This window comes from Rhinolophus ferrumequinum, chromosome 4 (assembly GCF_004115265.2).
Source record: "Rhinolophus ferrumequinum isolate MPI-CBG mRhiFer1 chromosome 4, mRhiFer1_v1.p, whole genome shotgun sequence".
Classification (NCBI taxonomy): Eukaryota; Metazoa; Chordata; class Mammalia; order Chiroptera; family Rhinolophidae; genus Rhinolophus; species Rhinolophus ferrumequinum.
Genome location: NC_046287.1, coordinates 93,738,040 through 94,599,610, shown reverse-complemented (window position 1 = coordinate 94,599,610; position 861,571 = coordinate 93,738,040). Strand labels below are relative to the sequence as shown.

The window sequence follows — 861,571 nt, the reverse complement described above, 5'->3', positions numbered from 1 at the left end:
GGAAGTCACAGGGATTGACATGCAAATAAGCACTCCAGGCAACCCACACTGAATTCTGCACCCGGGAGGAATGTTTGGGGTGCTCATTTGCATGTTGGTTACCAGAAAGTACTTTCAGTTCACAGCCATTGTAAAGCACTCCTTGTCTGAGCCTGGGAACAAACTGAAGTGTCTGCACAAAGGTGACCAGGCAATGAGTTCTCTTCTGTAACTCATAGGAAGACAATATGCCTACTAGTGGGAACATAAATATTCTTTTAAATGTTTTTCATGCAAACTGAGCTGAGCCTACTGACTAATGTGAATATGTCTTGTCAAAAAATGATCTCTAACCACATTGACCCTTTTTCTGCCTTAATCTCTGGATTCTGATGTTTCGCAGCTTCCAACTGAGCTCCTCTTCTCAGAAAGAGTAATATCTCACTCTTCTATTAATGCATCTGCTTCCCATTTATAAAGAGTGCACTTTGAGAACAGAAATGTTTCTTTCTTTAATCCACTGCAATATTTATCGCTTCAGGGGAATTCCAGTCTTGTCCTTTGGCAAGCTCACAGCTCTCGATTTAAACAAGCAAAGCAAATGCATTTTCTCTCCTTCATATGAAAAAGGCTGTAGTTCACAGGACTTTGTCTCTGACAAATATAGCCATTTTAGTTATTTTAAAGCAAACAAATAAACAAAAATAAATACATAAATAAAGGTAATCTTAAAGTCAGGAATCCAATCTAGAAATTTCTTTCCCAAAGCATCTTTGTAAATCCGCACAAATCAGCTTCCATCATTATTGTTCTTCAAGTGCCTACTAAGGGTCAGCTGTACTAGTTGTGCAGAATGTTCACTTCTGCCCTCTAGATGCCAACATTTACCAGGAAAAAAAAAAGTATACACACACACACACACACACACACACACACACACACACATACACATACACACAGGGTGGGTCTATATAATAGCGTACATTAAATATTTCCTAAAACTTATAAATGGATGCAGTATTCTCCTTAAAGATAGGAGGACTATAGGTTGTATGATGAACGGAGAGGCAATCCAGGATGGTGTGCTTATAAATAGAACGGAAGGGGCAGTGATAACATCTCTTTTCTTTGGATTAAAGGAATGTTCTATAATGATGGCCAGATTTTGGCAATGGATACAAATGAACTAGGAGAGACGCCCCCCCCTAGCCCCCCATTTCTGTCTCTTTGGTATGTATCAGCCTAGTTCTTCAGAAATGTGTTCTTAAAAGGGGGATAATTATTTTAAATATGCTGATGTAATGGACTCCATTCACAAAGCTCATTTCAATGTGGATCTAGGACCCACTATACTCAGAGGATCCTCTGGAGTTAAATTTCAGCCACTTTTACCAGCGACACTCAAAAGGGAACAGCGGTCTGGTTTTGCAACCTCATTCCCAATCAGGGCCTACGCAGAGAAAATACATAAAAGTAGCTCAGTAGATCACACAATGACTGTTTATGCACAATAAGCTGCCAATAGCCAACTTCCTTAAGGAATGCCTAGCTGTGTTTCTATTGCTTTTAATCCCAGCTAACTCCTGTCAGTATATTAGTTTTGCTCCACACAGGAGAAATGCAAACATTTCTTTTCAGCATGCAAACAACAGTAAATCACATCTTCCCCCACTTTTATAACCCAATGCAAATATTTAACATGTATCTCATGTTTCTTATTATAAGAGCACCTTCTATCACGTGAGAGAAATAGATTTTAGTTTTACTCACTTGATAGAAGAATAAACAGAGATACGAAGAGAAAAATATCTTTGACTACATATAAGGTTGGTGACACAGCTGAAATCTGAATTCAGAATTTATAAAGTGTGTTCTTCTCATAAATGCAGGTGTAGCACATGGAACTCTTGGCCAATGAAGTCATAGAATGAGGACACTTAGTGGAAATGTGTATTTTGTAAATGTCTTATCATTATCTTGCCCCAGAATCGTTTGTTTCTATATTCCTCACCAAATGGTCTGAATAGAATAATTAATGGCATAATTTGCTTAAGATCTCTGACATAGTTGAGAATCTGGTGAATGGATTAAAAGTTCTGTTCTCTTTGTATCATTACTGTAATTTGGTTATATGCAGTTTTTATTGAGCATTATTAATCATTCTTAAATGCTAAGACAAAAGATGGAGACTTACAAATAAAGTTATCTCAATGTTTACCAGGACACAAAAACCACTAAAATATTCAATTTTAAAAAATTTTGACAGTAATTAGAATAAGTATATATTTGATCAATAAAGCAAAACTTACATAAAGCTAATATTTATAATTACTTTAGTAACTATCAACCAATGGAGCTATTGGAAATCAAATTTCTTAGAGGCTAATTGTTTATCCAGGAAGAAAACCTATTTTAAGATACTGACCATTTAATTGTGGTATGAAATCAACTCCCTGCTTAAGGCAAAGTCTTGTTCAAAGCCACTGTGATTTTAAACTCGAGAGAGAAATAAACCCCAATTGAAAACTGTATTCCTCCACACAATCTTGTTTTGTAGAGAATACATTTTCAGGTTTATAGGTGGGTTGGAAAACCACGTGATTATGGGAGACTTGGGATAAATACCAGAAGCAAAAAGAAACACAAGATGGGGTTGGCTATTATATATACTGAATATGTGGCGGGCTTGGCCTTTTTTTTTTCTTTTTCTAGAAATCCATAGCATTTTTCAGTTTCTCAAAGGAGTTTCTGAATCACAATAGATGAAAACTATTGATCTAGTCTGTACTTTAGATTAATGATGTATGTTCTTTAGACAACTAAATTATAGTGTAAGTGTGTATGTGGGAGGGGGCATTGGTTGGTTCAGAAAAAATAATTATAAGATTTTCTTTTGAACCAGAAGAACATCTATAAGTTAATAGGTTTTAACATACAGCTTTGCAGCCTTTGAAACAATGTAGTAATATGTTTCTTTCTTTTTTCCTTCCTTCCTTTCCTTCCTTCCTTCCTTCCTTCCTTCCTTCCTTCCTTCCTTCCTTCCTTCCTTCCTTCCTTCCTTCCTTCCTTCCTTCCTTCTTTCTTTTCTTTCTACAAGGTATCATGGGATTTCTGCTTCCAGGATAGTCACAATCCCTTCCCATCTGAGTGTCGTGAAATTCCCCTCCTGTGCAACCACAAAGCCATTCTCAGAGAAAGGCTTAGGTTTCTTCTTTGTATATAAAAAAGCCTGTGCTGTGGGGTTTTTTTATTCCCATCCCACCACCCCTTCCCATTTGACAATCATTTACCTGGTCTCTATGTCTAGGAGTCTGTTTCTATTCTGTTTATTAATTTGTTTTGGTGTTTGTTTTTCAGATTTTATTTATAAGTGAAATTATATAATATTTGTTCTGACTTATTTCACTTAGCATAATATTCTCTAGGTCCATCCATGTTGTTGCAAATGGCAAGATATCATTCTTTTTAGTGCTGAGCAATATTCATTCTATATAAATAACACATCTTCTTTATCCATTCATATATTGATGGAGATCTAAGTTGCTTCCATATCTTGGCTATCACTAGTAACGCTGCAGTGAACATAGGCATGCATATGTAAAGACATTTAATTAGTGTCTTTGTATTCTTTGAATAATTACCCAGAAGTGAAATTACTGGGTCAATTTTTTGAGGACTTTCTATACTGTTTTCCATGATGGCTGGACTAATTTACAATCCTACCAATAGTGTACAAGGGTTCCCTTTTCTCCACATCCTTGGCAACACTTGTTATTTGTTGATAGTCATTCTGACATGTGTGAAGTGATATCTCATTTTGGTTTTAATTTGCATTTCCTTGATGATTAATGATGTTGAGTATCTTTTCTTATGATGTTGGCCACTTGTACGTCCTCTCTGACGTCTTCTCCAGACATCTCTGGAGAAATGTCTATTCAGATCCTCTGCCCATTTTTAAATTGGATTGTTGGGGCTTTTTTGGTGTTGTATGAGTTCCTTATATATGTTACATATTAACCCCTCATTGGATGTATCATTGGCAAATGTCTTCTCCCATTCAGTAGGATGTGTTTTTGATTTGTTGATAGCTTCCTTCACCGTGCAAAAAATTTTTAATTTCATATAGTGCCATTTGTTTATTTATTCTTTTATTACCCTGGCCCAAGTAGACCTATACAAAAAAAATAAAATTTTGCTAAGAGCTATATCAAAGGGTTTACTGATTATGTTTTGCTTCTAGGAGTTTTATGGTTTCAGGTCTTACATTTAAGTCTTTAATATATTGTTGAAGCCAGTTTTCTAATATTTTGTTGAGAATTTTTACATATATGTTCATTAAGGATATTGGCCTATAATTTTTGTGTGTGTAATGTCTGTCTGGTTTTCGTATCAGGCTAATTCTGGCTACATCGAATGAGTTTAGTAGTGTTCCTTCCTCTTCAGTTTTTTGAAATAGTTTAACATGGATAGGTAACTATTCTTTAAATACTTGGCAGAATTCACCTGTGAAGTCATGTGGTTCTGCATTTTTATTTGTTGGGAGTTTCTTGATTACTGTTACAATTGCATTGCTAGTAATCAGTCTGTTTAGATTTTGTATTTCTTTCTGGTTCTTGGGATTTTATATAGCTCTAGAAACTTATCCATTTCTTCTAGATTGCCAAATTTGTTGGCATATAATTGTTTGTAGTACTTTTTAATGATTCTTTGTATTTCTGATGTGTTGGTTGTAACTTTTCTTTCATTTATGATTTTATTCATTTGGGCTTTCTCTTTTTTTCTTGAAGTTTGACTAAAAGTTTCTCAATTTCTTTGAATTCTTTATCTTTTCAAAGAAGCAGCTCTTACTTTTTTTGGACTTTTCTATAATTTTCCTTTTAAAAGTTCTACTTCGTTACACTGTGATATTATCTGTTTCCTTCCTTCTATTTACTTTGGGTTTTGTTTTTTTTTCTAGTTCCTTTAGGTGTACAGTTAGATTGTTTACTTGGGACTTTTTGTTTGTTTGTGGAGGTAGGCCAGTATAGCTATGACCTGCCCTCTTAGAACTGCTTTTGTTGCATCCTATAAATTTTGAAAAGTTGTGTTTTTATTTTCAATTGTTTCATGACAGTTTTTGATTTCTTGTTTAATTTCCTCTTTGATTCTTTGTTGTTTAGTAGCATGGTGTTTAGTCTGCATATATTTGTGTTGTTTCCAGTTTTTTATTGTTGTTGATTTCTAGTTCCATGCTATTGTGGTCAGAAAAGATACTTGATATGATTTCAATCTTCTTGAATTCACTGAAGCTTGTTTTGTGGCCTAATATGTGAATTATCCTGGAAAATGTTCCATGTGCCCTTGGGGGAAAAAAATGCATTCTGCAGTTTGGGGATGAAATGTTCCCTAAATATCTATTAAGTCGATCTGGTCTAATGAGACATTTAAGGCCATTATTTCCTTATTAATTTTCTGTCTGGGTGATCTATTGATGTGAGTGGGGTGTTAAAATTCCCTACTATTATTTCATTACTGTAGATTTCTCCCTTTATGTCCATTAATAATTGTTTTATATATATTTAGGTGCTCCTATGATGGGTGTGTACATACTTATGATTGTTATCTTCTTCTAGGAGCAACACCTTAAAATTATATGATGTCCTTCTTTGCCTTTTTTTAGATTTTGTGTTTTAAATTCTTTTTTTTTTTTTTCTGATACGAGTATTGCTACCCCAGCTTCCTTTTCATTTCTATTTGTATGGAATATCCTTTTTCATCCCTTCACTTTCCATCTGTATGTGTCTTTTAATTTGAAGTGTGTCTCTTCTAAGCAGGGTGTAAGTGGATCATGTATTTTAATTCATTTTGCCACCCTGTGTATTTTATTGTTGCATTTAATCCATTTACATTTAAAGTAAATATTTGTAAGCATACACTTATTGCCATTTTGTTAATTTTTTGTATGTGTTTTTATAATTCTCCTCTGATCCTTTCTTCTTCTCTTGGTCTCTTCCTTTGTGGTTTGCTGATTTTCTTTGATGTTTTGTTTGAGTTCCTTTCTCTTTATTCTTTGTATATCTTTTGTATGTTTTTGATTGATGGTTACCATGAGGTTTATGTATATTATTCTACATCAATAGCACTCTATGTTAAGCTGATAGGCATTTAAGTTTGAATATATTCTATAAGGACTACATTTTTATTCCCAACTTCATGCTTTATGTTATTGATGTCATGTTTTAGATATTTTTGTGTTGTGTATCTCCTAACTACTTATTATAGCTTGAGTTGAGTTTGATACTTGTTTCTTTTGACCTTCATAGTAGCTTTTGAAATGTCTGATTCACTGCATTTATTAAATATTTGGCTTTACCTGTGAGATTTTTTTTCCTTTCTCATATTTTCTTATTTCTGATTATGGCCTTTCCTTTTCTGTTTAAAGAAGACCCTTTAACACTTCTTGTAGAGCACTTTTAATGGTGATGAACTCCTTCAGTTATTGCTTATCTGGAAAACTCTTCATCTCTTCTTCAATTCTGAATGGTAACTTTGCCAAGTAGATCAACCTAGGTTGTGGTTTTCTTTCTTTCAGCACTTTAAAGATGTCATGACATTCCCTTCTGGCCTGTAAAGCTGTTGCTGAGAAATCAGCTGGTAACTTTGTGGGGTTTCCCTTCTTATGCAACTCATCGTTTTCTCTTGCTTCCTTCAAGATTGTCTCTTTATGTTTAACTTTTGCCATTTTAAATGTAATACATCTTAGTGTGGGTCTCTTTAGGTTCACCTTGTTTGAAAATCTTTGTGCTTCCTAGATCTGGATGTCTGTTTCCTTTCTCTGGTTAGGAAAGTTTTCAGCCATTATTTATTTAAATAAAGTTTCTTTTCTTTTCTCTCTTACTTCTCCTTCTGGGATCCCTATAATATGAATGTTTGAACACTTGATGTTGTCCCAGAAGTCTCTTAAACGATCCTCATTTTTAAATTCTTTTTTCTTTTTGTTGTTCTGATTGATTGATTCCCACTATCACATCTTTGATGTTACTGATCCTTTTTTTATGTTTCAGGTAATTTGCTATTGATTCCTTCTAATGCATTTTTCATTTTAGTTATTGTGGTCTTCAAGTTTGCTTGGTTCTTCATTATACTTTCTAACTCTTTGTTAAAGTTCTCCTTAAGTTCCTTTATTCCACTGTCAAGTTTGGTGAGCATCCTTATGACCATTTCTTTTAATTCTTTATCAGTCATAGTAGTTATCTTTGTTTCCTTAGGGTCTTTTTCTTATTCCTTCATTTAAGAGATATTCTTCTGTGTTTTCCTTTTGTTTGCTTTTCCATGTTTGTTACTGTGAATTAAACAAAATTATTATCTCTCCCAGTTTTGAAACTATGGCCTTATGTAGAAGCTTCTGTGTAGGCTATTTGTGTCAGATGGTGTTGACAGGGCAGTAGGAGTCAAGCGTGTGACTAAGGCATCCAGGGCACTGGCCTACCTAGCTGGAGCAGCTCCCAGCAGGGAGCCCAGGTGTGTCTGGTGAAACCCTGTTGTTCCTGCTTGCTCCCTTGGTTCAGAGACAAAAGGCTCGGAGTAGTGTAGTTGGAAACGCATGTGCTGCAGTGATCTTGCGGGTAGGCCAAAGCACCCTAATAGAGCTCCCACACAACCTATCAAAGCGGAGGTGGACATAAACAATGGTGCTCACTGGATCCTCCAGTCCTGAGAGTTTCTGCAACTTCTAGAGAGCTCCTGTGGCTTCCTGACCTTCTCTGTTCAATCTCTTTCTATTGTTTGTTGATCAGAAGTTATTTATTCAGCCTTCAGTTGTCTCACAGGAGTAACTGCTATCTATATATGTGTATATTTGAGTTTGCTCATGGAAGGGGGTGGGTTCAGCATCCTCTTATGGTGCTGCCATCTTGGACCTTTTTCTTTTTTAATTCAAAATTTAAACACATTTTAGTTCAACTTTGACTAAAATAACATAATCCGGTTTTTTCTCTTCTTTTATTATGGTTTCCTGTCATTGCTAATATGTCTAGGACTAAAAAGAAACAAATTACAAGTCAACAGAATACATAAGATGATTGTGAATTCTACAGAAAGGATGAGAGTTCAATGGCATGAAGAGACTGGTTTGGGGGAGTAACAAAGTGAACTAAAACAAAGGGAAATGTCTTAATCACAGCACATTTTAAAATGTAAATCTACTCAAGGTAGATTAAATAAAAAGAGACCTCACAAGTTCTAGGGAATAAAATGAAGTACAGCCCAGTTACACAGGGCTGGGAGTCAGAATGTAAGATGGGCACCAAGAGTGCTCTCCATCTGTCAAAGCCACATGGTTTTTCTCAGTTCTGCTTCTCTGCTCTGGCCTCTAGTTTTCTAACTTTTGCTTCAAAACAGTTATTTCTTTTTTCCTGAATCATTGACAAGTAGAAGGCTCTGGTTCCCCATGGTACAGATTCCCACTGTAGCTCTAAAAGACTAGTTATTTCAGGACTCAAGAGTGCCTCCATTCTGATTGGCCCAGCTTGGGTAAAGCCTCCACCCCTTTCCAGTCAGCTCTTGGTCAAGGGGCAGAATCATATGTAATAACGTTGCCTTTTCTGTATTACGTGTGAGGCAAGATTTATAAAATGGGGTTATAGGAAGGCATGAAAGGGTCAGCATCTGTATATACTGTGAACTAGAATAAACCCTGCAGATTTATATAGAAAGAGTCACTTGTTTATCAGGATTAATTGTTATTATGGAAGTCTAAATTTGAGACCAGGCAGTGAAGAGTAAAAATGATGAGACTGATGTTACAAAGTAATGTAATAAATTTCTAGAAGAAATCAAAAGTAGAAGTCTCTGGAGAACGGCTATAGTGCCATTGATGGGAAAACACGCATAGCGTTTGTTTGGAGCAGGACATTAATCACAGCTTTGTCTTTTACATATGGTAGAAATGTAAAATAATGCCAATAGTTACACCCTAAAAACTGTCATTTCAATATGTTATGTTAAAGAAATTAGTATTTATAAAATATCATAAATAAAATAATAGCATTTGTACCTATAAATGATTAATCATGGGTCAGGAAAAAAGCCTTCATAATGAATATTCACAGATCACAAACCAATCTTTTGTCAAATATAAAAACAGAACTCAAATCTGACGCTCTAATCTCTTCTGGATGACTACATTTAATGTACTCATAAAACAAGTCAATTCCTCTCACATATTTGATACAGATTTCCTTAAATGTAAAAAAAAATAGAATTCTTTATAAAGTACAAAATTAGCAAAATTTGAGGGTTTAAAACACTTTTATTTAGTATATCAAGTATATACTTACCAAACCAAGAGGACCATTACTTTGTTTTACTCAGCATTCATTCAGAACTAAAATTTTAAAAATAATTCTCCATCTCAATAATTTAAATGGTTTCCGATGTACTTTAAGCAACAATAAGAATTAGCTTGGGGTTGGTGTATTAATGGAAGATCTAACTGAAGGGAGCTTTTCCTAGAACTCTCTTTCCAGAACTATGGCTTTGAAATGTCTTTGAAACTTTATATACTTACCTACAATATATATAAATAAATAAGTTTATATACATACCGGGGGTTTCCAAAAAATGTGTACACATTGAAAAAGATGTTATCTATGCTCAAGCAGTAGTTTGCTGCAATCATAAGTGTCTAAACACTGATGGTAACCACTTTGAGCATCTCTTGTAATTTCAGAAGTCAAATGTGACTTGTATTCATCTTTTCTTATTAGTATATATTGAGTATTACAATTAATATCGTTTTTTTCTTCCTTAAAATGTGTATATGTTTTTTGGCATCCTCTGTATATAAACATTGCATATTATATATATATATATATAAAATATATATGTGTGTATATATATAATATTATATATATGTGTGTGTATATATATATATACACACACATATATATGCGTGTGTGTGTATAATATGTGCATATATGTGAAACAAAATATAAAAAACATTACTTATTCTTTCATATGCAATATTTTCTGCTATTTTCTTCACTTTTTCTATTCTATTTGTTCTTTTTAAAAAATGCTTATCCCAATCCACTAAACTAATTTCACAAGCTAGTAATGAGTTGCAATCTATAGTTTGAAAAACACTGCTCTAAACCAATTAAACCTTGTACTTACTTCAGGTTTCTCAATTAATTTGATCCACTGGAGACAGATTGTGTCATTTATGAAGTTATAGCCAAGACTAATATATGACTTATATTGGTCTACCAACCAATAAGTGTTCTTCCTAGTCACTCACGCAGACTTTCTCTATAAATTAGTATGGTTGGTGTCACTGTACGTCTTATAGGCATTTCTTTTATCTACAGAAAGTATCTATTTTCAAATGGAGAAAAGAATCCCCACTAAGAAAACAAACTAAATCACATGGTAAATCTAACAGAAAGTGATTAATGGGACTGATTGTCAACGTAGTCCAGCTTCCTTTGCTCAAGAAATGTAAACTGAACCTCAAATTCATCTTCATTAATTGTTACCACTTAGTGTTTTGTTCTAGAGATAGTTTTGCTAGTTAAGAATTGATAAGCAGAGTTTCTCCTAATAGTGGCAGAAGGGAAAATGAGCATGTATATTTGCCCCGCATAAAGAAAGATTTCCAACAATGACACCATAGCATAATGTCATAAAGATATAAGAACAATGGACTGTACGAAATCTGGATAACAGAAAACATTTTCAAAAACACAACCCTTTTTGGGAAAACAAGTTTTAGTCTTACACACCAGTAGTGCTCACTATTCCACAACATCTCTCTCTTTCTGGCTCACATATCCCTACACCTTCCCTATTATGTAATGCCCTGGATTTGACCTTCAGGGCACTCATCCTGTCCGTAATCAATTAGTTTATCTTTTTGTTTGTTTGTTTTATGTCTGCTATCCCACTTAGACTGGCTAATGTACTGACTCCACATGCTTAGCTCAGTATATTCCACATAAATGCCGTACTTGTTGAATGAAATGTGTGAATGGATGGACAAAAGTGAATGAATATATTAGAATGAGATTATCAAGTTTTTTTCCTGCTTTCAAATAAAGGTAGACACAAGGCATGACTGGCACACTCTCCAAATATTTACTGAAAAGTGTGCTCCCTTTCCTCCTATTCACCCAAGCCAAGAACTTTTCAGTTATGTTCCACTTTCCCCCATTGAATCCCACTCAGCTACTGTTTCTGCGGTTCCTGCCATGAGCCAGCAACCAATCCATCTGTTCCTCTCCTTTTCTTGTGCCACCTCAATATTTCTCCCTTAGATTATGGCAGTAGCCTCTTAAATCTTCCCTGCATCCTGCCTCCAATAGTGTCCCCTCTATCTATTCCACACATGGCTGCCCAAGTAATCTTCCTAAAACATATGTTATTCCCCTGCTCAAAATCCTCAAAGCCAGACTCTAAGTCTGTCATACAAGTCACACCTTGTTTCCCAGGTTCATTTCCCTGACATCAATTCGATATCCAATTTATACAGCAAAACCCTTTGACTATGCTGAATACCCCCATGCTGTTTCATCACTCCATAACTTTGAACACTCTATTCCTCCTTCTTGAAATATCCTTCCCACTTGTTCCACCTGAGAGAATTCTGTTCATTCTTAAGAATTCAAAGCAATTGATACCCTTTCTATGAAATCTTTCCTGGTCTAATGATACTTCTTGCCAATTATCCTCCAAGCCATTGTTCCATTTTTGTGCTTCTGTTTCACTCTGGATTTCATCTCTGTAACAGCATCTATTCAATTTTACTGTTATTGTTTGTTTACACGCCTATTGTTGCCCCTTTCTAGAAGGCTGAAAAGCCTTTCAAGATGAATATTAGTGAGCAAGAATGAAGAAGTTGGCATAAATCCATTTTTCTAATGTACCTATCACAGATGTTTTTCAGATTCCATATTTTCTGGAAATAATACAATTTAGCTAGTTTATGCAAAAAGGGAATTATTGTAAGACATAAGGCAGCTCACAACATTTTTAGGAGAGGCATGTTGTGTAACTTAGATGTTACCGAACAAAAAACTCTCAATTAGTAGTAGAACACTCAGTTCCTGTAAGGAACTGTTATAGCTCAAACATCACCCCAGGTCACTGCTATGACCAGTAGTTCCTTTGTCAAAGCTTCCCAGAAGAACCAAACATTGCACGATCACACTTGTCAAAATATTCTGTCTCCCTTCATATTTATACCAACCACTCTTACTCACTTGTTCCTTCCAATTCTCACCTTGGTGATACTCTGCACAACTAGGCAGTGCCATCACATCATGCAGAGCCTGTAAAACATATTCTGAGGCACTCCACAAAGATTGTATGTACTTGAGGAAACATAGCTCATGTGTGAAATCCTAGCTGCAAAGGAGTCTGAGAAATGTCATTTTAATCTTCCTCAATAGTTCAGAAAGCCATGCTAAAGAGGGCTGGAGTGGTGATGAATCAACCACATTACTGTTCCTTTCACATAAATATCTAATAAGTGAGGAGAAGGAGGGAATGAACAGACAGAAAAATGAAATATAAAGGTTATAATAACCATCTTTCCTCCAAATTCTGCTAAATACAATAATTCAAATTTAGCTTTTAATTAACAAAATGTACCATTATTCCTTCAAAAACATCATTTATTTTTCTTCTTTTCTGGCAATTGTTTCCTTTGCTCTGTCTTTAGAACTTTATCTGCTTCTAAATTTTCAAATTCTTATACTATCTACATGTTTCTTCCAGTTTAACTTGTGATTTGAAATATATTACATTGCTTTCTAGTTGTGTAGGAATATGAACCTTGTGATTATAACACACATTGACTCTGACAAAAGCAACAAAAATACTTTCAAATATGAAACCATAATTCTAAGTTGTTTCTATCAGAACAGACAAAATGAAAATAATTTTGATTTCTCTTTCTGTACTTGGTATTATTATAACACATTAATGAAAATAATTAAGCTATATATTTTAGGCATACTGGGTATAGAACTGTTGTAAAAATGCATAAGCATAAATAAATTCATTTTTTACCTGTGTCTTAGTTTGCGTGTCCCAAAGATCAAGCCCCAAATTAGCAATCTTCTAGTGCATTTCTAACTCATGGCTTTTAGGTTCCATATTGAGTTTCCAAAGATAAAATTCGGCTTAGCGATAATACGTACTCGTTCCCAACTCAGCCACTGACTTATTGAGTGATACAGGTGAACTATGTAAGATATGGGAAGTGTGAAACGTTAGGAGAGTAAAACTTTGGTAGATTAGAGCCAAGTGAGGATTTTATTACAACAATAATGATATGAATTTATTTTTATATAATGCCTCATGATGTTTTAAAAGTGTTTCTCTTAATAAGTGATGTTTGTAACATTTCTGGAAAACAATCAGGTATTATTCATTTCAAAGACGAGGAAACTGAATTTAAATCAATAAAACAAACAAACTATATCACCTATAAGATGCCAGGTACTGTGTTAGGTGCGATAGTTACCAATCTAATGGTAGACATAGCATAATTAGTGTTTAATAAGTACCATGATGAGAAAGCATAAAACAGAATGGAAGCACTAGGGTAAAAAAGATGCAAAAAGCAGCCTGGATTTCCAGTGAAAGTAAAAATAACATCTAAACCAGTGGTTCTCAACCAGTGGCAATTTTGCCCCCAGCTCTCACCTCTGGGACACGTCCCAATGTCTGCAGACATCTTTGATTGTCATAATTAGGTCAAGGGGATGGGGAAGACACGCTACTGGCCTCTAGTGCATAGAAGCCAGGGATGCTGCTAGATTTTTTTCAAGTCTCACCCATAGGACAGCCCCCTGTAGAAAAAGAATCATTTAGTCCAAAATGTCAACAGTGCTACAGTTGAAACACCTTGATCTAAGCTGGCTAGGTGGAGGGATAAGGGAAGAATATGGCAAGGGTCATGGTGGAATGACAGAAGACAGTGTTCCAGCGAATAAGAACCACTTATGTGAAGGACCTCCATACTGACTGATTAACCAATTTTCATTTTTATTGTCATAAAATACATGTAACATGCCCACTTTTAAGTGGGCAATTCAGTGGCATTAAGTACTTTCACATTGTTGTGCAACCATCACTACCATCCATCTCTGGAATATTTTCATCTTCTTAAACTATAACTGTGTATCCATTAAATGACAACTACTCGTTTACCCCTCCCTTAAGCTCCTGGCAACCACCATTCCACTTTCTGTCTCTATGAATTTGGCTACTCCAGGAATCTCATATGAGTGGAATCATAGTATTTATTCTTTTGTATCTAGTTTATTTCACTGAGCACGATGTCCTCAAGATTCATCCACAGTGTAGCATGTGTCAGATTTCCTAACTTTCAAAGGTTTAAGAATATCTAATTGTATGTATATACTACATGTTGTTTATCCATTTGTTCATCAATGGCCGCTTAGGCTGCTGTCACTTTTGGGCTAGTGTGAATCATATTGCTATGAACATGGTGTACAAGAATCTGTTTGAGTTGCTACGTTCAATTCTTTTAGGTATATGTACCCAGATGTCATTCACAGATAATATTTTGTACCAGTTAATTTCCTGGCATTGTTCTAGTGTTTTGTACCTGGTAAGAACAATACCCAAGATCCCTTCTGTCATGAAACTTACATTCTGGTGAAGGAAAACAAACAGAGGAGCAACATCATTTCAGATAGGTGTATAAAGAAAATAAAGGAGGTGACATGGAGTGGAATATGACTGGAACTTATAGTGCTAGGAAGGGAATGGTAAGCAAAAAAGGTAGTAGGAGACTTATAATTTAGGTAACCCATGTGAGGACATTGTATTTCATTTTATGGACAATGAAATGTTCAGAGAAGTTAATAGCCTAAGGTCACACAGTTAATAAATTCTACAGGCCAGGCTAGAACCCAGTATCACAGCCTATCCTTACTACACAGATTTTCTTTGGAGCTGTAAAGTTGGATAAGGGCACATGTTTATCAAACACAGCAACCCGTGTTGTACCTGTCCAATATCTGATCTTTTTCATCTGCTTTCATGATTCTCTTGAGAATCAACTTTATGAATTGAAAGAGGACAATTTTAATGTTCTACTTTACCCACATTCGTTCTCTACCCAGCTTGGCTGCTGGTATTCTTCTTCGTTTATTTAAAGAGATTTTCTACAAGTACAAGATAAAATAACATTGACTATAAAAAGAAATGTCATCCTTCCCTGTAACTTAGATCTAAAATTAAAAAAAAAAAATCTATTCCATTCAAAAAAATAAAAATCACATTTGACCTGAGTAAGTAATATTTGATAAAACAGAGAAGCATTCTGTGTAACAATAAGAACAGTGTTTCTTCTAACCCTTGCTTTCATTCAAGGTCATGTGCAGCTTACATAAATATTACATGAAACCTGTTTTGCAAGGAATCACTGTCTATGATGATTTATAGAGACAGAAGTTCATTGACAGAGTCTACCTTTTCAAATACTACAAGCTCTTATTTTCTAGCAAGAGGAAGAAAGAGACCTTTCCTCACTGGGTAGTAGAGATATTCTTTCATGTAGGATTAAGACCTTAATGCAGTTAATGTGTACAGTTAAGATTTATCAAAGGTTCTTTATGAAAGAATGTGTCAGGTGACAAGATTGCTGCAATCCAGTTCAAAATCCAAAGCTTATTGGTTGAAAGAACAAGAATAAGTTATGATACAAAGTTTATATCAGGAAAAAATATAAGATATGTTCTTTTATATTCTCATTTAATCTTTTGCTGCAAAGTGAACTATTGTAGAATTAAATAGTGAGTCAACATTCTTTGTCTTAAAGGTTGTTTTATAAAAAAAAAAAAAAAAAAAAAAGGGCCAATTTTGGCATTTTCCAGCAAGCCACAGGCTGTCGCATCTCAGGAGTGGATCAACAGGACAATTCTGCAGCCCTGGGGGAACATGCATCCACTTGTTCTTTACGGCAGCCTTTTCTGAGGAAGCTCAAAAGACATGTGATGCCGCAGACTTCAGAGAGGAAAAGACAAGCCCATTTAACCAAGACCAAGTGGAGACATCGTGCACTTCCTATAAGAGTGACCAGCTGCATTTTCAAGAGGCCGCTTACAAGGATTATTTCCCATCCTGGCACTGAGGTCCGGCACAGGTGACCGGAGGAGAACTTGGAGAAGCTCCAGCAAGTTTGTACATATAGGAGATTGCTGGGACTCCCAGCCTGCAGCAATGAAGGAGAACTTTTAAGTCTTTTGGATATCACAAATACTGTTAACATAATTGCATTGGGCAGCACAAGTGACTCTCTGGGCCGTGCTGGTGCTGGGTCTTTACATACCAGCCCTGAGCCCACCACTGTATGGTCTTCAGACTGGGCAGAAGTGATCCCAGGAGTGGGTTTCTGTCTCCTACAGCTTCTCTGCAGATAGCTGGTAACACCTGGAGGTATCCAGAGACAGACCCAGAATGTGAAAAAAGCAAGAGAGAGACTGGTGGTGGCCTTAAGGGCAGATGGCTAGCCAGGGAGGCAGAGAGCCAGGAGCCAGACGGTGGTTGTGTAAACTGGATGAAAGACAGCAGAAGGTGGTGGTGAAGAAGCTGAGTGGTGTGGACTCGGGAAGCGGTTCACCATGAGACCACCCTCAGTTTTACCTGCCTCCTTTAATGCCAATCCTATTTCTTGCTCTGTGATACTTTGTTATATCAAAACTGTGCTTTATTAAACTCTTTGAGAGACAAAAAAAAAAAGAAGAAGAAGAAGAAGAAGCCAATTTTGCTGAGTATATTTCCTTCATCAACAAATAGTTGCTAAACAACTATTATGTGTAAAGCCCTTTAATAGGTGTTTTTAAAATTCTTATATGTCATTGTGAAGTGAAACATTTTCCTACATATATTAGCTGATTGGTCTGGAATAATAAAAAATACCCTGTGTGGAATGATTTAACATGCTTTAGAAAAGTTTTCCCTTATTACTTAAAAGCCCATAAATACTCCCAGAAGACCTCTTATTTTTATCATTTAGAATTGACTTCAGATGTAGTACTTCATAAACACATTACTTAATGTAAAACTACAAGATGTAAAAGGGATCTTCCATTGTCTTGCTTTTCACAGAATCTCCTTTTACCTCTCATGTTAAACTCCTCAGCCCCCCCGTTTTCCTTGTGCAATATTCAACATCATTTTATGAAGTGTCAGGCGCTGTTCTTGACATTAAGGATCCAAAGATGAACCAGAAAGATAAGATTGCTATTTTGTGAAAATGACAATCGGGTTGCAGAGACGAGCAAATAACAAGAAGTTTACAAGCACTATGATAGAGAAAGTAGAGGTTACCATTGGGGCACATAGTAGGAACATCAAAACCAAAGGAGAAATGGAAAGGAAATCCCAGAGGAAGACACATTTATCTCACCTTGTCAGAACATCCTCAAAGTCTTATCATTACCAGGGCAGGAACCCAGATTTTGAACCCAGTTTTTGAATCCAGTTCTATGTGGCTCCTCTACTACTAGATACTCCATCATCCCCAACTGGTTCAATTCTGAGTTGGTCTTGCTTCCTTAAATCCATTACTCAATGACCCTGAAGGGCTCCTAGGCATTGTGCCTCCCAGCTGTAGTGTTTCCTCTTAATTTTTTGTTGCATTGTCCTTAGCAGTGAGCTTCAATTTCTAGTAAGACTGGAGCACACTCCTGAACCTCAACTGATTTGTCCAGGACCCTGACTCTCTGCCTAGCTCTTGTCAAATTACCCCACCCTCATTCCCACCCTTCCTGGGATCAAAGGGTCCAGTTCCTGGTAACTTCCGTTATGAGATCTGTTCATGCTCCAACGCAGACAGAAGTCATAAGAATTGACTCTAGTCTCACCTCTCCAACTGGACCCCAGAAAATAATTGTTGTTTGATGAGGAAGTAGTCACATCCCCACGAACACTATGGCAAAGCAGGCACTGCTACATATTCCCTCACTTGGGTGGGGATATATATCAGTAAGTGTTCTTTGGTTGCAAACAACACAAATCATTTTGAGCTTCTTTAACAGAAGAGAAAAAACACGTTGGAAAGAAGCTGAATAGCTCATGAAACTAAAGGAAAATCTAAGAAAACCAAAGTTCAGAAAAGCCAGAAACCAGAGCTGTTCTGGGCACTGAGGCAGGAGAAATGAAGGCTCATTGCTTCAGGAGGACACCACAGGGATGACTCTACTTGGAACACATTCCCCAAGACTTCTCCTGGGGAGAAGGTATCAGGTTGGCCAAGCTTAGGCCATTTGCCCACCCATTGGCCAGAGGAAGACAGTGACCACTGTTGACTGTATCCAATGGAAGAGAAGAGATTCTCCAAAACACAAGTGGGATGCTGTTACCACAAGAAGAGAGAATAGACACGGTGCTGGAAAATGAAATGTCTTGTAGGAGACAGTCTGATGATGGGTGTGTCCTCAGAGTCCCAGTCTTGTGGGTTCCTACTCTGTACCCTTCTCTGAACTTGCCTGTGCAAAGTTTGAGCATGCCTTCTAACCGTGTCCATGGGTTCCAAAGTTCTCAACATGGGAGCACCAGGAGTCTTGGAAGATAAATCTCTCAAATAAAAATTAAGTATAAATCATAAATGAGAAAATACCTTTCTTCAGAATGGCACAATTTTAGGACTAGCCATATAAATAACAATGATACCCCACTAATAAATCATACATATACATATATATATGCTCTTATCATTTAGGGAAACTCCTTGAGAGAAAAGGGATGCCCTATGCCTATCCCAATATTCAATAGTTAATCAAAATAATGAGTAAGAATCCCTCTTCTTATTGAGCTAACAAGGTTTGAACTGTTTTCCTACTTGCATTTTTGAGATTCTTCAAAATAATTTTTCATGAGTGCAACACTTAAAATTGCATCTTTTCTGTTGGGCTCTCCCCAATAACCATCACGTGAGCATAGATATCTTGTGGTGTCAGCTCATTCTGTCTCCCTCTCTCTGTGCACATAAAGGCAGACAATACTCACAGCCTGGTTTTTATTTTATTCTTATCGTCCTTGAATGCTTAAATGTTGGTCCTGGCAACAATCTTTAGTGTGAATTTTTTCAAGGCTTAAATATGGAAGGCCTGATACTTATCATTATGACGAAGCTCAACACGAGATCGCAAAGAAGATAATGATAATGGTCGTAACAATAGTAATAGCCAATGTATATTGAGCCTTTCTGGTGCATAGTCTCTGCCCTGGGCTCTCTAAATGCATTATGATTTCATAGTAGTGGGAATGATCTAGGAGAGAGGGATAAATGCAGAAGAGGGAAGGGATGATTACTGGAGCCAAGTCCCTGAGTAGATGGAAAGGGATGGGAGGATGGGCTCCAGAGCTCAAATGGAGGATTTGGCCTTAAATAAGAACAAGGCAAGTCAATTCATTATAACAGTGCAAAGAGACCAGTAGATTTGCTTTTGGAAAGATGATGGAGTTCTCTTATTATGGCTTCTCATTTCTCAGAGGAATAAGAAGAAAATTATGGGAGAGAGAAGAGTGGGTAGTTGTGGAAGGTATAGGAAAATTGCAGGCAACAGAAATGTTACTATTAACTTTAGCAGAAATAGAAGATTCTATCACTGTCATCTGGAGAAGAGGGGGAAATTGTAAATTCCATATGAAGCAGAAGATGTAAGAGACCCCTGAGGTTGTGCAGAACTCTTAGCGAGACTAAGAGTTTGCTTAAAGCAGACTGTGAGTTTGCACAAAGCAAGCAGGGGCAGGGCAAAGAGAAACAATCTTTTATGAATAATAGTCCTACTTCTATGACGACCACAGTAGATAGACTTAGAGAGCGAGGGGATTCCATAATGTTTTTCTTCAATCCTGCCAAATTAAATAGCCAAGGAAGCAACACTATACTCTTCTTAAAATAGGATGTGTCTATGTTATTCACTGCAGTGGTAAGCAAAAAAACCTGAAGTGGAGGAGATGATTAATAAACAATTTATGAATGAATTGATGCCAGATAGATGAATGGATAAATAAGGAATTTATGACATTTTATGTATAGTCCATGTTCATGATTTTTTCTCACAGAATTCTGTCACACATGTATAGTAGTGTCATACTTGGCTTTTGACCAAGCTGCTACTCAGAAACCAAAGGAAACCTCAGAAGGATGTTTTTACTGGAACAAAACATGAAATAAACATTATATATTATCTGTAGATACTTAAAACCACCTCATGGTCCCCAATGTTCCATAATAAGTGTTCTTTATCACTTACTGGCTTAATATGAGGGATATTTTAATACTAAGTTCTTCCATGAGTGAGAAGTCTTTTAGCGTGGGCACTCCAGGATATCTTCTAGTCTTTTCTCCAAGAAGTTCCTCCAATTGCAGTGTGAATTCAGGTCACATGGCTAGTCTTGTTGTCCTCTGCTTACCTGATTCAACCTCTTCAACAAGGAGGTATTCTGTTTTGGACAATGAGGGCGCCTACTATACAGCTGAGACTGGTCAAAGATTTTTCTCCTAAATTATCAAAAATCTTATGTATACAACCCGAGGCCACAGTTGTTGCTACAAGATTACAGATTAGAAAGTCCTTTTTCAATGTCCTAACACCCCCCCACACACACACACACTCTTTCCAGATAATCGTTTAACACCCAGAAACTCATCCCCAGAAGAAAAGCTTATAGCTTATTTGATATCCTCACCACTTAGCATGGTGTCTGTTGAAGGAATGAACACATGATTGACTAATGAATAAATATGGAATTATTCAAACAGTGACCCACTGGAATTCAGTCATTGGAATTCAGTCTCTGCTCCATGCTGCATGAGGCAATAACACTGAATCTTTCTCTCAAGGTCTGCCCTACCGTTAAAATAAAGAGTTAAGTATTCTTTCCCCACGAAATTAGCGAGGCACCACAATTGTCTCCACTTCTTATTGACTCCCTTTGAGCAGAAAAAAATCAGATCACGTAGGGAATCTCAGTGTCTAGCTTTGACTGACTGTGTCCAACTAAGAGGGCAAAATGCATTCACAGCTTCTCCCAAACTCTATAATGTCTAGAAGGCTGTTTTCAATTTCCTTGAAGCCATTCCTTATTAACAACTTTATGGCCTCTCCTGCACACAATTCCTCTTTCCAACATTTTCTTCTGTAGCCTGCATTAAGTTTGAAATGCTTTTAACTGAGTGCCTGAGGAAGTGGATGAGTACAAACCCTGGAAATTGTGTGTAGCACCACTTCCTCGTGATAGTTACAAATTTTCTTCGCTGCTGATGAATATCAAAATCAAAATAAGCATTAACCAGCCCTTAAGTTGTAAAATAATTAAAATGATTCACTTTCCTATTCAGTTTCAACATGGGCCAAATTCAATATTCTTCCGATAGAAGCAAAGTACAAGAGGACCAGATTATAAATCAGTGAAGACAGGCTGTTCTAATACTTAATTTGCTACGATTTGGGGGGAAGCACATAACTTCTCTCTCAGCTTTTTCATATTGAAAGTAAGGCATTTTCTTTTTTAACTGATAAAGAATTGTGGCAATTGTTGAGATGAAGGCCATAAGCACTTGTGGATTTTAATGACACTGAGTATCGGTTTACTTAACTGGTAATAGCTCCTTGACATCTCCTGCGCATGATTCCTCTTTCAAACATTTTCTTTGGTAGAGCCTACATTAAAAATGAAAAGCTTTTAACTAAGTGCATGGAGAGGAGAGGCAGCGTTTTTAATCATTGACAGAAAGGAATTAATAACAAACATTTTAAAAACATCCATAATTAAAACAATTCATGCTCTAGGAAAAAGGATAACATCCCATTACTCTCCCAGGGAGAGGGAGAGGCAATGAGCCAGTTCTGAGCCAACTTCCATGAGCCAGGCCTTCTCCTCGGCTTTCACACTGATCTTTGCATTTGAACTCTCACAACAGCACTTTGATGCCGTTTTCTTAGCCCCACATTATATAGAGTAGAGGCTAAATCTTCAAGACACATAGCATGGAACTTAATAAAATACAATTAAATACTTTTAATATTATTTTTTTTTCAACTCTAATATGGGTAAGACGTTTGGATCTTCTATAATCAGAAATCTGGCTTCTCTTTCTGAATTCTAGCGAGCATTATGGCCCAAACGCAGATAAAGGGTAAATCCACCTCAAGGAAGCAGAGGCTATGTTATAGGAACCTCACTGTCTGAAAGGAAGAAGACAGGAAGTCCAAGTGGAATGTGGAAAGGGGAAGAAAGAGATGGAGAGAGAGGAAAACAGTCATGTATGTGTCAGGAGTTCTCTTTCAAAATTCCCCTCACATTTCCGCATCCCCAGCCTGAGTCAACGACCCAGTGAACACAGTGAGATCTGGAAGGGGAAGCCAAAAGCACAGAGATTATTTTTCCCATGCTACATTTGTAGCTTTAGAAAAGAGACTACATTTCCAGATGTCCTCACCATTCGCCTTCTGGAGGCAGCCCAAGAAATGGGCATTGTCCTGCAGCATAGTGAAGGAGAAATTCTGAGTTAACACTTCTGAGCTGCACTAGGCTTCCAGGTTGTGTGGAAAAGACACAGAAGTCCCTGCATGCCTCTAGGTTGTTGAGCAATGTGGCTGAGAATAGGACCATGAAACTTCCTAGAGGAAGTTGCTGCACATAGAACAAAGTGATATCATCCCCAGAGAGGCCTATGAGGCCGTGAAACTCAGATGCGGCCCATCAGCAAAGAGCGGCCACTCAGCCTGGGAAAAGACACCAGGAGGTGGTCTTTTGATGCCCCAGGAGATAAGAGTGGCCAGGGAAACAAACAAGCGACACCATCATGACACACGTGAGCAGGGACCCAGAGGATAAAATAAAAAGACCTATACACAGAGCCACCATAAAGACATTCACACAGAGGGACAGAATCTAAACTTTTTCTACATGTGGCAGCCTTTTCAACCATTTATAGAAAGAAATTAATAACAAATGTTTAACAAAACATCCATAATTAAAATAACTCATGCTCCACACACAGAGCTTCCATTCTATACACAATATCGTGTTAAAGACACTGAGATAGAATCCACGGTAAGTTAAAGACATTCTCTGCAACATAGACTCATGATGATGATTAAATATATTTTAGGAAGTAAAGTGTTTAGCAACCAAATCACATTTTCTTTGCACGCTTCAGTGGTAGTGAATGCATATGCAGGCCAACTACAATATGATTACAAACACAGCCATCGCTGAGGGTATGACTCTCCATGAAACTAAGAGGCCACCTGTAATTTTCCTTCTATCAGCAGAGATAATTGGCCTCAGACAACTAAGTCAGAGCCAAAAATGAACACCTCCTCACTGCTTTCCCGCAGCATGGTTTTAGGTTATAAAACATTCATTCTCAATTCTGTGCTCTTAACACTCTTAGAAATGAAGCTTTACCATAGATAATATTTCTCCAAGATCACATTCCAGACAGCCAACCTTTCATATGTGTGCCATCAAATTTGAACACTGTGGAAACATTTTGTTTTCCCTAGTCAAAGTGCTTAATAAAAAATAAAATGAGTTAAAGGGATTGTGATGCAACAGATTGGGCTACACAGGTAAAACTTGCTGTGAATAAAGAAATAATAATTATCCAATCACTTCTAAAGGAAGATTGTGTATTTCCTAAAACAGGTGAGAATTTTGCTATGAATATATATGGGACAGGAAATTGTTCTACTCAAATTGTGACATAGAGCCAAAAGGAAAACCATTTCAAAGAAAGAAAAGTGTACATATTTTTATAAATCCCAAAAGACATTGCTCATTCATTCATTAAGAAAACATTTATTGAGTCCTTACTATATGTTCCAGATACTTCCGTAGGCACTAGCAATGCAGCAGAGCAGTATAGATATAGAAATCACATTCCCTCAAGAAATTTATGTTCTGGTTGAGAAAACAATAAACAACCATACAAAATATAGGTCAGAGAGTGGTGAGTACTATGAAGAAAACTCAAAACAAAGCAAGGTAAGAGGAAATAGGAGGTGGGGCAGGAATTTTATATAGAGTGGTCAGGGAAGTCCTCTCTAATAAGTTAATATTTGAGATCTAAATTAAGTGAGGAAGAGATTCATGCAAAGATGTAAAAGAAAAAGAAGATTTCCACGCAGGGGAAATAGTAAGTACAAAGGCCCTGAGGTAGACATGACTTTGGTATGTTTGAAGAATAACTAATGGGTCAATTTGGCTTGAAAGGACTAAACGAAGGGGTACTAAAAGATGAAGTCAGAAATCACCAAGGGTCAGTTCATATTTGATCTTTTAGGCCAACTAAGATATTGAATTATATTCTAAGTGTGACAGGAAGCCATCAAAAAACTTTTGAACAAGGAAATGACCAGGTAGTATCTCTATTTTGTTGTTGTTATTTTTGTTTGTTTTTTAAATAGTTTGGAAAATAGAGTGTAGTGGGACAAGGTGGAAACAGGGAGACCAGGTAGGTGGTTATTGCAGTAGTTCAGGAAAAATAATGGTCACTCAGCCCAAGGTAGTGGCAACAGAAGTGATGAGAAGTGGTCAGATCTGTAATACATTTTTGAGAAGGAGCCAATAGGACTTGTGAATAAGTTGAATGTTGGATGTGAGAGAGAAAAAAATCCAAATTGACTCTTTTGTTTTGGCCCCAGCAAAAGATAAATGGTAGTGATATTTACCAAAATGGAGAATACTCAGGAAAGGTCAAGATAGAGGAGAAATGTGTGTTTCTGATTTGTTTAGCTTGAGATATCTATTAGACTTCCAAGTAGAGATGTCGAGTTGACTACTGGATAAAAGGGTGTAGAGTTCTAGATAGTCTGGCACTAGAGATATAAATTTGAGTTATCAACAAATGTGGCTGAATGAGATCACCTAAAGAGTGAGGGCAAATAGGACAGGACAGAGGTTGAAGGACCAAGAACTGGGTCATTCCAAATTGACTGATCTGGAAATGAGAAGGGAGCAATAAGTAGACAGGATGTAGGAGGAAACAAAGAGATGATGTTGTCCCACAAGATAAGTGAAGAGAATCTTTCAGAAAAGAGGGCATAAGTCATAGTTTTTGAATGATGCTAAGAAGTTGAGTAAGCTAACAATTGAGATGTAACCATTGGATTTGGCAACATGAAAGTTATTTGTGACTCTGATAAAAAGTTTCAGTGGATTGATGAGAATAAAAGCAGGATTAAATTGTGATTAATACTAGAGGTGTGAGAGCATAAGGATTAGAAAGAGAAATAAAACTGTCTTTATTCAGATGATATAATTGTCCACATAGAAAAACCATAGAATATATAGTCAAAGTATTTTAATCAGTGAGAGAGTTCATCATTACTAATAGATATAGCATCAATATACAAAAATCAATAGAGTTACTATATACAAAAAGAACAGAAAGTAAATATTTTAAAATGCTATTTGCAATAGGGATAAAAATATGTAAGGCATTTGTGAATAAAATTTTAAAACTTTATAGAAAGAAATTAAACATGAAAAAACAAATAAAACATAAACCATCTTCATGTATAGAGGGTCAGTTTTGTAAAAATGTTCACTTTCCCATATTAGTTGGATATTTCGATGCAATTCCAATCAAATTATCAGCAGGTTTACTTGTGGAATATGACAAGTCGATTTTAGACTTATATGGACATGCAAAAATCAAGAAGTGCCAAGACAGTTTTGGAAAAGAACAACAGATGGCAAATCTTATAAAACTGTAATAATTTTAAAAAGATGTGATAATGGTGCTGGAATAGACAAATAGATCAATAAAATAGAAAAAAATAGTTTGTAAATCGATGCACATATATAGATACTTGATATATGGTATTACTGATCAGTAAAAAACAAATAAACTACTTTTCACGTGATGCTGAGTCAATTAGTTATTCAAATCGAAAGAAAATGAATTGAATTGTTACCTAACTATACACAAAAATCAATTCTGGATACACTGAAATCCAAATGTGAAAGACAAAATTTAAATCCTTTAGAATAAATTGTGAGAATATACTTATGATCTCAAGATGGAGTAAAATTTCTGAAACTAGGCACATGAAAAGAAAGGAGAGAGAGAACCATAAAGATTGAAATATGTTACTACATTAAAATTTTAAATTTCTGTGATTCAAAAGATGTCATAAACAAAGTGAAAAGACATGCCACAGCCTGAAAGAATACATTTGCAATGAATATAACTGACAAAACATTAATATCCAGAACATATAAAGAATTCCAATGTCAATAAGAAAAATAGCATAGTAAAAAAATGGACAAAAGCTTTAAAAAAATATTTCACAGAAGAGACCAACCAAAGGGTCAATAAACATATAACAGGATGCTCTATCTCACTAGTAATCAGGGAAGTGGACATTAAAACCTAGGATACTTTTGGAACATCATATTAGCAAAAACTCTGACATTATCAAGAGATGACAAGAATACAGAGAAGCAAGTACATTTCATTCACTACTAGTAGGAGTGCAAATTGAAACAACCACTTTGGAGAGCAATTTGAAAATATTTGTCAAGTCAAAGATGCATATACACTATGACTCAGCATTTAACTCCTATAAACTCTCAAAGGATTGTGCATTGAAGACAGATAAAAGAATGTTCACTGCAACATTATAATAGCAAAAAGTTGGAGCAACACAGATGTGCCTTAACAGGATAATAAATAAATAAATTATAGTATATTTATGTAAGGTATTAATATAGCAGGAAATGTGAATTATGAGTTACATAATTCAACATAGATAAATCTTAGATATTGTGCAAACTATGAGCAAGTTGCAGAAGGCTATGTACAAAATTTAATAACATAAAAGAATAATATGTTATTATTCTTTTATTATTCTCTGGATATGGGAGATCCAAGAGGGTGGAGTAGATAAATGCTGTGCTTGCTTCATTCCATGAACACATCAAAATTACAACTAAATTATAGAACAATCAACCTAGAAAACCATCTGAAGTCTAGCAGAACAGAAGTTTTATAACTAACAATATAAAGAAGAAGCCACATTAAGACTGGTAGAAAGGGTGGAGATGCGAAACAGGCTGGTCCCACACCCGTGTGTGGTGGTTAAAATCAGGAGAGATATCTCAGCCACAGAGGAGCCCCATGAAAGAGTGAGGAACCTCAGCCCCCACACCAGGCTCCTGAGCCTAGAGTACTAGTACCAAGAAAAGGAGCCCCCATAACATGTGGCTGTGAAAAACAGTGGGAATTCCAACCCTCCAGGTGGGATGGAAGGCCGTGGGAAACCCAAACATCCTCTTAAAAGGCCCATGCAGGCACTCACCCAGGTCTCCAGCGAAGGGACAGTGACTCTGCTGATGTCAGAGACATATGAGGACAGACTGAGTTGTATAGCTTCAGGGCAAGGACTCGAGAGACAGTCCCCATTTTTTTCTGTGTGGGGCTCTCCTCCTGGTGTAGTCAGCAGGCTGGCGCCATCTTTCCCTTTTTGAACCCACCCCCACAGGCTAAATCTGAATCTGATTGGCTGGTGAGCTCCGATGCTCCACTCTGCTGACTCACCCAACCTGAATACCACAGGAGGCTTTATCAACAGCTGAACCTTATGGAAGCCAACAGGTGGCAGCAGGCCTCAGAGTGCCCTGGCTTTTTGTGGAGCTACCGCAGACCTGACACTGGTGGCAGTCATCTTGGTTCAAAGCGTGGCCTCTCCCACGCACCTCCAGGTACAGCACAGGCAGTGGCCAACTGTGGATTGTGTTGTAGCTTTTACCAGATATTCCCTGGCCATCACAGACAGAGACTGACCTGGGCTTGGTCTGGAGTCCCTGCCAAGAGACCTCATAACCAACATACTTAAAGGTTGACTTCAGACTGCAGCAGAGTACCACCCAATTAGCCCCACAGCAATATACACAAAGGGCGGTTTCAACAGGCACCAGAGCCCACTGGGAGGAATCCCCTCTGTGGGGCAAAACCCCCACACAGCATCCCATAAGCTGTGGACATGGCCAAACCCCACAGCCAGTCAGCCTGTGGGGCAATCCCACCCAACAATAATCAAGGTTCAACTATAACAGGAGGGTACACACAACACACACAAGGGACACTCTGAAGCACCCAGCTCAGGTGACCAGGGAGACTGCCACTGGGTCCCACAGATCACCTACTATATAAGGCCACCAGGCAAGACTGAGAGACATAGGAGATCTACCTAACACAAAGAAGCAAACAAAGGCTATAACAAGAGACAAAGAAGGACCCAGTAACACCACTTCTCCACTTCTGGGTATTAATCAAAAAAAAAACCCCAAATGCTACTTCGAAGGGACATGTGCATCCACATGTTCATTGCATCCTTGTTTACAATGGCTAAGATGTGGAGGCAACCTATGTGCCTGTCTATGGGACAATGGATAAAGAGGAGGTGGTACATATATACAATGGAATATTGCTCAGCCATAGAAGGGAATGTGCTCTTGCCATCTGTGGTGGCATGGATGGACCTGGAGGGTACTGTGCTCAGTGGAGTATGTCAGACAGTGAAACACAGATGCAATATGATTTCACTTATATGTGGAATCTAAAGAACAAAATAAACAAACAAACCAGTAACAGACTCATAGATACAGAGAATTTTGATGGTTGCCAGATGGTAGGGGGGTTTGTTATGGGTTAAAAAAGGGGAAAGGATTAAGAAGTATAAATTGGTTGTCACAAAGTAGTCATGGGGATATAGGGTATAGCATAAGGATTATAGTCCATAATATTGTAATAACTATCTATGGTATCAGCTAGGTACTAGGTTTGTTGGGGTGATAGGTGGGAGGGGGGTTGGGGGCATGGTGAATAAACTGAGGGGATTATGATGTACAAAGTGGTAATTACAAAACAGTCATGAGGATGTAAAGCATAGGGAATATGGCCAATACTGTGGTAATAACTATGTACAGTGTCGGGTGAGTACTAGACTAGTCAGGGGGATCACTTCTTAAATTATACAAATGTCTAACCACTATGCTATACACCTGAAATTAATGTCAAATAATATTGAATGTCAACTATAACTGAAAAATTTAAAAGGGGGGAGGTAAAGGGGAATAAGCAGTTCAAGTTTCCTGATATAAAACAAGTAAGTTCTGGTGACGTAATGTACAGCATGGGGAATATAGTCAGTAATATTGTGATAGCGTGGTGCAGTGTCAGATGGTTGCTGGACTTATGAGGTCTGACAATTAAGTTCACGAACTTATCCTTATCCTAGAATAAGTGCTACATACCTCATTGCTGAATATCATCACAGTTACCTCTGAAGTACTCCCCTTGGGAAGCTATGCACCAACGCCAGTGCCTAGACCATCCTTCAAAGCAATTTTGGAACTCTTTTTCTAGAATGGGCATCAGAGCTGTCATCATATTACCCTTGATGTCCTGAATGTCATCAAAATGTCTTCCTTTAAGTATTTCCTTTATCTTTGGGTAAAGAAGGAAGTCATTGGAGGCCAGATCAGGTGAGTAGGGAGGGTGTTCCAATACATTTATTTGTTTACTGGCTAAAAACTCCCTCATAGACAGTGCCATGTGAGCTGGTGCATTGTCGTGATGCAAGAGCCATGAATTGTTGGCGAAATGTTCAGGTCATTTTCATCTAACTTTTTCTCGCAGACTTTTCAGCACTTCTGGATAGTAAATTTAGTTAACTGTTTGTCCAATTGGTACAAATTTATAACGGATAATCCCTCTGAGATCAAAAAAGGGTTAGCAACATCATTGCAACAAGTTCATGAACTTAATTGTCCGACCTTGTAGCATGGTGATCACTTCTTTAGGTGTATAGATGTTGTATAACTATTGTGAACATGTAAAATTAACATAATATTCTATGCTAACTATATTTTTAATCAAAATCTTAAAAAATAGAAACATAAAAATAATATATGAATATATGAAAGACAGAGAGATATGAAAATGTGAAAAACACCAAAGTCCGGTTAGTTTCTGTGTTCCTTTGGTGCTCCAAGTAGCAGACACCAAGATGGGATTAGATGGCAAGAAAGTTTTAGGGAAAGTGGCTGTGAGGGCTAGAGGGAAAGAAGCAGGAGTAAGCAGAAAAACCTTCACATGACCGTCAAGGGTGACGCCTGTGAAAGGAGATAGGGAAAGAAGAAAGACTCATGAGAAGAAACTCAGACTGGAGCAGCCTTCGAAGAAAGTTTTGGCCAAACCAATAAGGAGTCCTTAAGCCAAAGCCACCTATTAGAGAACTTCTGCATCACACAGAAATGGGCCTGAACCTAATATATCCCCACCATACTTAGTCATTGCTGGGAGCAGCCAGGGGCAAGAAAATACAGTGGGAGATTGGGAGGAGGGTATCTGGAACCATCTTCAACCAAGCTTCCCTGAGCAGGGGATCTGCATGGCCCGGTTTTCATGAGTGCCACATTAGCTGTCTCTGGGCTAGAGGATAAGGGAGGAAGATGTGATCCAGGGGAGATAGAAAAGAGCTCTTTGTGTCTGTAATATTTCATTTCCGAAGCTGGGTAGCGGGGACATAGACACTCACTATATTATTCTCTTTATTTGGGAGGGGTAAAGGAAGAAAAACAGGAAGTTAGGAAGTTGATACATTGGACTGAGACGAGGCTTTTTGCTGTAATGTGGAGCACAGCATCACAATTAAGGGCTAAGAGGTCTTACAGCCTTCTTGACGCTTATCCAATTTATGGTGAAATTTGACTCATGAAAAAGGAAATGAAAAGCGAGCTGATCAGCTGAGTGAGGAAGAGGAAAGTGGTTTTGGAGGTCTGAGGAGAGTAGCGTTGCCAAGGAGTCCCAAGGGCTCACTTGAGGTTTGTGGTCAGAGATTCAAAGTGATACCAGCCAGCACAGTTGTGTGCTTTCTACCAGCAGTAAGCAGCTGCTCAGAGGCAGGTGTGTAGTTGGCCCAGAGGATGGAACATTGGATTTAACCAAAGTGGGGTTTTGCGAGGCAAGTGCAATGAAGAGAGATAAGATGGAGGGATTTGAGGGAGTGGGGAAAGACAGGAATGTTATAGTGAGCGGCTATGGTGAGCGAGGAAATATTGTCATTCACCTCTTTTTTCCTTTTCCCTGTATCTTCTGTAAGCTGGAAGTTGGAGCTAAAAGCTTGATTCGTTTCAATTAAGCATTTTTGGCAAGAATACTATGTAGGCAAGGATGTGAATTTCATACTGCATCACATCAGGAGGCACACATGTCTTGTTGTCCCACTATTTTGGATGCTGAGGTCGATCTCCATGAGAACAATAAATAACCAGGGTAATACCTTGCAAATAGCCCATTTTGAATATGCAAATCCCTTCGCTGTGTCCAAAAAAAAAAAAAAAAAAAAAAAAAAAGAGAAAGAAAAGAAATCCAGAAATCAGAAGTACGAGGCAAACACAAAAGGTAGAAAACCTGTTGTTTCAGCAGGTTACAAAATTTTTGACTTTGAAGGAGTCACAAGGCGGAGGGAGTTTTACAGTTATTGTTAGAAGTCCAGGACTTCAGTATGGGGGAAATTGTGGAGAATAGGAGGAAGTGATACTTTATTTTATCCCCTTTCATTCTTATCTTATGCCTGAAATTGAATGACTGCCAGACCGAAGACAAGGCCCCCGGACAAGGCTAAGTATAATTTTGTAATACTACTCCATGCTGTCAAACCAACTAGTTCTTGGACTGGAATCTTAAAAATAACATCAAATGTCTGTAAAGCCTCCTGCTGCTTTTTGTAAAAAGGCTGGGAGGGCAAAGGCCAGAGAAAGAAACAATTAAAATGCATTTTATATAGCATGTCAGGGAGCCTACTGAGAAGGAGCCAATGACTCCTTAAATAGAGAAAGTGATGTCAGCATTCACATGGCTAGCGTAGATAGCAAAAATGAACTGTGACATGTATTTCCTGTCTCTAGATTTTTGTTGCTGGGCAAACAACAATTAATTTCATCAACATGGGCTAGAGATTTTCTACTTGCTAACAGTGGTCACCTGTTTATTTTGAATACCAACCTTTAGGAAGCAGAAGTAGGTTTTCTAACCTTAAGTGCTACCTGATCCTGCTGGCATCAGTGCTGCCAGTGATGCAGGCTGAAGCCGGAGATATGTCTTTGTGTATGCCTAAACCAAGGGCATATTGTGGGATTGTCACGATTACTTCTAGATAGTTCAGGCTGTGCTGTTTCTGTCGATATTCACTTAGTTAGTATTGGACACTCCTAATACAGGCTACAACTAGGCTAAGAGGAATCGAGTCTGAACCCAGCTGCATTCCTGAAACACTAGGGAGTTTATGAAAATTATAAAATCCAAGATCTCATCTGAATGTAATTACCGTGTTTCCCCAAAAATAAGACCTAGCCAGACAATCAGCTCTGATGCATCTTTTGGAGCAAAAATTAATATAAGACCCAGTATGATATGATATGATATGATATGATATGATATGATATGATATGATATGATATGATATGATATGATATTACATTATATTATATTATAAGACCTGGTCTTATATTATGGTAAAATAAGACCAGGTCTTATATAATTTTTGCTCCAAAAGATGCATTAGAGCTGATTGTCTGGTTAGGTCTTATTTTCAGGGAAACACAGTATAATGAAAAATCTATGGAGGTAGGTAACCCAGGGCAGAGTCCTTTCCATTAGTGTGTTCTACTACTAGAGAAGCTCCCCACAAAATGGGATAAGTTTAACTCCCCTTTGCTATTCTCACCTATAGGAACCCTGGCGAATTATCAGGTCAGTCCCTGTGCCCTCTGATCAGATGAAATGCTCAGAGTTCCCATGGAGGCTTTAGTACCCAGGACCCCTCTTCAAATGGAAATTATTGCTGGGGTATCTTGAACTGCTCATAAGAATTCTATTAAACACAACTGGGCGGTCTCTGGTACACTAAAAGATTGCATCATTTAAAAAAAAATCAAATTTTATATTTAACCTTTTTTTGTTACTTTGATTTAGGTGGATTGAAAATATATAGCTGTGATATCACCTTTAGGTAGGTAAATTCAGTTTGTGCACAATTATCTTTAAAAGTTATATAGTTCATTTTACTGTCCATTCGCTCCATATTTTTACTGGTGATTTCCTTTCATCCACTTTGTTACTTTTGTTGTCTGGGTCCTTTCAAATTTTTTAAATTCCCTCCCTTCTCCCTGCCAACTTTAATTAGGAAATTCTGTGCTTTTCAAATTAGCTTATGACATAAAAAATGTAATAACCATTACCTCCATCAAGATATTTTATTTTCCAACATTCCCCCAACTCGGCAAATGAAACTTGAGATTTCACTTCCCAACTGGACCCCCTTTCCTTAGTCGTGCCCTCAACTTCCAGGATTTTGCTAAGAGAGTTTAGAATTTCAGCTCTAGGCTTTCAGTTAGTTTTTCTTTATATGTCTCTTCTGTTCTGAGGTTTACTTAGTACTTGGTCTATCATTTTCCTGTAATATTAACATCATCCAGTGAGTTAGATAGCTTGTGGTGGCAGGGTGGAGGAGATAGAGAGAAAAGATAGGATAGATGACAAAACAGGAAGGAAGGAGGGAAGGAAGGGAGAAAGGGAGTCAGGGAGGAAGGGAGGAAGGGAGTGAGGGAGGAGGCAGGGAGGGAGGGAGGGAGGGAGGAAAGAAGGAGGAAGGAATGAAGGAAGTTATTTGACCTTTTTTTCTGGTTAAGAGAAGAAATATTTACCTCCTTTGCTATATCACTAATATCTTCCAGTTTTTCTTAATCTCACAATCCATTGAATAGAATCTACTCTGTTTTTCTTTCTGGCACTTTTTTTTTCAATAATTTTCTTCAAAGCATGTACATGAAAGGAATACCTTCCTTTCGTCCTACAATATATTATCAGTGAATATAAAGCAGTCCATTTCTCTCAAAACACTGCCTTTCAGAACTCACTGTAGCAAATGAAAATATGATGTGATTCTTCCTTTCTCTGAATCTAGAAATGTAAAAGATTTTCTGATGATTCTTAGAATTCAGAAATTTTATCAGGATATGTTTAGGTGTGTGACTTTTTTTTTTTTTTAACTAAGCCTGGGTCTTGTAAATCTTTTTAAGATATGATTCCATCTTTTTTTCACTTTTTTATAAGCTTAGGGAAATTTTCTTCTAAGAACTTATTTAATTTTACTCCCCCACCTCCACCACATGAATAAATTTTCCACCATTTGGAAGTCCTGTTATTCACAATTTTGGCTCCCTGAACCTAACTTCCAAGTCTACATATTTCTCTCCTAATCTATCTCTGTGTTTTTTCTCCACATAGTAAGTAAGGTATGGCTTTCATTTATCTTCCAGATAGATCAGCAATGAATAGTCTCTATTTCAGTTCATCTAGTAAGTTTTTAATTTTGGAAATTATGAAAGTTTCCTATTTCCAGAAAGGCATTTTCTATGATCTATTGCATTGCTTTGAAGCTTCTCATAATTTTTTTGATAAAGATTTTCTTTTCAGTTTTATGTTAGCTCATGTCACCTGGTTGCTGAGCTTGGATTTCCTCCATCAGGTCACTGTAGCCTCTTAAGAAGGGTGCATGCATAATTTTTTTGCCACTCCACCTCTAAGACTCTAAATGCAACCACTTCTCACCATCCCCACTGCTAATATCCTAGTCCAGTTTATCCTCATGTCTCACCTGGATTTCAGCCATAGTCTCTGATCTGACCTCCAGCGCCCACATTTGCCTGCCCCCCCCCACACAGCAGCCACAGTGATCCTTTTACATTTGAAAGCGGGTCATGTTATTTCTCTGCATCTTTTTCTGCAAGGGCTCCCCATTTCACTTCGAGTAAAAACCAAAGATCTTACAATGCCCTACAAAGACTTACAAGACCTGGCCTGGGTCTTTTTCCCTCCTCTCCTGTAACTCTGCCTCAGTCCTCTGTGGCAACCAGAATGATTCATCCTTTGCTTATCTGAAGGTGCTAGAATGCTCCCATGTTAGGTCTTTGCACTGGCTGTTCCCTCTTCCCGGAAAGGTCTTTCAGCTTAGCTAACTCCATCACTAGATTCAATTCTTTCTTCAAATGGCATTTTCTCCATAATACCTGCCCTGACTACTCTATTTAAAACTAGAATTCATTAGATCCCAGTCCGACACTTTTATTCTTTTTATACTGTTTTATGTGTTCTATTTTCATCTTACATAAATTCCATGTTTATTATGTTTATTATTTATTTGTTGTCTGTCTCTCCTACTAGCATGTAAGCTCCATGAAGCAGGCCATTGTTTTAATCACTGACATGCCCAACTGCCTACAACAGTACTGAGAACACATGGAATATTTAGCAAACACTTACTGAATGACTATTGAATAAATGAGTTTTTAAATTATTCATTGTCCAAAATTTGTGTTTTTTTGGCAGGGGGCACTTGTTTTTGCTGCTTCTCCCTTGTGCCACTTGCTCCAATATCTGACCATCTTGAGATATCCCTTCATATTTATGAATGAAGGCAGCTGGGATAGCATCCTGTGCAAGTACAAAGGTCTGTTTTCCCTAATGGGAGGGTTGCCTGCAAGCAAGTCCCCCATGGAGGTGCTTCGAGACACACAGCAGACATTCATACTTGGACCACACCACACCCACCCCAGCCGGCATCAGGATAAAACGACGAGCTATCTCCTATGTGCTTACACCAATCCCACACCTCAACAGAGCAGTTAATTTCCTTAAAGGGCTGTCATCTGAGTTTAGTCTGAGGATAAACACATGAGGCCAGGAACTCTGTATATTGATGATGGAGGAAATCAGGAAGGAAAGTGGAGGAGGCAAGACTAGCACATCTGTTCTGAAGATGTCCCTTCATTTTGTCATTTCAGTGGTCCCTTCTTGCACCTTTGTTTTATCTAGATGCTGTCTCCAAGGCTCCGAGTGAGGAACCATTCTTCCCTGTGATAATTCTCCACTTCTGTGCATACATGAGATGAAGTGCTCTCCAGTCGAGTTTATTCCTCAGTATAATCCCATCTCTTTTCAATCTTCCAGAAATTCTTCACCAAATTGCCTGGTTTATTGCTGCCGCAGCCTACATTACCTTCTTTATTCCCTGTAATGACTCTATTCCTTTTACACATTTTGGGTAGCATCTCCTTTGAAGTTAGTGAGATGTATGAATCAAGGAATGGTTAGTCCTTTATCCTGGACCAGAGAACAGAAGAATTTCTGAGGGAACAGTAGCACTTGTTAGGAAAAAAGAGGAAACATTTGCCAGAAATAGAGAAAATTTTTAAGTTTTACTTCCGTTTCTTTTTCTTTTTTTTTTAAATTCCAGTATAATTCCATGTAACATATTGAATTTTAATTTAATGCTTTTAAACATCTGTGAATAAACTTCCTGTGTGCACACTGGAGAATGTAGTTACTGTAATGCTTACAGCCATTTTTGCACAACAGATTACAGTTATTGTCCACACCATTTTCAAAATAATAAGTGGAAAGATGTGAGAGGCGATTAGACATTAGAATGATTCTACCATTCGTCACAAAACCCCATTGTCGCATATCTGATGTACGTGTCATACAATTTCACATATCTGGTTTATCCCAGAATTCTTTTAAAAGATTATATAAATCCTCGACTTTAATATGGTCTTTGTATTTGTAATACCCAAAAGACAATTACAAAATTGATTTTTATAACACACTCTGCCATTGAAAAATACGATGTATTTTATCCTTGGTGATAACGACAAAATGATAAACTGACAGTATTTAAATGTATGTCAAGCCTCCTTTGTGATCATCAAATTGAGAAATATTCCTAAACACATTCCCTGGCAATAACTGGCAGTGACTTTAGTATTCTCAAATCTTTGATTCAAATATATCAGAAATCTAAAGAAATGAACTTCAGATAAATTTTTTGAAGATGAAAAATATCTTATAGATTTAATTCGTTCCAGTGGTTCAACTGCTCCTTGTTTCCCCAAGTTAATTGTAAAATAGAATAAACATGAACTGGATTACATTACAACAAAAGTGATACAGGTGCCTATGATGTTATACATGAATAGTTACTGCAGGCATAGTATTTCTAGAAAAAGCAGTTGTTACAATAAAGATAGGGGCCATGGAAAGAGAAAGTAAAGCTCTCCAAGTGATAATTTACAATGTTTCTTCAAGGCATTGATCTAAATTATACTTACCTTAAAACAGCTCATTAACGAAGTATGTGGCTGACTACTTGGCTTAATGTCAAAGTTGCCTCAAGCTCTCTCTTTCAATGGAGTGCCATGTTGCTTGGAATCCACAAAATCTGACCCATTTTTTGAGCCTTTCAGGAGGATCCTAGTAAATATGAAAAACATCCCATGGGAGAAAAGACTGAGCTTAGAGATCCTAAAGAACTTTGGGAGAGATCCTAAAGTTCATGTATGTCTGATTTTTGCCTCAATTATTAGCTGTATACTCTCTAGTAATAAATTCTCTCTTCCATTTAAGTCTCTTACTCATTAAAAAGAAAATCAAACTTTCTTAAGAAAAAAGAGAATGTATTTTAAATTCAGTGAAGTTATCACAGAAAAACCAAGAAAAAGCCCCCAAGCCAAAGGCTGGGTAGAATCCAAGGTAACTCTGGGGAGCAGTCACTTTCTAGTCTCCATTTCTCTCACCACTTCTGTGCTTTTTAGAATGCTTCTGCCATTTTCCTTTTTAGTATTCTGTTTCCTCTACTTACCCTTCTTAAACATGACTGTAAATAGCAGCCTCATTAGTCCTATTGATCCTTAACTTTGGAACTTACTGCTGAATTTTTTGGTTCCTAAGAGAGAGGGAATATCAGATTGTCATAGCACACCTTTTCTGGTCAGGCCATCCAATGGAGTGTTGGGTCACTGGAAAGCAATGAGTGGACCAATTCTGAGCCAGGTGTTCACGTTGGACCAATACTTGTAGCCAGGGGAACGTGGTCCCACAGGCAGTGGGTCCGTCCTAAGGGACCAGGCAGCAGGAACTAAAATCTTCAGCATACTTTCTTCATCTCATCTTCTCTGCAAAATATGGACAAGAAATCTGTTTCACACATTTTTCTTGGGATTGAGGTTCTTTATAGACTTTTTACTTGAATAAATAAACTTAGAATGGTTTATTGCCCTTCAGTGCCTTTTGGCAAACGCCACTGACTTAAATCATTTAATCTAGTTGACATCACTGACGTGATTGGTCTTCATATTCAATCTGTATTGCAATACCAGCATATGTAAGAGTTGGTACAGAGAGCCTTATTGAGACCTATTTGTAGTTCACAACATGCTCTCACATGGACACCATTATTTCATGTGTTAGTCTGTGGTGGCTGCGTACATGGCATAGGCCTCTCTTCCAAGGTCTAGTGTTTCTATTTCTGCTGTATCTTCATTATCCTGAGACCAGAGCTCTGCTCACCCAGGCCTCAGATAGGCTGGTGCTGCTTCTTTAAGATAGAAGGCTGCCAACCACGTGCTTCATGATTCGATTTTGATTTTTTTAAATGATAAAAAAGTAACTCCATAGGTGACCCCCGCGTTTACTGGAGGAAAACACTCCACAGGATGGGCACACTCTAGGAAGTCAGGGGGCTGGAGAAGCAGCGGCCCAATCCTCAAGTAAAAGAGAAAATTGGAGAGATTAATAGAGTTCAGAAACATTCTTGTTGTTTCCTGATTATCCAAAGCTCAAGAGGTTACCTCTTACCCTTCATTATTTCAAATTTCTCAATATCTTCCACTATGGGGAAAAATCTTGACTAATTATTACCATATTTATGTCATCTCCGAGGTGAAAGAAAGTAGACTGTTGTCTTCCTGCAGCTCTCTTAAAGAGACAGCTGCCCTGTCTGTGCAGGATAACTTCTTTAAAATCCATACAAGTGATTGGACCAGTGAATTGTATCCAGGATTCACTTTTAAGTACAAATGTTAGGCAAACAATGTAAGAGCAATCTAACAGCAACAATGGAATGTGTTTCTTATCAGCTTCTCAGTGTTCAAACTTATTAAATATTGAAGTTCTTGGAGCAAAATCCAAGCCCTCCAGACCTGAAACATTTATTTGGAATGGCACTCAGAATGTAAAGAGGGAGGACAGGGAAGGGAAACAGGTCAATACTACCACCATGTTCTTTCTCCCAGAATGTGTGTTCTGGAAGAGAAATACCAAGGCAGGCAATGGCCCTTCAGACTGGCTGCCTCTGTGCAAAGGCAGCAAGTGCTGACTTACCGCCCACTGTGAGGCCCGTCTCTGTGGAGTCAGGACAAAAGAGAGTCAAAAAATCGCTGCCTCTGCCCTTAGATAATTGTGCAACTTGTGCCTGGCGTTTAGCCTCCTGATCTACTTATCTCAAAATGGGATCATACAGCAATAGCTGACCTGCTTACTTTAGTAGGTTTTTTTAAGGTATACAATAGGATCTTATAAGTGACAGTACATTTGACCCTCGATCAACATGGGTCCATTTATACATGGGTTTTTTGCAATAAGTACTGTGAATGTATTTTCTCTTCCTTCTGATTTTAATAACATGTCCTTTTCTCTAGCTTACTCTATTGTATGAATACAATATATAATGAATACGATGACATAAAAAAAATATGTGTTAATCAACTGTTTATGTTAGCAGTAAGGTCTCCAGTCAACAGTAGTTAAGTTTTCATTGTCAACTATCACTAGTTAAGGTTTTGGAGAGTCAGAAGTTATACGTGGATGTTTGACTGTGCCAGGCGTTGACACCCCTAAGCCTCGCGTTATTCAATGATTTAAGTCAGTGGCATTTGCCAAAATGCACTGAAGGGCAATAAAACATTTTAAGTTTATTCTAAGTATTTGGAAAGCTAAGCATGGCTATGCAAAATCAGAAATGAAGTAAAGGTAGGATACTTTTGCTCAGAACCTGAAGAGTAACATTGTTTATGCTCTTAGCCACTGAAGAGAGGCCTTCATCTAAGGAATTTTTCTTTCTTGAATATAAGCAATTTGAGAATATAAAGAATGTTATTCCTGTGATGTATTCTCTCACCACCATCCCACCCGGCCCCTTAGACTTCGGCTGACACTTTCCTTGACACACATGAGGATTTTACTGACAATTCCCTCAAGGTCCTTTCAGCTTCTGACTGCAGCCCTGTTCCAAAGCCAATACCACGTTTTAGGGTTTTGTTACCACAGCACCCCACTTCTAGGTGCCCAAACCTGTTCCAATTATCCCTCGTGACCTTAATAAACCACTCTGAAACTTGGTGGCTTAAAACAACAGCAAACATTAGTTCTGCTCACAAATTTTCAGCTGGGACAGAGCTCAGAAGAGAGCTCATTTTTACTCTACAGCATCATTTGGGGCTGCTTGACTGGAACCGGAAGGGCCCGCTTTCAAGATAGCAGGTTGGTGCTGGCCGTCGGCTCAGGGCTCATCTGGGGCTGCGGGCCTGTCCATGTATGCCTCCCGGTAGTAGGCTGAGGCTTCCTCCTGGCTAGGGGCCGAGAGTGAGCTTGAGAGAGAGAGAGAGAGAGAGAGAGAGAGAGAGAGAGAGAAGAAGAAGCTGCTAGTTGTTTCAGGCGTGGGCCTGGAAACTGTCATAGTATCCTTTCCCCCAGATTCTGTCTTGCCATATTGCATTGGTGGAACCACCCAGAACAATGATGTATAATAATGATGATTGTGAAGATTCTTAGTTTATTCCTGACTTTAATGAGAATGCTTCTAACGTTTGCAATTAAGCATAATAATGGAATTCACATCAACATATGTGTGTTTTATGATGTTAAAGAAGTATCCATCTAATTATTTTATGAAGATATTTTATCAAGAATAAATTTTGAATTTTTATCAAATGCCTTTTTAGCATCAGTGAAGATGATCATATGATTTTTGTCTTTTGATAGATTGATCTCTTGCATAAAATATTTCCAGCAGCTGTATCTTCCTTTCATTCCTGGAATAACCTGACTTGGTAATGGTGATATTTTTAAATATTGTACTATATTTATTTATATTTTATTTTATTTTATGTGTCTGTCTTTCCCATACCAAACTAAAAGCTCCTTGAGATCAGAAGACATTTATTATTTGTTATTGTTTTCCCCAAGTCGAGTGACTGGTAGCCAAGAAGTACTTAGAAATACTTGTCGAACGAATTAAATAAATTACAGGAGTTCAATACCTATTTATTGAAGTCTTCTCAATCCCATTTCCTGAGAAAACATTGCAACTGTGATTAGCATACTCTTGATCTATCACTCCCTTCTTTCTGTTGTTTGAGTTGCTTTCTCAGGGTCAATGTATCTGCAACTACAATGCTGCGAATGGAGAGATAATGGTTTCCTATGGGATCTACTTACTGAGAGAAAAATCATAATATTTGCAATCCATTCCCTACACACACACACACACACACACACACACACACACCTGAACTGGCAGAGGATTGTAAGAGCAACCCTTTTCAGATAGCTAATGGGACCACTTATGGTGAGTCAATAGCTTCTTACTACTACTGTTGAAAAAATATCCTTTAACGTTTTCATTCCTGCTGGCTACCTTTCCTGATGCTAAAGGTTCTGAATCCCTGACCCTGTTCTTCGTGCCTCAGTAGCCAAACAGCAAGGAATCAAATTCAAATTTTTAATACACCTGCCAGATTTTAGTATGTTTCCATATCTGACGTATGCTGATAGGCTGAAAAAGTGGTCTTAATCACAAACAATCACCATAACCCTTTGGGAAAGCCACTACCCTTGTTTACATTTTGAAAATCAATACCTCTTTCAATATAAATAGACAAACAAAAGCCCGATAACCAAATCAAGCCCTGATTCCAGATCTGTATTCATAGACTGATACCTAAGTGTTCAATACCACTGTGAACTTCCATTGCAAACAGATTGTTTTTAAATGGTTGATAAAATTCCAAACACAGAAACTAAAAACTGCAAATCAAGAAATTGCTAATGCAAGTTTATAAAAAAACAAAAAACAAAAAAACAAACTCTTTCTATAAATCCTAATAGAATTCTTCAGAGATCATTTAAATTATAAAATTTAGAGCAACAGGCCTAACTTTTAAGCAGAATAAACACTATTCTGCTGACTTCATCATCTGGAGAAGTTAGAGTCTCTACAAACATTTGTCTTTCATGTAACAGACACTCAATAATTAAGCAATCCTTGAATAAGAATGAAACAGGAAGATCCTTTAAGAGTACTAAATGAGATAATATAGGTGAAATGTTAATTCACCTATATTAATTAATTCAAGAGCCTAATACAGAACCCAACATGTTATAGGCACCTAATTCCAATAAACATTTGAATTGAATCTATTTCAGTTGTCACTGTTTGGAAACAAACATTTCAAATAAAATCTGTGCAACAAGAAACATTTTCCCCACAATTCAGAGAATACAGAGAAGCAAGTACATACATTAAACACACAGTAATAGTTTTACGTAAGTAGACAGACAGCAGCAATAGATTTAGAGTCAGAAAAACTAAGTTCAAGTCCCAGTACAACCACTTAACCAGCTGTCTTATGTTGCATAGTTCACTTAACTTCTCTGAATATCCATTTTCTTATGTATGAAAACGGGAGTAATAGCGTCTCATCACATATCATGTAGTGTTATTTTAAGTACAACATCAAGTGAGATAACTCATTGGAAAGAACAAATGTAAATCTAAGATATCACAGTCATTGTCGTTATTGTACCAGTAGTTTTATCCTCCAAACACTCTGAAGAGTAGATTTGGAATATGAGAAATAAATTCATCTGCTATATGATAAGAAATTTCAACAGAGATTTGAAAATCCATACATTACTTATAATGTAGTTTCCCAAAGGTATACTGTATTGTAAGAATAATAAATCACTACAAAGCAGATAAAATTTTGCACTTAACACAGTGAATGTTTCAGGGTCCACACAGTTTTGATCAAAGAAATTCGCTTAGGGCTCAAACTAAACAGCTTCAAAGTAGCAAGTAGACAGAAATATAACAATGACCTTAACACCATCCATGGACTCACTAGAGAAGTTCCTCAATTCTGGGACGGTTTTGCAAAATTTTGAAAATAACAGATAAATTGGCTAAGATGTAAAATATAAATCAGTTTCAGATAGGCTGACACAAATAATTTTGAAAAGAAAATTATACGTGTCACTTAATTCATCATAAAATAACTTTCAGGAAAACATGCAGAGGCTTTAAATGTAAAAGGCTAAATCACATCAAGATACCTTTGCAATAATTGGACATTTTATTTTTCACAATAAAATACTAAACTACGGAGCATGGTTTCCTAGTAACACCAGTAATGCCAGGTAAATAAAATAGAATTCAGCTCACAGCCATCAGCAAGTATTCAAGTTCCAATGAGAGGGTCGAAATCACTTGGATGCTGACTTTTTTCATTTCCATTACCACAAAAATAAAAACAAAAGAAATTGACTTTCTAAATGTAGAATTATTTTTTCAAACTTTGGAGGAGACACTGAAGTGGGGCCCCGGTGTTCCCTCGACAATCTTGGACTTTCTTGGCCAGTGTGTAATTACACTCAACAAAGTTGTCCTTACCTGGTGAGTGAAGGAAGAAGTTTCCTACGTGGCATAAATTTTGACGGTTCGAGACCAACCTCATCTCTACTCACTGATATCTGAAATTCCACACTAAGAAGGTGTCTTTGGATTTTTTTGTTTGTTTTTGTTTTTGTCTGGGGTTATTTGTTTTGTTTTGTTCTTGTTTTTTATGTTTGTCTTTATGGTCCCAAATTTTATCATTACAAATATTCCAATATGCACACTTGTGTCCCAACTATAAGCCCTTCGGCTTATATTAAATGCTGGACATGTGGCTTATATTAAATGCCAAATTAAATGCTGGACATGTGTTAAAACTGTACTAATAAAAAGAAGCAGAAACTGACAAATAATAGATAGTATATATATAAATATCTCAGTTTAGTAGCTACTGCTACTAAAATGCAATGGGCCTGTACTGCTCCATAATACCAAAAGAAATTAATGCTAAAGTCATAAAAAATTAAATCTATGGACATAATCTCACCAGCTCTACTTAGAAAAAACTGTGCTAGCCATAGCCAGTCATCTGTCACCAATCACTAGCAGACAATGCAACAAGTAAAGAAATAATAGTGGAAAAATTCAGAAATACGATCTCTTAAAAATTTTTATATTTATTGCTTTTCACATTTAGAGACCTGGCAGAAACATCCTATTTTCTACTAGAAAGATTGTTGTTCCTGGGAAGTAATGATGTGACATATGTTGTGCAAAACACATCATGTTATAGAGGAGGTGTATCATTTGTTCATGTTTGAGAACAAGCAATGTCTTAGGCACAGCAAGCCCTATTACTTATCTCCCCAGAATCCATTGGTCCCTAAACTTTTTCCTGCCAGGAAGATCCCTGTTTTGTATTCATTCTCTTGTCTATGCTACTTCCTGCGGCCAAGTGCTTAGGAAGGATATTCTAATTCTTACCTGAGGAGTAAATGCTAATTAGTCTGTGCCAATCATAGTAACCCCCTGCCAGTGAAAGGGGCATGTGGTATAATTCTGATCAATGAAACATAGGATAGAGGAGCCTTCTATGGAGCCTTCTTCAGTGATTTAAAGAACAAAAAAAAAAAAGACACAGAGAAAAGATGACCTGTTATATTAGACAGTGTTTTGTCTGGATGTGATGCCTGGAACTACTGCAGCTATCTTGTGTGCAAGGACGCTGTCCTAAAGAGGAGCCAGTATACTAAGAAGAGAAGACTGTAAAAATGGGAGGAATTCAGATCCTTCACGTCACTGAGCTGCCAGATTAACCAACTGGAGCTGCTTTACCACTGAATTTACTATGTAAGATAATACATATTTTTCTCTGTTCAAGGCAAATGAGTTGAGATTTTCTATTATTTGTAGCCAAAGGCATAGAACATATATTTATCACAGCAAAGCATTTGAGAAGTCTCCTGTAATCTCCCTGTGGATTTGATGAAGAAATGTGGATTTTAGGATAATTTAATTTGGTAGGTTAATAGATGATTAAGCAATTGAAGAAACTCTTCAGTAGTGTCTGAATTGATTCTGCCTTGAGCTTCTCCTGAATATTTGTCGGCAACAACAAATAGACTGTTGCATATTTTTGTCAGCAGTGAATAAATATAAAGAAGACATAAAATATGTAGATGACTGAGCAGAGAGAGGTAACTAATATGCTAGATGACAGAATCAAAATTCAAAATGTTTTTCCTAAAGAATGATAGGAATGCCCCATACTTCTAGCCTAACTCAACATTCTCTCCAACTCTTACCCAACTCAGCTGTCTTATCTATCAGTGAAGCTTTTCCTTATCTCCTCCACCTGGGTAGGGTGTACCATACATATCCAATCCCAGCCCGGTCTCTTGCTTCTATCACTGTTGTAGGTCTTGTCATATCTTAATAGATATTTGTTTACTTACCTCTATAGGTGGGTTCCTGGAAAACAGAAACCATGCCTTATTCACCTTTGTATCCTTAGCCTTCTGTGGGGACAGAGCCCCAAAAAGCAGTTTCCAGGCTCTCGGCCTCACATAGAAAGGTGCTGGCTCAGGTAGTAAATGGCCATCGACTGTGATCAAATGGCCATCAGCTGTGGCTAGTTGGCCGTCAGCTGTAACCAGTGAGCCATTAGCCATGAGTATAACTGCCGTGGCGAGGCTAGCAAAAAAAGGGGGAGCTAGCAAGAAGATGGTGGCTGAGTCTGCAAGCAGCGCAGTGAGGGTTGGGAATTGTGTGGCTCCTGGTTCCTGTGTCTCCAACCCAGCCGCCAGCGAGAGTATAGTGGTGTGACTCCCCTACCTATGGCTCCGTGGGTGTTCCTTTTTGGCCTAGCCATATCTTGCGTTCTTGTGTGGGGAGCGGGACCAGAGACCCTGCAGGCCGTCCTGCATGACACCTCCTATTTGCTGCTATTGGTGGTATAAATGAGTGCAGGAATAAATAAGTGAATGAATGAACAATTAAATGGATTGATTTACAGAAACACCTTCATTTATTTGAAGCTGAAGGACAAGGATAAAAGAAACAAAATTGGAAAGTTAACGGAAACTGTTGACAACCAAGAAAAATTTGAGTTCAGACCCAATATAACCAACTAATAGGAAGCATTTCAGGAGGCTGTTTGCTCTCCTGATTGAGCCTCCTTCTCCTTCACTTATAACTTGTTCACATATGTGTATACACATGCACAAACGCACAACATCACATTACAGATGGTGGCAATGTTTTAATTCTTGAGCATTTTCCTTGCACGAGCACTGACTAGCTTGAACTGTGCTATAAACAACAATCGCTGTGCATGTGTAGTTACTGTAGAAATCACTGGTAGCCTGGACAGGGTTACTGCACATCAGCCTCTCAAAAAAGTCTTGTGCCTTGATGCAGAATACCTGGAATTAAAATCTAATCCTTATATAATTGTCTTTCCTTCAACAGACTGTTTAAAATATTTTTCAATGCCATTGCATGTTCTTTCACTGCTCATGCACGTAAACATGCTAAAACTTGAGCTGTACGATTTATGCTAATTCTTAGCCTTACACAACTAAATATCTTTTATATGTTTTCCAGAAAACTTAATAATTCAAACTTAATAATTTATATGAGTTCTGACAATTAAGTTCACGAACTCATCCTAGAAAAAGTGCTTCATATCTCATTGCTGAATATCATTACAGTCACCTTCAAATTACTCCCCTTGGGAAGCTATGCACCAACACCAGTGCTTAGTCCACTCTTCAAAGCAATTTTGGAACTCTTTTTCTGGAATGCCATCAGAGCTTTCATCATATTACCCCTCATGTTCTGAATGTCATAAAAATGTCTTCCTTTCAATATTTCTTTAATCTTCAGGTAAAGAAAGAAGTCACTGGGGGCCAAATCAGGTGAATAGGGAGGGTGTTACAATACAGTTATTTGTCTACTGGCTAAAAACTCCCTCACAGATAGTGGTATGTGAGCTGGTGCATTGTTGTGATGCAAGAGCCATGTATAGTTGGCGAAAAGTTCAGGTCGTTTTCGTCTTTTTCACACAGCCTTTTCAGCACTTCCAAATAGTAAACTTAGTTGGTACAAATTCATAATGAATAATCCCTCTGATATCAAAAGACATTATCAACATTGTTGCAACATGTTCACGAACTTATTTGTCCGTCCTTGCATTTGTCAAGCCATATACTAGTTAATTTGAGGGGAAAATAGAGATGCTGGATCTCAGAGTATGGAAAGGAAGCCAAAGGAATGATCCACCAACATTTTGTTCTAATTCAGACCCATTCACTAGAAGTCAAAACCATGCTCACAAAACCATTGACTAGAAAATAAAAATCATTATCAAAACAAGGCTCCAGGTTAACTCCTGCACTTGGAATGAGATCTTGGTAAACATTCTTAAACCTCCTCGTTTAGATTGTATCATAAAATCAAACTGACAACTGGTATGAAAACTGTACCCCTGAAAATTCATGTATGAGCCCTAGAGGAGACATATTTAAATTGTTAATTAGAATTTAGAAAATGTGACTACAAAGCACTTGTGTAGTTTTTTCATGGAAGCTTAAATGAGCCAGTCGAGAGCTCACCAAATTCTACTCTCCCAGACTTCAGTAACCACTGCCTCCCTTGGCTGGAAGTGAAAATTATGTATAAGAAAATAGTTTTCTGAGATAGCCAGGATAATAGTTTCTCTAGATCATGTTTTCTTATGATTCATAGATTTGTGCTTTATTAAGGTATGTTTCATACAGATAAACGAAGAATGAACATTACACTAAAGTACATGTAAATATGTCATGAAATACAGAGCAAAGTTTCAGATATTAAATTTTAAAACTCCAATAATAACTCAGTGAGGTCACACTATATGTACTGTTACATATCTTATATTTTTATACTACATATTTATTTTTTAGAAGTCACATGTGTCAGAGTTCTGAATTTGAAAAAAATCTTAAAATATCCTCCTAAGGGAAGTATAATTGAATGGTTCACAGAACTGGTTCTCAACCTATTTTCAACCACAGAATATTCAATGTGAAGTAGTCACATCACATGCCTGTGGCATTAGGCCTGGACCTGATGCGAAATGTAGTAAGACCTCTGGATAAGTGTATTTTGCATATGGCAGGTGGGTCAAAGGGATAGAGGACAGAACTTGGAGGCTTTAAAATCTTGGCTCCAATTTCTTTTGACATGTCTCATGTCAAGAAGTGGGGTCCTCAAATAGTGTAATGGTTACCAGAGGGTTAGGGGGGCAGGGAGGTGGTAGACGAGGGTAAAAGGGAGAAAATATATGATGATGGAAGGAGAACTCTGGGTGGTGAACATACAATATGATAAACAGATGATGTATTTCAGAATTGTACATTTGAAACCTATGGAACTTTACTAACAATTGCCACCCCAATAAACTTTAATTAAAAAAACAAAGAAGTGGAGTCTTCGTCCCTGCCCCATGAATCTGGGCAGGCTAGGGACTCCTTCAATCAATAGAATAGAGGGAGAGTGACACTGAATAACTTCGGAGGCTACTTCAGAAAAGGCCAGACTATTTTCACCTGGTTTTCCTTTGAATTCTTGCTCTCCCAGTGTGTCTTTTCAGGAAACTTTCTGGGATCACTGGTGCCATGTTGAAAGAAGCCCATGCCCATGGAGAGGCAGGCACAGGGCCTCTCAGTGACAGCCCGCAGGTGACACCTGCTTTTGAGTCACCCCAACTTGGATGCATGTATGTGAAAGAAGCCAGCAGATCAGTGGTTCTCAAATTTTAGCATGCATCAGAGTCACCTGAGGGCTTGTTAAAACAGCACTGAGCCCCACTGCTAAAATGTGTGATTTCACAGATCCGTGGTGGGACCAGATAATTTCCTTTTCTAATTTCCCAGTGTTCTGGAGACCCACACTTTCAAAATCACTGCTGTAAATGATTCGAGCCATCAGCCACTGGTGATACCCCAACATCGCAGAGCAGAGACTAACCATTCCTGCTGTGCCCTGTCTGGGTGCCTGGCCCACAGAATCTATGGACAGAATCACTCCACCTTTTCCCATTCAAGAAGAGCATTAGAATGGAAATGAGGAAAAGGGAATTATAAGAAATTTTTAACTCCCTCCAATTGATTACGAACGCACATAATTCACCAACTTTCATGCTTTAATGATTAGCTTTAGTTATTAATGTGATGCAACACAGGTCACAGGTGATGGTAAAACTGCACTGCTTACTCACCATCTCTGGCGCCTCTTTGTTCAAGAGCACAGGCTTTGGAATCAGGAGAGCTGGCTGTGAACCTCACCACTGCGGCTCACACATTAACACAAGTTTGTGTGACTGGGATTAAATCCCAGTTCTACCACCTGCTAGCTGTGTGTGATCTGAAGCAAGATACTTAACCTGTGAAAGCCTCTATTTCTCCGTTCCTAGAATGGCCTGAGAAGATTGTTGTGGTTATTAAACTAGTTAATGCTCTTAAAACACTGCCTGGCCCTGAGAAGTCACTCTGTAAATATCTTATGAAATGTTATGTCCCCTTCGAGAGGTTTTTCACCACTTGAGAATTAGAATTTCATTTACAAAACCAGAATAACAATATCAATCACATCAAGTGATTTTTAGGAGTAAATAATAGATAAGCAGTAAGTGTTCAATAAATGTCAGCTATTATAATTATTATTTTTGTTATTTATCATGATGATGATGATGATGATGATGATGATGAAGAAACAGGATACTACCAGGGACAGAAAGCACAAGTAAGCAAGTTTTACTCCAATAAAATAGAATTTGCACATAGGGGTCGGGTGAGAGCAGTACACGGTGTCTTAGCTTGGCACTGATCAAACGCTAAGGGAGTATGTGCTATCAAAAGGGCGACAATAGAATCAAAGAGATTCCTGAAAGTCTGTTCACATATGCTCTGAAGCTGGAGTAAGAACTACACTAAATCATCATAGATTTTGGCCACCATCCTCTTCGTGTCAGATCCTAACTGTTGTGAATCTCGCAGCATGTCTTGTGTCATTTCCCAGCCTCCGGCATCTACTCCTCCATCTTCCCTTGGTGCCCACATGTAGGTTCTAGGGCCCATCCCCAGATGGGTAACCAAGACTTTGGAATACTAATCAGTAATGAATATGTTAGTTAATAACTCTGAGATGATAACTTTCAGTCGTAAAGAAGGATTTTTAAAAAACAAAGAACCTTTAGAAACCCACAGAATAAAATTATAGATAAGTCATGATAGATGAGGAAATTGCCATTTTGAAGCAAGATCTTCTCAGTTCAGTTAAATCACAGCATACTGGAGATACTCTCTCCCAAGTCTGGCCTATTGATCACAAATTTTACAAGGCATAGACATAGCTTTCTTTAACAATCATTGCTTATGCATGATGTGTTTCATTCTTATAACTAGAAAATACTGAAAGAAGATTTAGGTAAATATTTTCCTTTTCTCTGGATGGGGAAGAATTTTCTAAGCATGAAGAAATAAAGGAATCACAAAGTAAAAGTATACAGATTTGACTATATAAAAACCTTGACGGGGCGGCCCGGTGGCTCAGGCGGTTAGAGCTCCATGCTCCTAACTCCGAAGGCTGCCAGTTCGATTTCCACATGGGCCAGTGGGCTCTCAACCACAAGGCTGCCAGTTCAATTCCTCGAGTCCCACAAGGGATGGTGGGCAGCACTCCTGCAATTAAGTTTGAACACGGCACCTTGAGCTGAGCTGCTGCTGAGCTCCCGGATGGCTCAGTTGGTTGGAGAACGTCCTCTCAACCACAAGGTTGCCGGTTCGACTCCCACAAGGGATGCTGGGCTGCGCCCCCTGCAACATCAACTGGACCTGGAGCTTAGCTGAGCTGCGCCCTCCACAACTAAGACTAAAAGGACAACAACTTGAAGCTAAACGGCACCTTCCACAACTAAGATTGAAAGGACAGCAACTTGACTTGGAAAAAAGTCCTGGAAGTACACCCTGTTCCCCAATAAAAGTCCTGTTCCCCTTCCCCAATAAAATCTTTGGGAAGAAAAAAAAAAAAACCCTGACTATTTTGAAAGCTTCCATATATTAGGAAACATCATAAGCTAAATTAAAACGGAAATAATATCATCCACAAAGCATTTATATTCATAATATTGAAATAATTCATACAACTCAAGAAACAATACTCTAGTATCCCAATAGAAATAAGGTCTACAAATATACACAATATTTATATACACAAATATAAATTTCCTTAGTTAAAAAGGAATTACAAATTTATACTATATGCCCTTTTTCCTCTTAGCTAATTAGCAAAGATTTTGAAATATGTCAACATTTTTTGTTGGTGAAGGTTCATTATGACCAGGATTCTTATTACCTTCTCATGAAAATGGTCCAAATTTTCTGGAAAGCAATTTGGCCAAATAAATGAGAAGTCATAAAAATGTTTTCAATCCTTGAAAACTGAGCCCACTTCTAAGGAAACTTGGAAAATTTCCCAAGGAAATAATCAGAGTTTCAGTCAAAAGTTGAAGTACATAGGTGTTTACTAAGGTTTTATGTATAATAGCAAAATGTAGAGAAAAACATATACTCAACATTAAGGATTAAATAGACTTTTGTATATTTTTACAAATAACATGTAGTCATACAGAAATTTCAAGCACTTAATGATTTGGAAAAATCAAAAAAAAAAAACACACGAAAATATCAAGATACAAAACAGGATTAATTAGGGATACCTTTTGAAATATTTTGGTAGTGACTGTCTGGAAGGATATTCTGAAAGAGCATCTGGACTCAGCAGGAAAGAAGGCTGTATCACTAATATCTGCCATGGGCACAAAGGCTGGGTGGGGGTGGAGCAGCACACATGTAAATTACCTGCCATCCCTAGTAGGATATGCACTATAGGCCCAATCACTGATAGCATATATGTGTGCCATGTGCGTGTGTGTGTGTGTGTGTGTGTGTGTGTGTGTGTGTGTGAAATCACAACATGGTAACACTGGTTATCTTCAGATTTTGATAATAGGGTGATTTGGGGTTTTTAAAAATAGTTCAGTATTTTCGAAATTCTCTACGTTGAGCACATATTCGTTTTGTATTGATTTTTTGTTTTTAGATCTTCAAATTGTTCAAGTGATTTTTAAACTAGAATATTACATTTGCTCTGGAGAAGCTGGCAGGGATTGGGAGCTAAAAACACAGGCACATACATTTTAAAGAGATTTTGTAGGGGTTTTCCCTTCCTATTGCAGGAGGTAAATGTATTATTAGAGTTAGGAATATCTTTCCTAGGACAGGTTAGCTCTAAATCTCTTCACATTTCATTATGAATAAGAATGTGACCTTTTGTCTCCTATGGAAATCCAAGTACTTGAAAGATTTCTGTGTATGGGGGAGGAACAAACTTTCCTCTAGCCTCAAGGTACCTCCGGCTGGTCTAATAATCAAATAGACATGAGACAGATCAGCAAGGAAAATAGCCAAATTGAATACATACATATTTATGGGAACCCCGTATACGTGAGATCAGAGACCCTCATGCACAAGAGATTCAGAGATAGAAAGGAAACATGAGTATATAAGACATTCTCGGGGCGGCCAGCTAGCTCTGTCGGTTAGAGCATGTGCTCTTAAAAACAAGGTTGCTGGTTCGATTCCCACATGGGATGGTGCTGGGCTGCACCCCCTGCAACTAGATTGAAAACTGTGACTGGACTTGGAGCTGAGCTGCGCCCTCCACAACTAGATTGAAGGACAATGACTTGACTTAGAGCTGATGGACCCTGGGGGGGGGGGGGAAGGACCTTCTGAGCTAGGGATGAGGTTAGGTACCTTGGGGGCTTCCAAGTGTCATTGCAGGATGATAAGAAGATCAGACCTTTAGTAAATAGAATTTTGCCCTGCTCTATCCTATAGGTGGGCCAAAAGAAATTATCTTTGATAATCTCTTATGGGCAAGGCCTCTAACTCAAATTCTTCTAGGTAGTTATGGGGGTGGGGATGAGGCAGAAGTTTTGCTTGAGCCTGCAGCTTAAAGTTGCCTTTAGCTCAAAACCATCTGCATGCCACTATGCACACTTTGGAGTGACTGGTTCTGGATCCCCACTTGTGAATAAACTAAAAAAAGAATCAGCTTTTGTCATAATAAATAGCCAAAGGGCCTGGAACTAATAAGACCATATTTGAAAATGCCAGTCTTACTCGTAGAAGCTTCGGAGAGTCAGAGACAAAGACTCAGATATAGCTCTCCCTTTAATTAGCTCTGTGACATGGGACAAGTCATTTTCTCTGTTCCCTTTCAGAATTTCCACATTTGTAATGTGCAAACATACTGTTAGTGTCCTCCAGGGCATGCTATATTGAGATGAAATTGAGTAAAAGATGCAAGATGTCTAAGCTGACGGGAGGCCATCCTTCCTACTGGGTCTGTCTTCCTACTGGGTCTGTCTTCCTACGGGGTCTGTCTCCCTCTAAGGTGTCAACTGCTAATTAAGACGTTAACTACCAGTTAAGGACTCAGTGATATTTGAGTTCCATAAAAGTAAATTAAGCGCGATTGTCCCAAATTTCAGAAGTGGACAGTGTCAACAAAGCCAGTGCTGACCTCAGGGAACCTGGAGAGGATGTCCAGTTATTGTCTCCTGCAGTCTCACCCAGTTCTTTCAAAGCTAAAGTCACTAAAGACAATCATACATTGCCTTTTATTAATTCACATTCTATCAGAACTCAATGAGTTTGTCACCTTACTCACAGCTGATGCTGCATTCCTCTGTTCCTTCAATATGCATTTTGTGTTCCTAGGGATGCCTAGATACCTGTTAGGGTAAAATTAACCACTAGTACCAAAAGTGGGAATAGTCTTTGAGAACTAGTTATTGGATAGAGTCTATCCAAAAGAAGACATTATAATTAATGTCTTCATGGGGAAAATGTAAATATGCCAAGGATACCCCCAATATAAATCAGGACCTCCATTATTTCACTGCATAACTCCTTTCATTTTTCCTTCCTTTGCTGTATCCTTCCTATATTACTGGCAGGTTTATCAAATGCTTTACCTGGGAAGTCACTGTGCTACACCCCCCTATTCATGGACGGACAAAAGAGCAACATGACAAGAGTTATCTGTCGCGGGCTGTGTTATAGCACTTTCAGAAGTATTTACATTTCCAAATTGTAGACTTTTTTTTTTAGTTACCTAAGCTCAAATAACCCAAAGCGTGAAAAGCATTACTTTGCATTTGTTTAAATTTTTGATGAAATGTATAAGCATTACATGTAAAATTTTTGCATTATATATAAAAATGTAATCTGGTTAAAATGTCATTCTTTTTTCTCCTTATTAGGCAGGAAGTTTTTAGGGGGAGAAATTTTTAAATTTTAATATGAATACCCACCAAAAATATATACATGAAAGCACAGCATAAGGCGTGTTATGTAAAAATAAAAATATTGCTGAGAGTTGAATCTCAGTTCAAAAGACAACTATTTATTGGTGACTAAAGTTTAATAATCTCATCATGGAGCATTGAAAAGAAGCTTATACAAAGTAAAGAACCTTATAAAATGCATAAACATTGTCTGCGTATGTGTCTGAAAAAAATAAAATATTTCCACTAAAATTGATTTATTAGATTTTTATAATACTTTGTTTGACAGTAGTGATATTTTCCCAGTTGTGTAATTTTCAACCAGTGGGCACCATTCTTCATTCTCGAAATAGTAAAACCTGAATTTACCCTTATTTTTTTCACTTAGCTCCTCAATATTACAATAATTTTTGGGGGGGGGCGGGGGGCAGAGCCCAACCTTCAATCAGCTTAAGACCAAGTCACAAGTGATTCAGAGATGTTTGACTTACACTGGTCACACTGTATTCATCGCTGTGATATGTTTCCATACTTGCAATGAGGTGGGTGACCCTGTGTAAGGCCAACCAAGCAAGGAGTTAAACCCAAGCCCAGGTGACCCTGAAACTGCTGCCAAGGAGGCTCCAGTTAAGCTCAATGGGACAATGGGGAGATAAGTGTAATTGGCAGCAGGCCTCTGAGTGCCCAGAAGGCACAGGAGTGCAAACTCCCATCGGGGACATAAATGAGACAAACAGCAGAAAGACAGGAAGGTCCAGATGCAGACAGGTATGAGGCTGAAAGAGGGCTTCTGGGCATGGATTCTTTATGGAATGGTTTGACTGGTGGAAACTTTCATCCCACCTTGGCCTAGCATCATCTTAGGTAAAGTGGGACAGTGTGCAATACCCTGGATACTTCATAAAGCTATGGAGATAGGCTTCTTTACCCTGCATGGTAATATGGCCTTTCCGGGGCCCCAATCTACCACAACGGAAGCCTTTATAACAGGGACACCAGGAAGGCAGATTACGGGACTTCCTCTCGCTCCTCCCCTTCTCCTCTGCTTTCTGTTCCATTTCTTTCTCTGATCAAGCCCAAATTGTCTGGGTGAATACAAAGGTAGATTTAAGCATTATTATGTAAGTACCAGACTAAACTTTTGTTTTTCAAATTTAGAAAATATAGTCAATGATTTAGGAAATAAGCTGAATGTGAGTCTTTTAGGACAGTATAGGGACAAGTCACACATTATTCCTTTATTTATCAAATCTGTCTAAAACCAATGAAAGAAAAATGGAAGAACAATAGAAGGTGCATCATATATTAAAAGGTAGATAGATAGATAGATAGATAGATAGATAGATAGATAGATAGAGAACCAAAACACATGTATGCATATTTTGAGAAAGGAAAAAACTATTAAAATTGTAATACTCAATATGTACCAATAACAAAAGATGAATATAAGTCACATTTGACTTCTGAAATTACAAGAGGGGCCCAAAGTGGTGACCATCAGCGTCCAGACACTTCTGATTATGGCGAACCACTGCTTGAGCAACATTGACCAAAGTGTCCACTTATATACGTTTTTTGGCACCCCTGAATCCAAACAAGCATTTATTGAGCATCCATTATGTATTAGGTCCTAGCCAAATCTGAAAGGACTTTGATTTAGTAGAAGAGGTAGACATGTTAAAAAGATGTATTTTCAAAGTGTGTGATGAGTGCAACATTAGCGGTAATAACAAGATACAAGAAAACACACCAAGAAAGGAGTGATCAGACCTAACGAAGAGGTTTGTGAAGGCTCCTCGGAGGGATCTTTGAGCTGAGTCTTTAAGTTGAACAGAGTGTACTTTGAAGATGAGGATGAAGGAAACGCTAGGTAGAGAGAAAGGCATGTTCATAGATGCAGATGAATGGAGCCAAATGATGTACTCAGGGACTGCAAGTAGATCAGCATGGAGGATAGAGTGCAGTGCGGGCAGAAGAGGTGGTGGAAGGTTTTGTCTGCTAATCTACGACTTTGAACTTCTTTCTATAAATAAAGGGTAGCTGTCGAGGTAGTAAACAAAGAGCCAATCTGCAGATTAAAATGAGTGTCTGAAGGCAAAAAGAGGGATAGATTGAATGAGGCATAGACTAAGAAGCTAGTTAAGCAGGCAATGGTTAAAATTCCCATGGAACATACTGGTGGCCTGAAATGACTTTAGACTATAGAAAAGCTGACCTCAAAAGAAAAAGCATTAGATCTTTAAGTTCCAAAATGTGTTATACACAAGCTGAGTGCTATATGGGGTTCAGAGTAAAAGAGCAATGGACTAGAGAGGCTGGGAAGCAGCCTTCATAAGGAGAGAAGAGAAGAGAGGAGGTGACGGTGCAATACATATGGAAAAGCATTTATTGCATTGCATCCAATCAGAAATTATGCCTTTTTCCTGGAACCAAAACCTATCACCATGGCTTGAACTGGAAATCAATGTAGCAGTAAATTCTGACGTTGAAGGAAAAGAAATAGAAAGGAGACAGAAAAACTCACTTTATGCAAGTTAGTTTTGGGGACAGAGTCCCAGAGAGCAGTTTCCAGGCTCTCGGCTGGCCTCACGTGGAAAGGTGCTGGCTCGGGTAGTAGCTGGCCGTCAGCTGTGGCTAGTTGGCCGTCAGCTGTAACCAGTTAGCCAATTAGCCACTGGTATAACAGCTGGGGCTGCGTTGGTTAGTGAGTCGGTCGGTTGGCAGGCAAAGCAGCAGACCACAGGTTGCAGATCATGTGGCTGGAGCCTATAGTGGAGGCTGGAGCCTCCAGTGAGCCTATGGTGGTATGACTCCCCTATCTATGGCTCCGTGAGTTTTCCTTTTCGGCCTTACCATGTCCTGCGTTCTTATGGGGGGAGCGGGAGCAGAGACCTCGCAGGCCGCCTTGCACGACAAATGGCGCAGTGAGCAGGGTCTCCCGCACGACATTAGTCTTCTATCACAGGGTCTCAGGTCCTGCTGTTGGGGTACCAGGACTAAATCTCTGTTCCCAGATCTCCTTAGCTGCAAAGGCTTACATTTGACCAGTCTCAGAGGCCAGGAAGATTCAAACTACCTGTTCAGCTTCCCTATAATTTCTCCAGGGACCAGAGTAAAGATCAGATCCTTTCAGAAACAGTCTCACAGTGTGCCATGCCCCTGCCCTCAGGTATCCCCGGTTATTGTGTTCTGATCTCCCCACCTTGGCTCCAGCCTTATATGCCCAAATAGAAGGATGTCCTGTGTTAACTCTCTCCATCTGGACCTGAGAGAACAAACTAGGTCCCACCTGCTTGCTAGTCTTTTCTAGATCTGTAGTTTAGGAAGCTCATTGTGGATACTGAATGGACAATGAATTCAAGAGAAACAAAAGCAGTAAACAGACAATCGTTGTCTGTACTCGATGGTAGCTACAGTGATGAAGAGAAAAACAGAGATTTGAGAGCTATTTATCAGACTTTGAGGGTGTCATGCAGGGTTTCTGGTCTCGCTCCCCACACAAGAATGCAGGATATGGTGAGGCCAAAAAGGAACACCAATGGAGCCATGGATGGAGGGTTCATACCACTATATTCTCACTGGTGGTTGGGCTGGAGACACAGGAAGCAGGAGCCACACGATCTGCAATCTGCTGTCTGCTTCTCTGCCAACCAACCAACCCCCAGTATAGCCACGGCAGTTATATTAGTGACTACTGGCTAACTGGTTACAGCTGATGGCCAAACAGTCACAGCTGACAGCCATCTACTACCCGAGCCAGCAACTTTCCACATGAGGCCGAGAGCCTGGAAACTGCTCTCTGGGACTCTGTCCCCACAGAGGGGTTGATTGAAAATGATGAGGGAAAGGGAAAAGTCAGGGAAAACTTCCAGGGTTTTGATCTAAGCAATTAGGTAAGTGGTGGTTCCATTTATTGAGCTAGAGGACATAAGACAAAGGAAGTTCAATTGTAGACCTTGTGAAGTTGAGACATCCATGAAGCCTCTAAGTGGAGATGTCCAGTAGTTTGGACATTCCTATTTTCAGGTCAGGAGAAAAATTTGGACCAGATAAAATGATCCTGGTATCATACACATATAGATAACAATACTAGGATCTCCCTGGGAGGATTAGTTGAGCACAAATAACCAGAACCAGAGTAAGATTGTCCCCACAATAGTGTGGGGACAGAGCCTGGAGTGCAGTTTCCAGGCTCTCAGCCTCACATAGAAAGGTGCTGGCTCAGGTAGTAAATGGCCATCAACTGTGATTGGATGGCCATCAGCTGTGGCTAGTTGGCCGTCAGCTGTAACCAGTGCGCCATTGGCCACTAATATAACTGCTGTGGCTAGGCTAGCAGCAAATGGAGGGGCTAGCAAGAAGATGGTGGCTGAGCTAGCAAGAGCGGATTGCATTTAGCACGGAGGATTGCAGCTAGCAAGTGGGGTTGGTTGGTTGGCAGAGAAGCGGGCGGCAGGTTGCAGATCCTGTGGCTCCTGCTTCCTGTGTCTCCAACCCAGCTACCATCGAGAACATAGTCGTATGACTCACCTATCTATGGCTCTGTGGGTGGCCTCACCGTATCCTGCGTTCTTCTGTGGGGAGTAGGACCAGAGACCCCACATACCATCCGGCATGACACCTATGTGTTTTAAAAAACTAGAGAAGAAAAGGAGCCTTTGGAGAAGACTAGGAAATTCTCTTGGTGAGAGCAGACAAATCAGGAGAGTAAAATTCATAGAAATGTACAAGAAATAGTGTTGTTCATGCTATAAAATACTGCTGAAAAGAGAATAATCACCGAAAGGTGTTCATTAGTTTTAAGGACCTGGAGGCTGCTGTGGACCTTGAAGAGAGCAATTTGAATGAAGCAGTAAGAGCGGAAAACAAATGGCAGTGCCTTGTGGAGAAAGAGTGAAAAGGAGAGACCAAGTACAGAAATTTATTCACAAAGTTTGCCTGTGAAGGAGAGAAGAGAGAAAGAGTAGGTGGAGAGGGGCATGTAATGAAGATAAGGTATAATGAGAAAATGAGACTGTCATGCAGGGTGTCAGGCAGGGTCTCTGGTCCCGCTCCTCACATAAGAACGCAGGACATGGTGAGGCCAAAAAGGAACACCCACAGAGCCATAGATGGGGGAGTCATACCACTATATTCTCGCTGGCGGCATCCGCCTCTCGCAATCCACGCTTGCTAGCTCAGCCCCCATCTTCTTGCTAGCCCCCATTTGCTGCTAGCGTAGCCACAGCAGTTATATTAGTGACCAATGGCTCACTGGTTACAGCTGATAGCCATCCAATCACAGTTGATGGCCATTTACTACCTGAGTGAGCACCTTTCCACGTGAGGCCAAGAGCCTGGAAACTGCTCTCTGGGGCTCTGTCCCCACAGAGACATAACACTAATCAGAGAACAATTCTAAGGCAGCCATGCAAACATGTGAACAAACATGGAACAGACCAGTAACAGTGGGGTACACAGGAATCCGAGGAAGGGAGCAATTTTTGTGGGCTTGGGTGACTGCAAAACAGGTACCAATATATCACGGAAGTCAGGAGCATTGAGTTCAAATTCTTGCTCTGGCAGTGACTAAAGTTTTCTTATCTGTAACATGGGAATAAACCCTTACTTTTTAGAGTTAATCTTACACAGGTGTACTTGTCATCTTGGAAAAAGTTATCTGCCATTTGTTGTTTGTTTTTTCTTCTTTCTCAGGTTAAAACAAAGTAGCAAGAAAACTTTAATAGTAGTATATACACAAAATATAAAAGCCTCACATAAAAAAGAATTTTCATACTTAAAATGCACTAAGTTCATGTTCTATAACATCAATGCCTTCTATTTGACACCACTTTAAATTTCTTCTGTTGTTTCAGTTTAGTCTCTCAACTCTAGGAGGGAAGTAGGACAAGCATTCTTCTCCCTTGTTAAAGATACAGAAACTGGGGCGGGTGGAGGTTAGGGAACAGCCCATCTTAGGTTGTTGGCGGAGCAGGCTGGACTAGAACTGGTCTCTGGAGTTCAGTACTTTGTTTAGGAGCCCATAAAATGCAGATAATTGCTAATTGCAGTCTCAGTAGCACATCTAGAATAATGTTAAGTGGGAAATTATTTTGTACTTATACTTGAATTTTCAGAAATGAATGCATTAGTTTAAGTTTCATTCAGCATAATTTAATATCATTCCTAAAACTATTCACTAGTATTGAATCCTCCTTGCCTCTGAAACTGACCAAATGTTTTCCTTTAAAGTGAAGGATACCTGGGAACAGAGAAGTCTGGTCCTGGTACCCCAGCAGCAGAACCTGAGGCCAGTGAGTTGGCAAAGAGAACAAGAAACGCATCCAAGTGAGACACACCAAACGGGGAGAGGAAGCTTGGTTAAAACATCCAGAAGAAAGACTTTTTAGCACAACTGAATTGCAAAAGAAGACAGATTATCAACCCAAACCAAAATGCTACATGTATTACTAGTACTACTAACAACTTCAACAGTAATAGCAGTACAGGGAAGAATTCAATTTCACCATATACCTAAACAAACAAACAAACAAACAAATAAATAAAACAAAAGACATTTGGGAGTGGAATTTATGATTTTCAAACTAAAAGGCAAGATCAAATGGAAGAAATTTCTGGGAATAAAATTATAAAGGGCCAGAAATTTTGAGAGAAAACATGAAACTTGGTAGACAGATCCAGGACACATAACATGAGAATGAGAGAAAATCCAGGATAAACATTACGGATTGAAGAGAGAGTAACTATGTACATAGAAGAAAAATAATACACCTGAATCGACGAAAGATAATAGATTTGAAGGGCTCACTAAGTTCCAAGCAGGACACACATATAGTCTATCCAATTTCAATTTCTGAACTTAAGAAAAATATGAAAAACCCTTATAAGAAATTTTTTCTGAAAGAAAGAACAAGTTCAAAACAAAACATCAGGAAAACCTGGCTTCTTATATATATATATATATATATATATATATATATATATATATATATATATATATATATATGACAGAGGAACCCAGCAAAATGATAGAATACTATTAACTGATATAGAGAGTAAAGGACAGCAGCCAAAGAATTCTAAAGCCCATGAAGATAAGTGTACTAGCCAGGTTAAAGGAAAGATATTTGCCAAAAGCAGGAATTCAGATATCTTCCATTGAAAAGAGTAGTGGATATATAACTACAAACACACAGCAAAGTAATAAGAAGATGAAAGGCAGCAGCAGTGATAATTTAACCTTGCAACAAGCATATTTAAATTTAAATGGCTAATAACTGGGAGTGTTTAACATATATCCTATATAAGGATTCTTGGAATAAAACAGTTATGCTACAAATGAAAACCTAATAGTTTGGAAAGTAAAAAAAATCTCTCAACAAAAGTGAGGAAGTGGGGTGACAGAAGTGTTTGATAATCACCATTACTATTCAACACTGTTTTAACATTCTAGAAAATAAAGTAAGGCAAGGAAACGAAATGATCAGTATAAACTGGAAAAGAAGAAATTAAAACTTAGTTTATATTTGCTGTTGACATTATGGTATACCTAAAGAATCCAAGAGACCCTAGGAAAACTACTAGAATTTGCTAAGACATTTAGTAAGATATCTGAATGCATAATAAATTACCAAAGGCAATTGCTTTCTTCCTACATTAGCAATCACTAGAAATAGTCCATTCACAATGATGTTGTAAACAAATAAATAAAACATTTAGAAGTAAATGTAACAAGAACATAGGGCCGGCATAAAGAAAACTGTAAAATGTTATTGAATGACATAGACTTCTAAGTGATTTTATATCCTTGGAGAGCAACACTAAATATCATTAAAATGTCAAATTTCTTCAAATTAATATATACAGAAAATTTCATTCGAATTATAATTCCAATTATGAAAGAATGAAGAGTTTGGAAAACATAATATTAAAATTAAAATGGGGGATTGGAGGGCAGTCGGTGACCACAGGATGGCCACGGGTTTGAAAATTAACCTGGGGAACGTAATTTAGTGGTTACCAGAGGGTAAGGGGGTTGGGGGGTGGGAGATGAGGGTAAGGGGGATCAAATATATGGTGATGGAAGGGGAACTGACTCTGGGTGGTGAACACACAGTGTAATTTATGGATGATGTGATACAGAATTGTACACCTGAAATCTATGTAATTTTACTAACAATTGTCACCCCAATAAATTTAAAAAATAAAATTAAAAAAAAATTAAAATGGATGAATTCATGTCCAAGAATAATAAAAAATGCATTTTAAGGGTAATGAAGAGGAGGGTTTGCCTAACTGGATATTAAAATGTATCATAAAGCCACGATAATTAAACACTACAGTGTTGACATAGAAATGGACAAATAGATCAATGGAATTCAAGAAAAGCCCTTGAAATATATATAGGAGAATTTAACTTATTATAAAGATAGCATTCCAATTCTCTGGAATAAGTATAGTTTAAATAATTAATAATGTTGGGACATTGATTATTCATCTGCAAGGAATAAACTAAGATCCTTATCTCACAATCCTAAAACTAAATTCTAAATGGATAAAAGACTTAAATGTAGAAAATAATATAACAACTATTTTATAAAAGGAAATTTGGTTTACATGTACAAATCAGGGGTTGGGAAGACTTTTTAAACCAAGTAGAAAGCCTAAAGCTCTAAAATAAAGATAAATACATTTAACTAAGTGTATTGGTTGTATTTTGTATGTCAAATTGACTGGGCTAAGGGATTCCCAGATAGTTGATAAAACATTGCTTCTGTGTATTTCTGTGAAGATGTTTCCGGAAAAGATTAGCATTTGAATCAGTAGACTAAGTAAAGATCACTCTCACCAATGTGGGCAGGGGTCATCCAACACTTGAGGGCCTGAATAGAACAAAAAGTCACAGGAAGGGCAAATTCTCTTTCTTTTTTCTTTAGCTGGGACATCCATCTTCTACTGCCCTTGGACACTGGCTGCTGGCCTTCAGGCTGGGACTGAATTATACCACTGGCTCCCCTGCAGACAGCAGATCACAGGACTTCTCAGCCTCCATAACAGTGCGCGCCAATTCCTATAACAAATCTTCTTTTATATGTGTCTATTTATAGCCCATTGATTCTGTTTCACTGGAGAACACTGACTAATATACTAAGTAAAAATTTTAAACCTTTGCAAAGCAAAAAATATATAAAACACGTCAATAAATGGATGAATCATTTAAAAAAAAATTTGTACATATGGTATATGACATTCATATCTTCATTAAACATAGAGCTCATAGAAATTCATGAAAACATAATGGGAAGGGATGTGACTAGACAATTCATAGATAGGCAAATTCAAAGCACTAGAATGCATAGGAGGTTTAACCTCCAAATAAGTCAAGGAAATACAAATAAAGTAACAATTAATTATAGTTTAAAATGTTGATGATATCTAATTGGTATATCTATTAGAATTTAAAATACACATCTTAGACCCGGCAACAACACTCCTAGAAAACAAAGCTTTTCAATATATATAAGAATATGATGTTTATGCAACATTGTTTCGGTGGCGAAAGATGGAAACAAGAAAGCCCCATGCATTCAGGAATAGTTGAATAATTTGAAGTACTTTCACAACATGCAATAATACGCAGTCATTAAAAGAACGAATTGGGTATTACCAGTTCTTTTGGAGGGATTTCCATATTGTCTAGTTAAATGAGAAATGTGTGATATAATTGGATATCATTTTCTTAAAATGAAAATGACTCTCTTAAAACCCTGGTTACTATATACTTTGTGTGTGTGTGCAGGGGTGGAGAGAGGTGGATATGTTTTTCTTTAGTTCCTCTAGGCCTTTGCACACGAGAGTCCCTGGTGGAATACTTTCCCCTACGAATCCTTCTTTTTATCATGTCCTAATCCTGTTTCCCATGCTCACCTTCAGGTCACTTTCCTCCTCAGGGAAGGCTTCCCTCATCCCTTCTTATTTGCTTCTTTACATCTTCTCCCTCTATCACAACTTTATGATATGTTATAATAATATCGCAATGGCTTTTCTTTCCCACTAAATTATGCTCTGTGCAAACAGGGAGTGCCTTGTTCACCCCCAGCTTCTTGCATAGCTCCTAACATATACGAGGGGCACAAAGCTCAATTAATATTGGTTGAATAAATGAATGATTCCCTTGGAAGGTTCTCATGGACATACTCAACATCATTTACTTCATGTGTGTCTTTCTCCACTCCTGGAGAGTGGAGTCTAGGGTCTTTAAACAGTTCCAGCAGGAACCATTTAATGAGTTAATACGTGACAAGATGACAGGAAGTATCATCGTTATGGTACAAGAAAGATCTAACCACTTCCTAGAGTAGACCTAAATAATATTCAAGATGCTAGGCCACGTATGGCGATAAGGGAATAGGAGCCAGTGAACAGAATGCTTGGGACATGTTTTATTTACTTACGTCTGACTGGAGACAAATTGACAGTACTTTTCCTCTGTAGATCACTTGAGTGGTGAATGTACTTGTAACTAGGGCTTTTGCTGAAGCTATGGGTTTACATACCCGACGTAGCGATGACCACACAGTCCCACTCCCATCTGCAGTTGCTTTGATAAAGCATAGACACCTAATTTTATTCCCTTTATTAATTTGAAATTGGGAAACTGAGAGACTGGAGCCAGAAGAACATACAAAATCAGGGCCAAACCATTGCTATAGCAAAACAAAGTCTGCTATGAGAAGCGTATCTCCAGCGAAGAGAGGAGCCCATGCATGTCGGAGAGTCAAGGACAATGATTTACCTAGTACCACGAGAGATGAAGAGAGCAGCCTCATTTATCTACTCGTATCCATCCATTCAAATATTTGTTGAACCTACTAGCGTCCTAACAATGCCATAGGTGCTGTGGCTTCAACAGCAAATGGGACAATAAAACTGCCTGCCTTCACAGGGCTTGAAGTCCTATCAAAAGAACTGATAGGAACTGATTATTATGACGCGTCACCATTGTTATCATAGGGAAACTTCAGGATGCTATGGTAACATAAAACTGGGTGATCCAGCCTGGTCTATTCTTGATATAGACTTTCCAGTTCCAATCCCTTTGTGGCCCAGTTGTATTTTATTTCCTGTCCTTTGATACCTATGAGATTCCTCTTCATCCCCTCAAGAATAAGTTTTTTTTTTCCACTTGAACCAGCATATTAGGTATCTGATGCATTTTGTCTGCCCAGCATCTTTTTAGATGTTGTCATTTACAAGAGCTGTCCCTTCTCTTCCTGGTGGGGGTGAGGAGTTGCACACCAACTACCCGGGGTGACTCAGAATCTTTTTGTGGGAACTGATATAATTGAAACAATCTCTGTCCTTCTGAGATCTCTAGCCCAAAGGACCTTTTGAGGTTGGAGCTGTTGGGACCATCCTTGCCACCACTTGGAAAGGATTTGCCTAAGCATTAAGCACAGAGGATGGCAGAGCCAAAGACTCTGAAAAAGATGGAAGATTCCTGATAATGTCTTTTTTAAGCATCTCTAATGCTTTCTAGTTACATGAGACAATAAATTCATTTTTTCTCCTAAGTTAAATGAGTTACTTTTAGCCATAACTAAAAGTATCCTCATACAGCTATTCCAAAAATAAATTTCTGTTCCATGCACAGATAATTTCTGACCAAGATAGTTTAGTGGGGTGGTGGGATGAGGAAGACAAAATTGACTTGCCTTATCTTTCCCTACTCTTTCCCAGGTTGTGATAACTCATTTGTATAATACTTTATGCAAAGCTCCTCCCAGTTTCCTATGTTCCTCCTGCCATTTATGTGACTTGGATATCATTATCCCCATTTTGCAGTGGTGCTCTAAGGTTGATTAAATACAAAGTGATTGATTTAGTACTTGGAATGTCATTCTGAAATTGATTCACATCTTCGATTCCTGCTCCCCTTGAATCTAGTTCCCCCAATTCCAGCACGACCATAATCAGCCTCCAGGTCCAACTCTAGTCCCTTGGAGTGCCAACTGAAAAATGCCCACTGGAAAATTATGAATCTATTTAATTATCTTTTTTTTTTTTAGGAATTAAAATCAACATAAATTTTATTACCAGCAAGAGTTCAATTTTCATATGTAAATTTTTGACAAATTAATAGTACAATTAGAGTTTTTGAGAAACTTAAACCATGCCAAGTTATTTTTTTAATGCGGTAGATAAATGTATTTTTTTTAAACTTAGCAAAAAAAATCTAGAAATACTTACAGCAATAATCGTACATAGGTATAATCACACAAAAATTGCATATAGATGATGGACAGATCATTTTTATCCAGATTCTTTTTCTCTTAAATATACAGGAGCAAAAAATAAAACACAGAAAACTGCAACTTTTTTTTTTTAATGAAAAATTTCCTATACTATGAGATTGGTCCTTAAAGCTGTGTATTTGGGAGACAGAAATAATCTTTTGTTCTATTACTCTAAAACATTCCAAAAACATTAAATTTAAACTGGAACATTTAAAATACTACCGGTATTTATTTTAAAATTTCACTGATGATTGAATTTATGTTAAAATAAATCACTGCACTTTATTTTCTTGACAATCAAATAAAACCAAACTTTCTCTTTCAAACTCCATTACACTGTTTTTAGTCCCTTAGAATTCCATTTGGAAAATATCTTATTTTTGTGTCAGTTCTTCAAGATTGACACCAACAATTATGCACTTGCAAACCCTCTGCTAAGTCACCTGCTGGAATGAGCCAGAGGCCATCACCACTCAACACACTTTTACTTTGATGTGCTATTAGTTAAAGCTTTATTTTAAAATAAAAAATATTGTCATTTGTTACACATTATGTAGACTGAAGTCATTTAATAAATCTTTGTGTTTGTGTATGTGAACCACAATTTCTTCATTAAAATATTACCCCATGTAGTATATTAAGCAAAAGGAAAACATATCTAAAAATTATTTTCCAAGCCCATTCTGAAACCCTTCTTTTGTTATTATAATATATGTAAATCTATTTAAGAATTTTTCTGAATTTATTTCCATCCCGCCTACATAAAAATTAAGCATGAAATAATAATAATCAGACACAGCAGACTCAATTCTGTACACAGTCTGTCTATGCAATATGATTTTGAAGATTCCCTGTCTCTCAAATTTGAAATCACTTAATATTGTCTTAGAGCAGAGACCTTTGTACCTCCTTAAGTGTCATTTTCAACTGCTAATAACCTGCCTCAGATTAACAAATCAGATTTCTTATTACAGTGAGACATTAAAGGAATAGAACAGAGAATCAATGAGTTTTAGTAGAAGAGTAGAGGAGAGACAAGAAGACAACCCCAGGTGACTGCATGGAGCTTTGCGCAGCCAGGGAGGATCAGGGACGCCCTGGGCCACCAGACTCCTGGGAGTAGGGAAGGGACTAAATAAAGGGTAGGGAGTTAGAAAGGATCTAAAGAGGAGAAACCCACAAAAAAATTCACCGACTTTACCTTTCAGACAGCACTAATTCTATTTAATAGCATTTCAAAATGTAATATCAGTATCAGGGCATTGAAAACACACCCCTGGAACTAAGGGGGAAGAATTATTCCCTTAATTAAGCTCACGGAGATAGTCGGCTGACTTGGGCAATGAAATTTAATTTATTCCTCTTGCCATTCTTTCATATGCACACTCTGCTACACCTTACTGAACAAGCTGAAAATTCAATAAATAAATGCATTCATTAATGATTTCCTATAACCCCAAAAGAAAGGAAAGCTGCCGGAGCCACTCCACAGGTCTCCCACTTTGCCAAAAACGATTACAGTGGTGCAGAACTGATGGTGTGAACCCACCTGTGGGGGGCCGAGGAAGCTGGGGATGCTGCTGCTCTTGCAGCTGCTGCTGTTAGAGCGATACTGGAGTAGGTGCCTCTCTGGCCCTAGAATTTTCACACCTACAGTGACTGAGAAAAGAGAAATTTAAATACGTTCATGTTAACGGTTTTTCCTTCTTCCCCTTCATTATGCACTAAGAGATGTTCTAGTAAAATTCAAGACATCAGCTTCGAATATGTTCATGCTCATAAATTAAATTGCTCACAGAAGGTGATCAATTTTTAATGTTTACACTCAAGATGTTCTTTTTAATTAACACTTAGCTACATTTGTACTCTCCATTCACTCAGAAAATGTCTGAACTTGCAAAGAACTGCAATGAGTTGTAAGACGTCAAACTGCAATAATTTTCAAAGTTGTGCCCTTCAACTAAAGAAAAAGGGATTAGCTTCAGAGGGTTGACAACACAAAGACACCTAACTTACTCTCAGGAAGTGGTAGGAAGCTACTCTCTGCGGGCAAATATTTTTGGAAAGTTACCTACATCCCTCATACGGAAATAGAAATTACCCATCCTTAAATGCCTCTGATGTATTATGAGACATTTATATAGAAATTAAAAGTGATTTCCAAATTTAATGAGCAAAAACCCATTAAATAATAATCCACTTCTTTTTAAGTAATGTTGATCGACCACTTGTTAGCTATGTAGGAATGTAAAAAACAGATCGTTTACTAGCTGTGTAACCTTAAGAAATTCACCTACTCCTCATCTGTAAAAAGGAGAAACATGATGGTTCTTATGATGACTAAATAACAGAGATGAAGTGCTTGTCAGTGACTTGCATACATTAAATACTAAATATTAATAAATATTGGCTTCTTCCCTACTTATTTATATTGTGCTTCTTAGGACTTTCTCTCTAAAAACGAGAACAAGAGTATGTCAGAAAACATATACATATCTCACTGTGGAGAATGTTGCTTCTGGTAAGTCTGGGGTCCTGCTCTATGATAAGGATGACTCAGGAAAGCAGACCCAGGACTGTGAAGTATTTTACAAAGGAAAAAGTATTATTCATCATTTAAAGAAAAACTAGTCTCAGCAGAAAACAGGTATTCATGGACCATGATGAGCAAAATGGCTTTTATAGTGGTGTTGCCAATTCTATGGAAAATAAGAGCTGAAGAGTATAAAGAGAATATAAAGAATCATTTTTTTTAATAAATATGATGCATTCTTCTCATCATTATATTCTCTGTCCAAACTGCATTTTTTAGGGATCTGTAAGAGTATCTCTAGCAGAGAGATTTCCAAGTTTTCCTAGTTTGATGGGAGAAGAAATTTCAGGCTTAGAGAAGACAGTAGCTAAGGAAAAGTATTGGCACCAGAAAAAAGTGGGTGGAGCAAAGACAAATCTTGCAAATTGAAGAAGTGTGATTTGGACAAAATGGATAGAAATTTTAATTTCTGCATATGCTTGAACTAGCTGTTGGGCTGGTAAAATATTAAATTATAAATGCATAATTTTTACTATTGGTGTGCAAACCTGCCTGGGAAGTTCTCAAGATAGATCTTTGGGATAAATCTCCTTAAGTGTGAGTTTCTCCATCTATAAATAACTTCTGCCTATGTGTAAGATGCCTATGGAAAATTTTGGTATATGACTTACACAAATTATTATTTAAGTCCATAAAAGTTAACGGTGCACTACATAGGACGAGAGTATATATCCTTGCAATACTTAAAACTAAATCTATGAAAAAGCTTCCTGATTCATCGTTTCTGGGATAATTGGCTACATGTTGAACTAGAAAAAATGATTTGTCTTTAGCTTACCAAAGTTTAAGCTTCTTATATTTTACCCTATTTCCCAAATACTTTCTAAGTTTTGCAATATGAAAAAAATTTCTAACGGCAGTAACTATATGGGGTTTTATTTTTTAAAGTAGATGATTCATGCGTGATAAGAACACAAAAAAATAGACTTAAATGACTTTTTTGTTAGCTTTACAATTAGTTTTAAATCTGGAGATTCGTGGAGGAAACAATGATACTTGACATACAAGGAAATTGGACCAGCAAAAATTCCAGGGGCTTGGGACTTGAATTAAGAGGTCCCACCCAGTCTGAACTAAAACCCACTTTTCCTTGAATTTTTTATTTTTTTATTATTTTGTTAAGCTATTTCAGATTTACTTTATATCAGATTTGAGTCAATATAAGTCAAACTGGATAGCCACACAATATAACCTGTAGAAGAGCAAATAATAACACTGATCGATGCTTCATAACCTTAATGCACTTTAGAGTCACCTGAGTAGCTTTCAAAAACATGCAATACCCATATCTTACACAGGTCATGTCCCAGTATTAGTAATTTTAACTCTACCCAGTTGATTTTAATGTTTAGACAGGATTAAAAACAACTGCTCTGTATAAAGCCTTTTATTAGAGAGGAAAAAGCCCTTCAAAGGGCTATCAACATCTATTACATTTGCCTGAAAATGGAACATAGTCAATAAATGTTAAAGCCTTAACTATTTCAATCCATCAGGGATTGGCAACTTTTTCTGTTACAGGTCAGATAGTAAATATCTCAGGTTCTGCAGGCTGTAAGATCTCTGTCACAACTACTCAACTCTGCTAGTCTCTGTTGCCACTACTCAACCCTGTCATTGTAGTGCAAAGCAACCATAGACAATATGAAACATATGGGGCTGGCTCTGTTCCAATAAAACTTTATTTACAAAAACAGATGGCAGGTTAAATGTGGCCCGGCAGCTGACTGTAGTTTGCCAACCCCTGCAGTGCATCAACTCCCAATTCTATTTTATAGTGAAAAATATTATTTACTGTAACAATATTGCCATGGAATAAATAATAAATAAATAAATAATAAATAAATAACTAAGTAGCTAATATACATGATTATTAAAGAAATTGCATAAATGAGAATGACCAAAATAATAACCTCTGCACTTTTGGTTAAGTTATCATCTCTAATGATGTTGGTTATTAGTGAATTTCACTGAACTTTACCTAGCCTAGCTAATATAAATTTATAAGCTATGCCTACTGGGTACAAAGTGATTAAATACAAATTTCCTAGTGCTACTACTACTAAAGGAAAGGAGCTGTTTAATTGTTTTCATAGAAAGTACCATGGTCAATGGTAAAAAATATTTGGTATATAAAGGGCCACTTTCCTTCCAGGAAAGACATTGCCAATAAGTTATAACAAAGCCTGCATGTGGTCTTGAAATATTCCTTAATATTGCAGGAGGCAGTCACCAGAAACCAAAATTAGTCTACTAGATGAAATCTATGTGACATTCTTAGCACAATAGGAGATGTTCTTCCAGCTCAGACAACAAGCAGGAAATTATTCTTCTGTCCAAAGGTACGAATGCCCTTCCCATCACCACACTGAAGAGTGTACTGATTTTGCAAAGGAAACAGAACCGTGCTCATGTTAGAGATGCAGAGAACTGAAACCAGCCACATCTTCCCCAAAGCAAGTAGTCAGAATTTCACAAAACATATTGAAAGAGAGCAGAGATGCCCACCGAAATCAATTCATGAAAATTTCTATAATTAAAGGTTGTAATTTGAGTGACTGCAAAAGGGGATAGTAAAAACTTTCTATTAATAGAAAATTTATATATTTACGATTTATATAAAATAAAGGCTGAAGCAGATATTTTGGAGTGGCTGGTAGGAGACTAGAGAAATATGGGGCACTCAAAAGGAGATACAGATTGCTCCAGAATGATTTCCTTGCCACATTCTCATGACTGGTAGTGGTACTGGTTGTCACCTGGGCAACCTGATTCTCCTCTACTTAGCCTCTCATCCTCCAGTGTCCTAGACCAGTTTCTTTACATGATGATCTCAGGGAACATTCTAAGACAGCAAAGACCAAAGCTAAGGCCATTGAGGCCTAAGGTCCAGAACTTGCACAACATCACCTCACCCACATTCTGCAGGTCAAAGCAAGATTCAAGGGATAGAAAAAAAGCCTTGGCGGGAGGCTCTACAAAATATTGGGGCATGCTTTCCAATTGATTACTCATTGTTGAGTTGTGTTATTTAACACATTCTTCTGCTTTTTCATAAAATTTTTAATTAAGGCCTTTTAAATATTATGTATGGGTAGCTGGACCAGATGGCCTCTCTAACACATTTTAAGATTCTAGAAACTAGAGTGGCCAAAATGGATAAAAGTTTGTTATAATAAAATTCTGTCCCAATGAAGCTTATTTCTGTCTAAAAATGGATTTATCATACATATTCACTCTCCTCCATGTTTAATATTATAGAATCCTAATATTAAAAAGAAGAAAGGACCAATGTCTGGTCAAGAGAGCAGAATACGCAAACACTATGCTTATCTCCTCTCATGACCACCTCCAAATTACAACTTAACTATAGAACAATCATCATTGAGAACTGCCTGAAGTCTAGTTAAACAGAAGAACTATAACTAAGGACATACAGAAGAAGCCACCTCTATACAGGTAGGAGGGGCAGAGACATGAAATGGGCTGGTCCCACACTTGTATGTGACCATTAAAAATGGGGAGGGTTATCTCAGATGTGGAGGCACCAACAAATCCTGTGCAAGTGACAGCCATCTGTGGATTGCTTTGTGGCTCATTCCAGGTGGCCCCTGGCAGGGCATAGGCTGTGGCTGAACTTGGCCTGCAGTGGGGCCTTTCCTGGGGCAGGCACACCCAGTGGAAAGCTTCAGATCCAGACCAAGCTGGAACATCACCTGGCCACCTCCAAAAATGACACACCCAAAGGGCAGACTGGGCAGGCACCAGAGCCCTGCTAAAGTGAATCCTGCTCTATAGGTTCAGCCCCTGCACAACAGCTCCTCTACTGCAGCTATGGCCACTCCTCACAACCAATAAGACTGAAGGTCAATCCCTCCTATTAATCTGCAAAGAGCAACCAGGCCTCAACTACAACAGGAGGGCACATACAACCTACACAAGGGACACATGTGGAGCACCTGGCTCTGGTGACTAGGGAGACTGCACCACTAGGTCCACCAAGACACCTATAAGGCCAATCTACTAAGATTGGGAGGCATAACAGCCCTACTTAATACAGAGAAACAAACACAGGGAGGCAGCAAAAGTGAGGAGACAAAGAAACATATCCCATATAAAAGAACAGAACAAAGCTCCAGAAAAAGAACTGAACAAAATGGAGGCAAGCAATCTACCAGAAGCAAAGTACAAAACACTAGTTATAACGATGCTCAATGATCTCAGGGAGAACTTCATCAAAGAGATAGGAAACATAAAAATGGAGATAGAAAACATAAAAAAGAATCAGTCAGAAATAAAGAATACAATAACTAAATGAAGGATGCATTAGAGTGAATCAACAGTAGATTACATGAAGAGGATAGAATCAGCAATTGAGAAGATAAGGTAGCAAAAAACACCCAATCAGAAAAGCAAAAAAATGAGGATACTTTAGGAGACCTTGGGACAACCTCAAGCACACCAACATTTGCATCATAGAGGTGCCAGAAGGTGAAGAGCTAGAAGAAGGAAGTGAAAATCTACTTGAGGAAATAATGATGGAAAACTTCCCTAACTTGGTGCAGGAAATAGACATACAAGACCAGGGAGCACAGTGTCCCAAAAATGATAAATCCAAAGAAACCCACACCAAGACACATCATAATTAAAATGCAAATGTTAAAGACAAAGAGAGAATCCTAAAAGCAGCGAAAGAAAGGCAGTTAGTTGCCTACAAAGGAGCTCCCATGAGACCATCAAATGATTTCTCAACAGAAACTTTGCAGACTAGAAGAGATTGGCAAGAAATATTCAAAGTGATGAAAAGCAAGGACCTACAACCAGATTATTCTACCCAGCAAAACTATCATTTGAATCAAGGGACACATAAAGATCTTCCCAGACAAGAGAAAGCAAAAAGAATTCATCCTCACCAAACCATTATTACAAGAAATCTTAGAGGGACTTTTTAAGACCAAAAAAACCCAAAACAAAATAAAAAATATGAGTAATAAAATGACCACAACTACATATCTATCAACAATTACTTTAAATGTAAAGGGATTAACTGCTCCAATCAAAAGATAGGGTGGCTTAAGGGATAAGAAAACAGGACTCTTACATATCCTGCCTTCAAGAGATTCACTTCAGATCAAGTCACACAGAGACTGAAAGTAAATGGATGGAAAAAGATATTTCATGAAAGTGGAAACAAGCAAACACAAAACTAAGGTAGCAATACTTATACCACACAAAATAGACTTTATAATAAGAGACAAAGAAGGACCCAATAACCCCATTTCTGGATTATTTGTCTAAAGAAACCCGAAACACAGAGGCAGCCTGGGTGTCCTCTGATGAGGATGTAATGAGGATAAGGAGGGAATGCATACATATGCATATGCATATAAAATGGAATATTGCTTGACCATGGAAGGGAATGGGATCTTGCCATCTGCAGCAGCATGGATGGACCTGGGGAGTACTGTGCTTAGTGGAGTGTCAGACAGAGAAAGACAGATGAAATGTGAATTCACTTATATGTGGAATCTAAAGAACAAAATGAAGAAACATACAAAACAGAAACAAACTCATAGATAACAGAACATTTTGATGGTTGCCAGATGGGAGAGGGGTTGGAAGGGTGGGCAAAAACTGGTAAGGGATTAAGAAGTACAAATTGGTTGTTGCAAATTAGTCAGGGAATGGAGGGTATAGCATAAGGAATATAGTAAATGTAATAACTGTGTATGGTATCAGATGGGCATTAGATTTGTTGGGGCTTGGAGGGCACGGTACCAAAGGTGAAAGGATTAAGAAATAGGAATTGGTAGTTACAAAATAGTCATGGGCATGTAAAGTAAAGCATAGGGAATATAATCAATAATATGGTAATAGCTATGTATAGTGCCAGATGGGTGCTAGACTAGTCAAAGCAGTCACTTCTTAAATTATAGAAATGTCTAACCACTATGCTGTACACCTGAAATTAATATAAAATAATATTGAATGTCAAGTGCAATTGAAACATTTAAAAAAGCGGGGGAAGTTAAAGGGAAATAACAGGTTCAAATTTCCAGGTACAAAACAAATAAGTCATGGGGATATAATGTACAGCATAGGGAATATAGTCAATAATATTGTGATAGCATAGTATGGTGTCAGATGGTTGCTGGACTTATCATAGTAATCACTTCTTTCAGTATATATATGTTGAATAACTACTGTGTATACCTGAAATTAATATAATATTGTGTTAGCTATATTTTAATAAAAATATTTTTAAATGTATAATTAGGGTTTATTATAACTAGCATATATTAGTTTAAAGTCACAGTCTCCACTGCTTTGAATTGGTTTCATCCTGTTTATATTTGTGCTTAATTGTTCTGTTTTATATGCATTTAATTTTATAGGCTACATCATATGCTTTCTGGATCCAGCCAGCATGCAAATTCTAAACAAATAATAAAAATAGATTTTAGAAAAGAAAGGACTTTAAATATCATTTAATTTTATTGTAAGCAGAGGGCTGCTGATTCAGGGAAGAAAAAAAAAACAACAACAAAAAACCCACACTTTCATTTCATTAAAATAGTAGTTTGAGGCCTACAGGGAAAATTATATTTTTCTATAACTATGCCACCTTCTTTGTTGAGTAGCTCCAGGCAGTAGTTTTTCATTACTAAAGGTTTACTATCTGACTATGATTTAAAAAAGCAAAGTTAGGAAAGTAATATGACCAATTCTCTGTTTTCCTAAATGAGAAACAGAGACAATGAAGCTAAACGTCTTGCTCAAGGTCACAGAACTAGCTAATGGCAAAACCGATGTCATAAGACAAAACTTCCCACTCCCCAAATGGTGTTTTTCCCATTGCTCCACTAGGACAGTTACATGGGTTCAGGAAAAGTATACAAATCTTTATCTGTAGGCCTTGCTGCTCTGGCAAGATCAGGGATCAGTAAACTTTTAGAGCACCAGATAATTGTATTAGCCTTGTCAGGCCAAACAGCCACTTGTCACAGGCACTCAACCCTGCCATTGTAACATAAAAACTGATATAGACAATACATTAAAAAATGGACATGCCTGTGTTCCAATAAAATTTTATTTATAAAAATAGATAGCAGGTCAGGTTTGGCCCAGGGGTTTTGCCCTGGGTTTGCCAAGGTTTGCCAAGTCCTGTGCTTGATCTAAAGTTTAAACTATTAAGGGCTCCATTTTTTACCCACTCCTGCCATGTCTTCATTTGGAGTACTGTTCATAACCCCTTTACTTTGGGCTTGAACGTGTATTATGGGTTGAATTGTGTCCCTCCCCTCAACAAATATTTATGTACCTCAGAGGTGACTTTATTTGTTGATAGGATCTTTACAGAGGTAATCAAGTTAAAATGAAGTAATTAGGGTAAGCCCTACTCCATTCTGATTGGTATCCTTATAAAAAGGGGAAATTTGAAAATCGACAGGTATAGGGAGAACAAACACTATATGAGTATAAAGGTGGCCATTTATGAGCAAAGGAGAGAGGCCTGAGACAGATCCTTACCTCACACACTTTAGAAGCCATCAATCCTGCCAGTATTTTGATTTTGGAAGTCTAGTCCCCACAACTGTGAGACAATGTTTCCATTGTTTTAAATCACCTAGCCTGTGGTACTTTGTTACAGCAGCCCTAGGAAACTAATACACCCTGTGACTCACTTCTCCCAATGACGCATGGCTGGAAGTAGCAGAGTGCCAGTCCCCAGCCTAGGCCTTAAGAAACTTCACACTTTTCCATTTGCCCTCTTACATCTCTTCCATTGATATAAGAAGACTATGCAGTAAAGCTATCCTGCTAATCTAAGGAGAATGAAAGATACTTGAAGCAGAGCCACTTCAGCCAAACACAACCTCCAGCTGACCTGAAGGCAACAAGCAACAATAAGTTATTTTTGTTAAGTCACTGAGTTATAGGATGGGTTGTTTTACAGCAATAGCTAATTGATTCAAAGGTTAAATTTATCATTAGGTAAATTCCGCAGATATTAACATTCCAATACAGGACTGTGATTTGTTTTCTGCATGTGCTTTGCCTATTCCATTAAAAATTTAAGTCAGCTACTAAAAATATTTTTCACTATCCCCACCCCTGTTCCTTTTTTCTCCCAGTGAAAATAGTAATGAATGAGCACTTGAGTGGATTAAGAACCTACTTGCCTGTTTATTTTTGATATAGTCCAGCAACATTGCTATGTAAACTCATTCCTTATTAGCAGTCACAAAACTTTGCACTGTTTTCAGCAACTTTATCAGCCAGGTCATTTCTTTTTTCCCCAGATTTATTGAGGTAGAATTGACAAAATGTATTTTTAAGATGTACATGATTTGATAAAGACTTTTTCTTAAGAGCTGAATCTATAAACATATATTTTCTTGTTAACTAAATAATGTGATCCATGTAAAACACAGAACTAAAAAAAAACAACAACAAAATAAACTTTTTGAACAGACATTCAGTAGATCCTTAATTTCATTGGTATTCTCAGTCTTCAGAAATTTGCCCAACCTTTTTGGTCTCAGTTTTTGAGGAGAGGAATGAAGTTAGTCTAATTTGTGTATTAGTTTTCTAGGGCTGCCATAACATAGTGCCACAAACTGGGTGGCTTACAACAACAAAAATTTATTGCCTCACAGTAGAGAGGGTTAGAAGTACTAAATCAGCAAAACCATGCTCCCTCTGAAACTTGTAGAGGAGAATTCTTCCTTGCCTGTTCTAGCTTTTCCTGTTTCCTGACATTCCTTGGTGTTCTTTGGCTTGAAGCTACAGTCCTTTAATCTCTGCCTATGTCTTCACATGACTGTCTTCTCCCTGTGTGTCTCTCTCCTCTTCTTATAGGGACACCAGTTATATTGGATTAAGGACCCACTGCAGTCTGACCTCATCTTGACTTCACTAATTAAAGCTGCAATCACCCTATCTTCAAATAAAGTCATATTCTGAAATATTGGGGGTCTGGACTTCAATATGTTTTTAAGAGGTACAATTCAATTCATAACAGTTGTTTTTCAGTTTGGATTTGTAACCATTTCTTCAGATTTACTTTTACTGAGAAGTGTAAATCAGGAAAACAGACTAAATCAGAGCTACTCTGGTTGAAAGAAAAGTAGGCAGCCTAAAAACTTGTCCATTTAGCCATCAATTCCTCTTTCGAAACTCACAGCTCGAATAGGGCCTCAGAAACCTTAAATCATAATCTTTAATCCACTGGTCTATGTAAACTCTGGCTTTGAATGATTTTTATTAGAAATATAAAATATTCTAAAAGATTATATTTTGTCTCAATTGCTATGTTGAGTAAAGCTTTTTTATTGGAAATTCAAATTGTGTGCTCCTCAAAATTGTCACTACATAAGGGATTAAAATTGCTCTAAGAAACTACATTATCTTAGGTTGCTAATTTTATTTCATATAATTTCTACAGATACCTCTTAAGTTTACCTTAACTGTGCAGTAAAGGGTTAATTTAGCAGACTTGGAATATTCAAACTTTGCATCTTCCAAACAAAGACTGGCTCTGGACCAGCTTCTAAGAGGTCTCCTCTAATCCCTTGAAATATCCTGCCTGAAAAAACTATCTTTGTCTCCTGGGGGCCTTGGCCATGCCAGATAGTTGAAGCTAACCTTGTGGTTTTTGGTGGGGAGCCTTGGCCTTGCTGTAAGAGTTTGATCTCTGAAGGGGCTGAAGCCTGAGTAACTAAGGTCCGTCAAATGGGCACATTATGCCTATGTGTGTAACCTCCAATAAAAACCCTGGACACTGAGGCTTGAGTGAGCTTTCCTGGTTGGTAATACTCTGTATGTGTTGTTACTCATCATTGCTGGGAGAATTTAGCGCTGCTCATATGACACTTCTGGAAAAGGAAAACAAGAAGTTTATGCCTGGTTTTTCCTGGACTCCTTTTGTCTTTGCTGATTTTACTTTGTATCTTTTGGCTGTAATAAACAGTAACTATGAGTATACCAGCTTTTCTGAGTTGTATGAACCCTTCTAGAAAATCATTGAACCTCAGGGTGAACTTGGGGACCCCCTAACCACATAACCTTTTGTGCAAGTATACATGAATGAAAAATGTAAAATTGTGATTAATAACTTCTCCATCGAGTTCATGTGTAATCATTGTACCCTGCTCTGATGTACACTATATTGGTTTAGGTGTGATATGTGTGTGAAAGGTTCAAAGGCCCATGTGTGAAACTGGTGAAAGTCTGAGTCAGTCCCCTTCATTTTGATAAAAAATTTCAACATTACCATTGGCTCATCCAGTCTTTACAGTGTATGGATCTAGCCTTAATCAGTCCCACAGAAAATTTGCCCTCTGGGCTCTAGCAAGACAGGGATTCGCAATTCCAGCTGAACCATTTCTGAGCTATCAAACCCTGAGCAAATTTCATAACTCTCTGAACCTTACTTTCCTGCTTATAAAGTGAAAAAAAAAAATAACTCTCACACAGAATTATTGTGAAATTTAACAAAAATAATGTATGTGTGATAGGATAAAAATTAATAACAGAGGATTATTTTTGGACACTAACCACCTTGCTAAAAATATCTTGTCTTTCTATTTCATTTTCTTCCACTTTCCTGCCTTCCAAGGATGACTCTGCCTTTGCCAGGTCCATTATTTAGAATCTGATGGTGTAGAATCAGAAAAGAGGAAAGAATAGATGGAGCAGAGGTACACATACTAAAGCCGGGAAACGAGTTTTTCAGGAAGACTTTGAAATAGGTCTCACAGCCCTTGCAGTATGGGAGAAAGTAGATGAAGAAAAAGAAGTGATGTCTCCACTTCATAATATTTGAGAATCACAAGCATAGACATTTTTAAATTTAGTTTGGTGCCCAATTTATATCAGAACCCTAGTTGAGAAAAGTGATACAGAAGACTATTTGAAGAATAGTCTTTCTCTTTCTCTGTCGATTAGGCCATATCGAACCACAGACAACTTCATATGCTTGTATTTGTCTTGCTCCCCAGAAATTCTCACTCTGAGTTCCACTTGAACTCTATGTCCTTAACTTATACTGAAGGGATAATGGACCCAAATTGTTCTGTGTGATAATCACACTCAAGACATTTCACTCAGAACCCAATGACAGAAAAAATTATTTCTCTGAAGATCTAATAGGATTCTCCCTTCTGTACACTGATAAGCACATAATTTTGGCTACCATTAAGATTAGAGTTAAATTTGTAGTCCAAGTTTTGTGATAATTAAACCCTAAGTTCTATATTTGCATTTGAACTGCCTTCTTAAAATCTTGTTGTGATGACAAAATAAGGCCATCGAGAGTGGAGGAGGATAAGACTATGAGAACAGGAAGATTTTTGAAGTTGTTGCAATAGAACAATGAGGTTAACAGGCTTACTTTAAGTGAGTTGGAGAGGATATCCAAGGAGTGTAGCCTTAAGACAAGCAAAAACAAATCAATTCAAATTTAGGGGTGACAGTAAGACAACAAGAATAGAGGAGTTTGACAGAACTTCAAGAGTCAAGAGGAGAAGAAAGAAGCTTCTTATGAAACTTGACACAGCTTAAAAGTTCTGAATGATGAAAAAAACTATAGTGTTTTGGTTTAGGATCTATGCAAAGAATTCAATTTATGTTCAGGTGGCTGCAAAGTGTACAGTTTTCATTTTTAAATACCAAGAGATTGAACCTTAGAGCTATACCAGGAAAGACTAAATATGCTTACCAATTTGAAAGATTTAAGCAGCTGGGGGTGAAAAAGTTTACAATTCAACAATCTAGATGGTTGTGTTAAGTACTGTGCCATGTAGAATACCCATAATTTATCTCTGTGATTATATCAACCGTAGTCTATGATTTAAAATATTTCAACCATTATTGACTCCAAACGTATTACAAGCCTTCTTTTTGAGTGTACTTTTAGTGGTTTCATGAGCAAATTCCAGAATGTCCACATCAGTTCTCCTTAACTAATCTTAAATAAAGATGGACATGTTTATTTAACTTTAGTCAAGTAAACTATGAACAAGACACATGGACTCACACCCAAGAAGAAACTTACAAATCATTTTATAGCTTTAAAACAAATTCACAGAAGCCACAATCATGGCTTAGCTAATGGCAGAGACCTGAGACCTTGGATTCCAATACAAGCTCCCTAGACTTTGAGAAGATCATGTTACTTTGCCCAAAACACTACCAATGCAAGCTATAAATGATAGTGAATTTGAAGCTAATTTGGTGCAAAAACAAAGACTCATACCACACAACAGTTCACACTGGCTTTTCTTTTTGTAAATTATTTCAACTTTAACTTTTTTAGTTTTTAAATTCCAGTATAATTTGCATATTCCATAAAATTCTAAAGTGACCTTATTGAGCAAGTGTGTGTTGACAGTATAGACAAATTTCATCTTATGATTTGATAGTACCTGTCTTTCTTTATGAATCTCCTCTGTGTTTTTTATGACTCAACATTTCCTTTTAAATCTCTTTGGACTAAAATTTTTATATTTTCACTAAGTTTAGATTAGCTCTTTTAAATTCAAAAATGTAATCTGCAACTATAAATCTTTTCCTCAGCATGGTGAGCATACTTTGTTGTTCTTTGGCAACTTAATATTTCCCTTTCAGTTTGTTTCATCCCACAATATTTGCAGAAAGTTTTTTTTGTCCTTTTTTTCATTGTCTAAGTATCTCTCCTACCTGTGAAGCATCTTCATTCCAAGTTCAAGGAAAGACGCAAAACAGAATCAAAGTTGTATTAAAGTATAGCAGGTATATTTTTTGGATCATTATGAATCATTGTTTTGTTTAGAAATATTTGTACACTGTTTTATTTTTTTAGTAACAATATCTATTATCATTTTAAGGACATATTTTTCTAATTTTTTCTATTGTAATGTTACCTATTATTTCTTCTTATTTTTAAAAAATGGTACCTTAGCTGTATTCTGTGTAAGTGACACAAATAAATTCATAAAGAATAATAATATTTTTTGCAACGAAGTGATGCAAAATGGGTAGCTAATTCCCTCAGTCAAACTCTAATAAAACTATTGGGAGACCTTTTGCAAAAATTAAATTCACGAAGTGAATGATGAACTCAAATCTGGAGACATTCAATAGATACCGTCAGAACAGTAAGTAGGAATTCGTCAAAATGGCCCATATCTCTTCCATTTATTGGGTCCTCTCTATGAGATCTAGTATAATATATGAAACTATTTCATTCCATTTTGATTTACAATTCCCCTCTCTCCAAATTTGTCATCATTTAGAATTCAAAAACTAAAATTTGGATGGATTATTGCTTTATCACTAAAAAGTTTCCAAATCTGTTACCACCTATAAAATCCCTTCATAAGCATGTTCTCTGAGAAAAGATCAAATTCATAATTAGAGTCAATTTCAAGGATATGACTATCTCAAGAGTTCTTCCCGGAGCATTTCAGGGACACTTGCCTCAAGGACACGTGTTCTGAAGTCCAGCCAGTATGGCACAGCCCAAACAGTTCTAGAGTTATTTTAGCGCTCTGTGATGTTTCATCACTATTCATTGTCCTCTTTTTCTGTAGTATCATTTTCAGGATTATACTTGATACATAAAAAACGGGGAAAAAAGTGCCAAGGAAAAATAAATATTACTTGAGTAGAATTTAAAATGTTGCTAAAGGATTGATAATTACTTATTTTTCTAATCAGAAAATATCTCTCTGTTTATGTGTGTATGTGTGTGTGTTTGTGTTTGTATCCACACAGATGAATCTGCATACACATATATGAATTAAAAACCTATATGTAATTAAATTACATTTTCATGTTGCTGTATGCTTCTGATTATTATTAATCTATATATGCATATGCTTTTAAAAGAATGAACTATACATAATTTATACTGCCAATTAAATTATATTTAAAACTTTATATATTAATAGTTTGCAAAGTGTGTACTTTTAATAATTACTTAATGCTTATTTTTTCTTGTGTCAAAATCAGATATTCTTTTTCTTTTTTACTTTTCTTTTTTTTTGGTGGGGGTAGTCTGGCTGCACACCATTTATAAACATAATCCATTGTGATCAAAACTTTCCCTCACAGCACACCATGATCATTAAACTGCAGGAAAGAATGCTTCATGACTATTTTGAAATATCTTTTGCCCTAAACTTTTCCTCTCCTCCCATTTTGGGTTTCTGGTGTCTGCCCATACACAAAAGGTAGCATACCATTACTCTTGGAAATTAAGATTGTAAAATCACTTTCCCCTCTTGACAATTTCTCACATAGATTCTGAGTATTCATAACATCACATATAAAACTGGCAGAAAAAGAATTCAAGCACTAAGACTCTGAAATAGCTGACAATAAGAAAACCCCCGACTGTGCCTGCATCCTTCCATGATCACATTAAAATCACAACTAAAGTATAGAACAATCAACTTGGAGAGCCATCTGAAGTCTGGTTGAACAGAAGTTTTAGAACTAAGGATATAAAGAAAAAGCTATGTCAAGACTGGTAGGAGGGGCGGAGACGTGAACCAGGATGGCTCTAAACCTCTGTGTGACAGCTGAAAACTGGGAAGGATATCTGGGCCACAGAGGTCACCCCAGAGAAGCAAGAGACTCCAGTCCCACTCTGGCCTCACCAGCCCAGAGTACTGGTGCTGGGAAGAGGAGCCCCCACAACATCTGGTTGTAAAAAACAGTGGGGATTCCAACCATCTGGATGGGACCAAAGGCTGCAGGAAACTCAGACATCCTCTTAAATGGCTCATGAACAGACTTTCACTAGTAGGCACTCACCTTGGGCTCTGACAGAGGGACAGTACCTCAGGGAGAGTTGGGGACATGCTGGGGGCAGACTGAAGTGTGTGGCTTCAGAGAGAGGGCTGGAGGACGGTTGCCATTTTCCCAGTGTGAAGTCTTTCGCCCATATAGTCAGTAGGCAGGTGCTATCTTTTCTGTGTTGAGCCTACCCTTAGGGGCCAAAATGTAAATATGACTGACCTGGTGAGATTTGCTGCTCCACCCTGCTGACTCCCTGACTCCCCATCACAACCAACTTGTCCAACACCAGAGGGACTTTCTCTGAGAGCAGCCAGCACTGCCTGCATTGCACTTCTTCTGGAAAAACTATCAGAGTCCTTAGAACCCAGGCAGGTGGCAGCTGGCCTCCACGTGCTCTGAAACTTTTGCTGAGTAGCTCCTGGCTCAGCACTGACACCAAACTAGAGTCTACATTAACCTGTTGACCACAACTCTTCCCACTCTCATTACTCCCTGAGGCCCTGCCTCACCCATCTCATGTACCACACGAGGCTTTATCAGGGACAAAACATCAAGGCAGCTGGCAGGTTGCAGCAGGTCTCAGGTGTCCTGGATTTTTGCAGCTACCCTGGGCCTGGTATTGATGACAGCCATCCTCAGTTTGCAGCAAGAGCACTCCCACGTGCCTCCAGGGTTTGCACAGGCAACAAACAACTGTGGATCACTGTGCAGTTTCTACCACGTAGTCCCTGGAGAATCACAGGCAGTGGCTGACCTGGGCCTGCACTGGAGCCCTTCGCAAGAGGTCCCAGAACAAACTTACTTGGAGGTTGGCTTCAGACCAGAGTAGAGAACTACCCAATTAGGCCACAAGTGGCACACACAAAGGATGGTCTCCATAGGCACCAGAGCCCACTGGAGCAAATACCACTCAGTGGGGTAAGCCTTCTGCAGAGCAGCCCATAAGCTGTGAATGAACAAACCCCTCAGTCAATTATCCTGTGGGTAAATCCTACTCACTGACATGCCAATAATAATCAAGGCTCAACTATAACAGAAGAGCCACACAATCCACAGAAGGGACACTCCTGGAGCACATAGTGCAGGTGACCAGGGAGACTGTGCCAAGGCCCCACAGGGCACCTACTACATAAGGCAACCAGGCAAGATTGGGAGACATAGCAGATCTACCTAATACATAAAAAAAACACCCAGAAAGGCAGCCAAAATGAAGAAATACATCCCAAATGAAAGAACAGAAGAAAACTCCAGAAAAAGAACAAAACAAAAAGGAGGCAAACAACCTACCAGATACAGAGTTCAAAACAATGGTTATAAGGATGCTCAGAAACTTAATGAGAACTTCAACGAAGAGATAGTAAACATATAAAAGGACTTAGAAACCATACTAAAGAAGTCAGAAGTAAAGAATACAATAACTAAAATGAAGAATGCACTAGAAGAAATTACCAGAAGACTAGAGAAGCAGAGGACCGATCACCGACTTGGAAGACAAAGTCACAGAACACACCCAATCAGTGAAAGAAAAAAGGAATCCAAACAAATAAGGATAGTTTAAGAGACCTCTGGGACAACATCAAGTGTAACAACATTTGCATTATAGGGGTACCAGAAGGAGAAGAGTGAAAGCAAGGGATTGAGAACATATTTGAAGAAATAATGAATGAAAACTTCCCTAACCTGGTAAAGAAAGTAGGCATACAAGTCCAGGAAGCACAGAGAGTCTCAAACAAGATGAACACAAACAGGCCCACACCAAGACACATTACAATTAGAATGGAAAGGTTAAAGATAAAGAGAGAATCCTAAAAGCAGCAAGAGAAATGCAACTAGTAACTTATAAGGGAGCTCCCATAAAATTGTCAGCTGATTTCTCACCAGAAACTTTACAGGCCACAAGGGATTGGCACAAAATACACAAAGTGATTAAAAACAAGGAACTACAACCAAGATTACTCTACCCAGCAATGCTATCATTTAGAATTGAAGAACAGATAGAGAGATTACCAGAGAATAAAAAACTAAAGGAATTCATCACCACCAAACCAGTACTGCAAGGAATATTAGAGGGCCTTCTTTAAGATGGAAAAAAAAGATAAAAATTATGAATAACAAAATGGCAATAGCTACATATCTATCAACAATTACTTTCAATGTAAATGGACTAATGCTCCACTCAAAAGACAGAGGAGGGCAGAACGGATAAGAAAACAAAGGCTTTACATACAGAGCCTACAAGAGACTCACTTTAGATTGAAAGACACACACAGATGGAAAGTAAAGGGATAGAAAATGATATTTCACGAAAATGGAAGCAAAAAGAAAACTGGAGGAGCAATACTTATACCACACAAAATAAACTTGAAAACAAAGGCTATAACAAGAGACAAAAAAGGACCCAGTAATCCCACTTCAGGGTACTTATCTAAAGAAATCCAAACACTGCTTCAAGGGGAAGTGTGCATCCATATGTTCATTGCAGCATCGTTTACAATGGCCAAGATGTGGAGGCAGCCTGGGTGTCCATTGATGGAAAAATGGATAAAGAGGAGGTGGTACATATATACAATGGAATATTGCTTGGCCAGGCAATGGAATGGGTTCTAGCTATCTGCAGGGACCATGGATGGGCCTGGAGGGCATTGTACTGAGTGAAGTATGTCAGACAGAGAAAATCAGATGCAGTGTGAATTTGCTTATATATGGAATCGAAAGAACAAAATAAATAAACAAAACAGAAACAAATTCATAGATACAGAGAACATATTAATAGTTGCCAGATGGGAGGTGGGTTGGTGGTGAGTGAAAAAGGGGAAGGGATTGAGAAGTACAAATTGGTTGTTATACAATAGTCATAGGAATGTAAAGTATAGCAGAAGGATTATAGTTAATAATACTGTAATAACTATGTATAGTGTCAGATGGGTACTAGATTTATTGGGGTGATAGATGAGAGGGGGTTGGGTCAGGGTGAAAACGTGAACGGATTAAGAAATACAAACTAGTAGTTACAAAATAGTCATAGGGATATAAATAAAGCACAGGGAATATAGTCAATATGGTAATAACGATGCACAGTGCCAGGTGCATACTAGTCAGAGTACAATTTCTTAAATTGTATAAATGTCTAACCACTGTACTATACACCTGAAATTAATATAAAAGAATATTGAATGTTAATTGTGATTGAAAAATTTAAAAGGGAGTCAGGTAAAGGTGAAGGGGAATAAGAGGTCCAAATTTCCAGATATAAAACAAATAAATCATGAGGATTTAATGTACAACATAGGGAATATGATCAATAATATTGTTATAGCATGGTACAGCGTCAGATAGGTGCTGGACTCATCATGGTGATCACTTCTTTAGGTATATAAATGTTGAATAACTATGGTGTACACCTGAAACTAATATAATATTGTATGTTAGTTGTATTTTAATAAAAATCTGAAAAATAAAATAAAACTAGCAGAAAAATAATTTTTTAAGTAATAATCCTGTCTCAATTATATGAACCACACTGTAAGTTTCTGTCAGTCTTTTAATACTTATTTTATTATATTTCAGTAAATATAGCCAAATACGTTTTTTTCTCTTTGATATTTTCAAGAGGTCTGGGTACTCTTTTGATGTGATGCTCTTCCAGTTCAAGCTTAATTATCTTTAAAATGAGACTTTCTATATCACAGAATTTTAAAAAATTTCTTTGGTTATCTGTAATATTTGTAGGCTAAACTTCCTGTGTTTTATCCACAAGACCTGCTGTTCCGGTTAGCTCTTCTTAGTTGGTTTATTACTTCTCTTCACAGCCTTCAGTAACACGTTTAGTTCATCTGTAGTGTTAACTGGTTTAGAACTTGTCTTTCATTGTTATAGCTAATTGCTTTTCTGCAATCTTTGTTTCTCCCTTTTATTTCTTTTCAAGAATAATGAGTATTAGCTCATTTATCCGTACAGGTCAGTGTTCACTGGTTATTTCAGGCATCGCAGGTTTCTTCTCCAGGTGGACTCTCTTATTCTCTTTGATATTTCAATACCTGTTCACTGGGTGTGGGGTTTGAATATGCCTCATTGTTTTTCAGACTTAAATTGTTGGATTCTGTTATTTTCCCTTTTTAGCTGACACTTTTTTTGTTTGCTGTATATGGAAATAAGGGATAATCTGATGCTATGATGTTACTTCCTCCTCTGTATCATCCTTCCAGAATGTCATAGGTTTGTACCACCAAATACAGTAATTTGTTTTTATAGTCACTCTTGATTTTTTTTCTCGTTAACCTCTTATGATGAACACTGCGCAGTGTATTAAAATAGATGGACATGTCATTTTAAAAATATTTTTCAGTCCTCCAAGTGGCCTGGTACTTAAGGTTTGGACACTAAATGATAATGAGCTATAATATACAATAATTCATGTTGAGAGATCTCTCCAAGTAGGATTTCTGAGTAAATTAGAGGCAATCTTTTCTAACCTAGCAATTTTTCTTAGCTGGAGCACAGTATCACTGTAACCCCTTGCCTTGATGCTGGGAGCTGCAGTTACTGAAGTTAAGTGACATTTCTGAACGACTTAGAGTTCACCTTTTATCTTACCAATCATGCATCTTCAACCCTCAGCTCCCTGGCCATGGAAGCAGAAGGGTTATAATATCTTTTGTTTTGTCACTGTCTGGCTTTGAGCCAGTTGGAGTTACTATAAAATATAGACCCTACTCCAGAGGTTAGAACAAATCAAAACACACCCATAGTTTGATTTATTTTATATTTTATTTTGTCTGCCTCTTTCTCCTTTAAGCAGAGAAAGTGGATCATCCTGCCCTTCCCAATCTCCTCCCCAAAGCTATATAAGCTCTTTTGACCCACATCTCCATTTCAAGAGGTCTTTTCTTTACATTTGCATAACTTAAAGGTGTCTGTCTTCATAATAAAGAAACAGTTTGCCTGGAAGCTGTATTAGCATTTTCATCTTCCACCTAATAAAAACTTCTTGCAGTTTTTAAGTAATGAAATTTGAGAAACTGGGGATATTACACTCTGTCATTCTCTAACGCCAGCTTTGTTCAAAGTTCATGGGTTCTGGGAAACCTGACACACATTCTTATAGTCTGTGAGACCTGGTGCTATGTATTTACTGCATCCAAGTAGTTTTCGCCCCAATCAACAAATATTTGTAGAGTGCTTACTATGTACCTGTCTCTGTCTGGGATACATCAGGAAACAACAAAGACAAAACCTGCTCCCCTCATCCAGCTGGTGGAAAGAACACCTATCCTAAGCAAAATGAGGAAGCTAAACATATGTGTTAGATAGCTGTAAGCACAAGGAATTAAAATCAAGGAGGAAAGGGTGATGGGGAGGTCGGGGTGGCCATAACTAAGACATCCTGAAAAGCCCTAAATTAAGAAAGAATTGCAGACAAATTATAGACCTTAAGATTAAGTAAACATGCTTGGAGTGTTCAAAGAATGGCAAGGTGGCCAAAGAAACTGCAGCACTTAGATCTCCCTGACTAATATTTTCCTCAAATTAAGAAAAATATGGTATAAGATGAAAGTATAAGGCGGCTCGTTTTCTTAAGTTTTCTTGATACTTATTGCACTTTTTTTTTTTTTTAAGGAGGGGGGCAGCTCACTGTGGCCCATGGGGATCAAACCGGCAACCTTGGTGTTATTAACCAACTGAGCTAACCGGCCACCCCTGTGTGCCCTACTTTGACAGCCTAAATCACTGGGGAAGAAGATACCGGACAGGAGTTCCTGTCACTCTCATTCCTCACCCCTGAAGTTGCCTTAGCACCACAGAGACCTGCACATCCCGCGTCGGGAACTTTCCAGCATGAATTTTCCATAATATCAAACAGTGAAGGACCGAGGGGACTTAGAGTCACAGTACAACAAGGAAGGAGGGTGCAAAGTCCACCATGTAAATGAGCCACTTGGATGAGTTTCACTACTATAGACCAATCAGGTATCAGAACATTAAATATTTTAATGTGTTGATATTCTAGCTTATTTTAATTTATCAAAGTGAGTTGCACTTTACAATTAAAATGCTCTTGAATACAAAGTACAGGTATTTTACTTTAAAGAGAAACAATAAAAACCAATACTGGAAAGCAACCTAAAAGACAATTATTCGTAGTGTTTTAATTCTTGATCGGAAAACAAAAACCAGGAAAGTAATTGAAAAATATTGTCCTCCACAAAGATATCTTTGAGGGAAGGGCATTTGGGTGTTTAGAAATATGTATTTTGAACATGCATTCATTTATGTTGAACTCCGGAGGAATTTCTTTATTGAAGAAGAATAGCAAACATATCAGATAGGTTCTTGTCTGTTAATTCACTATTTTCCATCTAATAAATCCCCTACCAAAATTCTATTCAAAATAAGAGAGCTACAGGTTCCAAGTTTTCAATAATTGCTAACTCAGTACTAAAGGGAACTCCTTGAGTAAATTGAGTAGGTGGTAGATGGCCTTTATGTGATTTTATACCCCAGATAACGAAGGAGTTTGATGTAAGAAAACTTCTTTCCACAACCCCAAAATCTCTTTCCATCAACATTATGTTGATGCCTAAAATTCATTAATCAGAATCCTTCTGAATGTATTGTAAAAATTCATTATTACAATATCATTTAACTTGGAGTATCAAAATGTCAGTGTCTTTGAGACTACAAGGAAAACCTTGTGCTTCCATAGAAAAATATGCATTGTCTGTAGCGAGTTCTTCCACATGTTTGATTCTGACTCTATGGGAGATTTTTTTCCCACTGCTGTAAGTAGAAGGTAAATGACAGCTCTGCAAAATAATTCTTGTATGTAGACATTCTAGTGAACTTTGACATGTGGAAAAAACAATTTTGTTTCCATTTGTAAATTTATTTCCATAATCCTGATCTAGAAGTCTGTCTGTTCTTTTGGATTTCTTTTTGAATTTTTTATAAGATCGTTGATCATTGAGTTAGGTTAGATATTTAACACGTGTTTATTTTATATCTGTAAGGGAGTGATGACTTCTCCTATTTTTAAAATTGTTTTAAAGTACTTACCTATTAGATCAATGTAAATGTAATTCTTTATATGCAATATAAATACCCATATTTATAAAAATTTAAAGCTTTGACCCTGAATAATATTTTTGTGATTTTATTTTATCTTGTGAAAACTTTCATTGAGAAATTTGTTTCCAAAGAATATATTCACAACTGAGCAGATTCCCACTCTGTTTTATAAAATCTTCTTTTACTTCATAATTTAGAAAAAGTAACAAAGAATAGAAACAACTTGTGAAAAAATCATTCAGCAAATAATTATTGAGCACTTGCTCTGGTCTAGTGGTTGTTCATTGTTATAGGTTGAATTATGCCTTCCTCCCAGCGAATCATATGTTGAAGTTACAAAACTCAGTACCTCATAATGTAACCATATGGAGAGTTAAGGTCTTTAAAGAAGTGATTCAGTTAAATTAGACTGATAGGGAGGGACCCTAGTCCACAATGACTGGTGTCATAAGATGAAGAAGAAACATCAGGGTTCATATGCACAGAGAAACGACCACGTGAAGAGGCAGAAAGGTAAGGGGTATCTGCAAGCCAAGCAAAGAGACCTGGAACAGATCCTTTTTTCAGTGCCCTCAGAGAAAACCAATCCTGATGACACCTTGATTTTGGATATGCAACCTCCAGATCTGTAAGAAATAAATTTCTATTATTTATGCATCTAGTCTGTGTGGTACTTTGAAATGGCAGCCCTAGCAAACGAACACATTCATATGTCAGACCAAAGGCTCCAGTGGGATTCCCATTTTTGAAGAGCCCTTTTAAAGGCCGTCCAAGAATAAAGTCACCTCTCCAGCATCTACCACCCCAGTCCAAGCACATGTTCTAAGTTCTCAAAGAATTTCTCCAGTGTAACATCAATGTGAACTGGGTGAGTGTCCCAACGCCCCAGGCTGTCATGCTTAATTCCTCCTTCAGTAAATCTGCCTTCCAATTCCACTTAACCGTTGGTCCCTTCAACCTCAGCCCTGCTACGAGCAATTCCAGATGATGGGGAAGTCCATGGTGTGGTGAAGAAAGAGAGTTGAAGTGATGTGGGATACACCTGGAGGTGAAGACCTATCACTGATCAGTCGCAGAGCAATTGAAGTTCCCAGAATAAAGTAGGACTAGAGGTGAACAGGAAGATCTAGAACCAGAGGCCAGAGAGTTCCAAGGAATGTGGGAGAGGAACTTGAAGCTTGATGCAGGAAATGGAAGACGGACTTTTGCATGCAAGTTGAATAGTCTGGAATCAACAATGGACGCAGGATAAACAAGATGCCAGACCTATTCTCCTGCCCTAAAGGTTTTACAGTCATGACGAAGACATACTAGCAAACAGATAATTATAATACACTCTGATCTGTACATGGTCAGTGCACGGTAAGGGAGAGCACAAAAGGTATCCTGGGATCAGTGAGGAGCTTAAAGAAATAAAGGGTTAAGGGGGAACTGAGCAGTGTTTATTCAGCACAACCCAGAAACACCAAACCTGGCCAAGATGAACTTTCTAGTCACTGGAAAAGTATCTCTGTAAGTGGAGTAGAGATGATTGATCAGGCCTTGCCACAGACAAATGAAATCTTTCCCCTACTCACTAACCAACACTCCAATTATTAGTGTATCTTCCTGAGTGCCCTAATTCCAGCAACTAGAATAGAATATCTCGCACTGTAAATTATTTAGGCCTTTTGGCCATGAATCATCTTTCCTGAGATTCCTTTTTAGCTCTGGGAAATTGACAGGGCTGAGGGCCAGCTGGGGTCCTTGCTAAATTCACCAAAAGCCATGTCACCTATGAGGCTTCTTGACAGTCTTTTTTGCCTTCTTCTGGAGGCACCCTAACCTACGCAATAGCCTGTTTGCTACTTTTAATAATGGGCATGGTGAGTATGAATTGGATGTCAGTAATCAGCTCAGTGGAAACATAAAACCCATTTTATTTTTGTGATGACACATACTTTTCTTCAACAAGCCCTGTTATTGCTCAGCAGCAGAAAAACTAAATTTGGTTCAACCCGGAAACAGTCCAGACCAGTAAATTTTCCATCTGCTTCTGATATAAAATTGAGTATCTCTCAGGTAGATATTCAATCAAATGCGCGTATTATTATTAACTGTCACTGTCTCGGTCAGAGCCTGCCGTCTGCCTACAATCCTCACTTCTGTGATAGACTGAATATCTGCGTGTCCTCGAAACGCATATGTTGTAATCGTAACCCCCAATGTAATGATGGAAAAAGGTGGGGCCATTGGGAGGTGATTAGGTCACGAGGAAGGAGATCTTCAATGAAATTAGTGCCCTTATACAAGGGACCCCGGAGAGCTCCCTAGCCCCCTTCTTCCATGTGAGAACACAGTGAGAGGACGGTCAACTTTGAGCCAGGAAGCAGGTTCTCTCCAGACACAAATCCACCAGTGCCTTGATGTTGGACTTCCAGCCTCCAGAACTGTGAAAAAGCCATTCCTGTAGTTGAAGCCACCCAGTCTGTGGTATTTGTTTATGGCAGCCTGAATGGACTAAGACGGCCCCTGTCTATCTAGGTCCCAATTGTAAGTGTTGCTTTGCCATCTGATTAATTGGGAGGGCCTCACATGGCCTGATCCCAAATTCTCCTCCTTACTCTGCTCTGCGGATAAGGTCCAATCGACCCTCCTTACCAAGGGGACCAAGCCCGTGCTGCCTATCCCAGCTCCATGTCTGACCACAGAATGATACAAACGAGTCAGTCACATCCTCCCACAAGAACCAGGGGTCCTCCTCTCCCTGTTGATACCACAAGAGCTGCCTCCCAGCACCCGTGGTTGTTTACTCTGTTTCCGAGTGCAACCCCACGTTGCATGCTGTGCTGTGTGCCCCTCGCCTGGGTAGTGAGTATGTGTAACTAATCAATGCTGTCATCTTATCTATCCCGTGCCTGGTGACTGTTTGGCCATCCCTGTAACTCTAGAGCCCCAATCCCTCTCTCACCATCAGGGTAAACAAGAGGTGATTAAAACACCCAGCGGCAGCAGCAGCAGGGGAGGAATGGAGATGTCAGTTACGTGGTGAGCTGGATCCCGGGCATGGGCAGGTTTCTTCAGCAACATCTGGCTGCAAGAGTCCTTAGTCGGTCACTAACGCTGGTGTTTTATCATGGCCAATTTTTTGGAGTGATTCTTTAAATGGTCTATAGCAGCTTAGCCAGTTGTTGGGGCAGCTTTCTGGGTAGGCAATCCTGTAAGGTGAACCCGCAGTGAGTGGTCTACCCCACAGGCGTGGTACACGAGGCCCTGTCCCCACTGGAAAGCAGCCTTCTGTTGCAGAGTGGCTGGGAAGCCAGCCAAGACAGCAGCCACCTTGCCTAGTTGATTCCAAGCTTACAGGAAACGTGCAAATTTCCCCAAGCTGACCTTGGCCACAGGGGAAGCTGAAGGTGCTCTTTCTGCTGCTTCACAATACCATCTCCGCATGCCCCCAAGGCCACAGAGAGTTCTGCAGAATCTTTTGCTCAGCAAGCTCTAGAAATGGTGGCTTGGAATAGGTTCCCCAGGTGGAGAGATGTGGCCTAAACAAATCTGCTCATTCAAATGCCCTTTTTCTCTTTTTTCCTACCTCCCCCAGCTTTCCTTCCCTTAAAGCCATGCTTCACAACTAGTGGTTCTATATGCTCACTTTCTTCCACTCCACATATTCATTTTTTGTGGCAATCTAATTCTTGTCCCTGAAACTCCTCTCCATGACATCATAATTTGTCTTCAAGTTGTCAAACTCAGTGGCGGTTTATGCTCTGGTCTTATTTGATCTCACTGTGTCAACTGACACTGCTGTCCACTCTCCTTCAAACTCACTTCAGTATTAGTGATGCCACTCTTGCCACACTCTCCACGTCCTTCTCTGATCGTTTTCCAGTCTTGCCTCAATGATGCTACCACCACTGCTCAGGGCCTGATTCTTTGTTCTGTGCTTTTCTGACCACATATGTTCTCGTGGGTGACCATGTTTAAGTCTCTGCTTTCCTTCAACAACCACTTATGACCCAGTGCCTCCAACCCCTGATACTCAGCTCAGACATCACTGCTGGGGTCTGGACCCACAGAGTCTGTTCTGTATTTGACATTTCTATCAGGAAGCTGCCTAATCACATCATGATCAATACAAATTAAAATCCCTTATTCCTTCTGTTTTCCCCTAGCTGAAGGGTCATCATTGACTCACAATGCCCAAGGGTTCCAGTCATTCTAAACTCTGCCCCTTTTGTCCCCATCTCTCTAAGAGTCTGATTTTACTTCCTAAATATATGGTGGGCTCTCTTCTCCTCTCCTGTTTTCACTGCCATGATCATAGGACCTCATTGCTTTTTGTCTGGATTATTGTTCTCTCTGCTTTTAGAATCCTGTCTCCTACCCAATCTCCAGACGGATTTTGCTAAAACTGTAAATCTGCTCACGTCAGGTCACTTTCTTGCTTAAAATCCTCAGGCTTCCATCATTTTCAGGACAAAGGCCAAATTCCTCAGCCTACCCCACAAGGCCCATCATGATCTGATGGCAGAGAGGTTAATACTCCGGCGTTCTACTCCACATACTAGACCTTTCTGTGCCTCAGTTTCCTCCATCTGAAAATAGAGACGTGAATAGCACTTCTGTGGTAAGACTGATCGGCACTGAATGAAACGAGGCACGTAAAGCACTTACAGCAGTGCCTAGCATGTAATAAAACGTCATTTTTGATGGTAGCTACCATTATTACCACCTTTCACTTCCCTTCCCTTTGGCCATACTGGCCTACTTGACATTCCAGAAAAACGTCTATGATTTCATCCACGCGGGCTTTTCCTTTTTACCACGTCGCTTCCTCTACTTGTTACCCTTTCCCCTGTTCTTTATTTATTTCACACGTACTTAGTTTTAAAAAGGCTTTTCACGTCATTTCCTTCAGGAAGTCTTCCCTGACCTTTCCACTCAGTTTGACTTAAATTCCCCTATGCTTTCATAGCCCCTTACAGATACATTTACCCCAGCACTCAATACCTTGCATTAGACTTCATTATATGCTTGTCTCCTATAAAGACAGACTACGAGTGAGGAAGGCTGGACACTGTTGGACTATGGGTTCAATAAATGATTGTTGGGTGAATTAAAAAATTAGTTATTTCTTTTCATTAGGTGCTCAGAGACTCCAGGCATTCTTTGCTTCAGAAAAGCACCTTGCTCCAAAATTATTCTTATCTCATTTATTCCTCTATTAAAAATCCCAATTTCTGAGCAGCACTATTCGCTTAATTTCAGGAATGAAACTGAGCGAATTAACTGATAATTAATTACAGTTCAACATACTTCTGAAGAATATTTGTATTTTCAAAGCACTTATTAAGACAATGGAATGGATTTTTAATGGTGGGATTTAAAGAAATACAGCAGGAGGAGTGGGTATAGAGTGATAAAGTGGGGAAGATAAAGTTCTTAGCACTGTTCAAATAACATGAAGCAGGTACCCAGTGTCCATAAGTACGTAAGGCTGAGCGCTTCTGTATGAGGCATTCAACTAAGAAAGCATCAAGATACTTTTCATAATTAAGTTAGTTGCTGAGATACCTGAGTAATATCAGTAATAAAAAAAGCAATATGATCATATAAAGAAATAAGATCCTGATACATGCTACAACACACTAAGTGAAAGAGGCCAGATACTAAAAGCAATATATTATATAATTCTGTTTATATGAAATGTCCAGAATAGACAAATCCATAAAGACAAAAAGATTAGTGGTTGCTGGGGGCTGGAGGCCTGGGCAATAGATTCTAATGAGTCCAGGTTTCTTCTTGAGCTGATAAAAATGTTCTAGAATTAGACACTGGTCCTGGGTGCACAACTGAAACTCAGAGATTGTACTAAAAGTCACTGGATTTTATACTTTAGACAGGTCAATTTTATGGTATGTGAATTATATTGCAATAAAAATGTATAAGAAAAAAGGTGATACACCAAAAAAATATTAGCGGTAGGAAAGAATAGCCTGCATTATTTATTATTACTATTAGAGTGTCCACAAATAAAATCACATTTTCTAAATATGAAGGATTATGTAGCCAGCCATTTTAATACCTTATATAAAACATTTTTACATTTCTTTTCTTCCAGTTTCCAGAAGTCTCCTGCTGTACTACAACTACTCATTCATAGGCTCTAAAAACTACAATTGTCAGTTAGTTGGTGTTTTTGTTTAACTTCAATTTTCTTTAAGTTATTTTTATTATAATGCTTAATTTAGTTCATTCAGTAAAAATAAAAACCTACAATTTTTTAAGTTAAATTCAAGTGTTCCTATGGAATATTAGTTCTAGTTTTAAGATGGACATTTTAACTATACACTCTGATGCCACTGATATGCTGTAATTAACAATATTTTATATTTATTTTAATTTTTCATAGTGACATAACTTGTTATTATTGTTCACTATAAATGTCAATTGTACCAAAGCATAAATTGAAACATTCCTTAGATAACAGAAAAAACATACTGATGTTTGAATTGTAATCTCTTTCTCAAAACCTCTTGGATAATGCAAAGTTGAGAAGTCAATAAATAAATGAACGAATATTTATTGAATGTCCACGGTGTGAAACTATGTCTCTCAACTTTTTTGTGTTTGAGAGGATACTTTGAAAACCAGCTATCTTCAGCAAGAAACTTGAAGAGATTAAATGTACCACATGTTAGCAGTAATTATACCACAATCTCAGAATATAATGTCTCATACTGTCTATAAAAGTACACAGTCATTATTACCTCATATGGCTTATCATCAAAATGACAAGAGATAACAAGTGTTGAGGATGTGGAGAAAAGGGGATCTTTGTGCATTGTTGGTGGGAATGTAAATCGGTGCAGTCACTGTGGAAAACAGTACAGAGATGCCTCAAAAAATTAAAAATAGAGCTACCATACAATCCAGCAATTCCACTTCTGAGTATGTATCCAAAAGAAATGAAAAGATATCTGCATTCCCATGCTTATTGCAGCATGAGTTACAATAGCCAAGATATGGAAACAACCTAAGTGTCCATCACCAGATGAGTAGATAAAGAATATGTGGTATACATATTCAACAGAATATCATTCAGCCATAAAAAGGAAGGAAATCTTTCTGTTTGTGACATCACTGATGGAACTTGAGGGCCCTACGCTAAGTGAAATAAGTCAGACAGAAAGACAAATACTGGATGATCTCACTTATATGTGGAATCTATGAAAACCAAACTCAGATATGGAGAGCAGATTGGTAATTATCAGAGGTGAAGCACGGGGGTTGGGCAAAATGGTAAAGATGGTCAAAAGGTACAAATTTCCAGTTATAAGATAAATAGGTCCTGGTGATATAATACACAGCTTGGTTACTATAGCTAACAATACTGTATTGTATACAGTATTTGAAAGCTGTTAAGAGAGTAGATCTTAAAAGTTCTCATCACACAAAAAAATCTATATGAGGTGATGAATATTCACTGAATGCATGGTAATCATTTTGCAATATGCACATATATGAAATCATTATGTTGTACAACTAAAACTAATACAATGTTGTATATCAACTATATCGCAATAAAACTGAAAGTATACAGTCATCCCAGTGTTCAGAATGACCTTTTATGTCCATATGTCTATCAATATTCTGTTCATGACAATCTAGGCTTTTCCTAGCATGCACCTCAAAACTCTCCCAGCCTCTACCCACTACCCAGTTCCAAAGCCACTTCCACATTTTTTAGGTATTTGTTACAGGAGCACCACACCTCTCAGTACCAAAACCTGCATTAGTTGAGGTTCTTTAGAGATACAGAAGTAACATGAAAAAAATAATATATATGTATATATAAATGTGTGATGACATATGATTATATATATAATATACGGTGCCAAAAAATGTATACACATTTTAAGAAAGGAAAAAACTGTATTAAAATTGTAATACAGTGAATGACGCTAGCATTCATTTGATTGCCATCTTTTGAGAGAATGTCATACAACACATTGCTACTGTAATTCAATTCAACTTCAAAAAGTAATACATAGATAACATCTCTTAAAATGTATACATTTTTTGTCACCCTTGATGTGTGTGTGTGTGTGTGTGTGTGTATATATATATATATATATGATTTATTATCAGAAATTGGCACAGATGATTATGGAAGTTGAGAAGTCTCACCCCGTAGAGGTGATGGTGTGAATTTCAGTTTAAAAGCCCACAGACTCAAGATCCAAGAATGGCCAACATTTCAGTTGGAGTCTGAAAGCAGAAAAAGATTTTCCATACAAAAGGCTTGTCTGAGTTCACGGTGCAGACTTTCCTAAAATCTCTCAAAGATTCACAAAACCCAAACAAGCCGCATCTGGCTTTGGCATGTCTCCTACCTCTTGCTGAGCAGTCATAAGCCCCGCACTAGCCACAGCCAGTCTCAGTTCATGGCTGGGCCTCTTGAGGCACCTCGAAGCCCAGCACAAGTGGCAGCCATCTGTGACTGTTTTGTCGTACATTCAAGGTGGCCCAGGACAGGGCACTGGCTGTGACTGAACTTTGCTTGCAGTGGGGCCCCTCCCAAGAGGCCCTGGAAACCAGCATGCCCAGAGGCAAGCTTAAGACCAAGCTGGAGCATCATCTGGCTGCCTCTGAGGATGACACACCCGAAGGGCAAACTGGGCAGGCACCAGAGCCCTGCTAGAGCAATCCTGCTCTGTAGGGTCAGCCCCTGCACAACAGCTCCTCCACTGTAGTCACGGCCAGTCCTCACAACCAATCAGCCTGAGGGTGCAAACAGAACCAAGGCTTAACAACAATAGGGGAGCACACACAATCCATACAGGAGTCACATCTGGAGTGTGCAGCTCAGGTGACCAGGAAGACTGTGTGACTTGGACCCACAGCACAAATACTACATAAGGCCACTCTAAGACTGGGAGACATAGCAGCCCTACGTAATGCATAGAAACATACACACGGAAGCAGCCAAAATGAGAAGACAAAGAAACATGTCCTAAATGAAAGAACAGAACAAAGCTCCAGGAAAAGAACTAAACAAAATGGAGATAAGCAATCTACCAGATGCAGAGTTCCAAACACTGGTTAAAAGGATTCTCAGTGATCTCAGAGAGAACTTCAACAAAAAGTCAGAAACATAAAAATGGAGATAGAAAACATGAAAAAGAACCAGACAGAAACAAAAAAACATAATAACTAAATGAAGAATACGTTAGAGGGAATCAACAGTAGATTACATGAAGCAGAGGATTGAATCAGCAATTCAGAATATAAGGTAGTAGAAAATACCCAATTGGAACAGAAAATAAATCCAAACAAATAAGCATAATTTAAGGGGCCTCTGGAATAACAGCAAACCCACCAACATTCACTTCATAGGGGTACCAGAAGAAGAGATAGAGCAAGGAATTGGAAACACATTTGAAGAAAAAAATGATGAAAAGTTTCCCTAACCTGGCAAGGAAAATAGACATATAAGCCCAGAAAGCGCAGAGCTTCTCAAACAAGATGAACCCCAAGAGGCCCACACCAAGACACATCATAATTAAAATGCCAAAGGTTAAAGACAAAGAGAGAATCTCAAGAGCAGCAAGAGAAAAGCAGTTAGTTACCCACAAGGGAGATCTTTCTTATAAGACTGCCAGCTTATTTCTCAACAGAAACTTTGCAGGCCAGAAGGGATTGGCAAAAAATATTCAAAGTGAATATTTTGAATTTTTTTGAAAAGCAAGAACCTACAACCGAGATTCCTGTACTCAGCAAAGCTATCATTTAGAATCAAAGGACAGATAAAGAGCTTCCCAGACAGGAGAAAGCAAAGGAGTTCTTCACCACCAAATGAGTATTATACGGAATATTAGAGGGACTTCCTTAAGACAAAAAAAAAGAAAAAAGAAAAGAAAAACTCAGAAATATGAATAATAAAATGGTAATAACTACATACCTGTCAACAATTACCTTAAATGTAAATAGATTAAATGCTCCAATCAAAAGATAGGGGTGCTGAATGGATAAGAAAACAAGACCCTTACATATGCTGCCTACAAGAGACTCACTTCAGATCAAAACACACACACAGACTGAAAGTAAAGGGATAGAAAAAGGTAGTTTATGAAAATGAAAATAAACACACAAAAAAGCTGAGGTAGCAATACCTATACCAGACAAAATAGACTTTCAAAGAAGTCTATAACAAGAGACAAAGAAGGAACTAGTTTTTATCCGAAGAAAAGCAAAACGCGCCTTCGAGGCGATGTGCTCATCTATATGTTCATTGCAGCATTATTTACAATAACCAAGATATGAAGGTAACCTGTGTCCCTGAATGAATGAATGGATAACAAACAGGTGTTACATACATACGATGGAACACTACTCAGCAGTAAAAAATAAATACATAAATAAAGTCTTGCCATCGGCAACAACATGGCTGGCTGTGTTGTACTAAGTGTACTAAGTCAGACAGTGAAAGACAAATGTCATATGATTTCACTTACAATTGGAATCTAAAGAACAAAATGAAAACACGAACAAAACAGAAACAAATTCATAAATACACAGAACATTTTGATGGTTGCCAGATGGGAGGGGGTTTCAGAGTGGGTGAAAAAGGGGAAAGGATTAAAAAGTACAAATTGGTTGTTACACGGTAGTCATGGGGACGTAAAGTATAGCTTGAGGAATACAGTAAATAATATTGTAATAGCATTGTATGATGTCAGATGGGTACTAGATCTATTGGGGTGATAGATGGGAAAGGGTTTGGGGGTAGGGTGAAAAAGGTGAAGGGCTCAACAAATACAAATTGGTAGTTATAAAATAGTCATGGAGATGTAAGGTATAGGGAATATAATCAATAATATGGCAATAACTATATATAGTGTCAGGTGGGAACTAGACTAATCAGGAGGATCATTTCGTATATTATGTAAATGTCTAATCACTGTGCAGTACACCTGAAATTAATATAAAATAATATTGAATGTCAACCATAATTTAAAAATTTAAAAATGGGGGAGAAGATAAAGGGGAATAAGAGGTTCAAAGTTCCAGGTATAAATCAAGCAAGTTATCGGAATGTAATGTACAGCATAGGAAATATAGTCAATTAATTTGTGATAGCATGGGACGGTGTCAGATGGTTGCTGGACTTATCATGGCGATCATTTCTTTAGCATAGGGAATATACTTAATAATATGGTAATAACTATATATAGTGCCAGGTGGGTACTGTTGAATAGCTATGATGTAACCTGAAAGTAATATAATAATGTATGTTAGCTATATTTTAATAAAAATCTTAAAGAAACGTGTTAATAGTCCTCTTCATTGAGAAACGGTGCTTCATTTGATGTCTTTATCTGTAGATTTATTAAATAGGCCCATGCACTTCAGCAGAATGGACCAAAATCATTTCCCCTAACAATCTAGCATCATGCCTTATGTATATATCTTTTTAATGAGGAATTGACAGGAGATGGTTGATATAATAATGGATTTATTGCTGGTCCCAGGAAGGCAGAAATCCAGATGTAGATCCTCAGATTAATTGCTGCCTACTTAGCATGCTGTTTTTCCTCTCAAGAGCTTCACAGGCATTTTGCAATTGTCTTTATCCATCATCAGCCCGCTCCCTCCCTGGGTCCACCCTATGAGGCTGCAGAAACAGTTCTGCGTCGAAAGAACCATAGCAAAATGGGGTCAAAATATCACTTCATTATGACTGAACAAATACATCAAGCAGAAGGTTTATTAAAAGTTTAGATTAGAGACTAAGGTTTATTTGAAGTTGCCTATGTTGAGCTTTCTACTCCTACTCAGCTTACATCTCCACCTCCATACACACAGACACAACTTTCCAAGTGGCTGAATTGTGGAAGAAAGATATTGGCTATGTAGCTGGGATAAATCTTAGTTTAATTTATTAACTTGGTCTCATTTATCAGCCCGAGACAAATACAGAGGGCCAAAAAAATGTATACATATTTTAAGAAAGGAAAACGGTATTAAAATTGTAATACTCAATACATACCGATGACAAAAATGAATACAAGTCAGGTTTGAGTTCTGCAATTACAAGAGGTGCTCAAAGTGGTTACCATCAGCGCCCAGACACTTCTGATTATGGAGAACTACTGTTTGAGCAACGTTGACCAAAGTGTCCACTCGTATACATGTTTTTGGCACCCCTGGTATAGAAGGAATCAGAAATGGAAAAAGAAATAAATCTGACTGTGCTCCCCCAAAGAGGCAGGTCCTAGCCAGCTACATCCTAGAGAGAGAGTGTGGGGACAGAGCCCCAAAAAGCAGTTTCCAGGCTCTCGGCCTCACATAGAAAGGTGCTGGCTCAGGTAGTAAATGGCCATCGACTGTGATCAAATGGCCATCAGCTGTGGCTAGTTGGCCGTCAGCTGTAACCAGTGAGTCATTGGGCACTAATATAACTGTCGTGTCTACGCTAGCAGAAATGGGGGCTAGCAAGAAGATGGTGGCTGAGCCTGCAAGCGGCACAGTGAGGGTTGAGAATTATGTGGCTCCTGCTTCCTGTGTCTCCAACCCAGCCACCAGCGAGAATATAGAGATATGACTCCCCTACTTATGGCTCCGTGGGTGTTCCTTTTTGGCCTAGCCATATCCTGCGTTTTTGTGTGGGGAGCGGGACCAGAGACCCCGCCTGACGCCCCGCACGACAGAGAGATACAAGAGATAGAATGTACAAGGGGATGAATAAGGCTGAGCTTCCTAACTGTAAGTACAGGGCCTCCTAATGCTGTAGTAATCCTGCTCAGTAGAAAGCTGGGTTCTAAAGAATGCCTTTGTCTCTGATGCTTCATTTCCTGTCTTCCTTCCGGGAGATGGAGAAACAAGAACGTTGGCAGAACAGGAGTTGGAAGATGACTGGAAGGACTCTCATGCCCTACATCTTAAGCCTTTTTGTGCTTTTTGATCACAGATGACCATAAATAGTGTTGTAGCATGTTTTACATTGAAATTTGGCTTGGAAATATAAGATGTATTCCAGAAAGACAGGTAAATCCATATGAAAAATTATGAGAGATGGGCATAGTGAAGAAGAGAAAGGTTGACTGGATATCTGGGGATAGAATTGGCAACATTTGGTTAAGAAGCGGATGTGGAAACTGGGGAGAGGAAGGAGTCAAGTTGATTACCGGTTTTCAAAGTGGGTCTGTTCACTAAAATGCAGAATACAGGATGAGGAACCTGTTTGGGGCAAGAAAATTTCTTTTTGGTATCATGTTAAATCTAGATGAGGTGGGATATTCCGATGAAGACATTCAGGAGCCTGTCGGTAGATGGGTCAGGTACTCAGTACGAAGTCTAGACCATTTATTTCCTTGTCTGACAATAAACTACTTATTCTTCAAGGCCCAATTCAAATGCTTGCTTTTACCAACCCACAAGGGCAGAATTCCACGTCATTGTCGTTCCCAGCACACTTTATACCACTTCTGACAAAGCATTTATCATATTTTGTTGTTCCTAATTCTTTTCTTTATACAGGAAGGCCTACATCATGACTGATTATCTTTACATCCCCAGTACTTTGCACAACCTAAATAATGTTTATTGAATTAAAATTAATAAATATGTCATTAAATAGTTAATAGACGGTTCTGGGGAAATTGCTAATATGTATAATACTTAAGGCAGTTGGTAGGTTAGTAACTAATTAATACAATCTTTGGTCTTTGGGGGACAGAGCCAGGAGTGCAGTTTCCAGGCTCTCGGCCTCACGTGGAAAGGTGCTGGCTCAGGTAGTAAATGGCCATCAACTGTAATTGGATGGCCATCGGCTGTGGCTAGTAGTGTAACCAGTGAGCCATTGGCCACTAATTTAACTGCTGTGGCTACGCTAGCAGCAAATGGAGGGCTAGCAAGAAGATGGTGGCTGAGCCAGCAAGCTTGAATTGCAGTTAGCAGAGTGGATTGCAGCTAGCAAGTGGGGTTAGTTGGTTGGCAGAGAAGCGGGCGGCAGGTTGCAGATCCTGTGGCTCCTGCTTCCTGTGTCTCCAACCCAGCCACCAGCGAGAATATAGTGGTATGACTACCCCATCTATGGCTCTGTGGGTGATCTCACCATATCCTGCGTTCTTATGTGGGGAGCGGGAGCTGAGCCCCGGCCTGCCACCCTGCATGACAGTCTTTTTATGTTCCTTGAACAAGTCAAACTGACATCTGTTTTAGATCTTGGCACTAACTGTTCCCTCTGCCTGGAAAGTTGTTACTGACAGTTCTATTGTTATTCCTTATTTACGACAGTTCTGTTGTTATTCCTTATTTTCATATGACCTCTTCAGAGAGAGACTCCAATCATAGGAGTGCCATCTCACCCAGAACCCTCTGTCTTACCGCCCTGTTTTGTTTTCTTCATCACACATATCACTGCCTGATATATTTATTTGCTTATTGTCTGTCTGCTCCCATAGAATTTTAGGTCCATGAGCATGAAGAACTCCTCTGTCTTATGTATTGGTAGGTCCCAAATGCCTAGAACTAGTAGGCCCTTGATGAATATTTATTGACTGAATAAATGAAGCAGGTCTGTGCTAAGGGACAGAGAAGATGTTGCAATGAACATTGGCAAAAATCTTTCAATTTGCTCTAATTTGGATTTGCATATTGAGAAATGCAGATTAATGTGGTGAGTTACCACATCTTCACGTTTTTTTCTCTCCATCTGCAGTTTTCTCATTTTAGCGTATCCTGAGGCAAAGACTCAAAAATCCCACTGTCCTTTATTTTCAGAGCTGACTTGCTGTGATTACAACTTCAGGGATGATAGACTGGATTCTTTCTAGAATCTCTTTGTTGGCGACTTTATCTTATTGGGTGCTGCTCATGTATATGGGCAAGAAATAGGTATGCCATTATTGCAGGTTCAAGGATCACCTCTTCAATGACAGGAAAACCGATAGAACATCTGAAAGAACCATATGCAGTACGATTGTTGCTGCCTCCAGAAAGATGTGACCAAGACTCTGTGACACCCTGAATGCACAGTTTGTAAATTGCCTAGTTAAGTCTGGACTCAAACTGTGTTACCCACTTTTAAACTGCGTTAAATTTCTTAATCCTTCAGAGTTGCTAGAGTGAGCCCATTTACTGTGACAAAAGGATTACCTTTCAGTTGGTCTTTTACTTTAAGTAAGCAATATTTCTTCTTTAACGATTCTAATAAAAGAGGACTATAGTTTATTACCTATGGACGAGAAAAAGGGGACTCTGAGGCATATTGAATTTTAAGAGGAGCCACTGTGAGTACATGTGCGTTGCAGCACATAGCAGGTGTTGGGAAGCTGTGTAAAGAAATCATGATGATGGAGCTTAGAAACACCAATCTTGAATCATGAAGACATATTCAGAAGTAGAGTTGTACACTTAATAAAACTAAATTTAAAAATTTGAAAATATTTTCTCCTAATTTAAATGAGTTTAAATATTTACCTTTCTTTAACAACAATAATAACAATTTTTGAAATTAGTACTTGTCAATGGGTTTGGCAATCGTGGCAGTAGCTATTAAAAACTGATGTTTAAAAATGCCAAAAGGAAAATTCTTTCAAACTGCATTCATTTACATATTTGTAAAGGGCCTTCTTCAAAATTTTTTCATATTCTTTTTTACAATAGAGTGTTAATATTTTTTTCCTTCTTTGTATGATGTTCCATTCCCATCTTCTTCTGGAAGTTCAGGTCTATGCCAGCAGTAGTTCTCTGAGTTTGTCTCCATCATTCACATTACATTCCTCAAAGATCTCTTGAGATTTTTGGCATCTATGCTCCACTTAATTTTGCTTTAGAATCTTTAACTAGTGGTTCAGTCCCAAAAGACCCATCAAACTTCACATGACTTTCCTGACACACAGACATTGGATTTCTCATTGATTTTACTGGTCCCTTGGGAGGTGTGCTTCCTGAAGGCAGCACTTTATTTTCTCTGAAAAAGGCACAGTTATGTGATATGGGAAAGGCATTTCTGAATTTTAAGACTAACCTTCAAATTGACATTGGGTCAGTCCTGTCTGTAGAAAAGATGCTATTTACAAAGTGAAATTATTTTATCCCTTACAATAACATCAGATATAATTTTGCTGTTATTTGCATTCAGTCTCCTGCCCTAATCAAAGAATTAATTCTTGTAAGAAGGCATCTTAGAAATGAACTTATTCTGTATTCCATGGACAAAGATTAGGATTTCTTTGGAGTTCCTATAATTATTTCTTTGGAGGCCCTTTAGTTGTATCTCCTTAAGAACTGCCAGGGAAGACAGTAGGCACGTACAAAATATTTTTGTTCATTTTTTGGACACCTTCAGTCACTTACGCTCTCCATTTTCTCATCTCCATACTTCTCTGTGCCTGACTTGTGAATCAAACTTCCTTCCCTGTGAAGGAAGTTTTCCACTGTGACTTCTGGAAACCTCATCACAGGTTCTCACCCCACTTCGTTGCTTTCATTAAAATTCAACTTTCTTATGGAGACATTGTTTCCCTTGAAATCCACTCAAGTATGTGGAGGATAGTCTTTTTTCCTAAGGCTAGGTGATCACAGGATTTAGAAGTGGGTTTGTATGTTTTTAGCTCCACATTACCTAATGCAAATCAAAACTCCTTCTTTAAGCATCTTTTCAGTCAGCTATATCACCTTCTAACAAACACCACCAAATTAATTGCCAGAACTTTCTCTCCACCCAAGTTTCATCATTGCCTTGCTTGGCTTCACTTCCATGCCCATTTGGTTGACCCAGCTAACATCTAACCTCTAAGATCTTACATTCCTCAGCTTCGACAACCTGTACTTCTTCTTGTATTCAACCTCCCATATAACCTGGCCTATATCCTAGACATCTTTAACAGCCAGCCCCAAGTGTTCCAAATCAAAAATCAAAAAGCTTCAATATCCTTATTCTCTGATTCTTATTTTGATTGTTCAAAATGTCTTATTCCTTATTTCTATTTTCTTTTCCCTGACTTCAGAATGATCGAGATCTCTTATTTTCCAAATTTATCAGTTGTTCCTACCTTAACTTTCTCATTTGACTAAATCACATGGTATATGATGTAATGCAACACATGATACAACTGCATTCAAACTAATATTTTTAACTTTCTTTATCAACTGACATGAATGCCCAGAAAAGTCCTAATCCTGCATTAGTTCCATTGTTGACTTCTTCATTTCTATACCCAGGCTGCTGAATGCTGCTGGAGAAAACCCAGCAACCAAGAGGCTGGTGCTACTACATATGTGCAAGCTCTGATCTCAGCAGTATCCTCAGAAATGATGATAATCCTTCTATGTGATGCTATTTTGCTTCCTCTCACATTCCCTATTCGCACATTTAACACTGTTCAAGATTCCTACTCCAGCATATGATTCTTTATTCTCAGCAGACCACCTGAACTTTCACCTTCGGGTAAAAGTCAAAGACTTCAGAAAAACATGCACCCAAACATTGAAACACAACTTCTTTCAGTTACTTGCTACCCATCTCTACAACACATGTATCTTATCTGGTTCTCTCTTACTTCTTACCTATTAGAGTGGAACTGTATCCCACCTCCTGACTAAGGCTAGTCTTTTTCCTGTGCTTTGGATACCATTTCTGCCTGCCACATTTTTTGGTTGCTTCTCTTTTTTTGATACTTCAACCTTACTCTTTTCTCTGGATCCTTCCCTTTAACATATCAGGTCTGACTATTAAGTTCACGAACTCATCCTAGAAAAAGTGCTACATGCCTCTTTGCTGAATATCACTACGGTCACCTTCGAAGTACTCCCCTTGGGAAACTGTGCACCGTCACCAGTGCCTAGTCCACTCTTCAAAGCAATTTTGGAACTCTTTTCTTGGAATGGCCATCAGAGCTGTTGTCGTATTGCTCTTGATGTCCTGAATGTCAACAAAATGTCTTCCTTTTATTTTTCCTTTATCTTCGGGCAAAGAAAGAAGTCACTGGGGGCCAGATCAAGTGAGTAGGGAGGCTGTTCCAATACTGTTATTTGTTTGCTAGCTAAAAACTCCCTCACAGACAGTGCCATGTGAACTGGTGCATTGTCGTGATGCAAGAGCCATGAATTGTTGGAGAAAAGTTCAGGTCGTCTAACTTTTTCAAGCAGCCTTTTCAGCACTTCCAAGTAGTAAACCTGGTTAACTGTTTGTCCAGTTGGTACAAATTCATAATGAATAATCCCTCTGATACCAAAAAAGTTTAGCAACATCGTTGCAACAAGTTCACAAGCTTAATTGTCAGACCTCGTATATAAATAGGCTCAACTCTCTCCCATCTTAATACAAATTACTTAACCACAGGTCCACCTCTAAGTTTTACCCACTACCTTTCTTCCTTTCATAGTCAAACTAGCTTTAAGATGCTTGTTCTTTCCATTGATCATCACCCATTCGCTCCTGAATCCATTTCTGGTTTTCACACTTTTCATTCTTTAAAAGAGATGCTAGTTCCTTTGCTAAGTTCAGTGGTGACTGGTGACATTCCAATGTCTTTTTTTGTGTGACTTTTCTGCAGCATTACAATGTTGATCACTTTCTCTTAAAACCGTTTTTTTTCTTGACTTTGGCAACACTATCCCCATTACAATCTCTTTCCTCGGAGTCATCCTGCTCGCTCTCAAACCTGTTCATAGTCTCCTAACTGATCTGCCCACATCCAGGCATGCATCGCCCAATCTACTCCTCACTGCTATCAGAAGGATATTTTCTAAAATGCATATCTGAGCACGCTAATTCCTGCAAAAACTAATTCAGTAGTTCTCTGTTGAAATTAGGACAAAATTCTCTTTCTTCAATAAGCTATACAGACTATTCATAGCCTGAGTTTTTCATCCTTCTCCACCTTCACATCTCAGTTATCTCTCGTGATGCTCTGTTCTCAAGCTGCTCTAGCTACTTGTAGTTAATCAACTATGTCATATCCTCTCAAGACAATGCCTTCGCCCAAGACTTTTCATCACATGGACAATATCTCCTCATTCTTCAAGACACAGTTCAGTCATTTTTCTTTAAGAAGATTTCCTACCTGTGTCCACTTTGGTCTGACTAGGTCTCCTTATTTATGCTCCTGTAAGTGTATGCGTGTTTCCATCATACTATATTATACTGTTAATCACGCACAGTTTTGTAGTTATTTATATTCTGTTTCCCCCATTAGACTATAAACTTGATGCTAAGGGCTGGGTTACTCAACTTTGAAGCTCCAACCCCCAGCATAGTGTCCTGTATACTTTAGGTGCTCAATAAATGTTAAAGAATCAATTGGGAGCCATAACCCATGACCACTTCTTAGAAACCAGTATTTCTATATGAGGAGTTTAGATAACATCATGTTAGAAAAGAAAAAAGCCATAAATTATTCAAAATGTTACAGTCTTTCTCAATATTACCCCGTAGGGGACCACGCCTCAATTCTATACAAATCTTGGGTCACTCCCAGAAAAAGAATACAAAAATATACAACATGAAAAGGCTATTCCTATTCTGAGTTCTTCACTCCTGAACGTACATGAGATTAAGGAAGACTAGGATGTTGTCTTTATTTTATCAAGCTTAGTAAATGTAAATGTGTGTATATATATATATACATACTTCCATAACAAATAGATACAAAGTCGTTTTTTTTTTTTATAAATGTGTTTGTAAACTGGGAGGTACATGATTATGTGTTCTCAATTTCCTAGTTTTCCCTAAATCCAGAAGAATACTTCCTCCCCCCGAACAATAAGAAGTTTAATGCGAGAGGAATCCGCTTTGTGACAGTGTTTCTGGTGACTCCTGTCACTTTTAATAGAATGCTTAATTAAGCCAGTCATATTAGTTAAGATATGGCTGTGGCTGATATGTCAAATATCTAAATTAACAGTAAATTCTCAACCTGGAAGTTTGTTTCTTCTTCACTTTCATAGTCCAAACTAGCATTGTGGTTCTGTGGCATAAATTTCCCAGAGGACCAGCTCCTTATTTTTCCTCTGTGGCTGTGGTGTTGCCATCATCTGCGTGGTTTACCATTACTTGCCACGATAAGCACCAAACAATGGGAAAGAGAGAAGGGGCTTGCCTTTTAGGCGTGTCTTAGAAGTTCAACACCTCATTTCTGTTCACATTGAATTGTCTAATAGTCTCTTAGCATAATAATCACAAGGAGACTAAGAAGTGCAATTTTTGCTCCGAATAGCCAGGAACCCATCTAAACATTGGGGTTCTATTACTATCAAGAACGGGGAGAACAGATGTTGTCACTTAGCTACCTGTCACACCACCTCTTGAGCCACTCATTCATAGCCACCCGTCTTTCTAAACATAGGATACATGTGTGCCTTTCACGGTGACATAATACTTCTATAAAGTCCAGAGGCAGTTCTTTTATAGAGTAAAGGAAAAGTGATCAGCCTCCATATCCAACTGTATATAATAATCATACAGTACAAGTAAGACACCTGTGCTTTCTCCCTTTGGGAAAGGAAAGACTGGAAAACACACAGACACCTCTGGTTTTTATTAGTTATAAAATCCTGGAAATGATCAAATCCTCCAACTTCCTGATCTAGCAATGTAGTAGAGTTCTCTGTTGAGCCTCTAGATATGTTCTCTGGAGGAACTGACTTATCTGTTGTCCTCCATGATGCCTGATTTCACTTTCAGAGGAAAATGATTATAATGGACTTTCGGGGCCCATTACCCATCACGGCCTTATCTGAATAGGCACAGGGAATATAGATCCTTGAACAGGGAAAGGGGGTGGGGGGTGGGGAGAGTGTGCCCAGCTTTTGTGGCTGCTGTCTGCAGAAAGTGCACGTTTGGGGTCCAGGTTTTGCTAACTATCGATATAACTTTTGAAGGCAGGTTTGTCATTTCTTTGGGAATGTAATTCTCTCAAAATTGTACTACACTCCCATCGTATTTGCTTTTCGTCAGTTTTTCTAAGCAAGTAGATCCAACGAAAGAGCTTATTTAGGTAAGATTTTTAAGCTTAAGGACTCCTTATTTACTGGGCTTTGGACTCTGTCCCTCTCTTACCCTACCTCTCAAATTAATAGCAGCAGCTTGAGGTGGGGTGAAACAATTGTCTTGGGTGTACAGGAAACGCTCTCCATCTAGTTGTTGACCTCTGAGATGGACCTCACTGTGTGGCGCCACATTTTGGGGTTTCAATTTTACCTCTTTCTAAGGCTGCCTCTTAAGAACCACATTTAATAATGGCTTTAGGGTACAGAAGTGTTGCCAGAGTGGCTGTGAGGCTCCTCCCAGGCTTTCAGTCAACTTAAATGACAAACAACGGACAGAGAGCCTTCTTGGTGTAATTGTAATCCTTTCCTGCTCCACTTCAGTTTGGCTAGCTGTCGCCAAAGTTCCTCTCTCTTTTAGAGGCTTTGCTGAAAGTGGCACGAAGCAGCCAACCAAAGATCTGAAATGTTTCTATCCACTTCCTTTGGAGTTATAGGCTCAGACAGCATGTGATCTGTCCTCTACGACATCACAGGCAATAATTTTGCCACGTATTTCCCCATGACCTAGTAAGAATCATCAGTTGTATCACTACCATCTGTTGGGGGACTCCAAGTGAATGCCATACATTTCCGATTCTGTTCTGTTCATGCCCTCTTCCAAGTTTTTGTATTAGTTGTAATATAGGTTTGGCAGCTGTGATAGATGTTCAAAATAAGAGTAATTTAAACAAACAAACAAAAGAAGACAATTTCCCTGTTATGTGACAGAACAAGCTGGTAACACAGAGCAGCCTTACATGGTTGCTAGTACTCAGGCTCTTTCTACTTTGTTTTCATGCCATCACTAAAGTGTGACTTCTGTGGTCCAAAAGGAGTCACCACCACATATGCATGCTAGCCAGAGGATAAGAGAAAAGAATCCACTTCACTGACGTTCACATACCAGTCACCACACTTGGCCCCATGGTTATTGAGAAGTTAGCTGCAAGGGTGGCTGGGGAGCACACAATGCATTCTGGATAGGCAGAAAAGGGTGGGGTTAGAAAGTAGCCCAGTCAGTCACACTCATGTGCTCACATGTTGAGAATTACACATGATAGCTCTTAAATTTTCATTTTTAACTTATAATTATGTAATTTGGAATAGTAAATAAAATAGTAAAGAAAAAAATAAACAAATGAATAAAATTACAGAATGCTTTCTGTTCCATCCGTGTGACCCTAATCTTTGAGGGAGTTTCATCCTGACAGAGATGAGCAGAGGTTAGCAGGATAAGAAGCTCTGGATTTGACTTCATTTCCAAACTATTTCAAAACACTTTCCTAAACAGGATAAAAACAAAAAACAAAAACCTTGTATGTTACGTAGTTCTTCCCTCTGTCTCTGGGCAATCCAGCATTTAAGATACCATGGATAATTTTCATTTAAACACTTCCATGAAAAGCTATTTCACCAATTCCCTGTATTGAATTTAATGTCTCTCAGTTTTCTAGCCAAAACCAATCCCTCAAGCTGTACATTGCCCTTACATAAGATTCACAAAATGATAAGCACATTATATTTGAGATTGAGCTAATACTAGAGCACAAACTCTTTGAGACCTGAGATTGTGTATTTTTGTTTTGGTCGGTACTTTGCGATTCTTCTCTTAACTCAATGACCTTTGACACTTAAAGAGTTACCTCGGTGCATACTTTGTCATCTTTTATTTTTGTCGGTGCATGTACATGAGAAAGGATAATGGGACTCTATCAGTAGAAGGGAGCTCGGATTATCACATTCACAGCCGGCCTTGGCTCTGCACCCAACTGTTATAGAATCAAAGATGAGATTTTCTGACTATTTTTCACCTCCTAGGACTGGAGAAAAGGGACTACAGGGAAAAAACAGAAGAGACTTTCTTTAACTTAGTACAAGGTCTATAATCAGAATGTAATAGTTTCAGAACACAGAACAGCAGAATCTTACTGAAGAAACCACGATAGGCAGCTTCATAAGAATTTTCCTCTGAACCCATGCCCTTACAATATACTTACATATATGGCTATTCTGAGAGCCTGCTATTCAATTTTCAAATAATTCATATTTTAATGTATTTACATAGGTAATTTACATAAAGTTATTTTTAGAAATCATGATCAGTTCCAACCTGTCACATGGTTTTTTATGGTTTAATTCCTGTGAAAAGCAATTAAGTCTGTCCGGGCTGTAGCTATGATGATCTCCAATTTTGTATATCTCTAACTTGTTCACGCATTTAGAATGACTTTCTATGCCTTTTCATCTGTGGTATCTTCTAATGTTAGATGGTTTGGGTTCAAAAGCCTACCAATAAACACAGTGCTTGAAATACATATTAAATAAGTATGAAAAAGTGAGGTTATAAGTTGATACAAGAAACATTTACACACCACATTTTCAAACATTCCACATAGGTTGCTTTCTTTCGTTTTATTTTCATATCTCATCATTTAATACTCTGCGGAGTTGTCTCTGGAACATTTCTTCTCCCAATCGTAAAACCTAGATCCAACACGTCAAGCTATACCAGATACCTAAAAAAAATGAAACGATAAATAGCCCCAGAAAAGTTGCAGGAGCTTCAACATACTTGAAGATGCATCTATAGGAACTGATTTTTAAAAATCACCACCCTTTAATGTGACACTGGTCTGCGATAACTTGTTTTATTTACATAAAATTTGAGTCCTAATCAAAGGTATCATCTTTGGTTATGATTTGTTTAATTAGAGGGAAAAGGTTTGAGATTTTATGTGAGGAAAGGACAAAGTATAGCTGGAGTTCCTCTTCTTTGCCAGTTGTTATTTCTTCATTGTTCTGATTTGCAGACCATAAAATGAACAAAAGGATTTATTTAATTGTTGTTAGATATTAAACATTCATTCATTCATTCATTCATTCATTCATTCATTCATTCATGTCATACATTTTACTGGTGCTTACGAGGCACTGTGGAGACACGGAAAAGAAAAGCAGCTCACGGGCCAGCAGGAGATGAACAGCTACCAATGAAGCTCCAGGATCTGCAGTAAAGGGGCTGGTGAGGGAGCTAATGGATTCTTGTTATATTCTAATCATTGTGGTAGACGTGACTCCCATTTACTCATTTAATCTTTAGGATGAATCCCGGAAAAAGATTATTATTGTTAATTCCAAAAGACACTAAAATTCAGAGAGATTGAATGACTTTTCGAAGTCACAAAACCATCATGAGATGGAACCAGAAATCCAAATCATGCCCGTCTCACATCACAACTGCACTCGCTCCACTGTACCCAGGAGCCTCCCTGATCTATACAAGGGGCCACAGGAGCCAAGATTTTATCCCTAAGGAGTCATAACATTTCACAAAAATGGGGACAGGTGGAATCAAGGCTTGTGGGTGAGCATGAGGCTTAAAGGTAAACATGATGGGGAAAGACACAGGGCTTGCGAGAATTGTCACGTTTAGGGAGCTGCAAAAACTTCAGCACAGAAAAGCCACTGTGGATTCTTGAGGCAGGCTACGGACATTAAAATCCCAGTGCTGCAGCTTCTTAGATGTGTAACTTTGGCTTCTTTAACCTCTCTTTTCTTACCTATAAAATATGGATCATAATAGGACCTACCTAATAAAATCGTTGAGGATTAAATGACATAATATATGTAAAATACTTCACACCATGGCTGGAACCCAAGGAGAGTTCTGTGAATGTTACATATTATTATCCTGAAATAGTTGGAATATAATGTATGCAGGGAATAGTGACAGGAGACAAGTTTGGATTGACAAGTCAAGGCCAGATTATGACGTGCCTCCTAACTCTATATACTTGGGAACATCATTGAAGGATTTAAAATGTGTTTAAGTGTGTATGTAATTTTTTAAAAATAAAATTAGTGCTAGTTCATTCAAAAACATCTTTGTGATGTGAGTGTGAAGAACAAAATAATAATAATAAAAAGGAAGCTCTGAATCAAAGAGACCAACTCTCTGAATATTGCAATAATCCAGGGACAGTACCATAAGGAGCTGAACATGAACTGAGTCAGAGGTGATGAAGGACAGGCCTGGAACTTATTTATGAAGTAGTGTCAGTAGGGCCTGGTTAGAAGAGAGCAGAGGTAGGCTAGAGAGGTTGATGGTACCAATCGTAGAGAGAGAGAACATAGGAGAAGAGGCAGGCTTTGAAAAAGGTGTTTACTTATATAGTAAAGTCATGTCTTGTTAAAACAGTAAATGAATCTATTCAGTTGTAAAGTAGAGGTACTATTCAGTTTGAGTGACCCAGAGATATATGCTTGAAGTTTAAAGTTAAAAATAAAGAAGTTTCTTGTTATCAAGTAATTTAGTCAGAGAAAAAAAATCACTTAAATTAACATTTTATTGGATAAAATTAGTAACTGGTTTAATATCGTTCACATTCAATTTTTATGTATATAACACACACACACACACACACACAATACTTTTAGGTAAGGAATAAATTTACAAAAAGAGAACACACACAGAGGTTAGATTAGATTTATGATTTTATTAGTCAAGAATGCAAAGTTGGGTGGCTCCATGAAGCAGGGACAGATGCTGCACATCCCAGCATAGAGTCCCTGGGCTCTCAAAGTCCCCAAGTGGGCACATAAAAGCAGATGACACTGTAAGAACACAATAGGGTGTCACTAGATCTATAACGTTCTACTCTTGCTGTGCTAATGACCAGTGTTTGCTTTGGGCTTACTTATCTAAGAAGAACTTACACCAACACTTTATATACAGTACCTCTAATTATGGGAATACAGGAAAGTGGAGCTATCTCCTGGTTTGTGACCCTCCACTTCAGAGCAACAAAGAAATTCTTCTGGGGGGGGTCCCATTTCATTACAATTCTAGGTCATTATAAGCATTGAATAAGTGCTAAATATCTGTAACCGAGTGGGGTACAATACGATTAGGGAATTTGATTGCCAGTATTTATTTTTGAAAGAGATCCTTTAATTCTGACACATTAAATCAAATGCTAGTGAACATGAACAGAGTTAACTTTTTGACAAATAAGTTTCAGTTTTTATATCCAGAGTGTTTATAGGCTTCTCCATGTCCTGTGTACTAGAAATTTTTTGAACTGTTAATTATCCTCTAGAAAAAAAAGTCCAATAATAAAGATAGAAAGAATAAGCAGCATATGAAATTGTGATCTCAGAATAATTAATCAAGATGTTAATGTATGAAATTTAATACTTCTTGTAAGGTATAAATGTTTATCCAATTCATAATTTCAAAGAAAGGTTATATGTCTAAGAGAAACTGTTCATTCTTCAACCACAAAAGCTACACAGAGCAATTTCAGCACCAGGGATAGTAAACTTCCTGGATCATAGTGAATGTCATAGTATGGATGGGTTAATGCTACGTGTCGAACTCCGTATTAATTGCTAGGTTTTATGAGTGAGAATAACATGATAGCTAAGAGCACAGACACAAGGGAGACATTCAATAAATGTTTTGTTGTTGTTGCTCTCGCTATTATTCTTGTTATATGTGAAAGTTGATGTGATAAAAAGATAGTTATATTTCTCCTTAGTCACTGACATCCACAACATGTGCAAAGTTAATGTCCATAATTAATATTCCTTATTTTATACATATTAAGTTAAAATATAGCACAATGGACCACCATGTTTCAATATTAGCAAAATAGACGAAAAACATAAAACTTATGAATTGAAGTGCATTGCAAAAGTAAAAAAGCAAAAAGCACAAAATTTAAAAGAAAAATTATCTTTTGAAAACATAACCACAGGATTCCTTTGTATTACAGTTTTTCATAGGGATTTTCACTGGTGTATTTTTCCTGCATGCTTTGAAAAACAAAACAATTAATGAACTGTTGACCAACTGTAATACCTTGTTTAATATTGTGTGTACTTTTGATTGAAGGTGAAATAAAGGACATCAAAAGCTGTAGGAAATGAAAATATATTCAGTAATTTACAGAAATTTACCAAAAAGTGTGACTGACTAACCCCAAAATGAAATGCATGCGTTAGAATTTCCTTACATTTCAATTTTTAAAGAACAGTTCTTCTAAAAAAGGTGGGCAATTTGAAATAGACCATTAATATGTAAGTAGATATATTTGAATTGATACATATTTTTCATTAGAAACTAGATGATCTGGGTTCTGCACAATTTTGTATATGACCATTTATTTGTTTATATATCAACAACAAATATACAGATTTTTGAGGCCACCGATACCCAACATATTTTTATTGGGTGGATTCATCTCTATGCTGGCATATCATGATTATTATGCTAATTTATAGTTAATAGGCATCTAAGTGTGGTGCTGGACCTGGAAAACTCGTACTCAAAAACCTGACTCCTAGGAATGCACAGTGGAATGACCAAAATTCAGTAAACATACAGGTATGTAAACCAATTCATTAACTGAACAGCCTATAACAGTTGCCACGAACTGAGGGGTGAAAAGTTTTTGAAGAAGAGGTACATAATACTTGCAGAAAAAACAACTTGATGCTGAGGCCAGACCCCTTACTGGCGTGCCATTCTTCCATCCTGGAGAGAACCAATCCTCAGCAAGCCTGGCCTGAGGTTCACTGGTGATCCCTGCAAATGTCTAGCTGGCGACATTGGTTAGTCACTATTGAATGTAGAGATAGAAAGTAGCAGGTACCTGATGTTACTATTTGTTCCCATCCACAAGGTTGAGGGTTTTGCCTAGTATTCACATGGACAGTGCTACAGTATAATTTATCTATCAAATAACTTTAGTCATTAAGTTAGTAAACCCAGGACATGGAAAACAAGAGTGGAGTCAGCAATTTCAATCCCAGCTGAAATCATAACTGAGTATCTAATAATGAGTGCATAAATCATTGATTTATAATTTTTTTCCCTTTCAAAATATTTTGTAGTATCATGGAAACATGATGTAAATCCCAAGGGAAATTTGTCTAGAGATTTGACAAAGCTTTACTTTGCTGTCCGGTTGTAAAACGGGTTATGGGAAAGATTCTTCTAAAACTTGACTAAGATATTTATCGCCAGAATCTTTGTGAGAGAAACTGGCTGTTTGGGTACACCTATATTCCTGTACCTCAACCATGTTCTCCTGAGCATCTGTCCCTGAGGGATTGATGCTTTCCTCCGAAGGAACCATACAAATGCACTGAAACTGAGGTATATAAGTTGCCTTGAATTCTTTTGAGGCTCTCCAATTTGGTCTCATGTTTCTCTTTGTGTTCCTCATGTGTCCAAATTCTTGGCTGTTTGCCCAAGGTTGCTTTCTTGCTCTGTTCTTGAGGATCTGTGTTTGTTTCACCTCCTTTTCAAGGGTGTCCCCACTAGCGCCTGTCTCAGCAGTTTGGATTCCTGACCATTTGATTCCTGGCTACTTAGCTCTGGGTGTTGAACCTTTCTATCCTCCTTTTAACAATTTCTCATAACTTGTCACACTGTTTATCAAAAACAGTTTCCTGCTCTGAGTGTATAGTCGTGACTCATTGCTGCCTGCATTTCCAGAAATGAGAGAGTAGCATTCATCCCAGATGGCTGCCAGAATTCACGCTATTGTTTTCTCTGTGCCACTCTGTACTTTTCAAAGCACCACCACAATTGATCTCATTTGTGCTTATAACAATCTCATTATACAATGAGTTGCTCATTCTCATTTATTGGTAAGAAAACTGAGACTCAAAGAGGTCAAATAATTTATTAGTACTAAACAGTGAAGATTCAATCATTTGAAAGCTAGTTTTGAGGAATTTAACTTCCTCAAAATTCATGTTTTAAGGAATTTAATAGTCCTTTAGAGGAATGATTCCATTCTGATTTATAAAGTCTCTGTTCTTCTTTCTTTAATTGTTGAAACAAGCAAATGTATTTGCATCAAATTGTTGAATTTACTGAACAATTAAAATCTCTCTTTTCATGTCTTTCCTCTTTTTTTCATTCACCCAAACATTTGCTGAGTACTTACCATGTAGCAGTCAACAATCACAGCATATTGCTGAAGATTTTATTTATAAGAAAGACATAATCCCTGCCTTCACGTAGCTGCCAATCTAGTGAGGAAAAAACACTTGACAAATGACTTCACCACTGTATTTTTTTTCCATCAAAATAATTACAATATAAAACTACCACCTTCTGAAATCGTATTATTTACTTAACTTTTACAAATTGTGTGTCCTTATTAGAAGGTAAGCGCCATGAGAAGTCGCTTTCCTCGCGTTATTTCCTGTGCCTTGGGACAATACATGGCTTTCAGAATACACTCAACAGATACGTGTAGTGAGAAAGAAGATGTTCATTTTCTTTTAGGCTTTTTAATGCCAATTAGTCTTATTATGTTTCCAGCAAGTGAAGACTACTTATTAGATACATGAATTCAACGTATTTCTTTTAAAGTTTTGGTTCTTTTAAGTTGAACTTTTTTTTCAAGTTTTCTACTCTTATCAAACAGGCCATTTGTGTTATATTATTTAATAGACATATAATGTTTTAAATGTAGAATTTCTTTCATTTATTTAACAAAAATATGTACTGTTAGAAGTATATATTGTTCCTTTAAAGTTGTCCTATTTCATGGTTTCATTATTTGAGACTAGTCTGCTTTCTGACAAATCTGTAATATTACAGAGTTGCTACTTATTTATGTATTAATAATAGTATTGGAGGAATAAGTGCATATTAATTTATTAATCTATATGAAATTTCATTTTCAGTTAATGCTTAATAATAATAGATGGATACAAAGCCCAAAGGATTGATGTTTCAATTACATTGACCATTTTATGTTTATAGTTACTGTATTCCACGTTCCACTGTATCTCTGGCTCTTACTGTTCTGTGTTATATGTGATTATATTTATTTTGGCATTTTCCTTAGTTATCATCAAATAGATTACATTTTATAATTCTGGAACACTGAGACCAAGTCTCTCTAGTTCAAAATAATTAACAGTACTATTTACAGGAAAAGTGAATGTATGTTTTACAGTGATTTAAGACATTTATTTTTAGTGTAGGCATGAGTACAGGTATTGAGACAATGAGACATTATGAATTTTATATTCTGGGTTAGGACAATTCCAAAGAACTAATACATAGGAAAAAGTAGAGGTACAAAATTATCCATTGTTAACTCAGATTTTGATAACTGAAAGCTATACGAATAACCTTATCAATAGCTAGGAAGTTTAACCGATGGCATATGAGTGATGCCATTAGTGTATTGGGGTCCTGACAGTCAATGTCAACATGAAACACACACACCTAAGAAACAATTTAGAAAAGTAAATACCATGAAGTCCTATTGTCCCTTTAAAAAAAGAAAATCAGGGAAAAATTCCTGTCTTAGCATAAACTTAAAATACTGAACTTTATTTACAAATAAAGCAATAACAAAAAGTCTAATGAAAATGTAAAGTAGAGAAACAGTCAGATATTGAAACAACAGGACAAAAGTCTCATTTAAACCCTTACATAATTTTGGTAGACAGTTTACTTCTATGGGCAGTAAGTTATGAAGGACAATTTTATTATTATTACTTGCTTATTCTTTTGGCTATTTTATTTTCATAAAGCCTCAGAAAAGAGTTCCTAATACACCTTCTCTCCCTATGACTTGGGATAAACAAAGAAAAGATATATTGCTAACTTGGTATTATATACTTAACCGAGATAAAACATTTAAGTTTGAGATAGGAAAGGAAATTGTTAAAATTCTTGTAAGGTAAACAAATATAGAATATATATGTATATATACATATGTATATATAGGGCTACTTATTTAAGAAAAAAACTGAAGGAAACAATGCTATCCTTTGTGCTCTTTGAAGAAGGGAAAGTCAGGTCAATGAATGAAGAGAAAACAAGTGGATAGTAGTATGCTTAATTATATAATTTGAAAAGTCACAAAATTCTAAGTCTTTTTGTGTTAAAGTATAATCACATTTTCTGTCATCTAGTGAGTATTTATCACAGGCATTGTTGTAAATGCTTTATATTTTTTTTATCTCTTTTAATTAGGTTATTATATTTTACAGGTGTGGAGACAGGTTCAATGCCAATTTGTCTGGACTTGAACCTAATCTATCTGATTTCAAAACCATTCTTTCAGCCACTATATCATACTTCAAAAGATTATTTGGGATTAGGATGGGAATGGTAAAACAAAAACAATGCAACGTTTGGGAGGAATATTTTATTTTATAACGTAACCATGTGAGATTTCTGTTGTGCTTATGAAAGAAAACACTGTAGCATGAATTATGATGCCAAATCATGTGGTCACCACCTTAATATGCTTCACTGAATGCAAATAGCCCTGAAACTGCCATGTTATGTGTTCTCGCCACTGCAAAAGAAATCACGCTGAGCTTGTTTTAATGTAAACAAGGGAACCTAGTGATGAAGCTGTGGCCAATATGTGAGATTCCACCTACTTCTCACAAACTTAGATGATCCAAACAGAAATGAAGTTTTATGTACACAGTTATGCATATTTGACAGATACCCAAACACTAAGTATGGTTAAGCATCTTGATCCCTTAAGATATCCTTTAACGTTAGGATTATTTGCGCTATCTGTGCTGTTTACGATTTGTTTTCACATTAACAACAAAGAGGCTATGTGTAATGCGTACCTCGACATGCATTAGATTAAACTCTCAGGTAGCAGGTACAGCCCAGATACTCTCTTCTACTTTCCCTTTACCTCTCTTTTCTGATCCTGACACTTCTGCCTGTTATAAGAGATATACCATAGCCCCAGGAAAACAAAGAATAAACTGCAGATTGTCTCCATGTACAACTTGCTAATTGATCAGTGAGGTAGTTATTTCAAGCCATTCTCCCACTGGTGAATCATGGCTGTGGGCACCATTAGAGAAAGGCTGGATTCCAAGGCTTTATGTACCAGCATTGGGCTCAGATTGATTCTGTACACACTTTCTTAGTTGGACTAAAGTTTGGTAAAGATGTTTTCTCCTACTTTGAGGCGATAACTATTCCAAAGAACTCTTGCCATTTCCTCATAGCATTCTTTTCCTTCTTTGACCCAGACTATGTATTTTTTATTATAATTGTATAGACATATAATGATAATGCTTTCAACAGGGGCGAGGGGGATGGTTAGTTAGACACATAACAAAATCTTGGCCAGAAACGTATAGTAAGGAGTGATATGGGACTCCTTAATGGGACTATGAAATTAAATGTTGGTTAATCTTAATGAATATAATTGAAAATAATTTATTTATTCCAAGTAATTTTTATCTACAATTAAAATGATTCCCAGGAAACAAAAAGGCTCACAGAATTTTCTGAACCTTTATAGGCATAGTGATACAAAATCAGATTGACTCTAGTGATTACCTCTTGGTTGGCAGTTTTCACCAAAACATGCAAAATCATGTTGAGTTTTTTATTTTTAAATGACTTTTCCCAGTATCATTATCTTTAATTTGGTATCTTTGGTAGAAAGGAAATAATGGCCTCTGTCTAGGTCCCAATGTAGGGCATGTGGATTAGTGAAATAACCTGAGGCCTTGGCCAGCCATAACTACGATTAAATTCTCATTTTGTCACGTCCTAAAGTATAGGACTTCATGTTATATATGAAGAACATATAAAGTATAGCTCTTCATATTTGTTTCCTCACTTGAAAAATGGGAACAATAATATCTTAGTGAAGGACTGTAGCAAGGGTTAGAAATAATACATGCACAAGAAATGGCATGTAAAAGATGAACAGTATATGATAGCTATATTGGTTAACAATAATCAACCATAAACTCCATTCTTTAACATATTTATCTTTCTCTACCACATGTATGTATACCAAACAGAATGGCAACTACAGTGCAATGGATGTCGTGCAAAACAAAATTACTGGTCAATGTTTGTTAGTATGAAAACAATTATATATATTCTTTTATTTTTAATTTCAGTGAAGGGAGTGTAAGTGACTATATATGTGTAGGCATATTGTCTTGTGAATTTCTTACTCTTGGGAAATGAAGCAAAGAAGACGACAACTACCAATTTATGTAAGTGAAAATTTGTCAGCCTATGCTACCTGAAAAAAAAAAGCAAGAATCTTTTTTTTCAAATGCTGGCAATGGGTACAAGGTTTCTGATCACTTTCATCTCGATGGGATGCTGCATGTATTCATGAAGGTGGCATTTACTCTGACAGGGATTTCAGGAGAGGACATGAGGAAGATAGTGCTGTGGATAGAAGGAAGAGCAGGAGTAAAGTACCAAAGCAGGAAACCACAATGTGGGAATGGGGAACGGAGTAATTCAAACTGGCTAAAGCACTGTTGCCCAACCAGGGGACCTCAGAATTACTGAAAGTGATCCATGAATATTTATATACATCAAGCATTTTTTTGTGGGCAGAAGAAATACCAAACACATTTATGTTGCATGCATGTATATTAGTTTCCTAGGGCTGCTGTAACAAAGTACTATGAAGTAGGTGGCTTTAAACAACAGAAATTTATTCTCTCACAGTTCTGGAGTCTAGGAGGCCAAAAGCAAGGTATTAGCAGGGGCCATGCTTTTTCTGAAGGCTCTAGAGAATCCTTCCTTGCCTTCTCCTAGCTTCTGGTGGTTGCCAGCAATCCCCAGCTTTCCTCGGCTCACAGCTGCGTAACTTCAGTCTCTGCCTCTGTCTTCATGTGGCCTTCTTCCCACGTGTCTGTCTTCCTATCATCTTCCTTCTGTGTGCATGTTTGTCTGTGTACCCCTTTTCCTCTTACTGTAAGAACACCAGTCATATTCATTTAAGGGCCTACCTAATTCCAGTATAATCTCTACTTGATTATACCGACAAAGGCCTTGTTTCCAAACAGGTCACATTCCCAGGTACTCTGGGTAGCACTTGAACATATCTTTTTAGGGGACACAATTTAACCGACAATAGTGTGTGTGTGTGTGTGTGTGTGTGTGTGTGTGTGTGAGAGAGAGAGAGAGAGAGAGAGAGAGAGAGAGAGAGAAATATATGTAAAGGTAATTTTTTAAAAAGTAAAAAATTATTTAAATAACACTATTAAATTGAAAATAACTTTTTATTACTCTATTTTTCTCAATTGATGAATATTAAAAGAATAAATCTCTCAGGTAGGAGTCTGGGAGTACACATTTTTTAAACAATGAGGAAAAGAGTTGTACACATCAAAAAGGTAGGGAGCCATTGGTGTAGAGTTCCTGCCAGGAATAGAATGACTAGATGTTAAGCTAAAGTACTAAAGTAAAGTATGGAGGGCTTTTGGTACATAACAACTCTAGGTTTAATTTGTTAGGCAAAGGGAATTACTTGTGATTCTTTGAGCATATAACATGTATGCATGTAGAAGCTATTGTGATTAATGAAGCAGAAATTCTGAACCAAAGTCTATCTATCAAGGTGAAGCTTTAGGAAAATTACCCAGGTACAGGGTAGACTGGGAAAGAGTGAATGTGGAGAGGAGACCAGGTATGAAGTTAGCAGGATCTCACTGGATGATGAGAGTGAGAATGAAAAGAATGAAACCCATGCTAGACATATTACCAAGCAAGAAGGGGCAGAAGTGTGATCAATCTGATGAGTATGTATGTGCGTGTGGTACATTTGTATGTACACTGATGTGGATGTTTGTGGGTACATCTGTGCATTAGGGTGTTCATATGGTGCCTAGTTCTTTTGAAATTCAACAGTACTTATTATTTCTGTACCATTCATATGATATTTTTAATATATTGACTTGTTGATTCACTTTCCACATACGAATACAATATGTCCCTAAATGGAAAATTTTAAATCATTGATTTTTGACTAGTCTACATTCTTACACGCAATAGGCACTCAAATATTTCTTGCTTGGTAAACATCAATGTTTTAGCTATTCCAAAACTGGGTCAAATTTGTTAACACATATTGAATTTCTATGTTGTGTCTGTGTTTTATGTTCAGGAGAAAAAGTAAGTAGTGCAGAGAAAAAAGATAGAACTAATAGTAGTTGGAGGAAACTGAAGTTAAAGTTTGGTGAAGAAATTGTAAATAGGCACCAAGCTAGTCTAAACCATTTCAAGTCGTCACGACAGGACAAATGATTTCCATTGATCCTGAAAGAATCTGAAAATTAGATCACTGAACGACTCTCGGTGGTCTTTGAGGAATCATAGAGAAGAAGAAGTGACAGGCGATTAAGCTGCCAAAGGGAGGAGGAGATAAATTCTCAAAACCCCACAGCAATTAGCTTAATATCACCACTAGGTGAGATTACAGAAAGTTTCATTCATTAGAAAGGAAGCAGTAAATTGTGTTATCAGATTAAAAAACATTTTCTTGTTTGTGATAGAGTTATTGGAAAATTTGGTAATTCACATCTCACATCTCTCTATGTATGTTTGCACTTTCATTTGCTTAGATACAGTGACAGTGTTTCCAGACTTCAACTAAATAGTTGTGAAGTTCCTTTATGATAATCTGTTGGACAAGTTAGAGAAATATGGGCTAGTTGCTAGCATAGAATTGTAGCTATTTAATAGTTGAAAGATTATACCAAGCATGTACTTGTAAACTATTTAAATCAATGGTTTTCACTACTAATTACACTAAGAAATAAATTTTATATCATTACCTGGTAAGTATATATGCACATATGTATGTATATATATATATGTGTGTATGTATAATTTCAATAATGGGTGTACATTGATATTTTCCATTCTATGTTTTTCTATTCTATTTCATTAAAAAAACCTGTTTGTTGCAACTTAGTAAGTCTATTTCATGACTCATTAATGGGTTGGGACTCACAGTTTGAAAATGAGAATTGATTTTAATCAGAATGTTTTTAGTGACTACAGAGTTGTTTTTATCCTGTTCCATCAAATATTTGGATGAAGATGTAGCAGAATTGTTCTCAAATTTGCAGATAATAAGATAAGAAGAATGGCACAATTTTTTTTGCATAATATAATCAGGATGAAGAAATTATTAGCAGCTTAAAATTAAATAGAAAATTTGAATAAAAATAAATTAAATAGATATGTCCACTTCTGCACTTTATATCTCAAAATCTACTTATAAGCTACATACTGGAGGCGTGCTGCTAAGCAGTAGCATGTCTAGAAACAAAACAAAACAATAACAATAAAACAAAATCCTTGATGTTTCAGTTGATAATACTTTTAACATGAGATGGAAATAGAACCAAAATTATCTGAGAACCTACTACATGCTAGACATTGAATCATTATGTCATACTGCTGAAAAACCTTGAACCAAACCAAACCACCCTGAACTAATTTGATTTGCAGTTACTTTAACAGGAGTTATTTTTCCAAAGGTTGAGGTTCAGGTAGTAGTTTCCCACTGTTTTACTGGCCTGAACCTACCTAGAATTTGGAGTATTCTGTTCAGATTACATGTAGAAGAAAGCAAGAAACCTGCTTTTTAAAGTACAGGTAAAGGGAACTGGGAACTTAGCCTGGAAAAGTGCTGTTTTCATTCATTCATTTTGAACATGTTTATTAAATGTCAATTACTAGCCAGGTATGGTAGGTGCTGAAAACACAAAAGTAACCTCACTGTTGTCTTTTCCCACAGCCAAGGAAGGGAAACATTGTTTACTGATACTTGATACTATATTAAGTACCTTAAATGTATTAGCTCCTTTCATCCTGCAATCCCATGAATCTCTACATTGGGGTGGGTAAATTAACGCTTTGAAAAGAAGTCATTTGTCCAAGATCACACAGGGAAGTGGGTGGTGGAACTGAAATCCAAACCCAGGTTCCAGTGACTCTGGAGCATGTGTTCTCAACCACTATACAATATTGTCTCTTGAAACTCAGATTCACGGACTTTTATCTTTGAAGGATTGTCCTTTGCAAGTATGGGTATGCATTTACTAAAGCAAAAACGTATACAAAATTAATATGCACCACATAAATTCTATTAAATCTGGAGATTTAAAAATGAACAGTTTAAGTAGCTTCTACTATTCTATAGCTATTTTTTATTTCATTATATTGTTAATGCAAACACTAAATTAATTGTACATTTGCAGGTAAATAGGCTTTGTAGACTAAAAGGTAACAGACCTGCTGTCTCTTCTAAACTTTATGTTTTGGGAATAGTATTAAAACATATAACTGTTCAATTAAAGACTTGTATGTGGTTATAATTGGTCTTACATGTGTTTATAGGTCATGCATATTAAGGGTACAAGGGCACATTTAATGTACGTATGCTGGCTGCTGAGTTGAAATTATTTCAATTCTCATTCCTGTTAGTGAGTGAGGAGAGCTCAGTAACTTGACTGCACAGGTAGTTAAGTAGTAAGTGTGATTCAAAACTCATGCTTTTTCCACAGCACCACATCGCCTGCCAGGAGCAGGCAGTGTAGTGGAGAACACGTTTTAATTGGTGAGCTCTTTTAACTATCTCTGATGTTCAATTCAGTATATAACAGAAGTGGGTTTTTCCTACTTTGAAATAGTGATATCCTTTCTACACACTCTTCATCTCCACTAAAGGCAAATGAATAAAGAAGGAAAACAAAACCACACACACACACACTCTGCTTAAGACACAACAGAAAAAATTAAAGCAAAAATGTAAAATGATTTTAAGCTATTCATTCAAAAAGAAAATAGAAAGTTCAAGTTGTCAGTCTCTCAAAGCACTCATGCAAGAAGTCTAAAAATAGAAACTTATGTCATACTACATATAACCAAGGTGGAGTGAAAAAAAGTTAGTGTGATGACCTTACAATATGGATTTATATATGTAAGATAGATATATCATTTTAAATTTGCAAATGAAAATAGCGCTAGTAAAAGCAGATGATACACGTTTGGGACAGACAAGTGCTAAAGGTGGATATATGTTACAAGATTTTTCAATTATAGCATATCTAAATCACACCATTAAAAGTTTTTGGTTTTGTAAATTTTCCATACATTTTCAATCATTCTAGCATTTTATAATTTAATTGCGATTTAATTTTAATGGGCATACCAATTTACCACTTTTTTTCAGAAATTTTTGCTTATTTTGATAATGCAATCTCTCCAGTGGAAATTTAAACAAACACATACACAAACAAAAACTAATCCTAAGCACTGGTTTTAAGGAACTCTGTTATATATGAACCACAGTACTTTAAAATTTTACCATGTTCCAGTATCCTGGGAGTTAACTTGACTAGCCAGTTCAATTAACTATGTACAGTAACAAACCAAATTATGGCAGATTTGTAGGTTGACTCTTCTCATTTGAGAAGACAATTAAAATGATTTCAATATATCTCAAGCTAGCTAATATTTCTGGTGCCTTTTAATATATCTTTATTAAAAAGGGCATGCCTCATGAAATATTAAAGAAAATCACATCCTTCATTTCGAGGAAGAAAAAGGCAGTCACGCCTATTTAGTTTGAATTCAATACTAATGCAAGATTACTGTGTATATTTTAATTTTTTAAACTAAAAGTTTTTTTTTATATACATTTGTGCATACACAGATCAAGGCTGGCAGTGAGACGTACCTATATTTTTAGATAATGTCAAAATCCTCTGAACTGTACATGCTCAAGAAAAAGGGAGGCGTCATCATTAATCGGCATCACACCGGAGGAGGATCCTTAGGGACTTTTAATAGTGTGCGGGATTGGTAGCCTCCACCAAACTACCCCACAGTGTCACACAGTGCAGCCTTTCTAGGCTGCGAGGTGAGTTCAAGAGCCGTTTGTTGTTCGGAGCTCCATCCAGAGCGGATCACTGTTTGACAAGTTCTATTTTAAGTCGTGCCTGCGTGTGCAGGTGTCAGCCTCTTTCATGGCTGTAGAAAAACACCCAGGACACTCCATCTGTATCTTCCCCCGACAATGCAGGACCGTTCGTTCCCCAGGGAGCGTTTGTTTCTGCTTTGCCGGCCACTTTTTCTTTGGGAAATTCCAGGGGGGACAGGCGGGCAGGACGGCGAAGAAGGGCGAAGAGGGGCAGAAAGGGGTGGTCTGCCACTCCCCTACCTTCCACGGCACGTGGCACTGGCAGTCGCAGCTGCTGGGTGCAACACTGAAGACTAAGATGATGAACCTCCTCCTAACAAGAGGATATTGAGGGAAGGAGGAGGTGGCAGCGAAAGCAAGACACACACTCACTGTGTCCTTCCCCGCAGGGAGAATCCAACCTCAGGGGAAAAACTACAAGGAAGCCACCACCCGCCCCGCCTCTGCCAGCTCGCCCGTGTCTGGCAGCGGTCCCCATGCACCTGCTCACCTGTCTATCCGTTCAGGGTGGTTGGGGGGAGGGACGAGGGGTGTCGGGGTGGGTGGATGGAAAGAGAAGGAGGGCAGGGCAAAAGAGGGGGCGCACCAAGGGCTCCGCCCCCCGGAGGCACGGCGCAGGCGCAGTGGCCGCTACCGCAGGCAGGGGGCGGCAACATGGCGGAGTGAGCGGCGGCGTCGGGGCTTCACAACAACAGTGGCGCCCGTAGCAGCGGCGGCGACGGCGTCAGTAGCGTCGGCCACAGCCGGAGCTTCAGCACCGGCCAGCGCCGTGAGCAGCTGCTCGCGCCCCAGAGCTTTTCGGATCGGCGGCAGCATCTCCGCGGGGGGCGGGCCGGGCCGGACGGACCGGGAGGGGGAGAGCGAGGAGGCAGCGGCACAGCTGCTGGGCGGACACTGCCGCTCGCCGGGCAGCGGTTAGCGGCGCCGCCACCGCCGGGAATAAGCCAGCGAATAACCCACCGCCTCCGCCGGGGAGGGCGCGGAGCGGGCCGGGCTCAGGCGCAGGCGGGGAGCGGGCCCGGCGCCGCGGCGCTGGTGGATGCTGGGGCTCCGAGGCGACGGCCGGGGGGCGGGGGCCGCGGCAGGTATAACGGTACCGGCGGAGGCAGCGCCTCTGCTCTGCCCTTCTGCTCAGGAGGGGGGGAAATGGCGAGCGAGAAGCCGGGCCCGGGCCCGGGGCTCGAGCCTCAGCCCGTGGGGCTCATCGCCGTCGGGGCCGGAGGCGGAGGCGGCGGGGGCAGCGGCGGTGGCGGCAGCGGGGCCAGCGGGATGGGGGAGTCGAGAGGGGCGTCCGGCTCCGGCTCCGTGGTGCTGCCCGCGGGGATGATTAACCCTTCGGTGCCGATCCGCAACATCCGGATGAAATTCGCAGTGTTGATCGGACTCATACAGGTCGGAGAGGTCAGCAACAGGGACATCGTGGAGACCGTGCTCAACCTGGTAAGGGAAAGGGCGTGCGGTGCGCCTGCCTCCCAGCCCCCATAGCCGCCCTCACCCCCAGGGTCACCGCGCAGCGCGTCCCCGGAGCACAGATCGTCCAGCCTGTTTTGCCAGCGGTTGACCTGCCTGCGCGCTGCCCGAGCCACGCCACCTCCCTGCTCTCCTCTGGTCCCCTCCTGCTACCTGAGCTCAGTGCCCAACTTAATATCGCTTGTTATCACTCCTCACGACCATGAGTAGTATGTCACTCCTTGCCGTGCTGGTTTTGGGTCGACTTGAGAGTTTAGTTGGAGGGAGACGAGGCCTCCTTTCCTCTGGGGCTTCTTTCTCCCACACTTAATTGCCCGTGCTGTCGCTCTCGGAGGATGAAAGCCTTGCCCCCTGGAGCCTAAATTCCCCGGTGCTACTGAAATGTGAGAAGCGCATTAACTCCAACTTGAGCAGCTGGGGTGTGATGTTTTCGAATGAGGAGGAAAATGATGCAGTTTTGCATTTGCCTTTAAATGTATTCGGAGGCTGTGATGTGATGGAGAGTGTGTGGCTGTGTCCTCCCTCCCCCGCCCCCCCACCGCCCCATCTCTTTTTAGGCAGCCTTTCTTTCTTTGTAAAATTTCCCTGAATATGCTGACCTCTTAGTCATTTTTTTGTGCCCACAGGGGGTTAAAATGTGAGGGCACCAAATCATACAGGTTGGTTTCTATGGTTGCCTTCAGAGAGCGTGCCATATGGATAAAGACTAAAGGAAAGGTGTTAGATGCAGCCCGAGGTTTTGGTTTCTTTCATGATAAGAAAGAGTTACTGCAGAACTGTGTATGACTTAATGTTTTGCTCTATCTACAGAGAGGCTAAGAAGCGTTCAAGATGTCAGGGGAAGAAATAAAGAGAGGAGAATCATAAATTACACATCATTAAGAGTAGTTCATTTTTAATGTTTTGTAAATGCAGTTTTTGCTGCAGCAAAGCTTTTTCAACAGTTTCCTTTGCGATAGTCTTTGACATACAGTAAGGTTGGGTTTTGGAAAGCACGGCTTAAATCAGGAGCAATCAGTTGACTATTGTATTTGGTGTGGAGTCACAGGGATATAAAAAAATGCTTGCCAGGAGATTTTATAACACCCATGTAGTCTGATTTTTCAGCCAAGCTGTTATTTTTATTTGATCTATTGGAAAACTGAAAGGAAGCTGCAGCTACAGCGGTAGTGCCCTGAGACATGAAATAGATAATGCACGGTTTCTGAACCTCTGAAATTCACAGAAAAGTTAAAGCTGTTTTTTCTTTTTGCTAGTGTTCAAGCCAAAGCTAGGAGAGTATCTGTCCTTGCTTTGTTATATTTATTACTGTTTAAATGCAAAACACATCTTTCTTCTTTTCTGTGCCCTTCAAATAAATCACCACAAAAGTCAGTGTAAGTTTGGGGTAATGTTACCACGTTGATAAAACCAAATTGTTTTCAAAACACTAATAGAAATATTGTTGGGATTTTAATTTAACCAGCTGCAAGTAGGAGGTTAATACTTGCCCCCCGCTTTTCTCTTTTTAAAGGAAGACGATGAGATCTCAAAATATGTTAGTATGTTAGCATGTACTGTATTTCTGTAAATTTAAAACACATTTAAAGTATTTTTTTCCAGTTTTCACCTAACCAATATCAATTTTACTTTAGAAGATGTGGTATTAGGTTATTTGAATAGGTATTTGTATGCTTACTTAACACATTTTAATGCGATATGAGGCAATAGAGCTCTCACAAGCTGGAAACTGATTTGAATGGGTAGCTGGTTTGGAGTCTGCAGCAGTAGCGATGTCTGCTGGATCAGTCCTTAACAGATGGGCTTCTATAGATACACAGGAGGATAAGAAAGGAAGTGAAATATTTCTTTTGAGATAAAAAAGCAATTTCACTCTCTTCAGTACAGTGAAAATCTGGCAAGAAATCTCAGTATGCAAACATTGTAGAGATTAACTTTACTCTTAAGCTTAGTTAATCAGAAATAAGGTAACACTGAAATGGTATATCCACAGACCTACTTAACACCTTGTAACTGCATTGATTTTGGAATCAAAAAGTTAGGTTTAAAATTTCTTTGTGCATATTTAAAGAATGGAGTAAATCTTTTAAATGGAAACTTTTGGAGAAAAGAATAATTGCCAAAAGGAGCTCTTTACTAAGTTAATTACATTGATTGTGGACTAAGAATTGGCCATTCGAAGTGTCATTTATTTCTTGAATTGTAGGTTGAGGGCTTTATCTTTCCAATATACTCGTGATGAAAATGTCTTGTGAAAACTTAAGCTGTCTCTGAAACTATTTAGAAATCTTAGGAATTTAAAAACTAATTATCAAAACTTAATTCTGTTTACTTAATAAGTAAATCAGTAAAATCCATTTAAGGCACTCAGTTTTCAACCTCTAACAACTCTAAAATGAGTTTTCAATTTTCAATCTTAATTTAAAACGTTAAATACAAAAGTTGATGAAATAGTGAAATATGTATCACAGTGCTATTTATAACAGAAAAGAGAAGAACTAATGAAACTTCAAAACAAAACAGTTACTATCTTAAATAATACCCTGTCTCAGCCACCTTTCTCTATTTTTTTTCAGTACATTCTTTCTATCAAATATGAGAATACTAATACTTGCTTTTAGCTGCTATTTCTCACATGGCTTGCCCAAAGAATTAAAAGTTTTGCAGAGTAAAGTTTAAGCATGCAGTAAAATTATAGGACTTCTTTAATACAGCCATGGCTGTAATTTTTCCGATTTGTTTGCCAAAGGTAGGGATCTGTTTCTGTTACTCAGGTGGATTGTGGGAGTGTGTTGAAGAATCACCAATGTAACAAGAAATAAAGTGAATAATTTACATTGTAGATGGATGTATTTTGTATAATGATATTATCATTGACTTAAAACATTCAAATATGGGGTGGATAACATCAGGAAGGTGAATAACTTAGTTTGTAAATAATGTTAAAATGAGAGTATATTGTGAAGGATTTGCAGTGTAGCTTTACCAATGAAAGAAACTGATCAAAGGGAGGAATTATTTAATGTGGCAATATAAGAGCATTTGATTATAGAAAAGGAATTTTATTGGCTGTTTCAGTTATAAAACAGGTGTACTACTTAATCCATTGCTTCCTTAACATGTTTGAGGTAAATGCTTGAGGTAAATGCTATGTAAATATCATATGTTCTTTGTTTATAACATGAAAGTTTCTTTTTATCAAACTTTTAATATAAACATTTTAGGAAAGATAAAATAGAGAATTAATACTTATTTAATGAAAGAATTCACAATAGGGTTTTTTTTTTAAGTAGCTGTCTTAGGTAATATAATTCTATAGCATTTAATTTGTAGATTTTTTTTCCCCCCACGAATTACTGTGTGATATACATCAGAGTATCTTTAGTTGTAGAAAATGATACTTCCTCTTTTCTTATTTTTCACATTTAAGTGGCACATTGTATACTGTATTGAAAGCATAACAAAATGAGGGGATTTTGTGGGTTAAGTTCCTCTCTCCTGCATATTGATCATAGTATTTTTGTTAAAAAGGAAATTTTAAGGTTATTCATCTGTACTTGAATGTGAGAGGAACTTTTTTCCTTAGAGTTTTTTTCATTTGCAGCTTGATAATCAGAGTAAGTTTCAATTTAAGGATATTTAGAATTTTACAAACAAAAGGTGTTCTTCATTTGAACTACATTTATTTTAAAATAAGCAATTGTATCTTGGAATCATGGAAGTCCTTAATATTAATAAAACCATATGTATTTATATTAAAAGAAAATGTCTTGCATTTTAATTTATGTTGACATATAAGTCTTTTCATGTTAACTTAATTATATTTTATTCTTGCTATTGGGTGTTGAAATTAAATTAAAATGCATATGTAAATACTGGAAATTGCAGTACCTTGAGTTCTGAGGTTTTCCACAAGAATATTAATTTAGTCATATAATGACACTAAAGCATCAATATTCTATAGTCAGCCTATGATCTAGTTATATTAATTTTAAATAAGTATTTTGTATATTCCTAGTCAGCTTTTGGCAATACTATACTGTTAATTAAATGTATCTCAAGGATCTCTCTCTTTGCTATGTTTTCCTCCAAACACAGTGTAAGGAAATTCATCGATTCTAGCAGACCCAACCTCCATATTGATTCACCAATGTAGCAGTATTATAAAATTCAATCATCCATATTTTGACTATGTATTTAATATTATTTCGCATAAATTTCATAGGTTATTTTATTCCTTACCTCTACTTCTCATACTTTATGCATTGTCAGCATTATCTCCTTATACAAAGATACACTTGTCACCATCTAGTATTATGGTTTATACATGGGTCCCCTCCTATGCTGTTAACTCCATGAGGGCAGGAGCTTGTTTCATGTATATTTATTTTTTGTCTGTCAGGCTCTTGCCTAAGTTAAGTACATTTGCAGTATGCAGGATACCATTATTAGAAATAAGACCAGTTTCTGAAATTCTGTTCATCAGTAGGGGACAGACCAAGATCCTGAAAGAAATTAGACTCATGTAAAGTTAATGTATTGCCTGTTCCTGTAACTAGAAATGAGTGTTGAATATGTATGATGTTATTTATGTAGGTGTTATTACATATGTAAATGTTATGTTAAAGTGGCATTTTGCAATACACAAGATTCTGATTAAAATTTTTTCTTTTCAGTAAGTAAACCTATGTGTATGTCAGATATATGAACACATAACGAAGATCGTGTTATTTACAAAGAATATATATAATGCATTAATAGAAATTAAAAAAATATTGTTAACATTTGTCATGTTACCAGGAATAGTGGAAATCTCTTGTTTTTGTCTGTTTAGCAAAAATTTCCCTTTTTGGTAATGGTACTTCAGTTGTCTTTGATGAACCACTCATCAGTTGGTTTAGGTGGTTTTAGGTGGGTGGGGCTTATAACTCAGGCACATCCTGAATTACTGTGATTGGTTCAGGGATGGACATTTGACCCAAGGGAAACTGCAAGGTCAATCTCAGGACTTGTGCTGGAACTCCTTCTGTTGGGATGCTGAACTGGTGACGCATCCTATAGCTGTGTGTGACTATGTTAGAATTTGACCAAATATGAATCCAAGAGCGAGAAATGTATTTGTGAGTCTGCTTGAGTACCTGGAGTTCTCTGTGCCTATTGTGATTATCTTCTAACCATTAAATTCTCTCTTTTAAAGCTTATTATTATTGTTATTAGTTTCAAGTCAGTTTAAATGGGGTTTTTGTCACTTGTAAATGGAAAGTATCCTTCCTAGCATAGATGTTAGTAACTGGAAATGGGACATTGTAAGGAACAGACCTTAAATGTTAAAATGGAGTGGAAGGCAGTGAGGGGTTTGCTTTTCCTAGCAACTCCTTTTAAGAAATTACAGACCAGCTGTCTTTAATTTTCACCTGTGTTATCTTTGCCCATGGAATTACTGAGGCTGGAACTTTAGTGATACTAGAGTGTTTTGGTCACTTCTTGGGGCCTTTGATAGTGTCTGATAAGGGAGGAATCAGCTTTGGTCCAGGCTGGCATGCTTGAAATCATAGAGGGAAGAAAATATTGTCTTTCCAAGTAAGAGAAGCTCTTTCTGCTCATAGTTACCATCCAAGAGAGCAGAGAATCAGAATACATACCAAGAAGCTTAAACGTTGAAAAGCAACCCCCCTCTTTTTTTCACCCCACTAAAGTTGGTAGGAGGAAAGATAGGAGTTTAAATTAGAACCAGGTAGAATTTTGTTTTATAAGCTTCTTCCAAGCACCTCATGCATTATGTTCCTAGACTCTTGATCAAAGTAACAACGACCCCCTTACTAAAGAGATTTAGAAGAGGATGCAACCAAGGTACAAGTGCCTCCTTCCGCAGCTTGTAGTTCGCATTGCTTCAGGGAAAGTCATTCCACTGAGGGTTAAGGGGATGAGTACTGTGAAGACCCATTGCTAGGAGACTGAATATTGCTATGAAACTGAAAAGGTGGAAATCTAGATTAGCATACTTTGTCTTGACAAGATCTCTGGCTTTGGTTGCTAATTCACCCAGGTGACTGATGTTCACTGACCAAAAGCTTACTAAGCTTTTAAGGAAACTACTTTCAGGGTAACCTTAAGCCTGGCAAACAAAGGCTTGCATTTTACTTCACAGGCAGTTCTCAGTAAGAGGATGTGGGCTGCTAAAGCAGTACAGATGCTAGAAGGAAAATCTAAGGCCATGGAGGGTAGTAGACAAGTGAGGTCTTCTGAGATAGTACTAATGAGTAGATCAAAATTGGCTGACCAACGGCCTCCATGGCCAGGACAAGGATTTCTTGCTACTCTGACCAGTAGTGTATGGTCTGTGCTTTGAATTAGTGTCCAATCTTCTAAGTGGGAGTTACTATTACTATGTTCTTTCACCTTTATATATTAATTATAAAGAGGATAGTTAAATTTATTATGTAGCTATATTGTGAGATTATGACGGTACTTCCGAAGAGAATTCACATTTGGACCTGACCAAGAATATTGTTCACGGCACAAAGATTTCAGATTTCTAGCTGGATGCAATAACTTGACATTGTCTCCCTTTCTTTCCCATGGTGAGATGCTGAGTGTGTTTTCTGTTGTGGCTAAGATAGTAATATTGTTTATACATGGGTATTTAAAAGAGTATATATATGGAAAGAGGTGAGTTTACAAGGCAGATGGGCAGCCAAGGGCTAGAGTGGTACAGACTTCTGTTGGTTTTAGCTGCATAAAATCCATGCTTTCTGCTAACAGTTTTAGATTCATTGATACTTCTTTGGGAGTTATTCCTTCTTATTTGTTTATGTGGTTTGGGGTTTCCCTGGACTACTTTCTGCTTTCCTAGGCCTGAAACAGAAACTGGATCAATAATAGATATTGGTTAAGAACCTACGTACACATCTGAGACAGCTTGATAATTCTTCCATTCTGCTGCAGAGAGAAAACGAGGCTCATCACTGGAGTTGCTAAGATGTTCGAATATAAGTTTGATTTGACTGGCAATATGCCACCATGAAGGCAGAGTATGCTTGAGAATGGAGCTATCACAGAAACACCTAGAACCAGGAGATAGATTACCGATGGCTTCCTTGTAGCCTTTCAAGTCAGGTTTTCAGTGCATTGTGCTAATGCGTTTTCTGTTTTGCTTACGCCTGTATTAGTTGGGTCACTATCCATTTCAACCTTAACAATTCCTGACTAATACTCTAAATTAAAAAATAAATAAATAAAATCTTGGGTACTAAGTATTATAGGACAAATTGTAAGAACAATATTAATTTGGCAAAGGACTTGATATATTCAAGAAAGAAGAAATATTTATTGCTAATATAAAAATTAATCTTCACTAAACAGTGAGATACTATGAATAAGAGAAAATTACCATTAAAGAGAAAATTACATCATTCCTAGGCATGCTAAAATAATCTTAAATGATGTTAAATGCTACAGCTGTTCTGAATGACATTTTAACAAATATGTATTGGGAAATTTAAAGAGTTTTTTTTGATTAATCTTAGTTCTTTAGGCTAAGGAAAAATGATCTGTGGACCAGTATGAGAGTTAAATGATATAAAAGAAATGGCAATAACTTAAATGTTCAACAGTAGGAAAGGTTAAATAAAATTATTTACATCCATGTTGTGGAATATCATACAGTCATTAAAACTTTATGTGCCCCAGTTTCCTTGTGTGGTAAAAGCGGGTATTTACCTTAAGGTTGTTGTATAGATTAATGAATTAATATCTGTAAAGTGCTTGGTACAAAGCTAAGATACGTTACTATTGTTATTTTTATTCTTATCCTGAGCCTGAGGTTAATCTGATCATAAGAAAAAAATTGTCTAACTGAACCTGAGCCGTTCTGGTTTAGCTTGGGTTCTTGAGTCTGGTGAACCTGTCAGAGAAGGGAGCTCAGGTACCCACAGATCATGATCTGATGGATTACGGGGTTTGGGCTCCTGAATCTTGGATAGTCTTTAATAGTGCCTGGAGTGGTTTTTCCTACTTTTCTATTTGAGGGAGGTAGATGGAAAACGGGAAGAATAGGCATGAAGTTACACAAGTTCCTTGGGCTGGAATCCCTTCCATCTCTTCTTTCCCTCACGTGGCTGAATTTCACATGTAGATGTAGTTGGACATGAGTGGTGATCCTAGGTAAATAATGCCTTCCTCTGGGAGTGTTAACGTAAATATTGAGAAGACTGCTTGAGTAACAAGCCTGAGGGGCAAGTTAGAGAATTAAAAACTAATATTAAGAAAATATTAGCCCATATTTTAATAGCTCTTACAATTTACTGTACACTTGTGAAATTGCACTGCATTAACAATCCTGAGAGTAACCCCTTTTCAGATACCGTTTGTACTCTACAGATGTGGAAACTATGGCTGCAGAACGTGTGAAGTAGTTAGACAAGGTTATCTAGGTAGTAAGCAGCAGAGCTGGGACTCAGGCCTTCAGATTCAAAAGCTGTATGTATTTTTTCTATTCTTAATCGAAATGTAGCTACTTAGAAATTATCCCCAAAGCCAGGATTATCTGAAGAGATGATTTTAGGAGGGGAGGGGCCGGACAGCGCCCCTGAGTTGGTTCCGTCGCGGGGAATGCTGTCCATGGAGGACTCAGGAAGGAAATGGACAATTTGATGAATTTGTACACAGAAGCGATTTAGCAAGAACGATATTGTAAACCATTAATTTTTGAGTGTTTGGGAATAATTGGTTGTATGGTATTATAAATGGTAACTAGCTTTGAATTGTATACCTTTTCATGAGGCAAAAGGTAGGTACTTTAGACATTATTGTGAGCCAGAATAATAGTAGGCATTAATATATTATTTTATATAGAAAAAGTAGATTTGTTATAAGTGTTATTTATATGAACCACCACATATACCATTTTTGCTTGGATAAGACAAATAAATTATACATGGAATTGGTAATATTAGAATCTTGGTAATATAATTTGGTAATATAATTGGTAATATAGTTTTGGTAATATAATTTCTAAATAATTGTGATTACTCTCTCAGTTTACTGAAGTAGAGCAAACATTGATTAAAAGCAAATTTTATGGAAGTGTAAATGTCTAGATTGCTTTCTCTTTAGCAAATACTTTCATTTTCTGGAGAAATGAACTGCAGCCAATGTGAAAAATGGTGTATATGTACTTCTACTGTTATTTAAAAAACTTTTCCGATGTAGGTAGGGAATTGGCTTTTATCAATGGGGTTTGGTTTCATACCTTATGTTTTTAATATTCTCTCCCAACCCCTTTGAAGTAAATGTGGGTTTACTTTAATGAGTGAGCTATGGCTGAAGTTAAGAGGCTTGTGCAGGGTTGCAAAAGCAGTGTAGTTGCGGAAATGAGAATCAAAGCTAGATGTTCCAAATTTGTTGCTCTTTAAATATACCTTGATGATGATGATGGTGATGATGGTGATGACGACCATGGTAGCGGCTTGTCCTTACTGAATCCTTACTTGCCAAGCACTATGGTAAACATCTGACGTGCATTTTCTTATTTTATCATCTTGACCTGGAATATTAAATCGTCAATGAAATAAAAATAGTCATTGTCTTTCTAAGTTAAACTAAGTCTGGTATCTTAATAGAGAAGTGTTTTCAGCTCTAATTATATAAGCAATATTTTATTATGAAATGTCATGGAATTATTTTACGTGGTTTGTACTCATTCTCTGTGACTTGATTACCCTTTCAAAGTTCTTGAATTTAAATTAAGTATTTAAATTATTTTAACATTTTATGAGATGTGAGTCATCAATAGAAGAATGTTACTTTTATTATGCTGTACTGGCTATTACATGCTAAATAATGATTGCATTTCTCAAGTCCCGATGTTCTTCCACTTTTTAATCTAAAGAATCCCTGCTTGTTTTTGAAGATTTAGCTCTTGTCACTGCTTACTTAAATGCCACCCTCTCTGATATACTCCTAAAAGCTCTGTCTCCATCCTGTGTTCTCCCATAACATTTTGTACATACTCAAATTTAGCACTTGCACATTCTATTTTAATTGTTTGTTTCCTTGTCAGACTACCCTAGAGACTAAATCCTTTGAGATCAGAACATTATCTTATTTGCCTTGTTATTATGAGTACTTAACATAGAATTGGAATTTTGTGCTGTTTAGTGAACTCATTTTGAATGGGGATTATTGTTTATTTATTTATTTTCATTTTTGATATAGTTTGCTTGGCTTGGTTACTTCTGACTTGGGTACAAATCTTGTCTTTTCTAGCTATTCTTGTTCTTTTCATTTCAGTGTTTGCCTCGTTTTAACATTTGTTTCTATCTTTTTGAGGGAGGAGGATGTAGATATTTCGGTGTATATATATATGCAAGGTGTATGTTTAAAAGAAAGTTTTTCTGGATACTTGGAATGAGTAAGGAGTTAGCATCCTTAGATCTGGTGAGTGGCCGCACTCTATCACTTGCATAAGTGAGGAAAGAGAAGCTGGGAGGCTAACGATCCTCCAGTGGTTTGATGGAATTAACGCCTAGTTCCCCGGATTCTGGGTCCAGTGCTGTCGCGCTTCATCTTGGTGCCTGTAGTTCCACTTTGTGTTAGCTCATTTGATGTCATAGTTTCTAACATAAAACATTATATATGAAACATATAATAGCTCTAATATAAAAACATGCCCACCTTTTTCTTTTAATTTTTGAAATTCAGGCAGGCTCAGAATACTAAAAGTCATAGTTAAATGAAGTACTGAGTAACCCTAACTTAGTGTTCTATTGCCAGTCAAGATTCTCACTGGGCATGTACAAAAGCATTTTGTCTTAGTACTTGGAGGTTCTGAGACTAGGATACTAGAGTAGACATAAGGTATGGTGTTACCAAGCATTTTGTGAAGCCCTTTGTTCATGTTATCTCTGAATTGCTCTGTTCCTCTACTAATCTCTGAAAAGTCACATAAGCACCATGTAGATTAATACAGTATTCTTATGAAGCTATGACATTTTAAAATGTTGTTCTTTACTATATCCAACCAAGAATGGATATAAGTGTTGTCACTGAGAAGTGAATGTCTCCAAATGAATCATCACATAGATAGTAACATTTAAAGACTATTTTCAATATGCTATATCAATTTAGCTACTACATTAGCATGTCAGTTTTTTTTTAAATAATGTTATATGTCTAGCACATATATCGTTGAAAATAAATACTTTCAGCAAATAGGCATGAGTATTTTAATAAACTATGTTTTTAATGTTGGTGGTAAATGTGGCTGTAGAATCAGTAAGAGTGTTTTATTTTTTTTTTTTCAAATGTCATTACTGCTAGCTTTATTTCCAAGCTAGCCCAGCTTGTTCAAAGTCCTTAGGTCTTTTTTATTATAGTAAATTATACATAACATAAAATTTACCAGTTTAACCATTTTTACATGGCTGTAATTAAGTGTATTACCACTGTTGTGTAACCATCACCACCGTCCATCTCCAGAAGTTTTTCATGTTCCGAAATGGAACTCTGTGCCTGATAAACATAACTCCCCAGACCCCTCCCCAGCTCCTGGTGACAACTGTTGTCCTTCCTGTCTCTGTGAGCTTGTCTACTCTCAGTCCCTCATATCAGTGGGATCATGCAGTGGGATTGTCCTTTTCTGTCTGGCTTATTTCACTGAGCTTTTGTCTTCAAATAGTAAGACAGTCTCCATTGGCAACACAGATGAGAAACTCTGAGACTATATTTATATGTTACACTTATAAACTTGTGATCCACATGAACTAGTCTCTGTGTTGATGGAACCAAAAGAACAGTCTCCAAAAAGCAAAAGTAATTTTTGTATGACTCAGGTTCTTCACTCCTATGTCTTGGATATTATGAGGAATAGAGATTTGCAGACCATTGTAATATTTCTTTAAATATTTACATTTTTTTTCTCATTTGCGTTGTTCACATAGTATAGCTGCTCTTGATTTTCTTATCCTAAAACTTCATGAAAAAACTCAGTACCTAGCTTTAGCCCTGTAAATTCCTAGTACTTCTCCTTCTTCTCTCTCTGTTATGTGACCCCAAATAATCCCTATGTAGACTGGCAAGACAGTGTCAGAGGGTGGGGAAAGGGAAGAAAATTCTCTTGAGTAGGCACAGGGAAAGATCAGGAATGCTCATACATGCATAATTTTTGTCTTGTCACTTAAAAAATTAATTATTTATGGAAGACAGCAACTAATTTGACACACTGATTTCAATTTCTTATGGAATATTCAGTGGTGATTTTACTTCAACTCCTCCTTCCTTAAAAAAAACACACACACACACAAAACATGCACACACCAAAAAAACCTAATTTACTTTTACTTAAGAGGTTGTTAATATGCTTGCATTAAATGAACTGTGTTTTAAAATTAAAAAACCCTTTTATCTAAAATTTGTCTTTCATCTTCCCTACCTCGTAATAAGCTTGCCTGAATCTGTTTGAACTCATTTTATGTAATACACAGCTTTTGAAGATGACACTGTAGTTTTAACACTTTATTTTTGTACTTTTAAGAAATAACATAATTTATCACCTTTTATGTCATGGTAATATAGTCCTAGATTATCTTAAATAACTTATTAAAGATTTATCAGTTGTGGCTATATTTATGACCCATGTAAGTCTGTTCAAAGCTTTGTCTCATTAAAGGTTTGTCTTTTTACATATTTACTGCTTGTTCTAGACAACCACTTCTTTTTATGTGTAGCTGTACTATACAATGTAGAAACCAGTGCGTTTTGTGGCTGTTGAGCACTTGTAATTATGGCTAGTAGGAACTGAGATGTGCTTTAAGTATGAGATACATACTGAGTTTCAAGACTTAGTTTGAAAAAAAAATGCAAAATATCTCATTAATAAGTTTTATATTGGTTACATGTTGAAATGATGTCTTGCTTGCATTGCTTCTTGAGTTATTTTATTATAAATAGGATATATGTATTAATATGCACCTCACCTGTTTACTTTTACTTCTTTTAATATGGCTATAAGTAAATTTTAAGTTGTATGTGTGGCTCATATTATATTTCTTTTATTTTTGGTCTACAACTAACTTAGTTATTAGGTCTGGTATTGAAAACTTTGGGAACCAAATCATAATTTGCATGATTTTCTAAATTATCATATAGTCATTTACCCTTTATCTTTGGAGAAAAAGAAACATTAGTTCTTACATTGAAATAAGAGGATGTTCATCAGTAAGGGGATGACAGATTCAAGTTTTTAAATTGTGGATGGGGGAACGGACAATGGGAAGAGATTCCTGATGCCTGGTGATGGGCCTGATACATAGTAAGCACTCAATGAATATTAATTAAAAAAAATTGTAGGTTGAGATTTGAAAAGGTAGTGATGATAGGGTATATGACACCTGTCCTTGTTGAGTGGAGTTGTAGTTGAAGCATGTATGTGTGTGTGTGTGTGTGTGTGTGTGTGTGTGTGTGTGTGTGTGTATGTAAATTTGAGCCCTGAGGAGAGGGGAGGTAGGCATGGTTTTCAGTGCCTGTCCTCTTATTACATGTGATGATAGGAGTTAGGTCTCTGTGGGCATTTGTGGTTCATGAATAAGAGTAAAGGTAGAGGTTACTAACCATTGTCACCCCAATAAATTTTAAAAACAGAAAAGGTGGAGGAAGAGATGAAAGGAAGGGAACATAGGGTGTTGGAAATTGTTTCTAATTTTGTCAGTCTCATAAAATCTAATAATTGTAACATTTTATCAAAGTAGAGTTAATAGTTTTCTAAAATCTAGAAGAAAATTCAAGCTGGTCTTGATACAGTATCAAGATCACCATGAATAAGCTTGTTTCCTTAAGAGGTCTCCTATTAGTACCATTTTCTAAAACTTCATCCTCTGAAAGGATTCCTGTCCCCTCCCACCTCCTAAAGAACACTGGCTTTACCTTTCTGCCAATAAAATTATAGTTTTTCATTTACCAGCATTACAACATTGAGAGAATTGTTAGAAGCTAGGTCAAATAATATTATATCTATTAAATAATGCAGCGACTATTTACAAAGTAGTATATTTGCATGTATGGTTTTTAAGAATTGAGATTTAATGATTCATCTTTACCAAAGTGTGACATTTCACATTGTAAGTTTCTTTGGAGTATCTTTTCTGATGAATAAAATATGCTAAGGAATGGTTTTTTCCTTAGATGTTAATCTGTTCACAGGCTTGTTTCATTGCTATTATTTTTGAAGTCCTCCCCCTGATTGTAGGTAGTGTTTTTACCACTTACTAGACTAAGTTAAGATTCAAATGGAAATGTAACCCATTTCCTCAGTCTCATTAGTACCACATAGGGACTAACTGAACTAATTGGTCACAGTTCTACAAGATTGCCTTAATGGTCATAAAATTGTTTTGAACCATTCACATTTTCCCATCCAGGCCTTAGGATCAAAATCATTCATTCTTAGGAACACTGCCTTACTGATTTTAAGGGTACGTGGAGTAGCTGTGAAGAAGCATTTTTCTTTCCGAAAATACTCATTTAGATACTTTTATAGGAAATACGTCGAACAAATAGATTTTTTTCAGATTGGTTGATTTTTTTCCCCCCATTAATTATATTGGGCTTTATTATTCTAGAAATAATGTTTAACCTGATTAGTGATCTGCACTCTGAAAGGTAAACTAATGTATTTTAGTACTGCATGATGCACTGTCATTCAGAATGGAAGCTGGATTCAACTGAAAAATTGAAAAATCATGCTGCCAAACTCTGAAATAAATTGAAGATGACCTGCTTAAGAAATATGGAATACAGACATTTACAATAGAGATTACAGTTTCAGTGAGAGTGGTTGGGGTTTTGAATCGATATGACATATGCATTCTGTATCTTAGAGCCTTAATTTATTTTTATATGTAAAAGGAATTAAGATATATAAAATGGGGAGATAATTTATGATATTATAATTTAACAATTAGATGTAGCACATTTGTGGTGTATGTTACTAGTTTTTAAAGAGTGACTCTATTACTGTAGTTTATCCTTGAAGAAAAATCAGAGATCTTATAAAAGTTTTGCTTTATATTATGATAGTCAGATATTAATGTTGAATATATACTATTGTTGAATTATATCATTCTATAGTTGACTTATTTTCTAATTGATTTAATTATTCAAAATAGATTACTATATTTAATTTGCAAGTTTAGTTCTTTGTTCATGGCTACTTCTCCTTATGGATCCCCTGCCCCTTTTAGATATCCATCTTTTGGGTCTGAATATGTGTACTCATTTTCATCCTAGCTACATATCTGACCACATAATCCATTATATTGAACAAATATTTATTGAATACACATGATATGTAGTGCTAAGCACTGAGGATACAGTGATCAAGATAAGTCCTTGCCCTGGAGTTTATAGTGCTGCGGGGGAGGACAAATACAGCAATGAATTGTATAAATTCTGTGATAGAAATAAATTAGAGTATAGTGGGCCACACTGAAGGGAGAAATGTACCAACGGAGTCCGGGAAGGCTTCATTGAGGTTTGAAAGATAGCTAGATCTGCCTAGGGCTGTGTTGCGGAGTGGTAACCACAAGCCACAGGCGGCTAGTGAGCACTTAAATGTTCTGAAAGCATAAAATGTACATGTAATTTGGAAGACTCGGTATAAAAATATAAAAGATCTCATTAATTAAAATATTTATTACATGTTGAAAGGGTATTTTATATCTATTGGGTTAAATAAAATATAAATTAATTTCTCCTGTTTCCTTTTATATTTTTCCTTTAATGTGGCTAAAGAAAATTTAAAATTACATATGTGGCATGCATTATATTTTTATTGGGCAGTGTGGGTTTAGAGGTGACAACTCCAAAGTAGATGAACCATAGAAAGAAACTAATAGATATTTTAACATGCTCTCTTTTTTATATCCGTGCATATATGTGTGTATATATGCATATAAATATGCAGTATATTATACATATAGACACATTTATACAATCTTTATTATTTGAACCACTCATATTTTGGGGTTACCTGTTATGTGTCAGTAAACCTCATCATAACTAATGCATTGACTTAATACCAACGATTTAAAAACCACATATCATTGGGGAAAAATTTGTTCTCCCTGCTGTGGTAAAAAATGCCTAAATAATTCATGAAAATCAATATGGCAGCAAATTAAATGCATTTATTGTCAGCAAATACTTTGGAAGGCAAATGGTAAACATTGCCACAAGAGTTGAAGAAACAATTACAGTAAAATGTGGGAGTTTGTTTTGTAGGAGTTGGATAAAAGTAGTTATTTCTAATGTGTTTTGCTTATATTATTTGCTAGATTGTTTCTTAATGAAATAAACAACTGCTTTTTGTGAGTTACTTTTAAAAAAATGGATGTAAAAATACGCTTTCTGGAAATCCACGTATGCCCTATTTACCAAACCCAGAAATTGAGAAGTAACTTTACCTTTACCTGGAAAACAGGATATATACTTGGTGAAGATTTACTTGATTCATCAGAATAAGAGTTCCCTATTATATTTAGATTGCTAATTTTAGTATTAATCAGGAGGAGTACCATATTTTAAACATGACTGAATTGAATACTAGAATATGGAGAAGTTACTCATTTAATCTGCACTACTCGGTTTTTAAGTGGTTATACTGTAGGGCTATGTTTCAGGTCTCTGAATTTCTAGTCCAGCAGTTATCCCTTCTGTTATATTAACCTGAGTTTCTTGGGTTTGGCTACAGGCTGCTGTAACAAATACCACAGACTGGGTGGTTTGAACAACAGAAATTTATTTTCTCACAGTTCTGGTGACGAGAGGTCCAAGATCAAGGCGTCCACAGAATTGGTTTCTTCTGAACCTCTCTCCTGGGCTTGCAAATGCCCATTTTCTCCCTGTGTCTTCATATGGTCTTTCTTCTGTGTGTCTGTGTCCTAATTTTCTCTTCTTACAATGACAACAGTCATATTGGATTAGGGCTCATCCAGATGACCTCATTTTACCTTAACCACCTCTTTAAAGGTCGTGTTTCCAAATACAGTTACTTTCTGAGGTTCTGAGGGTTACGATTTAAGCGTATGAATTTTGGAGGTACATAATTCAACCCATAGCAGCTGGTCTGAAGTGAAAATAAGGATAAAATAAGTGATGGTGATAGAAATATAAGGTCTTTTATTTGTAATGTTTTATATAAATTCCCTTTAAAAATTACACTATTTTTCATTATACAAACCCCTTACTTTCTTATTTTGAATTATTTTAGTCTTTGTCTTCTACTTTGTCTTTCTTTTCTCCTTCGTGTTTTTATTCTCATATGCCTTTGTGCATCCAAAGGCATTACTTATTACTGGTGTCACTTCAAGCTCAAATAGTTTGGACTCTTCAGCTAATTACAAGTATTATTTTTATATCCACCGCAATGTTTGTAGAAAATTGAGGTCTTCACTCTCCGCCTCTAATAGCAATATGAACCTCTGTTGAGCTTATATTAAGTACCAGGAGGGTGCTAAGTGCTTCACATGCATTAAATCTCAGGAGGGCCCTTTGAGGTTAGGTGGTGAGGAGGAGACTGAGGGTTAAATATATAAATAAGGTTTTCAATATTTTATAGGTAATAAGCATTGTTAGGTTGCAGACAGAGTCAGTACTTGCTATGTTCACTGCCTCTTTTTTTAGAATTCTTAAGAATTTAATTTGCTGCTGTCTCAAATCTTAACTATAGTCTCACTGAAATTAAGATATGGAAATAGCATCATATGTTCACAGCCTTTGTGGTACCTATGACAAAGCACCCAGTGCACTTAACTTTGGATGTTTAAATATGTTGAAGTTTTGATTCTTAAGCCCTCAAAAATCTGTTTACATACCCAGGCAGTCATTCAGCATCTCTTCTCTACTTGGCACATGAGTACCAAGTTCAGTAGCATGCTACATATTGCATGTCATGGGCTGCCCCGGCTCTCTTTCTGGTGGGAACCTACGATTTCTCCATTCTTCAGTCATAATCAACTACTCTTTTTAGTTTCAGGAATTGAACGTATTTTCATGGCTCCGTGGTGGTGTGCATATTCTTTATTTCTATTTAGGAAATATTGATCGCCTATTGAGACGCTATCCGAGGTATGTTTGTTTTTGTCTCTGCATATTGAGAGTCCTAATGGGGCCCAACAGATAATGAGTGCTTAAGGACAAAAAGGAGGTTTTCACAGGCTGATGTGCGCTGCCTTAAAGAGCATCTGTAAATACCTATTTGCACCAGCCACCAGTACCTTAAAAGGAGGGGGAGGCAAGAGGAGAGATGCGGGGCCGTGAAGGAGGAGCAGGGGAAGACGGTTTTCTAGGTTTCCAGGGGATCAGTAGGCAGACACTTCCTGCACCTGGATCAAGGTAATACTGGGACTGCAGGTGGCAGGAACAGTGGACCAGGGCTAAGGACTGTGGCGAGTAGCTTCTGGAGGCTCCACAGTAGAGGACTCGTCACAGCATGTTCTGGGGGTGACTTGCCCAGGAAGCTGGCACTGCACATGTGGAGAGTTGTCTAATTTTTGAGAGTTGGTGGTTTGTGTTGTGGTCTGTGAAGAGTTTAGCATATACTTCAGCAACATTCTGGGATGATCTTAAACTCTGAAAGATTTCTAAATACCTGATGGAGAGGAGAAGGTGGTTAATTGAAATATACGTTTATTTCTAGGTGGGGGTTGGGAGCTGAAGTGCCCAAACCTACGGGTAGTGTGCTGAAACCTGGGACAGAATGGGATTGGAAAGAGGATTCTTTCCCAAGGACTTCAAATTCTAATAAGAGACCAGTGTGTACATTAAAAAAAATACTAAGTCAAGTGATCAGGCCTTTATGCTTAGACTAATCTGCATTCAAATCCTGGCTCTGCCTTTTCTTTCTCTTGCGATTTGAGTGAAAATATGTGTTAGAATACAATATTACAGAGGAGAAAGTGCTGAACTATTTGCAGGGAAAGACTTTTAGTTGGGGAGTCTCTTGAGGTTGGCTTTGAAGGGTGAATAGGAGTTTGTTGAGTAGACAGGATGGAACAAGGGCATTCCACATCTGGAAATTCCAATCAATGCAGTGTGTTTAAAGTAGTTCCTTCTTTCCAGGAGTGTTTTTTCTCTCCCAGCAAATTGGGACCCATCCGTAGGGATTTAGCTTAAGCTTCTATCTCTACTCTGGATCTTTCTGTAACTCAGAGAGAGTTTTGAGGCAGGTAAGTATTTTGCATTTCATTACCACCTTGTAGCAGGTGAATCTCTCAACAACCTCAGGAGTCACGTTCTTGAAAGGTAATGTTTGTGGTTGGCAAAACTGCAATTGGCAAAATCAAGGTCTCTAGACGAGTAGGGAGAGGAGCAATGAAAACAGTGCATTAAACATGTATATATTTATATATAAGCACATCGAGATAAGTTCTGGGAGGAAGAGTTGTTTCTAAAGCAAACCAGAATCACCTGTTGCTTGTTTGCACCCAATACTCGTATAATAAAGTCATGGCAATAGTTGGAAGTTTTTGTTAGGTATGCTGCCAGGCTGGTGACTCTTACTGATTTCATAAGAGCTCTTGGTGGGGAGAGAATAAGTGTACACACCAATTATGAGTTACAACTTCATTTCAGAAATACTAAAATGTGAAAAATCGTCTTACACTAAAGGAAGTACAATATTCTCAATGACATAACTCCATGTACACGGAGAAAAGTGAAGCTGGGCTCATTAGAAGCTAAGGACGTTGGGCAGTGTGGGGCAGGACGTCTGGGCCAGAGCGGGCATGAGCCAAGCGGTAGGTTCACTCCATGTACATTGTCTCATCAGGCGGACGAGTGTGCTCTCACTCTTCCGGTATTTCTTGTGTTTCTCTCCTGAAACAGCGGGGTTGGCAGAGAGGACAAGCCTGTTCAGCAGTGAAGTGTATATAGTTAGTGGGTCTTTCTGCAGCTCCAGCTTGTTCCTGCTCCTTTGAGTTCTTTGTGACTATGAACTGATGTACCTGAGTCTATATTTAGACTTACGAATTAATGTGTAAATGCTATTTGAGTCAAATCTGTTTTGTATCCTGATTTTCTGTAAAGAGCTTGGCCTTGTTGCATGGACTAATCGAATTCAAATTCTGGCTCTGCCTTTTCTTTGCTTCGTGACCTTGATCCAAATATTACATCTCTGTGAGCCTCTGTTTCTCTCACTTTGTATCTCTTATCAATCTCTGTCTGTCTCTGTCTATCTTTATCTATCTATCTCTGTCTCCATATATGTATGAATATATATATATATTCATATGTATACATGTATAAAAATAAAGGATGCTATTTTTCCTTTAATTCCTCTCAAATGGGACCTATGTATATGAATTATACATATATGACAGAGCATTATATTATTAACAGGCTCTGCTGCTATACTGAATGTTCATTCAGTACATTGCTATTCAAAATGTGGCCCAAAGATCAGGGTTGCATATTAGTGAAATGTTTGTTGGTTTGAGATGAGATAAGGAGCTTGTGCCAGAATGTAAATCAACTTTGTCAATTAGCACACTTTTTATTTCAAATAAAGTCTTGTGCCCCTCCTTCCCCTCTGTCCTCCCAACAAGACTTTCTTGATGAAGGAAACAGTGTGTTGATTCATGTTGTAATTCCCTCTCCTCATTGGCTGGTACTCTGAGTAGCATGAATAGAGAGTACTTTGGGGGTACATTTTGTTAACTAAGCTTAACAAAAACTTAGTTTTGTTATTTTTCTTTTCATTTGTGGTGCTAGAATGATTTGCTTTTGTTAGTGAAAATACTGATTTTGGACTTGGATTCTAATCTTGTCCTTGCTGCTAATTAATTGGGCAAGTAATAAAGTCATCTAGATCTTATTTTGCCTGACTGAAAATAAAGATTGGGTTAGAGGATGTCTGTGGTCCTTTCAGGCTTTGACATGCGAATAATCTACCGTGTTTTCCCAAAAATAAGACCTAGCTGGACAATCAGCTCTAATGCGTCTTTTGGAACAAAAAGTAATATAAGACCCGGTATTATGTTATGTTATGTTATGTTATATTATATATATTATATTATATTATATTATATTATATTATATTATATTATATTATATAAGACCCGGTCTTATAGTAAAATAAGACCGGGTCTTATATTAATTTTTGCTCCAAAAGATGCATTAGAGCTGATTGTCCAGCTAGGTCTTATTTTTGGGGAAATGGTATGATATTTAAATAGACTTTCTTTTCCTCCTTCTTCCCCAGGCCACCTCCTCCCCTCACTCCACTCCCTACCCTCCCTCCTCCCTTCCCTCTCCCTCTCTCCTCTCTCTCTCTCCCCTCCCCTCTCTCTCCCCTCTCTCTCTCTCTCTCTCTTTCTTTTTTAGAACCGGAACATAGGCTGACATTAAAGTAGATGATAAGATACAGTGGGATAGAAACATGCTTTATGAAGCTTTTTTGGGGAGGGTGGGGGAGATAAAATTTTTTTAAAGCTTATGTCAACTAAATGCCAAGAAGTTGGTCCTAAAGTTATAACTGTTTTTTTGTTCATAAGTGATAATCTCCTTGGGGAGATAAACATTTAAATGTAATATACATATGCCAATACATAAACATAATAGGTGATATGTTAGTAATGTGGACCAAAATGTTGAAACGGAGGCTGTGAGAAACTAATTCTCTAGAACATCAGTAAGCACACTTTTTCTATAAAGATGCAGGTATTTTAGGTTTTGTGGGCCATATGGTATCTGTTACTCAACTGCAGTTGTCACTACAAGGCAGCCATAACCAGTATTTAAATAACACTAATTCTCTGGCACACCAAGTAGGTGACCTGGAATTCAGTTCATTTCTGACACTACGCAGTTTAAGGGCTCAGTCCCTCAAGACTGCCTCCACTGAAATGTCAGCTGCAGGTGGGGCTACTGCATTCTGCCCGTCTTGACTGCAACCCCACCCTCATGTTTGATAGCTTGCTAAAATGGCTCACAGAACTCAGGAAAGCACAATACTTAAAATTACTTATAAAGGCCACAACTCAAGAACAGCCAGATGGAACAGATGTATAGGACACGGTATGGGAGGTGGTGGGCTGGGCACACAGAGCTTCCACACACTTTCTGGGCACCCTCCCAGGATGTAGATGTGTTCACCAATTCGGAAGCTCCCTGAACCTCACGGTTCAGAGTTGTGCTGTAGCTTTCTTTCTGTAGTCATGGTTGATAGAATCATCGGCCATATAATTGGATTCAGTCTCCAGCCCGTTAGTCACATGCTTGGTCTTTACTGGCCAGTCCCTCTCTTAAAACTATCTAATGGCTGACCATGAGTCAGTCACCTTATTAGCATAACCTTAGGTATGATCAAAAGGGGCTGATTGTGAATAACCACTTGTGAAATTCTAAGGATTTTTGCCATCCTCTGCTAGGAACTGGGCCAAAAACTGAATATATATTTTAAATTATACTGTAGACATACAAGCAATATGTAAATGAACAGGCATGGCTGTGTTCCCATAAACTTATTCAAAATAAGGAGGCAAGCTAGAATTACCTGTAAGCAGTAGTTGTAGACCCTTGACTCTAGAGAAATGGGAAAAGAGTCTCCAAGAAGATGACATTTGAACTGTATTTTCTATTTCTTTACAATTTTTTGTTTTATACTATTTTACATAATTTAAAAAGTGATATGTTACAATGTTAATGATGTAATTTTAGGGAAAATTTCTGTATTTCAGTAGTATGACCCATAGAATGATTTTTTTTTTTAAGTTGTTTGGTGAGTGACCAATCACAGGTGCCCTGCTTACTAGTGTGTTTTAATATCAACTGTGAAAGACTTTGGTTCTCAGACAATAACTCCTCTTAGCTCCTATGATTAGCAAGACTTGAATATTACCTACCAGATAACAACTGGTAGCTGTTAGTCTGCTGAGTGACCATGATTTTTGGTCATATTTCTTGATTATTGATGTTTTATCTAATTTGTTGCCACTAGAATGTTGTTTCCTTCTTTCACTTTTATTTTGAGTCCTAGTTCCTAGTAAAAAGAATTTGAGCCTTGGGTTTGAGTTTTATCCCTTTGACTAAGGGAGCCTGTGATTAAGCAGGTTCCACATTGTAAGAGCTATCTAATGAAAGAATAGAAATATGGCACTCATTGCTGTGTAATGGGGTTCAAGGCATACACATTTAAAAACTTTTGGTTTCGGCCTTTCATTTTTCCTTTGTGCCGGAGGAGTATGAATTGTCTGCCATTTTTGACTAGAGATTTCACAATGGAATGAATAATCATGCTGATAACAGTGTATCCATTTATCTTGTTAATTTTATGTCTTAATATATATGAAGTTGCAAACATGCATAAACATGAACATTTGTACAGCCTCTAAACAAAGAGTGGACCTCTAAAATTGGGAGTCACCAGAACTATTTTAACAGGGATGGGGAGCGTTTGGGTTCAGTCTTATCCAAACTTGTGGCTGCAAGCTTAGGGTAAGGAATGAGGAGTGTTGGCCTGGAGTGCATGCAGAAATGATGGTGAAAATGGAAAAATAATCTAGTATTTTAGGGAAAAAATAAAAGCAAAATTCAGAAGGACCAAAGTGGAGCTCAGTTGTTTTTGCCAGTAACCACAGATACCGTATTTTGCCGTGTATAATGCGCACCCACATTTTTGGCCCAAACTTTCAGGGAAATAATATCTTTTGATTTAATTTTTTTTTAAATTTATTGGGGTGACAATTGTTAGTAAAATTACGTAGATTTCAGGTGTACAATTCTGTATTACATCATCTATAAATCCCATTGTGTGTTCACCACCCAGAGTCAGTTCTTCTTCCATCACCATATATTTGTCTTTTGTTTTAATTTTTAATTTTTATTTGTTACATTTAGGTACTTTTTTTGTATTATAAAGGAATTTTGGCATTTATTTTTTAACATTATGGTACAAGAAATTTTATGTAACAAATAATTACAAAATACACGAACAGATACAAGGTACAAGAAATCTTATGTATTGACACATCATAGAAGGTCAAAAACTCTTCATCGTTGCAAGTTCATTGTAAGGTCAGCAAAACCGATTATCGTTTTCCAGGGTACTATTTTGCATACAGATATCGTTATTGATTTCTAGAGTTACACTTTTGACTCATAAGCATAAATGAAAAGATTAAAAACATTTATATAGATATGGTATTAGTACTTACCCATGTATAATGCACCTTCTTATTTTTCACTCACAAATTTGTGCAAAAAAAGTGTGCACTGTATATGGCAAAATATGTTAAGTTAATAGTATCATCTTTAAGTATAAAGGGCAAGTACTTAAATATGTTTATATGTATGGGCCACAGCAATATTCTATCAACAACACACTAATAACTTTTCACTTTCTCTTTCAATTGAAAGATTTTTTTAATTGAATTATCTATTAAATGTTGGTAGTGAGTTAGGTTCAGATAGAGATAATAATAGAATAATACTAACTTTTATCCAATGGTTCGTGCAGGAAGCTAAGCATAATAATCCACAGTAACCTTGTGACATAAAGTCCTGTTATCTATCCACAGTTTACATATGAGGAAACAAGATTAAGTAACTTAGGTCAGGAAGGTAGCGTTGGTTGCTTGATACCCAAGCCTTTTAACAATTTTCTACCTAATAGACACAAATATCCTAAGTTTTATAAGAGAAATACAAAGAATTTGAACTTTCTGAGGAGGGGTAGATAACATCTTGATTGGGGAGCAGAGTGTCAGGGACAGCTTCATAAAGGAGAGGTATGCACTATAAAATACAAGGTGAAGCGTGAGCATGGAGGGCATTCAATATTTGGTCACAAATGAAGAGTTACCTGTCATAATCTGAACCATTTACTCCTTGTGGCCTATTGCAAACTATTCCATGCTGCTGTTTTCTCTAGGAAAAACCTCCAGCCTTTTGAGGCTTGGTAGTTGTACTTTGCTTCTAGAGGACTTCTCACTTGTTCCCCTCGTCTGCATGGCAGTGCTTATGTATTTAAGTGTAAGTATATATGGATGTAGATTGTACCTACGTATCTTAAACATGATAGATGCTTAACATAATCAGTACTTTAAAGAAATGTGTGTCATCTCGAAAATTGGAGTCATTTTTCTTTCCAGACAAGGTTCACGAAGCTCAGGACTTTGTTCACAGTTCCTGTGTCTGTCATACATTGTGTCTTCAGTCACTGTGGGAGGACAGAGGGAAGTGTAGAAGGATACACTTTTAATTTAAAGTTGTTCTTTAACCAATCTTATAACGATTGTTGGGCTTCTTCTAGCAATGCTCATCAAAAACTGAGTCACACTGAGTTTGGGAAATACCGGAAAGACTCTGAATTGGTCATATTTGTTAATGTAAGTATTAGTGCTGGCTCACAGGGTCTCTGATAATATTTACTCGTAGGAAGAATTGAAAAAGCTTTACAGTGAACACATGTACCCACGACCTAGATTCTATAGTTTACAGTTCACTACATTTGCTTTAATTACATACCTATGCATCTTGGCTTTCTTTGGGTATTGCTGTTTTTTGGGGATACATTTCAAACTAGGTTGTAGCCATGCATATCTGTTACGTCAGATTCAATATTTGCTATGGTTTCCCCACAACTCCCTTCATTTAAGGTTATATACAATGACAACATCAATCTTAGTATAATATTCAGGGAGTTTTGACAAATGTATATATTTATCTGATTAACCTAAAGCCCTATCAAGATACAGAACATTACGGTCACTTCAGAAGTTCCCTCTTACCTTTCCGGTTAATCCCAGCCCCAAATCCCCACAGGCACTCTCTCTTGAGTTTTTCCATTTTATATTAATATTTCCAGCAATGTTTGAGAGATCTCACCAGCATTTTATGTGGTCAGTTCTTAAAGCCATTCTGATGGCTGTATAAGTGTCTCATTGTGGTATTAATTTGAACTTGTGTGCTGGCTATGTTTTTCTCTTTTGTTGCATTAATATGATAATAGTCATGTTTTTAAAAACAGCTTTATTAGGGTATTATCTACATACCATAAAGGTCACCTGTTTTTAACATACAAGTCAATGAGTTTTAGTGTTTTTATATAGTCATTCAACTATAATCATAATGTACTTTTGGAACATTTCCAACTCCACCCTTTCCCCAAAAGGAAGCTCATATCCACTTGTAGTCACTTTTCCAGCTTCAGGTAATCACTAATTTAATCTCTATATTTGTCTCTTCTGGATATTTCATATAAATGGAGTCACACAATGTATGGTCTTTCACGTCCGACTTCTGTCATTTAGCATTATGTTCTCATGGATTAGGCTCATCCATGTTTGTTTTTGTTGTCAAATAGTATTCCATGTGTGGATACACCACATTTTGATTATCCACTTACCAGTTAAGGGACATTTGAATTGTTTCCACTTTTTGGCTTCTATTAATAATGCTTTTATGAACATTTGCATGTGAGGATGTATGGACATATATATTCATAGATACAGAAGAGGGGAATTCTCGATCATGTGGTGCATCTGTTAAGAAGCTGCCAAATTGTTTTCCAGAGTGATTGTACCAATGTTCCATTCCCATTGGCGATCTTAAATTGATTTCTGAGTCTTAAAACAGCTTTGCATTCTTAGGATAACCCTATGATGCAGTTTTCATCATATATATTGCTGGATTTGGTTTACTTAACACTTTTTAAAGATTTTTGTGTCTATGTATTCATGAGAGATTTTGGTCTGTAATTTCATTTTCTTGTAATGACCTTGTCAGGTTTTACTATTAGGGTTATCTTAAAATGGCTTTGAAAGTGTTCTTCCCTCCTCTGTTTTATGAATGAGTTTTACAGAATTTACCACTAAAAGCATCTGGCCCTTTTCTGTGTTGAGGGATTTTTGATAATGGATTAACTTTTTTAATAAATACAGGCTATTTGGATTTTCATTCATCTTTGTCTATTTGGAAAGTTGTGTTTTTCAAAGGATTTGTTGGTTTACCTAAGTAGTTGAATTTGTCGGCATAACATTGTTCATAAATATTTCTGTAGCATACTTTTAAAGTCTGTAAGAGTTGTGCTGATAATCCATTCCAGATATTAATAATTTGTACTTTTCTTTCTCTCATTTAGTTGAGCTAGTAGTTTATCAATTTTATGAATCATTTTGAATAATCAAATTTGACTTTGTTAATTCTGTTGTTTGTCTTTATTTCATTGATTTGTGCTCCTTACTTCCTTCCTTCTACTTGCTTTGTTCTTCTTCCTTTACCTTCATAAAGTGAAACCTTAGGTCAATGAGAGCCATTTCTTTTCTAATACTAGATAGTTCTCTCAAAGTAATACTGTAGCTCATCATTTAGATCTAACTAACCAGGGTATATAACAACTGCTTTTAGAGATTTATTGCCTCATTGTTTGAGTATAATCCTTGGTTACAACATGATGAATACTGTGGACCAGGCTGTAGTTCTTACTATGTTAATGGTGCCCAGTGCATATACTGAACTGAACTGAAGTGAATAATATTATGTCTGACTTTAGCTCAGTCTGTTACAAAGATGTTCATATGGAAGAAGTATTGTCATTTTTCTCTACATTCTACATTAGTTGAATTTTAGAATATTAGATTTTTTTTCGGTGTTGGAGCCCAATTTTGGTAATGGTTCTTTTGAAAAGATATGTAGAAAGCGGTAAAAGGTCACATAGTTAAAGTTATGAAAAATACATTGAATGAAGTTTGATGGCTTCTTTGAAGTAATTCAGACAGGTGCCAATATTAAATTTCAATGATGTGAAAGGGGTTTCCACCAATCTTTAATTATCAACTTTAATGAAGCTTTCAGAACAGAAATATATAACTTTCAACAGGAAAAATTTATTTATGATGAAAGGAAAAACATTTTGCAGGTTAAGAGTGAAACAGATAGGAATATTCTCAGAAGTGAGCATGTTGACAATCCATCCTGGAAAACCTTTTAGGAAGAAAATAGTAAAATATTAGCTGTATAATTATTTATCTCGTCGAGGGAAGACAAGTGGCATGGTTAAGACCTCTCAGCTAGTTCCAGTTATGATTATGTGATTGCCTTGTTTTATTTAATGTACTTACTAGTTTCACATGTGTTGAATAGAATTATTTGCTCACTCATTTTATTTTCTTAGTATATATCCTTATTTTAAGCTCCCAGAGCAGATATGTGTGTTTGTGCATGTGTACGAATGTTTCACTTGCTTTTTCCTCTTTTGTTATAGTGCGTGGTATAAGGGGGGTTCCTTTTCAAAGATAAGATTTACTTTTAAAAGTGAGATTTGACCTTATTTGGAATTTGGGATAAAACTTACTTCATTTTACCTGAAATTTTTAAAAACTTTCACTTGATTTGTATTCTCCTTAGAGCGTCATGGTAACAGAGAGACTCCCATGCCTTTGAGACTTCAGTTCTTAAAATAGAGGCCTCTGCCAGAGGATATTCGTAATTAGCAATTGATTGGAGTCAGAGACCAATAAAGACCCAATATTTTTTAATTAAACAATTTTCTATTTTAATAATATTTTCCTTTAGTTAAAAATTCCGGGTATTAGGAAGTAATAATAGTCACTCATAATGCTCATAATGCTGCCACTGCGAGTCAGTAAATGCTGTCATTGGTGGCAGGGGTTGAATTCTGACCCTCCCCTCCTCTCCACTGGGGTAGATTTGTCAGAGTCTTAACCTTTAGTAACAGAATGTGACCTTGTTTGGAGAGAGGGTCCTTATAGAGATAATCCAGTTAAAAAGCAGTCATTAGGGTGGGCCCTAATCCTATATGACTGATGCTCCTATGAAAAGGGGAGATTGGAACACCAAGACATGCATAGAGGTTAGACGATGTGAAGAGACACAGGGAGAAAATGGTCATCTATGTGCCGAGGAGAGAGAGGCCTTCAGCAGATCCTTTCTTCACAGCCCTCGGAATGAGACGTTCATTTCAGATTTCTAGCCTCTGAAACTGTGAACTGTGAGATGATAGAAATATCTGTTGTGTAAACCATCTTGTTTGTTGTGGTATTTTGTTAACACAGCCCTAGGAAACTAATACATATGGTATGTTGCCTTATAGCAATTTTATAATTATTTCATGTCTTGCTTTTTAAACTTTTCTTGTATTTGGTTCATGCCTATGTTGGGTATATCCAACGAAATTGTAAATTTTTTGAAGTCTGGTTTGTATTTATCTTTCCCTTCCCTGTAGTATAGCACATAAGATATAAAAGATGTTTATATGATGCAAATGGTGATGCTTTTGGTGGAAAAAAAAATGTTATGTAGAAGCAAGACTATATACAATACAGAATTAGGAAGAAAGTATTCAATTTTAGACTTTTTAGCTGAATGGTTATTTTATGTTCTTGGAGTCTAATATTCACATATACATGAACTTGTGTATTTTGATTATGTCATTAGAATTTTTATTTGGAAATCAATATAACCATATCACAGGGATATTAGGATAACAAGAAAACAAGGTGATTCATTGTCCCACCACTGAAACACTACGGCTGCTAATATTTTTGTTGTTTTTCCTTTAGATGTTTACCTAATGCAGAAAACTTATTTATTTGTGTAATTATAATAATGTATGTATTTATCCATATAAATCTAAATTTTTTTTAGTTCATGTATTACAGAAATTGTTGACTATGACCAACATGCTGTAGAGAACACTTCTGTGCATAAATATGTTTCTATCATTAGGATTATTTTTTGGAGCTTGATTTCAAAAAGTGGGACTTCTAGGTTAAAATAATGGAATCTTTTTTAAGACTCTTGATACATATTAAAATTTTCTTTGCAAAATGATTTGTACAATTTTCAAAGAAATTATTTCTTACATATTCCAATTTGGAACCAAATTTGCTGTACTTATTGATATATATTTTGGTATGTGTAATTAGTTTTAATAGTTATTTTTCAGCTGCCGCTTACTATATTTGTATCCTTAATGTTTTCATCTCTTAAATTGGGAGAATATTCTCTCCCTTTGCTGTTTTGTTATATGTGAGAAAAAGAGGTTCTTTATAATTATGCCTGTAAGTCTTGACTCACTGATGAGTTGGCATAGGAAGGGACCTTGTACAGTAGAGAATTCAGCTGAAAGGTATAAGGTGGTAATTTTGACTCTAGAAGTTCAAATCACATATCTAGGATTCTGGTGCATTTGAGTTGGTTTTAGATTGGCTCTGCTACCCCAGGTGTTTGACATGGTGCGTAGAATGGGCAAATGATGATGTTTATGTTTTTGAGTAGTTATTCACTTAATGGTTACACAGAAGAATTACTCTATGTTGAGTTAGTCAGTCACTGGAGATGAATGCAAAATCTGGTGATAAGGACTATTGGGAGAATATTAGGTGGTTGGGACCTCAGCTTTAGGTTTTCTCTGCCCTTGACTTTCTGGCAGGGGAACTAGAATTAGCTCAGGGAACAAACACAGAATCCATTTTCCAAAACTAGGTAAACCCAGTGAGCATTAGGGGTCAAAAGTTTACACCCCAACCCACGAATATCTGATTTATAGCACAAAGCAGAAAGACTGATTCTCAATCCTACCTGCTACTGGGACTTGGGTCCTTATTGCTCTGCTAGGCCTGATCAGAGTTAGCTTCGAGCCTGAGCCTTTACCTGTATCTGGGAATTTGGAAAAGCAGATGCGTTAAGTGACTTGCACAGATCACGTTATTAATTTGAGCTGCTGTTAGAATATGGATCTGGGTCCTATGTTCACTTCTAATCTAGTGCTTCCAGCTATTTACAGTTGTATAATGGTCTTGAATGTTAAAATGAATACAACCTCAGAGTTACTTCACAAAGTGTGATTATTGCTATAAAATCTAAAAAAAAAACTTGCTACTTGAAGAAACATTCTTGAATAACTAGATGAATCTTGACATTATATAAATGTAAAATTAATATGCAATAAAAAATTGGTGTGGTTTTATTTATTTTACTTTTATTTTCATCCCATGGTAATTAACTTGCCACATTATATTGAACTTGTAGCAACACTGGGGTTCAAGCATGTTTGTTGAATGAATACTGATACCAGAAATGATAGTCAGAGGAAGTGGGCCTTTCAAAAAGTTGCATACCTGTGTAATCTTGACTATGATGAGATTTATACTGTAGGGAAAATTCACTAGGTTTTAGAAATGAGCTAGTAGACTTATTTTGCAATTGCTCTTTTGAGTTGTCATCGTGATAATTAGTCAAACATAAAAGTGGGAACCAACTATTATTATCCTTATTTTATAAATGAGGAAACATATGCATAGGTTATGGAATAATGGAATAGGTTATAAGAATGGAATGATAGGGGCATATTTGAAGCTCATAGTTTTGAACATGATTTGTGTGTTTAACAGATTTGGTTTTAGGAAAGGTTACTCTTATTTGTGTGTGTGGGCATACAGTCGTGTGTTTTCTGATTATATTATATATGCTTATTGCAGATTTTTTTGCAACTATACGTAAAGAAGAAATTAAAAATTACCGGTAATCTCCTCACTCCATAGCAATGACTGTAAATACTTTGGTATTTGTTAATGCCATTATTTATGTTCTGTATTCAAAGTGGTTGGGAGCAAGGCCACCACACCACAAGTCAGGAAACCTGCATATTGGCCTGTCCATTGCTGTAGTAGTAGACCTCGGTTGTAGAGGTTTCATGATTTTCAACTTTTTTTTTTTTTTTTAAATCATGAAGGATCTCTTTCCTTACCCTCCCTTCTCTCCCATTTTCTACTAAATTATTTTTATTAAATAATAAAATTTGATTTCCAGTGAGGTAAATGGTTTAACAACACTGAATTTATCTATACTTAATGAACAAAGGGAGATGATGGTTAGGACAGCATATACAGTTTCAATTCTGGGTAATATGGTATTTTAGACTTTTCGGAGTATGAGAGTAGGTTGAGCGTTACCCATTTGACTCTGTAAAGGCATAGCATTTCCATGAAGGGAGCGATTGGAATAGATAGTCTATAATAAAATACTTTTCAGGTTTAAAATGCTGACATTCTTCCCTAATATTATTTCCCAAATGGTAATTATTTTGCTTTCCAAACCAGCAAGCTAATATATCAAAAACTCTTGTATATGAATATAGCTATTTTAATATAGTTGTGCTATATAACGTACATTATTTATGAGTTATAGACACGATATCCTTTAAACTTAATTTTTTTGCCTAATGATCCATTTTATGAAAAACTAAGTAGTTATTCTTTATACTTTTACCAACCTTCTACAACAAAATATCAAAGCTGTTATCAAAAAATCTTTTTACCTTCTAAGGATCTTACTTTTGAGGCTGAGTACTATGAAGTTGTTATTCCAAGTTGCATTCATTATTGTAATTGCTGGCAGCATACGAGGAGGATTCATCTATCTCTACTGTCAGAGCTTGTGTGCTGTACCGACAGTGGTCAGCACTGAGGACAGGTTCCCTAGTATCCCCACAGTTGTATAGTTTCCTGCTTAGTGTCGGTTCCAACTGACCTTATTATAATGAAACCGATGAGATGCGTCATGGTACCTTTCTCAGAGTGCCATTTGGCTTATTTTTACTCCTCTTTATATAGACACACTCTAGCTTCATGCTGAGATATTTTTTACGTGTAGACTTGAAGTCATGGATCTAAAACAGCACATCTTTTACCTTAATATAGAATTAGTGAAATATTGTAAATGCCTATTCTGACAGAAAACAAGTAAAACTTGAGTAAAATTTAGTCCTGCATTTATTCTTCAATAATTTCTTTATTAGAGTAACATTTAAAAATGTTTTTTGATCAACGAGAGGTATTTAATCCATTGTTCGTGCTCCCTCACTGACTTAGGGATGACAAAGCTATATGTGAAGTGGGATAGAAATTGTTTGCTATTTTAGTAATTTTAATTAATACTTTAATAATAAAATAAGTAATACTTTAATACTTTAACACTCGTATTACTTTAGTTTTTGTTAAGCTCAAGTTTAAAAAAGTGAATACAGATTTGTGAATTAAAATACACTCAGTAGTTAAAATGAGTCTTATTCATTTTGACGGAAATGCTCTTTTACTGTTCAAGTAGATCTCTTGAGGTTAATGCTAAGCCATGTTCTCACCTCTCCCATTTCTGCATGTTATTCTTCCGTGGGCATTGCCCAGATGCAAACCCCTGCGAACACATTTCCTCTCCATAAACTTGTGCAGTGATTCAGCATGTGCTCACCGTGTGTTGAGTACTTATTTGCCAGGCACTGTGATGGGTCGAAGCAATTAAATACCTGGTTTTTACTCAGTTCACATTAATCTAGTAGGCAGATAATGAAACAATAATAATCACACATTGATAATTGCTTTCATAAAGATAGGCACAAGATGTATGTGCTTAGGAAATAGCACTAAATTAGGAATGTGGGCTATAAAAGACTTTCCTGTAAGAAATAACTCCTGAGCTGAATCCTGTCAGCCAGATCATTGGAATTAAAAAGGGCATTTCAAGCATGTGTGAAAGCTTAGAGATGTGAGAAAACATGGCCTTTTCTTTCTTTGTCCTGTTTCTTCATCATTATCTCCTTTTTCATCAAAAAAAAAAGTTTCTTTTATTCCTACCTTTTCCCTTCAGTATTCTCTTTTACCTCCTTTCTTGAAATCTAAGTGCTTTTTCATGCTCTCAAGTTCAGGGTACCTCAAGATGAGCATAGCACTTGGCATTCTCTAGATATTTTGCTTCCACCCAGATCACTTTTTAAAAGCATCTTCTTTCAGTAATTTCTCCCACTTTGAAATCTATGCCATATCTGCTTTATCATACTTGTTCCTATCCTTATTGCCATTATTTATTAACCTGTAGGGTATCCCTGAAGGACTGTTATCACCTGGCTCACTATTTTCCTTTGTAGCCTATCCTTCTCCTAAGCATCGTGGATAATTTCATCTCACAGGTAAATGTCCCCTGCATAACAGGCCTCTCAGTTCATCCCTGCTCCAACAATTTGTGTTTTCATGCTACTTTAGCAACCAGCATATATGGGCAGACATTGAGCTTTGGAATCACCAGAACTGTTGGTTTAAACTTTTTGAATGTTATAATTACCTATTCTGATATCAGCATATGTTGCTGTGCTGCGTTCCCAGCAACCTGACGTGTGCTCATTGAGACATCCAGTTTCTTAAATCTCTTTTCTGCCAAATTCAGATCCAGTTGAATACTATTTCAGTTATGTACACGTGAGAGTCTTTGGCTTGTTTGACCTTGGCAGTCTTATTTTTTGATAATCTTATGAAAACATATACATGTATGTTTTCTATACTAGCTGTATGTCTTCCTGGCAGTCCTGCGGGTAAAAATCACATAATCATTTTGATTGGGTAATTAGAAACTCATGTTCTTCAATCTTCTCTGGCTTCTGAGAGTATATTGATATATTTTTTAATATTTTTAATTTTAGTGTATCTGCTCTCAGAATTTTTCCAATGCATGTGAAGACTTGTGATCATGTGTGCTGTGAGAAGATAAATTCAGATATTATGTATTTGGGAAACATTATATAATAATCTTCTATTCCTCATTCAGTCTTCATTGTCAATAATAAAATGCCTATAAACCCACCGTTCAACTTGTGATCTAGAATAATACCAATTTTATTGAAGCTGTCTCTGTTATTTTCCAGTCCCATTTTCCTCATCTTCCTTAGAGTAACTGATTTTATGAATATTATATTTATCATTCTCTTCCTTTTCACATTTAAAAAAATACAGGTGTACTTCAACTGTTTGTTACTATTTATTTATGATTTTAAAAAACGATTTATGAACTGGAAGCTTATATATGAATTTTTCAGTGTTTTTTTAATTTTTATTCAACATCATGGGGTTGAATTCATTTGACTATCTTTCTTAAACCTCACAGCAACACTGTGAGATCAGTACTATTAATATACTCTCTCTACAGATGTGGAAGCTCAGCACAGATGCATGTTTAAGTAACTTGTCAGTAGGTGTCAGTGTCTAGATTTTAACAGGCAGTCTATCTCAAAGTCCAGACTCTTAATCATTATACAGTGTTCACATTCTTCAGTAACCAGGGAAGTGCAAATTAAACTACGATGCCTGCCATCCATGGGTATGTCTATATCTATCCTCTCTCTCTCTCTCTCTCTCTCTCTCTCTCTCTCTCTCTCTATCGCTCTCTCTCTATCGCTCTCTCTCTCTGTGTATTTAAAATACCACCAGTTTATCTGCAGAGGACTGAGAATCAGATGGACAGCACATTTCTTATCGGCACCATCAGATTCCAGTGACTAGGGGAAAATAACCTTAAATCTAGAAATGTCCTATCCAGACAAATTAACATTTTAGAATAAGATACAAATAAATACACTGTCAGGCATCCACGGACTCAGAACCTGTTCTCTGTTGATCATTGCTGAAAGTACTACTAATGGTATGTGTACTCTAGCAGGAAGAGCAGTGAACCAAGATAAAATACTGGGATACAGGAGGTAGTAAAACATGTTGGAAACATGTTGTGAAATGTAAATGTAATTTTAAAAATTGCATAGGAGTTGGGAGAGAAAGAAGTGTAGAGGAGAACAAAATAGTAAGCGATGGTTCTGGTCCTGTTTGGGAGAGGGATCGTTAGATACACTCGCTAACGTTAGATTTGCCTAGGAAATAAGTAACTACCAACAATAATGCCGTCTATAGTCTACTAAGTATTAGGTACGTTGTGAACGTGTTACATGGATTATAAGATGTGTCTGTCTATATAACTACTATCTATCTACCTTCCTACCTTCCTACCTATCTTTAGTATTAGCACACACTTGTGAAGGTGTTTAAGCAAGCTCTTCCTGATTTTATTTCCCTCCATTTCAGAAAACCAGTGCTTTATTTGTGCGTTCCAATCCCCTATCAGACTCTTACTCCTAGGAGCATCTCTCTCTTCCCATTGTTGGATATGAGGCTGTGAAATACATTTCTTGGTCTGAAGAAATGAGCGTCAGCTGTCTGTGGTGCAGCATTGTCTGTTGTGGTTAGTATATCACAGCCCTCTGAGCTGAGCGCCTGCTGCAGCTCAGAGTCAGTGTCTATTCCTGTAAGACTCATTTGTAGCCTGCAGGGCCGCTAGCACCAAGGCGTTTGCCAGCTATGATCAGGGCCTTCCCATTAGGCAGTTTGCCACATGGCCATCTGCAGTGTCTGCATGTCGTGTTGGCCAACAGTTCTCACTGGCACTTTGTGCCTCACAGGCTACAAGAGGAACTGGTCTAGATTCAGCCCGTCCCTGCTTTGCTGCAGTGCCCCATGTCTGCTGACTTCCTGGGCTTAGATGACCACCTTAGGTGAGACATGAGGATATCTGCTTGCTGGTTCCAGTCACTTCGGAATCTTGAGAGTTCTGATGGACAACATGACCTACCCTGAGGCACCCCTCAAATTCCTGTAGTGATTTCTATAGGTTTGTGGTCCGTATAGGGACACTTACTAGAGGGCCAGGCCATTGGCCACTGCTCTTGAGTCAGTAAAACCCCAAACGTAGGGGCTTTTCCCACTGTTTAATGCTTCTATTGAGCTAGGGAACCAGCACGCAATGTCGCACACCAAGCTGAGCTATTACCTTCTTTAGTTTGATCAGAGTGATGGCCTTGCAAACAGTGTTGTCTGTTCACCTTGGGACTGCCGTCCACAAACTGAGCAGCTCTGTTGGTCAGCGAGGGCCTGTTTGTAGGGCGCTGTCCAGGTGGCAGTATAGTCCCGCAGCTCCTCACCCCGTTCCAGAGTGAGTGCTCGGTGAAGAGGCTCCCCGGTCCCCAGGTCTCCTCCTGTGTTCCCCAGGCAGCGGGATCCTGTGTCAACCACATCCCTTTTCTTACGTGACTTCTGGGCACTGCCATCCCCCAGTAGAGGGTTTCTCTGACACCATCCTAGACATGATGGCTATTTCAGGTTTCGGGATAATTTTCTGTCCTTCAGTCACAGGGGCAGCTTCAATTAGTGGTGTCCAGTAGCAAGGTAGGAAGTGCCCCTCAGATGTGAACTCTTCAGTCCCAAGTTCCAGTAGGCTTTGCTGGGAGGCACTCCCTCCGCCTCTCGCCAGAAGCCCCCAGAAGCCCCAGTCTGTGCTACACACAGGGCTGTCTGTCTGTCGCACAGAGAATTTGTCCCTCCAGCCCCCCGGCTTCTATTCCATGTGTGTGGGCGCAGTCTTACTGGCTCCTGTTTGGCAAGTCCAATTACTCTTATTTGGAGGGCGATTTACATGCCTTCTCTTGTACAATACTACGTAGGGGAAATGTTTCCCAGTCAGATACAGTGTCCATCCCCATAAGACAACCAGATAAGAGAGACTCAAGTCCTTCACATAAAGCCTGATCCAATGTACCAGTTCTACAAACCTTTACCTTAGTTCCATCAACTCTTCTATTCCTATAGTCCTACGTGACTGGAGCTTCTACTAGGGCTTCATCCACGGGTTTGGATTTTATAATACTGGGTAGGGGACAGTTTTCCCCAGTCAGAAATAATATCCATTCTGATAAATATTCAGGTGAAGTTGATACAACTTCTTTACATAATACCTTAAACATCCCAACTTTTATATCATATGCTATCCATTATATTTTTATGATCTCTCACTCTAATTGTAGCTCAAGTCAGAGCTTCACGAATGGGTTTTGGTGTCACAGTTCATGGGACTCCTATATAAAGGAATCCCCGAAACTTCTCTTTTCCACCCCCTTATTTTATCCACCCTGGTGCAAAAGGCTTTGGGTCCCCACTGAGGAATTGAGCCAAGGGACCCTGTCCTTATGTCAATATTTAGTTTGACTAATCTGCCTAACAACTGTCCCAAGGCATTTCAGGTCAGGTTTCTCATTTTAAAACTTTTCCAAACTAAGGTAAACAGGGTGGATTTGTTTGGGGCCTTTTAATGTTGTGGGAGCAGCATGGGGTCAATAAAATATATTGACCATAGTCCCTATGCTGTACTTTACATCCCTGTGACTATTTTGTAACTATTGATTCATACTTCTTACTCCCTTCACCTTTTCCACTCAGTCCCCCAGGTCCCCTCTCATCTGGCAACCGTCAGTTTCTTCTCTGTATCTGTGAGTCTGTTTCTGTTTTGGTTTGTTCATTTATTTTGTTCCTTAGATTCCACATATAATTGAAATCATATGGTATTTGTCTTTCTCTATCTGACTGATTTCACTTAGCCTAATAACCTCTAGGTCCATTTATGTTGTCGCAAGTGGAAAGAGCTCATTTTTTTTTGCCAAGTAATATTCCATTGTATATATGTACCACCTCTTTATCCATTTGTCTATCAGTGGACACTTAACTTGCTTCTATAATATATCTTCACTATTGTAAGTAATGCTGAAATGAACATAGGGTGCATAGACCTTTCAAAGTAGTGTTTTGGATTTCTTCGGATAAATACCCGAAGTGGGATTTCTGGGTCGTATAGTAGTTCTTTTTTCAATTTTTATGAGGCCCCTCCATACTGTTTTCCATAGTGGCTGCACTAGTTTATAGTCCCACCAACAGTGCACCAAGGTTCTCTTTTCTTCGCATCCCAGCCAACTTATTGTTTGTTGATTTATTGTTGATGGCCATTATGCCAGGTGTTACGGGATATCTCACTGTAGTGTTAATTTTTGTTTCCCTGATGATTAGTGATTTTGAGCATCTTTTCATGTACTGTTGGCAATCTGGATGTCCTCTTTAGAGAAATTCCTATTCAGGTCTTCTGTCCATGTTTTAATTGGATTTTTTTGGGGGGTGTTGTTATGAGTCCTTTGTAAACTTTGGATATTAATCCCTTACTGGATGTATCTTTGGTGAAAATACCTTCTCCCTTTAGTAGGTTGTCTTTTCGTTTTAATGGTTTCCTTTGCTGTGCAAAAACTTTTTAGTTTGATGTAGTTCCTTCACCTGAAGAGATATATTAGAAAAATATTACTAACAGTCATCAATATCAGAGAGTTTACTGCCTGTGTTTTCTTCTAGGAGTTTTGGTAATTTTGGGCCTTACATTTTAGTCTTTACTCTATTTTGAGTTTATTCTTGTATATCATGTAAGGTGGTGGTCTGGTTTCATTTTTTTGCGTGTATCTGTTCAGTTTTTTTCAACACCACTTACTTTTCCCCATTGTGTATTGTTGCCTCCATCGTTATAGATTAATTGACCATATAGTCCTGAGTTTATTTCTGGTCTATCTATTCTGTTCCATTGATCTATGTGTCTCTTTCTATGTCAGTAACATGCCGTTTTGATTACTGTAGGCTTGTAGTATAGTTTGACATCAGGTAGTGTGATACGTCCAGCTTTGTTGTTCTTTCTCAAAATTGCTGTGGAGTTTTGGGGTCTTTTGTGGTTCCTTATAAATTTTAGGATTATTTTTTTAGTGCCGTGAAGAATACCGTTGGTATTTTGTTATTGATTGAATTGAATATATAGATTTCTTTGGGCCATTTTAACAATGTTAATTCTTCCTGTCCATGAGAATGGTATATGCTTCCAGTTATTCATATCTTCTTCAGTTTCTTTCTTCAGAGTCTTATAATTTTCTGTGTACATGTCTTTTATTTCCTTGGTTAAATTTATTCATATATATACATATATATACATATATATGTGTGTGTATATATATATGTATATATATGTATTTTTTGATGCATCTGTAAATGGGATTATTTACTTAATTTCTCTTTTTGATAGTTGGATATTTGTGTATAAAAATGCAACTAATTTTTGAATATTACTTTTGTATCCTGCTTCTGTACTGAATTCATTTATCACTTCTAATAGTTTTTTTGGTGGAATTTTTGGGGTGTCTATACAGTATCATGTCATCTGCAAGTAATGACAGTTTTACTTCTTCCTTTCCAATTTGGATGCCTTTTTTCTTTTTCTTGGACTAGGACTTTGCTTTGACTAGGATTTCCAATACTCTGTTGAATAAAACTGGTAAAAGTAGACATCCTTGTCTTGTTTCTGATCTTTGGAAAAAGCTTTTCACCCTTGAGTATGATGCTAGCTGTGGGTTTGTCATATATGGTTTGTCATATGGTTTGTCATATATGTTGAGGTATGTTTCCTCTGTTCCCACTTTGCTGAAAGTTTATCATAAATGTATGCTGGATTTTGTCAAATGCTTTTTCTGCATCTGTTGATAATGATCATATGATTTTAATCCTTTATTTTGTTTATGTGGTATATTACATTAATTAATTTGTATATATTGAATCAACCTTGCATCCCAGGAATAGATCCTACTTGATCATGGTGTATGCCTTTGGTTTGCTAATGTTTTGTTGAGGATTTTTACATCTATGTTCGTAAGGGATATCAGCTTATAATTTTCTTTATTAGTACTGTCTTTATCTGGTTTTTGAATCAGGGTAATGCTGGCTTCATAAAAGGAGCTTGTAAACCTTCCCTCCTCTTGAATTTTTTGGAATATTTCAGAACAGGTGTTAATTTTTCTTTGAATATTTGATCAAACTCACCTGTGAAGCCATCTGGTCCAGGACTCTTGTTTGTTGTGAGTTTCTTGATTACTGATTCAATTTTGTTGTAGTAATCAGTGCTTTCAGATTTTTTGTTTGTTTTTGACTTAATTTTGGGAGATTGTGTGTTTCTAGGAATATATCCATTTCTTCCAGATTGTCCAATTTGTTGGCATATAATTGTTCATAGTATTTTTTTTTATAATCCTTTGTATTTATCTGGTGTCAGTTGTCAATTTTCTTTCTGATTTTATTTATTTTGGTCCTCTCTCTTTTTTCTTGATGAGTTTGGTTAAGTTTTATCAATTTTATTTATCTTGTCAAAGAACCAGCTCTTGGTTTCATTGCTCTTTTGTATTGTGTTTTGTTTGTTTGTTTGTTTGTTTTTGTTAGACCCTGTTTTATTTATTTACACTGGGATCCTTATTATTTCCTCTTCTATTCACTTTGAGCTTTGTTTTTCTTTTTCTAGTTCCTTTAAGTATAAGTTAGATTGAAACTTTTTTGTTTCTTGAGGTAGGACTGCAGTAGAAGCTTTTGCTGTGACCATAGATTTTAAGTCATTGTGTTTTAATTTTCATTTGTTTCAAGGTATCTTTTGATTTCTTCCTTTGAAATCATTGTTAACCCATGCATTGTTCAGTAGCATGCTATTTACCCTCCATGTGTTTGTGTGATTTTTAGTTTTTTTCTTGTAAATGATTTCTATAATAGTTTCATATAATTGTAGTTGGAGAAGATGGTTGACATGATTTTAGTCTTCTTAAATTTATTGAGACTTGTTCTGTGGCCTAACATGTGGTCTGTCCTGGGAAATGTTCCATGTGTACTTGAAAAGAATGTATATTCTGCTTCTTGGGGGTGAAATGCTCCATAAGTATTTAATTACATCTGGTATAATTTTTTGCTCAAGGCCACTGTTTCCTTCTTGATTTTCTGTCTGGAAGATATAACCATTGTGTCAATTTTCTGCTAAAGTCCCCTACTATGACTGTATTGCTGTTGATCTCTCCCTTTATGACCGTCGTCAATATTTGCTTTATATATTCAGGTACTTCTGTGTTGGGTGTATAAATGTTTGCAAGGGTTATAAGCCTCTTGTTGGATTAGTCCCTTTATTGTTATGAAAGCTCTTTTATTCCAGAGTGTTATAAAGTCTGTTTAGTCTGATACACGTATTGCTACCCCCCACTTTTTTTGTTTGTTTGTTTACATTAGCATGAAATATCTTTTTTCATCCCTTTACTTTCAGTCTCTGAGTGTCCTTCTATCTGAAGTGGGTCTCTTGTAGACAGCATATATATGGGTCTTGTTTTGTTATCCACTCACCTACCCTATGTCTTTTGATTGTCACATTTAACCATTTATATTTTCAGTGATTATTGATGGATACATAGTTACTGCTTTTTTATTCACATTTATGCTCTCCCCTCACCCCCCCACTCCTTCTTCGTTAAGAAGTCTCTTTAACATTTCATGTAGTGCTGGTTTGGTGGTGATGAATTCCTTTAGCTTTTTCTTTTTTTTTTTTGTCTGGGAAACTTTTTATCTCTCCTTACATTTTAAATGACAGCCTTGTGGGTAAAGTAGTCTTGGTTGTAGATTCTTACTTTTCATCACATTGAATATTTCTTTCCAATCCCTTCTGGCCTGCACAGTTTCTCTTGAGAAAGCAGCTGACAGTCTTATGGGAGCTTTCTTGTAGGTAACTAATTGCTTTTCTCTCACTGCTTTTAGGATTCTCTCTTTGTCTTTAACCTTTGGCATTTTAATTATGTGTCTTGGTGTGGCCTCTTTGAGTTCATCTTGTTTGGGACTCTCTGCACTTCCTGGCCTTGTTTGTCTATTTCCTTTGCCAGGTTAGCGGAGTTTTCTATCATTATTTCTTCAAATAGGTTTTCAATTGCTTGCTCTCTCTCTCTCTTCTCTTGGTATCTCTATGATGTGAATGTTGTTATGGTTGATGTTGTCCCAAAGGTCCCTTAAGCTATCCTCCGTTTTAAAAATTGTTTTTCCTTTTTTCTAATCTGATTGGGTCTTTTCTGCTACTTTGTCTTCCAATTCACTATTTTGATCCTTTGCTTCCATCTAATCTGCTGTTGATTCCTTTTAGTGTATTTCTCACGTCAGTTAAGTATTCTTCATTTCTGACTGTTCCTTTCATATGGTTTCTGTATCCTCCTTTATGCTTAGTATCTTTTTGTTGAAGTTCTTTCTAAGTTCCTTGAGCATTCTTATAACTAGTGTTTTGAACTTGTATCTTTTAGAATACTTGACTCCGTTTTGTGTCATTCTTTTTCTGGAGTTTTCTCCTGTTCTTTCATTTGGGACATGTTTCTTTGTCTCCCCATTTTGGCTGCCTCTCTGTGTTTGTTTCTAAGTATTAGGTAGATCTGCTATGTCTCCCAGTCTTGGCAAGGTGACCTTATGTCGTAAATGTCATGTGGTGCCCAGTGGCCCAGTTTCCTTGGTAACCTGAACTGGGTGCTCTAGGTGTGTCCCTTGTGTGGGTTGTGTGTGCCCTATTTTAGTTGAGCTTTGATTGCTGTTAGCACATCAGTGAGTGAAATTGACCCTCCAGCTGACTGGCTGTGAGGACTGGCCAGGACCACAGAGTTTGAGCTGCTGTGTGGGGGCTGAGACCACCCACAGAGCGGTATTTGCTTTAGTGAGCTAGGGTGCCTGCCAAGACCATCCTTTGGGTATGCTTCTTGTGGAGCCAATCAGGTGGCACTCTGTTGTGATCTGAGGCTGGCCACTGGGTATGTTGATTCTGGGGCCCTTTGGGACGGTCTCTCGTCCAGTCCAAGTTCATCTGCTTTCTTTGTCTGGCCCAGGTCTACCTGGTAGAAGCTACAAAGTGTTTGAAGGTTGATAGCTTCCTGTGCTGTGCCTGGAGGCATGTGGGAGAGGCCACACTGGGAGCCAAGGCCAGCTGCCATCAGTACCAGGCCTGGGATCACTCACCTAAAGGCCCTGTGTGCTGTACACCCTCAGGCCTGCTGTCACCTGCCAGCTATCCATAAGGGTCATCTGCTAAGAGAGGCTTGGGTGGTACATGAGTTGGGTGAGGCAGGGTGTCAGCGAGTCACCAGGCTGGGGAGAGTGGTGTTTACCCGCTTAATGCAGATTCACTTTTGGTGCCATTTCTAAGCCTGGAGACATTCAATAAGAGGCACACGGCACTCCGAGGCTAGCTGCCACCTGCCTGGGGCCTGTGGACCTTTGAGAGGTGTTAGGATAAGCAGCAGTGTGGACCAAGGCTCTCCCCACCCCGCAAAAGAGCCTCTGGTGGTGTGTTGGCAAAGGCTGACTGCCCTCTGCTGAGAGGGCCTGCCTACCTGCTGTTGAAAGAGCCTCTCATGGTGCATGAGTTGGGTGAAGCAGGATCTCTAGGTGATGTGAGTGGTATTCAGATTAATGCAGATTCAGATTTGGCTGCGTGTGTGAGAGAGAGAGAGTGTGTGTGTGTGTGTGTGTGTGTGTTGCGGGGGGAGTTGGGGAGGGATCAACACAAGAAAGATGGTACCCACCCACTGGCCCTGGGGGAGGAGGGCGCAACATGTGGACAATGGCAGGTGTTCCTCAGGCCTCCACTGAAGCCACACAACTTATTTTCTTCCTGTGTCTTCTTGTGCTGCCCGAGCCTCCACCCCTTCGCTGGTGAGTGCCTGTGAATGAAGGAGTCTGTGCAGGCCAAGTAAGAGGGTGTTTGGGTTTCCTGCAGCCTTTGTCTCACCCCGAGACCCAAATCCCCACTGCTTTTCACAGCCAGCTGTTGTGGGGGCTCCTCTTCCTAGCACTGGTCCTCAGGCGGTCCTCTGCCGCTGAGGTAGCCCTCATCCTCACCCGACACACCTGGGGCCATCGGGTTTCACATTCTTCCCCACCTTCCACTCCCATCGTGGCTTCTTCTTTATATCCTTAGTTATAAGACTTTTATTCAGCTAGTCTTTTGATGATTCTCCAGGTTGATTGCCCCATAATTTAGTTGTTTTTTGATGTGATCGTAGGAGGAGGTGAGTACACTGGTTACCTACTCCGCCGTGCTGTGTGGAACCCCGTCCCATTTCTTCATAACCATCATTTGGTTCAGGGTGGCACCGAGGCTTGAGACACTAGCACCCTCAGACTGTTACAATCCAATTAAGAATTGATTTGAACTTGTGCTTGGTCTCTGCCAGGGCTTGTCTATTTTTCTTTCCATTGATATAAAATTCCCATTACATATAATTTACTGTCATAACCTTTTTAAAGGGTACAATTCAGTTGCCTTTAGCATATTTATATTGTACAATCGTCACTACTATCTTAATTCCAGACTATTTGCATCACCCCCAAATGAGTATCTGTACCTCCCAGCCCTCATCCCTCCACTGTGGGCCGTCACTAATCTACTACTTGTCCACCTGGATTGGCCTGTTCTACACAGAATCATGCAGACCGTGGTCATTTGTGATTGGCTTCTCATGTTTGGACTGTTCACCCCCCACCCCCTTACTCCGGGCAAGTGGCTCTTCAGTGCAGCAAGCAGGAAGCATGTTCGTAAGGGCCTTTCCCTCGTAAGTCTCTGAACGATAGTTTTTGTCTCACTATTTCCTTGGGTTTGTTAAAATTCATGTTCAGGTTCTCAGCCTTTCAACTGTCGCTTTTGCAGTGGCCATTTGCCTTGAGGGGAAAGATAGCTTCAATACTGGGCTTACTTCTCTGACCTTTCTTCCTCTCGGGATGTGGCTTTGCATTTCCTCCTTGTCTTGATAGCTCTTGATGTCATCAAATATTGTTTTCATATTTTGTATATCTTTCATAATTCTGGGTGGCAGCACAATGGAATTGGGCTCTGTAAATTTTGTTAAAGGACTAAATTCATTTATTCAGCCAGTGGTTTTTGAATGGCAAATATGTGCCAGATGCTAGAGGTAAAACTGTACAAAATAGACTAAAGTCTCTGCTCTCATGAAAATGACCTTCTAGGTACAGAGGTATAAAATAAACATAGAACCTAAAATACATATTATGTCAGAATGGAAAGTTTGTATGGAGAATATAAGGTGGGAAAGAAGGATAGAATGAGTTCTGAGTGGTAACTGTTTTAAGTAAAGTAGTTTAGGGATAGTCTCTTTGATAAGGTGACATCTGAAGGGAGAGAGCCATGTAGGTATTGAGGGAAGACCTTGGCAGGTGGAGGGAACAGGAACGAGTGGAAAGTGTCACAGGCACAGTGTGTCTGGAGCAGAAATGAGGATGGTAAGTTAGACCTGACAGGTAGAAGCTGGGGCAGGTCATGCTGATTGCTGTATGAGTTTGGATTTTATGGGAACTGATTTGGGAAGCCACTGGAGTGTTTCCAGCAGGGGAGAGAACATGATCTGCTTAGTACATCAGTTTGTTAAAACCCGGTAGAGAATAAACCCTAGGTGGTGAGGGTAGATCCAAAGAAACCATTGAGGAGGTTCTTTCAGTAACTCAGACAAGAGATACTATTTCAGATCTCAGAGGCAGCAGTACAAGTAGTAAGACTTGATCAGATTCTAGATATAATTTGAAGGCACAGCTAATTGGATTTGCTGGCCATTGGATGGGGGCGCTTGAGAAAGCGAGGAGTCAAGGATTGATCCGATCCTGAAACTTTTGGCCACTAACTAGAAAGATGGAGAGTTTGCCATCGACTGAAACTGGGCAGTTTGCTAGAGGATCTAATATGGACATGGGATGGGAAGCAGATTACGAGTTTAACTTTTAGATGTCTATTATCCACATAAGAAGAGACAAGAAATCGGATATACAAGGCTGCAATTGGTAAGATCTGAAGATACACATTTGTGAGTCAGTATCTAGTTGATATTAAAAACCATGCTATTGATTGAAGTCATCTAGGAGTGAGTATGGGCAGAGAAGAGACACAAGTACTGGGACCAGGGGCAATTCACATTTTGTTAAATGTTGGAGATGAAGAGGATTCCATAAAGAAGAGTAGAAAAATGAGCTAGTAGCTGAGTGGGGTGAGGCAGAGTCAATGATTATTTTTCTTTTAAAGCTGGGATGGACTTTAGTGTGTTTGTGTGCTGATGGGAATGATTCAGTTGAGGGAATGACTCAGCCTCTGAAGATGCAGGGACACAGACTTTGGGAACAATTCTTGGAGCTGTTTTCTTGAGGAGGGGAAAGAAAGGGTATGGAATATAGAAAACATAAGTGGAAAAGTTGGCTTTATACGGGAACCTGGATAGTTCATCCATATGAAGAGGTGGAAAGGTGGATATTATGGGTACACCTGCAGGGTTAATGTGATAGAAGATGACAGTTATTTTCTAATTGCTTTTATTTTATTAGTGCAAAGGAAGCCACCATCACTAGAGTAAGGATGTGGCAGGAGGTCTTGGAAGTTTAAACGGAGAAGAGAAGCTGTAAATAGTAAATAGTCATACTGGAAAGTGCCTGCAAATGGTAGACTAAGGAAATGTAGGATCGTAGAGGAACCGGAGATGACTTTACTTTCTTATATGTAAATTGAGTTAGAGATCCATCTCTAAACTTTTTATTATTTTATTGTATTGTTGGGAAGGAAAAACTTTTCCTCTATCCTCTTAGCTTCAGTGACTTGGGGCTTGTGAAATTAACTGACAAGAGATTAATACGAGGAAAGGAATACATATTTGTTAATACTTTTACATGCATGGAAGTTCACAGAACAGAAGTGAAACTCAAGGAACTTACATACCCTTCTTAACAAGGGAGAGAGTGATTTGGCTCCAAGAGACTCCACATGGGTAGTGACTAAGAAATATTTAGGAGAACTAATGCAAGATAAGGGTTATTTTAATTAAGTTTGTTTATGCAGACTCACTTTGGTGCTGGCTCTCCATCTCCATTGTAAGTGTTGTTCTTCTCATCCTAGTACAGGAGAGATAGGATATTTATGTCACTTTCCGAGAAAGCTAAATTTATGCCCTGCTTTTAGACAGGTAAGGGGTGGGCAGAGAACTCTTCCTATACAAGTTGATTCTTAATTACCTTCAGTTTAAAATAATCCTAATGCCAAAGTGGTATATTTTGGGGTGGGATAGCCTCATCCTATTCAGTATGAATAAATAACTGATTACCACACCCTGAATGCTATATAGATTATTGCTATTGTTTGCTGTGACATAATTTTCAAGAAGTAGAAACAACTCTTTGCTATAGATATGATAGTAAACTGAATTAAATATAAATATGTATATATATTGTTAATTGATATAAATGACATAAAAATGGAAACTTTATTTCTAGTAAAAGTTGTTTTGATATTGGTTTTTGTAAATGGTTTAAGCTACAGATCAAGGAAAACTGAAATAATCGCCCATAATTGTTGATATAAATGAAATAAAAATCAAAAACTTTCTTTCTAGTAAAAATCGTTTTGTTACTGATTTCTGCACATAACTTAAGCTACAGATCAAGGAAAGCTGAAGTAATTGCCCATAGCTGTTGATACAAATTAACTAAAAATGGAAACTTTATTTCTAGTAAAAGTTGTTTTGGTGCTGGTTTCTGCACATAGTTTACGCTACAGATCAAGGAAAACTGAATTGTCCATAGTTGGGAATTCTGTATAAACTACGTACTGATCTTAATACACCCAAGGATTTTAAAGAAATATTTATGGAAGCTGAGGTTAGGTATGTGTCTTCATTTCAGGGATTATTTATTTTAGACTAGATGATGTTTCATTAGGCTTAATCATTTACAGTTATAATACTACATTCATAAAGGAAACTACTATTTTTATGCCAATATATGAAATGTATGTTTGTGTTTATTCTAAAAATCCAGAACAACACTTTCTTTGTCATTTTTTTACTAGCTCCCTTAAACTTTTGGGTATTTAAAAAAAATACTGTTCTGATATTTAATAATATCAAACACTTGTTATTTAGATCTCTTGATCAGCACATAGTGCTAATGAAATTAAAGTCATGGGTATTAGTCCCATGTGAAGCAGTGAGTTTTCCTTCTTATTTTTTTTTCTGACTGCCCGTCTCATACTGGAAAAATAAGGGAACTTAACATTTATTGAGCATCTAGTCTAAGCTGGTCACTGTTGGGGACTTTACATGAAAAAGCTTTAATCATCAACTTCCCTGTGAGACAGCTGGTGTTATACTGAGAAGTTACTTGCCAAGTCATGAATTTAGTAAGTGGCAGTGTTGGGATTTGGTCCCATGTTAGCCTGACTGCAAAGATTTGTGTTGTGATCAATTGTGTGTCAGTAAAAACTACTCTTTACATAGCATTTAAAAATAAAACAGTGGTTATTTAGCCTGTTGCTAGTGAATTGTTCCTTTTCTTCTTGGTAAGTGTCACCCTTAATCAGTTATCTTCCTGGACTCTGTCACATTCCTTTAATTAGCTTTTATTTTAATTTCTGATTGGAAACTTGATAAATTTCTGTGATACATAAAGAGGAGAACTTGTATAAGGTAGGGACACTTAGGATATTATGGAGTAGAACTAAAGGTGGAAAAGTTGAATGGCATTAGGTTTGCTCCTGATTCTGTACCTAAGGGATAGGTTATTTTTGTGGAAGAATTGGCATGAATTATTTTATCAAATAGGTTACAGGGCTATAAAATTGAAAACTCTAAAAATGTAAAAATATTACTTAAAACTTGCTTTTGAATATACTGATATCATCAAAACTATATTAAATACTTATTTAATAGATATAAAATAGTTTCAAATATTTCAGTGCATGCTCTATAGGTGCTGCTTATAGATTGTTCATACGATAAATTTGGGTCCTCTTTTCAAGGACATTATAAGTCCAGTGTTTATATACAACCCCTGATACTGAGAGCAACATATTTTTTCTGATTATAAAAGTAAAAGATTCTCTTAGAAAATTTATAGAATTGGAAAATATGTAAAGATAAAAAGAGAAGATTTATAAGCCCACAACTCAAAAGAGATACACTTTGAGAAACATTTGATTCAGTTCTTTTTCTCTCTATATTAATACAAATTAAACACGTCTTATGAGAAGTCTACTTATTTACTGTATCTTACTTTTAATTTTGAGAGTCTTTCCTATTTTTTGTCTGAAGGTTTTATATGTTATTCTTTTTTTCTCCTAGGAATCACATTTATGGATTTATTGACTAAATTTACAATTTTTTTTTTCTGTTTTCCAACCATGAAATTCTGCTTTAACATTTATAATTACTTTTGTGATAATTTACTCGGGCTTATATTTTAAAAAGTTTCCCAACTTTTGAGTTAAATGCTTGATTTACTTCTATTACTTTTTGCTTCTTAATGAAAGCCTTTTCAAGTAGGAATGCCTTCTCCTGAGGCTTTGAACAGTCCTCTAGGAAGTCGCATTGCTGTCCTGGTGGTTGTCACTAAAACACTTCATCCTAAGCAGCTCCTGCCAGTTGGAGGGTCAGCCTTTGTTCTGGTCACACATACTTCATTTCTCTCAGATGGAAGCCTGAAATCAGCGAATCTTCTCTTTTGCCGTTACCTCATCTGGAAATAAAAGTTATTTTTACCGCCTTTGGATCTTGAGATTCTAAATTCACGTTCTGTGATATCACAGTTATTGGATACATCACAGTTGTCTGCTCGGTAACGATGATAGTACGTTGCTTCCTAGAACCAGAAGATCTCAGAGATCATAATCACAATGTGGAAACGGGGGCTCCGGAGAAATACACTGATGGACCTCGCATATTAAATGAATGCACAGCTGTCCATAGTTTAAGCAGGGGTCTGGCTCTTTCCGTATTACCCCTTGGGCCGGGTCAGTAATTCTGTGAGAAGCTATCGTAGGATTTCAGACAATAAATTCAGATAATACATAAACATTAATTTAGTAAAAAGGTTGTTGAGAAAATGAGTATTATGATGTAAGTGCTGGTTTAGGAAGATGAATTTGGTTGTGATATTCAGTGGTGACTTGAAGTGAGAAGTTATTGTGAGGAGGCAAAAAAGAGGGATTTTGAAACTGCTCAGAGTGGTAGCTAGGGAAAATGAAAAGGTTTGCGTCTGAGATTGGTGAGGAAGGAAGAAATATTAGGGCTTTACAATTAGAAACGAGAAAAAAGCAGAAGAATCAGGTAAAGTGAAGGCGTCGTTCTTATGGGGTGAAGAGAGTAATTATGAAAAAGATTTTAGTTTAGGGACATAGTTTTATTTTATTTTTTTAAATTCACAATGTGTCACAGATGGATTTTGGGGAAGGAAGAAAGTTTCTTCTACCATGGTAGGTTATTTTGACTGGTCTAATAATTAAATTGACATGATATAGATTAACAGGAAAAATAACCATATTTAATGACATGCATATGTACAGGAACTCCACATACACTAGAGAGTTAGAGACCCCATATATATTGGAGGTTCAGAGACAGAAAGGTAAAATGAGGTGTGTGGGACACACTGAGCCAAAGAATGAGGTATCGTGCCTGCGCCTGGGACTCTGGAGGGGAGAAGGGCAATTCGCAGGACAATGAGAAGAGCAGATGTTCAGTAATTAGTTTTCCCTTCCCTATAGATAGGTCATAAAAATGTTACCTCTGGTAATAGTTCTTATTATGGGCAAGGCCCCAATTTAAATTCTTTATGGGAGAGGTGAAAGTTTCTCTTGAGCTCACTTCAGGTCAAAACAATCCCCATGCCAAAATAGCACATTTTGGGGAGGCCTCTTCCGAACCCCTTCAGGATGATTGTTCTTTTCCAAGAAGATGAAGTTTTGAGGGGTATATATCATATATATGTATATATGACACACACACACACACACACACACACACACACATGCATTCTTACTGCTAAAAGTCAGCTCCTAGGTTTAGTTAGAACTTTTTTTGTTCTTGCATTTTTAAACTTTTCACCCATAATATAGATTGTGTTATTTTGATGGGAAGCAAATTGTAAAGACAGGCATGGGGGTGGTAAGACTTGTTAAAACCTTGAATAGTTCAGCACGATTGTGTTATTAAAGGTATTTTGGGTAGTATATGACTACTGATAACCCATGACTCGGATTAATACACTTTTATAATTGTTTATTTTTATAAAATGAACCCAGTTGTGAATGTAATTAGTGAATTTTTAAAATATGTGGGTGCTAGAATTCTAAGATAATTTAATCATGTAAGACATGAATAACAAAGTGATAAAACATAAAATAAAAATGATTACTTCCTACTTCTTTTTATTTAGATGTTTTTATTTTCCTTTCATAAACTAAAGCCTTGTTGCATTCATCCCATACATGAACAAAATTTACTTCAAAAATGTAGATTTTTATTTTGTAATATGATTCCAGCTCTTTATGAAATTTATTGGGTTCTGTATTTGATCCCAGGTATCCTTAAAAAATAAATACCAAAAACCAACTCACAGTGTATATAACTACTTTTCACTCTTTTTTCAATATTCATTTTTTCTTTTATGTGAACTAAAGCATATTACTTTATATAACTAATGTCATGTTAACTGATATAATACTGTTACTTAATTCAAGTCATGTGGCCTGAAAAAAACAAAATCATGAGAAAAAAGCCTCAACAACATTATGAAGATTAAGAATAATTATAGTTGCAAAAATATTTTAGAATTTAAGTTATTTATTTTAAGACTTCCATATATACGAGTAAGACCCATATTATAAAAATTCTGTGTGATCTATTAGAGAACTTACATAATAACTTTATTTGAGTAATAGTATGTATAACAGTGATTCATGTGTGCAGATTTAATTTTCTTGTCACAGAGCACAGGTATATTTGTGACTGAATTTTGAGATTTAGATAAAAGGATGGGATGTAGATATTAGATTTAAATATACAATCTTTGGTCATCTTTTATTCATACATTTAAAAGTATTCATACATTTAAAATTTGTTACACAGTTACATTTAAATTGAAGGAAATAAGTAAAGTTATATTTTTATATCAAAGCAGTCAACTCTTAAAAACCTCAGATATTAAAGTATTATTTACAATTAGAATTTCAAAGGTTAGAAATCAAATGCATATTTAACTCATATAACTTTTTTGAGTTAGACTTTGATGTGATTGATTCCATACAATTTCTTTGTGTATAGACGCTGCCCTATGTGTATATGAGGTCAGATAATTAAGTTCGTGAACTTGTTGCAACGATGTTGCTAACCTTTTTTGATATCAGAAGGATTATTCATTATGAATTTGTACCAACTGGACAAACAGTTAACCAAGTTTACTATTTGGAAGTGCTGAAAGTGCTGCGTGAAAGTTAGACGACCTGAACTTTTCACCAACCATTCCTGGCTCTTGCATCACAACAATGCACCAGCTCACACGGCACTGTCTGTGAGGGAGTTTTTAGCCAGTAAACAAGTAACTATTGGAACACCCTCCCTATTCACCTGATCTGGCCCCCAATGACTTCTTTCTTTAGCCGAAGATCAAGGAAATATTGAAAGGAAGATACTTAGATGGCATTTAGGACATCAAGCATAATACGACGATAGCTCTGGTGGCCATTCCAGAAAGAGTTCCACAGTTGCTTTGAAGGGTGGACTAGGCGCTGGTGTCACCGCATAGCTTCCCAAGGGGAGTACTTCGAAGGTGACCATAATGATATTCAGCAGTGAGGTATGTAGCACTTTTTCTAGGATGAGTTCACGACCTTAATTGTCAGACCTCTCTCTCTCTCTCTCTCTCTCTCTGGGTGTGTGTATACATATGCACACACTAAAATATATAACGAAGATTATTAGTGAAGGGATTTAAGGTTTTATGATGAAAAGTGGAGTTCATTTGTGTTAGAATATGAGTATTAATCTAATGGGAGATATGCTTAATACAGTTATGTGCTGCGTAACGTTGTTTTGACCAACAATATATGAGTGGTCCAATAAGATAATAATGGAGCTGAAAAGTTCTCATCACCTAGTGACATCACAGCCCACCTATGACTTAAAGGTTTGGCCTAGGGTGAGGAGGTCGCAAAAATCAACAAGGCTGTGGTTGAGATGGCAAATGACTTTGCCCTGGGTGTGGATGAAGGTGACATAGAAGAGCTCTCAGACGGGGTTCCTGAAGAAGTGACTGATGTGTTGTTGTTGGAACCGAACTGGAACATACAGCTGAAACTGCAGAAGAGAAAGAACACCCAAGAAAATTAACAGTGAAGGGTTTAGCAGAAGCTTTTGCAGACTCACAATCCTTAAAAAGTTTGAAAACATGGACCCCCAACACCAAAAGGTTTTCAGTAATAGAGAGGAATGTTCGAGGTGCATTATCTGCTTATAAGCAAATCTCTGATGGAAAAAACAAAAACAAAAAACCAAGCAAATTAGCATGGACATCTTTGTGAAAAGAGTGACAAGTCCTTAAGAAGAGCCTCAGGCAGGTCCTTGAGGAGGCCGTCCAGAAGAAAGCATTGTTCCCATAGGGGATGACAGCTCCCTGGTGGTACTGCCCCTGAAAACTTTCCAGTGGGACCAGAGGCGGAGGTGGGAGACCGTTGATGATCTTGACCTTGTGTAGGCCTCAGCTGATGTGTGGGTTTGTGTCTTAGTTTTTAACAAAAAAATTTAAAAAGTGAAAAAAATTTTTATAAATAGAAAGCGTATAGAATAGGATATAAAGAAAAAAAATTTGTGCAGCTGTATAATGTGTTTTTATTTTAAGCTTAAGTGTCATGACAAAAGAGTAGAAAAGTTAACAAATTTAAAGTTTATAAAGTTACAATAAGCTAAGGTTGCTTTATTGAAGAAAGAAATTTTAAAATAAATTTAGTGTAGCCTAAGGGTACAGTGTTTATTGTCTGCAGTATATACATACAGTCCTTTCCCCTAGGCCTTCACATTCACTCCCCACTCACTCACTGACTCACCACAGCAACTTCCAGTCCTGCAAGCTCCACTCATGGTAAGTGCCCTATGCAGGGGTACCGTTTTTTTTTTTTTTTAAATCTATTATACTGTATTTTTACTGTACCTTTTCCATGATGAGATATTTTTAGGTACACCAGTACTTACCATTGTGTTACAGTTGCCTACATTATCCAGTAGAGTAACAGCTGTGCAGGTTTGTCGTCTGGGAGCAATAGGCTGTACCATACAGCCTGGGTGTGCAGGAGGCTGTAGCATCCAGTTTGTGTAAGTACATGCAGTGATGTTTGCACAATGATGAAATTGCCTGACAGTGCATTTCTCAGAACATGCCCCAGTTGTTAAGTAGTGCATGACTGTAATTGATTCATTAGCTACTTGGATTTCTTGGTCCTCTTGCATGACCCAGTCACTGGGGATATATAATGGCATTAGGATATATAATGGAGAGTAAGACTAGGACTCTGTCCGTTAGGGGCTTATGTTTTTTTGTGGAAAACAGGTGATAAACACAAAATCAAGTCTAGATTGTAATTAGTGTTATGAATAAAATAATATATTCTGATATAGACTAATGGAGACATGCGTTAGGTAGAGCAGTCAGTGAATGCCTCTTTGAAGAGATGGCAGTTGAGACTGAGACCTGAAATATCAGAAAGAGCTGGTCATTGTTAACCTTAAAAATTAAACACCAAAGTGAGAGGCAACAAGTGTTTATTTGAGATAAAAAAATAATTGCAATTGGGGCCATAGATTCAACCAGATTCCCAAATTATGTCCAGATTATGGAGTGAAGGCAAGAGGTTTTTATGAGAAAAGGAAGGGAAATAATTACATGCACAGAAGAAAGGATTTTCTGTTGGTGCTAAGAAGCTAGGTTATTCTTAACTATACCTGGCTGGCTACTGATTCTAAAGAACGTCCATAATCATCAGTTCTTATGGTCAGGATGTCTGCTTTCCTGTTAGCTTTATAAAGAGTTGTTTATAAGACAATGTTGACCTAGCGCTAAGGCTTTTTGCCCAGTTCAAACATTCCAAGGTTTTAAGGAGTAAGACATGTAATAGAGTTCCTCTGGAATGACTGCTCTAGCTCTGTTTAAAATGGCTCCGCTTTTGTCAACTTTTCACATCATTCAAAGAACCAGTGAAAGAACACTGCATACAGAGGCAATAGTGAGCAAAAGGCCTGGGATCAGAATCTGACTGATTGGAGTCTCTAATTAGCAAAGGGGAACAGTGGGGAGCAACCCGAGATGAAATTGGTGAGGTAGACATGAAGATTTATTCTGGTTTTACAGACTGTGGGAAAGAGCTTATATTCTGTTATAGGAGTGGTGGGAAGCCACTGACGGGCTTTAAGCTCGAGGAGTGACATTTGTGTTTTAAAAAAGTCATCCAGCTGTGGTGGAAAGGGCAGAGGCAAAGGAAGTAGAGATCTGCTGTAGGGCTTTGCTGTTCACAAGCTACACTGTTCTTTTTTTTTAAATTACTAAATAAAGTGATGGAACTAGACTTAAGAGAGTCTTGTTTCTAGTTGTTTCCAGTAGGGTTGTTTCCATTTGTAGAACATTATGGTAAAAATGCATGGATCTATGTTTTCATTTCCCTTGGGTAAATATCTAAGAGAAGAATTACTGGGATGTATGGGTAAATGTATGTTTAACATAATAAGAATATTGCCAAATTGTTTTCCAAAGTGACTGTGTCATTTTGTATTCACACTAGAAATGTGTGAAAGTTCCAAATGTTTCATATCTTTTTCAACACTTGGTATTGTCAGTGTTTTTTATGTGAATCTAGTGGGTATGTAACGTAGCTTACTTGTGGTTTTAATTTGTGTTTCTTAATGACAAATGATATTAAGCATCTTTTCATGTGCTTATAGCACATTCTTACATCTTTTTTTGAAATATGTTTAGATCTTTTGCCCATTTTTCTAAAAATTGGATTATTTGTCGTTTTATTATCAAGATGTGAGAGCTTTTTATATATTCTGGAGACAAGTCCTTTATTAGATACATGATTTCCAAATATTTCTTCTCAAGCTGTGGTTTGTCTTTTCATTTTTGTAATAGTATATTAATTTTGCAGAAGTGTCCAGTTATCATTTTTTAATGTAGTTTTGTTTTTTGGGGCCTGTTTAAAAAATATTTGCCTAATCCAAAGTCAAAAATTTTTTTTCAAGGATGTTTTATAAATTTAACTCTCACATTTGTGAATGGTATAAAGTAAGAGTCAAAGTTCATTTATTGACATATGGATGTCTAGTTGTTTCTCACTATTTGTATATACTGTTCTTTCCCCATTATTTGATACCTTTGTCTATAATTGATCTATTGATTTTTTAAAATTTGTTTGGGTCTTTTTCTGGACTTTCTGTTATGTTCTATTAATGTATATGTTCAGTCTTATAGCAAGCAGTACTATGTTGTCTTGATTCAAGTGGCTTTAATAGTCATAAAATGTGGTAGTTTGGGGCATCTCAAGTTTGTTCTATTTCAGATTTGTTTTGGCTAATATACGCCCTTTTAATTTCCATATGCATTCTAGAATCAGCTTGTGAATTTCTAATAAAAAGACAGCCACAGTTTTGATTAGGAATGTGTAAAAATTTGGGTGGAATTGACATCTTCCAGTCCTTGCAGATGATAACAGTTTTACATGTTTAGGTTTTAGTTTTATTTTCTCTCTTTTTTGAAAATAATCTCAATTTTATAAAGCTTACATATCTTACAAATGTATTCAGCATAATGCTGAATATAAGTGGTTGGAGAAGACATCCTTGCCTCATTCCTGAGGAGAATACCGTCATTTACCATTAAGTATAATGTTGTGGTAGGTTTTTCATAGCTGCCTTTCATCATGGTGTGGAAGTTTCTTTATATTCCTGGTTTTCCTAATAAATTGTTTTGAATCTTTTCAAATGACATTTCTGTGTCTTTTGAAATGATTTTATGGCTTTTGTTTTTAGTCTGTTGACAGGGTGAATTACATTGTTTGATATGCTGATTAGTAATATAAACCTGCATTCCTGGGATGAATGTACTTGGTCATGATGTATAATTCCTTGTTTTCTTAATGTGTTGCTGGATTTCATTTGCTTTATATTTTGTTAATTTTTCTGTGGATGTGTGTGTGTGTGTCTGTGTTCATGAGGTTGTTTGGTTTTAGTTTTTTATTTTCCCCCCTCTGATAGGCTTTTCTAGATTTATTATCATGGTATTGTTGGACCACAATGAGTTTGGAAGTGTTCTTTTTAAAATTTTGGGAAAAGATTGTGTAGAATTGATAGTAATTATTTTTTTTTAAGTAATCAGCAGAATTCATCTGTGAAATCATATGGATCTTGTGTTTTGTTGGTGAGAAGTTTTGTTAACTACGAATTTAATTGTTATAATTAACATAGGACTAGTTAAGTTTTCTATTTCTTAAGCATACTTTGGTAGTTTATATCATTGAAATGATTTGTGTTTTTCATTTAAGTTCTCAAATTTATAGGTAGAGTTATTTAGCAGGATCACTTCTTATCCTTTTACTGTATGTAGGCTCTATAGTGATGACTCCTTTGTGCTAATTTGTATCCCTGCCACACACACACTTTGATTCATCTGGCTAGATAAATTGAAGAACCGGCATTTGGTTTCATCATTTTCCTCTATTGTTTTGCTCTTTTTATATCTTTGATTCGTCTCATTTTAATTGTCTTTTCCTGTTTTACTTTGGGTATAATTTGCTCTTTTTGTTCTAGTCTAAATGTGGAAACTGAGATGATTGATTTGAAATCTTTCTTCTTTAGAAATATAAGTATTTAATGCTATAAATTTTTCTGAAGCACTATTTTATCTCCATCCCATAAATTTTGATACATTGTGTTTTCATTTTCATTTAGTTAAATTAAAAAGAGAATTCCTGGTTACTCCTTCTTTGACCGAGAGGTTATTTAGAATAAGTTTCCAGATACTTTGGTTTTTTTTTCCCTGATGTATAATTTTACTGATTGTTATGCTAATTCTACTGTGACCAGAATTTTGAATTTCATTAAGATGTCTTTTATTGACATCCCAGGATATTCTTATCTTGGTGAATACTTGATGTGCACTTGAAAAGTATATGTTTTACTGTTGTTGGATGGAGTGTTTTATATGCCTGTATAACAATTCAAGTTGGTTGATAATGTTCGTTAAGTCTTCTATATCCTTAATGATTTATTTAAGAAATTGTTTGTTGGTCTACTAAATCGACTAGTTACATAGAGAGAAGTATTGAAATTGCCAACTAAATTGTCGATTTGTCTGTTTCTCTTTTCATTTGTGTTAGACTTTGCTTCCTACTTTTTGAAGTAGGTGCATTCTACAATTATTAGATGCATTCATACTTAGGATTGCTATGTCATTTTGATGAATCAAGCCGTTTCTCCTTATAGAAAATCCCTGGTTATTTCTTTTATAAAGTCTACTTTGTCTTTTATTAGTATAGCTACACCATTTTCAATTGTGTTTTATAGTGTGTCTTTTTCCATCCTTTTGCTTTTAACCTGTTTCTTTATTCTTTAATTCTGGGGGTTGGCAATGTTAACCACAGTAGAGGTTCACCCTGTAAAAAAGAACAAAAAGCATTTATTTGAGGAAAAAGAGTTGCAACCTGGGAGATACAGATTCAGGTAGCAACCTAGATTGTGCTCCAGAGAGAACAGAGAAAGGCACGGTTTATAAAGACAAAACCACTTGTGCAGTTCTTCCATGCAAATGGAGGATTGCTGGCTAGGTTAACAGGGGTGGTTTAGTTCCAATTTGTAAAGGAGGGGGCAGAAACTTCAAGGAGGAGGTCAAGTCCGTGTGTGTTCATGCAGCAGTTTCTCTAGGATGTTCATGACTCAGCCTTGAGCTGAGTTAGCAACAGATTGGCAACTGAACAGTAACTCAGAACTGATGCAGAGGATGTGCATAGGCCCCACTTCCTTAAGAGTCTCTCTATAAGTGCCTGTCTTAGAAAATGCTTATTTTATTTTCTCCATTATCCCCAAACTCTTGCTTATGTGCTAGCTGCCTGGCTTTATAAATAAAGTTTACTTATAAACTTTATAATTAAGGAGTGCTGGAACACAGCCACACCTTATCATTTATTTACATATCGTATGTGGCTGGTTACAAGTTACAAATGCAGAACTGTGTAGTTAGAATAGAAACCATATGGCTTGGAAGTCTAAAAGTTTTACTGTCTGGCCCTTTAAGAAAAAGTTTTCTGACCTCTACAAGTTTTTTTTGGGAAGGGGTGGGGTGTATAGAATACTGTTGGAGCTTGCTATATATATTTTATACATTGTTGCAATCTCTGCCTTTTAAGTGATGATTTTAGATTATTTACATCAGTGTAATTCATATGGCCACATTTCAGTTGGCTACCTTTGCTATTTATTTTCTATTATCATATCTTTCTTTTTGTTTCACTTCCTTTTTCATGTCCTGTTTTAATTGAATATTTGTTATGATGTTTTATATCTATTGATTTATTAACTATACATATTGGTTTCTTCAATTTTTTTTTTTTAGGTTCACAGCAAAATGGAAGGGAAGCTGCAGAGATTACCCATATACCCCCTGCCTCCACACATGTATAGCATCTCCCCCGTTATCAACACCCCCCACCAGAGTGGTACATTTGTCATAGTCAACGAACCTAAAGGATTACATCATAATCACCCTAAGTCCATAGTTTACCTTATGGTTCACTCTTGGTGTTATCCATCCTGTGGATTGGACAAACATATGATGACATGTATTCACCATTATAGTATCATACAGAATATTTTCATTGCTCTAAAAATCCTCGTGCTCCACCTATTCATCATCCCTTTCTTCATGAACCCCTGGCAACCACTGCTCTTTTTATTGTCTCCATAATTTGCCTTTTCCAGAATGTCATAGAGTTGGAATTATACAGTATATAGTGTTTTCAGACTGGCTTCTTTCACTTAGTAATGTGTAATTAAGATTCCGCCATGTCTTGTCATGGCTTGATAGTGCTTATTTTTTTAGTGCTAAATGATATTCTATTGTTTGTATGTACCATTAACCCACTGAAGGACATCTTGGTTGCTTTCCAGTTTTGGTAGTAGTTATGAATAAAGTTGCTATAAACATCTGTTTGTATATTTTTGTGTGGACACAAGTTTTCAGCTCCTTTGAGTAAATACCATGGAGCATAATGCTAGATTTTATGGTAAGAATATATTTAGTTTTGTAAGAAACCACCAAACTGTCTTTCACAGTAGCTATACCATTTTGTATTCTGAACTGCAATGAATGAGAGTTCCTGTTGCTCCACTTTTGCGTTTGGTGTTGTCAGTGTTTTCGGTCACTCTAAAAGGTGTGTAGTGATATCTCATTGTTTTAATTGGCATTTCCCTGATGACATGTAATACGGAGAGAGCATTTTCTCATAATCTTATTTGCAATTTGTGTATCTTCTTCAATAAGGTGTCTGTTAAGGTCTTTAGTATTTCTTTTTTTACATTTAGTGCTTTTTTTTCCTTAGAGTTTACAATATGCATTATTAACTTACTGCCTTCTGCCTTCAAATGATATTCCACTTCAACTATGGGATAAGAACCTTTTAAAAGTACACTTATATTTCTTTCTCCTTTCCTGTCTTTTGTGCACTTGCTATCGTTGTTTTTCCTTCTAAATGTGTCATAAATCCCTTATATACTGTGCTTATTTTTTGCTTCAAATAGGTATCTTTTAAAGTGTTTTTCAAAATGAAAAAAGTCTTTTGTATTTAACAACAGACTTAACAATTCTGGCACTAGTCAATTTCTTGTGGCATTTGAAATTTCCATCTGGTATCATTTTCCTTCTGCTGGAAGAAGTTACTTTAACATTCCTTGTAGTAAAGCCTTCAGGCCATGAGTTGTCTCAGCTTTCATTTGTCTGTAGAAGTCTTTATTTTGTTTTTATTTATGAAATGGATTTCTTAGGGTTTTCAGTGTTAGGCTAGCAGTTAGAATTTAATATCATATGGTTTGGTAATTTAATTAACACTTCTAATTTTTACTTCATCTTACATGTCAGTTGGATACATGTAAGCAGCCAAGTGTACTGTATGTGTTCGTTATAGTCATATTATGCAATTGTAAAGGTAGTTTTACTGCTTTTAATCAACTGTATGTTGTTTAAAATATATTTTAAATAAGTCACTTATTGTATGATAGTCACTCCCTTTGTTTTCTCCTCCCTTCCCTAGAGTTTTTTGGATTGTATTTGTAACAGCATTTGTTATACTCTTGAGTATAGTTATTTTTATACCACAGAAAGATTGCCAATAGATATTACTTTGTAGAGAGGACTGGTGTGAAAGAGATAGGAAACAAACAAGTACTTTTTTTTTTTTACTTAGTTTGTCAGCTGGGTTTAGGATCATTAACTGTTACTATGTTCACAACCAAATTATATTTTCCTGTTATTTACTAAACACTTATCTAAAAGTCCTTAATTTTTAGGCTAATGTTTAACAGCAGATCTTGAAGGTTAGATGACTGGTGGAGGTACATATTTATGTCCTGGGGGTGGTCTCTCTGGTATAGATACACTTCTTAATTCTTTATGACATTGACAAGTTAAAACAAATTTTGCGGCTGACATTAGCTTTGGGACCTTAGGCAAGTTATTTATGCCAACTTCAATTTTCTTGTTTGAGATACTCATCTCACAAAGTTGTGAGAATTAAGGAGGCTATCCATGTACATAAATTACTCAGCACATAATAAATGTTCACAAAATGACAGTTTTTATTATGTTTCCACATTTTCATTTTTGTGAAATTTCATATAAATATTGCTTTATTTTGAAGATATATTCTTTAGAAATTCATAGTTCAAGAGCTTTGTTATTTAGGTTATATCTGTTTATACAAGTATTTTGATTGACTTACAGTAAAAAGACATCTGTTCACTAAGAAAAAAAGAGGAAAAACAGAATAGAGGGAGAAGATAATCAAGATAAATGTAGTTACCGAATTTTGAACATTACATTAATCTGTTTTTTAGAGGGGACATCTTTTCTTGTTTCTTTGCATCTCTCTCATGATTTTTGTGTTGTAAACTGGACGTTTTGAATATTGTAATTTGGAAACTCTGGAAATCAGATTCTTCTCACTTCTTTCTTGTGTTTGTTCTTGCTGTTGTCGGTTGTTTGGTTAGTGACTTTTCTAAACTGTATTCCGAAGGTCTGTATTCTCTGTCATGTGTGCCGCTGAAGTCTGTGTTCTGTTTAGTTTGGTGGTGAGCGGGCGAGTATTTTGACAGTTTTACCTTAAGTGCCTGGAGCCAAAGAAAGGCAAATAGAAGAAAATACTCCCTCCATCTTTGCAGACTTGCTATGTGTTGGGATATTCCTTCAGTTCTTAGTCAGGCTGTTTACAACTCTGCCTTAGCTTTTACTTCCTATAGGTGAAAGCTTAGGGTCTTTTAAGACATTTTTGGAATATGCAATTTGCTGTGAGCATGAATGTGGCTTTCTCAATTCTTCTGTGTACATGAGAGCTTTTAAAAGACCTTTTACCCACATGTATTTCCTTTCCCCACTTCTTCCTTCCCAGGCTTCCAGGTTTATCTATTGCTTGTCCCAACTATTATCTCTTATCCCAGACTGATGCAGCTAATACCTGGGCTGTTGAATGCTGTCCACAAAAGCTTCCCCGCCCTGGGGATGTTCTGAGTTGGTTGAAACAAAAGGAACTCTTTGTATGTGTCCTACGGGAGCGTCAGATAGCTGAGACCCACCACAACAAGTTTTGAGAACAAGTTCCCTGCGGCTCCCTGTGGGAATAGCTGCCCTCACTACAGTGTAGACTGTTGTTGTCATGACTGTTTTTAGTCTGGGGTGTGGGCCATTCCAGGTGGAACAATGCTTTTTATCACAAAACAGTGGCTGCTTCTTCACCAAGTCTTCCGATGGTGGTCGTTATGTTTTTGACTTGATTCCAGAATTCTTTAGAAGTTCAGTCTGATAGTTTTTGCCAGCTCATTAGTTTTTTAAGGAAGACAGAACCCTGGGGTTGCCCTCTCTGCCATTTTTTGGTGATGTCACTCCTACAATTCTTTTTCAAAGAAAGATGTTGTAAAGTAGTTTCACTTTAAAATAATTAGAAATTGGTAGTGGAGATATATTTAAGACTGATTTTAACAATTGTATGTAGTATATTTATCATCTTAGTCAATAATACAAATCTCCTGAATTTTACCTGTGAAACCTTACGTATTTTCCATGTATTGATAGAAAAAAATGTAATGCCATTGAGGGGTATAAAGAGGAATGAGAAAACATCTTTTTTGGCTTTGTGATCATTTTGGAACATTAAATAAGTTATATGGCAATAGGAGCAATTCATTGCTGAAGGAGGAGTCGAGGTCAGTGGAAAGTCTGGCTTCCAGCTTGGTGACTGACTATGCGTTAGTGAAGCCTTCCGCGGGTCTGTTCTCCTCCCTTCTGTTCTCCCATCCTACCATCTACCCATTCCATGTTAAATACTGAATAATTTACTGGGCTTGATAGGGTGCTAGTGTGTAGAAATAGTCGGTAGTTAGATAGAAATGGTCCTTACCCCTACAAAGCTTATTGTAATATGGGACATAGAGAGAAAGCTGTAAACACCTATGACGTCATGCAATGATAGCTGTGGTGTGCATGGATCATAATGTGAGTTCAGAGAAAGGTCATCTTTGTGGTTACTGGGGAAGCTTTCTGGATTAAGTGATCTCTAAACTGATAATTGGAGGTTTAATGGAAGTTAACAAATTTAAGAGGTGGGAGAGAACCCTGTGCCACGCATTGTTAGTAACGCATCTGAAGAGTTTTAGATGAAGTGAGAGATGGCATTGCAGAAATGTTCTTTATGACAGTAGGTAGGGAATGAGAAATCGAGGAAGCTGGATCTAGGGTGTCAAATTGGGACGTTAGAAGCAATGTTGTCTAGTGTGGAGTTTGTTCAGCAGAGTAAGTTGCAAAGAAATCCAACTGGTTAATAATTGTTCAATTTGATCTAATCAATGAACACCGAATTACCCCATATGATCCTAATAATATAAGGTTCAAAACAGAGATATTCCAAGACTCTATATTTAAAAAAATAAACAAGATATTTAAACTGCTAATAATTATAAAACTTAATACTTTCAGAAGATATTTCCACGTCAACATTTTATATCCAAATTTTTGTACAGTAATTAAAAAAATTAAGTATAGTTGGCATACAATATTATATTAGTTTTAGGTGTACAACATGGTGATTCAATTTATATATCTTATAACGTGATCAATAAGATATGTCTAGTAACTATCTGTCACTGTGCAAAGTTATTAGATATTATTGACTATTTTTTTATGATGCTGTACATTACATCCCTGTGGCTGATTTATTTTATAACTGGAAATTTGTACCTGTTCTCAACTTCATCTTTTTCATCCATTACCCCCCTTCCCTCTGGAAACCCATCGATTTGTTCTCCATATCTGTGGATCTGTTTTTTGTTTTGTTTGCTCGTTTGTTTTGTTTCTGTGTAGATTTCACATATAAGTAAAATCATATGGTATTTGTCTTTCTCTGTCAGACTTATTTCACTTAGCATAATACCCTCTAGGTCTATCCATGTTGTTGCAAATGGAAAGATTTCATCCTTTTTTATTACTGACTAATATTTTATTGTGTGTATGTGTGTGTGTATGTACCATATCTTTTTTATTCATTCACCTATGGATGGACACCTAGGTTGCTTCCATATCTTGGCTGTTGTAAATAATGCTGCAGTGAACATAGTGGTGTACGTACAAGTATCTTTTGAATTAGTGTTTTTGTGTTAGTAGCGTTTTATAACCACATTTTATCATGGTTCTTGGTTATACCAGGTTATGCTAAAGCACTTAGAACTCGTTTAGATTAGTCTGAAAAAATTCTTCAGTGTTCCTCTACTTTAGTGAATACTAATTTTTAACAGGTTTATTCAGAGGCTGATAGGCTTTAACCTTGGAATCTGCTTCTAATAGTTCAATTAGTAAGTGCCCACATCACTGCTTTTCCAACCTATTTATTTCTCTATATGATTCACTTCTAGAGAGCATCTTCTGAGTTACTAATCACTGGTCTACAAGGTTCATAGTTGTCACACAAATCTATTGCACTTGTAATAATGAATAAGCAAGCAGTTCTTTGGTAAAGCTATGGCATAGTGAAAATGTTGTTGGTTTTCATAGATCTACAAGTAATAGCTAAGAGAGTACCTAATCCATAATAGTTTAGCATTTGATGGAAATTTAAGGCTTAAGCTGGCCATTTCATGTACTTTCGATGTATGTGATCAGGTGACTACATCCTTTAACTCAAAGCTGGGTTTATAAGATAACTGATACTAGCTAACCTTAACTAAATTGTAAGTATATGGCCTAACTTTGTTCCTAAGTGCTTATGACCCAGTTACTTTATTTCATCCTTATAAAAACCAGATTACATAAGAACTTTTATTCCCATGTTGTTGATGAAGTAACTGAGGCTTAGAGAAGTAGCGTCGTTAAGGTCACACCACAAGTGAGTTGTGCAGCTTGAAAACTTGAATCCAGGAAGTCTAAATTCAGAGTCAACCGCCCTTGTAGTGGTTATTGTTAACAAACCAGAAGTAGTAGGAGGAGTTGAAGTCGTTTCATACATAGAAGTGAAAACCAGCCGTTAACCACAGACGTTAACCATAGTAAAACAGGTCAGAAGACATCATGAAGGCTAGTTTCTTATAAAGTTGAATTTTGCAGTTGTTACAGAGAAAAATGTGTATAGAGTTTATTATGAAATTTGAGAATATTTTGTTTTTAAATTCTTAAATTTTAGAAGACTTTAAAAATATTCTTAAATGAGATTTTATTGCTTGTATGGATTGTGTGAAGACAGACTTACTGGGTTTTGATTCTGGATCCTCTACCTATTAGTTCTGTGATCTTTTGCAACTTAGTTAAACTTTCTTTGCCTATGATTCCTTATCTGTAAAATGAAGGTAATAATACTGTCTTTCTCATAAATTGTAGTCAGAGTTAAATCATAAAATATGTGTAAAGCACTTAGAATAGTCTAAATGTACGGCTAGGTGGTAGTATTGTTATTATATTATTTATCCCATTTTTATCATACCATGTGGTCATTCATCTATAGTAATGAACCCCTTTCATTGATGGAAAATTAATTCTACTTTTTGAATTTAATTTCTAGTCCCTGTCTGCCCTAATCTTACTTTTCCTTTGTTTCCTCTTTGCCAACTCCTCACAATTTATGTTTTCTTTTATGCTTTATGTACTTGTAAGCCAACTTCAATCTTTTTTTAGATAGAGTATGCATACTATATACATATGTACATCTTTATTCTTGGAATTTAGTAGTATTAACGCACGGGCTGGTTTTATTTATTTATTTTTTTTCGGTCCATGGATATGTCCCTAGTTCCTAGAACAGTAAGTCCTAGTTTTTAATAAAATTTTTGTTGAACGAATGAATGAATAACTTCAAAATTATCAGGTATTTTGTATATGGCTATTATTGTCTTCCTAAATTTTCCATTCTCTAGACCAAGAAGACATCCAGTTTGTTAATGTTAAGAATAACTGTATATAATAAATAATTCATGTAGTATTGATCAGTAGAGAATAGTGTGTCATTATATTATATCTATTATTCTGTGTGTATTTGTCACTCTACTTAAAGTTGCATTTGAAAGGGAGAGTAATACTTTTGACTTATTTGGCATAATGCCACAAGTCAAACATACTGCTGTTAACTCACCTTTATCATTTCACAGTTCTTTAAAAAGTATTACAAAATATTAGGTATTTCTCTGTTAAACTTCTTTTTAAACATTGATTCTATTATTTCAACATTTTCATATTATTACTTAACGTTTATCCTTAGTGAACTCTGCATCTTCTAGTGTTTATCACTTTTAAGAGTCAAACTCCTTTTTATAGGAATTTGTCCTGAATCCCACTCAGTAGTCATATGCTGTTTTACTCTGTTCTTCTAGATGTGAAATCACCTTTGTCCATTAAAAAAAAAAAAATTGCATTTCTCTTTGCTAATTTGCAGTCTTATAGCATGATTTCAGTTTTTTGTAGCTTATACATTTTTATCAAAATTAGTTTTAGACTAGAAGACATGAAATTTTTTAGACTAACTATACTTTTTTGCTAGTTGAATATTTGGTATTATTTTGTTGTTACAAATAACCTCCCACCTTATCATTACTTATTGTTCCTTTTTGTTTATTTTCAGCTGGTTGGTGGAGAATTTGACTTGGAGATGAATTTTATTATCCAGGATGCTGAGAGTATAACATGCATGACTGAGCTTTTGGAGCACTGTGATGTAACATGTCAAGCAGAAATATGGAGCATGTTTACAGCCATTCTACGAAAAAGTGTTCGGAATTTACAGACTAGCACAGAAGTTGGGCTAATTGAACAAGTATTGCTGAAAATGAGTGCTGTAGATGACATGATAGCAGGTATGAGGTTATCTGACAGGAAAGTATAATTTCAATGTTTATAAAGATTCATGTACTTCTCTTTATATTCTGTTAGTAATATGGATTTGTTGAAGCTACCTTGATTTAAAATAGACGAATAGAAATGGATGGAAAATTTGCCTTTTATATTAAGAGAAAACCTGACAAATAGCAGATAATTTCTTCTGTATTATACAAACGTAATCACTAATTTTGCTTTCCCAGGTTTTAGAAAAAAATCTCAATAATGTGAAACAGGTGCTATGAAATCTTTTAGAAAAATAAGCAATACCTTTCTATGTAATATTTAATTAAACCTGCACACAATTAAAATATCACAATACATATTATATTTCTGTGTAATGAGCAGTTAACAAATTCTCAGAGCTCCATCCATGCTCTTTAATCTGGCCTATATGGAACTATGACAAGAGGAACTAAAAGTCTTAGGATAATTCAGCATGTTGTATTTTTTTGAAGTGTCCATTTTACTTTGAAAGTTTTTTGGAGAAACTTTTGTATGAAAATAAACACATATATTATGTAATAGAATATAAAATTTGCATGAAATTTACGATAAAATTTTTAAATTTTGTGCTTGTTATGTGTTATTTCAAAGAATAACTTTCAAATCTATGGTTCTTCCCACCAGACCTTTACCTTCTTCAAGTTCATTTTCTTCTGTGGTTAGATGTAGTTCAGTAGAAATGTTTTGAAAGATGGTTCTAGAACAACAGTCATTCCCAGAAAAGAAGTTTAGAGTTCAAAATGTAGATTCTCTTCAGCCATGAATCTTAAGCATAAGTTTCTTCTGACATGAGAGGGTTTTAATAATTCTAAAAGTGCTAATGTGACTCCTTTCAGTATCATATCTAATCCTTAAATATAGTTTAGACACTAGAGAACCCACTATGATATTTTGCCTTATGCTTTAATATTAGTAGAGCAAAACATTAATCAGTAAAGAATGGAATGAGGAACAGGTTAAAGATGAATGCTTTTTAAATTTAAACAATATTAAAATTTTTTTTTTATTCTTATATATTAAAAATAATTTCTAATTGCTTTCATAGTGGCATCTATCTCTATTTAGAAAGATTTAGCATTGTCTATATTGGTTGCTAATGGTTCACTTGAAGAAAAATATGATTCAAACTTAAAACATCTTTTTAATGTAGATGTACCATTTCTGTAAATTCTAGCATTGTTTAACAGGAATTTGTATAAGCATGTATGTACACATGTTTTATAGATGGTCATATGATCTTTGAATCCTTTATCTGAGTTTAAGCCCTTATTTTTTATTTTTTATTTTTGGTAAGTAATAAATTGATTACCACTTTTTAGAGTGCATTTTACAAAATGAGCCACAAGTAACGTGCTTTGTAGATAAACTGGTACATAATTCATGAGCATTGAGATGTGAGGTGATAGTAAAAGTGATAGTACCACAGAAGTTCATGTTTTTACATTTTGTATTATATAAAGCTTCTTAATTCTCTTACCTTTTGTTCTCAGTAATACTGACAACAAAACTTTTACATTTTGTTATTTTAAGCATTGAAAGTACCTCTGCCTTAGTAGAGATGCCATACCGTGTTTCCCCGAAAATAAGACCTAATCGGAAAATAAGCCCTAGCCTGATTTTTCAGGATGACATCCCATGAACATAACCCCTAATAAGTCTTTTGGAGCAAAAATTAATATAAGACCTGGTCTTATTTTTGGGGAAACATGGTACTAACTAATCACCAAAACACTAAGTTTTTCCTCTGAATTTTTGTAGTATGTTAAGTTCAAAGAGGTACTTTTCATTTAATGATGTGAAAGTAACACTAGAAGGTGGTTAAACTTAATATTCATAGCAAATTGGTAAGAGAATTTCATAGTTTTAGTATATTTTTCCTTTAAAAAAATCTTGTTCAGAAAAGATGACCTGTTATAAAATTTAACTGAGCTGTTTGGTTATGTTACATGCACAATAAATAAGAAATTTTAATAATTATATCATTAAACACAAATTTAATAGATCACTTTTTTTGTGATATACATAGGAGATAAGATAAAGGTTTGTAAATAGATCTTAGTTTTTTTTAAAAAGTATTTGTAGGTGAACCTTTAAGATATCTTCTATGAAGATTGCCATTGAAGCTAATTGCTTAAAAATACTTCATATTAACTTAGGGTTTTAAGATGTTTGATTTTTATCTAGAATTCTCTCTTAGAAACAGATCTTCTGACTAATATGTAGAAACTGAATGTTTTTGTTACTTGAATGGTTGAACATTTTGTTTCATTAAAAGATCTGTCTCAAAAATGACATATCCATAGTCACAATTTTATCATAGAGATTGTTTATTCTTGTGACATTAAGTGAAATCAGTCAGCTATTTATTGATGAAAATAATCATATTACATTTCAATTTTGAAACGTAATATTTTTAAAGTCTCAAATTCCAGCTATTAACCTATGATATTGGATAATATATATTATATATCAATAACTAATTATTTCAAGTTATCCTAACTTGATTATTTATTAATTGATGATAAATTGTTTAGAATGTATATGTGTATTGATTGTAATAACTTGTGTAGTATCTTTAATTCTTAGGAAGTGCTTAGAAAAAAGAAAATGAGGTGAAAGTATTTAGATGTTTAATTTCTTGCAAAGAAAAATTGATAGAAGTATGGCTCACAATGTTTAGAGATGAGAAAGTAATTAAGGACATGAGATTAAATGTATATATTTTTTATTATTTGGGGAGCTGGTGTGTCTGTTATATGCACATAAATACATTAGGGTAATGGATATCACTAGTGATACATTTAAATGATATTTCCATTTAGGGTGTGAATGAGGGCTCTTGAGCCATACTGCCTCTTTTCAAATTCTAACTTTACCCCTTACTGGAGTGTGTTCTTACTCAATGTAACTAAGTGATCTAAGCCTCACTTTCCTAATTTTTAGCAGGGTTATGGTAATAGTACTTATCTCATAAGCTTGTTGTGAGTATTTGTGACGTTAATACATGTAAACCACTTGGAATCGTGCCAGGCAAGGAGTAAATGCTCAGAATTATTAATGTGCCAAAGAGTATTTCAGAAACATGTTCTAAAAGAAAATATGGTCACTAATTTAAAATGTTCAGTCCTTGTATCTTTGCATATTTTTGCCTACCTTTCCTTGAATGCAGCCAGGTGTGTGTATGTGTATGTTTATTCTGGTAACTCATAAAAGTGCGTATATTTGCTAAGAAAAGTTAATGGAGATGGAAATCTGTTGGGGAAAAAAGTCCTAAAACTTAAATTTAATTTTTTGGTTTTCTTTTAGCTTAACTAATTAGAATGATTATTCATGAGGATGTTTAGCTATATTAGATATACATATATATGTAAAATGACAGTTGATAACTTCTGTTCTTTAAAAAAGTGTATTACCTTGACAGATGGCAGCTCATGACTAGAGTTCAGAATAACTTTATTTTCCTTTGAAGATCTTCTAGTTGATATGTTGGGGGTTCTTGCCAGCTACAGCATCACTGTGAAGGAGTTGAAGCTTTTGTTCAGCATGCTTCGAGGAGAAAGTGGAATCTGGGTAAGCTGTGGTCAGAGGGAGAAGTATTCAGTATCAGTGCATTAATACTTAATGTTCAACAATTTGTCTCTAGAGAGCTGTAAACTTGAATTTGTAATGGAAATTGTTCCTCTTAAAGAGTTAAGCAAATGATTTGAGATTAATTTTCTCTAGTTAGAAAGCAGTTCAGTGGCTAACGTGATATATTAGGTATTTTTGCTAAATCTGTACAATGACATTTCTTTTTCTTGTTTCCTCAGCCAAGACATGCAGTAAAATTATTATCGGTTCTTAATCAGATGCCACAAAGACATGGTCCTGATACTTTTTTCAATTTCCCTGGTTGTAGTGCTGCGGTAAGTTTAAAATACATATGTTTATTTTTATTTATATATTTTTAAGTCAGCTCTATGAAGGTATAATTTACATACAATAAAATTCACCATTTAAAAAGTCTGGTTTGATGAGTTTGTAATAGTCTGGTAACCACCACCACAATCATGATTTAGAACAATTCCATCACTCCCCCAAATTCGCTTGTTTCTGTTTGAAGCCAATCTCCTCTCCCCAGCTCCTTTCTCTTGCAACCTCTGATTTATTTTGTGGTTTAATTTTGCTTTTTCCAGAATTTCATATAAGTAAAATCACACAGTATGTAGCCTTTTTGTCAGGCTTCTTTCACTTACCATAATGCTTTTGATATTATCCATGTTGTAGCTTACCAGTAGCTTATTCTGTTCCTTTATGTTTTGAGTAGTATTACATTTTATGGATATGCCACACTTTATCCATTGACTAGTTGAGTGACAGCTGGGTTTTTAGTTTTTGGATATTGTAAATAAAACTGCAGGGAACATTTGAACATAGATCTTCTGTGGGCATCTGTTCTTACCTCTTGAGTAATAAGTACATACGAAAGAGATTGCTGGGATTTATGGTAAGTGTGTGTTTTTTTTCATGAGAAGGCAGATTGCTTTCCATAGTGGAAAATTTTGCATTTCCATCCGCAGTGTATGAGAATCATGATTGATCTGCATCCTGGTCATTGTCCATCTTTTTAATTTGAGTCATCGAAATGATTATGTAGTGGTACCGCATGGTGGTTTTAATTTTGTATCACCTCATGTCTGACGAAGTGGAGCATTTTTTTCATGTGTTTATTGGCCATTCTTTCATCTTCTTTTGTGATGTTTGTGTTCAAATCTTCTGTTCATTTTTAAAAATTTGGTTGTTTTATTTTATTATCCTAAGAGATTATTGTATATTTGGGGTATAAGTTAATTTTTCAGATATGTATTTGTCAAATGGTTTCTTCCAATCTGTGGCATTCCTTTTTATTTTCTTAACAGTATTTTTTGAAGTATAAAAGGTTTTAATTTTATGAAGTTCAATTAAAATCTTTCTCTTATGGCAATGCTTTTGTAATCTAAGAAATCAGTATAAACAAGTCACAACATTTTTTCACTTTTTCTACTAAAAGCTATGTTGCTTCAGCTCTTATATTTAGGTTAGTGATCCTTTTGTGTGAATTTTTAAAAATTATTTTTAGTTTTCAGTTACACTTGACATTCAGTATTATTTTATATTAGTTTCAAATGCACAGCATAGTGGTTAGACATTTATATAATTAATGAAGTGATCCCCTGATAAGTCTAGTACCCACCTGGCACTACACATAGTTATTACAGTATTATTGACTATATTCCCTGTGCTGTACTTTACATCCCCTGGACTATGTTGTAACTGAATTTTTAATGTTGTGTGAGGAAAGGTTGGAGGTTAAGCTTTGATTATTTGTTTTGTATATGGATATTGAATTACTTCATAACCATTTGTTGAAGAGACAATTTTTTTTCACATTTGATTACCTTGAAGCCTTTCTTGAAGACTACCTGGCCATGTTTGTGTGGATCTATTTCTGAACTTTCTATTTTCACTTTTGTCCTATGCATCTATTCTTATGCCAATGTCTCAATAGTAGCTGTATAATAGTTCTTTGTAGTATAAGTACTCCAAATTTGTTCTTCATTTTAAAAATAATTTTGGCTATTCTAGATTGTTTGTATTTCCATGTACTTGTGAATAACTTGTCAAATTTATGAAAAGCCCGCTGTGATTTTGATTGTATTAAACTATAGAACAATTTAGAGATAATAGATATTTTAACAATGTTGAATCTTCCAGTTCATAAACACAGTGTATATCTTTATTTGATTTTCTTTGATTTTTTTCAATGTTTTGTAGTTTTCAGCATACAAAGCTTTCAGCACACAGGTCTTAAAAATCTTTTGTTACATTTACTCACAAATATTCTATATGGCTTGTGGCTGGTATATAGAAATGCAGTAGGTGTTTTTGTATATTAACCTTATATTCTGAGACTGCTAAACTCACTTACTAGTCCAAGCAGTTTTTTAGTAAATGCTTTAGGATTATTTACAAAGATAATAATTTTATCTGTGAATAAAGCATACTTTATACTTACTATGCCTTTTTATTGTATTAGGACCTCTAGTGTAATGCTGAGTAACAGTAACATTTTTTACTTATTCGCAGTCTTAGGGAAAGCATTAAATGTTTCACCCTAAGTATGCTGTTGATTATAGGTTTTAAGAAATCTCCTTTATCAGGAAGAGGAAATTGCTTTCTATTCCTATTTACTGGGGGTATATTTAATCATTAGTCTGTTGATATCAGTGTTGAATTTTGTCAAAAATGTATTCTATGGAGAGGAGGAAATGGAGAGGGAACAAGAACTTTTATGGCTATTATTTCATTTGAGTCATACAAGCTATGTAAGGTAATGGGACTATCTTTGTTACATCAGTTCAGAAACTGAGCCTCAATGATGTAACATTGTTTAGGATTGTAAAGCAGAACCACGACCTGAACCAAAATTTGCCTGACCTTAAGTCCACTGTTTTATTTAATAACAGATTGGCTAATTTCCAGACATATTACTTCTGCTATTGAACTGCTGAAAAATTCAGATAGGAGTTAATTTTAAAATCCATGCTATTACAGTGTTTCTGTTAATCTGCTTCTGGATGAACATGAATCAGTGGTATCTTAGTAACAAGAGGGTACATACTGTTTGGATCACTGCTGGGAGAAGTGGTTTCAGATCACTAAAATTATGACACTGATTACCTCAAATAACCATGTGTACTAGGCCTTCTGAATTGTATTTTGTATTGTGGAGATGCCTGTCTATGAGCTGTGCTGCCTCCATATAAGCAATTTGGTAACGTTTATTCATTCATAGAGTAATTTACACTCTACATTGATTTCTATAAAGGTAAATGAAATGTAAGATAGAATTTTATATGCCCTGTGACTGTTGTGGATATATTATTTAGATTTGCCATTCATGACTGTGATCTATTTCATTAATCTGCTTAATTTAGGAAATAGTGTACTTTTCTATTCACTGAAACAGTTTGCTGAAAGCACCCCATCTGAACCTCAGAATAATTTTTTTTTTTTTTGCCTATCACCAGAGATAAGAACATAGATTTTGGAGTCAGCTAGACCAGGAAACAGTGAGGGATATAGGTGTGAGGTTCTGTGGACTCACTGGGCACAACGAGGGACACCCCCTGTGGGTCCCAAAATATTGTAGAAGGAAATATGGAGGGCATGCACAGGCAGCGTAAGTCCAAAATCGCAAAGGTGGTTCAAAGGACATGCCATTAGCACCCTGGGAATCAAAGGAAATATAAGGAATCTGCGAAATGGGTGATAAGATCAGGTGCAAATGGTTTGGAAGTAAATAGGCCTGGGTTCCATATCAGGCAGTGCTATCCGAAGTTAGCTTTTGTGCATTGATTAAGGGAGGATGTATGCATTAGTTAAAAAGGGTCGCAAAAGGCTAGGGATGCAATATACACTGTAGAGAAGCTTTTTTTATTTTCAGTTTTGATTCATTTTCTTTTTATTATAAAAATAATATGACTATTTTGAGAAAATACAGCAAAATTTTGAAGGACAAATCATTAATAAGCCATAATCTCATGTAGCAATAAATTCTGTTAATATTTAAACAAACTTTAACAGCTTATTTTGAGGTAATTATATATACACAGGATATTGCAAAGTTATAGTACAGAGATGTGCCATATACCTTTCACCTTGTTTCTTCCCCCGATGGTTACATCTTAAATATCAAAACCAAAAATTTACATGGGTGTAATGTGTACATATAGTTTTGTATCATTTTAACACAAGTGTAGAATGTCTAACCACCGCTGCAATACAGAACTATACCATCATTACAAAATTCTCATTCTACCCCTTTATAATCACACTGACTCCTTCTTCGCTGTGATCCCCCGATGCTTGGCAACCAGTGTTATGTTCTCCATTCCTGTAATTTTGTCATTTTGAGAGTGTTGTATAAGTTGAATCATACAGTATGTGGCCTTTTGAAAGTGCCTTTCTTCCCCCACTCAGCATAATACCCTTGAGATCCATCCGAGTTGCTGTATGCATTAATAGTTTATTGATTTTTATTGCTGAGTAGTAAGCCATTGTATGGATGCACCACTTTGTTTAACAATTTACCTCTTTAATGGCATTTTTGTCATTTCTGGTTTTTAGCTATTACAAATAAAGCTAATAAGAGCATTTATGTGCAGGTTTTTGTGTGGATATGTTTTCATTTTTCTGGCATAAATGCCCAGCAGTGCAATTGTTGGGTAGTATGGTAAATGTATGATTAATTTTAAGTAATGGCCAAAATATTTCCCAGAGTGGCTATATGATTTGACACCAGCAATGTATGGGAGATCCAGTGTCTCTGCATCCTTGGCAGCATCTGGTGTTGTCACTATTTTTTTCATTTTAGCCATTCTGATAGGCACGTAAGAATGGATATCTTACTGTGGTCTTAATTTGCGTGTCCCTAGTGGCTAGTGATGTTAAACATTGTTTCATGTGCTTTTTTTCATCCTTATATTCAGGAAAGTTCCCTTTATGCCTTTTTCCATTTTCTAATTGAGTATTTTTATTTTTTTACTGAGTTCTTTATGTATTCTAGGTACAGATCCTTTGTCAGATACGTAGTTTGCATATATTTTCTAGTTTGTTGCTTGTCTTTTCATCCTCTTTACAGGGTCACATATAGAACAAAGGTTTTGAACGTTGATGAAGTCCAATTTATCAAAAGATTTTTAAAAAATTTTTTTTTATGGATTGTACTTTTCGTGGCATGTCTAAGTCCTAGGTCCCAAAAAATTTCAACTGTTTTCTTCTAAAAGTTTTCTAGTTTTACATTTTACATTTAAATCTATAATCCATTTTAAGTTCTGTAGTAGGTATAATATTTGGATTAAGGTTCATTTTTTTTCCTGATGGATATTCAAATGGTCCAGCAACATTTGTTTAAAAAAAACTTATATGTCCTTCATTGAATAGATTGTACACCTTTGTAATGAAAAATTTGTTGGCTATACTGTGTGACACTACCTGTGTTCCCTATCCTGTTCCATTAATCTATGTATCCATCTCTCTGCCTATAATGTAAAGTTTTGATTACTATAGCTTGAAATCAAATAGAGAAATTCCTCCCACTTTTTGTCCCCCAGAATTATTTTAGCTATTCTATTTCATTTCCCTTTCCATCTAAATTTCAGAATAATTCTGTCTATATCTACAAAAAAATATTGCTAGATTTTTGATAGGAATTGCTTGAATCCAGTATCAATTTGGGAAGAATTTACATTATCTTTACTACGTTGGGTCCTCCAATTTATGAACATGATATATCTGTCTGCTTATTTACATCTTTAATTTCTTTCATCAGTGTTTTGTAATGCACAACATATAATTCTTTTTTTTAATGGGTACTTTCCTCCACAGTAGTTTTATTTTTTTATTTTATTTTAGTTTTTCTTAATTTCAAGTGTACAAAACAATAATAGTCTTATACATGTTAGGTTTATACCTATGTATTTCTTTTTCTCCCAGTGATTTTATTATTTATTTATTTATTTATTTATTAGTTTCAGGTGTACAAAGCAACATAATAGACATTTATACCCCTCACAAAGTGATAACCGCCCCCCCCATGTAGTACCCCTCTGACATCGTATATAGGTGTTACCATACCATTGACTATATTCCTTTTGCTGTATATTCCACATCCCGTGACTATATATATATATATATATATATATATATATATATATATATATGGTCAATTATAGTCACTTAATTCTGGTTGACATTCAATATTAGTCTCCTTTAGCTTCAGGTGTATAGCACAGTGATCAGGCATCGTATAGAAGCTTTGGTTGGTACATAAGACCAAGAAGTTGATGAATACCTTCTAGAAATGAGAGATTTCAGGTCCCTAAAACATTTATTCTGGCTATTATGCATTAAATTTAAGAGAATGTCTCTAACTAAAGGTGCCTGTCTTGTTGAAGAGATAGGCTATGATAACGATCTTTATTTATCCATGGGATTATTGGAAGTCCACAATGAGACTGAGGAAAATGCATTTATTCTACAGGCTGTCAGGCTTTTGGTACCAATTATACCAAGACCAAAGACTATTATTATTTCATTATCATTCAAGCTTAGATTTTTCTGTTGTAACATTTTTCTTTCTTTTTTGTTGTGTTTTGGTTCACTAGTGTTTGCCACTGTATATGTTTAGGATTCTCTCAGTCCTACCATGGGGAAATAACAAATGATCTTTTGGACCACGTATATTTTTCTTGATGGAAGAGTAGGTCTGGAAAACTCGACGGGCAGCTTGTCTCAAATTCTTACCTGTACCTCTTAGTTTAGTTCAGTGTTTAACTTCAAATGTAGGGCCCAGTAGACTGAGTGATGAGACCAATGATGTAAAAAGTGGTAGGCTATTGGTTGGGGATAAGAGATTGCATGGGTATGTGGAGTAATGGGGGAAAAGGAAGCTATAGACTGTACTCCTAAATGCTTTTCATTGCTCCAGTGAGAGTGCTGTAGTGAGCCTCTGTTGCTGATGTGAAAGTGCAGTTGAGTATGCTGGTCTTGGCAAAGGGTTGAAAATACTGAATCTAACACCAGGCCAGTTGTGTTTCACAGGCATTAAGAACAAATTAACATACATGTTAAGTAGTTTATACAATTCTATAGCTTCACTTTACTATTCCAGTGTCCTCAATAAATATTTCTCCTGTTTACCTTGGTACTCTGAAGCTACAATAGTAAGTGAATGCTGGTGTAGTGAAACTTACAAAGGTACTGTGTTTCCCCCAAAATAAGACCTAGCTAGACAATCAGCTCTAATGCATCTTTTGGAGCAAAAATTAACGTAAGACCGGTCTTATTTTATTAGTATAAGACCGGGTCTTATATAATGTAATATAATATAATATAATATGTTATTGAGAATAATATAATATAATATAATATAATATAATATAATATAATATAATATAATATAATACCGGGTCTTATATAATATATAATATAATATAATACATAATATAATATAATATAACAATGTTATATAAGACCTGGTCTTATATTAATCTTTGCTCCAAAAGATGCATTAGGGCTGATTGTCCAGCTAGGTCTTACTTTCGGGGAAACATGGTATTAACCAGTAGAAAACTTGGCAAGAATTGCATTTTACTAGCAAACAAATAAAAATAAATGAAATTTAAATCTTTCCCTTTGTAAAAAGTTAAGGAAGGCTTATTGACTATTAAACTGCTTGAACTAATTAATTTAACATTAAAATCTGAAAGAACACTGTATGGGAAATTTTAATTCAATTTTAGGGTTTGAATCTTTATTTGAAATTGTATATGTGTATCTGTGTATATTTCTGTTTTGTTTTTATTTTTAAAACAAAAAGCACTTATAAACTTTGCCACTTTGAGATTTTTCCATTGACCACATATTGAATATTTTCTATGTCTTATGTCACATGCTGGGAGTCTAAATTATTTTCCTTACTCTTGAGGAACTCTTATGAGTAGACAGATGCAAAAAGAGCTTTTTATAATAAACTAGTGTAGATTTAGGTGCTAAGTACTATGGGAGCACAATGAAAAGAGAAACTAAGCTGGAGTGATGATGTCCAGGAAAGCTTTACAAAGAGGGACATATTAGCCTGGTATTGAGGGATGATTGGGATTTTGATGGAAGAAGTCTTATGGACAGAAGCAACATCATATACAAAAAAGGGGAGTTGTAACAGAACAGGTGGGACAGCTGACATATTTAGGTATATTTTGCAATGTGGAATAGATAGTAGAAGTGCATAAGATCAAAAGGGTTTGCTGGAGCCATAGGGTGTGTGAAGAGTCTTGTATAACCTGAAGAAATTTAAGCTTTATTTTAAATGCAGAGAATTTTTAATATGGAACTATTTATATTTGAGAAAGGTTACTATCCTTTCAGCAATATGAAGGATCTGTTTGGGGGAGCCGGAACAGTTATCAAATCATAATGGATAATTACCTTTTATGTCATGGAAATTTGGGTACCTCATAGGAAGATTAATAAATCCACTGAGATGTTTGTTGACATCAAGTCAAGCATTCAGCCAGTTTCTCATTTTTTCCTTACAATGGCTAGATTTTTTTTTTTTAATTGCTAGTATCACTTGAGTACTCTATTATTCCTTTCTTACCTTATGAGTGGATCTGAATCCTTTCTGGTCATCAATTTCTGTTAAGTTTCTGTATAATAAAGCTCATTCTTTCTCCTCCTTCATTGCAGTATTCTGAGCATTATCTCTTAATATTTATATTTGTTTATTGTTGCTCCCATTAATATTCTCTCACCTAATTGTTCTTGGATTTAAAGATTCAACCTCCTTTAATAAAATGAAGTATTACTGAAAACCTAACATAAATCATAGAAAGCTGAAATTTCTGATACGTGTAAGGGACATGTTGGTGAAACTGGAGGAGGACTTCCTGGAGTATAGTCTGAAACCTGTGTAACATAGACATGAAACATTGTTCATTGAGTAATTAAAAATGCAATATAGTCAATAAGTAATATTTGTAGACTATTAATAAGATAATAACTCCTATTTTTATATTTGTCCATAATTTTCTGATATTTATGCCTTCACTATTTACTCTGTAAAATCCATATTTGACTATAGTTACTGTCACGTTTTCTTTAACTGATACTTTTGTATCTTTTTTCATTGCCTTGTAGGCAATTGCATTGCCTCCTATTGCAAAGTGGCCTTATCAGAATGGCTTCACCCTCAACACTTGGTTTCGTATGGATCCATTAAATAACATTAATGTTGATAAGGATAAACCTTATCTTTATTGGTAAGTAATATATTTAATTTTAGCACTTTGACTTAAGTATTTCAATTTTGTAAATATATAGATACCAAGGCAACATATTAAATGAAATATAACATTAATACATATGTTAAAATATGTATGTTAATTTTATAAATATACAGTTAAGTGAGTTTATTTTACTTATTTTTTGCTGTTGTCTAAGTAGTTTTCCAATTACAGTTTGTTTTATGTTTTCCAATTTCAGTTTAAGCGTGAAGGGTTGCAGACCTTCTTTGTCTAGTGTATCAGTATAGATCAATTCTTAGTGAAGATGCTGGTTACTGATCTTGGAGAGAAAAACACTAATCTTCTGTTCGATTTCATTCACTCTGCCTTTTTACTTTGTTTTGTGAGCATAATTAAGATATGCTTTAAAATATTAATAATAATAACCATGTAAGAAATTATAATCGGATAAGATTGTTTGATAGGTAACTATCAGAGTGTGTTTCTCAACCCAACAATGGGTTGACCTGTAAGGAGCTTGGTAATTTCAGTTTACCCATAATGTACAATAGGAACGTAAACTTCATTGATTGCCTTACTATATACTAGGTATCGCAAGTACTTACATGTATTAACTCATTTAATACTTGTAATACTCTGAAATAAGACTACCTGAATTTAACTCCTGTCTTCACTATTTACTGTTTATCCTGTGCTTTACAGTGTCTTTGACTGTAAAATGAAGATAATAGTAATACCTATCACATAGGGTTTAATGAAACAATGATATTGAATGTGCTTTTTGTACAATGACTGACTGAAATAAGTGCAAAAATGTGATCTATTTATAGCTTGTAAGCTTATTATAAATGTATGGATAGTAGTGAGAGGGAGTTTTAAACAAACATGAACTTCCAAACAAATGGGGTTGAACTTCAGAATGGTCACTGTAGGAGAGCATATATTTATTTAAATAATACTGTTATTTTTCAAAGCATTTATAATGTTTTTAATACTGTGATTGAATTCATAGCTAGGAGGAGTTTTTCTCTAGAAGAAAATAACTATATTTCATAGTTACATATTTTTTTTTAACTAAAAATAAAAGTGTACTCCTTTGCTGGATTATCTGTATTATTTTTCAAAGTTGTCTCTGACATTATTTATAATTTGTAAGCTATTTTCAAAAATATACTAGAATTAGAGAATGAGTTGTTTTTGAAAACATTAACTGTGTAAATGATTTTTGTATTTGCTAATTTCAGATAATCCTTAAAGGTAGATATAAAATGGGCCATTAGTTTGTTTTAATGTATTTGTAGTATTTTAAATTGAAATTTTAAAAGGTTCTAAAGTCTTCTGTTTTCCCAATTTAAATTCCATTTCGTTCTATAAATCTTTTATGCTTTAGTCTTTATTTGGTACATGTAATAGCCCCCTATAGGGAATGAGTTTTATTTTTATAATAATGTTTTATGTTATTTATATAATAATCTTTAGATATATAGTTCTTGGTATCAGAGGATATTATACTATTTTCAGTTTTCTTTATAGTTTTCGTACTAGCAAAGGAGTTGGCTATTCTGCCCATTTTGTTGGCAACTGTCTTATAGTCACATCACTGAAGTCCAAAGGAAAAGGTTTTCAGCACTGTGTGAAATACGATTTTCAACCACGCAAGGTAGGTATAAGTAAATATTCCTGTTGAGAATGACACAATTCACCATTTGCACTGTCTTAAAACTCACCTATTATGACTGCTGGAGTAGTCTCTTTTATTCATTTTCTGATGACACCTAAAGCTTTTCTCTGATTCTTACCTGCATCCTTTTTCTACTTTTATGTCTAACTTTTGACATAAAAAAGATCAGGCTCTCTCTCTCTCTCTATCTCTCTTTCTTTCTCTCTCTCTCGCTGTGATATATTCTGTGGCATTCTTTCAGTAAATACTTATAGTAAGTAGATCCCCCTGATCCACAGTTTCTCCTTTTGAGGTTTCAGTTACCCATAGTTAACGGTGGTCCCAAAATACTAAATGAAAAATTCCAGAAATAAACAATTCCATAAGTTTTAAATTGTGCACTATTCTGAGTAGTGTGATCAAATCTTGAGTTTTCCTGCTCCATCCCACCCGAGAAGAGAATCATCTGTTTGTCCAGGATATCTGTGCTGTGTAGGCTACCTCTTTAGTCACTTAGTAGCCATCTTGGTTGTTGGTTATCTGATTGATTATGAGAGAGAGAGAGAGAGAGAAAGAGAGAGAGAAAGACATAGACCACATCCCCCCAAATTTATTAGAGTGCATTGTTATAATTGTTCTATTAGTAGTAATTATTGTTCACCTCTACTGTGTCTAATTTATAAGTTAAACTTTATCATAGATATATATGTATACATGAAAACATGGATTGGAAACACATAGTATATGTACTTTGGTACTATCTGAGGTTTCAGGTATTTACTGGGGTCTTGGAACATATCCCTCTCTGTAAGGGGGACTAGTGTATTGTGTATTTACTGAGTACCAGACTCAGTAGTGGGCACTGAGATGCGATACTGAGCAAAACAGGTATCTGTGCTTTTGTGGAGTTTTTAAATTTTTTAGTAATTTTTATTCAGTTTCATGACAGCTTTCCACTCTTATTCTTATCTCCAGAGCTTTTATTCTTATTTCTCATCTACCTATGATATATTGCTATGTGGATATCTTTTGGGTCAGTCAACCTCAGAATATGTAACATTGAATTTACCACTTCCAGTTCCATATATATACATTCTTGTTCTTAAACCCCCTGTTTTGGTTAAGAGGCCTACCATCTTCATAATAGTGGAGACTGAAGTCAACTTTTTTCTTCTTTTTCTATTAAAACCCATAGTTTTATTTATTTATTTTTTTGGAGTTTATTATATCTCTCTGTTTTTTTATATTAGTTTCAGGTATACAAAACAGCATAATGATTAGATATTTACATCCCTCACAGACTGATAACCCTTCTTCCTCCAATCTTTTACCTCTCTGACATCGTATATAGTTACAATTCCATTGACTCTATTTCCTATGCTGTTCTCCATATCCCATTTGTTCTTCATCCCCTTTTTGATCTTTATATCAGTTCAATTTTCATATCATATATTTTGTAGCTCTGTAATATATCTTTTTAAAAAAAATTATTTACTTGCCACTTAAATTTTTCATGTTGCTGTCCCCTTACCTTGGATCCTTTGTCTCTTCCTCTTATAAGCTGTTTTACACACTAATATCTGATTTACATTCCTGCTCATATTATTTTACCGCTCAAGCCAACAAGCCAATCGTTTGCATCTCACTAACTACAGAATAAAATATTTAGCTTAGTTTTTCATGATTTGGATTTTATTTTCAGCTTTTTACTTATACCCTATATTTTGGCAAAACTGAGCTAATATACATGTTTCACTCTTTTATCTTTTCCTTTCCAAATGTTCAGTCTCTGGCATGAAATACATTTACTTGCCACTCCTCGATCACAGCTCTAGGTCTTAAAATCAACCCTATTGTTATGTTCCATTTCATATAACACCATTTTCCTGGAATCTTTTCCTAACTTTCCTTGCTCTCCACATATAATGTCTTTTATAGCACATTATTTAAGTATTTCTTGTGGCAATTATTTCTTTTAAATCCTTATTCATTTATGTGTTCACTTTTATTAACTATTGAGACTAAGATATGTGCTGGATTTAATTGTGTATTCTTTCAATACCACAGAGTATTGAACTTAGACTATCAATAACATATAGTTGATAAATAAAATATGACTTTAACAATCAAAAAAAGCTCTTTTGTTTCCTGAAGGAATAAATTACATTGATCTGTACAGCTAATTTATACTGGGCAATTTATTTCCCAGTAGTATGAAATAAATGAGGTATTATTATTGATAAAGTGGGACAGAAGGTGTGGACCTAGTGGTCAGTGCATCTTTGTAGGTAAAACCTTTTCTGTGTGGCAGTGAGAAGCAAGGTAGTCATGGCAGTAAAGGCCAACTAATTTAGGTCGTTGCTGTGATCCACATTTAAAATCTAAAGCTTACTAACTCTTTTTACTGTTGTTTCAGCACAATAATGCATAATATTGTGCTGTTCTTTCAGCACAATAATGCAAAGCTAAGTTAATTTTTGAAATTGTAGAAAATTCTATAGAGCATTATGCATGAGCGTTTAGAGAGATTTTATACTTTTTGAGAAACTATGTTACACAGGTTTAATGGAAAACAGAATTAGAACACCAGTAGGTGACAAATTCTTATATCTTCATTTGGATCCTTACCAAATTTGGATAAATTTGGTATATATTATATATAATTTATTTATTTTATATATATGTATATATATGTAATACTTATATATAATATAAATTTGCTATACAATATATATAAATTATGCAGTGTCTTCAATTTTCTTCACATCTATGAAACCACTAAAGTATTTTAACGATTATTCAAAGATTCTTTCAAGGCAAACTCTTATATGAACTTTGGTACTTTAATTATAGTTCTAAGGAATTATGTTTGAAGAACATTTGCAGAAATGTTACTTTAATTACAGTTCTTTTCCCCCTTTCCTTCCTTTTCTTCCTCCTCCATATTTCTCTCATGCCTCCATTGCCTACTCGTTCTCTTTTGCTCATTCTTTTTATCTTCCTCTTCTTTCCCTTTTCTCATCTTCCCCCTTTTCTTATTCTTTCCCCTTCTTCCTCTAACCTTATTTTGTTTGGATAGTAGAACCAGTTTTAAGACTGGAGGTTCAGACTTCAGAGTAGTTTGGTTGTATATGTGTGTGTATAGCGTGCATTATGGATTTATGAATAATAAGCTCTTTTTATAAGACAAAAATGAAACCTTCAGTGTTGGTAATACAGAGAGACTTTTCTTTCTTTTTTTTTAATTTTATTGGGGAATATTGGGGAACAGTGTGTTTTACCAAGGCCCATCAGCTCCAAATCGTTATCCTTCAATCTAGTTGTGGAGGGCGCAACTCAACTCAAAGTCCAGAAGCCGTTTTCAATCTTTAGTTGCAGGGGGCACAGCCGACTATCCCATGCAGGAATTGCACCAGCAAACTTGTTGAGAGCTTGCGCTCTAACCAACTGAGCCATCTGGCCGCCCCACAGAGACTTTTCTTTAAGGAGATTCAGCTAATCCCAGTAGTGCTGAATCTTATTTCCTGAGATTGAAGGTTTCAATAATTTCTGTTTCGTCAATAAAGATGGCTTTTAGGAGAGGAATGTTGCTCTATTGTTAATGTTTTGGCCATGAAATATACCTTTGCTTAATATCCACTGGAATATGACCATTCAGAGAACAGGTTGAAACATATTTTTAAAAGTCTGCTCTAAAGATAAAGAATAACAAGAGAAAATGCAGAGAAATGTGCAAATATATAATTAGATTTATAAGATATAATTCACTCATCATCAGCCGGGGTTTCATAGAAAAATGTTCCTGCCTATTTACTGGACTCCGTCTTTGTGTCAGAGTAACCAAACATTTGAAAGTTCCGAATCTAAAAATAAATAAGGGACAGAAGTATAGGAATGCCCATTCCCACGTGTTTAACGCCTGGTCTGCCTTCCACGTTCAATGATCTTTCTTGCATATATCACAGTGAAATTGTCCAGGGCATGTACTACTTCTTGTGCACAGTTATATTTATGCACAAGAACAACCATACGTATGATTTCTCCACGTAGGATAGAGGGAAAGCTTTCCTTTCTTGTTCTTTGTTTCATTTTTTTTTTGTTGTTTGTTTGTGATCCCATGTATTTTTTGCCACATACTGAAGAAAATATTATTTTAGACGGGATTTTCAAAAGTCAAACGTGACTTCCATTCATCTTTTGTTATTGGTATATTTTGAGTATTACAATTTTAATACAGTTTTTTCCTTTCTCAAAATGTGTATACATTTTTTTGGCACCCTGTGTGTTTGTGTGTGTGTGTGTGAGTGTGTGTGTGTGTGTGTGTATTAAATGAACTTATAAAAACGTTTGCTTTATGGTTAAGGAATAGTAATAATTATTCTATTAAATAATATCAATTTAACAATCGTTAATGTGTTATTGGAAAATAGCTTAAAAAGCAATGATTCTGAATAAATTTATACATTAGAATGGGTGTTATTTTTTTCTTGATACAAATTCCAGTTATTTTCTGGGAATCCCATTGCCTCTCCACTAGAAATTGGATGACACCCAAGTGGAGTTTGCCAAATGTGTCAAATTATTTTGAATTTCATGGAATGTGTTAGAAATACAAATTTTTGGAATTATAATTTTTATGTTAGGAATATGTGTTTTAAACAAATGCTCTAGGTGATTTTTCTCATCAGACAAGTTTAGAAAATAGTGGTTTAAAGAGTTTATGTAAGAAAAATTAGAGTGAAGAACCAAATAAAATTGTCATTAACCAAAAGCAATTTAACCAATTTGTGTGTTCTCTCTCTCTCTCTCTCTCTCTCTCTTTCTCTCTCCTGTCTTTATACTATTTCCCTATGAGAAATACATTTCCATTTGTAAAAGTTCTGTGTATTCTAAGAGGTCTTGGTAGGAGCAGAGCTGGGAGTGATTTGGGTTTTACAGTCTTCAGTAAAGATTCTGATAAGCCTTGAAAATTCCAAGTGTTTGAATTTACTGTTTAATTATTTGAGATAAATTCATTCTTATTTATTTATTTATTTATTTATTTATTTATTTTCATTTCTTTAGTTTTCCCAAAGATGCCCTAGCTTAGCCCTATCCCTTCTAAAAAGGGGTTTAAATGGACTTTCAAAAAGAAATCTTTATATTACAATTATTACTTTCCTAGCTGTACCACCTACCAGATGTCTTACCTTTTAAATATAGATGTAAACCATTAACATATTACCTATTATGTAGTAAGTGCTTAATAACATGTTAGCTACTATTGATACTTTAAATAAATATGTTATATTTTTCTTACCGATTCTTAGTACAGGTCTTGTTTTGTTGTAGTTCCTATTGGTATCCTTTTTTTATAGATCTATTTTTGGCTCTCAAACTAAATGCAGACCTTAGTATACATACATAGATAGTATGTATACATTGTTTCCAAGTTTACTCCCTTTTCTTTTAGTCAAAAAATATCAAGTCAAAAGCTGGGCTTTTGTGATTGAAAAAGTCACTTGTCTATTTTTTGTAGAGTATAGGTTGTTGTACCAAGAAAAGAGAATAGGAAAATTAGTTTTTTTTGTAAATTCTATGACCTTCACTGAGATCACTTCATTCATTCCACTGTAATTCACTTATTCGTTTATTTAATTTTATCATATATTTATATATTTATATCATATTCATTTATTTAATTTTATCATATATTAGTGTTATGACTAAAAACAAACTTTTTATTAGTTTGTAACTGCAAACCTGTTTAGCTGGTTAATTAGCTGGAAAAATCGGAAACCATCTTAGCCTCCCTTTTTCAGTATTAACACTTCCAACTAGCTCTGTTAATTAATTAGGCCCCATTTGCCCCTCTTTCAGTTACCAACGACTCCTTCTTAGCTGGAGTTCTTTTGGTCTTCTTACCTTTGCAGTCGTTTTCAAGTTTGTCTTTATCCGTATTTGCCTAATCCATTTCCTCACTCTTGTTAGTTATTTTCTTAAACTATGGAAATGATCATTTCACTTCCTGATCAGAATTCTTTAGTGATGCGACATTATGCAAAAAACAAAGGCTGATTACGGAAGTTGTCCAACAGGTTTCTTTACAATCTGGTCTTTGTCTGTTTTTCCTGCTAAACCTAAATACTGGGAAAAGTTTTGTCAAGACTCTGTGCTGTGTGTGCCATATTCAGTAAGATACCTCTTTCCCCTTGTTTACTCAACAGTTCATATTCATCCTTCAAGCTTAGTCTTATATTTCCTTTTACCCTTTTAGTTGAATTCTTCTGTTAGCCTTCCTTCTCTATTTATCTTTTCTTTTTCCTCTAACCTCAATTTGTCATTACTTCTTTTGCTTCCCATCTGTATTTTGGGCATTCTCCATTGTTTTTTAATAGTTTTCATGTTTGTTTCTCTAGTGAAACCTCCTTGAGGCTGTTTGAATATGTACTGGTAACTGTTCTTCGTAGTTTTCATACATTGTCTATTTTTTATTTATATATATATATACACACACACACACACACACACACACACAAGTATATGTATATAATATATATGTATATGTATACACATACATATGTGTATACATATACATATATACACATATATTACATATATATACACATATATACATATATGTGTGTGTGTGTGTGTGTGTGTATATATATATATATATAATATTTGCAGTCATTCCACAAAATAGGCATTATTATTCCCCCTTTATTACAGATGGAAATAAGTTCAGAGAGACTAAATAATTTGCTAGAAGTCATAGTGCTAGTAACTTGGGAATTCAGTTTATGTCCAAATGAATTTAAAGTGCATCCTGTGATACAGAATTGTACACCTGAAATCTATGTAATTTTACTAACAATTGTCACCCCAATAAATTAAAAAAAAAATAATAAAAATAAAGTGCATCCTGCCCAGTACACTAAATTATCTGGTCATAGTAGTAAGAACTCAATACATATTTGTTGAATGAGTGCTTTTCTAAATGAGGTATGTCAATAAGTATAATAATACATCTAATATTATTTATCTTAAAAATCTTTGGCAGCAGAAAATCCTTTTTTCTTTAAAAACATTTGTGTTGATTCTATTTAGAAATTAAAATTTTTTTTAAATTTTACTAAAAAATGTAAAGAGTGTATCTTCTGTGTTACTTAGAGGACATTCTGGTTGAAAAAAATTAAACTCATTCAAAGTAAAATAGGTAAATTTTGATTCTTATATATGTAAACTTCTATAATATTTTAAAAAAATTATTTGATGCTCAATTTTTATGGCATCTTCTAGATAATTTTGTAATATTTAGAAACATGAGATTTTAAATGACTAATTTTAAAGATTTTCTTCTTCTGATTTTAATCAGGACTAACACATATGTTGCTTTCTGATTCAGGGAAAGACTCAGTTTGCAAAAAAAAAAAATTAGTGTTAAATGTTACTTGGAAAGAAACAACTTAAAAAAAAAGACATTTGTTTTAGGAGTTAAATTGCTTGACCTGACAGTTTTATTTTTATAATTGAGAAACAATGTTGTGTTTACTGCTTTCTATGAGTTTTTCAGTTTTATAAGTCAAAATACATGAAATTGAATTTTCTTCAAGTATTTCAGACACCTTGAAATAACTAATATTTTAGTGGTTGAGAAGTTCTATTAATGATGTATACTTTGCAAACATATATGAAATAATTGAATAGTGCTTGTAAGTAATCTGGAGAACAAAGTTTATATTTTATGTTTTTTGGAGAAACTAGTCTAATTTCCCTGGCCCTTAACTGCTGAAGGTATACTTGTTCAAGTATGTATAAATCATTTGTATTTTTTTGTGCTTTAGGAAAACTATTTATGTATTATTTGCAACAGGTAGGTATTAACTTCAAAGAGACTAAGATTTGGATCCACAAATTATTAGAGAACTTATTCATTCCCATATCAAATAAACACTAAAAATGCTTTTTGTTGACTTTAGTAAAACAGAACTCAATATAAACTTATTTCTTTATTATTAATCACACATTATTAAGTTAAAATATGTAATTAATTTTGGATTTAATAAGTCTAAATTGTGGAAGTGAAACCACCTAAATCTATTATAAATGTTAAAATGATGTTTCTTTGATAGGTCGTTCCTGACCATGCAATCCAAAGTAGAATCTAGGTTATTCTTTCTCATGTACACCATTCTTTTTTCTTCGCAGTAATCATCCTGGTTTGTAATTCCATATTTGTTTACTTGTCTAATGTATGTCTGTTTCACTACACCATAAATTTCAAGAGGGCTGGGCTGATGGTCAGTTTTTTAAGATCTGGATATTTGTAGTGCCTGGCACAATGTAAATGTTATTAAATGCACGAGCACAAATATAATGTTATAAAACGAATGAACACATTTCTACAATTTTTGGAGCTTGATTTAATGGGAGGAGTACTAGGATTCAAAGAGTTCTAGCTCTGTCTCTATCACAGATTTACTCTTTATGAGTGACCTCTTTCAATTGCAAAATGAGAAATGGGAGAGGAAACTTGAAATGGTAGTGGATGGCTGTTAATATTCCTTTAAGCATTTTTATAGTGTATTATGAATGTTATGATTGCTTATTATACAATGAAAACTAAACATTAAATGTTCATAGCTCTAATTTTGTTTCATTTCAGTGGTACATGATCAGCATTGTCCACATTTACAATCGATGGAGGAACAGTGAAATTCGGTGTTACGTTAATGGACAGCTCGTATCTTATGGGGATATGGCGTGGCATGTTAACACAAATGATGTAAGTGTTTTTAAAAATCTGCGTTTTAATATATTTCAGCATGTGATATATCATTGTTTATAATATGAATTGAATAATAAAATAGTTTGGTAGAAACAATAGTTTTTGGAAATTTTTTTTCTATTAAGTGAATTTTTAAGTCTTAAATTTAATATAATTCCATTCCTAAAAGACATGATAGTGGTACAAAAAAGGAAAATTGTTTGGCTAACTTTTTAAGTATTAGGTCAAAAACATCGATGCAGTCAGTATTCTGTTCTCTCCAGAATTTCCAGCATTAAAAAATGTGTTATTTCCCTTATTTGGATGTGAAAGGAAGACTTTAAACAGAATGAGTAAGTGTGACATGTAGTCACCATTATTTATTAGATAAATGGTGATAAATGCTATGGAGAAAAATTAAGGTATAGAAAGTATAGGTGTAGAGAAGGGAGAAGCCAGATACACTATCTGTGCAGAGATGATCTTAGTGAGGAGTTGAGGGAACAAGCCATGAGGTTGTTTGGGGAAAGAGCCCATTCAGTGGGAACAGTGAGTGCAAAGGCTTTGAGGAAAAACTGGAAAGTTCCTTGACTAATAAAGCAGCCAGTGTATCTGGAGCAGAGGGAGGAAGAACAATGTTAAGAGATGACGTTAGGCAGATAGTAGGTGGACAACTCATGCAGGGCCTCATTTGCAAACACAGTGCCAGGGCCTTTTTCCATCTTACCCAGAGTAACAGTATTTGGAAGGGATTGAGCAGGCGAGTGATGTGATGTTGACACATATTTTAGACATGTCAATCAGGCTGCAGTATTGGGAATATTCTGAAGGGGAACAATGACAGAAGCAGGGAGATCAGTTAAATGACTTATTGCGATAATAAAGAGATATTTCGACCAGCATGTTAGCAAGTGGAGGAGGTAACGCCGGTGGATTCTTGATAGAGGATATCTAGATTTAAAACCTCAAGAGCTCTTATTTCTCTATTTTAGGCCTTCTCTTGTTCCCATCCTGATTTTTTGCTTTAGAGCTAAAGCAAAAGATGTATTCTAATGCTAAAAGTATAATTCCAGGATACCTGGTTTTATAAAAACTACCTTTTTAAGCAAAATTTACATATACTTGAAATTTACAAAATTTACATAGACTTGAATCCTCTGAGGTGCAGGGATTGGCTCTTGTTTTGTCTTGTATTCTCCTCAGGAGCACTGTTTGCATAGTCTGGAGTTTGTTCCCTAGGTCAGGGGTTGGAAGATGATACCCTATGGGCCAAATCTAACCCGAAACCTGTTTTTGTATGACCTAGGAACTAAGAATCTTGGTTTTTACATTTTTAAAGGTTTTCTTTAAAAGACCCAAACAACAACAACAACAACAACAACAACAAAATGATAGAAGATTATGTGACAGAATCCAAATGTGACTTGCAAAATTTAAAATATTTATTATATGTTCCTTTATAGTAAAAGTTTACATTTTCTGCCCTAGAAACTCATAGCTGGGCCATACTCAGTAAATATTTATGAGCATGATTTTGACAGAATAGAATACACAGATAAAATTCTTCTTCATATCTGCCCTCCAATTGGGACAGTATTTTTTATTATAGAGTGGAAGAAACCCTGTTGATCTTGTTGACTGTCATTAACTCTACAGTTGTATTTTTTAAAAAAGGAAGAACGTACTTTGATTTTTGAATTATTTGCTATAGTGCTCCAAGAAATGGAGAGGCCTGACAATAACACATGTACACACATATACACACATACATTATGCAGTCAGTTCTTAAGTTCCTGTATTTTTAATTAAGGGTTGAGTGGCTCTTTGGTGCTGAACTCTGCAGATGGAGAGCACTGTACTATCTCTTTTAGGCAGTGGACTTTGGTGATCTTTGTTTATTTGATTCTGTATTGCGCCTACTCGTGTAAGAGAGGGAAGTGATTTTCTTTGTGTCCTTGACTTAGTGTGGTGAAATAGAGGGAGAAACAGTGGAGAAATTAGGTCGAATATTAAAAATTGGGCCCTATGTGTTTTTTATTAAAATTTAGAATAGTTTTCTGATTAAAATGAATCTCTTTATATATGCACAATTATAAATCATTAGTTCTAAAATTAGTTTTACTATTTTAAATAAATAATTATAAGCGCTTTTGCCTTAACTATAAAATTTGGAAAGTAGTCAAGTGATTATTGAGTAAATGGTTATTGTTTGTTTTGCTTGCCCATAATATAAAACATTCAACTGATTTATCTTTCCTAAAAATCTTTAGCTGGCTTTTATTATTTAAATAGTCCATAAAGTCTTAATTGATGCATTTTTCTGTTATTATTGTTATGCTTTAAGGTAATCATGACAATGAAAGCAGCAATCTTTAAATATTTTGTCATTACAAAATAATATTTGCTTTTTTTTTATGACTTTAAAAATAGAGCTATGACAAGTGCTTTCTTGGATCTTCTGAAACTGCTGATGCAAACAGGGTTTTCTGTGGTCAACTTGGTGCCGTGTATGTATTCAGTGAAGCACTCAACCCTGCACAGATATTTGCAATTCATCAGTTAGGACCTGGATATAAGGTAGTGAGAACTTATCTTACAAGATAATTTATCTTATTATAAATTCTATGGAAAGTTTTATGTAAATTCTATGTGAACTGTGATATAATATGATGTATAGTGAGAGTCTTCAATGTGGTTAAAACTCATCTGTATGGTTTGGAACTCAGCTGTTTTTATAATGTTTACTTTGTTTCACAGGTACTTGTTCTCTTTTTAACTATTTTCCTTTCCTGAACTATTAAAATTCTTTAGTATGTTTTCTACTGTTGAAGCCATGGCTTTTGTTGACATAATTTTGAAATTATAAATTTTATAAAGCCACATTGCTTAATGTAGTATTCGAAATCTCAGATTTTAAAATTATATACTGAAACAGATCAAATAACTGTTTCAAATTAGAGATAACTTGGAAAGAATAAAGATTTAGAAGGAAAATGGTATAAAATATTACATGTGCCTGACATTATTCAGTTTTAGCTTCTACTTTTGCTTGTCCTTTGCAATAGGTGAAGAAGTGGGTACAGTAATGAGTATCCTAATTTTGCAAAATCAGTTATCTATGATGATTTGTCACATTCTTCCTGCTTTTTAACTTTTAAAACAAAGACTTATTTGGGCAAGATATTGCATTAACATATATGAATTAGTTTTCATGTGCAGTACACCTGGCTAGGGAAATTATGTTTGTGAATGTAATTACACAATTACGTTTGTGAACTTTCCAACTTGTAAGCACACGGTAGAAAGTTCGTAAACTTAATTGTCTGACCTTTCATATAAGACTTTTTATTAAAAGCACATTGGGAGTAGCGACATCCCCAACTGTTTGGAGCTGAGAAAAAATTATACAGCGTACTTCAAAGTGTTTGTAATTTTGAAGAAGTAGATGTTGTGTGTGGAAGAGCTGTTTTGTTTTTTTTTTATAAACCTAATATTTAAATAATTAGTGTGAAGATTGTATTACAGAAAAGAATTACTAAACATTAAAGTATTTTTTTTTGCCTTTGTATTTTTTCATTATTTCTGTTTTTATTTTATGGTCCATGCTGGACATATAAATGACAGTTTGAATTTGCCCTTATGAACAGACATTCTTGTTTTCAGTGATTTTAATAATCATAATAGTGTTGAGTGACAATAATGCTGTCATTTTTATGTCAAGGTAGCAATATTTTCTACCCTTATTCTGTATCATTCTATTTGTTTTAGTATCCTTAGAAATGAATTTGTACTTAGTTACTTTTTTCTTTCATTGGCCCTTTTGCTAGGTGTGAGTCCTAGTTGTACCATGTGTTGGCTTTGCATCTGAATGTTTGTGTAATTCAGAATTTGGGGTGCTCTGCAGCCTGCCTCCCTTGCGTGCTTCTTTGCCTTGTTCCATAAAATTTGAAGTGGCTTTCTTCAACAACAGAGTGATATTGAGTAGAGTGACAATCGAATCAGTGAAACATAAATAAAGGTAGAAAAATGAAATAAATACAGATATGAAAACCATAAATCCAACTATAATTGCTATAGTGAAATTTCAGAATTGATGTGAGTTTCCTGGCAGCAAAAAGGAAAAGGGGTAAATATAAACAGTTATGTAATTTTCCCATTCAGAAAGGTACAAAAAATGTCCTGAACCCCTTTGCAATCTTAATAATTTGTCATATGGCTCTTTCTTATCACATTCTTTTATACCAAGTGAAAATGAGTATTAACCCTGTGCCACTATGTTCTATACACAAGTGCTCATGGGATACACAGAATGTATGCCTACCATCCTAACGTAGATAATAGAGTACCTATATCAAAGTCAGAACTTTTGAAAGAAAATGCCTTGAAATTTTGGATATCACATGAAAAACTATTAAATTTTGAAAGTTCCCAGCCTTTCAACTTGTTAGTGGAAGTTGACTGTAAATCCATGGATGCATATGTATTTTCTCAATTTGTAAATAGTAAAAGTATAATTACTATCAGGGAAGATATCTGCAAAACTTTTTGACCTTGGAAAGATTTTCTAGAAATTCAGAGAATGAAGAGAAAGAGGAAATGATGCAAATGAAAAGATTGTGTTGGCACAGGGAAAAAAAGCGTAGGTGACTCACTGTACTCCAATTTTCTTGGTGAAGTAGGAGGCACAGTCACTTCCTGAGTGAAGAGGTAGAGGTTGCTGTGGAATTTTTAAGGTGTGTAGGATATAAAATTAGTTGACATTTGGTTTAAATCATATATGAAGCTTAAATTGTTAATTGTTGTGTAATAAAAAAAAATTTATTTGTTGCCTCAAGTTATATGGAGGGTTCTATACTTGTAATGGTCAGACAGTGTTCTCTGAGCTGAATGTACACAGTATGCCAACATCTGGGAAGTAAAGGAAATAAAATAAATTAAATCTACACCTCCACCCGAGTCATCCAACTGTATGTACTGTGGAGCCTGTCTCAAGTGATTTGGACCTGTTGGTCATCAGAGTGCTAGGTTATTTTCTTTCTGGGGAATGCCTGGTTTTGAGCAGGGTAGCTTATCAGTGAATATTTTTTACCTGGTCATTTTCAGTTAACAGTAAATAAAGAAGGGTATCATTAATCAATTAAAAAGATTATTAGGTTTGGAAGTAATTTGTGAAATCCAGAATTTCTCACTGTAACTTTGTATAATATAGAATTTACTGTGAGTTAATTTTATTGTAGAACTCCATTTGATTGTGGTTATCCAATGTCCACAAGTTTATGGATTCTTATGTATAAGGTGGCCTTTTGACATACCGTGTTTCCCTGAAAATAAGACCTAGCCGGACAATCAGCTCTAATGTGTCTTTTGGAGCAAAAATTAATATAAGACCTGGTCTTATCTTTCTATAAGACCAGCCATGTTTATTTTATTATATGACCGGATAGAATATAATATAGCATAATATAATACCGGGTCTTATTTTACTATAATAAAGACTGGGTATAATATAATATAATATAATATAATATAATATAATGCAATAATACTGGGTCTTATATTAATTTTTGCTCCAAAAGATGCATTAGAGCTGATTGTCTGGTTAGGTCTTATTTTCGGGTAAACATGGTAGTTGGCAAAAGAGATTTTCACAAAGTTTTAATACTTTATAATTGTTATTGGAAATTTCCTAATTGTTATATATCCTCACGTGGCAAGTAATTAGTCTCCACTGGTAGATATTTTAATCTTTAGCTTGGTGTTCTTTCTATTCAAGAAAATGATATTATAATGATTTTTACAGTCTATCATATTATGTCAAAGGCCTAACTGATAAGAGAACATGTATAAAATAACCCCCAACATTAAAAATTACTTTGGAGGGTTTCCAGTTCTTATTGGAAGGGCAAACTCCTAACAAAGTAATCTTCCTACTTAAGACTCTGGACATAATACAGAAAATATCTATCTGAGCGCTCTGGAGACTGAATAAAAAAGCAGGTAGGTTTTAGAGGCGTATCAAAATGTGGAACATGTTGCCAGCATGGGTTGAGTTCCCCATTTTTCACTCTGAGAAAAAACTCTCTGGCCATAAATATCGGTAAAAATCACTAGGGCCACCAACACCACATGGAAATAAATGGGCTACCCCAGAAAAGAGACAGACAGTAAAGGATCTAAATTTTACATTTAAAAAATTTAAACATAAATCTCTGGCTGATCCCTGAAACCATCTATGATCATGACAAACTGATAATAGATTATAAATAAGCCTTCAAGACCTGAACACCACATTTGAGACACCACACATAAGAGTCATGGCGGTCTATAATTGTATCTACACAAGAAAATGACCCCCTCTAAACAAAAACATCAGTACTTTCAGTACAATACAGTCTCCACAAAATAATATTCACAATATTAAGCATATAATCCAAAAGTACTCATACTATGAAAAGCCAGGAAAATGTGACTTATTCTCAATGAAAGAGAAAATGGGCATATACCAACTCCAGAATAACTCCAAATCATGGAATTATTACACGAGGACCTTTAGGGAGCTATTGTAACTAGCGAGGTTAAAAAAAGAAAAAGAAAATGATTGTAATGAATCAAAAGATGGGAATTGGCCACAATATTTTAAAAAATCAAATGGAAATTTTAGAACTGAAACATATATCTGAAGTAAGAAACATCTGTTTTATGGGCATATTAGCAGAATGGATATGATAGAGAAATTAATGAACTTAAATATAGATTGATAGAAACATGAGAAGAAAGATAGAAAACATTAGAGGAAAAAGAACAAAACCACAGTGATGTATGGGGCAATTTTGAAATCTAATATGCAAAGAATAATAGAAAGGGTCAGAAAAAAATATTGGAAGAAATAATGGTAGAAACTTCCCAAATTTCATAAAAACTCACATTTATACATTGATGGAACTCAGGAAACTCAGCAAAATAAAATCAAAGACAACCACAGTATGCATATTATAGTAAAAGTGCATAAAACCAAAGGAAAGAAAAAAATCTTGAAAGCAAAACTGAATATAAATAAAAGAAAGAATGATTTGAATAACAGCACACTTTCATCAGATATCAGGGAAGCCGTCGAGCAAAACTTGTCAACCCAGAATTCTTCATCTAGTGAAAATACTGTTTGTTTTATAAAGAAAATTAAGACTAATTGTTGGCACCAGATGTACTCTACAGACTGAAGAAAGAAACTTAGATTGTTGGGAATACGAAGAGTGGTATGAATGATAAATATATGAGTAAATTAAAATATCTCTTCTGGATCACTCTGGCTGCTTTGTTAAATAGGGGACTGAGGTAGAAACAGGAGACCAGCCAGGACGCTATTGAAACTATTCAAGTTAAGCCTGGTGGTAGTTTCAACAAGGCTGATACCAGTGGAAAATAATGGGACTTGGTTGGACTTTTGATAAAGCATACCAAAAATAAAACTCTTTAAGAGGTCAGCTTTTAGATATATTTTGGATAACTTTCCCGTAGGATTTTCTGTCATTGTGAATGTGGGGTAAATGAATAAGAGAGGATTCAAAAGTGACTCAATTTATTTTAAACTGAAGTACTGAATTGTCATTGACTGAGATGGGTAAGGCTTGGAAGGACAAAGTTTTGGCCAAGAGTTTAGCTTTAGACATATTAAGTTTGAGATGTCTATTAGACAGCCAAATAGAGAAGTGAAGTAAGTCTGGGGTTTAGGCCAGAAGTCTACGTTGGGGATAGAAATTTAGCATTGACAGGTTATAGAGAGGAGTTTAAGCCACAAGACCGGATTTAGGCACCAATGAAGGGAGTTCAGATGTAAAAGATGACAGTAATTAGTCCTTGGGAAAGCCGGTTTGGAGGTTGTGGAGATGAGGAGGACCAGCAAAAAGGAAGATTCAAAGAAGAACAAGAGAGTAGGGGGCAAAAGCAGGAGATCATGGTGCTCTAGAAGTGTCTAAAGAAGAAATAACTGTCAAATGCTGCTGACAGCTTGAGTAAACTGAGGACTGAGAAATGGCGGTTGGGTTTCTCAGCATGAAGATCATGGGTGATCTTTATTATCACACTTTACAATTAGTTGAAATGGGGGGAAAATCTTCCATTTAACAAAGACAGCAGTATCCTTTCAGAATAAATAGAAATGGTAAATTATGATTGAAAATATAGTTTAGTTTTGCTTGTTTCATTTGAGTACATTTCATATACCAAGACATTGTCTCTTCCTTTGTGATATTCCTTCACTCTGTTGCCATCTTTTTTTCCTTTTCAGAAACTGTTTATATATAGTTGATTTTTTTCTGGTTTCCGGATTATATGCCGTTAGTGTATTTTATATGTATTTATGTTTAGTATATTTCCAAATAAAATTTTATAGAACCAAAATCCTCTGAGTAGTATGTACTTATGTGCAGATGAAATATGGTTATGTAAACTTTCTCTGCAAAATAGTAAAGCTTTATTTTTAAATGATCGTATTTAAATGGTTTTTCATTTTAGCCAGTATCTTTTGGAAGATATGTACATATTCAAACTCTGCTATCATTTTTAAAGTTAGTTACAGTTCTTTTGGAATTACTTGAAGGGTCAGTATTTAAGTGACACAAGGAAGCAGTTATCATTAGAGCTACACTGTATTTTTTATAAAAGATGGTTTTATGACACCTGTTAATTCAACAAGCATGGCTTCAAATAATTTTCTTTATCCAAAATTCAATCCATTTCTTGAGGATGACAATTTGTTTTCAAAAACATAACTTAAAATGCTATAGAATCCCATCAGTACTGCAGCTGGCTCCAGTCACCATCATGGCCCCAGGAATCATTAGCACCCAGGCCGAGACCCAACTGGGCACCAGTGGCAGTGGCGCAGGGAGCAGCGGCCCGGGCTGCCTGACATCAGCAATGCCTAACAGGGACAAGAACGTGGTCACAGGGAAGATAATGGCTCAGTGTAAGAAGCACAAATGGTTTCATCGACAGGAATGACACCAAGGAAGATGTATTTGTCCACCAGACACCATAAAAAAGAATGGGCCAAAGAAGTAGCCTCACAGTGTAGGAGATGGAAAGACTGTGGAGTCTGATATTGCTTAAGGAGAAAAGGATACAGAGGCAGCAAATGTTACAGGCCCTGGTGGAGTTCTAGTGTGAGGCAGTAAATACACAGCAGACCGTAACCATTATAGACACTATCCACGTTCCAGGTGTCCTCCATGCACTTATCAGCAGAATTACCATAATAGTGACAATGGGGAAAAGAATGAAGATCAGACTGCCCCAAAGGCAAGGCCAACAGTGCCGGGCCTATGTCAGGCCACCACGGACACCTTACTGCTTGTGGAGACTGTATCTGCTAGTGTCTCCCACAGTATTCCAAGCCTTTTGTGCGGGGAGAAGTGCTGGAAGGTGCTGACAACCAAGGTGCAGGAGAGCAAGGTCGACCAGTGAGACAGAACAAGGTCGACCAGTATCAGGGTTACAGCTGTACAACCATTCCACACAGGCCCTCCTCGCCAAAGTTAGTTGTCAGAGGACGGCAATGAAGAAGACAAAGAAAATCCAGGAGCTGAGAGCCCAGGTCAGCAGCCGCCTTAACACTGGTACCTCTGCAACTTCAATTACTGATGCCGCCGTCCACAAAACCCCACACCACAAGATGGCAAAGAGACAGAGCAGTCAATCCACCAGCCGAGAATTGTGCTGCACTGAAGCTGAGGCTGAGCAGGGTGGGCTACAGTAAATGACGACTTACCATCTCCACCATTATCTGGTTTTGTCATCTAAGAAGAGGAAATGAAGTTCCAGCAATGAGAAATGAACAGAAGATTGGAGCTAAAGACCTTAAGGGGTTACTTTTTGCCCCGACCAGATAACTAGAACTATCTTCACTATTTATGTAGCCTACGGATGTCTCTTTGATAATGACAAACATGATTTTTCTTAAAGCCTAGTTTTTCTCAGTACACCTTTGAAGGATTTTAAATTGTTTCATACCTAGTCAAGTTGAGATTTTTTAAGAACCTCATTTTTAATTTCCAGTAAAAGTTTATAAGTTACTATTTTCAAGAAAGTCAACAAACTACAAGCATCTGTTAATAAAGGTCTTTAAAACATGCTGTAGATTCTGAAAATAGGTTTTTAAAAATCAAAATATCAAGAATGCTTTAAATAGTAGAATATATGTCTAAGTATTTCTAAGGTGAACCTTTCACTGAATACAGCACTAATTTAATATTTGTTCAGTAGTATTTGCTTTAAAATATCAGACATATTGTCTTATAGCTATACTATATTTAGAATACTAGAATTTCAGTGAATGGTAGGAAAACGGTTCTATTTTTCCAGAGTTCTAATTTTTACCCCAATGCAATGCCTTAAGCAACAGTTATTTTATCACCCATATTCAGATAACTTTTGCCCATTGTTCTTTAAATCGGTAAATCCTATTGGGGGTTTATTCAGTTAATGTACATTAGTATATGCTAAAAAATGTTTCCTCCACCACCGCAGACTACTGATGCCACCTAATGACCATTGAGGAGAAATGGTATAATCTAATGCATTGCCTCATTATTGAAAGATCTCCAATTACTATTTTTAAAATATCATTATAAACTGATGGATTTAAATGTATTTGAGATGTTTCAGACTTTATCAGTTACTGTTCATCCTTTATAAAATTCAAATTGTCCCACGTTTGGGCCATGGGTGTCTCTTCTAGTTGGTCCCTTTTGCATGACTTCGTAATCTTTGATTGCTTCCTTGCCATTTCCCAAACAGCGTTTCAGGTTCATCCTAAACATTTCATTGTTTCAGTCTTGGAATCAGCCATTAGTCCAAGACTCCCTAGTCTCTATTAGTGGGAAATCGAGGACTTGCTGTGTTTTAACTTCATCTCCTCTAACTTATATCTGTGTTTTCTTTCTTCCATGTTGAGAATGCTAGTTGTCAAGTGCACAGAGAATGATAGAATTATAAAAGCCTATGATGACACATACAAGTCTCAGGACAACGATATGAATACTAACCTACTGATATAATTACTGAAAAGTTAATTTGTTTTACATATGCTCTCTCCATTCCCCTTGCCATTTGTATAGTTGAGGTATGTTATGGGCTGAATTGTGTTCCCCCCAAATTCATGTTGACATCCTAATTCCCAGTAGCTCAGAATATGATTGTATTTGGAGATAGGGTCTTTAACGAGGTAATTGATCTTAAGTGAGGTCATTAGTGTGGGTCCAATAGGAATGGTGTCCTTATAAAAAGAAGTAATTAGGACACAGACCTGCACAGAGGAAAGATCATGTGAAGATAAAGGGCGGATAAGTCCGTCATCTGCAAGCCTAGGAGAGAGACTTCAGAAGACATCAATCCTGCTGTCACCTTGATCTTGTAATTCTAGCCTCCTATTCTGAGAAAATAAATTTCAGTTGTTGGAACTAATCAGACTCTGGTGCTTTGTATGGCAGTCCTAGCAAACGAATACAAGGTAATATCTACATAGTGAGTGCACATAGTTACTACAGACTATTCTCTATTCTTTTCACTCTTATTTAGTTATAGTTCTGTAAGTACCTGTATATTTAAGATTCATCACATTTCTTACATTGCTGTGGTTGGCTATCTAAAGCTCATTCTATAGTATACTGTGTTTCCCCAAAAATAAGACCTAGCCGGACCATCAGTTCTAATGCATCTTTTGGAGCAAAATTAATATGAAACCCGGCATTATGTTATGTTATGTTATATTATAAGACCTGGTCTTATATAAGATGTAGTATTATGTTATGTTATGTTATGTTATATTATACCTGGTATTATATGATATTATGTTATATGATATTATATTATATTATACCGGGTCTTATATTAATTTTTGCTCCAAAAGACGCAATTAGAGCTGATAGTCCGGCTAGGTCTTATTTTCGGGGAAACACGGGATTCCTCAGGAATGGCTCAGGGGCCTTTGCACTCGAAAGTCATTTGCCTAGCTATAAAGCCCTTGAATAACCTTCCTTTGAACATCTTAAATATGTTACTGATTTTCTTCTGGCTTGAAGTATTTTTGTTGAAAGTCTGATGACAGCCTAACATTCTATTATGAGGCGCTTGCTGTTTTTTGCCTACGCATTTACGGAATTTTTTTTTTTTTTCTTTTTTCTCTAAATCCAACAATTTTGCTAGATATGTCATGGTTATCTTGAGTTGATTTCCGCATAAGTGGCGTGCACTTTCAGTGCTTAATTTTTGCATGTTTTTGTATTTCAAACAATTGTTCTTACACTATTTAGTATTTGTTTTATTTCCTTGCTTTGGTTTTCTTAAGAGAGTTGACTGTACATGTTTGGTTTACTTTTCTTATCTTTAATATTTATTACTTTCTTTTGAATCTTTATCTTCTTTATTTCTCTCTCATTTTAAAATTTACAAATAAAGTGAAACTTACAGAAAAGTTACAAGCACAGTAGTGAGCAATTTTTACCATAACTATTTGAGAATAAATGATGACAGGATGTTCCATCATCCATGAATGTTATATTCCTACAAGTAAGAATATTTTCTTACATAATTATTAACACCAGTGTGTTACTACCATCTAATTCTCAGATCCCATTAAAACCTAGCTAATTGTCTGTAATGTTCTTTATAAGAAAAAGATCCAGTTCACTGCATTTACATTATAATATTTCTTTGGTCTGTTCAATGGAGCCGTTTCTCAGTCTTTCCTTCATTTTCCCTCTGGATGCCCTCTTCACCTGAAGCAGGCTTTGATGTCCGTTGCTGGCCACCTCCCAGGCCCTCATGGAGGCCCTCTTAATCCTTTCTCTGTTCCATTTCACCACACTGGCCAGGCTCGCAAGCTGATCCCCTCCCTTCTGCCCTCCACCCATCTTTCTTGAGCTCTTGTCTTCTTCATCTGCTGCCGGACAACCCTCTTGTTCAGATGCCATGCCCTCTCCCTGGAACTCTGTGACACCCCATGCTGGGTAGTCCCCCTAGGCATGTACGTGCTTCTCACTCAGTTCAGGGCTCTTCCACCCTATTGGCCACTGCACCGCCTTCCCTCTACCCCTTCGGGGGGGCACCAGCCTTGCTTAGTCATACCTGGTATTCTGTGAATTTTCAGGAAGAGAGTAGGAAGAGGAAAAGAGCTTCATGTCTTTTTGTTTGTTTGTTTAACAGCTTTATTGAGATACAATTCACACATACTGAATTCATCCATTTAAAGTATAAAACCCAATGGTTTTTGGTATATTCACAAATATGTGCAACTATCAATGCAGTGAATTTTAGAACATTTCATCACCTCAGAAAAGAAACACTGTACCCTTTAGCTCTCACCTTTGTGTTATCCCTCCCCCTACAGCAGTCCTACCTTGTTTCCCCGAAAATAAGACCTAGTCGGACAATCAGCTCTAATGCATCTTTTGGAGCAAAAATTTATATAAGACCCGATCTTATATTAAAATAAATAATCACAAATCTACTTTCTGTCTCTATAGATTTACCTATTTTGGATATTTCATATAAATTCTGAAATTTGGAAATGTGAGATTTTCAGATTTGTTCTTTTTCAATTTTTTATTTTTTGATCTATGCTGGGTCCTTTTAATTTCCACATGAAATTTAGGATCAGCTTGTCAATTTTTGCCAAACAAACAAACACAACATCAACAAATAACCCACCTTGGATTTTGATCGATATTGTGTTGAATCTATAGAGCAATTTGGGGAATATTGCCATCTTAATATTATGTCTTCTAATCCATGAACATGGGAAGACTTTACAGTTTCTTCATAATGTAAAGGTCTTCATAATTTCTTTCAATGGTATTTTGTGCTTTTTGCCATAAGCAAAATGGCAGAATTCTTGGACTTCTTTTGTTAAATTTATTCTCTAGTGTTTTATTATTTTGATACTTTTGTGAATGTATTTTTACATTTCATGTTCAGATTTTACTTGCTGCTGTGTTTCCCTGAAAATAAGACCTAACTGGACAAACAGCTCTAATGTGTCTTTTGGAGCAAAAATTAATATAAGACCCGGTCTTATACTATAATATACTATATAAGACCCGGTCTTATAATAAAATAAAACCAGGTATTAAATTATATTATATATTATATTATATTATATTATATTATATTATATTATACCCGGTGTTATATATTTACCGGGTCTTATATTAATTTTTGCTCCAGAAGACAAATTAGAGGTGATTTTCCTGCTAGGTCTTATTTTCGGGGAAACATGGTAGTAAAAATACAATTGATTTTTCTGTATTGATTCTGTATCCTGCAGTCTTGTTGAATATATTAACAGTAATAGTTTTTTTTTTGTGTGTGTGTGTGGATTCATTAAGATTTTCTATACGTAAGATTATGTCATCTGCAAATGGAGATAATTTTACTTTTTCTTTTCAATGTGAATTCTTTTTGTTTCTTTTTCTTGCCTAGTTATCCTCACTAGAGCATACAGTATAATATTGAACAAAAGTGAATAGTCGTTTTTCTTAGCACTTTCAGATTTTTTTGTTGTTGTTCGCTTTCAGCATTTTTACTATGATTTATCTTCATGTTTGCTAATTTCCTTTGCTTGTTCAAATCTGTTGGGTCCCTCTAGAGAATTTTACGGTGCAATTATACTTTTCTAACTCCAGAATTTCCATTTGGATTATTTTTATAGAACCTCTCTCTTAATTGATTTGTGCATTTAATATGACGTCATCATACCTGCATTTATTTCTCTAATTATGGTTTATTTTACTTCTTTAAACATATTTTTAATGATCACCTTGAAGTCTTTTTTGTTGAATCTCTCATCTGGTTGCTCTCACTAGCAGTTCTGTTGCCTGTTTCCCCCCCACTCCAAATATGGTCATATTTTCTTTAAAAAAATTATAAAACTTTATTGAACTATAATTTGCATATCATACAATTCACTTATTTTAAGTGTCAAGTAAATTATTTTAAGTAAACTTACAGAGTTATGCAAACATCACCACACTCCAATTTTAGAACATTTCTATCATCCCAGAAGCATCCCACATGCGTATCGGCAGTCACTCCTCATTCCCATCCCTGTCTAACTCATACCATTTTGTATAACAGTTTTCCTTCTGAAAATCCTTCTTAAAGGAACAACCCAATGGAGATTGATATTTACAAATATGCTTGTTATACTTTAATATATAATTTTGAAAACCTAGAAGTAATCTAAATATCACAAATGGGGTAAAGATAAGAACATTATTATATTTATATAATCGTTATAGTTATTTAAATTGCATTATAATTTTTTTAAATCTAAAAGTATTAGACTTAATTAATTACAAGACGAGGTTGTTTTGTTTCAACAAGCCAAAGTAGGGGATTCAGGATTTTGTATCATGAAACTGAAAAACTAAAGACCAATTTTGTTCTGTATAAGAAGAGGTTTTATTGGACATTTTAAACATCATATTTGCCCAAAGAGACTTTATAACTTCCAATACAATATATTGAACTTTGTCGATTCCATTGTAAGGAGAATGAACAAAATGAAAGTAAACGTTTTTTCCCAGGCAATGAAATATACATAAGTTTCAGCAGTGTTAAGGCAGATGTGGAAAAGCTAATTGCAGTGTTTTACAACACATTTTATAGTGTTTTATTTCAATCATTATTTTTAGAAAGCAGGTATACTGAGTTCTTTCTTAAGCATCATAATTGTAATGATACTCTATCCAAAACAAAAACAAAAAAGGATAAGAAGAATCAATAAACTACTTCAGACTTTGTTTTTAAAGGATAGTAACCATGAGTCAAAGTGATATCTTTAGTGTTTTGCTGGACTTAAATTCATTGATGAATATAAAAATAAATTATATCAGTAATTATTAGTATAAGACATGCAGCTCAAAAAAGTTTTATTGTTTACAAGTTCAGTGTTGAGCAAAGAATACTGGTGCTTTCATATTTATACTTAAGGTTGCTGTGTTTTTTAAAACAACCAACTCTTTCATAGATACAAAATAATAAAGGAAAAAGGTGCAGGACTCTATGAAAAGAACTAAAGAAAAATATTTAAATAGAGAAAAACCAGAAAGTGGTAAGTGTGGGCAATAGTAGAAAACAGTAGTTTTATGATTGAATTGAGGCCAGAAGGAAGACCCAAATCAAGGAAGATGAAATAAGTAGTATATTTTTTAATCTTAAGAATTAGGAATTAATTTACTCTAACTTTTGAATTCCTGAATAAGGAAGAATCATTTAAAAGTAGTTTAAAATGAGTAGAGGAAAAACAATAAAAAGATTCTATGAGGGTGAATTTCATCGTACAACTTTATAATTCAGAGAACATTTATTATTGCATTCTATACACAGGACACTTTTATAGGCATTATGGAATATGCAAAACTGTAAATTACCTTTGAGTACCTTATAACCAAGGAGGGAGGGAGACATAGGAAAACCTGAAAAATAATCTTGATTGAGCTTTAATCATGATACAATTTTTGAACACTATATTCTTACGGGATCATGGAGAAAGATTCTGATTGTAGGAACTGGGAAATGATTCATAGAGAAAATAGCTTTAAAACCAGTTCAGCCAGGCACATGACACTAAAATTAGTCTGAAGTTCATAAAGATTAAATTATTTTTGTTTCTTTTGGTAGGGAACAGTCTGCCTCCCTCAAATACCTCTCATGAATTCATCCATCCAAAAATGCTATGATTTTTCTTTTTGGATCCATTTGGTACTATTTCACTGGTTTCTTTTTCCTATGAGGATGATAATTAGAATTTGCAAAAATCTTTAAAACCTGCTATCCTATTACAAAATTTTTTGCTTAATTAGTTAATTTAAAAACATTCAACCTGACTTCTGATTTTGTCTATGATGGAGTAGCTGGTGCTGGATGTACCCTGTCACTGTAAGTAACTATAAAAATGGGCGAAATAAACAAACACATTTGTTCAGACGTTTGTCATTACACATATAGCACAGGCCTGGCATCCTTGAGAGTAGGAAAACATTTAAGATGAGCTCAAAGATTTCGTAGGGTATCTGATGGACACTTATGTTATTAGGGAGACCACCTCAGGGATTATGTAGATGCCTGATCACTGCACTGTACAGGTGAAGCTGAAACTGAATAATAATGAATGTCAAATATAATTTTGTGTGTGTGTGTGTGTGTGTGTGTGTGTGTGTGTGTGTATGTGTGTGTATGGTCACAGGATGTGGAGTACAGCATAAGGAATAGAGTTAGTGGAACTATAGCAGCTGTGTATGATGTCAGAGGGGTAGTAGATTGGGGGAGTGGGATTATCACTTTGTGAGAGGTATAAATGTCTAACTGTTACATTGTTTTGTACACCTGAAACTTAAAAAATAAAAAAAAAGCTAATATTCATCTCATTACTCTGGCTGTGATCAATATTTTTGTTGAGGCACAAAGGAGGTGGGGGCCGGGCATATCACAGTGGTCCTGCTGAGCCAAGGAGGTTGAGATCAGAATTCAGAACTGCTGAAACAGCTGGAATTTGTGGGACATGGTCCTGAAAAGGAGCAACTCTTGGGGTAGGGACAGTAGTCTTTGTGAGGGTTCCCTGTGGGTCATCTGCCAAGGGCAGAGCTGCATATGTGCAGTGTCAGACTCCATGAGCCCTAGCAGAAAGCAGGTGTTACCAGTAGCAGAAGAGACGTTACACAGTTGTCTGAGACTTTCGAGTGTTGGCCCAGTGAGAGAAGGTTTACACCCGCATCACAGGTGTTCAGTAATTATTGTACAAATGAATGACAGCAGTGGTATAGAAATTTCAGGGTTTGTCTCTACCCGATTATAATTATTCACATATTTTAATCAAATCATTTCTATAAAGTGTATATTTTATCATTAGATAATATTGATTGCAATTTAATTTTAAGAAGTTCTGACCTACCAAAATATTCCCCTGTAAAATTAACTACATGCAGGTTTAAAATGTTTACTTGTATCAGAAAAATAAATTACATGAAATTGCTTGACACTGGCAAATAATTGCTTAATTTGGTATAAGTAGTTCTTAGTATCATTATGTTAAATATTTCTCTTGGAATTGGTTTGTACCAGTGACGTGTTTCTCTTGTTTCAATATGTGAAATATTGCAATGAGTATAGTACTGGTACTTGGCACTTCTGTTAATTTGATATATGCCATTACAGTAAGTTTTTAAGGTAAGATTGGGTGAATGATTTTTCTCTCTGTTGAAGTACTGACTTCATGCATTGAAATTTTCTATGCTAATCCATTTGCCATTTGTTGGTAAGCTTGTGACTATAATCTTTTCTTCTACATTCTTACTTATTAAGGGTGCTAATAATGATTGCAGGGCATGTGACTGAATAAAATTCAACAATATACCAAATATTTATTATATTCAAGGAACTGTTCTAAGCTTTGGGAAGTAAAAGTGATTCAGCTTATGCTCTCTTTATGAGGATAATTATATCCCTAAATGTTTATAATTTAAAGTTAATATGTATACCAAAAAGGAAATATAATGCAAATACTGTTACATTTTGTGAGAGGATGTTTAATTCCAGCTACAGAGAATTTAGGAACTTTTCGCAGAGAAGGGAAATTTCTTAGGGTGCTTGAAAAATAAGTAAATTTTAGAGGGTGTACAGGACTTGATAGAATGTGAGACAGAGATCGTGACAGCAAGGATAGAAGCCGGCGAGTACAGATGTGTGTATGGATTGACCCACTGTCAGGCCTGGCCATATGGTAAGAGTACAGAGTCGGAAAAGTGGTTTATGGTGGAATGCGAGGATGATTATGACAGGTTAAAACTAAGTTATTGAAGGTTTTGAATATCAAAATAATAGTTTGGATTTTGCATTTATGTGGAATTATCAAAAAATTTGCAGAAGGAGAATTGGTTGATTTTATGTATTTAGATTTCTAGAAAAGTTTGGAAATGTAGATGTTAGGTCTGAATGGCTTTTTTAATGAGCTGAGATGGATTATTTAATCATTTTGAAGGAAAAATGTACAGTGTTCAGGTGGCAACATTCTTTTAATTATATATCAGGCAATATGATTCATTGGATATTGCAGTGTCATTACCATTTTAATATCAGTAACACTTGTCACATAGTGATTCTGGGGAGAGCAATAGGTATTGTCATGTATATGTTATTACACAAATTCAGTGGGAAAATGGCTATGTTTTTGACACTGGTGTCGTTTTCAGACATTAGGATTAGAAAATAACATGCTTTTGCTCTTGTAGCAATTAGATAAACCGCTTTTTTGGTGATTAGCATTCTAGTTAACAATGCTTTAACTTTCTTCACAGATATCTGCATTCCACTATCATAAGTGCAATATGCCATTACCATAAAATTTAGGGTAAATGTTTTATGAGTAACATTTATGAAAAAATTTTAACATGGGAAAATGTGTAATATTAACTAGAAAAGGAAGCTGTAATAATAGCAGCTACCATTTTGAGTAGCTTTTAAAGAACCAGGTATTGTTCAAAGTGCTTTATTTATATTATGTGTTAGTTGTATAACAGATGAGAAATAAATAACTTGTAGATTGGTACACATCTAGGTCATAGATTTGGGGTTAATACTCAAGTCTAACTTGTTTTACAGTTAAGGCTTTTAACTATTGTACTGTACAGAACTGACAATGCCATAGTTTTTTTTTTAATGCATTTTTCTAGTTTTACTGAGATATAATTACACATAACATTGTATTAGTTAAAGGAATACAAGATCTAGTGATTCAGTAAATGTATCTATTATGAAATGATTACCACAATAAGGTTAGTTAACTCATCCATCACCTCACAGTTATAATTTAGTGTGTTTGAGAACTGTTAAAATCTACTGTTTTAGCAATTTTCAAATATTAATACAGTATTGTTAACTGTCATCAATATGCTGTACATTGTATCCCCAGAACTTGTTTTCACTGTAAGTTTCTGATCTTTGACCACCATCACCCATTTTGCATACCCTCCACCCCTACCCCTGGCAAACCCCAATCTGTGGTCTGTTTCTGTGCGTTTGGGTTTTAGTTTGTTTGTTTGTTTTGAGTCCACACTTAGTGAGATCATAAGACATTTGTCTTTCTCTGCATGACATATTTCACTTAGCATAATGCCTTCGATGTCCATCCATATTGTTGCAAATGGCAAGCTTTCATTCTTTTTTATGGCTGAGTAATATACCATTTTGTGTGTGTGTGTGTGTGTGTGTGTGTGTACGTTTGTACACCACATTGTCTTTATCTTATTTGTTCATGGACACTTAGGTTGTTTCTATATTTTGGCTATTGAAAATAGTGCTACAGTGAACAGAGGGGTGCATGTACGAGTGTCTTTTCTCATTTGTGTTTTCATTTTCTTCTGGTAAGTACTCAGAAGTGGAATTGCTGGATCATATGGTAGTTCTGTTTTTAATTTTTTGAGGAACCGTCATACTAGTTCCCATTGTGGCTATACCAATTTACATTCCCACCAAACAGTGCACAAGGCTTCCCTTTTCTTCACATTCTCCCCAACACGTGTTATTTCTTGTCTTTTTCTAATAGCCATTCTAATAAGTCTGAGTTGATATTTCATTGTGGTTTTAATTTGCGTTTCCCTGATGACTAGTGATATTAAGCACCTTTTCATGTACCTGCTGGCTATTTGTATGTCTTCTTTGAAAACATGTCTATTAAGATCCCCTGCCCATTTTGCAGATAGATTGTTTGGTTTTTTTGGCAACTGAATTGTATGAGTTTTTTAAAATATATTTTGGCTATTAATCCCTTATCAAATACACTATTTGCAAATATTTTCTCCTACTCAGTAGGTTACCATTTCATTTTGTTGATTTCTTTTGCTGCGTGCAAAAGCTTTTTAGTTTGATGTAGCCTTGTTTATTTTTGCTTTTGTTGTTGCCTTTGCTTTTGATTTCGAATCCCCAGTCCCCCCAAAAAAATCCTTAATTTATGATAGATGCATTGCTCTAAATTAAATCCTTAATCCTGTATCTAGAGCATGCATTGCTCTTCCTCCAGTTTTTAGTCCCATCATTTACACATTGCTTCTCCTAGTATAGTGCCATCAACATACTCTTAAGAAGGCAACTCACATATTCTTGATTAAACTCCAACTTGCCCGTGGCTCCAACTCCTTTTTTCTCTTCCTTATTTGGTCTGTTTTTCCAGTGTCTCAATGTCCTGTATTCTCTTCCCCAAATCCCTCAGTTGTATACTTTTATTTCTACAAATTAATTCATATGTTTTACTTCATCAAAATAATTCTGCTTTTCATCAATGCTTCGCAACATAAGTCACAAATCTAACATTTTTGTGAAATTTTGCTTTTAAAATCATTGGGTTAGAAGCACAAATACTGTACATTTTGAGCATTGATGATCTTACTGAAATCTGTCAAAATACATTTGTGATCGATTTTACTGAAATAAATACATATTTATTGTACAGTACCAAAGCAACCAGTGAAGAAGGCAATTAGTTGAGTTTTGTATCGCCAGTGTTACTACCTAGTATATTTAAGTCATAATTTTATTTAAATACATATTTTTAAAAAGTCTTTTGTTTTCAATTTTTCATTGTAATTATCATCTATTCCTTAGTACATTAGCGAATGAAATAAAATTTTCATTTTAAATGAGGACATATTTTGAACTGACTTCTAGCTTGGGATGTGTGAATCTGTGAGTTAAGAAAATATGAAAGTTTGAAATTTGAAGGTGAGAGATAAATGTTCTAGATTGCATTTGAGAGAAGAGCGAAAGGTCTGATCCAAGGTAGTTCAATTGTTAGTTAATTTGTAATATTGAAGTATGTAAACATACTTACATTTCAAAGATAGGAAGTACCATCCAAAGCCACATATATACACATTTTTAATTAATCCATGCTGCTCTTGTCTTGGCACATGCCTTATGACTAATGGTTTGCATCAGGTTCAAGTTAGAGAGGCTCTCTAGATACTCATCCAGAAGTAGAAAACTGGCTAAATTCAGCCTGACATGTTTGGTCTGCACAGTGTTTTTAAATGTTTGATTGAATTAGAAATTAGATGACTTTACATAAAAATCCAGATTTGATGTTTCTCTTGAAAATTATGAAAGAACTGCCAACAGGAATTGACTTGAACTGAGCAGCAGGGTTCACTTTTAGACAAGACATGCACGCTCTAGTTTGAAGACGTTCCCACCTGGCACACTTCACTTGTAGGTATATCTATTTTCCTCCAGTAAGAACTGGAGTTTGGAATATTTGGTTTAATATTATTATAACATTAGAGTAAGCAAATGGAGCCACATCAGGTAAATTATTTCTTTAACCTTAACTAAGTGTCATGAGATAATTAGTGGCAGAACCTAGATTACCGGTATAATCCAGGTCACTTCACTGTCAATCCATTAACACTGACTATAAACTAGAAGGCTTGGCATTTTGTCCTGGCTCCATCCCTCCTGGCTCTTACTGTCTAACATTTGATTTGCATAGTTGCAAGTTGAAAATAATAATATTAATATTGTATGATTTTTGAAAAGGTTACATATAATTTGTTATTGTCAGGTTCTTATCTGCAGAGAAATTTTAAACATTTCTAACAATAGCTTTCTTATTACGACTGGTACAACTTTACTTTTATTTAAAGTGGTGACGTGTTTTAATAAACTTATTTGGGTTTAACATGGCTATTGTGATACTTTTGTGGAGTCCCATTGGTATTCAGTATGTTGATTACTTTCTTTAGTAAAAACATATTTTTGCATATAAACATTTTTCATAGTCTCAATAATAGTCATTTTTATATATAATTAATTCATGTGCCAGACTGTGTGTGTGTGCGCACACTTTTGAAAGTATTAACAAGAAAAACTTACTTTCTCGACTATTAAAGTAAAATTTGATTTACATTTAATATCATCTGCCCTTATGTATTTCTAATAAAATCATTTTGTAAATAATCGAAAACAATAAAAATGCAAATACAAAGATCTAAGTATTTATTAGCATAATAAAATTTAACTCTCATAGAACTGAAATGACAGTAACAAATAATATAATAAAACAATTAATGTCTGACACATAGAAGGGTCACAAGTTTTTATTACCGTGTTTCCCCGAAAATAAGACCGGGTCTTATATTAATTTTTGCTCCCAAAGACATATTAGGGCTTATGTTCAGGAGATGTCATCCTGAAAAATCTGCTAGCGCTTGTTTTCCGGTTAGGTCTTATTTTCGGGGAAACACGGTATGTTAAATTTTTCTCTGCTTTAAAACTTATTGTGTCACATTTAAATTGAGTCTTTAATTATGTTTTATTTTTTCAGAGCACCTTCAAGTTTAAATCTGAGAGTGACATTCATTTGGCAGAACATCATAAACAGGTTCTGTATGATGGAAAACTTGCAAGTAGTATTGCATTTACATACAACGCCAAGGCCACTGATGCTCAGCTGTGCCTGGAATCCTCACCAAAGGAAAACGCATCGATTTTCGTGCATTCCCCACATGCTCTGATGCTTCAGGTGGGTGAATAGTAGCTTAGTGTTCATGTTCTCATCAGCATTAACAGTATCTTTAATTTACCTATTAAACATTGCTCCTTTATAAATCCACAGTTGCTGGGTTTGTTTGTTTGTTTGTTTTCTTGGTTGTTAGTTCTTTGATGTTTACTGCGTTCTACCTTTTTTTGGGCCGTGTACTTTACCATTGACTTGTCTCCTTAGTAGGATTTCTGTCATTTCTGTTTTCTTGTATATTCTATAGCCTTTGAAATAAAATCAACTAATTAGCTGAATTAGTTGTTGATGTAGAAACATACTTTGGTTGAAGAACCTATTAGTATAACTCCGTAACATAAAATTACCTGGGTATCTTTAAATCCATTAGAGGTATTTCTTATTTTAAAATATCTTTCTGATCTGTAGCTTCATATTGTCAGTATAAAAATCTTTCAACTTAAGGTTTCAAATTTGAAATTTTTATTTTATAGGTGTATCAAAAATTGTATAATTGAGGGTTTTTAAAATGTCTAATGTTATTTAATTGTTCTACAAAGTTATTTGTAGCAAGGAAACAGTGATAACATTACACTTAGATATGTAACAAACATTTTTGTTTTTGAACATAGGATGTGAAAGCTATAGTGACACATTCAATTCATAGTGCAATTCATTCAATTGGAGGGATTCAAGTGCTTTTCCCACTTTTTGCCCAACTGGACAATCGGCAGCTCAACGACAGTCAAGTGGAAACAAGTGTCTGGTAAGTTTTCTTTGTGTATTTTCATGTATTTTTTACATGCTTAGTTTATGCCTTATATACTTGGTGCTGTGTAAATGTATTATAGTATTTGTTTTTTATTCTTCAAGTGCTAATAAAAGTTTCTTTGGGATCAGGGCAGATTGTATTTACACAATATAAACAAACCTGACACTGAGATTCTTATAACCATAAAGGAGTAACTTCTTTAATAATACATAAAAAATCCCTTACCAAATGTAGTATAGTGATTTAATATGAATTTGAGGAGAAATCTTAGCCCTGACCTTATCCTTTGCAAATGCTCATGGTTTAAATTGTCCATGAAATCCTGTCAGGTTAAACAGCATTACTAGGATAGCGTTTATTCTGAAGAATAATATTTAATATCAGTTACATCATTTATATCTTAAATATCGATATTTTTTGTAATGTTATTATAATAGACTAGCACAATATTAATTGACATTAGCTTTTCTTTATATACGGTTCATGATTGAGAACCCAGAGCTAAATAGTAGCATATCTGTGTTTATATAAAAATTCACTATCTTCTAATTAGATTGATTTCATGTGCAATTTTTGTAGGTTCCCTCCTTTTTATTAAAAAGATCTCATGCATCAAACTGATTTAATTTTATATCTTAGAATCATAAATGTAAGAAGTTAAATGTGAATTTAACAGCTATTTTGACTGTCTATTGCTATGTTTGGAGAATTTAAAAGAAAAGTTATATAGATAAACATTAATTTCTACATCAAAAATAATTCAGGAATTTTTCTTTATTATGATCACATATCTATGAGCTCCTTCATGGTCATCCAATTTTGAATTGATGAAAAAACTAGTGAATAAAGCTAAGATGGGAAAAAATTAAAGTCCATTGAAATGTAACATGATTTTCTCATATTATCTAAATTAGTTATTAACAAAATTCTATTTTAGTATTGCTATTAATATTCCCCTATATTGGGACTGTCTTTATATGAAATATAAATGTGACCGATACATTTACAAATTTCAGTTCCCATCCATGGGTCATGCTTTATTTCATGTAAATATAGTATAAAGTTTGAAGTTTTAAAGTGAAAAGTTTTGAAGTGAAACGGAATCCTGAGATCATGACCTGCTGTGATACTACTTTGCTATGAGATACCAAATAATGTCATTGATAGATCAGCCTATTGGAAAAATGAAACTTTAAATTCCATTTCTGAATTTAAATTAAAATTGTTTTGTCTTTATCATCTACATGACCCAGTACATATTATGATGAGTAATTAAAAACCTAGTAAGTGCTATGAAAAGAAGTTGGATATGAAGTATCCAGTAGAAAACCCCATGTGTAATTTAAAGATTCCTTATGAAGTAACATTAAGTCCATAATTATTTTAACCTGAAATGGAATTTTTTGCTTTGTGAAAAAAATTAGAAAGATTATGTAGTTTGAAATGTTATAACTAAAATTATCCACAATAATTTATATCATCATGAATAGTTATTATGAAATCTTAGTGCTAAAATTATATTTAACAGGTTATCTGGTCCATTCATCCAAGGCACATGGTTATTTTTCATTGCCTGTTTTCAAAATTCATTTTAGTGTTTATATCATATTTTGGTATTTAACTTGTATTTATTTTATTGTGATAAAAGACAGTGTTCAGGGGTCAGCATTCTGATTTTCATTTTAATTTGTTTTTAGTTCTGTTATATCATTCATCTTAATTTTCCTGTATTAAATAACTTCAACTTTTTCAGTGATATATAAGTTCTTAGCATATAGCCAATAGAAAACATATAATAAAAAAGGTATCACTCTCTTCTTTCATGATACTACACACCCAATTCTAAGCCACCTTGTGATTCAGTTACATGCTATTTTGAATTATTTACGACTTTTTCATTAATTGTGTCAAAGCCCTTTATGTCTGAGGTTCACTTGTTAGTGGACAATTGTATCAGTAATACACTCTTTTGTTTAAAGATTTGTAGGGAATATTGGAGACAAGTGTGTACATCAGTGATGGTCTTTTGGTTTTTAAAATGTTAAAGACAAGTTGTTAAATGGTATTGCTCCCTCTGTTTGAAGAACACAGATTCTTAGTTAGCTACAGGGCAAGGATTGATAGAATTTCTTGTTTTCTGGGTGTATCATAAATTCACATAGATGAATGAGACCTTGAAATAGGATATGTCATCTTATTTTTAGTCTGTAGTAAGTTGTTCTAGAGGAGTGAGAATCTATTTGAAGTTTCTAAATTTTCCAAATTTGATTTATTGTTTTTTGAAGATCTGTTTGCATAATAAATATATGCCAAAATTGCAGTTTATCTAATTCTTAATTAATTTTTGGAGAAATTGATCTAAGCTCTAAAATAAATTACTTCTCTGCCTTCTGTGTTTCAGCCGAAGCATGTTAATTTCCATGTACTTCGCTGCCCTCAGTAGTCTCTTTCTATGAAACTTTTTGCTGTTTCTGTAATACTTAACTTCTGTTGGTACTATCATACATTGCTATAAACCTTGATGAGTTTTACTGTATATAGGGGGCTTAATATTAAAATAATTTGTTGAAGGAATAATCTTATTTTCTGGAGGCTTTAAAAATAGACTTTATTTGTGCAAGAGAATTTTTGTGCCTTTGTTTATCATGAAGGCTATGTATTGCAGTTGTTTATATGTGGGCAGATGGGTTCCAATCCCAAGTTTACTATTTATTATTAGTGCAACTCTGAGTGTGTTAACTTTTTTGTGCTTCAGTTTCCACCGTTATAAAGTAGGAATAATAATAGTTTACAGGATTATTTAGATTAAATGCAATAAAATAGATTGACATAGTAAGCACTCAGTACCTGTTGTTTTTGTTATTATGATGACAATGTGCTAGGTGATCTACAATGTTATCACTGATACTATAGTTTTATACTAAAATATTACAGTTATCAATCTTAGGAATTGATTGTTATAATAGGGACCATATTACTTTATATTTGAATTTCTTTTAACCAATGATGTTACTTATAACTGAGGATTACTTAAGTAAGTAGGACTTAGATTTTCAGTTGTAGAAATATTTGTCCATTTTCTACATAGAGAGGCTTAAAATTGAGGAATGTGTTAAACTCAAGTTTTGAACCAAGTCAAACAAACAAAACCAAATCAAACAAGCTTAGATGGGTTTAAGATGATTTTTCTTTAGCTGGTTTTTGGATTTTGTATAGCTGCCCCCTTACTATAAATCTCGAAATAACAATTACTTCCCCTCTTGGTTTATAACATGTATTCTATCATGGCACAAAAAATTAACCAACAGAGGATCAGATAAATATTATTAAACTGAGATAAGTAGCTTGTGGCAACACATACAGTACTCTTGATATGGTCTATTGAGTAAATAAATTAGGCCAATATGTAGTTATCGTTGTGATTTTATTTTGTACATGATTCTCAAGCAGGGAATCACCTTGAGTAATTCTAACAAGTGATCAAAGCTATTTGGATATTTTTTTCATTTCTCGGGGGCTAGTACTATTTATAATGGACTGGTCAATTCCACTTAATCCAGTGAATATTGAGAGGAATAACTACACAAATTGCCTTTGACTAGATATTTAATAAATATTTATTTAATGACTAAAAGAATGAGCAAATATTATTAAATTATTTCAAGAAGTATAACTTCCATCTTGAAGTAATCATGTGTTTTGTATTTTGTGTCTAGGAATGACTCAGTAAATTAGAAATTTCATTTTCCTTTGATTTGGACGATCATATACCTTGACTGTAAATGACATGTCCTCCTCTAATTTGGCCTACTAAAGAAATGTTCTTTTTAAGAACATAAGTTATTAAATACTATGGGTGATAACAAAACAAAATATATCTTCCTTATTGTGTGACTTTGGAAGAAATTTGCTTTAAAAAAATACATGTTTCCTGGCACAATGTATAAATAGGCTTTTGTATGTCAAACAATTAAAAATACATGAAGAATAGTTCTCATTAGAGAGTGTGATGTGATAAGCAGGCCTTCTTTGGGTTTCATATTTAACTGGAACTTGTGTTCTATCACGTACTATCTGGGGATGTCCAAGGGTGTGTAGTAGTAGCACGTGGTGTTTACTGAGTACTTACTATGTGCCAGTCACTGTTGATAATTGTATTATCTCATCTAATCATGTTCTGCTGATGAGGGTCAGAAAAATGAAGTAACTCGTTCAAGATCACAGAGACTTAAGTAACGGATTAGAACCAAGGTTCTAATCCTGAAAGCCTGACTCCAGAGCCCTCACTGGAAACCACTGTGGACAGCTCTGAGAATTAATTTTGCCAGCTGTGGAATGATTTTAATCATGCCAATTTTATTTGATTGTATATGCATTAAAATAAGATTGTATATGTAAAGTGTCATAGTGTCTGGTACATAGTAGGGATTTTAATGAGTTTTTTTTTTCTTTCCTCAGTAATTATTGCTAATCTATTGATGTGATGCAATTTTGTATTACTAAAATTTATTTTAATGCTATTATAACGTTGATAAATATGAATTTCAAGTGATAATTACAATGAATCCTTGTAAGCACATAAATATTTTTCTCAGAAAGTGTTCTTTTTTTTAAATTATGATGCAGGTCGTTTGCTAGACTGTCTGATAAAATATAAGGTATAAAAAATTAGAGAACCCCATAAAACATTTATGTCAATGATTCTATTAAGAATCCTCTTGTGCTATGAATATTTATGATTCATTAATTTGTTTAGTGAACTTAAACCAAGATTTTTTTCTTAAAAACAATCTAGCTAACCAGTTATTACAGTAATTACCTTGAATTTTTTAGGCCCCTTAATAATAAAGCGGCTTTCTTAATAATTAAAAGTTTCATTGTAAAGTTCTGATTAGCAATGCTGTCATATGTAAACCAACAAAATTACCTGGAAATTTTAGCCTTTCAGTGTCTAATTACTTAGACCAGATTTCTTCCTGTACTTCAAAGTGACATAAAATCCTTTGTCTGACCTTGTTTCCTAATTTTTTGTTCAAGGAAAAGTGCCTATTGTACATATAATGTTACAATTTTGTTAATATTTTTAACTCAACTGACGTAAAAGAAATGAAACGTGATTATTTTCAATTGGCAAAAGAAGTGAAATCAATACTTGTTTATAATGATTGTCTCTCTTGGGTAAATTGTTGTTCATATATATAGAATAGAATTATTATTTCATTTTCCAAAAGTATCTCAATATATTTGAATATGTACTTGTAGAATCATTACTTTTATTTTCTTCATATTTTTCAAAAATACACATCTGTTACTTCTCTATATCTATATTTGCCAGTCTGCCTTTTTTGTAAAGATTATTAAATTAGTAATGAAAATATTCTTTGAAGTGAAACAGACACAAAAAGTGCTTTAGCAATACATATACTACTACTATATTAGAGGAGAAAAACCAAATTATAATATGTATAGTGAAATTTAATGAGAGTAAAATGGAACTTATATTGAATTCACTGTGCAAATTAATTTGTAAGGTGTATAAAATAAAAGACATTAACTATTCTGCCTGAAACAGGGAAATTTTAATGTGATGTTCTACTGATTTTTTCTTCGTTGGCAGGTAAATCCTTTTTACTCAAAGGAGCCTACCTGCACAAAGATATCTAGTAATAAAGTTTATAATACATCTAGCAATTTTAAGTGTTTTTCATAATAGGCAATTGCTTTTGCTTTTCTACAGTAATTCTTCCATAAAACGTTTCCTTTAAATTTAGTGAAATCCAATTTTAATGCTACATTACTTTGTGCTGTTTCAGGTTACTACACATAATTTTGCCCCTTAAACACTTCTGGTTTATCTTTGACCAAAAAAAGGAAGAAAAGGGACACATCTTTAACAAACTTGCCTTAATTTTCTTCTAGTTTGCATCTCCACATCTGCTTGTCCTTCAATATTTCCACCATATCTTGAAACCGAGGGTATTGTTATTTTATTCATGGAATAGCATTTATTTTAACTTTTCTATACCTTTACGTTCCTTTTGAAAATAATTATGGTAAATTGTTTCATTTATACTGATTTTATGGTAGTCATAGTATAAAAATAAAATTAACATTATTTACTTTTACAAGGAATAGTGTCATATGCCTGAATATTTACAATTCATCCTCAAAAGCTCAGGATATTTCTGATGGAATGTGAGTGTGATACTAAGAGTTCTGAAATGTTTAGGCTCTTTTCCCTTTCTCTCTTCTGGATGTGACGACCAGTATGCGCAGCAAGTGAAACCTTTAAGAAAAGAATTCATAGAGCGTCATCAGGAGATTCTAGTTAATTTAGTGTTACAATTTTATTGGCTTTTAATTTGTTTCTAGGAGCATGGTTTTATTAGCTAGGCTGACAACTTCCAAAGCTTTTTCACTCGCTGCCTTCTAGTTAGGCTTATATACCCAAATCATGTGTAACTTATCCTCCTCTGCACAGTTTCTGTTGTTTTAAACATTCTTTTTATTTTTCAATTTAAAAATTATTTTTATTTTCGTTAAAAAACTTTATTTTTTAGAGCAGTTTCATGTTTACAATAAAAATTTACAGAGATTTTCCATATTCTCCCTCTTCCCACACATACATACACTCCCCGTTATCACTCACCAGAGTTGTACTTTTTTTTGGTTTGTTTTACAAAGGATACATCTAAATTGATACATCATAGTCACCCAAAGTCCATAGTTTATCCTAGAGTTCACTCTTGTTGTACATTCTGTGGGTTTGAACAAAAGTCTAATTATATGTACTGATCATTACAATAGCAAATATTTTCACTACCCTAAAAATCCGCTGTGCTTTCCTCTGCACCCCAGACCCCCGAATTACTGATGTTTGTGTTGTTCCCATATCTTTGCCTTTTCCAGAATGTCATATAGTTGAAATCATACAGTGTGTGACCTTTTCAGATTGGCTTCTTTCACTTAGTAATATGCAATTAAGATTCTTTCATGTCTTTTCATGTCTTCATAGCTCATTTCTATTTAGCACTGAGTAACATTCCATTGTTGGATGTACCGCAGTTTATTTATCCACTAACCTACTGAAGGACATCTTGGTTGCTTCCAGGTTTGGGTAGTTAGGAATAAAGCTGCTGTAAACATTTGTATGCAGGTTTTGTGTGGATGTACACGTAAGTTTTCAGCTCCTTTGGGTACATACGAGGGAGCATGATTGCTAGATCATATGGTGAAAGATGTTTAGTTTTGCAAGAAACCTTCACACTGTCTTCCAAAGTGTCTGTACTATTTTGCATTCTCACCAAAGATTAATGAGAATTCCTGTTTCTCAACATCCTCACTAGCATTTGGTTTTGTCAGTGTTCTGGAATTTGTTCATTCTAGTGGGTGTGTCGTTGTTTATCATTTTAATTTTCATTTTAATGATGACATAAAACGTAAGATACTTTTTCATATCCTTACTTGTCATCTGTATATCTTTTTTGTTAATGTCTGTGGTACATGTGGTGCATTTTTTAGTTGGGGTATTTGTTTTCTTATTGTTGAGTTTTAAGAATTCTTTGTATATTTTATATAACAGTTCTTTATCAGATGTATCTTTTGCAAATATTTTCTCCCAGTCTGTAGCTTACCCTTTAAGCCTCTTGGTATTGTCTTTCTCAGATCATTACTTTTTAATTTTAATGAAGTCTAGCTTACCAATTATTTTATATATCATGTTTTTGGTGTTGTATCTAAAAAGTCTTCGCTATAGTCAAAGTCATGTAGGTTTTCTCTTGTTATCTTCTAGTTTTTAGTTTTGCATTTACATGTAGGTCTGTGATTCATTTTGAGTAAGTTTTTGTAAAGAGTCTATGTACTGTTTCTAGATTCACTTTTTTATATGGTTGTCCATTTGTTCCAGCACCATTTGTTGAAGAGACTATCTTTGCTCCATTAACTGTCTTTGTTCATTTGTCAAAGATCAGTTGACTATATTTATAAGTGTTTATTTCTAGGCTTTCTATTCTGTTCCATTGATCTGTCTATTCTTTCACCAATACCACACTATCTTGGTTACTATAACTTTATAATAGTTTTTGAAGTTGATAGCATCAGTCATCCAGCTTAGTTCTCCTTCAATATTGTGTTGGCTATTCTGAGGTTTTTGCATCTCCGTTAAACTTTAGAATCAGTTTGTCAATGCTGATAAAATAACTTACTGGGATTTGATTGGTATTGCAACAAATCTATAGATCATGTTGGGAAGAACTGACATCTTGACAATATTTAACCCTACTATCCATGAACATGGAATATCTCTTCATTTATTTAGTTCATCTTTGATTTCATTATTGAGGGTTTTGTAGTTCTCCTCATAGGTCTTGCGTATATTTTGTTAGATTTTTAACTAAGTATTTCATTTTTGGTGTGCTTAATGTAATTAGTATTGTGTTTTAACTTCAAATTCCACTTGTCCATTGTTGGTATATAAGAAAGCAATTGAGTGTTTTATATTAACCTTGTACCTGTAAACTTGCTATAAAATATTTAGTTCCAGGAGCTTTTCATTGATTCTTTCAGATTTTCTACATAGACAATTGTGTCATCTGTAAACAAAGAATCTTATGTCTTCTTATCCAATCTGTAGATAGATGTTTTGTTTCTTTTTCTTGTCGTACTGATTTAGCGAGGACTTCTTTTTAGTACAGTGTCATAAAGGAGTGGTGAGAGGGGACATCCTTGCCTTGTATCAGATTGTAGTGGTAAAGCTTGGAGTTTTTCATCAAGGATGATGTTAGCTGTAGAGAAAGTTTCTCTCTGTTCTTAGTTTACTGAGAGTTTTTTCCATGAATGTTTGCTGGATTGGGTCAAATGCTTTTTCTGCACCTGCTGATATGAGCATGTTAATGTGATGGATTTTTTTAGCCTGTTGATGTGATGGATTGAATCAATTGACTTTTGAATCTTGAGACAGCCTTGCATACCTTGGATATATCCCACTTGGTTTAATTCTGTTTATACTTTCTTTGATTCAATTTGCTAATATTTTGTTGAGGATCTTAGCATGTATGTTCATGGAAGATATTAGTCTATAGTTTTTTTCTTACAATGTTTTTGTCTGGTTTTGGTTTTAGAGTGACATTGGCCTTGTAAAATGAGTTAGGAAATAGTCCTCTGCTTCTATGCTCTTAAAGAGATTGTAGAGACTTGCCATAATTTCTTCTTTAAGTATTTGGTAGAATTCACCAGTGAGCCAGTCTAGCCCTGGTGCTTTCTGTTTAGAAACATTATTGATTATTGATTCAATTTCTGTAAAAGATACAGGTCTACTCAGAAAAATCTGTTTCTTTTTATGTGAGTTTTGGCAGATTGTGTTTTTAATGGAATTGGTCCTTTCATCTATGTTGCCAAATCTATGGCCATAGAATTGTTCATACTATACCTATATTATTCTTTAACTTCCATGGGATCTGTAGTTATATCCATTCTTTCATTTTTTGGTATTAGTATGTTGTGTGTGCTTTCTATTTTTCTTAGCCTGGCTAGAGGCTTATCAATTTTACTGTTCTTTTTAAAGAACCAGCTTTTGGCCCCCTTAGTTTTTTCTATTGATTTTTCTCTTTTAAATTTCTTTGTACTCTAATTTTTATGATTTCTTTTCTTGTTGTTTACTTTGGATTGATTTTACTTTTGTTTTTCTAGTTTTCTAAGGTGGAAACGTAGATTATTGATTTTAAACCTTTCATCTTTTCTATATATATGCAGTTTGGAGGTCTGAGCACACAATTCTAATCTATGGGGGGATAGTTATCCCCCATACCACCAAGCAGTTCTCTGTGACACCAGCTTGTTGTCCTATAATTTAACTCAATTCTGATACTATCAACCAGAGATGAGATGGCATCAGATCTCACAAGTTAAGGGCTCAATCACACAAGAATGACCTCCTCTCCGCAGCACGGGCGTGCGCACACACACAACACACACACACACACACACACCCTTCAGACACCAGTTGTAAGTCCTGTTTATCAGCTGTGCTTCTGACTAACTGACTATAGATGCGGGGTTCCAACAACTCTCTCAGACTTCACAGGACAGAAGCAAGTTCAGGTTGTTACCTGTAATTCTGATTAAATGGCTATAAATCAGGTGTTTGATTAATTTGCTAGATTGGCTCACAGAGCTCAGAGAAACATTTTTCTTACTGGATTACTAATTTATCATAAAGTATATGATAAAGGATACAGATGCATACGCAGATGGAAGAGATGTATAGGGCGAGGTGTGGGGAAAGGCAGTAGAGCTGCTATACCCTCTCCAGACCTGCCACTCTGCCATCACCTCCACGTGCTCACCACCCGTAATCTCTCTGAACCCTGTCCTTTTGGGTTTTTCTGGAGGCTTGATTGATTACATTATTGCCTATCGGTGATGCAACTCAGATCCAGAGCCTTTCCCTTCACTGGAGGTTTGGAGTGGTGGTGTGGGACTGAAAGTTCCAACCCACTGATCACATGGTTTGCTCCAATCAGCAACTAGCTCCCATTCTTAGGTGAGTTCCAAAAGTTACCTCCTTAACATAACAAAAAGCACCTTTATTCCTCTCCTAACTTAGAAATTTTCAAGGACTTTAGGAACTCTGTGCCAGAAATGGGGATGAAAAACAAATATATATTTTTTATAAATCACAATATATCACAACATGAGATGTTATAAATTTCCCTGTATGCACTGCAATAATTTCATTCCACAAATTCGGGAAGTTGTGTTTTCATTTTCTCATTCAAAATATTTTTAGTATCTCTTGTGATTTTTTTTTTTTTTACCCATGTGTTATTTAAAAGTATAATGTTTAACTTCCACATATTGTAGCATTTTCTAGATCTTTGTGTTACTCATTTCTAGTTAATTTCATTCTGATCTAAGGATAGGTATTGTATGAGTTCTATTTTTTAAACTTGTAAGATGTGGTTTATTACCCTAGATTTGGTCTACCTTAGTGAATGTTATATTTGAGCTTGAGAAGAATGTGTATTTTGCTGCTGTTGGATAAGGTAGTGTATAGATGCCAGTTATCTCCAGTAATTTGTTAGTGTTGAGTTCAACTATGTCCTGATTTTCTTCCTTCTGTATTTGTCCATTTCTGAGAGAGGGGTGTTGAAGTCTGTAGCTATCATAGTGGATGCATCTCCTTCTCCTTGCAGTTATAGCAGATTTTGCATCATGTAGTTTGATGCTCTGCTGTTAAGCATGCGCACCTTAAGAACTGTGACGTCTTTTTGGAAAATCGACCCCGTTGTAACTGTGTCATGCCCGTCTTACTCTTTGATGGCTTTCCTTGATTTGAAGACTGCTGAAAATAACATAGATACTCCTGCTTTCTTTTGATTCATGTTACCGTGGTATATTTTTCTCCATCCATTTACTTTCAATCCATATATGTCTTTATAGTTAAAGTGGGTTTGTTATAGACAACATATAGGTGGGTTATGGTTTTTAGTTCACTCTGAAAATTTCTGCCTTTTAATTGGTATATTTAGACATTGACATTCAAATTGATTACTGATATTGTTGGATTAATATTTACCATATTTGTTACTGTTTTCTATTTGTTGCCTTGCTTTTTGTTCCTAATTTTGTGTTCTGCTCTTCATTTGTTGTTGTGATGTTAATTGAGCATTTTATGTAATTAAATTTTCTCTCCTTTTTTTTTTTAGCATATCACTTATACTTAATTTTTAAACTTTTTCTAGTGATTGTCATAGAGTTTGCAACTAATTCAAGTCTACTACTAAATATCACCATGCCATTTTATGAGTAGTTTGAATACATTATAATAACAAAACAATCTTAATTCTTTTATCTTGCCCCTGGTATCCTTGCTGCGTTCATTTCACTTATATATCAGCATACATAAGCATGTCAATTCTGTGTGTGTCTGTATGTATATATACACGTGACCATATATAATGAAATACAATGTTATTATTTTGAACAAGCTATTACCTGTTAGAACACTTTAGATTAAAAAATAAGTTTTTATTTTACCTTCACTTTCTTCTGATTCAGTTCTCTGTCTTTATGTAGATCCAAGTTTCTGACCTGTAATATTTTCCTTCTCTCTAAAGAATTTCTATGAACATTTTTGGCAAGACAATTCTACTGGCAACAAATTTCCTCAATTTTTGTTTTCTCAGAGTCATTATTTCTCCTTCACTTTTGAAGGATAATTTTTCAGGGTACAGATTTTGAGGATGGTGTTTCTTTTTTTTTTTTTTCTCAAGGCTTTAATATATTTCACTCCATTCTCTTCTTGCCTGCATGGTTGCTGAGGAGAAGTTGGATATCCTTTTTATCTTATTTCTGCTATAAGTAAGATGTTTTTCCTTCTGGCTTCTTTCAGGAATTTTTCTTTATCTTTGACTTTCTGCAATTTGAAAGTGGTATCCCTAAGTGTAGATTTTGTTGTTGTTTTGACATTTATCCTGCTTGGTGTTTTCTGAGCTTTGTTATGTGTGGTTCAGTTTTTGACACTAATTGTTGAAGAAATTTGCAGTTATTATCGTTCAAAAATGTCTCCCGTTACTTTCTATCTTTCTTCTCCTTCTGGTATTCCCATTATTCACATGTTACACATTTTATAGTTGCCCCTCACTCAGTTCTTGGTATTCTGTTCGTTTTTTTTCAGTTTTTGTTCTCTGAGGTTTTGAGTTTCTGAGTATTCTATTAATATATTTTCCAGCTTCGAGATTCTTTTCTCAGTTGTGTTCAGTCTACTAATAAGCCCATCAAAGATCTTCTTCATTTCTGTTGCAGTGTATGTTATTGCTAGCATTTCTTTTTGTTTCTTTCTTAGGATTTCCATCTGGCTGATTACATTTCCCATTTGTTCTTTCATGCTGTCTATTTTGTCCACTAGAGCCATTAGCATATTAATCATAGTTGTTTTAAATTCCCAGTCTGGTAATTCCAACATCCCAGTCATATCTGGATCTTATTTTTTATTTGTCTTTTTCGTGGATAGTGAGATGGGATGTCCCGGTAAAAAGGAGCTGCTGTTAATAGGCCTTTACAAGTGTGGTGGCGAGGTGTGGGTGAGGCAGCAGTCTGCAGTCCTGTGACTAGGTCGTGGTCTTTCCATGATTCTGTGCCTGCGGAATGTGAACTGCAGAAGTGTTTTTCAGCTTTTCCAACCCTGTTAGGTAGGAGAAGATGACTAGACCTGGCTATCGTTGGATATTTTCTTTCCCCAGGTCTGTTAGGCTCCAATAATACCTTAGCTGGTTAGGTTTATTGAACTAATTTCTCCTGAGGGCAGGCCTTTTTAAGAACAAAGTGCTCTGGTGTATTTCACGATGGTTCCTTTTCTTTCCCCTGCTGGAAGCCCGAGAAGATTTTCCTCTCACATTGACTATGGAAACCTGGTTTAGCTCCTGGAGATAAATCTCACAATAAGTGTGGATGCCTCTCTGACTACGGAAGTTGTAGCATTCATCTTCCAGCAATTTATCAATTACAGTTCAGGTTTTCCTACCTGGGCATTGGTTCCCTTGGTGGTTTCCACATGTGCGTCCTTGCTCTGGTTTCCATCATTCTCTGTGTATCTCTCCGATCTGTGGGCAGCGAATCGTCCTGTTCCTCTCTCTCTTTTTGGATCCTAGAATGTTGAACTTTAAGTCTGTTCAGCTTTTTATTTGAGAGGATGGAGTGGTGGCTTCCAGGCTCCTTACCTTCAGAACTAAAAACCTCTCTATTACTTGTTTTTAATCGTTCTTCCTCTTACAGCTGGTTTGCCCTGGATATTGGCAGAGTTGTAGATGTGTACAGCACAGTGAGGATACTGAAGTTCTAGCATTTTGACAGCAGAACTAAGAAGAGGGACTCTAGAACCAGAAATTATCAGGGAAATCACTGAAAGGGAAGAGTGTGTGAACGTTACTCTATAAAATTATGTATCAACTTGGCCCTAAGCTGTACATGTGTGGATATGTTCCAGACTAGAGGTTCTAGCCATTGAATAAGACAAGATAAAAAGTAAAAGTCATGCATATTGGAAAGGAAAGAATAGAACTATGCTTTTTCACAGATGACATAATTGTCTACAGAAAAATTCTTAATGAATTTGCACACAAAATTCTAGCACTAGTAAGCAAGTGCTAGATACAGGGTTCTCTCATAAAAATAATTTATATTTCTCTGTATTGACAATGTGTAGTAGGAAACCAAATTTAAAATATCTTTAACAGAGGTTCAAAGTTTTAAATATTTTAAATGTGTCCAAAACGTGTAGGATTTATGTGCTAAAATCTACAAATTGCTGATGAAATAAATCAAAGTCCAAAATAAAAATTGAGGTGTGTTGTATTCATATATAGGAAGATTCAACGTAGTAAAGGTGTCATTAAATTGATGTATAGATTTAACACAATACCAATTAAAATCCTGGCTGGATTTGTTTGTTGATATAGGCAAGGTGATTCTAAAATTTATATGGAAAGTCAAAGTAATTAGGGTAGCTAAAATGATTTTGATAAAGAATAAAGTGAGAGAATCATACTTATTTGGCTCCAAAATTCACTATGAAGCTATAATAATGCAGACAGCGTAGTATTAGCAAAGTGACAGACATACGCATTAGTGGAACAGCATAGAGTTCAGAAACAGTCCCGCACAAATATGGACAATTGATTTTTGGCAGAGGAGCAAAAGCAGTCTAAGGGAGGAAGGACAGTCATATGCCAAACAATGAGCCTCGACATAAACCTCACACCTTATAAAAAATTAACTCTAAATGTAAAATATAAACCTGTAGAAGTTTTAGTGAAAACATAAGAGAAATAGCTTTGGAATCTAGGCTAGGCAAAGTTGTTTTAGACATGACACCAAAAGCGTGATGCATTAAAAGAAAATAATTGGTAAATTTGATTTTGACTTCATCAAAGTTAAAACCTTTTATTCTGCCAAAGATGCAATGAAAAGACATGCCACAGACTGGAGGAAGATGATGGAAAAATCACTTATTTTATGAAGGATTTATATCAAGAATATATATTTTTAAATCTTTCAAACCTCAGTAAGAAAACATAAAATCCAATAATCCAATTTTTAAAAATTGGCAGAAGACTTGAACAGACACTTCACCAGAGAAATATGAAGATGCCAGAATAGCACATGAAAAGATCTCCCACGTCACTAACGAACAGGGAAATGCATATTAAAACCACTATGAGATAACAACTGTACACCTAGGACAAAGTAAAATATACTCATGGTGTCAAGTGCTGGCACAAGTATGAAGAGCAACTGGGACCCAGTGGTACAGCCACTCGGGCAGTTCGGTAGTTTCTTATAAAGTGAAACATACACCTGTCATATTAATCTTTCTATTTCTGGGGGGTTGTTCATGTAAAAACCCTTATATGAACATTTATATAGTCCTATTCATAACTACTGTCAAACATATATATATCAAGTATACACCAACTGTTTTAATCTAACCAAGCAATGGAATACTATTCAGCAATTGTAAGGAATACACTTTTGATACATGCAATTACTTGGATGAATCTCAAAGGTAGTATGTTGAGGCCAAGGAGATATTCAGAAGATTACATTCTATATGATTCCATTTACATGATATTCATGAAAAGGCAAAACTAGAGTGATGGATAAGAGAGAAGTAGTTACCCAAGGTTATGAGTGCTGGGAGAATGTGACTGCAAAAGTGTAGAGAGATAGGATAAATAAATGTTTTGGTGTTATGGAACTGGTCTGTTTCTTGCTTGTGGTGGGGTTCTATAAATTTATGTATCTAATGTTCTCAGAATTGTATACACACACACAAAGAAAAGAAACAAAGAAGTCAGTTTACCTGCATAGATCATTTAAAAAATAAAATTAGTTATAACAAGATTAGAAAATTCCTGGGCATACAAGTATATAAAACCTAAATATCAAATAATTATTTTAGCTTTGTGTGTAGTCAGCTGTTTTAACAATTATTTTCTTTCTTTGGTAATTTCATCACTTGTAGGGTACATTTTTACTCCTGCTTCTGTTAAATAGGCTGGGGCTTGGTTGAAAGTGGAGCCAGCACCATTTGGTCTTCCTACTGTGGCACGTTTTAATCTCAAAGGGCATTAGAGTACTCATATGTTGTTAAGATCACACGTGTGTATTCTAACCTGTTTCTGTTTTTTCTTTGAAATTTTGAATTTCTTAGGTGTTAGGAAGTTACATTAAATTTGTAAAGTATTCATGTACTCTGGATTATGTGTTGTTCCTAAAATGGTGCTGCCACTTGTAACATGTCCAGGAAGTTTTCATCAAGGGACTAGGGCATTTAGAGCGTTGTGAGTGGTTCTTTGTTGGTAGGGGTTAAATTGCAAACTGTTGCGCTTTGAGACTTACTTCTTTTACATTGGAGCCTTTTTAGTGAATATCTATCGACTATTTATAGAGAATTATGAATGGAGCTGATCAAAACACTGTTTTGTTTTTAGACAAAGCACTAGTATAAATAGTGGTAGATACCATATACTACTATAACTGTGTCATAAGAGGTTTAGAATTAATTCATTTACATCTACGAATTTTTAAATTCTGTTCCTTTGTAAGACAAATTGTGACACTTTTCAATGACACTTTTATAAACACTGATTTTTTTGGTTATAATATATTTTGTCAGAAATAAAATAGGCTGATGGAATATAAAATCAAAATTTGTTACTAAAGGAAGGTAAGAATGTGTAATAGCTTGACTACCTTCTAATAGAGCCTTTAAAGAATGCTCTTAAATAGCCATGACAGAGGTAGCAATTCAGTTCAGAAGGCTGCCTGTTTCCTTGTGGGGCTGAAAGAAAATGTAGAAATTACTGAGTAGAGATTTCATGGCTAAGGGCAGGCATAGTGATTTCATGTACTACCCAGTGTATTCCATCTGTCCTTACATTTTACTGTGTGCATTTCACTGTTTTCCTTATTTGATTCTGCAGATAAATATATTCTACTCATTTTGGCATATATCTCCACTTGAGTCTGAACTGATGAATGTGACAGTTTGTGTATTAGGATTCTTTATGTATGTAGGCAGGTAGGCAGTGGTCTTTGAGATAGCATCTTCAGGAATACATTGTCTAAAAGTGACTATTAAATGTACGTGGAGTTAGAAACTTTTGGTTTAGACCTTTCTAATTTTGAATTATGGAGGAATTTAACTTGACTAACTTATTGTGAGATTTTTTTGTGTTGATGGAAATTAATTGCATTGAGTATGAAATTATCTTGGGGATGGACTTGAGTTGATTTCTTTTACAGTTTATTCCTGCTATGATTACTCTTGTCTTGGAAGAGTTTTGTAGTGTACAAAATAGCAGAAAAACTATGGTATTAAATATTTTATATAATTTTCATTATCTTTTGCAAGATTTCAATGTATGTCAATACTAAATTAGGCTAAGAGATGAAACTTTATGAAAAAGTCAAATGATTTTACCCACTGACTGGTACCTTAAATCTTATTGGAACTTAATCTGCTTCTGAATTTATTCTGACAATTACTTTTCCTCTGTAGTGTTTCTTAAGAGATTAAAAACATCCTTTCATAAAGAGAAGAGGTGTTAAATCTCAGGGGGAATCTTTAATTTTAACATTATTAATTCCACTCTTCTTAATATATTTAAACACCATCTAGCTGAGGTACTTTGCTTGTTTCAGTACAAAGTAAATGGAAAAGCCAGTTTCTGTATTCTAAGAACTACCTTTGATTGACACTTGGGTTATATATTCAACATTAATCATTTCAGTTATAAATTAGGTCTATCTTTATGATATATTTCATCTTTAATTAATAAGACACGTCAAATAATAAAACTTTTGGGTTCAAATTACATGAGTTATCTACATTAGTTATTTTGAAAAATAAATAATGGATAAAGTAATTTTAAAACCAAGTAAAAAACCTGTATTTATATAAATTTTAATGGAACCTAAATACAGTGTGCTTTTTCATTAAAAACAGAATTTAGTTATGTTCATACATAGTTATTAAATATTCTTGGGTATTTGTGGGCCAAGACTGTTTTGGTTTCTTTAATAATATGGACTAGAAAGCTCTGGAGATATTAATAAATATACTAAGCCATTAAAGGTATTATTATACTGTTTCCTTCCTTTTTCCTAAGGTCTAGCCATTTATAAGTATGACACTTGAAATACATATTATTTCCTAACTTAATTGAAGCTTATAAAGAATTGGAAGATGGTAATTATTTTTAAGAAATAACTCTATAGATTATTAGTGTCATTTTCCTTAAAGGAGACAGAAATAAAAACCCTTAACCATTTCTGAAGTAGAATTTCTACTTACAGAACATATGTTACAATGTCTGTTGAAAAGTTTAGCAGTTTTACTTTAAAAATCAGAACACTTTTTGTCTACCAAGTAAAATATCGTGAACATCGTTTCTAGGTATTGCTATACTTTTCAAGAGAATGTTCCATGTTTTATATACTAGTTTTGGCTGACACAGATACCTGCTTTTGATTTATCCTTTATATTTAGATCCCCCACAGAAGAACTGATGTGTCTAGACAGGAAGTGGTATGTAGGAGATATAGGAATGGGCTGAAGTATCCTTTATATTTGCCTTTGTATCTAGGGGAGTTGGAAATAGGCAAGAATGGAGAGAAATTTTGTATGGCAGTACACAGAATTTTGCAAGTTTATTGTGAGCCCTGCAGCAATCCGATGCATTTTAGTTACTGGTAAGTTTGTTAAATTATGTTTGAAAATGTACCTCTTCGAAGATGGTCATCTATTTACTATTACGTCCACCATGTCAAATATACCTATTTTAAAGATTTTTTGAAAAGATGTGGTATTGCTATTGCATTGGGTTTTAGGTGTAAATTAAAAATACCTTTGTTAGTGAATGCATTTGACTTTTCACTTGTCATAGTTAAAATTGAAGTGAAATTAACATGTGGATAGCATAGTCATGTATTAAGATTTTGGAATGATGAAATTAATATTTCTGATTTTGTAATGGAGCTCTACTGTGTTTAGAAGTCTGAGTTAATTCATTAGATGTTTGTGAGCAAGAGCTGTCTACCTTTGACTTCTGACATAAAAGAAAATAAAAATCCATGGCATCCTTATAATTTTATATGGTTCTACAGAGTAGAGTGATTTTATTGTAAGCAATGCTTTTTGCATTTTTTTCATGGACCACAGGGACCATAGTGATGCATTTCCAGTCTTTCTTTTTGGCAGTGGTGATGTGTAGGAATCCTAGTCATCTTTCTCTCTAAATCACTAACTCAGGTGTAGGTAAGAATTTCATGAGATGATTAGGAAATTGTGTAATCTCTATGCAGTAATTGTCATCATTCTTTTTAAACATTTAGGCAGAAGTATCATGTATAATAGTATCTGAGCAATTATTTGTGAAGTGTCTGACTATTAAAACAATCTAGTCCATTTTAATAGTTGTTTTGCTTTACGGAAACATTTAAAAAATCCCAAGGAATTCGTTGATAGTTGTATTTTTCTTGTAAATGTCTACCTTTGACTTTAGGAAAAAGTGAAAGAATATAATTGATTTGTATTACTAGTTTACTTTTTTTTGTGGTTTAAAGATACAGGGCTAGATAATGTAATTGAATTTTAATTTCCTGTAATGAAGTACTTTATTTCCAGATATACTATATTTTTTTCTAGCGGAAATGTAATCCATTAAACTACTGCTTTTTATAATAATGATAATGATAATTTTGCCATTAATTATTTTTATGAGACTATTTCTTATTTGAACAAGAATAGGCAATTATCAGAGAACTGTGTTGTCATTTCTATTGAAATCAGAAGAGCTGGAATGACTTCAGAGGATAGAATAACTTTAGATTCCTTTTGGGCCTTGATAATTTTCAAATTTTCCTCATTACCAAATTTTCTTAATTTCTTGTAGGAATGAGTACTTGTGCTTTTGAAATAAATTTAGTAGTGTGTGATTTTACCCATTCTTGCGAATATAAAAAGGCAGTTTAGGATACTTTGTAAAGCACTGTAAATAGATAATATTTTAATTGCTGATAAAGTCTGTTTTATAGTCACTTATTGCTATAAACTACGGTAAGCATATAATTAGGAATGCTATCTTCTATCAGTGCTGCTCGTTGCAAATTGTTCTATGTAACTGTGTGAAGTAATACATTATTAAAACTTAATTCAATGCAATCATTTATTTTTCTTTTGTTTCTTCCTCATTCAACAGACACCTTAAGTGCTTTATGTTTGTCCTGTACATATCTTCGTGTGCTTTTAGGTGTTGTGTATACTGTCACTTTTCATTTTAATATTACATAAATCATTTTCTCTGCTCTCATGAACTTTTCCTGAGGTCATATGTGGACATAAGTAACATTGCCTATTTCCCTAGATGTTTTTTGGAAAATATAAGTTGTTTATGAAAAATAGGTCTAAATGAAATGTTTATTTAAAATATAGGCATGTTTTTCCAAAGCAATCTTGTGTACATATATAAAATTCTCTAAGATAGCATGTACTTCCAAAGAATATTATAATAAAGTCTTTGTTATGGACAAGTGACATATTTGTGGGTGTGTTTCTTTTGTTAGATTTACTAGAAGCAGAGAATATATATGTGTGTAGGTAAATTTTGATATTTTGCTTTGGAATGTAAAAAAAAACTACACAGTTATGTGTCAATTTATGCTATTTAATTTTAAAGTGATAAAACTACTTTTCTCTTGCTTGTGAGAAAATATATTGCTGCATAATACAAGGTATGATTATCATTGTTAGCAAAATAGAGATTAGATTTGCATATGGTTGTTATCTTTTGGCATAATAAATACTGAATTTGAACACTATGTTTATAATCAACATTTGATGATTTCATAATAAAATTATCTGTACTTTACATGCAGTGCTACTCTTTTGGCATTCCTGGTTGAACTACTTAAAAGTTCAGTAGCCATGCAAGAACAGATGCTGGGTGGAAAAGGCTTTTTAGTCATTGGCTACTTACTTGAAAAGGTAAGTGATTTGTAATGATGGTTTTATTGTGTAGCTTTCACAGATAGACAGCTGGCAATCACTAATTATATTTTTTCTATAGTTTCCTTTTCTATTGACTGTGCAGAGGCCATCTTTTGGGCTAATTCACATTTTTATATTATGCGCTTAGACATAGTGGTGTAGACATTGAACTAAACTGGGTGTTAGAATACTGTATAATTAAGAAATTTTGAACGAAAATAGAAACTAAAGGAAAATTCTTTTGTTTACTTCTATTCAAAGTTTCCAGGTTTTCTCTCTTAAATATTTTTTTTCTAGTTTCTTTGCTATTTTTATTCAAACTAAGTTTCTAAGAGATTTTATCAACTTTGCTTTATTTGATTTACTTTGTTATTTTAGCTTTATTTTTCAATTATAAGGTAACAAATCTTTATTTTTTAACAACAGAAATAGTATGTTGTGCTTTGTTACTGCTTTTAATGTATTTGAATATTTAAAGTATCTTTTCTCTAATCAGTACATAGTATAAACAATACAAATTAGATGGGTTTAATTTTTCCTGTCTTGTGTCATTTATGTCCTGGTTTTATGACCTTTGCTTTAGTCATACCTATGCTATTATATAATGATTGCTGAATTTCTGATAATGGTCTTACAGGAGTTTGCTGGTATTGTGTGATTTCCTTTAAAAATTAAAATGGAATTTCATGAATGAAAGTATGTTTGTTTTCCTAAAGAAATATTTATTACCCCATTAGCTCTCTCAGACCTCTTGTTATTAGTTAACTCTAACATTTAGCTGCTCTGAAAATGGAACTTTTGAGAAATAATCAAGATGAAACCTTCACTAAAAAGAACAAACTTATTTTTCTCTTGGGAAATAAAATCGAGAAGACTTTTGGAGATAGTTTTTTCACCTCAGATTATTCTACATTTGAAATCTTTGTAATCTGTCATTTCTTTGACACAGGACTCTCCTTACTGGAAGGAGTGGTGACCGAGGAGTGGTAGATCGATCACTGACAGAATTTCTTTATTGAGATAATTATTTATGTAACATTATTAAGATTTTCATTAAGACTGTTACAGTTGTTTTTTAATCATGGAAAACTATTTTCCTATATTCAGAGTATTAATATTAAGAAGTGCTTAGAAGATTTATGTTAAATTTCATTTTATATGAATGCTATGTAATGAAATGTCTTTGTAACACGACGGTTACAAAGTTCCTGACAAGATCCCTGTCAGGAACTGCTCCTTAAATACAGTTTTCGTATTTACTCAGGGTTTATCAGCATAATTCTAAAGTGAGCCTTTTTTGTTTTTACAATTAACACTTAGCTTAAAGTTCGAAATATTGTGAAAAGACTTTAAATTAAATATATAGACGTAGTTCTTCCTCTTTCTCAGAATTAATAATCTTAAAAATATATTGTCAATTTAGTGAATATAAATGTTATGTCATTGTGGTTTTAATTTGCATTTTAAAAGATTTTGAATAAGATTGGACATATTTATATATATATTTATTGGACATCCATTTTTTCTGTGTATGAGGTATTCATGGCTTTTGTCAATTTTTCCTACTCCCTCTAAGACCCCCTATTCCAAGGCAACCTATAATCTACTTTTTGTCTCTCTGATTTTGCCTATTCTAGGTATTTCATATAATGTGGAATCATATATTTGTTCTTTTGTATCTGTGTTTTTTCACTTAGGATATTGCTTATAAGATTCATCTATTTTGTAGTATATATCAGAATTTCACTCCTTTTTATGACTGGATGATATCGCATTGTGTGTGTGTGTGTGTGTGTGTGTGTGTGTGTGTGTGTGTGTATGGATATTTGTGTTGTTTCTATCTTTTGGCTACTATGAATAATGATGCTATGAATGTTCAAATATAAGTTTGTGTGTACTCATATGTTTTTATTTCTCTTAGGTAGATACCTATGAATTGATTTGCTGGGTCCTATGGTAACATTAAGTTTAACCATTTGAGAAACTACCAGACTATTTTCCGAATTTCCACCACTTTAAATTCCCATTAGCACTGTATGAGGTTTTCAATTTTTTCACATCCTTGTCAATACTTGTAATTGTTCATGTTTTTTACTTTAGCCTTCCTCGGGGTTTTGAAATATATCATTTTTTATTTGCATTTCTGTGATGTCTCAGGATATTGAGAACCTTTTCATGTGTTCATTGCCTATTTGTGTGTGTGTGTGGAATGTCTATTCAGTACTTTATTTTTAAAAAATGGGTATTTGTCTTTTAAAATATTTTTTAGATTATTTATTTATTTATTGTGGTATTTATCTTTTTATTAGTGAGTTGTGGGAGGTTTTTATTCTATATACTAATCTTTTATTAGGTATATGATTTACAAAGATAGTCTTCCATTTACGTGTATATCACATTGTGGTTTCAATTTGCATTTCCCTGATGACAAAGTAAGTTGAGCATTTTCATATGTTTGTCTTTTTCGTTATCCTCTTTTGTTAAACACCTGTTCAATGTGTTTACCCTTAGCCGCTTTCATTTGGATTGTCTGTCATTTTCTTATTGATTTGTGGAAATTCTGTATATGTCCCGGGTTTGAGTCCTTTGTTGAGTATGTATGGGAAATGTCTTGTCCTCTGTGGCTGCCTTTTCATTCTCTTAGTGATGTTTTTGATGAAAAACAGTCCTTAATTTTAATATGTGTCAAATTTTCACTTTCTTTTATGATTAGCCTATTTTAGATCCATATGTATTTCAAAGCCATGGGACTCAAAAATTGTGGGTTTTTTATTTTTTCACATTTATATTTCCAATCCATTTGGAGTTAAATTTTCTGTATGGCATGAGGTATAAGGGTTACAGTTTTCTCTCTCTCTCAATCCCCCCCTATATATATATATATATATATATATATATATATATATATATATATATATACACACACACACACACACACCTCTATATCTAACTGGTCCAGTGCTGTTTATTGGAAAGACAATTTTCGACTGCATTGCAATCTAATCTTTGCAATAAATCAGCTGACCATATAGAAATGGGATTAATTCCGGGGTCTTATCTGTTGTATTTATTTTTCTATTTTTCAGGGAGTATAACACTGTCTTAATTTGTATAGCTTTTTAGTACATCTTCATAACTCATAGTATGTCATCTAGTTTATTCTTCAGAATTGCCTTGGTTATTATTGGGTCTTTGCATTAGCATATACATCAGCTTGTCAGTGTTCACCAATACATGCTAGGATTTTCATTGTATTATATTGTTATTTTTATGTTGAATCTTCTAGTTCATATACTTAGTATATTTTTCTATTTATTTAGGTCGCTTTGGAAGTTTTCTGAGTGGAAAACTTTCTGATTTTTTCTTATATTTGATGCTTTAAATTTTTGTTTTTTGTCATTGGTATATAGAAATATACTTGGTGTTTATATTGACCTTTTATATACTGATCTTGCTATTCAAAATCTAGTACTTTGTAGATTTCTCCAAAAAATTTTCTTTGTAGAGAATCATGTGTCTTAGAATGACAGTATTTTTCTTTCTAATTAGTCTTTTTTATTTTTTTTCTCTTGCCTTATTGTACTATCTAAGACTTTCAGTATGGTGTTGAATCGAAGTTCTAATAGTGGGTTTCCCTATCTTATTCACTTGTAGTCAGACTAGTGCTCTAAAATATGCCAGAGCTTAACTACTTCAACCTTCTTGGAGTAAAAAAGTCCCAAGTCTCACTTCTACGTGTCTTAATATTCTCCTTGCTTTCTCTGTTGCAGCCGCACTGACCATACAAAAGGCTCTTTGCCTTCCTTGTAAAAACTAAAATGTGTCCATCTCAGGGCTTTTTGCATTGTTTTCTCATTGCTTTTTCCCATAGATAAACCACATGGCTTGCTTGATTCTACACTTCATTTAGGATATTGCTTATGACAGACACCTTATCAAAGACATCTTCCCTGATCACTCTAAATAGAATAGTAGAATAGTACCGCTTCTATAACCATCACTCTCTACTCTGCTAATTTTTTACAGCACCATTCTGACATTTTTTTTTTCACTTGTTTATTTTCTGCCTCCTTTCACTAGAACATAACTTCATGAAAGCAGGGACAATATATTTTTTTCACACCTTATTGCTGTATCTTGAACACATAAAAGCGTGCCTGCCTCAATAAATACTTATTGAATTACATAAATGAAAAACACTTGTATGCTTGTTTGATTGCTTAAAAAGAATAGCCTTTTCAACTATCAGATGAATGTTTACACTATTTTATTTTTAAGCATCAGCTGTCATGTGTCGTGTAAATAAAGGTTCAATTTTTATTTTGTCATCAGTGAATAACAAGTTAATGGTTAACTGTCTTAGCTTTATCTCTTTGTCTTAGAAGTTGTTAGTTATAAAGGAAGGTAGTCTAATAAGAGAACTTCTTATTAATCACATTTATACTGTTCCATGAAAAACTTTTAAGGTATTTTTGTTTTGTTGTATTTTGCCAAAGTGTGAGTTTTTAGAAAATTTAGAGTCTATATTATATAATCAATATTTTTGGTTGTGGTTAATAAAAATTTTTATTCAAAGTGACTTAAACAAAGAAGTATGTTTGCTAATGTAACTTAGTCTGGTGATTGGTGGCCTGTCAGTACTGTTGAGAAGAGTTTAATGCAAGGCTCGCTAGAAAGCTGTGAGTATTGTTAGGGGGAATCAGCATGGTTTGAAGAGATGAGGGATGAGCGTTTAGCATAACTCAGAGTAAGTTATTGCAGCTATAGGAGAAATGTACCTGATTGGAGTATGGCCTTCAAAAGGGGAATATAATGTATTGAGCTGAAGGGGTGAAGCCAGGGAAATAAATACCGCAATTCAGTTTTTCCCATCCTTTAATTTCCTGCTGGTGTCTCAAGCTAGTCAAACCCAACTGGAAGCCAATAGGCGAGGGAACCTACCAAGGAGAAATAGAACCTACCAAGGGGAAGATTGGAGAGATCAGTATAGCCAGCAAAACATGCATGCAGTAAATGGAGCTTCAGGGTTTGGTTATCTGAGTCTCGGTTACGTCATGAAAGACCCAGGTTTTTTCTGTATCTCTGCTCTGCCATCTGTAATGATTTATGCTAGAGCTGCTATCCAGGTGATAATAAGATTGCCAGGTGCACTTGGTGCTCTAGGCCTTCCCACCTTGGTGGAGGGAGAGAGAGTGCCTTTCTCCCAATTCCTGAACAAGAGCCTCCCCTCCAGTTTGATTAATCAGCCTAGGTCTTGGCCTACTTTGAACTAATCGTTGCCATGAAAATTTTGATGCTGGGTCTCTGAACCAATCATTTCCTGCCCCTGTTAACAACATACAAGTGATTCATATAGGATATTCATATAGTATATTTGGAGCTCAATCTTGGTGTCCCAGGAGGAGTGAAATGGATATTGAATATCAACTACTTTATGATGTACCTCTACTAATTAAAATCATTTCCATAATTTAATTAACATATAATGCATGTTCTGTATATATAGAATTGTTTCCGCAGTACAAATGAACATTTCTGGCAATCCATTCTGTCGTGGGCTGCTCTAAATGTGGGAAAGATGTCTTAACTGAGTAGTAATTTCTCTGTTACATCTGTTGCTCCTATTTGATTTAGTTATAATTTCTTTCTAGTTTCTCACATTCTACTTCCAAATATATTTAGTCGCATCTCATATAGTACTTCTTACAAAATATGTATTCAGTTACCACACACAAGTAATGTCATATAGTGTACATTACAGAGCTTGCATTTTACAGATTTATAACTAAAGTATCCAAGTATGAATTTCTTTTAAAAATAGCTTTACTTGAGAAAATGAAAGCAAATATAAAATTAAAAAAAATATTTTAAAGAAATCAATCAAACTGAACACATTAAAACAGAGTTGGATGTCTTTCATCCTTTCCTCTTCTAATCAGTTTTGCTTTATCTGTTCTAGTCTTACTGTATTTTTTAATTTGCCATGCATTTAGTTAAACATTTACTGAAGAATTATGGCAGGCACCAGACAGATAAAGATGAATAAGATAGTATCCATTTTTATATCAGGCAACAAAGATGTGTGAATAAGTAACAGCAACACAAGGCAGAAGGAATATGTACTACTTACAGGTAAATAGAACATGACGTTAAAGAGAACATTAATTTTTTGTTGAGTAGGAGTTTAAGTGGGCTAATTACAAAGCACAATTTTAGAAAAATATTTCCTAAAGATCAATTTTAGAAGTAAAAATTACTACCCAATGACATTAATTGCTATGAAACAAAACGGACACATTTTTTTTTAGTAATGTGGAAGGCATCCTGTGATGCTTCTAACATAACTTATAACGTGGAACAAGTTGAAAACTTGTTTTCAAATTATGAATTACTTCCTCAAATCAATAGTTTCATAATGGTCAATCTGATTTTATATTCCTTTACTGTTCTTTATAAAAACATGATAATTTTTATCGGATAAGATCTGATCTCTGAGAATGCTTATCTAGGAACAGGATCTCAAGGTTCTATTTCAGAGTTGAAAACATAAAAGTAGAATTTATCAGATAATGTTCTTGAAACCATTATTACTGAATAAAAATAGAATGTATAAGATAAGCCATCTGAAATTGTAACTAATGAAGGAGCTGGCTGGAGCTTGAAACAACCATTGATCTCTTATCTACTTTTCCTATCCATGAATAAAATAGTTTAGAATTTAAAAGTATTGTATTCTTTTCATTAAAGTTCCTTTAAAATGAGTGCCCAATCTTTGTTTTGTTTTGTTTTTTTTACTCAAATATTTATCTGTTTTTGTTCGCCTTCCTCACATTAATTATTTAGCTATTTCTTGGAATCATTTCCTACATCTTCTTATAAAATTTTCATGTAAAGTTATGTTCTAAAGCTTGGTTTGAATTTTGTAGGACTATTGCTTATCTGCTCACCATTGGTGTTTGGTCAAACACACAAGCCTACTAATACAAAATCATTGCTAGCCTTGTCATACTTCAAACTAATTAAATGCCACCTTCTCAGTAATACCTTCTTTTAACTACCCTTTTACAAATTTCTAATCCACCCCATGTTTTTTTGATACACTTATTAAATCCTAACATGTTACATATTTTACCATTTTGTTTATTGTATATCCCCACTTTCTTGTTCCTTAGAATGTAAGTTTTATGAGGGCAGGTTTTTTTTCTTCCAGTTTTGTTAACTGTTCTTTCTGCTGTGCCAAGGAAAATATCTGGAAAATAGTAAATATGCAACATGTATATTTTCCAAATAACTACATGAAAAGTATTGCTCTCTACCATTAAGGTAAAGGAAATGGCTGCAAGGGTTTCACGATGGAGAAAACAGATGAAACAAACGTGTTTTATACATGTAATTGGCCCAAAGAAATATTTTGTTTGGCTCAATGGAAAGATTGTAGTTTTGAACTTTATTTCCTTTAGGTATCTTGAACCTGAAGAGGAGTCATCACCACTCTTTATTGTCTCCTATCCTAGTTCATACATTCTTGCTACTTGTGTATTGTAATCATTGGGGTTTGTGACCCCTTACGTAGAGGTATGAAAATGTGTGGCATGCTTAGGTCAGATTTATCAAGTTATCCTTGGTGCGAGCATGATGATTGTAGGTAATATTGGACCCAAATAATCCTATATTGATACTTGGACTTCAATCAGTGGATAATGGAGATAAAGGTATAATGTGACCTGTGCTTTAGGGTTGCATGGTTGGTGATTATTTACCCTAGAGAGGATGGTGATACTGCAGAAATGATCACTAGAGGAAGAAGAAATTTGTGTAGGGTATATATTTTTTGACATTCAAGTTTCATAAACAGCTTTTTCTCTCTAATGTTTTCATCTGAAGTTATATTCTAGGGTAGTATTGTTCAATTAAAGTATAATGCAAGCTTCATATTCTATTTAAAATTTTCCAGTAGAAAGCAAAATATTAAATTAATTTTAGTAATTATTTTATTTAACCTAGTATATCTAAAATATCATTTCAAAATATACTCAATTAGTAATAATAATAGATATTTTACGTTAGTTTTTCATTCTGAACCTTCAAAACCCAGATTGTACATACTTACAGCACAATTCACTGAGCACAATCATATTTCAAGAGCTCAGTAGCCATATATGACTAGTGGCTATTGCAGTGGGCAGTGCAGCTTTAAGGTTTGGTTTTAATTTTGGAAGATCTGTCATTTGTGGAAATAAGTTATGTATTGGTGATGGCAATTGAAAATTCTTGATGGGAGTACTCAGCATAGAAATAATGTTACTATATAAAGCTGTGAAAGCATAAAACATCATTCAGCGAGAGGATATGCATGGAGAAAAGGGACCAAATAAATAATCTTGAGCAGTTCCATCTTTTAAATAAAAGTCATTGAGGAATAACGCTGAGGGTCCTGAAAGCCAAAGAAGGACAATATTTTCAGGAAAATGAGATCTGCTTTTTTTAAATACTATGGATAGGTTAGAAAGGTTTATTGCTAAGCAAGATGTCTTGCATTTGTCGACGTGCAACTCATTTGTAACTTTTTGAAGAAAAGATTCAGTAGAATAGTAGGGTCGATTTATTTTTCCTTTGGTTTGGAGCTAGTGAATGCACTTTTCTTTCCCAATGTCTTTTTTTGGCGTCTGTATGTTTGTGTGTGTGTGTGTATGTGTGCGTGTATGTGTGCGTGTATTACCATGATATGAATTTTACTTCATTTTAATTTTGTTTGTCTAAGATCTCTTGTTCATCAACTGCTATAACAATGGAATAAAATCATTTTCATGCATAACTTCTTTTATTTCTTTAGCTGGAGTTAAGAGTGGCATTATTTAACCTGAGGTATTTATCTTCAGTTGTGCTGGAAAGGGCTTCAGATAACTAACTGTCAGAAAATTAGCTTAAAATTTTAGCTTTCTAAATATAATTAAATTTTCAATAGCCAAGGAAATATAAGTTTTCAATTTTATATTTAAAGTATTAAGGGAGACTTATGAAAAATTTATGTGTACTTATTTTAAATCAGTAATCTTACACTTTGGTATTCTGCATAGTTTTAGCTTAAATTTCTGTTTTCTTTCTTTAGTCATCAAGAGTTCATATAACTAGAGCTGTCCTGGAGCAATTTTTAACCTTTGCAAAATATCTTGATGGTTTATCTCACGGAGCACCTTTGCTGAAGCAGCTTTGTGATCACATTTTATTCAACCCAGCTATCTGGATACATACACCTGCAAAGGTAAAACTGTATTCTCGCTTATTTTATTTTCGTGTAATGTTATAAATAATAGTTATGGGATCTAGACTATCTGATATAAAGCATTTGGCGTTTTCAGCTTAGTTTTTAGTTAATATGAAGCAGTTGTATTAGGCAGTATCAGATATCAAAACATTAAGTATGTAAATGTTAAAATAAATGAAACTATTGTTAAATTAACCTTCATGTAATAACTACATTCTGAAGTCATTAGAAGTGTTTTATACTTTTCCAAGAAAGAGAATTTGGTACCCTGATTATTAAAAGACTAAGAAAAGAGAAAATAACAGGTGACTATATCATGATAATCGTGATCATTATAATTGAAAAATTGCTTGGGTTGTGAATATACAATTTATATCATGATATGTAAATACTGTTTGTTTTAAAATAAACATACACATAAATTTTTTTCTAGAGATCAACATAAAAGTTTTAGTGTTTTGTATACCTTAACTTAGTCCTGTTATATTCTAGTGGAAGTCAATAATGAGGGACATTTTTAATAAATTTGAGCTGCCTTTTACAATTTTCAAATCTCCCACGTAACTTTGTTTAAATACTGTTTAAGTTCTGACTGTTTTTTTACAGTTTATGCTGTTAGAGTGCTAACTAAAACCTGAAGTTTGTTCCCTCTCTCAACAAAGGTGTTTGGCTTGTCATTTCTCTATTTATATTGTTTAGATTCTAATACTATGACAATGGGTTAAATTTTGAAATTACACAAACTTTTAGGATATATGACAATGCATTTTTTCCAAATATGATGTAACTGACTGATGTTAATTCTGTTTCTTTAAGTGCTGAAATATAGTTTGATTAAGAGCTTTAGTCTAGTTGACTTTTTAAATAATTGATCATTCTATCAGATACTTTAAATGGAATTACTGAATCATTAAAAATTATTTCATTTTTAATAGCTATTACATTACTCTATTAAGAGAAATATTATTAGAATGTGTTGATTTCAGATTTTTTTCTTTTTAAAATACAAATAATATTTAATAAGTAATTATTTTTAACCTCATAATAATAAATGGTCTTTTCTTGGCCTTTGCTAATTTGCATTTAAATAAGAATAGAATGTGTATTTATAATTTACACACTTGAGACATTTTAAATTCATTTTAATGCTCTGTTAATTTTCTGTCTTAGGTTCAGCTTTCCCTATATACTTATTTGTCTGCTGAATTTATTGGAACTGCTACCATTTACACCACCATACGCAGGGTAGGAACAGTATTACAGCTAATGCACACATTAAAATATTACTACTGGGTCATTAATCCTGCTGACAGCAGTGGCATTACACCTAAAGGATTAGGTAAGTACAAGTCTACCAGGACATTACACTGTACTATAATTGTTCTGTATCTGCTGTTATAGTGAGCAGATATGCACGGTTATGAAAATACCATTTACGTAGTAAACTGGTATATTGAGAATTCTTTGTGGTAAAGAAGAAATTTATAGCTTTGCAGTATTAAATTATTTTTGGAATAAAGGCAGGTAAAAAGAAGTAATAGTCTACCTTTTAGCTTATATGCTTGTTGTGATTCATGAAGATATATTCATAATATTAAAAACGGATGAATCATATTGGTCATGGTTAGTGAGTTGTAATACAGCTGTTTCAACATTTTGAGATTGTTGCTTTTCTTTATATTTTTCCCCAAACTTCACCCTTTCTTCCAAGTGTAGTAGAAACTAATTCTGCTTTGCATTGTGTTGTTTCAAGTTTATTTCCAGTTTAACTAGTTATATAAAAATACATACTCATAGAAATAAAATAATATAGAAGAGAAAAATTATTCATAACCCAAACCTCAGGAATACTGATACAAGTGTGGTATGTGTTCTTCCACTATTTCTCATTGCATAAATATGTGAAATAGTTAAACTTTTACAGAATTGAGATTTTCTTGATTTTTTTTTCTTGGCTCTACATAGTAATTTAACAGCATGTACCATTAAAGTTTTGATTGTATGAATAATCAAATCTCTCAATAATGCAGTGATTGAATCCATTGTGTATAATCATTTGCCTATATCTTTGATTTGTTTAGAATTACTGAGAGTCTCATCATAAATGTTGTCAATTTTTTTTTTAGAAATATTGTACCAGTTTACAATTTCACCAATAGTATGTTAGAGTGCTTTTCTAAGCATATTCACAATAGTATTGCAAATTATCATTTTATAAAAATTTTTTTGATAGGGAAAATAGCATTTCACTACTTTAATATTTATTAGCTTACTTTTATGTCTTTCATTGATGGGACTTTAAAAATTGCGTATTTGTACTTAGATCTATTATTTTGCATTTATAGCTGTTGCTATTGTTTTTAAATGAATAATGCCTAAAATTTACTGAATGCTCACCATGGGTTGGAATCTAACCATTCTACATGCTAACCATTCTACATGTTAATTTTGTTTAATCATTTATATGTAATATAATTATATATAAATAGATATGTACACATACACATAGGAATTTACTTATACATACATATTTTGTTAATATCACTCCCACTTTGCAGATTAGGAAATGAAAGTTGGTACAACGTGACAGAACTAAAATTTGAATCATGTTTATCTGACTCCGAGCTCTTGTTTTTAAATACTACCTCTGATAGGGTTGATAGGGTTTATTTTAGGCAAATCATATATTCATATGTATTTATTTCTTCAAAAAAAATGATTTACAATTTACAGAAAAGGTGTAAGAATTGTACAGGAAATTCTCATATACCTCCACCATATTTCCCAGTATTTTACATTTAACCACATAGATTTTATCACTTTCTACTCTTATGTAAATACAAACACACGCATAAACATATGCATGTTTTTGTCAATTATTTGAGAATAAATTGTAGATGTGATATCCTATTGTCCTAAATATTCTACTGTTTATTTCCTAAGAGATAAAGGTACTCTCTTAGGTAACCAAGGGCAACCATAAAATCAGGTAATTAACCTTAATATAATACTATCATTTAATCTAAATATCTTGCTGAAATTTTACCAGTTATTCAATAATATTCTTTCTAGGAAACAAATAATGTTTCCCCTAAATCCCAGTTCAGGATCTTTTATTGCTTTTAGTTGCCTTGTCATTTTAATATTCTTCAATGCAGAATAATTTTTTGTAGTATTTCCTTGTTGTCCATATCCTTGACATTTTTGAACAGTTAAATTACCTTTTAGAATGTCCCTTATTTGGGGTCTGTTCGATATTTGCTGATGAAGATTTAGGTTTTTCATTTTTGGAAAGTATCACACGGAGGTCATACCAGTTCTGTCTCACTGTATCTTGTCAAAAGGCACATGATGTTGAGTTGTCTTAGTAGTAATGATGTTAACATTGATTATTTGATTAAGGTGGCGTCTACCAGGGTTCTTCATTGTAAAATCACTACTATCTCTTTTCTAATAGTAAGTATTTGGTGGAGAAATACATTGGGATATGCAAATATACTGTTTTTCAACAATCTTCACTTAACTGGTTTTAGTTCATTGATGACTCCTGTCAGAATAGAGCTTTACTGCCAAATGACCATATTTTTTAAGGCATTTATTATTTTGAATTCTACTGTAGGAAAAACTTGAATTTCTCCTCCATTTATTTATTTGTTCATTTTTTATATCAGTATAAATTTCATGGGTTCCTGTTTTATTTAGTATGTAGTTGATGGGTTTTCTCTGGGAAGGGCCAGACACAAATATTTTAGGCTTTAGGGAGCCTTAAGATTTCTGTTGAAAGCAGTCGTTGTGTTTCAAAAACAAACAAACAAAAAACAAACAAAAAAACCACAGACAGTTTGTTACTGAATGTGTGTGGGGTGGTTCATGAAACTTAAAATTGGCTTGATGGATGTAGCCCAAAGACTATCTCCTGAATTGGATCGGTATGTATTTTTATGTTCAAGTTGTCTCAGATTTAGCCAGTAGGAGCCCGTTTGCATGCATTTTTGGGTTTTTATGAAAAATGTCCATAATTTTTTAGTATTTCTTTGCCTTCTTGCACAAGATGTTCTTGATTCATCTTACACTTTCCTCATCCCTGTCCTGGAATCAGCCATTTCTTCAAGAAGCCCTGGATTGTTGTGGTGAATATGGTTTTTAGAAATCAGGACCTAGATGTTCAGTGTGCTTGTTATGGTGATTACTCTTTGGATGTCATTGCTTCTAGGCGTTCTTATTGGAAAGGATCTAGGAAATACAAATATATATATATATATATATATATATATGTTATATATATGTGTGTACACACACACACACACACACACACACACACATGCATACATCTAAACTAATGTATTTGTATTAAAAACCAGGAGTTTATACCAGTACCTTCAACTCTAGTCCAAAACCACATGGTTCAATTTAGCCTCAAAGTTACTATATTTACAGCTTTTTTCCTTCAATAGTGAGAAATCTTACTCCCATTATCTTTAATATATTTACGTATTTGCTTATTCCATTCATGGAATCAGTGTTCGGACACGTGCACCATCGCCGTCTCAGCTTTGACGTACCAGGCAACTCTGGCCAGATCCTCAACCCTAGCTCTTGATGATCCTTGCCACCTCTTAACCCCAGTTGTTTCTTTGCCACAGCACCCCACTGGCCCTTATTGTCTCCTCACCCTGACCCAGAAGGGTTTGCCTCCTTGTCTGTTCCAGCCTCTGGTGTCTCCTTGGCTTCTGTTGTCTCCTGGGCTCTTAGGTCCCTGGGCTCTTAGGCCCTGCTGGCTCCTGCCTAAAGAGAAGGGAGGGAAGAAAACAAATAAATATATTTTAAAGAAAAGTGACAAGAAAGTGGAAGGACATTCCTTTTTCTTTATAGTTTAATTTATTCTTTTTGATCTATGCTTTTATTTATTCTTTTCTAATCCATCTGAAATTAATTTTATTATATAGTGGAATGTAAAGTTCTGATTTGACACTTATCGTTTTCTAAATAACTTTTTCAAATACCATTTTGAACTAAAATGCTTTCTTTTAAGGACACTCTAAAGATAATTTGTACTGCTCTTGCTTTTCATAGAACTCTTCACGTGTAGGTATTCAGTTTGAAAAGTAGGATATTTTTTGTTTTGATTGATTTAGCACTTTTGTCTCTTAAATTATTATTGTACATGGTTCACTGTAAAACATTTATTGACATTACAAATATCATAGTAATGCATGAACTTGGTAGCAAGTGAAATAATACAAAGATTTATGAATAAAAGTTAATACTCTCCCAAGGAGCCGGTATCACCAGTCTTATATATCCTTCTGCTACTTTTTTTCTGCTCATATACAGACTTACACATGCATATACATAGGTGCTTTAAATGATAGGTGTTTCAAAGATTTATTTTGAATACATCGTAAACAACATAGTGTTATATATGTAAACATAAAATGAACCTCATAGAAGTATTGCCATGCTTAAAAAATAGAACATTATAACGAGGGTATATCTTCCTTCCATTTCCAGCCATAGAGATAACCCGTTTTCAATTTTATGTTCCTTATGCCTTTTCTTTATTTGAGCTCTCATTATTTTTAACTATCCTTTATTCCTTTTTACTACTTATGTATATATTCCTAAATGATTCTGTATTATTCATAAATTGTATCATTTGTGATTTGTTTTCTCATTCAGTTTTATATTTGTAAAGTACATTTATTTATATTTTATTTTGTAAAATACGAATTCATATCACATGCACAAAATTCACACATCTCTATATTTCTCTGCAACTTGCTCTTTACAATGTGTAATATGTGACAATAGTAATTTTATCTAATATTACTGAGTGCTTACAATTAAAATAATTTTATTTTAATTCCTTTACTATTCTAATTTTTTCCTCTTCTGATTTCTTTACTTATATTGATCTATTTAATCTTCACAAATTATTGCATGATATAAGCCCATTATCATTCTCAACCTAACAACAACAACAAAAATGATGCACAAAGATAATATAAAATTTGTCCAATTTCATTAAGTGGTAGCAAAATTATAAATGAAATAAGATAGTTATGACTAGGATAATGGCTGTTTTTACTGGGATGGAGGGGGGTGTGTTCAGGAGGGCAGTGTGTCTCAGAGCTGAGGGCTGAGGGGAGTGCGGGCTCCATTATGCTGGTGCCACAGGCAATGATTAAATATTCCGGGATTTTATGAGCTGATAGTTAAACCATTGGTAGCTTGAACTTGAAGTCAGTCATGGTGGGAGTATTTACACAGCAGACATCAGAAATCTGCTATAAATCAGGACCTCATCCCTGAACTCTGTGCAGTCTCTTCATCTGTAAGCCATTGCTTAATGAGTTTCCCTGCCAGGATTCAGTTTTAGTTTCTTCACCTAAAAAGTGGTTATACAGGTGTTCATTTTACAATAATTCGTGAAATTCCACATTTATATATTCTGTATGTGTGCTACATTTCACCATGAAAAATGTTTTAAGTAAAAGTAAACCAAAGTGTTGGTAAGGAGGAAAAGGGTACTTTGTACTATTGGCAGGAGTAGCTCAAAAAATGTAGAGGGCAGTCGGGGAAATGGAAAAGAGATTTCATTCTCAGGAGTAGATGAAATGGGCTGTTTGAGGGATCATTTGCTTTGAGATATAATAATCTACATGGAAATATTTGGTGAGTGAAAAGAGATGTTAGAATTTACACATAAAGCGATTGTAGTTTAAAAACTTATAAAGAAGCTGTACAAATCCTGGTTGTATTAAGAAAGGCTGATAGGTATATTTTAATTGTTCTTGTTCATTTTCATTTATTGACTCATAAAAATTTATTGCGTGTCCAATGTAATATGTATTTGGTATATACAAATAACATGGAAGACAAAATCTGCAAAATAGTTACAATGCAGTGTCACTTTTTCTATGCTTTGTTATATAATGAGTGGGATAAAAATGGAGATGGTCTTTAAATGAAGACAAATTGGAGGGTTGAAAGAAATATTGGGAAAACTTAGACTTGAAGTTCCGGAAAAGGAACCCTATTCATGTAATAAGAGTAGGAAAAAGTATCCATGTAACCTTGATGATTATACATTTATCAATGGATACTAATGTATTATAATTTTTAAAAAGTAATTCCCCCAAATTTGACGTGTGGTGAATAATTTGTAATTGCCAAAAATCTGAAAATTAACATTTAGATTCTGATATAATTGAAATTATATAGCATTAATAGTAATAAATATTTAATTATAATAAATATAACTACTAAACAAATTCCATAGTATCCTAACATTGCATTAAGCTTATTTAATATCATGGGTTCTTTTTTTTTTTTTTTTTTTTTTTTTTTCTGTTTTATTCTAGATGGTCCCCGGCCATCACAAAAAGAAATTATATCACTACGGGCGTTTATGCTACTTTTTCTGAAACAGCTCATACTAAAGGTAATTTTATGTAATTGCAGAATGGCAGTATATTAGGTAAAAAGGAATATTTGGCATAGTTTAAAATCATTATTGTAAAAGTAGCACAAACTATGCTAATTGTAAATGTAAAATTAGCACAAACTATGCTAATTGTAAAATTAGCACAAGCTATGTTTAATGCATAAATTGCTTTAAGTAAATCTTAGTATTAGTTTTTGTTGAACTTCACTTTTTTTTTAATAGTTTTTGAGACCCTCCATACTAAGAGATATGGCAGAAATGGACAAGGAACATATATGAATAACAAACACGCATTGCGTTTTGATTCCAGAAATTTGCCTGTGTTCCTGTTTGAGAAAGTTTACATTATGTATTTTATCCCAGTAGGATTTTTAAAAGAGTAAGATTAAAAACATGGAAAGTAAAGGTAAAATACACAATTAATATTGTAAAATTTGGCAGTGCTTTGCATTATTTGAAGAAAATAATGCATGGTTAGAAAATAGTAATAATACAGTTACATGTTCAAAATACACTAAGTTTTTATAATGATGGTCAATCAAATGTAAGCAACTTTGAAGAATAGATATAAATTTCTAAATATTTTCTATTAACTTGCAATAATATACTATATGAATTATGAAGTATCTAGATATTTAAATTAAAACATTACTATTTTGAAGTTGTTTTTATTGTCTTTTAAAATGAGATTATTTTGATCTCTGTTTTAAATGAAAGTTTTAATTTTAGTTTTCAATTAAGTAATGATTCTTTTTTTTAAAGGATCGAGGGGTCAAGGAAGATGAACTTCAGAGTATATTAAATTACCTACTTACAATGCATGAGGTAGGACACAGTTTGGGTATTCCATTTTAATTATTTCATTCAAAGCATTAGAATAAAATTTTAACTAAAGAAATATTGGTGATTCTTATTATGCAGGATGAAAATATTCATGATGTGTTACAGTTACTAGTGGCTTTAATGTCAGAACACCCAGCCTCAATGATACCAGCATTTGATCAAAGAAACGGAATAAGGTATGATTATATCAATAATTTTAATAGACTTTAATTGAGTATAGTTGTGCTTCCAAGAATAACCTTTGTTACTTGAATTTTGGAATAAATGTAGCAAAATCTTACACATAAAAATGGAATAAATGGTGAAAGCTGATGTTAATCCTCTAATACTCAATACAGAAGAAGTGTATAGAAAATGGGTCTCAAGAAAAGTAAAACATTGCTATAGTAAAGACATTTTAAGAGAGGGAAGAGCAAATTTTTTTTGCAGTAGAGAGAGCGTGGTATATTTCAACAAAAGAGAGCGCATGAAAATTATGAGTTTAGACTCCAGAGCTAGATAGTGGCCGGCCAGGTTTGGAAAGTATAGATTGATAAAAAGTTTAGATTTCACCCTGTAGGTGATGAAAATTATATAATTTTTAATGAGGAATTGAGTTTGTCAGATTTCCATTTTGTTAGATGTACAGTCAGCTGTGTGGAAAATGAGTTGGAGAGGGACAAAGCTGATGTTGCGAGATCAATAGAGAGATTATTTTATTCGTCAGTTTGAGGGATGATGAACTAGAGCAGTGTCAGTGCAATGGCAATAATACTGATAAAAGACAGTTTTAGGACAAGAGGACCAAACCTGAAGAATTTGAAGACTTAGTTTAATTATGAAGATTGTATTAATTATGTAAACAGGTGAAGCATAGTTTCTTGATAGTATTCTTTGGAACTTAAACCTATAACCTAGCCCTTTAGGGATTCTCCCTTTTTATTTTTCTGTAGTCTGAGTTGTTGGAATGAAGAAGAAATCTCAGTTATTCCATGTGCAACTCAATGAACTTCCACAGGTTGGAAATAATATATCAACGTCAATAATATCAACAGCTCAGGCATATGAATTAGGATTCATCTATTTTAGTATATTACAAGTAAACATTTATGAACTGATCTGTCAGTAAATTTCCCATTCATACGGTGTTGCAATCCTATGTCTATCTCGTTTTGTAAGAAACACTTGGGTAGTTGTGAAGAAAATCCTGTGTAGTGTAGCTGTTTGACTACTCTAGATGTTTTCATATTTCAGATGTTAATCATAATTTCTGTTTATCCAGGGTAGATCTTATACCTTTTTTTCCTCTAACGCAAAGCTATTCCTAGAAAATAGGAATTCGGTTGGGTTTCTGATTCTGTATCTGAGTATAGCTTTTAATTTGGATTTCCAGATTGTTTTTGCGGTTGAATATTTTTTCTTATGATTTCCTGAATATTTCTTATTTGAGATGTATAACTTTTCTATTCTCATATTTGTCTTTTTTCATGACTGATCTTGATTTTTACCAGTGCTGAAAATAGATTTCAGTGTAAATATATATTCATTTAAGAACTTGACGTTTTTGAAAGAAATCATCTTCCAAGGGAAATAATCACTCTAGAGTTTATTTTTACTCATAGTCTGTTCTTCAGTAAATGCAAAAACAAAATAAAACAAGAAATATGTTACTTTCTTTTTTAATAGTATAAGTTAATGTGAAACATAAAATAGGTGTCACTAACTTTAAGTTTTTGTTCCCCTTTGTTAATGTTACTGACATGATATGAAAATTACAGTGCATCTTCTATTACCAGCTTTTTGTTTAGGCTAGATTATTTCAACTTCAAATTATAGAGTGACATTTGTCCAACAGTGGGGCAAAGTTGTAATGGTCAATATGGTCAATGTAACGAGAATGTGTCTTAAGACCAACAAATGAAGCAGGCAACTCCATACAGTGTAATAATTTATTATAGGGTAATTTATGTACGGAAAGATTGGGTCTGAGTGGAAGAGACAGCCCAGCAATTCTGCGCAGATTATTCTATGCTAAAAACTCCTGTTACTGTACTCTTTTAAATATTGTATATCTTAGGGGTGGCCAGTTAGCTCAGTTGTTGAGAGCATGGTGCTGATAACACCAAGGTTGCCGGTTTGATCCCTGCATGGGCCACTGTGAGCTGCCCCGTCCTTAAAAAAAAATAATAAAAATAAATCTTAAAAAAAAAGTATACTCAGGTACTAATGATTGACAAGGCAAAGAGACAACGAATGCTGTCGTGCCAGGGGCCAGACCTCCAGGTGGTCCATATTGTCAGCAGTTTGATATTCATCTGGGATGTCATCCTAGCCTTTCCGTATAAAACGATTTATGGTTATCTTTTTAAGGAACACAGATAATCATTAACTAGAAGGCTTTGCGATGCTTACAAGGACAGTGAGGTTGGTAAAAGGTCACAGCATGAAAGGACACAAAAAATGGATATGGTTTTTGTTCACGTCTGCATCTATATAACATTTTATTTTTTAAAAAAGATATTTAATATAATAAAGCACATCCTATTTTTTATAGTGTCACCACTGCCACCCTCAAAGAGCCTTCTTAAATTCTAGAATGAGTTGCGAAAGAATATAGTTGTTATTTCCCCCTTTACCTTTTAGAAAAAATATTTTTATTTTTTGAAAAAAAATATGGGATGAAATTTCTAAAGACCTTGCAAATATTGTAATGGAAATGACCCTGGTCTTATATATTATTGAAGTGGCTGTATCGGTTCGGTTCCGTTGCATGGTACTAGAGACATTTTGCTCCAAGTAATGGAAAACTCCTCAAACTGATTTAAGTAAACAGAATAATGTGTTTGTCATAGTAATCTCATTAGGATTACTATAGGAACCAGGAATTGGATAGCGATAAGGAAATAAGTTAGCTTCCTCTGGTGTTTCTTATGTGACTGCTTTATTCTTCTGTATATAGACTCGGATCTGTTAACATAGCAAGGATGACCTATAGTATCTGTTTTAAATCATTTCCTAATTCAAGAGAACAACAAAGACTAGATATTATTTCTCAGACCTCATTCTGAATTCTAAGAAGAGGGAAATAATTGGGCAGGTCTGTGGTCCAAAGGTCATCAAGTACAAATATCGGGCAATTCCAAATCCAAGAGGAAACATGGCTTCACTAAGCATGTATCTTAAAATAGAAAATTGTTATTGAGTGTGCTGGGAGTTAGTGCTTATGAACGACCAACCACATTGCCCTTTTTAGCATATTATTTGAAGGGCAAGTTAAGAAAAATTCATAAAATATGTTAATTTTTCATTTATCCAAAGAATTTAAATTCCTGAGAGGTATTTTATGCCTTATGTGTATACAATTTTTAACGTATACAGTACCTATATTTTTAACATTTGTAGGAGTTTAAAAAATCACTTAATTTATTTCTATATTTTTAGGGTAATCTACAAACTATTGGCTTCTAAAAGTGAAAGTATTTGGGTTCAAGCTCTGAAGGTTCTGGGATACTTTCTGAAGCATTTAGGTCACAAGTAAGTTGATTTTTTTTTGTTAATGAATTGTAGGAATGTCTTCTGAAATTGTATTTTTACTAGTTTTGTATCTAATGTAACATGAAATTTGACTGCAAAAATCTTACAGTGGAAAATAATAGCTTCCTGTGGTAGAAGTTGTAAAAATATTTTATAAAAGTTGTTTATTAGTAGTAGATTATAGAACAAAATCACAGTTTCAGTTTTTTCCTATTTGCTTGCTGAAAATAAAATACTGTTCATTTTACGGGTATAATAAAATATTTCATCAAATAAAGTAAAGCACATATGGATATGATTTCAATGAAAACTTTCTTGACACAAGGAATACCGTGTATACTGAAGTCTCCTTTAGAGCTGTTCTTTTGCTTACACTGAGTCTGTGTTTTATTATTTGTATTCTCTTCTAACATTGGGTCTTATTGATTAGGTTTGTAATTTTAAAATGCTAAAGTATCTCTTTTTACCCCAAAGTTCAGAAGTCAGATACTTTAAAAAATCACCTGCTGATAAAATGAGTGGTTTTCCTATTGTGTTGTGCAGCGCGTGATTATTCTTTTTAAACTCTATTGTATATACCAATGAGCCCAAGAAAATAGTCCTGTCACTGAAGTATTAATAACTACTGGGTGGGGTTCCTCTCAGAACCTCAATTCTTTTTTGGTTTTTAAATTTGCCTAGTGTTTATTGACAACATGGATGAAAACTACACAAAGTCCACATAAAACATCTCTAATATGCTAAATATTCTAGCAGAATAGATACTATTTCCATTTTGGTGCCAAATGAATAGTGACGTAAGAGAGAATAGGTATATTATAGATATAGGGAATAATTCAACATAGTCAGGATTGTAGAAAAAAGTTATGCATGTATGAGGAACTGTAGGTGTACTAGTTGAGAGAATACTGAGAGTGAGAAACATCTACTTCTATTAAGAGGTAAGGATTACTCATTTATCTTTGGTCAATTAAAATAAATTGATCAGGAGATATTAATAAAGGATTCTAGCCTATTGCAACCTCTTAAAATTGTCAAACACACACATTTAAAAATATTGAAAGGTGGCAGAGATAAACAAAACTAACTGGAAGATAAGGATACTCACTGGAAAACTTGCTATCAATTACATAATTGTGATTAAAACTTTAACCATAAATTAAAAAAAAAGAAATAAATGAATTGCTTCTGAAGAAGGACAACTACTTAAACAGAATTTCAAGAAGTTAGAAGAAATGGTAAGATAACATGGAAGTGTTAAATCACAAGCTAACAAAATTTGGTAAATAAATCGAAGGATAAAAAGTTTCAAACAAATAAATAAAAATAGAATCTGAAGAAGCTCAAAGGAAGATTAACTGTGTGGATAGCATAGTAAGATACCTAGACAATAAAATTGGAAACAATAATATGTGTAGATGAAAATGTAAGCCTTTAGAAGGATTACAGAAAAATATTGAGTCTGGCCTTAGACTTCTCTACAACAACCTTCAATATAGAAAATGAAGAGCACCAACTATAAGATGCTGAAATGAAGAAAATGGGAGACAAAGTATCCTTTAAGTGAAAAGGGTGCTGCCAAACAACTTTTAACCATACAAAGAATTTTTTTTCTGAATAATTATTGAGAATATTGCTGGAGAATGAAGTTCAGCCAAGTAGGATGACTGGATAGAGTTTAAGGAATACTGGAGAACTCTGAATTAATTTAACAGTAAAACTATTACTAAGACAAATGTTTGAATTACAGTGCCATTCTGGAACTTGCTTTTTATATACCCTAATGTAGAAATGCTACAATTATAATGAATGGGGAAAGGACTGAAGAAGGTGGAAAGTGGAGTAAGTCCAGAGTCAAATGATATCCATGTAAGCTGACAAATGAAATGTTGGAATTATAGGCCAATTGACTAAAATTTGATGGTAGGAGAGAGGAAAAACTAAGCGTAAATATGCTTATATTAGAGAAATACACTTTCTAAATGTATAGACTTTTTATTCCTTTGTAGTTACAAAGATAAGCAATTTAACAAAATTGTGATGCTTTCAAAATATTAAAGAATGTACAAATAAAACAGAACTATACATGTGATAGAACTCTATAAAAATTTTATAAAAGTCAGGAAGTATAACATAAATTATGACATACCTAACACCAAACATATCTGCTATGTTAATAAATGTTAAGAGTTTTTGTAAGTCTACTGTAAAGAAAAAAAAATCACAATTCTATATTCAAGAAACATCCGAAGTGAATTAGAAAGGCTGGAATTACAAGGATGGGTAAAGGGTATACCACATAAATACAAATGAAAAAAAGCAGGACACATTGATATTGGACACATTAAAACTGAAAACAAAAACCAGTAAACAATATAAAGAAGGATACTTTCTAATATCAGAGTGTGAAACCATGAAACAGAAAGTATAGGAGAAATAGGCAATCACTAATAGTATAAAGCATTGAAACAAACTTTAATTCACTGATCTCAGTTCATAAAAAATCAAAGGGGAAAGTAATTTAAATAATAAGATAAATCTGACTAATATAATTTGACCTCTTTACCTTGTTAATAAAGAATATAATTTCAAGTGCCCAAGGAACATTTATAAAGATTTGATATGGTGTAATAGACATCAAAGAAAAATTCCAAAATGTAGAAACAAAACAGAGAAGATTCTCTAGTTAATATGCAATAAAATTAGAAAATAGGAACAAAGTCAGAAACCAAAGATTCTTCTACCTAGAAATTTAAAATTTATTGAACCATTTTTGTGTCAAAGAGAAAGTGCACACTGAAAGTGTAGAATTTTTAGAAAGCTTAAAAAAATCCTATAGTATATAGCTTAAAACGTGCTTAAAGAAATATCCATAGCCATAGAGCAGTAGAAAAGAAATACAGAAAAAAGTAATTAAAATGTAAAAGTTGGGAAAAGTATACCCAAATAAATGGAAGTAATTAATAAACAGAAAAGGAGGAATTAAATTCAGAGGACAGAAAATAATTTAAAACCTGATACTTAAAAATCATTATAGAAATGTATAAATCATCATTAAGCAATTCAAGAAAGAGCAAAAATGTGAACATACAAAATAAATAAATGACAATTTCCATAATTAATATAGAAACAGGAAATTAAAGAAGTCTTACATGGTAACTGCACAGCTTTCCCTAGAAATTGGTAAGACAATCCTGTAGGAAAATAGGCAAAGGATATGAATGGTCAGCATATAGAGGAAAATACATATGGCACATACACATTTGAAAAGAGCTAAATCCTACTTGTGATAAGGGAAATATAATCTTAAACTAAAGATACCATTTTTCACATATTAGATTGACAGAGTCTCAAAATTCAACATCCATCTTTATTAGCAAGGATGTGGAGGAAGCACATACTCTCACACATTGCTAACTGGAGCATGATTTAGTATAATACCGTGTGTAAGGACAGTTTATTGATTTTGATCAATCTCTATGAAAAATACAAATACATACACTTTTTAACCCAGTGATTCATCACTTGTGTGCATGTGAAATAATGGCTATTCAGAGTTATTCATTTTGTTGTTTAGAATCATAAAGGTTAGGAGAAATCTTAAGTTTCTCTTAATACAGGAATTGTTAAATTAATTATGGTTCATTCATTAAATAGAATGCTATGCAGTTATTAAAAAACTGAGAAATTATATAATAATACCACAACTATATTGTTAAATGATTAAAAAACAAATAGATGGGTATGTATTGAGTGCTATTTATGTATAAAAAAGAGAACATAAGAATATAATACTTCCTGTATTTACAGTAACAAAATCTAGTAGAATACATAAGAAACAACAAATTAAGAACAGTGGCTCCTAATGGGAAGTTGGTGGAAACAAAAGTAGATATGGATCATTTAAATTTTTCAACCATGTGAAAGTTACCAGTTGAAGCAATTTTTTAATAATAACATTGTTTAAAATACATATACTAAAAACAACAAGAAACTTAAAATCTTGGAAGAATTTTTACTAATTATATTATTAATGGAGTTGGATTGAATAAAATCAATGACTGATGAGTTAAAATGAAGAGTTCTTGATTAGAGCAATCGTGGAGTAAAAGGACTTAGGTAACACTGAAACTGTTTTCTTAACTACTTAGCTACACAAAAAATTAAGTCTAAATGCTTCCTGTCAATACGATTGATTGTAACATTAAATATAATAGTAAAAAATAACACTTTAAGCATGAACAGCTTGATAGTTAATAGAGATAATGGTTAATAAAATACATGTTGTTCACTGGCTGTCAAGTTGGACTGTTTAGGTTTGGATCCTGGCTTAGGTAATATTTTCTCAGTGGTCTTGGAAACATCCTTGAGTCTCAATTTTTACTCTACCGTATAAATAAATAAAACCATACTGCTTCCCTCATTGAGTTTTTAGGATAAATGATAAGTAGATCTAAAGTGGTTAATCACAGTATATTGACGTGATAATTTGAATAGTTAGCAAAAAGGTAATAAGTACAATTTAATATACAATTTTGATGAAATGAGAACATTTCTTCAGTATGATATTTATCTTTAAAAGCGGACATCAAATATAAATATGAAATACTAGCAGCATTCAGATCAGCATTGAGAGAAATATTTCTACGAAAATCTAATTATTACTTGTTCAAGATTTGAAACAGAAATAAAATGCAATTATTAGAGAAAAGGAAATGGGTATCATTATTATAGAAGGTTTGATTATATACCTAAAAACCTAAGAGAATCATCTTTGAAAAATATTACTTAGTAATAGTATGTTAAAAAATATTACTTAAACTCAGCATCTTATTTGTGTTAGTCTGGCAGTGAATCTGACTGGGGTCCAAAGGTAAAACTAAACTGACGTGTGGGTGGGTTTGTTTCCTTTTAACACCTAGTTTATAATTTTTGTCAAGTAGCTGGAATACAATGTGCAAGATAATCCCTACACTTTAATTGTTAGCTGAACTAGAGATAGGTTTGACATCTATCATTAAAATTGAGAAATTTGTTCCCAAAATATATGCAGCTGCTCCTTCTGCCTGAAGATGGAACTTAAATCTCCTCTCCTGGAGCATGGGATGGACTTACTGGCTCCTTTCCAAAGAAACCTGGCAGCAGTTTTCACTAATGATTAAGGCTAACATCAGCACTCACATGTCATGTTGATACCTTGTACTCCCTGATTTGATGTGATGAGAAGGGAAGTTCACCTCTGTGGTATTTTCATAAAAAAATAGCCCTAGTCTCATCCAGAGAAAGCATCATACGTTCCCACATTGAGGTATATTTTATAAAACATTTGATGAATACTCCTCAAACCTGTCAAAGTGCATGAAAACCAAACAAGGGGAATCTGCTACAGATCAAAGGAGTCTAAGCAGATAGGAGTAGATGAAAGGTGATATCCTGGATTGGATCCTAAACAGAAAAAGCACATGATAAAAAAACTGGTGAAATATGAATTGTCTATAGTTCAGGTAGTAATATTATACCTATGTTGATTTCTTAGTTTTGACATATGTATCATGATTAGATAAGATGTGAACATATGGGGAAGCTGGATGGATTCTATCTAGGAAATTTCTGTAATACTTTTTCAACTTTTCTATAAATCTTTTTTAAAAATAAATCCTAACAGTTTCTAAAATAAAGTTATATAAAATTGAAAAATCTAACTTGAATATATGCTTGAATAGAAAATCAAATTATTATTTCAGGTAGATGGCCTGATTGCAGTTATCCTCAAAACAGAATTCTAACAAGTGGTTCAAATAGATGATCAAAATACCTAAATGCTAAAGGGGACTTCTGGTCAAAATAGAGCAGTAGGTAAACTCTTTGCTCACCTCCTCCCACAATCATATCAAAATTACAACTAAATTATAGAACAACAGTCACTTAGACCCACTTGAGGACTAGGTGAATAGAATTCCTATAACTAAGGACATAAAGAAAAAAATGCCTTGAGACTGGTAGGAGGGGAGGAGGGGACGAATGGTCTGGTCCCACACTCACATGTGGAAGTTAAAAATCAGGAGGGATATCATCTTGCGGAGGTCTCCCTTTAGGAGTCGACCCCAACATAGGGCTCCCCAACCCAGGACACCAAATATTGGGAAGAAGAGTACCCATAACATCTCACTGAAAACCCATGGGGATTGCATCCAGATGAGATGGAGAGTTGCTAGAGATGAGATCAGAATGCTCCTCTTGAGGGGCCCACGCACCATCTAGGTCAATCACAGATTTTCTCACTCTAAGGTCTAGCTCCAAAAGTGCCAGAGACACACGGAGAAGAACTAAATTAACTAACTTCAGAGAGAAGGCTGGAGGAACAGGGTCGGGGCAGCTGTCTCTGGGGACAGAAGCACTGGCAGGTGCCATTATTACTTTGTTGAACTCTCCTCCCACCCAGCTGGCAGGTTCAGACAGGCACCAAATCTGAGCTCTCCATTAACCTGGTTAACACAGTTCGACTTGCCCTGATAAGTCTCAGAGACCTCACCTCACCCAACTTGTGGGCCCTGCCCAAACCTTTTACAACAACATGTCCACACAAGCTGCCTGCCTCCGCTCATGCTGCGTAATTTGCCAAGATCGCTCACAGGTTCAGAAATCACAAAGAAGCAGCAGCTGCCCTTTGCCTGCCCTATACCTCTTTTTTCAAAATTAAAATTTATTGGGGTGACAATGGTTGGTAAAACTACATAGGTTTCAAGTGTACATTTCTATATCATCTATATCACATTGTATGTTCGCCACCCAGTTCTTCCATCACCCCATTTGACCCCATTTACCTTCTTCTACCACCCACCCCCTTACCCTCTGGTAGCCACTAAACTATTGTCTGTGTCTATGAGTTTTTGTTTCTTTATTGTTTATCTTTTTCCTTTGTTGCTTTCCGTTTTATATCCCACATATCAGTGAAGTCATGGTTCTCGACTTTTTCTGTCTGACTTATTTCGTTTAGCATAATAATGTCAAGATACATCCATATTGTCACAAATGGCACTATTTCATCATTTCTTATGGCAGAGTTGTATTCCATTGTGTATATATACCAGATCTTTTTATCCCATCATCTAGGACATGTTGGTTGTGTCCATGTCTTGGCCACCGTAAATAAAGCTGCATGAACATTGGAGCACATATATCTTTACGGATAAATGTTTTCAATTTTTTTTTTTGTTGTTGTTGTATATACCCAGGAGAGGGATTGCTGGGTCATATGGTAATTCTATTCTTAATTTTTTGAGGAGCCTCCACACTGCCTTCCTGTACTTCTTACTAAGTGGCCCCAAGCCTGCCATAGTTAGAAACTGGTCTCAAATTGCATGGTGGCCTCAAGCCTGGCATATGCGGCAGCAAGTCTTGGCTTGGAATGTAGTTTCAAATAAGCTGTGACAAGCCCAGCAGAAGTGGTGGCTAGCCTCAGCTCACATTGTGGTATTCACCAAAGGGCCCTAGCCCCACACGGGTGACAGCCAGCCTTGGTTAACACCATAGCCTCTCAGAAGCACCTCCAAGCCCAGCACAAGTGGCAACTAACCACAGATTACTTTGGAGCTCCCACCAAGTGGCAGCAATCTGGGCACAAGTGGTGGCTGACCTTGGCCTGTACTGGAGCCTCACCCAGAGGCTTTACAACAAATACACTCAGTGGCTGGCATCAGACCACAGCAGAGGACCACCAAACAGCTCCACAGTAACACATCTGAAGGATGTATGTGGCTGGCATGAGAACCCTGCTAAAGTGACTCTTGCTCTGTAAGGTCAGCCCCTGCACAACAGCTCGTCCGCTGTAGTCATGGCTAGTCCTCACAGCCAGTCAGCCTGAGTGTCTTTCTCTTCCACTGACATGTCAACAGTAATCCAGGCTCAACTACAATAGGAGGGCACCCAAAACCCACACAAGTGACACCCCTGGAGCACCCATCTTAAGTAGTGAGGGAGACTGTGCCAATGGGCCCTACAGGATACCTACAATATAAGGCCACCCTGCCAAGACTGGGAGATGTAAGAGGTCTACCTAACATAGAAACAAACACAGGGAGGCAGCCAAAATCAGGAGACGGAGAAACACATCCCAAATGCAAGAACAGGACAAAACGCAAGAAAAAGATCTAAACAAAATAGAGGTAAGCAATCTACCAAATGCAGAGTTCAAAACACTGGTTGTAAAGATAGTTGGAATCAGTGACAACTTAAAAAAAGAAATAGAAACCATGAAAAATAACCAGTTAGAAATGAAGAATACTATAACTGTAACGAAGAATACATTAGAAGAAAACAACAGCAGATTAAATGAAGCAGAGGATCAAATCAACAATCTGGTAGACAGGGTAGTGGAAAACACTGAATTAGAAAAGTGAAAAGCAAAAGAATTTCAAAAATGAGGATAGTTTAAGAGATGTCTGGGACATCAAGCATATTAGTATTCACATCATGGGATACTATAAGGAAGAGAGAGAACAAGGGATCAGAAACGTGTTTGAAGAAATAATGACTGAAAGCTTCCCTAACCTGGAAAAGGAAATAGACATATGTGGTCAGACAATTAAGTTCACAAACTTGTTTCAACGATGTTGCTAAATTTTTGTGATATCAGAGGGATTATTATTTATGAATTTGTACCAACTGGGAAAGCAGTAAACCAAGTTTACTGTTTGGAAGTGCTGAAAAGGCTGCATGAAAAGGTTAGATGAAAATGACCTGAGCTTTTCGCCAACAATCCATGGCTCTTGCATCATTGCAATGCACCAGCTCACAAAGCACTATCTGTGAGGGAGTTTTTAGCCAGTAAACAAATAACTGTATTGGAACACCCTCCTTACTCACCTAATCTGGCCCCCAGTGACTTCTTTCTTTACCCGAAGGTTAAGGAAATATTGAAAGGAAGACATTCTAATAACATTCAGGACATCAAGGGTAATACAACGACAGCTCTGATGATCATTCCAGAAAGAGTTCCAAAATTGCTTTGAAGGGTGGACTAGGTGCTGGCATTAGTGCATAGCTTCCCAAGGGGAGAACTTTGAAGGTGACCAAAATGATATTCAGCAATTAGGTGTGTAGCACTTTTTCTAAGATGAGTTCGTGAACTTAATTTTCCTCGTACAAGTGCAGGAAGCTCAGAGTCCCAAATAATATGAACCCAAAGACACATCATAGTAAAAATACAAAGGTTAAAGGCAGAGAATCTTAAAAGTAACAAGAGGAAAGTAGTTAGTTACGTACAAAGGAGTTCTCATAAGACTGTCAGCTGGTTCCACAACAGAAATTTTGCAAGCCAGAAGGGATTGGCAGGAAATATTCAAAGTGATGAAAATCAGGACCTACAACCAAGATTATTCTACCAAGCAAAGCTATCATTTAGAATTGAAGATGAGATAGTTTCCCAGAAAAGAAAAAGCTAAAGAAGTTCTTTACTACTAAACCAGTATTACAAGAAAGATTAAAGGGACTTCATTAAGTAGGAAAGGTCCAAAATATGAGTAAGAATATATAGAAGGAAAAGCAATTCTCACTGACAAAGGAAGTACTTAATAAAAGCAGTGAAGTAGCCAACTATAAAGTAGAAAGGTTAAAAGACAAAAGTAGGGATACCATGTATAATTACAAAATTTAATGGTTATACACAAGCAAACACATAGAAAAGATATTAAAAAAATGACAAAAACAAATATGGAGGGGTGAGTAAAAATTGTAGTGATTTTAGAATGTGTTTGAATTTAAGCGAACATCAACTTGAAACAGAGTACTAAAAACATAGCTTGGTATACATGAAGCACATGGTGACCACAAACCAAAAACTAATGAAAGATACACAAGAAACAAAGAAAAATAAATACAAACATAAAACTATGGAAAGTCATCAACATACAAGAGAAGAGAGCAAAAGAATAAGGCACAGAGAACTACAAAAACATGAGAAAACACTTAATAAAATGACAATAACTACATACCTATCAATAATTACTTTAAATGTGAATGGACTAAATGCTCCAATCAAAAGACATAGGGTAGGTGAATGGGTTAAAAAAACTTGTGCATGTGCTGACTACAGGAGACTCACTTAAAATAAAAAACTGAACACAAACTGAAAGTAAAGAGATGGAAAGAGATACTTCATCCAAATGTAAATGAAAATAAAGCTGGACTAGCAATCCTTATATCAGACAAAATAGACTAAAAACAAGGGCTTTTAGAAGAGGCTAAGATCATTTTGTAGTGATAAAGGGATAATTCCTACAAGAGCATGTAACTCTTGTGAACATTTATGCACCCAGCATAGGAGCTCCTAAATATATACAGCAAATATTAACTGACATAAAGGGAGAGAGCGGCAGTAATACAGTCACATTACAGGAATTTATTACCCCATTGTCATCAGTGGATAGATCATCCAGTAAGAAAATCAAAAAGGAAACAGAGGCCTTAAAGTACACATTGGAATCGTTGGACTTAATTGGTATCTTTTAGGATATTTAACCCTAAAGCAGCACAGTCTACTTTCTTCTGAAGTATACATGGAACGTTTTTCCAGGATAGACCACATGTTGGGTGGCAAAATCTCAATACATTTAAAAAGATTCAAATCATATCAGTGATCTTCTGTGATCACAATGGTGTGAAACTAGAAATAAATTACAAGAAGAAAACTGCAAAACATACAAAGTTAAGGAGGTTAATTAATAAGTTAACTAAACAATGAATGGTTAACAGTGATATCAAGGAAGAAATTAAAGATACAATGAGAAAAATGAAAATGAAAACACAATGAACCAAAATCTATGAGGGAAGTCAAATGGTTCTAACGGAAATTTATAGCAATACTGTCCTACCTCAAGAAACAAGAAACAAGAAAAATTTCAAATAAATAATCTAACCTCACGACTAATGAAACTAGAAAATAAAGAACAATGTGCAAAGTGAGTAGAAGGAAAGAAATAGTAAAGGTCAAAGCATAAAACAGAGTAAAAAAAAAAAACCACAAAAAACAGTAGAAAAGGTCAGTGAAGGTAAGACCTGGTTCTTAAAAAGATAAAATTGATAATCTCTTATCCAGACTCATCAGGAAATAGTCCAAATAAATAAAATCAGAAATGAAAGAGAAGTGACAACTGATACCAGAGAAATACAAAGGGTCATAAGGAAATGCTACGAAGAATTATATGCCAGTAAATTGGATGACTTGGAAGAAATGGATTAATTCCTAGAAACATGCAATTTTCCAATGCTGAATCAGGAAGAAACAAAATCTGAACAGATTGGTAAGTACTAACAAAATTGAATTAGTAATCAAAAAATTCCCAACAAACAGAAGGAAATTTTACCATTCAAAGAATTAATACCTGTCCTTCTAAAACTATTCAAAAAATTGAAGAGGAAGGAATGCTCCCTAACTCATTTCACAAGGTCAGCACTACCCTGATTCCAAAACTAGACAAAAACAGTGCCAAAAAAAAAAAAAGAAAGACAAAAAAAAAGTAAAGAAATTATAGGGCAATATCCTGTGTGAATGTACATGTAAAAATTGTCATCAAAATAATAGCAATCCAAATTCAGCAATACGTTAAAAAGATTATACACCACGGTCAAGTGGGTTTTATTCCCAGGATGCACGGTTGGTTTAGTATCCACAAATCAATGTGATATATCACATAAACAAAATGAAGTATAAAAATCGTATGATCATGACAATAGATACAGAAAAAAACAACAAAATCCAACGTCTTTTTGTGATAAAAACTCTCAGAATTGTGGGGATGGAGTGAAAATACCTCAACATAATAAAGGCCATATATGACAAACCCACAGCTGAAAATCATAGGTAATGATTAAAATTTAAAACTTAATAGACATATTAAACAGTTTAATAAAATTTAAGAAAGCATTGGTGAACTGGAAGATAGAAATGATGAAATTACCTGGAATGTAGCACCAAGAGAAAAAGATGACAAATAGGAAAGGAAGTTGAGAGATATGGAGAAAGAATGAATGTTTTCATAGAATAAAATAAAATAAATTTAATCAAGGAGGTGAATGATCTGTACACTGAAAACTATCAAACATTGATGAAAAATTATTGAAGAGGTCACAAATAAGTGGAAAGGTGTTCTGTTCTCATAGATAGCTGAACTGATATTGTTAAAATGTCCGTAACACTTAAAGTGATCCACAGATTTAATGCAATCTCCATCAAAATTGCAATGTAATTTTGCAAAGAAATAGAACAAACAATCCCAACATTTTGTTTGCAATTACAAAAGATCCTGAATAACCAAAGCATTCTGAGAAAGAACAGAGCTAAAACCTTCACACTTCCTGATTTCAAACTATATTAAAAAGCTATAGTAATCAGTGTGGTATTGGCATAAAAACAGACAGACACAGATCATGGGAACAGAACAGAGTCCAGAAACAACCCATGTGTATATGGTCAATTATTTTATGACACAGGGACCAAGAATATACGATGAGGAAAGGATAGTCCCTTCAATAAATGGTGTTGGAAAAACTGGATGTCCACATGCAAAATTAAATCTGGACTTCTGTATTACACCATACACTAAAATCAATTTAAAATGGATTACAGAGTTGAATGAACATAAAACAAACTAAAACACTCCTGGAGGAACACATAGGGAGTAAGCGCCTAAACCTTGGTCTTGGCAATAATTTTTTTGGATTTGACTCCCAAAACAAAGGCAACAAAAGGAAAAAATAAGTGAGACTACACCAAACAAAAATTTTCTGCACAGCAAAGGAAACCATCAACAAATGGAAAAGGCAACCTATATATATAGCATGGGATAAAATATTTGTAAATCATACATCCAATAATGGGTTAACATCCAAAATATATAAAGAATGCACATAACTCAGCACCGACACAGTCCAGTTCAAAAATAGGTAGAGGATCTGAATAGATATTTTTTCAAAGAAATGCTAATACTAATACTAAATACTTTAGGTACACATAAAGATGTTTTAACATCACTGATTATCAGAGAAATGCAAAGAAACTTTGTATTTCCCTGCACTGCTTCCATGTCTATGTTGTGTATCATTTAATAAAGCCAATGAAATAGTTATGAAAATGAATTAAAATAAAAATTGGTATAGGATAAAGAATATGGAATATTAAATGATTACTAGATTGAGATGGTCTTTCCAACGTTAGCTCCAAGTGAAGAAATGGCAAGGTTAAAGCTTCATAGATTTTATTCAAGAAAATGAAAAACCACCTCTATGTCAAAAACAAAACAAAACAAAAACCAAAAAAAAATCCTTGAAATTCAAAACATGGAAAATATTTGTCAATTTTTTATAAAGGGATAATGTCCTTAACATTATTAGGTTTCTTGCAATCAGTAGGAAAAAGGTGGCCATACAGAGAAAAAATGATCAGAGATGGCATCAGACAGTACTTGGAAGTAATGTAAATGGTCAAAAGACTTGTGAACATTTATTAGCATTTCTTGTAAATTAAAATACGATCTATTTTTGTAAATCATATTGACTACTTTTATAATTATTATATTACATAAGTTTGTTGAAGCTGCTGGTAAAATGGAAGTTTAAAATATATGTATTTTTGGAGATCATAAACTGTAAAGTCTCACAAAATAAAATTAAATATAAAAGCTTTTAACCACATCATTTCAGTTACAAGAATTTGTCCTAAGGAAATAATCGTGGATATGCCCAAAGATTTACCTAAAGGCACAAAGTTTTTGGTGCAAAAAAATTAGAAATAACAAAAATGGCCAACAGTAGTGAATGGACAAATTATTTTACATTCTTATTATCAATTATATATATAATGAAAATGAAAATTCAGGACACAATATATTGTTGATTTATTGGAGATAACGTTACAGATTACCGTATACATAATTGTTTTCATTGTATTTATATCACCTATATTTATTTGTCAGATTTATATGCATAGCAATTACTCTGGAAGAACATAAACTGGTATTTAAAGTGATTATCTGAGTTATAGAATTAGAGGTTCTTGTTTTTCATGTTTTAACATATTTGCTGAATTTGTTACAAACAGTATTTCTTTGGCCACCAAAAAAAGTCTTATTCGTTGTGTGAAGGAAATTAGAGTATGTTTTCAATAGAATGTTTAGTAACCTAATAGTATAATTTGTAGGGGCATAAAGGTTACTATTTGAAAAACAGACCATACTCTTAATCCAAGAGGACATAAATCCTGTAAAATTACAAAGGTAAAGCAGATAGGCACTCACATATCTGGCCCAGTGGAGCCACCCTGTCCTGATGCATAGAGCTGGGTCTTTGCTTAGCGGGTCCATGGGCAGTCAAACATGTGATGGACAGGACCCATGTAGCCACTCTGCCTGATAGAGATGAAGGTGTTTTCAATTACTCTTGACTCCTTTGCAGCAAACTTTATGGGGCAAACATTGTTTTAAAGCAAACTGTGGGAGGAAGCTGACCCATCTTTTCTCTGGTGCATGCATAGCATCCTTGAAGCCCCTCTAAAAGGCCAGAATTAAGCTGTTCTATAAACATTTATACACTGTAGGAGATAAGCAGCAGGGAGGGAATTTCTTTAGTAGCTGAAATTGTAGTGGCACAGCTAAGAGATTACTCTAAATTCCAGATAGCCAGATTTTGGCAATTTTTACCAGCCCTGTGTATTTGAGAGATATACATCAAAGGATATGCTTTGGCATTTGTTCTTTCCCTATTAAGAGCAAGTGAAAGTTTCAGGCCTCCTTTGTTTGGAGTGTGGCTTGACTTGGAAGTCCCTAAAGCCTTGCCCTACAGAACCCCTTAATATCCATTAGTCCTGATTTTTTTTTGTTTTCCTTTTTAATGACCAGTTGACCTTTTTCAATCTTATTTAAGTGTTTTACAAACACAACCACAAGACAAACGCCCAAACTTCTCTTGGGTTTAGGTAATTTTGCTTTTTCCCTCCTTGGACTAAGGAGGATTGGGTGAGGGAAACATCTGTCTTGTGTCTTTTGTTGTGTAATGTGGAGCTTGGAGGCTGATGTTTAGAAGAGAGGATTTCTAGGTGAGTGGTACCTGGAAAAATGGTTCATATTTTTGATTTTGGCCTTTAAATTAAGGTAACAACAAGCTATTTTGACAGATAAATGGTGAAATTGTAGTCACTTAATCAAAACAAGTAATTTCTTTCTTATTCACATAAAATCCAAATGGATGTTTTTCAGGAGGCCGTTTTACCCAAGCTCTGATCTAGAGACCCAGGCTTCAACTTTCATCTTGTGTCTCTGTGTCTCTATCATATGGCCCTGGTGTTTCTGCCTTGAGGAAAGAGCACTGAAGATATGCCTGAGTGCTTTTTCTATGGACAAGGCCTAAAATTCGTTCACAATTTTCCTGCTCACATTCCATTGGCTATAACTTAGCCAAATGGACACACCTAGCTGTAATATAGGCTGAAATTATATCCTAGTATAACTGTGGACTCTAGAAGAAAGGAACAAGAGTTTGGCAGTTACATAGTTTACGCCATAGTTGCCATGTTTGAACAAAGAATCATAAGAAAAGCAAGGTAAGAAATGAAATACCTTGGATTGGACCCAAGAAGATCCAGATTTTGATTTTTAAGAGTGACACAAGTGAGAGGCATGTAATAATTCCCTAAGCTAGAGCTAAGTGTTCTAGGAGGTCCTTAATAGGACCTTCTATCTTAATTATAGATTAGGTTGGGGGGGGCAGTTAAATGAGCTAACAGCAACAACATAGAAAGTTGTTTATTTATTTATTTATTTATTTATTTATTTATTTATTTATTTATTTATTTATTTTGGTTTTAAATCCAATGGCAGACTACAAATACAAGCAATAATGATTGCCCTGTACTTCTGTCAAATTATTTTGCTGTGTAATCCCGGCATCAAGCTAGAATCCTCACTTTGAATCACAATTTTAAATTATTGATATTCAAGTGTTTTATGGATTATGTTATAGACTTTAAATTTGGAAAGAAAGCATTTAAAAATTCTGTGGGGAAACCGATAATCTTTTTCTTTTTAAATTTTTATTGGAGAATATTGGGGAACAGTGTGTTTTCCCAGGACCCATCAGCTTCAAGTCAAGTCATTGGTTTCAATCTAGTTGTGGAGGGCGGAGCTCGCTGGCCCATGTGGGAATCGAACCTGTGGCGTTGGTGTTACGAGTACCGCACGCTAACCAACTGAGCCAAATGGCCACCCTTTGGAAACTAGTAATGTTAACCTAATAAACTAAATAGTTATTAGAAATTTGAAAATAATAGCTGTCAACATTTATATAATGTTTTATAATTTGTATATTTCACACTTTAGTTTGCACAGATATTTTATTTGGTAAGTGTTTAAATGGTATTTTTGGAACTTAGGAAGATAGCTATGCTATGTATATACTGTCATTTCTTTTGTAGATGAAAGTTAGTAAAAATAATTACATGATTCTGTATCTGCTTATAGATTGTACTTTCTTATCTCAAAGTCATGAGAATAGAAAATCCAGTGTATTTCATAGTATTTTGTGCTATTTTTTCTCCCTCTTTTTCTCCAGGAGAAAAGTTGAAATTATGCATACTCATAGTCTTTTCACTCTTCTTGGAGAAAGGCTGATGTTGCATACAAACACTGTGACTGTCACCACGTACAACACACTTTATGAGGTAAAAAATTAAAAGTGGGTGATGACAATTTTAAATGTTTGTAGTGTAAACCCTCTATGGAATTGGGATCAGTAGTTGGTCAGTAATCTAAATTGCTAAAATCTAAAAAGCCAGTAAAATTAAAAACAAATAAATTTAAAATTGTATTTGCACACATATCTACATACTCTTATTTGACTTTTTTAAATTTGTTTTTGTTTTTGTTTAATGTTGGTCCAGAGGCTTTTCTTTGAGTATAGGTTGGCTGATTGGCTTTACACAGTTTTAATTTTTTGCATATACCACACCTATTATGTATTATATATCAGTTCTCTCTCTTGCTCTCGCTCTCTCTCTCTCTCTCTCTAGTATGTAGCAGTTACCAACATTAACCTAGAATTGATTCTGGGATAAATTTTAGGTAAGAATTATTGGTAAAAATGATATCTAGAAGAAACTTTAGATCTCATTTCAATTCAGAAATCCCTTTTTTATAATTTCTAACAGATGGCCCTACAGCTGGGATTCAGGATTTTCTGTAATGCATGTGCTACCTCTCAAAGTAGCTGTTTTTATTTTTAAATATTAGGAATGTTCCCTTATGTTAACCTCACTTCTACTTTCCTGAAACTGATCCTCGGTAGCACTAAGTTCTTTTCTCTAGTACAAAGATTAGCAAATTACCAACACCCATCTGTGTATGGCCACGAGCTAAGGAGTGTTTATATTTTGAAATGGTTGAAAATAATCCAAAGAAAAATAATGTATGATATGTAAAAATTATATGAAATTCAAATTCGGGTCCATAAATAGTTTTGTTGGAACACAATCACACTTGTTTCTTTACAAATTGCCTGTGGTTGCTTTTGTGTTACAGTGACAGACTTGCGTAGTTGCAACAGAGAGTGTTTGTCACGCTCTCATCACTTTGCACTGCTGCTCTACAGATCACAGTGATGCAATAACGTAACGCATATAATGCTGAACCTAACATTTATTTTTTAATACCAGCGTATATTTGCCATGTCAAAACAAGAAGAGAAAAGTGGACTTCAGATCTTACCCTTTTAAAATACAGTGGGCTGTGGATATTTTGGTATAGATTTAGATGGTAAAACATTGTGTCTATGACACAAGTAATGCTAACACAATATACACGGGCATTACTAGATTAAACACTCATAATAATATTCCTAACTCAGAAAAACAATGGTCAGAAAATAGAAAACAATATCTCATCGTTGCAGATGTTTTACAAAAATAAAATGAAAGACATTGAGGAGGGAAGATGCTGAGATTCTGAATGGAATTGTACTACAATTTTAAATTAATATGGGACAAATTCAAACTCCTCCAACACATTTTTTTTTTTTTTTTTTTTTAAGACACAGGCCAGATATTGCTCAAGTCTAGTTTTTGAATGGCCCAGAAGTAGGGGATGGTTTTTACATTTTTAAATTGTGGGATCGGGGGAAAAGAATATTTTGTGGCATGTGAAATTTTATGAAATTCAAATTATAGTGTCCATAAATGAAGTCTTACTGGATCACAGCCATGTTTTTTTCATTTAAGTATAGTCTATGGGTGACTTCCTACTGTAATGACAGAGTTGAATAGTTGTGAGAGAGGTCATATGACCCACAAATCCTAAAATATTTACTGTCTGACCTTTCTGTAAAAACTTTGCTGCAAAGTTAAAATTCTCTCTCTACTGCAACACAGAGAAATATGTTTCCCTTCTGTTGTTTTTGTAAAGTTACATTTTAATCTGGTATCAGAATTAATATACATTCATTATAGAAATTGGAAAACACAGAAAATCACCATAATAAAATTTATCCGAGTATCTTCATTAATACTTAGGTTAAAGGTATATATGAAATCTTAACTCATATACATGTATACACAAATGCTCACGCACACACACACACACACACACACACACACCCTTATGAAATACCGTTCAGCCATAGTTTTATGTCTTGATTTTTTCACTTAGCAATATACTGCAAATACTTTTATTACAAAATGTTCACCTTAGTTGGGGAGGGCAAACTAGGTTTTGTGGTTATCTTAGTCCATTTGTGCTGCTATAACAGAATACCATAAACTGGGTGGCTGATAAACAACAGAAATCTGTATCTCACCGTTTTGGAGATTATAAAGTCCAAGATCAAGGCACTGGCAAATTTGGTGTCTTGTTCTCACTTATTTAGCGATTCATAAACTGCCTTTTCTCTGTTCTCACATGGCAGAGGACAGGGGACCTTTTCCTGGGTCTCTTATATAGGCACTACTCCCCTTCACAGGAGGCCACTGCAACCCTCATCACCTCCCAAAGGCCCTACCTCCTAATGCAACCATACTGGGGTTAGGTTCTAACATGAGAATTTGGGGGTGGGGTACAGACGTTCAGTCTATAGCAGCAGGAGATATGGTGATTTAACAGCTCTGCAGTTGTGGCTCGGAAGTAGTAGCGATATGAACTCAGTGGGGTGGCTGTCCAATAACACTGTATTTACAAAAACATTAACTTTAGCTGTTTTATTTAATCTTTTTTCCCATTTTCTCATCAGTAAATTTAGTAATGACTACCCTTTAGATAAATGAAGAAAACTCTTGGCTACTCTGTTGTTTTTTTATTTGTTTCTAAGCTTAATATTCCAACTTTGTGTCAGTCGTTCCTCACATTATCTGATTTGTAAACTCTACTCTCCAGAGCGCTGTCATTTATAATTACAGTTTTCTTTTGTTATTGCTACAGTATTTGGCCTACAGAACTGAATTAGCACTAACAGACAAATGTATGCAATGCAGAGCATCTTGATTCTGATATTATATTTTCCTAACCATAATAATATCTTTTTTGGGTGCTTCCTGTGACAGTGACTTCGGCTAGCACTCTACATACATTCTCTTAGGATCCTTACAACAACCCCATGAAACTTGTTTTTTTACTGCTTTTTTAAACAGACAAACTGAAACCCATAATTAAATAATTTGCTCTATGTCCTATCACTAATAAATGGCCATACAATAGGCAGTTTCTATAGTATATGTGCGTAAGGCAAAAAATGTCAGACTCTACCTTCAGCTGACAGCATTGAAGCCTTCCTCTGAGTCAAAACCTTCCTACAATATCAAGGTTCTGAATGCTAGTGTCTAATATTGATTAATGCACATTTCTGTCTTGGCTTTCTTACCTACTACTTGCTTTGGTTGATGCCTACAAATGTTTTATATGTATAGACTATATATATAGACTACACGAATTTCTGACCTTCTGCTTGTTTGGGCCTCTATAGTGTCAGTAGAGTAGAAAGTCTTTGTAGTCCATGAAACCTTATATTATGAAATATAATACGTTGAATTTGAAAAATCACTGTGTACTCCTAACCATAAAATAAGAAAATGTCCTGTGTCTGTGTACACACACACATACTTCTGTTAGCCTTCCTGAGAAGTGGCTCAACAGCAAGTGCAGCAGCATTTTTACCTATACCAGCTATACCCATACGTACTCTTTTAGTATCCAGCCTTTGGTCTCTAATGATATTCTACACTGAAAGAAGCCAGATTGTTGCTGATTCCATGATGGAGGTAGAAAAAGCCAGGATAAGTTTAAGTCTGATAGTGGATAGTGTCTGATACAGAGGTTCTGAAATGGTAAAGTAACTGCCTCACAGGGCCTCTGTCTGACCAGTTTAGCAATAATACATGCTTTAAAGTAGAATAATAGCCATGGTTAATTGGAACAAAGGACTTTTAGGTAATTGATATTCTGAAAAGGAAAGTTAATGTAGGTGTACAAAAAGCCCCAAAAGAGACAGTTATGATATGATTGGTTAGTACTGTTGATCTCACTAAAAGTAGAAAGGTCTTCACATAAGCTAATAATACAACTAACAAATCGAATTGTATTATCAGATTGACAGGATGGTGGGTGACTAATTCTGGACCACCAAAGTTTAAAGGTTGTATCATTTTGGAGGTTGGCATCTATTACCAAAAAATAAAACATGATAGGTTTATACCTGAATTCTCATTAATATAATAAGTGAAATTAAAAAAAAAAGAAAACTCGGCCTCAAAACCTGCAGCTGGGTTTGATTCACCTTGTGAAACCCAAACAGGGCCTATACCCCTAGCAAGAATCAGTTTGTTGATAATCTAGAGTTTGAAAGCTTGTTTTATCTCTCTCTCTTTGTTTTTAATTTGGGGAAACTACCTTCAATCACTGTATCAGAATAAATATAACTGAAACTGTAGGGAGGTATAAAAAAAAGCACAGAAAAGATAAAGAACTGTAAAAAACCTATGGTGTTGATAATGATATCTTAGAATACGTGGTTTTCACAAAATGTTTGGAAGTCCAGTTAGGATAAAGACTATGTCACTATAATCTTTAAAATTCTAAGTCTGATACAATGCCTGTAATGGAATAAACAACAAATATTAAAGGACAATATGAGTTAGACTTTTTACAAGATATCATAAAACATTGCATAAGTTATGTAGATGCACAAATCTACCTTTATTATTCTAATTTTTTAAAATTATTAATAAAATATCCATCCCTCTCATCCCATTACTGAGGTGAATTGATTCGTATACTAAAAGTAAGTTGGCTTTAATAGCCTCCTCTTTGCAATTACTCAAATCTATTTTGTATATAAATACCAGAGGTGCCAAAAAAATGTATACATATTTTAAGCAGTAGTTCGCCGTAATCAGAAGTGCCTGAACGCTGATGGTAACCACTTTGAGCACCTCTCGTAATTGCAGAAATCAGACGTGACTTGTATTCATCTTTTGTTATCGGTATACATTGAGTATTACAATTAATACAGTTTTTTCCTTTTTTAAATGTGTGTACATTTTTTTTGCACCCTCTGTATTTTTTGAGAATTGTAGTATTTGTGAAAGTTGTATCTTAAATTTCATACACTTTATATTTACTTTTCACTCCATCTCAATTATACATAATCATATTTTCTTAATGTTTTGTAGCTCTAATACACTTAAGAATTATTTGTTAGGTTTTAGAATATGTGTTCTAAAGACAAAACTAGATTTTTCTGTTTATACTTGATCTCAACAATACTAATGATTCATATTATTAAATATTGTGATATTAATATCACTTTATATGTTTGGGTTAGCTAGTTCTCTTTACTTACTATTTCTATAATTCAGTTAAACACTTATTGCAGAGGCAGCTAGGTATGGGATCTTGTCATCTGAAGAGCTCAGTTTATTATAGAAATAATGAACTGATTTTTTTTTAATGTTTATTTTTTAGTACTTTATCTTTTTCTACAGAGGTATAACATTTTCTGGGCACAATTTTTTTTACAAGATGATAATCAAATTTAAAACTTTTTAGTACCTCATAATAAAACCTCTTTCCCAAAAGTATACAGTCTCAGAGGGGGCAATATATTAAATATTAAGTATCCTTTTTACAGATAAAGAAACTAAGAGTCAAAAAAGTAACATAGCTTATCCAAACTGCAAAGGTACAAAGGTTCTCTGACTGCCACATACCTTCAGTGGCAGTTTGATGTGACGGTCGGGTTAATAGTTTCCCATTTTAAGAAATGAACTAGTACTACTCCTGTCACAAAAGCTGAGGCTACTAGTCCAAAATGATTTCTGCATGATGAGGCTGGGAAGTGCGTATGTCAGAGAAGCTCCAATAGCTCTTGCTTAAATCTTCCGTCTCTGTGACCCATGAATTGCGAGGTAATTCCACTTATAAAATAAAATTTAAATGTACAATGCTGGGCTCAGATCTATGTCTATACATAGTAAAAACATTGGGTTACCTCAGTTCTTATAATTCATTTCCCAGCCCTCTCCGATATGATATCTGCTATTCACATGTAGTAGCTATTAAACACCTAAAATGTGGCTGGTGTGAATTGAGATGTGCTGTGAGTGTTTAACACACAGTGGATTTTATGTCCACATGGGCTCTGACCCTCCACACTGTTTTGTTTGGTGGGAGCAGGGGTGAACTGCCTCTGCACAGCTCTAACCAACTCCCGTCAAACCCATGGTCCATCCTGAGCCCTAATCTTTCATTAAAACGTCTGTATCTACATTCATCTCTCTTTTTAATGTCTTATTATTTCCTTCCCCCCTTTTAAAATTCACATAGATTCTTAATGACAGTCTACCATGTTTTATTGTATATCAGGGACATGGATTTATGCCTGTTTCCAGAATGTCAATTAAGTACTTGATTCTAAATGTATAGTTCCACTTAGGAACTGTGTTTCCCATCCCAAACGTGTAGCAGAGTGTTCTTCATAAGTAAATGCTGAATTGAGTTTTATCAATATATTTTTATCATTAAAAACTCTTAGACTATGTTATAGTTTTCAAAGCACTCTCACATGTGCAGCCTTAGTTGATCTTCCCAGCAGCTTTATTAGACAGGCAATGCTATTATTATCCTCCTTGTTAAATTATCAAATAGGGACTGAAAAAGGACCACATAAAACTGGAGATTCTTTGAGATGTATTTTGTTTTCTGTTCAATAAGATTTTCTTTTGGGGGTGAGAATGTTTTGAGTATTCTCTATAATGGAAGAGTATGGCCTAGTCTTTTTCAAGCTTGTCTGCAGTTATTTTGAATCTCTTTGTAACCAGAATTCTCCAGATCTTGTCCACTGGGCTGCAGGTTCACACCAGGGCTTTTGGGGCAGATCTGTATGAGAACTCCTAAGCTAGGGTTTCTAGGCAGGAATTCCCGCCCGTTCTCAGGAATTTTTTTCGCTTTCCCATTCCTGAATCCTGAGAAAAGTTGGTTGGGAAATCGGGAAAATCGGCTCCTTGAACCAGTAATACCCACAATGGGAAATAAACATACTACTCACAATGTATCTCTTAGACATTTTTCCTATTTATCGCTAAGGTTTCTTCCCGCCCGTTCTTGGGAATTTTTTTTTCGCTTTTCCGTTCACAAATCCTGAGAAAAGTTGGTGGGGAAATTGGGAAAATCGGCTCCTTGAACCAGGTAGTTGGCAGTATTGGCCGTCACTTCATGGAAACGATTCATTGTGGAGACCGGGACAGCGAAAGAAATTCCTGAGAACGGGCGGGAATTCCCACCTGGAAACCCTATCCTAAGTATATACCATGTACTGAATGTTCTGTGGTATAGGGTTTTCAAAGAGAGTTTTATCCCATGTGTCAGCTCCGTTTGATTAGTAGTGCAGATCTGGAGTGCTCTGTTGAGAAAATTGTGACACACTGTTTAGTTTTAATAGTAAGGTGTTTAGTTTCAACAGAAGTATGGGAGTGAAGGGCAGGGGTACATATGCCCTCTGTTTATCAATTTAGTAATACCTTTTTGATATATATTCCTGATATAACTAAGTAAATTTGCTATCTTTCTCATCTCTTTTTTTAAGTCTGAGCAGAAGGTAAGAAAAATGCTACTTCAGGATGTCATGCATGATCTTTTTCTAATCAGAACAAACCATTCGTGTCTCTTGATTAATTTACTTTCTTCATGCCCAATGTTTACAATACAGCTATGTAGAACTAGGTTTTCACCTAACTTTTTTAGTTTCCGTACAGTTTTTGTACCTTAATATAGGTTGAATTATTTTAAAAGGTTCATTCAGAACTTAGGATATTAAGCAAAACAGGAAATTAAGTCACTAATATAAGTTATCTTTATTTAGTATAGTCTAATTAGATTTTTTTTATATATGCAAGAATAGAGGTAAACACAGGCTAAAGCCTAAAATACAGTAAACGGTCATGTATCCATTATTTATATAGAATTTAGTTATACATTTTTAACTAACAAATATTTATTGAGTATTGGCAGTGTGTGAGGCATTGTGCTAATTTCTAGGAATATAAGAGTGAAAAAGATGTAAAAGAATCCTGCACTTATAGAGATTGTGTTTTAGTGGAAAAATTAGTAAATGTTTTAGAATTGTCTTTATTTGGTCAACTTTTGTTATTTTTTGTTCTTTGACACAAGTTTTTAAAAAACTCATTAGTAAGAGGTGATGAGCCACATTTTTTGTAAGATTTTTCCCTTACCACATTTTGTTTTGAATTGGGACCCAGACTTCAGAACTTATTTTTTTATTTACTTATTTTCTAAGTTTTTAAAATTAATGAAGGCAGAAAGGGTCAAATGTTTACAATTTACAACATAGGTATATTAAGAATGTACACTGAAAAGGTATTTGAAACAGAATAAATTTTTGGACTTCCTGATTAATCTTTCCTTTTATAGATGTTGGTCCTGGTTTTGTCTTTATGTATAATAAACAAAATTTGAAGATTCCAGAGTTTAGACGTATGTGAAATTCACTAGATGACCCTTTAGAAGAGATATTTCTTTTGAACAGAATTGACATCTTTTGCAAATTGATTGTGTATAAATATATAATTTCAATTGTGTTTTGAATTATTTTCTAAGTGAAATTCAAATTCTTTGTTTTTCAGATATTGACAGAGCAAGTATGTACTCAAGTTGTGCACAAACCACATCCAGAGCCAGATTCTACAGTGAAAATTCAGAATCCAAGTGAGCAAATAGCAATTCTTTATTGTAATGCAGTAGAAACACGGGAGACTAAATCAAAACTTTTTCCAATCACCTAAATCATTATGGTGTTTACCTAGTTCATGACACTTACACTCACTTACAATAGTGCTAAGCTGTACTTGAAAGTCAGTAAATACTTTTTGAGTGGAAGATATGATGTGGTTATAAATCTATACTAGAACTTCTTTTCGTTCTTCACAGTGATTCTTAAGGTGGTGGCAACTTTGTTGAAAAACTCTACACCAAGTGCAGAACTGATGGAAGTTCGTCGTTTATTTTTATCTGACATGATAAAACTTTTCAGTAACAGCCGTGAAAATAGAAGGTAAAAAATTTGAATACAATAACAAAACTTTATTACATATTAATCTTATTTTTTTTCCTTTTTCATCTCTTTCAATGAAAAATATTTCAAATCTTTCCCATATTGCTAAATACTTTTAATTGTTAGAAAAGACATTATATGTTTCTTTGAAGTAATCTGCGTATTATGCTTCTATTTATTTTTATGTTGTTATTTAATTTTATAGATATTATATTTTAGTAGAATATATTATAGATATCAACAAACTATTATTTAAAATGCATTATTCCTTTTAGTGCTATCACCAACAGTACTTTTATTGTAATTGTGTTGGAATTGCTCATATTCAGCCATGCTTTTCCTGAGTTTGTCTGGTAAGTGATTGTTATCTAGGACATCGGGTACAGTCTGAGCCATGGTTGCTGGCTGAGTCTTTAATTTAACAAATATTGATTGATCGTCTGATGTGTATAAAGCACCTTGCTGCACAGGTTTTCTTAGTACAACTTAGTGGGAAAGACACCCATAAAGCAATGGTTACCTTATTAAGTGTGCTGTGAATGCTACATGTGATGAAGGAGTAGAGAAATAATAAGTAAATTTGACCGGGAGACTTAGGAAAGCAATTTTAAATGATAATTTGGATTTTTCCAGGCAGAACAATGGGGGAACCTCATTCCAGGTATGGAGTATAGAATGTGCACAATGATTGTACACAATCATTGCGCACTGTGTTTTTCATAGGTCAGGTCATGTTTTCACTCTTCTCTAAATTTAAAAATAGTTAATTATAATATAATTTAGGTATTTTTAATGAGTTTATTTTTTTCCCACTAGGTGTTTATTGCAGTGTTCAGTGTGGCAGGATTGGATGTTTTCTCTTGGCTATATCAATCCAAAAAATTCTGAAGAACAGAAGATTACTGAGATGGTCTATAATATCTTCCGGATTCTTTTGTATCACGCAATAAAATATGAATGGGGAGGCTGGAGAGTCTGGGTGGATACACTCTCCATAGCCCATTCCAAGGTAACGGGAATTAGCATTTGATAGCCTCAGGGTTTCAGCTGTGGAGTGAATGGTTGCAAACATTCTTCTGGTGCCATCTTGTGGGCATCTTCCATTATCGCCAACTCCTTTATCCCAGTTTTCTGTTCTTGGTTTTTCCCCCTCTGTTCATACACTTGTTAGATCTTGAAGTGTTTTGCAGATCATTTAATTAAAACTCCAAGTTTATAAATACGGAATTTTAGACTGCAAAAGTGACCCCACAGGTTTTATAGCAGATTTGAGAACTTGAGTCTGAGCCAATTGTTCTTTTCAAAACTAAAACATACCTGCTGTTTCCTATAAGAATATTTCATGATATAAACTTTGATGTATGCTTTTTAAGACTTATAAAATATAGTCAGAAATCATTTTTATTTTCAATAAATACATTTAAAGTATTTAAGTTTAATGGTATTTTTAGTGCATTATCTTTTCTTTATCTTTAATCCTAAAAATCTATGCTTTAAATACTATCTAATCTTTGGTAAAAGGAGGACATAGTTTGCTAATCCCTGCTATTGGGACTTGATTTCATCTTCTGTAAAATGAAGGGGGTTTTTATATCAAGATAATCTCTAAAGGAAGTCCCTTTCAACCTAAAATTTTGTCATCCTATCATTTAAGTATAAATTAATTACCATATGTGCCTATAAGAAAATATTTTAAACTTGTGTGGGGTTTTTTTGTAATTTTAGAAGAGCTTTTATTTCTGTTAAAAAAATTTGTAATATATTGGCACCTTACTTTTATTATTGCATTAACAAATTTGAAAATAGTATTTTATAGGAAAAGACATTGCATTTTAATGTAACATATATGAGAGGTATGATTAAACAATACAGTGAGTGTTTAAATTAGAAAAAAATTATTATTGTAAAAGAACATTGCCATTAATCTCCCTTAAAATACTCCCCCTCACTTTGACCATGGTTATCCTATACTTCTAGCCACTTCCTGAAGCAGTTCTGGAAGTCCTCTTAAGTGAGTGTCTTTAGTTGCACTGTTATGGCTGCCTCAATGCCCTGAATCATTTTCACTTTGGGGAAGAGCAAGAAGTTGCATGGTGCCAGATCCAGTGAATAAGGTGGATGGGAACACACTGTAATGTTTTCATTTGACAGAAATTGCCGAACTGGAAATAGTGTGTGACATGGAGCGTTGTCATGATGGAGGATGATTTACAGCACACTTTAAAACACATCGTCTCTCAACTGTAGCTCACACCCAACTGACTGCACCAAACACAGTGAAACTTGTCACACACTGTTACTAAGGTTCGATGCCCCGCTTCCCGTATTGAAGATCCCTGCCTTTCCATTAGATGGCACTCAGCAGCAGCATTCACCATATTTTGTGATCACAATGAAAAGACGCTGTGTTACACATCGCTTCTGGTATGGCAATTTTTGTCAAATAAAAACATTACGGTGTGTCCTCATCCACCTTTTGTACTGGCTTTGGCACCGTGAGACTTCTGGCTTTTCCCCAAAGTCAATATGAGCATGAGAGGTAAACGTTTTGAATCGATTCAGGACATCAAGGCAGCCATGACAGTGTAACTTAAGACATTTGCGAAAGAGGACTTCCAGAACTGCTTCAGAAAGTGGCAAGAATGATGGGATAAGTGTGTGTGAAGTGAGGGGGAGTATTTTGAGGGAGATTAATAGCAATGTGTCTTACTGTAATTTTTTTTATTTAAACATTCAAAACATGAATGTTTTAATCACACTTTATTTACATATATCCTGATTATTCCTGAACAAGCCTATATAAAGTAACAAATTAAAGTAGCCTATATAAAGATAAAATTATGATGTTTTAACAGTTTATAAATATATGTATATTTATAGATACATGTGATTTTTTTTTTAACTTCAGTTGTTGAAATAGGTACACATATGAGTAATAGATGGTGAAAAGTCATCCAGTCATAGTACTCTGTATACTGTATATTATTAGCCAATTCTCTGTTCTAGCTCAAATACCTCAAATATATAGGAGCTCAGCTGGCATAGTAAGTAAGGGTAACATTGAAATGTTAACCTAAAAGAAAAGACCACTTGTTTAAAACTTTAATATTGTTAGTTTACCTCTGTGTCTTTGAACACATAAGTCAGATATAACTATTTTTGATGATTATTTGCAATTACTTGATAAAACAAAGCACTTGTCTTAGGATTAATATGTGTTGTGTATGAAATCTTAAAATTCTTAGCACCATTTTGTTATTATTACCATAATTTTATTTTTTTCTTTCTTCTTCATATATATAAAATGCCTAATGCTTTTTCACTTATTCCTAAGGTCACTTATGAAGCCCATAAGGAATACCTGGCCAAAATGTATGAAGAATATCAAAGACAAGAGGAGGAAAACATTAAAAAGGGAAAGAAAGGGAATGTGAGCACCATCTCTGGTCTTTCGTCACAGACAACAGGAGCAAAAGGTGGAATGGAAATCCGAGAGATAGAAGACCTTTCACAAAGCCAGAGCCCAGAAAGTGAGACAGATTACCCGGTCAGCACAGACACTAGAGACTTGCTCATGTCAACAAAAGTGTCAGATGATATTCTTGGAAATTCAGACAGACCAGGAGGTGGTGTACATGTGGAAGTGCATGACCTTCTAGTTGATATAAAAGCAGAGAAAGTGGAAGCAACAGAAGTAAAGCTGGATGATATGGATTTATCACCAGAGACTCTAGTAGGTGGAGAGAATGGTGCCCTGGTGGAGGTTGAATCGTTGTTGGATAATGTATACAGTGCTGCTGTTGAGAAACTCCAGAACAATGTACATGGAAGTGTTGGTATCATTAAAAAAAATGAAGAAAAGGATAATGGTCCATTGATAACATTAGCAGATGAGAAAGACGAACTTCCCAATAGTAGTACATCATTTCTGTTTGATAAAATGCCCAAACAGGAGGAGAAACTCCTTCCTGAACTTTCTAGCAATCACATTATTCCAAATATTCAGGACACACAAGTACATCTGGGCGTGAGTGATGACCTTGGGTTGCTTGCTCACATGACTGGTAGTGTAGACCTAACTTGTACATCAAGTATAATAGAAGAAAAAGAGTTCAAAATCCACACAACTTCAGATGGAATGAGCAGTATTCCTGAAAGAGACTTAGCGTCATCATCTAAAGGGTTAGAGTATGCTGAAATGACTGCTACAACTCTGGAAACTGAGTCTTCTGGTAGCAAAACTGTACCAAACATTGATGCAGGAAGTATAATTTCGGATACTGAGAGATCTGACGATGGCAAAGAATTAGGAAAGGAAATCCGAAAAATCCAGACCACTACTACAACACAAGTAAGTTATCATACATGAGTTCTAAAAATACATTGAATAGAAACTGAGTTGTTAGCGCCAAAGCAGAGTAATTTCTTACCAGTTAGGCTATGTTTATGTTTAATTGTGATATACTAGTAATTTATGTAATTGAGTAGTATGGTAGTACATATAAAAGAAATTTAAAATATCTGAATTGTATTTCCAACTCGGCCATATTCTGTCTGTGTAACTTCGCTCAACCTCTCTGGGCCTGGATTTTCTTACACAGTCCAACAGGTTGTACTAGATAGATTAATGTATGGCCGTTAGGGGCTCTGCCAGTTCTAACATTTTATGACTGTGAGTACATTTACACGTTTTGTATTCGAGATCTTCATTCTGAATACTTGATTAATTTTAACCTTTTAAGCTTCAGGCCCAACCCTGTTCTGTGGATTATAGAAAGGAGGACTTGGAGCCCAGATTGAACTGATAAATGAAATGAAGGGGAAGGGAAAAGGGAACTGTTATTTATCAAGTGCCTACTATGTTCCAGGCACTGTGCTATATGTTTTCAGATTTAATCCTCACAACAACCCTGTGAGGTAGGTAATATGGTTGAGAGAATTTGGAATTATTAGCAGTGAGTATTTGCCTTACAACCACATGGATAGGAATTTGTTATGAGAAAATTAAAGACTCTTAGGCCTGGTGGTAGGAAAGTGTTAGTGCTGCACTTTGGCCACACCTGAGTAAAGATAAAAATGGGTGATGTTTTCAGAGATGGATTTTAATTGTTGAGCTTGAGTTTTAAGACTACTTCCTTTTTTCTAGGCTAACTAACAACTACCTTATAGTTAAGAGTTGAAGAAAACTTTTACCCTTAATTATTTTTTTTGTTATTGTTCTCTGGGTTTTCCACTTACCTTTTAATGTCATAGAAAATTAACATGTTCTGTTATAAAGAGTAAATCATACCTAACTGGTGTCTTTGTACTCTAATAAGAATCCTTAATAATATATACTGTGTGAAAAACGTATCTTTATTTTTTCTCTGTTAACTGCCAATTTCCATTTTTGTTGCAGTTGTACTACAGTGATAAATTGCCAGGGGATGGCAATATTGAATTAGATACAGATTTAAATAAAGGAAAGTATGCTGCATTGTTTATTGAGCATAATAATCACTAGGCTTGTCTGGTTTTCGTTCAGAGTTCATAAGCATTTTTCTGGTTTTCTAACTTCTCAAATGCATACGTTTTTCTAAATTGAAAGATTGTGAGTGAAATTGACTTTGAAGTTAACTTGAATCAGTTCAAGAAACATTTCTTTTAATCTTGTGTTTTTAATTATGATTATTGGATGACAGGCCAGTATATTTCTCTGTGCGTATGTGCTCACTTTCATAAGGCAGAAATGTGGTCTAATGTAAAAACTCCATAAACGGGTAAAGAGGACTTGGTTTTTAATGTGTATTTTGGTGTTAAACTTAGGTATTTGATTTCCTTGCTTAGCTTCTGAAACTGCAAAATAAAAGTAATGATTATAGGCTTTTCAGCTCTAAAAGATTCCTGTGCAGGGAATCTGCAGGTGAATAGTGTATGTAAAATATACTAACCTACTAAAGTCTTATGCAAAAGCTTTACTGACTCACTTTACCACACTTATGTTTTTGTTTTGGAAAGTATTTCATTTGTACTTGACAAATGTTCACCTTTTCTCTCTCTAGGCTGTTCAGGGCCGGTCTGTCACACAGCAAGACAGAGATCTCCGTGTTGATTTAGGATTTCGAGGAATGCCCATGACTGAGGAGCAGCGGCGTCAGTTCAGCCCAGGTCCACGCACCACAATGTTTCGTATTCCAGAGTTCAAATGGTCTCCAATGCACCAGCGACTTCTCACCGATTTGCTGTTTGCATTAGAAACAGATGTACATGTTTGGAGGAGGTAGAAAATTTCTTTTCTATAAATAAGTCTCTGTCACTTAAGAAAATGAGTATTTTAAATTACTGGCATGAACTAATTCATAAGTGAATTATATCATTGAATAAATCTTAAAATTAAATTCATTAAAAATAATCAAACTGAAATTTTTTATAGAAACGTAAATATTTTCATAAAGGTTATAAGGCCTAGGGCTCATTATCAAAAGGTATCCAAGAACTTAAGCTTAAGACAATTTTGAAATCTGGCATTGCCTGTTCTATATGAAATAGAGTTTTAACAACAACAAAAATTCAGTTTTGGTTCAAAGAAATTTCCACATTTTTTTCTTTTCCTATTGAAATTAATACCGCATACTAACTTTAGTTTTGCTAATAAGATTATAATGTATATGTACTGTTAAAATTTAAAATCACCTTATGATGTCTGTTTTTAGAGCCTGAACCATTTAGGTGGTTGGTAGTTATCAGTTCAAATATAATCACTTAAAAAAAAGTGAAATCTACATAATTTAAATCATTACTTTGCCTCACTTTCAATTTCATTTTTAATAGCAAATACATGACAAATTAATCAATTATGAGAGTATGTTATTTATATGTGCCAACATATAAATTAGGTAGTTGATGGCTCTAAGTAACAGAGTTCCCCACCATCAACGACAGTCAGTGGCATGTTATTCTCAGGACAGAAATAGCCACTCTGCTTCTCACAGTTTTCCTTGCAAGATTCAAGGGGGCTGCTTCAGCTTTCAGCACCAAATCCATGTAGGACACTTTCCCAAGCTAGAGGGCAGGGGCTCATCTTCCTGCTCCATTTCCTTCTTCCCTTTGTTTTTCTCCTTATATTCTCCTCTCTCTCTTCTTTTTTTTCTCCTCCTCCTCCTCCTCCTCCTCCTCCTCTTTCTCTTCCTCCTCCTAAAAGAAGCCTCTCAAGAAATCCTCCCCCTCCCCCCATGTCTCATGTGCCAGCAGGATCATATGCTCTCCTCTAAGTCAATCACCAGCCAAAGGATTGGGATTAGAATGGCTGACCCATACAAAGCAACACTAGTTATCTGGGGTGAAGCCAACCTGTCCTATACCTGACCTAGTTCAATAACAGAACAAAATCTAGATGATGTTAGCAGGAAGGAAAGAATAACTATTGTGGAAGCAGCCAATGTCTGCCATGGAAAGTTGGTACTTCTGATTTTATTTGATCAATTTGTCCTTAAGTCTACTCATGTATAAAAACAAAGGTCTTTTTATTGCTAGTGTTGTTATATGCCAAATTACCTACGTATGGTAAATAAGGAAACTGGAAAACATGAAATACATCACTGTTAAAACGAATATCAATGTGTGGAAATATATAGTGTAATTTACTAATTACAATATTAGTAGACCCCAAGTGAGTGATACTCCATTTTCCTTCCATTAACATATTGTATGTCTTTTTTTTTTCTTTCAAGGGCTCTTATAAAATTCCCCAAACACATTTTTTATCTAATTTAAAATTTTAAAAAGATTGCACTTTGTATTTAGGACAAGGGAAAACGTCTTGAGATCTAAGATATAATAGGTGATATTTTACAATTCTAAAGAGGTGACAATCATTGACTTAAATTTGATCGTGGAGTAATTTCTGTTTTTCCCCATTAGAAAATATTAGTAGTTCATATTCTTGACTAATACCAAACTAAAGTAGTATAGTTCTCTGAATATCTGCATAGCATGTTTTGTATGGGAAAGCTCCACTGCTGATCTTTGAGGGCTTTTCTCTTTTTTATTCAATAAGTCCTTGAATTTTTACTAATTTGTACCCTCTATCATGTCACTTCTGTGACTAGCAGTACACATTTTCTCATTATGGCTGGTCAGAGGTAGGGGCTGCAGGCTGTTGATGTAACAAACTTAAACTGCTTAAAAGGCAGTAAAACGTTCACTTAACTATCCAGTTGTTCTGCCTTTCACCACAGAACAAAAAGCTTTGGCAAAAATAAATTTTTTTAGCCAAATGTCATTGATCTAGTCACATGTCTTTGAATCTGGCTATTACATTGTGTTTTTATATCGGAAACAAAATAATGAGGTAATACACTTAGACACAAAATAACCCTGTGTAGCTAAATTTTGGTAACATTACATCTCAGTTGTAAATTTTTTTTCTAATAACTTTATTTTAAATTTGCCTAGCTTTTCACTATTTTTCACTTTAAAAATGTTATTATAAATACACTGTCTAAACTTCTCATTCTTAAGCCAAGAAACTGTTCATGTGTTTTGTTTTTCTGCTATTTTTCAGCCATTCCACAAAGTCTGTAATGGATTTTGTCAATAGCAATGAAAATATCATTTTTGTACATAACACAATTCACCTCATTTCCCAAATGGTAGACAACATCATCATTGCTTGTGGAGGAATTTTACCTTTGCTCTCTGCGGCTACATCACCAACTGTAAGTACTTTGCCTCCATCTAGTGGTTATATTGTATAATTACAAGACTAGCGCATGCCAGTCGTTTTCTGTATTGTAAAACAGATGGATTTTAACAAGACAAGTTCATCTAAGGAAACTTTTAGCCACATGAAATTATATTTATAAATATATAGTTACATTTATATTTCTGCTTCTTTTATTTGTCAGTGTTGGGTTCAGACGTGTATTTATGAAAATATTTCTCTGATAATTCTGATGAATACTTCTTAGGAAGAGCCGTAACTGTCAATGATTTAACTTTATTTTCTATATATTGTTTATCCCTTCAAATATAATAAATTATTAAAATTCTTGTTCTGTAAATCCTGAAGTTCTAAATACAAGTATATATTTATTGTATACGAATTAGAGTCATGAATCTAAATTTAGAAAAAGTCATTATTAGATATGCAAAGTCTCATAAATTACTTGAAATGTTATTCTTAAACTTAATATTATTTTAAACTATATATAGGAGTTTTACCTTCCAGTTCTCTGAGATTGCTCTAAAAGCCAGCAATTTTCTTCCAAAAGGGAACCAAAGTAATTGTTCTTAGAGTGTTTCTTATTTAAAACTTGGGCATCTCAGATAGAAAGAGTGTAAAAAGCATACCATTTATATGCTATTTTAAAAAATTTTATAATCCTTAAAAGCCTCAGAAAACTTGATGTTAGTCACATGGCCTCTAATAGCATTTTTATCCGATTTTATTTACTGGTTCAATATTTATTTTTAAAAATACAGCTTTGGCTCTCTTTCTATATAAAACATTGAAGTGTTTATAAAACACAGTAATCCATTGTAAGGATAACATTTGTGTGGTGCTGTTGCACTATCATAGTTTGAAAGGCATTTAATGTTAATTATATATGTCATTTAAAATACGATAGGTCAGTGCTAACTTTATATTTTAGTTGTCACTTTAAAAAATATCTCTGATCTGTATATATCAGAAAACTCGACTGTATAGCTACTTGCTGAGATGAGAAAGAATAGAGAACTGTGCTTCCCATATACCTGTGTTCTTGCTACTGTATTGGAAACTCATCTTTAAGCCCCTAAAATATGCTTTCTCTAGAGGGAAACCTGCTGTTTTTTTAAGATGTATTTTACTTGGTGAGATAGTGTTTCCAAATTGATCTCTGGCTTTATTTCATCATTTACAAGCTTTTTCCACATGATTCTTTTTCTTTCACTATTCTTTTGTCAATGCCACCACCCCCAAATCATCTTTGAAACTTAAGTATTAGCAGCAAAAGATTGTATTCTCAATAGTCCTTTTCCTCACAGGCACATATAGTTCAGTTTCATCTATAACTTTCTCAAAGTCTACAAAGGCAAGCAGGCTAGTTCAGGAGCAAGGGCAGCAGGACAGGTCGTTATGGGGGCTTTCATGAAGTTATTTTATGGAATTAGGAATAAATATTAGTATCATAGTATAATATTGTAGTGTGCAACTTTAGTACTTATTACCGTTGAAAATTCAGTTTAGAGCTTAAGATAAATTCATTCTGTCCTATTATACATTGAACTTGAATTTGACTTACTGATGCAAGGAAATGGAGCCAGGAAGAAAAATGGTTGATGGTGTCCGCATAGTGCAGTTATCCTGTGAGATTGGTGTAACTTCCCTTCTCTTCAATCTCTGATTTCCTCTGGTGATTTGTACCAGATGCCAATAAATTGAGAATTGTGTATGATTTTAAAAAATGGGGCAGGGAGAATTTTTGCCCCTTCTGTACATTAAAAACTGAGTAAATCAAAAGTTTTCCTCCTGGTATTTTTTTCTTCATATAAATTTTGTTTTAGTTCTTATAAATAAATTATTACTTGTTGTCCAAAACTTTTAAAAGGTTGTATTGGAATTCACTTTAAATATATTATTATTTTAAAATTTTGTGCAGGGCAGAAAGTGGTCTTTATGTGAATTTAGTAGTAGGTATTAAAATTTGTATAGGTTTGACATACTCACATTACCAAATAGTCTTCCAAATTTTAAAGCTAAAATGTCTCTATCAAGATAGAGAACATATTCAATTAATAAAGTATATTATCAATTAACATTATGAGTAATATACTATTTCACTTTCCATGTTTGCTTAGTTTTTATTTTATAACGAATGTACAGTAAAGATAGTGACATTTTGAGGTACTTATTACCTGTGCAGTTTTGACCACTACAGTTTGGAATTTGAAACCAATTATTGTCTAGACGGTTTTCTATAGACTTGGGAATTCATTCAGTTGTAGACACTTTTCTTCATTTTCTCTGTCTCTATGTTTCTATTATTTTGATCCATTAGCTGATTGTGTCTATTGCTGGTTATACAACATAGCTGATTATATGTTCTTTGATTAAATTGCTCCCTTAAAAGAAACAATCAGAACCTTCTCTCACTTTATACTGGTAGAAACATGATTGGTGCTGACTGCGAGGTGTTGTTTTCTGTTCATTGGTTGTATAATATTCTTGTTAAAGATTGTAATATAGCAGAGGGAAAAAAGTTAGGAAGGAGGAAGGTGGATAAAGAAGCAAATTACAAGATAATGTAATTTGGAAGATATGGAGCTCTTTGACTTAGTTTTAAAATACGAAAAACCAAAAGAGAATTTTGGAAGGAATAAGTCCAAAAGGGAAACATTGATGATATACAGATTACCAAAGGGAAACATTGTCATGTAGATGCCACTAGAATTTTAAGCCTAGATATATAAAGAGAGATAGAAACGTTTGAAATTAATGTTTCAGTGATCTGGTAATTTTGTTTAAGTTTGTGGACTTTTTAAAAATATGCATGCATTACATACAGATATGCATTTAATGAAAAAATATGCTATTGTATATAAAAGCAGCCGTAGACAGTTACATAAAGGAACAGGTATGGATGTGCTTCAATAAAACTTTATTTATAAAAACAGGCAGTGGGGCAGATTTGACGTGTGGGTCACAGTTTGCTGACCACTAACTTGGAGCATAATCTTCAAATAACACAAATATCAGAGTACCTGGATAATGTTTTAGTGTGAAAACTTTATTATTACTGACCATTGAAAATTCGAGTTAGAGCATAAGATAAAATCCATTCTTTCCTATTAAACAAGAATGTGAATTTGACTTACTGAATATTTATTGAAGTTTAATTTTTAAAAACAATTTCATTGAATGTTGCAGTCATTATGTTCTATTAGGAGATATGTAACTTTTCACTCTCAGCCATATTCATTATTTTTAGCATTTGACATATCTAATGTTGAAATTGTATTTAATTTTGAGAGGGTAAGTAGAATGCTAAATACTCTATAGATTCTTATTTAAAAAGAACATGGCACAAAGCTCAACCCAGGAATATGTCTTTCGCATTTCCCAGTATAAATGTGGATTTCAGATAATTTACTCCTTATAATAAAAAACAGACATATTTCCTGTTATCAGTGAGACTCAGATATGATCTTTTTGAAGTTAAATTTAGTATAAGGTATATGGGTTTTAGTATGAGATAAATCTTGTATTTTAACCTATTTTCTACAACTTACTAGATATGACCTCAACTTCAATTTCTTCATTATTAAATAGTGTTAATTATACTTATCCTTTAGGGAGTTTGTGAAAATTGTTAACTAATATATGTAAAGCGCTCTAGATGAAGAAGGCTCTTTAGTTCTTTCGGTACTGTTTATTCAGAATTGTATAATGATAGAAAAATTTTCCCATTTATAAAATAAGCCTGTCGTATTCAGAAGTCTGAAGTTTAAAATAGGATACTTGAGACAATTTAGTTATTAACAGTTTTAATTTTAGTACTTGGGGCTGGGGTTGGGAATTAGACCCCTTCGGGTGTAATTTGACTGATCGTTGATTGTAGGAAGGAGCATTGTTTTTGTTTTGACTTTTTTGGAGTTGCTGTTTCCATGACCAGTTAGTTGAATCCTTTCATTTGTTCTCTATACATTGTTCAAGTTGGTCATCAATGAAAGCAAGGAATTAGAGAAAAAAAATGAGGAGAAGCAATGAATATGGATCAACTACGAATTGCATAATCATTTAATGATTTTAAGTTGACCATTGTGGTCAACCATCCAGAATACTGAATGTTTAGAATTAATTCATTGTCATATATGGTTTAATTTTCTGTTACAGAAAAATAGTAGAGACTGATGTTTCTGACTTTCCTAATAGTTTCATGATCATAAGAAAGAAGAGCAACATTGTTGTTAAAAAAATGATGACAAGGTCTTAATTGTATTTTGTGTTTTCTTGCCTTGTCACAATATGTAGTTAATAGATTTGGAAAAAATATTATTTTTTTGTTTTGTCTCATACCACTGATCATATTTTAATATTCACAGGATGCTTTTATGTTTTCCCATAAAATATACCATGAAAAAAGTGTGTTTTGAAATTTATGCTTACGTATATTTATTGTCAAAAATCAGAGAATAGGATTTGTTGACTTTTATTGTGAACTTAATTCTATTAAAATTTTTGAATATATTGAATATAATTCTTAAGATTCTGAAACTGAGTGCAATATCTATGTATTAGCTTAGTTCACATGCAGACCTCATTTAGTGTATCAATATAATTTTTTTCTAGCAAAGAAAAGTGATTTTTAAGTTTTAATCATTTGAATATTCTATTCTTTCATTTACTTATGGGAGGTTGATCTATAGGAAGAGCTCCAAATACTGTAGGAAACAAATTATAACATGTTTCATTAATGAAAATTCTGGAAGTTTGGTATAAATAGTTTATTTTCCTAAATCGTTTCGACCTAAACTAGTCCTGAGCTAAGGCTTTTACAGAAACATTATATTAGTTTAATTTTAAAAATGTTTCCTTAGTTATCTGCTAGGAAAAGATATTTATTTTGTAAAATAGAATATGCATAATTTCTAATATATTAACTATATTTACATATATTATATTTTATTTGGTAAGAGTTACTCTAATGAAAAAATAAATAGAAGTCTAAATATTTGATATTTTAATCATTGTAATTTATAAAATATCTCTTCTGAGAATTTTTGCTTTTAATAAAATAATTAAATATAATTTTTAAATATTATTTTGTGTTTCAATTTTACATTGTATTTTCATTTAATTTTAATAATTTCTTTTTCTTGTACTTTTTTGATCTGTTGTCTGTTTTGTCTAATGCATGTCCAGGGTTCTAAGGTTAGTATTACTTCAGTAATTTTCAGGTTTTCAGTTTTAAATTTTCTTTTTGCTTATTTATGAAATTTTTGACTTGGTTATATTTTGAGTTTCCATATCATCTTTAACATTAGGCATATCTTCGCTATATTTAAAAGATTCATTAAAAGGATTATTTTTTAGTGTATTGATGAATATCTTACTATCCACAATAATCTTTAGACTAAACTTTTGTAATATAATGAAAACAATATTTCAATCATATGTACAATCAGATGTTAAATGGTTCCAATGAAAGGAAATTGGATGGAATATATGTTATTTTAAGATTTAGTCATAATCGTATGTGAGTGATCTTTATTTTTAAACCTATGTTATGTTTATATAACATTTCATCAAAATTATAAATTACTTTTATGTAGAATATAATAAGAACTCCATTGTAGGTTATTGTTAAGGATGCTTTTTATTTTAAGATTTTATTTTGTTTAACCAAAAGTAGCATTTTGGCAAAGTATATGGACAATTAATAGTTATGTTGTAATTTCTGTATGTAATTCACTCATTTAAAAATGAAAGCATATTTTGAAGATTAGGTTTTCTGCACCCCAAAACACTTAAAAATAAGAACATTACCTAATAAAGTGAATTAGATTTCTAATAATTTAAGGAATTCGAAATGATGAATTTATTTGAGGATGTGTATAGATAACCTAAAATTGTAATATTTTGAAAAATTATCCAGAATATTACTAGATGAAAGCAATGTCCAGATCTTCCATCCTATTATAAATCTTATTTTGATAACTGAGATTTAAAGAGGTTCTATATAAAATCAGTTTTTTGCTTTTCCCCATAAACTTGTGTTGTGGTTACAGATTTTTAACTCATGCTAGGAAATGATTCTGTGTATCAGTGAGATGCTAGGAAATAAGGAATCTGCATTTTAAAAATCCAAGTAGTGAATTAATCTAATTTCTTTAGGCCATAGGTACTGAATTGGCATAATATTGTAAATCAATAATTGAAAACAATTTTTTTCGTATTTTCAAGCTCATTTTAGAAACAATGGTTTTACCACTGTTTTGATGTTAAATGGAAGGAAGAAATGTTGTTAAATTTTATTCTCCATTTACAATTGAGTATATAGTGCTTTCAGTAGTCACCTATCATTTTTAATACCCATCTTGTACCAATAAGTGTTTTAGAGGGTTTTTTTCGCTTTTTGGGTTTTTTTTTAATCATTGTTTCCTGCTGACATTTCCATGCTAATGTGAGCAGAAATGTGTTTAAGTAGAATGATTGGTATAAGCAATGTCAAAATGAAACATTAAATTGTTGCAGATACCTATTACTTTGTATTTTATTTTATCATTTGGTGAAGAAGTTAATCAATATAGCTAGTATGCCTATTCTCAGAAAATTTAAACATATTTGTACATATGAGATCCCTAATGGTTTTAGTAAATTCTCAAGTGGATAAGAAATTGTTATACATTCTAACTTGACAGTTATCTCATTTTGATGCCAAATGATAGTGCCATATATCTTTTCTATTATTCATCATACATTTATAGGAAAGAAAAATTAACAGCTATTTTTTTTTTATAAACAAGAGAGAGGATTTTAGGAAAGATCAATTTTATATCTTTGTTGACTAATAAAGTAAAAGAAATAAAACTAGGGTATATGTATGTGCTATTATTTTTAAAAATCTTTGAGACATGATCTTTAGTTTGGAATGAGTTTTTGCAAGTAATGACATTTAAATCTAACACTGATTTTAAAAATAGACTTTTCCTTTATTCAAGGATAATTCATAGGTAAACTAATTAAACTGATAACCAGCTCTTATGATATATGGAATTAGATTATAATTTATTCTGTTTGCAAAATATACTAAATGTACAAAACTACTATTTACCTATAGTATGTATGTACATGTATTACATTTTCAAATTTAAAAAAGACTTAAATCTTTTCCTTTTTAAAGACGGAGTTGGAAAACATTGAAGTGACACAAGGCATGTCAGCTGAGACAGCGGTAACTTTCCTCAGCCGACTGATGGCTATGGTTGATGTGCTTGTATTTGCCAGCTCTCTAAATTTTAGTGAGATTGAAGCTGAAAAAAATATGTCTTCTGGAGGTTTAATGCGACAGTGCCTAAGGCTAGGTAAGTCTGTTAAGAATAAAGAATATATAATTACCTATCGGTTCGTATTTTGGCACTCTGTGGTACAGAAAGTATAAAGTATTAATGATACAAGTTGATGATTATGTAATGTAGAGATAATTATAGAAAATTATAGTATCTTCACAGTGGAGATTTATAGAATTGATCATCTTGAATGGGTTATAATTTGAAATAGAGTCTAATGTACTTTGAATTGTTTCAAAATCAATAGAACTATAACATTTTTCATTGAAGTGATTTTAATGTAAATCCATTTATGAATTCCTTTTTGGTAAACTAGTAACAGAAAGTAATTTTCCTGGGCCCACACACATACGGTATCAGAAAATTCAGGGCATAGTTTTATACACATAATGCTCAAAGATAAATTGTGCCCGTTTCACTGTGTTTTTCAGAGTGAACATTTAACTCTAATAAACATTACTGAACCTATGTTGTTCACCTACTATCTTGTGTTGTAAAGAAAACTCAGCACTGACAACTCTTAGTAATTACTATTTAGATCAGTTCTTTAGGCAGAAGCCATCCATATTTCTCTTAACCTTTCTGTAAGGGGACATTTATTTATACTATTTATAGACTTTGCAAGGGGCCAGAAAGTTACTGTTTACATAAGTGCCTTAGAACATGAGCAAGGTGTAAGAAAGCAAGACATTAGATAGGGAGGAAATTCCTGAGTGTGCTCTTTTTACCCATAATTTTTGAAATTATGTAAAAATCTACACATATGTACCTTCAGGGGAGAAGTTGTTTCTGATCTAAGGAAGGAATAAGAACTTACTTTAAGAATGACGGAATGAAACCTACGTTTTTTTGTTTGGTACTTTTTAAAGCCCAAGATGAGAGGAATCATTCCATATCCATTATAAGAGAGCACGACCACACAGAGATCTCTCTGACAAGAGCTGTGCGGTAATTTACTGTGGGCCGTCGTGGTCGTTGCCATGGATGTTTAACAACAACTGATAGACTGAACATTGTGAGAAAGAGAAATCATTTTTAAATGCCTTAATATCGTGAAACCATCATTTATTTAGTTACTCTGAGCTTTTGTTTCTGAATGTATTCCAAGGCTTTACTGCTGATTTTATTTTTATCCTAATAATTCCTGGCAGATCGGTTTTTATTATCCGTAGGAATGTTTTATATGTGAACAATAATGAAGTAAACAATTATATATCAATATGTGCTGTTTACTGTTCTAAGCACTTTACATGTATTAATTTAATTAATCCTCACAACGGTCCTCTAAGGAAGTATGTTTATACTCATTTTACATCTGAGGAAAAGGATGCAGAGACAGTTTAGGAGGCTCAAGATTATGGGCTCAAGATTATGACTCATAAGTGGCAGAGCCAGGATTCAAACTCACATGGTCTGACTCCAAAATGAGTACTGCTTGGTGCCATACTTTACTGCTTCTTAACATGAGCAGATAAACAAAAGCTTGTACTTATTGAATGCTTATTGACAAAGGCTGTAGACTTTCCCACCGTGAAGAAAGGTGGGCTTGACCAGGTTAACGTACTCCAATTGCCTGAAATGGGACTGGTGCTCAGTACAGTCTCCAAGGGAGTCAGATTATAGAATAGGAAGTCTTATTATTCAAAAGAATTTATCAGACATGAATATTAGGTTTCTAAAAATTTTTATTCTTAAAATTCAGAATTTAAATGATGGAGAGGATAGAATAAGGAAGGGTATGTTGAGAGCTTCAGAGGCCTTGGTAATATTCTGTTTCTTCAGCTGGCTGGTAGTACATGACTATTTTGTTTTTATTTTTTAACTATATATATCTTTTATATGTACTTTTCATTACTGTATTTCATAATTTTAAAAAATATTTATTGATCTAATTGACTTTAAAAATAATAATGGGATAGAGCAAGCAGAGAGAAAGACAGAAAAAAAGAACCTCGCAACTTTTTCAGCATGTCAAAGTCAATAATTTATATTAGTAATATGCTTTTGGTTTTTTCAATAGTTTGTTGTGTTGCTGTGAGAAACTGTTTAGAATGTCGGCAGAGACAGAGAGACAGGGGGAACAAATCTTCCCATGGAAGCAGTAAATCTCAAGAAGCTCCCCAAAGTATTACTGCCACAGCAGCTTCAAAGGTAACTAAATATTTTCTACGTTAAATATAATTTGCCTTACTTATAAGTCTCCACAGGGCTCTCCGTTGCTTAAAAAGTAAATATAATCACATCAGTTTATGAGAACAAATTTCATAGTACTGCTTAATGAAAGAGCAAGGGTTTGGTAATCAGATGGCTGGCTGTAGGCTCCATCCATGCTGGCTTCTTCTCTTCATGATTGTGTTACCAAGATTACTGAATCTCTCTGAGACTCACATTTTTGGTTTTAAATGGAGATACTAATAATTTCTACACCATAGGATTCTTAGAAGGATTATAACAGTACATAGCTCTGAAAAGTTCCTAGTTATCACTATTTTTAATACTTACATGTATTTTCACAGAGCTCAACATATATTGACTAATGAATGAATAATAATGAATGAATAAAGCAATATATATTGAATGAGTGAGTAATAATCTTTTTAAATGGATGTGATTTTGGTGATAGACATTCCCATAATATTCAGCAAAAATATGTTGAATGCCCACGAAATGAATAAACAGCGTAGAGTATTTTGGGATGTACCGATAATTCTCATTCTAAATTAGCTCTATCATATGTTTTACTGACGCTTTGCTATTACCGTTTTAGACACACTATAGACTTCATTCATTTCATCACTAGAATCTTTTTTTTTTTTTTATTTCAGACATTTGCATGAGTTCCTTTTCCTTGAAGTTTCCATCCTTATTTTCACCCAGCTAAAATCTATTCAACTCTTGGCTGTAGCTTAAGTGCTATTCTGAGGGAAATGTTTTCAGATACCCTCACTGCGCACCCCTCTCCCCCCCCCAGTCTAGGATAGGTTCTTCTGTTTGATGTTTTCATAAAACCCTGCCTGTTCTTATCACTTGCTACACTTGTAATTAGATGTTTGATATTAACACAATGATTTTTTTGCTCAACAATGAAGGCATGAAGTAGAGGTTTAATTCATTTAAAAAGTTCTCTGGCTTCAAGCTTCTGCAGTTTTCAGATGGAACAAACACATATTTAGCATATCTGTATTAGAGCCTCTTTCTTTTTCACTACTGTCAGAGAAACATTCCTAAAATAATTAGATCATATATTATTTTACTGCTCACAAGTCTCCACAGGGCTCTCCGTTGCTTAAAAAGTAAATATAAACACATCAGCAGTAATGCCTTCTGTTATTTCTGTGGCCATAGTCGGCTATACGTCATTTGAGGGCATTTTGTATCTTGTATACTTCGCAATTCCAGAGCTTGTATGGCACCGTGAGTACTGTGTCAAAAGAGCACAAACTCTGGAGTCAGACAGTTCTGAGTTTGTATCCTGGCTATACCACTTACTGGTTTTGTGACCTAAGACAGATTCCTTACTCTCCTATGCCCCAGCGTAACTTACAAGGTGTTTGTATGACATGAAAAGCAGTAATGTATTAAAGTACTTAATAATTCCTGACATGCAGTGAGCATTCAATTAATGCTAGTTCCCCTCTCTCTCTAGCAGTTACCCACTCATTATATGAAGTCATGAAATGAATAAATATTAGCATTTTTGAGAGCTTTGATCATACAGGTGGCTGTACTTAATTCAGGAGGTAATAAGGAGTTTTTCAAGACTGTCAAGCCAACCAAGTATTACTCTAATTGTAGAATATGGACAGAAAAGTCCAATGAGAAAGAAACTTATAGTAGTTAGTTGAGCTAGTTAGTGTCTCTAACAAGAACCTTGGCAATGAAAAATGGATAATAAGTGATGAATATAGAAATATTAGGGGAAAAAGATAACACATTTCAGGACAGAATCGATGGACCTGGTTGGTGAGTTTTTTGTTTTTTACTCCCTGTGTTTATGCATTGTTCGTCATGTGCCACTTTAGTGAGTAAACCATAGTTAATTTAGGTGTGGTAATAACCTGTGTGGACTTGCATTAGTCATGCATCTTCATTGGGTCTCATGTTTTATACTTTCTAAAAAGGAGCAATGATATAAGCTTTTCAAATAAAGAAATCTTTATAAGGATCAAATTCCACTATGGGTACAGAAACACTTTGTAAAAGGGTATATACATTAAAATAATTTTTTTTCATTGATGCTATAAGTTACGTACTTTTCATCAATGCTGTAAATAATGTTATTTTCTTTAATTGTCCTGTGATAAATATTATTAGCGTATTATTTAGATGATATAACTGAGGTTCATGGAGGGTGAAGTATTTCACCTAAGATCATATTGCTGGCAAATTTTGGAATTGTAATGAAAACTAAATAACTATCAAAGGAATCAAGCATCTTAATTTAGGAGTGAAATATGATAATTGAGGTCTATAGAGAATTAGAAGGAGGCCTATTTATTTTTAATTACTTAGAGTACCAGCAAGTTATTCTATATGCAGGAATTGTATCTGGTACTTCACATATATTATTTAATTTAATTCATGTAATTCTTAACATATTATGTCCACACAATTCTTAACATGTTGTGTAGGTGAAAAATACTAGATTAAGTTTCAGGGAACCTGACTCTCTTATTAGTTTGCTATAGACACACTGCATAAAATTTGTGGATTTTTGTATCTACAGTTATAAAAATAATTTTGATGGTAACGATCTTTAATGTATTTTAGCTTTAATTATTAGGGCTATGACTGAATTTTTTTAAGTTTACCTTTTCTGATATATTGTAGATGATGAGATGCTTATACATATAATTTAGACTAATGTAATACAATAATCTCATATACTATAAATGCATGATGGATAAATGAAATTTAGTAACTCAAAGAGATTTATTAATTAGAGAAATGGAAAGTGAGGATCAGAAAATTTTAGTAATAAACCCAAGGTCACACAGCAGAGATTTGAACCCGAATTTTCTGAGGTCCAAGATTAGCCTTTTTTCTACCACAGTCTCACCTGACTTTCTGAGTCTGTACTGGTAGCCGTGGTGATAAAGAACAAGGGAAACTGTGAGAAGAATAGAGGACAACAGAAAAAGTGTCTTACAATAGAGTACTGTAGTCATAAATGTTATCCAGTGATAAGCAGGTAAAGAATGTGGCCAGTTCAATGATGAAATTAGAGGTATTAGGAATTATATTACTATATAAGTTCATGTATTATGGTATTTTTTTTTTTTAACAATTTTCTATCTTTTTAAAGACTCCATTAGAAAGTGTTCCAGGTAACCTTTCTCCTATTAAGGATCCTGATAGACTTCTTCAGGATGTTGATATCAATCGCCTCCGTGCTGTTGTCTTTCGGGATGTGGTAAGTTATACCTACTTGATTTCCCAGGAAAAGACCTTCTACTGTCATTTGTGTAAAATAATTTAAATTTTATAAGAAAGCTCCATATTACAGCGGAACATCCCAATGTCAGGAATTGTGGGGTTTATAACATACTTCTGATTGTAAAATGGTTTAGTCTTAGCTTTCTTTGAAAGCTTATCGGTACGTTGTTTTTTTAAATTATGTGAAATTTTGATTTAAGTTATATGTATACAAAGAATAGGGAGAACCTTGAAAAATTATAATTCGTTTTATCTTGAATCACCTACTCCTCTCTTTTTTTATTCCTTGCTCCATATCTAGGTACTAAATAATTTATTATCATTAATGTTACTTGTGTTATGGATAACAGGGATTAATTCATTATAGTGTTACTGGCAATTACTTTTTTTTCAAAAAAGAATCTGCATTTTAAAAATACGGTTGGGAATTTGAGTTAGAAAGCTAGCTTAATAAAGCTTAAGGAAAGGATAGTTTAAGGGGTTTCATGGAATACTCCAATTATATGATAAGTTACTCAAGGTAAGTAAAAATAAGATTGGCTTTTCCACATACTGCATAGAAACATACAGTATTTCACAGCAGATTCAATATTGGCAGTACTTCTTAATATAGTTATTATTTACCAGCCACTTTAGATTCTGTTTTTCTTATTTTAATTAATGATTTATGAAACAGAAGAAAGTTTATGTTTTAAATTAACATTTAACAATAAATTGGATGGAGTACTTTGTACTTTAGAAAGTGGTTAAAGTCTACTTGAGTCGTATAGCATAATACTGTGCGGTAGGAATATACAATAGAAAAATGATCACTAATATATATATAATATATATATATATATATATATATATTATATATATCGGTTCTTATAAATCACTGGGATAATTATAAACGTACCAACACAAAAATAGGCAGTGGACATAAAATATGAAATATAAGGTAATAAACATATGATAAAAATTCAGGTTTACCAGCAGTCAAAATTACAAATTAAAGCAAAAGTGAGGTATATTTACTATTAAATAAACTAAAAATTACTATTAAATACCTAGCATTGCAAGGGTACGTTGAAATATACTCAGTCATGTGTTACTGGCAAGTATAAGAAATTGGATAAACTTTTGGAATAGCTCTTTACCAGTAGGTGTTAAAACGTATAAATATTGATGCTCTGTTATCCATTGTCCCTGCTCAGAAAGTATTTAACCTCATGTGCTCATCAGAGATGCCTACAGGGAAATTAGCAACGTTATCAGTATCCAACAATATAGTTTCAGCCCAATAAATCATAGTATGTTCATTCAGTGGGAAACTATGCAGCCATTACAACATAGTTTTGAGGGAAATTTAGTGACATGGAAAAACACTCATGATATATTTTAAGGGAAAGCAGCAGTATACAGAAGTACTTATATTACACAAATATTACATCTGTATGCTGAGTGTATGTACGTGCACATGTGCACCTTTATAAAAAACAAAAACTAGAAAAAACATACCAGAATACTACCGATGATTATCTCTCGGTAATAGTTTTTGTTTTGTGCTTTAATCTTTTGTACTTTTTTTTATTTTCCAATTTTCTATAATCCCGTGCTGCTTGTATAATTAATAAATAATAAAGAAAATTTTTAAATAGATAAAACACAAGTATGAAAACCATGATGTAAAACTCTTACCATAATCTGATCTGTAATTTAGACTTGGGAAAAAAAAATTACTAACAATTTAACCACTTAGAAATGGGAGTTATTCATTCTGAAAAAATGTGTTATGGAAAGAATTTTTTTTTTTAATGAAGAATGATTAAAAACATGGAGCGTGTCTTTATCTCCAAGAGGCACAATCAGACCTAACATAAAGAGTTTATGTTAAGTGTGACAGTATGTTTAAATTGATAGTAAAGTCTGCATTAGGTTGTTATGGTAGATTATGATAATTTTTCTAAGATTTATAGAAAAATCTTGATAACCAAGCAGTAGTGCTTCACTTTCTTCCTGAAAGGAATTAAGTGTTCCCAGATGTATCTTACGAAACATTATCAAAGCAACATAACTTGTGTTCATCGAGTTCATAGTGTGTATCAGACAGTTACCATGTTTCCCCGAAAATAAGACCTAGCTGAACCATCAGCTCTAATGCATCTTTTGGAGCAAAAATTAATATAAGACCCAGCATTATATTATATTATATCATATTATGTTATATAAGACCTGGTGTTATATATTATGTTATATTATACCTGGTATTGTATTATATTATATTATGTTACATAATATAATATAAGACCTGGACTTATATTATATTATATGTTATATTATGAAACGGTCTTATATTAAAATAAGACTGGGTCTTATATTAGTTTTTGTTCCAAAAGACGCATTAGAGCTGATGGTCCGGCTAGGTCTTATTTTTGGGGAAACACGGTATTACCTCTCTTTACTAACTAGACTAATCCCTTCCAGACCTTTTACCACTTTGCTCTTCTCCTCTGGAAGAACCCCATTTGTCATTGAGCTTTTGAAATTAGGAGCCTCAAATATTGGCAGTGTTTTTTTTAGTGGTTATTTTTCCAGTGCGGAATATTGGGACTTGGCACTTCTCAATCTGGTTGTACAAAGATTGCATTAGTTTTTTCTTAAGCTGTCAGGTCACCCTTCTAGCTCATATCAAGCTGGTATAAAATTATGTTTTATGCTTTCCCATTGTTTATATTTCCCCTGCTTTGCCCTCTATATTATATAAAAGCAAAATATATTTTATATTTAATATTTAAATTTATTTTCCATCACATTTCTTTAAGTATCATCTGCAAATTAAAGATACCTAATTAAATGTATACTAATATGCACAGTGTGACATTACTAGAAATTGCAGAGGAGTGACAATTTAGTAGTGGGACTAAATTAGCCCTAAAATAAAGGCTATTCCAGACTGATAAGAAAAAAGCTTAAAAAACAAGCCTTGACAGCATCAAATCAATCTATAAGTTGCTTAATTCTCTATATTATATAGAGTCCTGCTCAGATACTAATATGTTAGAATCGTATATGTATTCCAACTGTAATTTTATTCTATTAACTTTTCGTTACTAACATTTAAAATTCTTTGTTTTTATAATAGATGCATAAAATTATTCTTTTTAACCCGTGCCATGTGCATAGTGTATAAATATACATACTGAGTTATGGAAGTAATGGATCCTAATGGTGTAGAAGACAAAGAATAAAATTTTGTGGCATGGCAGCAAAACTTTAACCTTCTCCTTTTCTGAAATTGCATTTCAACCTATAACTCAGATAATGTATTCCTGGGGTTTTGCATTTATACTTAAACGATACTTATCGATTATCAATATATATTTAACATGTTTTAATAAAAGTCAAATATCACATTTGGCTCCCATAAAAAAATGAAATAGGAATAGTTATTTGTACTCTAAGAACTTTCACTTCAAAAATTTCGAGTGTCAAAACTGCCTTTTTGTTTTACACAGGATGATAGCAAGCAGGCACAGTTCTTAGCTCTCGCTGTTGTTTACTTCATTTCGGTTCTGATGGTTTCCAAGTATCGCGATATATTAGAACCCCAGCGAGAGACTGCAAGAACTGGAAGCCAACCAGGTAGAAACATCAGACAAGAAATAAATTCTCCAACAAGTACAGGTACTGAATATTTTTACATTATTTGAATTTCCATCATTTACTTCCTTTTTATTTCATTTTTACATCCAGATTTAAACTGGTCCTATTCATAATCACCTCAAATATTTACAAGTACGTGGTATATAAGTGACAATTTAATATTCTTTAATTCCTCAAAAATGTGTGAATGATATTTCTATAATATTTGCTATATCCTCATTTTATCAGTGCAATTTTGTTTTTGATGTTTTCCATTTATTAATACAAATCATTTATACTACTATTTAATATGCAAACAACTGATATTTTAAATGTATTGCTTTTCAACCTATATAAACGTGAAATTAGGAGGTCTTTATAGAGTAGTTCAAATAGAGTAGTTGAAGCCAACATATAATAAATATGTAAATATATAAAACATATAAATCTTTATAACCAGGTTCGCAGATAGCACTCCTTTTTACTTCTCCTCCTCTCCCTCCCCTCTTTCTTTCTTTCACTGTAGTTATTTCAGTATCTAACAATCAGTATTTTATATTCAACATATTCTATATTCAAAATATTTTATTTTAATATTCAATATCAGTATTCTATCAGAGATTCATAGTAAGCAAACACACATTCTAAACTTTATATCAAAGTTGCTTCAACTAAAATCAAAGATTTATAGACCACAGTGAACCATCCTGGGTCATGTCTTTCTCCTCTTCAGAAGATGCTCATGTTGTAGGAGTTCTTGTATTAGCTTTGTCTACTCTGCTTGAAAATGATGAACACGTTTTCTGGCAACTAATATTTTAAAGTAATGGGGTGCCTTCTCTCAATTACATTTCCTGCCAGGTGTTTATATGAAGGTTGTTTGCTTTGCTTTTTGCTTTGTAAACTAGATCACCCCGTGGTTATTTCACGTACCACTGGATTAAAGTGTAGTTGAAATTGTCTTTCCTAAATAAATGCATATGGTATATAAATAAAATGGATATTTTAAAAAGTGAGTAGAAATTAGTGGTCAAATCTCTGCATTTTGTTGTCCATAAGCATGTCATACCTCATTTAGCTTTTATTGCTGTTGTGGAAATATGGATTATGTTTTAGCTATAATACTTGGCTGTTGCATGTTATATTTACTTTAAACACATAAATATGATATTTCTTTGGAGTATACTTTTACTTTCAATTTTATTCTTCAGATTGAACATTATTTTACCATTCCCCTTTATGTCTTTGACCATTTATAAAATGGCACTAAGATTTTTATTATTTTAATCAACTTTTTCTTTTAGTGCATTCATTTCAGTCATAAATGTATAAAATGAGTATTATTTTAGTGAATTGCCATTTCACTAAAACCAGTTCTGATTTTCTTGTGTGTTTGTATGACTCTGTGTATGTTGCTATAATGACTTAACAAGTATATTATTTCCTTTGTCTTAATTATAGCCGCTTTCCTTCCCCCATAGGTTCAGTCTTTATTGCTAGTACTGTTTGCATGTTGCAGTAGTATAGAATTGTCATGTATCTCAGTGGACCATGTTGCAGGTTGTTACATGCTGGCTCAAATTTGATCCCATGATTTTCTCCACAGTTGTGGTCATACCATCTATCCCTCATCCAAGTTTGAACCATGGATTCCTTGCCAAGTTAATTCCTGAGCAGAGCTTTGCCCACTCATTTTACAAAGGTAATACTGACCTCATCTCCTGACCTGTTTGGGTATTCTTATTTCATCATGTTATACAATAGAGATCCATAAAGCTGTTGTTAATAAACAAGTATCTGCCTCAGGTTTCATGGAGATATGATATGCTGTATTTATGCCTGGCTAATAAGAGCAAAATATAGCTTTTATATTTATTTTCCATCACATTTCTTTAACTATCATCTGCAAATTAAAGATACCTAATTAAATGTATACTAATATGCACAATGCGGCATTCACTAGAAATTGCAAATGAGTTACACTTTAGTAGTGAGACTAAATTAGCCCTAAAACAAAGGCTATTTCAGACTGTTAAGAAAAAAGCTTAAAAAACAAGGCCTGACAGCATCAAACCGATCTATATGTTGCTTAACTTTCTGTCAGAACTATGTCCCAACTCTCTTTAAAGTAGTACAAAACAATTCTTCACCACACAACATAAAATTCAACATTAAACATCCAATAAAATTTTTTTAAGCAGGAAAATGTGATGTATAAACAGGAGGAAAAAAATAGTCAATAGGAACAGATTCAGAAGGGACAGAGATGGCAGAATTATCAGAGAAGCACATTCAAACAGCTATTACAAGTATGTACAAGATGTTTTCAATCTAAAAGAAAAAGTGAACCTAATGAAGAGAAAACTGGAAGATTTTTAAAAAAGAATCTATTGGAAGTTTTAGAGGTGAAAAATTAAATGGCTGAAATGGTGTCTCTGGGGAGGATTAACGTGAGGGTAGTTGCTGCAGAACGACGGGTTGTAGTGGGCCAAATCAGCACCCCCACTTGCCACCTTTGCAGGGTTCTCCTATGTGCACATCCTGGATAGTTCCTAGGGCACTGAGTATGATGAACTATTTTATGTTCTGTAGAATAATTGCTTTTAAGAAACAGCGATTATCTTGGGAGCCCTGATGTAAACACAGGAGCCCTGACATAAACACAGGAGCCCTGTAAAGGCAGAGAGTTTTCTCTGTCTGGTTGTAGAACAAAGTCAGAGAGACTCAAGTTGCGAGAAGGATTTGACATTGCTGAGATGGAGATGGGCCCTGGACAGAGACCTGACATCATTTGGTAGGAGCTGAGAGCACTACCCGGCTAACAGTCGTTGAGAGAGTAGGGGACTTTAGCTTACAACAGCAGGGAACTGAGTTTGGCCAATAACTGGAGTGAGTTTGGAGGGGACCCTGAGCCCCAGATGATACCACAGTTCACTGCACTCAATACATTCGCTTGACGATACGGAAGATCAATTATAGGACAAATAAAGCAGCAAAGTATTTTTTGTTACAACTTCATGAATTCACAGATTTTTTTTTACAAATATGCAACCTTTGAATATCATGATGAAATGAAGGAAATTTTTCTTTTTAGCTTTCTTCCTCAGAAACACCTTCAGCTCTACACTGTTTAAACTAAGAAGGATTAAATTATATTAGATTAAATGTCCTCTGCAATTCGTGTTGTGTAGAAACATATTCCAAAGGCTTACATGTAGTGATGGGAAATAATCTGCTGGAGCAGATTATTGGTGCACTATTTTCTTTATCAAGGAAGTTTGGTTATGAAAACAATTTTACTGAACTACACAATGGTCTTAGTGGTATAATAAAATTTTGAATTACTTTAAGGCTGATGTGATACATTTACTATTATTCTCTTTATTATGTGATAGCATGAGAGCTGATCATAAGTAACTGTTATTGCATGCTGTGGTGTGTTTTGGTTATTGAGAGGAAAATTCTGTTGATTTTGAAACTGTAAAGTCAACTCTTAGTGTTTTCACAGGGTAAGAAACCAGTTGGATTCCACTCTTTAAAGACTAATGAGACTGGCTTCTTTGTCACACATGTAAAGTATTTTTAGTGAACGTAGTAGTTCTAAACACAGAAGGATCAAAATAAGTTTTCTTATTTATATCAAAGGACAAAAATAAAAGGATCTTGGAAGGACATAGTTTCTATGACATGTTTCTTTATTTAACAATAATTATCACTGAATTTGATCTTTAAGAATGAACTTGATTTTGTTCACTCCCTTCTTTCAGTTCATTGAGGCTTTTAAAAATTTCTGACCTAACTCTCTCTCTTCTTCATAATCTTTGATAGTCCTTCAGTTCAAGGTCTTATCCCTCATTGGGTTTCTTGTCTCTAGTCATTTAGTCTATTACTGACAAAAAATTTTAAAATAATGCTAATATATAATATAAAAAACAATGCAACTAAGTAGAATTTATATTTAATAAAATACATTCACACAATGTTTCAGAATATAACAAGTATAATAAAGTAATTTTTCTTTCTAAAAAATTCTAAGGGCTTTCTATCATTTTGGGGACAAAGTTACGGTGTCTAAATTTATAATGGGTGGCAAGACTACTCTAGTTCTAATTTACCTGGAATACTTCAATTGCCTCCAAAGTGGTTTTCTCACCTTTTACTGATCTTTATTCTATTTTTTATAGTTTTGCTGCAATTTGTTTTAAAATATAAATGAGATTGTGCCCCATTTTGACTAAATTTTTTCTAGTAGCATTTAAAGGAAAAATATTACATGGGTCCTGGATAATCTGACTGTTGACTACCATTCCAACTTTATCTTATGTTATTTTTCCATTTGCTCACTATGCTACAGACTACCTTTTAGTTCAAAATCATTCTAAGCACTCTCGTGCCTTATGATCTTTGTATCTTGTTTCTGGTTTGTGACTCTCTTTTCCCTAGTTTTTATAAGATTGGAGCTTACTCATTTTTCAGGTGTTTGCTTAAAGGTCATCTCCTCACAGATGTCTTCCTTGACTACTGTACAGTGATTCCCCCAAAATAAGACCTAGCTGGACCATCAGCTCTAATGCGTCTTTTGGAGCAAAAAGTAATATAAGACCCAGGCTTATTTTAATAAATATAAGACCGGGTATAATATAATAAAATATAATGTTTATAATATAATAATATAATACTGGGTCTTATATTAAGATTTACTCCAAAAGACGCATTAGAGCTGATGGTCCGGCTAGGTCTTATTTTCGGAGAGAGCTAAGTCACTCTCTCCCTAATCACTCTATTCTCTATCATGGCATCCTCTTCATTTCTCTTTTTGCACTTATACAATTTAATTGTTTGTTTGTTTGCTTGTTTATTAGAATGTGTACTTCAAAAATGTAGTCCCTGACACTTTGCCTGGCACTGAGAAGTAAATACAGTAAATATTTGTTATGTAAATGAATAAGCTAGTGAGAAAGTTGAACAAGTTTTTAAAAAGCTGAGTATTGATGGTAACCATAAAATGCGTTTCATTAATAAACATGGTAAAACCAGAAATAAAAAATTTTTGTGGATAACTTATCTGAAAGTTATAGAAGCTTTATGTTAATTATTTCACTTTAGGCTTAAAAAGAAGTTACTATGTAGGTGAACTTAAAAATATGTTATATTAGTTTTCCTCTAACAGTTTATAAACGGAAAAGAACTAACACAGGAAATACAAAATTAAGAGAATGTGGTACTGTTACAAGAATAGAATATGGCATAAACAGTCTATAAATAGGCTGGAATTTGCATGAACATTTCGTATATTATAAATATAACTTATCTAATCAAATGGAAGAGAAAGTATAATTTGGCAAATGATATGAGGATTACCACATGGGGTAACAATTTGAAAAAATTTATTTCCTTGTCTTATATCATGCCAAATAAATTTTGCATATATTAAAATTTAAAGATTAAAAATGAAACTAACATAATTCATGAAAATTAATATTTATATAGTATAAGAAAAGATGTTTAAATCATAACATCAAAGGCTGAAGTTATAAATGACTAAATAAAAGTTTTATATATCTGCATATCTGAATATATTAACAAAATTAAAAGACAAATGCAAACAGGCAACATTATACATTTGTATAGTAAAAGTTAATAACCTTAATGAATAAAAAGCTCTTATAGATCAATTAAAATAACATATCACAGTAATGGAAAAATGTAGAAAATTCCAAACAGCTGACAAAAGAAAGGCAATATACAGTAAAAATAAGGAAATTTTATTTAGATCTAATAAATAAATTTATATTCAAAGAAAAATGTAGCATAATTTGCAGATTGGGCAAAATTTTGAAAATCGAGAATGTAAATATGTGTACTTTACATAGCATAAAAATATCCATAACCCTGATCTAGTAATTTTACTTTTATAATTGTATATTAAGGAAACAATTATATGCCAATAATTTATATATATCTTTACTGTTCAATTTTTATTTTATACATTTGAAAATGTGTTTGAAAATGTTAAGTTAATATTTATTAAATAATTGTTACATGCATATAATCTAAAACTAAGGTTTTCAATATAGCAAATTTGTTATTTTCTCTTGCTTTTGAAATCATTTTTAATGGATCTTTTGTAATCTATTATGTGGATGTATTATAATTTATTTTACAAGTACTCTAAACCACTATATAATATTCATAAAATTATTGGATAGTGATGTTGAATATATTATATATTTCATTTACTTACAGGTAAAAATCATGCCCAGTTATTCCTATCAAATATTTTCAAAAACTTTAACTCATTTAAATTCTGTTTTTAGTATTAGTAAAGGTAACAGTAAAAGCTTTCTCTCTTTCTTTTCCTTCTTTCCTTCCTTCCTTCCTTCCATCCGTCTTCTAATTTTATCTTTCAATTTATTTTACGATTCTTTCATTATATATTTACTGAATTAGTGAATGGTTTCCTATTACATTCTAAGTATTGGGGATATATAACAGTGAGGAAAAGGTCTCTGCCCTTATGAAGTTAACATTCCATCTAGGAAGATACTCTTTTAGAACCCACGTTATGTTGCATTCTAAGAAATAAAATTGCAGGTTATTTTGAGAACATACAAAAGAAGAAACCTAACTTAATTTGGAGTTGGAAAAGACATCATGAAAATGACATTTAAGTTGGGCACTAAAGGATGAATTCAGTTAATTTGGGGGAAAAAATGGGGACAGTAGAAGCACATTCCTGAAAAGGTAGCCACATGTCCTGAGAAAATCCTTGGCATATTTTGGGAACATATGTGGGTGAACAAAAGAATGAAGGAAAAGTGAAGCATTCCATGAGTTAGGCAGGAAGCAAATCACATGGGACCTATAAACGATTAAAGATCAGGTTTTTAAACCAAGCAGAGGAGTATTAGTGTTCTGCTGCCATATCAAATTACCACAAACTTACTGGCCTAAACAACATGCAGTGAGTATCTCACAGTTCTCCGTGGAACAGAAGTCTAACATGGATTTTGCCACACTGAAATGAAGGCATCGTCAAAGCTGCATTCCTTTCTAGAAGCTCTTAAGGAGAATCCATTTTCCTGTTCTGCTTCTAAAGGCAACCCATATTCCTTGGCTTGGGGCCTTCTGCCTCCTTCCTCCATCTTTAAAACCAGGAACAGTGCATCTCTCAGAGTATTCTTTTGTGTCACGTCCTCCTCTGAGCGATGTTAGAAAGGTTTTCTGCTTCTAAGGATACATGAGGTAAGTTGAGGCCACCTGGATAATCCGGGATAGTTCCCCACCCCACCTCCATCAGAGCCCTTACGTTTAATGTCTTTTTTGCCATTTAAGGTAGAATTCATAGGTTTTGGGAATTAGGATACAGACATCTTTGGGGGGCATTTTTCTTCCTACAACAAGAATCATAACCTGGTTTACAATTTTAAAGGTGTATTCTGGGTACAATGAGGAAATAGATTAGCGGGGGCTTCACGGGGAGCTAGATAAACCAACTGGAGTCTGTTGCTTTCTAGGTAGAGATGCTGTTGCTTAGGACTGAGGTGTGTTGGCAGTAGAGATCGATGAGAAAGGTAAAGACTTTGGAGATAAAGTTGAGAGGATGTGGTAAAGATTGGATGTGGGTAATGTGGATATGCAAAGTTTTCAAAGATGACAGCTTGCTAGCTGCTGTGAAAAACTGAGATGATGAAATGGCTCTTTATCAAAGTAAGCAAGTATGGAGGAAGAGAATGACCAAGACTTCCATTTTAGATGTGTTGTCTTTTTATTCCTTTTACCTTTCAACGACCTTCATGCATTTCTCCCACCTCCTACCACCCCTCCACCGCCGCCACGTCTGGCAACTACCAATGTCTTCTCTCTAACTATGAGCTTGGTTTTTGTGTGTGTTTATTTTGTTTTGTTTTCAGATTTCACCTATAAAAGAGATCGTATGGTATTTGTTTTGCTCTGTTGACTTATTTCACTTAACATAATGCTGTTAAGGTGCATCCATGCTTCACAAATAGCACGATTTCTTATTTATGGCTGAATAATATTCCATTGTGTAATACATATATACCACCATTTCTTTTTTCTTTTTTTTGTAATGTCATTAGGACAATTTATTGTTAAGGCAGTGAGCAACACATGCTGTTTCTTTTTGTAACTGTAAATTATAAATCAGCATAAAACTCTCTTGGTATGTGGAACTTACATGCTGATGGTGTTCAGGGATAACAGAATACACCACCCCAAAATATAACTCTTGGGCATATGGATTATTTTGAGTGAAAGAACATTGAGAAGAAGCAGATGCAGCAAAAGGTCTAAAACAGAGCACAGGTTTTCCGTTTGTAAAGAAGTTTACATTTATAAAGGAAATTTCCATTTGTAGAGGTACCTTCCTCTCCAGTACAAGGAAGAGAAAACCTTCTTAACAACTCTTCATCAATGTAGAAAGTACTGATTAGAATCTGCATAACAGACCTTACTAAACAATTCTTGTTACCATAATTTTCCTGGTCACCCTCCCTGACCTAGAAGCACAATACCTGATTTTATTTGCACAATACCTGATTTTATTTGTTTAGTCTAAGATGTATACCACCATTTCTTTATTTCTCTATCCATTCATTCACTGATGCACCCTTAGGTTGTTTCCATATCTTGGCTATTGTGTATAATGCTTCGGTGAACAAAGTGGGTGCAGATATCTTTTTGAATCTGTGTTTTTCTTTTCTTTGGATAAGTACCCAGAAATGGAATTACTGGATCATAGTATAGTTCTAGCACCAATCTACATTCCCACAGGACTCCGTTTTCTCCATGTTCTTGCCAACACTTGTTATCTCTTGTCTTTTAGATGATAGCCATTCTAACAGGTGTGAGGTGATACCTTATTGTGATTTTGATGTGCATTTCCCTGATTATTAATGAAATTGAACATCTTTTCATATACTCGATGGACATATATATATGTCTTCATTGGACAAATGTCTACTCAGATCTGCTGCCCCTTATGTAATTGGATTGTTTGTTTATTCTACTGAATAGTATGAGTTTTTATATATTTTGAATATTAGCCCCTCATCAGATATGTGATTTGCAGATATTTTCTCCCATTTAGTGGGATGTCTTTTCATTTTGTTGAAGGTTTCCTTTGCTCTGCAAAAGTTTTATTTTGTTTTAATTTGATGTAGTCTCACTTGTTTATTTTTCCTTTTATTGCTTTTACTTTTAGTGTCTGATTTTTTAAAAAGTATTGCCAAGACCTATGCCAAGGAGCTTACCATCTATGTTTATTTATTTTCTAAAATTTTTAATGTTTCAGTCGTATGTTCAGATCTTTAATTCATTTCGAGTTGACTTTTGTGGATGGTGTAAGAGAGTGGGCAAGTTTCATTCTTTTGTATGTGGCTGTTCAGTTTTCCCAACACAATTTATTGAAGACACTGTCCTTTCCTCAATGTATATTCTTGGCTCTTTGGTCAGAAATCAATTGACCATATATGTGTGGGTTTATTTCTGAACTTTCTTTTCTGTTCCATTGATCTATGTGTTTGTTTATAGGACAATGCTATGCTATTTTAACTAAAGCTTTGTAATACAGTTTTAAATTAGATGGCATGATGCCTCCAGCTTTGTTGTTCTTTCTCAAGATTGCTTTGTCTCTTCAGGGTCATTTTTGCTTCTATATAAGGTTTAGGGTTATTCATTTTATTTCTGTGAAAAACGCTATTGGATTTTTTTTTATAGGGATTGCATTGAGTGTGTAGATTGCTTTGGGTAGTATGGACACTTGAACAATATTGATTCTTCTAATCCATGAGCATGCAATATCTTTGCATTTACTTGTGCCTTCAATTTCTTTCATTAATGTCTGATAGTTTTCATTATACAGGTCTTTCACCTCCTTGATTAAACGTGTTTCTAGGCTTTTTTTAATTGTTATTTTTTTGATGCCATTGAAAATGGAGTTGTTTTTTAAATTCTCTTTGTGATAGTTCATTAGTGTATCGAAACAAACAGATTTTTGTGTGTTGATTTCGTATCTTGCAACTATACTGAATTTGTTTATTCTAAAAGATTTTCGATGGAGTCTTTAGGGTTTTCTTCCATATATATATTTACATCTTCCTTTCCAATTTGGATGCTTTTTATTTCTTTTTCTTGCCTGATTACTCTGGCTAGGACTTCCTATACTACTTTGAATGAAAGTGGTGAGAGTGGCCTCCTAATCCTCTTCTTCATCTTAAATGAAAAGCTTCAGCTTTTCCCCATTGAGTGTGATGTTAGGTGTGGACTTGTCATATATGGCCTTTATTATACTGAGTTAAACGTTTCCTCTGTACCCTCTTTCTTGAGAGTTTTTATCATAAATGGATTTTTTTTTTTAGCTGAGCTGGTTTTTCTGCATCTATTGAGATGATCATATGATTTTTATTCTTTATTTTGTTAATGTGGTTTATCATATTGACTGGTTTGTGGATGTTGAACCATCCGTGCATCCCTAGAATGAATCCCACTTGGTCATGGTGCATGATCCTATTAATGTATAGTGGAATTTAATGTGCTAATATTTTGTATCTATGTTTATCAGGGATATTGGCCTGTAAATTTTTTTTTCTTTTTGAGACATTCTTGTCTCGTTTTGGTTTCAGAACTAATGCTGGCCTCATAAGATAATTTTGGAAGTGGTTCCTCCTTCTATATTTTTTTGAAGAGTTTGAAAAGGATTTGGTCCTCTTAAATATCTTAACTTTTTTGTGGTCTAACATATAATCTGTCCTGGAAAAAAAGTTCCAGGTGCACTTGAGAAAAATGTGTACTGTGTTCCCTTTGAATGGAATGTTGTGTATATATCTGTTAAGTCTGTCTAATCTAAAGTGTAATTTCGTGCCTGTTTCCTTATTGATTTTTCTGTCTAGGTGATCTACCCATTTCTGTAAGTGGAATACGTATTAAAATCCCCTACTGTGATTGTGTTGCTGTCTATTTCTCCATTTAGGTCTGTTAATATTTGCTTTATATATTGGGTGCTTTTATTTGGGTGCATATATATTTACAAATTTTATATCCTTTTTTGGATTGACCCCCTTATCGTTATATAATGCCCTTCTTTGTCTTTTATTACACTCTTTGTTTTAAAGTCTATTTGTGTCATGTAAGTAGAACTACTCTCCAACTTTCTTTTGCTTCCTATTTTCATGGAATAACTTTTTCTACCCTTTTACTTTCCGTCTGTGTGTGTTTTTACATTGAAAGTGAGTCTCCTGTAGGCAGCGTATAGATAAATTTTGTTTTATTATCCATTCAGTCACCCTATGTCTTTTTTAATTGGAGAAATATGTCCACATATGTGTGGTGCCCTGATTTTTGTGGCTGCTGCCCAATGGATGCCTCTACATCTCCTGGCTCTTATGGCCAGGAGGGCTTATGCCTGTGGGTCCCATAGGACTGTAACTAATGGAGAAAGAGTTCTTAAACAGATACCACCCCCAGGGCATAGTAAAAGGAAACAGACCCAGAAGTTCTGTCTTTCTGTGAAGGAGGCCTGTTAGCTAATCATCATGGCTGTGGCCTGAGGGACAGACTTCTAATTAAACATGCATTTAGGAGCTAACTGTAATTTTTTCCAGGACCTCCTAGGGTGGCACTGACTTCTAGCTCTCCCTCTGCCATTCTCCAGATTGCCAGTGTCTCCTGGAGGGAAGCTCTACACATGTCTGGCAGCCCTGTTTTTATATCCACTGCCACATTTATTTTGGCTGATGCCTAGGGGATGCACCTTGATTACCTGGCTCGGGTTGCCAGGGGGGCTTGCGTTCCTGGGACCCACAGGACTGTGGCAATTGGAGAGAGAGTTCTTGGCAGGCTACGATCCCCAGGGCACTGTATAGACAGCAGACTGAGGCACAACTCCCAAGGTTTCTGTGCAGGAGGCCTCTTTGTTTGTCCTGGTGCTTTGGCCTGAGAGGCCAGCTTTAGGTTTGGCACACATATAGTGGCCTATAGTACTGCTCTCTAAGAGCACAGGTGTGGATGCCATCTTGGCACTATCCCTCTGCCTTTCTCCAGCTCACTGGAATCTCCCCGAAAGAGCTTACACACTTGACTGGAGCCCTGATTTTTGTGACTTCTGCCCCGGGGACACCAACAGATTGTCTGGATATAGTGGCCAGCATGGCTTATGCTTGTGGTCCCACACTTTAAAAGCTGCTGCCAAGATTCTGGCTTCCAATTTGCCTGAATTTAGATGCTTAGATCCTACCCCTAGGATCCACAAGTTGTGGAACCAGAATTGGAACTTTGATCTATTTGATTACATTCACATGATCCTTCTATCATGACATATTCCCTTCAGGTAAGGAAGGAGAAACACCCCAAATAGCTTAAGGTCAAAAGTTGTAAGTGGAGATGGGGGTGACAAGTCTTGGCACAACCTCAACAACTGGAAGCTATTAAAAATATAACAGGCTGCTTGGGCAAGCACGGAGTTTTGAGAAATGACAAAGAGCTGAGACAGGATTAAAGGACAAGATGTATCTCCTACATGAGGTTACTCCTTCAAGACCGAGAGAAGTGGTTGTGTTATCTGTATAGAAGCCAACACAGAGAATCAAACAAAATGAAGAAAGGGAGGAATATGTTTCAAATGAAAAAATAAAATAAAACCACTGGAAAAAATACTGAATGAAATGGAGATAAGTCATTTATCTGATAAAGAGTTTAAAGTAATCATAAAGTTGCTTATTGAACAGTAGTAGTATAAGGGCTAGTGTAAGGGGTGGGGGAGTGAGAGGTGGTTCTTTTAGGATAGGATGTATTGGTGTGCAGATAAAGGGGCCAAAGGTAAGGAAGAGAGACATAAATTGAAGATTAGTAGAGAGAATAACTGATAGAGTGGTTGGGCTCTGTATTTCCTTATAGGATATGATCGTGGTGATGATGATGGTAACGGTGATAATAGTCAAATCCCTCATGGTAGCAGCAGGTACAAAAATATAGTGAGATTCCTTTATTCTGGGCACTATTCATGAATTTTGTTCTTTAATCATCACAACTATATAATGTATGTACTGTTATTGCACTCATTTGACAGATGAAAGAATGAGGCTGAGAAAAGTTAAATGGCTTATCCTACATCACAAAGCATGAATAAGTCCTGATTGAAATTCAGTCTAAATTTCAAAGCCTGAACTCTTAACCATATAAAATATGCAATTTGTGGCTTATCTAATTAATGTTTGGTTGTTTTTGTTTTTCTGCAACTTAAGAAAAGTTTTAGGTATATATGTTGACATTGTATCGTTAGTATTAATGATTGCTTCCATTATATTACAGAAAGTCATGATGTATTTCAACAGGAAAAGGTTTTTTTTTTTCTTTGAGAAGAAAAGGGAAAAACAGTATAAACGAGCGTAGGCAAGAGAAAAGCAAACTATATAAATATGAATATTTTATAATTTCTATTTGATATTTTATTTAAAATGTATAGATTGGAACTATACTAAAATTTGTATCTTAAACATCAGTTGGTGGGGGAGCTTCTGCAAGAGTTGAGTGAAGATCTCCAAAAAACTGTTCCTCCAGAAAAGCAACTGACAAAAATAACCAAAATCACTTTTTCAGTTCTCTGGGAAGTAATTAAAGGCTTTCAAGAGTCCAAAGATTATTAAATCAAGCAAAACTGCAGAATCTTCATGAGAATATCAAGTTTTGTGGTAACTTAACTTGCCCTATTGCCATCTACTTCTCCCAATTCTGCAGTCACCTTGAAAACCAGCAGCCAGATAACCATGGCAGCTGTGAAAACCAGCAGTCTAGTAACCACTGGAAGGACGCCCATTAGGTTTAGAGCTTTTAAAAAGTTCCCTTTTAGAGCCTTGTTACTATTTGACATATCTGGCAGCTCCCTCTGGTAAAGCTTCATTCACTAGGGTTGTTATTTGATCTGATTAGAGCTTGCTTATTAGGTAAAGCCCTATTTCCAAAGTGTTTGTCGAAATAATCGTCAACACTTTTTTTTAACATTGCAGCTGCCTGAGGGGGCAATATCCGTCGTAGCAAACAACAGCTTTACCGAAAAAGCTTAAAAGGAAGATCTGAGAATGAGATGTCCATATTCCTGGGGCTGTACTCAGGTCCAGGAAAGACCTGAGAAGGCCCTAGTCACTCAGCTCTGGCTTGTCTTTAGGCCCTGTGCAACCAGGAAATGAAGGGTAAGGGAGAGTCATAGACAGCGTAAGTGTTAAAAGCATGTTGTGACACACACCCAAAGCCTCTGACAATGAGTAAAAGACTTACTGGTTCAAGACATTTAGGGCATTCTCTGTCCAATTATCAGCTGACTATTGGGCTAACTGAGCAGAGACTTCTGTGGCTTAAGTGACAGAGAATATAGGTTTACAGAATTAATTCAGAAGAGTCAATAAACAAACAGAACAACCGTGAACTCCATAGGAGAGGTTGGATTTCCAGGATTGGCACATCATATATTTTAATTGTCTAGTCTTCAACAAAAATATGAAAGATGCAAAATAACAGGAAAGTATAACTAACATACATGGGGGGAGAAATCAGTCAACTGCCCCTGAGGAAGTCCTGATGTTGGACTTAATAGACAAATGCTTTAAACTAGCTATGATGCATCAGCTCAAATAATTAAAGGAAACCTTTTGTAAAGATTTAAAAGTATGAGGGTGATGTCTTATAAAAGAGAATATAAGTAAAGAAATATTGTAGAAAAGAATCAAATATAAATTGTGGAGTTGAAAGTGTAAAATTTATTAGAGGGCTCCACAGAAGATTTGTGTTGGTAGAAGAAAGAATAGGCATACTTGAAGAAAAGTCAATTGCGGTTATCTGATTCTGAGGTACAGATTGAAAATAGGAATGAAGAAAAGTGAAGAGAGCCTGAGAGACCTGTGTAACACCGAGAAGTGAACCAATATACATACAAGGAGTCCCAGAGGACAGGAGAGAGAAAATGGCAGAGAGAAGAATATTTGATGAAATATTGACCTGAAAACTTCCCAAATTTGATGAAAGTTATTACTATGCACATTCCAATGTGCTTTAAGTAGAATAAACTCAAAACAGACACACAAATCATAGCCAAAACATCAATTGAAAGTACATTCTTGGATCTTCATTATTTCTCCTAAATTATAATTTTGTCTATTAGGGGCATATTTTTGATAATATTGAATTCCTAAAGTTGTATTCTTTTCATACATTTAGTATAGCAAACAAAAAATAGAATCATATATAAACAATTGCAAGTAATTATTCAGTGCACTGCAGTCTTTTGTTGTGTAAAATTAATTTTAATAATGATTTTTAAATCTTTTCATGTATTTTTTTTTTTTTTTTATTCTTTGGAGTTCAGGTTACTTCTTATGGGAACTCCTTATGGGAGTTCAGGTTACATTTTGGGATTTAATATAAACACAATATACATTGTAGTTATATATGGATTTTTATGTTTTATTTTAAATCACTGAGGTGATTTAGTTTGCTTAGTATTACTATTTGAAAAGCAAATAATTAATCTTAATATAATTTTAGTGCTCTACAAACAAGGAGCTGTTGGACTTACTAGACAAATATATGTTCCTTTCATGTTACTCTTTACTTAGATAGTTTGGAATATAGCAATTTGAATAATTTAGTACGTAAGACATATTGAAACACTTCATAAATCACTGTAAAACAAGATTTTTGGAGGAAGGAATGTGATAAATGAGGTAACCATATAGAAACCATGTCATTTGCTGAACTTAGCCCAATAATTTTTCCAAAATTTATTAGATGAACTCATTAGGTTCAATGAAACACAGTAAGAAAAAGAGGCATCTGGCATCCAACTGCCTGTTTCTGACAAAGTTAAGATCACTCAGACTAGTAATGTTTCTGCTTTGTGTACTGACGTGGCCTATTACTACAGAAACTGATGAGAGCTGTAGGAAAATTACAAGTCTACTGTCATTCAGAGAACCTGCACAGATGCAGTCATTTATACTTTTTCTGCTGATCATGCTTAGCTTCCTATTGAAGTTACTTGGGTTAAATCCTCAAAGTACTTTAGTGTCACAAGACACATAGACGTTATCTAAGCTGACATTTATACCATCAACTGAGAGCATATTCTGTAAAATAGATATTAATCTTAATCTATTAATCTATTAAGATATTAATCTATTAATAAATATTAAATTAACTTTAAATTAACTTTAAAGTAATTAAAGTAGGCTTTTTGGCTATTGCTCTATTTTTTACTTGCAATTACTATTATTAAATTTTTCATTGATGTTTATTTCTATGTAACATGATCTCAAGATATGCTTTATGTACAAAACTCATGTATTTGAATGGAGTTCTTATTGAAATATCAAATTTAATGCTTCATTTTTGGAATCATTCTTTTATCACAGTAAAAATAAAACTAAGATTTTTATTACTGTGTAAATATTTTGATGAATCATTTGAAAATTTTCTAATGTTCAATTTTAATAAACTTTTTATTATGTTTTATAATTGAGAAGTTAACATTTATATTGGAGATCCAAGTATCTAGTTAATGAGTTTTAGATTTTAATTGTTCATTGAGAGTCAAATGAACAGAAAAACAAAAAAAATTATGTTCTTCGTGGAAAAATATTTTTATATGGTACCTGTGGATACTAAATGAAAGATTTTATTTTCTTTGATATTTTGTTTGCTAGCAAAATGCTTATTTCAGATGCTTACATAACTTGAAAAGTACATTTTTCGTGTAGTTCTTGATGTAAAACACACCATAAATAAAGATACTGAGACATCATACTAGGGTAAAGCCAAACTCTAGGCCAAATCTATAAATCAGCTAAATTCAGACTAAGTGCTGGACTTGGCTATATGCCTTTTGCTAATTAAACTCTGTAAGAAAAGTTAGTCCGTGCTAGTAACCATGACACTGATTTTTTTCCTTGATGTTAGAGTTCTTATTTTGTTTCTGCATTTACATTTTCTGTCCTATTGTTGCAGAAATATTACTACTGCAATTTAGTCTCTCCTGATTTTTCTGCCACAATTGTTTTCTCTCCAAAAATATATAATCTACAGATGCACTCCTGTATTGAATAAATTCAGTGGTATCTCTAATAATGGAAATAACTGCCTTAGTCATCTCATCTTCTCATTTTATATTCCTAAGGTTATTTTGAAACTTCCAAAGTTTTGGTAATCACTTCAGTTTAAATGACTCCCAAAATAAATGGCTATGCTTATCTTGACCTACAAATATCAATATCTCAGAGATTCTGCAGACATAATTGATTCAAAATTTAATCCATTATTTTCCTAAACAAACACACTCCTCTTTTGCTTCCTCAGTTAGTGGCATAGTACCGTTCTTATTATTTCTTAAGCTACATATTCCAGAAGCATCTTTATTCTTTCCCTAACTGTTATTCCTACTGGTATTATTCTAAGTTTTAATCTCTCACACAAAAAAGCTAAACTGTTATCTTTACCTCTTTTTCCTTCTGTAGTGCTTCGCCAGTAGTATTGTTGAAATTAATTGTGTTCTCAAAACTTTCATGCAGTCATTTTAATTTTCAATCTTGGGATCAACGAAAAATAGATCTACCTTATTTTTCATGTTAGTCATCCAATGTTTGAATATTATTGTGTTATACTAATTAATCTTTTCTTCTTTCAATTCTAATATCCAAACAAACAAGCAAAACTAAATTATTCAATAAATATGAGGAAAACTACAATATAACATTGAATTATAAGAAATGTATATTGTTAGTCAATTTAAATATTGTATATTAGGAATATTAAATATGAAGATGTTATTTATTTCTAAATAGCTAACATTTACTAAGTGTCTACTTTATGCAGGAACTGCAAATTGTTTATATATAGTATCTTATTTTCTTCTTCAACATGACTTTATTAAGAGCTATTATTATCCCCCATTATACCATAGATTACATAAACTTTTTAAGGTCATCACTCAGAATTTGATAACATTTTATGATGTGGAGAAATTTATTATATTAACCTTTGTATAATTAGATTTGATATGAATTTACCATTTTAAAGATGTTTTACTTTTTATCTATTTTAATTGGTAATATGAGTATTTCATACCTATATATATTTTTCTAAGTTTTCATAAATTGAAATTTATATTTATTCACTAAAAATGAGTATGCTAAAATAAATATTCGTTAAGAAAGGCACATATAGACTTAAATTCTTGAGAAACATTATTCTCTTGTTAAATTATTTATCAATTTGAGCTAATCATTTGACATGTTTCTTGGAATTTACTCTTCAGAGTTTTATGTTTTATGTGCATGTACCTTTAAAATGATATCTTCAAATAGTTTCAATATTTCAGTTAGACATTATTGGTTATTGAAGTACCATAAAAGGTATAAAAATGACATAATTTTAAGGGCAGTATTAGAGTAGTATAAAATTTCTCTTATATGATTTTAGCTAATAATGAAAAAGGGAACTTCATATAATAATCATTTATGAGCTGCTGTAAAAATTTTATAGGAAATATTTCTCCATGTTTTTAAAAGCATCAGTTTTGAAATGCCAGATTATTTATAAAATAAATGGGGTTCTTTTGATGGTTACTGAACACAATGACAGGTATGTATGGATATGTTTTAACCCAGTTGTGTTGTCCTACACATCTAGTTAGCAAATTTTTTATTTTTACAGGTTTTATTTCCTTTATTCTAATATGTGAGAATATTTCATTAATAATACTGGGTTTCCATTGTTAAGCTTTTTATTTAAATCATTTTTTTTTACTACAGAAACACCTGCTGCATTCCCAGACACTATAAAGGAAAAAGAAACACCAACCCCTGCTGAAGATATCCAGCTAGAAAGTTCCATTCCTCATACAGATTCAGGAATTGGAGAGGAGCACATGGCTAGCATCTTGAATGGGGCAGAATTAGAGCCTAGCACAGGCCCTGATGCCATGAGTGAACTGTTATCCACGTTGTCATCCGAAGTGAAAAAATCACAAGAAAGCTTAACCGAGAACCCCAGTGAAATGTTGAAACCTGCACCATCCATATCTAGCATTAGTCAAACCAAAGGCATCAATGTCAAGGAAATACTGAAAAGTCTTGTGGCTGCCCCAGTTGAAATTGCAGAATGTGGCCCTGAACCTGTTCCATACCCAGATCCAGCATTGAAGAGAGAGGCGCAAGCTATTCTTCCTATGCAGTTTCATTCCTTTGACAGGTGGGTACTGTACTGATTGTTTACAATGCTCTCTACTTGGAAGGGAATTTGAGTCCGTTAATCTAAAAACGGGGAGTCTTGAAAAAATTCTTATTAAGTAGATCCTTACTACAAAGAATATCTAAGATGACAGGCCAAACTGATTGATCTTAGAGCACAGCATTTTAATAATACATCTCAAGAAAGGGGTTTCAATATGATGGGGTGGATAGCACATTGACCTGGAAATAGAGAAACTCAGTTCTGATTGTAATCTATCATCAAGCGACAACACTACCTTGGTGAAGTCAGTTTATCTTTTTGGACATAAATTGTGTCATGGGTAAAGTGGGGGCGGAGACAGGCCAAATTTCTGCAAGGTCTAGTCTGGCTTTGAAATTCTATTGTAATATTATTGAAAACTATAATAATTGTTCTAGATTCAATAGCCTGTTTTAAGTGATAAAATTCAAATTTGTGTTTTAAATCCAAGTATATGGAAAAGAATTTTTTAAATGTGTGATCATCTTCCTTATGGAATTTTGATTATCAGTATAAAAGCTGTATTTTGAGACATGTATTCAAAAGTAAATATTACTGGCATACATTTTAGTGTTCTAATGATTTATAATGTGGCCCGTATATCTACATTCAGATGTTAATCAAGCAAGGAACTTTTAGTTGAGAACCAAGAATTCTTTGTTCTGTTCCAATATATATGCCATAAAAATGATAGTGAATGAATAGTTTAGAACCAAAGAACAAGTGCATGTAATATATTCTATTATTTAAAAGCATGCGCAGCGTTAGAAAAATATTTTAGGTAGTCACTAATTACTAACAACAGTACTTAACTTTGATACTGGGATTGATGCGGTTTTCGAATTATATTTACATATTAACATATAAACTCTTTAGTTTGTGTTTTTCACCTTCGGAATGTTTAAAACAATTTTTCCTACAAAAATAATGTATATGTATGTGTGTGGTGATTAGCAAGCAATTGTGTTTTTGTTTTACAGAGAAAAGATCAAGTTAGGAAATCAAATGTTTCTTAAACTGAAATGTCAAAAAATATATATAGTCAAAGTATAATATCTATTCTATATTGCTTTTTCTAAAATCGTCAAACTGCTTTGTCCAAATTAGAGACAGTAATTTTTTTAATTACGTATTTTTTTCAGTTATAGTTGACAGTCAGTATTATTTTATGTTAGTTTCAGGTATGCAGCATAGTGGTTAGACATTTATGTAGTTGATGCTGTGATGCCCCCAGCCCCCACCAATTAGCCTAGTACCTACCTGGCACTATGCATCATTGTTGCCAACACCATTGATTATATTCTCTATGCTGTAGTTTAAATCCCCTTGACTATTTCTTAACTACCAATTCTTATTTCTTAATCTCATCACCTTTTTCACTCTGCTCCCCAGGCTCCCAACCCTTGTGGCAACCATCAGTTTATTTTCGGTATCTGTGATTCTGTTTCTGTTTTGTTTGTTCGTTAATTTTGTTCTTTAGATTCTACACGTAAGAGAGATCATAGGTATCTATCTTTCTGAGTATGACTTATTTCACTTAGCATAATGCCCTCGGGGACTATCCATGTTGTCCCAAATGATAAGATTTCATTCTTTTAATTGTGGTCGAGTATTACTCAATCACAATTTCTTTATACAGTCATCTATTGATGAGCACTTGGGTTGCTTCCATATCTTGACTATTGTAAACAGTGCTGCAGTGAACACAGGGGTGCACATATCTTTTAGAATTAGTGTTTTGGATTTATTCAGATAAATACCCACAAGTGGAATTGCTGGGTCATAAGTTAGGTCTATTTTTAATTGTTTGAACCGTTTTCCATAGTGGCTGCACCAATTTGCAATCCCACCGACAGTGCACGAGGGTTCCCTTTTTTCCACATACTCACCAACACTTGTTCATTTATTTATTGATGATAGCCATTCTGACAGGTATGAGGTGATATCTTATTGTGGTTTTGATTTGCATTTTTCTGATGATTAGTAACATTAAACATGTTTTCATACGTCTGTTGACCATATGTATGTCCTCTTTGGAGAAATGCCTTTTCAGGTCCTCTGTCCATTTTTTTAACGGGATTGTTTGTATTTTTGATGTTGAGTTGTTTGAGTTCTTTGTAAATTCTGGATATTAACCCCTTATCAGATATATCATTGGTGAATATCGTCTCCCATTCAGTTGGCTGCCTTTTCATTTTGTTGCTGGTTTCCTTTGCTGTGCAAAAACTTTTTAGTTTGATGTAGTCCCATTTGTTTCATTTTTCTTTTGTTTCCCATGCCCAAGGAGAGAGATCAGAAAAAAATACTACTAAGTGCAGTGTCACGGAGTTTATTGCCTATGTTTTCTTCTAGGAGTTTATGGTTTGGGGTCTTACATTTAAATCTTTAATCCATTTTGAATTTGTTTTTGTATATGGTGTTAAAAGGAGGTCCAATTTCATTTTTCTGCATGTATCTGTCCAGTTTTCCCAACACCATCTATTGAGTAGACTGTCTTTACCCCACTGTGTATTTCTGCTTCCTTTGTCACAGATAAAATGACCGCATACACATGGGTTTATTTCTGGGCTCTCTGTTCTGTGAAAGTGATCTATGTGTCTGTTTTTATGCCAGTCCCATGCTGTTTTGATTAGTATAGCCTTGTAATATAATATCTATTCTATATTGCTTTTTCTAAAATTGTCAAACTGCTTTGTCCAAATTAGAGACAGTATAGCTTGATGTCAGGTTGTGTGATACCTCCAATTTTGTTCTTCTTACAATTCCTGTGGCTATTTGGGATCTATTGTAGATCCACATAAATTTTAAGATTATTTGTTCTAGTTCAATGAAAAATGCCATTCGTATTTTGATAGGGATTGCATTGAATATGTAGATTTCTTTGGGTGGTATGGACATTTTAACGATGTTAATTCTTCCTACCCATGAGCACAGTATATGCTTCCATTTATATGTATTTTCTCCAATTTCTTTCTTCAGTGTCTTACAGTGTTCTGAGTACTGGTATCTCACCTCCTTAGTTAAATTTATTTCTAGGTATTTTATTTTACTTTTTTGGATGCAGTTGTAAATGAGATTTTTTTTTTTCATTTTTCTTTCTGACAATTCATTATTGGTGTATAAAATGCAACCAATTTCTGAATATTAATTTTATATCCTGCTACTTTACTGAATTCATTTATATTCTAAAAGCTTTTTTGTGGAATCTTTAGGTATCATGTAATCTGCAAATAATGCCACTTACTTCTTCCTTTCCAATCTGGATGCCTTTTATTTATTTTTCTTGTCTGATTGCTGTGACTAGGCATTCCAATACTGAGTAAAAGTCATGAAAGTGGCATCCTTATCTTGTTCCTGATCTTAAGAAGAATACTTTTAGCTTTTCCCTATTGAGTATGATGTTAGCTGTAGGTTTGTCATATATGGCCTTTATTATGTTGAGGTATGTTTCCTCTATTCCCACTTAGCTGAGAGTTTTACCGTAAATTGATGCTGGGTTTTGTCAAATGCTTTCTCTGCATCTGTTGATATGGTTGTATGATTTTTATCTTTGATTTTGTTAATGTGATATATCACATTAACTGACTTGCACATATTGAACTAACCTTGCATACCAGAAATAAATTCCACTTGATCATGCTGTATGATTCTCTTAATTTATTGGTGAATTTGGTTTGCTAATACTTTGTGGAAAATTTTTGCATCTATGTTCATCAAGAGATATCAGCCTACGATTTTCTTTTTTTGTAATGTCTTTGTCTGATTTTGAAATCAGACTATGGTGCCCTCATAAAATGAGTTTGGGAGCTTTTTCTCCTCTTGAATTTTTTGGAATAGTTTGAGAAGAATACATGTTAATTCTTTTTTGAATGTTTGGTAAAATTCACTGTGAAGCTGTCAGGTCCAGTACTTCTGTTTGTTGGGCATTTGTTGATTAATGATTCAATTTCATTAGTAGTAGTAGTTGGTTGGTTCAGATTTTCTGTTTTTTCTTGATTCAGTCTTAGAAGGTTATATGCTTCTAGGAATTTATCCATTTCTTCCAGATTGTTCAATTTGTTGGCCTATAATTATTTATAGTTTTTTCTATTTCTTTTGTGTCCATTGTCGCTTCTCCTCTTTCATTTCTGATTCTATTTATTTGGGTCCTCTCTCTATTTTTCTTGATGAGTCTGGTTAATGGTTTGTCAACTTTGTTGATCTTTTGAAAAAAATAGCACTTGATTTCAATGATCTTTTGCTTTTTTTTTTAATCCTCTATTTCATTTATTTCCACGCTGATCTTTATTATTTCATTCCTTGCGCTCACTTTGGGCTTTGTTTGCTGTTCTCTTTCCAGTTCCCTTAGGTGTAAAGTTATAGTGTTTATTTGAGATTTTTCTTGGTTCTTGAGGTAGGCCTGCATTGCTATGACTTTCCTTCTTAGGATTGCTTTTGCTGGTCCCATACATTTTGGATTGTTGTGTTTTTATTTCATTTGTCTCAGATATTTTAATTTCTTTCTTGATGTCATTATTAACCAGGCATTGTTTAAGTAACATATTATTGAGTCTCCATGTGTTTTTGTTTGTTTTGTAATTAATTTCTAGTTTTATACCATATGGTTGGAGAGGATACTTGATATGATTTTAATCTTCTTGAATTTGCAAAGACTAGTTTTGTTGCATAATATGTGGTCTATCTTGGAAAATGTTCCATGTGCACTTGAAAAGAACGTATGTATATTCACTGCTTTGGGATGCAATGCTCTAAAAATATGAATTAAATCCATCTGATCTAGTGTATCGTTACACGCCACTGTTTCCTTGTTGATTTTCTGTCTGTAAGATCCGTCCATTGGTGTTAATGGGGTATTAAAATCCCCTGCTATGATTGTATTACTGTCGATGTCTCCCTTTATGTCACTCAATATTTGCTTTATATATAATATTCAGGTGCTCCTGTGTGAATGCATAGATGTTTACTAAGGTTATATCCTCTTGTTGGATTGATCCCTTTATCATCATGTAATGCCCTCTTTGTCTCTTATTATAGCTTTTGTTTTTAAAGTGACTTTTATTTGTTATAAGTATTGCTACCTCAGCTTTTTTTTCATTTCCATAGCATGAAATAACTTTTTCCATCCCTTTACTGTGTGTATAAAGTCTGTGTATGTCTTTCAATTTGAAGGAGATCACTTATATCTCTTGTGTACAGCATATATATGAGTTTTGTTTTCTTATCCATTCAGCTACCCTGTGTCTTTCAATTAGAATTTTAATCTGTTTACATTTAAAGTGATTATTGATAGATACATAGTTACTGCCATTTTGTTATTCACATGTGTGTGTGTGTGTGTGTGTGTGTGTTGTGTGTTTATTTATGTGTTTATGTATTTATTTATTTATTTTCCCCCTTCTTCTTTGTAAAGAAGTCCCTTTAACTTTTCTGGTAATATTGGTTTTGGTAGTGATGAGATTTTTCCTGTCTGGGAAGCTTTTTTATCTCTCCTTCAATTTTACATGATAGTCTTGCTTTGTAGAGTAGTATTAGTAACATGTCCCTGCTTTATATCACTTTGAGTATTTCGTTCCATTCTCTTCTTGCCAGTCCCTTCTTGCCTGCAAAATTTCTATAGAGAAATCAGCCGACAGTCTTATCTTTGAAATCACCTATTCAGTCCTCTGCTTCATCTGATCTACTGCTGATTCCCTCAAATGAATTCTTCATTTTAGTTATGTATTCTTTATTTCTGAGTGGTTCTTTTTTATGGTTTCTACGTCTGTTTTTATGCTTACTATCTCTTTGTTGAAGTTCTCCCTGAGATCATTGAATATCCTTATAACCAATGTTTTAAACTTGGTCTCTTGGAGGTTGGTTGCCTCCATTTCATTTAGTTCTTTTTCTGGAGTTCTGTCCTGGTTTTTGGGGGACATGTTTCTTTGTTACCTCATTCTGGCTGCCTCTCTTATTCCGATGTGTTAGGTACATCTGCTATGTCACCAGTCTTGGCCAGATGACCTTATGGAATAGTAGTAGTTGCCCTGTTGGACCCAGTTGCACAGTCTCCCTGGTCACCTGTGCCAGGTATCCAGGAGTATCCCTTGTATGGATTGTGTGTTTTCTCCTGTTATAGTTGAGTCTTGATTGCTGTTGGCATGTTGGTAGGTGGGATTGACCCTCAGGCTGACAGACTGTGGTGTGTGGCTGGCTATGTCCACAGCCTATGGGCTGCTGTGAGGGGTGTCTACCACATGGAGCAAGATTTGCCCCAGTGGCCTTTGGTGCCTGCTAAGACTGCCCTTTGGGTGTGCTGCTTTTGGGGCTAATTTGGTGGTCCTCTGTTGTGATCTGAAACCAACCTCCAAGTATGTTGGTTCTTACACCTGTTGGTATGGGCCACAGTGCAGGCCCTGGTCAGCCACTGCCTGTGACTGGCCATTGACTACCTGGTAGGAGCTACAAAGTAATTCACAGTTGGTCATTGCTTGTGCTGGCCCTGGAGGCACGTGAGAGAGATGACACTGTGAACCAAGGATGATTGCCACCCATACCGGCCTCGGGAAGCTCTACAAAAATCCCAGGGCACCCTGAGGCCTGCTGCCACCTGCTGGTTCCCATACGGCTCAGCTGCTGCTAGAGCCTCTGTTCGTATATAAATTGGGTGAGGTGGGGTGGGACGAGTGATATTCATCAGCTTGATGAAGATTTTGGTTTGGTGCCAGTGCTAAGACTGGATCTATTCAGTAAAAGTCTCAAAGCACACCAGGGTCACCCACCACCTGTGCAGTGCCCGTGGACCCCCCGAGAGTTGTCCAAGAAAGAGTGCCATGCAAGCAAGGGTGGCTGCTCATCAATAAAATGCCTCTGGCGTTACGCTAGTTCAGTGGGACAGGGTTCCCAGGGTGTTACCAGGGTGGAGCGTGCAGAGCTCACCACGCCAGTGCAGATTCAGATTTGTTCATGTCGGGGAGGGCTCCACACGGGAAAGATGTCACCCACCTGCCAGCTGCATGGGAGGAAGATGCTACACAGGGAAAATGGCAAGTGTCCCTCCAGTCCTTGCCCTGAAGCCACACAATTCAGTCTCTCCCTATATGTCTCTGACTCCTCCCATATCACCATCCCTCTGTCCGAGCCTAGAGTTAGTGCCTGCAGTGAGTGAGTCTATATGCAGACCCTTTAAGAGGATATCTGGATTTTCTGCAGCTTTCCTTCCCTTCCCACCTGGAAGGGGGTTGGAATCACCACTGTTTTTCACAGATAAATGTTGTGGGGGCTCCTCTTCCCAGCATCAGTGCTTTGGGGTGGGGAGGATGGCGTCCCTCACTCCTTAGGGGTGGGGAAGACCTGCATGGCTAAGATATTCCTCCTGATTCTCAACCACCACGTGGTGTGGGGCAGTCCTGTTCTATGTCTTTGCCCCCACCACCAATCTCAACGTGGCTTCTTTATATCCTTAGTTATAGGATTTCTTTTCATCTACACTTCAGATGGTTCTCCAGGTTGATGTACTATAATTTAGTTTTAATTCTAATATGGTCATAGGACGAGGCAAGCACAACGTTTATCTACTCTGCCATTTTGAATCCTCTAGCGACAGTAATTTTTTAGTGTTTAGGGGTAGAAGTGTGGCACTAAAGTCATCTTCAGTAAGGATGTATTATATTTTTTATATATAAATATAATTTAAACTTTGCATATGCACATTTTGACCAGTGTCTTACACATATTTCTTGAAAATGTATTCTGTAAATACAAATGGCATTAGTCATCATGTTGGATATAAAGATGAATCAAATTAGTTTTTTCTTCTATGAACTAAGAGTAGCAAAAGGAAGTAAAATGTTTGCAAATAATTGTCATATAAGATAAACCGTGTTAAGTGTCATAAATTTTAAAAACTAAAAATAATAGGGTCTGTAAATATAGGAAAATATTTCTTTTTTTTAATGGTTTGTGTTAATAATATATTTAGATGTTCATTCATTCAGTTCCTCGGACATTCCTTATGCCATTTAATATTGATGTTCCTCTATCTCACCAGTTTGGTTTATGGTCTCAGGTTATCTGTGTGTTTGAGTGTATGTAAATATATGCATGTAAGTATCTCTAATTATATAGCTCTATAAATCTATATATGTAAATAAATTTTACAATAATTGAATTTATGGTTATGGAAGTTTTATGTTCCATTTAATTTTAAATTATCTAATTTTTGTTAAAATACAGAACAATAAATGCAAAGAACTATTTTGATTTTCATAGGAGAATCCAATGAAATAAAGATTAAGTCAAACATTTTTGTTTTAATTTGGATTATTGTTAGAACAGTTTTTTTCATTAAAACTTAATCACCTGAGTCCCAATATTCTTAGCTACTCAAAATTTATTACACTTTTGAGAATATTAGTTTAAAAAAAAATAGAACTTTTTGTTGTTGTTGTTGTTACTGGTAGCGTTTGTGCAAAATGCAATGGGAGTGAAATCATTATTCTAAATTGCATACGTAGAAATGAAATCGAGGTACACAAAGCGTATTTCAATTCTTTTTAGGAAAAGGACTCCAGTGTAGTTAATATATGCAGTAGCTCAAGTACTATCAAATGTAAATGATGAGGTGATATTGATGAAAAGAGGGGATTGAGGTCTCAGGGGGCGCTGATGACGGATTGAACAGAAGCGGCCTTGCACTGCACGTAACTCAAGTCTGTCGTCTTCACTGCTCAAAGCCATAATGGGAGGTGGCAGTCTGAAATGAGTTGCCAAGGCAAAGAGTATTATTTTTGAAATGCTTTCACACAAATCACTAGGCCCTGCATACAACTTAGTTTCATGCTTTAATGTCATCAGGAGGCACAAATTGGTGTGTCTAATTGTTTGCCACCTGCCAGCAAAATGAGCTGCCAGCCAGCCAGACGGGTTTGATTGTCTGTCAGCCATTCAATAGATTGAGAGTGACAACATCAAAAATTTAACTTCAAACTCTGGAGCTTTTGAGCAGCTTTTCCGAGACATCATCCCCCAAGTGTTTCTGGACAACTGCATTTTTCAATTATATTTCCAAAATATTGCTACCATTTGCCTTATCTGTTTTAAGGTAGCTATAATTACATTATGAAGTATATAAACATATTTCTGAAGCACTAAAGCCTGAAACCCAAGTTATGACATGTCTTTTAACATCAGATTGAGTTCCTTGAAAGTGGATCCAAGATGACAGTCTTTAGAATAAAAGTCCTGAATACTACCAGTTTCAAACACAGAAGTATCATGGGCCTTACTTCACCAATAATGTACTTATCATTTTTATCTTTAGTTGAAAAATAGCTATGAACTCAGTTGCTCATTTCTTTATAACTAAATCGTTCTTTCTCACAATATTATAAAACCCCCATGGAAACCACTAGGGTTTCACTTTAGCCAGTAGTTTATTAGTTCTATTGCAAACATGCTAACAATGTTTTGTTTATACTTATTCTAGATTGTAAGTTTGGAAATAACTTTCTAAAACAACTTATGTGATTTGAGTTATGTTAAACTTAGGTTCTCCGTAGGGTGTTTCTCACTGCTTAGAATGGAGCCATGATGAATTTCAGTGCTTTGAAGTTTGTTTCTTATTTTTTGAAGTTAATTTTTGTTAGGTAAACTGCAATGGCAAATTTTAGAAGCAGAATTAACTAAAATAAACATTTTTTTATTTTAGTATTAAATCTTTCATCAGGTTGTATTACAAAATATATAAATATTCTTACCTACATATATGGAAAGTACTGATTCTTTTTTACCCCCATTTCCTTCCTCATCATCTGTGCAGATTTAAGTATATGTCATTGATTACACTGAGTGGCCCTAACAAATTTTTATTTTTTATTTGTATTTTTAAAATTTATGTTTGTATATTTATGGATTTTGTACAGCAGTGAAAATGCTAGAGGTCCTCTATTATTATTATAGAGTGAGAAAACACTGTATGTATCTAGCAACTACAATATAAAACTATAACAGTTTTTCTAATGTTCTGTCACTGTAAAGCAAAGAGAAATACTTTGGTTTTATTTCTAACAGAAGCACTTAATAATCTCACCATGGAACTCATAAATTAAGTTGCAAGGTATCTCAAAATACTATCTCTTTTGGTAGATTTCTACATAGATCTATGGCTCATAAAATATTCTGGCTGTACTGTATTTTTTATGTATTAGTAACCTTGTAACTTTTAGGTTAGGGTAATGCTGTTCTCCTAAACCATCAATTAAGCTTTACCTTATCTTTTATACTAAAATTTAATCCTATATATTCACATATTTTTAATCATTTGAGAATTTGGTATGATTTAGCTCAGTCATAATTCCCCAGGGATTCTTGAGATTTCCCCTTTAGTTTGGACAAAAGATTTAAAAAAAAAAAAAAAAAAAAGCCAAAAAAAAAAGCAAGGGGCATTGTGTTTCTCCATACATTTTAACTGTTACTTTGTTTAGAAAATTATTTTAAATCTAAGCTATCACAAAAAGCTTCTCTGGCTAACAAACATGGATCTTACAGGATTTATACTTCATCCCTTAGGATTTTGCAAACCTGTTTACATTCGAATTCCTGGGTTTGATATGTTCAGGCAAAGTAGTCTGAATTTTTTTCCCCTCAAACGTTAATATTCTTGCTTCCAAGTGTTTCACTCTCTGAGAAAGAAAATCTCTTAAAATAAAATATATTTTAAAAATATGATAGGACTAAAAAAGCAATGTAGATAGCCTTCATATTATTAAACTTAAAGTGCAAGCTTAGGTTAGATATTTTTTCTCTAGGTTTTTGACATTAACATTTTTTACATTAATGTTGAGGATGACAATTTATAGTACATAATAAAGAAATGTTTCATAGATTTGATGGAATCCTCGTACAGTGACTTCTTTAAACTTAGAATTAAATAAGATTATCAAAAATTATAATTACTGCTGAGGAGTTCAATTTCTGTTCTTGTAGTTTCTAATTTTTTAAAAAAGTGTTTTGATTATATTATTTAAAGGACAAACAAGTAAATGTAAGCCAAATTGATGAAAAATCTGCCACATTTCAAAATTTCTCTGATATCTAGCCACTGAAAACCCAGCTTTTATAATACTTCATACGCCCTGGGTATAGTATTTTAAGGCTAATTACTAGAAGGTGCAGTTTTGGTGGTATCTTAATTTTCCCAATTTTGTTGCCTTTGTCTCTCTTGACATTTACAGATAGTCAGTGAGCTGAAACAGTATCTCTGTTTAAAGGGCAGGTTGATAAAATACATAATTATTTCTTATATGTATTTTTTCTATTGTTGTTCTAAATATTTTATAAAAATTGGGACTCATGAAACATGAAAACATCATGGCAGTAATCTTGTGATTTCTCATGAGCTTCAGTAAATTGAAATGTCACCCTAAAATCAGTAACAGATTGTTTTTCTCCAAAGTTCCAATTTTTTCTTAAGATAAATGTTTTACATCTATAAGCCTTGCTGGGAAGGGGGGGAAGGGGGTGATAACCCGGAAATTAGGAGATCTGGCTACTAATAATGGGTCTCTTTGTAATTAGTTGTGTGACCTTTGTCTAGTTCTTGGGCTCTCAGACTCAGATTCCCAACATTCAGAATAATGCATTTCTACCAAGTCCCATAAAATTTCAAAATTCTATGATAAATGAAATGGTCTTGTAATTAGTCTCAAAAAAGTAATCGATGGCTGTTTTTAAACTTGATTGAAAGACCTATATTCTGCCTATATAATAAAAACATTTTAAAAAGTTAAAAAGAGAGAGAGAGAGAGAGAGAGAGAAGAGAAGAGAAGAAAAATAGAAAGACTTGAATCCCACAAAAATATGACATGTCCATTCTGAAAGCTACTTTAGACATCGGCATCTCTCAAATGGATTTCTCCTGTAACTTCCTAACTATCCTCATATTTACATATGCTTTCTTCCCCAAATGTATATTCTGCATTTATGCCAGAGACATTTTTCTTCAATACAAAACTGATGAAGATCCTGAAATAATTTCTTGTTATTACACAATAAAGAATGAACTTGTTCGTTTGCAATGGAAAGTCCTCGCCTTTCACCCGTTTTAAGGATCTATTTGCAGTTTCTTCAGTCTGCTATGTTTTGTCATCTCTTTGCCTAAGTTTTACTATTGAACTTTTCTCCTCTTGCCTGATTTCTGTTGATCCTTTTAGATCCAGCTCACTCTTAAGTGCTTGTGCATAACTCTGATCAGAACAGTTATTGAAATATATTGCACAGTTGATTTGGTTGTCTCTTGTATTTCCTTCAAGTATCTCTAAGGCATGGGTAATGTCTTAATTGTCTTTGTGTTCCATTAACCTGTCAGTGTTCAATAAGTGTTACAGAAAAGAGGGAGGGAACAGAAAGAAGAAAGGGATTCTTACACAGTGCTATGAATAATTAGGAAACTCAGTTGCTTTAATGAGTCACTATTGAAAAGCCCTTTCTTACCTTCAGTATCTCAGTTTATACTTAGGACAAATCTTTGAGGTATACAGTTAAGGTAGTATCCTTTTTACAAAGTCACAGAACTAGTTAATGGAGACCCCCAAGATTCTGTCCTTGGACCACTTCTACCATTTTCACTCACTTCTTTGGTGATTTCATCTATGATCCTAGCATTAAATAGCATATAGGCTGATGATTCACAAATTAACGTCTCAGCCCAAACCTCTCTCCTGTACTAGATATTCATCTATCCAACTGCTTATTCAGCATCACTACTTGCATGATTAATAATTTAACAGTTATTTTTAAAAACCCCACTCCAGTCCCAGTTATCCCGATCTTAGTTAATGGCAGCTCTGCTCTTTCAGTTGCTTAAGGGGAAAATCTTTACACCATCTTCGACTTTTCTCACACCCACATCCATTCTTTTGCAAATCCTATTTGCTCTGCCTTCTTAATATAGTCAAAATTTGACCCACTTTTCACCACTTTCACTTTGCCATTCCAATCCAAACGACCATCATTTCTTGTTTGGATTATTGTGTGTTTCCAATCGCCCCCCCCCCCCCCGCCCATTACATTTCCCCCCTTCATTCATTCCTTCACACAACAGCCAGAGTGATCCTATTGTAGCCAAAGATCACATTCCTTCCTGTTCATAAACTATTAATAATGGCTTCTGATCCCATCTGAGGAAAAAACCAGTGGAGTACAAGGACCTATGATCTGCGCCCCTATTCCCTCGTCTCATCTCTTAAAACTTGCCACGTTAATCAATCTTCTCAAGTCAAACCAACCTTCTCCCTGTTCCCTCTGCCTGTGAGACTCTTCCTTAGATAATATCCTCATGGCTTGTTACTTCACTCCCTTCAGTGTTTCCTCAAGTACCACCTTTCAGCCATCCTTCCAATACCATGCCTTATGCTTTATTTTTCTCATAGCACTTGTATCTATGTCTCTTCCTATTGGAATGCAAATTCCATGAGGGCAGAGAGTTTTATCTGTTTTATACATGGCTATATATAAAAACCGAGAATAGTCTCTCACATATCCTAGTGCTCAATAAATGTTTGTTAAATGAATGAATGAATTTTAGATCAGACCCCGACTGTCTGGCTTAGAGATAGGATAAATTCAGTAGTGGAAGTATTTGTGCTTGTATGTTTTATGCTTCACTCAATGTATTACAAAACATGTAATTAATCACTCAGTGGAACATTTTATTGAAGTGAATTAGAAAGCGTAACTACCTGGCTTGTGCTATTTTGATAACATTTAACCATCTTGGAGTGTGTGAAGGTTATATGTATATAAGGGAATTATCCACTCTTTAGTTTACTGTCTTAAAGATGTGGGACAGAAGTATAAAATTGGGTGGGAAAACATGGGAAGGATATTCTTAAGATAGATGAATGTAATTGGTAAATTGTGTGTAGTGTAGAGGAGTCTAGGATTACCTGATCTACAAGAAGAGTGGAATATGTTAGTAGTTTAGATTAGAGGGACATACCTTTTGTGTGGCTATATTTTTGAAATATATATAAAAATTATATGCTCACCCTAGAAAAAGTATATGTATTCCAGAAAGTTGTGTGTATTTCAGGGTATTTGTGCACCTCAAGTGAGTACATAGACTCCTACGTAAGCCTTTGGAATAGGTGGACTAAGTAACCAAGGGGAAAGTTGGATGACAATCTGATGGAAGATTTTGTAAGAGTGGATTTTCTTTTTACTTATACATTTTCATGTATAAGTAGTCGAAAATACAAAATAACATTCCAAAAGATAACGATAAGTGTAAACTTTCAAATTATTTGTAAATAGATTGCTTAGGACACAGAATGGTTTGAGGTGTTAGGGAATAGATAGTGTTGGTGAAGAAATTGGTATTAAGGATAAGAATATACAGTCCTCTGATCCAGAAGAACAATTTGGCCATAATAATCAAAGGGGAAATAGTAGTTCTTATAAATGAATAAAGTTGTAGACTGAGAAAGAATCTGAGAAATCAGTCAAATCCAGCTGCCCCTCTCTCCACTCAACCCTTGTGACGTGATCATCCTAGCCAGTTGAACATGGAGCTCATAAAAGTTACTAACAATTTCTTCCCCTTGTTCCCAATTTGATATTTGGAGATCCAATGTTAGTTTCCTTTTGTTTCCTTATCATATACCTTCAGATTTTTAAAAATTGGTGTAATTTTTTTTTATATTTTGATCTCTTATCCTTTCCTCACATGGCTTGTTCTGCAGATCTACTGTCATCATAATTGTTGCTTATGGACGTGATGCTCGTTGTCATTATTCTTGAAATATGGTGCCTAAAACCACACATAGGATTTTGTTTATGAAGTCTGACAATCACAAAGCGTATCAGGTTTATTGCTTCTTTCCATCTGAGTACTGTTGCTGATGTAGACTCAGATTGCAACAGCACTTTTGGGAGCTATAAAAATATTAATAATAGCTAAGGTAAAGTGCTAAGCACTTTATATGCATTATGCCCTTTTATCTTTATCACAAGCTAATGAGGTACAAGCTATTGAGTCTAATTTTAAAGGTAAGGAAAATAGAACTTAGAGACTTTGGCTTGCCTAATACCACACATCTGGTAATTGTTGGAGGTAGAATTCTAACTCAGGTCTGCCTGACATTAATAGCTGGGCTTTTAGCCATCGTGTTACTGTATTTATATGCCATGTCACACTTTCAGACTCTGCTGAGTTTACAGTCAATGAAGTGTCTGGAGGCTTTCACATCAATTATTATTCAATCAGACACTTTCAGATTTTTGGAGACAGGCATATAATCTTTGCATTTATTTACAAGCCATCGTTACAGGTTATTGACATTAAACTTTTCTTTCTCTCATCCATATAATTAATTTTTCATAATATACTACTTAGCCATAGCACTTGGCAAAATACCTGTAATGGTCTTACAGAGAGCTTTTGCACATAGTTGGCAATGAAATACTAATCAGGAATCTTTGGTAATAGTTCTTCTACCACCTTCAAATTTATCTCACAGCACTGCCAATCAGCTGTGTTTCTTTATTTTACCCATAAGGATTTTAATGACAGATGTAGAAAAAGTATTATAGTTTCACTGATGACTTCTCTTCAAGTCAAGAATTGATCATTTTGTTTTCTTATGCTAGACAGCCAATGAAATAGTGCATCTCAACATTATTTTAGAGGTTTAGAGAAGAATTTTGATGATAAACCCAAAATTATAGTTTGTTCTTTAAATTTCTCTTTGGATAGATCATTATGACTAGATACTTTATAACTTATAGGCAGAGCATTATTTCACTTTAGACAGTGGTGACAATTGCTAACATTTATAAGACATCTCATAACTGACAAAGTCCTTTTAAATACAGTCTCATATATTCTCCCCACTTATATGTGCAATAAAGGGCATTCACCTTGCCATTTTTATAGTGAGAAGTTAACTTAAGATCGTACAGCTTGAGAAGGATTTAGTTCTCGTGACTTAGTCTTCTAAGTCCACATCCTGTATTCTGTCCATAATGTCACACTGCCTCTCAGTGAGATAAATGAAGTCATTAGATCAGGAATGGCTAATAAGGAAGTCAGATTGCTGAAAACATAATGTGTGCTTTTGGTGATTTAGTAAGATAGTTGAGAATTCACGGTTGAGTCTAATGAATTTGAGTGTATCCATAAAGAGAAAAGAAGAAAGTACCCAGAGATAATGAAAAAAAAATTATTGAAACTTGTAAAATTATTTAAGGTTATAATACCTTTGGTTACAAAAAAATTCTAAGAACTCTTAAAATTGAGAATAATAATTCTTACAAAGTTAGATTTTTGTCATTGAAGTCATTGGAGACATAAACAAAAGTGTTTCTTTGAAAAAAATAACAGTATTAAGGAGGTTTAAACTTTAGACTTATTTGAGAACAAGCCATTGATATGGATTCCTTTAAGTAGAGCTTTTTAATGGGAAAATCATAAAACACAGATACATTTGAAGACCTAGTTTAGGTTGGATAGTTTTGTACTGTCAGTCGCCAGTTCTCAAGCATTACATTTGAGCTTAAAACATCTCATCATCTGCTTTCTAAGATAAATAAGTTCAATGACGGTTGAGTAGAGCTTAAAAGTATGTGTTAAATGATATTGCAGTGCTGTAAACTTTGGGAAGAATGAAGCTTCCCTGTAGAGAAATGAAGATATTTAGCTTTTAAATTGACGAATATTCATATTCATTTACAATTTAAAGTTAACACAATGTAATCTTCAGATTTTTGTTATGAAATTCATTTAAATATGCTAAAAATACAGGAGATAATACTCAACTCCTGTGTTCAAAAAGTCAAAGCTTAAAATAGCAAAATAGATTTTTCACCAAATGTCTAGTGTATCACCTTAATTCTTTTTTATTATAATGACATTCCTACTCTGAAAAACAACTCAATTTTGTTTAAAAAAATAAAATATAACCTTATTATGCCATTATATGTTATCAGTGGTCCTTTCTTTTTTTTATTTGTTATGAAGAAGCTTTAAAAGTTCTGGCTATTTTACACATGGAGAATGTAATGTAGGTGAGATAGACATATTACGTATATTTTGCAAAGAGAGCCCCATGTGCATATGCAAAATATTCTAACTTGAACACATATTTTTCTAGTTTTCCCAAATTCATGATTATAGCCCACATGCCATCTTGAGAAAGGTTTGCAAACTCGAAATCTTACATAAATGTTTGCCACATGAATTCTAGTGGTCAACACACTTTACAATGTATCCTTAATATCCATATTGTTTTCACCAATGAAGTTTGCTCAGGAGTTTAAAGAGGAAGGAGACAAGACAATTCTGTTGACTATGTGTATCTGCCATGGTAGGATTAGAATTCATCTTGAACCTTGTGTTGATTATTATTTTCCATCATTCCTTTCGTCACAGGAGTGTCGTGGTGCCTGTGAAGAAGCCACCTCCAGGTAGTTTAGCTGTCACCACGGTGGGAGCCACTGCTGCTGGAAGTGGGCTGCCAGCAGGCAGCACCTCTAACATATTTGCTGCTACTGGAGCTACACCAAAAAGTATGATTAATACAACAGGTATTGTCCTTATATATTTTTGTGATACTTCATCTTTTTATTTCTGTTTTTTATATCTTCATTTTTCTGCTTAGTTGGCCTTAAGAATAAAATACCCTGATCATTTAAGGTTACCGTAGTCTTTAAGAAGGTTATACTTTGTTACTAACCTTTCAGAATGTGTCTGTAGTTCTAGGTTGTGTTTCTTAGTGGTCATCTTAGAGGACGCTATTTGTTTTGGTTTTGAGTCTTCTCAAAACGTAGTGCTATTTACTTTCAGAGTGAAGTCAGATTGCTGAAAGGTATTTGGGGAGCAAAACCAAAGATAACTGGAATGCTGAAGTTTGATATGTAATAGTAAAGTGTATCAAGAATAACAAGATGTGTTAAATATGTTAGTGACAGAAAACAGATTTATTGACTTTGAATCTTAATGTATTTTTTTTGCTAAATTGTCTTAAGGGAAGGCAGAGCTCCCCTAAGAAACTTGATGATAAGCAAGAGCTTCAACTTGATAAAAAAATGCATGTGAATAAGAACCATTGTTTGACATTGAATTAATTTATATACTTGTATCCAATTCATTGTCCAACATTTTCCTAATGATTCTAGGAACAGAAAATTCCAAATCACTACAAATTTTAAAAGCCTGCCTAAAATTGCCTCTTATTCTTTTTTTTTTTTTTTTTGGTAAATTTCCAGAAATGTTCCTGTTGATTAATAGCTAAATAAATCCTTACCCAAATCTTTGTGATTCCATTTTAGGTATTTATACAACGCAAGATGATCCCTGACTTTTCTTCCCTGACTATAGTAGCCTTCTCTTCTCCAAACTGTATAGCCTTGAACTTTTTCCATCTATTATCATTACTTAGATTCCTCCCACTTTTTTTTATTAATTTCATAGCTCTTCTTCGTGCTTTCTGTATATATCTTGTTTATCATACCACCTGAGTCTGACATAATCATGAAAAACACATTTATGGGGTTGTAGTAAGTAGAATGTGCTCTTACCAAGCACATTTATATGAGCAAATAAACATCACTTATGGCATTGTGTTAAGGAACATGACATCTTTGATTTATCTATATTATAAATAAATATTTATATCTGGCTTTTCTGAAGACTTTATATAAAGTTTTTGTATTCAGTTTACAATCTTACTCGTTATACTCATTTTGCTTTCTAGAAATATGCATAAAAATGTTTTTCTTTTACCAAAATGTATACCAGAAAAAAAATGTTAAGATTTTGGAAATATGCCAATGCAGTAGAAAAAAATCTGCATTTGGTATTTTTTTAAATAAGTCCTTATTTTTAAAATATAGGTAAATGAAAAACTAAGCCACCTCTTTTTATATAAAACAAGTTATTTTCTTCTAATTTCTATTTCATGAATTAATAATAGACATAGAAAGCAATGATAGCAAGAAGTCTAGAGATAGTATAAAGTATATAACATTACAATGAAAAAAAAATGTAAGTAATAAACCTCCTTCTTAGAAACACACACACACACACACACACACACATACACACATATTTTGTGGGCCAACATCTAAATTGGGCCCATTGACCAGTTTATATTTTGGCACCTAGACTATATAAGTGTTAGAGTGGAAATCCTAGTAAGCAACTCAGTTTTATGGGAATTAGTGTAAGATAAGATAATATTTAGGAACACTAGATGTCTCTCAACTCCACAGCTATTTCGTATACTTACATGGTTATAGAAAAGTCTGTTCTAAAATGGAACCTTCATATCGTTGAGGAGAGCTCATTATTTTTAAATCAGGTACAATTATACTCATTATAGCCTTTCTTAAGCAATCATTTTATCAAAATAAGCTTTTGACGCTTCACTGCCACAAATTTATGCTCAGTTTATTGTAAATTATGTCTTAAATGTTGAAAACTAAAAATATTACGGCATAAGAATAAAACAAATTTTTCACATCTAAATTTGCATTGTTTTATCAGCCTCATTTTATCTAAAGTTATTTTCATTTGTTGATGTCTTTTATTTATACCCCATTTGTAATATGTAGTTTTGTTAGATTAATATAAGTAAATCAACTGGATTTTATGCAACACTTATTATTTATAATTATACAGTTATTAGTGTTCTAATGGCCAAGTGATTTTTTAATTATGAAATTCTGTTTTGAAATTCAGATAAGCAATTCTTCAAAATCAGATAGTAATGATGTACTGAAAATTACCTTGTTCAATAAATTTATGTTTAAGGCTAAAAATTGTTATTTTGGACACAGGTGCAGTGGATTCAGGGTCCTCCTCCTCTTCCTCCTCTTCTAGTTTTGTGAATGGTGCTACTAGCAAAAACCTTCCAGCTGTACAAACTGTTGCTCCGATGCCAGAAGACTCGGCTGAAAACATGAGGTATACAGTGCTATTTGTTTTGTTTTTTACTCATTTCTCTCCCTCCTGCCCTCTCATATGTAGTGAAACGGTATACAGTGAACACAAAGGTGTAGTTAAGAATTCTTGAGAATGGTTAAATAGGTGTTTTATGATTACATTTCATAATTGTATTGTTTTAATATTTTTAGTTAGTTATTCATTATATAAAAATCTGGTATTGTATTTCAGACTCCAGAGATCTTGAATGACTTTCAAACATTGACTCTGCTGAATTTATAATCCACTGTCATATAGCACGTTACTGTTTCCAATAAAGTAAAAACATGCACAAATGGTAACATGATAAAATTGAGCATCTTTGGGAACAACCGGATGGCTCAGTTGGTTAGGGCGTGAGCTCTGAACAACAGGTTTGCTGGTTCGATTCCCATATGGGCCAGTTAGCTGCGCCCTCCACAACTATATTGAAGACAAAGAGCTGCCGCTGAGCCACAGGAGGGGCGGCTGGATGGCTCAGTTCCTTAGAGCTTGAGCTGTCAACAACAAGGTTGTGGGTTCAATTCCCGTATGGGATGGTGGGCTGCGCTCCCTGCAACTAAAGATTGAAAACAGTGACGGGACTTGGAGCTGAGCTGTGCCCTCTACAACTCGATTGAAGGACAACAACTTGGAGCCAGTCGGCCCTGGAGAAACACACTGTTCCCCAATATTCCCCAATAAAAGTAAAAAAAAAATTGGCGTCTTTGGGGTGGTATTGAAAAGTTTAAAATATAGACTTTCAAAATAAATCTTTTATGTTATATATAACATATATAATTGGAACTTGAATAACCAAACATTCTCTTTTTTATTGTGATTAATAGTTAAAAATGGTTTTTAGTTAGCATATCAAAGAGCATTCCTAGAAGAGACTGGGCCATATTTTTGGAGTTAAATTGCACATACACATATGCACACACATGTACTTGTAGGTATTCACATTTTTGTATAGGTAAATAACAGACAACTGTTTATTACCAAAAAGGTTTTTACACATTGTTGTGGGTGTATTTACATTTTTAATTTAAGTATCACACAAATGCAGTGTATAAAAGCTCAATGAGCAACCGAACAATGCTAACATTGGGTCATGGTAGCCTCACCCAAGTCAAGAGGTAGAATGGTACAAGTACCCAAGAAGCCTCCACACTGTGCTCCTTTTCCTATTACTATTCTTGCTTCTCTTCAATTCACCACCCTGACTTTTAATAGTAGGTTAGTATTATTTTTTTGAATTTTATATAAATGGAATTGCACAGTATGTATTATTTTTTGTCTCTGGCTTCTTTTGTTCAATATTATGTTTATGCAATACATCCACATTGCATGTATGTAGCAATAATTTATTTTTATTCCTTTGTGGGTGTACATTACAATTTATTAATATGTCTTACTGACGATGATCATTGGAATTTTCCTGTTTGGAGCTATTACAAATAATGCTGCCTTTTACATAGAAATGCAGCCTGTATATTACTCTTGGATTTACTGCACATTCGTATGCATATCTGTTGGGTAAATACCTTAGACTAGAATTGCTGATTCATAGTGTTTGTGCAAGTTCAATTGGACTAGATAATGGGTTTTCCAAAGTGGTTATGTAAGTCTACTAACACCGTAGCAGCATATGACTGTTACTATTCTTGATTTCTTTAACAATGCTTAGTATTGTCACTCTTACATATTAGCCATTTTTTTATTTTCAGTTGCATTTCTTTGATGATTAATGAAGTTGAGCACCTTGTTATATATTTATTAGTCTTTTGGCTTTCCTCTTTTGTGATTTGTTTGTTGAAAAACTTCTTCCCATTTAGGAAAAAAAGAGAAACTTGAGTTGTTTGTCTTCTTATTAATTTATGAAGGTTCTTTATGCATTTTGAAAATGAGCCCTTAGATATATATAAATTTTCCTTCTCCCATTCTGTGGCTTTTCTTATTATCTAGATGGTTTGTTTTGATCAACAGAAGTTGTAAGTTTTAATGGAACTCAGTTTATCAAGTTTTGTTTGTTAGTGCTTTTTCTGTTATAGATGATATCTTTGCCTACATTTTCCATAACTTAGCTTCTGGCTGCTTTTTATTCTTTGCTTTTTACATTTAAAAGTAGCACCCATCTGGAATTGAATTTTTGTGAATTTAATGAGGTGGGGAGTAATGTGGATGTCAAGATGACCCAGCATCATTTATTTGAAAAACTCTTCTTTCCCAATGCTCTGTTACTTTTGTCCCAAATCAGATGTCCCTACATACTGGATTCTGGTTTGGCAATCAGTTCTGCCCCATTTGTCTCTTTGTATATCCTTGTATGATACTGTCATAATTAGCTTTAGTGTTTTAATAAAGGTCGGTATCTTGTTGAGTTAGGTCTTCCCACATTGTCCTTTTTCCAAGAAAGTCTAAGCTATTCTTGATGCTTTGCATTTTCATTTGTATTTTAGAATTAGTTTGACAGTCTCCAAATTAAAAACAACTTGCTGGGTTTTGGCAAGGAATGCAAAGTAGAGATGTATTGCAACTGGCATTATTGTGACTTCCAAACTGTGAACAGCATTCATTCCTTCCATTTCTTTATTTAGTTTATCTTAAAATTTCCCCAGTAACCGTTTTTAGTTTTCTCTATAGAAGTCCTACATATTTCTTACTTTATTTATTCTGAGGATTTTAATATTTTGTATTTGTATCTTTTTTCTGTAGTTAGTTTTCAAATCAACTTTATTGACAGCATTTGTTTATAATGTTTAAATGCAATAAAATACTAATTTTGATTGTACATTTTAATGAGTTTTGATGAGTTTACATATCCATATAACCTCCACCACAATCAAGATATAGAATATATTCTTCGCCCCAGCTAGTTCTCTTACGCCCTATATGTAATTCAACCCGTCCCTGCCCCAGGCAAAAGCGTGCTTTTTAGTATTGAAACTTAAATTTGTCTTTTCTAGGGCATCACATAGGTGGAATCATACAGAATATACATTTTTGTTTCTGCCTTCCTTCACTCAGCTTTTGAGATTTTGACACTCATCCATATCTTTTTGTTTACATGAGTAGTCCATTCCTTTTCATTACTGAGTATTGTTCTGTTATATTGTTATCCCACAATTCATCTGTTCACTTGTTAGTAGACATCTTTGTTTTTGTTTTGTCTTGTTTTTATAGTTTGGGGCTGTTACAAATAAAGGTCTCTGGGACGTTTGAGTATAAGTCTTGTCACAGACATATGTTCTTGGATAAATAACAGTAATATTGCTGGTTGAATAGTAAGTGTCCTGGACTTAAGATGATTAGACTTAGGGATTTTTTGACTTGATGATGGTGAGAAAGCGATATGCATAATAAAGTATATGAAATATTCAAAACTTTATTATAAAATAGGCTTTGTATTAGATGATTTTACCCAACTATAGACAAATGTACATGTTCTGAGCACATTTAAGGTAGGCCAGGCTAAGCTTTGATATGTGGTAGGTTAGGTGTATGAAATGCATTTTTGACTTAAGATATCTTCAACTTGAGTTTATCGGGGTGTAACCCGATCATAAATAGAGGACGGTCTGTATATGCTTGTCTTTATAAGAAACAGCTGAGTCGTTTTGCATTGTGGTTGTATCATTTTATATTTCTGTCAACAATGTATAAAAGTTCCATTTGCTCCATATTCTTATCAACACTTGGTATTGCCAATCTTCGTAATTTTAAGAGTGTCTGATGGCTGGGTAGACATATCTTATTTGGTTTTATTTTCCATTTTCCTGATAATTAATGAATTTTTTTTCCACGTTCCTATGGCCCGTTGCTATCTTTTGCCGTTTTTTGCAGATTGGGTTGTTTTTCTGATTGAAATGTACCAGTTCTTTATATATTCTGAATATACGAGTATGTCATTTGTCAGATATAGGCATTATAAAACAATGTTTATCCATCCTGTGGCTTATATTTTCATTTTGTTAGAAGAGTTAAGAAAGTTAAGTTTCTGATTTTGATAAAGTGCATTGTTTCAAAACATTGTTTATGGTTTGTGTGTCTTTAGATCCTAAGAAAATTTTACCTACTCCAAAGTCATGAAGCTATTCTCCTATATATTTTTATAAAGTTTTGTTATTGTAGCTTTTATGATTAAGGTCCATGATCCATTTTCACTAATTTTTGTGTGTGTGACAAATTAAAGTTTGGCTTTTCTTTTTTTATCCATATGTATATCAATGTTTCAGTACCATTAAATTACGTTGGCACATTGTTAAAAATCAATGGACTGCTTATGTCTGGATCTATTTCTGGACTTATTGTTTCATGATCTATATGTCAATCCTTATGCCAGTACCCTACTTTCTTCATTATTGCAGCTTTATAATAAATCTTGAAATCAGGTGGTGTAAATCTTCTGGTTTTTATTTACAGTTGCTTTGACTTTTTAGGTTATTTGCATTTTCATGTAAATTTTAGAATTGGCTTGCCAAGTGCCAAAAAAAATTCTGCTGAAATTTTAATTAGGATTTTTTAAATCTTTAATTAAATTTAGGAAGAATTGATATCTTAATATCGAGTCTTTCAATCTATGAACATTGTCTGTAACTCCATTATTTGAGATTTTTAATTTCTCTCAGCAACTTATTGTAGTTTTTTATTGTAAAGGCCTTATACTTTAATTTTGTCTTTTAATTGTTTCTTATATCTTTGATGATATTTTAAATTAAATTTTTTTACTTTAAACTTCCAATTTTTGAGTTAGAAACCAAACAAAAATGAGTAAATACTGTATGTTTCTACTTATATAAAATGCAAATAAATCTATCTAAACAGAGCAAATCGATGATTGCCTGTGTCCATTATACATCAATAGAGTTGAAAAAAAAAAAAGAAAGATTTTAATTGTGTGTTGGTCATATGTAGAAAGACAGTTCTTTTCTTTGTATATTGACTTTGTTTCCTGCAACTTTGTCTAATCGACTGAATTTTAGTACCCTTTGGTAGATTGTTTAGACTTTTCTCAACTAATTTAATAGTTCTAATACTATCTATAGTTTCCTTATTTTTTTCTATATGTAAGATAATGTCACCTGTAGTTTTAGTATTATTTGTATTTATATCCAGTGTTTGAGCATTCACCAGATCAGCCATCTCTGCCTTGAAATTTCCTTCCAGAAAATTTTAAATAACAAATTCAATTTGTTTAATGGATAAGTAACTCTTCAGATTTTTTTTTTCCTTTTTGTATTTGTTTTTTTGTGCGTTAGTTTTGAGTATGTGAGACTTTCAGGAATTTAGCCATTTTATCTAAATCGTTGGATGTGTTGCCATAAAGTGTTTCATAATTTTAAAAATTATTTTACTTTTAAATACTTGCAGGATTTCTAATGATGTTCCCTCTTTCATTCCTGATTTTGTTAATTTATGTCTTTTATCATTTTATCATTATTGGAATAGGTATTGATTTTTCAATATTATGATTTCCTCCCCGAAATTAGCTGTTAGATTCATTAATTTTTAAAAAAATTTTCTATTACTTTGAATTCTTCTCTTATTATTTTCTTTTAATTATTTGAGGTTTAGTTGCTGTTTTCTCTCTGGATGCTCAGGGCAGAAACTTAGATCAGGAGTCTACAAACTATAGCCCGTGAACCAAATCTGCCTGCCATCAGAGTTTGTAAATATATTTTATTAGAATATAGTCACATCACTTGTATATATATTGCCTTTGTCTGCTTTCACTTTGCTGTGGCAGTTAAGTAGTTAAAACAGAGATAAGTATGGCCTAAAAACTTAGAATATTTACTGTCTTACCGTTTACAAAAAACATTTGCTGACCCCTTGCTTAGATCTTTTGATTTTAGGTCTTTTATCTTTTGTAATCTGATCATTTAAAGTTATAACTTTTCCTCTAGGCTTGGGTTTATCTCTGTTTCACAAATTTCATTATGTTTTTTCAATTTACATTCAATATTTTTTTCTGAGTTTCCCTATGATTTCTTCTTGGACTTACATAAGTGTCATAGATGCTTTTTCTCACTCAACAGAATGCCATGAGATCATCCAAGTTGTTTTGTGTATTAATAGATCGTTTGTTTGTATTTCTGAGTAGTATTCATGGTATGAATTTAACACAGTTTGTTTAACCATTCACCCACTAAAGGACATTTAGGTTTTTACAGTTTGGGGCTATTATGAAAAAAGCTGCAGTGAACATTTGTTTTTATGTGAACGTAAGTTTTCATTTCTCTGAGATAAGTACTCAAAAGTGAGGTTATTAAGTTTATAGGGTAAGTACCGGATTAGTTTTATTAAAAAACCCTCACCAGCAATGCACTGTTATCCAGTTTATCCTCATTTTGACCAGCATTTGGTGTTGGCTTTTTTATTTTAAGTCACATTGTTAGGTATGTAGTGAAACCTCATTGTGATCTTAATTTGCATTTTCCAATGGATGATTTGAACATCTTCTCATGTGATCATTTCCCATTAGCATGTCCTCTTCAGTGGAATGTCTGTTCATGTCTTTTGCCCACTTAATAGTTGGATTGTTTTTTCACTTTTGATCTTTCAGAGGTCTTTTATATTTTAGTTACAAATTTTTTTTTCAGGAATGTGGTTTCAAGTATTTTCTCACAGACGATAATTGTTTCATTCTTTTAATAGGGTTTTTGGCAGAGGAAAACTTTGCATTTTTGTTGTAGTCTATCTTATGGTGTTATGTCTAAGAACTCTTCAATTTAGCCCTAAGTCCTGAATATTTTCTCATATGTTTTCCATATATTTTTAAAGTTTCATAAATAGTTTTCATTTTGAATCCGTGATCCATTTTGAGTGCATTTTTATGTGAGGTATGAGGTTTATGTCAAGTTTCATATTTTTGCCTATGAATGTGAATTGCTCCAGCAGCATTTGTTCAAAAGGCTATTCTTCCTCATGAGACATGTTTTTAGGATCGTTTAAGTCATGGCTAGCATGACCTTTAATCCTGGGCTAATTTTGCCACACTTAAAAAGTGTGCTGGAATTTCTCCTGAATGCTCAGTGTATTTAATAAGGTGTCTCCTTTCTAGAAGACATCTACTTCTCGTCCCTGTGAGAACATCTACTTCTCGTCCCTGTGTGAGCTGTAGGAGATTTTTGTCTTACAGCTCCTTCATAATTTTTCATTCCTCACAAGTTGTTCCTTTTCTAACCTTGAGAACTTTCAGGTGTCGCATACATAGATTGTTATTCAGTCAAAAACTCGGATTACGGGAATTGTTTCTCTTTATAACTCCTGCCTGTTGGATACTCTGTCCTCCAAATTCTATTCACCTTGGCCTCTCTGAACAATTTTAGTCTTGTCAACTCAGAGAGGTTGCTGGATTCTGTATTTGCTCTAATAAGGGAAATGCCCCCATGCAGGTAACCTGGATGATGGTGGGACTCACTTCATTTGTTTCTCTTTCCTCAGGGTTTAATGGTTTTGTGCTTCCTGTTTTGTCTGAAAATACTTGTTCTCTGTATTTTGTACAGTTTTCTAGTTGTTAGCATGGGAAGTAATTCTAGACCATCTAATTCTTTCGAAAGTAGAATCTGATATTTATGTTGTAAATTATTTTTTTAATAAATTTTATTTAATTGTTTGTTGGTACATGCAGAGGGTGCCAAAAAATGTATACACATTTTAAGAAAAGAAAAAACTGTATTAAAATTGTAATACTAAATATATACCAATGACAAAAGATAAACACAAGTCATGTGTATACAATTTTTTGGTACCCCGGTATAATCCGCTATAGTGTATTGAACTAATTTGATTATTTATTATTTCTAATTATTTATTTATAATTCTAAATAAATATGTATGTACACAGTCATTTCGTCTGTAAAGACTGGCAGTCTTATTCCTACTTAAAATCCTTACGCCTTTTTTCTTTTGCTTAGCTTATAGTAAAGTCTAGTACCTCCAGTGCAATTTTCTATAGAACTGGTTAGAGTGGGCAATTTTTCCTTCATCTCAGATGGAAAGCTTTGAACCTTTCATCATTTATTTTGATGTTTCCTCTCTATTTATAGTAGATACATTTTTATCAAATATAAGAATTGTCTTGTGTTTATAATTAACCAAGAGTTGCTATCATTTTCTCCACTGAATTTTATCTTATCATTTCATTTTTGCATACACTTGGATTGAGATGTAGTTTTTCTCCTTTTTTAGCTAACATGATTTATTATTGCTTTATTGTTTAAATGCTAAACAAATCTTGAATTCCAGGAAAGAATCCAATTTCTTTGTGATGTAAAATCCGTTTTATCTTTTGAAGAGTCTATATAAGACTGGTGTTGTTGTTTGTTTTTCTAAAATATTTGGTATACTTTAGAAAGACTTCTGATCTGGGAAGGTTTTTAAATTAAAATTTCAATTTAATAGTTATAGTTTTCCCCCGATTTTTATTTCACCTTGTATCAGTTTTGGTAGGTTTTATTGGCATAAAGTAGTTCATCATGTTGTCTTATTCTTCTTTTCCATTCATATACTCTGAGAAAGTTCCTCCTTTTGATTTATGATAGTTATTATTTATGTCTCCTTCCCTTCCTTTCTCCCTCCCTCTCTCCTTCCCTCCTTCCGTCCGTCCTTCTTTCCTTCCTCTTTTCAGTGATTAATCAATTTTATTCATATTGCCAAAGAAACCAACATTCACTAAGAGTGAAGTAATAAGAAACTGTTCGGTAGAGGGTTATATAGTAGTATTTTTTTCCTTAGTACAGTGATTCTCAAACATCAGCCGGCAACAGTGTCACACGGCAGGCTTATTAAAACAGATTGCCGGGTCCAACCACCAGAGTTTTCAGTACATCTCCAGAGTCCAAGAAGTTCCAGTAACTTCAGTCAGCAAGCTGGTGACTAAGGAAAGCCTTGGTATAAAGTCTAAAAGTTGGCAGGCTTAAGACCCAAGAAGAGCCAATTTTTCACTCCCAGTCCAATGGCCAGAAAAGACTTAATGTCCCAGCTCCAACTGGTAGGTAGAAGGAATTCCCTCTTACTCAGCCTTTTTGTTCTATTCATGTCTTTCAATTGAATGGATGCAGCCCATCCACATGAGGGAGAACAATCTGTTTACTCATTCTACCCATTAGAATGTTAATCTCTTCTAGAAACACCCTCACAGATACACATGGAATAATACCAGTGGTGTGGAAAAAAAAGTATACACATGCCTTGTGTTCATCCTTTGTTATCTGTATATATTGAGTATTGCAATTTTAATACTTTTTTCTTTCCTTTCTTAAAATGTGTATACATTTTTTATTGGCACCCTCTGTATTTGATGAAATGTGGACCAGCCAAGTTGACACACAAAGTTAGCCATTACACTAAATGCTCTTCATGCTGCTCTAAGAACACACATTGAGAAACAATGTTTTAAGTGATCATCTCAAGATTAATTATGTTAATTCTTGATTTGTCTAAGTCCTCTTCTCTGACAATGCAAAGATCTTAGTACAGTTTAATTTCATTTACCCCCAATTTTGCAAACACACTTCTACATGTGTGTGCATGTAAAATTTAAACCCTACAAGACAGTATAATTATATTTTATTGGTCAGCATCTGTTTAGATTTACCCAAATGTTTATCATTTTTTGTTGTTTCTCATTTCTTTCTAGATGTCTGACTTCCATATGGCATCATTTTCGTTCTTCTTAAAGAACACCCTTTAGTATTTCATTTAGTGCAATCCTGCCACTCGTGAATTCTCTCGGTTCGTATTAGACTAAAAATCTTTGAGATTCACCTCTATTTTCTTAAGGATATTTTGAACCAATATAGATTCTACGTTGGTGGGGTTTTGTTTGTTTAGTGTTTTGAACATATTCAATTCTCTTTTGGTTTTCATTTCTTGTATGTGTTTTATTTCCTTTTTTAATTTTTTAGGTAATTTCCAGTCTCACTGCTATTTCTGTGCTCCCCTTTTTTCTCTTCCCCACCCCTACAGCCTGCTTTTATGATTTTCTGTCTTTAGTATTTAGCAGTATCATTATGATGTACTCAAGCTTTGTGGGTTTTCCTTGTATTTATCCAGCTTGGAACTTGTAGAGCTCCTCAAATCTGAAATTTGGTGACTTTCATCATTGGGTGGAAAATTCTTAGCCATTACTTTTTCAAATATACATCCGATTCATTCTATTCTTTATCTGGGACTTGAATTATACATATGAGGTGTGATCAAACAACATGGTAAGTGTATAAAAAATTATTACAATAAAAGATACATTGCATTTAATCCCCTTCAAAATACTCTCCCTTGCTTCGAACTCACTTACCCCATCATTCTTGCCACTTTCTGAAGCAGTTCTGACGTCCTCTTAAGTGAGTGTTTTTAGTTGCGGTCATGGCTGCCTCGATGTCCTGAATCATTTTGACTTTGGGGAAGAGCCAGAAGTCATGCCATGCCAGGTCTGATGAGTAAGGTGGATGAGGACACACCGTAGTGTTTTCATTTGACAGAAATTGCCACACCAGAAGCAATGTATGACACGGAGCGTTGTCATGGTGGAGGATGATTTATGGCATACTTTAAAAACCACCTCTCAACCGTAGCTCACACCCAACTGACTGACTGCACTCAATAATTTGAAACTTGTTACACTCTGTTACTAAGGTTCAACACGTCATTTCCTGTATTGAAGATTCCTGTCTTTCGGTTGGAAGGCACTCAGCAGCAGTAGTCACCATATGTTTTGATCACTATGGCTAGTTTCCATGTTACACATCACTTCTGGCATGGCAATTTCTGTAAAATAAAAGCATTATGGTGTCCTCATCCACCGTATTCACCAGATCTGGCACTATGCGACTTCTGGCTCTGCCCCAAAGTCAAAATGAAAGGTAAATGTTTTGAATTTTTCAGGACATCGAGGCAGCCACGACAGCGCAACTAAAGACATTCAGGAAATACGACTTCCAGAACTGCTTCAGAAAGTGGCAAGAATGATGGGATAAGTGAGTTTAAAGCGAGGGAGAGTATTTTGAGGGGGATTAATGGCAATGTGTCTTTTACGGTAACATATTTTTAAAATTTAAGCATTCAGCATATTTTTTTATCACACTTCATAGTATATTAGACATATTCTTTATTTCTTTCCTGTCTATATTCTCATTCTCTCCTTCCCACTCTCCATTATTATGAGTTTTTTCTTTGAACCTTAGCGCACTTTACTAATTCTCGTTTTAACTGTTTCCAATCTTATGCTCTCTTACTTTTAATTTTTATAAGTACTAGAATTCCCATTTTATATTTTATAGTTTAATATTTTCTTCCAATTGTCTATGTCTTTAATTCATGCATATATGAGGAATACTATAAAGTCTTTGTTTCATTATTTGGCTTCTCCTGGAACTATCTCTATGATTTTGTGTTTCTCTTGGTATTCAGTAATATCTTCTTGTCTACTTTAATATCTTTTGTTTTTATTATATTATGAAGAACCTAGTATATGAAAGATTGTAAAGAGATTATAGGAAGGCAAAAAATGGTATTTCAATTGCAGAAAACAAAATACATTTGCTTCTGGTTGGCACTAGCAATCCTACATGACATAATGCAGTCAAGGTGAGAGGGCTAGTCATTTTTTGGTTCACCACTACTCTAGCGTGCAATTCTATATAATACCACCTAGAATCATAGGTTTTTTTTCTTCCCTTTTGGTGGGCTATGAACTTTAGTTCTTCCCCATTCAGTTTGTTAAAAATTTTGTTCAACTGCTAAGCTGTTGGACAGCTTCTTCCAAAAACGTCCATATGACAAAAGTGGACAAATACCAAAATTACATCTTTTGTAATTTTTTTTTGGTTTCTTTTTTTTTTTCTTTCTTTTCTTTTTTAAAGCATCATGGTCAACTCACGGGTCCCTACTTTAACTTCTCATTGGCCTCAAAGATTTTCTTTTGGCTTGATTTTTGTCCAGATTTCTTAGTTGTTCCCTGCAGGGTTATCCAACTGTTACAAAAGGAGAAGTCCAGATTATTTTTATATAGCTACTTTGTTTATTATTTTAAACCAGATTAAGTGTAAGCCTTACATGGTTTAGTTTTCTTTAGTCGCTTCTTTCAATTGGTTTATGTTAGATCGCTTCACTCTATCAATTACATCATGCAAAAATTAAATTTTCTTATAATTTTCAACTGATAAAAAAATTTGACAAGTATGATGTAAGTTCTAATATCTCATTCAATTAAAACTTTTGAACTCCTTACTCTGGCTTTCTTTATATTAGGCTTTTAATGGTAATTATTTTTCATTCATATACTTTAAATTTATCTGTATTTTTATAATTTTTAATATTTTTTATTTTTTTGATTACAGTTAACATACACTATTGTATTAGTTTCAGGTGTACAACATAGTGATTAGACATTTATGTAACTTACGAAGTGATCATCTCGATAAATCTAGTATCAGTCTGACACCATATATAGTTATCACAATATTATTGACTACATTCCCATGACTATTTTGTAACTACCAATATGTACTTTTTAATCCTTTCTGTTTTTCACCCATCCCCCCAACCACCCATTAATCTGGCAACCATCAAAATGTTATCTGTACCTAGGAGTTTGCTCATTTATTTTGTTCTTTACATTCCACACATAAGTGAAATACGGCATTTGTCTTTCTCTATCTGACTTGCTCCACTCATCACAATACTCTCTAGGTCCATCCACGTTGCAGCAAATGGCAAGATTTCATTCTTTTTTTATGTCTGAATAATAGACCATTTTATGTATGTACCAACTATTCTTTATCTATTAATCCATTGATGAACACCCAGGTTGCTTCCAGGCTATGGTAAATAATGCTGCAATAAACATATAGATGTACATGTCCCTTCAAAGTAGTGTTTTTGGTTTCTTCAAAAATAGTGTTTTTGGTTTCTTAAAAAAAAAAAAAAAAACCCAAAAGTGGGATTACTCAGTCCTTCTCTGTCTCTTGTTATGAATCTATTTTGTCTGGGATAAGTATTGATACACCACCATATTTTAGTTTGTTTCTATTTTCATAAAATATCTCTTTACTTCTTTTTACATTCAGTCTGTGTGGGTTTTTTTATCTAACGTGAGTTTCTGGTAGGCGGCATATATAAAAGTCTCGTTAAGCATTCTGGCACATTATGTCTTTTGATTGGAACATTTAATCCATTTACACTGAAAGTAATTCTTGATAGATATGTAGTTATTGTCATTTATCATTCATATTTTTTATCTTTATTTTTTTCTTCTTAAAGATGTCCCTTCAACATTTTTATAATAATGGTTTAGTGGGGATGAACTCCTTTAACTTTTTCTTGTCTGCAAAGCTCTTTATCTGCCCTTCTATTCTAAATGATAGCTTTGCTGGGTAGAGAAATCTTGGTTATAGGTCCTTGCTTTTCATCACTTTGAGTATTTCCTGCCAATCCTGCAGGAAATGCTGTGGAGTTTCCTGCAAAATTTCTGTGGAGAAACCAACTGACAGTCTTAATGGGAGCTCCCTTGTAGATAACTACCTGCATTTCTTGCTGCTTTTTAAGATTCTGTCTTTGTGTTTAACCTTTGGTATTTAATTATGATGTGTCTTGATGTTGGCCTCTTTGGGTTTATCTTGTTTGGGAACCTCTGTACTTCCTGGCTTGTATGTCTATTTCCTTCACCAGGTTAGGGAAGTTTACCATCATTATTTCTTCAAATAGGTTTTCAATACCTTGCTCTCTCTCTTCTCCTCTGGTACCCCTATGATGTGAATGTTGGTATGCTTGATTTTGTCCCAGAGGCTCCTTCAACTATCCTCATTTTATTTTTGGATTCTTTTTTTTTTTCTTTTGCTATTCTCATTGGGTGTTTTCTGCTACCTTATCTTCCAAATTGCGGATTTGATCCTCTGCTTCATCTAATCTGTTGATTCCCTATAATGTTTTCTTTATTTCAGTTATTCTTCATTTCTGACTTTTTTTTCATGTTTTCTATCTCCATTTTTGTGTTTCTTATCTTTGTTGAAGTTTTCCCTGAGATCACTGATCATTTTTATAACCAGTCTTTTGAATTCTGCATCTGATAGATTGATTATCTATATTTTGTTTAGTTATTTTTCTGGACCTTTTCTTCTGTTCTTTCATTTGGGGTATATTTGTTTGTCTGCCCATTTTGGCTGCCTCCCTGTGTTTGTTTTATGTATTAGGTATAGCTGCTATGTTTCCCAGTTTTGTAGAGTGGCCTACTCTAGTCGATGTACTGTGAGACCCAGTGGCACAGTCTCCCTAGTCACCTGAGCCAGTTGCTCCATGTGTGTCCCTAGTGTGGGTCATGTGTGACCTCCTGTTGTAGTTGAGCCTTGGTTGATTGGTACATCAATGGGAACAATTGACCCTCAGGCTGATTGGTTGTGAGGACTAGCCCTGACTACAGTGAAGGAGCTGTTGTTCAGGGGCTGTCCTTACGGAGCAGGATTCCCTTTGTCAGGGCTCTGGTGCCTGCTGAGTCTGTCCTTTGGATGTGTCATCTCTAGAGGTGGTTGGGTTGAGCTCTGGTGTAGTCTGAAGCAGGCCACCAGGTTTGTCGGTTGTGGGGCCTCTTAGGAGGAGATCTGGTAATAGGCCAGGGTCAGCCAGTGCCTGTGCCTTGCCTGGGGCCACTTGATATGAACTACAAAGCCATCTTCAGATGGTTTCAACTTGTGCTGGGCTTGGAGGTGCCTCAAGAGGCCAAGCTCTGAACTGAGGCTGGCTGCCACTAATGTTGGGCTTGGGCTTACTCTGTAAGAGTTACAGGGCATGCTGAGGCCATATTCTGCTTGTTTGGTGTTTGTGAACCTTTGAGAGATTTTTAGGAAAGACTATAGCATGAGCCAAGTCAGACTCTTTGTATGCAAAAGCCACTGGAGGCAGTTTGGATGGGTCTGCATGTTGTGTGGTAAGGTCTCAGGGAATCACCAGGGTGAGGCCAGTGGTGTTAGCCATATTGGTGGATACTCAGATATGGTGCCCACCTGCATCTGCAGGCAGGGTAGAGGGAGAGGCCAACATAGGAACAATGGCTTCTGCCAGCACTTCTGTGTAGGTGAAAGCTGCCTCTCTAGCCCTCGACCTAAGCCAGGCAATTCTTTTTTATATTTTTTTTTCATATGTCCCTGGCTCCTTTCAAGCAGCTGCCTCAGTGCTGGAGCTCAGAGTGTGTGTCTATTAGTGAGTAAGTCCATGTGCAGGCCCTTTTAGTGGAACACCTGTGACTTCAACAGCCCTCTGTCTCACTCAGCCACAAACAATATCCACTGGTTTTCACAACCAGAAATTATAGGACTTCTCTTCCTGGAATTGGAGCTGTGGGCTGCAGTGCCTGGTGTGGGGTTGTACTCCTCACTCCTCAGGGGCAACCTCTGCAGCCAAGATATCCTTCCCAATTTTCAACTGCCACACGTGGGTGTGGGACCAGCCCATTCTGCATCTTGGCCCCTCCTGCCAGTCTTAACATGGCTTCTTCTGTATATCCTTAGTTATAGGACTTCTGTTGAACTAGACTTCAGTTGATTCTCAGTGATGGCTGTTCCGTAATTTAGTTGTAATTTTGATGTGTGGTTTTGGGAGGTGGTGAGCACAGGGTTTAGTTACTCTGCCATCTTGACCAGAAGGAAGCTCTTCTATATTTTTATTTTTAAAGCAGGTTGTTCTTAGCGTATCAATGGACCCTGCTTTTTTTGTTTTAATCAGTTCGACAGTTTAATCCTATATCTTAATTGATATTTTTACATAATTTATATTTACTATAATTACTGATGTGGTTAAATTAATATCTATCAACTTGTTTTCTAAAAACTGGTGTTTTCCATCAGTCTTATTTTGTGTTTCTTCTTACTATGCCTTCTCTTAGGTTAATGGAGTATTTGTTTAAATTATTCCTTTCTTTCTAATATTGGCTTATTGTTTATTTTTTAAACATTTTTGAGGTTGCTTTAACACTGTAAATCTTTAAAAATTATCACAATATTTAATAGTATTTTACTGTTTCATATGTAGTATAAGACTCTTATAAGGGTTTACGCTTAAATATTCTTTCTCATCCTTTTTGTTAGTAGTGTCATATATTTTACTTTCACATGAAGAAACAGTCATCACTCTGGATTGTCCATTACCTATACAGCAATTAAAAATAAATGACTCGTATATTTACTGTCTTTTACTATTTTCATCACTCTTAATTTATTGTATAAATATAAATTTGTCAGGTATCATAGTTCTTATACTTGAAGAACTTCCATTGAAAGTTCTTTTATTAGAAGTCAACTATATGAAATATCTCAGTTTTTGTTTGTCTAAAAATGTTATTTATTCTTTTAAATTTTATTGGGGAATATGGGGGAACAGTGTCTTTCTCCAGGGCCCATCAGCTCCAACTCGTTGTCCTTCATTCTCCTTGTGGAGGGCGCAGCTCAGCTCCAACTCCAGTCACCGTTTTCAATCTTAGTTGCAGGGGGCGCAGCCCTCCATCCCATGTGGGAATTGAACTGGCAACCTTGTTGTTGAGAGCTCCTGCTCTAACCAGCTGAGCCATCCGGCCACTCAGCGGCAGCTCATTGTCTTCAATCTACTTGTGGAGAGCGCAACTCACTAGCCCATGTGGGAATCGAACTGGCAACCCTGTTGTTCGGAGCTCATGCTTTAACCAACTGAGCCATCCGGCCGCCCCCTGAAAAAGTTATTTTACCTTAATTTTTGAAAGATATTTTTGGCTAGGAATAGAATTTTGGGCTGACTTTTTTTTTATTTACTTAAGTATAATTGGAATACAATCTTATATTTTTCAGGTGTACAATACAGTGATTCAGCACTTAAATATCTTACACTGTGATCACCACACTAAGTCTAGTAATCTTCTGTCATCGTGAAAACTTACCACAGTATCATTGACTGTATTCCCCTACACCTTTTTTCCTATCCCTCCACCCCACCACCCTCAACCACCAGTTTAGACTCTGTTTCTATGAGTCTGTTTTCTTGTTTTATTTGTTTGGTTTTATTTATTTGGTTTTCATACATAAGTGAAATGGTAAGGTATTTGCCTTTCTCTGTCTGACTTATTTCACTCGGCATAATACCTTCTAGATCCATCCATGTTGTTGCAAATGGCAAGATGCCCTTCTTTCTTATTGCTGAGTAATATCATTGTGTGTGTATCACATCTTTATCCATTCATGAATGGATGGACACCTATGTTGTGTTGACATCTTGGCTATGGTAAATAATGCTTGAGTGAACATATGGGTGTATATAGCTTTTCCTATTAGTGTTTTCATTTTCTTCAGACAAATGCCCAGAAGAGGAATTGCTAGGTCTTATGGTACATCAGTTTTTTTTGTTGTTGTTGTTTTTTAAAGAATCTCTGTACTGTTTTCTGTAGTACTAGCTGCAGCAATTTGAAGACCCACCAACACTGCACCAATAATTCCCTTTTCTCCATATCCTCAACAACACATGTTACTTGTTGACTTTTTGATAATAGCCATTGTAGTTTTGACTTTCATTTTCGTAGTAATTGGTGATGTGCATTTTTCGTAAGTCTGTTTCCCATCTGTATGTCTTCTTTTGAGAAATTTCTCTTCATGTCCTCTGCCCAGTTTTGGATCAGATTGTTTATTTTTTAATTGTATGAGTTCTGTGTATATTTTAGCTATCAAACGCTTATATATCATTTATGAATATATTCTCTCATTTAGTCAATTATCTTTTTGTTTCGTTGATGGTTTCCTTTGTTGGACAGAAGCTTTTTAGTTTGATGAAGTCCCGATTGTTTAATTTTGCTTTTGTTTCCCTTCCTCAAGCTGGCCATGTGCAATGAGTTTGGACATGTTCCTTCTTCTTCAATATTTTTTGAAATAGTTTGATAAGAATAGGTATTATTTTTCCTTTAAATGTCTGGTGGAATTCACCTATAAAACTGTTGAATCTTGGGCTTTTATATTTCGGGAGTTTTTTGATTACTGTTTCAATTTCATTGCTAGTAATCAGTCTTTTCAGATTCTGTTTCTTCCTGCTTTTGTCTTGGAAGTTTGTGTGTTTCTAGAAATGTATTCATTTCTTCTAGATTGTTGAGTTTGTTGGCATATAGTAGTCCATAGTATTCTATGAACTCTCCACTTTCTTTTCTGATTTTATTTATTTTTTTCTTGAAGAGCCTTGCTAGAGGTTTGTCAATTTTATTTATACTTTTAAACAACTAGGTTTTGATTTCAGTGACCTTTTTATTGCTTTCTTAGTCTCTATTTCATTTATTTCTACTCTAATATTCTTTCTTCTTTCTTGTTTTGTTTTCTTTTTCTTATTTTCAGTTTCGTTTGTTCTTTTTTTTTTTTTTTTTTTTTTTTTTTGCTAGTTCCTTTAGGTGTAAAGTTAAATTGTGCACTTGGGATTTTTCTTGCTTCTTGAGGTACAATTGTATAGTTATAAACTTTCTTCTTAGAACTGCTTTTGCTGTATCCCATAAATTTTGTTTTCATTTTAATTTGCTTCAAGGTAGTTCTTGATTACCTCCTTTCTTCATTGGTGTAGTAGCATGATATATTTAATATAGACGTATTTGTGGGTGTTTTTTTGTTTTGTTCTGTTTTTGCTCTGTAGTTGACTTCTTAGATTCATGGCACTGTGGTCAGAAAATATGCTTGATGTTATTTCAGTCTTCTTGAATTGTTTGAGGCTTGTTTTGTGACTCAATGTTGTCTATCCTGGAAAATAATCTATATGCATGTGAGAAACATGTATCTGCAGTTTGGGGATGAATTATTCCACAAGTGCCTATTAAGTTGATCTATTAGGTTGGTGCAAAAGTAATTGCGGTTTTCCCAATTAGTTTTAACCTTTTATACTGCAATTACTTTTGCACCAGCCTAATATTAAGTCTAGTGTGACATTTAATGCCGTTATTTCTGTGTTCATTTTCTGTCTGGATGATCTCTCCATTGAGATAAATCGGGTACTAAAGGCACCAAATATTATTGTATTACTGTTCATTTCTGGCTTTATGCCCATTAACATTTGCTTTACGTACGTACTTAGGTGCTCCTATTTTGGGTGCGTAGGTATTTATAGTTGTTTTATCCTCTTCTTGGGTTGACCCCCTTCTTCATTACGTAATGTCCTTTCTTGTCTCTTTTTACATTCTTTGTTTTAACATCTATTTTGTTTGATATGGATATTGCAACCCCAGCTTTGTTTTTGTTTCTGTTTGCGTGGATCATCTTTTTCTACCCCTTCACTTTCAGTCTGTGTGTGTCTTTTGATCAAAGTAAGTCTCTTGTAGGCAGCATATAGACAGGTCTTGTTTTTTAATCCATTCTGCCACCCTGTGTTTTGATTGGAGCTTTTAGTCCACTTATATTTAGAGTAATTTTTTATAGGTATGTGCTTATTGCCAGTTTGTTAATTGCATTTTTGATTGTTTTTGTTATTCTACTCTGTTCCTTTCCTCTCGGTCTCTTTTCTTTTGATTTGCTTGTTTTCTTTAGTGTTTTGATTGGGTTCTTATCTTTTTATTTTTCTGTAGTTTTGGTAGATTTTGGTTTGTAGCTGGTAACCATGAGGGTCATACATATCAATATATATCTATAGCAATCTATTTTAAGATGATAGTTGGATAATTTCAGATGCATCCATGAAGCACTAAATTTTTACCCTCGACCATTGTTTTGTATGTCATGTTTTATGCATCTTTGTTTTGTGTATCTCTATTTATTTTACTTATAGTTAAGTTTGCTACTTTTGTCTTTCAACTTTCATGTTAGGTTTTTAAGTGGTTGTTTCATTGTGTTTATAATGCATTTGACTTTACCAGTGAGATTATTTTCTTTCCTGTATCTCATTTCTGGTTATGGCCTTTTTCTTTTCTTCATAAAGAAGACCCTTTAACATTTCTGGTAAATCTGGTTTAGTGATGGTGATCTCCTTTAGTTTTAGTTTGTTTAGGAAACTTTATCTTTCCTCCAATTCTGAATGATAATCTTGTAGGATATAGGATTCTAGCTTGTGGGTTCCTTGCTTTCATCACTTTAAAGATGTCCTGCCTCTTCTTTTTATCCTCTAAAGTTGCTGCAGAGAAATCAGCTGATATGATAGACTTATTGGGTTTCCCTTGTAAGTGACTTGTTTGCTTGCTGTTTTCAAAATTGTCTCTATCTTTAATTCTTGCCATATTAATTACAGTATGTCTTTGTGTGGGTCTGTATTGGTTCTTCTTGTTTGGAACTCTTTCCTTCCTGGACCTGGTTCTCTGTTTCCTTCCCCAGATTAGGAAAGTTATCAGCCACTATTTCTTCAAATAAGGCTGATGGTTTTGGCATACAGGTTGAAGTTGGGGCATGTGCATGCATTGCTTGGTGTGCACCTGACCAGTAGGAGTGGCTTCTAGTTGTAGGAGCCTGGTGTGCATGAGGTGCCTTGATGCTTACATTGTCTGTTACCTGAGCCGGGTCTGGATGGAGCTGCTCTGAGTGCACTCTTTGCGATACCCCATAACTCTGGACAGAGCCGCCCTGTATGTGGATACCACAGTGATTTTCTAGCTCCTCACTCTCTTCAGGTAGGGGAACCCTGCATGCCTGTGCAGCCGAGCCCTGCTGTACCTGCTGGATCAATATCTGGGTGGAAGAGCCCCTCGTATGCGTGCTGTGGCATCTTCCTGTTTCTGGGGATTTAGCTCTGGGAGTGGTGGCTGGGGACTCGCTGTAGTGGCCCTGAAGATGCACCAGACAACCTGGGTAGAGCTTCCACCCACTATCCAAGTGCAAGGAAAAACGTAAACAATAGCACCCACTGGATTCTCCAATCCTGGATACTTCCTTCAGTCCCCAGATTGCTCTGTGGTTCCCCAACCTTCTCTATGTGGTCTCTCTCTCTCTTTTGTTTGTTGCGCAGAAGCTTTTCAGTAGGCTCTCAGGAGAAATCGCTCTGAATCTGTGTGTTCTTGGGAGGCTGAGCTAATGCTCTCCTACATTCTCACCTTGGACCTGCCTTCCTTGGCTGACATATTTATGAAATGGATTTCATTCCATTATCTTCTGACCCTCATACTAATGAGAATGTCATTCTTGCAATTTTTCCTGTTTATAGTGTATCTTTATTCTCTGACAGCCTTCTTCAAATTTTCTCTTTATATTTGGATTTCAATAGTTTATTTTGACAAATGTAGGTTATTAATTTTTATTCTGCTTGTTTTTCTGTGCTTTTTACATCCATGTTTTAAGGGCCTTTATAATTTGTGGAAAACTCGTTCATTATCTCTTCACATATTCTGCCCTAACTTCTCTATCTCATTTATTCATTTTCTATTGCCTCTATAATAAATTGCCGCAAATTTAGCAGCATGAAAACAATACCCATTTATTATGTCATAGCTCTGTACATTATGAATCCAGTGGAGGTCACATCACAGTGGGCTAAAATCCTGGTGTTTGCATTCCTTATTGGAGGCTTTGGAAGTACATTAGGTTCATTTACGTTGTTGGCAAAATTCAGTTTCACGGAGCTATAGAACTGGACCCTAATTCTTTGTTGGCTATCAGTCCAGGGAGCCCTTCGCTCCTGGAGTTCTTTTTCCAGTCCTTGAATATGGCACCCTACATTCAAAACCAGTGACAGTGTATCACATTCTTCGTACACTTGCCTTCTCTCTGACTTCCCCTACTGACACACCTTTTGTGCTTTCCTCTTCTTCCACAATTCTCCAACTCCATCCAGAGAGTTTTCTGTTTTTTAAGGTTCTTGTATTTAGATTGGGCCCACCTACATAACACAGGATATTCTCCCTGTCTTAATGTACATAACTTGAATTTCATTTGCAAAGTCCCTTTTGCCATGTAACATAACTTATTCACAAATTCCAGGGATTATGGTTTGGTGTCCTTTGGGCAGCCATTATTTGGCATACCACATTTCTCCTTCTGGGATTCTAACCACATCTAGATAAGGCTATTTGATGCTGTTTTGTAGCTCTTGAATGCACGTTCAATCTCTCTCTCTCTCTCTTTCTCTCTCTCTGTCTCTCTCTCTCTCTTTCTTTCCTTGGTGCTATTAAGTCTATTGATAAGCTCATGGAAGGTGTTATTGTCTCTTTCACTGTATTTTTCATTTGTAGCATTGTTTCTTTTTTAGTTTGTTACTTTGTGCTGAAATTCCCCATCTGTTTATGCATGTTGACTATATTTTCAACTGTTAATTAAGTCATTAACATGTCAATTATCGTTATTTTTAAATTCTTTGTCTGATGTTCCAGCATCTGGTTATCTGTAAGTCTGATTCTGTTGGTTTGTGATTCTGACTACATTGATGTTTCTTCTTCATATGTCTTATTTTTTTGCATGAAAACTGAACATTGTGTATGGGACAGTAGTGACTAACTTTCAGAGTATTTATGCTGGAAATGGGCTTGCCTCTTATGCTCGACCTTTAATGTTGGGAGTTAAGGCAATCTATCCAGGAGCTGAGCTAGGTTTCTGTTTCCTTGTTTTAGTTACTCTGAGTGGTTTTAGTTTATCTACCTTTTCCTGTGTTAATCTAGGGGCTGGTTTGTGAGAATGTTTTACTCAGTATTCCTATTTTACCCTCACCTTTAGGCTTTCCTTTGATCCTGCACTTCAAAGAGGTTCTCTACACTGTGGCTCTTTCTGCTACAGTAGTCTGCTGTTATTTGTTATTGGATACTTGCAAGCCTGGTCTTTGGGGGACATGGGCTGTTTTATGTTGTTCTGGTTCAGATTTGGCTTTAGGCAGGTGCTGCCTTGGGTCTTGGAAGTAGAGCTTTTCCACTGATCCTGCCCATTCCCAAGTGGTTGGAGAATATCTAAATATCAGGGCTCAGGGTAAAGCCCTGCCCTGCCCTTAGATAGCTTTTTTTCTATTTCCTTTCTCCACCTGCAAAAGGCTCTTTCCTGTCCCCTGCAAGTGAATGGCTTTACTGTCCTTTTCTCAGATGTAAGGGCTTTGTTTCACAGAGGATTAGGGAAGAAGGATCTGAGCTGGGCTTTGTGTCTTTTCTGCTAAAAGATGTGGTTACTGCTTGCCTCCCTTAGCCTACAGCAGTGAAGAAATTCCTCAGACTTCCATGCAGGTCCCAGTTTTCCTCTTGAGGAATGGTGAGGATTGTGGGGAAGAGCCTGCGAGCTACTGCAAACTTCCTTTGTGTCTCCAGCTCGGAAGGTTTTCTTCTCTCACATTAGCTCACACTTGGACTTCAGCAATTTGTTAAAAGTTTTAGCTGATTTCTTACCAGTTTATATGGTCCCCAGTGTTTCTTCTTCCTATGCTTCACCCCAAGGAAGCAAGTTCTTGCATCCCTCTCATGTCTTTCTTCAGATTTCAAGGCCAGTTGGTTGGCCTGATAACTCAGCTCTCTGACAGGTTCTAACAACTTTATAATTCTGTACATTATCTGACATTCTCTTGTGATTAGTGTGGGAGTGACCCTCTCCAGCTTTCTACAACCTAAATGGAAGTACTCTATTTCTCCTTAAAAGTTCATAGTCCTAATTAATGATTTTTTCAATTTGTATTTTCAAAAAATATTATGTGAACCAAGTGCTAAACTAAAACACATTCATTAACTGACTGCTCCCCCAGGAAACGAATTCGTAGATAGAGCATTGTATACAGGTAGCTTACTGAGGACTGTTCTTGATCACACCACCTGTGAGGAATTGCGAAGGGATGGGTCAGAAAGAAAAGTGATGCACTTGTAAGGGAGGTGTCAAGCCATGCCTCGGGAAAGCTCTGAAGAGGAATGGTTCTTCCAGAAGTCCTCAACTGAGTCAAGGGTCCTGGGCCTTTTTATCTCCTCATTGACTAGTGTTTGAACACGGATTGCTCCTGATGAGGGGACTTAGCTGTGGGTGAGACAGGTTCTTTCTGGGGAGGGATTCAACTGGGAGCCATAACCCAGCAGTCCTCCTCTGAACTTTCCAGGGGACGAAGATCTTTATCCTAAAGGGGGTTTTGTTGACCCTTCACAGTTTCCTACTACATTGACATTTCTTTTATAATATATTTAAATTATTATTTAATAGGAAAAGTTTTATTCAATTTTATATCCCTTATTTAAAACACAATTACCTTTATTCTTTATATTACTAGGTTTGTTGTTTTGTCTCAGTGAAATGACATATATTCTGGACTTTATAGTTTTGTTCCAGTATAGTTAATTTTCATGTCATTTTATTTAACTAATTGACTAGAAAGGAAATAATAATTCTATTTCAGTTTCTTTCATTTTCTTTCTGCCTACAAAACATGCAATTGACAATTTCTAAAACTGCACTCTAAAGAAGCTGTTATAATTATCTAAAGATATATCAGCATGGCACTTATTGAAACTTAAAAAATATGTATTTCAAATTTAGTTCACCACATAAAAGAGTAAACTTCTTGCACACAAAAAAATTCCAGTTAGTCTTAGTTTCTTAGTGTTTTTGTAATTTTATCTACTTTCTTAAACAGTACATCATGCATTTGAAAATGTATATGATTCTGTTAAGGAAGAATGAGGAGAAAATGCCAGTTTTTAATTTAAAAGATCATGAGGAAATAAAATGAGCAAGAATTTTTTCAGTTGCATGTTTTGCTTAGTGGCTGCAATCCTAAAGTTTATAATTTAAAGAAACTGTTTATCAGTAAGTTCCAGTGTCGTACATTCTGAGATCTCTCATCAACTAATATGTTTATATTTCATACTTTAAGTTTAGTGAAATATAGACAAAATATTTAAAGTCAGTGTTTGTCAATTAATAGTCAAAATATGCAGCTGATTAAGAATTTAACTTTATAATATAGTTTTGCTATCATTAATACTCTCCTAATCTTTGCATCTAATTTTACATAAGCAAAGTAGTTCACTTAACCTCTACCAGCATTTCCTAATTTACATAACAGTATTCAATTAATATAATCGACTGTGGAATTCACATGTAGACATTGTGGAATAATCTACTGTGGAATGTACACATGTGTACATTATTCACAAATGTAATAATTTCCTTTATATCTGAGCTATATCTTGTAGGACATTGCTTAAGAGACATAATTATTTATTTTCATTCTAAATTTATTATTAGACACACCCATTATTTTGTATGATTTAAGAAATGAAGAAATTTAAGAACTTTAATATACCAAATTAAATTATTAAGTATTTATAATATTTTTGACATTATGCGAAGGATCTAGAATACAAAAATATAAAATCAAAAGTAAATAAAAATTATAATTTTATGAAGTTATAAGGGAGTTCATTGAAATACAACTCACAATGTAAGCAGTTTCTTAAATTATTATGTTTTTCTATAATTCTAAAACATTTGAAAATAATACTCTATTGTGAAATATAGTTATAAAGGGGATTTATTTAGAAAAAACAAGAAACCGTAAATCTTACAGTTTTTGCTGATTCATGTGTTTACAATCACCTTGGCCTTGGATAGATCTCCAGGTCAGATCAGTTACGTTTGGTAAGACTTGATAATAATTGCAGCCCTGGGTTTTTGTTACCTTTTTTTTCTCCCACCAGTTAATAATACTTTTATTCAAATAAATGTCTTAGAATTTATAAATCTCTGTAAATGAGATTTCCTTAATACAGATAAAGGCGAATACATAATTGTGTTTTTCTAAAACCATAATAATAAACTCTTGTTTTAAGTCATATTGTTTTAATCCAAGCATTGGAGGTATAGAATTTCATCTAAAGCATTATTATTTTCTTTGAATAGTTTTGTTTTCCTACAATTGGTAATTTTGTTAGAGTAGTTGATAAATTCCCCAAGTGATAACAGTAATTTTCTTCATGGAAATCAGTAATTCTCTTTCTTAAAAGAATTTACACTTCCTATCAAGAAAAATAGCCAAAGTCCAAATAGCATCACAAACATCATTAATGTGACTGAAGGAAATGAAAAAGAATAGAGTAGGGAGAGGAGAATGGATAGCTTGAGACACTGTATTTCAGCCTAGAGTTGACAAATTTTATATTTAGGGCTTAAGAACTTTCCCAAATAATAAGGAGTTACTAGAGTGTTAAGATTATAAACCTCACTCAAGGTCTGTGTAGGGCAAATTCTCCATCTAGTGCACCTTTGTATTCTGTGTTAAAAAATGTCTGAGACTAAATGAATGTCTTTTGAGTAAGTGAGCATAAACATTCAAATGAAACTGAAAAATTACTACTTAGTTTATTTTCCCTAAATTAATTAAAATATGCTAATTTTCTTACAAAACTATTTTCTGCAAAACCTGGTTTTCTTCTGGTAATTAAATGTTATTTCTATTTTTAAAATAAAAGTATATTCTAAATGTAGTGAATAATTCATTTATTTTGGAGGATGGATGGCCAAGGAGTTCTCCCTTGTTAAAATGTGTTTCATTTAATTGGTTTTTTTTTTTCATGTTAACAGATAAATTTTTCATATTTGCCTTGCCAATGTGAAAAAGGAGTTTTTCATTGTGTGTTTCTCTCAGATGAGAATTCAAATAAAAATAAAAGCGCAAAAGTTTTGTTTTTGTTTTTCTTTATGTTGGGTGGTTATTTGCCAGGTGAGGGTGTAAAGCTGTTTTGTATTTATACCATTTCCTTTGAGAATTTAAATTATGTAAGGATGAAGATCACGTAAGTGTTTACTTTCCTTTAAAATACGTTGTGAGGAATTTGTAAATATTAACAACAACAAAAATGTCCATTTTCTGCACTGTAAAAAGGCGATGATGTAATTTTTTTCACTTAGAAGATTTTGTTCTTATATGATAGAGAAATCTAGCAGTATTACTTGATAATGATTTTTTTTTTGTACTTAAGCTTTGATCTCTTGCTGGGCAAAATGTTGCATTGTTTGTTCCCTAATGGAAAATTAAAATTATGGTTGCAACATGATATGTATAAGCATCATTTAATATGCTATTAAATTTTATAAGAAAATAATTACAAAAATCTTATTTTAGGGATTCACTCACTGAGAAATGTCTGTTTTTATCCATTACCTTTTAGTCAAGGTAATTAATATATTTTTACATATGCACATGTACTTAGTTGCTTAGATTAGTTTCCATTTGATATTTAACTTAATCACCAAGAACTGTATTTTTGCAGTTCTGAAGCCTCTAAGCCAGGGGTGTCCAAACTGCGGCCTGCGGGCCAACTGCGGCCTGCAATCCATTTTTAATTGGCCCGCAGCAAATTCCAAAAATATATTTAGTTTACTTAAATAAACCAGGTGAGGCAATACGTACTTCACCTCGAGTGAGTGGCCCGGCTGTTTGTGTATTTTACTGCATATGGCCCTTGGTAAAAAACGTTGAAAACAGTTTGGACACCCCTGCCCTAAGCATACATAAACCTGGAAAATAAGGAAAAAGTTTTAAACTAGGGAAAACTGTTCCTCACTAGTTAGTATATTGCATTCCAATATTATGACTATGATGTGAACCTTTATAAATCTAGAATTTTTCTCTCATTATATTAATCTTAACTAAAAATAAATATCCACATCTTCACACAGAATTCAGCTGCAAAAGCAATCATAATTATATCTAGATATTTTTTTCCTTTTCATAGGTTCACGCTTGACATTCTTCCTTAGCTTTCCTTAGTAGAGGGGATTACTTTAGCTGGGAAGAGTCTTAAGAATTGATCCTGGAGATTAGAAGGAATGACTGAAATAGTAGATCTAAAAAAGAAGTTCTGTCTATATTCACCAAAAGTCAGAAATAACTTATTATTATTCTATGACTTTAGGTAGCTGTTCCTTTGCTAGCTGTTTTATTACAATTTACTAGTAGTACATACTCTCACTAAAACAGTTATTCTCAAAGTGTATGTCCTGATCCAGCAGTATTAGACCACCTGAGAATTTGTGGTTGGTGCAAATTCCCACAGTGCACCCAGGGACCTGCTGAATCAGTATCTCTGGGGGTGGGATCTGGGAGTCTGTGTTTAAATAAGCCTTGCAGTTGATTCTGACCTACACACTAAAGTATGAGAACCATCTGCGTAAAGTAGGTGCTTGCATCAGGAATAACAGAGTAGGGGAGAATATTGAAAACTCTTTATCTGCTGTAAGTCAGGGAAGGACCGCACAAGTCTTTTCTTCCTGTGTAGAGTTGTACCTCCAGAATACTTTAAGTATTTATGGAAGTGCCTAAATCTGAGTTTCCTCCTGAGTTCTCGTTTCTCTAAAGCTTTGACCCAGGTGAGAGGAGACAAAGCCAAAGTGCTAATGGTGAGGCTTTGTGTATACAAAGGATTCAGATCATGCTCTTTTCAAAGTAGGAAAGATTATTTCCTAATCCCAGATTATTTCCTAATCCCTGTTTAAACATTTAATTGCTTTAAAAACATGCAGTAGTTTAGTTTTAAATATCACTAATATATTGCAAATTATTCTGTGATGAATTACCTTTTTGTGATTATGTTTTCCTCATGTGTAAACAAAAATGTTACTTGGCATTGTGGCAGAACTTTTATTATTTTGACGCATTGTTTAATTCCTTACTGTACATATCTTCCGTGTAGAAGAAGCCATCCAATATTATATTACTTAATTGATTTTTAAAAATATATCAGTCACATTGTTAAGAGTAAATATAGGTGTGTTTATTCAAAGTAGCAGTTATAAGAACTACCATTATTGACCTCTTAGTGTGTCCAGGTACTTTTCTGTACATGTCACACGCCTTAGCTCATTTAATGCTCAAGGGGTGGATATTGTGAGCATCGTAAGTTTGCAGGCAAAGGCAGTCTAATGTCCCACGGTCACCTAAGCAGCCTTACTCCAAAGCACTTTTTTATTTGCCTGAGCAGAATTATTTATTTTACCCATGTTTTTTCTTTTACATATATACTGTTTCAGGTGTTTTCAAGAATGTCAAACAGTGCTTATGTATTATGTAAGGCCTTATAACTTAAAACTTAATAGTGAACAATATAAATAATAATGCAGGGATTGGTAAATAAAACTAAGTGGGCTTATGCAATGAAACTTGCCTACTTTGTCAAAGCAATTCAACTGTGTTACACTGAATTCCAGTTCTTCTCTTATTTGTTTAGCTTCTCGGGGAATTTTCAGGGAACTCGAGATCAAGAGTTAATTCTTTGTAATTGGCACGGTGATCCATGTAGTAATTGTTCAAAACCATTTTCTTTGATGGATAGAAGAATAGACAAAGAAGACATACAAGAACTTCTTCTCTTGAAGCTCCTAGAGCTATGAATAGAGTCTGTGGCCCTCAAAGGTTACAGAACCCCGATTCCTTTACACCGTATAGTCATTCTAATTTAGTTGCCATCTTTTGAGTAGCCTTATGACTGATGTAAAAATGTACCGGATATTCCTTCTACATGAAGCTGTTGTTTTTCAGGGGGTTAGAATTGGACTTTTATGATTTTCAAAGATTTTAATTTAGAAGTAAAGTCTATTTCACTTTTTATTTTGAATTATATTTACTAGTCTTTATGTCTTAATTTCAACAGCATCACTGCAAAACTTGAAAGAGCTTTAGAAAAAGTTGCTCCTCTTCTTCGTGAAATTTTTGTAGACTTTGCCCCATTCCTATCTCGTACACTTCTTGGCAGTCATGGACAAGAGCTATTGATAGAAGGTATGATTTCTCTCTCTATTCTAATTATTTTAGTTTCTTATAATGTACCTATTAATCATGGCATAATTTGTACTTCTGGAGGAATATTTATTGCCAAAAAACTATGAAGACATTGTTTCCACAAATTCTAATAAGATATTCATATACTTGTGTGCTTCCTCCTTATTCATTTTTTTGTTTTTAAATAGCATGTTTGCACAGTCATTGTTATTGCACAGCTAATAACAGAGTGAATAACTTGGGAAAAGTGTTGGAATGGGAGGCTCTGACTCGTGATCCCAGTCTTTCAGGGCTGATGTATATGCTTCGTTAGGATGGCGTCTTTCCTAAGCAAGTGTCTCTAAAATTTCCTTCTAACTCTAAAAGCCAGTCTTCTTTAAGTAACTTTTCCTATTCACATAACATTTGTTATATGAGAATCCTTAACTAAGATAATGTAAAAAAATACTGAACTGGGAATTGGTAAATCTGTTGTCTTACTCAACAGCAGCTTAAACGGAGTGAGGAGGCAAAGAAGGTAAATCAACTGTAATTTATGAGCCTCTAATAGAAGAGAGTAGCTTTGAAAAACTTGTCTGAAGCTTTATTTATTTTTTTAAAAAGTTTTGTTTTATAAATATTTGTGAACTTCAGAAAACGGTAACCAAAAGCCAGATGATCCTTGTGAGTGAATAATGGCTTTAGGTGCCATTCGTTGATTTAGCAGCCTCATGTATATATTTTTGCTTTTCACGTTCTACTTATTGTAGAAGTTTCCTTGTGCCTGTTCTATCATTGTCTCAACCGGTTTTACACACTAGGTTTCTGTTAGGGGGACAGTATTAGTTTTGAAGAGGGTGATTGATTTTAAATAGGCCAATAGTGAAAGTTACATTTGAGCAAAGACTTAAAGGAGGTGAGCTATCTTCCTAGAAGAGCATTGTTCTAGGCAAAGAGAATTGTCAAGGCATTGATCCTATAACATTATTTTGGCAATAAGAAAAAACTTCAATAAGTATTATTGAAAAAATGAATCTTAAATAATTCCTCATTCCCTAGAAGTCTTTTATTTTTTCAATATTTACGTATACCTTTTCCTAAACTGATTTGACAAATTTACAGAATAAATTCATAGTTATCAAAGACATACTAAAATAAACACAGAATAATTTAGTAATGTAGCAATGTTAGTAATGGGTCCTGTACTGTTATTAAAACTGGGGCACAAATTCAGCACTGTTTCCCAGCTGTCAAAGCAAAGGATGTAAGTTATAAGACACATTACTGGTTCCTCAGTGATAGTTTGTGACAACTTTAAAATGTAAAGTATTGCTATCAGATAACTTTTAACTGCACTGTGTTGGTCATTCAGGACCGCACATATGTAGCTCCCTATCCAGAATTTTCCATGGCCATATATCTGGACTGTTTCTTATTTCTTCCCAGCTTTGCAGAGAGATGTAGGAGAAATGGCTGGGTAATTGAGAGCTATTTTTCTTGGGCATCTCTAAGTTTGCCTCAGATATTCTGAATTGTGTTGAACGAGCTTTAAGAATATGCCTCTTGGGTTTTTAAAAAATGGCTATGCTAAAAATGAGACGCTGGACCAAGTTATTTATGATAGCTTACTTTGTGTTCACCTGGCAGAATACAGTTTTATTGTGTAACCTTTCTGCCTCCAAAGAATTTTCGTATATTTTATTTTTAAGACTATGGGGAGGCAATGTTCATATCCTTTTTTGTGTTAAAATGATTTTTCTTAATAATAGATTTTAGGTTTTAATTTTGTTTGTTTTTTAAATGCCATAGTTGGCAAAATATAAAATTGGCATCCTTAATATATGTTCCTCCAAATTTCTGGCAGTTCGTATAACCCAAAAACCTAGAAACCTTTGCTGTATAACAGAACAACATTCAGAATCCCTCACAATTTAGTCATAACCTTTTTCAGACTCAACTCATCTCCATCCTCTTGCAATAGAAGACATTCCTTAAACATGCAAACAAATTATGCATTATGACATTTTGTTGTTTTTTTGTACAATTCTTGCTTCTGTGTTGGATCCTTTTCTTTTTTTCTCTGCCGCAAATTATTCATATCCTGAGTCCTGCTTCAAGTTTCTTACATCAAACTAATGCCTTCTCTTCTGTGGTCCTGTGCCATTTTACTTATACAACATGAATTAAAATATTTTTGACTTGTAAATAGGAAGTCTTTTATTGTTCATATTAACATTGCCAAACTTAGATTCTGGTCCATAATATTCAGTATGTTTTCCTTGTACATGAATAGAACGTTATTTTTGTTACTGATCATTTTTGGTAGAGGTAAGTTTTGAAAATATGGAAAGATGGGTAAAAGTGTGTGTTGTGTAGTGAGACTTCCCAGTATTGATCATTCGCACCCTTGAATTTGGTTACTACACTCATCCAAGGTACATTCTTGCTTTCCACCCCAGCCTATGGAAATACATGTCCTTTCATGTTCACATTCTTGAACTTACACTCTTGAATTCCATTTCCTGTTTTTCTTTAATTTGATAAACTTTTTCTCTCCTCGGAGGAAAAGCAAACAAAGACACAAAAAACTGTCAAACTGTTGTGAAGAACTCAGGAGATTTGCCTGATAAAAATATCTTTACCCCAACTGTCGAATAGTTCTATTTAAAAAATGTGCTTAAGATGAATAAATCTCATTGCTTTTGACTTCATCTCGTGTGTGTGTGTGTGTGTGTGTGTGTGTGTGTGTGTGTGTAGTAGGATTTAGGTAACTGAAGATATTTTAATGTCTTACAAAGAGAGAAAGCAATTACTCTTGATTTTAAGTAACCATAAAATATATTTGAATTGCATTTTTGCATGTTATTTTATATTCAGTTTTTCTTAACTCACACATGTATTCATTTAAATTTTTCCTTATAGGATAATTCTTTAATTGGTATTTATTTATATTGTCATCCATAAAATAAAAACTGAAATAATGTTCTTTCATTTTTTAAACTTGTCACTTTTATTAGTCAATCTGACTTATATTTATTCTTGTATGATTCAACAGTAATCAATATAGTTCACATCTTTTAGGGTCACTCATTGACAGTAGCTATTCTTACATTCTTTTGGTGTATGCATGTTTCCCTTGGCAATAATTAAGGATTTTTGAAGGTAGTAGTCATTTGGAACTTAGTAAATTTTCTCTAAGAAAATCCTAGTTTTTAAATTTGCAAACTAATGCATAAAGATTACAGTAGGTATGTATGCAAGTGTCAAACCCCACCAGCCCAAGATGACAAAACAACCTGTGGTTCAAAATTGTTATGTTTATTTGGCTTGCTGTAGCAATGGAGAGTGTGTGTTAGAGGAACCGGGGAGCTTCTCTTAAAGGAGTTGAAAGGAGCTTATTTTAAAGTTTGAATTTGAGGAAGTAGGGCCAGGCCTCGATTGGTCACTGACTGTCAGGAAGTGGGTTAGGTCTTGATAATTTTTATTCAGGAGGCCTAAGAACTACAGTGAGCCAAGAGTTATAATTAGTAATAAAGAAGCAGTAGTCACCCAGGTTAATAAGAAGAGAAGATCTTAGGTGTATGAGTGTTTGTGGATGACAGCAGTGTCCTTCTTCACTCTGTCAACACAAAGTGGCCCTGTGAATTCACTGTTCACGTTCTCTGAGCATTTTGTTTGCTCCACAACTCACAAGAATATTGAACGTAATTTAATTATAAGGATACAGCAGAAAGTCTCATAAGCATCCAAAGACAGGAAATGAACTACAGCTAGACTTCAGGCAGGATGGAAATGGGAGAGAGAGTCGATAACCAGGCCACTCCTATTGACTCTCAAGTCCGCTTCATAGCCTCCGATTTTTGCTTCTCTGTGTATCAACTCAATTTTTTCACTTCTCTCCCAGACTAACTTCATTTTCTTAGTCATCAAAACTAAGCCCAACATAGCATCCCATTCTTGATTCCAAATGTGCTTTTAATATAAACATCTTTCATCACCTGACAATAGTTACTACCTGTCAAGAGAAAATCTGAATGGCTCAGCCTTGGGTTAGGTGTCTACCCCTGTTGTAATTAGTTAAGATTGATGTGAGTGAGAGGGGAGAGGTTAAATGTAATAGGTAGGCTGCTCCTTTTAGGAGCTGTATGTAAGTTGAAACATACTAGAAAAGGATGGTAGCAGTACAGGAAATGTCACTAAATTCTCTACTATATTTTTACTGACATTAATAAATATTTTGTTAAAATCATATAATATTCAAGAATATAGTTTCCAAGACTAGCATATTTTTTAAAGTACATAAATATAGCATGAAATTTCTACCTCTACCAAAAGAGATCACTAAAATATTATTATAAAAGGAATGAGCCTAGTAAATAATTTCTTATCACACTAGGATCATTTATAGTAACAATGTGGCCACATAGTTAGAAATACTTGTAATTTAAAAATTATACATTAAATGTAATTTCAGAAGTTATTTTTAAATTGTAATAATACAAAAAACCTGGACATGACAAATTCAGAGTAGATGGCAATGGGGACATAGTTTTTAAATATCCCTGAATTCCTCCATGTAAAACAGACAGAACAACAGATGGTGAAATAATTTTAACAACAACAGGTGAATGCCTACAATGAAACTAGGTGACAGGGTATCCCATTGGACCCCAAAATGTGACTGGTTGGACAATCCAGCAACAGGTTCAAGATATACATGGTATCAGCTGATGCATGGGAGAAATGGTGGCAAACAAGAGAGCATATGAGAATCCTGATTTACAGTTACTCTCTAAACCTAGAGGGCTGATTTGAATAACAACTGCAAAAACAAGGAAGCTTTTACACACTGTAATAGCATATGAGTTTAAGGGTTCCACGGTAAGGTTGTGAAGAGTGAGAGCCATCTAGGCCCCATGAGAAATTAACCAACCAAAGTTATCTTCCAGGGCAAAGTCCCACATTGAGGTGAAACTACTATGAATACAATCCAAACTGAGCAAAAAGGGGCAAGAGCAACAAAACAAGACAAAACAAAACAAAACAAAAAACCCAGCAAGCCCAAATAAAACGGGGGAAGACACACAAAGCTAGTAGATCTCAGAAAGTAGGTCGTCATATTTTTTAAAACAAACGAAAGGGATATTTAGATCCGAAAGAAAGGAAGAAAGAGAGAGAAAGGGAGGGAGGGAGGGACGGAGGGAAGGAAGGAAAAGGAAAAGGAAAAGGGAAAAAAAAATACCCAAAACTTATCTAACAGTTCAGGTTACCTAATTGCACATAAAATAATAACCGGCAAAAAGAATCTTAATCTCATATATTGCAGTAAGAAAAATGAGAGTGAGTAGAAAAACAAGCCCTCAGACTATAAAAGCATGCTAGAAAAAAAATGAAAAGTTTTTAAAGGAGCTAAATGACATTAGAAAATGATACAGGATATTAAAGAACAATTTAGATCAGAATTTAGAGAATCTCACAAATGTGATAAAACTTTGGAAAGAATTGAAAATAAGGGGGAAAAACCTTTTAGAAATGAAGATTTAATTAAAAGAAATAAATGAATAAACTTTACAGATAAGACATACGTAAGAGAACTGTAAGATAAAAAGAGACATTCTTACTATCAATAAAATAATGATTAAAGAGATTTTAAAAGGTGAGGGACAAATTTAGAATATCCAGCGTATGTATGAGTTCCCAAGGAAGAAAACCAAAGCAAAGAATAGAAAAATAATAGGATCAGTTATTTGAAGAAACTCTTAGAATTAAAAAGATAAATAAATTTTGAAAATTCTATTTAAAAGATACACTGAATATCTGAGATAATAACCCCGATACCAGCACTGAGACATTCTACTAAAATCAGTGGCCTTTAAAGAAAAAGGAAAAAACAAAACAAAACAAAAACATGTCAGGCATCTAGATAAAAAACAAATTAACTTCTAAGTGAAAGAGAATCAGATTGTCATCATTCTTTTTGAGAGACATATTTTCTACAAAAAAAATGAAGTAGGGTATTTAAGATACTCAAGGAATGAAAATGCAGCCAAACTCTCTTCATGTATAGAGACTGAAGATCAACTGTTAACAAACAAAAATTCAAGAAATATTGTCACTGTGAGCTTCTCCTGAAGAATCTACTACAGAACGAGTATCAGGCAGTCAAACCCACTGGAAAGATGTCAACATAGGACTCATAATGATCATTAAATACAGATATATTTAGAGAATTAACTAAATGCTGGTTATATGGGAGAGAGTATAGAATATAATGGCTATATTTTTTGAAAATTGAAAAAGGTAGGGGGACAGTAATTATATTTTTAGTGGCATTATTGGTATTTATATGAAATTGTTGCATATTGGGTAAAACTAATTAGCAATTATGACATTCTAATTATTTCATCCCATGTGCTTGAAAATCAGGATTCTCACTAAATAAAGGAGATTCAGATATAAAATGGAAATTTTTAAGTGAAAGAATTTACTTCTAAATTTGAATTGGACATTGCAAATCTAAAATTATCTTACACACACACACACACACACACACACACACACACACACACACACACATTAGCCCTGTTTACTGTTTTGCGGAGACACAAAGACCAAGTCAGTAGCAGTGAGCACACCTAAAGTTCAGATTATAGTCTTGAAATATTTGCCACTGAAAGAAACCAGAGTTATTTGAAAAAATGGATGTTTTTAAGATTGGGGCAAGAAATGGTCATGATTCACCTGCAACATTTGGTGATACCAAAAATCAAGGATGATATCAGACTGTCAAAAAGGCTTAGGAACTAACATGAAGACATTGTTATTGGCCAAAGATGGAGCATTTTGAGCATCAGTAAGTATAATTACTTCAAGGCATTAACACAGGAGTGTGTTTAAATCCATGAGTTATAAGAATGTTTTTTATGATTGTGGAATTTATAGGATGCTAGGGAACCAACACATTCTTTTGGAAACTGATAAATAAAGGGAAAGATGTATCCTGTCATTTCTTTGTAAATTATGTAATTTGTGTTATTAAATCATTAATGACATAAGTTTTTTCTTTATAGACATATAAATATATGTGATAAATGATGGAAGGATATATGAGTTAGATTATTACAATTTAGCATCCCCTCAGGAATTGATAGATCTTAGCATCAGTTGTTGCTAACGTCACAGAAAGAAAGACTAGACAACCAGTTGTGGAAAATACCATCACCCATGAAGACTGACGGAGTGACCAAATGAATGAATGGGTAATTACTTAATTAAAATAAAATTGAATCTAATTAAGCATGTACACTCAGTATTTTAAACTATACCATGGGAATACCACCATCAAAATTAATATTGTTGGAAATTCTGCACTACAAATGACTTGGTTTCTTCAAAACAGATGGGGGGAAAGAAAAGGGGAAACTAAATTAAAAAAGCTTTAAAGGATAGTAAAAATTAGTAAAATTAACTTGTTTATAGATATAACTATGAATTAGGTTTGTGATAAACTTTAAAGAAGAGCCAACTGAGTGTTATAACAATCAGAATAATGGTTTGTTATAAGGATTGAGAAGGTTGTAATTAGGACAGGACACACGAAGGACTCCTAGAATACTTGGCGAAAGTCTGTTTCATGGGCTATGTAGTGGTTACAAGGATGTTCACTTTAAAATAATTGACCCATGTTTTATGGATTTTACTTATCTGTGTTACATTTTTACAAAAGTACTTTTGATATTCTTTATGGAGAGAGTTGTAAAAAATTAATGACATTAAAGACATAAATAATGGTGAACTATATCATTATGGGTTCATTAGGGTAAGAAGACAATATCACGCAGAAGTAATTCAGGTCCTCAATAACCCATCAATTTCAGTAAGAATTTTATTTAAAAATATCTCATATTATTTTCATAGAATTTTATGAGCTTTTTCTTAAATTTCTACAGTTGAATGGTTAAAAATAACCAAGATAATATAAAGGTAGAGAAGCTATTATAATTTAAATAATGTGGTAGTGGCCTAGAGATAGATCACTGTGTCAGAATAAATATCCAGAACTAGATCCCACACACATACATACATTCTGTGGCAGAACTGCCACTGCAGGATTAGATGAATAATGCAATAAATGCAGCTAGATCAATTGGATATCCTTTGTTAAATTAAAAAAAAGAAAAAAATTGAACCCTTTCTCACTAAATACACAAAAGTGACTACTGAGATATTTGAAAAACTACAAATGTTACAGGAAAGATAATGTAGAAAAATATCTGTATTGCCAAAGAGAGGACATAGTTTTTTTAACTAGACACAGTAGCATAAAATGTAGAAATTGATGAATTTAACCATACTTAAAACGATTTCGATTTATCAAAAAATACCATTAAAAAGTTAAAAGATGGAGAATTACATCGGTAAGATGATGAAATAGAAAGTTCCAGGCCTTTGTTTCCTCTCAGAAACACTGAATAAATAACAATATGTGGACCAAAGTAGCTTTATTAAAACTCTAGGAACCAGTTAAGAAGCTGCTGCAACCAAGCAAATGCTCAAAATGGTTGGAAGTTTCATGGCATTTTGTTTGCCCTTTTTTCACCTCCTCCCAAATCACTGAATTCCCAGCTTGTTCGTGGGATGGAAGGAAAATGACCTTTTTTGCAGCATTCCAGCTTGTCGGGTGACTGTCCAAGGGACTGATTTCTGTCTGTCCTGTTTCAGAGCACTGATGGGAATGTTGGCACAGTTTGGATAGTAGAGTGCAGGCTAATGAAAGCAGTAGCAGATATCATGGCATGTTACAGATGCAGGAGGTCTACAGACCTATGTGCAATTGAGGGTAGAGAGTATTGGAAAAGGAATATAACAGAAACGCAAGGCTTCTAAGAAGAAGCAAGATTGAGACCCATAGGGAAATTAAGGCATTTAAAAGCAGTGGTATTTACAGGGATCAGGATTAAAAGCACATATACAGGCCCAGGGAATGCACATTCCCAGAAAAAGTTCAAGAAGACCATGAGCCTTTAAGCCAGGCTAGATAGTGAAGGTCTTCCCCACACGAAGGCATTCTATAAAGATTAACAGAGGTGACTTTTTTCAAATTCCCAAATAGCAACAAAAAATATACTAGTCATAGAAAGAACAGGGAAATATCGCTTATTCAAAGGAACAAAATAAGTGTCCACAAAGTAACTCTAAAGAAACTTAGGTCTCTGACTTGACAAAAATTTTTAAAAATGTGTCTTAAATATGCTTACTGAACTAAAAGAAAACACAAGCTAACAACTAAATAAATTCAGGAGAATATTTTTGAATGAAAGGAGAATAGCAACAAAGAGACAAAAATTATAAAAAGACCCAACAAATTCTGGAGTTGAAAAACAACATAGCTCAATTGAGAAAATTCACTGGAGTGCTTCAAGATCCAGGTTGATCAGGCAGAAGAAAGAATCAGTGAATTTGAAGACCGCTCATTTGAAATTATTAAGTTAGAGGAGCAAAAAGAAAAAAGGGAGAAAAGTGAACAGAGCCTAAGGTACTTATGGCACATCATTAGGCATTATGGGAGTCCCAGAAGGAGAAAAAAGAAAGGGGCAGAGAGCATATTTTAAGAAATAATGCCTGAACACTTCTCAAACTTGAGCAAAGAAAGAGACACAGAGTTACAAGAAGCTAAAACACCAACTAGGATAAATCCAAAGAGACACATACCAAGATACATTATAATCCAACTGTGGAAAGTCAGAAACAGAGAAAGAATCTTAAAGGCAATCAGAGAGAACTGTTTGTCACATATATGCAAACTTCTATAAAACTGACAGCACATTTTTTCAACAGAAAGTCTGCATGCCAGGAAGCAGTGGGATGATATATTTGAATAAAATAAAACTGTCAGCTGAGAATACTATACCAGTCCAACTGTCATTCAAAAAATGGAGGAGAAATCAAGAATTTCTAAAATACACAATTGATGAGGTGATTATCACGGGACCTAATCTAGAAAAAAATGGTAAAGAGAGTCATTCCAGTTGAAACAAAAGGATTCTAGACAGTAACTTGAAGACATGTGAAAATATAAAGTTCTCCAGTAAGGTTTATATGTGGAGGATAAAAAAGACCTGTATTATCATAATTCCATTTTCAATTCTTTTACAAGATTTAAATGACAAAAGCATAAAAATAACTATAAATCTATTCTAATGTGTGCACTGTATATAGAGATGTAATTAGTGACAACAGTAACATAAATCATAGAGAAGGGCAGAAATGTAAAGGAGTAGAGTTTTATATACAATGGGAGTCAATTTAAATAGATTGATATAACTTTAAGATGTTTTATGTAATCCCCATGAAAACTACAAAGAATGCATCTATAGAACTTACCCAATAGAAAATAAGAAGGGAATCAAAGCATATCACTTAAAAAAAAATCTAAACACAAAGGAAGGCAATAAGGGAGGAAATGAGAGACAGAATGCTATAAGGCATATGAAAAACAATTCACAAAATGGCAATTGTTAGTTCTTCCCTATCAATAATCACTTAAAATGTCAAGTACATTAAATGCTCCAGTCAAACAGCATAGATTGGCTGAATGTATTTCTAAAAAACCAGAATCCAACTATATGCTGTTTACAAGTGGCGCACTTTAAATCTAAGCACACACATAGATAGAAAGTGAAAGGTTGAAGGAAAAAAAAAGAGATTTCATGTAAATAGGGTGGCTATCCTAAGAAAGGGTGGCTATACTAATATAAGACAAAATAGGCTTTAAATAAAGAATTATTGAAAGAGAAAAAGAAGGACAATATATAAGGATAAAGGGGTCAGTTCACTAGGAAAATATAACAATTATAAATTAATATGAATCAAACATCAGAATTCCTAAATATATTGAGCAGGCATTAACAGAATTGAAGGGAGAGATAGATGGTCTACAATAATAGTAGTAGACTTACATTCAATAATGGATAGAACAACCAAACAGAAGGTCAAAGGTCAATAAAGAAACAGATGACTTAAACAACATTATACATCAATTGGTCCTGACAAGCATATACAGAATATACAGAACCCAACAACAGAATAGTTATTTTTCTCAAGTTCACATGGAGCATTTTCCAGGATAGACTATAGATTTGATGACAAAGAAGTCTTAATGCATTTTAAATGATTGGAATTATACAAAGTAATTTTTCTGTTCACAGTGGAATAAACTAGAAATCAGTAGCAGAAGGAAAATTGGAAAATCCACAAATATGTGTAAATTAACATGCTCAAAATAACTATTAATCCAAAGGCGGGGGGAAGGGGAGGCAGGGATCTCTAGGGAAATTAGAAATGATCTTGAGACAAATGAAAACTGAAACACAACATACCAAAACTACAAGACGTGGCAGAAGCAATGCTAAGAGGGTACTTTGTAGCTATAAAAATTTACATTTAAAAGGAAAGCTCTCAGGAAAGCCGGTTAACTCAGGTGGTTAGAGAGCGTGCTCTAAACAACAAGGTTGCTGGTTCGATTCCCACATGGGATGGTGGGTTGCGCCCCCTGCAACTAGATTGAAAATGGCGACTGGACATGGAGCTGAGCTGCACCCTCCAAAACTAGATTGAAGAACAATATCTGGACTTGTAGCTGATGGGTCCTGGAAAAAACACACTGACACTGTTACCCAATAAAATTTAAAAAAAAGGAAAGATCTCAAAACAGTAACCTAACTGTATTATACCTGGTATTCAAGGATGGTTCAACATATGAAATTTATCAACGTAAGACACCACATTAATGTAATGAAGAAAAAAAAAAGATCGTCCTTATCTATGCAGAAAAAGTGTTTGACAGGATTCAACAGCCTTTCATGATAAAAAAAACTTAACGAACTAGGAACAGAAGGAAATCACCTCAATATAAGAAAGGGTCTGTATGACAAACCCACAGCTAACAAAATGGCAAGAGACTGAAAACTTTTCCTCTAAGATCAGGAGCAAGAAAAGGATGGCCACTTTCACCACTTACATTCAACATAGTACTAGCAGTCCAAGTCAGAGTAATATGTAAGAAAAAAGAAATGCAAGGTGTTCAAATTGGACAGGAAAAGGTAAAATCTCTGTTTGCATATGACATGATCTTATATATAGAATTCTAAAGATTGTACTAAATACCTGTTAGAACTATTAAATTCAGCAGTGTTGCAGAATACAAAATAAATACTGAAAAAATTAGTTGCATTTGTATACACTAACATTGAAAAATGCAAAAAAGGAATTTAAGAAAACAATTCCATTTACATAATTATCAAAAAGAATAAAATACTTAGGAATAAACTGAACAAAGGAAGTAAAAGACTTGTACACTGAAAACTACAAAAGATTGATGAGAAAAATGAAAGAAGGCACAAATAATTGGAAAGACATCCCATGTTCAGGGATTGGAAGACTTAATGTTATTATGATGTCCATACTATCCAAAACAATCTACAGATTTAATTACAGTCTCTGTCAAAAATCCCAGTGGTATTTATTGCAAAGATAGCAAAATCTGCACTAAAATTTTTTTGGAATCTCAAGGGATCCCAACTAACCCAAACAATATTGAGAAGGAAGAAAGTTAGAAGTTACATAATTTCTGATTTTAAAACGTATTAGAAAGCTACAGTAATCCTAACAGTGTGAAACTGGAATGCTGACATATAGACAAATGGAATAGAATCTCTAGCCCAGAAACAAACTCTCACGTATATGATCAAATGGTTTTTGACATGTCTGCCAAGAGCATTCAATGGCAACAGGACAGTCTTGTCAGAAAATCATGTTGCAAAAACTAGATGTCCACATACAAAAGAATGAAGTTGAACACTTAACCTTATACCGTATGCAAACATTAATTTCAAATGGATCAAAGGCCTAAATGTTAGAACTAAAACTATAAAACTCTAGAAGAAGACATAGGGAGAAGCTCCCTGACATTGGATGTGGCAATGATTTCTTGGATATTACACTAAAAGCACAGTCAGTAATAGTAAAGAGATAAATTGGACTTTATCAAAATGAAAAGCTTCTGTGTATGCAAGGGCACAATCAACAGAATGAAAAGGCAGCCAGCCTGCAGAAAGGGAAAAAATATTTCCAAACCGAGTATCTGTTGAGGAGTTAATATCAAGAATATATGAAGAACTCCCACAGTTTGACAAGATAAACACAATAACTCAATTAAAAAATGAGCATATCAAAGCCACAAGGTATCACCTCACACCCATTGGGATAGCTACTGTTAGAACACCAGAAGAGAACATGTTGGTGAGAGTGCAGAGAAATTGGAAATCTTGTGCACTGTTGGTGGGAATTTAAAATTGTGTAGCCAGTATAGAAAACAGTATGGTATTCCTCAAAAAATTAAAAACAGAATTATCACATGAGTCAGCAATTTCATTTCTAGGTATATATCTAAAAGAATTAAAAGCAAGATCTCAAAAATGTATTTGTACACTCATGCATAGCACCATTATACAAAATAGAAATAGACAAGAAGTGGAAGCAACCCAAGTGTCCATCTGTAGCTAAATGGTTAAACAAAATGTCATCTGTACATACAGTGGAATATTATTCAGTCTTAAAAGGATGAAAATTGAGAACATGCCATAAGATGGATGTGTCCTTGAGGACATTATGCTAAGTTAAATAGGGAATCCCCAAAACATTGTATGATTTCCCTTAAATGAGGTATGTAGGATAGTCAAATTTATGAAAACAAAGTAGAATGGTAGTTGCCAGGGGTTGGAATGAGGGAGAAATGGGAAGTTGTTTAATGGGTACAGAGTTTCAGTTTTGCAGTGTGATCAAGTTCTGGAGATTGCACAGCATAGTGAATATACTTAATATTTAAAAATGGTTAAGATGCAAATTTTTGTGTTATTTGAATTTTGCCACAATGTTAATAAACGTGAACTCTTTCCCAACTATGGAAAAGATGTATTTCTAACACCAATAATTAACAAAGGTTGATGTCCTGGTTGCACAAAAACTATGAATCAATAAGAAAAACACAATTTCATAGAGCAATGGGTAAAAGAGATAACCATTAATTCGCAGATAAGGAAAATGCAGGTGGCCAAAAAAAGTTGAACAATATTTGTAATCAAGTAAGTAGTACAAAATGTACAACTGTATCCAGTTGGTACAAACTATATTTAAAACTCATCCAATTGGTACAAAATGTGTATTTAAAAACCCATATAATTAGAAGGGTATAGATCTCCTACTAGGAGTGTAAATTGATACAAACACTTCGAAATATAATTTTGCACTGTTTTATAAAGCTGAATTTGTAAAAGTACATTGACTCAGCAATTCAATTCTTATGTATGCACCATGAAGTAGTTTTTGCATATGTACACAACCAAATATAGATATAAAATGTTTATAACAATAGTGTTTTGCCAAGGACAAACTGAAAACAACATAAGTGTACATTAGCAGAAGAGTGGACAAAAAATGGTACAGTTATAACATGTTGTACTATGTAGTAGTGAAATCAAATTTCACAAAAGTAATATTGAACAAAAACGCTTCACAAATGGACAAGAATTCTGTCTTTTTTAGAGATTCATTCATATATGGTAAAATTATAAAATGTGAATAGAGATGATAAATTTATAATAGTTGTTTTTAGAGGAATGTGTTCAGGGAGATTTACATAAGTGATTGAAGACTATAATTTTTACTTCTTAAACTAGGTGTTAGTTATCACTACAAGATGGTCCATACAATGAGTCAACCAACCATAGTCTAGCAGCCAATATGGCAGCCACCTGTTTTTAATAAATAACATTTTATTAGAACCCAGATAAGCCATATTTTTATGTATTATTTAAGCTGCTTTTTGTGCTGCAATGGTAGCGTTGATTGATTGCAACACCGGTAATTTAGCCCACAAAGCCTAAAATATTTACTGACTCTTAAAGAAAAAATTACTGACCCGGGATCTATATCTCTATGCCTTTTAGTAAATCAAAATTATTATTTTTTTAAAAAAAAGAATAAAGCAGTCATAGAATAGGATTTTCAGTTGATAATGCTTACACTTTTGATGAAGTTAAAAGGCTATTTTTGTAAATAAAGTTGATTGATTCCTGATTATTTAGTTTTTGATATGGTATTGGAAATTTAGCAGGTCACATACATGTTTTGTTTCTCCAGATTCAAATCTTATTACCATCAATTATACCCTATAATTTACTACATCTCTTCTGTAACCAAGTCATTATCTAAATTTCTGATCAATTAAAAATAATGAACTAATCTGACCTTATTTCTGCCATCTCTCTGAGTGAATGATGGAAATAGTATATATATGTTTACTTCTAGATAAAAGCATTTGGTTGATATTTGTTCCAATTCTAGCTAGAATCTTCAGGGATATTTTTATTATAAAACTCTTAAACAATTAAAATTATATTGTAAATCCTTCAAAAGATATTTAACTTTATGGGTTTCTATAATTTTTCTTCCTTACTATGATAACATTGTTAATATAAATAATACTTAGATTTTTTTCTGTTCTTAAAATCAGAACTGACAAATCATTTTTCCAAGATTAAAAAAATGACAGTGCAATTAATTATATTTATATTATCTCTTTTGCTCATAATTGTTGAAATACAATGTTAAGTTCAAATTCTGTTATTTAAAAATTTAAAATTATTCAAAATTGATACAGCAAATATGTCTCTTTCATGAAAAATAAAATGGTGTTTTTATGTTATCTCCAAATTTTTAAATAGAATAAATATATGAACTGGATTCTATACATCAAATGTTTATTAAAGATTCCTCATGTAAAAAATTTTTTGACATTAACTATTCTGAATTTTCAGTTTTAGTCTTGCTAATTTTGACAGTAAATTGTAATCTAATTAAAACATTATGTATATGGTTAATTTCTGTATCACTTCTGAGAGATGGCATGGGTCAGTAGTCACATAACTTTTATCACTTCTTTTAAAATTTATACTAAATTTTACATTGTAAGAGTAGCGATGAACATGACAACTGTGGTTATGTTTCGTGACTGAGACATTTTTTAAAAACAACTTAGGTATTTAAAGGTTCAGTTTTTCAACAAATTTGACTGATACTTTAATGCACAATTGATAGTGTGACCAAAAGGAAATGGAAAGAAAACTCAGATAAGTCCTACTGTAGACATAGATGAGTAATCTAACAAAAAAATACAAACACTTTGAGAGAAGTAGTATATCAAGATTTAACCATATTGGAAACTCATTCTTTAGGAATAAAAAAATGTATTTCCTTACTTTTTAAAATATGACATACTTTATATATTCCATTGAACTAAATGACCCTAACATGGATAATTATGTTTTCTCAGTTTCTCTGTTTCACAGACATCTGATTAATAAAAGGAATTTAAATAAATTCTATTATGCAGAAGGAAAATCTTCAACTTTTTTTGTATTTGAATGAATTATAATTATTTCACATCAGACTGTGAGTTAACAATCTAACACCAATTACTTTATTCAAGAAGTTAGATAACCTCTGTATTCATAAGTTTTATCTCTTACAAAATGAAATTATGAAAAACTTTTACAAATTTTCATATTTAATACTTTTACTTCTAATGAATTGTGCTACAATGCAAATACACATTTTAAGGAATACAGCATTTCTCTTTCCTCTGGATGCATCTGAAATCCAGAAGTACTCTAGAGCAAAGGTTTGCAAACTTTTTCTTTAAAGATCTACATTGTGAATCAACAGTCTCTGTCATGTGAGTATATTCTTTGTGGTGTGTGTGTGTGTGTGTGTGTGTGTGTGTGTGTGTGTGTGTTTTGATTTTACAACCTTTTAAAAATGTAAATTCTCTTCTTAGTTTACTGGCCATACAAAATGAAGCTACAGACTAGATTTGGGTGCAGTTTACCAACTCCAATCTACAGTAAGAGATAATAGCACCATCAAAAGAAAAATTAAATTTAAATACTATTGATAACAATATTCTTTTTTTTCCTTTAATTGGCTGAGATTATTATATTATGGTATAGCTTGAAAGTCTCATGTAGTGTCAGTAGTTCCTTTCTAGACTAAGCACTCACAAGGTTTTCCTTAATAAATGTTATTACCACTATTACCTGTTTTTCTCTGTTTTATTTATTACATGGTGTCCTTGATACCTGTTCTCCTTGAAAACTTTATTTAAAAAGATAAGTTTCATTTCTTTTAGCTGAGAACCAGGCTCAACTGGTATAATTTGCCAGCCAACCACAAGGGATCCAGGACCTGCCAGAACATCTGACATAAAATATGTACCCTCAAAACACTTGTGGATGGATAAGTGAACAATAGAACAAGTGAAATTGTTTTCTATAGACAAGCGTATTTCAGTAATTGGTCTTAATGATAGAATAGAAGGGTATAAAATATTTAACTTAAAATAAGCTAAAAGCAAACATTCTTTAATTACTTATTCCAACATTGTCTGATGATTTTATGAGTGATGTTGATAGTAACCCAGTTTTAATGTTGCCCATGATATAATATATTTTATTGTACTTCATTTTGTTTTTAATTCTAAAATTTGGTATTTATCCTGATGTTATTTTATTCCCAACTATCTTCCTAAACCAAAATTTTGTAAAATAACAGTACAATAAATACAGAAACACAACGTGGATGACATGTTGGTCAGGTTTCAACCTACAGAGAAGCCAGGGTCAGAAAATCACGTTTGTTCATGACTGCTGTTGAAAATTGTAGAAAGTCAGGGACAATGACTTTGCCAAATACATGTATTCTAGAGATAAAAAACTGCATCCTAGTCATCCTTGGCAGAATTTTTAACAGGGAGGGACAGAATCAAAATATGATTAAAAGACAATCTGTCAGTTTTATACAGCAGGTTTAAATAGGAGGAATAAATAATTTTTTATCGTTCAAATTTAGTGTTTTAATAAAGGTCTAACGTGAACAGGAAACATTTTAAAAGGACAGTTGAAAGTTTCCAGTCAGATACGTAAAAGTGAAGAGAAGCCACTGGCTTCATTTTCTCCACCCAAAGCCTATATTATCGTTGTGAATTTGACACCTACTTACCAATACAGTGCAATGTAGTTGGCCATTTGATGTTCAAAACTAATCCCTGCTAGAAAATCACCAGCTTTTACTGGGCCCGTCATGAAATTGGAATGCTTAAGCAGGGATTTATCTACAAGGTAAATCCCTGTGAACTCACAGGCTTGATTTGTGAATGACTTCAATTTTCTACTACCAACAAATATTGCCTATTGGTTTACTCACTTTTCATTCTTGTTTTCAAGTACAGAATGAACTAGAAATATGATACCTAAATAACTGACCAAGAACATGTACTTTTTCATACCATTTGCTTTCCACTATCATGCAATTACTCTTTGGTTCCAGTTTAGCCCCCTAAGACATGAAGGAAGGACTTAGAACCATGGATATTCAAGCCAGAAAGAAGTATATGCAGGAGTGAGCAACATTTTTCCTTAAGGGGCCAAAAAATAAATACTTTAGGTTTCGTGGCCATACCTTCTTTGTCATAATTTCTCTACTTTGCCATTGTAGTGAAGAAGTAGCCCCCTGTGAAGGATTGAGCTTGGCTATGTTCCAATTAAACTTTATTCATGAACACTGAAATTTGAATATTATATAAATTTCAAGTGTCATGAAATATTTTTCTCTTTTTAAAATCATTACAAAATATATTAAAAACAAACAAACAAACAAAACTGTTCTTAGCTTTCAGGCCACATAGAAACAGGAGGAAGTCCAGCTCTAGTGATATTCATACTGCAGATTGTGACCCTGTGATGGTGTAAGCAGGAAAGCACACCTTGACAATATTTTTTAATGGCATGCCGTGACATAGCATAGCATAGATCAAGTACAGCACGCAGTGACAGAAAATGCTGTGGTGAAACATTTTATTTCAGTTATATATATGGATCATGATATAAAATGTATTGCTTTAGATTGTAATAAAATCAAAATTTTCACAATCATTAATCTGCAAAGATTTTCAGTATCGAGAATGGCAGCTGTCAGCTGTTTCCACAGCTATTTTGTTTGTCCACTAACCACATCTTCCAGTTTTCAGTCCAGAGCTTCTTTAATTTGATTAAAAAACTAGATCCAGATTAAAGAATTCTGTAATGGTAATAAATTTGCCTAGTTCTGAGCTCGCAGGGTAAAAATCCAAATATTAGAATATTTACAAAGAAGTGTAAGAACTAACTAGTTTGTAACTAACATTCAGATAATTAGGAGGATCCACCCGTACAGCTAAAGGGAATACATACAGGCACTCTCTCCTGGTCTGTGATCTCTGCTGTCCAGATATGTTGTTCCTTGTCTCTAGTTTCAGAGATGGAGGTCAGACCCAGAGTCACCCTTGACCATCAGTCTCCAGTCTGTCTTTCTCAGGTATCAAAACAGTTTTCCACATTACAGATGCCCCTTAATTAGGTAGAGTAACTACCACTTAGGTGGACTCCGGATCACAGAGATAAGCCCTTTGTGCAGTAACTCCTTCCCCAGCAACCTTCTCATTTGCCAAATGAGCATATTTGGTTTCCTGTAACTATTTCCTAGACCTCACCTCCTACCTCATGCCATCCTCATATTTTTCCTGTATATAGACTTCATTTCATTATGTCCCTCCGCAATTCTAGACTTTATAAACTTACTATTTCTGATCCCATTGTTGCAAAGGAGTATGGGGTAATGATTTCATCTTTAATTTTTCTATTTTTGTAAATAATTCAAACCAAGATTGTGTTATTTTTTTTCAAATCTTGTAATATTTCGATCAACTAACATTATTTTTCTATTTCTAGTCTTAAGCCAGTAGATTAGGAAAGCTGTTACCTCTGTGTACTTTTCCCAGAGGACTGCGCTTTTCTCCCTGTGTCTCCTGAATGTTGTTTTCCTGTGTAGCTTTTTGTTTGCACTGCTTTCTTTTGTATATACTTTGCTCCTTCATGTAGAGTCAGTGCTTTTAATCTGTTCGCTTGTTATTCAGCTAACAGAATTTACTGGATTGTATATACAATAAACTCTATTGTGCATAATAAAATCCATAAAAGCTATAATTTATACTTGTGATACCAGTTTTTACTGTTAAAGGCTTATTTTCTCCTCCAGATGGAAATATGACCTGTGATGGACGATATACATATTATTATCCATGCCTAAAATGTTCTCTCTGTACTCAATAGGGTCGTTCTAATTACACTAAGTCCAGGCAAAGATTAAGCATTTTAACTTTGGAACTGGTTAATTAAAAAGATTATGTATGCAATTTCAACAGCTGTACATTGCAACATTTAAACAAGACAATATTTTCACATTAATTGTTTTTTTTATGTATTTGTTTTCATATAGAAGGAAATCTTGGAGCTAGATATACTTAAAGAGTAGTTGTTTATATCAAATTAAACAGATTCTGTTTTATAATTGAATAATGTCTTCTGTGATTGCTGATCTTGCAGTGATCTCTAAGTAATTTTTTCTAAGAAGTTAGTAACTGTCATTACTTCAAGTGAAATATTTCCTGTTGTTATTTCTTAATTCCACCATTTTCTTGTAATCACAGTAGGAATTACTTTAATTACATTGTTTATCTTGCTTACCAACTCAACATCCTAGAATAGTTCGGAGATAACCCTTGGTCTCCTTGCATTAAACCGATCAGTTTATCTGCTTATGTCCTCCATTAAAACACAGCTTTTTCTAGTACACAGAACATATCTGTTTCATAATTGTATCCTGGCACATAGTAAGTGTGTAGTACTGTTTTTAGAACAGAATCATTGAATGATTTTAATTCTTCCAAAGGACTAGCTCCTCACATTTTGACAAGCACATTTTATGGCCATTTATTTGATTCCATTTTTCAGATTTCCCAGTTCATACTGTTTCAAATGATAACTGCAGTTGGTAATAGATCTATTATTGCAAGAAGGAGTGGAAGAAATGAAAACACCATTGCTTTTAGTTTATAAGTAGGTCCAATATTTTATGCTTAAAGTTTTGTTTTTGTAATTACCAAGCAATTCCCATATTGACTTCATTACTATATCATTACTGGATCATATTCTGCTATCTAACCATATACTTTGACTCCAAAATATCACTCTGAATTGCAGATAGGTGTGAGTTGGATATAGAATTTTCTGGTATAGTCTAAATAGTCTTGTTAATTCAGTGATCATTTTGTTTATATAATCCATGGCATGTAATCCCAATAAATTATTTCTAGGATAGAATTGTATGCTTATAATAATTTCTTTGAATTATGAAAATATAGTTAATGTATAATTTAAGGAAATGCCAAATTCCAAGAATTTTCTAATTCATTTCTAAAAATGAATAAAACTAAACAGATTACGCATCTCAATTTATTATTTTGCCTTAAATGGAGGATTCAGTAAACAAAATTCACCTTGGGTCAGATTGGAGAATTTATTGCTTTGAGTTCAGATAAGGAACTAACTCAGTGAAGGTCTAACTTGTTTTCTCAGAGCACTTCAACAATTTCGGCCTGTAATTATTGGGTAATATTAATGCACTCTGGAATATACGTGGTGTTCGCCTGATTGACTTCTCCTTGAGCTTACCTTTACCTGGAACTATATTTTTGCTGTATGCCTTAATCAAAATTATCAAATAATTTTTCTTCCCCGGTTATGTATCTTAGTTTTTCATCTTTGACTTCATGAATGAATTATCAAGAACAGTGATGCATAGTATTTATTTCCATTCTGCATTACAGTTGTTTGAAAGAAAATGAGCCAAATGAGAATGTAAATAAATGAAAGTCAGAATTTGAGTAGTCTGGAACTATAACTATACAAATTATACATTTATACATACTGTGTTTAAAAGGAGAATCTCATTTTATAGCACAGAATTTTTTTTATTTTTTAATAGAAAGGCATTAGTATAGTCATTTTTATTCAACTGTAACTATTCACGTGATTTAATTGTATGAGTGTTTAACTTGATATATTTTTTCTCTTTTGATTATTAATATTTTTTGACGTGAAATGCATGCTTAAATCACATATATCATTCTTAATAAGTATTTGGGACCAGAGTCTTTCTTGGCTAATGTCAAAACTTGAACCAGACATAGTTTAGTAATTTTAGAATTTAATTGGGGCTTTTTTGGAATTTCAAGGAGCATAGGGAGAAGAGAATAAAATTGGTTCAGGGGAGTGATACAGGAATAACAATTGGTTCTATAGTTAAATTTAACCCAAAGAGAATTGAGGGCTCCAGATGATTTATGATAGTGAAAGTGTCTCTTATTTCCGTTATGTCACCCTTATTCATTACTGTTGTGATTGAATCCGAAGTCAAGAAAAGGGCAAGACACTCAGGTCAGTCACTTCTATAGTGGAAACTTGAGTCAATACTTCAAATAAAAGTATTTATAGAAAACCTAAAATAAATTGTTTTAAATTATTTTGAGGCATAGTGGGTTTTTTTTTGTGATTTTTTTTTTTTCAGTATAATGTCATGTAGGCTCCCTCATAACTGGGATGTTAGCTCCTTGAAGTCAGACTGTGTCATCTCTGCATACAGCAGTGACTTACTTATGTATGGTTCCTTAAATAAATTACTTAAATGAAAATGTCTCAAAAGAATTTAAATAATTTAAATAATGCCAAAGTGATTTAGAAGTTGTAATCTTATTTTTCAGTATGTGTAAATGAAAAATGGTATTTCAAAGGAACGTGTAAACAGAAGTTAACTCACATGCTAACAAGAAAAGAGTAACACTGGACATTATTAGGATTTGCCTGAATATTTCCCTTGACATGATGTTTCGATGGACTAGCACAATGTATTTTCTAAAACTTAAATAACCAAAGAATAAATTGCAGCAGTGTTTCACATTTAATAGGTGTTTATGCCATGAGAATACACTCTTCAGCTCATCTCATTACAATCAGACCACTAGTAGGAACTATCAGTACAGCTTTATTTTACATTGTAATCTATCATTCTGTGGAGGAATTACCTATGAAAGAGTCTTAGGAACTTCAGCTCTACCATTATGCAAACATTCTTAGTAGAACCAAAACTATAAAAAAGAAAAAATATCCATAGTGAATAAGACTTCTAGGCTATATCTATACAATGATAGAAAAACAATTTAGAGAATTTATTCCAACAAATTAGTTAAAGTGACTTCTTGGATAGTGTGTAACTACAGTTACAGTTAATTTTGTTTCTGAGCAATCTAAATGTTCTAGATTTACAATCTAAAAGCACTTAGCCAACCATTCCCATACAGAAATAAATTTTTATTTCTGAAACATGGAATTTCCATGAGAGAAGGTGTAATATCAAATTACTTTGAAATTGCAATTAATATTCATTTATTTATGATTCTTTCAAAATATTTCATGTAAGAGAGTATCACTCATTTCTGACTCTTAAAAATCTAAGTCACATTTATTTTAATAAATGCCTAAAATCCCATATTCAAAACCTTAGAACCAGATGTGTTTTGTAATTCAGATATTTGGGGATTTAAGAAAGAGTAATGGATGCCTATATGTGTATTTCATAGCACCTTCAGTGGAGTCTGAGGTAGCTCGTTGATCAAACATAATGATATGTCTACAGTGATGCACAGATATTCACACCTAGTGGAATAAAGATTTTAATAACATCACATTAGGTGAAATTTTGCTGACAATTGAGTTTGCAACAATCTTACAATAAAGCTTTTTTCAGAGCTTTTTGGATTTTGCAATTATATAGTGTTATAGACATTCATCTAAAATAATTTAACGTGCATTTAAAAAAATCTATAGATGTATGTGTATGTGGGCATATGTATGTGATCTGTCTCTTCCTCTTACACACAGGCACAGGCTCACACACACACATGCACTCAGATGCTCATGCCTTGGGGTAAATAGTTTCATTGGAAGACAGCCAAGCTCATTTGCTTATGCATTGTCTTTGGCTGCTTTTGCACAACAATGCAGAGTTGAGTAGCTGTGACAGAAACTGAATGGAGGCCACAAAGCCAAAATATTTTATCTGGACCTTCACAGGAAAAGTTTTCTGACTTGATATATGCAGTATATCCAAAGAGTTCAGTTTTGTTCCTGTTCTAAAGACAGTAAGACTGTCATACGTTTGTGATAACTTAGTTTTTAGTGAAATAAAGTAAATCAGTGAATGAACAGTCACTGTCTACAATATTCGGAGGTTTTTTTCAGTTAAAATTTATAATCTAAATATAAAAATAAGCTGTAATTACAGATAAAAAAGCTTTTTCTTAGTAACTGAACTTAATGTTGTTTTAGTTTCTTTAAGGTAATATTACAGTTTTTCCATTTGTAATGCAGTTTTAAAGTAAAATCTCTGCAAGAACACATAGGTAAATTTTGAAATTGTCTAGTCGAAATGGCAGTAAGTAATACTACCCATATACATATTAATATTAAAGTAACAATAATAATACAAAATTCAAGCCATTATTGTTTAAGGGATTTTTAATATTGATTTTTTTTTTTTTTTTGGTTTGCTTTTGGTTTTTGGTTTTAAATTAGGAAGCCACACTAATTGTTTGGTTTGCTAATTTTAAAGTTTTTGACCTTAATAAGTTCAGTTGACTTAAATGCTAACTCTGAAAGTGATTTTTTACAGACGAGACCATATAACAGTGAAGAAATAAAAAAAAAAAATTGCATGTTTCAGATTACAAAGTAAAAGAATGGTAAAGACCTTAGGAAATAGCTGTTATGCTGTTAGAGATGTGTAAACATTGCAGAAGTCTTAAAACGTATACACTTTATAGTTTTGCCCTGTATGTTAAGAATGCTGCATAACACAATGTGAATACTACACAGAACAGAGAATTTCAAAGTAGTTACCAATTGTACACCACTGAAACTAAAGCAAATGAAGCATAGTGAGCATGCAAAATTCTTTCAAAGTGTGTATATTTTATTCATCATTTATTACTAAAATGAAACTATTTCAACTATTTTGGTGCCATTAGTCTTTATTAACTTTGGAATTCTAGAAAGTTAAAATCATTGGAAAGTTATTTAAAAACTAGATAGTCCTGGGAAAATTTGATTTTTAAAATTCAGATTATCAGAATAGTAATGTCTATTTAATGGAAAATGATTTAGTATATTTTACTGTAAGGAGAAATAGAAAAACTAGATCTTAAAACTGTACTTAAAAAAGAAAAAAAAAGAAAAAAACTATACTGGTAAGATTAGTACTGGTATTCTATTTGTGGGACTCTTATAAAAACTTCACGATTGTATTTTCTTCAACATCATGTTATCTGTGTGACTTATTTATATGTAGTTTGTCAGAGGTACCGAATTTATACCTAAAAAACAATTCTAAAGCCAAAAATTAAGTTTCTTGCCTATCTGTATTTCTAATTTTGTCCAGAAAGAAACTCAGCATTTTCTTTCCGCAAACCCGCCCCTTCATTTCTTTCCCTATCTCACTTAAAGGCATCATTCACACTCTGGCTTCTCCTTTACCTGACCCTTTAACCTCATAGTACATTGTTAAAAATACGTTATTGTCTCAAGGCAGAATGTCTTTCAAATCTGTCTCAAGTCTGTGTCTATTTGTATCGCCACCGCCTTCTGCTCAGGCCTTCATTATCTTGACTAGACTTTGCAGTTAGGGGTTTCTTCCTGTATTGCTGACCGAAAGTGATCTTTCCAAAATGGACTGGATTCTATCCGCCCCCTTCTTGAAATCCTCCACTAGTTTCCTATTGCCGACAGGAAAACTACACCATGCCTGGCTCTGCTTTCTGTCTGCCTCTCTATCTTCATTTCCGCCCACCCTCTTCCATCGCCTGCACTCCACAACAGAACATTCCAAGTCCGTTTTACTATTGTGTTTCCCCGAAAATAAGACATAGTCAGACAATCAGCTCTAACACATCTATTGGAACAAAAATTAATATAAGACCCGGTATTATATTGTATTATTGTATTATATATTATATTATATTATATTATATTATATTATATTATATTATATTATATTATATTATATTATATTAATTTTTGCTCCAAAAGACGCATTAGAGCTGATTGTCTGGCTAGGTCTTATTTTCGGGGAAACACAGTAGCTAGTTCATGTTTCTTTCTATCTCTAACTTTTCTCTGTCACCTCAGATGACTTTCCCTTTCCCTTTTTGTCTAGATAAGCTCGGTATTATCCAAGTGAAATGTCACATTCCCTATAAATTCTCCATAGCTGAGTGGCTCACTACTCTTTCTGAACCTCAGCCACTTTGTACTCTCTGTGTACCTCTGAGGATTCTAGATCATGATTTTGTTTACATAATCTGCCCGACTTTCCTCACTTCTTCTTATACATGGTACCTGGCATGGTGTCTGGCACATTAGACATGATGCTCAATAAATGCTTTTCTGAATGAATTGGGTTCTTGTTCTTAAATATATATATATAGATATATATCTATATATCTATCTATAGATTTCTCTCTCTATATATATATATATTTTTTTTTTCCTTTCCCCTCAAAATCTTACTTATTTTTTTCTCTATCAGCTACAATAGTTACCCAGTGATTGATGGTTTCTAGATTTGCTCACGTAATTGGTATTTATTGAGAGTATACTGATAGCACCACCCTTGTCATAGATGTCTGTTGGTCTCCTCTCTTGGAAATGGGTCCTTGCTGAAAGAAAATTCTGATGTTACTTAAAAGATGAGTTTTACCTACAAGAGTGATTCAGTGCTTGTTCCTATAACACTTCAAACCCTTTACGACCCACATGAGGAACATCCTGCTAGAAATGGAAGTTGTCCCCACTATTAAAGCTTAAGCGCTTTTTAACCTGATCTTCTAATTCTACAGATACATAAAGTCAGACCCACAGATTGACTCAAAAGAGTCTGACAGCTCTGTATTAAAACAGTATCACTATACCTTTCAGTATCGCTTGTATTAAAGGATAGCTTTGTCCCAAGGTCAAACTAACTTCATGTGGGGACAGATGCAGGAGAGCAGTTTCCAGGCCCTCGAACTCACATGGAAATGTGCTGGCTCGGGTAGTAGATGGCCATCAGCTGTGACTGGTTGGCCATCAGCTGTAACCAGTTAGCCATTAGCCACTAATATAACTGCCGTGGCTACGTTGGGGGGTTGGTTGGTTGGCAGAGAAGCAGACAGCAGATTGCAGATCATGTGGCTCCTGCTTCCTGTGCCTCCAGCCCAACCACCAGCAAGAATATAGTGGTATGAACCCTCCATCCATGGCTCCAGTGGTGTTCCTTTCTGGCCTCACCATATCCTGAGTTGTTGTGTGGGGAGCTGGACCAGAGCCCCCATATGACACTTCACATTCATTTTACAATTTAGTGGGTTTTTGTGCATGTGTGTGAGTACATGCACGTGTGTCTGTGTGTTTAAAGGTGAGGGAGTGCAGTTCTGAAAGTTATACTCACTTCTTAGCCCTAGTATGTATGAACACCAAAGAATTGCTTGTGTTTTGGATGACGGTCTCCTTAGCTATACCCATTTGTCCACCTAATTAATGTTCTCAAGTACTTGTATGTTAGCCACTCAGTTAGCTGACCTTATCTTTCAACAAAGTAGTTCCTAATATATTCAAAAGCTCATACTAGACAGTTTTGCTCACTGTCGAAATACCTCCCATATGTACAGGCCTCCTTTGCTCACATGTATATTGTCTACACTCCAGGTGTTCATTTTATACTGGTGATCTAGTAAGGTATACAGTATTGGATTAGTATTTCTCGTCAGAATATTTATTCTCATGAAATGGATATTTGCTGGTGAAAATGTTCTATTATTTGGCCAATACCTATTAGATTTTGTTGGAGAGACACATATGTACAGCTCTTTGGGGACATTTCTTAATTGACAAGACAGGACAAATCATCATGGAATAGGAATACCATAATTGAGCCTTCATATCATTCCCCCCACTTTCTAACTTGCTCTAAATTCTGCCTCTTAACTTTCAAAGGTATTTATAATTTTGTTTCTTTCAATATGTATCTATCTTTGAATTTTACCCTAGCCTTCCAGTTCATCTTTCAAGTGATTCATTCCCCAAGCAATAAAATTCTTCCAGATATTTGTGTTGTTATTCCCTGTTCCCTCTGTATTTTTCGCTTAAGATAGTGCTTTTTGTCCCCACGTCTGACCGGTACATGCTACTTTCCCCAAGAAAACTGTCAAAATCATCCACGTTGAAGTACTAAGATCTTTCTCGTAGTCACAATTGCCATCCTATTAATGTGAAATTATTTAGCTCTAGAGCAAACATGAAATGAACTTTCAAGTTAGATGACTTGAATTTAAGTCCCAGTTCCACCACTTACTGAATGAAACACCTTGGATTAGTCACTGAATATCTTCATTTTTTTATCTGTCACATGAGGTAATAAATAATTCAAAGAGTCGTTAAGAGAATCGAATGAGACAGAATATATAAAAGTGACTAAATGGTAAGACTCTGTAAATGTTAGATAATCCTAGGTTTGAACTAATACATGGAGCACTTGGGAAAGTGTCTCAGCTGTCTTATTCATCACTATCAACTCCTGAGTTCTAACACTATACTTGGCACATATGAGGAGATACCAGATAAGTTCATTATGAAATTTTTGCCAGAGAGACAAAGGAAAAACTCAATCTGTTTGAGCCATACACTAAAATATTTATCTTATGCATATACAGCCTGAGTTATTAGACAAATTTGGCTATTTTGAGCTTTATGGTTAAAGTTATATAAAACCATGTTTGTAATTACATCTTAAATTTTCAAATGTGGGAGCTTTTTTGTTTAGAAAGTATACGAGGATAGAGTGTCATCAGACAATGCTTGTAGTTTCAATATTTGTTAAAAATAAAAAAAATAAAAACACCGGAATTTACCTATTTGTCACAATAATATTTAGAAATAGTTTTGACCAAAGTGATTATATAATTTTTAAAGGCTGAAAAGTCTTCCAAAATTGCCTCTGCTTGTGTTCTCATTGTCAGGGTTAGTTGTTTTTGTTTTTGTTTTTTCTTTTGAAGAGAATCCATTAGTTTATTCTGTTTTAAACTAATTAGACAAAACACATTAATAAAAGTGAGAATCTATGGAGTTGAAACCACAGTGGCCTTTTTCAAAGCACTTAGAGTGCTGTTTGCAAACTACCATTTTCCTATCCTATCAATTTGTAGTCATTTTCTTTGAACAAAACGTTGATGGACCATTTGTTTCTATTTTTCTTATGATAGAATGATAGTATTTGTAAAAATTATGATTGTTCTTGTTACATAGTGGTTTTTTGGATGTTCATGTGAAAGTTTAGCCTGTGAGAAATGAATGTAATTGCATGCATGTTTTTTCCTATTTTTATTTCAAGTTGTTATGTATATAAAAAAGTCTAATACACAGGCTATATGGTGAATGATTATATAGTCATTTTTATATAGTCTTATAGTCTAATCATTCTTTATAAAGCCTTACAGTTTAAAATCTAAATTGATACAGACTACATATCTTAATTGCGATCCCTTTGCTATGCAGTCTTTGGCTTTTTACTTAGTTTTTCTTTGTCAGAATTTCAAATAGTTGAGTAGCCAACAGGTGATAAATGTCCCATTAATCTTTCTGACTGTCTAGGTCCAGAGTATGAGAATTGCTGATCAATTACAGCAATTGTCTCTTAAATGAGTTTTTCACATCTGCCTCTTATTTCATTAGTTAACTGTCTGCCCAAAAATCTGATAAGATGGAATACTAGTGCCTTTTTACAGCTTGTTCTGTCTGTCTGTACAATGAGGATATGGTCATTAGCAGAGTGGGCACAGAAGGGTATTTATTTATTACCCACAACTAATATACATGCCAGTGTCTAGAAGGCAGTTGAGACTATTTATTGAAATCACCTTAAGAGGAAAAAAACATAACTATTTTCGCTTCAAGTCTCCATTTAGCAATAACTAATGTAAGAAGATGGCATTTCTTACTGATTACGTTACATTAGCAATAACTACATCTTACATTAAGATGATGGCTTTTACTGATTACATTTGTCCTCATAAACAGAAAAATCAAGTACATTAATTAATTAAAAAAAACTGACAGATTTTTAAAAATATATTTTAAATTAGCAAACATCACGATTGACATACTATTATCCAGAGATTGTTATTAATTCTTGGTTGTATCTTACTGTTTGCACTTTAAAAACAGTACCAATCGCGATCTGCATTCTTTTATGCAGCAGTCATTCTTTTAATTGGGAAAAAGTCTTGGTGATTAATTAATGTTTAAACTGCTTATAGGAATAATATGTCCTTATCTGTAGAATGGGAATAATGATAGTATTTCACAGATTATAAATAAAAATTAAAAGACCATGTACATAGGGTAATTAACACAGTGACCAGCCCATAGTAATTGATCAATTAATAATACCTACTATGACGTAAATATTGCTACATTTATTTATTTATTTTTTTCTTCTGATGTCTCTTCAGAGATTTTGGAAGCAGAACACTGGAAGATTTTATAAACAAGGCGTAATATGTTAATTGTGTGAACTTCATTTTTGAGTATATTCAAAATTATTTAACAACTGATAACCTATGTGGCATTACCTGTTTGTAAATTATTTTAATTTTGTATTTCGGAAGATTTAGGTAGATCTTCAATGATCATTGTTCTGCACTCCAGGAGAGAGTCCCATAACAAATGTCATTGTAATGCAAGCAGTTCTAACTAGCTCGTCGTTTCTGTAACTACTCCTCCTTGTTTCACTCTATGAAACGCCTTAACCAAATAAATAACCAAAGCATGAAGTCAATTTTTCAGTATATTCTACATCTTCTTGACAATCTGAAAATTTTTTAATTAATCCTATGACAGTAAGTTTGTGAATGTGTCCATTCATGTTATTTTAGCAGCTGAAGCAAGTTTTTATAAGTTAAAACTATATAATGAAGTAACTTGGAATAATGATGTCTACCCTTGTAATTTCATTTTGTTTTAACCTTTCTTTGTTGTAGGCCTTGTTTGCATGAAGTCCAGCACTTCTGTGGTTGAGCTTGTTATGCTGCTTTGTTCTCAGGTATGAAATCTTACTCACTTAATTACATTAAAGAACATGAGGGGATTTTTGCTCTAACAATAGAATGTATACACCCATATATGTATATGTTTATATGTGTTTTAAATTTCCATCTATTATGCCATAGATGAAGAAAATAATTTATATTGAGGTACACTTTTTTGTAGATGATCTTGCCATGTAAATATTGATTTGGTTTCCTTCTTCCACTCTGTAGCTCTCATTCTTTCCCACCCTCCCTACCCTTCTATTGTTCCCTATCTTTTTATCTCTGAAAAAATATATACATATATAAAGTTTGTTATTGATGTTTTGATACCCTTCTTTAAAATCCTGTCTTTTAAAGATGATACAGTAGTAGAATTTTTAATTTTGGTCTTTATATTAATTACATAGTTTCCTCTCTATCAGATTAGAGATAATGAAAACTAAGTTTTTTCCATGCAGTAGTCAAAGTATAAAATACAGCTCCATAGTGAGTGGTCTATGATATGATATCTTTCTGTTTTCCTTTCCTTTTTTTAATGGAATTTGTATATTTCCCTGTAAATTCTAAAAATCTACTTATCCTATTTTTCTTTAGTAATCAGAATTAAAAATAGAATTGTAATTGTTTTTTAGCAATAATAAGAACCTAAATATATATTTTACATTTTCCTGATAACTAAAATAGGGACCTGATGGTCTTTCTTCTCAACAGCTCTTTTGTCTCCTAGTGATCCTGATTTTCATTTAAGTATAAATACTTTGTAATTTCAGAATGAAAAAAGAGGTTACTTATGTTTGTAATAAGTAGTTATTACATTTATCCCTAGTTTCCTCAATAGAAAGAAAAGTACATTTAAACTGTTTCTTGTTACTGACCTGAGGTCTGCCTACGAGCACAGCTAACTCTCAAATAAAAAACAATATGGCTTCAACTGATCCTTTAAAACACTGCAAAAACAAAACAGCCAAAAACTTACCTATTGATTTCCAGTCTTCAGGTTTACTTGCTTCAAGAATATATTCATAGGGAAATCATTAGGTCCATTTCCCCCTTTTCAACCAGGAAGAATATTAATAAGACATTAAAGAAAACAGCTTCCCATCAGGAGTTCATCTTCAAGGCATTTGAAAATTGTTACCTAATGCCCGAGTCCTGAGTTCGAGAGACATTTTGAGAGACCTAACCTTTTAGGATCTCGATGATACACATATAAAAAAAAAAATGCTTTTATGAAAAAAAAAAAAGCTTAAAATTCCTTCGTCCTTAGCTCTGGGTTTCACTGCAGTTCAGAGAAATAAAGAGGAATGTAGCATTAGGGTCTAGTGTCTTTGATGGCCTCATCATCTAATCATAGGTTTAACATTACTCATTTGCTGGCTCCAGGAATTCCTGCCATTAAGGGCCCTAGAGATGAAACTTTGCCTCAGATATTGATTGAAAGGAAGAGTGAGAAATTCAAGCTCTCTATGCAGTGCACTTTCTTTCAGTGTTTCAGCAAAGCAATATTATAAACATGTCTCTCAGTGTGATTTTTAAGTTGAAATTTTTAAATAATTCAGAGTGTGTTTAAATATTTCACATGGTTAATTGATTAAATATATCTCATCAAAGTGACTTAAAAATGTGTTTGTTAAAAAACAAACTCTACTTGTTTTGCTATTTTCTGTTGAATTGAAATGTTGCTTTTCACAAAATGTTTTTAAAGAAGCAAGTGAGTAGTCTTCCTTCGATACAATTCACTTCCGAGGAGTTTATATTCTACTTTAAAATTAGCTTAAGATCATCCTCACAGATCATTAATTGTTCCATGAATGTCTAAAACCTTCTTTTTGAGAACACACAAAAAATGGACATCTTCAAAGTTTCTAAAAATAATCTATTTTTCTCTGTTACTCAGACTCAACATGATTTATATCCTATTTTCTTCCATTAGCAGGGCATCCATAACAGTAGTAGACTTCTGATAAAGAAAAATAAGTATAGTTAATGCTGCTATGGAAACTGTTTCACACAGCACTCTCCAAAGCTGAGTTGCCTTCTACAGGCCTTAATGCATCTCTTCAACAATGGAGCTGATCCCTGTACAATTAGCACAGTTCTGTAGGCTGTCTTTGTCTTTGTGCCAGGGTGGAAGGCAAGCCCGAGGAATCTTTTCAGCTGCAGAGTTCTGAGTTGTCTTTTTGTTTTTACAGTTAGCCCTTTGTAAGTATTGATAGCTCTATGTCATTATGATGAGCATTTATTAGTATTAATTAAATAGTCGAAAATCTGAATGTGTAACTACTATCTTGATGCAATTATATATATATATACATATATATATGTATATATATATATATATATATATATATATATTATATATTTCTTTTTATTTTCCCCTACAGTGGGAATTGTAACTAAGATATTATTCACACTGTGATTTAATTCTTGGTTAAAACAAGTTTTCAATGCAAATGGAATTTTCTAGTTTGTTTATTTGCTTAAACTATGCTCTTCTTTTTCCAAATTTAGATAAACCACAGAAGGATAAAATTTTGGTTTTAGAGAATAGGTAGCTAAGAGTTGAAGAAGGAAACGAAAATGTAACATTTCTTGTGGCATTTGTTTTTCTTGCATTTGCTGTAACACATTAAATGCTTTTATTTTTATGCTTTGCATTTGGGAAATTTCATGTTAACTATTATGTATTATTAAGGATATCAGCTTTTCTTTCCTTATTATCTGAGCTCCTGATTAAACTTGCTATTGCCAGTGGTTTATGTGCAAAATATGGTCTAAATTTACATGAGATCATATTGCAAATGTCTGAAGGTACTTGTCAAGGATAATTCAGTTCATATGGACAGCCTTTTAAACTCCAAGGACATGCCATCCAGTCTACCCCCCAGTGGAATTTTTGGTCTCTGTAGAAAACGTATTTTAAGTTTTAAGAAGCTGTTAGCATTATCATTATATTGCATTTATTTTTTTCCCGCAAATACTCAAAATATTTTTTATTGTGTTTTGGGTACTTTTCTTTTCCATTTGGAATTTGTGACACTAAAATAAATATTAATAATTGAATATTCTTCTTTCTTTTCAGTTTGTATTAAAGTTCTACTTAGTACTATCTTTTTAAAAAAAAAATGGTTTTCTGACATTTGGAAGTAAAATGAACTGAAGTAAAAAATTATATTGTTTGACAAAATCAGTGTTTCATTAGTTAAGTACAGTGTTTCCTGTAGAGTTCTTCAGTATATCACAGGCCTAATACTGTCTTCTCTAAACTTGTTTAAAATTTTTACATCAGATGTGGTTCAGGTGCTTTATTCTATATGTGTACCTTATTTTCCCATTACATGATTCTGAGTGTGTTGTGTTCTTTGATGAAGAGCAGATTTAGTTTTCTAGTAAACTTTTTTTTTTTTTTTTAGGTACTAGAATAGTTTCTAATTATTTCCAGATTTTTTTTTTTTTTTTAAGGAAGTCTCCATCAGAGGTACTCCAGGAAAAACTGAGTGATGTTATCCCGTAGGATTTCTTTAAGTTTTCATAAGTAAAGCTTAGCAGATGTCACTTGCATTTTTCTGTGCCTTATCTGTCAATAGAAACGTTTTATAAATTGAGAAACTTTTATGTAAAAAATCATGTCTCTTAGTATTTAATTACTTGGTGACTTGAAGCACTGATTAAGCAAATGTTTGCTTAATAAATCATTTTTTTTTCTCATTAAAAGTCCAAACCTGTATGAGTGACATGAAGTAGAAGTCAGCTTTGCAAGTCTTTTTAGGATCTGTGTATGAAGTTACTAACATGAATTATATTGTGGTTTTGTTTGCCTTTCTTCTTTTCTAAATACTTTATATACTTAAATAAAAAAGGATTTTAGTGACTTCACTGATGTGATCAAGGCCGTAACCCAGGACTTTTAAACACAGCACATACAAAAGAACCACAACTGAAGAACAATCTTCCTTTTCAAATGATTTGGCCTTTGAACATTTAAAGTTTTCATTTTTCTTCAATATGATCCAGGTTACTCAGATGGTGCAAAGCAAAAAGACTACTTTGTCTTCTAACTATAATAAACCTAAGATTGAGATACAAAGACCTAGATAAGATGAATATGGAGGCCTACTGAAAAGTATTCACTCATGAGTACTCCTTGTTAAAAGGATTTTTGGTGAGGATAATATAGAGATTACAAATGTAAGAAAACTAGGGGTAGACTAGATTTTTTTTGTCCTCTTTGGAAACATGAAGTCGTAATTATGAAATATCACATTTAGTTATTTAATTATTTAGTGACTGCTTTTTTTTAGCATTATGAGGGTCACTAAATATTTACTGATACTTTCTTCTATTTGTTAAGGAGTCTAGTGTTCATCTCTGAAACTTGGCCATTATGTAGCTTAATATGAAATCAGTAAAGAATAAAAAATTCTGGCATGATACTTTAAATTGACTAGATTCAAATACTACTTATGTATGGTTCAGAAAATTGATCCTATGAACCAGGAATAAGATTTTGCAGAAGGCTTTACTGAGATGGATTGAAGATAGACTGCTTGAAGCTACCGTGTTTCCCCGAAAATAGGACCTAGCCAGACCATCGGCTGTAATGCGTCTTTTGGAGCAAAAATTGATATAAGACCCGGTCTTATTTTAATATAATGTAAGACCGGGGCTTATATATTATAATATACGACCGGGTATAATATAATATAATATAATATAATATAATATAATATAATATAATATAATACCAGGTCTTATATTAATTTTTGCTCCAAAAGACGCATTAGAGCTAGGTCTTATTTTCGAGGAAACACGGTAATACATAAGCATTAGCAGTGAAGGAAGGACATGCAGGCTTAGGAACCAGTCTGAGCAAAGATCCGGAGAGAAATAAACCTGTTAGGTGCTCAGACCACTGACCAGCCTCATTGGGAGCACATTAGAAATTAACTAGCCAGGCTATATTTATTTGGATTTGTTTGGTTATGTAGGGGAAATGCCCATTTCCAGGCAATAAATGAAACAATACTTTCCTCCAGGGTATTTTTTAATATAAAATATTGTAGTGTATTATTAGTAGAACACAATTGATGTGGATAAGAAATTTCTAACTTGTGAATGGTATTGGGTATTTCATGGTTTTTGCCCTTACAGGTTTTGCCTCTGTTTTTAAAAGGAATTACAGCTACTGTTTCATTCCTGAGTATTTAACAAATTCCTGCCTTATTCTCTGGACGCTGCCTGACCCCAACTCTCATCTGTGATATAACATCATATGAAAGTTAAAGGAGCAATTTTGGCATTTAAAAAATTTGGAGTTGCTATGATTATATCATCTTTCTTGCCATAAAGTGTGTAATGTGTCCTAAATATAAATAAAAGTTGAGCAGGAGATTGAAAATCTGGTGATGCTTAAAGATTATTGTCAACTTGGGTCATAATAAAGATTTTAAATTATTAGAAAATTTGGAGAAAATTACATAGTAAAAAGGTAGACATTTGAAGAAAAAAGATATAAATATAAATATTCAGAAAAAGTCTATTTGTTGTACCTTGGGGAGAATGCCTACTGAACAAATGCAACAGGAGGTCATACTCAGCTATGTTATCTACCCAATAATTTATAGCATCCCTGTATAAAATTTAATCAAAGATTTAAAAGGCATATAGTTCAAATTACTTTTCATCATTTATATGAGGAGTTTTATTGTTGTTTTTTTCTGATTCCATAATGTTTCTTTTTTAAGATTTTTATTAAAATATAGTTAACATACAATATTATACTAGTTTCAGGTGTATGCCATAAGTATTAGTCATTCAACATTTGTATACCAAAACAAGTGATCAGCATGTAAAGTCCAGCAACCATCTGACACTGTACCACACTATCACAATATTATTGACTATATTTCCTATGCTTACATCCCCATGACTTATTTGTTTTATACCTGGAAACTTGAACCTCTTATTCTCCTCCACCCTTTTAATTTTTCAACTACAGTTGATATTCAATATTATTTTATATTTGTTTGTACAGCATATTGGTGGGACATTTATGTAATAATTTATGCAGTGATCCCTCTGACTAGTCTAGTACCCACCTGGCATTATACATAGTTATTGCCATATTATTGACTATATTCTCTATGCTGTACTTTGTACCCCCATGACTATTTCGTAACTACCAATGTATACTTCTGAATCTCTTCACATTTTTCACCCAGCCCCCCAACCCCTCTCCCCTCTGGCAACTATCAGTTTGTTCTCTGTATCTATGAGTCTGTTTCTTTTGTTCATTTATTTCTTTAGATACCACATATAAGGGAGATCGTATGGTATTTGTCTTTCTCAGTCTGACTTATTTCAGACAATTGGATAAAGAAATTGTGGTACATGTATACAATGGAATAATACTCGGCCATAAAGAAGAATGAAATCTTACCATTGGATCTAGAAGGTATTATGCTAAGTGAAATAAGTCAGACTGAGAGAGCATTTTGAATTATAGAACATTTATTTAAAACTGTCCAAAAGAAAAGACTACTTAAGGATGACACAAAGCCTTAAGTCTTCCAAGGTCACTTTATTTCGATTATGCAATAAATTTACACGGTAACAAAGTTGCCAATGATATCTTCTGTTTTGCTCATTACTATCTCATCTACACCCAGCACAGTGTCCAGCACATAGTATAGATACTTATTAATTACTTATTGATTCAATTCAGGAGTAAAAGGAAAACACAGTTCCCACTATGATTTGATGAATTTATTTTTATTATATAAAATATACAAACATAGAATATGCCATTTTAACCAGTTTAAGTGTACAGTTTAGTGATATTAATTACATTCACAGTGTTGTATAACCATCACCATTATTTATTTCCAAAATTTTTCAACACCACAAACAAAAACTCTACCCACTAAGCAGTAATTCCCTCTCCCCAAGACTCTGGTACCTCTAATTCACTTTTTATCTCTATGATTTGCTTATTCTCAATATTTTACATAAGTGGAATCATACAATGTTTATCTTTTGTGTATCAAAAATTAACATAATGTTTTCAAAGTTAATCCATGTTGTAACATGTATCAGAACTTCATTTCTTTTTATGGTTGAATGATATTCCATTTTATGTAAAGTACTGCATTTTATTTATCCATTAATCTTCTAATGGACACTTGATTTGCTTTCCACTTTCTGACTATTGTAAATAATGCTGCTGTTAACATTGGCCTACAAGTATCTCTGAGTCTCTATTTTCAGTTCATTGAGGCATATAACTAGAAGTGGAATTGCTGAGTCACGTGGTAACTCTATGTTGAACCTTTCAAGGAATTGCCAGATTTCCACAATGGTTGCACCATTTTACATTTTGATGAGGAATGAACATGTGTTCCAATTTCTCCATATCCTCTCCAACACTTATTTTCTCTCTCTTTTTTTTTTTTATTTGTTGCTACATACGTTTTTTTCATTTTAGCTATCCTAGTACATGTAAAGTGATATCTTGTGGTTTTGATTTGCATTTCCCTAACAACTAATGATGCATCTTTTCATGCACTTATTGGCCATTTGTAAATCCTCTTTAGAGAAATGTCTATTTAAGCCTTTCCCATTTTTTTATTTGGGATTTTTATTGTTGAGTTGTAGGTGTTCTTTATTTATTCTGGGTAGTAAATCCTCATTAAGTATGTGATAATGCTGAGATCGTCTCCCATTCTGTGGGTTATTTTCATTCTCTTGATAGTGTCCTTTCATGCACAAAAGTTTTTAATTTAATGATGTCCAATTTATGCTGTTATTGTTTGCTGTTCTTTTGGTATCCTATTTATTAACTATTATTTATGGCTAAATCCAAGATGGTGGAGGTTTTCCCCTGTTTTTTTCCCAATAGTTTTATGGTATTCCTAAATTTTGATATTTGATCCATGTTGCGTTAATTTTTATATATGGTGTTAGATAGGGATTCAACTTTGTTTCCTTGCATGTAGACATCCAGTTTTCCCATCACCTTTGGTCAAAGAGACTATTCTTTCTACATTGAATGGTCTTACTACCCTTGTTGAAAATCAGCTGAGAATAGATGTCCAATATGATTTCTAATGCAAAAGTAGTTCCTGTATATTAAAAGAAAAACAACTTTTAAATATTACAGGTGAAATAAAATTTTGCCTAACCTCATATTTTCAGTATTTATGAGTAATACAATTAATCACTTAATGTGTATTTGTTCAAACTATATTTCTACACATAAATACAAAATCATTTTTCTTGTTATTGGTATAAGCAAAAATTGCTGTTGTAACAACAATCGTTTATAAATTGTTGCTTTTTCCGATTGATACTCTACAGCTGTGCTGTCCAGTGAAAATGCAATGTGAGCCACATAAAATTTAAATTTTTCTAATAACCACCTATAAAAGGGTAAAAAAGAAACAAGGTGAGATTAATTTTAAAATATATTTTATTTGACCTAAGTATAATGTCAATATGTAATCAGTTTAAAAGCTAATTCATGAGATGTTTTATGTCCCGTTTTTTACTAAGTCTTTCTAATCAGGTAAATATTTTATACTTAGAACGCATATCAGTTCACTAGCCAAATTTCCAGTGCTTGTAATAGTCACGTGTGTCTAATAATTGCTATATTGGTCAGCACAGCTCTTCTCTCCATATATGAATATGTGTTGTTTTTCTTTTAATGTTAACGTAGTCCAAAGTAGAACAAGCAGTTCCAGAAGCTCAGAATATTGTACACCTTCAAGCAAAGATCAGCTAATTGCATGTCAAAGATTTCTGCACTGGGTTAAAAAGGATGACATCTAAGTTTCTTACAGTATTAGCATTGTTACATACCTATTGCTTCATGATTATTCATGAATTAATATGGAATATTTAATATAACTATACATATTTCTACTTTATGCCAATTAAGCCCGACAGGGTCTTAGCATTCAATATTTAGTACTGGAAGTTCCTTTTGTTCTTTAGTAGTAACATAGATAAGTGGCATAGAGTAATTTGTTATTTTGCCAAGGCATGAATTGAGATCATGTGTGCTGCAAGTTTGGTATATGGGAGTGAATAAGCCAAGCCAAGTGAATAAGCCAAGCAGATAACAAAGCATCAGCAGCTCAGTGCAGCCTGGGTGTTCCCATATATTTTTTTAAATTTATTTTTCAATTATAGTTCACATACAATACTATATTACTTTTAGATGTACAACATAGTGATTAGACATATTACCTTACAAAGTAATCACCCCGAAATGTCTAGTACCTATCAGGTACCATACATAAACAGTAAATTAGTTGATGAAAGGGATTATGTCTCACATTTTTTCTCCTCTTGATTCCTGGTTATAATATGACATAATATAATTGATCATTAAATTTTTGTGTGATTATATATAATATTAATTTTGGAAAATTAAAAGAAATACAAAGAATCAAGTAAAAATAGGTTATAACATTATAACTAGAGATAATTACTATTACCATTTGGTGTGTTTCCTGCCAATTCTTTTTTTTTTTTAATTAAAGTTTATTGGGATGACAATTGTTAGTAAAGTTACATAGATTTCAGGTGTACAATTCTGTATAAATCCCATCATCTATAAATCCCATTGTGTGTTCACCACCCAGAGTCAGTTCTCCCATCACCATATATTTGATCCCCTTTACCCTCATCTGTCATCCCCCTCCTCCCTTACCCTCTGGTAAAGTACTTTTTCTTTATGCATATTTAGAAATAATTTTTAAAATAGTTGAGAGTGTACTTTCTATATAATTGTGTAATCTAGTTTTTCCTGTTACACTGAATTATAATTACTTCTCTCTATGTTTAAATGGTAAATATTGATAACTCTTAAAAAGCTTAAATTTTAATTTTTAAAGCTTAAGCTGTTTATTAGTTTGACTTAAACAGTCATACCTGTTCATTGTAAAAAAAATAAACTTTGACAGATACATAAAGATAAGGAATGAAAAGTAAAGAGCCTTCCTCCCCTCATCTGGTCATTTCCTCACTTCTTATAACAGCCCTTTATAATTTATTTTCTAATTACAGTGGACATACAATATTATATTAATTTCAGGTATACAACATAATGATTAGACATTTCTATAACTTACGAAGTGATCCCTCTGATAACTGTAGTACCCACCTGTCAGCGTATATAGTTATTACGATATTATTGACTATATTTCTTATATAGTAATTTATATGTATGTGACTATTTTTATAATTGTCAATTTGTACCTCTTAATCCCTGTCACGTTTTTCATCCATCCCCCCCAAATCTTCCTCCATCTGGCAACCATCAATTTGTTCTGAATATCGGTGAATTTGTTTCTGTTTTGTTTTGTTTTATTTTTTTAGATTCCCCGTATAAATGAAATTGTATGATATTTCTCTTTCTCTGTCTGACTTATTTCCCTTAGCATAATACCCATAGGTATTATGCTATCCTTCCATGTTGTCTCATAGGAAGACATATTAACTTTTCAAATTAGTGTTTTAGATTTCTTTAGATAAATACCCAGAAGTGGAATCACTGGGTCTATGGTAGTTCTATTTTTAATTTTTTTGAGGATCCTCCAAACCATTTTACATAGTGGCTGCATCAGTTTACATTCTCACCAACAGTGTTACGAGGGTTCCCTTTTCTCCATATCCTCTCCAACACTTGTTGTTTGTTAATTTATTGATGATAGACATTCTGAGAGGTGTGAGGTGATACCTCATCGTGGTTTTACAGTGGTCTTTTGCTGTGGGATAGAGTATGAGCCTAGGTGGTAGTCACAAAATAGAAGTATGTACAAAGATCTTGGAATATAGATCTTGAGAAACATTAAATGTCTATTTTATCTTTAGTTTGTTTATGAACATGTTTTGAGAATAGCTTCATAATACCCAGCACTTTTATATAGTTGAATACAGGCTAGAGCTCTTGATGCTAATGGTATAATATCCTTTATATTTATATTTTATTGTATTTTTTTTCAGTAATAATATTTGAGGACAACTCTACTGATATACCTATTCCTAACTCTAGAATAATATGACATTCAAACACTGTCATAAAAAGAGTGGGAGTAGCAGTACAATATAACTTAAGTCAAAATAGTAATACATTGGTTATGACACAGACATGTAGTAAGCTCTTAAGAAATGTATTCTGTTGAACAAATGTAAATTACATTTTTCATGATAAATCATAGAAATTAGACAGTCATTATTTCACTGATTATACACCACTATAGGACTAGGATTTTGTATTGTTAAGCTGTGAAAGTTCTTGTTCTATCAAAATTTAATTTCCAGAACTGAAGATCTTCAAAACCACATTATTATTAAATCTTAAAGTGCATACTTCAATAAAACAAACACTCACTTTTTATAAATGTTCCATATATTAATTTTTATTAAGTTTATTAGGATGACATTGGTTAGTAAAATTATATAGGTTCCAAGTGTACAATTCTGTAATACATCATCTATGTATTGAATTATGTGCTCACCACCCAGAGTCAGTTCTTCTTCCGTCACCATATATTTGACTCCTTTTTCCCTTTTCTACCACCTCCCTGCACCCTTATCCTCTGGTAACCACTAAACTGTTGTCTGTGTCTATGAGTTTTTGTTTCTTTGTCTTGTTTCTTTGTTGCTTTCAGTTTTACATCCCACATATGAGTGAAGTCATGTGGTTCTTGACTTTTTCTGTTGGACTTATTTCAGTGAGCATATAATCTCAAGATCCATCTGTGTTGTCGCAAATGGCAGTATTTCATCTTTTCTTATGGTTCAGTAATATTCCACTGTATATATGTACTACATTTTCTTTGTGCAATCATCTGTCGAATGAAACTGGTTGTTTCCATGTGTTGGCCACCATGAATAATGCGTCAGTGAACATAGGGGTACATATATCTTTACAGGTAAATGTTTTCAGAAGGACTGCTGGGTCATGTGGTGATTTTATTTATTTTTATTTTTTAATTTAAATTTAATTTTTTTTGATCTTGAAAATTTATTTTAAAAACAATAGTCTAGATTTTGTTATTTTACTACTCAAATAAACCTTAAAACTTGAGACATTTCTTCTAGTTTCTTATTTAATAAAGTTAGCATTTCTTGATTTTTTTTTTTCTGTTCATTTCTAGTAACACATTTTGTCAAGAAAGAAGAGGTATCCTCAGCTACTGAACTTAGCATATAAATATGCTTTTATGTTTTATATATTCATAGATATAAAAAATTTTTATATAGTATTATCTTATATAATCTAGATTATTTTTCATTATAAATACAAACACATGCATGTATATTATATTTATTTTTCTCAAGAGTATTGTAATAAAAAGTTGTGTTAAATTTGTTTACATAATTTAGTAATCTAATAAGATCCTAGAAAACCTCCTTATGTTTATCTTTATATGATACACCAATTTTTATTTTAGTAATCAGTAGCCATATTTTCAAATTGCCTAATGGTTTCTCTATGGTCGGTCTTCATATATATCAATAATCTCTTTGAATTGATCATTGATTAGTCATTTCTTACACTGAGTTTTTCCTACCATGTTTTTAGTAAGATATTCATGAAAATGAAAGAAAAGATACTTTGAATACTTGCATGTGGTGTTTTCTTAGCTTATTTTTGCATACATTGAAAACATAATCATCTTTCTACATGTTTTTACTTCATTCCTTTTACTTATTCACTTTTCTAACTTATTGCACAGAATTTATGAGCATGCCAATTATGAGCATTCATTGTGAAAAATTTGGGGTAGCATACATACTTTTCTTTAGTGGCGGTTAATGATAAGTAGACATGAAACATATAGGAAGTAAAAAATCAATTCTGGAGTTCCAAAAAGCTTAAGATCTCAATTTAACCTTCCATTTTTACCCTGACATATTTTCCATATTTTGAAAGATTTTGAGATGGATTGAGTCTCTAAGGACATTAAATTGGTTTCTTCATTTTATACAAAGCAAAAGGGAATGAGAAATGTACATTGAGCTGACATAGGGGAGGAAAAACTGGTGGGAAAAATATATATATATGTCCTTGGTCTGAGATTTCTATTCGATCATCTAACTACCATAAAGTGATTGTGAAGAGAACATAGGGATTTCATTGTCATACTTCTGGAACCTATTTGTCTTCAAAGTGTTTAGTTTCAAAGGATCCTTAACTTGATATCCAATTCACTGAAAATGTCCTTCAGCTTTAGGAAATTTTATGCATCCATGTAGAAGAGTTAGAAATTTTTGACAAAACTGTCTGCAGGCATTCAAACTCAGTTTAGTATGTTTCCCCATGAAGTTGAAAATTTAATGCCTATGTTTAATTTAACACCTTTTCTTATTGCTGTTCATTTTCTTTAGTACTGGAGTGAGTTTGTGTGTTTTCTAAAATGGCAGAAAGAAGACTCTGCAATGATTTATAGATAAGATTTTAAAATATACTTTTGTTCATGTCATTGCCAAGAGATTATCATTGTTGAATTGACAATAAATTATTTTTACCCCTTGTATACATTCTCATGTATGCATTTCTGTTGTTTTGGGTAATTTCTCATAAGTCTGTATGTATGAGAGAATTGTTAGAAAGCTAGGACAGTGATTAAAGTGTTATATCCCATTTGTTACCTCCCATACCAGAAATCACAACAGATATTCAGTCTTCCTCTGTGCTATGTACTTTTCTTCTCACAAAGTTTTGCTTATCTCCCTTTTCAAAATTTTCCCTAATTATTTTTTTGAAACTTAGAATCAGTTGCATAATAATGTGCGTTTAAGAAACACTTGTTGAAATGCAGAAACAAATGTGTATCAGTGTAAAAGAATATAATCATTGCCTCACAATTCATTACTCACATTTTTAACACATTTATTATATAAGCTAACACTTCCTGTGTCACAAAATATCATTTATGTCAATGAATTGCAATGTCAGAGCTTCAGAGGATCTTAGGAATGGCCTTATTTTGGAGATGTGAATACTTTAATAATTATGATATAAATTATGATGTAATTATGATGCAATAGTATACAATTTTACAAACAGAAGAAAGTTTAAATAATTCACTTTATGACAACTAGGCACTTTGAGGTCTGTATGAGTACAGTCTTGTTAAGAGAGAGAAATGACCTAAGTCAGTGGTTCTCAACGCTGCCTACACAACAAAATCATCTGGGAAGCTTTAAAATAATAATCATTCCTGGGCTCTATTCTTAGACATTTTTTTGATATGATTGGTACTTTTTAACCACTCCCCTGATGATTCTTTTGTTCTGCCAAAATTGAGAACCACAGATCTAAGTGATACCATAGATTTGGGAGAATTAAATCAGTTCGACAATGAAAATACATTGAGTGCATACACTATGCCAGTACATACAACTTGCTACTTACTAGTTAAATAAACCAATATTTTTTTATTCATTTTTAGGAGTTTATGTTTTAGTGGAAAGATATATGTGTAAGTAGATCACTATAAAACATAAATAAATTTCAGAGGCAATGTATTCTGATTAATAAAAATACAAAATATTAAATGTTGAGGTAGTGATCTAGATTAATTCCATTTCAAAAGTTTTAAAAGTATTTCATTGACACACTTAAAATTTATCACTCTGCAAGTATAAACTCTTATTACATACAATATTGCCCATTTCCATAGCAATAAGGCCTAAAAATTCATCTATAACTTGGAATAACTGAGGGAGAATTGCATTTGTTACACTTTTCCTGTAGGATACTTTTTCCTTCACATTCCATTTTTTCCTTTACACGTATGCATTTTTGTTTACTACTCAATTCTGTGTACCATGTTTTACCAAGGATGTAAGGAGATTAAACTGTTCCTCTAAAGGTGCCCCCCAAAGTGAATATTTGTACTAATTTTCACAACTGTTATTCAGTAATCATAAAACAAGCTTTAACAACCACATTCAAGCATGACATTTTCTAAGGGGAAAATACACTATTTTGTGAGGAATATTTTGTCCTCCCTTTTTCTCTTTCTCAATTTAGTTTTTTTTTTTCTTTTTTTAAGTAATTGAAAGAAACTTGTGTTTTCCTCGTTGCCATAGGGGATTCATTTGTTTAAAATGCACCAAAACAATGAGAGACTAAAATAAAATAGTCTCAAGCTAAATCCCAGAAAACAGCTGATGAAACTTATGTTTAAAATTTCTAGTTTTAGTGCTGCTTGTGTGGCGTAAGTCGTCATCTCTCCAATTCCTCTACTGAAGCAGTACCCTGGGGATACCATGGATAGCAGTAGGGAGGAGATGAAGAGCTGCCACAAAGTGTATCCCACAAAACCCAGAAGCAGAAGCATTCTGTGCGCTTAGGTTTTAAATTCATATTTTACTGTATTATGCTTATAATTTTGAATTAAATTACTTGACTTTCTTTTGTTTCCTCTCAGACACTAGGGAGATGAATATATATATCCAGGGACTTATTATATATCTCCTGCCTGGAACTTTTATATCTCATACCACAATTTGAAAAACAAAAACTTCAAATCTTCATTCTTAATGAAAGACAACGGGTAACATTTTTGTGACCTTACACATTATTAGCGTGGTTAATGCAGTTAACAAAGATGGCCTTGATAAATTGAAATTATGCAAATTGATTATTATAGTTTATGAGGAATTTTGAAAACCTTCAAAAATGGAATTATACTCTAACATTAGGTGGTATCCACTTTGGCCCTTACTTAGGTCAAGGCCTGAAAAAACAGCCTTGTACTTCTAGCCGTATCATGTTAATGCATAACTCAGTAGGCTTCTGCAGCAGAGAAGAAAATATTCATGTTTGGCAAGCAAATAACTAATAGAACCAAGAAAAAAAGATACTGGAGAATATAATATTTCTTAAATGTTTTACATAAGGATTTTTTTCTGTGTTTTCCATCCAAAGTCACTGAACTTCTATAATTAAAGTCTTGTTGCCTTAATGCTGTAGTATAGTCACTATGAAATTATATCATTTATTTCTTCTGGTCCTGCAGTTACCACAGATGAATAAAATATGGCTCTTCCATTAAAGATACAGTACTTAAAATCTAATCGTATAACGTACACATAAAACAGAGAGTAAACTGAGATTGTAGAGACATACGGAAAATGTTATTAAGCAAGTTAGCATTAAACTCTTATGTTGGAACATTGGTATCTCAGCTTATATTGTTTTAAAATCCCGTATCAAATAAGTATTTGCTATTTATTTAAGACTGAGGACAGAGGATCAAGACAGTCAGTGGTGGCAGAAGAGAAAGATAGATAGAGCCCAAGTTTCTTGTAAGAGTTTCAAAGAGAACAGAAAATACCTTCTCTGTTGATGGGTAGATAGACAGACCGATCCTTTCTTCTTTCATGTCTTCACAGCACAGGAACCCAGTTATACTGTGCTTCTACAGAGGAGAAACTCTAGTTACTTATGAACATCCTTAACAAGAACATTTTAGAAGTTTTTAATACTTGTTAGAGCCTCTGATAATAACAGATGGGGAATTGCATGTGAATTGCAGCTTACCCAGTAAATCACTAATTGATAATACTTATTGAATATTACTTATGTGGCTCGATTATAGCAGGTGCTAAAAATTAAAATTATGATAGAATTGAAAACCACATTTCTCTTCACTTCTAAAACACCAAGACAAATAAGACCCAAGAAGTTTTCACTCTTCTTGAAAAGAATTTTACAGTAAAGTTTACAGTCATAAGTCAGAGTCCCTTCGTGAGTACTAATGGCAACTATTTTATATATGAACTTCAAAAAGTTTATGTACACTTATTTTTACTCTTTTCTCTGAAGAAACTACTTCCCTCATTCCTTTCCACAACACCCCATTTTCTAATGCCTTCTTCAAGATCTTCCTATCACCATCTCTCTCTGGTAATGAATGTTTCTCTGTCCCTCTCTTTCGCTATAGTCTACAGCCATATTTAAACTCTTCATCATAAAAGCTATGAAACTGTCTTTCAACTTCCTATTGTATTTTTCCTTAGCTTTTACTGCAAAAATGTTTGAAAGCGTAGACTCCAGTCCCACTTTCTCTTCCTCAGTTCCCTTTCATTCATCAACCCAGGGCAATTATGCTTTCATCCACCAAATCCTAGGACCTCTCCTGTGTCCTCATCATACTGACCCTCTGTCATGTGGAGAAATTGACAATATAATAATGTACAAACAAATATAATGATAGGTTTTTAATGCCTATATTTAAAAATATCTGAAAAAGAGAAAATAAAATGAGAAAGTGACATATTCCCACCATTACAAAAGGATTCACAATAATTCTCTTGGGGAAGAAGACTTCAGCCTCTCATGTGAACTCTTTTCTGGGGCTGGGGGGACCTTTGAGAAAAGAGACTGTAATTTTAGTCCTTCTAAGGTGGAATTGAACTCAAATACAAAGCCTGTCAATAGCATTGCTACTGAACAAATAGAAGAATTATATTGCCTGCTTATTCACAGAGAATTCTGGAGGAAAAAAACATAAATACATTGCAATGATAACTTTTCATTTATAATTGTTTAATATGTCTTCCATATTTAAAACCTCTCTGTAATCTAATAAAATTAGCTAGGTTTTTTAAGTCTGCATGTACAAGTCTTACCTGATTTCTTCACAAACTCTTGTCTTGCATTTACAACAATTTTGTAAATCTAGCACTGTTATAAAAGAAAAAGTTGATTTTTAAAGGAATTTAAAAGTTTGTGTACAAAACAAAACAAAAATCAGACCCCTGCTTACCACTTTCCACTCTTAACATAGCTGTTTCCTATGTTATTAACCAGAATTTCTAAATAACATAGTTGTACCAATGTTCTTAATTTTCCTTTTTTTTATTTGACTTTATTATAGCCCTTCATTCTTATAACACTGCCACTACCCCCTACAAAAAAAAAATAACAGAAGTGGACCTGAAACTGAGCTCTAAGTTATTCTGTCCTAACCATAAAGCTTTGGGTACTTCATTGCAAAAGGATTTCCATCTAACTAGTAATCCAACTAGAGATCAACCGAAAAAAAGAAAGGGTCAGGGGAAGGGAATCCCTAATTTTCTCAGCATTTGCCCACTATTGTTATATTACAATTTTCGAATGCCTCAATATTGTTTGTAAATATCATTTGTACGTGAACTATCCACCATTTTATTCTTTAAACGACTCTTTTTTCCTGAAATTAATTGCCTCTTTGCTCTTTGTTTTTTCAGCTACGTTTTCTATATGCCTGTCATGAAAATTTCCCCAAACTTTCCAATAGCACTAAAAGCCTACTCTAAATATAATGCACATCAGGTGTTCTCTGAAACCCTGCTTGACAAGACAATAGTCTTGGTACTTCCATTTACCATTATCTGAAGCATCCCCATTGGCTCCCTCCTGTGCCAGATCCACTGTTTCTTCAGTCTGTGTATTCCTCTATTCTGATTTCTTCCCTTGAGTAATGTTTGGAGTTGTTCACACATACTTGGTTCTTTCCTGCCTCTTGAGCACTTGGTGGGTTTGCACTCCCTTGCTCCAGTGAGCTGAGACTTGGTTATGTGACGTGACTTTCTCTGACCTATGAAATGTGAGAAGTTACCTCTGGGCGGAAGCTACAGGAACCAGTGATGCTTAAACCCAGCGAGGGTGACGATAAAGAGCAGGAAACACAGGCAATGGACATGGGACTTGAGGAAGAAATAACCTTTACTTTTTAAGCCCGAGATTTGGGCACTGTCCCAACATAATCTTACTCTCCTGTTTAGTATACTCCCTCAAGACCAACATTAGGTTCTTAAAAGAAGCAGGTGAAAATAATGTTTATGTATGTGTGAAAATATAACTCTTCTATTGTCATATTTTTTGATAGTTTGGCTGGATATCGTGTTTGACTATTACGTTCCTCAATATTTTTTCCTACTTTCCAGTTTTGATATTGAGAAGTCCAGTGTCGTTCTGATTCTTGATTCTTGATATAAACTTTTTTTCCCCCTGTTAGTCTTTTCCTGGTGTTGTAAAAATTTTTGATGGTGTGTCTTTCTGGGGATTTTGTGTCATATATTTAATTCCTAGGGGAAATTTTGAATTTCTTAGATGATTAGATGATATCTGCTTGTCCACGTTCCGTGTTCCCTCTTTCTACAATTCATGCTCAATGGATGTTGGCATTTCAACAGAAGATTCTCCAATTTCCTTATTTCTTTATCTTTTTTGTTGCATCTCATTATCTTTTCTATTTTTTGAGAGATATTTTCAGCTTTGTTTTTTTAAGCCTTCTGTGTTTTGTTTGTTTGTAATATCTTCACATATCAAATATGTATGTAAACTATCACGGTGTTATTTTTCTTGTTGCTCCACTCTCTGTCATTTTTCAGGTTTTATTTTTTGTTACATTTTTCTTATTGTTATTCCAGGTCTCCCTTTTCTACTCTTTTCTTGGTCTATGTCTTTCATGTCAGGTTTCCAGCAGGACTCTAGGTAATGACTTCAAAGATAGTATTAGTAGCTCAGACACCAGTTCATCTGCCAGCTCTAGCACCAGCTCTAGCACCTGTAGAGCTAGAGCCAGCTCAGGCACTAGCTCCTAGGTGGGTTTTATAGCTAGATCCAGCACCAGCTCTCATACTAGCGTTGGTACTAGGGCACCACCTTCAGCATGGGGTCTTGAGCTATAGCCAGTCCAGCTCCATAACTTGCCTCCCCTTCCCTAGGAATGGCATCTTTTTTGTTTGTTTTTTAGTTTTGTTTTATGTTTAATATTCTTTGTGGTTTACTATATTTTAATTTTACAATTCACATACAAGATAATTTAACATCTTAAATCATTAAAAAATAAAATGATGTTAGTGATTAAAAGGTCCTATATCTTTTTTTTATTCTGAGCCAACATATACACTAAATTATTTTCTTTTGAATAATACTATAGTATTTTGCTTCTCTTCTTAAATTTTGGTAGGCCTTTTCTTGTCCCTTTCAACTGTTTCTTTTTCTAATCTTAAAAATGTGAGCGGCTCCCAAGAATCAGTCTTTTGATTTTCTTCCTGTTTATTCTTCTTTGGACACTTGCCTAATTTTGTGTCTTAATCAATATTTCTATGTAAATAATTCCAAAGTCTGCATTCCTTTTCAATATGCCATCCTCAGTCTAAATCCAACAAATATAAACTGAAGGCAACCTTATGATTTTTCCCCAAATGGTTACCCTTCAGTATCTTCCTACTAATATTACATTCTCCGTGTCATCCATATTAAAAAGTTAATAACCTTATTTGACTCAACTCTTCTACTTTAGCCGTTAAATCCAATTTCTCTTCCATTTCTGGCATCTCTTCTTTTTCTCTTAATTTTCATTACCCGATTCGATATACTAGTTTAAGTCCCTATTGTCTCTCTTCTGAACAAACATAAAAAACAATCTCCTACTATTTCCTCATGCTCAAAATGGCAAGTTACTCTTCTAAAACAGTAATTTATTGAATGAAGTCTTGCAGTCATACACTTTCATTGGCTTTTTCATCCTTTAAGCTCTAACATCCTTAGCTTGGCTCAGACTTAATTCTACTGTTCTTCTATCAAAGATTGCAAGTGAGCACCTCGTGGGCTGAAGGCACCTCACAGATATTTTTTGTATGATCTGAACAGTTTTTAAAATATTTTACTCTGTGATCTTTTAAACACAATATAATTTGGGGTGTGTATGTAATACCTGAATATATACATTGCAAAAAATCTTCTTAAAAATCCTATTCATATTAGAATTTTATACTGACAAAGAGCCTCGGTGTACAAACAGCATCATAAAGAAAATCATGTATAAGAAATTGTCTGTAAGAATATATTCTTCAGCATTACATTGTTCTTGTTACGGAAGAATAAGGTTTTCTTTAAGCTAATATCACAATATGTCAAATATTCCTGATAAATCGGCACATTTTGTGGAATATTGGTTTGCAGGAAATATAAAATATATAATGGTAATATGCAAAATATCTGAGGATGGTAGTATTACGTTGGTGCAAAAGTAATAGCGATTTTTACAATTATTTTTAACCTTTTAAACCGCAATTACTTTTACACCAACCTAATCATTTTTGCCAAAGTGAAGGAAACAACTGCTCTATAATTGTTTTTAACAGAAATGATTTGAAAGTTTTAATAATCTCCGTAAAATTCAGTAGCAATCTTGTCATTTTGATGAATTTTAGTTAAAAGTTGTGGTAACTCAAACACAATGGCTTTGCTAAAAATTGAGTCATTTAGGCCTTTTTAAGAGCATTACTGGCCCCAGGTTACCACATCTCTTTTCCCAAGTTGTTGATTCTCTCTCCTGGAGAAATGTGGATCCATGATATGTTCTTCTAGAATTCTTCACAAATTTACTTGGAGCAGAGAATATTTACATACCAAACACTTACATTTGAGGACCACATTTATTCCCAGCCTGTGTGCAAAGCTTTAAAGTAGAATGTGATCAGGAGTAGAAGGAAGGGTTGGCGTAGAGGCTGTGCTTTTTGTGAAGCTGAATTCACAGGCAGGGAACTGACCACCTCTGTGTGGCCACCACTTTAATAGTAAAATCATGGAGGAAAAAAATTTAGGTGATGACCTGAGTGATCAATAAGAATTTTTTATAAAAGTGTATTAGGAACGTATTTATAGAACTACTGAAAAGGATGTAATTTTTAATCCAAAAAAATTTACCAGCTATATTTTAAAAAGACCAAAAAAATTGACATCACTAGGATAGACCAATAACCAAAAAATTGTTTAAAGCATATTCTAAATATGTCATAGGAAGAATATAAAATAAGCAATATACTTTTCTAATCCAAAATACTATCTAACAATCACTTATATTCATAAGGATGAAACTGGAACTGCCGGATTCACAAATATATTCTAATCTAAATCAGCAAAGAAAGATTACATTTGGATATAGTTTTAATATTAAGTGTTCTTTTTTTTACAAATTTCCAAGTAATTTAGTATTAAAATACATTTTTCTACGTGCTTTTCAATCATTTGACTGCATATATAACTCCAATATTTCATTTCCAAGTCAATCTAAATATGTTGATTATATTTCTAATTTTCATTTTACAATCTCAGTGAAAATTTTCTACATCAGGGACTAAAATTTTCTATCCCAAATGTTTCCCATCCTTGAATTACTACTAGTCATTTGGTCTCTTGGAAGGAAGGGAGCTTTTTGCTGAGAACCCTCTGTACCTGTGATCTCACCTTCTATCTCAGTCAGCGTCAAGATGGAAATTGGAAATTCAAAAGCACCATTTAAACTGAGTTATACAGTAATATTTGTTAACAGTAGTTTTTAAAAGATTTAAAAGTAGCATCACGTGGAAGTTATTAATAGCATCAGTATGATCCTGAACCAGATGTTACTTTCGTTTGCATGCTCCTTTTTCTGACACTTTGTTTGGTTTCTCCTTTTAGGAATGGCAAAATTCTATTCAGAAGAATGCAGGACTTGCATTTATTGAACTCATCAATGAAGGAAGGTAATTAATTTTACAGTTTTCAGACAACTAGTCTGTACATTTTATTCCGCTGGGCAACTGCTCTTTCCTACCATCTGTTCCAAAAATGTGTAAGAAAATATATTTGAATTAAATAATTTATCGCACAGGTATGGAAACTTTAAAGGAACAAAGTTTAAAATGTCAAACATATTTTTTTTTGGGGGGGATGCATGTATGAAATAAAGAGATAAACTTTAGAAGGCTTTTGCGAGATTCGAGCCACATCTTCCTGAGTAGTAAAGTTGTTTTACACAGATCAAGTGAACCCAATCTGCAGCCCCATCTGCCACCCCATCTGTTTCAGAACCATGCTCCGTGTGCACTCCCTCTGCCTATCTCGGCTCATGTAAAATACTTTTCCCTGAACATGTCATGCTATCTGGTATCCAGCTGAAAATGTGAGGGATATTAAATATAGGAAGTATCACAATCTGGTTAGGAATTTATATATACCATTGGTAAAATGATGCTTGAAGTTATTATGTTTGAGCCCATCATTGTATTTTTCACTTTATTATAAACAGTTGTTCACTATGATTTTCCAATACTTTATTGGCAGTGGATACATTAAGACAGATGTAACTGTCATCATTTTGACACATGCAGCTTCCATCAGCCAAAGACCTGCATCCTTTACAACTTGAGTTTCTTCTATATTATAATAATGACTAAATAGTTGACATCTATTGTTTATATTTGAAACGAGATTTAATTAAATTGATAAGAAAATAATGCTCACTATATATAAAACTTACGTTTATCAAGGGAGGAGTCATGAAAGAATATTTTACAACATATTCCTTGAAAATTAGTTTATATAGGTATAGAAATACCTTTTAATAAAATAGCTTAAATACAGGTTAGTAGTATTGTTTTTTGTCCATCAATGTATTATATTCTGAGAAACAGCTTCTGTTCTTATAACAATTCATCTTACTGTATATTTCTCATTTAGATGGTCCATGATTGAATTATTTTTAGTCATAATAATATAACTATAAAAATTAAATTTTGTGTTCTCTGCCAAGCAAAAGGTGCAGGAAAATACCACTGTTATTTCATAACAAATAATTTTCCATAATAATATGTTCTAGTTTTTGTAATACTTTATTATTGTAAGAATTGATAATAATTATTATCAATCTTCAGGTCATGAAAAATAGAAGTTTTGCCCAGGCTACTCATAGTCATATCAGTTAAAGAAATCTCTCAATTCACATACATGCTAATTTTGCAAATTTGTTTCAACTGTGAAGTAATAAACAAAAATGATCTTATCATCAGTAAGTTTCTGAACTTAACAGAATTGAACCTCCAACACTTGAAATTATAGTTACTGTCTTAAAAAGGGAGAAGGGTGGAAATGTTGCGAATATCAGAGGTTTTTAGCTTTTGATACTGCTTTATTGTTCAATGGTAGAGTATTTTGTATTGTTTTAGGAAAGGGGTTAGAATTATGGAAAGAGTTATAATTTTGTTTAAATTTAAATCCATGAAAACCTCCAAAATGTTCACCATGTTCCTTGCGCCATTCTAGATTTGTGTTTCTAGTTTTACTACCAAGTTTCCTCCAATAAAGATGGTTTGGGAACAAAAATTGAAATATGACTAGCTATAACTATATAGGAACGGATCACGTATACATTAGTAGAGCAAATGCCTGTTTAGCACCTGCTACATTCCAACCACTGTGATAGAAGCTGGGAATAGAGAAGTGAATAAGACAAATATTAGACTGGCCCATAAAATAATACAAGGGTGCTGTGATACAGGTGGTATAGGTATTAATGTAAGCATAAGGCAAGGCACTTAACCTAGTCTGGAGGGGTGCATTTTCTGGGTGGTGGGGTTATAATGGTTTTCAAAAAGTGTATCCAAGCAAAGCAAATACAATAGAGCAAAAATAGTCCTTTCAACAAATGGTACTGGGACAACGACATACACATGTGAACAATAAATCTAGACACAGGCCTTATACCTTCACAAAACAAAATAGCTAAAAGTGGATCACAGACCTAAATGTAAAATGCAAAACTATCAAACTCCTAGAAGGTAACATTGGAGAAAATCTAGATGACCTTGGCTTTGGTGACGACCGTCTACATACAGTACCAAAGGCATGATGCATAAAAGAAAGATTTGCTAAGCTGAACTTCATTAAAATTAAAAAATTCTGCTTTATGAAAGACAGTGTCAAGAGAATGAGAAGACAAACGGTGGACTGTAAGAAAGTATTTGCAAAAGACACATCTGAGAAAGGACTTATTTAAAATACACAAAAACTCTTAAAGCTCAACAATAAAAAAACAAACAACCTGGTTAAAAATATGTCCAAAGACCTTAACAGACACCTCACCAAAGAAGATACACAGATAGAAAAAGCATAGGAAAAGATGCTCCACATCATATGGCGTCAGGGAAATGCAAATGAAAACGAGATACCCTACACACCTATCAGAATGGCCCAAATCCAGAACACTGACAACACTAAATGCTGATGAGGATGTGGAGCAACAGGAACGCTCATCCATCGCTGGTGGGAGCACAAAATGGTACAGCCAGTTTGAAAGATAGGTTTGTGGTTTCTTACAAAACTAAACATATTCTTGCCATACAATACAGCAATTGCATTCCTGTCTACCCAAAGGAGTTGAACACTTATGTCCAGATAAAAACCTGCACATAGATGTTTATAGCCACTTTATTCATGATTGCCAAAACTTGGACACATCCAGGATGTACTTCAGTGGGTGAATGGATAAATAAACACCCATTCATTCATGTGATATATCCAGAAAATGGAATATTTATTATTTAATGCTAAAAAGAAATGAGCTATCAAGCCATAAAAAGACATGGAGGAACCTTAACTGCACATTACTAAATGAAAGAAGCCAATCTGAAAAGGCTTCCTATTCTGTGATTTCAAAAATATGACATGCTGGGAAAGGGAAAACAATGGAGATAGTAAATAGATCAGTGCTTGCCAGGGTGTGAGGGGAGGGGAGGGATGCATAGGCAGAGCACAGAATTTTAGAGCTGTGACTCTGCTCTGCATGAGACTATGGTAGTGGATACATGTTATTATGTATGTGTCCATGTATTTGTTTGCACTTGGTGACACTGAATTTGTAGCGTCTGTGCAATGTCCAGATGGAATCGTTGACTAGGCATCCTGTAATTTGGGTCTCTAGCTCTCCAAATGATACAGCTACAATGGAAACTTAGTTTTAGAAGTTATCTGCTTATGTGGTAAGTGGTAGGTAAGGATACGGGTGTGATGCTGGTGGGGGGGCGGGGGTGTCGAGGGAGCGCAGAACCTGGGACCACACTTGTGACTCAATTTCTGCTGGAATCCTCTTTCCTCACATCTTCACATAATTGGCTGTTTACCCTCATTCAGGAATCAGCTTGAATGTCACCTCTCAGAGACTCCATTGACCATCTCGATTTTCACACTTCTATCACAGGACTCTATTTTAACATTTAATAATATCTCAAATTATCTTGTCTCTCTTCCTCACTAAAATGTACTTTTCCTAAGAACTCATCTTATTTGCTGATATCTCCTTGGTTTCTGGAATAATACCTCGCACATAGTTTGCAATCACAAATATTTATTGAAGGAATGAAGAAAACAATGATTCATAGAATGAGGATAAATGAATAGTCAACAAGAGGATTTTTAAGTTAGGATCAAAGGAGCCTCTGAATTCAGTGACAAGAGGGTCGTGTGGATTTCACCCGAACTTACCCTGGAGAGCACCTGTGTGCTAACGATGCCTGGTACAGACCCAGGCCTTGCTCTGTTGGAGCTTACCATCTAGTGGGGACAGCTGTCTTTCTCAAGTTCTTATTGAAGCAATAAATATACCAAAGGGCAAGCAGAGGGCGCTATGGGAGCCAATAAAGAGAGAAGTAGCTTTTGAGAAAGTGGTGATTTAGAGTATTGGGGACAGAGCTAAGTTCTTTTGAGCTGAAGAGTGGGAGATGAGTATAGGCAGCAAGTACACACAACTATAAGTTTGAACAAGAAGGGAAAGCAGGGTGGTTGCTGTAGGTGGATAAGGTTTCTAATTGGAGGTGGGAATTTTTTAGAAGGAAGGACTTGAGTCTTTTTAAATGCTGATGGAAAGAAGTCAGTATGGTAGGAAGGAAAGAAGTAAAGTTTCTACTCTATTGAAAGAGTCAAGTCTCTGAGGGGCGAGACTGAGGTCCAGGGACTGGCCTTTTGTAGAAGAACATTGAGAAAAGATGCAGACAATACATTTTTGTCAGGATTCAGAGGGGTTCCTTCATGATGCCTTCTATTTTCTCTATGAAGTGTCAGGTAGGACCATTTATCGAGAATGAAGGCAATTTGGGGAGTTAGGCATCATATTTGAGAAGATCGAATAACATTGGATTTAGCCACTATAGAAAAATAAGGAAGAATAAAACACTAAGGAAACCTAGGAGACTTGTCAGAATGTTTGGGGAACAGGATTGAGGTTTCTGTCTTTGATATTATAATGTTTTCCCCAGTGGTCCACAGCATTAAAGAGATGTGCATTTGCTTTAAGACATTCACTTCTCTTTAAGGAAAAGAGTCTCTTTACTGAGCACCAAACCTTCCCCATTCCTAATCCGGATTAGGTGCCTTCCTATGTTCTCATAGCACCTTCCATTTCCCCCTGAGTTATACTTCCCATACATAGTGTTGGTGCTTATTTATTTGTAGTGTATTTTTATGGCTATTTCTGCAGTGCCTATTATAATACAAAGCATATGTATATTATTTGTACCGAATTCAACTGTCAGTTCTGCTATTGATAAACTGTTAGACTCTAGGCATGTAACATAATCTCCCTCTGACCCTGTTCCACAGCTGTAGAATAGTGTAACACCTTTCTTGCTCGGTTTCTCTGAAGGTTGGAAATAATATATATGACATTTATTACAACTGCTGCAATACAGGCATTAAAAAAATGGAAGGTTTTTATTAGGTTGCTGCACAAGTAATTGCAATTATTTTTTTACCTTTTAAATCGCAATTACTTGTGCACCAACCTAATATTTGGCTATTACTTAGTATAGGTATTTAGAATTTTGCCCACTCCCACCTTTAGTTTGGTTCATTTCCTTTCAGTTTAGGCCTTTCTCTTTCATAAATTTAAATTGGGAGTTCCAGGACAAAAAATACCATATTTAGATAGTTGGGATGCAGTTACAGTAAAGGCACGTTGCTCTGTTTATCTGGCTGCTATTGTTTTGATGCCTACTATGTGCTAGGCACAAATTAGATTCTTTACACGTTTGTGTCTCATTTGCCTGGACATAGAGCTTTTTTCTTAACTTTTTCTAATAGTTTAAACTGAAACACAAAATACACTTTCTCTTAGTTGTTAAAATATGTCTTTAATTTGTCCTTGTGGGAATGAAGATAAAAATCTTTAAGTGGAAATTGTTATGAATGTTTATCCTACTTAACAGCTACACTCGTGAATATAATTCATCAATCATAGCTGGAGAAAGCGATTGTGCAGTTGTCTACAATTAACAGGACAAAAACAGTTGATGAATGTGCAGCTGAATTAAAATACTCCCTAGGACAGGCTGAAATTATAAACTGGATCATTTAAAGGAAAATAACAAAGGATCTTTATAATTAAAACAAAGCAAGGTTAATGGGATGTAAAATTGCCTATAATATCTTGGCAATAATAATTGGATTTTAAATTATTAAAAAATTATTAAACTATGAATTGAACTATAAAGCAAATAAGAAAGACTTTTTAAAATTGTGTAATTTGAGTGATCTTTTGAAATAAATTAATCATTTGCCTAAAATAAGCCTTTATCGCTTTTGGGAAAGCATATGGGATATATTTTATGGATATTCATAAAAAGCCGGGATGTATTTTTGTTTGTTTCATGTCTTTGACTTGGTAAAAACTCTAGTTACAAAAACAGTGTTGTATTCTAAAACTGTAAGATAAGAAGTTTTTTCTTAGCATTGAGTTTCTGGTTTACTGTTGAACCAAAAATCCCTGGAAACTCCTCAAAAACAGGAGTTCCCTCTCTATATTTTTTTCATGTAGAACATAATCTGTACCTTTTTCTTAGGTCTCTGTTATTTATTTTACACATGTAATAAGTTATTAAGCATACAGAATTTTTTAAATGAATGAGGTGAAAAAAATATCTGTGCTTTTACAAAATTAATTGTATATCTTAAATATTGCTAATTTATAGACTTAACTTTAGATATTAATGATAAATAAAAAATGTTATTTACCTAAAACTAAGATGAACAACTGCCGTTTAATAATGGCTAGATTTCATGTAATAGGGAAATATATTTCAGAATTTAGTGATCTTAAATTTCATTTGAATTACATGTTTTTACACTTTAAACCATATTTAAACTGTATATGCATATGCATGTGTATTGAGACTTTTTTCTCTTCTGTGAATAACTTTAAATGTGCTTTTTTTCTAGGCACCATTACTTTAACATTGGTGAGAGTTAAATATTGAAAAACAAAAAAAGGGGACGAGTACCCTATTTGGGATATATTCATGCCTGTGCCATATTCTCCTGTTGTTTTTTTTTTTATTTCTTAGGGACATAAATTTTGTATTGTTGTTCTTAGCTTACTTATTTCAAGCAAATGCTTGTCAAGATTCAGGTGATCTATGTCTTTATTAGAAAACATTGATTTAGTTTTCATTCCATTCTGACATAACTAGAATCAACTTGGCAACAGAGGATACTAGAGTTAGCCTTTGCGTTGTGACTGGTATGTTGTTTAAGTAGCAGATTCGGGCTGCGGGAATGGTTATGCCCACATGAAGGTATGTGGTGTATGGCCAAGTCCAAGGATACACTAAAGATGAGACGTGAAGGAATAGGATGAGCAAGCCACCTAAGACAAGAATATAGTCCTGGCCTGGGCCATAGATTTTAGTGTAGGAACTCTAACCAAGGTGCCAGGGAAACTGAAGCATTGAGTTATAAGCTGATCACTTGCCATATTGGTAAAGTAAGAACACATAGACAATTTATAGTCCTCGGTTGTGTTGTACAGAGCAACATTCGAGAAAACAATACTTGTATAACTTGTCTGTTGTAAAGAGTCACAGTTCAATGCTAGACAAGATTAAGAAAAAGTTATTACTGTTTTCTAGTTACAGAGGTAGTATAATACCTTTACAGACACTCCTGAAGTTTTAAGCATCTATATAATTACATTATATTTGAAAAAACAAGCCTGAATAAATAGTTATAAAATACACATCAAGTGGTTCAGATTTACTAGTGATACAAATACATTTTACATGTGATCTTCATTTCCAGTTAACTTATAATTGAGAAGTTAGGGGTTACACACTGACAAAAATAAAGTTCAGAATGTCATAGTATATCATAAATAAAAGTACAAATAAATGATAGAAAAGTTGCAATGACTTGAGAGGAAGGAACTATCCCTGTGGACAGTAATGACTGCAGAGGGCTTCTCGTAGGAGATAGGACCTAAGCGAGTACAGGAACATGGTGAGGGATGAGAGAAAGAAACCAGTCTTTGTTTTATTTGTGAAATTAAGGTTTCAGACAACAGAAAATACCTTTGTGTCCTTCATTATTTAACAAAACAAATAGGATATAATTTTATTTGCAAAAGCCATAATCTCTGTCTTTGAGCTTTATATTATGTAAGTAGTCAGCAGTTTTCCTGACTTTGAAGTAGTGACCAGTACTTTACTTGATTATTAATGCTAATAAGGTTTACAATATTTTTTCTATATCATAGTGTGTGAAATATATTTTTAAAAAGCATTACTCATGCTTATGAAATAGACTTTAAAGCAATTCATTATATCAAAGCCTAGCTTTTTTGGTTGTTGTTTTTTTCCTAGCAAAGTGTAAGAAAACAATGGACTTAACTTAGGAGGCAGAGTCAATGTTAAAAAGAGAATTTAAATATTTCTACCAAACACTTAAGGAAAAAATAATACCAGTTATGCTCAATCTCTTCCTGAATAGGAATAGACAATACTTTACAGCTCACTTTATGAGACCTCATCACCCTATTAATAACACCAAAGACATTATAAGAAATGAAATTACACACCAATATCCACCATAAGTATAGGTAAAATAATCCTTAATAAAATTTGGCAAATCAAATTCAGCAACATATGAAAAGGATTACATCATGAGCAAGAGGTGTTTATCCCAAGAATTCAAAGTTGGTTTAATGTTCAAAAATATCCATGAATGAAATACACCATATCTACACACTAAAAACGAAAATAATATGTGTTACTTTTCAATAGATGTAGTAAAAGCATTTAAAAAATTCAACATCTGTTCATGAGATAATTGTCAGTAAACTAGAAATTAAACTCCCTTGGTGTGATAAATGGTATCTACAAAAACGTGTAGCTAACATTCTTCTCAATGGTGAAAGACTTAAATGCTTTTCCCCTAGATCAAAAACAAGGCTAGGATGTTCTCACTCACCACTTGTATTCAACATTGGGCCGGGCTGGAGGTCTTACCCAGTTCAATTAGGAAACTAGAAAATTCTCAGATGTCTAAAAAAGCGGTACTAGAACTAATAAGTGAATTTAGCAAAGTCAGAGGATATAAGATCAATATTCAAAAATTAATTATAGTCACATATTTCTATGTGAAATATTGGACATTTAAATAAAAAATAAAACCATTATAATTGTATAAAAAACGAAATGCTTAAGGGATGTACTAAATAAAATATGTGAAAAATCTGTGCAATAAAAACTACAAAATGTTTCTGTGAAAAATTTAGAAGGAAGTAATACTGAAATATACTGTGTTCATGGATCAGAAGATCCACCATGGTTAAGGCTTTAGTTCTCCCCAAACTGATCTGTAGAGTCAGATCTAATCAAAATTCCAGCAGGCTTTTTTGGTTTGGGTAGAAATTAAAAAGTAATTTTCAAATGTATGTGAAAAATACAATGGACTTTTGATGACCAAAACAAATTGAGAAAGAATAGAGCTGGAAGATTATTGTAAAGATAGATGGATCAATGGAAGGGAGGAAAGCTCTTACAACTCAATAATAAAAAGAAAAACTATTCAATTCAAATTGAGCAAATTATTTGAACAGATGCTGCACCAAAGAAAATATACATATGACCAATCAGCACATGAAAAGATGCTCCACATCATTATACACCTGGGAAATTTAACTTTAAACCACAAATAGTATTATGTACCTACTGTAATGGATATAATTAAATAGATTGGTGATACTAAGTATTGCTGAGCATGTGGAGGCACTGGAATACTGGTAACTTACTGGTGCGAGTGCAAAATGATACATACACCTGGAAAACAGTTTGTCTGCATCTTAAAAGGCTACACATACAGTTAACATTTGACTCAATAATTTCAAGCCTAGATATTTTCCCAAGAGAAATAAATATAGGTCCACATTAAGACAGATGTGAATGTTCATAGCAGCTTTATTTGCAAGAACCAAGACTGGAAATACAGGTAAATGGATAAACTAATTATGATGTATCATTACATAGAATACTACATAGAATAAGAAGGTATGAGCTACCGATACACATGATATCTGTGGAACTTGAAAGGATTGTGTGAAGCTAAAGAAGTTAGACAGCAAAGCGATATTCTGTGATTCCATTTATGTGGCATTACATTTTGATAAACTTCCTAGAAGAAAACATAGCCAGTAAGTTCTTTGACATAGGTCTTGGCAATGATTTTTTGAATCTGACACTGAAAGCAAAAGCAAATACGAACAAGTGGGACTACATCATACAAAAAAGATGCTGCACAGCCAAGGAAGCCATCGATAGAATGAAAAGGCAGCCTTCTGAATGGGAGAAAACATTTGCAAATCATATACTGATAAGGGGCTAATATGCAAAATATGTAAAGAATTAATGCAACTCAACAGCAAAAATAAACAAACAAATAATTTGATCTAAAAATGGACAGACGATCTGAATAGACATTTTTCCAAAGAGACATACAGCTATCCAAGAGGTATCTGAAAAGATGACTTGCATTTCCCTAATCCTCAGGGAAATGCAAACCAAAAGCACAGTGAGATACCACCTCACCCCTGTTAGAGTGACTATCATCAAAAAGAGATGAGATAACATGTTGTAGAGGACATGGAGAAAAGGGAATCCCTGTGCACTGTTAGTGGGAATGTAAATTGGTGCAGTCATTATGGGAAATAGTATGGAGTTTCTTCAGAATATTTTTAAGAAGAGCTACCATATGATCCAGCAATTTTACTTCTTGGTATTTATCCGAAGAAAACAAATGCTAACTTGAAAAGATAGCTGCACCCCCATATTCATTGCAGCATCATTTACAATAGCCAAGATATGTAAACAACCTAAAGGTCCATTGATGGATGAACGGATAAAGAAAGTGTGGCGGTGGTAGTGGTGTGTGTGTCTTTGTGTGTGTGTGTACACAATGCAATATTATTCAGCCATGAAAGGAACGAAATCTTGCCATTTGCAACAACATGGATAGACCTGCAGAGAATTATGCTAAGTAAAATAAGTCTGACAAAGAAAGAAAAATAATGTATGATCTTTCTTAAATGTAGAATATAAAAAAGAAGAAGCAATAAAACCAAGCTCATAGATACGGAGAACAGATTAGTGGTTGCTGGAGGTTGGAGGTGAGTGAAGAGCATCAAAAGATAAAGATGAAAAAAAAAGTTTATTAAACATGTAGATGTTGTGGTCTCTCCTGAAACCCATCAAATCAGACTCTCTAGGCAGGATTGAGACATCACCATTTGTAATATGCCCTGCAAGTGATCATGCTCTTCGTTATACACCAGAATTTGAGAAATTTTGTGCTTAATTCACTCATCTTAACAGCCATGTAAAATTATCCCCATCTTTACCCATAACTCTCAACTTAAACATAATCATAATCTAACTCAGTTTTTTTCCATGCTGCTCTAAGAAGTATAAGTATTAAGTTCATTATAGATTAATATAACAATCTGCTTTATGTATTTGACATTGTGAGGTTTATTTGAAGACACCAATGAAAGTATTTAGTATTTTAAGAGAATAAGTAGTTTTCATATATATATATGTATATATATATATATTTTTTTTTTTCCCAACAGCCCTATATGCAAGATTTTTAAGTCTCTAGGGTCTGTTATTCCATCTTCCCTTCTTCAGCACCAGTAGGACTCAGAACAGCTTCTACATAGACCACACTATGCCCCAGTTTTCTAATCTTTGTATTTCACAGCTCATAGAATTGAGTAAATTGAGTTATGCTTCAAAACACAAGAGTTTGATTAGTATCACAGTTCAAAACTGATAATGCAAATTACAAATCTAAGTTATGAATATGAAGAAATGCTTTGAAGCCCCACCACAGCCTTATATGGAACTCCATATAACTAAATATCATTTTCTGTCATCTGTTTTTTTACCTCCTAATGAATATAAAGATAACCAATGTATCAGTGTGTACCTTTTAGAAAAGTGAGCTGCGATTTTTGTGTGTCAAAGACTTTACAAATAATCGCTCACATGCTCCTAACAACCATATGATGTAATTGTTTTCCCTCCTTAAAGGAAATGTTTTTGGGGAATGTGGGAAAGTTAGTGTCAGATACTTCTCAGGGCAACAAGGCATTTGTTCTGTTTTCATCAGGTGAAGACTTGTTGGTGTTAAATTGGATCATGAACTAGTAGATCCCAAAGCTCGTAAATATTTTCCAAAGTAAAAATATTTTGAATTAAAATTTTTTAAAAATAAAAATTATAAGTTTTTCCAGATTTTTAAAAACTCTATTAAAGGACTGTAGCACTGAAAGAAATCCAGCCAGACTCTACCTTGCAGTGTCACCAGAAACTCTTATGCTTTCCTTTTGAGTGACACTGAGGTATTACACCTGCTCCTGCCCTGTGTGAACTCTTCACTTCCAATCAGCATCTGTCTTCTTGACTAAGTAAATTGGAATCTTAAAATATAATCTTACAGTGTGGGCATTTACTCTTTCCTCCAGTATATAGGACCTCTGAAATAGTAATCAAGAAACTAAAACTCGGATACAGAGAAAATTGTTTGTCCAAGTCATATTGCTATCAAAAGACAGACCTTCAGTACAAACTAGTTCTGCCTTTTGTCCCCGCATCCATCTACTGATGATGGGAGACTAATTTGACCTCTCCTATTTCCTTTTCTATTGATTTTTTTTTCTTTCATCAAATTACAGAGGTTATTTATATTTAAAATTCAGGATCTCAGAATCTCGGCTCAAAGACAAGCAATTTAAATGACAGCAAACTGCATAAAATTATGTACTTCCTAGAACATCAGCACTTGGCATGCTGATGTTTAGTCCACTAGAAGCAGAATGCTTTGTTTTGTCTCCTGACTTTTTTCCTACATCCATAGCGACCCTGTTTTAGAACAGGAATGAATATGATTCCTGTTCTAGTTCTTTTGAAAAATAAACTTACAGTAGAAGCTGAAGACCACTTCATTCCTTACCTGTGCTGTCTAGATACTGTGAAAAGGAACATGTTCTGTAACAGATACTCCTAAGTTATCTCATGTTTTTATTTTTATTTACCTCATTTTCTGTGTTAAATGTGTCATAGAATTTCATAGTGTTAAGAAACTGCCCTATTATTAAAAGCCAATTGGTTCTTTGCCCTCCTTCTAACATCCATTCAGTCATTTATCCATATAGCCTTATAATCTTGATGAGTCCATACTTTATGACAGGTACTATGCAAATCATATTGGATACACAGGTGAATCAGCAATGTAACTTATTTAAAGAACCCCACAGTCTGAGAGATTTGTTAAAAAGAAAAGAAAGAAAAAAACACAAAAACAATGCAATAAATATTGTAATTCCCAGAACGTTTGAGAAATTGTCAGAGCTTTTGGCACCATTGGGAGGAGGGAATGACAGAAGTTGCAGGAAGAAGAAATGGCACAAATAAAGGTGAGGGGTAACATGACTCATTAACGGAACTGCAAAGGCTTTTCTAGAACATAGAATAAGTATGATAGTGGCTGCAGATAAAGCTGAAGAGTAGACAGATGTCTACATAAAATATGTTTGACTGTTATCTTGTCTATTGTAAGTATTGACTGAAGAAATTTAATTGTAAGTAACACTAATGTTAAAGTGACAAATATAGAGGGATCATCAAAATGGCGGCATGAGGTGAACCTCTGTAAAGCTTCCCTGGAATTTACAACTAATCGAACAACAATAACTCCACAAAGAACTCCCTGCACAGCAGACAGGCAAGACGAAGAGGACTACTACTGAATTCACCTAAAGGTGGGCTAATCGCGCTAGCCAGGGAGGAGAGAAGGGAGAAGTGCGGAGACGGAGCCCCCGGGTTGCAGGATGCAGACCTAGCTCAGTGCTCCGAGCTCGCCGCATCCCGGAACTACCGCAGCTGTGGGAGGGGGAAGAACTCGGACTACTAGGGCTCCGCTTATGGCCCACAGGGCTGAGGGGGCAGCATGTAACACGGCTGAACCCAACGCTCACGGCAGAGACCTCAGAGAAAAGACTGAGGGAAGAAGGCTGAAAACGGTGGTTTAAGCACTCACTGCCTAGCAGAGAACGGAAGCCTTAGGCACTGAGACTAGCCGCCCCCTCCCTACCCTCCAGAGCTCACCCCGCCCCCACCTGCCCGGTGCTAGAAGCGGAACAGTAGCAGTGTCAGATCAAAAGAACAGAATATTTGCTGTTCTCAGAACTGTGGACCACAGACACAGATTCGCAGCCCAACTAGTTCTGGCAAAGGGGAGGGAGCTGTGGAAGCAGGTCCGTCTGTGGTGGTGGTCGCCACCATTGCTCTGGGCCACCTCTCAAAAGTCACCCTGCCCCTGGCACCACCTATTTGGGTGGATCCCTGCAGGACTAAACAGAACTGCTGAAACATACGGGCTCTGAATCTGGTGCAGGAAGAGCTTTGGAACTTCAAAAGCTCTCCGCATACCCACACGGACACTGCGCCCTGTGATTCAGGTGAACTATTAACAGAGGAGAAGCCCGTCTCCCAGGGAATCCCCCCATTGTGTGAGAAGCTGGAATAGTGCAGAGGAAACATAGCACTACTGTGTGAGAGAGAAAAAAAAGGCTGCAGTCGGAGAGAAAATAAAACATTCTACGAACACGTACTGGAAAACAAAAGAAAGACCTCTTCCTATCAACCTGTTGCAGAAGCCACTCCTGTAGATGTCTAGGAAGAGAAATAATAAATCAGTAATTGCCATGAATGACCAAGGCAAGAAGACAGCGCAGAAAGAAAGTGAAAAGTCTCCAGAATAGGAACTTAAAGATATGGAAATATGTGACTTAAATGACAGAGAATTCAAGATTGCAATTCTGAAAAAACTCAACGAGATGCAAGAAAACACAGAAAGGCAGTTTAATGAACTCAGAAACACAGTCAAAGAACAACATGAGCATTTTACGAAAGAGATTGAAATTTTAAAAAAGAACCAAATAGAATTTCTGGAGATTAAGAACTCAGTAGAAGATATTAAGAATGAAATAACCAGCTTAGGTCGTAGAGTTGACCAGATGGAGGAAAGAATAAGTGACATCGAAGATAGAAACCTAGAAATTACACAGATGGAAGAGGAAAGAGACTTGAGACTTAAAAGAAATGAAAGAACTCTACAAGAACTTTCTGACTCCAACAGAAAGAGCAATATAAGAATAATGGGCATACCAGAAGGAGAAAAAAGAGAGAAGGGAACAGAGAACATATTCAAACAAATTGTTGATGAGAACTTCCCAAACTTGTGGACAGAACTGGATCCTCGAATCCAAGAAGCAAATAGAACACCTAATTTACCTCAATCCCAACAGGCCTTCTCCAAGGCACATTGTATTGAAGCTGTCTAAAATCAACTACAAAGAAATAATCCTCAAGGCAGCCAGGGAAAAGAAGATGGTAACCTACAAAGGAAAGCCCATTAGATTATCATCAGCTTTTTGAGCAGAAACTCTACAAACCAGGAGGGAGTGGAACCAAATATTCAAACTATTGAAAGAGAGAAATTATGAGCCAAGAATAATATATCCAGCAAAGATATCCTTTAGATATGAAGGAGGAATAAAGACCTTTCCAGACATACAGAAGCTGAGGGAATTTTCTAATACACGACCTGCACTACAAGAAATACTAAAGGAGGCTATTCGACCACCATCAACAGGAACAATTTGTGGCAACCAAAACATAAAAAAGGGGGAGAGTAAAGGCCTGAACCGGAATATGGGAATGGAGAAAGTAAGCGTGCTGAAGAAAATGGAATACTCTAATTATCAAACTTTCTTTTACATAAACTTAAGGTAACCACTCAAAAAAAATCCAGAACAGAAACATATACTGTAATAAAAGAAGAAACAGAGGAAAACATCATAGAATACCACCACACAGAAATAACAGACAACAATAAAAAGGCAAAGAAACAAGGGAGACACAGCCTTACCAGAAAACTAAAGATAGAATGATAGGAAATCCTCACATATCAATAATCACCCTAAATGTAAATGGACTGAACTCACCAATAAAAAGGCACAGAGTAGCAGATTGGATCAAAAAACTAAACCCAACCATATGCTGCCTCCAAGAGACACATCTCAGCTACAAGGAGAAGCATAGACTCAAAGTGAAAGGGTGGAAATTGACACTCCAAGCAAATGGTACCCAGAGAAAATCCGGTGTAGCCATAATGATATCAGATGAAAGAGACTTCAGGGTGAAAAAGATAACAAGAGACAAAGATGGACATTTCATAATGGTAAAGGGGACTATACAACCAGAAGACATAACAGTCATCAATATTTATGCAGCCAATCAGGAAGCACCGAAATATACCAAGCAACTACTAACAGAACTAAAGGGAGAAATTGACCAAAACACAGTTGTACTAGGGGACTTAAATACATCATTGACAGCTATGGATAGATCATCCAAACAGAAAATAAATAACGAAATAGCAGCCCTAAATGACACATTAGATGAAATGGACATAATTGACATATATAGAGCACTTCATCCTAAAACATCAGACTATACATTCTTTTCTAGTGTACATGGAACATTCTCAAGGATAGACCATATATTGGGACATCAAATCAGCCTCAGCAAATTTAAGAAGATTGAAATTATACCAAGCATATTCTCTGATCACAAGGCTTTGAAATTGGATATCAACTGCAAAAAGAAAGCAGGAAAAACCACAAATGCACGGAGGTTAAACAACATACTTTTAAAGAACGACTGGGTCAAAGAAGAAATTAGAGGAGAGATCAAAAGATACATAGAAACAAATGACAGTGAAAATATATCCTACCAAAATTTTTGGGATGCAGTGAAATCAATTTTAAGAGGGAAATTTATATCATTGCAGGCCTATCTCAAGAAACAAGAAAAATCCCAAATAAAAAAACCTCATGTTGCACCTTAAAGAACTAGAAAAAGAAGAACAAGTGAACCCTAAGGTCAGCAGAAGAAAGGAAATACAAAAATCAGAGCAGAACTAAATGAAATAGAGAACAAAAAGACAATAGAAAAAATTAATGTGACAAAGAGCCGGTTCTTTGAAAAGATTAACAACATTGACAAACCTTTGGCTAGACTTACTAAGATAAAAAGAGAGAAGACACTAATTAACAAAATCAGAAACGAAAAAGGGGAAGTTATCACGGACACCACAGAAATACAAAAGATCATCCAAGAATACTATGAAGGACTGTATGCCACCAAATTCAATAACCTAGAAGAAATGGGCAAGTTCTTAGAAACACATAGCCTTCCAAGGCTGAACCATGAAGAACTGGAAAATCTAAACAGACCGATCACCAGTAACGAAATTGAATCAGTCATCCAAAACCTTCCCAAAAGCAAAAGTCCGGGACCAAATGGCTTCACTAGTGAATTCTACCAAACCTTCAAAGAGGATCTAATACCAATCCTGCTCAAACTCTTCCAAAAAATTGAAGAAGAGACAGTACTCCCTAACTCATTTTATGACGCGAACATTACCCTGATACCAAAACCTGGTAAGGACAACACAAAAAAAGAAAACTACAGACCAATATCGCTGATGAATACAGATGCAAAAATCCTAAACGAAATTCTAGCAAATCGAATATAGCAATGCATTAAAAAGATCATTCATCACGACCAAGTGGGGTTCATCCCCGGGGCACAAGGATGGTTCAACATCCGGAAATCCATCAATGTGATACATCACAGAAACAAAATAAAGGACAAAAATCATATGATTATATCAATTGATGCAGAAAAAGCATTTGACAAGATACAACATCCATTTATGATCAAAACACTTAATAAAATAGGTTATAGAAGGAAAATACCTTAACATAATAAAGGCCATATATGACCAGCCCTCAGCTAATCTCATAATTAGCATAGTGAAAAACTGAAGCCCTTTACTCTACGTTCAGGAACATGACAGGGCTGTCCCCTATCACCTCTGCTTTTCAACATAGTGTTGGAAGTCCTTGCCAGAGCAATCAGCCAAGAGAAAGAAATAAAAGGCATCCAAATTGGGAATGAAGAAGTTAAATTATCACTCTTTGCAGATGACATGATGCTATATATAGAAAACCCTAAAGACGCCATCAAAAAGCTATTAGAAACAATCAACGATTGCAGTAAAGTTGCTGGCTACCAAATCAACATACAAAAGTCCATTGCATTCCTGTATACTAACAATGAAATCTCAGAAAAAGAAATACAAAAACCAATTCCTTTTGTAATTGCAGCAAAAAGAATAAAATACCTAGGAATAAACTTAACCAAGGATGTGAAGGACCTATATGCTGAAAACTGTAAGACATTTTTGAAAGAAACTGAAGAAGACACAAAGAAATGGAAAGACATTCCGTGCTCATGGATTGGAAGAATCAACATAGTTAAAATGGCCATATTACCCAAAGCAATATACAGATTTAATGCAATCCCAATCAAAATCCCAATGGCATTTTTTAAAGAAATAGAACAAAAAACCATCAGATTTGTTTGGAACCACAGAAGACCTCGAATAGCCAAAGCAATCTTAAGAAAAAAGAACAATACTGGAGGTATCACACTCCCTGACTTTAGCTTGTACTACAGGGCTACAATAATCAAAACAGCATGGTATTGGCAGAAAAACAGACACATAGACCAATGGAATAGAATTGAGAACCCAGAAATAAAACCACATAAATATGGACAGATAATTTTTGACAAAGAAGCTAAAAACATACAATGGAGGAAAGACAGCCTCTTCAATAAATGGTGCTGGGATAATTGGATAGCCATGTGAAAAAGAATGAAACTGGACTGCTATCTGTCACCATGTACCAAAATTAATCCAAAATGGATCAAAGACTTAAGCATAAGACCTGACACAATAAACTGCATAGAAGAAAACATAGGTACTAAACTTATGGACCTTGGGTTCAAAGAGCATTTTATGAATTTGACTCCAAAGGCAATGGAAGTAAAAGCTAAAATAAACGAATGGAAATATATGAAACTTAAAAGCTTCTGCACAGCAAAAGAAACCATCGACAAAATAAAGAGGCAACCAACTGAATGGGAGAAGATTTTGCAAACAGTGCTTCCGATAAGGGGCTAATACCCAATATATACAAGGAACTCATGAAACTCAACAACAAAAAAACAAACAACTCAATTGAAAAATGGGCAGGGGACCTGAAGAGACATTTCTCCAAAGAGGATATACAAATGGCCAATAGACATGAAAAAATGCTCAACATCACTAATCATCAGAGAAATGCAAATAAAAACCACAATGAGATATCACCTCACCCCAGTCAGAATGGCTATCATCAACAAGACAAATAGTACCAAGTGTTGGAGAGGCTGTGGAGAAAAAGGAACCCTCATACACTGTTGGGAATGCAGACTGGTGCAGCCGTTATGGAAGGCAGTGTGGAGGTTTCTCAAAAAATTACGAATAGAATTACCGTATGACCCAGCAATCCCTCTCCTGGGTATCCACCCAAAAAATCTGAAAACATTTATACATAAAGACACGTGTGCTCCAATGTTCATTGCAGCTTTGTTTACGGTGGCCAAGACATGGAAACAACCAAAATGTCCTTCGATAGATGAACGGATAAAGAAGTTGTGGTATATATACACAATGGAATACTATTTGTCGGTAAGAAAAGATGAAATAGGACCATTTGTGATAACATGGATGGATCTTGAGAGTATGACGCTAAGCGAAATAAGTCAGACAGAAAAAGCAGAGAACCATATGATTTCACTGATATGCGGTATATAAAGCAAAAACAACAACAAAAAAACAAGACAAACAAATGAGAAACAAAAACTCATAGACACAGACAATAGTTTAGTGGTTACCAGAGGATAAGGGGGGTGGGGGGTGGGAGATGAAGGTAAGGGGGATCAAATATATGGTGATGGAAGGAGAACTGACTTCGGGTGGTGAACACACAATGGGATTTATAGATGATGTACACAGAATTGTACACCAGAAATCTATGTAATTTTACTAACAATTGTCACGCCAATAAATTAAAAAAAAAAGTATGTAAAAAAAAGTGACAAATATGTTGGAAGGATGAAAGAATTGGAGGAGGCAGAAAAATCAGGGGGCTGTTGTAATCCAGTGAGAAGATTGAGGCTTAAATTAAAGTGTTAGTGGTATGAATAAACATATTAAAATATATTAAAGAGGTAAAATTGGCAAAACTTGATGATTAACTTAGTATAGGATTCTTTAAAAGTCACATTTCAATGGACTGCAAGTGAATAGGGACTTCTATGAAAGCAGTATTTACTCAGTGATCTGAGGTTACCTTCTGCTGCCTTCAGATACTACATTCATTCAGGTACGTACTACATAGGGTATGATCTTTGAGGCAACATAGATCTTATAAATGGTTGAGGAGTTCCCCAGGACCACCCCTACACCCTATAAATTGATGCCTCAAGGAGTAGGAATACCCTGGCAGCATATGCCTAAATCAGCAGTGCTGTTGGGGTTTTAAACCTTGGGCCGGAAATTAAGTGAAGAATTTAGCCTAGGACTTTCAAGTTAAGCCAGCATCTTTAACGAGAGGCTGATATGGTTCTTCTGGGGCCTCCTTAATATCAGCAGAAATAAAAGCAAACATGTACCGACATTACGTCTTTTGGAATCCCGCAGATTAAAACCACAAATGATGTAACAATCAAAGATGACTAAATCTATGAGATTGGAAGCCATTTTCAATAAGGAAAAACAAAAATTTAGATCTCCAACGATTGTGGTGATTAGAATGGTGAAATACGGGGAATAGGCACAAAGGTGAATGAATAAAAAGATCATCAAAATGAACAGGAAGATTTTGAAAACTGAAACTTGTAGAATTTAAAAAGTATAATTTGGAAAAATAATCCATGTATTGATGATTCATCAGATTAAACAAAGTTGGAGAAATTTAGTGACTTGGAACATATATTTTTAAAAATTTACCTAGAATGCAGAAAGAGAAAGATATGAAAAATGAAAGCAGTTTTAAGAGATATGGAAGCGGATTTAGAATGTTTAATTTACAACTCACTAGAATTTAAAAAGCAAAGAATACAGAGTATATGAAATATTGTAAAAGATGATTGTTGTGAATATTTAAGAACTGATTGAAACCAAAACATGACTATAGAAGTACGGGAATCAAAATGTACCTCACTAGGATAAAGAAAAAGAAACCCATGCTAGATGCATGGTACTGGCATTGTAGAACACCAAAGATAAAGAAATAGAAATACCCATAAAGAAATAACGGGTATCCACAAAAAGAGTAATAGGTAAAGCAACTGAAATTACTTCATAGATTTGCACTTTCAGAAAAACTCAGACGGTCTTAAAGTTACCTTTCAAATATCCTTTGATTTTTTTAAACACAGTAATTGCTTATTGTGAAAGAAAATATTTTAAAAGATCTGAAAAGACCTAATCATTGTTTTTAATTAGCCAAATGAAAAGAATTAATGTTAGAATGTCCACAGAAGGATGGAAGAAATAAACATAATTAAAAGGTTTTACTTTAAAAAGCATTGTTGGCTAATAAAATTATAATAATTCTTTTAAATCTTAATGATCTGGGGCAAGGAACTTAATTTTTTCTGAGCTGTGGTTTCTTATTTTTAAAAATGAAAATAATCTATATCTCTGAGGATTCTTGTGAGGATAAAGTATTCTGTGTAAACTAGGTTATTACCTAGCTCTCAAATGGTTTGGTGATAGTTTTTATGGTCAGTATCATCATCATCATCGTGTGGCTTACACCAACTACCATTTTTATTTTTGATTTTTTTAATCTCTCATGATTCTCATTTACTGGGCTCAGCTAAGCAATTCTTTTGCTCCACGTGGAGTTGTCTGGGGCTGTGGAACCTGAGAGGCTGGCTTTGTGCTGGAAGCTCATCTAGGCCTGGGAGCCTGCGCATCTCTTTTCTTGAGTTTCTCCATATGCTGTGAGCTTCTCTTAGCATTGCAGCAGGTTCTATAAGAGAGAGTTCCAAGAAAGAAGGGCAAAAGCTGCAAGACATCTTATGCTCTTGCATCGAAAATCACATAGCATCACTTCTGTTGTATTCTGTTGGTCATAGGAGGTCACAGAGCAGCCCTAAGGGGAGTGGAAAAAGACTCCTCTTTTTGATGGAGCGATGACAAAATCACACTCCAGAAAAGCATGTGGGATGGGTGTTATTGTTGCCGTCTTTGGAAATAACTTCTGCCCGTGCTGTGTAGATATGAAAAGATCTTCAAGATATATTGCTAAGTGAGAAAAGCTAGGTAGAGAAATCTGTATAATAGGCTAATATTAGTGTAACAAGCTAGTGAAAAACAATATATTTGTATTTTCTTTGTATATTTTAAAAAATCACTGAAAATATGTAAGAAACCAATAGCAGTGGGTGCTTACTGAGGTTGGAAATCAGGCGGAAAGGGGATCTAGTGAGAGGCTTCTCACTGTGTATCTTAAGACACTTTAAAAAGAGAATTTGAATATATAAATAAATAATTTTTCTTGTTAAAAAAATGTTTGCTCCGTGTTTGCATTTTTTATTGAACTTCTTGGGGTGACCTTGATTAATAAAATTGTATAAGTTTCAAGTGTACAGTGCTAGAATATATCATCTATATATTGTGTGTTCACCACCAAAAGTAAAATCTCCTTCCATCACCATACATTTGACTCCCTTTCCCTTCTTCTATTCCCTCCTCCCCGCTTACCCTCTGGTAACCGCTAAAGTGTTGTCTGTGTCTACGAGTTTTTGTTTGTCTCTTTGTCTTGTTCCTTTGTTGCTTTCAGTTTTATATCCCACATCTGAGTGAAGTCATATGGTTCTCGACTTTTTCTGTGGTTCTCGACTTATTTTGCATAGCATGATAATCTCAAGATCCATCCATGTGGTTGCAGATTGTAGTTTTTCATCTTTTCTTATAGCTGAGTAATATTCCATTGTGTGTACGATGTACCACATCTTGTATTGGTGATAGAGTGGTGAGCATAGCTGCCTCCCTTGTTTGCATTTTTTAAAGTTCCTTTCACTGTAGTTCCATTTTAGAATTTAGAATCTTAGCATTTGAATGAATTTTAGATGCCATTTAGTCCTATTATCTGTATTAATTAAAGTAAGAATCCAGTCTATAGATTTCTTAATATATGGTCATCTAGCACTTGTGTGAAAATTTACTTCCAAGATAGTGAATTCTGCTGTTTTAACCATTTTAAAACATTCCATCAAAAATCATTTATTTTTATTGCGTTGATTGAACTTTATTAAGTGAATGATTTGTTCACAAAACACTATATTTAATAGAGGCATTGCTGTAACAGTTTTATAGCATATTTCTGTATGTCAAATACCATTGAATTATAATTTCAACTGTATTAATTTTATAATGTAGCTTTGTCTGAAATTTATGCATAGTTTGATTATTGAAAAAGTTGATTCACCAAAGCTTTTGAGAATAATAATTCCAAAGGTATTTTTCTTTTTAGATTACTATGCCATGCTATGAAGGACCACATAGTTCGTGTCGCAAATGAAGCTGAGTTTATTTTGAACAGACAGAGAGCCGAGGATGTACATAAACATGCAGAATTTGAGGTAAGGTTTGGGGAACAGATCAGAGTCTGCTTTTCTGTTATCAGCCAGCTGTCACCGATGGTAACCTTACATTAAGAGAGGTTTTTTTTTTTGTTTGTTTTGTTTTAGATGAAAATTTTACTGAAGGCGTTTCAGTTCTTTAGCAAATGTCAAACCCAGAGCACTAGTTTATTTTCACCTCATTTACAACATGAGGCGATCCCTCCTGCCCTGTGACTAACCACTTGGTAACTGAAGAAATAACATTTTATAAAGCAATTACTTTAGTAATTTTTAAGCTAGCAGAATTTACATACCATTAGATATAGCTATATAAGCAGTTATAAAAAGAAACTCAGTTTTGCCAAACACTTAGTAATTCATTATTAATAAATATCCATCTTTAGAATGGCCATAGATAATTATAGTCTATATTTCATTTTTATAATTGATATTTTATTGACAATTAAAGCATATATATGGAAATATAATAGTTTTAAAATTCTTGTAAGTTCCTTGAATAAAGAACAAGGAACTATTTTATATGCAAATACTAAAGGATGTTGAAGTACTGTATATTTCAGAGAAATCATTTTTTAATTTTAATTTTTTTTTTTTAGCATGTCAATAATTATGTACCGTTCTTGTATTGTCTCAATTCAACAGATACCCCAATTTCAGTATTTTAAATGTAGCAGTTACTTCAGTTCATTCAATTTACAGAACAATGTTGGTTTCAGAAATATTTAGGTGGTCTGGTGTTTGGCTTAGGTTGGACTGTCAGTGGCCTTGAAAATAATAAATAACTAACTAATTTATTCCCCTGCAACACGTGAACAAGTATTGTGTGGTTGGAAAGCAGAGCCCAAGATTTCAGTTTTGATGAGGTTTTTATCTCAGTAAACCAGCTCTCATAGTCATGCAAGTTGATGTTCTAGGTCTGGTGATCTCTGACCTGGCTAGCTGAGAAGCATGAGACTGAGAAATAGCTCTAGGCACTTTAATACCGGTAACTTCCGCTTCATTTGTCAGATGACACAGCACACATTTGTTATATGGGATTGCAACACCTTATTTTGAAAAGAATACCAAATATTTTAAACTTTGATGAAAGTACATTGACAATTAAGTGTTTGTCAAAGAAGTTTCATATCACCTCAACAATGAATAACATTTGGATATTTATCCGGGTCTCATGCTATACTCTGGATGAAAAGAAAAGACTGAGTTATCTGTTCTTTGAAGAATGCGTTTAGGTATAAGATAGGTCAGAACTCAAAATAAAATAAGAATATTCAATTAATTTTTTACTTCTGTGAGTAAATAAGATTTAGAATATTAACCGAATTCCTGGCATGATCAGTTTTGACTAAATCATATTTCTACTAAGAAAATCAAGATATTTTTTGAGGAAATAAGCAAATCAAATCAATATTTGTCATGGGAAAACATTTAAAATGGATTTTAAGCAGCTAGGTATAAGTTACCACCTTTCACACCTATTTAACCAAGGTGATACTAAGCAAAATGCAGTTTTTAAACCTTTTTTTCGTTATTGCCCCGCTAAAGAAGCTTTTTACAGTTTTTGTCTTAAATGTTTCCCAGTAAAATTTATTACTACCAATATGCCACATATCTGTTTATGTATTGTGTATACATCAGAGCTTTATACATAAAAAGAGTAAGATTTCTTTCCACATACCCCCAACACCAGTTTTCCCTCCCTTGGGGATGAGATGACTCCTGTTGAGGATGCATGGCCAGTGGTGATAAGAAGCTATGACGGGGGCATATGAAGACTCAATGATTTTTACATTCTCTATACATAAAATACTAATGTAAATCTAAGCTTGAGAGCGGTATCGTTGTTACTTAATGAATGTATATAGTTTTTAACCCAAATGTTTGGATTTGTTCATTTTAGGTTAGAGCTATGTTAGTAAATGCATTGGGGGTGTGTGTGTGTGTGTGTGTGTGTGTGTGTGTGTGTGTGTGTGTGTCACCAAACACCACTTTTAAATTGTAAAAGATTTTGTAAAAGTCATGACATTTTACTAGGTCTTTTTGAGGAATTTATCTCCCATATAAGCCTATAACTAAGAGAAAAAGTATATTAAATTTGAGATGGCTACTTCACAGTTTTGTTACTTAACCAATGTAATTGTTAAGGAAGAAAAATGAAAATTTAATTTTACTCTCCATTGAACTAATGAAATATTAACCTCATTATGGAGGCAGATCATTGTACTAATTGGTGATTCCCTGTACAAAAAGATAAATTGGAAAAGGAATTAATCCTTCTTAGATTACTGTAGGGTTATTTCTCTGAAAGAGATGAGTTGTGGTGGTAGTCTATATCAATAGATAGATTGAAAGGACGTGTTTAAATACCTTCCATGAAACAGATTTTTACATAATAATGATGAATGTGAACTAGTTATATGTGGTTTTTTAGATGTATGAGAGCTTTTTTTCTTCCTAGTCATATGACTCATATTACATATTGGTAATGTTAAAATTTATAGTCAACCCATATAAAACCCACTCCATATAAAAATTAGTATAGAAGGCAGTTTTTGGAGGAGTTAACGCACTGCCTTCTCTGACCACTGGTGCTCTGATAATAAACATTTCTTACAAAAAAAAGAAAAAAAGTTATATAAAAAAAATCAAACATGACTAAAAAATGGTCATTTTCATGTTCATATTGAACCTTTTGATACACAATGAGGTTGATTAGCTATGTTACTAATACCAATGAGTATGAATGCAGGTAGCTGACAGGACAACCGATTATTAGAAGACACAAGAATAAGATGGTACTTACTATGAGAACCTTTGAACACATTAAATTCTACAGCTGAGAGAGATTGTAGAGAACATCTCCTCCTAGCTCCTCCTTTTACAAATATAAAACTGAGTACAATGGGAAAAAACAACTTTCGTAAAATCAAGATCTAAAGCCCTAAACCATTGCTTTTTCTTTTACATAATATTGACATTTATGAAATGCAAAACTAAATTAAGTAGCAAGTTTTTTATCTATATATAATTATCAGGAGCATAACTCTTATTTTAAGCAAGATATATACTATATTGGTTAAAATAATAGTCAATTTACATTTTTGAGGCGCTTATTTTGTTTCAAAAATGATTATTTTTTGGACTACATTAAAATCAAAATTTCAGAATTGGAAGAAACCTTAAAAGTTATTAATTGCTTTATATATCATTATCCAAATTATTTTATGTATACTCTATGTATAGCTACATAGAAACAACACGTGTCCAAGTTTGAAAGTTTACTATATGTATTCTGGAGAATAAACTGTCAAAGATTACATTATCTGGATTTGAAACTGAATTATTATCTTTTAACTTAAGGTTAGATATCACTCCTTACTTATGCTCAGGGGAAGTTCCATATTAATCATCATGCATGGTTTGTATGTCTTTATAGTCACAGTGTGCCCAATATGCTGCTGACAGAAGAGAGGAGGAAAAGATGTGTGACCATCTCATTAGTGCTGCCAAACATCGAGACCACGTCACAGCAAATCAGCTGAAACAGAAGATCCTTAATATTCTCACAAATAAGCATGGTGCTTGGGGAGCAGTGTCTCATAGGTGAGTTATAACAAATTACAAGTAGATAGTAATTCATAGGCTATTTATAAGAGTTAGAAGAGGAAAAGGACTGTAAATTTTTAATTATTTAGAAAATGTGATTTAAAGTATAAAAATTGCTAGTTTGTTTTTTTTTTTTCTTTCCTGGTATCTTTAGTAATGTCTCTTTAGAAGGATTTTGGAGAAAATATAAACTTTTAAAAGTAGCTCCAATAGAAGTTATTTCTAATTTATAATTATATGTAACAATACAAAATTTGTTTAGGCAACTATTTTAATCTTAAAGAATCAAATCTTCATACTTATTAAATTTATGTCATTCTTAGTTTTTCTTACATAAAAGTAATAACAATATGAGCATTCGCTGCAGAGAGGTAATACATTCTTTTTAACATTTTCCTTCCATATTGTTTTATTCAGTTTTGTGTTTGTGTGTGTGTGTGTTTAGGAAGGTTTCGTCTCAATTTAGTGCATTTATGATGTACATTTATAGTACAATTAAACCAACATCGGTTGTTTATAAATTACAAATATTTTCTTTTCAAACTTCCGTGGGCATATTTTTTTTTCTTCTGCACAATGAAGTTTTCTAGAAAAATAGCAGTAAAGGATGTCACTATGTTTAGATTGTTAATGCTATTCATTTTTATATCTTCATTTTATTTGATCCCATTAAATATTTTTGTTAAGTCTCTGTATGGCAGAGTTTAGGGGTTAATTAATTGTGGACAGGACACTACTAAGAATTCTGGTAGAAGTGATTCTTTTGGGGAAGAACATTTGAATGTGACAAGGATAGTATTTGACCAACTATCCTGGGGTTTCAAGTGTAAGACAGATTTTAAGGAAACTGTATTATATTTTAATTTAAAGTAATATTATAACATAATGTCTTTAAAAATAGTCAATACTCCATATTTGTTTCTTATAATAATACTGTGGCATCTAACATTTTTCAAATATTTATTGTGTGTCAGGCACAATACTAAGACATTCAGAAGGATGGTTTTATTTAACTTTCTGAACATCTGTATTAAGTTTAATACTTAAATTTTCTCCATAGTATAATGAACAAACTAAAGATTTCAGAAGTTACATGAAATGTACATAGTTTCACACATCTTATACAAACAGAGGCAGAGTTTGTCAGGTTTTTTTCAGAGAAACAGAAACCGAACCAATACAATATATGCGAGACACAGGTAGAGACAGAGATTTATTTTAAAGAATTGATTCATGTGATTGTGAGGGCTGGCAAGGCTGAAATTTGTAGGGTAGGCTGGCAGGCTGGAAACTCAGGTAGGATTTCTGTTACAGTCTTGAGGCAGAATTCCTTCTTCAGGAAACCCTGGCCTTTTCTTCATCTGATTGGATGAGCCCACCCACATTATTGAGAATAGTATCTTTTACTTAAAGTCAATTGATTGTAGGTGTGAAGCGCATATACAGAATATTTCATAGCAACAACTAGCCTCGTATTTGACCAAACAACTCAGCACCATGGCCCAGCCAAGTTGACACTTAAAATTCAACCATCATACAGAGTAACAATAATGTGAACATTTTGCCCAGCTATAGACATTGTCTCTCCTTTTGTGTCATCTAAATGGGATTTATCTACTTCAGTTTTATATAGTCAGGACTATAACTTTACATTACTAGTAATTCAGCTTGTATGATTAAGGATATTGCCTTAAATGTATAAAGCTGTACATGGTTTGAATTTTAATATTTCATCATGTAATTAAAATACAGCTAAAGGACAGTGACCTTTACAGTGTCCGTCATATGGTAACGTATCAGATGCATCTTCTGCTCTGCTTACCCTTTATGACATCTCATTAGATTGACAGAAAGACTGGCAGGTAGGACTCCTCGGAAGAGCAGGTATCTTCTGTCCTTTCCTGCATATTATTTCCCAGTGCCGACTAACTGAAAAACACAGTATTTCTATTATCATCCTTTCCTAATGGAGTCACTGAACTTTAAATTTTTAAGGATAGGTTGTGCTCTCTATAATCCACCTTAGTATTTGATTTTCTAAAAAGGCACAGTCATTTGGACCACTTCTCTTTTGCGCCTCACTCTTATCTCTAGTCCAAATCACTTCGTTCTCCTGTATATCCATCTATGTACTTGGCATCTGACACTTGGATATCTGTTAGTCATGTCACACTTAGGATGACAAAACTGAGCTCCTAGCTGATCTCTAAAAGCAGTTCATCTTGCAGTCATCTCCATCTCAGCCAAGGGGAGCTCCAGTCTTACAGATGCCCCAGCCGTGAATGTGGCTCTTATCTTAAATACTCTTCATACATCCAGCATCAAGCCCCTCAGCAAATCCTGTCATAAAATGTTTGCAGCATTTGACCACTTCTCACCATTACCTTGATGTTACCTGATCCACGGCGCCACCATGTCTCACTTACTGCATCAGCATTTTCAGTAGTTTTCCTGCTTCTGCCCTTGACTTCCTGAAGTCCGTTCTCAACACAACAGCATGATTGATTCTTATTGGAGTGTATTCTTTTGTTCCTCGGCTCATAAACCTCCAAAGCTATACTATGCAAGATGGTCACCACAAACCATATGTGGCTATTCATATTTGATTAATGAAAATTAAATTTAATTGAAAATTCAGTGCCATGGTTAAAGGAGACATTCTCAAATGCTCAATAGCCACATGTGGCTGGTGCAGCCATCAGACAGCACAGAACACTTCTATCATGTCACAAAGTTCTGTCTGGACAGTGCTGCTCCAGGAGCTTCCCGTATTACTGAAAGAAAACAAAACAAAACATAACATACAGTGACCTACAAGAAGTGTGTAGTTTTTGACAGAATGGGCAGAGAAGCCTACTCTGATGAGGAACCACTTGAGCAAAGGCCTATCTGAGCATCTCAAGCAGAGGGAACAACATGCAAAAGAAAAAGGTGCTTGGGCTGTTCACAAAATAGTCAGAAGCCAGTTTGGCTGCAGTGGAGTGAACGGTGGGTGCAAAGGTGCGTGATCTGGTCTTTGTCAACTCTTTGACCTCCGTTCCTATGACTTTCCCTGGTTCTTCTTCTTCCATTCACTGTGGTTCCTGGCTGTTCTTCAAGCTTGCAGGACATGCCTGCTTACTTGAAATGCTTTCTCCAAAAAATCCATGTGACTACCTAGCGAGCTCTCCCACTTTCTTCAGGCTTCAATTCACTTATACTTTCTCAAAAAAGCCTTCTGTAGCTACTTTGTCTAAAATTCTACTTCTTTCCCCAAATACTTTACATTGCAATTTCGCTGCTTTATAGTCAACATTTATGACTACTTAATGTATGGTATATTTTACTTATTTATCACTTTTGTTGTTTGTTTCCCACCAAAATACAAACTCCATAATAGAAGGGATTTTGATCTCTTTTTGTCCACAATAGCATCTCTAGCACATAGAATAATGTCTGATGCGTAGTAGGTGCTAAATAAGTGTTTTTGAATAAGTTAAATGAATACCCGGTGTATACCGTTTTTCACAGTGATGATACATATGATAGAATAGAAAAATGAATCAGTCTATTGTTGGAGGCAGTTTTATATTTTAAATGAAATAATTTTATTAAATGAACAAAAGTACTTATCTCTGCATGAAAATAAAGCTCAGGTTCATCTGGAAAGAGGATGAACAGTTCCTACTTCCTTGGGTTATTTAGATGGAAAAATGAAATATTATATGCAAAATGCTTAGCACAATATCTGACACATAGTAAATGTCTCACATTTGTTAGTCTCTTTTTCTATTAGTCAGCTCTTTGCAAAGAGCCTTTTTTTTTTTAGACTTTATATTTTTAGAGCAGTTTTAGGTTTGCAGTTAAATTGAGGGGAAGGAAAAAGATTTCCCTTATACCCCCTCCCCACACACGTGTATAGCCTCCCTGATTATCAGTGTCACTCACCAGAATGGTACCATTTTTTACTAAGAATTAAGCTACAGTGACATACGATGATCACCCAAAGCCCATAGTCTACCTTAGGGTTCAATCTTCGTGTTGTATATTCTGTCAGTTTGGACAAACGTATAATGACATATGTCCATCATTATAATATCATGCAGAGTATTCTCACTGCCCTAAAATCCTGTCTGCCCTGCATATTCATCAGTCCCCTCACCTTCACCCCGGCAACCGCTGATCTTTTTATTGATTGCAGTTTTCCTTTTGCAGAATGTCATCTAGTTGGAATCATACAGTATGAATCTTTTTCAGAGTGACTTCTTTCACTAAGTATAAGCAATATATAATTAAGATGCCTCCATATCTTTTTACACTTGGCACCTTATTTGCTTTTAGCAGTGAGGAATACTCCATTGTCTGGGTGGACCACAGTTTATTTATCCGTGCACCTACTGAAGGACTTCCTGGTTGCTTCCAAATTATGTCATTTATGAATACAGCTGCTATAAGCATCCATGTGCAGGTTTTTATGTGGACATAGTTTTTAATTCCTTTGGGTAGTGTGTAGCTCCAAGGAGTGTTACTGCTGGATTTTATGGTAAGAGTATGTTTAGTTTTCGAAGAAGCCACCAAACTGCCTTCCACAGTGGCTGAGCCATTTTGCATTCCCACCAGCAATGAATGTGAGTTCCTGTGCTCCACATCCTTGCTAGCATTTAGTATAGTCAATGTACTGGATTTTGGCGATCATGATACGTGTGTGGTACTTGCTCACTGTTGTCGTAAGTTGCATTTCCTGTTGACCATATGATGTGGAGCATCTTCTCATGGGCTTATTTTCTATCTGTGTGTCTTCTTCAGTGTGGTATCTGTTAAGGTCTTTGGCCTATTTTTTAAAACAGGTTGTTTGATTTCTGATTGTTGAGTTTTAAAAATGTTCTTTATATATTTTTCATAACAGTCTTTTCTCAGATTGTGTCTTTTACAAATATTTTCTCCCAGTCTGTGGCTTATCTTTCATTCCCTTGATTCTGTCTTTTGTAGAGTAGGAGTTTTTAATTTTAATGCAGTCCAGCATATCTATTATTTCTTTCAAAGATGCTGTCTCTGGTGTTGTATCTTAAAAGGCATCACCACCCCCAAGTCGGCAGGTTTTCTCCTATGTCATCTTCTAAAGATTTTATAGTTTTGCATTTACATTTAGTCTGTGATCCATTTTGAGTTAATTTTTATAAAAGGTGTAAAGTCTGTGTCTAGATTTATTTGTTTTTTCTTTGTTTATTTATTTATTTATTTGCATGTGGATCCATTTGTTCCAGCACCATTTGTTGAAAAGACTGTCTTTGCTCCATTGTCTGTGACCACTTGACTATACAGGGGTCTATTTCTGGGCCCCTGTTCTGTTCTATTGACTTCTTTGTCCATTCTTTGCCAATGCCATGTTGTCTTGGGTACTGTAGCTTTATAGTAGTTCTTGAAGTTGGTAGCATTAGTCCTCCAACTTAGTTCTTCTCCTTCCAAAGAGCCTTTTAAAAAAATATTTGTATTAAAAAGTATAGCTGACATACAATATTATATCAGCTTCAGGTGTACGCCATAGTTGTTCAACATTTATATACCTAAAGAAGTGATCACCAAAGTCCAGCAACCATCTTACACTATACTGTGCTATCACAATATTACTGATTGTATTCCCCATTCTGTACATTACATCCCCACGACTTACTTATTTTATACCTGGAAATATGAACATCTTATTCCCCTTCTCCTTTTTCACTGCTTTTTAAATTTTTAATTACAGTTAAAATTCAGTATTACTTTGTATTAATTTCAGGTGTACAGCGTAGTGGTTAGACATTTATATGATTTAAGCAGTGATCCCCCTGCTTAGTCTAGTACCCACCTGGCACTATACCAATTATGTGTAGTGTTTTATACAGTAATAGTAATTATTACTGTATTATTCACTACATTCCCTATGCTTTACATCCCCATGACTATTTTGTAACTGCCAATTTGCACTTCTTTTGATCCCTTCACCTTTTTCACTCTGTCCCCCAACCCCCCTCTCATCTATCACCCCGATCAATCTAGAACCCATCTGATATCATAGTCATACAACATTATTGATTCTATTCCCTCAGCTGTACCCTGCATCCCCATGACTACTTTGTTACAACCAATTTGTGCTTCTTAATCCCTTTACATTTCTTACCCACCCCCTTAACTCCCCTCCCATCTGGCAACTGTCAAAATGTTCTTTGTATCTATGAGTGTGTTTCTATTTTGTTTGTTTATTTTGTGTTTTAGATTCCACATACAAGTGAAATCACCTTGCATCTGTTTTTCTCTGTCTGACATACTCCACTCCGCACAATACCCTCCAGGTCCATTCTTGCTGCAGCAGATGGCAAGAACCCATTCCCTTCCATTGCAAAGCAATCTTCTATTATATATACGTACTAGATACATAACTATGCCATTTTATTATTCCTCTAAAGAAGTTCCTCTAACATTCCTTGTAATACTGGTTTGGTGGTGATGAAGTCTTTTAGTAGCTTTTTCTTCTCTGGAAAGCTCTTTATCTCTCCTTCAATTTTAAATGATAGCTTTGCTGGGTAAAGTGGTCTTGGATGTAGATCCTTGGTTTTCATCACTTTGAATATTCTCTGCCAATCCCTTTGGCCTGCAAAGTTTCTGTTGAGAAATAAGCTGATAGTCTTATGGGTGCTCCCTTGTAAGTTACTCGTTGCCTTTCTCTTGCGGCTTTTATGATTCTCTCTTTGTCTTTAAATTTTACCTTTGCCATTTTAATTATAATGTTTCTTGGTATGGGTCTGTTTGGGTTCATCCTATTTGAGACTCTCTGTACTTCCTGGGTTTGTATGTCTATTTCCTTTGCCAGGTTAGGAAAGTTTTCAGTCATTATTTCTTCAAACAGGTTCTCAATCTATTGCTTTCTCTCTTCTCCTTTTGGTACCCCTATGATACAAATGTTATTAATTTGATGTTGTTCCAAGGTTCTCCTAAACTATCCTCATTTTTTTTTCTCTAATTCCTTTTTCCTTTTGCTGTTCTGATTGGGTGTTTTCTGCTACCTTGTCTTCCAAATCATTGATTTGATCCTCTGCTTCATCTCATCTACCGTTGATTCCTTCTAGTGCATTCTTCTTTTCAATTATTGTATTCTTCACTTCTGACTGGTTCTTTTTATGGTTTCTATGTCCTTTTCTATGCTTGCTTTCTCTTTGTTGATGTTCTCTACTTCGTTGAAGTTCTCACTAAGTTCCTTGAACATCCTTATAACCATTGTTTTGAACCCTGTATCTGGTAAGTTGCTTGCCTCCATTTTGTTTACTTTTTCTGGAGTTTCCTCCTATTCTTTCATTTGGGATGTATTTCTTTGTTTCTTTATTTTGTCTGTCTCTGTTTGTTTCTATGTATGGGGTAAATATGCTACATCTCTTGCCAGGTGGCCTTATGTAATAGGTGCCCTGTGGGGCCCTGACACAACTCCCTGGTCAGGTGCTCCAGGAGTGTCCCTTGTGTGGGTTGTATGTGCCCTCCTGTTATATTTGAGCCTAATTGCTATTGGCATGTCAGTGGGTGGGATTGATACTCAAGCTGACAGGTTGTGGGGTTTGGCCACATCCACATCTTACTGGCTGCTGTGCTAAGGGGCTTACCAGAGTGAGTGGGATTTGCCCCAGCATGCTCTGGTGCCTTTTGAGACTGCCCTTTGGGTATCCCACTTGTGGGGCTAGTTGGGTGGTGATCTGGTGTGGTCTGAAGACAACCTCCAAGTATGTTGGTTCTGGGGACTCTTGGAAGGAGCTCTGGTACAGGCCCAGGTCACCACTGCCTGTGACCAGCTGGGGAGTACGTGGTAGAAGCTACAAAGCAATCCGTGATCACTGCCTATGCTGGACTTGGAGGCATGTGAGAGAGGCTATGTTGTGAACTGAGAATGACTACCACCAGTACCAGGCTTGGAGTAGTTCTGCAAAAAGCCAGGACACACCGAGGCCTACTGCCATCTACCACCTGCTGCTGGTTGCCCACTCTGGTAAGTTTCACCATAGATAAAGCCTCCTATGTTTTGGAGTTGTGGGTTGAGGTCCCAGTGAGTCAGCAGGCAGGAGCTGTGGAGCTCACCAGGCCAATCAGATTCAGATTTGGCTGTAGTGGAGGCAAGCTCAGCACAGAAAAGATGGCACTGGCCTGCTGGCTGCGTGAGAAGGGGAACTCAACACAGGTAAATTGATAGATGTCCTCCAGGCCAACCCCTAGAGCCACACACCTCAGTCTGCCCACTATATGCCCCTGATGTTCTCTGAATCACCAGTCCCTCCACCAGAGCTCAGGGTGAGTGCCTATGAGCAAGTCTGTGCTGGGGCTTTAAGAGGATGTCTGGGTTTCCCTGCAGCCTTCCGTCCTACCTGGCGAGACTATTTGTCACCAGCAGAAGTTGTGGGGGCTCCTCTTCTGGGTACAAGTATTCCGGGCTGGGGAGCCTGGTGTGGGGAGCTGGGGTCCCTTGCTCCTCCAGGGGGAACCTCCATGGGCGAAGTATTCCTCCCAGTTTTCATTCACCACACAGATGTTAGGGGCCAGCCCGTTTCATGTCTCCACTGCCCCTACTACCAGTCTCAACGTGGCTTCTTCTTTTATCCTTAGTTATAAAATTTCTGTTCAGCCTGCCTCACATGATTCTCCAGGTTTATTGTTCTATAATTTAGTTGTAATTTTAATGTGGTCAGGGCATGAGGGAAGCACAGTGTTTATCTACTCCACCATCTTGGATCTTTCCCCAGTAACTCTAAAAAACCTTTTTAAAATAATTTTTTTATACCACTTAGTCACCCTGTAACTTGCAATATATAGTTATAATTTACTGATTTTATTCATTTAATAAAGAGATAACTCTTAAACTCCTATTAGTGCTAGCATTGTGGTGAGCAAAACAGATTTGCTTCCTGCCTCACATAGTTTATAGTTGAGTAAAAGAGACTGATATTAAACAAATACTTATAGGAATAAGAGATATAAATACAACCTTTGGCAAATACTAGGAAGGAAAAATATGGGGTCCTCTGAAGGAGATACTCTAACAGAGGATCTTCATTATAGGTTAGGGAGTCAGGGGAGACTTCTTTGAAGAACTCTGTTTAAGCTAAGTACTAAAGGAAGGGATAAGCAAGAGATCGTCAGCAAAAGGTGGGGTGTAAAACATTCAGGAAAGAAATATTGCAAAGACTCGGAACTTAGAAGTAATAAAATAAACAGATAGGAGGCTAGAATGTCTACAGCTTAGTGAGCAGTGGGGGTAGTGGCTTGAGATGAGGCTGGAGAGTAACATGTGAGCCAGAAGATTTAAAGTCTTATAGATCATGTTAAGGATTTGTGACTTTATCCTAAGTGGCGTGAAAAGCAGTGAAGAGTTTTGAGCAAAAAAGTAACATGATCTGATTTATGTTTAAAAAGATCAGTCTGGCTGCTTTATGAAGAAATATATTGGAAGAAATAGGGAAGTATGATCACCCTATTTATAGCTAAGTTCAAATATCACCCTTTCTTTAGTATTCCCTGGTTTTCTTTATCTTTTATAAACCTACCTCCTCATATTTTGTTATTATCTGTATTGCCATTATCTATGAAATCACTTAATGTTTTATAGTTGCGTGAATGTGCCTGTTTCTTTCACTAGACTGATAGCTTTCTAAGTGGAGAGATTGAATAACACATATATTTACATCCCTGATATCAAATATATGAGTATCTGAGGTATTTCATCTCTATAATGTTTTACTTATTTTACAAACTAAAATGTTTAGTTTTAATGTACATTTTTCTTTTATTTTTTGACTCGATGCTGGATCAAGCATAATTTACCTTTTGAATTAATGTTACTAATCTTTATTTCAGCCTTAAGGAAAAACTAGAATTTGAAAGCTTCTTTAAAATGCATAATTAAGAATTAATGTTGTTAAATAACACTTAATATGTACAAACAGCTTTTCTTTCTTTATCTTGTGGGATCATATTTCTATTCCTTAAGCTACACAAATGAAATTTAAAAATGGGCAAACAACCTGAATAGACATTTTTTGAAAGAAGACATACGAATGGCCAACATGTACATGAAAATATTCTCAACATCACCAATCATCAGGGCAATGCAAATCAAAACCACAATAAGATGTCACCTCACACCTGTTCAAATGACTGTCATCAAAAAATTAAATGATAGCAAATACTTGCTAGGATCTAGAGAAAAGGGAACCGTTGTACAGTGTTGATAGGAATATATATCAGTGCAGCCACTAGGGAAAACAGTATGGAAGTCCCTTAAATAATTGAAAATAGAACAACCATACAAACCAGCAATTCCACTTCTGGGAAAAAATATGAAGGAAACAAAAACACTACATCAGAGAGATATCTACATCCCCATGTTCATAGCAGTATTATTTATAATACCCAAGGTACAGAAACAAGTGTCCATCAACACATGAAAGGAAAAAAAGCTATGTTACACACACGTGCGCGTGCACACACACACACACACACACACACAAACAAGTATTTTGCATCCACACATTCAAAAAAAAAAAAAAAAAACAAGGAAATCCTGTCATTTGTAACAACCTAGATGGACTTAATATTATGCTAAGTGAAATAAATAAGGCAGAAAAATACAAATACTGTATGGTCTCATTATATATGGCCAAGAAAAAAAGGAAAAGAAAGAAAAATCTTACAGAAAAAGAGATCAGATGTGTTGTTTGCAGACTTAGGAGTCTGGGGAAAGGGAATTGGATGAAGGCAAACAAAAGATACAAACTTCCAGTTATAATATAAATAAGTATTAGGAATGTAATGTACAGCATGGTGACTATAGTTAATACTGCTGTATGTTATATATGAAAGTTAAGGGAATAGATCCTCAGAGTCCTCATCTCAAGGAAAAAAATCTTTTTTGTGTATTTTTTTGTATCTGCATGAGATGATGGATGTTAACTAAGCTTATTATGGTAATTATTTTATAAATATGTAAGTCAAATCATTATGCTATATACCTTAAATTTACACAATGCTGTATGTCAATTATATCTCAATAAAACTGGAAAGAAAAAAACTTTATGAACCATGACCACCTATATTAAAATCAAGATACTATAATAGGCCCTTCAGTAAAATAATAGACACACATATATATGTGTGTGTGTATTTATCTATATATCTCAATTTTAAGTGTGCATTTTAATATAAGCATTGCTACTAAGATTTTGTTTTCTGATAAGATACTGATAGAAATTCACATTTATTGAAGGCAGCTATGTATTGGCAGTAACTCTGCTGATACTTCACATCTAATGTCTTATTTTTTTCTAACAATGCAGCGAGGAAGGTATTAGTTTTTCCATTTTGCAAATAAGAAATGTGACTAGCTTGGCCAGCATTACACAACTAAGTAGTAGGGACAGGCTTTGAATCTAGGTGTGTCTAACCCTAAAGCCCATGATCACTTCAGTGGTGAAATTAATTACTAATTATTGTGTTAACTATAAAAGTTATCAGTTGTAATAATGAAATAAAAAGTACTTCTTAAACAGGAATAAGACTCGAAATCTAGGGCTTTAGAAAATATTTTTAAAGTTTTCAATGTCCAAAACTTGAATTAAATGAACATTGGAACAGAAGGCAAGATAGAACTTGCAATCTGACCTGAACAGATTGACTGCTAAAACAAAAATAAACATTCTCCATAGGAGGTTAACAAGATCCAGTGTCCCACAATATAATATTTAAGATACCCAAGATATAATCCAAAAGTATTTAATATACAAGGAATCAGGAAAATCTTACCATTTGTCAAGGAAAGACAATGAGCAAATACCAGTCCTAAGATGAGCCAGAAGATGGAACTGTCAGACAAAGATTTAAAAGTGGCTATTATAGCCATCTTCTATAAAGTAAAGCTAAATATTTTTTAAATGAATGGAATGATAGATCTGAGCAAAGAAATAGAAACTATGAGAAAGAACCAAATGAAAATGAAAGGTGTAATATCTGCAACTTAAAAAAGCGTTAATGAGCTCAGCAGTAGAATGAATATGACAGAGGAAAGAGTGAATGAACTTGAAGGTAGATAACTAAAATTATACAACTGAAGAACAGAGAGAAAATAGATTTGAAAAAAAAATGAAAAGCGCCTCAGGCACCTGTGGAACAGTATCAAAAGGTATAAATACTGTATCATTGAAGCCCCACGGAAAACATGCGAGACGGGTACAGAAAATTTATTTAAAGAAAAGAAATGGCTGAAAACTTACAAAGTTGGTGAAAGATGTCAAGTCTCAAGAGACTCAAGGAAATCAGAGACCCAAAACAGGAGAGACTCAATAAAAATTAATCATCTAAAAACCAAAGATAAAGAAAAAAAAATTTTATTTTCTTCTGTCTTTTCTTTTTCTTAAATAATATTTGTTTTCAATTGCAGTTGACATTGACTATTATTTTAGTTTCAGGTGTACAGCATAGTGGTTAGACAGTCACATAATTTACGAAGTGATCCCCCTATTACTCTAGTACCTACCTGGCACTATTACAATATTTTTGACTATATTCCCTATACTCTACTTTATGTCCCATAACTATTTTGTAACTATCCATTTGTACTTCTTAACCTCTGGGATCCTCATTTCACTCTGCACTCTAGAGATATGCTTTATTTATGCTTGAAAGTAAATCTGTTTCTGGACAAAATATGACATTAGTTTCTATATTAATGCAAGTGGCACCTAGGGCACAGCCATATATGTTTCTGTCATTTCACTGGGAGTAAATATACTGTCATTTCATTGGGAGTAAATATACCACTTTTAGGACCCTCTTATACATCATTTTCTTAGTCTTGGCATAAACTACTCAAACCCTGGATACTTCAATCTCTTCACCCCTCAAGCTCTATGTTTATCATCTCTTCTAGGATAGCTCATCTCCTTTTTCAAAGGAATGCCTCTTATGTCTGTAATACCTCTCAAGTTTGCTGAGAAGGTCAGGGTAGTCTCAGGTCTCCTAGATTCAAAATCCTGCTTTTTTTTGGAGGGGTTAGCATAGAGTGGAATGGGGATTTTGCTTATTTTTCCAACCATTTCGATTCCTTGGTCCAAACCTTTTTATAACAATCCAAGTACATCTGTTTGAGCTAAAGGTTCTGTAACCGTGGAACAGGTTTTGTTTTACCTTGGGTGTTTGAACCTTTGATACTCAACCCATCGTTTTCTAACTAATAGAGGTTACTAATTCTAACTGCATTAATAGAAAACATAAATATAAAATTAGACAAAATCATTATGACTTAATCATTAAATAGATAGGAAAGAACCAAGGATGTTACCCAAGTTGCTGTCATCATTCAGTGGGTGAATGGTGCTGCCATTTTTAGAAATGAAAGAGACTGAAGGAACTCGTGTAGATAGTCAGATGCTTGTTGAGTATGCCTTGCCTGGGCCATATTCTAGTGGACATGTCCACAGTTAATAAATTGAAAATGGAGCTCCATATGGCATTAGGCCACTATTTATGCATGTGATAACCTTTTCAGACATGGCCAAAGCATATTTTCCCAATCCCCATCAAATTTCATCTCTCCTGTTATCCCAGCAAAAAGTATCTAGAAACTTCCTTGATTTACTTCTTTTTTTTCAGTCCTCCCTCTCCCCATACAAGATACATACATAAATCATCCCTCAACAGGTCCTGTCAGCAGTACATCTATGGTATATGCTGTCTTCTTCCAAGAACTGAAAATAGTTAGAAGTTCGATTCTTCCAGGGTTCTTTTTTACTGGTTAGGTTCACCAATGCGAAGGAGCAAGAATATTAAGTTTAAGATACAAGAAAGTAGTTGAAGTGATAGAGTGTATATTTAGGATAAGGTAAGGTAGTCAAGGAAGGGAAGTAAAGAAAGAAGGCGATTGATAGGCAGAAAATAATGGAGTCAAGAAAAGAAGAGTCGGTGAATGGAAAGGTTAGGAAGTTGGATGTTTGAATTAAGATTTCAGAAATACAACCATGTAAGACTGATAAATTCAGAATGTGATCATGAAAGTGGTTAAATGGAGTCGAGTTAAAGACCATGATAATGAGAAGGTTAGAAATCGAAAGGATGGAAACGTGCAGGTGGCGCTTGGGTTGAATTACCCAAGATAATTTCAGAAAATGGAATGGAAAGGAAGATTGTCAGCATCTTCTAAGGCTTCTGTTAATAAAAGGAACATCCTGGAAGGCTGGTAGAAGACTCCAAATGGGGAGAAGAATAGGTGTTATTGCCAGATTCAGCAAGAGCCTTAAAGTAGTGTCAAAGTTCATCTTCTCTGAAGAATATATAATGCAGATCCACATGAATAGGAGTAGAAAATATACTACAGGATGGTAGAACTTTAAAAGCCTGTCAAGTCACTTTCCCTGATAGAATTCTAATGTGGATCACATAGGTAAGAACATTGATTTAAAAGGACTAGGTGATGTAGATCAATAATGATTGTATGGGTCAGGACCAAGAATGTCTGTTATTTGGATGTGAAGGTGATCAACCTGAAACCTCAATGACCCAATTGATTGCCAGCATCATATCTGCTGCTTTTTTCTCTAAAATATATAGTTTTTTTTTTTTTAATTAGGATGATTATTTTAATAAGTCTCTCAGAAATAACACTTTGTAAAATGCATAGGACGTAGAGTTAGGATTACATAAAAACATACAAATGATATTGAAGAAAATCAATAAGCAGATATAAAATAATAAATCTCACAAATATTAGACACAGCTGTGGAAGTCATTAAATAATGGCTTTTAAATAAAAATTAGTGTTTTAGATCTCCACATTAATAAAATTTCCTCTTGGCTTACTAGTGGCATAAAGTTTAACATTTTTGACCATTTGCAACAAGTGCCTGGATTTAAAGTGAGATTATCAGAGTTTCTCAGTCCTTTATTTGGCTGCTAATTAAAATATACATATACCAAACTGTAGAAAATACTTCTCGAGAGCAACATCTGTTGTCTTGGCAGATGGCATTTTTGTTGTAATCATTGAAGATGGTACATTATTAGGTCGTTGAGAAAAATCTCTGGACTCCTTTGATGTGATTGTTTTTATAAGCTTGCTTTTCTGATTAAACATCTTTACTTAAATATCACTACATTCCCTAAAATAATATTTTCAACTCGACTTTTTGAAAATCACACAAAGACATGTTAAAACATTTAAGAATTTTAATTCAAACAGTATTTTTCTCTATAAATATCCTCATTTTGTAACTATATGTATCTGTTTTTATAAATGAAATGAGTAAATTAGTTTCCAGTGATATTGCTCTATATTATATGTGCAGTAAAATTTGATGCATTAGATTGTGAAGCATTTTTGATATCTGTGTTCACAAGTAGTTTAGTTTCCTTTGTCAAGAATAAGCGTTGCCTGTTTCGTTGCAAAGTGCTATTGCCCTAGAGTGCTGTATTTTGAAGTCATCTGTCATGGATACATTGTAGAGAGAGAAGACTATTTATGTTTATGGCATTTTAAGTAACTGAGTTAAAGCCTTTGGAATATAGAGAAATGGCTTGTTTACTGTCATCACTGTTCACTTAATCTTGTGACCCTGACATGATAGCGTTCCCATAAATCTCCCTCTGGGTAGTTCAGTAAAACAAATGAACATCAAAATGTAATGATTGTTTCAGCTTTAGGAATTAACTATGTGATGGAATAAATATGGTCCAGGTAGTAACATTACAGAAGCATTTTATCACTTCCTTTTTCTAACATGTAATCCTAGAAAATATATATTATAATTGATTCTATCTTCAGACCTATTTGTAGACTGTACGTCATATTATTCAAAGAAAAAGAAAATAGATATAATTGATATACATATTGTAACTAATTTTAGAAGCAGTTTACTTAAGATTGTTAACATAAAATTAATATTTATAAGGATATTTTAATATAGCTTTATTGTATCTTCATTGTATTAGGTCACTGTTGCTAATTTTTTCTATATGGATTCTTTAATATTGTTATTATATAATTCCTCAAACATAGACTTTTTTAATTTCAATAGTCTTTAACCCACCCCTTTTGTAAGCAACTGTTGAGGCATTCAGAGAAAAAAACAAAACAAAACTGAGGGCATTGAGGCAGTCGAGAAAAAAAAATAATTAACATGCAGAATACTAGAGTAAATTCACAGAAGAAAATAAAAGGATTTAACAGCACTCAATTCTCACTATACTACTGTATTCCAGAAATCATGTCCACAAACTAGAAGAAAGTCCAACTTTGTTCAACATCCTTTAAAAAAGTAGATGCTACTAATACTCTCGTTGCTTAGACAATAGAGCTATAGGATAAAATGATCTTAAAGCAAGTTATATTTGTCTCCCACCAATTATCATGTGTGAAAAACTTTTTGTCAGTATAGTTTGGTGTGGTAAAACCTCTAATCCTCTTTTCCAATAGTATTTTATACTTTGGCTACTAGTAATGCAATTTGCATGATAATGATAAATTCTAAACACCATAATGTTCTTTGTAATGTAAAATCTGTTGAAAATTACAGAATTTATGTCTTCATACAAAAGTTATTATAAAAATATATATATAACAGGTCTGTAACGACCCTCATAAGCGTTTTTAGTAGCAATCCAGACAGAAAGCTAAGAAAATGAAAGTCTCTGAAGGCTGTCAGGAAAGAAGGTCAATTCCTAATATGATGCAAGTCCCCAGAAAAATAAAATTAATCAGATATCTTTACTAATTAAATCTTAGAGCACTAGCATCAAGTTGAAAAAAATTCTTCTGTGAAGAGAAGCTAATGAAGCATTAAATAGTCAACTCCTTTACTTTAACTTTGGACAACCAAGCCCAAAGAAGAATACATTCATCTGTTTTAACAGCATTTCAAGCTGATGTAAACCCTAAAGATTTGATTCCTATGATTCATCTAGAAGCTACAAATTGTAATATGTCTTTGTGGACAGTATTAAGACAGAAACCATTGTCTTTTAAGTCAGGATTTTTTCTGTTATCATTATTCAGTGGATAGTTACCAAATTGTACTCAATGCTCTGTGATGTAGACACTGTTCCAAGTTAGGAGATGGGGTTTTATATAAAGGAGATTTTTATGCCTTTTGAGTCTTAACATAAATCTTAAAAATCATAAAAATTAAGTACATCTGGCTTGTGGATGAAGAAGGACTTTTGAGGGTTAGGCAATAAACTATGACAAATATAAACTATCACATAGGCACTTTTAAAGCTTACAAGCTAGATTTATCCAACTGAGCAAGCTGTATTGTTTAGGGCACTTTAAGATACTTATTATTAAGCAAAAATTAACAAACATGAAAAAGACAGCTAGCAAAATAGCTTATTAACTTCCTTAGGAGTAGTTATTAAGTGTATGATAATTAAATGGGTAGTTAAAATTTTCACCTTTCAATAAATTTGATGGCGTCATGGTCAGAGTGAGGTGAGTACTGGTTCCAAGTATTGAGAGTTCAAGGGCATTTAGGTGATGAGGACTTTGTAATTGTTCCCTAGAAGAGCAGCATGTCTGTTAATACCTGGTTTAGTTTAAAATAAAATTGATAAATCAATTGTTTTTTTAACGCCATTCTAGAGGTCCTTTTAACCTATATCAAAAATAAAGCTTTCCTCTCTAGTTAATCCCATCTAGTTATTTACCATCTCCCAGATTATTTTACATTAAACTTCAGCCTCAGTCAACGCAGACTTGATCTACACCATGATGGTTATCTCACAGCCTTACGCATACTCCTGACCCAGACTTTGTGACTGCTCTCTGCTCTTCTAATTTTGGTGTATAATATGGTAACTAGAAGAATAAAATACCTCAGGTTTGTCACTTTGCTTTTCTTGAATTTCTTCAATATCTATTCTGTTCCGCTGGAAATCATGCCATTATAATGGTTTTCATTTTAAAATTACACTTTCATCCATCTTTCCGCAACCCAAAATTACTTGTTTTCATTCTGGCTCTCCCTGTACCATTATTAACACTGCTGTTGTTTGTTTCCTATTTTAAAGTAGCTCTCTGATCAATTTTTAACATTTAACATTTACATTATTAGTAATACACAGTACATAAGTTTTAAGGAGGTTGTAAGAATCAAAACAAAGTAATTACAAATGTTAGTTATTATTATTATTATGATTCTATCACTCCTTGCTACTCATTTGCCAAAAGAGGGAACTTCTTAAATTTGTAAAACTCCAAAAATATCTAAATTACACTTGAAACGTAATATAGTAAATCAGTTCAGTTTGTTTTGGGTTTCAGATGCTGGGGCTAGAAAGGTTTGTGAAGAAGAACCACTGTTCCAACCTCTGCCCATAAACGAATACACCCAAACCATCCACCTTTTTGTTGTTAATGCAGAACTGTGCCGTGTGTGTGGCCCAAGCATTTTTATGGTAGCCTGCGAGTTTAGTTGTGTACCAGAATATCTTACTGATTATCCCAGGAAAAAAACAACACAAGCAAAATAAACGAAAAGGACAAGAAACAAAAACCACTCCTTTGTTAAAATCCCATCTGTTCAGATCAGAATTTCCAACTGTCCACTTGACGTCTTTAACTAGGTATCCTCTGAGGTCTTAAGGTTAATGAAACATTTTCAGTATTGCCACTTTTGGTTTAGTTTCTTCCTTCTCTCTGCTTCTGTAACACTTGTTATTTAGTTTATATCCCTGCCATCTTGTATATTTATTTTTTTACTTTTCTGCCGAAACTCCATGTTCCTCGGGAATTGCAGTTCTTGCTGTGTATCTGAGTGCCTGGTACCTAAGAGGTGGTCTGTAAATAAGGAAATGAATGAATGTAGCCAAATAATTATTATTCAGGTATATTTGCTAACAGTTCAGAAATTATTATGGTTGGATAAATAATTGAATGGGAATATATTTTGCTTCTGTCTCCACCTCTAACTTTCTGCTTTACCTTGAAATATGGAAAGAATTAATAATACTATTAATGGGATATTTTGAATAATTTTAACTACAATATTTTATGTATTTGGTAGAATTCTAATTTTCAGTGTATCTTTGGTAAACTCTGAACATAAGAAAAGTAAACTGAATTGTTAAATTTAGTGTATAATTTGTTATTAAAATTAACTTATAAGTATTAAGTAATTACATGGATAGCATTATGTTGGAGCTTTCAACTAAGAGTGACTTGAATTCAAATTTCATCTCCAACGTTTCAGACCTATATAGCGTTAGCAATTTCCTAACATCACCAAGTTTCAATATGTTTCATTTGTAAAATGTGGCATAATAACTACCTCACAGGCTTGTGGAACATAAATTAAAAAAACGAAATCCTGCAGTTTAATCAAATGTTTATTAAATATATGAATATTTCAAATTGGTAATGATTTAAAAAGAAACCTAAATAATAACTTATTGGCATTCTTAACTTTTATTTTTTTAATTCAAATATGTATATATAAATTAAATACGGTATATACAATAGTTAATACAGCATTATATTTGATCATTGGAATATTCATCAGCGTATTTCAAACTCCAAACATTTACAGGGCTTAAAAGATATCTTTACTGTTCTGATTTCTAATTTATCTTCTGGTTTTCTTTTATACTTTTCACTATTATCTCAATGTAAGCATTTATTCATTGACTTTGTATTCTTACAAATGTATAGAGAGAAATTCGTGGCTAGAATATTTACTAGAACTAACTTTCCTTAAAAAACTACCAGAGTAGTATCATTAGTAAAGTTTTCCCAAGAGAAACAATGTAGCAACAATGCTGAAACGTCAGAAATTCAGCCTGTGGCTTTAAAACTTTTAGGCAGCTTTCTAAAAAATTATTAAAGTTAAAATGTATCTGAGTTTATTTTTTCATTTCTGGGTAATTAAATATTATTAATCACCTTGGTATTACTTTCCTGGTCTTTCAAAAAGTACATACATGACTCAGACACTTCTATGAGACTGTGTTTGTTTACCTAGTGAAAATCGGACTTAAAACTCATGGTGTACATTAATTTCTTTTGATTTTTGAATTAGAACCTAAAACATCTATTTTGATTCAAGAGCTTTTAGTCATGCCATCTCAATGCTAGGCCATCTCATATTCCATATTCATGTGTTCTTCTGGTTGTTCAGCAAATGTTTGTTCAATTTGCCAAATGAAATGTAAAAGTTACCGTATTTTTGTGAAGTTGTTTTCAAAAAAGCAAATCTTAGAAAATCCTCTCCTATTTATTTAAAGAATAAGATTATACCAAGCCTCATCCTCATGACTTTGACTTTTGTTTTTCCTCCCTTCACCTTTAATGAGTCATGGTTAAACATTCACATCTACATGTTTTATTCTTTACTTCCACTACATAAAAGACATGCGCAACTGTATTTTATATAGTATAAGCAAGGGATCCACCTTATAATGTCATTGTTTTGCAGGTATCTAGCAAGGTGGCAAGTTGACTTATGTTCCCAGAAACTGTACATGAAACCATAGCATTTGAGAGGTTAAAATTTATAATAAATGACAAAAGTTTGGCTTTGTAATAACATGTTATCTTGTATATATTGTCAGAAAAATGAAGGATTTTAGGAAAATATTAGACATGTTTCCCTAAGTTCCTTTTTTAAAATTCCTGGTTGCTTGAATTTATATGACTGTTTAGTTTGCAGTTAATAAAATGTTGCTTCTTGAATATTTGAATAGTAATGGTTCTGTGTCAAATATTTTTACTTTAGAAGTATTTTTGAGGAAAAAAATGTCTAAATAGGATGCAGTTTGTCAGGGACTAATTGGGTAGTATAAACCATAAACCTTTTTGTTGTTGTTACTTTTTGTAAATTCCTTTTTTTTTTTAAATGTTTGGTTTTGGTCAAGAATAGGGAAAGAAAAATGATCCATTAATTCCATGATCTAAAGGTTTTACTGCAGCAGCTGAGCAGCTCACTTTTATTCAATGCTACATTAACTTTTCCATTAAGAGTACTGTTATAAAGTACCGAGCCCTTAAGCATTATGAAGTCGCTCTGTGGCATTTATTCGTTGATATGGCTGCTGTATTTGAATGTTGCAGTCATTCCAGTGAAAGCCTTCATCGCTTGTTAAGAATGTTGTTTCTTTCATTTTATATTTAGTTAAGTTTCATTTCACTGCTGTGGTTTAAGTGTCTGTAAACATTTTTGTACGCCTGAGTTTTTTTCCTTATTTAGAACTTCTGTCACTTAAACTGCAATATATTTATAGTGTTACTAGGTTTTGCAAAAGCCGGATTGGGCAAGTGACAAATCTTCTTTTGGGAAAAAGGCAAAGACTTTGGTGTCAAGCATATCCTTTAGTTCATTTTTCTTCTTTTCCTTTATTCCATAAGTTATCCCAGTTTTCTAGAATTGCACAAGACCTGTGGAATAGTCTTCAGGAGGCTGGAGTCTTGGGTGAGTCCGATGATGGAAGGGATAAGACATCCTCCCTTCTGGATCGCGCGACTTGGAGGGAAAGGAGGTTTGGAGATGTGGAGTAGTTAGGAAACGAGATTGTGAAGCTGTGGGCATCTGCTCTATTAAAGGGAGACTGTGGAAAAGTGGCTGTAAGCCTGCCTAGGCTTAGAGGTGTTCGGACCCCACCAGCAGGCTGGGAGCTCAGGTCTGGAGGGGCCCCAACCAGCAGTTCTTCCTAGCAGATTTTCAGGCCTCTTTCATCTTAGTGAGGGGACAAATTGTATGGTGATGAAACGGCTGTGACAGTCAGATACCCTTGTTTTCATGTTTCTTCAAAGAGTTAAGAAATAGAGGAAAAGCTGATAAGAACCAAGTTCGTGCTCTGAGATGGTTTGTTTGTTGACAGGTTGGAGTTGTTGTTTTGCGTCTTTACCAGAGATTAAGACACAGACTTCCCTCCTTCCCTGCCAACTGCAGAGTGAGCTACAGTGGCAGCATTATTGATGTTACTCAGAAGCATTATGAGACTAATGAGCAGCAAAAACCTGTGGCAGAGACGGTGGGGCCCTTGGTAGAGAAGGAAGCTAACTTAGACACTGAGGAGGCATTGTGGAGGGTGACATCCGGCAGAACCCACTCCCCTGCCAATGGAGGGTGGAAACGTCCATTTCAGTAGGACTGTTGAAGCTGGTGGTGAGAATACCTGTCCTTTGGGGATTAGGGTTTGACAGGATACCGCTTTTTGGTACAGCAGTCATTTCTATTCTCAATACTTTTGATGGCTAATTCCCGCAATACAAATGCTTGCAAACTTTTACATCTGAAACAAATAATTGTCATGAAGCAGCAAGGTGCCCCCTTTCCATAACCTTGTTAAAATTGACCTCTTCTGATGAACACGCCTCTAGCTCCGATCCCAGCGATCTTTACCTATCCATCCCAGATGTTTAGCCTTCTAGTTGTCTCTAATTGATTTTAAATTGATTTCTCAGCTCAGTGCTTTACCATAAATATCATCTTGGAAGCCATGTGACTCCTGCCTTCACAGTAACTTCACAATAAATTCTAATACTTTCCATGCTACAGCCCTGCCTTTATGACCTGTTACACCTGTCTTTCATTTATCCAGTCCAACCAAATAATTAAACCACAGACATACACCCGAGTACACAAACTCACTCCCTGCCCAAAACAAAAACACTAATTTGGTCTTTTCATTAAAATTTCTTATTCTGGTTTTTACAAGCTCTTTACTAATTAATCCCTTTAAGATAGCAGCTCACAGGAGCTTAGAGTCTGATCTAGTATCTTTCCAAAGGACCATCATAGTAATTCTGATTACAGTGTAGACTTTTAGGATTAGAAGAACAGAATAAAATACAGAAACGTTCCTAACTCTTAGCAATGATTGTCTGTGGTCAAGTTCCAGAAAGTAACATTGGTTTTTCTAGACATATTTTGAACATTTCTTGGTGTATGTAAACTATATCATGACATTGGCTGGCCATTTAATATACCCTGCTTATAAAATTAGCTTTGTAATTTCCTTTTGTCTTGTTAAACAATACAAATAAAGTCAAGGTTTTTGGGGTCTTGGATAGACTTTCTTTTATAAGTAAATCAAAGTGTTAGATTTGAATTTCAAATAAGTAATGAAATGGCTCATAGATTACCAGAGTCAAAGGAGGCAAAAAAAAAAAAAAAAAAAAAGCATGAGTGTTTTTATTTTTTTTTTACTTTAAAGTATGACACATACAGAAAATAGTATATATCATAATTAAACAGCTCAATGAATTTTCAATAACTGAAAATATCTATGCATTATCATCCTAGCACCTTAGAAGCTCCCCCGCCTTGTACTCCCCAGCTACCCCCAAAGGTAATCACTATCCTAAATTCTAAGAGCATATATTTTTTTCCCTACGTTGGTATTTGTGTAAATAGAATCATGTAATATGAACTCTTTTGTCTGGTTAATTTTACTCAATATAATTCTGAGATTCATCCATGTTGCTGCATATCGTTTTAGGTTGTTTATTCTCCTTGCTATAAAGTAGTCCATCTTGTGAATAGATCCAAAGTTATCTATACATTATACAGATTTCACTATTAGGAATATTGTTGCTGTAAACATTTTTTATTTATTTTTGGTTTTGTTATTTTTTTTCCAATGAACAAATATATTTCTGTTAGGCACATACTTAATTTGGAATTGCTAAATCGTGTTGTAGGCTTATGTTTAGCTTTACTGCTTTTTCCAAAGTGTTCAGTTGTTTTGCATGCTCTGCAACACTTGGCATTTTCTGTCTTTTTCAGTGTAGCCATTCAGGTGGAAGTAAATGCATTCCATTATAGCCTTAATCTGAATTTTCCTGGTCACTAATGAAGTTGAGTACCTTTTTTTCAGGGGATGGGTAAATCAAAGTAACTTTTGTTTTAATTCCTTTTTCAGGTATGGTTGACATACAATGTTATAGTATTGTTAAGTGTACAGCATAGTGATAAGACATTTACACATCTTATGAAGTGACCACTTCAATAAGCCCAGTACCCATCTCACACCATACATAGTTACTAGGATGTCATTGACTAGTTGAGTACCTTTTATAATGACCAGTAAAGATTTGCCTATCCTCTTTGTCAAGTGTCTGTCTTCTAGTGGGTTATCCTTTTACTCTCATTGATTTGTAAGATTTCATTAAATATTCTGGGTCCTTACATTCTGGAAAACCACCTTGTGGGTTTCCTTCTGCTTCCTTATTTCTTGTTCAAATTATCATTTTTTTTCTTTGGCGAGTGATTTTTGTTTCTTGTTTAAGATAGCTTTGTCTACTTGCACATCACAAAGATGTTTTCCTAGATTTTTTTCTAAAAGCTCTATTGATTTGCCTGTTTTAGTCAGAGTTGAAGCCCATTAGGAATTGTATATGGCAAGTGGTAGAAGTCAAGATTAATGTTTTGCCGTATGGCTATTCATTTGACCCAGTGCTATTTATTGAAAAAAATCATTCTCTTCCCCACTCTCTACTAAGATGCCTGTTTCTGGGTCTGTTTCTGGGCTTCCTGGGTTTTCTCTCTTCAGTTCTTTTGATCAGTTTGTCTGCTCTTGCACCAGGTCCACATTGTCTTAATTACTATTCCTCAATAAATAGGTCTTGATGCCTGGTAATGTAAATCCTTTAGCTTTGTGGTTCGCACAGATTGACTTGGCTATTCTTGGCATTTGTATTTCCAGGTTAATTTTTTGAATCAGCTTGCCCATTTCTAAATAAATAAATAAATGAATGTTGGAAATTTGATTAGATGTGCATTGATTCTATAGAACCAGTTGGAGAGAACTGACATCTTTAAAATACTGAAATATAAATGGTATCATTTAATGATATATGACTTTATGTAGGTCTCCTTTCTTTAATTTCTCTCAGTAGTAATTTTGTAGTCTTTCCATGTGAAGGTGTACATATTTCTTAGAACTTATTCCTAGGTATTTGATGTTTTTGTGAAACGGCTGTAAATAGTATCATTTTTAAAATTTAACTAAGCTTGAGACCAATATATAGAATACAGTTTTTTCCTTGCATAGACCTTTATCTAATAAACCTGCCAAGTTCATTTATTAATTATAATAGTTTGTATATTTATTAGAGTTCCTGTGAGCATAATCATATTACTTGCAAATACTGACAGCTTTACTTTTTTTTTCCATTTACCTATCCTTTTTTGTTTGTCCTTCTTACTTTACTGTAATGGTTGAAGTGTGATAACAGGCATTCCTAATGCCAAGGGGAAAGTTTTAAATATTTGCCATAATTGTAATACTTGCCATAGGGTTGTTTGTTTGTCTGTTTGTTTTTTGATAGATATTCTTTTCAGATGAAAGGAACTTCCCTTCCCATCCTAGTTTGTTGAAAGTTATTATCCTGAATGGGTATATAATTTTATCAATATGCTTTTTCTTTATTTATCATAGTGGTCATATGATTTTTCTCTTTTTTCTACTACTGTAGTAATTCAATCGATTGGTGTCATAATATTAAGCTATCAAAGGGTGATTATTAAACCAGATAACGACCTTCCAGACTGAACACTACTCAAGAGCTTTGTGAGCTTATACCTGGATTGGAATTGCCCAACTTCTAGCAATCTGTTTGGCATATAGATTTTTATTTTTGTCAGCTAACTGGTAGTTTAATTAATATGTCATTTGGGGGAATATACCTTCTCCCATCCAAATTAATACATGTTTAACAAGTCTTCTGTGATATGACACACAGCAGGCCCTTGCTACATACAGTGTAGAATGCAAAGATGTGTAAGAATCAGTCTCAACCCCAAGGAACTGTAGTCTAGTTTGTGAGATCATACAGAGTTTTAGGTGATTGTAATATTAATAGGAAGCAATACTTAATAATATTCGAGTGAAGCATTAACTAGACTGTATGCTTTATAAAGAAATAGATGAATATTCAGACTTTCCATTCCCAAGGGATTGCACACAGTTGAAATAGCCAGACGTGTTTCATTACATTAAATTATCCAGAATAAAGTATGAGAGTGATAGTAAAGATAAGACTGAAAAATAGAGTTCAAATTCAATCAAGGAAGATCTTGAATGACCAGCTAAAGATTAAACCTGATTTTGTAGCAACTCAATTTTACAGATAAGAAAATAAATCTTGCAAGGTCATGACCTACCTGCCTATAGTGATGCTAAATCAGAATTGGGGGTTAATAAGAAGAATATAATCCTCTTGATTTTTAATGAAATTTTCCACTCTCTCCAAACTAGGTTATCTATTTATTATGATTGTGTTACCTTATATTTATAAAAAGTTTGTTTCTTGTCTTTTTAAATTACATTCTTCTATGTCTAATTACATTTAATACTCAGTGGTAAAGCTAAATTGATGAGGAATGGGGAAAACAAAACAATTATTCTTTAGCCATGACAGATGTAATACGAATTCATGTCATATGATACTGAATGTTAAAACGAGGTCACAGGGCACTAGAGAAAAGGAAACAAGCAATATAGTACCTCGGGGTGATGAATGTGAGGGGAAACATCTTATATAGGGTACTAGCCAGGGTATTTATCATTTAGTGCTGAAACTCTGATGGCATGATAACAAGGTTTTTTCAATAGTAGTCTTGATACCAGAATCCCTTGGAATCTCCTCATGATAATTTCTTTATCCTATTAGCTCAGTGCCTATACAAGATGGCCACAAGTTTCATTGGGAATGATGAAAATGTCATTACCTATTCCCTTTCTCGTGCTGTCCTTGTTCTCTTAATATTCAGAACAAATCGCTTCATCCTATTCTATTTAATATATATTTAAGCAATAGTTAACCTTTACTTTATACCATGTTTCCCCGAAAATAAGACATAGCTGGACTGTCAGCGTTAATGCATCTTTTGGAGGAAAAAATCATATAAGACCCGGTCTTATTTTAATATAATATTAAGTTATTTAATTTAATATTATATATAATATAATAATCTGACCAGGTCTTATATTAATTTTTGCTCCAAAATATGTATTAGAGCTGATGGTCCAGCACATGTTATTTTCGGGGAAACACAGTAGTCAGAAGTACAGGAAACAAAAGGAAATACAATTACTAAGTGAATGTGGAGTTAAGAATTTTTGTCATTTTATGTAGCATAATGCCTTTTGAAAATATTTTAGAAAACAATGTACATAAAAAGAATCAATAATAATTATAAAATGAATGAATTAATGAAGAAAATACCTAAATTGTTATCATTTCTACATTAAGTCTGAAAGTAAGGCATTACTCCTTTCTCATTTACTCTCTTTTTATCTCAACTTTGTAATGGGTTCACATTTTCAAAGTGTTGTAATTATTTATATTACTGTCCACTTTAATAATAATAAAACTACATGAATTTTGTAACATGACCTAAACATTCATAAGCTAAGTTGAACTGGAAATGAAAATGCTTAACTTCGGCAGCAATGGAAATTTTAATTCCATTTAGCCCGTAGTTTAGACTTTTGTATTTCAAGTTTGAAATTTTCCTAGAAACACATGAATACTCAGTCTGGTTTAACAGTGCCACCTTAGCACGTGATTCCCTCGTGCCATCTGCCTTTACAGAATGTATAGACTGGCAAGTACTGATTTGTAATGTGGTTGCTTTGCCTTTTGTCCTTAAGCATATTTGAACCAGCAGGATATACATGTCATTGTACAGTGATCATACACCAGGACCTTACTGCTTGGGGAAAATTTGAATTATAAGAAAATTCAATGGAAGAGAAATGTAGACATATTCTTAAGAAGAGATAAGCAAAGCATTCATCAAAATTGCCCATCTAGAAAGACTCTCTGAATTAGGTGAATTTGATGGCCTTAAAATGAGGAGGTGAGATGACTGGTAGAATTTTTAACAGCAATCAAATTTGAGAATAGGAGAAAGTTTATTGTTTATAGTCAAAAAATAAAATCATGTCAGCCAGTAGTAAATTATGCCTAATCATAGTATGAACTGTAAATAGTACTATTTAGGGGGAATGAGGAGATAAAATAGAGGTCATTCCTTAAAGCACAAGTAAAGCGCAAATAAAGAACGTGAGTGTAGTTCTGAGAATCTCAGATCTCCGCATGGTCAGCAAGATTGTTATCACAATGTGTGGTTGGAATAAGTGCCTTTAAGTGAACTCTTAGAGGAGAAGAGCACTGACAGACCATGTTGGGGGAGCAGGTCAGGCTTGGTCCTCGACGTAACTGGTCCTCGCACAGCATTCTCCTAGCCCAGAGGCCACAGTCAGTAAACAGGATTATTTTACATACCTCTGTTGCTGGGAAAGACGTGGCAAGGAATAGTAAATATGTAAAAGTTGAAGAAATGGAAAATAGCTAAAAGTATTCATAAAATTTGACCTTGATTACAAAACGAATGTTGATAAAATTTCTATCTGTACTTTTAAAGATGAACAGGGACTCCCATCCAAGTACTCACCAGGCCCAACCCTGCTTAGCTTCAGAAGTCAGATGACATCAGGCCCATTCAGGGTGGTATGGTGATAGAGAACTGACTCTGGGTGGTAAACACACAATGTGACATATAGATGATATATTACAGAATTGTACACTTGAAATCTATGGAACTTCACAAACAGATGTCACCCCAATAAATTTAATAAATAAATAAAAGTAAAAAGTAAAAAGTAAAAAACAATGAATAGCAAGAAGAATTTCAGGAAAAGCTACAAATTTGTGTATGTTTAAACGTATTCTTATATGTTGGAGATAAATGAGCATTTTCTTCTATGTTGGGGTTAGTGATGAAGCAGCCAGAAAGATAGATGTTGGCGTGATGGGCTGGCCATATGAGTGTCCAATGTGGAAAGGCAGATCTAGCGTAGAGGCCCAGGCAGTTTTAGAAATACAGTAAGGATTGAAAGGAAAAAGGATTCTTTGCACCCAGGCCTGTCACAAACACACTGATTGGAACTCCGGGCAGTGGCTTACTGAGATAGACACCAGAGAAAATGCCAGCATATAGGTAGACAAACTATGAACCTTATGAGTATCAATTTTAAATGTTAGTGTTATATTAGTATTTTTTTTAATCATCATGTTCTAAAGAATATTTAGTTACCCTAAAATTTTATAACTAAATAGATTCTACCTTTAGTAAAATTACGAAGTGGTAAATTACATGTCTGAGGCATTAGTAGTACCCTTGAAGTATATAAAAGTAATATATATCCTGATGTGGTAGTGCCTGATATGTAATCAAAAGAGCAATAATTCAGTCCCTCAGCAGGTTGTAGTCTATTTTTGTCAATGCTCTCTTATGCTTTTTTTCCAATCAGGGTATTTTAAATACATCCCATAGTACCTACAACCTAGAATTGTAAAATGTTTTCTTGTGAAAATTACTTATTCATTTTCAATCATGCCCATTTTGCAAGTGGGCTCCATTTTCTAGAGAGAGAGGAATATAACACTGTAACATTCCCAAAGTTAATCATGAGCTCACTTAAGGATCACCAACCAGAATTTCAGATTTTCATTTTTTTCATGTTGCTTTTCTCTTTTAAAAGTATAATATGCTTGCCGCTGTTGAATCAGTTATCCTGTTTGAACCCCTACATTGATTGTATTACATTTTCTTCTTCTGGCATTATTTTTGTTTTTCAGATAAATCTTTCTGAGTCTTTGCTGTGTTCAAATTTTTAGTAAGTTCTGCAATAGCTCAGTTTTATAAATTTAGACTTTGGTAAATTAAGGTTGGCAGAGTGTACGAGGTCTCACAATTCAGTTTGCAAACTCATCCTAGAAAAAGTGCTACATACCTCATTGCTGAATATCACTATGGTCACCTTCAGAGAACTCCCCTTGGGAAGCTATGCACTGATGCCAGCACCTAGTCTACCCTTTAAGCAATTTTGGAACTCCTTTTTCTGTAATGATCATCAGAGCTGTTGTCGTATAACCCTTCATGTCCTTCCTGAATGTCATTAAAATGTCTTCCTGTTAATATTTATCTTTGTGTAAAGAAAGTCACTCGGGGCCAGATCAGGTGAGTAGTGAAGGTGTTCCAATACAGTTATTTGTTTACTGGCTAAAAACTCCCTCACAGACAGTGCCATGTGAGCTGGTGCATTGTTGTGATGCAAGAGCCATGAACTGTTGGCGAAAAATTCAGGTCATCTAACTTTATCACGCAGCCTTTACAGCACTTCCAAATAGTAAACTTGACTGTTTATCCAGTCGCTACAAATTCATAATGAATAATCCCTCTAATATCAAAAAAGGTTAGCAACATCGTTACAACAAATTTGTGAACTTAATTGTCAGACCTCTTATGTATGTATGTATGTATTATCTACAGAGTACTTCTTTTTGATTATCCATAATGTAAATTTAAAGTTACATTTTTGTTGTAACTTTACAATTTTTGGTATAGTAACTGATTTTTTGTATTGCTTTTCTTCTGTTTAACCATTATACTTCTGCCTAGTTAAAGAATATAAATCATATGTTTCTGGATTTGCAACTTTAAGAAATTAGTATTTTCTTTTGCTTAACATGTTAGTTGGAAATGTTTTGTCGGTGGTATGTTCCTAATACAATGAAATCTCTGGATTTTATCTGTTTCATACTAATGGGTAGGAACTGAATCCATTTTTCTGACTTGTATAAGATTCGCCACCATGCCACGCATATATGGAAAGGGAAACTTAAATAACAGTGAACATGTAAAATTTACATCATTTCCCCATCCTTCCACTTTCTTGTAATGTTTTATATAATTTTACATGTTCACAGTAAATATATTTCATGTTTGCATAAGTAATTATATTAATGACAAATTTTTAATATAAATATATATTTTCTAAGCATACTAGAAAACCACACTATTTCTAAATATTAAAAGAATGTGTTTATAAAATATACGACATACCTTGAACTTAAATGATGTCAATTTGGAAAAATTTTTAAAGGCATGATTGTTCCATAATAGTATCTCCTTCTGCTCATTTCTCTAGATTTTTAGTAACACTTACAATAAAATACTAATAGCGTGAGAACACATGGCAAAGCATATTGATTTTTACTTTTTTTTTACTTTGAATCTTCCAGAACAGGATAGATGACTTTTAGCAAAATTCCTATTTTATTAGCAGAATTTTCATCCATAGAGTTTTGAACTAAGGAATATTTAAGTCTTCTCTGCCCGCAAAATGTTTCAGCTACACAGTCTGAAACTCTTTCAAACTGTTTTTGGTCCCTCTATGCTGTCGTTTTCAGCTATGTATTAACAAAAAGTATTGTTTGTGTGTATTAAATAATTCACTCACTATAATTTTGTGTTTTTTTAGTTGTAAATATTTAGAATAGAATTATTCTAGGATTATCTGATGTAAGAGCTAAAAACTGAGAAATCTAGGAGGTAACACTGGTATAGTTAAAACAGAGAACAAAGTAAACAGTAGTAGTTATTTCCTAAAATATAAAAAATGTAACTATTTCTTGATTAAGGAGATGAAACAATTTTTAGTAACAACGATTACTAACAACGATTAACCAAAAACGCAAGTAAACCTGAATTTTATTTGATCATTTTATTTTCCGAACCTTTGTTTAAAAATATATTGAGGGCTTTTTTTTGTTTTTTTTTTTTTTATGACTGTTGATAAATGTGGCTGTACTAAGCTTATAGCAGAAGATCAATGTTTTAAAAATTGAAACAGTATAGGTTTGTATTGATTAATGTAGCTAAATCAAAATGAGAGGTTTTATAACGGCTTTCTTAGACAGTCTACTCCCCAGTAATGGCAACCTATCAATTTTAGCTTTCCACTGATAAATCAGCTTGAAAATTGGATGTCAAATTTTTTTTCACTGAAGGAGTGATTTTTCCATGCCCTTTAACCTTTTCTGATATATTAGATTGGTTTATAAGGCTAAGCTCTGTCTTACAGGAAGCAGTTGTCAAATTGACATTTGGATAGATTTTCAAATGATTGTAGCACCTATTTTTATCTATGTATATACAATAAACATGTACAGTCATCTATGATCTACCTCCCTAACTGCAAGGATTACTATTCTGAGAAAAATTCAATTGTACGTTATAAAATTGTAGATTGTTCTATTTATGCATCTCAGAAGTTCAAAGGTCAGAGCTTCAACTGGAATATTTGGAAACATGCTTCTAGAAGTACTTTAGCTTTTACTGAATAAGGATATTTATTGTTTTTCCCTCGTGAATCGATTTTTTCTTTTCTTTTTTTTTGTTTTTATTTCCTTGAAAAATACTAATGGGTTAATTAATGGTAACTCTCCTATGTTGTTATGTGGTCAATAGTAACTTCGTATGCCTTAGTAACAACAACAAAAAATCAAAACCTGACAATACTTTGTTTCCAAGGAACCAGTAATGAGGACTTGAAATAACACTAGGAAAGATTTGATTAACAGCACAGAAAAACAGGCTTAATTTGGATTTAATGGGGTAGACTTCAATGACAGCTGACAGTGCCATACCTTCACACCTATATAGCTGACTTTAAGTTAGCCTGAGAAGGTATTGATTGTGAAGTTTCTGTTGTATAATTACTTTTTGCTAAGGAAAGAAAAAAAAAAACTACGGGGGGGAAAAAACATGGTATATTGATCTAGGAAGGAGCATTTGAGTAGCAGTTTCCCTTGGCTAACAGTGAGTGTCATCTTTCAGCCATGATAAATGGTAACGTTCAGTCTCAGCATAATTGCTTTGTGGTGAAATGAACCTCCTCTCCCTTTCTCCTTTCCCATCAAGGAGATATAGTAATCATCTTTATCTCAAAGCCATGATTTACTGAACTAATCATGTTCTTCATACAGGAAAATCTTTTCTCCCCAGAGCATGTCCAGTTTTTGCTAACTGAAACAGAAATGCATTGTGAAACAATGGAAATTTTTAAAATTTTAGAATCCACAAGTATGCATCTTTTTAATAAACTACCAATTATTCCTGACCTACGCTTTTACCTAGCCCTCCATTCCGAGTCTAATAGGTAGCCTTTGATCTTACCTTGAATATAAATTTTTAATAAAAGATAGAGATGGTCAAATTTTATACACATATTTTGAAAATAGGAAGAATCACTAAATAAATAAATCTGTTTTCTGAAATTTATGACATTTGGCAAATATAAAAATTTAGTTTGTTTTGTTAAAATATGTTTTGGAAACCCTTCTGGGTAGAACACTTTTTTTATAATTTTAAGTGTTAAACAACATTTCTATTGTTTAGATTATTTTGCTATTATGCTTTTCTCCGTTAAGAAAAAAATGGGATGCCTTGTATGTGAAAACCATATATTCCCTACCATTCTGAAAAACTGAGATAATTTGTATTATTTGTTCGCTTTCTGACAAAGATGTTTAATGTGTTATCAATTTTTCATTAAGCCTATGTTATATTTTGCTGAAAATAGATCTGTATTTACTTGCCAGTACTTTAATATTGCCCCTGGGTAATGACTTTTAGTTAAGTAATGTTATTTAAAGAATATCTGGCAGTCATTTTAGATCATTTTAAGACTGCTGTGAAGGGTTTGGATAAAGGTCATTTTCAATGATTGTGCTTAGTTAAATAAATGCGAAAGGTTTCACAAAGGGAATCTTGCTTTTCAGTGTGCTGTCAAAAATTTCCTCTTAGCACATCTGGGAATACCAAGTAAAATGTAGTTGTTTCTGCCTCGAAGGCAATATATTTTATATTTTCCTTCTCTTTGTTTATTTTCTCCTCATAATTCTGTTTATTCCCACAACCGAGCACAAAGGTTTCATTTTGTCATAAATTAGATCCATCACTTTTGACAGCTTGTGGAAACCCCTATATATTTCTCCAAACATTTAGAATGTGTAGGGTTTTGCTATGAGTTATTAAAAAGTATTACTTTTTTTTTTTCTCCCCTGAGCAATTCCCCCTGGTTCACAGTTTGCTCCCACTCTGGCCACAGCTGGCCTCTTGCTGTTCACAGTTGAAAAGTGAAATCAATGCTTGGTCTAACAAAATGCAGATGAAAGCCATTCTGATCATATATAGTCATTTCCCGTAACTTTATCAGCCTTCAGTTACTTATGTGATCTCTGGAAATCATGGTTTATTCAAGTAAATACAGTCCTAACTTCTGTGTTGAGATGTGCTGTCTTCTAGGAAAATAATACTTCCTTAAGGCCATAAGCATTGTGAATAGCTCATCATTATAGTTTTCTAAAATAACTATTGCTTTTGTTCCCTGAAGGAAATATTACATCTCTAATCAAATCATTTGTCATTTAAATTCTAGAAACTTATAACTCTGAGCTAAATATTAAAGATGTTCCTTTATTCTAATGTTAGCACAATTTAAAATTCTGAAACAAAGAATGCTAAAATGGGTCAATCCAAATTATCAATGATCTGATATTTTCTTAAATGTTTATTTGAACAAAATTGAATGGAAAGCTGTATTGTATCTGTGTACTTCAAAGGTCACAGAACTACAATGAGTTTGATGGAAAACAGCCTTTCTCCTCCTTATTTTAAATGGTTCCTACTTTGATTACAAGCATTTATTATAATTATCAAGAGATTAGGCTGTTGTTACAGAATCCTTGTAATGGAACCATTTAGAAGGAATATAATGGCAGTTTATTGGATTCTGAGAAAGAAAAGAGCACAGATAAAGAGGTCCTATTTTGTAAATGGTTCGACTGCTAGCTAAGTATACTAATTTTATTATTCTCTTAGTTCATTAGCTTTAGCAGTTTTTGTGACTAGAGTACCTCTATTTTTTTCTATGGCTTATGTCTTTTGTGGAGTTTCTATGTGTGTGTGTGTGTGTGTGTGTGTGTGTGTGTGTGTGTGTTTTCTGAAAGAGGGAAGGTCCCACAGATATGTAGCACTCAATAGTCTGATGTGTAGTTCTTATTTTAAAATTTACATTTGTACAATATTTTCCCTATTACAGCTTTTTCTTTCATATTAACTTATATTTTGATTTTTTAAACCCGTTGGTGTATAAGTTGAATGCATTCACTTATCACTTTTAATTTCTGTTGTACTTGTTCTTCTGGTTGCAGGAAAACAGTCCCAGTGAAATAAATACCCAGGAAGTTAGCTGACTTAAGACCTATTCAGTGTTAATATCTTTTCTCTCAAAATCAATGCTGTTGGCACTCAGGGTAGATGTATTTTGGATCTTTCCTAATTCCTTAAAGGTAAAATATGGTCCTTAACAGCACTCTTTTTCCCTTTGAGACTTTTATCCATGTGAAGCCAGACACAAGAAAATGCAGATACAATATTTTGAAAGATACTAAATTCGGAAAAGTAGATTTACTTGTCCTTTCCCAGACTAGCAACTAATGGAATTGAAACGTTTGCTAAAATACTAGAGTAAACAAATGCTTGGGGAATCCATGCCTGCAGAGAAAAGGAACTAAGGCACTAACTGTTGTCTATCCACGGTGCCCTGGTGGATTGAAAGCTGAAGTTCCGAAAAATTGGTTCTTGTGAAGTGGGTGACTGGACTTGGGGATGGCGGCGCTATTTTAGAGATAATAGACTTCCTGAAAACAAGGATCACCTTGCACTGAGAGGCATCTTGAGCATATTTTTAAAATTATCTTTTTTACCAAACTAGCAAAGAAAGCCCTGCCTTTTAAATTTAGATTTTATTTCCTAGAAGAATTTCAAATCATATTATCTCTACTTTTTTACATTCCATGTTATCAATGTTCACATTGTTATTTTGCTAATATAGTTGCTACACAAAAGTGCCTAGCTGAATAGGAGCAATGGTTTTATTCCTGAAACTTACCTGAAAAGCCTTCATCACTTGTCATCTACCAGAAGAAACCTTTACATGTAGCTTAAATGTTTCCTGACGTAATGACTCAGTGTAAGGGTGTGCCTCACCTGCTTTTCTGCATTACTGTCTTCCATGAATGTTGTACATGTGAAAGAAGTTAAAATTGCAATTATATGCTGGTTAATACAGACATAGAGAGAGTGATATAAAAAGGAGAGACATAATTTAGAAAGACTTTGTGAATAATGAGGATAGTTAAAAATGTACAAATTCATTACACATTCTACCAATGGACCCTGTTTTGTTATTTAGCTCCATATTAATTTAATACTAAGCTTTGCTTAAAAGAATATGATAATATGTATGTAGAGGTGCGTATGTATGCTAATAGTTTACATAAGTAAATAGTAATAAAAAGAGTTGTAGATGCATAGGGTGTGTATAGATAACTAAATAAGAATTATGGAAATGTGGAACATGAAGCATTTCAAAAGGGATATTTCTATTCTCCCACTATCCTTGTAGGATCTGCACTTAGAATGTACAGAAGAGTAAAATTAAGAAATTAACACGTTAGTTGACAACTCTATTGGTTGTCAAATTTCTCCATCAGGAAATTAGTTCTTAGTAAATCTTCAGATATAATTACATATATGTTAATTTTCTAAATTAATATCCTCTGTGACTGACTTTAGTTTGTCCTCAGCTCTCAGATGTATGCATATGACAGGTAATGCCACTGTTGTTAATGTGACTCCCGTCGGTGCTGGTGCTGAAATCCATAGAATCTGTCTATTGGGGACACATAAGAACAAGGGCAGTCACTTTGGTAAGGAGGCATCACAAGCTCGCTGATTCTCTTGGGTTTTATATAACAAATCAATCAAAATAAACTTTTCTACAAAAGCCATTCATATTTTATATGCAATATTTTTTATTAATCTTATTTAGAGGAACTCAAGGAGGCCAATAACATTATGATGTCATTTATGATAATGAAAGCGCACAAAAAGGTTTGTCTTCACTTGCAAGGCCATAATATGGCAGCTGATTAATATTATTGGAAAATAAAATAAATTAGTAAAATTTTGCATTCACTTAAGCATTTGCATCAAATGAGAAAAAGAGTTTCACTTCTAGGATTTGTTACAAGGCTCTAAACCTTTTAAAAGTTCTGAAACCCATATATTTTTTCATGTGCTTGTGGAAAGCATATCTGGTGACAAAAGTTAATTTAAACCAATATGTGGCTGTTTGTTGCCTTTATCCCACTTAGTGTGGATATTTATACTTTTTTTGCAAAAATATTAATTTATTTGATTATGGAGTACTAACCCAAATGTTACCAGGAGCGATGACACAAAATACAAGGTAGCTGCACCATACTACTTTTCTAACATCTGAAAAATTATGGGTTGAAAACATACTCAATCTGGGTGTTTGGGATAAGAACCCTTCTAACAATGAAAGTAGCAGATCAGGTTGCCAGGAGACCTGCAGAGATCAGATGGGAAATAAGAAAGCCAGGTGTTTGGATAAATGGGACTTTCTTTACCTTAGCTAATTTCAAATTCAGGATGGTAAGCTTGCACAGAACCAGAGATGTTTTGAGGCACAGAAGTTACAGACTGAGTAGAGTCAGCAGTATTCATAAGGGAGGGCCAAATACTGGCGCGCATTTACTGGCCTTCCAGGTCCCAGCCGAACATTCCACTGGGAATTATGTCCTGTTACAGTATTATCTGTTGGTTCTCTGGAGCTAGCCCCTCTAGCTAGCTGGGACTGCTAGCTGAGTCCCATTCAGTAATTATATTCTCCCTTCTTTCTGAGAAGCTACTTCTGTACAACTTCGCTAGACTAGCCCTACTACTATGGCTAAATTGGTTTCAAATTGTATTTAATCCATATAATTTGTCCAGTTATCCTAAATTAAAGGCTAATAATTGCAGTGGGTAATGGAGCCCTGTACAGGAGCTTAGAGAGTTAACCTGGAGCAGTAGTGGAAGTTTCCTCTCAAAACACTTTTTTATTACATAAGAAAACATTCTGAAAATTCTCCCTGTAGCCTACCAAACTTCAAATTGAAGAGTTCCCACTGGATTTTACTTTCATCCTAGCTGAAGCAAATTATAAATGCAATATTCCAAAAATTAGGATAATTAAGTGTCATAGAATATGTAGTACCGTGTTTCCCTGAAAATAAGACCTAGCCGGACCATCAGCTCTAATGCGTCTTTTGGAGCAAAATTAATATAAGATCCGGTTTCATTTTAATATAAGACCGGGTTAAATTAATATAAGACACGGTCTTATATCATATATCTTATATCACGGTCTTATGGTATAAGACCGTGTCTTATATTAATTTTTGCTCCAAAAGATGCATGAAAGGCGATGGTCCGGCTAGGTCTTATTTTCGGGGAAACACAGTAAATGAAATCAGGTTTTTATTATCAAACTTCTAAACTAATGTCCTTTAGTATGCGTTTTTGTTTGAAGTTTTTTGCTTGTAAAATTTGGAATCCAAAGCAATATTGAAATAGTTGTTTATTCCAGCCAATGTTTTGATTATTATATTTAGATCATTTAAATTTAGAGGCTCTTTTTTATTTATTTAGTTTCAAACTTTTATGGAAAATTCAGGAACCTCTAAAATATCCTTTTCTTATTTGAAATTTTTGTATATAAATACTACCAGTGCTATACTGGTTTGAAACTATGAAGTAACTAAACCACTGAGACAACTGGAAATACAATTTCAGTTTCTCTTTTCCCAAGTTAAAAGAAATAGTTGTACAAATAACTTGTTTAATCTTGAATTTTGTCACCCTTCCATTTAGATTTGGATTTGATTAGACACACAGCAAACTTAGACTCAAGTTAGGCATCTTTAAGAGAAAAGTCTCACTAATTTACTTATTTTTCCCTATGATATTTGTTAAACATTGCAACTACCATTTTTGCCGCCAGTTTTATGTTAGCGACCAAGAGCCTGTTGTTGATATTCTATTATAGTAGGTAGCATATCAAGGTAACTACGACTTACCTTCCTATTTGAGCTACTTTTATTTCATCATATCTAGACAGATGTAATAAATGTAGAAAAATAGCACATCTTGCCTTTCTAAAAAGGAAGAGATTGTTTGACTTGTATACACCTCTTTGTATAGCCAAAGACCAGATGCATTGAATTCAGAAAATGTCTTAACTATTTTCTGTTTTGCTCCCCATTACTGATGGAGATTGGTCCTTCTCCAGCCTACAAGGGAACACCAGACAGATCTGAAAGCACTGCTCTGGGAACAGAAACTTATGTATTTCTTTACCTTTGAAGAAAAAAATTGTCTCATCAGGACACAAGGGGTGATGTAATTGTCTCTTTTCGTCCCTCCCTCTCTCCCTCTTTCCTTCCTTCTTTTTTGGTCTTCTAGAAGAGATTCAAGTGCATTTATTGTCACTGCTGAAAATTTATGTATCACAGTAAAGCTGTGATATGTTAAACTGTGAGCTTTTCATTAGTTATTATTAGGGATTTTCCAAATCAAGGGAAAAGTGGTTCAATTCCAATTTACCAACAAATTCAAAGAATTATCGTGTTTTATCGTGTTTCCCTGAAAATAAGACCTAGTCTTATACTAATTTTTGCTCTAAAAGATGAATTAGGGCGTATTTTCAAGGGATGTCTTATTTTTTCATGTAAAACAATCTACATTTATTCAAATGCAGTCATGTCATCTTCTTCTGGAACATCGTCATAACATACTAAATGTGTCTGTCTGGTTGACGATCTTAACTGGGGCTTTTTTTTGGGATAGTTCTTATTTTCGGGGAAACACGGGAGTATAAATGTGTTTTACCTGCTATATGAGCAAGAGCTCCAATTAATCAAATGGCGTTGTAAACACAGGCATTTTCTAAATTGTGCTAGTGATTCTAGATACTATCTCCTATAGAGACTCGGTTCTTGGGAGATTTCCAAACCTGTATTTGACATGGGACTAGATGGATTAACAAATTCTCTGCCAGGTAATGATTTGTGGTTTCTGTTCTTACCTTTATTATTTTATTTATTCTACTTACACAGGTTTTACTTTGCTCTTCTTTTTCTAGTTTTTTTGAGATGCCAGCTTAGGTATTGGATTTGGAGCTTTCTTCTTTTCTAATATTTAAGGTTATAAATTTCTTTCTATGTGACTACATTAGCTGCATCTAACATTTATTTTACTTTCATTATCAAGTTTGAAATATTTTATATTTCCTATTTTATGATTTCTTTTATAACCACCACTATATTTATAAGTGCATTTAATTTATAAATATTTGGGGTATTCATAGATATCTTGTGTTATGTATTCCATTACAGTCAAAGAATATACTCTACATATAATTTCAATTATTTTAAATTTAAAAATTGTTTTTTGACCCAGTATATGTGGCATATCTTGGCAAGCATACTATGGACTCTTGAAAATAATGTGCATTCTTCAGTCATTGAGCCTATGTTCTAGAAATTTAAATTAGGTCAAAGTGGTTAAATAGGGTGGTTCAAAGTCAACATCTTTACTGATTTTTTTTTTTTTTTAACTCATTCTATCTATTCAAAGAGGGGTATTTTAAAACACCCTTCATTCTGAAGGAAATTTTTCCTGGGATATGAAATTCTGGGTTGATAGTACATTATTTTTCTTTTAGCACTTTAAAGATGTTTTCCCACTGTGTTCTAGGCTCCATGTTTTTCCCCCATATGTAATGTGTCCTTTTTTCCTAGATGCTTTCAAGATTTTGTCTTTATCTTTGGTTTTCAGCAATTTGACTGTGATGTTCCTAAGTGTGATTTTCTTTATCTGTACTTTCTAAGAGATCACTCAACTTAAATCTGTCAACTTGTATCATTCCAAATGTGGGAAGTTTGGGGCCATTATTTCTTCAAATGTTTTTCTGCTACCCTCTTTCTGTTTGGGATACTTTGATTGCATGTATAATAGAACTTGTGATATTTTACTAGATACCTAAGGCTCTATTAATTTTTTTAAATCTTTTTCCTCTTCCTTAGGTTGGATAATTTCTGTTGATCTGTCTTCCAGTTTATTGGCTTTCTCCTGTATTTCCATTCAATTGTTAGACCTGTCCTGTGAATTACTGTTTCAGACATTTCACCTCTGCATTCTTAAATTTGCAGTTTGTTCTCTTTTACATCTTCTATTTGCTGAAATGTCTTATCAAGATCATTCACTGTCGTTGTCTTTTCTTTTATGTCATTATAGTAACTATTTTAAAGCTCTTATCTAATAATTCCAACCTGAATGATCTTGTGGTTGACATCCATTGATTATCATTTTTTCTTGAGAATGGGTCATATTTTTCTGGCTCTTCATAGCTTTTTATTATATCTCAGAAATTGTAAATGTTATGTGATAGAAATTCTGGATTCTGTTACATTCTTCCGAGGGGTGTTGACATTATTGTTTTAAGCAGGCAGTTAACTACATTAGACTCAAAACTTTATACTCGGTCACACGTACAGTGGACTCTAGCCCAGATTTTAGTTTAGACTGCTTTGGCCTGTCTTATTCATCATGGTTCAAGAGCCAGCAGGAGACCAGAACAGAATTGAAACACAGAATTTGGCATTCTCCTTCTCAGGCACTGTCTTTTCCATGGTCCCCACCTCACTCCTCAGCATCCCTAATTACCTCAGCTCCTTCCCCTTGTTCCTCTGTCCAGAAAAAGGCGTTCTATCAGAGTTTTAGTAACCCTGCACAATTGCTTCCACTGCAACTGCCCTAGAGGCAGGCCCTCAGAAATGAAGAATACATCCTGTGTTGAGCACTTCCTCAAGTTTTAATCCCCTCCAAAATCACACTGTTTTTGTTTACTGTCCACAGTTCTCAGGTTGTTGTTTCTATTTTGCTCAGATTTTATAGTTGTTATCTGTGGAAGATTCAATTTGTCAGGACCTTACTCCTCCAAACTAGAAGCAGAACTCCAACTGGGAGTGATTTTTCATTCCTTTCTTTTCCTAACCATTCCTCCAAGCCCCGTCCCTCTGCCTCTGTATTATATCAGCTACTCAGTCCTAGTGGCTCTAGCTATAAAATACACCCCAAATCTGACTTCTTTTCTTCAGTTCCAATGCTTCTGCCACAGTTGTCTCCATCTTGACTGCTTCCATATTTCCTAACCTGCTTTTCTGCCTCCATTTTAATCCTGTACCACTTTTCCTCACAGAGCAGCCAGGCTGAAATAAATTATAAATCAATTTTATTACTACTCCTTGCCTAAAATCTTTCAAAGACTCCTTTAAGACTTTGAATGATCCTGTCCCTGCCTAATTTCAGAATACATTTGATCCTCTTATTTTCTAATCTCAAGCCACACTAACATTCTTTCTGTTACTTAAACATACCAAGCTTATATCCAACGCAATGCCTTGTCAGCTATCTCTCTCTACTGTGTAGAATGCTTTTACCTTTCATCTTGGGTGACTAGATCCTTCTCCTTACTGAGATACCAGCTCCTATGTTACCATCTCATAAAGGCTTTCCCTAAACATACTGTATATAATATTCCTAGTTCCCTATAGTATATGTTCTCTATAATATATACCATAACTAAGCTTTCTTTTCTTTGTAATTCTTACCATTATCCTTTTTTTTTTCTTTCACTTTTTACTTTTTAACATACTTATTGTCTGTTCACTACATGAGAATTGTAAACTCCATGAGAGCACAGACTTTTCAGTCTTGGTCATTACTGGATCCCTAGTTCCTAGAAATAGGCCTGTTCTAGAATAGGCATTAAATAAGTATGCGTTTATTGAAGACTGACCCTGCTGGTTGGGCTTGACTTCTTGAACCTCCCTTTCCTAATCTATGAAATTTGTGGTTAATACATACCAGGGGTGACAAAAAAATGTATACAAGTGGACACTGTGGTCAGCATTGCTCAAGCAGTAGTTCGCCGTCATCATAAGTGTCTGGACGCTAATGGTAACCACTTTGAGCACCTCTTGTAATTGCAGAAGTCAAACATGACTTGTGTTCATCTTTTGTTATCAGTATATATTAGGTATTACAATTTTAATAAAGTTTTCCTTTCTTAAAGTGTGTATGCATTTTTTTGGCACCCTGTGTATTTCATAGAAATGTTTTAAGGATTAAATGATAGGTTTAAGGAATATAGTATGTCTGACACATATTTCTTGCTCAAAAATCATTAGCTCAAGGAGAGTCACAAAAAAATAAGATCTATTAGGTTGGTGCAAAACTAATTGTGGTTTAAAAGGTTAAAAACCATTGCAAAAACCACAATTACTTTTGCACCAACCTACAGTATGCCCTATTTTTTTCACAGGAAGAAAAATACGTATTTTAAAGAATTATAACACAACCTTTATAAAGACAATGACGGGACAGAACTTTTGAATTCAGAATACTAGGGGTGAACAGAAAACTTCATGCAGGCCTGAGGCTCTCTGTAATCTGGCTCTACCCCTCCTCCTCCTACTGCCTCAATCCACAATAGCCTTTTTCTTCCTATATTTGACCATTTCTAGTCTGGAATGTATAGTCTGGAAAGTTGCTGGGATTGTTTGAATGGGATTCAGACTATGGCATGATTGAGGCGATCATAAATCTTACTGAACCAAAATTTATTTATCCATTCACTTATTTATGGAACACTCCAATGTTAGGAGAAAAGGTGAAAATCGCTTGTTATTAGAGTAAGAAACCGTTGTTATTAGAGCTGGAAGCCTTAGGGTTACTCTTTTTCAGTGTGACTGTATCACGGGTTCAATACCTCTCCTTTCCTCATTCCCTAATACATCTCTCTTTATCCTTTAAAGGCTTATTTCTATCATCATCTCTCCTTGTTCTCTCCAGCAGAATTCCTACGTCCTTCACATGTGCCTGCAAAGCCCTTTATTCAAACATCAGTTACTGTATTATATTGTAATTGGTTATATTGTTTATATCTTTGTCCTTCTCTCTGCAAGACTGTAAGCTTCTTAAGTAGAAAACACGCCTCACTAACCTTTTGGCTGAACTCCTAACACAGTTACTAGAGTTTGGTTGTCACTCAAAACTGTACCAAGCACTATTTCTAACTACTGGCGATATAGCAATGACTAAGAAAAGGTCTCTGCCTTCCTGAGCAAGTGGGAGTTTGCATGGATGAGCTGACACACTGCCCAGCCGCTGGCTCACAGTACTTAATGTTTCTAAATGAAGAATCCCTGTACCACTGACAGCATATTCCCAAGTAAGGTCCAAGGTCTGTCAATAAGTGTTACTTGAGTCAAGTATTACATGGTCAAGTGAGCTTGGAATGTTGAGTTGGGACATTGAATTAAAGAAAATTAAATAGTTTTCTTTAATGTAGATTTTCACTTAAGTAGAAAACTCTTTATCAGAGCCCCTAAACATCTCAGTTGGTTGAGTCTTTATGGGACAGCATTCTAAAACATTTGTTCATAGTCTCTATCTCTATCTTGAGACAATTGCAAGAGAAAAGGTTCTTGGTATTTTGCAAAGCATTATTGCCTTCTTTAAATAGTTCATTAATCAATCATATCTGTCCATTGCTTTAGAAAGAATATGCCTTTAAAGAAGACAGAGGTCATTTATTATCAGCTACATTGTACATCATTTTATCCTCATTATTTATATTTAGATTAAAAAAAAACTTCCATTGAAGGTCAAATCAATAGATATAGATTGGTGAATTGTGCTAAGTTTTCTAGCCATATTTTAATGGCACTGTTTTAAGCATATAAGTTGCCTTTATGTAAAAAAGGAAATATGGAATTGATTAAATACTGCATAGCAACTGTCCATCTGTATCTGTATATAGCAAATCTTTTTAACATGTCCTAATTATTAAACTTATGTGAATATTTAAGTTTTGAAAATTCAGTCAAAATAAACATGAAAGTAAAATTTTATGCAAGAAACTTATCTAAATTAGGAAAATAATTTAAAACCACTCCAAAAGTGAACAAGAAAATTTTTCAAATATTACGTTTAATAGAAAACTTAATTTAAATGTAATTGTAATAACTGAGGCATGCGTATGAAGGTGAATATTTCAATTTACTTAAATTATATAAGCACATGTGTTTTACTGCCCCTTAGAAAAACATTTTATAATTGAACACTAAAAAATGAATTCAAAGCTAAATATATTTAATTAATTACCAGGTTTAAGATAATTACAAAATCATTATTATGAATACAGTTTTAAAAATGTTCATCTACATTAATGAGATAATGGAGCTAAAAATATAATGAAAATTTTGCTACTGGGTGCTTTTCTTGTCAGTTATTTTAAGACTATTAATTTGACAAATATAAATCAGAGAGAGAATATTACTTTTAAGAAGTGTTTTTATGTTTTAAGGACTGATATTTATAGGAAAAGCACCAGAGTAGAGAAGGGTGTAGGGTTTGATGGTTTTCAGAGTAGATAAAATTAAAAGTGTCAACAAAGCTGAGAGCTTTTGTAAATAGAAAGTTCATTATAAAACTAATAAGCATACTGTTGCAGTTAGTTTAAAAGTAAATGTATTAGATAACTTCTTTTGGATGGAAACATTTTTCTTTAGTGTACCTCATAAATATCAGAAAGAATCAAACACAAATGGACCAGCTTGCATTTGATTACTGAAATGGTTGTATAGCCTAAAGCAAACTTCACAAAGGCAGACTAAATTGTCACCATGTTCTTAATTTACTATGTTGTATTTTTCTATTGGAGTTAAATGTTACTGGAAAATCATTCTCTCTTACAAAGGGATGATAAGCTACTAAGAAAGTAATAACTTTTAATTCTATTATCAGAAGTTTGGTAACTACTTCCACCCCATTTATTGTGTATTAGTGGAAAAGTCGAACAGGGTGTATATGACTTTGGTAAAATGACATAAGCATGTTTAGTAATTAGTAGCTTTGCTCTGTCTTACAGGAGTTGTTTCTAACATAATTTTATTTTAAACATTATATCTAATTTCATTACATGGAAACACCATGCGAGAACAATCAAATGAAAAAATATTGCATGCCTATTATTTGTAAACACTGTTCTAAGTACTGCGTAGGGGGTTGCAGAGCTGCGTAAGTCAAATGTCTGATATCTTGTTTACAGTTGAGTAAGAGAGTCAAGGTGTAAATGCATGAGGTATTAAATGAAAAGTTTAGATCCAACAAAGTACAGTAAAATATTTAATTGCCAAATTTATGAGCAAGGGTATTTTAGAGAGAAGAATGGCATGATTACAAAATAGACATAGAAATGTAGCAAGAATAGTACACAAATAATTGCTAATTGGATGGGCATGTGAACATTTTAATGAGAGGGATAGCATGAAAGTAGGAATGAACACCAGGTTATGAGACATAGAGGGAGGAGGGATTCTAAAATAATGCAAAAGTGGTGATGAAATTGGAAAGAAGGTAACTCTGTGGACTCTGTAAAGCAGGATAAAAGATTTTCTTCTGTGTGTGTGTGTGTGTGTGTACCGGGGGAGCCAAAAAAATGTATACAAGTGGACACTTTGGTCAAAGTTACTCAAGCAGTAGTTCACCATAATCAGAAGCATCTGGACGCTGATGGTAACCACTTTGAGCACCTCTTGTAATTACAGAAGTCAAACGTGACTTGTATTCACCTTTTGTTGTCGGCATATATTGAGTATTGCAATTTTAATAGTATTCCTTTCTTAAAATGTATGTACATTTTTGGATATATATATATATATATATATATATATATATATATAGAGAGAGAGAGAGAGAGAGAGAGAGAGAGAGAGAGAGAGAGAAAGGTGTTGCGTTAAAAAATGTTAGACCTTTAAAAAGCATATCTGAGTTTCTGGAAAACTTACTGATTTAGTTTGATAGAAATGCAAAACTATATGCACTTTAGTTTGTAAAACAGCCGATATAATTACTATTTATTAGTGGACTTGTAGCAAGCATTGGACGAAGAGCATCTATAGAAACTAACACTCCCATATAGATAAGATAACTAATACTCAGACAAGTTGTCATTGACCTAGGGAGTGGTAGGGCTGGGATTTGAACCTATTTTTCACTGTCTGCCTCTGTGGCTGCTGCTTACTATGTACCATACACTGGGCTGAACACTTTACATGCATTCCTTAAGATTCTATAATCCCCATTTTCTAAATGAAGGAACTGAGGTTTACACAATGTAATAGTGAAAATCATACACTTAATAATTTTAAATAATACAAGGCTTGTAAATATTATACAACTAAGACAACTTTTATATAAAATATGGGATTTAAGAAACATTTATTTTATAGTGATATATGTAATTTTAAAGATAATTGAAAATTGTACAGTTTAGCATAAGGATTTTCCTCAAAGTTAAGTAAATCCTTTTCTGTGTGATTTCTTATATAACCAGTTCTAAAGTCTTGTGGGGAAGAATTTTTAATTATTTCTAAAGATATTTAAGCCTATTCACTACAACAGTAATTATTAGGATGAAAGAATAGTCTACTTCCTTCAAGTGGGATAATTACTGTGTAGAATTAGATGTTTCACAACTAATTTTTACAATTTTCTTAATTAAGATTAAAGTAATTATTGCTTCCCTAAAATTGCTTTAAATGGAGAGCCTAGCACTGCTGAAAGTGGGGGAAAAAAAGAAGAAGAAAAGAAAAACAACAAAATAAGTTCTAAAAAGCTTTGCATGCTATTGGCTTTTTTTAAAAAAAAAATAAAAAAAGGTTGAACAAGAAAAATAGTTGGTTAAAGGTGCAACGACAAGGAGTGAAAATGCAATTCAGCATTTACGTATCATATGCGTGACAGAGAGCTCATGGAATGAAGTTGTTTTTTACTTTTTGGAAACTATTTCTCTTCTCTACTCTGCAGCCCTCCCTTGTTTAATTGGTCATAATATTGGAGCCACACTTTTTTGCAAGTGTTAATAAAGTGAAAAAGTATACGAAATTGTCCCTTAAATGGTTTCACCATTAAAATATTTCTGTTCTCTCCCACCATATCTCTTATGGAAGTTCATACCTGGCGACCTCTTTAAGAAAAACCAGTACGGGAAATGACTGGACAGTTCTCTAGTAGGATGGCTCTTCCTCTTTTCTACAGATTAAGGGAGGCTCAAGAACCAAATCTACCATTCTGTCTGGACACTCCACTCCTAATTTTGTTTTTCTTTTAGTTGAGGTTCAGAATTTGCAAACATAGTAAATAAATATTTTGTGAGAATTGAGCCCAGTTTCCTGGACCACACACTTAAAAATCACTGCTCATGTGTCTTGCAGTAACATACAGGACCTAACCCGATGCTTATGGGCTTATTTTTCTCATCTGTCATTTTCACATTGAAAATTATCTGTTAAAGACTATAAAACCACTTTATTTCTCACAATAGCAGAAACCAGATCATAGAGAGTAGTGGTGAACCCAAGAGGCACATGGATATTTTTTGTCCTCAGAAAACTGCTTTCCCTGAAGACAGTAAAATAAAATAAAAACAAATTAAAGAATCAAAACATCCAATATGTATCAGGAGACTTTTCTTTCTACAACATTCAGAATAAAGTAATATAAGCCCTCCGATATGATTAATTATTTTAAGGACAGAAAGAGAAGATATTTTTCTTGAATGATTTTCTCTGCCCTTTATCAAATGGGTAACGCATCTGCCTTCAAAGGTACAGTATAAGTATACCCCTCTTTAAAATCAATGTATAACATTAACATGGTTTTTCAAAGTTCACTGTGAATAAACTAGTTTTCTTTTTTAGTATATTTTATGCCAAAAGATTTTCATGTTATGAGACTAAGGTTATATTATCATACTTTAACCAAATCATACTACCTTTTCCTCTTTCTAATAAAAATGTAAATTAAGAGCAAAAGTGATACAGAGTACAGTGGGTTGATGGTAAATGATGCAGGGGAGGAGGACAGAAATACAAACAGGTAGTCAACAGTGAGTAGCAACATAAGCAAAAAGTTAGACAGTAACTCGGGTCAAAATAAGAAACCCACATTGGAAACAATTTTAGACAAAAAGTATATTTTTCTACCCACTTTTTTTTTTCATGTCCAGCTGTTTGATTTGGTTGCTAACAAAACTTTCTCATCATTAAGTATATCTTGTGCAATCTAACCTACACTAATAATAGTCACTGTGTTTTTTTTTCGTCTAAAGCTTCATTATAGTTAATTGGGAAGCTTTTTCAGTTCATATACGTTCATCAATCACTATTTCCCTCTACTGTGAATTCAAAATGTTTCAGAAAGTTTAGCAAAAATCATCATTAATAGTAACTTCTCACCACTCATATGCATGAGAACAAATGACAGAGCCAAAGAACGGGGGTGCACCCCCAGTGCTGTATTTGGAATCCTGATTGTGGAATCCTGTCTTACCTTGCAGCTTCAATAATCACGTGGAGAGAGAGAGAAAACAAGGCTGGCTTACGAAACACTTGACTGGGGACTAGGATTTCACTTCGTGAACTGTGACCTTACCATGTCAGAAATTGAGAATACACTTTTCAAAGACAGGAAGGAAGGATGCACTTTTCAGAGCTTCCCCAATCCATTTGTAATTTAAATTACCAGATATTACACACAGCCTCAGGCTAGAGAGAATATTAGAAAGTCAGAGAAAGAAGACCTTGGAAGAGGAGCCCAGTAGTATGTAGGAAAGAGTCAGAACAGTATTAATGGCTTAAAATGTCAAATGTATACATGTAGATATAACATGGATAAGAGTACACACACAGAGAGAGAGAGAGGGAGAGAGAATGAGAGAGAGAAAGAGAAACATACAGAGAGCGTTAGGGTAATATACAGACGGTGCAAAAAAATGTATACACATTTTAAGAAAGGAAAAACTGTATTAAAATAGTAATACTCAATATACACCGATAACAAAAGATGAATACAAGTCATGTGTATACATTTTTTTGGCACCCCCGGGAATGCACTAGGAATTGATTTAATAGGACACAAGACAGGTTAATAAAAGGCTGCTGATTTTTCTTATGGAGGAGATCTAAGTGTGTCAATAAATACAGAGTTTGTTTTGTCAGCATATCTTGTAATCATGTGTCATTAGCATACTCACATCTGTGTCCTTGTATGTTCACCTATACAGTAAGTTGGTCCTGCCATTGTATTACTGTATTTTTTTTTCTGTCCTTAACACTTACACAATAATTATTTCGGGAGCCATGTTTGCAAAGTGGCCCTCAAATGCCAAAGGACCTGAAAGGCCAAAATCATGCAGATAAGTCCAGTTTGTCAATTTAAAGTGTTTTAATAGGAAATTTACAGAAATGCAGTCCTGAGCAATAACAGCAAGACAAACATGGATCCCCTCACTGTTCAACTCCAGACCACCAGTTTATATCTCCCTAAGACATGGACCTCCGTACTCATAGTTTTTTTCATTTGGAGTAATTAGTTCTGGTAATAGAGAAGCAGCAAACAGCTGTGTTGGTGCTTTCAACGTAATATCCTTAAGATAGTCCATTTTCTTGGTTGCTTTGCATATAGAGGAAATAGAGCAGGAGCTAGGAAATCAGACTACCTCAGCACAAATACTCTGCTTAATCATAGTCAGATTGCTTAGCCTCTCTGTGCCTCCATTTCTTCATGTGTAAAATGGGTTAATTGCAGTATTAATCTCATAGGGAATTCATGAAGAATGAACCAGTTACGCCATGCTTAGAAAGTACGTGTAACACAATAAGCTCTCAGTTAATATTGGCCATTCCACAAGTATTATTATTTTAGGAACTTAATTCTTGGGTTAGATTATAATACAGTTGACATACAACCTCCAAATCTCAGGTTTTGAATATATGAAAAATGTATTTCTCACTCATATACATGTCCAGCAGAGGTCTGCAGGGAAGTTCCCTGCTCAATGAAATCACTCAGGGATGCAAAATGCTGGAAACTCCACATCAAGGCATATTTTCTTAATTCCTATGGAGCGAAGGGAATGTGGCAGATTGTTCATTGGCTCTTACAACTTTTGTCTGGAAGTGACTCACTTCGGCTCACATTTTATTGGCTGGGGGAAGTTCCATAGGCGTGCCTAATTTCACAAAAGAAAAGAAAAGTGCAATCTACAGTGTGTCCAGAGGAGGGGAGATAAATTTGTAACTGTTAGTCTGTCAGTTAGTATTTGTGTTTTTGTTCACTGTTGGTAGGATTAGAAGTCTTGCACAGAAATCCTGACCTCCGTGATTACCACCAGTTCTTTAGCAAAGTAGATATTTAATTTCTCACTGTATTTTATGTCTGCCTTTTGCAAAATATTTCTTGGTTCTTTTTACTGTTTTCTGTGTTCCATTGGATACTTTTTGTTACCAAAACCTTATAACCATGTAACAGTTCAGTCATGCTTTAACCAGGTAAAATCAGTTTCCCCCCAAGTTACGAAGGTGATGCATTCCTGAGAGAGGAAGGGGTACTCCTTTTAGGAAGATTGAGCACATTTTCATAAACCTCAAATGTAATTACCAATAATTTTGTAGAGAAAAATTATGATTTCCTGAACTCTGCTTATGCTAAAATAGTATCCAACTCTGTTTAATGAACACCATTACATCAATAGTAAGGGTATCATGATTAAACTTAACTGGGAATCTTCTCTTTATTAATTGCTAGCTGTTTGTCTACTTTTTTACCAGCAATTATGCACTGTACTTGTAATACTACACTTATGAAGAAAACATACATATGATCTCAATGTTTCCATAATTCAGTTATGAAAAACAAAAACAAAGCTATAAAGACCAGATAAATAGATAGATAGATGGTAGGTAGGTAGATAGATAGATAGTAGATAGATCGATAACACATATTATCACATTCAACCCTTATCAGAGGTGTCACGAGGTTAAAACAGCTATAAGCTAGCAGAGCCCAGCAGAACTTCAGTGCCACATGACTACCTGTATAGCTATGCAGATGACAGCCCAGTGGTCCATATATTTGCTTACCCGTTGGCGCTCCAAGTGCAGGAAATCGAAGTTAGCCCTCCTTCATGAAAAGAAGTGCTTGGAAACCTAACTTAGGGTATTAAAGGAAACTCTCTAAGCAATCAGAATATTCTGACCTAAATAAGCATGTCAGAATTAGTTTTTTGATCATGCTTATAAATTATTAACAACACACACATCTGCAGTTACTCTGTAAAACTTACTATAGTAGTCGGTGTTATTTTTTTTTTTTTTACTGCAGTGTCTCACAGGTTGCAGAAGAATCTGGCAGAGAATATTTTATGCTGAAATGTTCAATAGGCGTGATAGAGGGCCAGTTTAGTTAAAGAGTTTATACACTTGTATATTGGTGAATTTCAGTTGTAAAACAGCAAAGTACATGTGAGTGAGGATAAAAAGAAAGGAAATGCATGCTGTCATTATGCTGCTAGAATATATCTGCAGCATCAAGAACATCGTCTACATAGGACAAGTGCTCAGCAAATGCCTTTTTAAATGGAAACATTGAAGGAAAGAGAAGGACACAGTTTGAAGACAAAACAGTAATGATTTCCTAGATTGGTAACCTGGCACAGATGCCAAGTTCAATGGTATTGGAACATCAGCCTTCTGTAGCCATATCATCCTGGCTACAGAAGTCCCTCTAATAAATCCTGACTTGCTGGTAAATAGTAAAACCCACCCGAAAAACTAGGGATGCAGTGAGATGATTATTTGTATACTCTCTACCCATACTTCTAAATATTTGTGGATCAGAAACTGTCTTGAGAAAAAAATTATTAAAATTGTGGCTCTCTCCCCCAGCATTCTTATGTACATAGCCCATAAAATTTGCACACCATTTTAGGAGATTTGTGGGCCCATAAAAATCATCCATGGATTACTGCTGAGTAAATACCACATAGGAGGTGTGATCAGACAATGTGGTGGATGTTTTACTCAAACAAAATATATTACAACAAAAGACACATTGCTATTAGTCCGCCTCAAAAGACTCCTCCTTGCTTTAAACACACCCCATCGTGCTTGCCACTTTCTGAAGCAGTTCTGGAAGTCCTCTTTCCTGAGTGTCTTTAGTTGAGCTGTCGTGGCTGCCTCCATGTCCTGAATCATTTTGACTTTGGGGAAGACCCAGAAGTTGCACGTTGCCAGATCCGGTGAATAAGGTGGATGAGGACACTGTAATGTTTTTATTTGATAGAAATTGCTGTATCAGAAGCAATGTGTGGACACGGAGCGTTGTCATGGCGAAGGATGATTTATGGCACACTTTAAAACACACCTTCTCTCAACCATAGTTCACACCCAGCTGACTGCACCGAACAAGGTGAAACTTGTCACACACCGTTACTAAGGTTCGATGAGTTGCTTCCCGTATTGAAGATCCCTGCCTTTCCATTAGATGGCACTCAGCAGCAGCATTCATCGTATTTTGTGATCACAACGGAAAGGGTCCGTGTCACACATTGTTTCCGGTACAGCAATTTCTGTCAACATTACGTCCACCCTATTCACCGGATCTGGCACTTTGTGACTTCTGGCTCTTTCCCAAAGTCAAAATGATTCAGGACATCGAGGCAGCCATGACAGCACAACTAAAGACATTCAGGAAAGAGGGCTCCAGAACTGCTTCAGAAAGTGGCAAGAATGATGGGATAAGTGTGATTAAAGTAAGAGGAGAGTATTTTGACGGGGGTTAATATCAGTTTGTCTCTTACTGTAATAATTTTTTTATAAAAACATTCACCGTATTGTTTGATCACAGCTCGTATTTTGCAGCTCTGTTGTTTGGTGCATACACATTTGGGATTGGTGTCTTCTTGATAGATTGACCCTTCTATCGTTAGGTAAGGTCTTTCTTTGTCTCTAGTAATTTATTTTCTCTAAAGTGTATGTTTATCTGAGATTATTCTAGCAACTCCTGCTTTCTTTTAATTTTTGAATGATATATTTATTTTATCCTTCGACTTTCAACCTACCTATGTTGTTATATTTGAAGTGGATTTCTCATAGAAAGCATTGTTTCCAAAGCATTTTTCTTTTCTGTTTGTTCTACATTTTTTTGTTGTTTCTGTTTTGCTTTTTTCCTTGCCTTCCTGTGATTTATTTGGACATATTTTAGAATTCCATTTTGTTTTAGCCATTGTGATTTTTTTGTTTTGTTTTGTTTTGTTTTAGCATTGTAATGTGTTTATTTGAGAATTTTATAAAGACATTAGGAATTAAAGTGATATTTTTGTAAACCTTAGTTCGTAATTACACTGAAATACTTATTCTTACTTTCATTATAATTAAGTCATTTTTCTAGTTTGAAAAAATAAATTGCACATATTTTTATACCTATAATGGATGCATACTACTGCAGAATTAAATGGAGATGCATAACGTAGCATAATTTCTGGGACAGTTGCAAAAAGAAGAGACTGGAAGAAGGTATATCGCAGACTTCACAACAAATTGCAGTTTTCTGTAGCAGAGCAAAACAAGAGTCTATTTGTTGCTTAAAAGAAATTTTAAAAATAATAAAGGGGATAATACCAACAGAAACTTCTAGCAAATGCATAATTTTAATAAGTTACTTTTCAAGAGTCAAAAAACTATCAAAATTATTCTCCTGAAATTAGAATTAACTGTTAAATAACATTTTTGTAAATTATTTTATTTATTTATTAAGGGATGATTGACACATAGCATTATATTAGCTTCAGATGTACTGTATATTGATTTAATATTTATATATTGCAAAATGATCACCACAATAAGTCTAGTTAACATCCATCCCCACACATTATAAAAAAATATTTTTTCTTGTAATGTGAACTTTTAAGATTTACACTCTTAGCAACTTTCAAATATACAGTAGAGTGTTATTAACTAGAGTCACCATGCTGTGTATTACATCCCCATGGCTTATTTATTTTGTAACTGGAAATGGTACTTTTTCACCCCCTTCACCCATCTCTCCCAGCTCACACCTCCCACCTCCGGGAGCCAACAATCTGTTCTCTGTATCTATGATTTCCGTTTTTTTGCTTCCCCCCCCCAGGTGGGGATGGGGGGCATTGGTTTGTTTTAGATTTCACATATAACAAAATCATACAATATGTGTCTTCCTCTGTCTGATTTATGCTTGGCATAATGCCCTCAAGTTCCATCCATGTTGTCACAAATGGCAAGACATCCTTTTTTGAGGTTGAATAGTATTGCATTTGTGTTTGTGTGTGTGCACATGTGTGTGTGTCGGGGGGGAGGTGTGTATCTGTCTTCTTTATCCATTCACCCTTGACAAGGATTGGCTATTGTAAATAATGCTGCTGAACATAGAAGTACATTTATTTTTTTGAGTTAGTGTTTTTCTTTTCCTCATGTAAATACTCAGAAGTGGAATTGCTGGATCATAAAGTAGATCTATTTGTCGTTTTTTGAGGAATCTCCATACTGTTTTCCATAATGGCTGCACCAATTTGCAATCCCACCAACAGTGTACAGTGTTCCCTTTTCTCCACATCCTCACCAACACTTGTTATTTCTTGTCTTTTTTATAATAACCATTATAATTGGTGTGAGGTAGTATCTCATTGTGATGTTCATTTGTATTTCTCTGATATTCGTGATGCTGAGCACCATTTCATGTACCTGTTGGCCATCTCTATGTCTTCTGTTCAGATAGTCTGATCATTTTTTAATCGGATTGTTTGCTATTGAGTTGTATGAGGTTTCTTTTTAAATATATTTTAGATGTTAATATCTTATCAAGTATATGATTTGCAAATATTTTCTCTCATTTTGTCAGTTGCCTCTTCATTTTGTAGATGGTTGTCTTTGCTGTGCAGAAGTTTTTCAGTTTGATGTAGTCCTACTTGTTTATATTTGCTTTTATTGTTGCCTTTGCTTTTGGTATCAAATCCAAAAAATGATGATAAGACCAATGTTAAGGAGCTTACTGCCTGTTTTCTTCTAGGAGTTTTATTGTTTCAAGTCTTATGTTCAAGTCCTTGATCCATTTTTACTTATTTTTTGTGTACGGTGTAAGACAGTGATCCAGTTTTTTTCTTGTGAACGTCGCTGTCCAGTTTTGCCAACACCGTTTATTAAAGACACTGTCCTTTCCCCAACTGTATATTCTTGGCTTCTTTGTCATAAAATAATTGACTATATATGTGTGGGCTTATTTCTGGACTCTCTTTTCTGTTCCATTGATCTTTGTGTCTGTTTTTATGCCAATACTGTACTATCTTGAATATTATAGCTTTGTGATATTGTTTGGAATTAGGAAATGTGATGCTTCCAGCCTTGTTCTCTTTCTCAAGATTCTTTGGCTATTTAGGATTTTTGTGGTTCCATCATATGTTAGGATTGTTTGTTCTATTTCTGTGAAAATGCCACTGGAATTTTGCTGGAGACTGCATTGGATCTGTAGATTGCTTGGAGTAGTATAAACATTTTAACGATATCAATTCTTCCATTTCCTGAGCATGGAATATCTTTATTTGTGTCTTCTTCAATTTCTTTCATCATTGTCTTATAGTTTTCAGTGTACAGGTCGTTTGCCTCCTTGGTTAAATTTATTCCTAGATATATTGCAGGTTTCACCCCGCTGTCTGATAGTAGAGTGTTTCTATGAAACCTTTCCTAAGCCAGAATGACTTAAAGCAGAGTATCTCCTGCTTTCCAAAAATCACCTTATGTGACTTCACTTATACAAAAGACTTACATTAGTACTTGTTTTCAATAATTGAAAAAAAAAATGAAAGAGGATTTTAGCTTTTTGAAAAAAGCTCTTACCATACTAACGTCGGTCTTTCATAAAAACAAAGTAGTGTAACACAAAGTTTCACAAAGTGGTTCTACCTGTATTCTTTTTGATGCGGTTGTAAATGGGATTGTTTTCTTAGTTTTTCCTTCTGATAGTTCATCAGCTATAATGTTTTTAGTGTATCTCTTGGTATAGCTTTCTCAGTGGTTGCTCTAATTGTTACATTACATGTACGTGACTTATTAGTCTATAGGTGGTTTCATTTTACCAGTTCAAATAGAGAATAGAAAATTTACCTTCCTCCTTTACATCGCTTTTTAGCCTCCTTCATTTATATTTGTTTTAATTTTACCTCTACACACACTCAGAACCACATCAGGCAGTGTGACACTTTTTGCTTCAACAGTAAAACATAGTTTAGAAAACTCAAGAAGAAAAGGAAAGCCTATCATTACATTTACTCATACTTTGCTTATTGTATTTTTTTCTTCCTTCCTGATGTTCCAATATTCCTTCTTTTATTGCTTCCCTTATGTTTACAGTAGGACTCCCTTTAGCCATTCTTTTGGACTAGCTCTGATGCAACAGATACTTTCTCTTGTTTTTTAACTGAAAATATCTTCATGTCTTCTTTATTCCTGAAGGATATTTTCACTAGTGGTAGGATTCTGGGTTGGCAGTTCTTTTCTTTCGGCATATAACGTATACTTTGTAACTTCCTCTGGCCACCATAGCTTTTAATGTGAAATATACTGTCACTGTGATTGTTTTACCTCTATATGTGAGATGTCATTTTTCGCTGGTGGCTTTTTAGGATTTTCTTTATCCTTAGTTTTCAGAAGTTTAATTATGATGTGTCTTGGCATGAATTTCTTGGAGGTGATTATGTTTGGAGTTCAGTCTGCTTCTTAAATCAGCACATTTATGGGATCGTTTGTTTGTTGGTTTTTGACAAATTTGGGAAATAGTCAGCCATTATTTCCCATCTCCGTCCAGAACTCCAGTTTTGTTTGTTTGTTTGTTTGTTTTTTAGTCTATTTTTCTCTTTGTTGTTGAGATTTTGTAACTTCTATTGCTCTATCTTCCAGTTAACTAATCCTTTTTTCTGTCCCCTCTGCTATGGAAGCCATCGTCTGAGCTTTCCATTTTGGTTATTGTATGTGTTACTTGTAACATTTCCATTTGGTACTTCTTTGCATCTTCTGGTGTGTTTAGTTTTTGTTGTGTTTCTGTTTTGTTTTTTTCCTAAGACTTTGTTTCTTTGCAGAGGCTTTCTTTTTGTTTTTGTTTTTGTTTTAAGCATGCTCATACTGCTCATTGAAGCATTTTTTTATTAGGCCTCGTTTAAAATCTTTGTCAGAAAATTCTAACATTCCCGTCATCTTAGCATTGGTGTCTATTAACTATCTTTTTTGCAATATATTTGAGATCTTCCAGAGTCTTGATATAAGTAATTTGAGATTGAAACCTGGACATTTTCTTGTTACTTTCTGAGATATTTTTATCGCATTTAAACCTGCAGTTTTATTTGACTTTCTCTGACATGCTGCATCAGAAGTGGGGAGCATCCCTCTTCGTTGCCAGGTGAAAGTAGAAATCTGGATTTCCCACTCTCCTTACAAGGAGTGGGTGACTCTTCATTACTGTTTGGTAGGCGTGGGAGTTCCAGCTCCTCAGCTGTTGTCTAATGGTAGGGGTGGCCTCGTAGCTGTTGGTCAGTAGTGAACGTGTCTCAGTCTCTCGCTCTCTCTCTCTTTCTCTCTCTCTCTCTCTCTCTCTTATCTCCTCTCACAACACCCAGTGGAGAGAGGGAAGCCTGTCTCATTACTGTTCCGTGGAGTGGAAATCCAGGCCCTCTACGTGGTCTCCACTGACTGGTTACCAGCCAGCAGAAATGAAACTCCTGGCTCCCTAGTGCTCTGATATCACCAGATAAGGATGGTGGGGCATCTCATCACACCTTCATGAGGCTTTACATCTAGGCTCCCCATTCATCCTTTGCTAATGCGGGGAGGTTGGTGGTCACAGTTTCTCATAGTGTTTTGCAAGAGTGCAGAAGATGTTGTCTGAAAGTTTTCTGTTTTTCTAGGATGGCCCTTTCCTGGTCCTTTGGCTAGAGAAAGAGACTTTTGTTGGGGGCTTTTTTTCCCCTTTGGTCTGCACCCATTGGCCTACCTGGTTGCTGGCACCTTTGCCTCCACTTCTAGGATATGTGACGAAAAGATAACCTAGGGAACTCACCATTGTGTTGCTTTTTAGGCCTTGAGGCCCTTGCCAGTTGGCATTCTGTTCTCCACCTTTCAGAGTTGTGTTATGTTTGTTTTATATATAATGTCCTTTCTATTTTTCAGTTGTACTTAATGGAAGAAATAGAGAAAAGTATGTCTGTGGTTAGAAATTTGAGAAAACATTAGATCTCTGGTCTCTCCTGGTGCATTTCGTTACTTAATTGTAACATACACTTGAGGAAAATCTTTCTAGCAAGATTTTAGTGTGGTCTTCCTTAAACGACTAGGATTAGTCGTATTTGTAAGGATACAAATCATTCTATTTTAAATAACAGAATGACACTACTTATAACCATTATTTATCAGTTAATCATTATTTTGGCAAAAATTGAGTAAGTATATGTTTAAAAAAACAACTATATTAAAGTATACTTCAAATGCTTATAATTTTAATGTTCTTTATATGTGTGTGTATATATATATATATATATATATATATATATATATCCCTTATATTATGTTCTTTTACAATTAAGTTAAAGAAAACAAAATTATATAGCCATAAAATCTGAAATGTTTTTCAAAATTTAATCATAGTTCTCAGTAACTATACATAGATTTTCAAAGTAAAAAATTGTTTTGTTTTAATTCATTAAACATTTATTAAAGACATAGTATGTGCCATTGTGCTAGAGATATAATGATGAGCAAAACATACATATTTCCTGCCTCGATCAAACATTATGTTCTCCTACAATAAAATATCAAAATAAAAAATGAAATCAAATGTTCTATGAAAGCATTTTATATGTTTTTATGAATAGTGCTGCTGAGGAAAATTAGAATATTATCTTTTGAGTATATTACTCCAAATACTATACAGAGAAAAACAGACTTCTCAAGCATTGGTATTTATCACCAATGTTTATTGAAATTAAATTGAAAAACAAATGATATTTAATGAATGTTCCATTGATGTGCAGTGAGCATACTTCAGTAGTTTCTGACATATCTCATGGATTTTTAATATTGGTTTAGAGTGTAACACGGTTTAGACAATGTTACCCAATGATGACCATGCTTGTTAATGGTTTATATTAGCTGAAAGCCGTAAAATCATCCAAGGACTCTGTTAGCATTAGAATAGTAATTTACCAAGACAATTACCATATACTGGAATGTTTTGCAGCTCTAATTCAGTATTATTAATAATGGATAAAATTGCACTTTTCTCAGGTTGCTGTGGGCAGCAGGGAATTATTTCAATGAATATTTCAGCACATTATTTTAATCATTGTACCACCAAATCTAAGTGGGCAATATTTTATAGTTCTTAATTCAGTCTTCTAAGAAACCGTGGTCATTAAATTGCAAACTGTTTGTAGTGAGGTCTGTCCTGTGATTTACAAGCCTTGTTAAAAACAGTGTAAAAGAATGCAAACTGTGCCATTAATACTTGTAATTTGATGCTGCATTTGTTACTAAATGCCCATGATTAATGTTTTGGGTTTTTTTAGCAGAAGGGAGAACATTATAAAGAAAGCAGAGCTGAGTGTTATAATGCCTAAAATCTGAGGATGTTACTATTTTAAATTTTGTTCATTTGTAAACATGTATACAAACACAATTGTGTAAAATATAAATATCTCAAAGAGTATTTTAATTTTCCGTTGAGACCAAAGAAATATTTAATTTTATAGGAAAAAATGAATTTCCAGTTATCCATTGTTGGTAATATTGATTCTTGTTTCTGTATTTTCCCATTTTTAGCCAATTGCATGATTTCTGGCGTTTGGATTACTGGGAAGATGACCTGCGTCGAAGGAGGCGATTTGTTCGGAATGCATTTGGCTCCACTCATGCTGAAGCATTGCTCAAAGCTGCAATAGAGTACGGTTAGTACCAATGCCTGTTACACAAAATGCTTCTCATGTGAGGTGACTGTGTTGTTTGATAATTCATTTCTTTCGCTAGCGTTTAAAATTCTCCACGTCTTAAGTCAGAAGTATTATGTTCTGCTTTATGGTTCAGCATCATTTAGGCTACACTTAATCAAACCAAAATTTCCCCCGCTTGATGTATTTTAGATCCTTTAACTTCTTTTTAAGAGATGAAAAGACTCTAAATAGTTGGTTATTACCCAACGTCCTTCTCATACTGCCTAAAACAAGAGTGAAATCAGTTTCTTTTTCAGTGTCATTTGAACTTTGGTGACTAAGACCCCAGGTGAAAGAAATTTATACTGTTGGTAATTGTGTCCTCAGACTTATATATTTTTATCTATAATTTGTGTGTATATGTGTGTGTACACATACATGTATGCTGTGTGAATATACATATAAATAATACGTGTGTATACTGTTTGTATATGAACATATATACATGTACATACTTGTACATTTTACTGAAACAAATGTCTTATTAATAATCTCATTACATGGCATTCTCTGTTTTAATCCTATTCTATTTTATTCAGTCTAAAAACAGAAAATAAATCCTGCTACAATATGCCCATTTAAGCCCCAGTCCTCCAGTGGGTTGCAAATAAAGTCTGAAAAAAACATCCCACATTAAAGGTATCGTCAACTCTACACTATAGTAGAACTGTACCCTAAATTGTCCTTTGTAGATGTATAATAAATTATAAATACAGAATATTTTTTATAATTCAATAAAAACCCGCTGCTTTATATTGCTGTCTACCCAGAAGGCTTAGGAATATTTTGTCTATTTACCCATTTTTAAATGCTCTAACAAATTAAGTTTGATAAATCATACCAGAATTTTATAAAGTATATACACTTGGAAAAAACCATTAATGAGTACTCTCCATATATTTTTGTTAGGAATTACTTTTGTTCTTAAAATTACTTGTGTTTTTATGTTAATTTTCACTCATTTGAAAGTAATAAGTGAGCCATCTGTTTTAAATTCACCACAGTTTATAACATATAATAATACCATCCATGTTCTTGATACTGAATAGAGAAAATATTTAATTCTAAGAAAATGTGCAAAGCTTTTAAAATTTGTTGTGCAAATAGTATGTGAATTGATATAACTTAGTAAGGCTCAAAGTATAATTAAATAAATAACTATGTACAAGTTAGTGCCGAGTGTGTACTAGACTAGTAGAGGGGATCGCTTCGTAAAATATATGAATGTCTAACCACTATGTTGTAACTAATGTAAAGTATACTGAAGGTCAACTGTAATCGAAAATTTAAAAAATAATAAAAATAAATACATGAGGATCTCATATGAAACTATTATACCTAAGATAGTAATTTTATAAAGTAAAAGTAATTACAAGAAAGAATATGTAAGAAAAAAATTGTAATTGACCTGTACTATGGGGGATTTCTTTAATGAACTCAAAAGATCATCTAAGGATTTTAGTACCTAAGTATTTAGCACGAACTTAAAATGAGATACTATTTTTATGTTCTATAGAAGAGAGTCTTAGAATTATCTACTTAAAGTGACATGCTTTATAAAATGAACTTAAAATTACTAAAACTTTATTTCATATAACCAGCAAGTTAGAATTTTTCACCAACTCATCTTGAATTCATCTCATTTGAAATTAGAAACATCTAGAACCAATTTGTGACAAAGGTTATGCTAGTGTGTGATATTATTAGTGATACTGAATTGCCAAAGCTTTAATTTTACCTATGTAATTATACTACTACATTGTATTACTACATTAAGCATTCTACAGGTTGCTTTTAAAAAGGGTCTGTTAGAAAAAGAGTTCTTTTAGTTCTCTATGAACGTGGATACTCTATGTTGTACATTTAATTTATAAAATATCTCTATTACTGAGCAAGTGTCAAAGCACATCAGAAATAAATTTTAATTTTTTATCTTAAAATCTTTTTAAGATAGATAGTCATATTTTAGTATCATAGTAACTATTTTTTAATGAACCTAAACTTAAAAAAGAAAAAAACAACTCTATTTTTGAAATAGATAAAGGAAGGATGTGGGTGATACTAACTATCCTCCGCATGTAGTATAAGTGTATTTTAAAATACATAGTGGTTTGTAAATTGTAAATACTGGATCATCAGCATTATCAAAACCTATTATCCCTCTTGAGTGTTGGGGTCTTTGATAAATGGAAGGAAGGGTATGTTGTGATTTTATTCATATCCAGAACAAAGACAAGCGTGCCATAACATATTCAGGAAATCTACCTGGTACTTAGGCCAGTTACTCAGTGGTCATTCTCAGGGTTATGGTCATGCTGTGGAAGACAAAAGAGAAGTGAAACAATTATCCCAAAACAATTCTAGAGCATACCTCTTCAACTTTTATCACTATTCATATCTATGGACTTTTGAAAGTGAGTAGAATGTGGGAAGTAAAATATGCAGGATGAAAAGAGGATGAGTAGAAAGTATTCCCTGGAGTGATCTGTCCATAGAAATGGGAGGAGGGAGTGGAAACTGCCAAGAGGAAAATGTAGTATTGTACCCTCTTCCAAACTCTGAACGTGCCTCTTACCTACATACAAAGTATTTCTTCAGAATAAATAGGAAGTAAGTGTCAGTAATTATTATAAAGTACTTCATCCAAAAATAAATAGATGTTGAAAAACTTAATTGAAAGCATATCTTGTATATTTTAAAGAAAGCTTTTGTATTCACATATTGCCACAACATTCATATAAAAGTAAAAAAGCTCTGGCCACTCTTCCTGCCATCAAACATTTGAATGTGTTTGAGTACCTTAAAGTCTGGCGTTGTGTTGACTAACACCCAATTGATGGAATGTTTTGATTTGTGTAGACATAGATAGGTAAAGGGTATATTTATAGTACAAACCTACAAATTTTGAAAGAGCTTCTAGAACAAAGTGAAATTCAATTTATTCCTTCATCTGGACTAAATATTTACAATATTTCAGTTTCCCTGTAAATTCTATCTTGAAAGATAAGCATTAAATGCACCGAAACTCTGCTGTAATTTTTGCTCAAAAAAATTGTTTTTATATTCATCTCCATTGTGGCAAATATTGTTTTAGGAACAAAAGAATATTGTATCAATAGAACTTTCAGTATGGCTGGAAATATTTGAATCAGTGATCAGAGTTTTCAGGATTTTAAACAAGTTGTACCAGCTGAGGGAATTAACCTTAAATTACTTAAATAGGGAATATTTACATGACCATCAAAGCAATCCCTGGGATTTGAAAACTAGTCAGGTCTCTCTGTTCCTGTAGTACAAATATGTTTCAGGAAGGGTACCCTATATTAATGTAACATAAGTGAAACTGAATTAGCAGCCTTAATGTTTTAATAAAAATGTTTTGAATCACTTGATTTCTCCCTAAATTCAGAGATTTTAGATTATAGTTGAATTTTCATGTGATGGGCAGATATGATTAGCCATAGTTTGGGTTTCTTGACATTCTCTTCAGGCAATTTATTTGGAGACACAAAATAAATATATTAGCAATGCTTTCTTTTAACTGAACAAATACTTAGAATTGGATGTATCTTCAAGGAGGCATAAAGAACAGTAATCTTATTTCATATTTACTTTGAAAAGCTTTCCCTTCGATTTCATTATTAAAACTTTTGGTTGACCTTTTTCGTTTGGAAAACACCCTTAACGCTGATGGAGTTTTTCATGCTTCTTAGTAATACTAATGAGTTGAATAATTTATGAGGTTGTCATGTGCAAAAGATTTGGTGTGATTTGATACATTTTCAGCCTCTGGTGTTGGAATGTGATTAGTAAAAACCTAGAGGCATGTAATTTTTTTCCTGGTGTTTAATGTTCTAATGTTGTACGCATTCAATAAGTTATTTAGGTGTTTTCTACTAGTAAAATCTCATACAAGTGCAAATTTAATTCATTACCAGGATTTTACAGACCATAGCCATGAAGGAATATAAGGAAGCTATTTTAAAACTCATAAATTCATCTTATGACCTGTGAAGTTTTTTTCTTCAGGGCAAATTAGCTAATAAGGCAATGACTGGAAAAGGAGGGTTTTGTATGTTATTTGTATGTTTAAATAAAACCTATGTTAGTGAATTTCTGGTACATCCGTGATGCTTAAAGATTATGCTGTCAAAGAATAGTACAAAATTTTAATAAGTTTGCTTTTCTTTGTTGACTGTCAAGTATCATTTAGGACTCTGTTTCCCTTCCGTAAAATTACAGTGGAACAATGTTTCATCAAAGCCTAAGTGCACAGCCCCCCACCCCATGGCTGTGATCAAAGACTTCATCTTAAATAGGTCTGATCCGGCTCACAGAAGAGGGCAGGTTGCCTCAGCCTGAGGAAAAAAAACATGGAGCAAAGATGACAAAGTTAATCAGTCATTTCTTTGGCAATAAATAATAAGATATGCTGAGAACTGCAAATGAGAACATTCTTAGGTTCCTCAGAGATGTGTCTGTTTAACACCTGATTTATCTGAGCTTGTGAAGCCGCCAAGATTTGACCTTGAATAAAAAGCAGCTCTGTAATGAATCTGGAATTAAATTAGTTTTGATGGTATATGCATGGCTACTGCAACGTGCTACTTAAAGTCATCAAAAAATACGAAAAGCACTGACAATAAAGAAATACGAATGCAGCTATACAATTGTTGAGAAAGCAGCTTCAAATTATCTGACTTCTTTTTTTTCTGACTTCAGTTTTTTAAGAGTTTACAGTTATTATATTTGAGAAAGATGATTTGACTTTTTAACCCAATAGCCTATTGTTTGTATTATGTAGAGACCCTAGCAAAACATCTTATTATTGTTCATTGATAAGTCCATTTTAGTTGGTGTATTATTAATTGAATCTCGATATCTAGAATGAAATAGATGATTGGATTATTGTTAAAATAATGTATTGAAATATTAACGGTGTAAATTTGTTAAAAGACAAGGAGAGAAAGACAAGCAGAGAATCATCTTTCACCTCGTTTTGGTGCCAGTGTCATATTTTAACATGGCCTTCTCTTCACCCTATGGTTTTTACAGTGTCTTAAAATAAAACCGATTATAGAAATGCTAAGATATAAAAAATAGTTATAAAATGCCTTTTACAGATTTTTCTATAGCATTTTCATATCAACAAAGGTTGTAACAGCCCTCCTGTTTTTATGTTGAAGCTTCAAATTGCAGGCTTTAAACAGATTCAAAGGGATCAAGTAACTTTATTAATTTAAAAACATTTATTGATTATATTTTACCTACCACTTGTGCTAGATTCCGGATTCAGAAACTGAGAAATGGTTTCCACCTTCTAAGGCCACACAGTTTAGTGCTTCTCAGTGGGAGTGGAGGTCAGCATGTGGTCGTGGCATCTAATGGGTAGAAACCTTGGACTTACAGGACTGCAGACACCAGAACAAAGGCAGCAACAGAACTCTAGCCCACAGTGTCAGCAGTAGGTACCAAGGTGAAAAACTCTTGGTCTGGGGCAAAGAATCAGCGGTTGTCATAGAAGGAAGTAGCAGTTCACAGAGGAGCACAGTAGATCTGTGACTAACTCTGAGCCTAGTGTCAAGTTCATAGAATTCATAGTAATTACTTACGAACTGTCTTGAGAGAAGATTAGGAATTTCCCAGTTGAGCAGAGAAGGGCAGAGGTAATAACAGAAATTACCAAGGCATCAAGGCCTAAAACGGCCTAACTTACTCCTTTGAATGTCCTCGATATTTTACGCTTGGTAACAGGTCACTTTGTAAGGATTTCAGAATATGTTTTGATTTGAGATGTTTCATGGTCTGAGATAAAAAGAAAACCGAATGAGGGCAGGAACCGTATCTTCCATCTATTGCATTTAAAGCGTCCACGTTAATACAATTTTATGTACTTAGTTGCTATTTTTAATTGATAATTGATTAATTTTAAGGTTTATACACAGTATTTTACCTGCATTCATTCAGCATTTTCAGTAGCAGTATTGAAAAATGGGATTTCTGTGGAATAGATCTATAAGTATGGTATTTTCCAATTCTGAAATTTGTTTTCTATGTCTGTATTTATTTCCACTTAAAGCATCAAAAGCAGTTAAAGATAAGGAACTGATAAAATTATATTAATGGATTTATTGCTGAGTGGCATGGAACTGTTCATAATCTTGCTTATATTCTTTTAGACTAATTTTTCATAACGTGTACACTATTGTATTAGGTTGATGCAAAAGTAATTACGGTTTAAAAGGTTAAAAACAATTGCAAAATCCACAATTGCTTTTGCACCAGCCTAATATTTATAATTACTACACAATATGATAAATATATTCATCAAGGTGTATTAAAAATGCTATATGAGCTTAGTGAAGGGGGCTGCCTGAAGCAGGGAAGAAATAAATTCTAGGTAGACTCTTGAACAGATGAATGGAGAGCTTCCCAAGCCAGTAACTGGGATGGTGGCCCTGTGGAGAACCACACGTCATGTGTCCAGGGAATGCAAAACGGTGCTGTGTGACAGAAGAGAGGACAGTGTGGGGAGATCGTACGAAGATGAGGCTGAAAGGCTGTTTAGAGTCATTTTGTAAAGGGATTTGGCAATACAGACATTAGAGAATTTTTGGGGGGCAAATGACAGACCATAGGAATTAAGTGACACGCTAATTAATAAAATGGTAGATAAAGGAAAAACACATTCTAAATACCGTTCTCGTACTATACAGTGTATATATAGAGAGTATACAGAGTATAAACTTGAAATTGCTGTACTGTAGATAAACTTGTAATTTTCTTAACTGCGAGAGCATTATTGCTGAACATTTCCGACTCTAAAGTTTACCTGATAAATTTTGGCCTACTCTTCTTCTAGCCTATCATCTATAAAAATCGTCAGTACGGATGAACTTAGTGTGCATTCTGTGTCATTTATAAAAACATTTTTAAATGTTTTTGGTGTTTTTAAAGTGCTGTAAAATAACCTATGTCATCATCATCTCTTCGCTATTCCATTTTTTGTAATTAAAGAAAAGTTTTTTTTGTTAATTAGCTCTTCCTTCCATATCTCTGAGTTTACCTAACCAAACAACTCCTACTCCCATTTCTGAGTTGTAAAGTAAATTTTCCCCATTGATTTTGTAATGGGCTTTAAAAAAGAAAATCCAAGCGTCATTCTCCAGGTTAATGCCACCCATGCCAGAGGAAGTCTACCCCACCCTCTCAGCCCTCATTCAAGTTGTCCAGTTCGTCTTTTTTTCCATTCCAAGAGTTGCCAAAACTTTTTTCCTACTGTTCTGTTTGTTAATCCTCTGCCAGTTACCCCTCTTCACTCAAGATGCAAGGTGTCTTTCCTTTGTTCTTGGTCCCCTCCCTTCCCTCACTCCCTCCCTCCTTCACTTCCCTTCTTTCTTCCTTTCTCCCTTCCTTCCTAAAAAGAAACATGCTCATTGTAGGAAATCTAGAAAATGCCAAAATAGTGGAAAGATGAAGGGAAATCACTTATAAACAACCATGTAAAGATAGCTCTTTACCTTTTGATGTATTTATTTCATGCCAGTCTCTTTCTAAGCATACTTTAGCACAGGGATCAAACACTATGCTATGTCCTCAAACTGTGGCAAAGATGAATAATACATCATCTCTGCTCTTTATATCTAGAAGATTCTAAACTGAGGCAAATTTTCTATATGTTTTAGCATTTTTTCCCCAAGTTAAGTATGTCATGTGATTTTTAATGTAATGAAATTCTATGTAAAATATTTTTAAATCACCTTAACTTCATTGCTAATCAAAACCCTACCAAGTAATAATTCAGTCTAAAATGTAGAGATTCTACATTTGTCACCATGTATATTCTTAAAATAAGGTTTATCAGATTTCCTTTAAAAAGCATAGAATGCACTTTTCTACATTCACTCCATTAAGAAGATTATTAAGTTAGCATTTCATACTTACATAGTATCAGGCTTAAATTCAATAATATTTTCTTGCACCTTTTTAATTGAATTTTTCTGTTTAAAAATGCTGTTTATGAATATCTCCTTTGTTGGTCTGCTCTAAGAAATATTGCTTACATATGAATATTTTGAATTAGAAATAAATGAAATTCCGTTTTTGCTGTCAGACCCAAATTGTAAAAATGCATTGCATGTCTTTGAAAATCAGTATACTCTATTAGCAGACCTGTCAATATAAAAAGTGCATTCCATTTCCACCTCTTGCTCTAATAACCTTTTCTGTGTTACTCTGAGGCAGTTCACATAATCAGAGTATATTGTCAGCTTACTGGAGTTGGGGAAGCATGAAATGAAAATCACGTTAATATTGATCCAATTCTTTTACTTGCAAGTGTCCTTGATGTCCTTTTCCACTGAGCAATAACTGTTGATGTTAGGTAGCCATTTTTTCCTTTTATTTCTTATAGTCCAAATCTTTTACAAACATAACTAATCTGAATAAGAATTTACCACTTAGAATAATTTCTGTGAGCATTTCGTCTTAATTAATGTCCATACTGCTAATTCTACATGTTTAGTATACCACTGAAATATGTTCCTTGAGCTTTCCAAAGAACATCCTACCTTCAGATAGAATGTTAAGTCTGGTTTAAAACATACAAGTCTAGACAAGTTCCTCATGGGTAAAAACACAAAGGATGCTGTACTCTAAGTTTATGTGATATATGATGTGCTAAAATGGACCATAAGTAACATCAATTATTGATTCAGGAAAGGATTGCAATTTCTGAATCAAGTTTATTATAAATTTAAAGCTGGTATCTTGGATTTTTAATTTTATGGTAATGTAGATAATATCTATTTTGGATTATTCAATATATTCTCTGTTAACAAAAATGAATTGAATTGGGAACCAAGGTAAAATCCAATGTATTCAGACTAAAATACTCACAGCTAAGACAAGAGGAACTTGATGTCTGGACTGTCCAGATTTTTAATCTGTATTTATTAAATTTGATCAGTAACTATTTAGATTTTTACTTAAAGTGTGTTACTAACACAAATATAAACTGTCTATTTGAATAAAAAAAATCTGTTTTATTTATGGAAATACTTGCTTTCATAAAGTGATTTTGTATTGATAAAGTGAGGCTCCTGAATCAGAGTTTTCAATAAAATATTAAGCACTTCATCTTTTTTGAAATGTTCAAAATTGTAAACTCAGTATGTAGATTGATTCATACATATGATTGCATGAGACCATGTCACCATATCTAATGTAATTAGTTGAGAGGTATATTTATCTTAAAATCTTTTCCTTTTAGTGGAAATTAAATAATATCATTTAGACTTACTAAAAACACTGTTCTGTAAAGGTATTTATGGCTCTGATTTCAGCTTTAATGAGAATAAGTAATCTTTAAAATTTCCCAAAGTATTCATATGTCATTAATTCTTCTAAAAGAAAGTACTTAGGTTTGAAAATGAATTGCAGAATATTAGCTTACATAGGGGTAATTTTGTCAAAATACATTTTAAAAGCTAAAGTACAATGTTATAAAATGGTATATATTCAAAAGAACTTCTTCAAAAAAGAAGTTGTCATCTTGTAAAACTGGTTTCTAAATGTTTAGAAACATTGGAATTTCCTGATATATTTCATTTAAATAAAATTAAAATGAGGCTAAATTTTCATTCTGCCCATCTCCTTCCAATGATGAAGAGATATATTAAATGCAATATACATACAGCAAATTCTGATATTACCTTTGTTGAGAAAGGAATTCTTTTTTTTCAAATACCCAGTGTTAAGAATATTTGTATTCTTAATTAAGATAGCTATATACAAAATCAAAAATGCACGTCAAATACATTGATGCTCATTTAGTTTTATTTCATTATATCTTTAAATGAATAATATAGTTATTGGGGGAAAACAATGTATACTGTAAGCTATTTACACTCCATTCAGTTTCACAGACATTTCATGGCATCTATGTGCGATCCATCCATCCTGTCTGCAGGGAGCGTCCACCCTAGAGGAGGGTTGGTTGAAGGCTCCTGTTACTGTAGTGAATATAAACCGAGTGCTGTGACAGCATGGCAGGGGGAAGAAGATTCAGCCCAGCTTAAGGAAAGGAAACCATTCTTTGTTGAATACCTGTTGTTGGTGAAGCAGTGTGCTAAGACCTTAGACGCACGCACCATCCTTTTTGAGTTTTATAATCCTCACGTCAGCCTGTTTTCTTTCCTTCTTTCCATAAAACTTAGGTAGCATTATTACAGGCAATAACAAGCATTGGCCATGTTCTTGTTCTATTTTAAATCATGTACTTAGTAAACTCTTTTAAAATTGTTAATTTGTTTTATTTTTTTTATCAAAATGGTAACAAATATTTTTAAGAATTTGTCACATAAATAATCTTCACAGATTTCAGTTTTTTAGTAACTATTGTCTTATTTTAACATTGCAGTGATACTATGAGAGTTCAGTTGATAAATACTTATTCCTCTTTCACAGATTGGAAAACTGAAATTGAGATTGGTCGGGATATATTTTTTTAATATGTTCTTAATGGATGTTTGCAGGAAAAATAAAGTAAGAATGGCAAATCACATAGTCCAGCTTCCTTCCTCATTTATGAGGAAACTGTAAAAGACATAAAGAGAAAAATAAGTACCATGCATATAAAATTATTAGTATTTGAATTATGTTTATGTTTTCATATGTTCACTCAACAAATATTTATTGATTGCCACTTCATTTGACATTTGACCCACTGGAAATTAATATCTGATAAGAGAATACCTAAATAAAAGATTCCAGAATAAAATACCAAAAAACAATGATAATATATTATGACTTTATTTATAAGATACCACGTTTATACAGAGAAGGGAGTAATCAACTAAACTGAATCTTGAAGGGCAAAGCAGGTAAGAGAATTCCATGTAAAAGAAATTACGTATGTCAGACTTAAAGGTTTGAAACAGGGTGGCATGCTTGGGAACAAAAACATTCAGCTCTTAGGGAATATAAGGTGTGAAGAGGTCAAATCAGTAAAATAGTGAGGTTAAGTAAGCAGGGACCACATCATGAGTCATAGACCTTGTATTTAAATTGTGCAGATAAATAACATTGAAAATGCATTTTTACACAGTAGATATATACATAAGGTAGGTAGGTACATACATACGTACATACATATATACGTACACACACATTATATACACATATGTATATAATGTGTATATAATGTGTATATAATGTGTGTGTGTGTACGTATATATATATGTATATATATATCGGTGTGCCAAAAGAAATGTATACATGTAACTTGTATTCATCTTTTGTTGTCAGTATATATTATTACAATTTTAATAGTTTCTTTTCTTTCTTAAAATGTGTACACATTTTTTGGCACCCTCTGTATATACACGTATCATTTTAATAATTCAGTACTCATGCAAATAGTAACAATAGCATAAAACTGGTAAGAAGCTGATGCTACACAAAAATTGGCTCGTTATGGGTTTATTGTATCTTTTCTCTTTGTGTATTGGCTAATATATAATTTATGGCTTACCTATCATCGTAAATTACTTTTTTTCTTTTTTAGTATAGATGTTATAAAGTTGACTATAGAATAATTCCTTAAAGAAAAATAAGCTACAATGTAGTATTTTTGTTTACATTAACTGTTTATATTTATCAATGGAAAAAGACACGATAGGCAAATGAAATAATGTCTTTACCTTGATTGTACAGACTTTCTAGATAGACATTTTCTCTGAATATTATAAAGATAAATCAATGCCTCTAATTTATCATTTTCTATATTTTAACTTATACTTATTTAAAATAACAGTAAAACTATTTTAAATAATAATGCAATTATAGTAGTAATAATGCTAGAGAATAGTAACAGTAGTAGATACATTTAGTTCTCTTATTAATACACTTTTAAAATATACTTTGTTTCACATGGATCTTTCCTTTTTAAGAGAAATTTTATGAAAGTGGAGCTTTATGAAGGTTCATGTAATGTTGTATTCTATATTAGATAACATTTTTACATACAAAACTTCAAGTATAACATATTTACAGAGAAATCTAATGTATATAGAATTTGTTATTTGTAACATAATGTGGAAAATAACATAAGTGCAATTTTGCTTTTGGGTTTATTAGTCTAATTTAGTGAAATTCTTTTATTCTAAAACCTTACAAATTTTATGGCATTGTAATGTTTTCTAGAAAATAAGCATATATGTCTATCATATCCAGCTTTACACATAATCCACATTTTCAAATCTGAGGCATTCTGGTGGTTTGTAGTATTCGCTTGTTAATTTCTTGATGAATGGCGAAAAGAGGCCAAGAAGTGCACACAGCCCAACGTGTCTTCTGAAGATAGATGATCGCAAATAAATTCTCTTCCCAATCAGATTTTGATTTGTTAGGTGTTAAACCAATTCTTTCTAAGGACAGTGTTTATAAGCCTTGTAATGAGACAGCCCTTTGAGACCTTACCTCTTTTTGCCTGTAATTTTGATGAATGAAACTCTAATTCATAAAGGATATTGTGATTGAAAAGCACCTTTGGATCTTGTACACTTTAATTTAGATAAATGTTTGCTGCAGTACCATAAAATCAGGAAGTTTCCTGAGCTGCAAACTGATAACACTTCAGCAGGGATGATGAGTTCAGTGTGTTGGTATGGAGTAGTTTACTATATTTTTGAAAGACGTATTTGTTTCACTGCTTTAAAAAAGGGGATGGAATTAAAAGCTTGATATGCATTTCAGAGCTCACCTTCGGTTGAGTACATTTTCTTTTTGGTAGATTTTAATTTTAAGAACAAGAGTTACATAAATTTCTTTTAATGACAAAGCAGATTACACATAATTGTGATACAAGGAAAAACTTGCTTTATTAGGGTGACTCAGACATAAAGGGTTTCATTGATTATTTTATATAAAGAACCGAACTTCCTTTTGTGTAAATATATAGATCCTTGAATTTTTTTTCCCCAAACTGAAGGCAGATCACCGAGAATCTCTGAGGTACCCTGGGACCTTCAGATTAGGAAACATCCAGAGATAACTTTATGTTGCAGGGTATTCACTTATTCAGTATGTATCCGGGCTTGTTAAGAGTGCCAGGCAGTGCACTAAGAACTGAGAATACAAAGACGGAAGCATATTTCCAGTCATTAAGAGCTTCCAGGCCATGTGGACGTAACAAGCAAACAGTTACAATACTGATAAGTACTGCAGTAGATTTATGAGGTGCGGAGGAAGCAATAAGGGACAGAGCACACAAACCTACCTTCAGAAATCAGAGGTGGGAGCATGGGGTGAGGAGACTTGAACTTCAGTTCAGCAAACGTCTGCGGCACACCTGCTGCGTGACAGGCACAGAGGCTGCAGAAACCAGGCTGTAGCGTAGTGGAGAAGGCACACACATCAGACAGCTCCTATCCTGTGTGGCTGGGTTCTGTGTCAGTTGTAAAAGTACAGAGGGTTTGGTTGGGAAAGGTACCGGAAGGAGGTGCACTTTGATGGTCCAGTAGGAATTGGCCAAACAAAGGAGGAAGGAAGGAACATACCAGACAAAGGGAATAATATTAGCACAGGTAAAGTGGTCTGAGAAAGCCTGACCTACTTTGGAAGCTGTAAATGACTCAGTATTGCTGATGGGGGTTTAAAAAAAAAATAAGGCAAACCTGGTAATAAGAGGATAATAGGCCTTGCTCAGCCATGCTGAGGAGTTTGGGTTTTATCCTTTACATAAGGGTAAGCCTTGCATTGAGCACCGTTGTTTGGGAGGAGTTGATAAATGAAATTAAGCGAGAAATATCTCAACGTATTTGTGTTTCATAATAGTCACACTGACAGAAGCATGGAGGAGGTGTAGCTGAGGAAGCTGTGGACGCCCTCAAGAACAAAACGGTGGTGGCCTGAGTAGGGCAGTGGCGTGACCTTGCAGGATGAATCCCACATTTGTGGCTTTAGTAAGTGTGTTGATAAAAATAGGATGTGGAGGAGCAGAGGATGATTTGTTCAGTTAGGAAAATGTGGAACTGAGAATACCCAGTTGAAGATGTCTAGTAGAAATATGGCTATAAACACCTCAAGAGAGACTTCTTGGCTATTAATCATTGGATTTGCCTCTTTTGTTCTCAGATGAAGCAAGCTCTGGGTTTGTCAAATTAAGTTACTACCCAAGAAGCAAATACATTATAAAGAGAGCTAACCCCAGAAGATTAGTGTTGTGCTGGCTTTGTATCACTGAAAAAAACAAATGAAATTAAGATAAGGTTCTGGAGTATTCAGTAATCAATCCCCAGTTTTTATTCCAGAAATAAGAATGACCTGTGGGCCAGTGAAAGGAGAATGCACATATAACCCATTTGATTCCCCCCACCTCCCATGTAGCATTGACTTGTAATAACACTCTTTGCCTGAAGTATTTATGAAATTGTATATTTAGCAGTCTATGCCTTTATCCTGTTATTTTCAGCCATGCTCTCTAAATGCTGTTGTCCAGTAAGAGCTAGCATGACAGACTCCCTCTCAGCCAGTGACACGGCAGTGCTGTTGTACCATGAGTGTGTTCCTCAACATGTGATTCTTAGTCCTCTGTAGACTATCTTTAAGTCAATTTGTTAATGTTTTAGCAAACAATTGGCTCTGAGTCGCTGAAGTATGCAAGCTGCAGAAAAAGAGGCTAACACTCTGTGTTACAGTGCAGGTTTTACGGCAGCCAGGTGCACTTCTAAGAAAATATCAACAGTTACTAATAGACTGTGGGAGTCCTTTCCAGGGCCTAAGAGGATTGACCAAAAGTATTATTGTGAAATGGCGAGTTTTGGCCAAAGGTATCGCAAGATTTGGAGAATAATTGCATGTGTACACATATTATAACATCCCCTAGAACTGATACAACACCACCATACAGGAGTGATTTATTAGGCTCCATTTAGGGAATGTATCTGCCACACCAAATGAGATGTGATTGTGTTTTCCTAGTTAATGCTGGTCCTTGAAGCCTATATCCTAATACTACTGCTAGAACCATAAATTGAATCTTCTTTCAGGTAGAATTTCATCTTCAAGTGACATGAAATAGAGGAATTGCTTAGCTGTAATATATATATATATATATATATATATATATATATATACACATGTATACATATATATATGTATGTATATAAAATTTACTTGTAGTTCAGGTAATTTTATATTCATTGTCACCTGCCAACACAGGTGTTTGAATGTAAATAGTGAAATATTTGTTAAGCAGTCAAATCCATAAGAAATTCAACTGCATTTTAATTTCTAACCTTTGTATTGATTGACCTGTTAATGCTAGGTCAATTTTTGCTATATTTCCATTCTTCTGACTTATTTTTTTGTGTTTGGATTTTGGCCTTTTGTACTATTTTATGTAACAAAATCAGGATATCACTTTATTTTTTTTTTCAGGATGTCACTTTAGAAAACCATTATTTACTTCATTAATTGCTAAGGAAACAGCTATTGTGATGTTTATTTTCTGCCTACAGCATTCCTAACTCAACCTTTCTGTAGCTGCCCAATAACAACCATTTCTCCCTTCAGATGGTAATGCTTTCTTGTTCTATTCATACCTATCTATTTTCCAAAACAATCTGATCAATGTATGAGGTCGGACAATGAAGTTCACGAACTCATCCTAAAAAAAAGAGCTATATACCTCATTGCTGAATATCACAATGGTCACCTTCGAAGGACTCCCCTTGGGAAACTGTGCACTGACTCCAGCACCTAGTCCACCCTTCAAGCAATTTTGGAACTCTTTTTCTGGAATGGCCATCAGAGCTGTCGACGTATTACCCTTGATGTCTTGAGTGTCATCAAAATGTCTTCCTTTCAATATTTCCTTGATCTTCAGGTACAGAAAGAAGTCATTGGGGGCCAGATCAGGTGAGAAGGGAGGGTGTTCCAATACAATTATTTGTTGACTAGCTAAAAACTTCCTCACGGACAGTGGCGTGTTAGCTGGTGCATCGTCCAAGAGCCATGAATTGTTGGCGAAAAGTTCAGGTCATCTAACTTTTTCACACAGCCTTTTCAGCGCTTTCAAATAGTAAACTTGGTTAACTGTTTGTCCAATTGGTACAAATTCATAATGAATAATCCCTCTAATATCAAAAAAGGTTAGCAACAGTATTACAACAAGTTCAGGATCTTAATTGTCCGACCTCATACTAATTCACACAAAGGTATAATTGTATAAAATTGTATAATTTTATGGACCAGAACCAGGTTTGTGGTGAGATGCAGATTTTTGATAAGAAGTGCAGTGATCTTAGGGCCCCAAGACGCAGATGATAGAATCCTTTCTCTATCACCACCAAGCCCTAAGTCTCTCAACAAGGCATGCAGCTTTCACAGGCTGTTTCCTCATCTGTAAAACAAGGGTAGGTGATTGCATCCCCTGCCTTTCTCACAGTTATTTAGAAGACCAAACAAGATAAAGGTAAGAATGTTCTATAATTGTGAAGTTACATGTAAATGCAGCATATAATTATGAGAAAGTTATAGATTATTTCTAATACGCACTGAAAGCAAAACAATCGCAATGACCTAAATTGTTACATTTCGGTTGTGACTAGGCACTGAAGAAGATGTGGTGAAGTCGAAGAAAACATTCAGAAGTCAAGCAATAGTGAATCAGAGTGCAGAGACGGAACTTATGCTGGAAGGAGATGATGACGCAGTCAGTCTGCTCCAGGAGAAGGAAATCGACAATCTTGCAGGTAAGTTTTTAAATGTTTTTCTTCTATTAGTTGTAAGTAATAAATACTGAATTTAACGTCTGTCTCCTGGTGAAAAAGTGGGTGCCAGTGGTTGGAACTGTGCTCTATCATGTGACTGTGAATAATTTACTTCATCTCATGTCTAGTGTTGAAGAAAGGAAAATGAGTATCAAACAAATATGTATTTCACTAACAGTAAATGAATAGCATCTAATTTCTAGGTAGTAAAGAGCAACTTTTTAATGTAGGAGTAACGCATAGCATAAATTGTTTCCATCTAACTGCGTAAATAATTGGGAGGGGACTGGATGATGGACTCACCGACTGGCAAGTGACTGACATGCTAACAGCTTTGAGAAAGAGCGACTCCAGCCAGGTGACCACTGAATTTCCCATTTCCTCCCTGCTGTCCCTCTTTGGAATGTCCCTCCCCATTCCTGGGCTCTTTGTCCCTACACTGCTAGACCCCACCACCAGCACACATTCTTTCACCTGACCACCCTCAGTTTCCACCTTATCTGAGTGCTGGTCTAACAGCACCCCCAGTGACCAGATGGGGCATGGGTATCTTACAGTGTTGGCCCATTACATTGTTTGGGTTTTAAGCCACTTTTGAGAATCTCATGAAAGCAGATTGCTTCGTGAAGGTACACATACAATTTTGTACACAGTTTCAGATGGTTCACTAACCCCACGGATGGAAACCAGTCCATGGAATCATATCCGAGATCTCAGGTGAAAAACTCCTGCTTTAGAGTCTCAAAAAGTGATTGGTTGAGCCTTGCCTCACTTCTGTATTTTCAGCCCATACAACATTGGGGTGTCAGATGGCAATACAGAAGTGGATTTATATCCATCATTCTGTATACAAAATAGCACTGCTTTTTCCAGACATGTGCTGAAAATTACCTGGCATGATTTATGAAAGCCTCCAACTATTTCTACCAGTTAGAGAGTTCTCCTTTTAGTTAGGAGAACACGTTTCTGTTCATTGTAATTTTAAGCTGGAGATGGCACATTATTCTCCCTCTTCTGGAAAATATTTAATAAGGTTTTATAATACCAATTTTTGGATATGCTTATATTATTAACATTTCTGTATCATGGAAATAGGAAAAAACTACTTTTCCTATTTAAAATTAATCTTAAATCTGTGAACAAGTGTTTATTACCTTGAATTCCTAAGAAAATGTTCAAGTTTCGGTTTTGTTGTGTTGTGGTTTGTTTTAGTAGTTCAGAAATTTTATCTGAGGCCATTTGGAAATTTAAGCAAAGTCCATTATTTTCTTTTGCCACAGATTTATCTTTTCCTGATCTTATTGTTGAGCCTAAAGAACTAGAGAAAATTCACAAACATGATTCCTCACCTTTTTAATGTGTTGCCTTTCCTCATTCACATAGGCTAACAGAAATGTTCAATCATTATACAATTTAGTTTAGACTCTCCGGTCCTTAGTCCCCCAAAGGCAATTAATTAGTTGATACAATTTGGCTAGTATCTTGAAGTTTATTGTAATAAGATCTGCCCAATAATACCAGAGGCAAGATCCAATAAAGACTAATAACCCCTTTATATTTCTCTCTTCTAATGGTAGCTACAGTAATTATTAACATTAATTTATTCTTATAAGCAAAATTCCAAAAAGCATTAAGTTAAAAAACCTAAAGAACAATGAAAGTATGCTTGAAATAAATTCTTTACAATTGAATTGTGAGGCTGTTGACCAATTCACTCTATGAAAATTCCTCTAATGTCTATGAATTTTAAACAAAGATTTGTCTCTGAGCAGATCTAATCGTATTCTTATGCACCTGGTCCTAACTCGTACTCCTTTTTTGGAATTCTGGTGTCTTAAAATCTTACAAACTGTCCTAAAATAGTGATTCCCTACCTAGTCTATAGTGTTCATTTTTAAAATTGTGGTCCACAAATATGACCCTGAACTTTGAATGCAATACAAAAGTAGAGGATGGGTGTTTCATGTGGGGAGAAGAAAGGGTCACAGAAATCTTTGCAGAATCTGTAGATATCTGTAGTTTCATTCTGTAAATGCTGAAGCCTATTTATTCTTCTAGACTGGCATGATAGTGACCACACATAAAAATTATTTTTAGAAGTTAATTACAAACCAGTATTCCTAGGTTTAAAAAATATGTGACTTTCTATCTTGCTTTGACAAGATTTTGTACAGATCATTGTTATCTCTGTCTCAGAAATTTAAATTTGTTAAATAATGTATTTCTTATTTGTAATTTATCATTGTAAATAGAATTATAGTGCTAAACCGCCTAACGAAAACTTCGCTATCATAGGAGATCTAAGTCCAAATTAAAATCCAGGAGATCTTTCATGTTATTAAGAAATATACCTTCAAAAGTATAAAAGTAGAGTTGCTGGATTTTATATGAATGCATACGTCATTTTTATAATAATAACAGTAAACCTAAACTTGCTAATTAACATAATTCATTTTCCTGTCTTACAAAACTTTGTTTTGTTGACAGGCACACAGGTAAGGAGAGCATTCATTATAATTTGTGCATGTGCAATATTACTTAATAATTAAGTTAAATTCAAGAGAAAAAAATGCGCTAATTAGAACAGAAAACTAAGAGAAAGTGCTAACTTAGCTAAGATTAATTCTGTTTTCTTTGGTTTAAAAGATACAATCAATTTCTGATTATAAAAAGAAAAAGAAAAAAAGAATAGCTAGCATGTCTTAATAAGAGCCAGGTAGTGTTTCAAGGGTTTTATATGCAATAATCTATTTAATATTTACAGCAACTCTATAAGTATACTATTATTATTCTAATTTTACAAACGAGGATATAGAGGCCAAGAGAGATTAAGTAACTTGCATAAGGTTAAGACATATATAGTTCTAGAGGGATCACTTTTTAACTTATATACATATCTAACCACTATGCTGTATACGTGAAATTAATATAAAATAATACTGAATGTCAAAATAAATAAAGTGTAAATAAATCAATAAAAAATGTGGTTTGAACTAAAATACACTAAATAGTGTGTTTAAATATGTATGTGTATATACTTAAAGACTCTTCTAAAATGATGTATAAACAAGATCCTATTTATAATTCAACTTTTACACTGGCTTTATTATACTATATTTAGAACTCTATGAATATGCATAATTATTAATTTTAGTTTTATTTGTGTGTTCCCCAAAAATCATTATTGTAAGTTAAAAATTTTTGATAATTTATAAGCACAATTTTATTTAAATATTGACCCTTTTGCATGTTTTTCTCCATTTTCTTTGGATTTTCCTAGTTTTAATAAAGATAAAATGTTCCACAATGTCTTACATATTTAAATGTCGTACAATTTTCTGTTTCACTTTTAGTTCCCTTTCTTCCCAAGCTGTTCATCTCCAGAGGCAAGTTAAATGTGTATGATTATTAATTGCTCAATTTATTATGTATTGTACCAAATGGCTAATGATTATAATATAGAAGTATGACAGTCAATTAAGTAATTAGTATATTAATAACACCTAACTTAGTTTGGTTTAATTGCATTTTTTAGTTTCCAGTGATTCACCAAAGTAAATTAGTACCTAAATTTCTTTATATAACAAAAATTTTCAATTTACTATATTATATTTATTACTTAAAATATTATTTTGTTACTTAAAACATTGAAATTAATAGGCATAATTCACCTGTTTTTAATCTAAAATCTCAATATATTTTAATTGGAAACTTAAATTAGTTCTGTAAATTATTTTAAAAATACTTTTTGTTTATATGTATGTAAGTTGTTCTTACCAACAGTCCACCCATCTATTTAATGTAAATAAGTTAAAAGATTTTCACATGCCTGTGTCAATGTCCAAACTTCTTTCTTTACCTGAAATATATTTTGCACATCTCTAGTCTACACCCTTTCTTATCTCCTTCTATCAAATTTCTGCCCATTGTTTTAGACCTATTTAAAACACTTTATGAATTATTCACTGGCCAATCTTGTCACCCTATAACATTTCTTGGTAACATCTTCATTGAGATATAATTCACATACCATACACTTGACCCATTTAAAGTGCACATTGTAATGATTTTTAGTATATTTACAGAGTTATTCAACTGTTACCGCAATTTTAGAACATTTCATCACCGGCAAAAGAAACCTTATACTCTGGCTATCCCCTCCATTTCCCCGTTCCCCATGCACACAGCTCTAGAGGACCACTAATATACTTTCTTTGTCCTCAAATTTGCCTATTAGGTATATTTCATATAAATGGAATCATGTAATGTGTAGTTTTTTGTGACTGGCTTCTTAGCACAATGTTTTCAAGGTCGATCCATGTTGTAGCATGTATGTCCTTTTTATTTTGAGTAATATTCCATTAAGTGGATATACCACTTTTTGCTTATTCATTCATTAGTTGCTGGACATTTGGTTTGTTTCCATCTTTTGGCTATTGTGATTAATTCTGCCATGAACATTCATGTACAACATTTTATGTAAACTTACATTTTTATTTCTCGGGTATGTACCTAGGCATGGAATTGCTGGGTCAAATAATAATTGTTTACCTTTTTGATGAACTGCTGGACTGACTTCCAAAGTGGCTGCATCATTTTACATTCTCATCAGCAGTGTGTGAGGATCCAGTTTCTCTACATCCTTCCCAACACTGGTTATTATCAGTCTTATTCCAATAACCACTTCATAAAATTTTAATTATATCATTCTTAAGACATTTGTCACATACAGCTTTATATTGTAGATGCTTTTCTGTATGTTTTCTCTCTCTTTTTAGAGTGTACATTCCTTAAAGGTAGCGACCGTATCCCAAGTGCCTTTGAACCATGAAGAAATGTTCTAACACAATTACTTGCTCTTAAAAAGTTTTCACTGCCAAAGTTCATGTAGGTAAAATAAACTGGAAAGCTGAGGTAATTATCTAGTTAATTTATACCAAAAACAAAAGACAAAACAAAACTTATTTTGAGCTATTGAATATAAGCATTGGGGGGCTCGAATTATCAGATCATTTGCTCATACTAGTTGAAACATTTCAAATAATTATTCAACTCATCACTTGACTTTTCCAGGGTAAGAACACCTAAAGTTAAGCTGATCTTTGTTTTATCCCATTTTCTGCAAATTGTGTCATTTTAACTAAATGTCTCTTAAGGTTCCCATTTTTAAAGTCAAGATACCACTGTGACTCTTAATCAAAAAATATTTTCTCTAATGCATGGCAGAGATGTTCTATATCCTATGGATTTTAAATATTTCAAAAAGAGTATTAGTATAGGGAACTACCAACATGGGGAAGATGTGTTAGAATAAAAGAGTTGTAATTCTTTATGTGGTTTTTTCAAAGTGGTAGATTTATAAACCTCTACACACGCGCACACACACACACACACACACACACACACACACACTCTTATCAAAGTCAAGACTCTGAAACTCAGAAAAAATACATTGTGTGAATTTAAAAATGAGAAAAAAATGTAGGAATATGGAGGAGGTCTAACTACTGAGAGAAACAGAATGTAGTCAGTGAGAGGTTCTTCTAAGTGACAGCCACCTTTCCTATGTGACTCACCTTTAATGTTCATCGCGGTTTCCAGGTGAGGAAACTGTTGCTTAGAATTTTTTTTTTAGGTTGACCATTCCTACCTCCCTAAATCTCTATTTGGCTGCATTCACAAACCCAGTTACTAATTAAGATATTGAATATTTAGTGAATATGTAGAACTTCAGAGCTCAGAGACTTACAGGAAAAAAAAAAATCAGGAGAATTAGCTCAGCTACCACCAGCTCTCAGTGACTTAAATAACCAGGAAGTTACGGCATAGGATATGTCTACCCTAATAAATGAAAGTAGACAATTAAGATGATCAGCTAGCTAATTTAGGCCTTCAGATGTTCTAACATGGAATGTCCAGATTTCAGAGGCAAAATTTTTTTGTGTATAAATTAAATGTTACTTAAAAACAGAGCTAAAAAGAAGGACAAAGCAAAATACGGAGTATACAAGATGAAGGAGAAACTCAAGATTCTAGAAAAATATAATTACAGGAACAACAGAACTCTAAAAGCTAAGAATTTTTCAGAGAAATTTATTTTAAAAAGAAAAAAAGAAGATGAGCCAAAAGCACAGAAAGATTGTGTTGTCTAATGGAATAAGAGAGTAAATACTACACAAGACAACAAATTCAGTGTTTCATAGATGCAGATAAACTCTGATTCAGATCATGTATGAGTAAGCGTAACTGCTTCTTGAGTGCAATTCAAATGTATAGTTAATAAGCATTCCTTCTCTGACAAAACTAGTATTTTGTAGTGTTTTGTAAAAGATTTCTCCAAATTTATTTTTACGTAGTTTTAGTTACAGAGTCTAACTAGAATTGAAAATCCTGATATTTGTATTGAGAGAAAAAATGTCTTTTAAAGATTCTCGATTCTCTAAAATGCATTTTGCTCAGGATTTTCCCCTTAATTTTTAAACCCATGTGTATTTCAAGGGAAATTTAATCCATATGTCCCTGACTCACTCACACTTAACTCATCAAAATGTTGTTTAATAAAAGCTATTTGATGTTGAAAAAGCCTTATGAGTCTTTATAAGTCTTTTTTCTCTCTCTTTGAATGAGGAAGTTGCTTTTCCAGTCATAAATAGTATACCCAAAGGGTTCACGTTCAGCTTCAAACACAGAATTCACAAAGCTCTTAGAAACAACATTAAACACATGCCCATTTCTTAAATAGCTAAAATATTTAAATTTCTAACTTAATTTTTTAATTTAGTTAAAGAGTTGTAAAAATAAATAAAAGCTTTACCTTGAATATCTAGCCTTCTTAGCCTGTCTGTATTATTTTTATAACATCTACAAGGCCATTTTAAAATCTGCAAATATTTTACTGTATCCATTTTTCTGTATTTCCAAAAATGTATGTCTCCTTCAGCCATGGATTCTATAGTCTATAAAAAACACTTTTAAGGTACTCTTAAGGGTAACAGTATCCCTGATAACCAAGCTATATAAATTTAAAATATTATAAAAGGACATAATTCAACTTTGTGTTTTAGATATAATCTATGATCCAAATCACATGTGACATCCTTACATCTCTTTTTTTGTATTTTAAGAATAAGCCACCATTTGTTATGCTGTGTTTCACAAACCACCGTGATGAGGTCTGTTCTTTCTAATAGCGTGTTCTAGTTGAATCTCATTTTTATTTTTCACTTTTTTCTCTGTATGGAGAATTTTCCATAAAGTTATCCCTCTACAGATTTATGGTTATACTTACTACCAACATGAAAAACAGGCGCAATAAACAACTCAACTGTCTTACCAATAGACCATAGCTCTTCTTTATGTAGCAAACTAAACTTCCATATGCCATGTTTTTAAAAAAGTATATGAATGCAGATATTAATCACCTACTGAAAATATATGCGTCATCTTATATGTCACACTTAGGGGAGGGGGAATGTGAGATAACAAACTGTTTTCCTACTGCCAGACTTGGATGTTAGTGAGTTGGAGAAGAGAAGAGATGGAACATTCACCATCAAATGACTGCCACACCTGTGAGGGGGCTGAGCTCTATCTTAGAGACGCGGGCACTAATTCAAACATGAGGGGAAACGGATTTTGTCACTACATTTGGAGACGTGCTATACAAAACAACAAAAAAGTCTTCCTGTCAACTGAAAATAATGTTTTATGTATTTGTTAATTTCCATTGCTTGATGCTACAGAGCCAAAACTATAGCCTTCAGAAGGTACTTAAACAAAAACAGTCTGCACTAAGGACAAGTATTTATATGGCAATCAATTTGTAAATAGTGGTTACAGTAGAATCTGCTTTATAAGTTGAAATCATCAGTCCAATAAGTATAAGTGTAGAACTTTTCTATCAGCAAAAAGAAGGGAACGTCGGACTGAGTTTGCCGTCTATATATTGTTCAATATCTGTAGTGCAGGGGATCCTGCCGACTACGCCATGTGTCATGCGGGGCTTCCGTCAGGGTCTCTGGTCCCGCTCCCCACATAAGAACGCAGGACACAGTGAGGCCAAAAAGGAACACCCACGGAGCCATAGGTAGGGGAGTCACACCACTATACTCTCACTGGCAGCTGGGTTGGAGACACAGGAACCAGGAGCAACACAGTTCTCAACCCTCACTGTGCCGCTTGCAGACTCAGCCACCATCTCCTTGCTAGCTCCCCCTTTTTTCTTTTGCTAGCGTAGCCACGGCAGTTATACTCATGGCTAATGGCTCACTGGTTACAGCTGACGGCCAACTAGCCACAGCTGATGGCCATTTGATCACAGTCGATGGCCATTTACTACCTGAGCCAGCACCTTTCTATGTGACGCCGAGAGCCTGGAAACTGCTTTTTGGGGCTCTGTCCCCACAATATCTTTTTGCCAGGTAAAATGTTTAGGTAGTTTTATTGATCAGAAGAAGACTGATTACAATGTGTTATGTATTGTTGGTTTTTTTCTTAATTCAAAAGTTCTGTTGAATTTTCCCTTCATTTTAAGTCACTAACAGATGAAACAGCTAAGTGTAGTTGCTGTGCTATGTCAGTTCAGTTTATATATAAAACAGGAATGTTAGGAACCAGGTATCACAGAAAACTTTCTTAAAAAATACATCTTGCATCTAAGATTGGGCAGTGAAGATGAGTCCCCAGTCACCAGCCAGTTTTCTGGGTGGGAGATGAAGGGGGCGGGGAGGATGAGGTAGATGAGTTGTACAGAGGTGACTGTGGACGGGCAAATAAGGCTGGGAGACGTCATTTACATTTGTTGAGAGAAAATAATTCCACAGGCTGATGAATTGATAACTCTGACTTAGGTATTGTACTTCATTTTAAGACGTGGAAGCTAAGGTTCAGACATTAGGGTCCTTATTCATGATCACATAAAAAGCAAAGAGATGAGCCAAGTACAAACCCATTTTTTTTTCTGTCTCTGCTAAATCACCAGTTCATTCTACTACATCTGTATTTTTTTTGTAAATTCTGAATTGCAACCCCTTGGTGTGTTAGCAAATCAATTATGTGGGTTATTACCAGCATTTTTAAATGAAATAAAAGAGAAAAGAAGAGATTTAAATAGAAAAAGAAGTCATCAAACATCGTAAAGATAAGAGCTTGAAGGACCTGTTGGGTCCTCCTTCTTTGATGTCAGACCCCAACTTGACTCAGCGTGGATTTGGTTATCCAGGCCAAACAAATATAAACACTGAACACCTGCTATAGGCAAGACATTATGGCCGGTGTGTGGAGTAAAAACACACCTACGGTTAAAGTTCCTGCTTTCAACGAGGATATAGTCTAGAGGGAGAGCAGATAATGGGAAAAACAAAACCAAAAACAACCTAGAAGTACAAAGGAAACCAAGGAAACACAAAACGGGCCCCTTGACCAGCCTTCCTAGAATAGGTGTTTCCTATATCGCATCTGGAAGCATAAGTAAAAGATTTAGAAAGATTTAAAGAGTTGTCACAGGCATGGGAAACATCATTTGCTAAAGCATCACCACCTGTGCGAAACTACTGCAGTTTTAAATTATTCCGGTGACAGTATGAGGCTGGCAGTCTCTGAGGTTGAGGCTGAGGCGTTCACAGGGCAGCTTCATGAGCCAGGGGGACACGGAGTTTTTATCCTGAAGGCCACCCTGAGACAGTGAAGGGTTTAAGCATGGCAATGATAATATCTGATTTATATGGTATTTCAACATCACTCAGGCCATTGTGTAGGTTATAGTTTTAGGATACCCAGACTTGAGGTAAAAGGTTATTGTTCTCCAAACCAGAAGTGATGAGAACCTAAACTAACTGGTGACAGGAAAGAGGAGAAGGGGACAGCTTAAAAAAAAAAAAAGCAACTCTGAGAAGGTAATACATGAAGGCTGTGATAATTGACTAGTTGTGGGGAGTAAGGATGAGAGGAATCTGACCTGGGAGAAGAGACACAGAAGCTGTTAAATGTGTTTGGGATTTTTTTTTTTTAATGTGTTTTAGGGGGGAAAGGAATGAAGATTGGTTCAGCTTGATCTGCTGTATATCCGTAATTTTCAAATGGACAAAAAGGTTTAAAATTTGAGAGCAAAGTTGGGCATAGAGTTAGTTCATAATTGAAACCACCGAGATCACCCAAGGAAAGAGAGAATATAGAGAAAGGAGAGCAGTAGGCAATTCCAGAGCCCCTGTGGAACAAGGTTGAAATGGCAGCAGAGAAGGGTGCCCATCAAGGACACAGAGAAGGAAGTCAGGCAGTAGGAGAACAAAAGAGAACAGCGTGCTCTAGACGTCAAGGAACTCCATTTCAGCATGTTTTAAAGTGATACTCCTTGGAACACAGTTTTTGAAATAACGTTATTGAGAGAAAATGTATACCTAAACACATTTGGATAATTCTGAGTTTAAACCTAAGATGTGACACAACTTGGTTTTTAATTGGCGGATAGACTTTTCCAAGCCTTTAACATGTTAATATCTACTTCCCTAACACCTAGGCCTAAGTAGAGGATGAGGGTAAAGCCAAAAGGAGTGAAAAGCAGCGAGGAACTAAGAGATAGGAACTGATACCTAGAAACTTATTAACAAAGAAAGGGAGAGACAAAGATGGAGAGTAGCTAAAGGGAGCAGGGGAGGGGCAGACCAAATCCCAGGTAGGAAAAGTAACTGGCTTGAGCTGGAGGAAAGATATGTCGTCTGAGACTGGAGAAAAACAACAATAAATGCGAAGGCAGAAAAAAATCTTTAGACAGAGGAAGGCATCATTTAAACGACAAAGTTTAATTCTTCTCCAAAATATGAACACTTCATTTATTATACAATCAGAATGGACAAAGATTTATATGTGAAGTTTTCTAGGAAGGGGCCATATATTTAACCATCTTCTCAAAGAAATACGTGACCCCCTGCCAAAGAAGGATAAACATCGCCATTCTACACTGTAATACCTGAGCTTTAATCTTTGATGCCTTAACCTGTAAAGTCCGACTTTCAAAGCTGTATGTGTTTTTTCACGTTCGTCTCACACTGCTCCCCTTTAAGTCCGAATCACTGGCCAGTCTTATTTTCTCCTATTCATATGGTGCATCTGTGTATTTGTTCAAACTCTTCCCCCCTGCTTACAGTGCTCTCCCTCTCATCCCACTGTCCAAATCCTAACCATCCATCACAGTTCCTTTCACATGTCATTGCCTCATCCACTCTCAACTACTCCCCCATGCCGCCAAAGAAAAAAGGCTGGAAATCACCATCAAAGTCTGTGAATGTCTATATAATTTTTGTTTCTGTCCCTCTTTTTGGGGGAGAGGCAATATAGGTGACATTTACATGCCCTGACTTTGGTTTCAGATAACCAGGTTTGAATCCCGTCTCCACCACTTACTAGTTGTATGACCTTCCCTAAATTACTTCAGCACTCAGTCTCATTTTCTTATCTGTAAAATAGAGATAATAGCAGTACCTATCTCTTAGGTTTGTTATGAGGAATAAATGAGATTAATTTATGTAAAGTGCTTTAACAATACTTAGCTAAACCCTTTCTCCCTTATGTCAAAATTGTTCCTGTATGTCTTATCTTTGGTATAAGCTCTATGGGTAAAATCCATGCCTTGCACATGACCACATTCTCTTAGGGCTCAGAACAGTGAATAATTTTTGTTGACTACATGAATGAATGAATGCAGAGGTAAATATGTCACTCTAAGCGTTTAATTTACAAAGAAGGAACAAATTACACATGAGGTAAAATACAGCACTTATAAAATTATGCTATTTAAAAATAATAGTATGCATGTGATATAGCTCAAATGACCAATTACATTATAACTCTCATTGGTTTTTCGGCATATTTTTAAATGTATGCTTTCTATAAAATGCAATGTATTTCATATTTTTAAAGGGAAATTCGAAATCAATTCCAGAAAAATATAAAGCATGTAATCTGTTACGTATTTTAAGTGGCCTTTTTACTATGACATATACATGCCAACAATGGTATATATAGTTTTCTATATTCAATTCCATAACACAGATTGCATACTATGTGACAGATACTGTGTAGGGTGAAGAAGATAATGTTTCTGTCTTCAAGTAGTTTATGCCCAATGAGAGAAAGACTTCTAAACACATATATTCAATATATTATGAATGGTATATGAAAGCTGTGCCCAGGAAACCATGGGAGCCCAAAGGCAAGGTACTTATTCCAGCCGAGGGTTCCAAAGACGTACTCTCCTAGTCCAATAGATTTAAATCATCACCTCTGGTTTATTCACTCATCTAGTCTAGTAGGAATTTACTCTTCTCCATCATTAAATGATATCCTAGTGCTATAAAAGAGTCAATACCCTTCCAGAAAGTGAAAAATGTATTCCATATGTTGAACTAAATGTGACATAACTAGAAACACAAATCTCAGCTGGCTCACCTATTGTATCAAAAGACAGCAAATTATCACAATGAACTTTAAAACTATCATTGTCTTTTTGGTATGTTTTATTGCTAGAAAATAACTCAGTGATATTTTACTTAAAGTATATAAATTTGTAATCTTTTTTTTCCCTACAAAATCACGCATTGCCTCTTTGAAAAATGTTCTAGGTTTTGTTGGTTTCTTTTTAACAAATAATTTTCTATTCTACAAATAAATTGAAACACGTAAATGGTACATTAAAGTTAGAGCCTATCTGATTGCCTCTCAGTACTTTTAAAAATTATTTATTATAAATATATTACATAAGATGCAATTTTAGATAATATTTGTGCAAAAGTAGATGTTCTATCATAATGAACAGACATTTTGTTAAAATGCAGTCTTCAACTGCTCCTACTAAAAGGCTCCATTCTTTCTGTTTCAGTTTCAGACTATAGTAAGTTGAGTTTCACCAGAGGTTGGTTTACTCAGACCTGAAAAGATGAATGTGTGTTCTTAAGCACCTCTCATTTTGTACAGTAATAATCTAAGGAGACCAGTGCACTAGGGGGACGACTGGTTATTGCTAATCTCAATGTAAGGATAGATTATGTTCCAGAAGTCACCAAAGGGCACGAAGAGGCCATTTCTTGGGTACAGTGAGCTTTGTAGTATAAAATTTGGGTTTATAGAGTATTTATACTGGATAGTTGGGTGTGTATGTGAGTGAGTGTGTGTGTGTGTGTGTGTGTGTGTGTGTGGTGTGTGTGTGTGAATTAGGGAAAGAGGGAATAATGCTGGAAGTTAAATTCATAACTCTTGAGGTATGTATTAATTGTTCAAGTTATATTTTCCTCATTCAAACGAAGACATTCTATAACTATTTTCAAGAAAAGTTTTTTGCAAGAAAAGTTTTTGAAAATTTCAGAGGATCTTTATTCTAATCATGTATTTGGACCACTATCAATAGTTTCTGTACATAAGAAAAGAGTCACTGTCTAGATTTTGTTATTTAACTTTGTTTTCCCTTGAGGCATTTTAAATGCTTGAAACCCAAGGAACTATCCTGGATAACAGCAATCTAAGATTTTCTGTAGCATTTTTCCCCTAACTTCTTTCTCCCCCAGGCACAAACACAAACATCTCTATGTTCTTAATGCCTAATAAAGCTTTCCCGGGATTCTACAACAAAGTTCCAACTTTCTCATACTCTCCAGTAACTTATTTTGTTTTGATTTAAATCATTTTATTCTTTTAATTCTATGGGGAAAAACATTTCTTTTAAATTGATAGTGCCATACTTAAGGATAAGTCCAAAGCAGCGATAAATATTTTAGATATGTTCAGTCACTCCTGCTTTAATTTTCCTACAAATTTTATCATATTATAGAAATAATTGTAAAAATTTTATTTCCTCATATTTTTGACTTAAAAAATTTTAGGAATATTATTTTGCACTAAACATAAAGGATTTCAGATATGGTTTTTTCTAAATAATGTCAGGATTTTAAGTGTAATAATTTTACAAAGATCAGTCCATGTTTATATCCTAAAATAATGGCCTTTTACATGTTCCAAAAACAAATTGAACATCTGGCTTCAAAGTAGTTGAGGTTGGAGAAAATCATATAGCTAATAAAACTTTTATTAATATTAAACTAAACTTGGAAAATATTCAAATTATTCTAAAATACATTGTCATTTTACGTACACTAAATATATTTTTGCCAGTTTAAAGTCATGAACTAATTGTAAGGATGCCAATTTTAATTAACTTCCACTTTGTCCATATTATATATATATATATATATATATATATATATATATATATATATATATTCGTTTCTGTTCTATATTGCAACTTGTAAAGATTCTCAGCATCGTTTGAAAATCTAATTGCCATAATTGTCTTTAATAGCTAGAATGCTATTGACACCCCCTCCCCAGTCCCTAAAAATGATTAATTCCTGTATCTGAGAAAAGGGAAAGCAGCCCCTGACCTCTGGAAAGTGGCCTCACCCTTACAAGGAGGCCTCGGTATTGTTGGGAGCTGGCCTGGAGCTCATAGCTAGGCCGTGGTGTTCTCCTTTTGGACACAACCTCACAGAACACCAACATCAGACACGGTCACGTGATGATGATGTGACATAAAAGACAGCCTTATAATTTTTCCTAAGCACAGACAAAAACAAGGTCACTCTGAATGCCACCTAAATACCAGACATCCTCTCTACTGGCTGATGAGTGACTGCTACTTCTTTGCCAATGACAGTGATAGCCTAGATCTAGTCCTCCCTCCCTCTGGATGAGATTTATTTAGACACCCAATCACAGAATTATCCCTGCTTCCTGACAGAGCCCAATCCAGAGTAAGGCCCTGCTTCCTTCCTTGAACCCTCCCCAAAGTCATTTAACCAAAGCCCTAATCTCACAGAAAGTCCTTCCGACACCCTGTTACTAAGTCGCCCATGGTACCCATGTCTCCGTCATTGCAACGAGCAATAAACCCAGCTTTTTCAACTACAGATGTGTTCCTGGTGGTCTTTGGCAGGAGTGTATCTGACATAGCCATAGCCCCAAATTATGAATATTGAACTAGTAGTTAAGTAAAAATGTAAAAGACCTTTCTTTGTAAACTGTGAAGTTCTATTAAAAAGTTGGTGTGTTATTATTAAGATTTCTAGGCATGGAATTTTGTTCTCAGTAAATTCATCCAAACCCACAAGCATTTTTTTAACATTCTGCTTTTAAAATATATTTGATGAATAGTTCCCTTTCAAATACAAAACATATGTATTTCTTACTCTCGGTTTACCATCTCAACTGACTAAAGATCTTATGGCTCTAAAGAGAAGTTCATTCTTTTAAAGATTCTTTTCATTATGCTTGGGGAACTGATCTTTGTTCTGGTTCAGATTTTCAATTAGCATTTAAATTAATGGCAACTAATTTAAAAATAGTTATGGATCAATATTTCTTAAACATATTTCCAATTCTAAAACAAATAACCTTTTTTTTTTCTGTAATTGCTGCTTCAGATGGTAGCATTTTAAACTATGGTAGGCATCAATAAGGGCAGGAGGTTTTGTCCCATCCACTTGATTAACTATCTTTTCATATGCATCACTTTACTTGTTTGTGTGCTGAGGACATTATATAATTTACATTTCTATTGTTACAGTAATAATTAGAATGAATATATCTACATTTAGTCCCCAACTCACTACACTAAGCAAAATTAGGAGGTTACATGTGTACCAAGTTATCTTCTAGAACAAACCTACTAGATCCCCACCTCTCTGGCATCTAGAGATGCTGCCCTTTTATAACTATTTTTATTTGGAAAGGGATTGAGATTTTTCACATATCCATATCTTCCCCATGGAAGGTCTGCTGGTTTATGACTGTGCCTCAGGTAAACATTTTAATATCAGATCCCTAAAATCATGAGGTTCTTCCAAAAGGGATTAAAGCATAGTCCCCTCTCTTGCTGTATAGTTGATTACCTCTGCATTCTCTCTGTGACTGGTTTGCTCCCTGAAGGCTACAGCAAAAAGACTCGCTGCTCCTTAAACATGCTGTGGAATTGGAAGTTGTAATTGGAGATTTCCAAAGCACAAGGGTAAAAATGACACACTACTAATGCTGAGTATTTTATGAAGTGTCTTTCTTAAAGAAGGACCAGTTTGAAGCCCTTTTATAAGCCCCCAGAAAATACCAATTCAGTTGAACGAGATTGGAGTAAAATCAAAAGGAAGCGCAGTCTCCTTTCAAAAACACAGAGAAACGTAGAGAAAATGTGTTCTCTGTTAAGTTTACAGAATTTCGCTTAAATTCGTAATATATTTCAGTAAATCAGCGTGTATGGTTTTCATAATGGGGTTTCATGATTTTTTTCAAATTTTCCAATTTAATTGTTTGGCTATGTTAAATTACTTTTTAAGAGAAAGAGGCAGTTCGCCATTTTTAATGTTTTTGACCACTCTTCGTTTCCAAATGCCAGAACCCTCTATTAAACCAGAAATCACTAGCCTCCTGTGTTTAGAATGACGAGTTTTTAAAGGTTTATTTAGCAAGGCCCAATGACGTATAAGAAGACACTTCGCTTCTAATGTGAATCACGTCACCTTCTTTCTCACCTCGCCCCAAATCAAGAGTAAACCTGGGTTTGTCCAGGAGGGACATGTGAAGACTCCAAAGGAGTCCTGGCGGTTTAAGGGTTAAGGGAGCGGTTGGAAGCGGCCCTGGCGACGGGGGATCTCGAGGAGGGCGCGGGAGGCAGGGGCGCCGCCGAGCGCGCGCACAGACCCTCCAATAAACACAAAGGAGGGCCTGGGGAATAGAAACCCAAATCCACTTGTAATCGTACAAGAGATTCGGGCATAATTACTTGAGCAACCTAGATTAAGATTGATGAGCCTTTAAAGTGGCGCTTCAGATCGACCGCCTCGCCCTTTGGAAAGAAAAACCTCGTGGAGCCGAGGTGGACCCCGGCTCCGGTGGCTCCGTGGCGGAAGCTGCCGGCCCGAGGCCCCGGCCGGGCCCCCGTGCGGGCTCCAGGGGGAGAGAAAGCAGTAAAATAAACGAGCGGGCTTCGCGTCCGTCTGACCGGGCGGTCGCGGTCGGGGGTGTCTGTAGGCTGACAAACAGTTTGCTTTACATCCACCCCTGCAAGCGCGACGGAAGCCGGCCGAGTCCTCGGTGCCTGCGGCCGCAGAAGGGCCGGCTTCGTGCAGGCGCTCGCGGCGTGCGTGTGCGCTTTTCCCAGGGAACGCGACCCCCTCCACAGTCCCCGCGCCCCGCCGCTGGGCCTGCTCGCGGCGGCCGTGGCCTTGGCCTTGCGAGCCGCGCTCGGTGAGGAGCGGCGGCCGAGGGCCCGGGCCTGAGCGTCCACAGGGGACCCACCTATGTATCGCCTCTCTCCTATCGTGACTCGTTGGGCTAAATGCATTTGAGGGGGGAATGGAAGGGAATATAATGAGCCCTTGCTGCAGAAGAATGGATGTTATTTCTGATTTCTGTGTGGTCTTTTAAATCCAGGATAGCCAAGAACGCCTTCCCTTCGGGGAATCTTAAAGGGGCAGTTAAGTGGTTCCCCTTTGAATTAATATTCTAATATGTGAAATATGTAATTTTCAACTTTAACTCAGGTTGAGGGAATTTGAAGTAAGCACCTTAGTAGACACTGTCTAAAAACCTTTTTGACTGCATCTTAATTCCTCTAGTGTCAAAAGTTAGGAAGTAGAACTTTTCAGACGCTTTCCTGAGAATGGTTTTGTTCGGGTGTCTTCCAGCCATCACTTTTGACTGATTCTCAGTGAGAAAATCACTAGTACGATTTCCGTTCTTTTCTACATAAGAAATGCATTTAATGTCCGTGTGTGCGCGTATATGTGTACGTGGCGCGCCTCGGGACGCCGATATTAATCTCCCTGCGAGATGCAAACCCGCTGGTACAGTGGGATTTATATATTTCGATCCTCTCCCGCTTCACACCCTCCCGCTCATCCTTGGGGAGCGCTGCTGCCGAGTGACCGGCTTTACGCGAAGGCTGGTTCCTGGGGGCAGTGCTGGCTGCCTAGGGTCTCTCGGAAAGCCGGGGTGCTCAAAGGAGAACCCGGGCCTTATGGAGTCCGTTCTGTACTTGTAAGTTGGTTACTGGCAGCGCCTCACCAACCCTTTAGGATTTCTAGGAGGAACTTGCGACTCGCTTGCTAAGGGTCACTTATTCAGTCCCCAATCTCTTGGGTTTTTACAGAATTATTTATCTGTAGTCTCGTTGTAAGGTAATGTGTAAAAGCGAAGCAGACCTTATTTCACATGAAAGGAGTTTGCCGCATGAGATAGGCACGATTTTTTAGTGCATCTTTAAAAATAAAAACCTGTGGTACCCTTCGGGGAGGGAGCCCGAGAGGGTCACAGGGACTCAGCCTGACTATGGAGCCCTTCTCTTTCAGGCCCCGTGGTTCTCAGCACGCCTGCCCAGCTCATCGCTCCCGTGGTGGTGGCCAAAGGGACTCTCTCCATCACCACGACAGAAATCTACTTCGAAGTAGATGAGGATGATCCTGCCTTCAAGAAGATCGACACGAAAGTGAGTTACAGTGATTCCGTGTACAGTACTGGTGGCTTTGTGGTAGGAAGTGGTTTTCAATTTTGCTCGGTTTTAAATGACAGTGGGGGAGGGGAGCAGATTCCCAGCTTCTCATAGAAAATAAAATGAATGAAATAACACATGCTCTAGTTTATGGGACTGAAGACTATATTAACGATTTTAAAACCTGTATTACCAGTGCAAGCACATTTTAACAGTCTCTCCCTGAGCGCCTTTGTGTGCATTTGGGCAGATTTGGCAGTTAAGCCAATTGCTCCCATCCCTCGGGTACAGCATCTCAGGCTCTCTGGGACAACTAGGAAGGGCCTTAAGAAATTTCTAATTAATATCACTTTGGATTTCCAAAAGTGTAGATTGCAATGTGACTTATTATTCATTGAAAAGTTATAAGGAAACTGAAGGGAGGGGAGAAACCATTTAGATATAAATTCATCTCCATTATTACATCCATTTTTCATCTCCTGAAATAACAATGGGTTTTACATGTGAATTTGAGTTTTACATGTGAATCTGATTCTCCCAGGAGCTTTGACTTAAAATGTGCATATATAGTGTATACTAGCACTCCCATGTTCACAGTTTGTATTCTTCTGTGGGTATAATGCCAGCAAATACATACTTGGATGATTTGAAATGCATAAATATTTATTTGTTTAATATATCTTGTGTAGATTTTAAAACTTGAGTATTAGGATGCCTCTACACCTCTGAACTTTCTTCTGAAATCAATTTTATTGTTGTTTTTAACTTCCGTGTTGCTGTGCAATTTGTAAACTTTTTTTCTGAGCTTAAGAATTCAAGAGCATAAGTGTCATGCTAGATATTCAAGAATCATTTAACAAAGATCTTCATTTAAAGTAGTTTTTAGAGGCAATTGGTCTAAAATAGAGACAAATGCTCCTATAGATCGAGAACTTTAGTCTTTAAATTTTTATAAAGAAATAAAGCATTATAAAATGCTATTTGTAGAATAGCAATTGAAATTCTAAAATTTACCCCCACCTGAATTAACTAACAACCTTAAGGCCATAGGTGATTAGTCCTTCCCGCACTTGTTGACTATTAAAAACACTGGAAGATAGTTACAGGACTTCTTTCGCTTCTAGCTCCAAAAGAATTAAATTTTACCAATGAGTCTGAATGTAGCGTCTTTGACTTTAAATAATTTAAAGTTTGTTCATGCTTTTGTCATTAGCTTGCCTTTATGAAGTGAAAAGGAATTTTGGATTTCTGATTGATTTATTCAGCTAATATTGCACACTGCATAAAAATAACGGTTGACATAAAGTGGTCAGAAATTATCTTCATTTATTAACAATTTTCATATAAAAATTGCAAAATTTTCATTATGAGTTTGTTAAGTTCATTTTCTCCGAGTTAGTCTGATTTTTAACTCAGCAATCTTAACTTGCATGACATTTTTCCCTCATATTTTCAAAATGCTACAGAAATACTAACCCAGAAGAGCAAGCTTTCATGGGTAAATTTAAATTGTGTCTATTGTGGAAAGAAATAGTCTTATAAATAAGTTAGAAACTGAGAGCAGATCATTGTCTTCTACAGCTATACAAAAAGAGCTTTTCTCCAACATTGTAAGGTTTTATTTTTAATGATTTCATTAACGTCTTTTTAAAAATGTTTGAAATAGTCAAGTGGATTCTATTTTCAAAATGAAGCATTACATCTTTTCAGAGAAAAACAATTTAACGTGAGACACAACAACTTTTATTTTACCTCATTTATTAGCTTCTAATTAAATAAAAACCAGCAACAGAAATTAAAATCTAAATCACAAAAGTAATTATCCAGTGTATTTCAAGTGCATTTTTCAAATATATAATTCAGATATTCAAGCGTTATTATATAAGCTGAATTCAAATTTCTTTGAATATATTTAAATAACATTTCAAGTATATTTATGGAATGTTAGAAATAGAACAAGCAATATATTTGAAACAAAATGTAAACTTTTTTAAAGTTCAGACACTTTCAAAGACAGATAAAAGTACCAGGAGGGAATCTACCTTTCAATGGTATCTTTGTTAGTGGAAAACCTCTGGAAGTATCCAAAAGGGCAATTTAACTTCTGGTCACCAAATCACAAAACACCAGCATTCACACTTCAAAGACAATGTGAGATCACAATATTTGTTACAAATCAAAATATACATTACACTTTCCTTCGGTTGGCATATCCAAATCGTGTTTACTCACAGACAGATGCACCTAAATCACCAGGATTGCTATAATCCTTTGATAATTAGGAGAGTGTTCCCTGTTGTCTTGCATTACAGCCGGGTTGTTTTCCGGGTATCACTGTGTACTTTTCAAGGGAGATATGAAATCCTTTGTAAAGAAATCTTCTAATACTTATGGGTCTGGGTTTTCCTTTATCCGCTCCCCCCACTTTTTTTTCTCTCCTCGGAGGGGTGGGTGAGATGATGCCTAAACATTGCGTTAGTATTCCTTTTTAAGGAAGAGATTGTTTGTACTGTCAAGTGGGGTATTAGGTAGGAATCGAACAGGAAGTGTACGCGTAATTGGGTGAGAAGAGGAATCACATTTCGGCTGTTGATTCAATTGCCCTCTAAAGTTTTTCCAAACTTTTCGGGTTGGTCAGGATCTCTCTTGCCAGCCGCCACGTTTGTTTGGCAGCGTTCTCCAGCGCCGAGTGAGGTTTGCCTTGAAACAGATCTAAATTGGGTAAGAAGTAGTGAGGACACCGCCGGCACTGCAGGCAGGAGATAAGTTGCAGCAAAATGCCGTTGAGCCGATCACCCAGGCACGACTCGTCCCAGTCCGACTCCCGGGGATGCTTTTCACACTCGTAGGAAACCAGAGTCTTCATGTGGTAGTTGTTCAGGGGCTGGCCCGGCAGTTCCAGGTGGCGGTCCCGTAAGGTTTTGAGGATGGAGAGGCATTTCTTTCTGCAGCCCCCCATCTGCAGTCTGTTCTCCGCTTCCGCGAACTGCAGCACCCAGGCGTCGCTTTCGGCCGAGCTCTGCTTGCCGGCCAGGGAGTGGCACTCCTTGGACAAGAGATTGAACCCTTCCGCTTTGACCTCCGCCACCCGGTTGGGTCCCGGCCAGGGGATGTGGGGAAGTGGCCAGTGGGCAGCACTCCTCGGCCAGATCCCGGTGCATTTAAACGCCGGGGTGATCTGCACCACGTACCGATCCCGGATCCGCAGTTTCACTTCGCTGGTGTCTGCCACCATCTTTACCACATCCCTGTAGCTACATTTGTCCACCGCTTGAGCCACCAGCGTCTGAAACCTAGACCGGATTTTGCGCGCCGAGAGGTAGCCGGAGGCGGTAATGAATTCCACCCAGAGGGACATGCTCCTCTTGCGCCCGTCGCTCAACTTCAGCACCGCGCAGCCGGGCAGCGAGCCGTCGTCCACAAAGTTGAACACCCCCATTTGGTTAAGGTAAAGCACCACCTCAAATTCCGTGGGGGAGATGACCTCGAGGCCCTCGTAGCGGTTGTCCATCTCGTTGAGGGAGCTGATGAAGCGGGGCTCCTGCACTTCCACCTCCTTAAGCACGTCGGACACGACTTTGCAGACTTCCCGGATAGTTTTGGCAATGGCAGCTTTCCTGGCTTGGCATTTTTCGTTGTAGTATTTGTTCAGATGGTAGACCAGCTTGGCCTGGGCCGCGATCATGTTGGGGCAGAGATCCGGATTGTACACCGGAGTCTCGCAGTAGGCTGTGGGATCCAATGCGGCTGCTAGAGCTGGAGCCAACTTCGTGCAGAAACGGCCCGGCGCTCGCAGCGTCTCCGAACCGGTCCCGACGCGCCGCCGCGGGGGTCCTAGCGGCCGCGGTCCCCTCCTAAAGTCTTGGCGCCCAGCCGGTCTTAAAGTGAAACACTGCTCTCCCCCCTCTCTCTGCCTCTCTTCCTCCTTTAAAGAATCCTGGTGGGAGAGAAACGCGTGGAGAGATCACCTTCTCAGTTATAAAAACAAAAGTTGCGCTGAGACCCAGCAAAGCTCTTCCAGGAGTCAAAATAATCTACCCTTTCCGTGTTTATTTACGCTTTCCCGGAATCAGTGTGTGTGCAGGACTGTTAATCAGATGGAGGAGAAGTGTGCTGAGTGTGTGTCGGGGTGAGTGTGCGTGTGTATTTGTCAGAAGAAGCTGCTGTCGGTTTGTCTCAGAGCCCAGATGCACTCGTGTGGAAATTATAAAGGCAGGGCCAGGCAGGCTGGCGGCCAATCGCCACTGGGCTCGTCACGACAGCCTCCTTCAGCTCCAGCTCGGCTAATTAATCCCCCTCATGGATATAGGCACACGAACTAAAGGTAGGAGGCTGCTGCCGGCAGAAAACCACCCAGGCCACCTAGACAGTTTTGGAAATCAAGAGGAATCTCTCAGCTTTGGTATTACTTGAAGCATATTGACGCTTTGAAAAGACTTGGCAAAGTGGTTCTCTTTGGTGCTGAAAAACCCTGCTTGTCTTTTTACCGCCGAAATGCAAATACAGGTGTATTACTGGTCATCCATCAATTAGTGAACTAGATTGGTGTTTTCTAAAACAAAAGTCACTAACTTGCATTTAGAGAAAGATCGTTAATGTCTGTTAATCCTGGAGGTCTTTGAAAATGCAGGTTGAAAGTTTGCTCTTTCATGTATATGGAAGTTGGCTTTAGATGGAATAATACCTGTGTAATTTTCTGGATGTTCCTATACGTTAGAATGATTTTTTTTTTCAGTGTTATGTGGTGTTTTACCTCTGTGTGTTCCTCATTTGCAGTTCTTGAAAGGAATCTGAAAATTATTGCTGAGTGTGTTAGATGTTGTGTACCCTAGTTTAAGTTAAGATGTTTAAAAACTGTTTAGTATACCCCTCCCCCACCCGCAGCCCTCTTTTGTACTTGGGTAAACTTGCCCCACATTGCACATAGGACACTAAGTTTTGTATGCACTGACAGAAATATTTGAAAAATCAATTATCTCTGTGGTGGAGAGATTATTTTAATGTGCATTCACAGTGAGCTGTATTTTGATATGTGAAATTCAAGAGCGATCATAGAGATGAGACCTACTGGCAGATAACGGTCCTGAAAATGTGCAGGTTTGGGTTTCTGGCTTGCTTACAGATGTAAAATTAAGGATGTATTTCCCCTCTCTTAAGTGTCCTTAGTGGTGACCTGACAGTAGACTTCTAATTTTGTGCTATTTCATGTGATTTGATTAAGGGAACATGGTTAAAATTTTTAAAAGGAAATTAATTTGTAGTCATCAGGGGTTTAAATTTAAATATCATTTTTGGAAACGTTTGAAAGAAATCAACATTTCTAAATTTGGAGCCTTGAAATAGGAGGGGGAAATGGATTTATATAGGACATTTTCTTTCTGGTGTTACCAATTGTATCCTTAATGTACAGGAAAGGAGAGAAATGCTACTTAGGAGTTATGTAGTAGTTTTAAAACCTTGGCAGATTTTTAATCTCCTACCTTTAATTCAGATGCCGTCTCTTTCAAATTAAGAACATTTCCAGCAAAATCCTCTAACTTCTGAGAACAGGTTTGCAAGCACTTTCTTTCAGAGCCACTTTTAACAAGATCTTGTTCAGGGCTCCCACATTTTGCTCAAGCTTTTGGGGGAATGGAAGCGCACAGGTACAGCATCACAGAGCCACCTATTATTCACTCTCTCCTTATCCAATTGTGATTGATTCCGATTTGGCTTAAAATGGTACATTAGATTTGGGGCTCATGGCAGTCATGTGCTCTGTTCCCCCAAGAACCTTCCATTCCCTTAGCCGGGACTGGGAACACCGGAACAGACCCTCCCCGCTTTGCGGGAATTGGCGGGTGAACGCACTGCTACCTTTTGGCAGTTGGAAGAGGAGGCAAAACAGAGCCGGAGAATTCGCGGCCACTAAGGCAAAGATGTGCCCTGGTCTCTGGAGAAAAGCCACCTCTGCCCTGCGACCAACGCAGGTGCCCGTGGACTTCCCTGTGGTCCCCAATGTCCCGCTGCTCCGCACTCCCGGACTGTCTTTCTTTCCTGTCTCTGATCACTGTCCCAGAGGCTTTTTTTTTCCCACCCTGCGAGAGGGTTATTTTAAAACCTTACTTGGTGTCCCCAGTTTCTCCACGTCTGCTGCAGTCCACGGTCTCTGCCCACCTATCCCTCAGCCCCGGCGGCCTCCGAGAGGTCGCAGGCGAGAGGGCGCCTTATGGCCGCGGGCCGCGGGGTTCAGGGCAGAATTGCTTGGCCGAGACTTCACGCCTCTATTTCCCAGGCCACCTGCAAATACCCTTGGTTGTCGAGGACGTGAGGCAGCCTGGGACGTGGAGGCCCCGGGGCCATTGGGGGACCGAGGCGCGGCGGTCCGGGCGGGTGTGATGCGAGGACGCGAGGGGCTCCCGCCGGCCTCGCTGGAGCCAGGCGCGCAGGTGGTGCATCTTCGGGGCTCACTGTGCTGCTTAATTGGGTTAAAGCGAAGCTAAACACGGAAGCACTTTGTGCAAACTAATTGGTGTAACCCGGGCCTTTTCACTAACGATTTGCACTTTGAAGAAGAAAAATGGATGGTGAGAAAGGACTAAGAAGCTCGTTAGTTCTCGAGTGTTCCAGGCAAGTGAAGTCATTCCGTTTCAAGGACACCGGGACAGTCTTTGCCGAGCTGCTTCCTTCAGCACCCTTCGCCCAGGGAGCTGACGGTGATTTACATAACATAGGATTCACCCACCCGCTGTTATCACTGCGGGTGAACTGGGCGCCCTAGGATAATACTCCAGTGCAAGAGCTGCGTGTTGCTGCATCGCGGTCATTTTCTATTACACTGAACACGTGAAATGAATTGACTTTTGTAGCTGAATCTTCCAGTGATCTCAGACACCTCTCCCTGTGGAAGGGAGAACTCCACTATTCTGAGCGTGTTTTCTATCCCTTAATTCTTTTTTATTGAAATGACCTATGGAGAGGAACTTAGATAGTATATGTGTTTGTATAATTCGGCCTTTTTAATGAAGGTTTTGGAGATAGATTTGTTTCATGGGAATAATTTAACTATTGTATAGTAAAAAGAATTGAAATATCATTTGACTTACTAAGCTAGTTATTTCAAATGATTACATAATACAGGGAGATAGCTTAAAATCAATTGATTTACCTATTTGAAAAGTTTGTGAAACAACTCAAATGACACCAGATTTACTTATATTATCTTACTATAAATATAATCTTAGTAGTTAGTACTAGAATAAAAGCTTGTGTGTGTCCCATGCTTTAGGATATAAACGTTAATTGTTTTAGTGGAACACTGTGCAGGCATCTTTGACATGAGCTAATAATAGGATGATAATTGAAGAAAACTAACCTAATTGAAGGAAAAAAATACAAGAATCTAATGATTTAATGATAGTTTGAGATGCTTACATTTGAATGGTATTTTGGATAGTGAGGTCTAACCAACTTGACTTTTTCATTTCAATTACTTAGTTTACTGGGCAGCCTTGATTTAAAAGATACCATTTAGGAAAAAAATCCGAAAAGTCATAAGCACACCATTATTATAAATTTGAGTACTATTGATGAATATAAAACAATTTAATACTGTGGTTCTTAACACTTGGAAGGGTTCAAAATGACAATGGCGAAATAATGTTTCCTAAAGTGCTATTTCCTAGGAAACATGGGATAAACAAAGTAAGGCATAAATAGTCGCCTTATTAGGTTTAAAGAAAAAGTCTATTATGTTGAGAATGTACGAATGCAAGGTTCTTGTGCTTTAAAAACACCTACTTTAAATAACATGTTCATAAATTTCAACAATTTTGACCTTTCATCTGGAAAAATGTGTCTGTTAGAGGACATGCACACGTTACATGCGCACAAAGATAGTGTTTTGTGTTTTTTCATTATCTGCTGGCTGCTATTCTGTTCACGAGTATTCGTGAATTTAAAGTTTTATTTTTTTAATATGTGCTTATTACACTGGGGAGATAAAAAGAATATGAAGTCGAGTTTATTGAATTATTTATCCCTACTGCTGGAGTGGCTTTGAAGGCTCATTGTAAGCATCTGATTTCTACCCCCCTCTTCTTTTTTTAAATGCACCCAGGCTATTTCATCTGTTTCATTCTGCCAGACACAATATATTTCTTTTTTTTTTTTACACTAGAGAAATTAAAGACAGATATTTGTGCAGGGTTTTCTTTATGTGTCACATTAAATAAAGTAAAATAGAGGGAGTTTTTCCGGAAATCTAATTTGATGGCACCTATACCTTTCTTCCTGTTGTGACTCTTGGTATAAATAAGAACACTTGAAACAAAGTAGCTTGAGAGCTTCAAAAGTTTCAATGATTTCTTAAAACAATTATTTCATATTTTAATATCAGGTTTATGACAAAGTGAAACCCAGAGAGATCACTATTTGTACATTTTAGACCCTATTTTATTTCTTCAAATTAAAATCCTAATTGCGGTTAATTTTTAAAAATTGATTCTTCACTTGAATGATGAAGGCTGTTGCCTCAGTTTTCCTCATACCCATAGTACAGGACCATATAGTCACATTTGTAGTGGGGAGTACTTTTATTTTTCCTACAATGTTGCTTAGTAAACTTGTTCTTGGTGCTAATAAATGTTGAAAAGGAAGTACCTTTGAGATTAAAGCTGGAAGTTGAAAGTGTACTTGACGAGAATTATCACCACTGCTAGATTTGTAGAGTTGAGGTGATTCTGGATAACTGTTAAAACCTAACCTTTCTTTTGGTAGAAAAACAAATTTAAAGCTTGGGTTATTTAGATAAATATCTTAATGTCCTAATTTCTTTTGAATGTATACACAGAAGTACAGGATACTTTACATTGCATCTGTAAACTGAAAAATTTGGGAGGGTCATCACTGAAAACATTTTCTTATTGCCCAAAATAAATGTGATCAAACCCTTTCCAAACATTTAAGGATATTGGGGCATTTATTGAGTACTATGAAGGAAGTGTTGATTCCAATATTCCAGTCTCTTGTAGACCTTTAAGGTCTAATCAACTTGACTTTTTCATTTCGTTTATTTAATTTGCTAGACAGCTTTGATTTAAAAGTTACCAGTTAGAAAAAAAATCCAAAAAAGTCACAAGCACACAATTATTATAAATTTGAGTACTATTGATGAATATAAAACAATTAAATACCATGGTCCTTAACACTTGGAAGCCTTCAAAATGACAATGGCAAAATAATGTTTCCTGAAGTGTTATATTCTAGGAAACATGGGATAAACAAAATAAGGCAGAAAGACAGAAAGTCACTATTACCTTTATAATTTATAAAATTTAAACTCATGTTGTTAGGTTTCAGCTTGGATTTTTCACTGGGATATCATAGACGTATTCTGACAAGATAAATGGGTTCGTGTGATTCTTTCCTATATGAAAATATTTACACTAGGTATTCCTTAACCCATACCGCACACGGAATTACCGACATTTGCATATAGTATGACTACTTCCCTGGCACTCTTAGTACACTAGAGTTTTTTTGCACTTAAAGAAAACAATGGAATCAGATGTGATTAGTGTCTGTTAATCTGTACATCTGTAGTGGGTCCTCCAGGACTGCATAGCTCTCATTACTGTCCCATACTGTATGCGATTAAGCCACTGAAAATATTCATCATGACCTTGAGACTAAAGTATGGTATGTAATCAACTCCTAGAGATGCATGTCCAAAATGAAATAATCTTTCCTATTCCTAATTTACAGCTTTGCTGCTTATTTTTTAATGAACAAAGCAGTTCCTCTAAACTAGGATTTACCTTGTTAATGATCAGTTACTGAAGTAATAATTTAAAAAGGATAATTACATTAAATAAAAAAGTATCACCTTTTATCACATACCTTACATGCAATAAATGATTTATAGAAAAAGAAAATTAGTTTATAAATACAAATTTCCTTTATAGCTTTACATATGGATATAGAGATTACAACATTATCTGAGAAGACGCCACTTAAAAATATTTCATTTCCATTTATGTATGATTATTTTTACTATTCTAATATGTATTTTATAATAACAATGTGCACTATTTCTTGAAAGCACAATTTGTCAAAAATATCAAGTCAAAAAAGTGCTAAGAAGTAGTTAATACTTTTAAATCTACATCTGTTTAATCATTTCATCTAAACATCTAGACCAACTAAAAAGCATAAAGAGTCTGTAAGTCAGTGTTTCTGATACAAACTTGTGAAACCATTAAAATAAAAAAATAGAGCATTTTTTAAATTTTCATGTCAAATCTTTTTTTATTATATTAAGTCAGGTTTATTGATGTATAATTTGCATACAGTAGTACTATATATACCGTCACATGACATTAGTCTGGCACAGACATAGAACATTTCCGTTGCCACAAAAAAATTTCCTCGTGCCCGTTTTATTTTTTAATTTTTAAATTTTATGACTAATTTATAAATGGGTGTTTTAGTTTTATATCAAGAAAACTGTGGACTGTAAACGTCTTTATGTATTCCCCCAGTATTTATCATTTTATTATGCTTCTAATTTAAAACCAGTTTTAATCAGAGCAACACTGAAGTAGAGGTATAATATAAAATATTTCAGATATACATGCAATAGACTTACAATTTGGGTTTTACATAAAGGTTGTTTAATTTTAACATATGTGACATTGATACTTGGCAAAAGATTCATTCTTCAAAAAACTGCTAATAATTGTTATGATAGCGTGAATGTATGTATTAGACTTGTGAACATAGTTTACAGTTTGCAGATCAAAATATATATTAAGAAACGGGTTCCTCAAATAAGTGACCAACATTTGAGGCACATTCGTAATGATACTAGCTTTATGTCACTAGAGAAATCTCGTCTCAATATTTAAATTACATTTTACTTCTACATTTTGAGTAAATTAACCCTTCCTTTGAGTGTTGGGGGACAAGGCCAGCGAGTTTATATTAATTAATATAGATGCCTTCTTGCAACATACGCTTCTAATCCTAATTTTGTATAAATCTACATTGTCATTTAAATTTAGACGGTTATAAATAACTCCAAATAGAGAATTCTTAAATTGTAGGAGCGTAAGCATTGATTAGGATATTGTGCCTTGCTATAACTTGGAATGGTTCAGCTAATCTTCTGTTTCTTCCCCTAAGATATAAAATTATTTAAATGCTTTCTGTTTTATATCTTTATTTGGCAATTACAATAGAAATTTTAATGTTAGGCATGCTTACAGGCCTATTAAGAAAGAAGTTATTGCTTTCTTAATAATCTTAAACCATTTTTAGGACGTATGTTCTTTTTATGGTTTGCAAAATAGCCCGTGTATGCAGGCTGTACACACACACACACACACACACACACACACACACACACCCAGTGTTTCAGATAGTAAAAGATTGAATTGACCTCTATACATTTTTTATGTTAACCTGTTAAAAGGAAACAGCTACTAAATATAGGATTCTTGTTGCCACCAGGATATAATATCACATCTACGAGATTGTTTCATAATAACCCTTAGAGTTTTCAATAACACTTGAAGAGATTGCAGCTAAATGGATTTTTGAAATTATAACTGGAATTTCAATAGTATTTATCCAGTCATATGTACTATGACCATTTTGAATCTCACAAACTTTTCATTGTGAAATTGAGGCTTTAACATTGCTAGCCATTCTGTCCATATAAATAAAAATATATTGCTCCATCATTCACATACATAATGTGCAAGCCTATACATAAAACACCTTCACTTATTTCAAATTGCTTTCTACTTTTTTGCAACAGGCTGAGATGAATTTTTTTTGCAACCTCAACCTATATTTTGTAAGCAAATCACATTAATTCACTGGGGCAAAAAGAAAAATGTGGGGTTTTTTGGGGGGGGTTTTGGTGTTTTTGGGTTTTTTGGTTGTTGTTGTTTTCTTTCACTAGCAAATTCAGTTCTTCATTTGTTTTGCTCTCCACGCTGCATTTGCACAGTTTTCCCATGTGTGCATCTGCCAGTGTACAATTTAGCCACGGGCATCTGTAGGCCTTGTGGTGATCAGTATTGCAGGCAAAAGCCATATGTGTTTAAATAAAAAAAAAAAAAATCTCTTTATTTCATTTGCTGTTTTAACTGGATGGATAACTTTTGTGCCTCAAGACAGAAGAAGAAAAAATACAGGAATAATTAATTGCCTCTATTCTTGAGGCAGCTTCATTTCCCCCTCCAATATGGAATGCTTGTCAGCTTTCCTGATAAATGACTGCATGTATTTGCATAGATTTTACATTAACACAAAAATTAGTTTTATTTGTGGAAAACTAGTTTACATAATAATATAAAACCTAGTGTTATTGATTATGTTTCCAAACATTGATGGTTTTTAAAGGGATTGTAGCATTCCTATTTTGCAAAGATCTGATCAGCCTATTTCTTAATTTAAACTTTCTTTGGCTTTATATAGTTTGGCATTAACAAGACAAACATATTCATAACATTTTAAAGTTTTAAATATTCTTCTCTAAGTATGTTAACCACAGCTATTTCAGACCCACGGTTAGTAGCACTCATGTCTTTAAAAGATTCTGCTATTAAACTTTTGGCATGCAATATTTTTAAATACTTATTATCAATTATATATACCTCAAAGAGTTGGAGTATTGCATCTGTGTGAATGACCTAAATTTCATATTCATGTTATGTAAAGGATGGATACTATATTGGGTGTGCTCACTCCTAGGATGTCACGCATTGTTTACAACCAAATTTAAAATATGTCTGAGAACTATTCTTTTCCATCTTCAATCTGTTGTCTTGAATATACTTAATCAATTGATCACCTTAATCCAGCCTTGAAAAAAAAATGACTGCTGGAGCTATAGGGGTGCTGAAAACAATTCTCCCTCTCTAACTGGCAGGCAGTAGAGGTTTATTCATACTGTAATCTGGCATCTTGTTGTCTAGAGGCAACCTGCTAATGATGTGCTATCATTGTATTATCCATGTTAGGGAAAATTCAAATGTGTTCACTGCTGTTGGTTACATCACGAATCTTTTCATAAAATATACTTGATCCTCAAGAAACCTCCTATACTTCATGGCAACCTAAACCAAGAGCGTCTCTGCCACTTCTTGATTCTGGGACACCCTGGGTGCCAGCTGTCACAGCTCAGCTAATGATGACAAATGCCCCTCTCTATGCAGATTGCAGAGCTCACAGGCTGCTGTGAAAGGCAACCAGATTACCTTTCTCCAGATAGTAACTTAACCTTTTACACTCTTGTCAGAACGAAATGATCAGCTATGATAGTTTCAATATCTGTATCTTTAAAAACAAAAATCCGCACGATATCAAATAACACTTATTTTTTAATTTCCAAACTTTTGTATAGTTTACAATGCTTAAGCCTTGAATGCTGTAATATCCTCAAATGAGAAACTCTAGGTAAGATATACTTCACAACCACACTGGAGTGTGTATTTGAACTCTGCATATAACTCAGGTAGTGTGAATTATTGAGAAAATTCTCCACATTGCTTAGGCCAGAAAATAGACTGGTGACATTTTGGCGGGAGATGTATTCTGTCCTCCTCTTCCACTGAATAGTAAAACCTCTATTCTCCTGCTGTGTGATAGGCCCAGACTTCCAAATAAATGGTTATGTTATTTCTTTAACACTCTGTGGATTAGTCCAAAAGACTTAGAGAACAATTATTGCTAATAATTGTTTTCTCTATTTTCAAACTTGGGCTTTTGTTTTAGGTTATTAACTTGTTCTATAGAAATTTGTTGTATTATGATACATACACCTACATGGATTATTCAAAATACTAATGAATGCCATTAACCATAATGTAATGCAGGGGGATAAATTGCATATTAAATGAAGTAATACTTTACAATTGCAACATTTTTAATTTACAAAATATTTTTATGTGCATTAATACATTTGATACCTAAAATAACTTTTTGAGTTAAGAGAAATGGGTGATAAAGAATGAGGACCACTAATAATGAGTATTTAATCTCTTTTAATCTTCACAACAAAGAATCATTCCCACTTACAAGTAAAGAGACTGAGGTTTAGAACGGATGATTGTCTTAACCAGGGTCACACCAGGAATGGCAGAACTAGGTCTGTCTGACTGAGGCTGCTCCTAACACTACAATATCTAGACCATATGTTGTGGAGGTATATATGGGTATGTCTGTAGGCATGAATGCCTGTGTGCATGTCCGTCTGTACCCAGAAATAATAAGGAAGTATTATTCTGAAAAGAAGCTACAGGCTTACATTTACACTAAGAATTGATTGTTTGATGAATTATAAAGACTAAGTTCTTTATAGAATGCATTTACTTAAGTAAATATTGAGACCCTTTTATATTATTAATTGTATTTTATGACAATGTATTGATCAGAAATACACATTTAAATATTATTTAATGAATATCAAATTGGACTAATTTACCTAAAGAACCACTTCATTGAAACACCTAAGACTAATGGGATATAACTTTATAAAAATGATGAAGAAAAACAATTACTTCAGCAATTACTTGAGTAAAGTATGTATACACTTTTCTTTTATACATATAGTTTTACTCTGTGACATCAATGAGTTATACATTCCACAATATTATACATCTTTTAGTTCAAGACACATTGAAAACACTCTTTTATCGTGAATTTAAATGCAATCATTTCCAAGAAAGCTATGTGAATACCAGTTGATTTTATTCCTTGCTAAAATTTTCTTTGGTACAGATACTATACGATTTAAGGTCTTTTTCTTAATGATACATCTAATTGTGTTACAAATGCTCTACTTTTATGTATTTTAATTATAGAAATCTACGTATAATTAATAATCAGTACTAATGGTTAGTAAGTTGTAAGTATTCCATTGTATATAAAAATTATATAGAATTTACAGTGAACATTTTATTGAAATGTATCATGTAATTAGTGCTGGGAGGAACAAATTCTTTTTTACTAAATTTATTGGAGTGACATTGGTTAGTAAAATTACGTAGGTTTCAAGTGTACATTTCTATAATACAGCACCATATATTTGATCCCCTTTTCCCTCTTCTGCCAGCCCCCCTCCTCTCTTGCCCTCTGGTGACCACTAAACTGTTGTCTGTATCTACTTTGGAACAAACTAATTCTACTTCGTAAGTCAGACATTTTCTATCAGGGCAGGAGGAGAATATAATGCAACCCTCCTTGTTAACTGTCTGAATCTTGTCTAGAACATTACTAAGGAATGGTCATCATCCAACCTCTGGTTTTCCTCCATCGACGAGAAATTCATTATTTACTAGATAGCTACTTGCACTTACACACAGTTCTAATTGTTTGAAAGCTCATCCACATATTGAACCAAAGTCTTTCTTCTTGAAACTTTCACCTTTTGGTGCCTCTTTTTCCTTCTACGTAGTCTTAACCTTTTAACAAAAATAAGTCATTTAAATTCAGTATTTAAGATATCATATACTCTGGGCTTTCAGCCATTTCACCTACAGCATATTTTAAGTCACTTCATCATTCGGGACTCATTCTCGTACATCATTTTCTTCAGATGTGGGTCCTAGTGTCCATTACTTCCAGAATGGATCCGCAAATGTAGAGTGGCGAGGCATCTATTAAGTGAAACATGGTCATACTAGCTTTTGAGGGTATCTTCATAAACCTGTAGACAAATGCTAAGCTATGTGTCAATAAATATCTTATTTGTTTAAAAATGTGTCACTGGGTAAAAAAAAAAGAAAGAAAGAAAAAACAAAAATGTGTTACTGGGGTCCTAAGTACATGACTTTGTTTATCCAATTCATTTTGTCTTCCTATTTTTAGCTATTTTTTCCCATGGTTTGACTTGTAATAAATAACAAATTAGGTGTTATTGTTCTGAATACTAATTAACAGGCATAATAGTTCTTTCTTAAAATTTGTCATAGGCTACATATAGAGCATCCATAGCAAAACAGAATTTAACTAAAATGAATTTACTGCTTTTGTTCAGCCTATGTATCTAAAGAGGCTAATTCCCTTAAGATCTCTGGATAGATTAAATTCACTAAATATTCACAACCTTTCTATAGTTCTTGCCACACACTTGAAATACTAGCTTTTCGAGGCTTAAACTAATAAGCCCCATTTGGTATGAAGAATATACTTTTTACACAGGTATTTTGACATATTTATCAATTTAGCTTTGTCAACATTTCTTTTGCCTACAAATGGAATCTACAAGTTTCCCATATGTTGAAACAATACACAGAAAAACTAATAAACTTTTAATGGAAATAAAGGTTTTTATAAAGTCTTATAATACTTTTGAAATAGTTTTCATATTGATTCATTAATATTTCTACTTTTTGACAACATTCATTTCTAAATAATTTGGAACAACAGAAGAAAATGCTTTTTTAAAGTAATATATTTAATAAGTTGAAGTCAGTGTGAAAACTTTTTATTAAGTTAAAGGAGTTTCATCAATCAGAGCCCATTCAGCTATATTATTTTCTTCAAAGTAATGCCTAGAACTGAATATACGGGAACACAGAATTACTGAATGTAGGGTAAAGACACCCCCATTAAATAATGACTATACTGCTGGAAAATCTTATTCCAAAGACTGTGTAGTAAAAGGTGACCAATATTAAATAATTGATAAAATGCAAAATGCATTTCTTATATTTCACTATGAGTTATGAAGAAAACATGTTTATTATTAATTTTTTGTGACCGTGTTATTTATTTTAAAGCCTTAAATTTCTGTAAGTGTAGGCGCATGTTTTCATTTGGCCAAGGTTGTTTTTGGTTGTTTTTTTTCCTAAATGAGGATATTTCATTAATACTTTATTTACGATTGCTGTGACATCTAGGTAATAAAACACAAAGACAGTCTGCCTCAGATTTGGCTTTCTTGCAGTTTGTGTCTTGAATGGAGAATAAGGAAGTCCAGTGCTTTTACAAAAGAAACATTCTCAAGTGCAGGGCTGCTCCATCTGTTTCATCTGGTGGCTTATGCAATAAGAGGTGTTATCACATGAATCTAAATGCACAAGCCGTTGTTTTATGAACTCTGTCTGTGCTTTGAGGAGTTTATAAGTTGCCTCCTCTATTGTGTGTCAGTCCCAGCTGACCCAAGTGCATTCTGCTGAGCATATTTGGGGATAATTAGATCTAATGAAGCCTGGAACACAGCTAATTCTCTAAATGATTTATTCTTACAGTCTTGTCTCATTCCTAAGAATTCTCCAAATCATAATCTATGACACTTATTTTTTTCCTAGCACTGTGCTGATGCAGCTACTCTATTTATATGTTTGTTTGATGGGCATTAAAAATAAGTTAGGTATGTGACATGCTGAGAAACATATTTCAAAGGAAAAGTTTATATTATTTGTTAGTCCCCTGGGTTGAGGGGAATGGCAGTTCTTTGCCATCTTTTGTTTTTGTTTCTATCTCACAATGTTTATGGTACTTGCGAATAGATAATGGGATAGAAAGCATCAAGTGATAAGAGCCTCTTAAAAAATGTACTAGTGAGAAATAAAACGTACAAGTAAAATATTCCAAATTATTAATGGAAGATTCCTATTTATGAATTAGGTTTTCTAAGGCAATCAGATTTTTTTAAGTCCTTATGAATAGCCTCCATGTTTCAAAGCTGTTTCGTCACTATGGCTTCACTGTGCCAGCCGTGCTAGGAATAACATTTCTCCACATGCCCTCACCAAGTAGTCAGTGATTCAGTGGCCTGTAACACTTTAAATCCCATCAACTTGCTTTCCTTTCCTGATATAACTGTTTCAGTGAGTGGCACTTTGGTTGTGCAGGTTAAGATCTGGTAGCTTACTGAGGGCATACTACAATGAGGACAGACAGAGTTGCCAACCTAAGAAGGCTATAACTTTATTAAAGCCTTGCACGCAGTAAGTAAGATACCAAAGTCTCTTCAGCTAGGGAATTTTGTAACCTATGTCCTACTTGGTCTCCTGTTGTCTACAAACTATAGCAGAATTCATTAAGAGTTGTGACTTTTTCCTATTGATCCCAACATTTATTATTCACCATACTCTAGAACCCGGATAATAAATACCTTAAGGGCAAATACCACTTTATTAGATGCACTGAAATACCGAAGAGAATAGTGTAGGTCACCAACTCCACTGCCTACATGCTGACCTCGGAACCAGGTGGAGAGCCTTGATTCTCCTTGCAAGATACTTAATGCTGCCTCTGATAAGTTCTGATCAACTGTATACCCTGACCTAACACATGACTCTCCTCTTCCTCTTATTTTACCCATTGTATGAAAGTCAGCTTAAGTACTCAAATTACTTGTCTTAGAACCTTGAAGGAAAAAGTTGGAGGTCATTATTGTTTGGGCTTCAAGAACATGTTTTTTGTTGTTGTTGTTGTTTTTGATTTTCACATCTTTAAAGGTGACAAAGAATGAGCTGATAAAATTAGTTAATACCGAGTTCTTATTATATGTCAGGCATTGTGCCAGGTGCTTTATCTGTCTTATGGCACTTTCCTCCCTTCAACACCATGAAGTAGATACTTCTGCTGTCGTTTCATTGTGAAGATACTGAAACACAGAGAAGTCAAGGAACTGCTCCAAGCTGACAAAGCTAGGAGTTTGCAGTTGAGATTCTTCAGCCAGCCCTTCTGAATCCAGACTCCAGAACCCACTTTCTTAGTCATAACACTAAACTTATCCTGTTTGTTTTCCTAACTGTAAAATAGGGATAATAATATCTACAGCACAGGATTAGCGCATGCATTAAATGAATTAATACATATAAAAATCTTAGACTTTTTTCTAAGCTGGTATTACCCAAGTTCATACAATAGCTGTAGAACCAGGATTCAAATCCAACTTTTCTGTCTCTACAACCCTGAGCTTATCTAGCAGTGTGTAGGTGAATATTTGTTGAATGAATAAGTAAGTATCTATCCTGTACTTCCCAATAGAAGAACTTATTAATTTTGCTGGTTGTTTTAATAGTATAGAGCAGATACTCAGTGGTGAACAAATGAATACTTTCCAAGAAAACACATTAATGAGTTCCAAATTTATATCCAGGCAAGACCTCTCCCCTCAACTTCAAACTCCTTTATCCAGCAGTCTCCCCGACATCTTCTCACATATGTAATATGCATAGCAAGCATCACATATCTAAACTGAGGGCCTGCTCTTCAACCAACCCAAGCCTGCTCCGCCTGCAATGGCAACTTCGTTTCCCCAGTTGCTTAGCCCAACAACTTGGCTGTCATTCTTGATTCCTCATTTGTTTTCATACCTGACATCCAGCTCATGAGCAAATCCTCCAGAATCTCACACCTCTCACCAACTTTACAGCTTCAGTCCTGGTCAAGTCACCGTCATCTCTTAGGTATACTGTTAGTTATCCAAGAGGTGCCCTGGCTTCCTTCCTTATCCCATCACTATTGTACCCTTACACTCTTTTTTGACATAGCAATCAGAAAGATTTGCTAAAAATAAAAGAAAGATCGTGCCACCCTTAAGTTCAGAACTGCCTATTGGCTTTCCATCTCAGAATAAAAATCTAAAGCCATAAGGTGATGTATGAGTCCTACAATCAACACCTTCCCACCCTTCTGACAGCGCCTACTGCTGTCACTACTGCTTTGTCTTCACCGAGCGCGTTGGCGCCCACTCACAGTGGGGTCTGTGCATTTGCTGATGCCTCTGTGTGCAACTCTCTGCTCGTAGTATCCGCTGACTCGCCTCTCACACCCATCAGGTGTTTACCCCATCGGAAATTGCAGCACCTCCCACCAGACTCTCTCTAGCCCCTTCTCTGCCTTCTTTTTCCTCCCTGCAACTTACCACTCACGTGTTTTTACTTATTTATCATGCTCAATGTCTATCTCCCCCAATTTACATGTAGGCTGTCGATGAGGGCAAGGATTTTGTCTCTTCATTGCTATAGACCCAGAATCTAAAATAGTGCCTGGTTTATAATAATAATAAATATCTGTTTAACGGACAGAATGGAGGAAGGAAGGAAGGAAGGAAGGAAGGAAGGAAGGAAGGAAGGAAGGAAGGAAGGAAGGAAGGAAGGAAAAGAAAAATAAGAGAAAGGGAAGGAGGAAAAATGATTGGAAAGCAGGAAGGAAGAAAGGGAAGTCATCAGTTAATGCTGCTGAATATTACGTTTGTAATAATGCTATTGTAACTGCACTTAAAGATTATTTTAACCTCTTAATTCACAAAGCATCATGCCCTCTTGACAATATTGACCTCTTTTCTAAAATGTTATTCTCTTGACCAAAATAGTAGCTATTTAACACGTACTCTATGCAAGACCCCATGCAAAAACTTTAAATATGCAGCAGGTGATTAAGTGGGATTTTTCTTAAGGCCCCAGACTTGGCATCTGGAGACCAGAGCTGAGAGCAGAGAAGCATCCCTTATCTTGTCTTCTAAAGAACTGAAAACAATTGACACTGGACAATGGACCTTACAATCCAGTAGAGAGACACTAAGTTAACAAATAAATATATAAGCAAGTAAAACATATTATCATGTCAGGTGGTGGTAAGTGCTCTGAGAGGTAGGTATTACTATGTCATTTTTTGAGAAAAGAAAAGTGAAGCCAGAGCTGGGACTTAGACTCATTTTTTTGTGACTTCGGCATCCATGCAGTTAACATTAATCCATGCTATTTTGTTCTATTCACTACCACCATTTATTTTCCTGTTTTGCCTCTTACCTCACTGACTGACTTTTCATCATTAACTTGACTCTTTTTTTTTTTCTAGCCCCCTAAACATGAGTATACTGTTTAGCTTCTCATTATGGTTTTGTCACTTGCATTATTGTCTCTGTGTAGATAGGTCACAAATCTATACCTCCCCATTCCTGACCTCTCTGTTAATTCACATCATCATTTTCTACTTCCTGGTGGATATATTCCAAATCGGTGCCCCTGTGCTCTCCATGTTGTTGTACCTCTGTCCTCAGGTAGAACTCTGAATCTTTTCTTGACAGGTCCTCTCTCTCATTTCTCTCTTTGTTTCTGTCATCGACTTGAGCCATTGTTATAATTTCATAGACTTGACATCTTAGTCATTATTGACTCCTCTCTCACCTTTTGCTCCTTCTCTACCAACCCATGCCCTATTAATCATCAGGTCTTGTACATTCTCATTCTTCCCCAGTATCTTTCACATGTATTCTTATCACACCCACCATCATCACCCTAGTTCAGGTCTTTATCACTTCATTACTGGACGATGGCCCCCTGTTTCTGTTTTTTCTCTTCTCTAGCCCGTCATAAAGAACTCTGCTGGACTGACTTCCTCAGAAACCACTTCAATCAGGTTACTTTCCTATTCAAAAACCTTAGGTTGACTCTCAGTTCTCATCAGAGGGAAGGAGGGAGAAAGAAGAAAAGGAAAGAGAGGGAAGGGGGAAGGAAGGAAAACAGCCCCTTCTGGTATTCAAAGCATTTCACTATCAGGTCACAGCAACATTCCGATGTTTACTTCTTGACATCCATCTTTGCATTCTCTACTATAGGTTGATTCTTTTCCAAGAACGATTCTTAAATTTCTTTCTCTGCCTTATTTTTTTAAATTAAATTTATTGGGGTGATAATGGTTAGTAAAATTACATAGGTTTCAAGTGTGCATGTCTATAATGCATCATCTATAGGTACACAATGGAATACTATGTCATAAGAAAAGATGAAATACTGTCATTTGCGACGACATGGATGGATCTTGAGCTTATTATGCTAAGCAAAATAAATCAGACAGAAAAAGTTGAGAACCATGTGACTTCACTCATACGTATGTAGGATGTAAAACTGACAGCAACAAAGGAACAAGACAAACAAACAAAAAAACAAAAACTCAGACACAGACAACCGATTAGTGGTCCCCAGAGGATAACGGGGGAGGGGGGAGGAGGGCGTGTATCATACTCTCCACCCTTCAGTATTGCATTTCTTCCTTAAGATCAAAATGCATCCTATGATCTTCACAATTAAAAATGGTCGTTCCTTTTCAGTAATATCATATCACTTGACTTTTCTCCTCTTGATATAATATAGATAAGTGCTATTAAAAAAATCTTATTTAAATTTATAAATGTCTTTTGTTCCCCAAATTGTCCCGACCCGCGGGACACTACACGAGGGACCCCGAAGTACCTAGAAGAGAGGAAAATGGGAGACACAAAGACCGGAGACAAGACAGGAGTTCTGATCAAGTCTCTCTTTATTGCAGCTCAATCATGGGTTATATACATTTTTGTGCTGGGTGGAGGGGCATTAACCTAAGCAGGGTTGCCGCAGGCTGATGGTCTTAAGCCCTCTGGACATACCCTACAGCATGTGGGTGTTATCTAAAGACCCAAGTAACTTCCTCTATCTCGTGATGGTGCCTTACAGGCACCCGCCCTCTACACCAAATGGATTCAGAATTCCTAGATGATAAGTAAAATTGTACCCTTACCCCAAATGCCTAATATAGGTCTGTATACATAGGAGATGATCAATACGTAATCGTTGGGTGATAAAACTTGTCTTCATTTTAAGGTATCAAAAATGTTGGAGAAAGAGGAAGGCCAATTTACTGATTACAAAAAACCTAATCTAATGACAATAATCATAGTAGCCATTCTTCTATAGACTAATTACAAATAAATTGGGCAAAGTAACTTTTATACATCATATTTCATCCAAGAGTACTATAATAATATAACATTGAGTCCACTGGACAAACTGACTGGCTTCTGTCTTCTTTCCTGATAATTATTGAAAACCAAAATTTGTTAAGTAGGTTGAGATTCTGCATGGCCATTTCAAGCTACCACTGTAGACTATACAAAGAAGCAATTCCTGCATCTCTTTCATGTCTTTTATTACAAATGATAGTTCTGAACCTTCTTGTGTTATTAGATAGATTCTTCCCTGAAGACACTCACCCCTCAACACAATTCAAATAAGTGTCTTCATTCAGGAAAATTTAGAGAGATTTGAACTAAATATTTTCAGTACTCCAATATTCATGAATTATGGAATCTCCAGTATTAAATATGTGTATAATCAGTATTTGAAAATTATAATTGTCTGACTGCTCGTGGAAAACGGATATCTTACCTTGGCACAAACATAGAACTGCACAGGCTTGCACTATTTCTAGTTGTGTCCATATAAAATACAATTTTAAAAAGTAGCTGTAATGCTTCCAAAAATTCTCTCAGGAATGTGGAAGACCTTCTTTTAATCCTTGCAGGGAGCTCAGGCAAAGAGCTTCTTAAGTTATTCAATTATCAGATAATTGTTGAATATCTCTTGTGTTCTCCACTATGCCCTGGTGATACCATCCCTACCCTTGCAGAGCTTTCAGGCTAGTAAAGTACAGACAACTGAGTGCACAATTACAGTTCAGTGGGCTAAGTATTAAGTGATTAGGAAGGGAGAAATTACTAGGGATCATAAGTACAATTTAAGAAAGCTTTCTGAATAAGAAAACCTGAAGGAAGAGGACATTGGTCCTATCAGCAAGCATTCATTGAGCATACTTTTTTTCACTTTCTATCCTTTTGTAAACAAAGCATTGGGCTAACTGATATAGGGAATAAATATGTAGCTCATAGCCTCCACTATGAAAGGCAAGTACATGAGAAAGAGAAATCATAAAAGAATATTTAGGTACACCTGAGATGATTCTAAAGTTTCTGCCTTCAGTGACTGGGGCACAGAAGCTATACCAATTTAGGTGCAGAAATATTGGAGCAAGAACAGGTTTTCTAAGATGACTAGTTCAGTTTTAACCACTGAACTATGGGTTATTCAGGTGGAAAAGTCATGAAGGCAGCTAAACATGTAACTAAAGTTTAGGAGAAAAATCTAGGATTCATTATAGTATTTTCTATAGTTAGAAGTATGAGAGTGCTTGAAAAATACAGGAGACAATATAAAATGAGAGGTACAAGGATATTACCCTAAGGCTCACCAACAGAGAAAGGCTAGCCAGAAGATGACAGTGAAATGATGTTCAGAGAAGTAAGGAGGAAAAGCAAGAGATAGGACTGTCCTAAAAGCCAAAAACGAGAGTTTTGTACTAAAGTAGGAGACAACAGTTCAGCTACCAGCTAAAGTTCAAGTAAGATGAAGAGTTCTTTGTTTCTCCACATGAGCTATCAGCAGAATTTGTACAGTGGGGTTGAAGAGTCAACAGGAGTGGAAACTGAATGTAAAATACACTTTTATGAAAACTAGATGTAAAGGAAACCTAAGAGATATTGTGGCAATTATGCAGTGATGCAGGATAAATTTTAAGGGAGATTTGCACATATTTAGGGCATAGAGAGAGGAGCAATAGAAGAAAGGTTAAAATTGAAAAAGTGAGGTCTAATTCACGGATGCCTATCTCCGAGACTAACAGAAGGAAATGGTATCATTCTCGCAAGGCTACATACAGTTGAGAGATGGCTCAGTTTTCCTTGGAGGTAAAGTCTGCACATATATGAGTATCACATTTTGTTTATTCCACATGTAATAATAACAATTGAGCATGAAATTATGGTTTGGGATGGACAAGTGAAGGTCTAGAAATACACCTGGAAGAAGCTGTTGCATTGTGGAAGTTAACTGTGGATATAGATACGTTTATAGATGATGGTTTAAACAGTTGATGAGGTATATAACTAGGCCTCAATTTTAAGTTGGTAGTAGAAAGCACTAGGACTTAGGTAAGAGTTGAGGAGGGACTGCTTGTTTAAATTATCACTAAAAGGAGTATGAAGTAATACACTGATGTAAAACAAGTAAAAGATTTTGAAGGAATAGTAAAGACCTACCGTGAGGGCAACCATGAGTTTGTAATAGTCAATTTACGTCAAGTCAAAATTACCCATATCACTCCACCATCCAGATGTGGAAGGTGGGAGAAACTAAATTACAGAATATTTCTGGGGATGAGGATTTGTATACAGTTTATGGCGGAAGGATATGGATGTGAAAGAATTGAATGTATTTATGTGATTGGACTGATATAGGCTACTGGTTCTGAACAGGAGGGAAGAAAGTGTAGTCAGATTGATAAACTGGAAGAAAGTGGAATGATGAAACTGGAAGTCTGTAGTCTGTAGGGCATATGAAAATGCAGGACTTCCAGTTAGCATATGAAAAGGTTCTTCTTTCCATCTCCACCCCAAATCTTGCATATAATAGTATAGGACTTGCAGTTAAATTGGAATTTCACATAAACATTTCATTCTTGGTACAAACATCCTATACTTTATCTGACAGTCCTAGGTGAGAGTGAGGGCGGAGTAAATGAGTTAATGAGATCGTTTAAAGATAAGAGGTAGAGTAGATCAATAAGCAGAATTGGGCCATAGATAGAGACTGTTGGAATTCAAAGAAGTCAAGGAATTTTAAGATTAAGCTGGATTAGATTGAATATTTAATGTACATTGAATATATGAACATTGCATTCTCTAAAAGTCATAAGATTTGGGATGGAGAGGGAACAAAGAATCTTTGGAAAAGAAATACCACAAAGAGCAGAATGAGCAAATGGAAAGAAAAACAGACTAAGTCACCAGAACCTGCACAAAAGGGAACAAATGGATCTAAAAAGGGCTTGCTGGAATATTGGAGACCAGAAGACCACTTCACAAAATCGTTTCTAGTTTAGTGCTTTGAATACTTTTGAAATATTTAAGAAAATAGTTTTATCATCAACAGCTGATGATACTAGAGCTTATTTAAATTTATTCTTGTAGCCAGGGCAATCATAGGCTCTTTTAAAATTCCCTGTATATATGAAAGTCTATTAGGTGTCAACCCAAGTCTTAATGCACTAGACAAATGAGTACCTGTTTCCAATACTGCCAAAGTGTTTCTCAGGGTATTTTGACAGGAGTCAGTCATAATCTGTCTCATCTGAGGTATGTAAAACTGCCCAAAATGCTACTCCTTTCAGTCTTTGGTCATCACATAACTGCCTTTAGTTTCAAAGTAGAGTCAGAAAAGCCCTTGACTAAGAATCAGAATGCTTGGGTTCTAGGGTTTGCTCTTTTTCACAAGAACTATATGATCTTTATTCATGAGTTCAGTTACCCTCTCTGTCCAGTTTCCTGCTCTGTGTGATGAGAACATTAGAATAGATGATTTCTCAATCCCCTTTTAAAATCATTCGGTTCTCTATATTTTATTTAACTTTAAGGTCAGCACAAAATTAGCAGTTTTACCTTTGGAGATATACTTTGTCATATGCAGCATATATATGCCTGACAAGTTAGCAGTAAATCATATTTTTATTGATTTGAATTATATCTAAATACCAGAGGTGCCAAAAAAAGTGCCAAAAAATTGCATACAAGTGGACACTGGTTAACGTTGCTCAAGCAGTGGTTCGCCGTAATCAGAAGTGTCTGGACGCTGATGGTAACCACTTTGAGCACCTCTTGTAATTGCAGAAGTTAAACATGACTTGTATTCATCTTTTGTTTTCATTATATATTGAGTATTACAATTTTAATACAGTTTTCCTTTGTTAAAATGTGTATACATTTTTTTTAGCACCCTCTGTATATTTGAGTCTATTCATCCAAGGATCCTTATAATGAATCTTTTATAAACATGATATTGTTTTATATTTTTATAACTCCTCATTATAATAATACTCTAATTCCTCATTATTGAGGCATCACAGAGAATGTGAGTGTGTCAGAAAAACAGATAACGGCAAAGTAATAGGAAATTCTGTACTTGGCATCTTCTTCAGAGTTGTTAACAACAATGTGATGAAGACTTAGGAAAAAATTAAAATCTGCCTCAAATCCTTGTGATAAGCCGATAGGATCTAAATTTTTTTAAGATAAATTTGTCTTCTGATAAATTATGTATATTGTAAGCCCCAAATCAACCTCTAAAATATATGTAGTTTTAAAAAATCGTCGAAGGAATTACAGTGTTACGCTAGAAAATATTTATTTAATGCAAAAAAAGGCAGTAAAGGAAGAACAGATGACGTAAGAAGACATGAGACCTATAGAAAACAAAGGAAAAATGGCAGACATAACCAACCATATCAATAGTAACATTAAATGTGAATGGATTAAATAATCCAAACAGAAAACAGGCAGAATTTTTTTTAAAAGCAACAAGATCCAAATAGGTGCTCTCTCTGTATAAATATATGCTGTAAACTACCTCATTTGCCATGTATAATGTGCACTTTTTTGCTCAAATTTGTGAGGGAAAAATAAGGATGTGCATTATACATGGTCAGTACTAATTCCATATCTATATAAATGTTTTTAATTCTTTTATTTATGAATATGAGTTAAAAGTGTAACTCTAGAAATCAATAACGATATCCATATGCAAAATAATACCCTGGAATATGATAATTGGTTTTGTTGAACTTATGACAAACTTGCAATTATTAAGAGTTCTTGGCTTTCTATGATTGGTAAGTATCGTAAATTTATTACCAGTACATAAAATTTCTTGTACCTTGTATCTGTTCTTGTGTTTTGTAATTATTTGTTACATAAAATTTCTTGTACCATAATATGTTAAAAAATAAATGCTAAAATTTCTTTATAATACAAAAAACAAGTACCTAAATGTAGATAAATAACAATTTGAAGGAAAAAATTTAAAAAAGAGATTTTTTCCCCCTCAACGTTTGGGCCAAAAACGTGTGTGCGCATTATATATGGCAAAATACAGTATATCCTTTGATTCCATTTAGATTCAAAGATATAGATATGTTAAAAATAAAAGGATGAAAAAGTTATACATGTAAATAGCAACCATTACAAAAGTTGGAATGACTATTAACATCAGAAAAAAAAACTTTTAAACTAAAAAACAAAACAAAGCCTCACTACAGATAGAGACATTTTATAATGATAAAAGGGTTAGTATGTTGAGAGATACAACAATTAGAAATGTATGTGTACCTAACAACAAAGTTCAAAATACATGAAACAAATACTGGCAGAAGTGAAGAGGGAAATAGTTCTCCGATAATAGTTGGAGACTTTAATACCCCACTTTTAATAATGGATAAACTAACTAGACAGTAGATTAGCAAGCATATAGAAGACTTGAACAACACTGTAAACCATCCAAACCTAAAGCCATCTGTAAAACACTTCACCCAACAACAGAATTCTTCTCTAGTGCAAATGTAACATTCCCTATGCTTAACCAGATGTTAGGCCGTTTTAAAGGCTCCATAAATTTAGAAGGATTTAAATAATACCGCAAATTTTCTCTGTCACAATGGAGTTATATTAAAAATCAATCTGACATCAGGTTCAAGATGGCAGATTAGGTAAATTCTATGCCTGCTGCCTGCAAGGATCACATCAAAAATTACACCTAAATTATAGAACAGTGAACTTCAAGAATCATCTGAAGACTAGCTGAACAGAACCCCTATAACTAAAGATGTAAAGAAGAGACCACATCAAGACTGGGAAGAAAAAATCTATAGGTGACACAAACCTAAGTTAATGAATAGTTTCAATTACATCAAGATTCAGAAATAATATGGAAACCATGTCACGTGATTTGAAGGAACTGAGGCTAGTTTCACTTACTAAAGAAGAAACTAATTTGGATGGTAGATTGGAATGGGGTAGGACATAATAGTTTCCTCTAAAAAGTCTGTCATTTATAATAAGTATATTTATATATGATCTTCTCGAGGACACAAGTAAGACGTATAGATGGGAGTTACAGCATAAAGAAGAATATTCTAGTACTTTTCAATAAGATATAGGCAATCTTATACTTTCATATATTATGTTCCTTAAAATATATTTTTTAAAATCTTACATCAGAAAGTCAAGCATAATTTATAACCATGTTTTTAAAAAGAGTTCCATTCCTGGAAAGGTTAAAGAATTAAATAAGTATGATTCCTGTAAAATGCCTTTTCTGAAAAAGTCAAGGATGAGCCTTAATACAGCAGCAGCTTGGTGTGCAGAGAGCCTCTGCCCCTCCCAGGGTTGGATGTAGAGCTTAGAGACTGAGCCAGTTCATTCTACTTCTTTCTCAAAATAATGCCATCCCTCAAACAAATTTAACAAACTTCTAAATAACTTATCGTGTAATTTCCTTATGTTTTGGAACTTTTCCTTAACTTTATCAAACCAATCCTTAATTGCCTAAATTGCTAGAAAACCATATGAGCAACTCTTTCTCCTAAATCTATGTTCCAATCATACAAACTGAGAAATACGTAAGTAGCAATTCGGATGTTTAGGTGTGTTAATATAGAACACTTAAAAATTCAAACTGTACAAAAATTAATGATATGAAAGACCAAGATCACCTCCAATAGATTATAAGTAGTAAACATTGTCACTCAAAGTTTTTCAGTCAGAATTCTGAAGAACTTTCAGTGGGGGACTTGAGAGAGGGCTCCTACTATTTATGATTTTGTGTAAACGCACTCAAAATTGGACTGAAAAATGTCAGTCTATTTTGCCATTCTTAACTTTGTTATTACTCTTCATTGGGACAATGTTGTTATTCCTAGAAGTAGAATTTTCAAAACAAATTTAATAAGAAAAATTGTTTCATTTACTATTTTCTTCCAGAATACATATTACACTGTTGGAGTAAGTTAGGCATCCTTCTTCCCCTGGAGTTCCTTTAGCATAGTATTCTTCTAGTGAACTGATCGATGTCCTTATCGTGTTGAAGAAGCTCGCATCTAAATTGTCTGGTGTATCTATAAGAGGTTAATTTACAAATCAGGGAGATCTATAGAAATCTGGGTATCTCTCAGTCATTTCTGTTTTCTAAATATTGGCCCATCAATTTAGACAGCACCGTGAACCTCAGAAATGAAGAAGATACACTCTGTTATCTTTTTCAATGATGGGCAATGAGATTTCTGTTTAGAGAAATCTAAAGTCTTAGCTATATCAAGGAGAATTCAGATTATTTATTAATAATCTTATCTAATATTATATAACTAAATATATTTATGCTTTCCCTTTAGTTTTCTACCAAATGTTTAAAGAAACATCTATGTATATGTATAGCTTATTAAACTTTCTTTGTAAGATTGGTTCTTAGTTTTCACCTTGAATATGTTGTTTTATTTATTCATATTCTTCTTCCTGAACATAATTGTTATTTTAGAAGCAAAATTATTTAATGCCAGATTGATGACATTGTAGATCTTAGCATATTTTGATTTGTACAAAAGCTCTATTCTTTAAAGGTCATATCAATTCAATTACATGACAGAAATGCATTGGAGATGCTTAGTAGACATTTTCTTGCACATTAGAATTACTTGCTTATAAGGATATTTTACTGTTTATGTATGAGTTAAATACCTAACTTGTAACACCCAACCCTCACTGGGTTGAAAACTTTTCATTACTAATCTTGTCTTTTATGTGTCCGGTAAGAATTACCAAAATATCTTCCATAAATGGTGGCAAATAATTGCTAATTTCTATTCAGTTTCTTCCACCCCCAGATACGTTAGGTTCCTATCTAGTACCCAGAGCAGGGGAACAAAGCGGAATCCTCGGTACAACAGCCATAGTGACACATCACTACTATAGCTCGTTAAGACACCACGGTGTATGTAATTTGGAGCTGGTTGGAGCAATATTAGACGATGAGATACTTTTCTTAAAGCCCTAGGAAAGCAGGGGTTACACTTAGCGTGGTTTTAAAACCTCCTTTGGGATCTGGAAGAAAAGTAGTTCAAAATAAAAGTGCTCTAATCTCTTTAATAAGTTGCACTTTCTCTTTGACCGTTTAACTTATCTAAATGTACTCTGAAAATATTTTTGGTTCAAATTTGAATCTTCATAACAAAATTTACATTTGAAAATACTAAAATTGTACTTGTCAATTAGCTGCATTGAATGTTTAGTTCGTGTTATAGTTTAATTAAATGATATTGTCTTTACTAATGGAAATGCTGTGTGCCATTAATTTTTTTTTCCCCTAACACCTAAGGGTCAGCCATGTCTGGTACAAGCGACATATAGACATAGTTTTCTGATATCATTAATGAGTTGTTCATGACCTTTTCGGTGAGGTTTGTGTGTTGTTTTGTTATTTAAAGAAAGAGTACTTAGTGGAATTTATGTGACCACACCAGGCAGTGTAAGAGTACCATGTTTCCCCAAAAATAACACCTAGCCAGACAATCAGCTCTAATGCGTCTTTTGGAGCAAAAATTAATGTAAGACCCGGTCTTATTTTTCCTATAATACAAGACCCGGTCTTTATAATATAATATAATATAATATAATATAATATAATATAATATAATATAATATATAATATAACATAATATAATATAATATAATATATAAAATAATATGAGCTGATTGCCCAGTCAGGTCTTATTTTCGGGGAAACACGGTAGGTATTATTCCTGGCTTGGATCTGTAACTCAAGTTAATCATAATCACTTGTAGAAAAGATAGTCTTGCCTGTAAGCAAACAGTTGAGTTTTGTTTTATCCTAAATGAGAAAAAAAAGAAATTGATGGAATGCTCTTTACATGGCGTTTTACAGAAAAGCATAAGATCTGTTTACCTGGTTGAAATTCAGAATGTTATATTATGGTGTCAATTCTTGGTTTTGGCAGCAGTTAGTTCGAAAGTGTCTATTCCCAAAAAGACTACCACAGCGAATGAATGCTAGTGTTGACACCACCTAACAAGCAGGATTATGTGTTTACAGAAGAAGTAATATGATAGGTCAAGTGTAAGAGGCACTTCTCAAGAGCACTTCAGCACATAATGAGCGACTGACGCGAGTGTCGAGCTGCCATTCTGGCTTGAGTCCGCGGCGATGCCTGCCTCTCTTCCCCAAAGCTCTCTTGATCACGTTCAGCTGCTCTGTTCTCATGTGGGGAATAATAGTAGAGTAAAGCTGCTTTTCTGTCTCATTTTTCTTGCTAATTTACACATTCAAGCCATTTTTTGTTTGCTACCCTTATTTGCTATTCCCTTTTGTCAAAGCACTGTTCTCTTTTTTGCCTCAGGCCTAAGAACTAATTTGAGCTTCTATAATTACTTCATGTTTTACACCTGTCTGCATATCATGCATCCCCGTGTCTATGTACTTAAGCTGTATATTTCCTTGCAGAAAAGCTAGTTTTCATATACAAGGAATTCTAAGTTTCTCCCCTCAGACTTCCTACAGAAGAAACAATTAAACTGTTGAGATATCCTCAGCAATGCGGGTGACCTCTGGAGTTCATGAAGGACAAATGAACGCTGTCTGCTCAGACAGTTTGTGTTAAGACATTGTCGAGTGGAGAGCCTGAGCTTTGTTCTCTGTGAATGAAGCAATGGTTGTAGTCATTTTAAAATCATTAAGACTCTGAATGCACAGTATCATTCTACAGTGTTTGCTCTACAGCTGCTCTTCTGCTTTAATAGCAGCTTATTAAATTTGGGTCAAGCGGACTCAGAAGAGTGTCACAATGGAGATACTGTTCTAAAAGTTACCTGTTTAAAAAAGGCAATTGATTAGATTTTTAACTTAAGTGACAGCTGCAATTCATTGCCTATTCTTTGTCATGTCCTGCAACCCAAACCGCCGTTTGTAATTTGGGCTTCGTTTTGTAGGAGCCTTCCTGAATAATCCAGGGTTGCTTTCCACTCAGAGCCGGCTTCAATCCAATTAGGAGTTTAACAAGGGTCAAATTAAGGAGACTTTACACTTCATGTTTGCATCATTAGTCATCAGACTGTTATGTGAGTGCATGGCTGTGTGTCAGGGAAAAGGGGGAAAGGCTGTACGAGGGGACAGACAGGAAGCCGTCGTCATCCACCGTGTGCCATGTCCCTTTGCCAATGGAGGCTCAGCGGGCTAGCAACAGTATTTTCAGTTTTCTTTTGGGGTTGTTGCCTTGTCAGATCAGCTGCTGGATAGCTGTTTGGAGGTTCCAGGTGCTAGCTGGGGCTGATGAAGAACAGAGTGTTTTTCGCCCACTCTTTGCGCTTTGCATAGCTGCTTGTGATTGGACCAGTGACTGGAAAGACAGGAAGTTGAAACCTCTTGAGCATTCATTATTTTTGATGAGCTGACAGCTATCTAGGTTCCAGTTCTCACTCCTCGTGCTGTGTTCTGCTTTAAAAAATAAAAATAATAATAGTTGCTCATTCTGTAAAATATCATAGAGAGTAGAACTCATTCTTCATGGGAGGAGTATGTTAGAGGTCTTAAAAGATGAGAAACAAAGAGCTTATGATAGTGTTTTCACAATTGCAATCCTCAGAATAACTTTTTGTTTCAGTTTGTCCAGACCATCAAGTTATATTTATGTTTGTTAATGTGCTCTAACTGTATTATGTCACTGTAAAGAAAATGACCTATTTCCAAAGAGAAAAAACAACAAAATCCTGCTCATCAGCGTTTCCATGCGTGGGACATAGCCGGAGAACTGTAGCTACGCCCTTCAAACAAAGCTTTGTGCCTCTGCACACAAAGTAAAGATTTATCTAAAAATAACACTTTCATTGTTCCTGTCTTACCTCCTCAAACCATTAATAGGTACTTTAGTATCATGAGAGTTTTCATAGTTTAATCCCCTTTCAAAAGCTTTTCAGAATAAAAGCCCTAAATGGTCCTCAGTATTAATTTGATGTGACTTCTGTACAATATGGTTTAAAACTCTCAGAAGCACATTTTCACCGCTTACCCTTTTTCATTGGAGCAATGTATGGAAAACTCCAGCTAAGTATTTAGTGGAGTGTCTAATGGGAACCATTTTTGTTGCTTTCTATTAATATCGTTTTCCAATATAAAAAATTATTGTCATGGTGATGTAATTCTTAATCCTCAAGAATAATATTTGGGGTTCTCCATTCATTTTTTTTTTTTTTATTGTAAATGTCTTCTTAAAGTTGATATTTTTCAAAGCTGTATTTTCAGTGTCTGATTTGCTGGGAATTAAAAGCCAGTAATAAAGTCGGCCTGGTAAATAGCAATCAGGCTAGATTATATGCAGTCGGTTACATCTTTGTTTCTGTTTGGACCACAGTGGCCTCTAAACAGGAGAGCTTCCAGCGCTCATAACCCACTTCACCCTTTTTGTGAGTTTTGTTGCTTTTGAATACACATCTGTCTATCTAAATGTAGTAGTAGATGATATGTAATGCTTGCTGTCTACAAATCATTTAATACTGGACCCATGCATTCCGGGCCAAGTTCCATTTCGACTTCTCACATATCTGCAAATCCTCCAATATGAGGGGAAAAAAACAAACAAAAAAAAAACAACAAACACGATGAATTCTTTCAAATTTAAAATTCCTTCACTGAATTTTAATGTTCACATTTTCCAAAGGGCTAATGTGTGTTTGTGTATGTGTGTTTGTGTGCATGTGCATACCTCTGAGTATATATAATACATGTAGACATCTTTCCACAGTAAAAACGTTATTCCTTTATTTTTAAAACATGTTTTTGAATCACCTATTGGTGCAGAGACTGTGCTGGTGAAAGAATAGAAAGAGCTAAAACAATACCACCCAGCCCTTTGGAGCTTCATTGTAGGGGGGGACACAGCAAGAAATCAAATAAGCACGCAAATATATGTAACCTTACGACTGTGAATGTACTCTTATGGGGGAGTGTGATCTGGCCAGCAAGTTCAGGCAAGATTTTCCTGAGAAAATGATTTTCAGTTGACTTGTTGAAGATACCTTACTGTAAAACATTTTGTATTTTTTTTTCATTCCAAAGAACTGGAAACATTTCATTCCATTTGTTATTCATTTTTCATTCCAAAGAACTGGAAACATTGCCCATACACTTCTGATTCAACATTGACAAACACAATGAAAATATCTACTGATAATATATTAAAGGAACATGTAGAAAAAGGCATCTGAAAAGAGATATAAATAATTATAGTTTCCAAGGAAAGTTGTATGTTAGTTTTAGGCTATGTTCGCGGACAGGAAACAAGCAAATGATTTCTCTAGAACTGTTTTTCTTGGTTACGTTTTCTCTGGTCTTATTTTCTTCTTCATCCACAAAGTTTATTAGATGATTTATGTAGTACCTACCACACAGAAATAGATTGTAATACTCCACTGTGGAACAAGTGGTGCACTGCAGGCAGCTCCATAGGGCTTCTGAGAGCCCTAGGCTTCCACATTTATTCATCTCACCTCCGTAGCTTGAAATCTGCCATGGTGCAAGAATTTATACTGCAGGAATTGGCAAACCCTACAGATAAGCCTTGGCACCCCAGCTGGGTTATAAGCACACTCTTGGTTATATTTGATATAGTTCATGGGATCTGGGCCTACAGATGATTTGGGAAGAGAGTCTACACATTTTCAGGGCTTGCCTCCATTCTCCTGTAGGAGCTGGGAATGGCAATTAGAAAATATAAAGTCAACTGTGGGGTAATTTTTCAAATTATTTTAAGTTTTACGGGCATATAAAACAGTTAACAAAGTTCAATTTTTCAGTGTATGAAAATGTAGCTAATACTATTATTTACCTTTTCAGTTAACAATCAGTAACAACTCTTCCCCCTGGATTAAATGATGATTCTCTTTTTAAAATAATTGTCTTTTACATGTAAATGTTTGCTGGTTTCCAATGTAATCAGAGACAATATAAATTTAAAGGTATTTTGTTAGCCTAAAGACTAATGACCTTCAGCAGCCTTTATGTTTTCCCTATAATCAAATTTTTGTTTTGCTTTCAAAATTAATACACTTATTTTTACTGCATATGAAAGTAATTCTTGCATACCAACAAAAATTGTTAACATTTATAATACCATGCTTTTTCAACGTATGTATTCACATATAGATAGATGTATTTTTATAAATGATAGTATAGATTATTTTATAGCTTGCTTTTTTCACAGAACAATATAATATCAGTATATTTTATATTAATAAGCATAGGTCTTGAGATTATTATGCTAAGCGAAATAAGTCAGAAAGAAAAAGTCGAGAACCGTATGACTTCACTCGTATGTGGGATATAAAACTGAAAGCAACAAAGGAATAAGACAAAGAAAGAAAGAAAACTCATAGACACAGACAACAGTTTAGCGGTTACCTCTGGGGAAGGAGGAAGGGGGATGGTAGAAGAGGGTAAAGGAGGTCATATATGTGGTGATGGAAGGAGAACGGACTCTTGTTGGTGAACACACAGTGCAGTATATAGATGATGTAATACAGAACTGTACACTTGAAACCTATGTAATTTTACTAACCAATGTCACTCCCAATAAATTTAATAAATTTTAAAAAATAGTCATGGAGCTATAAAGTACAGCACAGAGACTATAGTCAATAATAGAGTAATAACTCTGTATGATGTCAGATGGGTACTAGACTTACCAGGTGATCTTTTCATAAATAATATTAATGTGTAATCACTATGTTGTACACCTGAAATTAATATAATATCGCATGTCAACTGTAATTGAAAAATAAAAAAAATCATTAAAAAAATAGTAAAAACAAAAATAACTGGAAATCTAAAACCAAAAAAATAAGTACAGGTCTACATCATTCTTTTTAGCCACTGTATATTATTTCATTCTTTAAATATAATGTAATGACTAATCACTTATAGAGAAACATTTTAATTTTTAATTTTAAACAATGAATAATTTTGTAACTATCCCTTTGTATACTTGTTCACCTATTTCCGTAGGACAAATTCCTAGAAGTACAGTTGCTGGTATCAGGAATTCATGTTTTGTTTTGTTTTTGAGGTTTTCACATGTGTTGTTTTCAAACTTTGCTCCCGAAAATTTATTCCCACATATAAAGTAGTATCTGAGGTGTGACAATTAAGTTCGTGAACTTGCCACCTTGAGCTTACATTGGCAGCACTGTACAAACAGCTCAGTAAGGTTTCATGACCTGGGTATATCAGTGTCTCACAGCTGTGTTCATGTCGACCTGTGATGGTGTCTTGCTGAGTAGCGTTTATTATTGTTGTTGCGTGGTTTTGTGTGCCATCGTTAGAATGTCTGAGATTGAATTAGAGCAATGAATAAACATTAAATGTCTTGTTAAACTTGGCAAGAGTGGAAATGAAATCAGGGAAATGTTAGTCCAAGTTTATGGGGATAATGTCATGAAGAAAAGAGCAGTATACAAATGGATTAAACATTTTTCTGAGGGGAGAGAATGTGTCACTGATGAAAAGAGGTCAGGTTGGCCAGTAACGAGCAGAACTGATGGAAACATTGCAAAAAGTCTTTGAATTGTGTGTCAAAATCGTTGGCTGACTGTGAGAAGCATAGCAGACCGAGTAAACATCAATAGAGAAACAGTTAGGAAAATGTTAACTGAAAATCTTGGCATGAGAAAGGTATGTGCAAAAGTGGTCCTGAAGGAGCTCACCGATGAATAAGAAGCAAAGGAGAATCGAAGTTTGCCAAGACCTTTTGGAGAGGCAAGACGATGTTTTGGGCTGTGTTATCACTGGTGATGAAACATGGGTGTACCAATACGACCCTGAAACAAAGCGTCAAAGTGCACAATGGAAGTCAGCCAATTCTCCACGACCCAAAAAGTTCCGTCAATCCAAATCAAGAGTCAAAATGATGTTGCTAACCTTTTTTGATATTTATTACGAATTTGTACCACTGGACAAACAGTTAAGCAAGTTTACTGTTTGAAAGTGATGAAAAGGCTGCATGAAACAGTTAGACAAAAACGACCTGAACTTTTCCCCAGCGATTCATGGCTCTTGCATCATGAAATGCACCAGCTCTCACAGCACTGTCTGTGAGGGAGTTTTTAGCCAGTATACAAATAACACCCTCCCTTCTTACTTGATCTGGCTCCCAATGACTTCTTTCTTTACCTGAAGGTAAGGGAAATATTGGAAGGGAGACATTTTGATGACATTCAGGATATCACGGGTAATATGACAACAGCTCTGATGACCATTCCAGAAAAAGAGTTCCAAAATTGCTTTGAAGGGTGGACTAGACGCTGGCATCAGTGCATAGCTTCCCAAGGGCAGTACTTTGAAGGTGACCATGGTGATATTCAGCAATTCTAGGATGATTTTGTGAACCTAATTGTCAGACCTCATATACAGCTAAACATGTCATTGTTCCTTTGTCAACAAGAGATATTACTATTATTAATTTTGGGTAATCTGATTGTCAATTTTTTTTATAAGCTGAGTTTTGTGATTTATTGCATTAATTCTCAAATTGTAAGGAACCTGAGTACGAAAGTACTTCAATTTAGCCAAATACAAAATGGTGGGTGGGAATTGCAACTTAGCTTCATGCCTGAGCGTAAGCCCTTAAGCACTGTTGAATTCTGTCAGGGGACTGTCTGGCTACCTAGAACCTCCCAGAGCCCCTGCCGCCTCTGCTGAAGCTCACAGCATGCAGTCAGTGCCAGGAAGCCACATGCACTGATTTCCTAGGAAACTGCTCATCATGTAGCTGGCCCTAAGGTACCAGAGGAAAAGGAAGAGAACTTAAGGGATATGAGTCTGCACGGTGGCTGCTGTCCAAGATGGATGCTGTCTTACCTTGTGACTGTCTAAATGGCCTCGTTGGTGCCACTCACTTCTGTCCCAACTCTTGCCTACTTGCCTTAATCTCTTAATTTCTCTCCTCTATTTCTTTCCTTTTCAAACTTTTTTTTATTTTTATTTTTCTCTTCATTTTCTCCTTTAAAAAAAATTATATATTTGATTTTAAAAAGCATTTAGTTCTTAGTCATACCTACTTTTATGTGTCATCTTTTCATGTCATGGATTTGAGTCTTTTTCCTTGCTAGAGGATATTTTATTCTGTGGATTTCTTCTTTTATCACATTGTCTTCTGGATTCTCATATAATTAGTATTTTTTTAGTACTAATCTTTAATCTTTATTGGAACATAAGCTTGCATACATTTAAATTTCTGCTAATTCCACTTTTTAAATTTCCTTCTAATTTTCTTTTGCCCTTCACATTCATTTTTTAAAGATTTTTATTAAAAATATAGCTACATACAACATTATATCAGTTTCAGAGGCACACCATAGTTACTCAGCATTTATATACTTAACGAAGTGATCACCATAAGTCCAGCAACCATCTGACACCATACTATGCTATCACAATATTATTGACCATATTCCCTATGTTGTACGTTACATCTCCATGACTTATTTGTTTTATACCTGGAAATTTGGATTTCTTATTCCCCTTCTCCTTTCCTGCCTCCCTTTTTAATTTTTCAGTTACAGTTAACAATCATTATTGTGTTATGTTAATTTCAGGTGTATAGCATGGTGGTTAGACATTTATATAATTTAAAAAGTGATCCCCCTGACTCATCTAGTACCCACCTGGTACTATACATAGTTATTATAATATTATTGACTATATTCCCTATGCTGTAGTTTACATTCCCATGACTATTTTGTAACTACCAATTCGTACTTCTTAATCTCTTCACTTTTATCCCCGTGTCCCCCAACCCTCCTCCCATATATCACCCCGAAAAATCTAGTACCCATCTGACACCATACATAGTTATTACAGTGTTATTGTGTATATTCCTTGTGCTATACCCTACCAAAATGGTTGTAACGATATACTTTAAAATCTTTATTTTGCCTTAATCTATACGTTATAAGCTTGAAATTTTCCAGTAAAATGTTAATGGTTTGCCCAATTATAATTATTCCTTGAGAGAAAGGAACAGGAACCAATTTGAAATGTGCATACTTTAAATAAAGGAATGGGACTACAGTTAAAGAGCTGGAAATATTATAGTTATACTATCCAGGACGAAGGCAATAAATATGAACATTCATTTATAATTGGATATTGGGATATTTTACCTTCTTTATATACAATACTGAATGAATATTCAATTTATATATTTTAGATTACAAAAATCACAATGTGGACCATCTCCACTATAGAATGTTGCCAGCTAATTGAAGTAAAAAACAAGAAAACAACTCAAAGCACTGTGCAAGCCAAACAAAACAAATCTGTAGCAAAATTTGGCCAAAAGGCTGCCAATTTACAAACTATGCCAAGGGTTTTGTGGCTCTCGTCCCATGTAAAGTAGTAGTTTACATCTTACCGTCCTTATCGGAAACTGTTTTCCCATTCCTTTACTGGAAACTTTATAAAGCTTCAGATACTCACACACTCTTTTGCCCCTAAATATAACTATTATATAAAGAATGTTTCGAATGATGCTAGAGCTCAGTAGCACCTACCTCCGGTAGACCGAGCATGCCCAGCTTGGAGCTCGCCGCAGTGCAGACCCTTCCCAGCTGTCTCACACCCATCCCACCGCACTCCTTGACTTGACTTGCAGCTTCTATTTTTGAGTATGTAAAAATAACATATTAAAATCTTTTTATTAATCATTTTTTTAATTTTTAAATGAAATGTTGCTTATTTTTCGGGACTAATTTTACTGTTCAGAACATCATTTTTATCTCAGTAAATTACAGGCTTGTATTAATTGATTTTTAAAGGTAAAACTTATACATAAAAACACGCACCGGGGGGTGCCAAAAAAACGGATACACTTTTTAAGAGATTTTATCTATGCACAAGCAGTGGTTTGCCATAATAAGAAGTGTCTGGATGCCGATGGTAACTACTTTGAGCATCTCTTTTAATTACAGAAGTCAAATGTGACTTACATTCATCTTTTGTTATTGGTATATATTGAGTATTACAATTAATACAATTTTTCCCTTTCTTAAAATATGTATACATTTTTTTGGCACCCTCTGTGTGTGTGCGCGGTGTGGGTGTGTGTATACGCACACCGCGCACACACACAGAGGGTGCCAAAAATGAATACATATTATATATATTTTTTTATTGTAAAGAATGTAAATGAGCAAACATCAGAATTCAAATTAACATTTCTAAAAGTTAATTTTATAATGAGACTGTAATCCATTTCCATTCATACTGAGATAAGCATCTAAATAAAATGTGTATATTCTTATTTGGAACCATGTTGTATCTATATGAATTCAAACATTTAGGTGAAAATGAACTTTTCAAAAATTTGGTTTATGACAAACACACGGGATTTGAGTTTAGACTCAGAAATAGCTGTTATTTCAATGGTAGGTAATTGGCCTTTGACCTTTGTTGTATTAAGGCTAACTCACTATGCTCTGTGGTTAATCAAAAATTTTAGTTACACCAAAACAATGTGTTCTGGAATTTGAGATTTAGAAGTGAACAATGGAAGAAAGAACTCTGAACTGCAAGTATGATCACTTAGTTTTCAGTGTTAAGATATTCCATTTTATTAATCCTTCAGTTCCTCCTTTTTCCATGTAGTGTGCCTAAAAACAAACTTTTTAATTGTTTTCTTACATCAGTAATACATGTAGGCCTATACTGGAGTTGAAGTTATATTTTGAATTTGTGGTTGCCTCTTAGGATAGCCAGAATACAATATTGAGGAAATAAGTTAAAAACACATGGCTGTCGATTTCCTTTGTCTCTTGGGGAAATTTCCTTACTAACTACATTTTCCTCATTCAAAAGGTTAAGGCAATAAAATAAGTAATCTCAGAGGTATTCATGAGTTTTAATATTTGGGAAATCTTTTGTGAGTGGGAGGACTTAGAAAATTATTTGTGTTTTAATCAATATTCAATTAATTAGTTGATTTTAAATTAGCTTTAAAAGTAGAAAGCTTTCTAGTTTAGTCTTTAATTTCATGTTGCAGATTTTATTTATAAATATTTTAATTTGTGTATGAAAACAATGTTTACTTTTAGTTGATCTGTAATCAAATTTAAATGATGAATTGAGAAATCAAATTCCTATAATCATTTAACACCAGATCCATGTAAATTCATCAGATTTTCTTAGATATTTCTAATTGTATCCATTAAATTTGTCTGATTTATTATTATTTATGGCAGTTGTTAAAAGATTAGAAAGGTTTTTGTTACATTTGTAAGTCTACACTATTAGGTTTCTGAAGTACTTGAAAAATCATATGTAGTAGTAATTTGAAATTCTTACACAAAATTGTGACTTCAAGATGTTATAGTTAAAACAGCTCACACTGCATAGTACGCCAAACTTGGAATATAAAGCCATGTAACTTTTCTGATCTGTGGTTTTCTCATCCAAAAATTAAGACCATTAATCCCTACCTCATAGGATCTTTAAAAGATTTAAATATTATTTAAGGACTAGCAAATGCCTAGCACCCAGAAATATTACTGTTTTTCTAATCCCTCCCTCACTCCCTGAAACAGTCAAAATATAGATCCTTAGTCAATTACCCCTTAAAGTTTTTGAGTTAGAATTTGTGATAAATCACTTCATTTCAATCCTTTAATACAAATAAAGCCCCCAAATAACTAGTTAGAAAAACTACGTCAGCCAACTCTTTTGATTCCCAGCTCAGTGTTCTTCTCTCCAAACCATGCCTCGAATTATTAAACCACTGCCGTATAGTGAGAAAGGACTTTGGAAGTCATCTGGTCTGATTTCATGTTGCAGGACTCCTTTTTAATATCCACCCAGCCATTGGATGTGAATAGCAAGAAGGATCTTCTGTTAATTTTTCCCCTTCTAGCTACTATACACTTTCCCCCTTAAAGCTGATTCCATTGATTTCTTTCTTTCTCTCACAAATCCACTCAAAGTAGGCTTTTGTTTTCACCATTTTACTGAAAATGCTTTTGTCAAGGTCACCAGTGACCTCCATTTTGCTAAATCTGGAAACCAATCTCAGTTCTGTTTAACATAATTTTCCTCATCCTTGAATCACTTTCTTATCTTGGCTTTTATAATCACGTACTTTTGTTTTCCAACTACTTCACTTATGTCTGTTCAGTCTCCTTTGCTGAATCTTCCTTCCTCCTTAACCGCCTAACATTGGAGTGCCCCAGTGCTCAATTCTTAGACTTCTTCTCTTTCTTTTTACAATTACTCTCTTGGTGATCTCATTCAGTCATATGGCTTTAAATATCATCTATATACTAAAAAACTCCACAATGTATATTTCTAGCCTGAATCTCTTCGTTGAACTCCAAACTCTTATATTCAACTACCTATGTGGCATGTCTAATAGATAAATCAAACTTACCTTGTCCGATTCTGAACTCCTGTTTTCCTTTCTTCCTGCCCCAATCCAAAAACAAAAAAAACAATTGTTCTGCGCATAGTCTGTCTTGTCAAACTTTGTTGCAACCCCATCAGTCAATTGTTCAAGTTATCCTGACTCCTCGCTCCCTTTCTCCTATCTGACATATATAGTCTCTTAGCAAATCATGTTGTCTCTACCTCACAATATATCTAGAATTACCACTTCTCATCACCACTACAGCTACGAGATGGGCCAGCCACTTCCGAGTATTCTTAAATTTTAAATGTGCCTTTTTTCAGTATAATTCTCAGAAATGGCCTGATTGAATATGTTACAGTTGAATCTTTTCATCATAATTCATCCTAGGATTGCAAGGACCAATTAGTAGTTATATTACAGTATTGATGAGAGTCAACCAAAACTCCTGATCTTTTTGGTATTAACTGTTAATAAATTAATTTAAATCTAAAGTAATTATTTGTAGTGACTATCATTTGTTGAGCGCCTACATACACAACTTTATCACCATAACCCCTTAAAAATAGATATAGATATTATTATCCCAGTTGGTAGATGAGGAAATAGAGATTCAAAAAAGGTAAGTCATTTGCTCAAGATCACAGAGTTAAAAATCAGTAGAACTGCCAACAGAATTCAGATCTAACTTCAATGCTCAACCTTGGGCCACAGCATGCGAAGGCCTGGAGGTGAGAAAGAACATGATACACTCAAGAATTTGAAATAAATTCTGTTTATTGAGAGGGTGTAAGGGATAGGATACTGGCAAGAATCAGACCAGGGAAGATAGTGCCAAATTTTGAGGGAGCTTATCAACCATATCACGGAGTTTACATTTTACTGTCAAGCAAAGGGGAAGCTGTTAAAGTGCTTTAAGCAGATTTACTTTTATGAATAATTACTCTGACTTTAGTAGGAAGAATGAGTTGGAAGGCAACAATACTGAAAGTTTTTGATGACCTAACCTAAGAGGAGTGGCAGTGAAAAGGGCCTACCTAAAGGGTAGCGTTTGCAAATAGTTACTCTAATAGGATGACTAAAAAGGAGTATTATTTGAAATTACATCATCTGTGGATACCTTTACTGACAGTTTTTGTATGCCCAACATAGACATTTTCATATATTTATCTGCCTCTAGTTTGTTGTTTGTTTTAAACAAAGAATTTTATGACTGTTAGCTATGGAGTGAAAATGTGAAGATTAGAAATACTATGAGTCTGTGTGTTAAACAGGACCCAGACTTATTTTTCCAAATGAATCTTAGCCCTGCTCCTGGTTACCCATAGCAGAAATGGAATGGTCTTCCATTCAGGCAGGCATCTCGGTGTCCAAGAGAGCTTTCCAAACTCACCCGTCTTCAACTGTCAGTAAAAACATATGGTTTTGCTTTTAATTTCTAACACACATTAGTTGCACTATAGGTACATGACAGGAAGCAAAATCTTCACACACTACCCAATATCAATTAAAATTTTGGGTCAGTGAAGCATATTTATAGAGGATTGCCTGAAGGTTGAGTCCATTCATTCATAAATATTCTATACTACTGGATTAAACTGGATTAGCTAAATCTGTGAACCTGGACCATCACATTAGCCTTTTTCCTGGTTAAATTCTTTGGTTGCATGAAATAGACTTCATTTAGGTTACCTCAAGAAAATAGGGGTTTTATTATAAAGGTAGATGCACATATAGTCTGGAAGTTTAAAACTAAAGAACTAAGTCTAACTCCAGGGACTGCTCTGTCTATCCCTCTTTCTTAAACCACTTGGTCTGCTAATCTCTAAGCATTCTTTTCTTTTCCCTCAACAGATAAACTTCCTGTACTTATTCAGAGCTTTGGTTCACTTGGATTTTCAGCTTGCCAGTAATCCATCGTGGCTCCCCTGGCCTCTCACTACATCATGACATTTTAGCTTCAGTTCCTATTGCCAATTACACAGTTCTTTCTGGGTTTCCTATTTCCAGTTCTCTACAGAGGATCTGATTCACTGAGCTCATGTTCTTGAGCCAGGCCAAACCACAGAGTATTGGCAAACCTATGGATTGGCTGCCATTGATTCTGCCTGGGGGAGGCACCTAGTGGTCCTCATAGGTTGGCCCCTTGGACAGAAACTGTGAATGAGCCCATTTCTCTCAGAAGGCAAGTGCAGACTCTGTCATACTACCTCTCTGTAGGATTCATTTTTCTAAATTGTGCTTCGGGAAATACTGTAAGCCTTGAAATTCAGTGTAAGGATATTGTTGAGACATTATTTATTACACTATATAGTGCCCTTTTTATGAAAACCCCTGACATAAATGTATTTCTAGCTTTAGTATTAGAAATAATTGTGCAATTATTCATGAACTGGTCTGTTTTTATCTTATTAACTTTATGGTGAATTTCACTGGCGTTGGGATTTCACAGATTTGTGACCCAAACAAAGGAAGTTTAAATGACTATGGCATGCTTTCTAATTTTTATTATCAATCTTACATCTAGATTCATTTTCTATTTTTGATATTGTTTTTTCATATATTTCTAATTCAAATCATTTTATATATCCCTGTGAGTCACTTTACGCCTTTCCAGAAGCAAAGTATATATATATAAATTATATAAATTTTAACACACTCAGGGACATGTTAAAGTTCCTAGCTAATTTTTTGTTAAATGTGACCTAATTTTAAAGAAAGAAATAATTTGAAAATATTAATATGTTACATTTTTCTATATTTATGTAATTTTGAATCTTCCAGCTGCTTTTTTAAAACATAAAAATCCCTTTGAGCTTAGAAATATTTTTCAAATAAAGTGTAAGATTTTATTGCACGTTAATCTTTTTTTGGCATTCATAACTATTTGTAACATATTATTATGGAGAAGGTAGAATGTGTAATAAAATTAATATACATTTTCTATTTTTTCACATAAAACCTGTTTCAAAACAGCCTCTACCCCTCCAACAATAACATACTCCTAAAATATTTCTTTTTTCTCCCAGACTTTACTTCTCAGCTACTCTTTTTTACAAAAAGAAACTGACATCAATTTTATATAAAAGAAGCCCTTGAGGTGGAAAGTTGGGAAAGGCTGCATGAGCTCCTAGCAGACAAAATGTCGCTTACATTTTGCTGCTCAGTAGTTTGATATACTCATTTGCTGATGTGAAATGACGAGGGCTTACAAAACAGGGGTTTGTTTTTAGCTGCCTGTAGACCTAGTGGGGCCCAGTCAGCAGGTCATTAACTCTGGAGAAAACAGCTTGCATTAATATGCTCTAATCCGGGATAATTAGTCAAATTACTGCGCGCCGACCAGCTTGTCATGTGTTGTCAGACTTGGCGTGCACGCTGGATTGCCTGGGTCCCTCTGGAATGCCACCCTCAATCAGGGAAAACTGCTCATTTGTCGTGGTCTTGAACTCTTGGTGGAAAATCTACTTCTAACAGCAGGCATGGAGGAACTTTTACTAATTCTTTGAGTTAAAATATTTTTTCATCAAACATAATTGAATGTTTTGTTGATTAAAATGAAATCTTTTCATTTTCTGTAGTATGTCTATATAATAATACTCCAAGTGAAATTAGCATTAGTGTAAAAAAAGATTTAAAATACAAAATTACCAGTTAATCAGCCATCATTCCAGTGTTGGGAGTTCCTGTGTGTTTGTATATGTGTGGGTCTTTTTCCAATAGGGTAAGAGGTTATTAAATTCTGAAAGGGACATATTAGCATAAATTTACAAGAGCTGTTGTTCTGGTGGCAGGATAAAAACCTGTGTTACCTTTGCATTAACACTGAATTGCTTGTTGTGCTTTTGGCAATGACAGATAAGTCAGTGTAATTCCCCATTGCAACGGAAATGATGCTCCAGAATCCAAACGCATCCTGAAGATGTCACTGACAATAATCTTCAAAGAACGGCCAGTGAAAGTGGGCTGTATGTTTGTAGGATGATATACTGCAAATGACAGGAAGAATTATGTGAGTGAAGACGAATCTGTAACATATTATTAAGCAATTTCACGAGAATAACAGGGATAAAAGGATAATGGATGAGGGTGTCATTATTACCTTCATGTAGAGGGAAAGGAAAAGCAAAGGTAGAGAGACAAGATTAATTGAGGAAGGGTGAAGCATTCATTGCTCATCAGCTCTTTTGTACTCTTTGCTCCTGAAATTCCAGACTGGGGGTGGTAGGGGGAGGCAGTGAAGGTGCTCAGAGCTGCATTTTAATGTGTCTGGCAAGGAGTAGAAAACTGACAAGGCACTTTTTAGTCAACTCCCTTCTTATCAAAAAAACACATAATCACTATTACCTTTGAACGTTCTGAAGCCACAACAAAAATTCAGCAGAACATTTCTTCTTCTTCTTCTTTTTTTTTTTTGTAGCAGCTTTCATTATTCGTTATACCTTTGAAAACAAAAATTGTAAACTTTCAAAACACATTTTTACATGCATTGCCAAAAAAATCACTCTTTTAAATGTAGAGATTCACATTCAATGATGAAACATTTCAAACCCCATTCCGTTATTATTTTGATCATCCTGAGCTGTTGAGGTTACGAAAGTAATATATTTTAAAATTGATTTTAACTGTTCCTTGCCTTTTCTAAGCATATTTCCCTTCCATGTAGTACCTGCTTTTCTGAGATAATAGTAAACAATTTACTTTTATTAAATGAAGTCGTGAGTAATTAAACATTTAAAATTCTGAAGTCTTCATTTATGGTTTCCTCTATTACCCGTTTGGTTTTTTGTTTGTTTGTTTGTTTGTTTGTTATAACTTCTCATTTGGCCAATTCTTCCAAAGTACCTATTATATCACACACAGTAAGATGCAATTATAATATAGCAAGCACTGTCCTTGAGATTGCAAAATAATAGCACAGGTGTTTTCCTGGAATCTAAGAAACCTTTTGGGGCATGAATTCCCTTCTGATTATGATTTACCCCCGATACAGAATTAATCTTAAATGCTGCAGAAACTTAAAAAATATGTATTTCTGTGCACTGAGCCAAATAGCCAAATGATCAGATTACAAGCTTAAGTATGTACCCAATGGAGATACTCAGAGTTCAAGATTAATATGGGAACAAGAAGGCTAAATTTCATCCTTATCTACATAATGAAAGGTAACAAAGGATTGAGATTCAGGTATTAATGAGAATGTTCAAGGATCATATCCAGCTAGCAACCGATAGTTGAATTTGTACACACATACATATCCAGACATGCATAGCAGCAATGTTATCAAATGCTAGACGTATATACCATCTGGTAATGCTGTCTTTTTATTGTATAATAATTTGTAAACTGTCTTCCTATAGATCTTCTCATATTTGATCCTTAAAATAGTCATCGTTTGAAGAGCAGAACTAAAATTTCCATTTCACTTCTATAAATGGGAAAATTCAGGAGCAGAAAATTAAATGAGTTTATCCAAGTAATTCCATGGTAAATGATGCTGCGAGGAGTAAAACCAGCACCTGCAGACCTCAGATTCAATGTTCTTTCTATTCACTATTTGATTTTTAAATTCATTATTCATGCCACACTCTGATTTTTGATATTTTACTACTCTTCATGTATGTCTTGTCTGATTTTTTTAAATGTTTATTCACTAAAGGAGCATCCACTGCCTATGTTTCACATAGAGTAAGGGAAAAGAAACGACCATTTGTCAAGCACATAATATGCTCCAGACACTGGACCTGGGCACTTTGCGTACATAGTCTAATCTAATATTCACAACCTCTACGTGCGTTTGAAATCATTATCACCACTTTACAAAGGGGGGAACTAAAATTCAGAGATGTCATTTGTCCAAGCTCTCAACCAGGTGGTGTCAGAGGTTCGAACCCAAGTTTTCCTGCCTCCAAAGCTCATGTTCTTTCTACAACTGTGTAGCCCTTTGCTCTGTCTATATGGTATCTCCTGTATACAGTCAAATTATACTGTCTTTTTATATCTATCCTTTATTTTAGATCTTCGAATGTCTGAATGCAGTGGCTTTTCTTTTGTCCCTGTGTTCCTTGATTTCTGTATAGCATTTGACACTGAGCTTCCCAAATCCTCCTGTATTTCTCCATTAACTCATGGGCCCTGTGTCTTATTCACTGGCTGCTCTACCCTCTGCCACGCCCTCAGTATAGATTCCCCCAACCCTGAAGGTTGGGGGATGGATCCCCGATGGATCCTTTCCATCCCCCTCATTCTCTACCATAGAAGCAAATAACTTTCTCTCTGTGCAGACAAAGCCAAAGGTCTCCTTCCAGCCCTGTCTTCTCTCTCCAGCTCCATATTCTTAGCTTCCTGCTGTGCTGAACAGCCCTCTCAAGAGGCTCTACTGGCCTCAAATCAAAGTCATCACTGTCTCTTTCTTCCTAAGTGTTCTCTTAACTTTCTGATTTTAAAAGAAACCGTTATTCTTCTAATCACCCAGGCCTTGTTCAAATTCTAATTTGAATTAATTAGATTTTTTTTTTAACCTGACATTTAAAACCTCTTCTGCCTTTTTTAGGCTGCTGAAGACCAGCCCTCATCCCTTCTCCATCTTTTTCAGATCAGCCTTCAAGGCTCATATTAAATGTCATCTTTAGTAAGAAGTGTGCCCCAAACCCATCAAATGTATGTATTTCTCTCTTCTTTGAATCACCAAACACTTTAATTTGTGCCCAAGTTTTTCTGGCTCTGAAGCTCATGAAATCTAATAAGAAATTTAATAAACATTTGTCGAATTGAATTAAATTAAATAACAATCTCAGTCAAGCGTTTTTGATTGATGTCATTTTTCTCATGCATGAATGAGCTTTGACTTTCGATGTCCAAATTTAATATTAACCTTTCGATTATTTATTGAATATTTTGGAGTGTCTTTTTTTTTTTTTTTTTTTGCTGAATGTGTATTTCTACATTCCAGTTTATTACCGAGTCGTTACTATTTGTTGCACATGCGCTTGCTGTGTGCCTCTCATGGACCAGCCCTGGGCCCAGTCCAGGGTGTATAGGAGTGAACTAGTCCCCGCCTTCAGCAAGTTCCCTTAGTTGGGAAGATGGTGCTCTTTTCATGTGACATTGAAATCAAATTTATTAACTATACCAGCATTCTCTTACAGTTATATTTATGACATATGGAGATAATGGAAGAGAGAAATATAGAGCATTTTATGTTATTTTTAGAAATATCTAAATCTTTATCCCTTATAGCAACCCTAAAATGTGTTATTTATCCCCATTTTACAAATGCAGAAACAGACTCTGAGAGTCCAAATTACTTACTCCAAATCACAAAGGCAGTAAAATGACAGAGCCAGAAGTAGAACTGGTTTATTTAATGACAAAACCCATGCTTTTCCACTGTGCCACACGGCTCTACATGTCTTTGTGCTAGCAAAGGGGATGTGATCTGACAGGAGTTACCTTTGAATCGTGTTTGTCCAGTTGCCTCAACTAAGAGAAGGCAGGAAGCGTTAGTCATAATTATGCCAGATGATGGTAAAATGGTATGATTTATTATAACTTACGTGCTACCAGTCAGATGACTGTAAAGAGCAATTCTTAAGTAACCATAAGCCCAAATCAAGCATAGAAGATGACAGAAGAAGCAGAATTAGCTCTCTGTCATCTCAGCATTTAACACATTTTGATGCTCCATTGTGGAAATGAGAAGTAAACATCAACAGATTGACCAATACGATTCTACTTAGCCTTTCAAACAATCTCCCAAACTTTTTGTTAGCCTGTTATGCCCAGGTTTCTTTTTCTTTCTTTCTTTTTAAATTCAAGCTTCCCCTATCAAGCCTTCTTTTTTCTTCCCTTCTTATAAGCTGGTTTTTAATCCAATCTTTTTTTTGGGGGGGGGTGGGGGGTGGTGAGGAATGTAGAAATTTTCTCATAGTCTCATATTACCCAAATTTCAAAATTCTATTCTACTTACTAGCGCACAAAAATGACACTTCTTATCAGAGAAGTTAGGGTTTTAGTTTTATTCAATCGCTTACATCTATGAGATAATTCTAATTTTATATTTCAACTTCTAAACTTTGAAAGGTGGGATCACTCAGGTCTCTTTAATTGGCTTTATATGGTGCTCATGACATCATCATTCCCAAATACTTATATAGACACGATTTTAATAATAATAATACCTCGTTTAATTTTCAGATTTCGTAAGCATCTATGAACTATCAGTTTCATTTATTTTTTAATTTCCACCTTTTAAATAGCATGATGTAGACATGAGTATGCTTTAAAGTGGAAATGAAGAAATGACTTAATCTGATGATTTGGTTAGGTAGAAATCAAGCCTAAGATGCCTAATATTGATACAATCACCATGTATAACAACGCTTCAGTAATAAAAATGCATCGGACAAACTTGTGTCTATACCAGCGAGATCGGAACATTTCTTCTCCTTAGCTCCAGTGGCACTGAGGACAGGGGTTTTTGTTTGTTTGTTTGTTTGTTTGTTTGTTTGTAGTAGAATTAGGGCCTGGACAGACATAGGTAGGGAAGATGTGCGGGTCATGACACTAGTGAGAAGTAGATAAGAGTATCCAAGGTTATAAGAGGAGAGTGCCAATACATGTGGGACATCTTGTCAATGAGACTCTCAGGGACACCAACCAAATGACGAGTTGCCTCTTTCTTTTCCTGACAGCTCCAAGAACTGACTCCCCATCTCCCTTTTTCAATACTATTACATGTTATTTTCACCCTGATTTCCTTTGCTACTTGACCCTACAGGGAAAAGAACGGTCTTCTAGCTTCTTCTTGCAACTCTCATCTCTTAAACCTGAGTAAAATCCACTGGAGATTCCCAGGTGTTTTTCATTACTTCAATTTAAGAGATTGCTCTTGAAACTCATGATTTATGATATACCACAAACTCAACTCTTTTTTTTCTTACAAATTTTTACTGATGAGGAGCCTTCTACTGAGGGAATCTCATCTCTGCTTTATCCATGGAGAAGAGACTTCGGTTCCAGCTTCTGATGCTCTTCCCATGGGAAGGGAATTTCTACTCTGATTTTCCAGAGCCTGAAGTATTCATTGGGCGATAAAAAGTCACTATTGGTAGGGTCAGTATAATGTTAAATTGTCAGTGCTCCCATGAGGTAAACACATCTGTACAGAACTGATCCCTCAAAGTAGGCTAGCCAGACTGTTTTCTTCCATTTTATCCTGTAGAATCATCAGGTTGAATTAGGTGTCTCTTAAACCCCCCAATTTTTTTGCTACAGACATATTCAGGTATATATACCCCAAGATTTCTCTTCATGAAAGCTGGGTGGTGGAAATAATTGCTTTGGGTTCAAATCCGCACCAAATTCTTCAATCCAATTCTTGCCGGAATAGCCTTGCAATGAGAGAGGATAATATCATCTAATAATTTTTTTAAGTTCTTTTGCATCTGGTTATTATTCCCTGTTGTATATTTTTCCCTGTTGTATATTTTCTTTGTCAAGAACCCTACAGGAAAAAGCAGAATATGACAGGATTTAAGCAGCAAAATGCCACCTACAAGTTCTAATCCTGATTCCATTATTATCATAGTATGAAATTTCAGGAATCATTTGGTTGCAAGAAACAGAACTCAAGCTAGCCTAATCTAAAAGATTAACTACTCCTATTGTAAGCAATTAGGAGTAGTTCATAGAATCTAATGAAAAGTATAGCTAGAACTTGAGAGACTAGAACTGACAATTGGAAAACTTAAATGTCTAGAATTGGAAAGTTTGGATTTCTCCCTTTCTTGGCCAAATGGCCTCTTGTCTCTGCTTCTGCTTCATTGTTGTTTCTCTCCACAGATTAGATTTTCCTGACTCTCCCTGCTCAAAACCCAAAAGTAGCTACTACAGCTCCCTACAATTCATTGCTGCTCCACTACCAACCAAAGTTCCAATTTCAAATTCCAGGGACAGGGAATCTGATTGCCTAATGCCTGCAACAGGTGTTCATCCTGATCTAAACCGGTGTGGTTAGGGAGAAGTAGGGGAACACACAAACATAATTTGCAGGGTACACCCCTGAGAGTATGGCGGAAGTTCTCAGCAAAAAGGGAGATGGGTAGGACATACACTCCCAAAAGTCTCTCTCTTTTAACTGTCTTGGTGCCTCCTTCCCTCAGTAGACTAGGCGGAAAAAAGAAGGAACACCCAACCCAATTTGGAGGATGACAGGATTCTCAAACATGAATCAACAGTAGGTGGACAGAGGAGGGAGGGCATTCATACAGCAGAAGCAGCAGGGTGCGAAAGCAGGAGGGGCAAAACACGTGGCCTCTGAGCACAGCACTGGCTCAGCAGTGTGTGGAGCAGTGGCCTGAGGGGAACCTGGAGATGGGCTGGCATCCAACAGCTGCATAGCTATCAGATGATTAGGGGTCAGGAGAGCCTGGAGGCTGAGGCATTGCTGAGGCTGGATTAGGAGAGATTAGAGATCCAGTCAAGAGACTCTCAAGTTGCCAAGCAGTAGACATGAGAAGGAAAGGGCAGATCTGAGAAATATTTTGGAGCTGGAATCAAGAAGAGTTAGCCACTGGTTGGATATAGGGAGTCAAGAAACATGAATGTTTACAAATAAGTCACACATTTTAGCTTTGATTGCTTCATGAATAGCAGGGCCGTCCACTGAGATACTAATGAGAAATTACTGCTGTTATAATTAACTTTTTCTGAGTGCTTGTGTTACACAAAAGCACTGTGCTGGACAACTTTCCATTCATGCTTTTATTTAATCATCATAATGTCTCTATGAATTTGATATTATTTTCACTATTCGTTAAATAAGAAATACAAGCCTTCAAGAATGTAGGTACTTTGCTTGTACTCACGTAAGTCAAAGTGCAAATTTTCACACCCATTTCTGTCTGACTTCACCATGATCGAGCATTTTAAGTTTACTGTTCCGAAGAAAGAAGAGAGCAAGTTTTAAGGAAAACGTAAGTTTCCTTTTGGACGTATTGCATTGAGTTTCGTGTGAGACATTCGTCTGGAGAGCCTAGTGGACACTGGACTATGGTCTGCAATTTACGAGCAGTCTGGGCTGCACCCTCAGATTTGAGAGACAGTAGCTTCAAGTGGGAACTGTGAGGGTGGAGGAATTGTGCCGGGAGAGGGCCCCCAATTAGTTACTGTGTAAAGGAGATCCTGGGCTCTCTGGAGCTGCCTAATATTGTAAAATAGAAATTATTTTTAAAAACATACAGCTTTTCAGAGTACTCTTTTTTTTATTAGTTTCAGGTGTACAAATCAACATAATGATTAGATATTTACAGTCCTCACAAAGGAATAACCCCAACAGGTCTACTAACCCTCAAACACCGTACATACCGTGTTTCCCTTAAAGTAAGACTTAGCTGGACAATCATCTCTAATGCGTCTTTTGGAGCAAAAATTAATATAAGATGGGTTTTATGTTACTATAAGACCAGGTCTAAAATAATATAATATAATATGCTGGGTCTTATATTAATTTTTGTTCCAAAAGACGCATTAGAGCTGATTGTCCAGCTAGGTCTTATTTTCGGGGAAACATTTTAAGTTCTAATAATCTTATTTTTATTTTAACTCTATTTCCTTCCTTCTGCTTTTTTCCTTTATGTTTTTCTATTCTTTTTTTAAAGATTTAAGTGACATGCTAAATTCATGCATTTTCTTGCTTTTGATAGTTGAAAACATTCAAAATGAAGAACTTACATTGACATTCTATTTCCATCACATTCCCTGGTAACATTTTCGTATTCATTGTTTCCTAAATGCTCTGTTGCTGTGTTCATTCTTAGGAGAGTGGCCAAGCAAACCTCACTGGCAGATGTCTTTGGTAATAAGCTATTTCTTTGGGGCACTGCAAAGAGGAAAGTGCAAAGCCCCACTTGCTGCCTCTAGGTTTTACAACTCATGCTGCCCCACCAGCTCAGGGTCCATAAGCAAAAACTGTGCCATAGGTTAGAGAAAGAAAGAAAAGTCTTTTCTTTTTGAACATGTTCCAAAGCAACAAGTCCAATCCTCTGTATATGTTCTAAACAACTAGTCAGTCATGAACAATGTGGTCTGAGTGAGGGGAACAGTGCAGGGAGTACCTGTCCCGTCTCCTGGTATGTGCTTTCTCCTACTCCCTTACCCGAAGAGACTAGCAGGGCTTCCCATAACCTCCATTTAATTGGACCATCCTCAACATATTAACTCCGTAGATTACTTATTGCAGTCAGAGTAAGTTCTATATCAAGTTCTATGTCAGTGAACAATATTTTTAAATTTCTTTATTTCAGCCTGGTGTATTACATTGAACTTGTCGTACTTAGCCAGCAAATCCAGTAAAAGTTATGTATTTTCCAAGGAAAATACAAATGCCATGATACATCATATGGGATTTTATTTTGTATTATTAAAAATGACATTGATGCATGTAAAATTGAATTTTATAATTAAACTTACTGATTTATATATCATACCGTAGAATCGTATAAAACAACTCTTTTCCAAATGAAGACTTGTTTACACCATGTTAAACAGTGCGACCTGCAGGCATTTATCTGGTTGTCTCTAATCAGTGTGCAGGGGATTTTGAGGACAGACTACCTCCATGAATGATTGGGAGGCTTTAGCTAGACAGCATTATAAAGGAGGGCACAGTGTATGTATCCTGACCCTTGATGTGGACCCATATTTTTGTATGTAGGGCATGAAAGCTGATGTACTTTTTTTTAGAATTGTGCTGAATCGTAAAATATATTAATCTTTTTTAAGTGTCCTACCATGTTTCAGAAAACGTTTAAAACAAATTAATGTTTGTCAGGAATGAGTTACTAGAAAAGCCTATTAAATGTTATTGCTTAATATATTTACTTACTTTGCTTTAGTGCCTTGTGTATCAAATCATCATATGTTTACGAAAACATACATTAAATGATTATAGAGATCATTAGTAAATAGAACTATGTTAATGAAATAAATTTGGGAAAACTTGCCCATATTTACGGGAAAGTGTACTCCATATGGAAACTCTAAGTCAGGGTACTTGGATTCTAATCTCAGCTCTGCCAGCATTCAGATTTTTTGTGACTGTGATGGAAGTAAGTTAACATCATTGTTTTTTCTTCTTCACTGGTAAAATGGGAATAAAAATTCTGCCGCTACTTATCACACAGTAATCTTGTGATGATTAAATGAAGTTCAATATTTGGAAATTTGGGGTAAACTTATATAAATAGAGAGAGATAAAAAGCATATATTTAGTGCGTTTCATTTTGTTAATATTTTAAATTATCTTATTGTTAAATAGTCAAATCAACAGAAAAAATGAGTAATATAACCAATGCCATATACCCAATACCCAACTTTAACATGTTGTAAAATTCCGCCATATCTGCTTCTGATTATTTTTATGAAATAAAGCATTACAGATATAAGTGCTACCCCTCTATGATTCTATTCTCGTCCCGCTTTCCCTAGAAATTCCACAGTATTTTATGAATGCATTGTGGTAATTTGATTATGTTCAATTTAGACTTCCTACTCAACTTTCAGTTTTTTATACATCAAACAATATTACTCCAAGAATGAGTACATCCATTATAATGGCTTTTAACAGAAGGGCCAGCCAATTACATAGAATTCCAGAAGCACTGTTTCTAGCCATCATCATGAAAACTTATAATCAGACCCTATTTGCCTTGTTTTTGTTCTCTTTCTAGATGTTAGTTGACGCCAAACAAAAATAAAACAGGCATTCTTTTAGGTGCATTTCCGCTGTAACGAAGATAGTTCATTGAAAATATTTATTTTTCTTTGGGATAAACTAAGAACAGAAGCAATTTCATAACTTGATTAAAGTTGCAATTGTAAGCAAATCTGGATGACAAATATGAATATTTACTGTAATGGGAATAGGGTTAATATTTTAAAACAAGGTTGACAGGAGAAAAATTGTCTTAGTTTGCAAAAAGGAAATTTGTTTCTTTAAGTGAAAATTGAGGTCAGTAGGCCAGAGCTCTCCTTGCTCCTGCATGACTAAAATGAATTAAATAATGCAGCAATAAAGGAGTACTGAGCAAACTAATGATAAAATTATACATAAAAGCTTGAGGAAAATCATTATATGTAAGAAACATGTATTTTGTATAAGACAATATGAAATTGTAAAATGCGTATCTACTTCACCTCGATTATCTTAGGATAGAAAACCAAAGTCCTGTTCCCTTATGTGCATTAGGATCTCATGGTCCTTCCTTGGGGAGCAAGGTTAGTCATCATCGTGTGGGCATATGCTAGTCTTGAATTGCTGCATTCTGTTTATTTACTGTAATTTCAGTGTGGTTGGGTTATTAGGAAAGACTTGTTCTTTGTGCAATAGAAGCAATATCCAGCCCATATGCTGTCCAGAGGGAGTATTATTTTATAGAGGGTAAACCTAATTTTTAATTGTTTACTCTTCATTGGATTCTCTTAAGTGAAATAATGATGTAACTGTGAATCGTGTACTATGTTCTAGGCATTGTACTAGGTACCCTATATTCACTATCTAATCCACAACCTTAAGGCAGACGTTGTTTTCACCATTTTATAGGTAAGGAAACAGGCTCAGAGACGTTATTAGGTTGGTTCAAAAGTAATTGCGGTTTTTTGCAATTATTTTTAACCTTTTAAACCACGATTACTTTTGCATCAACCTAATAGATAAGTTGACGAAATTGGCCAGGTTAGTAAGTGGCAGTTATTATATGCCAACTTGGTATTTTCAGTAGTGACATTTCCTGTAATATATTTCAAATATATTAGTATTTAACATAACATTGTTACCATTTATCTTGAATCTTGTGATTCATGACTTTAAAACTAAGTGTGAGTGGGAATCTGTTTAGTCATCAGAATGAATAGCTCTGTGGGCCCGTCCTGTGCACACTCACTCACTCACTGACACACAGAGGGTCATCTTTGGCTTTTGTGGTTTCAGTGCCAGTGCCAGCAGCTACCCTATGGAAAATGTGAGTGAGAAACACTGAGGACAGGGTACACCTCATTATATAATCACCTATTTATATGGGGGCATATACTGAGCCAAGTGCCGACCCACACAAATTACATGTAACTGTACTTTGAATACTTACATGTAGTGTGAACATATTTATACGATGATCTTCACGATACTGAAACAATAGTCTGATTCTCAGAAATTGCCTAATCAGAGTGTGATTTTCATTACGACTCTTGACTCTTTAATCCCTTGTGTCAAGGTATATCATATAAAAATGCAATCCAAGTTGTAATGTCCTCAGTGGGTTGTATTTATACATAATGGCTCTTTTTCCCCAACATCACAAAAGGCAGAAAATATGTTTGAGCCATGTGAAAATACTCGTTTTATCCTATTAATCTCTTCATATGTATTGGTTCTCAGAACATGGGAAATCAAGTAGGACTACTGCTACCTGCTGATGTTTACAAGAAAATTCTTTGACATGATAGCAATAAATCAATAAACTGAATTGAAAACAATGTTAAATTTTCAATAAAACGTAGCTTATGTACAGAAAAAGGCAGAGGTGGTCTTATGTTCCTTTTCTCTGTGTTCATATTATCAAAGTAGCCTTTATAGTTGTTTCTCTCTAATAATGACATTTACACTTTCTTGCATTAATATGAAGTAACATGTATTGCGTGTGTTAGTAGATTCCTTTTAATTACTGTGTAAAACTGATATGTAATTGAAACAAAAAGCATTGTTTCCAGTCCTAATTTTTTTTTGCTCAGGTCCATCCTGTCAAGCTGAAAGCGTGAAAGTTATTTTCTGTGGTGTGATTAGATTGGGGCTGAACTCTCCAGCTGGCAGGCCTGTCTATGACTGGCGGCGCCCTGTCCCCAGTGCTTGTCATTTCCTGACATGCCTGACAGGATGGGGACAGCCGCCCCAGACAGGTTCATTAGATGGTGTTTTCTACAGCTGGGCTAAAAATAAATAAATAAATAAATAAATAAATAAATAAATAAATAAATAAATAAAATATAAAGTCTGTGCTTTGTCAAGGCCCGAGCTGTAGGGCCCTTTCTTGTTTGTTTAAACCGGGGCCTTGTTGTGACAAATTCTGATCTGTGCGGTTTTTATATTTTCTGACACATTTTTGTTTCCTTCCCCTTCGGCCTGCACTTTGTGCCCTCTGCGCTTCCAAATCCTAACATAGTGTTCCCAAGGGAAAAAGAACCACAGGTATTGAGATCTTAAAAGACAACCAGTGCAATCTTCTATAAAATAGCAATAGTTAATGTATTTCCATGGTGATCTACACCGTGGTAGGAAAAACAACCCTGGGACTTGTGATAAGCCAATTACAAGAAAGGTGAAGAGTTTTTCTGGTGCCAGAAACATACCACCTACATGGGAACACAGGATCATTACTAGCAGTCTGCACTCCGAAATGCATTACTTACTCTGCAGAACTGCCGGAAATGTAACTCATCTTCGCTCTTGGGCTATTAGGAAACTGACAAGAGTTTTCTGCCTGTGTCGATAGTCTTTGATGTCAAGAAGAGAAATTATAGAAGATTTTAGAATACCTGCTAATTAAAACCAGAAATAAATTCCAAAATCAAATTTAGAAATACATTTCTTTGTCAGTGATCAGGCCCCTTTTAAGGTTAACTGGATTTGCCAAAAATTCATGTGCATTTGAAACGCACATGCCTGCCGAGTCGTGATTTATCATTTTTCAATCCCAAATTTACTTTTAAAACTGACGTGTTGGGAAGGATAAAAATCTTTAGCCAAGAAATGATTCATTCTGGGTTGTACCTGCAATTAAAAGTAAATATTGGCATGTTTTACTAGATTGTCTTGCTAGCCAGAGTCTCTTTAGTCTCATAGTTTCTGATAACTGTTTTCCACTGGGAGAAACGTTTGATCTTAATTTTTAGTAAGTAGAACATACCCAGATAGAAAAGAGTTGACCATGTATGTCGACATACTATTAGAGCAACTGTTAGCTGTCTTTCCAGCTACATGCAAGATACAAAATATAATACTGTTTGTGTCTCCTGTACTTTGTCATTTGTGTAAAATACAGCATAGCTGAAAAAAAAGCAAAGTCCTCATTCACAGAAATCTTAGTTAGCCCTTACCTTTCCTTTGTATTGTTAGTTTCTGCTGCTGTAGTTCCCCGTCTCTATGACAACTGTTTAAATTGGGATGGGCAACTGTCATCTGGAGTATTACTGAGAGAAAAGTGTTAGTGAGCACACAGTTCCCATAGATAGAGCGTTTCAATATAATCCAATTTTAATTGAGCTCCAGAGACTTTGATGTGCCGCAGAAGGCTGGGCGAGAGCTATTCCAGGGAGAAATTAAGCCCGCCCAGCAAGGCTTCACTTCTCCAGACTGTCACCATTTTAAGTAAGCATTAGCATCAGACTTAACCTGCCCCTACGGAACATCTCACTTCTTTTCTCAGCTTTTCACTGATTTATTTTGCCATATGTAAAAGCGAAGCACTTTCATCTTTTTATATATGTTTTTACACCCATTGGATTAGCTTGCAAAGCTCGTACTGGACCTGCGATCCATCTTCTGCTGTCTGTTGGACTTTGCTTCGGCGGTTCACATAAGGAAAAAAAAATAGAGTGGAGATTAGTTTTAAATTGTTAGCTATCATCTATTAAACTTTCTTTTTAATATTACTTTGTAAAACCCTTTGGAGCTAAAAAGTTGAAGGCAGTGTAATTTTTATTTAGCTTTGATTTCTCATTGAATTTTATTTAGCTTTGATTTTTCATTGAATTTTACTTTAATACTTGGATGCTTTTAGGAGATAGGATTTTTATTTCAAAATGCATTAAAATATATTTTCCTCATCACATGAGAAAAATACCTTTCAGTCAAAACTCCTTTAGAGCAGCTGATCACAGGCATATCAGTCCTTAATGGAGAAAGCATTAATTTTTTTTTTTTAATGGGGAAGGAAAAGGGTATTTTTTCAGGTGTATTCAAAGACCTCTTAAACACTTTGAAATATAACGTTGACATACGTTAGGTGTTTTATTAATAATAAAAATGACTTAAACCTATAATGTTAATGAAAATACTTAAATGAACACTAAATATCATGCTTGTGACATCAGCAAGCTTTGTTACAGGTATGGTAAACTTAATGAAGTTACTATCTGCTTATGACATACCTGAAATTTCTGACCTGCATTGGCACATTTTAAAAAACAAATAAAAATGTATGTTGAGAAATTAAGTAAAATTATGACAATAAATAGAAGTTAGTTTGTGCATTTGCATGGTCATAAATACATCTAGATTTACTTGTAAATTTACTGTAAAAACTAATGAAGTCTCAGCTCCAGGGCCCCTTTATTCCATGGTGCCTCGGAGAGATAGAAGTTGCCAAGAATTGCATAGTGGTCTCGGTTTATGCAGCTGCCTTAAGAGGTCCCTGAAGAACACAGCCTTAATTTCTAAGGCTCCAATATTTGCTGCGATTTTTTTCTCATTCTAAATAAGTATTCACTTAGGTAGGTAATTTTGTATTTGTAACTTTGTATTATTTTGCAGAAACAGACAACCCAAATAATGTAAGATTATTCCACACTTTATTTAATTACTTTATTGAATTACATCCCGCCCATCCCCCCTTGATGGGCCTTTCCTTCCATTCTTTTGTTATAAACAATGCTGCAATGAATACTCTGGTATATATTTCATCTTGCTTTTGTGAGAATATATCCACAGGATAAATTCCTAGAAATGAAATTGCTGGGTCAAAGGATATATATGTTTGAAATTTGGGTAGATAATGCCCCAATTTCCTCCATGTAAGTTATACTAATTGCACTCACACCAGTAATATAGTGAGTGCCTGTTATCCTAACAGCAAGCTCAATATCATTAAACTTTTAGATTTTTGACAGTCTCACATAGAAATAGGCTCTCCATATAGTTTTAATTCCACTGTGGTGACGTAAATCATGTTTTCACTCAAGAAAGTGCCATTTGTACTATGTTTTCTGTGATTTTTTTGTTTGACTTTTTTTAAAAGCAAAATTTTACCGTATTGCAATGTCCACAGGAGGAGATTATTGATAGTAGTACAGTTTGTGACATGTATTCTTTGTATTCGATATCATACAGATTTATATTATGAAAATTATATACATATATATTTCCTTTTCTACCTACTTCCCATTTAGATTAATTTCTTATTTCACTATGGAATGCCATCCCAAATTTTAATGATATTAATTAAGAGGATAAGACTATTTTTCAATTTATCTACCTACTCAATGAGAATCTGTCTGCTCTGGCATTAAAATATATATATATATATATATATATATATATATATATATAAACATTATTTAAAATACAATTAGCTAAATATATTAACACTTCATAATATATAAACTATATAGAATTATAAGCCAGAAGGGTCACATTCTTTATACTTTAGTTTGCCACGTGGATACATTTTTATTTAGTTACTTACATATGACTGTTGGAGACATACAGTGGCAGGCATGGAGCTTCACACACTTCCTGTGTGCCAGACTCTGCCACGCCAGGGAATGCCGCAGTGTTAGTATGGGGTTAAAACTGGGACTTACAAACAGCCTCCATCTCTGGAGAAAACAATATTGTTAGGTTTATTTATACTCTTAGTGGAGAGTAAAACTTTAATAACAAATTAGATATTTTAATTTGTTTATAGTTTACCCACTGATTATCATTTCTTTAAAATAGTCAAGTATAAATAGGTTAATTGTTTTTGTTGTTAACACAATTTTCTTTGCTCAAGTTTATGTTTATATGGGTGATAACGAGCAGAGGGATTGCCATAGCTAAAGTCTGGACTGAACCTCTTTTTCACAGCACTCATCGTCTGCCAGTAATCCTAAAGCTAGAATGGTGGGGAGCGCCATTCACCTAGTCACTGGAGCCAGAAACGCTTGCAACAGCTTTAATTCCTTTCGTTTCTTACATCAGCATTAAACAAAATGAAAACACTGAAGTCCTATTAATTCTGTCTCATAAATACGCTCCCTCGCTTTCCCTTCTTCCTAGCTACGACAGCTATCTCAGATTGAAATTCCTTCACCTCCTGTTGGCATAATTCAGATTTTCAGTTTAGCGTCCTTCCACGTGCTGTTCACTGCTTCCAGAGTGCAGAGTGGTCTTTCTAAAATCTGATAACTACGCTCACTTTAATGGCCTCAGTGGCATCACTGTCATCATTAGAAGTACCATTCATTGAGAGCTAAGTTTAAAATCAATGTCTCAGTCACTCCCTTCTGCAGTGAATGCTCTGGACAGCCTCTTGCCTATAGAAAGGTGACTTCTGGGACTTATAGTGGAGACACCTATTAAATACAGCACCCTGTTTAATTTTTTCAACAATCCAGTGGAATACAGTTATTATATCAATCAAGTATAAAGGCATGAATAGAAAGAGTGAGCACCATAAAAGTGGGGGCCGTCTTTGTCTTCTTCACCATGTATTCCTATCACCCAGCACAATATCTGGAACCTAGTAAGCGCTGACTAAATTTTTGTTTGATGAGCAAATGGTGTGTGCTGCTAACAGCCATTGCCTAGGGACAGAGTACTCGCTCATGATCAAAAGAAACAGATAAATAGCAAATTCTCAGCCAAGTAGTATTTTGCAGCAAATAGACAGCTTTACAATCAAGAAATATAAACAGAAGAAACAAAAATAGTCTTCAGGCATTAGAGTAATACAGAAGAGACATTTGGGGGATACCTAACATTGGAAATACTATTTTCATTGTCTGCAAAAGTTGGGAGGTCTCTAAAACCTCTTTTTACCACCCCAGTTACAGACATTTATGAACGACATTCATGTACTAGCAAGGGGAGCTGACTGACCTGTTTACGTTTAAACTGGCTTGCATGTCTTCAGGAGGTGTTAATTGTCCTCTAATGTTGAAAAATGAGAATACAAGTAAAAAATAGCACAGGAAATCAGTAACTGAATTGTGTCTAGCTGAAGCAGTAAGAATTTTTTTTTTATTACTTTTTTTTTTTTTAAAGATTCAACTTCAAACACAACAGACAGAACACTCAAAGCCATCTAGTAAGTGGTTTATAAGAGCAGATTCTGGGAAATAACCAAACTTAGTGGAACCAGTGTGAGATGCAGAAGCAGAGCTTGAATCAGAGAACAATGGCCACAAGAAAAGTGATACAGGATGAGCCCAGAGCAGGGACTGCCCTCATCACTCCTGACTGAGGGTTTCGCTAGAGTCCTCGTGGGGAAGGTTTGTGAATTCATTTGTTCAACACGTTTCTATAGCACTGCTTTTGTGCCAACCTCTCCACTAGACACTTCGTAGGTTATTTCACTTGATACAACAACCCTGCAAAGTGGATGTGATCATTCTCATTTCATGTAAATGGAAACTGTGTCTCGGTTATTAGAGAACTTCCCCAGGTAACACAGCTCAGAGAGGTTGAGTCAGACCTCAGTCTGCATGTCATCCTCTAAAGTCCAAGTTCTTTCTACTCCAGCATGGCATACAGATATATAAAAATTATCATAGTGCACCCAACTCAGTGCTAATAAAGGGCATGTTTATCGGTACATACTGGTAGGATGAGAAAATGTGTCAGGTAACACACATGCGGTGGTGGGCAGATGAGCATGAAAGTAAAAGCCAATCTGGACTTCCTGAATGCAAATTCCCTCCGTGAAGATTGGCTTTCATTTTGGAGCTGCTCTTCAGGACACGATGATTCTAGAAGAGCTCTAGCTTTAAAAGGAAGAAAACACATTCTCCTGAACCCCAAGGCTGCATCTGTGAGTGCCCAGTGTTCAGGTTTGCAAGTGAAAACATACTTGACAAACTCTGAACTCGTATTGTATGAAAATAGCTTTCAATGGCTAATTATCACGGAAAAAGAAGTCTTTAAAATGTGAAAAATAATTCTCATTCATATTGTCTTGCTGGTCCCTGATGATCCTGGTACCTACCTGTTGGATAATTGATAAACAGTAAATGTCTTCTAAGGAAATGACTTTATGTGCAGTAACCTTTTAATACATAGTAAGACTTTATCATGCAGACAAGAGGGGAATCTATTCTATAACATATACAAAATATGGAATTGTCTGCATATTTTAAAATTTTTTAATAGACTTTATTTTTTAGGATAGTTTAGGTTTAAGAAACTTGAACAGACAGTACAAAGAGTTCTGTGTGTGTGTGTGTTAGTCAGGCTTTTTCCTTCTTCAAATAACAGAGACATCAGGTAGTAAGAGTTTGTATCAGAAAACTTTTAGCTACAGGTAATAGATACCCTGACTCATATGGCTTCGTATGTATGTACATATATGTGTATGTGTATACATGAGTATGTGTTGGTATCAAAAAATAGTAGTCTCGAATTATACTAGTCTCCAGGGTTGATTAATTCAGCTGCTCCTGGATGTTTTAAGAACCCAGGTTCATTCTGCATCTCTACTCGGTCATCCTTGGTTTGTCCTCCTTCTCACACTGACTGTGGTGTGGCCCAGCTCTCCTTCACGTCACCAGGAGCTCAGGAATGTCCAGAGGAAGGACAGCACATCTCTTCCACTGCCTCCCTCTTAAGAACGGGGACACTTTTCCAAACCTGAGGGAGCCCTGGGACTGGCCCTGGGGTCAGTGTGCCCTGACTCAGTAGTGAATGGAAAAGAAGTGAGTAACGGAACACAGCTAGGGTGTCCCTCTGGAAGGTGGAGGGTGGGGGGAATAGGAGTTTATTCGGAGTGGTAAGCAGTGCTGTCTACTACAGTTTATTGTAGGAAAGCATAGGAAAGTACAAACGGGAAATTCTCCTCAGGCCCTCACAAAGAGTGGAATTTCATTCAGGTTCCAGTGACCCAGTTCTTCTAATGTCCCTCCAGCCTTAGATGTCCATTAACATTACATAGTGCCAGTTACTCTCTGTCTTCGTTTATATTTTTGCTACTACAGACTGACTCGAAATATACTTCTAATTCTGTCATTCAACAAATTATTTATTGAGTTCCTACAATGTAACCGTCACTGTGCCAAGCAATAGAGATACAGAAATGAGCAGAATCACGTGGTCAGAGTGGGGGGAATTAAATAAAATCCGTAATAAATTTGCAAAATTACAAGTGCTGTGACGAACATGTCTCTCATATATGGTGCTATGAGAGTATGTGAAAGGGAGATTTTACCTGGCCGAGAGTTCACTTGAGAAAATAGAAAGTTAAGAGAGTCAAGGCTGAGTAGAAGTGAAGTAGGCAAATGGGGGAGGGAAGATATTTCCAGAGAGGGAAGAAAATGTGCATTGGCTCTGTGACAGGAAACACCATGGGGTGGACAAGGGACGGAAAGAAGATGGTGGGGGGCGGGCTAGAACCAGGAGAGCCAACTGGACCAGATGTGTCTGGAGCAGGGTAGTTACAGCTGCCACTGGACCCGTCCTTATGTCTTGGCTTCTCTTTCCTCAGAATTCCTGCTGCCTTAGGATTTCTGGTGACTGCCTTCTTTGTGTTTGGCTTCTTCCCACCCTCCTGTTAGAGTTGTCTCCAATTATCGCCCATTCAGATCATTAAGGGAGATTATCTGATGGGGTCAGCCAGCCAATACCGTGATAGCATCGCTCTGCTGGACAGGAGTCTCATGAGTTGTGGCTGTCCTGCTCAGATACCTGCTTTACATTAGGTGCCCATCCTGGTTCAGAGAGGTGGGGTCATAGGTAACCCACATGGTGAAAAGACGTTTTTCCAGAGACGTACCTTTCATGTCCTGGTCAGTACATAATGAATTGAGAATCAACTCTGGACTATCTTAATATGACTGCTTTCAATTAATAGAGGTCATATAAATTTGTAACTTTTCTGCACATGTGTATTACTAAGTATAGATCGATCAACAAAGGCATTCCTTCTGAATGACTTCTGTGACATCCCTGCCCTGTACCGGGGCTCTGTCCTGAGGGTGAGGGATGCGGGAACGCACTGAGAATTCCTGCCCTCGGTGCCTCCCCAGGTCAGCAGAGGCACCAGCGAGTAAACTGACACGTATAAGAACGGTTCCCTAAGTGTCCTAGGTGGCTGCGGGCTTCTCAGAGGGCATAGCAGCCTCTCCTCGCTTCGTCCTGAATAGGAATTAATCAGAACAAAACAGGGAGGGACTGCCAGGCAGAAGCAACACCATGTGCAGGGGCACAGAAGCGTGACAGAACACGGCACATGTGGGAGCTGAAAAGTGGTCGGGATGCTTAGAATTTAAAAGCTAGGCATAATGGACAGTGTAGCTAAACATGAGATTTTATACTACTATTAATAAATACCTGCTGTGTACCATGAGTATATTTGCTTTATATACATAAACTCTATTATGATTTTCATGACATATTGGGATCCAAATTTTTAAAAACTGTTTGAAACTCTATAATGGATCTAAACTGAAAGCATACTACTAGCATTTGTATTATGTGTATTTTTTTCCAGGTTAGTATAAATGTTAACTAAAGAAAAAAGAGTTTTGCCCTTAAATTTGAAAAAAAAATTAAGATTTTTCTCTTTATTATACATTTCTTTTCACTACTTTTGTCTTTAAACTTTTTAAATAAAATTTGTAATAAAATTTTTAAATAGAATTTGAAAAACAAAAACTTTTTATTTAATGTTTTATAAGATTTCTATCATAACGTAATTAGATCTTCAGTCCAAAGTAATTCTCCTTTATGTAGATTTTGCATATTAAAACTGATTTCACTATTATAACAATAATTTCTGCAACTCCCCCATCTAATCTTGTATTATTCTGACTATACCTAAAACTTTAATTGAATTATTTCCAAAAAAAAAGAATTATTTCCAAAATTTGTGCTGACAATTTACAGTATCTACAAAATCAGACGCAATTGTCAAATTGGTTCAAAGAAAATCTCAAACCCAGAAAACCAAATGATCTGATATTAAAAAAAAAAAATCTAAAACAGGAGATATATAAATATAACTAGTTTGAAAACTGTCATTATGCAGAATAATACAAGGGAAGTTAACATGCTCAATAAGGAAATGAAAGTTAATACTAGAAACTAGAAATTAGTTTCTTTTCAAAGTGTACATCCGTTTCCTTTGTAAAATAGCAGAGGGACAAATACAAGATTTCAGAGTTTGCCAAATTTGAGAAAATGAGGAAACACAGCCAAATATATAATATTTACACATGGGGACATTCATGAATAGGACAAAAATGAAGCAACCTTGCCAGTATCATTTTTTCATTGTGACAGTTTTACCATAATTTTGAGAGTGTGCATTTGCAGAGGAAGTAGGCACAGAGGACTCCAGCTGCTACTCAAAGTTGTATGTAAATTAAATTTTAAAGATTTTATTCAACAAAAGTTGATTGATTTCCTTCCATGTGCAGGTTCTGCACTGAATACTGAACAGAATACCAGCTAGTGACAACCCTCATGAGCTCTACCGTTGTTTAGGGGACGTATGTAATGAAACAGGTGAATTGAAAAGCACTTGCCACCATGTGAGAGATACTTGAAGCCGTACAACAATCCTCTTTCAAAAGAGTTCATGGTTTTCTACTAATGAACTAATGAATGTAACATAACATTTGCATAGAGTATTGGATCAGCGTCATCCTTCTTCATCCAAACAGCCTCTACACTGGAAGTGGCAGTGATTTCTAAAGTGCAGATTTAATCACCTGACCTCTTTGTTTAGCACAGTGGTCTCCGTTGTTCTCAGACCAAAATTCCAAACTCTTTAACATGAATTATGTGATGTAGCCCTACATGCCGGCTCCCCACCTGCCTTTTATTCTAATTTTATTTTCACCTCTCTCCTCTTTACCACATATGTTCCAGACACCTGGGCCCATCCTCCAATGCCCCATGTTTACGTACATGTTGTGTATGTAACACTGCTTGGGACATGCTTTTTCCCTGCTTCGCCTGCCTCCCCTTTCCTCACTGTTTGTGATTCTCCTCCATACAGTGAACTCCTTGAGGGCAGGGACTCTGCCTCACTTTTCACCATTGGCTCATGGCAGTCAGTGGATAAATATTGGTTAAATAGAAGTCAGTGAAATTGATAAATCAAGAGGACAAGCTTGGTAGAAAAGACTTGGTATAATTCTAAGCTGTTTATTATAGAAGAAGAAATCTTGTCAGAATTATCACTACTAACAGTGAGTGGTACCTGATGTCCCAAATAGTTAGGCTTTCTAGCTAAGAGGTTAGCACTATGATTTTGACAACTTCTAGAATGCAAATTGCCACTAAGGAACCAACAGCTGTGGCTTTTTGTTTACAAGATTAGATATGCTGTGGTCCAGGTTTTCTACTGCCTTGCTGGCAAGGTCATTAATGAAGGTTATACCTAAACAGAGATCGTGTGTGTGTGCGTGTGTGTGTGTGTGTGTGTACACACACACAAAGGAGAGTAGGCAATAATTATAGTAGTAGGCTAACATTAGTTCAACTCTTCCTGTGTGCCAGGCACTGTACTAAGCATTTGTAAAAACAGTTATTTCATTCAATCCTCACAACCACCTTGTGAGGTTAGATACTATTATTTCCCCCATTTTATGATAAAGAAACTGAAGAATTGAAAATTAACTACCTTGCCTGACATCTGGCAGCTGGTACAGGAGGTTCAACTTAGGGAGGCTTTCCATCTCAAATAGGCAGGTACATCCATGTATGAATTAGAGCAAAATGCAAGATTCTTAAATAAAAAGCTCTCTATGGATGGGCTGCCTAAATTCCCTCTAATTATAGAATGTTTCAACCCTGCAATTTTAACCCATATAATGATAATGGCTATATTTATGAATATTTCACTGCAGAAGTATAGCACTATAACATATATTTAATTTTCATTGAAAACGTATTTTCTTGAAACCTTCATTCTGCCAGCTTAATTTCTTGATTATTTTTGTTTTCTTCACAGTTAAGCCATTTCCAGTTTTTCCCATTTTCATATTTATATTGCTGAATGATTTATTTTCACCAGGATTAACTATTTTCCTTGCAAATTTAACAAAAAAGATTTGACTCAGTGATCAATTTTTTGGTCTGTGTTAGATTTTACTGATTATGTTGCCTGCCTTTTGTCAGTTTTATTCTGATTGTACCCAGCATGAATTGGCTAAAAGGCTAAAGTGAGACTTTTCTATCCTTTATTTGAGGATTTCTTTATTGTGTAGGACTAGTGTCTTGCACTTGTCCTCTTTTTTCACCCGCCCAATAAAAGAATTTTAGAAAACTATATGCCACCTTGCACACATTTAAGTTAACATTTGAAATTTTTCATAAGTTTAAACACTTTTATAAGATATAATATCCAGTATGTTCTAAATGTTGATATTTTAAAATAGTATTGTTACTTCACTTTTCAGATATCCTCAATAGAATAAAATATATCCAATAGAATAGTAATTTGATTACTATCATTATCTATTTTAAAATACACAAATAATCTCTTTTTCCAAATAGACATTTTATATAATTCCTGTTTCTCTTTGATCTCATATTTTAATTTGATTCCCTCTCCAAAGCTTATCTATTATAAAAATATTTTATTTTTGCAAGTTTTATATTGATCGGGATATTATACAAACCTGCAAAAAGTATATATACTTATGAATTGAATTTTTAGTTTTCTTTAATTCCTTAAAACCATAAAATTTTAAATGTTTAAAGTTTATTTTCTGGTGAAAATTATTATTACAAATATTATCACCTTACAATCATCAAACAATATAAACACATTGTGACCTTGAAAAATAATTATTAAACACGGAAAGTAAAATGCTATGTAAATTTATCTCTTAATGAGATGAATGGTTAATATATTCACATGAATAGTTTTTATTACTAGAAAAATGCAAGGATCAATATTAGAGGTACTTCAAACTTTCTTTTTTATAGATGTGTTGAAAATCTTGTTCACATAAATAAAGAGAGGGATGTTGAAGTTTTATTTTGGCAATGTTATAATTTTTTGTACCACATCTAAGTTGTATGATAAAAATCACCTAGTGACCTATCATCAAAAATTATTTTTAATTATCTCTCACATGACAGCCCAATTAGATCCACCTTCAACTCTTAAAATTAAAGAATTGCAAAACCATCTGACTTTCAAAAGGATGTGTGTTTTTTTTTTAATCCAGTCATTGATGGCATATGCTTTTCAACACCTCCATCAGTATTTTGAATTATTTCTTATTTGAGACTCTCACCCCCTCAGCAGATCATATACCCTAGGCAACACACTGGAGACAGCGCCTCCTTTTTATTTTATTTTTTTTAACTTAAGAAGGACAGTTTGAAAAGGGAGATGGGGAAGAGAATTTGGACTTCCCTCACCGGATCATTCTCAGGCAGAAAGATTTTAAGAAGCTGGGGGTCTGGAAACTTACTCTGTTAAATCACGCATACCTAATTTACCTCGTGGGAAGTTATTGCATTGCCCATTTGAAAGAGGCCAGTGCATGTGTTGTTGTTTCAGTTTTTCCATAACCTTCTATTTGTTAAATCTTAACACTCCTCCATGGCTTTGGTGAGGAAATAGCTTCACCAAGACGTGTGGTGAGAACTAGGAGGAGGCAGTTGCAAACACCTTGCTGGCTCTGCCGCTCCCACATCCCCAGCTGGGTACCACAGCAGGTATCAATCAGAGGTGATGTCCCACACAATCATTTTGGGACCCACACTTCTGCCATCTTGTGCTTCGGCTTTCCTTCTGGGACTTAGCATCCTCTTCATTCAGATGGCAGATGGGAAAAGAGCATGGACGATCACATATGAATGTACACCTGAAATTAGTTTTGAACTATTCCATCTTGAATATATTTGTTATATCCCAAATCACTGATAATTTATATGGAATTATAAAAGTAACGGGGGCTTATAACTTTACATTGTACTAAAGCCCTTTCATTGAACTATTCGAGCTACAGTTGTCTGTTAGATACAACAGCCTCGTGAGCACTGAACAGGGCATGTCTGTCCAGCCTCCTGCAGCCTTTTCCTCAATTCTTAACATAAAATACAACGTTAAGCAAAATTTAGATTTTTCATATTCAAAGGAAAAAAAGGATTTGTACTACTTGTTTTAATATATGTGTTAGATGATTTGAGATCAGCAAAGCTGTCACTAAACAAGTACTTTTTACATTGTACAATATTAGCTGCCTTAAAAGGAAGAAAAGATGAAACTGATGTGACAGCCATATACATGCTTCTGACAACATATACATGTCTGATACACATGAGTGCACGGCAACCCTATTTTTCTTCAACAAGATCATCAAATAATATGTGTTACGCACACACATTTGGGTAAGGTGGCTTATAAGGGGTCTCTGTTACATTTTTTCTATTGTTTCCTTTGTGCTTCAGTTCCTGAGTGGGGCAGACCTCAGGGTATAAGTCTATTCTAGCATGAATGCTTTCTTCCTTCATTTTTTTCGATACTAAACAGTTAGCTCAAAACAGTTCACAAAGTTCCATAAGATTTAAGATCAAGATGCCTTAATACTCTTGTTTATGACCTATATGATGTAATAAAAATTACATGTATTTAAATTTCAGAAAATGAAACTGAATGGGGTCATTAGCATTTGTTGATTAGATTTCATAGTATATTAAATAATTTGGAGAAGGAGACAGACACAGACCAGATGATACGGGAATGTTAACTTAAGAAAACAAAAACCACAAACCTCACATATAGATGAAAGTGCTTGCACAGTTTAGGAAAATATCCTGGATTATAATGAAAAACAAACTTAAAAAGTTATTATAGAAGGTCTTGAAACTTATAGAACATTATGTATCTAGTAAAGGTATAAATAATAGTATCAGGCCATACTCGTATTTCAGACCTGGGCTTGATGCCCAGATTTTTATAGAAATGTGCCTGAAACTTAGTATTTAATCAACTATAAGTGATATTTCTTTACGTTTCTAAAATATGTAGAAACGGATAAAGCTCATCCGTTGCCGGGGTAGTGTCCTAGCTGGTGATACTTCCTTCAGTCCGAAACCCCGTCCTTCCTCCTCCACGCGCTGTCCTTATTAGGTTACCTCCCTCGGAGTGTCCCATGAGCACAAGAGAGGAAAGGAGTCTTGCAGGACAGTCCATGGGAGCCCATAGCAACCACAAATCTCAGGGAATGCTAGTGTTTTATCTCAACATTTCATCATCTGTTACATTTCCTTTTCCAGCCTCTCTGTGTTAATTTTACTTAAAAAATACTTCAAATGACCTACCATAAATAAAATTGATGTCAAGAAGAGTGCCAGATGATATTCTTGGGCACACCTCAGGATACATTTTCTTATGTAGAGACATAAGTTTATAAAATAAAGTCAAAACACCATACATAGCCTTACAGACCTTCCTGAAAACTCCTCTGGAATGAAGGAATTCTTTTTGTGTGGCACAGGGTCTTTCCGGATGGGGAATAACCCATCTAGAGTTCCTTAGGGGTACAAACGAAACTACTAAAGACGAGACACCAGTTCTATTTAGATTGCTTTTGTAGGTCTTGATTAAATCTGAAGTGGGCTCCACCATTAGGATAATAAACATGAGAAGCCTGAAGGCCATACTGGAAAGCTTTTTCCAGTTCATCAAAGGAGTCCGAAATGCACACACTTGGTAAGATATCTTGTAATCTCCTCCATATGTATTATCTCTGTCAGTTTCTCTTAGTGATTTATTCAACCAATAAATATATATGGAGCACACATGTGCCAGGTACTATTTTAGGCACTGTATATTGAACAGTAAATAAGATAGACAAGGGTCCTGTTCTCTTGGAACTTTCATGTCACAGGAAGGGGACAGACAAAAAACAAATGAAGAAAATAAATAAGTGCCCTGCACGGAATTAAAACCAAGTGGTGCGATAAAAGAGACAGTGAAGGTTAGTACATGGTAACTATCCACCGGATGCCAGGAAAGACCAGCTCACAGGAGGGGATATAAAAAAAAGTTAATTTTATTTTTAAAAAAATTAGGAAAGTTGCCTTCCATAATCAGTCTTGAGAAGGAAACAAGAAGAAGGGAAAGCAGGAGGTGGCTTGCTGTTAAAAAATAAGAGGACTCCGGGCTATCCTGGGTTTCCTGGCCGGGAATGGTGACCAGCTCAGAGCAGTATCTTTTATCAGCCCTCTCTAAGGATTTCAAAACCCCAGCTATCACATGGGTGACTGTAAAGTAATTAGGCAGATTTTTTTTATCAAGTTATCAGAAGTATTATGTGTGTATATATATAATTTTCCTTCCCATGGCCTTTTGGTGAGGGCCACAGGCTTATTCCGAGGATGCTGTCCTTGTGCAAAGTAGCTTTGGACCTCTGGATCTCTCTCTTGGAATTTGCTTCCCTGACCTGTTTACGAGCTACTAGCAACATAATTTTCTTTTAATTTTATTCTCTCTCCTTATACTCCTTAACTCCAGGCTTTACTGAGTTTCTCTGGTTATCTCAGTGTCCTTTTTTTCCCCTTGCTCCTGAGGGTCTCTGAGGACTCCTGTGATGCCAGCCTGGAGCTAAAAAATGGTGTTCAGAGGACAGATAAGAGTTTTGTGTATCAGTCTGGATCTGTTCAGGAGAGAGAAATCACATAGGAACTTAAACAGAGAAAGTGTAATATAAATTATAATAGGAGATTGGAGTAACAAGGGAACGGTTAGTAAGCAATAAAAATCTGTGGTGTGTGTGTGTGTGTGTGTGTGTGTTTAAAGAAGCATATGTAAGGTGCAGCCACTACTCTTAGAGCTGACGTTGAGTCCAAGGAACAGGCCTCTAGGCCGTGTTGGGAAAGGCATGGCTGTAGTTCACTGAATGGTGGAGAAGTCACTGGTGCACTTCTGGGGAACCTTGCTGGAGCTCTGTCCTCTGGAACTTTCCAGAAATCCACCCTCTAGTTTGTTGGTGAAGCTGTTCCTGGGAGGGTTCTCACCAGAGGCACTCTGCTACAGAACTGCCTGGGGTTGGGGGAGTGCTGGAGAAAACTGCTGGTCACTGGTACTGGTCGCACCACACCCTGCAGGAGCCGGGCACAGGGGAGGCCCCACCTTCTGCCCGAACCTGCTGACCAGAAACAAGGAGAACACCTCCTCCTGCACTGTCTCTTCAGTGTCCTTTCCTGGCAAATTTTAACATCACCCCAGCTGGCAAAGGGGAAGTAAAGGGCACAGCTTCATTTTCACAGAACAAGCAGTTAAGGGGGAACTCGGAGCTGGAAAGCAATAAATTGGTAACTAGCACTGTAGGTAAGACATGTAGCACTTAAGGCGTCAAACTAACCTCTGTGTGTTTGTGAGCTGCCTGCCTGCTAACAGTGAAATAACCGACTCTGTTCTTAATGGAAACTGATAATGTGCAAGTATCCATTACATCATGGTTCCCAAAGCGAAAAGTAACAATATGGAGCGGGGGGTGGAGAGAGTTTTCATTCTCCCGGCATACTGGTTTAGTGTAAGGGTGCCAGAACAGCTTTCATGGGAAAGTCTCCCATTTTTTCTGAGATTATACTCATTTTCATGTCTGAGTTTTATATATATAGTGAAATAGTGGTCATAGTGAAGGATAGTTTTTGTTGTGGTGGCTGTTTTATTTGCCATTATCCCTGTATTAGTACTCTCTGTTTTTAAAAAACATACTGTTCTATGAAGTTCAAATCTGGAAACTATTGCACCCCACTAAGAATTTGTAAATATAAATTGTGGCAAGTCACGACTATCCTTTTGTAAAATGTACAAAAAGTTTTGCATTTAGAAACTGAAAAAGAATTGTTACATTATGTTCAACAACAACGACATATAAACTTATAAACAGAACTTAAATAACAGCTAAAGCCATGCACTTAAACTAACCAGTAATAGGTATTATTATCACTGTTTTTCAGATGACAACGTACAGACGGAGTTAAATTTTTTTTCCAAAGCCCTATTGCTAGTAAATAGGAGAGCCAATATTTAAATGGGAGTTTGACTGGCTCCAAAATGTTTCAGGATTTAAATCGATGTCTGAATGTCTCCAAAAACCTTGCAGTGTTAGGGCAAGACAAAAACTGAATTAAGGAGTTCAAAATTGAATTTCAAAAATATAAAAAGACCAAAAGATCATATGTATATATATAGATATATATAGAGAGAATGTGTGTGTGTGTGTATATATATATGTGTGTGTATATATATATATATGTATGTATATATGTATATATATTGCATATATACTTATAATTCCTAGAGAAAGGAAATGTAAAAAGGGACTTAATAACTTGTTTTCAAAGCTTAAGAAATATCGTGTATGTAAAACTCAGTAACTAGTTTGCATTTGCAAATATAAGTGTAGTAGACTTTACAGAGTAAACCAGTGCGAGTAGAAAATGTGTTTCTGTGATGTTAATACACATTGGTGTGTCAGGCAGGAGTATGTTGGCTGCAGATTTGACTGCAGTGGCTTAATCAAATACAGATTTATCTGTATCGCGGAACAGGAAGTCCACAAAGAGGTGGTTGCTGCGATTGTTTCAGTAGCTCAGGATTAGGGCTAACCTCAGTGTGATTCCCTTGGCCCTCCTCTCACAGCTATGCAATGGCTACAGTTTCTGCCATCGGATCTCTATACAAGCAAGAAGGAGACTCAAGTGTGCCTGCTATATATGGCTCATTTTATCAGCTTTTCTGAAGCAACCCCAACTGACTTTGCTTTTATTCTCACTAGCCAGTGCTGGGGCAAATATCCTTACCCCTGGTTACACGGGAATTTGGGGAGCAAGGAATAACTTTTTCTTGATGGCCTTAGACCGTAGGTCAGCCAAACTCAGGCTGCCGCTGTTGTTGTAAATAAAGTTTTAATGGAATACATCCATGACCGTTTATGTACATATTGTCCATGACTGCTTTCATGGGACAGTGGCAAAGTTGAGTAGTTGTGATAGGGACCGTAGGGCCTGCAAAGCCTAAAAATATTTACTATTTGGCCTTTTACCACAAATGTTTCCTGATCCCTGGCTTAGATCAATCATGATCCATCGCCTGGGGTTGACCACATGGACACTTCAGGGATAACTGGGTTTCCATTAGCGAGGAAGGGGGAGGAAAGGGGATATTGGAAAAGAACCAACAGGTCACCTAGCCCAACTAACTATATGCAAAGCCAAAAAGTCATAATACATTTTCTATTCTAAGTTACAGGGTCACATTCAACATGTAACTTTTTTGCTTCTTCACTTCCTCATTAGTCAATTAAGAAGGGTAGAAATTTTGCAAATATATGGAATTAAATGATTGACAATTTTGTGATATATCATGAATTCAGGAAGATGATCCCTAATTTTACTGACTTTTATTCAGCACTGTGTTTTAGATACGTACTTTACTGATTGGCACTTCCCTTTTAACTATTTATTTTAGGTTCTTGCATACACTGAGGGACTCCATGGAAAATGGATGTTCAGCGAGATACGAGCTGTATTTTCAAGACGTTATCTTCTACAAAACACTGCTTTGGAAGTATTTATGGCAAACAGAAGTAAGTCTCCTTAAATATTTGGAAAGAAAATGTGCTCATTTTTAAATATTATTCATTTACATGGTGTGATTCTGTCTTGATTTTTTTCCTGCTGAATTTCTCTCTTTGTTATACTCTCGATAAAACAAAACTTAAAAAAGCATTGATTTCGTTGAAAATGTTAATCCTTGATTTTTCATGGGTAAAGTTATATAGAAAGCTGGTTGTCCATGAAGATTCATTATCTTTGCAAATAAATTGGGATAGACACAGAAAATAATTTCTGAAATTGATGGTTATTTTCTGTGGTTTTCTAAATCATGTTTTTTTTCCTTCTTGTCACAGCCTCCGTTATGTTTAATTTTCCTGATCAAGCAACAGTGAAAAAAGTTGTCTATAGCTTGCCACGGGTTGGAGTAGGGACCAGCTATGGTTTGCCACAAGCCAGGTAATTATATCATATTACACATTATCTGTGGGTTTTTTAAACATATTTCAATAAGACAGAAATATAAATAGGGTTTTACATTATAATTATTTTTGAGAACCAAGGAATTCTTTTTTCTCTGCAGGTCATTTGTAGAGAAAGAGGTTATGAAAACCACTATTTTAAGAATGACAGAATATTTAGGGCATAATTTTATTGAACACATATAATTGAGGAAGTAAAAAAGTTGACTGACTATCATAGCTAGCATACAATTAAGACATTTTGCTTGTAATCTTACAAGAAACATACCAAAAGCCTCATGATGTTTGTGATTCATTGTTGTGTAATTGCATATAAATTGTTCTTATAAATGCTTCTTCATTAAAGTAATACAACTCTTAGAGTTTATTGAGATTAATAGTCATTAATTATGGTGTGGTTTTCACCATTTCCTAAATCTTTCATCTTGGTATTTTAAAAGCTTCATTTTAAAATCTTACTGATTGAAATCTTACTAGTTTAAGTAAAAAACATAGTCAGTAAATTCTATGTGTCACTAATACCTATTAGTCAGCTTTTGGCTCCAAGTAACTGAATACCTGACTAAATGTGACTTAAAAGATAAAGTTCTTAGCTTTTTTGTTTTTGTTTTTAATGTAAAATATTTGGAGTTGCCAGTATTGGCTCGGAGGTTAGATGATGTCAGGACTCTCAGTTGTCCTAAATGTTCACAAAATAACTACTACTGTTCCAGACAATATATCTTCATACAGTTGCGTGAAAGAAGGAAAACAACACAAACAATTTCTCCTCAAGCATCTATGCTTTAAGAAAGAATATATTTCTCACTTCTAGTCAAGATGGTGGAGGAGGTAAACGCTATGTTCACCTCCTCTCACAACCACATCAAAATAGCAACTAAACTACAGAACAACCATCACTGAGAATCACCTAAAGTCTAGCTGTACAGAAATCCTATAAGTAAGGAAATAGAGAAGAATCCATGTCAAGACTAGTAGAATGGGCAGAGATGCAGAATGTGCTGGTCCCTGTCTACATGCGTGGGGGTTAAAAATCAGGAGTCATATCTTGGCAGTGGAGATCCCCCTGAGGAGAGAGGGATCCCAGCCCCACACCAAGCTCCCAAGTCCAGGGTTTCAGTGCTGGGGAGAGAAGTCCCCATAACTCCTGGCAGTGAAAATCAGTGGAGATTATGGCTTAGTGAGATGGAGAGTGGCTGGAGACCCAGGAACTCCTCTTAAAAGGCCCACACATGGAGTTACTTGCTGAGGAACTCACTTGCTCTGAGCTCTAGCACTGGGGCAGCAGCTCGAAAGGCACCAGGGACATATGGGGAGGAACTGAATTGTCTGGCAGCAGGGCAAGGGCTGGAGGGGCAGCTGTCTCCAAGAAAGAAGTGCTAGCAGAAGCCATTGTTTCTTTGTTGAACCCTCCAAGCCAGCACACAGATGCAGGCAGGCATCATATCTGAGTCTCCGTCAACATGGCTAACACCATTCACCCTGCCCTAGCTATTCCCTGAGACCCTGACCCACTGTACTTATGGTCCCATCCAAGCCTCTTCCAGTGGCTTTTCCATGCAAAGAACCTCTCTTGGATCATGCTGTCGACTTTTCTGAAGTCTCTCAAAGGTTCACAAACCCCAAACACACAGCATCTGGCCTCAGCATGCCCCATACCTCTTGCTGAGAAGCCCCAAGCCTGGCACTAGTGGCAGCTGGCCTCAGTTTGCAGCTTAGCCTCTCCAAGACACCTCCACGCCTGCACAGATGGTGACCACCTGTGGATTCCTTTGTGGCTCATTCCACATAGCCCTAGGCAGGGCCCAGGCTGCAGCTGAACTTGGCCTGTGGCAGGGCCCCTCCAAGGAGGCCCTGGGCTGGCACACCTAGTGTCCAGCTTCAGACCAAGCTGCAGCACCACCTGGCTACCTCCGCAGACAACATACCCAAAGAGCAGACTAGGTAGGCACCAGAGCCCTGCTAAAGTGAATCCTGCTCCATTAAGTCAGCCCCTGCACAACAGCTCCTCCACTATAGTCATGGCCAGTCCTCACAACCAATCAACCTGAGGATCAGTCCCTTCCATTAACCTACAAATAGCAACCAAAGCTCAACTACAACAAGGGAGCATGGACAGCCCACACAAGGGACACACCTGGTTCACCCAGCTTTGGTGACAAGGGGACTGTGCCACTAGGCCCCATAGGATACCTACTACATAAGGCCACTCTACTAAGACTGGGATACATAGCAGCTCTACCTAATACATAGAAACAAGCACAGGAAGGTAGTCAAAATGAGGAGACAAAGGAACCTGTCCCAAATGAAAGAACAGAAAAAGCACTGAACAAAATGAAGACAAGAAATTCACCAGATGCAGAGTTTAAAACACTGGTTATAAAGATGCTCAATGATCTCAGTAAGAACTTCAACAAAGAGATACGAGACATAAAAATAGAGATAGAAAACATAAAAAAGAAAGCATTAGAAATAAAGATTACAATAACTGAAATAAAGACTACATCACAGGGAATCAATAATTAGATTAGATGAAGCAGAAAATCAAATCAGAGGTTTCAAAGATCTGGTAGCAGTAAACACCCAATCAGAACAGCAAAAAGAAAAAAGAATCCCCCAAAATGAGGATAGTTTAAGGGGCCTCTGGAACAACATCAAGTATGTCAACATTTGTATCATAAGAGTATCAGAAGGAGAAGAGAGGTAGCAAGGAATTGAAAACCTATTTGAAGAAATAATGGTAGAAAACTTTCCTAAACTGGCAAAATAAGTAGACATACAAGCCCAGGAAGCACAGAGAATCCCAAACAAGATGAACCCAAAGAGGGCCACACCAAAACACATCATAATTAAAATGCCAAAGGTTAAAGACAATGAGAATCTTAAAGCTGCAAGAGAAAAACAGATGCTTACTTCCAAGGGAGCTCCCATAAGACTGTCAGCTGATTTCTCAACAGAAACTTTGCAGTCCAGAGGAATTGGCAGGAAATATTCAAAGTGATGAAAAGCAAGGACCTACACCCAAGATTATGCTACCCAGCAAAGCTATCATTTCGAATCAAAGGACAGATAGAGCTTCCTAGATAAGAAAAAGATAGAGGAATTCATCAACATTAAACCAGTATTACAAAAAATGTTGAAGGGACTTCTTTAAGAAGAAGAAAAAATACATGAAAAATAAAATGGCAATAATTACATATCTATCAACAATTCCTTTTAATGTAAATGGATTAAATGCTCTAGTCAAAAGATGTAGGGTTGAATGGATAAGAAAACAAGGCCCTCCTGGGGTGGCCGGATGGCTCAGTTGGTTACAGCACGAGTTGTCAACAAGGTTGCTGGTTCAATTTTCCGCATGAGATGGTGGGCTGCACCCCCTGCAACTAAAGATTGAAAGTGGCTACTGGACTTGGAGCTGAGCTGCACCCTCTACAACTAGATTGAAGGACAACTACTTATGGGCTCTGGAGAAACATACTGTCCCCCGATATTTCCCAATAAAATTTAAAAAAAAAACAAAGAAAGAAAAGAAAACAAGGCCCTCACACATGCTGCCTACCAAAGTCTCACTTCGGAGTGAAAAACATGTAGAGACTGGAAGTAAAGGGATGGGAAAATATTTTATGAAAATGGAAACAAAACAAAAAAGCCTGAGGGAGCAATACTTATACCAGACAAAGCAGACTTTAAAACAAAGGCTGTAACAAGAGGCAAAGAAGGACCCATGATCCCACTTCTGGGTATGGGTATTTATTCAAAGAAACCCCAAACACTACTTCAAAGGAACATGTGAATCCATATGTTCATTGCAGCATTACTTACAATAGCCAAGATATGGAGGCAACTTCATGTCCATCCATGAATGGATGGATAAAGAACAAGTGGTACATATCTACAATGGAATATCACTTAACCATGAAAAAGAATGAAATCTTGATACCTGGAACAACATGAATGGACCTAGAGGGTATTATGCTGAGTGGAGTAAGTCAGACGGGAATGACGGATGTCATATGATTTCACTTATGTGTGGAATCTAAAAACAAAGTAAATGAACAAACAAAACAGAAACAAACTAATAGATACAGAAAACATTTTGTGTATTGACAGATAGGATGGGGGTTAGGGGGATGGGTAGAAAAGGGAAGGGATTAAGAAGTACAAATTAACAGTTACAAAGTAGTCATGGGGATGTAAAGTACAGCATAAAGGAATATTGTAGTAACTATGTATGGTGTCAGATGGGTACTAGATTTATTGGGGTGATAACCTTCTAAGTTATCACTACTATGTGTAATCACTATGTTGTGCACATGAAACTAGTATAATATTTTATGTCAACTGTAATTGATAAAAAAATTATTAAAACACACACACAAAAGAATACAGAAGCCTCCAGCAATCTTTATCTCAGGTCCCTTTGGCCAGAATGGGGTCACTTTAACAACCCTAAAACAATCACTGTTAAAGGTGAGTGAGTTTACTAGATTAGCCCAGTCATCCCCTAGAATTCGGAGAAAAATATATAACCCTGAATTCCTTGCTCCCCCTACCTGAACAAAACAAGGTGTCTGTTGCCAAGGAAGAAAGAGATATTGGCTTTGGGTAGACAAGCAGCCGTGTTTTCCACGTAGATCATTACATCCCTGGGAATTATTTCAGAGCACTACATGGATGGAGCAGCGCATGAATCTCTGTCTATCTTCCCTTAAGTGGGCTACAGACATTTAAAAGACAGGAACTGTGTCTTATTTATCTTTTAATCTACAGGACCTAACATAGTGCCTAATTGCCAAGGTACTTTTTAAGTGCTACTCAACTAGAATTACATTGCACGGCAGTGTATCTATTCTCTTTAAGCTTACAGTGTAAGAGCAATTTACTGACATGTATGCACATGCTCAGGAGATTTTCTAGTAGACTGACAAGATTAAATGAAGACATTAGTAGATAATGAAATACTTATATAAAATACAGGTCAAAAGAAAAAATGCATTTAATCTATCACAAAAAAAAAGAAGAAAGTAAATGAAGTTAGTTTTGCAAGACTGGTTCTTATTGAATCTAAGCTGACTCCTGGTAATCTCTACTTCCTTTCTCAAGTGCTTACAGACTGTTTGTTTAATCATCAATTCAAGAATTTTTTCCAGGAATTGACATTAAGAACTCATAAATAGGTTTAATGTTTTCCTTTTTAAAAATAATCTGCCTCCTGGCATCTTTCTCAATGACCATGATTCGTCAAAGATTACCAGTAGAGGTTTCTCAATGACATTTGTGATTTCTTTCAATACTCTTGGTCTTGTCTGGACCTGAGTTCATTGAAAACAACCAGAAGCTCCTTTACTATCTTCCTTTCCTATTATTATTATTTCCTTCTTAACCATATTCAGTCTGTCTTTGACTTTTAGAAAATCATTATTCTTGATAGGAAAACTGGAAACAAAATACGTATTCAGTAAATTTTTTCCACTGTTACTTCACACAACTATTCTATCTTGAAACACCCTTTCATTGTTTTTGGTTTCCCCACCAAGGACTCAACTCATTCTTAGTTTCCTAATATTTTCAGAAGTTTGGTTTTATATAGCAGGTGGGGGTTGGAAGAACACTGTTTCTTGGCTTAGACCTGTTACCTACCTGCTGGATAACAGTACCAGAGCCAGTACTTGGTAGGAACTCACCACATACTAGTTAAAAGAATGCACAGCACTAGGTAAGAAGGATGCCACTCTCATCTGTGGTAACATGAGAGCAGTATCTTTGTATAGAGATGTCATGAGATCATAAAGTGAAGGCACTTTGTAAAACTGTAAACATATATACGAGTATACTAAACACATATATGTGTGCATACACACACAGATACAGATAGGTAGGCAGGTAAGTGTATAGGTGATTAGGTAAATAAATATACACACATACCTCCATAAACTTATGTGTGTGATAAGTAAGATCTTGTGACATTAAGCAAATTGTCAAAGGGTAGGATGATGTCTGGCTCCAAGGAGAAGCCCTCAAGATGAGAGTATCTTGGTACAACCACTAGGGGATCTATGAGTATTCTTTGCTTTACTTCGCTTTTTCTTTATATTGAGTTTTGTCAGTTTAAGCAGAGTTTATCACACACTAGGAAACTTACTGTAAGCTCAACCCATGACTGATTTATACACAGACAAAAAAACTAGAAAATTCAAAGGCAGGTGTACTGCAAGAATGATTAACTTCACAAATCATTTAGGGTACTTCTTGGGCAAGCCCACTAAAGAGATCCCATTAGAGATCAGATTGTTGCTTAATGAACAAAGATTTAGAACAAAGGGAATATTTCCCATTTTCTTCTTCATATGACTAAATTATTTAATTTTTAAGGATCACATGTCACGTCAGCCGTTTTTTCTGTTAGGGTAGATGACCAAAAATTCCAATCATTCAGTATGTACTGTTTAGACCCCATTATGGCAAACACTGCTAACTGCTAACGATACAACAGTAAGTAAAACACAATTCAGTCCCTGCTGTAGCTCAGTTTATAAGGAGAAAGATAGAAACAATAAACAGGAAAAACTGATCCTTTTTCTGAACTCAAAAATAATCTGTTTTTCTAAATTCATTTCCTAGGCCCACCCACATTTTTCTTCACTACTACATACTCTACGAATGACATGATAACTTTATCCCCTGATTCCCGTTATTTACACATATTAGGGTTTGTTTACACCAGTCTGGTTTTGTTTGGTTTTTGTTTTGGGGGGTGTTTTTGGTGATAAGAATTATTTCCAGACCAGCAACTTTCTTCTTAACTTGTCTAGATTCAAAATGTCAACAAAAGATTTCGAAACTTTATTTTATTTATATATATATATTGCTTTTAGCATACTGAGCATGCTGCAGGTAAGAATTTTAGTCAGATTAGTAAGAATATGATTATAATAGTAACACAATGTGCAAATTGGAGTAAGCATATGGTTAGAATAGTAGCACAATGAAAATTGAGCTTAGCATAGTTTACTAATTATTTGATAATTCAGAAAACATTTCAGCATGTTGCCATGACAAAGTCAGAATCAGGGAAAAAGATTACAACATAAAATAGTTGTGTGAGTGGAAGTGAACCTGGGAAATTTTTGTATGTTGGTGCCAGTATGCTTCAAAATATAGACACACTTTAGGTAACCCTATAGAAAATCATATTATAAATTAATTGAAAAATGTACTGAATTATCGAATTAAAGTATGAAATATATATACCATGTACCTTTGGAATTAAGTGAATCATTAGCTGCATGGTTCTTTTGTAGTCAATAGTTCCTGTTATCTCATATATATATAACTAGGAAAGTTCTTCAAAAATGTTAATATGTGACTCATATTTTCAACATTGAGTTACACATAATTGTTCTTAAAATTCTTAATTCGTATTTGAATTTGAGATAACGAATTCCTTCCCATCCTTCTTCCCTCCCTGCTTTTCCATAACTGATATATATTTAGCTCTTACTGTGTGAGACAATGCCCAGGAAGATCCCACGTGAACAGAAATATTTGATAATAATGCATGAATGACAAAAATAGTGTTAAGTCCACACCAAACTGAGCACCAAGGAGCTCTGGGATGTCACAGTGAACACACAGGACTGCTGCAGGGCGTTTGGTATTTTTTAGGGAAACAGAGCAACATCTGTCACTCACCGCACAAACTCGTAGGTCAAGGTACTTCTGAGTTTCAACATTGCGTTCAGCATTGCGTTCTCAACATCTCAGCTTTGTGAAACTAGTTTTGGGGGGTTACTGTGGGGAATACACAAAACCAGTGCTGCATGTAAATTAATGGGGAACAAGAAATGAGAGCAGTAGCGTCAGATAGGATTCTGGGTATAAGAAGCTCTGCAGTGCCCAACAGGTACACATATCCCTTTAGTAAGTAATTGCAGTTATTAAGGAATGAAATAAAAATATGAGTATTATATTTTCAGACATCTAAGTTGTTATGACTTAAGTCTTTATTAAGCTATTTAGACGTAACTGCTTAATAAACAGAGTGGTTAGGGATTTCTCTTGTGCTGGGGGCACCATGAAAAAGTTCCTGAGATAGTAAGAGTGTCATGAATTGAAAGAATTTGGGAACCTCTGTCTTAAGTGGTGATCATTTTAGAAATGCATTACTTCTACAAATACAGCCAGCTTTCTTTATTTTTTTAAATAAACACATCGGTAATTCTATTCTTAATTTTGGAATAGTGCCATTTGCAACAACATGGATGGATCTTGAGATTATTATGCTAAACGATATAAGTCAGACAGAAAAAGTCAAAAACCATATGATTTCACTTATATGTGGTATATAAAACTGAAAACAACAAAATAACAAGAAAAACAAATGAAGAAACAAAAACTCGTAGACACAATAGTTTGGTGGTTACCAGAGGGTAAGGGGGGGTGGTACATGAGGGTAAAAGGGATCAAATATATGGTGATGGAAGGAGAACTGACTCTGGGTAGTGAACACACAACAGGTATATAGATGATATATTACAGAATTGTACACCTGAAACCTATGTAACTTTACTAACAATTTTCACCCCAATAAACTTTAATTAAAAAAATTAGATAAAAAAATAAAATAAACACATCAAACCTCCAAAGGTTCATAATTTATACAAATTATCTTGATTTACTCCCTGAAGCTTTTACTGTATCTCTTCTTCTTTATTCATACATGTTCAAACTTCCCAGTTGTTTGTTTTTTACATCATAAGATGGATATGTATTGTAGGGGTAGAGACTGTGCACGTTGGCACACTGTGTGTGGAGGCAGATGTAAAATTTAGTTCAGCCACTGTTATATAAGGTTTAAGTCAAATGCTTATAAGCTGGTACCTAACAACCTACTTATCTTCTTAGCATGGAGTACATTTGCTGTATTCTTTAAAAGCTACTTTGACTTACTTTGAGTATAGTTTCACCGTTTTTGTTCTTGTTAACTTGTAAAACACCCACTTGCAGCCATATTATTCAAATAGTTGTTTTCATATTGTTTTATCCTGAGTAAATATCTTCGCTATAATAGAATTTTCAGTATTGCTACTATCTACAATTAAACTAAGAAGGATAAACCATAGATTATTTTAAATTGAATGATCTCAACCAGTATATTAGTTAATATTGAATTTTTTTAAACTCATCAGTTAAAACTGACTGCATTCGTTATGTTTGCTTAATTGCTAGGAGGATATCCCTGGCCACTCCTCGGCAGCTTTATAAATCTTCCAACATGACTCAACGTTGGCAAAGACGGGAAATTTCAAACTTCGAATATTTGATGTTTCTTAACACTATAGCAGGTAAGACATCTCATTCTTTACTCTCATCATATGTTTATGTTCATGAAAATCATGGGTAGTGTAACTTGATGGAATACATTTTCCTCCTTGGAATTCAAATATAGCATTAGACTAAATATTGAAGCACTCATGTTAAATGTTATCAGAAACTGTATAAGCTAATACTGAGGTTTTAGATGCATTTGTTGTTGAGGAGGCTTTTCCTTGCTCTCCTTCTGCCATTTTCTTTGCTGACAGCTTTGTCTGAAGGTTTATTAGAGTCAACAAACCATTGCCAGAGAGTGTCTGGAAATAATAATGGGAAAATGTAATTTCACTACTTTGTCATTCTCAGCATAGCAGCCAGACAGAAGAATAACAACAGGATTCTGCCTAGTACAGATGTCACCTGGATTATGGCATGATTGGGTTACAGCATTTTTTTCCTTAAAATCTTCAAATAAAAATATAAAATCAGATTACATTTCTAAATGATGAGTAACTGCCATCATCCTCGGCAGTACCGTGCTTGTAAATTAAGGGAAGCAGTGGCCTGTTTTTCTGCTAAATCAGTGGTTGTCAGTGGTTAAACATGCCTGTGAGATTTAAGCACCTCTTTCTTTTTTCCTAAGTTAAGCTCCCAAAGCTCTTATTCATGTTGAATTATAGAGTTTACTTTTGTAAATCAGGTGCTACAATTTTTTTTACAGTCAGATGAATTTAAACAAGTACATAAATACATATGTTTACCTATTATTAGTATTGTTCCATTTTGAAGGACTTCTCAGAACCATGAATTTAGAGCCATGTTCTCTGAATCATCACTTAAAAGGATTCTGTGTAATATTATTCCTTGTAAATCTATCATATATGTGTGAATATGGAGGCTATAGATATATATTAAATATGGATGCTAGATATGTATTAAATAGATAGCCAAAATGACTTAATTTGTCAAAAAAAGGTATTAAAAAGTTGTTTGAAAGGTTTTTGCATTTTAATAATTTAATACATATTATAATGTATTTGCTGATAAGATACTAGAGGTACAACCAGAGAACTATTTTATTACATTTATTAAATTTTACTATTTATCCTAAATACACATCTACATTATATACATATATCTTCTGATATCTTCATGATATATTTTATATATATTCATATATCACTACATATAATGTATATATCTTAAACCTATTTACTATTTCAAAGATAAAAGAAAAGTGTTCTATTATTCAACTAGCATATATTATTTACATATGAGACAGAAAGAAGTTAAATATCTGAAATGTAAAGAATTTAGTTTCAGTAGCATACTTAAGTAGACAGTGTGATGTAGTAAAAAGAGCATAACTTCAACTCCAAAAGAAATGGGATAGAATCTCAGACCTGCCAACTTTTGTGTAGGGGAGCATAGGAGCAATTTCAAGATTTTACTCTATCTTGGACTTTTAATCTTTCAGTAGCCATGTTTAACATGTTTATGTATACCTATTGTAATAACGGGTATGTTTGGTCTCATAGCGTCTGGCTATTGTTTTTAATGTTTTTTTGTTTTTCTTTGGTCATATATTTATTGCCCTTTTTCTTTCTTTCTTTTTTTTTTTTAAGTGACTTAGAATGTAGGTATCTTGTTACTAATTCTCCTAGAGATATGTTCAAATTTTTTAAAACCCTATAAAATGTATCTTACTTTTGAACTCAAAAATGAATCAACGACACAATTTATTCCTCATTTGTTGCTCATTTTTTGTCAATATAATTGACTACTCAGAATCTATATTGTTATTAAAGTCTTTATTTTTGGGAGTTCATATATTTTTGCATAAAAGAAGGACTTCAGACTATTAAAATTTTCTTCTTGTTAATACAGCATGTTATTCTCAGCTACATGGATCTTTACCTGATCTTTGGGATAATGTTCTCTTTACATTCCTCGGCAGTATTTTTCCATATTCTCTGTTGCTTTTTTTGTTGTTATTGTTATCTATTCCTGAGATGTCTATCAAAATTCATTATCTACCATGTGTCAAAGATGGACATGTGGTTTTTTCCTTGGCTGTGCTAACTGCATGGAGCTGTTGGCTGTAAAACTGGAGGAGAGGGCGGTATACCTCACTCTCAGCTCAGCTTCCAGTCGAGGTGGCATCTGTGTTAAACAGTTCTGCTATTCTAGGATGGGATTTTCTCTATCCCTCTGGATGGAATGTTATCTAGTTCATTATTTTAAAGAACTCTTCTAGATTTCACCTCTTCCCACTACATTTTCCCAGTGACAGATCTGTTTCCCACAACGTGGCATAGTACCACCCCAACCACTACCCACTTCGTGCCTGTTGCTTTCTGGGAGTTTTTTTTTTTTTTTTCTTCTGTCTAGCTCTAGAAAGGCTACACTCTGAATAGAGAGAACTTGCGATTCCTTCTAAAGCTGCGCCTGAGCAGTGTAGACTTTATTCTGGTTGGGACAGTCTTTGGGTTTCTAAGCCAGACTATGCAGATCAGAAGGGAAATTTAAGTGTCTTTCTACCTTCTTTTGAACTATTGGGTCTGTTTTAGTTGATGACACAAAGAATGTATAAGCCTCTGGGTTATTTATTTATTTATTTTTAAAGAATATATTGGGTATTTCCTTTACAATAATTCTAACTAAACATTAAAGCCTATCTATTGTAGACAGTGGGATAAAAAGAAGTGTAAAATAAGGATAGGAACTCAGAACACCTACAACTAGATGGGTAAATGAAATATACATAAATAAGAGGACATTTTAAGACAGCTGATATTAAGTACTGAATGAGTGGTATAAATAGTGAACGCTGCAAGAGCTGAGCATAATGGAGGGATTTAAAAATGTGTTTGTCTGGGGAGAACAAAGGGCAAAGCTTTACAAATTTCTACCAGCTGGAATGTGTGATGTGTTCAGTGGACATGAGTATCATATCTTGGCTGAAGCAAAGAATAGTAGGAAACAATATTGGACTCTAAGTAAGAACCACATTGTAAAGGGTGTGATCTTAGACTTTCAGGAATGAGTATCATTTTGGGGAAGGGAATATAATAAGAAGTTTTAGGAAAATTCACCTGATAACTATGAATGGCATGGATGAGAAATGAGATTGCTTAAAGTTAGGGAGAGCGGTTACGAGACTGACGACACTATGTATGAAGTCAATTTGTATATCCTTTTAGTAAGTAGTTACTGAACACAAACTCTGTTTGGCAGTGACTGCAGAGGAAAGTCGTCAAGTATATTTTCTGCCTTTCAAGAGATTATAGTATACTCAGGAAAACATACATATACACCAGCAATTCCAGTAAAAAGTGGTAATTATTATAGCGGGTGAATGTACAGACTCATTGGGAGTCACAGATTTTTGAAGGCATTACTTAAAACCAAGAGATCAAGAAAAGCTTCCCATGAGTGATACTTAAATTGACTACTGAAATACAAGTAAGAAGAATTCACTAGAAAGTAAGCAGAGGGCATTCCAAGAAAAAAGAAATTGTGGGATGAAGAGCTGGATTATAGTAGTGGCAGCAGGCATGGAAGAGGGAGAGACTGAGAGACAGAGAGAGAGAGGAGAGAGAGAGAGAGAGAGAGAGAGAGAGAGAGAGAGAGAGAGAGAGAGGAGAGAGAGAGAGAGAGAAGAGAATGACTCTATGTACTGTCATTATACAAAAAGTAGAAGTCACTTTAATATGCTCAAGTTGAATGGTTGGCAGAATGTCTCCTACCTGCAGTCTCAGTATCACCTGAGGACTTGTTAGAGATGTAAATTCTCAGCCTCCTCAAACCTACTGAATCAGAAACTCTGGGAGGGGGGCCCAGAGATCTGCATTTCAGCAAGCCTTCTGGGTGTTTCTGATGTATAAAGTTTAAGTAGCTTTGCTCTAACCATTTAAGATCTAATTACCAGAACAGTAGTTGCATATAAAACATTTAGAACATACAAGAAAGCATGTAGTTAAGGTCCATTACCTGTAATGAAAGTCTAGAGAAGTCAGAGATTAGGAGGAGATAGTCTAGTCAAGGAAAGCCTCATGGAAATGATGGACTTTAACTCTTAATTGTCACGTATAGATGATTATCCAGACAAAATGAACCTTTGTACAGAATTAGAATGACAGTTGGAAAAAGTTATGAACATAAATATCCCAGAGGTGCTGTCCCTGGGTATAATCCTGCTAATTCTTTCCTTACCATCATCCTGAAGTTTTTAGTAGGAGTGCTGTTTGTACTGAGCACCAACGTTGAAGATTTGCATGATGGTTTTAGAGAAGAGAAGGTTCATTAAAGCCAAGGTGGAATACTTGTTAGGGAAGTAATTAGAATTGCCTGTTTTCCTGATTTGTGGAAAATACCTGTGTATCCATTCATCTCTTCTTATTGGAACGCTTTTCAGAGCTCTCTAAGGATCCTAGAATAAAGGGCAGTATAAAGATGTTAAATTGTACCAATATCACTTTTACTAACATGGATACCACTAAGTATTCATGCTGTTATGTAGCATGGTTTTAAGGATTCAGTCATTGTTCAGTAAATACTTATTTATGTCAATTAATTGAAAAGTAAGATTTATCATTTCTTGAAAGGGTGTTACTATTTGTATTAACAAATTTCCTGGGTAACCTAAAGCCAAGAAATGATTGGTTTATATCTTATCATAGTCTTTTTTAAACATTTCTTTAATTATTCCTAATACCAAGATTCAGAAAAAAATAATATCTTCTTATTTCTTTGTTTAGTTTTATTATGTCTTTTGAAAAATTTCTTTAACGTCAATGTCAGCATTCAGAAAAAAATAGGAAATAATTGTTAACATTTATTGAGCAATTTATGGTTTTCTAAATACAATTCTAGGTGCTTTGTATGTATTTACTCATTTAATTATCAACCGTAACCTAAGACTTAATTCTATTCCTCTCCGCATTTCACAACTGAGGTAATAAGGTACAAAGAAGTTAAATACTTGCCCAAGTCAGAGAGCTAACAAATGATGAAGTCAGGATTCTAATATAGATGGTTTGGCTCTGGAGCATCACTCAATTACAGTGGTAGGCGTAGGACCCTCGTGGGGCCATTCAATCCCCCCTCTAGTCATCAGCTTTAATCTGTTAACTGCCTTAAGAACCTAAACAATTAATAATTTTAAACAATTTCATCAAAATAAACTTTTGAAGTTCATGTGCTGTTGTGACTTTCGTAGATACTAGAAGTGGGCCCAGAATTGTCACCTCTCATGTAGAACCTCATGTGGAACCTGTTTGAAGCTAGATCTCCGATCCAAAGAAACGACTCTGAGACAGAGATTTGCCTGCAGGGAGTTTATTGGAGAGTCTGGGCTCAACATCGGTGGGGGGAGTGAAGAAAGTAGAACTTGGCAGAAAGAGAAATCGAACCCCAAGGTAGTTGCAGCAAAGGTCTCAGCAGATTCCACAGGGAGCCAGGAGCTGTCTTCAGAGTTGTCTTGTCTGAGGCAGGGGGGCCTGGTCTTCATTACCTCCACTCTGCAGTGATTGGTGGTGATGGGACCTTGGGTGGGCGGGCTCTCTTCTGATGATGGTGACTCCTGGAGAGGGACTAGGCTGAGCATCAGCAGCCCCAACACTGGCAACATGGCCACCAGGCTAGCATCCAGGATACTGGTGGCTGTCACAGTCACCTAGAGGCCTTGCTGAAACACAGATCACTGTGCCCATCCTCAGAAGTTTGGGGTAGAGCTCAAGAATTTGCATTTCTAAGAATGCTCCAGGTGATGCTGCTGCCACTGTCCAGGGTCCACACTTTGAGAACAACTGCTCTACACCTGTATTCTTTAAAATATGTATCGTATGATAACTGTGTTAATAATCTTCTATAGCGCTAGGTCTTCTATAACACTGTCTATGTCACACATTTGGCACTTCGGTAGTGTATCCTTGGCATTTCATGTCTATATCACCTTTCCAATGAGATTATGAAGTCACTAGAAAAAGAGGTTTTGCTCAGTAAATACTCGTCAGTTGAACTGATTTAACATTTATGCCTTGTAAGTATTTGCGTGGTTGTGTGATCTGTTATGTGAAGTCACTAGAATTGCTGGATGAGGGATTCTTTAAATTTCCTGGATTAAAGCGAAGAGTTACAGAATCTAACTGAGAAGCTGAAACATCTTTTCCGGCTTCACATTGTAAAAGTATAGGTCAATGTGATGTAATAAATTTACATTTTCTATTGAAAGAGTATTTACTCTCTTACACTCTCAGATTTATATCCTGTCTGTATTTTAACATGAAATACAAGGTACATTTTATGACCCATTCTTTGCTCTCCATTTTTTGAGGTCTGTCATATTTGGCCAATTTTGCTTTCCTTCTTTCTAGATGCTTTTAAAAATAAGACTCTATAAAGCAAAAGGTAGCAGTGTCTGAGTATTAATGCATTATTAGATTTTTTAGACCCTCATGTGATATGTGCATGCATACATAATTGCATAGAAATAAACACACATTTTACTATGTGTATGTAAATTTTGTAAAGATAGTTTACGTAGTAAAAGAGGTTTGTCAAATGTTCAGAAAACATATTGTTTTTAAAGACACCCTAAAACCCTTAAGTGTTTTCATGGCCTTTATTCCATTTATAAATTTAACAATTACTCATTATAGAAAATTAGAAATTTGGAAAATTATAACTAAAAAAATCAAAGTCACTGATAAGCCTAGCCATAAATATCCGAGTTAAGATTTTGATGTTTTTTCTCTTTTCTTTTTCTGTGTGTGGCATATCATTTGGAACCTGCTACACCTACACGTTCAGATCCTACCTTTCTATTCCGTTAATTAAATATTCTTTGAAGGCATGATTTTTAAAACTGCATGAAAGTCTAACTTAGGGCTGTTGTGTAATTTATTTAGCTATTTCGTAACACGTGGATTTTTTTTTTTTAATTTCAAAGAACATTAAGTTTTGGAAGATTATATAGGTGAATTTTAATGATGCTCAGAGTTCAATAAAAATGTGGTTTCAACCTCTAATTCCTGGAGTTGACCTGATTTTTGTTCGTTGTGTTCTGAAAGATACAACCTATGCCCCATTTTATACTTTATTAGATAATACTATGAACAAGATGTTAAAATCTGGCATTCTTGCATTTAAAAAAACACAGAGTGATTGCTAACATAGCTTGTGTCAATGAGCCCGTTAGGTTTGAGAATTTTTTTGAAAGGTTTTTGAGTTGTTTTTCATATGATCAGCTAATGAATTCAGCACAACTTCCCCATACCCCAACCTTTTTCTCCTGTTTAGCATTTTCCACTTTTTTACTCTGTGATGTACAAGCCCTCCCTGGTTAATTATGTATATATTTAGCTACTGCATGTGCTGGGCTATTATTGTCATCTAATTAGATGTAACTTGAACTGCTTGCTTCTAGAAAAATCATTAAAAATTCTTTCCTAATGACCTAGAGATGACAAAATGTCTGTAAAGTGTGAAGAAGCAGACAAGCACGGGAACATAGCTCTTAAAGAGTGTTAATTCCAGATGCTGCAATCATCTAATTAAACAATATTTTGCTGTCATTAACATTTTCACCAAGGAATTGCAGTTATAATTTTTTTGTCAGCTGTCTCTAGATCACTTTACCTTTAAAACTAAAGTGCCATATAAAAACATTAAATTGGATGGTTTAATTAAAAAGTTTTTTTTTTTTTGGTGAAGAAACATATCCAGTGTTCTGAGATCTCATTTACTGTGCTTCACTTTTATTGTTTGAGTATATTAGTGTCATAGGCTTGCATATTTAATATTCATCGTCGAAGATAAAACCTTATAAGAGTAGTTCATAAAAAAAAAAAAAAATCTGCACTTACTACTGCTGGAAAAGGAAAAAAACCCTACCAGTTACAACAAAAGGCTATTTACTAAATTTCAATGATCGTAAAAAATTTAAAAACAGAACAATTGATAAATAAGTACCTAGATGTGCCAGAACCTAACAGGTATTACTTTGGAAATATTTCACTTTTTTGGCTAATTTAGTAAACAGTATTTGTTTTCATTTCACAAAGGTGCTGAGCAAAATAATTAAAGTGATAAAGCTAAATCATGGCTAAAACTTATGCATGCAAAGTCCGAGATACCATTTAATCATTTTTTTTGCCCATGTGATTTTAAATACATAGTACATTTTTAATTCAAATCAAAAATATATATTGACTGTGCATGTTACAAGGCTTTTAGGGGAGAATTTTTATTTAAAAAAGATTTAATGTAACTGTGTAACTACATTCATTTATTAACTGTATTGTATCTATTAGAATTAATAAGGTGCTATAAGCTTCAGTAATTTAAAAATTACTCAATTTTCCTTAGCATTTGTTTTCAAAGAACCTTCCAAAGATTACTAAAAATGAATTACAAAAACTATAGGACATATATGTATATATTTTTTTCTCCTATACGTTTTCTAATTCACTTTTAATAATCTTTGGAAGATTCTTTGAAAATAAATGCTAAGGAAACTAATAAAAAAAAAGCATTGATCTCAAAAAATATGTACATAGGACACATCAACTGCTATTCACTGTGACTATTGGGATCATCAGTTTGTATTATATTTTAAAGATGATGCTTTCTCTTCTTCATTTTTTTTCCCAAAAATGTTAAAAGGTTAGTATCTTCAAATATGACCTCTATTTTTATGCTATTTGTATTTACATGATATATGTAAGTACTGATGATATAAATTGGCTTTTTATTTATTTTATCTTGACAATTTTTCATTAGTATATAAAACTTCATCAAAAATTTGAAAACAATTATGGTATCTAATTTTCAGCTATTCACTGATTTATATAAGTAATATAAACATATGTTATATAAATCATATCACTATTCTATAAACAAACGAATTAAAAAACAAAACTTATATACTGGGAGGAAACCTGTTTTTCATTAAAATCTACAGGTTTTTAAGTAGAACGCTGCTGCAGAAGTTGGTGGGGCACTAAGTATGCCATGGGCCCAGTTAGAATCCCAGAAATAGCTCTGCCTACCCAGTCTCCGTAAATACACATGTATAATCGTGTTTCCCCGAAAATATGACCTAACCGGAAGATAAGCCCTAGCGTGATTTTTCAGGATGACATCTCCTGAACATAAGCCCTAATGCGTCTTTTGGAGTAAAAATTAATATAAGACCTGGTCTTATTTTCGGGGAAACACGGTAGGAAAAACAGAGAGTAACCCGTTGTCCTAGGTTAACATATATATGAGCTATCACTAATAAGTTTAAAGTTTGAGAATTTACAGTTTGTATTTTACAATGATACTGCTTTAGCAGAATGTTTTCACATACAAAAGACTTTAATAAAGGCTCCAAATTCTTGCTTATTCTCATTAGTATTATTCTTCATTATAGACTTATAAACATAAAGCAGATGCACCCATTGGCTGAACTGTCTAGCTGCAGACATTCCCTTCTTGTTTACCGTGCCCGTACAGTGCCGTTCTCACATACATATTCTCTGCCTTCGCAGTCCTCATCCTCCACAGAGACTATCCTGCAGCTTTCCTTCTTTACTTAGCTTGTGCTTGTCCATCTTTTAAATTTTGGCTCATTTTTATCCATTTTTATCACATATGTATGCATTCCTTTAACAAACATTTATTGGGTCAGCAGTATGTGCCAATACACAGAGATTAAACCCACACACCCAGACCCCTACATTCATGAGTTTACACACAGACTAGTGGAGAGGCAGACAAGTTGGCAGTGATGCGTATTAGCTCTAACACACGTCTGTGTGAGTGCTGTGGTGGAGACAAAGGGGAAACCCTAATCTTACTCTTAACTCATTCCAGGAAATGTAAAGTGGAAGCAACGCTCTGCTTTCTATCAGTTACCATACACTATATAATATTCACCCACATAAATTTACACAATTAAAACAATGTGGGGTATTTCTGTTCAAATGCAGAGATTAATATACTAAACAGTCACCCAATAAATGTTTACTGAATGAATTAATTGATTTGATGCTTATAATCATTAGCAGATTTAGTTCTTCCTCAGACTGTGACTTGTTTTTCCTATTCACAGTCACATTTACCAGCTGCTGAAGAGTGGGTATCATTTAATGTCAACTCTTTGATGATGAACAAGTAATGTATGCATATCTGTGTTACTGTTACACTGTATGTGGTGGGGTGCACCAAGGCATACTAGATGAAAATTCATTCACTAATACAAGGGACATTGCTATTTTGTCTGAATTTGAATGGAAATTTAGAAAGGTACCCAGGATTGATCATAATACATTTTACAAAATACAATCTTATCCAACAAAAGTTTTCTTTGGAGCTCTATTTCTCTAATACTGATTCTCTTAATTTCATCTGATTATGTGTTTATTTTAATACCAGTTTATGAGGGTGAGCCAGTGCTGTGATCTCCCTGAACTTTCCTCATTCCCACTATACTTCAGCCTCCTACCTGAAATATTTAAGGTTATTCTATCAAAACACACACACACACACACACACACACACACACACACACACCACACACAAACCCAGCCAACTCAACCTAAGGTCCAGCATCTCTTCACTAAAGTGAAATAACATAATGCAAAAAGAATGTTCATGAACTTAAAGTAGTGAAAATAATGTATGTGACATCTGCCTCTTTACTTTTTCATACTGGCTTCAAGAGTACTTCTGTTAACTTGCAAATTCTCTACATCGATTATTGATATAACCTCAATATAATATTCTGTATACTGGCATATAATATATTCTAGATACACACATACTCATTATAGTAGAATACCATCACATAACCTGCAGGTGTGCAGGTCAGCAGGGTGACCTCCTCCCATGATCACTTTCAGGTCCCTGGCCAACAAGGCTCTGCTCCAGGTGGCAGTATTATCTTCATCATAGCAGCAGAAGAGAGATGGAACATGGAGGCACCTGTGTGGCAGGCTGCAGGGGGCCAAGCCGGGAAGTGGCACACGTCACTCTGCTCACGTTCGTATAGATTAGACCTAAATTCCCATGTCTATGGCTACTGCCGTGTTCCTCCAAAATAAGACCTAGCCAGACAATCAGCTTGAATGCCGCTTTGGAGCAAAAATTAATATAAGACCAGTCTTATTTTACTATAAGACCGGGTATAATATAATATAATTTAATATAATATAATATAATATAATATAATATAATATAATATAATATAATATAATATAATAAAATACCGGGTATAATACAATATAATATAATACTGGGTCTTATATTACTGTTTGCTCCAAAAGACACATTAGAGCTGATTGTCCAGCTATGTCTTATTTTCAGGGAAACATGGTTGTAAGAGAGTCTGAGAAACGTGTTGTAGCCAAAGAAGAGAAATCAGTAATGACAAAAAGCTAGCGGTCTTTACTACAAGTTTATATTGTAAAAAATAATGGTAGTTACACGTTAATTAGTATTGAGTGAATTCACTTGAAACACGTTGTTATGAGGTGCTTTTGATTAAACAAATGTGTAGTTCAATGAACAAAAAAGCTACTTTTCTTGAAATTCAGTAGTTGCCTTATCTATTATAGAACAGGAACAATTTCATATGCAATTGGTGTATACAGATTATCATTTATCTTTTTCTTTACTAGGACGGACATATAATGATCTGAACCAATACCCTGTGTTTCCGTGGGTATTAACAAACTATGAATTCAGAAGAATTGGACTTGACTCTTCCAGGAAACTTCAGGGATCTATCAAAGGTAACTTTTAAATATATTTCTGTGTATTTTCTTCATATTTCTTCAATTCTCTTCATATTCTAAAAGCATATTCTACCCGTGTGTGTGTGTGTGTGTGTGTGTGTGTGGTAAAATTAATGTTTATATGAAAGTTAACGTGGTTGTCATCTCCTTTTGTAGTCATAGTCTAAATCTCATCAATTCTTAGCATAGGAATTAAGCTACAAGATAAATTAGTACTAGTATAGGCAAAATGAAATGGGTATTTGGGAAAGAAAAGCTGTAGGTGTGAAAGTTGCTCAGATATCCTGGGTTTTAAAGGTCAAGGTAAGAAACCTGAAAATAGTATAAAATACAACAGCAAATCATTTCTGTGACATGTCTCTTAGGTAATAAGACACATTATCTTCACCGTAATACATACATACTATAAACACACACACACGCATACATACCACACACACACACACACACTTACATTGCACACGTTGTAGGGGAGCTTAATAGTGAAAGAAATAAGGCATCAATAATTTATCAAGGGTCTGGTAAGATACAAAAGAAAATTTGTCTCCAATACTGGGAAGAAAAAAATACATAATGGGGGATAAGAATAAAAAGCAAATTTTGGGTTAGTCATCTCATTTGTCCAGAGGAAACTTATGTGGGATACTAAACTCTGAAATACAGTGAAGAAATAGGAACTGAGCCTAAAAGTTTCTCTATAGGCTAAGATAATCTCAGAGCCAGTCCCGAAGGTTTATACACTTTCGCCATACTAAGCCTCCGCTCATTCACTTTGAATTTTCTTTTCTGTCATTTGGTTGTATGCTTTAGCATTCCACAGTAGGTAGAAAGGCATATGTGTATACATTGGTTCTGGTGCGGGGAGGGCATGGGAGCTCCTGGACAAGGGGAGAACGAGCCCCGTGAGTCAGGGAAATATGCATCACAACCAATTTGAAATTAACCCCACAGGTGGTTTTGAACTCAGCACACCCTCTCTTGCCTCTCTTCTTGCCTTTGAAAACTCGATCGACCTAAGTTGAAGCTCTGTGTTCCACTGCTTAGTAGCTATGGGAGCTGAAACCACTTTCCCTTAGCCTCACGTTCCCCGTATGAGAATAGTAATACCATCATACCTCACGCAGTTGTAAAGATCAAATGATGTGTGCATTTAACATAACATAGTACTTGGCACATGAAGGCACTTTCATGAATATTAGCTATTATCATTACACATGGCATGTTTCTTAGCCTGTTTTGGAAGCCGGCGTACTAATTTTTACATGTCCTTATCTGTCCCTCACTCTCTAGTGCTTCTGTTTATTGGTATCTCTTATCAAATCTGAATTGCTAGCTCATGGCTAATTTTAGTTATGATATTATAGGTAGTAAAGGGACCTAAGTGATCAGTTAGCCAACATCTTCCTGAGAGCCACACAGCCGGTGGAAAAAAAATATACAAGCAATTGAATTCCAATTTGGCTGCAAATATAGTAATTTTTCCAGTATAGTGAACTGAACAAAAATCTTTATTTACCGTGTATAAGGAATATTTCAGACTGGGGTAGATAGAAACATTGTAATTCATGGGATCTGTCCTCCAGGAGCAAATCAAGTTTATAGATTATGTGAATAATAAAATCATTCTCTGCAAAATTAAATAATAAGGGTACCTATATTATATAGAGTGAACTACATGAGAGGCAATAAACAGTGGTTAGGAACAAGAACTCTGGAGCACGACTGCCTGGTTTCAAATCCTAATTCTGCCATTACTAGCTTTGTGCCTTAGACAAGATTATGAATTTCTCTTGGCCTCAGTTTCTTCACCTGTGTAATGGGGAAATACTAATAGGTTGTTGTGCAGATTGATGGTAGTAAGTGAAAGAATTAGAAGAGTGCCTGGCGTATCAGCAGAACTAACACTGAATGTATGAAGAACGTTACTGTACTAATCATGATATAGGCCATGTACCTTTGAATGTCTTTCAAATAGTGATGATGAATATATGGCGTACTTCCATATTGGGAATTAAAATGTTTGAATGATATTGCCATTGTTGACAGGACCTTTCCAGGATTGAGGCGTAACCTTTGGGTGTAAAACAAAACCAAACTAACTCATCAATGTGAGGATAACAAACTGTCAGACTCATTCTTAAACAGATCTTATCTGCGTGTGTTTTATTTAACATTAATTAAGTGACCAGTGTGTAACACATACTTTGAAACTCATACATAAGAAAAATTTTAAAGTAGTTTCTCAAGTAACACGATACGTAATAGTAAAACCTCATAACCTGACCACTACTGTGGCTATTTTAGATTATTTTTACAACAGGGAAGGACATCCTTTTTCTTTGAAATCAACTGGGATATCATGGTGAAAGGAAGCTCATAGACCAAGGTGCCTTCCTTTCCTCCATTTATTTATTCATTCTTTTAGTAATTCAGTCAACAAATATTTATCAGATACTCGCTATATGTCAAGTGCTGTGCTGGGTGGAAGGGCGTAGAGGAGGTACTAAAACAGATGTAGTCACAGCCTTCTTAGAAAGAGTTCCGTCTACAGGTGAGATGAAAACTTGGATAGTTAGCAGAAGTCTGTGAGGCCAGCATTTATGACAATAGATTTAATGGGGACTGTAGCAAATTAGAGAGTGCATGTTCAGCTATTCTGAGATGTTGGACTCAAATGTTCTTGAAACATTATCCTAACCAAAGAAAATGTGGCTCTCGTTATGACTGATATGGATTACAGAAGACATATGAATATAATATTGCTAATAATTTGTAGTCTATGTAGAAAAGATGAGATAAATGAGGAAGTCACTGTTTCTAAAGTAACTAGAATACATAAATATTCTTCAAATTTTTACAGCTTATCTGTTCGATATATGTTCCTTTTGGCATAACTTCTCCCTTTGTGACTCACATGTGCTCTCCTAATTTTACATAGAGCTAAATAGGTAGAAGAAGTAAACAGACTGAGCCTACATAAATTAGGCAACTTGAATACTAACCGTACTTGGAAGCAGCATGGCGTCCTTCATGCTGTGAATATTTGAACCCATGAGCTCTTAAAAGATAGATAGCTTTTTCTTCCAGCTCTACCAGTTCCATGCTTTAAGGCAATTTGTTCTTTATATTCTGTCAGACTACCATGATAGGAAAATGTTAGCAAATTAAAGCCTCTTGATATGTTAATAAATTACTCTTGCATTGTTCCATGCTTCATTGAATTTCTTAATAAGAACTTCTTACAAATGGGCTAGAAACCCAAGAGATCCTGTATAAAATCATTAATAAACAAGATTTTAATGTTAGAAAATATATCATATTATAATGCCTACGGGGAAAATGACATTTGAAGTATAATAATATAATTAGATGGAAAACAACTAATTGATGCAAATTTTTTTTTCAGTGAAGAGATGACCGCAAAGAAGCACATGAATTCTTGTACATATATTAATACTACAAACAAAAATTTTAATAGAGAGTTTGTTACTCTAAAAGATCAAGGAAGAATTGGAATAGTTAAATGATATTATTAACCAGAAACATCCTAAAGGGTCGCTAACAACAGAGAAGTTGTTCCTAAACAATGATTAGGATCCAAGTAATGACTCCTAGCAGTCAATAATTCTAGAATGTGTTTCAGTAAACAAATAATATTTATATTTCTTACTGTATAAAAAAATTAAGATGCTATGAAGTACCGTAAAAAATTTGAAAATTTATTTTTCTTTTTTTTATACTTCCACATAACACTGGCTTCATGAAATTCTATGTTGTATCAGTTAGAACTTTTTTTTTGAATGACAGCTTCAGACAACCCAGTTCAAGATACCTTTAATAATAAATCAATGTTATTAGTTTTTATTGGTTCTTATAACTGAAAAATTCAGAGGAAGGTTTTGTTTTCAGTGAGATTTTCTCCAGTGATGCAGACAAAGCCACCAATGACGTGGATTTTTTTCCGTTGGTCTGCTCTGCCTTCCCCACTGTGGGCTTTATAGTCACCCTCTACTGGATGACCTCTAGTAGCTTTCTTGCCCTTTATTAGCAAAAGGGCTGTAACAGTTCCAGACACCTCATACTACTCAAAGAGAAGAAGAGCATCTTACTTGTCTTCTCGTGGAAGACAAGAAAACCTTTCTTTCCCAGAAATCCCAGAAAATGTCTCCTCATGTGTAGTTGGTGCTGCTTAAGAGGATGGAATATGTTCATTGGAGATGAGATAAGCCAGTCATTTCCCGTGGGTGGAGCTAGAGGTAGAGTCAAGATCATGCAAGACCCCTGTCTAAGAATGGTGGGGCGATAACTGGACAGAGGAAACTTGGATTCCTGTTCCCTAAGAAGTGGTCTTGGTGAACAGCAAAAATTCTCTATTATATAAAATGTCAAATGCAATGTATCTGAGACGTTCTTCTTTATGATTTCTATAATCTAAAGAATAGCAAGTAAATTTCAGTTTGTATACATATAGCTACTACATAAAATAAGTTTTGCAAGGTGGGAAGACTTTAAAGTATAGTCCTGACTCTCAAGGAATATTAATTGGTTATGAAGGTAAAAAAACCAACAGGCAGTAGATTGCGTATTACATATATACAATTATAATATATGACCATTAAATGGTGTCAGAGCTAAATTTACCATAAAGCTAATGAAGCTTAAGTTTCAAACCCCTCAAGTGTTATGGGCTGCTTCTCATACCTTGCTCCTAATTTTATGTTCATGGTTTTATGTTCATTTTTTTAAGGAGCCCCTTCTCCTGTAAATTGCTTAAGTCTCACCAAACCTGAATTCACCCTCAGTGCAAAGGAAGGAGCTGTCTCTTGAGTAAGCCTGGGTGGTTTCATGGCAAAGGCAAATGAGAGGGGTACAGAAGGGATTTAAACATCTAGGTACATCTGGATATATTTCTTCCCATATCATATCTGATCTTGGTCCATAATTCTAACTTTTACATGCATATCTGACATACTTACCAAAAAACATTCTGACAATATCGATGAAACAGTGGTTGTCTATTTCATTTGTAAGCAGCATTTAATATGTAACAAAAGAATGTTGAAAAAAATAACAACATTTTTATAAGATTGTACAGGCGAGAACCAAAAATGAGCAAGAAAGTAAGTAAAATTAAGATCTTTGCACCAGACATACTTTTTCTTGGGCTTTGAGGATATGGGTAGGATAATGTATGAGCTGGAGACGCTTTCTTCCCCTTGCCAAGCTCGTCCTACTGCCAGTTCTATAGCACTCAGGTAACACTGACACAGGAAGTTGAATTCTTGAGGGTTGGAATATGTTAATTGGAGATGAGATAAGCCAATCATCTCCTGTGGTTGTAGCTAGAGGTAGAGTCGAGATCATACAAGACCCCTATTCTCTTTACTGGATGCTGGGAAAGGTTAATTCTAGAATTATCAAACCTTTTCAGTTTTCTTTTCTTTGTATCAGTATTAAAATTGAGAGTTAGAAAAAAAAATTGAGAGGTAGTAAATGGAACATGGAAAGAACGTAGGCTTTGTTCAACTGTTGCTCTGACAAGTTCTGTACTATCTTAGGCATGTTTCCTAAGCTCTATGAACTCGTTTCCTCTTCTTTAAAATGAACACAGTAGTATTTACGTAAGAGAGTTGTTGAAAGAATGAAATGCACTAATGTAGGTAAGGCATCTAGTATAATGCCCGACACCCAAGTGGCATTCAGTGACTGGTGGCTACAAAGCAAAGTTCCAAATTTGTCAGCTGAGGTTTCACTGTCTTTGGTCTGTTAAAAAAACCTAGTAAAAGATTAATTTGATTTAATTCTGTCCTCATAAAATAAATACCTTTTAATAAAACACATCATTTTTTCATACAATAAATATTTACATCTCTTTAAAATGTCAAATATCAAAATCTTAAACATCAAAATACTGAAGCTATTTATTGAAACTTGAGATGCATATCTATTTAGAATGAAATATTTTATTATGTCTACAATATTCTTACTCTTTTCTTAGTCCACTTAATTAACAGTTAAAGAGCACAGGAGCTTGGAAGTACTTTATCAGTAAAATTTATTAGACCCTCTCATTTGATTAGACATCACAGGTTCAAGTTTTATTTATTACATGTGCAGGTTGGAGGTTATGTTTATTATATGACATGATGGGCAGCAAATGAAACAACCTGTCGTTGACCTATCTTGTCAATATTTAACCAACAGTTGGTACAAGAATATTTCCCCCCAGTTTATACAGATTTTTCTTATGGAGATGTGATCTTGAGGTAAAATTTATCTTAAAACCTTATGGATGCTAATGCTTTAGTTATTTACATACACTCATATGAACTTTACTCTTAAATTACAGTGATTACATGACTCTGACAGGAAGCACACCCTCTGGTCATTCAAGTGTAAATGGAATTTTCCTACTTCCCAGTCAGTGCCCTCTGATAAATGAAATAGTTTCATCACAAAGTCAAGTCCTACTGATACTGACATGAGCATAAGACATCACACACACACACACACACACACACACATTCATTGAATGGAAAAAATATATTTTGTTAACACAGGAGTTGTTGACTGACAGATGATGATAAGCATAACCATTTTCCCAAATTATTATGCTACTTATAAAAAGGAAGTGATAAAGCCTTGAGGCTTTGAAACGTGATCATGCAAATGGATTCACTGAAGTGTGAATAGTCTTCAACCGTCCACCCTTGATAACTGCCAAACACATAGACAACACATAGGCCAGAGTTTCCATTGTTAGGTGGAGGATACCCAGTTCAGCAATATGGTACAAGTTTCTACAGTTATTTTTTTTTCATGGTAACAGTATCTAAAATGAAGTTAGTTTTATTTACTTTAGTATATAATCTATCTAATGCTTAACTTTTAACAACAAAATATGAAGAATGGGCAGATCTAAGTGTACTAATAGCTGACGGTGGTGATATAAAACTTAATTAGAAGATAAAAATGTGACTGTGTAAATTTAATTATATACCATCTACTCAAAAAAAAAACACTGCTAAATTTGAATGTTTTTCTAAATATTAGGTTGGTGCAAAAGTAATTGCGGTTTAAAAGGTTAAAAATAGTTGCAAAAACTGCAATTTCTTTTGCACCGACCTAATACTATATGTTGAATGTTGCCTTAACATATAACCCAATTTGAAAATGGTTTTTGTTAAGCATGTTTACGTTGCAATATTGAAGGAAAAGTACTATTTTAAGACAAGGTATTGATTGGCAGTATTTGGATACTATTTTAATTTCATGGAATAATCCAAGCTGAGGGCATAATTTGAAAGGGGGAAATAGGACACCAATTTCCAAATTGCATTTATTTAAAGTAATAATTTTATTCATTCACTTATTCTTTCATTATACAAGCATTAATTGCACACCTACTTTGTGCCAGGCACTGGAAGTAAAAAGAAAATAAGAATTGGTTCATACCCTTAAAAGTTTACAGTCATTTTTAGTTTATCCAGCATACTATGCTCCTTTCCTTCTAATTGAAAGGAAGGAAAAACCAAGAAAAGTGAAGACAAGGAAACAAGTTGTTTCACAGACACTGTGATAACAAGAAATAGTGAGATGTTTTTCTGTTTGTTTTTGTCCTCACTGTTGTTTGTCGGGGACATATTATAATAGGGTGACAGAGAACTTTAGGGATTCACACAGAACTCCCAAACCTGTGCTCTGTCTGCTTGTGCGAAGTGTCCCCTTATCTTCTTTCTTGTTCCTTCCCATTTGGTCTAACTCATCCTAACCTTTCAGAAAGAGAGAGCGAAAGGAAAGAAAATAGGAGAGAGCCTGTTTTGCTTTGAAAAATGTATGCTGTTAAAGAAGGAACTGGAGTTAACAGGAGCGCTTTTTTAGCATATGTGCTTAGGAGAATGCTACCTATAGAAAAGAAAAGAGAGACTGCTCTGTGCACTTTTGTTTGACCAGCCACGTGTCACATCTAACGTGTAGCATCGTCTTGGCAAAACTAGGCCAAAAGCAGTTTCCATTAACCTTTCTTTCCAGCTGAAACATTAAATAGCTGAATATTAAATAGAAATGATGTTGAAACTAATGTATAGACTCATCACCCTACTACTTAATACTTAGAAAGCTTATAGAACTGACACATGACAATGTAAGGTATTTTGCTCCATTGTTTTTTATGTAAAAACGGTTCCTTTTCACTAAGTTATTTAAAACTAATTTTCTTAGGTAATATTCTGTAATGATAATGATAATGATAATATCATTGGATAATGATAATATCATGGGTAATGATTATAACAGCCAACATTTGACATGCACGTATTATATGCTAAGCATCGTGCTAAGCATCTTATATAGATTTTCTCATTTTATCCTTATAACTCTATGACGAAGTAATTGCATTGGACATATAAGTTGCATTTCCTTTCATTTGTCACCTATTATTTCTCTGCAATAGGTAAGTAGAATATACTAAACAAAATTGTTTTTAATAGTCTAGTGATTACTGTATCTTCTGGATGCCCTCCACCTTTCCCAAATGCCCTGCACTGTGGTCAGTCATATCAGATATGAGCAGAGGAGGCAAAATGAATGCACTGAGTGAGTCATTCTACACCTCCAAAGACTTCAGTCCCATGTCAGACGGACATACGTAGGAATGTGCTAATAAATCTGGCAAATCAAAATGCAACTTTGGCTCAAGGTTTATCTTTCTTCATAATACAATTAATTGTGTTTATTCTCCCTAAGGAAAACTATAAAATGGTATACACTCAACTGTAGCCAGCAAAATATAAATCTTAACACTTCCTTTTATTAATGCTTCATTCCTTCAGGTTCCATTTCTTAAGAATGTATGTGGAAATTGTGTAGTGATTAGCAGAAGCTCACCTGATGGTGAAAGGCCATAGTAAGTAAACTAAGAGTGTGCATAAAATTGCAAAGGGGAGATTTAATCTGTTATCTGTTTAAGAGAACAAAATCTTCACACATTTTAGAAACACAAATTTTTCAAATTAAAAGCATTCTTATCTATAAGAATAACCTAAAAATATAGTTATGATAAAAGAACTTGGTGTGAAATTGAAAGATTTTGCTTGGTATTTACACTGCAGTTTTTTTTTTTTTAATTTTGACTTTTTATTTAAAATTTCTTCAAACATAAAGAAAAGTACCAACAATAACTAACACCCACTTACCCAATACCTAGATGTTATAATTATCAACATTTTAGCTTTTTCTGTTTTGCAAAAATATTTTAAGGTAAATTAAACATCATACTTTACCCATAAGTTCTTTCGTATTCAAAATAAACATTTTCCTACATAACCACAATACTGTTATCACACCTAACAAAACTTGCAGTAATTCCCTAATATTATTTAGTGCTGTGCCCATAATCAATTTTTCCCACTTATCTCCCATATATCTTTAAAAAATTGGTTTGATCAAGCCAGGATTCAGTCAAGAACCACACGTCGCATTTGATTGTTATGTTTCTTAAGTATCTTTTAGGCTAGAATAGCTCCCAACCACCACCACCCCGCTTTTTTTTTACTTTTTTCATGATATTGATTTATTCAAGAGACCAGTTATCCTATAGAATATCTCACCTTCTTGATTTCTCCTTTTTTTTCTCATGTTGTCATTTTACTTGTTTTAAATAGTAAAGTTTTGATACATGGTAATTTCAAATCAAAGTGAATATTGATAACAGGAATTCATATTTAGAAATATATGGTCTTTATTGTTTGCTAGCTAAAATATAAAGTTACTATAATTGATTAAAATTTGTAAAAGTTAAAATGTTCACATTTGAAAGATATTTCTGGGTCATATAATTGGAAAAGCCATCTAAAATTCCATATATGAGATAAACCACATTCTTGATCAAACAGTAAAAAGAAATTAGGGAAGACAAAACAAATACCTGTTATTCTCACTCCCCAGAGGCAACTGTTAGTATAGTTTCATATACAGAGGGTGCCAAAAAATGTATACACATTTTAAGAAAGGAAAAAACTGTATTAATTATAATACTCAATATACACTGATAACAAAAGATAACAAGTCACGTTTGACTTCTGCAGTTACAAGAGGTGCTCAAAGTGCTATCATCAGCGTCCAGACACTTCTGATTATGGCGAGCTACTGCTTGAGTATAGATAAAATCTCTTAAAATGTGTATACATTATTTTGGTACACCCAGTATATTCTTCAAAAATTTTTCTCTGAATATTTGAGCAAAAATACATTATATATGTAATATATTTTAATATATATTTTGATATTGTAATACATTTTTGTATTTAATATATATTTTAATATAATATATTTAAAAATATATAAATACATATATACTAAAATATTAAGCAAGTATATTAAGCAAATGTACAGTTGCTTAATTAGGTAAAAATATATATACATTATAGGATTTATAGGGAAACATTGATAATGCTATATTATGTTGTTTTTGCAAATGGCTTTTTCAATCCTAGTACGACTAATGATAATTTAATATTACTCCACAAAACCATTGGAGTTACCTTTGCAAAGCCTAACTCAGATCTTATTTCTCTCCCGCTTAAAAACCACTCGCTGACTTTCCACTGCACTCGTTACAACATGTATTTCCTCACCCTTGGCTGCAAAGCCATACAATAGGCCTCTAGCTATCTCCTCGCTTCATCTCCAAAGCTCTTACCCTTGTCTGCTATGCTTTGGTCACACTACCTTTCTTTCTCTTTTTTGGTGCTAGCTCTTTCCCTATCTTGAATTGTTTTATTCCTGAATTTCATGTGACTGGTTCTTTCTGGTCAGTCACATCTCTGCTCAGAGGCTCTTCATGGGAGATGCCTTGCCTATCACCAACTTTTTGTTATCCTATTATTGTTTTAATTGTCAGTAGAGCTCTTATATCTGGTAGTGTCTCATTTCCCTAATTGTTTGTTTAGATTTCATCTGTACACACACACACACACACACACACACACACACACTTACACTTGAATGCAAGCTTCATGAGAATAGCAACTTCATTTATCTTACTCTAGGGTCTAGAGTAATTTCTGACACATAGCAGGTACTCAATACTTATTGAATACATTTAGCGTGGAATTTTTTCAAATTTTTCAAATTTAGATGCATAATGTACAGCAGTGTGAGTAACATTGTTTATGTAACTTCTCCCTTACTGGACATTTAGACTTTTTTTGTTTTGTTTTGTTGTTGGGTTTTTTCTGTTGTTTTGTTTTGTTTTGTTTTGTTTTGTTGCCGTTTCAAGCAATGCTGTGAGAAATATCTTTGTATTTCATTCTTTCCACATTACAAATTCCTCAAAGTGGAAATACTGGATCAAAAGCAAGTGCACATTGAAAAAAATATATCAGTTTGCCCCCACAAGAAATTTATACCTATTTATATTTCTTCAAACAGTATTATGACATATATGTTTTGCTACACCCTGGCCAACACTGAGTATTGTGAAACTTAATAATTTTGACAATCTAATGAATAAAAATAGTTTTTGTTTGACAATTTAAGACTTGCAAGTGTACTTCTGACTTTTGGTACAAGTCAACATAAACTTTCTTTAAAATATAAACTTTTTACTGGCCTGTGTAACTGAGAAAACCAGGTGTGGGTCAGGAAAACTGGATCCAAGGCTCACCGGGATCATAGGATGCCCCATCTCTGGTGGTTTTCCTCACTGGCTTCATTCTCACACAGGCTTCCCTATGTTACAGCAGTGATATCTTTGTAGCCCCACAAGAAAGAGAGAATGCTTCTTTTCCAAATAGTATCAACAACATTGCATCAGAATAACTTAAATCATGTGCCCATTTCTGTACCAATCTTAACAGCCATATGGATAGAAGCTGTTGAGAAGCCTGGATGACATGCCCACCAAGGGGGATAGGTAATAGAGTCAGCCCACCTGAATGAACCAGGTAGACCAAGAATGGGGAAGGATCATAATGGGACAGTAGTAATGCATGCTGAACAGAAAAAAAAAAAAAAAAAGTTACCCATTACATTGTATGAGCTGGTGCTATTTTTCCTACATATGTTGGAAATTTGCATCTGTTAATTGCCTGTGCTTCTCATCTGCTCATTTATTTAATAGATTGCTTATTGTTATTGATTTGTCGGAGATCATTTTAAGGAAATTAGCCCTTTGTCATATTGCTGTAAATATTTTCCACTTTGTTGTCTTTTGATTTTGCCTAAAAATTTTATCTAAAATTTTCATTTGGAAATGAAAAGTATTATATGTATAATATATATGATATATAAAATTATACATATATTACATGATGTATATATAATATGTATTATATATGTTGTATATAATACATATTATATATAATATATATTATCCGATCAATAAGTCTTCATTCATTCAGCGTTTAGTGTGCACCTAAAAAGAGCCAGGTACTGTATTAGGTGCTGAGATTTCAAAGATCAATAAAACATAGAACATTCCTTTGAAGGGCTAGTTTACTGGGTAAAAAAAAGTTATAAACTTGCCTAACTATAACCAGATGGTGTCACATAGGCCTTCACAGATGAAACTTGAGCTGCTTCCAGAAGAATGAACTGAAATTCCCTAGTCAGACAAAAAGGGAGGCAGGGAATTTACTTGAGCACAGAAGCATCTGCTTGTATGATTTCTACATCGTCATAACTGAGAATTTTAAGAATGATGATATGTAGCTCATGACTGAAAAAACAAAAAAAGCAAGAATTCCTGAAGATTTTTCTAAGGATTCCCAAGCCACTGGTTATTCTAATGAAAGATAACAAGATAACTTAGATTGTTAGAATCTCAGAAGTGTTAAGAGTATTAAGATAACTAAAAGTAGTACTTAGAAGGCCAACAAATCAATCAACTGTATCCAGTTTCACGCTGTATCTAACACAAAGCATCAGCTGGTTCTATAAAAAGGATCCCAGCAATGTGATCTGGATTTGACTTTTCTTTATTGTCCACCTCTGTAATGTAAGGCAGTTGGACCGTAGGCCTGTAAGGTTCATCCCATTGCTGAGGATCTGTGAGGGAGACGGAGTGAAGCACGCAGTTATAGAAGAAAAACATGGCATCAGAATTTCATATTTAGCTATGAAGAGGCAATCCAGTGTTGTGGCAACAGTGGAGACCCAGGTACTTGTGTTTCTCATCATGAAGTTAGGCTTATAATGAATATCTTGCCCACCTCAGAGATTTTGAAAATCAATCTAGAAAATGGATGTGAAAACAATATTTTATACAAATCTGTACTACCATTAGCAGTTGCAACAGCAATAGTGAAATCTCAATGTTATATATACTCGTACTTACAAGAAGAATCCTAATACTATGAACATCATGAGCATTTTTCAAGTTGTTTTTGATGCACCAGACTTCAGTGTTACTAATATTACTTTAGTTGGTCCTCTGATTTCTCCTTGAAAGCCTTTGCTTATTCTTAAAAATTGTAATCGATTTTCATGTCATTGACTATGCGTCTAATCAGTCCACCTTTATTGTTGATTTATTTATTCAAATCCATCCGGTTTTGTGCTCAGACTTTTATGTTCTCCTTTTAATGCCTCATATACTACCATTTGCCCAATAAGTATCTTTTAATTAAGTATTTGTGTTGCTCATTCTTTACTATCTTGTTTAATGTATATACCTATTCCATAAAAAGGACTTGGTAAAACTTGTAAGCTTATTTAAATAAAAAAATATTAATACATCAAAGTACAGAAAGGGAAAGAAAGTAGGAAAATGAAATCAAATAAAAAGTTAGCACTCAGAGCTATATACCATAAGGATTATAACCAGAATTTTTCTAAGTATATTCCAAGGAACACTAGTTGTATTACATGTTAACAGTTAGGAAAACAAAAAGAAAGATGAGGTTCCAGTATAGGTAGGTAAGTAGATAGGTAGGTAGGAAAGGTAGGTAGGTAGGTAGGTAGATAGATAGATAGATAGATAGATAGATAGATAGATAGATAGATAGATAGATGATAGATAAGAAACACTGGAGTGAACAAAATTAAACAATTCTATTTACAATAATATATTTCAGAGTCTTTAATATTGTAAATCTCTATAGCATCTGTCAGGATTTTTGTTCCATATGATAAAAATCACAATTTTTTTTTCAGGAAAACAAAGCTTTCTGTGATACTTAAGCTGAGACAAATTTTTCTCTTTAATATTCAAAAAGGGGAAATTGAGTGGTAGAGAAAATCTTCAATATCATTTTTTCAATAAATTTAATGGTGTTTTATATAGACATGGCAATGTTACACATATAATTTTCCACCAATATGATATTTAAATAGTGCTTTTTGCAAGCTACGTAGGCTTTATAACAGTTTTAGAAATTAAATTATAATAATAAAGTGTAGAGGTAGAAATTTTATTTTTAATTCCTGCATTATTATTGGCATCATTTTCTGTTATCTGTTACAGTGTCAACTTGTAACATATAAAATCATAAAGTCAAAGTAATAATAAATCTAATAGCAAGAGCTAAAAAGTCAATTATACCTTTTCATACAGAAACACCCAAAAGTCATAGAGATGGCTCTGTCTAAATGCACCTCTTGTTTGAGAGAAAAGGAAACTGCTTTTTGCTATGGTAATTATAGTAAATACTGAAATGGGATACAAGATAAATTTATAAATTTCATTAAGTGTAGTTTTACTTCTTCATCAGAATTCTTACCTTACTCATTTGTTAAATTTAAATGGTATTGACATTGCATTATTTGCTCAAATTTTAAAAGGGAACCACACTTTTAAGAACCTTATAAATTATGTGTAGGTAAATAGTTAGATATAATATGTAGATGATAGATAGATAGGTAGGTAGGTAGGTAGATAGATAGATAGATAGATAGATAGATAGATAGATAGATAGATAATTCTGTTTGGCTTCAATAAGAAAATATGCCATCTGTGATTGAAACTCTCATTTCTCAAACAGACATTTTGAAGCATTTTTCCTTCGAATGATTTATTGCTTCTTGATTATTAGAAGCAAAATAAGTGAAAAATAATAAATACAAACCAAATCATTAACACCTTGTTTTATAACATTCCTTTCTAAATGTATTAGATAAACATTCAAACTTAGAAATGTATTTTAAGAAGTTGCTAATGAAGGCATATGCAGGCTTTAATACTATGCAGCCATTTCCTGCAAAGTATTATTGTGTAAAACACTCCAATAAATGACTTTGATGAAACTTGAGTAAAATAAAAAGCGTAAATATTTACTTTATCCCTTTTCCAGTAGTTGAGGAGAAGGCTGGAAAAGATTAGAGGAAAGGCCATGTTCCTTTTACAAGAATATCTTGTGAGGTCTGGCAGAACAAACAATAGCAGACAAGGTCAATCCTTAAGGATTGTGCAGACAAGTTATGCCTATGAAAGGTCTTTTAGCATATTCAAGACAGAACAAAGTATTAAACATGTTAAATGCTGTGAAAAAATATAACATTGACTTGGAAAAACAGATATCTGCTACCTAGGAAAGTATAAAATATGTACAGGCCATTTTAAATGAAAAACTTACTATTTCTAAATTGTAACAGAACTCACATTCATTCCACTATAGTAATTACCTTTTTACCAAAAAAGTAATTAAAAATTTGTTTTAAATATTATTGATATTTTATGTGGCAATTAATGAAATTACATTGCCTTTTTAGATCTATGTAAAAAGATTTGAGGGATGGATACCAATGAGATTTAACCCAATGAAGTTTGGGTTAAACATTTAAAAACATTTAAAAAGAATTTTTAAACCAGTTTTTAAAAAGTAAATTATTAAATTGTTTAATCTTTGTTAAGTCATAATTAAGTTAAAGACAAATGAATATAATTAACAAATAATTTTAATATTCAGTATAAAAACCCTTGCAAATAAGAGTTTATTATGGAAATTCTAACAGACTTTTAACTGCTGACAACATTGTGTTGTTTAAATTAGTCCCCTAGGACCGAAAGAAAAAGCTACAAGCAATTTATAAATGAATCTTTCTCTCTTGTGTAACATTATTTGTCCTACTGAAACACTAATTTTCTACTACTTCTTTTGTTAAAATTAAGCCTTTGGGGGAACTTCATAGTTAACTAGTAATATTAAATTTTAAAATAAAGGAGTTATATCTTATACTTAGTATCCATCTTGTGTTTTCTCTATAAACATTCATTTTTATAGTATGCACCTAACATAAAGTAATGTAGCTATTACGTATCATAAGAGTGGATTCCATATCCCATTAAACCAAAATCAGAGAAAAACTTAAGCTAAGGCAGTTTACTATTAGAAATCATGAGGATTATATGCTAGAAATTCTTTATTATCAGGTGTGCTAAGAAATTTGAGACAATGATTCAATTAACACATGCTTTGTTGAAAAAAAAAGATATATTGTGTCCTAGAGTTTTACTGTGTGCTCAGTACAAGGATTAACTTCATAGTCGGTGGTGTTGGGGTTCTGATCGAAAGGATCTTAGTGGCCATCACAAAATGCTTTCCAAGGAATCTGAAGTGTCGGAATTATTTCCATCAGCCTTTGACTTACAGTTTAACTTAATAAAAAGAATATATGCTTCTTCTGTATAACAGAATGAAACTAACATTCCCACAGTCCATGCAGGATTTCCTTATGGGTAATGTCTTTCGCATTCTGGGTGCCAGGCCAAGACAAGCTTTTCTCTAATATGGTTGTTATACGGTCAGTTGCTTCACTTCCTCATTAGATTTCCAGTCATCCAGCTAAATGTTAATTATGGTGGTTGTTAAGTAGGCAGGAAAAATAGCATAAAAAACATTGGTTTCACCTTAACAGTTTAAACTGGATCTCTGATAATCCTGTTTACTGAAACTTTCAGTAAAATCTAGAAACCTTGCATATATATATATATCACCTTATGGGTTGATTTTTATCAAATGTAATGATTTGGAATTAATATCAAAATTAAATTTGGTAAAAATATAATACAAAATCGTTGATATGTGCTCTATGGTTAAAATGAATTAGTAGTAAATGCTTTCAAGATAAAGAGTTATAATATAGAATGTCTAATATGACTGTATTAAACAAAATTCTTCGTTTTCTCTTTTTATAGCCGATCGGTGCTTTGAACCCCAAGAGAGCTGTGTTTTATGCAGAGCGTTATGAGACATGGGAAGACGATCAAAGCCCACCGTACCATTACAACACGCACTATTCAACAGCAACCTCCACCTTATCCTGGCTGGTGCGAATTGTGAGTGTCTTCGTTCTGTCACAGTTTGCCTTTAATTCCTCAAAGGTTTTAACATAAGTAAATTAAATAAAAATCAAATATACTTGGTATCTGTTTGTTTCTTTTTAATTAAAGTTTATTGGGGTAACAATGGTTAGTAAAGTTATATAGGTTTCAAGTGTACAATTCTGTAATACATCATCTATATAGCATGTTGTGTGTTCACCACCCAGAGTCAGTTCTCCTTCTATCACCGTATAGTTGATCCTGTTTACCCTCACCCACCACTCCCCTCCCCCCTTACCTTCTGGTAACCACTAAACTATTATCTGTGTCTATCAGTTTTTGTTTCTTTATTTATTTGTTTTGTTCATTTGTTGTTTTCAGTTTTATGTACCACATATCAGTGAAATCATATGGTTCTCGACTTTTTCTGTCTGACTTATTTCGCTTAGCATCATAATCTCAAGATCTATCCATGTTGTCGCAAATGGCACTATTTCATCCTTTCTTACGGCAGAATAGTATTCCATTGTGTATATATACTACATCTTCTTTATCCAGTCATCTACGGAAGGACACTTTGGTTGTTTCCATGTCTTGGCCACCTTACATAAAGCTGTAATGAACATCAGAGCACATATGTCTTTACGGATAAATGTTCTTAGATTATTTGGGTATATACCCAGGTGGTATTTGTTTGAAACAAAGATTAGAGATCGATGAAGTAGAAATGCGAGATTCCAAACTCTAGCAAAACCTGAATCATTTTTTTAAATGAGTTTTCTTATTTTCAAAATTAGGTTAGGACTATAGATTATTGTGAACTTCTTATACCTAAACCAGTTATAAAAGGAACCAAGCTCCTAGAGTTGGTCTTTCATGCCCATTGTTTCCTTTCTCACTGATTGTCACAAGCTGACACTCTCCCCGCTGTCTCAACCTTGCTTCTTGGGCAGTGCATTTTCAAAACAGTCTCTAAATGACTTGAAGACTTCTTTTTGTTACTTTCTCTTTCTCCTAAGGTATAAATATATTCAAGTCTCTTTGGTCTTATAAATAAATAAATACTTCCTTCCAGGCCCCTACCCCCCACCCTGCAGGTACTTCCCACTTCCCCCCACCCCGCATGGTAAAATGTACGAAAGCACAGCCTCTGCTGCACTGCACTGCACTGCACCTGTCTCTGTCACCTCCTCTGCAGTCTTGAGCCTGGTTGGTTTAGGTTCCACACCCATCACTTTACTGAATTGTTCTTATGGAGGTTTAAGTTAAGGGGGTAGAACTTCCCATTTCATACTTGATATATTTGAAGCATTTGACACCACTGCTCACTTTTGCTGTGAAATTCTTCCTTCTCATGGCTCCCCTGACAATATCCTCTCCTGGTTTCCTTCTTATCATCCCAACTATATAAAATTTGTATATCCTACCAGGTATTTCCTACATACACATCTCACCATACCCTAACATCATTTCCAAAAGTGGACTCATCTCCTTCACAAACTTGCTGTGGTTCCTACTGCATTTCCTATCTCAGTAAATGGCATGATCACTCACTCAGTTAACTGCTTGGAGATTTTTTCTGTTTTACCAGCCCCTTACGTTCAATCAGATATCACATCAGATAGGTCCTACCAATTAAATATCTCTACAATCTATCTCCTTTTCTCTATTAACTCTGGCATATCCTTAGTTCAGGTTCCCATTATTTTTAATCTAGATTATTGCAAAAGCCCTTAACTAATCTCTTTGCCTTTAGTTTTGCCTTCTCCAATCTAGTCTAGTAAAGGGCAATTACTGGAGCCAGATGACATGATTTTATTTTTTCGATAAGCAACAGAGGAATATTCTAGAACGCTAAATCAAATCTCTAAATCAATATAATCAATAGTGTTTTTTATCCTTACCAAAATATACTTCAGACCACTGTGTCGCATGAGACTGATTTGCCTCAGAAACACATGGTAAAGTGACATACATGAATATGTGCACACATGGTGATACATCTCCTATTTTCAAAGGTTGTTTTTGTTTCTGCCTAAACGGCAGCTGCAGTTTGGAGTTTTCCTCAAGCATTCTCTAGTACATAAGGGGGAGAAATTGAACGTACGACAAATATGCAGTATGACTATGTTTTAAGTAATTAGATAGACAATATACTGCAAACAATTTCTGTTATAAAATAAGTTTGTCAGAATTATGATTCCACTGAATCGAACTCAAATTTCATATTTGTCATAATCCTAAACCAACATAAGAAGTTTAGATTAACTGGTTTGTGAGAAAACAAACCCAAATCTTATTTTAAAAAATAAGCTCTATCATTGTAAACTAAAGGAAAAGGCATAAGACTTTCTTTTATAGACCAAAGTTATTAATCTAATTTGTTCCAAAATTCACCTTAATTATGTGAACTTGGATTTTATTACAAATATGTTTCAGAGCTAGCGGTTCCGTAAGAAGTATTTTTTAACTCTAGCACTTCTAAAGTATAAGAAGTTCTATTTCTTTGTTTACTGTTAATTTGGGGGGAATATTAGATTTATGTAAGTACCTGTTTACCACTATAAACCAATCAGAACAAAACACCTTTAGTTTATGGGTTGTAGTAATTTATTAATAGTCTCCAGACATAGGAAAATACTTTACACTCGCAGGAGACGTAAAAGCTTTTCTAAATTACAGACACACATATAGAGAGAGAATTTATAGCTTTTATCCTGCAGTTTTACCCACAGGTCAAAACTAAACACAGAAATACAAAAATTTGCCAGTCAAGATTTCCAGGAGATAGTGTCCTTTATAATGGAAATAAAACATATTCTTATTTAATTTAGGCTCACAAGTAGACAGACAAGAAAACAAAATGACTAATAAATGAGATTCTGTGATCACCAAATGGTCAGACCATGAAACCAGATTCTTAATCATTACTGCTACTAGTGGGAAATGACTTACTAGCTGGGCATGTTATAAACGTTTTAACAAAAAAATCAACAAAGGAAGTTAGAAAGAAAAAACCTAGAGTAAAAAGTGTGTTGGTAAAGTTCAAGTTCTGTTTGCTCTTCAGATTCAGTCTGGAAGCTCAGCAATGGCATACCTTGGTTGAAGCAGCCCTTGAGGGTTGTTCTTCAGCAGCATGGTCTGTGGCTTCACCGCTTTATTGCATGTGGACTCTCAGAGGCACTTCCAAAACTGGTAGAAAAGGAAAACTTTAGAAAGAATTTAAACCACAGATACTCAACCTGGGAGGCTTTTTCATATCACCTCATGTCCCATCAAGGACAATCATTGCAAACTGACTCTGGGTGGTGAACACACAATGTGATATATAGATGATGTACTACAGACTTGTATGCTTGATACCTATATAAATTTACTATTCATTGTCACCCCAATAAATTTTAATTTAAAAAAAAAGACAATCATTGCTATAGTGAGCCACTGTTATGGGGGAAGTAAGACACCTCTCTGAGGTATTTGGGGGATTAAAAAATAGTCAGAAACCATTTCTGAGGAACCATTATCAAGGAAAGTGTTTTGAGACTTAAACAAGAATATATATATGATGTGTCACATATGTATCATATAGATGGTAGTATTTTGAAATACAGAAAGTAGTATTCAATGGTTTTTGTGCAATCAAATTAGTCTAATGCCAGATATATAAGACTTATTTAAGTGTGAGTCCATAAAAGTACTTGTCAACAGCTTGACTTAAATTAATACTCTTCTATTTCTGAGAATGCAATACAAATTTGAATCAATGCAGGGTATGGCAGAAGTGCTATGTATATACGGTGTCAGACAATTAAGTTCGAGAACTCACCCTAGAAAAAGTGCTACATACCTCATTGCTGAATATAACTATGGTCACCTTCGAAGTACTCCCTTTGGGAAGCTATGCACCAACGCCAGTGCCTAGTCCACCCTTCAAAGCAATTTTGGAACTCTTTTTCTGGAATGGCCATCAGAGCTGTCATCGTATTACCCTTGATGTCCTGAATGTCATCAAAATTCCTTCCTTTCAATATTTCCTTTATCTTCGGGTAAAGAAAGAAGTCATTGGGGGCCAGATCAGGTGAGTAGGGAGGGTGTTCCAATCCAGTTATTTGTTTACTGGCTAAAAACTCCTTCACAGACAGTGCCGTGTGAGCTGGTGCATTGTCGTGATGCAAGAGCCATGAATTGTTGTCTAACTTTTTCACACAGCTTTTTCAGCGCTTGCAGATAGTATTAGGTAAACTGTTTGTCCATTTGGTACAAATTCATAATGAATAATTCCTCTGATATTAAAAAAGGCTAGCAACCTTGTTGCAATAAGTTTGTGAACTTAATTGTCTGACCTCGTATATAGCACAGGTACGTTTTAGTGCTGTTCATAGTGTGCTAAAGGACAGAAATATAACGCCAGCCACTTATGTAATTTAAAATTTCTAGTAGCCACATTTAAGAGTAAAAAGAAACAGGTGAAATTAATTCTAATAAATATATTTGTTAGCCCAATATACCCAAAATGTTATGATTTCAACATGTAACCAATATAAAAATTATTGAGATATTTAACTTTCGGAGGGTGGAGGTGGGGTTAAGTCTTTGAAATCCAAAATTAATATTATATTTATATCACATTCAGTTGGAACTAGCTATATTTCAAGTACTCAGTAGCCACATGTGGCTAGTGGCTAATGTAGTGGACAGAACAGATCTATAGGACTGCTTTAATGGGGACTCATTCAGCCAACACATCCTGTGTTGTGCTATTACAAAGAGAAGTACCGTAGTCTAATAGTTTTCTACACGTTTAACCTAATGGCCCAGGGAATTGTGATTTCCTCACTCCCATTGCAATAGAAGTTTATGAAGTAGAAAATGCATTAAAATTCATGTCACTAAGAATTTGTTGGTAAAAACAAAATGCAGATTAAAGGGACTGCCCTTTACCTTTCAAGACTTTTAGACCCACAATCATTAAGCTCATTATTAGTTTCAGTCAATATATTTAGTATGAGAATGGTAACAATTGCTTTAAAATATGAATTAACTAAATACCTCATTATTTTAAATTAAAAATATTATATTAAACAAACCACCAATGAAGTCACTGTCTAAATTACAAGACTCTGAAAAGACTGTTTTCTTGCTAGCTGCCATCGAGCAAATGACGAATAAACTATTTTAGCAGAGTTTGGAGTTTCTTCAGATATTAAGTAGTATAAAAGGACACGTTACTTGGAATGTTTTTACTTTAACTCTTACTCAGCACATATAACCTACACAGAAGTAATTAAATATCACTCTCTGACCTTTCATCCCTTAATAACCTATTCACCTTTTGAATTCAATATATTCAACTTACCTCTAAAAAATTAATTTGTCAAACATTTAATCATAATTCTTTTATACATAATCATAATTCTTAGGAAGTTAAATAGGTTGTGCAACAGAATTAATTTATAAATCAGTTGTTTAGAATTTGGGACTTTCTTTATAAATTATGGGTTGCTTTGAAAGCCTACCTAAGAACCTGTTTAAACCATACTATGTGTTAAAAATACGTATTTATAGTGAAAAAATAATAGAAACATTTTTGCAAGTGTGTCATTACAACCAAAAGATAATGCTACTGAATAAAATATTGTCACATTTATCTTGAATACTGATGCTTAAGGACATACGTATTTGCTGAGAGGAAGATGAGGAATTCTTAATGAAAAGCATGGTATATAACAGGTACATGGGTTAATTACTAGACTTTGAAGATTCTAGATGGTACTCTTGGGTTCTTTCAAAAGCAAAGTTAGACAAAGCACAGTGGAAATAATGGCTCCTCCATGTCCCAGAATGAGATCTTGATTTTCTCAGATGTCAAACGGGACTAATTGTCCCTACTCTGAACAATAACAGTGAGGATTGAGTTAACTGAGGTAATACAGTGCCGAGCATAGAGAGGTGCTCAGTAATTCATAGTTCTCTTCCCTTTAGTACTTATGTTTCATATCAATTCCAAATATACCCCTTTTGTTTGACTTAGTTATAGCCCAAGCACTATCTATTACCCATGGGTGGGGTTTGTTTCAAACGAAATGAAGAGAAGGAAAAGAAGAAAACTTCAAGGAGGGAGGGACGTAAGCAAAGGTTCTTATGAGATGATTAATCAAAAAGCATACAAGACAGAAGAATAAAGGAATTGGCTAAAGAGAAGAGGGGCAGGGGAGTGGAGTAAGATTGCTCAATATGGAATTGGTCTGTAATCATTGAAAGGCAGGGAAGGTCGTTAGTGTTCTTTCAGGGAACTAAAGGTTATGATAGAATTCAGTAGCACAGGTACTTCTTAGTGCAGGACAGGTTAGTTGTATTTTCTAGCACAGAAGAAGGGTTGGATGATATGAAGTGACCTTGGAGTGGATGTAACTAGGAGAAGGAAGCCATCCTTTTATATTACAGGAACTAACCTGGAGTTTTTAAAGCCCAACTAGTGCCAGTACTTCAATTTCTGTTTAATATTTATTCATTTGTACATCTTTTTTCCTAAGCCAAAAGCTTTCTAGTGTAAGAATAAAATATCTGATACGGTGATATACACATAGCAAATGGTTCAATCCACATGTGTTCGGTGAAGAAATATACAAGTTCCTTGAGCTTTATGTAGCACTTGATTCTCTATGTTAGTCAAGCATGAGTCAAATGAAAAAGGAAGGCCTCGTGCTGTACCTTGAAGGTAAAAGGAAAACACATGGAGAAAGGTAATCTCCATGGTAATCCGAGCTTGAAAAATCAATACCCACTTATAAACAAATAGGTTATCAATTTCCATTAGTACTCTACCGTGTAGCAGCTGGAGGCCTTCAGGAATAATGAAAATTATATGTCAGTAATGTATGTAGTATGTGACCCTGAAACAGTTGTTAATCAGATCTCCTTAAAAGCTACTCAGAACAGTGAAATGTGGAGTTCTTGAGTATTCTCTGCTGAGAGGCGCCACTAGGTTCATAAACTTCATGACCAGAAATAAAAATGATTCTTCAGTTTCTGATTGCTTTTCTCTATGCCCATCTGTGTTGTTCTTGGCATGTCTTTGTTAAGGGTGAAAACCAGGATCATTTACATCGGGGTCGAGATCAGCTTTTAGTGGCTGATGATAAGTAAGGCTTTGCATAGTATAAATTGGTCTTCATTCACATCTTTTAATAGGTTAAATACATTGAGATAAGTCTGATCCTTCTAAATTAATCACTGCCCACTATGTACAGAGAAAACAAATAATGATTGCCTTCCACCAGCATCCTAGAATAATGAGGAAGTGGATTGGAAGACACAACTTTTGGGTCAAACTACTGGTTACCAATGACAAGAGAAACTACATCTTACTCTTACCCAGCCGTTTCCCAAAAGTCGCTTGCAAGTTTACTAAACACTTGTTAACATTTACTAGACAAACATTTATTAAACACTGACTGAGCCAAGTCCTGCGCTTGGCTGAGGTTACACAGATGAGTAAGACCTAAGGAGCCTTTTATCCCAGCACCCACGCGGGACAGAGGCCATGATGACAGATAAGACTGCTACCATGTTTCCCTAAAAATAAGACCTACCCCGAAAATAAGCCCCAGTTAATATCGTCAGCCAGATGGATGCATTTAGTACATTATGACAATGTTCCAGAGGAAGATGGCATGACTGTATTTGAATAAATGTAAATTGTTGTACATGAAAAAATAAGACATCCCCTGAAAATACTCCCTAATGCGTCTTTTGGAGCAAAAATTAATATAAGACCTGGTCTTATTTTGGGGGAAATACGGTATAAGACCTGGTCTTATTTTCAGGGAAACACGGTAAGGTAGCAGCATGATTTTCGGGAAGATCATTCGCAGGGAAATCACAGCCAAAATCATTTTGGAGGCTGACCAGTGTCCTACTTTCCATGACATTTCCCCTCAAACACCAACACATTTCTGGTAATACCCAAGAAGCATATGTCCTAGACTTCTGTAGCAGAAGATGAAAGTCTTCTTAGACATTTAATGATTGTTGACAAGAAATGTGCTGCCAATCTGGGCCTGAAGAAGGGTTATCGAATGGTGGTACATAAAGGCTCAGATGGGGACCTTTTGTCTATCATGTCCATCTCCATGCTCTTGGAGGTCGGCAGATGAACTGGCCTCCGGGTTAAGCATGTTTTAGGGATAATTTTCCCTTCTCTAGGCAATGATCAGTTTTGCAAGTTCCAATATGCTAAACAGTACACTTATTTTTGTGTGTGTATGGACAGATTGAGGAAATCATTTGAAAAACCCATATATAATAAAACACATTATTGCATGGTCTGAAAACAAAGGGAAAAAAAGAATACAAAGAATAAGACCTAAGGAACTACCGTGTTTCCCTGAAAATAAGACCAGGTCTTATATTCATTTTTGCTCCAAAAGACGCATTAGGGCTTATTTTGAGAGATGTCTTATTTTTTCATGTACAACAATCTACATTTATTCAAATACAGTCATGTCATCTTCTTCTGGAACATCTTCATAACGTACTAAATCTGTCCATCTGGCTGACGATCTTAACTGGGGCTTATTTTCCGGGTAGGTCTTATTTTAAGGGAAACAGTAAGAGTCTGGTCAGGTTGTCTAGTGAACTGGCAATCTGGTGCAGAGCGCAGGCATGAATACTTGACACAGTGTATAAAGCTGGTGGTCATTTTTAGAACTGTGTCATGTATGATAAGATACTTCAAGCTTTCTCAATATCATTTAATCTTATATAATTCCCTTAATTACCCCCAAGGTATTGTCATCCCCAATTAACATAGATGAAGGAACTGAGATACTTAGCACAACTACTTCAGGTTAAGTTACTTGCCTAAGAGAGGTAAATGGTTCCACCGAGATTCAAACTTAGATCTGTCACATTGCATTTGATTTACCATTGCTACTTCTAGAATTTTTAGATCCCCACTTTAATTTAATTTAGTGATAACATAAACTGCATCAACTACCTCACATTTAATAGTGAGTTAAAACTCTACAAAGCAAATTAATTAGTGAAAGACATCTCATAATTTTTGTTCCTAACTCAATTTTGGTAACATCTATTAGTCACTCATATCACTTAAAATCTTAAATGGCAATATGGACTTCCTGGATGCCTATCTGATTTTCAGGTGACTCAATAATACCCCCCTTACCTATATATTGTTATATCATTCTTCATCTTATCTCTTTCATGATGCTTTTCTGTCATTCAACAGTGAACGTGAAATATTGGTGCTACATTACAAACTTCCAAAATTAATGACATGTAGCCACACTAGATTTCAGGAAGATGGTGAGGAAGATAATATTTGTAACTGTGGCCTGACAGCTAGACCTTATGGCTAGTGGAAAAAAGAGTTTAAATTAGCAAAATAATGTTTTATAGATATAAAAGAATAAACAGATTGTATATTAAAGAAAAAATCCTAAATATTTAGGAAAGATTTCTCAACATTATTGAACCTATGTGACATGTCATTCATCCTAGACTTGAGAGAAGAATTGAACTATGGAAAAGGAAATACATATTTATCTTTGTTGTACTTAACTAAGAAATCCTTAATAAAAATGATAGTTATTTAATCCTTTTAAATTTGGAAACAGTTTGACATCTGCCGTAATGCCTCTCTCCCAACATAAACACTACAGAAAAATCACTAACATTAAATAAATTCATTAGGACTTTGTGATGAAGTTATTCCTAGATTTCCTACTATGGGAATATGTCATAGGTGACAGACATCGTTATCTAAGGTAATGTCACAGAATACTAGAAGGACTAGAGTTTATCTAGTCTTACTTACACTTACTTTATTTCATTCATCCCTTATACATACAAATTATACATTATTCTTCTATGTACCAGCAGTTGTTCTACGTGTTGGAAATGAAACAGTGAACGAGACAGATATGGTATCTATTCATGCAGTGGGGGAAGATAGACAAGTTAAAAACCAATTACAAAAGTGTGTGGCAAATGCTTCAGTGATATGTTTGAGGAAATATAGTTTGCTGTTTGAGCATACTGAAGAGCCTGGAAAAATCAAGGAAAGTCTTTCAGGAGGAAATGACACCTTGGCTGAGACTTAAAGGATGAAAAAAAGATCTTAGCCAAGTAAGGATGGTGAGCTAGAGGGAAAAGTTTGTACCCGGCAGAGGGAACATCAGGCACAAAGGACAAGAAGTGAGAGCACTGTGGCAGAACCTTAGAATGTGAACAAGTGAATGGAGAAATAAGTCGAGCAGATTCCAGAGCATTCAGGTGCTTTTAGGACAAACTGAGTAGTTTAGAGTTTCTTCTAAGAGCTCTGAAAAGCTTGGGAAAGCTTGTAAGCAGAGATTTGCATTTTAATAAGATCCTCAGACCATAATGTGGTACAAGTACTTTAGTAGAATTTGAGGGGTAATCCAAGATGGACGTTGCCTACCTCATTCCACACTGTTGTGAAGATTTTCAGAGTGTTTTTCTTCTTGTTGTGTTATTATGTATGGCCTTAGTATGAGAAAGAAAATCTGAGTTATAAATTGACAATAATGCAAAATCATTTTTCATAAAAATCACAGAGCACTAGAACTTCATCCTTTTATACATTAGAAGACTAAAGTCCAAGAAGCAAAATGACCTACCGAGGTTGCAGAATGACAGGTGACTGTGGCCCACTCAGGCCCAGATAGGCATATCAGGACTCCGTTGATGTGGGCATCTTTCCAGGACCCTGCACGGTGTCCACCTCAAGAGGGTTAAAGAAAATCGTATTTTACAAAAGACTGAGGGCAGCTGTGTTCAGAAGGGTCAAATTCTTGTTTCTTTTCTTTTTTTTTCCCTTGCATAGGAACCTTTCACAACCTTCTTCCTCAATGCAAATGATGGAAAATTTGACCATCCAGATCGAACCTTCTCAGCAGTCGCAAGGTCTTGGAGAACTAGTCAGAGAGATACTTCTGATGTAAAGGTAGGCTCTTTTATTTGTTGATATTAATTTAACTTCAAAATATGTTGAAATTTTCATATTTTAAAATTGAAGTGGGTATATAAGACATTTTATACAGTAGCTTTTTAAAATTATGTGGCACATCTAACCTAAAAGGAAACCAAAGGAAATAATTTTGAACATCATAGAAAATGATTCAAGATCCTTTATATTATTCAAATAAGGTGATTTCCTTATTTCAAAAAATTCCTATCCAATTTACATCGAATAATCAGGAGATGGAAAGAAAAGCCCATAAATTGCCTTTCCTGCTGTTAACTCAATATTTAGCCCATTCCATAAAACACAGCAGGAATTGAATTTGACCTTAATGTGTCATATTGTTATAGCTTGCCTAGCTTTGGGTTTACATAGCCGGGGGCAATTAATAAAGCATTAATGACAAGACCCATTTAAAATGTAGGCTCTTCTGTATAACCTTAGCTTTTACTTGACTGTGCCTGGGGGTACTATGCAACAATACACATTAGATTAAACCAATACACAATATCCAGGAACAGCCAGAGAGCAGAGCAATTTTACAGTTGGTACCACTTAACTATTGTTAATTCATTTATATGGGCTTTTGTTCTTAAAAATAGTTGTATTCAAAACAATAAAATGCATTTGTTCTTTCATTTTTCTCATTTTTTTCCCCTGATAATAAAATTATATGATCAGGTTATTGCATAGGTATATGTGTTTCTTATTTTAATCCCTTTTTCTTCAAGGCAAAATTTTTCCTCTCACGGCCATTCATACGGTTAGATATAAAAATGGTATACTATCATTCTGATTAGGGTTTTAATCCAACAAAAGCAGTGAATTAAAGTGAAAATTATCATATTTATATTTATGCTTATCTGTTACAAACATTTTTAAAAGGCAATTACAGTGTTACTGAACAGGAAGAAAAGTGGATGAGCACAACTTTGTTGAGTTTTTGTTTTCATTTTTGTTTTTTCGAAAGCAAAAAAATAAAGAAAATGGGTCCAAAGAGTATATCGCATCTCTATGTCTTATTTATAGCCATCAAAGTTTGCATAAATGAATATTAATTTATACACACAAGATATTCTTATTTGGAAATAAGATAATTTAACATGAATCTTTACTTCATTAAAGTTTTAATGCCCACATTTTTCTCCTAACAGACTTAAAACTGAGGAATGAAATTCTAAAAGATCCAAAAAACATCATTTAAACTAATATACCACCACTGAAATCAGGGAGGGAGTCCGTTTGTTTTCCTTTTTTTATTAAAGTTTATTGGGGTGACAATGATTAGTCAAGTTACATAGGTTTCTTAATAAAATTTTGAGAATTTGCAGGGAACGGGGAGCCCATGGTCTTCTAGAATTAGCATAGTGTTCATAAAAAGCATTCAATAAATATTTTATATGTGAATTAAATATTCTTCTCTATATTTTAAGGCATCCTATCCCATGTAAGATGATTTATATCTTAATTCAGAGCTATATCCATATTACATCAAACTCTTTCGGGTAAAAATGCCTGCTCACTCTTGTTTGACATCCTCATGAAAAAGAAACTTGACTTTTCAACTTAATTCAAAGCCCACAATTACATCAGAGTCAGTCATTCTAATTTATGTATGTAGATAAGAGTTTTAGGCTTTACTTTCTCTCCTGACCATTTTATTGATGCTTTTGATCACCAAATATCTGACCAAGTTACATGGCAATCTCTGACCAGCAGGCTTTTCCCTCTAAAACTGCTGGGAGAATTCTCATATATTCTGAAACTCTTCAGAAACGTTTCCATTTTGTTATTATGTTCTTTTGGCTCCTGGGGACACGTCATCAAGGACAAAGATCAATGTGGCTATCACTAATTTGGGAGGTTTTTTTTATTTTTTATCCCCAAGCAGCCGTACTGAATGCAAACAGGTACCATCCCCCACTCCCTCGACTTAATTAGTTCATAAGAAGCCCATTTCCACAGTTCAACGTTGCATGAATTGCTCTCATTTTCAGTTCTCTCCTGCCGCCCTGAACCTTTCATCTTTTATGATAATGTATCTTGAATATCTTTCCACTGGACCCTTTCTTTTTTAAGGCTGCACATTTCACACAGTACAATAATTAGTTACACACTCCCATGGATGCATAGTATGTCTTTCTCTCTGATTGTTACTATGAAACAAAGCTTCAGTGAACGTCCTTGCACAAACATCTTGATGAACTTCCTGTATATGTGTCAAGGATAATTTCTATGAATGGGACTGGTGGTTCAAAGGCTAGAAACATTTTTACTTTTGAAAGCTATTGCCAAACCAGGATTCCCTCAATGGTAATTCACTCCCACAACAGAGTGTGAGTGCCTCCTCCCCAGCTTCTTCGTCATTAGTATAGTAAACAGCCTGGTGTTGCTAATCTGGTGAGTAAAACACGGAGTTATCTTTGTTTTGGCTTGTATTTCATGAACCAGGAGTGAAGTTGAGCATTTCTTATTTATTGAACTGTAAACTTCCTCATATGTTTTGCTCATTTTTCAGTTGAGTCACATGATTTGAAAAAGATCTTTCCTTATTGATTTGAAAAAGATCTTTGAAATTGCAGCAAGTTGAGTTGCAAGTATGGTTTCTCAGTCTTTCAGCTTTCCTCTATCAGTATATTTCAGTTATGCTTTTGTTGTTGCTGTTATGCATGTCCAAATGTATCAGTCCTTCCCTTTAGAGCGTCAGAATTTTAGGGTCCTCCTTAAGGGCATGTTAAAAGCTTTTTGCTAATACTGGTTGTACCTTGAGATTTTCTAAATTCATATTTAAATATACTAATTAAAATGTACGGTATTTTTTTTCCTCTAAAATAATACCTGATTTAGCAGGGAAGAATATGTTACCAAGAGTCATGATAGTTTTGCTAACTGTGTGTTAAAACCTAAGCTTTTGATTTTTTTATCCCTAAGCTATAAAAATAAAGCATGTATATAATGTAAAAAAATGTTTTCCATTTCTGAAGAAAAATATCTCTGCAATATCTACTGACTTAGTGAGTTACTCATATAAGAGAGAACTAGAACCGAGTGGATGGCTTTATTCTGTCTGTCTGTATTAGTGTCAGTCTCTTCCTGGGGTAATGAGTACCAGCTGAGCAGAAGAGTGCTGGTGAAGTGACCTGTCAGGAGAGAAGTCTCCTGAGTTAAGTCAGACCAGTTAGTTTTTACTGTATATTATTTTACTTCTCTCCTCTAGCATAGTCTTGGTAACAGTGATATTCCACTGGCTGCAGTTCTTACACTAATTTTCCTTAATGCCTTCAGAAGTTGTTATATTACTTTTGAATAGCTATGTAGATGTCAGAAAAGGTAGCTGCTACAAAATGTCATTAAGGTGACATAGTGCAAATTAATACAGTTAATGGAGGTGCTCACCACTGACTCAGTGACCCATTAGGAGCTCGTGTGGAATTAACGAATGCCAGGGCATCAATCTTTTGGAAAAAGGGAAGAAAAGAGATGGCAGCTTTAAAACCTTGCAGTGAATTATATTCGGAAAGTGAAAACGGCTGCGTTGGTTTTGATTTCACTTGGAAGCCATAAAATCGTATGTTCTCTCAGCAAAACATATTAAACTGAAATGTCAGGTTTGATGCAATAGGTATACAATTATGATAGTGTTAATAGTGGCCTTCTATCATTGTAAGACAGACTTTCAAGTCCAATTTCTCAGCAGCTTGAACTTGTCATAAGCTTGTAAATTAGAAATTGTGTTTGAGGATATTTTCTCCTTATTGATGGAACACATATAATACTATTAACTGTACCATGGGGTTTTAGTATAGCTGTTCAAATAAACTAGAAATCAAATTTACAGATACAAAGTGCCTGTTTTAATATTTATCTCGCCATTTCTTTAATAATATTTGGTGTCTTTCTGCACCATTTTTCATTTAGGAAAATGTAAACTACTTCGACCCTTTCCTTAAAGAGAAGCTGATTAACAGAAATCTATCAATGGGAAGAGAGTAAGCAGAAGAGCTATTTAAGCTGGTGCCTAAAGTGCCTCTGTAGGGGCACACTTACAAGTCATAACAGTAGAATTCATTCCTTTTGGAATAATCCTCAGTAGTTTTTAAACATGCTTTTTTCCTGGTTGTTTGCTGCAGTCCTCAGAACAGTCCTGTGGGACAGCTGTCATTATCCCTAATCTGTAAAGGAGGTTCGCAGCTATTAAGTCACTTGCCTACATTGACATAGCAGGTAGAGAAGCCAGAACTAGCGCTGAGGGCTATTGACTTATTTCAGCACTTTAGCCATTGGCGGGTATGCTGCTTTCATAATTCAGCACGATCCTATGGTCATATCCAGCCACTTGGAATATTTGGAGTAATTGGAGTCATTTATTGATGTGTAAAAAACCACCCCAAAATTTAGTGGCTTAAAAAACAAAACAAAACAAAACAAAAAAACAACCTTTTTTTCCTCAGTATTTTATAATCAGACTAGGGTTCGTCAGGTGCAGTTTGTCTTTGATTCATGTCAGTTCAACTGGGGTGGCCCATCCGGGTCTGGGGGATTCAAGATGATTTCATTCACATGTCTGGTGCCTTAGCAAGGATGGCTGGAACAGCCGGGGACTAGCTGGTCTTCTCTCCCTTTCCAGGAAGATTACCACACTTTTTTTAATGGGGACTTGATACCAAGAGGACTGCAAAATGGGAACGGCAAAGCCACTTAATGCCTAGGCTTGGATGTCACAGTGTGTCACCTCCACCGCATTCTTTTGGTCAGCACACAGATAAGACAGAACCAGGTGAACCTCAACAGACACTGTCAAAAAAAGGAGAACTACGGGAGGTACACAGCAGTCACTGAGGAACTTTCTCCACATGCATCCTGGCCATAGAAAGTTGGGGCCAAGGCCTTCTTAAACTTAAAAAATGTGTGGGCCTAAAAAATGTGTGGGCTTTCAGTGAACTATTAAAATTTAAAATTTAATCATGAACCATTAAATTATAGTTCATGATTAGAAAAAACTCATGTCCACAAATCCTTTTCTGATGGGATCCTCTCTACTTCAGGCTGTGAATTAGGATGCTGTTTATAAAGTTCTTCAGATTCTCCAAATCCCTCTGTGTAGCTGAGTGGCGCTACAAACCACTACCTTAAAGTTTGCAGAGTGTTTACAAAGAGACCTACAGGTCCACTATTCACCCGGTGGCCATATTTTACTTATAGCACCTTAGTCAGTCTTTGTCCCGAACCCATTCTTAGTTCAAGAATCTGACAGGCCCTTATATATCTCTAAATACTGCCTCAAAACTGAAGTTTCTTCCTTAGTTCATAACACTTTATCCATCTACCATAAAAAAAAAAAAAACAACAGTGGTCCCTTTGAGCATTCTGCCTGGAAATCTCCTTAACCAGAAGCACAGGTTCATTAGATACTTTCTCTATCTTTGAAATTATTGTAGAAACCAGTCTTGTTCATTTCCCACCACTCTATAACACATGTTGCTTTTCCCCTGCTTTTGAGAGCAACTTCCTTACGGATCACCCAGATTCTACCAACAGTCTCCTCACCCCACTTCCAGCCTCTGCCTACTGCCGAGTCCTATAGCTAATACCACGTGTTTTCCGTTTTTATTACTCCAGCACTCCCCTTCCAGGCACTCATTTCTGTTTCAGCTAATTACTGCTGTATAACAAAATCACCCAAAACTTGGTCTTAATACGACAGCAACTATTTATTTGTTGACAATCATGCAATTGGAGTTAAGGCTCAGTAGGGACTACTCATCTCTCCTACACAGTGGCCCTGGAGTGGTTTGGCTGGGCCAGGGAAGCCAAGATGGCTTTGCTACCTGTTTTGTGCCTCATCTGAGCTGGCTAGAACAGCAAGGGACTCTTTGCATGGTCTTCCTGGCAAGGTCGCCGCACCATTTTATGTGGCTGCTGGCTTCTAAAGGGGGCGAAAACAGAACCTACAAGGCCCCTTAAATCTTAGGCTTCTCTGGAAATCCTGCAGTGTCACTTTGTCACAATCCAGTGTGTTGAAATAAGTTGGCCCACATTCAAAGAGGCGGGAATAGACTCCACCCCCCTATGGGAGCAGTGGTAAAGTAGAAATGGCTAAGGGGCACGTGGCATGGGAGGGGTTGTTACAGGGATCTTTGAAAAACTCTACAAGCTACTAATTTAAAACAATTTTAAGTTCTACTTTGGTTTACACCATCCAATTCAATCTGTGCATTTGGACAAAACCAAAATCTGAAGTACAAATAATTTATAAAAATATATCCGATTAGCCTGCGTAACATATAAGTCTGTCTATATAGGTGATAAAAATACTTTAGTCATCTGAAAAGTCTACACAGGTATTCATTCAAACACAAATATCCAAAGTGACAAAATTTTTTACTGATTACAGATGTACTTCAGTACTGGGTAAACTCAGCCATAATATTTTTGATCTGCATCTAAAAATATATATATTGAATATATATATGTATATATATATGTGTGTGTGTGTGTGTGTGTGTGTGTATGTATATAAATAGAGTGAATATCTTCTAAAATGTATTTTATGTAAAGCTGTGAAACTGTTTTACACACATAACCCTCATTCAATCCTCACACCTACACTGAGAGTTAGATGTTATCATCCTCACAGTTTTGCATATCAACAAGCTGGTTTCTTTTTCAAGTGGTTAAGAAACTTGCCCAGTATAGCAAGAAGTCAGGATTTAAACTCAGATCTCTCTGATTCCAGTGCACATAAAGTAGCACTTCCCTGAAAGAAGAAGGGGCGATCCCACAACTGCCTGCCCACCCACCTCCCCCTTAACTACAACTAACAGGCAGCCTGAGGTAATTCTGCTTTAACTAATACATTTTGAAAACCACGATCTTCAATATTTTTTAATCACTATTTCATGCCTGAAATTCAGGATATGATAAATATATGGCAATGATTGATTCATTTTTCATTCCACAAATGTATATTGCATACCAATTATATGGCAGGCCCCATTCTTAGCAAGTGAGTGGCAAGCAAAGGAGGAAACAGACAAGATCCCTTCTGTCGCGGGATAGCCCTTACAGTGGGGCACGGAAGCAGAAGTAAATCAACAGAGAAAATAATAACTGCTATGCAGAAAATTCAAACAAAACGAAGTCAAAGAGAGTGACCGGCTTGCTGCTTTAAAAGGCGAAATAGAGAATGTAAGAGCCGGGACCCTGGATTTCAAGTGTTTAGGTTTGATTTCTGGCTTTACCACCTACACATGCAGCATAGTCATTGGCAAATTACTTAACTTCTCTGTCTCAGTGTTCATATCTCTGAAGTGAGAAGAATGAGAATACCTATGTATGAAGTTTTTGTGAAGATTAAGAGGGATGCATAAAGCACTTAAAACAAGACATAGTAAGATACAAACAAAACGGAACAAAACCTGCTATTTTAAGACTAAATGAGCAGAGGTGGCATTTCAGCTGATTCCTTGTCGTGTGGCACAGATACTGTAATTGTGACCTTCTTGGAAACAGTCGAATCTCAGAGATGAAACTCTGTTATTCATTAGGCTTATTTGTTTTAAAGGAGCAAATTTTAAATAATATAATGTGAATGTAAATTCACCTTTACATCCTAACTTTGAAATTGAAAATGCCATTTGAAATAAGATTTAAAACAATAAAACCAGGGCATCAAATTTTCACCCACTCTGCTGCTTCAGCAACTTCTCGCTAGACTTTTGGTGATTTTTCTCACTGTTCCTTCCCCCTTCAGAAAAAAAAAAAACCAAACATCCCCAGCTCAGGACTTCAAGGTTCAGGCAGTTTAGTCACTTAAGTGTTTGGTCTTTTTCAGGAGTCTTGAAAATAGCTACACTCCAGAAATTTCTTCATATTCACTTTAAAAATCTGTCTGTTTTGTGACTGTTCCCACTATTAGAAATCTGAGAGTTTGTCCATGCCTTCAAACATCCAGCCTCTCAAAATTTACACCCACATCTTGGTCACCACCCTAATTTAAGACTACATTCTGGTGATGGAAGGGGAAAGGACTCTGGGTGGTGAACACACACTGTGATATATAGATGATGTATTACAGAATTGTACACCTGAAACCTATGTAGTTTTGTTGACCACTGTCACCCCAATAAATTTTAATAGTAACAATAATAATAAAAGACCACATTCTGGTGGGCCAGATGAGGACTGGAGCAGAGAAAAACGTCTCACTTAGGGGTTCCTGGTAGGGCTCCTTCTTCATGACCGGCCCCAAGTAACGCCTTCCAGAATGTTCCTGCTGAAGTGCGCTTCTCCCTGCCATTCCAACTCCCAGCAGGGCAGCTGCTTCTCAGCCTTCCTGGGTTCTCCCTGGTGGGGCCCGGCTCTCAGCCCCTTCTTTCCAGAGTGCTTAAACTAAAATGAAATAGGTCTTGCTTCTCTCACTTCTGCACTTTGGGTAGTTTTTCTGGCAACTTTAAAACGCACTTTTTCTAAATTTAAATGGAACTCTTTGACACTTTTGAGTCTTTTAACAAAACTCGCGTAGGCAAGATAACCTTTTTTTTTTAAACTGCAAACGTTTCCCCTCAAGAGGTACAAATTTTGTTTCTAGGAGCATCCTTCATCTTTTATTTAATAAATTTCTTCGTTGGCTCTTTTCCTGTCTTGAAGCATTCTTCCAACCATCTGCATAGCCCCCAGAAGATTTCTAGTGCTATTGAAATAACTTTATGTAATATCTTCAGTAGTTTAATATTTAATAAGCACCTGCTGCATACAAAATATACCACCAAGAGCTAGAGGGAATTCAACAAAATGTAAACCTCACAAAGTAAGGCCAAGAATCTGCTTTTGCCCAAATTGTTATTCATATAAAATTCTAGGCTTCTTATGCCTTTGCGAATCTAATTTAATGGCATTCAGTGAAATGCTATTACAGTGGTAAGTAAGTAAATAATAACCACATATTCTATATATGTATGACCCTATTCCACAAGAAAGAATGAGGAATGATATATATGAAAAACATTTGAGCACTGAGACAGTTGAAGATAAATTGAAAGTCTTTAGGCTGTTTAAAAACACACACACACAAAAAAAAACTATATCCATGTGGGCATACATCCCCTCTCTGTCCTCAAGAAAGTTTCTGTCGTCTAGTTCTAGAGAGAGGACATGAACACAAATAACTGGCGGAAGGCGGTAGGGAAACCCCTGACTTATGTGAGCCTATTCCATATAAATCACCCTGCACACCGAGCAGCTACATGAGCTTCCATTCCTTTCCCCCTTTTAGACCATTGCGGGTGCTGTTGCATTCAGGGTCATGTAAGACGAGCACCGTGCAAACAGCAGTTCTTTCTCTCTTCTACATCTTTTCCTAATTTCCCATGTTTTTCCAAAAGAGGGCAAGATCAAAGAAAGTGGTATGTTTTATCTTCATGCATGAAAATAATAAGTTACTAATTATAATTTGGGTCAGCTCGGACTGCTTTGCTGTATTTTACCATAAACTGGGTAGCTTATAAACAACAGAAATTTATTTCTTGCAGTTTTGGAGGTTTGAAGGCCATGATCAAGGCGCCCAGCCCACATGGTCAGGTTCTGTGTCTGGTGAGAGCCTGCTTCCTGGTCGGTAGAGGGCCACACTCTTGCTGTGTCCCCACACGGCAGAGACAAAGCAAGCTCTCTCAGGACTCTGACAGGACACTAACCGCATTCACAGGGCTCCGCCCTCCTGCCCTAATGCTCCTAACACCATCCCATCCCATTAGGGGACACGGTGTCAATGTGCGAATTTTAGAGGAACCGAAACATTCCGTCTGTAACCATTACGTGTTTCTGATTGAGTACAAATACTATGTGAGAATAGCGATGATCCTTCACTGTGCCTTCTAATCAGTGACCACAAACCTTTACCAAATGGCTCCTTCAGGTCAACATAATACACACTGTCATCCTGACCTAGCCCAGAATCTGATCTCATTATAATCCTTGCTGTTCTCGTATTGCTGGAGCACCCTTAGCCTCCATGTTATCCACCAATTAAGCTGTATCATTATTTGCAAATCAGGGTGTTTATTTACCTATTGGTTTTTATTTTCACCCTCCTCAATTTCCCTTTTTACATTCAAGTCACTGAAAATTTATATCAATTGATACTAATCTCACATTCTCCTTTTCCACAGTTCACTGTGGCTGTGATGCCTTGTACATAATTCATTGTTAATCTATATTTGCCTCTCAGGGCGACCCACCTGATTCCTTCTCTTTTGCATCCTCGGGTCCACAACTTTATTTACTCACCTCTGTTGCATATTACCCCTCCTTGGTAAAGTCCCATGACATGTCCCCTTGCTCACCACAATTAGCAGTTGCCCTTCCCTCTTTCCTCCTGCCCTCCTTGCTGTTGCTGGTTCTCTTTCTTCCCCTCCTACACACACACACACACACACACACACATATGTACTGGTCTCACCCCTCTCCAATCGGCCATTCACATTGTCACCCAGTGTCTTGCTTTGAAATAAATTTGATCATGTCAATAACTCTTCTTTAAAATGGTTACCAATGAGATATAATCCAAATGGCCGAGCGTGGCATGAAACTTTTCTTCATCATCTGGCTTCCTATACCATCTCATCCCCATCTTGATCTGTCCCCTAATACATGCTATAGTCCACCATTCTCTGTTCCTGCCATACCTTGATATTATTCCCTGGTGGTCCCCCTGCCCCTTTTCCCTTTATCTTAGCCATTCTTGACCTCAAATGTCCCATCTGCAGTGAAGTCTCTTCTGAATTGCCCAGAGTCCCCTGCTCTCCTCTCTGCTCCCTAGTACTTTGTACCCTTCTCCCAGCTATCACTGCTGTCTGTCATCACCATCTGTTTATACATCTTCCCCGTAGACCAGACATGAATTTACTCAAAGGTAAGGCCAATGTGTTGTTCAGTTTTTGTTTTCTCAGTACCCATCACAGTGCTTGGTACTCTAACTTTGCTATATGAATAAATAACTATCAGGGAATTAGGTAATAGACTTTAGAAAGATTTCTAATTAAATGGTTTAAGTAGAAGAAAATCTGTGCTTATTAAAAAGTTAAGCTACATTTATCCAGAAAATTTGTTTATGTTGATCGTGTTACACAAACAAATGTCCTTATGCCTTTCACAATATAATTTAAAGTTAATTTAACTCTCATCTTCATGTTTGAAAAGATTGGTATTTTTTCATGGCATAGATAGTGTAAATAACAACTACAGTGGGGTTTTTTTGCTTTTATTTTCTCCAGTTGCTTTACAAAAGGACAACAAATAAAAACTTTTAGGATCATAAAATCAGTTCATTTTCATATCAGATTTATTCTCAAGTCACATAAACCACATATCAGACATTGTGCGTCAAACTAGTTTTCCTTGAATGCAGTTGTTAATGCCATACTTCTATATGAGGAACACAAGTTGTCTTTGCATCCAGTTTATTAAGAACTTATTTATTATTCAGATGGTATCCATTAAATATTTAAAACTTATTATCACATTGCATATTATCTCTTCATTGTGTTTAGTGGTGGGTATAAAAATAATTTATTTTGCCAAATTACAAAATAAAAATGAATCTCTTCATAGAAAGCATATGTTGTAATTGCCAGTGTCGTCATAAAACAAAAGAAGATATCACATGATTTTTAACCAATACTAGCAAAACCTTTTTTTTGGAATTTGAATATTTCAATAATATTTGGAAAAGTTTGCTGAACAGCAGAGACTTGTAGATTATAGCTTTATATATTTGTTTACTAATACTATTGTTGATTCTATAACCTATTTCTCTTGACAAAGTTGTGGCATGATAAGATTGAAAACCGTATAAATAAATTATCAAGCAAGTTATTCAAGAAAAATACTTGTCTTCTCTTCTTAGACTCTTTCTCAAAACAAATTAAGAGTAGAATTAAGTAATAAAATATTGGACTTAAATAAAGAAATTGTTTAATTCAATTTACAGTTGTCATAAGTGAATAGTTTTATTCAACTGATTTTTAAAGTGGTTTCATGGGCCACATTTTTGTTTTTGGCAGGAACTAATTCCAGAGTTCTATTACCTACCAGAGATGTTTGTCAACAGTAATGGCTATAATCTTGGAGTCAGAGAAGATGAAGTGGTGGTAAATGATGTTGACCTTCCCCCCTGGGCAAAAAAACCTGAAGACTTTGTACGGATCAACAGGATGGTAAGAGAGATTTTGTTTTTGCCTGAGCAGTCACCAAGAAGTCAAAATGCTCTTTTGTTTCTTTTGTTTCTAACTATTAGTAGTCCTTTGTTTCTAACTATTAACGAACTGTCATTTCACATCTATAAATACAAGGTTGAAATTTAAGGGGAAAAAAAGAAATTTACTGTTGCCTTTTGACAGCGTTCTTTACTGTAGAGTGGATTTTCCTTTCATGAGGACTAATAAAGGAATGGTAATTTAGTTATATTTGCTCCCTTAGGAGAAGATAATCAGATGAGCATCTGTTGACCAGTACAACATACTCTAAAATGCTAAAAAAGAATATGCCCGTTCCTTGTTTTTGTCTACTGGCTAAATCTGCACTCTTTTTTCACTCATAAATTATTCAAAACAAAATAATTTACATTTACAACATATTTGTGTATAGGAAATTTTAAGTGTGAAACACACCTTACAGTGTAATATACTTGACTTGAAGAGAACACCCGTCTAGAAAACATTCTTATAGAAAATGTGATTATTTTTAAAATCTGTATGACAGGTGCTTGGGCATTCAAATAAAAAAAATGTGTTCATAGAATGTTTGCATGTGGGAATTTTATAGATTTTAATATATTTTATCCATATTTAAGGAGATTTTAATCTCAATGTGGTTATGGTATATGGAAATAACCATTTTACCAAACAACCTCTCAGTTGTACTATTGTTCTTGGTCAATTGGGGAATTATATCAATAAAACCAATGACCCAAAATGTAGTTTTAAACCCTATTTCACTCACTCCCAGTTTTTTCCAACTGTCTCATAAATATGTTTTATTTTGTTTTTACATATTCTGTATTTGTATCAGAATCCAAATAAGGTTCACATATCACTCATTCCCATTTTTCGGCAAGAGCTATATCATTCACGTATATCACGCAAATATAATTCACATACCATACAATTCACCCATTTAAAGTAAAAAAATCAATGAGTTTTATTCTAGTCAGAGTTGTGCAGCCATCACTACAGTCAATTATGTACATTGTTATCACGCCTTAAAGAAACCCAATACCCTTGAGCATCTCCCCCATTTTTCCCATTTCCCCTAGGCAACCTACTTTCTGTTTCTAGAGATTTGCCTATTCCAGAGATTTCAAATTAATAGGATCACACACCATATGGTTCCTCCCTCTACCCACCAATTTGGTGTCTGTCTGTCTCTTTTCTTTTTCTCTTCTTTCTTTTCTTTTCTTTTTTTTTGACTTTACTGTTAGTCACATGCTCCCTTCAATTTTGGAGTTTTATTTTCTGTCTCGAAGAAATATTTCACTTTTCATATACTTTATTTGAGAAAACTGTTGCTGTAGTGTGGATTGATGTTTAAAAGTACTGTGTAGATAGATAATCTGCAAATCGTCTCCCCCTTTGAGGGAATACCATGTCGTATTGCATACATTTTATGCATGATCTCTTGCAATCTATAAATTGGCACTTTCAGATTTGTGGAGTTATTTCATGCTCTGTCTTTGAACAACAGATTATTTCTTCAATTTATATTTTAATGTGAAGGATTTATACTTCAGTGATGAATATTTCTAAAAATCTATACTTGTTTTTAGAATTGCCCGTCTATCACCTAGCATTACATACTTGAATACTGGTTATGATATCAGTGTAAGGACAACAGAACTATAGATTCAACCCTAAAATCCTGCTACACCTGAGTATCACTCAGTCACATCGTTCCACTATTATTTCTAGAACCCAGAACTGTGCCTGGCAGGGAGGAGTTGGCCACCAGATATTTGCTGAATGAATCAATCATGTAGGAGAGATTTCAGCATATTACCTAGTTTGGTCCCAACTAGTCAAATTGAATGAATCTTTCACTCAGGCAAGCAAAGTTACCAAAAATTGTTGGACCAGATTTTCTCTTGCTCATTCTGTTGAACTCAACTGACTAAACAGAAGTGTTCATGTGGGTGCTAATAATTAATAAAAGCCAGTAGGTATTTCAGAAAGAGTGTGACTTGGAATTTTAAAATTTCCTGCTCTTGAAATGGGCTCTGCCATTTACTAGCGCCGTTGCCCCAGGTAATTGATGGAACATCTCTAGCCGTCACACTTCTCATCTGTAAAATGGGGAGGATACCTTATGAATATTTTTTAAATATCATTATTTATCATAAAATTCATTTGTTTTCAGAAAACAATTGAATGATTTTTAGTAAATGTAGAGTTGTGTGACCATCGCCACCATCTAATATTACAACATTTTCATCACCCCAGAAAGATCCCATGCTCGTTTGCAGTCACTCCCTGTGCCCAGCTCCAGCCCCCAGCAACCAATAATCTGCTTTCTATCTCAGTAGGTTTGCCTTTTCTGGACATTTTATGTAAATAGAACCATATAATATGTATCCTTTTGTGTTAGATTTTTTTCATACTATTCCTCCATGTTGTAGCATATATCCATGCTTTGTTCCTCTTTCTGCGTAATGGTATTCCATTGTATGAATGTACCATATTTTGTTTATCCATTCATCAGTTGATGAACATTTGGGGTTCTTTCCACTTTGGGGCTATTATGCATAATACTGCTATGAACATTCACATACAAATCTCTCTGTGTACATATCTAGGGGTAGAATTTCTGAGGCATATGGTAAATTTATGTTTAACTTTTTAAGAAATTGCTTACCTGTCTTGCAAAGTGACCATACCATCTTACATATCCACTAGCAATGTATGACAGTTCTAGTTCCTCTATATCTTCACCAACACTTGTTATTGCCCCTTTTTTGTTTTTTTTTATTATAGCCATTTTAGTTGGTGTGAATAATATCTCATTATAGTTTTAGTTTGCATTTCCTTGGTGACTAATGATGTATGAGCATCTCCTCATGGGCTCCCTGGATGCTAAAAGATTTTTAGATATATTTTAATAAGACATTAAGTTATCATTCATTATAGACACAACGTTTGTGTTCATCACTAGCAAAAGAAGTCCATATGCCCCTAGAATTAGTAATTTTATTAATGATATGCCTAATTGAAAAAGAAGAGGCTGTTATGCTTCTGAAAAACAAATCCCCAAGGTGGCATCATGCACAGAATTTTTTGAATGCAGGGAAAAATAACAATTATTTTGGATGAGAAATCATCAAATAATTAGTATTGATGTAAACTAAACAAGCAAAACCATACACTCTTGACAAAACCTGCAGAGAAATCACAGTGCTTCATCCATCTTGTATGTTGGTAGGTAATGAAATCCAACTAAATAACCTTTCAGACAAATGAAGTTTCTAGATTTTTATAGCTAAGTGAGAACTTTTAGAACCATTGTTATGGTTATTGTTCTAAAATGTGTTACTACTTTGTTCCCCATGCTCTTGTACAAAGGATGAAACTTCGTTTCTTTATTATCCCAAGTACCCATTATTATTCCATGAAGTGATACAATTCTATATCTATTCTTTTTCTATTTTATTATTTAGATGGTCAGCTATCACCACAGTTTGCTTTAATAGCCATGCTGATTAGAATTTGTGGCTTATCATCACCTCTAGTCTACAAAAATTAGGTAATCAAATTTGTCAAGTCCTTATGATAACTAAGAATCAGTGAAGTGCTATTTGAGGCCCTAGAGGAAACGTAAACTTTGTAGCTTTGGTAAAGCTGATAATCTTCTACCTCAGGTTTCATTGTCCATTGTCTGATCAATTCTAGATTTGGGAGTTGTGTACCGAAACACGCATTGACAAAACCTACCCTTAGTAAGTGGAATGTTACTGTAGACGGTACCCAATTTATACCTCTTCTTATATATAATCAGCTGTATGACTGGCCTAGGACACTCTCCTTACTTCCCTGTGTGGTTACTTACAATTTTTCCTCTACTTTCCTCGTTCCAAGACTTACTGCTGGCAACTGCTGCAAGGATGTTACCCTAATCTTACTCAGCATTCCTCATGCCCCAGTGATGTCCTGAGTCATCCCAATGTAGACGTTGTCCAAGATTAACCAATGGCCATAGGCTCAGTATAGCCTACACCTTTATTGTAGGCTTATAGCTGACACCATTACTGAGTGTTTCTTCTTTGTCAGATACTGTGCTAGAGCTTCAGGTGCATCATTCTTTTAATTCTCAAAAAACTTTCTGAAATAATAATTATTCTAAAACCTAGTGAGGTAAATTGCGTTGCCAAATATCACCTCCTTACCAAAGTGGCAATGTTCTTATTCACAGTCTCAAGGATAGAGTAAGGAGTGGCTTGAGGAGCTGTGGAAGGGAGAAGGGAGAGGAGACGGGAAAGAAACATGTCTTCTCATCAGAAGCCAGGATCTTGGGGTCAGAAGAAGAAAAGAAAGAGATAAGTGGGAATTGACCCAAAATAATGAGCATGTTCCAACCCCAACAGCGATGCAGACTTGACTTTCAGTGATCCTATCTATAACTCTGTCCCCAGCCCGGACCCCGTAAGGCCCCCTTTCCCAGCAAGTAAAACCTGGGCTCAGAGCTGAGGAAGTCCCAGGTCTCACTGCCAGCAGGTGTGAGAGGAACACTATCCTTCAACTCTACAGATGGAGGCAACGGCACTAGTTGACAGTCTAAACTTTCTAGTAGTCACACACAGACCTAAATCAGACCTTTATCTGAATAGGGAAGCTGAGACCCGGAAAGGCAAAGTGGCGTACCCAACGTCTTGCCCTTAGTGCTTTTCCTTGTCATGTCTAGCATCGTCGGTTAGAACTCTGAGTGTAATGGCCCCGGACCCACTTATTGTCTTTAAAACTTCACCCATATTTTGAATTAAATGTGCCTTTGTTTACCAACTTGAGAGCCAACCACATTAAACTACTACTATTTCTACTGCAATATGTGTTCCAAACACCAAATTATAAAGGAACTTTGGAATATAGCCTGTGTGTTATTTATAACTATCTATATCCTACGCATGGATGACCTCGAGACCCCTTAGGTCTCTTTTTACTCAGACCGACAATTCGGTTTTAATCAGTGACACTCTGGCCTATCTCGTTATTCCTATGATCACCAGGTAAGATTTTTTTAAATCACTTTTCCTTAGACATACCTGATTCTCACCAAATGGTTTCAAATCATTTTGGGTTTTTAAGAGAATCCCAGAGTATGCATCGAAAGGTGAAAGATACAGCCTGAAAAATGATTATAACACTGTAAAGACAATAATTTACTCCTAATACTAACACCTCTTACTTCTTATATCTTGTCTCCCTAACAGCTTGAGTGCTACTGAGCAAACTTCAAGGCAAAATCCAGTGCTTCTTTAAAATAAATCTCACTCTTTAGTACCACTGTAACTACATATTCATCACGGCAGTGCGTACAACGTCCCAGGAGCTATAAGAATTGCATATAATATGGTGAAATAACTGTTCTTCAGAGATTTGCTCTCACATATTCAAAAGATTTAAATTTGATAACTTCCTAAACTAAGAGAGACAAAATATTTTTGCATTTCTGGAAATGTCATAAAAGATTTTCAGAAATGAATAGTACATTTTTATTATAAGTAATAATTTCCAACTTATGTTCATGAGGAAATGAAAGAAGCAAGGCACTGGGGTTTTTCTCTCTTCTAAACCAAATTCCTGTTATCTTATAGGCATTAATGAATTTAGTAAGACTTGGGAACGAAAGCTTTACTCCATGGAGTGGAAGGCTTTACACAAAAGTCTGTGTATTTGGGAAAATCAAACTGCATGGTCCTGGTTCTCTGCTGCACCAGGATACAATGGCAGGTTAAATCGATCGTACACAGGAAACGCCTAGCTACCTCGTTAGGTGACTTGAGAAGTGTTCCTTCTTTCTGCTTCTTGTCCTGAGTTTTCCTTGAAGGGACTCCACAGAATTGAAAGGGAAGATTCTACATCTATAGCACCATTTTTGGTTGCATCAGAATTAAAGCTAAAGGACAGAGCCAAATCACTGCCTCTGGGAACAGCCTTAAGCATCGGAGCTATCAAAAGACACCTTGCAAAATGTAGCTGTGTCTCTGCAGCGGCTCTCCTGTCTCAGTGTCGCCTGCTCTGAGTTGCCCTTCACAGCACGCTGTTTGTAGTTTCCTTTGCTCCAACCCGTGGTCATTTTTCCCGTCATACTGATGGGAAATGATCAAACTGATACCTCGCAGATACCATGTCAGGCATGTGTGTTAAAACTAGAAAATTCAATCAATTATCTATATGTTTTCTTTTTGTTGCTTAAGAAATATTTATTTGATGAATATTTCTCCAATATGCAAAACCTGGGTGGTAATATAAAATATAGATGTGTTTGAATATTCTATCAATTTTCCATGAATTCCATGAACACTACATCCATTTTTTTTAATATTATTTTATAACATTATAAATGTTTCTTTATACTGGCTGGATAGTTCATGTAAGATTTAGTTCTTGTCAAATGGGTTTAGAGAAAATGTGCTCTAGTATATTTATAACTTGGGACAGGATTGTCTTCAATTATTTGAAGAAGTTCTTCGTGATGAGCCTAAAGTATAAAATGAAAGTGTCATATCGCCCAAAGAAATGGCATTCACAGGGGTAAGACAGCCTTCGTCTCTTTGTACTCTGTGTCCATGAGCTTTCCCTCCTCCGTTTTTAAAATAGTCATTAAGACATTCAAAGCAAAGCAGACAAAAATAATATTATAAAAAGGGATGGTATCATTGATTATAAACCATCAGTTTAATTATCTCATGCCAGCAATTGAAAAGGCATTTGATGCATTTGTAGAAGGCTTTACATGAGTACAACCTCATTTCCTTTTCTAATTTTTAAGAATAAAACATTCCTTTCATTTATAATGATGTATTTCCTTTAGTTCACTGGTTTTTGAATTATAGGCAATAATGTATGTAATTAGTTAGAGTTGTTTATATTTTCTAGTTACAGTGACAAGGATTGTGTTTCACTGAAGAAATTCCAAAATTCACTGTGAAATTCCAAATTTGGTGTAATCAGAAAACCTGGTAAAGTGACACAGATACTTTTAGTAGACATTCCAATAAATTCTAAATGCATCGAGTTCATACATCAAGAATTGGTTTAATTTATCCACACCAAGCCAGGCTGATTACGGCCAACTCACTCATGAAACATTAATAAAGCACTGTGTTCAGCTCTAACGTGATTATAATCTGACCTCCTCACACAGGACAGAAATAGAAAGTCTCTCTGATAACATTACCCTAATGCTGGGTTCATCAATCATAACGTGCCCTTTTTTAAAACTTGTTTTATAAAAAGGCCTTTCACGGATGTGCCCTGATAATCTCCCGCGGCCTCAACCCCGCGGACTCCCGGCGCTGCTGGCCCGGGGCTGGACTGTCTGCAGAGGCGGGGAGAGCAGCGTGAACGGGGCGTTGCTTCTTCTCTGTTACATTCTGTATAAGGTTTTCATATTTTCAAGAAAACATCTCTTTTGTGATAGGTAAACATTTCCATTGGCGTCCTATTAAAAAGCACCTTGCTCAAAGAAAGAATTTTAAGCAAATAGCAGAACCTCAGAATTGTTGCAAGTCTTTCGCAGGGACTTAAAATGTTGAGATGGATATCTTGTGTGTGAGTGCTGCTCTGCCACCTGTTAGCATGACACCCGGGACAAACAAGGCACCCTTTTCCGTTGGCGTGGCAGTGAGCTCCTTATCTCTGACCAGGGGGATTTGTTCGTGACGTAAACCTTTACGGAGGGCCGGTTCTGAGTAAGGCATGATGGAAAACTCAAGGGCATGGATCCTACTCTGAAGCGAGGGTAAAGTAGAGAAATGCCATCCTTTATCCCACTCGTGAATACGTCATACTGCTCTGGGCTCTGGAAACACAGACACGACACGAGCAGCCCAGTGAGTGGCCTGCGAGAGTTCACGCTCTAGTCCGGGGCACAGATACAGTAAAGGCTGAGAGGTGCTGTCATCGTTCAGTCCACGGATCCTTGGTGAGCGTTCCAGGCTCTGTGTACGTGTGTGCAGTACACACGTACTCACTGAGCTTACTTTAGTCCAGAGGGAGACAGACAAAATGAAGGAATAAGTAAAATATTTAGTGTGCTGAAAGGTGAGCAATGCCATGGAAAAAGAAGTGTTAATACTTCTAGGCAAAGGGACCAGGAATGCAGGGCAGGTGGTAGTGTCCCCTCGTGGTGAAGGTGGGACTTGAACTAAGTCCTGAAGGATGTGAGTGACCAGGTGGCTCAGGGAACGACCACTGCAGGCGGAGGGAGCAACTGGCAGGGACGGGCTTGGCAGGAATCCAGTGGGGACGGGTGGAGAGGGCACAGGGCACATGGGGAGGAGAGGACTGAGCGGTAAGGAGCCAGGTGGCGGAAGGCCTGAAGGCCATTGAAAGCATTTGGCATTTTCACTCTGAGTGAAATGCAGTCATCACAGGGCTGGGGGCCGGAGAGTGCCACAATCTTACTACTTTTGTTTTCTTTTTAAAATACATTGTTGAGATATAACTCACGCATACAATACAACGCTCCCATGTGAAGTGTACAATTCAATGAGTTTTACTCTAGTCACAGATATATGCAACCATCACCACCATCAATTGTAGGACATTTTCATCATGAGTAAGAGGAACTCGCATACCCTTTGGCACCCTTCCGCCTCCCAGCCCTGGGCAGTCAGTAATCCACTTTCTGTTTCTATAGATTTACCCATTCTGAGAGTTCACATAAATAGGAATCATATAGTCTGTGGCCTTTGTGACTGTCTTCCTTCACTTAGCATGGTGTTCTCAAGGTTCATCCATGTAGTAGCATGTTTCAGAACTTCATTCCTTTTCGTGGCTGAATAATATTTCACTGTCTGCATAGAGCACATTTTGTTCATCAGTTCATCAGTTGAACTACTATTTAGCTACTTTTTGGCTATTACGAATACTGAATATTCCACGTTCGTTATTATAGAATTATAATATTATGGTTATTATCATAATTACTATTATATAACATTTCTTCTATGAACATTCACAGACAAGTTTTGTTTGAATGGCTATTTTCATTTCCTTGGGGCATATACCTACAGTGTTGGGAATGACGGGTACAATAGGCATATCTGTTAGGAAGCTTTGTGACTTGGACCAGGGTGGTAACAACGAAGGCAATAAGAAATTAATGGATTCTTGATGTATTTCAATGTTAGAGCCAACATTTTCCCTCTACAACTTCCTAGCAGAAACCATTTGCACTTACCTTTCTCTAGTCTAGAGACAGGTAAGGGAGGGGGACAGGTATGCAGAGTGGTGATGGCTGGAGCAGCAGAGATAAATCCACTACATTTTAGTAATTTCTGCTGGGAACATGGTGGGGATGGGGCTTTAGTGCCCATCGTCCGCTTTGAATTCTAGCAGAAATTCCAGCATCAGGAAAAGCAAAAGTCAACACATTTGTCTTCCACTAGATTGTGATCTTTTTGAGGACATGGAATGGTTGCTCACCCGTATATCCTCCAAAGCTAGTGTCTGAGGTATGGTAGGTGGTCAATAATTTGGAGCTGGAGAGAGAGTAGACTATGTTCACTTTGTTTATTTGCATTTCAGTGAGACATGCTTCTGGAGAAATTTGTCTTGTTTATCGCAGTCTCCCTGTGGCCTAGAACACTGCCTGGCCCAGGACCCATGCTCCATGTTGAATGAATGAGTGCATGAATAAATGATAAATGAATATTTGTTCCCTCTGTTTGAAATTTTCTTACCCCAGATGTTCTTACAGTTCACTTCCTCATTATAGTTCTTAATTGTCACAAAGTCCAGAAAGCCTTCTCTAACCACTTCCTCTAAATCAACAGTCCTCTCCTTATCCATTCATACTCCTTAATGTTCTTGCCTGCCTTTTTCTTTTCCTTAGTGCTTATCACCTTCTGACATGCTCTGTATGTTGCTAATTATCTTGGATTTTGTTGGTCTTCCCCCCACGACAGTGTAAACTCTCTGGCAGGGATTTTGGTTTCTTTTATTCATTGCTGTGATCAAGGATCCAGAATAGTGTCTGGCACATAGCGAGCAGTCAATCAACATCTGTTGAATGAATAAATGAGCTGTTTTCCCCCACCTTACACCCTCACTTCTTCACATTTCTTTTCTTCCTTCCTCTTACTTAATCAACCAATAAATATATATTAAAAACTTACTATTTGATGCTATGTTAGGAGCTATGAGAAATGCAAAAGAAGCAAGAGACATCTATGGTCCCTATCTTCCAACCGCTTATATTCTAATTGAGGATACAGTATTGCAAGTTTGATACTAACTGGTAGACCCCATTCCTTTACATAGCACTTTACATTTATATGTAACTTGATTTTCACAAGTAAATTCATATACATTGTCTTACTACTTAAGCAGAAGGGTACTAACTATGTGTCATGGAAATTCATAGAAGAATTCATAGCGTGTGAGCTGGAGAATTCAGGAAACAAACTTTGGACTAGAATTAGAAGGGTGGATATGACTTGAAAAAGAAGCAGGAGGATAAAATGCTTTCATTTTAAAGAGAAAAGAGCAACAAATTCTCAAATGTTGTACCAGCTGCTATGTGTCTAGGGCTGTGAATTGTATGTGCTCCTGGAGCCAATGTTATACTGGGTGTCAAGAAGTCCTAAGAAATGGTGGGAGGGTAGGATCAATGTTTGAAAGGCCTGAGGGATCAGGTCAAGTTTGCACTGAATGTGTGATGCTAAGAGGAACCTTGGAGGTTTTGAAATAGAGGATGACAAAAGGAGCATGATGGTTTCAGAGGTCTGTTCCAGCCGCAGGATGCAAGTTGGGTTAGATGGGAGAAAGACGTGGAAGTCTCTTACAGTAGCCATGTAGAAAGCAGTGAGAGCTAAGGCTAGGATGGTGCTTGTGGGAATGGAACTAGCCCTCTATATAATACATCCCGTAAGCAATCAAGTAATAGGATCATTTAAGCTCCCTCGCAAATGAATAGTTAAAACAACTATGTTGTCCTTATTTAAAGTAGTTGAATGTTTCACTGGGTAATAACAACAACTTCAATTTAGTCATGAAGAGAAGCTAGTATAGATACTACAGAAGTTGCACTATAATTTTCTGAATGTCACCTTGAATATATTCAACTCTATTTAGAGATTTTTTTTTTCAATATCAGAAGCACATTTTTGAGGCAATAAGAAAAAGGGCTGGGAAGTATTTTCACTCTAGTGTGGAAGAGGGGCTAGGAAATTCAGTATTCTTAAATAAAATCATTCAGGAGAAATGAACGCTCTCTCCTCCCAGTTTATTCCACTAGCCTAGTTTCCTTTTCTGTAAGTTTTAGAGATGCTTTATCCTAAACCTGCTAAAGAAAGAATTCGCTACCATCTAATACCCATGCGACCGTATGGAAATTAGAATTAGGTAACTATTGTCCATCTAAGAGATATCCGCTCTGTTTTAAATCTCACTTTATTTCCTTCCTTTCAGATCCCCAGGGTCAAGTTATGGATTGGGAATTGGTTTATGTATGCTTAAAGCAATTGCTTCTGCTTTTAGATATGCAAGTAAGGGGGTATGCAAGCTCTTAAGACCATTATAACCCTAATAGTTTAGTGATGAAGTATTTCTTTATATTCTGCAATTATAAGTATTTGTAATAAAACCTTATTTCAAAATCCAAAATGGGTTTGTGCATGAAAACATTGTTCTGCAAGAATAAGCAGATAGCGTGTATTTATAATAGTAACATATTAATACAGTTTAGAGGACAGTTAAGTCTCAGGCCTCAGCTTTAGATAGGATTTTATGCTTTAATTATGTTGATATCTAAAATTCAATTCTTAGATATACATTTGATTTAGAACCAGATTTAGTTTTTAAATGTTTTAAATGGATTTTCTTTTATTTCTGCGGTGACAAGCAAGACAGGCAATCTATACGACTTTGTCTGTTTAATCTACTGCCTTATTGCTTCCTTGTCATTTAGTGAAATAATTCCCAAAAGAAAAATACCTGAGGCAAAATTATTTAATGACAATTGTTTATTGGTTAACTGTGCTGCCTCTCTAACATGTAGAATAGAATAGGGTAAATAGATTTTAAAAATTTAATTGAAGATTATTTTAAACAACTATGAACTAATCAGTTTTCAAATTGAAATGAAATGGATAAATACTGAGAAAAACATAAAATGTCAAAATTGGCACCAGAAGAAACAGACTTATAAGCCTTCAAGAAATTTAAATGGTAAAATCTTCCCTTCCCCCAAAATATCTAAGGCCATATTATTTTACAGGTTAGTTCTACCAAATTTTTAAGAGATAATGGATTAATTTCTTATGCAAGTTGTTCCAGAAAATATGGAAAGCCATGCCACTCACTTATGAGGCCAGGGTAATCTTGATTTCAAAAGCAGTTAAAGGGAGGAAAAGGAAAAAGCAATATAATATAAATGTGTGGCTATGAATATAAAAATTCTAAATAAAATATCTAACAGCCCAACAGTGTATGAAATATATTTTTAAAACTGTGTGTGTGTGTGTGTGTGTGTGTGTGTGTGTGTGTGTGTGTGTTGCAGAGATCAGGAAAAAAGCCAAGATGCTCATATCACTGCTCTTGTTTTATCTAGTTTTCAAAGTTGAGAACAAGTCTGTAAGAAAAAATAAAGAAGTTTAACTAATAGTAAGAGTTGCCAGAAACAAAATTAACTTATGGAAATTGATAACATTTTTCTATATCATCAATAACCAAGTATAAAATTTGAGTTGAAAAATATTACAATTGTATCAAAACCTATGAATTATCTGAAAATTAACCAAGAATACCTTGGCCCTTTATGGATAAATTTTTCATTTTTAACAGTAATAAAGTACACAGAAAATGATCTATATAAATAGACATTCTGGGACCTTGGTTGGGAAAACCTAATATTAATTTTCCCAAATTAATCTATAAATTTTTTGCAATCCCACTCAAAATTATTTTGGTGTATCTATACATGTGCTATCAAAATTATAGGAAAGAATAAAGGTCCACAAATAGATAAGTTAACTATGAAAAAGAAGAATAAATTGTACTGCATAGTAAAATATATAAGAAATAAAGGTAATTGAGATAAATTAAGAAAACAATGGAAATAAAAAAGAGTGCAAGGAGCTGGAGATACACACAGATCTAAATAGATAGATGATAGAAGATAGATAGATAGATAGATAGATAGATAGATAGATAGATAGATAGATACACAGATACACAGACACATAGATGATCGATAAGAGAGAGGAAAGGGAGGGAGGGAAGGAAAGGAGGGAGGGTGGGAAGGAAGAAAAGGAAAGAAAGAGAGACCTTACAATCTATGTATTGGTTCTAATACTTGGGCTATTGATTATATGGCTTTTTCCAGTTAGATTATCATATTATCTATAACCAATAGCAATTTTATATCTTCATTTCAAACATATATTTACACTAAATATGATAGCACACATCACTGAGAAAAAGGTGTGTTTGTTTGATAGACAGTATTGGTAAAACTGACTTACTATATAAACAAAAATCATTCTGATTGTATCTGATACCACATATGAATGAAAATGGACTCTATGTGGATTAAAGACCAGTATGTGAAAAGTAAAACCATAAATATAAAGCTAATTGATCAAAAAATCGAAACTTATCTTTGTAACTTCAAAACAAAACCCCAAAAGCACAAACATAAAGAAAAAAATTGATTATCTCAAAATTAAGAGTTTCTATTCACCAAAGAACAATATGGATAATGTTAATAGATGTGACATTTGAGAGAATGCATTTGCAATATTTAAAATCAACAGGGAGCTATCATCTAAAATATATAAAGAACATTTGCAAAGGAACAACCTTATGACAGGCACCTCTGTAAAAAAAAAAAAGAAAGAAAAAAAACAAGGAGGCAAAAGTTATGAATAGGAAATTGACAAAAGAAGAAACCAGAAGGTTAACAAGTACATTTCAAAGTTGTCACACTTGTTAGTAATCAGAAGAATACAAATTAAATCAACAGTGAGGAATTATTTTCTATCTACTAACATTGGCTAAAATTAGAAATCTGAATAATACCAAGAGTCAGTGGGGATGTGACATATGGAAACCTGCACGCACTGCTGGAGGCAGTGGAGATGGAGGCAGCCATTCTGAAGAGCCCCTAGGCTCTAAGGACTCAGGTTCACTTTCTGCACATCCAGTGCAGTGACACCATAGTCTTACTCCAGATTATGAGTTCCAGAGGCATTTTCACAAAGATCCAAAAAGGGATGTAAAAGAGGATGTTTGCCACAACTTCTTGTCGTGACGTGAGAGACGATGTAGTAGTGCTCACCGCTGGAGGAGTTTTGTGCAGCCACTAGAAGCAATGGACTACCTGTACACATAGCGACATAAGTAGATTTTTAAAAGCAATGCCAAGTGAAAAAAGTAAGAAACTCAGTGAAATCTGTAACTCTATGCCATTTTTATAAACCAGAAGTACATACACACAACAAATGAGTGATGTTTTATAAAAACACATGCAAACAAAAGGAGAAACATTAAATACATCACAGATGTTGCCTGTGGTAGAGGAGAAAAATAAAAGTAGTGAGTGGAGATTAAAGAGAATAAATAACTTTTTAAACTCAAATTGGTGACAAGTCATTATTCCCTCCACCCCTCATAATCACATTAGGCATTTTATTCAATAATTGTTTTACTTTAACAAAATAACAGTAGATTTCATCAATCCTTTCTTTCCAAATATATCTAGTGGTATCTATAAGATTTATTTGAAATAGTTGCTGCTTAACTGAGTATGTGGTTATGTTGGTAAAAATCTTCCTTTCAATAATATATGTGACTTCACTACAATTTTGAATTCCCATGAATAGACTTGGGAAACAGCTATTCTATAATGAACTGCAATTTCTTTTTTCTTTTTTCATTTACTGCACAAGACACTGCAAATATTACTGAATAATTAGACTGATTTTTCTGTTAATTAACTAGTTATACTGAATTGACAAAAATAATTTATACAAATTGACCAAACGAGTATTATAGACATAACCAATATAGAATTTTAACCAACACTTCTGTTGTATTTCAGTCTATTTTCCTATGTTCTAGTTTAAATTGTTATGTCAAAACCAATGATGTATAGAATTCTGTGTAGTTTTAGTATGGAATCTATCTTTTCATAAAATCTAATTGTTTATATTCTGAATGAGGGACATCCACAATAACTGGTGTAAATAAAATACCAAATATACGCATATATAGAGAACAATTACTCCTGTGAGACAACTGAGGGCTGAATGAACAGCTCCTGAACCACAAACAAGAGCAGGAGACCAAACAGAAAAGGCTGGGAGGCTGCGGGAGCCCTCTGGGAGCTGTGGGAACTCTCGGGGCTGCAGGAGCCGGTGAGCGCCGTTGTTTGTCCCCCTCCATTGTGATAGGGGTGGCGGGAGCGCTATTCAGGTGTGTTGGCCTACCTGCAAGATCACCCAGCTACATTACCTGGAGCCTTTTATCTCCAAACAAATGGAGCAAGCAGGAGCAGCAGGGTGTCACCACATGCACCTGGCCTCCCTGTCATAAGCCCCTCGAGCCCAGCAAGCCAGGGCCTCAGGTGCTGTGCATACCTGCCCTGCTCCGAATAGCTTCCCAAAACCACTTGGCACATAAAGACTACACTGGAGTCAGTTCTTCACAAGGAAACTTTCTGTACAACACACAGGAGAGACACTGTGTAGAGAAGGCTGGGGAGGTGCGGGAGCTCTTGGGGACTGTGGGAATTGTCTGGGGGCGCAGGGGCTGGTGAGCACATTATTACCATCCCCGTCCACCTCCATAGGTTGAGTGAGAGCTCTCTAGGTGCACTAGCCTGCATGAAAGATCCCTGCAGTGCGTTTCTGGATGTATCTCCCAAGTCCATTTAGACCCTGAACAAAGGGAGCAAACAGGATCAAGAGGGCATTACTACACACACTTGGGCTCCCCACCTGAGGCCACTCCAGCTCAGTAGCCCAGTGCCCCTGACGTGTTAGTCACTCACTTGACTTCTACCAGCCTGCCCAAACCACCTGGCATACAGCCTACACAGAGACTACTTCTACATAAGGCCACTTTTTCAAGACTGGAAGAGATAGCTATTTTGTCTAATTCGTATAAACAAACATAGAAAGTCAAACAAAATAAAAAGACAAAAGAATATCTCTCAAATGAAGGAACAAGAGAAATCCCCAGAAAAGAAACCCTATGGAAGTGGAGATAAGTAATAGACCTGGTAAAGAATTCAGAGAAAAGGTCATAGGATGCTCACCAAACTTAAGGATGGAACAGAGGAAGTTAGGAAGAACTTCAACAGTTAGAAAGTATAATAAAGGACCACACAGACCAGAAGAACACAATAACTGAAATGAAAACTACACTTAAGGAATAAACAGTAGATTAGCTAACACAAAAGAATGGATCAGCAACCTGGAAGACAGATTACTAGAAATCAACCAATTAGAACAACAAAAAGAAAAAAGAATTTTAAGGGACAGCTTAAGGGACTTCTGGGATAACATCAGGCATTCAAACATTTGCATTACGGGGATCCCAGAAGGAGAAGAAAAAGAAAAGGGAACAGAAAATTTATTTAAAGAAATAATGGCTGAAATTTTCCCAAACCATGGAAAGGAAACAGGCCCAGGAAGCACAGAGAATTCCAAACAAGATGAACCGAAAGAGACCGACACCAACACATATTGTAACTAAAATGGCAAAATTTAAACATAAAGAGACAATCTCAAAGGAAGCAAGAGAAAGACAATTATTCACACACAAAGGAAAGCCCATAAGGCTATCAGCTGATTACTCAGCACCGACTTTACGAAAGGAATGGCAGGACATGTTTGAAGTGCTGAAGGAAGGGAACCCACAATCGAGAACAATTTACACAGCAAGGTTATCATTTAAAATTGAAGGAGAGATAGCGTTTCCCAGACAAGCAAATACTAAAGGAGTTCATCACCAGTAACACAACTTTACAAGAAATGATAAAGGGCTTCTTTAAGAAGAAAGGGAAAGACCACAGCCAGAAACAAGAAAATGCAAGAAAGGAAAAATATCTCACAGGTAAAGCCAAATATATAACAAATACAGCAGATCAGATATTTAAAAGCTACCATAGTAGTCAAGAGAAAAAAGCAGTAAACTTAACTCAAACTACAATAACTAGTTAGGAAATACAAAACACAAAAAGATCCAAAATATATCGTAACATAAAGCATGGAGGGGGGAGTAAAAATATCCTTATAGAATATGTTCAAACTTAAATGCCAATCAACTTAAAATAGATTGTTATAGTTATAGAATGGTGTACATAAAACCTCATGGTAACCAAAAACTAAAAACCTTCAAAAGATGTACAAAGAATAAAGAAAAAGGAACCCAAACAAGAAAACTAGCAAACTGCAAAGGAAGAGATCAAGAGAAGAAAGGTACAGAGGAGAACTATAAAAACAAGCAAAAAACAATTAACAAAGTACCAGTAAGTACGTACTTATCAGTAATTATTTTAAATGTAAATGTATTAAATGCTCCAATAAAAAGACATAGGGCAACTAAATGGATTAAAAAATATGACCCATCTATGTACTGTTTACAAGAGACTCACTTCAAATCAAAAGACTCATAGAGATTGAAAGGTCTGAAAGGGAAAGAAGATATCTCACTCAAATAGAAAAGAAAGCTTGGGTAGCAATACTCATATTAGACAAAAAGACTGTAAGGCAGAAACTGTAAAAAAAAAAAAAGAAAGACAAAGACATTATATAATTATAAAGGGGTCAATCCAAGAAGAGGATATAACTGTCCTAAATATCTATGCACCCAACATAAAGAGCACCCAAATATATAAAGCAATTATTCATGGACATAAAAGGATAAATCCACACTAATACAATAATAGTGGAATTTTAATGCCCCTATTCACATCAATGGATAGACCATCTAGACAGAAAATTAATAAGGACATAGTGGCTTTAAAGGTCACATCGTAACAGATTGACTTAATAGACATTTATAGAATATTTCATCTAACAACTACAGAATGCACATATTTTTCAAGTATACTTGGAACAGTCTCCAGGATAGATCACATATTAGGCCACAAAACAAGCCTCAAAAATTTCAAGAAGATTGAAATCATATCAAGCATCTTTTTTGGTGACAATTGCATGGAACTAGAAATCAACTACAGATTAAAAAAGCAAACTGGAAAAAACACAAATATGTGGAGATTAAACAACTGATGATCAAAGAGGAAATCAAGCAAGAAATCGAAAACTATCTTGAAACAAATGAAAATGAAAACACAACTTGATAAAATTTATGGGATGCAGAAAAAGAATTTCTAACAGAAGTTCATAGCTATGCAGGCCCACCTCAAGAAACAAGAAAACAAACTAACTCTATAACTAAAGGGACTAGAAAAAGAAGAAAAAACAAAACCCAAAGTAAACAGAAGAAAGCAAATAATTAACATCAGAGCAGAAATAAATGAAATAGAAATTAAGAGCTTGTTCTTTGTAAAGATAAACAAAATTGACAAACCTTTAGCCAAACTTATTAAGCAAAAAAGGAGAGTCCAAATAAATAAAATCATAAATGGAAGAGGAGAGGTTACTACTGACACCACAGAAATACAAAGAATCTTTAAAGAATACCACGGTCAATTATAAGCCAACAAATTTGACAATCTAGACTAATTGGATATGTTTGTGGAAGTATATAACTTTCCAAGAGTGGACCAGAAAAAAATACAAAATCCAAATAGACCAATACTAGCAATGAAATCAAAGCAATGATAAAAAAACCAACAAATAAAAATCCAGGACTAGGTGCCTTCACAGGTGAATTCTATCAAACATGCAAAGAAGAATTAATACCTGTCCTTCTTAAACTATTTCATAAAATTGAAGAGAAAGGAATGCTTTCAAACCGATTCTATGAAGCCATCATTACCCTTGATATATAAAAAAAAACCAACAAAGTCATTACAAAAAGAAAATGACAGGCCAATATCCTTGATGAACATAGATGCAAAAATTCTCAACAAAATATTAGCAAACTGGATTCAACAATACATTAAAAGGATTATATACCATGACCAAGTGGGATTCATCTCAGGGGTGCAAAGATGGTTCAACATCTTTAAATCAATCAACATGATACATCACATTAACAAAATAAAAGATAAAAACCATATGATCATCTCAATAGATTCAGAAAAGGCATTTAACAAAATTCAACATTTTTTATTATAAAAACTCTCAACAAAGTGAATATAGAAGGAATATATCACAAATCTAAAGGCTCTATATGACAAACCCACAGCAAATATCCTACTCAATAGTGAAAAGCTTAAAACTTTTCCTCTAAAATCAAGAATGAGACAAGGATTTCCACTATCACCATTTCTATTCAACATAGTATTGGAAGTCCTAGCCACATCAGTCAAACAAGAAAAAGAAAGAACAGGCATCCAAATCAGAGAGGAAGACGTAAAACTTTCATTATTTGCTGATGACATGATGCTATATATAGAAAACCCTAAAGACTCCAACAAAAAACTGTTAGAATTAATAAATGAATTCAATTACATTGCAGGATACAGAATCAATATACACAGAAATCTGTTGTGTTTGTATACACCATTAATCAATGGTCAGAAGGAGAAATTAAGAAAACAATCCCATTTACAATTGCATCAAAAAGCATAAATTACCTAGGAATAAATTTACTCAAAGAAGTATTCTGAAACTATAAGACACTGAAGAAAGAAATAGAAGATAAAAGTAAAAGGAAGGATATACCTTACCCATGGATTTGAAGGATTAATATTGTTAAAATGCCCTTACTTCAGAGCAATGTGCAGATTCAATGCAATCCATATTAAAAGACTAATGACATTCTTCTCAGAACAGCTAATCCTAAAATTTATATAGAACCACAAAAGACCCTGCATAACTAAAAAAAAAAAAAAAAAAAAGAAAAATGAGAATGAGCAAAGAGGGAGGAGGTATCGTGCTCCCTAACATCAAACTATACTGCAAAGCTACAATAATCAAAACAGTATACTACTGGCATAAAAACCGGTATACAGAGAAATGGAATAAAATACAGCACCCAGAAATAAATCCTCACGTATACGGTCATTCTACAACAAAGGAGGAAAGGATATACAATCAGATAAAGACAGTCTCTTCAATAAGTGGTGTTGGAAAAACTGGACAGATACAAGCGAAGACATGAAATCACACCACTTTCTTACACCATATACAAAAACAAACTCAAAATGAATTAAAGACTTAAAGACGGAAACCATAAAACTCTTAGAAGAAAACAGCCAGTAAACTCTTTGATATCAGTGTTAGTAATATCTTTTTGGATATATCTCCTCAGGCAAGGACTACAAAAGAAAAAATAAATAAATGGAACTATGTTAAACTGAAATGTTCTGCACAGCAAAACAAAAAGATAACCAACTGACTGGGAGAAGATATTCACAATGATACATCCGATAAGAAGTTACTATCAAAAATATATGCGAAATTCAGGCAATTTAACACCACAAAAAAACGAACAATCCAATTTTTAAAAAATGGGCAAAGGACGTGAATAGACATTTCTCCAAAGAGGCCAACAGAGATATGAAAAGATGCTCAGTATCACTAATCATCAGAGAAATACGAATTAATGTCACAATGAGATATCACCTCATACTCATTAGGAATGGCTGTCATCAATAAATCAACAAATAACAAGTGCTGGCAAGGATGTGGAGAAAAGGGAACCCTCATACGCTGTTGGTAGGGTTGCAATTTGGTGCAGTCACTATGAAAAACAGCATGGATTTCCCAAAAAAAATTAAAAATAAAAGTACCATGTTACCCAGTAATTCCACTTTTTGGTATTTATCCAAAGAAAACAAAGACACTTATTCAAAAAGCTATATGCACCCCTATGTTCACTGCAGCATGATTTACAGCAGCCAAGATATGGAAGCAACCTAGATCTCCATCAGTATATGAATGGATAAAGATGTGGTATTATATCGAATGGAATATCATTCAGCAATAAAAAGAATGACATTTTCCAATTTGCAACAATATGGATGGACCTAGACAGTATGATGCTAAGTGAAATAAGTCAGACAAAGACGAATACCATATAATTTCACTTATATGTGGAATCTAAAATAACAAACAAACAAAAAAGAATAAGCAATACAAAACAAAAACAGACCCATAAATATAGAGAACAAGCTGATGGTTGCCAGAGGGGAAAGGGGTAGGGGGATTGGAATGAACAACTGAAGTTAAAAATTAAAAAATAGATAGGGAAATAATGCAGTAGACAGACAAGAGGTAAATGAAAACTCTAGTGAATGGTTAATAGTAGTATGCATGTAGCAGTAATAGTGATTGTGGTGGTGATGGAAAATACCAAAAACTTTGAAAGGAATAATAAATCAAGAAAGTGATTGAAGTTAATAAATCACTACTTAAATGTGAGTACAGGAAAAGTTGAAAAGTACCATTCAGATATTTTATAGATTAAAGAAATGAAATGTAATTATCAGAGGACTAATTTAAGTAATTATTCATTAAGTGAATTCCAAACTGGTTTTAAGATCTTAAAAATCCAGGGCATGCGTCCAGAGAATGACTTCATTCATGTATTTAGTTACAGCTGAAATTTAGAAAATTGTTTTATGTGGCTATACATAGTTGATCTTGAAGAAGCTAGCTCTCTGCAGCTTTTTGCTCGTGTTCCTGAAATCAGTGTGCTCTTAAATCAATAAGAAATTGATGATAACTGAATGCAGTAAATAAGAAGTGATTGTCTCAGCTCATATCACAGGTATGAACAGGACTCCATGCCTACATGTCACAGGACCTCTAGGCAGCTTATGATGGCTTCTTAGGAAACGAAAAGGCCTTCTTTTTTTCTGACTCTTAATGGCACCTTAGCATGGTCATTGACTCTCAGTAATTTAAGTTCATTTCCCACCGGATAGCAAACATCTAAAATTGCCCAGTGATGCCAAAACTGTATAATAGCAGAGTTAATTCGTAGCAGAAGGAAGGCATTTCCTTTTGGTAGAGTTAGGGGTAAATTTGAAGAATTTTAGGCAGGAAAATAAGTGTATATCAAAATTTCTAATAAACTTGTTTAGTTTTAAGCTAATGTTTAAAAATTAGGAGTGAAATTATAAAATGGCGTTAACACAGGCATTTCAAATTGTTTTTCTTTTAAACATGAATGTGTCTTTGTAAGACAGCTATTTAAAATTAAAATCTGTATCATATACATAATGGAGTGAAGAGAGAGTTAAGCATTTAAGAAAAAGAAAATTTTCATTTAGGTCTATGTTTTATTAGAGGTTGAATTTTGCCATTTCTCAGAGTACAAGAGCTAATACTTAACATGGAGGAATGCAAAAAGCATATTCTACTCATTTATGCAGATTATTTCAAAGTAAGAAAAAGATAGGGAGCTTTGCTAAGTGTGTACGGCCTCTCATTTTTTTTTTTTTTTTCTGTCTTGACTCATTTCAGGCCCTGGAAAGTGAATTTGTTTCTTGTCAACTCCATCAGTGGATTGACCTTATATTTGGCTATAAACAACGAGGACCGGAAGCAGTCCGTGCTCTGAATGTTTTTCACTACTTAACCTACGAAGGCTCCGTGAACCTGGAGAGCATCTCTGACCCCGTGCTAAGGGAGGTAGGTGTTCAGTCCCATATTATTCCACAAATTTCTGTCATCCCTCAAATACAAATTTGACTTTCCATCTCTTTCTGTATAAATTTCCTTTCAGCATAAATTTTTACAAAATACAGATCTCAGTTCTTGGCACATGTGGAAAATGAATGTTGTATGTCAAAACCGAGTCATGAGACCAGCATATACTGTTCCTTTTGAATTGCAATCATATATAGTGCACTTCAGTATCCCTATTTTGTTTTACTTCAGCATCTTCATTAAAATGCTTAATGCCTATGTGTTATTAATGAAACCTAGTTGTATATTTAAATGTGAACAGTTCACATAAAAATAATCTGCCAGTGTCTGGATTTTTTTAATAACAGCAGAGTGACAAACTTCTAAACAAAATACTCAGAAAATGCATCAGTGAAATAGATGAGGTTATAGTATGTTCTTCCCATATGTTCTCACCCTGAAATTTTATAGCTAACAGTTGGGAATTATACATTATAGTATGTATATAAGTATTTTTAGTGAAAATATTCAGATAAAATATTATTTAAATCACTTCCACATTGCACGAAAGGATTTCAGATAGGTGAAAAGAGTGAACGTGCAACAGCTGCTGCGTAAGTGTTGCTTCAAAGAAGCTCCATTCCAGGCTTCCAGTCTACCAGATATCTGCCATCTGGTCTACGCAAAACAAGCAATCATTTCTACATTTCCAGTCAGTGTAATGCTTTTAAGGGAAAAAAGAAATTTTTTTAGACGTAGGAAACGTGTAGATTTGGAAAATAAAGCTCTACAAGAAAAATTTGCATCCATAAACTTATTTCTTATGTACCTCTATAAAAACAAAATGACTTCATTTGTACGGCTTCAAGCGGAGAAGAGGAAGGGAAGGGAAGAACTTCATGATCATTGATCATTGGACCCTTAGGGCTAATATTCAGAAAACACATTGCAAGCATGGTATTAAGTGCAATACTATACCATATTGTATATAGAAGGAAATGGAATTATTGCCTGAAGCTTGGAGAAATCGATAGAGACAGAGAGTAAATGAATGAGAGAGAAGCCAGATATGAAATTAGTTGGTAAAATAATGGATTTTCTCTACAAACCATTACACTCACCTAATTTAGTATCCCCAGTTGTATACAAACTATAATCAGATTATTTTGTAGGGGATAATTCTGAGTTTAATTATTCTCTTAACAATACACCTTTGCTTAACACATGTCCAGTTCTATAAATGCTTTACAAACTGTATTCTCCTTTTAGAACCAATACCTTTAGAGTCATAAAAAAATAAAATTATTGGAATAACTTATTCTTTTATTCCAAGACCAATACCAGATTGTTTTTTTGACTTTTAAATACCACAGACATTTTTGCTCTTGAATACTTTATTATACGTTTTTGTCCATTTTAACACTGTTCTTATAAAGAAAGACGCAAGTTAATCTTCACAGAATAAAAATATTCTAAGCATAATGCACATAAGGAAAATACAAGGTAGCATTAAAATTGACATAAAAATAGCACAATTTTTATATGTAAATGAGAGTAAGAAAGAGATTAATGAGAGAATAAAAAGAAAATAGAATTGAGTTTCTTTACATGGATATAGTGTTTATTATTTGAATCCTATAAAAATACCTGCTTCGACAAAAGGTCGCACCATTGCTTTGATCAGTGGAAAAAACTATGTACGTGTAGGTCTTAATTGTCAAACTAGGACTTTCTAATGAGACATTACATGAAAATGTGTAAATAAAACAAAATTGTTGTTGTTGGGTGGGAGTGGTTGAGCCTCGGGGTTTGCTTACTGTCCGGACAATCTGGACAATCTGTTCTGTGCTGCCCCTCATGACCTCGTAGTGATACAGGCCGTTGGGTGCCAGGGTGCTTCGGGTCAGGGCTCTCTCCCTCCAGCATCCTCCTGAGCACATCAGTGCTGAATACCAAGGTTCCATCAGAGACACTGCGAGAACCATTCCGTGATACATGTGTCCTCCCTCCCTACACTCCGTGCTTGCCGGTCAGACCCAATAACTCTTATTTCTCAGAATAGGAGGTGAGGAAGCACACCTCAGATAGGCGGTGAGGAAGCACATGCCCGGACAGGTTTACGTTCCTTCCCCCAGCAGCAGAGGCCCAGGCATACACCAGCAGAGACCTCTGCCCTGACCCTGTGGACCTGTGTCAGCTCAACAGGTTATATCTATGTCAACAGACTAAATGACCTGAAGGGGTATCGGTTCACTTTCCCTCTCCTGCACCCCACCCTTCCCTCCTCTACCACGAACCTCACAGTCCCTCAGCAAAAGTTCTGCACTAACATTGAAGACCCTGCAACAGAGGAGGACCCACTGAATCCTGTGCGAGGTCTAATGTGGCCACGTGATGATTCTCACTCTGCCTCAGTTGTTCTCTCTAAAAGGAGGAATAACACAGAACTTACATTTGCCAAAATGAAGGTGCTTAGCATCTACTGTCAGAACAAAGAACCGAGTAGAGAAGCGGAATGAAGTATCGCATATTCATTATTTGGTGGTCATCCGTGCCCCCTTGTACCCACATTCCCCCTGTGAGGAGACCCCTGGGAGGCCCAACACCTTACACATCAGTGTTGACTTCTTGGAGGTCTGCACTCTGGTGCTGGACTTGAAAGAGTGGATACTCACCTATGTGATCGGACATAAGCTCTTGGAAAAAGCAGCATTTAGAATGTCAGCCCTTTATTGAGCTAAATGATTCCCCTTTATTTGATAATATTTATCTCAGTATGTTTTAAAATACTAAGGTCATTACACTGCATCTAAATAAAACCAAAGGAAGGCTCATTACAGTTATCTCATACTAAACACCTAAAGAAGTGGCCTAAGGAAGATAACTTTTTTTAAGGCTTAAACTAAACACTGATTTCAAAGAGAATATTTATGAATGTACCTTTTGTGGGAAAAAAAATCCCACATTTGGAGCTTTGAAGTTAGTGCTAAAATTTGAGAAATGGCTTAAGGTTATTGACTCATTCTTCCTTGACAGGTGAAATCATGAAGCAGCACTAACCACAGCAATTATGGCATTAAAATGTCAAGAAATTAGAGGTCAGAATACCAGATAATTTTCTTCTCTGTGTCAGAATTAAAAATTGACATTCTTTGACAGGTTAGGATCTCTGTTTGAGAAAAATATGACAGCTTAACTTATTTTATACTTGTAAAGCAGTAATTGATAATAAACTTCATCGTGACAGCCTCTGGGCAGAAACATGACAGGACAGTTCTGGTACAAAGCTCTTCTTCGTATGTAAACACTAGATCTGTTGAATATTAGATATTATTTAAATTGTCTTAAGTCTTGGCTTACATCATAATCTTCGAGACACATTCTTTTCCCAGATGAGCTCAACTGGCTGAACAGTAATTTTAAGCATGGTAATGAATATTCTTTCTAATCCATTTTGCATATTAGTAAAAATTATGTGATTTGCTTTATATTTTTCCTTGCCAAATGATGCCTGAGAAACTATCGTACAACCTGCTTAGGTAGTAATTATCTGGTTCCATGTTTTGTTGCTACTCAAACGTGGTCCATAAACCAACAGTGTCAGCATCACCGGGGAACTTGTTAGAGCGTCAGACGCTCAGGTCTCCCCGTCCTACTAAATCAGAAGAACATGCATTTAAGGAGATCCCCAGCTGACTTGTTGGAGACATTAAAGCTTAAGAAGCACTGTTCTACTACAGGTGGGTTAGAATGATCTGGAAAGCTTTTTTTTTCTACCAAAGTAGAGAGAATGGTAAATGAACCTCCATGTACCTATCACCCGTTTTCAAAAATGTTAACTCTTATTTCATCTACATTGCCACACCCACCTCTCAACTATTTTCAAATGCACATGCCATACCTATCTAATCCCATCTAACTCTCCATCCTCTGCTCCATCCCCCATCCCACGAGCATCTCAGAATATCCAGGGAGAAGGTTCAAGCGGGTTTATTTTGGGGGGGAAAAAATCTCTCCAGGCATTTCATATACATTCCCAGTTAAAAACCATTAATCTAACCTAAAACTCTTCAATGATTTCTCCAAGGATACCCAGCCCGACTTAGGCGAGATCTCCTAATTCTCAAGTCAGGGTTTCTTTAGTCCCATTATTTTCTAAGAATTTAAAAATAAGAGAATATTTACTAATGCTTATTAGTTGTAGGGATGATATTCTTACTTCTACAATGATTCTTAAAAATTTAAGGGATACTAATGTGTATTTCCATTTTATTAAATTAAACTATATTAATTTAAGTGATTTATGCTTTTGAATATGTTAAACTTTCCACTCAGTAAAATTTCCAGTAATTATAGGGAAAGTCTATATCAGCCATTTTGTTGATCATTTGTTCTTCCACTTCCCAGAAAAATACAAGTTTCATCAGTCTTTGAGAGTTCCAAAGACATTATGGGATTATGCCATAGTCAATAGTTGGTTAGTAGAGATTACAAATTAAATGCCACACATTTTTGTTTCATTGTACATACTCATATAATAAGTGAAAAATATTTCTAAAATTGTTTTTAAAAATTATCACATTTCTGATCATGGATATATAATTACAAGCCTCTCTGCCTCAGAGTATGATTGACTACATGGTACAATGAAAAAAATGATAGGAAAGTAGAAATCAGATAACAGGCTATATCACAACTCCACTGCTATTATATGAGTGACATTAATTTATTTTTATATACCTTTGTTTTCTCACCTGAAAAATAAGTACCTTACTCATAGAAATGATACCTAACTCATAGGGCTATATTTGAGGATCATATGAGAAAAGATATGTGAAAATACTTTGTAAACTAGAAAGCACTACACAAACATTGATTATTATCTAAAAGTATAATTGAATGAAGTACTTTGGAAGAATTTTGTTTTAATAATTTATTTCTCTATATCATCTACAGTTGACACTGCCAAGATGAAAAATGATTTAAATGACTTCTCTTTGATAATGAGAAGTACACACATATAAGCCCATCATGAAAGGCTATTTTGTTGTTAGACTCTTAGAACAGATGGGCCATTTATTCATTATACATATATACACATTTATCTGTTTAGACTGGAAATATTAAAACATTAAATACACTTTAATATTGCCAGTAGTCATAAAAACGTGGTGTTCTTAGTCTAATTTTTGTTACTAGTGTTTCTTGGTTTTCTTAGATTATATTTTCTTCACTTATTATTTTTTTTATCTGACAGAGATAAAGCATTCCTGTGGATCTGCTAGCGTACACATATGCCCATAGATCACTTCAGTATTCACTTGTTTTTCTTGCCGAAACATTCCTTGCTACTAGAGAACTGACATAATAAGTTTTTCAGGAACCCGGAAGACAGATGTGTCTTTAACCAAAACAGCTGCAATGCTGGCTTCCCTAGAAGCTGAATTCATAAAATTTGTAAGGAAGAAAATGCTGGTGATGTAAAGGAAGGCGTTCGTAGTGGCAGCCTTGACGAGCTCTGCAATCATTGCTTATTCTTTCAGTGAATCTGTTACCCCTTGTTTTTTCTTTCCCCCATTCCAGGCTTCTTTCTTTGATCTGACAAGGGATATCAACACCCCCCTTCTGGATCGCTTGAGTTGGTTGTAGCATCACGTTGTCCTCTTACAAGGGCCATGATGCCCAATGGTCTGCTTAAGGTTCAGGTTTCTCCCCCGGGGCAGTTATTCTGAGACGGGGTGTCAACAGTCAACAAATTATCTGATAAAGTTTTCTTAAAACTGTCTTAATTTTCTCCCTATAATTACTAGAAGTTTTACTGACTAAAATTGTTAATAAATTCAAAAGCCAAATTGAAATAGAAGAAAAAAAAGCTACATTTTAAATTATTGGATGAAAATACACATAGTCTTTAAATTTAAAGAATCATTTTGGGAGAAAGAATATTATAATCCCTAAAACTACTAAGGTTAAAATGTATCTCTTTACACATCATTTCTCATCCACAGCAATAAGGCTTGCTTTGCTAAGATTTGATGAATAAAGTTTCTGTGTAGAAATTAGTATAAGGAAATTAATGACACACATTTAATTTTGACTAGTGAATAAATCTTTAATATAGGTTTACCTTTCTCCTCGTAATGACTGCAGTCCTTAGCTAGTCCGTGGTCATCAATCGTCCACTAGAAAAGCATAAAAAATGCAGCTAGTCAAAGTGGGATGTGTGTCACTTGTGTGAGATGTGCTTTTTCTCCTCTTCCTGTTATTTTTATTGTGTGGTATTGAGAAGTGCTAATTATTGATTTTCAGAAATTAACAGCAAATGCTTTCATAAGCATCTAAAGTCATATTTGACATAAGGAAGAAGGATGAAAATTGCAGCCTGCTGTTGGTAATAGAAATAGCTGGAAGGGATTTTCTTATCTCTGTTAACATAGATTTCAGTTATATTACACAGTTGTTACTTCAGCATAAATTAACAATTAGTCACAACATATTGCCTTCTTCAATTTGTTGAAGTGGATGTTACTCAATCTAAGTACCTAAGCATTTCAGTTAGATGTTTAGGACTCATTTTTAAAGGTTTTAAACATATTGATAATGAGCCTATTTAAAACCATTTGAAGTCTCAATATAGTATATCTAAATTATTGTTTCCCATTTATGTCAAAATCGAAGAAGAGCATTTTGTTCTGCCAAATACATGCAATGCTATTTTTCATCTGAATTTAATTTAATAAAGTGTATGATTTTATTTTGAAATATTTATAACGAGCACCTGGTGAATCTTTGTCTTGATGTCATTCCACATACCAAGCAAATCTACTTCAGCTTTTACCATTTTAATTATTATTTTGTTTTCGTGATCAGACACTTCAGATGAACATAACTCCCGGTGAAGAAAGGTACCACCTGTACTCCTTCTCTCTCACACTTCTCCTCCACTGTCTCCCCACAACTTCCTCCTCTCCTTTTCCATCTCCTGAATCATCCCACATAGAGTTTACTTTATATAATTTATTCAACCAGGTCGGATTTGGCAGAGGTGTTGTACTGATGCTTCTCACATAGCATTAAGCATTCCTGGGTTGAGTCCTATACTTATCTACTCTTTAATGACCAACCCAAAAGAGAACAAAGAACTGAAAACCTGGAACTATACTTAAGAGACCTTCTGCTAAAACCCTTGCTTTCAGGTAGGCCAGTCTCTGAATCATCCAGAAAAGAGTGTTTTAGTTTTCTTCTTAAGGATTAGCAAGTATAGATTGCAAAGAGATTCACAGCCTCCCCCAAGGAGCTTATAATAGTGTTTAAACCCCAAATATTTTAAATCCTCAAGGAAAATGTCTATTGCTTGGATATTATCCTATGTTGGTCACATTTTGAAATGGAGCAAAAGCTAATCAGCATTTCTTTTATGTTAGACTTGAATACCAATCCTATTTGTGTCATTCAGGATCCCAGCACATTACGCCCTTAGAGAGGTAATGAAGACTTAAGAAGACATGCAGATGGCCAACAAGCACATGAAAAGATGCTCAACATCACTTATGATCAGGGAAATGCAAATCAAACCCCAATGAGATGTCACCTCACACCCATTAGATACTATCAAAGAAAAATTGCAGTTGTTCAAGAGGATGTGGACACATTGGAACTCCTGTGCCCTATTGGTCGGAATGTAAAATGGTACAGCTTCTCTAGAAAACAGTATGGAGGGTCCTCAAAAAATTAAAAATAGACCTACCATATGATCCACTTCTAGGTATATATCCAAAAATTGAAAGTGGGATTTTGAAGAAATATTTGTACACCTATGTTCATAGCAGCATTAGTCACAATAGCCAAGGGGTAGACGCACCCCAAGTGTCCATCAACAGACGAATGGATAAAGAGAATGTGGTGTATTCATACAATGGAATATTATGAAGCCTTACAAAGGAAGGACATTCTGACATGTGCTACAATAGAGGTGAACTTTGAGGACATTATGCTAAGTGAAATAAGCCAGTCACAAGACAAATACTATATGATTCCACTTCTATGAGGTATCTATAGTAGTCAGAATCATAGAGACAGAGAGTAGAATGGTGGTTGCCAGGGGCTGGGAAATGGGGAGTTTAATGGGTACAGAGTTTAGTCTTGCAAGATGAAAACGAGTTCTGGAGATACCTTGCACAACAATGTGAATGTACTAAACTTTACACTTAAAAATGGTTAAGATGGTGAATTTTATGTATATTTTACCACGATTAAAAACTTTTAAAAGGATAATGAAGAGAGTTTAATAATGGTCCTTGGGCAGGATCAAGCGGATGAACGAAGGAGCGTGAAGCACCCAGGGATTACCATCCCGAGGCCTGAGATTACAAAGGGAGGAAGTCATTACCAGAACTTGGCAAGAGAAGTAGCCTTGGAAAGTGGTCGCCCGACAGAATCTCTGGTCCTAGGAACAGGAATGCAACCCAGCCACTGCCAAACTGGCAGGAGGGAACATATAATAAATCCCTTGCCTTCCTATCTCTATCCTGAGCTCTCATTGGCTGGACCCAGTGGGAAGCCAGAGAGCAAGAGATTGCCAGTGAGGCAGTCCCTGGGGGCCAGTCTCCCAGGGGCAGAGAAGATGGTCTGGCTGACCTCTCTGTTCCCCCTGAATCAGTCACTGCTCTAGGATAAGCAGACTTATGTAAGGCATCCAGAGTAGGACTGATACAGTAAGTCCTCACTTAACGTCTCCATTAGGTTCTGCGACTTTCAGCGAAATAGTACAAATTTTACCATAGGCTAATTGACCTAAAATTTTACCATAGGCTAATTGATGCTGTTAAGTTTCTACAGCATCTCATTCATGTTATAAGGAAACAACACTGAACAAACCAGTGTTATTTGACGTCCTGCTGTACATATTTTTAAGCAGAAAAATTGAGTGAGCTTGCCACCAATGGCATTGACCTAATTTGAAAAAAAGAATATTCTGGACAAAGCATTTTCTCTCCAGAGGATATGGTGCTTGTTTTTTCACATTGATTTGTTAAGTCAATTTTGTAATATCGTCATTATAATTCATCATTGCAAAGAGGAAATAGGGATCAGCAGAAGGATAAGTCTTCATTTGATTATTTTGGTTTTTGTTTTTGTTTTTTTGAGGTTTAAACTAAGAGAATAAAAGCAAGCACTAAGGCAGGTAAATGAACAAATCAGAATCCCCTCCCTCAAATATTGTCTAATAGTCTGATAGTTAAAGCAAGTGTGATTCTTTTTCAATTGAGTTAGCAAATATTTGCTTAATTATCCTAATAATTTTGCTAGTACAGTATAGCCTTAGCCCGAATACAGCTGATTGTTAAAACAATTGTAGATTGTTAAAACATTTGTTCTGTTTTGTAGTTTCTATGAAAAACTAGAAGCAGTTGAATATAAAATAGCGTTTTAATTTTTTATATAGTTTAATGTTTATAAAGCAAGAAATAAGTGCAGATATTATTTGCTTGATTTATTTTGCTCCTGTTTTTCCAGCATTAAAAAGTAATGCTTTATATGATCTTGTTTTATTGCAACAATAAACCAGAAGCAAAAGCTTATCAGTTAAAATACAGTCTGCCATTAAGTAATCTTTTCTTTTATCTCGAAGACTTCTCAAAATTCCATTATTTTTGTTTCTTTTATTTACTATTTGGTATAGAATTCATAGATTTGGAGGTAGAACAGAAAGATGATATAAATCACATGTATGTTTTTAGCTGTATGTCAAAGTTGTATTTTCTGGTAAAAAGAATATCTACTTCCAAGCATTAAAATAAAATCATTCTAAGTAAGAGTTAGAATAAAATCATTCTAAGTAAAAGTGAGATAAACACAATACTAAGGGAGTTCTTTGAAATTTATTTTCTGTGTTCCCAAGCAATTATTTTTATTATTTTTTTCTTGAAATTTCTGAAAATTGTTAATAATTGACTAGTAACGTGGAAATAGTCTAATATTTTAGCATTGTGGGTAGTATAACCTGTAGTACTTTAGAAAATGCTGACTTTTCTGGGAAACAATTTAAAAGATTGTACAGACCAAGGGAAATGGATGAAACAGGTCACTTGACAGCCTCCCTTATTAGCTTCTGTCTCATGACACTTACCCTGACGGCATTTCATCAAAAGACAATACTAAATCACATTTACAAAAAAGACTGGAAGTTGTAAAGATTCTGCAGGAGAAAAATGTATCTGGTTAAATTTATCTATGTTGTGGAAAAGGCAAGATTAACCAAAGTTTTTATCTACCACGTACCAGAGGAGGTGTATGATAGATAACTAGTAAATACAACGGGAGAGAGAAAACACACTTCTTCACCTAAAAAGTAATTTCTTCTAGAATATTCTGAATGTATCATAAATTGGAAGATCGTTCAGAACTAGGACTTAGTGTTGATGGGTTTATTTGTACCATGACTGTGAAGTCTTTCATACTAACAGGCAGACAGATAATACACATAACACCACAGCATATTTACTTCCTCTTCTGAAGATTTCATCCCAGTTATGTGTCTTGATTCGTAGAGGAGGTAGAACTTTTGGGGAAGGTAAGGCAAGAAGAGAAAAAGGCAATTGAGCGAGAGGTACAGCAGGTTAAAGGAATAAGGCATAACTCACAGCCACGGCTAACACATTTGACCCCTTTGTGCAAATTTAAAAAGACACCCTCTTTAGGAGGATGAATTACAAAAGATGCCCCTTCTTCTAGCAACTAAGGTAGATGCTATCCCTCATTTGCCCCCCAACTAGGCACCGGGCATAGATGACACAGGCATACACAGTGGCCCTGACCTCTGAGGGAGGTAAGAGTAGAAAGAGCTTGTTGAAAAAAAGTGAGAAAACAGGAGAGCTGGAGAAGATGTGTGTAATTTTGTAATCTGGTAGGTGGGTCCTGGAGGATTTTGCAAAGAGCCTAAGAAAACTAAGGAATGGGACAATCTGAAAGTAGGGAGGGGACAAAAGACAAACTGTCCCTAATAGGAACTTCCCCTAATGGGGCGTTTATACTACATATGGAAGTAGGTAAAACTGAGTTCTGTGTCATACATGTGTATGAAATATGAAAAATCACATATGCTGTTCAAATTTACTTAATTTATCCCCCATGCATAACTTAGTTCACATTTTTCTTTGCTTTTCTGCCTACCCCTGTAGAATTCCATATTTCACAACAGCTCCCAAAGTGTTAAAAAAAATTTTTTCCCCTAATTTTATGACTTACCTATTCTTGACCGGTCTTAGCTGAGGAGAAAATAAAGGCTAAGTACGTGACTACTCAATATTCAACAAAATAATTTTTAGAAGACTAAGTAAGAATCCATACAACAATTAAAATATGAAAACTCCAATTGATTGTATGAAATTTTCTGACCTATAGATGTTGGCTCAAATAGAAACCATGTCTGTGAGCAGAACCTGGGTGGTGGAATGCCAGTGTGTGACCTCTGGCTGAATGTAAGCGTCTGTGGCATCCTGGGTACAAGGTACCCTCTACGAGAGCAGGAATCTGCATCTGCCTTGTTTGATGAGTATCACAAATATCTGCAGTGGTACATGGTACATACTAGGTCCTCAGTAAATATATGTTTCATAAATAATTAAAACTAATATTAAGTCTCTCTGACTTAAACGCAGAACAACATGGAGAAATAGAAATCTGTTGAGTTTTCTAAAATGCCATTTCTGATTATATAGAAAGAATCCACCTTATAATTACCTGTCAGTAGTTGTTTGAGTTTTTTTTCTTGATACATCTGGAAATTATTAATGGAAAAATTCTATATGGCACAAAAAAAAAAAAAAAGAATCTTTCTTGCTGTTGACTAGCTACTTCCTACTTAACCTTCAGACTTTAGCTCATGTCCTTTGTCTGGAAGTCCTTTTCCCAACAGCCCTGCTGTCCCTCCTCCATCCTTTCACCCTGAGTCTGATGTGGACATCACTCCTGGGTGCCCTGGCACTCTGGGCTGGGCCCCACCATAGTCCCTACCTGTCATGTGCCCTGACGTACTAACTCATCTTACGTCCTATGGGCTAAAAACTTTCTGACAGTCGTCTAGATTCTGATTTTGTATCACTTGTCACAGAGTAGGCATTCCAAATGATGGTTAACTATTTTTGTGGTGCTTAATTGCAAAAGTAAAGAACACTGAAGTTTTCTCTACTACTGTGCTTTCCTTTCACTAGGCTGCCTCTCAGTATTTGCACAGACGTCTTACTTCTATATTCAGGAAATATTTTTGGAATCACAGTCCTGACATGCAGTGATACACGGCAAACAGACATACATGAAGAATTGCATTGAACTCCATGACAAAGGGGAAGAAGTATGCTGTGAGAATACAGAGGACCTTCGTTATGACTTAGGGGTTTGGGGAAGGAGTTAGAACGGAACCCTGCCCAAGGCTATCCTGAAGAGAGGCATTTTCTCCTCCGTCGGGGAGTAGTTCTCAGAACAACGCTATCCTTCGTGGGTTGCACGGCGGGCTGTGCCCTGTCCCATGCAAAGTACTTCTCTTCTTGACGAGAAAGAGACATTGATGACTTTCTAAAAGTGAAGGAGAACAGAAAACACTTGACAAGGGAGCAGGTGAAGAAAGTTAGGTGCTCACTTCCCATGCAAACATTCAGTAATGACAAGAAAAATAATTTGGAGGAGACAGCATGCTTTTTCAAGATCAGAAAGACTTGCACATTTTAAAATCAGAGGGCAAGGAATTATTGGAAGGCAGGCTTGCAAGATAGCTAAACGATGAATATTGGAATAAGAACCTTTAGGTCATGAAGGCATGTGATCACAAGGAAGAGGGATTCAGTTTAGTCTTAAAGGAAATAAATGTTGAATGTAGGGAATAGATTGTCTTAATGAAAGAGTGAGATTGATCACAACTGAAAATGTATCCTGATACCATTTGATAGTCATTTAAGATATATATGTATGTGTGCTCTGCCTCAGTCGGGACCCACTGAAGAGAACTCTACAGAAGGTTTCTGGAAATTAAGTCAATTTTATATACTTTTCTGGTATAAATTTAATACTTCCCTTTCAGAAAAAAATTAGTCAAGCAAAGCTCGTTTGTTGCTTCATTCTTTCGATGAACATTTAAAGGCTACCTATTAAGTGCAAAGCACAGATACAGAGATTTAAATGTGTTTAATTTTACCCCTGTGTTCCTGCCACCGCCCTGGTCCTTTTTCTGGAGGATTAAAAACAAGCAACAGTATCTAGTGTTAGACTTTAGGTGTTCACCATATATTAAGCTAGGTAGTGCAGATCTCTAATCAGGACAGCTGGAAAAATAAAATTACAATTTTTTTTCAATAATTCTCAAGAGCTTGTTGTTAATAATGTGAACCTAGCCAGAAATAGTCTCTTCACCCTTTGATAATCATAAATCTTGCATTGGGGAGATGGTATATGATGTGAGTAAAATATCTGTGTGAGTACAATTTAGTTAAATAGTCACACTTTGCATATGAGTGGACACCATGCAAATAAATATATACGCAAAAATTGGACAGCACTTAAAGAGATTTAATAATTCCTCCTATTGCCTCTGCAAATAACAGAACCAAAGCCCCCTTTATGCAATTGCTAAAATATGGCAGATAATGGTGCATTCATATTTAATATTGCTAATAAATTTGAAATTCACATATTTATTGATAAGCATTTTCTGGAAATGGAGTCTAGGAGGACAGATCGTTAAATTTCAGTACTTTATAAGTGAGAATTGTAGCTGCTGATGCAGTTAGTGACAGTTCTGTGTCGAGAGCCATCTTCCATCTTACCTACACTCGTAAACATTCAGCAGTGAGTTTCGTATTTCACTTTTATGTGTAACCAAATTGCACACCATTTTGGGGGGAAATTAGCATGATAACAGAGTAATGATCATAGTAAATACTGTGCTTCTTATTGACTTGAATTACATACTTATAATAGTTCAGAAAAATATTTATTAGTCTAGCTTAATATATTGAAATATTTTGCCTGTGGAATACATCTATAGAAGGTGGGGTAAGGAGAGTATGTCTTCTCTTATATGATTCTTATATGATTATCTCTTTGACATACGCAAAAAAGGCGTATTATATGGTCTCAGTAGTTTGAGGTGTAAAATTATTTTTATTCATTGGAAGCCATAAAATCACATGAATAGTTCCATCTGCATAGACCATAATGAAATACTGCACAGCTTGGGATGCCCAAATAACAGTTTCTTCTTTGGGTTAGTTCTCTAAAATTTCAGAAAATTTTTGAGAGAAATGAATTCCTGCCTTAAAATAGTATTCCAGGATTCATCTTAAAATACCATAGCATCCTAAAATGTACTTTTTGTAATGAAAGTTTTGCCATATGTAATTGTTATACAAATGTCTTAGTATTTTTTCTACTGATTGCCTTCTGAATTGATTGGACCATATGACGTTCTTCATTTTACTTTGAATCATTGGTGGACTTTATGTCTCATTTCTTCCCCATAAAGATTCCAGAAGCTTATTTCATTAGAGATCCCCACACGTTCCTTCTTACAAAGGACTTCATTGAGGTATATGTGTTGTACTTAGTGTTAAATGTGTTCTTTGGTCTTCAGCTGCATGCATGTACTCACAGGTTAACATTTCCACACTTAACCCTAGCTTCTAAACAAGAATAGTGACTTGGTTAACAGAAGCACCTTTAGAAGGAGACACAAAGCTTGTCTACAAAATACTAACAGTTGGATGATTCTGCACCCCGAGAGAAGAGCACCCAGTGTATTGTCTGGGCTTTTTCCATGGCTGATGTGGGATACGCCTGCATTGTCAGAGTGCCTTGACCTCCCTCGTTGATGCTTATTGACCATGACCTTCACTGTCCTTCCCCTGCAGGCCACAGAGGCACAGATTCAGAATTTCGGACAGACACCCTCTCAGTTGCTTATTGAGCCACATCCGCCTCGGAGCTCTGCCATGCACCTGGTAAGACAGACGTATCAACTTGTTGAACTTTTTTCTTTTTTGTACCCAGGTAGAGATCAAATAAAATAGCGATTTTATCAGCATCTTAAAAGCCTCTCCATTTATGGGTTCACTCTTCACCTACGTATATACTGATACCTTAGGGAAAAACAGAGAAAGCAGTGCAGTTCTTACCTTTCGGTCCTGCTAATGCTGGCTCAGTTTTGGATTCACAAAAATGGCCATCTTCTCTGACTGTATCTGCGTCTACATAAACTCACTTATACACACAGGCTCACAGACAAACTCCTGCACCAAAACGAGATTATATTGATAAAGTATAGTGGAAAGTACATAAACATGACGTATTGTCCAATTTAATCTTTTGGGCAAGGTGGGGTAAGGAGAGTAGTTCATTTTAAGAAAAGGAAAGACGTATAAATATAATTTATGGTTCCTGCAGAAAGGCAGTCAAGCAGAGGTTTTAAAAACAAGGGCGGAAGAGCTAGACTTGGCTCACACACCATCTCTGCCACTAACTGGTGAATGACCCTGGCAAGGCGTATTTAACTTCCCTGCTTCCGTTTCAGCATCCCTGAGAATTTCATGACTCAGTATGTATAGCCCTTAGACCAGCACCTGGCATGTCATAACTTCACAGTACATGTTAGCGGGTATCATCAGTCATCATTGTCTACCTGTACTGAAACTCTTACTCCCATTTGCAAGGGAAACAGTCATTGTCTTTTCATTTTAACCTGAATTTTAAAAGCCAGTTTTCCAAACAAGGCAGTCCTTTTTCAATGTATTAGCAAATAGTAAACCTTTCTTTCTTTATCTAATTTGAAGAAGGTAAAACATTTTCTGATAACCGTATTTAACATTTATTTTTTAAAGTGTGAGTTTTTCACTAACTTTTTTCTCTAGTAAATGCTTGAAAGTAAAAATGTGTTTTCAAAAACTGTGATGAATCACAGCTCATCAGTTTTTCTAGACAGTTAACAACGCAGCAAATACCCTAATTATGGAGAAAAGCGCTCTGGAATATTGTCCATAATATATGTCTGCGCAAATTTATAAGCTGTTAGTTTGTGATGGAAGAATTTTTGACACCTTTCATTTATTCTGTCAGTCACTTAACAAATTTATGTTGAGCTCCTTCTGTGTGTCAGGCATTAAATATTGGCAAATACATCCTCGATACCTTCAAAGAATCAATCAATTCTTAGTGAATTACATGAATAAGTGTGTTTGAAAACATTTTTTTTTTCTCTACAAGTTTCAGCCCTTTGATTAGTTACTAATGAACTGTTCTGACTGAATGGGTGGGTCCTTGTGTGTGACAAAGCAGAAAGGTTTGCGCCAAGCACACCACTCCCATATACACACCCAGTCGCAGTGTAGATGTGGAGGTCAGGCCTTGGATCCTCAAGCCTTGAGATGAAGCATTTTTAATAAACTGTCCAAGAGAGTATCTCTAGCTCTTGATTTTATGAAATGCCTTGGCAGAAGAGTTTTACTCCTGAGTTAGTTTTCTCTATTTAATAACAGCAATAATAATAATGTTTATCCTGGAGAAATGCCCAGTCAGAATTCATCACTTTTCCTGTGAGAGACCAAATTGGCCTGGAACTGTTTATGCAGAAAACCTAAGCTTTCTAAGTTCATGTAGCAGACAATTCATATATACAGCAAATAATTACAAAACCTGTAGGAGACCTAAGTAACAGTTATTTCCAGGATCCCAGTTTTGTGTTTTTATATAGTAGTATTTATAGTGTTTCAAAGTAGTTAATATAGTTCTTACAGCATCTACTTTCTATCAAGTCATGTGCTGGATGTTTGAGAAACACCGATTAAAAAAAAAAAAAAGAAGCAGGGTTAGCCCTCAGGAAGATCACAGTCCAGAAGGAGGAAAGAAGGCACGAACCATAAGCAGACAGTAGTGCCAAACAGAACGTACAAAGCTGTGACAAGGGATGCCATTATATTCTCATTATGTAGACTTTAGCCATGATCCCAGATCAAGCAGGAAAAAGAAATGAAAGTATCAACCAATTCACTTTATATTTTATGTAAACAATGTCAGTGCCTGACTTGACTAATTTGCCCACCAAACTGAGAACTGCATTGAAAATTCATGCTACATCATGTGGACACATCTATAAGCTAGCTTCTCAGCTTACAGTCTGGCCATAGCCAGACTTAAATGGAGGCTGGACGTTAATAATTCGCTGTCCCCTCTCAGTGACTCCCGAGTCCCTGCTCTCCTCTTTCTGTGTGTCCTCGCAGTACCCAGTTCACACTGCTTTGTTCTCTGTGTGTGCTCATGCTAACTAACCTCCTCTGTTTTAACCTCATTCTCCCCAGAGCTTTCACTAACTGTGTTATCCCTTCTGTTTTCTTCTGCTCTCTTCCCTTTCTATTCAACAGTGTTTCCTTCCACAGAGTCCACTCATGTTTAAAGATCAGATGCAACAGGATGTGATCATGGTGCTGAAGTTTCCATCAAATTCTCCAGTAACCCATGTGGCAGCGAACACGCTGCCCCACCTGACCATCCCGGCGGTGGTGACCGTGACCTGCAGCAGGCTGTTTGCCGTGAATCGATGGCACAACACAGTAGGTATGTGTGCCAAAGCAAACCAGTCACTAAAGGGTTCTTAAAAGCCACAATTAAGATATGTGTGCTGGGGGGGCTAGCTATGTGCCAAATTGTCTACAAAAAGCAACAGAGTAAATAACTGCCAGACCTACCTAAGTGATCCTTGTCTATCTTATTCACGGGCTGCTCTGTTTCGGTGCCTCACAGAATGCTTGGCTAATCGTTAAGTACTCAATAAATATTTGATAAATGGAAGCAGTTCTACAAATCAGTCAGGTCCTTCCCCTCTACTCTATCACTGTCCCCCCGCCCCCAGAAAAAAAGCCAAACAGTTTTACCCGTATTAAACAAAAGTGAGTTTGAATCTGGATTATCTGGATGATAGTTTCAAATCCTCTTTCTTCCACTTCATTAATTTCTTTAGCAAATATTTGAATGTGTCAGAGCCCTGTGCACTGGGAGAACAGCAATGAACAAGACAAACATCTTTCTCCTTGCAGAGCTTAGAGTCTTTAAGAAAAGACAAAAGTGATTTCACGTGTGTTTTCTGCAAAATAATTCCTGAAAGTTCCAGCCAGTACATCTTGAAGTGATATAGTTCTGTCATAAATATCAGACACATTGATACGTACTTAACCAGGGTAGAAGTGGACGTGACCAAATGCTTTAGTTGGCCCAGTTCACCATTGAAGTTCTCCCTGGAAGCCCCAGGACGCCCACTGTCTCCAGGACTGAGTGGATGAGCCGTGCTGAATTAACCTGAATCTTTCTATTCTACTGACTTCAGCATTGCTCTGAAAAACAGAGTGATTTATACCACAGCTTATTCTCCTCAGAGTTTCAAAATGCACCTATTTATGGTCATTGGTGATATCATCAACATGAGGTGGAACTACTTCCATTCAATCACAAATATGCAGCGGACATCTTAAAATATATATGACTATTATTCACAGGGGTCTTAGCCTCCGGAAATGTTTTGCATTGAGAGAAAGTTAAAAAGGATTACATTTTCCTCTAGAATTGTTCAAAAGTATTGTATGTTATATAATCGCATGTTAAAAATGTTGACGAATGGTCTCAGTCTTCAAGACCTAAACTTGAATCCTTTGAAAGTCACGTTTATTGAGGTTCAGGTTTTAGGTACGGCTCAGATTTACACCTTCTGTTGACTTGTCATGTGAAGGAAGGGCCCCTTGGGTGGGAGCCCCCCGTTCCCCTCTGCCGGGCCCAGACGAGCCCTTGCTCTGTGCCAACCTCACACCATCCCGGTCTGTAGCATGGCCTTTTCTTAGACTTCAGGCTCATTGGTTGCCCGGCAACCTTGACTCTCTGATGGGTTCAAGAAATGTTATAATCTTCTATTTTATCCAGCTTGCTCTTGTTGTTCAGATATCAGCACTCTTTCCAGCTTTCTACATTCTGCATCCTAAGCAGAAACCAGCAGTCTCTTGTTGTAATGATTTTTTTAAGACTATCTACAAAGGCATGTAGTGTGACTGAATCATTCTTACAAAAATTTACCAAATAATTTTTAAGCAAATGTATATTTTGTATAATCATTATAAAACACTGCTTATTAAGAAATTCCTCCTTTCTGAGAAGTTTATGGTAGTTTTCTCTTTTTATTTAATCTGTAGGCCTCAGAGGAGCTCCAGGCTACTCTTTGGATCAAGCCCATCATCTTCCCATTGAAATGGATCCACTAATTGGTACGCTAACAACAAAAATACATTTTCATGGATGTGACTATCCACACATCCCTATGCAGTTAATTATCACAAATGGTAGCAGAATAATACTTTTTCTGCCACAAAATTACGGTGCGAATGATATCAAATTATCATCAAGGAGCTATGCAAAACATAACATGCCATCCAAGAACTTTCTGGTATTAAAGCAATTATTTGTGGCATTTTCTTCACATTTTAGGGGATCATTTAAGTTGGTCCTAAACAAGGCAATATTTCCAAACTGTCCTTTCTTTCAACCTGCATTAGTCTTTAACACCTTTGTATTATTTAAAATACATAAGGCCTCAAAGAGATTATGACAGAAAATGAATAGTGAAGAACATCTTTTCTGGAAATCTTCATTGCATTGGGCTAAAACACTTTTTTAAATTAAAGACTTCATTCATATAAATTGCAAACTCATGAGCTATAACTCTTTGCAGCAGTAATTACAAATATTTTTAAATAACCACAAATGCATTTATTAGCCCTATGATGCAGAATAGGCCCCTTCATCTTTCTAGGCCTCAGTTTCATATCTGCAAGATGCTGTGTAGTATTAATGTTTGTATCATGGGATCATAAAGAGAACTAAATTAAAAAAGAATTCAAAGTGCTATGAAGAATTATTAAGTTATATCCAAGTTATGGTATTTTTTTCCTTAGATTACGTCACCCTTTATCTTTGAACCCAGAAATAAGATGAGAGGCATTCATTTCAGTTAGTTAGCTTCTTCGTTCGTTCGTTCGTTCTACCCCTTACACAAAATACCATGTACATGTCTTTGGGATATAGGGTTTAGGACCAGGAATATTTTTAGAATCCAGCTATTCCTCTGCCCAAGAGACATCCACAATGTCACAGGTAGAATGTAACCATGGAAATATTAATAGCTGTATTGTAATAAATGAAGGATCAATTATATAGTTTTTAAATGACTTAGGACCTTTGGATTGTCTTTTCTTTTGCTACCTTTTTTGTATAGCTTTTTATTGTTTACCTTCTCTAGTAACTGCGGTTACAGTGTTAATGGGTCTCCACAAATAGTAGCATTTAGATTTAATTGGGGTTAGAGAGTGATGGTCATCTTGTACATCTGCATTTTCTGTTTAAGAATTCAGCCCAGGGAATTAGCCTGAAAGGATGGCGGAGAATAAGGGACAGGCTGGCATACAGACAGGCACTGGGGAAATCAGACGGTGTCTCTGAGTTCCTGACTTCATTCACAGCCAATCCCAGGGCTCTCCACTGATTCTCGGCCTGTCTCTTTCCTCCCAAGTCCCTCTCCTGTCTTTTTCTTCCTCTCCTCCCCTGCCAGCCCATTCTGGAAAGGCTTTCTGTTTGTTGACAATCCAGTCTTTAAAGCTGCTGACCTAAAGCTCCCCGTGGGACTGCCCACATAACAACACCCCTTGCTCAAATCTCTGCCCTCTTCTTTTCACCTGTTTTGGAAATGCCATCAGAAAGTAAGAGATTGGGACACATATTAAGACTTTTTTCCCCCTTATATAACATACCTCATACAATATGATTCCTCATTATTGTTCAACTTGTTGGACACTAAGGGACTTGTGTGTAGTGAACATCTATGAAATTAAATGCCTTTAGATATTTTCAATGTGCTTTAAATTCATTATCTTGAATTTCCCGTGTTGTGTTTATTTATTGGTGGAGGAAGCACTTGTATTTCTGACAATTTTTAAGTATGTAATATGATTTATAAATAATCACTGATACTAAAAAGTTTATATTCCTCATGGGTAAATGTTAAAATCTGATAGCCTTAAAAGCCCATTTCAGATAAAGAAGGCTTAAAAAGTATTCCTTCTATAAGTGCTTAGTGAAACTCATGTGGACTCTTTCTTTAAATTCTTTCTTCTATTTACATGTAGCCAATAACTCTGGTGTGAACAAACGGCAGATCACAGACCTTGTTGACCAGAGTATACAAATCAATGCACATTGTTTTGTGGTCACAGCCGATAACCGTTATATTCTTATCTGTGGATTCTGGGATAAGAGCTTCCGAGTTTATTCTACAGAAACAGGTAACCTTAACGGTGAAATACTTCTTCTCTTCAAAATGCCTATTGTTACACCTATGCTTAATATGAAATCATACTTAATGATGTAGGCATTTTTATCTTGAGTACCAAGATTCAAATTAAATGTTCACAATTGAAAGTAAAGAACAAATTCTGAACTTTAGCATGAGCGCTGAGCTCATAGGACAAAGGGGACTATTGTCCCCTTCCCTAATCAAATTTGGTAAAAGACCTTAAATCTCCCCATAGTTTGGCCCAAACTCTGAAGAAAGAAAAAAATCATTGTCTTTATCTTATAACTCCTTTTCTTAAAAGTCCCAAGTAACAGTATCATATCATTTTTCAGAAGCAATTCGAGAATGCCAATCTGTAGCTAGATTGGAATTACCTTATAAATTTGCGGGTCTAAAGAGTCAATTTTCACAAATCTAGTAAAATATAATTACTATTTAAAATAAAATAGCAAACGAATTAAACCTGCCATTTCTGTGTTTCAGGAAAATTAACTCAGATTGTATTTGGCCACTGGGATGTGGTGACATGCCTGGCCAGGTCTGAGTCATACATAGGTGGGGACTGCTATATTGTGTCCGGATCTCGAGACGCGACCCTGCTTCTCTGGTACTGGAGTGGACGGCATCATATCATAGGAGACAACCCTAATAGCAGTAAGTATTTGTCTAGAGTTGTTGGACTAGAAATTCATTTTAGTATATTTTTCCTTTTTTTATTTTCCTACTAGTTTTTCCTGGGGTTGGAGGATTTTAAAGTATGAAAGCTTAAGTGGCAAAGATTTCTGTTGGGACGTAGTTGTGTTCCAAGTGTTAAAGAGAGCAACTACGATAACCTTCAGCCTGGAGAAACTCCCACATCCCCTCACATGGACTCTCTGTGCAACTGCCCTTCCCCTGTCTCCAGTGTCCCCATCCTTCAGTGTCACCTAGTCCATTAAAACTCATATGATTTATCTCCGCTAAATATATTCTCTCCCTCCTCTGAATTTCCATGAGTTTTATTTGGGCTTCAGCGAGGGCCGTCACTGCTTTCTACCACATAGTAGAGTAAATATCTCCATTTATTCATTTAACAGTGATTAAGTATCACCTTCAACGTAGGCATTGAGGAGGCAAGAAAATGAATAAAATGATTTCTTTGCTTCGGATGATTCCTAAGTGTTTTTATTCAATAGTTCTCCCTAATATATTCTGTAGGAAGAAAAGAAATGGGACTCCAGAGTAAAATAATTTTACAAAATACCATATATACTCTTACTATGTAAGCTCTAACAGTCTTCCAGAAGTAAATCGTTGACATTTGTTTAGTCCACGGTTTCTGAAACGTGTTTTTCCATGGAAACTTTGTTCATGGAATAGAAGTTATTATTTCTTGGAGCTGTTGTTTTTTTGAGGAAGCTCTGAAGTGGATCACAAGTCTCTCCCCTTCCATCTTAAGTTTCTGGTTCCCGGCATAGTGGCACACATAAGAGGTTTTCAATACATATTGTTAAATGACTGCAGAACTAGATAAGATATTGCCTAGAAATGATTACTGTTTTTACTTACCAAGCTTTCAATAGGTCACATGCACACATTTCCTGTAAAATAGAGAGTGGTTTCTGTAAAACATTGATAATGGCAACTACCTAAACCTGGGCTATTCTAATTGTGATTCATACATTGGTCATAGCTTAAATGGTACTCCAAAAAAACTGAAACATGACTTGGGGGAATATTTAGGATAAAACAGGTAAGAATTTCCCAAGAATGCTGCGTATCTACCACTGAAATATTGTAAGAGTAGATGAGAAATGTACAAGCTGCCATGTTACAACTGCACAGCTGAAGGCCGCCTCCCCTGGTCCATTCCAGCCTGTGAGATAGCGGGGCATGGAAACCCAAATATGCACATACCTTCAAGTACCACCCACCCCAAGTCTTACGCATGTTGACAGAAATACTGCAAAACTAGGAAATGGCTTTCAATTGAAGGCCCTATCGTAGTACAGAAAAGAAGATAGATGGTAGATAGATAGATAGATAGATAGATAGATAGATAGATAGATAGATAGACAGATAAACAGACAGACAGTGGGAGATTGAACTATAGGACCAAACGTTGTGTGAGGTTTTATTCTTGTTGCCCATAGTTAGAGTTGAACAACAGTAGATGAAGAAACTAAAAGTGCACTATTAAGTAGTTCTCTTAGCATAGATACTGAATAAGAGAAAGTATGTGTATTATACATTTTAGCCTCTGTTCTAAGTTGTTCTAAGTTATTCTCAAGCTTGGTACATTATCATATTATTTTATCTAAATACATTTTCTCATAGTTCCAAATTTTCTTTATTTCCATAATAGTGTAGCATTCATTACACGGAATTAAGCAGCAGGTCTGTGTAGTATCTTCCATCCATAGTTATAAAAATTAGGCATTATTAGAAAAAAAAATTTTAAAACAGAATGCTGCTTTAAATCCAGTTAATTAACCTGTTTAAAATGAAGCTCAAAAATGATGGAAATGGTATTTCCAAAAAGAAGATTCATTTCTTAAAAACTACCATCTGGTAGCAGAGATAAGATATTTTATATAATGTACTGCTATGAGTAAAGAATTTTAAAGAACACTGTCAGTAAATTATAGTAATAATCTGCATTAGCTGTTTTATTTTACATTGTTTTCTAATGATCTTTTAAACCAAAAGATGGTTAACAATTAATCATACCTTTGGTCTGTCAGTTAGCAAGAAAAGTTAAATGTGGTAATATTTAAAGTGTTTAAAGTTCCTTACAACAGGAGCTATATAAATAGAAATGTTTATATCAATCCTTAAGAACAAAATTGTGAATGTTCTATTTGTTAAAATGCAGCATTTTATTGAAGCTTTAAATAAAGACAGGATTACCCTTAAGAAATTACAACAGAATATTATCAATACATAGTTTTCAGTATTACCTCCATATATAAGAATTTATTTTTTGATTAAAAACTGTTGTAATCGTTATGAACCTAAACCACTTTCATAAAACCCACCTTGTCAAGACTTTATTGGACATTTAATGTTGACATATGTTGTACGGCTTTATTTCATCTGTTATCCTTACTGTAAGGGGGAATGCTCTTCTAGAATAAACACGGAGAGCACAAAAGTGTTTGTCAAACAGCACACATGTACTGAATGCTACTGGTACTCTCTCAGCAGCAGGAGATGCTGTAGAGTCAAAGTCTAAGGTTCCGGAGTTTGCAGGGATCTGCATTATATGCATTATACTGATCACAAAACTGCCTTTCCTGCTTAGATGTACTGAGTACACTGAGTACTTACTACATGAATCATGAGTTGCTGTCGGTCATATTCGGTGTCGTAAGTACTGTGAGCACAACAAAATGCTTAGCCTTACCTCTTGGGTACAAATTGATGATTACGCAAAAACTGGTTTCGGTTTTTTGCCGTATGGATAATCACAGTAGTAAAAAACAATTAGTCGTATTTAGTATTTGACTCGAATGCCTGATCTGTTAAAACAGCCAACCTAGTAGCACACATATCCGTGATGAGAGAGACCATATATACTGGTCGTTCCCTTTTTGTAAAGGCAGGCAGTCACAGCACATCCTGAATTGACTGTCATATCTGAGATCAGTCATGGGTGTTGACACACATATAGTCCCTGCCATCAGAAGACTCACAATATGAAAGAAAAAGATGGGGTTTTTTTTTCCGTTCTGGTTTAATCTATCGTAGCTACCAATTCACAGATCAGAGAATCAGGCTGTATGCATTGTCTATCTCATACTATATTGCTGCTCGAGACCAAAAAGCTAGTTACGTCTAAATTCATATTAAAGTGTGTGACATAGTGCCCTTAGGTTTTGAGGGTTGTATATATTAACCGAGACTTAAAGGAAACAGTCCTAGCATGAAACAATATTCCAGTAGCTTTTAGGATTTAAGGATTGGTTTTGGTATGGACGCTGAATTGCTTTGTATGTCAGAGGCCAGAACGTATTTATACAGCACATCACAAAATGATAGGATTCATTTACTCACCTTACGTGTACATCACTCAAGATAAATTCAAGTGGCATTAAAATAATTATGCTTCTTTTGCAGTGTCGTTATTTTTGAACGGCTAGCTCTGTTAGTGGCACAGGAAAATAAAAAAACAAGGTTTGTGGATTTTTTTAGGTATGGAAAGGGTTTATGGTTTCATTGTGTCATATTGTTGTGACTCATTTAGACATCTCAGAAAAAAGGTCTTTTTCTAATTGTTTTATAGTTTCAATGAGTTTGTGAGCAAGACAATGAAAATTTATAAACAGATTATTACAAAGCGTTTTAGGCCATAAAAGAAAAAAGAAAAAGCTTTCTAGCATAGGTGACAGTTGAATTATAGTTGTTTTACTAATGTATTTTATAACACTATTATTTATTGTTACTCTTTCAAACTTGTGACTTTGAACATAGGAAATATTCTTGGAGATTTAAATAGGTCCCTGGCTAGATAACAGAATTGCAGACATGTGAGGGACAGATGCTTTCATCTGAAACAGACTTTTACACAAATTCTGAAACTAATTTGGAAGTGATAAAAATTAATTTGCGCACTTTAATTGGAAGCAGCCTACTGCAGGAAAGAAAGGGGCGCAGAGCAGGCAATCTGTGCTTAAAGCTGATTGAATTTTTTGTCAGGTAGGTATCTTGGACTTGGCCGCTTATCCTCCTGAGCCCCTCTTTGCAATATATTACAACCCATCTCTGACTGGTGTTCTTTAAAAGGATCAATGCTATTCCTGTTAAATCCCGAGAGCCCAGAATTTCATTGATCTTGGGACTTGACATTTCTCATTACGTGCTGTAGCTTCCGACAAGATAGTCACAAGAGCGGCAAGTCAACATTGTTGTCTCTTCAACAGACACTTAAAATACATTGGGACCACGGCTCAAAATCCATTCTTCTTTTCAAGTGCGTGGTTTTACTGTTTATACCAGGTACGAGGTGCTTCACAGGGAGCTAGTTGATATGTGCAAAGGCAATTTTTTGAAACCATAGCAATAGGAAACTTTGAAAGAGAATTCACTGTTCATCTTTTCAAATCAAAACTACAAATATTCACTGAGTAATATGGATCTAAGACATGGTTATTGTGCTTTCTCTATTTCACATTTTAAAAACAAGTCTTTTAACTACGCATAAACATTATGCAAACTCTGAAATGAGAACCGCATTGAAAAGGCGGCTCCAGCTGTGCACACATCCCTTCTGGGCCCCATTGTGTGCGCTTCAGCTCTGGACACTGACCCTCCTGCCAGCCTGTCACAAAACAGCGGCCAAATCACATCCCTCTTTGTTTGCATCCAGCCTTCTCTTCAAATAACTATCTTGGTGCCCAGTTCCACAGCCACCACTAACCAAGGGACAAAGAATAGCCCAGAGATAGTTTGAATGCGTGTATACATATTAGGTGATGAATTTGTCTCACTTCTTAGAACAAGGACTCTTGTCTAAGGTTTAGTAAATGTGGAACCATCTTTTCATTATCATAGGAAGCCTAGTTTCATATATAAAAATCCTTTCCCCATTGGACCTTCTGAGGGCCAAGTGGTGTCTGCAGTGTAACATCTCTAGCTCAGGGCCAGCTCTAATAGACCTCTCCGCCCTCCCGTCCACTCAGCCTCACATTAGGAGACTTTATAGTGTTCCTGACGAAGAAAGGGGCTGCTTGCACTGGGTCTCTACCTTTCCTTTCCCTTTAGGGAGCTAAGGCTGCAAAAGTCTTTGGCCTGGGTCAGGAACATTATAATTAAATAGAAGAGCTACTAACCTGTTCTCAGGATCAGAGAGCTTCAGGTCACAGACCTGGAGTAGCGGCGGGAGGGGCGTCTCTGGGCATTATGCAGAACCCAGCTTCCTTGGGACAGGTGGGGGATTATGCCATTGATTGTTTGTGGAAGGTGATGGTAGGAGAGTGATGTGCAGAGCCCAAGATCCAGGTTCAGGACCTAGGGAAGAGCTTTGCCCTGCAACAGTGGTGCTCAGAGGAAAAGTGGTCTGTGTCATCACTGGAGAATGCATGCATGAATGAATGAATGAATGAATGAATAGGTTTATATCTACCTTCTACTTTTCATTGAGCACTCTATGAGTATGTAATAAAATGGGATGTTTTCCAACCCATGGAGTGTTTTTTGTGGGTTACCTTGTGACCTGTGGAAAGTGTCAGCCTCGGCATCTCGGGTAGTTGGGCTAGACCTCTGCTGTAGCCCAGGTCGTGGCCGAGGACATAATATCTTGATAAGAACGCCTCACCGACTCAGTTCTTTGGAGCCATCCCAGCAAATACCTAACATAATTTTTAAAGTAAATCTTGAAATCAGAGTAGTGATGAAACTGCTGTACCCTTTTATTAAATCCCTTATTCCTGGATTTAAGTCCAAAATGCATCCTGTTTAATGTGGGAATAACATGAATGGCATACCTTCTGCAATACTTCTGCAATGACTCAACAAAGGTCACAGATAAAATCTGAATGTCGTATATCGTGAGGAGGTTTGTCTTCTGACTCCAGCAGAACTGCATCGAGGATCACAGATCTTAGGAACTCTGCTGCTTTTGCTTACCTCTAATTCAGAAGGGCCAACGCTTCTCCTGCATATTAGTAGTCCCACAAATGAGGTTTAAAAAAATAAGAACCACGAGTACTCTTTACTTTGATCATTTCTCTAAAAGCCATCCACTACCTCATTGAAAACTCTCTCCTTGTCAGTTCTGTGTGAATGGCAGCAACTAAATGCTTTTGTACTTTCTTCATCATCCATTTTGAAAATATTGAAATGACGTTTGATAAAAATGAGATGGAATCTGGTTATGATACAAGCCTTTTATATGTGGCGTTTCCAAGTGCTTGCCCATAAGGAATCTCGAGATTGGCCATGTTTGTTCTTTATCGTTCACAGTAATTCCATCACACAGAGAGCTCTTCTGTGGAGGAAATGACTGGGGAATGAGGCCGATGGCACCATGGTCCTTGGAGGGGAGGTCTCACCTGCCCCAGCCCCTGCACTTTAACCCTCAGCTACATCCATCAATGGTGATGTGACAGTGACAGAATATTCCCAGGATTTTGAGTGATTGCTGTGGTGTGTGACATCTGTCCCTGGCAATGAAATGAAATGTAGGAAATATGCTTTTCCCCTGCTGCAGTTTTCCCAACTCCAAACCCCTTGACTAATATTTTATTTACTTTTCTCTAATTTAAAGACGGAAACAAGGCTTCCAGGGGCCCTAAACAATATCCCCTAATAGTTAGTTTCCACTGTTTATTCAAATGATCTAAGGAAATTGTAATGAAAAAGAAAACATTTTAAACTTTCTAAATCAGATGCCTTTGAAAAATTTATTTCCTAATAGAAAAATGATAATATACATAAGGAGTATTTTTAAGATTTTATACGTTTTTTTCCAATTCCCTGCAATAGAACTAGGTTGTTTTTACTTGTTCTGCAGCATATAACTAAAGGTTTGGGAAACTATTTTACTGTATATAAATTTTATTAAGCATATAAATTCAAGGTTTTTCAATTCACCAGTCTCTCCAAGATAAAATTAATCACTCAGAAAAATTAAGGCTACTGTTACCCATAAAATCTTACCAATACTTAAACCTTATTTTACCAGGGAACTCAGGGCACCTTTGAAGCATAATTTTATAAATTATATAAATATGTTTCGGACAAATCCAGGACTGCTGACAAATACAAGTGATACTCTGCCAATATTTAAGCACATTCTAACACTACACATAAATTTAGAAAAGATGACCAACTAACATGGGCAACTGACCCCCCACACACACACACACACACACACTCCATTTAAGTAAGAGTTGCCTCAAAAGCAAAATAGAAGCTGGTGAATCTGAGAAAACTCACAGAAAAGTGTGAACGATTTCTGGGGAGACAGAAGATGGGTGGGTGTGAAGGAGGAGATGTTGGCAGACCAGAACAGAAGAGTGTTGAGCGTCTTGCTGGAGGGCAGGCACAATTCTCTCTGAAGCAAGACAGTGGGGAACAACCCCATCTAGGATCTGAGTTCACAGAGAAAACCAGGCCAGCATGCAAGGAACTCAAGCACTGTAAGAAACAAAAAAAGTCACAAAATTAACAGCCAGGTGAAGCAAAATGAGCAGAAGAAAAAAATACAGAACTCTTTTTTAGAAGGCAGACTATTCTCTAAGTCTAAAATGTAAGAAAGGGGCACTAAAGTTATTGGTAATGTTATATAGTTGTTAAGCTAAGGGGTGAGTACAAGATAACTCATTTTATTCTCAAACTTATACATAAGTTATAAATATTTAATAGGCAATTAAATTTTTAGAATTATTTAATTCTAAAAACAGGAAAATCAGATAGCTGTGTAAAAGCTGCCAACTTGAACAGAATTTGTGAACTTGGAGAAAAAAAGTAATTGGTCTACAATAATATTTCTCAAACTTGACTAATACACTGATCCCTTTGAAAGAGAACAAAACAAACTTCTGACTCTGGGGAATGTGTTCTTGGACCCTGTGAACCCTAGGTTAAGAAACACTGACTTCGTTCATTACCTCACTTTAATTTTTAAAGCATATTTCAATTTTAAATTGCCACAGCATAGCTTTTGAGAGTAAAGAGACATTTGATGTTTAAAACGGGTTAAAAAATTTTTAGAGTATTATCAAAGTACATATTTGAAATTTAAAATATTTTAGAGAACTTTTCACCCCCCAGAAAATATCCACAGATCCCAGGGTACATAGACCCTCGTTTGAGAAATACCAAGAATTCTGGAAGAATTGCAGTTACAAGATCAAGTTGCAACATGCCTTTTCAGGGAGAAAAAGTAATGATCAAGGATACTGAGAAATTAAAATTAAATAATGATATTTATATATGTGCACAAAGACATATTTATATATAATACTTAATCTTTGCTAAGATGATAAAGTAGAATCGACGAAACAATACATCTAGGATAAACCAATGTCGTACAATATCAGTCAGCAAGAACTGTTTAAAATTTAAAAGAGGAAGAGAAATAGACAATATAGGACATTAATAAGTGTGATGTTGTTAATGGAAAATGGAAATAGTGTGGTATTACAAGGCATTGATATTTGCTGAATCTGACTGAGTGGTCCAGATCCAAACTGTATTGTGCATTTATCATGCCCTTCTTTCCGATAGCACTGCTTTGAGGGAGTTTTGCTTCAGTGACTCTCTCAGGTCCTCACATACTGCCCAGTGTGACCACCACGGGCTTCCTTTTCCCATACCAAAGGAACCATCAGAACCGACCCAGGTTGACACCATACCCCATTCACCTTCCAGAGCTCCTCTCTGGCTTTCTGTTGTTTCCATTTCCTCCACCTCTTTGCACCCCAAGACTGTAGAGACCCCTCACTTCCATCCCAAACAGGCTTCTCCAGTTTTCCCAATAAGACAATGTTGGGCATGATGCCCTCTCAGCTTTCTGATCCTTCTTACACTGTCTTCATGCAGTCCATTCACCAAAATTCTGTTTTTTTCCCTTCATGCATATGTGGGTTTTTTGGTCCCTGCTATACTCTGTGCACATACATTTTTTCTTCACACTTGTCATTACTGAGTGCCTCCAGTCGCAAGCCTGTGCAAAGCCATGGTTGTTTGATGTGTTCGCAACAGTTCCAGGTTACGCCTTATACCACTTTATACTCCCAACTCCTAGCCCACTTGGAAGAATGCCTGTCACTTAGAAGGCGTTCACTCAGTGTTTGTGAAAGCACTTAGCAGTGAGAATGCTTATGGCATATAGTTCAGATGGACATTTTGGCTAGGTTTGACTTTATTAAGTCAAGTGGAAAATTAACATGACTGTCTCTTCTTTCCTTCACTATATTCCTCCCTCCTCAAAATCAGAGCTCCTCAGCCTGTTTTGAGGGAGATTTGGGGCAACATTTTAAAATGTGTACGAGCATCTGGTAAACTCTGTGCATACCTCCTTCTCATGACCACCTCAAAATTACAACTAAACTGAAGTACAACCATCATTGAGAATTGTCTGAAGTCTAGCTCAACAGAAGTCCTACAACTAAGGACACAAAGAAGAAGCCACCAGGAGACTTTTGATTGGAGCATTAAATCCAGGAGGGGCACTAACACGGAATAAGCTGGTCCCTCACCCACGTGATGCAATTAAAAATCAGGAGGAATATCTTGGCTGTGGAGGTCCCCCCTGAGGAATGAGGAGTCCCAGCCCCACAATGTTGGGACTGTCCCAGCCCTGGGAAGAGAAGCTCCCTCTCCCAATTTTTGGCTATGAAAACCAGCAGAGATTGTCGCTGAGTGAGACAAGGAGAGCTGGAGTCTCGGGCATTCCTTTAAAGGGCCTGTGCATGCTGATTAGCTGATGGCCTCACTTGCTCTGAGCTCCAGTGGTGGGGTGGCATCTCAAAAGAAGCCAGGGACATACAGGGAGGAACTGAGTTGTCTGGGTACAGGGCAAGGTCTGGAGGGGCTGGCAGAAGCCATTGTTTCTTTGTTTCCACCATCCAGCCTGCGCATATGGGTGGCACCATATCTGAGTCTCCATTAACCTAGTTAACACTGGTTGCCCTGCCCTGGTGATTCCCTGAGACTCTGCTCCACCCAACGCCAGCACACTCAAGCCACTTCCAATGGCTTTTCCATACAAAGAGCCTGTCTTGGCTCATGTTGCAGTCTTTCTTAAAATATCCTGAAGGTTCACAAACCCCAAACAAACAGCATCTGGCCTCAGCGTGCCCCGTACCTCTTGCTAAGCAGCCCCAAGCTTGGCATTAGCAGCAGCCAGCCTTGGTTCAAGGTTTGGCCTCTCCCGAGCACCTCAAAGCCCAGTGCAGGTGGAAGACCTCTGCAGATGACATTTTGGCTCATGCCAGGTTGCTGTGGGCAGGGCACAGGCAGTGGCTGACTGTGGCCTACAATAGAGCCCCTCCCAAGAGGCCCTAGTACTAACACACCTTGTGACCAGCTTCAGACCATAACAGTGCACCCCTCAACAGCCTCCACAAACGACACATGCAAAGGGCAGACTGAGCAGAAACCAGAGTCCTACTAAAGTGACTCCTGCTCTATAGAGTCACCTCTGCACAACAGCTCCTCAACTGTAGTCACGGCCAGTCCTCACAACCAATCAGCCTGAGAGTCAACCTCTCCCACTGACATGCAAACAGCAGCCAAGGCTCAACTACAATGAGAGAGCACTGACAATCCACACAAGGAACACCTGGAGCACCTGACTCAGGTGACCAGGGAGATTGCATCACTGGGCCCCACAGCCACCTGCTACAAAAGGCCACTCTACCAAGACTGGAAGACATAGCAGCTATACCTAATACACAAAAACAAACACAGCAAAGCAGCCAAAATGGGGAGACAAAGAAACATCCCAAATAAAAGAACAGAACAAAGCTCCAGAAAAAGAACTAAACAAAATGGAAACAAGCAATCTACCAAATGCAGAGTTGAAAACACTGGTTATAAGGATGCTCAGTGAACTCAGTGAGAACTTCAACAAAGAGACAGGAAACATAAAAATGGAACTAGAAAACATAAACAAGAACTAATCAGAGGTAAAGCATACAATAACGGAAATGAAGAATACATTAGAGGGAATCAACAGTAGATTAGAGAAAAGCAGAGGATCGAATTAGCAATTTGGAGGATAAAGTAACAGAAAACATTCAATCAGAACAGCAAAAAGAAAAAAAGAATCCAAAAAAAAATTGAGGACAGTTTATGGGACCTATGGGACAACATCAAGCATACCAACATTTGCATCATAGCAGAACTAGAAGAAGAGAGAGCGCAAGGAATTGAATACCTATTTGAAGAAATAACGATGGAAAACTACCCTAACCTGCTGAAGGAAATATAGACATACAAGCCGAGTCCCAAACAAGATGAACCCAAAGAGGCCCACACTAAAACATCATAATTAAAATTCCAAAGCTTAAAGACAAAGAGAGAATCTTAAAAGCAGAAAGAGAAAAGCAGTTAGTTGCCTACAGGGGAACTCCCACAGACTGTCAACTGATTTTTCAACAGAAACTTTACAGGCCAGAAGGGATTGGCATGAAATATTCAAAATGATAAAAAGCAAGGACCTACAACCAAGATTAGTCTACCCAGCAAAGCTATCATTTAGAATCGAAAGACAGATAAAGAGCTTCCCAGACAAGAAAAAGCTAAAGGTGTTCATCACCACCAAACCAGTATTATGAGGAATGTTAGAGGGACTTCTTTAAGACAGAAAATAATATGATAAAAAATATGAATAATAAAATGTCAATAACTATATATTTATCCACAATTACTTTCAATGCAAATAGATTAAATGCTCCAATCAACAGACATAGGGAGGCTGAATATATAAGAAAACAAGACCCTTACATATTCTGCCTACAAGAGATTCACTTCAGCTCAAAAGATATACACAGACTGGAAGTAAAGGAATGGAAAAAGATATTTCATGAAAATAGAAATGGAAACAAAACAAAACAAAACAAAACAAAAAAACAGCTGAGGTAACAATACTTATACCAGACCTAATAGACTTTAAAACAAAGGCTGTAACAAAGAAGGACAAAGGACCCAGGAATCCCACGTCTGGGTATTTATCTGAAGAGACCCAAAATGCTTCTTTGAAGGGACCTATGCTTCCATATGTTCATTGCAGCATTATTTACAATAGCCAAGATATGGAGGCAGCCTGGGTGTCCCTGAATGGGTGAATGGATAAAGAAGTGGTAGTGCATATATACAATGGAGTATTACTCAGCTCTAAAAAAAGAATGAAATCTTGCCATCTGCAACAATATGGATGAACCTAGAGGTAACTGTGCTGAGTGGAGAAGGTAATTTCATTTATATGTGGAATCTAAACAAAATAAATGAACAAGCAAAACAGAAACAAACTAAAAAATACAGAGAATATTTTGATGGCTGCCAGATGGGAAGGGGGTTAGGTGTTGGGTGGAAAATTACAAAATAGTCATGGGATGTAGGGTATAGCATAAGGAATATAGTCAATAATGTTGTAATAACTGTGGTGTCAGATGAGTACCTGATTTATCGGGGTGAGCACTTCGTATGTTATATAAATGTCAATCAGTATGTTGTACACCTGAAACTAATACATTGTATGTTAACTGTAATTGAAAAATAAAAAATTGTTTCAATAAATAAATAAATGAAAATAAAAAATAAAATGGGATGAGCATGATTTTTAAAATTAGATAGCTCTGGGTTTAATCCAAATACTTGCTAGCTGTATCAACTTGTGCAAGTTATAACCTTGCAAAGCTTTGGGTTTCTAGGCTATAAAATAGAGATAATAACAGTACTTATTTCATATGACTGTTGCCATATTTAAATGAGATAAGTAAGACACGTAAATGCCTTGGCAGGCTAGATGTCTGTTTCATAACAATAACCAGGAAAAAAAAAGAGTAGTTATCGCCACTGTCATAATGTAAACATGTCACATTTGTTAACGTGTCCAGTCATCTAAACAACCTGTGTAGTAAGTATTTTGCAGATGAGGAAATATCAGAAAGGGTAAGTAGCTGGCTCATGGTCACACAGCTAGTAAATGCCCTGAACAAACACTCATGATTGTTATTGTAAACGTTTGATTTAATGGTGTAGCTCTTCATTTCTGCCATTGGCCTGTAAGGACTCACTGCTGTTGTTTCCTTGCAGGTGACTATCCTGCACCAAGAGCTGTCCTCACGGGACATGACCATGAAGTCGTCTGTGTTTCTGTCTGCGCAGAACTTGGACTTGTTATCAGTGGTGCTAAAGGTCAGAAGGCATTTCTTTCATTTCAGGTCGTTTAAAATTGTACCCATTTCCTCAGGTTAACCATGATTTATGATTTCCTTCCTTTAGGGGGCTCTCTATAGATAAATGTAACCCCTAGGTTCTTTGCAGCTGTTTAGTTTTATTACCAATAATTACCATGATTAATATATATAAATTTTTATGTATTATTGTGTGGCCACCAGCATTCTAGCCAGAACATTGGTAAATTAAATTGCACGTCTCATATGATGCAGCCATTAAAACTAACATATAAAAGACAAAGGGGGAAAAAAGACAAGGGAAAGATTTACACAATACAGTGGGGGCCGTGGACAACCTTGCTCATGAGACAAAGCTTTGGATTCACCTCCCTCCACAAGTAGTTCTTTTCTTCATAACGTTGGGGACTGTGTAGAATTGGTGGGAAAGGAAACATAATTACTTGGGAGGTTTTTTGTTTTGTTTTGTTTTTTATTTATTTTTAATTTATTTGATTTTTGTTTTTGTTCTTTACTGTTTGTGGCAGACGTGTTTCAAGAAACATCAGGAAACTTGGGTTCTAATTCTGGCTCAAATACCAATTCTTCATGGGAAGGCTCAGGGGCAGGAAGGAGCCTAACCGTAGGAGAAACTGAAGGAAAACCAAATGGGCTGAGGCTAGTGAGGATGGATGGCAACAGAGTTTAAAAGAGAAGGCTGAAGAGGTGGGAGGGGCCAGTGGCACAAGGATTTGTGTTTTTATTTTATTCTAAGTATAGTGGAAAACAAACCATTGAGGTTGTCTAAGCAAGGTGATGAGATGATCAGGTTTGTTTTTTAGGAGCTTATTCTGTCTGCTTTTTGGAGAATGGATATAATATTTGAAGGAAGGGATAGCGTTTTCTACATTTTTGTTATCTAAGAGTAAATAACCCAGAACCCAGAGATGGACACATAGGATATTCTCAATAAATGTCTTTTTAATTCAAAAAACTAGTAACAATATGTGTAATGTTATTCTAACCTGTAAAGTAAAAAAAAAAGAAAAGAAAAGACACAGTAGGCATAGGGGAAAAACATTGATTTTTCTATAAGTAATGAATGACATTAGAGGTGATTGATATTTTTTTCTCTAATTTTCTGTAATGCACATCTATTACTTTAGTCAGTGATCAGGAATAAATTTAAGTATAGATTTATAATGTCACTTTGTAAAATAAGTGTCTACTTAAATCAATTGATTGAAAAGTAGAAATGTAATTTATCTAAAGATTTTGTGAGATTTTTGTGGGGGAAGGGACAGGTCATATCAAACTATATTAACCAATTATTTTTATGAACTTGACTAGTAAGTTTTTTTATCTTACACGATATCAACCCGGGGAAAAAAACAATTGGAGCAAATAAATCACTCCCCATACTACTTTTGTACTCCTGCCTCACCATTTATTCAAAGACAAAAAGTGTTTTTATAATCTGAATTAGTAGATTATTTTTTTTTAATTTTACCTTTTACATTTTACACAGAGACTATAGAAAAAATAGAACTTACAGTTTAATAGTAATGTGTTTATGTGGTACAATGTTAAAATTTTGACAATATTAAACAAAATTAGCAATTGCTTTAATGATTCTCCTAAACTTTCAAGAAAAATTTCTAAAAACACATTAAGAAAAAACTTCTGGGGCATACAGTATTTGAGTCTCACATAACCTATGAACTATATCTTTTTTATTTTTTTATGAATATCATCTCTTGAAGGAAAAGACCAAGTCTTTATCTAGATAAAAAATTTTGAAATCTATGTGTGTGTTACTTAACGGTTCTCTGTATTTGTTCCATTTACATATAATATCAGTGCTTGGCTCTTGCCAGCATACTTCTGTTTTTTTCCTACCTCCTTTCAATAAATCTGAGTGTATACCCATGTCCAGTTTACATATTTGTGAGAGCGAATGTGTGACTTGTCCTCACCAGTGACTGGCCCTTGATCCCCTCTGTTCTGCAGAGGGCCCCTGCCTAGTCCATACAATCACTGGAGATTTGCTGAGAGCCCTCGAAGGACCCGAAAACTGTTTGTTCCCGCGCTTGATTTCTGTCTCCAGTGAAGGCCACTGTATCATATACTACGAACGGGGGCGATTCAGCAATTTCAGCATTAATGGGAAGCTTTTGGCTCAAATGGAGATCAATGATTCAACACGGGTGAGTCTGCGTGTTCAGGGCCACATGGAGACTGAAGCCAACACATTAAAGATTGACTATTTTAAATTAAATGCTTCATATCAGAATTTCTCTGGTAGCCAATAATGAGTGCTGGTTTTAAAGGCATATAAATTCATTAGATGGCTTATTTGAACAAACCCAAAGTTCATTTAATCCGAAGTAATTAACTTAGTGAATTACACTTTGCAGATAATAGCTATCGTTTGATTAGACGTAGACCCTTAAGGAGATTTTCCTTCAAGGCCCTTTTTCCACAAACAGTTGTTTCAGCGCTGCAGCCCCAACATTCAAAGTGAGTTTATTGTAAACGACTGTTCTCTTCAGAACCCTAGGCCAACATTACATGCACCAAATTGCCCTTCACTCACCAATGAATTGTAATTGCTGGTTTATCATTATTAAAAAATGTATTGAAATATGCTTCTGCCATTTGTTCTAAAAGTCTTGACATTGTTCATATTCAGGATTTAACAAAACACCATGTTACTTGATTCTCAAGTTCTTCCTGGATTAGATTGATGATATTCTCTTTGGGACTTCTGTTATTTTGTAACCTAAATTGGTTTTAATAAGATCCTTTGTTTATGTAAGAACGTTGATGAATTCCATATTGGAAATGCCATGGATTGGACTTTAGAAAACTTGGACAAATGACTAAAAGTAGATAATTATGAGGTAACCGTAGTGAGTGCTTTTCAGTAGTGACATTGACCGTTTGGGACACTGAGAGAAATGGTTGCTTTTCTCCCTTTTCCGAAGGCCATTCTCCTGAGCAGCGACGGCCAGAACCTGGTGACCGGAGGGGACAATGGTGTGGTGGAGGTCTGGCAGGCCTGTGACTTTAAGCAGCTGTACATTTACCCCGGATGTGACGCCGGCATTAGAGCTATGGACTTGTCCCATGACCAGAGGTGAGTCACAGCAAGGACCAAGGAGGAGTGTCATCACGGGAGCTGTCATGGAAAGTGCTTCCCGTTCTGCCAAGGGTGTAATATACTGTGAATAAGATCCCGGCAGCCAGGTGGAGGAAAGACTAGTCTAGAAAAGAGTCAGGAGAGTAAGTACTGTAAGAAAGGGTTCCGGTAAGAAGAAAACAGAGGAAGGCAATGAGAAGAAAAAAGAAAAAAATAGGAAGAAATGGGTCAGGAAGAACAGGCACATCCAGACACTGCCCAAAACAGAGAATTATCTTCCCAACTTCTCAGTTCTCAGATCCTCATCTAGTTTCAGACAGGCCTCCCTGGCCTACACTGTGTGAAGGAGACATATTTTTCAGCAGAGGTGAGCCTCAGCTTGAGGCATACTTCCAACTAACCAATGCACTGTGCAGACTACAGCTGGCCTCAGTTTTAAAAGATACAAGGCACTCACTCTTTACTTGAAACAATCCCCACTCCCATGTTCCTATTCACATATGTCTCATTTATGTTATTTATTGTATTTTCTCTGTTTCCCTGAGACACTATAACCTTTTCTTGGGGAGAACTGATACCGGTATTAATTAATTAATATGATTTTCCATTGTTCCTCAGTTTGCAACAGATTTTGCCATTTCCTAAAATTCACCTTTAGGTTTATTACAAAGGAAAAAAATATTTGGAATGTAAAGTCTAAAATTTCTAAATTTAAAAATAAATTAAAACTATAATATTAACATGATATGCAACTTCTTATTTTTTGCTGTACATTTAACAGGAATAAGAAAAGCTTATTAACCAACTTTTTTCAACTATGTGTGTTATTCTTTATAAGAATATTGGTCTTGAAATATTATAAATATAAAGGCTTGTATAATAAATTTAACAAACCATCTTTATACCAAAATGGTACTGAAGTCATCAAGAAAAACAGTATAATTAAATTTAGTTTTGGGAAAGGGATGTGTCATCTGCAGCTCAGCCTGTTTTTAAAGAAAATTTAAGCAGATTATTAGAAAATTAAGCAGATTATTAGTATGTTCCAGAATGCTATAGTCTGCATTCATGAATAAGTGGTTTACTGGATAATTATTTGTATATACAGGGTTTTTTTTTAAAGGATTTGGAATAATTTGGGATCTTAAGTAGTTCAACTATTCTCCCTGATATTCTTATCCATTCATCGTGTATTCACAAACATTTGCTATCACCACTGTAGATTAAGCTCTATGTAAAGTACTAATGATACATAACAAGGGTACTGAACCTAAAGAGTTCAAATAGCCACAATAATTGTGTATGGAGGAAAAAGGGACAGAATGACAGAACTGACTCTTCTGAGGGGTGGGGGGCGGGCAGGGAAGGCTTTCACTAGGTGTGGGGAGGAGAGCAGATCTGGGGACACACGTAAAGTCACAGTCGTGTCAGGGGTCTCCGGAGAGGAATACGGAAAGATACTATTCAAGTTTCCATTTCCTTATAAAACACAAAAATAATCTCATGTTTTATAATGCCCTGATACGCTGGAACAGTAGCACATGTACATACGTTATAAATTGATAGGTAAACATACATTGAGGGTGCCGGCTCCGAAGTGCTTATCTCATAAGGTGTCCCATCAAAAGTTAAGCAAAATTCAGCCTGGCAGTTCAGGTAGGTGCGCGATTGATCCAGCTTCTCTCTCGGGAAAACCAAGACCCCATTTTAATCCTATTTCAGTGAACACAAAACACAAAGACTTTGGTGAACTTTGAGATCATGATATTGTCTAGTGTAAGATTAGCAGGCACATCAGGGATTTGTGTCACTCTTAACTCTGTCTCTGCTCTTCTAGGACGCTGATCACTGGCATGGCTTCGGGTAGCATTGTAGCTTTTAATATAGATTTTAATCGGTGGCATTATGAGCATCAGAATAGATACTGAAGACAAATGAAGAACCAAAAGCCAAGTTAAAGCTGAGAGCACAAGTGCTGCATGGAAAGGCAATATCTCTGGTGGGAAAAACTCGTCTCCATCGACCTCCGTGTGTACATTCCATCACACCCAGCAATAGCTGTACATTGTAGCCAGCAGCCATTTTACTTTGTGTGTTTTTTCACGACTGAACACCAGCTGCTTCCTTAAGCAAGCTTACATCATGTAAATTATATGAATTAGATGTTTTGGTAATTATTTCCTATATTGTTGTTCATTGAGAAAAGGTAGTAGGATGCGTCACAAGAGACTTTTGACAATTCTGAGGAACCTTGTGTCCAGTTGTTACAAAGTTGAAGCTTTGAACCTAACCTGCATCCCATTTCCAGCCTCTTTTCAAGCTGAGAAAAAGAAAAAAAAAAAGAAAAAAAAACACGTTTGATACTTTGTACATCAGATGCATCTTATTTAAAGGGATACTTTTGTAAAAGTAAAACCTTGTATAAAGAACAAAACGTTTCTTAATTTTATTGTGAAGTTACAACTTGCATGTTCTTTAATCCTGATGTCTTGATGGAACAGGTGCATTCACACTATGAAACAGAAGGATCTGTCCAAGGACATAGCTTGTACGAAAGGGTTGAATCGGTAATTTTTGACATTTTCACCAAAATATGGTTTGCACTTTTTAATCTAAATTCATCCCTCCTAAGTGAAATTTGCTCATGAAGCATTTGGATACTAAGCCATTATTTGCCATTTTTGGTACTTATACAAAGAAAATTCAGCCCTACCCTTCATAATTTGAAGACACAGCAGAAAGGGGGCTTAGGGATGAGGTCCTGGTTTTTATTGTATAATTAGGAGTCCCGATCATTAGTTTTATAGGATTGACTTCCCAACTCCTGGACATTTCCTCCAGAGTCATCTGCTGGCTTAGTGTGTGTACATTAGGGGAAGAGAGTCTGATGGGCTTTTTTGTTTGTTTTGTTTTTGTTTTGTTTTTCTCTTTGGTTCTTGAATAGCTTAGTTTCTTTAATAACAAGTCGGACTTTATTATAACAATAACTGAAGTTATTCTTTTAGGTTCTTGTGAAATTCTCACCTAAAGCCACATTCTTAGCCTAAGGCACTTCATCTTTTATGATATAAAATGATGGCTATCAGATGATTTTCCATACATTGTACTGATCACGTTATACACCCAGGGGTATATACACTTTGTTTCTTCTTTGTATATTTGGTGACTGTATCGTCATAGGTGTACATATTGTGTCGGTAGGGCTTATGAGGCATGTTACAGGAATGTAATTTTCTCAGAATTTACACTCACTTGCAGTCATTTATTTAAAAAGATAAAACAAGATAATGGGTTCTTTGTATTGGCACTTTGCACCAGAAACATATCATTATTTATTGATGTGATTACTTATTTGTTATTCACCTTGTACTAGTAAGTTTTAGTACTGAATTCCTTCTTCATTGTTGTTTGTATTTATGAGATTCTGAAATTCTGGGGAATCAGCGTAATGATTAAGTTATTCATCACCAGGCTGTAAGCAATATCTTGAGTTTGTAGCTTAGAATCAGGAGGACACTGAACATCTGGAAGACAAGTTCATTTCATCTTGAGATCATGGTGAAATATTTTGGATATATAAATTCCTTAAGCTATTGTAACCATGTTTTATTGCAAAGATGTAAAATATGCCAGATGTGTGTGAGTTGGAAATCAAAAAAAGAAAAATAAAATATGCAAAGAATTCACTGATTGTTTTACATCTCATTGGACACTTCACTTACAGGCATTCATTATGTTATCATACAAGTTAAAGAAATGAACGTCACCCCATAGGAAGGTCTACAGCATCTAAAACATGAAATTGTGTCCTAATGAGGGTCTGTCGTTTGCTGAAACAAGCTACTCTACTTGGCCACCTGGCAAGGATTTGTGGTAATACTGACCAGAGGGAAGCCGCCCTTGTTTCTTCTACATAATCCACTTTGGGCGTTATTTTTAGTATGTTTAGAAAGGAACTAAATGCAGGTGATGGTGAAAGGTATAGTTGCTCATTACATGAATGTTTATCAACCAATGCTGTTTTCATTGAACCACACAGTCTAGAATTTCTCTTCCACCAGACACGACACAGGCGGGACCTGAGACCAGGAGGAGCAGGGCAGCTGCAGACCAAAGCAGGGTGGGCTGCAGCAGCAGGGTTAGGTGTCTTCCGTTATTCAAATCTGTGTGGGCCATGGAGCAAAACCCAGACAGGCCCAGGGAGGGACAGAACTGCAAGTTAGCCACCATCTGCATTCTCAGGACAAAATGACAGAACCGACAGTAGCCCAAGAAAGCCTTGCGACTTTTGCTCTCCATCCTATCCCGTCAGCCATCAGAAGCCCGTCTGGCTCCCTCAGCCCAGCTCTTCTTACAGCCCATCAGTCACTCAGTCAGGCTGGTTCCTACCTGAAGGTTTTTTTAAACCAACTCCCCCTCCCTTCCAGAACCGTCATCTGGACTGTCACCAAAGCCTCAACCGGTATCTGAGCCTCACATCAGACCCCTCCCACCATAAACCACCCTGCTGCCAGAGGGTCTGGCCATACCACGGCTGAGCACCCTGCAATGACTTCCCCAGATAATTAAACTCTGGTGGGTGGAAAGTCGCCTGGGAGCTTACTTCTAAGAGCAGGGTCGAGGGACACACACACACACACACACACACACCAGGTGATTCTGAGGTCGGTCGTCCTTGGGCACATTTTCGACAGCACTAATGTGAGGGGTGCATTCCAAAGTCAGCAGACAGAAGTTCTTTAGGAAAGAAACATCCTTGTCTGTCCCTCCCCCAGACACCCTGCATCTTGGGCAAACCCACTGATTCACAAATCCCTGAGAACTCCCCTGGCCTTGGTCCCTAGTGTCCTCCCAGAAAGCTCCTCTTTGCCGGTGCTATCCAGCTATCCAGTTGAACTCCTTGTTGCAAATTGACCTGAACTAATTTGGTCATGCACAATCTTTTTGGAGGTGAAGGTAGCCCCCAATCACCATATCCTCACCTCATAATGACAAAAACAATTTTCAAGACCAGTTTCTGCCACATGTGAGATCCCTTTTCATCAAACACATTGTAGCGAGCAAACCAGCACAAGACCTCATCTATGAGCTCGGAGAAGTCCAGTGCTTTCTTAGGTGACCTGAACACCATTTTACATGGAAGGTACACTGAAAGCAGACACACCAGTGCTAGAAGCAGGACCCCTGTGGGGACAGAGCCTGGAGAGCAGTTTCCAGGCTCTCGGCCTCATGTGGAAAGGTGCTGGCTCGGGTAGTAGATGGCCATCAGCTGTGACTAGTTGGCCATCAGCTGTTACCGGTTAGCCATTAGCCACCGATAAAACTGCCGTGGCTGAGCTAGCCAGTGCAGATTGCAGAGAGGTACGGATTGCAGTTAGCACGGCGGATTGCAGTTGGCAAGTGAGTTTGGTTGGCAGAAAAGCAGATGGCAGGTTGTGGATCGTGTGGCTGCTGCTTCCTGTGTCTCCAACCCAGCCACCAGTGAGAACACAGTGGTATGACTCCCCCATCTATGGCTCCATGGGTGTTCCTTTTTGGCCTCACCATATGCGGGGAGCAGGAGCTGAGACCCCGCATGACACCCTGCATGACAATCCCCTTTAGTCTTGTAACATCAAAAGCAACCAGAATCCCCCATCCCAGCCATTTAGGTACCAAGCTTTGGGCACCACACCAAGACTACGGGCTAAAGGCTACAGTAGATCCGTATACTCTGGTTATGGAGAGGTAGGAAGGGGCTCTGACTTATTGTAGCCAGTGTGCACTGAATTCACATACAGTGGTACCTCGGTTTTTTTAACATAATCTGTTCCAGAAGACCAAATTCTGAAACGTTCGAAAGCAGGCCTCAGCATCTTGCACTCAGACACTCAGAGGAAGCCACATGACATGTTCGACTTCCGAGGTGTGTTCGAAAACCGAAGCATTTACTCCTGGGTTTACGGCGTTGGTAAACCGAAATGTGCGTCAACGGAGACATTCGAAAACCGAGGTACTACTGTATAGTAAATACCACTGATTTCATCAGTGGGAGACCGTTTATATCATCCATTCTGCTAATTAAGAATCCAATAATTTCCCCCACTGCAAAGCCATTCTTAGCATTCACTATCCTAACTAGTAAAGCTTCTGGTTTCCTTTGTTTGAAGGAAGCTGGAGTTCTGGTCCCCGGCTTTACCTTGAGACCCTCCTGATGACGTGATCTGGAGTATAAACTTCCAACAGGGTAACCGACTGCCCCCTGAATGCAGTGTGCAGTAGCACATACTGTCACATTGTCTATACTGGATATTGTAATAAATTACCACATCCTAACACTTCCACGTACTCTTACAGACTCAGCTCGAGTGTTCCTTCCTGCGTGAGGCCTTCCCCGCCCACCGGGAGGGGTGTCCCAGTACAGCCCTGTCACCACACTGAGTGCTGTGTTGTCAGCACACTTGCCTCTCCTCCCTGGTGACTGAGCTTCTTGGGCAGTGGGACTTCTTTTCATCGTATATCCTTAAGACAGTGTGGATTCAGAGTAGACTGTCAGGAAATGCATATTTGTTGAATGTGTGGGTACACAGATGAATACCTGGCCCTGGGTAAAGTGACAGTTGGCAGGGATCCTCAGAAGCCCACCAAACACCCTCTTCCCGGGGCACTGGCACCCAAAGCCTCAGGGAGCCCTCTCCCACCCTGTATGGTGATCCTCCCGGACAGAACCATGGGCAGGGGTCTTTTCCATCCAGGTTCAAGGAGTCACTAACCCCCTAGCTAGAACAGAAGGGACATTGAAACGACTGCTCTTTACCCACATTCATCCATTGGAAGAAGAGGGAGCTGACACAGGACTTGGGGTAGGAGCTTCTCCTGGGGTTCTAGTCAATTCACTCTGCACAAGGGTGGGATCCAATCACCGGTATGTTGCTCTGGAAGGACCTCTTCAGTTAAAATGGGGGTACTAATATCTATCGTAAGTATTTGAAGATCAAAATTCATAGTGTATGTCAGGCACCTCGTGGACCAGCCAGGTGTCTGAGGAACCCCACAGCAGGTCACTGCCTCCCACACCTCATGGACATGTTGCAGGGTCATCTGCTTGGCAACCCCCTTTCCCTATTTATCTGCTATGCATTGGGGGCGGGGGGACTTTTCCTTTCGTGTCATGTAATTTACTGGGACCAGATCCCTGGGACCTCCCAGACTCAGGCCTGTGCAACCATGTCACCTCCATGCCACTGACCTCAGGCATTGGTCAGGGGTACCCCCCAGAGCCCTCCCCTGAAATTTGTATATTGTGAAATGAGGGACAGAAGTCTCCTCTTTCTCTGGGGTCACTAATCTGTCACGAAGAAACCAGGGACTGCTAGCAGCCATCTTTTCCATTGCGCAGAGGAAGCCTGCTGCTGCAGGTGAGAATAAAGCTGTAAGAAATGGAAGAATGTGTGCACTTGTCTGCCAGCCACCAGACCTGGGAACCTAAATTGCCCTCATTCTTACAGGTGTCCCAATTCTAGACGCGCCCCCCCTGCTCCGGCTTTAATCAATGGCTAATAAATAAATACTTTTCCCCCTCTTCAGTTTATCAAAGCTGTATTTTTGTTGCTTGACATCAAATCAAAGCAGCCTTAACTAGTAATACAGTTCCCTGCCCCCAGCCCCTACCTCTGCTTAGAAAAATGTGACACAATCCAAGAGTGGTAGTAAAATTAAGTATATTCCTGGCTAATGTACGACCCAGCAGTCCATGTTTAGGTAAAAAGTAATGCCTGCTTCCTTCCACTAACAAGACAAAGAATGTTCTTAGCTAGTTTCCTCCTAATAATGGGACATAGATGTTGAGTAAAACAAACCCAGACACAAAAGCGTACACACCCCATTTTGTATAAAGTACAAAAAGTGCTGTAATTGATACATGCTGGTAGAAATCAGAATAGTGGTTACTTTCAATTGGAATTGGTGACAGGTAAGAGCCATGAGGGGGGTTCCTGGGGCACTGAGCTCTATGGGGGGGGTTCTCTCTCACGAGCTGGGTGTGTTTCCTGGGTGGGTTCACTATACAGACATTTACAGAGCTGTACAATGATTTATGTACTCTTCTGTGTGTATGTTACATTTCAATAAAAAGTGTACTTTGAAAATGTTACTATGCCCTGTCTCATACTGTCTCAGGCGACTGCGCCAAATGTGCCAGCCCCAAGCCAGTCCTGCACTCAGAGGCCGTGACGACCACCCACACCTGCCCCGCTCCCCGGTGGTTTGTCGCCTGGCCTCTTGGCTGTCCTGTCCTGATGAGCACTTGTTTTCTCTTCTAATATAGTCTTGGCTCCAGTACTGCCTCCTCCTCCAGGAAGCCCCCTCCCCTCACAGCTGGTGCCCATCTCTCTGAGCACAGGGTGGCTTGCGTGTGTCTCTTCTCTTCCTCTCATCTCCTGTGTTCTCACTGCTCATTGACACGTGCCTCCCCCCACTCCATGACACCTTAACTGCGGGGAATTCTCCTCTCGGTGTCCCAGGCACTTAACACAACACTGTACTGTCACGGTCATTTAGTCCTGTCTTCCTCGCTGGACTGTGAACCTATATGCTAAGCCCTTGAAAAAATATTCACCAATAAATAAGTAAACGCACGGGTCGTGGGAAAAACACTATAAACTTGAGACATGGAGACCTGGCTCTGAGTCCTGGCGCCCCTGCCTACCAGCTCTGTGACCTTGGGCAGGTTGCTGAACTTTCTTGAGGCTCGGTGTTTGAGGTACACAGTAAATACAGCCCTTGTGCAGACTGCATGTTTTGCAAATCCTGGAGCGCTGCCACATAAGTGTGAGGTACTAGCACTAAACAAGGACGCCTCAGGCACCGGTTAAGAGCTTCCCTGGCATGGCCAAAACTCACCAACGGGGCTGGGGATCTTTTTCATGGAATCTAAGCTCTCTGTGGGAAAGGCTGAGACAGCAGCTTCCTGCTACCATGTGTAAACATACATTTGGACTTCAGCTCTGTTTAGCACCTAGTAAGACAGAAAAATTTTGTTGGGTTTAGTTCTCTTCTTTTGCAATGCCTCTTTGTAGTCAGCACAGACATAAAAATAGGAAGCCGCTCAATGTCACTGGGAGAGCCAGCTTCTTACAGGGCCTTCTCTGAGTGATCGTTCTGCTGGATAATACAAGATTTTATGAACTGTTTTCCCTGTTTGTGCCCAGAGCCTAACCCCTGGTAGGGAAAGCTGTGGTTAGAAGCTTGGACACCTCTGTATAGACTTTTCTGCTCTTATGCAGGCAAGAGATTCCCACGGGAACTCTTCTGAAGGCAGGGGCGTCTGCTGCTGCAGGCAGATCACGAGGGGCCTTAGGCTAGACCGGTCTGAGCCAGCACTTCTCAGGCAGAAGATAACTCCCGAAGATCGAGCTCTCCACGGCAAGGGGAGTGAAGCCAAAGGAGAGAATCCTTTGGCCCAGTGCTGGTGGGCCCTGCTAGGAAGGGATGGCCGGAGAGATCATACCCTTGCCGTGGTCACTCGCTGGCAGTGAGTGGCAGGCTTCCCATCCTCCTTAGAAGAGCCAGAGATAGGATAAGGCGAGAGAGAGGCTGGGGACCCTTAATGGGGTGGGTTGGGAGTGGAGTTGGAGAGTTTGGGATGAGGGAGGCCCGGGGTAACCACTGTCCACCACCCCTCATAGGGCAGGAGAGGGTCAGGCCACTTGTCTCCATGAAATTACACACCAGTGCTTCCCAAGCCTGATCTGAAAGCCCAGGAGGAAGACGCCATTGGACTAAAGTGAAATCAGACAAATAAAAACCAAAGAGTGAGCTTGTCTTAAAACTAAAACAGCTCAATTATTTTTATTCTGTGATAATGCCTTTTGTATGTGCTAAACATTGCTTTTCAAATGAAATTTTGGAAACCATAGACAATCATTTTTTTATGCTTTTTTCTGATCACGTAAAACTTGCGCCTGAAATGTGTTTACAATGTTGCTAGTTCCTGAAGTCACCCTCTGATTTAGACCCGGTGTCTGCCCTCAGGAGCAGAGGGACCCTGCGTCTGGGAAGAGGCGGTCCCAAGGCCCCGAGGCCCAAGTTAGATGTCAGCTGAGGGTACCAAACTTCCGCCCACGATGAAACCAAACCAAACTAAGTTAAACTAAGCCAAACCAAGCTAACTCTTCCTCTCGGACCAGGTGGTTAAACAGTGCTGAGATCAAAGGAAGTGGGCGGCCGTGGCTGAACCGCGCCCACGGAGCACACAGGGTTCCATCAAAAGTTCGCTGCTGCTCCTGCGAGGTCCCTCTGGCTGTGCAGTCCTGAGAGGTCTGGAAGGGGCTTGCAGAGCCTGGAAATGGGAGGGGGCACACCCCTAAAGGAGAGGGAACCCCTAGGGCCTTGGAGAAGAGGCCTCTCCTCCTTGGGCCAGGCTTCTTCCTTAGAGGCAAAGAAAACCAGTCTGGGTAATTAAAACAGAAAAGTGATTTATTGTTTCCTGCTGTGCAGTGAGCCAGATGCCCTGAACACCCTTCCCAAATGGAACAACTAGAATGTCAGGTCAAATACAAAAACCATGGTTCATATGTATTGCTGAGCTGGCACAAAAAAAACGTTTCCCCAGAGGCTAAGCGCAAAATAAAAGTGGGAAGCCTGGGTCACCTGCAGAGGGTTGTTCTGGTCACGAGCAGAGACTATGCAGCGATGCCCGCGGCCCAGTGGGTAGCCCAGCGCCCGCCACCCCAATGCTCAGGAGGCATCAGTTCTCACTGAGTGCGTGGTTGTTGCAGGATTTTGTATGTGTGCCAATTTGTTGTTTTTACTGTGCTTTGTTTTGTGTGAGAAAATGGGAGGCCATAGGTGGAGTAGTCAAAATAAGGGGGCCTGAGCGTGAGGATGATGACCTTGATAAAACACATAGGCCCTTACCACAGGGACTTACAAATGGAGAACAGCAGGAACTAGGGAGGAAATGCTCCCCAAAAGGACAATTGTGCTGCTGTGACCAAACATCAAATTTGTTTTGAACTTCTAGCCAAAAGGGGAGAAGCATGACCCCAACTATGGTGAGGTATCATTTATAGCCCTGTTGCGTGCCCACTTTTGCCTTGTGCTGTAATGCAACTTAAATGCATTTTTTCTTATCGTCACACCAACAGCCACATAAGGTGGGTGTGTCATTCCTACTGCTCCCATGAGAGAACTGAGGCCCGGGGAGATTAGATACACACAAAGGTTTCCTCCAAGAAATTCCGATATTACATCGTCATCATGTGTGGGGCACTGAGAAATCAAATGAGCACTGCTTGTAGAGCACATGCAAACACAGCTTTTATTTGACATTTTTATAGTAGCCCTGGATAAAAATCTAAGGACATAATAATGTGCATGCAGTTCAAGATGGTAACCTTTGGAAGCACCTACTTAGCAGGACTGAGGTTTGCAGCCTTCTGGAGGTCTCATTGGAGGTAGTCTCTCATGGGCAACGTAGTGGAGGGTAGAGGACCTCCCCCACTGAGGCCTGAGAGGTGCTCCCTCCCACTGGTGGTGAGGGAAAATCTAATGCTCTGGAAATCACAAATATAAGAAATGGGGACTGTCTCTTGTGAAGGTGGAGAAGCTTGGCTAGTATCTTTGCTGGGAGTGAAAACTGCCCCACTCATTAATTTATTCACTTGTTGGGCAAATACTTTTAAGCCTCTACCATTTGCCAAGCTCTGTGTAAGGCCCTGGGTTCAGGGGTGACAGTTCAGTGGGGGAAACCAGGGAGCCACCCATCCTTTCAGTATCCGGTGTCACTGCTGGGACAAGTGATGGCAAAAGAGGCAAGTGGCAATTCAGGTCTTTTATTCCATGGTGTTATATCAGGGACTACCAAAGGAGCTGTGCAGTTCTGATACTTTATTTTTAAATAAACTATATGCGGACTACTATACCAATCTCACATAACAAAATTCCAAACTAGCCCTGTTTCTATTCTTGCTAAGAGAAGTCTAGAGTCCAGCCTGAAGGTATCTGTGCTTTCAGCTGCTGTCTTCAGGAAGGACGACATGGTTAAAAGGTCCAGGCTAAAGTAAATTGTCCTAGACAGGAGAGATCAAGGCCCTGGGGACAGGCTTTAGTTCAGAAGGAAAATAGAGAGGGGTGGGACAAGAGCAGAGGGAAGGGAAGGGACCCACGTCTGGGAGAAGGGCTGTGTCTGCCTCCAAATGAAGTGCTGCGAATTGGACCAGGAAACTTCCTTCTTTCCCTGTCCTCCCTTCCTTTTTTCTCTTCTTTCCCTTTCTCACCTCTCTCTCCTCCCCTCTCTTAATCCCTTCACCACACTCTCCTGTTTACTGTGCCTATCCACTCCATCCTCATTCAAAATGATTCTTCAGCTGATTGAAGTATATTGGAACCCCAAATTGTTTTGAGGAGACATGAGAAAACTAATAAACAGAAATAAAGGTGGGAATTAAAGGGAGATCTTTGGGGAAGGGTTAGAAACTGAAAGGGGATGTGATCAGAGCACTTTGTAAACACATGCACCTTTGTTCAACTTCAACGTAAAGACAGTATGTCTTCATTTTATGTAATTGCATATCGAAGTATAAATGAATATGACTTCAGACAGAAATTCTGAAAAATCAGTATTACACGAACAAAAGTACTAATAACCGTGTTCTTAAATATCGCGTGGTACATAAGCCAGACTCCTGGCAGTCAGCATCCACTGCAGTCACTACCTCAGTATAGTTGTGGGCCAAGTGCAGGAAGCAGAGAGGTGGGGGCCTGCTCCAAGCTGGGGCTGTGGTGGGCTTCCTGGAAGAGGTGCTGGCCAGAAGCTGAGACCTGAAAGAAGGGGATTGCACCTGAGAAGGAGGAGAGGAGGTGACCTCCCACCCTCGGGAAAGTACTACTCCTCCCGTGTGTGTGTGTGTGTGTGTGTGTGTGTGTGTGTGTGTGTGTGTGTGTGTGTGTGTGGTCTTACCTGGGGAGTGCTGCTGTAAGGGTGAAACTTAAGAAACCAACAACTTAGTCAGGCTATAGCTTGAGTCACCTCATAGTTTGCTATTCAGCTGTTTCCTCTTTTTTTCTCTCCCTCACTGCCCGGTTTAATTGCTCTGCTTTCCCAAGGCTACATGTATACCTCGTTAATCTAGCTAATCAGCAGAACACTAACTTTCATGAAACTGAGTCAGCCCTCCAGGCACCGGCAACCAGGCTACAATTTTGACTGCGATTCTCTTCAGATGATGTGTGAATCACCCGTAAGACCGGGTTCAAGAACAAACCGGATCTCAGGAGATGTTCTCCCGGACGACTCACATGACTAACTCCCCCTTTCTTTTGTTCTGTTTCTTTCCGTGTACCTATAAAACCTTCTGACCACCCTAGGAACAGGGAGATGGTCTTTGGACAGGGGTCCGCCATCCTTCCAGAATGCCAGCATTCTGAATAAATCTGCTTTTCTTTCCACTAACCTTCTCTCTCAATTTTTGACTTTTTCAAGCAGCAGGGAGTCAGACCTTAGCATGGTAACACTGTGAGCAAGACCAGAGTAACCCTCAGGAAGAAATATTGGACCTACCTAACTCTTAAAAGCCTGCACTTGCAGCCTAGAAGAGGTGGTTCAAATCTTGAGAGCTGTGGAAGTAGATGCCACATAGTGCCCAACGTGGCCCCCTCAGAACTGGAGCTCCCCACGGCACTCCTGATTCAGGGCAGCTGTGTCCCCCAAATCTGAATGTGTGGGTTTTCTTAAGAGACTCAGACATAAATGTCAGAGAATGTGGCTGCCTATGTTGCAGTGGGGAGTTGTGTGTTTCCTAACTCAGATTTCACTAACATGTCATAATAAGGATGGAAATGAGCTGTGTCTCTCTGGCCATGACAGTGTGTTTTCCTCCTGTCACTAGCATGGACTTTATGGGCTTCTCATAGGAACTTCCTATCTGATACTGTAAGAGGCGGGAGTTCAGATATTTCTGCAAAAGTTGGCCCCTGGGATAGACAAATCAGAAATGATTTGTTCTTCTTGTTGAAACCTCCAACCATACCCCTAGCTCTGACCCTGGAAGCAGAACAGACAAGTACCAAGAAAAAGGAGCAATTCCACTGGTACCAGGAACCCCAAATTTCTCAGAGAGCACCTGTGGCTTATGGGAAGGACCTCAACATCAAAAGACTTCTTAATTCATTAACTAATAGGAGAGTATCCATCTTGTACCTAATTTGACAAGTGAACCTATAATCAGCTCATCTAAAAGTGAGACCAGATTACTTATTTGTAAATTGAAAATGAGGGAGGTTAAAAAAAAAAACAGGGAGGACCGTTGGCTCAGTTGGTTAGAGTGTGGGCTCTAGGCAACAGGGCTGCCGGTTCGATTCCCACATGGGCCGCGAGCGCCATCCGCAACTAGAATGAAGTCGACGAGCTGCTGCTGAGCTCCCGGATGGCCGATTGCTCAGTGGGTTGGAGCGCGGGCTATCGACCACAGGGTAACTGGTTTGACTCCTGTAAGGGATAGTGGGCTGCACCCCCTGGAACCAACAACAGCACTGGACCTGGAGCTGAGCTGCACTCTCCACAACTAAGATTGAAAGGACAACAACTTGACTTGAATGGAGCTGATGAGAGTCCTGGGGAAAACACACCACTGTTCCCCAATAAAGTCCTGTTCACCCTTCCCAATAAAAAATCTTTAAAAAAAAAAATAAAATTTCACAGAACTTCAAACACCTAAATACAAAGTCAGAGGATCATGAATGACTACATTGCTTTTTGTGAGTAAAATGCAGATTTTATGAGAGCATTGATGTTTGATCCAAACTGTTGTTACACTATACTCAGCAGATTTCTCCATAAGGTAAAAGGAAGTATAGAAGTGGTCAACGTTTGGGAATGAAATGCAATTGTTCCTTATGTACTTAATGAGAAACCCAGGCCTTAGGAGAAAACTGGCACAAGTTTAGAGGGGAAAACAACTGAAGTAAACGAAAAGGCATGTGAGATATTGGCATAGGTATACCGGGGTAACCCTTTGAGAAAGTTGGGTAGACTATACTTTAAGTTTATAAAGAAAGACACACACGGTGAAAAATTCACAAACTTAATTGTCCGACCTTGTATAACTGAAGGAGTAAAGAGAAGTAAAACTTTTGGCAAAAATCAGAGCCAATCATTTAGATTCTACTTTGGCAATATGGAGTTTTAGCTACTCAAAAACAGTCCCACGACAAAACATCTGAAAAGGCTGGAGTTGACGAAAACCTAAGAAAAGTCGCCAGAGGCTAGAAAGAGAACAGAGTCATGAATCCAGAGAGGTAAATTCTATACATGCTACTACCCTAAGCTCTTTTGCCAATCCCCTATTTCCAAAGCCTTGTGGGGAACAAAAGGCTTAGATCCATCCAAGTGAAGAGTTGCAACAAAGTCATCCCACACCATCACCACACAAAGCATAAAGCCAGAATTTCTATTTCTTAAGTGAAACGCTATTTTTAAGGTGAACAGAAGAAAAACAAAGTCATTTATCTGTTTTGCTTTGGCTTAATGTAGAGAAAGAAAAAGTCTTCCCTGAGAATTCATAACTACAGCCCAGCCCGCTACTTATTTGATGTTGAAAGCCCCAAACCAAGGCTTCAATTCAAAGAGGTCTTCACTTGGTAATTCCCTGGGCACCTGAAAAAATAAATGCAAATGTCCCTGGAGAAATGGACTCTGTCTTCAGCAATTTCCCATGGTTAAATTTGCACAGAATATGAGTGTTCATGTGTGTGCGTGCACACACACACACACACACACACGCACACTGACTCACACAGAAGGAAACAGGAAAACATGCCACCAGAAGCAAGAATCAATTAACAGCTAAATTAGACTTCTATGTATTACAGATATCGGAACTGCCAAAATCAAAGTGTGTCACAACTGTTTAATATGTTTTATATTTTTAATATGTATTTTTATATTAAGGAAATTAAAGAGAGAATAAATATAAAAAGGAATAACACACTATTCAAAAGACCAGGCTGATTTAAAAAACAACAAGGACATTTTTTTAAATGCAATTAGTAAAATATAAAGCTTCATGGACAGGTTACACAGCAGACTAGATTCAGCTGAAGAAAGAACTAGTGAACTTAAAATATTAAAAATTATTTTGAAAATATTAAATATATATATAAGATTTTAAAATATTAAAAATTCGTAAACTGAATTAGTGAATTTTCAAGGCACGAAACACAATGAATCCCATACAGGATAAATAATATAAATCTAGACACATTGTAGTGACAAAGAAGACCGCCAAAAACAAAGGGAAGATCCCAAAAGAGAAAAGATAGATCATCTTACAAGACAATAACAACCAGACAGAAAGTGGACTTCTCAACAAGAAAAACAATGGGAACAGAAGACAAAGGAATAACATTTTCAAAGTATAGAGAGAAAATAACAACTAATGAAATATTATATACACTGCCAAACGATCATGCAAAAATGCGAATGAGGTGAAAACATTTTAGGGTAAACAAAAACTGAGAGCATAACCATAACAGATCTTCACAAAGGGATTTAATGTTCTTCAAGCAGAAGGAAAAGAATCACAGAGGGAAAAGGGGTGAGACGCAAGAAGGAATCCTGTGCAAGAACATGAGGAACACATGAATAAATCTAAACAAGCACTGATAGAACAAAATAACAATAATAATGTCTAATATGGGGGATTAACATAAAGGTGGAAATAAGTCTTGGACAATAGTAAACAGTAAAGTGGGGAGGGTGATGATTGGTGGTTGTATAGATTTGCTAAGGCTACCATAAAAGTACCACACCCTCTGTGGCTTAAACACCAGAAATGTATTTTCCCACAGTTCTGGAGGCTCCAAACCTAAGGTCAAGGAGTCCTTAGGGTTGGTTTCCTGAGGTCTGCCTCCTTGACTTGTAGATGGCCGTCTTCTTCCTCTGTCCTCACGTGCCTTTTCCTTTGTGTATGCTTGTGTCCTCATGTCCTTTTCTTATTAGAACACATCATATGGGATTACTGCCCTCCCTAATCACTTCATTTAAACTTAGTTACCTCGTTAAAGGCCCTAATTCCAAAAACAGTCACATACTGAGGGACTTGGGGGTTAGGACTTCAACACAAAAATTTAAGGCTGGTGGCTGGGAGCAGAATTCAGCCCCTAACAGCGATAAAGCACTCTAGGTTCCTCATGTTACCCTCTGAGAGGCTGATAAGGGAGACTCAGTTCCTTGGGGTCTCCCAGGTGGCCAGAACCGGGCACCCCTTCCTGCCTCATCAACAGGAGCCATTCCCTGGCCGGGGGCATGAGAAGCCCTAATCCCTTACTCTCCCTTGGGCTATGCAGCACCCTCTCTTCTCCAGTGCATGCAGCAATAGCAAGGATAGCACTAAAGCTCACTTCTGTTTCATTCTTTAAACAAAAGAAAGAAAGCCAGTCAAGAACAAATTTCTTTTCTCAAGACTTTTTTCAGTTTAAAGTGGATGATCAGATGAGGAAAGATGACCAGGTCCCAGAATAAACAGTCGTCCTGGATCTAAACCTTCAGAATTGTCAGTGGTAATCTCTCCTACAACCCCCACTACTAAAACTATACCCCAATCCTTGATATCCCTAATTGTGCTTTGTGTATTAGTTGAAAAAAACAAGTCCTAAGTTCTTTTTGCCAACTGGTGGACATCATAAGTTTTTCTTAGGCCAAAAAAGAAAAATGAATGTAATAAATTCACAAGAAGCTTCTTGGGTGTTGTACTTGACGTGTTACCTCCAACCTGCTCAGGCTTGTTTTTATTTCTGGTTGGTACCAAACCAAGAGCTAGAGGACTGACACCCATATAACGCGAAGGAAGGGCCTTGCAGAACCATGGAAAGGCATGTGCTCAATGACTAAGCATCAGTAGTCTTTATTTACATTTCACACACCTGTCTGGAAAGCAGTGAGGATTAATAATGAATAGCTTCTGGACTTTGTCAGGAGGTAGCGCCTGTATAAGAACAGGCACATGCTGACTTAAAAAAAAAAAAAGACCCTGAATGCCTGCATCTGGGGGCAGGGGGGAGGATGTGAAATGAGATCACAGAACGATGGATTTGGCTCAAATAGGGCTCTGTTTTCTGGTGGACCATTATCAGGAATTGCTCTTGGGCTGGTGAGGTAAAGCAGGATACCTACTGGCAAGAACGAGGAGTCATCAGGCTGACTAAGACGGAAATGATGAATAGCCAATTTCAAATGTTTAGCCAAAAATATAGCAAGGAGGAAATCTCCTTAGAAATAACGTTGATGAGATTCTGAAAATGAACCCTAACAATTCCACACCAATGGACTGAACCTCGTGCAAGAAAAACTGTCCTGATGTACAAACCTGTCATTGCAATATATCCTGGCCTGGGACAGAGCAGGGGGACCCTGCTGAGAGGGTGAAGATGGGCAGAACTTAAGTCTCAGCAGAGTAACACCCTAACGTCATACCAGCTTTTAAAAGATTTTCACCAGCTTTTAAATCAAGCGAGAAACAGTTCATTTTATAATTTTACTGTGTTTTAGTAGTACTTTTCATGTTACGCAATTATGATTTTGTTATTATGATTTTCATTTCCAAGTGTGGGTCCAGTCATGCAATCTTTCACTTCTTACCGGACGTCCTAAGTTCAAAAATGTCTCCCGGTTTTGTCACAGACGCCTCTGCACACAGAGAAATTTACTGCATTATTCAGGGCACCAGTCTGGTTCCCTACATGGGCTAAAACTAGGGAAACAGCTCTTGGCCAAGGTTCTCCATCAGCTCAGGCTGCCAAAACAGAACACCAAAGACTGGGGCGCTTAGACAACAGAAATATATTTTTTTCACAGTTCTAGAAGTTGGAAGTTTAACATCAAGTTGCTGTTAGGGTTAGATTCTGGTGAGAACTCTCTTCCTGGCTTGCGGCAGACATCTTCTTGCTGTGTCCTCACATGGCCCTTCTCTGTGTGTGCTAAAGGGAGTGGGGAATCTCTGGTGTCTCTTCCTATTCCTGTGACACCTATTGGACTAGGGCCCCACCCTTACGGCCTCATTTAACCTTAAATACCTGTTAAAAGGCCCTATCTCCAAATACAGTCACTTTGGGGGTTAGGGCTTCCACATATGAACTTGGGTGGAGGGGACACAATTCAATCCAAAACAAGATTATTGCTTTCTGGAGGATCATTTGAGAAATTGACAAAACCCCAGGCTTACATATATCTCCCAGTTGAGAGGAAAAGCAGTGCCTTTGCCTTTACAAGACATGGCTTTGAATCTTCCACCACTTATCTGCTAAAGCAATCTTGGGCAAGTTCCTTCACAGGGACTTTTGTGAGGGTCACGAAAGCCCTGAGCCCAACACATGGAAGAAAACTAATATATTACTGTTCAATATAACTATTTCTGATTGTTCTGTATGTTTCAGAAAAGTACAATCAAAATGGTGTGAGTGGGTGGGGTCAAATAAGGAACTTCTATGGCTGCAATATTGGTCATCTTAGAATAATGTAACTTGAATCTATTTCTGGAGTTTTTCATGGTTAGTTAATTCTTTCATTTTGGTTCCTTTTCTATTAAAATATGAACTGCTGGACTGTCAGGAGTTATGTCCTTTGCCCTACTTTCCAAAGCTTCCTTCCTTTTCTTTCCAAAAGTGAGAAAGGATTAGGATGAACAGTTAGACCAACTAGTGTATATGTATCTTTCATGGAGAGAAAACAGAATTCACTTACTCAGTTAGTCATTTTTCTAACAATCAAACATTCTGTCCTGAAGTCCTTTAAACTGATATTGTGTTGAATGATGTCACTAATGTTAACTGGCAGTTTGCTGGAAACCTTCTCTTAAAAACTCTCATTTTCTGTTCAAGACCTGTTTATTTTGTTATAGAATTAGAAATCAAGGAGGAACTTCCAGAAAGAAGTGTGTGTGTGTATGTATGTGTGTGTGTGTGTATGTGTGTGTGTGTGTGCATATGTTCTGGCTTTTATACTAGGAAGGTCATTTGCAAGAGAGAGAGAGAAAAAAAAAATGAAACAAGTAGAAATGAAATTAGACCTGTGTTTATACAGTTCTCCACATTGGCCCAGGACTTATTTTTGAAAGTTTGTAAACTAGCCTTCCAGTTTAAATTGAATAAGTAGGTGCAGCTGAGTAAATGGAGAGACCTGGGTTTGCAGCCATGTGTTTTCACTTTACAATTACATTGAAGAGGAACAGAGGGGGTTAGAAACAAAAATAAGAAAGAAAGATATAAGACAGGCTATGTTTAAAAGGAAAATGTGAGAAAACAAAGAGTCAAAACAGAAGTCCTCTTTGCCTGGCCCTAGGGGCCAGCGTCACTTCACCCTGACATGGGAGAGAGAACAGCCTCTTCAGAGCTATTTCTCCAGACTTGGGGATGGATGGGACAACCTTGGAGGAAGGGAATTCCACACCCTGAAAGGGGGGCGGGAGGGTGCTGGGATGGGACTTCAGAGGGTCAGGAGACATTCGGGGATGGCCTGGATTCGAGACCTGTCCATCCGGGGGGAGTAGAGGGTGTCCACATAGCTTCCTGGGGGAAAGCCATTTATCTGCTCATGTTAACGACCGACCTAAGACTACTGGCCTGAATAAGTCAGAAATAGCGACTTCCTCTATAGCTACTTGTTGTAGGTTGTTGACATGAGTCCCCCAGATTCGTATGTTGAAGTCCCAACCCCCAGTGTCTGAAAATGTAACACTTTAAAAAAGTGATTGCGTGAAAAATGAAGCTGTTAGGGTAGGCCCTAATCCAGTGTGACTGGTCTCCTTATAAAAAGAGTAGAAAGGCCGTGTGAGGACACAGCAAGAAGACAGCCGTCTACACAAGCCAAGGAAAGAGGCTGCAGGGGATACCAGCCTGACCGGCCCCTTGATCTTAGACTTACATCCTCCTGAACCCGGAGAAAATAAATTTCTGTTGTTTAAGTCTCCTAGTTTGTGGTATTTTGTTAGAGCATCCTAATTAGCAAACCTCACTACTGAAACTAACCGCTCTCGTAGCACCCGTTAAAGGTGGGTCATTTTCATTGGCTCCAACATGAAAAGAATAAGGAGGCTTCTTACTCTCGCATCAAAGGTGTTGTTTAGTTACTGCCTCCTTCACTGCCCAGGGCGAGTTGTAAAAACCATCTGGAGACTGTGTAATTACTCATGGACTTCGGGGTGATTTTAAAAGACTTCCCTCAATTTACCCCTATACCTGTAATGCCCCGTTTTTGGCTGAATTGTGTTGCCTCCAAAACAGATATGTTGTAGCTCTAATTCCCTAAGCTCAGCAAGTGAACTTATCTGGAAATAGGTTGAAGTCATTAGGGCAATTAAATTAAGATAAGGTCATTAGGGTGGGTCCTAATACAATATGGGTGGACAATTTGGACACAGAAACACAGGAAGAATTTCATGTGGGAAAAAAAGGCAGAGATCAGGGTGATGTTTCTACAAGGCAAGGAATACCAAAGATTACCAGCACACCAGGAAATCACAGGAGCTAGGAGAGAGGCAAGGAACAGATTACCTCTCCTGGCCCTCAGAAGATACCAACCCTGCATCTGCCTAGATGTCAGACTTCCAGCTTCCAGAATTGTGTGACTGTAAATTTTTACTGTTCCAGCCACCCCATGTGTGGTACTTTGTTATGGCTGCCCCAGAAAACGAATACAGTCTCTCTTCACAGTGTTTCTCATCTCACCTCCAGGAAACATGATAAGAATCACCTCCTTGCAGTTGCAGGTGGCATCTGTTATTCCAGGCAGGTGTGGGACTTATTAATTTGGCATATTTGATTTACAAGGCTCTACCTCTTCAAATTCCTCTCTCCCCATGGCCCATTCTGTTTCCTCTCTCCAAAATGCCCTTCATCCCCACACCCCTTCCTCAATCCTCATTTTAGGCTTCATTTCAGTTCCTTTTTAGGCAAGTCTTCCTTTGCCCTTTCTCACCCCTCGCTGGTAGCTGCTAGCCTTCTGACAATTATGTTTTCTTTGGATCCCCTAACTCTCAAAGCCTGGCATATACTAGGTACTCATTTAATGTTTGTTGAAAGAATAAATTAATGAAAAATAATACTGAATGATGTAATGTAAGGGCAGATAGATTAATCTATGACTATGAAACAAATTACCCCGCACTTTGCAGTTTATTCTCTCACAGTTTCTGTGGGATGGGAATTGGGTGTGGAGTGGCTGGGTTTCAGGCAGACTGTTGGCCGAGGCTGCCGAACGTAACACATGAAGGATCTGCTTCCAAGCTCACTCATGTGGTTGCTGCGGACGTCTGTTCCTCACTGGCCAGGAGTGTCACCTCAGTTCATCCCCACCATATGGGCCTCTCTGGGTTGCCAGAGTATCCTCAGAACATGGTGGCTGGCTTTCCCCAAAGCGGGTGACCAAGACAGAGCCCAAGATGAAAGCCACAGATTTTTCTTTTAGCTTTATTGAGGCATAACTGACAAATTAAAATTCTGGATATTAAAAGTATGCAACTTGGTGTTAAGATATACGTATACATTGTGAACTGTTCACTACTACCGAGCTAATTAACATCACCTCGTGTGTGTGTGTGTGTGTGTGTGTGTGTGTGTGTGTGTGTGTGTAGTAAGAAAACTTAAGCCCTGTCCCTTAGCAAATTTCAAGTATGCAATGTGGTGTTGCTAACTAGAGTCCTCATACCGTGCATCACATCTCAAGGACGTATTCATCTTGCATCTCATCTCAAGGACGTATTCACCTTGCATCTCATCTCAAGGACGTATTCACCTTGCATCTCATCTCAAGGACGTATTCACCTTGCATAACTAAAACTTTGAATGCTGTAATGAACACCTTTCCATTTCCCCCACCCCCAGCTCCTGGAAACCATTCTACTCTGAGCCACACACTCTTCTAACAAATCTTGGAGGAGACACATTGTCACTTCTGCTGTATCTGCAGATACAGTGTGCGAGGGGATTACACGGGGTGTGAATAGCAGAGGTGGGGGCCATCGTGGAAGCTGCCTACCACAGCAGACACAGGATTCAAATCCTACACCTTCCACTGACCGACCTTGGGTAAGGCTGTGTGTTACCTGTACGGATCTCCTTAGTGGATGTTTATCTGCATAATGATAACTGATAATTGCAAGGCGATTGGCTATTCAAGTGGTTGCACGTGTTTTCTCATTTAATCAGTACATTAGCCCCAGCAACAGGCATTACTATCTTCATCTTTAGGGAGCAGAAACAGCTGGAGGTCACGGAATAGTGAGGTGACCCAGACTGTGGACTTGAACTCAGGTCTGTCTCTTCTCTGAATGATAGTCAACACTGAGGGTGTTGGACTCCTGAGCCCCTCCCAGCTCTCCCCTCAGCATGAAATATTGGGCTCTGAGGAGAAAGCTTGTATTCTGATGCAGGGCCCCTGTGTTCCACTGCCCTGTTCTTCCTGCTCTTCCTGGGCTGGGAGCAGCTCGGCCTCCCTGGGGCCCGAGGTGCCCTCAGGCAATACACACATGCTTTGTCATCCTTTCAAGAGATTCTGTCTCTAAACAGAAGTGGGTTGTTTTGTCTGTTTCTGTGAGTCAGACTGCAGGTGTCACCCCGACCTGACTGCACAGCCTGGGTGCTGCCTGGGCTAACTGACATGTACCTGAGCCAGGTCACGAGCTGTCACCCTCATTTCACCTTTTTTTCCAAACATCGATTTCTGCTATTTTGAGAGGTACGTTCTAGAGCAAACAAGCCTGTGGTTTGCGGCCACGTCCTGACTACAGCAAGCCTGTTAACAGACTTCACCTTCCTCTGTGCTGACTGAGGAGGATGTATAGAGTAATCACATTGGTGACAAAAGCCCTCAGCCTGGGCTCCTGCTCATCAGGAAGGACCAGGGGCCCCAGCCTGCAAACTGAGCGACTTGTTTCCTGTGTGCCTTGCTGATCACATTCTAGGACTCTGCTGACTTCTTTACAAGTCTACCCAATCCACTCCTCAGATCGCCAGAGCTGCCTTCTTGGCAGAGGCTGGAAACGACCTGCAGAGCGTCTGCTTCCCAGGAGGAGGCCTCCTGGTGTCTGGCCTGCTCCCCCTCACTCCCCACCACTGACAAGCCCGTGCTGTGGCAACCGCAGAACCACATCTATGCCTGTTCAGAGGCAGAGTCTGAAGACTTTTGACGGCTGCCTGCCTCACCCCCCTTTATTATTACCAGGAGAAAACAATAGGTCCATATTTAAACTTCAAAGAAAAGGAGTCATGTTTCAAACAACTGCAGAGGCCTTGGCTTCCAGTTATCACTGTTTCTTCCCACAGCTCTGGGGAACCAGAGTGCAGAGCACATCTCTCTCTGACCCAGTGCTCCAGGTCAAGGTGAAGCCCAATCTGTGCCCTACCCGAGGAATTCTGGAATATCCTGGCAGCCAGCAGGAATGCCCCGTGTCCGGAGCTCTGTGGGGGAACCTGAGAGAAAGACTTGAGTTCCTGGTATAAGGGCACTACACCCATGATAAGGGGAGAGGGAAAGGAGAGGGAAGGCTGAATAGCTTCAGCGCCCAAGGCTTTCACACTGCAGGTATGCTCTAAAGCTGGCAGAGTAGCTGATCATCAGCAAGTGTGAAGTGTTACTGTACAACCAACAAACCGCTCCCTGAGAGAATCACTGCAGATGAAGAATGACCCGTGCCATCTGAGGTGAGTTAGAGAGTCACTAGCACTGCCGATCTCCTTACCTCACAGTTACAGGAAGACACAGCTCCTCTGCCCCAAATAAGTGCCGTGTGTGGTTCTCATTCCTGTCTTTTGAGGACATTCACCCAATCTGTTGATTTCCCTTGTTTAATAGGGTTTAAGCTCTGGAGGAAGATCGTTGGGGCTTTTATCCTGTGATGCTAAACCTTGTGCTCACTGCTCAGGGACACCTGTCAGGAAGGCAGTGTAACTAATAGGAGCAACGCTCTGACAGTGAAGAGGTCCAGCTCCATTGCTAACTGTGGCATTTTCAACAATGCCCGCGGGATATTCGAAACTTCTTGCTTACCTCTAGAATGGGGAAAATACTACCTACTTTGCAGACTTATTGTGGAGAGGGCATGCGTGTAAAATGCCTAGTATGTAGTAAAGGTTCAATTTAATAGTTTTCCTCTTTCCCCTTGAACCGATTCATCTAGGTGGGGCAAGGAAGGATGGTAGCCAAGAGGTCACGTGAGAGATGACAGTTGTAGATACCCAGGCAACTTCTGTTCTCGTGCTCCCGCTGGTTTCCAATTCCACAGTCACAGCCCGCTCCCGGGGAGGCTCAGGACGCCCCAGAGTGAACTTCTCTGGAAAATAAAGTCGCCACTGGCTCAGTACCCCAGGTTGCATTTGATCACCACATAATGAAATGATTTTCCTTCCCTCTTTTATTTCCTCTCTTTCTTTCCTTCTGAGACAAATGGAAAAATAATTTGATCCCCTTGAATCCTTTCACCCTTGGTATTTTCCCCCTTCACACCGAGCACCACCCCTTGATAAATGAGAACACATGTGCTGAGAGCCCCGCCGTCACCCTCCTGACTCAGGTCCTCCTCCTCTCGGACACGGCTTTCCTTTCAAACCTCCAGAATAAATTCATCCCAGCAGGAAGAACATTGTTTTTCTTCAAAAGTTGAAGGGAAAAAAAAAAGCAAATCCCATATTACAATTATTCCATTTCATAGGGAAAATGTTGCCCTTTAATCTCAAAATTTCTTCTGTCTAACTCTGAAGGCTGTGGCTGAGTGGACTCACGCAGACTTAACATAGCTGCTTGTGCAAAGTCAGTACTGATTCATTTCCTCGGGGAGCCCAAGGGTGACATACACATTTTTTGTATATTACCCTGTGTGTAGGTCAGCATTGTGGCTCGACTTAGGGAGCATCTACTTCTTCACACGTTCACAGGTGGACACTTTCAATGGAAATTTTATTTAAGAAACATCCTCAGTATAATTCATTCATTTTAATATTGAACGCTGCATAATATACTGTGAACCTTAGTATGCTGTTTTCCTGTTGTTCCTCTACCACCCTAGCCCCTTAGAAAACAAACCCCGGTTTTTTTCTTTCACAAGACACAATGACAAAGGCCCAAGGCTGTAGAAATTAAGCTCTTCGTTTTGACCATCTTCTGTAGCAGACATCAGAGAAGCAGGATGTCGTCTTGAACCAAAACATCCGCTCAAGAATTCCTATAAACTTCCTTACACTTCATTTTAAGAAAAACTCTCTGACACTGAGCATACTTCTCCCTGCCGCCAGGCGTCTTTCTGTTTATGTAGCCTTGTTTACATGTGTCCCCTGTTAATAAAAATCTATATTTAACAGATGCACTCAGGCACCTTGGAAACTAATTTTCTTTCAAACTCGAGCACTCTCTGGGAAGGAATAAAAGGAGTGGAGAGCTGGGTTGGCGGCCCTCCATCGCGTGACCATTTATTGTCATGGAATGTAGCAGAAGACGGCTCCCGCTATTTCCTTTTGATTTTGGTGTGTAAATCTGCTCTCACCTAAAGCTTGACCACATGACGGTGCAGACACACATTAAACTGATTATTTCTGTCTGAGCTGTGTGTAGAATGTGCACTCTAAATTGCACATAAAAATGTTCCCCAAAATAGTACCACCTGCCTGCAGAAGTATCATTTTCTTTCACAAAGACAGACCCAAATGTGTTTCTGGGATTCTGCAGCCCCCAGGAGAAGGAGGATTGTCGTCCTGTCTGTGTTGGGTGTGAGTGGGGGCTCGTCTGGGGTTTCCCTCCCAGTGGAGGCAGGGCCTCCGGGGGCCTCTGGGGATGTCCTAAGCTATTGCTCAGAAGACTGTCTCAGATATCCGGGGAGCAGCTTCTCGCTATGGAAATGAGGGATAATAGAGGACAGCCAAAGGAGGTGGAGGTGGGAGGGGCTGGACTGAAGAGTGTGGAGAACAAAGAAGCCAAAGAAGGTGGATGTACAATAGAAACCATCACTCCCCATGAAAGAGCTCTCCAAGAACAGGAGAGGTAAACAAACCTAAGGAAGAAGAAAGGAATGGAAAACAAAAAATGAGAGAGTTGTTTCAGTGTTTAAAACAACTAAACTAAACCCAGGAAACCAAGATCAAATGATTGTGATTTCTCCTGATTAACAAGAGAAGTTGCATATCCTATTATCTTTCAAATATCTGCTGTGCCCTTGCCAATTGAAAGAGAAAAGGAAAAAAAAAAAGGATGTTTAGAAAGAGAAAGAAGGTTTGCCCATATAGGGGCACACCGTGAGCTTTTATTATTGAAATAGCTCTTTCCTGACTCACTAACTTCTTTGCCCAGAAAAAGGGAATCATCTCATCCCATCTTTGGGGGCGGCATACTTACAAATGCTCCTCATTTCCTAATATCCGGGCCTGTGCAGAGGAACCACACAAAGACCTGAAAATCCTCAGCAGTGTCTTGGTCATGTTTTGCTCTGGATACACAGCTTTAAGAATCTAAGAAGGGAAGATGATACAATACCTTAGCAGTTAGGATGGAATATTTCGTGACTGTAACTTGTACATCAATATCTTTGTTAATTTAGAGAATGGAAGATGGGCTGCTTTCTTACAGGATTTAATTTTGTCTCTATTCTCTCTCTCTCTTTTTTTTTAATTGGGGAATATTGGGAAACGTGTTTTTCCAGGACCCATCAGCTTCAAGTCAAGTTGTTGTTGTTGTTGTTTCAATCTAGTTGTGGTGGGTGCAGCTCACTGGCCCATGTGGGAAGCGAACCGGTGACATTGATGTTATGAGCACGGTGCTGTAACCAACTGAACCAACCAGCCACCCTTGTCTATATTCTTAAGAGTCTGGGGACTTTCATCCTATCCCCAGTCTGTGTTTTTGCTCCCAATTTCCATTTTAGTCAAGCTCCCCAAAAGGCATCTATGTCCCTGTCTCCAGATCCCCAGCTCATGTCCCTGTATCAGATCTCTGTGAACCAGCTTCCCTGCCCCACACCCTACTATTTCCCTGGCCCTAGTGAAGTTTATCAATGACCTCTGACCACCAAAGGTAGAGGGTACTTTTCAGTCCATCTCTTCTCCTTGTGGTGCCTTGTGGTGTTGACCTTTCCCTTCTAGAATCTCCCTCCTCTCTCAGCTTCCTGACACTCTCTTTTTCTCCTCTGCCTCTGTGACAACTAATAATTCTTCCTGTCCCTTGCAGACTCTTCTTCTTTAGTATATCCCTTTAGGCTGTGGTGTCTCCTGCCCCCACATCTCCCCACAATCTCAAATGAGTCACCCAGCCCAGGTCCCAGCCACATGTCAGCCTTCTGAAATCTTCTGCTACACCTCCAGCTGTGGAGAAACTTTTCTTGCCAAGGTCTGTGTGGCGGGCTGCGTAATGGACCCCAAAGACATCCATGTCCTTAATCCATGTCCTAATCCCTGGAATCTATGGATGTTACCTCAAATGGAGAAGGGGACTTTGCAGATGTGATTAAATTAAGGATCTTGGGATGGGGAGCATATCCTGGACTATCTGGGTGGACTCAAAATGTAATCACAAATGTCCTTAGGAGAGTGAGGCAGAGGGAAATTTGACAGAGATGAGAAAAAGGCAACATGATGTTGGAACCTGGACCAGAATGACCTATTTCACCACCAGCCAAGGAATACCAGCAGCCTCTAGAAACTAAAGGAGGCAAGGCATATATTCCACCTCCAGAGCCTCCAGAGAACACAGCCCCGCTAACACCTTTACTTTATCCCAGTGAGACTGATTCCAGACCTTTGACTTCTGGAACTGTAAGAAAATAAATGTGTGTTGTGAATAAATTCAAAATTAAATGTCTATCAGTAAAATAGACTGCTATAGATATAGAATGAAATACGTGAATCTCATGGTAGCCATAAACTAAAAACCTAAAATTGATACACAAAAAATAAAGAGAATGGAACCCAAACAAAACACTAACAAAAACCAGCAAACCACAAGGGAAGAGATCAAGAGAAGAACGGAACAGAGAAGAACTACAAAAACAACCAAAAAACAATGAACAAAATGGCAATATTTATCAATACAAAATACTTATCAATACAAAATGGCAATTACTTATCAATAATTACTTTAAATGTAAATGTATTAAATGCTCCAATAAAAAGACAAAGGGTGACCGAATGGATTAAAAAAAAAACGTGACTTGCCTATATGCTCCTCACAAAAGATTCTCTTCAAATCGAAAGACACATAGAAACTGAAAGTGAAGAGATGGAAAAAGACATTCTATGAATATGGAAATGAAAAAAAAGCTGGGGTAGCAGTACTCACATCAGATAAAATAGACTTTAAAACAAAGAATATAAAAAGAGAAATAGGAGATCATTATATAATTATAAAGGTGTCAATCCAAGAAAAGGATATAACAATTGTAAATATCTACACACCCAACATAGGAGCACCTAAGGATATAAAGCAAATATTAATGGACATAATGGTAGAAATTCACAGTAATACAATAAGAGAGAATTTTAATACCCACTTACCTCAATGAATCATCCAGACAGAAAATTAATAAGCAAATAATGACTTTAAATGTCACATTATTACAGATTGAGTTAATAGATATATTTATAAAACATTTCATCCAAAAACAGCAGAATACATTTTTTTTCAAGTGCATATGGCACATTCTCCAGGAATGATCACCTGTTAGGCCACAAAACACCCTTCAATAAATTCAAAAAGATTGAAATCATATCAAGCATCTTTTCTTACCACAATAGTATTAAACTAGAAATTAACTATAGGAAGACAACTAGAAAAAACACAAATATGTGAAGAATAAACAACATGCTACTAAACAACCAATGGATCAAAATATAAATCAAACAAGAAATGAAAAACTACATTGAGATTTCCAGTCAAGATGGCAGAGGCGGTGAACATTCCACTGATGACCACATCAAAATTACAACTAAACTGGAGAACAACCATCATTGTGAATTGCCTGAACTCTATCTGAACTGAAGCCCTACAACAAAGGACATACAGAAGAAGCCACCATGAGACTGGTAGGAGGGGAAGAGATGTGAAACAGGCTGGTTCCACACCCTCATGTGACCATTAAAAATTGGGAGGGATATCTTGGCTGCAGAAGTCCACCCAGAAAAGCAAGGGGTCCCAGACCTACACCAGGTTCTCAAGCCCAGGTGTTCAGTGCCGAGGAGAGAAGTCCCCATAACTCCTGGCTCTGAAAACCAGCAGAGATTGTGGCTCAGTGAGATGAGGGCAGCTGGAGTCCCAGGCATTCCTCTTAAAGGGCCCACACACAGACTTCCTGACAGACTCACTCACTCTGAGCTCCAACTCTGGGGTAGCAGCTCAAAAGGCACCAGGGTCATACAGGGAGGAACTGAGTTGTCTGGCTTCATGACAAGGACTGGAGGAGCAGCATTCTTCAGGACAGAGGAGATGGCAGTAGCCACTATTTCTTTGTTGAACCCTCCCCACTCCCAGGGTGCAGACACAGGCAGGCATCATATCTGAGTCTCCATCAACCTGGCTAGCATCATTCATTCACCCTGCCCTGGTGATTCTGAGACCCCTCCCACCCAACTTTTATGCACACCCAAGTCGCTTCCAGCGGCTTTTCTGTACAAAATGCCTGCCTTGGCTCATGCTGTGGACTTTTCCTAAAATCTCTCAAAATCCAAACAAGCAGCATCTGGCTTCAGCATGTCCTGCACCTCTGGCTGAGCAGTCCTAAGCCTGGCACTAGTGACAGCTGGCCTTGGTTCATGGCTTGGCTTCTCAAGGCACCTTCAAGTACAGAGTGGGTGGCAGCCATATGCACATTGCTTTGTGACCCATGCCAGGTAGCCCTAGGCAGGACACAGGCTGTGGCTGAACTTGGCCTGCAGTATGTGCCCTCCCAGGAGGCTCCAGGGTTGGAATCCTCAGTGGCTAGTTTTGGACCCAACCAGAGCATCACCCAGCTGCCTCCAAGGATAATAAACCCAAAGGGCAGACTGGGCAAGCACCAGATCCCTGCTAAAGTAAATCCTGCTCTGTAGAGTCCCCTGCATCACAATTCCTCCACTGTAGTCACAGCCAGTCTTCACAGTCAATCAGCTTGAGACTCAATTCCTCCCATTGATGTACAAAGAGTGACCAAGGCTCAATTACAACAGGAGGGCACACACAACCCACACAAAGGACACACCTGGAACACCCAGCTCTGGTGACCAAAGAGATTGTGCCACTAGGTTCCACAGGACACTTACTACATAAGGACAGTCTATTAAGACTGGGCTACATAGCAGCCCTACCTAATACCTAGAAATAAACACGGAGAGGCAGTCAAAATGGGGAGACAAAGAAACATATCCCAAATAAAAGAACAGAACAAAGCTCCAGAAAAAGAGCTAAACAAAAAGGACACAAGCAATCTACCAGATGCAGAGCTTCAAACACTGGTTATAAGATGTTCAATGAGCTCAGGGAGAACTTCAACAAAGAGATAGGAAGCATAAAAATAGAGATAGAAAACACAAAAAAAGAACCAGTTTGAAATAAAGAATGGAACAACTGAAATGAACAATATATTAGAGGGAACGAACAGTAGATTACATGAAGCAGAGAATCATATCAGTGATTTGAAAAATAAGGTAGTAGAAAACACCCAATAAGAACAGAAAAAAAAAATCCAAAAAATGAGGACAGTTTAAGGGGACAACATCAAGTGCACCAACATTTGCATCATAGTGTTACCAGAAGGAGAAGAAAGAGAACAAGGAATTGAAAATCTATTTGAAGAAATAATGATTGAAAACTTCCCTAACCTGGAAAGGAAAGAGATATCCAAGCCCAGAAAGCACAGAGTCCCAAACAAGATGAACCCAAAGAGGCCCACATCATAATTAAAGACACATCATAATTAAAATGCCAAAGGTTAAAGACAAAGAGACATCTTAAAAACAGGAGGAGAAAAGCAATTAGTTACCTATAAGGGAGCTCGCATAGGACTGTCAGCTTATTTTTCAAAAAAAAACTTTGCAGGCCAGAAGGGATTGGTATGAAATACGTATTCAATGTGATAAAAAGCAAGGACCTATAGCCAAGACTACTCTAACCAGCAAAGCTGTCATTCAGAATCAAAGGACAGATAAAAAGCTTCCCAGACTAGAAAAAGCTAAAGGAGTTCATCACCCCAAACAAGTATTACACGGAATCAAAGAGAGACTTCTCTAAGAAGAAAAAAAAAAGATCAAAAATAGGAATAAGAAAATGGTAATAACTACATATTTATCAACAATTTCTTAAATGTAAATAGATTAAATGCTCCAATCAAAAGACATAGGGTGACTTAACTGATAAGAAAACAAAACCCTATATAAGCTGCCTACAAAAGACTTACTTCTGATTGAAAGACACATATAGACTGAAAGTACAGAGATAAAGATATTTTATGAAAATGAAAATTAAAAACAAAACAAAACAAAGTGAAACACCAGACAAAATAGACTTTAAAACAAATTTATAACAAGAGACAAACAAGGACCCAATAATCACATTTCTGGGTATTTACCCAAAGAAACCCAAAATGCTACTTCAAGGGGATGTGTGTATCCATATGTTCATTGCAGCATTGTTTACAATAGCCAAGATATGAAGGCCATGTGGGTGTTCCTGAGTGGATGAATGGATAAGGAAGAGGTGGTACATGTATGCAATGAAGTATTACTCAGCCACAGGGTTGGGGGGAGAGAGGTGATGTTGTTATCTGTGGCAGCATAGATAGACTGGGAGGGTATTGTGCTGAGTGGTGAATCAGACAGAGAGGGACAAATGTGTGATATCACTTGTAGGTGGAATCTAGGGAACAAAATGAACAAACAAATGAGACAGAAACAGACTTGTGGACACAGAGAGCTTTTTGATGTTTGCCAGATGGGGTGGTTGGAGGTGGGTGAGGTGGGGAGGGGATTGAGAGTACAAATCGTTGTTACACAGTAGACATGGGGATGTAGGGTATAACATAAGGAATATAGTCAATAACATTGTAGCAACTATGTGTGGAGTTAGATGGGTACTAGATTAATCAGGGTGATAGATTGGAGGAGAGTTGAGAGGCAGGGTGAAAGGGGTGAAGGGATTAAGAAATACAAATTGGTAGTTACAAAATAGTCGTGGGGATGTAAAGTGAAGCATAGGGAATATAGTCAATGATACTATAATAACTATGTATGGAGCAAGGTGGGTACTAAACCAGTCAAAGGGGGTCGCTTCTTAAATTATACAAATGTCTAACCACTATGCTGTACACCTGAAATTAATATAAAATGATATTCAATGTCAACTGTAATTTAAAAATTTAAAAAGGGGGAGAAAAAGTAGGGGGAATGAGAGGTTCAAATTTCCAGGTATGAAACAGATAGGTCTTGGGTATTTAATGTACAGCACAGGAACTATAGTCAGTAATATTGTGACAGCGTGGTATGGTGTCAGACGGTTGCTGGACTTATCATAGGGATCACTTCATGAGGTATATAAATATTGAATAACTCTGGTGGACACCTTAAACTAATAAAATATTGTATGTTAGCTATATTTTAATTAAAAAAAATTTTTTTAATTTACTCTCTTAGCAATTTCCAAATGTGCAATATAATATTACTGGCTGTGGTCACTGTGCTGTACATTACATTCTCATTACTTGTTGGTTTTGTGACTAGAAGCTTATGCTTTTTGACTCCCTTTGCCTGTTTTGCCTACCTTCCACCCCCACCTCTGGCAGACAGCACTGTGTTCCCTGTGTTTATAAGCATGGTTTTGGTAGGTTTGTTTTGTTTTGTTTTGTTTGTTTGTTTGTTTTTATTCCACGTGTGGGTGGGATCATGCAGCATTTGTCTTTCTCTGACTTTTTTCACCTCCTGTGGTGTCCTCGGGTTCCATCCAAGTTGTTGCGGGTGGCAGGATTTCACTCTTTTTTTGTGGCTGAATGATATTCGTGTGTGTGTGTGTGTGTGTGTGTGTGTGTGTGTGTGCATGTATGCATATTTTCTTTGTCCATTCATGCATCAGTGGACACTAAGATTTTGATTAAAACAACAACAGCAAAAAAGATTTTCTAATATTAAACCACATACTTACTTTAAATTTCAATAATTATCCCACTAATGCCATTTTGTGTCCAGTTTCCAACCTAATATTACACATTGCATTTAATTAGGTCAACTGTTTTCCTGGATTCCTTTGTTTTTCATGGCCTTTCCATTTTTGAAGAGCACTAGTCAGTTGTTTTCTAGGGTCATTCTCAACTTAGGTATGTCTGATGTTTCCTCGTGATTGACTTCAAGTTATGCATTTTTGGCAAGAATGCCACAGAATTACCGATACCAAAACCAGCCAAAGACATCACAAGTTAAATAAAAAATCCAATTCAGAACAATATCACTTACGAATATAGATGAAAACAATTTTAGCAAAGTACTAGTAAACTAGGAAATCATTATTAGCAGGAGAGTACAGACGTGGGAGGAGAGAGGATTCGGAGTCCAGATGGAATGCCAAAACTTGGACAGGAGGGCTCCAATTCCTCTGACACCAGAGGGAGGAGGCGGAATGGACGAGGTGTGGGTGAGCTTAAGGGGAACAGCGAGGATCTCAGGTGTTCTCCTTTGAGGGTCTCCATGCTGTCTCTGAGGCATCAGGTGAGGTCACCTGCTGGGAGGTGGGAGAGTCATGGGCAGAGCACCTGGACTGGTTCCGGGAGCAGTGAGGGGAGCTCCTCAGGAGAAAAAGGGCTGCTGGGAGGCCAAACACAGGGGCTCTGACTGCAGTGCAATCTGCAGGCATTTATGCTGCAGCTCCCAGCATGCCCGAGGTAGGAAGGGAAGAGGCAGAATGGATAGGCGGGGTGCCCCAGGTCGGTGGATGGAAGGAAAAGGAGTAAGGAAGTTGAGGTGAGAGCGTGGCTGAAGTGATGAGTCGTGGTCTAAGAGAGACCCAGGGCAGGAGGCCTTGCTGAGAGAACAGGCCCAGGGGAGGCAGGGAAGGAGAGAACTGGAGAAACAGTATTTGTGGCCAACGAGTGGGATGCTAGAGCGTGGGATGTCTGTGAGGAGCAGCTCCGTGATGACAAGGCCAGGGTGTGGCTGTGGGTGGGAGTGGCAGAATTTGCCGAGCCAGCAGGGACGTAGGAAGTGAAGCAGGGCATTCCAGGACACCAGTAGGGAGGCCCCACCTCAGAGACCAGCCAAAACAGTGTCCAGTGTGTCAGAGACAGGTCCCGCCCACAGGCGTGAGGGGTGAGCAAGAGGGAAGGAAAGAGCGTGGGTAGGGGCCTGACATAGGAGAGGAATGAGAAAGAGCAGAAAGCAGTGGGGACCGGAGTGAGGCCCAGCGGGGGCTGCCCCGGTGGGGAGACACTTCCTCAGATAAGCAGCACTGCTGTGCAGCTTCCTGTGGTTTAGAGCATTGCTTCTGGAATATGAGCTCCACACACACCTCTGTTAAAGGGATCAGTTTCTGCTGAAGCCTCAGGGTTCAATGTAAATCTCCACACAAACACTTCATGCTTGCAGCTTCTTAACTCCAATAATCCCATGATGTGACTGATTAGGGTGCTACAGCCAACCATCCCTCACAGCCATCCTTGTCTGATAGCATACTGGAAAGGGACTGCTAGGAAATGTGGTTCAGAACAGTGGTTACCAAAAAGCCATCACACCTGTGGCTGCAAATGGAAAAGTCCCAGTAAACGTCTCCATTGGCCCAGCGCCGGTCACATGATCATCCCAAGACCCACCTCTGCTGACAGAGGAAGGGGTAGAACGATCCGGCTTAAACATAATGACCATCTCTTGGCCAGGAGAGTAGGAAACTGGAATGGATAGCCCCATGGCATCATGTGATAGGAGCGGGGAAGGAACAGGGGTCCAAAGGAACTGGGTACACTAAAAAAAAACACCGACACAACCCATATTTGCATCTTGGGTACCCCCAGGCCAAAGCATTATTCCCAGCAGTTAGCAGGCACTAAGGAGGGGCAGCTGAAAACCTAAGTAAGGATGACGGTGGATACACAAGTTCCATGAACTCTACCACTTAGCCAATCGCTGCCTTTGGCTGGGTCTGGCTGAGACACAAGAGAAAGGTTATCCTGTCAGCCCTAGGGACCGCCCTGCAGGTCCTGGTTCCTGCACATCAGGATTGGCTTCTCAGCATGTTAGTGCCTCTCCGATTTTCTAAAGCAGCTGTTATTTCCCAAGACATATTACATATCTCCACGGTTGCTCTGCTGCTTACTCACAGTCAGCTTCCTCCAAAATCCCCGGCAAATATCATCTGGCTTCATGGAGGAAACTGATGGTGAGTCTTGCGTTGCTCTACCACCTCCTCCTAAGGGAGCTGTAACCTCTCCGTGAGGTCCCCAAGGAGAAGCCATCCACGTCTGTTGGTTCCATTCGGCCAAAGCAGAAAGTCTGTGCCATTAGCCCCTGGGGCATCATCCGATGCTAAATCCAGGCCACAGAAATGGTGCTCAGTTGCCGTTTTCAGGGACTCACTGAAGTTTTGTGATTCTTTCCATTGGAGCAGTTCCAGCAGGAAGGGAAACTGTCACTGTATACTCATCCCAGTCTGATCCCTTCTGATGTTGTAAGTTGTCTACAAGAGAAGGAATGTCTCATTCCCGTGTGCGTGTGTCATCAGAGCCAGGGACAATGGCCTGCTTCTAAAGGGCATCAGGCAAATGTTTGTGCATGAACAATGAATGAAGGAGGGAACGAGTGCCGGTGATCAGGAGGGGCTGGTCTTCCTTTCTCTTAAGCAGAGTCAGTAACTGAGCTGAGGTTAGAAACTATAAAGGGCGACCCGAACGCAAGGCAGGCTGGTGGCGCCGGTGGTGTGACTTGCCCTGTGCTACACTCTCCTGGCAAGCCCCTTGTCCTTCCCTTTGTTTGCACTCATTAGAGGTTATAATTACACATAGCATGCCCCTTTGATTCTGCCTGCCTCTCCTGCTAGGCTGTAAGCTCCATATGAATGGGGACTGAGCCTACTTCCCTCACCGGGCACTCAACAGGCACTCAGTAAATATGTGTTGAATGAACGAATGTGTTCTGCATCATCTGGTGAACATATTTGATTCAAAATATCAGAGCTTTTTAGGAAGACAAACGATTGTCTGCTCTAATTTCTGATTACCCCCAGACTTTAAATAGGTCATGCTTATTGAGTACTTTCTCTGCCAGGCCCAGGCATTGTTCTCCATATATTCTCCATCTCTCTTTATATATATATATGTAAATTTTTTTTTAAATCTTCATAGCATCTCTCTGAGGTAGGCACCTCGATAATGCTGATTTCACAGCAGAGGAAATAAAAGCACAGTGAGCTTAAGTACTTGCCTGAGGTCCTGCCCTTGATAAGTGATGGAGCCACCTGATAATGAAAGGGATCTGCCCCATCAATTGTGTCTAGACAACAAAGTAGTAAACTGACTAACTGCAAGGCCTTGGAAGGCAGGACAGAGCCCAGAATTGAGCTGACTCTTTTTACAATCCTTCACCTTGATATTTCACTTCCTGTATATAGTACCCAGCAACATTCTTAAATGTCCTTCTCCTTCAAAAATTGTTCTTGCCAAATGACCCAGCAATCTCACTCTTAGGTATTTACCCAAAATAAATCAAAACACGTGTTTTCACAAAGACCTGTAAATAAATGTTCCTAGCAGCTTTATTCTTAATAGCTAAAAAACTGGAAACAACCTGAAGATTCAGCCATGGGTGAACGGTTATAACACATCGCAGTACATCCGTCTGAGGGAATAGGAAGGACTCGGCAGTGAAACGCACCGACTGCTGAGCCGAGCAACCACGTGGATGGTTCTCAGGCATTGCGCTCGATGAACTAAGCCAGACACAAGATTATCTACAGTGTGTGGTTTTATTTATCTGAATGCCTAAAAAAAGTAAAATGATAAGGACAAAAAACAGACCAGTGGCTGTGGGGGGCCTGGGTGTGTAGAGGGTGACCAGTTCATAGTAAGGGGACACAGGGAACTTTGGGGTGGGAGGGGTGTAAACACGACTGTGGTGATTACACAACTGTATGTATTTGTCATCCAACTGTACACTAAAGAGAATGAAATTTGTTCTATGTTAATTAATTATTCCTCAGTAAACCTGATTTTTTTTAAAAAAGTTACATTTTCTCTTTCATTCCAATGTCATAAAACTATACTTTTTCCCTCTCCCTTTCCTTTTTAATTCAAGCAATAGCATCATTCTTAAACTATACATAATTTTAAAATAACAATAGGAAACCTGCCGGGAAATGTGGGCACTAAACACATCCCACTGGGTAAGCTAAGCAAAGGGGTCCTTATTCCACAAACTGTAGAACAGCTCCTGCTGTCCACGGGGCAGGGGTGGCTTGGGAAAGCATTTAGTCCAGGGGTGTGTTTCTGTGGCTTTGTGTTACTCAGATTCCTATGGCTCTGCCCTGACTTTTGTTCCCTTTCTGGTGGAATCTCAAACATTCCGGAAAACCTGTTTACTTTCAGTGAGTGTCGCGAGGCACCAGTGAAACTGCAGTCACCCCAGGATTCAGACATGTCTGAGGAGGGAGGGTATAGGATTGACTCAAGGCTGGTGGGCCAATGTCAGGAATGAAGCCACTGGACAGACAGCTTGCTGTGGCTGCGGAGCCCCACCCCCGGCCCTCAGCCTCCCCTCTCAGGGACTGGTGCCATGGCCCCGGGCAACAGAGGCAGCAACACAAATAAATAGAAGAGCTGTTTCATTAAAATCTCTGAGACATGGTGAGCTCTGCGCGCAGTCTTCTGTGACCCCGGGAACAGAGGAGGCCACGTGTTAAAGACGAGATTGCCCCTGAGGCCAGTCAGGAGCGGGACAGGGACAGGGCAGCTGGGGGTCAGCCAGGGCAGCCTCCAGCTGGGGGTGATGTCAGGCCTCAGCGGCATCAGCAGCTTCGACGTTTCGGAGACTGACGCTGAGACGGGAGAACTGGGGCAGCGGGAAACCTGTGTGAACCGTGAGGTTGCAAGTCTGCCTGGACCCCCGATTGGCTGGGATGGGGTGGGGGAAACTGAGGCAGGCTGGGGTCCCTTCAAGGTCCAGCGTTAAAAACAAATTGCTTCCTTACTATGATAATTACTCCCTGTGTCCTCCAGCTGGCATGCGGCTGGGGATAGGCAGGCCATGGACAGTCCTTTTAAGGAACTGGATCTGGATTCTGTGCTGTATAACATGGTTGTGCAACCACATCCCTCCTCTAAATTTCCTACCTGCGTTATACATAAATCTCCTTAAAGTTCCCGTGTGTGCATGCATTTCCCAGAGCCCTGGTGCATAGCAACTGAATTAGCACACAGCCCGGCTTAATTAATAAATTGTGGACACCTGCAAACCTTCCCAGGGATTACGGTACTCTCCCATTCCTACATGGAATTCAGCCTGTTAGCACAAAAAGTGCACGGGGCACCACACAACTGTTTGGCCTTAAACACGTATTCTTTAAAATGCAACTTGTTTTGACGGAGACCTTTCAGTCATTTCTTTTTCTGAATTATATTTGCTCTGCTTCGTAGCTGAGAAGCCTTGGGCTTAATCTTTGTTGAATGAATTGTGACCTCAGTCGGGTCTGTTGTGCAATCTCTCTCGGAGCCTTAGTTTTGCCGTCTTTAAATGAAGATAATGCCACTCCCACTTCCATAGGATCAAAGTGAGGATTAGAGACACTACGTGTAAAACATTCAATAATACACTAATAGCTATAAATAGCTATAAAGGCTATTTAGTATTTTCTGTATCACACAAATGTTGGGAAGGAATAGAAACCTGTCTTTTAACCCCAGATTTCTCAATAAATTGTTGATTGACCTTAAGAAAATCTTTTAACCTCTCTATCTTTTTGTGCCCACGGGCGTTTTTCAAACATTAAATGAGATGCTATCGATAAAAGCAGGTTCAAAAGCAGGCATTGCTATTCAATTTGTATAGCTTCGGATCAATGTGCTTCCTTCAGAGTTAGCCAGACTTTTCTTGCCTTGGCAACTAATCCGGCTTTGGCTATGGAATTGATACATGTTTCTGTAACAGCTCGCCTTATGCAGTTGGTGCCTTCTTCTCAACTCAGCTAGGGTTCAGCAGGAGCATTCCCCAGTCCTTTGGGGTCTCATAGCACTTCTGAGAAAAAGAAACACTCCCGTCTCCCTAAATAAACACTCTCATCCTTGTTTTTTTCCCTAGGAATTGCTGCACAGGTTCCCTTTTCTGCACCTCCGTCTGTTGGGAACAGTGCAGTATTTATTTATTTATTTATTTATTTGCTCATCCCCGCACATTGGAGGTGGTTTTCTCTCTCCTCATCTTTTGGAGCTGTCACCCTTTTGTAGATCATTCTTATTAAGAATTAACTTGGTGAATGGATGAACGTCACTCGGGAACAGCTCTGGAATATTGCAAAACATAAAGCAGTCAGTGCAAACATCTGCAAAACTTGGCAATGTAGCGCGGTTTCAATGAGCTCAGGGCCAAGTCCTTCGCAGGCCTTAAGGTCCTCCGAGAACGCTGTGCGGAGAAGATTTATTTGGGGAAAGGGTAAGAAATGTCACTTTGCAATTCAGGTACGAGGTGGAATGGGTCAGCATTTGCCAGCATGAGTCATTGTCTAATTTTAGTCTTCACTGTCTTGTCTAAACTGTCCTCTTCCTGATTCCAACATGTCCTTTTGGTGGCTTTGAAAGAAGCTTAAATCCCAGGGCCATCCTTTGAGGGCCCCCTGGGCTGGCCCCGGACTCTCCAGGTTCCACTGCCTGACCTGTCCTTCCCATCACGTCTCGTATCAGTGACCTGGCAGGCTTTGCGTCCCACTCTCCGCAGTCACCTCCCTCCAGGGCTCCCCAAAGCTCTGGCCTCCAGCTTTGGCATTTCTGTGGAGGCCACCCGGCCTGCTTAGGGAGGCACTGACTAGCAGAACACGCTTGACTCCCAGCCAGCGGCCTTCATGACTTCAGGAGCGTGCCTCCCATACCCACTGACGAGTGGTAAGATTTCAGCAGCCGAGTGGGGCAGCCTCCCTTCTCGCGTCTCCAGCAGCATGCGTGGATCACTTCCTGTGGCTTTTGCTCTTGACATTTGAGATCTCATTTAGGGCAGGGAGAGAGATCAGGCCCCTTTCTTAGTAATCGATTTGTACTAATTCCAGGCTTTGGGACCCAAAGTGATGCTAGTCTTTGGATCTTCTTTCCCTGGTCTTATAAGAGCAAAGTTTCATGGCTGGCTCTAAGATGGTTTCCCTCTCAACTTTGGCCCTTGAAATGTTGGACCCCATTTTGTCATCGTTGATAAAACATTACCTCAAGTTTCAGAACATTTACCTCAGAGCCAAGGGTGGTTTTCTGTACCTTATAAAATCCAGTGTGCATCAAATGGCTAATATTTGGCCAGCATGGCAGAGCCACAGATGACTTTCACGGGCCCTGGGAACTTTTGCTTTCATGAGCTTCTATTTCCATAAAAATATATAAGCAACACTAAATAAATAAATAATGTTGATGACTGTGTTGGCATATGACAAGTATAATTCAGGCTGGGTTCGTTATTATTCATCCCCCCCCCCGATTTTAAAAGAAAAATAAAAACATTTTTTGGGCCCCTGAAAATCTTGTGGGTCACAGGCAGTCCCTATCTTGTGCCCAATGGAGGAGTCAGCCTTGTATGGAGGCTGCCCGTGGGTCTTACCGTCTTTGCAACCTGCCTGGAGTCCAGAAGATTCTGAGTTCCTGCACTGTGGCAAGAGCTGGCTTTCGTTTTCTCTGTTACTCTTTCTCCCTCCCTCTTACACACAAATAAGAAATATTCCAAAGCCAAGGATCATGTCTTCTTTACCTTTGAATCCCACCCTCACTCCCACCTTCTTTAGATATTCAGCACAATTTTGTGGAAATAAATTGAAGGTCTAAGATCAAATGTCACAGCTACATCTTGAAGATGGAGGCTAAGCAAGTCAGCCACTTAATGACACTGACTAGAAGCCATGTGGGCACAATGCTATGAGATAATCCAAGAGACAAATGATGGCACCGGTTCCTTTCATTGTTCACAACAGAATGGTGGAGACGCATACGGCCCCCTCGTCTGCGGCACCCAGGTTAAGAACACAGACTCGGAGCTCTGCAGCCTCACCTTGACCACCGGCCTCCCTGCCTATCAGTTCCAAGGCCTTGGACAAGTTCTTTAACCTTTGTAAGGTTTTCTCACTTTTGACTTGAGATAATAATAATAGCAACCTCATTAAAAGATATAATGCATGTGAAGATATTAAGACATCACATAGCCTGAGAAATAAGGGGTGTTCCATGTGTTAGCTCTTCTTGGTAGCAGTGGTCTTGTCCCATACGAACGTTGAATATATCACATCTATCTTAGTGGCTCCATCCTTAGCTCCAAGAATTTCTGCCAGTCATCTCAAAAAGTGCATGTTCAAAACAGAACTCCTTTTCTTACTTTGAAATACGTGCTGGGTCTTATTATCCTGTCTGTAAGCTCGCTGAGGGCAGGCCTGTCTGTGCCTTTGGTCTTTGTTGTCCCAGAGCCTAGTAAATCGCCTCTCTGGGGGTGGGGGGTGGGAGTGGGGGGGAGTTACACCTTGATGTTCCCAGGGGACTGTAACCTGAGAGACGTGTAGTGGTTGATTTACCCAGAGAAGTGAGTTAGAGTTGGAGCTCATGGGGCATCTGATTAGTGCAAATTTCTATGGCACTGATGCTTTTCCATCACGCTCTATCATATCCACCACTTTGCTGCCTCAGTGCTGGGCTGAGCGTTACCATTAGAGAGAGAGGTGAGAGCTGGGCAGAGCAGAAATAAATCTGGAGGCAACCTTTTTACAGAGCATATTGGAGCCACACGGAGCCAGTAGATGAAACCAGTAGATGAAAGACTGTTCTCAGAATGGACTTAGAACTTTGTTTATGCAGGAATCAAAATTAAGAACATCTCAGTGTGGTAGAATAACATTTTTGAGATTTTAATGGAGATATTAACCGATTTTAAATGTCTCTCTCCTGGTAATCCTCTTTTGCCCATCTCCCCTCGTTCTGGTGGATGGAACAGCTGCAAGCTGTAGAAGGCACCTTTCTGTGCTACCCAGAGAAGGGTCCATACAGTGTTCTGGGTTCCTGTGGCACCTGAAAGGAAATTTTACAATGTCTGGGGCCTTTGATGTCCTGCAAATGAAGAAGGAAGATGTTCTCAAATTCTATGCAGCAGAAACCCACTGGATTTCCAAATGGAACAGTACATCTACAAAAGGAAGGGGATGGCATATACATCATAAATCTGAAGAGAATCTGTGAGAAGTTTCTGCTGCAGCTCATGCCATTGTTGCCATTGGAAACCTGGCTGATTGATGTCAGTGTTACATTTTCTAGGAGTACGGGCCAGCGAGCTGGGCTGAAGCTTGCTGCTGCCACAGGAGCCACTCTTATTGCTGGTCGCTTCACTTCTAGAAACTTCACTAACCAGATCCAGGCAGCCTTCCCAAAGCTGTGACTTCTTCCTTTTTTTATTAAACTATAGTTGGCATACAATATTATATTAGTTTCAGCTGTACGACACAGTGATTTGACATTTATATGCCTTACGATGTGATCACCACGAGAAGCCTAGTAACCATCCGTCACCATACAAAGTTATTACAAAATTACAATATTATTCCCTATGCTGTACATTATATTCCCGTGACTTATTTATTTTATAACTGGGAGTTCGTACTTCTTAATCCCTTTCATCTTTTTCACCCATTCACCACCCTTCACCTCGCTGGCAACCATCAGTTTGTTCTCTGTATCCATGAGTCTGTTTCTGTTTTATTTATTCATTTGTATTGTTTTTAGATATCACATATAAGTAAAATCATATGGTATTTGTCTTTCTCTGTCTGACTTATTTCACTTAGCATAACACTCTGTCGGTCTATCTGTGTTGTGTCAAATGGTAAGATTTCATTCTTTTTTATGGCCAAGTAATATTCCACTGTATATATGTACCACCTCCTCTTTATACAATCATCTATTAATGGACACTTAGATTGCTTCCATATCTTGGCTATTATAAATAGTGCTACAGTGAACATAGGGGTGCATATATCTTTTTGAATTAGTGTTTTGGATTTCTGTGGATAAATACCCAGAAGTGGGATTGCTTGGTCATATGGTAGTTCTACTTTTAATTTTCTGAGGGACCTCTATACTGTTTTCCATAGTGGCTGCGCCAATTTACAATTTCACCAACAGTGCACAGAGTTCCCTTTTTTCCAAGGGCACTCCATCCTCACCAACACTTGTTATTTGTTGTCTTTTTAATAATAGCCATTCTAACAGGTGTGAGCTTGTATCTCACTGTGGTTTTGATTTTCATTTCCCTAATGATTGATGATGTGCATCCATTCATATGTCTATTGGCCACTTTTATGTCTTCTTTGGAAAAATGTCTATTCATGTCCCCTGCCTAGTTTTTAATGAACTTTTATTTTTTTTTTGATGTTGAGTTGTACAAGTTCTTTATATATATAATATACAAGCCCCTTATTGGATATATCTTTTGCAAGTGTCTTCTCCCATTCAGTAAGCTGTCTTTTGTTTTGTTGATGGTTTCCTTCACTGTGCAAAAGCTTTTTAGTTTGATGTCATCCCATTTATTTATTTTTTCTTTTGTTGCCCCGCCTGAGGAGATATATCCAAAAACAGTATTTCTGAGACCGATGTCAAAGAGTTTACTGCCTAAGAGTTTTCTTCTAAGTGTTTACTGCCTAAGAGATTTCTTGCATTTAAATCTTTAATCCATTTTGAGTTTATTTTTGTATATGGTGTAAGAAAGTGGCCTAGTCTCATCTTTTTTTGCATGTAGCTATCCAGTTTTCCCAACACCATTTGTTGAAGAGACTATATTTTCCCCACTGTATATTCTTGCCTCTTTTGTCATAGATCAATTAACTGTATAAGCATGGTTTTATTTCTGTGCTCTGCCTCATGACTTCTGACGGTTACTGATCCCAGGACTGACCACCAGTCTCTCACAGAAGCTCTTACGATAACTCACCTGCCTGTCATTATCTGTGTTACCCAGACTCTCCTCTATGCTGCATGGACATTGCCATCCCATGTAACAACAAGGGAACTCACTCATTGGATCTGACGTGGGTGCTGACCTGGGAAGTTCTCCACACACGTGACACCGTCTCTCATGAACATTCTTGAGAGGTTATGCCTGATCTCTACTTCTGCAGAGATCCTGAAAAGATTGAAAAAGAAGGGCAGGCTGCTGCTGAAAAGGCTGTGACTGAGGAGGAATTTCAGGGTGAATGGACTGCTCCAGCTCAATCTGAGGATGCAAACTGGTCAGAAGGTGCAGGTACCCTCTGCACCTAGTCAGCAGTTCCTACTGAAGACTGGAACACTCAGTCTGCCACTGACAACAGGTCTGCAGCCCCCACTGTTCAGGCCACTGAGTGGGTGGGAATGACTACTGAGGGATCTTACACTGTTCTTCCACAGGCTCTTAAACAGGAAATGGAAATAAGGTTAACAGAAGATAAACAGTTTCTTAAAAAAAAAAAAAAAAAAAAAAAAGAGAAGCGGGCAGAAGGGAGAGCTGCCTCTCACCTTGGTTTCCCAAAGCCTAAACCCACTGGGGTGTTGTTTGTGCCTCCAAAGCAAACCTAAAATTGCAGGGCATTCCTCCAAGGGAAAACCTCAAGAACTGAAAAGGATTTTCCCTCTAGCATCTTTTTAAAAATGCTCTGCAATACTGGGAGTGGAGTTCTAGGGTAACTGCCTGACGTGAACAGAGTCTTAGGAAGTCAAGACCCCAGAGAGGGTATGCAGGTGGGGTTGAGCCCCACAGGAGCAGCAGAAATAATTCACTTCTATGTCTCTGCTCAGTGAAGAGAGCTTCGATCCTGAAGGGCTACATGGACAGGCTCAGCAGACCTCTCAGATGGGACCTGGTAGACAGATGACTCAAGAACTGGATCCCCTCCAATCTTCTGCCTCCTTGCTAATCACGTTCATGGAACTTCATACCACCCTGGGAAAAACAGGGAGAGGAAACCCAGAATAAATGGAAAATGTGCTTTTAACCAGCAGGTGGAACAGGAACTTGAAATAGAAGTAAAGTTCTAGAAAAAATTTAAAAATTCATATTTCTTAGACCTCTGCATTTGTGGAGGGGACACATTCTGGCTCATGCCCGAGATGCCAGCCCCAGCAAAGACAACCCATCAGGACGGCCAGTGGTGTGACCCAAGCAGGAAGAACAGGAGAGACGGGCAGTGGCCGGAGGAAAAGCATCTGTGCTGGAGACAAGAGGGTCATTTAGATCACATTAGCCGAGGCTCCTTTGTGAAGAGGAATTGAGGACTTGGACGAACTCCAGGAGTAAGTGACAGACACTTACTTCTCAGTCCAAAGTGTGGGTCAGTTATGCCAAACAAATCTGCCTGGCACCTTCATAAAGACCTGAGGTAAACAAAGAAGCTCTCCAAGAAGGTTTTGTCTCTCACAGCCAGGACAGGTGTGTCCTGCTTGACGACTGGAGTCAAGATTGGGTGCCCAACGTGGGTAGCCTCCCTGTGTGAGGAAGAATGCTGCCACAGCCTGGCTTATTTCAGACTCATTTTGTTGCCTGGCACATAGTAGGCGATTGGTGCACCTCCGTTCCCTGGGGAGTAGGATGAAGCATAGGTGCCCCCTGGTGGTCTTCCCACAAACTGCAAGGCTCTGAAAGCAGGGTAGTCTCCAGGGGAGAGAGGTGTGAACACCCAGAGAATCAGCATCACCTGTTAGGGAAAGAAAAATATCAATTGGGGCAAGGGAGCCAGAGTGCCTTAATTAAGTGCCTGACATTGTGGGATGTCTTCTTCGTGAGTCTATGCCCAGTTAGTCTACATGGATTGATTTTGTGATTACATCTTGAAGGCTGGCCTCCAGGAGCCTTGATAAAATCTTTACATCTATGTTAATCAGGGAATGCAGGTAAGCACCACAGAGTGCTTGCCAGATGTATCCAGCAGATGAAGGCCTCCACTGAGGAGATCAGTGCTCCCAGGTCAACCTTATTTGTCAGTTTCAGTAGCCCAAAAGGGCTGAGCAGTGAGAATGGGGCAGGGAATCGGATGAGGCTGGCCTGGACATGCTGAAGACCTTGATGAGAAACCAGCAAAGCCCAGCGCTGGGGAAGAGCCACAGGTCCCCATTCCCGAACTCTCAGGAACAGGAAGACCCTCTTTCCGCAACAGTGGGGAGACGGGGCCCAGATGTGTGTTCAAGCACAGGCCCAGGCCACTGCCAATTGACTCTGAAAGAGCATCAGGACTTTACCAAAGAAGTAGGGATGATTTCAAAGATTAGGATTTATCCTAAAGAGGAAACCAAAGGTTCTTTTCATCCCCATCCATAGATGAATCATCCTAGTACCTAGTTATTTTAGGTACTGAATCATCCTAGTTATTTTACTATAATATAAGACCGGGTCTTATATTAATTTTTGCTCCAAAAGACGCATTAGAGCTGATTGTCCGGCTAGGTCTTATTTTCGGGGAAACATGGTAAGTAACAAAACTTTTACAATTTACACAGCAGGTAGTTATGAGTTAATGTGCTGTGTTAAAGGGATTTTAGAAAGCAAGGGATTGCACGGTTCCTTGGTGGACAAGATATGTGGGCAGATGATTTTTCTTAGCATAAAACAAATGGATTAAAAATAATAATGACTTCCTACATCAAGCCCCATTCAAGAATCTGGCGGACCAAGCTCTTAATCCAGAGCCCAAACTATCATGTAGTTTGAATGTTTTCATCACAAAATTACAGCTTGTACGCCCACATTTTTTTTTTTTCACTTATGCCTGTAAAAGTTACCAAAATGGTAACAGAGTGTAGCTGAAAGTTTCTTTTTGGAAAAAAAAAGCACATACTAGTTAACCAAATCAAAGTTTTAAAATTGTGAAGTAAATGTATTCCGCTTTTAAATGGGTGTGTGTAATAGTCGCACACCCATTTAATGGATGACTATACTGAGACCTTTAGGATTTTGCTGTGTTTCGTGATAACTGAAGTGGGCAAAGAACAAAGGGAACCTGGCTTTCCTCCATGAGTTTGCATCGAGGATGCACGTTTCACCATGTGTGTGCCTTACCCGGTGCCCTTCGAATTCACAGATATAGCAAACATACTTTCTTCTGGCTTCTTGGGAAAGACAGGCCTCGAGAAGTGATTTCTGAGAAAAGCAATACCCTCAATGAAAAACTGGTCATAAAACATAAAAGAGAATCTCCCCTCCTCTCACCAACAGTAATGCGTCTTCTACTGTATCCTGCCTTCTAAAGGCTTCAAACAGTGAAAGAGCCGAATTTGAAACATTTGCTGCATTAAGGCAAAATTGAGCTTAGCCAGGATCTTTATGGGTCTTATAAATATTTATACTTAATAACATCTGGGCTGAGCCTTAGTTTCGAAGCTCATGTTTGCTGAACGAGTCTCTCCTTTTTTTTTTTAAAATGAGAAATGAGGTCGGGGAGTCCACCTTTAGTTTGGTATTTTTTCAGTTTTCATATTCGTTCCTCTTAGCATATCTCACAAGAGCCAAGCCAGGGTCTGTTTGATTTATTCATTTTATTACTAATCAAGAGGCAACACAGTGGAGCAGGATGAGAGGAAGGGGGCGAATTGAAGGTGGAAGCTCTCTTAGGACCAGCTCACACAGCTGAGGGTTGCACAATTATCTGCAAATGTCAGGGCCCCAAATCTACTTTTGCCTGAATTATATGATTGACTGTCCCAAAGGTCCTGAATTTCCTCTAAATAATTGCATAATGTTCTTACTGTGTTTAAGCTGAAGAGACTTAGTCATGAGAGTCAAACAAGTGCTGTTGATCTCTTCAGGTTCTCCAAAGCTTTTCAAGGAGTGATTTATTATTTTTGGACAGGTCAAAATCAGCCACGTTTGCATAGCCAGAGAGCAATTATATCTTTTGAATTCAAAGGAGTAAAATGTGTGAATGCAAATGAAGTCAATTCTCATTCTGCACTGGAGAAGACAGGGCTATTCACAACTCACTGGTATTTGCTTTGGAAATGGGTTTGTGCTTTTAATCAAATCCAATGCTTTAAAATTTTGTGGACACTCACTTCAGCAAAGCAAGGAATCTTACTTTGAAGCCTGACTTTAGAAGGAGCTAGAAAGAGATTTCCTTTCCCATCTCATCCCTTGTTTATACCTCAATAAAACCTGGGAGGGAAGACAGAGCTTTCTGGCTGGCTCTGAAAGGTTTCAGCAAGAGCTGTACTGCCTTTTCAAATGTCCCTAGAGCAAAAATGGCAGTGTGATTTATGTTGCAAGGGGCTCCCCAGCAAGGATGAATGCTGCCGAAGAAGCAAGTGAAAACTAGAAGAGATCTCCATGTCCATAAAGTGAGGAATTGAAAATGTTTCCTGCAGAAAATAATTAAATGGTAAGAGCTGTCAATGAATCTGAAAATTTGCTTCAGGTTAACCAAACTGCAGATAATTGATACACACACACACACACACACACACGCACACACACACAGCGGATACACACAGATAGACACAAGGAAGCATATTTTGACAGAGGGAAGTGACTTGTTCAAGGTCCCTTAGGAAGTCAGTTCTCCAGGTTGTTTCCCACGGAGCCCCTGTAACTGCGGTCCTCTGACCACCAGTGCATACATTGCATTGCCTTGTGTTATGTCCACGAGATTCTTCTTTTCTGCCACAAATGAGTGCAAGCGAAAAACTTTAACAATTCCATTCTTGGGGCTGGCCTTTTCTAAAGCTAAGCTCCCTCTGGGTGTCACATCATCTCCTTTGAAAGAAGAGATAAACTTCCACTCTATTATTAGAAGCAAATGGTTTGAGAAAGTGTGTTCTCCCCCACCCTCTGCTTGTCATCCAAAACGTGACAGAAAGTGAGAGTAAAACAGAAGATAGATGTCCCACTCCTTGACTTGGAAGTTGGTTTTTGTCCAAAGGTGGAGGAAGCCTTTGGAATGAGATAGCAGGTAGAATTACACCTCATTTTCCTAACGATACAGGCACTTTGGAAAAGTAATCCTCAACATGATACCCACAGGAATATTTCTAATAAGCAATTTGAAATCATATAACATTCCTGCTGTGGTGCAGCGCAAGGAAACCGAGAGGAGATTAGATTTATTTTCTCGTGTTTTTCCAAATGAGGCCGAGAGGCAGGGAGAGGGGCATCGCCTTCTTAAGACTAATACTCTGACACTGTGTGACTTTTTTAGGCCCACATCCAAATGGTCCTCAGGCTGAGAGAAACCAAAGCTGAAAGCTGAGAACCATCAATCTCTGACGCTGAGCTTTTTCAGATGCTTTCTGAAAATCGAATATGCACACGATGACCAGTGTATCCTGTCATTTCTAAAGGCTGGGGACTCTGGGAATGTGCTGATGAAAAGAAACCCCAGGAGGAATTGACAAAATCTAGCCTTTGAAAAAGAGGCTCAGATTTCAGAAATGAAACAAATGATTTTACTTAGAACAGTTTGAAGAAAGCGAATGCTACTTTAATATTTGAGTCCTGTTCATTACGCCAGAAAGAGAAAGGGATGCAAAAGACATCCAGTCAAGAGTTTTAAATAAAACAACAAAAAAATACTATTAATAAGATATTCGTGGACAGCATCTGGTTGAGCAAAGAGTTACATCAATATTTCTCTAAATGGAATAGACGTCCTTCTTGGTCGTAATCATTTTGTTGGACACATTCTCTTAGAATGATAATCACCATTTATTGGGCCCTTACTAGGCATCAGGCACTAAATCTGGTACTCTGCAAGTATAATCTTGATTAATCCACATGAGGTAGGAGTTATTGTTCCCATTTTCCAAATAGGAAAGTTGAGGTTCAGAGAAGTCTGACCCCAGGATAATACAGTTGGTGTGTGGAGCAGCCAGGATCCAAACCAGGCCTGTGATGCTATCAATAGGCTGTCCTGATCCCACAATGCATCACTCTAATAGTTCAAGGCCCCTCCTCTACCACAAAAAGGAGCAGCGCCAAACTCAGGTCCGGGGGAAAGCTTGGGTCCTCTGGAGACATCTAAGTGACAAGCCTCCTGGGAACCCCATGCTAACAATAGACTAATGAAGAGCAGAATGCAATAGGTTTATTAAAATATTAATATGCATTTCCTACAGCATAGGGAATATAGTCAATAATGTTGTAATAACTATGTATGAATCGTGTCAGATGGGTACTAGACTTATCAGGATGATTAGTTCATAAGTTATAGAAATATCTAACCACTCTACTGTACTAATATAATATTGAATGTCAATTGCAATTGAAAAATAAAAAATAATTTAAAAAGTAAGTATCTGCAGAGTGTCGTCAGAGCTTCATAAGAAGAAATGATGGGGCGTGCTATCCTTCGGAATAACGCCCAGAACATGAACCAGAAAAACCGAGGAAAAGATGTTCCCACCAGATTGAACGAAGGCTGAAAAAGCAACAGAAGAGAGATCTGTAATCAGGAGCAACTCCTTCATGCAGGGAAAGCGAGGGGGAGCATTTCTGACAAGCCTTGATGCCAAGACCAATATTATCTTATATAAAAAAAAATAATTGAGGTTGATACAAGGCTTTTACAGATCCAAATTCACCATGACCATGAGGACGGGGGCGGGGAAAACAGTTGAGGGTAGCCACGAATTTCAGTAGCCTGGGGAAGGAGGAGAAGAGAAGCAAATGAAATTCAATATCTCAGAAGTTAAAGCCCTGTGCTTGTAGAGAACAAAAGAAAACACGCCTAATGGAGTAGAATAATAAAGAGAACGCTCTGTATTCATAGGGTATTGGATCCTTGAAAGAGCTTTGCAAATAGTCCTGGGGAATCCACTACCATACACCTGTGAGGTATTATTATTTGCAGGGTGCTCTCTGGAGTGAACCCGCTGGCTGACAGTGGTAAGAAAGCAGCAGCACAATGATTGCATTCCCAGCCTTGACGGGATTAGGCTCCAAAGCCACCTGGGAAGAGAACAACAGCAGGGGGCTGGGGCCCCGCAGCCTGGGTGCTCATTTTTTGCGGGTGGGTAGGGAATTTTCTGTGTGGTCCCTGAAAGATGAGGTCACTCAACTCCCTTCTCTCTTCACACTCACTTTTTGCAGAACAACTCCAGGGAGGGTGGGGATGGTTAACATAGAGTCCAATCCTTTCTGTAGACGACTTGTTTTTCAGAGAATGACAATATGCTAAGCAATGAGCTATAACCTTTTGACTTACAAACCCTCTAAAATAATTTTGAAAAACTTTGTATCCCCACCCATATTTTTCAGTTTGCCTCTGAGTTTCATCCTAAGTTTATGTAATTTCAAAGGACGTACCTTCTGGCATATCGTATAATTTGACATTTCAAAATATAACTGTTATTAACTCTTTTTAATGTGTCCAATGGAATGATTTAATACACACCAACATCCACTTTTTACATACAAGTGCAAATGCTTCTCTTTGACATTGCATTTCCGTTCTAATTCTCTTTAGGATCCATCTAATTGTATTATATTTTCCCCTGTCTTTTCTGATCACTCTTTCACAAGTTTCTAGGATAAACACATATATATGTGTGTGTATCTATATACATACATTTTTAAGTTTATAGGTTTAAAACTTCTCTTCTGACTTGCGGTATTATTGCAATTATTAATAACCAATTGACCATAACAATATAAAGATTTTATAAAGTTTGAAAATAATTATAAACATAAATAAAAATATTTACTGACATACGTCTTAATGAGATGAAGGGGTTTTATGGCGTCGTGAAATTATCCCTTTTATACATCCCTGATTCACCTGGATTTTTTACACCTGGGAAATGGCAGTGTCGTATTGTTCTGTTTTTGTTTTTTATTTTTTACTAACAGAGAGATTATGACCAGGGGAGATGGTAAAACATAAGGCTTGTTCTAGTCAATCAGTTTTTCGGAGAGAGAATTTGTGTAAGTCAAAGAAGCGGACGTTACTTTCCTTGAAGCCGTCTATAATACATGGAGGGATCAGATGCAAGGACTTAGTGTAGGGGTCAATGAAGACCTGTACTTCAGTTTGAAGATGAATGTCCTAAACTCCACTGTATGAAGTGTCATTTCCTCTTTCTCTAGGGAGTCAGAGAGACCATCCCGAATGTTACAGGACAGGTGAGAGTGGAGATGCCGGAAAAGCTCCAGCTTTGCCTCTTGCTGTGTGACTCGGGCACGTGATAAACCTCTCTGACCTTCAGCTGCTTCTTCTTTAAAATAGCTGCTTCCTTCAAAGGGCAACTGAAGGGATTAAATGACTAATATGTGTAAGAGTGGATTTTAAAAGTAGATGCTCAGTGCATATTAGTTTCTTTTCCTACTCTAGAAATATTTTGATTATTTGGATTTAGCTACATGTATGTTTCTTATATTCTCTATAACTCTTGGGGACAAAGTACTTCAAAATAGTATTACTCAGAGTTAGTAACACGGAAGAGTAGTCAGTTGTTCTGTCTTCATCCCTTTGTCTCACTGTATTAGATGCCTGAGTGAGTCAGCCCTGCCCTCAGCTCCTCTCTTCTGTTTGCCTGCTTCTCCTCTCATTTCCTTCTTTGTTCTGATGAATAACCGCAGGCATGGCTGCAGACAGTGGACTGTGTTGGGTACATTGAGGCATAGTATTGTCAAGCTCGAAGTACTGTCTTCATGGAAACCCAACTATTTGTTTCTTGGGTTCTGCTGGAAAGGCATTTGGGGCCCTGTGGCCCTTGTCTCCATTTGAAGTGTCAGAAGAGCTCCTTCCTTAGAGAGGAAGCTTAGATGTGGCAACCTGGCGAGAATAACTTAAGACCATGGACTGTGGAATCTGACAGACACAGGTTCAAATCCCAGTTCTGTCACCTACTAGCTGAGTAACCTCAGTAGATCATTTAACTGCTGTAAGGCCATAAGGCCAAGTTAACTTACCCATAAAATGTGGTTGCTGGTGCCACTTACTTCATAGGGTTGTTTGGAGAATTTAATGAAATAATGTACGTAAAACACTAGCAAAGTACCTGGCATAAGTACGTATTCAGTAAGTACTGGGGGTTCTAGCCAGAAAAAGCAGGCAAGGAAATGAAATAAAAGGCACTCCAGAATGGAAAGGAAGAAGTAAAACTATTTGCAGGTCATAGGATTCCCCTGATTGATCCAGGTTAACCTCATGTTTGAGGTAATCTTTCAGATAAACTCTAGAGTGTAATTGGCAGAACAATGCTTAAATGTAAGAATAATCTGTCTTTTTCTTTTTAAAAAAAATTTCCACGTAACTCATAACCAAGTCAAATGGGCAAATCATTTTGTTCTCAATTTTTACTGACTGAGATGGGAGCAGTCCTGCAGAGTTATTGAGTCCACACCAGGAGTGTCTGCTCTACTCCCGGGCACCCATCCCACCAGCAGGAAACAGAAAGGAAACCTGGGTCAGTTACTGACATCTTGCCTGGGGCTGTTTATGGGGGTGGGCCTTTTAATGAGGTGAAGGTCCCTACTGAGGGGTCTCCCCAGGGGCTTCCCGAGGTTGGGGATTTGGGAGCTCAAGACAGCATGTGCTTAGCAAATGTCCCACAGGTCCCGTCAGGTGCACCACATACCCTGTGGGAAGTCTTTCCTGACCACACCCCACCGTCCCGTCCCAGGGGAAATTGCTGGAATATGAAACCCCAGAGGGCAGGGACTTTGTTCATCACTATATTCCCAATGCCCAGAACAGCACTGTCCAAGAGAAATATCATTTGAGTCACCTGTGTAATTTAAAATCGTCTAGCAGCTGCATTTACAAAGTGAAAAAAGAAGCAAGTAAAATTCGTTTTAATCTAAATAAACAAATTTATCCAAACTTTTATCATTTAATCCCATAGGTCTAAAATGTTATGTCAATTATTATATTTAATATAAAATAATTAAAGAGATTAATTATTTAATCAATTATTAATTAATAAATATTAACAATTAATTAATTTAATTAATTAATTAATTAAAAAGTTAATAAAAAAAATTAATGAGATTAATTAATATAAAATAATTAATGAGATTGTCAGTCTTTGAAACCCAGTGTATATTGTACACGCAGAACACATCTCAGTTCACACTGGCCACATTTCAAGGGCTCAATAGCCACGCGGGGCTAGTGGTTACGGTTTGTGGCCATCGCAGACCTAGAATAATTGTTGGCACATGACAAGCACCCTAGACATACGGAATGACTACAAATTAAATCAGAGTCATGGGGTTTCCTAGAGCTTCTGTAACATATTAGCAGAAACTTGGTAGCTTAAAACCACAGAAATATATTCTCTCAGAGTTCTGGAGGCTAGAAGTCAGAAGTTAAGGTGTCAGCAGGGTTGGTTCCCTTTAGAGGCTCACAGGACTAATCCTTTCTATGTCTTTTTCCTGGCTTCTGGTGGCTGCAGGCAATCCTGGGCATTTCTTGGCCTGTAGACACATCACTTCAATCTCTGCCTCTGTGTTCATATGATGTTCTTTTCTGTCTCTTGTGAGGACACTCTCATAGAATTTGGAGTCTGTTCTAAACTGGGATAATCTCATCTTGATCCTTACTTTAATTATATTGGAAAAGACCATTTTCCAAAGAAGGGTCACACTCTGAGTTTCCACGTGCACATAAATTTGGGGGTGGGGGGGAGACATCATTCAACCCACTACAGGAAGCTAGGCACTTATATTTTTAAAGCTCCCACCTGATTGCTCTACGCCGAGTGGGCTAAGGAAACCATCACATAACCTTACTGCGTTCTCAGTAGTCTTGCAAGGTAGAATTATTGTCTCGCTTTCACCAAAGAGGAATCTCAAGCTGGGAATTTACATAATTTGCCCAAGTTCTTACAGCTGGTAAGGAGCAGAGCTTGGACTTGAATCCAGGTCTTTGTGACTTCAAAGTCATAGTCTTATAACTTGTATTCAACCCTAGCTCCTGTCTTTGGGGTCTGTGGATTCTGATTAGCTGTCCTGTGTGCAGGAAATATTGTAAACATATTTCCTGATTAGTGTTTCTAGACTTTGCATCACTGGCTTGACATCCCTGCACATTTTTCATATTTGGTCTGAATAGTCTGTATAAGAGCCATCTTTACCAGTGTGGAACGATGTTACCATTATTGTAAAAGGCTAAGAAAAGGATTTGTTTTCTTTTTCTTTTAAAGCTGAGGAGCCTACGGGGAAAGGAGAGACTACATTCAGTAATATATTTGGCATCCCACTGTTTGAGAACCGTCATAAATCTGGGAGCAAAATTCAGAGTGTGAGTCCAGACATGGAAACAGCTCCTGGGAAGAGCTTGTGAAGAAATGTTTATGAAATGTATCCAGTATTTTGAGGAAGGAGCTCAGATTACTCCACAGGAAGGAGCATTTGTTGATATAAAGGAGTAAATCTTCCCTCCAAAGTGTGTGTTTACTATGTAATAGACAGCAACACATAGGACAACTAGGAAAGTAATTCCAGACAGTCCTGGTTGTGGAAGGGTGACCTGGAAAAATCTGGGAGATTGGTGTACTCTATGTTTCTTTTGTCACATACATCATCTTTTCCTGTTATTTCTTACCAGGTTTTTATTTGCCAAAACAAGTAGAACCACCCAAGCTTCCCGTAATGGCACTGGGAGTTCCCCTCACAATGGCGAGGGCCAGATGGACTTGACCAAGGTCAGGTCAGGAGTGTGTTTTGGCCACCTAAAAGCTGCCACCAGCCCTTTGCCTAGTGGTTTTAGCTGAGTGTAGAGGCATTTTGGTGTCCATTGTCTCAGGCTCCCCCAGGAGCTGACCAGTGCGGCCCAGGTGTCATTGTCCTGGAAGAACAGTTACCAGCTCTGCAGAAGTCTCTTCACTCAAATCAGCAGCTGCACTTGGCAGGCTTTGGAAGAGCTGTCTCACTGTGACATTTTCAGGCCTGGGTTTGGTGTTCAAACCTTGGAGTTTGGCTTCAAATTTGGTGGAAGTGGCCTGGAGAAGATACTGATTCTGTGCCTCGGCCACATCATGACAAAAGGCCCTGGGCACACCTAATGCCTAGCACAACTGTGGCTACACTGGAAAATATTCACTTTGTGGTCTAAAATGTGTGTTCTTGTTCACTTTTTAAAAGAACATCTGTTCTAAGCCACATGAGTTCTGCATGCTCTGTGTCAGGGACTAAAGGTGTCCCGCCAAAATCTGTATGTTGATACCCTAACCCACAGTGTGGTTGTACTTGGAGTTGGGACCTCTAAGGAAGTAATGAGGTTAAATGAGGTCATTGGGTGGGGCCCTGATCCCAGAGGATTAGTGTCCTTATAGGAAGACACAGCAGAGAGCATGTTCTCTCTCTCTCTCTCTCTGTCTCTCTCTCTGTCTCTGTCTCTCTCTCCCATCCTCCCTCTCCCTCCCTGCTCCACCACGCACATGTACTGAGGAAACGCCGTGTGAGCACACACAGTCAGAAAGTGGCCATCTTCAATCAAAAGGGAAAGCCCTCACCAGACATCAACCCTGCTGGCAACTTGATCTTGGACTTTCCAGGAAGTGCAAGAAAATAAATTTCTGAAAAATGAAGTGTATTGATTTCTTTTTATTTTGAGACAATACATTCTGGTGTGAAGCTAACCAGTCTGTGACACTGCTGTAACAGCCCACACAAATGAATCCACTCCGAGAAATGCGGACGAGCAGGAGGGCTGGGTGCACACAGGCTCAGACTCTGGCTTAGTCCTGCATACCTAACCTGTTCAGTCTCAGTTGGCTCCTGGGTGAAGGAGTGTTGTCAGAGCTGCTGATTATAACCCCAAACAGGTGAGCCTCTGGCTGGGGGGGGGGGGGACATATCAGATGCAGCTTTTCCACCCAAGGCTGTCCTCAGCAACCTGGATCCCTCTTACCCTTACTCTGCTCAGTGGGGAGGGAGACATGGATTTTGAATTTCCAGGTGAGCTCTGCAAACATGGGCAGATGGTGTTTCTTCTCCAGGTGGCATGATTTTACTTCTCTCCAGACTCGTGTGTAAATTAAGGGTATAAAATGTTCTCGTAGGTCCTTCCCAGATCTGAAAGCACTTTCTCTCCGACAGTATTTCTTCTTCTTCCTCATCTTTCTTCTTCTTACTAGACATCATTTTTTAAGGGGAAAAAAAATCCCTGAAAAACAACAACAGCAATGACAAAACCCAACCACATGAGAGTTGAGTTTCCCTGAAACATTGAGGAAATACGGTACATGTATGTGTGTGGGTGTGAATTTTCCTAACAGGATGTGCTGGGAGTTGGGAATGAAAAGACAAAGAAAATGACCTGTAGTTTCAGGGGTTTAGAATACACTAGAAAACACACACACACACACACATTCAAATAATAACTCTTTTTATTTTAAGTGTAGAAAAAATGAAATAATGCAGTGATTTGTTCTCCTACCTTTTCCTACCTCATTTATACGTTTTAAACCTGAGAAATAATAGCAACAAATGCCAGTGTGTTTTAACAGAGCTGAGCACTGTGCCAGGATCACATCGTAAGAGTAAGCAGAGTGTGCTTGTATTAAGTTAATATGCATTCGTATATGAGCTCAGCCAGTGTGCAGAGGGTTCAAGACAGCAAACAGTTATTATAGCTACTAAACTCAACAAAAGCTAATTGCCATTTTTGAACTAGATAGGGTGGTTGTTGTACAATATTGTGAATGTACTACATGCCACCAAGTTGTCCACTTTCAAGTGGTTCATTTTGTGTTATGTGAGTATGTGGGGACAGAGCCCCAAAAATCAGTTTCCAGGCTCTCGGCCTCACATAGAAATGTGCTGGCTCAGGTAGTAAATGGCCATCAACTGTGACTGAATGGCCATCAGCTGTGGCTAGTTGGCCGTCAGCTGTAACCAGTGAGCCATTGGGCACTAATATAACTGCTGTGGCTGCGCTAGCAGAAAAAGGGGAGCTAGCAAGAAGATGGTGGCTGAGCCTGCAAGTGGCACAGTGAGGGTTGAGAATTGTGTTGTTCCTGGTTCCTGTGTCTCCAACCCGGCTGCCAGTGAGAGTATAGTGGTGTGACTCCCCTACCTATGGCTCCGTGGGTGTTCCTTTTTGGCCTCACCATGTCCGGCGTTCTTGTGTGGGGAGCGGAAGCAGAGACCCCGCAGGCTGCCCCACACGACAGAGTATCACGTCAAATTTAAAATAACAACAATAGCTAATTGCCACTTGGGCCAGATGCTGGGCTGAGATGCACTTAAATGCCCAAGATTCAAAGCTGAGTTATTACTAGACAGCAAGGAGGAAATCACAAGGTCAAGGCCTGAAGATACTGTGTGTCAGGGCAGTAGGCTGTGGTGTCCAGTGAGAATGACGGCAGGAAGAGCACTGGTTCACACAGTCTGCAAATCTGGAGGAAGCAGGGCAGAGAGGTGACAGCCACAGCCCAAAGCCCCGTTCTCATCCAATGTACCCTGACCCTCACCGTCCTGCTCACCGAGGTGTCTGATGTGGTGAAGTGGACTCCATACTTTTCTTTACTATCACTATCTGCCTCTTTCACAGTTACTCTTTATTAAACTTTTACCATATAATAACATATTTCACTCTTGCCTCATCACCCCTTTTGGATGAAATATAAGGTGTTCTAGATCTGAAATGCCTGGCTCTGTGCGATGTAATATTGCTCTTATCGCACTGTCGGTAAATATGCCCTTTGAAGGCCTTGTGAAAATGCCTTTACTTTAAGTGTAATGCTTTATTTTCACACCTATGGGCACACCTCCTTCTTCCTCTTGGATTCCTCCCAGCTGGGGGATTAAGCCCTGGTAATTTAATCACCTGGCCCCTGGGCCTAGTTTCTATGGCCTTGGTTACATCATAATTTCTTTTCACCATGTAGTGTGTATTTTCTAGCCCACTGTCTTGTTTCTTCTCTTCTATGCAATTGTGGGAAGACAATGGAACTAAACGCACCTTTAAGTTCTTGTTTCTTTTCTTTGAGGGAATGTTCAGTCTTTCTTCTTCGCTCCCGAACTGCTAATTTCTTTCTGGTTCAACAACACTTACCTGTCAGAGCTCACAAAATGAGCCTTTCTCCTGTGTCGTGATCCTCTCCTTATTCACACTCTGACGTTCGGTCTGTTGGATTGTCCGCCCCAGGAGTAATGGAGCTGTTGTTGGATTTCTGTGTGTTTGTTTCTTTAATCTTTGTTCCAGTCTACTCTGTCCCCCAAGGGTGTTCTGTGACTTTCAGGGGATCCAAATTCATTTAGGCTTGTGGCTGCCCTTCAGTACACAAACCACTGAATCTATGATTCATATTCTGACGTTCTCCTTACGGCCCTTTTTATTCTGGGCTCATTCCGTAATAGCTGTTTAGCACAGTTGTGAGAATTCAGTGAGGTTATGCCTGAGAAGGCATGGAGTCTACATCTGAGGGATAGTAGGTGTACTACAAACATACATGTTTGTTGTGTTGTGAGTAAAATGATTTTCATCTCATGAAATATTTTCTGTAATCCAAATCTCTGACTATAAAAGTGCACTTACTTAAACAAAAGTGCAAGTAAACAGTCAATTTATGGGGGGAACATGAGTTGTTGGTACAGTTTTCCCAGGGAGCAATTTTACCACATGGGTCAAACAATTAAAAACATACAAACTCTGGGTCAGATGGGTGGCTCAGTTGGTTAGAGCCTGAGCTCTGGGCAACAGGGCTGCGGGTTCAATTCCCACATGGGCCAGCGAGCTGCGCCCTCTGCAACTAGAATGAAGTCACTGATCTGCAGCTGAGCTCCCAGGCGGCCAGATGACTCGGTTGGTTGGAGCTCAGGCTCTCAACCACAAGGTTGCTGGTTCGACTCCCACGAGGGATGGTGGGCTGCGCCCCTGCAACTAACAACAGCGACTGGACCTCCACAGCTAAGATTGAAAGGACAACAACTTGACTTGGAAAAGTCCCGGAAGTGCACACTGCTCCTCAATAAAGTCCTGTTCCCCTCCACCGACCCCCCCCCCAAAAAAAAAATACATCTGTGTCTCAGCAATTCCAATTTAAGGAATTTTGCTAACAAAATGTTTGGTCTGCACAAAGCTTTTGCTATGAGGATATTCACTGAAGACTTGTTTGTATTCATAAAACACTGGAAACACCATAATGTTAGGGAATGTTTGAAAAGATCGTGGTACATACATAAAAGGAATGGTATATAGCGATTCTAAAAGGTGGTGTAGAAGAATACTGAATGGCAAGCATGACGTTCACAACATTTTAATTGAGAAAGGAAAGTTTAAAACACAGTTGGATGCGTAACAAAAAAAAAATTAATCTTGTCTATTTAAAAAATATGAAGTCCACTCACTAAACATACTCTATCCATAGCCATTACCACAGCAAATGGGAATGTCCACCTTCCAATTGCTCAGGACAAAACTTTGGAGTTATCTGTGATTGTCACAGTCCACAGCCAACTTACCAGGACATTCTTTCACCTCCTACCTTCAAAATGTACCCAGAATCTCAGCCCTACCAGAGTCATTGCTGGTGTCCTAGTAAAAGCCACCATCATCTCTCAGTGGTTAACAGAGTAGTCGTCCTGTTGGACTTCTTGCTATTGTGCCTCACAAATAATTCTCAACCCAGCAGCAAAGTGACCCCGGTAAACCATTACAAGTCATCATGGAGCGCCTCTGCTCACAGCTTCCTGTCTCACTCAGAGTCCAAGACACAGAAAATGGCCTACAAAGCACTCCATGCTTTGCCTTCATGGCATCTTAGGTTACATCTCCTACGGCTTTCCTCCTAGCTGTCTCCACTCCAAATACATTTCTCAATTCTTGGACACACTGTTCTATTAGCTGGTCACAGATATCTGCATAACTCCTCCCTAACTGCTTCCAGTCTTTGCGAAGTGGCTGTCACGGAAGCCTACCTTGGCTGTCTCACTTAAAACTGCACCTTGCCTCCTCACTGCCAGCACTCCGGACCACCTGTCCCGGTTTTATATTTTTCTCATAGCACTTAACGATTTTCTAACTAGCATATTTCATTGATTTATGGTGCATATTTTTTCTACAGTTATACATTTCTGATATTGAGAAGCAACTGCCAATCACTATGTTTTCCATAATTGGCAGCTTTCTTTTATAGTAGTGCATAGAATTGTGGTACAGCTTAGAGTTGACGGTGTGATGGATTGTTTCTAAAAATGACTGCGATTATTCCAGTCTTAGTATCCACACTTCTTTCTTTTCCTTTTTTTCTTTTTTTTTTTTCAGTTTTTAACACCCTTCTTTTCAATGTGATTTGTTGCTTTTCTATTTTCCTACCCCTTAAAAATTGCCAGATATTGCAGCTTATTTGATGAATATGTTGTAGCAGGAGTGAGGAGTCAGTTTTGAGCCTGGTCCTCAAGAGGCCTTGTGTACATCTGGTCTCTCTCTCTCTCTTTGAAACTCTGCCTCTGCCATATAAACTACAAGCTAGCCTGCTGGATGATGAGAGACAAATGGCCCAGTTGCCTCCATTGCCCCAACTGATAGCCAAAAACCTGGAGAAGCAGAGGGGCCTAGCTGATAGGCAGCTAACCATGGATCCACGAGTAATCTTAGACAAGAAGAACCACCGGCTGAGCCCAGACAATATTATTGACCCAAAGAATAGTGACCTAAACAATGGATTTCTCTTTGATGTGTTTTAGTATGCAATAATAAACAACTGATACTGACGGTGTCTGAAATTCAACAAAAACAATGAATAATTTTCTTATAATATTTATAGGATATTTTCCTTTAAGTAAATGATAAGCTTCATAAGGAAGGGATTTTGGCCTCTTGTTTTACTGATACGTGCATCTCCTCTACTTAGAGAGCTCAATGTCTTGCATACTGTATGTAACTATGGGATAATCCTATTTTTGTTAAACACTGGAAGGACATATGCTGAAGTCTTCATAGCAGTTATCTCCTGGTGGTGGAATTATAGGTGATATATTTCCTTTTTATTTACACACTGGCATGGTGTGTATGGTCTTAAGTAATTTTTATGTTCCTGGCATCTTCTATTTCTAGTTAACGATACAAGCATTTTAACTGCCTAAAGAAAAATATCAACTCTGAACAACTTCCAAGTTTAGGGCTTGGTTCTACTGAAATGGTTATTTCCCAAAATTCCTGATCTGCTATTTCATTTCCACGTATGCTAAAATTTGTTTAACATCTCTCCTCAGTGTTAGCTGATCACTACAGTGCTTACGGCTATTAGCACATCAAAATGATGTCTGTTAGTTGGAGAGTCAAGAAACTGCCTGTATTTACTTTTTTGTACTTAGGGTTAGCATTTATTTGTTGAACATTCTTTCTACATAACTATTAAAGACCAGATTTAGACTAGCTAAATAAACAGCCCCTTAGAATGAAGAGGGTGGTGGAGCTAATACATCCACAATCTCTTTGCTCGTTATTGATGAATGAACAACATTGATGAGTTTTAGCCAATGTGTAGACACAATAGTTACTTCTTTAAGTATTTGATGTAAAGACTGGAGTACTTCATAACATTTGAAAGCTTTCTCTTCTCCACTGACAATCCAATTGCTTATTCAGGCATTCTTCCTCTCTCCATCCCTCCATCCTTTTGCCTTCAAATATTTGTGAAGTACCTCTTCTTTTTAGGAGCAGTGCTAAGTGCTTAGGAGAAAAACATGGGTGAGAGCAGGTCAGTTTTCTCAAGAAGCTACAGTGTGGTGAGTCAGGCATGTAAACACATAATTGTCCTATAACGAGATGAGGTTTTAAGGGTAAATATTACTAAATAGTACAGTGGTGTACAAAGCCCAAGTGACCCAGTTTACTCATTAAGGGTGGAGGTGGGAGTGGTTAGCAAAGTCTTCATCAAGACAGAAATGAACTAGTGAGGTCTTGCAGGATGAGTAGGAGTTGCCTGGGTGGAGGAGGGGGTGCTGGCAGGGACCCAGGCAGCAGATGAGGCTGACGAAAGAGAACAGTGATGTAAAAAGCCTTCACTTTAAAAAAGAATGGCTTTTCTAGGGTGGAATGGTTTTGGCTGGGTGCCGTGGCATTTTGGTGTCCTGGGGCGGACAGGTAGGGCCCAGGTGTCATTGAGCTGGAGGAACAGTTACCAGCGATGCAGAATTCCCTTCACTCAAATCAGCAGCTGCACTTGGCAGGACTAGGAAGCGCTGTCTCACTTCACACGTTATTATAGAGGCCACACTTTTAAAGTGCACAGTTCAGGGGGTTTTTAATATAGTGACGGAGTTGTATAACTATGACCATGGTAGCATCTTAGAGCGTATTCATCATTTCCTGAAGAACCCCTGTACCTTTAGCAGTCACTCCCTGCTACCAGCTGTGCCTTGGTAGCCACCCAATTTACAACTGACAACCACCCATCTACTTTCTGTCTCTATGGACAGAATTTTCGCCTATTTTAGACATTTTATATAGGTGGAATTATGCAGTATGGAGCTTTTGGTAACTAACTTCTTTCACTTATTGTAATGTTTCAAGATTCATCCAGGTTGTAGCATGAATCAGCATAATGAATCTCCATTATGGCAGAATAGTATTCAATTGTGTGTGTATGTGTGTGTGTGTGTGTGTGTGTGTGTGTGTGTGTATATATATATATATATATATATATATATATATATACACCACATTTTATTTATCCATCCATCAGTTGATGAACATTTGAGTTGTTTCTACTTTTTGGCTCTTATGAATAATGCTGCCATGCACATTGGTGTATAGGTTTTTGGATGGACATATGTTTTCAGTTTTCTTGGGCATATACTTAGGAGTGGAATTACTAGGTCATATAGTAACTGTGTTTCAAATTTTGAGGAACTGCCAAATTGTTTTTCAAAGTGGTAGCACTATTTTAAAATAGCACCAGTAATGTATAAGGGTTCTAATTTCTCCACATCCTTGCCAATACTCATTATTGCCTGCCTTTTTTAAATTTTAGTCATCCTAGTGGATGTGAATCGGCGTCTCATTAAGGTTTTGATTTGCATTGCTTTAGTGAGTAATGATGTTGAGTCTCCATGGGCTTTTATATTCATTATTTTCTCTCAATGTATCTGTCTGCTTCGCTTTTTATCATATAAATGCTTCTCTAGGTTTTAAAAGAGATGACGCAATGAACTCATTCCCTTCCAGCCAGTCTTTGGCTTTCCAGTCTCAGGCAACATTCTCTAAAGAAGTAGGTGTATTTGTCTGGCTCTATCTCCTTACACTCATCCCGCCACAGGACCACCATGTTGTACACCTCCAGGTGGCACCGTTCACTTAGAATACAATGAGACTGGTGCTCCCCAGAGTAGTGCAATGGTACCTGCTCAGCTTCTCACCCCTCTCGCTGCCCATGCAATCTGCCTTCCAGGATCACAACTTTTGGGAAACTGAGTCATCCCCGTAAGGCAGAGCTTCCCAACTGCACACTAGTGTGCTGAGAATAGGCTAGAGGTGGGCCAAGATCATGATCCCTTAGCCTTCAGGGCAGTCAGGTGGGTCCTGGGAAGCTAGAGCTTCTGGGCTGGCTGCCTCTGGACAGCCTTGTCTTGTTATCCCTTGGTATCATTCAAATATCATTTGCTACTTTACCATGACAAAGCGTTGAAAAGTACTACTTGGTAACTAATAACTTCCATATTGCTAAATCCAACTGACATTTTTTTTTTTTTTATCTCTTCAATATACTCTCTACTCTTGACTTTCACAATACAACCCTCTCCTGGGTCCTCCCTATAATACTTCTCCAGCTCCTTCTTTTTCTCTTCTCTTATGCTTTTTTTCCTCTACCTAATCACTAAAGGTTGAAATTCTTCCAGGCTCGATCCTACCTAGATCCTTTCCTCTTATTCTTCACTCATCTCACGCATTCTCATCCATCAGTTAGTTCCTATATGTAGAGACTTACAGATTTATGTCTCCTCTGAGTTCCAGACTAACACATCCTACTGCAAGCTAGAGGTCTCTTGGATATGTCAAATTCACCTCAAAAAGAACCTGTCTAAAATTAAATTCAGCATCTACCTCCACTCTTTCAACTGGTTCTCTCCCAGAGTCCCCTAACTCAGGGAATGGAAGGAACCATTATCCACTTCTGCAAGTGGGCAGACAAATTTCATCCCTGACAACTCTTGCTCAAACCCCTCATGTTCAAGTCCTGTTAAGAATACCTCTTAAATATCCATATTCTCCATCTCCACTATCAATAACTGAGTTTATTTACTCTCATTTCTTATCCATACTGCTTCCTACATCTATCTTCTCAGACCCACCCTCTTAACTCTCCACACTGCGGCCAAAGTGATCTTTGTGAAATGAAAATCTGATCATACCACCATCCCCACCACCAGCTTAAAACTCATCAATTACTCTGGGGATAAAGAAAAACCACTGTTCTGCCTACAAGACTCACTTAGCCCACCTATCTCTCAGGTGTTTCACTCCATTCTTCTTCCACGCTGGCCAGATTTCAGAGGGACCGGAGGGTTGGTTCATTTGGTTCTTTAATATATATCAGTACCTAGAATGACGCCTGGTGCATCATAGGTGCTTAATAATTATTTGTGGAATGCATGCATGCATGAATGAATGAATGAATGAATGCCATACTAAGAAGTTTGCAATACAGCCTGTGGGTTTCATTGAAAGAATGTAAGCAGAACAATAAGATTGTTTGAATTTTAAAGGCAAAGCCCAGTTTTGAGACAGGATAGGCAGGGGTTGAAAGGAACAGTTTGAAACCTGTCACAATAGTGCAGTTGATGAGAAATGATGAGAACCCAAACCAAGGCAACACCAGTGGGATTAAAGAGCAGAGGGTGGGTGTCACAATGCTTAGAAAGTAAAATCAAATGAGCTTAGCAGCTCATTGGGGTAGCTGCCTGATTGGAGAGGCGTGCACTGACTAATCCAGAGTATATACCAAATGGAACTTGTTTGTAGCAAGAGAGAGCGGGCTCAGTTTTGGATTTGATGAATTCAAGGTCCATATGAGACATGCAGGGGGCGATGTCTAATATGCAGTGTTCTATTTTCAGCCCTTTTTACAGTGGCTTCTCAGCCTATTAACAAGTCCAAGTCTCATTCTGTTAAGAACAAAACACGTCATGGAGCTCTATCACCCTTTACGTACTCTCCCTGTTAACAAAATGTCTTTGAACGGGCCAGGGGACATATACTCTGTCTACATGTGCTTACCTCCCGTTCATCCTCTACTCTCTGCTGTCTTGGCATCTCTGAAACTGATTTAAATAAGGCTCCCAGAAACCAAATCTGGTGTACCTGGAAAGACTGAATACACACATGGACGATGCCAGACCATAAATAAAAATAGAACTTTGACCCGCAACTATAACAACAAGCTCAGGAAGCCAATTCTTTTATATACAATGAACAACCCAAGAGGCCAGTATGCTACAAGTCAGACTTGCAGGAAATCAGATTGCTTGCTATCCTTAGTGACAATTCGGGAAGCTAAACAATAACTTCTGTAACACTCGGCCCCAAACGGCCAGGGCTTGATTAATAACTGAGAGCTTCCCTGAGTTTGTTCCCACATCCTACAAAGCCACCTGTGAACCCTAAGCAATCACATAGGATGGGTCTCTCACTTCTAGTTGGCTTGCCTACAGCTCCCCATGCCAACAACCTCCATTTAGCTACACTCGAGGCCTTCCCTTTTCCACTCTAAAGCTTTCCCACTCCTCTGTCTGCCTTTGAGTCTCTACCAGAATACAGGTGATGGTGGCTGACTCCCTTGCTGCAGCAAACTCAGAATAAATAGCCTTTGCTTTTGGCGTTTGATTGGTTTTTATTCCTGCAACCCTTCACTTTTTATCTTTGGAAGTCACTCAGCTACATTTGACACTATTCATCACTTCCTCCTTGAAATTACCCCTGCCCTTGGTTCCCACGCCCCCAACTTCTGATTCACAGTCCCCCGTGTCTATGCCATCTTTGCTTCTTTCAGGATCTCCTCTGCCAGAGGCTTCCAGGGTTCCTTCCTAGGCCCTCTTTCTACTTACATTTATAACTCTCCTTGGGTGATAGCATCTACTCTTTAAGGTTTTCACTTCCACTGTTATGCTCCACTCCCAATCACTGTGGCCAGCCCAGCCCTGTTGCTGCTGGTTGCCTCCTCGTAGGTGTTTGACAAACACCTAAACTCAACATATTCAAAATTAAACTCATCCCCCCTGCCCTGACCCCCTTACCCCCACAAAGCGTGCTCTCCCTTCCTCTCCTCTCCTCTCCTCTCCTCTCCTCTCCTCTCCTCTCCTCTCCTCTCCTCTCCTCTCCTTTCCTCTACTCTGTTGGCCATACCACATTCACTGAATCACCCGAGTGAAATAAATAGATTGTGCTGTTGGATTTGGTCTCCTAAATATTTCCTTAGTGCATTTCCTCCTGTCCATTTCTATTGCCAGAGCCCACTTTAAGACTTCACTATGTCTTCCTAGAACATTACAACAGTCCCCTAACTGATTTTCCAGTTTCAGTCATGTCCCTTTTCAAAAATCCTCCACTCTGCTGATGGAGTCATCTTTTAAAAGCATAAATCTTAACATGTCATGCCCTACCGAAAACGCTTTAATGCTTCTTCGTTGTTTAATATGGCATACAAGGTCCCTATGATGTCCTCATCAGGCACATTTCCTGCCATGCAGACTTTGAACTTGATGATCTAAGCAGACACATCCCACCATTTAGACTCCTGAGCCCATGCAAAGATGTGAGTGTATTCCCAGGTGGTATCAAAGCTCTAATAATACTCTCACTTGTGTCCTCATTGGTGACCTATGGTCTTAGCTTAGAGTCCTGAGAGGACCTTAATGGCATGCTGTTTGTTGCCTGTGACGAGATCTCTGCCCAGGTAGCTAGCTGGCAGGAGGGCAGTATTGAACCAAAGTAGCTGTGATTCGTGGATTTCAGAATTCTGTTTCTTGAGAACCCTAGTTTATACTTGGTTTTCAGGTGCAGCTGAAACCAAATGGAGGAAAATAGATGTTTTCCCGGGAGAAGGGAATTTCAAACTCTTGCAATCAGAGGTTGTCATCTGCTGCACAAAATGAGTCCCTGCTTATATTTACAAATGTGGCCCTTTCCCTCCTGCGACCCCATCACCAGATAAGGGGCACAGCAGGCTCCCTGCACTCTCCAGAGATGCAGCGAGGGTTCCCAGCAGCATTCTACTGTCAGCCAAACCAACAGGAAGAAAGAAAGTCAATATGGAAGGGCAACTGGCTGATTGTTAAAGCGGGGCCTCGTGTGGAAGAAAGATAATGGTCTGGTGATTTCCCACATAAACATTTTTAAGATGCCAATAGCCAGCAGGCAGCCTTTCACATCAGCTATCTGTGAAGAGTGCCAGCATTTGGGGAAGGCAGGGAGACAAGAAACTCCCTCCTGGAACGGAAAATACAGTAAGTTGTACTGAAGAAAGGAAAGCCTCATTTTCCGAGTGCCAGACCGTGCCTCGCTGATTTACAACAGGACTTTTCAGGCTGACTACTCAAATCTAAAGTTACTGCAGCTGCCTCCTTTGCTTGTGGCAAATGATGAAGTGGAAGACAGTGCAGGAGAGTGAATAGAGCTCTGGGGGCCGGCTCTGGCCAGCAACCAGGTCTCATGGTACAGCAGACGATTAAGACTGACACCGTGAGGGAGGGTAACCTTTATGGGGGAGAATAAGATGGCAAATGCTTAGAAACAGTTAAGCTGCCTACAGCAAGAAGCCTGCTGCACTTTATGATGTGGTCTCCCATTTTTTAATTGCCATGTCCCCCATGCATGTGCACACACACACACACACACACACACCACACACACATGTACCTATACATATATATACATGCACACACACCTATACACAACACACATAAGCACCTACACCCATGTACATATACAAATACACACCGCACAGGCGCACACACTACACACATATAACACCACACCCACGTACACATCACACACACAAAAACACATACATACATATACACATCACATATACACACACACATACATACGACACACATACACACCACACCTACACACATGTGTATATACAAATACAGCACAGGCAGACATACTATACACATATAACACCGCATGCACATACACACCACACACAACACATATACATGTAGCACATACACACCCCACACATAAATACCCACACCCATGTACATATACAAATATACACAGCAAGGCACACACACTATACACATATAACACCCCACCCACATACATACCACATGCAAACACATACATAATTTATCACATACAAACATGTACATGTAAACACATGCATACACATACGCACAGCACACACATACATACAACACCCCCCACATATACACACCATACACATAAACGCACACACATACAAATATGCATACACACAGCACATGTACACGTGTAGCACACATGCAGCACGCAAATGCACACACACACTTAGGATAACTAGCTAGTAATACTGCAGGGAACCCAGTCATGGCACTCAGGCCCCTGGTGCCATGTGGTGGGGAACGGGCATGTGAACTCCTAGGTGGTGATGCTGGCTGGCTCTGAGCTCTTAAAGCTAAATATTAATACCGTGGACTTTAGAATAGAAAGTCAGAGGTGCCCTGGCTCGCGTGGGGTCGTGGTGAGTTACTGTTTTGGGGACACTTCTCAGGACAGGTTCATGATCCTCAGGGTGGGAAACAGCAAACAGCCACCCCATCAACTGTGCTTTGACTGTTTTGAAATGGTCTCAGTTCTTCTCACAGGGGCACAGGGCTTCTCTTGTGAAAGCCAATCTTCCTGGAAATGATTCATAAACATCCAGACTGTGAGAGGAACAGCGGAGGCCAAGGCCAGAGTTTGCCCAGAGGCCGGGCTGGATTTAGGGCCACGTTAAGGAGAAGGAAAGCCCTGAGCTTTTACGGTGGAGAGGCCACGTGGTGTTCAGGCAGCACATGTGCCTCTGGGGAGGGGAGCAGGTTAAAGCCTCATATCGCCATGCCCAAGTTTATGTGGCTGTTTCTGCTAAAACCCAGGTAAGTAGAGCTGGGCACTGGGAGGGGGCCGGAGCCTGTGATAAGAGGCTTGGCCCCACGAGACCCTGGCCTCTCTGTCACCTAGAAAGTTCCTTTCCATTAGAGTGGGCCCTGCTGACTGGCAGGGGACAGAGCTGAGTTGGATAATCTTGAGTATGACTGACAGGGGTGATGGTTTAGGCCCAAGGGCGTCCACTCTACTCACGCACTAAGCACAGGTCGCAGTCTGTTGGGCTCACAGAGGCTCTGATCAGCTGGCACCAGAGAGAACAGGCTGGTGGGTCTTCACTCTCTTTTGTGAATGCACCTCTGGGCATTCTGGACACTCGGTTACCGAGGTGATATCACGTTCCTCCTCCTCTACCATGGCTGCCCACGGTGGATTTTCACATTTTCGGAGCAAGCACATTGAGAGAGGAAGGCCCTGTGGTGAGAGAGCCCTGAGAGGCAGTGGGATTAAAGTACACACACCTGTTAACAACATTTTTGCAGAAAAGAACGAGCTGTGAGCAACTCAGGAGAACCTACAAAACCACTAGGCAGGGAAGCCCCTAGAGGCAAGTGCCTCCCTCCCACCACAGAGCTGGAAACTTTCAGTTTTCCGATTTCAGAAACCAATGGGAGCTGTTTACCTTCCTCTACAGAGTAAGGAGGAACAATGGAAGGTATTGATGAAGCAGAAATGGTTTACTCAGCAGACGAGCAGAGGACTCAGAAAATGTTAAAACATGGAACAGCCACAAGGGTGGGAACATAAGGACTGTGTTGAGAGAGGAAATTGAAAATGGCCGGTTGGTTTAGGCCTTGATTTACCTGTTAAAAATGAAAGGATATTTCACATTCTGAGCAACGCACCAGCAATGACAAGTTCACCGCTTAATCAGAAGAATCCAGCAAATTAATAGGTAATTCTGATGGAATAACGAAGCCTCTCTCTGGTGGAACATTAATTATCACCCTGCTATAGGGAAAGGTGACAATGTGGGTTTGTCCAGGAAGGAGAGAGAGCTATTTTCAGGGTCAGTGGATTTTTCTCTCTCTCTCTCCCTCTCTCTCTTTTTCAGAAGTGAAGCAACATTCGAGAGAAGAATGTGATTTTTTTCCCTGTGAGTGGTGAGCTTTGTGAGTGGGAGATACCAGTCCTTACAGGAAAGGATTACATATGACCTGCTTCTTCTTTGTTTGCACAGGGAGGTTGCCCTCTGCTATCACTGCCAGGGAGCGATTAGGGTCCATGTTATTTCAGGAAGTTATCTTTAATGCCCCCTCAAGAGTCATCTACCCTGCTCCACTTCCTCCGTAGCCAGCCCTGGGGATCCGGCATCTGAGGCTGTTTCATTTTTTAGTTTACTCACCACATTGTGAGCACACACAGTGGGGATTTGTGCCAGTCCCCACACCTGTTCTCTGGCATGACAGCTAAGGGGCAGCTAAGGCCCAGCTCCCTGGACTGTACCCTGGCCTCTTTGGGGCTGACTTTAAGCCTCCATCTTACCAATTTTGAGCTTCTCCATGTTCACTAAGTATGTTCCCATGGCTTGGAATACCTATTTCCTTCTCCTCTTGGCTGATTCCTACTTATCCTTCAGGCCCTCACTCTGGGACACCTTTTCCAGGAAGCTTCCTCTGAACCCCCGTCACAGTTAGATGAATTTCCAAAGTGCTCCCAGGGTCCCATGCTTTCTCTGGCGCAGCCCTGATCATGCTGGATGACACCTCTCTATTTACTTGTTTCCTACACAGGACCTTGAACATGGGGAAGGCAGTGGTTAGGTCTTTTATCTTGTGACCCAGGATCCAGCAGAGGGACTGGCACCTGTTGGGAACTTGTGGGAGATGGAAGTCTATGACTTGTCCTAGATGGCAGATGAGGGAGGGGGTTCCCAGGCTGAAATTCCCTTTAGTGCAGGTTCAGGGTATGTCCTTCCAGGTGGTGGGGAAATGGGTCCTCTGAGGCATCTTGAAAGTCAGAAGGAGAACGAACAGTGAAGTGTGGGAATTGGAACGTTCTTGGCAAATGCCCCACCTCCTGCTTGAAGAAATGCACCGATGGCACCATTGACAGGATTCACCCTATCACAGGGGGACTGCTCACCTGCATGAAGGATATGGAACAGACCAAAAACCGTACAAAATCCACACTAGGGTTATGTTCTATCGTTCCCACAGAGCACCTCTGGGGACTGGTTATGAGGAACACACTGTGAGACATGAATAGCTTCCCTTCCTTTTAAACTCTCCAAATGATACACCAGGTCTTAACAACTGCAGCAACTTTGGTCTAAGGCAGCCTTTAGGCTCTTCCTCCTTCCCTCCCTCTCCTCTTTACCCCCTTCCTTTCATTTCCTCCTTCTAAGGGTTTTCTAAGGGTGACAGATGAAATGTTGTAAGAGAACTGGCCACAGCGTGTTTGCGTGTGACTGAGTTGGCTTGTAGACAGCCCACACAGTCTACACATGCTGCGAGAGCCAGTGTTGGCTGGTAAGGAGGCATATCCCCGGACAACTGTGTTTGACCATATGTGAGTGGTACATCAGGCATCTCAACCCACGGCCACCAGAGCAGATTTCTCACTCAATCTAAGATTCTAAGAACAGGAATTGTGTCTTATCCACCCTTAGCCTCCATAGCACTTCACTCACAGTAGGGTCCTTGATAATGCTTGTTGAATAAATGGACATGGTTTCAGTATCTGTCTACCACAGAGTTTAAAGTTGTGTGCTAATTACAGATGGCAGAGAGGACTCTGGGAGACCTTCTACCTCGGAGGCCAGGAGCAAAGCCAAGAGTAACCACAGGGTGTGTGCACCACTGAACAGGCAGATGGTAACCGCACACCTCAAGCGAGAGTCCACATTGCAGTCAACACAAGGCCGTCCTGGATGCAGGTGTCTATGTTATCCCGAACTCTGGACCAAGGGCCTCAGAATAAATGGCAAACATTCTAGCTACAGATCTGTTCTCCTGTCTTTGAAGTCTTCAGATCCGTAGTAAAAAGAAAAATGGATAATGAAGTTTCCTTTTTCTTTTCTGAGCCAAAATGAAGTGGCTTCCCTGTCGTTGGCACTTACTCAAGAAATGTTTGAATGAATGATTTGAATGTGCAGGCAAGCTGGCAGGGACATCTGTCACAGTGCTGATGGCCAGCGTGATTTGGCTGGTCCAGCTGGCTGGGAGGGGTTCCTCATCTTCCCTCGCTGCTCTTCCCAGAGAGGGGGAAGCAGGCTACATTCTAGATAGAGCAATGCCTTTTCTGTTTAAGGAGATGTTACTTTTCCCAGGGTGTTTCCTTACCAATTTCTTGTTACTCATTTACCTCCATTTGCATAACTTCCTTATCTGTTATGTAATAAGTCCTACCTTTCCAATTACCAATCATCCAGAATTGTAGAAGACCTTTCTTTCCCAATTTCCGTAGGTGGCAATTTATGATCATTAGTCCCAGAGTTGGTTTCCGCATCAAGGCCCATTTTTCTGATGGCAGGTTTTTGGCGAACTGCCAGCCTCATAAGACAAGGTAATGGTCCTTAAGAGGCAATCACTTTTAGCTATTGTTTCACAGCAGTTGCCCTAAGAGCCTAGAAAGGACCCCACAATTTCACCACGCGGGAGCATACGGGAAAACAGCCACCGTGGCAGTGGCATATAGATGACAGGAAAGGTGACTGCTAATTTACAAGAGCTTGGAGATATTCTGGCACCTACATAGGACATCAGGGGACCTTCAGTCACTTTGCTGGCTGACTGTTCAATCTCCTAGCATTGAAAACACACAGAAAAGAACTTTATTCCATTGTGCAGTTTTGCAATTTTCTCTAAGGTCATTATTGGACGTGGAATGCCCGATGGGAAATTGCTATAAAAATGGCAGCTATTACAGGTTAGTGGATAAAACAACCGTCTTCTCTGGAGAGCTTGTGCACATAGGTTGAAGGATAAAATAAGGCTGAGTGGTATTTTATTTCTTTGTGTTTATCCAAGTCACTGGCCCAGGCAGGAAGGTAATATATGAAAAGGGACATTTTTGGAATAGTTGTTTTTGAATTATGCTCATGAAATATACACTCTGCTATGGAGGACATGTGGGAAAGCTACACTCTGATCGCATGACTAATTTTTAAAGCCTTGCATAGAGAGAATTCTCCCCCAGAACACAGCTGGGTTATTCCTTCGTGGACTGAATGTGTCAGTTATGAATTGAACTAAAATGAAATTTTATTCCATTATGGCACAATGAACTGAGGAGTGGACACTGCAGCTAGGGTATTACGTAGTAGTTCATACACCAAGTACTATTATTTTATTAACTTTAAGAACATGTTTTACATAAAAACAGGCAACATCAAAAAAGCTCAGTTGATAAATGAACATAATATATCACAGATGATTTCATTCCACATTAACCTACATTTATTAGCTTAAACTGAGAGATTAGGGAAAAATTGGATCTCATTCCAGCTTTAATCATGGATAC

At 35.9% G+C, this 861,571-nt stretch overlaps 2 protein-coding genes, 1 long non-coding RNA gene and 2 pseudogenes across 3 annotated transcripts; 3 read left to right on the top strand and 2 right to left on the bottom strand.

The window, feature by feature from the left end:
- Positions 1-130,979: 130,979 nt before the first annotated feature.
- NBEA (neurobeachin) lies at positions 130,980-789,638 on the top strand. Its single transcript, XM_033103847.1, is given in 59 exon segments — positions 130,980-131,411; positions 199,167-199,398; positions 202,896-202,996; positions 203,236-203,331; positions 212,147-212,268; positions 213,787-213,913; positions 222,561-222,680; positions 225,093-225,239; positions 246,031-246,228; positions 246,834-246,967; positions 267,911-268,019; positions 277,132-277,284; positions 278,458-278,626; positions 284,652-284,731; positions 285,497-285,559; positions 285,656-285,753; positions 288,998-289,090; positions 305,690-305,798; positions 314,256-314,337; positions 314,560-314,683; positions 315,500-315,692; positions 318,018-319,034; positions 320,725-320,942; positions 323,226-323,379; positions 328,569-328,577; positions 330,550-330,730; positions 332,736-332,866; positions 336,021-336,128; positions 339,649-339,817; positions 341,382-341,477; positions 358,591-359,029; positions 376,455-376,609; positions 378,863-378,989; positions 408,490-408,617; positions 439,711-439,772; positions 462,245-462,309; positions 485,430-485,538; positions 488,978-489,144; positions 549,695-549,819; positions 566,475-566,618; positions 585,020-585,156; positions 662,724-662,841; positions 663,166-663,268; positions 672,520-672,635; positions 684,270-684,331; positions 684,333-684,383; positions 701,521-701,661; positions 712,514-712,633; positions 724,711-724,863; positions 747,465-747,632; positions 762,530-762,619; positions 765,032-765,224; positions 766,844-766,915; positions 768,830-768,985; positions 769,480-769,650; positions 782,743-782,844; positions 784,833-785,029; positions 785,810-785,961; positions 787,802-789,638. Coding segments are annotated over 59 exon segments (8,841 nt in total). The 5' UTR covers positions 130,980-131,117; the 3' UTR covers positions 787,893-789,638.
- LOC117021577 (Y-box-binding protein 1-like) lies at positions 231,483-232,416 on the top strand (annotated as a pseudogene).
- Positions 280,281-441,078, bottom strand: LOC117021089 (uncharacterized). Its single transcript, XR_004422807.1, has 5 exons — positions 440,738-441,078; positions 320,710-320,904; positions 292,243-292,284; positions 281,960-282,072; positions 280,281-281,520 (listed from the first exon to the last, which is right to left on the bottom strand). It is a non-coding gene; the product is annotated as an uncharacterized LOC117021089 (long non-coding RNA).
- On the bottom strand, positions 586,461-589,371 carry MAB21L1 (mab-21 like 1). The gene has a single exon (XM_033103846.1). It carries the CDS (start codon positions 588,842-588,844, stop codon positions 587,765-587,767), a length of 1,080 nt encoding a protein of 359 aa, XP_032959737.1. The 5' UTR covers positions 588,845-589,371; the 3' UTR covers positions 586,461-587,764.
- A 39,525-nt stretch (positions 789,639-829,163) lies between the features above and the next one.
- On the top strand, positions 829,164-843,092 carry LOC117021224 (40S ribosomal protein SA-like; annotated as a pseudogene).
- The last annotated feature ends 18,479 nt before the right edge of the window (positions 843,093-861,571 follow it).

Bases quoted from the DNA above. Each gene is read 5' to 3' on its own strand.
- MAB21L1 (XM_033103846.1), bottom strand. From the start codon at position 588,844: ATGATCGCGGCCCAGGCCAAGCTGGTCTACCATCTGAACAAATACTAC.